Source organism: Rhinichthys klamathensis, unplaced genomic scaffold, assembly GCF_029890125.1.
Source record: "Rhinichthys klamathensis goyatoka isolate OS25496 unplaced genomic scaffold, OSU_Roscu_1.1 h1tg000119l_1, whole genome shotgun sequence".
Taxonomy (NCBI): Eukaryota; Metazoa; Chordata; class Actinopteri; order Cypriniformes; family Leuciscidae; genus Rhinichthys; species Rhinichthys klamathensis.
In genome coordinates, this window is record NW_026606656.1 from 146842 (window position 1) to 1294032 (window position 1147191).

The 1147191-nt window shown below is 40.5% G+C and overlaps 17 protein-coding genes, 5 long non-coding RNA genes, 1 other non-coding gene, 3 pseudogenes and 12 gene segments (V, D, J or C); 26 read left to right on the plus strand and 12 right to left on the minus strand.

Annotated features, from left to right (window-relative positions):
• Positions 1 to 14564: 14564 nt before the first annotated feature.
• On the plus strand, positions 14565 to 70011 carry tnrc6c1 (trinucleotide repeat containing adaptor 6C1). 7 transcript variants are annotated; one of them, XM_056255119.1, is made up of 23 exons: positions 14565 to 14785; positions 24200 to 24302; positions 24826 to 24847; positions 42900 to 43208; positions 50284 to 52668; positions 54067 to 54252; positions 54579 to 54742; positions 54819 to 54896; positions 55112 to 55169; positions 55253 to 55401; positions 55506 to 55637; positions 56123 to 56266; positions 57254 to 57373; positions 57509 to 57592; positions 57738 to 57984; positions 58480 to 58644; positions 58746 to 58931; positions 59525 to 59674; positions 59957 to 60058; positions 60559 to 60774; positions 62848 to 62921; positions 63019 to 63158; positions 63266 to 70011. In XM_056255119.1, the coding sequence occupies exons 2-23, from the start codon at positions 24240 to 24242 to the stop codon at positions 63639 to 63641; spliced, it is 5550 nt and encodes a 1849-aa protein (XP_056111094.1). In that variant the 5' UTR covers positions 14565 to 14785; positions 24200 to 24239; the 3' UTR covers positions 63642 to 70011. The 7 variants fall into 7 exon arrangements, with proteins under 7 accessions (XP_056111094.1, XP_056111095.1, XP_056111096.1 ...); XM_056255120.1 differs by having other exon boundaries at positions 62851 to 62921; XM_056255121.1 differs by lacking the exon at positions 59957 to 60058 and having other exon boundaries at positions 14566 to 14785.
• A 2701-nt stretch (positions 70012 to 72712) lies between these two features.
• Positions 72713 to 74543, minus strand: LOC130088385 (uncharacterized). Its single transcript, XR_008807460.1, has 3 exons — positions 73998 to 74543; positions 73141 to 73241; positions 72713 to 73040 (listed from the first exon to the last, which is right to left on the minus strand). It is a non-coding gene; the product is annotated as an uncharacterized LOC130088385 (long non-coding RNA).
• A 3217-nt stretch (positions 74544 to 77760) lies between these two features.
• znf207a (zinc finger protein 207, a) lies at positions 77761 to 85538 on the minus strand. Of its 2 annotated transcripts, XM_056255127.1 has the most exons (11): positions 85404 to 85538; positions 84088 to 84214; positions 83866 to 84004; positions 83598 to 83777; positions 83434 to 83509; positions 83272 to 83342; positions 83011 to 83156; positions 81946 to 82026; positions 80595 to 80816; positions 80100 to 80256; positions 77761 to 78473 (listed from the first exon to the last, which is right to left on the minus strand). In XM_056255127.1, exons 1-11 carry the CDS (start codon positions 85442 to 85444, stop codon positions 78313 to 78315), a joined length of 1401 nt encoding a protein of 466 aa, XP_056111102.1. In that variant the 5' UTR covers positions 85445 to 85538; the 3' UTR covers positions 77761 to 78312. The 2 variants fall into 2 exon arrangements, with proteins under 2 accessions (XP_056111102.1, XP_056111103.1); XM_056255128.1 differs by lacking the exon at positions 81946 to 82026 and having other exon boundaries at positions 85404 to 85518.
• A 9579-nt stretch (positions 85539 to 95117) lies between these two features.
• Positions 95118 to 106796, minus strand: slc25a23b (solute carrier family 25 member 23b). Its single transcript, XM_056255129.1, has 10 exons — positions 106231 to 106796; positions 103877 to 104000; positions 100784 to 100871; positions 100477 to 100588; positions 100210 to 100368; positions 99488 to 99634; positions 99275 to 99388; positions 97001 to 97168; positions 95943 to 96093; positions 95118 to 95802 (listed from the first exon to the last, which is right to left on the minus strand). Exons 1-10 carry the CDS (start codon positions 106429 to 106431, stop codon positions 95621 to 95623), a joined length of 1446 nt encoding a protein of 481 aa, XP_056111104.1. The 5' UTR covers positions 106432 to 106796; the 3' UTR covers positions 95118 to 95620.
• A 28099-nt stretch (positions 106797 to 134895) lies between these two features.
• On the minus strand, positions 134896 to 136755 carry timm29 (translocase of inner mitochondrial membrane 29). The gene is made up of 2 exons (XM_056255109.1): positions 136603 to 136755; positions 134896 to 135862 (listed from the first exon to the last, which is right to left on the minus strand). The coding sequence occupies exons 1-2, from the start codon at positions 136697 to 136699 to the stop codon at positions 135207 to 135209; spliced, it is 753 nt and encodes a 250-aa protein (XP_056111084.1). The 5' UTR covers positions 136700 to 136755; the 3' UTR covers positions 134896 to 135206.
• A 949-nt stretch (positions 136756 to 137704) lies between these two features.
• Positions 137705 to 141449, plus strand: yipf2 (Yip1 domain family, member 2). Its single transcript, XM_056255130.1, has 8 exons — positions 137705 to 137784; positions 137868 to 137998; positions 138107 to 138187; positions 138917 to 139004; positions 139125 to 139241; positions 139497 to 139663; positions 139744 to 139926; positions 140849 to 141449. The coding sequence occupies exons 1-8, from the start codon at positions 137754 to 137756 to the stop codon at positions 140951 to 140953; spliced, it is 903 nt and encodes a 300-aa protein (XP_056111105.1). The 5' UTR covers positions 137705 to 137753; the 3' UTR covers positions 140954 to 141449.
• A 1166-nt stretch (positions 141450 to 142615) lies between these two features.
• On the minus strand, positions 142616 to 160542 carry carm1 (coactivator-associated arginine methyltransferase 1). Of its 3 annotated transcripts, none has more exons than XM_056255132.1 (16): positions 160327 to 160542; positions 157787 to 157912; positions 157484 to 157590; positions 157168 to 157272; positions 155258 to 155368; positions 154643 to 154820; positions 153758 to 153848; positions 153449 to 153530; positions 152395 to 152480; positions 152179 to 152268; positions 150498 to 150635; positions 150323 to 150412; positions 150131 to 150243; positions 149930 to 150010; positions 148724 to 148792; positions 142616 to 144345 (listed from the first exon to the last, which is right to left on the minus strand). In XM_056255132.1, the coding sequence occupies exons 1-16, from the start codon at positions 160487 to 160489 to the stop codon at positions 144206 to 144208; spliced, it is 1770 nt and encodes a 589-aa protein (XP_056111107.1). In that variant the 5' UTR covers positions 160490 to 160542; the 3' UTR covers positions 142616 to 144205. The 3 variants fall into 3 exon arrangements, with proteins under 3 accessions (XP_056111107.1, XP_056111106.1, XP_056111108.1); XM_056255131.1 differs by having other exon boundaries at positions 149912 to 150010; XM_056255133.1 differs by lacking the exon at positions 148724 to 148792.
• LOC130088494 (small nucleolar RNA SNORA74) lies at positions 152587 to 152784 on the minus strand. Its single transcript, XR_008807474.1, has one exon. It is a non-coding gene; the product is annotated as a small nucleolar RNA SNORA74 (small nucleolar RNA).
• A 961-nt stretch (positions 160543 to 161503) lies between the features above and the next one.
• Positions 161504 to 164156, minus strand: si:dkey-204f11.64 (uncharacterized protein LOC100537752 homolog). Its single transcript, XM_056255136.1, has 3 exons — positions 164011 to 164156; positions 162740 to 162866; positions 161504 to 162634 (listed from the first exon to the last, which is right to left on the minus strand). The coding sequence occupies exons 1-2, from the start codon at positions 164095 to 164097 to the stop codon at positions 162741 to 162743; spliced, it is 213 nt and encodes a 70-aa protein (XP_056111111.1). The 5' UTR covers positions 164098 to 164156; the 3' UTR covers positions 161504 to 162634; position 162740.
• Positions 164157 to 165154: 998 nt separating this feature from the next.
• clpp (caseinolytic mitochondrial matrix peptidase proteolytic subunit) lies at positions 165155 to 167635 on the plus strand. Its single transcript, XM_056255134.1, has 7 exons — positions 165155 to 165244; positions 165625 to 165726; positions 165889 to 165960; positions 166064 to 166160; positions 166575 to 166762; positions 166847 to 166952; positions 167073 to 167635. Exons 1-7 carry the CDS (start codon positions 165233 to 165235, stop codon positions 167297 to 167299), a joined length of 804 nt encoding a protein of 267 aa, XP_056111109.1. The 5' UTR covers positions 165155 to 165232; the 3' UTR covers positions 167300 to 167635.
• A 1605-nt stretch (positions 167636 to 169240) lies between these two features.
• aldh3b1 (aldehyde dehydrogenase 3 family, member B1) lies at positions 169241 to 174600 on the minus strand. Its single transcript, XM_056255137.1, has 10 exons — positions 174429 to 174600; positions 173352 to 173529; positions 173161 to 173271; positions 172856 to 172976; positions 171756 to 171841; positions 171563 to 171644; positions 171078 to 171470; positions 169978 to 170144; positions 169785 to 169884; positions 169241 to 169686 (listed from the first exon to the last, which is right to left on the minus strand). The coding sequence occupies exons 2-10, from the start codon at positions 173511 to 173513 to the stop codon at positions 169487 to 169489; spliced, it is 1422 nt and encodes a 473-aa protein (XP_056111112.1). The 5' UTR covers positions 173514 to 173529; positions 174429 to 174600; the 3' UTR covers positions 169241 to 169486.
• Positions 174601 to 177106: 2506 nt separating this feature from the next.
• Positions 177107 to 177754, plus strand: LOC130088387 (Ig heavy chain V region 914). The gene is made up of 2 exons (XM_056255110.1): positions 177107 to 177158; positions 177413 to 177754. The coding sequence occupies exons 1-2, from the start codon at positions 177110 to 177112 to the stop codon at positions 177715 to 177717; spliced, it is 354 nt and encodes a 117-aa protein (XP_056111085.1). The 5' UTR covers positions 177107 to 177109; the 3' UTR covers positions 177718 to 177754.
• Positions 177755 to 187361: 9607 nt separating this feature from the next.
• LOC130088388 (Ig heavy chain V region 5A-like) lies at positions 187362 to 187898 on the plus strand. The segment is given in 2 exon segments: positions 187362 to 187476; positions 187566 to 187898. Coding segments are annotated over 2 exon segments (351 nt in total).
• Positions 187899 to 188602: 704 nt separating this feature from the next.
• Positions 188603 to 189076, plus strand: LOC130088390 (Ig heavy chain V region 5A-like; annotated as a pseudogene).
• A 436-nt stretch (positions 189077 to 189512) lies between these two features.
• On the plus strand, positions 189513 to 190232 carry LOC130088389 (Ig heavy chain V region 3-like). The segment is given in 2 exon segments: positions 189513 to 189705; positions 189794 to 190232. Coding segments are annotated over 2 exon segments (363 nt in total).
• A 16432-nt stretch (positions 190233 to 206664) lies between these two features.
• Positions 206665 to 746433, plus strand: LOC130088393 (uncharacterized; annotated as a pseudogene).
• LOC130088437 (Ig heavy chain V region 914-like) lies at positions 208896 to 209359 on the plus strand. The segment is given in 2 exon segments: positions 208896 to 208946; positions 209052 to 209359. Coding segments are annotated over 2 exon segments (357 nt in total).
• On the plus strand, positions 217756 to 221576 carry LOC130088435 (Ig heavy chain V region 6.96-like). The segment is given in 2 exon segments: positions 217756 to 217819; positions 221191 to 221576. Coding segments are annotated over 2 exon segments (360 nt in total).
• LOC130088436 (immunoglobulin heavy variable 3-11-like) lies at positions 261758 to 262225 on the plus strand. The segment is given in 2 exon segments: positions 261758 to 261808; positions 261897 to 262225. Coding segments are annotated over 2 exon segments (360 nt in total).
• LOC130088445 (uncharacterized) lies at positions 292819 to 293046 on the plus strand. Its single transcript, XR_008807468.1, has 2 exons — positions 292819 to 292884; positions 292922 to 293046. It is a non-coding gene; the product is annotated as an uncharacterized LOC130088445 (long non-coding RNA).
• On the plus strand, positions 302747 to 303263 carry LOC130088439 (Ig heavy chain V region 914-like; annotated as a pseudogene).
• LOC130088430 (immunoglobulin heavy variable 3-66-like) lies at positions 315007 to 315588 on the plus strand. The segment is given in 2 exon segments: positions 315007 to 315101; positions 315197 to 315588. Coding segments are annotated over 2 exon segments (420 nt in total).
• Positions 387313 to 404865, plus strand: LOC130088438 (Ig heavy chain V region 914-like). The segment is given in 2 exon segments: positions 387313 to 387430; positions 404426 to 404865. Coding segments are annotated over 2 exon segments (354 nt in total).
• Positions 406163 to 406852, plus strand: LOC130088434 (immunoglobulin heavy variable 3-48-like). The segment is given in 2 exon segments: positions 406163 to 406441; positions 406532 to 406852. Coding segments are annotated over 2 exon segments (369 nt in total).
• On the plus strand, positions 408161 to 408999 carry LOC130088444 (uncharacterized). Its single transcript, XR_008807467.1, has 2 exons — positions 408161 to 408319; positions 408754 to 408999. It is a non-coding gene; the product is annotated as an uncharacterized LOC130088444 (long non-coding RNA).
• On the plus strand, positions 437933 to 438512 carry LOC130088433 (Ig heavy chain V region 914-like). The segment is given in 2 exon segments: positions 437933 to 438057; positions 438142 to 438512. Coding segments are annotated over 2 exon segments (369 nt in total).
• Positions 448801 to 449850, plus strand: LOC130088443 (uncharacterized). Its single transcript, XR_008807466.1, has 3 exons — positions 448801 to 448964; positions 449558 to 449624; positions 449803 to 449850. It is a non-coding gene; the product is annotated as an uncharacterized LOC130088443 (long non-coding RNA).
• LOC130088431 (Ig heavy chain V region 5A-like) lies at positions 474341 to 474881 on the plus strand. The segment is given in 2 exon segments: positions 474341 to 474411; positions 474506 to 474881. Coding segments are annotated over 2 exon segments (417 nt in total).
• On the plus strand, positions 475420 to 476035 carry LOC130088432 (immunoglobulin heavy variable 3-9-like). The segment is given in 2 exon segments: positions 475420 to 475495; positions 475640 to 476035. Coding segments are annotated over 2 exon segments (402 nt in total).
• Positions 487639 to 488248, plus strand: LOC130088428 (Ig heavy chain V region 914-like). The segment is given in 2 exon segments: positions 487639 to 487725; positions 487816 to 488248. Coding segments are annotated over 2 exon segments (447 nt in total).
• On the minus strand, positions 574082 to 574470 carry LOC130088446 (uncharacterized). The gene is made up of 2 exons (XR_008807469.1): positions 574441 to 574470; positions 574082 to 574398 (listed from the first exon to the last, which is right to left on the minus strand). It is a non-coding gene; the product is annotated as an uncharacterized LOC130088446 (long non-coding RNA).
• Positions 746434 to 747176: 743 nt separating the features above from the next.
• ighd (immunoglobulin heavy constant delta) lies at positions 747177 to 761492 on the plus strand. Its single transcript, XM_056255112.1, has 18 exons — positions 747177 to 747192; positions 747292 to 747411; positions 748510 to 748806; positions 751639 to 751923; positions 752013 to 752321; positions 753069 to 753368; positions 753629 to 753913; positions 754003 to 754221; positions 755125 to 755424; positions 756162 to 756331; positions 757557 to 757889; positions 758129 to 758459; positions 758549 to 758857; positions 759563 to 759862; positions 760045 to 760368; positions 760440 to 760751; positions 760889 to 761176; positions 761284 to 761492. Exons 1-18 carry the CDS (start codon positions 747177 to 747179, stop codon positions 761445 to 761447), a joined length of 4662 nt encoding a protein of 1553 aa, XP_056111087.1. The 3' UTR covers positions 761448 to 761492.
• A 1685-nt stretch (positions 761493 to 763177) lies between these two features.
• On the plus strand, positions 763178 to 772838 carry gtf2f1 (general transcription factor IIF, polypeptide 1). 3 transcript variants are annotated; one of them, XM_056255176.1, is made up of 14 exons: positions 763178 to 763236; positions 763884 to 763925; positions 764120 to 764166; positions 764281 to 764353; positions 764475 to 764668; positions 767259 to 767429; positions 767555 to 767763; positions 767839 to 767992; positions 768109 to 768167; positions 768276 to 768407; positions 769515 to 769588; positions 769736 to 769877; positions 770676 to 770808; positions 772098 to 772838. In XM_056255176.1, the coding sequence occupies exons 2-14, from the start codon at positions 763914 to 763916 to the stop codon at positions 772300 to 772302; spliced, it is 1605 nt and encodes a 534-aa protein (XP_056111151.1). In that variant the 5' UTR covers positions 763178 to 763236; positions 763884 to 763913; the 3' UTR covers positions 772303 to 772838. The 3 variants fall into 3 exon arrangements, with proteins under 3 accessions (XP_056111151.1, XP_056111153.1, XP_056111152.1); XM_056255178.1 differs by having other exon boundaries at positions 763185 to 763236; positions 769515 to 769585; XM_056255177.1 differs by lacking the exon at positions 763178 to 763236 and adding an exon at positions 763279 to 763298.
• Positions 772839 to 772952: 114 nt separating this feature from the next.
• Positions 772953 to 775252, minus strand: alkbh7 (alkB homolog 7). Its single transcript, XM_056255190.1, has 4 exons — positions 774866 to 775252; positions 773742 to 773915; positions 773522 to 773646; positions 772953 to 773386 (listed from the first exon to the last, which is right to left on the minus strand). The coding sequence occupies exons 1-4, from the start codon at positions 775148 to 775150 to the stop codon at positions 773266 to 773268; spliced, it is 705 nt and encodes a 234-aa protein (XP_056111165.1). The 5' UTR covers positions 775151 to 775252; the 3' UTR covers positions 772953 to 773265.
• Positions 775253 to 784651: 9399 nt separating this feature from the next.
• cacna1aa (calcium channel, voltage-dependent, P/Q type, alpha 1A subunit, a) lies at positions 784652 to 903555 on the plus strand. Of its 22 annotated transcripts, none has more exons than XM_056255153.1 (49): positions 784764 to 786437; positions 809271 to 809377; positions 809568 to 809707; positions 819848 to 819939; positions 821422 to 821574; positions 821695 to 821882; positions 828702 to 828805; positions 830216 to 830331; positions 830562 to 830618; positions 831050 to 831124; positions 831525 to 831731; positions 832315 to 832427; positions 833621 to 833733; positions 833861 to 833992; positions 834139 to 834211; positions 834297 to 834414; positions 834512 to 834579; positions 835087 to 835193; positions 836354 to 836404; positions 837028 to 837160; positions 837841 to 838346; positions 839550 to 839893; positions 839986 to 840127; positions 841436 to 841565; positions 841787 to 841846; positions 843418 to 843524; positions 853457 to 853556; positions 856435 to 856595; positions 856671 to 856811; positions 857045 to 857246; positions 857404 to 857568; positions 857741 to 857851; positions 859471 to 859554; positions 862433 to 862549; positions 863257 to 863322; positions 863431 to 863528; positions 863622 to 863772; positions 864386 to 864513; positions 866078 to 866174; positions 870277 to 870391; positions 872259 to 872366; positions 875619 to 875722; positions 881182 to 881291; positions 881982 to 882117; positions 888915 to 889028; positions 893222 to 893263; positions 898337 to 898538; positions 898628 to 898875; positions 902252 to 902416. In XM_056255153.1, exons 1-49 carry the CDS (start codon positions 786173 to 786175, stop codon positions 902252 to 902254), a joined length of 6504 nt encoding a protein of 2167 aa, XP_056111128.1. In that variant the 5' UTR covers positions 784764 to 786172; the 3' UTR covers positions 902255 to 902416. The 22 variants fall into 22 exon arrangements, with proteins under 22 accessions (XP_056111129.1, XP_056111128.1, XP_056111120.1 ...); XM_056255145.1 differs by having other exon boundaries at positions 784772 to 786437; positions 881206 to 881291; positions 902247 to 903555; XM_056255140.1 differs by lacking the exon at positions 866078 to 866174 and adding an exon at positions 866900 to 866996 and having other exon boundaries at positions 784773 to 786437; positions 902247 to 903555.
• Positions 903556 to 912691: 9136 nt separating this feature from the next.
• ier2a (immediate early response 2a) lies at positions 912692 to 913989 on the minus strand. The gene has a single exon (XM_056255193.1). The coding sequence runs from the start codon at positions 913864 to 913866 to the stop codon at positions 913306 to 913308; it is 561 nt and encodes a 186-aa protein (XP_056111168.1). The 5' UTR covers positions 913867 to 913989; the 3' UTR covers positions 912692 to 913305.
• A 1657-nt stretch (positions 913990 to 915646) lies between these two features.
• On the minus strand, positions 915647 to 930855 carry LOC130088416 (nucleus accumbens-associated protein 1). 5 transcript variants are annotated; one of them, XM_056255175.1, is made up of 6 exons: positions 930816 to 930855; positions 926039 to 927055; positions 924376 to 924546; positions 921081 to 921186; positions 920901 to 920998; positions 915647 to 920385 (listed from the first exon to the last, which is right to left on the minus strand). In XM_056255175.1, exons 2-6 carry the CDS (start codon positions 927024 to 927026, stop codon positions 920078 to 920080), a joined length of 1671 nt encoding a protein of 556 aa, XP_056111150.1. In that variant the 5' UTR covers positions 927027 to 927055; positions 930816 to 930855; the 3' UTR covers positions 915647 to 920077. The 5 variants fall into 5 exon arrangements, with proteins under 5 accessions (XP_056111150.1, XP_056111146.1, XP_056111149.1 ...); XM_056255171.1 differs by lacking the exon at positions 930816 to 930855 and adding an exon at positions 930105 to 930575; XM_056255174.1 differs by lacking the exon at positions 930816 to 930855 and adding an exon at positions 929590 to 930098.
• A 6728-nt stretch (positions 930856 to 937583) lies between these two features.
• Positions 937584 to 1087807, plus strand: LOC130088411 (protein phosphatase 1 regulatory subunit 29). Of its 2 annotated transcripts, XM_056255162.1 has the most exons (3): positions 937584 to 937758; positions 989166 to 989368; positions 1083775 to 1087807. In XM_056255162.1, the coding sequence occupies exon 3, from the start codon at positions 1084040 to 1084042 to the stop codon at positions 1086743 to 1086745; it is 2706 nt and encodes a 901-aa protein (XP_056111137.1). In that variant the 5' UTR covers positions 937584 to 937758; positions 989166 to 989368; positions 1083775 to 1084039; the 3' UTR covers positions 1086746 to 1087807. The 2 variants fall into 2 exon arrangements, with proteins under 2 accessions (XP_056111137.1, XP_056111138.1); XM_056255163.1 differs by lacking the exons at positions 937584 to 937758; positions 989166 to 989368 and adding an exon at positions 1064975 to 1065063.
• The last annotated feature ends 59384 nt before the right edge of the window (positions 1087808 to 1147191 follow it).

The window sequence follows — 1147191 nt, forward strand, 5'->3', positions numbered from 1 at the left end:
CCTTAATTTAACAACATTAAATGTAACATAAAACCTTAATGTACATAACTGATTAGAAAAGAACCAAGAAAACTAAGAAGAAACATAGTTAACAAAAATCAATCAAATGTGAAGTGTCATGCAGGGAATTCTTTTCACTTTCAAAAACTGTAAATTTAACGGTATTTTACAGTAAAATTACATTAAATGTACCGTTAGATCTATCACAGGAATTTACCGTATATAGGAAGGAAACTTTATGTTAACCAATTAACAGTTTTGCACTGTAGCATTTTTACCGTTAAAATCACGATAATTTTTTACAGTGTATCTACAAGCACTGAGGGCCAGAGCAATGGCCAAAACTCCAGCTCAATGCATTTTTCTTCTCTCTCTCTCTCTCTCTCTCTCTCTCTCTCTCTCTCTCTCTCTCTCTCTCTCTCTCTCTCTCTCTCTCTCTCTCTCTCTCTCTCTCTCTCTCTCTCTCTCTCTCTTTGACATACACTTTTTTGCCACTCTCTTAGCCCTCCCTCAATGCACATACATGCACTTTACCCATACACTTAAACTTCTCGCTTTATGTACATTTTCTCTCACAAGGAATGGAAAACATACAGTTGTATGCTCATTTGTGATAAGCATGGTTATAGCTGATGTTTATATAGGGCAGTGGTTCTCAACTCCAGTCCTCGGGACCCACTGCTCTGCATATTGTGTATGTCTCCCTTATTTAACACACCTGATTCAGATCCTCAGCTCGTTAGGATAGACTCTATGAACTGAACTGAGTGTGTCGGTAACGCTTCCTTTTACACTACAGTACTTACGTGTACTTACAGTGTACTTACCTAGAAAGTACTGGCTAATATAAGGTAAGTACATGGGTTAGGGGTAGGTTTAGGGGTAGGTTCAGGGTTAGTACCTAGTTATTACCCAGTAATTATAGTTACTATAATAGATACATAGTAAGTACATGGGTAACAGGACTGTAAAAGGAAGCGTTGTGCAGAGCACAACGGACTGTCTGACACCCTAAATTTTATTTAAAATTTACTGTAAGAGAGGGAAAGAAACAAATTATGTGAGGGAGGACAGTAGACATTAAAATGAGTAACTATCAGGCTATAAGTATTAAAGTGAGAGAAAGAAAGAGAATATAGAAAGGAAGGGAAGTAAAGTCTGATAAAAAGACTAATCCTTCCACTCGCAATGAATTATTAGCTCAGATAAAGGCCAATCGAGAGCTCAAAGATTAAGATTCATCAGCTGCTGATCTCTGAACTGTCACTTCACTATTTCAGTTTTCTGCTTCCCACCTTCATCTCCATCACCTCGTTGCTAGACAACCAGACACTCGTCAGTTTCCTGACTCAACATCTGCTACTGAAACTGGCTTTCTTAACAAACACACAAACATACCATTCAGTATTCCCATTTTGGGTTAATGACAGCAGCACTCGAGCTGTATGAACTCAATAAGATGGTGTTAAACCTTATGATCATGTTCTCCAGCATGATTTGAATGGGGTATACATTAATTTCTGTGTATGAAATCAATCCACTTATTCCTCATTGCTGGCTGCAGGAAAAAAGCAACCTCAAGACTGTAAATGCCACAGTCCAAAAGCCGTCACACATTAAAATTCTGTCCTGTGCCTGCGATGCAATTTGAATTATGCAGTCATTGAATACTCATTAGAGGAAATGCACAGCCCTGCGCTTGACATTTTGTGCTGAACTGCATTTAACATAGAAAAATGAATCTGGAGAAGATGTAATCGTGTTTGCTAATTGTTAGACTTAAAGTGTCCCCTGGCTGAATAGCACATACACACAAGAGTCGTGACCTGGCATTTTGTCATATAATTTCTATCTTACCAAAGAACAAAGAACACAGTTTAGGTCTATTGGAGATGTTTGGACTCAGTGAAACGTAACAAATGTGTGGTTTATTACATCAAGACACTAATGACATGTAACAGTTCAGCTGCAGGGAATGAAGTGGAAAGCACCAGACTCACAAAGGGTATATTTTATTCCGCAAAGACAACAAAGGACAGGACAATGCGGCGGAATTTACCGAGAATTCCCATTATACATCAAACTGCTTAATCAGATACTTGTTACATTGCTAAATCCGGGCTTTAAGTTTAAAGTAATAGCCTAGTTTAGCTAAAAATGAAGAAAGAACAAAAATCATAATTTCTCAACCTTGTTGTTCCAATGTCTTTCTTATTTGGAAGATAATTCAAAGAACTGTTTTTGTCAATGAAAGTCAATTTGATACAATTTTGCTTTTGGACCCCCTTTACTTTCATTGTATGCACAAAAACAGTTATTTGAAATATTTTCCATTTTATATCCCACATTTTGTTTCTATATATTCTTTTGTGTTCCACAGAAGAAAGAGTCATTCAGGTTTGGAAACGACATGAGGGTAAGTGATGATAGAACTTTAATTTTTGGGTAAACCATCTGATATAGATTCACTGGAAGTCCAATGCTCTGATGCCAAAGACACACATTATCATGAAGTACACTGCATGTTAGGTCACCACAGCTGGAAGTCATTTGTTTTAGTTCTGCCAAGAACATCCTCTCAATTGCAGACTGTGCTATGATTTGAAACTGAAGTGACAGTCCTCAAACTCTGTGATTCAAGGACTCTATGAGAATCGTTAATTAGTAGGAAGGAAATGCGAGCTGGTGTGAGAATGAGATTTGTAGCAGTAATGGTTTAGTAGTTAACAGTTGCTGCAATGGTGTTTGTGTGTGCGTGTCTGGAGGTCGGCAGTCTGTTTTCAGAGGAAGACTGCAGCCGTGAGCTGTTCTGCCTTATGTTTGACTAACTCACTGTAACGGCTCATTGGGAGGAGGCTGAAAAACAGAGTGTTTGTCAGAGACATGCTGCGCTGATTTGGCAGATCTCTGCAGGTCAACGCAGCAAGCCGAACACACATACAGTACAAACACACATACAACAATAATGCTGGAAATTGATTCGTTCTGGGTCTTTCTCTCATTTTATTCAAATAAAATCTCTTTTCACGATTTGATAGTTAGATAGCTTAGCTTTTGTCAGTAGTGGTGTTTGCGAAGGTGCTAAACTGCACTTGACAAAGCTAAACGGTTTATTCCGCCTTTTTGTGCTATAGACATTATTGATACCTCAAATCATGCGGTCTGTTAAGGAGAGGTTTGCTATTACTTATGTAAACGATTAGGCTGATGATTAGATTTTTTCCCCTGGCATAAAAACAAGTTTTCAAAAATCCAATAGACTTGTATTAAAGGAGAGTATAGACAATAAAACTTTTTTTTTTATTATTGTAAGAAAGCACGTCTAGGGGGTGTGGACCCACTGGACCCCTTTGAATTATTCATTACTCTCTGTAAAATATAGGCTATATCTTGAAAAGGGGAGAAGAAAAGGACAGTGGGTGAGAGCGAGTGAAGAAGACCTTTACACTGGTTGTACTTGTGGGGAGAGTTCACAACAGTTTTGCTACTTTTGAGAGGTAGTTTAGGGCAAAAACCTGATTTACTAAGTACACGCATTCCTGTTGAACCATGCAGGTGCTGTCTGTGCTGGTATAGCACTGCACCAGGCATATTTAAGCACTGTCATTTTCACTCGTTATTGCAAACACATGTACTTTATGTGCTAATTAGGCTAATTATAGATGTGGCTCTCACAACACTCTCCTCAAAAAATTGGCTCTCCTTCATCTCTTAGGATACAGAAACGTTTTTCCCTTTATATTTTTTGCGTACAGACAACGTTGTCAAAACGATCGCCGTTCACACGGATCCGTGAAAACTACTAAAAACACTGTATTATGCATGCCAGACCAGTAGTTGGCGACGTCACTTTGTAAAGAACCACTACGCGGCTATAGACTGAACGCAATACTTATGCGCATGACATCACCATTTTCACACACTTGTACTTTGAAACCCATTTTCAAAGTTTGCGTTTTCATGTCCTGTAAATGACCGGGCAAAACCATAAAAAGTTTTCAGTTTTTAGGTGAAAACTGTCATGTAAATGACTCCTTATCACTTAATGGATGTCAAGTAAACCCCCTGTAAATCTCAATCATCTGCTGCTTATGACTGTATCTCCTTTTCCTGTGCACTCACCTTCTTGTTACTGTTTGAACGCAGACAGTTTAAAATAGCCTGAAGACCTGATGGCATGATTAACCCCAGCGAATGAGCGAATGATGTTGCTTCTGTGAGTCTGAATAATTTCCGAATGTTAATCTGAATTCATATACTTCTGCAGAATCAGTGTCTATTGAAAGGTTGACCTTTTGCCTCTGACTCTAGGCAACTGTCCAAAGATATGTGGTTATTGTTTTCATACAATTATGGGGTAACTGATTATATTGCAAGGAATTCACTAGGAATAAACTGTATTCTCTGACAGCATTGTGGAAGATATAGCAGACTACCACAATCTGGCAGACTTCACTGGGGCTGTACAGTATCACTCTACCACTGTGGTTCAGACACCTGATTTAGCTCTTTATTAGAGAAAGTGCGCATGACGGTATGCTCGATTATAATGGTCTTCTCCTTGATTAAATGAATTATTGTTCCTATGTTCAATATAAAATGTAAAATACTTAAAACTGTTTAGCACCTGATTTTGGTGTTTTTAATAGTAATTGCATCAGTCAAGTAGTGATGAGTTTTTGCAATAGCGAGCCCAATTTGCAAAGAAAGGAGTTGTGTTTACACCAAAAAGAGTTGTTTTATTTACACTATCTGTTATATTTTTTAAATAAGTCTTTAATGCTTATAGGTTGCATTTATTCGATTTTTTTTTAAATACAGTAAAAGACTAATATTCTGAAATATTGTTCTGATGAAAAATAACTTTCTATTTTAGTATATTTTAAAATGTAATTTATTCCTGTGATGACAAAGCTGAATTTTCAGCACAGTTACTCCAGTCGCAGTGTCATGATCCTTCAGAAATCATTCGAATTTGATGATTTGATACTCAATAAACATTATTTACTATTGATGTTGAAAATGTTGTGCTGCTTTTTTCTCTCAGGATTCTTTGAATGGAAATTTCAACAAAACAGCATTTAATTGAAATATAAATCTTTTGTAACATTATAAATGAGTTACTGTCACTTTTGATCAAATTAATGTGGCCTTGCTGAATAAAAGTATTTATTTCTTTAAAAAAAGAAAGACACCAAATTTTCAAACGATAGTGTAAATGCAGTGCAGGACTATTTCAGCACATTTAGTCCCTGCATGTTAAACTGAATTTCAGCTGGTTAATAAAGCAGGTTTTAAATGCTGAAATACTGTATTTGTACACTGTACTGTTTGGATCCGCTCAAGCCTCTCAAAGTCTGAAGTCTATGAACTCAATATGGTTCCTACAGCCCTGCCTTTGTTAGTTTGAATAGTTTCCATATCAGTCAACTAATTATGCAACCGATAACAAACAGAATGCAACATCCGTCAACAGCGGTTTGGAAAAGAATACAGCAGCACAAAGCAAACTGACTTTGATTAAGCTGCTACTGACAGGAATGTTGTTTGTGACAATCACGAACCGTCAGATTTATGACAAGCATATATAAAGAGTTAAATTCAATCCCCCAGAACGGAAGTATAAGGTTCATTTAAATGGTGATACCACTGAGGAGAATGATTGCGAATCCTTGCTGTTTGTTGGAGCACAAGACCAGGGTAGCATTAACCGTTGTTTCCTGCCTGGCCCATTTTCTTCCCATCACAGTCAGTCATGCTATTGTGCTCCTGTTTTCAGCTCATTAATATACACTTCTGTTCTCTTGCCAGCCTTCCCCTTTCTCCTCCCATCCATCCCACCCTCCTCCACTTCCATAAGTCAAGGTCAGACAATTTTACCTTTGGTTTTTCAAATGGGAAATCAGATTCCTATCACCCCTCCCCCGGTTCCATTTCCCTGGCCACTGGCTTTGAAGAGAGAGAGAGAGTGTTTGTGTCCTCTTGTGTGCCCAGTGGAGAAGTTTAATAAATGTAGTGTCACTCTGCTGTATGGCATGTGAGATTGCTTGGCCTGCAGTCTGTGACATGCGTGGAATGCTTTTGAATGGCAGACCTCTGTAATAAGGCTGCAGAAGGTCTGAGAACAATACAGCATGGCATATGGAAACTGCTAATGACGTGGGCTGACAAGCTTGTTTTCATTCAGATTGCTGTCAGATTGCATTAGATATTGTTTCCACTGCTCTCATTAATGATCAAATTGGTAGTCTTTTTTGCACGCTTGCATACCAATGTGCCTTTGAGTGTGTTCTTTTGCTTGCATGTTGCCTACATAGCACTGGCTGATTGATTTTAGTTTTTTTTTTTTAATGGCCATTGGTGATATGTTATTATGCAGTTGTTACCTTAATGAACTCATCTTAGCCTTAAATTTTGTTTTTAATGGTGTAATGTAAAATATTTAGGTTGATTCAGTATTAAATAATATTTGTGACTTAACATTGTGACTTATGTATTTACATCGGATAAATATAAAAGGACTGTCATTTTGTTAATTTTACATTATAACATTTATTGGTATTAAAATATCTAATTCCCTACAACTTTCTGTTCATTTCGAGGTTTATATGAAAACATCCCAGACATCTGTAATCTCAGACTTTTGGGTCTTCTGTATATGTTTACTATACTCCACTCCAGTTTGAGCAAATTACCACTGTGATTACATTTCAGATTAAATTGAGGTGGGAGGTGTGAGCCTGATATTTGTCTGTAAGAGTGAGTTATGCTGTTGTTACCTGAGTGGGTTGGGAGCATGTCGCACAGTGCAGAGGCTCTACTCCACTACTCTGTTCCTTTGACCTTGGGGGGCATTGACCGGAGGGATGCATTCATCACTGTGATGCTGTGGGATGGGGGAAGGGGAAAAGGGAGCTGTAGGCTTTCAACTGTGGCATGCTCATTACTAACCTACATCTAGTGCTCTGCTTCTCTCTGTGAATATCTATGTAAGTGTGTTTATATATCGGCAAGTTGTTTTATATTAGCCTTTGTTACTGATTTAGTGTCTTTATTGATTCATTTATTTATTTACCACAATAATTACACAAGCTTCCTATGGCCCACAACCACTAAAAATCTATTTGAAATATTTTTAGATATCACTTTAAATATCACTTTAGATCAGATAAAGTGGGGTTCAAAATTCCACATGGGATTCAAAGTCTGGAAATAAATACAATGTTTTTAAATGTTTTTAAAATTGTGAAAAATTGTAAACAAAGTAATTATGTAAAATGAAGAAAAGTACTTCTAAGTCACTAGAAACTTGTTATGAAAATGTATCATAAGCGTAATAAAGGTACCATGAAAAGAGCAAAGGTCCTAAAACTAAACCCTGTGGGACTTCACTAGAAATAGTATTTATTTATCAAATAACAGAAAATGGTCTGTTCATTTTCTAAAATGAAACGTAACATTAAATATTATGAACATATACTAACCTGAAATTATGTAAATAATGTAAACCTGGAAATAATTAAATAAATAATTTTAACCTGCAAATGAACAGATAAACACTATCATTTTACATTTACATTTAATCATTTTAGCAGACGCTTTTATCCAAAGCAACTTACAGTTGAGGAGAGCAATAGAAGCAATTAAACTAACAATAGGACAATAATATGTAAGTGCTATGACCCTTCCCAGTTTAGTCTAACACAGTTTATATATATAGATAGATAGATAGATAGATAGATAGATAGATAGATAGATAGATAGATAGATAGATAGATAGATAGATAGATAGATAGATAGATAGATAGATAGATAGATAGATAGATAGATATAGAGTAGAAGAGAAGAGAAGAGAAGAGAAGAGAAGAGAAGAGAAGAGAAGAAAAGAAAAAAGAAAAGAAATTGTTAGTATTAATGGATCAAGTGTTGCCGAAAAAGCACATAGTGAAGAAAGATGAGAACAAATTGTGTAGAAGAGGAAGGAAAAAACACGAAAATACTCAAGTGCCTTGTCGGTGTCCTTGCTCGGTAGAGTCGCGCAGGTAGAGTCGCTATAGTCTTCGGTCTTTAAACGATCAGGGTGAAGGGTTGGTCAAAATCCCTTGCCTTTTCAAATACATATATAATCATATATCATTTTGAATGGTTATATACTTCCTTTATAAAAATCAATAATCAAATATATTCATTATCACATAATAATTTTTATATTCTTGTGCTTGTGAAATTATATTTTCTTAAATGCATGGATGCAAGTAACCAGTTTCTTTTAGGTGCATTCCAATCTTACTTTGAGATTGCACGTAGTACACGCAGGACACGAAGGCCACGTAACCCACAAGGCCGTTTGTCTCTTTCTCTGGGATCAGTAGAAAGGTTAGAGGGTCCTAAAGGCAGCGTGGGCACATATGATTCTTCGCTGGACATATGGTCAAGCTATATTGAGCGTTACTATCAAACTTTAATTGTTGTATTAAAATGTATTCTTTCCAGTGTATTTCCTTCCTTGGGAGTAAAGGTCAGTGATCTGTTTTTCTCCCAAACGAGTGAATGTTTTAGCATTATGTTTTGGTATACTTAACTGATAATAAGGAGCTCAGACTCTCTTCAGCCTTGATGGGAGCTGTTATTTGCTAGTGTCTGTTATTTGTGTGTGTGTGCGTATGACATTCTATGTAGGTTCTGGACGTTCGGACCAGACACCCCGGCGCCCTTCTCTAACCTGCGAGGCCACCACAGACCTAAATCTAATGAGTGGACGACAACTATCTTGACTAATGGCGATAGGCACCACTATCTCCTCACATGTGTTAAATTGTTTAGGCTCTTAATGTTTCTTAGCCAATGAGAATTATTCAACCTGTAAGCAATGACGTAGCTTAGACCTTGGAAATGGTATAACTGCTGTGATCTTTGTAACTGTAAGCGGGGCGGCCTACGAACTCCTGTGTGAGTCTTGAAGCTGACTTCTGCTGATGAAAATGCAAACTATCTTCAGTAAAACTTTTCTTTAATTTTTTATAATTCTGACTCCGGGTCTTCATTCTTCATATCTGGTTCTGGGTCTTTGACTGTACACCCCTTACAAGGGCTTCACATGAGGCCTGCCGCGTCCGCTGCTGCGGTATACTACTTGATTATATACTCAACTGAAATGTCGTTATTGAATACAGCTGGACACGCCTCACTATTTTAAGTTACTCCAATATTACTAGGTCACAAATCAAAATTTGTGACATTGTTTATGTGACTCTTTGTAGAGACGATCAGATGTTTTTGCGTCCATTGAAGCTCAAGATGCTTTTTAATATGATTTTCAAATCTTGATCGAGAACATGATCATCAGCTTTTAACTTGAAATTCTGAAATTTTTAACTTGAAATTTAACTTGAAAGCAAAAGAGGAACAAACCAAATAAACGTTTCGCTCTCATTGTTATGCTAAATATTGTAATTTCAATATTGTAAAAAAAATTTTATGATATGTTGCATTTAATTAGAAAACTATTGCACTCTTTTGGACCCCACTGTTTATCCCATCAGCATACCTCGCTCTGCATCACATTACACATATACGCACTATCCTCCATCTATCTCCATCAATAAAGTGTAATGAATAAGAAATGCCCCCTCCCCTTTTACTATCAGACAGAGTATTGACCAGGAAGAGCTAAGGTCATGCTCTTTCTCTGTTTATCGTCTGCTTTTTGAGCTCAAAGATCTCATACTCTGTTGTACATAAAAACAACTGAATAAGAGATAATGGTGAAGATAGGATGAGGAATTATAAAATCAAAAGAACCAATTGTTCCCATTGCTGAGCAAAGGCTCCATCAACAAAATGCATTCAAAGATTTCTTTTCACTGTGGTTCACTTTATGTTTGAAGAGCTATTGTGGTTAATCTTTGCTCTCTTTGTGGACTGTTTCCTTCCTGAAAGCTTGTGCTGATTTCTGTCAACATGCTCTTATTGCAGACTCCCATGGCAACAGTATCTGATTGAGCTATGTATCTGAATGAAGTTTTCCTTGACACATGTATGTATCATAAACAAAGCATGACAGCTGTCACTACAGCTCATGTCAGTGCATGGCTGAGGTCTTTTCCCTACCATGTGCTATTGGCCAGAGCTCTTCATCGTTTTATTGACGAATGTGACCACAGGGTTTGTTTCTGTCATTTATGGTCTAGGACCAAATTTTAGTTAAGATGAACGGATTTGTTTTGAGTACTGATGCATTTTTTTCTTTTAGAGAAACTTAATGCAGCTTAGAGTTTAATTTTAGAACATGTATTGATCTGCAGAGCATGACATTGTGGTTTTATACTTGAAAGTAGCACAAGTACAGTGTATGACCTGTCTGATAAATACCATTGCCATATATGAAAATGCTGAATGCTATGGAGCAATCAGAATGAAGTATTCCAAATAGCCATGGGTGAGTCTTCGCAGGCTTCAGAGGAAGCTCTGATTGCCTCTGTGGCTTCTTCACAAAACTATTATGGCAGCACATTCTCAGGTTTCCAATGAAAGTGCAACACATGCGGCTTGTAGTTAATTGCTCATTTGAATCTATAAAAGAAGCCAATTATGGTTATGTGTGTTGTAAATCTGATTAACCTTTCTACGCTGCTCCCCTAATGCCATGGAGACCACAAAGGTCTAATGCTTGTTCAACAAGCGTGCGTGATTATAACACAAGTAAAGCTAACCAGTGCTGATGTATCTAAAATAAACATCAGCATATGAGCTGCTGAAGAACTGAGATGGATTTTTTGGTAGCTGGACAGTTATGGACAGGCCTTAATGGACTTAAATCTTTAAAATCTTTAATAATATAATTATCATTTTAATAATTATATTATCACTTTATAACTATATATTGTATTATTATTTATGTATAATATGTATTTTATCTATTAATTATACATAATAGATGTAAACAGCTAAACAGAGCTGCAAATTCTGAACTTTTATTGGACATATTTAAATTAAGAAGGAAAAAACAGGTGCAAAAGATGTGAACTTTTTGAATTCAAATTGCAATACAAATTAGTGTTGTTATTTAAAACGAAAAACTTAAACAAAGCTGAAATTAAATAAAATATAAATGTTAGATGGAAAACTTAAACTTATTTCATTTAGTTGACAACATTTCAAATTTTTTAGAATGAAGTGCTAAAATTGCTAAAATTACTAAAAACTAAAATTTTAATAAAAATAAATTAAATTAAATAATAAAAATGACAAAAGCACAACACAATTATTAAAAATAAAAATGAAAACTGAAAACATTAAAAATAAAGTCTATTCAAAATATTAATAAATACTATAATATGAATAATACTAACCCTGTTATTCCATATTAACCTGATTATGGTTAATAACTTAATAAAGGGCTTGTTACCACTGTTTTGTATAATTTATCTGGCTTCTTTGAACACAATTTAACAATATTCTTCTTTGAATGTGACAGCTAGAATGCTCTAATTTCAACATTTCACTTGGACATTGTAATTTTTGATGCAGCATGCGAAGCCTGATCCTGCTCCATCTCCTGCCAGCATTAAATGATCTCAAGGGAAATTCATAAAACTCAAAAATCTGCCCTGCCCATAACTGTGGCAACCTGAACATTGGTCTGTAAATCAACACACATTCCCGATGCATGTGCACGCTAAAAGTAATTATATTATTGTCTTAAGTTGCTCCCACAAGACATGACTTTTCAGTGCCTGGGTGAAGTCTGAGTTGCCTCCTTTGCAACTCTGATGTTGCTCCTGTGCTGAAGAGGTGACGCGGTGAATAATGAATCTGAATTATCACGACAAGCGAGATTAATTGCCATAAGCTGTGATTAGCCCTCCCTGCCAAGCTGATCTTTTATGCCATATATACATACTTCATCATTAAACACACTCAGTAATCATGTTTCTCCTCTGCCACCGCATTACATATCTCAGCCGTAATCCATATGCAGATGACATTAGGGCGGATTGTTATTTAATTGGCCCCTTGAAGGTCTGTCAGCACGTCTTTATCGGGGAGCCCTTGTCTTTTAACTATACCTCAAGCGACCCAGCCATCCTCTCAGATTAATCTGGCCAACAGAAGTGCTCCGGCTGTCATTGGGTGGATGAACGCTAATGAGAGCGAGAAAGATGAGTCCTTAGTGAGATCGGGTTTTGGCTCATTGCTCAGCGAAATGTTTGGCCAGCTCTCTGATCATATTTGTCTTTCCCAGTCTATGCGATAAAGCTGTAAGCTGGAATGTGGATCAGTGTTGCAATGTGAAAATGGCCCCCATGGGTGGAGACCATATACTTACATGCCTACACTTTTAAACCTATATTTCAGTTTGAAGGTTGAGTAGTTGCCTTATGAAAGCCATTTACTTGATAATACTAGGCATGTGTCCCAAATTGTGGAATCACAGCTTCTGTGAGGAAACTTTCTTTAATGCATGATTTCCATTACACGAGAGTAGATGTTAAAACTTCACGCTGATTTGTACTCGGCTTTCGCCAAGATAAGCAAGACTAAGACGTAGCTTTACAGTAAACTATGCTTCTCCATCCATTTACGCTTCTTTCCATATGGTGGTGTGACTCCCCTTCTGTCCGGCGTTAACGGCTGCAGTGTACTTGGCGCGTCAGCACACACGACGGCTGCAACTACAGTGTGGTCTCCCTAGTGGACCAGCACGACAACCGTCTGGATTGAGCCGAGTAGGGGACATCTCTAGGGTCTTCAAGTGGGCACCTTCCGTCCTCAGTGTTTCGTCGACTAGCCCACGACACCTCAAGAGGGCTCGACTGTGACTCTGGCGTCCCAGAGTCACCCCCCTCCGTCCCCCACTCAACTCAGCCCAGCTTACTGACCTCTACATCCCTCCTGCTGCTGAGACCTAACCACAATCTCACAACCCAACCATACGCACCAACCCGTTTGAGTAAGGCTGTCGAGCCCCACTGGTGCGTTAATATATATCTCAATAAGATTAAAATAAGTTCAGCAGACAAATAACATTTCAGAGATGTAAAAACAACTGTTGCAGACAAAATGTGTTAAAACAGTCCATGTTCTCTATTTAAATATAATTACTAAAGTGGTGTAAATACAGAAAATCTCATACAAAATTACATATAGGCCTATAATACACATACCATATTTTGTTTGTTTACCAACAACGATCAAACTCTGTAAATCACTATGGAGCACACCTCATTTTAAAACGGTAATTGTTTTGGTTTTGATGCCAGTCAAGATGTGTCAATCCAGAGGGTATTTTCCCCCCAAAACAGGAATGTCTGAAAGCCACCTTCTCTGTCAGTGAGGGATAATTTTGAATGATTGTCTGTTCATTTGTTTTTAGTTTTCAGTTAACAAGTGTGGTGGCAAACACAATTCTATCACTGAATAAGAGACAAACATTTCCAATGGTCTTGATGAGGTTTATTTTCTTGCAAGAAAAGGCTCAGTCATATGTCACACAGAGTGGCTGTAGAGTGTGACTGTGATGGGAGGGCATCCTTCCTCCTCTATAGTCTTGCCTCCCAGAATGTTATCTTTCTAGGCCAATGATGGTTTTTTTAACCATACGTGGAACATTCTTAGATTTGTATGTCATATTTTATCCTTGAGTGGAGGCCCTCCTGTCACGTATGTACAAACACTCTTTACCATTCCAATACAATTCCATATTAGAATAAGGTTTATGTGTGCTCTTTTACTGCCATGATGGTCACACACATCTTAAGGATAACATTTCTTCCACACAAGTTAGCTCATTATTAAGAGATGATTGCCAAGTGATGTAGTGGTTTGTTGAAATCGCGCCCCCTGCCGGTGGAACGATGTCTAAAAAAACATTTAATGTGGTACGTTAAACCTTGTAACTAAAATGGATGCAAGAGCTCTCTAGAACAACTATGGTTTTATATATGTTTAGGTATTGCTGAAAAAACCCGATTAATAATTAATCAAATGAGAGAAACATAAGGGATCGGATGGCTGGGTTAACATGAGTTTGTGTTGTTGGGGGAGGGAGGAGGTAGTTTCTCTACCCTCGTTGTCATAGCAACAATAAAGGCGGAGCGATATTTTAACATAGGGGTTGGATTGTTTGTTAGTTGAAGTCACGTGACGTGCCGCTGAGGAATGGGGGCACTTCCTGTTTTACTCTACTGAGACTTGAGCTTGAGCCGCTGTTGTCAGTTTCAACAAAATGGCTGCTGGAGCGCCACAAACGAAAATCCAGTGAACGCTTCACGTCAGTGCAGTATCATTTTAAATGGATGCATTGGAATTTCCCTACCTTCTGAGCATCGGGACATTTACTCGTGTGGACTCGTTTACATACGCATTAACGAACTGAAGGCATGCTGAAATATTTCCCTTTACGCACTTTATATACACCCCCAAAAATACAAAAGCTCAAACTGCCAGTGTGCGCGCGTCTGTGTGGGTGCGCGCGTGTGTAGCTGCTCCTAAAATCGTCGTAATGTTAAAGCTGTCTTGCTGACATGCAAAATGGTCTTTTCACTGTTTGCACTGGCATTTTTTCCCCGGATCTGGATAAATTCCCCTGCATTTTGAGAGGTGAATTCCTCAACTGGAAAGCCAGGCTTGCCATTGCAGCTCACTGCAGGAGCGACTGTCCTGACTGCTACTGAATAATATCTGATCTGTGTCAGTACGGGTATCGACAACAGCCTCCTTCGCCATGCAGCTCATGCATCACATCTGAACAGCAGACCGCAGTTGCTCCGTCTGCAAAATAAAGGTAAGACGAGACATTTTTAAAACGGTCATAATATTTAGGTGGGCGGGGTGTGATAGTTTTTGGTATACAGTGATATTGCGTCATTTTAGGAATTTCTTTTGAGCTGTTTTGTTTCTGACAGACAGACAGTGACATTGAGAGGGACGCAGAATTAGTGAAATCACTAAAACCAGGCATACTGTGTTCAAACTGTGTCTTTTCTGTTTTGATGGTTATAAATAGCTTTCGTGTGCAAATGTTTACTCCCCCGAACATCAACATTGGCCCATTTTCTAAACAGATGCGAGATAAGCCTTAAATTTCTTATCGGATTCCAGTCGTTTTTTTAGATACATACGCGCGCGTAATGTCTGGCAATATGATCAATTTTGTGATTTGCCCGTTATGTGTCCAGGATTTGCGGGTCCTGTCACGTCGTTTTGATGATAAAATGTTATCTACTAAGCTAAGGCTTTTTATCTATTTATTTTTTACATTATATTGTTATGGAGAATTACAGCTAGTTTACAGTTACTGGTACTGTTACTTTCTGCAATGACGTTAACCCTGGACGATGAACGACAGAGAAAGAACAGCTGTGGTGTTTATATTTTCATGGGGTTTGGATTAGAAATATCTCACGAAGAAACTATTACTATTATCTCTAGTCGTATTCGGATTCCCCAAGTTTCTTGAAGCTTCTAAAGTGTTTGGCGTTTCTGTTTTTTTTTTCTCGAAATCATGTTTACCAATTGAGAGTAAACTTGTGTACAAAAATTGGTGATAGGCTAGTTTCCGTCAAAATGTCAGTTATTGCGTTATTGTTACTACTTTGAAATAAGTAAATTCACAAGAAATATCGTAAGCTGCCAGAATCTTCCTGTCACTATTTATTTAACTTTTTTAAACGAGATTACTACCAAATTACCATCGTTTTGTTTTGGTAGCGATTACTGATTTAGACTGACACCAGTGTTTTACCATGGTAAAATTTCGCAAGCGCACTGAATACTGTTTTTGGCTGTGCAGGATAACGCTACTGAGGACAGCACTCATGTCAAACATACCCATGACTGTTCCTGGGGTGGTGCAGTTGCTAATTTGGCAAGGAAGTTTCAGCTCCCCTCACAGGGTCAGGGTCCCCCTGTCAGAGCCAGACCTTTGAAAAGGGCTGTGTGTTCTCCAGGAGCGAAAAAGGGTCAGACAAAAAGAGGCCACTTAATGCTCAGATTACCATAAAGCTTAGGTCACATTGCCCCTCTCAGCTTGTTCTTATAAAGCCTTACCAGCATTACTGTGGCTTGGGATTTGCACCATGTGGCTTCATGTTTGGTCATTTGTCGCTGTTGGTTATTGAAGTGGAATCATTGTTGCTGAGTCTGGTGCATGATTCCCCTATGAAACTTAGTTCCTCTACTGTGGCATTTTGAGGAAGAACTTAGTAACCACAGATAAAACCATGGATTGCTTGATATTTCTATAGTAAGGTCAATGTTAGGGTTAACTGGTTTTTGTGTAAAAACCATAAATAACGATTTGTTACAAAAAAAATAGAATGGAATTATAACTAATATTAATTGTAAATGATTCAAATAAAATGTTTGATTCAACGAGTTTTGTTGAAGTAAAATCATGGGCATTTTTTCCCTCCAAACAAATTACTGTGATGGCTACATTACATGCAGGTGTTTATCTCTTTGCCTATATCCTGCTAACAACTGTCATTTTCTGTTTTGTGTGTTTCTTTTATTTTCTGGTATACACATTTTACATCTGAATGCAAATGTTGCTATTTTCTACACTTGGTGATTTGGCACATGTATCTGTTTAGCATCTGTATTCTAATCTAAAATAGAGGCTCCCATCTGAGCTCCTCACAGGACTGGTATCAGACTAGTAATGCTAGGTAAGGTTTTATAGCTGAGTGATTATGTCCCATTATTGCCCACAGTCCTTTCACATTGAAACATTTTTTTTAGTATTTTGCTATGTGCTGTGCAGATCTTGGTGTCTTGTCAAACTATGACATTAATGCCTTGAATCAACCTGGGTCATCATCATTTTATTTGTTTGGTCAGAAGACTAACCAACAGCTGTCATTCCTAAAGTTAGATTTATGCTGAGCTCTGAAGATTGTGACCGGATCTGTGTCCCACTGACCCTCATAGGACTTGTTCATCATAATAGATGATATTGATGTAGATCTATTTCTTTCATATCTTAATTATGCTAGCCTCTAGAATTGAAATTAAGTCTCTTGAGACTTTATCTATGTTATGAATAGCTGTCATAATGTGTTTTGCATGCTTTTTTCTATGCTGTTTTCTCCATTCACACAGGTCTGATGTGAGGAGGTTGAGTTTTTTAAATCTTCAGGATGTGTTTTTGGCATGCCATGAGCTTTACATTCTTTTGTTGATTGGTTGAAAACCGCAGGCCAAAGGGCAGCTCAGATGAGTCTTTCAAGGGCAAGTTTGCCACTTTGAGACACACTGAATCCGTTATCTGAATTCATTAACCTTTTGAAATGCATTTTTTATCTGTAGAATGCCACATTTCACCTGCTTGGTTGACTGCAAAATGGCAGCCTTCAGTTACAGTAAAGGTGTTTAGTCCTTCCTGTTCATCTAGCCTATTAGGATGTCTTAATATCATACATTTTAATAACACATAGGGCTGAGAAATGTAGTCTATAACTCTGTACACTGCTCTAGAGTCTAGACCAATTGTGAGGTGCTGAAAGTAACAGTTAGGCTATTTGATAGTTTATCTGATATTCATGTTTCATGGTATTCAGAATATTTGTGGCTTTTTCTGCCCAGAGCCGCCCACTTAGACAGGAAGAGACCCTCTGACCGACATGTAAATCGAGCCACAGTTTGTGGTGTTTAGGGTTGAGTAAATCTGAAATGGATAGATACCACAATAATAGACTGGCACAGTCTTATCTATCTTATCTAGAGTAAGCCGTGATGACAGTCTCCTTGAACTGTTGAAATGTGTTTTGACTTCACGATCAGTGTTTTTGTTTCCCCAATAGTAATATTGATTATTTCACAGGCAGAAAACAAAGCTATATAGTTTGCTTGCTATAAAGTGCCTTAATGGTTTTTTTTGTTTTTGAAAGAAGTATATTATGCTCACCAAGGCTGCATTTATTTGATCAAAAAGTAATATGTTAATATATTTAAAAATGTAATTCATTCCTGTGATGTCAAAGAAAAGCTACATTTTCAGCATTATTACTCCAGTTTTCAGTCAAATGATCATTCAGAAATCATTAAAAAATGCTGATTTGGTGGTCAAGAAATATTTCTTATTATTATCAATGTTGAAAAAACTGCTTAATAGTTTTCTTTAAACCATGATACATTTTTTTCAGGATTTGCTCTATGAAAGCTCAAAAGAACAGCATTTATTTGAAATTATATAATTGTTTTTGTAATAATTTACAAATCTTTACCTTCACCTTTGATCAATAATAATGCATTCTTCTTGATGAATATTCATTTCTTTAAAAAAAAACTGAACTGCATAGCAGTATCCAGTCTTATTGGGAGCTTATGATTTTCACAAGTTTTGTGTGCAGTATGCAACAGATGGTCAGTAAATGTATTGTGGGAAGTTCATGGGCACGTTCTTTTTCGTTCTTCGTTTAGGGGTAAAACGAAGTTCGAAATACATGACCAGCGATATGTTGTTAGCGAACTTCTGACCACATTGCTGAGAGCGACGGTTAGATGAATTTGTAACGTTAAATATGTGCTGTGCGCATTCCTCTCGGTTACAAAATAAACACACAACAAAACTAAGAAAACAGCAAGCATTTTTTTTTATAAAGTATAAGAAAAGCATCTGATTCTGATATAGCATTGTGGATATGTTTGCACAAGCTCTGCAATTCTGCACTAAAGTCAGTAAAGTTTACATTGCTATATCAGATGCTTTTCTTATGCTTTAAGAAAACAGCAAGCATTTTTTTAAATAGTTTTGTTGTGTATTTATTTTGTTACAGAGAGGAATGCGCGCAGCACATATTTACATATTCATCTAACCGTCGCTCTCAGTAGTGTGGGTGGCGTCAGATGTTCGATAACAGTACATCGCTGGTCATGTATTTCGAACTTCGTTTTACCCCTAAATGAAGAACGAAAAAGAACTTCACCGTGAGTATGTTGGGGGCTTTAAGCCTTAAAGGGATAGTTCGCGCTTTGAGATATTTTGAAGAAAGTTCAAACAACATTTGATCCCATTGACTTTCATTGAATAGACAAAAAAAAAAAAAAACAGACATAAGGGTGAGTAAATAATGACAATTCAAATTTTTGGGTGACCTATCCCTTCAAGGTTTCATAGGTCCAGTGTAATAGCTGTTTACACGTCACCGTTTTCAACTAAAACCGGGAAACTTTTTATGCGTTTTGGCCATTCATTTACACGACAATGCGTTTTGGGGGACTGAAAACGCAAACTTTTGAAAACGGGTTTCAAAGTACAACGTTTTGAAAACTGTAACATAATTATCCCAGTGTAAACTACAAAAACACAAATTTTTGAAAACGGTGACGTCATGTGCTATGTATTACGTTTTCAGATAGGCGTGTAGTGTTTCTTTACAAAGTGACCTCGTCAACTACTGGCCTGGCGGCAGAATTAGGGCTGCCCCCAAATAGTCGACTAAATATTAGTCGATATGAGGAGGGCTTGGTCGAATACATTTTCATTAGTCGGTTAGTCGCAAAAAAAAAATCACGTGAAAAAATTACGCAATCAGGGGCTGCGCAGTCAGTGTATGACATGACATCAAAGACGGAAACTGACGGAAAATATCGCGACCAGCATTTATATAGGCCTACAAGCTGCTGTCTTAGACTCACGTTTTAAGAGCTTGTCATTCTTTGACCAACACGAACGAGAAGATGCGTACTCCACAGTGTCGGATCTGACAGAAAGCTGCGCCAGAAAGTGATCATGACAGCATTAGCCCTGCAGAGGAGGGTGAGCCCGAACCGAAAAAGGAAAAGCAGGCCGAGATATCCATGCTGATGGCCATTGATGAGGAGGAGCATGCAGAAGAGAAGGATGAACTAAAAATGTACTTGGCAGATAAAACAAAGGTTGATTCGGGACCATTGGCATGGTGGCAAAAAAATTTAACATCGATATCCAAAGCTCGCTAAAGCAGCTAAACGCCTCCACTGTATCCCTTCCACATCCACTCCATCAGAGCGCATCTTTTCAAAGGCCGGCTTCATTGTGAACAAGTCGAGAAGCTCCCTTCTTCCCAACAATGACAAGCTGGTGTTCCTCTCACATAATATGAAAAAAAAAAAAAATCGAATTGAAAGCTTAGGTAAGAATGCTTAATTTCCTTTTTGTAGTGTTTCTGTTTGCTATCCGTAAGGCTATATAAAAAACGGGTATTTTTATAACGGGTAGGCTAGCTATACAAATAAATAAATATAAAAATATTATTTTTATTTATTCGTTTTTATATAATGCAGAAGTTGTTTTTTATTCTGTAAGAAAAATTAGTCTGATGTTTGCAATTTGTTGTCTCATCCGTCGTCTTAATGGCAGTTTGCGGCTTTGCTCTGATATTTTTCATTTGTATTAGTGTTCTTTAAATTAGCCTATTTGGTCCACATTTTGTCTTAAATATAGCCTAGTTGTTCTAAACAATTTAATCAAATACTTAGGCTGTTGATTTGTTTGCCGCCTTCTTTTTTATTCTAAGTTTTTTTGCGATGTGCCGTGCATTTATTAAATTGTTCGTTTTTGTTAATTTTCCTTTTGAACAATATACAAATTATATTAATTTAATTTTCCACTGTATTTTTATACCAAACAGCGTTTTTGCTACAGTATTATTTTGGGGTTTTTTTTTGCCTTGTTTTGTACTAGGCCTAAGTTACTAATAAGTTTATTTAATTTATTTTAAAGAACGAATTTTAGTTTATTTTATTCAAAACTGTTTTTTTTTTTACATGTAACTGTTACAGTTTGTATTTTTGATAATATTATTAAAATGCACAGGCAGTCTGATTGCTGTTTTTATGTTATAATTAGCCTATAACGTGTCGCAAGCGCTGTATACTTTAAACGCTTTACTATTCTGTTTTAAGCGCTTAATTTTCATTTTGAACGCGCTAATATCACGCTTTAGCATTTTCTGTCATATGGAAGTGTTAAACTTCAACTTGGACTATACCTTTCCTTGTATATACGCAAGTTTTTATTAATATCATAAATGAACGATTATTCGACTAATCGCTAAAATGCAGGAGTGTTAGTCGACTAGGAATATCTTTAGTCGGGGGCAGCCCTAGGCAGAATACAGCGTTTTTAATAGTTTTCGCTGATCCGTGTGAACGGGGATTGCTTTGACAATGGTGTCGGCTGTATGCAAAAATCGCAAAGGAATAACGTTTCCATTTTTAGTACATTGTTGTCATGTAAACGTAAACGTACCCTGAAGCTCCCGGAAGACTGAAAGAATGAAGAATGAAAAGCCATGGCTGTGTACAGGGTTTGTACTAATCTCACTAAAATTCGTTTGGCAACTTTTTTTTCCCCCTTGATGCATCACTAATAACCTCAGAACTGATCACTCTCAATTTAGTCCCCCGTTACATGAGTTTCCTCTTATGCTAAGTCCATTAGTGTGCTGAACTGGTGGATGTTTTGCATTTTATTGAGACAAATGTGCAGTCACTGAAAGACCTACGTGATTTGAGTATAATGACAGGGGTCTTTATGGAAGGCATTTGTGTGATCTATTAGGGCAATAAATTGTCAGCAGAGCTTGTGAAAGTGCTTTCATTAGTGACTTTGGAGGAAGATGAAAGTCGTCGGACTGCTATGACTGTGAGTCGATCCACCAAAAAGCTATTTTTAGCGTCTGTTTGCCCGCCAGGAACTGAACGTATGAAAAATCACCTTTCGCTGTTTTTTATTGGCATTCAGGCTGGTAGGAAGTTTTCTTCTGCTGAATTAAAAAGGTGCCTACAGATGGTCTGGAATTCATAAAACGGGATTTTACGCTGCACTTTCACCACTGTATAGTTGCCTGTGGAAATAAAATCAGACTCTAAAGGTTCTTTCACCCCGTCTTTTGTCTGTTATTTGTTGAGTGCGGCTGACTAAAGGAGTTTTTCGTGTTATCCAGGGGTTTACTGGCATGTCAGGTCTGGTCTTCTCAAATGGCTCGGAAGTTATGGGTTTCTAATGCCTGATTGTGTCTGATGGAGAGGCTGCAGATCTCTTCCTCTGTAGGCTGCTGTTGCTAGCCAGCAGGTTCCCGAGGGCTCTCAGCTCTCTTGTTTGTCTTGCAGCGCTGACATTTTTTGGCTCTCCGCCCAGAGAGCGTCTAGCTATTCCACCGCCCGCCCCCACCATCTCATCTCCACCGTCTCTTCAACACGCTCATTTCCCCTCCTTCCTCCACCTACCGCTTTTTCCTACAGTACTTCATACTGACTTTGACTTGGACCGTATATCATAAATACAGAAGAGACCAGCAATGTATAGGCAGTTATGTTGTGGGATGTGTATTTATCTCATTAATTCTCCCCATGATCTCACACACGGGTAAAGCTATAAGGTCATTATGGACTGAGACATTTAAACTGATAATTGTTTTCATGTTTTGGCTATATATATATATAGACCAACCAATAACTAGATGGTATCAAATTCTATATAATTACATTTAAATATATAATTAAAAATAAATCTCTAAAACTGATGTTTTTAAATCCTAGTACTACAAGTGAATTTATGCATCACACAGATATAATGTGCAGTATGAAAAATTTATTTAGATAAGTGGTATTAAATGATTAGTCTTTTTATAAAGCAATTAAACAATCTATTAATACATTTTTGTTAGGCTATTTGAATTCGCACGGTGACAAGATAAGATATTTGTCAGTGACGCTTAGGTTCTGGTGCACTTATTTTGATCTTTAACATTAGATCTTTACAACTTTCCCTTTATTTATACAAAACAAATGCTTGAATCCTCTGCAATTGTCTTGTCAGTCATCTTTCCCTATTCTCATCACAAGTGAAAGCTGACTCCGATGGAAGACACTTTCAGTTTAACTGTAGTGTCCATTGTCCAACTGATCTAAATTATTTTTATTTCCATAAAAAAAGCAAAATGGTATCGATGTACGGCCAAACACGGTTTAACACCGCTAACACTAACTACCACAGCAAAATGACTCTGATCATGTGACACTGAAGACTGGAGTAATGATGCTGAAAATTCACCTCTGCCGTCACAGGAATAAATGCCATTTTAAAATATATTAAAATACAAGTCTGTTACCTATATTAAATTGCAATATGTCGCTCTTTTACTGTATTTTGATCAAATAAATGCTGCCTAGTTAAACATAAGAGAGTTCTTTTAAAAATATGTTAGAATATTATGACGTTTGAACAGTAGTGTATCAGTTGATATATGACGACCACCGCCGGTATGGTGCCAATATACCGTGCATCTCTCGTTTCAAATATTTATTTAGTAATTATTAGAGAAGAAGAGCCATTCATAGGCTTCCATCATTCTTGTTTTGGTGCATCTGGTTCATGTCACATTTGTTTATCTCTGATTCATCCACTCAGGCAGAGTTTACTGAAAACAGGTGGTATAACTAAGAAAGTTCTAAGTCAATGTTTTTATTCCTAAAAGAAATGTTCCTCTAAATCCCAAGCACATCCTTTTTCCTGTGAATTTCTTGTTAACATTCTTTTCTGACTATTGTTAACATAAGTGCAAACATTCAGACCAGCTCTAATACCTTTGAGCTTTGTTCACAGATGGATTTTTTTTCTATCATTTTTTTTACTTGATGCAGCTGCTTTTATTTATTTTTGCAAATCTAATTTAAATCAGTGATTTCTGCTTTATTTTGTCTTCAGGCAGGCTGGTCTGTATTATCTAATGAATGTACTGTTTGGCGTTGTACTGATCATGTCTTTTGTTTAAGTGTTTTATCTTTGGTGGCTCAGACTAATTATTGGTGGTAAACCAGACTTTGTTTTAGTCTGAAAAGCCACACTAAGTTTATTACATTTGTTGGTTCACTTTCTTCATTAACAGACATGGAATATTTTGTTTGTTCTTTTCTTTTTCTTTTTCTTTTTTAAATCAGCTACTGTATGAAGTTAAAAAAAAATGCATACAAGAGGTTCTTTTAGATTTTAGATCATATTCCAATTAGTACTGCCCTTGGTTTTGTGGGTAGTAATATTATAGTAATAAATTAGAAAAATATCATATTTGCTAAAATTTGTATCTTAAAACGATCTATTAGAAACTAATATATTAGTTGTTTCTAATATGTTTTGGAGTTACTTTGTCAATTGTCTCTATTTGTTTTAAAAATTAGGACTAAAATAACTCACAACTGATCCTTTTCACAGCCTTGGGACAAAACACGTCACACAAAAGGAGAACCATTTGATGGAAGAAAAGAAAAAGAAAAAGCAAGAGGAAAAGAAAAAGAAGGAAGCTGCTCAGAAAAAGGTGAGGGCTTCTTTCCTATGACCTACAAGCTTTCACCTAGAATCTTTTGCTTGCGTCCTCCTTATGAAAGCTGCTTAGCGGACACCTTAATGGGTCTGTCATAAGCTTCTGAGACATCTTTACCAACGTAAAGCACAGGTACCAAACTGAAGACCTAGAGCTCACAACAACCTGTTTAATGTCTGCCTGTGAAACTCTATTCAAACACAGATAGATATTATGGTGCTCACTTCTTAGACATCATGGAGTTACAAAGTATGTGTACATTTACTAATGTATCATTCACATCCTGCTGCTCTTTGGATTGATTTAGCACATCCAGCTTGATCTCTATTTAGCATAATACTGAAGCAGATATCCATTATAATCCATCTGACATGTTCCAAGATTTATGGTCCACTATTCATTTGTACCGTTTTTGTTTTTTTGTTACAGAAGCGACACGTTTTTTGTTATAACGCTTTTGTACACTAGACCTGTGAAAGTGTTCATCTCTCAGTCTACTTTTGTTCTTTCTTTACAGGCTGCTGAACAGAAAACCAAAGGTCAGTTATGATTCTCTTTGCAGTGCTGCACTAAAGCATTAAGTTAAAAGTGTTTCTTTTTTAAGGATCTTCTCCATTCAGATATGTCCATACCACATGCATCTTGTCAAACACTTCTAGAGTGGCAAAACCTACGTTGCATGTGCTGCAGAAATGTTTTAATGCTATTGTTAGAAGAATTAACACAAACATAATACCATTCGCTATAACGGTAGTTTCATGTGGGACTGCAGTACATTTGATCAGAATCTGCACAGTTATTTATGTGGGGGAATTGAATGACTGGCACAAGACGGCACAACAGTTGGTAGAGACAAATCAACCACGACTGGTGACTGATGAGAAAATCAGACGTTTGCACTTTAAACAACATGCACTTTAGTAAATCAGGATTGTTTTCCTTAATGTAATATCTAATGAATTATTCACAAAAAAGGGGCTGAGCATAAAATATTTTACATACATTGTTCACAGTTTTTTATTTATCATGGAAATCTGGCAAGATTGTAAACAGGCGGCATCATACGCATGTATGCATTCCTCAAATAATGTATTCTGTTTGATTGAATTCTGTGATGGAAATGACATTTAAAGTTTTTTAAATGAAAATCACAATTTAAAATGGCTGACTTTATCTTGCTAAGACTAATTTCATAGCTAACATTAGATTAGTTCTAAATACACATCATTGAATTATATTTTTATACTGTTTTATGTTTTAAAACTTCATATTATTAATTTTAGTATTTATGTACATGACAACTGAAGGACTGTTGTAGTTTGTGTAAAGATTTAAATAGTTTTTACATAGTAAATATTAAAATCTTTACTGTTTATTTTGTTTATTCCTTTTAGATCAAATCTTGTTTTATATCTGTGTCTGGGACCAGTATAAAGCAATAGAATATGTGCATAAAGGGTGGTTGCAAAGTAGCCAAATAAATGGAGATATGGAGAAAAGCCTAACAATTTTTAGGGGTGTAACGATACATCGATATGGATCGATGCATCGATCAAACGTCTTACGGTACGATGCATCGATGCCACACACAAAATATCGATTATGAGGTACCTTTATTTTAACAGTCTCTCCACGTCCTCACGTAACATCCGTCATTTCCGCATTTCCGCCAAAGCGCAATGAAATTAAAAATGTAATTTTCTTTTTCTCACCATAACGTTACTGGCTGTCACTTGTTGTCGGATTGGATTGCGAATGAGATGGAGCAACAAAGCAGCTGTAGCAGCGAAAAAACAGACGTAGAAAATGTTGTGACTGCTGTCGGACGCAAATTGTGGGTTTGGAAACATTTTGTACTATTTTCCAAAACAGATGGTCAGGTAAATAAAACCCATGTTATGTGTACACATTGCCAGTGCCAGCTAAAATACTCGGGAAATAATACAAACTTGTCAGCATCTAAAAAAGAAACATGGAATTGAGGAGAGTAATTTGGCTGACGAAAAACAGCCTCTGTCACCTCCGAAGAAGAACTTTTTCGCTAAGACAACTCGAAAAGAGCAACTAGCATTACGTTGAATTTTTTTGTTTTTTTTACAACTAGAGTACCTCAGTTATTTGCACTATTGCACATGTTTGCACAAAAGACTGGAAGACTGGAAAAGACTTTGACTGTTGCCATAAGCTTGATTGGTTTTATCAATCCCCCATCCATTATGTACTTTTCTTTCTTTCTTTCTTTCTTTTTTCAATTTTTGTTGTGTTGTTGTAAATTTCCCAAAATTGGTTAAGAGGGTGCAATTTTCAAAGTGTTTAATTAAACATTTATGTTATATATCTTTTGGTTGTATTTGTGACACAAAATATCTAAATATCGATTAATCGATCGATATAGCTATGAATCGAATCGTATCGAAGAATTTTTTGAAGTATCGGCAAAAATCGTATCGCTGGCTAAGAGAATCGATATCGTATCGTGATGAACTGTCCGATTTACACCCCTAACAATTTTACAAAAAGAAACAAGCTGAAAAGTGCTTGTAGTTGAAGAAACACTCATTCATTCAAAGGTATCTGTTCTATGTTAGTCTGGTTGTTAGTAGGTCCTTGTTAAATCCGTGTTAAGCAGCAGATCTTAGATTGACAGGAGAAGTGAGAGGGACAGCACTGCAAGAGAGACAGTGGGAGCAGGAGAGGAGGTTATGTGCTGACATGTTTGGTTCTGGTCTCCTCACCCCATAGGCCAGGTCACGCCGCCTTCATTGAGAGGGGTGAGGTATGAGGCAGTAAATTTTAGACAGCAGAAAGGGCTTTTTTCAGGGTTGTCTTGGGGCAGATGGGAGAGGTGCTAATGTCATGTAAGGGATAGACAGTCATAAATCTCATTAGAGCATCTGCTAATGCTGGAACTCTTAAACATCAGACTTAACGCAGGAGGGAATGCTGGTTTAGTGCACACAGGAAACTTCCGTTGCAAAATATTCTGGAGATTTGAGTTGCAAAGCTATTTATTCTCCACTTTCATCCCCTGAATTTCTGTACCACTGCGTGAGTCAGTGTTTAGAATCTCTTGTTTCTTTAATCGGAGTACACTAGGGGCATTCATGGAGCTTTACTAATTAGATCTAATCTGATTTTGCTTTGTTTCACATCTTTCTTTATCCCCTCTTGGGCCATGGTACCTAAGGACACACATTATCTGCAGCCGATAATGTCTGTTCCTTCCGCCTGTTAGATCTTCTTGAATTTGGCTGATCTGTTTCTGGGTGGCTCGACATGTGTGTTAGATTTCTCTGTGTAAACTAAAGTAAGATGGATCAAAGTGCTTGTTTGTGGAAAAAAGTTTGTCGAAGGTGAGTGTAGTTTAACCCTCCTGGATCGATGTGGAAGTTTTTTTGCCAATGCCATCTAAATGCTTTACCCAAGTTACTGTCTGCTTGACTTATCTTTTATAGTCTGACAAATCTGATACAAACAAAGTAGATCAAGTGATGTTTTTGAACCACCCCAACATATTTTCCTTGTAATTTGGCTTTTGTTGATAAACTTATGTTTATGGTAAGGATGTGCACAATTTAGTGAGTTGTTTGAACAACTAGTTGGTCTTAAAGGGATATTTCACCCAAAAATGAAATTTGTCATCATTTAGCCACTTATGCTGTTCGAAAAACTGTATGACAAACCTATTTCTGTGGAACTTAAAAGAAGTATTTAAAAAAAAATGTTTTGGTGTTTTTTCTGTCCATACAATGGAAGTCAATGGTCACCCAAACTGTTTGGTTCCCAACATTCTTCACAATATTTTCCCTTATGTTCCACAGAAGAAAGAAAGTCATACAGGTTTGTAACGACATGAGAGTGAGTGAATGATGATGACAGAATTGTATTTTTTGGGGAGTGCACTGTCACTTTAAGGAAGCCATTTATAACTAGGCTGTTTAAGGGCATGTCCATCAAATGCCAGATGTGTTTTTAGCGATGTGTAGATGCTAATCGCAGTTGTTCAGTGTGGTAACTGACAGGTATTCATCCAACAAAATGACTAAATTATGTAACCTTTAGTGCACAACATTGTCAGTCATTATAAAAACAAAGACCTACGCATAAATAACAGCAAGCGATTTGAAGACTGACAATTATTGTCTTGAGTTCTGAAGTTTGATGGCTCGACATAACTTCTGTTATTCTTTCAGCATGCTAAAATGCTCTCTGAGAAGTTTTCTCCGTGTCCCCTTTAAAGCCCTGCCACTATAAATATTAAAGCTAAATAAAAAGAAAAAAAAGAGTTGACCCCACTTATCGCCTACTATTTGACCACTCTGACCACAAAAATTCACTTAAAATGATTTGAGCTTGCCGTGCCATGCCCTAGTAACAAGTATTTTGAATATGTTCCTATGCCAACAATATGTCCTTTGAATTCTGAAAGGACATAATAAATTCAGCATAATGCCACCTAAAGATTATTTGCATCATTAGAGAAAGGTGAAGGTGAGCTCTGAGGCATGAATCTCTAAAGAGACTCGTGGAGGAAGCAGCGCTGTGCTCTGCTACTGAGTGAGCAGTGATGACTTCAAGACCATCTTTCTCTTTTCAAGAGAGGCCCGGGAGGGGCCTATACACACATGCACACAACCTGGAGAGATTCACAGGGAAGTGCTTTTCCCAAACCGACAGAGTATTTATGTGGAATGAGGAAAGAGAGAGAGAGAAAAAAAGTTGGAAAACGCTGTAGGTGTCTGTGTCAATGGAGGAAGGGAGCAGTGGAACTATGTGAAAGAAAGTGTGAGAACCCGCTTAAGTTTCCTGTCAGCTCAAGTCTTTTGGTTTTGGCCGCAGAGAAGCTCAAAGGCCTCTGAAGATTTTTAGACAACTGAAAAAACAACCATCCCCCTTTTTCCCCCTCCAAATCTCTTTCTTTCACTTTCTAACTCATTCTCTTAAACTTAACTTCCATATGCGCACACATACCTCAAGGATGAATCAGATTTGCTGCTGATTGTTAATGTGCTAAACCAGATTCCTGTTGTTTCTGCTCTTGTTTCAGTTCAGGCACCTTTTTTCCCCCTTCAGCCACAGGAACTTTCTGTTTTGCTCACTTATCATATACTTTTGGTCCAGTTGCCCTTAAGATAGTTTAAACCCAAGAAAGAACGTCTATGACCCATTTAACTTTGTATTGCATATTGCATGTAAAAATAATGACCAGTTATTGCAATCAATAGTTCCAGTTAGAACTGTGCCAAATTCAGCCAAAACAATCATATACTTTTCCCCATTGTATTGCATGGATTATTTTGATCCTGGTGTCAATATTTTTGTTTATTTATCTGTGCATAAACTCTGAGATTTCCATTTTGAATGTGGTCTGGCCCGCTTCATAGGTCAGTTTCAGTTTAAATTCAAAATTAAGATGCATTGCAATTAGAGTTGGGCGGTATGATGATAATCATTACCACGGTATAAAATGTCTCTCGTAAGAGGTTATGCTATATTGTGTATATCGTGGTATGTAAATATATAGCACTATTGACACTTCAGAGTGATGAAATGCATGAACGAGAACATAAAGGGTGGGACGTGCTTGATGTTAAAAAGAGTTATAAGTAGGGATGAATCTTCGGAAGCAGAGCCATGTGCAAAGTTACAAAACATGCTGCGTGAGAGTGAAACCTGGTCGTTGAACACTGAGGGGCAGGGCAGCATATTTTTGGCCTTTTTGTCTTTCGGCCAATATTTCGGTGCGTCCCTAGTTATAAGTACAATATATCCTGAAAAGGATCTCGGTGCGGTGTTCCTGCTGACTGGCACATTGTCAAAGTGCGTGCACAGAAAGCTGCCTCTTTCAGAAGGAGACTTGCGAATTTGGGACGTGCTCTGTGTTAAAAAGTGTTAAGCACATTAAGCAGTGAAAAAGAACTCCATGTGGCGCACGCACTGACTGACACGCAGCGTAAGCGCGAGAACAGAAAGCCGCTTCTCTCAGCATGTGATCGCAAATTCAGTTCTCTCTCACATCTTATTACACTTGAATGGTCGAGTACACACACAACTATGTCAAAATACTCAGGCAGTGGAGTATTTATGTAAGCACAGCTGGTTGTGTCTCAAGTAAAAGTAAACAGTTGGGTGTAAACCGGATGTGTATCAGTATAATGGTTCCGTGTGTTTGGTCCTAAAGTGACAGCAGCCTAATAAACCTACCTACCTACAATCTTTGGGAGGGGAATTATTTGACGTGTAATTGGATTTTTTTAGTTTGTCCCATTCAATGACATGGAGAGGGTGGGGTTTATGACTTCTATTGCAGCCAGCCACCGGGGGGATCGAAATTCTTTGGCTTCACTTTTCAGTAACTGTGTGGCACGCCAATGTGATTGAGTGGGTCCTGTTCAATTTCTAAGAGTTTCGATCAGTTATTTGAGAAGTAAAGTTTTGTAAGAACTAGATGCTGTATTTTGCGAAGGTTTGCACGGTTCAGGTCATCAAATCTTAAAATATACTAAACAACATATTCTCAATCACAGGTGTATATTATACTTTTTCTGTGGAGTAATATACGTTAAAAAATATTTATACTTTTGGTTGAACCATTATAAGCATATTTTCTTCAAATTGTACCTCATCTTGTAGAGAAACACATAGATCATGGGTCTAAAATAGGTATAAAATATATCCTGTAGTTGAGAATTGCCAAATAAATGTCATTTTGTCAAATATTTTTTATTATATTTCACTGAGACTGCTGCTGTATTTTATTGAAGTGTTATTGATTTTAGATTCTTGTTTTTTAAACATCAGGAAAGCTTGATCTGAAACAGTTGTTCAGACAGCCCTGCTTATCTTAAGGCCCTTTCGTACCAAGGACTGTTACGATTACTGTAACTATAAAGTTTTAAATATTGATAATGAAACAAAGGAACAATATTGTTAGAATTGCTGTCAGAATGATTTATTTTATTAATAATAATAATAATAATAATTCATTACATTTATATAGCGCTTTTCTAGGCACTCATAGCGCTTCACATGGAAGGGGGAATCTCCTCAACCACCACCAATGTGCAGCATCCACTTGGATGATGCGACGGCAGCCATAGTGCGCCAGAACGCCCACCACACACCAGCTTACTGGTGGAGAGGAGACAGAGTGATGAAGCCAATCAGTGTATATATATATATGGGGATGATTAGGAGGCCATGATGGACAGAGGCCGATGGACAGAGGCCACTGGGCAAATTTGGCCAGGATGCCGGGGTTACACCCCTACTCTTTCGAAAGACATCCTGGGATTTTTAATGACCACAGAGAGTCAGGACCTCGGTTTAACGTCTCATCCGAAGGACGGATTTTCCAGCTTATGAACGATAAAAACATTAACAGTCAATCAGAATCCACCTGACTTTAAAGAGCGAGGGCATTTAAAGCGGCAGATGATGTAACCACAGCACACACTTATAATGAACAGAACGTTATCGTCTGTTGGTGTGGATGCCAAGATATGTATTGTTATTGTTATCATTCTTGGTGTAAACAATCCTTAAGTCTGTTTGAAATGGTGGTCAGTTGTAGAGGGGTCTATGTCAGGCTGAATAGCTCACTCAGGTTGTTTGTCGTTTAACACCTGCTCTACTTAAAGAACCTGCTCATTACAGCTCCTTCCTATGCCATATTTGCAGAGTTAGGGCATCGTTAATTACTGGTAATGATGACACAGTCTGGCTGTTTGTCCTTGAGTTCCTCAGTTCGTAAGGAGTTTGATCCCCTGAGACCTTGGCATTCGCTGTATGAGCAGAGTACATGCTGCTGCTCCATGAGTCCTTACCCAGACAGCCTATCTGAGAGGGCAGCCGCTACCCACTGTGAGCATGCAGGGCAGCGAGCAGAAGGATGACTCATGGCTGAGTGGAGCATGCTTTTTTGGATGTTTCATTGTTTTAAGCTCTGAACTTGCTTTTTAGAAATTCACTTTTGTTGTTACTAAAACATCTCTTGCCAGTGACACAGACACCAAACTTGAGTCTGGAAAAGTATGGAATTTTGAAGTGTGTAGGAATCCTGTATATATAAATGAATCATGTATTTTCATGAGTAAATCTACTATTCTCCTTTAAATTCTGTCAAATTTTAGTGTATATTTGAACTTCACCTTCATGACATGTAGTTTTCTGTGGGTTGCGTTGACTCCTTCACGTTTGGCTTCCTATAGAGAGATTGTGAAGATGTTTGCTTTCTTGTGAATTCAGATCATGATAAATGATGAAGTCCTGTAAAATATGTGCTGTGTCAACTTTTGTCACCGTCAAAGTCTCTTTTTTGTAATGGCAGGCACAGTGGGGGCAGTGTAACAACACAGAAATGGAAAGGATGCGTTTGACAAAACGCTTGTCGCACACAGGTCAACACAGGATAGAACATTTTATCGCATGTTGCTGTTGTTTTATCGTGTTGTGCCTGTTGAGGACACTGTGTGAGAGACATGCTGCTGCTGTTGAATTCTCAAATGGTCGAAAAAGGCTTTGGTGGTTTTGCTGATTTTGAGCGAGTGTGTGTTTGAACTGCTGAAGATGGTGGTGTGCGTGTTTGTGGGGAGACAGAAACATTCTCTGACTGGGTCAGTATTTATAGCCTCCCTTAGGCAGTGCAGCCTACCGCCATCTTGTCTTTTTGCCAGCTGTGTGTCTGTGTGTATTCACACTCGCTAAATCTCCCTTTAAAAACAACTCTGTTTTATACAAGTGCTGTGCTTGAGTGAGTGTTTGTTTTGATTTGTGGTACATCACTTTCTGCGTAAAAGGCCCACCATAGTAGTTATAGTAGAATAAAGTGATAGTGGGAGACGCACATAATGGCTTATAATAGAGCTGTCGGGCTTTATAACATTTTTGTCTGAATGTCATACAATTTGGAAGAATGTGGAGCGAAAGAATGTAGGCAGATGCGTACCGGTAGCACAGGTCAGGTGAGCCAAGCTCTGGAATCTGCTCGTCTTCACGCATGTTCCTTTGATCATAAAGCTCTCGCTCATAAGACCCGGCCTGGACTAATTCCAGCCGAGGGTGTCAGACACGGCAGGTTACTGTGTGGTTCCTCAGTGTTTAGCAGTTAGCGGTGCTTCATCCCAGATTAGAGGCTTGTGCAAATTGCTTTGGTTTAAGAAGGGGCCTGAGTCCAAAGATAGCAGATTCCCCAGTGAAATTTGTGGCTTCATTATGACACAATGTTGGTAAAGTTACTTTGAGGCTAAGCAATCATAATTTAAAGTATTTAAACTAGTCTACCTCTTTATGAAGGAGCTAGCTACACTTCAATCTTCTAACTGCTTTTTGCTAACTACATTTAAGCTATTTAAGAGAGCAATCAATTTATCTGGTACGAAAGCAATGAGCAACTTAAAGGGGACATATCATGAAAATCTGACTTTTTCCATGTTTAACCCTTTCACACGTAAGTTTAAAATATTCTAACTGAACCCCCAGCGTGAGTTTTTCTAGGCGACCGTTATTTAGAACCTGTCACTTTAATGTTTCCATGGTGACGCGTCATTGCTTGTCACGTGACACAGCGCAACCACAACACAGCCCTGAATGAATGGTGATCTGCTTTTATGTCATTTTCCCTGTTTTATTCAAAATATTCACAAATGTATTAGCTATAACATGAAACACTGATATTCCGATTGTCAAATATGTGCAAGTGGATGTGTTCTGTTGTTTAAACACCTTTATAACGATCGCGTTAGTTAAACTGTATGTGCGATGGGCGGCGCCATGTTAGTTTACAACACGTCAATTCCTCAACTTCTGACGAAATACATGAAAGTTAGTGGCCGGTGAACTGGGAGAAGAATAGGGTCAAATGTAAAGCTACTTACATATTGTGTATCTGATATGAATAAAACGTGTCGTCTTATTATAATGGAAAGGATTATTATTGCCGCTTTCATAGACATCAGTGTGTATTTTACAAACTCAAGCTGCAATAAATGGGTATTTTGAGCTGAAATTTCACAGACACATTCTGTGGACACCATAGATTTATATTACATCTTGTGAAAATGGGCATAATATGTCACCTTTAAATACATCTAGTAAAATGAAAGAAATTAATGTTTTCTATTTTAATAAATATTTAAAGTGTAATGGTGATGCAAAACTGAGCAGCCATTATTCCAGTGCCACATGATCCTTCAAAAATCATCCTAATATGCTTATTTGATGAAATTTCAAACGAATGGCATTTATTTGAAATAGAAATTGTATGTAACATTATAAATGGTAACTGTCACTTTTGATCAGTTTAGTGCATGCTTGCTTGCTGAATAAAAATATGTATTTCTTTTAAAAAAGTTATTTCCCAAACCTTTGAGCGGTAGTGTATATTGATAAACAGCAGTATTGAACTAAATATTAATATTCTCCTTTCAGAAGTTCCTGTCCAGTGTGATCATTTAAATGAGCCAAGCTTTTTATGAACCAGTTTCTCAAAAAATAACCATCTGCATTAAAGGTGCTCTATGTAACTTTTAGCGGCCTCTAGTGGTGATGTTTCAGATTGCAACCAAAGTTTACAAGAGCGCTCGTGCTCGAACTCATAGACAATACCGTCTATTACGCAAATATCTCGGCGAATACTAGACGGATTCGGCGAGCACCGAGCTCGTTGGGACCATCTAGTCGAGCTGAAAAGAACCATATAAGTTCCATAGTTTTTGGTGGTGTTTTCGTGGAGATATTAGCAGAAAACCATCGGGCGCGCTGCAAAATTGCGGGCGCCGGTGACGTCACGATCTCAAAAGAAAATCGCTCGTATCTGTGGAACGCAAAGACCCAGAGAGCTCAAATTTGGGGGAGGAGGTCCCAGGGGAACCCTTGCCCGAACACTAGAGTGGTGGCCTCGGGGATGCCCCCTACCGGATCGCTGTTCGCTGGGACCCCCGATTTCGAACGGCTATAACTCGGGGAGCCGGGCGAGTTGGACCTCGGGGGTGGGCTCGTTCGAAAGGCCCCGTCCAGCACTACGAACGATTAGAGTCTTGGGAATATTGATCAAAGATTGACTGAGATATAAGCCGAAAAACGTGCGCCTTTAACCGGACGTAACTCCCTGACCGTCTACAATAGACTGTATATAAGGAGAGAGGCTCGACATGCACGTCACATCCGTTGGATTTCGTGGTAAATCCGACCCGGAGACTTCACATAGAAATAGGAATACTGGCCTTCAGAGGTAATAGCAAAACTCGACAAGTGGATCATTTTAATGTGTGATTACAACCCTTTCACACACAGGCAATAAAAAAAGGATTCATTTTAGTAGAAAAGTTACATAGAGCACCTTTAACCATTTCACTAAAATGATTTGGACTTCCCAACTTTTCTTTAGAGAGATGATGAAGGCCACTGTAGGAAAGTCCCTTTGAGTATTGATTCAGTTTGCTGGTGTGTAATACAAAGTGATATTTGACATTGTTACGCTATACTGCTACTTTTTACTGGAACAACTACAACATTTTGAAATCAGCTGATCTGCTGTCACGCTAGTAAAATACAGTTGCATAACATAAGGAATTGAACCTTATTGTTATTGAAACAAATAATTTTTGAAGCGAATAGTTTAATTGTACAATTACAATACAGTGTCCGTGTTATGACGATCCGATCATTTTATTACTCTTTGTTAGTGCATGTGCCAGAGAGGAGGAGAGGGTGTTCATTTGAAGTGCGGTTAATTGAGGGTGAGTATGGTAAGGATCTCTCTCTGCTCTGTGCTCGTCCCATGAGACACTTCCCCAGTCGCTCCAGTTTTCATGTAGAGCAGCTCCCAGTCTCCTCTTTTCATCTCTCTGCGAGAAACCGCAGGCCTTAAATACAGCTACATATTTAAACGCTGCTAATTAAGATCTCCAGACTCATTCGTGCTAGGTTAAACATGGAAAGCGATGAGATTAGCATGATAGGCGAGCGTTGTGATTATTTCCCTGCAATGTCTTCCACTGATTAATGATCTTATGTTTGAAGCTTTTGAAACGTGTCCATTGGCAGGGTCGAGTCACACGTCACTCTCGGCTGTGTAGATCGTATTAGAGCTAATCTCACTGCTGCAGGGTATTGAACTCTCTGGCCAAGAGCTGGCTATTTTGTTTGACATCTAGAGTTTGATACTGTAAAAACAAAAGATTATTTGCTTGAGCTAATGCAGTGCTAGTCAACGTTGACAAAGCACACAGATATCAAGCCATTTTTTATGATGCTTAATGCTGAGATTCTGTTACATTTATTCTGGTATATCTGACACCCAAACAGCAAAATCGTTTTGCTCTTATAGGCTATTTTACGATGGCTAGTCATACTTCTAGTTTATTATCGTTTTGAGTCTTTTGATTTGAACTATATTTTAACTACTATCTATCTATATTACCATTTCAGTCGTATCCGACTCTTGGTGATTTCTATGGGCAAGAGACAGTCCATGAATTTTCATGGCAATGTATTTTCCAGGGTAGGTTGCCAGGTCTTTCCCCAACCCTCCCTATTAATTCTCAGACACACACACACTCATTCACACCAATGGCCAATTTGGCTTGTCCAATCCACCTAACCTGCATGTCTTTGGACTGTATCACGGGGAGAACATGCAAACGTTCTTGCTGTGAAGCGACAGTGCTACCCACTGAGCCACCATGCCAGTCAATTTCCAAAAAAAAAAAAGGAAAATAATCAACAGAGATAAAGTATACTACTCACAATGCTGCATTTATTTGATCAAAAAGACAGTAAAATTGTAATATTGAGGAAATATTATTAGTTTAAAATAACTGTTTTTTTATGTTAATACATTTTTAAATTTATTTTATGTTATTGCTTCTGCTCTTGCTGACAAAGCACAAAAATGCAGTGTCCTCCCCATAGCCATTCAGATAGCATGGTTCCTTACATAGCAGTTATAATGAAAAGTATTACCCATCATTTCCTGAGCCAGCTGCTTAGTTAACTGCACATAAAGCTGCCTCGCCTAAAACAATATTATCTGTTAACATCTGCTCACTCATTTTGACCTGTCAGTTTATTGCATTTTGTGCGTCCTGCAGCAGCCTGTGTGAGGTTTGTTTGTGTTGTGAGGAAGTGACAGATGCTCTGCTGTGATGAGATCTGGGAGAGGCGGAGAGAAAAAACAACTGCAAGGTGTGTATCTCCATAGCAACAAGCTAAGTCTGGGACCCGGGGATGCACAAGGCATCACAAGGTGTCTGTGGAAGTGCCACCCTAAGGAGAAATGCTCCTGAGGACGTGCACAAACAGAGGATACCCTCTGCACTCTGAGGCTGAAAATGAGCTCTCATTTACTGAATTAAAAAATGTCCATGGACAATCCAAATTTTTTTTACAGATAAAACAAAATAAGATATCAGATGTTTCACTGCTTCAGAAATATTCTCTCAGTAAGGAATGTAATGTTAGAAATTATGAAAAAAAAATTACTCTAATGAAAGTTAACATGAAAGGATGCGATGAATTTGGTGAGAGAAAATGATTGACCAATGACAAGTTTCTGTTGTCTTTTACATTTTGAGAGCAAGTAAAAAAAAAAAAAAAAAAAGGTTAGAGCTCTTGCCACAGAATGGGGTTTCCACAGTCCTGCAAAACCTGTAGCTATCAGGCGATTTTACAAGTGTGTTTTTTTTTTTTTTTCAGGCCTGGAAAAGTCATATAAATTTCTATAGGTGTTAGAAATTAGTGGTTCTCAACCAAGGGGCCTCAATACTTAAAAGGATTAAAAATAAGGCAAAACGAGCATTAAAATAAGCTAAAAAAAAAGCTATTAAAATATCAAGGTGTTTCTTTTTTTTAATTCACCCTCTCAGCGTTTGTTTTTGTTGTTTTTAAGAACAGGAAAACCTGTTTGTATAAGGGAGCCTAACTGTAGACCTAAAAAAAAAAAAATTTAAATGAATCAAATCTTGTAATACATTTTATGAATATACATTTTTCTAGTTATGCTAAGCTCTAAAATACTTTATCAGGTAGAAATTGAGTGATAACAATTTTTAAAGTTCCTAATCCTTATTGCAATGCGGGTCCTCTGAGGCAAAACGTTTGAGAAGAAATGTCTATTCGTGAAGTGCTAAAATGTTTTTTTTTTAAACCCTGAAAGTCATGAAAAAAACATGGAAATTCCCTGGTCAGAAAGTGTGGGAGCTATGACAAGCTTGTGATATTACTGTTATATCACATTAACAATACCAAGCATTTTCTCCAACAATTTCACGGAAACTTGAGTTTTTGTATAGATGCAAATCATTTAGGTGTTTCCAAAAAATACAAATATATATATATATATATATATATATATCTTTATTATTATTGTTTTCTCCGAACTTTCTTGTCAGTTGTACATGATATTAGTTCCTTAACTATCATTGTAGCCTATGTTTTACAAACTCTATATAATTTTTGGGAAAACAAGGATGGTTTAAAATAGAGCATGGTAAAACATTTACAACACAGTCTGTCAAAGTGACAGATAATGATTTGGTAGCACAATATCTGCCTGTTCTCTCCTCCACAGACGGCCACTAACGTGCCATTGAGAGAGAGTGACGTTCAATTATATTGACCTCAAAAACCTGTTCACTCTGTGAGGTCTGATTCACATTTCCACATCCCAATGCCTTTGTCTTGTTTCATAACTCAATTACAGTCTGAAATCGGTGCTGGAAAGCGCTTTTGATCAAAATAAACCCACTCAGCACTTTTTGGCCTCCGTTTGAAGTGACTGCTCATATTGGAAAGCCTGTCATTACGCTTTAGCAGCATGTGCGGAGTGTGTGTCTGTAGTAGGAGGCGCAGTCAGTGTGCTGTATTTACATTTAAGATGTCTCCTCTGTATTTATACTGGGCTCAGGTCCTGTAATTTCATCATACCAAGACATGTTACACCATTCTCGTACCTTTAGTGCTTTCATCTGTCCTGTGAAGTCGAAGAATTGAACGTTTAATGCAGGATTTAATTTCTCGTCAGACAGTAAATGAAGCCGTCTACGTGAAAGCGAGAGAGATCTGTAGCATGCCGTAAGATGGAAAATACCCCCTTGGGCCAATATTAATATGCTTTTTTTTCCCCTCTTTGATATGAAATGCTGAATGCATTTGAGCTGTTTTGCAAACAGACATCTTTAATATCTAATGCAGCCTCACCAAAAGCTGATGTCTGCTTTTCCTCTGTCAGTCTTTTCTTTTCCCTTTAGAGCAATTTTCTTTTATGATTTATCTGAGCGCCTTTTTTGTTTGTTTGTTTGTTTGTTTGTTTGATAAAAAATAATATATGAAAAAGCTTTTGCATTTCTGCACAAGCAGTGTTTGTTCAGTGTTTCTGTTCCATACAGTAGATGGAACAATGGTAATTAAAAGAATTTTCTTAGATCAATAAGTTAATGTATATCAACAGCATTAGTGGCATAATATCCATTACCATAGACAATCATTTCTTTCTTTCTATCTTTCTATTTTAAGTAACAGTAAGGCACTTACAATGGAAAGACACGGGGTCGTGCACTTGCAAAACGTGGGTTTCAAAGCAGAAATGTGAAGCTCATATTTGTTAAAACACTTACATGAATTATTCAAGCATTAAATACTTTTTTTATATAGTTAAAAAGTTGTCTAAATCGTCATTCTCGTAGTGGATCTACTATTCAGGGCCGATGAACTAGTTATTCATCACTGTAATGCATATAAAATGTTGCCTTGAATCCACTGGCATATCATGTGAGAGTTTTTGTTTGTGTACAGTACATGCTTACTTCAAAACAACAACAACACAAACCATACATAATTGTTTTAGCAAAGTAAATGTTATATTATTATATTATATTATTTTATTATTGTTGTCATTATTATTATATTGTTATTTATTTTATTAGTTTATTAATATTATTACTGATATTATTAACCCATAATATAACATAAAACAGATCCTTGCCAGATCTGCATCAATGGTCTTGCGGGTTGCCTTCATGCTTTTACACGTGAGAGTGTGTATCAGAGCAACAAAGCTTTAAAATAAGTCTCAGTAAACTGGTTAGCAGTTAAAGCATTTCAGTTCACATGAATCTCCCAACGGTGCAATTGTTTGAGGATTTTTGTTGTGTGTCCATGTGTCCAGTGTTCAGAGAGCTGGATTTAGATGCATACAGAGACTCCTATTTTTTCCCCCTCGTCTCCCATTCGAGGACTCATTGCATCTCCCTCCCCCTTCCACTCTCAAACTACCCCTCGCCAGTGCTGCGTTGTGATTGGACTAGTGCTGACAGTTTCCACAGAAGCTTCTAGAATACCCTTCATCAAAGGGCCCTGACTGCAGCAATTTTTCAGTGCCCTGGGGTAAAAGTGTGAATGTGCAGGTACTCCCAGAATAATCAAGAGAAATTAGCCATGCGTTTGGCAGTCCGTATGCTTCCCGTAACACGTTCATAATCGGCTGTAACAGTGGGCCAACTCAGACATGTATGTGAGAGGAGTGGATCTGTAGCGATTGGTCGGCCAGCTCTTGGCAGGCAGGCTGAGCTGGACTTAATCTGGGATTGGCGTCACCGATTCCAGCTTAGCACTGCGACTGCGCCACTGGAGAGCGTCTGTGCTGCTAACATGCCATGAAAGAGAGCAATGGGCCACGACTGGGGGAGGGACTTGCATGTGAGGGAAAGAGAAAGGGAGAAATTGAAAGGACATATTCACACTAGCTCAGGATTCATGTTTTCATGTAGCATTCAGGCTGTCACACTTGGCCTCTCCAGTGCATAATCTATAGTGTATGTGATTGTGAGCCTCTTTCCAGCCTATTGGAAAGAAGCAGTGGATGCTGGAGAGTGTAGTTCACCTGATTAACACAAACCTTCTTTAATGAGTGACTTTTTACCTGACAGAAAACGCCGTATTTATACTTACTCAAATGTGAAAGAGGCTGTGAGGGAGAGATGAGTTCTTATGTCAAGTCCAGTTTCACTCTTTATTGCATACTTTAAAAAAAACCCCTCAATTTTGTTATCTCTTATCAAATTCTTAAAGAAACTGAACTGAAGTAAGTAAACCCAACTAAACTGCTAGTTGTAACTGCTGATGTGCTAAAATAACGATTGAATCAAGTTATTTTGAAGTAAACCATTAGCTAACAATTACACATATTATCAAGCTAAATATACCTTTACACATTTGATGTTAGATGTTGGCAGCCAAAATATGAAACTGGTTACATCCATTGCATTCCCAAGTGTAGTCCAAGTATTTGCTTTTTTATTAAAGCACCTTGAATTCTTGTTAGCAGGTCTTCTACACATCAACGCAATGGTAACACTCCAAAAACACCAACATACAGTAATAGAACACTAAACATGAATGAGGCCCCCCCTTTTCTCAGCTTGGTAAAAAATGCATAGAATAACACTTTGTAAACATTTACTCTCCCTATCCAGTCTCATGCAAAGCATGATGGGTTGTGGAAATCCTGTTAACAGTTTATGCAATGCTACTTAAACAATAAAATCATCCATGTAGTCCCAGCTCTAATGGATTATGTGGTTGAACATGATGAAATTAAAATGACAACATCTCAAAAGATTTTCAACCAGCAGCAAAATCCTTTTTTTGGGGGTGTATTTTCGATGTGTTGATCGACCATTGAACAGACTGTACTAGTTAATCATGTCATCGAGAATTCTCCCTACACTCTCAAACAGCTTCAGTAGTCATTTAACATTCAGTTATGTAATTAGCCGTCCTTGTTTATCAGATGACTAGCTAATTCCCTCATAAAGTATGCAGTCTTGTACCTTTGCCTTTTTCCTGATATTTATATACACACTCTTTAAAATGCATACTTAATACTTAGTTGCGGAGCTGTTTTTTGAAGTTTTGCGGTCTGTTCGACAAGGTCTTTGTGTGAATGATTGCAGTGCATCAGTGTAGACCTATCTTTGAATGCATTTTGATATTTTCCCCTCTGTCACTCTGCCTAAAAATTCTGAAGATCCTAAAATCAATAAAAGCCCAAAAACCCACGAAGTAGAGTTCTCAAATAGTTTTTGGTATTTTTTTTTCCCTCCAAGCTTCTGCTCCTCCACCAGACAGTGGTTTATCCCCCAGCAGTATATGCATCACCCCCCTCTGTGAGATAGGAGTGCGTGACGTAAGTCCGGCACTCATTCACACAGATGTTTGTGCTCCCACTGCTTCATCTTTGCCTCTGCCTCAGGCGGAGATCTGCCTGGATCAGTCTCTCTGATGGCTAATTGTGTAACTGTTTCTACCTCCTCCACAACACTGAGGTATTAAGATAAACGGCACTTTCGTTTCTTTTCGTCTCCCTCCCCAAGCGCTCTTCTGCGTCTGTGATCGGTAGAGACAGACGAACCGACATCCTCAATGGTCTCGCACCTGCTCATCCCTCCCGAATCCTCTCATAGTGTCATCCCTCTAAAGACACTTCCTGTTTGCTTTCGTTATGGCATGTGCTAAAATTAACTTTATGCTTCCCTCTCCCCCTTCTCTCTCTCTGTCTGTCTTTCTCTCGCTCTTTCATCTCTGTGTCCACAGTGCCAGACTCTGCCAAGCCCAGCCCCACCCCTCCTCCCCCCACCAACCCCAGCACCGCCATCAACCCGTCCGTGCCCTCAGCCAGCAGCAGCACTGGTGGCAATGGCAAGCGCGCACCCTCCAGCAACCAACAGCAGCAGCCGGCAGCCCCTCGCTACCCGCCCAGAGAGGTGCCCCCTCGTTTCCGTCAACACGAACACAAGCAGCTACTGAAGCGGGGCCAACCTCTGCCCGCCGGGAGCACGGCTCTTGCGCAGCCAGTGTCCGCCAGCCTTACACCTCAGCCCTTCTCCTGCCAGACCCACCCAGGTCAGCCTCTCCTCCATGATGCACACGGGACAGCATGCTGATTAAGGGACCAGGGTGCAGCCCAGAAAAATCTCACGGCCTTTGTGTCGGCCAAAGTTGGTGACCATGTGGTCTTTTTTTGGTCGTTTTATAAAATGTTGAAGGAATGTGGAAGAGCTGGTTGTGGCGGAGGTCGTTTGGATCCTGGTTTGTACAGGCTGTGGTGAACCCTTGGTCATATAGCACATAGTGTAAAACTATAATATAAAACTGTGTTCTTAATAAACGTTCTACCAGCGAGGTGATAAATGGAGACTTGACAACAAAACAATTTACAAATAGGCAGAGAAAAGATAAAGTAGACGATGAGAAGCAGCTGCCAAGTTTCGCACTGCATACTCTAAGCTGAAAAGAAAAGTCATCAAGAAACTAAAATTGACCATTCTTATTTTTTGGGGGAATAATTTTTTGGGAATTTTATGGTATAATGAATAGGGCTGGGTAAAAAAGGATTTAATGATTGATTGCACTCTTAATGTACCCAACAATATACCCAAGAATCAAATTGGAATTGAATTGAAATTGTGATTTGGAACTGAGACAAATTGGAAAATCTGTAACTATATTCAGGCATAGTATTAGATTTCAATTAAAAATATTGTAAGTTAAGTTATAACGGGCTAAAAAAAAAGGCCTCTTCTTCCATTCCACCGTGTTGTGTCAAGCTATTTTTTAAATCTAAGGTGCCATTCACATAACACATTTTTGCTTTAATGAATGTAAGACGCGTGCAGTAGAAATGAGATGTTTTTTTAAGTGTAACTTATTTTGAGTGCAGCATTTTTACAATGCCGTGTTGTGCAAGACACCGCAAGAGAAGCGAGATGCGGAGCACAACTGTCAGAAATGCTGGTGTAGCGCATGTTTACGTAGACAAACAATGTTTAAGTAGCACTGTGGAATGAAAAAGTACATTATGTGTGAGCAGCCCCTAATGAGGCACAAAAGATGTGGTTCAATAGGCAGTAAAATGGACTAATTTATTCATCACACAGACGGTCTTGTTAAAATCTCCTGTTGACATTTAATCATGGTCTTTTTGTTATATAGTGTTGTTTGAACTCATTCATGTGTGCATGTGCAGTAGGCAGTAGTGGATGCTGTTTTTTTCGCCATCTCTGTTTTGCAGGCAAAGAAAGTTAGGTGGAGAGAAACAGTCATGCTGAGCTGTTCTTTGCTACTTCCTGTGTTTGGAGGCGTGTGGGTGTGCCAAGAGTGTTGTAGTTTGTACGTGGACTTGGCAGTCTTCAGCTGTTTCTGTGGCTTCTCGATTGCTGTGGCGGAGTGAAAGAATGAGTTTGAGAGGAGAAAGGAGAGATGGCAGACGATCAGCTCTGTGGGCAGGGGTGATTCACAGCTTACAGGAAATGTGTGTGATTTTAAGGGAGTCTCCTTTGATTGGGAGGAAAGAAGAACTGTCCATGTGCCGCCCCATAAATGTCCCATGCCAGAGTATTGATTGGCTCTGGTCTGAAGCAGGGGTCTTCAACGCTTTTCAGGGCAAGGACCCCTTTGGCGATAGAGATATGGAGCAGGGACCCTGATACAAAATGTCAAACAGAGCTAGGCCTATATATTTAGCATATAGACTTAATAGAGACCAACCATATTATGATATACAAGTTATATTATGCTAAGACAGTAGATTAAAACTGTGTGTGTTGTTGTTGCACATGCATCATTGTCTAAATATTACTTTATTTGGTCACAATTATTGTAAATTATGTTAATGGATTTGCAGAGCATTTTAATCTTACTAGTCAGATGGACAATTAAACATTTACCTGAACTTTAGATTCAAGTTCACTAAAACTTGTGCATCTGAAATTAGTAAGGGTTCTCCAGTAAAGTGCGGATGTAATTTGTAAGCAACGGCGCCACCATAACAAGAACAACGATGTACAGTGAGACATTTAAGATTATTTACAATAAGTCATTATTTTTTACAAATAATTGAAATGGAATATTAAAAATATATTGATATGAATATTTTTCTATTAATATATTAGCCTGCATTTATATTGCACATATCTATTTTGACATGGTATGTTTTTTTTGTTTTTTTTTTCTGTGCTAGTTATCAATGTCAATTGCTTTTTCGAGAGTGAATCCCGCATTTGTATGTGTAGATGTCACATCCGAAATTTAGTAGCATGTACTTAGCCGTCGGTCCTCTTAGCAGCATGAAAAACACAACTTTTATTCAATTAATTATATATAGCCTCGAAAGCACATAAAGACCGCTCCATTTACAACCACTAAAAAGCTGTCATTCATCTCTGTTGGCGATGTTACAAAGTTCCATTAAAATCAATAGACATCTACACTACATGATTCATTCGTAAGCATGCAGAGCTCTGACGTTTTAAGCGGTGAGTGGATTCTGACTAAATTAAACACCTCTGATTGGCCATTGTGTTCAAGAGATCAACAAACATGACTGTGCATTGCCTGTATGGCTGTCCCAGAATAGATTGTGATGGTTTTTAAAAACCTACCTACACTTGCATTTCTTTTCTTGCTTGCTTCTGTCCCTATTTGTTGAGTTTGCTTTTGGGTATGTTTTGAGTCGACACGTGCACTGAGCTGTGGTTCCGCTGAATGTTACTTAACGGTCATTGGGAGCCTAGCAAGTAATAAGAGCTCCCAGCTTTCTCTCTGTGTGTGTGTGTGTGTTTTTACAGGAAGCCGCTGGAATGCAGCCGAATGGCCCACAGCTCTGCTTTAAGCCAGAAGCAGCAGCAGCACAGAGGCTGTATTCATTTAGCTTGTCTCTTTTGCTTTTCTACAGTCGTCACATGGATATCTAATGTAAAACAGCCCAAGGGTCAGAAACGCTTTGCCTTCTATCCTCAGAAATTGAAGAAGTTGATGCATTTTTACTTTTGTGTCCTCATGCCCCATTTTCATGTGTCTGTGTGTATTTACACAATCACGCCTGTAATAGTGTGATTAGGTATACAGCTTGTAATGGTGTGAATGGGTAACAGCTAATCAGAGCACAACTGAATAAAACCGTCTTGGGTCATTATTTAGCAGTAGGGTTTGTTGTTGTTAGAGGCACATACATTACACACTTCACCTTTAAGGCCTAGTGTATTTGTTTCTGGATGTAGATTTGAGGTTTATGTTGCACAGTGTGGCCGGCTGCTCTGTGGAGTGTATTACAACTTACAGGCCTGCTATTGCAGAGGAATTATCAGCTCATTATGGGCCTGTTTGCCTCAGTGAGTCCTGTGTTCTCTTCCCCCAACCACCAAACAGACCTGAGCGCTGGCACTGCTCCTGGCCATACAAACTGTCTCTCTTTCTCTTTTTTCCTGTCACACTCATACAACTTGCATGCATCCTACCAACACTGTTGTGACCTGGAAGTGAAGTTGACCGGGATGAGAAGGCCCAGCTTAGGAAATGATAAATAGAGCTTTCCCATGTAAAATGGAGTGAAGCCTCTCTTCTTCCCCAAAGTAATGTAATCAAGAGCTGAGAAAATATTCTGGTAGAGTAGTTTGCTTCAAGCCAGTACAGCAAGCTTTCCGTTTCTTTGGTTTACAGAGAACACATGCACATACAGGCATTGAGATCCAGAAAAAAGGATTTGTCAGCAATCTATGCCAATACTCGGCTCTGTACTATTTTATTGCCTGGTCTTGATTAGTTGGTTGAGTTCTTATTGTCATGCCTGTGTTATTCTGCTAACATCTGTTCTAGTCGCCCCCTGCTGCCCAATGGTGGTGGTCGCCTAGTTTCTGCCTATTCCTGATGTCACATCCTGCCGTGGATGAGCGGGAGTGTGGTATAGTAGAACAAGACGGATGGTTGTTGCATATGCATTGCTGGCCTCTCCCACTATGCATCTTTGCACCAACTGACAAATGGCAACATCAATAAAGCCCTCTGTTCTTCGCCCCACAGTATCGCTGCTATTGATTTGTACATGAATGCATATACAAACACAGGGCAAAAAATGTTAAGGATGCATATGGTGCTGTTCTGCATGACATAGTTTATGCTTCCATTCGCACTGGATACATTTGTTTTAGTTAAAACAGTGAGATGGATTGTATTGGAAAGGAATCGAATGCAGAGGTCCTGAGACTTGATATTTATCCCTGAAAAACCAGCGAGATGTGTTGCAACGTGTGTAGTTATTAAAAACCAGTGTATTTATCGTAACTAAAAACTAACAAACAAATACATTGAAAAAAAAAAGAAACAAATTAGAATTGATGCCTTGGCAACTTGCTGAAATAAGTTGAAGTATTAATACTTAACTAAAACTAAAATAAAAAAATGTAAACTATTTAGAAATATTTTAAAAAGTAAAAGAAAATGGCAAGCTCATTACATAGTTACTAAAGGTTAAACTAAAATTAAAATGAAACCTGTGTAAAGTATACAAATAAAAGCGAACTCAAAAATTAATAAACTACAATAAAGAAAAAAATCCTAAAACAGCACTGGTTTAAACACATTTAGTGCGTTTTTATATAGGCCATTTAATTATAGCGAAGATGCCATTTTAAGCATGGTATGAATATAGTAATGGCCAACACAGGATGCTAAACTCACTCCTTTCCCCTTCCTCGGCTGCATCGTGCTGCCTGGATAGTACTCTGGCACTCTTACTGTATTAGTTACCACAGAAAGACACAAACAAAACCAACCAATAACTATTTAGGTAGTAAAACCTAAATAAAATCTAGCATTTAGATCTACTTGTTTGAGGGTTTTCATAAAAGGGTCATTTGGAGAAAAGGGAATAATCAATAATGAGGCTTTGATTACATCATTGCATATTTGGCTAGAAAAAGCTGGCTCTGAGTTGGAGTATAATACGAGTCTGTTCTCTTCGGACTTTGGTGTTTTGTGTATATAGGAGGCGCTGGGATCATTTGTAAACAATGCCCTCCTTGATGCCAAGAGCTAGTGTGCTTTTGTAAGTGTTCATCTCATTTTCTGTGTTTCTATCTCTCCTGTACTGGAGGCATCCCTTCTTTTCTCCCAGCATGCATGCTTTCCGGTTGTCTTTTTGTCTCCTCTGCATCATTAAAGCGCGGGCACACTCTGCACAGACATTTAGCCCTTGGCCACCTGCCCGCCTACATGTGAGCCTCATTTGGTGTGTTTATCCTGTTTCCCATTCAGCCATTGAAGTGTTGTTTTCCTCTAAACTTAGGACTGCGCCTCTAGTATGCAGAGCTACAACTTCACACACCCACTGTACTTTTAATATTACAAGAAGACTATACTAAAAATTAGCCATTATGACAGGGAGCTGTGTGTGCTTCTGTGTTTGCAGTCCTTGCAGTGCAGCCTATGCTCTGAGGCTGGCTTGCTTTTGTGCATCTATTCAGCTCGCTCTATTGTGAGCAGCGGTGCTAATTGCAGTCTGAATGGTCTCGGCTAAATGTTTTGTGACAGTTTGAAAGCATGAAAGAAGAGAAGGGTGCACAAAAAAAGGAATCTCTCTTTTTTTGTTTTGTTTTTCCTCCCTCCTAATGGCACAACGGAATGCTTTTGGCTTTAACCTTCAACTCCCATGCAACCCCTTTCCCCTCCCTCACGAGAGTCTCCTCTCCGAATCAGGAATAGAGGTAGATATAAATAAAGCCTGGGTGAGGGAACAGAGATCGGATCCTGCCGAAGCTGTGAGGGACAAACGGGGCGGTCGCTCGTGTACTGAGCTGCAGCTCCTTGGCAGCATTTCAAATATGAGCCTCAGAAGCCTCTCGAGCAGCAGACATATTGTAACAGGGATGGCCAGTGCTCTGCACGCAGCCTAGCGCTTCTCTCAGGATGGTTGGGCGACATCTCTCTTCAGGTACTTTTCCACTTCTCTTGACCCCACCCCCTCCAACCTCATAGTACGATCCTCCACGCGCTGATAACAGGCATTTCCTTTGCTCGCTGCTGTACTGCTGCTGTTTGATTTGGAAGCGTATCATTCAAATAACTGCAAATAAAACGCGAATCCTTAAAGCTATTGCATTGCTTGTTAGAGATTAATGCAGGGCAGAGGTTTGCTGTGCTCATCTGATAAGCTTTCTGTAGCGAGACACTGTAAGATGTTGACGGCAGCTCTAAGCTTTTTTGGCTTCAGTTCAGATTTGATAAAATGGCGTCCTTTACTACGCAGTGACTCTTTAGAAGGACAGCGTTTGTGTTGGAAATGCACTATCCTCTCTTTTATACACTCCCTCTTCTTTATCTTTAGTTGAAAGGGTTTTTTGCGTGATTGGTGACACAAAGCTTTGTGCACGAACGCTGCTACTGCTGCTTTGCTCAGATCTGACACAAACTGAGCTGTCTGCGCATGCAAAGCCACACAAAAACAACAGAGTTGAGTGAGTGCCAGGAGGCTGGGCAGAATTTGCCAACAAATGAACACAACAGGATCCTATTATCCATATGTGGGCATTTGCACTGCTTTCAATGTTGAGCTCAATGTGTCAGATCAGATTTAGAATGAACATCTTTGAAACCAAAGTCTGTGGTTGTAACCTGTCAGTCCAGCAGAGGGAGATGGTTGTGGTTGGTAGGTTTTGTGGTGACAGCAGTGAAAAATAATGACTCCAGGCTAGCACATACATGTGAACCTGCATTTTTGAAGGTGCATTTTTATTATATTTTTTTATAGGTTATGACCAAGGCTACCATGCTGATGTAAAACCTAATTTGTCTTAAAGAAAAAAAAAATGTTTTGATCAGTCTAAGCAGATCTTGCATTAAATGGTAATTTTAGATGTTTTTATTTTTGTTATGCAAATAATAAAATGCATTATCTAAAAACTTTGTATTTGTATAGAAAGTGTTTTCATATTTTATTTTTTTATAAAAATATTTTCCAAAATCTAATTATAATCTAATGCAGTATTGACAATTACTTTTTATACATATAATGTATTTCGTAATAACATGTAGTCTATAAAGAAAATAATGTTGTTGTGATAATCTCATGAATTAATTAAATTAATATATATTACAGTCACAGTATCTTAATAGTTTGTTTCTTTCTCTCCAATTCTTTTTCTAGAGCTGCCCCCACAGAGTGGCCTGGCAGCCCAGTATGAGAATATATCCCTCAGTCGCAGTGCCACTACAGCCTCTACCAACAGCTGCAGCGGCTGGGATCCACTGATTATTGACGAGCGCGATACGGAGGCGTGGCCTTCCATTTCATGCAAAGAAAGCCACGCACCTGCAGGATGCCCCTTGGATACTGAAAGTATCAGTGACATCAGCAGCATGAGCATGGCCACAGGAGCTGGCCAGCAAGGCCATTTCTCCACCAATCACCCCAGCAAAGCCAATGCCGGCCACTCAGGAGGTCTGCTCTCTAGTCAGGGTGGGGCCAGCAGAGGCTGGGGCTCTGGCCCTTCTCCTGCCAGTGGAGGAGAAGGGAAGAATGAAGTCTCCAGCACATCAGTGGGAGCCAGGGGTTGGGGCTCCTCCAACTTTAACTTGAACTTAAACCCCAACGCCAACCCCTCTGCCTGGCCAGTTCTGGGACATGAAGGGACCGGCATGGGTGGCGGCAGCTCAGGAGGAAGCAACCCTCCTCCTCCTAATCTCTGTAGCCCACCGGGCACTTTGCCCAGCCAGGGCTCTAGCAGCAGTGGCAGTATGGGTGGTGCCAATGGAAATTCTGCAGGTAATGGTGGCAGTGGCAATGGCAGCACCACATGGGGTAGCACTGTGCTCAGTGACTCCTCAGAGCCACACTCCACCCCATCCACGAATGTGTCTTTCATCTCCGAACCTCCGAACCTTAACACTGATGGACCAAATCACACTAAGCAGGAGCCCAGAAGCCCAGGCCACAGCCTGTCTAACTGGGGCGTTGGCCCTGCAGGCATGGGCTCGTTTATTCAAACTCCAGGAGGAGCATCGCAAGTCAATGGAGACGGGGAATCTGTTTGGGGTAATGGAGATGCCAAATCTGGTGGTGGCTCAAAAGACTCTGGTTGGGACTCAGGGAGCAGCTGGGGACAAGGAGGGGCCTCAGGCACTTCTGGCTGGGGACAAGCTGCCTCAACTGGGGACTGGGGTAAGCATTCCAACAGTGAGGCCAAAGGATGGGATTCTTCATGCTCTCCCACCCAAGAGCAGCAGCTCAATTCTTGGGTCCGTGGGGCCAATGCTACAGCTAGTGAGGGAAGCAGTGACAGCATGGAATGCCATCCTCGCATGAGGGACCACTCATCAAGAGATGAGGCTCCCCCTATTCTGCCAGCCCAGGATATGGACCCTCGGGTTCTGTGCAACACCGGCTGGGGACAAACACCAGTGCGGCAGCACACAGCTTGGGAGATTGAAGAAGCTGCACGCTCCAACCGCAAGAATGACATTGGAACTGAAGCCTGGTGCTCATCATCAAATGCAGTCAAAGTAGGACCAACACCAATTTCTGGCAGTGCCAACCCAAACTCTGGCACTACATCCAGACCTGACTCTGGAGGCAAGAATGAGGGCCCCTGTCCTAGTACTGGAGCTGCATCTGGATGGGCCACAGCCATGCCATCCCCCCAGGCTAGCTCTGGTTGGGCTGATCCAACCAGCAACAAGAAACCTTCCAGTGGTCCTGGAAGTTGGAGCAGTACCCCAGCCGGAGGCCCAGGCGGCAACCTGCAAAAAAGTGGTCAGACTTGGGGTTCAGGGGATAAGTCTCCTACCTGGGAAGACAGTCACTCTAAAGCCAAACCACAGGGCTGGGCTGAGGGGCACAAACAATCTCACGGATGGCGCAATGGACCTGGTGGAGAAAGTGGGTCTGGAGGAGAATGGGGTGAACCTGGAGATGGAAAGAAAAATGGTCCCTCCAGCTCTACCTGGGAGGGAGAGGGTACCAGCTGGAACGAGGGCTCCAGGGGATGGGGAAAGCCTGCCCCGGGAGTAGGGGGAAACTGGGGAGATGCACAACGCCCCAGTGCGCCACCACAAGGATGGAATAACAAGCCTCAAGAGGGCACCAATGGCAATAGTGGCAGTGGAAGCATGGGTTCTTGGGGAGGTCCTAGCTCTGTAAAGCAGAGTGGCTCTGGATGGAGTGGAGGAAATGGTGGAGGTTCTAAACCTGACCATACTGGAGACCCCACTGGATGGGAAGAGCCCTCTCCACCCTCCATCCGCCGTAAGATGGAGATCGATGACGGTACCTCAGCTTGGGGGGACCCAAGCACTTACAACAAGACAGTCAATCTCTGGGACAGGAATAACCCTGGTATCCAAGGCAAACCAGGACCTGGCAATGCCAACAATGTACCCAACAACCATCATCATCATCCCCACCATAACCAACCTCCTGTGCAGGCTCACAGCCATGGAGGTCCAAACTCAAACAATAATAACATTTCCCCTGATAATGCTGGCCCACATCAAACTGGACCGCCTCACAGTAGAACAACCCACATGAATCCAGGTAAGAAACAAGACTCTTTACTTTGGCATTTATTGTCAATGACCTTTAATTAGTTAAAACGTATCACTATACTTTTGATTATAATGCCATACAAATCAAGAAACAAAAAAAGTAACAGTTCATGTTAACAGAATAGTGTTTACATTCAGTCTATGAGTGAAGTTCAACATAAGCCGCGTTTCCACCGCAGGAACTTTCCCCAGGAACTAGGAACTTTGGGGTGGTACTCCGTGTGTTTACACCGCAGGAACCAGGGTCTAAATGAAGTTCCGGGTAAAAATTTCCCCCCCAGAAAGTCCCTGCTGGCGAGGTAGTACTTTTTCAGAGTTCAGGAACTTTCGGGGTGGGACTTGTGCGCTGAACATGCTGATTGGTTCTTTTCCACTGTCTATGGTTCTTTTACCTTGTTCTCTCTGCCGGATGGCGCGCGTTCGTCCCATCCATCTCATGGTCATGTCCGCTATAGCTGATAACAAACGTTGTCTATCTAGCATTACGAGCTTTCTGAAATGAATACGCTTTGGTATTAGTGTTCGTCTCTTTTCTGCCGTTTTGTTAATTACCTCGTTAGTAAACCAATAGATCGCACACAAAAGCAGCACAGCTTGAATCTCCTCAATACTTAAAACTCAAAACAAGTACGCGCAGACTGGGAGGAGCAGTCGCACGCAGTTCAACGTCACCAGACTAAACTTCCCGGTACTTTAGTCCATGGTGTAAACGCAGTGAGCAACCGTTCTGGGGCAAAAAAAGTTCCTATGAAAAAAGTTCCTGGGACAAATAGTTCCTGGTAATTGCGGTGGAAACACGGCTATAGTGTTTGAGCCAGGAGGAAGTGTGTAATTAGAGTTGGGTCGCCATCTGTGGGGAGTATCATTATTCCTCAGCAGGATACTTGGAACAGACCCGACGCCCTCTGCTGTTTGTGTGTAGCTTTACACTCCCAGTGCCAAAGCTGTATTTAACATGGCATCCTCAGTTCTCCCATGTGCCAAGAACTAAACAGACATTTAATATTGTAGCTTATTATTCCATTTTAAGACAGTGGAGCTTACCAAGTTACATTTGTTTTTTAAATAAAGCAAAGCTTTAATTACAGTATATGTTTTAAAATGAATAAGTTCTTAAATTCGTGTTCATTTTTTTAAGTCAACTTTGCACTCCATGTGTTATGCTGGTAATATAATTTGTAGAGGGGGAAAATGCAAAATAGAATTGTTATGCTGGTAATATAATTTTTAGAGGGGGAAAATGCAAAATAGAAGATATCTAACTTTTGGACCCCACTGTCTGTACTACATGGTGCCAACCTTTAAAGCATTTAGTACATTACTTAATATGCAGTGAAAACTTAACTTAAGGTGCACTTGTTCTGAAGTTTGCAATATTTCTCTGCAGGATGGGGTGAGATGTCAAATGCCCATTCAAAACCTGAGCCCTCATGGGGGGAGCCAGCCGCCCCTGCAGCAAGTGTGGACAATGGCACTTCTGCATGGGGCAAACCCCAAGGTGGCTGGGGTGATAATGGCCCTGAGGTTTATGGTCGAGGCAACGGACCCCCTGGATCTGCCCCCTGCAAACCTGGTTAGTTTTATTCATTTACATTTATTTGAATATTAAAAAAAAAAAGTGCTTTAAATGATTTTGCGTGATTTAAAAAAAAATGCAATTATCCAGTTGCAAATTAACAGTGTTGGAAATCGATGTTGTTCAGATGCTAGTTATCAGAGCTTTGAAATGTGCAACAACAGGGCCCCCTGTTGTTGTAAATAATGCATTGTAGGATTGTACATGTTTTGCTATTTGAGCAAGGAAAAATTTGTTTGTTTCTTTTAATTGTAAACATAACCATTTACAAATATTGATCTGTACTATGGACGCTTCCAAAAGTCTATCTTTTCATCCTCCAGCCCCCAAATCTATGCAAGATGGCTGGGGAGGTGGTGAGGATATGGGCATGTCTGCAGGGCAATGGGAACAGGATGACGGCGACATGTGGAACAGCACTGCATCTCAGGAGAGCAACTCCTCCTGCAACTCCTGGGGCAACCCACCCAAAAAGAGTCTACCAAAGGTAAAAAAAAATAAAAAAGTGTTAGTCACATTACATGCTGCAGATTGAGCTCATTGATCTCTGTTTTTGTTTAAAGGGAAAAGTCCCAAACAAACAGGATGATACCTGGATAATGAGTCGTCTCATTAAGCAGCTGACTGATATGGGCTTCCCTGTAAGTGCTGCTTATCTCTGTAAATATCCCTAATATCCGTCTGTATATTTGACTGTTGTGCCTGGGGTTTATTTTGTGATACTGACTGGCTAGTTGTACGTTATCCCTTACATATTGCTATAAATGTTTAGTTACAAATGTATTGGCTTTTTAAAATGAATATTTATTAATGCAAATGGTTAATATATGGGTTTTTACTGTGTTTGCCTTTGCAGAGAGACCCTGCAGAAGAGGCTCTCAAGAGCAACAACATGAACTTGGATCAGGCCATGAGTAGGTGTCATACCTGCAAAATCTTCAATTCCTTCAGAGTTTCTTTGCTAGAATATTGTATTTAAATATTTGTTGTGTTGTAGGCGCCCTTTTGGAGAAGAAGACCGAACTAGATAAACGGGGGATGGCAATCTCTGACTATAACAACGGCCTAGTCAATAAACCAATGGGCTGCAGGCCTTTAGTCATCTCCAAAGAATCCTCTTCAGATCGCCCCCCCTTCTTGGACAAGGTTTGTGCTTCTCACAATTAAAAATCAGCACATTCTGGTTATTCCATCTAGAAGACTTTACATTGTGGTGGATATTGTTTGACTTTTGTTTTTTTGTTTCTTAGGATGCTGGGCTAGCAGATGATGCCCAAACCTCACCGTTTATGCCTTCTCCGAGCCTGAAGCTCCCATTGGGTAGTGCTTCACTCCCTGGCCAGAGCCTTGGAGTTGCAATGCAAAACTTGAACAACAGACAGGTGGGTCTATGAGGATCTATGTATATTTGTCTTAGATATTAAACCATATCTATTGTTTTTGTATATCTATTTAACTTTTTTAAAAGTCTGTCTGTCTTTTATGTTTTATGTCTGTATTTAGTTTTATATAATACAGTGACATTCTTACAAACAAATATTAATTTCGTAAGTGTGGCTTAAGTGCTCAGATACTTTTTGGGGTCACTGTTTTTCAGCATTATATTAGGCCACATTTACACATAGCCGGGTATTTAGAGCCGGGTTTTTCGTTTTCTGTGATAAAAACTGGGTTTTTGTGTGAATGAGAGGCCAAACCGCAGGGAAATATCTGCGTCTTCCCTTTGTGTAAACGGGGCATTAGTCATCGTCCACATTTCTGTGTAGATATTGGTATATTGCCCACATTAAACCTGCAGCATAACAGCTATGAGCATATCGTCATGAAGTCAGATTCCAAATGAGTAGTTTTGTGTGCGTTTTTGTAGATGCAGAGTGGAGTGTTTGGTAGTAGCGGAGCAGCACAAGCCCGGGCCCTGCAGCAGCAGCCTCCTCCCCAGCCGTCAGTGCCACCTCACAACTCGTCCCAGCCTAGTCTTCGCGCTCAAGTGCCTCAGTTTCTCAGCCCTCAGGTGTGCACAGACATGGACACAATTGGTTTTGCACTAGGGGTGGGAATCACAGGGTACCTCACGATACGATACACAATACATGGCTCACGATACCGATATCATCACGATACAGCAATTCTGCGATAATCAGTATATTGCTAGACAATCCTATAATGATACATCACGATATTTGTCTAATTATGAAAACAAAATGCCTGTGAAAAGGTTGTGCAGATTTCCAAACTGTTAGAAAACAGCACAAAAAGTTTTTCAGTCTGTAAATTAAATTTAACATTTTAAGTAAATGAAGCATAAATGAAGCATTTTATGCTTATACTTTTTAAAAGCTTAAACTTTTCTTTGTGTAAACTGACACATTTAACTGCTCATCAACTTGTTTTATATAAACCTGGTACATTTCAAAATTGACCTACTTCTAAAGTGTTTACCAGCTTCCTTAAAATAAACCTGGGAAGCAATAGTGTTGTCAAAGGAAACGACTTTTTACAAAGCATTGACACTAGCATTTCCCCCTTGCATTTTGAGCGCTGTTGAGCAGATTCTTAAACTCCTCTGATTGGCCATTGTGTTCACGCACTCAACACATGTCTGTGCATATATGCATCTATTATTTTACTCACACTGCTGTCCGCCATCCCGTTAAAAACCTCTTTTTCTTAGGCTAGTTAACTTATGTTCACGTTTTCTTCATTCATGTGTTGAGCGCCACCTCGAGGAGCCATGAAGTAGCGACGCTAGGAACAGGGAAATCAATTTAGAGCACCTTATTTTATTAATTAAAATATCAATATTTGGTGCCAGTGTATTGATTCTCGTATCACACGGATAAGGACAACAATATATTGCCCTATCAATATTTTGTCCCACCCCTATTTAGCACCTTACTGTTACACTGATTTAATTTGGTGACACACAGTTTTTCACCACTTGAGTATTGTGTAGGAGTGATGAAATCATGCTGAACTCTGATTGTTTTTTCACTGAAAGGTTCAAGCACAGCTTTTACAGTTTGCAGCAAAAAACATTGGTCTCAACCCTGCACTTTTAACCTCACCAATAAACCCTCAGCATATGACCCTGTTGAACCAACTTTATCAGCTGCAACTGGTAAGTGCCATTTTTTTGACAACTTGTTGATACTTTCATCTAATTTAAAGAATGTATTTTTTATTTTTCAGCATAATCTTAAATTTCACTCCTAATGTCTCATCGTAATGTAAATTTGTCTCAATGATTTTGCAGGCGTACCAGCGTTTACAAATTCAGCAGCAGATGTTGCAGGCACAGCGCAGTGTTTCTGGCCCCATCCGACAGCAAGAGCAGCAAGTGAGCAGTTCTCTTCCAACAAGTGCCATCATGATACCATTAAAATCTCATGATTCTCAATACTGATTTGCTTGTTTGTTTCTATTTTAAATCTCAGCCGCCTTTAAAGTTCAGCCTGCTCTGTGTTCACAATGTCCTCTTGTAGGTTGCACGTACAATCAATAACATGCAGCAACAGATCCAGCAGCACCAGCGGCAGCTGGCTCAGGCTCTGCTGATGAAACAACAGCAGCAGCAGCCACCCCCCTCACACCCGGGACTGCATCCCAGCGCAGGCAAATCAGCTCTGGACACATTTCCATCCCATCCCCAGATCTCCAGCCTCTCTGTTTCCGACCTTCAGACCAAAGAGCCACAGTCTTCTCCAAATTCCTTCTCACCCTACCCTATTTGTGAGTTGCCAACACTGTCTGCTATTGAATTCTTTGTGTTTAGACAAGTAGAGATCAAAATGTTCTTCTATCCAAGGTTCCCACAGTCCTAGAAAACCTGGAATTGCCATGGGATTTTTAAAGTCCTGGAAACGTCATGGGAATTTCTGTAGAGAATATATATTTCAAGTTTTTCTCTGCTTTAAAATGGTTCATTAGCTAGATAGTGCTATTTGGTACAGATCAATTTGTTTTTTTGCAAGCCCTATTGATGTTCAACCTGTGAGCAAATCTTTTTTTTATTATCCATTCTTTTCAATGAGTCAGTCACACCGGTTCACAATGATTGACCTGAATGATTAATTGGCCAATAGGTCCAAATCACAATGATTTTTAAAATCTCCTATTCAGTAACAAATGACTAGAAATTATATCAAAAAGTCATGGGAATTTTTGGGAACTTATTTTCTCTTTAAACGCACCCCCGCTGATCCTTGCAAATGTGCTTCTCTATAGCTGGATTAAATCCCAACATGAATGTAAACTGCATGGAGGTGGGTGGCCTGTCCATTAAGGACTCTCCTCAGCCTCAGTCACGCCTGTCACAGTGGACACACCCTAACTCCATGGAGAACCTATCTGGGAACTCCTCTCCAATGGAGCCCAACTACAGCAAGCATGGTACGCATCACTGTTACATTTATCAGTATTGTAAATATGTGGCATAGTGGTTAATTTCAGGCCTGATACTGATGATATTCCATACCACCTATTTTATACAGGGCACTCTGCTGGCCCCAGTCTGGGTCACCCTAGTAAGCCCCAGCTGGATGACTCCTACAGTCCCTACAATCTGATTCCCAGCTCTGAGTCTCCTGCCAGCCCTCTGGCACCTCATGATAGCTGGGGCCAGGGAAAGAACACCAATGACAAGATCTCCAATGGGACCAATATCAACTGGCCTCCAGGTGACTGACATCTCTAAAATCTCTTTGGACTAGTTCTAGTATTATGAAAGCACTGAAAGGACTCAAAAATGTTTGAGTACTTTTGGACATTTAGGTCACACTTAAAATAATTGAATGGCATTACACTGTATGAAAAAATATCAAACCTTAATATCAAATATCAAATCATGTAGCCTCTGCAAAAAAATAAATACATGAATAATTAGCCATTTTTCAACTGACTTTTGCCTAGGTGTCCAGCAGAATAACTAGGTGTAGGTCTTTACATTAACATAATCCACTAATGTCGTAAAATATTGAAATTCTTTGTTGAACAATATATCTATTATTTTATCATTTGAAGATTAACAAACTTTACTTTGTTTTTGTGTTTGTGCTATATTTCTTTTAATAAATGCTAAGTTTTCAAAACCCTGGGGGTTTGTGAGTTAATAATGAGCTAAAAATTAATTAAATCATAAAGGTTGATTCAGCTGATGAGAAATATTTATATAATGCAAAGAGAATCCCACATTTTTGAGTATGTTCAAATACTATATGTATCAGACAATGTGTCATATCTGTCATGATCTGATTTGTATGAATTCCCTCAGAGTTTTGTCCAGGAGTACCCTGGAAAGGACTGCAGAATATTGACCCTGAGACTGACCCAAATATGACCCCAGGGAGTGTTCCCAGTGGGCCCACCATCAACACCAACATTCAGGATGTTAACCGCTACCTGCTGAGAGACAGGAGTGGAGGTAAGAGGACCGATCACCTTTTCTCTTCAAAGAAATGATCTTTCAGTGAACTTATTTTCAGATGACACTGGAAGCACAAAGCCTGAACAAATCCCATTATCTTACCATTTCTAGTAAAAATCATATATATATTTTGAATAAAAGGGATTGCAGTATTATGTTTCGAATGACTTTTTTTTTTCACATAAAGCAACCACTAAGTTTTGTTTTTTTTCTTCACATGTATTATTTTTCTGATTTTCACTTTGAATTCTTGCCTGCTTTGTTCGGGACACATTGTAGGTTCCACCCCAACTTCCTCACAGGGTGAGGCTCTGCCTCCCTCCAGCGATTGGCCAGTCACTAGCTCTTTCAGTTTGTCCTCCCCCGAGGCAGACAGCACAGGTACAACTCCCAGAATCCCCTTCCTGCCCTCAATCCTCCCCATCACAGCCTTTTCTTACCGTTCAACCTAGCATGGGGCCTCAAAACGGTGGCCGCATTCCTGTATATCTAGTGCATCCGACTCAAGAATGGCCCTGTACCCCTTAGAGAGCTCTGTCCCGCCTACATTCATCCGTATATCCCCTCAGTGGTGTTAGTCTTTGTGCAGCATGGTCACCTGCTGTCTGTGATTTTTGTGAGGTGAAAGTGGTGAGAGGGCACTTTTTTTTTCTTTTTTTTTTGTGAGGCATCTACTCTTATGATGTCACACATGGGCCTGGACCCTCTCTTTCCTGTTTGCGGTGGTGCCTCAATGACTATGACTGCTGTGAGAACACATTTCACCACAGTATGTCTAATTCTGGGGTGCACAGAATTAGGAACAGTAAATAAGATGTCTGTCAGCATACTCTCCGTTTCCTCTTCTGACCTTTTTACACATTCACACCTCTGATCTACAGGCAAGCTGTCTGACATGAAGTCCACTTGGTCCCCAGGGCCCATCTCACACACCCAGCCTTCTCTCTCTCACGAGCTTTGGAAAGTCCCACAAGGACCCCGGAACACAACGGCTCCCACACGGCCACCTCCGGGGCTGACCAACACCAAGTCCTCGTCCATGTGGGGCGGAAACACCCTGGGCCTCGTGGCTGGCTGGAGCGGCTCCTACTCCTCAGGTGTGTGTGTGTGTGTGTGTGTGTGTGTGTGTGTGTGTGTGTGTGTGTGTGTGTGTGTGTGTGTGTGTGTGTGTGTGTGTGAGAAAGGCGCAGTTTAATCCCAGGCGGATATGTGTTTGCACAGCTATTCGTAGGCGGAGGTGTGGGCATATTGAAACAGCAGTTGAATTTTGTCAGTTAACTGTTTTATGTGGTTGTGAACGCTAGTCAAAACGTTGAGGGTTAAATGAGATGAGGTTTGGAACGGTTGGAGCGTTTGCAAGCACAGGCTCTGGTGGGCGGAGCTAACTTTTTTTTTTTGTGGTCTCGCATATGTCGTGTGTTAGTCAACATTCACACGCTGTTGCTTGATCACACTTCCTTGACTTATAACTGAAGCAGTTGTTTACAATACGTTTTATGCTGTAGAAAAATGTGATGTCGAAACATTAAAAAGGGGCAGTTCATCCAAAAATAAAATATTTATAAATTACTCACTCTCATGTCATTCTAAACCCATATGGCTTTCATGATGTTCAGCATAATGTTCACACTCTATTTTCGTACAATGAAAGTTAAGGGTTGACCACGGGTTGTGCATCATGACATAGGGATGAACCGATATTAATGTTTTGGTCAATACCGATAATCTGTTAATTGTTTTCAGGTTATGGCCAATGATAAACTCAATACTATTTTGTCTAAATAAAATTAAAACCATGAAACCAGTTTAAATTTTACAAGTGGATTAAGGCATTACATTAATATACAGCATTAACAATGTATATTAATTTTGAGATTTGCTAAGGATTACATTTAACAATGTTATTAAATATTAGTGTACGTTAGATGATGGCAATAAAATTTAGTAATAAAATAGAAATAATATGTCTATTATAATTAAGCAATAAGGTTCGAGAGGCTGTGCTGTATCGTGAATGAGTTATTCACGATACAGCACTAGCCTCGAGTACCTTATTGCTTTTATAAAACGTTTACCACACAATAAAAATATTAAAGTAAAAAAAATATGTATAGTGCAACTTTCATGAAGTAAAATCGCTAAAAGCCTTCCTTCCGCTAGAAAAAAAAGTCCCTGACCGTGAACAGCAACAACGTTCCAATGTGTAATATGCATGAAAGCTCAAATAAAAACAACATAGGAACCGTTCTCAAACTTTGTTTCTTTTTTTTTTTTTACAACACAGAATGTAATATTTCCTCACACAAATATAGCTTATCTCTCAGCATGAGACAGTTAACGTTAATTTTCCGTTTATTCCGTTAATTTCTCTCTGCTCATAAATAAACCTTACTAAATATTTACATAAATAAAAACACAAGGGCACATATTTTGATAGGTAGCCTATTTTATCTATTTTATTAATGTTATTAATTTAGTTGCTAGAATGCTGCCTAACAAGAGGTACATTTTTTTCATTGTTGTTTATTTAAATTTATTTGAACATCTCCGTTTATTGTGCATGCATTAAATATTTGTCTCATTTCAATCGGCTCCACTGTGCTGGTATTCGATGCGCTTGTCTTTAGTTGGGGCTCAGCAGTGTTTCCTTAGATACGGGTGGTTGCTAAGGGTGTTGCGCAGTGATAAATAGAACCGTTGGGTAAAGCGGTCATAGCCATGTTTTATCATGAATAAAGCACAGCTATTGACCAATCAGAATCAAGGATTGGAACTAACCATTTTATAATATATAAATAATATTTGATCAGAATAAATTTTTAATAAAAGCAAATGTTTACAGAGGTGACCTTATATATTATTTTTGTGGAAACTGTGATTTAAAAAAAAATATATATATTTTCAGGATTCTTTAATGAATAGAAAGTTCAAAATAACTGGATTTATTTGAAAGAAATATTTTGTAACATTATAAATGTCTTTACTGTCACTTTTTCATCAATTTAATGCATCCTTGCTTTAAATAAAAATATTTGTTTCTTCTTTTTTTCTTTTTTTATCTTGCTTGCCCCAAACTATAATTTGTTACTTTAATTCTTAGACTGTTGTAATGGTTATATTAATGGACTATTGTTAAATGTTCGGCGTTAAAGTATTAATTTCTCTCTTAGTAGGTACCACATGGAGTACAGACAGCTCCAGCAGGAGCACTAGCTGGTTGGTTTTGAGAAACCTCACACCACAGGTATTCTTGTGGCTACTGTTATGTTCATTGACTTATAATTTCTTGGTGAATTGTCTGCAGTGTTATAAATCGGCTCTTTCTGTTATGTGATATTTAGATTGATGGTTCAACACTGCGGACACTGTGCATGCAGCACGGCCCGCTTATCACATTCCATCTCAACCTGACGCAGGGCAATGCCGTGGTGCGCTACAGTTCTAAAGAGGAGGCTGCCAAGGCCCAGAAGTCCCTACACATGTACATAAATCTTTCACCTTTCTTTTTTTTCTCTCTCTCTTTTTTTGAGGAATCAACCTCAACTAAATGATCACATTCGTCTGTTCTCTTTCTCTAAATACTTTCAGGTGTGTTCTGGGAAACACCACTATACTGGCAGAGTTTGCTGGAGAAGAGGAGGTGAACCGCTTCTTTGCACAGGGTCAGTCCCTCACGCACACCACCAGCTGGCAGGCCAACCCCGGCACCAATCAAACTCGGCTGGGAGGCGGAGGGACGGCGGCCACACACCCCATCGGCCACTGGAACAGCAGCAGTCTGGGAGGCGGAGCAGGCGGGACGGGGTCCGGCGGTAAGGCAAGCAACGAGCTGCTGTGGGGGGGTGTACCGCAGTACTCCAGCCTGTGGGGGCCGCCCAGCGGCGAGGACGGTCGAGTGGTAGGGAGCCCCACCCCAATCAATACGCTGCTTCCTGGAGACCTGCTGAGTGGAGAGTCCATGTGAGAGTGCCAAGCGCTCGACCCCCTACCGCAGCGAAATATGAAACTTCAAGAGCAAAAACCAAGCAAATCATTTGGCGATAATCAGCGTCAGTGGAACTGTGAAAAACCAAGAGACAGGAGGCTGAGGCCACACTTGCATAGAGGCTGCTGACCTTCATCTACTTTTTGGTTTGGTTTTGCGTCTTTTCATCTGTGTTATTTTGATCATTAGGCTTGGGTTACAGTATTCTATAGACTTCTTACGAAGCACCGTGACTAAAAGAGAAGTGAACCTTTTACAGAAACTTTTCTCTATTAACTGATACCAGTGTGAAAGTGTATTTTACTACAAACCGATGAGACAAGCTGCCGTTTGTTTTCAATTCCTCTGGCTCGAGCACATCCTGTCAGCCCAAACACAGCATATTGCCCTCTCCCGAAGAAATATGCATCATTCCAAACCAACTCTCCCCACTCCCTGTGTTTTGGACTGGCTTTTTTTTTTTTTTTCAGTTGTCCTTTTGGATTGTTCGGATTAATTAACAGCACTAAACTTTAGCCTTAACTGCTGATCAGTCCCACTCCACTTGTACTCTGAAGAAACATCTTGAGAATTGCACATTTTCTCATTTCTGAGCCAGGACTGTCATGGGTTGTATGTCAGCCGCAGCATACGCGCATTCGTCGTCCTCGTTTCCCTCGGTTGCCATCCAGTCCTCATTACTCTCAAAAGGACGGACATGTATATGACCCCTCTGCACATTTGAGGCATTTATTCTTAAACTGAGAGGACATGTGGACAGCTGAGGAATATATTAACCACTTATCTAAAAAAAAACTGTACAGGAAACACTTTTCAGATGGACTACTTTCTTTTTTTTCTTTAATTGTCCTAAATGACCTCGGCCTCTCGAAAAACACTAGTCCTTATTGTCGTTCGTCTGACGTGCAATATATGCCACAGACTCTTCCGTCCTTTACGCAGTGCTTTTTTGCCGTGAAACGGTCGGAGCTCATCTGGAGACGGGAGGGATCAAAGACTCGTCTCCAGCTCCACCACCAAGCATGGGACTGGACAGAAGAGGACTCTGTCAGTGTGTAAGCCCATGGTGATGAAACATTCACTAGCACTTCCTCTACACACTCAAGGACAAGTGTGACTACAGGGGCAACAGGGGCTTCAAACCAAATAAGAGGTGTTTCTTGTAACCCAGTTGACAAAGTGCTTTTTTTTTTTTCGTTGTTGTTGTATTTGGTACAAAAGTATGGAACAAAGGCGGCGTGGTTTCTTCATAGCACTTAGCAAGAGCATCAAGCTCCGACTTAAATGCCAACAAATTACACGTGTACGTGTGAAACTGACAAAAAGCAACGATGAAAAGCAATCTACCGAACTTCTCCTCCATGCTCCTTTTTGAACTCTAAACGGATTTTGCCGTTTCATTTCTTCTTCGTCTTTCCACAGCCTTTCGACTTTGAAATCAGACATTTCGAAAATGGTAGCAAAACGAAGGGATGTCTGATGAGGGGGAAAAAACACCACAACAAGACTGAAGTGTTCTCGCGTTGTTGTTTTTTTTTTTTTTTTTTTTAGATGATATATATCAAAGTAAATATCACTGTTAAAGTACTCCAAAATCATTAGCCTTTTTGTCTGGAGATGCTAGACGTGTTGTAATGTTTCTAATGGATTCTGTGGGGCCCCCTGGCCTGGTGGCCCTGCCTACCTGTATGATAAGTGTGGCCGTTGAGTGCCTATCTGCTGTGGCGCCTCAGGTGCCCACGCTCTGACTTTTGACCCGCTGTGCCAGGCCGGCGCACCAGATGCCAGAACAGACCTGCCTGGGCCGGAGCAGTGGCTCCTTCAGACCTGGCCAATCAGTACGTACTACTACTGCGCCAGCACTCGACCTCGTCTCAACTTCACTCTCATAGACTCTCTTTCTCCCTCTCATGCAAAGATCACTTTAGCTGGAAGTGGACAGGTTCGTTTCATGTACTTTGTATGATCAATTGGGTATTTCCCTTCTGGAATTGCCAGTGTTGTTTTGTTTTTTTTGTCAACATTGCTGTTGTTATCGTCATTGCTGTTGTTGATGTTATATCGTTATTTTGCGCTTTTTTGTTTTTTGGTCTTTGTGTGTGTGTGTGTCAATGCAGTGGTCTCTATGGTAGCTGCTCTCACCAGCCCCTCTTGCTGCGCATATGCAGAAAACACTCTGATTAAGAGGCACACCTCAGCGTAAACGGCGGCCGCTAACGTCGCCATGGCTTTTGAAATACGGAATATGGATTCAGTCACGCACGTAGTTGGCGTAACGAAGAGTAGGTTGATGGTGCTCAGTTTGTCTTCTGCCTCTCCTCTGCACTTTCCTCCGCTTCGGCGTCAGAGCCCTGCCAGGCCACACACTGGTGCTTATGACAAAGGGCAGACGGAGTACACTACTTTACCTGGTCGCCTCATCTCACAGTAATAAAAGCAAATGATAACGGACACTCAGCTCTCCACTTCTATGCAAAGACCGGCCGAGAGGTGCAGTTCACGGCCTTCAGCTTCAATCTGTAGTTCTCTCCAAGCCCACTCTTCAGCTTACCAGTTCATTGTGAGAAGGCAGCTTCCTTACGGTGTAGCCTAAAGAAAGAAACCGGCCCGCTTCATTTGAACTAATGACCAGGCCCTCACTGTTTACTCTCTGAATGATCTCTTACATTATGTACATGCAGTCTCAGGGCAGCCTCAGAGAACCCCAAACTGTTTTATCGTTCCGAGGGGGGCGTAGTCGTGCGTTCTTGCATTATCCGATGTGGCTTTAAAGATGCTGAATGGACTCGGAGAAGGATTCGCAGGAAGTCCCTCTGTTTTTTAGATCCTAATGTACCTATTCTCGATCGTAGACTTAACCTAGTCATGAATCTATCAGAGTGGGACTCGTTACTTCTTGAAATGTGTTTTGATGTTTGGTTTTGTAAAGAGCACATGGAGGTGGAGAGGTAGAATGCAGGTTGGCACCAAGACAGACGAATAGCACCTTGTCCCGGGTATCAAATTACGCCTGGGAGGACTACTGAGAATTAAACAGGGAATCCAGAATGTTTAGGTGCACTGTAGATGGTTCACATTTGGGTACATCTTTTTTTAAAACCAAAAAAGGTTTTTGTCTCATTATTATTATTATTATTAATGTTATTGTTGAAAAAGGAAACTTAAAATCTGTAGTACACTCTTTGACTGAAGTGCTTCTCTCTGCAAGCCTTTGACGCCCTGATGTGGCGGACAGATGACTCTGGGGTTTGCTGTATTGATGGTATTATACTCTGTCCCGACCCAATACTAGGGGAACGGTACAGATTATTTTCTAATTTGTTTTTTTAATTTTTTTAAACAGGTCCAGGTCCACATGGACCTATTGTATCAGGAGGCCTGGGGCACATGCCAGTTGATACCAAGTCTTAAAAGGGGGAAATCCCTTTCTGGAAGAATTCTTTTTTTCTTCTTTTTTTCTTTTTTTTTACTTCACACTCGAGTGACACTAGCAACAATCACTATTGCCTGTTTTTGAAGATATATATATATATATATATATATATATATATATATATATATTTAACTGCCTTTCTCTAAGCTGTACTCGAGACCACAGATTGAAAGAAAAAAAAACTTAAAAAAAAAACGAACATCCAAAACTTAAAATCAAGAGGATTGCCTGGCAGACTGACTAGCTAGCTAAAAAGTGGGCACTCTGGGTCTTATCTATAGGACTAATGTACCCCAGCTCCACGAGAATGGCTCAGATGCAACTTTGTGTAGGTAAGAAGTCCGCTTCGATCGTACAAAATAACAGGGGCATCGCCTGGGTGGAGATAACCTCTAAGAAAATCAAATCCTTTGGCTAGAATATGCACATCCTGGTTGATATACATGTACATCTGAAATCCTGTGTATGTATAGAACTGGTTATATATATTTTTTTTTCATTTACTTTTACTTTTTTTTCTCAGGCCTGAGTAACCCCCTGTTTCCTTCTCTCCATGAATTTAACTAGATGATAAAGGCATAAACATATCAAAATTATACAAATGACAAAAACTCAAATACTTGAATCAAAAGAAGCGCCAATAATGTAATGTGAAATTTTTTGTAATAATTTTGTCATTCATACACTTCCAAGCTTTTTGATAACATCAGTTCAAACTGAACGAAAAAAAAAAAAAAAAAATGTAGTAAAAAAAAAAAAAAAGATAAAAAAAAATGCAAAATGACATCGGTTGTATGTGAGTGTTTGCACAAGATTGCGTGTACTGTATGACGGATGAATGCGTTCGTTTGCCTGTGTGAGTGAGTTCAAACCAATGGATGCTAGTGATTACAGTGGATTTGTTTGCGCCTTTGTTTCATCTTAGAGGTTTTTTTTTGTCTTTCTTTTGTTGGCTAGTCAAAAATATATTCGGATGTGTATTGTTATTGTATTTGTTATTAGCTTTGTTATTAGAGTTGCACTGAGTGTCTGCTTCCCCTCATTCAGCTAATCGTACAACATGATATTAAAGTACTAAGGGGACAAGGTGACAATTCATGTGTTAATGTTTACTCAAGGACTTATTGAGAAAAATAACAAGTGTGTTTTTTATCTGTAATACGATTATCTACCTTATAGTGGCTTTTATTGTGGAATAATCCATGATAAAGAAATGGATTATTTTGAGTATTGCACCATTTTTGTTTTCAGATTATAAACAGAAAAAAAATGCAAAATACAAAAAAAAAAAAAGTAAATGAAAATGAAATGTGTGGGGGGGAGGGATCTTTTTGAAGAACTGTGGCCATAGATCGATGTAGAGGGACTTGTAACTCCCCATGTTACACCATGATGAGCTGGATAGACATCTGGAGAAGAGTTTCTTACAAGACTCATTTCAGAGGTGCCTACCTTTCTGGTTTGCTTTTTTTATTGTCAATGTTCATTTCTGTTCTAGTTTTCTTTGTGCAAGGCCACCAACAGTTTACAAACATTTCATGTTTTTCTGAAGTTCAAGGAAAAGGAATGTTACGATGGGATTGTCATGAGAAGAGAAAAGAAAGAAAATCCTAAAGGACATATACTTCCATCAAATGAATAACAAAAAACACTTTACAGAATGAAGATTATTGTGCTACTTGCAGAACTCTGGGATTGATCAGTGTTGTCATGTTTTTGTTTTTATTTATGTTGGCAATGTTACTTTCATAGATTATCAAAGCCTGTATTTTTTTTTTTTTTTGGAAAGCAAAAAAAAAATCTTTTTTTTTTTAAAAAAAGAGAAAAGAAGACATAGTTGTTCACTATCTTGCACACACAAAAAAAGTGGATCATGTCTCAGGAAGGCAAGGGTTCCAGAGTACCAACTCCACGCCATTTAATGTTTGTTTTTAGAGAAAGAGGATAACAGAAAAAAAAACATAAGCACTGAAGGTTATGGATTTCAGAAGAAGAAAATACCTTTGTTTCTAAATCCGTAGCAGTTACATATTTACCAAATAATGAACTCTTAATGAACTTTAAAAAATGGAGTGCTTTATATATAAATCTCTATATTGAAATTGCTTTACATTTTAAACAAAATGATCAATGATTTTGATTGTTCAAAAGACGGTGAAAGAACATACAAATGCTGTATGTGTGATTCTTTATTGTATTTTCTTAACATGAGGTCCCTTCCTGTTGAAATCAGGACCATTGTGCATTACTATTTCTTTCCTCTTTGTCATACTGTCTCCTGTGGCGGGTATTACATGATGAGAACTAAAAACGAGGGGTTGGGGGCAGGGTTTCTGTATCTATTTGATCAATTTAAAGAGGAAAGAAAAGCTGGTTTATACGGATCATGATCTATGCACAAGGGGGATGGGGTTCTTAAAGCCTCTGTGACCCATCTCTCACTGGGATTAGAGGGAATCTTTTTTTTTGTGTCTTTTTTTGTGCTCATTTGCTCTGTTGTCTCCCTCCCCACCAACCCCATCTTACTTCCCATTTTTTATGTTTCTTACATGCAGTACATCGCCATGCTGTGTATTCCTAAACCAATGAACGTCTCATTCTGAAGCACTGTGGGGTTTTTTTGTAGCCCATGACTTTCAAGGTTGTCTGTGTTCTTTGTGTGACTGAGTGAGTGAGTGTGTTACTGGGATGAGTGTTGGTGGAGATACTGGGTTGCTTTTGCCTTTTGTTAAGGAATATGTCTGTACTGAGATTTTAAGAAGTCAATGGCTTTTGATGGGTTTTTTTCCCCTCTCTTTTCCTCTTTTTCTCTCTCCTCATAGAATGTGATTGTTGACATGCACCGAAAAAAAATGTTTTCAACTATGGAGCTTCTTTCAAACAATTAATAAATTGCATTTTTGTTCTTGGCTGTAATGAATTTGGTTTGGTCATTGCGTATTAGTGGACATCACGTGTCCTGCAGTGTTGTGAGGAATAGGCCTACAGGTTAATAACCTGTCATTGTACTCTTCCAATAGGATGAAAAATGCTTTGGTAATAGTGTGGGATGACATTTATTTGGTGATTTGGATTGAATACAAATAAAGATGCCCATGACAAATTATCAGAAAGTATCCAACCTGTATTCACCCTTAAAATAAGAATATTTTATATTTCTTCTTCAGAGTTGGGTAAGTTACTCCAAAAAAGTAATCCACTACAAATTACCAATTACTACTTTAAAATTGTAATTTGATTACATTACTGATTACTGCATGTAAAAAGTAATCTGATTACTAATTACTTTACTTTCAAGTTACTTTGAAAACATATTAAAACTACACAAAAATACACTACAAAGTGAAACTCAGTTCTTTCCGTAATTTAATTGGGCGAGCTCTGTGGACCCATAGACTATTATGTCTATGTGTGGACCTCCCCCCTTCTGCCCGCGAGTCGTCAGGGAAACGGGCCAGCCCGCTGTAGTGCCGCGCCGTTTAAGCGCCGTACTCAGCGGGTCCCCGAGCCTTCTCCAGCCCGTTAAAGCTCGCCGGTGCGCCTGCCAGCTTCACCAGCTTCACTCGAGTCGCTCACTGACGGACAACGGCCGCCGCTTCCGCCTTTAATGACGACGAGATAGCTGCATCTGTAGAGAAGGACCGCGGCTAGCTTTCTTTACGTTATAAGAAAGCTACCCCGCCCCCCGTAGACGTCTGCGTCCATTTTAGCAGCCGCGTTCTCCGGTAATTCATTAAAGCGCATGCTCTTTAACTGACGCAGCCGCGCCAAACGTGATTAGAAATGTATTTTACTTAATATTTTTTCTTAACAATACATTTGTAACGTAAGTAACTTAATTTTATTGACATTATAACTGTAATCAAATTACATACATTTTAAATGTAATGAGTTACATTACTGCGTTATCACGAAATGTAATTACACTACAGTAACGCGTTACTTTGTAACGCGTTATACCCAACTCTGTTCTTCTTTAGTCATTTAAACAACCAGGTTAATGTATGAGGCGCCGTCTAGGGCTTAAGTCAACTTCATTCACGCACAAATATATGAAACACGTGCATACACATACACTTAGGGTCAAACATGCATGTATACTGTTGAATGCTCAAACAAATACACTACCGTTCAAAAGTTTGGGGTCAGTGAGAATTTTATTTTAATTTTTTGGAGGAAAGAAATCAATTTATTTATCAAGGAATAATTAATTTGATCGAAAGTGACAGTAAGACATTTATAATGTTACAAAAGTCTTTTGAACTTCCTATTCATCAAAGAATCCTAAAAAAAAAACTGTACAACTGACAGACCAACAACTGTTTCAACATTGATAATAATAATAAATGTTTCTTGAGCATCAAATCCTCATATTATACTGATTTGTGAAGGATCATGACACTGAAGACACTGACACTGGTGATGCTGAAAATTCAGCTTTGATCACAGGAATAAATTACACTTTACTATATATTCACACAGAAAACAGCTGATTTACACTGGAATAATATTTAATACTATAACTGATTTTTGTTGTATTTTTAATCAAATAAGCGCAGCCATGGTTAGCAGAAGAGAATTCTTTTAAAAGTATTTAAAATCGTACCGACCCCAAACTTTTGAACGGTAGTGTACATATGAAATGCACAACGACACACCTAAAGTCGCTCACGCACATACATGCAAACTCTACACACACGAGATGCGCGGAACTCTCCGTCCACGCACATACTCATATGAGAAGCGCGCGCACACACAAACTCTCCACGCACACACTCATAAGACGCAAGCTCACACAGAACATGACGCATATAATTGGAAGTCATTTCAGTGGCTGCGTTCGGAATCGCATACTCAATGAGTAGGTAAACCGTGTTTACTCACATTTGGGAAAAAAAACCGCGTCGCTGATCTCCGTGATGTTTGATAATGACGTATGCTCTCGCGTGGCCTCCTGGGATAGAAGAGTATCCATCGGTTGAGCACTCAAAAATCTGGGCTGAAGCAGTAAGCCATCCGGGAACTTCTCCCCTACTCTTTTATGAATACTGATGTTTCGAACGTACTGCTTCCTTCACGTACTGTTTTCGCCTACTATATAGTAGGAAAGTAGGCATATTCGAACGCACTTAAGTCCGAATCTCGCGATAATTAGCACGTCACCCAGGTAATTCTCGCCTACTCTTTTATGAATCGTACATACTTTTCGCTCGCCTACTCTTTTTCCCATACTATATAGTAGGGAAGTATACGATTCCGAACGCAGCCAGTGAACCGGAAAGCAGTGTCTTTTGCTTTTAACCAAATCTCAACTCTGTAAAGGGGGTCCTGGATTACGTTTTCCTTAAAAATCAAGGGGAACTGATCAGTAGCAAACGGACAGTTAAAAGAAACAAAGAACCACAAAAAACAAAACAAAAAACTCAGACAGTACTTAAACACAAAACCATCGGATTCATATGGTTGGCTAGATCGCGGGTGGCAGATCAAGTGGCCGGTCAAGTGGCGGGTCAAGTGGCAGGTCAAGTGGCGGGACAAGTGGTGGGTTAAGTGGCGGGTCAAGTGGCAGGTCAAGTTACTTTTTTATTTATTTGTCATATCACAGGACAGTGAAATATATACATTTGAACTTACGTCTAAAAGCAATAGGCCACTACACTTAAACTGTGTAGCTGTAAATGGATCCAAATATCACATACAAGCTGCAATTTTTCTTCGTCTTTTTTTCTGATGCTGATGCATGTAAGAAAACATGATCTGTCCTTTTGGGGGATCTATAGTTTTCCCAGCATAATCTTTCTATTGGATTTGGTCCAGCCTGGAGCAGATCTTTCAGGCTCTGGTGGACAGATCCGATAATGGTTTGCACTGCTTCCTTGCACACTTGACATGTCTTCATAAATCGGAACTGCAGTTTGATGCTCTTGCTGAGCATTTGGCTTTTTCTGAGGACAAGAAAGAGGGGCATTTTAACTTTCAGAATGACACACTATTGCTTATTATATGCTAAATGAAGTGTTCAGCTGTGTGGCTGGGTGACCTTACATGTGTCAAAAAGAGAGCGATAACTGTGAGTAGGAGCAGACTCACTCCTACAGAGATGGTATAGATGAGCAGAGAATACCTCCTACAGGAGCACTGCTCACCTAAAGCAAACGATGAGAGTACGAGGTCAGATGTGAGCTTACTTTTCTATCACTACAGCTAAATATATTTGGGCTAGCGGTGTTTTTCCAAATTTCCACCCTCTTTCTGACTCTTGGTGACAGTTTTAATTCAATATTAATATGTGACCCTTGACCACAAAACCAGTCACAAGGGTCAATTTTTTGAAATTGAGATTTATACATCATCTGAATAAATAAGATTTCCATTGATGTATGGTTTGTTAGGATAGGACAATATTTGCCTGAGATACAGCTATTTGAAAATCTGGAATCTAAAGGTTGCAAAAAAATCTAAACATTGAGAAAATCGCCTTTAGAGTTGTCCATTTATGTTCACGATTTTGCTGCATCCACTCACAAAAATAAACCTTTTATATATTTACGGTAGGAAATGTACAAAATATCTTAATGGAACATAATCTTTATTTAATATCCTAATGATTTTTGGCATAAAAGAAAAATCGATCATTTTGACCCATACAATGTAGGCCTATTGTTGGCTATTGCCACAAATATACCCGTGTTACCTGTGACTGGTTTTGTGGTCCAGGGTCACATATATTATTTATATTTTTTGCAATTATATTTAATTGACAGGTTGGCCCACCCTTGCGCAATTAAACATCAACAGAGATGCAGTGCAGAACTGCACCAATATATATAATGTGTGTATGTAGTATATACGTGTATATATATATAATTTTTTTAATTAAATATAAGGAAACATTTTCCAACCTGCCGCATTCACAAGCAGAAAAAGGGCTGTGTTCACCAAATGCTGATCTGATGGATTTCCCGAGAAATCACAGACATAAAGCCCTGTGTCTGTTAGTCTTAAATCAGAAAGAGTCACAGTAATTTTGCCTGTCTGGAGAAAATTCGGCTGTCCGGAGATCTTGATACGTCCCTCAATTCCTGGATCTGCTCTCACGCCTTCATCTTCAGAGATGTTCAGCACACTTTCTGAATGGGCAAACCTTCGCCGCAGGTACAGAAGCGATGGGTGTGATTTACTTGCTTGTGTAACACAAAATATGTCCACTGATTCACCCTCAAGCCTTTGGATGTAATGAAAATCTTGAAATGCTGAAAAGTGTTAATGAAAGGATTAAACTCATGAAATTGCATATCTTTGTATTGTTGGCCATATGTATAATTTAGGCACGCTTTTTTTTATCAAGCTCTATACACATAAAATAGATTGGTTTACTGGTGTACCCCTATTACAGAGTAGGCCAATCAATAACTTAAAATGGTCATGTATAATAAATTCTACATAAAATGTATAATATAAGTATGTTTAAAAGCGTCACCTGTTGTTATGCTGTATGTTCAAAAAGTCTAATGAGACACCTGTACTATATTAGCATACATCTGAGGTTAAGAGCTCAGTGTTATTGCTACAAAAAAAATATTTCTTAAAAAAAATTAATGTTTGAGATTGAATGCTTAATTTCTGAAATGTTTTTCAAGTACCCTAGACTGAAATTTAACAGCTTAAAATAAACATTACTATGGTATCCCATTCAGAGTTACGTACCTAAAGTTTGCTCCAATAAAATCCAGAGAAATAAGCAGGCTCTCATAGTTTAACTTATTAAATGTTTTAAATATTCATGACAAGTTTCACAAGCATCTCTCCTCAAAGCGTTGATTCTGCTTGTAGGACTGTTCTCTTTTCATCTCGGCAGAGCTCCACCCAAGCACAGGAAGTTCAGCAGACACACATTATTTGTTTTAGTATAGTGTGTTACTACTGAAAGTACAGCGTTATAGAAATATGACTTGTAGAGTAAATGTTTCCACATTTGTACCAAAATATTTTCTTTTCTGGCAGTTTATTCCAGCACTGACATTGTTCATCGTTCCTTTAAAGCACATTTTATTTTAAGTAATTTAAAGCTCAGATTGGCAGGAAACTTCTCTTTTTCCTTATGAATTATTTTCTTTCTTATTTTCTCTCTCATCCTTTTGATGTTTTAACTAATACACTTAACATTGTTGTTCAGTTGTTACTTGCCCGGTTTCACAAACAAGGCTTAAGCTAGTCCCGGACTAAAATACATGTTTGAGCTGTTTTAACTTAAAGCAACTTCCACTGACATATAAAATATGTTGGTGCCATTGTTTTGTTTTTTAAGGCACATTTATAAAAGCTACTTAAATGTCCTAATTGAACAAAGCCCTGTCTGTGAAACCAGGCCTATATATCACATATATGACCAAATATACAAAGAATACACAGCTCATTTGTTTTTATTTTAGTTTTTATTATTTTCAAATGGGACAAATGGAAAAGGCAACTCACTTTGTGCTGCACTTTACTGGAAAGATAAACTCAAAACTCTGAAACAAATCTCAGTTTTCCCTGTAAAAAGGAAAATGAGTACAGATTTAGAAAATTGGGGACTAAACCTAACCAAACTTACCAGGCAAAAAATTTGTTGACAGTGAACCGGAAAGCAGTGTCTTTTGCTTTTAACCAAATCTCAACTCTGTAAAGGGGTCCTGGATTACGTTTTCCTTAAAAATCAAGGGGAACTGATCAGTAGCAAACGGACAGTTAAAAGAAACAACACAAAAAAACAAAACTCAGACAGTACTTAAACACAAAACCATCGGATTCATATGGTTGGCTAGATGCTAAATAATTCCTTGAAGAAGTAGTTCTGTGGATTGATACCATTAGTGTCATGCCAAACATCTCCAAAACCAGTGAAAGGATTTCAATTAATATTCTGGATTTTCAACAATGTTTGTGGACAGAATCTGTGGCATCCTGAAAAATTTCAACTCATCCTTCTGTTTGTAAAAATGGGAACTACATTACACACATGTAATGTTTATATGCAAGTTGCATTTTCTAAGGACTTATTAGCTAGCATAACTGCTAAACTTTCATTAATTGCATATCCTTCCCATTTGTTTAGTACAAACTGCGAGACGAGTCATTGTCTGTGCTAATCGACAGAATGCCATAGATGTAGTTGAAAATAACATATTCTATTAACACACTACCATTTAAAAGTTTGGGGTCAGCAAGACTTTTCAATGTTTTTGAATTTGAGAGAAATCTCTTGTTCACAAGACGACTGCATGTATTTAATCAGAAATACAGTAAGGCCTTTTCTATTTGAATATATTTTAAAATATATGTTCTGTGATGCAAAGCTGAATTTTCAGTTCATTTGTCACATGATCCTTCAAGTATCATTCTAATATGCTGATTTAATGTTCAAGAAACATTCTTCTCACTGTTTAAAACAGTTGTGCTTAATATTTTTTTTAGGATTCTTTGACAAATAGAACGTTTAAAAGAACATCAATCATTTGAAATAGAAATGTTTTATAACTTTTGTACAAATGTCTTTACTGCCACTTTTAATCAAATTAATGCATCCCTGCTAAATAAAAATACTACTTTCTTTCCCCACCCCCCAAAAAATCTTACTGACCCCAAACCTTTGAAGCATATTTGTGTACATTTAACATGTTAACTAAAACGGAGTTAGTTATGAAAATTCCCCTGATATTAATAAAACTGGGGGCCATCACCAAACTTGTTCTAAGTTTGGGGACGTTTGCATCCAACAGCCAAATGACTGTGAGGCCCCCTGAATACACAGAGTAAAGAGAGAAAATGTGAGACTTGCCTCAGCCTGTGCAGGGCAACACTGAGACTCTGCCTCAGCCAGTCCCATGGCATTGCTACAAGGAGAAGAGAAATCCTCAGTTTAGGACAACAACCACAGGGAACTACAGTCACAGCCTTGCCTGCATCTTCCTGAAAATCACAGTCAAATAATGAGCTTTAGCCGGTTCATTTGGCTTATTTCAGTCTTTCACAAGACGGTGATCTTCAGGAAGACTGCCATCTGAATGGTTGTTTATCTCTTTGAGAGCCATATGTTCTTGCATAAGGAGTTGAACATTTAAAGGGGTCTTAAACATTTAGGTCCACTGTTTTTCCCACATCAAATAGTCAAAATTGAGCTTTTCCATGCTCGTTTTCCACTTTGTCTCTGAACATTACAATTGAATTGACTTTCTGTTGTAGCATCTTTTAAGCACCCTCAACTGTTAAGATCAGGGACCTTGTTAGTTTTATATTGTTGGTTGTATGTTGTGCAGGAATAATGGAATATATCCTATCCTTACTGGTTTTTGAAAGCTTCCGAACACCAAATAGGCATCACTGGTGTGTAAATGTCAGACATTGTGAGATGTTTTGAGTGACATCAAGTTTACATGGTACAAAACTACTTTCTTTCAAAAGATCAGAGAAATGTAATTCCTTATGATTTGACCCCTTTAAACTCGAACTTCCATATGAAAGAACATCAAACGTGGATGCAAACGCTTCGGCTTTCCTCGCACTCAAATGCATTCCAGCATACGCTAAACACACTGCTTTCATACAAATAACAGCCATCATGTGGATCATTTGAAGTACAAACCTTACGGAGTTGTCCTTTACTCGCTCATGAAAAAACAGCCGTTAGATTTCAATAGTTTATTACAATTCATAGTGGAACAGTACAGATATCATTCACAGGAGTCCTTTTGTTATTGGCCCTACAGAGAGAACACTGTAAATGTAGACAAGCAGACACAGAAAAATAAACTCAACAGTGACAGCTATCTGAAGCCCTCACCAAGCAACGCTGGGGACAGGACGTCCAACAGCACCTTTTGGTGCTGCGAAGGCTTCACACTTTTAGTACAGTAGTATATTTACAGTGACTTGCCTTGATAAAGGTGCTGTACGAAACTCCAGCCGCTTCAAATTATTACGAACCATATTTACTACACTTCACTTCTAAAAACCTAAACAAAACATGAGAAAAAAAGCCAAACTGTATGATCTGCAACAAAGGGAAGGTCCAAATAAAAGACTTGGTAAAATCAAATGTCCCATGCGTTACACAGTTTGATTACTCCATCCCCTCATTGCAAGAAGGGTTACGGTTACTGATCTGGATTGTAAAGAACGCCACTAGATGGTAAAATGGTTGAATCACCAAACCTAATGAAGACCAGTGAAGACGCTTCAATATCGGCCTCCAGGAGACATTACTGGAGGTCTCATGCCAATGGCAGGCCGAGGGGGAGCGGCCTGGTAAGGAGGAACCATGGGTGGGGCTTGCCCATATGGTGGCATCCCACCCGGGACGTACCCAGGCACTGCTTGAGGTGGAGCACCATATGGCCCTACATGAGAAGAAACTGATTAGTTGCATTTATAACACAAATCTGCTTTTATCTTACACTGCGATTCCACACTCATACACAATAATACCGTTCTAAAGTTTGTGGTTGGCAAGACTTTTATTATGTTTTTTCAATGTCAATCTTTTCACTATGTTTATGCCCAAAATGCTATAATATTCGAAGTAGTTGACTGTCATTCTCCTCTATGCTGTGAACATTATTGATTAAATAGCCTAGCCTATTTAACATCGTTACAGGCACCTTGCGAGCATTGATTCATTCAACTATTTTAAAAGATTGGAATAAACACCAGCGCACAAAAGCAATCAATTTCATTTAAAAATGTAAACCCAACAGGTATGAAATGTCAGAAAGAGAAGAAAAAAAAAACTCTTAATGAGAAGATGAGCATATATGCATATATCATTTTCATAGGACTGCTGCAGATTAGTGGATAAATACATTCAGAATGCACAGTTGGAAAGAAAATATATTTATAGGAACATTTCAGCAGGCTCAAGATAATTAATAACAGAGATCATTATTCATTGTTTTAATCAATTGGCAGCCATAAAACAGTGATAATCTGCATTCTCATGTATGTAGGTGCGCTGAACGCTCTAACAGGAAACTCCCGATATGTACTAACTAGAACGCGGAAGTAGTTGTGCAAGTAGTCCATAACTACGTTTATATGGACACTTTTTGTTTCAATAGGAAAGATATCATTCCAATTGATGAATCCGAACGTAGTGTTTACATGAACACTAAAAAAAGTGATTAGGTTGATGTGCTTCAATATGTTGCAAGCTTCAAACCGGAATGGATTTTTATGACATGCGCACAGTCGCACGAATAGTTTCCGGCTGTTTGCGCATTCTACTCTCCTACATTGCTTCTTTTTCATTTTGGGTCCTAATAAGGAGACGACGAGCACATGAACCGTTGTGCCTCCCTGCTTACATTAAATCGAGCAGTAAAAACAGTCCTTTCTGCGCCCAAAACAAGGTGTCTTTGGACGAGAATCCGAAACAAGGATTGGGTGGCACGTTGTCACTTCACAGAAGCGGAGTAAAAGGAGAATTTTAGAATGACTGACGGGACACTCATTTATATGACACGAAGAACAGCTCGTTCCACACGTCATTACACATACCCAGTACTTTCCAGATTCTGTTTTCAATCTGATCAAGTGTTTACATGTCCTCTCGATCGGATTACAAAAGGTTTAAACCACCCCTTGGAATCCAAATGAAATTTTAAAATGATTTGGCCAATTCATACAAATTGACGTGGTTACATGTGACTTATTCCGACTGTGCTAGTAGTCCAATTAATATGCTGATTTGAAGCTCAGGAAACATTTATTATCATTAATGTTTGAAATATTTTAGTGGAAACATTGATGCATTTTTTCAGGATTCTTTAATAAAGAAAGTTCAAAATAACAGCATTTATTTGAAATAGAAATATTTTGTACCATTATAAATGACTTGACTGTCACTTTTGATTACTGCATTCTTCCTGAATAACAACTATTAAAGAATAGTGTAACAAGAGATTTTCACTCTTATTTTGATATTCATTGGGCATCCAAAAGTCTGAGAGCACTTATATGCACCCTACCTTGCATGGGATGCCTAACACCCGGCTGCTGCGCAGGAATGCCCTGCTGAGGGGGCAACACGCCTCCCATTGCTGCGACTGGTGGGGAAGATATGTGGGCCTGTCCCGCACTAGGGATTTTACACTGGTAGCGAGGCAGCTGTGCTCGCAACTCCTCCTGTCAAACACATAAAGCAAAACATGCAGGGCGGTAAGACATAAATATGGACTTTTTTTGTTTCCTTTCTTTCTTCTGTGGAACACAAAAGAAGATATTGTGAAAAATTAAAGTCACTGGGGTCCAGTGTTGTTTTGTAACTTTTTGACTTTCACTGTCTGAACAAAAAACGTTCTTCAAATGTATGTTCCGCAGAGGAAAGAAAGTCACAGGTGTGGAACGAGACCGTCTGGAATAATGAACCAGGTGTTTTATCAAATGCAAGCATGCACTATTGATAGCAGACCAGTTATTTCTGCAAAGCTTAAAAGGCAAAGCACAGAAACAGGTTCACTTACCAGTGATATGTCTTCATCAGGGTGGATCAACTTACTGGTTGCACTGGTAGTGGTGAGGGTGGCGGGCTTACTTGTGACTGGGGTGCCTGGTTTGGCCACAGTGCTGCTCGTGTTGGCAGCAGCAGTGGTGGAGGACTGGGTGTAGGCTGGGAATGTGGGTTTAGGCGCAGCAGAAGGAGGTGCAGAAGCGCTTACTGCAACACCAGAACCAGCCTGCTGGACCTGAAGTGAGACAAAAGTGCAGATTAGATACATTCAGGGATTCAACTCAGTGCTGCACTTAGGTACTACAGTTACAGAAGCAAAACGGATTCTTAAAAGCCTGAATACAGTGGCCCCACAAAGTATTTAAGTCACACTTAATATACAATGCAAGACATAACAGAATACCAAATCAAGTGTTATTTACATTTCAAGCAAAATACCGCCATCTAACGCTCACTTAAAGTCAATATTTAGAAATGCTAATTTAATAACAGGTAAATGTAATGTTTTTTTTTCATACTGTACATTATAATGGTGTTATGTCTAAACTGATTTTAGTTTAAGTGTATTATTTTTTATTTCGACAAAATAGTATAGAGTTAATATCATGCATGACATTATCCACCCATATTTCAGCAACAACCCGGTCGTGCAGGTTTGGGCTTTGAAACATTAAGAAAATCAGACCCTTCCTGTCAAAGTATGTGGTGCAACTTCTTGGCCAAGCTCTTGTCATTTCAAAACTGGACTAATGCAACGCTCTACTGACAGGCCTTCCAGCCAGTGCAACTAACCTCTGTAGATGATCCCGAACACGGTTGCCAAAACCCATGTCATACCCCTCCTGTGATACCCCTCCTGATCTCACTCCACTGGCTCCCAGTTGCAGACAGAATTAAATTTAAAGTTTTGATGCTGGCATTGTGGGCTGACTACCTCAATTGACTACCTGTAAGTGTACTGTCCCTCCTGCCAGCTAAGGTCACTGAATGAGAGACTGGTTTTAAATGATAAAAACACAAAATAAAGTATTTGGACACTTTCTGGTTGTAAAAAGTGGATCATGATCAAGTGCCCCAATGAGTCCAAATACTTTTTGGGGCCACTGAATATATATAGAGTTAAAATGTGACTATGAAGGTGTATTTTAAAGAAAGAGAAACACTGAGTTTAAAAGAGAAAATCAAGCTGTCTATCACTTATCAGCCTCGATTAAAAATCTCTTTTGATTCTTCTGAAGCACTACAGATGTCCTCAAGAGCAAAGGCAATTATTCTAAGAGGCAGTCTGAGGTCTGTCTGCCATCACATGCCATCAATAGTTTTAAGAAGCAGCTCTTTCACCGAGTCAGCAAGCTACTGCATACTTGGGACAGCGGTTTAGAGGATGCTGACAAAGTGTCCAGACTGGAGGAGGCTGAGCTTGTGCTTGGAGCTCGAGTGCCCATCTGCAGCATGGAGAGAGAGCACACAGTAAAGACCCCGTTTAATTCTGGACATGACTGCTGCTCACAAAAACTATCATGAACACACTTAACCTCTGGTCATTTAAAACTGCGCTCTAAAACGACCAGCACTGAGGTTTTTTTTTATTTTTTTTATTAGCACCTCTTAGGTTTATCCATATCACATTTTGGTCTCTTGAGAATTTCCACAACAGCAAAAAAAGGATAAAAAAAAAAAGAAAAGAAAAAGGAATCACTTTTACTTAAAAAAAAAAAAAAAAGCAATATATTTGATATATGCACCAGAATATTTTTATGATTTGTTTTTAATAAAACAACTAATAATTATCATACATTTTTTCATTTAATAACAATTCAACCAAAAATAGCCTAAAAACTTTGCATGTAACTATGAATTCACACTTATTCGAAAACACTTTCAATTTTATTGTCCACTTTCAACCACTTCTGTCCTGATTTCTATGAGGGGAGGGTCAATGGGCGGGTAAATGTATGGACTTTATCAGATCTTTTGTGGCTGTTTGCATGCATTCGACCACATGAGCGTCTACACTACAAAAACAATCCAGTCAAATGAGTTTTCGACTACCTCTGAAGGTGGTCGAAAGTGGACAAGCTCAAAACGTTTTAGACCCCATTTACACCTGTAACTAGCGTCCTACACTCGTGATCCGATCGAACAAAACGCATCTTAATAACAGGTGTAAACTTTGATTACGAGATACTTTGAGTTTGAGACCCCTGGTTCAGAAGCATTGGAAACCTGGAAACATCACTGTCAGTAGCATGAAGTGATGCAAAAGTGTTAATAATCCTGGTCTCTCTTTCTAACCAAAAACTGACCGTACAGTATCTTCCTTGGTATGAGTCTAATCAGTCCCTGAAAGTGACATAAATAAAATAAAGACATTTAATTTTACTTAAGATGCCTTTCGCTTTTGCAACTAGCAACGAAGGGCAACATACCTGTCCTGCACTGGGAAACAGTGGCTTGGATACACTTGGCTGTGGCGTGGACACTGTGGTGGCAGGCATAGCTGGCCGGGTGGTAGTAGGAGGAGCCTGAGCCATGTGGGGTATGCCAGGGTGATGGCCCATTGGAGGAGGAATTCCTGTAATACCACAATAATCAAATCATTTTACCACAATAATAAAATAATTCTGAACAACTGAAAAAAATATTTCTCTTATATACATACTGAGCCTTAAATTTGAAGGTTCCTGTACCTGGTGGCATGCCTGGCATCATTGGGGGCATTCCATGTGTAGGTGGCATCATGCCACTCATTGGCATCATGCTATTGATTACATGTAACAGGAAGGGAATGTTATTGAAAGAAATATGTTTACAACATGGATGAGCAATATTCAGACTATATTAACGCTTACCCTGGAGGCATCCCTGGCATGACAGGGGGCATCCCTGGCATCATTGGGGGAACACCAGGCATCATTGGGGGCATTCCTTTGAGATAAGTAATTTAGGAGACACATAATAAATATACTATGCATAAAAGCTTGAATTGGTTGTTTTGTATCATTACAAAGCACACCCGAGTAGCTTCCGTGTGGCATCCCTGGAGCAGGGACAGGGGCCATTCCTGGCTGAGTCATGGGGGCGTAGGCTGCCTGAGGCTGTACGGTTGATGCTGGCTGTTGGAAGGAGGGTCCAGCCTCTTCGTCCTCATCATCTTCATCAGAGTCATCTTGATTCTGTCTTTTCTTCTGATTTTCTGTTTACACAAAGCAGGGGAATATTGTTGTTATGGGTTTACGTGGGTTACAAAAAGAGCATAAGTAATATGAAGTTAAATATGCTACCCTGTGTTTTTTGTTCAAGTACACGTCGTCTCTCCTCCATGTCTTTCTCTGGAATACCCTCCATTCCATAGATCTCCAGTTCTATGTCAGTCCTTCCAGGTATTGCATTAGGTACACCATCAATAGTTTCTTTGTGAACCTTCAATAAACAAACAAAAAGTTTAAGACATACAGTAAACATATTACATATATACACAAAATCCCAATGACATACATATGTACCTGCATACAGTGGATGGCCAGACCAGGACCTGTGTATAACTTCTTGTGACATATGTGACACTTAAAGTGCTTGGCCTTCTGGTGTTGAATGAGAATCTTTTCATCATCAAAATCCCTGTTACAGTACCTGGGTGTGCAGTTAAAGTCATATAAAGAAGAAAAAAATCATAACAGAAAGCCAGAAAAGTCATTAAGGCAACATTAGCATAAGGATGCTTAAATCTTTTGGCACACTTCTTTCATAAACACCAGTGGTTCTCAACCTTTTCATCTACAAGTTCCCCCCATTTTCCACAATAATAAGCAAAGGCCCTGTGACATTCTCCAGTTCTTTGTGATTTACTGAATACGGATTGAGGATAAGGATTTTTCTACCTGATAAAACATTTTAGAGGAAAATGAATATCATTATAAGAATGCCCATAGAGTTTAATTACACTTCCACTAAATACATATGTTATTCATTCAGAGGACTTTTGAAGTTCTAGAAATCACACTTTTAAAAGTATGCTTCCACATATATTCTACACATGGTTGTTAAAAAAACAGCCAGACAATTAAAAATAAAGGAATTTCTTATTTAACAGCTTGTTTTATCTTATTTTAAATAATCTTGAGCTGGGCCCTGGTCCCTTGGTTGAGAATCACTGCCATAGTATGATGATAGCAAGATGGTGTGAAGTTTAGTCACTAAAATAGCTATGAAAGCAGATACATTTACTATATAACTCTCAACGTAACCTTGTGAATGATCAATTGAGGAATTTAGCAGTCACATATTGTGGTAGAATATAACCGCAAAACGGTTTATTTCCTTGTTGACTGTTATCCACGTTATTAACATAATGGTATTTTTTGTTAGCGGAAACGTTGCACTAATCTACAAGTAACGTTAACAAATAAACAGACATATAAACAAAAAATCATTTCAATCTATATCGTTAGATATGATGTATCAAGTCAGTGTGTTAATTGGTAGGTCTTCGTTTCACACCGAGGTCCTGGTCATCATGACCAGGTTTATTTTGTGATAATGACCGACTGACTGTACATAATAATAACGCGTTTAATCCATCATCCCCAGCTGAAGGATAAGGACAAAGACTGGAGTCTGGACTGTGACTTAGCGATCAGACGTGCGTTCAAATAGAACTCGAAAGCGGCTATGATGTCTTGGTTTTGAGACACAGCCTTGATATCAGAGAAACATGCGAACAATGCATTAGCCATCCGTAAACAGGAAGTGAGCCAATCCCTACTAATAAACCGAGGGAAAATTTTAGAACAACAGTACGCTAGCTTTTAAAAAAGGATACCAACACCAGGGCTTCATCTGCTTCTTCTTTTTTCTCCCCATGATTTATTTAGCAGCCTTTTCCGCAATCAGCACACTGACACCTACCAAATTATTAGCAGAAACAAAATGGAGTAAACAGGACATGACGACGGCATTTTCCATGCACTGACAACTCATCAGAAGTAATGCCGCCACGAACTGGCCAGGAGGTGCACACGGGTGCACAGCTTTGGAAACTGGTTGGTGCTCTTCTTCTTCTTCTCTAGGATTATGGCGGGTCGCAACCAGCTTTGTCCAGGTGCATACCACCACCCACTGTACCGGAGTGTGTAATTTCAAGGTTTTAGTTAGTATTTTTTTTTTTTTTTTTAAACCTATATGATATGATCTAATCGTGTATATTTAAGAAATTTAAATACAGCTCTGCAGCACTCCCTTGTTTCTTCACTCATCCCTAAAATCCCTTCTAAATTCCATCCCCGTCCTAATTCATATATCTTGTCACGTAACATGTTACATGGAAGAGCTCTCAGCATCATATTTGCTACACTTCTTGATGACATGCTCGACATTTTCCGGCACATTACAAACCTCACATTTATCATCAGACATACATTTTGCCATTAAAAACAGCGTTGATTTTAACCCAGGATGCCCAAACCTTAATCTTGAAAATATCACTTCATCTCTTCTACATTTACCTTTGAAACCCTTCACCTTCTGGTTGGTGCTTAAATGACAGCAAAAGTAAAATAGTTTTTAAAAATAATTAACTGAATTCAGTTATCATTTATGTATTTATGGCTGAACATTAAGTTTTTTTCATTTTCCATACAATACATACAAGTTTTTTTCAATTTCCTTCACAATCTATTGCTTAGTATAATTTTACAGGAATAGCAGGGGGAAACAATGTAATAAATAGTTCGCCCAATTAATTATTTACTGACCTGTCAGTAAGTGTTAAAAAGTTGACCTCACCGGTGTTTAATGGTAGGGAGACCACCAGGGACGGTAATAACACTTTTAGTTTGAGCATCAGTAACTCAGTGGTTGTTTGTATAGATCTCTCAAACAAAAATGGTAGCCACATTTGTCTACTACAAACACAGCTCAATTGGACATGCACAATCACAGATTATGTGAGTTAGTGTCAAATACAAAGAGTTTTGTTGTTACAACCTACCCCATGAGTTGTAACAGATGGGGATAGATGTAGGCTAACAATGAGAGGTAGTTTGCTGAAATAAGATCTACACTATCTAATTTATGCAAGAACTTTATTGAAGAACAAAGACTAATCACTTTTGAATAGTCAACCATTAAAATGAAAAAAAAAAAAAAAAATATATGCCTATTTATTTTTAGACTTTGTGTTAGACTGTGTATGTATTCCTGTCACATTCAGTCACTGGCTATGTTGCCATGCGCCTATTTGTATGTGAATTTTGCGATATCACATAAAAACTATATGGAAACGCCAAGATGCGCATACAAGGCCGGACTTACCATTGGGCTTGACTGGGCTGCAGCCCATGGGCCCCGCCCAGTAGGGGGCCCCCTCCCTTCCCCGTTTTCGTTCGTTTGTTTTATTCAGTTAAACTTGTATATGCCAGATATCCCGAAATTATTAGCCGTATTATTAGCCGTATTTCCACTGTCTGGCCATGTGCAAGCGAGGGCTATAATCAGCCCAAAGTAGTGACTTGAGCGCTTGAAAACAAAATCCAATACACTATAGTGCGCGCACACCCGCCGAACGCGTCTTTCCGCACTCACGGAGTAGAAAGGCTATAGTTTGAAAGACGGAGGGGAGCACGGAATAAAATACCCGGGGCCTTAATATCCCCCGACTGAGAGCTTCGAGGCTGTCACATATACGCTCACAACAGGTATATGTTCTATTATGATTTATTGAGAGCAACAGCTCACTCAACAACACCATGTGCAATTCTTCCAGTATTCATCTGACAACTCCCCCACCACTGCGTCGCACACATTACGTCATACACTCCCCAAAGCCTTATGGGTAATGTAGTATTAACATCCCGACACATCTCCCCTTTTAAACAACATAACACCCATTACAACAGAGAAGTAACACTTATTAAGACAATCAAATTAGAATAACATTCCAGTCAGTTTACCTTCAAAATATTTGAGACACATTAACGAGAACTACTGTCTGTTACTAATTACAAATGAGAAATACTGTTTCCTGAACAATAATATACTCCGTATTATACCATAAACAACTCTTTAAACAAATAGGGGATATGATCCACTACTAGTCTCTGTACCGAACTGGCAGTTTAATTACCCTGCCACTAGAGGTTTTTTTCGGACCAGGAATAGAGTCCGGTGGAGCTTGCTCCGCATTCATGACAGGTGTGGAATGCTCATGCGGTTTCTGCATTAGTGGGGATTGTGAAAAACTGTCCATGTCAGTCTTTGCAGAATCAGTTCTTGTGGGCCCCACTCTCTGTAAGTGACGCCTGTTCCGTCTGAGAACAGTTCCACTTTGTGTCTGCACCAAATAGGAACGTGGCTCCTTTGTGTGCTTCACCACCACACCTGATGTGGACCATGCTTTCTCCCCGTCCAACTTCAAGAGAACTTGATCTCCGGGGTTTAGGTGGGAAAGCATCCGGACTGAATGTCTTTTGTCAAAGAAGCGTTTGTACGCTGCTTTAGCTTGTTTGTCCTTCTCAGCCACTGTTTCAAGACTGATAAGACATGGTCGCAAATTTTTCTCAAGGACAGGCAATGTAGTGCGAATTTGACGTCCCAACATTAGCTGAGCAGGGCTTGCACCGGTAGCTGCAATTGGAGTAGCCCTGTAGCTCAAGAGGGCCAAGTGAGGGTCGGGTTGGCGCAGGATATGCTTTGCTGTTTTAACAGCCCGCTCAACAGCCCCATTGGACTGTGGGTAATGGGGACTGCTAGTAGTGTGCAGGATGCCCCAGCCCTTACAAAAGTCCGCAAAGTCTATGCTGCTGAACTGAGTACCGTTATCAGAGCGTAGTTCGTTTGGAATTCCCCATCTTGCGAACATCCCCTTTAGGGAGGTGATCACACTGCGGCTGCTAGTGGAATGTAAATGGGCAATTTCAATGTCTCTAGAATACAAATCCACCACCACCAAATAATTTTTACCTCCACTTTCACACAGATCTGCTCCAATCGTGTGCCAGGCGCTGGGAGGAAGTGGAGTGGTGACCAAGGGCTCCTTTCTCTGGGTAGGTCTGTGCTCGTGACAGAAGACACATTGAGATATCTTTGCATAAAGATCCGCCCCGATGCCAGGCCACCAAACTGACATTTTTGCTCGTTCTCTACATTTGTTTAGCCCTTGGTGACCTTCATGCAATCGGTCAAGGATATCTCGTCGTTGTGCGGTGGGAACTACGATCCTGTCGCCATGTAAGAGTAGTCCCTCAGCCCTGGACAATGATGCTCGTTCCGCATGGTAAGCTATGAGCTCCGACGGCACGTGGTGTGGCCAACCTTCTTTGATAAAGCGCATTACCTTCCTCATAATCGGGTCGTTGGAAGTGGACTCACGAATTGCATTCAACTTGGGCTCTGACACTGGCCGGGTCTGTATCACGGCCTCCACATAAGCTCGCACATCCTCTTCGGTGTCTGAAACCTCTGACTCTGTTATGGGGTTGCGTGACAGGGTATCCGCCACAACTAATGACTTGCCTGGGACATGGATGGCTTTCACGTTGAAACGCATCAGGCGCATTAGCAGACGTTGACAGCGCAAGGGTGTTTTGTCCAGATCATAAGTGTTAATCAGGGGAACCAGGGGCTTATGGTCCGTTTGCAGTGTAAACTCACCCAGGCCCAGTAGATAACAGGAAAGCCGCTCACATGCCCAAACCGCAGCCAGACATTCTTTCTCTATTTGAGAGTATTTCAATTCAGCACAGGATAAGGTTCTGGAGCAGAAAGCTATAGGAAGTGTCTTGTCGCCATGGATTTGCAACAGAGTGGCACCCAGTCCGAAACTGCTGGCATCCGCGGACACAATGGTAGGTTTTGTGACGTCATAGAAAGCTAATACTGGAGCAGAGGAAAGCATTGCCTTTATTTTGCTAAAGGCCTGCTGCTGTTGCGTGTCCCACAGCCATGCAGAATCTTTCTTGAGCAGTTCGTTGAGTGGGTGCAATACCGTGGACAAATCAGGTAGAAACTTTCCGAGGTAATTTACCATACCTAGCACTTGTCGGAGTTGGGTGATGTCTTTGGGGCATGGCAGGTCTGTAATCGCTTTGACTTTATCTGGATCGGGTTTTACGCCATCACTGCTAATGATGTGCCCAAAGAAACGGAGCTCTGTCTTACTGAAATGGCATTTGTCTTTATTGAGCTTCAGTCCTGACTCCAGGATTGTCTGCAAAACCGCCTCCAGATTCTTATCATGTGTCTCTTGGTCTCCGCCATACACCAGCACATCGTCCATAACCACTACACAGCCCTCATGTCCCTCCAGCAGCTTGGTCATCTCCCTCTGAAAGATCTCAGGAGCTGATGTGATCCCAAAGGGAAGTCTCTGAAAGCAAAATCTGCCTCTTGGAGTGATAAACGTCGTAAGCATTGAACTATTGCAGTCCAATGGGATCTGCCAAAATCCAGATGATGCGTCAAGCGTTGAGAACAATTTAGCCCCTGACAGCTTAACAGCAACATCCTCCAGGGTGGGTAGCATGAATTTTTCTCTTTTCACTGCTTTGTTGAGGCGCTTTAAGTCTACACATATCCTGACTTTGCCATTTTTCTTGGCTACTGGGACCATTGGAGCGCACCAGTCAGTGGGCTGTGTAACTTCGCGTATTATCTGCATGGACTGCATTCGCTGTAGCTCTTCATCAACCTTCTGGATCAATGGAAAAGGCACCCTGCGTGGTGTTGCTAAACTGTAGGGTTGTACATCTGACTTCAATTCAATTTTTATCGGCTTGCAGTTCAGACAGCCAATTTCCCCGAATACTTCTGCCCGAATGTGGTCTGCTCTGGCTACCAGTCTCATAGCACAGGCCGCACTTCTGCTGAGAAGGTTATTTGAATAACGTCCATCGACTACATAAATCCAAAATTGGTGACGAGCTGCATTTCTTTCAGTCTCAGCAAAAAATTTCCCTATTGCTTTCACATCGCCACCGGGACTGTTAAGCTGTATTGCAGTTTTGTTCAACGGAGGGCGCTGTGGTAGACTTTGGTAAGTGTCATTGGACATAATCGTGATGTCAGCCCCCGTGTCAATTTTAAAGGTTACTGGTTTACCACACACAGGAAGACTCACCAGCCAGTCAGACTCTGAATCACTTTTCTCAATACTGCCCAGAAAGTATGCTTCACAGTCATCATTATCGCTGTATCGCACTTGTACAGCTCTCACAGCCTTGCTTTGGCAGACAGCAGCAAAGTGCCCGAGTTTACTGCATTTACGGCATTGCTTATTATATGCGGGGCAGTCACGTGGCCCATGACATCTATTGCAACGTGAACACAGTTTATCTTCTGTTTGTTTATCCCCGTGCTGTCCCTTCTTGTTTATTCTCTTACCAGTATCGCGGTGTTTACCTCTATGCCGCTGCTGCAACTCCGCCACTTCAACAGACATCACCACTGCCGAATTTTGTGTTTTTACGAGCTCTGCCTGTCGTGCCATCTGCACTGCTCTCTCAAGTGTCAAATCGCTTTCCATCTGAAGTCTTTGTGACACACCACGGTCGGCTATTCCAATAACCAGTCTGTCGCGAATGTGTTCGTCTCTCTGTGTTCCAAATTCACAACGCTCCGCCAGCTCATACAGTCCTCTAACAAAAGCTTCGACTGATTCACCGGTCTTTTGCGACCGTTGGTGAAAGACTGCACGTTCATGTATTATATTTCTGCGCGGTATGAAGTGTTCATTAAACTTGTCCACTACCTGCTGATAATCGCTGGAATGGGCGGCCTCCGCGAACCGAAACGAGGCGAATATTGTCTCTGCCTCCATCCCCATAGCGTATAGCAGTGAGTTTACTTGAACCCCACCGTCCTCTTTATCCAACTTTGTAGCAATCCGAAATCGCGCGAAGCGTTGGATCCACAGAGGCCATGTGGAGGGCTGGCTAAAATCGAACGGTTCTGGAGCTTGAAACAACGACATCCCTTTCAGTTTGGTTAGCGGGTACGACGAACTTCTGACACCATGTCACATATACGCTCACAACAGGTATATGTTCTATTATGATTTATTGAGAGCAACAGCTCACTCAACAACACCATGTGCAATTCTTCCAGTATTCATCTGACAACTCCCCCACCACTGCGTCGCACACATTACGTCATACACTCCCCAAAGCCTTATGGGTAATGTAGTATTAACATCCCGACACAGAGGCTATAATCAAACGGCGCAACCTGATATTTATCACAAAGAATAACACGCGTGTTGATCTGCATCTGCTCCATTGCGATCGGCTACTTTAAACAGCATCAATTGGGCTTTTAGTCCAAAAGAGCGCACATTTAGAAAAATCTTGATAAATTATCATATGTTCACGTCTCGTTGCTTTAAAGAGAATGATAATTTCTATTTTTTTTTTTTTCACAAAATTATGTGCTCTGGAGAATTTTGAGCGCTCTCTCCACTGCCATCACAATAGGAATATCAGGTTATATAGGTTATCATCAATAAAAAAAAAAAAAAAATTAGGCCTAACGAGTTCCCGTTTAATATTTTTTAAAACACGAGCCTATGATATGTGAGTTATCACACCAGCAAGAGCGCTGATTTTCCGAACATCTGCACAATCGCAAATGTGACATCAGTTCAATCAAAGAAAACAGAACAAACAGCTGAACCGCTGCGCCTCCGAGTAACACGTGTTTTGTTCCTCAAAAAATCTTAATTTTTGATAGAATCAGACAAGTAAATGGTTCAATTAGGCTACCCATTCATACATACAGTCGTTTGCTAGATTAAACGAATTAGGATTTTTGAACGAATCGGTTGAATAAAGGATCCAACTCCCTCATTAAGATGGAGATTTGCCGCCACCTACTGGCGGTGTTTGTTTGATAGTTAAAATGGTTTCATAGTTAATTTTTCTCAATCATTTCATATTTTTACATTAAAATTTTCACATTTAAAACATTAATCTCTTAACATAATTTATGCAATTATAAATCCATACATGCCATGTCTAAACAGCCTGTGTCAATCCAAAAATGGATTTTATTGATACTTCCGACTTCCTTTTATTTGGTCATAATAAGCCATTCAGCGTGTCTTTGTATTCTGATTGAATTTGTTGACTAAATTTAAGAATCTGACAGATAGCTATGACAATGAATAAAAAAAAATACTGTTTTCTCTTGGCTTTATTATTAGAGTTTTGATCTTATCTCAACCTAGAGAGCACATCCTGCATTATATTGTATTATAATGACTATTTAAAATTAGCCTACCACTACACTTTGACTATATGTTGCATATTAATTGTTGTAGGAACCTCAAAGCATATTTAAATTTTTGTGTAATTTGTGCTTCTCCATAATGATGTTTGTATACCGTATAGGGCCCAAACATAAACTCAAGCCCAGGGGCCCCCAGCCCCCTAAGTCCTGCCCTGTGCGCATACATTCTAAAGATGTGCACAAAAAAACTATGTGCTCTAATGAGGCGGTTAATGTTTTTTTACCTGATAAGAAGACATGCATAAACCATAATCCATTGATGTGCAACAAAAAACTCAAGTGACTTCGCCTTAGGAAAGGATGCAATTGGTAACTGGACTCATTGGAATCAGTATAAGGGGTCGGTTAAATTTTTAATGAACTATTACAACTTTCCCCACCCCAAGCATAAATACTGTTTTAGCATGTGGGTTTGAAGTTAGAATGCAAAGCATCAAATTAAACTAGAGAAACAGCTATTTTAGGTAGCCTAATGCAAGTCAAATAATTGTAGGCTATCTTATAATACAATTTCTAGGCAAAAAATAATTTTGATTTTCCTTCCTGAAAATCAGTTGTTGTTTTTTATCATAAAATCTACAATGTTGCTCAGTCACATGCCACTTCTCCTGTGAGCTTAAAATTGGTGATTGTGTCTGATATTGATGACATCTCTATAGCTCTTTTCCGACAGTGTTACAATTGACCCTGCGTTACAACACTCCCTTGTCTCCACCCATAATTCAGTCAGTATTATCTGTTTTTAATGGCCTTTTGATTTGAATGACAACATTTGAAAGGAAATTTTGTTTCTGAGACAGGTATTTGCGTAAAACGTTTTATTTTGTACTGTATATATTTAATAACCTCTCAAATGTATTTATTCTCACTTATACATGGAAAAGCAGGGAATCGTTGCCAGACTGGCTACACAGCATGCACATATTTTAAAGTGAACACAGCATATCAAGGCACACTACTCTCAATGCAATGCATAAAAGCAAAAAAAAAGTTTCCAGAGGTAATTATTTTCTAAAATAAGTTATAAATGTATTTCTCAAAATACTACTTTCAAACAGTATTTATCCCTAAACCCTTATGTCATATTAAAAAAGTAAAAAGCCAGGCATGCATTGGAATATTGTGATTCAGCTTAGATGCAGCTAAACCAGTTAAAACAGTGTCTTAAGATCTAGTATGAACCACTTGCAGTTAATCAAGGGACAGTCAGTTGTACTCTTGAGTATCAAATGTACATTTTCATGTGACTGACTTAAAAAAGTTATAAACGGTCTTTAAGAAAAAAAAATTGATGACTAACTTGTAAGACTAGTCTTAGCAGTTTATGCAACTGGCCCAAGGACCTTCAGGAGTAGGATTGAATACCCACTATAGTCTATAAAATGACATGTGATACAAAAATTGTAATTAGTTCATTCTTTACAGAACCAAACAAATGACTTTGTTTTTTGTTGTTTAGTCCTGTATAATCTAGTAGCATCGAGTAGTTAATGTGTTTCTGATTTAGAGTCTGGTAACAGCAGTCATGTTTTATGTTAAATAAACATGCACTTCTTGTCAGTTTTAAATATAGGCCTAACAGTGCTTTGCATGTTTTGATATGGACAATCAGAGCTCTTAAAACACGTAAAACATGCAACTTGTGACACTGACATCATGCACTACCAAAAGCCCTTTGTGAACAGATTAATACTACTTTGAGCCACATTTTTTATCATTCACCATAGCACATTCCTTAATAAACACAAAGCATCCCAATCTAATGCACAACTTTACTGGTAAACTCCCCATCCAGGGCCGCAGCTTGGATCTTCGGGGCCCCAGTGCAGGTTGTTGTAGTCACCACCTTTCTCCCCTCTAGAAACAGCCCTGTCCCCATCTTATCTAATGCCCTTGTTGTTGCGCCATTTGCAAGTTGTTCAAGGCAACACTAAATTTTACTGTATTTTACTCTATACAACGAGGTCTGAAATATCAGAAAATTTTGTACAAAAAAAAGTTGTAAAAAGCAAAGCAGCAGAATGTCATAAAATACCATCATGGTCCAGTTTAAGATATAAATAATTCCACAATCATTTGAAGAGTGCAAATTCTTGATCATTCAATTGTAGCATATGACATGCTTAACTCTCGCTGACCTTTACAAAAATACAAAAAGTCATACAATAAAGTAAATCCCTGCAGAAACATCATGCTTTACAATTTATCACTCATTCGTAAATGTTATGAAAGATCAGTCAGGAAAGTGATCAATATCTTCAATATTTTGGTCAATTTTAGGAGGGAAACTTTGGTTGTCATTTATAAAAAATATAATACTGCAATAGGCCTACTATTTCACCATCATTCTCTGTCATTAGATGTCTTTCATTACCTATTAGTTTCTTACCCCACATTTATAATTACGCCAATGACATTACATTCCATGTAAAATGAAGAACTATGTATGGTGTTCACCTTTGAAGATAAGAAGCTGTTTATAGTGCACAATAAACCTGAGATCTACAAGCTGCCAGTCAAAGAGAAACATACTCTAAACACAACCATTGTTCTTAATGATTGCATCAGCCCAAAACTGTCTTTTCATCCTATTGAAGTATGAATTGCAATGGGAATGTAATTGTGTATGATGTAGAGTAGGTTTTTAGGTCATTCATTGACTATAGCTTCCTTATCCTGTTCTCTAGGGGTCCTCTGTGCCCCACTAATGCTCCTTTTTTAAATACAGGTTCTCTCTTTCTTCTTCACTCTGATTCTGCCTTAGGATCCCACTCCCAGTGCTTTCTTCATATGCTCATAAACCACATAAGAGATGCTAACAGCAGGAATGACTTTGAGGAAATTGGGGGCAATGCCACGGTAAAGTCCAGAAACGCCTTCGTGGGACACAATGTGCTTGAACTGGCCAACCATTGACAGCTGTGGAACACCATCTGCTGAGGCTATCCAGAAGAAAGGGTTGAGGTTGTATTTTCATTTAAAATATTTTCATTCTTGTGAACATTTTTTATGGGTTTCATATAAAATAAAAAAATTAAAATCACAACATAATCAGAATAACATTGCATTTCCTCTCGCTCACCCTGAGCCTGCATGCGTGTGCGGATTAAAGCCAGCGGGTAACTAGCCAGTTGCCCACATGTGCTGGACACAGTGCCGCATGCGAGCAGCACCAAAACCCCAGGATCAGCCGAGCCCATGCAGTACCGCTGTAGCCAAGCATTCTTTAGAGTCTGTCAAAATAACAGAGAAGAGGGATATAAATATGTTTCGGATATATTTTTTTTAATACATTTCTAAATATAATATTATACAAAAACGATATTGTTGATATATGTCATTATCTATACATATATGGATCTATTCGCTGCAACTGTAGATTTATTCAATTCAAACTCAAAACAAAATACTCAGAACACATCTAATCGAAACATGAACGAAACAACCAGAATAATGTGATGAGAACAGACAATGAACTGAAAGAAACACTCGGCTTAAATAATCAGACAAACAAATCAATGAAATGAACGACAGGTGTAACTAGTAATCAAACAATGAAAAACCATAGAAACTAACTGCAAACTATGACAAAGAACTAAAACACACGACAAACCCACCAAAAACAGAAACAAACCCAGATTATCCCTTACATCAATTTTTTTATTTATTTTTTTTAATAAATTTTAATCAGTTATTTTAAATGTGTCACGGTGTGGTGCAGGCAGAAGAAGATGCGGAGTCCAAAGTTCCAAAGCAAAGCGTTTTACTTTCAATAATATAACTTAAACTGGTACAGACAGTCAGAAGGTACACACACCCTAAATACAACGGAGAACGGACAAAGACTGACTGATCAGAAGGGAACTAAATACAAACAAAAACGTGTGACAAAAACGTTTGTCCTTGGCCAAATAAAACGTTTTTGTCACATGGCAAACAATGACATGGGATTAATAATACAATCACCTGAAAAAAGACCTGTGAGTTGTTAGAAATAGAAAATTGCACAGCAACGTAAAATACAAAACATTTTATTTTACCAACCATTGCAACTGAGAATGATAAATTCCCACAGCCTGTCAGTGGCAGCAGGCATTCGCAAACACTTAAATGTGTTAAAATACACACACACAGCCATACCTCATAGACAGCCAGATCAATGCCAGCATAAGGGATGATGCCAAGTGTGTTTGGCACATAGCCTTTGTAGAACGCTCGCACTCCTTCTTTACGCAGTATCTGTTTGGCACAGTCTGCCATGCCAGAATATTGTCCTGTCTTTCGGAGGGTTAGACGTGTCTTCAACACCTGGGAAGGAACAGAGTAAACATATAGAAAGTTTAAAAAAAAAAAAAAATTAAAGAGAATATTGAGAAATATAAGTTTGAGGTAACTTTAACTTTAAGCTGCAGAAACTCCTTCCAAGATCTCTAAATAAATAAATAAATAATTAGAGGATTTGGCTTCCAAAATGTGAACTGATCTGCCTCATTAAATAAATATCAGAACCTAAAAAAAGAAACTTGTTTTCTGCATTTAAGCACACCAGGAATAGAAAGACAATCTGTATTTGTTAACTAGGCCCAGCTCATTTTCGACTCTTTGAACATTTAGAACAACACGAGTAAACAGGCAACCAGCAATTTGGAACAGCTTTGTTAAACAGCTTCCCCTGTTAAATGATTCTCTAGTGTTTGTCCTTTACATTAGCAGCTGAAAAAACTACTTGCGCTGATGTTGTGCTATGCACAACATCAGGAAGATCAGGCCTTTCCTAACTGAGCATGCAACACAACTTCTCGTCCAGGCCCTGGTCATTTCTAGGCTTGATTACTGCAATGCTCTTCTGGCTGGACTTCCATCATGTGCAACTAAACCTCTACAAATGATCCAGAATGCTGCAGCTCGTCTGGTCTTCAACGAGCCCAAAAGGGCCCACGTCACTCCTCTGTTCATCTCTCTGCACTGGCTACCACTCGCTGCTCGCATCAAGTTCAAGGCTTTGACGCTTGCTTACAGATTGACCACAGGTTCAGCTCCCTCCTACTTCCACTCACTACTACAAGTCTACATCCCTACCAGAAGCCTACGATCGGTCTATGAGCGACGGCTCGTGGTACCATCACAGCGGGGCACAAAATCACTCTCCAGAACATTCTCATTCACGGTTCCATGCTGGTGGAATGATCTCCCCACCCTCATCCGGAATGCAGAATCCCTGACAACATTCAAAAGACAACTGAAAACTCATCTCTTCCGGGAGCACTTAACATAAAAAAAAAAAAAAAAAAAAAAAAATCCTTTCCTCTAAATCCTCGCTTGCCTGGCTTATGCTACTCCGAGCTATGTCTGAACTTTGTATTTTGAGCACTTCTTGCGTTGCTTTTGCCTCTTCACGATGACTCGCTTGGTTTAGTCCTCAGTTGTAAGTCGCTTTGGATAAAAGCGTCTGCTAAATGACTAAATGTAAATGTAAATGTAAATGTAAGACAATAGGATACCTTTACTGCCAGACATTATATGAGTAAGACCATTAAAGTAATGTTCCAGGTCAAATACAAGATTTAATTTGATAATCCAAATCATCCAGGTATCAATAATAGCATAGTACACATATACTTTGGTTATACTTTTAAAACAGTGTGCATTTCAATATTTACTGCCTCTCCCCTGTACTTCCATTGTAAGTGTAACTGTTTTGTTATGAAAATCCAAAATATGAGTTGAGTTTCCTTTTCTGTAGTAAAATAAACTGTTTTCTATTTGAATATATTTTAAAAAGTAATTTATTTCTGTGATGTCAAAGCTGAATTTTTAGCATCACTACTCCTTGTCACATGATAATCATCATCATCATTCTAATATGATGATTTAATACTCAATAAACATTTCTGGTTATCAATGTTGAAAACAGTTGTGCTGCTTAATATTTTTTGTAGAAACTGGGACACATTTTTTCAGGATTCTTTGATGAATAGAAATTCAATTTCAAAAGAACAGCACTTATTTGAAATAGAAATCTTTTTTAACATTATAAATGTATATTTTACTGTACTAGTGTCTATCTATCTATAATTATAATATCAGTTTGACAGCTTATACTGAAGTTTTTCAGTCCTATTTTGTCCATAGTCTAAAACTGGGACAGATCTTTTTTTGTTTATATCTATCTACTTTATACAATTTCTGTAGAAGTGCTTATGATAAAAAAAGACAACATTTAGAAGTAAAGCAAATTAATTCTTCAGGTCTTATAGCCATTTAGTCTTGATGTCAATTTGTAGGCCAACCCAGAAGGCTAATTTACCAAGGATTCAGGAATTCCTAATGGGTTTTGAAAAAAGGTCTGTGGTTACATTACTTATATAGTTGAAAATTGAAAGTCTCTTCATGTCTCTCACTCCCTCCTCTTACCTCCATGGGGTAGATGATGGTTTGAGCAGTAGCTCCAGCCAGTGAGCCAGCAATGAAACGTTCCTGAACCCTTAGAGAGCCACCTTCCCTACTGCCCCTGATCAGCCATTTGATCTACACAAGACATTTGAAATTGTTAACTAATATTAGACAATATGCTGCTTAAAACAGAGTGGTTTAAAATGTGTAGCTACTGTAGTCTGGTTTGTTTACCTGCTCATAAGCCATGAATTTGATAGCTGACTCCGGGGCAATTTTGAGGACGTTGATGCCATTGCCTCTCCAAAGGGACTTCAGTCCTCCCTCCTGCACCATTCCACGCAAGCCACCCAACAAACTCACACCACTTGAGCCATGGACCTGTTGAAAACCCACTCAGTTCACACTCCTTTCATTACGAGTAATGTACTTTTCACAACTGCCAGTGCCAACAAAGGATTTATTTGTAGAGTTTCTTTGATACAACAATAATTCATAGAGACAAAACTTCATTCTAACACTTTTAAAGAGGACCTATTATGAACCTATTATGATTTTTTACATTTTCAACTTTCTTTAGTGTGTAATGTTGCTGTTAACACGTCACAATATTGCTCATTTAAATAATTCCCGCCCAAGGCAATCGCAAAAAAAGGAGCAAGGCCTGGTTGAGTTGAGTTAATGGTGTGTTGAAATTCACGGTTATGGTAAGGGGCGTGACATTTTCAAAACACACTTAAAGCGTTTGTTGACCAGCTGACCAATCAGAGCGGAGGGGCTTCATAAAGACAGGAACTAAACAGAGCATTACTGAGAGACTGGGAGGAGAGGTGCTGCAACAAGGTAATAATGTTTTTTGAACATTCAAGCATGAAAACCTATTTTAGTAGACCCCACAAATAAAATCAAGACTTTGTAAAGGGGCATAATAAGGCCTCTTTAAGAACTGACTGAACCTGAAGGAAAACTTTAAGACGATCCAGAGGAGCAGTTCCTGTTCGCGAAACGGCTCCTGCCATTGCCCCGGCCACCAACTGTCTCCACACCACACCTGAACGTCGCTCCTTCTCCGAAAACTCATCGGGCACAGTCAGTTGTTCTCCAATGTCCAACATCTGACACACAAACATTACAAATTCAAAAGACAGATGAAGTTTACATTCTAAAATATATAATGAATATCAAGCCTACAGTCTAATTTCTGAAAAGAGCTGTAAGTAAACCAGAGAGTGTTTCCAGTAGTGGGCAATGTCCTCCATGTTGTGCAAGGGGTTAAACAGGAAGTGGTCTCGCCACTCATTCCAGTCAATGGTCATCGTGCCGTCTCTGTCTATGCTGAGACACAAAAAGGAATATAGAGTAGTTAAAACAAGCTTTTCTATGCCTATTGAAGCTGTGTGACTCAACACGTGGGCTTCGCAGAAACATCTCAAAGTCTTCTGAAAACACAGCCAGAGTGGGAAGTAGTTGTGTACACGACATTGATCAAGCACTAAAAAAATAAAAACTGAAAAGCTGAAGTGCTCTAACCTTTGCAGGATTCTGGAGGCCTGCTCTGTGGACACATTCACCCCAAGGCTGTGCAAGGAGAGTTGAATTTCTGCAACATCTATGTGACCTGAGGTATAAAATACTTTAATGGTTATTCTATATATATTCCGCAGAGGATATACTATTGTTCAAAATTTGGGGTCAGTAAGATTTTTCAAAACAGATCTCTTATGAAGTGACATGTGAAAGCCAAGTATGTTAACCCATACTCAGAATTTGTCCTCTGCATTAAGTTAGTGCACACACTCAGAGCAGTGGGCAGCCATTCACTGTGGAACCGAGGAGCGATTGGGGGTTGGGTGCCTTGCTCAAGGGTACCTCAGCTATTTCCTGCCAGTATTGAGAATCAAACCCGCAACCTTCAGGTTACAGGTCCAACTCTCTAACCATTGGGCCACAACTGCCCCCAAGGCTCACCAAGGCTAACCAAGGCTACCTATTTCATCAAAAAAAAAAAAATACAGTAAAACTGTGAAATATTATTACAATTCAAAATAACTTTTATTTTTATATATTTTAAAATGTAATTTATTCCAGTGATGTCAAAGCTGAATTTTCAGCATCATTACTCCAGTCTTCAGTGTCACATGATCCTTCAGAAATCATTCTAATATGATGATTTGGTGCTCAAGAAAAAAATTTCCTTATCATTATCAATGTTTAAAACAGTTGTGCTTCCTAATATTTTTTAGAAAAAAACGTGATTCATTTTTGAATTGTTTGACAAACAGTAAGTTCAAAAGAACAGCAGTTGTTTAAAATAGATATCTTGGTTACACTTTATTTTGATAGTTCACTTTAGATATAATAATATGTCAATTAACTCTAATTAATTTGAAACTACATGTCAACTACCTCTTAGAGTATTAATAGATATTTAGGTCAGAGGTGGGCACAAATACATCAAAAACTATTTTGTTACAAAATACAAATACTGGCTCATGAAATGTAACAAAATAAAATACAAAATACTGATGTGAAAAATGTATTTAAATAAAATACAAGTAATTAGTATTTTGAAAATACAAAAATACTCCCACAATAATCTTAAGTCTTTTTTTTTTATTACTGAAAGGTCAATAACACAAATAGTAGCAATAACACAAATATGATAAATGTGTAAATTCAAAATGGCGAAGTAGCAAAATAAAAAAGTATGGGCATTTCACTAAATCTCTACAGGGCCTGAAATAGCTCCCTCTGACGTAAATGGCATGTATAGCTAAGTTCACATCAATGGTGTGGTAGTTTTATACAAAATCAATATCAATATTTCTCATATGTAATACGTTTATATTGTGAACGCTTGCTTAGCATGGAGATTTCAGTGGAGTTACGACAGATGCGCTGTTTCATAATAGGTAGGGCCTATGATGTCCTTTTATGAATGACAACACAGTGCATTGATCTCATAAGGCACAATTATTTTCTCTATAATGCCATTCAGTGTGCAATATGTGTGTGTGTAGACTGTATATTTTTCACAAAACACTTTACCTTAAAGCAGTGGCGTAGGTTTCATTTTGAAATTGGTGGGGACGAGGACATCAATGTATAAATATATATTAAGTTTTGATCGAAATTATTGCTACGGATATATCAGTGTCACTGGATATTGGTAGGGACACGTCCCTAGCATCCCTACTAAATTCTACGCCCCTGCCTTAAAGGAGAACTCCGGCGCAAAATGAACCTTTGGTCTAATAAAACATTGGTACCTAGTCAACCGTTCTCTGAGATTTGTTTTCATGATAATCGAATGTAAAGAGTTTTATCTCTAAAAACTGTTTAGCGTATAACGCTAGTAATGGGGGAACAAATCTGAGAAACAAATCTCAGAGAACGGTTGACTAGGTACCAATGTTTTATTAGACCAAAGGTTCATTTTGCGCCGGAGTTCTCCTTTAAAGGTGCTATCAGCGATTTCAGGCCCAAAAAAGGCCGAAACATAAATTATCACATTCATTTAATTTTTCCTAGGGGGAAATCACCGACAGTGTTGTGAGGTTTTGCACTCGTGCACGGCTGCACGCGAAGTCGGAGCAAAACCTCACAACACCCACCCCCTGTCGCAACACAGTCGGTGATTGGTTGGAACACTGTTTATTTAGGTTTTGGTGGTTGGTGAAACCCATTGTTTTTGTGTGCAGATCTCAGAGCGTAGGCTGCCTACAGAGATGCGGTTTTTGGATGGCATGCTTATGGGGCGGGCAGCTAGCGGATCGCTAGGAAAAATTAGATGAATGTGATCATTTATGTTTCGGCCTTTTTTGGGCCTGAAATCGCTGATAGCACCTTTAATGCCGTTTTTAAGAGGAGCAGCGCCACTTCTTCTCCTGTGTTCAAAACTCATTCACTTCTTGGAGGGAGCCCGGTTCACAGGGTGTCACGTGATTTTCGTGCATCTAACCTGGACATTGCCATTGCCAACATCAGACCGAAAATATGGCCAAATCTTTTACTATGGTGATTTTTATTAAGTATTTAAGTATTTAAAATACTCTAAATACACTCCCTCAAAATATTTTGTTACAAACTACATTTTATTTTTTCCACACCTGCAAAATACAAATTACAAAATACACTAAAGTAATTAAATACGTATTTAAAATACATTTATTTGAAATACTGCCCATGTCTGATTTAGGTTAGGGTTTTGAGTTGAACAAGTTGACACATTCACTTGAAAATTAACTTATTGTCAGTAGAATGTCTGTTGAGAGATCATCAAAATAGGGTGTTAGCAGATGTTAAGCAGACAGTCTACTAATACTCTAATGAGAGTAGGTTGACATGTAGTTGCAAAGTTATTTATAGTTAGAATGTCTAAAGTGGACAATCAAAATGAATCGGACAACCTTAATTTATCTTTTTCTCAAAAAATAACATTTCTGACCCCAAACTTTGGAATGATACTATGACAACATATACTAGACAAAGAAACACAAAAGTTATATCAACACTTTAAAAGCAATAGTGCAAAAAGAAAATGTGCATTGAAGTATTATGAGGTAGCAGTTACAGTGATGTCGTGTGTGTTAACATTATAATGTGTGAAAGGATAATGCAGACCATCGTTGTTGCGGTCCAGGCTGTGGAACATTAGTCGGAGCTCTTTCTCGTGTGTGCGCAGATACCGTGTGAACTCCTCAATGTCCAGCTGGCCGTCATGATTGGTGTCACTCACACGTACAATCTGAGGGGTGGAGGGGGTGAGAAGTGCAGTTAAGGACACGATTGTGAGGGTTTGATGGAGGAGTTATATGTGAACTTGATTTAACACTGTCTGCATCTGTGGTCATACCTGTGTAGAATGAGGAACAAAGAGAAACTAACAGAAAGCAAAAGGAGAGAGAGAGAAAGAGGCATTGCTCTGAGCTTATAGATGCAAGGTTTCTGTTTGTGTGCAAAGCCCTGCCAGTAGTCTGGCGGCTCCAATCGCAAACACATTGTGAACAAGAGCTAATCTCTCTTCTTACATCACAGCACATGACTAACACAGTCACACAACCCAACAGCACAGACGTACCACTGGCATATAGTGTTGCTCCAAGTTACTTTCTTAATGGCACTTTCATGGTTTCATCTTAGGACTCGATCCTTAACTACCTGCTGAAGTAATCATCACAACACAACATATGCACTGTTTTTCAAGTCGCTTTGGCAAGAAGGAAGCTGTTTATAACAGGAGTGAAAATGTAAATGTTGGTGCTCAATATTTGTTGTTGTAAGTTTAAGAAAAATTTAAATTTCAGGTAGCCTAAATGGCATTAAGATCTCAATATGAGCACTGTTTAATTTGGGCATCAATTTAAATTTTGCACTTATCTCAACTCAAGTTGAAATGCCAACCAGTGATTATTGTGCTTGTATCAAGTCAACAAATATCCTGCAGTCTTGTAAAAGATGGTTTCAGTGGAACCAATAAGTATACAGACCATACAAAAGATTATCAGTGAATAAATTGTCAATATTTCAAACAATTTCCCTTGCCAGTGTGTTGATCAAGTACACTTACATTCCCTGAACTCAGGCATCCTAACCCAGTGGTGTAGATTTATGCTGTTTATGGTATATGATTGGATCACCTGACATCACTTTCTAAAATAGCAGCGCCACACATTTTGTTTCAACATCTGTAGATCTGATATTTTGCACTAATTGTGCCTATTTTTTTTATAAAACTATCTCATATTTGCCCTCTATGTGTTAAAATATATTTATTTTAAATGTACAACCTCTGCCTAAACTGTGTAAATTAATGTTAAAACAAAAGTGCAGAATTGGACCACAAAACCAACAGTGGGGATGCAAGACTAATATTTAAACATTAATTTAAATTGCATCAGTGCATCAATTTTAATAATCTCATTTACTATATGCTATTAAACTCTAAAAAAAATTATAACATTGTGCATGTTTTATTTTGTGCAATCTTTTATGCTGCCAAGTTGATCTAGAGGCGTTATTCAACATTCCCCATCTGGTGAGATGGTCCTCACTGCAGAACACGAAATCCAGGGGGAGGAGTTGGATCCAGATCCAACTCCTCCCACCTTACGTATAGCTAAACCTACCCATCTCCACCCCCTGATCCCTAACCCCACCCCTAATCCTACCCAACTCCACCCCTTAGATCTGGATCCAACTCCGCCCCCTGGATCTCGTGTACTGCAATGAGGTGCTACTGCATCTGGTCAGCAACACTTCTTATTTTTGAACATGTAGTTCTCAACATTTTTGACTCGAAGGCCCCCTGTTGTCCAACACAATATTCAATTATCTACGCTGAGATAATTATGATAAAGGTAGGCTACTTGAAAATTAATTAACCACAATCCATTTTGTGATTACAGAAGTTATGTTCTGTATTTCAGAACTTACATTCTTCATTTAAAACAAGTTACTGAGGAAAAATAAAAAGAAATATGATGCAGTTTACAAGCTTATTTATGTATATTAATTATTAATTTAAATACTTTAAAAAAAGTATTTTTGCCCTGGCCCCTATCTATCTATCTATCTATCTATCTATCTATCTATCTATCTATCTATCTATCTATCTATCTATTCCCAGGCCCCCTGATTGAGAACCACAAGGTTAAATTTATGACGTCAAATCTCGCCCTGTTTTTCAACACTTTCAGGTCTGCCCTACACAAGCAACACAATTAGTCTGGAGGTTTGTCAATATTGCAGCGTGGAAAGTCTAACTCTTAAATAAATTACACGGGATCATTTTGTCCTTGGTCCTTACAAGTAGCTATATGCTGGATTTCCTCCTGCTGAAATAAGCTTAAGTTCTCGTTTGGTCTTATCAAAAATAAAATAAATAAATGATGTGCTGAGGTTTCAGATGTTTGCCATTCATCATAACTTGGCTACAGCATGTTTAGGGTGAACAACTATTAACGTCCCGGACCCACCTCGTCCACCACCTCACCGCGAAGGATCCCCCGTGCGGTTAATCCGGTGCGCAGTTCATTCACGTCGATCCTCCCATCTTTATTCAGATCCAGCTGATCGAACAGTTCTGCCCATCGTTTCTCCCGCTCCGGATCGGACACCCCATCTTGACAGCGAGCCCATGTCCAACATGAAGGGAACCGAGTTCTCGCTTCGCCCATATGAAACAGCGGTGAAAACGGGCCAAATTTGTTCTCGAGAATCAGAGCTGTGTTAGGCACTGCATCATACCTCTCTAACACACGTGCTTCTTCAGAAAAGACCACTTTGAGGATGTGTGGATTAAGGTAAATCAAAAACTCTAATATAGCCTAGTTCAGCTGTCAAAAGTTCCGCAACAGTGTTATATTTAAATGAAGCGTTTAAACGGGTGCACAATATCAGCAGCGCGTTGCTCTACTAGCCCGTTCCGATTACGACAGAGTTATAATCCAGGAAGTATTAAACCTCTGCCCCTCTGGCTAGAATAATAATAATCCCCGTGACCGTGACTGTTTCATCCAAACCAGGTCCACCAACCTGTTCTGGCCTGAGCACAGCTGACATCAAGAGCAAGCGCGCCGCCCGCACCGGTTATAGCTTTACCGCATCTCAGTGCGACGGAGAGACCCGCATAATAAACGCTTAATTATTGATCACACATGCTCTTACAGTTAACGTCTTTTGCTCATTTTATCGCTCCTCTCTCTCTGTGGTGTGCAGAATGAGCGCCGTCGCCGCTGGGTGCACAAATCGTATGGGAAGGGCTGGTCGCCTGGTCCTGGGTGTCCCGACTCCCAACTCTATTAGCGCCTCGAGGAGCGATAGCATGTCATTGATTACGTGCAGTGTTCAAATTATTCACTATTCCTTCACGTCGGTCTGTTTCTGATCATGGGTTTGTTCGTCTCGTGCGTCGCGGAAGTCGTGTGGCACATATCGCTACCAGTCATTTTATTTAGATTGCAGGTTTAATACAAACCTTTAATAAAGTATAATAGGCTACTTTTTTTTGTACAGACCGTCAGGTTACTGATCTACTGACGGTGTGTCGGCAGCGTGTTGCTATAGTAACCTCTTCAGGTGAAACGTATTGAACATAATATTTCTTACTTTTGTGGTTTTAAAACCTTGTCTCGTAAACACTGTTAAAACGCTAAAGTAGTATAGGCCTACCTATGCAATATATTATCATAACATAGCCTATAATGTATAGTCTATTTAGGGGAGAGTGGGGTTGCTACACTTTTAGTTTTTACTTGAGTTTCTCAGAGACTCAACGCCAAAATGTTATACAATAATAGGCCTACCCACATCTGTCGGCTATACATGTGTGCATATCTTTAGCCTCAGCCCTCATAGCATAATTGCCTAAGTCATATTTCAATGTCTTTGAAAAACAAGAAAAAACACAAAATGACTTAGGCAATTATGCTAACGATATGATAATACAGTATGTACAATTATACTTGAATAGATAAAGTCAGATGTTGCAACTGACCTCATAGGGGACGGCTACAACATTCATTAACATAGGCCTATCCTAATAAAATAATTCTTTAACATCATTTTCAAATGTATTTATTTTACTTGTGTACAGACAGGGTCTATATAAAGACAAAGGGCCCTATCTTGCACCCGGCGCAAATGACTTTGTACACTGACGCATGTATCATTCCTATTTTGCACCCGCGCAAAGCGGGCTTTTCCCTTCACAGACGCACGTCGGTAAACTAGGAAATGAACTTCCGCTCCCTGGGCGGGTCGGCGCAAAAAGGAGGCGTGTTTCGACGCAAACATTCCCTAGAGCTATTTTGCAGTTCCAGAAAACAATTCCGCCTCTGACTAGAAAAAACCTAAAGTCAGTGGCGCGTTGCGCGTTGTTCATAATGCTATTTTAAGCGCGCATGCTTGGCCCTAATGTATCGGGTGCACAACGCGCATACACTTTGATTCTCTCATCAACACAGATGCAGCAGTTTTTATTTTTGCAAATCATACATTATAACTAGGAAAAATATTAACACATGAGGGAAATCATTGTGGTGTCCATGAAGATGTAAAAAAATGTAGCCTAGGCCTAATAGCTTACACATTTACCCACATTTTTCAGGCTAATTGTAGTAATGACTGATCAGACCTGTTTGCCCAATAGTGGCAAGACACATATGTAGGCTATATAAGGACATCTGACAAATTAGTTTGTCGGTCAAGAACCAGGAAAAAAAAAAATCTCCCATCCCTATACAACGTCACTTCTCTGTCTTTCACTGCCCTGACAAGAACGTCGGTCTCCTGGCGCGCGCCTGGTAAATCCGCCATGCAACATGCGCACTGCTCGTATGTTGGATGACGCTCTGATTGGTTTATTTCACGTTACGCCCAAACCACACCTATGAATAATGAAGCTATTTCAGACCAACCCCTTTTAAACTTGCGTCGGGCGCAAGAGTCATTTATCCCGCCGGTAATATAGCAACAGCGCCCAAGACCCGCCCACAAAGTTACTTGCGCTTCAGATCGTTAAAATAGGGCCCAAAGACTTGTTAAGAAAATAAAAAGAAATTCAAGTAACAACCAGGTTTTGGTAAATTATTACAATACATTTGAAGTGCATGTTGCAACTGTACACTGATCAAACTTGCTATGTTAGCTTGACACAATAGCTTTGACACATGCTATGCCTTTTAGAAGCTTAGAAAACACTTACTAAAATGATAAGTCTTTATAATGCTTCACGCAAACAGTTTAGACATGAAAAAATATCTGATCATAAAAAATGTATTTTTTAACACAAAATGTCTTTTTTGCAGAAGGAATGATCACATGTGGCTGCTTTCTTCCAGGGGTTCCAGGTCCTGATTGGAGAAATAAGCCATATTGCAACTGTCCCCACTGTCCAAGATGTTGATCCAGGAACATATATTTGATGAAATCACGTTCACCTAGAAATGCTATATGGTGTTTTTTGGGCTGTTGGGGTAAATGGGAACGCATAAATACCTATACCTATTTGATTTCACTATAGAAGTTTAACCAGCTATAATGACTTCCGCTTCTGAGAACCCCAGAAATATGAAAAGGTTCCATCCATCCTTTGATTGAAAACCCTGGAACTGTCCTAATTCTGTGTCTCGAGATGAGCCATCACCGCAGAGCAATCATCTAACAAAACAGAACAAAAGTACAATCTAATGGCATTGATCTGCATTTTTATACAATGAACAATTACAACTTTTTTTGTCCTGTATCAGGCAAGCTGTTTTTGAACAGTTTAAACGCACAACATGCTTTGCTGAATAGTGTGCTTAGGGTGCATGACGGCGTACATCCTCTTTAGTGATGCTATGAGATGAATGGAAACTGCTGAGTCAACACTTGAAGGATAGTTCAAGATTAGAAGGAAGTACCCTGTGGAGGATTTTGTCATGACGATGAGGATGTCAACCTCAATCAAAGAGTGACTGTTAGAAATATAATTGACCATTTTATTGATGTTATGTAATTTGTGTTTATAATACTAATATTTTTATTACTATTATATTTCATGTCAAATAGCAACAATAAGGTTAGACATGATGTACTGGATTCAATTATTATCATGTAAAACGTATAATGGACTAATGGTCCTTACAGGCCGCTTAAACTTCTGTCATAATTGATTGTGCAGTGTGAATGGCAAGGAGTCAATAGCTCTGCTTTTAAATTTGGTCATTTACAGTCTAGTTCACTATAGACAACAATCGACCATGCAGCCTACTCATGAACCTGTCACAAACAGCAATGCTTTGATACTAAACAATAGGGAGGGGGTGTTTTGTGCTGTGTATTTCTGAGCCATACTAAGCTCTCGTTTACAAACGATTAGTTTATTGTGCTGTTGAAAGGAGAAAGTACAAAGGTAGACTTCAAGTATAATCCCCTGCACTGTAAAAAAAAAAACAGTTTCTGCCTTAAATTTTTAAGTATTATCAACTTGGATATTTAAGTAATTTCAACTTAATCACATTAAACTGACTTAATGTTATCTTATTTTGATGACTTAAAGAATTGTAAAAACATATGTTGTCATAACTTATTGATCATAATTGTTTACAGTGCACTGGCTCAGACAGATATTCTTGGCACAGAGGTTTTCTGGCCATGAAAAATGATTTCTCTCAATCACACTCCAGACTCCCACAAAACCATTTGAGGGACTTCATACTACACTCCAGTTATTTTTTAATGTGTCATGGTTACATCATCACCACTGTCGTCCAGATAGAACACTCATTCACATCAAAAGACAAAGGGACATTAAATATAATGTGTCCCATAGTGCTTTGCAGGCAGAGATGATTTTGTCTGTTCCCTTTAGCGTGTATCCAGGGCAACCTCCACTGGCACTGGATATGTGAGCGGAGACACACGCAGACTGAACAAACATAGAGCATTTTAGTATTCATGAATCTGTGTTAATCATTCATAGAGAATTTATGAATCTTACATCATTAAAGTTATAAAATATATTTGCTTCCAGTTAAATCCCTTTTTAGCAAACAAAGGTTCGGTAGTTAATGTTTATACTTATATGGTCCAGAGATAATATTGTACAGATTTCCAGGTACAGGTAATTCATTTACATAAATAATATTTCTGACAAATAATAATGTTAATATGTAACAGTTCAATTAGGCTGAAGGTAATGGATTAATTATTGAATAGTGGGAAGTCTATCCCTCATATGGCCAGGGCCATAATATTTATATTTTTTAAAAATGTATGGGTGGGCTTCCTCTCTCCCCTGGGCTCAATGAGTTGGCTATACTGATATGCAGGACTTTAGTGAACTTCTTCATTTCAGGGATCTGGACAACATTCTCCTAGTATCCATAAAAAAGGAGAGACTAAGATATATATATTTACAATCATACTTTACAGTCTGAAATATACAGTAAAACACAAATTAAGAGACAGTGCTGTGGAGCTCAAAAATTGCCTGAGCCTTATGGCAGAGACAAACTGAAGCTGTTTAATGTGGTCAAAATGATGTCACTCACTTATGCACAAATCAGGTGATCCCTGACCACATTCAAAGATTAAAATAATAGCTACTTTGCATGTATCTCATCCTCCTCTCAGAGCGTAAAATTGGTCTGTTTGCTGTTTACTGCCTCTAAATTAGCCAAATTGTTCAAAAACAAACCAAAAGTGATAATTGTCCACAATCAGTACATATTTACAAAGAAATGAAGAACTGCACTGGGATGGTAATAGCTATTACATAATTGGCCACAAGGTGGATCTAACAGTTCAAAATTTCTGGATTTTCTGTAAAATCTTATCCTCAGTTTGTGACTAATTATTTTGAGACAATTTTGTGGGGGAGCTTTAGCTGAATTAATGGCATTAACAATTTCAAGCAATTTTATATCAACAAACCTCAAGTGTAATGTCACAGCTTAAAAAAAAAGTTGGGGGTCATTATTTTTTTACGGGGGAAGAAATTAATACTTTTAGTCAGCAGACTTTCACATTGTTACAAATTTCTGTTTCAAATAAATGCTGTTCTATCATGGTTTCCACAAAAAAAATATTTAGCTGCACAACTGTTTTCAACATTGATAATAATAAGAAATGTTTCTTGAGCAACGATTCAGCATATTATAATGATTTCTGAAGGGTCATGTGACACTGAAGACTGGAGTAATGATGCTGAAAATTCAGCGTTGACATCACAGGAATAAATTATAATTGAACATATATTGCAACAATTATATTACAATTACAATTTAAAATATATTAATCTTTAAAAAGTTTTTAAATAATATTATTTTAAATTGCAATAATATTTCACAATATTTCTGTTTTTATTGCAGTATTTTTCAATGCCAACTTGTGGCTGATCCTATACACCAAAACTCCAGTAAATAGTAATAAAAAAAAACTGATTTTCTTTTGAATTCTGTAAGACTGTGGAAAATAGACATAAAAATCAATGGTGTGTATTTGAATACATACAACACAGGGAAAATGCTACATAAAAAAATAGAGCTTAAATTGTAGCCAATGGACCCGAGAGCAATGGAAAAGATAATGAATTGAGAAGAAAAAAAATCCCCCTTGATTATCAACAGAGTTTTGCACAGTAGCCTCAGCAGGGTTTCGTAAGCAGACTGGATGGAGAAGTTCTGCCTTTCATCCAAAGTGTTCTCTGAGGGGAGAGAGGAGATGAAACATGCCTAAGGGAGCCTGTGAGGCTGGGCTAATCTGGAGCATCAGTGAGGAAATCGAGGCCTGCTGATTACCATGCTGCTGCCTCTCTCTCATTATCTCCCTCCTCATTTAACAGCCCTCGGCCCTCAAAGCTCCTCAGCATGAGTGGGTGAGAGACTGTTTCAACTGCAGGCTCTTCACACACTCTGTTCCCACAGCCCTCCCTTTTTACAATGCCAAGTGCTCTTTTAAGAAGCTCAAATAGAGATCCAGTGCTTCTGAATTACAAGATTGGCTGTCCAGCAGCATTTAAGGAAGCTACTTGATCTTGATTTTTTTTTTTCATCAGGAAAAAGTACACATCTAAGACATTTTGTATTATAATATCAGTGAAGTGTCTAAAAATGTATTTTTAGACTCTGACCAGGAGGTGGCGGCAATGAACTGGAATTTCCTCACTTGGATGCCTCCGCTTTGGATTTCATTTAGAAAAGGGAGGGCTAAGTTCCAGGCAAACCATTATGTTGACTTATCACCTTCATTATTGACTTTATTATTTTGCATGCTGCTTTTCCAATCCATCAGCAACACTTGGCATGACTTTGCTGTGTCTCCTGAAGTTACAATGGCTGTTTGGTACAAGACCACACAGGATTTACAGCTCTGACCCACATCTACCACAGTCCAGTGCCTCAGGCAGGCACAGATGCTCCAAGATGCCCATCCAGAACGAAAGCCAAAAGCTACAGGGGAGAGACAGAGAGGAAAAGAGAGAGAACGGGAGGATGAAATGGGTGGGAGTATTTGTGCTGGCCGTGACAAACAGGTAGTACCTTGGCTGTCAGGTAATGCCATGTCTCCCGTCTGTTTAGTTTGGACATCAGCCAGTTTAAATTCTCCTAGTGTGGCATTCAAATGCGAGGTTCACAAGTGTATTACGTACAAAAAAAACCCAGGAAGAACAAAACGCCTGTCATAGGCTGCATATTATGAAAGCTAGCAAAAGCACATGTTGGTCGGAATCTGAGCAAAGTCATCTACATCAGTCCCTTATTAACCTTAATAAGATACAACAATTTAATTTCTTTAACCAGCCAAAACTCCACACTTCGCAAATCACATTCTGCACTACGTGACCCAGACCAATAAAGGATCAATAGCTAATTCACTTCCAGTCTATGGAAATGTTTAATCTATAGCCAACTATAAATCACAGTTGACCTGGAGAGATCACATTTGTGTCTAAGAGCTTTTCATCATGAATGGCATTGTGTTAATGTAATAGATCATATTGAGCTATATGTGAATGAGTGGTGACTCTGAATGTTTTTGACATTTCTTAGAATTGGAAACTGAATCTTTGTGACAGCAGAACCAACACAAACAGACTGTGGTTGGCGGGGTGTTGTCAGGGTTGACTAAACTCACGATCAGATGGGCCTCTTCTGCCTGGTGGATTTGTTGTTTAACGCTATGGCTCATTCAGTGTCAGGAAGATGAATATCCTCTTCACCGTCTTATTATTTTCTCTTTTAAGAAATGGGTTACAAAGGGGGGTGGGGGTGGGGGGGGAACGCAATATACAGAACCACAACAATTATATTTCCTTTCCGATCGGATCTGTGATTCCTGTGCCAGATAAGAGATTTCCAAGGCATTCACTGAATCGTCAACGCCATGCTGTTAGACTTTTCTGTAATTTCTTTAATTATTTACTTTAAATCACCCAGTATTATACTGCTATTTCTCTTTATAACTGTGATTCTCATTGCATCATGGGAATTTTCTGTGACGTCAAAGAGACTTACTGTATTTTTTAAATTTGCAGTATACTACTGTATTTGACTTAATGGCCTCTCTGGCACCATTCCATCGTGCTTTTTATTTCCTAATTTGTGGCTTACACCGCTTGTCTACAACACTATAATAGTCAGAGGCTTTCTATATTGGACACATTGAAGTAAACGGACCATTAATGCAAAATGCAAACCTGTTTGTCCCTTGTCAAAAATAGCGCGAGCGCTTGGACTCGGAGTACCATACGTTAGAAATATAACGGGGCATCACTACTGTCTGGGATTTGTCGTGTCTCGCCGGAGCATCCAGTGTAATATCACGGGGTTCTGACTTTCTTTTGTTGGATTGCGCCGTTCGTGTCTGGCCCGGGGTAGAGACGGCATTCACTTCACTGAGAGAGAGAACAGAAAGCAAGGTAAAAAAAAAAAAACATTCTGTGTGTGTTGACAGGTTTGTGCACCCCAGTTTAGGCCTAACTTACTCGTCACCATGGCGATAACGAACTTTACCACGATAAACTGCGCTAACGTTTTATTTTACAGACTTTGTTAGATTATTGAATTGTCCAGTTAAAATACATCAAAGAGCAACGCTTAGTTTACATTAACGTCATAATGTATGAAAATATAATATTCTGTCAGCTAAACATTAAGTCAGCTACACTGTTTACTTCTGAAGTAAAAAAGTAGCGATTCTTTTCGAGAAATGTAGCGATTCTTTTCAAGGTTGTTATTATACATTTATTACAACGTAATTATAAGTTTATTACAATGTAATTATACATTAGTGTTATTAAACGTTTATTACACTGTAATTATACGTTAATTACAATGTAATTATAAATTACAGTGTTATTATATATTTATTACAATGTAATTATACATTACAGTGTTATTATACATTTGTTACATTATTATTATTATACATTTGTTACATTATTGTGTTACATTATTCTTTTTGAAAAAAGTAGCGAATCTTTTTTTAAAAGTAGTGTAAAAAATTTAATTATAAATTTTATACAGTGTTATTATACATTTATTACAATGTAATTATACGTTTATTACAATGTAATTATACATTAGTGTTGTTAAACGTTTATTACACTGTAATTATACGTTTATTACAATGTAGTTATACATTTATTACAGTGTTATTATACATTTGTTAGATTATTATTATTATAAATTTGTTACATTATTATTTTGTTACATAATTTTTTTTAAAAAGTAGCGATTCTTTTTGAAAGAAAAAAGTAGTGTAATTTTTTTTTATTATACATTTGTTACAGTCTTTATCCCTTTGACGCGTACGATCACACCGGTGTGATCAGTCTTGGCTGGTCCCTGGAGCGTACGATCACACCGGTGTGATTAGAACGGTCAGTGCATCACGTGATCAACTGCTAAATTCAAACGTGCTTTCGCGCGTTGGCTGGCGCTGAGCCAGAGACAGACGCACTCAGTGCTGTCATATATCACAACTATTGAATATTTTAAACCACATAATGTTTATTTTAGGTTTCAGACATTTAAATACACATAAGTACTAGCAAAACAGTGATTTTGAATTAGTAAAATAGACACTGATGTCTATGGAAACGGCAACAATAATCATTTCCATTATAATAAGACAAAACGTTGTATTCATATCAGATACACATTGTGTAAGTAGCTTTACATTTTACCCTATTCTTCTCCTAGTTCACCGGCCACTTACTTTCATGTATTTCGTGAGAAACAACAGGTCCGATTCTCTGAACTGTGAAACAAACTAACATGGCGCCGCCCATCGTGCATACAGCTCAACTAACGCGATCGTTATAAATATGTTTAAACAACAAAACACATCCACTTGCACATATTTGATCGGAATATCAGTGTTTCATGCTGTAGCTAATACATTTGTGAATATTTTGAATAGAAAAGGAAAAAAGACATAAAAGCAGATCATCACTCATTCAGCTCTGTGTTGTGATTGCGCTGTGTCACGTGACAAGAAATGACGCGTCACCATGGAAACATTAAAGTGACAGGTTCTAAATAACGGTCGCCTTGAAAAACTCACGCTGGGGGGTCAGTTAGAATATTTTAAACTTACGTGTGAAAGGGTTATATACATTTATTACGATGTAATTATAGGTTATTACAGTGTTATACATTTATTACAATGTAATTATACATTACGGTGTTATTTTACATTTATTTATACATTTATTACAGTGTTATTATACATTTGTTACATTATTATTATTATACATTATCTTTTTGAAAAAAGTAGCGATTTTTGAAAAAGTAGTGTAAAAAAGTAATTATACATTTGTTACAGTCTTATTATACATTTATTACAACGTAATTATACGTTTATTACAATGTAATTATACAGTCATTGCAGTGTTATCATACATTTATTACAATGTATTTATACATTAGTGTTATTAAACATTTATTACAATGTAATTATAGGTTTATTACAATGTAATTATACATTAGTGTTATTATACGTTTATTACAATATAATTATACATTTATTACAGTGTTATTATACATTTTTTTACATTATTATTATACATTTGTTACATTATTATTTTGTTACATTATTCTTTTTGAAAAAAGTAGCGATTATTTGTGAAAAAGTAGCGATTCTTTTTGGAAAAAGTAGTGACTCATTTTTGAAAAAGTAGCGATTCACCTTTGAAAAAGTATCGATTCACTTTCGAAAAAGTATCGATTCTTTTTTGAAAAAAAATAGCGATTCTTTTTGAAAAAAGTAGCGATTCTTTTTGAAAAAAGTAGTGTAAAAAATGTAATTATAGCCTACATTTGTTACAGTCTTATTATACATTTCTTACAATGTAATTATACATTTAATACAATGTAATTATACGTTTATTACAATGTAATTATACTTTTCTTACAATGTAATTATACATATATATTTTTTCAAATGACCTATCGTTTCGCTAGATAAGACCCTCTTCCTCAGCTGCGATCGTGCACAGCCCGTTGAAGCACTTCAAAGACCTTTGAAACTGCATTGATTTGGACTTTAAAACATTGGTTGCCATTGAAGTCCATTATTCGAAGAAAAATCCAGAAATGTTTTCCTCAAAAAACTTATTTTCTCTTCCACTGAGGAAAGAAAGACATGGATATCTTGGATGGCATTGGGGTGAGTAAATTATTAGGACATTTTCATTTTGAGGTGAACTAATCCTTTAATGTGTAAAAATGTAACACATATCCAGCATTGGCAGACTTTATTTTGTGATATATATGAAATGTTTTAAATAAATTTAAAAAATGGTAATTTTGTCTAATTGATTTGTATGTCAGTAGTACTTATGTAGGTTAAAAATAAAATTATATATCAAAATTATGAAATCTAATTTATATTTAGTACAAATAAAAATAATTACAGTAGTGTACTGATTAGCTTGGTTTTTACAGTAATGCACTGTGTTACACAATTACAGTACCATGTAGTTACTGTGAAATACAGTAATGGTACTGTAAATCTTAATTACAGTAAGTTACTGTAAAACCCCTTGAAAGGTCTAACAGTGTGTTCATCGAGTATAATCGATTACAATTGATTGCCTTGAGGGTTTAGATTGAGCTTTTAGCAACTTGTTTTGTCCTAAGTCACAAAAACGTATATAGCCTATCATATATTTAATATTGCCCTATTCACCATCATCCAGTGATGACGCTGGTATAAGTGCATTCAAGTAATGTCGGAAAAAGATTGCATTCACAAAGTTGTAATTACGAGATTTTGTTTGAGTTATAAAAATAGCCAAGTTGCATGCAGCCTACAAAACACGAAAGTATTGTCCAACATCGATGGAATGGCATAGGCCTAACGATTAGTTTAAAGCACCGATAAATTGTAGCTATACAAACATGAAAAAGTAAAACACACCCAATGCACATTCTTTATTTATAATTTTGTAGAAGATGTACAAATACACAGTGCTACAATTCACAAATGCACAGAAAGTGATTCACACTCAAAAAACAATGTAGGCCTTTTTAAGATTTACGCAATTGAAATAATAATCAAATTTAATTGAATAGGCCTAATCCTTACATATTTTAATTGAAGAATTGAATAAGGACTGTTCAATTAAAATACAGAGGGATTATGCATTTTTTACCAGGCCACATACACACACACACACACACACATGCATACATTATCGAAACTGCTCCTGATGAATAGAATAAACATCACCAGCATGCAAATCCTTTCCAGCTATCACACAAAGTACAAGTTACGTAATTTATTGACACTTTTTGGTAATTTCATGACTTACTAATTAACAACATGTTGCATGCTCATAATATCTTTTTTGCTTTATTTATAATGAAGTGATACCGTGCAGCTACCAGATTTTTGCTCCCTCCATTAAAACAGAAGGTAGCAGCACAATTTGACAGCGAAAAATGCTATCAGATTGTTCTACCATCATATCCATGTGGTTTGAGGCTTTATTGATATCATACCTACCCCTACCCTTAAAGGAGTCATAATGTGCAATTTTCACTTTTCCATGAGAATCAATGTATGTTATGATTGACTAACGATTATACATTGGCCGGGATGCCGATATTCAAAAGTGAAGCGTTTGTTTACCCCAGGATTCTTAAACTAGCCAACGTGCACGCGCACTGAAATACGAGATTTCAATTTCTCCCCCGACTTGACGTCAAGACGGGGCCGGATATACCATATATGGACACCGCAGAGGAGGCCCGCCCTGCCCCTCTCCCCATCATATTCAGTCAAGAAAGATGCAGAAACATAGTGCACACGTGAGTTGCTCTGTGGTTGACTGTCATAATCCACATTCTAATGTTTTTTCTTTACCCCAAACTGACCAAACTACAAGGGACAAGTGGATGAAATTTATTTTTAATGACGCTGTTCCATCATTCTATCATATCATTGTATTGATTTTTTTATATAATAGATAAGGATAGATAAATTTAAAAAACAGTCAAGAATTAATAAACATAAAGAAAAACATAACGTTACATGTCTGCAGATGAAAATTATTAAATATCTAAAAAACCACAACGTCAAAAAAGGCAAAAACAACACATTATAGCAAACGTTAATCTCTATAACCACTGTAAGCTGAAAATAAAGTAGACTACATCTCCGTTAATGTAATCTACATTAAATTAAAGCTAAACTTATGTGGGAGTAAATAGCAAAAAACGTTTTAGCTCGTTACTGATGTTAATGTATGTCTCAGTCAAAAAAATTGTCTTTACCATTCAGAGACATGTTGATGTAGACGTCCTTCAATTGACTGTTGTTCCTCTTCCGTTTCCAGCTCTGGTTCAGAGTCTGGCTCAAACATATAGCCTACGGTTGAATCCCTTAGGTCGCGGCCAGGTCGCGTTCATTAACAACTTGCGCCATGATCTCTTTTTGGAATGATATGCTGAAGTTACCTGCGGTGTCAAGCCCCCTCCTTCCTGCCACCAATCAACGCGCCCCTCATTTGCATTATTAAAATGACCGTCCACGACGGCCAAAACCTCTCATCAGATCTCGCGAGACAATAATGCATTCAGAAATAAGGGTCAAACGAGCTCTGTGTTTATTTTTTTCCAATTTTTCTTTTTTAGAAGGGCATGAAATGACTATAATAGAGCGTGGGTATCAAAGTTAATACTACATTATGACTCCTTTAAAACAATGCCAATATTTTGTAAAATAAATAAATATTGAAGTGCGCATGCGCAGTGAGGCCTGGTATGACAATCTGACGGGTATGAAATGTCAGGACACCGCATTTGCGCATGGAAGAGTGCGCGCCGCGAACACAATATACGGCTGAGAGGACAGGAAAGTTCGCTTTTTTTCAGAGGTGAGAAAAGTTTTATTTCGTAAGTTACGAAAATAACTTAAGAATAAAATAGGCCAATGACACTGACATAAAGCCTGACAACATCTCATCCGACCGCAAATTAGGATGAATCAACAACACTTTTTTCTCAGGCACTCTTTACTTAAACTTTGTCTGACAAAAGTGTCAACGGCTTTTACGCACGGCTTTCAAAATTAAAGTCTCGCATAAGAAAAACAGAATTACATTGTTGTTGTTTATTTCACTGCACACTCCGCGGTCTTGCGACTTACCAGTTGAAACACTGTGGACTACTTGCGGAAGTCCTGATCGCCACCCAGGTTGGGGTTTATTTTGCAATCGTGACCATATCCTTGCATAATATATTCATATATAATTGCAGAGATGTTTCTCAGGCCCATAATACAGCATTATCAAAGTAATAGCACAATCAATCAAGACTAATAAGAGAGCTTACCGTGAATCAGGCAAAACTGCCCCATTATATTTATATGTGTGTGGCTGATATAGCGGGTTTAGATCGGTTTAGTGTATGAAGTCTTGCCCTCTCTCTCTTTTTATTTAATCCTGCTTGAGGACATAGGCCTACTATACATAATTAGACTACAGTAGAAACATTTATTATAATGAGCTGGAATGGCATGGTTCAATATGCACTTTATGCAAAATCCATAACTTTAAGATTTAAGGTTTGTAACAACCATAAAATCAGTATTGTGTTCAAGCCCCAAGTCTTTTATTCTCTCTCTCTCTCTCTCTCTCTCTCTCTCTCTCTCTCTCTCTCTCTCTCTCTCTCTCTCTCTCTCTCTCTCTCTCTCTCTCTCTCTCTCTCTCTCTCTCTCTCTCTCTCTCTCTCTCTCTCTCTCCCTCCCTCCCTCTCCCTCTCTCTTTTTACCCCTTTGAGCCTCTTTATAGGAAAACCTAACACATTCTTATTATGATCACACTGCACCTTATCACAATAGAGACTTGAAATAAAAATGTATTGAGATCTAAACCCTAAATACTCAGGCTTTTTCCAACAATAGGGAAAGCGGCAAACATGTAATTTTCTCTCAAGGAGATAAGTACTTGCTTTTCAGCATGCAGGGTCCCTCTCCCCCACTATGCATGCCACAGGGGCTTTAATTTCCCCTGTAATGATAGGGAAAGGTGACACATAAACAGCGAAGCTCCTGACAGAAGCTTTGTGAAGACATTCAGTTTGAGACTAATTGTCTACAGGTAAACACCTGCAGGTGCGCTTCAAGGCTGGTTAATGATACTACACTCTACTGAAACTGAGATAAAGAAGGACGAAGGTAATGTAACCTATAATGAGCCTAATCATAGCATGTACAGTTATCAAAAGGCAAATCCCAGTTTCTTGGCTTATTCAATTTAAATACAGAAAATACTGCAATGTTTCATTAAAATTATAATTTTTTTAATGAAAATCTTGGTGGCTTGACAAATTTCGAACATTTTTCATTCAATTGACACCAAGGAAGGTACATCACAGCAAAAACTATTGAACGAATATTGAACTTCAACTTCCAGTTGTCTCCTTTAATTAATCACTAGCTAATGATTTGCAAATGTATCATTATGTTATTACTTAACATGGCTCTTAACTAATTGTTAATGTCATTTTGGTTTTGACATCCACACTAAACCATGGATTTCAATTATCTGTTTATTAGTTAAGCATGAATTAATGGATATTAGTGCACCCGTATTTTAAAGTGTTACCACTTTTTTCTATGTTTTCGTGCAAATCACGAAAATGTAGTTCTGTCATGACAACTCTCGGAGTGTTTGACATGGTAATGGATATGATATGTTTGGTCTTGGTGGAATAGATCTGCTACGCTGTTGCTGCAGAGCAAGTACAGGACTTGCTACTGCCAATACATACACGACACGCTGCTGTGAGCAAGTAAGACATGCTGCTTCTGTACAATATACCGTACATGAATTACCCGTAGCAGATCTATACAGGTGGAGCTGGGGAAGGTGGAGGGTTTCTGAAAGCGTTGCAACTGCTACAGCAAATGCTGACCGAGTATTTGAAGGTTGAGCAGCGAGCTCATTGGCTACTGATACATCAGCTGTACCCTTTAGAGAACAATGTGATTGCCAGCAGATTGAGTTAAGGACCTTTCAGCCTGCGCCATCTAGAGTTTCCTGACAGAACATTGTATTTATGTTTTCTCATGAGATCAGGTACGGTGTAGCGCTAACTGTTTCATCCTCTCAGAGCATTTTCTCCTTTTATGTTCAGGGTTTTCTTTAGTAATGTAGAAACTAGAACGTTTAGAAAGTAAAATTGAAACGTTTCATATATAACTAAACTAAAACACCAGTCAAAAATACTAGTGTTAAGTTATATTACAAACAGAATCGTTTGAATTTTTGGTCATTGCTTTTGTAACTTCTTTACTTTAGCTGAAGTGCCACCAGGGCTGGACTGGCCATCGGGCATACCGGTACCATATTGTCTGAACGGCCCATAAAACTCGTACATCGGCGGCCCATTGCGTTTAGTTTCGTTTAATTGGCGGCTCTGGGATCTTTGTGCCGGTGTAATGCATTGGACAAAAAAGTCCACGTAGTTTTTTCTTTTTCTCACAGACCGGCGCATGATGAAACGCGTAAATCAGCAGCCCATTGGTTATTTTCTTGATTGACACTGGGCTGGTCCAATCACATCTTTAAACTCCTCCCCCTTTGAGCTCTGAGTGAGCGAGCAATGTCAGTGTGTATCTGTCAAAATAGTCAGAGCGATGGAGAAGAAACGCAAGGAATGTGCAGAGAAATAGCGCGAAAAAAGAAACTTCAAAGGCCCTTCAAGTGTCAGATGAGGATAGTGAGGAGGATAAGGAGAGAGATGAGTGAGTGCATAGAACTGTGGTAAGCAGAACTAGGCTACTGTCACAACACTTATGGTGTGTTCACACCGAACGCGAATAGAGCGTCAAATACGCGTCTATCGCGTTTAGTTAGACGCTTGAACATTGATGCGTCTATTCGCGCCGTCTTTGCATTGACTTTGTATGAGTTAATCTACTCGCCCAAATAATTAAATTCGCGTTCGGTGTGAACACACCATTAGGCTATGTAGGAACCCACTACCCAGTTACGCATTATTTACACATCTGCATATTTGACGATTACGCATTTTATTCGAATTGTAATGAGACAATAATGAGTAATGAGTTTGTAAACCATATTTTTCTTCAAAATAAAAGCTCGATGCCGTTTCCGTCAAAATAAAAGATCATGTGCTTCTCTGTATAGAAATTAGTACGAAACTAATTATGAAAGTTGCTTTTATGAAAGTAGCTTTTATTTTTTAGTGCATTTGTTTTACAACATATGGCTATTACTGCCATGGGATTAATATTATAACTATTATTATGTAGTAGTGTAATGTAGACAGACACTATATCACAACTAAAAGAGTTTTGAGTTTTTCTTTGTTCAATTTGCACACTGAATATGGGTTGGAGCTCTTTATTTTTAACTCTCAAAGTGCACCAGATTGATGAATTTAACATTAAAAAGCACAAAATTTTCTTACGGGGGGAGCATGCCCCCGAACCCCCCTAGAGGGACAGAGGTGCACTCACCACAGATTTCAAAAAACCTGTGGGAAAAAACCAGTATTGCTATCCCAGCTTATAGCTTTCTTTAGGATTCATCACTGTGGAGTATTGTTCAACTTAGTAGTTATTTCATCGGTTAAACTCTTACTCACTACTATTCACTTATGGCATTAGTGGTTTTAATATACATATTCAAGGGCGTGCAAAGTTTGGTTGTGTTATATAGTGGGCCAGTCTGGGCCAAAAATGCCCGGGCCGATTTTTTGTCCCAGTCCAGCCCTGAGTGCCACTGTATAGAAATAATAAATCTGCTTTAGATTGATTCAGAGGATTGTAATGATTAATTAAGATCATGATTTTCATAAAAGCTATTTGTTTGTTTATGGGAAGGTCCCCGTCTTATCTCTGTGATTAAATACCTTCTATATTTCTACTTGCTCTGCCCATACATCTGCATTTTAAAGCAGTGAACAGTTCTCATCTTTCAACCGCAAGACAAATTGGGTGTTCCCTGAGAAGTGAAGAGAGAGTTTATTTCTATTGCACATCTTCCAGCCATCACAGAATGTTTCCTTTGTGTTCCTCTCATGTGCGGCACTTTATGTTGCATTGACCCCTGCAAGCTGCCAGCGGGATGAATTATGACTGCGTGCCTGCGATGGATGCCCGCACCGTGTTGTGATGCAGGTCTCTGGTGCATGTGCAGACTGGGGATGACCGAGTGACTGTTCATCATCAGCGCAGACAGAAGTAACAGCCCTGCAGGCCTGCCCAGATCGCGCTCTCAATTTCTTTCTCTCTTCGCCAGGACTCTTGTTGCCATGATAATGAATACAAATCTATCATCCGACTGTGTGCGATTGTGCCTCAGTGTATTGCTCAAAATTGCAGAAGCTTTGTGTCAGAGCAGCACAGTCTCTTGAAATGTTTCCAATCGCCTTTTCAAAAACTGTTTTTTTGTGTTCGCATAGTTTAAAGAGTGACCCGCTTTTTGTGCTTTCTCTCAGTCTCTCTTACGCTTTCATGTGCTGCTCAGTCACCATGAAACCATGTCATGAATGTTTATTGTTTTCTGGCTTTACTCTCACCGTGTGCTAAGTTGAAATGATGGCTCCAATTTTAGACAGTCTCTTGTTGTTGACATGTTTCTATATGGGGTGGCCGAGAGGATTTGCAGCTAGAATTCACAGGAGGCTCAAATTCCTCGAGCCCCGTACTGTCATTGCCCCTCTCAGTGGTTGAAACCAAGTCACAGCCATAGACTGTGTGCTCTCAATGTTTTTGGACTGTAGTCCAAAAACTACAGTTTAAAGATAATACATAGTATTACATAGTAATACATAGTAATACATAGTATTATCTTTGTTCAGAAAAGTTCACAGACTTTGCGACGTGTCCTCTAAATGTAAACTTTTTTAATCACAATAAGCTCTGATAGTCTTTGTGTACTCCCTACTGTGTTAGCTCTTACTAATAAGTGGAACACCAGAAAAGGAGTACAGTCCAAGTACTTTTTGACATTATCTGAGATATGGATGTGTGTGATGACAAGACAAAGTGTCTCTGACCTCTCTTCACCTCTCTTTCAAGTGTCTAATGCTCTCAGGTTGATAGCGGCATTGACCCAGGAAAGGGAGCAGTGTGTGGGTGAAAGCAGAGGTAACGCATGGCCTGGAGACTGGCAGAGAGGACAGAAATGATATAATAATAACTAGTGCAGATTGTACACAACACGGAGATATGAAAAAAGACAAAGAGTGCTATGTTTGTATGTGGCGGGGAGAGATATTAACATGTGAAAGTATTTTATATTTATGCGTGTGTCTCATTCTATTCCCTCTATAAGGAATGAGCATACATTTAACATGAATTTGGGCACTAGCAAGGAATCAAAAGATTGCTATATATCATCATTCATATTGGTTATAGCTGTTATAACAAAGTCTTTGTGAAATATGCTTCTGCTGATTTTTTTTTAATTAAGCAAAACATATAATACAGTATATTTATAATGACATTTAGACATAATAAAATAGCATAATATAAAAAATATAAAGATCATTTTTTATAAATAAATATAAATAATATATAATATAATATAAAAATAATATTAAAAAAAAAATTGTAATACCATTCAAGCACATTAGGGGTGAAATACAATTACAAACAAAATCTCTTTTGTAGGCTTTTTAGAGGCTGGTTTTAATCAGTTTTTTACCAGTGCATTTCTGCAAATTTCAAAGGAGCAAAAATGTCAGTGCTCTGTAACTTTGGAGTGACGTATTGAATGGTTTCTGCAGCTGCATTCTGAGCATGTGAGTTAAAGCTGTTTGGTAACCCAGACAAACACTCAGAGAGGGACCGGAACAACAATACATAGATCCAGATATTAAACCAAGTAGTCTAAGTTTGATATTTTTCTGACCGGTAGTGAACAGTCTTGTGAGGGTAGTGGAGAGTCTGGCCAGCAGAGAGTCTTGTGCTGCTGATTACAGTGAAGTCTTCAATCAGATCAGACAGCTGACTGCTCCATCCAGCCTCCCTTTCCCTGCCTAGTTTGGACCAATCCGGTCAAACCCAATTACTGGAGTCACACTCTAATTGGCTGCCGACCCCATTAAACCCCCAGCACAATGAACTGGGTCAAAGACACACAGCAAATAAGTTATATTCTGATGTGACACAGCATGCAGCATACATGTATTATTGTTTGATTATAGGACCATTGTGATAGTAATTGATTGAAGATTGCGATTCCCCCTTGCTCATAGCTGTAGTTCTCTAATGACTTGCTGCTGGGAGGTAAAGTGAAGCTCTTATTCACAGTGTGGGAACAGCTATGTCACAGAACCCCAAAACATATGGGTTCATTCATTAAAGCCTGTGCTCTCTGTGCGCACGGAACCCAATAATAGCACACAGTTCTTCAAGAGCTCCTTTATTTATTCTGAAAATTCAAAGCTTTCTCTTGTGCGGAGTTCAATAGACCATTATACCTTCTGTATAGTCATGAGAGTTTCCCTGGTGATCCACCTTTTAGATTCACCAGACCATTTTTAGCTACATGCACACTTTGCCCGAGGAAGAACACTGCGCTGTGAGTAATGTTGACTGTCTATGTCTGTGTGGGTCACATTGGTCAGTGAGCCAATTTGCTGGCTCTAGGGTTTTCCTTAGACACTGTGGCTTCCAAACCACTGGCAACAGGAATATACAATTCATTTTTGAAAAGAAAACATGTAGGGATAGTTCACCAAAAAATAATAATTCTGTCACGTTTTTCACCCTTGTGTCATTCCAAACCATATGACTTTCTTCTCTGGAATTTAGAGAAATTATTTTACATAATACGGAATAAAAGCTCAATAGAAGTTTGGAATGACATGAAGACAGAATTTTCATATTTGGTCGAACTTTCCCTTTAACTCACACAACATGCAGTAAAAAACAACAACAGATTTCCAATTCTTATTTCACACCCTGTTTATTGACCTTCTATGATGTACATGTGTTGAGTGACATGACGAATAGTGAAAAAGATCAACAGTACTTATTTTTTCAACTCACTGCTGCTTTTGTGTACATTAGTGCAGGAAGAGCCATAGTTCTCATTCATTGTCCGGCGAGTCGAATAGATAAAACCCACCGACAGCAATGAATGTGAATCAGGGCCCAGAGCTGTGACAGTAGATGCAGAATACAGTCTCTCGCTTCACTGATCAGCTGGGGCAGCTTTAGAGACACTACAGCAGCCATCTTGGCCAACTCAGCAACAAAATGGACTCGCACATGTAGTTGCTGGCACTCAGAAGGTCCGTGTGGTCGGAGTGTGTTCGAGAGGCAGGGTACACTCAACACTCGATGGTTTCTTTGACTTGCAAACTCACCGACAGCGTTGAATGTTCATTGAGACTCGCCTAGGACTGAAATATATACTTTGGAAATCCTGGAATTGTGTGATTTTTAGATATGCACACCAAATAATTTACATAAACACAGTTATGTACCTCACATGATACTGCTTACATTCCCACCCCAAGTAGTTTCATATACTGTATGTTAACCACTTTAATACACATTTACAAATCTACGACCCATCCCTACTGTAAAAAAATGGCAGACATATATATATATATTTACATTTAGATACGTACACACAAATCTTTCATTTACTCAGCGTACATTTTAAGATTGCATATGTTTTCTTGGCCCTTAAAATACATATGGCAATGAAATTGCAACCAACCCAGCCTATATTTAGCATATATTTTGGCCAGGACAAATCCATTTTTGGGCCATATGAGATTGTGCACTCACAGTCGCTGAGGGGAAGTTGTGTGTGAGCATCGGAGGCTTTGGCGATCTGGTCATATGCACAGGGAAGCGGGTGTAAAGCGCTGCATGAAGTATAGCATGAGCTCTGTGGGGTCTATTATCTGATCGTGGGGGGAAGGGACCAGGAGCTGAGAGTGAGCGGGAACAGAGGGGTTTGCCGATTGGAGAGAAAGAGAAAAATGTAAGGGGGAAGGAGGAATCGAGAGAGCGGGCAGAGTGGAGGTGGTGAGTGCATGTCTGGGCAAGGGGGTGTTGATCGATTCCAGGCTATGAATTTCCAGACAGACTGAATGGCAAAGGTCAAAGGGTCTCATTTCCTATGAAAGAGGGGCTGTCTGAAATGCGCCTCGTCCGTTTTTTTGGCTTGATGCATTTGGAACACGCTCACGTATGCACGTGTAAACAGACGGTGCGGTGTGTATGCAATCTCAAACATGAAAGCAAGTTTTAAAGGACTTTTGGAAGGTTACATAACAACTATTTGCCATCAAAAATGGCAAAGAAACTGTTCTCAAGACCCACATCTGCAAAAAACGGGACCAGCTGTTGGCCTATGAGGTGAAGGTCGATCTTTGACTATATGAGCAGGCAAAATTAACAGGCCTGATGTTCATGTTTGTCCAGCCGTTGAAATGACGGCCGAGTGAGATGCGGAAAAGAAAGGGGGAAGGGTCTGGAAGAAAAAATAAGGCTACCATGGCTGCCCCCCTCCCCACTTGGGACTTGAACTCATGACCCTTTGGTGAATGAGTTCATAGGCATCACAGCCAGTTTTGTGAACCGGACAAGTTCGCTGGGAAACTTTTAAAACTGGATTTTAGGGTGTTTGAAATGCATAATTAGGAAACTTTAGCACATCTGACAAACTTATTAAAAGAATCCAGGCTTTTACAACAATTTAAAAGTTGTCTTAAAATAAAAATGACATCACGTTGACATCAGGCATAAAACCAATACAAAAAAAAATCATAACACAAAGACAGACCGCACATTTTCTTTGATGAAAAAAGTTGAGTAGTAGCACATTGTAACATGCTTGTGAAGTTCACATGGTAGTCTGTATGTTTGTATCTGTGCAAAAGCTGATCATTCATAGCAACCAAACACTTCACATGTCATTATTTTGCCGGTCACTGCTGTTAGTTTAGTTTTGGGTGCAAGAGGATTATTGATGAAGATGTCTGCAGTAATGTGGATGGCCCTTCCCCCTCGTCTGGCCAACTGGGTGTATGTCTACCTGCTCCAGACTAAATCAATAGTTTAATCCAATTGCCATTCACTTCCATAGGGATTGATATCACCTCACATGCATACACAAACATACGCGCTCACACACACCCACCATTAGGAGACCATTACACTCTCCATACTAATGTTTACAACCAACTATTAGTCAAAGTTAGCAGGTGAAAATGAAATAAAAGACATTTATGTTTCTTAAAAAAAATCAAAAATACAAACCCCGAACATGTCCCAAAGCTTTAACTAGCATGCAAACACATGCAAACACAACACTCATGCATGTCTTGGTGGATAACATCACATTAAAATGTCCTGCAGTGATGTCTGACCGCATAAGCAACACTTGTCACATTTGTCAAATCAAATTTGTATCACATTCTAACAGCATGACAGTGCATCCTAATGAAAAAGTCCTCTCGCATGCGCTCAAACAGCCACAGTAGATCACAGGCTCTTCATTTAGGGAGGTGGCAGAGGTTCGAGAAGAAAAACACACTTACCACAGTGACTCTCTCAGATGAATACACCCAGTCTGGCTCCAGTCGATCTCTGCCCCCCTCCATACGTCGAGCTCGGCCGTTCCACCCCTGCATTCCTTCACCTCCCTTTTTCTCTCTTCTATTTTAAAACTCTTCGTCCTCTTTCTACTCACCTTCCACCCTGACATCTCTTTGTGAATTCCATACCACGTCTTTCTATTCTCACCCCTTCCACCAGCCTCCTCTGGTTTTCTCGTCCCGGTCTCTCACTCTTCTTGAAGCCATCCTTTAGCCGCTGTTAACTTAACTGCAGTCGGTCTGGTGTTTCTCTTGCTGTGTGTGTGTGTGTGTGTGTGTGTGTGTGTATGCGTGTAGAGAGAGAGGGAGTGCAAATCGGGACACATAGGCTAAGTCAGTTTGAATGAAAATTGTGAATGCGCTCTGCTTCCTTCTCCTCCCCCTCTCCCTCTGCCTCTCTCTCTCTCCCTCACTCTTCATTTCCTTCCCTCCCCCTTCATCCCCACCCTACTCTCTTGCGCACTCTTTTTTTCTCACTCTCTTTTGGGTGCCTGCTCCATCTGTATTTCCTCACATCTTCAAACATTTTCACACTCCAGACATTTATATTTTTATACTTCCCCCCTTCCCCCGTGTTTCTCTTTCATCACTCTTTCTCTCTCTCCTCATTTAAACAAATGCACACACATTCATGCTTTCCTCACTGTGCGCCAGACACTTAACCATTTGTGTTCTGTGAGCCACTACCCTGAAAATAGTGTATACCGCTTGTTGTCAGACAATCTTATTTATTAATTTATTTTTTAATGAATTTTCACATTTGTGTTTTGATTATTCTCACATATTATCCATATTTGTTTTTTTTGTTTGTAGCTTCAGTAACCAGTTTTGTAAGTGCTCATTTTAACTCTGTTTTTGATATAAAACTGTTTAATACACTGAAATTTAAGTATTTACATATACACTTATTTAGACATGCAATTATACATATATATATATATATATATATATATATATATATATATATATATATATATATATATATATATATATATATATATATATAAAGTATATTTTCCCGACAGACACACTGCTAAACTCACACTACTTTCAGATGCAGCATTAACGGATCCAGTGTCTGGTTGTGTCGCCATGCCTTTAACATTTTCCTCCCTCTCGTGCTCTCCATACTCTCTTCCTTTATAGTGACATATTGATCAGACATTATGGGAGGGGGTGGTGGAGTTGTGGTTACTGAGGTCAGCGCCATGGCTAGACTCCCTCACCCCTACACATGACCCCCGGCCCCCTCCCAACATGTCCTCACTGAACCCAAGCTCCCCCTTTCCACACTGACCACTGATCGGCCTCAGCCACCATATCCATCTGACATTGGCAGCCGAGTATGGATAGAGTGACAGTCAATAGTCAATACAGGACAGGTTGTGGAGGGTGGGGGAGGATCCAAGTCGATCGAAGGATGAGTGAGGAAGACTGTAACATAGTACAAGGGATGAAAATTCTGTAATTTACTTACCTTCATGTTGTGTTAAATCTGTTTGACTTTTCTTCTTCTGTGGAACATAAAATAAAATAATCAGAAAAATGCTTTGGTGCACTCAGAAAAAAATTCAATTCAATGAACTTAATTAAAGAAAGGAAAACGCCATGAAATTAGTTTAGGGCTGTTCAACAAGACTAAAACAAGTTCATTTAAACAAATAATGTTTTGCTGAACCAAATTAATCGATTTAAGTTCCCGTGTTGATAACTAGCAATAGCATGTTAGCATGAAAAAGACAATTGCATTTATTGTTATATGTAACATGAGATGAGCAAGTATGTAGCGCCTGATCTCATTACGGGTACTTCTTACTACTACTTGTTATTTATTGTTCATTGAGTGAAGCAACAGACTCCATGATCATGTAACCTCCTTCAGCACAATGGTAACCACAAAACCTTAAAACAATAGAAACTCTTCAAAATATCCATCGTAAGTGAGGATTAAACATTAACAAGCCTTTCTCTTTACTGAAAAATACATCAAATTATACTTAATACTCTCCTAATGCAGTCTCAACTGCCCAGTTAAATGTCAATAAAAACGATTAACGTAGTTATAAAAAAGATTTACATATTTAAGCAGACTGAACATAAAAAAATTAAGTTGTGATAAAAATGTTGCTTACAGAATGGTTGCTTTAGCTCATTTTACAAAGTAACTTGAACAAGCTGCAATTTTTGTGTCCACACAATATACGTCAATAGTTTGGGATATTCAGAATATCTCCTTTTGAGTTCCCTAGAAGAAAGAAAGTCACTTAGGTTTGGAACAACATGAGTGTGAGTAAATGATGACAGACTTTTAATTTTTGGCTGAACTATCCTTTAAATATTGTATTAGCTATTTTAGTCATGGGGTTATGCGAACATTGCTTTTGACAACTGAGACCCAATGATCCATGAAATATAAAGACAAAACAAAAGCAAAAATGAATGAGAAACAGTTTTCCATCTCCATCATCATTTAGCCTAGAAAAAAAAAGCAAACAAGACAGCAGTGACACTACCTGAAAAAATATGGTGGGCTTCCACTCCATTGCTTTCCACTGCCTAGTTATCTCAGTTCAGTGAGCTTGAAGGCAATAAGGCAGGCCAGGGACAGCACTTTAAAAGCACTGGGACGCAGCAGTGGTGTGTCTGAGCTGGGAGTGTCTTGCAGAAAGTGCAACACTGTTAGAAAAGCTCCTCCATTTTAGCAATCAGACAATGTCTGGGTCCCTGTGGACACCCTGATGGACAGACAGAGTGCTTCAGTACATTATGAGGATTGAGGCACATCAGATACCGCTGCCCGAGGCTAAAGCAACATCCTCCTACCCGCTGAAAATCTTTAGTGATTGGATAACAGCAGTGTGATAATGCTAAGTGACCATTTCAATATACAACAGTAAGAGTCATTTATAACAGTGGTGAAGTTAAAAGGGGATCGTTAGGATTTCGGATGGTTCAGCCTCTGCCTGAAGCAAGCCATAGGTCTTCTCTCATTAATACTCGTCTCTAGTGACATGCAATATTTCTGTTAGGCATTTTGTAAATGCACCCTAATGACATTATTATTTCAACATTGACTGTAGCGGGGTTAAGTTACACACAGATAAGCCCCTGCAGTCTGCCACTGTTACATTATTAGAAACCTCTTCAAATGGGCTCCTACACTTTCATTAGCGTTTCTTAAGTGCTTTTCATCATTAAGTGTGTACTATCCCTTACTTTCATTATTTGGCCTTTTACTGAAAATATGATCTTGTCTAGTTTGACATGAACGGGTCAGCTCTGCATTCACATGCTTTATTGCAGGAGAACTGCACGATCAGAATGAACAATCCTCTCCAGGAGCTGAGATACCAATCAGAAAAAAAGAGGCGAATGCTGCTCCGTGAGCCAGTGAATCAATACCAACCATCTTAGAAAGGACTGCATAGGGGAGCGAGCGAAAGACTAATGGAGGAGGACAAGCCTGAGAGAGGAAGAGTAAAGAGATTAATGTAAAAGAGGATTTCCCTTGAAAATGAATCAAAGTCAGCCATTGAAACAGAAGGTCAAAGGTAATGGGATTAATGGAGATAATTAACTCCTTTGAAAAGGCAGCAAAGATATTATTGGTTAGTTACGAAGAAACTATATGCTCAACAGTAAAACCAGTAATATTGTGAAATATTATTATAATTCAAAAGAACTGTTTTCTACTTTAATATATTTTAAAATGTAATCTATTCCAGTAATGGTAAAACTGAATTTTCAGCATCATTACTCCAGTCTTCAGTCACATGATCCTTCAGAAATCAGTCTAATATGATGATTTGGTGCTCAAGAAACATTTAATTCTACGTGGCATTGATTCAACAAGGTGCTGAAAGCATTCTTTAGAAATGTTGGCCCATATTGATTGGATAGCATCTTGCAGTTGATGGAGATTTGTGGGATGCACATCCAGCGCACGAAGCTCCCGTTCCACCACATCCCAAAGATGCTCTATTGGGTTGAGATTTGGTGACTGTGGGGGCCATTTTAGTACAGTGAACTCATTGTCATGTTCAAGAAGCCAATTTGAAATGATTCGAGGTTCGAGCTTTGTGACATGGTGCATTATCCTGCTGGAAGTAGCCATCAGAGGATGGGTACATGGTGGCCATAAAGGGATGGACATGGTCAGAAACAATGCTCAGGTAGGCCGCGGCATTTAAACGATGCCCAATTGGCACTAAGGGGCCTAAAGTGTGCCAAGAAAACATCCCCCACACCATTACACCACCACCACCAGCCTGCACAGTGGTAACAAGGCATGATGGATCCATGTTCTCATTCTGTTTACGCCAAATTCTGACTCTACCATCTGAATGCCTCAACAGAAATCGAGACTCATCAGACCAGGCAACATTTTTCCAGTCTTCAACTGTCCAATTTTGGTGAGCTCTTGCAAATTGTAGCCTCTTTTTCCTATTTGTAGTGGAGATGAGTGGTACCCGGTGGAGTCTTCTGCTGTTGTAGCCCATCCGCCTCAAGGTTGTGCGTGTTGCGGCTTCACTGCATACCTCGGTTGTAACGAGTGGTTATTTCAGTCAAAGTTGCTCTTCTATCAGCTTGAATCAGTCGGCCCATTCTCCTCTGACCTCTAGCATCAAGAAGGCATTTTCTCCCACAGGACTGCCGCATACTGGATGTTTTTCCCTTTTCACACCATTCTTTGTAAACCCTAGAAATGGTTGTGCGTGAAAATCCCAGTAACTGAGCAGATTGTGAAATACTCAGACCGGCCCGTCTGGCACCAACAACCATGCCACGCTCAAAATTGCTTAAATCACATTTCTTTCCCATTCTGACATTCAGTTTGGAGTTCAGGAGATTGTCTTGACCAGGACCACACCCCTAAATGCATTGAAGCAACTGCCATGTGATTGGTTGATTAGATAATTGCATTAATGAGAAATTGAACAGGTGTTCCTAATAATCCTTTAGGTGAGTGTATATACACACAACAGTATATGTGTTTGATGGATTATTGGAAAATATTGTTACTTTCTTAAAATAAATTTGACAAAGAGATATATTTTTGATCAGTTTATTTAGTGTTGTGCTATTCTGTCATATAAAACAAGGTCAGCATACATTGCAGATGTTTTAATGTATTTGCAGTCAACCAGTCACACTTATTTGCACAACTTTAGCAGTAAAGTAACAGACTACAATATAATGTTGCTTACTTCCATAAACAGTAAACAAATTATAATAATGATTCCCACTAACATCTTTTACTTTTCAATTCTTATCAACAGCTGATTCTTGCAAGCATGATCACTGGGGTCATTTGTGAGATACAGCATTAAATTTAACGTTCATCAAGAAGTCTGTGCTGTCTATGTTGTGTTGCTTTCCTTTCCTTTCACAGAAATGTCCAGGTCTTTTTGTATACCATCTAGTTCATTGCTCTCATCCTCCATCACCACAGCTTTCCACGATTCCTGATGAAGCTTTTCATTCCTTTCAGTTATCTGGGGAGACGGGGGGGCTGTTGCCACCAGAGCAGGAGGAAGATGTTTGAACTCCTCCTCATTTATATCAAAATCCTTCATTTTATGATCAAGCACCCACCAGCGTCCCACAAAGCCCACATCCAGCACACGTTTGGGCAGCTCTGTCCAGGGCACAGAGATTGCTGAACAATGCGCCTCATACAGGCTTGACTCAGAGTTGTAGTCTGTGTGATAAGTCAAAGAGGCAATGCCCAGACTGGCATAGCGCAGCTTGCCCTCGTTTTGCAGTTTCACGAGGGTCTGGACGTGTCCATCTGAGGTGCCACTGCGTATCCATGGTGACAAGAGAGCAAGACGGTTGGAGGTTTCTAGCAGGCTGGTTTCAAAGGAACCATCATCAGGGTTGGTGTAATAGCAGGCGTACATTCCTCCTAAAAGACCCAGGTATACTGAAGCTTTGAGGGGTCGATCCCGAGCCCCCACAACTGCCTCGCGACAAGCTTCCTTATAATCACTTAAAAGACTACGGCACCATACACCTGAAAACAGTGAAGAAAATAGCAGATCTTGATAAACTTTCAATTAATAACATGTTCCCATTGACACATTATACATAAAATAATGCACTAAAAAATGCTTTACATGCAATATGGAAACATCTTCTTAAATGCCATTATAACACAGACAGAGTTAGAAAAATAGTTAGCAAACTAAATACAGATTTTTTTCTCTGCTTTTTAATTCCATTCCATCTCCTATGGAATGGAATTAAAGTTTAGTTATTCAAGTTAAGCCAAGTTTTAGTTATTCGAAATAAAAGATATTTAAGTATTTTTTTCTTCTAAAACCTTAAGACTACATTTGGATTTACTTGGTTAAAAACCTTTTCGAAAGTATCAAGATTCCCCAGAAGTATTACAGCCCAGCAAAATATGTTAAATGGACAAGGACATTGGATTCTGACAGAATGACCACTGGTGAATTTTCTCTTGATAGTTAAGAGGATTTATGTGCGAGTCTTGAGTGTCCTATCCGTCATCGTGTGTAAATGACTTGATTCCAACAATTATTAAAATGGAATATATGTTTAATACAAATCCAGTTGTATTTCTGTAACGTTAGATACAATTAACACGCCTGCACTGCAACAATTTCAGATAACTAAAAGAAATGTAGCCTACAATTGACTCACGTGACTGACCACCTAAAGCCAATATGAGCATGAACTATCTTTCAACTTATGTACGAAGCAAAAAGAATAAGCGTGGCTTAGTCCTACCTGCGCGACTGTTTATCAGTCTTTGCCATCGTGTGCCCTTGGTTGTCACTGTGGCTGCTGTGGAGCACCATCTCTTCAGCAGCCACGAGGCGGCCATGTTAGCAAATGAACTCACGAACTGTGACAGTTCACGGTGGATATAGCACAGGAAGAGCTTTCAGAAGTCAGTTTCCAAGACTGTCTCGACGTAGCAACGGTGGCGAAGGTGAAACTGAAGAGCCAAAATGGCGAGACGCACGGTACGTGAAATGTTATTAGTCCGGTGGGGAAACACAATATGTAATTTTCCGTTCCACCATAAAAAACTAAAAACAATAAAACAAAAAGAGGGGAAGGGGTCAGTGTGTTTTGTTTAACTAATGTTTTTAAAGCGTTTTTGTCCTTATATTTTGTCCTTATTTAAACTGAGGTATTGCTCAGTTTCTTTCATAAAAACGAAATAAAGAGGTCTGCGATTTTGAATATTTGGCTTTATTCAAATTAATAATCTTTATTTATTAATAAATATGTTTGTCAAAAGTATTTAATTATTACATAACAGTCAGAAACTTTAATTTATTTGATCAAAATAGTCAACAGCGACAACAAAAAATATGACACAGAGGTTTTATTTATTCAAAACCCTTTTGGTCTAATACAACGTGCCTTTGACGATCCCTCATTTTGAGCCATCAATATACTGGAATAATTATGTACAGGTAAAAAAAAACTGTTTTAATTCCGGCTTTGTTCCGGTCACGTGGTCGTGTTTTGACGCACCGGAACCCTGCAGGTGACGTGGAATATGGGGACGATAACGTTAAATCCCTGCTTATTAAGACGGTATCAAATATATTCTGGCTTCAATCGAATCGGTCAATGATTTTTTTTAAATATCAGTTGATCAAAGTATACTGTTAAATAGCATCCGGCCTGACGAAACTATTGGTTTTTTTTTACCTGCTAGCTTGAAACAATCTAAATTGTTGAAGTTGGCATACTGCAGGATTAACGTTACGTTACCATATTGTAGCAGCCAGGTGAGTGAATTAGTCTAAATCTGATCTGATTTTAGTACTGACGACTGTCGAATGATTTTGTTATGTTTATTCTCTTGTTCCCTCGCAGATAGTATTCTTATGAAAACCCCCTGAGACTTATAATCTCCAGTCATGACTAGCCCAGATGATTTAAAGTTTCAGGGTAAGTTAATTCTGCCTCTGATATGTGCCACCTTGTTCTTGTCTCTGTCTCTCTGCTTTAATCTTCGTTCTGCACGTTTCCAGAGTTTGATGAAGCCGCAGATCTCCTGTCTTCAAATCCTGGAGCCTCAACCCTCAGCATCTCCAGTCCAGCTGCTGAAGAGGTGAAAGTTAACCTGTCAGACGATGAAGACAATCAGCAAGAGAGTTCAGAGGTGAGCTGCAGAACAAAACCGGCAAACAAGGGCATAAGTAGCTGCTTGTTTCACATGCCTCTTAGTTAGGGTCAATGGTATAAGCCAGTTTGTTCATTATTCCCACAGTTGCTTGGAGGTGAAAAACAAACTGGTGGTTTTTGGACGTTTGAATACTATCAGTCGTTCTTCAACGTAGATACATTGCAGGTACGTACGTTATTTTCCTACATCTGGCTTTCTTTATAACCCTTGTATTATATTAAAAATCTGGGTATGATCATTATATGTGGGTCAAATTGAAATGGACCATACCTGGATTCAGTATGATTTACCAAAAACCACACTATGGGTTCAAAACAGTAAACCTTTAACATTAACCACACATTACAAAAAAATAAACATTTGATTAAAAAAAAAAAAAAGAAGAAAAATTCCCACAACCTGTATATATATATATATTTAGTAACTATTTTTAAAACTATTTAACAAACATTTTAAAATGTGGAAAAGGACTTTCTGTGCTGCTAACAGTAGAAGAATGGCACTAGCAACGCCAAGATCATGGGTTCAATTCCCAGAAAAACTAATATGCATGAACTGATATAAAAGTATGCCATCAAGCAGTGCAAGTTCCTACAGATAAAAGCATTTACCAAATACGTGAATGTAAATATAAGGGGAGTTGAGAAACTGACATAACAAAATACAAAAAAATGGACCACAAACATTCCAAAATAACCTGCAACATAATACAGTATTACTAGTAACTATAAATTTTAGTCTTGATATCTCATATCTTGATAAATTACTAATATTTTAAACTAAGGGAGATCCTGGTTGCTTGGTCATTTACTTAATTGGAGCTACCACATTCAAGTGTGAACATCAACAACTCGAGTGCCCTAGTAATTGTATCTGTTATCCTTATTATTGTAGGTGCTGGATAGGATAAAGGGCTCAGTTATGCCTTTACCAGGACGGAATTTCGTCAAACACCACATTCGAAGTAACCCTGACCTATATGGTAACGTACCATATTATTTTAAACCACTTTACAACACTCCCAAACAATTTATATTTGATTGCATTTTTGCTTTGCTGGATTCTCAGACAGTTGATTTTTTTGTTTCCCTTGCTCTGTCAGGTCCTTTCTGGATCTGTGTGACTCTAGTGTTCTCGGTGGTCATCAGTGGAAATCTCTCCACATTTCTGAGTAAGATGGGAAACACAGATTATCACTACAGACCTGAATTCCACAGAGGTGAGAGAGAGGGCAGTAGGGATGGGAATTTGTAGAGAACGATTCTGCTTCTGATTTGACCTAACACTATACAAATATATTAAACAAAAAGAATAGAACTTAACATTTGTTTGTAACATTCATATACATCAACTACATACTAATTATATGAACCTCCAATCAGATTTTGGGTTCAGTGAACCCACAACCAATTTTTTGAGTCTTTTCATGTCATTCGCTTATGAATATACTAAAGAAGGTTTTGTTCTGTTTTAGTCTCGATTGCAGCAGTTACTGTGTTCCTCTATGCATGGCTGGTGCCTCTAGGAGTTTGGGGCTTCCTTACGTGGCGTCAAAGTGTTGAGAGACAGATCAGCGGTTACACGTTTTTAGAGACCGTGTGTGTCTACGGTTACTCTCTCTTCATTTATATCCCTACCTCGGTAAGTTTGAGATCTTGTTCAAAAACACACGATCAAACTTCATCATGTTAGACCCAATAAGTCATGATCTCTGTTTTTAGATATTATGGACCATTCCCTTCAACTGGCTCCAGTGGCTGTTGATTGTCATTGCCATGGTGATCTCTGGCTCCGTGTTGGTCATGACATTCTGGCCAGCTGTTCGCGATGATACAAAACTAACGGCTTTCGCTACCATGGCAGTTATAGTGTCACTTCATGCTCTTCTGGCTGTTGGCTGCAAGGTGAGAGAAACTCATCAAATTAATATTCCAGGTTAAATACACCTTAAAAGTGTTTAGCTACATCACAGAAAAACATTTTTACTCTTCTTTGAGCTGTAAAATTCCTCAAGTTTGCCTTTCAAGGTGGGACATTTTTTTTTAGGTGCAACTACTGGTTATTCATTACCATAATTCCTGTTATCTATTTGTTGAAAGATTGCATATTATTTGAAACAGTTTGATAGCACAGGGAATAAACATTTTAATATATGCTTTGTGCTTTCTTTCAAGTCTGTTACTTTTTACAAATCAAAGGATCGAGTCCATATTATTTTCTGTGATATTTGACAACAGATGGTGTTAATAGAAGGTCAAGTGATTTATAATCTGGCATACACTACTGTTCAAAAGTTTGGGGTCAGTATTATTATTATTTTTTTAAAAGAAATTAGTATAAATTCTTTTATTTAGCAAGAACACATTAAATGGACACATTCAATGTTACAAAAGATATAAAAACTTTTGAAAAAAAAAAAAAGATACATAAAAAATGATCATGGTTTCAAAATTACTATCAATAAGAAATATTTCTTGTGATTCAAATTAGAATGATTTCTGAGGGATCATGTGACACTTAAGACTGGAGTAATGATGCTGAAAATTCAGCTTTGCATCACAGGAATACATTTAAATATAAAATTGGTCAAATAAATGTAGCCTTGGTGAACATGAGTTCTTCTGTTAAAAACATTAAAATATCTAACCGACCCCAAGCTTTTGAACGGTTGTGTATCCTTTAAGAATGACTGAAATACATATAACATAAACTCCCCTTTCAATTGTACATTAAGTGGCATTTATGATTTCTTCTGGGACAATTACACCATCCATTATGACAAACGCTCAGCTTTAGTATTTAATACATTTTCTTCTCTCGTTTTAGCTCTACTTTTTCCAAGTGGCAATGTACACAGGACCATCACACTCCGGACAACAGATTACCCCAGCTTCAAATCACACATCACTTACCTCAGGAAAACCTCAATGACCAACTGAACTCAAGGGTCTTTCGATTCAAAGGACATGGAAAATGCAATGAAGTATGAGTTCTGATAAGTGCACACATGCATTCCCAGCAAACATTGAAAGTGTTTCTAGTCTGTAACTAACCCAGCAGATCAAATAACCTCCATCAGATCACAAGTAAAATCTCAGTAATGATTTACTGATGACTTTAGTTTGTACTATTTTTCTTGAATGCATAGTGACCTGCCTGATATTATTTTCCTCGAGTGTTATGGTCACTTATGTCCATTTTTGTGTTTCTTTTATTCAAAATGAAGTAATTTAAAAGTGTGATCTTGCATTACTGTGAACTGATTTGAGGTTAACCCCTGACTGCTTTCTTTCCTTTCAAGGCTACTTTGTCTAATTTTTCTGTAAATTGAGAGAGGAAATGCATGTATTAAGTATCTAATTTTGCTTTCCTGGGCAGTTTTTGGTTTGATAACACTGTGGATTAAAATAATTTTTGTCAGGGTGGACCTTTTCATTTTGAGCTTGTTTGGTATGAATGGATATGAAAAGGTATGCTTCGTGCTATATAAAGTCATGCTCTTAAAGGGTAGTTCAACCAAAAAAGAAAATGAATTATGTCATTAACTCACCTCATGACTTTCCAAACACATATGACTTTCTTCTGTGGAACATAGATAATATTTTGAAGAAAGCCCATTTACTTACACTGTATGAAAAAACCCCCAAGACATTTCTCAAGATATCTTTTATGCTCCACAGAAGAAACTCGTAGTTTTGAAATGACAAAAGGATGAGCCAAAGACAGAACTATCCTTTTCAGAAAGAAGTTAAAGGAATATTTCACCCAGAAATAGTTCAGATAATTTCCAAACCCTCATGTTGCTCCAAACCTGTATGACTTTCTTTTTTCCAACAAACTAATCCAATCTGCTCTTTTTCATACAAAAAATATGGACAGAGACCAATGGCTGACGAGAAGAAAGGGCATAAAAGCACCTTAAAATCAGTATTCTGAAAAAAATACAATAGCTTTACGTGACAGATAAATTAATGTACCGGCTGTTTTAATTATATAGAAAAGAGCAGCTTAAACAGGCAGCAAAATTTCTTTCTTTTTTTTTTGCGTTTCATGAAAAACAGCTAGAAAGTCATGGGTGTTGAACAACATGAGATATTAAATAACACTTTACAATAATGCTTTGTGTGTTAATACAATAGCTAGCATGAACTAACAATTAACTCTTTTGAAGCTTTTATCTTGGTTAATATTAATTTCTACATTTAGAATTTGAATTTTAGAATGTTAATTTCTACAACATTTCAAGTTGTAGGCTATAAATTAACAATATATTACCACAAACAAATGAATTGACAATGAACAATAGTATATTTATAAACTGACATTAACCTTGATTAATAAATACTGTAAAAATTGTTAGTTCATAATACCAAATGTATATTAACAAACTGAACATCAATGTAAAATGTACTGAATTTATTCATTTTTTAATCAGTTTAAGATCTGATTCACTGGAAAGCAGAAAATGTATATTTAGCCATCTACAACCTATCCAGATCACGTGATTCCTCAAACCATCAAGTCTGATTTTATACTTTTCTTTTTGCACTCATCCATAAAACATAAACGCTACTGTAAGCAGCCACACGTAGGGACTTCTCCATCAACATTTAATTTGCTCCTTTTTTTGTCTGTTGCTTTTTTGTGAAAGAAAACCAAAACAAAACGTTAATTCTACAAACTAACAGACATGGTTGTTTTCATCTCATGAAAGTTGCTATTTCAAACCAAAAGAAGAGATTTTTTTTTTTGACTGGAAGCGGTGCATACGACTTCAAAGTCTTTGATGGGGTTTTCGTCATATCCCCGGTGTGGGAGGGGAAGGAGGGAGAGAGAGGAGGAAATGAGGAGGAAAGTTATAGCTAGTCAGGCGTCACTTGATCTCCTCCTTTCCTCAACGAGTCTCACAACACACATAAGTTGACAAAATAAAGGTTCAAGAGATGTAAACTAGGATACTGCCATTCCAAACAGTTGTCCTGCTGCAGCGGTCAGTGTGTGTCCATGGACCTCACGGTTTATATCATTCATCCTTCTGTCTTCTTCCCCCTAGTTGCCGACTGTCCGTCCCAGCACTCCGCCGTCCTCCTTGGCTGGTAGTGGAGGGTTTGATGCTGGTCCTTTTATTCCTGAAACCTTTTATGTCCTTAAAATTGACTGAGAATGAATCTGTCAATTTATAAGTCAGATTTGCTTCACGTTGGAGTCCGGGGTCGACAGAAGCGGTCTCGATAAACCACGCTCAGAATTCACCTCAGGGAACACCAAGCAAAATACATAATCTGGGACTGCACTACGTTAAAACAGTCAGAAATGGAATGAAAAGTAAGACGATCTCTATCTACGCTATGTTTGTCTACAGGCAGGATCCAGCGGTACTGTGGTAGTAGTCGTAATGAACTCTGCGAGCCTACAGCACGTGTCCATCTCTTCATGTGAGCGATGAGAGGTTGTGAACATTTAAGGTGAGTCAATGTGGCTGTCAAAAGCCCATGCTGAGAGAATCGAGATGCGATGGCCAGTCGATGTCGCTGGAAACGTAAAAAAGCCAACAGTGAAGAGTAGGTTCAACGTAGCTGGGGTTGTCATGAACAGTAGCAAGATCCTGTAATAGATCTCCAATTCATATCAATAGTCAGTCGATGTATGTGCGGCTAAAAAAAAGTGGGAGTTCATGAAGTAAGGGGGAACATGTGCAGATTTGTAAAGCATTTATATATTTAAAAAAAAAAAACGTGTCCCATCGACAGCGTTTCTCAGACCGAGTCCTTTCTGTTGAGTCTTGAGTCTCTGGTTTGTGCTTTTTCAGCATGCTTACAGACAAGTGCTGCCTCCTAGTGGCTGGTGTGGAGCAGGCGCTGCTTGCGGCTGGGGAGGGGAAGAGTAACAATGACACACCTCAGACGTGTTGAACTGGCCGAATGCCTGTGCACACTAGCGTTATAGGGTCGTGGGACGGATATGTAAGAATAAAACACCAGTGAGATAAAGAAAGAGTTTAGAATATATATATACGTATACATGTATATCTATATATAGAGATAGCGAGAGAGAGAGACAGAGAGAATATAAAGTGATGGTCAGAAACTGGTGCACTGGTTTTGGTATTCTGAATTTGGCTGTGGTTGATCTTCAGGGGTAGAGGGTTGGGGGAATTGGACATGCAGAAGCCATCCCTTGGCCTTAGCTCCCGTAGTGCATGGTGTTGCTGGGGATGGCCATAGGAGATGCCATGGAGATAGCTGGGCCGCCCATGGTGAACTGGTTGGTAACGGGGTAATGAGGACTGCTGCTGCTGGGACCCTGCTGGGCAGTTGTGGCCCCTGAGAAGAAATAAAAGCAATAAGCAACATTGCATCCTTTGCATTTATGAAGACTTGGCATCCAAGAAAGTCCAAAGTAGGCCTGCTGCGATAGTCGGTGTTACCGGTGGGCGGCATTCGTTCTGATTTTTTATAGTAATAAAAATCATTCAGTTCAGTTAGAGAACAGACACTACAATTAAAAACTGAACGTGTCTGCTCAATGCAGCCTGAACCGAACGAGAGCCGCGGCAGGAGACGGATTTGATTTATCACGAGTAAGGAGCTGACTGACAAGACGATGGCAGAATATATTTGGTTTCAAAGAGAAATGTAAAATCGCCTATTTGGCAATATTTTGGATTTAAACCCAATGCTAATAGGGAACCTGCAAAGGCTTTTTTCGAATTATGTAAGATCCTTAAAGTCCCTGTAAAGTCAAAATGAAGTATGTGTTCTGAGTTTGTCATATCACAGAAAAATGTGTTATTAGACACCCAGCCAAATTTGAATGATAAAAAAATCCGGCAAGTACATAAAATAAGCTATCAAAATCTTGAACAAATGAGCAGTAGTCTCTGCTCTCAAACGCTGGGGGCGTGTCCGTTGGCTGCGCTGAAACCACGCCCACTCGTGGTAAAGCTGCCGTCACCACAATCAACTGTCACCCGCTACAGACGGAATGGATGCTCCTAGCAGCTTATTAGGTTAATTATAACATAAGCGCACAAGGCAACTTACACTCATTGGTGGGCACGCACTGCCGATGAGGTCACCAGTTGTCGGCGCGACGGGACGATGAAGGCTGAGGCGGGAGATAGTCGTTTCTGCCCCATTCACCAGTAACAGCGGATTATCAGTGAATCCCAGTTGTCTCCAACGAAAGTTTATACAACTATCCCATGTAAAATGATCACTTACAGAGGCGGGTTTTGGTGGTGATCCTCAGCTCTCCATCAAGGTGGCTCTTCACAAAATTAATCCACCTCTTCTTGATGTGATCGTATTTAGGAAATTTAAATAAGGACACCGACCTGTTTTGTACGTGATCGCATCCAGGTAGTACGCATTTCCGTGACGAAGACATAGCTAACTAGCAAACTGTAAGCTGTAGTAACTAACTAATAATACTGACAGTAACTCGCGATTGAGCGGAAAACTGATGCGAATGTGCTCTATTTATATTGTTAGGGGAGCGGCCAGCCTCAGGGGCTCCAGTGCGTCATCAGGTAGGGGCGAGGAGCTCAGGCACTCCAGTGCGTCATCGGGTACCCTTTTAGCCCCGTCCAAAAAATCCGTAAAATATCAATGGTGAAAAACTGTTTAACGGTCTAACTCCACAATTCAGTACTTCACAGTTCAGTCTTTGTAATGTGTTTTAGCAATACATTTCTAATATTTATAATGTGTTTAGAATTTTTTTTTTAAATTGCCTTTACAGGGACTTGAAAAAAACACACAAAAAAACCCAAAAGAAAACCTAATTGGAACAGCGGACTGGAATAGAATGAAGTAGATAGTTGCTTTTTAACTTAAAGTCTCTGTAAAGGCAATTCTAAAAAAAAAATTCTAAACACATTCTAAATGTTAGAAATGTATTGCTAAAATACTTTAACGTGAGGCCCTGTGCGGTCGCACAGCCCTTGCGTCGGTCCTGCCAGTAGCATATAGCATTAGCTCCTTAACCTGAGCTAACTTGATCACATTGAGCTGGGTGGCATGGTGGTTTCAGCAACCAGGCACCTCAGCTCCACCACGTTCCGCCTCTTTGCCCATTTTCTGTTATCCAGGAGTGACGCACAGCCAAGATGGTGACGGCCGGCTCCGCCCACTTTTGGCTTCAAAGACTGTGAAGTACTGAATTGTGGAGTTAGACCGTTAAACAGTTTTTCACCATTGCTGTGTTTAGGATTTTTTGCCTACTACTGTCCACCCCAACTGTCGATGACGCACTGGAGCCCCTGAGGCTGGCCCCTCCCATAACAATATAACTAGAGCACATTCGCATCAGTTCGCCGCTCAATCGCGAGTTACTGTCAGTACTATTAGTTAATACAGCCTACAGTTTGCTAGCTAGCTATGCCTTCATCACGGAAATGCGTATTAACTGGATGCCATCACTTAAAAAACAGATCAGTGTCCTTATTTAAATTTCCGAAAAAAACGATCATATCAAGAAGAGGTGGATTAATTTTGTGAAGAGCCACCTTGATGGAGAGCTGAGGATCACCACCAGCACCCGCCTCTGTAGTGATCATTTTACACAGGATAGTTTTGTAAACTTTCGTCGGAGACAACTGGGATTCACTGATAATCCGCCGTTACTGGTGAATGGGGCCGAACCGACTATCTCCCGCCTCAGCCTTCACCCTCCAGTGGTTTCAGCGCAGCGCAGCCATTCAAATTTGGCTGGGTGGCTAATAACAAATTTTTTCTGTGGTGTGACAAACTCAGAACACATACTTACTTTTGACTTTACAGGGACTTTAACATGGCATCTCGAAAAAACAACCCTCATGGTTTGAGAATGGATACAATACACTCACCTAAAGGATTATAAGGAACACCTGTTCAATTTCTCATTAATGCAATTATCTAATCAATCACATGGCAGTTGCTTCAATGCATTTAGGGGTGTGGTCCTGGTCAAGACAATCTCCTGAACTCCAAACTGAATGTCAGAATGGGAAAGAAAGGTGATTTAAGCAATTTTGAGCGTGGCATGGTTGTTGGTGCCAGACGGGCCGGTCTGAGTATTTCACAATCTGCTCAGTTACTGGGATTTTCACGCACAACCATTTCTAGGGTTTACAAAGAATGGTGTGAAAAGGGAAAAACATCCAGTATGCGGCAGTCCTGTGGGAGAAAATGCCTTGTTGATGCTAGAGGTCAGAGGAGAATGGGCCGACTGATTCAAGCTGATAGAAGAGCAACTTTGACTGAAATAACCATTCGTTACAACCGAGGTATGCAGCAAAGCATTTGTGAAGCCACAACACGCACAACCTTGAGGCGGATGGGCTACAACAGCAGAAGACCCCACCGGGTACCACTCATCTCCACTACAAATAGGAAAAAGAGGCTACAATTTGCAAGAGCTCACCAAAATTGGACAGTTGAAGACTGGAAAAATGTTGGCTGGTCTGATGAGTCTCGATTTCTGTTGAGACATTCAGATGGTAGAGTCAGAATTTAGCGTAAACAGAATGAGAACATGGATCCATCATGCCTTGTTACCACTGTGCAGGCTGGTGGTGGTGGTGTAATGGTGTGGGGGATGTTTTCTTGGCACACTTTAGGCCCCTTAGTGCCAATTGGGCATCGTTTAAATGCCACGGCCTACCTGAGCATTGTTTCTGATCATGTACATCCCTTTATGGCCACCATGTACCCATCCTCTGATGGCTACTTCCAGCAGGATAATGCACCATGTCACAAATTGGTTTCTTGAACATGACAATGAGTTCACTGTACTAAAATTGCCCCCACAGTCACCAGATCTCAACCCAATAAAGCATCTTTGGGATGTGGTGGAACGGGAGCTTCGTGCCCTGGATGCATCCCACAAATCTCCATCAACTGCAAGATGCTATCCTATCAATACCAACATTTCTAAAGAATGCTTTCATCACCTTGTTTAATCAATGTCACGTAGAATTAAGGCAGTTCTGAAGGCGAAAGGGGGTCAAACACAGTATTAGTATGGTGTTCCTAATAATCCTTTAGGTGAGTGTATATCCATCTGCAGGCACTCAGCACACAACACACTTTTTATACTGTAAAAGCCTAGTCTGATCACACCAAGAACAAATGTTCAGTGCAACATAATATTAAAATGAAACCATTTGAATTTTTTTGGTTCACTTCGTGAGGGGAAAAAAAATTCCAAAATAAAAATTCTGTCATCATTCACTCATCAGTCGTTCCAAACCCACACAACAAATGTTAATCTTTAGTCGAACACAAATGAAGATATTTTTAATATTCTTTCATCATCACAGGAGATCAAACCAATGAGGTTTCTTCTCATGCATGAAACATCAACATCTCGCACATCAAGCGATGATCAATGTTAATAACACAAATGAAATCGGTTCATTATATAAAGCGTGTCATGTCTCTTTAGAAGACTTTGATTGAACCACTCAATTCATATAGATTACTTTTACAATGTCTATGTAATTAACTGTGAAATTTTTGGTTGCATGGACTTTCAATGAATGGACAAAAATATCTTCATTTGTGTTCAGAAAATGAACAAAAGTCTTTTTTTGTTTTGTTTGATACAACACGGTGAGTAAATTAAAGAATTATCCTTTCTGGATGAACTATCACTTTAATCTGTAAAAGTGCAGGTCTTGTTTAACTCTGTGAGGACATTAAGAGAAGCGACACTCACCCTGGACAATTCCGGTGCTCATTATAGAGCCCATTCTGGAGTGAGTGTGGTTCACAATCCCCGTGTTCACTGATGGGAAAAAAAAGACAAGACACCTCTCTTCAATTTACACACACTGAAAATGTGATTAACAAGAAACACATGAACACTTGACATGAAGCTGAAGGAGTCTGACTGTAATGTAGTATAGAAAATCTTAATCAAACTTTAGTACTGTTGTGTAGAAAACCTTTCAATAACAATTAAATTTATTGTCATGTAAAGGGTTTTAGAAGAGATACATAATATAAACATGTAATGCATTAAAGGGGTCATATCATACATTTATTTTTTTCCCTGATGTCCAATCTGTTTTCTGCACCAAAGATGTTTTAATGGCCATATTAAACCCTCTCCCAACCATTATTATATAATAAGCTATACATTACATAATAATCTCTTGTCTCAAATGATCACGTAAAGATCAAAATGTGATCCTTCATAATGTGGCCCCTTTAATATCGCAATTTTTTTTTCAGCCTTTGGTTCATAAAGGGATCGTTCAACCAAAAATTAAAAATCTGTCATTTACTCAACCTCATATTGTTCCAAACCATTCCTTTCATCCTCATAATATAGCTGAATATTTTTTAATATTCACTCATCATTTTTGTCCATCCACTGAAGTATTTAAGTTTTTGGTAGTGTGCAAAAAGACACCTGGAACCAGCTAATCAAGCTCTTACCAGGCATACTAGAAACTTGTAGGTGTGTTGAGGTAAGCTAAACTCTGCAGGACAGTGGCCCTCCATGAGCAGGTTTGGAAACCCCTGCTTTATATAATGAACAGATTAAATTTAAGTTTTAATCATATATAAACATTGATTGATCAACACGCATAGAGAGCATCAAATATGGTAAACACAGAAGCTCAAACTTGCTAGATGCGTGAGAACCAATGCGGTCTGAGCTTCTGGATTACTTTTACCATGTCTTTCTGTAGCGTGGAAATTTTGGTTGCATGGATTTGATGATGAGAGAATATTACAAATATCTTTATTTGTGTTTCAAAGATGAACTAAAGTTAAGGATTTGGAGAGACAGAATTTTCATTTTTGGGTGAATGGTATCTTTAATTGAACCACACCAGAGAACATTTCACTCCACATATGTGTGTATGTGTGAGTGTGTGTCTGTAAATATCCATACGTGCATGCGTGTCTGTACCAAGGGGGATGAGATTGTTGTGGGACACTGTTGTCCCACTGCCACCGATGACAGTGCTGAGATCATAAGCTGTAGGCATCCCTGACAGAAACAGCACAATTTGAGTGACATTACTCCAGTTATGCAAAAGCAGTTGAATGGGAGGAATTGTGGCCAACTACTGTAAATGTGAAAAGAAGTCAATGATTGTGTAAGAGCTACCTGACACAGCCATGCCTTGGCTCATGCTATAGGTCCCCCCAGTGTTCCACATGTTCTCTGAGGGGGAGGAATAGTGTGAGCCTGGAGGTGGGGTGGGTGTTGTGCCCGTGTACCTGCAGAACACAGCAAAGCGTAAGCAACACACATTTCAGACATCCTCTTATCGGTTTCCAAAGTGATGCGTCCTCTCACCGGAAGAAGGGGTTCTTGAGATCAAGTAGATTACTGGACTTGGAGCCTGTCTGGTCCACTTGAGCAACAATACTAATGTCATAGCTTTGTCTGGGAGGAATTGGAAACAAATGAGAGAGTTAACCACCTAACGTTAACGACCTAAGGGGTAACACAAAGAATTATGTGTGCTCACCTCTTGTTGGCGATTAAAAGTGCAGTGCCTGACATTGTGTCCCCTGCCTTGGCAAAGAGAGGTGACTGCAGCAGACAGCGCACCTGGTACCAGTGAGTGAGGGGTTCGGTGGGGGCCGTAGAGAGCCACACAGTCATCCTGTACAGAGAGACAGCACAAGTTCATACCCGGTTACTCAATACTCGGATTACAAAACATAAAAATTAGTGCTGTCAAACGATTAAAATATTTAATCGCGATTAATCGCATTAATGTCATAGTTAACTCGCGATTAATCGCATTTAATCACACATTTTTATCTATTCTAAATGTCTCTTGATTTCTTTTTGTCCCATTATTTTTTTCTCATTTTAATGCTCTTATCAACATGGAAAAGTGGATCGGCTTGCTTTGTGCAAATGTTTTTTATTGAAAACAATATTGGCATATAATGTTCAATTCCACACTAAAACATTATCACTTGGAGCAAATAATCTCTCTCACACAATGTAACACTGTCCATCAATAAAAGGGTGAAAGAAATACTGACGAGGTCCTGATATTGACGAGGGGGCGGAGAATTCGCATCAGCTGTGTGCGTGTGTGTGTGTGTGTGTGTGTGTGCTGGCCATCATCAAGTGGTATTCAGACTGGACGTGCTGCGATGATGATCAGTTCACAACGACAAAACGCACAGATCACTTTGGTCTTGTCAATGGAACCATTTGGCAACTTTTTAAAAGTAAACTTTCCATTCAGAATCTTATTGGCATCCATTTCGGCGTCTCGCGCTCGTCATCCACTCAAAACTGGACGTTTTGAACGTTCCTATAACATTCAGAAATAACGTTTTTATAACTTAATGGGAACGTTATGAAAACGTTCTTATAACCCAAAATTGTTAGCTGGGGAAGAGGAGAGATTCGCGATTGCACTGAACACGTTTTAAGTGCAGGCATGTTCTCTGAGCGAGCCCAGAGAAAATTCTTACAAGAGCAGCGTGTATCTGAGAGCGCGCGACTCGAGCAGAGGGATTCGTGCTCGGCACATTATATTCCGCGCGCGAGCAGAGAGATTCGCGCTCGCGCATCCGGCTCGCAAGCCCAAACAAGTGTGTGCAGCGTGCCTGTTGTTTTGTTTCAGGTCTAGCTAGATCCGCTTGCGCTTTCAAAACGTCCTCGCGCGGCCCAAGCCATTGAAATGAATGGGTTTCATAGCGTAGCGCCGCGCGTGTCGTCCTGTTGCAAAAGCATGTGAAAAAAAACCTACAAAGTTTGCTATGCCAAAAAGACCGTTAATCGCGCGATAAAAAAATTAACGCCGTTAAAATGGGTTTGCGTTAACGCCGTTAATAACGCGTTTAACTGACAGCCCTAATAAAAATAAATAAAAAATCCCCCTCACATACAAATTTCACAAACATGATCAGTACTATAGGAGTACTATAGCTTTTTAAAGATAAGTGTTGCATAAATAAAATAAAAACAAAACAGCAGTTAATATTATACAAGATGTTTTACATTAACATGATAACAATTCTAAAAACTTTTCTGGTAAGATCTCACTAAACAAGTCTTTAAGCTTACTACATAAAACATGTTGTCTATGTGCATTAAAAGTGGGACAGTCCAATAAAATATTTAATGGAAAGAGGGGTGACTCAAGTGTGAAATCACTGTAAAGAGAATGTTTCGGAACATACGCTGATCCAATGAATGCGACATCAAACCAAAAAGCCAGCCCATGTACAAGCCCTGAATGCATCATGTGGAATTTGAAGGGGATTTCTATCCTGGGAAGAGCAAGAAATGAATATATTAAAACATTTGACAGGCCAACACGCTTCTTTTATACCATATTTTAAAATAAAAAGGCTGCATTTAAATGCAATATAATTATGCATTTGGTGGACCCATACTTGTAAAGATCGTCTTCTTTAGCTTCTAAAAAGTTGACCGTATATTTCACTGATTTGGCCATAAGGATCCTGATATCAAAAGTGTCCTGAAAGAAATGAGAGAATAAATGAGAGGTGGCAAGACATCCCAATATAACACTCATTTTTGCATGCGGAGGACGAAGACACGGGTCAAATCAAACGGGACGACATGCTGTGAGGCCTCTTGTCAAGGACTGAGCCACAGTAAATCAGTCTCAGTCCTAGCTCAGAGGGCTCTCCCGCCACAGCCTGAACTCTGGAGGATGCTAAAACAGCACCCCCTAGAGCCAGACCACAGCAGGTCACTGTCCCAGCAGTGTAACACCATTACAGACACAACAAATGCCTGAACAGCTGACTACTGCTGGATATAAACCATACACACAGACGACTGAAAACCGAGCACACAATCGACAAGTTAAATTGGCCTCACAAGGGCACGAAAGTGGAAAAAGTAGCTTTGATGGATTTCAAAACACTGAGGATCCTAGATGAAAATCAACAACTAGAATTACATGCTTTTTTGTTCACAAAGACATGCTTCATAAACCTTCCTTGATGGATATAAATGTATTGCATACCCCCTGACCACAGACAAACAGTGAGCTCAGAATCCTCGACCAGCCTTTCATCACGGGCACAAAGGCAAGCATGCATACTTCCCCGTGTCCATCATGAAACTACCATGGATACATTTTCCTAATCCATGAAGCATGCTGCCTTGCCTTTCTCCATTTCCTAGAAACATCCTCACTGTTCTCATTTGGGCTCAAGTACGTAACTCAATCCTGTCCGTATTTACCCTCAAGCCCTCTATAGCCAGCAATGAGACAAATCTCCAGTTACCTTCATACCTCACACACTATTTATCAGTATACTCTTTCCTCTGAAGGCACAAACACAAGCTAATGTGTTTTTATGGCTTTCTGCTTTATGAACTTTCCAAACCGTGGCTAACTCTAAAAAGCTAGCATGTACTTACGAATTAACTAGCATACACCCAATCTGCAAGTCATTCCCTCCCAGTTCTCACCACAATAGGCTGTCTGAAGTATTCATCAACCGCAGCTCCTCTCAGCGCAGACAAATCCACCCCATGGAAAGATGGCTGGTACCTGAAAGACAGGAAATTTCAGTTTTTCAAGTATAAACAAAAGAAATCTTCCAGTTATGTCTTAGTCATCTGCTACTATCTCTGTTTATTTACACTTTGAGTCTATCATTTGACATCTGCTACCCGTTACATGACTGCCTGCTTATTTACTAACACTCATTGTTCATTGTGCATCTTTTGTCCCTCCCTTATCCTCCTATGTCCTTATCCTCTTTTTAAAAAACTCACCAGAAATTGGCCTTCGTAAACTGCTCCATGTAAAGCTGCTCATCTGTGAAAGGAGCGAGGTGAACGTCTCCAAGGGTTGGAAACATTTTGCCTGTATTGAGAACAGAGGTGTGATATGTACAAATATTGATGAAATAGTAGGGGGGTCTAACGGTATATGCATTCATACCGAAAATTTCCCAGTAAGGGTCTTATGGTGCCGCATGTATGTGTACCAAACAAATACAGTGTTGTTTTAACCACTGCACATGCAGAAGTTCTCTGTGTGGGCGTTTAAAAATGTTGAGTTTACCCCCAAAACGGGAAAATATAGTTTATTTTCGATATACAGTGATGTTGCGAACACATCTGAAAAATAACGAAGGACACAGAGAGCTGCTGCCAGTTAAGTGCAAGCTGTCTTAAACATGAGACATACTTTATATTAAGCGCTTCAAACTAAATCATAAACCTGCATGGTTTGCCCTACTGTCAGATGCATGCGTTTAATACGATTTTGATGCGTAGTCCTCAGTCCACAAATTGAATCTTACGGTAGTATAGTTACTTGTACATGCTAGCGCACGTATGCGTGTCAAATAAAAGGACCCGATTAGAATCGGAGTGCAATAATTCTAACCTTATTCTAAAATATTTTGGATCCAAAAGTGTCAGCACTTCAAACCCACCGAATTACAACAGCACCATAAACTGCATTGTGTGTTGCTGCCATTTGTTCAGTAAACCACTGATTAATAATTAAAAAAACATGTTATTTTTCCACCTGTTGTACCGAAAGCATATCTAAACATCATTTTTGTGTACCGTTACACACCGTTATGACCTAAGCACATGTTAATCTTTTGTTGATTGGTTCTTTTTACTGAATAAACCTTTTCCTCTTACCGCTAGGCTTGAGGAATTTCTTGGCATGTAGATAGCTCTCCAGCATCCTTTCGTTGAACAACATGTAGCCCATGGGTTCAGAGATAATAATGTCAACCTGCTCGGGTAGGGACACTTCCTCCACTTTCCCAGGAATCACCACAACACGCTCTGACAACCTGTTGCTGTTCACAAGAACCTGTGGACGCACAATTATTAGCACTACTATTACTACTTAGAATGACTTTCGATTAGTCAAGGTCAAAGGCAATCTTACAACCTCCTAGGGTTGTAACTTGTATCGATATCGAAATTGTAGGAATTTTTGGAAAGAAATTAATAGCAACGATGCATTAAATAGATACAATAATTAAATAATAAAAGTGACAGTAAAGACATGTTACAAAATATTTTTTCTTTCAAATAAAAATAAATAATAAATAAATCATTTGCTATTTATCAAAACATCCTTAAATGTATCATGGTTTCCACAAAAATATTAATCGGGTATTAACTGGTTTCAGCATTGATAAGAATTCAGCTTTGTCAAGAGACTTATTTCCGTAAAAAACATCACCGACCTTAAACTTTTGAATGGTAGTGTTTGTTAGTGATAGAGAAATCTGTATGTCATACCTCTGCATGTTGAGCCATGGTGCTGGCCTCCACAGCATAAACTTTACGGGCACCAGCCTGAGCTGCGAAAAATGATAGAATTCCAGAGCCACAACCTACATCCAGCACCACCTGAGACAAGCAGGACACAAGACGGAGGAATGAGAACAAGAATCAATGCATTCAGATAATAATGCATTCAGAGAAGCATTCACAAAGGAATAACCTTTATTAAATGGACTCAAGTGTTTTACCTAATTGTAATAAGTCAACTGTTCCAGTTTTAGATATTTAGGTCTGGATAACATTACATCTAAAAGTCAAGGTCATGACAGCCAAAATGTTCAATAGCCAACACATTTTTTTTTTAAAGAGAACAAGAAATGCTACGGTAAGCTCAGAGAAAGCAGTTCTGAAACTACTGAACTCCATGCCAAGTCCTTTTAAAGCAGTAATGAATTGAGAAAATCACATTTTCCATGATCTTTTGACATGTAAGAGGTCATTATACTATAAAAATATCCTTTACGTTTCAGAACTCAAAATTTCCTTGTTAGCCCAAAAATAGCTTTTATTGAAACCAAGCTCTTGTTCCAGATTTTGTCACAGAGTGACATAAGAGTGCGACTAAAGACCGCCTCTGCAGAAGAAAATCAATGCCTACGTCTACATCACATCTTTGACCCAGCTCACAGGTGCGTTAGTGAGATTAGAAGGAGAGAAGAGAGATACAGGATCACCGGACTAAAAATAACATCACCTTCCAAAGGATCCTAATACTAGGAAAGTGGTTATTTATTATGTGATTGTGACTGTCTCAGTAGAGCATTATTTGTTTGTTCGGAACATTTCATTGTGGATTCTTTAGTAAATCAGTCGCAATTTCAGTGATGACTTTTACTGTAAGATATGAACCCAACAGAAATGCGACAAGTAACTAACTGTGTTAAATTCCAATGCCTGATCTGTGACCAGTGATTTCTAATTATGTAATGATTAATGTACAGTCAGACGTTCTTTGTCTTAAAATCGCTTATTGCCGTTTATGCGTCAGTAAATCAAGCCAGTGAATAAACGATCAACTTCACATTGTTTCTCTTAGTAGCATGAAAACAATCTGTTATTTAAATTATATACAGAAAGTGATCAAAGAACACTCAATCACAGCGCAAGTTTATCAGTGATGGATTCTGGTTCTGGACTCTCGCCAAAACTCCCGTTTTAATCAATGGCGCTGTCTACACTGCACAATGAATCTCTTACTGTATTCACATCGTGTTTACACTATCAGTTATGATGAAAGCATTCGTGAGAGTGCAGAAATAGAGTTGCTATGATGAGATCACTGCATTCACACAATCAACAGACTGTCTATCATCGGCTAATGCTCGTTTCTGCAACCTTTCATGCGACGGGAGTAGATCTAAATATAATGCTGTAATCAACACTTTTCACAATTAGTTAATCTTGACAGCTGTAATAGTAAAAACGTAGTAAAAAGATTTCGAGAGAGTTCCACATGTAATATTTATTTCATATGCAAAGATGTTAAACAATCATGAGTGGGCATTTACACTAAAGTCTCACAGCAGACACCCCCCTTTCCAACAGGATGGTCAAATCAGAAGTGCTAAAGTATAAAATGGGCTTTTATTTCTAAATTATGACAATATTTGGTCTAAAAAAATAATATTAGGAGGGTACCCATGCCCATATGATGACTCCAATGATATGCCTACCCTCCCTTGTACCACTCAAATCTCACTGCTGACATTAGGTACCGGTATGTCAACTTTCCACAGGGATTGAAACATCAAGTCCTATTAGCTCTATCTATATACTAACATTATAACTGCACCTCAGAACACATTATACATAAAAAAAGTTCATGACCCCTCCCTTTAACAGTACAAAGAGAGAAATAACAGTACTTTATCCTTGAAGTCTGTATGATTCTGGAGGATGGCTCGTTGATATGTTCCAGTTCGCACGTAATCCTGCATCATGTTTTGTTGCTGAGAGAGGTAGCCATAAAACTGAGAGAGAATAAAAATGAAAGACATTCAGAACATGTCTCTTCTGTTGATGCTGGACCATTAGAATAAAAAAGAACTTTAGAGATTAAATGGTAGTCTGGATTCCTGTTATAACTCATTTAAAATGATCTCTTAAGGTTTTAAGATGAGTAAGAACAGGTTCATCAAATGTCACCTTTGCATATGCATGTCGATTTGTGGCAAAACAAACCTGAAAATACTGTACAGCTGAGGACTCCTCCGTCCTCTCACTGAAGACCGAACGTTCGCCCCTGTGTCCACGGCAATTCTTCAGGAGGTTATAGAATGACGAGAAATCTGGCAAACACAACAACAGTGGACACATTAGGAGATGACATGCTTCATAGCACCATCTCTTTATTCAGGGTTGCCTATAATCATTTAAATGAGTTTGTACACTATGAGTGACTGCAGCTGTGCTTGTCTGAATGTCTCAGCGAACTGATAAATCACCGTAAAGGGTGATTCGCTTGTAAAAGGAGGTGAACTTTACCTGCTGGAGATGCAAACTGCAGGAGGACACTGTTACAGCCCAGAGTAATGATGAAGGACTGCTTCCCAACACGACTGCATTCTGTCTCCCTTGATACTGAACACTTAAAGACGCATGTCTCCTCGTCTGTGGAGAAAAGCAAAGCAATTACACGATATTAATATTCATGTATGATAATCAATTTATACTAATTCATATTAAAACAAACAGACAGTCCTGCCCAAAAAAGATCAATGTTTGATATTCATTGAAGAAAAACAGAATAAATGAGTTGACAAATGATAGATAGATAGATAGATAGATAGATAGATAGATAGATAGATAGATAGATAGATAGATAGACATTCTTCATAAACAAACAATTGTGTTCCACAGGAAAAAAAAGTCATACAGGTTTGGAACAACATGAAGGAGAGTAAATGACAGAATGTTCGCTTTTTGGGTGAACCATCGCTTTAAGATGGGTCAGTAGAAAGTTCAATTTAACAATAAAAACAACAAAATACATTTTAGCTTTATTTAAAAACTACATTAGGCTAGCTCCTTAAAGGTTACTACTACAACCTAAACAAAAATGAAGCCAAGCAAACCAAATTAGTCCTGTTCAAAGACACCCTGGCCTTCTAATCACTGCAACAGTAATCGGTAATGCCAGGGTGAGGGATTTTGTCATTTATTACCCCAGCTGTTGTAGGATTAGGTCAGGCTGTCCATAGACAGATTAGGCTAGTATTAATTTATATAATGGAGTTGAAAACAAGTAAAGTTACTCTCTCTCTCTCTCTCTACAGTAATTTAAGAAAATTACTCTGAAACAGGGGCAAGGCACTGAAGCCATGAAAATCCAAGCATTAGAACAGGAGTGGTTCTTGGCATCTACTGTTCATAACGAATGGCCTAAAAGACTGTTTACAACAAGCTAAAGAGACAACAGGTGAAACACAGTGAAAGTGAAAGAAACAAAGTGCTATACAAACATGAATTAACAAGAGTGTGGAAGAGAGGAATTAGTTCCTTAAAGTTGCACTCAACATGTTTTTATTTGCTAACATACAGTATATAGAATCAATTTATTTGGCCATTTTATTTTCCCAACCCATACTTATTCCGTCTGGAACGATGAATTTCACACAATTTGTTTTGTTTAAGCTTTGTAAAGCACCTTGAGCACTGGCTAAAAGTACAAAACAAATACATTATTAGTATCATCATTATTAACCCTGTCAATTGCACAACAAGATCGCCCATGTGACGTCAACTTTATTAATTCATCTCACACCAGTGTAAATCATTTTTATATTTCCACAAAATGTTAATTTCTTTGTGAAATGCAAAAAGAAAACCTTCAGCAGATTACCATCTCATTATACACAACAATGAATATTTAAGAGCGTAGGCTATATCTCACGTGTATGCATACAACGCGCAAAATATCCCTCTCTCATATTTAATTCTCTGAATAAACTTGGGCTTTCGACGAAAAAAATGCTGAGGGTTGAATTTGGGGATTAGAGGCATGCATTTGGGGCTCGAGGAATCAAAACTTTTAAATAGGAAATCTATGGGTTGTGGGTCACGCATCTGCTTCAGTAAGACATTCATCTCATCCACGGGACATCGGCAGCGCATGAGGCTCCAAACAAAAGCCCTGAGAACTGAATGAACAGGCGGGACACTGGAGAAAAGGAGGCGGGGGACCCGCTATTGTTCCCCGCAGAACAAAGATGAATGGCCAAACGGTGCTGCCGTAAGAAACCTCCGCGTAATTTTACATTACTTTCGCAATGTTTTCTGCACTTTGAGAAAGAGAAACACAACCGGACTGTGTTTCATGGTACAGTATAGTAAAAGTAGAGAGGTGGCGCAGAAATGCGCAATCAATCAAGTAAACTCACAGCATCCATTCAGCCCAGCATCCAACCAGGTTAAAACAATTTCAATAAACACATCAATGTTTACATAAATAAAACCAACGCAAATCATAACCAAAGAGGTTTCTGAAGAGTGATAGTATGACTCAAGGTTTAACTCAGACTGCGGCTAACTTTGTAGGCGCCAATCCACATTATCCAAATCTTTCCTTACTACCAGTTAATAAATGTCTGGAAGAAAGCCTGAATGCACAGGACATACATCTGGGGAAAAACCTCATGCACAGGACATGCATTTATATTGTATACTGTAGAAACGCACTCAGTGCTGGATTCCTGAATCTCGTGCGTATTAGCTGGGTAGCTGCTAACTATAAGCAACTTAACACAATACGAAGTGTTTACGGATGCTAACATGCTACGATCAACGTGGTTTGTGGCATACATGTTACAACCGAAGCCCTGGCTCCAGCTACTTTACATGTTTTAGAGAGCATACACGGGCACGAGAGCCGCATCTGAGGTCACAACTCAAAAGCAGCCTGTCCCTGTGATCAGGGGTTGCAACACACGCACATGCCGCACGCACATCACTCTCATTAAGCTAAGCTAGGATACACCGCTCAGCTGAGGCCGGATGCAAAGAGTTTAAAGCCAGCATCTACTCACTGTTCGAGAGGCTTATGAGAGCCGCGTCCTGGTTGGTTTTGATCTCTAGTCGCAGAGGCTGCTGCTCTGAATGTCGCTGTATGTCTCCATTGGCGTCTCCGATGGAGAGGAGGCGCACGCCTGGGAACACGGACACCGCCATCTTCGATCTGGGGAGAGTCATGCAGGCAGCTCGCAGCGGCTCAGATCTCCCCTGGAGGAGTCAATGGTCAAGATACTAGGCCTGACTTACTACTGCCTCCACATGGCCACATCTTCTTTTTTTTCTGTAGTTCAATTTAATACATGATATGTATTACTAAGAAAAAAAGCAGGAGTATTACTAATAAACATGATACAGGAAATGTGTGGCTTGGAAACCTGCTTTATTGTACAGTACGTGAAAACGATGTTATCTCTTTTAAAGTAGGACACCACAGGTGAATGAAAAAAAAAAGGATGAATCAGTCCATAGTCAGACAGCTGTTTTGTATTACATGATTTCTTTACGTTTCAAAATGCAAGACTATGTAATTTGCATACCTTTCCACAGAAATCTGAACAGTGAATAAAGCCAGGATAAAAAATTATTGTTTCATTTTGTTAACATATTAGTGATAAATGTTTCTACAGAGGGGATTTTGGAAATCTCCTTTTTTAATCACACCAGAAATCAAAAGATTTGTCAAAAGCCAGAAAAGAAATCATGTTTTTAGGAATAAAATGCTATAAATCAGGAGGATATGTACACACCCCTCTCTTCGTAATATAAAGTTTGTTTTATGTATGCTTCTGAATTGGAGATGTACTGTTATAGGTTGTATTCATATTTTAAATAATCTTTTGTTTTTATATTTTCTCTTTTCATTTTAAATGTTACTATAATTTACTAATTTAGTTTTTAGTAATTTTGTTATGTGCTTTTTACTTATTTAAATATTTCTATATAGGTTTCTTTTTTATTTACATTTTTATTCAATTCCAGTTTAGTGCTTCAAATTCAAGGCGGCATCTCTAATATTCGCTGCATTTAGTCTAATATTTATATTTTGTCAGCTTTATTTCAATTAACCAATATTTTAAGTTGTTTTATTATTAGTTAACAATAACCCTGTTGTTGTTTTTAAAACCATAGAAAATTCAAATGTGATCTTGTTCAAACAGTTCAGACTCATTTTTATTTTATTTTTTGAACAACATCTTGATTCAGTTTTTATAAAGAAACGTATAGTATATAGTTAAGTATGTCTTAGTGCACACAAATCGGATGTTGTTCATTTAGGCACGATCACACTTAAAAGGCAAGACATACATGAGGTAAACAGACTGAAAAAGTTAACAACACAGGGCAGCAGAAAAACCCATGTACAAATGACATTTGCATGAATGTCCAGTGGTTGACTGATAAAGACACAGCACAGATACATTTGCATGCAAGGGCAGAAAGTATATGCAAAAACAGGCCAGCTGATATGCTGCTCACAGTCAGTGGTGTTCAATTCATAGACTAAAGGTGCAACAGCCAGACAGCACTCTTTCATGAGCAAATATCAGTAAAAAATAGAGGGAAAAAAAAGATAATTCTCCACTTGAGTCTCTTGTGTAAACACTGTTTAACATTTATGAAACTTCAAAATGATGCAGAAACAATTACCCACCAGAAAATACATTTGACCAAAAAGTAGTACCTCATTCAGAAATTATTAAGAAAAGTGAATATATATCAGAAACAGCATCAATCTTGATCAAAACGAACCTGAGATTCAAGACATCTCTCTCCTTCAATGATTAATACAATACCTTAAATACACAAGTTTATTGGCAATAACTGCCCATGTATAAGCCTAATCGTATCAATAAACAAATAAAGAGATTCAGTATTTCATCATAGACCGAACACATTACAACAAGAAAGAATTTTTCTCTTTTTTTTTGTTTATGGCTGGTATTCAAATTGACTTGGCTACACCGTAAGAAATGTATTGCATATTTTTACATACGTGCCATCACTTCTCCAATGGACTGTTTGACCAACTGAGCACTTTAATTTCCTCCTGAAACCACCTACTAATGTAAGTTTTGCACTAGTATGTCCTTAATTAACAGTATACAAATCAACACTTTTAAAACACCTTTCAGGGGTTTTCTTCATAAATCACATTATTGAACGTGCAAGACTTCAAGTCACAATGCAGCTTACAAATTAAAAAATTTAGTGTAATAGTGCTGATCCAGCTCTGCTGTAGGGTAAAGGGGAACTGAGTGTAGTGTAGTGAAAAACGTTTGTGTGAAAGAGGAATGTTCAGTTTCTCCAGATTCTTCATGACTCCTTTAGAGGGAAGAGAGAGATAGAGGTTCATATTCCTGCTCAAATTCCGGTTAAACAGGAAATGTACAGAAAAGAAAAAAGTAACACTGAGCTGTTTGTTGGTACCTCAGAAGAGTGCACATGATTTGGGGGGTCGGAAGGGGTTGTCACTGGATGGTACCCCCATGAGGAGAGGGTCCTTCTGGGCATTTTGCAAGCAGAAAGTCTTCAGATCTGCCGCAGCTTGAGAAACCTAGGAGGAAAGAGAGATTAAATAAAATATAGACAGACAGACACACCTTCTCTGTCAGTGGATTTATTTTATTTTTATTATTTTCAACATTAATATTAATGACTTCCAAACTACCTTGTGAATCTGATGAGAGAATGCCATGAGTGTCCCAAGCTGTCATCAAAACTAAATGAAGCTACTTTCTACAATCTAAAATATAAAACACTCTGGGTTGTTAAACACTTTTTTTTTTGTTTACTGATTCCATATGTGTTCTTTCAAAGTTTGGATGTCTTCATGATTACCATGGTGTATGAAATGTGCTATATAAATAAACTTGCCTTGCCTTCAGTGTTAATGTACAATGTCAAAAATAATATAAAATCAAGAAAAAACACTGAAGGAGAAGGTGTTCAACATTTTGGCTGGTACTGGATGAATATATACAGATAAAAGTGGTTTGTGTGGAGCAATAAAGGCTTTATTGGCCATCACATTTTCCTAAATCACGCGGTCAGGAGTTAACAGAGTTTATTTGATTCATGATAAATTTAATAACACAAAGCCTTGTGTTGTTTTTAGAATAGTGTGCTTTGGGGCCAGTGGTAACTAATATAGATTTGGATTATTCCGGCCAACAAATGTGAGATTGTGTCACACACTCACAATCAACAAAGAGCTCCACTGTGCGCTGCGCGCGACACACAACACACAGCAGTGTCGTGCGCGCGCGCTACAGCCTGAAGTGAGTGGAGAGACAGTATTAAATCAAACACGACTGTGCACGAGAAATAGGTTGGAGCCTTTTAAGTTGAACTGTGATTATTATACACTTTACAAACGTTTAGACATACTGTTAGGTGACAACGTTTGATTACATCCGATTAAAAGCAAGTAAGAAAACGAAGGTAATTGCACAACCAGCCGGTAGAAGCTGGCAAACAGTTAAAACATTATATGTATTATCAAATACTTTTTGGTATTATGCTTCATTTGTATTAGATTTGTTGTAAAAGCTCTCACAAGGATCAAGAAATGTTTTAAAACAACGATAATTACACAAAGTAGCAGGATGTTCGGACAGGATCGACAGGTCTGTCAAGTCACACCCTGTTAGCAAAGATTCCCAATCTTTTGGGCTTATTATTTTTTTATTCTCACTCACCTTAATTCTGCGGATTCCGGCTTCGAATCGCAGCTGCTTGACGGTTTTCTGAAGGCTCATCACACCGCTTGCGCTGTTATTCGACATGTCTCCTGATAGATCGGGGAAAGTTTGCAACAAATGTCAAGACGAGACTGACTTTGGCAACAACTAGCTCAACTGCGCCTCTATCTTCGAAACCGACGCGGCGTTTTATTCAGCGACTGCGCATGAGGACAGCTATAACAAACTATCAAGAAATGGGTTAAATAATTAACCCGAATAAGACCCGTTGACTTGTGTTGTTTTATGAGCTCGTCCTATTTTCTACCCACAACCCACTTTTTCTACTTTTCATTTATTTGTATGTTTATATTACACAATTTTTTTCTCGTGGGGACGTCTGCTGTCCACACAATTAACTTGTAATTTTAGGTTTCACTGGCAAAGACAAACGAATGCAAACATGAGTTAAGTGGGTAAATGCATTATTAATACTAATAACTTTATATTGATGTTAATAAGACAATTCATTTTTCACTTTAAAGTTACTTTACTCAAACGGAAAGATTATGAATAAAGTCTCTCTACAGTGAATTGCGCCATCTTGCGTTCGCGTCTAGTTTCACCCACAGACTGTAAAAAAAGGTTTCACCATGTGGATCCGCTTCACCAGAGCCCTTTTCCAAGAGGAGCCTCCAAAGTCAGCTAAATATATTTCCTGTTCTGTTTGAATGAAGATGTCTCAGTTTATTTTATTTTATTTTCATATATCTACCAGTCCAATTGAGATTAAGACAAGAGATGTAACTTAGTCATGGTATCAGAGACAAACTAACAAGATTAAAACATAACATACACCATGATATAAAATCCACCAAATTAAAACCTAATTTCTCAGGAAAAAGTTTCATGCCTCCTTCGCACTTATTATGCCTTATATTCCCCAATATATGAATGTGCCTAATTTTAAATTATTCTATACTATATACCGTGATACTGTGTTTGTGTGGGAAAAGCTTGTCATATAGCCTAATAAATGGATTATTTTCGCTATCTGTTTTACTTAAAAATTTCCATATCCACCAAGATAGACAAGGCATCATCAGCAGACTTTATAGTTACACTTTCTCGACTTCACCATACCTCTCTTCAAAGAGAGAGTCTCTGGCTTCACTATCAAGCTGCTGAATATATCACATCCGGGTCAATAGGGGTCGTGTGAGGGTTGCTCAACAAAAACATGTTGTTACGTGTGAGTATTAAACCGCCTTCTGTAAATTAAGAATTCATTTAAAAAATGTGTCTCAGTATGTGAAACAACTCGTACCTTACTATAGTAGCAATGACATGTATGATAAACACGCTATTGTACAAATATTATTTTGCCAGCAGGATTGCTTTATGTAAAACTACTATATATGTCTGTAAGTTTATGACTTAAATGTTTCGCTCGGTTTCACAAAATTTGCGTTTTTTAATTGACACATAAAGTAATGTCATTAAGCTGATTTGTGCTCTGGTGAGCGTCACAATGATCTCAAGCTCGACACTAAAATGTCCAACGACCTTGGATACGTGATGTTGACCCTTTTCGGCCAGTGATCATCACAACAATAACCGTTGTCTTTCTAGAGGGTCTTACAATGTGGTGTTTCTGCACTCAAAGTCAACCGGTCCATTCATCTGAGTGCGCCATGGAGAAGTCCACTTATACCTATAGTTGTGGAGCAGACGGTAAGAGCAGATTAGAAGCACGTTAATTACTTGCCTTATGCTGATCATATAGTATCAAGACGTTACCTTTAGAGCCACTCTCTGTAATCGAACGGTTAACTTATTAAAGATGCAGCTTTCAGTGTTGCAGGAACTTGACAGCTAGTCTTTCGTCTGTTTCAGGGACGAGGAGAACGAGCCTATGACATCTACTCAAGGCTGCTTAGAGAGAGGATCATATGTGTTATGGGTCCAGTACGTTCAAATGCAAGGATAAACACACAATGATCTAAAATGAATTCCAAAAAGCCTTTTCCAGTTTTTTCCTACCTGTTTTTCTGTCCTTTTCTTTATCTAGATCGATGACACTGTAGCTTCTCTGGTTATCGCTCAACTGCTCTTTCTTCAGTCAGAGAGCAACAATAAGCCTATTCACATGTACATCAACAGTCCTGGTGAGAGACACATAAGTGCATTGACAGAAAAACCTTGCATTGGCAGCTTCGTACTCTGATTATCAGGTTTATTCATTGGCATGGTCTAAATCTGTCCAGTTTACAATTTTCTGATGAGATTGCTTGATTCCTGTTTGGGAATTCACAGTCACAACATAGTACTGTAAATGAGATGGCAAATTGTGGATCAAAAATTAGATTTTTATTTATGCACTGCTATGTGCTGTATATGTAGACAACACTTGTGAAAAATGTGTATCTCAATTTTCATTCATTCACTACAGTGTGACATCTTTATAGTGTCATAATGAGCAAACAAAAAACAATTCTGAAATAGACAGAATAAGTAATATAAAAAAAGTGAATACATTTTTTTTAGTGTTTGAAGCAGCATGTTTTGTCTCCATCTTGCAGGTGGTGTGGTTACGGCTGGACTTGCGATCTATGACACCATGCAGTACATCTTAAATCCCATCTCTACCTGGTGTGTGGGCCAGGCTGCCAGTATGGGCAGTCTCCTTCTGGCCGCAGGAACCGCAGGCATGAGACATTCCCTGCCCAATGCCCGAATCATGGTGCACCAACCCTCTGGAGGGGCAAGGGTAAGAATGAGGGATAAAAGAAGAAAAAAGAGGGCTGCTTTCATAACTTTGCCGAAACTTTAACGCCACTATTTATAATTTCAGGGGCAAGCAACTGATATTGCCATCCAGGCCGAGGAGATTCTCAAACTGAAAAGACAGATCAACTACATCTATTCCAAACACACAGGGCAGAAATTGGAGATTATAGGTAATGTTGCTGTTACAAACCTTTCATTAATATTATAATAATAACTTTATTTTATATTGGGTAATTAAGCATAAATTGTTTTACTTCCTGACATCGTCAAGTTTTGTTGTCCTCGCTTAGAGAGCGTGATGGAGAGAGACCGGTACATGAGCCCGATGGAAGCACAGGATTTCGGGATTATCGACAAGGTCCTGGTTCATCCACCACAGGCTGGGCAAGACGAGCCAGAACTTGTTCAAAAAGAACCCACTAGCCCTGCAACCGCCTCCACCTCCCCTCAGCCTCAAGCCTCTGAGCCGGGCCAGTCCGGCAGCAACCCTCTCTCCTCATACAAACCTAAACCCTGAAATAGACTCCCAGCAGGAGCGAGTCAACTAATGCATCGCTGGTTCAGCGTTTCGTCTGGCAGATGTTTGAGGGGACAGTCACCAGCTCACACATCATATCTGAACCCTGTGACCTGCCTTTTGTATCTTTCATTTTATTAAGTCTCACTAAGTCTAGTCCTGAGACACAGTACTGGAATCTGGACATTACAGATACAAGTGTAATGACGCTCGGTCTGCCCTCATATTTGTATGCTGCAAATATAGATATCTTTGCAAAAATGAGGTTTGTTGCAAACAAACTAGATGAGAAGAACACAAGATTACAATACATGGCTTGATGTCTGTATATTATTTGGCCATAGATATCTTTGCAAAAATGAGGTTTGTTGCAAACAAACTAGATGAGAAGAACACAAGATTACAATACATGGCTTGATGTCTGTATATTATTTGGCCAGAGTATTACCATGTCACACAATAAAATACTTTGGATTGTAAATGTGGTCCTCGGTTTAATATAATCCCTGTCAAAATGATTTGAAGCAAGAGTGTTTGTACATTTTATTCAAATAAAATGTTGGGTAAATTAGGATGGTTTTCCTGTCTTTTTAACTTTGTAATATTACTAAACTTGAAAAAGTACAAATGGCTAATTTAAGGCTCATGAAATCAGAATAGTTTACCAGAGTCAAGTCACCTTTATTTATATAGCACTTTATACAATAATACAGATATAGTTTCAAAGCTGCTTTACAGTGATTACAGGAAAATGATTCATGGATGCAAACAGTTCATTTCTGCTGTAAAGAAGCTCTAAAGAAAGTAGTGTCATTCTTCAGCTGAAGTCAGTTCAGTGTTGATTCAGTTCTGTTGTGAAGATCATGAATGATTAATTTAGTTTATTTAATCTACTGTATAAAGCAGTTCTTAAGAAAATAGTGTTGTCATCGTCCAACTCAATTAAGTTCTCATACAACAGCATCAGATCAATAATATTGCTGAATATTAAGAGGGACACTCATTCAAAACTTGGGGTTGTGTATATATATATATATATATATATTAAAGAAATTAATACAAGTATGCATTAAAATGTTTTAAGTGAGCAAAGAATTTTACATTGTTTCAAACTATTTCAAATGCTTTTCTTTTGAACTTACTATTCATCAAAGAATCCTAAAAAAGTGTCACGGTTTCTACAGAAAGTACACATATTAACATTGATAATAATGAGAAATGTTTCTTGAGCATCAAATCATCATATTAGAATGATTTCTGAAGGATCATGTGACACTGAAGACTGGAGTAATGATGCTGAAAATCATCACAGGAATAAATTGAAAATAGAAAACAGTCATTTTAAGTTGTTATAATATTTCACATTTTTACTGTATTTTTTATCAAATGAATTACAACCTTGGTAAGAATAAGAGACTTAAAATCAAAAACATAAAAACAATTCTTAGCAAACCTTTCAACGTACTCATTGTCAATGAAACATGATGTGTGTGATGTAATTTTCTAATGAATTCATGGTTGCAACATAATCCAAATTAAAAAAAGTAAAACAAAACCAAGAAACATGAACAAATGCAATCAAACTAGTATAAATCCCCATCATGTTTCCTGAGGGTAAACATGTTTGTCAGACTTTATTTTTGTACTCAACCTTACAGATGAAAATGACACATCAAGTATAGAACTCAAACTATAAATGCTCCTTCTATATATTCACCAATAGAAAACCCTAAACTTTATAGCAAAATATGTAGCAGTATATGATACTAAATTACCTCATTCATACATAATGCTATCCATGTCCCGTTTTTACTACAGTATTTAATTACTAATATGGATGATCCATTTCATTAAATTTCCATAGACTGGATTTTTTTTAATCAACAGTTGTGAATAAACACATAAAAGTAGTGTATTAGAACAATGGAAGTAACAAAAAAAACTAATTATTATCAAGTAAATGGCATCTTTCTCACCACAGAAGTATCCTGAAGAAGCAACTTGTCTCAATGCTGACCTCTGGTGTTGTTTTGAATGACATCACAATTAAAAAGCGAAAGACAAGGTTTGTGATGCAGGCCAAACGCACGGTGACCAGACTCACTGTAACCAAACATTGGTGAAAGCCAAAGCATATTTTTTTGGTTCCCTGGTTGCAATCTGTCAGCATCAGACACATAACAGCCCTCACATAACAGAGCATGAAGCCCACCCCTTCTTCTTGGCAGTGGTGGCCCAGCGTAGCCAGCTGAGATTGCTTTCAGTATAGGGGGGGTAGCGCAGCACATTGACGCGCTCCAGCACCCAGCCCCTCAGCATGCAGCCACGCTTGTGACTGAATGTCTCAAAGCTCCAGCGACCGTGGTAGTTGCCCATCCCACTGGCACCTGGGCCAAACACAAACAAAAAGTCAGATTTTGCCTTCACTCACCTGAAGAAATGCATTGCAGTTGTTGTTACATTAAAGAAATGGATTCCGACTTACCCACCCCGCCAAAGGGTAAACCAGGAAGGGTCATGTGAGCTATTCCATCATTGGAACAGAAGCCTCCACTGCTGGTCCTCTCCAGAACTGTAGTAACAACCTTAACAAAAATAGAGATATGCATAAATTCATAGCTTACTTCACACTTTACTGTGTTAATCTAGTTAATGACTTTTGTTCTTTCCTTCCTTACTTGAGAATCATCAGAGAAGGCGTAAAGTGCCAGGGGCTTTTCCCTCTCATTCATGAAATTGATTCCTTCATCGAGAGACTTGATGGTCAGAATGGGGAGAATGGGGCCAAAAATCTCCTCCTGCATTAAAGCATCCGACTCCTTCACATCTACGACCACAGTAGGGGCTGAGATAGTCCACGGAAAAGCAAAAGAGAGAGAATTCAAAATGTATGACTAGCTTAGCTGCTTTTTTATGTAAATGTATACTGCACATTTTAGGAAATTCAGTAGGTCATCAGAGAAAATGCACACTACACACTGCAGAGGTAGTAAGATTAGTATACAAGTATGATACAATACACTGTTGGACAACTTCAAAAGGATTACATTTTTTTTATAAAGAAGTCTTACCCAGGCTGCATTTATTTGATAAAAAATACAGTAAAAACAGTAATCTTGAGAATAATATTGAGATTTTACAATAATATATACACACACAGACACACACACACACACACACACACACACACACACACACACACACACACACACACACACATATATATATATATATATATATATATATTTAATATATATATATATATATATATATATATATATATATATATATGCGCACATATATTATATATACAAAAACTTTTATGTTAGATGCAATTAATCATGATTTATATATAGCTATATATATATATATATAGCCTATATATATATATATATATATAGCCTATATATTAAAATGTAATTTATTTATTCCTGTAATTGGAATAAGTGAGTTGGCACTTAAGATCATTTCTTATATTTCTTATATTCCTATCTTTTGTGGAAACGGTGGTATATATATTTTTCTATATTCTTTGAATGATTGAAAGTAAAAAACAACAACAGCTTTTTAATATATTTTTTTAATCAAAATCATATGTAATATAATAAATGCCTCTGTCCCTTTTGATCAATTGCATCCTTGCTGAATAAAAGTATTAGTTTCTTAAAAATAAATCTCACTGACCCCAAACTTTTTGTCTATATACTTTAAATGGTAAATGGACTGCATTTATATAGCGCTTTCACAGACCCAATGACCACCAAATTACTTTACTTACCAAAGTACTTGGTCTCTTTGACACTCTCTCCTCCAATCACTACCTTTCCCTCAGACTTTTTCAGCAGCTCAACCAGTCGGTTCCAGTGTCTATCTGTCACAATACGTCCCATGTCTGGGCTTTGCTGGGGCTCAGATCCGTAAAAGCTCTCCAGAGCCTCTTTTATAAAAGGTAACAGCATTTCTCTCGTCTCAGCGGTGCATAAAACATAGTCTGGAGCCACACAGCTCTGTCCAGCATTGAAAAACTTGGCCCACACCAGCCTCTTAGCAGCAGCTTTCATGTCTAGCCGGCCATATATTAAACAAGGGCACTTGCCACCCAGCTCCAGAGTAACTGGGGTGAGGTGAACCACTGCGGCCTGCAGGATGCAACGAGCCACTGACTGTGAGCCTGGAGGAAAAAAAGACATGAGATGTTGAAGCAAATATGGAAAGGTGACAGCATTTCTTGTATCTGTCATTGATAACAATGAAAACTCTAACCTGTATAGAAGATATGATCAAATCTATTCTCCAGCAATGTCTTGGTCTCTTCTGCTCCACCACAAATGACTGCATAACACTCCTACAAGACAAAACACACATGGCACACATTACAGACATTATCATGAACACAGTAGCACCATGAGGCCAAGAAGTGTGAAGTTAGATCATATGGTTCTTTCCCAAAGATTACCTGGGACAGGTACTTAGGAATGAGTTCAGCAATAAGTTTTTCGGTTGCTTGACTTATTTCTGATGGCTTCAGAATCGCACAGTTACCTAATAAAAAAAATATTACCATTAAACATATTGCAGATGTGATATAAGGCATTGTTTGTGATTTTTTTCAATGGAAGTCAGCATGAAATCAAAATGGGTATTTCTTATTTTTTTTATGAAATATTGCAGTGTTTATAACAAATAATTCATTTTTATTAATGAGCCCTTGTAATCTTTAATCAATATAACTTCCTCTCCCTTTTGCAGTGACATCTCTTCTCTGATGACATGTTTACTGGCGTGAGGGCAGGACAACGTGTCACTAACATGACATCACAGGAATAGCAAAACCACAACAACCATACAATCAACTCCATACTCATTTCAAGATATATGTCACAGTAGGGAAGAATGTTTCATGACCACTTTAATACAACTTTCAAAAAAAAAAAAAAAAAAAATTTTTTTTTTTTTGATAATTAAGCTTCACAGTTATAGGTTAACGTATAATAATAATGACCCAAAGTCTTTTTTTCACCATTTTGAAGCCAAGATATGTCATTTTGCTAACGTGATTCATGCAGAATCACAGGGTTTTTGCTTATGGGTGGTTAAGAAAATTGCACAAAATATTAATCCATCAACACAACACAACTGAAGATTTTTTAGCATTTAATGAGATTTGTGTTAAATATATCCATTTTAATATCAGCCTTTTGAGAAAACGAAACATGTTAGGGGATCTCAAAATCCGCTTCCAAACACAGAGATAAGATGCAGTTAGCCTTGCGTTGTGTCCAATGCTTTTAGAAGAAATAATAATCTTTCTTTTTATTAGGGGTTGGGTTTACCCATACATCTCAAACGGTGTTATCAAAAAGTTAATTCGGTCGTTTTCCATACATTAAATTGCAGGGCTATGACTGGGAGTCGAGATCAGTTGCAATTTTGCTTGGTTCATTATACAATTTATAGTATAATTGGATTTGAACCCGACATCAATACATACTATAAAATTACACCACTAGACTACCATGACCATGGCCATATAACAGAAAAAGATATAGATGGTACCTGCAGCGATTGCACCAATCAAAGGTGACAAAATTAGCTGAAGGGGATAGTTCCATGCTCCAATAATCAAAACGACACCTAATGGCTCCCTGCGCACAAAACAGTCATCCAGCTTTGTTGGCTGAAACACAAATGAAATAGGGAGAGGCAACAAATTAAAGTATTTTCAGGGAGATCAACCTCACATCTGCATTGACTAGACTTTTGGAAGGTTTCCATTAAACAATATTTGTTGGAGCATTTTATTATTTAGTCAGTGTTATACCTCAAATATCAGTGTATGTGGAATTGTATTATTATCTTACCAAGTTTGTGCCCACATAAGAGTCCTGCATCCAGGTTTGCAGGTTGCTGATGGTGCAGCAAAGGTCATTCACCACTATATCAATCTCTGACAGCACTGCCTCAAACTTGGGCTGCAGGACAGACAAGATTAAAGCATCATTTGTGTGTCGAATTTAAAAGTACTTGCGTGTGAACCAGTGCATTTTTATACCTTAGCAAGGTCTTTATGCATTGCCTCCAAAATCTGTGTTTCATTGTCTTCAAAAAGTGACATCATGGCCTCCAGTTGAGTCAAACGGAACTGGACGGGACGGGTCACACCTGAGCGGAAAGCACCCCGCAGCCTCTCCAGCACCTGTTTCTGGCTCTCCATAGTGAGAACACCTGTGCTGGAAATGGGGTTACAGGTCAAAATTTGTGTGTAGCCTACATAATATTTAGAATGTGAAACTTTCTAGATAAAGCGCAAAACACGTCTTGGATTTGTAGCCTACGTGTGCTCAGTGGGTCTCTCCATGGGATGATGTAAGGGGCTCTAAAAACCAAATCTTCCATTTAGCCATATTTGTATTTTTTTCTACTTAAAACTTAAATCATATAAATGTGTTATTTCCCTACTACCTGACACAAATATAAACCTGCAATAGCAGCTGTTTACAAATCATTACCCAGCAATCACAAACGATTGTGATTAGTCCATCCTGACCAGCACATGTAACAGGAACAAAGTAACACCGGTGACGTCAAGTGGTTGTCTGTCTGGACAATAATTAAATAACGACACTGAGATATCTCGAACTAAAATACGTAGTGGCCATTTAAAATAGGCGAATTATTATTTAGACACGCTCCTCGCAAATGTCAAACAACTTCCGGGCCGCGAAGCCTCGCCCATTTCGTTTAATTTAGATTATTCCACCCGCTTTTCTGTTTCTACAGTTATCTCCAGATTATTTCGCTGGTAGCTTCCTCACATATTTAATAGAAAGGACTTATTTGTAATCAAAATCCTACAACACAACACAATGGGAGAGATGCAGACAGAGGTCTCTATGTCGCTTAATAATAATTTGTCAGCTCTGCACAGTATGTTTACACATCGCTATTATTACTTTTTGCTCATTACCAAAGCCACAACAATGCAATAGGCTATAGCCTAGCCTAAAACAGAAAACAGAGAAGAGCCTTAAATAACAACATGCTACAAAACATGCAGATCGGAAACACTTTACAAGATCGTCCAAGTGTGACAAACTATAGCCTACGATAAATAATCATATAAACTTACCTTTCTCAGAAAATAACTCTTCTTACTGGTACAACCCAGTGTTTTCACTAACACGTGAAGACTATATCCGGGTGTTCGGGTTTCATTCAGAAAATTCAAGTTTGTCGAGTTTGGCATCTTAGTCAGATACTGCAGCCCGAAAAACCTGCTGTTTAGCCTTAACTTTGTATTCATACTACTTCAAACAGACACACGCGCACACACACACACACACACACACACAGTAGCAGCGATTAAATTGTTGTCGCGTACGTGAAAAAGATCAACAAAATGCAGCAGAACGAGAAGTGCTCAAGACACGTTGGGCAAACTTTTGGACGCCTTTGTAATATAAAAAGAGAGTGGAACTCATATAAAATTGAACTAAATTTAACATAACAGTTTATTAAAACAGAAAAAAAGGAAAAACTAAACTATGTTTTCCCCTAGGCCGATTGTTCAGTAGCCTATTTATGAAGACGGTAAATTTAATCTTGCACTGACTGTTGAGCTATTTTTGATCACACTAATATATGTGAATCTATGATCTATGTGAATTAATGAATATTACATTTTCACATAATGAACATATCAGGCTTCGAAGCCTATTAGACTTATTTGGTTAAAGCTGGCTTGTGCATGCTAAGTAAGATTAAATCAAATGTAACAATAAGGTAGCCAATTCATTGCTTGTGGGAATGTGATCAGAATTCTTGAAAGGAAGTGAATAATGTGACCACTATTAGCCTCTATAAATTATCCGACCATGGGTAATCTTTCAAATCATATAAATACCAAAAAGGATATTCAGAATGCCTATTAACTTAAGTGTATTTTTATTTTATTTTTTATTTGTTTTAAATATGTACAAGCTGAATGGCTGTTATAAGGATACAATTTAAGGGTAAAGAAGATAGATTTTAAAGTGTAAGCCCCTTTTTATGATTTTTAATGATCATTTTATAAAACCATTTGACCAGTGTATATTTGGATAATTCAGACCCTGCTATGGAAATTAATGGTGATTTTACTTTTGTTGCATCTTGTACTTCTGTTATTTAAAACCATTTTATTTAATGTTTTGTTTTTTAAATGCACACATTTTTATGATTTTATTGTTTTTTTTACAGATTAACTTTTAATGCACATTCTTTTAAAATTCATGACAATATGTAATAATAAACTGCCCCTAAAACAAGTATCCCCCCCCCCCCCCCCCCCCCCCCCACACACACACATATAAATAGCATGTTAAAAAAAGAGAGCAAATGCACAGGTGCATGGCACAGCTGTTGATGTTTTGACTAACAAAATGAGTCGGTTTAACGGTTCAGTAGGTTTAAGGGTGTTTCAGTGAGCTGTATTAAGCTTTGGCCATATATTCTCTTGGGTATGGTTTCGGGACTTACCCCAGATAATTTTCATTTTGACTCCTTCGAGTGGGCTGAAACGTGTTTCTTTCTTTTTGCATTATCACATGGTTGTGTTTGTGTCATTTTCATGAAATGATATGCCTTCTCTTTCAGGTTAAATTTCACATTAAAAACTTTTTAATATTATGATATAGGCCTATTAAGTAGCTATAAATTCTGATCTTTTTAGACTTTAATAGTTTTGAAAGTTAGTCAGTTGAAAATCTAAATTCCTATACACAACATCTACCACCTTTTGGGCATTTAAAGACCAGAAAGAATTAATGTTTTGAAATTATGTTTGTAATGTAAATCTACGTAATTTACCTTAAACAACCTGAAACTGTCATTTATTGTGTCAGTGAATGGTTTGACATAAAGGGAAAACTCCTTGTTACTTTTGAATGATGGTCATAGGGTGGATGAAGCTGTTTTCTCGCTAAAGGCCAAATATATTTTTCGGTTTCTTTCTTTCTTATTGTTTCTCCAATAAATTGTAATCACACAATGATAACTTGTCAGTCCCTAAATGGCTGTTGTTGTCTTAATCTGGTTTGAATAAATGGCTTCCACTTTTTGAGATTTAAGTAGGCAAACAAAAATAACAGCTTTTTAAATTGAAGTATTGAACATTTCTTCTGAATGTGACTATGCCAAAAGTTTTGAGGGACTAATAGACAATTACTAGACAATTCAAAAAGCATGGTGTATCTGAAACTGTCTGGACTGACAGAAGAGGACTCGGCTGTGTATTTCTGTGCAAGAGAAGCACAGTGTCATGAACATGTGCAAATAATACTAAAACTGTCAAAACACACATACGGTGTAAAACTGCAATTATCATTTGTGTCAGTTAATTGCAGTAGAATCCAAATAAAGTCAACAAGAAAAGGGACTCACACAATCACAGAATATTTTTTTTAAACACCTTTGCAGACATTCTATCAACATCTTGAAACATTTTTATGTTTTTTTTTTTTTCACTGGATAAAGTTCAGTTTACAAACATTCTAATTCATATTATATTAGGTTTGGTCTTTTAAGTACATTAAAACAAAATATATAGATATAAAAAATTCATACCAATCAAATAATACAATTTTGAAATTTAATCAATGTTAAGTTGCCCTTCATACATTGGATTCTGGTTATCATCTTTGTAACCGTGGCTAATGGTCATCTCAGTGATCTTCCATCATTTCCTCATTATGCAAATTCTAAATCCATTATGATACAAGTATTTATATGCTGCTGAGTGAGTTAAGTGATGCTGTGTCTCATCAAATAGAGATGAAGATGAAGAATATACTCCTAAAACTAATTTTGTTCAACCTAAACTGTGAGTTATTGAAGTATATATATATATATATATATGCACATTCTTTTAAAATTCATGACAATATGTAATAATAAACTGCCCCTAAAACAAGTATCCCCCCCCCCCCCCCCCCCCCCCCACACACATATAAATAGCATGTTAAAAAAAGAGAGCAAATGCACAGGTGCATGGCACAGCTGTTGATGTTACAATATATATTGTTTAATAAATATATTGTTTAATTAAAAAAAAATCAACCCTACTTTCCCTTACAGGCGTGCAATGTCAAAAAATGGACTCCATTGAAAGCACGGTTCAGAAAAAGCCTGGAGAAACTCTGACTCTGTCCTGTAGAGGATCTGGATTCAGCTTTGACTGCTGTAGCATGCACTGGATCAGACAACAAGCTGGAAAACCTCTTGTGTGGATGGGCCTGGGCTACAGTTCGGGAAGTGGACACAAGGCAGAATCCTTTAAGGAAAGACTTGAAATCAGCAGAGATGAATCGAAAAGCATGATGTATCTGAAACTGTCCGGACTGACAGAAGAGGACTCAGCTGTGTATTTCTGTGCAAAGTAATCACCGTGACACTAACATATGTGAAAATGATACAAAAACTGGTTTAGAAAGACATGACACACTTATAGTCTAAAACTGCAGTTCTCAATTTTGTCAGTAGGTTGCAGTGAAATACAAGAAGTAAAGTTGTCCACTGCACAGTGACTCTTATCCTCTTAACCTGCATGGCATTTGCCATTGCATGTTTAAAACAATAATATCTTAATAAAAACCTAAAGTAATATTACCAAACTATATATCATTTGAAAGCTTAAAATCTCTAGTTTTCATATTTGGTGGCTGTTATCTGAAATAAATTACAGAGGAGCATTAATTTATCAATTTGCAACAAGAATATTTCATATTCATTAGGAGTATTTAGGCCTTTATTTTGAAATAACAATAAACACGAAAAATCATGAAAGATTGGTAGAAACCTCAGTTTGTTTTCATGCCATGAGTTCAAAAGATAACACCAATTCCATTTTATGAGAAAAAAAAAGGTCTGAAAATGTTTTAAATATAAAGAAAAATGTATGGGTTCTCGATTTCTGATTGGCTGCGAGCTATAACGCTATAACGTAGTCTTTTTATGCATTTATTAGAGGTTGAATTCAAATCAAATACTGCCAAACCACCCATACTACTTCTGAATAGGATGTCTACTTCATAAATTGTATGAAAATTATGGAAATACATGGTTCAGATCACTCAAAACATATATGAAAATGGAGGCGCCCTTATATGGGCAGTAATGGAGTCTGGTGAAAAAGTTGGGTACTGCGCCCAAATAAAATCTTACTGAAAGCTAATTTTTTTAGATATCAACCTAAAATTTGGAATACAACTTGTTCTTTAATTTTCTTGCAGTTTTAGAGTAAAATATATTTTGTAATATATATATTTTATATAAAATATGAATAATTATATTTTTACATTACACAATTTCATAAACTCAAACTTATATAACTTTTTTTCTGTTTCATTTTTTATCATTTCTAGACTTCTACAATAATATGGAAAATGTCTTCTTCAAAACAAGACCAGCCATAGGTCTATATTCCAAAGCATTCCTGAATTACAACCATTTAAGTTTGGATAGTGATTTTTATGTCTATGCAAAAAAAAAAGGGGGGTGACAGTTAACTTATGCTTCTTCTTTTTTTTAACTTCTCAAAACTTTATCAGGCACTCTAGTAACAATCAAGATACATTGCTTATGGTTCCTCTTCACTGGATAAACACTTCACAAACACTTTTATTTTATTAGTTTTTCTCCTTTAAGTGCACAAGCTATATATATGATATATGAATTTAAGCACTTAGCTAGATATATGAATTCATATATACAGTCAAACTAAAAATATAATTTTTGATATTTTTTTTTACAAGTGGGTGCAGGACACTATGGTTCATTTATGTAAGTGAGGATAGCAAAATAAAGTAAACTGTGACATATTATATCCAACAATTCTTCATACAGTGGACTACCAGTAAAAGTTGTAAAAAATTGGGATCAAAATGTTTTTCTGACACTTTGAGCTGACTATTTTTTGCTTAGTGTTTTTTTCTTTAATTTTACACGACAGACTGAACTAAATTAAGCATTGCTTGGTAATTGGTTGACCTAAATTGGTATTATCTAATTGTGTACTTAAATTTAACAGCTGACAGCTATTCAACCTAATCAATTTGTGAGACAGTCTAATGTATATACATATATATGAATATATATGTATATTCCCAGAGCTGTAACTACATAATAATATGTGTGGAAAGATAAATGTCCGTATCATTTTGATTAACAAACATCCAATGAAAACGCAAACAAAGGTTTAGAGTTGCTTTACAATGTTTAATATTAATAAGCAGCAAACAGGAACAAGAAAATACATTTTACTGCAAAACAAATGTAGACAAATGCAGATTGTATCACATTCATAAAGCTGCTGCTACAAGCTTTGCTGTTGTTTCATTGTGATGGATGGATCTGAAATGTTTAATGATGTAACACTCACTTCGGTTATAGAACTATTATACAAATACATAACAGAAACAATTATGGTGATGATTGTTGTAGCCAGCCAGAGCAGTGGCTGAACTTCATGGCTCTGTTGACATATCTCCTATACTTCCTGTTCACTGCCTGTGAATTTAAAATTTTTTTTTTCATAATAACTAATTGCCATTTGATTATAAAAAACAAAACGAGGGAATGTGTAAGAAAAAACATTAAGCTGTTATGTCCACTCAAGACATAATGATGGAGGATGACAAATATATGGTTTTCTGAGTGGGAAATACATAGTTTTTCCCCCCTCAGTTTTACCATGTGTGGATATAAATAAAACAACCATTGCTTATAATGTGTTATTAACTGTTGCAAATTCCTTACCTTTAAAGAGCATATCAATGGAGCGGTACCAAGAAAGAGCCAGTTGCAGAACATGAGGGTCATCACAGAGCAGCACAAGTAGTCATTCACTTTTAATGGACTTTGGAGGTTTTGAAGGATTTGCTGGTTGTGCTGGATTTGGCGGTTTGGATGAGCTATATAGGCCTACTGAATGGCAATTTATCTGTTCAAGAAAATCACCTTATCAGCTGTTGAGTAATAAAATGCCATCAATTTGACAACATTTCAAATCCCGCAATGTTGATTCTCCTTTTATTATGAACTCTGTCGCTTTCTCAATTTTTATTATTTTTTTATGGGTTATTCTCTGGAGGTCTGAGATTTAGCTGCTACATGTCAACCTGTTTCATCTTTGTGACAACTAACCTGACACTCCTACACCATATAGGCTACGCACCAAAGTAGCCAGAGTAACTTTTCTCTATTTACGAAATATAAGCAGACACGCAATTGACGTATGTATGGAATTTCCTGCAAAAAACATCCTAAAATATAAAACACTTGTAATAGGCTTAATCAGGGTAAGACAAAAACACTTTTTGGAACGATGGTTATATTGATCTTGATTGACGTATTGATTCCTTTAAATGTTGTTAATTTTTAAACAAAAAGTTACATAATGTAGCCTATACTGAAATGCAAGATGTTGTGGGAAGAAGGAGGCGGGAACTGGCGAACATTCAACACACAATTTAATAATAAAATAAACATTTAAATAACAAACGAAAGTAAAATACAGCAGCCACTCACGGAAGACTGCTGCCACTGCCACATATAATAAAACAAACACAACACAAGTCCAGGCATCCTCTTTCCACTGTCTTTGGCCCTCCTTGTATGGTCCCGCTCCTCCGTGAGACCGGTGTGTCGCGCAGGTGTCGCTCATCAGCAATCACGCCACCGGGCTCGCGCCGCTCTCTCACGGCCCTCGACCTCTTCCTGCTCCACACATCTACCTGTTCACGAGTTCACACTTACATCAATTAAACAGAGTAAAGATTATGCGTATTTGGCGTTCTGTCCGGGGGGAGGGCTCCGAGCTCGGAATTTTGCCCGAACCCAGAGTACTCCCCCCGTTGTTGTAAGAGTATTAGGACTATAAGTGAGGAGATGGGGTGGTGGAGGGATGCTGTTAAACTGTCAATGAACGGAGGTAAGTTTGCTGTATATATACACAGCGCTTAACTCGTTGATTAAGCACCACTCGTGTATAATTAGGTTTGATTATCTGAATGTGCTCCACGTGTGTTTATAGGTTTAATTATCTGAACGTGCTCCTCCCGAACTTTGTTAATAAAACATCATTTCACGAGTTCACACTTACATCAATTAAACAGAGTAAAGATTATGCGTATTTGGCGTGCTGTCGGGGGGGAGGGCTCCGAGCTCAGAATTTTGCCCGAACCCAGAGTACTCCCCCAAAAGGCAAAAAGAGCAAAGGACAGCCGCCAGACTAAAGACCCCCCAAAACGCAGAGAATTTGGCGGGCTGGCGTTTTGAGAATAAGCCTGGTTGCTTGACCAGGAGGGCCTGCTGGCTCACGAACGAAACATAGGAAACATAGATGAATGCTACGTCCGCTGGGAGACCAAAGCTTGCTGGACGGAGAAGGAATAACAGATGCATGCTATGACTGCTAGGAGACCAATGCTCGCTGGACAGAGGAAGAGGAAACAGATGCATGCAACGTCCGCTGGGAGACCAATGCTCGCTGGACAGAGAAAGAGGAAACAGATGCATGCAACGTCCGCTGGGAGACCATTGCTCGCTGGACAGAGAAAGAGGAAACATAGATGCATGCGACGTCCGCTGGGAGACCAATGCTCGCTGGACAGAGAAAGAGGCATCACGTAGGGGTTTTAACAGGAATATTAATTCTGAATAGTGAGGTACTGGAGAGGAGACATCACTGCTGCGGCAGTGGAAAAATAGCCAGAGAAACAGAGCTCCTGCGGGAGCAGAGACATCACTGCAGCGGCAGTGGAGAAACTTACCTGGAGAAAAAAGGAGCTCCTGCGGGAGCAGAGGAGACATCACTACTGCGGCCGTGGAGAAAATAGCCAGAGAAACAGAGCTCCTGCGAGAGCCGAGGAGACATCACTGCTGCGGCAGTGGAGAAAATAGCCAGAGAAACAGAGCTCCTGCGGGAGCAGAGACATCACTGCAGCGGCAGTGGAGAAACTTACCTGGAGAAAAAAGGAGCTCCTGCGGGAGCAGAGGAGACATCACTACTGCGGCCGTGGAGAAAATAGCCAGAGAAACAGAGCTCCTGCGAGAGCCGAGGAGACATCACTGCTGCGGCAGTGGAGAAAATAGCCAGAGAAACAGAGCTCCTGCGGGAGCAGAGGAGACGTCACTGCTGCGGCAGTGGAGAAAATAGCCAGGGAAACGGAGCTCCTGCGGGAGCAGAGACATCACTGCTGCGGCAGTGGAGAAAATAGCCAGGGAAACGGAGCTCCTGCGGGAGCAGAGGAGACGACACTGCTGCGACAGTGGAGAAAATAGCCAGGGAAACGGAGCTCCTGCGGGAGCAGAGGAGACGACACTGCTGCGACAGTGGAGAAAATAGCCAGAGAAACGGATCAGATTATTTTATTTAATGCCATGTCGGCATTCAGAGCTATTTTCATGGCAAAAATTCAATTACAAAAATACAAATATCATATAAATACAATAAAAACAAAGCAAATATAAACAACAAGTCATATTATATCATTTTAAAATAACATTTCAGGCATAATCTCATTAAATATGTCCTTCAATGAAGAAACTTCATAAAAGAGCATTCTGCTTGCGTTAAGGCCAGAACAAACTAATAAAACATGTTTGACAGATAAGGGAATTTTACAAAACATACACAAAGTTGGGTCTTCAACTTTAAGCAAAAAGCATGGGTCAAACTTGTGTCCAAACAGAGCTCCTGCGGGAGCAGAAAACTTACCTGGAGAAATGAGCTCCTGCGGGAACAGAGAAGACATCACTGCTGCAGCAGTGGAGAAATTTACCTGGACAAATTGAGTTCCATGGTGTAAGGCTGAGCAAAGGGAGGAGTAGATTGGGGCCTGGTGGGCCGATGCTCGTCTTCTTGCGCATAAATCAAAAACGCGAAGAGGAGGTGAGAGATTAAATCCTTGCAGGATTATGCGCATCTGAAGTTTAAGTGGCCGAGCAAAGATAGCAGTTCGCGTTTTAGAACAGTGGGAAGGTGGACGAGATCAAAAATATCTTATCGATTTTTTCTTGTGCAGTGAGGCCTGGAAAACAACTGTATCCAAGTTAATGCCCAGAATTCAAATGGACGAGGCTGAACCCATGGTTTTAACCTGTGCAATTGGAATCCCGAGCTCAGCAGAAACTGTACGGGCTGAGAGATCGATTATTAAACGTACGAAAAATGTTCTTATTTTCTCAGTTTATTTTGATCATTTCTATGGGTCATATTCCCTGCCGATTTGTTCGTTCTGAATCAGAAAAACCAATAGTGAAACTGTGGGTTTAAACTAGCCTACCTACTTTTTTTTATTTACTAAAATAAATAAAAATACCTTTATGCTATAACTTTAAGTTTCTAAGCAATTTTTGTAAATAAATTGCAGGACAGTGTTAACGAAAGGTTCTTAATGATTCTGTGTGCAATCTGCACGTAATGTGCGACTTATTGTTTACGTGTGAGTTTACCACAAGGAAGCATTGCGTTAATGAACGGCAAATCATTTGTACGGAAACTATTTAACGCGTGTTCCCCCGATCAAAATTAGTATCCAGATAGTAAACTTGCTCGTGATTCAACAACTGAAGTGATGCGAAGTTCAATTAGGGACAGAAAACGAAAAGGTTTTGAGCTGAGCACTCAGTTGACCCGGCAGATGTTGAGTGTGGACTGACCGGGACTGAATCTGCAGCGCGGCTTACTTAGGGCGTCCTGAGGCTGGAGGAAGACCCGTTCCTTCGAATTAAGAGGGCGGCATTGCCTTATGACCATTTCTCTATGGCAGGAATTATTGAATGGTCCGGTTTAAAGAAATACGCGGAAGTAGATTGCGGATGTTTCGCCCGCGGTGGCGAGGACCCGTTTGTTTGGCCTGACGCCCACGAGATAATACCAGAGGATTGTGGCAAAGATTCCTAATCCTGAAGGACGAAAGATTCTTCATCAAACGGGAAGAGCTTGATTCGGACATGTTAGGAAAGTACTGCGGGACCAAATGCTGTTAAACTGTCATTGAACAGAGGTAAGTTTGCTGTATATATACACAGCGCTTAACTCGTTGATTAAGCACCACTCGTGTCTAATTAGGTTTGATTATCTGAATGTGCTCCACGTGTGTTTAATTAGGTTTAATTATCTGAACGTGCTCCTCCCGAACTTTGTTAATAAAACATCATTTATAATTGATGTCTTAATGCACTAATTTGATAATGAAGGGTTGGTCAAAATCCCTTGCCTCTTCAAATACATCTATAATCATATATCCTTTTGAATGCTTATATACTTCCTTTATAAATATATTCATTATCACATAATAATTTTTATATTCTTTGTGCTCGTGAAATTATATTTTCTTAAAGGGGTCATATAATGCCATTTTTGTACAAGCTAATATGATTCTTTAGGGTCTAAATTAAAACTTTGTAATATACTTTAATTAAAAATTCTCATTAGTATTGTAAGAAAACACTTATTTTACCTGGTCAAAAACATGCCGTAATGTGTAAACCTTAGCCGCATTCATTGTGAAGCGTGCAGCTAGCGATTTGCAAAGATATCAATATTAATATAAAGTTTAATAAGACGTTTCACTCACTTCAGTTCTTCTGGAGATTCAGCAGGAACACGAATATCTGGTACCGATCCTTTATTCATGGCAGCTTCTTCCTTTATTCGAGCAGCTTCTTAGCAAATCCAGCTTTATACTGATCCTCGTTTATAAAGCAGTCTGGTGTGAAATGATTCGCGCAAACATGAAAGCATTGACGTTGCTCGTGGGGAATATTCCCTTCGAAAACAAACTCAGCCACTGCGTCTTCAGCGGTTCGGATTTGGGAACATTAAAATGACTGCTGTGTTCGTTATTACACCCAAGAACAGAACACCACAATCGCTTAGACGCCATTCTGCTCATAGAAAGTGCTCCAGCATATCAACCATAGACAGTATAAGAAATGGACAGAGCCATCTCATTGGAACTCAGTTGAGACAGTTGAAGCCCATTTTTAGCGATTTCTGAGCACTTCCGTTCCTGACGCGCAGACTCAAACCGACTCAAACTAAGCTTGATGACGTGAGCAACCTGTCTGACAGACGTTAATCTTCTAGTAGCTGTGCGTGAAAATTGCCAACGTTAATCTTGCAGAGACGGGGAACTTGAGCAAAGAGTTCTTTGGCGTGAGTGAGCAGGAGTAAGTATTCCGTTGCTTTTATGGACTCATTATCTATGGGCTTCTCCCTTGACGGGACGTCCCCCCGATTGCCTGCGAGCTTCTCCTTCTGTCTGTACGGTAATTTCTGTACAGCGCGACAGAGAGTCGAGTGGTTATGACGCAATCGTTAGCCTATTTTTACTAAAACTGTTTCTACGGGGCCATAATGTAACATAGAAGGTAATGGAGCACTTTATACATTGTCGTGTTTCTTTAGAAATAAATAATGGACAAATGGAGTCTTTAAACGCCTCAGATGTAAAGTTATTCGCTGTCAAAGTGACGCCAAAATGAATGGGAGTCAATGGAAATGCTAACGCAAGTGAAGTTCTGCTACAACATGGCGGCACCCGGCCGGCTTCAACTTCCGGTCGATGGATTACCCCCTTGATATCAACAATGACCGTGCCGGTCCGCGCAGACTATGATTGACAGCTCTCACGAGCGAGGGCGGGTCTGTGTTGAAACTCCTGTGCTGACTCCTGTCAATCAACAATCGTGGGAGGGGCGTCCGTTTTATTGACGTCACAAAAACGAACGGCTCAATTTGAGGCAGGGGAAAACATATAAGGAGATTAAAACAAAAACACTGGATGGATTTTTATCATTATATGATGGTTGTGTACAGGCACTGCCAACACACATTTCAGTACAATCAACTTGTAAAAGTGCATGTACCATTATATGACCCCTTTAAATGTATGTGATGTAAGTAACCAGTTTCTTTTAGGTGCATTCCAATCTTACTTTGAGATTGCACGTAGTACACGCAGGACACGAAGGCCACGTAACCCACAAGGCTGTTTGTCTCTTTCTCTGGGATCAGTAGAAAGGTTTATAGAGGGTCCTAAAGGCAGCGTGGACACATATGATCCTTCGTTGGACATATGGTCAAGCTATATTGAGCGTTACTATCGAACTTTAATTGTTGTATTCGAATGTATTCTTTCCAGTATATTTCCTTCCTTGGGAGTAAATGCCAGTTATCTGTTTTTCTCCCAAACGAGTGAATGTTTTAGCATTATGTTTTGGTATACTTAACTGATAATAAGGAGCTCAGACTCTCTTCAGCCTTGATGGGAGCTGTTATTTGCTAGTGTCTGTTATTTGTGTGTGTGCGTATGACATTCTATGTAGGTTCTGGACGTTCGGACCAGACAACCCGGCGCCCTTCTCTAACCTGCGAGGCCACCACAGACCTAAATCTAATGAGTGGACGACAACTATCTTGACTAATGGCGATAGGCACCCCTATCTTCTCACATGTGTTAAATTGTTTAGGCTTTCATGTTTCTTAGCCAATGAGAATCATTCAACCTGTAAGCAATGACGTAGCTTAGACCTTGGAAATGGTATAACTGCTGTGATCTTTGTAACTGTAAGCGTGGCGGCCTACGAACTCCTGTGTGAGTCTTGAAGCTGACTTCTGCTGGTGAAACTATCTTCAGTAAAACTTTTCTTTCATTTTTTATAATTCTGACTCCGGGTCTTCATTCTTTATATCTGGTTTTGGGTCTTTGACTGTATACCCCTTACAATAAATCTCCTGGCAATTTTTTGGGGAATTTTCTCTAAAAAAAAAGCCATGCACCATTTAAATGATTATATCTTGACAATGATATAAAACATGATTATTAGCCTACTGTATGTCATTAGACAGCAAGCATAGACTTTACATTTTCATTCTGTGTAAAAAAAATCAATGTTTTCATGCCACAATGATTCTAGCTTATGATTTGTGACATAATTTAACTAAAGAAAAAAAAAGCAACAACTAATACATGTGTTTATGTAAATTTTTTTCTTCAGATATAACCAGTGGACATGAGTCAGTTCATCTGATCTCTAGAGGAAGGGAAGAACTGCTCCTTTTCATTCAATCTGTCCTGAAAACGTCACCATGTTCTCTGCAGTTTTAGTTTTGCTTCTGGCAAGTGTAAACTGTAAGTTTTTTTTGAACATACAATTCTCTTTGCGATTTAGATGAAGTTTGTAAATAATCATTTTGTATGATTATTATTTTCCCCAACAGGTATAGATTCATATGAACTCACTCAGCCTGAGTCTCTGACTGTCCGTCCTGATGCCACTCTAACTATCAGCTGTAAAGTCTCCTATTCAGTTACTAGCGGACATACAGCCTGGATTCGTCAGCCTGCAGGAAAAGCTCTGGAATGGATTGGATTTATCGACTCTGGTGGAAGCTTATACTACAAGGATTCCCTGAAAAGCCAGTTCAGCATCACCAGAGACACCTCCAGTAACACAATAACACTGCAGGGAAAGAATATGAAAGCTCAAGACACAGCTGTGTATTATTGTGCCAAATATACACAGTGACAGACACCAACAGCCTCCCCGTACAAAAATCATCATATTCACATTAGGGTATTTATCATTTTGTCCTCAAAGGTTTACAAGCTATATTCATAAAATGTTAATCTCTCACAGCTGCTATTCATTTGATGACATTCAAATATATGTACACCAAATCATTTGTAAAAACAATAATTACCTAATAAATAATTTGTAAACCGTCATTAACAGAAACTAATACAGCATTATTTGTATCAACAAAAAGTCAATATTTCAGGCCATGACCCCATCAGCTCTTGCATCACTTTGCTTTCATCGCCTGTTGGTCAGTGAAGTTCTGTTTTGAGCTTGTTCTGACCCAGTGTTACTGTTGCCCTAGAGGAAGGATTGGAGTTTTCAGCCACTGTTTGAGTCTCATCCACAGATCTGTGTCCGCCAATGAACTGAAGTGCTTATTCTGTTTCTGTGTGCATGGAGTAGAAGCATAATAATTATTATGTAAGAAAGATCAAATTAAAAATGGGTATTCAGGTCAAAACAACTCAAAATGATTTTACTGATATTCTACAAATGTTTGTTTTTGAAAATTATTACTTTGATGTCATTAAACTAAAGGAAAAGCTAATATGTAAAACAACAACAGCTAATACAAATGTATATGTAAATGTTTTGTTTCTTATTCACCAGTGGACATGACTCAGTTCATCTGATCTCTAGAGGAAGGGAAGAACTGCTCCTTTTCATTCAATCTGTCCTGAAAACGTCACCATGTTCTCTGCCGTTTTAGTTTTGATTCTGGCAAGTGTAAACTGTAAGTTTTTTGAACATACAATTATCTTGCCGATTTGGATGAAGCTTGTAAATAATAATTTTGTATGATTATTATTTTCCCCAACAGGTATAGATTCATATGAACTCACTCAGCCTGAGTCTCTGTCCGTCCTGATGCTTCTCTAACTGTCAGCTGTAAAGTCTCCTATTCAGTTACTAGCTATCATACAGCCTGGATTCGTCAGCCTTCAGGAAAAGCTCTGGAATGGATTGGAGTGATCTGGAGTGGTGGAGGCTTAGCCTACAAGGATTCCCTGAAAAGCCAGTTCAGCATCACCAGAGACACCTCCAGTAACACAATAACACTGCAGGGAAAGAATATGCAAGCTCAAGACACAGCTGTGTATTATTGTGCCAAATATACACAGTGACAGACGCCAATAGCCTCCCCATACAAAAATAACATCATAATACAAAGGCATTTAATATATTTAAAATTCAGTACAACAATTCTATCCTTATAAAAACATAATAATAATATAATAATGATAAGCATATAATAATAATGAAGCATGTGAATTCTAAAAAAAAAAATCATCAATAGGAAAATATGGATACAACATTGTTTAACACACATTGACATGCACCGGTTCCCACATCAGATTACTAATTATTGTTCAATTCTCTTTTCTGTTGATTCAGTTCAATTCAAGCAGCATGAATATATCATGTTATCTAGTTGACACTGCAAACAGCATGAGCACATGTGTGGATGTGACACAATCAACAAACAAAAAATTAAATGAAGAAAATACATTTCTAATTTGTGTCCCATTTACAGAGAATTCTGTATAAGACAATGGTGAACGGAAAGGATATGTTCACATTCATGTCATACTGTTCTTAAATAATTTGGCCCTTCAGTCATGATTGTACCTTGTGACCCTCCCAATGCAAATCTAAAGAATCCTGTATGTTTGCTTAGTATTTATGTGCTTCTGACTGGATCTGGAGCGTTAGCTACATCACCACTTTCAAGATGAAGAATGTACTCTGCTTACTGCTGCTCTCATTCAGCATATACCGTGAGTTTTCTCATGAGACACATTTCTATTATCAGCTCTAATACATATATATTTCAAATGAAATCAGTCTTTTCAATCTTCCTTTTAGGTATAAAATGTCAAAAAATGGAGTCCATTGAAAGCACGGTTCAGAAAAAGCCTGGAGAAACTCTGACTCTGTCCTGTAGAGGATCTGGGTTCAGCTTTGACTGCTGTAGCATGCACTGGATCAGACAACAAGCTGGAAAACCTCTTGTGTGGATTGGACGTGTTTATAGTGATGGCAGTGGAAATGACTACGCAGAATCCTTCAATAGACGAACTGAAATCACTAGAGATAATTCAAAGAATATGGTCCATCTGAAACTGTCGGGCCTGACAACAGAAGACTCAGCCACATATTACTGTGCAAAACAAACACAGTGACACAAAGTTATTGCACGGCTGAACAAAAAACACTTTGAGTGTTTCATCTCTTGTCTAGTTCAACAGGTGGCAGCAGAGAATAAAAAATCCTGAAAATACAGACTAATGAGAAGATATACCATCACTGATACTGTCACAGCATTATTATAGCCTATTATATTACGGTTAAATTTACAGTGAAGTACACTATGCTCAAACATTACAGCACAAAGATATATCTGACTCCTTTACCACAACACATATTTTTTTGATATAGATTTGTGGTAGTGGCTACACATTTTACAGTGACAAACTAAAAAGTATGTTTCCAACGCATTCTCATCCCAAGGCGTCATATTTTGTCATATTTTGACATTCTTCAAAATCCGACGCACATGGCACCCTTTAGCGTTAATATGAGACGGGTAGGTTTAGGTCTGGGGTAGCGTTAGGTTATGACGCCTTGGGATCTGCGTCTCATATTGACGCTAAAGGGTGGCCATGTGCGTCGGATTTAGACGAAATGTCAAAAGCGTCACCTATATGACGCCTTGGGTCTGCGTCTCATATTGACGCTAAAGGGTGCCCTGTGCGTCAGTTTTTGAAGAATGTCAAAAAAGCGTCACCTATATGACGCCTTGGGATGAGAATGGGCTGATGTTTCAGGTAACCAGAGACTCTTCCAGGAGTCTATAAGTGAAAGTGAGTCTAAAAGGGCAGAATATAATAATGAATATCAGCATCTTACTGTGCATGAGAGCGAATACAGTAATGAACTACAGGCAGATGCTTCATTGTTACAGGTAAAAGCGAGGTCTTTAGACTCTCTGATGAAGGGTCCAACTGCTATTGTTGCTTTCCAATATTCCAATAAGTTATATCAACCCCTGAACAAGAATAAAAGTAGATGGAAAATTATTTAAAATGTCCAGTAGAGAAAAAAAAAATCTTGATAAAACAAGCTTGATGTCATACAATTCTCTAACGAAAGCAAAAAAATGATATGAACGTAACATAAATATTTTTTAGCATGCAGAGTTGGTTAGTTACTCTGTATGTTTATGTAAATCATCAGTTGCATATATTTAAACACCAGGCATGAGTCAGTTTATACATTCATCTGATCACTAGAGGGAGGGAAGAACCGCTTCAGTCCATTCAAACTGTGCTGTGAAACACCATGATCTCTTCATCTTAAGTGTTTCTGGCTGTAGTATCCTGTAAGTTTAGTGTACTTTTCTGTGTGAAACATCATTTTGCTGCAAAAAAAAAAAAAAAAGCTTGTTATTAACAGTCTTTACACTTCATGCTATTTTACTAACAGGTATTATTTCATTTGATACAGGTATAGATTCATATGAACTCACTTAGCCTGAGTCTCTGACTGTCCGTCCTGATGCCACTCTAACTGTCAGCTGTAAAGTCTCCTATTCAGTTACTAGCTATAGTACAGCCTGGATTCGTCAGCCTGCAGGAAAAGCTCTAGAATGGATTGGATTGATCGATTATAATGGAGGCTTAGACTACAAGGATTCACTGAAAAGCCGGTTCAGCATCACCAGAGACACCTCCAGTAACACAATAACACTGCAGGGAAAGAATATGCAAGCTCAAGACACAGCTGTGTATTATTGTGCCAGAAGATCACAGTGACAGACGCCAACAGCCACTCTGTACAAAAACTTACTATCATTGTACCAATTAGGGTATTCATCATGTTTTTCTTTAAAAGTTTTATAACAACAGATAACAGATTTACAAATAAAGTATTATAGCCTATGTTTCAATAGGAAGTCAATAAAATCAATAATCTCTTTAGCTTAAAGCCAGTCACATTGCCAAAGCCAAAGTCACATTGGCTTTGGTTTCTTTGCCAGACTCAAAGGAAAGTTTAAATTATTTTTATGGCTCTGCCTGTTGGTCAATAAAGTTCTGTATTGATGGCTTGTTTTCACCGTGTTAGAGTTTTTAGCCGATGTTTCAACAGCACGGATCTGGGGTGTATTCCAGAAAGCAGGCTATCTTACTGTCAAACATACCCATACCTCTTTATTAAACCAAACCTTGCTTACCCGAGGTATGCTGGTTCCAAAAACGCATCCCGGAGTAAGTTCATCCAACTCAGAGTATGTTCACGGTTAACACACCAGACATTCTCAACAGAGAGACGAATCGAGCCATGACAACGGGCGCTAAGAAAAAGCGCTATACTACTTCTTTATTCTTCTTTTGTTAAATGCTGATTTACATACTTAGTGCATATCGCCACCTATTTGGTGGTTGTGCAATCGTTTTTCAATCTTTTCATTTAATAATCTTTAATCACTGTGAATAATGTTTGTTTGATGCTAATCATATAATAAAAGAAAGACTGATTAAAGCAAATAACAGTGTGTGCTGGCAAAGTTAACATGTCTGTATAAGTCTATTTTTTGTTTAGTAATTTTGCTTCCACATTGCTTGAAAGATAAGATATATCATATCATATGTCTTTTATATACATAGCATAGAAGCGTCCTGATGCAAAAATAAAAACAAACGTCTGAATGCAGATCAACGATTTGTGAGATGATAATTATATAGCTAGCCTATATATTATAATAAAATGAACATTACCTTGTTTTAATAGCACTTTTTATATCGATATATAACTATATAATATTGTGCGCAATCTGTCACGCCCACTGGAGCCTTATCAATAGAGCACACATGAGCTGAACACTGAAGTAAACTGAACACTGAAGTAACCCAGGAACAGATCCTGCTCCGGAGGAGGTTATGTTCAGAGAGTTGCTATGACTACTTACATACCTTGAAATTTGCCTCTGTCTTTGGAACCGAAAGTTGAGGTTATCCGCTTATTTACCCTTAAAGGGACACTAAGTAAGAATTACCCCCATCTAGTGGTGAAATAGTATTTTGCATTCAAACGAATTTTGCTCTCCAGCGCCTCGCTTTTTCAAGTGCGTATTGCATCTACGGTTGCCGTTATGTACCAAAAATGCTATGACAGGATGTCTTGTAGTAAAGACTTCATCGAGTTTTTCTCCGGGTGAACAGCAACATGACACAACGAACAAACGAATGTTACAGTATGAGTTGCTGAATAAAGCAACTCATAAGACCACACTGAAAAACATGAACTGTTGTAATTAGTAGTAATGCCGCCTTTATTCGTTATATTTTCTAAATTACGTGATTGTTAGATATCATCATCGGATGATTCAGCAGTAGGGAGAGGAAGAGGGAGAGGTAGAGGGAGAGGAAGAGGACAGAGAGGCAGTGGATCAGTGGGATCTAGGCGAGGAGATGGACGACGAGGAGCGCGAGAGTCAACACAACGACGACAAAGATGCCCGGCAGCTACAAGAGACGATCAAAATAGAATTGAAAGTTTCCAAAGGCAGCGAAGAGAAACGACCGAGGTTTGTACAATTTATGTGTCTAGCAGTAGTATAAATTAATTGTAATTCTCAGTACAATCTTATGCACATAGCAAATTCACAACTTGAGCTAATATTAAAAACTTGAAGTAGCCTTAGGTGTGCAAACCATGCAAAAACAATCACTATCTCTATATTCTTACTGAATTTATAGGTTATAAAGAGTAAACTTACAAACCTTGTTTTTAGCACCTTCTAAATAGCAGCTATTGAGTAAAGTAATCAATAGCTGCTATTCATCAAAGAGCCTGTTTAACTTTTTTGACTATAAATGTTATACTGTCTATATAATAAAGTACACAACCAAGCAATGACAAAAAAAAATAATTAAGACTGTAACATTGACTTAGCTGTCGAGGAGAAAGCAGGCAACTTCAGCGTCTCTTCTGAAATCTTTCTGCTGCATTAGCTCTTTCCACCTTGAAAACGCTATCCCGACATTTACTCTTTTTTTTTTGCAATCTCCGGTCACGTTTCCTTTTTCGTTCAAGTCTGGCCTTTTTTTGGGACGAGGATGTCTTCTCCTGTGGCTCGGCATATGTATGGTCCGCCATTACAAATAATAGAGCGATCAGCAATTATAGGAGTGCAATACAGCCGTTTAAACTTGCCGGGAATGCGCCTCTCACTGCTCTCCTCCTCCGTTTCTGCTGCTTTCAGTCACGTGACGCTGGCTCTGAGTCTGAACGAAAACGCGTTGTGGAAACGCGTTTGGTTGGTACTTTTTGACCCTCTCTGCTATTATAGTTTTTCAAGATTGCGGAACGACATGGAAGCCTCCGTGAACCTACCCGTCCCATGTACATAAAGATAATAAATTCTTCATTTACGAGGATAAGTCAGATAATTTGCAGAGGTATTTGTACACCATTGAGGACATATTTATGAATAAAAATATTGATTTCAGATAATAAAATACCTAAAAACCTACACAGTGTCCCTTTAAACATACCCTATGTCACATAACCTGCTTTGTGGAATATTAAAATTAGAAAGGTTATCTAAAATTTTAAATTAGAATTTTAGATTCATTTGACACTATTTACCCAAAGTTTTTTTTAATTTTTTAAATATTTTTTTTTATGAACAATAAAACTAAAAGCTGAAGATTTTTGTGGTGTATCATTCATCATTGCTTCTTTTTCCACTCCAACGTTCCAATAATTCCTAAATTGCCCACTAAAAGCTGCACGGATAAATTTGCTTACACCACAAATGGTCCTATCTCATAGGGACGGATTATGGCGATATGTGCCCAGGGCACGGATGTCTCAAAGGCCCCCTTCGCCACATTTTTCGAAATTTTTATTTATTTATTATTTACGTTTTGCTAAATCGTATATATTTTCGAGTTGCCCCATGGGCGTCAGTTTGGTTTGAAATGTGGGGGGGACAGAGACGCATTCGGAAGGGCATTTTCAAAAGTGCTGGGTACAATGACGCGTTCATTCTTTTTTCTCTTTCGCGCAGGTCATGGTTTGAAAGACGCCGATGTCCTGTAGCTTACTGATTTAAATAAATAAAAATGTATACAAAGATGTGATGATGTCCGACCAAAAATGTGATGGTACTTTGGGTTTAAATTTAATATTATATTAAGATCTAATATAATGTTGTTAGTATCGTGAATTTTTACGTGAATATATATATATAGATCCGCCTGCGATGCGTATGTACTGTAATGGTCCAGTGGCAGAATTTTTGCCAAGCGTGTCGGAGGTTGAGGGTTCTAATCCGCACTCGTATAGTTTTTTTCCCCACATCAAAACCGATAATTGTATATCAAGAATCTTGATATACTTTATCACTGATAAACATTATCGGTTTTGATGAGGGGGAAAAAAAACTATACGAGTGCGGATTAGAACCCTCAGAAGCAGGGACACGTTTGTGTGCATTTTGAATTGTGATTTCTCTGGAACGAATAGAATCTCTGCAACGGATTGAAGCGCGCGTCCGAGTGAAGACAACACATTTCAGCGCTAGATCGCCTCTTATTTAACAAATGAATTAAACGAATGCTGCTAGTTAACTAAAGATTTTTTATTTGTATTGGTACATCCGTGACGCGAGATGTTTCAAAAGTGGTGGGGACAATATCGACCCTGGCAAAAAGTGGTGGGGACATGTCCCACCCGTCCCCCCCGTAAATGACGCCTATGAGTTGCCCAATTCGTATGAATTCATTCTGGGCACAGTATGCAATACCTGCTCTTCCTCTCTCATCTCATTCTCTCTTTCTTCTCTCACCCTCTTTATCTTGACCTGCTGTATAGCCTATAGCCCTTCCCTTTTCAAAGCTGAGCTTTGATTGATAGCCTACAGTCTTTGCATAGCCTACTGATTATTTCTGTCGGTCGCTTAAAACTTCTATCTTAAAACAGCTGTTTTGTCTCTTATCTCGCACTGTATATGGCCGGTAACTGAAGAGTGAAGCGCGTTGCGCTGGAATTCGCGCTCGGCTCGCGCTTCTGTGAACATACAGTCAGCCCGCCTGCGATTTGATTGGTCATCTGGTCATTTGGTCAGGTGTTTGAGTGCTGAAGGTCGGTTATCGTTATTTTCGCGAGACTCGCGACTCGCGACTTTAAAAAAAGCTGGAGATTGATGATTTTCACTCGCCTCTAGATGTCCCTCTCAACAGCGCAGCAATAATAGGCCTACATTAAAATTATTTATTTGATTTATTTACCACTTAATATTTTGCAACTGCAACATTTTTTTACATACTGTTCTTGTAATTTCATCATTTATAATATTCATATCTGAATTTCATATTATAATTAAAAGCAATGACATTAAAATCAATTAAAGAATTTAAAAAAAAATTGAATAGTAATGACTTTGATCTCTAATGATATAAAAATAACAGTATGTTTATACAGATCTCAAACATTAAAATCTAAATCTGGCCCAAACATATGTCAGCCTTTCATACCACCAGTTCTTAGATTTGAATATATGCAAATCACCTTCACACTTTAAATGTGTCAGTGTCTTGTTCAATGATCTAACCAGACATCTGAACTCTTGGAACAAAGTCTGTCTTTCTGGTTTAAACTAACATACACCATGTTTAAAAAGTTTCTTGTATTTGTAATTCTGGCAGTTTTAGGATGTAAGTTGCTGCATAATCATTACGAGTGCAACAATTTAACATGATAACATCTTCATAAATATAATAGTGTTTCTTTTTCCACAGGTATTGAATGCCAGACATTCACTCAGTCTGAGACAGTTGTTTAAAAACCGGGAGAGTCTCATAAACTTACATGTACAATAACTGGATTTACATTCAGCAGTCTCTATCTAAACTGGATCAGACAGAGCCCTGGAAAAGGTCTGGAGTGGATTGCCTACATCAGCACATCCAGTTCTCCTATCTACTATTCCCAGTCAGTCCAGGGAAGGTTCACAGTGTCCAGAGATGACTCCAGCAGTCAACTGTACCTACAGATGAACAGCCTCAATACTGAAGACACTGCTGTGTATTACTGTGCTAGAGAGTCACTGTGAATGAGTTCAGGGTCAAAGCAATACAAAAACCACTTCCTCATTCAGGAATATTGACTTTATCAGCTGCATTGCATAGAAATATTAAATAAAAAGCAAATTTAGTAACTTGCCTTGCCAGTTACTTTGCCTATATTCACTCCATCAACGAAGATATTTCCAAACGAAGCCACAACAGAATTAACCATCACGTCTCTGAGCAAAACACACTTATTACTTCCTGAATGAATCAGTGTTTTTGAACGAATAGACTTAATGAATGACTTATGAATTATTCACTCATAAAGACAGTCACTTGTCCCCACCAAGACAAAATAGTCCGTCTGGTTTGAGGAAATACATGACAAAATGGAAATCAAATTCGACGAACAGCAGGCCTATATTTCGTATAATTTGAATAAGAAAACATATAGTTAATTATTATCTTTATTTCTCTTCCAAAAACATGAAATCATTTCCACAGAATAAGCAAGCTGCTTTGAACAGAGTGTACACGTGCTTCCTAATCATAAATGTTACAGCAAGACTTTTTCATCATTAAAGCAAACATTTATTTAAAATAAAGTTCATCACAGTATAATTGTCACGATCCCAAACTCAGTAACCTCTGTCTCTGGCCAGCAGAGAGCACCCTCGCCCGAATACTGATCTTCACTTGCACTACATTCCCCATAAGCCTCTCTAATGACTCCAATCACCATGCCCAGCTGCAGCCTATCTACCAGGCTATTTAACCGCACCACAAGCAGCTTTCAGTGCGAAGTTTTGTTTTGCCTTTGCGAACACTACTGAGCGTTTTATCCAGTGATTGTCTGACTGTTTCTCGACCCCTTCTGTCTCTGATTTCTCCTAGCCTGCTGCCTGCCTACACTACCTCTGCCTGGTTCATGGTCCTTGCCTGTTTGCTGCCTGTTCTGATCTTCTGCCTGGAATTAGACCCCGATTAAGCCTTGCCTCTGATGCTGAGTTTGCTGTCTTTGACCTCTGCCTGTTTGACTATTCTCTCAATAAACTTACGCTGCAAATGGATCATTCTGAGACTGGTGATTCGCAACAGAAAACTTCGCCGCAACCTGATCCAGCAGCTATGTCAAGTTTGTCTGCCGCCTATTCAGCCCAAGCTGATCAGATCGCTGCCCACCATCATCAGCTGAGTCACCTCACCTCGCTGATGGACGAACTGGTCAAAGTTGTTCGAGGTCTCCAAGCTGCGTCATCGGAGCCGCCATCTCCACCTGCCATCGCCGCTGTTGTCAGCCCTGCTCCAGTCCCGCCCACTGCGACTCCTCGTCTTGCACTTCCGGAGAAGTTCGATGGGAATCCAGACAGATGCAAGGGTTTTATCCTCCAGTGTTCTCTGTACATTGAGCAACAGTCGGCTCTGTATTCAACTGACGCGGGGAGGATTGCATTTGTGTGTTCTTTATTGACGGGGAGAGCTTTGGAATGGATAACGGCTGTATGGAGACCAGATGGTTCTGCTTTCCCATCCTTCTCGGTGTTTCTCCAACGCTTCAGGGAGGTCTTTGAGCATTCCAGAGAGGGAAAGAGCGCCGGCGATCGCTTGTTGGAGCTCACGCAGGGAAGATCTACCGCTGCCGAGTATGCTCTCACGCATCGCACCCTGGCTGCACAGACTTCCTGGAACAATGACACGCTCAAGACCATCTTCCGAAGAGGCCTGAACCACGATCTACAGTCAGAATTAGCCTGTCGTGACGAGGGCAGGGACCTCGACCAGTTCATCAACCTCACAATCCAAATAGACAACCTCATGAGATCTCGCCGAGCCAGTCACCGTGCCACCCCTGCTTTCCACGCTGTCCAGGCTACTCGGACCACGACTTCCGATCGCTCCGACGAACCTGAACCCATGCAAATCAACGCCTACCATCTGCCCACGGAGGAAAGAGACCGACGGCTTTGACTCCACCTGTGTTTGTACTGTGGCGAGGCTGGCCATCTTCGCATCTCCTGCCCATCCAGACCTCGCTCAACCGCCCCTCGTCCGGTGAGTCCAGACCTTGAAGCACCATACCTCACCACGTCTGTGTTTGTGCCCGTTGTCATAACGACGAACGGCAAGCGGATACTCACCAGAGCTCTGGTAGACTCTGGGGCCGCTGGGAATTTTGTTTCAACAGACTTTGCCCGTCTACACAACATTCCTCTAATCCGTTGTGTTTCCTCCCTCGCAGTCGAAGCCATCGACGGAAGGCCATTAGGCTCTGGTCAAATCTCTCACCTCACCCATGAACTCCAGCTGCAGACAGGGGCGCTCCACTCTGAGGTAATCCAATTCTATGTTTTCCATGGTCCACGCACTCCAGTAATCCTTGGCCTGCCATGGCTCCGCAAACACAATCCCCAAATCCACTGGAGAACTAACCAGATTACCCGCTGGGACGCATCCTGTCACTCCAAGTGCCTCGCTCCCGTTGCCCCGTCCTCCATCCAGGTCATCTCCGTGCCCGTGGAGAGGGCTGACCTGAACGGTCTTCCCTCTGAATACCATGATCTGGCAGAGGCCTTTAGCAAAGCAGGAGCCTCTCAGCTCCCACCTCATCGCGACAACGACTGTGCCATCGACCTGCTACCCGGTTCTGTACCTCCCAAGGGCCGTATCTTCCCTCTTTCTCAGCCAGAAACCGAAGCGATGAGGAAATACATTGAGGAAGAGCTTGCGAAGGGCTTCATTCGCCCTTCAACGTCCCCTGCATCCGCTGGGTTCTTCTTCGTCCAGAAGAAGGACGGAGGTCTCCGACCCTGCATCGATTACCGTGCCCTGAATGACATGACCATAAAGTTTCGCTATCCGCTCCCACTGGTACCTGCCGCCTTGGAGTTACTTCGTACTGCCAAGCACTTCACCAAGCTCGATCTACGCTGTGCTTACAATCTAATCCGCATTAGGGAGGGGGACGAGTGGAAGACGGCCTTCTCCACCAACACGGGGCACTATGAGTACCTGGTCATGCCGTTCGGCCTGGCGAACAGTCCTTCCGTCTTCCAGTCTTTTATCAATAACATCTTCAGAGACATGCTCCACCGTACCGTCATTGTGTACATCGATGACATCTTGATTTACTCCGACACCCTCTCGGACCATGTGCAGCACGTTCGGGCCGTCCTCCAGAGACTCATTCACCACCATCTATACGCCAAGCTGGAGAAGTGTGAATTCCACCAGACCTCCATTTCGTTCTTGGGGTATGTCATCAGCCCAGACGGAGTTGCTATGGACGAGGGTAAGGTCAGAGCAGTCCGTGATTGGCCATGACCCACAACCCTGAAGGAGCTGCAGCGCTTCCTTGGATTTGCTAACTTTTATCGACGGTTCATAAGGAACTTCAGTGCCGTGGCCAATCCTCTCACTTCTCTGGTAAAGAAAGGAACACATCGTCTTCCGTGGAATAACTCAGCCACCCAGGCTTTTAACTTGCTCAAACAATGTTTCACCACAGCGCCCATCTTGCACCATCCTGACCCCGGACTACCATTCATAGTTGAGGTGGACGCCTCGAACACTGCTCTGGGGGCCATCCTCCCACAACGTCAAGGTTCGCCCCCCAAGCTGTACCCTTGTGCATACTACTCCCGTAAGCTGAACGCTGCCGAGAGAAATTATGATGTGGGTGATCGGGAGCTGCTGGCCATGAAGGCCGCTTTCGAGGAGTGGCGGCATTGGCTCGAGGGCGCTCTCCATCCTTTCGTCATATTCACCGACCATAAGAACCTGGAGTATCTACGTGCCGCAAAGAGGCTAAACCCCAGGCAGGCTCGTTGGTCGCTATTTTTCACCCGGTTCCACTTCACTGTCACTTATCGACCAGGGTCTAAGAATACAAAGGCAGACGCCCTGTCACGCCAAGGTGACTCCGAGCTCTCACCACAAGACCCCAAAACAGTACTGGCTCCCAACCTCGTTGTCGCCCCCATTCAGTGGGACATCGACACAGAAATCGAACAGATCAATTCCCGCGCAGATGTCCCACCCGGCTGCCCACTTGACCGAGTCTTTGTCCCGAGACTCTCCGGAGCCAGGTCCTAGAACTCGTTCATGCCCATCCAAGCTCGGGGCATCCAGGTATCACCGCCACCATCCAGCTACTCCAGAACCATTATTGGTGGCCCTCTTTAGCCTCAGACACCACAACCCATGTGCAACACTGCCGGGTCTGCAACACTCAGAAGTCGTCACGTCAACTACCTGCCGGTCTGTTACACCCTCTTCCAGTTCCACAACGTCCTTGGTCGCACATTGCCATCGATTTCATTACCGATCTCCCAGTTTCTGAAGGATACACCACCATCCTCACTGTTATCGACCGCTTTTCCAAGGCCTGCCGTCTAATTCCCCTCGCAAAACTCCCTACAGCACTGCAGACCGCCGAACACCTCTGCAACCAGGTGTTCAGGTTTTATGGCTTGCCCGAAGACATTGTTTCCGATCGAGGCCCCCAGTTCACTTCTCAGGTCTGGTCAGCCTTTTTCAGGACAAAACAAAACAAAACAAAAAACAAAGAAAGAAAGGGGAATTACTGAAGTTCAGGAGCTTAAATTAATGAGTAAACAGAATTAAACCTACTTAAATTAAATCAGGTAAAGAAAAGTGATCATCTCAACCAGTTCCCTTTCGAGGGAACTCCAACTGCATCGAATGACACTTTGGGGGGAACGCCCCTCAGCGTAGCGCCTCTGAAGCATGAATGAAACTGAGCCGATCTCCGATTGGTGCAACGTCATGACGTAGTGTGTGACGACACATAGGCGGAACTATAAAGGCACGCCGGCAAAACAAAATGACAGCTTTCTGTTCTTCAGCAAGCGCTATCTGTGACTGTCTGTCCTATTTATTGTTGTCTGTTTGAAAACTGAGTGAAATGGCGAGTGTGAGCTTCTGGAAGTGTATGCATCCTTGCCCTCGCTACATCACGGGCGGGGACACACACCGACTGTGCACGCATTGTTTGGGAATGCAGCACGCGCAGGCAGCTCTTGAGGGGGCTGCGTGCGAGGATTGTGATAAGATGACAATCCGTGTGCTGCGTTCCCGGCTGGCTATCTTCGACGAAGATGGTCAGCCTCGCGAGCCCCGTGGTGCGGGACCCGCGTCCGCTGAGGCGGCGCGGCGACGCTCTTCATGGGGCTCGCAAATGGATCTGTCCGGGGATCCCGAGGCGGTCCTGCAGGCTAAAAAGGCTTCGTCAAAGAGATCCTAGTTGCTCTAGGATCTCTGCGGGCAGCCCCACCCGTGGTGGAACGACCGAGGTCGTTTCCTCCGCGGAGCCCGCAGGAAATCGATGTTGCTCTCCTGCCGTTAAACACGCTTCGGAACACATGTCCGCCCCACAGGCTTGCGGTCAGGCAGCTTTCGCGTCCGCCCATCGAGAATCGTTTTCGGTTCAGCCCTGCCGGGAATCCGCTTCAGGGGGCCGGGAACGAATCCCGATTAATACCCGAAGCCAGGCTCGAGAGGCTCGTCCAGTATCATACCATTCGGCCTGCTGCACATGAGGGCCCTTCAGTGGTGGTTAAAAACCAAGGGGTTCTCCCCGAGGGGAAACCCGTTCCGCATGATCAGGGTTACGCGCAGATGCCTTCGTTCCTTATCTATGTGGAAGAAAGCTTGGTTTCTGTCCCAAGGGCCAGTGTTGGGAGCGTCATGTCGCCGGAGAACCGTTTCGACAGAAGCCTCCCTCACGGGCTGGGGCGCGGTCATGGACGGCCGCTTTACGTCAGGCCTATGGCAGGACCATCATGCCTCCTAGCACATAAACTGCCTGGAGATGTTGGCGGTGTTCCGAGCCCTGAGGGGCTTCCTGCCGGACCTCAAAGGCCATCATGTCCTTGTGAGGTCAGACAACATGTCGGTAGTGGCCTATATAAACCATCAGGGGGGTCTGAGGTCTCGCCCTCTATGCAGACTGGCGCATCAGATCCTCCTATGGTCCCAGGGGAAACTGTTGTCTCTAAGAGCAACATACATCCCGGGGAGTCAAAATCAGGGAGCAGACATCCTGTCGAGACAGGGGCTGAGGCCCGGGGAATGGAGACTCCACCACGAGGTGGTGGAGTCAATATCTCAGAGGTTCGGCCCAGTGGAAGTGGACTTGTTTGCGTCTCGAGAGACGACCCACTGTCCACTGTGGTTTTCCCTCTCCCATCCAGCCCCGCTGGGGTTGGATGCCATGGTGCAGACGTGGCCGAGGCTACGTCTGTACGCATTTCCCCCGATCGCTCTGCTCCCGGGAGTTCTAGAGAGAGTCCGTCGCGACGGGATCAGTCTACTGTTGGTAGCCCCGTTGTGGCCGGCCCGAGTATGGTTCTCCGACATAATTTTGCTCCTGGACGGCCCTCCTTGGGAGATTTCCCTCAGGAAGGACCTGCTGACACAGGCAGAGGGCTCAATATTTCACCCTCGGCCCGAGTTATGGAAACTGTGGGTCTGGCCCCTGAGGGGGCACAGTACCTAGAGGCCGGCCTATCAGCTGGAGTAGTGGAGACCATACTCAGCTCTAGAGCTCCCTCCACGAGGAAATTATATGGCTTAAAGTGGAATGTCTTCACCATTTGGTGTAGAGAGCGTGAGGTGGACCCAGTTAACTGCCCAGTGGCTTCAGTGCTGGAGTTCCTCCAAGATCGCTTCTCCACTGGTCTTACCCCGTCCACACTCAAGGTGTACGTGGCTGCCATTGCGGCTTTCCACGCTCCTCTGAGTGATGGGCCTCTTGGTCGTACGTTTCCTCCGTGGGGCTTGGAGGATGAGACATGCGGCTCGTACCAGGGTTCCCACATGGGACCTGGCAGTGGTTCTTGAAGGGTTGGCTGAGGCCCCCTTCGAACAACTGGAGTCGGCTGAGGCCAAGAACCTGTCGCTGAAGGTGGCTTTTCTGTTGGCCATTACTTCTCTGAGTAGGGTAGGAGATCTCCAGGCGCTCTCCTTATCTAACGGGTGCCTGGAGTTTGCTCCAGGCAACATTAAGGCCATTCTTCACCCTAGGCCCGGCTATTTGCCTAAGGTGCCGTCCAGTGCGGCACGGCCTACGGTTCTGCAGGCTTTTCATCCTCCACCTCACGTGACGGCAGATGAAGAGAGACTTCACATGCTCTGCCCTGTCAGAGCTCTGAGTATTTACATTCAGAGGTCCTCTTCATGGCGGAAGTCGGACCAGTTGCTGGTGTGTTTCGGGTCGCCCAAGAAGGGGCTTCCCGCTTCAAAACAGACCATCAGCAACTGGATTGTCCATGCGATTTCCACGGCCTACCAGGTGCGCGGTATGCCTTCACCTTTGGCCGTGAGGGCTCATTCTACCAGAGGCATGGCGTCCTCTAGAGCCCTTCTCGCGGGGGCCCCCATCCAGGAGGTCTGCGATGCAGCGGGATGGGCTACCCCTCATACCTTTATTAGGTTTTACAGTCTGGACATTCCATCGACACCCGGCTCTCTTGTGCTCTCGTCCTAAGTGTGCCTGTGAGCAGCTTCACACTAGGGCAGGCAGGGCTCGTTGTGGCGTAGTGGGTACTCGTTTCCCCAAAGTGTCATTCGACGCAGATGGAGTTCCCTCGAAAGGGAACGTCCTCGGGTTACGACTGTAACCCTTGTTCCCTGAGAAGGGAATGAGAACTGCGTCCCTTGGCCACGCCTTCCCCTGCCTGGGAGCGCTTGCTTCAGCACAGAAGCTGTCATTTTGTTTTGCCGGCGTGCCTTTATAGTTCCGCCTATGTGTCGTCACACACTACGTCATGACGTTGCACCAATTGGAGATCGGCTCAGTTTCATTCATGCTTCAGAGGCGCTACGCTGAGGGGCGTTCCCCCCAAAGTGTCATTCGACGCAGTTCTCGTTCCCTTCTCAGGGAACAAGGGTTACAGTCGTAACCCGAGGACGGTTTTCAGTGACTCAGCAACAGTGTGTCAACTACAGAGATTCGAGCAGAAAATCACATCCAGAATGTAGGTTTCTGATGTAGGAAAACGTACAGTATTACGGCTGTTGTTGCTGTCAGATGTAACATCAATAAAATAATAATACAGATATAAATAATATGTCGAAAAAAATCGAACAAGACATATTTATAAACACGTCGTTCAAAACTTCGTTCTTCCAAAAATTTTGTTTTTGCGCAGTAACTCTACACACAGACACAAAATGATTAGCCACATACACAAACTACACAGGGATGTGAAAAATGTAAAACGCTATCTCGTGTCTTTTGCTTGTTCATTGTGCAGTGGAGTGTATATATATATATATATATATATATATATATATACTGTATATACACACACACACACACTGAATATACATACAAGCCAAGTCAGAAAGTCAACTTTATTTCTAAAGCGCTGTGTGTGTGAATGTGCGTGTATATATGTATGTATGTATATGTAAACATACGTAGGCCTACATACATTCAATACATACATACATATGTTTAAATATATTATATATTTACTCTATAAACAGAAATTCAAGGGGTAAAAATTATTTATAAAGTTTTATGTAACAAAGTTCGGGATGAGCACTTCAGGTAATCAACCAATCAGCACAAGAGGAAGCCGGTATAAATATAGCCTTCCCTCACCTCTGTCCCATGACAGTTTCACAGTATCCCTCTACCACCCCATCACCGCACTCTTGGCTGGTTTTCTATCCCAGTAAAAGGGGGAGTACTCTGGGTTCGGGCCAAATTCTGTGCTCGCAGCCCTCTCCCATACAGCACGCCAAATACGCATAAATGACTACATCTGATTCCATGTACTGTGAACTCGTGAACTTTCTTTCTCAAAACACTGAGTTTTGGTGTCTAAGTGAACAATTCATGTATAAGTGTTTTCACACATGATCATTGATCATTGGGTGTAGGTCATCAGTAAATTAATGTGACATTTAAATGGCAGTGTTTCCCAAATGAAACAAAAGAGCTGTTAGTTTTTAATGATGTGTCTAATGTAGAGAACTGTGAAATATTTTCAATTGCAAACTGAGTGTAAAGCGTATAATGTGCTTGTAGTTTTGCAGACTTGTTCTGAAGATCAGGTACATGAGTGAATGGTTTCACTGAGTGGGCCTCAAGTTCCACTTTTGTGTAAGCAATTTGATAAAACTAATTCTTAAAACTAATTTAATTGATAAAACTAATTTTTTGTCACTTTGGTGTTCAACTCCAAAAAAATACAACAACATTAAAGGAGGAAAATAAATAAATAAATAATATAAAATAATAATAATTAAAACATTAATGTTGGTAATGTCTATGCAAAAGGCCTGATATATCCTGATAATACAAGCATGAAAAAAAAAAAAAAAAGCTAAATTCTGTCAAATCAGTAATTATAATCTGTTTGTATTTTCTGCTAATGGACTTCAACCATATAAATAATGACTGGCATCATCAAATTAAAGACCAAAAGGCTTGGACAGTGTGATGCCTCTTCGTGTAATCCCAATATTCTTGTTTGAGAATGTGAAGTGGATTAGTTACTCTTTATGTTTATGTAAATCACCAGTTGCATAATATATTTAAACACCAGGCATGAGTCAGTTTACATTCATCTGATCACTAGAGGGAGGGAAGAACCGCTTCAGTCCATTCAAACTGTGCTGTGAAACACCATGATCTCTTCATCTTTAGTGTTTCTGGCTGTAGTATCCTGTAAGTTTAGTCTACTTTTCTGTGTGATACATCATTTTGCTGCAAAAAAAGCTTGTTATTAACAGTCTTTAAACTTCATGCAATTTTACTAACAGGTATTATTTCATTTGATACAGGTATAGATTCATATGAACTCACTCAGCCTGAGTCTCTGACTGTCCGTCCTGATGCCACTCTAACTATCAGCTGTAAAGTCTCCTATTCAGTTACTAGCTATCATACAGCCTGGATTCGTCAGCCTGCAGGAAAAGCTCTGGAATGGATTGGATTGATCGATTATAATGGAGGCTTAGCCTACAAGGATTCCCTGAAAAGCCGGTTCAGCATCACCAGAGACACCTCCAGTAACACAATAACACTGCAGGGAAAGAATATGCAAGCTCAAGACGCAGCTGTGTATTATTGCGCCAGAGAATCACAGTGACAGACGCCAACAGCCACTCTGTACAAAAACATCATCATCATATTACAAATTAAGAGTGTTATGACGGTTTTCCACAACAGTCTGATTTTCTTAGGAGCACATTAGGTTAACAAAAGTCATAATGACATTATAGACATTCATTTAGCTGTTAAAACAAAAATCCTATTGAAAAAAACAAGCCTAATGATACATTTGTGTAAATGCATTATTTATCAGCAAGTATTTGCACAAAAGAAATTAAAAGCTCAGCAATTATCATCTTTTGCAGCACTTCATTTTGATATTTGCTTAGTTCTTAAATATAAGTTCTTTACAATTACAAGTTCTTTACAATTACAAATGAAGTGGCAAATAACTTTAAAATAACCTTCGATTTAAGGTAGTATAGCCAGAAACAAAAATAAATAAATGAATAAATAATCAAATAAAATGCTTGAAAGTGTTATGATGAAACTGGGATGATACATGTATTCAAATTGGATTGCATATTACAGTATTTGAAAAGGTCAAAGTAATTCACAAAACAACAAAAACTAGTGAAAATTTTAACTTTTGAAAATTCTCAATCACGTTTGTTACAATTAAGCATTCTTGATAAATATCCTACAACTGTATAAGGGATTCTGTTGGTATAGTGACTCAACAGTGCATTAGATCTTAATTATTAGATTTTAAAACTCCACCCAAATGTAAATGAGATAACGTACAGTATTTCTACCAGAAGTATTCAGTGACAGTGTAGCAGTTGGTCTTCCAGCATCGTCTGAAATGGCAGACTTTTCATTCTTATTTTTTCTCCTGATGTGCTTTACTAGTATGTATCTCTATTTCTTGTTATTATTATTTACTCCTGGCTCCAGTATTTATTAAGGGTGTACTGTATATGATACTGTGGACTCATCATAACTTTAATTTTTTTAGGTGTTAATGGTCAGAACCTGGAGTCCATCCCATCAAGTTCTGTTACTAAAAAGCCTGGAGAAATTTTGAACCTATCCTGTAGAGGATCTGGATTTGATTTTGGACAATATGGCATGCACTGGATCAGACAGCCAGCAGGGAAAGCACTGAACTGGATGGGAGTTATCTGGTATGATGCCAGTAAAACAGTGTATGCAAAAAGTGTTGAGGGACGAATAGAGATCACCAGAGATAATTCAAACAGCATTGTGTACCTGAAACTCTCTGGTCTGACAACAGAGGATTCAGCTGTGTATTACTGTGCAAGAGATACACAATGATGCAAAAAAAGCACTGGGCTGTACAAAAACATGTCAGGGAGGAAAATGGAGGGGTAGGGGTGGGAGAACCCCACAGACACAAGAGCACAGTACAACTTTGATCCAAAGAAACAGACACACCTCCCGCTAAAGGATAAAATATATAAGCTTTATAAGAATATTAACTATTTAAATGCCCTTATCCCTGACCCTAATATATATGCCCTGAATGATCTTGACTGAATATATTTATCAATAATGATTTCATGATCATGAATTTAAAGTGCGTTCTATACTGTTCATATCACAGACAATACTAAAATATAACTTCATAATACCACAGTACACTCATCATTACTGTCAACATTGTCTTCTGAAAGAAATGTAAAAAAAAAAAGAAGCCCATAATACAAAATTATACATAAAAAACATATGTAATACTTTTTTTCTGAGTTGCATATGCAGAACCATATGCAAATATTCCTCTTCCTCTTTATTTGAATGTTTAAATGAAAAGGAGCAGCTTGTCCTCACACAACTTCTCAAACCATGGTCTCCTCATCTCTCGGGTTGTTTCTGCTGCTAGCAGCCGTCTCTTGTAAGTCTTCATGCTTTTTATAGAAATACTTAATAATAAAAATGTATTATTTATACAAAATGTTTCCATGTCTCTAAGATGTCAGGCCATATTTTGTTTTCCCAGGTGTCCACTGTGTTGAACTGACCCAGACTGATTCTATGGTTTTAAGGCCTGCTCAGGTTTTGACACTGTCCTGTAAGATCTCTGGGTATTCAGTGACTGACAGCAGCTACTGCACTGGCTTCATACGACAGCCTGCAAGAAAAGCTCTGGAATGGGTTGGAATGATATGTGGTGATGGTAACACATATTACAGTGATAAACTGAAAAGTAGATTTCAAGTTACCAGAGACTCTTCCAGCAGCTCAGTGACTCTACAAGGACAGAATATGCAGACTGAGGACACATCTGTGTATTTCTGTGCCAGATAGACACAGTGACACAGAGCAGTTACTGCCTTGTTCAAAAACAACACTCACCACATGAATAATTTCAGTTCCAGATTATATTCAATATCCAAAACATGACGGCCTATGTTCTAACCTTTGGCATTTGTTTGTAAAAGTTAAAATAGAGATTATATGAGCAAATATTTCATTCATTTTTCTGTCTTCACTACTTTCCACCCAAAAGCTTAGTACACTGACATAATCTGCCTCCTATTAAATTGTGTTACAAATGAATTCTTGGCACATTTCACAATAGGGCGCACTGTTCTCACATGTAGTCAAATCATGGAAAATACAATCTGATTCTCAGTAGAAAGATTCTCTAGATCTTTCTTTCCACTTCTAACACATTATTTCATGATAGTGAAGTCTCTTTTTATCGATATATAAAAAGTGCAATCTTCAGACAGAATAGATATAATTGCTGATACCAACGCATTGATTTATTGATCCATTCTCACGAAGCTTATGATTATGAAAGCTTGATTAACCATTAACCTCATTTTCTGCAGTAATATTAATAGTGCAGGCTTGATGTTTGTATCTGTAAAGTACTAAAAGTGTGTGTTGTATTTCTGTGTCTGAGAGCAGCTTTTCTACTTACTGAACACAACATGATTTAAGGAAATATGTATTGCCTGTACAGTGACCAAATTTAAGGCATTCTGTGTATATTCCAGGATACCTCTAGAAATATAATGAATCAGAAAGGCCTTAAAAAAAGAAGTACAAAAAAGAAAGAATGTGTGTTCATATTAACACACATTCTTATAAACATTCAGGTAAATTTTTAGCAAGACTTATAAAAACATGTATCACTTTAAATAATAATAATAATAATAATAATTACAATTATTGAAACAATAGATACATATTTGGAGACAAGATAGTGTATATAAAAAAAGTCACATTTACTGATGCGTTCCCCCTCAGGAAACACCTGTGTTTGGTTATTGCCTTTAAGAAAATAAGTGAATTTGCATGTATAGTTTCATAAGACTGGTTTTAACTCTATAACTAATAAAGCATATATTTAGTTAAAGTAGCTATCTAGTAACATACTCGCTCAAACATAAATGGAAGACAAACAATCAAGAAAGTTATTTTAAGTCTTCTCAGCAAATTATATCAGAATCAAATTATGTGACTGTAAAATAATTTTAGAGAATATCATACTTTTTTTAAATTTAAAAACTGTTAATCAAACTAAACTGATTGTGACATTTCAATAAAATGCATGATTAATTGAACCTCCCCTGTATGTTTGCCTTCAGCCTCTCTATCTCCCTCCACTGTATGAGGTTCTCTGAGCGGTTCTATTTATGTTGCCTTTAGGTTGATAAGAGCTGTATCCACTTTGACCCGTTCCACTGCTCTCTGACCTACGATCATAAGAATTTCGGGGTTTTGGATTTTGCCATTCAATGTTGTCAATAGATAGTTCAGAGGAAAAAGAAGTGCATGCCAAAATATTTAGAGACTGTTGAGGAAAGCCCATAAAAGATTATGGAAGGCTCCAACACCCATAAAGACTAAGAACATGGTTAGAGCAATGATTGTTACAATCACAGCCGCTGTGTTGGCCCTACACTGTAAAAACTAAAGGTGCCTAAAATATCCTGTCGGATACTCAAGGAACTTAAAAATGTAATTTAAGTGCCTCAAAGCTCTTTCTCCTATAGTAGGGTTACTGGAGGAGCTCTGACAATCTTTGCGGTTCTTGCTAGAACTGATGGGATCCTTTAAGCACTTTGTATTCAGTTCAGAGGTTCTGGAGCCACCTTTTCACTACCATGAGACCTCGAAGTGCTTTGGGGGGAAATAGAGGAACATGAATGCTATAAAAGGGTTATTATAAGATCTTTTAACATTTAAGTGGTTCCTGGAAGATCTCTTATGTTAAAGCCAGCATCTGGAGGAACCCAATGGTTCTGTGAGGCCAGAATACGATTATTATCCTATTATTGTTATAGGCTACTTAAGTTTAAAATAATAATACTAATAATACATATATTTCATAATTTATACTTCTGATTCAGTATACTTACATTTATTCAGTATAGGCCTATTTTATTGATTAATTTAAAACTTAACTTCCATAAATAGTAAGTAGCCTAGCAAGAGGAGAATAAGAATAAGAAGAAGCAGGAGGAGAAGAAGAATAAGAAGAAGCAGGAGGAGAAGAAGAATAAGAAGAAGCAGGAGGAGAAGAAGAATAAGAAGAAGCAGGAGGAGAAGAAGAAGAATAAGAAGAAGCAGGAGGAGAAGAAGAATAAGAAGAAGCAGGAGGAGAAGAAGAAGAAGAAGAAGAAGCAGGAGGAGAAGAAGAAAAAGAAGAAGCAGGTGGAGAAGAAGAAAAAGAAGAAGAAGCAAGAGGAGAAGCAGCAGGAGGAGAACAGTTTTATTCTGTCTCGAAACTGCCTCTGCTGTCATCAGTGAACTTCGCGCTGCTCGCGCGCAACACAGCTCAGCTGATCGTCATCGGGTTTGAAAGTAACGGCTCCTTTCACCAAAGCTTCAGCTGTTTGTTCGGCTCTCCGTTACAAGGTTTGTAAACTCGCCAAAGAAATATAAATACAGAGTCTACTCACTATATATTCAAACACATACAAACTAAATTATTTTTTTTAAAATAGTGTTTACCACTCGTTTATTGCACAGTATGTGGTATGAAGGTTTTTAGTCGTGATGCTAACTAATCTAATGAACTAACGTTAAAGAACAAATGGAAAGCATTGACTTATTGTCTTAGATTGTTTTAGTCATTCACTTCAATGTATTATGTGCAAATGTGTCTTCAAATTGCTGATATAACTAATTAATAGCTGATTCCTGCTGTCATGGCTTTTGTTATGAATAACACAAGTGGATAGGCCTTGTTTTGGTCTGTTTTTGTTTATTTACTACAGGTAATTTACCCTGATTCTTTCAAATACCATTTTAAAGCCCTTTACTGATCAATACATATTATGTTGTGAATGGATATATAATTAGCTTTGTTCTTTTGTTTCCCCAGAACAACCACTGCATTTCTAAAATCATCTGAACATTTCAGGGGCAACATTGAATTACAGTAAGTTACCTGCACCACATGCAACTACTTTATTACTATGAACTTTTCTATGTGAATTTGTTTTGTTTGACAGTGTACTTGTGTTTTTTAATCAGTTATTCTCTGAAAATCTTCCTTGATGCTCTTAAATCTCATTCATGTTCTCAAATCTCATTCATGTTACTCAGAAAAATTTCTGAGCTTAACAGAATATTTATGGATTTTTACATAAATTGTTGCATTGAATTGAACTAGACAAGTGTACATAAGAATGGTTTCATGAATGATTTACACAATTTTGTTCTGCTTGTCTCATGCAGTGAAATTGAATGATGACTGGGCATTATGCCCGAGATCTGCTTTTGGGTTCCACAGACAGAAAGTCAAACAGGTTAGTAATGTCACAAGGCTAAGGAAATTATTTTAAGTTCACAACTATCACTTTAATAACTTTGCTAATAGTAATTTTGGTTCTTTGCAGGGACCTCGGTAAGCTGAAATACAAGTTTGAACAAGAATAAAAAAATCCTCCTGTAGACCTGAAAATCATTGAAGTGCCTGGACCATCCACCAGAAAAGAGGAAAAACAAATGGAAAATTAAGCTGCTGCACCTTTTGACTTTTTTTTACTCCTGAAGTACCTCACATGTCCCTTGTGAAGATTTTATTATTGATTGCATTTTATGTTGCAGCGAGTAAAGGTGCGGTCACATTTGTGAAATTCGTGAAATTACACAGGCAAAAAAGTCCATTGACCATTGTCAGCAGTGTAGCGACGTAATGTATGAAGCACAGCTCACACAGGAGTCACTTTCCAGCAGCTTTCTGTTGGTCAAATCCAGCCAATTCCAGTGACCAACTTGGTCCCATAGTGACATTTTTGACCACACATAAAATTGCTTATTGTGTGGATTCTTATTGAAATGACTGGAATTCACCAGTGAAAATTCAATGAACAACAGATAATTATACTGCACCTTAACTATCTTGTTTCTAGTGAGAATACTCAACAACTATTTATGAGTCCTGTTGATTCAAGTCACACATTTAAGCTTTTCAAAAGCCATAGTGTTCATTACAGTCTCCAGTCTCACGGCATCACAGACTTCAATATTTTATTATTTAAATAAAATAATAAAAACCCAGTTGGGCATTTGGTATTTAGGATAGGGCATATCGTATTTAGGATTGGGCGTTTGGTCATTTAGCCATTTAGGATTGGGCATTTAGGGATTTAGGATTGGGCATTTAATCATTTAGCCATTTAGGATTGGGCATTTGAGGATTGAGGATTGAGGAGTGTATGCAAATAAGGAGGCGTGGCCCAAATACTGGAGGCTGGGTTTGAAATGGCTGGTAAAATAAACTACAGTTCAAACCCAGCATCCAGTATTTGGGCCACGCCTCCTTATTTGCATACACTCCTCAATCCTCAATCCTCAAATGCCCAATCCTAAATGGCTAAATGATTAAATGCCCAATCCTAAATCCCTAAATGCCCAATCCTAAATCCCTAAATGCCCAATCCTAAATCCTAAATGGCTAAATGACCAAATGCCCAAATGCCCAATCCTAAATACGAAATGCCCTATCCTAAATACCAAATGCCCAATCCTAAATACCAAATGCCCAATCCTAAATACCAAATGCCCAATCCTAAATACCAAATTCATTTTTGACTTAGACTTTTAGTTTTCGACTTAGACTTTTAGTTTCAAACTTAGACTTTTGGTTTTCGTTTAAGACTTTTAGTTTTAGACTTTTAGTTTTCAATCTGTCCCAATAATCCCTCCATAGTTTACAAACCTTGTAACGGAGAGCCGAACAAACAGCTGAAGCTTTGGTGAAAGGAGCCGTTACTTTCAAACCCGATGACGATCAGCTGAGCTGTGTTGCGCGCGAGCAGCGCGAAGTTCACTGATGACAGCAGAGGCAGTTTCCAGACAGAATAAAACTGTTCTCCTCCTGCTGCTTCTCCTCTTGCTTCTTCTTTTTCTTCTTCTTCTTCATATCATTATTATTATTAGGCTACTTACTATTTATGGTAGTTAAGTTTTAAATTAATCAATAAAATAGGCCTATACTAAATAAATGTAAGTATACTGAATCAGAAGTATAAATTATGAAATATTATTATTATTATTATTTTTAAACTTATGTAGCCTATACATCAATAATAGGATAATAATCTTATTCTGGCCTCACAGAACCATTGGGTTCCTCCAGATGCTGGCTTTAACATAAGAGATCTTCCAGGAACCACTTAAATGTTAAAAGATCTTACAATAACCCTTTTATAGCATTCATGTTCCTCTATTTCCCCCCAAAGCACTTTGAGATCTCATGGTAGTGAAAAGGTGGCTCCAGAACCTCTGAACTGAATACAAAGTGCTTAAAGGATCCCATCAGTTCTAGCAAGAACCGCAAAGATGGTCAGAGCTCCTCCAGTAACCCTACTATAGGAGAAAGAGCTTTGAGGCACTTACATTACATTTTTAGGTTCCTTGAGTATCCGACAGGATATTTGAGGCACCTTTAGTTTTTACAGTGTACATGCTCACCATTGCATGCATGTGCATGTTGTGTGTGTGTGCATGTGCTGTTGTTACAGTTCTCTTGTATTGTTCTAAATGTGTGATGTTCGTTTCCATTAACTCCCACATTTGTGGTTTGAAAATTTTGTGACCTATTTTCATTCTGGATGACACACTTTGTGATCTACCAACGCTATCTCACGACCAATTCGTACGAATTTGTCTAAACCCACGTGATGGGTAGGTTTAGGAGCGGGGTCAGGGGTAGGTCATTCGTACGAATTCATACGAATCTGGTAACTCGTAAAATATGTACGAATTAGCAAAAATCGTACGAATTTGTACGAGTGAGGTCGTATGTATTCGTACGAATTAGCCACCTCGTAAAATACGAATTGCCGTGAGATCGGATCTACAAAACCATATACAAGTAGGAGTTGTAACACTATGACACAATTTGATATGTGAAAAGCATGCATTGTAGCATAACAGGTTTATTCTTAATATATGTGGTGGAATTCAAATGTAACTTGCAGAATGTGTCTCTGAAAAACCCCCACTATGCACAGACAAGCGGAGTGATACAAACAATGAAAAGGCAGAACTAACTGTTGCATAAAACATATAAAGTATATAATGATTCATTCTTCATAGACTTTAAAATAAGAACATTCTGTACAGACTCTTTTTGAAAGGGCAAAACTGTCAGACTAAGAACATATTCAGTCTGAGAAAACATCAACAGCTTTCAAATATAGATTCAAATTAAAGTAAAATGAATTGCCTATTGAGACCAGTAACCAGTTGTAAGTGCAAGTACAACTATTAAACAACATATCATATCAGATTTCTGTGCAAGCATATGGAAATAAAATGTGTTCGAGGAAATGGAAATGTTTCATCCAAATCTAAAGACAAATATGATTAAATCAAATCAGTTTAATAGGAAAAGCATTGTTGTTTACATCTTGAACAAGTGGATGGCTGTTTGCAAATCTTCCTTCTGCTCTCTGTACAAAAGTGGAGTGTGTGTGTCTGTGGGTCATCATGGGAAGTCAAATTACATTTACTTAAACACCAAATCATGATCTTCTCATCAGCTCTGCTGGCAGCAGCTGCATCATGCGAGCTTCACTGATGGTTTATTTAACCCCTTAAGGTGATGATACACAGGGCAACTTTTTGAGCAATGTTGCTGGGCAATGTTGCCGTCAACGGGCAACCAGATGAGAAACAGGGCCCACGACCGATCTAAATGATCAAGAGAGAAATTTATTGCCCACTTTCAATGGGAAAGTGCCCAAGCAACAATCGCTCGGCAAGATTGCCCAGAAACATTGCTCAAAAAGTTGCCCTATGTATCATAATCTTTAAGTTGCACTGCCATAGCCATTACATATTTAAAACAGTAATATCCTATACTAAACCTAAACTAATAGTGACAAACTATATATCATTTGAAAGCTTAAGATCTGTAGTTTTCATATTTGGTGATTGATTTTCCAAAATCAATTACAGAAGAGTTGTAATCTATCAATTTGCAACAATAATATTTTCATACTCCTAGCGTGTTAAGACCTTTATTTTGAAATAGTGATGAACATGAAAATCATGAAAGAATGGTAGAAACCTCAGTTTGTTTTCATGCCAATAGTTCAAAAGATAACATCCATTAAATTTTTTTAGAAAAAAAGGTCTGGAATTCTTTTTAATTTTTTTTTAAATATAATGAAAAAAATTATAGATTCACCATTTGTGATGTAGCAGCGAGCTATAACGCACATGCGTGTTATTTCTATGTAATTATTGAGGTTGAATTCATATCAAAATATGCCAAACTTCCCTTACTACTTCTGAAAAGGATGTCTAATATCAATATGTTAAAAAATGTGGAAATAATGGTTCAGATCACTCAAAACACATGGAAATAGGGGCGCCCTTATGGGCAGTAATGGAGTCTGGTTGTGACCAAAGTTTGGGTACTGCGCCCAAACAAAATCTTACTAAAAGCTCATTTTTTGTGATATCAACCTAAATTTTAAAACACAACTTGTTCAGAGTTTTGGCTTTGATTTTCTTGCAGTTTTAGAGTCCACCAGGTTTTGAAAAAATATATTTTATATAAAATATGAATAATAAAATTTTACATTTGAAATTTTTTTCTATAACGATTTTTTTCTATTTCACTTTCTTAATTTATTTAACTTCTACAAAAATCTGCCAAATTTCTTCTTAAAAACAAGACCAATCTTACATCTATATTCCAAAGCATTCTTGAATTACAACCATTTAAGTTCAGATTGTGCATTTTCATGTTTATTAAAAAAAGGGGAGTGCCAGTTAAGAGGTTAAAGCACTAAATTAAAGTCTTGACATAAAACATGTTTTGAGGCACAACTAATAATAACACATTAATCCATTTTTTTCAGGTGGTGTTTACTGTGTCTAGCTCACTCAACCCCCAACTTTGATTGTGAAACCTTAAGAATAATTTTTCATCTGCAGGATTTCAGAATCAAGCTATTGCATTCATACGTCAACCCACTGGAAAAACACTGGGATGGCTGGGATATCTTTGCAGTGGTGGTAGCAGTAATAATAAAGACTGATAAAAAAACAAGATCAGTTTCATGCAGGACACGTATATATATATACATCAATATTACAAATTTCTGTTTTTCATAAACAAAGGTAACAAACAATGAAAGACTGTGGGAGGAGTTCATGCAAAACTGTGATGCATATTTCCCATAAGTTGCTTTGTACCCGTGGAGTTTGTCTGTCACTATATGTGGGGAGAATAATCAGCAATGACAACAACAATCAGTTCAATCCTGATATTTCTTTCTTTACATGGTCTGTAACTCAATAAGTTACTAAATAATAATTTATGAATGCATAAATAATTTTAGCAAGTTTACATTTTGCTGACTCTTCAGTTTTTTTCTCTCTCTTCCACAGAAATCCATGGTCAGACCTTCACTCAGCCTCAGGCTGAGGTAAAAAGACCTGGTGAATCTTTTCGGCTGGTGTGTACCGCCTCTGGATTTACATTCAGCAGCTACTATGTTGCTGTGGTGAGACAGGGTCACGGTAAAGGTCTGGAATGGATTGCAACTATCAGCACATCCAGTTCTTATATTTACTATTCCCAGTCAGTCCAGGGAAGGTTCACAGTGTCCAGAGATGACTCCAGCTGCAGTCAACTGTACCTACAGATGAACAGCCTCAAGACTGAAGACACTGCTGTGTATTACTGTGCTAGAGAGTCACTGTGAATGAGTTCAGGGTCAAAGCAATATAAAAACCACTTTCTTTCCCGTTGACTTCACTTAAGATCCAGATGTACTGTTGCATTTCCAAGCAGTGGCGCTCTTGTCAAGCAGTCGTATGACTCGTATCTGACTGTTTTGAGCATCACTAAATTAACTTTTGTTTTTGTTTATGTATGGATTTTTTTTGTGTGTGTGTAAAATCTACACCTATTGCATTGATCAACGATGATAATTTACAGATATTTTTCAAAAATAAATAAATAAATACAAATAAAAAAGTCAAAGAACAAACAAAAAAAACGTTTGTTTTTGTTTTTGTTTAATACAAGAACATATCTTAATGGTTAAACTACTTTAAGACTGCTGATTAAGACCCGGTTTTACAGACAAGGCTTAGATTAAGCCAGAATAAGGCCTTTATAAACATGCCTTATAAAAAACATTACTGATGTGCATCTTGAGATAAAACAATGGCAGTGACATATTTTAAGATAATGTCAGTGCAAGTTGCTTTCTGTTAAAAAAGCTCAAACATGCATTTTAGTCTGGGACTATAGGCTTAAGCTTTGTCTGTGAAACCGGGGGTATAATGTTTTAAGTAATGTACGAATATGTACTTCATCCATTATCCAAACAATGAAAGCTTTAGCTTAAGTTCTGTCAGGAAGACTCAATCAGCGCATCATGTATTACCTCATTTTTATCCAATCAGGTGTTAACAGTCACAGTATAAAAGATTGGTACTTACACCTGTCTGAGTTCACAGATGCTGACGCTGCCATTCACCTCCATCCTCCCCAACCACCACCAAGATGGTCCCTTCCTTACCTCCAGGGGGTCTGCTGCGCCCCCGCCTTCATCTCAGGCGGGACATGCAGATTCGGCTAACCTCGCTTTGCTCGCTAAGGACTTTGCTACGCCAAAGATCTCATAAATTTATGCTTGCTGAGCTGTCAATAAATGTATACAGCTTTTCAATTTATCTCCCGAGTCTTTCTGGTAGAACTGCTTTATGTAACTTGTCTGTCAGGCGTGTGACGAAAGTATTGGTAAAATAATTATCCTTGTAGGCAACAGGCTGTAGCTAAAAATAACATTGAATATTTTTTTAACTAGTAGGTTTATTTTACCAATGCTTTTATTACACTTGAGAGACAAGTTTATACCTTAACAAAACTTTAAAACAAACAAACAGTCATATAAGTTAAAAAATGTCTTAAAGTGCTATAATGCATCTTTGCAGTTTTCTTCATGTTTATGGTCACAGATGTTGTGATCTTTTGTGGAAAGCAATAATTATCTACCAAATAAATGACCAACCACAAAATCTTGGACACCGAAGAGCTGTATGCAAATGCAATACTTGCTCTCTATATAAAAGAGGAGTATCTGCTTTGTGCATCAGTAAGAGTAATAAAGCTGCATTCACTTCAAATCATGATCCTCTCATCAGCTCTTCTACTGCTGGCAGCAGCTGCATCCTGTGAGCTTCACTGATGGTTTATTTAAACTAAGGGAATGTAATAAGCTTTATAACTGTTAACAGAACTTTTGAGGCATAATTAATAACACAATCTTCCATTGTTTTTTTCAGGTGGTGTTTACTGTGTTGAGCTCACTCAACCTCCATCTTTGGTTGTGAAACCTCAAGAGTCATTCTCCATCTCCTGCAGGATTTCAGAAACAAGCTATTGCATTCACTGGATACGTCAACCCACTGGAAAAGCATTGGAATGGCTGGGATATCTTTGCAATGGTGGTAGCATTAATATTAAAGACTCCATAAAAAAACAATAATTTTCAGACTGAAGACTCAGCTGTGTATTACTGTGCAAGAGACACTGTGACTGAACAAGACACAACTTATGTACAAAAACCTGAACACTCAATCAGATATACCATCCCTCATCACACATCCATCCACTGTATAATCTAATTAGTTAGACTTACTTAAAAAAGCATGCAAACCGATTGCCTTAAAAAAAAACAAGTAAAGTGAAATAGGAATAGTATGTGGTACTGACAAATGCTTAGTTAGTATAGTTCACTTACACAAGAGTTCTAGTAACTAAAAAAGAACTGTAGTACTTGATCATGTACTTTAAATAAAATATAATTGTTACCATTGTTGTGTTTTGCATGCTGAGTGTTGAAGTCTGTGTGACTCAAGCATGATCAATTACAAGATTGTCACAAATATAGAGGGATTATATAAACTCAATTAAAAGTTTCACAAGGTGTTTAAGGACATAAGTGTTTGCAACAAAATTATAAAAGATCATTAATTGGCATGGAATATAGTTGTTATACTTCATACATACATACATACATACATACATCTCTTCCTTTGAAACCAAATAACTGATTTCTTGTTGCATCGCTGCTTCAATGGGAAGAGAATTACAATAATATAAATGAAGTTCTAAGTGTCCAACCAAAGGGATCACTAATCGTCATAATGGTGACTATCCACTCTTTTCACCCATCCAAAAAAAAAAGAAAAAGAAAAGTCAAGTATCCATAACCGTTTAACATTTATGAAACGTTCTGAAACATTTATGCAACAAATCTGTTTTTGCTTACTTTATGTAGTACCATTATGTTCTTTCATTATGCATGTCTTCATTATTTATTTATTTGTTTTTACAAATTCCCACAAACAAGCATTGACAGACTGGAGGAGGAGTTCATGCAAAACTGTGATGTATATTTATGCGTGTCTGTGTTCATTTACTGTATGTGGTTCCTGTAGACGAGAATCAAACAGCAATGACAACAATTATCAGTTCGATTATTGTCCTGATATTAATACTTTTACATGGTTTGTTAATTTCTAAATAATAACAGTAATATATGTATAGATAATTTTAGAAAGCACACTACAAAAGGTCAGTTTTTTGAATAGTTTTACAACTTTCTGACTTTTTAGTATTTTTTCTCTCTCTTCCACAGATATCCATTGTCAGACCTTCACTCAGCCTCAGGCTGAGGTAAAAAGACCTGGTGAATCTTTTCGGCTGGTGTGTACCGCCTCTGGATTTACATTCAGCAGCCACTGGGCTGCTGTGGTGAGACAGGGTCCCGGTAAAGGTCTGGAATGGATTGCAACTATCAGCACATCCAGTTCTTATATCTACTATTCCCAGTCAGTCCAGGGAAGGTTCACAGTGTCCAGAGATGACTCCAGCAGTCAACTGTACCTACAGATGAACAGCCTCAAGACTGAAGACACTGCTGTGTATTACTGTGCTAGAGAGTCACTGTGAATGAGTTCAGGGTCAAAGCAATACAAAAACCACTTTCTTTCCTGTTGACTTCACTTAAGATCCAGATGTACTGTTGCATTTCCAAGCAGTGGTGCTCTTGTCAAGCAGTCTTGGTTAACTGTTTTAAGCATCACTTACTAAACTTTTGTTTAAGCTTGATTAACCATTAACCTAATGTTCGCTTGATGTTTGTATCTGTAAAGTACTAAAAATGTGTGTTGTGTTTCTGTGTCTGAGAGCAGCTTTTCTACTTACTGAACACAACATGACCTAAGAATATATTTATTGCCGGTACAGTGACCAAATTTAAGGCATTCAGTGTATATTCCAGGATACCCTTAAAAGGAATGAATCAGAAAGGCCTTATAGATATCAGCATAGAATAAAGACCAGAACACATTTAGGCTACATTTAGTAAAAAAAATAAATGTGTTTTATCTATCTCTTAGTAAGGTACATTTTGAGTGAGACTAATACAACATGTATCAATTTAAATAATAATAATAATTACTATTATTGAAACAACATAGCTATATGGATGCATGGATTACAGCATGACTTCAATTATACAGCAGTGGCTATTGGCTAATAAACTTCTCCTTAATAAATCAAAGTCCTACTCTTTACTGTTCCATAGAAAAGCATATAGGTGAAAACTTACTCGGTTACCTAACGTAACCTCTGTTCTCTCTAGAAGAGGGAACGAGTATTGCGTAAGTATCTAACGCTACGGGTAAAGTTATCTTTCCTCGAGATCTGAAGCCTGCCCTTGTCCAGTAGCTCTTGTAGGAAGGAGAGCACCCGTGAGACACCACATGTGTGTGGGTCAGCGCCTTTAGTGGAGCACCACTGAGCGAACACTGACCATTTAGAAGCATAGAGCCTTCTCGTAGAGGGCGCTCTAGCCTGTGTGATCGTGTTCATGACCCCTTCTGGCAAAGCAACGAGTAATCGTTGATCACCCACGCATGCAGAGCCCATCGCTCTGGGTGGGGGTGCCAAACCGACCCGCCGGCCTGAGAGAGGAGATCCCTCCTCACCGGGATCGGCCATGGGGCTCCATGTGACAACCTCACCAGCTCTGGTTTTCCCATCGCGGAGCTATGAGGAGCACAGAGTGGCGCCCTTCCCTGATCCTCTTGATTACCTGTGGTAACATAGAGATCGGGGGGAAAGCGTACAGCGGGCGGCTGGGCCAGGTCTGGGCCAGCGCGTCCTCGCTTTTGGAGAAAAAGCTCGGGCAGTGCGCATTGTCTTTCGACACGAAAAGGTCTACTTCCGCTTTGCCGAATAGGTGCACAGCCGCTGGACTGTCTGGGGGTGCAGGGACCATTCTCCCAGGGGAATGTTGTCCCTGGACAGTCTGTCTGGGCCGACATTGATGAGGCCTGGCACATGCGCGGCTCTCAGCGAGCGCATTGAATGCTGGGCCCACACCAGAAGGCGTTCTGTCAGGATGCAGAGTTTCCTGGACCTGACTCCGCCCTGTCGGTTCACGTAGGACACCACCGCCGTATTGTCCGACCGGACTAGAACGTGGTGGTCCTGTATGAACGGGAGGAAGCGCTTCAGCGCGTTCTCGACCGCTAACATCTCCAAACAGTTTATGTGGAGGCATTTCTCCTGGTCTGACCAGAGGCCGAAGACCGGTCTGCCCTCGAGAACGGCGCCCCAGCCTAGGTTGGAGGCGTCCGTCGAGATGACCTTCCGGTGTGAGACAGCCCCCACAGTCACACCCTGTCGGTACCAGTCGGCTATCGCCCAGGGGCTCAGGGCTGAGACACAGCCGTGAGTCACAGTGATACGTATGCCGCCGGACGTCCAGGCTTGGTGAGGCACACGAGCGTTCAGCCAGCGTTGCAGCGGGCGCATGCGCAGCAGACCTAGCTGAAGGACTGCTGCCGCCGATGCCATGAAGCCCAGCATCCTCTGAAACTTTTTCAGGGGTGCGATGCTGCCTTCCTGGAAAGACGCGACCAAGCGCTGAATACGGCGCGCGCGCTCTGTAGACAGCCGCGCCGTCAGAGCCACAGAGTCCAGTTCTATACCCAGAAAAGAAGTAGACTGACTGGGCAGTAATGAGCTCTTGGTCCAGTTGACCGTGAGACCCAAGCTTTCCAGGTGGCTGAGAAGCACTGTCCTGTGAGAAATCAGCTCTTTCTCTGATTGTGCTAAAATCAACCAATCGTCCAAATAGTTCAATATCCGCATTCCCTGACTCCGCAGGGGGGCGAGCGCCGTGTCCAGGCACTTCGTGAATGTGCGAGGTGCTAGGGACAGGCCGAACTGCAGGACGGTGTACTGGTATACCTGACCGTCGAAGGCGAATCTCAGGAATGGCCTGTGACGGGGTATGATTTGAATCTGAAAGTAAGCATCTTTCAGATCGAGGGTGATAAACCAGTCTCCTGGGCGAACGTGCGCGAGGATTTTCCTGGTAGTGAGCATTTTGAACGGTCTCCTCATAAGGGCTTTGTTCAAATATCTCAGATCCAATATTGGTCTGAGGGCTCCGTCCTTCTTTGGAACGAGGAAGTAACGGCTGTAAAAGCCCGACTCGCTCAGAGAAGGGTGCACCCTTTCTATGGCCCCTTTGCACAGAAGTTTCGCTATTTCTGCACGAAGTAGATGTGCTACTTCCCCATTCACTCTCGTCTCGAGACGCGATATAAAGCGCGGAGGACGGCGAGCGAACTGCAGTGTATAACCCTTCTTTACTGTGCTCAGCACCCATTCTGACGCACCCTGAATAGCATCCCATGCTTTTGCATGTAAAGCTAGTGGCAGAATGGCCTCCGGGTTCCGATCGCCGCGCTCTGTGGGCTTGAGAACCTGAATCGGAGGTGCGTGCGCGGTGCGCGCGCTCTCTGTGCTTGTATACGGCAGCTCGCCCACAGCGATGGCTGGCCGTTTTATACACGATGTCCCGGTGGCTTTGTACGGGGAACATATTGTGTGGTATATGGGGGATGACCGTGAAACAGAGCGGGCAGTGGGTAGGCGTGTGCACAGAGTTGTGGGCACGTGATCTACTTCTAACACTCGAGCGGCATTTGCCAGCTTTATGAGAGTGGGCTCTGCGAGAGACACGGGATTTATAGTGCTTGTGTGTAGGGGTGAACACTGGGGTGTGGGCACTTTTTCTACACTCGAAACACATGCGGCGTGAGCCGTGTAACCAGGCTTTATGCTCTTTTTGAGATTTCTCTGGGTCGCCGTGACAACGGCGTTTGTGTACAGGCGAGCGGGCTGAGTTGCCGGCTCGTTGGCTCCAATAAACACATTTTGAGTCGCCATGATAACGGCGTTTGGATACAGGCGAGCGGGTTGTGTTACCGGCTCGTTGGCTGCATAATACTCGCCTGCAGTAACCATGGCAACGGGGACTGGCAAGGCGGGAAACTTCGACGGCGGTCCGGCCGCGGCGGGACTGGTCCGTCTTTTCCTTCCTAGACTTGCTAGGAGGACTTCGCGGGCTCGGGTTTCAGCGTTATCCTCGGCCGGGGTCCCTGCGGGGGAGGCGGTCCGTGGCGGCTGTTCGAGCGCGATCTAGGGCGGCCGCCCTGTCGTCGCTGTGGAAGCGGAGGTTGAGCTGGACGCTGGGTCGTTTTCTGTACCTCCGAGAAGCGGTCAACGATCCCGAAGAGGCCGGTGGGGGAGAGCGGGGCGTTGAGGAAGACCACGCGCTCTGACTCTCTCATGTCCGCGAGCGTCAATCACAGGTGCCTCTCTGTGACGGTCAGCGAGGACATGCATCTTCCCAGGGCCTGAGCAGCAGATTTAGTGGCGCGAAGAGAGAGATCCGTCGCGCTTCTTAAATCCGTAATCCGAAAACGGAGCGTTCCACGACTTGGAGAGTTCGTCGTGCAGCTCTGGCAGGAAGGGTGCAGTCCTGGATGCGGGCGCTTGACGGCGGCGAGAGAGAAAGCAGCCGTCGAGTCGGTTGGGCTCCTTGGGCGTCGACCATTCAAGGCCCAGCTGGTCAACAGCCTTGGTGAGGAGGCGCATAAGCTCCGCATCCACGCCGGCGCGAGTCCGGCCGGATTCCTGGATCGACGAGGCAGAAGAGAGGTGCGAGTTCCCGGACCACTCCTCGCAGTCGGATGCCAGGATGGAACAGCTGTCAGCGGCGTCCCCCACGAGAGAATCCGTTTCATCCCCTGAGGCGGCGCGGGCGGGAGCCGGCGGCTGCGCGTCAGGAAGGGGGGCGGGGACGGAGACCGAGAAACCCGAGGGAGAGGTTCCGGCGGGTTAATGGGCTCAACGTCCGTCTTCGGCGGTCTCTGTGAACGGCGCTTCTTCCTGCGCGGTCCCACAGAGGCGGCGGTCTCCGGCGCTGAGCGAGGCTTTGCACGAGCGGCAAGAAAAACGAGGCATTTTGAGAAAAACGCCTCGGCTCTTTTAGAATGGGTGTAATGCAACGGCAAAACAGCAGTGAGAAAAAGGATATCGACGCCGGATAGCGTAGCAGGCACGGATGGCTGAAGGTGGCGAAGACGGCCGGCTTCCTCAGACGCTTCCTAAGCTTGCTGGTCGCTTGATTCCAACGGCGGAGGCTCTCAAGATCCAGCGATGCGAAGAGCACGCTGAAGAGAAGGAAATCAGAGAACCAGCCTTTGAGCAGTGGCGGTTCTACATTGAATTACACCCTGGGCGAGACCCCCTTCGAGCACCCCCACCCCCCCAAGAAAAAAACAACAACAATAAAATCACATACCGTTCATTTGAAAAAAAAAACAGTAAGAAAATCCAGTTATTTTGCTATATTAATGTAACTTTCAGGGAGGAACCATTAGCTCATTGGTTACTGCCTCGAATTCTATGCATGGCACACTTTTAGTTATGACTTGTTAAACTATACTTTGTCACGAAATAGAGTTTTTAAAAGTGAAAGTGGCCGAGAGATAGTAGTAACACAATACTTATCTCTTAAATAATTTCTAATAACTCTAATATTAACAACTATCCAAACTGTTTGAGACCTAAAATAGCTTAGGCCTTAAATGTCAGAGAAAAGGACAGAATCAGAGATTATTTTTTAATAGAAAATTGTACTTTGCATATTATAGGCTACTGTAAAAACACATAATTATAGTTGATTTTAGTTGATCATTATGAAAATTATTTTCATTTCATGAATATAGTGACCAAAATGATCACGGTTAAACACAGAATCTTGTTCAAAAAGTAGGCCTAATACACAATGAAATCTATTCGCCAAGTTAATAACATTAAAGATGATGGCCAAATTTTAAAGGAGTGTGTTTTATGTTATCTAATAACATGTACACGTTCAAATAAACTTTTGACAAAAATAGATTTTATAAAAAGATAAACCTCACATATTTCAGCATTTATATCATCTTTATAAAAAGAATGGGTCAATAAAGATAAATTCCTGACATTTATAATGCACAGTAGCTTATTTTTTATTATTAATAGTAAAATTTGGTCCGATTTTCCCATGGCTGTCGTTGCTATACAACCATGCACTGCGCTCTCCACAACGACAAAGAAGTTTTAGTAGCTAATGGATTTCCACCACAGAAAAACGCTTGCTGTAGCTCTGCTAAAAGATTTATTTACGGAGAAGAGAAAAACACCCACGTGTTTGGGTGCACCCCCATACTGAAAAGATTAAAAATGTTCATCTCGCTGCTCCTGGAAAAAATGAGCGCGTCGCTTCAATTATGAGCGCGCTTCCCGTGCGCCTACATTTGAAATAACGACCTCGAGCGCGCAAAAGACGCGATATGTTAACGGCCCCTTGGTGAGCTCCTCCAATCAGGAGACCCCCTTGACATAGCTTCTGTGCACGGCACCTTCTCAGCAACCAGGGGCGCCATTGCCAATAATCGAATTGAAATGATAGAAAATAGAAAACCTTCGCGGCGCAGAGGATTTTTTTTAACTGCTCGTGCCGCCCCCCATGTGACATGAAAAAATGCCGCCACGGGCGACTGCCCGGTTCGCCCGTGCCTAAAACCGCTACTGCCTTTGAGCCTTTCCTTTATACACGTAGACCACACCCCTTTTGGCGGGCTGTGACGCGCGGAAGGCGCGAAGTGTCCTCATTGGGCGTGACGTCACGCCAGGCTCATGGATAGGCTGCTGCAGTCGCCGCAAGGCAGCCAATAAGCACGCTTCCTTAGCCTGCTTTGGTCTGCTGCCTGCTGCACTGCGTTGACAAAGTGTGAAAAATTAAGAATAATTTTTTGGCTTCAGATCTCGAGGAAAGATAACTTTACCCGTAGCGTAAGATACTTACGCAATACGAGAGAACCTCTCGTAAGAGAACAACTGTCACGGTATACGTTTTCTCTGTTTCCTTCTAGTCTCGTGTTTATGTTGTTGTATGAATGCACGTGTGTGAGGGGTGTGTCTGTATGACATCACTTGATCCGCTCCAGCTGCTCATCATCACATCACCAGCTGCAGTTGATCATCACCACACTATTTATACTCACCGTCATTCTCTCATCTTTGTCAGATCGTTGTTTCATGTGGTTCGTGTTGGTGTTCCGGTGTCCAGTTCCTGCGTCCAGTTCCTGCCTTGTGTTCCTGTTCTTCGTCTGGATTCGAGTTCTACGTTTGTCTCACCATCGTCTCTTCACCGCACCACTTCACGCATCCTGACCATCTAGTCCCTGCGCCACCAGCCCACCCGTATCTCTGAACTGTCGTCTGTCCTCAAAATAATAAAGAGTTACTTGCATCTTTGCTTCCGCCTTTTGACTGTGACAGAACGATCTGACCCGATATGGAAGCAGCAAGCGAAACCGCCTCATCCCTGGAGGATTTCATCAAGTCCAGTATCTCACGGATGGATTCCCAGGAGAGGAACATGAACGAGTCGGGTCGGGCTATTCAAGCTCTTGTGGCGCAGGTGTCCGAGCTCACCCAGCAATTCCAACTTATGCGAGCTCCCACTGCGCCACCCACACCGCCTGTTCCCCCGGTACCACCAGAGAACGTCTCCCAGTCAGAGCCCCGCCTACCAGTGCCTGAGAGCTACAACGGTGAGCCGAATTTTTGCAGGGCATTCCTAACACGTTGTTCGATGCACTTTTCTCTGCAGCCCAGGACCTTTGCGAACGAACGTAGCAAGGTCGCGTTCGTGCTCACGCTACTGACTGGGAGGGCAGCGTTATGGGGGACGGCGGTGTGGGAGAACCAGGATCCATGCTGTGCCTCGTTCCTGACACTCTCCGCCGAGATGAGAAGAGTGTTTGACCGCGCAGTCGCGGGAAGAGAAGCGGCACGGATTCTCGCAGACCTCAAGCAAGACGAAAGATCTGTATCTGATTACTCTATCGAGTTCCGGACCTTGGCGGCAGAGTGTCAGTGGAACGAGGAGGCGCAGTGGGACATGTTCCTGCATGGGCTGGCTGACCGCGTCCAGCGAGAGATTTACGCCATGGACTTACCTACTACTCTCAATGGACTGATCGAATTGGCTCTCCGTGTGGATTCTCGACTCTCCCGAGTCGAGCGTCGGAGATTACCCACTCGGGTGTCTGGAGCGGTGGAGACTTTGCGAGCCAGCGGCGGGGACGCGGTCAGCCCCGTCTACGATCACGAGCCCATGCAGGTCGGGCGAGCTCGGCTTTCCCGGGAGGAGAGGGAGAGGCGGAGATCCCAGGGCCTTTGCCTGTACTGTGGTGGAGCGGGACATTATGCTTACAACTGCCCGGTAAAAGGCCAAGCCCGATAGTAAACTTGAGGCTACTATCGGGTGGGATCTCCGCCAGGAAGACCTCATCGACTACATCTACCTCCACGCTCCTCCCGGTAAGACTAAGATGGTCAGTCCACCAGCACGATTGTCTTGCACTGTTGGACTCCGGGGCGGAAGGTAATTTTATGGACTATAATTTCGCACTTACCTCCCAGATTCCCCTCCGACCCCTCACTCACCAGATTTCAGTTCACGCATTAAATGGTCAAGAGCTTCCCATCATTTCTCACACCACTGAAGACATCACACTTATTACCTCTGGCAACCACACCGAGACTATTTCTTTTCTTATTTTGGACTCACCCCTGGCACCCGTTGTTCTCGGACATCCCTGGCTGATCAAACACAACCCTCGTGTGGACTGGATTAATAAAGCTGTGCTGGAGTGGAACAAGGAATGTCATAAGTCTTGTCTTGTGTCTGCTTGTTCGTCTGTACCTGTTTCTGTGTTTCAGGAGGAAGCAGGGGATTTGTCTAACGTGCCCGTGGAGTATCTGGACCTGAAGGAAGTGTTCAGTAAGTCTCGCGCTGCTTCTCTCCCTCCGCATCGTCCCTATGACTGTGCTATAGATTTACTGCCAGGTAAGTCTCCGCCTAAGGGCAAGTTATATTCACTTTCGATTCCTGAAAGAGAGGCTATGGAGAAATATATTTCTGATTCTCTGGCAACCAAGTTCATTCGCCCTTCCTCTTCTCCAGCGGGGGCGGGGTTCTTTTTTGTGGGGAAGAAGGATGGATCGTTGCGACCTTGCATTGATTACCGAGGGTTGAATAACATCACGGTGAAGAATACTTATCCTTTGCCGTTGATGTCTTCAGCTTTCGAGAGGTTGCAGGGAGCATCTATCTTCACAAAATTGGACTTACGTAACGCTTACCATTTGGTTCGCATTAGGGAGGGTGATGAGTGGAAAACTGCTTTTAACACCCCTAGGGGGCACTTTGAATATTTGGTTATGCCGTTCGGGCTGTCCAACTCCCCAGCAGTTTTCCAGGCACTGATCAATGACGTGTTGCGAGATATGATCGATCAGTTTATTTATGTTTACCTGGATGACATATTGATTTTTTCCTCGTCTCTCCAGGAACATGTGCAACACGTCCGACAAATGCTTCAGAGGTTGCTAGAGAATGGGCTTTTTGTCAAGGCGGAGAAATGCGATTTTCATGCACAGTCTGTTCCTTTTCTAGGGTACATCGTGTCGGATGTACCCTGAGAAGATCAAGGCTGTGGTTGATTGGCCAAGTCCAGATTCATGCAAGGCCCTGTTGAGGTTTCTGGGGTTCGCCAATTTTTACCGGCGTTTCATTCCCAATTTCAGCCAGCTAGTCGCGCCTCTGACTGCCTTGACCTCCCCCCGAACTGCGTTCAGGTGGTCTGACTCAGCCGAGGCTGTGTTCTCTAAACTGAAGGGCCGCTTTGTTTCAGCTCCGATTCTCATAGCCCCTGATTCATCACGTCAGTTCGTGGTGGAGGTCGACGCGTCAGAGGTGGGAGTAGGAGCAGTGTTATCCCAGCGTTCACCTGTGGACGACAGGGTGCACCCTTGCGCGTTTTTTTCACATCGATTATCCCCAGCCGAACGTAATTATGACATTGGTAACAGAGAGTTGTTGGCAGTCAAGTTGGCGTTGGAGGAGTGGCGTCACTGGTTAGAAGGGTCGGGGGTACCTTTTATTGTCTGGACTGATCATAAGAATCTCGAATACATCAGAACTGCTAAAAGATTGAACTCCAGGCAGGCTCGGTGGGCACTTTTTTTCGGTCGTTTTGATTTTAGAGAATTTTGTAGATTTTAGAGAATTTTGTAGATTACTGGGGGCGACTGTTAGTCTGTCCTCTGGGTTTCATCCCCAGAGCAATGGTCAAACTGAGAGAGCCAACCAGGATTTGGAAAGAACGTTGCGATGTTTGGTTTCCAAGAATCCTTCCTCATGGAGTCAGCAACTGTCTATGGTGGAGTACGCCCACAATTCGTTACCAGTGTCATCTACGGGCCTATCTCCGTTTGAGTGTAGTGTAGGTTACCAACCACCAATTTTTCCTAGTCTGGAGTCCGAAGTCACGGTCCCCTCCGCCCACGCCTTCATCCAGAGGTGTCATCGCACTTGGACTAGAGCCCGCGAGACTCTACTCCAAGTGGGAGCACGCACCAAGGTCAAAGCCGATCGCCACCGGCGGAGACCTCCCGTATACGTCGTCGGTTCTAAAGTGTGGCTTTCTACCAAGAACATTCCTCTCCGATCCGTCTCGAATAAACTTGCTCCCAAATTTATTGGCCCATTTGCTGTCACCAAGATCATTAGTCCGGTGGCAATCCGCCTCAAACTTCCTCCTGCGTACAGGAGAATTAATCCCGTGTTCCATGTTTCCAAAGTCAAGCCCGTGTTTTATGCTCGCATTAATCCGCCAGTCCCGGTTCCCCCACCGCCGCGACTCGTAGATGGGGAACCGTCCTATTCGGTCAATCGTATTCTGGATTCTAGACGGAGGGGATGCGGATTTCAGTACTTGGTGGATTGGGAAGGTTACGGTCCGGAGGAGAGAAGTTGGGTTCCTGCTAGAGACATTCTGGATCACTCTCTTATCGATGATTACAATCGACAGGTAAGGGAGTCTGAGAACGCCAGGAGGCGTTCTTAGGAGGAGGGGTACTGTCACGGTAGACGTTTTCTCTGTTTCCTTCTAGTCTCGTGTTTATGTTGTTGTATGAATGCACGTGTGTGAGGGGTGTGTCTGTATGACATCACTTGATCCGCTCCAGCTGCTCATCATCACATCACCAGCTGCAGTTGATCATCACCACACTATTTATACTCACCGTCATTCTCTCATCTTTGTCAGATCGTTGTTCTGGTGTCCAGTTCCTGCGTCCAGTTCCTGCCTTGTGTTCCTGTTCTTCGTCTGGATTCGAGTTCTACGTTTGTCTCACCATCGTCTCTTCACCGCACCACTTCACGCATCCTGACCATCTAGTCCCTGCGCCACCAGCCCACCCGTATCTCTGAACTGTCGTCTGTCCTCAAAATAATAAAGAGTTACTTGCATCTTTGCTTCCGCCTTTTGACTGTGACAACAACCTTAATCTTTGTTTTCTTGATTCCTCTCCTTTAGAGTCAACTGAGACCATTAAATATCTTGGTGTTTGGAAACTGATTTATCTTTTAAAACTCATGTACAAGCATTGACAAACAAACTTTACTCTCGTCTTAAAATACTTTATCAATCTGTTAAATGTTTTAATTTTCCGGTCAGGAAAAGAATAGTCTTACAGCTGCTTCTGCCTATTTTGGACTATGCCGATATTATTTATCAGAACACTACTGCTTCTTGTTTGCAAGATGTGGTCTACAATAGTCTTTGCCGTTTTGTTCTCCGCTGTCCCTTCAGGACACAGCGCTGTGTGTTGTACAGACAGTTGTCCTGGTTGGCCCCTTCTGCCAGGAGACAGTCTCACTGGTAACAGTTAATTTTTTTTAAGTTTTTACTTGAATTATCCAGTTTATCTCAAGCAACACTTGGTGCTTTATAATTCGCTATACAGCCTGCGATACAATGATCAGATCTTTTTTGTTGTTCCTTGAGTTAAAAGACAAGTAGGGAAATATGCATTTTGTTATAAGGCTCCATATGATTGGAATAATCTTCCTCTTTTTCTCTGTTCTTTAACTTCACTAACTTAACGCGTTTCGAAGGGCTCTCGGGGAATATCTTCGGAATATTTGTCTTTGTTTCTAGTTTTGTTTGTTTGACCATGGGCAGGGCCGGCGCTAGCCATTTGGGTGCCCTAAGCACAAATGCTTGGTGGTGCCCCCCCCCTACATGAATGATGTGTGTGTACTGTGTATAATTATTTTGTATATATATAAATACACATTTGCATGTATGTATTTAAGAAATATTTGTTATTTATATATAAAATATTTAAATTTATATATAATATAAATTATATATAAATATATACAGTATATACACATGCAAATATTTCTTAAATATATACGTGCACATGTGTGTGTATTTATATATACAAAATAAGTATACACAGTACACACAAATATATCATGTAGACACAAACTTTTATTTTGGATGCGATTAATATTTTCCCAGCCCTAATAATTTGACAACTCTGTGAATATGAAAATATACAAACACTGAGATTGGGGGGGGGGTTGTGGGTTCTAATTGCAGTTTCACCAACAGATGTCGCCCTTGGGCCTTGGCCTATGAACCTCTTGAAAATGACCGCATTATCCGCATAGAACAACAACGAAAAAACGTATCTAAGCGGTCTAATTTGGCAAAATCACATCACGGTCAGTTGCAGGGTTTTTCTAAAGTTCACCTTACCAAGAGGCTGATAGACATTGTATTGAAGCGAAGAAATTACAATAACGTTCTGCACTAATCGCCTATGCACACATCTGTAACGTAATAGCCTACCTAGGGGGGAAATTAGCTTTATTTGTCATTCAAATATGACGATGAGGGCCCCAACGATTGGCCTTCCTTTTCTTCTCAAACAAACTAACTGCATCTTTAACAGCCCAAGTTTCAAAATTTCCCGGGGGAGCTAAAGCCCCGGATCATTTGCACTACTATCGACGCCCCTGGACATGCATACATCATTTGCACTACTAGCAACGCCCCTGGACATGCATACATGACGCAAGGGCGCCCGCGCTACAAAACTAACATTTTTATTTAAAACATTGTCTTACCTGCAAGCGACGCGTCACGCGCGAGTATCATCCCGCTGTCTCTTCTTTTTCCTTTTTTCCGCCCCTGACTCTTGGTGCCTTTTCGAGGTCATGTCTGAGGTCGCAGTCTGCCAAATTTGACATTGATTGAGGCATAATCGAACAGACCACTGGGAGGTGGGGAAGGGGGGGGGGGGGGGGGGGGGGGGGGGCACCAGAGGGAGACTGGCACAGGAGATTCCCCTTTTTTTCGACTAATTTGGTCTAGGCCTATATTACTTTTGTATTGCTTTTGTATATTAACATGCTTTAGACATATTTTATTCGTTATTTATACTAGTAGCCTATTGTGATGATTTTTCAAGACCCAGATTTTTTGGTGCCCCCCCAAGCACTTGGTGCCCTACGCGCAGTGCGTGATGTGCGTGTGCGGAGCGCCGGCCCTGACCATGGGCTTCATTGGTCATGTGTTTACTACTTCTAATTTTTATGTCCTTGTTTTTATTCATTTATTTATTATTATTGTTATTATTATCCTCAATGTTTTTTTTGTGTGTGTTACTTTTAGTCCTTGACCTTATACTAGCAATGCTAGTCATGTGGTTGTTTTTCTATCATGTTATCTATGGGGTTCGTGTTGGGTGGGGTGGGGTTGAGCATTGTGAGCTGGTGTGTGTGTGTTGTTGTGTTTTGTTGTGCTGTCTTTGACTGTGATATTTGCTCTGCTGTTTTTTTTTGTTTTTGCTTTGATGTATTGGAGGACCCCCTCGAAAACAAGATGCTTCATCTCAAGGGGTTAATCCTCGTAATAAAGATATGTTTATAAATAAATAAATAAATAAATAAATATGGAGACAAGAGAGTGTCTAGTAAAAGTAAAACTATAAAAGTCACACTTACTTAAAAGCGTTCAGGAAACACCTGTGTTTGGTTATTGCCCCAAAATAAGTGAATTTGCATTTATAGGGCCTATCATACACCCAGCGCAATGCAGCGCCAGGTGCGTCAAGTGTTCTTTGTTAGTTTCAGCCTGACTCAGCTATTTTCATGTTCTGCGCCACGTTTTTTAAATAGCAAATGCATTTGTGCCCATTTGTCCACCCATGGGCTGCTGGTCTGAAAAAGAGGTGTGTTCAGGCGCATTGTTCGCGCGTTGCTATTTTGAGGCAACTGAAATAGACTGTGCCATTGACCAACTGAAACCTGATCTAAAGTCAATGGCCCAGTATTTATTTATTTTTTATTTAAAGAGCGCGTTAGTAATGTGCGCCTATAGGTGGGTCCACAACTCGCGTACACTCTGCTTATTACACACACAGGGATGCGCAGAAGCACGCAAACTAGTCAGATATTAAAAATAAAATAATTTAAATGTAAAAGATTAATATTGTGTACAGAAAGATATGGTGGAATCCGGCTTGTCCCGTAGATGGTCTGTTCGTGCTTTAACCTGCAAACTATACAGGGAACCCACTCATTTGGTACACTTTAATATAAGAGGTTAAAATTAACAACAGAGCTATTATACAGTATTCAACTGCTATTTATTTCTAGATATAATATTTAGACTCAAATAAAAGCTGAAATATTTGTATACAACTCATACAGCACATAAGGTGGTTTTCATAAACACTTCTTCACTGCAAATTTATTCAAACATACATATATAATTAACAGTAAATAAGCTCTTTAGTGTTTTTATAGCTAACTACTGAATAACTTTCCTGAGGTAAATGCAATAGTAAGTGATATTGTTCGCAAGCAGTTATGACGTCTTTCCGCGGTTGAAACACATTAAGTGATTACATGAGTCATGATACAGATTTCGGTAAGTTGTACTGTATCTTTCAACATACCATCTGATATTCATGCATGTTTTTCGAGATATAACTTGTATTGAAGTGGAAGAAAAGTCTTGCGCTCCGAGCTGCTGCTTGAACTGAGGCGCTACAGCGATCTGTCACGTCACATTTAAGAGAGTCAAAACGCCACTTATTGTTTGAATTTCATGATAAAATGTACAGAATTTGAAAGCTGAGACTTTGTTTCTTATCAGAAGTAACAGAGCAAAGCTCTTTGCGATTATTGGACGGGAGGCGCAACAAATAATGTTTTGGGAAAAACTTGAACTACGGGTCATAGGGTCAAATAAAGCCTGCATTAAAGTCGCTATTTTTTAACTGTTAAAGCGTTATTGTCGCATTAACTTCGACAGCCCTATGTTCAACACAAGAGAGATTTTCTTCACACACACAGTAGAAGTTGCAGTCTGACACATTTTTCAGGCCCCTTTTGATTGACAGGACATAATCAGCACTGACTATCGGTTGTTTTCAAACAATCGTCCGACAGTGAAAATAATAGCTTTAATCAGCCGATATCGATTATTGGCCGATATACATCGGTGCATCTCTATTGAAAATTCCAGCCTTCTCATTGGTCAAGCCAACCCTGAGAGGTGTGACTATTCCCAGGCTTTAGCATCCACACAAGTTCCTCCCTCTCTTGTTTCATACTGTTCTGTTTTATCAAACTATACAGAATGGACGATTAAAGCAGTATCCTTGCTTACTTTATTTATCACATGTGCATAACAGCATTACAAGTGCCATAGCCTAGCTCTCTGTCTGTACGTCACTCAAATCTGTCCGTGCGTTACTCAAAATCTGTCCCCTTGGGAACATGACAGGAAAACTAACAATCCACTTGTTACATCCTTTCTCTTTTTTCTTTTTCTTTTCCTCACATGTCATACATTTTCTTTGTAAACAAAATTAACATTTTCTTCTCAGTGCCTTCAGATATAAACATCAATGCTTCAGAAAAATGCATGTACTGAACTTGCCTAAACTCAAAAACAAACTTATAAGTGCATATTTTGTAAACTTATTCTTGACAAATTAACTGTGCAATCAATAACTCATTTCCCCTTTTCCCCTCTCTTTAAAGTGCAACCACACCTCACAACCATACCTAGAAAATGATCAAACAGGTCATTTCACGAGTTCACACTTACATCAATTAAACAGAGTAAAGATTATGCGTATTTGGCGTGCTGTCCGGGGGGAGGGCTCCGAGCTCGGAATTTTGCCCGAACCCAGAGTACTCCCCCCGTTGTTGTAAGAGTATTAGGACTATAAGTGAGGAGATGGGGTGGTAGAGGGATGCTGTTAAACTGTCAATGAACGGAGGTAAGTTTGCTGTATATATACACAGCGCTTAACTCGTTGATTAAGCACCACTCGTGTCTAATTAGGTTTGATTATCTGAATGTGCTCCACATGTGTTTAATTAGGTTTAATTATCTGAACGTGCTCCTCCCGAACTTTGTTAATAAAACATCATTTCACGAGTTCACACTTACATCAATTAAACAGAGTAAAGATTATGCGTATTTGGCGTGCTGTCCGGGGGGAGGGCTCCGAGCTCGGAATTTTGCCCGAACCCAGAGTACTCCCCCAAAAGGCAAAAAGAGCAAAGGACAGCCGCCAGACTAAAGACCCCCCAAAACGCAGAGAATTTGGCGGGCTGGCGTTTTGAGAATAAGCCTGGTTGCTTGACCAGGAGGGCCTGCTGGCTCACGAACGGGGAGCAGTCGTAAGTTGGAACAACAGTTGGGAGGGCTCGCACCGTTTCTCGACGGGAGCAGCTCACAGCGTCAGACAGGCGAGCTCTACCGGCCGATGAACAGCGTGATTTATGCCGCCTGACCAGGAGGGCCCGTGTTGCCTCTGGCGGGAGCAGCTCACTGCGCTGGGCGGACGGGCCCTACTGGTTGACAAGATTTGGGAATGCCCAACCAGGAGGGCCCATGTAGCTTCCGACGGGAGCAGCTCACAGCGTCGGGCTGATGGGCCCTACCGGCTGACGGTGGAGTGGCGCGTTTTTTGGAAGCCCGGACTGGAGATTTCTTGCTGTCCGCTGGGAAATCGATACCTGTTGGATGGGAAAGAGAAAACATAGATGCATGCAAAGTCCGCTGGGAGACCAATGCTCGCTGGACAGAAAAAGAGAAAACATAGATGCATGCAAAGTCCGCTGGGAGACCAATGCTCGCTGGACAGAAAAAGAGGAAACATAGATGCTTGCAATGTCCGCTGGGAGACCAATGCTCGCTGGACAGAATTATGCAATGTCCGCTGGGAGACCAATGCTCGCTGGACAGAATTATGCAATGTCCGCTGGGAGACCAATGCTCGCTGGACAGAAAAGAGGAAACATAGATGCTTGCAATGTCCGCTGGGAGACAAATGCTCGCTGGACAGAAAAAGGAGAAAACATAGATGCTTTGCAATGTCCGCTGGGAGACCAATGCTCGCTGGACAGAAAAAGGAGAAAACATAGATGCTTGCAATGTCAAATATATATTCATATATTTATATATTATATTTATATAATATATTATATATATTATATATTCAAATCAATATTAATTCTGAATAGTGAGGTACTGGAGAGGAGACATCACTGCTGCGGCAGTGGAAAAATAGCCAGAGAAACAGAGCTCCTGCGGGAGCAGAGGAGACATCACTGCTGCGGCAGTGGAGAAAATAGCCAGAGAAACAGAGCTCCTGCGGGAGCAGAGGAGACGTCACTACTGTGGCAGTGGAGAAACTTACCTGGAGAAAAAAAGAGCTCCTGCGGGAGCAGAGGAGACATCACTGCTGCGGCAGTGGAGAAAATAGCCAGGGAAACAGAGCTCCTGCGGGAGCAGAGACATCACTGCTGCGGCAGTGGAGAAAATAGCCAGGGAAACAGAGCTCCTGCGGGAGCAGAGACATCACTGCTGCGGCAGTGGAGAAAATAGCCAGGGAAACAGAGCTCCTGCGGGAGCAGAGGAGACATCACTGCTGCGGCAGTGGAGAAAATAGCCAGGGAAACAGAGCTCCTGCGGGAGCAGAGGAGACGTCACTACTGTGGCAGTGGAGAAAATAGCCAGGGAAACAGAGCTTCTGCGGGAGCAGAGGAGACGTCACTACTGTGGCAGTGGAGAAACTTACCTGGAGAAAAAAGAGCTCCTGCGGGAGCAGAGGAGACATCACTGCAGCGACAGTGGAGAAAATAGCCAGAGAAACAGATCAGATTATTTTATTTAATGCCATGTCGGCATCCAGAGCTATTTTCATGGCAAAAATTCAATCACAAAAATACAAGTATCATATAAATACAATAAAAACAAAGCAAATATAAACAACAAGTCATATTATATAATATATATATTTAAATTAACATGATAAAAAATCTAAAACCTTTTCAGGCATAATCTCATTAAATATGTCCTTCAATGAAGAAACTTCATAAAAGAGCATTCTGCTTGCATGAAGGGCAGAACAATCTAATAAAACATGTTTGACAGATAAGGGAATTTTACAAAACATACACAAAGTTGGGTCTTCAACTTTAAGCAAAAAGCATGGGTCAAACTTGTGTCCAGAGAAACAGAGCTCCTGCGGGAGCAGAAAACTTACCTGGAGAAATGAGCTCCTGCGGGAGCGGAGAAGACATCACTGCTGCGGCAGTGGAGAAATTTACCTGGACAAATTGAGTTCCTCTGGTGTGAGGCTGAGCAAAGGGAGGAGTAGGTTGGGGCCTGGTGGGCCGATGCTCGTCTTCTTGCGCATTAATCAAAAACGCGAAGAGGAGGTGAGAGATTAAATCCTTGCAGGATTATGCGCATCTGAAGTTTAAGTGGCCGAGCAAAGATAGCAGTTCGCGTTTTAGAACAGTGGGAAGGTGGGCGAGATCAAAATATCCTATCGATTTTTTCTTGTGCAGTGAGGCCTGGAAAACAACTGTATCCAAGTTAATGCCCAGAATTCAAATGGACGAGGCTGAACCCATGGTTTTAACCTGTGCAATTGGAATCCCGAGCTCAGCAGAAACTGTGCGGGGCTGAGAGATCGATTATTAAACGTACGAAAATGTTCTTATTTTCTCCGTTTATTTCGTTTATTTTGATCATTTCTATGGGTCATATTACCTGCCGATTTGTTCGTTCTGAATCAGAAAAACCAATAGTGAAACTGTGGCTTTAAACTAGCCTACCTACTTCAAAAAAATAAAAATAAAAATAAAAATGCATTTATGCTATAACTTTAAGTTTCTAAGCGATTTTTGTAAATAAATTGCAGGACAGTGTTAACGAAAGGTTCTTAATGATTCTGTGTGCAATCTGCACGTAATGTGCGACCTATTGTTTACGTGTGAGTTTACCAAAAGGAAGCATCGCGTTAATGAACGGCAAATCATTTGTACGGAAACTATTTAAAACGCGCGTTCCCCCGATCAAAATTAGTATCCAGATAGCATAACTTGCTCGTGATTCAACAACTGAAGTGATACGAAGTTCAATTAGGGACAGAAAACGAAAAGGTTTTGAGCCAAGCACTCACAGAGTTGACCCGGCAGATGTTGAGTGTGGACTGACCGGGACTGAATCTGCAGCGCGGCTTACTTAGGGCCTGCTGGGGCGGCCTGACGCTGGAGGAAGACCCGTTCCTTCGAATTAAGAGGGCGGCATTGCCTTATGACCATTTCTCTATGGCAGGAATTATTGAATGGGACAGTTTAAAGAAATACGCGGAAGTAGATTGCTGATGTTTCGCCCGAGGTGGCGAGGACCCATTTGTTTGGCCTGACGCCCACGAGATAATACCAGAGGATTGTGGCAAAGATTCCTAATCCTGAAGGACGAAAGATTCTCCATCAAACGGGAAGCGCTCGATTCGGGCATGTTAGGAAGGTACTGCGGGGCCAAATGCTGTTAAACTGTCAATGAACGGAGGTAAGTTTGCTGTATATATACACAGCGCTTAACTCGTTGATTAAGCACCACTCGTGTCTAATTAGGTTTGATTATCTGAATGTGCTCCACGTGTGTTTAATTAGGTTTAATTATCTGAACGTGCTCCTCCCGAACTTTGTTAATAAAACATCATATGTTACACTCACTTCAAGGCCGGCCCTGACCAATTTGCTGCCCTAGGCAATATTTTACCTGGTGCCCCATGCATTACAGCCCATTTCACCCCATCATTGTGTTGGTGATTATTTAGTCATATATATATATATATATATATATATATATATAGCAAGAGCATTACATCTAGCATTCATGTCAAGTCCCCTTTATTTTTATATAGCGCTTTTTAGCCTACAATACAGATTATTTCAAGGCGGCTTTACAGTGATAACAGGAAAATAATGCAACAAAGTTTGCTTCTCCTGTTCAGCAGATCTAGAAGAAAATAGTGTCATAATCAAGCTTAAGTATGTTCAGTGATGGTTTATTTTGTTGTAAAAAAATATTAATTTATCTAATTTATATATAGCTTGCTCTGGATAAAACAGTGATACATTTTACATTTTAAATAAATTTTAAAAAATACCATATATCCCCCTCAAAACTGCACAACTGTATAGTAAAACATTAATTAATAAAAGTGATAGTAAATGCGTCTAAAAAAGACTGACATGATTGTTACAAATCGCATTGTCTGGGGGCTCTGAAGAACTTAGAACTACTGTTAGAATAAAGTTATAAGGTAAAAATAACTGCCATTAAATTATAGTAGGCTATCTTACTACTATGCAATTAGATAAACTGTTCATTCATTACATCACTTTACCTCTGTCTTTATCCCCTTGTTATGTCCTCTTCTTTTTGGCACTGTATCTATCGCAGGCTATAATGCTAATTTAAATGTGTCATGAAAATTCGGCCATCCGTCACAATGAGGAAACTTTCACCGTGTCTCGAGCTGGTGCGAGCTGCCAGGCCCGTTTCTAGTGCTTGAGTGTGTAAAGCGCCCTCAAACGAAAGCAATGCTGTCTACATTGGATGCGGCGAGGGGCGCTACACAACAAATGACCAACAGTAAACTGATCGCGCGCGCTCTGTTTCTGACGCACTTCAAGCACTCGCTGGGCGGGGGAAGATTGATGCGCTGGACCCGAGTCGGGGGACTTAGTTAAGTTTTTGTGGAGTTGTTTTGCTTTATTTTGTAGTATTTCGAATTAATGGTTTTAAAATAGTATTAGTAAAAAAATAAAAAAATTCACTCGTTCACTCATTTTGGCGCCCCTGTTGAGTGGTGGCGCCCTTAGCATTTGCCTATACCGCCTATGCCACAGGCCGGCCCTGACTCACTCAGTATAATCCCTCAAATAGGTTGGCATTTTAACCTGACGACCAGACCTCGTAGTAACAGTGCTTTGATCACTACCCTGACCACGTTCAGCAGCTACAGTTCGTGTGTTTTTCAAAACCCCTGTTTGAGCAGATGTTGAGGGTGGGCAGTAGTTGTGCCTGAGGTGGCGACGGTTCCTCCTCAGAACACTACCAGACTCCAACTCAACCTCATATGATCTGGGACTCACTGGTCTAATCACTCTAGCTGTTTTCCAGGTTTTACAAGGCTCAAATGGTTGGACTCGAACACTGTCCCCTGATGTGAAACAGTCCAAGTCTTTTGCCGTACAGTTGTAGTATTTCTCCAGTCTTTGTCTGTTGTTAATCAGTCCCTGTTTGTTGTTTGACACTTTAGGCTCCAACAGTGTCTCTTTAGTAGGAAGAAGGGTCCGGGTCCTCCTGCTGAGAAGTCTCTGTGCTGGACTGGTGGCGAGACCTTGGCTCGGTGTGTTGCGATGGTCCAGTAGGGCTAAGTATTGATCCTGTCCAGCAGCTGCAGCTTTCTGCATAAGACGTTTTGCTGTTTTGACAGCTGACTCAGCCTTTCCATTGCTTTGCGGGTACCCGGGTGACGATGTTCTGTGCACAAACTCCCACTTTTGGCTGAACATTTTAAAGTCGTGTGATGAGTACTGTGGTCCGTTATCAGAGATGAGCATATCTGGAATCCCCTGCCGAGCAAAGTGTGCTTTCAGTTTGTGAATCACTGTGGTACTTTTGGTGTCCGGTAAATAATCCACCTCCCAAAAATTTGAATAATAGTCCACGGTTACTAGGTAGTCTTTATTGTTCCAAGAAAACAAATCAGTTCCTACCTTAGCCCAAGGTCTGTAGGCTATGTCATGGGGATGCAATGTCTCTTTTTGTTGCTTAGGGTCAACTGACCTGCAGATGTCACATTTGGAAATAAACGTCTTTATTTGCTCAGTCATCCCTTGCCAGTACACACACTCGCGTGCTCGTCTGAGGCATCCTTCCACGCCCAGATGTGTTGAGTGTATGCGGCTGGTCAGGTCAGCTCTTAGTGTGTCAGGAATAACTGCTCTTTCTCCCCTGAACACTATACCATTCTGAAAGCTCAGCTCGTCCTGAAAAGCAAAATAGTGTTGAATGTGTTGCTCAATGTCTTTTTTGTTCTGAGGCCATCCTGTAAGAATCAACTTAATCACTTCTTGCAACTTTGCGTCCTCCCTTGTTGCATCGCGAATGGCTGTTAGTCTTTCTGCAGAGATAGGCAAGTATGTGATCATGTTAACAGTCTCTAGATCTGCCTCTGTGTCTCCCTGATTGCTGTCAGGTGAATAAGCTCTGCTTAGTGTGTCAGCTAGTAGCATGTCTCGCCCAGGCACATAGACCACATTAATGTCGTATTTCTGCAGTCTGAGTAACATTCTCTGCAATCTCTTTGGTGCACTAAGTAGCGGTTTTCTCACAATATTCTCCAGTGGCTTATGGTCACTTTGAACAGTCACTTTTCTACCATAAGTATATTGATGGAACTTTTCCATTCCGAACACTATGGCCAAACATTCTTTTTCTATCTGTGCGTAACCCCTTTCTCTGGGTGTCAGCGCTCTGCTCGCAAATGCCACAGGTTTACCTTTCTGTGTCAGGGCTGCTCCTAGTCCTGTCTCTGAGGCATCACACTGCAGGGTTAACTCCTCATTTTGATCATAGTACTTTAGCAGTGGTGCGTTTGTTATTTTGTCTTTCAATCTTTTAAAAGCTGTCTCGTGCACCTCAGTCCATTCCCACATGTTGTCCTTGTGTGTAAGTTGTCTCACAACTTCACAGTCATCAGAAAGATGATCACAAAACTTTGAAAGGTAGTTCAGCATACCTACCAGTCTCTGTACCCCCTTAACATCTGTAGGCCTTGGCAACTCCCGCACTGCCCGCACTTTCTCCGGGTCAATGCGGAGGCCTTCTGCTGTCAGCAAGTGTCCAATGTAGGGTACAGACTCTCTCCTCAGTTTAAACTTCTCTGCATTGAGTTTAATGTCTCTTTGTCTGCACCTCATTAGAAAACATCTCAAGTTTTCCTCATGATCCTTGTCCGCTTCCTCTTGTGTATCACCCTCCCCCGTGATCAGTATATCATCCGCAATGATATACAAACCCGGTAAGCCCTCTAGTGCTTGCATGAGTTTCCTTTGAAAGACTTCCGGAGCTGGGCTTATACCCATTGGCATCCTGAGCCAACGATACCGTCCGAATGGGGTTGCAAACGTGGTGAGGTAACTGGACACTTCATCCAGCTTGACATGCCAAAATCCATGCTTTACATCACAAACAGTGAATACCTTGGATTTTGAGAGTCCTGGTAGGACATCATCAATAGTCGGAAGAGGAAAATGGCTCCGTTTTAGTGCTCTATTCAGTGGTTTGGGGTCTATACAGATCCTTGGCTTTCCATTTGGTTTTGTCACTGAAACCATACTGCTTATCCAGTCAGTGCTGCGCTCCACAGGTGCTATGATTTCTTGGTTTTCAAGATTCTTTAGTTCCTCTTTGAGGGGGGTCATCATTGCTACAGGCACTCTGCGTTTTGGCAGTTTTACTGGTGGTACACTTTTGTCTATTTCAATGTTGTACTCGCCTTCTAGGCAGCCAACGCCTGTGAAAACATCTCCGAACTCTGACTTTATTTTCTCCATATTTGTCAGCTGCACACTGTTGTCAGTCGTTTTGTCTGTACTTTGTGTTTTCACTATACTGTCAATTGCCAGTATGTTCTCATACTGCACTTTGATCAATTTCATGGCTTCACTAGCCTTTCTTCCCAGTAGCGGGATCCTGTCCTCCTGGTCCACCACTTGAAACTCAAGTCTGTATAGTTTCTCATTTCTCGGATTTCGGAGTTTGACATTACATTTTCCAAGTGGGCGTAATCTGCTTTTGTTGTACATGACAAGTACTTTCTCTGTGTGATCCAATTGTATATTTGGGTTCAACAGTTGTATTGGGATAACATTACACGTAGCACCACAGTCTATCTGAAAGTTAACGAGCTTTTTATCCAACAACATCCCTGCAAAGAGATGTTGACTTTTGCTGTGTGCTTCTTTCACTTGATTTATTGTCTCTTGGATTTCTCTGATGTCTGTTATTGTCATGATGTCCTCACACGATTCACTTGACTCTGAAATTGTGTGTACCGGTCTGCCTTTCTTGTTTTTCTCAAACTTGGACTTGCATTTTGCCGCAAAGTGGTTCTCTTTTCCACATTTCTTACACTTCTTTCCATAGGCTGGACATTTGTGTTTATTTTTCTCATGCGTGTTGCCACAAAAGTTACAGTTAATCTCCTCCTTTTTGTCTTTCCTTGGATTTGTCTTCATTGCATGTATTTCTTCCAACGTTTTACCTTGTATGGTTTTGCTGTTCTCTTTTGACAATTCAGTAGCTCTGCATATTTGCATGCACTTATCCAGCGTTAAGTTTTCTTCCCTTAACAGTCTTTCCCTCATAGCAGGGCTCTGTGTACCACACACAATGCGGTCTCTTATTAGTGAGTCCTTAATGTCACCAAAATTGCATGTGCTGGCCAATACTCTCAAATCTGTGACATATCTGTCAATATTTTCGTCTTGACCTTGATTCTTTAACCCTCTGGGGTCCAAGGTGTTTTTGGGGTCCTTGAGATGTTTTGACATACTCTGACATTTGTGCTTTTTTCAGTTGCTTATAAACATATTACTGGCAAAGGTGTAATTACACTCTATTTAGCACACACAGGACTACCATAATGTGTTATCAACATGTATGTACATTTTTGTATTTTTGAGAGAATATTGTTTATGCGTGGTTATTGAAAAAACTAAAACTTAAAGTTTCTGAAATAAGGCCACAAAACACATACTAAATATCTGTCCACAAGACTTTTGACTAATGGATGTTGTCGCCTAGAGTTTTTTCTTCAAAATGATCTGAAAATCATCCTGCCTTATCATTCACATAAAACAATAGATTGGTTTAAATTTAAAAATGACACTTTTTGTTTGGAAAGGCAATATGCGCAGGGGTATGACCTGCTGTGATTCACACCTGAGAATACAATGGGCCCGCATAATGAGCACATAATGGGGCTGCATACTAATTACCCTTTCATTCAGGTGTGTCACTGAGCCACAAGAATGCAATGACAATATATATATGCCTATATAATACAAAATTGGTTCACAGTTCCAATTATTTATTTATTTTTCAAATTGTGCTTGCAAATTGTATAATATCAAATGTAAAAATTTCTAGTAATTGTGCAGTTAATTATCATACTGTTTTTACAGAAAGTTTGGGAATGTATCCCAAATGTGTCACTAATAAAACACAATACAAATAATTTAAAGAGGAGGCTTATAATGAGCTTTTAAGATTTACCTAAGATTTATTTATATGTAGCCTACATATATTTTTGCTATTTTAATAAAAAGGTTACAATTACAACAACAATTAAAATTTTAACTATATTTCAAATGTAATCTTTCTTTGTATTATATACTAAAGTATACATTTTATCATACATATTTCACAGTTGCGGATTAATTAGTTTGAATATAGCTTACAATCGAACAAACACTATAATAACATCTTAGCAAACAAGCTTATTTGATGTGGCAGTATTTTACAGTAAAAACGACATCTTGTCTTTCATATGTAACATATCGTTTTTATGATTAGGACATATAAATGTTAATTTGCAGTTTAATACGTTGCTTATACAAAAATATTTTATTTCAACATATTTCAGTCGATTTTTACTCATCTCAGTATTGGAATATAGTTAGGTAAAAGCTGTTCATTCATTCACACACAAAAACGCGATTCAAACAGTCTTTTTGTTTACAGACACTATTCCATGTCGCGATTAGCACAAAGCACTTGAAAATAAAGAATGTACCTATTTCCTCGGCTGGATCCGTTGCTCCTCCAAATGAAACTACCTGTAGGCTACTTCTGAGGTAATTTTTTCCAGGATTATTATTAAGATAGTACTATTATTCCTCACAGCATCGTAATAGTCTCTTTCGGTGGTTATCCAGCTGATGTGTGGGCGTGGATCGCCTCAGAACATTTGTGTTTGAATAGAGCGCGCGCTCCGGGGGCGTGGTCAAATTAACTTTAATGAGCTGAGACGAGAACGACTATCATCTCTCTCTTTTCGTACAGATTACATAAAATGAGAATTTTTTTTTTTAATATAAATTACTTCATTTAAAAGAAGATAATTCAGGCTTCATGCCTGTGTGCCTGTATACCTGTTTGACTGAGTATTTGCAGAGTTACAGATGATTTTTCGGACGCGTTTCAGGATGGACTTCACTGACAGAGAGAACGCAGAACGCGCATCATGTTTATTTTTCTTTATTAGGCGAAAAGCACAACACTTTGTTTTTATTATGAGGTTCCACAAAAAAAATACAAACTTAACAGGATCGAATGATGTACAACACTTATATGTAAGATCAAAATTAACAGAGTAATTTGAGTCTCTTTTGCACTGATAAGGAAAAAAGTGAGCTGGTATCGCCGGCGAGACCGCCGACCCCAGAGAGTTAACAAAAAACTTATATCGCTCGACAGTCTCATTCAGTTGTGGATTGCAATGTTTATCAAACTGCGTCATCATTGTACTCACTGTCCTCCTCGCAGATGTATCACCGCTTGTCAGCGTTTCTAAAAGTTCCCTCCCTCTCTCTCCGAGGAGGTAATTAAACAACTTAACTTTAGTTGTCTCCTCTGCATCGGGCATCGTGAGGTCCGTATACAGCGTAAACTCCTCCTTCCAACTTTTCCAAGTTTTCGCTAAGTTGGCTGTATCCAAGCAAAGTATTGGAGGCGGCCTGAGACCATCCATCGCGACGTCTGGCGCTCTTTTCCGCTCCCGCTTCGGCTCCGTAAACACTGGGCTGTCCCTTGCTCGAGCTCGCGGGCTAGGCTAACTACAACAAGCTAGCGGCACTTTTCAGTCTTCACTGCTCGGTACTAACTTCGGCTGAATTCACGACCGCTGCCACCATGTTTCATACTGTTCTGTTTTATCAAACTATACAGAATGGACGATTAAAGCAGTATCCTTGCTTACTTTATTTATCACATGTGCATAACAGCATTACAAGTGCCATAGCCTAGCTCTCAGTCTGTACGTCACTCAAATCTGTCCGTGCGTTACTCAAAATCTGTCCCCTTGGGAACATGACAGGAAAACTAACAATCCACTTGTTACATCTCTTCCTGCTTCTGCTGGTCACTGTGCGTGTGTGGGACCAGAAACACATCACGCCATGTGCAACTTCCTCGACCATGGTGGAATCGAACTAACCTTGCAAGTTCATCATATCTTCTTCATTCAACGCAGAAGAAATCTATTGCAACTTCAGCGCCATCGAATCACGGAACCATCAAATCAGGAACTTTATTCCTGAAACTGCTTCAACGGCAATGCAAGTATCGTACAATTAACTGACTAAACAGGTTTAGTAATAAGCTGTGAACCCTTTTACAAGGCTTTGAAAATAAGCTGATGGCTCTTAGTTGAATGAATCTTTTCCATTGCTTCATTCCCTGTTTCCAGTTTCATTCTGTCACTTACCACTTTACCCTTGAATGAGTGATTGTGTGTATGTGTTGTGTAGATTAGTTGTGTTCGTGATTTAGTTAATAAAACTTATGCACAATACATATTTGTTTCTGATTCTCTTCTTGCCGCAAAGTCAATTTAACCACTTCTGGTCTTGTTACATGCTCGAACTGTCACACAACAGAATGGAACAGACATGTGAGTAAATGTAAAACGTGACATTTATTTAAAGCAGAGGGTGGAGATGACAGTGGGAACCAGGCGATGTGGAGTGGATAGTGACTGAAGAGTGTAGATGGTAACTTAGCTGACTGTTGACTTATGTTTGGTTTCTGTACAGATGGTGAAGAGTTGAGACAGCAGACGAACTGGATCTTAAAGACTTGATGTACGGAAGACTGAAGACAGGACATGTCTATACTCTTCAGATATTCCACAACATAATTCTGTGTATCCTCTACCCTTTCTCCTTTTGTTCGCAATACACCCTCAAGGTTCCATTTTCTTCCTGCCTGGCTTATCTTTTGTTTTAATTGAATCATCTCTTCTCTATATTTCTTACAATGTAACAGTTTATGCTCCGCATTTTTCTGTAATTTTCCGTACTCCAAACATTCATCTGATTGACTTTTACCTAACATAGCCATTGTTTTATTTAACCATGTGTGGTCAAACCTCAGTCTGGTTCAAACCATCTCCTCCCTTCTGTTACTTCTTATCACACCCCGTGTATTGATAGATTTCTGTATACTATAAAATTTCTAAATCAAATCAGTTTAATAAGAAAAGCATTGTTGTTTACATCTTGCACAACTAAATGGCTGTATGCAAATCTATCATCTGCTCTTTGTACAAAAGTGGAGTGTGTGTGTCTGTGGGTCATCAGGGGAAGTCAAATTACATTTACTTAAACACCAAATCATGACCTTCTTGTCACGAGGTGACGAAATTCCACCTTTTTCTCCTTGCAAAGCGGAACTAACGTTCGCCGAGATTGCCTCCCGCCGGACCCATAACAACGGAACACCGGGCTAGTTCCGGGCTAGCGCAAAAATCCTCGCCAATGGGGTGATTAATCAGAATCGCCGGCAGCTGCGCATAAGGGGATTGAAGCCCCGTGATTGGGACACGTTGCCATTAGGGGAGGATAAAAGGAGAGAGTACAGACCAGAGAGAGAGTTGTTTTTGGGGACTGTGATCTCAGAGAAAGCGTGAGCGTTGGAGAAGAGGAAGTGGGGCCGGCAAACGGGCGCGGCACTGTGAGTTTGGGAGAAAGAGTACGCCAACTTAACCGGAAGGAGGGAATCGCTGGACAGTAAGATCGTTTGTAAGAGACTGTGAGTAGTCCAATCAATCTCCATCCTCCTCTCTCGTGTTTACGGGACTCCTTGATGTGAATGCCAGGTCAGAAAATGGGCGACGGCCCTCTATATGTGTATTTCCCACCGAGTGCTGAGATGAAGTGACGTGATGCACTGTGTAACGACTCTGACAGGGTATCCAGCCAGATGTGTCTAAATTAGCGAATCCTGATTGTTTTCCTTTCACTACTGAACAAATATGAACACATATGTTTAATTCACAAAACCTTGAATCATGTGATATGGTGCCCCAATGTCTGCCAGCAGGTCATTGATTAACTTCGTTTATGACGCATTGCGCAATCAAGAAACAGGTCCCCGTTGTTCTCGAACCCTTACCCCGCTTGCAATTCGTGTTCAGTCACAAAGAATAAGACTGCCACCATTCAAGGTCTCGAGCTAAATTTTTCCCCCCTCATCAATTATTATGTCTCCTTAGGCTGATAAGTGGATTTACATACAAAACTACCCTTGGTCTTGAAGACAACCATTTGCGAACTAAACCCTCACGTGGTACACACCCAGAATTCCCCGGAGGAAGCTCTGACTGAACTCTGATACACACACACATTAACCCACACAACACGAACTTTGAACATTAAACTTAGAATATAAGCAGGGGTGCACATAAGTTTTTCAGTGAGTTACTCAGGTGAGTACCAGGAGATGGTGTTTGGTACTCACCCCATATGTAGCCTGGTCTTAATAAGTGCAGTCCTCCTCAGTGTAGAAGCTGTCAATCATGATGTCACATTCCCGGTTTTATAGCATCAAATAACTAACTAAAGACCAAACTTATTTTAAAAAACGAACACTTAAATTTACATCAGCGTGAATAAAACTACCTAAAATGACAGAAAACATCTTTGGAAATAATTATTTTGAAGTGTAATTTGATTGTTTAGTTTCCATCGCGTTCATTAGACTTCATGGTGAGGATTTTGAACAACTCACTGTCAGCGGTATTTTGTAAGTCAAAAATAGTCGATCTCCGAATGCAACTTAACAGGGAGGAGAGTAAAGATGGAAAGCTCCTAAAGCTTAGTTCCATTAAAAATTCACGGATAATTTGTTGTTTTGTCATAAGTGAAAAACAATATTGACCTTGTATTTGAAAAAGGATCCTCATAAGAAACAATACTAAAATTCAGAGTCAGTTCATTCGCATTCGGAGATCGACTATTTTTGACTGACAAAATGCCGGTGTTACTGTTCCGGCGGACACAGCTACAGTGAGTTGTTCAAAATCTTTCTTTTTAGTAAACTCTGTGTACACAAACAATGTTCTCAATGCTGGAGTTCATGTCCCCTGGTGATACTTTGAGCAAAGTTTCATGTTGTGTCGAGCCTTCTTAGTGTTTTAAAAATAGCGATTTTTGTTGCTATCATATACGTGCCCCTAGCTCTCCGAAAACGAAAATACGGTCAAACTTAAAAGTGGCGTTTCCATTCTAATTATGCTTTAAAACGAAAGTTTGCCTCGGGTAGATTAACAAAAAGACCCTAGGTTGCATTTTGGCGACAGTTACGCAAAGGCGCGTAGTAACAGAAGTGGCATTACGCATTCCTGATTTATGTCGCGCATGCGTACCTGCGTACCAGTTATGTGCACCCCTGAATATAAGCATGTCATGTTTCATATGCTCCTGTGTGTCTCCCAGTTTATATTCACTTTTTGTATGACGTTTGTTTGAAGGAACGAATTTGCTTTGAAGGAACAAAATGCTTATAAAATGCATATCTTATGTAACTTTTTATTCCTATAATCTTCATGTGACGTGTTTGATATCTCTGTAATTCTCTCAATCTAACGGAGCCGAATTCCGATAGCAGAATGCAGTAATGTGCATTCTTTTACACATTTCATATTCCTGGAGCCGAACGGCTCAATACAATCTCCTCATGACTCAGTCCAGTGGGCATCCCCCCCACATGACAAAGAAAACTTTGTCCGCTTCAGATTCTCGGACGGTCATGGGTGGTTCGCGCAAACAGAGGCGTGAACCCAGTCTTTCCATAAAAGTCTGACCCCAGAAAGTTCCTACAGAGAGTACTTTCCCTGTGAGAGGTTTCCGGTCCCATGGCTCCCTTTTTGGGAGCGTTCTCCGTTTTTCTTTTCTTTTCTTTACTAAATTTTATTTTCATATTCGCCTCTCCCTCCACGAGGGAGATGAACTCTGAATTATTTCCTTGGTAACTTCACGTTCGGTGAACCTTTAAACTTCCCGCAGGTCTGCTCGCCCCGGAAGACACGAGAGAACACGCCTATAGCGCCGAAGGACAAACACGCACACGACTCTGCGTTCCTCAGCAATACAAAGAGAACCATATTTTGAAAGTATTGGTTATTGATTTGATTTGATTGATGTGATTTCTTGTTGTCTCTCTAAGGGTTACGTTGTCTGTGATTTTTGCCATGCTGCGATCACCCCGGCGATCTCTCTCATCCTGACCTTTAGGTTCACTTTCTTCCGTTCATTTCTCTCTCTCTCTCTCTCTCTCTCTCTCTCTCTCTCTCTCTCTCTCTCTCTCTCTCTCTCTCTCTCTCTCTCTCTCTCTCTCTCTCTCTCTCTCTCTCTCTCTCTCTCTCTCTCTATTCATCTGTCTCATTAGTTTTACTGTTTACTGTACATACATGTATCCCGTGTTTAAATGTAGAATTCTGTATCCGTAGTTTCGGATTTTTATTATTTCTTAACAATTGTATTAAAACCATTATATTCTTGATTGTTTCTGTCTAAAATGCTCATTTTACAAAGTCAATGAAATGTTGACCCTAGCTACAAAAGCTTTTATTATTGACTACTTTGAGTAGTTTAATTTTATAAACACAGGAAAATTAATGTTCACGGCCAGAATATTGATATTTCTTGGAGTTTATAAGAAGGGATAACTTTGTTGATTAAGCCTGGTTCACACGGCAGGATAATTAGGCCGATTTTAGCCCCGATTCACCCCTTCCGACAATCTTAAGGATGCTCCGATTATCGTAAAATAATCTGATCAGATATTCCTGTCGTGTGTGGTGTGTTAAGACTGCTCTCGTCTGCTCGGAAGGACGTCGGGACCGCTCCGATCTCAAATCGGGGATATCCAACATGTTGGATTTTTTTGGGGCCGATTTCTCCTCGTGTGTGGTCTCCCCAGATGCCAGCAAGGTTTTCCAGCCCAAAACCTCGTCAAAAACCTCGTCAAAATTTTTTTGGGCTTGTCTTCTCGTTTAAACACATTGAAATCATGAACAAGCTTTAAAATTACCCATTGGTCCGTGTACTTTTGCGTCCAGTCGTTTTTCCTTTTTTAACCCGTGGCCTAATTGAAAAATGAACGGTTGTTGTATTTCTAAAACGTAAAGTTGAACACCAAAATTTTAATTTGAAATGCATAGGCTACTTGTAATGACGGAGAAGAGGCAGTCGAATCCATCTGCAGCACTTTATTCAAACAGGTAATAAAACAAGGAATCACTGACATGAAACAAATGCACACGTTTCAGCATGTAGCGTGGCAAAACAAGACTTCGCAATGAACATAGAACTGAGCAGTCCAGATAAAGGGTAGGTAACGATTAACAGGTGGGAGTGATGAGACTGAATGGAGAAACCAGGCAGGGATGGAACCTAATGATAGCAGAGGGGAATGATGGGAAGTGCAGTTCTAGAACTCAGGTGACAAGGAGCGTGTGAGATCGGGGAGAGGTGAAGGCGCGCGCTCAGTGACAGTCGCGCGCTCCGTGACAGAGCCCCCCTCCTGCGAGCGGCTCCGGAAGCGAGGACCTGGACGACGAGGTCTTCCACGGGGTTTTGGAGCTGGACAATCTGGGTGAGTGTGATGGTAAGTGTTAAGCAGAGCAGGGTCCAGGACGTCCTGAGACCTGACCCAGGAACGTTCCTCGGGGCCATACCCCTCCCAGTCAATCAAATATTGCAGTGCCCCGCCGCGGCGTCTGGAGTCCAGGATCTCTCGTACCCGGTACGCCTCCTCGCCTCCGACCTCAATGGGGGGAGCCTGCACGTGACCGACCTCCTCCTGGACCTCCTCTCTCCTGGGAGCAGCAGCGGGTCTGAAAAGAGACATATGAAAGGTGGGTGAGATTCTATAATGTGCTGGGAGTTCCAGCCGAAACGAGACCGGAGTGATCTGCCAAAGAATCTTGAAGGGCCCGATGAAGCGAGGGGATAGCTTCTTGCTTGGGAGCCTCAAACGCAGATCACGGGTGGAAAGCCACACCCACTGACCAGGCCGATACCGGGGACCCTCACGCCTCCTTCGATCCGCATGCAGCTGATAGTGACGGATGGCACGTCGCAGATGGACATGAGCGGCATTCCAAGTGGCCTCGCTGCGTTGCAGCCACGCATCCACCGCAGGGAGGTCTGACGGTTCTCCTGCCCACGGGAAGAGGGGAGGTTGAAAACCTAAAACACACTGGAAGGGTGTTAGACCAGTGGCAGGCTTTACCAGGGAATTTTGGGCGTACTCCGCCCAGACCAGGAAGCGGCTCCAGTCCTGTTGGTTCTCGTGACAGTACGTCCGCAGAAAGCGAATGAGGTCCTGGTTCAACCGTTCAACCTGACCGTTGGCCTGCGGATGGTATCCCGAGGTGAGGCTGACATTGATGTTGAGTTTGGAGCAGAGTTCTCTCCAAATGCGGGAAGTGAACTGGGGACCACGGTCGGAGATGATGTCCTCGGGGAGACCAAAAAGACTAAATACGTGGTTGAGAAGCACCTCCGCAGTCTGCATGGCAGTGGGCAGACTCTTCAGGGGGATAAAACGACAGGATTTGGAGAAGCGATCCACGACTGACAGAACTGTGGTAAATCCCTGAGACAGAGGCAAATCAGTTACGAAATCCACAGCGATATGAGACCATGGGCGTTGAGGCACTGGCAATGGCTGTAAGAGACCGGCAGGTTTAAGGTGGGAAGATTTGACAGTGTTACAAATGGAACATTGGTGAATGAATTTGATAACATCAGCCCGGAGGGTGGACCACCAGAAGCGGTTGGAGACTAGCTGTACTGTAGCAGAGATACCTGGATGTCCAGCGCTGAGTGTGCTGTGAACCCATTGAAGCACCCGATCACGGAGTTCGAGAGGCACGAAAAGGCGATTCTCTGGACATTCCGGCGGAATAGGAAGAGCTTGTTGTGCCTCGGTAACCTCCGAGATGATGTCCCACTGCACTGGAGCAACGATCAGAGTGGAGGAAAGGATGGGTTCTGGCTTGGAAATCTCATTGAACTCCTCTAACTGACGAGACAGAGCATCGGCCTTCCCGTTCTTGGACCCAGGTCTGTACGTGATCCTGAAATTAAATCGAGAGAAGAACAGTGACCAGCGAGCCTGACGAGCATTCAAACGCTTGGCGGACCTGATATATTCAAGATTTCTGTGGTCAGTGAGGACGGTGAAAGGCTGACGTGCACCCTCCAGCCAGTGCCTCCACTCCTCCAAGGCTGCTTTCATGGCCAGAAGCTCTCGGTCGCCCACATCATAATTGCGCTCCGCCGAATTAAGCTTGCGGGAGAAAAAAGCACAGGGAAACATTTTAGCGGGGTTACCGTGGCGTTGAGACAGGATTGCACCAACTCCAGTGCTTGAAGCGTCAACCTCCACGATAAACTCGCTCTCCGGGTTAGGATGATGGAGAATGGGTGCGGACGTGAACCTCTCTTTCAGCCGGGAAAACGCTGAACTGCATTCGGAAGACCACCGGAAGCGCTTCTCCCCCCCCCCCCCCCCCCCTCTCCCCCTCCCCCTCTCCCCCTCCCCCTCCCCCTCCCCCCCCTCCCCTGGAGAAGAGATGTTAGAGGAGCCACAATGAGACTGAAATTACGTATAAACCTCCGATAAAAATTGGCAAAGCCCAGGAATCGCTGTAATTCTTTCACAGAGGAAGGTTGAGGCCAGTCCACCACAGCTTTGACCTTGCTGTCATCCATGAGAACCCCCTCGGCGCTGATGATATATCCTAGGAAGGCGATCCGGGTCTGATGAAATTCGCACTTCTGAGTCTTGGCGTATAACTGGTTCTCAATTAGGCGTTTGAGGACTGCACGCACATCCTGGACGTGTGCTTCAAGGGTCTCTGAAAAAATCAAGATGTCGTCAATATAAACAATAACTTTCTGATTCAGCATGTCACGAAAGATCTCATTAACAAACGACTGGAACACAGAAGGACTATTGGACAGCCCGAATGGCATAACCCGATACTCATAGTGCCCTGTGGTCGTAGAAAAGGCCGTCTTCCACTCATCACCCCTCCGTATGCGAATGAGGTTGTAAGCGTTCCTCAAATCCAGCTTGGTGAAGTAACGGGCTGAGCGAAGCATCTCCAGGGCTGCAGGGACTAAAGGCAGAGGATAACGATACTTCACGGTTACCTCATTAAGACCTCGGAAATCAATGCAGGGCCGGAGACTCCCATCCTTCTTCTTAACGAAGAAAAATCCAGCGGACGCGGGGGATGTGGAAGTGGTGATGAAACCCTTAGCAAGTTGCTCCTCGATATACGAATTCATAGCCTCAGTCTCCGGTTGCGAAAGTGGATACACACGGCCGTGCGGGGGAACGGCTCCGGGTAGCAGTTCAATAGCGCTGTCACTGGCCCGGTGCGGGGGTAGAAGTGAAGCCTCTCTCTCGCTGAATGCCAGGGCAAGATCATGGTAGACCGCAGGAACTCCTTGCAAGTTCAACTTCTCAGAGGGACTGTGGCTTGATTCAGGACCATGGAGAGCAGGCAAGCAGTGGACCTGACAGAAAGGAGACCATTGAGTAATTCTCCTCTCAGTCCAGGAAATTAGAGGGTTGTGTCTCTCCAGCCAGGGCAATCCCAAAATTACTGGATGATGAGGTGAACTGATGGTATACAACTGAATTCTCTCCGTGTGACGAGACCCGAAGCTGAGAGTAAGTGGCTGCGTGATGTAATGTACCTCCCCTGTCCCCAGGGGGCGTCCATCCAGGGCTGCCACTGCCACACGAGACTCACAAGGGATGAGAGAGAGATGATTAGACAAGGCAAAATCCAGATCAACAAAATTCCCAGCGGCACCAGAGTCAATTAAAGCCCTTGTCTCACAAATACTTCCATTAAAACTAAAGGAAACTTCGAGACTGAGAGAGTTAGAGTTAGGAGGATTAATCGAAGAACTCACCGCAGAAGTATCTCTGGATCTGGATTTTACCGGACAAGAAGCTCTCAGATGACTGGCTTGAGCACAGTACAGGCACAATTTATTCCGCCGCCTCCTCTCACGTTCCTCCGTAGAGAGACGTGTGAAGCCGACCTGCATGGGCTCGAAATCTGAGCTGGCTGGTGGATTAGTGAAGAGACTGGGCGAGAGAGGTGCGCGTCGAAAGCGGATGAGATTGTCGAGGCGAATGGCGAGCTCCATAAGTTCTCAGAGGGTCCTTCCATCGTCGCGACAAGCCAATTTCCCTTGCAGCGCAGAATTCAAACCCTTTCGGTACAGCAACTTAAGTGGTTCCTCCGTCCAACCCGTCTGAGCTGCCAGGGTGCGGAATGAAAGCGTGTAGTCAGCCGCAGTAGAACTCCCTTGACTTAATGCGAGAAGTAGCTCTCCTGGCTCCTTACCGCCCGCGGGATGTTCAAACACCTCTCTGAATTGAGACAGAAACACGTTATAAGAGGGAAATGTGTGCTGACCTCCTGACCAGAGAGCAGTCGCCCACTCCAACGCCTTCCCGGTGAGTAGAGAGCAGATAAATGAGACGCGGGACGCATCAGTGGGATAAAGCTGGGGTTGTTGGTTGATAAATAGGTCGCACTGCAACAGAAATCCTCTACAGGCAGCAGGTGAGCCATTACACTTCTCAGGGAAAGATAATCTTGGGTTGCTTGAAGTCGTACTCACGCTTGATGTTAAGGGAGCCGCAGCTGCGGGAGCTTGAGCTTGATTAGCGACCGCGTTCTGTTGAGAGAGGGTTTGCACGGACTTCACAAGCTCTTCAGTGAGGTTAGTTAACTTGACCAGCTGTTGTTGGTGTGTGATTAACACAGATGCCTGGGATGAAACCTCGGAAGCCAGACGCTGGAAGTCTGCTGGATCCTGTGTTGGCGAAGTCTTCTGTAATGACGGAGAAGAGGCAGTCGAATCCATCTGCAGCACTTTATTCAAACAGGTAATAAAACAAGGAATCACTGACATGAAACAAATGCACACGTTTCAGCATGTAGCGTGGCAAAACAAGACTTCCAATGAACATAGAACTGAGCAGTCCAGATAAAGGGTAGGTAACGATTAACAGGTGGGAGTGATGAGACTGAATGGAGAAACCAGGCAGGGATGGAACCTAATGATAGCAGAGGGGAATGTTGGGAAGTGCAGTTCTAGAACTCAGGTGACAAGGAGCGTGTGAGATCGGGGAGAGGTGAAGGCGCGCGCTCAGTGACAGCCGCGCGCTCCGTGACACTACTCCAAATGCTGCGCAAGATAATAAATATTGACGTATTTTCAGATTTTTGTTTATGACCTTTTGCCCCTAAATTAAACATTTAAAATATTCACAAATTAATATGGAAAAAATTTAGATTTTACTGGTTTTCTAAGGCCAAACGCGGAAATTATATTTTTCCCGCAGTGCTGAAGACCCGTGTCTCTGGAACCATACGAGAGCTGATTTATGCTATAGATGATTTATAGGCTAATAATAATAAATGTTTCTGAAAAAGTAACAGGCATTTTAATTGTTTATTAATAAACTAGCCTAGTATTTTTTAAATCGGCTGGAAATATCTCCATCTCCGCTGTAAAGCGGATGCGCCTTTAGATGGGAAATTCAAATGGATTACATAATCAGACTGCATTTGCTTTCGATTCGAATTTGTTCGTTTAAAAATGGACATTTCAAGCTTTAGCCTACATATATAGGTAGGCTCTGTTTTGTTTCAGTTCATTTTTGAGACGCAACCCAGTTCACGGAGACCACGAAAGCGCGCCTGATTGTTTTCTTTTATTTTACAAAAGCACAACGTTTTCTTGTTATTGTGAGTTTACACGAATGATGTATTTTTTATTTTCTGTATGACCAGAAATGATAGAGTATTTTAAGTTGTTTCCACTGTTGATAGAACGCAAGTGTTCGCGCCCACGCGCCTCTGGCCATGCAGAGCGCGCTCCACACTCGCACAAACCCTGGATATGCGTCATTTGTAATAATCTTAGCCCTGTATTATTATTGTCTAACCAGTATTATGACTGACGAATTGCTTTGTTCCTTTTTTGGATAAAAGCGTCTTCTAGCCAAAATGTAGGCTAATAATAATGACAATTATTATTTGCATTTATAACTATACATGAGTTCACAGTAATATGTTTATCAAAAAATAATTTATTAATGTTTTATTTTTATATAACTTAACGTTTTACAGTTTTTTTTAAATGTTTTTGTTTTAGGCTACCCTATATTATTTTTTTATATGTGAAGTATTTTATTGCTAACATTATACTGAGATTTTTCCTCCCAAAATTTTGACTTTAAAAATACAAGTAGGCTAAATGTCGTTTTTTAGAAAATTCAAGAAATTATCCATTTTGAAAAATAAAGTTTAAACACAATGGTATCCCTTGCATCCCGCACTTTTCTTTTGATAACGTTTTTTTTTTCGGTTAAAAACAAACTACAAACTATCGCCACTGCCCTCTTCGTCCGCCATGATTGTTTAGGCTACTCTGAAGTCACGTTTGATTTTGAGGGATTTTGCGAGATTTTCCGTCTGACCTGGGAATGCTCGGGAGTCAAATCGGTTCGTGTGTGATGTGTTGATTTTGCGCACCACACACTGTACGACCAAAACTGTTAGACCCGTGATTTTTTATCGCCGTGTGTGGGGTCTCTCAGGTTTGTAAAATCGGCCGACAATTTTAAAATCGTCCCGTGTGAACCAGCCTTAAGTTGATAAGTTAATCTTACGGCCGTTTGCTGAACAAACAGTTCAATAGCTAAATTAATTCCATTAAAGGTTATCTCATATAATCGATTTGGAAAGAGACCATTGATATATGAATGAGGAATTTTAATTCGTTGTGATTGATCATTCATATGTACAATCGATCTATTTTCAACTTTGATAATTTAACTGTAATATGCGATATATTAATCATATTCATGATTAATTATTCAAATTCCATATATCATTTGAGCTACTGTTAATGTAATACCTAATGTTGTTACAACTGTTTTGATGTGTGAAGTGTCAACTTAAACCCGCTGGATGTCCATTACTTACCTGAGTTTTCTATCACGTTCTAAAGACATAAGAAGAGGCTAACAATGTTGTACTCCACAGACATTTGAGTGTATTATCTGACAGCCCATTGTGAAGAGGGACACGTAGGTGAATGCTCAACAGACTGCTTTGCAGTGAAATTCCTCCAGCCGTAAGTTCTCCGTCTGTCCTTGCTGAAGAAGAGGATTACGTGCCTGTATACTCACCTGACTGCTTTGCAGTGAAGCTCTCCAGCCGTGAGTTCTCTGTCTGTCATCTATAGAAGGAAGAGGATTACGTGCCTGTATATTCACCTGTTTGCTCGCAGCGAAACTCCCCCGCCGCAAGCTCTGTGTCTGCCGGCCCTTCGAGAGGATTATGTGCCTGCATGCCCACCTGACTGCTTTGCAGTGGAGCTCTCCAGCCGTAAGTTCTCTGTCTGTCACCTGTGAGGAAGAGGATTACGTGCCTGTATATTCACCTGTTTGCTTTGCAGTGAAGCTCTCTAGCCGTAAGTTCTCTGTCTAGCACCGGTGAAGAGAGGATTACGTGCCTGTTCACCTATCAGCTTTGCAGTGAAACTCTCCAGCCGAAAGTTCTCTGTCTGCCATCTGTGAAGAAGAGGATTACGTGCCTGTACATTCACCTGTCTGCTTGGCAGCGAAGTCCTCCAGCCGTAAGTTCTCTGTCTGTCACCTGTAAAGAAGAGGATTACGTGCCTGTATATTCACCTGTCTGCTTTGCAGTGAAGCCCTCTAGCCATTAGATCCCTGTCTGTTACCTGAGAAGAAGAGGATTACGTGCCTGTACACTTACCTGACTGCGCTGCAGCGAAACTCCCCAGCCGTGCTGGTATGTCCTCTGTCTGCTTCTCACCGCGAAGAAGAGGAGTACATACCCGAAACACGCACCTGGATTGTCCTGTAGCAAAAAATGGATCAGTTTCACAAAGGACACGTCCAAAAACCCAGTGTTTCCACAGGAAAATAATTTTCAGACTGACACAGCTGTATTACTGTCCAAGAGGCACACAATGACTGAACAAGACAGCTCTATATAAAACCTGAACACATTTATCAGATATACTACTGCCGTCCATCTATCCAATTATGCTTTAAAATATTAAAAAACTATAATTTAACATTTAGGCAACATCTTGTCATACATTTAATAAATACAAATATGATTTTGCTTACTTAATTCAGGCCCGTTATATTTTTCATCATTCCACAGTTACTTTTTTGTATCTTATATATATATATATTTATTATTATTATTATTATTATTATTTTTTTTTACAAATGTCTGTTTTTCATACATAGGTACAAACAAGCAATGATAGACTGGAGGAGGAGTTCATGCAAAACTGTGATGTATATTTCCCATGACTTGCACTGTATTGGAGTGTGTCAGTGTTCACTGACTGTATGTAGAGGTGAATCAATCAGCAATGACAACAATAATCAATTCACTCCTGTTATTCCTATTTGTACATGGTCTGTAACTAATTCCTAAATAATAATTTATGACTGCTTATATATTTTTTAACAAGTTTAAAATTTTGCTCTCTTCTCTCTTCCACAGATATCCATGGTCAGACCTTCACTCAGTCTCAGGCTGAGGTAAAAAGACCTGGTGAATCTTTTAGGCTGGTGTGTACCGCCTCTGGATTTACATTCAGCAGCTACTATGTTGCTGTGGTGAGACAGGGTCACGGTAAAGGTCTGGAGTGGATTGCATATATTGGTACATCCAGTTCTCCTATAAGCTATTCCCAGTCAGTCCAGGGAAGGTTCACAGTGTCCAGAGATGACTCCAGCAGTCAACTGTACCTACAGATGAACAGCCTCAAGACTGAAGACACTGCTGTGTATTACTGTGCTAGAGAGTCACTGTGAATGAGTTCAGGGTCAAAGCAATACAAAAACCACTTTATTTCCTGTTGACTTCACTTAAGATCCAGATGTACTGTTGCATTTCCAAGCAGTGGCGCTCTTGTCAAGCAGTCTTATCTGACTGTTTTGAGCATCACTAAATTAACCTTTGTTTTTTCTTTGCTTTATTTCTATGTATGTTTTTTTTGTGTGTAAAGTCTACACCGATTGCATTGATCAAAGATGATAATTTATAGATATGTTTCATAAATAAATAAATAAATAAAAAAAGTAAAAAAAAAAAAAAACCAACAAAAAAACCTTTTTCTTTTTGTTCTTGTTTTTGTTTTGTTCTTCCAAACACACAAACACAAGAACGTATTTTAATGGTTAAGCTACTTTAAGACTGCTGATTTACCTGGTTTCACAGACAGGGCTTAGATAAAGCCAGGATAAGGCCTTAGTTCAGTTAGGACATTTACAGTTTTTTTTTCAGTCGCTAACAAGCGTTTGTCCAACCAGTTGTCACATTTTCAAAACTCTAAACACAATTAGCACAGCATCGGTCTTTTGTGGCCATACCATTCACACATTTCATGTCATTTTCACACAATATGCAGTCAGTGAACACATTTCCACAATGCTTACATTTTCTTAACAGACAAGCTATACCTCCCAACAAAATTATGGATTGTTTTTGTTGTATTTACAAATGTTAACACACACCATCCCACAATAGCAAAAACGTCTCGGTTACATATGGTAACCCTCATTCCCTGAGGGAGGGAAATGAAACGTAGGTCATGACTGACCAATAGGAATCTCGCTAGAGCAGTGTTAATTTTGTCAGCAAATTTTGATTTAGTTTTAGTCTTAGTCTTTTGACTAAAATGCCATTTAGTTTTAGTCATATTTTAGTCATCTGAATTGTTTTAGTTTTAGTCTAGTTTTAGTCGACGAAATACAATAACATTTTAGTCGACTAAATCTACAGTAGATTTAGTCGACTAAAATATAATGGGTTTAGTTCAATTGTAATGCGTTCATTTAGAATTTCTCTAAAATTTCCAAATATACTCCCGGAGAAAACATCCATTAACCTATTACAGTTTTTGCCCATTGCTTGAACACTACAGACCCATGCTTAGACTAAAGTAACACAACTTGAAGCTTTTGTTACTATACCTCAAACACATGTACCCATACCTTAAACAAAAGCGCTGCTTTGCACTCTAGTTGCAATTCTGCAACACACTTACTCCTTTATGCAACACACTTGGTCCTGCATACTACACTCTATTTCATACATAAGACACTTCGTTCAAAAATGAAATCTCAGGGTGCCATTTGGAAAACACATGTATCCAAAATACAAAACACATCGGGTAATTGCAACCACTTAAATACACACTTGAAGGCACTTACTTGCAAAACTGAACACCAATCAGCCAGTTACAAAAAGCCCTCAGTTTAGCCATTTCAAGAACTTTGCAAGCATGGATGGAGGGAGAGCAAGAGGCAGAGGTAGAGGAGGAGGAGGAGGAGGAGGAAGAAGAAGAGGAGGAAGAGGAAGAGGAGGAAGAGGAAGAGGGGGAAGAGGAGGAAGAGGAAGAGGAGGACAAGGTCAAGGTCGAAGAGGCCATGCACGGACCCCTATTTCTGATGGTATAAGATCAACTTTGGTGGACCATGTGATCATCAATCATGGCCTGATAATGAGGGAAGCTGGGCAGAGAGTTCACCCACATCTAAGCCGCTTCACAGTGGCATCTGTAATAAGAACATTCTAGAAAACGACTAGAAAACAGGTGTGTCTTCACCTCTCTACCTTCTACTCTACTATTACAGTATTTACAGCACTGGACTGTATATCACATTACCACATCCCGTGTACAGGGTATTGCAGGGTGCTAATGCACCTTTTGCAGCCAAAGTGGTAGTTTTTGTGAAACATACCATGATTACTTACAGTACATTGAGATGTTTCAGTACAGTGGATGATACTGTATATACAGTAAAGTGATGTAAGAAAAGAAGCAAACCGATGACAATTTGTGGTTGTATTTCTCTAGAATGACTAGAAGACCTTCTGGGGGAGGACGCCAACGCCTGTTCACACAACAGCAGAAACTCGCCGTTGTGGACCTAGTGAGGGCAGACAATGCCATCCGTCTCCACCAGCTACGACAGAAAATACTTGCAGACAGGCGAGTGTTCAACAACATAAACCATGTGAGCATCACCACCATCAGACGCATCTTGGGAAAACAGAACATCACCATGAAGCAGCTCTACAGAGTCCCATTTGAGAGGAACAGTGTCAGGGTCAAAGGACTTCGAGCTGAATATGTACGGGTAAGTGTAACTGTTCTTTACATTTACAATACAGTATTGGTGAAATCCAATAGCAGCTGAATATGTACCATATCAGTACCACATGGATCCATTCGGAGAGCTACACAGGGACCTGTGTGATGGGGTGAGGGTTCAGTATGTGTAGCACTGTAGTAAAGTAATATGTTTTTTTTTTTTTGTTACAGAGAATCTTGGTAATGGATGGAGCTGCACAGCCTCATGAATTCATTTTCATTGATGACGCTGGATTCGACCTGAGCAAAACAAGACGACGGGGTCGTAATGTAATTGGCCAAAGGGCAATTGTGCACGTCCCGGGGCAGCGTGGGGGAAATATGAGCCCACGTATGCACAATTGCCATGCTTTTCTGTGTTTACAGTATAGTGTTTTTTCTATTATTATAAAAAAATGAATTCATGTTACTGCAATGTACAATATTGAGTAGGCCTATTTGCTTTTTTGGTTGTTTGCAAATGTGCCTCCTGAAAATATGCCTTCTGAATAAACAGTGAAAATCAAAGACTGCAGTGTTTTATATAAAGTAGACTAGTGTGTTCCCCCTGATCTGAAAGTGTATGCATATGATGCAAGTATGTGTCATTTTGTCATCAGAGTTAGGTTTTGACAAAGGAATGTTAGGTTTTGATAGTAGAGTTTTAATTTGACACAGATGTGAATGGTATATTTCCCAGTGTTGTGTCATGTTTACTTGTGTGTAGAGTTTTGGCACAATGAGCAAAGTTTTGCAAAATGTGTTCAAGCAACGGGCAAAAACTGTAATATGAATGATTTTTAAGTTTGAACATGCAATACAGATACAGATTTAACTGCTGTTATTAAAACATATCTTAAAACTAAATAAAACCACTTTTCCTAAAGTACAACACAGTCTTCTTCACAATAAATGATATAGCCTACGCATTCCTTATAACTACGTGCACATCATTCTTTATTCTTTCAAGCAGACATATTTATTTGTATGAATTAAATATAATTAATCCTTATTAAAGCTATTAACAAACAGTGAATGCTTTTCTCTTTTTCTTTTGTTGCTTGATCAAAATTAAGGACACGGACCGCATTGGGTTTATTGCCACTGTCACTTTAAGACGTCGGATCATGTCCAATGACATGCGGATACAATTGCACTGATGCACATCCGATACACTCACAGTTTAAGACATAACCAGGATAGTTTACATGAATACTCTCCAAAACGGACATTTAGACATACTGTTGTGTGTATTTGTCCATTCAGACACGAAAGAGAGCTCAATTCAGTAGCCTACTCGCGCACTGTAGGTGTATTGTGCATGACTGCACGCTTTGGGTTAGGTGTGTGCGCACAGAAAACCGCACCGGATAGAGCTCTTTTTGCATCGTCACTCTTATTCAGATCTATATGTCTGCTCTACTCATTCTCCCAGACGTTCAATTTTTTTTAACGTTTTATGACCGCGGGGTAGATCACGTTACAGTAGCCTACAAATGTGCGCATCTACCACACACGCAGGACATCAGTTCTGATGGATCGCTTCCCAAATCGTCACTATCTAACATTTTCGTGTAGTTTTTATTCGTTGACGAAAATGTCAATAGATTTTCGTCATAGTCTTTGTCATTCAAAACTAGGTTTTATTTAGTTATCGTCTCGTTTTCGTCTGTGAAAAAATGTCGCTGACGAATAATTTTCGTCGTCGTCAACGAAATTAACACTGCGCTAGAGAGGCCAATCTACTTTGAGTGAAACTAAAACAAGCCAATGCACATTGGCGTGCAATCATTTGCATCAGCTGTGCAGCCTCGCAGCGCGGGTATTTAACAAGCAGCTGTTTGATTGCACACTAGTTTTTTGCTGAGGAGCCAAACCTGAAAAAGCTGGCCGCCCCGGCGGGCGGCAGCAGATGTGGCGACGGGACCTACGTCTCCGTTCCCTCCCTCAGGGAACGAGGGTTACCATATGTAACCGAGACGTCCCCTATCGGTCAGTCACTACAACGTAGCTCATGACTGACCAATAGGAATCCCTACCAAAGCGCCACAGCTGCTGCACCCCATCCAGCGACCCGTGCAAGCCTCTACACCTTCTTGCCTGGAAGGACGATAGGAGGAGGCTTTACACAGAGTGTATCTGTCACTGTTGTTCCGTAATAACCCATACAGTGAGATTATTGGATAACACTGGGAAAGCGTGCCCTTCATTTAGGAAGGAGGACGCTGCGGAAGCCACTTACTTCAAGGAGTTATGTGGGGAATACATATGGACTAGCCCGAAGGCTGTACTACATATGAGATAGTGGGTGACTTAGCCCAAGGGAAAGACACGGGCTTCCGTTAGGAGCAGCCGTGGAAAATGTACACATATGGGATCCTCGTAGGGTCACACATATGGAACCCAGCCCAGATCCGGTTCTCAAGGATTCAGCGGATAAAGGCCTGGCACCTGGACGCTCCGCCATGTGCGGGCCGAGGGGTTTTTGGAGGACTCAGCAGGTTTTTCACTCTGGAGCAATAAGGGTGCACAGTAGGGTGCAGCAAGCCGACAGAGCCGGGCCTCTCGGTGCTTCTACCCGTTTAGAGTGAGAACACGGGAGGAGACTGGCTCAACACGTAGGCTATAATATCTAGCGAACGTGTTAGGTGTCGCCCAGCCCGCAGCTCTACAGATATCTGTTAGCGAGGAGCCACGTGCCAGCGCCCAGGAGGATGCAACGCCTCTCGTGGAGTGTGCATGCAACCTGAGCGGGCAGGGCACGCCTTGAGCTTGGTAAGCCAAGGCGATGGCATCCACTATCCAGTGGGCCATCCTCTGCTTGGAGACAGCCTTTTCCCTCTGCTGGCCTCCGTAACAGACAAAGAGCTGGTCTGAGGTCCTGATGCTTTGGGTTCTGTCCACGTACATACGGAGAGCGCGAACGGGACAGAGCAAAGCCAGGGCTGGGTCTGCCTCCTCCAACGGCAGCGCTTGCAGGTTCACTACCTGGTCTTTGAAGGGAGTGGTAGGAACCTTGGGCACATAGCCAGGCCGGGGTCTTAGAACCACATGGTTGTCACCCGGTCCGAACTCTAGGCACGATTCGTCGACCGAAAATGCGTGCAGGTCTCCTACCCTCTTGACAGAGGCCAGTGCAACCAGTAGCAAAGTCTTCATGGAAAGAAGCTTTAAGTCTACTGACTGCAGAGGCTCAAAGGAAACATCCTAAAGTGCTCGAAACACCAGGGAAAGATCCCAAGAGGGTATGGAGGGGGGTCGAGGAGGATTTAATCGTCTCGCCCCCCTAAGAAACCTGACGACCAGGTCGTGCTTCCCCATTGTCTTGCCATCTAGGTGGTCGTGATAAGCTGAAATAGTGGCAGCATGTACTTTGAGGGTGGAGGGAGACAGCATTCGCTCCAACCCTTGCTGCAAGAAGGAAAGCACAGACCCTATCGAACATCTTCGGGGGTCTTCTCGGCGAGAAGAACACCACTCGACAAACAGGTTCCACTTCAGGGCGTAAACACGTCTCGTGGACGGCGCCTGTGCTGAAGTGATGGTGTTAAGTACCTCAGGGGGTAAGTCACCTAGAACCTCCGCGTCCCGTCCAGGGACCAGACATGGAGTTTCCAGAGGTCTGGACGCGGGTGCCATAGGGTGCCCCGTCTCTGAGTCAGAAGATTCTTCCTCAGAGGAATGGGCCAGGGAGGGACTGTCCCAAGGAGCATGAGTTCTGGGAACCAAGTCCGGGTGGGCCAATAGGGAGCCACCAGAAGGACCTGCTCCTCGTCCTTCCTGACTTTGCACAGTGTCTGTGCAAGTAGGCTCAATGGGGGAAACGCATATTTGCGGAGGCCCCGGGGCCAGCTGTGTGCCAGTGCGTCCGTGCCGAGTGTTCCCTCGGTCAGGGAGTAAAACAGCTGGCAGTGGGAGGTCTCTGAAAAGGCAAACAGGTCTACCTGAGCCTCTCCGAACTCTCTCCAGATCAGCTGAACCACCTGGGGGTGGAGTCGCCATTCTCCTGGAAGCACAGCTCATGATAGCTCGTCGGCCACACGGTTGAGCACGCCAGGGACATACATGGCTCGAAGCGACCTCAGACGCTTCTGACTCCAGAGGAGGAGATGGCGGGCGAGTTGCGACATGCAACGGGAGCGTAGACCACCTTGTCGGTTGATGTACGCCACGGTCGCAGTGTTGTCCGTACGGACCAGCACGTCCCTGCCCTGTAGCGGCCTTTTCAGGCGGCTCAGAGCGAGATGTACTGCTAGCAACTCGAGGCAATTGATGTGCCAATGCAGTTGGGGAGCCGTCCACACCCCTGACACTGCATGCCCGTTGTACGTGGCACCCCAGCCGGTGGCAGAGGCATCTGTGAATACCACAGCATGCCTGGAGACCTGTTCCAAGGGGACTCCTGCCCGAAGGAACGAGAGGTCTGACCACGGGCTGAAGGTCTGGCGGCAGGCCGGTGTGATTGCCACCCGGTGAGTGCCGCGATACCACGCCCATCTCGGGACTCAGCCGTGAAGCCAGTGCTGAAGCGGTCTCATATGAAGCAAGCCGAGCGGAGTTAGCGCTGCTGCCGCTGCCATATGCCCCAGGAGCCCCTGAAAATTTTTTAGTGGGACCGCCGTCCTGCCTTTGAACGTGTTCAAGCAGTTCAGCACCGACTGAGCGCGCTGCTCTGTGAGGCGCGCTGTCTGTGCGACCAAATCCAACTCCATACCGAGAAAAGAGATCCTCTGCACAGGGGCGAGTTTGCTCTTTTCCCAGTTGACCTGAAGGCCCAACTGGCTGAGGTGCGTGAGCATGAGGTCCCTGTGTTCGCATAACTGATCTCGAGAGTGTGCTAGTATGAGCCAGTCGTCGCGATAGTTGAGGAGGCGAACGCCCTGTTCTCTCATGGGAACAAGGGCCCCCTCCGTGACTTTCGTGAAGACACGGGGAGACAGGGACAGCCCGAAGGGCAGTACCTTGTACTGATATGCTCGACCCTCGAACGCAAAGCGCAGAAACGGCCTGTGTCGAGAAAGAATCGAGACATGAAAGTACGCGTCCTTCAGGTCGATCGCTGCAAACCAATCTTGGGGACGGATGCATCCGAAAATGCGTCTCTGCGTGAGCATTTTGAACTGTAGCTTGTGGAGGCTCCGATTCAAAACTCGCAGATCCAAGATCGGTCGTAACCCACCACCTTTCTTGGGTACAATGAAGTAGGGACTGTAATGCCCTGACCTCATATCGGCTGGAGGGACCGGCTCTATCGCGTCCTTCGTCAGTAGGACTGCGATCTCCGCACGCAAGACATGGGCATCGGCTGCTCTCACTGTAGTGGAGTGGATGGCCCGGAACTTGGGGGGACGCCGGGCGAACTGAATTGCATAGCCGAGCCTGATGGTCCGAATGAGCCAGCGAGACGGACTGGGAGCGCTAACCAGGCTCTCAGAGACCGTGCAAGCGGGACCAAAGGGACCGTAGGCGTACCCGGAGTGGGGCAGCGAGGTGGAACACAGGGATGCGGCTCGGGAGGCTCTCTCTGGGAGGCGGCCCGTAGCAGGGTCTGTGTGTGCTGTGCAGCACTTACCTGGTTCCACGAGGCAGGAGGTGCAGGAGGCGGCTCGGTGGCGTTCTCGAACTGCACACTGCTGCTCACTGGCGACAGAGGAGGCGGATGAGAGTGGTGAGGATTCTGTCCCCCCACTGCTCTCCGGGTCCTCTTCGGACCCAGAGATGGTAGAAACTGCTCTTTTATTGGAAATTTGGGTACCGCTGGTTTTAAGGCCAGCGGCGGAACACAAACAAAACGAAACAAAGGATTTTCCACCCGGCCCTCTTCGGGGGGAGGGAGCGATGTGGTCATCGTCTCCTGGAGAGCAGTCCCTTCCATCTCTGGGTCGCCCGTCCTAGGGCCGCTTACCCCTGGCTTTGCCGCCCCTCTTGGCGGGGGCCTGGACGGGCGGGGCGCCCTGCCTGCGACTGGCTCCACGGCGCCGCTTAGGTGGAGGCTGCTGCTGCAGCGCGGGAGCAGGGGCAGACGCAGGAGGACGCCCTCGGCGACGAGCAGACTGAGGTGCCGCAGGCGTTGGGGTGGAGGCAGCAGCTGGGCGCCGCAGCAGGATGTGTCTGATGGCCTCCGTCTGCTTTTGTACAGCCGAGAACTGCTGGGTGAAGTTCTCGACCGCGTCGCCGAAGAGGCCGGTCTGGGACACAGGGGAGTTGAGAAACCGGAGTTTGTCAGACTCCCTCATGTCAGCCAGACACGGCCAGAGATGGCGTTCCTGGACCACCAGGGTGGACATCGCACAACCCACCGACCGCGTGGCCACCTTCGTCGCACGAAGCGCGAGGTCCGTCGCGATACGAAGTTCCTGAAGAACTTGGGGATCGTGACCACCCTCGTGCAGGTCCTTCAGTGCCTTGGCCTGATGGACCTGCAGCAACGCCATGGCGTGCACGGCAGAGGCAGCTTCCCCACAGGCCTTGTAAGCCTTTCCGGTTAAATCCGACGAGTACTTACAGGCCCGGGAAGGGAGACACGGTTCTCCACGCCAATTGGAGTTAGGGCACAGTTGCATAGCAACGGCCCGTTCCACTGGCGGGATGCGCGTGTATCCCTTAGCCGCCCCGCCATCAAGGGTGGAGGAGCCACCGGAACGGTTTCTGGCAGTAAAAGGTGCCGTCCACGTTCCCGTAAGCTCCTCATGCACTTCCGGGAAGAAAGGCACTGGGGTGGGTTGCTGAGAACCAGCGCGCGCCACCCCGAGATACCAATCGTCCAACCTCGAGGGTTCGGGACACGGTGGAGGATTCCACACGAGCCCGACCCCATTGGCGGCCCGGGAAAGCATGGCCATCATCTCCGGGTCTGTCTCAGGCACCGCTGGCACCCCCGAAGGAGGCAGCGGTGCCGAGTCGTGGTCCGCAGAGAGGTCTGACCCACCCTCCGATCAGTGTTGGGAACGTTACTTTAAAAAAGTAATTAGTTATAGTTACTCATTACTTGTTCCAAAAAGTAACTGAGTAAGTAACTGAATTACTCTATAATAAAAGTAACTTGTTACCAGGGAAAGTAACTATTTGCGTTACTGTAAATAAAAAAAGTTGCTATATGTCAAAGGTATTAGATTTTTTTTAGCAGTTTTCACAAGTCAGTTGAAATGATTAGAACAGACAGGTGTTTGTACATAACTTTCTATATTTATTGCACATCGACACGACAGACAGCAAGAGGTTTATCCTGCACTTCACTGCACTGCACTTATTAACCCACGCCCTCAGTGAGCCAGGGGTGCGTTCGGATTACAGTTTATTAAATCAATACATAGTAACGCACAAAAACGCACTCGCGATTTTGTCACGAGTCATTTTGTACCCACCACTTTTAGAAACAAATAAATAAAACATCTCCAGTTAACTAGCAGAGCATTCATTTAGTTCGCTATTAAATAAGAAATCTAGCGTTAAATTGTTTTGGTTTTGAACTCAAGCTGAGCGCTCGTTGCCGCGGCTGCATTTCTTTTCTTGTGGCACACGCGCAGTCTTCACTCGGACGTGCTCTTCAATCTATCGCCGTTGTGGAGACTCTATTCATCCCGGTGACATCACAAAATAAAATGCACTCAATCGTCCCGTGTCCCTGCTTGATATAGATTGTAACCACTGATGAACATATTCAGTTTTGATGAGAGAGAAAAAAAACCTATTCGAGCGCGGATTAGAACCTGTAACCTCTGACACGCTTGGCAAAAGTTCTACCACTAGACCATTCAAGAACTCACACAATATTTGTGGATCGATGGATTTATTTACGGGTTCAGCAGAGAGACTGCACACTTTGTAGGCTACCCAGCATTTCTGAAAATGCACTTCCGAATGCCTCTCTGTCCCCAGCACATTTCAAACCAAACTGACGCCCGTGGTAACGCATCACATTTAACGTCCAGTAACGTTAACGGCATTGTAACGACGGGAAAATAATTAGTTAGATTACCCCGTTACTGAAAAAATAACGTCGTTACCTAACGCCGTTCTTTTAAACAGCGTTATTCCAAACACTGCCTCCGATGCAGCGATCGACATCTGGTCTTCACTGGGAGCCCCAAAGGAGACAACCGGTACACACCTCGAGGATGGTCCAGCTCTCTCCAATGGAGGCTCAACTGGCTGCGGAGCATGAGAGGGGTGAGGGCTCCTAGGGGGTTGGTTCCCCGAAGGAGACGCGCTCACCGTGATCCTCAGGTCACCCGCGCCACCGCCTGAACCAACCCTATGAGGAGGATTGGATCGAGGCAGAGGCACGGGGACTCCGCCCCTTTGCAGGAACAAGAGTCTCGACCGTAGCTCCGCGATGGTCATCTTCCCAAGATGGGTACATGACTCATCCACACATGCTGACAAAAAGACAAAGACAGAAGTAACGCCCGCACCCGAGAGATCCAACGAAGAGGCTCGAAGAGTCACACCAGAGCCGGCCGAGCCACTAAGCGACCGTTGCAATGGCATAGGGCCCCGTGGCCAGCAGAGGGCCCCCTAGAGTCACTGCTAGCTAGTGGGGGGAAGTAACATAAAATAAATAAATAAAAAGAAATGGACCTACAGCGCTCTTTATCAGGCATCATGATAAGCACAGTTGTTATTTATTTAGTTCTGTATTATGGCAAACCAACCGGGAGCTCCCCGCGAATGCACGCGCGCGAGTCTTGATCCCGACTGCCCCTATGATGTCACTCGTTGTCACTCGGTCAGTCAGTTAGCGACTCAGACGAATCGACGATGTCTGACAAGAAACGAAAATATCTTTCTGGCCAAGAAAAACGACAAAAAAGAGCCTGGAAGAAGATAAGAAGCAAGAAGATAAAGGTAGCCTACGTAAGCCTGCAAGCTTAATTTTCCGATTTCTGTAATATGGATAATCTGCACTAAAAGTCTTAGCCTATATTAACATTAGCCTAAATCGTGCTTGTTTTAATTTTCGTTATGCTACAGTTGTTTAACTTACATGCTAATAACATGCTGCATAAAATTGGTTTAGTATTAGGCCTATACCATTTGCTGTGGTGTTACTGTTAAAGCATTTAACAGAACAATATAAACCCAGTTTGGATTCTACACTAAAGGGCTAACATTAGTTTACTCCTTATGTCCCCTTAGGAGCACTATTAAAGTATATGCTGCCAGTAAGCAAAGCTCCAGCTGTTGGTGAGTATAAAGGGGCTGTAAAATGATAACCTTCTGCATTTTAAAAATTAAGTCTAACTTTATGTATAATTATTTTCTTTATTTGGATTGGATTTTAATAGTTATATTGAAATGTTACCTTATTCTTAATATTGTTACTATTGATCTTCTTTGTGGTGTTTTAGATGTTATTGTTAATTTTGTTTATTTGAAAAATCTATTTATTATTTATATAATATTATATTTAAATGTTATTCTATTTGCTCTATTTAATTTAAATTATATATATATATATATATATATGCTGTAGTTTGTGACTCTTAAACTCTGGTGTCAATAAAAATGTATCTTTGTTCAGTGAAAATCACTTTATCTGTCTTTTTATTCAGCAAGTTAATCAGTGTGTGTGTGTGTGTGTGTGTGTCTTGCACTGCCATTCAGCTCAGTGGTATCATAATTTTCCTGTTAGACATCAAACATAGTATATACAGTATAATATATATATATATAGTATGGTATAGTTATAAGGTATTCATTGCTTTTCTTTAGGCCTTAAAACGGTCAAAGGGGCCTCCAACCAAATTTTGCTTAGGGCCCCCAAAGGTCTAGGGCCGGCTCTGAGTCACACTCTGTAGATTCAGCATGAAGCGTTTGGCTCCGAAGCAAAAAGCTAGTGTGCAATCAAACAGCTGCTTGTTAAATACCCGCGCTGCGAGGCTGCACAGCTGATGCAAATGATTGCACGCCAATGTGCATTGGCTTGTTTTAGTTTCACTCAAAGTAGATTGGCCTCTCTAGCGAGATTCCTATTGGTCAGTCATGACCTACGTTGTAGTGACTGACCGATAGGGAACAAAATTCGAAACCTTAGATTCAGTATAAAAACCTCTGCTTCTGCAATGATATCAGTTCAAAAACAATATATCTCAGCTGATAATACAGTTTTTTTCAATTGCTTAAGCACAATTTTGAAAACAGGGCCCGGTTTGTCAAAACACTACACACAATTAGCACAACCCTACACCAAAGTAGCACAACACTTCAGATCATTTGCAAAATGGAACACTTTTGTCAAAACTATACACGACTTCATCAAAACAATATTTTGTTACCATACGAAACACACATTTCATATGACTTCAATCTTTTTGAACCAGTTACACACTGCTGTTGCTAACCTAAAACACTTTCAGCAAGTCTAATTCTCAGTGATTAGAGTTCTGTAAATGAAGTACACAGAGAAAGTGCAACTATACAATAGTTCACCAAACACTACACAAGACCATGCTGCAGACTGAGGAAAATATCATTGATTTCTCTCCATATACCCAAATCAGTCAACATGTCAACATGGAGAATCACAACAAAACATGTCCCAGTTGTCATGCTACTACAGTAGTGTGCATAACACTGTTAGCTCAGCAAACAACAGACAAACGTAAAATATTGTATCCAGTACAGGTTACAATTACAGTAAATAGCAACAACAACGAACATAAAAAAATAATCTGACCTGCTGCATTTTTATAGTGCTTAAACCTGATTGGTGTGTCTACAGTTTAGCAGTCATGTGTGTGTGCACCTGATGGCTGTGTTTAACAGATTGGCTCATAGGTGTGGTAATTTCACAGTCAGTGCTTTGGAATTGCAAGGAAGTGACATCATGATATACTTTTGTGTCTGATGTATACAAGTGTGTTTAGTGTTTTGCAAATCACTGTGTGTAATGTTTTGCAAATAGTGTGAAGCTGACAATGTGCTTACAGTTGTGCAAATCTAGCGTTGTGTTTTGCTCCTTGAGTGTAAGGTTTTGCTAATTGTGGGAAAAGTTTAATTTTAGTGTGTAAGCAATCGTAAAAAGCTGTAAACAAACAATTGAATAATTGACCCACAGCTTATTTATGTTGGGTAAATTGGGCCAACCACAGCTGATTCCAGTCTGGCTTAGACTCAGTGGCATGGGTTATTTTTTTATATTACATTGACACTTATACAGTAAAAGGAGGACTTTGAGGAGTGATGTTTTTGGAAACAGAAACAGAAAAAGACAAACACTGTAATGTCTGGACGAGGAAAAGTAAGAGTAAGTGGCCCAGGGAGAAGAGCAGGCCCAGTGAGAGATGCAGTGAGAGGTGCAGGAGCAATGAGAGATGCAGTGAGAGGTGCAGGCCCAGTGAGAGATGCAGTGAGAGATGCAGGAGCAGTGAGAGATGCAGGAGCAGTGAGAGATGCAGTGAAAGGTGCAGGCCCAGTGAGAGATGCAGTGAGAGGTGCAGGAGCAGTGAGAGATGCAGTGAGAGATGCAGTGAGAGGTGCAGGAGCAGTGAGAGATGCAGTGAGCGATGCAGTGAGAGGTGCAGGAGCAATGAGAGTTGCAGTGAGAGGTGCAGGAGCAGTGACAGATGCAGTGAGAGGTGCAGGAGCAGCGAGAGATGCAGGAGTAGTGAGAGATGCAGTGAGAGATGCAGGAGCAGTGAGAGATGCAGTGAGAGGTGCAGGAGCAGTGAGAGATGCAGTGAGTGATGCAGTGAGAGGTGCAGGAGCAATGAGAGTTGCAGTGAGAGGTGCAGGAGCAGTGAGAGATGCAGTGAGAGATGCAGTGAGAGGTGCAGGAGCAGTGAGAGATGCAGTGAGAGATGCAGTGAGAGGTGCAGGAGCAGTGAGAGATGCAGTGAGAGGTGCAGGAGCAGTGAGAGATGCAGTGAGAGGTGCAGTAGCAGTGAGAGATGCAGTGAAAGGTGCAGGCCCAGTGATAGATGCAGTGAGAGGTGCAGGAGCAGTGAGAGATGCAGTAGCAGTGAGAGATGCAGTGAGAGGTGCAGGAGCAGTGAGAGATGCAGTAACAGTGAGAGACGCAGGAGCAGTGAGAGATGCAGTGTGAGGTGCAGGAGCAGTGCGAGATGCAGTAGCATTGAGAGATGCAGTGAGAGGTGCAGGCCCAGTGAGAGATGCGGTGAGAGGTGCAGGAGCAGTGAGAGATGCAGTGAGAGATGCAGTAGCAGTTAGAGATGCAGGAGCAGTGAGAGATGCAGTGAAAGGTGCATGCCCAGTGATAGATGCAGTGAGAGGTGCAGGAGCAGTGAGAGATGCAGTAGCAGCGAGAGATGCAGGAGCAGTGAGAGATGCAGGAGCAGTGAGAGATGCAGTGAGAGGTGCAGGAGCAGTGAGAGATGCAGTAGCAGTGAGAGATGCAGTGAGAGGTGCAGGAGCAGTGAGAGATGCAGTGAGAGGTGCAGGAGCAGTGAGAGATGCAGTGAGAGATGCAGTAGCAGTGAGAGATGCAGTGAGAGGTGCAGGAGCAGTGAGAGATGCAGTGAGAGGTGCAGGAGCAGTGAGAGATGCAGCGAGAGGTGCAGGAGCAGTGAGAGATGCAGGAGCAGTGAGAGATGCAGTAGCATTGAGAGATGCAGTGAGAGGTGCAGGCCCAGTGAGAGATGCAGTGAGAGGTGTAGGATCAGTGAGAGATGCAGTGAGAGGTGCAGGAGTAGTGAGAGATGCAGTAAGAGGTTCAGGAACAGTGATAGATGCAGTGAGAGGTGCAGATGCAGTGAGAGATGCAGTGAGAGGTGCAGGAGCAGTGAGAGATGTGAGAGATGCAGTGAGAGGTGCAGGAGCAGTGAGAGATGCAGTGAAAGATGCAGGGGCAGTGAGAGATGCAGTGAGAGGTGCAGGAGCAGTGAGAGATGCAGTGAAAGATGCAGGGGCAGTGAGAGATGCAGTGAGAGGTGCAGGAGCAGTGAGAGATGCAGTGAAAGATGCAGGGGCAGTGAGAGATGCAGTGAGAGATGCAGGAGCAGTGAGAGATGCAGTGAGAGGTGCAGGAGCAGTGAGAGATGCAGTGAGAGATGCAGGAGCAGTGAGAGATGCAGTGAGAGATGCAGGAGCAGTGAGAGATGCAGGTGAAGTGAGAGATGCAGGTGCAGTGAGAGATGCAGGAGCAGTGAGAGATGCAGGTGAAGTGAGAGATGCAGGTGGAGTGAGAGATGCAGGAGCAGTGAGAGATGCAGGAGCAGTGAGAGATGCAGGTGCAGTGAGCGATGCAGTGAGAGGTATAGGATCAGTGAGAGATGCAGTGAGAGGTGCAGGAGTAGTGAGAGATGCAGTAAGAGGTGCATGAGCAGTGATAGATGCAGTGAGAGGTGCAGATGCAGTGAGAGATGCAGTGAGAGGTGCAGGAGCAGTGAGAGATGTGAGAGATGCAGTGAGAGGTTCAGGAGCAGTGAGAGATGCAGTGAAAGATGCAGGGGCAGTGAGAGATGCAGTGAGAGGTGCAGGAGCAGTGAGAGATGCAGTGAGAGATGCAGGAGCAGTGAGAGATGCAGTGAAAGATGCAGGAGCAGTGAGAGATGCAGTGAGAGATGCAGGAGCAGTGAGAGAGGCAGTGAGAGATGCAGGAGCAGTGAGAGATGCAGGTGAAGTGAGAGATGCAGGTGCAGTGAGAGATGCAGGAGCAGTGAGAGATGCAGGTGAAGTGAGAGATGCAGGTGCAGTGAGAGATGCAGGAGCAGTGAGAGATGCAGGAGCAGTGAGAGATGCAGGTGCAGTGAGCGATGCAGTGAGAGATGCAGTGAGAGGTGCAGGTGATGTGAGAGATGCAGTGAGAGGTGCAGGAGCATTGAGAGATGCAGTGAGAGATGAAAAAAAACTGATTTGCATTTTACTGGAATGCTTTTGAATGTGAACATTACTGTACATGTGGACATACAGTTCCCAACCAATACATTTAGTGTAAAAAGGGTGGATTGCATGTTTTGCATGCAAATACCTGTAAAACTGAAACATCAAAGTCTATGCAGTTTTTGTAATGTCAACAATAGTATTTTGGAACCTGGTGTACTTTGATTGACTGCATGTACCTTGTGAAGTGAAAACAAGTGTTATTTCATTTTGAGTCAGATTTCCAGTGTTTTGGAAAAGTTAGTGTGTGCAGAGAAAGATGTGTTCAACAAAATGTGTTTTTGAGAAGAAAATTATCCATTTGGCCAATTGTGTTTTGTAGGTGTGAGTCTGTGTTAAGAGTTTAGAAAAAGTATCTGAAGTATGGGTAAGCGCTTGTTAGCGATTGAAAAAAACTGTAAGTAGCTTTTATAAACATGCCTTATAAACAGTAGCGGTTTTAGGCACGGGCGAACCGGGCAGTCGCCCGGGGGCACCCAAACACGTGGGTGTTTTTCTCTTCTCCGTAAATAAATCTTTTAGCAGAGCTACAGCAAGCGTTTTTCTGTGGTGGAAATCCATTAGCTACTAAAACTTCTTTGTCGTTGTGGAGAGCGCAGTGCATGGTTGTATAGCAACGACAGCCATGGGAAAATCGGACCAAATTTTACTATTAATAATAAAAAATAAGCTACTGTGCATTATAAATGTCAGGAATTTATCTTTATTGACCCATTCTTTTTATAAAGATGATTTAAATGCTGAAATATGTGAGGTTTATCTTTTTATAAAATCTATTTTTGTCAAAAGTTTATTTGAACGTGTACATGTTATTAGATAACATAAAACACACTCCTTTAAAATTTGGCCATCATCTTTAATGTTATTAACTTGGCGAATAGATTTCATTGTGTATTAGGCCTACTTTTTGAACAAGATTCTGTGTTTAACCGTGATCATTTTGGTCACTATATTCATGAAATGAAAATAATTTTCATAATGATCAACTAAAATCAACTATAATTATGTGTTTTTACAGTAGCCTATAATATGCAAAGTACAATTTTCTATTAAAAAATAATCTCTGATTCTGTCCTTTTCTCTGACATTTAAGGCCTAAGCTATTTTAGGTCTAAAACAGTTTGGATAGTTGTTAATATTAGAGTTATTAGAAATTATTTAAGAGATAAGTATTGTGTTACTACTATCTCTCGGCCACTTTCACTTTTAAAAACTCTATTTCGTGACAAAGTATAGTTTAACAAGTCATAACTAAAAGTGTGCCATGCATAGAATTCGAGGCAGTAACCAATGAGCTAATGGTTCCTCCCTGAAAGTTACATTAATATAGCAAAATAACTGGATTTTCTTACTGTTTTTTTTTTTTCAAATGAACGTTATGATTTTTTTTCCTTTTTTTTTTTCTTGTGTGTGTGGGAGGGGTGTAATTCAATGTAGAACCGCCACTGCTTATAAAAAACATTGATGTGCATCTTGAGATAAAACAATGGCAGTGACATATTTTAAGATATGTCAGTGCAAGTTGTTTTCGGTTAAAACAGCTCAAACATGCATTTTAGTCAGGGACTAAAGGCGTAACTGAATGCCACCATTAATAGCACATGAATTAGGCATTAATTCATACATTAATATCTCATGAATCATCAGGAACTAACACGAGTTCAACGTTGTTCATTCATGACTTTGTGGATGAACAACACCTTAATTAAAACATTAACTAAGATGAGTACATCATCATGAATTATGATTTATTACACATGATCATGATGTTTTCTTTGTTCACAAGAAAATTGGTCTTTACTATCCATTGTGGATAAAGCTACAGTTATGGTACATGAGTCATCATGAACATAGAACAAAGCATAAATTCATGCATGCAAGACTACTCTTCGAATTATTAAAGGAATATACAAAAATCCACATTAGCCTACTTCATGCATGCATACAGGCTAGAACAGTTTATCAATTAATGGGAGAACTGTTTTTCTGAATTATGATCTGAGTTTCCAAGCATGTTCATGTCTTCTTCATATCCTGCAGGTAAATGGACAGACCCCAAAATTGGCCAATCACAGCACTTCACGAGTTCACACTTACATCAATTAAACAGTAAAGATTATGCGTATTTGGCGTGCTGTCCGGGGGAGGGCTCCGAGACACAAATGGATGTTGATCTTAACTTTACTCCTTTAATCTTAAACAGTATAAACCATGCAGTTAAATCAACAGCAATACCTGGGAAAAGCTGAGAAGGAATTCAATACATACACCATGAACTTAATTTTAAGTCCCTGTATATCTGAAAACTCTTTACAAAACCATAAAGCGGTTTCACAAAAAAAAGTGAGTAATAACTTATTTGAGTAATAATTTATTTATTTTAGTAATATCTAATATATTATATAGACTCATTAAATTCGAAGTCAGATATTTCAAACCTTTATTTGTTATATTTTTGATGATTATGGCTTACAGCTTATGAAAACCCCAAATTCAAAATTAGACTTGAAAGGCTTGAAATATCTCATTTTGCATGTAATGAGTCTATATAATATATTAGTTTCACCTTTTAAGTTGAATTACTGAAATAAATTAACTTTTGCACGAATAAAGCAGTAAAGTTAAGATCAAAGTCCATTTGTGTGCTTTGCGAATGTGATCTCATGAGAATACGTGTGTATTTCTACGTAAAGTGTATCACACGTACATTTATTTACGTTTTATACACGCAGAAATGTATAATACTGACGTATTTACAGCAAATCTACCGATGTAAAAATTTGTACGTATTACTATTTATGCATATTAACCCTTTCACACGTAAGTTTAAAATATTCTAACTGACCCCCCAGCGTGAGTTTTTCAAGGTGACCGTTATTTAGAACCTGCCACTTTAATGTTTCCATGGTGACGCGTCATTGCTTGTCACGTGACACAGCGCAATCACAACACAGAGCTGAATAAATGATGATCTGCTTTTATGTCTTTCTTCCTTTTCTATTCAAAATATTCACAAATGTATTCGCTATAGCATGAAACACTGATATTCCGATTGTCAAATATGTGCAAGTGGATGTGTTTTGTTGTTTAAACACCTTTATAACGATCGCGTTAGTTGAGCTGTATGCGCGATGGGCGGCGCCATTTTAGTTTGTTTCACAGTTCAGAGAATCGGATCTGTTGCTTCTCACGAAATACATGAAAGTAAGTGGCCAGTGAACTGGGAGAAGAATAGGGTAAAATGTAAAGCTACTTACACACTGTGTATCTGATATGAATAAAACGTTTTGTCTTATTATAATGGAAAGGAGCTTCCATAGACATCAGTGTGTATTTTAAAAACTCAAAATCATTGTTTTGCTAGGTCTTATGTGTATTTAAATGTCTGAGACATAAAAATAAACATTATGTGGTTAAAATACTCATTAGTTGTGATATATGACAGCACTGAGTGTGTCCGTCTCTGGCTCAGCGCCAGCCAACGCGCGAAAGCACGTTTGAATTTAGCAGTTGATCACGTGATGCACTGACCGTTCTAATCACACCGGTGTGATCGTACGCTCCAGGGACCAGCCAAGACTGATCACACCGGTGTGATCGTACGCGTGAAAGGGTTAAAATCGTGGCATTAACGTTTGACTATTGCATTCAACTGTCTTATCAATTAAGTTTTCAGTCGCATGTATAAATAATAATACTCATAAATATTAACATTTCATTCTGTTCGTGCCTTCTGCTGCAAACTCGTTTCGGAGGATTAGCCTGCATGGTGTTAAACAAGAATACACTTTAAAACCTTAAAAATACCTTTGTTTAACTATTTAGTAATATTTATGTAGCGCCCATACACTTGACCTTTAATAGGGCGGAGCACGCAGGTTCTAAAAATGTCTCTAGACTTTATAATAATGTCCCTCCTATTACCCTAGTTTAATAGAATGAATAGTGTATTAATAAACCCTGGAATGAATTATCATAAGTCAGAAGTGTATATCACTTTTGATAAATACCTCTCAAAATACCTGTTGGCTATTTCACAAATTCTCAGCAAATTTTGTTGTTACGTTGCTGGGTAGCGTTGTGGCCATGAAAACAGCAAATGGCCTCTTCACTCGAATGAGCCAAAATAAATCAACTGATCACCTGAACAACTGATGAACTCCTCGATTTTCCTCCTTGGAAGCGGATGATCGTCCTGTAGTCTCCCCGGCAGTCAGTAGCAGGGTGGCGCGGTTCTCTCCACTGTGTCAGCAGGGATAAGAGTGCGGCCTGGTCCGGACCCCGGAGCTTTAACTCAATCACACTAATCAGTCTTCGAAATGAACTAAACTCAGACATTTGCAGACAAATGGCAGTTGGCCATCTGGTTTCTCACTCAGTCTCAATAATGAACGAAGCTTCGTGCTGCGCTGGGAAGCAGGCTCAGAGAACACTTAACTCTTACAATATTCTCTTGTGCAGAGTATAAAACACAAGCAAAGCAAATGTACAACCCAGAAGCGCTGCGCAGTTACACTACGTGAACTCACTCGAGACCCACAGACAAGGAAATGAATAGTTGAATAAAGTTGTTATTTTTGTTTGTTTTTTTTGCGCACAAAAAGTATTCTCGTTGCTTGATAAACTTAAGATTAAGCCACTGTAGTCACTTGGACTATTTTAACGATGTCTTTAACTTTTCTGGGCCGGCAAGTTTCAATCCCTTAGAAGCCTATGGAGGAGTGATCCAGCTCTCAGATTTCATCAAAAATATCTTAATTTGTGTTCCGAAGATGAACGAAAGTCTTACGGGGTTGGAACAACATGAGGGTGAGTAATTACTGACAGAATTTTCATTTTGGGGTGAACTAACCCTTTAAAGTGCTATAATGCATCTTTCCAGTTTCCTTGATGTTATGTGGTCACAGATGTTGTCATCTTTTGTGGACCAACCACAAAATCTTGGACAACCAAAGAGCTGTATGCAAATGCAATACTTGCTCTCTATATAAAAGAGGAGTATCTGCTTTGTGCATCAGTAAGAGTAATAAAGCTGCATTCACTTCAAATCATGATCCTCTCATCAGCTCTTCTACTGCTGGCAGCAGCTGCATCCTGTGAGCTTCACTGATGGTTTATTTAAACTAAGTGAATTAAATAAGCTTTATAACTGTTAAAGCTCCAGTCGGCAAGTCTGGCAGATTGAGTGGATTCAGGAAAATTTTGAATGTTTACAACTCTCATGCCCCTCCCCCACTATCAACGGATACCCTCCCATCCAGTTCATTCTCGTAAGTGCGTGTGCACCAGATTTTCAGTGAACGCCAAGGCTCTCAAGTGTCACGCATTGAGCGTGACAGTCACTCATTTCGGTCTTTTGTCACGCTCTCCCACCACACATTGTTTTTCTCACGCTGAAAAACTATTTGAAATATATTTAATATGCCACAGCGCCCAAAACTCTGGCCGCGCCACTCTCACTGTGGAACCGGCATGAATCAAGCGTGTTTCCTCTGGTGTTGTTCGTCGAGCTACACAATAGCCAATCAGAAAATAGCACTATTGTATCTGGGTAAGATTTAACGCAACAACCAATGACAAAAATGTATCCAACCCCCCGTCGGCTGGGTGTCACTCTTACCTGTCTTCAAAACTTGAGCCCTGGAACGCGCCCTTCTCATCAGCATCCATCAACACCATGGAGTATTTGGAGGTATGCTGTCCTGGCTAATCTACCGATAGATTGCAATTGCTAACGTCATTTATACTCTAAATGAGCCATCACTCTTCGTTACTGCGCGAACTTCCGCGAACTTCAGGCGTGTGCATGTGATTGTAACGTGCGCGAGGGGTGGCGTGTGCCCGATCTGTGATTGACAGTCAGATCTCACACCCCCCTGCGCTGATTGGACATGATGAACCGGGAGCTGTGGATTTTTGCAAAACAAATAACACGCTCCAGGTGGAGTTAGAAGCTCGGGTTTTTTTCTAAAACCACTTTATTTATGTTGTTCTGTCAGATTATAGTGTCGATTTCACTGAATATGAACAAAAAATTTTTGCCGACGGCAGCTTTAACAGAACTTTTGAGGCATAATTAATAACACAATCTTCCATTGTTTTTTTCAGGTGGTGTTTACTGTGTCGAGCTCACTCAACCTCCATCTTTGGTTGTGAAACCTCAAGAGTCATTCTCCATCTCCTGCAGGATTTCAGAATCAAGCTATTGCATTCACTGGATATGTAACCGTTTTCCAAAGCCAAGGGTTAATAACCACACTCCGGAGGAGCCGACACCAAGGGCACCAATCAGGCAAGACAGCAAGTAATGTAAAAACTCTTCTTTTTATTTATTAATTAATAACACTTAAAACAGCAACGGAATGACTTTGGGTTCCTTTTCTTCACTCCCAGATGTCCCAGCTCGTAGAATAACTGCAGATCGAGCGCAACAGTCAGTAGCTTCTCCTTCAGAAGGATGATTCACAGGATCTCTCAGTTCACAGAACGACAACAGATTGAACACAGCAGTCAGCAGACTCACTTCAGAAGGATGATTCACAGGATCTCTCCGTTCACAGAATGACAGCAGATTGAACACAGTAGTCAACAGACTCACTTCAGAAGGATGATTCACAGGGTCTCTCCGTTCACAGAACGACAGTAGATTGAACACAGCAGTCAGCAGACTCACTTCAGAAGGATGATTCACAGGATCTCTCCGTTCACAGAATGACAGCAGATTGAACACAGTAGTCAGCAGACTCACTTCAGAAGGATGATTCACAGGATCTCTCCGTTCACAGAACGACAGCAGATTGAACACAGCAGTCAGCAGACTCACTTCAGAAGGATGATTCACAGGATCTCTCAGTTCACAGAATGTCAGCAGATTGAACACAGCAGTCAGCAGACTCACTTCAGAAGGATGATTCACAGGATCTCTCCGTTCACAGAACGACAGCAGATTGAACACAGCAGTCAGCAGACTCACTTCAGAAGGATGATTCACAGGATCTCCCAGTTCACAGAATGTCAGCAGATTGAACACAGCAGTCAGCAGACTCACTTCAGAATGGTGATTCACAGGATCTCTCCGTTCACAGAACGACAGCAGATTGAACACAGCAGTCAGCAGACTCACTTCAGAAGGATGATTCACAGGATCTCTCCGTTTACAGAATGACAGCAGATTGAACACAGTAGTCAGCAGACTCACTTCAGAAGGATGATTCACCGGATCTCTCCGTTTACAGAACGACAGCAGATTGAACACAGTAGTCAGCAGACTCACTTCAGAAGGATGATTCACAGGATCTCTCAGTTCACAGAATGTCAGCAGATTGAACACAGCAGTCAGCAGACTCACTTCAGAAGGATGATTCACAGGATCTCTCAGTTCACAGAATGTCAGCAGATTGAACACAGCAGTCAGCAGACTCACTTCAGAAGGATGATTCACAGGATCTCTCCCTTCACAGAACGACAGCAGATAGGACACGGCAGTCAGCAGACTCACTTCAGAAGGATGATTCCCAGGGTCTCTCCGTTCACAGAACGACAGTAGATTGAACACAGCAGTCAGCAGACTCACTTCAGAGGGATGGTTGGGATCCTGGACACAACTTCACAATCGACAGATCAGGTTTAACTCTTGATGTCCCACTGGTTAGGCTTCCCCGAACAAAGATGATAGAGTGAGGGTAATGATTTGGTCTCCCACACTCGTGCATGCATCAATACTATAACTCTTTACACGTGCTCACTTCACACTTTCAGACACTGCAATGCCACATCACCTCTCGTGAACAACAGGCCTTCACTCCATCTTTGCAGGGTCAGACAATCCACAGATGGCTTTTCGCATGGGGGTAGCAGGTTTCAAGAACGATCTTATAAAGCCCAGTTCCTTCTTTGGATCTCTGAGACTCACAATGAGAGAAACACCACACACTGCCAGCGCAAGTCAGTATTCAAAAAAAATGTTCTTGGTAGGTATTCATAACATCACCCTTTCGTACGTTGATGAAAAGTGCACTTAACTTCTCTCCTTGATAACAGCATAGATCCTCAGCACGGCCCTTAATCACTCTGTCCTCTCCGTCCCATGCGTCAATCATTCACCCGTCTTCAATGCACAAACATCCCCACCATTTATATTCGCTGCGGTTGCTGCTTTCTGTTGTCTGCTGACAAGAACGCCAAGGGGAACCCAAAGTGAAAACCAAGAACCAACGCACCATGTCTTCAAACTTCTCCTTATATATCCCTCTTCCCGCATGTGCTCACTGATAACGGCCTGATTAGTGTCCGCAACTGGCGCTCGTCAATGCCGGCGGCCATGACAGGTCACCGGAACCGGCCCGGTGTTACACCGGAAGTCGCTCCCCCGTGCAACAAATCCCGGTTCTAAAGTTCCTATTTCTCACCCGGTGACAGATACGTCAACCCACTGGAAAAGCATTGGAATGGCTGGGATATCTTTGCAATGGTGGTAGCATTAATATTAAAGACTCCATAAAAGACAAGATCAGTTTCACGCAGGACACATCCAAAAACACAGTGTTTCTACAGGGAAATAATTTTCAGACTGAAGACACAGCTGTGTATTACTGTGCAAGAGACACTGTAGCTGTGTCCCAATGTGAAGGCTGCGTCCTCCGAAGGCCGCATTTGAAGGCCGATTACGTCACAGCGGCGTGACGAAGGCTGTCCCAATTCAAAGGCTGCATCTTCGAAGGCCGCATTTGAAGGCCGATTGCGTCACCGTGGCGCGATGAAGGCTGTCCCAATTCAATTTCGCATCCGTCAAAGGCTGTATTTGAAGGCCAGTTGCGTCATCGCGGCGCGACGAAAGCTAGCCTGATTCAAAAGCGACACCAAATGCACCCTTCGTTTCCCCGCGAAAGGAAGGATACATAAATGGACGCTTTGCGGTCTATCCTACCCGATCCTACCCCATAATTCATTGCGCGCCGGTGACGACAGCATTTTTGGTGCAGCATTTGGTGTGTAGCCTACAGTTCAAATTCAAATGTTGGTGTTCAACTATGCCTTTTAAATCCGTTCATTTTTCGTTTTTCAATTATGGGTTAAAAAATTAAAAACGAATGGATGCAAATTTACACAGACTATTAAACTAAAAATAGTTTAGTGATAGTTTTTTAGATTAAAGTCTTTGCTTTTACTAGTATTGTGATTGACTATCAAACCTTTCTACAAATACATTATTTGAAATATTTAATAATATAAGGTAGCCTACTTTTGCGTCCATTTGTTTTTCTTTTTTTTTTAACCCGTAATTGAAAAACTAAAAATGAAAGGTTGTTGTATTTTAAAAGCCAAAGTTGAACACCAAAATTTGAAATGTAGGCTACACAAATGCTGCAAAAAAAAAAAAAAAAAAAGACTTTTTGCCCCTTTATTAAACATTTAAAATATTCACAAATTACTATGGGACAAATGTCGATTTTACTGGTTTTCTAAGACCAGACTAGAACCTGGAAATTATATTTTTCCCACAATGCTGAATGAGAAGAGCCATGTCTCTGGAACCATGATTTACAGGCTAATGATAATAAATGTGTCTGAATAAATAACGAGGCATTTTAATTGTTCGTTTAAAAGTGAACATTTCAAGCTTTAGGCAAGGTATATTTTGTTTCAGTTCATTTATGAGACGCGCTCCAGTTCACGGAGATCATGAAAGCGCGACTGATTGTTTTATTTTATTTTACAAAAGCACAACGTTTTCTTGTTATGTGAGGCAAATAAAAGTAGTTGCGAATGATGTATTATTCTTTTCTGTATGACCAGACATTATAGAGTATTTTTTTAAGTTGTTTCCACTGTTGATGGGAAAATGCAAGTGTTCGCGGCCGCGCCTCCGTGCCATGCAGTGCGCGCTCACACTCCCACACACATTTGCGTCAAAATCTTGTGTTTATTTGTGATAATCTTGTCACGACACACACACGGGAAACAGGGGTTAGATCCAATCGCAGTATTTTAATGGGGTAATCCGTACTCACAACAGTCCAGGCAAGGGTCAAAATCCATATAAGCAATCCAAAACACAAGAAACAGGCAAGAACACAGAACTCGGAAGTGGTGTAACATAATACAAGGACTCCGTAACAAACACTAAACAAGCAGGGTATATATACACAGAACAAGACAATCATGATGATGGGGAATAGGCTGAGTGCAATGATCAGTGATAAGGAACAGCTGAGTGCAATGATGAGACAAAGGATCGTGGGGAATGTAGTTCATAATGTGAATGACACCGTGAGAACGAGGACCTCTAGTGGACACCAGGAACATAACCAGACACTGTGACATAACCTCCCCTCTACGGAGCGGCTACCAGACGCTCCAAGACCATACAAACAAACAAGAGTCCAGGTGGGAGGTGAAGCGGTGGAGGATCAGGGGGAGGGATGGGGGGCCAGGTCCATGAAGGGGAACCAGAACCGGAGGTGATGGCTCAACCGGCGGCCAAGGCAAGACAGACAGTCTATCAGGCGGCCAGGGCGGAGACGATCCCTCGGGCGGCCAGGGCGGAGACGATCCCTCGGGCGGCCAGGGCGGAGACGATCCCTCGGGCGGCCAGGGCGGAGACGATCCCTCGGGCGGCCAGGGCGGAGACGATCCCTCGGGCGGCCAGGTCGGTGAAGACCCTTCGGGCGGCCAGGGCGGTGAAGACCCCTCGGGCGGCCAGGGCGGAGACGATCCCTCGGGCGGCCAGGGCGGTGAAGACCCTTCGGGCGGCCAGGGCGGTGAAGACCCCTCGGGCGGCCAGGGCGGTGAAGACCCCTCGGGCGGCCAGGGCGGTGAAGACCCCTCGGGCGGCCAGGGCGGTGAAGACCCTTCGGGCGGCCAGGGCGGTGAAGACCCCTCGGGCGGCCAGGGCGGTGAAGACCCCTCGGGCGGCCAGGGCGGTGAAGACCCCTCGGGCGGCCAGGGCGGTGAAGACCCTTCGGGCGGCCAGGGCGGTGAAGACCCCTCGGGCGGCCAGGGCGGCGAAGACCCTTCGGGCGGCCAGGCCGGCGAAGACCCCTCGGGCGGCCAGGGCGGCGAAGACCCTTCGGGCGGCCGTGGCGGGGACACCGGCTCAGGAACTGCAGCAGGCACCGGCTCAAGAACTGCAGCAGGCACCGGCTCAAGAACTGCAGCAGGCACCGGCTCAAGAACTGCAGCAGGCACCGGCTCAAGAACTGCAGCAGGCACCGGCTCAAGAACTGCAGCAGGCACCGGCTCGGGAGCAGCAGCAGGCACCGGCTCGGGCTCGGGAGCAGACACCGGCTCGGGAACAGACACCGGCTCGGGAACAGACACCGGCTCGGGAACAGACACCGGCTCGGGAACAGACACTAGAACAAAAACAGTCACAAACACAGACACAAACACAGACACAAAAACTGGGTCCGGAACCGACATGAACTCCGGCTCCGGAACAGTCACTGGCTCTGCCTCCGGCTCAGGAACGGGCACCGGCTCTGCCTCCGGCTCAGGAACGGGCACCGGCTCAAGAACAGGCTCCGATCCTGGAACGGCAGACCCTGGCATGTCCAGGATCCGAGCCAGACGCTCTAGGTAATCCATCATAGCCTTGGCGGCCACACAAATGGGCATATCCTGATCAATCCCTGGCTGGGCAGACGTGACGTGAACAGTCTCTGGCTGGGCAGACGTGACGTGAACAGTCTCTGGCTGGGCAGACGTGACGTGAACAGTCTCTCGCTGGGCAGACGGGACGTGAACAGTCTCTCGCTGGGCAGACGGGACGTGAACAGTCTCTCGCTGGGCAGACGGGACGTGAACAGTCTCTCGCTGGGCAGACGGGACGTGAACAGTCTCTGGCTGGGCAGACGTGACGTGAACAGTCTCTCGCTGGGCAGACGGGACGTGAACAGTCTCTCGCTGGGCAGACGGGGCGTGAACAGTCTCTCGCTGGGCAGACGGGGCGTGAACAGTCTCTCGCTGGGCAGACGGGGCGTGAACAGTCTCTCGCTGGGCAGACGGGACGTGAACAGTCTCTCGCTGGGCAGACGGGACGTGAACGGTCTCTCGCTGGGCAGACGGGAGGTGAAACATCTCTCTATCTCCTCCTCTATGACGACCTCCACGGGTCCCGCGGAACTTTACCAACCGGGTCCCCTTAAACAACTCCCTTCTCTCCCGCTCGGTGGCTGGGGAAGAGATGTTGCAAAACATACTGCTGGATCTAGTTGTGACGGAGTCCTTCTGTCACGACACACACACGGGAAACAGGGGTTAGATCCAATCGCAGTATTTTAATGGGGTAATCCGTACTCACAACAGTCCAGGCAAGGGTCAAAATCCATATAAGCAATCCAAAACACAAGAAACAGGCAAGAACACAGAACTCGGAAGTGGTGTAACATAATACAAGGACTCCGTAACAAACACTAAACAAGCAGGGTATATATACACAGAACAAGACAATCATGATGATGGGGAATAGGCTGAGTGCAATGATCAGTGATAAGGAACAGCTGAGTGCAATGATGAGACAAAGGATCGTGGGGAATGTAGTTCATAATGTGAATGACACCGTGAGAACGAGGACCTCTAGTGGACACCAGGAACATAACCAGACACTGTGACAAATCTTAGCCCTGTATTATGACTGACATTTGACGAATTTCTTTGTTCCTTTTTTGGATAAAAGCGCCTTCTAAATATGTAGCCTAAATGTAGGCTAATAATAATAATATTATTATCATTTGCGTTGAGTTCACTGAAGACAGTAATATGTTAATCATAAAATAATTTATGAATGTTTTATTTTTATATAACCTAACCTTGTGTTTGTGGTATATTTCTTTTTTATATGTGAAGTCTTTTTTAGCTTATTCTATTATAGCTACTAAACTTTTTCCTCCTAAAAAATTGACTTTAAAGACAAGTGGCCTAAATGTCGTTTAGAAAATTCATGTATTTAACATCCTCAGTAAAATATAAAACATAAAAATGACAATAGCCAATTCTGGCTCCATAGTAGTTTACTCAATTATAACAAATTAATCATAGGGATGGCAGCTCCGTCTCGCACTGTTGCTTGGCGCCATGGAGCGGTAATCGGGAACACCTGGATGCGCAATTAGGAAATCCTATGAAGGCTACAAGGTGCGTCCTTTGAAGGACGAATAGGCTGCATCCTTCGAAGTCCATCTGGACCATCTATCCCCACTTTTCATCTATCCAAAAAATGCTTTAAAATATCAAATAGCCATAATCATTAAACATTTATGAAACGTTCTGAAACATTTATGCAACAAATCTGTTTTTTTTTTGCTTCCTAACGCTCTTTCGTTATGCATTATGGTCTTCATTGTTTATATATTTGTGTATACAAATTCCTGTTTTTCATACACATAGGTACAAACAAGCATTGACAGACTGCAGGAGGAGTTCATGCAAAACTGTGATGTATATTTATGCGTGTCTGTGTTCATTTACTGTATGTGGTTCCTGTAGACGAGAATCAAACAGCAATGACAACAATAATCAGTTCGATTATTGTTATGATATTACTACTTTTACATGGTTTGTTAATTTCTAAATAATAACAGTAATATATGTATAAATAATTTTAGAAAGCACACTATAACAGGTAATTTTTTTAATAGTTTTACAACTTTCTGACTTTTTAGTATTTTTTCTCTCTCTTCCACAGATATCCATTGCCAGACCTTCACTCAGCCTCAGGCTGAGGTAAAAAGACCTGGCGAATCTTTTCGGCTGGTGTGTACCGCCTCTGGATTTACATTCAGCAGCTACGGGGCTGCTGTGGTGAGACAGGGTCACGGTAAAGGTCTGGAGTGGATTGCATATATTGATACATCCAGTTCTCCTATCTATTATTCCCAGTCAGTCCAGGGAAGGTTAACAGTGTCCAGAGATGACTCCAGCAGTCAACTGTACCTACAGATGAACAGCCTCAAGACTGAAGACACTGCTGTGTATTACTGTGCTAGAAAGTCACTGTGAATGAGTTCAGGGTCAAAGCAATACAAAAACCACTTTCTTTCCTGCTGACTTCAGATCCAGAGGTAGGCCTACTGTTGTATTTCCAAGAGGTGGCGCTCTTGCCACGCAGTCTTGGTTGCCTTTTTTGAGGATCACTCAATTCAATTTTGTCTTCTTGACCAAGAAACAGACAGTACAATTTTGACAGTACAATTCTTCAGACAGTACAAGTCTGAAGAAACATAAATAATTCTTCATACAGCAGCAGCCTTAGTGTAGTTTCATCATGAAATCTGTTCTCGACTTTGTGTCACATGTATGCTCTATTTCTGTTTAGTTTCTGTATTCCAGTTTTCCTAAGGGGACATTTACATGACAACACGTTTTAAGGGCCTGAAACGCAAACATTTGAAAACGCGTTTGAAAGTGAAAGTTTTTGAAAACAATACAGTTATCATCTCGGGTCAGTTGTTCAAAGGTAAGCTGATCGGATTTTGGTTATCGGATTGGATCAAATCTTGAAAATGGGTTGTTCAAAAGGGAAAGAAGGAATCTGAAATCAGATTAGATCACTGACTGAATCCAATCCTAGTTTTAATCTGGATCAAACCTTCAGTTTGTGTTGTTCAAAACTTGTCAGTAGGATTTGGATAACTTTGATAAAAAAAAAACCCAGGATTATCCTGATCCCAACAGGGGGTAGGATTTCAAGGTGGATTCCAGGAAGAAAATGTACTGTAGTAAAACTTTAAAATTGGTCAAATAATATATTTGTATCATTTAGTGTATATACTTTTATTTATATTTTGCACTTGACTTGTGTAACCATTGTAACAGTGATAAAGTAGATAAAGTATACATAGGCTACCAATTAAGCTATTCATAGTAAAGTAAAAATAAAAATGATCTTGTCCCCATGAAATAATCTCAATAACTAATAAATTTCAATAACAAACAAAAATAATATATACAATTTTGTATATATTAATTTCAAAGAAACAATCATCAGAGATGAGCCTGTCAAAAATAATTTCTAACAATTGCATCCCTTACTATACTTCCAGTCAGTCCCTCATTCTGACAGAGTGCCAGAGGTTTATCTGGTTCTTCAACAGGCTCAGGTGCATCATAAACATCATCATAGAGAGGGACATTGCGCCTGGTAGCGATGTTGTGCAGGACGATAATGTTGCATGCTCCCTGTGGTTCCAGTGGCAAGTAGTTAAGGCATGCAAAGCGTCTCTTCAGAACTCCATTTAAACGCTCAATTGCACATCTTGTTTTGCAATGAGCAGTGTTTAAGGCGTGCCTGCGCAGGTGTGGTTGCTGCAAGAAAAGGAGTCATCAGCCATGGTAGGAGTGGATAGGCACTGTCTCCTAATATTATGCCATCCGGTCGGTTGGTTTGGAGCTCTCTGTATAAAACACTCTCTCTCAGGATACGTGCATCATGAACAGACCCAGGCCACTTCACGACACAGTTTGTGATGATGAGGTCATCATCGCCCACAAGTTTGGATGTTGATGCTGCAACTCCCCTTTCGGTTGATGTACTCCCAATCGCTCTCATGAGGTGCTTGGAAATGCACATAAGTGCAGTCAATAACCCCAATAGTATTGGGCATGTTCCCCAAAAGAAAAAAACTTGTGCTTGGTCTGGGCAATCTGGACATCCTTTGGAAGTGAAACAAACTGATTGACCAGGCTGGCCAATGCAATTGACACAGTTTCACTAAATCACTCACAGTTGATTTGTCCACTCCTATATTGTCACCAGCAACTTGGTAGAAAGTCCCAGATGCATAGAAGCACATACCAATGAGGACCTGTTCTTCCACAGACAGACTGTGACTCCTTCGGGTTCTCCGTTGAAGTTTTGGCCTGACAAGGTCTGCAATGTACTTTTATCGGGCGAGGAGCCATATTTGGTAACTTAATCGCGCATTCAAACTGACTCTCCCCTGCCTGTTTGCGTTATCGTATGAGTGCATATATTTCTCCTAGCCAATCAGCGAAGATCAGGCTACGTCACTGATAGTCACACCATGGCATCTGACCAATCAGAAGTTGCGCGGAGCATTTCAAACTTCAGTGTCGTTCCGGATATTGGAAAGTGAGGTTATGCGCTAATACCTACTCCCACATCAGCGCTAATAACTTCAAAACAAAAAATGGTAAGTTGATGAAACTCATTCTATGGTTGAATAGTTGTGCAACATGTTGAGATAGGTGTTGTTTGCATAGATTTCTTGAAAGTAGTGACATTTGTGGCATGAAAAATGGTGAGACCATATTTGATCATACGCCCTATTCACGTAAGATTAGCGCAAGTGATAGGAAGACCATATTTGGACATACGCCCTATGCGTATAGAAAAGCCGTACTAGGGTATTTTTTCTACAAATAATGCATAATAACCACAGTCTATGATTATAATGTAGGACAATAGTATTTACTAGTGCATTGGATGTTATCACAGGTTTGAATAACATTATAAAGTGATCCAGTGGGAAACGTAACACATTTCTAGACATTTTCAAGCCATATTAGATATTGAAATATGTGTGGTTTTGGTCAGTTTTATGACCTTTATAACAGTTTTTAATACTTATAATGATATTTTGCACTTCTTATTATATATTTACATATATTATGACAGACCAGTCCAATGTTACTCACTTATTTTTCTTATTATTTATATTTCAGTAGATCTGCACTTCACTGTTACTCAACAAATAACTCAAACTGGGCTTGATATTGACTCAAAAATGTACTCTCTGTTCTTTGCAGCTATCTACGCAAATCTTTTATGGCAAGAGGGAGACAGTTGTGCCAGCCAACCCCAGCATTAGTGATGATAAAGGCTCTGAGGAGGAAGATGATGATGTGGCAGACCCTGACTTCCTCCCACCCACCCACAACCTAGACACTCCAGGCCAGAGTGATATAGGCCCCTCTGCCAAGAGGTGTAATTTAATTAAAAATGTTCCTAATAATAATTTAAAATGTTACTAAATAAATATTTGTATGTTTTTAACAAGTTTATGTGTTTTTATTATATTTTTATATATACACTTTTTAAGGGAAAAAAAAATACCCTAGACTGGCGAGGAACCATATATGGTAACTTCATTGCCCTTGATTTCCAACCTAAAAAAATATATTTTTTAAAAAACTCACAAATGTTTAGAAGTCTTATAATATCCTCCAATAACACTCTATGGTTGAAATTTAGAATTTCCAAGTATTTCAATGAGTGCCCTATAAAGGGTTAATATCAGCATTCCCAAATCGAAAGCGAGCATACAGTTCTTCAGTGGTGTAATTGCTCCAGTGGTTGTGCACGCTCAACATACACCCTTTGACGGTATCCTCTTCCACCAAAACGATGGTAGTGATGGACAATACCTGCCATGTCAGTGCCTCTCTCTAAGTCCTCTGAGAAAGGTTGAATATGAGATGGCTGTCAAATACCCACACACACATTGGCTGACGTGCTGTGGCTTGTATTCAATTAAACCAATCATGCCTAAGGCCTAAATACTATGTTCACTACAACAGATGAGGTGGAAGAAGGTGGCGGAAATGCACCAATAAGTTGGATGCCAACCGCCGTAAAATAACAACAAGAAGAAGAAGACAGATGAGGTGGAACCATGAATCAAAAGGACCTAATTTCACTGTTGCAGAAACCCATGCAGTGCTGGAGGGTGTTAAGTGCCATTATGCCTCAATTGTAGGAAGCTCTGTTGCGGGTGGAATGGTGACTAACAAAAGGAAGAAAGACATTTGGGTTGAAATCACCCAGAATGTGAATGCAATGGGATCTGGCCAGAAGAGGACTTTGGAGCAAGTGAAATTTAGATTTAGAACAAAAAACATGCGTATGCGTATTACGTGTTCAGTCTTTAGACACGCATAGTGAAACTACTGGCCTGGCATAGCCCTACAGCGTATTTAGTCGTTTTCTTTAGTTCAGTATTGTAAACGTTTTTGATTCACATGGTTGTGCATTCTTGTTGATCCTGTGTTTTCCTACAGGATTCTGGTTTATTTTTTTTAATTACTGCTTGGATTCTCCAGCGTTCTGCGCTCATTACAGCCACCGATCTGTTACAGTGTGTTTATAAAAAGTACTGTATATGTAATAATTTATTTGTAAAATATCAGTTAATTAACAGCTTTGATAAATGCAATAGGTGCCACAGGATATGTTTGCCCATTTATTTAATAAGGAAAAAGGTTAAAAGTACACCAACATTTTATTTCTGTAGTGCTGCGTTGAGATCTGTAAATTGTTCATGTGCTGAATAATGACAGATGGAATTTCTATAATTAGATTTATCATCCTTGTTACTGTCACGGATTGTAGTGCGAGTGAAGGAGGACACAGAGGCGAAAGCTCAAATGCAAACAGTTTACTCCAAAGTCACTCACAGGTACAGACAGGCAGGATGACGGACTGGATCACACACATTAAACACATCCATGAAACTATAACTACCAACGAAGACAAACAGAACTGAACGAACTAAATACAGACACTGATGAACCAAACCAGGTGACACAGATGAAGGTGATTAACAAGACACAGGTGATGAAGATGAACTGATAATGGTAGACATGGTAACAGATGAGTGGCGGGAAAACAGAAAAGGACTAAACCAAAATACAAGAAAAAGGGGAAAACAAAGGAGTCAAACTGTTAGAGTTACCATTTTTAATAAAACCAGTGTCAAAAAGAAACAAACAGAATATATTTGATCATTTTAATTAATAATTTATAATAAGCAAAATAGACTGCAATGTTGATAAAATGTGTCAGTAGTAGTAAGATATTTACACCATAAATATGAATAAACACGTGTATCTTGCTTCTCTTTGAGACTTTATTTTATACATCAAGAATACGATGTCAGGCAAATAAATTTGCATCATTGTTTATAAATATTACACAAACTATCGACAGATACAATTTACGTCAATGCAAATCTCCGTCCTTCTCTCGTGTAAACAGGAGCACACAGACATAATAAAGGCTCTTAGTGTTTCACAGAGCCACAGTGAAATACAACCAGAATCATGTGCTTTTCAATACTGCTGGTTGTGGCAACTGCACACTGTGAGTATCTTCAGCTCAACACAAAAAATAAATATAGAAAATGGAGTCAATTTGAAAAATACTCAATTTGTATTACTAATATAATGCTTTAATGATTGTAGGTCTTTTCTGTATTGAGCTGAATCAGCCTCCTGTCATGGTAGTAAAACCAGGGGACACGTTCACCATCGCCTGTAAGATCACTGGATATACAGCCTCAGGCGGTGGCTACACAAACTGGATCAGACATTCAAGTGGAAAACCAATGGAGTGGATTGGCTGGTTCTATAGTTCCAGTAGCAATGGTGTCAAAGATTCACTGAAAAATAAGATCAGTTTCTCAGCTGAATCCTCCAGCAATGCAGTTATTTTAACTGGAAAAAACTTCAACACTGAAGACACAGCTGTGTATTATTGTGCTCGCAATACACTGTGCCACAACATAGGACCTTCACAAGACACGTTTGTCTTCAACAAACTCATTTCAATAAAACAAACATAAAACCTTTCAGACTTTTTGTAGTAGTATACAATAGCTTATGACAAAATACCAAAGTTTGTGTGTTAAAGTAAAATAAATAAATATTTTGCACACGTAGGTCAAGTAATGTATTGCGTGTGTAAATCAGTTATCTTTAAGTGTTTGGTAACACTTTAGAATACTGCTCCATCATTAATGAATAACTGCAGGAACAAATGAGTAATGCACTATTAACATTATAATAACTACTATTAACTAACAAGAAACAGATCTGATTAACAAATTAGTAAGTAATAATGCTCAGTTGAATGAGGTACTTCACTATTAGCTGATAAGTATACTTTTTTCATACCTTCTGGATAACTACTGTATACAGGTTCATAATTAATATGAATATATATAATACAAAATAAATAATACATAATTAATTCTGAAGTGAAGATCATGGTTATCCTTATCCACTAGTAATGACTCAATTGTTACCAAATCCATCGGAAAGAATTACTATCCAAAAACGTACAAAAACCTCAAAAGCTTACAATGACTTCAGTTATAATGCTTTTTACTTTAGAATACAAATCCAGGCTCTTTCCAAATTTGGTTGTTGATAAATGAACTATAGTTTTCATAAAGACTACATAAAATGATACATTTAATGCTTTTTATTTTGTCATTTTGGAGTTTGACAGACTTTTTTATTTTCTTTAAATGGAAACAACAGCCAGAGTAATCACATTTTCTGTTCCACAGAAGAGAGTAAGTCATACGGGTCGACATGAGAATGATATGAGAGTGAGTAAATTATGACAGAATGTTTTTTTTTTTTTTTTGGTGAACTATTCCTTTAATATTCACCCTGTACACACATGGTGGAAATGTACCCAATACTCAATGCAAATTCTCCAGTATTTATATACCCAGCCCATCCTTGGCTGTGAATATTTATTGTGCTCCCACGAAGCAGAGAAGAACCACTCATAAAATCATGTTCTATCTGTCTGTTCTCCTATTATCTGTCATGCCTTGTGAGTACAATTCTTCAATGTTTTTAGAGCAGCATTAAACTGTTGATTCAACCATAATAACCATGTCAATTTCTAAGTCAATTTCAAAATTAACATATTTGTGCTTAATTTGCAGATGTGTGCAGCACTGTAGAACACAACCAACCAAGCTCACTTTCGGTAAAACCTGGAGAATCTTTTACCATTTCCTGTAAAGTATCAGGTTACGCTCTCAGTGATGGCTCCAAGGCACCTTCCTGGATTAGACAAGCTCAGGGGAAGATCCTCGAGTTCATTGGCATGATCCATGCTGTTGGTAGCATAGACTACAAGGATTCACTGAAAAATAAGTTCACCATCTCCAGAGACACATCTACAAGCACAGTATATCTTAAAGGACAAAATCTGCAATTTGAGGACACGGCTGTGTATTATTGTGTTCGGTATACAGGCACTGTGATGAATACCAGTTTAATGCTTGTGCAAAAAACACGTGCACAAACACTTTACATGCATGACTAGTTTGGAAGTTGAATGCCATGGTAAGACCTTAATCATCAGACACTTTAAAGCAACACTATGTAACATTTTTTACCTTAAAATAATGTTTCCAAATATATATATATATATATATATATATATATATATTTGAAAATGACACAAAACCATGTTAATTATTAATTAATTTGCTTTTAATTTAAAATCATTTAGTCAAGTCAAGTCACCTTCATTTATAAAGCGCTCTTATGTATTGTTTCAAAGCTACAGTGATAATAGAAATTACCGTAACAGATTGTTTAGGCTTTACCACAGCACAAAGTTATTGTCCAGCTAAAGATAGTCTTGATTGATTCACTTCCGTTGCGAAGATCATTAGTTATTAACGTAAGGGCCGCTAACACGACACCGTTCTAACCGAATAATACTAGATACCAGAATACCAGATACCAGAATAATACTAGATACACATCAAAGAACTAAATAAATAAATAAATATTAGAGTTCGAAATACAAAGATTTGAGTTTATTACTTTTTATACCTTGTATGGATCCATAATACATATCTGATTCAGTAATATTATGCTCTTATTCAAATTTAGTACATCCCTAACTGAATATTTAATTAGATTATGCAAAATTAATCTTCATCTTGAACCTTCATAATAAGTTCTGTATCACTGTACATCTCGATAATTCAGTACAACAATATGGAGAATAACGTTTTGGGTTTTACATTACTGTTACTGGCTTCTCTGTGTCTGTCCAAGGACGGTTCACCATCTCCAGAGATAACAGTAAGAAGCAGGTGTATCTGCAGATGAACAGCCTGAAGAATGAAGACACTGCTGTGTACTATTGTGTGCCCGAGAGACACAGTGACTGAAATGACTGCAGAACTGTACACAAAAACTGCCAAGACAGTATAAAGAGATATTTTCACATTTAATAATGATTGATGATCTAGAAAACAGCATTTCTAGAGATTGTAATATTTGAATAAGAACATTTCAATAAAGCTTATGTTGCTTATGTCTGTAAAGCTTAATAAAGCTTATGTAAAGCTTATGTCTGTTGTTTGGTGATGTTTATAACATAAAAAAAAGCGAATAGGTCTACAGAGTCTGTCTTAACAACAGAACATTGCAGAGGCTCTGCCCATTACTAAAACAGTCCTGTACCCACTCTCACCAAAACACGTCACTGTATCTGTTTGAAGAAACTCATATTAAGTTACATGCACATGCAGAAAAAAAAAAATTATATATATATATATATATATCAAGAGGTGGTACTATTGCCCATGAAATGAACCTCAATGGTCTCAATCTCCACAGACTCCTCATTATTTGCTATCAGGATTTCAATGCAAATTATCTGATGTCTGTTTCATATTTAAACAACTGCACTGTTCACTGGAGAACTTATTCAGCCTTGATATAAATCATGTTCACTTTGTATCTGTTGCTGGCCGCAGTGTCTGGTAAGTATATTCCCTGGACAAAATAAACTATTTTCTTATTGTAAATAAATACATGATCCTAATTATTTGTAAAAAAAAAAAAATAATAATTATCCACAGGTATTGACTCTCAGGTTGTGCTCACACAGTCTGAACAGTCAGTAGTTGTGGCTCCAGGAGGTTCCCACAAACTGACCTGTGCATGTAGTGGATTCACTCTTAGTGGCACTTACATGTATTGGATCCGCCAGGCACCTGGAAAAGGACTGGAATGGATTATTTATTATTATTCAGATTCTGATAAGAGCTCAGCTCAGTCAGTCCAGGGCAGGTTCACTGCAACTAAGGACAGCTCTAATTTCTATCTGCACATGAATCAGCTGAAGACTGAGGACACTGCAGTGTATTACTGTGCAACAGACACTGTGGAAACACTAATACAGACAGCTGCTCAAAAACTCATGAGAAATGAAGTGGACATGGTTGAGTTACACTGAAAAAAGGGAAGAGCCTCTGAAGTGACATAAGGCCTGTCTGAAGTGTTTTGATAGATTAAACTCAAAAACCTGGTAATATTAAAATGATTTCCTTATTTCGAATCATACTTGCTCAACTCAGTAAATCAATACTGACTTCTGTTTCCCACAGCATGTCTCAGTATGAAATATCTGTCCAGTCTAGCCTACATTTTCTTATATTAATAATGGACTTGATTATGTTTTTTTTCTCATTACCTTTCTACCACTAAAACTTAATTACCTTTAATATGCTGTCAATATGGAGCTTATTTTAACAAAAAAGCTGAAGATACAGTATGATTTTCAAAATAATAAACCAAACATGCACCATATGCACCTTATAAATCCATGATTCTTTAAATGATTCTTGATAAGCTGCAAATCCAGCCTCCAAAGCAGATAAATGTGGAATCACAACCAGCTGCTTCAAATACTAGTTTGATGGACCATATGCATATAGTTCGGCATATTTCTCTAGCAGGCCCAGTGGCACACAACTTCTGAACTCTCCCTCACAGACATGAAAGCTCAGCACTTTTTATCGTTCTTTATGGGATTTATTGTTCTTCAGCCCTCTGGTGTAACTGGACGTTTTTCTGAGCAGTTTTTGAGGCTTCTGATCACCTCAGTTGTGATCGCTTCTCAGGAAATCCCACTGACTATCACATGAGAAAATAACAACTGTTTCACAATCACGCTCTAATCTCTAGTCAGATGCAGTCAAACCATTGATACATTGATGCACAATAACAAAAATAATCCACAAGAAAAAATAACATCTGGATTGATATTTATACCCCATTAAAAAGATTACAAACACTGTAAAAAAAGACTAAAAATAGGGGACAATGTACTGTATAAATATGAAGGGATTTTCCGTATTGTTTTATCTGATTCAGAGGTTGAGGGCGGCCATTTCGGGTTAACATCATTGTAGTCCTTACTAGTTCACAGCACTTAAGTCCCACTTCAGTCAGCACTTAAGAATCAGTCTTATACTTTACTGAAAGTTGCTTTTAGCTGCTTTATAAAAGTATACTCTTAGAGAAGACCTACTTTTTACTAAGTATTTTTTGACACTTAAGTCAAAGCTTAAGACTATTCTTAAGAGCATTTCTTAGAAGTTTTATACATACGGGCCCAAATATTTATCATTTATCAAATACAAGTTAATACTTTTTACCTAATTTACTGTAAAAACATTTAGATATTCAGATACTACAGTGTAAGTCTGCAAACCTCAAAAAGATGCAAATTATTTTGTGGGAAGGGTCAACGTCTCCCTGTCTCTTGAAAGATTGTGTTATAAGCATGTGACCAGAGACTAAAACAGCTGCAGTGTAACCTATTACTGTTTTACTGCCTTTTAGTTTGACAGTTTTTCTGTTGTAATGGAGATGCTACTGTATGGACTCATACTGATAATTATCGCATGTGAGAAACTCCCATTTGTAGTAGATTATTATTTCATTGTTCTAAATCATCTAACGTGATTTTTCCTCTGTTTTTCAGGTGTTAGTGGTCAGTCTTTGAGCTCCTCAGATTCTGTGGTGAAAAGACCAGGAGAATCAGTGACTCTGTCCTGCGGTGTCTCTGGATTCTCAGTGAGCAGCTACTGGATGACCTGGATCCGTCAGAAACCAGGGAGAGGACTGGAATAGATTGGCCGTATTGACGGTGGCACTGGCACTAGTTTTGCTCAGTCTCTACAGGGCCAGTTCTCCATCACAAAAGACACCAGCAAAAACATGCTGTATTTAGAGGTGAAAAGCCTGAAGACTGAAGACACAGCTGTTTATTACTGTGCAAGAGATTCACAGTAAGACAAAAGTCTGCAGGGCTGAACAAAAACTATGCATGTCTCTGAGGGCCAAAGAGCACTTGTTACTTTTTTAACAAGCCACTTTGTTGATTTTTACTTTATTAAAATATTGATTTAAATCCTTAACTACTTCTTCGTGGAGGTCTTTCTAAATAGACAACAAGCATTATAAGCATACCCGAATTCATGCAACAACAAAACAAAACATTCACAAATTAAAATGCAGCTGAGTTCTACCAGAAAGACTCGGGAAAATAATATTGGAACAATAAACCATTTATTAGCAGCCCAGCAAGCAATATATGCAATAGAGTTCTTTGGCGTAGGCCCCGTCCGTAACTCGCGATCCGAGGGTACGGATTCTGCATTTCCTGCCTGAAGATGAAGGCAGGGGCGCAGCCGACCCCCCGTGAGGTATAGGAAGGGACCATCCTGGTGGTGGTGGGGAGGATGGATGGAAGGAACCAACTTGGTGGTGGGGAGGGTGGAGGTGAATGTAAGCGTCAGCATCTGCGAACTCAGACATGTGTAAGTACCCATCTTTTATACCACAATGTTAGACGCAATTGGATAGATGAGAAGGTAATGAATGACGTAACAATTGAGTCTTCCCGGCAGAACTTGCGCTAAAGCTTTCATTTCTACCAGAAAGACTCGGGAAAATAATATTGGAACAATAAACCATTTATTAGCAGCCCAGCAAGCAATATATGCAATAGAGTTCTTTGGCGTAGGCCCCGTCCGTAACTCGCGATCCGAGGGTACGGATTCTGCATTTCCTGCCTGAAGATGAAGGCAGGGGCGCAGCCGACCCCCAAGAAGAGGTGGAAGATAATTCCACTGGACGGAGCCCACCCCCAAAGAACGGAAAAGAAAAGTATACCCACCAGCTGTATGTTGTGTAGTTCCTAAATAGGAGAGAAAAAAAAAAAAAAAAGAAAAAAAGTTAGCGACGGCTAGGTAGAAATGGACCTATCAATTCCATAGGTCAATAGTTTATTATAGAGAGTTCCATTGATATCATTGTGGGAACAGTAACTCTATAATGAGCAGAGTGGAGTATGCTTTACTTTTAATGCAAGATACTTCTGCTGCTGAAATAGCGCATTTGCTAACGCTTATAACATGGAATCATATATATTTCGTTTTGATTATTTATTTTTATAAACGCTGAGCCAAGCTAAGATGATCCGCGCTGAGTCGCAGAAAGACAAGGCCACGCTGAGCCACACAGAGACGAGGTCACGCTGAGCCACACAGAGACAAGGCCACGCTGAGCCACACAGAGACGAGGCCACGCTGAGCCACAGAGACAAGGCCACGCTGAGCCACAGAGATAAGGCCACGCTGAGCTACACAGAGACGAGGTCACGCTGAGCCACACAGAGACAAGGCCACGCTGAGCCACACAGAGACGAGGCCACGCTAAGCCACACAGAACAAGGCCACGCTGAGCCACACAGAACAAGGCCACGCTGAGCCACGCAGAGACGAGGCCACGCTGAGCCACAGAGACAAGGCCACGCTGAGCCACAGGGACAAGGCCACGCTGAGCCACACAGAGACAAGGCCACGCTGAGCCACATAAAAACGAGGCCACGCTGAGCCACACAGACGAGGCCACGCTGAGCCACATAGACAAGGCCACGATGAGCCACATAAAAACGAGGCCACGCTGAGCCACACAGACGAGGCCACGCTGAGCCACATAGACAAGGCCACGATGAGCCACATAAAAACGAGGCCACGCTGAGCCACAGAGACGAGGCCACGCTGAGCCACAGAGACAAGGCCACGCTGAGCCACATAAAACGAGGCCACGCTGAGCCACATAAAAACGAGGCCACGCTGAGCCACACAGACGAGGCCACGCTGAGCCACATAGACAAGGCCACGATGAGCCACATAAAAATGAGGCCACGCTGAGCCACAGAGACGAGGCCACGCTGAGCCACATAGGCAAGGCCACACTGAGCCACATAGACAAGGCCACGATGAGCCACATAAAAACGAGGCCACGATGAGCCACATAAAAACGAGGCCACACTGAGCCACATAGACAAGGCCACGATGAGCCACATAAAAACGAGGCCACGCTAAGCCACAGAGACGAGGCCACGCTGAGACACATAGACAAGGCCACGCTGAGCCACATAGACAAGGCCGCGCTGAGCCACATAGACAAGGCCGCGCTGAGCCACATAAAGACGAGGCCACGCTGAGCCACATAGACGAGGCCACGCTGAGCCCCACAGAGACGAGGCCGCGCTGAGCCCCACAGAGACGAGGCCACGCTGAGCCCCACAGAGACGAGGCCGCGCTTAGCCCCAAAGAGAGGAGGCCGCGCTGAGCCCCACAGAGACGAGGCCGCGCTGAGCCCCACAGAGACTAGGCCGCGCTGAGCCCCACAGAGACGAGGCCGCGCTGAGCCCCACAGAGACGAGGCCGCGCTGACCCCCACAGAGCGAGGCCGCGCTGACCCCCACAGAGGCGAGGCCGCGCTGAGCCCCACAGAGGCGAGGCCGCGCTGAGCCCCACAGAGACGAGGCCGCGCTGAGCCCCACAGAGACGAGGCCCCCCACAGAGACGAGGCCGCACTGAGCCACATAAAAAAGAGGCCACGCTGAGCCACATAGACAAGGATTGCTGAGCCACTAGGCTGCTAGAGCCGCGCATAAACTGAACGTGCATAGACAAGCCACTAGGCTGCGCAAAGCAGGCCCCCTAAGGACCGTATAGCCGGCGATGGCGCGAGGCGAATTATTCAAGCTGAGACAATCACCAGATAGATAAAGCATACACCACCACCAGTAATTGCATAGGAATTTACCTGAATCGTTACTGCAATGCTTGCTGAGCTTCGAGAATGATCTTTAGATCGGATCTTATTAAACTCTAATGCAGAGGAAGACAATCTGCCCAGGATCTTAATATCTGAAGTGGAAAGCCACGATCAGCTGCTGTAGTGGCTTCCCAGATCCTGAAGGGATGACCAGTATATTGGGAGGGAGTTAGACTGCAGCTATTGAGGCAGAACTGACGAATCCTGAACCAGGTTAAAGAGTAGTGCTCCGTTAGTTATGATAAATAGAAATTTGATCATAGATGAGAAGGGACAGATTTTAATCCCAATTTATAAATTGATAATGTGATGCAAAGCCTTTATAGTCATTCTTAGAAGGAATTAGATAAGGAACGTAATTAGAAAAGACCATGGGGAAATCGGAGTATTTAGCTCCTGGAGTGAATCCCCTGGATGCATGAGCCATGACGCTGTAACAGACAGCTACAATCTGAATACCAATAGAAAAGAGACCATTGCAGACAGGAAGTAATAAAAAGGGGGTTGGATGAATTTTGCTTTTCTAACTTACTTAGTGTGAAATGTTGCCGTATAAGCATAACCAACATCTTCAAGGTTACAACACTCAAAGTTCAAGCAATGGGAGAAATTCATTTAAGAATTGCTTTTTAAAGACTACAACAGCGCTGAGAGGAGCTAACGAAATTCCTCCTGGGTTAGTGCATCACAACCTAAATTACATGAATCCTGCCCACGGGACATGATTTAAAGAAATCGAGACAGAATAAGCTAATTAGTGACTAGAGACAGCTACGATGAGCTACGTAATTCATCAACGACCATCCGGAATGTTGTCTATATGTTGACACTTGAGTCTCTCCATCTTGAATGATCCCGGTTGAACAAAGCGAAAAGTTTAAAATTGTTGGTGAGAGGTAATCGGAGCTGCAAAACGAGCTGTTGAAACTCTGACCCCTGTGCCGGGAGTAGCAGCCCTGCCACATCCAAAGGGATAGACAAAACGATATGCTTAATCACTTCGAAATGACCATTCCAACATGCTATTCAAAATTATCTGTGGGCATTCCGAGCCAAACCCCATATACACACCGGAGACCCACCACATATTTTGCTGTTTTACTTTTCTTATTTGTGTGTTCTGTAAAGCACTTTGGTCTGTCTAAGCGGCTGTATAAATGTGCTATATAAATAAATGAACTTGAACACATATCCTGCGAAAAGGGCACAATTATACACATTTTTATCTTTGTGATACAAAGTGATTGGCAGGCGTTTATCGGAGGTTTACTACAGGTCTTGGCTATGCCTTAAGTAGCAAACAAAGAGAAGATATGGTGAACAGAGTTGGATAATTAGTATTAAAATACTTGCGTGAATTTGAATGCCTGCGAGCAAACTATGAATGGAAGAAATATTAAATTACGATTTCGTAATTGTAGACGAGGAAGGAACAATCGGCCGTGATGATGAGGATGTGAAAACAGGAATCTGAAAAGAAAAGCAAAACATTACTAATTTAACATAAACTCTGTTAGAAGAGGGCAGGGTGATGGATCCGGGTTGCTGAACGGCAAAAGCCGTCTGAAAGCCTGTAACAAGAATGAAAGCGCGTAGCTATGGCTTTGCATTGGCAGGAATAAGCACGACCTTAATTATGAGATTAAAGACGATTGATAGCCAAATTAACGTCTCAGGAATGGCATGATCGCCTAACAATAAGATCTGCCTTGATGACAACCATGCTTTGTTAGCACAACGATAATATATTTTGCGACCACGTCATATCTCTAAGGATGCTAACGACCGCTATAGAATGATTTTGTGAAGAGCGGACGAAACGAACCTTGAGTAAGCTTAGAAGATTCATCTAGCCTTTACTGATCTAGATATCTGAATCTGAGATTGGACGTGCACCCTTTGTCTAGTAGTGTGTGTTTTTTAATTTTATTTATTAAATTCTTAAACCGGCTAAATCTGACTTCTTAATACGGTACTTACCTGAAGTAAGGTGACGGCGTCCTGTCAAGAAGCTACTATCATTACCTAAATGATACTTGATCTGTTGTCTTGAGCGTAGAATCCTTTTCTCAGATGTGCAGCATATGCCTGACATGGCTCCCAAGTAGCTCTTTGCAGAAATAGCCCCACTCTTCGCTGGCCACAACAATAGTTGAGACTCTTGAATAGAAAGATACATGAACATGTAAATCATACAGTTGAGTTGAGCAAAGACAATGCCACTCGAGGCTCCTTCACTGATTAGTTCTGTTTGATTGGTTTGACTTGATAAAACTAATATGACTGTTAGTTCTACTGAGTTAACAGTTTTTGCTAAGGATATGTGGCCTTTGACAGGAGCATCCTTAGTTTGCATTTTTCTGTACATTAATGTGGAAATACCCATCACATAAAATATTTCTATCACACATATCAGTGGATTAAGTAGTCACCAGGAAGGTTGAATATTACAGCAATTGTACACATTTCCATATTGTAGATCTAATTTCCATTAGGGGACTAATAATATGATTTTAAAGTAGCCTATGTTGAAAATAGTTGTTTGTGAAATTACCACACTTATGTAAATATGTAATTAACTGCCATTGTAGAGATATCCACTACAGAATGCATAACAGCCAATGAACAACTTGCTCTCTTAGCTCAGGTTTATTTATTTATTTATTTTTAAACCAGTTACTCGGTTGTTAGTGGGTATTTGCAAACGGTATCGACAACGCTGATATTATTAGATCACTGTAGCCTACTGTGGAATATCGGTGACGCGAAACTGGTTTACACTTGCTATGAACATTTTCCCTTTAAGGCGAGCTATCGGGCCCCGTTGCAGTCTGCAGATCAGTAGTAATTATGAACACGTACGCCACCGTGGACTCCAATTTGAATTCTGCCGCTGGTGTAGGAAGCAACGGAGAAATACTTACCTGGATGAAGTTTAATCATGATAGAGGGGACATATTAACAGTGGCTGGTGGAAGCGCCTACCAAAACTGAAAAACCGACTTGAAAGCCTTGGAAGTGGAGCTTGAACTTGAACCAGCGAGAGAAGATCGCCTCTCGTGGCTTGCAGAGTTGATGATTCATGTCGGTGGATCGGTGATCTGCGGGATAATGCACCCGTGCAGACAGCGAGGTTCTTTTGCTGGACAAGTTGTTGAGGATGACATAGATCTCTTCCTGCCGGATTATCCTGGCTGAGCTGACGCTGTTGAGGCTTTTGATGACGGAAAATGGAAACTGGCTACCCAGGGTGTTTTAGGCCTAGAGAGCAGAACTTCTCATGAGAGACCTTGGCTGATCAAAAACTCTCCGAAGACCACTGTGCATACGGGGAGATGCGGCACTAAACCATACTAAACGCGGGAACCTCGACGTGTAGCAGGAGATATGGCGGGACATATCCATCGTCTGAACTCAATAATAGTAAACAATATGCGTGTCCTGAAACATGTTGGCTGGCGACTCAACGAGAGCATGAATGAACGCGACTGAACGAGAGCATGAATGTAAGCGTCAGCATCTGCGAACTCAGACATGTGTAAGTACCCATCTTTTATACCACAATGTTAGACGCAATTGGATAGATGAGAAGGTAATGAATGACGTAACAATTAAGTCTTCCCGGCAGAACTTGCGCTAAAGCTTTCATTTCTATGGCATTCCAATGTGTGATTTTTTTAACAACTGGAAAGTTAAATGTTACATTGTCATTATTGAATATCTTTAAATGCTGATCTTTTGAACAGGTTTTCAGACAGAAATCATGCAGCAAGTAGTAAAGAAGCTTTAGGAAAAGCTATATCAACATTTTTGTAAAAATTCATTATTAGCTACTATGTCTCTGAACTAGTAAATAAGAATAAAAATATGTTGAAAGGCAGGGTAACACTTTATATTACGACCCGCAAACAACTGCGTAAGTAAATCGAAATTACGGTGTACGTTTCTGTAGTGTACTTCCGTGTAGGTATAAGAGAACAATATGTTAAAGGGTTAGTTCACCCAAAAATGAAAATTATGTCATTAATGACTCACCCTCATGTCGTTCCAAGCCCGTAAGACCTCCGTTCATCTTCGGAACACAGTTTAAGATATTTGAGATTTTGTGCGAGAGCTCTCTGCCCCTCCATTGAAAATGTGTGTACGGTATACTGTCCTTGTCCAGAAACGAAATAAAAACATCATCAAAGTAGTCCATGTGACATCAGTGGGTTAGTTAGAATTTTTTGAAGCATCGAAAATACATTTTGGTCCAAAAATAACAAAAACTATGACTTTATTCATCATTGTATTCTCTTCCGGTTCTGTTGTCATTCTCTCTTCACGAGTCCGCGGTGACGCTGTTGACGTAAGACGCTGATCACGTGTTATCTGGTAACCAGTTATCTGGCAGCGTCGTACATATATATATATATATATATATATATATATATATATCCATCCATCCATCTTCTTCCGCTTATCCGGGGCCGGGTCGCGGGGGCAGCAGTCTAAGCAGAGATGCCCAGACTTCCCTCTCCCTGGACACTTCCTCCAGCTCTTCTGGGGGGACACCGAGGCGTTCCCAGGCCAGCCGGGAGACATAGTCTCTCCAGCGTGTCCTAGGTCTTCCCCGGGGTCTCCTCCCAGTGGGACGTGCCCGGAACACCTCCCCGGGAAGGCGTCCAGGAGGCATCCGAAACAGATGCCCGAGCCACCTCAGCTGACCCCTCTCGATGTGGAGGAGCAGCGGCTCTACTCTGAGCTCCTCCCGAGTGACCGAGCTTCTCACCCTATCTCTAAGGGATCGCCCAGCCACCCTGCGGAGAAAGCTCATTTCGGCCGCCTGTATCCGGGATCTTGTCCTTTCGGTCATGACCCAAAGCTCATGACCATAGGTGAGAGTAGGAACGTAGATTGACCGGTAAATCGAGAGCTTTGCCTTACGGCTCAGCTCTTTCTTCACCACAACAGACCGGTACATCGACCGCATTACTGCAGAAGCTGCACCGATCCGTCTGTCAATCTCCCGTTCCATCCTTCCCTCACTCGTGAACAAAACCCCAAGATACTTAAACTCCTCCACTTGAGGAAGGATCTCTCCACCAACCTGAAGTGAGCAAGCCGCCCTTTTCCGACTGAGGACCATGGCCTCGGATTTGGAGGCGCTGATTCTCATCCCAGCCGCTTCACACTCGGCTGCAAACCGTCCCAGTGCACACTGAAGGTCCTGGTGTGAGGGGGCCAACACGACAACATCATCCGCAAAGAGCAGAGACGAAATCGCGTGGTCCCCAAACCTGACACCCTCCGGCCCCTGGCTGCGCCTAGAAATTCTGTCCATAAAAATTATGAACAGAACCGGCGACATAGGGCAGCCCTGCCGGAGTCCAACATGCACCGGGAAGAAGTCTGACTTACTACCGGCAATGCGAACCAAGCTCCTGCTTCGGTCATACAGGGACCGGACAGCCCTTAGCAAAGGACCCGGGACCCCATACTCCCGGAGCACCCTCCACAGGCCGCCTCGGGGGACACAGTCGAATGCCTTCTCCAAATCCACAAAGCACATGTGGACTGGTTGGGCAAACTCCCATTAACCCTCCAGCACCCTGTAGAGGGTATAGAGCTGGTCCAGTGTTCCACGGCCTGGACGAAAACCGCACTGTTCCTCCTGAATCCGAGGTTCCACTATCGGCCGTATTCTCCTCTCCAGTACCCTGACATAGACTTTCCCAGGGAGGCTGAGAAGTGTGATCCCCCTGTAGTTGGAACACACCCTCCGGTCCCCCTTCTTAAAAAGAGGGACCACCACCCCGGTCTGCCATCCCAGAGGCACTGTCCCCGACCGCCACGCGATGCTGCAGAGGCGTGTCAGCCAAGACAGCCCCATAACATCCAGAGACTTGAGGTACTCAGGGCGGATCTCATCCACCCCCGGTGCCTTGCCACCGAGGAGTTTCTTGACTACCTCGGTGACCTCAGCTAGGGTGATGGACGAGTCCACCTCTGAGCCCCCTGCCTCTGTTTCCTCAATAGAAGATGTGACGGCGGGATTGAGGAGATCCTCGAAGTATTCCTTCCACCGTCCGACGACATCCCCAGTTGAGGTCAACAGCTGCCCACCTCCACTGTAAACAGCGTTGGTAGGGCACTGTTTCCCTCTCCTGAGGCGCCGGACAGTTTGCCAGAATCTCTTCGAGGCCAGCCGATAGTCCTTCTCCATGGCCTCACCGAACTCCTCCCAGGCCCGAGTTTTTGCCTCCACAACCACCCGGGCTGCAGTCCGCTTGGCCTGCCGGTACCTGTCAGCTGCCTCAGGAGTCCCACAAGCCAACCAGGCCCGATAGGACTCCTTCTTCAGCTTGACGGCATCCTTTACTTCCGGTGTCCACCACCGGGTTCGGGGATTGCCGCCTCGACAGGCACCGGAGACCTTACGGCCACAGCTCCGAGCCGCCGCTTCGACAATGGAGGCGGAGAACATGGTCCCCTCAGACTCAATATCTCCAGCCTCTCTCGGGATCCGGTCGTGGCTCTGCTGGAGGTGGGAGTTGAAGATCTCTCTGACAGGAGATTCGGCCAAACGTTCCCAGCAAACCCTTACAGTACGCTTGGGTCTGCCGTGTCTGTCCAGCTTCCTCCCCCGCCATCGGATCCAACTCACCACCAGGTGGTGATCAGTTGACAGCTCCGCCCCTCTCTTCACCCGAGTGTCCAAGACATACGGCCGCAGGTCAGATGAAACGACCACAAAGTCGATCATCGACCTTCGACCTAGGGTGTCCTGGTGCCACGTGCACTGATGGACACCCTTATGCTTGAACATGGTGTTCGTTATGGACAAACTGTAACTAGCACAGAAGTCCAATAACTGAACACCGCTCGGGTTCAGGTCGGGGGGGCCGTTCCTCCCAATCACGCCCCTCCAGGTGTCACTGTCGCTGCCCACGTGAGCGTTGAAGTCCCCCAGTAGAACGACGGAGTCCCCAGTCGGAGCACTTTCCAGCACTCCTCCCAGAGACCCCAAGAAGGCCGGGTTCTCTGCACTGCCGTTCGGCCCGTAGGCACACACGACAGTGAGAGACCTATCCCCGACCCGTAGGCGCAGGGAAACGACCCTCTCGTTCACCGGGGTAAACTCCAGCACATGGCGGCTGAGCTGGGGGGCTATAAGCAAACCCACACCAGCCCGTCGCCTCTCACCATGGGCAACTCCAGAGTGGTGAAGAGTCCATCCTCTCTCAAGGAGTGTGGTTCCAGAGCCCAAGCCATGCGTAGAGGTGATCCCGACTATCTCTAGTCGGAACCTCTCAACCTCACGCACGATCTCAGGCTCCTTCCCCGCCAGCGAGGTGATGTTCCACGTCCCTAAGGCTAGTTTCCGTGTCCAGGGATTGGGTCGTCGAGGCCCCCGCCTTCGACTGCCCCCCGATCCTCTCTGCACCGGCCCCTTACGGCTCTTCCTGCAGGTGGTGAGCCCACGGGAAGGCGGTCCCACGTCGCTCCTTCGGGCTGAGCCCGGCCGGACCCCGTGGGGAGAGGCCCGGCCACCAGGCGCTCGCATACGAGCCCCAACCCCGGGCCTGGCTCCAGGGTGGGGCCCCGGCTGCGCCATACCGGGCGACGTCACAGTCCTTGTTTTATTGTGCATCATAAGGGGTTTTTGAACCGCTCTTAGTCTCTATATATACTGTTTAATTCACAACCCACAGATGTCAAAATTACCCTGTAACTACATTGCACAAGAGCATATTTTGCCAGAAATGTGATAACTTTTATATACAACAGATGTACAATTTTTGCCTGGAATATATTAACAGAATAGGTACCTGTTGGTTTTAAAATAATTACATTATAAATAATTTGCTTGTATATCTGATTGTACCCCTTTATTACCCAAAACTTAACATATTGTTCCCTTATACCTACACGGAGGTACACTATAATTACAGAAACTACACCGTAATTTCGGTTTACCTACTAAGTTCTTTGGAGGTTGTATATCTGCTTGTTACCCCTTTATTACCCAAAACTCAACATATTGTTCCCTTATACCTACACGGAAGTACACTATAATTACAGAAACGTACACCGTAATTTCGGTTTACTTACGCAGTTGTTTGCAGGTCGTAATATAAAGTGTTACCAAAGGCAAACATGGTTACAGAGGTTATTAAGGACACAGAAAATAGAAACATACCTTTAGAGGGCAGCCTATGCAAACTTGTCCTTCTCCCTTTTAAGCACCCACTGTATTCATTAACAGACTATTCATCTACTCATTTGTGACTTTCCTGCATCAGGTTACTTATTCCATAAAATGGTAATGGATATTGTGTCTAAACTGTGTTTTATCTTTGTGTTTGCTCTCACAGAATGTAAGAAGGGCTGTGTACTGTTTTAAATGTTAATGTTGAACTGCATGTTTTTTCAATCTGTTGCTGTCAAGGTAGTACTTTTGGGTGTCTTGTTTTATTTATTTTCACATAAAAGCAACAGAATTTAAATAATATCCAATGTATTATTAACAACAAAGCACATGAGTGTGAATCACGCAATATCGCCTTTGATCTCATAGGTGTCTGATCCACTATTTTTTGCTATGCAAGACTTGAGAACAATGGCTCAATGGCAGAAAAGGGCTGATCTGATTGTATACATTCAACTACACTGAACTCTACAACTTCGCTAATGTCCTTAATTCACTTTCACATAAACATATGACAACATCACATCTGTTTTTAATAGAACTGAGATGAGGTTGGATGTTCATGCCTACTTTGAAAATAATCACATTTATTCATGCTGCAGAAGGACATTGTTATATCCATATCAAGATGTGGCACTATTGTTCATGAAATGAACCCCAATTGCCACAAGATCTTGTTTTTGCTAATTCTGGGTTTCTATGCAAATTATCTGATGTCTGTTTCATATTTAAACAACTGCACTGTTGACTGGAGAACTCATCACTAGTTCAGCCTTGATATAAATCATGTTCACTTTGTATCTGTTGCCGTTGCTGGCCGCAGTGTCTGGTAAGTATATTCCCTGGACAACAAAAATAAACTATTTTCTTATTGTAAATAAATACATTATCATAATTATTTGTACATTTTTTATTTATCCACAGGTATTGACTCTCAGGTTGTGCTCACACAGTCTGAACAGTCAGTAGTTGTGGCTCCAGGAGGTTCCCACAAACTGACCTGTGCATGTAGTGGATTCACTCTTAGTGGCACTAACATGTATTGGATCCGCCAGGCACCTGGAAAAGGACTGGAATGGATTATTTATTATTATTCAGATTCTGATAAGAGCTCAGCTCAGTCAGTCCAGGGCAGGTTCACTGCAACTAAGGACAGCTCTAATTTCTATCTGCACATGAATCAGCTGAAGACTGAAGACGCTGCAGTGTATTACTGTGCAAGAGACACTGTGGAAACACTAATACAGGCAGCTGCTCAAAAACTCATGAGAAATGAAGTGGACATGGTTGAGTTACACTGAAAAAAGGGAAGAGTCTCTGAAGTGACATAAGGCCTGTCTGAAGTGTTTTGAATGTATTAAATACAAAAACATGTTAATATTAAAATGATTCCTTATTTTTAATCATAATGACGTCTGTTTCCCACAGTGTGTCTTAGTATGTAAGTATAAGTATCTCTGTTCAGCATACATTCCCTTATATTAATAATGGACTGGATGGTTTTTTCTACCACATAACTTCATTAATTCAACTATTACATGGGCTTAAAAAAAGATTAAGATATAACTAAAAAAAAAAAAAAAATCAACTTGCAACATGCAAATTAATCCCGCCTCAAAATCACTCACACCAGCTCAGAGATCCACTCAGTCAACTTAAACGCTGTACAATGGCAAGTGGAAGTACTGGTTTAATTCAGTCATATACGTTTGAACCAGAAACTGATTCAGAAGAAGAAGTGAAAGAGTGAATCATGTCGTCTACAAGTCGGTGTATCAGAATGGTAATGCGTTTTATGTATCGCTCTCTACAAACCGTGTTTTTGAGAATGTCTTTGGTTCACTGCTAGCCTGACTTCGTCATACTCATATTCTAGTCAGAATGTGAGTCTGATACTGCTTCATAGGGCTTTGATTATGAGGCGTGTCTTAACCGAACCAGGAAAAAAAAAAAACTCTGCACTCAATTGGATAGACCTACAACCAATGAGAGCAACGCAGTAAGTCAACTACTTTGCATAGCACAGTTGTCAACTACAGAACTCAAATGCACGCACGCTGGAAGAAGTAAAATAACGAGTGTTGCTTCTTTTACTTGGCCCTCTATGAGTGCGACCAAAGGAGAAACCACAACGACCACAGGGTTTTCATTACGTCCCATCTTCTTAGTTACCATCGGAGCCAGCTGATAAATTAAACTTTTGCCGAATCCCATAGGAAGGACGGCAAACACATCTTTCCGATCGACAAATGCCTTGATTGCAGTTCTATGTTCGTCTTTTAAAATGAATGCGCTGTCGATTTCTTTTACAACGGACGCGATAGCGGAATCTCTACATCTCAGTTCTCCAGCGGCAGTCATCTCTGAGGGAAACCAGTTCAACCCAAGCGCTCTTTGATAACGTGAGGATTACGTCCCTGCAGATCATCTGTCCATCATCGTATAAAGCCCGCCCTGGCAATTTGATTGGCCCGACGATTTCTGAACCGATCATAATTACTCCTCAATGGAGCGAGTCCAGACCGAACTTCCCGATCAAAAAATGTTGTGGGCGGGGTTCGGGCTGGCATCCAGGCTAGTTCACTGCAGTTTTAAGGAGAAAATACTCAGCAATGGTGTTGACATGAATTTGCACATGGTTTGTCTTAAAGCACATAAAAAAAACACAGACAACAACATTTGAAAACTTGATTTTCACCAAAGGGGGTCTTTTAAATACATCCTCCAAATCCGGCTTACAAGGCAGATACATGTGGAATCACAACCAGTTCTTGAAACTGACTTATGCCCAAAACTGACACACTAATCCGGAAAGGAGAGGGAACAACAACAATATACTAAAAAAACAAATATTCATTCTAAACTATAAATTAGTTTAGAAATTAGACATCTAAAATAATGGCCCGTCACTGGGCAGTGCTGGTGAATTTCCAAATATGCATTTTTCCACCGTATGCTCTGGTGCTCTGGTTGCATCTCTGAAACATTGACTCAATAATAAATAACACCATAAATAAATTACGGAACAAAGGTGTACACTGATAAAGTAATATATCTTTTCTCACTTATCAAATGTTGGTCAAGATTTTTTTCCTTTGTCTATGTGATAATTTGCAGATTACTGCATTAAACTGCAGTGTAAGTCTGCAAACCTCCAAAGATGCAAATAATTTTGTGGGAAGGGTCAACGTCTCCCAGACGCCTGTAAGATTGTGTTATAAGCTGAACTTTCAGTCAGTGAATGTGTTCAGTGGCTAAAACAGCTTCAGTGAAACCTATAACTGTTTTACTGCCTTTTTCTGTTGTGGAGATGCTATATGGACTCCTACTGATGGTTATTGCATGTGAGAAACTCCCTGTTGTAGTAGATTATGATTTCATTGTTCTAAATCATCTAAAATGATTTTCTTCTGTTTTTCAGGTGTTAATGGTCAGTCTTTGAGCTCCTCAGATTCTGTGGTGAAAAGACCAGGAGAATCAGTGACTCTGTCCTGCAGTGTCTCTGGATTCTCAATGAGCAGCTACTACATGACCTGGATCCGTCAGAAACCAGGGAGAGGACTGGAGTGGATTGGATATATAGACACTGGCTCAAGTGCATATTATGCTCAGTCTCTACAGGGCCAGTTCTCCATCACAAAAGACACCAGCAAAAACGTCCTCGGGTTACGACTGTAACCCTTGTTCCCTGAGAAGGGAACGAGAACTGCGTCGAATGACACTTTGGGGGAACGCCCCTCAGCGTAGCGCCTCTGAAGTATGAATGAAACTGAGCCGATCTCTGATTGGTGCAACGTCATGACGTAATGTGTGACGGCAGATAGGCGGAAGCTATAAAAGCAGCCGGCACACATAAGATGTCAGCTTCTGTGATGAAGCAAGCGCTCCCAGGCAGGGGAAGGCGTGGCCAAGGGACGCAGTTCTCGTTCCCTTCTCAGAGAACAAGGGTTACAGTCGTAACTCGAGGACGTTCCCTTTCGAGGGAACTCCAACTGCGTCGAATGACACTTTGGGGGAACGAGTACCCACTACGCCACAACGCGCCCTGTCTGCCCTAGTGTGAAGCTGCTCACAGGCACACTTAGGACGCGAGCACAAGAGAGCCGGGTGTAGACGGAATGTCCAAACTATAAAACCTAATAAAGGTATGAGGGGTAGCCCATCCTGCTGCATCGCAGACCTCCTGGATGGGGGCCCCCGCGAGAAGGGCTCTAGAGGACGCAATGCCTCTGGTAGAATGAGCCCTCACGGCCAAAGGTGAAGGCATACCGCGCACCTGATAGGCCGTGGAAATCGCTTGGACAATCCAGTTGCTGATGGTCTGCTTTGAGGCGGGAAGCCCCTTTCTGGGCGACCCGAAACACACCAGCAACTGGTCCGACTTCCGCCATGAAGAGGACCTCTGAATGTAAATACTCAGTGCTCTGACAGGGCAGAGCATGTGAAGTCTCTCTTCATTCGCCGTCACGTGAGGTGGAGGATGAAAAGCCTGCAGAACCGTAGGCCGTGCCGCACTGGACGGCACCTTAGGCAAATAGCCGGGCCTAGGGTGAAGAATGGCCTTAATGTTGCCTGGAGCAAACTCCAGGCACTCGTTAGATATGGAGAGCGCCTGGAGATCTCCTACCCTCCTCAGAGAAGTAATGGCCAACAAAAAGACCACCTTTAACGAAAGGTTCTTGGCCTCAGCCGACTCCAGCGGCTCGAAGGGGGCCTCGGCCAGCCCTTCGAGAACCACTGCCAGGTCCCAAGTGGGAACCCTGGTACGAGCCGCAGGTCTCATCCTCCAAGCCCCACGGAGGAAACGTACGACCAATTGGTGTCTCCCCAGAGGCCCATCACTCAGAGGAGCGTGGAAAGCCGCAATGGCAGCCACGTACACCTTGAGTGTGGACAGGGTAAGACCAGTGGAAAAGCGATCTTGGAGGAACTCCAGCACTGAAGCCACTGGGCAGTTAACTGGGTCCACCTCACGCTCCCTACACCAAACGGTGAAGACGTTCCACTTTAGGCCGTACAATTTCCTCGTGGATGGAGCTCTAGAGCTGAGTATGGTCTCCACTACTCCAGCTGATAGGCCGGCCTCTAGGTACTGTGCCCCCTCAGGGGCCAGACCCACAGTTTCCATAACTCGGGCGAGGGTGAAATATTGAGCCCTCTGCCTGTGTCAGCAGGTCCCTCCTGATGGGAATCTCCCATGGAGGGCCGTCCAGGAGCAAAATTATGTCGGAGAACCATACTCGGGCCGGCCACAACGGGGCTACCAACAGTAGACTGATCCCGTCGCGACGGACTCTCTCTAGAACTCCCGGGAGCAGAGCGATCGGGGGAAATGCGTACAGACGTAGCCTCGGCCACGTCTGCACCATGGCATCCAACCCCAGCGGGGCTGGATGGGTGAGGGAAAACCACAATGGACAGTGGGTCGTCTCTCGAGACGCGAACAAGTCCACTTCCACTGGGCCGAACCTCTGAGATATTGACTCCACCACCTCGGGGTGGAGTCTCCACTCCCCGGGCCTCAGCCCCTGTCTCGACAGGATGTCTGCTCCCTGATTTTGACTCCCCGGGATGAATGTTGCTTTTAGAGACAACAACTTCCCCTGGGACCACAGGAGGATCTGATGCGCCAGTCTGCATAGAGGGCGAGACCTCAGACCCCCCTGATGGTTTATATAGGCCACTACCGACATATTGTCTGACCTCACAAGGACATGATGACCTTTGAGGTCCGGCAGGAAGCTCCTCAGAGCTCGGAACACCGCCAACATCTCCAGGCAGTTTATGTGCCAGGAGGCATGATGGTCCTGCCATAGGCCTGTCGTAAAGCGGCCGTCCATTACCGCGCCCCAGCCCGTGAGGGAGGCGTCTGTCGAAACGGTTCTCCGGCGACATGACGCTCCCAACACTGGCCCTTGGGACAGAAACCAAGCTTTCTTCCACATAGATAGGGAACGAAGGCATCTGCGCGTAACCCTGATCATGCGGAACGGGTTTCCCCTCTGGGAGAACCCCTTGGTTTTTAACCACCACTGAAGGGCCCTCATGTGCAGCAGGCCGAATGGAATGACACTGGACGCTGCTGCAATGAGCCCCAACACTCTCTGGAAGTGCTTCACAGTGATGGCTTGGCCTAGCCTTATCCTGGACACTGTGGTCAGGATGGACTCGATCCGCGCGGGAGACAATTGTGCCCGCATCGTGACCGAGTCCCACACCACTCCCAGGAACGTAGTTCTCTGGGCTGGTGTCAACACGCTCTTTTTCAAGGTCTTTTTCTAGGTCTATCGTGACAAACCAGTCCTCGGATCTGATTTGTGACACGATCTGTTTGAGAGTGAGCATCTTGAACTTGAGCTTCCCTACAGTGCGATTTAAGAGACGCAGATCTAGAATGGGACGCAGCCCTCCATCTTTTTTCGGAACGATGAAGTACCGGCTGTAGTATCCTAACTCCCTGCTGGGCGGAGGAACCCGTTCTATAGCCCCTTTTTGCAGCAGAGTTTTTACCTCCTGTTCTAATACCAGAGCCTGCTCGGGGCCCACCACCGTGGGGGAACCCCTCTGAACCGAGGTGGACGCAATCTGAACTGAATAGCGTACCCGTTCTTTATAATATTCATGACCCACTGAGAAACATTGGGAAGCATTTCCCATTCCGCCAGGAACTCTACTAAGGGAACCAGCCTCTCGAGGCTGGCCTCTGGATGAACATCCCGAGTGACAGACACAGCGCCCTGTAACATACTGGCAGGAAACAGCTGGTCTGAGCACTCCACAACCCTCCTCGGAGGGGGCGAGCGTCCCACGGGAAATCGCTCGCCGAGTCTCTCTACGCCCTGTATAGGCAGGGTTAGTAGAACAGACCCCTGAGGGCATCGAGAAAGACAGGGCGCCGTGTCTTTGAGCGGCGAACTCAAGTCTTTCCCGATGGGGACCATCGGACGATTTTCGACGCGGCCTTCCTGGCGACAATGACTGTCCACAGATCAGTCCTGCCCCGAGAAGGCCGCGCCGGAGAGCGCCCCGCCTCGTCCCTCCAGTTTGTCTGCGGGGGGGCACGAGACGCGACACTCCGCTTCTGCTGTGCTCTATTAGAAGACGAACTCGACGGCTGGGACTGCCCTCGCTCAGCAGCCCCAGTGACGCGCACTTTGAGAGGGATAAACTTATGAAAAGCAGCCGCCTGTTTTTTCTCTTCCTGGAACCTCTCAGTGACAGAGTGAAGAGCGTCACCGAAGAGGCCTGCAGGCGAAACGGGAGCATTTAAAAGGAGAGATTTATCTTTTTCTTTCATAGAGGTTTGACTCAACCATAAATGCCTTTCCGCGGCCACCATGGCTGCCATAGACCGGCCGATAGTTTTAGCTGTCTCCCTGGTGGCCCGGAGAGTGAGATCAGCAGTCTGCCTGAGCTCATTAATCATATCTGCCGAAATTTCTCCCCCCTCACACACATCTTTGAGCAGGTCGGCCTGATAAGCCTGCATAATGACCATTGTATGCAAACATGCAGCCGCCTGCCCAGCCGCCGAGTAAGCCTTCCCCACCAGCACAGAATTATTTTTCAGTGGTCTAGAAGGAAGAGCCGGTGCTTTAAGCAAAGATGCCGAGGCAGGAGAGAGATAGCTCGCGAGCGTCTCCTCCGCCTTCGGCATCGTCACATATCCAGCAGACTTTGCACCAAAAATATTACCATAAGCATTGGATTGATTAGTATATATTCTGCTCGAAACCGGTCTAACCCAGGTCTTTGAAACCTCAGCATGAAGATCTAGGAAGAACGGTAAGCACCGGCGAGAAGGCTGAGGACGTGCAGAGAGAAATCTATCATCTAGTTTGCTTTTATTTCTAGATTACTGTCTATCAGTTGGCCATTCAATACTGAGTTTTTCAACAGCCCGAGATAACACATCCATCAAACCTTCTTCAGCAGTATAATGAAGTGAGCTAGTTTCCTCTGATACCAAACTTTCGACATCCAGCTCCTCAGAACTGGATAATCTAAGTTCCACATCATCATGTGCCTCAACCCGGGCAGAAGTAACCGCCGCAGTGCGTGCTTCCAGAGCCGGGTGAGAGGCACTGGATCCCGCCGGAGAAAGCTGAGATAGGGCGGGGCCCGTCTCAGCGGTGCCAGTGAGATCCATCTGCGAACCCCAAGACAAGCGCCGCCGCTCTGCCTCAACAGAAGCGGGACCCGAGCCCTGGGGAGCTCGCAACAAACCGCTCTCCTCAAAGAGCGATCGCCGCGAGCGCAGAGTTCTCAAAGGAAAGCGCTCGCAATGCTCACAGTCGACTCCCTCAAGAGCCGACTGGGCATGCTGAACTCCCAAACAAGCTACACATAACTCGTGTGAATCCCCACCCGTGATGTAACGTGTACAGGGGGGAACACACTTTCTATACTGCTCGCTCATTTAGTTTTTTTATGTATATATATATATAGTGAAAAACTCCTGACAAAATCAGACAAACACAATCGAAAGATTTCAGACACACACAGAGCGCTGCTGAAGTAACAGAAGCTGGTGGCTTGTGTATTCAGGGGATATTTATAGCTTCCTGGTCGGTGACGTCACTCGCTGTGACGCTCCATTGACTGATTTCCTTCATGCTTCAGACGCGTTACGCTGGGGGGCGTTCCCACTGCGATTACACGCAGCGGTAGTCCCTGAAGGGGAACTTACCAATTCACAAAATTAACGGAATGCATGGCTGATATAAAAAAATTGGATGACTAGTAATTTCCTACTACTAAATTCTGAAAAAACAGAGATTCTAATTATTGGACAAAAAACTTCCTCACGTAATAACCTAGAATACTATCTAACACTTGATGGCTGCTCTGTCAAGTCTTCGTCGTCAGTTAGGAACCTGGGTGTGCTCTTTGATACCAATCTTTCATTTGAAAGTCACGTGTCTAGTATCTGTAAAACGATACTCGGTTACTAACGTAACCTCGGTTCTCTCTAGAGAGGTTCTCTTGTATTGCATAAGTTAGCTTACGCTACGGGAAAGATTCATCTTCTCGAGATATTGAAGCCAAAAAATGATCCTTAATTTTGTATTTATTGTCAACGCAGTGCAGCAGCTAGCAGATCTAGAGCAGGCTAACTTGCGTGCTCATTGGCTGCCCTGCGGGCAACTGCAGCAGCCTACCAGTGAGCCCGGCGTGACGTCATGCCCAATGAAGGGCGCCCGCGCCTTCATAGCGTCATAGCCCGCCAGAATGGGCGTGGCTTAGCGTATAAAAATAGGGGCTGTAGGCTGACTTCCCTGGTTTTTCGTTGACTGAAGCGAAAGTCGCTCGTGGCGCGAACACGGCCGGTTATGCAATACTCGTTCATTCTCTAGAGAGAACCGAGGTTACGTTAGTAACCGAGTATCGTTCTCTATGAGAGGTTCTCTCGTATTGCGTAAGTTAGCTTACGCTACGGGAACTCTTTGTCAACGCCGTGCGTGCCAAGCATCCACCCAAGAGTCCCCGAGCTTTTCGGGGAACCCAAATAAGCGGAAAAATAAGGTACACATACATAAGCACACATAGGGAATACAGAGCGGCGCGCTGCATATAGCACATACTCTACTGGTGCAGCTCAACCAGGAGAGCTAAGTCACGTGAGAGTAGTTTGAGCATGATAGATCTGGGCAGAACGCACATCTCACTTAAACTAACTTTTTGGTAGTCAAAGTTTTGTTTTCCGTAGTCGACTCAGTTCACTTCCACGAAGTGAAACGAACTTAGCCAAACTATTTCCCTTTGGAAATGTTACACCAAAGACTTTAAACCTCCGTTCAACACGCGCGCCAAGCAGCCCACTTGACGCTTCCTCACACACAAAGGACTCAGCTCACGCGGCCAGACAGGGCCGTACAGGAATGCCTTGACATACAGAGAGACCATAACATAACTTGTGCAAGTATAATCTCTTTATAGAGCTTCTAAGAAGTTTTAAGATGATGTTTCGTGTTGTAATCGGAGAGGTGAATGTCTTCCTGCCAATGAAATTCTGCCAATGTTCTTTGTTCTCTCTCTCCCCATCCCCTTTTCTCTCTCTCTTACTCGCTCACGCGTGTAAGTTATCCATTGTCCAAACTTTACGCATTTCTCGTTCATTGATGTCTTATTGTATTGTTCATTGATGTCTATGTGTTTGTAAATACATATATCCCGTGTAACCGTAGTAAATACATAAGTAGTCATGCCTCTATTAAATTAATTATATATTCATTTGATTGATGTGCTGTCTCTTTGCTCAATTTCAAGTCCCTTAAGTGCAAAAGATCTTATGCTACAAGCTTACTAAAATTAAAAATACCTTAAAGAGTATGTGTTGTGTTTATAGGGCGGGAAACCCAATTCTTCTGGCCAGAGAATTGCGTTTCCTGAAATCCTATAAAGTAAGATGATATTGTGGATCCCACAAATATTATCCTGACAATTGAGCTAATTCATTTTACCTGTTTTGTGAAACGTGGTCCGTGTAATTAATTGCAATCAACTTGTGGTTAATTTCAAGGATTCACATGCATGCAGGTAAAATGACAGATCCTCCCTTATCGGGAGATTTATTAACATGTAAGACTGATCTAATCCAAACATGTATGAATAATTATTAATTACCAATTATTAATTATGATATGCAAATTCCCCACGGATTAGATCCGCCCATGAGTCTTTAAAAAATTGGTGGAGAATGCGGGCACACTTTAAACTTGTTTTTGAGCAAAAAAAAAATCAGTTTTCAATCTATGTGTATATTGTTATTTAGTATTGTACGCGCGTTTCGAATCGTGAGCCAAAGCGCGCAGAGCGAACTCACTGACTAAACTGAGTAAAGGCACAAAGCCGAATTCAGGTAAGCACATTAACAGCTGCTAAATATGTCTTAACATTTTAATTCACTGTTAATTGCTAAATTAAACTGCAGTTATATTAATAATATTAAAATTGCCTCTGTAAAGACGCGCTACATTTTAATATTAAAAACTCCCCTGTCCGAACGAGATTCTTCTAACAGGGTGAAGACAAGATTTAGTGAAACGATGCTCTTTCACTATTCTTAAAAAGGCCTTATAATCGTTAGATTAACGATAAACTCCTGGTTAAACATTGACGTAGCTACTCAATTGTAAAAACCTAAAGCATATTTAATCATAGGTGCTATTTAATATATGTTATGGGAGTCGAAAAACAGATGAATAATTTCTGTTTTCTCTCGCACAACGCAGCGACGAATCCTGCTAGATGTGCTTGTAAAACATAGCACCAAAAAAAATCCAACACTGAAAACATTTTTCATCATAAATGCTATTTGATAAATGTTATTTGGATCCGAAAAACAGATGCCTGATTCCTGTTGTCCACAATTCACGTGTAGTGCAGCGAAGAAATCCTGCCACACACTTTTGTGAAATATAGCATCGAAAAATCCAAAACCTAAAAACATTTTAATCATAAAAGGCTATTTGATAAATGTATTTGGATCCGAACGACAGACGTGTAATTCCTGTTGTTCCTATGCGTGTGTGTAGAGAAAAAAAAATCCTGCCACGCCGTTGTGTGAAATATAGCATCGAAAAATCCAAAACCTAAAAACATTGTAATCATAAAATGCTATTTGATAAATGTATTTGGACCCGAACGACAGACGTGTAATTCCTGTTGTCCCTATGTGTGTGTGTAGGAAAAATCCTGCCACGCCGTTTTGTGAAATATAGAACCGGAAAGAAATCCGTCGAGATTTAAATTCCGCACTATTTCTGATTTATGCAGCAATTGAGGCGTGTAATTCTTTGCACGTCCTCTGAGACAGTCACATGTGAAAGCAAGCGGGTTGCAATGCTACTGCCAAACGCTAGGGCGCGCCCTTGAGTTTCCCAGTATCAGACTGCCTCCACGTCCTGACTTTACCCTCCATGAGCGAGATGTCGCCATCGTGTGGACAATGGTAACAAGGTCATCCTTTCCTAAATAATTTTCTCTCAGCACCATTTCAGATTGTTCCAGTGAATTCCTGAAATTGTGTTTCTAACTTTCAATGCATGTGCAAGTTCCAGTTTTAATAACATGGATTTCACTCCTGACTGTGTACACTTATTTTGAATTTGGTTCCAACCACATTTGAACTTAAAATTTAAAAGTAAGTATTAGCAGTTTCTAGCGCCCCCTTTGTGGCCTTCCCCTGCTAAGTCAGCTCATCACTTAGTTCCTAACATCATTCTGTTCCGAAGTGGCTTTCTCCCAGCTGGCTTTATTTTGGTTTTCGACTATCACCATAGTCGTGATCATCATCAAATATAATGCCAACCTTCAATTTCCTACACTTATTCAAATTTGGTTTGAAACAAACAAATTTCAAGATTAATTTGAATTAAGTCTCCGTTCCTGTTGGCTTTATTTTCTATATTTCCTTTTTCAAATTATTTTTAATAATTTTGATTCGATACGTTATGACAACTGTATCCTTACTGTCTAGAAGTTACTTAACATCTATGCATATGCTTGATTTGAATTGTAGTTAAACCAGTTTGAATGCAATTTAAATCAAGGTCTCTGTCAGCCAGATTGACCACCAGGAGGAAGTGGCCCAAACGCGCCACTGCAGCTTGCTTCCTCCTGTGCTCTTCCTGCTGCACTTAATCTCTTCTCTGAATGGAGGCTAGGTTGTTCTGATAATTAACATCGTCATAATTTCCTTTTTGTTTGTACCATAATTTTAGTAAAGCCGTTGCCTTCGATTTTTTTTCTACAAAAATAGACACTCAATTTGATTTAGATAGAGAGAGCTTTAATTCACGTTGAGGTTCACTTGACCTTCATCCTGTTTTGTGTTTGTAGGTAGAAATTTCTCTCGTGCTGTGGTGATTTGACAGTCATCTCTGCTTGGGGTCCAGCAAGCGGGTTCGTCTGACCTGCGTCACCAGCGCTGACTGAGCGTGAGTCTCGGACTTTCCCGTATCTCTCCGTTGGTGCGGCCCGCAACACATTACCAATTTGGCACTGCCGGTTGCGTGAGAGGGCGCACATCGTTACAGATATACGGAAGGGCCCGGGACACTGCTGTCAAGTGTTTGGGGATGACAGGAAGACCAACCACAATGCTGACTCCAACCCGAATGACCTCATTTCACCCCAGGCAAACTAGAAAAAGGTATTAAACCCATCCACCGTATTGGCCACAGAATCTATGAATTCCCCCGGTCATTGAAGCGTTTGGCTCCCTTCTCCTCTCTGAGCCACAAACCGCAGGCTTAGGCCTCCTCTTCCCTTGTAACACTTCCTGTGTACTATTGACGCCATTTCATTACAGACCTTTCCATCTTTGAGGGTTGCATGTTACTTCAAACTTTGCTATCTTGCCACTGCTCTTTTCTGTTGTGCTCTGTTCCTTTCAGTTCACCTAGAAGACAGAACCTATCTGAGACAACAAGGAACGCTGAATAATAGTTTGACAAACCAAGCCGTTAGCATCAACAGGTGACCCCTAAGCTACCGCCCTGTTAAATTTTATTAAGGCCCATGCTGACCTACCTAAATTGTCCCACCGAATGATTTAACTGTCTGCATCAGTTAACCAAAATTTTCATACACGGCATAGCCCGTATTATAGCTCGTTAAACGTAGAACAAAATTGCACTGGTCCCTCTGCGTGTGTTGTGTTCCTCTCGCCCACAGTGAAGCCAGTATGTTCCGGTCCTACAGTCCCACAACCCGCTGGAACAACCTCGACACATGGCTGACGGCCATGACGGCTAACTTCCTGCCCGAGGACGCTAGTGACTCAGAGCCTCGAGCCAAGAGCATCGCAGACGTGGACATGCTGACGGCGCACAAACCAAGCCAAAGCTCCCACGACAAAGACCGGTCAGACACGTCAACCTCACTTGCCAGCTCATCACACAAGGACGTCTCCACGAAAGGAGCCGCATCACCCTGGAGCACGAAGTTGCAACGCTACGGATGCAAGCCGAGGATGACAACGACCCCTAGCTACAAGAAGGAAGTGGAAAGACTTCAAACTGCCCTGTCTGATCTTCATCTGCACAATAGACCGAAGAGAGCAGTCAGAGAAAAGAACCAGAGAGGAACTCGACGAGAAACTCCGACAAAAGTGAAGCCCCTTGCAAAGAGCAGAGACTGAACTTAAAGAGACTCAAAAGCCTTTCCAGGAGAGGCCTGCCACTAACCACGGCATGGCTCCCAAAAGACTTAACAAGCTAAAAGAAGCTTACACCAAGCAAAAGACTATGCACGACTCTTTTAAAAACAAACATTTGCGACATGCTGGTTGAAATGACACTGCTAAACATTAGTTTCCATGACAATGAAGGGTTACGAGAAACACTAGCTCCAAATAGAGCATACGTCCCCTTTAACGCCAGAGTGTAGGAAAACTACCCCAGTTTTAAACTACTGTTAACCTACAGGCGTGCTTTTGGTCGTTGCGATCCAACCTGAACACAACGTGCAATACGCATTTTTGATCGCTGGCTTGTCTAAATGCAGATAAAACGATAGCTGGAATTGACATCTCTACTTTAAGTAAAATAGCCTTAGATTTCCAACTAAACTTAGCATGTTCGGCAGTAAAGCGTAAGTCTGTTTGACGAAGAAACCCCATCTCAGCAGCTTGTAACCTGTACCGATATCTATTCTGCTTTACTTAAAAGAAATCCAAATTGTAATATGACTAAACCTGTGTCTAACAAAGAAAGCTCAGGAAAAAGTTATATCTAGGTAGACCTGGGTGATGCTCCCCTTTCTACAAATGTAAAGGCCTTACAAATTATTGTTAGATTGATGTAATTCACCTAAATTTTACCTGCATCTACAAGCAGAGAACTACCTAGCGATTTAATACTGTTTCATCGCCCAAAAGTCAGCATTTATGCACGAGAGGGACATAACTATATATGCTTAGACAAGCTTTGACTTCCAGCAAATCTATTTCCTTACTCTGTAAACAAATAGATTAAGTTGCGTAAAATAAAGAGAACAGTTCCACGAGTAGAATTAGCAAATGCCAAAACACATCTGCATTTTACTTAATGTAACACCAAGTTCTGGAAGGTCTTAAAATATAAGTGCCTCCTGTTAACCCGTTTAAACATGCATAATTCATGTAAAATGTACAGACATTTTTTAGGGACTGTTGAATTGTCTGACATGCTCTGGTTCCCATGACAACAACCTGTCACAGGAAGTGCTAACTTGTGATGTCACTTTGTAAACAAACCAGCCTAGGAAGCTAAACTAACCTAACCTGGCGTCCATACAGCTTATGCTAAGCTAAATAATAACTTCTACAGTTAGCAGTTAGCATCATTTACTTGAACCCTTAATCACCGCTTGTGTTCACACAATGCAACGTATTCTAGAATACTTTCCTTAACATCGGTTAGGGTTTCTAATTATTCACTTTCCATGTTTGCAATTCCTCTTAGCTAAAGTTTACCTTCCCTAGTTCAGGCATAGTCCTTACTAACTGTCGGAGGATAACTTCGCAGATGACCTGTTAATTAAACTTAAGTTTAACTACATGTAAACTGTGTAGCTAGAGAAGAATTCATATAGCAATAGGGATTTTCATCGGCAGGTGACTAACCCTTTGATGGGACACACACGATGTGGTCTGGAACACGCAACCGCCGTAACCAACTATGAAGTGTTGACCCAGGTAAATCCAAAGTTTAGTCACTAAGGCCACTGATTATTCTCGCCTTAAGATCATTCCCGTAGTTTTGATCACTTTTATTTCTTTTCGCTTTTAATTTTAAATTTTTTTTTTCTCTTCGTTAATTCTTTAATTTCTTTGACTTTGATAATAATAGCACTCAGCTATTCCCTTGGCTATTCGATCATCTATATGATTTACTTTTATTTCCTCTCTTATTCAAATGTGGTTCCAGTCCCCATAGGGCCCAGAAAGGAAACAGAGACACCTTTACTTGTGATTGTGTTTATTTTCAACAAGCGCTCTCATTTTTGTGACCCTGAAACACAAGTATTTCAGCACTTTACTAGGGCACAACTATAGTCCAGAGAATTGATAATAAGCATTATTCAAATAGGACAGCTGTCCTTTTTTCCCCCTATCATTCACTTCGTCAAGCCGTAGTGAACCATGACTATGCCCCTTTTCAGGACATACTCGCGGAACCACATAAAGTCTTGGCCTCCTAACATCCACAGCTAAGATAAGGATACAAGACACACTTCACTAGCTAGCCACACGTGAAACACCTAGCTTTATGCTACATACCTAGTGAACCCGTTGAACCGTGGTTCTGAACTTTTAGGGTCATGGATTAGTCTCTCCCCACAAGTGTGACAAAAGTCACAGAGCCCCTGCTTCACCTGACCTTAACCTTTCAGCTTACCAAAGACTATGACAAAACAATGGACACTATGAGAAACCACCTCTCATACCCCTCCAACCGCCCACGGACGCCGTCTGCACAAACCGACAACCGGTGCCCCAGACAACCTACGTCAACAAGCACATGCTGCGTGCACTAAACAACATTCAGCGTTCTGCACCTGATGCCATCACCGCGCCACAGCTTGTGATGCCACAGTGCAAAAGGGGGGTAGTGCCAATGTATGCCGCTGCACGCCGCAGCACCAGAGACACTTGCAAGACACCGAAGCAAGTGGCATACCGGCGAAATTTTTCCTCCCTTTCTCTCTTTCTCTCTCCCTTTCACTTTTACCAGGATGCTGCTGTGCCTCCAGCCAACCAGAGGGCAACCGCAATCGGACATCTCACCAGGTCTGGCACCAGGACTCCTTTTCTGCCGGACCCGCACTCAGAAAGTGAATGTGCCACCTGATCCTCACAACGCCTACAGAACACACTACCCCAGCGTAACAACACAATACAGCTGGGTAGGTGCCGATGGACAAAGGACTCCCGCACTCACGCTGAGACCGTGGTTGAACACATGCTCAAGCAACTTGAGAAAATGACAGTCACGCTAGCGGAGCCAGGTGGCCACAACCACCGCCGCACTGCCGTCAGAACTCTGTTTAACACTTGTATGTCCAGCAAGAATGCAGCAAACCTCGCCAACGTGGGACGGCATGTAGCCGAAATTCAGACTGAGATTCCACAGATAAAAGAGCACTCACAACAGAGTGCATCCCTGCAGACCATCGACAAGACACTGAAGGGAACTGTGGTAACTTTCAACACTCACAGCGTTGAACCCCATGAACTCCAACACTCACTCCAGGAAACAGCTGTTTACTGTCTTCCAGAATGACTTTGCTCAAACTCAGCTGGTAACAGCCCTGATGACAAACCTGCTGCAGGGGGTGAACTCCTCCATCGACAGCCTCGCCGTGGGTAGAATTCCACCGCACCTGATACCCTTAAGCCTCGTGAAAACCGTGCTGGCGTCCGCCATCACCACGCCAACTGACTCTTTACAAATACACCTTTCCTACTCTCTGGGTAGTGCCATCCCTCTCTGCGTCGACTACAAGCAGAGAAGGGGGGGGGGGGTTTCTCTTGAACTTGCCCATCATAGAGTCAAGCCGAATCTACCGGCTCAAGAACATTGTCAAGGTCAGATTTTGAAAAGTAACATTCACATCAAGATCCACACGCCGGACGGGGTTGACTGCAACGACAGCAACACAAAGCCGTCCTAAGCTCCGAACCCGTACGTGTGCACATTGACCAAAGAAATTCACTATCTCTGCCCTAACAAGCCTTTCCTCAGAGACAACACTGACGGAATCTGCGGGCTGCAGATCAGCGACACCCGCTGCCCTGCCGAAGCCAAGCCACGCACTCAAGGCATCAAGACCCAAGCAGAGAGTGTAAGTGACAGGCGGCTCGCTAACACTCCTGTGCGCACAGCTGCACTCACTTATGACCAGAATGACACTGACACCTGTGTCACCTCGCTCCACTAGAGCCTGTGAATCCAAGCACCGAAAAGTGCCATCCTTCACCTTGACGACCTGGCATGGTACCATCTTCCATGCAAAGAGTACAAATTAAAACTGGAAATCCCATCCTTCTCCAGGAACCACACTTTCACCCTAACTCCAGAACGGGAGTTGGGGTTTGCGAAAGGGGGGTGATCCCAGCTAATTGACATTGCTCCTATCGACACAGCCCCTCCAAGCATTGTCTCGACTACCCATTCTGACTACCTCACCTGTTGTCCAAGCCTGGACCGCAGCCGACACTGCACGGTGTACCTCTATGGTAGTCAGACACACCCTGACACTGGGCTTGACCTTCATCCTATACAGGAGACTCAACGAGATACAAACATCTTCAGCCAAGCTCACGAAAGGTTTCGGACGAAACCCGCAAAAAGGGGGTGCCAAGTCAGAGACCAGGCCAGAGGCAGCTTCGAACCTCATAGAGCTGAATCCTCAGCCCTAATAACCACCTGCTGCATGAGTCATGATTCACCTGCCATCCGTCCATTGTGATGATTGTTGTCCGATTAAGTCCACACAGGGACTTCATCACACAAAAAGGGGGACTGTAAGGACTGGGCGAGGGTGAACCTGAAAGGACTAAATACATCCTGCTAAAGACCCAAAAAGCCTGGAATGTAAATTTACACACACACACACACCCACACACACACACACACATCGCCCACAAGTGAAGCCTGCTCAGGACAGAGTGTGGTTTCCAGCTACGAGACACTTTTATGACTGATTTGGAATTTGATGTTCAAGAGAAGGAAACTTCTCTTTTTAAAAAAAGACATTTAACCAGATATATTAGATGTGTTTTTATGTGTGTCCATTTGCCCATGTCACATTGAATGTTCACAGAACTGTGGCTCTCTCTGAATTCTAACCAAGGAGGAGAAATGAATCCTGTATTCATATATATATATATATATATATTATTATATATCCACTTGAGAATTGCATGAACAATGTATCTAAGTTCCCTATTTCATGAATTGCCTTTCTGTGGTTTGGTCTATGTTTCTCGACAACTCTAATGGGATAACGTTTCAAACTTTGCCAACTAAGGTTTAACCAAATCCATTTGTGGCAAGTTTGGTCTCGATAAACTCCAATCTTCGTTCCCCATTTGTTAATTGACATTACATTTTGCTAAACTTTGTGACACATTAGTATTATAAGAATTGTGAAGATTCTTCTCTTAAACAACCGACGAAATTAGGGTTTCAAATGTCTCTCTCTGGAGACAAAGAGCAATAAAACCCAAAGTCCCGCCTGTAAACTTCCAACCCTCTAATTGGCCAAGCCAACAGGAAGAGGCTGGATTTCTCCAAAAGTGATAAATGACGCTCCCCCCCTCCGCTCGCTCTCTTCCTCCCTTGTCCTCGTGTCATAATGTAACGTCTCGCCTCCGGGCGAGCTCTTCGCCTTTCTTTTATTTCTTTCTAGTTTAGTTTGTGTTTTTCAGTTGTAGATAAGTCTCTGTGTTTAATTCCAATCGACGATTGAAAAGAAAACCCCGTGACATATCTCTTCAGCAAATCCATCTACAAGGGACCTTTAAACGAGCGCGCGCTCGCTTTGAAGGAGAAACACGCGCACGTGACCGCGTGACGCGCCGGACCGAGCGAAGCACGCGCTTCCTCACCAGCCATGCAAAGATGTAACGTTAACTCCGCGTGATTTCCCCGTAGAGATCTTTATTTCCTTTTTGGTAGTCAAAGTTTTGTTTTCCGTAGTCGACTCAGTTCACTTCCACGAAGTGAAACGAACTTAGCCGAACTATTTCCCTTTGGAAATGTTACACCAAAGACTTTAAACCTCCGTTCAACACGCGCGCCAAGCAGCCCACGTGACGCTTCCTCACACACAAAGGACTCAGCTCACGCGGCCAGACAGGGCCGTACAGGAATGCCTCGACATACAGAGAGACCATAACATAACTTGTGCAAGTATAATCTCTTTATAGAGCTTCTAAGAAGTTTTAAGATGATGTTTCGTGTTGTAATCGGAGAGGTGAATGTCTTCCTGCCAATGAAATTCTGCCAATGTTCTTTGTTCTCTCTCTCCCCATCCCCTTTTCTCTCTCTCTTACTCGCTCACGCGTGTAAGTTATCCATTGTCCAAACTTTACGCATTTCTCGTTCATTGATGTCTTATTGTATTGTTCATTGATGTCTATGTGTTTGTAAATACATATATCCCGTGTAACCGTAGTAAATACATAAGTAGTCATGCCTCTATTAAATTAATTATATATTCATTTGATTGATGTGCTGTCTCTTTGCTCAATTTCAAGTCCCTTAAGTGCAAAAGATCTTATGCTACAAGCTTACTAAAATTAAAAATACCTTAAAGAGTATGTGTTGTGTTTATAGGGCGGGAAACCCAATTCTTCTGGCCAGAGAATTGCGTTTCCTGAAATCCTATAAAGTAAGATGATATTGTGGATCCCACAAATATTATCCTGACAATTGAGCTAATTCATTTTACCTGTTTTGTGAAACGTGGTCCGTGTAATTAATTGCAATCAACTTGTGGTTAATTTCAAGGATTCACATGCATGCAGGTAAAATGACAGATCCTCCCTTATCGGGAGATTTATTAACATGTAAGACTGATCTAATCCAAACATGTATGAATAATTATTAATTACCAATTATTAATTATGATATGCAAATTCCCCACGGATTAGATCCGCCCATGAGTCTTTACAAAATACTTATATACAGCTTTACAAAATGTTTCCATGTCTTGTCATATTTGTTTTCCCAGGTGTCCACTGTGTTGAACTGACCCAGACTGATTCTATGGTTTTAAGGCCTGCTCAGGTTTTGACACTGTCCTGTAAGATCTCTGGGTATTCAGTGACTGACAGCAGCTACTGCACTGGCTTCATACGACAGCCTGCAGGAAAAGCTCTGGAATGGTTTGGAATGATATGTGGTAGCGGTAACACATATTACAGTGATAAACTGAAAAGTAGATTTCAAGTTACTAGAGACTCTTCCAGCAGCCCAGTGACTCTACAAGGACAGAATATGCAGACTGAGGACACATCTGTGTATTTCTGTGCCAGATAGACACAGTGACACAGAGCAGTTACTGCCTTGTTCAAAAACAACACTCACCACATGAATAATTTCAGTTCCAGATTATATTCAATGTCCAAAACATGACGGTCTATGTTATAACCTTTGACATTTGTAAGTAAAAGTTAAAATAGAGATTATGAGCAAATATTTCATTCATATTTCTGTCTTTCCACTACTTCACTATCACTACTTTCCACCCAAAAGCTAAGTACACTGACATAATCTGCCTCCTATAAAATTGTGTTACAAATGAATTCTTGGCACATTTCACAATAGGGCGCACTGTTCTCACATGTAGTCAAATCATGGGAAATACAATCTGATTCTCAGTAGAAAGATTCTCTAGATCTTTCCTTCCACTTCTAACACATTATTTCATGATAGTGAAGTCTCTTTTTATCGATATATAAAAAGTGCAATCTTCAGACAGAATAGATATAATTGCTGATACTGTGATCACTGAATTGTTGATTTATTGATCCATTCTCACGAAGCTCATGATTATGAAAGCTTGATTAACCATTAACCTCATTTTCTGCAGTAATATTAATAGTGCACGCTTGATGTTTGTATCTGTAAAGTACTAAAAGTGTGTGTTGTATTTCTGTGTCTGAGAGCAGCTTTTCTACTTACTGAACACAACATGATTTAAGGAAATATGTATTGCCACAGTGACCAATTTAAGGCATTCAGTGTATATTTCAGGATACCCCTAGAAATATAATGAATCGGAAAGGCCTTAGATATCAGCATAGAATAAAGACCAGAATACAAAAAGGCTACATTTAGTAAAAAGTTTAAAAAAAGAAAAGAAAGAATGTGTGTTCATGTCTCGGTAAATTTTTTGCAAGACATATAAAAACATGTTTCACTTTAAATAATAATAATTACCATTATTGAAACAATAGATAAATATTTGGAGACAAGATAGTGTATATAAAAAAAGTCACATTTACTGATGCGTTCCCCCTCAGGAAACACCTGTGTTTGGATATTGCCTCTAAGAAAATAAGTGAATTTGCATGTATAGTTTCATAAGACTTGTTTTAACTCTATGGGCCCTATCTTGCACTCGGCGCAAATGACTTTGTACACTGACGCATGTATCATTCCTATTTTGCACCCGCGCAAAGCGGACTTTTCCCTCTACAGACGCACGTCGGTTAACTAAGAAATACACTTGCGCTCCCCGGGGCGGTTCAGCGCAAAGAGGAGGCGTGTTCCGGCGCAAACTTTCCCTCATGCTATTTTGCTGTTCTATGTAACAATTGCGCCACTGACCAGAAAAAAACTAGTCTAAAGTCAGTGGCGTGTTGCGCGTTGTTCATTATGCTATTTTAAGGGCGCATGCTTGGCCATAATCACTAAGCAGCAGTTTTCATTTTTGCAAATCATACATTATTACGATAGATAGATAGATAGATAGATAGATAGATAGATAGATAGATAGATAGATAGATAGATAGAAGCATGTAGCTTACACATTTACCCAAATTATCAAACGCCTGTTTAACAGAAGTTAATTTGGGTGGGTTTCTCCATCCCCAATGTCACTTCTCTGTGTTTTACGGCCCTGACGAGAACATCGGTCTCCTCGGCTGTGAACCGCTCCTGGCGCGCGCCTGGCAAATCCGCCGTTATAATAGGAATCCGCTTTAGAACAAGCGCGCCTGCTCTTAAAGGGAATGTGAGATGACGCTCTGATTGGTTTATTTCACGTTACGCCCAAACCACACCTATGAATAATGAAGCTACTTCAGACCAACCCCTTTTAGATTTGCGCCAGGCGCAAAAGGCATTTATCCCGCCGGGAAAATAGCAACAGCGCCGGGATCCGCCCACAAAGTTACTTGTGCTTTACGCTTTGACACTTGCGTTTCAGATCGTTAAAATAGGGCCCTATAACTATAATAAAGCATATATTTAGTTAAAGTAGCTATCTACTCGCTCAAACATAAATGGAAGACATACAATCAAGAAATAGTTATTTTAAAACTTCTCACCAAATTATATCAGAATTATGTGACCCTGATGACCCTGATGACTGTGACCCTGATGACTGTAAAATAATTTTAGAGAAGATCAATTTTCTAAAAAAATAAAATAAAATTAAAAACTTCTAATCAAACTAAACTGATTGTGACATTTCAATAAAACTGCATGATTAATTGAACCTCCCCTGTATGTTTGCCTTCAGCCTCTCTATCTCCCTCCACTGTATGAGGTTCTCTGAGCGGTTCTATTTATGTTGCCTTTAGGTTGATAAGAGCTGTATCCACTTTGACCCGTTCCACTGCTCTCTGACCTACGATCATAAGAATTTCGGGGTTTTGGATTTTGCCATTCAATGTTGTCAATAGATAGTTCAGAGGAAAAAGAAGTGCATGCCAAAATATTTAGAGACTGTTGAGGAAAGCCCATAAAAGATTATGGAAGGCTCCAACACCCATAAAGACTAAGAACATGGTTAGAGCAATGATTGTTACAATCACAGCCGCTGTGTTGGCCCTACATGCTCGCCGTTGCATGCATGTGAGGCGCATGCGCGTGCGGTGTTTGTTTGTGTTTAGAGCTCCGTCGAATTGATTCATTAATCCTTGATTTTCTTCTTTACCACTCATTTATTAACAAGCACTTTCTATTTTTATATCGTGTGAACCTATCCTCGATACTATTCCCTATAAAAAAACAATCGGATTGCTTTGATATCGCTACTTAGATCCAACTTTGCGAATCTCGGCTACTAGCCTTTAGCCCGCTAGCATTTCACGCGTGGGCTCGCGCCTATCGAGCATCTGATTTTACACCCGTTTCACTGAAAGGATACAGGTTATATCCAGCATTCCAGTCCTAAATTAGTAGTGATATTGGTAGTATCACTGCTAATTTACTGTTCATCTGTTATAATGGCGAACATATCGGATGTGTGTCTAACGTTACCTCTGAGTGCAGGTGAGGATACATTCGAGCTGATCTCGGTACGATCGGAACTGGAATCGGTGGAGAAACAGATCCGTGGTCTGCTGGAGAGGCAAGCCGAGCTGCGGGATCGGCGATCAGCGCTTGAAACGTCACGCGCCGATGCTCACAAGTCAGTGGTTAGTAACTTTTTGACTCCGACTTCCTCTTCTCCGTGCGTTTCTCTGCCCAGGAGGACGCGATCATCTCTGGCTTCATTCACTCCGGCACCTACACAACACCATGGACCCTGGGTGATCCCACAGCGGAAGACACGAGCCAGGACCAGAGCAAGAACCTCTCCGCCCCTCCCGGTCTTCGAGATCTCCACCCGGAACCGCTTCTCCCCTCTTCACGAGTCGGAACGCGACGACGCCGTGATCATCGGCACTTCCATGGTCCGTCATGTCCGCGCTACCTCAGGTAAGGGTAAGGTGCGCACTCACTGCTTTCCTGGTGCTCGTGTTCTTGATGTCGCCGCACAGGTTCCCGAGATTCTGAACGGTGACGAGCGCGTCGGAGCCGTTGTCCTCCATGCGGGAACGAACGACATCAGGCTGCGGCAGACGGAGGTTCTGAAGAAGGACTACAGGAGCCTGATCGAGACGGTACGCGCCACAGCGCCTGAGGCAACGATCATCGTGTCTGGACCGCTTCCCACGTACCGACTAGGACAAGAAAGGTTCAGTAGACTATTTGCTCTAAATGAATGGTTAATGTCATGGTGTAATGAACAGAAACTGCTCTTTGTAAATAATTGGAATCTGTTCTGGGAGCGACCTAGGCTCTACCGTGCTGATGGCCTGCACCCCAGCAGAATCGGAGCGGCTGTTCTGTCGGACAACATCTCCAAGACGTTGCACACCATCTGACTAGTAAGTCAAAGTCCAATTCACAGTCTTTGCTGTCCCAACTTAATTGATATAAGTAGTGTAGAACATTATATAGAAACTGTGTCTATTCCTCGTCTAGTGAGGCCAAACAATAAATCTAGTGTAGGATCTAGGAAAAATCTTATTGTAATTAAACCAGAAAATCTAAATATCAGTGAACAAAAACAATTTCTAAAACTAGGTCTTCTAAACATTAGATCACTCACACCTAAGGCGGTTATTGTAAATGAAATGGTCACAGATAATAGCTTCGATGTACTTTGCCTTACTGAAACCTGGCTTAAACCAAATGAGTATTTCGGTCTAAATGAGTCTACTCCGCCAGGATATTGTTATAAGCATGAGCCCCGTCTGATCGGTCGTGGCGGCGGTGTTGCAACAATCTATAGAGATATTCTTAATGTTACTCAGAAAACAGGTCACAGGTTTAATTCGTTTGAAGTACTTGTGCTAAATGTTACGCTCTTAGATGTAAGAAAGAAATCCCTATTATCTCTAGCCTTGGCTACTGTATATAGACCTCCAGGGCCCTACACTGATTTCCTAAAAGAGTTTGCAGACTTTCTCTCAGATCTATTGGTCAATGTCGATAAAGCAATAATTGTTGGAGATTTTAACATACACGTAGATAACACAAATGATGCGTTAGGGACTGCGTTTACAGATTTATTAAACTCATTTGGGGTCAAGCAAAACGTCAGTGGTCCCACTCATCGTCTAAATCATACACTAGACTTAATTATATCATATGGAACCGATCCAACCGATATAGATATTATACCGCAAAGTGACGATCTCACTGATCATCACATGGTAACTTGTATAATACGTACTGCTGAAATTTGTCATGTTGCGCCGCGTTATCGACCAGGCAGAACAATCCTTCCAATCACTATAGATAGATTCTCAAATAGCTTACCTGATCTATCTCAGCTGCTCAGTGAACCCAAACAAACAGATGAACTAGAGGAAATGACCAGCAGTTTGAGCACCATTTTCTCTAGTACATTAGATATTGTTGCACCAATTAGATTGAAAAAGGTTAGAGAGAAAACTAAAGCACCATGGTACAATAGTACTACACATGCTATCAAGAGAGAAACTCGTAACTTAGAGCGTAAATGGAAACAAACTAATTTAGAGGTCTTTAGAATCGCGTGGAAAGACAGTGTGTCACGTTATAAAAAGGCTCTAAAAGCAGCCAGGGCAGAGCATCTCCGCAAACTAATAGAAAATAACCAAAATAATCCAAGGTTTTTATTTAACACCGTGGCTAGACTAACAAATAAACAGACATCACCAGAGCAAAATATTCCGTTACAGTATAGTTGTAATGATTTTATGAATTACTTCAATGAGAAAATAGAAAGCATCCGAAATACAATTGTAAATGTACAATCCTCTATGGTGTCTTATGATTCAGCCTCAATTATCGTCCCTCAAGAACAACTACACCGCTTTACAACTGTAGGACAGGAAGAGCTAAATAAACTTATCATTGCATCTAAACCAACAACATGTTTATTAGATCCAATACCCACTAAACTACTGAAAGAAGTGTTACCTGTAGTGGAAGAGCCTCTTCTCAATATTATTAACTCGTCTTTATCTTTAGGTCATGTTCCAAAAATATTCAAGCTGGCAGTAATAAAACCTCTTATTAAGAAACCGCAATTAGATCAAAATAACTTAGCAAATTACAGACCCATTTCAAATCTTCCATTTATGTCTAAAATACTAGAAAAAATTGTGTCCGCTCAATTGTGTTCTTTCTTGCAAGAAAATGAGATATATGAAAAATTTCAGTCAGGATTCAGACCGCATCATAGCACAGAAACTGCGCTAGTTAAAATTACAAATGATTTACTTTTAGCTTCTGACCAAGGCTGTATCTCAATACTAGTTCTACTCGATCTTAGCGCTGCGTTCGACACTATAGATCATAAAATACTCTTGGATCGACTACAAAACTACACTGGTGTTCAGGGACAGGCATTAAGCTGGTTCAGATCGTACTTATCGGACCGTTACCATTTTGTCTGTTTAAATGGGGAAAAATCGAAGATAACGTCAGTAGACTATGGAGTGCCGCAAGGATCGGTGTTAGGCCCTCTGCTATTCTCAATATATATGCTGCCACTTGGTAATATTATAAGAAAACATGGAATTAATTTCCACTGCTATGCTGATGACACTCAATTATATATTTCATCACGACCAGATGAATACACTAACTTATCTAAATTGACAGAATGTCTTAAAGATATAAAATGCTGGATGACGTGTAATTTCCTGCTATTAAATCCAGATAAAACTGAGGTATTACTTATTGGTCCAAAAAACTACCCACAAAATCTCTTACAATACAACTTTAATTTAGAAGGATGTCCTGTTACCTTATCGACTACAGTAAAAGACCTGGGTGTTATACTAGACCGCAACTTGTCTTTCGAAAATCATATTTCATATGTTACAAGAACTGCCTTTTTCCACCTTAGAAACATTGCTAAATTACGTAACATGCTATCTGTTTCTGATGCAGAAAAGTTAGTTCATGCATTCATGACCTCGAGACTAGATTACTGTAATGCTTTATTAGCTGGTTGTCCTGCATCTTCAATAAACAAGCTACAGTTAGTCCAAAATGCAGCCGCTAGAGTTCTTACTAGGTCAAGAAAATATGATCATATAACACCGATTCTATCATCTCTGCACTGGTTACCTATTAAGTTCCGTATCAATTACAAAGTACTACTACTGACCTATAAAGCCCTAAATGGTTTAGCTCCTGTGTATTTAATGGACCTTCTATCGCCCTACAATCCATCGCGTTCTTTAAGATCACTAAATTCGAGGCTTCTGGTCATTCCTAGGATATCTAAGTCCACTAAAGGAGGGAGGGCGTTCTCACATTTAGCTCCTAAACTCTGGAATAGCCTTCCTGATACTGTTCGTGGCTCAGTCTCGCTCTCCCAGTTCAAAACTAGATTAAAGACGCATCTGTTCAGCCAAGCATTCACATAATGCTTACCTTTTATACCACTGTTGAATCAGATCGAATGCATTAATATTATGAACAGCAGCTACGCTAATTATTTCCCATCTGCTTTTTTGCTGTTATCTCGGGACGCTAGTCCCGAGGTAAATAGCGTTCGTCAGCTCCAGTTTGTATCCAGCCTCTCACGGAGACTTCAGATGCACCAACACCTGCGATGAGACGACTCGACGCCTGTGAAGAGACGACTCGACGCCTGTGAAGAGACGACTCAACGCCGGCGATATGTTATGCCCTAAATTAATACATGATGATTAACTAACTATATTCTTCTATGTACATTTCTGAAATGCACTTTCTGTAAAGCTGCTTTGAAACAATATGTATTGTGAAAAGCGCTATACAAATAAATTTGAATTGAATTGAATTGAATGTGCATGTTGTGTGTGTGTGCATGTGCTATTGTTACAGTTCTCTTGTATTGTTCTAAATGTGTGATGTTCGTTTCCATTAACTCCCACATTTGTGGTTTGAAAGCGTTGTGACCTATTTTCCTTCTGGATGATACAACTTTGTGATCTACAAAACCATACACAAGTAGTAGTTGTAACACTATGACACATTTTGATATGTGCAAAAGCAAGCATTATAGCATAACAGGTTTATTCTTACCTATTTCTGTGGTGGAATTCAAATGTAACTTCCAGAATGTGTCTCTGAAAAAACCTCACTATAATGCACAGACAAGCGGAGTGATAGAAACAATGAAAAGTCTCAATCCTGTTGGGCTTCATTCCTGGAAAGGATTTGAGGGCAGAACTAACTGTTGCATAAAACATATAAAGTATATAATGATTCATTCTTCATAGACTTTAAAATAAGAACATTCTGTACAGACTCTTTTTGAAAGGGCAAAATTGTCAGACTAAGAATATTTTCAGTCTGAGAAAACATCAACAGCTTTCAAATATAGATTAAAACCAAAGTAAAATGAATTGCCTATTGAGACCAGTAACCAGTTGTAAGTGCAGGTACAACTATTAAACAACATATCTAATCAGATTTCTGTGCAAGCATACAGAAATAAAATGTGTTCGAGGAAATGGAAATGTTTCATCCAAATCTAAAGACAAATATGATTAAATCAAATCAGTTTAATAGGAAAAGCATACTCCAAACTCCATAAAAACATGGTCAGTTTAACGCAGGACACATGTATATATATATATATATATATATACATACACTACAAATTTCTGTTATTCATAAACAAAGATAACAAGCAATGAATGACTGTGGGAGGAGTTTATGCAAAACTGTGATGTATATTTCTCATAAGTTGCTTTGTACCCGTGGAGTGTGTCTGTCACTGACTATGTGGTAGAGGAGAAGAATCAACAATGACAACAACAATCAGTTCAATCCTGATATTTCTTTTTTTACATGGTCTGTAAATAATAATTTATGAATTCATATATAATTTTAGCAAGTTTACATTCGAGTATTTTTTCTCTCTCTTCCACAGATATCCATGGTCAGACCTTCATTCAGTCTCAGGCTGAGGTAAAAAGACCTGGTGAATCTTTTCGGATGGTGTGTACCGCCTCTGGATTTACATTTAGCAGCTACAGGGCTGCTGTGGTGAGACAGGGTCCCGGTAAAGGTCTGGAATGGATTGCATATATTAGTACATCCAGTTCTCCTATCTACTATTCCCAGTCAGTCCAGGGAAGGTTCACAGTGTCCAGAGATGACTCCAGCAGTCAACTGTACCTACAGATGAACAGCCTCAAGACTGAAGACACTGCTGTGTATTACTGTGCTAGAGAGTCACTGTGAATGAGTTCAGGGTCAAAGCAATACAAAAACCACTTTCTTTCCTGTTGACTTCACTTAAGATCCAGATGTACTGTTGCATTTCCAAGCAGTGGCGCTCTTGTCAAGCAGTCTTGGTTAACTGTTATAAGCATCACTTACTAAACTTTTGTTTAAGCTTGATTAACCATTAACCTAATGTTTGTTGATGTTTGTATCTGTAAAGTACTAAAAATGTGTGTTGTGTTTCTGTGTCTGAGAGCAGCTTTTCTACTTACTGAACACAACATGACCTAAGAATATATTTATTGCCTGTACAGTGACCAAATTTAAGGCATTCAGTGTATATTCCAGGATACCCTTAAAAGTATAATGAATCAGAAAGGCCTTAGATATCAGCATAGAATAAAGACCAGAACACAAGAAAGGCTACATTTAGTTTTAAAAAAAGTGTTTTATCTATCTCTTAGCAAGGTAATTTTTTTTGCAAGACTAAAATAATAATTACTATTATTGAAACAACAGAGCTATATGTAGACAAGAGAGTGTCTATAAAAAAAGTAACATTTACTGATGCATTCAGGAAACACCTGTGTTTGGTAAGAAAATAAGTGAATTTGCATTTATAGGGCCTATCATACACCCAGCGCAATGCAGCGCCAGGTGCGACAAGTGTTTTTTGCTAGTTTCAGCCTGACGCAGTTATTTTCACATCATGCGCCACGTTATTTAAATAGCAAATGCATCTGCACCCATTTGTGCGGCCATTTGTCCACCCATGGCCTGCTGGTCTGAAAAAGAGGTGTGTTCAGGCGCATTGTTCGCGCGTTGCTATCTTGAGGCAACTGAAATAAACTGCGCCATTGACCAACTGAAACCTGGTCTAAAGTCAATGGCCCAGTATTTTTTTTTCGTTATTTAAAGAGTGTGTAAGTAATGTAGGCGGGTCCACAACGTGTGTACACTCTGCTTATTACACACAGACGGATGAGCAGCAGCACGCAAATGTAAGGCCTGCTAATTCGATCCAAGGGCGGCATTCAAATTAGCGGTGAAGGTCTCAACGCGCGTTCCGTCTCTTCCAATGGCAGAGGGATTTATAATTAAATGTAATACTTTTTGTCTTATGTATTAACTCGTTTCATCTGACTCCATAGAATGAAAGTGTTTTAATGATATCTGTGCATCATTAAGTATACGTTAATGTTTGACTATTCGTTTTAACTCCAATGAAAATAGTCAAAGTCTGTTAGAATAATGAAATATAACAATTTATTATGTCAGGTAAAAGTATTATGCCAATTTCATAATCAGTTCAAATATCATCAATACAAAACATCAAATACCCTGGAATACAGAGAATAGATGCAAACCCAACATATTAAGAAATAGACTACATGAGCTAATGGTCTCGGTGACCCTCATCTCACGGGCTATCTGCAATACAGAAAAAGCCACGATCCCTTGCTGCCTTCCATTAAATAGCCAGACCTCATTTCATATGTAAACCTGTATTCACAGTGGAAATGTACTGTGTTCATCCCCCCAGACTTACTGGGGGCAGAAGTAAATTTACATGGTAACATTTGCTAACAGTGGAAATTAGCATTGAGTTCACACCTTGGGAGTAGGAGACCACATTCATTTGTGTGCCGGATATCCCTAAACTCTTAAAAAACCTTATTACCTTTTGTTTTATACTTTGGGAATGAGACATTTGTACCACTCATTCCTGAGACATTTCAAATGATACCAAACATAATGCTCAATGATAATCATTCACATCAAACCATATATATATTCTCATGTGAGTTTCAGCTGTTACTGGGTGAAATGTAAATCAGGTGAGACTGCGTGAGGGGGAGGTCGAATGCTATTTCAGCAAGTTCCTTTGTTTCAATAGACCATGTGGTCAAGACAGTGTCTCCAACCAGTTCTTACAAGGCCAAATGTTCATTTCCAGCTTCAACCAGTTTCCCAGTCTTACAGTTCCCTCCTTGACCCCGTGGGTCAAATTCGAATGAAAACTTACGGGGTCACGCGGTAAGACGTTTGTTGTAATCCTTGAGATGTAACTCAAAATTGTCTTTGCAATGTCAGCATCTGTAGAAGCTCAGAGGGCTGTGTTCACCTGCAGAACACCTCTCACCAGGTGTATGTAGCATGAGTCCAGCAGGTGGATGAGGCGTTCAGGCTTTCTGCCAGTGATCCTGTGATGTGAGCAAAGTTCATAGAGTCAATCTGGACCTTTTGACTTGTTCAGTTGATGTGTCATTCCTTCATGGAGAAACTTCCGCTTCCCTGGCACCTTCCCCATAACGATAATCTGTCCCTTCTTGACCAATCCTGTCACCTCCCAACGGTGCGGCTGTCTGGACAGACCTCAGTGGATGAAGGTGTTCTCCTTGGCTTCACACTGCCTTGTGTGAGACACCTGAAAAGCATCTTAAATGTCCGCTTCACGATTGAACACATATGAACCTGAACTCGCGAAGAAATCCTTAGAAACGCATAATGCAACAAAACAAAATCATGTCATGTTCAATGTCAAATACCATGTTCTTGTCAGCAGGTGTGAGTGGTACATTTGTCTCATATTAAATATCCAATTCTTAAATATATATATATTTTTTGGTCTGAATTATACAAAGGAAATGCAGCAAGAGGTCAGTGTAATCAAAGCAATCAAATAAATGGTATGCATCAATACGTCTTGTAATAACAATAATAATATTCAAAAATAAAAAAAATATGAAGAATCAGTGTTTGTTCAGGAATCTTCCAATGTAAGCCACTTATGCAATCTAAGAAGTGACTTGGAACATGAATGGAGATTGTTCATTTCTTGTAACAGGTGTGAGATTGTGTGTTTGTGTGAGGGTGTGTGTGTGTGTGTGTGCATCTGTGTGTGAGTGTGATAGTTTGTGTGAGAGAAAGAGAGAGAGAGAGTGTGTGTGTGTGTGTGTGTGTGTGTGTGTTGTTGGCTAAGTCACAGTCAATGACAGGGTTGAGATTGTGTGTTTGTGTGAGGGTGTGTGTGTGTGTGTGTGCATCTGTGTGTGAGTGTGATAGTTTGTGTGAGAGAAAGAGAGAGAGAGAGTGTGTGTGTGTGTGTGTGTGTGTGTGTTGTTGGCTAAGTCACAGTCAATGACAGGGTTGAATTGTAAATTCTGTAATTGTTTGAAGCGCTCACACTTCAGATCTATTTGTTATGATGTTTCTGTTATTAGTGGTTGTTGAGAAATCAGGGGCCCTCTGACCTTCCAACCACCCTAATAACAATCAGAAAGTTTAAACATTCTTAAATTTAATAGCAGGTCTGCCTCTGCTTTAATTTTGTTTTTTGCATCATTGATTTATGACTGCAGCCATTCATATGTCTTTCCCATCCTATGTGTGTGAAGCTATCTGGATCTGTTAGTGTGAAGATGGACAATAGATCTTTAGTGAAGTTACACTTTTGGACTCTATGTCATCTTTATCTTCTCATGATGTGTAGTGTTCAGTCTGAATAGACTTGGATCTATTACAGGTCATGATGCTGTGAGGGTGTAGTGATGGAGGAGTGTGTTCAGTGTTCATGTCTAGGAGATGGGTGGAATCGACTGGATAGCAATTGTGTTGCAAATTTTAGTTCCAGTTCTAAACTGGGAGGCCATGCTAATGTAGTGATGTGCTATTGTGAGATGTAAATGGCCTTTGAAGTGTCTTTTCACCCATCTCCCGAATCTCAGGTTATGTTCTAACAATCGTGAGGTCCGGCCGTCCTGGCATCCGTCCCCTGAGGAATTGCAGAAGTAACCTGACAGAAACAAGTGCAGAGAGAACCACAGTTAATTCTGATGTTTTCAACAGTTTCAAATTCAGACATGTGGGATTATTTAGCTTGCTCCATTATCATGGCCATTGCAATTTTAATTCCGGTTGTCACATGAAACCGAGTTTCATTGACCAGGTCTGAATTATTGCTGTTGTTTCAGTGCAGTGTGTGACACCTTAAAGCTGCGAGCCTTCACAGTCTGCTGTGTCATGAGCATTAGAGATCCCAGTTCTGCTGGGGACATTCTCTGGCTTTACCTCAAGTTGCTTTCATTACAGTCAGATCTGTGGGCATAAATTATTTCACCTGTTTCGCTGTTGCCTGCTGCTTAGCATTTGCTGTTTTCTGGTGTTGTTCACACATTTGGTTAGTGCAGATCTCTTGTGACCTGCAAAGGCTGTGGTACTTCTGTCTGATGTTTAGTTCACACCCTCCTTGTAAATGTGCTTCCTTTATCAGTTTGCTATTACCTGTGCCACACTTCTGGGAGTGTTTTTTAAAGGCAAAAAATAAAAGCACACCTCCGCCCTTTTGGCACTGGATAGCAGGTCAATGAAATCGAATTGTAAGGATTAATGTCACACTTCTCCAATTAATGCCTGCTTGGCGATTACAATATAATGTATATTAGAATTTAAGAATATAAATGAAATTATGTAAGGATTAATGTCACACTTCTCCAATTAATGCCTGCTTGGCGATTACAATATAATGTATATTAGAATTTAAGAATATAAATGAAATTATATTGTTTCTGGTCTCTGACGAGTCTCTGCTTGTTCTCGTCTCAATACATTTGAGGGAAAAATGTGACAGATTCAATGAATTTTGATGTTAAACTATTGAGCCATTTGCTATTGGGCTGCTACCCGACTAGCAAATGACGCTAATAGCTGAAGGCCTTGAGTGACCAAAGTTGTTAGCTCAGTGAGGGTTTTAGGTGCATTTGAGCTTTGGTCACTTGCAGAGCGCTGGTTTGTGTCATCAGAGTGTGGCTGTCTGCGTTTTTTGAAATAGGGTGGAGGTCTGCCTCTGCCCAATGACCAGCACTTTTCCTCTGTATGGCCTGTTTTGTGACAGGAATTACAGAGTCTGCTCAGTTTTTCACCGTGCGGCTTTCTGAATTCTCCTGCAAATGGAGGATTTTCATGACATTCTAACACAGCTACCTCACCATGCATCTGTTTTCGTGACTCAATTCTTGTTGCCCAGCTAACAATACCTTCGAATGTATTTTTTGCTGGAGAAGCACCATACATGAGCGATTGTTGTACACGCGGTCCTGCATTTGTAAGTAGTAAGTCAAGGAGAGTTACATTGTTGTGGTTAACACCTTCAATTCCAGAATACTCCTCAAACAGTTCAAACATTTTTTCTGCATATGTCTCGAACGATTCTTCAGTACTCTGTTTCCGATTGAAAATCAATTCCCATCCAACAGGACTACAACCGCGCAGATCGCGAAGACATCGTTTTAGTCTATTAAAGATTTCACCCTCAGGCTCATCTTGATACACTGACTGCACAATGTTGCCTGTCATCAAAGCCTGTGGTATCTTATAGTTCAGAACCTCTGGAATTGAGCTGATAACAATTTGCCAAATATCTTTTGGTTCAAGCTGAAATGCATGTTTTAGACTAACAATGCGTCTCCACCATGGTTCGAATGGCTCTTTCAAGGGCAATGGTCCGATCTCTGCTTTAAACAAGCTACATTCAGTTACCGTTAGAGGACGCCGAATGGTTGACTCTGTGCCATTTGGGTGCCGTATCACCTTAAAGGCTGAAACAGGCACTCTGTTCAAAACTCTATCACATGCTTCACCTGTCTGAAAAGATACAGGATTGTTAGGGCAGGCGGGCTCATTTAAGAAGTGCACATTTTTAGTCCCATCGCTGTTGAGGTTTTTGGGAGACATGGACTTTTTAGCATTTAGTTTAGTCTTAAGATCTGCGATGGTGTATTTGTGATTTTTACACTTTTCAGTCAGGGCTAACTGCTCAGCTAGTAATTTATCTAGCTGTGTTTGAAGATCTTGAATCTTTGCCTCAGACATTTTTGCCTCTGCATTTTTAGAATGCACTTCTTCACATTTAACATCCATAAGCGAAGATAGAAATGTTGTTGACTTATCTAGCCGTTTATAACTTATGAAGTTTAAAGCCTCAATTATTTCACCATGTTTTGATTTCTTCTGTTTACTACCCACGGTTTTCCACCAAGTGACAATTTCATTGTCAATAGCGTCCACGTTAAGACCTTTTTTACTGAGTTTGTACAGTGTAGGCTCGACCTTTTCGGCCCACAACGTAAACAGGGCAGGATCATTATACATGTTCCAATTTATATTTGGGGAAATTTCGTTCCCTGCAGCTTTGAATATGAAAAGGTTTTTTGTTTCAGGATTAATGAGATGCGCGTTCGTGGTTTCTGACTCTCAAATTCATTGTGAATCGCATTATAACCACATTCAGCATAGAGACACACGCGTTTAATTCAGTTCACACAGGATACGCGGCCTAGAATACAACATCAACAGCCTTTACCTAAGTGTTCCAAATACACAAACAGTAAAGCAATCCTGTGTTTAAAGAATAAACTTACAATTAGCCTATGTGCACATATGGTGGCACAAACAGCTATGAAGTGTGTTCTAGGAGTGCATTACAATGTTTAAAGCACAACTCCAAATTTGAAATTACAAATTATTGCATTATTGCCTTTTAATCCCATCTGTGTTAAAGTGGAAGCTTTCAAATGCAATATAGAGTTTGTCAAGATTAGTTTAGGTTTAGTATAGAATATTATTCAATGTGGCTTTTGTGCCCACCGGTGGGCCGGTCACGCAAAGAGTTAAGCGTTTTTTTAATGCAGCATGGCTTTAGCATTTAGCATTAGCTTAGTTTTTAAGTAGCATGGGCAATACTAGCATTTAGCCTAGCCTCGTTTTGGAGGCAGCATGGCTTTAGCATTTAGCAATAGCTTCGTTTTTTAAGTAGCATGGGCAATACTAGCATTTAGCTTAGCTTCGTTTTGGAAGCAGCATGGACAATAACATTTAGCTTAGCCTTGAGATCCGATTTTAGCCTGTAAATAATATCATCCTGTTTTTCCAAATTTAGGTTTTTATAAACAATGCATCGATCTGCCTTTTTATTTATAAAATCACGTGTTCTCCGATTTTCTCCATTTACAAACTTAGATTTTTCTTTCTGTTGTTTTCCGATTCTCTTATTGTTGCTAGTTCGTTTCAACAAAGCCAATACCACAATGGCGACAAACATGCGGCTGTTTTGAAAACTTTTAGGCTGTTTTACAGCTCCTCATCAAGTAACGTTACACGAAAAACATTTAGAAGATGTTATTCCGATTTTAGGTTTCGTTTTTTGTTGCTTAGTCAAACAAGGATATCTTTAATCTATTAACAAGGGTTATCATTCTTCATCTGCGCTGTCGCTTATCACGTCCTCACGTATTTCAGTTCTGGACTAAACAAAGGGATTTCCTATAGCTACCCATAACAATGCAACTCAACACTTCACAAGAGGAAGAAGAAAATGACTTACCACAGCGGCAGAAGAAAGATAAGATGTTCAAACCTCATTTTGATTTTAAAATCCCCATACTTTGCTGGAAAGGACGTTGCTCGCGAAATCCTGTTGCGATCACGTCTCGGGGTCACCAATTTGTAAGGCCTGCTAATTCGATCCAAGGGCGGCATTCAAATTAGCGGTGAAGGTCTCAACGCGCGTTCCGTCTCTTCCAATGGCAGAGGGATTTATAATTAAATGTAATACTTTTTGTCTTATGTATTAACTCGTTTCATCTGACTCCATAGAATGAAAGTGTTTTAATGATATCTGTGCATCATTAAGTATACGTTAATGTTTGACTATTCGTTTTAACTCCAATGAAAATAGTCAAAGTCTGTTAGAATAATGAAATATAACAATTTATTATGTCAGGTAAAAGTATTATGCCAATTTCATAATCAGTTCAAATATCATCAATACAAAACATCAAATACCCTGGAATACAGAGAATAGATGCAAACCCAACATATTAAGAAATAGACTACATGAGCTAATGGTCTCGGTGACCCTCATCTCACGGGCTATCTGCAATACAGAAAAAGCCACGATCCCTTGCTGCCTTCCATTAAATAGCCAGACCTCATTTCATATGTAAACCTGTATTCACAGTGGAAATGTACTGTGTTCATCCCCCCAGACTTACTGGGGGCAGAAGTAAATTTACATGGTAACATTTGCTAACAGTGGAAATTAGCATTGAGTTCACACCTTGGGAGTAGGAGACCACATTCATTTGTGTGCCGGATATCCCTAAACTCTTAAAAAACCTTATTACCTTTTGTTTTATACTTTGGGAATGAGACATTTGTACCACTCATTCCTGAGACATTTCAAATGATACCAAACATAATGCTCAATGATAATCATTCACATCAAACCATATATATATTCTCATGTGAGTTTCAGCTGTTACTGGGTGAAATGTAAATCAGGTGAGACTGCGTGAGGGGGAGGTCGAATGCTATTTCAGCAAGTTCCTTTGTTTCAATAGACCATGTGGTCAAGACAGTGTCTCCAACCAGTTCTTACAAGGCCAAATGTTCATTTCCAGCTTCAACCAGTTTCCCAGTCTTACACAAACTAGTCAAATATTAAAAATAAAATAATTTAAATGTAAAAGATTAATATTGTGTACATAAAGATATGGTGGAATCTGGCTTGTCCCGTAGATGGTCTGTTCGCGCTTTAACCTCGTGCATGAGCAGATCCTTTTCCTCTCTGGAGAAGCATAGAGTCTTTCCGCTTGCAAATTCCGCCATGTAAATAGCGAATCCGCCATGGCGCCAGTGCAACTGGCTTTTGAAGCGAATGGGAAATTACACTCTTTTTTTTTTTGCACGTTACGCCCCAAAACACATTAGTCATTAAAAAAATAGGGACAACCCTTTTAGACCATGCGCTGGGCACGCAGACCATTTTTACCTTCGTTAAATAGCAAAAGTGGATTCGGACACGCCCTAAGTGCACTTGGTCCGTGCGCTTTAGACCATGCGCTAGGGTTGCCAACTTCAGAAAAGGAAAAAAAAAACAGGACAATTGTGGTTCTTTATAGGAAAATAAGGGAAACTCAAAATATTATATGTGTATCACATGCATCTCAGTGTCTGTAAGTATGTGTATAAAAGGTTCTCGTACATAAACACATTTTGTTTTGTATAAACTATTTATGTATAATTTAATTCTAAAAAGAATCATACAAAATAATGTCACATTAACCATCGTTCAAAATAATAGCATTTATCTGAAATAGAAAGCTTATTTAACATTAGACACTACATTTCAAAAGTTTGAGGACAGTAAGAATTGATTTGCTGAAATCAAAACGCAGACAGAGAAAGTGACGGTAGAGGATTCTGTTCACAAATCAAACTGATTTGTCCCAAAAGAATGATTAATTCTCAATTTGTTATTGGTATGGTCTGATGCACGTGATTGGACGATGACAGATTTCGTGATCATTCTCAAGTGTCGTGTTGCATCAGTCAGTGGTTAGACAGTAGCAGTCAGTAATCGGGACAAGGGAGGTCACGCATGGGACAGATCAATTAGGCCCAATATACGGGACGTGCCGGCTAATCCGGAACAGTGTTGGCAACCCTACCATGCGCTTAGATTGTTAAAATAGGGCCCATAGTTTTATAAGACTTGTTTAAACTCTAGAGCTATAATAATGCATATGGGTAACTATAAAAACACATTTTGTTATCTAGTAACATACTCACTCATACAATAAATAGATGACAGCACAATCAAGAAGTGGTTATTTTAAGTCTTCTCAGCAAATTATACCAGAATCATATTATGTGACCCTGATGACTATAAAATAATTTTAGAAAAGGTCATACTTTTTTTTAAAACTAAACTGATTGTGACGTTTCAATAAAACTGGTCCCCCAAAGGACCAGGCCTCTGGTTGTCATGGTTTTATGGCCTGAAAGAATGCAGAGCCTTGTTCTAATAGGAAAGGAAAGACACAACACAGACTCTTCTACATTCATTTATAGACGAACTGCTCTAAGAATTAACATGCATCCCAGGACATTGTGTATATGATTATTATTGTCTTGTATAGTGTCTCTTGCATTTGTGTTTATTTCATGCATGCTTTATGAGATAACTACTTGTTAATGTATCCCACCTTTATCGTGTCTTCTCTCCTATCTAATTAATGCTCATTTAACGACACACTTTATTGGACATCACCTCCTCATAGAATGCATTGTGTGTTAGTTAAATTGACCAGAGTATTAATGGACACAAACTGCCAGACCCGTTCTAACCATGCTCCATAAGGATCATAAAACCTCCCAACAGAGGAATTTCCCGCTTGTAAATTAGAGATGCACCAATACTAAATTTCTCCGCTGATACCGGTAGCTGATTATTCAGAATGATATCGGCCGATGCCGATAGTTTGATTTTTCTTACGGAAAAGAAATCTCTCCCAAATAATGCTGCAAACTACAGGGAACCCTCTTATTTGGTACACTAAGAGGTTAAAATTATATAACATAGCTATTATATTCAACTGCTATTTATTTCCAGATATAATATTTAGACTCAAATAAAAGCTGAAATGATTGTATACAACTTGCACATAAGGTAGTTTTCATAAACACTTCTTCACTGCAAATTTATATAAACATATATAAGTAACAGTAAAAAAGCTCTTTAGTATGGAAGGCATTTTCTGCCAAAATTAAATAAATCAATTAAATGATAAAAATGAAAACTAAAACCAGATTAACCATTTCATTACAGAAAACTGTACGCAAAATATGTGACAAAATTGAGAATGAAACTAAATGACGGTTGTTAACATCGAAAAGTCAGCAAAGTTTTTTTTTTTCATGTAAAAATATTATGTACTTTATTTGTAATTTAATCTAGGCCTACATTTGTAACACCATGTGTTATATTAACTCTGCATTAAATTACAAAAAAACATACCCAATAAAATAAAATAAAATAAATAGTAAAATTAGTAGGCGTGCTGGTTTGGGTCTCCTCACTGGCTGCAGCTTTTGCTGCCTTTGCGTGCTATCGGAATTAACGTAAATACTAGTTTCCTAGTTTAAAAAATTGGACATGAATATCCTCTCATGTCAAAAAATTGTATGTGATGAGCTCATAATCACGACTTTAGAAGTGGCAAGTAGAACATTTCCGATAGCACGTGAAGGCAGCATATGTCCTCATCTCATGAAACACCTGTGATTCAGAAACTACCTGCTAATGCACTCAAATTTACATAAAGTAGCCTTATTGACAAGTTTGGGTGATAATGAATACATTTACTCAAACACTTTATACCACTGCCCATTTTTAAATGCAGTATTCAACCTATATGATCTTTTTTTTTTAAGTTGCATTCTCAATGAAATATTTTTTTTGGCAGATTATAGTGACTGCAAACATGATATGTACACCATGAAAGTACTCCATATGATTTGTACACTATATTTATAAGTCTTCTGAAACCATACAATGTATTATATTATATTGTTGTTACGGTGTTATTCATTTTGTCATGTTTCTGGTTTGTGGTTTCTCTGTCTTTGGTCTTTTATTCAGTTTTTGCCTTGTTAATTGTAGTCTGTTATCCTAGTCATGTCATTATTAGGTCCCTTGTTTCAGGTGTGTTGTCTTGTTAGGTTGTATGGTCCCGCTCGTTGTTCTGATTTGCCCCAGCTGTGTCTTGTTCCCTGATCCCCTCTGTGTATTTAAATCCTGTCTGCTCTTTTGTTCATGGTCAGTTATTGAATGTATGTTTGAATGTGCGTAGTCCGTACCACGAGTATCTTGTCTGTTCTGAGTCTGTAACTAAAGTCTACTGCTGCATCTAGATTCGACTTCCGCCTTTGTTTCCACGCAAATCGTAATAGAATAACTGACCCACTAGGATCTAGCAGCCATGCCTACCTGGAGTCCTGATGTCCAGATCCTCCGTCTTCGCCAGGAGAATCGCGCCATCGAGGATTATGTCGCAGAATTCCTCGAGCTGGCATATCTCGCGCAAATGAACACCCACGGCCTGAAGATCTTCTTCCGCGGAGGATTATCGGAACCACTCCGGTCTCTGATGCCCGAACCTGGTCCTCACGGATCTTTAGAATGGTACGTTGACCTGGCCCTGTTGTGGAGCGGTTCCCCGTTTACTGTGGGCGTGGAGGAGAAGCTGCGAGAGCCTGCGCTTAACGTCAGCCCGGTCGCGCCCGCGCTTCACTTCAGCTGCTCAGCCGAGACCACGCTCCACAAGCCTGCGCTTCACGTGAACCGAGTCGAGCCCGCTTTCCACGACATGCCTGAGCTTCTTCCTGCCGAGACCGACATGCCTCAGCTTCTTCCTGCCGAGATCGACATGCCTGAGGCTGAGCTTCTGTCTTCCGAACCCGCACGTCGCTTCAGCCTCGACGAACCCGAGTCAAGCGAGTCAATTGCCGCCGAGTCAAGCGAGTCAATTGCCGCCGAGTCAAGCGAGTCAAGTGCCGCCGAGTCAAGTGAATCAAGTTCCGAGTCAAGTGAATCAAGTTCCGAGTCAAGTGAATCAAGTTCCGAGTCAAGTGAGTTTACCGAGTCAAGTGAGTCTACCGAGTCTACCGAGTCAAGTGAGTCTACCGAGTCAAGTGAGTCTACCGAGTCAAGTGAGTCTACCGAGTCAAGTGAGTCTACCGAGTCAAGTGAGTCTACACCGAGTCAAGTGAGTCTACACCGAGTCAAGTGAGTCTACACCGAGTCAAGTGAGTCTACCGAGTCAAGTGAGTCTACCGAGTCAAGTGAGTCTACCGAGTCAAGTGAGTCTACCGAGTCAAGTGAGTCTACCGAGTCAAGTGAGTCTACACCGAGTCAAGTGAGTCTACACCGAGTCAAGTGAGTCTACCGAGTCAAGTGAGTCTACCGAGTCAAGTGAGTCTACCGAGTCAAGTGAGTCTACCGAGTCAAGTGAGTCTACCGAATCAAGTGAGTCTACCGAGTCAAGTGAGTCTACCGAGTCAAGTGAGTCTACCGAGTCAAGTGAGTCTACCGAGTCAAGTGAGTCTACCGAGTCAAGTGAGTCTACCGAGTCAAGTGAGTCTACCGAGTCAAGTGAGTCTACCGAGTCAAGTGAGTCTACCGAGTCAAGTGAGTCTACCGAGTCAAGTGAGTCTACCGAGTCTACCAAGTCAAGTGAGTCAGGCCCAGTGACGCGTCGTCGCAGGAGGAGAAGGAGGTCTCGTTTGCCTCGCCAGGCTCCGAAGGGCGTTCCCAGACTCCTCGCCCTGCCGGCCCCGCCTCTGCGCCTCGCCCTGCCGGCCCCGCCTCTGCGCCTCGCCCTGCCGGCCCCGCCTCTGCGCCTCGCCCTGCCGGTCCCGCCTCTGCGCCTCCCTCTGCGCCTCGCCCTGCCGGCCCCGCCTCTGCGCCTCGCCCTGCCGGCCCCGCCTCTGCGCCTCGTCCTGCCTGCGCCCTTCAAGCTCCGGGAGGCCTGCCCGGAACCCATTTACCACCTGGAGGTTCCTCCCGAGGATTTCCCCAAGTATTTTTTGGGGGGGGGCAGAAGGTACTCCGTGAGGGCCATGGAGACGACATCGACATGGTCCTCACCCTCGTCTGAGTCTGCTCCGACCTGGCCACCATCTCATCGTGCTCCGCCCTGGCCTTTGCCACGCCATGCTCCACCCTGGCCTTTGCCACGCCATGCTCCACCCTGGCCTTCACCACGCCATGCTCCACCCTGGCCTTCGCCTCGTCCTGCTCCGCCCTGGCCTTCGCCTCGTCCTGCTCCGCCCTGGCCTTTTGCCCTGGAGGCTTCCTGTTCCGGGTAAGCCACGCCCTCGTCAGCCTCCAGGGCGCCCACCCTCCCGCCCCTATTTGATGTTCATTCGGCGCGGGGTCACGCCTTATGGAAGGGGGGGATAATGTTACGGTGTTATTCATTTTGTCATGTTTCTGGTTTGTGGTTTCTCTGTCTTTGGTCTTTTATTCAGTTTTTGCCTTGTTAATTGTAGTCTGTTATCCTAGTCATGTCATTATTAGGTCCCTTGTTTCAGGTGTGTTGTCTTGTTAGGTTGTATGGTCCCGCTCGTTGTTCTGATTTGCCCCAGCTGTGTCTTGTTCCCTGATCCCCTCTGTGTATTTAAATCCTGTCTGCTCTTTTGTTCATGGTCAGTTATTGAATGTATGTTTGAATGTGCGTAGTCCGTACCACGAGTATCTTGTCTGTTCTGAGTCTGTAACTAAAGTCTACTGCTGCATCTAGATTCGACTTCCGCCTTTGTTTCCACGCAAATCGTAATAATTGTATTATTGAACAGACTTTTAGTAATAATTCACGCTCTGAAATTCTATTTTTACACAGGCACACCAGAAGAGCTGGTTCAACTCATTCAATTCTGCGTGGGTTGGGGAATTATTTCTCAGAATCTATGTAGAGGTGTCCTCTGATATTGCAATGCCAACTGCATCCACTCATAGAGAAACCATCAAACTCCCAGCGAAATATAGCACTCATGAGAATTTCCATAAGGACCTGAAAGCTGCTGAATCATCTATAGCGAGTGGGTTTGGTTTGGTGTAATTACTGTTCTGTGTACTAACATGTAACTCTTCAGCAAAAAAAGAAAAAAAAGAAAAAAAAAAGAAAATTCTAGAGTTAAAGTTACACTACCTAAAGGTCACAGTTGAAACTGCAGGTTTGGTTATTTTTGGCTGTAACAATGACGCAGTCACAAAATTGGTGTATGTTTCTCCTGTTAAAAAAAAATACAGTTTTGCACCCTAGTTTGAGAAAGTCATTTTTTTATTAAATATAAATTATATTTTCTGTCCTACTACAATGGTAAATTAACTTCATTAACGGTTTTGTTCAACAGTCTGAAATGTCTTAAATCAGTCTGATTTAATCAAATCCAGTGTTTTGTCTGGTTTCTTGAATCAACTTACAATACACTGTGGCTGGAGAGTTTATACCAACATTTGAAATGCTGTTAAATACAGTGCTATTTACAAAATGTCCAGTAATTAGAGAATTTTAGTGATTGTGTTCAGGGTTCTAAATTAACACCCGCCAACCCGCCAAATGCGGGTTAAAATTCCATTTTGGCGGGTGTTAATAAAAACTTACTAGCCAGTTTGGCCGGTGATGCATAAGGTTCTGTTCTCGGTCATTTATCCCCCTGGCAGTACTTCCTACATTTCCCATAAACACTGTGCCGTAATGCTACGTGATGACGTTACATACGCCCATTGGCTGCGCGCAGTTTGCAGTGAAACCAGCGCGAGAAATGATCATGGAAACAAACGGAGTGTACGCGTCCGTCCACCAGAAAACACAAGGAAGATGAAGAACGAGCCAGAGCAGGGAGCAGACTGAAAGAGGAGGGAGCTAGTAAAGTAGCTAAAGTAAAAAGTTAAGATTAAACTAAATGCGGCGGTGGTTGGGACAGACTTCTGGGTTTAAATTTAAATGTCGTTTAGAGAGATAGCCAGCCTACGTTATTTTTTTTAAGTTTAAGGTTTTTGTCATTATTTCTTACAAGCTTATACATTAGGCAATAGCCTATACACAACAAGCTTACTATATATCTTAAGGTTTTCTTTTAGTTGAAAACATTAAACAATATGTGTAAACAAAATATATAAACAACAAAAGCATTTAAGCTCAGGCAGCGCAAACGGGGAAAAAACGCAAAAAAAAAACGCTAAAAAAAAGGGTAACACTTTAGAATACGGTTCCTTCGTTAATGAATAACTACACAGGAACAAATGAGTAACACAATATTAACAATCTAGTAACTACTATTAACTAACAAGAAATTCTGATTAACAAATTAGTAAGTAATAGCGCACAGATGAAAGTGGTAGTTAACTATTAACTAATCAATAACTACTTTTTTTTTAATGCTTCCCAGAGAACTACTGTAAGAATCATGGTAGTAATGACTCAAGTGTTACTACATACTTCTAAAGGAATGACTAATTATTTGGATCCGTATTCTAAAGTGAAGATCACGGTAACTAACTAGTAATTACTCAAGTGTTACTATACTTCTAAAGGAATTACTAATTCTTTTAAGCTTTTGAGGTTTTTGGTGAAGTTTTAGATAGTAATTCCCATAGAAGTATGTAGTAACACTTGAGTAATTACTAGTTAGTTACCATAATCTTCACTTTAGAATACGGATCCAAATAATTAGTCATTCCTTTAGAAGTATGTAACACTTGAGTCATTACTAGTTAGTTATCATGATTATTACATGAAAAGCCAATCCTAAAGTGTAGAATCTTCTAATCCTTCACAAGATATTTGCACACACGTATGAGGTAGGAGACATTAATAAAAAATAAAAAATGTTTGCGAGGTATAGGTTACATAATAAAATCACTGTATATGGATGGCCGATAACTCAATATGTTCCAGCCGTCACCGTGACTCTGGCCAATTTTCTGGCATTCCTCTGGACTGGCATTGAATCACTACAGGACAAGTAAGGTCCCGATAACTGCATTTAAAAAGCCATTTCTTTAAAATTATTCAGTTGATAAATAGTTCTCTAGGAGAGAGCATAGGTTAATTATTTCCAAAATCATAAGTCTGCTATTACATATTGATAAACCTTGTGTATTTGTTTACAGCAGTTATTAATGTTAATGTAGTGCTAGTCATTTGTCCTGCATTAGTTATTGATTAGTTTTGCATGAACTATTAATCTTCTTCAGTAGTTCTCTGGGAAGCATAAAAAAATAGTAGTTATCAATTAGTTAATAGTGAACTACCACTTTCATCTGTGCGCTGTTACTTACTAATGCGTTAATCAGAATTTCTTGTTAGTTAATAGTAGTTACTAGATTGTTAATATTGTGTTACTCATTTGTTCCTGTGTAGTTATTCATTAACGAAGGAACCGTATTCTAAAGTGTTACCAAAAAAAGCAGACTGCGCAGTTATCGTACAGAATGTAGCCTACTCGAGTCAGCATATGATTATCGTGTTTATATTGTTTCACATTCATGTTGAGAAAAACAATAATATCCACATGCTCGAGTGAGAAAACGCGCTGCGTTGACACACAGGCGTTGCAGAGACGCGCGCGCGCGTGTGTGTGTGTGCAAAGTGAAGTAACAGCACTTTGCGTTTTCTGTTCTTAAACCTGTCTCCCTCAACGAAACTTAAAGGAAGCATATTATGTCAAAATCATTTTGCTACCAGAAGATATCGGGATAGGCCTACAGCTGCTGACCTGCAGTCGTTAATGCAGTGATGGACAGCTGCTTCCTCAGTCGACTGGGGATTTCATGTGATTTCTCATTGTGGTGGTGATATTATGATAATAATAATAATTAATAATTGATTAAACGTAATTCCATTTTGTAATAGGCTATCAGTTTCATCTAAGTAATTCCAAACTTCGCGAGGCAGACAACGACATTATGTGATCAAAAACACAATCCACTTGTTAAATGCTCCACCCAGTGCATTTAATTATAGGCACCTAACTGCGAAAAAAAATTGAAGAAAAAAAGTATTAGTATTAGTATTTTATTTTTTTAAATAATAATTACAGAGCGAAAATTCGAATATTCGTGCACATCCCTAATAGAGATATCCCAAACTTGAAATGAAATGTTTGCACTTTCTGTCTTGTATTGCACTTTATATGTGTTTTTCATGCCAACAATGTTAATAAAATTATCAAATGCATTCAGTGGCACTCATAATTTCTCTTATTTTCACCGGAAAAAATTTGGCTAGTGGAAATTCTAAATGGCTGGTAACTTTAGAAAGTTACCAGAAAGTTCGGCAGACTACCCAATTCCTCTTTGGTCAGTTGTCGAGGTAGAGCCACTTCTGGAATTGGCACTCCATCATCGTGACGTGGGGGTCCATACCAGTCGATCCCATAATTTTCATCCACCTGTGTTCATTAATGTAAATCAGTCATATTGTGGGTGGAAGGAGAGAAAAAAAATTATAATAGTCTAAAAGTATAATAGAAAAAGACCACAAATTAAGACATTTATGATTTATGAGCAACATAGCAAAGCAAAATATTGGTTAGATTTTTTTTTAATTCCCGATCAAGTTACATGTCCATTTTAAGACGTCGAAGCATAAAAACAAAGTCACGTTGAGCCCTGCCGTCCACTTCTGTCGAAAGTGCTGGCTTGAAATATTTTACTTTTTGTTTTGTGTTGATAGACCACGTAAAAACGGAGATATGATAATTTAAACTTTATATAAAAAAACTGACGTGTATATTGACGCGTTCGTAAAAGAACGCAAGATGGGATGTGACAGACGTTGCATTTATTCTAATAACTTTGTCGATTTTTGTCATAAAACAAAACGGAGAAAAACGTGTGAATCTGCTGACTCTGCTCTTCAGGCTGCACATTTTACGGAATGGAGGAGGAGCCAACTGAGCAAAGACGCGAAATTGAAAGGCAGGAGATTTACGGAGTAACGTTAGATAAAGAGAGACACATACGTTATATATATAGAGAGAGATATTATTGCTAGTTTGAGTAGATTTTGAGAGTAGTTTGGGAATAGTGTAGATCGTTTAGGAGTAGATTTAGATAAACTGTTTTGAGGAGTGTCACAGATAAAAAAAAATAAAAAATAAAAAAAAACCTGATATTGTTGTATGTATAGTTTGATTTTGTGTTCATTTTACCTTTAGTATGGTATATTTGCACTATTGAGGAACCCCTCTTACTCAAGGAATGAAAGCCCTGTAATGTAGCTGTCTGTGTAATTGTACATGAAGTGTTTTGTAGAGTTTCTAAGCAAAAAAGAAAAGAAAAAATGCCTATTGCCACACCTGCTTTTTGCTGTAGGCCTATATAGTTTGATTTTATCTCAATTTTACCCTTTTTTATGTTGTATTAGCACTATTTGGGAGCCCTCATACTCTGGGAATGCAAGACCTTAAATATAGCTCTCTGTATAATTGTGTGCACTTTTTTTTTTAAAGTGGCAAAGCTAAAAAAAAAAAAAAAAAAAAAAAAGCCTATGGCTACACCCACTTTTTTTGTAAATCATTTTTTTTTTTTTTATATATATATATATAGCTTGATTATATCTGAATTGTTCCTGTATTTGTTGACATTTACAACTTGTGTCTACATTTTAAATCTTTTAAAATGCTTCATTGAGCATGTTTGTGTTTTTTTGTAGTAGAAAATCTATAATTTTTCTATTCGGATTTTGTGTTTTTTTGTGTGATTTTGGGTCCAGTATGTTGATACAGTACATCAAAGTGAAAAACTAATTGTCTGGTCATATAGGGGATGTTGTGCTAAAAAAAATTATACCAAAAATTAGTATGGTAAACATTTGTTTGTCGCAAAATTAAAAAATTAAAAAGTACTCAAAAAGGGCCAAAATAGCCCAAGACTCTGAAGGGTTAATAGGTCTGTATTAAATTACTTTTTTTATTTAGAATCATCTTTGTAAAGATATTATCAGCAGGCATGTAATGTAAGTTAAATTCAACATCTGCCTTTATATTATATAGAAAAGCATTAAAGTTAATGTACATGTAATTATAGAAATATTATCTCAACAGCAATCATACCTCAACAGCAAATACTAAATGACAAAATGTTGCACTAGTTTTTGTATAGCCAGCTGAAAATAACATTTATTTCTCAACACCATATACCCATACAATTATCTTAACTGTGAATGATAAAAATATTAACCTTAGTGTGCTGGATTTACTTTGAACATGGAGAACATTACTTTGATTTCTTGCTTGAAGATGACCATGAATTATTCTGTACCCCGAGTTTGGATACATTCTCTGTATTTCCTCAAGGGTGCTGTCAAGTTCTGCATCACTTATAGTTGAATACAGATAAAAAAAAGTATTGAAGATATGACCCCAGATCATTGCAACTATGGCTTCTGTGAACCTGTGTAACCACAGCAGGGAAAAATATTGAAAGGGGATGTTCAGAATGAAGGATGACTTTGATTTTGCCTGATTATTAAAAACAAATTCAGACATTTTCAGTTATATTGAACAAAAGTAGGGACAAAGCCATTACATTCTTATAAAAAGAGGTATTAAAATCACCTACGTTGCAATGCTTGCCCATGTTGGCTGTTGGTCTAGCTGATCAACCACTTAAACCAGTCAAACCAGTCTGGCCCAGCAATAAACCAGCTTAGGCTATGACCATAAATTAATAACTCTTGAAGCAAATCATGCTTAGCTATCATGATTAGCTAGTTTTAGCTGTATTTTTTCACTGACCTCGCTATATGAATTCTAATATTTACCTTCATATATCATTCTTCAAATGTGCATGCAACAATGACATTCCCATAGACCCTTTTCACATTTCAGGGGCATAAGCGGAAGTCAACATAGTTGGGTAAACTTCTGAAGCAAATATGATTTTTGAGTTCCCATTTGCTCCAATATCAAAAGATTTTATTTTTATTGCAGCCGTCACTTAATCAGCAGTTGTATTAGAAACAGACACGCAGCAGTTTTTTGTAATTTAATGCAGTTTATATAACACGAGGTGTTACAAATGTAGGCCTACATTAAATTACAAATAAAGTACATGATATACACTCACCTAAAGGATTATTAGGAACACCATACTAATACTGTGTTTGACCCCCTTTCGCCATCAGAACTGCCTTAATTCTACGTGGCATTGATTCAACAAGGTGCTGAAAGCATTCTTTAGAAATGTTGGCCCATATTGATAGGATAGCATCTTGCAGTTGATGGAGATTTGTGGGATGCACATCCAGGGCACGAAGCTCCCGTTCCACCACATCCCAAAGATGCTCTATTGGGTTGAGATCTGGTGACTGTGGGGGCCATTTTAGTACAGTGAACTCATTGTCATGTTCAAGAAACCAATTTGAAATGATTCGAGCTTTGTGACATAGTGCATTATCCTGCTGGAAGTAGCCATCAGAGGATGGGTACATGGTGGCCATAAAGGGATGGACATGGTCAGAAACAATGCTCAGGTAGGCCGTGGCATTTAAACGATGCCCAATTGGCACTAAGGGGCCTAAAGTGTGCCAAGAAAACATCCCCCACACCATTACACCACCACCACCAGCCTGCACAGTGGTAACAAGGCATGATGGATCCATGTTCTCATTCGGTTTACGCCAAATTCTGACTCTACCATCTGAATGTCTCAACAGAAATCGAGACTCATCAGACCAGGCAACATTTTTCCAGTCTTCAACTGTCCAATTTTGGTGAGCTCTTGCAAATTGTAGCCTTTTTTCCTATTTGTAGTGGAGATGAGTGTTACCTGGTGGGGTCTTCTGCTGTTGTAGCCCATCCGCCTCAAGGCAAAACTTTCAGTCAAAGTTGCTCTTCTATCAGCTTGAATCAGTCGGCCCATTCTCCTCTGACCTCTAGCATCAACAAGGCATTTTTGCCCACAGGACTGCCGCATACTGGATGTTTTTCCCTTTTCACACCATTCTTTGTAAACCCTAGAAATGGTTGTGCGTGAAAATCCCAGTAACTGAGCAGATTGTGAAATACTCAGACCGGCCCGTCTGGCACCAACAACCATGCCACGCTCAAAATTGCTTAAATCACCTTTCTTTCCCATTCTGACATTTAGTTTGGAGTTCAGGAGATTGTCTTGACCAGGACCACACCCCTAAATGCATTGAAGCAACTGCCATGTGATTGGTTGATTAGATAATTGCATTAATGAGAAATTGAACAGGTGTTCCTAATAATCCTTTAGGTGAGTGTATATTTTTACATGAAAAAAAACTTTGCTGACTTTTCGATGTTAATAACCATAACTTAACCAGTCTGTGAAAAGGGTCCATTGTAAATTTGCGTGCAACATGGTGAAAGCTGCCCGAAATCACCACTACCTTTCTCTTACCTCATATGATGCGGTTTCATCCTCCGTCTGATGGTTCTCTCGCTCGCTCCGAATAAGTTCGCCATCTCTTGAGCAGTAAAACCATTTAGAAGATACATCCTTAGCGTTTCTAATGGGATGTCGTACCTTGAACGGCAAGGGTGCCGACTAGACTCCCCGGACAATTGACCTATGGCTAAGCCACGCCCCCAAACGCGATGAGCCAATCACAGTGCACAGCTAACCCAATACACTCGGACATTCTCTGCTTACACGTCCATTGAAATGCATTGCAGTTAGTCAGTTTTCATTCGTTTTTTGTTGTCATTTTAAGTTTAAAATGGTCAAACGGTGTGCATGGAGTAGATGCAACTCTGACACTAGGTATCCCGAGAGGCAGGGTGACGGTGTGTATTTTTTACCCTTTCCCAAGCCACATCTCAACCGAGATAAGTGTCTGCTCTGGATAAAGTTATGCGATTAAGTTATGCCGTAGACCACAACACCAACTAAACGTGGATAAATTAAACAAGGATGTCTACATCTGTTCTAAATTAAGTCAACAACGTATTTGAACGTTATCTTTAACATCTCTAACGTAACGTTAGCCTAACATTAGAAAACATTAACGTTAGCTTCTAGCTGCGTTGTACATCATGTCACTTAGCGTCATTAACGTATCTGTAAATAACCGAGATAACAAACGTTAGAAATGTTGTGCTGAATGATTCATGTAAAAACTGTAGCACCAAGCGGTGATGGCAACGATATGCGGTTTATCGCGTTTATTTTTGCCTGGAGCTGAAGCTTTTCATCGACCTTCTCAACAATAAAATGATTAAAATAACCCTCCAATGCATAGTTAAGGCCCTTTAGGTGACTTCGAGATGATATATAATCTTTCTGTCTCCAAAAATCATCAATTGTCTCCTGTGAAATGTCTCTTACTGTGACAGCTGCCATAGCGCCTGTCCCCGAATGTTGACTGTTTGTTCGAGTGAGTGAAGGGGGCGTGGCTTAGCCATAGGTCAATTTGCTGCCTGAAGGCACTGCACAACATCGGAGTTTGTGACGGCTGCAAAGTGTCCAAGTAAGATAGATTCAACTCGAAGCAAAATTAAGTCATCATCATCCGAAATGTTTGCTAGCTGGTTTAATTCCGCCATTTTCGCTCCTCCACATTAACAGCGTAACAGCATAGCAGCATAGAATTTGCATACAGGTTGTCTTTGAAAATGAAAACAAAAACTTAAACTGTGAAATAAAATGACAACTAAACTTTACATTTGAATTGGAATTGTGTCACTATTATTGCGTGAGCTTTAATAAAAAGCTTTGTAAAAACTGGGACAGGGATGATGCACTGTCACCGTGAAAATTAAAATGAATTTCATTCACAATTGTCACATTTTGCGTACAGTTTTCTGTAATGTAATGGTTAATCTGGTTTTAGTTTTCATTTTTATCATTTAATTGATTTATTTAATTTTGCCAGAAAATGTTTTCCATACTTTAGTGTTTTTATAGCTAACCAATGAACTGACCACTGAATGACTTTCCTGAGGTAAATGCAACATTAAGTGATATTGTTCTCAAGCAGTTATTGTTACATGTATGTCCTGTGTTTCCCCCGTTCTTTGTGTATTTGGTTCAGTCCTGTTTCCAGTTTCCCGCTCCTCGTTAGTGTTTAGTTTATTCACCTGTGTCTAGTTCATTTGCCCCAGCTGTGTCTTGTTCCCCTATCTGTTCTCTGTGTATGTAAACCCTGTGTTCTCCTTCACTCCTTGTCGGTTCTCGTTTGTGAAAGGTGTGTGTATGTTACCTGTGCATCCTTTGCCTGCCTGTATCAGTTTGAGTTTGATTTATTAGTAAAATATATTGTTTTTGGAAATCCTGATCTCCTCGTGCTTCCTGCCTACACACGCCGTAACAGAAGAACCGACCTAAACAACATGAACCCCGCAACACTTCTGGGGAATCTCCAGCCGAGTAGGCGGCCTCGTCTCATCCTCGTTCACAGGAAGCCTGCCCAGCCAGAGACGATTCACGTCCAGCCTGCCCAGCCAGAGATGATTCACGTCCAGCCTGCCCAGCCAGAGACGATTCACGTCCAGCCTGCCCAGCCAGAGACGATTCACGTCATGCCTGCCCAGCCTGAGACAGATCCGTCCTGCATCAAGCCTTCGCCGCTGGTCCCATCCAGCCCTGAGCTCCCTTCACCGCTGGTTCCGTCCAGCCCAGAGAACCCTTCGCCGCTTGTTCCGTCCAGCACCAAGCCCTCTTCGCCGCTGGTTCCGCCCAGCACCAAGCCCTCTTCGCCGCTGGTTCCGCCCAGCTCAAAGCCCTCTTCACCGCTGGTTCTGTCCAGCTCAAAGCCCTCTTCGCCGCTGGTCCTGTCCAGCTCAAAGTCCTCTTCGCCACTGGTTCTGTCCAGCCCAGAGCAGTCTTCGCCGCTGGTCTTGTCCAGCTATAAGCCCTCTTCGCCGCTGGTCCTGTCCAGCTCAGAGCCCTTTTCGTCGCTGGTCCTACCCAGCTCAGAGCTCTCTTCACCGCTGGTTCCGCCCAGCTCAAAGCCCTCTTCAACGCTGGTCCTACCCAGCTCAAAGCCCTCTTCAACGCTGGTCCTGCCCAGCTCAAAATCTTCGCCACTGGTCCTGTCCAGTCCAGAGCCGTCTTCGCCGCTGGTCCTGTCCAGCTCAGAGCCCTCTTCGCCGCTGGTCCTGTCCAGCTCAGAGCCCTCTTCGCCGCTGGTCCTGTCCAGCTCAAAGCCCTCTTCGTCGCTGGTCCTGTCCAGCTCAAAGCCCTCTTCGCTGCTGGTCCTGTCCAGCTCAGAGCCCTCTTCGCCGCTGGTCCTGTCCAGCTCAAAGCCCTCTTCGCCGCTGGTCCTGTCCAGCTCAAAGCCCTCTTCGCCGCTGGTCCTGTCCAGCCCAGAGCCCTCTTCGCCGCTGGTCCTGTCCAGCTCAAAGCCCTCTTTGCCGCTGGTCCTGTCCAGCCCAGAGCCGTCTTCGCCGCTGGTCCTGTCCAGCTCAGAACCCTATTCGCAGCTGGACCTGCCCAGCTCAAAGCTTTCTTCGCCATTGGTCCAGTCCAGTACAGAACCACCTTCATCACTGGTTCTGTCCAGTCCAGAGCCCACTCTTCACGTCACGCCTGCCGAGCCAGACCTTCACGTCACGCCTGCCGAGCCAGAGTTTCACGTCACGCCGGCCCAGCCAGAGACTGTTCACGCCCCGTCTGCCCGGCCAGAGACTGTTCATGTCCCGTCTGTCCCAGAGCCTGTCACTCTCCCCAAGAATTTTTTTGGGGGGGGCTATAGGCCTCCGCCATGGCCACCCGAAGGGTCCTCTCCGCCATGGCCGCCCGAAGGGTCCTCTCCGCCATGGCCGCCCGAAGGGTCCTCACCACCATGGCCGCCCGAAGGGTCCTCACCACCATGGCCGCCCGAAGGGTCCTCACCACCATGGCCACCCGAAGGGTCCTCACCACCATGGCCGCCCGAAGGGTCCTCACCACCATGGCCACCCGAAGGGTCACCACCACCCTGGACGCCCGAGGGTCCGACAGCTCCGCCCTGGCCGCCTACACTTCCTGCTCCGCCCTGGAGGCGTTGGACTCCTACAGGCCACGCCCTCGTCAGCCTCCAGGGCGCCCACCCCCCCACCCTTATTGATGTTACACGGCGCGAGGACACGCCTTGCAGGAGAGGGGGCTAATGTTACATGTATGTCCTCTGTTTCCCCCGTTCTTTGTGTATTTGGTTCAGTCCTGTTTCCAGTTTCCCGCTCCTCGTTAGTGTTTAGTTTATTCACCTGTGTCTAGTTCATTTGCCCCAGCTGTGTCTTGTTCCCCTATCGGTTCTCTGTGTATGTAAACCCTGTGTTCTCCTTCACTCCTTGTCGGTTCTCGTTTGTGAAAGGTGTGTGTATGTTACCTGTGCATCCTTTGCCTGCCTGTATCAGTTTGAGTTTGATTTATTAGTAAAATATATTGTTTTTGGAAATCCTGATCTCCTCGTGCTTCCTGCCTACACACGCCGTAACAGTTATGACGTCTTTCCGCGGTTGAAACACATTGAGTGATTACATGAGTCATGATACAGATTTCGGTAAGTTGTACTGTATCTTTCAACATACCTTCTGATATTCATGCATGTTTTTCGAGATATAACTTGTATTGAAAACACTTGCTGTTTGAACTGAGGCGCTACAGCGATCGGTCACGTCACATTTAAGAGCGTCAAAACGCTGTTTATTGTTTGAAATTCGTGACAAAATGCACAGAATTTGAAAGCCGAGACTTTGTTTCTTATCAGAAGTAACAGAGCACAAAGCTCTTTGCAATTATTGGACGGGATGCGCAACAAATGTTTTATGTAGAGAAAAAGAGAATGTAGAGAATGCAGATCTGGCAACCCTGGCTTGAACTACAGGTGATGCAATGGGTCAAATAAATCCTGCATTAAAATCACTATTTTTTAACTGTTAAACCGTTATTGTCATGTTAACTTCGACAGCCCTAAATTCAACACAAGAGAGATTTTCTTCACACACAATAGGAGTTGCAGTCAGACACGTTTTTCAGCCCCCTTTTGATTGACAGGACATAATCAGATGCTTTAGCATCCACACAAGTTCCTCCCTCTCTTCCTGCTTCTGCTGGTCACTGTGCGTGTGTGGGACCAGAAACACATCACACCCTGTGCAATTTCCTCGACCATGATGGAGTCTAAATAACCGTGCAAGTTCATCACATCTTCATTCAACGCAGAAGAAATCGATTGCAACTTCAGCGCCATCAACTCACGGAACCGTCAAATCAGGAACTTTGCTTCAATGGAAATGCAAGGCCTATTTAACTGACTGAACAGAGGTTTAGTAATAAGCTGTGAACCCTTTTACAAGGCTTTGAAAATAATAAGCTGATGGCTCTTTTCATAGTTGAATAAATCTTTTCCATTGCTTCATTCCCTGTTTCCGTTTCCAGTTTAATTCTGTCACTTACCACTTTACCCTTGTATGAGTGACTGTGTGTATGTGTAGATTTTGTGTTCGTGATTTAGTTAATAAAACTTGTGCACAATACATATTTGGTTCTGATTCTCTGCTCTCCGCAAAGTCAATTTAACGACTTCTGGTCTTGTTACATACTGGAACTGTCACACAACAGAATGGAACAGACAGGTGAGTAAATGTAAAACGTGACATTTATTTAAAGCAGAGGGTGGAGATGACAGCGGGAACCAGGCGATGGGGAGTGGATAGTGACTGAAGAGTGTAGATGGTGACTTAGCTGACTGTTGACTTATGTTTGGTTTCTGTACAGATGGTGAAGAGTTGAGACAGCAGACGAACTGGATCTCGAAGACTTGATGAACGGCAGACTGGACATCGAAGTGGCGAACTCAGGTGAATATATTACGGATAGGAATTCAGGTAAGAAGCCTGGATGTCTGTGCAGGATTGATGAGACTAGACCCTGATGTGAGGGTGAGGCAGGTATATACAGGGTGTGCTGATGAAGGAGTGCAGAAGCAGGGAATCAGTATACCCATACTCAGTATGCCCATGTCTCACCCATCCTCCAATCCCTCCACTGGCTCCCTGTGCACTTTCATATTGATTTTAAAATTCTTTTGTTTGTTTTTAAATGTCTCCATGGCCTGGCCCCCTAGTACCTGTCTGATCTGCTCGTGCCTTACACCCCCCTTCGTTCGCTCCGGTCGGCTGATCAGGCACTGCTGTTCGTCCCCAAGACCAAACGAAAATTTAGAGGCGACCGTGCGTTTGCTGTGGCAGCTCCGAGACTCTGGAATGAGCTGCCTTTGCACATCAGATTGACTGAGTCTTTTTCTGTTTTTAAATCTCGTCTAAAAACTCATTTATTGTCTTTGCCTTTTAACTCAGTTTGAGGGTTGACTTTCAGTTTTGTATTATTTGTTGTATTATTTTCATTGTTATTTTTAATTTTATTTCTTTTGTTGTGCTTCTTTTGTATGTTGTTTTTTTCCAGTCGAGTGAAGGGATTTGTGGAAACTGAAATGGAAGCACACATCTTACCTAATTCAGACTAAAGCACATCTATTTATCCTCACATACTGACTTTATTTGTAGTTCATACTGTTTTAATACCCTGTATTTTCTTTCTCATTTTTAGGAAAAGCACTTAATTACCATTGTTTATTTCTATACCAAATGTCATACACTTGCAATGAAGCTAAAAATATAAACAACTACATCATTATGTTGATATCCTATATTTTTACAATAAAACGTACGACAAACATGTCTTCTAAAATCCTCAGTTGTTGCGTATACCGAGCTGCATCGAACACATTTGTAAATTACTTTCCTTGAACCCATTGTGCGAGTTCACTTTAATACAGCGTGCGTTATATACATGTTGCTGCTGATTGGACTGCAGTTCTGACAAACCCACCAAACAAGAGAAAACGCATCTCAAACCCCGTTGCACACCGGTGCACGCCATTTCCAGGAAACATGACGTTCAACCCGGAAACCGTAGCAAAACGTTGCGCACCGTTTTGAACGTCCTCGGGTTACGACTGTAACCCTTGTTCCCTGAGAAGGGAACGAGAACTGCGTCGAATGACACTTTGGGGGAACGCCCCTCAGCATAGCGTCTCTGAAGTATGAATGAAACTAAGCCAATCTCCGATTGGTGTTGCGTTATGACGTAATGTGTGACGGCACATAGGCGGAAGCTATAAAAGGAGCCGGCACGCATGAGATGTCAGCTTCTGTGATGAAGCAAGCGCTCCCAGGCAGGGGAAAGCGTGGCCAAGGGACGCAGTTCTCGTTCCCTTCTCTGGGAACAAGGGTTACAGTCGTAACCCGAGGACGTTCCCTTTCGAGGGAACGTTCTCGTTCCCTTCTCAGGGAACAAGGGTTACAGTCGTAACCCGAGGACGTTCCCTTTCGAGGGAACTCCAACTGCGTCGAATGACACTTTGGGGGAAAGAGTATCCACTACGCCACAACGTGCCCTGCCTGTCCTAGTGTGAAGCTGCTCACAGGCACACTAGGACGAGAGCACAAGAGTGCCAGGTGTTGATGGGATGTCCATTCTATAAAACCTATTAAAAGTAATGGGGGGTGGCCCATCCAGCTGCAACGCAGACCTCCTGGATAGGGGCCCCCGAGAGGAGGGCTCTAGAGGACGCCATGCCTCTGGTAGAGTGAGCCCTCACGGCCAAAGGTGAAGGCAGATTGCGCACCTGGTAGGCCAAAGAAATAGCATGGACAATCCAGTTGCTGATGGTCTGCTTGGAGGCGGGAAGACCCTTCTTGGGCGACCCAAAACACACCAGCAACTGGTCTGACTTCCGCCATGAAGAGGACCTCTGAATGTAAATACTCAGTGCTCTGACAGGGCAGAGCATGTGAAGTCTCTCTTCATCCGCCGTCACGTGAGGTGGAGGATGAAAAGCCTGCAGAACCGTAGGCCGTGCCGCACTGGATGGCACCTTAGGCAAATAGCCGGGCCTAGGGTGAAGAATGGCCTTAATGTTGCCTGGAGCAAACTCCAGGCACTCGTTAGATATGGAGAGCGCCTGGAGATATCCTACCCTCCTCAGAGAAGTAATGGCCAACAGAAAAGCGACCTTCAGCGACAGGTTCTTGGCCTCAGCCGACTCCAGCGGTTCAAAGGGGGCCTCAGCCAACCCTTCAAGAACCACCGCCAGGTCCCATGTGGGAACCCTGGTACGAGCCGCAGGTCTCATCCTCCATGCCCCACGGAGGAAACGTACGACCAACTGGTGTCTCCCCCGAGGACGACATCTCGATGCCGAACCGCCAGCTCTTGCGACTGTGCTAAAATCAGCCAGTCGTCAATATAATTGAGCACCCTGATGCCCTGAAGCCTCAGCGGTGCCAGAGCTGCATCCATACATTTGGTAAATGTGCGAGGGGAGAGAGCTAGGCCGAACGGAAGAACCCGATATTGGTACGCTTCGCCCCCGAAAGCGAACCTCAGGAACTTCCTGTGAGATGGAAGGATGGATATGTGGAAGTATGCGTCCTTTAGATCTATCGTGACAAACCAATCCTCGGACTGAATTTGACTCACGATAATGGGAATAGTGAGCATCTTGAACCTGAATCTCCTCAGAGAACGGTTCAGGTGCCTGAGATCTATTATTGGACGCAACCCCCCCATCCTTCTTGGGAACTATGAAGTAGCGGCTGTAAAACCCGGACTCCCTGTCCGGTGGAGGAATACGATCTATAGCCTCCTTTGCCAGCAGGGAGTTTACTTCCTGTTCCAATACCCGACCCTGCACTGGGTCGACTACAGTCCAGACCACCCCATTGAATCTGGGTGGGCGGAAAACTGAACTGCAGCTTGTACCCATTTTGAATGGTGCGCAGGGCCCAAGGAGAAATATTCGCCAGATTTTTCCATGCATCGAAATATTTTACCAAGGGAACCAGGCTCTCGAGCCTGGCTTCGGGTATTAATCGGGATTCGTTCTCGGCCCCCTGAAGCGGATTCCCGGCAGGGCTGAACCGAAAATGATTCTCGATGGGCGAACGCAAATGCTGCCTGACCGCAAGCCTGTGGGGCGGACAGTGCAGCCTGCATTCGCTGGAAACCGATGCGTCCCGAAACGTGTTTAACGGCGGGAGAGCAACATCGATTTCCTGCGGGCTCCGCGAAAGAGACGACCTCTGTCGCTCCACCACAGGTGGGGCCGCCCGCAGAGAACCTAGGCTGGCTAGGACCTCTTTGAGGAAGCCTTCTTAACCCTGCAGGAAGACCCTCAGGTCGCCCTGTTTAGGCTGAGGCTTGGCCTGAGAGTGCCGTCTATGCCCCCAAGCTCCTTGAGGAGGGGCTATAGAAGCGGTACTCTTTCACCAAAAAATACTGTTTTAATATTATTACAGTCTCGTAATCTACACGCTGCCTCGGCAAACGTGAAAATCGAGCCGTAACAATATATTTGGCTTTCATCCCTCGAGAAGAAAGTCAACAGGTGTGAGGCTGAAACATCCGACAGCGCATGGCTTATTTTATAGGCCTACGCGTCGAGATATTTCTCAATGAACACTGCCAGCACCCTCAGGAGCTGACTGTGAATGCCTCGCACAAAACAGTATTATTTCCCATGATTGTGTGTCCCTATTATTGTAGACTCGTAATCTACGCGGTGCCTCGGCAACGGCGAGATTCGAGTCATTCACAATATATTTGGCTTTCATCTCTCGAGAAGAAAGTCAATGGGCACGAGGCTGAAACACCCGAACACACGGCTGTGTGTGCGTCGAGATATTTCTCAATGAACACAGCTCAGGAGCTGACTGTGCATGCCTCGCACCCACACAGAATCTTTATTGCAGAGTAGACCGAATCTACGCGCTGCCTCGACAAACGCGAGATCCGAGTCACTATAGATTCTTTATTGCAATGCAGACCTTAAATCTACGCGCTGCCTCGGCAAACGCGAGATCCCAGTCACAGAATCTTTATTGCAGAGTAAACCGAATCTACACGCTGCCTCGGCAAACGCGAGATCCGAGTCACTATAGATTCTGTATTGCAATGCAGACCTTAAATCTACGCGCTGCCTCGGCAAACGCGCGATCCCAGTCACAGAATCTTTATTGCAAAAGTAGACCCGTCTTTACGCTGCCTCGGCAAACGCAAGATCCGAGCCACTAGATTCTGAATTGCAATGCGGACCTTTAATCTACGCGCTGCCTCGGCAAACGCGAGATCCCAGTCACAGAATCTTTACTGCTGAGTAGACCCGTAATCTACACGCTGCCTCGGCAAACGCGAGATCCGAGCCACTTGATTCCATATTGCAATAATTTAGGACAATTCTTATGGGACAAACAACACCAAATAGGACTGACAGTTTGACACAGAGCGCTTGCTGAAGAACAAAAAGCTGACATCTCATGCGTGCCGGCTCCTTTTATAGCTTCCGCCTATGTGCCGTCACACATTACGTCATAACGCAACACCAATCGGAGATTGGCTTAGTTTCATTCATACTTCAGAGACTGAGTATGAAGTATGAATGGGGCGTTCCCCCAAAGTGTCATTCGACGCAGTTGGAGTTCCCTCGAAAGGGAACTTGAACGTGCCCCAGGTGGGGACCAGGAGGGATGCTGGGAAATGTAGTGCTGACGGTATACTGAGCTGGTGACTCGTGACTGTGACACTAAGCAATGTACATGTTAAGAAATAATTATTTTTCTGTGGCCATAAAAAAAAAAAACTTTTCTTAAAAATTAATGAATAATCAAAATTGTTCGCTGTACAAACTGATTAATTGATTGTAGTATTAATTTAGCTACATCAAGTTAATCAGATTAACTGATCCACACATGCATAAATAATCATAACAAGCATTTCCTCTTTGAGCTAATTTGTTACAGAGCTGTATCCACTTTGACCTGTTCCATTTATTTCTGTCCTACGATCACGAGAATGTCGGTGTATAAGTATACATTGTCAGAGTAAGTAAATTTTTTTGTCTGAGTAAACATAGAAAGCTTTCAAATATAGATTAAAACCAAAGTACAATGTATTGCCTATAGAGGCTAGCAACCAGTTGTAAGTGCAGGTACAAAATCAAACAACGTAATTAGATTTTAGGTGCAAGCTGATGCAAAAAAAATGTGTTCAGGGAATAGAAATGTACATCCAAATCTAATGACAAATATGATGAAAGTTTGATAAGAAAAGCATTGTTGTTTACGCACAACTAAATGGCTGTATGCAAATCTACTCGGTTACTCAGGTAACCTCAGTTCCCTGAGTTAGGGAACGAGTATTGCGTAGCTATACGCAGTGGGGAAACTCCTTTTCCTCGATTTACTGAAGCCTTTATGTAAAGCGCATTTGCAGCTGCACAGCTAGCCCTCTGGAGTTCTTCGTTTTCCAGTCACACTCAAGACCTTCGCGGTCAAAAGTGACCGGACCCCTGAAATCAATTTTTATTTTTTTTCAGTAAAATCAATTAAATTTATTTTTGTTCAATAATATTTTTTTCTTTTTCTTTTTTGTGTTTTGAGAGAATTTTATGAAAATAATTAATATTTATGCAATAATTATGATCAATTTTTTCCCATTGAATATAATAGAAAATTTATATATATATATATATATATTTTTTTTTTTTAATTAATGCTGTATTTCAGGTTAAAGTGGATCCTTGGCCTATAGAAAACATTTTTTTAAATCACATTGGAGCCATCTGGTGGATGTAGTGAGCATAATTATCATGCAATATCATATTTTAACCACTAGATGGATTTACAGCCTCTGTAGAAAGGCTTGTGAATTCTAGTTGTTTTTGCACATATTTGCCTATTTTTTTCAGGTTGTGGATTTTAATTTATAATAAGTGATTCTCAAAGACTATTTTTGTCAAGTTTTTTGTTTGTTTGGTTGTTTTATTTTATTTTTTAAAAATAAAATAAAAATTATATTCTTTTCGCATAGACATGAAAATCACTATCCAAACTTAAATGGTTGTAATTCAAGAATGCTTTGGAATATAGACCTATGGTTGGTCTTGTTTTAAAGAAGACATTTGCCAGATTATTGTAGACGTGAAAGAAATTATGAAAGTGAAACAGAAAAAAAGTTATGAAAGTTTGAGTTAATAAAAATGAACAATGTAAACATTTTATTATTTATATTTTATATAAAATATATATATTATAAAATATATTTTACTCTAAAACTGCAAGAAAATGAAAGCCAAAAATCTTAAGAAGTTGTGTTCCAAATTTTAGGTTGATATCTCAAAAAATAAGCTTTCAGTCAAGATTTTATTTTGGCGCATACCAAACTTTTTCACTAGATGCATGGAACGCCAAGCTTCCTTACTGACCATATAAGGGCGTCTCCATTTTCATATATGTTTTGAGTGATCTGAACCATGTATTTCCATAATTTTCATACAATTTATGAAGTAGACATCCTATTCAGAAGTAGTATGGGTGGTTTGACAGTATTTGATTTGAATTCAACCTCTAATAAACACATCAAAAGAGCACATATGTGCAGCATTAGGCCTGGAGGTTACTAGGGAAGAATTCCATCGTTTGATCTTACACTGTGTGTGTGTGTGTGCGTGTGTTCAAGAGAGAGAGACATAGTGTGTGACCTTTGCATTTTGGACCCAATGTCTCCCCTTTATTTGATTCATTGATTTGATTTCACATATTCTCACATTTCTCTGTTACAGTTTCACCAGTCTCATATTTCCCTATGTGTGTGTGTGTCTGTGTGTGTGTGTGTGTGTGTGTGAGCATGTCTATTTTGCAACCTTGATGGCTTACAGTCTCATGCTTTCATATCTGTGTGCTTTTTATTCCTTACATTGATGAATAATTGCTTTTATTTCACACATTTCCCAAAATTAGCTTTTGCAATGACACACGTTCATTTGTGTGTGCGTGTGTTTTTGTGTGTATAAGTGTGTGTGTGTGTGTGAGTGTATTTGTCTGTTTTGCACTCTTGATGTTTTAGAGATTCACCCCTTCACTGTGTTATGCTTTTTTTCTGCATCGTGGCTGATTTGTAGATTGTACGCACAAAAAAACCTCTGTATTTTCATATTTTTGCCATTTTCCCATTCATATCCTATGGCCGGTCATTTTTGACCGAAGGCCATGAGTGTAACTATTTTTTTTACGACCACTTAGACTTTTTCAAATCATGTCCCCAATTTTTTTGTGTGTTCATATACCAAGTACCATAAAAGTCACCAAGTTTCGTACCATTCCAATGAAGCTACGATTTCTAACATTTTTTTATTTAAAAAATTCCGGTCGGAAACGACCGAAGAACACCAGAGGGCTAGAACATGAGCGTCTGGCTCGCTCATAGGCTGCGCTGCGGCAACTGCACATCCAAGGGGGCGTGACCTCAGTCTATAATAGTCCCCGAATTCGCCATTATAGCAGGTTTAACGACTGAAGCGACAACTTGCCATGTTACTATAGTGCGGCTGGCTACGCAATACTCGTTTCCTAACTCAGGGAACTGAGGTTACGTGAGTAACCGAGTAGTTCCCTTTCGAACGGTCACTTCGTATTGCGTAGCTATACGCAGTGGGGACGCCATGCAAAACGCCGCACTGAGTAACTGGCTGCCACTGCAACTCAGGCCCCTGAGCATACAGAACAAGCCATAACCGCATAATTATGTATAAATAGACAAGACACCGTCAGGTCTAAAATAGTACATTTCAGTTAGAAATAACCCAACATACTGCACCAATGAACCCAGACACTGTCGGGGTTATTAGTATATGAACATATAACCAGTCAAGTGGGTTTATATATGAAATTATAACCGGCCAAAGCGGGTTTATATATGTGACCTGATCCAGCAAAATGAGTCACAGTGACCCAAATTTAAAAATTGAGATTTTGGTATTAATGGAAAGAGGAGACCATAAGCTTTCAATTGATATCCTAGTCAAAGTCATACCTTGAATGGTTGTAAAGATATACACATTTGAATTATGGTCGTCTGCCCTCTTTTTCCAATTGAAAACCTGAGAAAATCGCTTTTAAAGTTTTTTTGCCCGTTTTTTGTTGATATCTTTCAAAATCCATTACATTTAAAGGGATAAACTATTTATTTTACAGCTTAATTTGACCAAAGACATTAATATATAAATGCTATTAAACCAGGCTGAAGCTCAAATTATTTTAAAAGTTTTTATTTGAATAAATAATTTAACAGTAGGCCTACCTTTTACAAAAATGTACTAAAATCAGAAAGATTGAACAGAGGTGCTACATTTTTGCTTGAGAGAGAGAGAGAGAGTGTGTGTGTGTGTGTGTGTGTGTGTGAGAGAAAGAGAGAGGCAGAGAGACAAGGAAACAGAGATCAAATAATGCTAGTCTATGCAATCATATCTTAGTGTAGGCTAGTTGACAATAACAGCGTAACAAATTCATAACGGAGATACCAACAGTTAAATATTTGGGTTAATCAAACACATTGTAATGGATTCTGCTTGCAGATAAATAGCTACACTCATTCACATTTGTCAATCACGTTATGTCAATCACGCGTGCACACTACGAAACTTTCATCCGTTATATAAAAACAATCGTAAGTTTTTCGCATCCATAGCAAGCAGTTTGAATGGTGTTTTGACAATTCGGAGCCACCGAATCAATACGAAAAAACGCATACGAAAAAAAACGCGGACTCAGTGTGCAATGGCCAAGGGGCTTGATGACGCTTTGGCAACTTTGCTCACTTTTGACAGCGACATTTCTCAAATTAATAATATTTAATGTTTCTGAGTAGATCTGCTAGCTTGTTTATTACACAGAGCGCTCGCTGCGAGTCTGACAGGAGGGTGGCTGGACCAATCGCGTGCCGGTCAGTCGAAACGGCTTCCCATCGACAAATGATCAGCATTTGTGTACATTTCTAAGCTTTTTGATTGGTTCTCTACAATGTGTAACACCATTTAAAGAGCAGAGATAGTGACGTTTCAGGGGATACCCGGGAAATGCTCAGAGGTGACGAGAGGAGTTGAGAAAAGCAATGTTCATTTCCAGCGAATTTAGTAAAACTTTGTACACTTTAATAGTAATTTAAATACCTTTACTCAATTATCTGGACTACGAAACTTTGGGAGATTATTTTTGAATGTCTGTTCTTTGAAATTAGCACACAAAAAAAAATCTATTATTTCATTGTTTTTCCACATAATCGGCCCATATCTTAAAATAGAACGTTGCGACTTCCGACTCATTTCGCCAGATCGGGTCACATATGTATGGAATATAACCGGCAAAGCGGGTTTTATATATGTCATATAACCGGCCAAAAGCGGGTTTTATATATATGTAAATATAACCGGCAACAGCGGGTTTATGCATGAAAAACAACCGGCCAGCAGCGGGTTTTGTATATATACACTCACCTAAAGATTTATTAGGAACACCATACTAATACTGTGTTTGACCCCCTTTCGCCTTCAGAACTGCCTTAATTCTACGTGGCATTGATTCAACAAGGTTGATTGATAGGATAGCATCTTGCAGTTGATGGAGATTTGTGGCATGCACATCCAGGGCACGAAGCTTCCATTCCACCACATCCCAAAGATGCTCTATTGGGTTGAGATCTGGGGCCTCATTTATAAAACTTTGCGTAGGATTTGCGTCAGAAGTGGCGTACGGATGAAACATAGGACGTGCGTACGCACAGAAATATTCGGATTTATAAAACCGTGCGCACGCACATCCTACGCATTTTTCCCTTAATAAATCACAATCAATTCTAAATGTAGCGCAGCTTTTGTGGCTTCATGTCACGCCCATAGTTGCCCATAAATAGTCCGTGAAACGCCCATAAGTTAATATTCATCGATTGCAAAATCATGGCAAACATAGAGAGGAAATCAAAAAAACGTAACTTCACTCAATGTGAAGTAGAAGTTATCGTTGGCGAGGTGGAAAAGAGGAGAAAAATGTTGTTTGGAGGGCAGTGTGGGCATATAGGCTACGAATGCCAAAAAGGCACTTGAGTGGCAAAAGGTTGCAGACGCCGTAAACGCTGTAGCCTCACAACCTCGGACTGTGGCCGAAATAAAAAAGAAATGACAAGCTACAGATGTCGGTTATAATCTACTTGGAAATGGGAAATAGTTCAGCGCAAATGTAATTTCTTGGAGCTTTCTGAATGGTTGAGACATAGGTCTACGTCATACGTTATTTTATCAAAAATAAAACAAACTAAAGGCATATGCATGAATACCATGATTCCGTAGCTGATGAAGTCATTTTTACTATGAAAACAACTTTCCCCAGTGGACAAATAATACATCTATCTATCTATCTATCTATCTATCTATCTATCTATCTATCTATCTATCTATCTATCTATCTATCTATCTATCTATCTATCTATCTATCTATCTATCTATCTATCCCTAATTATCTATCTGACTGACTATCTAGCTATATTTAGCTATATCTAGCTATATCTATATCTGCTCCGCCAGACGGACACATTGGCGAGAATATCAGTTTTGTACATTATTTCATTCTGTTTACCATCTTATTTATGAGGATGAATTGTATAACATGCCAATATTATTGCAGAACATATTTCACTTTTCTTTTTGCAAATATGTGTTAATTTGCATTTCTGTTGCAGATCGATCAAACGGGTGTTTGTGTTGGCTGTTAAATGTAATACTTGCTTTGTGACGTCTTCGTGTTATTTATGAGAGGCAGTATTGCCATTACACAACGGTCTACAGTTTGACACACTTTCACGTGTTTCTTCCATCTGCCGACGGTGTCGCCATTTCTCATTTCACCCGTTTTTGTGCGTACGCCTGGGTCAGAGCTTGCGTGAAGGACCGCACATTTTCCCGTCAAGTTTGCTTTTTATAAATACCAATTATTGCGTAGAGAGCGGCGTACGCCTTCTTTTGTGCGTACGCAACGTTTATAAATGAGGCCCCTGGTGACTGTGGGGGCCATTTTAGTACAGTGAACTCATTGTCATGTTCAAGAAACCAATTTGAAATGATTCGAGCTTTGTGACATGGTACATTATCCTGCTGGAAGTAGCCGTCAGAGGATGGGTACATGGTGGCCATAAAGGGATGGACATGGTCAGAAACAATGCTCAGGTAGGCCGTGGCATTTAAACGATGCCCAATTGGCACTAAGGGGCCTAAAGTGTGCCAAGAAAACATCCCCCACACCATTACACCACCACCACCAGCCTGCACAGTGGTAACAAGGCATGATGGATCCATGTTCTCATTCTGTTTACGCCAAATTCTGACTCTACCATCTGAATGTCTGAACAGAAATTGAGACTCATCAGACCAGGCAACATTTTTCCAGTCTTCAACTGTCCAATTTTGGTGAGCTCTTGCAAATTGTAGCCTCTTTTTCCTATTTGTAGTGGAGATGAGTGGTACCCGGTGGGGTCTTCTGCTGTTGTAGCCCATCCGCCTCAAGGTTGTGCGTGTTGTGGCTTCACAAATGCTTTGCTGCATACCTCGGTTGTAACGAGTGGTTATTTCAGTCAAAGTTGCTCTTCTATCAGCTTGAATTAATCGGCCCATTCTCCTCTGACCTCTAGCATCAACAAGGCATTTTCGCCCACAGGACTGCCGCGTACTGGATGTTTTTCCCTTTTCACACCAATCTTTGTAAACCCTAGAAATGGTTGTGCGTGAAAATCCCAGTAACTGAGCAGATTGTGAAATACTCAGACCGGCCCGTCTGGCACCAACAACCATGCTACGCTCAAAATTGCTTAAATCGCCTTTCTTTCCCATTCTGACATTCAGTTTGGAGTTCAGGAGATTGTCTTGACCAGGACCACACCCCTAAATGCATTGAAGCAACTGCCATGTGATTAGTTGATTAGATAATTGCATTAATGAGAAATTGAACAGGTGTTCCTAATAATCCTTTAGGTGAGTGTATATGTGAATGTGATAGTGCACAGTAATATATGACAAGACCGGCCACCGACGGGTCTTAATCATACCGAAGGCACCTTCGCCTGCAGGGAAGGCCCTTTCCTATTATAGAAACACATATATCACTAATGGGAATGCCAGATGACCAAGCCCATGACGAGGCCATACCTCTGGTCGTATGGGCCTTGATACCTATTAATAAATGTTGTATAAGTGCAGTTAATTATTAGTTAATGCTAACTAATGTAGTTAACTAATGAACCTTATTGTAAAGTGTTACCATTAAAAATAATTCAGACACCAGAAGGGTGCACCCTTTCTCATTAAATGAATAACTGGTGATTGTGAAGAACCAGTTTTGTTTGAACACACCTACTCTCTACTCTGTCAGTGAGTAAATATATCAATGCAAACTCAACTGTCATATTTCCTATTTAAACAACTAGTAAATGAGTGTTCAATCTGAAGAGGAAAAAAATGTTCTCCCTAAAGCTCTTTCTGCTGATGGCAACTGCACACAGTGAGTGTTTTTTATATTTAAAAAAATTCTGAAGGAGTTAAGTGGGGTTTTGTTTAAGAAGTTTTAGGGAGTTGAAATGTTAAACCCAATTCAATTTGATCAGTATTGTGATTCTGTGTAAAGCATTTTCTTTTGTGTTGGTCTCTGTAGGTATTGACTCTCAGGTTGTGCTCAAACAGTCTGAACAGTCAGTAGTTGTGGCTCCAGGAGGTTCCCACAAACTGACCTGTGCATGTAGTGGATTCACTCTTAGTGGCACTTACATGTATTGGATCCGCCAGGCACCTGGGAAAGGACTGGAATGGATTATTTATTATTATTCAGATTCTTCTAAGAGCTCAGCTCAGTCAGTCCAGGGCAGGTTCACAGCAACGAAGGACAGCTCTAATTTCTATCTGCACATGAATCAGCTGAAGACTGAAGACACTGCAGTGTATTACTGTGCAAGAGACACTGTGGAAACACTAATACAGGCAGCTGTTCAAAAACTCATGAGAAATGAGGTGGACATGGTTGAGTTACACTGAAAAAAGGGAAGAGCCTCTGAAGTGACATAAGGCCTGTCTGATGTGTTTTGAAAGTATTAAATGCAAAAACATGTTAATATTAAAATGATTCCTTATTTCGAATCATTTTTGCTTAACTCAGTAAATCAATACTGACTTGTCTGTTTCCAACAGTATGTCTCAGTATGAAATATCTGTTCAGTCTAGCCTACATTTTCTTATATTAATAATGGACTGGATTTTTTTTCTAATTACCTTTCTGCCACTAAAACTTAATTACCTTTAATATGCTGTCAATATGGAGCTTATTTTAACAAAAAAGCTGAAGATACAGTATGATTTTCAAAATAATAAACCAAACATGCACCATATGCACCTATAAATCCATGATTCTTTAAATGAATCTTGATACGCTGCAAATCCAGCCTCCAAGGCAGATAAATGTGGAATCACAACCAGCTGCTTCAAATACTAGTTTGATGGACCATATGCATATAGTTCGGCATATTTCTCTAGCAGGCCCAGTGGCACACAACCTCTGAACTCTCCATCACAGACATCCTAGCTCAGCACTTTTTATCGTTCTTTATGGGATTTATTGTTCTTCAGCCCTCTGGCGTAACTGGACGTTTTTCTGAGCAGTTTTCTGAGGCTTCTGATCACCTCATTTGTGATCGCTTCTCAGGAAATCCCACTGACTATCACATGAGAAAATAACAACTGTTTCACAATCACACTCTAGTCAGATGCAGTCAAACCATTGATACATTGATGCACAATAACAAATATAATCCACAAGAAAAAAAATAACATCTGAATTGATATTAATACCCCATTAAAAAGTTTACAAACACTGTAAAAAAAGACTAAAAATAGGGGACAATGTACTGTATAAATATGAAGGGATTTCCTGTATTGTTTTACCTGTATTTTGAATTACACATTGCTTAAGGGTTAATGGACATTTCAGTAAAATTACTGGATAATGTCCTGGCAGAAAATTACCAGTACATGTTCAATGTATGCTTAAGTTGATTCTTAATTCTGTGTCATTTCCTGGATGTCCTGCATCACATTCTTTGGTTATTAAAAATAAAAGTTACAAGTTTGAACTGGGCGATTTTTGTGTAAATCCCATTATTATTGTTTTATTATTATTATTTTGTATTTTGTACACCATGTAAACATCTTTTATGCAAATAAGCTTTACCAGGGCAGAACTAAATAATAATTATAATTTTTTAATTATTCTTTTTTCGCAGATTGTGCAAGGTATAGGCCTTTGTAAACGATGAAAAGGTTTTTGTTCAAAATATTTGCAATAAACAGTTATAAGTTTGTCTTCTTTTTCTTACTCAAGACACATTAGAGAAATTATTTTAAAAATATGCTAAATGTATTTATCATTCCAAATGCATAATATTAATATATCTATATCTATATATATCTATATATATCTATACATATATATATATATATATATATATATATATATATATATATATATATATATATATATATACACTCACCGGCCACTTTATTAGGTACCCCATGCTAGTAACGGGTTGGACCCCCTTTTGCCTTCAGAACTGCCTCAATTCTTCGTGGCATAGATTCAACAAGGTGCTGGAAGCATTCCTCAGGGACTTTGGTCCATATTGACATGATGGCATCACACAGTTGCCGCAGATTTGTCGGCTGCACATCCAAGATGCGAATCTCCCGTTCCACCACATCCCAAAGATGCTCTATTGGGTTGAGATCTGGTGACTGTGGAGGCCATTTTAGTACAGTGAACTCATTGTCATGTTCAAGAAACCAATTTGAAATGATTAGAGCTTTGTGACATGGTGGAAGTAGCCATCAGAGGATGGGTACATGGTGGCCATAAAGGGATGGACATGGTCAGAAACAATGCTCAGGTAGGCCGTGGCATTTAAACGATGCCCAATTGGCACTAAGGGGCCTAAAGTGTGCCAGGAAAACATCCCCCACACCATTACACCACCACCACCAGCCTGCACAGTGGTAACAAGGCATGATGGTTCCATGTTCTCATTCTGTTTACGCCAAATTCTGACTCTAACATCTGAATGTCTCAACAGAAATCGAGACTCATCAGACCAGGAAACATTTTTCCAGTCTTCAACTGTTCAATTTTGGTGAGCTCTTGCAAATTGTAGCCTCTTTTTCCTATTTGTAGTGGAGATGAGTGGTACCCGGTGGAGTCTTCTGCTGTTGTAGCCCATCCGCCTCAAGGTTGTGCGTGTCGTGGCTTCACAAATGCTTTGCTGCATACCTCGGTTGTAACGAGTGGTTATTTCAGTCACTGTTGCCCTTCTATCAGCTCGAACCAGTCTGGCCATTCTCCTCTGACCTCTGGCATCAACAAGGCATTTCCGCCCACAGAACTGCCGCTCACTGGATGTTTTTTCTTTTTCGGACCATTCTCTGTAAACCCTAGAGATGGTTGTGCGTGAAAATCCCAGTAGATTAGCAGTTTCTGAAATACTCAGACCAGCCCTTCTGGCACCAACAATCATGCCACGTTCAAAGTCACTCAAATCAACTTTCTTCCCCATACTGATGCTCGGTTTGAACTGCAGGAGATTGTCTTGACCATGTCTACATGCCTAAATGCACTGAGTTACCGCCATGTGATTGGCTGCTTAGAAATTAAGTGTTAACGAGCAGTTGGACAGGTGTACCTAATAAAGTGGCCGGTGAGTGTATATATATATATATATTATGAATCATACTCTCAGAGCCTTACTGACACAATGAATGAGTGAGACACACTATCCTTTCCAATGAATGCCTCTGGTATCAAAGCAATAAATAAAAATTCTTCCTGAGCGAAAAACTGGACTGTTGAAAATAACAGGACATATTGGGTCAATATCAAATTTTTATCATTTATCAAATACAAGTTAAGATTTTTTCCCTCATTTACTTTAAAAACATTTAGATATTCAGATACTATACAGTGTAAGTCTGCAAACCTCAAAAAGATGCAAATTATTTTGTGGGAAGGGTCAACGTCTCCCTGTCTCTTGAAAGATTGTGTTATAAGCATGTGACCAGAGACTAAAACAGCTGCAGTGTAACCTATTACTGTTTTACTGCCTTTTAGTTTGACAGTGTTTCTGTTGTAATGGAGATGCTACTATATGGACTCCTACTGATGATTATCGCATGTGAGAAACTCCCATTTGTAGTAGATGCTTATTATTTCATTGTTCTAAATCATCTAATGTGATTTTTCCTCTGTTAGTGGTCAGTCTTTGAGCTCCTCAGATTCTGTGGTGAAAAGACCAGGAGAACGTCTCAGTTTACGACTGTAACCCTGGTTCCCTGAGAGGGAACGAGACGCTGCGTCGAGACGCTGTGGGAACGCCCCTGCGTGATTGCGTCGTGAAGCACGTGTATAATCAGTCCAATGGAGAGACGAGACGTCATAGGCGGGTGACGTCATCAACCAGGAAACTATAAAGCACATCTGACAACAGACCGCGTTAGCTTCTGATAGGCCGAAGCAAGTCGATCACAGGCATGCAGGGAGTATGGCAGGGCGACGCAGCGTCTCGTTCCCTCTCAGGGAACCAGGGTTACAGTCGTAACCTGAGACGTTCCCTTACAAGGGAACTCGAGCTGCGTCGAGACGCTGTGGGAACACTATACCCACTACGCCATAATAGCAAATGCCTGTTCTGTGTGAAGTCATTGCAAGCAAGAAGCAAGAAGCATAAGAAGCAAGCACCCTAGACCCTGGAGTGGAGCCTAGATCCAAGTCATAGCCTTTGAGGCAGCCATACTCCTAGTATCTTGGTCAGACGCCTCACAGTGCCACGAAGGAAACGTACTTCAGGGTGTCTTCCCAAGGATACACCACTTAAAGGGACATGGTAAGCAGTTAAGGCCGCCTTGGGGGGGGGGGGGGGGGGAGATCAACCCGCTCGACTGAGAGAAAAAGTCCCCCCCGAGCGGCTAATAACAGAAGATGGGCCCCGTCCCGGCGAACTCTCTCCAGAACTCCCTGGAGCAGAGAGATCGGGGAAAAAGCGTACAGACGTGACCTCGGCCACGTCTGCACCAAAGTTATTCATAGGAGCTCCACCACCTCGGGGTGGAGTCTCCATTCCCCTGGCCTCGGCCCCTGCCTCGACAGGATGTCTGCTCCTGGATTATGTAAGAGACCACCGATGTGTGTTGTCCGTGCAGACAAGCACATGGTGACCTCACAGGTCTGGCAGGAAGTGCTTGAGAGATCGAAACACTGCCATAATTTCTAGCCGATTTATATGCCAAGAAAGTAGATGGTCCTGCCAAAGACCTTTCGCCGAGCGACCACTCATGATCGCCCCCCAACCTGTGAGGAAAGCATCCGTCGATAGCGTAAGCGTCGACAAGAAGCCCCCAGCACTGGGCCTTGGGCGAGGAACCAAGGTTTGTTCCACATGACTTAGGCACGTAGGCATCGCCGCGTGACCTTGATCATGCGAAACGGATTTCCCCTCGGAGAAAACCCCTTGGTCCTGAGCCACCACTGCAGGGTTCTCATGTACAGGAGGCCAAAAGTCATTACGTTGGACGCAGCTGCCATGAGACCCACCAGTCTCTGAAACTGTTTCGCAGTGAGTGACTAGCCTAGCTTTACCTAGGCTGAAGAGAAGAACCCGATATTGGTAAACTTCGCCCCCGAAAGCGAACCTCAGGGACTTCCTGTGTGGAGGACGGATGGCTACATGGAATGACTCGTCCTTCAATCTATCGTGACAAACCAGTCCTCGGACTGAATCTGTGACACAATCTGTTTGAATGTAAGCATCCATCCTTCTTTGGAACAATGAAGTAACGGCTGTAAAACCCTGAGTCTCTGCTGGGAGGAGAAACCCTTTCTATAGCTCCTTTTTGAAGAAGTGTCAGTACTTCTTGTTCCATAACCAGAGCCTGCTCGGGGTCCACCACGTAGGGAGGACCCCTAGAAATCTAGGCGGAAGAACCGAACTGAATTCTGAAACCATTTCTTTAGTGAGCAGGACCCAACAAGATATATTTGGCAGTAGTTTACACGCTGCCCGAAAATCTACTAAGGGGACCAGTCTCTCGAGACTGGCCTCTGGTATTGGTCGAACAGCCACTTCGGTGCCCTGTAACGGCGAACCGGCAGGGAACAACCGAACTGACTGTTCTACGACCCTCCTCGGAGGATCGTTCGGGAACGCTGACACCTCGGTGCCCTGAAGCGGCGAACCGGCAGGGAACAACCGAACTGGCAGCGCTGCGACCCTCCTCAGAGAGTCGCTTCCCAGGAATGATAACATAACCAGAGCCTGTTCGGGGTCCACCACCGTAGGGAGGACCCCTAGAAATATGGGTGAATGAGAACCGAACTGAATTCTGTAACCCTTTTCTGTAGTGAGCAGGACCCAGCGAGATATATTTGACAGTAGCTTCCACGCTGCCAGAAAATCTACTAAGGGGACCAGTCTCTCAAGACTGGCCTCTGGTATTGGTCGAACAGCCACTTCGGTGCCCTGTAACGGCGAACCGGCAGGGAAAACCGAACTGACTGTTCTATGAACCTCCTTGGAGGATCGCTTGGGGACGCTGACACCTCGGTGCCCTGAAACGGCGAACCGGCAGGGAACAACCGAACTGACAGCGCTGCGACCGCTTCTGAGGGGCCACCCTCAGAAGCCTGATTGCCTCAGCGTCAGGACTTCTTCTTAGTCGAAGCCTTTAACTAGATAACGACTATCCTCAGATATGTCTTATCCCAAAATGACTACGGCTGAGACTACTAAAAGGAACCAGCCTCTCGAGACTGGTCTCTAGTATAGTTTGAGAAGCCATCCTGCGTCCTGAAACGGATGACCGGCAGGAAATAACCGAACTGACCCCTCTTACCGAAGGGAGATGGGCACCATATAATGAGGTGTTATCCATTTCCTACTGGGAACAACCATTTATTTCCTCAGAAATAAATGACTCCTCAAAGATCAGATGAGTACATATTTAAATTTTCTCCAATTAAATGCAGCCAAATATCAACCAGACCAGTAGAAACGGTCTGGATGAAAAAGCTGAAAGGTAGCCTATATTAATACAGACATCTAACTTGAAGGATAAGATGAGTACATATTTAATTTTCTCAAATTAAATGCAGCAAAATATTAACCAGACAAGTAGAAACGGTCTGGATGAAAAAGCTGAATAGTATATAAATACAGACATTTAACTCAAAGATTAGATGAGTACATATTTAATTTCCTCAAAAATTAAATGCAGCCAAATATCAACCAGACAAGTAGAAATGGTCTGGATTAAAAAGCTGAAAGGTAGCCTATATTAATACAGACATCAAACTCCAAGGATAAGATGAGTAGATATTTAATTTCCTCAATAATTAAATGCAGCCAAATATCCACCAGACAAGTAGAAACGGTCTGGATGAAAAAGCTGAATAGTATATAAATACAGACATTTAACCCAAAGATTAGATGAGTACATATTTAAAGGTTCTCTAAGCGATCCTGGGTGACGTCACTTCTTGTTGACGTTCGATCTATTGTCAAACAAAACGGAGGCTAGCTAGACCCTCCCTCCTCCTCATCCGCACACTAACCCCCCAAACCCCGCCCCCAAACCCTTCTTGTTGGTCATTGGCTGGAACAGTTTGTTATGTTTTGGGGAGCGGGTCGCTGCAGTTTGCTTTTGTTGCTGTTTGTGGAGCCTGGGCTGTCTACAGAGATCGCGTTTCTTTACAGTGTGTTCAGGGGACAGGCAGCCAGCGGATAGTGAGGAGATGTTTGCTGTATGTGACAAAAAATGTTTTGGCCTAAAAAACGCGTGACATCGCTTAGAGCACCTTTAATTTCCTCAAAAATTAAATGCAGCCAAATATCCACCAGACAAGTAGAAACGGTCTGGATGAAAAAGCTGAATAGTATATAAATACAGACATTTAACTCAAAGATTAGATGAGTACATATTTAATTTTCTCAAAAATTAAATGCAGCCAAATATCAACCAGACAAGTAGAAACGGTCTAGTTTAAAGGCTGAATATTGTGTATTAATATAGACCTCATATTACAATCTCAAACAATAAAGAATAAAATATGAGTTTTCAAACAATCATCAGAGAACGAGAGAAAGGGAAATTTCCCGTCTGCTCAGTTCCCTGCGCATATTAGCCTATACATTGCGGACCATTATCTACACGTTGCCTCGGCAAACGTGAGAAGAGCCACTTTATTATGCAGATATGCAGACCCATAATCTACGTGCTGCCTCTGCAAGCACGCGATCTGAGCTTAGATTCTTATTGTAGAGATGCAGACCCATAATCAACGCGCTGCCTCGGCAAACGCGAGATCTGAGCCACGACTCTTATGCAGCCCGTAATCTACGCGCTGCCTCGGCACACGCGAGATCCGAGATCGAGTCACAGAATCTTTATTGCAGACCCGTAATCTACGCGCTGCCTCGGCAAACGCGAGATCCGAGCCAAATATTTATTGACTTTCTTCCCTCGAGAAGAAAGCCAACAAGAGCAGAGCTAAAACTCTCGATAGTGCATATGTTACACGCCGGGAATTTATGAATGAACACTGTCAGCCCCAATTTACTAGAGCTGACCGTGCATGTTCTACTCCCAAACAGTCACATGAATCGCGTGTGTCCCCACTCGTAATGAAGCGAGGGCAGGGACGAACACACGATCCAAGGCTATTTGCTCTCCATACTCCTGTCTAATATATAAATATATATATATGTTTGTGGACAAACAACAATAAATAGACAGAGACAAGATCACACAGAGCGCTTGCTGAAGGCACAGAAGCTAACGCGGTCTGTTGTCAGGTGTGCTTTATAGTTTCCTGGTTGATGATGTCACCCGCCTATGACGTCTCGTCTCTCCATTGGACTGATTATACACGTGCTTCACGACGCAATCACGCAGGGGCGTTCCCACAGCGTCTCGACGCAGCTCGAGTTCCCTTGAAAAGGGAATCAGTGACTCTGTCCTGCGGTGTCTCTGGAATCTCAATGAGCAGCTACTACATGACCTGGATCCGTCAGAAACCAGGGAGAGGACTGGAGTGGATTGGATATATAGACACTGGCTCAAGTGTATTATGCTCAGTCTCTACAGGGCCAGTTCTCCATCACAAAAGACACCAGCAAAAACATGCTGTATTTAGAGGTGAAAAGTCTGAAGACTGAAGACACAGCTGTTTATTACTGTGCAAGACAGTCACAGTTAGACAAAAGACTGCAGGGCTGAACAAAAACTATGCATGTCTCTGAGGGCCAAAGAGCACTTGTTACTTTTGTAACAAGCCACTTTGTTGATTTTTACTTTATTAAAATATTGATTTAAATCCTTAACTACTTCTTCGTGGAGGTCTTTCTGAATAAACAACAAGCATTATAAGCATACCCGAATTCATGCAACAACAAAAACAACAACAACAAAACAAAACATTCACAAATTAAAATGCAGCTGATTTCTATGGCATTCCAATGTGTGATTTTTTTTAACAACTGGAAAGTTAAATGTTACATTCTCATTATTGAATATCTTTAAATGCTGATCTTTTGAACAGGTTTTCAGACAAAAATCATGCAACAAGTAGTAAATAAGCTTTAGGAAAAGCTATATCAACATTTTTGGGCCGACGTGCTTTTTCGGCCGATACATCTCATACTTTTTTTTTTCTTAACGGCCCATAAAACTCGTACATCGGCGGCCCATTAATTTTTTATTTTTTTGCTTAATTGGTGGCGCTGGGTCAGTGCCGGTGTAATGCATTGGTAAAAAAAAGTCAGCGTTATTTTTTTTGCTGACACACCGGCCCATGAAACATGTCATCATGTGCTTATATCTTTCAAGTATACAAATTAGTAGCCTACAAAACTAATTTGTAGCAAAAATTGTTGCTGCATACCCCTCTGACACTGGGTAGTTACGCCCCTGCCTCGCCTGAAATGTAGTCGAGAGTAGGCGGCTGCAGTGAGCGGAGGAGTGAAGATAACGCAGGCAAGCCGGACAGATCTTGCTTCTCGCAGTGGATCAGACACCTGTGAGATCAAAGACTGATATCGCGGGATTTACGGGATTCATGCCCATGCACGGTGTTGCTAATAAACTGGATGTAATTTAAGTTCTGTTGCTTATGAAAATAAATATAATGAACAAGACACCCAAAGTACTTATTTAATTCCATTTTAAATAGGCCTACGTGTTTATCAATCATTTTTTCTTTAATACAGACGTGTTTTTATAATAAAAAAAAAATCACATAACCCATAAAGATCGTAGCCTACTGTCAGAGAGTTTGGGAATATCCACACACAATTTATACACATAAAACATGATATCAGAGTTTTAAAATCAAACATTTTAAAAAAGAACAATACATCACGGTTGTTTAAACCAATGAGCATTAAGCTGTCGTCAGCAAGTCGTTTTCCATCATGCTTTTGATCAGCGCAGTCGGTGGAGAGCAACTGCGCGCGACTGCAGAATCCGACACGTGCACCTGCGCTCGCGAGAGTTCTCTTACGAGAGGTTCTCTCGTATTGCGTAAGTAACTTACGCTACGGGTAAAGTTATCTTTTCTCGAGATCTGAAGCCAAAAAATTATCCTTAATTTTTCACACTTTGTCAACGCAGTGCAGCAGGCAGCAGACCAAAGCAGGCTAAGGGAGCGTGCAATTCCATTGCCTATCCATGAGCCTGGCGTGACGTCATGCCCAGTGAGGACACTCCGCGCGTCACAGCCCGCCAAAAGGGGTGTGGTCTACGTGTATAATGGGAAGGCTCAGAGGCTGATTCTCTGATTTTCTTCTCTTCAGCGTGCTCTATGCATCGCTAGATCTTGAGAGCCGCCGCCGTTGGAATCAAGCGACCAGCAAGCTTAGGAAGCGTCTGAGGAAGCCGGCCGTCTTCGCCACCTTCAGCCATCCGTGCCTGCTACGCTATCCGGCGTCGATATCCTTTTCACTAGTGTGTTTTGCCTTACACCTATTTCCAAAAGAGCCGAGGCGTTTTTGTCAAAATGCCTCGTTTTTCTTGCCGCTCGTGCAAAGCCTCGCTCAGCGCCGAAGACCGCCACCTCATCTGCGCTCTCTGCCTGGGCCGCGAGCACGCAGCCTCTACGCTCGCTTTGGGCGGCTGCCCCGAGTGCGAAGAGCTATCAATGTCGACCCTGCGGGCTCGACTTGAAGCTTTCAACGAGGAAGCTGTCACTCCATCCGCCTCTGTGGGACCGCGCAGAAAGAAGCGCTGTTCCTAGAGACCGCCGGAACCGGACGTTGAGCCCAGAAGCCCGCCGGAACCTCTCCCTCGGGCTTCTCTGTCTCCGTCCCCGCCGAAAAAATGACTCTTTCCGCTCTCTCTCCCTCTGTTTGAGCCGTGCAAACTGCGCTGTTCACAAAGGATGTCAGAGCGGACGGTCGCGGCGCTAGTTTTCTTTACGTTACAAGAAAGCTACCCCGCCCTCGTGCACATTTCTCAGTCCCCTCGTAAGGTCAGGCGACTGGAAATGTCAATATTGCAGTAAACGAGCCTGTTATTATACACGCACGCCTGTAAACAAACGGCGTCACTAGACATGATGACGCTCGCTGGCTGTTCGCCTATTACGAGCCCTCTTCCCGCTCTCTCTCCCTCTGTTTGAGCCGCGCAAACTGCGCCGTTCACAAAGGATGTCAGAGCGGACGGTCGCGGCGCTAGTTTTCTTTACGTTACAAGAAAGCTACCCCGCCCTCGTGCACATTTCTCAGTCCCCTCGTAAGGTCAGGCGACTGGAAATGTCAATATTGCAGTAAACGAGCCTGTTATAATACACGCACGCCTGCAAACAAACGCCGTCACAAAGCGTGATGACGCTCTCTTATATGCTTGCGCTGACTGAAAGCTTATGTGTTTCCCCCTGTGGCTCAGTGGTGAAATCCTAGGCTTTCGCGCCAGAGACCCGTGTTTGAATCCCGGCTCTGGCGGCAGTTACAAACTATGCTGTTCGTGTCTCCAAGCATATGAGCCTTTGAAGCATTTCACTCTGTCAGTCCCCTTATACAAGGCTACTGCAGTGACGTTTTTTGCAGCCAACGAGCTGGTAATACAACCCGCTCGCCTGCACCCAAACACCGTTTCTACGGCAACCCAGGGAAATCTCAAAAGAGTATAATGTCCTCCGGCTCACGCCGTCTGTGTTTCAAGTGTAGTAAATGTGCCCACATCCCAGTGTTCACCCCTACAAAAAAGCACTATAGCCCCTGGGTCTCCCACACTCACAGAGCACACTCTCTTTAAGCTGGAAAATGCCGCCCGAGTGCTGAATTTAATAAACGTGCCCACAAATCCGTGCTCACGTTTCATTTCTGCGCGCTCTGTCACACGGCTAAAATAGCCTCATCTGGGTCATGTTATGAATGTATGTCACATGCCCGCTCACGAGCGCTCACTTATACTAACAAATACAGCTCCCGCGGCGCCGCTCGCAGATCACACAAAAACGCTCCCCATTCAAAGTAATCGGGTCGTCATATAAGACAGCTAACCACCGCTGTCAGTGAGCCGCCGTATTCGAGCACTCATACTGTTCAGATCTCAAATGTAAGTCACGTGCCCGCTCACGAGCGCTCACGCTTACTGAAAGCACATGCAAAACAGCCCCCAGTCACAACACTCGGGACGTTGAGCCTCTCACAGAGCCCACTCTCATAAAGCTGGCAAATGCCGCTCGAGTGTTAGATGTAGGACATGTGCCCACGGTTCCGTGCCCACGCCTACTCACTGCCCGCTCTGTTTCACGGTCATCCCCCATATACCACACAATATGTTCCCCGTACAAAGCCACCGGGACATCTTGTATAAAACGGCCGCCCATCGTTGTGTGCGAGCCGCTGTATACAAGCACCGAGAGCGCGCGTGCTGTGCGCGCACCTCAGAATCAGGTTCTCAAGCCCACAGAGTGCGGCTGTCAGAACCCTGAGGCCATTCTGCCCCTAGCTTTACATGCAAAAGCATGGGATGCTATTCAGGGCGCGTCAGAATGGGTGCTGAGCACAGTAAAGAAGGGCTATACACTGCAGTTCGCTCGCCGTCCCCCGCGCTTTATATCGCGTCTCGAGACGAGAGTGAATGGGGAAGTAGCACATCTACTTCGTGCAGAAATAGCGAAACTTCTGTGCAAAGGGGCCATAGAAAGGGTGCACCCTTCTCTGAGCGAGTCGGGCTTTTACAGCCGTTACTTCCTCGTTCCAAAGAAGGACGGAGCCCTCAGACCAATATTGGATCTGAGATATTTGAACAAAGCCCTGATGAGGAGACCGTTCAAAATGCTCACTACCAGGAAAATCCTCGCGCATGTTCACCCAGGAGACTGGTTTATCACCCTCGATCTGAAAGATGCTTACTTTCAGATTCAAATCATACCCCGTCACAGGCCATTCCTGAGATTCGCCTTCGACGGTCAGGTATACCAGTACACCGTCCTGCCGTTCGGCCTGTCCCTAGCACCCCGTACATTCACGAAGTGCATGGACACGGCGCTCGCCCCCCTGCGGAGTCAGGGAATGCGAATATTGAACTATTTGGATGATTGGTTGATTTTAGAACAATCAGAGAAAGAGCTGATTTCTCACAGGACAGTGCTTCTCAGCCACCTGGAAAGCTTGGGTCAACTGGACCAAGAGCTCATTACTGCCCAGTCAGTCTACTTCTTTTCTGGATATAGAACTGGACTCTGTGGCTCTGACGGCGCGGCTGTCAACAGAGCGCGCACGCCGTATTCAGCGTTTGGTCGCGTCTTTCCAGGAAGGCAGCATCGCACCCCTGAAAAAGTTTCAGAGGATGCTGGGCTTCATGGCATCGGCTGCAGCAGTCCTTCAGCTAGGTCTGCTGCGCATGCGCCCACTGCAGCGCTGGTTGAACGCTCGTGTGCTTCACCGAGCCTGGACGTCCGGCGGCATACGTATCAGAGTGACTCACAGCTGTGTCTCAGCCCTGAGCCCCTGGTCGGTAGCCGACTGGTACCAGCAGGGTGTGACAGTGGGCGCTGTCTCACACCGAAAAGTAATCTCGACGGACGCCTCCAACCTAGGCTGGGGCGCCGTTCTCGAGGGCAGACCGGTCTTCGGCCTCTGGTCAGACCAGGAGAAATGCCTCCACATAAACTGTTTGGAGATGTTAGCGGTCGAGAACGCGCTGAAGCGCTTCCTCCCGTTCATACAGGACCACCACGTTCTAGTCCGGTCGGACAATACGGCGGTGGTGTCCTACGTGAACCGACAGGGCGGAGTCAGGTCCAGGAAACTCTGTATTCTGACAGAACGCCTTCTGGTGTGGGCCCAGCATTCACTGCGCTCGCTGAGAGCCGCGCATGTGCCAGGCCTCATCAATGTCGGCCCAGACAGACTGTCCAGGGACAACATTCCTCTGGGAGAATGGTCCCTGCACCCCCAGACAGTCCAGCGGCTGTGGCACCTATTCGGCAAAGCGGAAGTAGACCTTTTCGCGTCGAAAGACAATGCGCACTGCCCGAGCTTTTTCTCCAAAAGCGAGGACACGCTGGCCCAGACCTGGCCCAGCCGCCCGCTGTACGCTTTCCCTCCGATCTCTATGTTACCACAGGTAATCAAGAGGATCAGGGAAGCGCGCCACTCTGTGCTCCTCATAGCTCCACGATGGGAAAACCAGATCTGGTTCCCAGAGCTGGTGAGGTTGTCACATGAAGCCCCATGGCCGATCCCGGTGAGGAGAGATCTCCTCTCTCAGGCCAGCGGATCGGTTTGGCACCCCCACCCAGAGCGATGGGCTCTGCATGTGTGGGTGATCAACGATTACTCGTTGCTTTGCCAGAAGGGGTCGTGAACACGATCACACAGGCTAGAGCGCCCTCCACGAGAAGGCTCTATGCTTCTAAATGGTCAGTGTTCGCTCAGTGGTGCTCCACTAAAGGCGCTGACCCACACACATGTGGTGTCGCACGGGTGCTTTCCTTCCTACAAGAGCTACTGGACAAGGGCAGGTCCCCCTCCACGCTCAAAGTGTACGTTGCGGCCATTGCGGCGTTCGCAGAGTCGACGCGCGGCCGCGCGCTAGGAAAGAATGAGCTCATAATCCGCTTCCTCAGGGGAGCTAAGAGATTGAATCCCCCGCGTCCCCCCTCGGTTCCTATGTGGGATCTTTCTTTGGTCCTAGAGGCCCTGAAAGCTTTCCCCTTTGAACCACTGGGTTCTGTGGACCTAAAATACCTCTCGCTCAAAACCGTTTTTCTGATAGCGCTGTCATCAGTAAAACGCGTGGGGGATCTACACGCGCTGTCTGTCAGCCCTGCGTGTCTCGAGTTCGGACCAAACGACTCGAAAGTCATCCTCATGCCAAGGCATGGTTATGTCCCCAAGGCAATGGGCACGCCCTTTAGAGCGCAGATCATCTCCCTTTCGGCTCTGCCAGCATCCGACAGCGATGACAGTGATAATCTCCTTTGCCCCGTCAGGGCGCTGAGATCCTATATCACATGCTCCGCCGCCTTCAGGCGCTCTGAGCAGCTCTTTGTTTCGTTCGGTGGGCGCACTAAAGGTCTCGCTACCTCGAAACATAGTCTGTCCAGATGGATAGTGGACGCTATTGCCGCAGCATACGCGTCTAAACACCTGCAGTGCCCAGTGGGCATCAGGGCTCACTCCACTAGAGGCATGGCCTCATCGTGGGCATGGTCCAGTGGGATTTCTATTCACGATATCTGTACGGCGGCAGGCTGGGCCTCCCCCTCCACATTCGTGAGGTTTTATAACCTAGAAGTTCCCGCGTTGCAGGCTAAACTGTTATCAGTATAAGTGATGTGTATGATCTGCCCATTATGCATGCGCAGGCTACCGTCATATGTTTATTAGCTCTCCTGGTTGAGCTGCACATAAAGGATTGGATGCCTACACACAGACCGTCATTCGCTCTGTGTGTTTTGCCTAATGCTTGTGCTTATGTACTGTCCTGGCCCGCGTTGCTGGCCACCTTAATTACAAACAAATATAGACCGGCAGCGCCGCTCTGTATTCTGTTATATGTTCTAGAGTGATTATTACATGTGTTGGCCCGCGTTGCTGGCCACCTGTTCTCGCTTGTATGCTCCCCGGGCTCCTGGGATGTATGCAGCGTATGCTTGGCGCGGACGGCGTTGACAAAGAGTTCCCGTAGCATAAGTTACTTACGCAATACGAGAGAACCTCTCGTAAGAGAACTTACTCGGTTACCTAACGTAACCTCTGTTCTCTCTAGAAGAGGGAACGAGTATTGCGTAACCTGCCGTGCTCACGCCACGAGCTCACTCGCTTCATAGAAGAAAACCAGAGAATCAGCCTCTGAGCCTTCCCATTATACACGTAGACCACACCCCTTTTGGCGGGCTGTGACGTGCGGAGGGCGCGAAGTGTCCTCATTGGGCGTGACGTCACGCCAGGCTCATGGATAGGCTGCTGCAGTTGCTGCGAGGCAGCCAATAGCACGGTCCCTTGGTCTATAATAGCAGCCAATGGTCTGCTGCCTGCTGCACTACGTTGACAAAGTGTGAAAAATTAAGGATAATTCTTGGGCTTCAGATCTCGAGAAAAGATAACTTTACCCGTAGCGTAAGTTACTTACGCAATACTCGTTCCCTCTTCTAGAGAGAACAGAGGTTACGTTAGGTAACCGAGTAAGTTTTTTGACATACGTCGGCATGACATCAGAGCAAGGCGGACCGCACTCGGACACATTTCTAACCGGCATGCAACTCGCGCTGATCACCGGTGATCGGTTCTGCGCAGATTTTGCTCATCTCAAACAAGCCTAATATTTTTGTATGAGGTACAGAGTAGAATTTAAGTTAATAATCCATGAAAATGTTTCGGTTCGCTCAGTGAAGGCGCGCGCGCTTCTCCATTTCAAATGTACACCGACTGAAACACGGCATGTCGCAATCTATGACGAAGCAGGGAAGAGCCAATGAGCGTTTGATATCACTGCCGTAAAACATGACGTAACGCTTCTTGAAGGCGCCATTTTTGAATTTGAATTCATCACCAGCGCGGGATTTGACGTGTACGGTCGCTGCTGAGAAATGGAGATGAAGATCACTGGATAAAAAGCTGAATTTGGATATGTTTCTTGCAAACAACGTATGGATTCTAAAGATTTGGATAACATCAAACTAATAAAATTTATGTCTTTTGTGAATTTATGTTGTGTTTTAGAGGAGAAAACGCTTTTTGTGTCTCACGGTATTACAAAATGGTTAAACGAGTAAAGGTATTTTTATTAAGGTTTTAAATTGTATTCTTGTTTAACACAATGCAGGCGAAACAAGCAAAATGTTAATATTTATGAGTATTATAAATGCGACTGAAAACTTATTTGATAAGACAGTTGAATGCAATAGACTCAAAACATTAATGCCACGATTTTAATATGCATAAATAGTAATAGGCTACGTACAAATTTGTACGTCGGTAGATTTGTTCATACGTAAATAAATTAAGTTTTAGTGCTGTAAATAAGTCAGTATTATACGTTTCTGCGTGTATACAACGTAAATAAATGTACGTATGATAGAACTACACTTTACTTAAAAATACACACGTATTCTCGTAAGATCACGTTGGATGACAAGACACAGGTGCTATAACTGAAGACTAACGAGGAGCGGGAAAACTGGGAAACAGGACTGAACCAAAAACACTAAGCAGGGGGAAACACAGGACACACATGTAACACTATGTCCCTGAACTAGTAAATAAGAATAAAATATGTTGAAAGGAAGACATGGTTACAGAGGTTATTAAGGACACAGAAAATAGAAACATGCCTTTAGAGGGCAGACTATGCAAACTTGTCCTTCTCCCTTTTAAGCACCCACTGTATTCATTAACAGACTATTCATCTACTCATTTGTGACTTTCCTGCATCAGGTTACTTATTTCATAAAATGGTAATGGATATTGTGTCTAAACTGTGTTTTATCTGTGTGTTTGCTCTCACAGAATGTAAGAAGGGCTGTGTACTGTTTTAAATGTTAATGATGAACTGTTTTTCAATCTGTTGCTGTCAAGGCAGTACTTTTGGGTGTCTAGTTTTATTTATTTTCATATAAAAGCAACATAATTTAAATAATATCCAATGTATTATTAACAACAAAGCACATGAGTGTGAATCACGCAATATCGCCTTTGATCTCATTGGTGTCTGATCCACTATTTTGTGCTATGCAAGACTTGAGAACAATGGCTCAATGGCAGAAAAGGGCTGATCTGTTTGTATTCAACTGCACTGAACTCTACAACTTCGCTACAGTCCTTTAGTCACTTTCACATAAACATAACACAACATCACATCTGTTTTTAATAGACCTCAGATGAGGTTGGATGCTCATGCCTACTTTGAAAATAATCACATTTATTCATGCTGCAGAAGGACATTGTTATATCGATATCAAGATGTGGCACTATTGTTCATGAAATTAACCCCAATGGCCACAAGATCTTGTTTTTGCTAATTCTGGGTTTCTATGCAAATTATCTGATGTCTGTTACATATTTAAACAACTGCACTGTTGACTGGAGAACTCATCACTACTTCAGCCTTGATATAAATCATGTTCACTTTGTATCTGTTGCTGGCCGCAGTGTCTGGTAAATATTTTCCCTGGACAACGAAAATAAACTCTTTTCTTATTGTAAATAAATACATGATCCTAATTATTTGTACATGTTTTGTTTATCCACAGGTATTGACTCTCAGGTTGTGCTCACCTCACACAGTCTGAACAGTCAGTAGTTGTGGCTCCAGGAGGTTCCCACAAACTGACCTGTGCATGTAGTGGATTCACTCTTAGTGGCACTTACATGTATTGGATCCGCCAGGCACCTGGAAAAGGACTGGAATGGATTATTTATTATTATTCAGATTCTGATAAGAGCTCAGCTCAGTCAGTCCAGGGCAGGTTCACTGCAACTAAGGACAGCTCTAATTTCTATCTGCACATGAATCAGCTGAAGACTGAAGACACTGCAGTGTATTACTGTGCAACAGACACTGTGGAAACACTAATACAGGCAGCTGTTCAAAAACTCATGAGAAATGAGGTGGACATGGTTGAGTTACCCTGAAAAAAGGGAAGAGCCTCTGAAGTGACATAAGGCCTGTCTGAAGTGTTTTGAATGTATTAAATACAAAAACATGTTAATATTAAAACGATTCCTTATTTTTAATCATAATGACGTATGTAAGTATAAGCATCTCTGTTCAGCATACATTCCCTTATATTAATAATGGACTGGATGTTTTTTTCTACCACATAACTTCATTAATTCAACTATTACATGGGTATTGTCAGGATGGAGCTTATTTAAAAAAAAAAAAAAAAGATTAAGATATAACTTTAAAAAAAAAAAATTCAACTTGCAACATGCAAATTAACTCAAAATCATTCACACCAGCTCAGAGATCCACTCAGTCAACTTAAACGCTGTACAATGGCAAGTGGAAGTACTGGTTTAATTCAGTCATATACGTTTGAACCAGAAACTGATAATGCATTTTAGGTATCGCTCTCCACAACGTCGAACACATAACGGCAATTAATATGATTAGTCTTTTGCTTGACTACGTTATCAAACAGCTAATAATGTGTTGCTAATATTACACAAACCATGTTCCCGTTCACCATCTCAGAGTCAGACAGCTGCCTTCTAAAAATCAGCATCCTTACAAACGCTTGAACAACTTAGAACGTCATTGGAGAAAATCATATAGTTCATCATAACATCGTAATATACATCATATACACAACTCACCTGCTATATTTATATATATGTACACGATTTTTTATATCAACAGAAAAATATACCGGAATAACCAACGCATTCTCATCCTTTGGCGTCATATAGGTGACGCCATATGACATTTCGTCGAAATCTTACGCACATGGCATCCTTTAGCGTCAATATAACACACACTGTTATGGGTAGGTTTAGGTCTGGGGTAGGGTTATGGTTATGACGCCTTGGGATCTGCGTCTCATATTCACGCTAAACGATGCCATGTGCGTTGGATTTAAACGCGCGTCAACTGTATAACGCCTTGGGTTCTGCGTCTCATATTGATGCTAAAGGATGCCATGTACGTAAGATTTCAACGAAATGTACAAGCGTCACATGTATGACGCCAAAGGATGAGAACGGGCTGGAATAACCTGGCTTCTTATGAGACTCCCCTGCTTCACAAGTAATGATATGCTAAAGCCCGCCCGCACGTTGACATGAATGGTTACAAGGTAGTTTGTGATGTAAGAAACCGGTGATTTCAAACCGTGTTTTTGAGAATGTCTTTGGTTCACTGCAGCTATAAGGAGAAAATACTCAGCAATGGTGTTGACATGAATCTGCACATGGTTTGTCTTAAAGCATATTTGTTTAAAAACACAGACAACAACATTGAAAACTTGATTTTCACCAAAGGGGGTCTTTAAATACACCCTAATAAACTCCAAATCCGGCTTACAAGGCAGATACATGTGGAATCACAACCAGTTCTTGAAACTGACTTATGCCCAAATATGACACACTATTCCGGAAAGGAGAGGGAACAACAACAATATACTACAAAACAAATATTCATTCTAAACTATAAATTAATTTAGAAATTAGACATCTAAAAAAATGGCCCGTCACTGGGCAGTGCTGGTGAATTTCCAAATATGCATTTTTCCACCATAGATGCTCTGGTGCTCTGGTTGCATCTCTGAAACATTGACTTCTGAAACACTGAAACATCTCACTTATCAAATGTTGGTCAAGATTTTTTTCCTTTGTCTATGTGATAATTTGCAGATAATCTGCATTAAACTGCAGTGTAAGTCTGCAAACCTCCAAAGATGCAAATGATTTTGTGGGAAGGGTCAACGTCTCCCAGACGCCTGTAAGATTGTGTTATAAGCTGAACTTTCAGTCAGTGCATGCGTTCAGTGACTAAAACAGCTTCAGTGTAACTTATAACTGTTTTACTGCCTTTTTCTGTTGTAATGGAGATGCTACTATATGGACTCCTACTGATGATTATTGCATGTGAGAAACTCCCATTTGTAGTAGATTATTATTTCATTGTTCTAAATCATCTAACGTGATTTTTCCTCTGTTTTTCAGGTGTTAATGGTCAGTCTTTGAGCTCCTCAGATTCTGTGGTGAAAAGACCAGGAGAATCAGTGACTCTGTCCTGCGGTGTCTCTGGATTCTCAATGGGCAGCTACTACATGACCTGGATCCGTCAGAAACCAGGGAGAGGACTGGAGTGGATTGGATATATAGACACTGGCTCAAGTGCATATTATGCTCAGTCTCTACAGGGCCAGTTCTCCATCACAAAAGACACCAGCAAAAACATGCTGTATTTAGAGGTGAAAAGCCTGAAGACTGAAGACACAGCTGTTTATTACTGTGCAAGAGATTCACAGTAAGACAAAAGTCTGCAGGGCTGAACAAAAACTATTCATGTGATCTCTGAGGACTCAAGGATGGTGGATACAATTATGAAATATATGTTGTTCTCCAAAACATGTTGGCCACAATTATTGCCATAGAAATTCTTATGAGTATAATATCTCTGAAGTATATTCCCATTAATATTGAAAAAATGTTTTTATCACAGCAGACTAGAAACATGAAATTGTCCTGCCACGACTTCTTGTTCCACAGGAGTATAAATATGTGGAAATACAAAGGCCAAATTCCCATAATCATCCATCACAATGAGTAAAACCAAAGAATATAGTTCTGATAGATTCAGCACCTCACCACATATTGTTTGGGAGGGTTTCAATAAAAATCCTCTGCTCTCATCTAAAAACAAACTCCAGCATTTTTGGTTGTTAGACGCTACTGGAAGAAACAGCGCTGGCTTCAAATGAAATAAAAAAAACATATTTTTGGCAGATGGGTTTGGTGCAAACAGGGATAAAAAACAGGGATCTTTAATAATGTGGGCCTATTTTTCTGCCAGAGGTCCTGAACATCTTGTTCAGATCCATAGCAAATACCAAACAGATACAAATTTCAAGCCTCTGCTTGAATTCTTATAATGGGCCTGGAGTTTCACGGAAGGAGATTTGGATGAATAAAAGGGAGGAGCAATTCAGGGCAAGACAAGAGAGGACCAGGCCTGGGACATTTACATTATGTTTTGTTTATGTGTGTGCGGCAGTCGACCGTATGGGGGCTGCCGCTTTACTTTCGGTTTGCGTTGGTTTATTTATTTATTAAAGTGTTGAAATGTTTGCTGGTTCCTGCCTCCTCCTTTCCTGAACAACAAACCTTGTTCCAGCGCAAAAAAATACAAGGCAGATACAAGGCAGATTGAAACATAGCTACTGATTACAAAATGAAGCTTCTGCCATGGCCATCCCAGTCCCCCGACCTAAACCCTACAGAAGATGAGTGGGATGAACTGAGAGAAGAATGTACCAATATGGACCTAGGGAAGTTCCTCCCACTCGCCCCAGAGGGCTCCCTCTCCTGAATATTGACTTCATCCCTTAAACTCCATTTCCCATGACCCTGTGCCTGCCACTGATTACCTGAACACCTGCCGCTTATCATCTGGACTATATATTCAGTCTCTCTCCACTCTATATCAGGTCTTGGTTTTGCCCAGACCGACATTTCTGAGCGTTTTCCCTGTTACTACTATTTTCTAATTTCTAAGAATTTTTATTTCTAGCTAGAATAACATCATTCTGAACTTAAAATGTAGTTGAGCTCTATAGCATTCCACTGTGTAATTTTTGAATGATTATCTTTTGAAAAGGTTTTCATACTAAACAGTGCAGAATCAATAGTAAATAAGCTTTAGCTATACATTTTTTTCTCCAAAAAATTAATAATCAGCTACTATCTCTGAACGTGTAAATAAGAATAAACAAACAATATGTTGAAAGTCAGACTTGGTTACAAAGGTTATTAAGGATACAGAAAATGTAAATGTACCTTTAGAGGGCAGCCTATGCAAACCTACTTCCACTTCTCCCTTTTAAAAGCCCCCACTCTATTCATCTACAGACACAAAACTTGTTTATGACTTTCTTGCATCAAGTTCCTCTTTTCATAACATGGCAATGGATATTGTGTCTAAACTGTGTTTTATCTTCATGTTTGCTCTCACAGATTGTAAGAAAGACTCTTGAAACCATGTTGACAATTAGACATATATTCATGTTTGCTGTTGTAAATGTTAATGTTGAACTGTTCATGTTTCAGTCTGTTGGTGTCAGACACTGACTGAGTCTGAGTCAGCGGTCATTAAACCTGGAGGATCTCACAGACTTATCTGTACAGCCTCTGGATTTAGTGGTGACCAGCACTTGGCTTGGATCAGACAGGCTGCAGGAGGAGGTCTGGAGTGGCTGGCATACATCTCATCTGGCAGTGGTTCTATATACTACTCTCAGTCTGTTCAGGGACGGTTCACCATCTCCAGAGACAACAGCAAGAAACAGATGTATCTGCAGATGAATAATATGAAGAATGAAGACACTGCTGTATATTATTGTGCAAGAGAGTCACAGTAACAAATACAACTACAGTACTGTACAAAAATCTGAAAACAACTATATAAACGTTACCATTCTATGCTCCTGTCACGGTGTGGTTGCAGAAAGGAGAGTTTAGGCAGTAGATTCAGCAGGCAACTTTAATTAACAAATAATCAAAATAACAAACATTCAGGATAACAGGAGAATATAAAACGCAGGAGAGAAACCACTAACCAAAGACATACTAATAGACAAGATTTCTAGTGGTGTCCGAAACCATAGCGGACGTTATCGAGTGCACTCATTCAATCCCACAATACACCGCAATAATGAGTGCACAACAGATGTACGCTCCACGGCCTGAGAATACCCATAATGCACTGTGAGCGTCACATCAAATTAATTCCAGTGTCTGAACAGAAGATGCCGTAGCTGAATCATCCATCCATCTTCCAAACTGCTGGTCCAAAGTGGCTACAGTGTAATGTCATACAGGTATAAATTCCTTTTTAATTGATTATTAAATTGTTAAATTGAGGTTTATACATGCTAGGTGAATCTTTTCATTACTACTGGAGCTGCCAGTTTACCAAGTTTCAAATGATTATCAAGCAAGTGCAAACTATGCAAAAGTGGCACCCCTTTCTGGCGCACTCAGTGTCCAATTACACTCGCTCACTTTCATTCACTCGTCAAGTGGACTGTATTAGTGGAGTAATGTAGGGAAAAGTGAATGAGGGTATAGGGTTGCGATTTCAAACAAAGCCGAGGTCAACTAAGGAAGACAGTAAATAAATACAGGAACTGGGAGCACAAAACTAAGCCAAAACAGAACATAAACCTGACAGATGATCCTTAATGTTTTTAAAGATACTAAATATTATAGATCCTTATAGATACTACATTGTAGAGGCTACATAATACTAAATATTATAGATACGCCTACACTTTGTGTGTCACCTAACTGATTATGGCGGCGGCTGATGTGAGTGGTTCGGGAGGCTCCACTCACGAGCGCAAATCAGGACATATTACCGCTTATACAGTCCGCAAACAACGTACAATTGGTACTTTAAAGTTTTGGTACAATGCTTTATATGATAACAAATGCTTTCTCAAACAAAAGAGAAACTGCAAACATGAGCACGATAACTACCATAGTGCAGTTTTAGTTACCTGTTGCATCTTGGTGCTTATGTCTGTACTGTTCATATGCGATGCACCATTTAAAGCGGGTGAAAATACTAACCGTGCTGCCGCTGCTGATCAAGATCCATTTGGCATTTGGGGTGAGAAAGCCAAACTATATTTTTTTGGTTTTGGCTATGCTGCATCTTCTCCCATACCTACTTAGGTAAAGTTGGTTTTATATTCGCACATTCGCACATTCGCGTTAAAGAACTTTTTCAATTAAATAGTCAATGAAGCAATTTTTTTTCAGATTCGAAGCAGCTACTTAATATTGACAACAAAGACTGTGAACTACAACATTTTCTACAATCGATCAAAATGGGTAAGTATATTTTTAATGCATACACACTTTGTTGAATATTCAATGTCGTGTGGTAACCAAGATAGGGACCATCTAAAAAGTTTATATTGTTTTTCATCGTGTGCAAACAGACAACTACATTTTAGCCAACTACAGATGTACCAGCAAATATCTCTCACATTATGTGTTCTAATGCAATAGAATGTCCTTATAATGATGGTGTTTAAAAAGGTGTTTAGGAAATAATAAAGAATGAACATGTAGGCAACATGAACTGTAATCTGGTAACAATCCAGCCTGTAGAAAGTGGAAAATCATGTGTAATCTCCTGAACATAGTTAATCGCTTCATTTTACATCTGTTTATATTTATGTTTATTTATTTATTTGAAATTAAAATGAACAAGAACAGTGTTGGTGTTGGTTTTAATTATGACATATGATTTATTTCAATAGGTTTTGAAAGGATGGGCCGACTGTTCCAAAGCAAGTTGGATGGTCTTGTCTGGACCCTACAGAACACACTACAGCCCACGTCTTGCTGTTTTATCCACCTCGGTTTTTCTGTTTTTAAGTGTAATAAAGACTTTACAGTGTAACAGTGTTCTCCAGGTGCTGAATAAAAAGAATGGCCTAACAGTATTTTATGGTTTCCTGTTGTATAGCATCTTCAATTAACATTAAACTCTCACAATAACACAATTCGTGTGCATTGATTGATGTTTAAAGTCCTGCAGAAATATCACTGTCCATGGTACTGAATCCATCAGATTATTGACAAGTACCCAGAAAGCATGACAGCAAACATGATGTTTATTTTGGGGGTGAAGGGTGTGGATTTAGTAATAAACTGCTGCTTCAATGTATATGTAATGAGTGATTATAATCAAGGTTTTCTTTCTAAATATTACATGAGTGGAATGACTTATCTAGGCATGTGAGATTTTACTTAGTTATAGGCTAGAAGTTACCAGTATGATTACTGAAATGTTTGTTTCATGTATTTTCTAATGTCTGTATTTGATATCTGAAAGCAGTAACAGTGCTTGCTCATTTAGTGATTCTGTGATCTTTGTAACGGCCTACGAACTCCTGTGAGAGTCTTGAAGCTGACTTCTGCTGATGAAACTGAAAACTATCTTCAGTAAATCTTTTCTTTATTATAATTCTGACTCCTGCTCTTCATTTCTTCATATCTGGTTCTGGGTCTTTGACTGTGCGCCCCTAACAGGTGAACATTTAAAAAACTAGCAAAAGTCCTATGGGGTTCTTCAATGGCACACCTTCCATCAAAAAATATTACATTATCTAAATCTATTTATTACTGTAATGGCTGAAAACAGTAACTTCTTTACTTCATGGATGTATAGAAGAATGATTTGCTTTAAAAGAACATTAAAACTATTAAACAAAGTACAGTTTTGAAAATATCTCCCTTACTGTACGTACAATTATCAAATGTGTATTAAAAAAATGACTGTATTTCCCCTAAAGTATTCTTTTCGTGTTTCAAAGGCTGTAGTGCTTTCCTAGTGACCACACTGACTTACTACAGCTGAAATTTCCACAATAACTCCCATACTGTACGTACAATTATCAAATGTTTATTAAAAAAATGTCTAATTCCCCTGGCCTAAAGTATTCTTTTCGTGTTTCAAAGGGTGTAGTGCTTTCCTAGTGACCTGACTGACTTAAGTTACTACAGGTCAAATTTTGACAATAACTCGCATACTGTACGTGCTATTGTCAAATATGTTTATGAAAAATTAACTGTATTTCCCCTAAAGTATTTTTTCCTGTTCCAAAGGCTGTAGTGCTTTCCTAGTGACCACGCTGACTTACTACAGGTGAAATTTTGACAATAACTGCTTTACTGTACGTACAATAAACTAATAAGTTCAAGAAAAAATTACTGTAATTCTCCTAAAGTATTATTTCCCGTTTCAAGGGCTGTAGTGCTTTCCCCGTGACCACACTGACTTACTACAAGTGAAATTTTGACAATAACTCCCTTACTGTACGTACAATAAACTAATATGTTTATGAAACAATTACTGTAATTCCCCTAAAGTATTTTTCCCCGTTCCAAAGGCTGTAGTGCTTTCCCAGTGACCACACTGACTTACTACAGGTGAAATTTGGACAATAACTCCCTTACTGTACGTACAATAAACTAAAATGTTTATGAAACAATTACTGTAATTCCCCTAAAGTATTTTTTCCTGTTCCAAGGGCTGTAGTGCTTTCCTACTGATCAGACTGACTTACTACAGGTGAAATTTTGACAATAACTCCCTTACTGTACGTACAATAAACTAATATGTTTATGAAACAATTACTGTAATTCCCCTAAAGTATTTTTCCCCGTTCCAAAGGCTGTAGTGCTTTCCTACTGATCAGACTGACTTACTACAGGTGAAATTTTGACAATAACTCCCTTACTGTACGTACAATAAACTAATATGTTTATGAAACAATTACTGTAATTCCCCTAAAGTATTTTTCCCCGTTCCAAAGGCTGTAGTGCTTTCCTAATGACCAGTGTTACTCACTTCAGGTGAAATTTTGACAATAACTCCCTAACTGTATATACTATTATCAAATAGGTTTATGAAAAAATTACTGTAATTCACTGTAAGTATTTTTTAGTGTTCCAAAGGGTGTAGTGCTTTTCTAATGACCAGTGTGACTTACTCCAGGTAAAAATTTGACAATATCTCCCTTACTGTACGTACTATTGTCAATTATGTTTATGAAAAATTAACTGTAAATGACCGTAACTATTTTTCTGCGTTCCAAAGGCTGTAGTACTTTCCTAGTGACCAGTGTGACTTACTACAGGTGAAACTTTGACAATAACTCACATACTGTACGTGCTATTGTAAAATATGTTTATGAAAAATTAACTGTAAATGACCGTAACTATTTTTCCACGTTCCAAAGGCTGTAGTACTTTCCTAATGACCAGTGTGACTTACTACAGGTGAAATTTTGACAATATCTTCCTTACTGTATGTACAATAATCAAATATGTTTGTGAAACAATTACTGTAATTCCCCTAAAGCATTATTTTCATGTTTCAAAGGTTGGAGAATGTTCCTAGTGATCAGACTAACTTACTAAAGGTTAAATATTGCCAATACCTGCCTTACTGTAAGTACAGTACATACATATTTTTTATGAAAAAATTACTGTAATTCACCTTAAGTGTTTCTTCATGTTCCAAAGGTTATAGTATGTTCCTAGTGATCACTCTACTCAATTAATTTTGATAAATGTATTAGATAAAAGTAGGTATTAGAACTGCTGTTCCTGGTACAACACATTTCGTTCATTGATTAAAAACTGTAAAGATTTTAGCTTAATCATATTTTTAACGTTATAAATAAGCAACAATCTTATTGTAATGATTTAAATCTGGAATCCATTGCTGCTTCAATGTATATCTAATGAGCTAATTTAATCAAGGTATTAATCAATATTTTCCTTCTAAATATCAAAGGAGTTGAATGACTTCTCTAGGCTTATGAGATTGTACTTTGTTTTAAAATGACCAGTGTGATTATCTAAAATGTTATTTCATGTATTCTCTGTATTGAAAATCTGAGAGGTGCACTGTAAAACCCAACAGGTTATGCAAACTCATTTCAGTTGAGACCGATTACCTCAATTCAATTAAGTTTAAAAAACAATAGTTATGAGTACTCTGAACTTATTTTAACCAAATCCACTAAAACAAGGATATTTCTCAATACACAATTAAACTTCTGCATTCAAATATCTTGATATTTGATATTATATATTGAGTAAAAACAGTGAAATTACAAACTTTAAATGAACTTTTAAGTGCTTGTAGTTACTACTAGCTCACACTATCACACACAAAGTCAAATCCTTTAAGTTAAGCTAACTCATTACATTTGAGGACACCGATTACCTTAATTTAATTTTTATTTTAAGCAATTATTTAAGTGACTAATTGAGTAATGATTGAGCATTAGTGATGAACACCTGCTGTTAACAGGCAAAATCACTGAAGGAAAGAAAAACTTGAAATGCAAATGAGCTGCTGCTCCCAGCACAGGGGGCGGAGCCTCAAGAGGTTCCGTCCTTTTACCTCAAACAAACATGCACTGAAAATTTCAAAAACATTTAGCCTTTTATTGTCAAACCAGAGTCAGACATAGATGGAGTGACACAAGAAGAAGTGACAGAGGTTTAGAAGGTGATGATTTATTGAGTTTCGTTCAAGGTCACCATATTGGAGATTAGCAGTTGTTTTAGTTGGACTTTTGACCCTTGCAAATTAGTTTGTCTTTGGCTGCTGTAACTCATGTGTATATAAAACACATTTGTTATGGCACAAAAGTCAAAAGAAAATATGATCAGTTGTCAATGGTTGTGCTTTGATGATGAAAATCCTCATTAAGTGACATGATGACTGAACTTTTACAGAGTCTAATCTCTGATTAAACAAGTGATGTATTATTAGGTTTGCCTATTTATTTAAATTCAGAATTGGATAAAAGAAAGGATTTTACGAACAATTTTCGCACAAAAAGCTTTCATCTATTGCATTATTAAGACTAACACAGACATCAATAATCAGCATATGAATCTCAACAATGGTGACCATTAAAAAGTGATTCATGCCGCAATGCATGCTGGGAGCCATGGATACATTTTGTATTATGCTAGTACCCAGCATGCATTGCAGCATGAATCGTTATTTAATGGTCACCATTATTGAGATTAATATGCTGATTCTTGATGTCTATGTTAGTTTTAGTAAAGCCATAGATGAAAACTTTTTGTGAACACTGCTTGTAAAATCCTTAATTGTATCTGATGTCATAACACTGCTGGCCCTTTGCTGTAAAATTACAGTTTTGAATAAAACTATAATTTGTCATCCTTTTTAATCAGATATTAGACACTGAAAGAAATCATTGAATCAGGTCACTACATGATGACTGACATCAACACTTAACCATCAACATCTGATCACATTTTCTCTTGACTTTCGTGCCATAACAAATGTGCTTTATAAACACACAAGTTTCAGCAGACAGAGAAAATCTTGTCTTCAAAAGTCAAGGGTCAGGAACCCAACTAAAGCAAACGCTGATCTCCATCATGGTGACCTTAAACGAAACAATAAATCATCAAATTCTGAACCTCTGTTAATTCTCTTAAGAACTTCTGTAGACGTGCTAATAAGTGCTAATAAGAATAAGACTAGCCATTGCACACTGAGTCCGAAATTGTCGTATGCGTTTTTTCGGATTCGTAATTCGGTGGCTCTGAATTGTCAAAGCACCATTCAAACACCATTCACCTGCTACAGATGCGAAAAACGCAGAAAATCAAACCCGATCCGATTTTTTTTATGACGGACGAAAGTTTCGGAGGCAGTGTGCAAGCGTGATTGACATAACGTGAGGTCGTATTTATTTTTTAACGTGCGGAAATTTCAGATGTGAATTTCGGACTCAGTGTGCAATGGCCTTAAAGTGCTGTTTGATGAGTTGTTTAACGACGTGCTGAGATCTTGAGACTTCATATCTTGTCATATCAGTTGATTTAGCTTAGACCTTGGTGAAGGGTATAATTGCTGATCTTTGTAACTGTAACAGAGCGGCCTACGAACTCCTTGTGAGTCTTGAAGCTAACTTTTGCATGATGAAACTACAAACTATCTTCAGTAAATCTTTCATTAATTTATTATAATTCTGACTCTTGTCTTAAATTGACTGACTAACTCCCTGGTTTTAATTAATCGTATCTGGTCCTTGGGTCTTTAACTGTATACAGTGGTAATCTATATTGCAACAAGGTGAGCACAACCATTGGGCATCTTTCCAGGTAGCTTGTCTGGTGATAATCCAAGGCATGGTACCAATATTTTGCACTGTTGCTGAAAACTGTGCTGAAAACAATATTTTCATTCAAACACACACATTTATTTTTATTCAATTTTTATTTTATCGTCACTTCACTAAAATAAAATATAGTAAAGTAAAAATGACGTGACAAAACAATCAGTTAAAGGGTTTATGATAATATAAGAACAACTTAAACCAAGAGAGTATCAACAACAGCAGAATTATGAAGAGGTGATATTGAAATATTACTCTAACCATGAGGAATTAATTACAACTTTTATGTATAATCACAGTTGTATTCCATGGACAATTAGAAAGATAATACAAATAAAACAGTGTTTACATCAACAGTGACTTTCTACGTTACTTTGGTTGAATTTGAAGTTGAATTTGGAGGGGGGAGAAAGATCATAAAAGTAAATGTCATGTAAGGACAAAGTTTGTTGGCTGGTGGCTATATCAGCACATGTGACTTAATATGTGAAAATATTGACCATGAAGGACAACTACACTACATACAGATTGACAGGAGAGTCAGTGTCAGAAAAGATGATGCCAACAGCATCCTCTGAACAAACCATTATTTTGGATAACCTTGCATACAAAAAATATACCGGACTCGGACTTGTGCAATCAGACCCTTTTATTCCTGCTGTACAAGAAGCAAAAATTACATGTTGGTCATAAAATTCTGCACTGTACAGTATCTTTAATGCCTTCTTGATCTTGCTGTACATTATCTGTCAGATTTGCTGCAACAACGTGAACAGGTTCATTCACTACAACCTTAAACAAACAAAACCCCTTTTAGTGAATTACAGTATTATATTAATATGTAATACAGTATTATTAAGTATTGTCAAAATTTCACGTGTATTAAGTCAGTCAGGTCACTAGGAAAGCACTACACCCTTTGGAACACTAAAAAATACTTAGTCAATTACAGTAATTTTTCATAAACCTATTTGATAATAGTATATACAGTAAGGGAGTTATTGTCAAAATTTCACCTGAACTAAGTCAGTCTGGTCACTAGGAGAGTACTACACCTTTTGAAACATCAAAAAATACTTACGGTGATTTACAGTAATTTTTTCATAAACATAATTGACAATAGTACACATACAGTAAGGGAGATATTGTCAAAATGTCACCTGTAGTAAGTCACACTGGTCATTAGGAAAGTACTACAACATTTGGAACGTGGAAAAATAGTTACAGTCATTTACAGTTAATTTTTCATAAACATATTTGACAATAGCACGTACAGTATGGGAGTTATTGTCAAAATTTCACCTGTAGTAAGTCAGTCAGGTCACTAGGAAAGCACTACAGCCTTTGAAACACGAAAATAATACTTTAGGGGAATTACAGTAATCTTTTCTTGAACTTATTAGTTTATTGTACGTACAGTAAGGGAGTTATTGTCAAAATGTCACCTGTAGTAAGTCAGTCTGATCACTAGGAAAGCACTACAGCCTTTGGAATATAAATATAAATATTAAAAAACACTATAGGTGAATTAAAGTTTATTACATAAACATATGTAATAAACACACGTAATAATGTTTATTACATAAATATATTTGATAATTGTACAGTAAGGGAGTTATTGTCAAAATTTCACCTGTAGTAAGTCAGTCTGATCACTAGGAAAGCACTACAGCCTTTGAAACAAGAAAAAATACTTTAGGGGAATTACAGTAATTTTTTCTTGAACTTATTAGTTTATTGTACGTACAGTAAGGGAGTTATTGTCAACATTTCACCTGTAGTAAGTCAGTCTGATCACTAGGAAAGGACTACAGCCTTTGAAACAGGAAAACATGCTTTAGGGGAATTACAGTAATTTTTTCTTGAACTTATTAGTTTATTGTACGTACAGTAAGGGAGTTATTGTCAAAATTTCACCTGAAGTAAGTCAGTCTGATCACTAGGAAAGCACTACAGCCTTTGGAACAGGAAAAAATACTTTAGGGGTATTACTGTAATTTTTTCTTGAACTTATTAGTTTATTGTACGTACAGTAAGGGAGTTATTGTCAAAATTGCACCTGTAGTAAGTCAGTGTGATAACTAGGAAAGCACTACAGCCTTTGAAACAAGAAAAAATACTTTAGGGGAATTACAGTAATTTTTTCTTCAACTTATTAGTTTATTGTACGTACAGTAAGGGAGTTATTGTCAAAATTTCACCTGTAGTAAGTCAGTCTGATAACTAGGAAAGCACTACAGCCTTTGAAACAAGAAAAGATACTTTAGGGGAATTACAGTAATTTTTTCTTCAACTTATTAGTTTATTGTACGTACAGTAAGGGAGTTATTGTCAAAATTTCACCTGTAGTAAGTCAGTCTGATCACTAGGAAAGGACTACAGCCTTTGAAACAGGAAAAAATGTTTTAGGGGAATTACAGTAATTTTTTCTTGAACTTATTAGTTTATTGTACGTACAGTAAGGGAGTTATTGTCAAAATTTCACCTGTAGTAAGTCAGTCTGATCACTAGGAAAGGACTACAGCCTTTGAAACAGGAAAACATGCTTTAGGGGAATTACAGTAATTTTTTCTTGAACTTATTAGTTTATTGTACGTACAGTAAGGGAGTTATTGTCAAAATTTCACCTGAAGTAAGTCAGTCTGATCACTAGGAAAGCACTACAGCCTTTGGAACAGGAAAAAATACTTTAGGGGTATTACTGTAATTTTTTCTTGAACTTATTAGTTTATTGTACGTACAGTAAGGGAGTTATTGTCAAAATTGCACCTGTAGTAAGTCAGTGTGATAACTAGGAAAGCACTACAGCCTTTGAAACAAGAAAAAATACTTTAGGGGAATTACAGTAATTTTTTCTTCAACTTATTAGTTTATTGTACGTACAGTAAGGGAGTTATTGTCAAAATTTCACCTGTAGTAAGTCAGTCTGATAACTAGGAAAGCACTACAGCCTTTGAAACAAGAAAAAATACTTTAGGGGAATTACAGTAATTTTTTCTTCAACTTATTAGTTTATTGTACGTACAGTAAGGGAGTTATTGTCAAAATTTCACCTGTAGTAAGTCAGTCTGATCACTAGGAAAGGACTACAGCCTTTGAAACAGGAAAAAATGTTTTAGGGGAATTACAGTAATTTTTTCTTGAACTTATTAGTTTATTGTACGTACAGTAAGGGAGTTATTGTCAAAATTTCACCTGTAGTAAGTCAGTCTGATCACTAGGAAAGGACTACAGCCTTTGAAACAGGAAAACATGCTTTAGGGGAATTACAGTAATTTTTTCTTGAACTTATTAGTTTATTGTACGTACAGTAAGGGAGTTATTGTCAAAATTTCACCTGAAGTAAGTCAGTCTGATCACTAGGAAAGCAATACAGCCTTTGGAATATAAATATAAAAAAACACTATAGGTGAATTAAAGTTTATTACATAAACATATGTAATAAACACATGTAATAATGTTTATTACATAAATATATTTGATAATTGTACAGTAAGGGAGTTATTGTCAAAATGTCACCTCTAGTAAGTCAGTCTGATCACTAGGAAAGCACTACAGCCTTTGGAACAGGAAAAAATACTTTAGGGGAATTACTGTAATTTTTTTTTATTATATTTGTATACTGAACGGGAGGTACTGTCAAAATTCCACCTGTAGTAAGTCAGTCTGGTCAGTAGGAACATACTACAACCTTTGGAACATGACAAATAACATTGTTTTAATATTTTAATCTCCTCAAAACGAGCTTTCCTTCGGGTTTGCACTTTGCAGATGGTCCCTTCTTAGCAGCCTGCGCATAGAGATCAATGTATTTTGTCCAGTGCGAAGGAAAGATCGTTTTGAGGAAATTTATGTTGTAGCTTCTGGTGTTTTATCTGTAGTTATATGTGATAGGTGTTGTGTGTAGCAACAACGTTTAGTTCACGAGTTATTGAACGCGGAAGTCCGCGAATGTGTGAATATGCGAATATAAAACCAACTTTACCTAAGTCCATACCTGCTGCCAATAAAGCACAGGCATCCAAAAGACTGAACCAACGCAACCGTATGAGTAAGCAGAAGCATGCTCCTTCAAGAGTAATTAAAACTCTAATGTTGTTGCTACTTCTATTGGGAGAACGTTACACCTAAATCCCGGGCCTCTACGCAAAGCTGATATAACGTACCCCAAAACATCTTTGAACAGCAGTACCAAGCTAACGATTCATTTCCGGGAGTAAATGTGACATCAAATGTACTATACCTGACTGAAAATGAGTCAGATGGGTCATCACGTCTCACAAGTGGCTACTGTAGGTGACGTGTTCCTTCATGCTGCCGAGTCCGTTTGGGCATCTGGACATCTGAGTACATCTGTCGGCGAGAAGGATGGAGCACTTGGTGGCGCTGCCGTGATGGAGCCGCAGCAGATGCGGGGCCTTGATCGCGGTGGGGAACGCAGTGTTGGGGTGTGCCATCCAGTTCCAGCAACAGAGTCTCAGAGCACCGGTGTCTGTGGCCCGGATTCGGACAGTGCGGTGAGTCTCGATCTACACGGCGCATGCAGTTCAATAGATGCCGAATGTAAACAACGACGGCAACACATAAGGTCCAAAACTCCAAATCGGGCAGCGCTCAAGCAGAAAGAGCTGAAGATGTTTCAAACTGTAAATCATGCACAGATTATCTGGAATCCCCAAACAAAACAAAAGGGGATTTTGGGAGGACACATTTATATAAGGAGTATTCTACCAAAAATAGATCAAATTAATAGTTTGTTAACTGACTCTAACCTGGATTACTTGTGTGTGACTGAAAGTTGGCTGAATCCATCCACTCCTACAGACCTAATCAACATACCTGGCTTTAAGTGTTACAGGAGAGACAGGGACAAAGGAAGGGGTGGGGGTGTGTTAGTATACATTAAAGAAACATTTAAGTGTGAGCTAGCTAAATGTGATGTGAAATTGGAATGCCTGGGGCTAAATGTAATTTTGTCTCCAACAATGAAATTTAAATTAATTGTCATTTATAATCCACCTTCACATGGAGCAAATTTGGATGATGATTTTAAGAGTCTTTTAATGAATAGGCCTATTGACAATTGTACTGAATGTATAATTATGGGTGATTTCAATATAAACTGGCAGGAGAAAAACAACAGTAGAACAAAGCTGAAAGCTTTGATGGATAAGTTCAAATATAAACAAATGATAAACAAACCTACTAGAATTACCAGACACAGCGCAACATTGATTGATTTGATTTTCGTAAATAGACCAGAAAGAATAACTAAAACTTATAATTTAATTACAGGGCTTACCGATCATAACATGACATTAGTTGTCAGAAAGTTAACTAAAAAGCGTTTCATTAACCATAGTAAAGCAGAGAACAAAATGAAAACAACAGGTATCCCTAAAGCAAAAATAAATTACTTTGAAAATGAGTTAAACCAAATTAACTGGAATAGTATTATTGCGGAGACTGATTTAAATTTGAGTGCTTCTAAATTTGTCACTAAACTTAATGATGTAATAAATAAGTTTACAAAAACCTGGACAAGAAAACCAAGAAAGTATTCTCTTCCGTGGTTTAACAACGACATTCGGTTAATGGCTAAAAACCGTGACCTTGCACTTAAAAAGTCTTTAAAATCTAGGAATAATATTGACCATCTAATTTTCACTGGTCTCAGAAATAAAGTCATAAGTGAGCTGCGCAAAGCAAAAACAAAATATTTTATAAAATTGATAGAAGAAGCAAATGGAAATAGCTCCAAATTATGGCACCAAATAAACAAATTGACAAATCCTAATAAGAAAAACCATCAAATGATAGATTGCCTTAAAATTGATGATGATTACGATAATGACAACCAGTCAATTGCTAACGAGTTGAACAAAGTCTTTGTTGAATCAGTTTACGATCTAGAGAAACCTTTTAAGGGCAGATTATCTTTTGAGAACAAAGTTCAGTTTAGCAGTACAGATTCTTTTAAAATCAGAGGAGTTTCACATGACGAAGTAAAGAACACTATTGTCAAATTTAAAGATTCTACATCAAGAGACATGCATAATCTTAATGTAGCCTTAATTAAAAAACACCTAAGCAGTTTACTCGACCCCATCACTCACCTTGTAAACTTGTCAATACAAACAAACACTTTCCCACAGAGCTGGAAGATTGCTGTAATTACTCCAATTTATAAGTCAGGCGACAAAGATCAAGCCTGCAACTACAGGCCTATTTCCATTCTCCCTGTCGTTTCCAAAGTGCTGGAAAAAATTGTGGCGGAGCAACTAATAGAACATCTTGAAAATAACCAATTGTTGAATCCTCAGCAGTTTGGGTTTAGACAAAAACACAGCACAGAAACCGCCAACTGCTTTTTGTTGGAACAGATCAAAGGTTCACTGGATAAAGGGAATGTTGTAGGCGCTGTGTTTCTAGATCTGAAGAAGGCCTTCGACACAGTAGACCATTGTATCTTATTGCAGAAATTACAGCAATTCCAATTTTCTAATGCAGCTCTGTTATGGTTTAAGTCCTACCTGGAGGGTAGAGAACAATGTGTGAAAGTAGGAACTGTGAAATCCAACCTGAGTAAAAATGACGTAGGAGTGCCCCAAGGGTCAGTTCTAGGACCGTTGTTGTTTTCTATGTACATAAATGATCTCCCAGATTGCTGTCAGGGTGTAAACTGCCAGCTTTATGCTGACGACACAGTTATCCATGTGTCAGCAAAAACAACTGCGATGGTTGGGCAACAGTTAACACAGGCGTTACATGATATCTCGAAATGGCTTCAGCTGTCCCATTTAACTTTAAATGTTCAGAAAACCTTTTCCATGTGTTTTTCTATCAACCGGAGATCCCCTGACAGCATCTTTGAAGTTCATTTAGACCGTGTACCCATTTATGAGGTTCATGAAACTAAATACTTGGGCATAATCTTGGATAGACATCTGAAGTTTCAAAGTCAAGTAAACCATGTTTGTAGGAAAGTCAAATCAAATCTAAGCTGTTTTCGATTTATTAGAGGAGAGTTACCACATCACGCGGCTTTATTGTTTATGCATGCAATGGTTTTTTCACATTTTTCGTACTGCATTACAGCATGGTCACAAACATCAGCGTCCACTCTGAAACCAGTCACCTCTCTATACAAACAGGCAATTAAGATATTTGACAAGAAACCTATGAGATGGCATCATTGTGATATCATACAAAAGCACAAGCTTTTTACCTTTGAAAATTTTGTAAATTTTTAGTATTTTTAAATGTTTGAACAACTGTGTGTCACCACTGTTCTCTGGCCTCATAGAGAGGCGTCAGGGCTCTTTAAGATCTTCCACCAGAGCCTCAGTTAGTTGGGATTGTGTGTTACCAAAGTTTAGGAAAACTTTTGGTCAGTCTAGCTTCTCCTTCAGAGGGGCTAAACTATGGAATTCTCTCCCAACTGGACTCAAACTGCAGAACAATATTAACATCTTTTCCAGAGACCTCAAACAGTGGTTGAAATCGGGCCAAAGTTGTTCTCATGTGTAAAGGTTCCTTGTCTTGTTTAATAATGTGTTTTTATCTGTAGTAAAAGCCGCTATGGACAGGTGTTGAAAATTAGCACATGTGCTATTACACTTTAAACAATGCATTGGGTTCGTCCAATGTTATTGTTATGTCCATATTAAATAAATAAATTTAAAAATATATATATATATTAAATAAGATTTGAGAGCAATGATGGACACAAAGCCATTTTCCTCACTCTTCAGGAGACTTTGCAATCACGAGTCATATGGACAAACATCTACTCACGTCCTGTGGAACAAAATGTCTACCATGCTCCATACAAAAGAAATACAAGATAATATTACCAAGCTTAGAGGCAATTTTGCTATACGACAATACAGCATGTAGGGTTGAGGTTTGAACCTGAGTCCCCTTTCTGAATTTCTGAACAATTAGACTTGGAGTACAGGAGAATTCATTCAGTGATTGCTTTCATTATTTTCTTTATTATTTCATATTTTTATTATTGCTCACGGGCGCACGCCCATTTAAAAACAAAGCACTATTCAGCACAAACAGGGCTACCATAATATGTGAGCAACATGTACATGTTTGTATTTTTGAGAGAATTTTATGCATGGTTATTTTACAGTTTATTTTTTAATATTAGTTAAGTCTGTATGACCATAAATGATGGAGTATTTAAGTGTATTTTGCTGCTATTTGAAAATCTGCTATCCTTGTTTCTGGAATTGGAGGCGTGATTCTAACCAAAACAACATTGTATGCACTGACTTTTTTTGTATGGTAACAGCTACCAAAAGCTCAATCCACCAATAATAAAAACACCCAACATTTACTACACCCACAACAATAACAGCCTGATTTTTTCACTTTGATTTTCACACTTGGCCAGAATTAGTAATTAATTAAAGCTGCCGTCGGCAACATTTTTTTGATCATATTCAGTGAAATCGACACTATAATCTGACAGAACAACATAAATAAAGTGGTTTTAGAAAAAACCCCGAGCTTCTAACTCCACCTGGAGCTTGTTATTTGTTTTGCAAAAATCCACAGCTCCCGGTTCATCGGGTCCAATCAGCGCAGGGGGGTGTGAGATCTGACTGTCAATCACAGATCGGGCACACGCCACCCCTCGCGCACGTTACAATCACATGCTCACGCCTGAAGTTCGCGGAGTAACGAAGAGTGATGGCGGAAAATCAAGTAAGCTCATTTAGAGTATAAATGACGTTAGCAATTGCAATCTATCGGTAGATTAGCCAGGACAGCATACCTCCAAATACTCCATGGTGTTGATGGATGCTGATGAGACGGGCGCGTTCCAGGGCTCTCAAGTTTTGAAGACAGATAAGAGTGACACCCAGCCGACGGGGGGTTGGATACATTTTTGTCATTGGTTGTTGCGTTAAATCTTACCCAGATACAATAGTGCTATTTTCTGATGGGCTATTGTGTAGCTCGACGAACAACACCAGAGGAAACGCACTTGATTCATGCCGGTTCCACAGTGAGAGCGGCGCGGCCAGAGTTTTGGGCGCTGCGGCATATTACATATAGTGCTGCCGCGATTAGTCGACTTAGTCGACGTAATCGACCATGCAAATTAGTCGACGGCAATTTTTTTAGTCGACGTGTCGTTTTACTATTGACCGCTATTTATTTTTGGTCTCCCGTCACAAACGGCTCACTGTAATTCACCTCCACACACCAGTCTGTGCGCCGTGCGCGCCCTGCTGGTTTATCTGCTATCATTTTCCTTCACGTTCCCGCCCGCCTTCACTGCTTTGATATGAAAAATTGCGGAGGCAGGTGACGGAGCTTTCACAGTGGGCTCGTTTGCTGCAGTCCGAGCGCGAGCGCGATTGTTCCCGGCGCCCTCCGCAGCGTTGGTCTGGTTTCACACTCAATTCTATCGAACCCTGTTGAGTTTGCGTGCATCTTATGCCATCGCAAACGTGCACGGCGCATGATAGAAAACAGAACGCGGGTCAATATATTGTGTTTTTCAAACGGACTCTATTGAGGAGACAGTGGATTTCCAAATGTGTTGCCCTGATTGCAGACTCAACTCTCGCGTTTCCGAGGTAAATCATCAACACTACCCAGATAGCACAAGTCTATTTGATGTGATATTTACATCTGGAAGACGTATTTTTAAGAGTGTTTGCTCATTTGCAAGACGTCTATAGGACGTTTCCTGTCAGATGTCAAATAGACGTTTAGAAGATGTCTTTAAGATGTAATGATTTAGAATGCATGTTAAACTGACATCTTCTAAACGTCTATTTGACATCTGACAGGAAACGTCCTATAGACGTATTGCAGATGAGCAAACACTCTTAAAAATACGTCTTCCAGATGTAAATATCACATCAAATAGACTTGTGCTATCTGGGTATCATCCCTTACATGTGTTTTATTTAACTGAATGCATCATAATCAGCTAAAACGCATGGGCAGGTTACTTAACTTCCTGAACAAGCGCTCCCGAGTCCGTGTTGCTTTCACATTCACGCGAACCGCGGCACGGGCCAGCCATGCACGCAAGTGTAAACGCGAGCTACATAACTGCGTGCCTGCCTGCTTTCAGCACGACTCATAGTGTATAGCGCTTTTCACAGAAAATGCATTGCATCTACTTTACTATTCAGAGTATGCTTTTCAGAAATGTACATAAACTAATCATTATTAGCTTACTGTACATTTTTTAGGGCAGAACAAAGAGCTAATTTAACTTAAGTAATACATACATGTTTGTTATTAGAGGATTAGATTAGGACTCTGACTAATATGGTATAGCCTAATGGAAATGCAGATACTTAATGCTTAGATTTTTAATACATAATGTTTTTGAACAGGTGACATTTTATGTTTTGGCCCTTCAGTTGAGTTCAAAATAAAATGGACACAATGAAATAAACACTTGATTTTTTTTAAATTAGTCGTTTAGATTAGTCGACTAATCGAAAAATTAGTCGAAAGATTAGTCGTTAGAAAATTAGTCGTTAGTGGCAGCACTAATTACATAATATTACAAATAGTTTTTCAGTGTGAGAAATACAATGTGTGGCGGGAGAGCGTGACAAAAGACCGAAATGAGTGACTGTCACGCTCAATGCGTGACACTTGAGAGCCCTGGCGTTCACTGAAAATCTGGTGCACACCACTGACGAGCATGAGCTGGGTGGGAGGGTATCCGTTGATAGTGGGGGAGGGGCATGAGAGTTGTAAACATTCAAAATTTTCCTAAATCCACTCAATCTGCCAGACTTGCCGACTGGAGCTTTAAATATAAAACATTGCTGAGAAATAACAAAATATTGTTCTTTCTATCCGGCGTTTATGTTGATTTGATGATTTATTGCAATTTGAAATGTATTACAGACATACAAAAAAAATGTATGTCAGCAAGTCTTTACTATTTACTAAAAATTCCAGTAGCACCTCAATGCAGTACATGAGATCCACGGGGAGGAGTCGGATCAAGATCCAAGGGGTGGAGATGGGTAGGATTGGGTTTAGGGGTGTGTTTAGGGATCAGGGGGCAGAGATGGCTAGGTTTAGGTGTATGTAAGGTGGGAGGAGTTTGATCTGGATCCGACTCCTCCCCGTGGATTTCATGTTCCGCAGTGAGAACCATCTCAAAAATTCAGATTCAAGGAAAACAGAATGTGAATATTGTATCAAATCAATCAGAATCCAGTCAAGAATATTTGAATCCATTTTTTCAGTTTCACTTTTGCCATAGTTACCTTGTTTTGCCTTTGTATGCAAATTAAATGATTTAGGGAGGGTCAGTGTAACACAACTCTAAAAGTACTGTTATAAAACCAAATTCTCAGTGTCCTGCAGCTGCAGTGCAACTAAATATTTTGCTCATAATTTTTACAGTTTTGGGGTGATAATGGAAACGCTTCTGCATGGAGTTCTGCTGTTGATTATTTCATGTGAGAAACTCTCAAATCTTCTCAATGAAAGGTGCTGTTTTAAATAAATTAACATTAATTTTCCATGTTTTTCAGGTGTTAGTGGTCAGTCTTTGAGCTCCTCAGATTCTGTGGTGAAAAGACCAGGAGAATCAGTGACTCTGTCCTGCGGTGTCTCTGGATTCTCAATGGGCAGCTACTACATGCACTGGATCCGTCAGAAACCAGGGAGAGGACTCGAGTGGATTGGATATATAGACGGTGGCACTGGCACTAGTTTTGCTCAGTCTCTACAGGGCCAGTTCTCCATCACAAAAGACACCAGCAAAAACATGCTGTATTTAGAGGTGAAAAGCCTGAAGACTGAAGACACAGCTGTTTATTACTGTGCAAGACAGTCACAGTTAGACAAAAGTCTGCAGGGCTGAACAAAAACTATTCATGCATGAAATCACTAAGCAATAGGGCCTATCCAGCAAACATCTCAAAAATTCAAAATATTACTTGTCGTGAGATTTTACATTTCCTGTAACATTTCCTCAAAAACACCTTCCCAAATCAATGCGTATAAAGGTGCCCAGGAACAGGATAATTATCTGTTAAATAAATGTACAAATCATTTTATTTAATTCAACTGAAAAGGCTATGTTCAGAGTTTACCCATTCAGTTTGTAGCTTGTAGAAAGAAAGAGAATTAGCATTTTCAAGATTTCCCTCAGGATCTTCCTTTGTTTTTTTTAGAATATCTTTCTAATCTGTTTAATTAACTTGATTAATTTGAAGAGTCAAACATGAATTTTGAAGCCACTGTGTTTTTTTTTTAACTTGTGACATATGTTTACATGCTCGACAAATCAGACAACCATAGTAATTATATACTGTATCGACTTGTTAGCAACTTACATTTTTATAAAAGTACAACAGCAGCTTTTTAAAAAATCAGATTTGAAAATACATTGACTGTGATTGGCTTTTAGTTTTTATTTAATTTAAATGGCTTTGATTCAGACTCAATATATGCTTTTTTTTTTTTTACTTTATATGACATTTTTTAAATAATATTACAACTCCCATTAAATAAACGTTTTAGAGTAAATCATTGTACTGTGGTGACACATATTACGTATATGAGCAAGATAAAGCCATGTTTGGAGTTGGATTTTTTATTTTATTTTTTGTCTGACCTTCCTTTTATTGATGCAAAGTCTGCTGGTGGGCTTTGCAAATTAAAGTGTACTTTCTGCCTTATAAACATATTTAACTATTTTTCAGTGTTTAACCAGAGATTTTTTTAAATAAACTACAGCAAAAGGGTACTCAGAATTACCAGTTTTTTTAATAAGCATAATATGTACTGTATTTACAGTAATATTTAGAAATACATTATATTTAAAAAATATATATATATTTTATAACTGACTGCTGTAGACAATGGTTTAATTTAAACAGTGCAAAAGGTCAGACACGGACTGAGTCTGAGTCAGTCATCATCAAATCTGGGAACGAATATAAACTGACCTGTACTTTCTCTGGGATTGAAGTTGGAAATGGATTTATGTCATGGATAAGACAGGCTGAAGGGAAAGGGCTCGAGTGGATCTCTTCTGCTTCAAGTGGCAGTGTAAATATTAGGCCTACTCTAAAAACGTTGAAGGACGATTCACCATCTCCAGAGATAACCGTAAAATGCAGTACTATATCTGCACATGACAGCAGGATTTGGATTTGAATAAAAATTTGGATTGACTAAAAATATATAAACTCAACTGGTAACTAGCCCCTCTGACTTAGAAAATAAAAAATAGGAATACAAAAACAATAGCCTGAAAGGAAGACGTGGTTACAGAAGTTAATAAGGGCACAGGAAATGTTAATGATGGCAGCATATGCAGAACTACTTAGTTCCCTTTACTAAAGCCCTATAGTCTGTTTATCTCCATACATTGCTTTTAAATGTTGCATCAGGTTCCTCTTTTCATAACATGAAAATTAGTATTTGGCATTTCATCTGTATGGTGATTGTATCTAAACAAGTTAACTTTGAAAAATAATTACCTTTTATTTCTTGTAAGAATCCCCCCTCAAACAGGTTTTTGTAGCATTAGCATTCCCCTAATTGGACTGAACCATTTGTAGTTTTGTCTGGGTGAGGGGGAATAGCAGCTAAACAATCCTTTTCTTTTCATTTCCTTTTTTGTTGTGTGTGTGTGTGTGTGTGTGTGTGTGTGTGTGTGTGTGTGTGTGTGTGTGTGTGTGTGTGTGTGTGTGTGTGTGTGTGTGTGTGTGTGTGTGTGTGTGTGTGTGTGTGTGTGTGTGTGGTTAAGTACCCATGGGTTTACACAGTGTTATTTGTGTATATGTTGAGTCTTTCATTATTTTTATTTTTTTGTGTATAATGCATTGTAGGCTATGTTTGGTCCCTGCTTGTTCATTTGGTACAGGCCGAGGGTGGAATCTAGCCCTTATAAATAGGGAGCTATAGAGTTGGGCTGCGTTCCAGTCCACTTTTAGACACGCACTTGCGAACTTCCCTAAGCACTTCCCCTTGGGGAAATCCCTCCCGCCATTTTGAAGTGTGTTCCACTTCGTGAAGTGGACGAGCGAAGTTTATATGGACAGACACTCGTTCCCTCGATTTAGACCGAGGGAGCGAGTCTACTTCATATGTACACTTCAGGCACCATATGTCCCACAATGCAGTACGATTGTGACATCACCACAGATCTCGCCTAATCACAACCACAACAAACAACTCTATGATATATTAATTCTATTTTTTTATTTAAAACAACCCAAACACACCTATATACATTTGGATGCTGCATTAAACAAATTCTTAAAGTGAACATTTTTTTAAATAATAAATCAACTCCATAGCTGATTCCAAGTGATCAAGGGCTTAGGACGTTCCAATTCAGCCCAGCAGTTTCCGCCAGTAGTGGCACTCGTGCAACGTAAGCAATGACGTACATCCGTGTGAACGAGACGGAGGGAAGTTAGCAAGTGAAGGGCATAACGATTTTGGACTGGAACGCAGCCTAGGGATGGGTAAATGAAGCACTGAGGCTTTCCCCTGATTGTTCCGGGAAAAGATTTGAAGCATCAAGAAAGTCGAAAACAGCGCCATCTTGTGGCAGGTCAAATTTATAGCAGCCATAAACCCGAGTGCACAGCGCCATTGTTTTATCTAAGCACAAATAAAAGCCTGACAACGCTAAATGTTCAGTTTTCTGATAATATAATTCACATATTAAATTGTGGCAAAATACTAATTATCAGTGGTGGACGAAGTACACATACCATGTACTTGAGTAAAAGTAAAGATACTCAAGGTAAAATATTACTCAAGTAAAAGTAGAAGTGCTGCCTTTAAACATTCACTTGAGTAAAAGTACAAAAGTATTTGCCTTCAAATGTACTTAAGTATCCAAGTACTTTGATTTTTTATGGCTATAATGTCCTATTATAATTTGTCACAAGACTCTTGCTTAACTCAGTCTAAGTGAAGACTAATGTCACTCTTGGCACACCAATCTACTAATGAAATGACATTAATTAGTCTGATATAGCCTATATATATATATTTGAATTGAATTATTTTTTTGTGTGTTTAATTTTGGAGGGAAGGGGACTGTTCCCATAAGGTATAAAACATTTACAGTATTTACTGTAGGCCTATGTATTATTCTCCAACGCCTATGGTTATAATTATTAACATCTTAATGTTATGATACATTCACATAAACCTGCACAACTCCATTAAATATATATATATATATATATATATATATTAACACACACGCGCGTGCACACACACACACACACACACACACACACACACACACACACACACACACACACACACACACATACATACATACATACATACATACATACATACATACATACATACATACATACATATATATATATATATATATATATATATATATATATATATATATATATTCTATGTTATGGGAGCAGCCAAATTCCCTCCAAAATTAAACACAAAAACGTATTAATGCAGTGTTTCTGCTAGGCTACTCCCCAGAGAAAAAAAAGCTATTATATGCAAGTCATTTTAGTGGCAACGTAAGCAATGTAGATTATGCGTCAATACTTACCGATAATTGCTGCAATAACAGCTGCTGCTCTCTGTCCCGCTTAAAATCATTGTCAACGCGATTTGTTTGGAACTTTTGAGAGCTAGACGAATAACGTGACCGTGCGGCGGCGAGATCACTGTCACAACCATCTATGTTCGCAACTCTCATATTTAACGGCTCTGGTTCGCGCTTAGTAGATACCGCCGAGGCAAGTTCAAAACAAAGCGCGCGCGCTGTACTGTGATTGGTGGCTCGTCTGACCAGTTACGTTTTTATCCACTCATAAATAAAAAGGAACGACTGATTTTGAAAATGTAGTAGAGTAAAAAGTAAGATATTTGACTTTGAAATGTAGTGGAGTTAAAGTAAAAGTCTCCCAAAATTTAAATACTTGAGTAAAGTACAGATACGCAAAAAAGCTACTTAAGTACAGTAACGAATTACATTTACTTCGTTACTGTCCACCACTGCTAATTATCTATATAGGCCTAAATGTGCTCTTGCTTTAACCAATGAAAAAACACATTTCTAAACTGGTAAATAAAATCAATAAAATCAAATACTCACATGCAAAGGCACTTGCTCTGTCAGTGCTCAGAAACAACAAGGACTACTACAACCCCATCACTGTCAGTCACACAACCTGAAATACCAGCACGTCTCACTTCTGTTCTTCTCGATGACCTCGAATCGCCACCAGTCCTCCAGACACCAGCTGTCACAGCCAGACTTCTAACTCTCATCCTTGAGAAATTGTTGCTGTTCATTCACCTAGAATTTTAGTTTTTTTTGTTTTTACAACAGTCCAGTTTCCTCACTACCTCAGGAACTCTCATAGAAACAGACACAATCAAATTAAAACAATAAATATAAAAACCTAGAGTAGAGACCATGAAGCAAGGCCAAGGAAAACCATTACCTCTTCTCACTTATCTATGCATATCCAACGCATTCTCATCCTGTGCAATTGATGTTATCTAATATCATTATTGGCTTCTTATTGTTTAATTATGCAATTAGCAAGATACATTATTACCAGCTGGAAAATAAAATTTTATATTAGGTTTATTGTGTTCTTCTGAAATTATTTCAGTTGATTAAGTTGAGTCTGGTGTTACCGCAAATGAATGTGCAGCATGAGAAAAACGTTTTTTGAATTTCGTTTTTTTCCATGTCATCACATTGTTTAGACTAGAGCATAAGAAACAAATGGTAAAAAATATATATATATATATATATTTTTTTTTTTTTAATTCATATCTTGTGCTATGTCCTCTGTAGTGGACACCAGTACTCAGTTGTTTAAAAAATAAAATGACATGAAATTATATTTATAGGCAAAACCTATGGGATTTTGTTTTTTTCAATCACCAATAAAAATGTAGTTTTTTTTACCAACATTAAGTAATAATTAGCAACATTTTAATAATAATATATATTATTGCATAGGAATATTGATATATAATTTATTTCCATATTCACTCAGTCTCCCAAAATGCCTGATAAACAGATTTAAATCCTGAAGTCCTCTGTAACAGTGGACATGTATGAAATCAATGCCCTGTTCTACAACATAAAGTCATTTTTTGATTTGAAACCCCATAATGTTTTCCTGAGATGTTGGTTTATGAAATACAATTTGAAAAGTAGTCTGATTTAAATTGTAATTACAATATATTATCATATTTCCATAAGAGTGCTGCATTGATCACTAAATGAATGTCAGACATTTTTAAAGTTGTTTTGTTTTGTTTTCATGGTGAAACCTCCAAACATTTGGTATCTCTGAAAAGCCCTGAATGTGCTCTTTACAGGACACCAATGTTGTGACGGTTGTGACATGTGACATGTATGGTGTCAGAGAAATTCACTAAAATATAATGTCCACTACAGTGGACAAAAGTCTATTCCTGGGTCCCAGGAGGATAAGTCAAAATTAATAATTCATAAATTAATGGAGCGGCAGACACTTCATCTGAGACCTTTTGTTCCCTTTCAAGGGAATTTCGAGCTGCGTCAAACGCTGTGGGAACGCCCCTGCATTGTGCGTCATGAAGCACGTATGGAATCAGCCCAATGGAGAGATGGAACGTCATAGGCAGGTGACGTCATCGACCAGGAAACTATAAAGCACCCCAAAAACACAAGCGCAACAGCTTCTGTGCCTTTAGTCGCGCTATATGTGAATCTGTCCCTGTGTGAATATTGTCTGTCTTTACATACTCAACAATTTATTAATTAATTCACAATTAATTCACACAAACAATTAATATATATTTGAGAGATATGGCGAACGAACAGCAATTTAAGAAGTGTGTTCCTCCCTGCTCGCGTTATTTAACGGGTGGGGATACACACGTTCTTTGTGTTGTTTGTTTGGGAGTGCAGCATGCCCAGTCATCTCTTGAGGGAGATGAGTGCGAGCATTGCGAGCGTCTGCCTCTAAGGACGCTCCGCTCCCGCCGGGCGCTCTTTGAGGAGGGCGATTCGGTGCGCGCTCTCCGCGGTTCGGGTCCCGCTTCTGCCGAGGCAGATTGGCGGCGCTTATCGTGGGGATCGCAGATGGATCTCACAGCGGGGTTAGAGACGGGCGCTGCCTTATCTCTCCCTTCACCTGTGAGATCCAGTGCCTCAGTCCCGGGTTCGGAAGCACGCGCTGCGGTTTCTTCCGCTCGGGCTGAGGCACCAGTACTACAGCTATCCAGTTCTGAGGAGCTGGATGTTGTCAGTATGGAGGGAGAGACTGAGGATTCGCCACCTCACTCTCCCGAAAGTGATGAGCTTATGGAGGTTTTAACACAAGCTGTTGAAAAACTCAGTATTGAATGGCCAATGATTAGACAGGAGTCTGTGTCGAAATCAAAACTTGATGAAAGATTTTTGCCTTCACGTGTTCAGCCTCCATGCCGGTGTCTGCCGTTCTTTCACGATCTCCACACTGAGGTGTCGAGATCGTGGAAGAAACCGGTTTCATATAGAATATTTAGTCCCCAGACATCTACATGTTCAAATATAATGGGGGCTAGATCATATGGTTATGGCGCTTTGCCTCGCGTGGAAGAGACGCTCGCGAGCCATCTCTCCCCAGAGGCGGCGTCATCTTTTAAGACACCGGTATTACCCACCAAGCCCCTCAGAAATACATCTGCTTTGGTGGGTAAAGCGTATTCGGCTGCAGGTCAGGCTGCGTCATGTCTGCATACAATGTTAATTTTGCAGGCATACCAGGCTGACCTGCTGAGGGACGTGAGTGAGAGTGAAGAAGTCAGTACTGACGTAGTTCGAGAACTGCGTCAGGCTGCTGATTTATCCCTGCGCGCCACCAGAGAATCGGCCAAGCTAGTGGGTCGATCTATGGCAGCTCTGGTGGCCGCAGAAAGACATCTCTGGTTAAATCAGTCAAATATGAAAGAGAAAGAAAAAGCTTTTCTTTTAGATGCTCCTCTCTCTCCTTCGGGGTTATTTGGCGAAGCTGTTAATTCTGTTATAGACAAATTCCAGGAAGAGAAAAAACAAGCTGCAGCTTTCAAAAAATGTCTCTCGTTAAAAATTCACGTCCCTGGGGCTGCTGGGCGGGAGCAGCCCCGGCCGTCTACAAGCTCATCCCATAGGGCGCAGCAGAAGCAGAGTGTCGCGTCTCGTGCTCCCCCTGCTGGACAGTGGGCTCAGGCGCGGCACTCTCAGCCGAAGTCTTCTAGCCATAGACCTGATCTGAGGACAGTGATATTGTCTAAGAAGGCTTCGGCTAAGAAGAAGTCCTGACGCCGAGGCGTTCAGGATGCTAAGGGTGGTCCCCACCGAGGCGGAAAGGAGTTCACCTCTCTTTACGGTGCCCATTCTTCCTCGGTGCCCTCAGGGGGCCGTTCTGCCAACCCCGCCTTCATGCCGGGGCGTAGATGGTCCCAGCGAGCGCTTTCCCGAGGGACGCTCGCTCCCTCTGAAGAGGGTCTCAGAGCAGTTAAACCAGTCGTTCCCTGCCGGTGCGCCGTTACAGGGCGCTGTGTTTGCTGCTCGAGTTACACCAGAGGCCAGTCTCGAGAGACTGGTACCCTTAGTAGATTTTCTGGCAGAGTGGAAAAGCCTTCCAAAAATATCTCATTGGGTCCTGCAGACAGTAGAAAAGGGTTATGCTATCCAATTCAGGTGTCTTCCACCAAAATTCAAAGGGGTTCTACACACAGTGGTGGGCCCCGAGCAGGCTCTGGTAATGGAACAAGAGGTGAAAAAGCTCCTTCAAAAGGAGGCTATAGAACGGGTCCCTCCTCCCAGTTTGGAGTCAGGTTATTACAGCCGATATTTCATCGTTCCAAAGAAGGATGGGGGGTTGCGTCCAATTTTAGACCTGCGCCTGTTGAATCGCTCGGTAGGGAAACTAAAATTCAAGATGCTCACTATCGAGCAGATCGTGTCTCAAATCAGATCCGAGGACTGGTTTGTCACGATAGACCTAAAGGACGCATACTTCCACATTTCCATCCTTCCACAACACAGGAAGTTTCTGAGGTTCGCCTTTGGGGGCGAGGCGTACCAATACAGGGTTCTTCCGTTTGGCCTAGCCTTATCTCCCCGCACTTTCATGAAATGCATGGATGCAGCACTAGTGCCTCTGAGGCTTCAGGGCATTCGTATTCTCAATTATATCGACGATTGGTTGATTTTAGCTCAGACGGAGCAGATGGCGGTTCGGCATCGAGATGTCGTCCTCGCTCATATCAGAAAGTTGGGGTTGAGGCTGAACGCAAAGAAAAGTGTACTATCTCCTTCCCAGAGGACCACTTTTCTGGGTGTCGTGTGGGATTCGGTCTCGATGCGGGCGCGACTTTCTCCGACCCGCATCGCTTCGATTCTCTAGGCTGTAAAACAAGTAAAGCTAGGCCAGCTACTTACTGTGAAGCAGTTTCAGAGACTGCTGGGTCTGATGGCAGCAGCGTCCAACGTTATACCTTGCAGCCTGTTGTACATGAGACCGTTACAGTGGTGGCTCAGGACCAGGGGGTTCTCCCCGAGGGGAAATCCACTCCGCACGATCAAAGTCACGCGGCGCTGCCTTTGTGCTCTGGTCATGTGGAAAGAAACTTGGTTCCTGTCCAAAGGTCCTGTGCTGGGGGCTCTTTGTCGTCGCGTAACACTAACGACGGATGCTTCCCTCACAGGGTGGGGGGCGGACATGAGTGGTCGCCCAGTCCAAGGTCTGTGGCAGGACCATCATCTCTCGTGGCATATAAATTGTCTGGAGATGTTGGCGGTGTTTCAGGCTCTGAAGCACTTCCTAGCAGACCTGAGAGGTCATCATGTGTTAGTTCGGTCAGACAACACGTCGGTGGTTTCTTATATCAATCATCAGGGGGGCCTGCGGTCTCGCCGGCTTTACAAGTTGGCCCGTCAGATCCTCCTGTGGTCCCAGGGGAAGCTACTATCACTTAGAGCAATATATCTTACCGGGTATTTAAATGTGGTAGCGGACTCCCTGTCGAGGCAGGGGCCGAGGCCGGGGGAATGGAGACTCCACCCCGAGGTGGTGGAGCTCCTTTGGTTGAGTTTCGGTCGTGCCGAGGTGGACCTATTCGCTTCCAAGGAGACCACGCATTGTCATCTGTGGTTCTCCATCAGTCTTCCAGCCCCTCTGGGGTTGGACGCTATGGTGCAGCCGTGGCCGAGGTCACGCCTGTACGCCTTTCCCCCGATTGCTCTGCTACCAGGAGTTCTGGAGAGGGTTCGCCGTGACGGCGTCAGCCTACTTCTAGTAGCCCCGTACTGGCCGGCCCGAGTTTGGTTTGCGGACCTAATATCTCTTCTGGACGGCTCTCCTTTGGAGCTCCCGGTCAGGAGAGATCTACTCACTCAGGCGGGCGGCACAATATTTCACCCCCGCCCAGAATTGTGGAAACTGTGGGCTTGGCCTCTGAGGGGGCCCAGCTCATAGATTCCGGTCTCTCAACCGAGGTTGTTGAGACCATTCTTCACTCCAGAGCTCCATCCACGAGGAAGCTTTATGCCTTGAAGTGGAAACTCTTCACTTCTTGGTGTGGAGAACACCTGCAGGACCCAGTTAACTGCCCAGTGGGTGCAGTGCTGGAATTCCTGCAGGAGCGCTTCTCCACAGGGTTATCCCCCTCCACACTAAAGGTGTATGTGGCGGCACTAGCTGCTTACCATGTCCCTTTCAGTGGAGTTTCTCTTGGGAGACACCCACTTATAACCCGTTTCCTTCGTGGCACTTTGAGGCTGAGGCCAGCAGTTCGCTCGAGGGTGCCGACTTGGGATCTGGCCATTGTATTGGAAGGTCTTTCCCTAGCCCCCTTTGAACCTATCGAAGAAGTTCCTGAGAAGTTTCTCACTTTTAAGACTATCTTTTTACTTGCTATCTCCTCACTAAAGAGAATCGGAGATTTGCAGGCTCTGTCGGTTTCACCCTCATGCCTGGAATTTGCGCCTGGCATGGTTAAGGCTTTTCTGCATCCTAGACCAGGGTACGTTCCCAAGGTGCCTACTAATGTTGTTAGACCTACCGTTCTGCAGGCTTTCTGTCCTCCTCCATTTATGTCATCGGACCAGGAGAAACTTAATTTACTCTGCCCTGTTAGGGCGTTAGACGCTTATGTCCACAGAGCTGCCCTGTGGAGGAAATCAGATCAACTATTTGTATGTTTCGGGCCACCCAGGAAAGGGTGTCCTGCGTCTAAACAGAGAATGAGCAAGTGGGTGGTCGAGGCTATCTCACTTGCTTATGAGTTGGCTGGGCAGCCTTCACCTTTGGCTGTTCGAGCCCACTCTACTAGGAGTATGGCTGCTTCCAAAGCTTTATTGTCGGGAGTTTCCCTGAGTGATGTTTGTGATGCGGCTGGATGGTCTTCACCGCATACTTTTATTAAGTTCTATGACCTAGACTTAAGCTCTACACCTGGGGCACAGGTGCTCTCGTCCTCTGTGCGCTAGTCTCACATGACGTTCACTTGGTCCTATGGCGACGTGGGTATTCGCGTTCCCACAGCGTTTGACGCAGCTCGAAGTTCCCTTGAAAGGGAACGTCTCGGTTACGTATGTAACCCTAGTTCCCTGATAGGGAACGGGACGCTGCGTCGTTCTGCCATACTCCCGGCATTCCCGTTAGCGCTTCCTTCAGGCCTATCAGAAGCTGTTGCGCTTGTGTTTTTGGGGTGCTTTATAGTTTCCTGGTCGATGACGTCACCCGCCTATGACGTTCCATCTCTCCATTGGGCTGATTCCATACGTGCTTCATGACGCACAACGCAGGGGCGTTCCCACAGCGTTTGACGCAGCGTCTCGTTCCCTATCAGGGAACTAGGGTTACATACGTAACCGAGACGATTTCTGTCTATCAATGACTTAGCAGGTTTTATGAACATGACTGAGGAAACTACACTTTTTGTTGTGAGCAAGCAGTTGGCAGCCAAAGATATTAGTTAACCCTACATCCTCTGACTATTGTCATGCTGGGTTGCAACAAAGGAAAAATAACTAGATCTATTTTAAACAAACTCAGGAACACAATTCTAAGCTATAAGGAAACAACTTGAGAAACAGAATAATACAGTTATCGTCTCCGTGTAAACTACAAAAACGTGTATTCATGAAAACGGTGAAGTCATGCGCATACGTATTACGTGCTTAGTAGGTCTTAGTCTTAGTCTATGCATAATTTTTCTTTACATAGTGACATCTCCAACTACTGGCCTGGCATTCATAATACAACGTTTTTAGTCGGTTTCGCATATCCGTGCGAATGGGGATCGTTTTAACAACGCTTCCGTTTGCACACGAAAAAACGCAATGGAAAAATTGTTTCATTTTAAGTTGTTGTCATGTAAATGTACCCTTAAACTCACAACAGACCTGACAACTTTGATCAGATTGATGATTTCATGTCCGTGAGATCCTTGAACAGGCTGTTTTGCGAATCTGTGTGAAATTGGGTCCCAAAATTAATAACTGAAGAGTAAGGAAATACTACAATAATCAAAAATCCAAATAAAACTGAACTAAATTAAAAATAATGTCTAAGTTTAAGCAGATTAAGCATAGAGTTAAAATCAGTATCTTTGCCAGTATACCTCTGCCCATGCCATTGGATTTCGTGGTTGGGCCAGTGGGTGGTCCTTACACCTGCAAACCTCTATATTTGCAAATGATTTAGGCAGGATCAGTGCCACTCAGACTCTTAAAGGACTGTGTTATAAACTGAATCCTCAGTCAGTGTTTATGTTCTGCTGCAGTGCAGCTAAATATCTTATTATTCCCTTCATTTGACAGATTTAGGGTGATAATGGAAATGTTACTTTACGGAGTTCTGCTGATGATTATTTCAAGTGAGAATGATTTCACTTTTCCAGATTAATGTTGACATTTCATTGTTCTAAATTATCTAACATGATTTTTCCTCTGTTTGTCAGGTGTTAATGGTCAGTCTTTGAGCTCCTCGGATTCTGTGGTGAAAAGACCAGGAGAATCAGTGACTCTGTCATTCGGTGTCTCTGGAATCTCAATGGGCAGCTGGATGACCTGGATCCGTCAGAAACCAGGGAGAGGACTGGAGTGGATTGGACGTATATCTGGCTCAAGTGTTTATTATGCTCAGTCTCTACAGGGCCAGTTCTCCATTACCACAGACACCAGCAAAAACATGCTGTATTTAGAGGTGAAAAGCCTGAAGACTGAAGACACAGCTGTTTATTACTGTGCAAGAGATTCACAGTTAGACAAAAGTCTGCAGGGCTGAACAAAAACTGTCATGATCACTGAAGCAACTACTGCAAATTTCCCCACAATTCAATACATTACTTGTTTAGAAATGTAGTTTAAAATATCTTAATATTTCTGTATAAACAGCTTCCCAAATAAATGAGAGGATGAGTTTAGGCTGGTAAAGGAAGGTCATAAAGATAATAGATTCCAAGCTTGGAGGGTTGATCATTGATTACCCTTTTCCACCAACATGAACCGGGTGCTAGTTTAGAGCTAGAGCTATTGCCGCTTAGTGAGATGCATAACCTGCATTGAGTGTACTACAGTCACCATAAGCATACTAAATTCATCTGAAAATAATTCATATATTGTTTGACTGAGATTCAAAAATATTCAGTCATGAAAACTCTATTTTAAATGTACTATACATTTCCACAGTGAGATAAGCACTAATCATTATATCTCCATAAAGATAAAACTTGCAAGTGAATTAGTGCATTGTAGTGGTAAATATCCTTTACAAAGTGCAAGATGAATCCAGGTAGGGTTGAATTTTTTTCTTTTGGTCTGACCTTCCTTTGATATAAAATCTGCTGGAGGATGGGCTATGCAAATTAAAATGTACATTCTGCCTTATAAACTCTTCATATTTATCTCCTTTTCAGTGTTTTGTCAATGAGATTTGTAACAAAAACTGCTGCAAAAATGGTACTCAGAATTACTTGTTGTTTCATAAGCCTTCTAGTCTCTATTGAAAGTAAGTAAGATTTATTTTTAAGCACTTCAGTGCATATTTATTTTATTAATTTGCATCTATTTGCTGTCAAGTCATCTCTGTTTTTCACTTTATTGCTAAAACTCAAGCATCTCAATTATTTTATTTTAACAGTGTGCAAAGGTCAGACACTGACTGAGTCTGAGTCAGTCGTCATCAAACCTGGGAACGAACATAAACTGACCTGTACTTTCTCTGGGATTGAAGTTGGCAATGCAGATATTTCATGGATAAGACAGGCTGAAGGGAAAGGGCTCGAGTGGATCTCACATATTTCTGCTCCAAGCGGCAGTAGCAAATACTACTCTAAAACTGTTGAAGGACGATTCACCACCTCCAGAGACAACAGTAAAATGCAGGTGTATCTGCACATGACAAATCTGCAGGATGAGGACACTGGTGTTTATTACTGTGCCCGAAAAACACAGTAACACAAGAGGCTTCTGTGCAGTACAAAAACGTATGTGCTTTGGAGACATTCATTCTTCATGACATATTTTATCAAAAGTGCTTCAGATGGGTAATCTGTAAAAATTCAACTGACCCATCAACATCAGCATTAAAGCAATATAAAAAATACTCATCCATCTCATCATCTCTATAATTATTGTTCACACCTAAAATATGTTACTCCAATTATTAGTAAAGTAACCTCTGCCTGTGTGAGATTGGGGAAAATGTAAAGATTTTGCATGATTTTGATTTGGAATAATTATAAATTAATAATGTCAATTTTTATTTGGAATAATTACAAATTTATCATTTATAACCAATTATTATAAGCTATAAAAAGAAGTAACAATAAAATGAAAGGCATACGAGATATTGCTACAAAGGTTAATAAGGACACATAAAATGTAAATGTACCTTTAGAGGGCAGCCTATGCAAACCTACTTCCACTTCTCCCTTTTAAAAGCCCCCACTCTATTCATCTACAGACACAAAACTTGTTTATGACTTTCCTGCATCAAGTTCATAACATGGCAATGGATATTGTGTCTAAACTGTGTTTAATCTTCATGTTTGCTCTCACAGATTGTAAGAAAGACTCTTGAAACCATGTTGACAATTAGACATATATTCATGTGTGCTGTTGTAAATGTTAATGTTGAACTGTTCATTTTTTTCAGTCTGTTGGTGTCAGACACTGACTGAGTCTGAGTCAGTGGTTATTAAACCTGGAGGATCTCACAGACTTATCTGTACAGCCTCTGGGTTTAGTGGTGACCAGCACTTGGCTTGGATCAGACAGGCTGCAGGAGGAGGTCTGGAGTGGCTGGCATACATCTCAGCTGGTGGTTCTATATACTACTCTCAGTCTGTTCAGGGACGGTTCACCATCTCCAGAGACAACAGCAAGAAACAGATGTATCTGCAGATGAATAATATGAAGAATGAAGACACTGCTGTATATTATTGTGCAAGAGAGTCACAGTGACAAATACAACTACAGTACTGTACAAAAATCTGAATGCAACAAACAAACGTTCATCTGTATTTATTTAAATATAATCAACTGAAGCTTTGTAATGTAAAAATGTTTTTTTACATTAATTATTTTTCTCACAAATCACAAAATATCATCTGAGCAATTACAGAAAAATTGTGTTAGTTCAAAACACAATACTAGGCTAAAAATATTTTCATAGGTAGGCCTATAGCTTATGTCTTATAATGATAAACTGCCAATAAAAAGAACATTTATACCCATTTATGAGATGTAGGGTAAAACAAATCCTCTGTATAGTGAGGATTGTTGTGTTGTATTGTGCATGTTACATACGAATGAAAGGCACAACATCATATCAATGAAATGCACCAAATATAGCTTCATTGTCTGAGGCGTAATGCCTCAAAATGTGGAGTTTTTGATATTATTAACATATGATACAGTTAAGCAACCTCACACAATGAGTGATGTTTTCCTGAATAGGCAACCATCACAATTTAAAATGTGACATTGATTTCAAACAACAGTTCAATAAACAGGTTAACTTAAGTCACTTACATTGTAGACGCAATGTTCACTGTTTTTTTTTTTTTTCTTCAGCAACGAAAATAGTTCCAAACAAAGATCACAGCACAACCATCTGGCACCTCACAGCAACACTCATTTATGAATGATTCAGCATTTTGAACGAATCAGTTGAGTCTAAGATTCAGTGATCAATACATAAACATCTGTAGCCTGGCTAACGTCAGAGTCTGGGAACCACATGTTAATTTTCTCGTATTTGAGGCGTGGTTTACGAATGCCCAGAGTAGGCCTATCATAAACAACATCTGCAAAGTCATGGCGCTCAAAGTTCAAAGCAAAGGGAGATATTTGCTTTTAAAGAAATTGCTTTTTAAGGACTACAACAAACGGCTGGTAGGGACTACATGACATTCCTCACAGGTTAGTGACATCACTAACCCTAAAATTTACATAAACCCCGCCCCCGGAACCCGATTTATAGATTATCATGACAGAATATGCTAATCAATGTCTAGAAGATAACTACACATAAGCTACATAAATTCATCAACTAATCATTCAGAAATGTCCTGTTGCATTATACATGTTGTCACGAACTGGCGCTAATTTTAAAAGTGAAACTAAAACTTATTCATAACGGTGTGCGTCCATGGCGAGGAGCAAGCAAAACAGAGTGAAAGTTTTTTAGTTCATTCCTTCTTCCACAGGAATTAATTGAAAATGCTCGCTCTGCTCCGCACCATTATCAATGTCCGTGTAGACGTCCGTATTTTACTTTCTCTTGGTAAAAATGTAGAGACTGATTTTGCAAAGAATCCACATTCAAACCAAAATATCTGACTTCCTGTTGGTCGGAGCTAAAGACTGTAAATTAGAAAGTTGTCCGGCACGATGAGAACAATATACGTACCAAGCTTTGTTATTTTAAGTAAAACTAACCCTCCGACTTTTGTCAAAAGGTGGAGCTACTGAGCCCCTCCACCACGCCCGATTCTGAGACTTCGCCCATGTGTACTTGGATGTGTGTGTTGAGTTTCATGCAATTTAAAGCATGAAGTGTCTCAAGAGCATCCAAAAAGAATATTAAAGTTTGATTAAAGAGTATTAAAGTCATGGCGTGGCGTGGCGTGGCGGCCCAAGGTGTTGAGTCGCTCGGTTCATTAACGCCAAATAACATCACTTCCTAAACTTGAGGTTAATCCACTGGAGTCACATGGATTACTTCAATGATGTCTTTATTACCTTTCTGGGGTTTGAAAGTGATAGTTGCATAGGCTGTCAATGGATGGACAAAAAGCTCTCAGATTGCATTAAAATATCTTAATTTGTGTTCCAAAGACGAATGAATATCTTACAGGTTTGGAACGACATGAGCGCGAGTAATGACAATTTTCATTTTTGGGTGAACTAACCCTGCGAAACAGTTTTCTTAACTATTCCACATTTTTAAAGACTTGCACCAATTCATAACATTTAATAATGAATATTAAGCTTACAACAGTTCAGTTACAAGGATATTCCATTTGAACTCAAAATCTCCAAAAAAAGTGGTTGAATGCAAACACTGTTTTTATATGTAATTCAATGAGTGAGTGTATGTGAAGTGAAATGTGAATGGATGAGAGAGTGCAATGAAAGAAGAAAAAATAAACACTTACATAAATGAAAAGGAGAAAATCATTGTGTTCAATGATATCCAACTTCAGAGCTAGCAAAGTTATATTTGTGAGATTTTGTTTTCAAAACAGACGAATAAAAACATGTCAGAATGTCAGTGAGTGTGAGTAGGGGAGAGTAAAATCCTCTTCCACTAAACACTGAACAGTTTGTTCCTTACTCCATGAACTCTGGCCGAACATACCTCGCCACCACTTTTTGGAGTACTTCAAATGTATATTTGACCTCCTTGGGGTAAGTGATGTTCAGAGCATAAAGAAGCCCCATTAGTATAGCAAAGGCATTTGACACGTCCGTTAAGCCATCAAGCACAATCACCTACTCTAACACCACAGCCACATCGATTATTTCCTTTGGGAGGAGGTTTGCAGTGTTCGCCTCTGTGACCACCAAGAGTCCAACATTCATCCCCTTCACCACCTCTTCCTCATCAGTTGGCTAATAAGAGAACAAGGAAATTACTATGAATCACAAAATTACAAATTTACAAAGCCTTTGTAGGTTAACAATGAATGAGTTTTAAACAGAGGCGTGTTTCCATTAGAATAAGGGTATGTGAATAATCTATAGTACAATTAATGGTAAATGTTCTTTAATGTTTTAAATAAATCAAACCAATAATGCTTTAATAAATGTAGGTCTTGGCCACGTCAGTTTAAATAGCTTAAAACTATTTCAGTTACTCCAAAGAACTTTACAGTCTACCTGGGGTAGACCCCCTCCCCTGAAAAAAAGAAAAGGCATTGGCCTTATTAAAGGCATTATTAAAACAAACATGATATTTACATACCTCACAAATTTTGATGAACTTGGAGGGTTCCTCTTTGAGGAAGTAAGAAAGCCCACGAAGGACAACTGCTCTTCTACGTTGGTTTGAGCTCTGCAATGAATAACATTGTTTTAAAGGGTTAGTTCACCCAAAAATGAAAATTATGTCATTAATGACTCTCCCTCATGTCGCTCCAAGCCCGTAAGACCTCCGTTCATCTTCGGAACACAGTTTAAGATATTTTAGATTTAGTCCGAGAGCTTTCTGTCCCTCCATTGAAAATGTATGTACGGTATACTGTCCTTGTCCAGAAAGGAAATAAAGACATCATCAAAGTAGTCCATGTGACATCAGTGGGTTAGTTAGAGTGTGTTGAAGCATCGGAAATACATTTTGGTCCAAAAATAACAAAAACTAGGACTTTATTCAGCATTGTATTGTCTTCCGGTTCTGTTGTGGATCCGCGTTCAGTGCCGCTACTGCATACCTGCCAACCTAGAAGAAATGTTATGAGTACAACCCCCCCGTCATATATTTTTGTCCTTATTTTGAGAATGCAAGACACACACAGACACATGCCTATCTTCATAATTCTAAAGGTTTTTTAATTTGAGACAAATACAAAATTTAACTTGCACTGCAATGCAACAGTGAAAGTCCAAAGTTTCAATCCTACTCAACACTATTTCTTTATTCATGATTGATATTGTATTCCATATAATCTGTGCTGGTCAATTAGTCTAAAATTAAGAAACCCCTAGATAACAGTAATAAAAAAAAAAAGTAATAAAAAAAATAAAAAAAACTGTGTGTAGCCTACATGTTATTTATTTTAAATTGGCTACTTAATTTAATATTCCAATATACAAATATGATATTAAATCCCACAGGGAAAAGGGCTTATATTTGTGACGTGCTGTTTTTGCATTTGAACATTAGGCTACAAACAGGACACACATTAGCTGAATAAACTTTAGCCAATCCAAACATATTTATAGAAAACAGTTAACATTGAATAGACAGGAGTCCTGTCACATGACCAATAATATAAGTGTTTGAATAAGACGAATCCGACATGAGGGCTGTTAACAGTAAAGCGTCCGTCATTTAACGAATTTTAAAAACACGAATGGAAAAAGCTTTGACATTTTGACATAAAAGAACTTTGCCTGTCAATTTTTATTGTATAAATATCTTCTCTCTCTGTGTGCGCGAGTCTTTGTTTGTGAGAGAGCTCGCGCAGCACTGATACATGATAGGCTATCATACAACGGTCATTTTTAATCCATAAATTCGCCAACTAACTCGCTAGTTTTCATTCAAAATAAATATGTAACATAATTCGGTACTTTAGTAAACATAATACATAACGACACGTAACACATGCGATACGTTTCTCAACACTGATAATGAAAAAATAAATGCCTGTTTCTCCGGATTCAGTCATCCACACATCACAGCACTTTCATAATCACTAAGACATAGCGATTTCAATTTTATTTAGATTTATTGTTCAACATTACTTGAGCATTTTAATAATTTGCATGGCTGAATGTCTTTCTATCTGAGTTACCATGAATGAATTACGGAGTATTTTTTTTAAATAATCCATGCGATCACTCCCGTCCCGTGTGATGACCAATCCATTTTAAAATGAACTCAAATACAATATTTCAACTTTCCACATCCACCCCAGTCCGTTTACCTTCAGGAGTCAGAAGTACCGTGACTGTAGGCCGACTGTCCTCGCTTAAATCAGTCAGATGGCGGGCGCGTGCGAGTGGAGCGTGGATTCTTTATTGGTGTCGATTTTCAGTGTCTTTTTAATTATAGGACTTACGCATCTGTCAATCATCTCCGCTTGCAATGTGGGGAATGAACCCAGCGCTATGATTGGTCGAACTCTTCTTCTTTTGCTATTGCTTGATTTGAGGACTGCGCGTGCAAAGAGGCGTCACCAGGTTTTTGCGTAGTTTAGAGTGACAAATCGTACCAGCGAACTTTGAGGTCAAAATGCGTGCCCGCTACACAAAATGCGTACATGTTGGCAGGTATGCTGCTGACGTAAGACGCTGCTGACGTGTGTCTGGTGTGTGTGTGTGTGTGTGTATTCTGGTTCTGTTGTGGATCCGCGTTCAGTGCCGCCGCTGACGTAAGACGCTGCTGACGTGTGTCTGGTGTGTGTGTGTGTGTGTGTATTCTGGTTCTGTTGTGGATCCGCGTTCAGTGCCGTCGCTGACGTAAGACGCTGCTGACGTGTCTGGTGTGTGTGTGTGTGTATTCTGGTTCTGTTGTGGATCCACGTTCAGTGCCGCTGCTGACGTAAGACGCTGCTGACGTGTGTCTGGTGTGTGTGTGTGTGTATTCCGGTTCTGTTGTGGATCCACGTTCAGTGCCGCTGCTGACGTAAGACGCTGCTGACGTGTGTCTGGTGCGCCCGAGCTTCGTTTACAGTCTGAGGGAGACGTACGCTGGAAACAAAACAATCTTCGCAAACATGTCTAAGGATTTCCACACAGAGGAAGACTTGCATTTTTTTCCCAGCCATATTTATTTGAACCCGAATACACGGACGCACCAGACACACGTCAGCAGCGTCTTACGTGAGCTGCGGCACTGAACACGGATCCACAACAGAACCGGAAGACAATACAATGCTGAATAAAGTCGTAGTTTTTGTTATTTTTGGACCAAAATGTATGTTTGATGCTTCAAAAAATTCTAACTAACCCACTGGTGTCACATGGACTACTTTGATGATGTCTTTATTTCCTTTCTGGACAAGGACAGTATACCGTACACATTTACAATGGAGGGACAGAAAGCTCTCGGACTAAATCTAAAATATCTTAAACTGTGTTCCGAAGATGAACGGAGGTCTTACGGACTTGGGACGACATGAGGGTGAGTCATTAATGACATTATTTTCATTTTTGGGTGAAATAACCCTTTAAATAAAAACTAGTAGTCATAAGCCACTTTTCCACTGTGAGGCCAGGGCAACCCAGGGCAAACAGCGTGCCGGGAGGGGGCCAATAGCCTCGGACCTTGAGCACCGAGGCCAAAATCAAGTTGCGTTGCATAGAAATTTTAATTAATCAGGCATGTGACACTGGAACCATTTTTCTAATTCTAAATTAAATTCACATATACTCACATCATCTTCAAGAGACTGAATCAGGCTCTTGAGTTCTCCAATGTCTTTGGCTTGGTACAACCGCAAAAATCCTTTCAGGTACTCATCAAGCCCATGGAAAAAGGTCGTCTTAAGGTCTGTGGACACTATGCGTCGAAATTCTGCAGCAATCTAGTAAAATAGCAGACCCACAATTAGAATATTACAGTTTTGTTTTTTTTAACAATTGCTAGGACACATTTCTCAATACTTGGGTCACTTTTTCAGTTTATAATTCAAGGCAATACTGTATTACAAAAGTAACCCATGTTTTTGTAAAGATAAACCTGTCTCTCGGTAAATAATAGAGATGCACCGATTACAATTTTCTAGCCCGATCCCGATTTTTCCTTGAGTTTGACCTGCCGATACCGATTTGAGCCGATTCGGATTTCATTTTTTCAAACCACTTTACAGCACACACAAATATTTATTTTCTATCTTCTCTTTAATAGAACATTTTGCATAGAACATTTATTGTTAATATCTTTACACTATAAAGATATTTATCACACTCACACACACAGGCCTATTGCAATCACTTGTAACTTACATCAACGGCAAGTTATAGCCTATTTCTCAAACAGTTCTTCTCTTTTCTGTGAAAAGAAATGGTTCTTCCATAACACTGCACTTTAGATGTGTGTGAATTTCCCACACCAGTAGTAATTTATATAGTTCTATTTTATAGTGATTATCTGTTAAAAAAAATGTGTTCTAAGCAAAATGTTCTATAAAAGAGAAGATTAAAAATAAATATTTGTGTGTGCTGTAAGGTGGTTAGAAAAAATTAAATCGGCAAAATTATAATAAATTTAAACTATTTTCGGACCTTTCCCCGCCTATACATTAAATTAATATGACAAAACCAGTTGTGATAGAGACATATTATTGAATTTTAAAATTACTTACCATAAACAGCCTAAGTTTGCAGAGAAGCAAATGGCTCCTTCCCCAGGTCTGGTCCAAGATACGTCGTGTAACGTTAATTGGCAAACATGTTCAAAGCTCAACAAGTCTGAAATATTACATAAAAAGATTCATTTGAACACTTATTGCTTCAGAAACATAAGTATAACAGTTCAATCTCTATTACTTAACGTTATTGCCGTTTCCTTCTCTTAAAGGAAACGTCAACTTAACCTGAATGCGTTAACGTTAGCAGCACGGCCATTCGTTTAATCACGACGAAAATGAAAAATAATTAAACTATTATTATTGATCGGGATTCTTTTAAAGTTGAATCGCTTCACTAACAGCCTAACTAAACCGTAACGTAAAAGATGACATAACCCAGCTGGCATATGACCGACCTTCAACGTTGAAATATGGTTGAAATAATGTCAGTTGTTGTTTCAACGTTGAAACAACGTTGATATAACGTTTAATGCTAAATGGTTGAAAAATGTTAACAAAACACTTCTAATTCAACGTTGAAATTTTTACAAGATCTGTACGTTAAAACAACGTAATGTTTTCAACAACATACAACAGAAATATCTGCCTTATAAAGTTTTATTATGATCATTATTAGCATTTAATGATATTCTGATAATACAGCCTTTCAATGAATATGTTAAAATATAATTATTATCATCATTATAGACAACTCTCCAATAATTTCAATCTCAAGAGTGCAGCAGAAACTTTTTGCTTTATGTAATTTTGTGTGGATTTACAATACGGTGTGCTTACCTAACAGTTTACCATGCATTATTATTTTTTTTTATTCATACACTGTCATGAAAACACCATTTGACCAATTAATTAAATAAATACAGACTGCAAATAAAACTAAATACACTATACACATTTCACTACGTTACCACGCTGAAACTACTGTTATTGGTTGTTTCACTGGTTTACTTTGATCATGATTGGTTAATCTTTCTGTCTTCCAGGAAACTAGCCAATGACAATATTCGCGCCTATTTTAAGTTTGAAAATACGTCCGTTACTGTTTGAGTCGGTGTGTGAGGTGAGCAGCTGCTGATTATTACCCGGTCGGACACATTATTTTATAAATTCTTGTTAAATTCTTATTTTGAGCGAATGTGAGTTGTGATATGTCAATGAAGGACAAAAGCTGGAATGTGAACAGAGGAAGGGGTCGTAACGTTACGTGGTCTGTAAAAATACTGGTGATATCACTTCAGGTGAGAACACATTTATCATTCTTTAACAGTCTAACGTTAACGTTAAACGTTATGTTCCTGTCCTTAATGTATGTACGTTACCACAGTTTCATTTTAGATAAATAAATATGTTAACAAATATCAATACATGTTTAAAAGGTATTAACGTTACATTGAAATCTGTTGAAAAGAGTGTACATTTAGTTTGTGGGTAACGTTAGATTAAATAATGCTATAAGCGGATAATCACCCGTTAATGAAGATCAATATCTTCTTTTTTTACTGTCTGTAACTTACACAAGAGTTTTACAAACTGGTAACGGACATGGGCCTAATGCAGCCTTATAAGTTACCTCTGTGAGTGTTTTTGTACTGCTTTAGTGAAGCGCGCTAGAGATATTATTAGCACTTATTCATGTATCTTAACGTTACCATCTGACACTGCTGTGTGTTGTTGTTGGTGGTTTGTATTAGCTCAAACGCATGAGAGGTAATTAGTCTCGGAATGAATAAAGTGATAAAATCGTAATTTATTCGTTAGAACTAGAAGTACATACCGTAACCTCTTCGACCACTGATAACTGCCAATGATTATATTTGTTTACATTTTTTAGGTCAAGCATTGGAATAAGATTTTTTCGGGGGGAGAACACCCAAATAGAGACAAATCCACTAACTACAGTAAGTTTTTTTTTTTTTTTTTTTTTTTTTTGTCAATTTTATCCACTCTTTCGAAAACCTACACTGGGATTAATATAAAGTATTAAGTATGATTCTCATCATCAAAGTAAGACATTTACTGATAGAAAGTCTGAGTAACTTTTTGTACTTTTGTCTGTCTTCCTCTGAAGTGGCACAGTGAAAGGTCATGTCACCTTCATCAGTCCTTTATTTAATTAACTGGAAAACATTAAAGACTCTCAGACATGTCATAACAGGATAAAGGCTGCAGGTAACATATTATGGCTTGATTTTGGTGTACCAATTGGCTTTTTTGTGTGCTTCCCTTTCTATGATACACATTTTTCTGATGGGATTGCCATGCTTTAAGTGTACGTTTACATTTTAATCATGTAATAACTAACAGTCTCAAAGATGACAGTATACTCTGTTCATGTTGTGTGAATGTGTTATAATGGCAAACGTTTGTAGTATTAAAGCTGCCGTCGGCAACATTTTTTTGATCATATTCAGTGAAATCGACACTATAATCTGACAGAACAACATAAATAAAGTGGTTTTAGAAAAAAACCCGAGCTTCTAACTCCACCTGGAGCGTGTTATTATCAACTCGACTGTAATTGAACAGTAAAGTGAAAATCTTGTACATTATTTTGTATTCAGTTTTAACTGTTTTTGCTTTTATTTATAGGCTACAGGATCGTACAGAGAGTGGACCAGAAGTGAAGAGGGAACGAGAGGAAGCGTTGGCATCGGACCGGACCTTGAGCTGGGACTCTGCTAGAGCAATGCACAAGGCTGTCGCATTTTATTGAGATGCTAAGCTTTTTCTACTGTTACTGTACATTTTAAATATTAAATGTATTTCATCTAAGTTTTACTGTAATTGAACAAAAACTGTCTTTTAAATATTCCATTCAGATTTGTACTTTACTTTAACATTACGTTGAAAACACTGCAAGTTAAAGTTTGAGATGTAGAAAGTATTTTTTAGACTTTTTTGTTTTGTTTTCCAAAATAAAACTTGTTTTACAATCTTGAGCATGTGCTAACTCTTTATTAAATGTGTTTGTAATTAAGCCATTGCTGTCAGTCATTTGACATTAAACAATTTTTTAGTGTAGGCTACAGTATGTACAGTTAATCACTAAATCAGTTAGCACTGGCATGATCGTGTTCCAAATTACATTGTAATTGAATGTACAATTGTATTCTCCCATGTTGAAAGGTAAGACAGTGAAACAACGTCACGATAGCAACGTTGATTCAATTTGCAAAATCGAAGCATAATTCAACGTTAGTTCAACTTCGACATACAACCTTTATTCACCCATATTGAAAGAGGAGACCGTGAAACAACGTCGCGACATCAACGGTGAAACAACATAATGCTGTCAACGGTGAAACGACGTCGCAAAATCAACGTTGATTCGATTTGCAAAATCGAAACATAATTCAATGTTGATTCAACTTTGGTCCCTGACGTTGATTCACCTGTGAATCAACGTTAAAATGCCAGCTGGGAAGAAACACAATAACTTTCAAATAACCTCAATGGAAACTTCTGGAATTTCTGAGGCAAAATTATTAACTTAGCATAACGTTAGATTTAAACCATCTTCTGATTTTTCGCTGCCTAGGAAATAAATTTCATTACCCTTAGACAAAACCAGTCTATAAATACATTGCATTTTAAAATTACTTACCATAAACAGTCTTGTTTCCTTGCTTCTGAAGCAGCTGAAGAGAAAATCGCGCCTTCTCTTTCAAGTGTCGCTACATTTATAGAGAATGGAAGGATCTGGATTATGGCTCACTTGATTTTGCGGAAGGATACAGCATTCGACTTCGCGGGTTTTACAAGGCAGTGGCTCGGCTGCGGACCGGTAGCTACTGCGGGTGAGGGAGACATTGGCAAAGGCGTTCTTAACTCAAGGTAAGTGGCTCTGAATAAATGATCGATTTTAAACCTAATAACGACAAAAATGTACAACATATGTGATGGTTTTTTGTTGTTACGTCACGGATTTAGAAATGTTTTTATTAGTTATGTCCGAGAGAAAGTTAACTTAAGTGTAACGTTAGGCCTAACTTATGTCAAGTTCACTCGGCACGGAATATGTTAAATTATAGAATATGTTCAAGTTTATCGACAAAAACATATTATGTACACCATATACGTACAACGTAAACATATTAGTTGTTTTTGTGTAGATATTTATAAGCGTAAGTTACATTTCATAACGTTAAGCCGAACGTTATGTCCGAGGGGAAGGCTGCCATATAACGTAACTTACGTTTAGCTACCTCGTTTAAATCCTAAAACATGTCAAATGTAAGTTAATACTATAATGTGTAATAGCTTTAATTTCGGGATGTTTTATGATATTTTTTGTGTTTCCGTAACGTGAAGAGTTGATATGAAGAGAACGCGGTCTTTCATCATTTTAGCCTAATGTCACGTTAGGCCCACTTTTATGGATGCGACGAGTTATTGAAATCTATGAAACGTGTAATGTTAAACACATTAATACGCTATTTTATGGTAACTGAAGCGTGATGAATAAGGTTAAGATTGTGAAAACTTTTGCAATTGTCTCGTGGAGAGACCGACATAAACCTGAATATCTAACGGTCCAGCTACGATAAAATGGCGCTCATTTTGAAACAGCGTTTTGACTCCTTGAGGACGGCATTTCATAAGGCCGTTATCAGTGGGTGTCTCGATAAGCTGCCTAGGTCGTGAATCAGCTAATACTATTATTTTGTGTACTCAAATTCGTGCACTGGTAATTGATTTATATTAGTGATCACATAACCTTGGATTAGAGTTCTTACATTTTTTAAACGCTTTATTGTATAGCCAAGTATATTTCAATTATAAATTTAACATTTAGCTGTTGAAAATTCGTTGAAAAATAAGTTCAAGTAGGCTAGTTTTGATGAACAGTTGTTTTTATTATCTCTTATAACAATTCATCTTTTTCCCTCCCATTTATTCATCTATCCTATGTGGTTCAAACCAGAGAGGCGATGATGTGGAGAGGCAGACCAGAGGGATGCAAATTGGTCTCCTTGAGACAGTCATTGATGCTGGAGGCCTGGATTCAGTGGTGGAGGAAGAAGTTCTACTAAACGTTTCAGATGTACCAACTGCCTTTGGAGTGCTTTTTGGACTGCTTTACACTCTATATATTGATTACCCCAAACAGTGGAAGTACCTTTTTGAAGCAGTGCAAAAGGTATTTCTGGGTCTCGACAGAGTTAGTGTTCCGCTCTTGTTTAGAGGTCAAGAGGTGGTGCAGGGATGACATCAAAACCCCAAAGACTAATTCGCCACTGGTTCCCTCAAAATATTCCTATGCTTAAAAAAAATAAATAAAAAAAATAGATTTTTTCAATTTGTTAGTGAAATAAGGTTTGTGGTAAACAAGTTGATGACACTTAGATATTTTATTCTACAATGTTAAGACAATGATAAAAACGTTTGGGGTGTATGTGTGTGTAGTTTACATTGTAGAACAGAAAATCCATTCAAGTATTGTCAAATTGTGTTTACCACAGAGCTTATTTCACCAATAAACGAGGAACCAATGTCGAATTAGACTTTCGGGTTTTGACATCATCCCTGCACCTCTCTTGAGTGTTACGATGCCAAATATTCGGTTGTTGTTTTTCAATACTTTTTATACTTATGAAATATCTCGGACACCATTTTGTTACCAGTTGTTGTTGTTGTATTCTTTTTAGTGGTCAAATCACTTAATCACGATTAATCCCATCTAACATAAAAGTTTGTGTATAATGTGTGTATGTATATATATATATAATCTTTTTTATATATATGATATATACATGTATATGTGTGTCTGTGTGTGTGTATATATATACACACACAATATTGCCAAAAGTTTTGGGACGTCTGCCTTTACAAGCACATGAACTTTAATGACCCCATTATTAATCCGTAGGGTTTAATTTGGAGTTGGCCACCCTTTGCCACTATAACAGCTTCAACTTTTCTGGGAAGGCTTTCCACAAGGTGTAGGAGTGTGTTTATAGGAATTTTGACCATTCTTTTAGAAGCGCATTTGTGAGGTCAGGCATTGATGCTAGACCTGGATAACAGTTTCTTATTCATCCCAAAGGTGTTCTATCGGGTTGAGGTCAGGACTCTGTGCAGGCCAGTCAAGTTCCTCCACACCAAACTCTTCATCCATGCCTTTATGGACCTGCTTTTTGCACTGGTGCGCAGTCTTGTTGGAACAGGAAGAGGCCATCCCCAAACTGTTGAGTGTAAAGTTTGGTGGAGGGGGGATTATAGTGTGGGGTTGTTTTTTCAGGGGTTGGGCTCGCCCCCTTAAGTTCCAGTGAAAGGAACTCTTAAAGCTTCAGCATACCAAGACATTTTGAAAAATTTCATGCTCCCAACTTTGTGGTAACACTTTGGGGATGGCCTCTTCCTGTTCCAACAAGACTGCGCACCAGTGCACAAAGCAGGTCCATAAAGACATGGATGAAGAGTTTGGTGTGGAGGAACTTGACTGGCCTGCACAGAGTCCTGACCTCAACCCGATAGAACACCTATAGGATGAATTAGAGCAGAAACTGTTATCCAGGTCTAACATCAATGCCTGACCTCACAAATGCGCTTCTAAAAGAATGGTCAAAATTCCTATAAACACACTCCTACACCTTGTGGAAAGCCTTCCCAGAAAAGTTGAAGCTGTTACAGTGGCAAACGGTGGACAACTCCATGTTAAACCCTACAGATTAAATAATGGGATGTCATTAAAGTTAATGTACTTGTAAAGGCAGACGTCCTTACATATACCCACATGTGCACACATATAATATATATAAAAATATAATTATAAATATATATAAACACAAACTTTTATTTTAGATGTGATGAATCAACTTGACAGCACTAATTATTTTATGTATTAATTACTTGTAGAGTTTGTAGTTCCCTTTCGAGGGAACTCGCGATGCGTCACTTGACGCTTTGGGAACGCCCCCAGCGTGAATGCGTCTGAGCATCAATGTCAACTAGTCCAATGGAAAGAATGAGCGTCACGGGCGGGTGACGTCATGACCAGAAAGGCATAAGAGCACATCCGGTGAAACGCGGCATTAGCTTCTGTGTCTCAGCAAGCGATCTGTGTCATTTTGTCTCTGTCTATTTAGTGTTGTCTGTTGCGGAAAAGGATGGAAACTAAACAAGTGTACAAACAGTGTGTTTCTCCCTGCCCGCGTTATTTAACGGGTGGGGACACACACGAGCTTTGTGTCATTTGTTTGGGAGTGGAGCATGCGGTCTCAGCCTTCGAGGGGGCTGAGTGCCAGCATTGTGAGATGTTACCGCTTCGCATGCTCCGCTCTCGCCTGTCACTCTTTGATAAAGAGAGTGGGCAGGCTCGCGATCCGCAGGGATCAGGACCCGCGTCTGCTGAGGCAGCGCGGAGAATGCATTCCTGGGGATCGCAAAAGGATCTTTCGGAGGGGTTGGAGACGGGTCCGAGGGCTCTTTCTCCTTCCTTACCCGAGAGATCCAGCGCTCTCCCCCCGGTGTCGGAAGCACGCTCTGCGGTTTCCTCCGCCCGGGGAGAGAGCCCTCCATTACTTCATTGCTCTTCCTCCGAGGAGGTCGATGCGATGAGTTTGGAGAGTGAAAGCACACACATGGGGGAAAGAGATTCACAATTTATTTCCCCAGCATATGATGAGCTGGTGGATGTTATGTCGCGGGCTGTAGATAAATTAAAGATTGAATGGCCATCTGATAAGAGGGGCGCTCGTCCTAAGAGTAAATTAGATGAGCGCTTTTTATCTTCTACTGCTTCATCTCCACCACGAGGGCTTCCATTTTTTCCTGATCTTCATAATGAGATTTCTAAATCATGGAATAAGCCATACTCTTCACGTCTTTTCAGCCCTCAAGTTAATATTTATTCAAAACTTAGAGGGCTGAAAGAGTATGGTTATGAGGCGATGCCCCAGGCGGAACCGAATTTAGCTAGCTATCTTTCCCCTGGGCCCGCATCGTCTCTGAAAGCCTCGGCTTTGCCCACTAGACCGCTCAAAGCCACGTCGGTGTTAGTGGGCAAAGCTTATACGGCAGCAGGTCAAGCTGGAGCATGTCTGCATACCATGGCAGTGCTTCAGGCTTATCAAGCTGACCTGCTGGGGGATCTGGATAATAGCGAGGGAGTTAGTCACGATGATATTCGAGAACTTCGTCAGGCTACCGATCTTTCTCTCAGGGCTACTAAAGAGACCGCCAGAGCAATTGGGCGGTCTATGGCAGCTTTGGTAGCTACTGAGAGACATTTATGGTTGAATCTTTCGGAGATTAAAGAAAAAGATCGTGCTTTTCTGTTAGATGCTCCGCTTGAACCTTCTGGTCTCTTTGGTGACGCAGTCCATGCGGTCGTCGAGAGATTTCAGGAATCAAAAAAGCAAGCGGACGTTTTCAAAAAGTTTATCCCTCGCCGTGTCCAGCCCCCTGGGGCTGCAGGGCGTGAGCAGCCCCAGCCGTCTAGCTCATCATATCGTGTGCATCAGAAAGAGAGTGTTGCGTCTCGTGCACCTCCACGTGGAAACTGGAGACAGACGCAGCCCTCTCAGCCGAAGTCTTCTAAGTCGAAGCCGGATCTGAGGACCGTTCTTCAGGCGAAGAAGACTTCGGCTCAGAAAAAAAAAAAAGGTCCTGATGTTCATGCATCAGGCCTGTGAGGACAGCCCCGACCGAAATAGAGCGGTGTACACCTCATCATACGGTGCCCGTTCCATTTCGGGGTCCTCACGAGCCCGTTCTGCCAACCCTGCCACCCTCGGTGCTTCAGGGCACAGCGGTCTCCAGCGAGTCGCTGATGCTATGCTGCGACACAGCATCGGTTTCGCGCCCTCTGAGGGGGGTTTTAGAGCGGCCAGTTCAGGTAGTTCCTGCCATTATGTTTCAGGCTCCGGAATTGGCTGTCTCGATAACACCAGAGACCAGCCTCGAGAGGCTGGTTCCCTTAGTAAATTTTCTGGCAGCGTGGAAGCTTCTGCCGAATATTTCTCATTGGGTCCTGCAGATTGTAGAGAAAGGATACAGAATCCAGTTTGGTTCTCGTCCTCCTCGTTACAACGGGGTGCTGCCCACAGTGGTGCATCCCGAGCAGGCTCTGGTAATGGAGCAAGAGGTAAAGGCCCTGTTAGCAAAGGAAGCTATAGAACAGGTGTACTCACCCGACAGAGAGTCGGGTTTTTACAGCCGTGATTTCATTGTTCCAAAAAAGGATGGGGGGTTGCGTCCCATTTTAGATCTTCGTCTGTTGAATCGTTCAGTACAGAAACTCAAGTTCAAGATGCTGACACTCAAACAGATCGTGACTCAAATCAGATCCGAGGACTGGTTTGTCACGATAGATCTGAAGGACGCCTACTTCCATATCTCCATCCTCCCTCAGCACAGGAAGTTCCTAAGGTTTTCTTTCGGGGGCAAAGAATACCAATATCGGGTTCTTCCTTTCGGTCTAGCTTTATCACCCCGCACGTTCACGAAATGCGTGGATGCAGCTCTAGCCCCTCTCAGGCTTCAGGGCATACGTATTCTTTACTACATCGACGACTGGCTGATTCTGGCGGAATCAGAGCAGTTGGCGGTTCGGCACCGAGGTGTCGTTCTCGCTCATATGCAGATGTTGGGGTTGAGGCTCAATGCCAAGAAGAGTGTTCTTTCTCCAGTACAGAGAACCACTTTCCTTGGTGTGGTATGGGATTCAGTGACGATGCGGGCCACTCTATCGCCCGTTCGTGTAGCTGCTATCCTGACAGCCACCAAAGAGCTAAAGCTAGACCAGTCACGCACTGTGAAACAGTTCGAGAGACTGTTGGGTCTCTTGGCGGCAGCGTCCAACGTGATACCTTTTGGCCTGCTGTACATGAGACCTTTACAGTGGTGGCTAAGGACCAGAGGGTTCTCCCCGAGGGGAAACCCACTTCGTATGATCAAGGTCACGCGGCGGTGCCTTCGTGCCTTAATTATATGGAGGAAACATTGGTTCTTAACCCAGGGTCCGGTATTGGGAGCTCTTTGCCATCGTGTTACGATCTCGACAGATGCTTCCCTCACCGGCTGGGGAGCGGTAATGGAAGGCCGCTCGGTTCAGGGTCTGTGGAAAAGTCATCATCTTTCGTGGCACATCAATTGCCTGGAGATGATGGCTGTCTTCAATGCGTTGAGACAGTTTCTCCCAGACCTGAGGGGCCATCATGTGCTTGTACGAACAGACAACACATCAGTGGTCTCTTATCTGAACCGTCAGGGGGGTCTGCGGTCGCGTCCGCTCTGCAAACTGGCGCACCAGATCCTCCTGTGGTCTCTGGGGAAGGTACTCTCCCTGAGGGCAGTGTATATTCCTGGGGACCAGAATGTGGGGGCAGACATCCTGTCGAGGCAGGAGCTGAGGCCAGGGGACTGGAGACTCCACCCCGAGGCGGTGGAGAAAATTTGGGAGTTTTACGGCCAAGCAGAGGTGGATCTGTTTGCGTCTCAGCATACGACGCACTGTCCACTTTGGTTCTCCCTTACTCACCCAGCCCCCCTGGGGCTGGATGCTATGGTGCAGACGTGGCCGAGGCTACGTCTGTACGCATTTCCCCCTGTTGCTCTGCTCCCAGGAGTTCTGGAACGAGTCCGCCAGTACGGAATAAGCCTACTGCTTGTAGCACCACGCTGGCCGAGTCGGATCTGGTTTGCGGACCTGATCCATCTCTTAGACGGTCCTCCCTTGGAGATCCCGAAAAAGGAGAGACCTTCTGTCTCAGGCCGGGGGCACAATATTTCACCCTCGACCAGAGATTTGGAACCTGTGGGTTTGGCCTCTGAGGGGGCCCAACTCATAGAGAGTGGTCTCTCAGCTGAGGCTGCTGAGATCATCCTAAGCTCCAGAGCTCCAGCTACTAGGAAACTATATGCGCTGAAATGGAAAGTTTTTTTCTGTATGGTGTCACCGACATCAGTGGGATCCGGTTAACTGTTCTGTGAACACAGTACTCAAGTTCTTGCAGGAGCGCTTTACGTCAGGTTTATGTCCTTCCACACTTAAGGTTTACGTGGCGGCCATTGCGGCTTACCACGCCCTGGTTGGGGGTACATCGTTGGGTCGAGACCCCCTGATTACACGTTTCCTTCGTGGCACATTGAGGCTGAGGCCTGCAACTCGCACTAGGGTGCCAGCTTGGGATTTGGCAATAGTACTAGAAGGCCTGTCTAGGGCTCCATTCGAGCCCTTAGATTCGGTTTCAGATAAATTTCTTACCCTTAAGACTATCTTTCTGCTAGCTATTTCGTCCCTTAAGAGAGTTGGAGACCTTCGGGCCCTTTCGGTTTCCCCCACTTGCCTTGAGTTTGCACCGGGGATGGTCAAGGCATTCTTATATCCAAAACAGGGATACGTCCCTAAGGTGCCGACCTTGATTCCGAGGCCTATCGTGCTGCAGGCTTTCTGTCGTCCTCCTTTTACATCTGCGGACCAGGAAAGGCTGAACCTCTTGTGTCCAGTGCGAGCACTGGATACTTATGTTCATCGGACATCTTCTATGAGGAAGTCCGACCAGTTATTTATTTGCTTTGGATCACCTAAGAAGGGTCTTCCTGCTTCTAAACAGACGGTTAGCAAGTGGATAGTCGAGGCTATTTCACTTGCATACGAGTACTCTGACCATCCGTGTCCCTTGGTGGTCAGAGCTCACTCAACGAGGGGTATGGCGGCCTCTAAAGCCTTGTTATTTGGGGTTTCTCTCCAAGACGTTTGTGATGCGGCAGGCTGGTCCTCACCGCTCACATTCGTCAGGTTTTACAGTTTGGACCTGGATGCTGCCCCAGGTTCTCAGGTGCTTAGTGCTTAGTTCCAACAGACTGACACTCAGGCACTTGGAATTCTGGCGTTTTGGGTATTCTCGTTCCCAAAGCGTCAAGTGACGCATCGCGAGTTCCCTCGAAAGGGAACGTCTCAGGTTACTACTGTAACCATAGTTCCCTGAGAAAGGGAACGAAACGATGCGTCACCCTGCCATACTTCCTGCATCCCTGTGATCGGCTTGCTTCGACTTTTTGAAGCTAATGCCGCGTTTCACCGGATGTGCTCTTATGCCTTCCTGGTCATGACGTCACCCGCCCGTGACGCTCATTCTTTCCATTGGACTAGTTGACATTGATGCTCAGACGCATTCACGCTGGGGGCGTTCCCAAAGCGTCAAGTGACGCATCGTCTCGTTCCCTTTCTCAGGGAACTATGGTTACAGTAGTAACCTGAGACGTTTTTACTACAATTTAAAATGTGCTTTATTCTCAGTTTAGGGAAAGATTAGTAAATGTTTTTTAGTTCCATAAATGTTTGAAATGGAATTGGCAGTATTGAATTTAATGTTTGTGCAGATTGTTGTGAAATAAAGGCTAATATGTGTTTTCATTTGTGTTTTTATGTGATTAATACACACCACGATGTTGTTAACCTCAGTATAAAATTTAGTACAGCAAATAATAAAAATCCTGATTAAAACATTTTAGTTGAATGAACTATAAAACTAGTTGAGCAAACATATTTTTTAAAGTTGGAGTCAATTTTGGACCAACTAAAACATTTTAGTTGAATGAACTATAAAACTAGTTGAGCAAACATACTTTTTTAATTTGGAGTCAAGTTTAGGCCAACTAAAAAATAATAATTGAAGCAACACTTTGAAGAGAGAAATTGAGTGAACGTAAAAATTCTGTGGAACTAGTTACTAAATAATAATTAGTTGAGACAACCTTAACAGAAAGGGCACTTTTGACTAACATTTGGATTTACGATATAAAAGAATTAACAGCAATTATACCATGGTATAATTGCTGTTAATTCTTTTATATCGTAAATCCAAATGTTAGTCAAAAGTGCCCTTTCTGTTCTCAAAGAGAAACTGTTTTTCATGTGTTTATGTACTGCTCAAGCCTTTATTTGACTTGTTGAAGGATATTTTCATTTGTTTTGATGAAAAATGTACTGTAACAGTTTTTATTTTTGGTTTTAAATATACCTGAAGACAATATGAATGCCAATTGATAAATGTTATTATAGGCAAGGCAAAAATGGCAATATATGTTAGCAGAAAGAAAAAAAAATTGAACAAAAAGGTGATTATAATGTTGCAATGATGTTTGCAGCTATGATTAAATCTAGACTTGAAAATATATTGTGTCATAGAGGGGCATTGTGTTTTGTTATGAAAAATATTTTCTATAAATTTCTCTCTCTCTCTCTCTCTCTCTCTCTCTCTGTGCGGGTGAGTGGGCGGAGTGAGTGTGAGCGAGCGTTTGGCTGCTGTGTGAGGTACGAGTGGTCTATACTTCTCTATCTTATTTATTTATTTATTTTTTGGTTAGTTGTTTATTGGTTTTGTTTTTTGTAGATTTAAGTTGTGAAGTAGGGAAGTGAGTGTTGTGTCAGACGGGTTGTCGGCTCCCACGTGTTGGGAGCATGGCTACCCCAGGCAGCGGTGGAAGTTTCAATTCTTTGACAAGGCGTCATGGTGTAAAAATAGACTCAGGTGCTGGTGTGGAGGGATGCAGTTTAGCGGTGGGAGAAGCGGTCGGACATGAGAATATTATATCAGCGTCCCGTATATGAACAGCGCTGTTGTTGTATTTGTGAAAACAGTAGATTTAGCAAATCAGTTAGTACAAAGCGGCATAGTGATTAACGGTATTTTTACACCAGTGCTTCCCTTGTCTACACCTTCTAAAAAGGTCACTTTATCGAATGTGCCACCATTTATCCCAAATGAAGTGTTGATCGGATTGCTTGCCCGTTATGGAAAAACAGTCTCGCCTATAAAGATGATTCCGATTGGCACCAAAGTGTCACGTTTCATGGATCCACTGTCTCATTTTGATATGTTGTGTGTGTGTATGTGTGTCTGTGTGGGCGTGGTTACTAATTCCCGGTTGATTGTGTGCACCAGCTGCAAGCCCTTACCAGTTTCTTTATATGCTCAGTAATTCCCATCTCACATTGTCAGATCGTTGTGGCTTCCCGGTGTCGTGTCCTGTTCCTGTGTGGGTCTCTGCTTCTCCTCGTGTGTTCCAGTCTTCGTGGATCTTCGTCGTCGTTTCCCGGTCTGGATTGTTTATTGTTCCTGTTTGAGCACTCCGTCATCATCTCCACGAGACTCCGGCTTGCCCATCGACATCCCTGTGTCACAGTTCATCTGAGTGTTTGTCCCCGACCTGTGTTTCTGTGACTATTCTGACCAACTGGAATAAACAACTTTTACTTGCAATTGTATCCGATCCGTTCGTCATAGAACGATCTGACCAGACATGGATGCAGCAAGTTCGGCCAGTTTGAGCGAGTTCATCGCACACAGCGTGACGAGAATGGATCAACAAGGAGAGGAGATCGCGAACACAGGTCGCGCGGTTCAAGCACTCGTGACACAGGTGTCCGAGCTCACCCAACAGCTTCAACATCTACCTGCTCCCACTGCGCCGCCCACGCCGCCCGTTCCCCCCCCACCGCCCCAGCCAGAGAATCAACCTGAGCCTCGCCTGCCTACGCCGGAGGGATATTCAGGTGAGCCTGAATACTGTAGGGCTTTTCTCACGAGATGTTCCATGCATTTCGCATTGCAGCCACGGACTTTTCACAGTGAACAATCCAAGGTGGCGTTCGTACTTACTTTACTATCAGGTAAAGCAGCGCTCTGGGGAACGGCGGTGTGGGAGAACCAAGACTACTGTTGCTCCTCGTTCCAGGCACTCTCCACAGAGATCAGAAGAGTTTTCGATCGAGCGGTAGCGGGTAAGGAGGCGGCCAGATTACTCGCGGATCTACGCCAAGGAGATGGCTCGGTGTCGGATTACTCGATCCGTTTCCGCACCCTGGCCGCAGAGTGCCATTGGAACGAGGAGGCGCAGTGGGACATGTTCCTGCATGGGCTGGCTGACCGCGTTCAGAAGGAGATATGCATCTTGGACCTTCCTAAATCTCTCAATGAACTGGTGGAGCTGGCGATGAGGGTCGATTCACGCCTTAACCGTGTGAGTCAGCGGGTGCGCTCCAGTCGATTCCAGCCATATCCGGAGGATGCACGGACCAGTGACGGGAACGCGGTCAGCCCAGTTTCCGACCATGAGCCCATGCAGGTGGGGAGAGCTCGGCTTTCCCGGGAGGAGAGGGAAAGGCGGAGATCCCAAGGGCTCTGCCTTTACTGTGGTAAGGCTGGCCACTTTCTCTACTCTTGCCCGGTAAAAGAGCAAGCCCGATAGTAAGCATGAGGCTACTATCGGGTTGGATCTCCGCCGAGAAGTCCTCATCAACATCATCGACCCTCCTCCTGGTAAGACTGAGATGGGCAACCTCCACACACACCACTCAAGCATTACTGGACTCGGGAGCAGAGGGTAATTTTATGGATTTCAGTTTCGCTGTCAAACTCAAGATTCCCATCATTTCTCTCACGCACAAGATATCTGTCAACGCACTCAATGGACAGGACCTTCCCAGAATTTCTCACTCCACTGAACCTCTCACACTCATCACATCGGGCAATCACACTGAACATATTTCTTTTCTTCTTATGGACTCACCACTAGCACCGGTGGTTTTGGGGCACCCATGGCTCACCAAACATAACCCCCGTATCGACTGGCAGAACAATTTCATTTCCTCTTGGAGTAATCACTGTCATGAGTCATGTTTGGTGTCTGCTTGTCCGTCTGTGTCTAGTTCTGTGTTTCAGAAGGAGGCAGTGGATTTGTCTAACGTGCCCGCAGAGTACCTCGACCTGAAGGAGGTGTTCAGTAAGTCTCGTGCTGCTTCTCTCCCTCCGCATCGTCCCTATGACTGTGCTATAGATTTACTGCCAGGTAAGTCTCCGTCTAAAGGCAAACTTTACTCTCTTTCTGTTCCTGAGAGGGAGGCCATGGAGAAATATATTTCTGATTCTTTAGACTCTGGGTTCATCCAGCCTTCCTCTTCTCCTGCGGGGGCGGGGTTCTTTTTTGTTGGGAAGAAGGATGGTTCTCTGCGACCTTGTATTGATTACCGAGAGTTGAACAACATCACGGTGAAGAATACTTATCCTTTGCCGTTGATGTCTTCAGCTTTCGAGAGGTTGCAGGGAGCATCCATTTTCACAAAATTGGACTTACGTAATGCTTATCATTTGGTCCGTATCAGGAAGGGGGATGAATGGAAAACCGCGTTTAATACCCCCAGGGGGCACTTTGAATACTTGGTTATGCCTTTCGGCCTTTCCAACTCCCCAGCGGTTTTCCAAGCACTCGTCAATGACGTGTTGAGAGATATGGTCGATCAGTTCATATATGTTTACCTGGATGACATATTGATTTTTTCTTCGTCTCTCCAGGAACACGTTCAACATGTCAGACGAGTGCTTCAGAGGTTGCTAGAGAATGGGCTTTTTGTCAAGGCGGAGAAATGCGATTTTCATGCACAGTCTGTTTCCTTCCTAGGGTACATCATCTCTTCTGAGGGAATGCGCATGGATCCTGACAAAGTTAAGGCGGTGATGGATTGGCCAAGTCCAGATTCCCGTAAGGCCCTACAGCGGTTTCTGGGGTTCGCCAATTTCTATAGGCGATTCATTCGCAATTTTAGCCAACTAGCCGCGCCTCTGACGGCCTTGACCTCCCCCAGAACTGCGTTCAGGTGGTCCGATATGGCGGAAGCTGTATTCGTCAACCTCAAGAGTCGGTTTATTTCGGCCCCCATTCTTGTCACCCCTGATTCCACACGTCAGTTCGTGGTGGAGGTCGACGCGTCAGTGGTGGGGGTAGGAGCAGTTCTTTCCCAGCGCGCGTCCTCAGACGACAAGATGCATCCCTGCGCGTTTTTTTCCCATCGCTTGTCACCTGCCGAACGTAATTATGACATTGGTAACAGAGAGTTGTTGGCGGTCAAATTAGCGTTGGAGGAGTGGCGACATTGGCTAGAGGGTTCAGGGGTACCCTTTATCGTTTGGACCGATCATAAGAACCTTGAATATATTAGAACTGCTAAAAGACTCAACTCCAGGCAGGCTCGATGGGCACTTTTTTTCGGACGTTTTGATTTTGTTCTCTCGTACCGCCCGGGTTCCAAGAACATCAAACCCGATGCTTTATCTCGTATTTTTGATCCATCCGCACGCCCGGTTACTCCCGAGTGCATTTTACCTGAGAAAGTAGTTATCTCCACACTCACATGGGAGGTCGAATCGAAGGTCAAAACAGCCTTAGAAGGGGTAACGCCTCCGCCCGGATGCCCATCGGGTCGTTTGTTTGTTCCGGAGGGGTTACGGTCCGACGTTATTCGATGGGGTCATTGCTCCAACGTGGCTTGTCATCCAGGAGTAAGTCGTACTAACGGTTTGATAAAGCAACGATTCTGGTGGCCGTTAATGGCTCGTGATGTTCACGATTTTGTTTTGGCTTGCTCGGTTTGCGCCACTAACAAGACGTCTAACCGTTCTCCTGATGGGTTGCTCCGACCGCTGTCTGTCCCTTCGAGACCCTGGTCCCACATCGCACTAGATTTTATTACCGCCCTCCCACCCTCTAAGGGCATGACGGTTGTTTTGACCGTAGTGGACCGGTTCTCGAAGGCGGCACATTTCATTCCCTTGCCCAAATTACCTTCAGCCAAGGAGACAGCGGTCACGGTCATTGATCACGTCTTTCGGTTACATGGCCTCCCGAAGGACGTGGTTTCTGACAGGGGTTCCCAATTTGTGTCTAAATTTTGGCGAGAGTTTTGTAGGTTATTGGGAGCTACGGTCAGTCTGTCTTCGGGTTATCATCCCCAGAGTAATGGTCAATCCGAGCGAGCCAACCAGGATTTGGAGAGAATGTTACGATGTATGGTAGCCAAGAATCCTTCATCCTGGAGCCAACAACTTTCTATGGTTGAGTACGCTCATAATTCGTTACCAGTGTCATCAACGGGCCTCTCTCCGTTTAAGTGTAGTTTAGGTTACCAGCCACCAATTTTTCCGAGCCTGGAATCCGAGGTCGCGGTCCCCTCCGCTCACGCATTCGTCCAGAGGTGCCGCCACACTTGGACCAGAGCCCGTGAGACTCTGCTCCTAGCGGGGAGGCGCATGAAGGCCAAGGCCGATCGCCACCGGTCAAAGCCTCCCGTATACGTCGTGGGTCAAAAAGTGTGGCTTTCTACCAAGAACATTCCGCTCCGTTCCGTTTCCAATAAGTTAGCCCCCAAATTCATTGGCCCGTTCCCTGTCACCAAGATCATTAGTCCGGTGGCAGTCCGACTCAAACTTCCTCCGGCGTACAGGAGAATTTGTCCCGCCTTTCATGTGTCTAAAATCAAGCCCGTGTTTTATTCTCCCATTAATCCGCCAGTCCCGGTTCCCCCCCCGTAGATGGGGAACCCACTTATTCGGTACACCGTATTCTGGACTCTAGACGGAGGGGACGCGGATTTCAGTACTTGGTGGACTGGGAAGGTTACGGTCCGGAGGAGAGAAGTTGGGTACCTGCTAGAGACATTCTGGATCACTCCCTTATCGATGATTACAATCGGCAGGTAGGTTCGACTGGGAACGCCAGGAGGCGTTCCTAGGGGAGGGGGTACTGTCACGTTTCATGGATCCACTGTCTCATTTTGATATGTTGTGTGTGTGTATGTGTGTCTGTGTGGGCGTGGTTACTAATTCCCGGTTGATTGTGTGCACCAGCTGCAAGCCCTTACCAGTTTCTTTATATGCTCAGTAATTCCCATCTCACATTGTCAGATCGTTGTGGCTTCCCGGTGTCGTGTCCTGTTCCTGTGTGGGTCTCTGCTTCTCCTCGTGTGTTCCAGTCTTCGTGGATCTTCGTCGTCGTTTCCCGGTCTGGATTGTTTATTGTTCCTGTTTGAGCACTCCGTCATCATCTCCACGAGACTCCGGCTTGCCCATCGACGTCCCTGTGTCACAGTTCATCTGAGTGTTTGTCCCCGACCTGTGTTTCTGTGACTATTCTGACCAACTGGAATAAACAACTTTTACTTGCAATTGTATCCGATCCGTTCGTCATACAAAGTCTCCTCTCTTGAAACATGTAGTGTCTTTTAGGCGTTATGTTTAAATGATCCTACAAGATAACATTGATGAACTGGATTTGTCCTTAAATTTTCGACACGAGGAATTTAATTACGTAATTTTTGCCACTACAAACAACATGAAGGGCCCTATTTTAACAATCTGAAACGCAAGTGTCAAAGCGCAAGTAACTTTGTGGGCGGATCCCGGCGCTGTTGCTATTTTCCCGGCGGGATAAATGCCTCTTGCGCCTGGCGCAAATCTAAAAGAGGTTGGTCTGAAGTAGCTTCATTATTCATAGGTGTGGTTTGGGCGTAACGTGGAATAAACCAATCAGAGCGTCATCTCACATTCCCTTTAAGAGCAGGTGCGCTTGTTCTAAAGCGGATTCCTATTATAACGGCGGATTTACCAGGCGCGCGTCAGGAGCGGTTCACAGCCGAGGAGAGCAACGTTCTTGTCAGGACCGTGAAAGACAGAGAAGTGACGTTGTATTGCGTGTTTTGCGTGCACCTGTAAACTATGGCATAAACCCTCATGCAGTAACACCCTCAGACGGCACTGTTTATTGACTGTCTGAAGTAGAATGCATGCAGAAATAACAAGAAATTCAACGTTCAAATCAGACTTATCTATCTATTTATCTCTCTATCTATCTATCTCTCTATCTATCTCTATCTATCTATCTATCTATCTATCGTGGGTGGGTTTCTCCCATCCCCATACAAATCAGCGTCGGTTAAACAGGCGTGGGAGGAAAAAAACTAAATTTTCATGGACACCACAATGATTTCCCTCATGTGTTAATATTTTTCCTTGTTATAATGTATGATTTGCAAAAATAAAAACTACTGCATCTGTGTTGATGAGAGAATCAAAGTGTATGCGCGTTGTGCACCCGCTACATTATGGCCAAGCATGCGCGCTTAAAATAGCATAATGAACAACGCGCAACGCGCCACTGACTTTAGACTAGTTTTTTTCTGGTCAGTGGCGCAATTGTTTTATAGAACAGCAAAATAGCATGAGGGAAAGTTTGCGCCGGAACACGCCTCCTCTTTGCGCTGAACCGCCCGGGGAGCGCAAGTGTATTTCTTAGTTAACCGACGTGCGTCTGTGGAGGGAAAAGTCCGCTTTGCGCGGGTGCAAAATAGGAATGATACATGCGTCAATGTACAAAGTCATTTGCGCCGAGTGCAAGATAGAGCCCGAAGTGTTTTAATTGTGGTGAATTGGGGCATATGATCCGTGCGTGTCCAGGTAGACAGGATAAGAGTAATGAGAGACCTTTACAGGTTTTAGAAGATGAAAACATTGTAAATGTAGATCGAAATGTCGCTGCGATAGTCGCAGATGATGAGGTGCCTGGACCGAGTTCAGTGCAGATAGCGGCGCCGGCGGCTGTCACAGTGACAGTGGATGTACAGCGGGCAGATCGGTCTGAGGAGGATGAAGGAATGGTGGTCACTGTGGGTGAAGATAAGGAGGTGGAGAATAGAGACTGTGTTGTGGACACGGTAGACAAATCTTCTGTTAATCTTGAAAGTGTGATGGAGCCCGAGTTGGACGATTGTGCTTTTAAAACGCCACTGAAGCGAAGGTCAGAAAGCAAAAAAAGGATCGGTTCGCGATTTAAGCCAAACAGACACAGAAAGTGAAAGTGATTTTTCGGAGTGCAGTGTGGAGTGCAGTTTGCCGCTAAGTGGTTTTTCGAATAGATTTAATGTCGTCCGAACTATAACTCCTTTTTTGAAGGCAATTAAGAATGTGAGAAAAGTTCGTATCGAAGAGTTTTTTCCTGATGTACTGCAGTTCATTGATAAAGCAAGAATATATAGGAGTGAAGGGTGTTTTAGTAATCAAGAAGTATATCGTCTAAAGAAAATACTTGCTAAGCTTAATGCCCAACCAGAGTCCAATAGTTGTAATGAAAAATGAAAAACACATGTATGTGGGGTTGTGTTTGTTGAGTCTAATTTGCTTTTTTCTTTCCTCATTTATGGAAGAAATATGCATTGCTTCTCTGAATATGAATGGGGCAAGAGAAGGTAAAAAGCGGTTTCGTCTTTTTGAAACAATTAGACAGAAAAAAGTGCATGTCTTATTTGCTCAAGAGACTCATAGTGATGAGATAAATGCGAGTGATTGGGCAAGAGAGTTTGATGGATTGTCTATTTTAAGTCATTTGAGTTCCACCAGTGGAGGTGTTGCTATATTATTTTCTAAGAGTTTTGTTCCTTGTTCATATCAAGTGGAAGCGATTTTAAAGGGTAGACTGCTAAAAGTCAGAGCCCAGTTCGAGAATAGTTTTTTTGTATTTATTTCTGTGCATGTTCCTACCAGAGCAATTGAAAGAATGTGTTTTTTAGATACGCTGAGTCATGTATTAGCAAATTGTAACACAGAGGATGTTTTAATTTTAGGGGGGGATTTTTATTGTACGGAGAACTTAACAGACAGGAATCATGTCGAGCCTCATATGCCATCACGAAAGAGACTCATTGAGTTGATGAAGTCTAATGAGATTGCTGATGTGTGGAAAATTTTTAATTTCAACCAAAGGCAGTATACTTGGACTCATGTTCAAGATAATCTGATATCTCTAGCGAGGTTGGATAGATTCTATGGATATAAACATCAACTTAATTTTTTTAGGGGGTGTTCTATTATCCCAGTTGGTTTTTCTGACCATAGTCTAGTAAAATGTGATGTGACAGTGGTTTCTATTAAGCCAAAAAGTGCTTATTGGCACTTGAATAATAATCTGTTATGTGATCTTTTTTTTAGAGGTATTTTTAAAGATTTTTGGATTGAATTTAGATCAAAAAAGTCTTCCTTTCAATCTGTACAGCCGTAGTGGGATTTTGCGAAAACACAAGTGAGACAGTTATGTCAATATTATACCTTTAATGCCACAAGAGAAAGAAAAGATGCAATTGAAATGTTAGAAAAAGAATTAAAGGAATTGCAAGAACTTGCTGAAGTCACTGGAGAGTTAACTGTTATCAAGAGTTTTAAAGAGAAAAAGAATTTTTTAAATGACCTGTTAGATGTAACTGCACAAGGAGCTCTCGTCAGGTCAAGATTTCAGAATATAGAGTTGATGGATGCACCTTCTAAATTCTTCTTTAATTTAGAGAAAAAAAATGGGCAAAAAAGGTTTATACACACTTTACGTTCTGAGACTGGAGATGTGTTGTCAGATGCTTTTGAAATCAGAAACAGGGCAGTTAGTTTTTATGAAAAATTATATGAGAGTGAATTAACGCTTGATGAAATGCAGGATGAGAGTTTTTTTGAAAATCTGCCTCAAATATCTGAAGAAGTAAATGCTGAACTTAGTAAAGCTGTCACTTTAGAGGAATTAGAAAAGGCACTTCAAAGTATGGAAGGTGGTAAAGTACCTGGAATAGATGGGTTACCAGTTGAATTTTATAGGACGTTTTGGACAGAAGTGAGCCCAGATTTATTGCAAGTAATAAATGAAAGTTTGATTAATGGACAACTACCTTTAAGTTGTAGAAGAAGTTTTCTTACATTATTGCCAAAGAAAGGTGATCTAAATGAGAAAAAAAATTGGAGACCTGTGAGCTTGCTGTGTACAGATTACAAATTACTTTCCAAAGTTTTGGCGAGTAGATTAAGTGAAGTTTTAAGTCAAATTGTTCATCCCGATCAGACATATTGTGTTCCAGGGAGACACATTTTTCATAACATTTCCTTTATTAGAGATATTTTAGAGATAGGTAAAAACTTAAAACTGGACTTTGGCCTTGTGTCAATTGACCAAGAAAAAGCTTTTGACAGAGTGGAGCACTTGTATTTATGGAATGTTTTAACAGCTTTTGGTTTTAGCAATGGTTTTATTTCCTTGATTAAAGTGTTGTACAATGATGTCGAAAGTATTTTAAAAATTAATGGAAATTTGTGTGCCCCTTTCAAAGTATTTAGAGGTATCAGACAAGGCTGTGCATTGTCTGGAATGCTGTATACTTTGGCTATAGAGCCTCTCTTAAATAAATTAAGAGCACAAGTGTCTGGAGTACGTGTCCCATGCTGTACAAATGTTTTTAAGTTATCGGCATATGCTGACGACATTGTCATTCTAATTAATGGACAGAGAGATGTAAATGTGTTGTTGGAGATCTTGAAAAAATTTCTGCCACAAAAGTAAATTGGTCCAAGAGCGAAGCAATTTTGGTTGGAAGTTGGGACAATATGGAACCAACACTTCCAGAAGGGTTATCCTGGACCAAGGAAGGCTTAAAATATTTGGGAGTGTTTTTAGGGGATGAAATGTTTATGAAAAAGAATTTTGAAGGGATTGTGGATAAGTTTAAAGGTCGCCTTAACAAATGGAAATTTTTGCTCCCTAAAATGTCATATAAAGGTCGAGTATTGATTATAAACAATTTAATTGCATCTTCCCTATGGCATCGATTTTATTGTGTAGATCCTCCACGAGATTTATTGCCAAGATTACAATCTATTTTAGTTGATTTTTTTTGGGACAAGATGCATTGGGTGCTGAAAGCCGTTCTGTATTTACCCACAGAAGAAGGCGGACATGGTTTAATGCATATACAGAGCAGAATAGCAGCCTTTAGGCTTCAGTTTGCCCAAAGGCTGTTGACTGGGCCAGTAGACTCAAACTGGAAACATGCTGCTTGTGTTATTTTGCGAAATTTCAGAGGTCTGGACTTTGAGAGATCTTTGTTTTGGTTGAATCCGCAAAGGATGGACTTGTCTAAGTTGCCCATTTTTTATCGGAATCTATTTAAAGTTTGGTCGTTGTTCAAGGTGCAGAGACCCAGCTCTATGACCTCACTGCATTGGTTGCTAAAAGAACCGCTGGTTCATGGATCGCGCTTGGACTTGTCAAATGGAAAGACACTCCCTGCAATTTGTGATATTCTTCTTGATGCTGGAGTTTTGACGCTTGGACAATTATTTAAACTGGCTGGACTGGACTTTGAGAATGTTGATGCGGTCGTCAGACAGTTGGGGTTGAAATCGAAACGCATAACGGCCAAATTACTTGGAGAATGGAAGTCAGCACTTACGTCAGAAGAAGTTAAACTGCTGGAAGATTATACTGAAGGGTTAATTACTCCAGACTGCAATGACCCTTTTCCTGATTTGTGTCTGTTGACTGATTTTGAAGAATGTGAAGGTGTTTTTTTACAACCTAACTTGTTGATGTTAATGGGTCCTAATCCAGTGTCTGGAAAATTTTTGTACAAAAACTGTGTCAAAACTCTGAATAAGAAGTGTTTGCATAAAAGAGTTGATACGCCTTGGCGTTCTGTCCTCCATCTAGGAGAGGATGTCAAGCCGGAATGGCGAGCGTTATACAAGTCACCTTTGCCAAAAAAAAGTGGGTGACTTACAGTGGAGGATTCTTCATGGAGCGATTGCCGTGAATGCACTTGTTTCAGTCATAAACCATGATACTAGCGATGAATGCCCTTTCTGTTTTCAGAAGGAGAACATATTTCATGCTTTTGTGTATTGTAACAGGCTTTTACCATTGTTTCAGGTTTTAAAGAGTTTATTTGGTTGTTTTGATGAGACTTTTTCTTTGGAAACGTTTATTTGTGGGTTTAAATACATCCGGAGATGTCGATTTTTTTGTCAATTATTGAATTTTTTGCTGGGTCAAGCAAAGAAGGCGATATATGACACTAGAAAAATAAGAATTGAACGCAATTCAAGTGTTAATTTGCAGATTGTGTTTCTTAACCTAGTAAAATCCAGAATTTTAATTGACTTTCGGTTTTATAAGGCTATGGGGGATCTTATGTCTTTTGAATTGATTTGGTGTTATAAGGGGGCTCTGTGTGAAATAATTAATGAGAGTTTACAGTTTGCACATATTTTGGAATGAGTTTTATATTTGATATATTGAATGTGTATGTTTTTTTGTACTCTTGTAGGTAGGAACTGAATGTATTAGTATTAGGTTATTTGTAATAAAAGGTGTTTAAAATTCAAATTCTCTCTCTCTCTCTCTCTCTCTCTCTCTCTCTCTCTCTCTCTCTCTCTCTCTCTCTCTCTCTCTCTCTCTCTCTCTCTCTCTCTCGCCCCTGTTTCAACACAGCAAAGTAATTTCCACATTTTATAGCCAAGCGCAATTGATACACTTATAGGGAGAGTTAACTCTGGCCTCTGTTAGTTGCAGATTATTTGTCAGTTACTGATTCACTGATTACTGTTCCTGGATTAGCAGATGTGATTCTAACCAAAACAATTGTACATATTACTATATACAAAAATATATTTTTGGGTCAACTATCCCTTTCAGGGATAGCCTAGTTGGGTTATTTGTGTTTCTTTTTAATAACAACAATGGGTGGGAGACATATTTAAATTAGCGATTTATATAAATGTAATTTTTGATTTGATGGTTGATGGGATGCTCAAAAAAAAAAAAGTAAACCTCCCTGTCCACCATGTTTCAATTCTGTCTCCTCGATGACCTTTAGCCAAGGCTTAAATGCTAATAGATTCCAAAAGCTCAAAACACCCATTATAACAACATCCAACATGTACTAAACACACACAAAGTTTTTTCAATTCATTCTATAAGATTTTTCAATTCATTCTATAAAACCCGATTCCCTTTCATGGCAGACCAATCTCTGCAGCGATCAGTGAGTTCCGCCACCCTGTACATACAAACCTTACCTCCTGTCTGAGTTTGCAGATGCTGACGCTTTCATTCACCTCCATCCTTCCAACCACCACTTGGATAGTCCCTTCCCATTCCTCCCAGGGGGTCGGCTGCGCCCCTGCCTTCGTCTTTAGGCAGGAAATACAGAGTCCGGACCCTCGGATTGCGAGCTACGGACGGGGCCTACACTAAAGAACTTTATATCATAATATTGCTTGCTGGGCTGTTAATAAATGTATAATTGTTACAGTATTTATTCTCCCGAGTCTTTCTAGTAGAACTAATGTGTCAAGGCGAGTTTTCTGCTCTAAGTTTTTGGGGTGCCTACCCAGCCCCAAAAGAAAGAAAAGGAGAGCTCTCTATTTGCAGCACAGCTCAGTAGTTGTCATGTTGTGATGGACTTACATGCAAAGAGGGTGCAGGCTCCATCATGGCCACTGTGAAAGAGCCCTGGAGGAAAGGGTCATCCTCCACATCCTGGCGCTTTTGAAATGTGGATTTCTGCAAATGATTAACATGGTCTCTTCACAGGTCATCTCCTGTTTAGGCGCCATCTGTATATCTGTTATTATAAATTCCAAATTGGATTAAATCTTCAAAGCAACTTAAACACTAGATAGAACAATACTGAAGAAATCAGACTGTAAATGGTATTGTAAATCTGGTATTTATGTTACAGGCAATGTCCTTATTTGGTATCTAGGAAGAGGTGACAGAGGGTGTAACCCTCAAATTCAGTTATTTATTTTAAACATTTTTTATTCAATAAACATTATATATATTTTTTCATATTTGTTTATTTCTTGCCAAACAGTGCTGAAAAGTATTCAGGGTGTCAATCGATTTTAGCTCAGTATTGTGTTTGACAAGTGTTTTATACTTGATAATTTTAATATATGCAAAACTGCTCAGATTTTCCACCCCTCCGTGTGTTTAAAGAGAGACGTTTGTATTGCTAATCTCAGTGGAGGAGAGAGCTGAAATCAGCATAAATCATGTTCCCTACATCTCTACTGTTGCTTTTGGCAGGAATGACCAGTGAGTGTCTTTATCAGCAAGTAATATAGAACAGATATTTGGGCACCAACTGTATAATTTCATCAATGTGTGTATTGTTATTCTCTTTTGACAGGTGTGGAATGTAACATTATCCTCACTCAGCCAAACTCTGTAGTTCTGCAGCCGGGACACTCATTTACTCTCAAGTGTGAGGTGTCTGGATATTCTGTTACTGATAATAGTTATGCAACAGCCTGGATACGACATCCTGCAGGAAAAGCTCTGGAGTGGATTGTGCACATATGGGGAGGTGGAAGCATAACCAAAAAAGACTCACTGGCAAACAAGTTCAGCATCTCCAAAAGTGACTCCAGCAACACGGTGACTCTTAATGGACAAAATCTACAGTCTGAGGACACAGCTGTGTATTACTGTGCCAGACGACCACAACATGAGAAAACAGTACAAGCACTGTACAAGAACTACTATAACATCCAGTATTTCTAAATCTCATTCATGGTTATATAACCACCATTATATTATCACATATTAAGTTTGACACTTAAAAGGATAGTTTACCCAAAAAAAATTATTATGTCATCATTTACTCACCCTCATGTCATTCCAAACCTGTATGACTTTCTTCTGAGGAACACAGGAATAACATTTTGAACTTGTTTTCTTTGTATGAAACAAAAACTTGTGCCGCTGCCATTGACAGAGTGTATTTTATCCAGCTCTAAGCAACAAATGACATTTAAGCCATACATGCAAGCCATGAAACTATGGATGTAAACTAATCAAGATTAATGTAATGTTATTCCTTGCCTGCATAATGTAGTTCCTAGCTCTCTGATCTCTTTGTGATAACGAGCCATGCAAACCAAAGATGCAAACACTTTATGAAAGCATTTTCGGTCACAGAAGCTGAAGCTACAAAATCATATCCTGATTTAACTCCGTTAATAATATGCAAATGTTCACCATCCACATGAAAGAATAAGAGCATGTTCCTAGAGTAGATGATCAGTCACTACTAGGACTAAAGCTGTGTGGATGTCCTGTCTGATTCGGAAATCAATCATGATTCAAATTCTACTCATTTTATGTGCCTTTGTGCCATGTGAGTGAATTCATTCAGTCACATCAGAAAAGTGAATCTTTCTGTTGCTGACTGTAATTATTCAAATATTTATATAGTTAGAAACAGATGAAATGAGACTATGGACTGACTCTCACAGTATGTCGTTAATGTTGTCTTTTACAGATGTTTGTGGCATCTCACTGACCTCGTCTCCTGCACAGATTAAAGCTCCTGGTCAATCAGTCAGGTTGTCCTGTCAGATCACTGGATATGCCCTTAAAGACTATGGCACAGCTTGGATCAGGCAGCCTCCTGGAAAGGCCATGGAGTGGATTGGGATCATATGGGGCAGTGGATCAATTAACTCTGGAGATTCCTTCAAGAGTCGCTTCACTATTTCCAGAGACACAGACCAGAATGAGCTGTACTTAGACATCAGCAGCCTGCAGACTGGGGACACAGCTGTGTATTACTGTGCAAAGACAGACACAGTGGCTCAGCTTAATGTGAGAAACTGACAAAAACAGATCTGTAGATCATCAACACAATGATCAACACACTTAATACCTGCTTCATGATCATATTCAGACACGCTACCACACACACACACACACACACACACACACACACACACACACACACTAAGTGGACTTAATGTTATGACATCTAACATTGTTGTTTTGAGTCTGTAAAACGAAATACTATTTGAAGTTATGTTTTGGTTAAACAATAAATGTATCTTGTATTAATATATTAATATAATTTATATTAATAATAAAATCTGTATAAAAGTTTATTGTAGAAATGTATCACAATGCTAATATAATATAGTGCACTGTAGCAGCAGAGCTCCACAAGAGGGAGTCATTTTCTTAAAAACGAAACGACCTCTTTCTGAAGACTTAACACAATTATCAAACAATTATTTTATTACATTTTCATATCAATTCTGAAAAATAATCAAAAACCAGCATACTGACATCGTTTAAATTACACACATGGCTAAATTTGAGTCCACAATAAACACAATAAACAATTCTGGACTAAGTAACTCCTCTCATAAATAATAATCATATTATGAAGGCCTGTAAAAGCAGACTATGCAAATGTGCTAATTTACCTCTATATAACACACACATACAGCTCACTGTTCACTGTCCAGTGAAATAATAAGAGCAGCATTTACATATAGAAAACATTTTGACAATGGTGCCAAGGAGCATTTGCCATTTCATCTTTATGGTGATTGTATCTCAACAAGGTAATTTTGACATTTGGGTTATTCTAGCAAACAGAAAAAAAAATATTCAGATTCACTGTTAATATGATTTATGTATTTTATTCCACAGGTATCAGTGGTGATGAAATCCAATTAGATCAGTCCTCTGCTGTGATAAAGAGACCAAGAGAAACAGTGAAGATCTCCTGTAAAATATCTGGTTTTACAATGACAGACTTCTACATGCACTGGATCAGGCAGAAGCCAGGGAAAGCTCTGGAGTGGATTGGGAGTGTAAACTCTGGCAGTAGTTCTGACTCAGATTATCTTATTTACGCAGACTCTGTGAAAAATCACTTCACTATGAGTGAGGACGTGTCTCAAAGTACACAGTATCTTGAAGCCAAGAGTATGAGAGAAGAAGACACTGCTGTTTATTACTGTGCTCGACAGACACAGTCACTCCATCTATTGAAGCAGCTCTACAATAACCACAGAAAGAAAATACCAGTTAGGCTATGATTCATATTTTTACTATTATTATAATTCTCTCTGGTTTTTGAATTCAGATGCTTTCTTGTTTGTATCTGAAATCCACTCATCATTTGCATGGCATTGAACAACACAGGACAGAGTTTACTGATGATGGGGATTGCAGTTTTTGATCTTTATACTCCCATTTATATTTACTTGTTTAATTTCTAGAATTTGAAACAATATTGTCTCTGTAACTCCAGGCCAAAAAGTGATTAGTTTGTTCAAATGTACAGAACTCTTTCTTTAATTCCTGAAGTGATGCTAAAAAATAAGCAAAGCCACAGAACAGTGCCAGCAAGTGCTCAGAGTAACAACCACCACTGTCAGTCCTGAAATGCCAAAACATCTCACTCCGTCCTCCCATAGACGCGTCCTCCTCAATGACCTCATTTAGCCAGGCCGATGTCACACAAGCACCAGTCATCCAGCAACATCAGACCTACAGTACTAGTTGCGCAACCATCTAAATTTTCTCTAGGCCTATAACATTACAATATTTCATGGCTGCAATCCAAGACAATCAGTCTATAGCCTACATGACAACACACACACGCACACACTTAACAATTTTTGATAATCCGATATGCTAGTTTTATAAAGCAACACTGACATAGGAGATTGCATTGGCTAAAGTTGATTGGATGTATGTTGTTTTATAACAATGAGAGGCAAAGTTGTGCATTACAATACAGACATGACAATAATTGGCACATAAAGAGCCTGCAGTATGACTGACCGTGGTGTGACATTATTTAACCCTCCATCGACAGCAAATACGATCAGACAGATATATCATCGAACACATACTCAAAGCACTTTCGCCTAACCGTGCAAACAGGCGATCTCTCAAATTGAAAAAAAAAACACCATAGCGGATGCTGACAGACAGCCTACAACAAGGCAAACATCACCACAGCGGGTGCTCTCTCTCTCTCACACACACACACACACACACACACACACACACACGCAATCTCTCCAACTTCTCCAATTCCAAGGCTATAGGCTGCTATAGACCACAACCCCGAAGCCGGAAAGGACACACACGCAGTCGCATACGCGCACACTCATCTATATGTACAAAAATCTGTCTATCGTCACAATTCAGTCACTGTAAAGATTGAAAAAAAGCCTCTTACCTTAACCGTTGTGCGGTCTTCGTATAGGGGTATACACTTATGATATTGGGGTCTCCAGATACCCGGGCCAGGCAACAAAATGTAATTGTGTAGCCTATACACTTTACATTATTTTGTTATAACAAAATACGTTTTTATTTAAACAAATGTAATGTTACTCTGTTTATTAATGTTTTACTCTACATTTGTGCAGTTTTTGGAGGATTTATGATATATTTTAAATTTATATAAATAAATTAAAAATGTTTTTATACAAAAACAGCTTTTTTATGTAAAAATTTAGGCTAATTTAACCCAGATTTCTAAATTTAATTTATGGGGATAACATGGATCATTTGACAAGGTTTAGTGTAACATTTTTGCCCATCTTTTGGAAAATGCAGTTTTAATAGATAGAGCTCCAATATGCTATTTGCTAACCGAAATATAGCCTATATATCTTTTCACAAGTTTTAGTTGGATAAATATCTAAATATTATGAAATCACAAAAACAATAAAAATGACTTTTTGACTAAGTTTAGCATTTTTTGTCAATCAAACCTGCAAAGATGTTTACAAAGAGAAAAATTGAGTTTTTAGAGTTATAATTTATTTCAGTCTTCTTTGTTTCATATAATTGTACAAATGTAATCTATACACTTCAGTTACTAACTGTAACAGAACAGATATTATATTGAGAACGCTCAAGGGTTAAGTTAATAGACAAGATGCATTGGCTCGACTTCTTGTGGTTACCGTCCTGGTTTCCAGGAAGAAGAGAGGCGATGTCCTGCTTTAATCCAGCTTCTGACGAATGGAACTGGGTCGAATTTGTCCAGCGGAGGTCCGTTGAGGTGAACAAACTGTCTGGTTGCTCGTGTTAACTTATTAGCAAACATTTTGACGTTTAATGACCGTTGAAAAGACTTCCCTCCGTCCGACAAGTCCCGTCATGTTTGAAAAATAGTTCCAAAATGAAAGTTGAACCAACGTCTTCGACGTCACAAATAATGTTGATGTACACGTGATTAAACGGTTTTATAGACGCCCAGGTCTGACCGGACCGATTTTGGACCCTTTTAGAACCTTTGTCAAGTTCAGATGTGTAAAAATAGCCTAATGTATTGTCTTTCACGATGTTACCAATATGGGTGTGATCATTTTATATGCAGGAGTATGTAGGCTATATATTGCTGCCAAATGTATATATACATAGGCTACTCCTGCATATAAAATGATCACACCCATATTCAGTGCCTGAAAAGAGCTCTTGCCATTTTCTGGTTATAACATCACGTTAAAATACCAAGTGTTACGTTATTCTCATGTTATTCTTACAGTTTTTTTCGATTTCCTAAACGACAGTGAGCACAACTGCAGCTAAATGTGCAAAACTCTAACTCCAGTCTGCACAGCAACAGTTCATGTGGACCAAACTCTAGTTCGTTTTTCATTGCATGTACACAGTTTTCAAAACTCTACACACTTATCCCACGACTTTAACCACAACCTGCACAACACTGTGGATTTACAGCACTTTGTTCAAATGCTAACACACTGCTGTCAAAACTGTGAACCACACATTCAAAACAGAATAAATGTCATCCTTGTGCCTTCCAAACACTGCTGAGTGCCATTTCAGCTAGATGCTAGACCCAGCAAGCAATAGCCGTCATTTCAACGTCTCGGTTAAATATAGACCCGATATAGTCCGGCTATGTGTAACCCACTTTTAGCCCAAATAGCATTTAATCTGGATAAATTTTTTTTTTTTCCAAAATAACTTGTGAGATGTATGACATTCCATCATGTAAGCAAAGTCAACTGTGATTACAAGGTGTTTGGTTTGCTTTATTTTACATGTTATATATGTAGGCTGTGCGTAGCCACGATTTAGCTCGTATTCAGACCCGGCTATTGTAGCCCACTTTTAGTCAAAACTGAGTAATTGTAGTTTTTTGCCAGGCAGTGCATGAAATGGTTGATATTCCATCATGTTCGCATTGGTAATGATATCTGCAAGGTTCAATGTGTCATTTCACGACATGGTCGATCTGTAGTCACGATTTAGCTCCGAATTGGACGGGCTATATGCGGTCTACTTTAGCCCACCTGGCGAAATCAAAGCACTCTGGTCTACGTACGGCTTGGCTATAGCCATGATTCATACCAGCGAAATAGTATAAGAATATTAGTCTTAAAAAAGGTTTTTGCTCACACAGCTTAATGTTTGCTGCCTGTTACACATAAACATAACATTCATACACAATCTATCTACAATATGACTGTCTATCATTTCAAATTAAATCAAATGCAACTGCATTTCTCAACCGCTAGATGGCACAATCGAAACACTACTGAGACATGACTACTGATCACTTTAACCAGATCTCGCGATATAAATGTATATGTGTATATATATATATATATATATATATATATATGTATGTATATATATATATATATATATATATATATATATTTTTTTTTTTATTATTATTTTTTTTTTTAATTATTAATCAGATCCATTACTCATGTGCGCAAGGTATACAGTAGGTGGCGGTAATACTCCAAAGGAGTGAACGGCCATAAAACGGAAAGAAGAAGAAGAAGAAGATGAAGATCTCGCGATAAACATTTCTGCCATTTTCAATTTTATTTCACACGAGGCAGCTGTCGGAGAGCAACGGGTGAGCGACACTCTGAAAACCTTCAAATGTATACTTCGATCTTGTAAGTATGCGTGTTATTTTTGTTATGTTCATTGTTTTAATAAGTTAGTTGTTATAATGTGTAGAAACCGTGACATTTTAACATTACCATTGCGGAGTAGGCTACTATTTTTCTGCAACAAGTTAAAGGTTCTCTAAGCGATCCTGGGTGACGTCACTTCTTGTTGACGTTCGAACTATTGTCAAACAAAACGGAGGCTAGCTAGACCCTCCCTCCTCCTCATCCGCACACTAACCCCCCAAACCACACCCCCAAACCCTTCTTGTCGGTCATTGGCTGGAACAGTTTGTTATGTTTTGGGGAGCGGGTCGCTGCAGTTTGTTTTTGGTGCTGTTTGTGAAGCATGGGCTGTCTACAGAGATCGCGTTTCTTTACAGTGTGTTCAGGGGACAGGCAGCCAGCGGATAGTGAGGAGATGTTTGCTGTATGTGACAAAAAATGTTTTGGCCTAAAAAACACATGACATCGCTTAGAGCACCTTTAACGTTACCTGCAAGTGTTATTGCAACTGTGTGCCCTTAATCTAAAATGAATCTAAATTCAAGGTGGTAACCATGAAACTATGAAACTTATCATTACTATTTTATTTGTATTATTATTAAAGATACCAATATATTTTTGTTTTTAGATTAGAGTAAGAAATAATAGGTTTTGATTTAATGCAAATTTTCAAAGTATACTTTACATAAAACTTAACAGTCAGCAACATGAAAAGAAATTTATAAAAAAAAATATTTTTTCCTTTCCAATTAATAAAAGGTAGTGGCAAACAGTAAAGTCTTTAAACTTGATTTAAAATAATTAAAATATGCAGCATACATTCAGTTTTCAGTGAATTTGTTTCAGATATATGGTGCATAAAAACTGAATGCTGCTTCTCCATGTTTTGTTTTGACTTTGGGGATCTAAAAGTATCTGGCTACTGTCCCAGGTGACCTGAGAGGTCAGCTCTGGATGGTTCATAATGCATCAATCAGAAGATTAGAAATTTACTTTGGCCTTAATTTAATTATTGATATTAATTTATTAATAATATTGATATAAATTGTCTATATTGATATAAATTATATAGTCTCAATCTATATTCCATTAACTCTATATTGGCCAGCTCTAGTGTGCATCCTAGCAAAAGTGAATGACTATAATTAGTTAAAAGTGATTGTCAACAATGCTTTTCTTGAGCAATAATTTTTTTTTTTTCTCATTTTGACCAACTTTCCTTCGGCGACTGAATGGGAAATAAAAAATGCAATTTCTGGTCATTTTAAACAAGCACCAGGGAGAGCAGGGGGTGGTGGTTATGGATATAAAGCTAACAATTCTTAAAAATTTTAGTATCTTAAGTTGTTTTACATATTTTCCTATTTTTTTATTTGTTCATTTTTATGTTTGAATGTTGTCTAAGTTGTTAATATAATTGTTCTAAATAAATCCTTCATATTCAATTAGTTTGAATGGATTTTCATTTATGAGAACCTGTTGTATTTGAGTGAAGAGAATCCTTATGCCTCATTTTGTTGTCTATTACATGTATATGTAGTGTAATTGATGACTAGTCTATTCTTAGGCTACGTTTAGACGTCTATTAGATTTTCACTGACAGCCCAAAATTAGCCTTGTTTTAGCCTAGACCCATATTGACTGTCTATTAGACGTATATATGTAGTCGTTTAATAGCTGTCTAATTGATGACTAGTCTATTCTTGGGCTATGGTTAGACGTCTATTAGACGTATATATGTAGTCATTCAATAGCTGTCTATTCTTGGGCTATGTTTAGACGTCTATTAGATTTTCACTGACAGCCCCAAATTAGCCTCGTTTTAGCCTAGACGTCTGGGCTGTGTTTTGACGGCTATTAGACGTCTATTAGACGCAAAATTGCTTGCTGGGAGGCAGGATTACCCCCTCAATTATTTGTTCGAATTACAGTATATACTTTTAGTTTCTACCTTTTTTTTCTCATTACTGTAATTCCGTAAATTGCTACAGACTATTGAAGCAAACTGCTAATTTTCATTTACCTTAAATAATTGTTATGTTCTAAAAAAGTAAATAAAACATGAAAGAAAACTGATAGCTCATTGAGTCAAACTGACGAATGAGCTTTAGGGCAACCTTATGATTTGAAATTATGCGTTTCAGTCTGAATGGAAGTTCCCCAAACCGGAAGTGCCACCCATAATTAAAAACGCAGTAAGCTCGTCAGGAAGGTGGATAGGCCTACTATATGAGCCATTGGGAACATTTACAGTAAACCTTCTTTTTTTTTACAGTCTATGATTTAAACTAATAAACTCATCTATCTACTTCAAACAATATTGAACCTCAAACAAAATTAAACTTCAAATTACTAAATTTACTTTACTTAATCTTATAAACTCTAAACTCATATATAAAATCTGAGTGTGTAAGCAAGGTTGTGTGTGTGTGTGTGTGTGTGTGTGTGTGTGTGTGTGTGTGTGTGTGTGCGTGTGAGTGAGTGTGTGAGTGAGTGTGTGCATGTGTGAGTGTATGTGCATGAGTGTGTGTGTGTGTGTGTGTGTGTGTGTGTGTGTGTGTGTGTGTGTGTGTGTGTGTGTGTGTGTGTGTGTGTGTGTGTGTGTGTGTGTGTGTGTGTGTGTGTGTGTGTGTGTGAGTGTGAGTGTGTGCGTGTGTGATTGAGTGTGTGAATGTGTGAGTGTATGTGCATGTGTGTGTGTGTGTGTGTGTGTGTGTGTGTGTGTGTGTGTGTGTGTGTGTGTGTGTGTGTGTGTGTGTGTGTGAGTTAGTTAGTGAGCGTGTGTGTGTGTGTGTGTGTGTGAGAGAGTCAGTGAGTGTGTCTGTGCGTGTTGTGTGTGTGTGTGTGTGTGTGAGCGAGTTAGTGTGAATACATTAGAACACCCTAGCAACACCATAGCAAACACCCAGAATACCCTAGCAACCGCCTAGCAACCATCTAGCAACACCATAGCAACCACCCAAAACACCCTAGCAACTGCCTAACAACCACCCAGAACACCCTAGCATCCACCCAAAATACATTAGATCACCCTAGCAACACCTTAACAACCACCCAGAACACCCTAGCAACTGCCTAACAACCACTCATAACACCATAGCAACCACCTAGAAACCGCCCAAAACACCCCAGCAACCACACAAAATACATTAGAACACCCTAGCAACACCCTAGCAACCACACAGAACACCCTAGCAACCACCTAGCAACCGTCCAGAACACCCTAGCAACCACCCAAAATACATTAGCAACCACCTAGTAACCACCCAGAACATCATAGCAACCACCTAGTAACACCCTAGCAACCGCCTAGCAACACTCTAGCAACCACCCACAACACCCTAGCAACCTCCCAAAATACCTTTGCAACCACCCAGAACACCCTAGCAACCACATAGCAACCACCCAGAACACCTTAGCAACCCACTAGAAACACCCTAGCAACTTTAAATTACTTCAAACTATACTACAAACTTTAAACTACTTTAAACTTTAAACTAATTTAACTTTGAACTAGGTACTTTAAACTTTAAACTATACTTTAAACTTCAAACTAATTTTAACTTTCAAGTATACTTTAAACTTCAAACTACTTTAAACTTCGTCAAACTTTCTGGTCCAAACTTTCTCAAGCCAACTTAAAGTTTGTCTCTACTAACTTTTTTATCTAGTTTTATGTTTTCATTAACAGAATTTCCTAATGTTGTCTTGCCTCTTGACAGCTGCATTCGGGAGAGAGCATAGAAGTGAGGGTATGTGTATGTTAATGGTCTTTTCCAGACATGGGGTTGCAAATCTTTACATTTTGAAATAGGTGATATCAGACCCTCAATGAGCACCCCATGTCAACTGAAAGTAAGACAATATTATATGTGGTGGTGTGTTTAAAACACTGGCTTATTTGGAGTTTGCTGTCAACCTTTGTTAGAAGTACAAGTATTTAACCAAGTATCGAATGATTATTGATACCATTGTTTTCACTCGCTGACAATTCAGTCTCACCTGAATTGACCTTTACATGAAAATCTTTAAAGTTAAAAGCACTAACTTGATGAGAAATATTAATTTTAATAAACAGAATAATAAACGTTATATTGTTTTCTTACTGTAAAATTGTAAGTAAATTTACACTTAATGTTGATAAAAAATATGTCAACATTAATTGTAAATTCAACATTAATTTACATAAAAACAGTAAGAGATTTTGCCTCATTGCCTCAAAACTGTGATGCTGATGTAAACAAACCTTTCAAATAATTTTGTAGTAAACCTATTTATAACTGTGCTATAAATCTGTGCTATAAATTTAATCAGTACTTACAGTAAGTTGCAGTGCAGCTAAACTTACTGTAAGTACTACAGAATACTTAGTACTCTGTAGTACTAAGAAGTTTTAAAAGAATAAAAAGAAATATTATTCTTTTTATTTGACAGTTTTGGGGTGATAATGGATAATCTTGATGTTACTCTATAGAGAAACTATTTTTCTGTAAATCGTGGTCATCACAATGTTCTATTTTATTTATTATTAATTTTCATTATTATCACATTAATTTTCCATGTTTTTCTTTGACCTCTTGAAGAATCATTCATTCTGTCCTGCATCTATCTGGTTTCTCAGTTAGCAGCTATCAGTGCTCAATTTAATCTTACATCACACCAATATTAATTAAGCATGCACATTTTTAAAAGGTATGAAAAATAAAACTTTTAAAACCTTTCCAAAAACACTGGCATAAAGCCCAAACTGATGAATGATGAATTCTCATCATATGAAAATGTCATATGAAAATAAACTATACGGACCAAATAAATAAATAAATAACACAGAAAATCTACAAAAAGATTATTGGGAGAAAATGTGCTAAAGGGTTGACTCACACTCTGTTCATAGGTCAATTTAAACTAGTCACTAAATCATTTTGAGTCTTATGGGGTTTTTTTTTTTGCATTTCTTTTTTTCATGCTACTCAGCATTATTTTTACACTTCTTTTTTTCAGGCACTCATCATTCATATTAAACTTTCTTATGAGTGACATAATAGACTTATTCATCTCTGTGTTTCATGTGGTGTTTAATATTTCAGCTAAACCTCTAAGAAATCATGTTATTATCATATTTCTATATGATATTTGTTGTACTGGCAGCTTTATCTTGGAGGTTTCTTTGTTATTATAACTATACTATTAAGGACACTGATTGCAAAAATATGATAATAAAAAAATAAGAGTAGCACAAACACATCAACCTCAGTACAAAACATATGGAGAGCATTAGCCATGTTTGTGCTGCATGTGGTAAAACAATGTATTTTAAGCATTAATGAAATAATTATATATAATAAACTTTATTTTATTTAGCGCCTTTAAAAATGGCATCTCAAATAGCTTCACAAAGACATACAGAAAAGATACATCGAGATAAAAGGAGAAAAAAAAACATTTTTAAAAAAATGAATCATACAATCAAAATCAATTTAAAAGACATAAAAAATAATAATAATACTAATTCACATATATGCTAGCCTGAAAAAAATTTTTTAAGAGAAGATTTAAAAACACTAAAAGATTCAGCATGTCTAATCTCAGTGGGGAGAGAATTCCTTAGTTTTGGAGCCAAAGAAGAAAAAGTCTGGTCACCGATAGAGCTGCAGGAATAGTTCACAAGCCAGAATCAGAAGAGCGGAGATTACGCCTTGGGTGTAGACAGTTTAAAATGCTGGCGATAAATCATGCAGGGCCTTGTAGGTAAGCATGAGAATTCTAAAATCTATGCGAAACCTGACAGGAAGCCGGTGCAAGGACTCAAAGATTGGAGTGATGTGCTCACTTGTCTTGGACCTTGTCAGGATTCTGGCAGCTGAGTTTTGAGCATAGGCTACTGCAATTTGATTTATCGGGTTAGGATTGTTTCATTATTCCAAATAAATATATTGAGATTCACAAATAAATGTAAAGAGTTTCACAAAAAATTATAAAACTGACAAATAAATAAAAAATATTTACAAATTTGTTTTATGTCACAAACACAACTCTGCCTGGCATTTATTTGTGAACCGCTTTCTGTGCATTTGTAAATCGCTGCACACATTTGTAAATCTCTTCTTGTGAATTGCATTAAAACACTTCTAGCGAATCTCTTTACATTTGTTTGTGAATCTCAATCTATTTATTTGGAATAATGCAACAATCCTAAGCACATAGGATTTGAGTGAATGTATAAATAATAATAATAATAATAATAATAATGCATAAGCAATGAAAGACTGTATAAATAACTAAATGTGGATTGCACACACTCATGACAAACTATAAAGTAGTCAGGTTGATACAACCATTTAATATTATTTAAGACTTGAATAAAAAGTTATTTATGTTTTAGTTTTACTATATATAATGTAATTATATTTATATTGTCTTTATCTGAAAAACAGGGGAATCACTGATTAACATTGAGGGCAGCACAGCAGATTTTGTTTAGTTTTTAAGACCCTCCCTTATTCAAATGAAGTTTGAAATGTACAGTCCATTCTATGTGCAATAAATGCTTGGATTTTTAAAAGCTTCTTCACACACCAGAAACATACTTGTTTTCTGGAACTGCATTGATCTTAGAGGAAGATGAACCTGAGTTATTTTACTCTCTTTGTACTGGTTTCATGTAAGTTTAAATCCAATTTCATTAAGAAACTTTCTGAATATGAAAATTGAAATCCAATGCTGTTTTAATTATGTGAACATTCTGTCTTAGTTCCAGAGGCACATGGTCAATCACTGACCTCTTCTAGCTCTGAGGTAAAGAAACCTGGAGAATCCGTCACACTATCTTGTGTGGTTTCTGGACTCTCCCTTAGCTATCTGCACTGGATCCGTCAGAAACCGCGGAGAGGACTGGAGTGGATCGGCCGTATTGACAGTGGCACTGGCACTATTTTTGCTCAGTCTCTACAGGGCCAGTTCTCCATCACAAAAGACACCAGCAAAAACATGGTGTATTTGGAGATAAAAAGCCTGAAGACTGAAGACACAGCTGTTTATTACTGTGCAAAAGAGTCACAGTTAGACAAAAGGCTGCAGCGCAAAACAAAAGCAGAAGTACAGTCACACATGACTATAACATTTTACATCCTGGGAATTAAAGAGTTGCTCTCTTTGTAGATTCTCTTCAGCTACATTTGCCACTTTCCTACATTTAGTAAGTTTTGTTACAAAAAAAATATGCAAATTAAATCACATGAGGAACATACAAATACAACGCATTTTCTGATTAGTTAACGAAAGAGCATGTTGAACGCTAATAGGCAACTTTAGGAAAAATTAAACTTCATATTTCCAAGTAATTTACTGCAAGCATAAAAATTAAGCCTTTTTTTTTGTTTGACTGAAAGTTTTCATTTGACTGAACATGACTTTATAGTCCCAACATATTATTAGAACATTCCAGTGATCTGTGTGCAGTAGAGTAGTTTGTCTTTCTCTTTATATTTGAGCTATGGATGGCACTTTAATTTTTTCCCATCACAATCCATTCATTAGCACAAAAATACCACAATTTCTCCCATCTGGACCTCAAGAAAGAGATAATAGCAAGAATTAGCGGTATCTTCAGATGTGCAGCCTGAAAACTGAAGACAAAAACAACACTTTTGTTTGTGTGTGTTGTGTTTTTAATCACCCTTAACGCTGTTATGCTATTTGTGAGACCTTTATCCACACAGCTATAAGCCTTCGATAACTCTAAACACTCTTAAAAAAATCTATTTCTAAGAAAACTATGTTACTGGGCGGATATTATTATTATTATTATTTTATTTTCAAAAAAAGTCAAAACAAGATAACAGCGGAGCCTGCAAACCCGTATATAAACGCTAGAGGGCGAGAAAACAACATCTCAAGACATCGATACATGACATTTAAAACGACTGTTGATAGAGACTGGCTTTAGGCACCAAATTAGCCTATATGGTCGGCTAATTACAGACCGTTTTGTCTGTTTGGTTTTATGGGGACTTGATAGATTATTTGTGCATTTTACCCGCGAGTTTGTAAGGTCTTTGTTAGATTTTGACTGTTGTAGGAGTTTGACCAATTGACTATCAGTTAGTAGCCCTGAAATGTTTTTTGATTATGGAAAAACGTGAAATATACATCACACCTTCTTTAAATGCGAATGCTACATTTGTTGCAGAATTTGTAAAGAATCACACATGACATGCTGGCGCATGGTTTTTGCACTTGTGTATGTCACTGTGACATGGGTGGGGGGCACGGTGATAAAGCCCCATACAAAAAATTTTCGGATAAAACCCATGACTTTTTTTTTAACAATTATGGAGAGACAGAACCGTGTACGATGATTAAATTAATGAACCAATGAGATTCAAATATATGCTCGCGAAATGTAGTCCTGTATTAACTATTTATTTTTAGGCTGTGCATTATTAGTTTTCTGCATATTCGGCAGGTCCTTCTGTCATTATAGGAACATTATTTGTCAGGGTTCGGAATTCGGTCTGGTTTATTCAGTTTGGTGACAGCCCTCCTGACACTCTGTCTTGTAAATATTACAAATAATGTAATGCCCAATGAATTGCTAAAACACATTCCTCGAAATCACACAACTCAAAAACTTATTTAAAAAATCTTCAAACTACATTTAGAGAACATATCGGACTCTTCTGGCAAAATAAAACAATTAGGCTACTGTAACACAAAACCATTTTATCTGTGCTCAAAATCAAATAATGCTTTCAGATCTTACACACATCCAGTCATATAAAAAAACAAACAATTAATTAGACACTATATTTAAAAAAGGAGAACACAGCATCCAAAGCATGCAGTTACAGAAAAAAAATATTGTAACAATTACTAATGTTGCAATTAATATATAAAAAAATATAGTGATCGCAACTTAGGTTGTAAAGTTAATAAATTGTATAGGCTGTGCACTGCACGTAGCCTATATTATTGTACTGAATATTGTATACTGAATGCCTGCATATTCAGCACTTGCATACTGTAAAAATACAGTAATCCAACTGCAAAAGTTCTAAACGAAAAGCATGTTACAGAGCACTCAAGAGTTGTGCAACTGCAGAATCGTTCAGTGAGGGATTCATTCTGCCTCAGCATCACGTCTTTGTGCTGGGTCAGGCCTCACAGGCAACGATGTCTCTTGGCAGGCAAAGGGAAAGTCCTGCTGGATTTAGCCTTGACAACACTGTCCACACCTTGCTCTCTTTCACGTCCTCATCCTCATCCTCCTCATCTTCCACCTCTTACACACACTCTTCGTCCTCTCGCTCTTTGTTTCCATCTTGGTTTCAACCGCAATGGTCCACAGCTTAATAATGGCTAAATTTATAGTTAAAATAATTGCACACCTCAAATATGCATTTAAACATTTTAAATGCTTTAATAGAACCTGCAACAGAAATGAAAATTGTGCTGCATCCAAGAGGTTGTTGTAAAGCTTGTTGCATGAGGAGAATTTGAGGTGGCATGTATCACTGTGCATGGAGTGGCACAGTGAAACATTTCATTTCATAAACTCCTTACAAATAACAACGACTTCTTAAAATAGTCCTCCACAAACTTTCATTGTATTTATGGCGGAATTTTAGATTATTATTAAAACAAAAAACTCAAGTTATACCCACATTTTATAAACACTTAAACTCTTTCTGGCATATTACTGTAATAAATAGGGGCATTGACATGTGAAAATTATTGATAAACTTAAAGTCACATAAATGTTTGACTGAATAGCTCTCCCCTGGTAGAGGTCTGTTTTTGTTATTGACTGTCTTTCTGTGGAGGCTGGGGCACAGTATTTCAATCAACAACAAAAAGGTCAGAAGCATCTGTAAATTAATTATCACTATAGTGAATCCATAATGTGTTTTTCTATTCCGTCATATTTTTTCACCAAAAGGCTTCATACAGAGAATCTACAAGAAAATTAAAATGTGTCCAATTTACAATGACAAAGTCATCTCAACTTTTCAAAGCATGTAAAAAAATAAATAAAAAACAGGCAAAAGAGAAACAAAATATGATTATTTTTTTTGCATGCATGCATGCAGAACCATCGTGCAGACATATAAGTTGGATTAATAAGATTGTTCTGTTGATAATCTGAGTGCTGTTGGTATTTAAAATCCAGTAATCTTGCTCATATAAGATTTAAAACTCAGAACTACAACATTCACAACAACACATGAAAAATAATTAAAATATAAAACACTTCCCGTTTCGGAAACAAGATTTTGTTCTACAGAATATATGGGGCAGGACAACCAAATTACCCCTGAGGACTGGACTACTAAACGACACCCTGAGGTCTAAAGCCGTGCGGAAGAGGAACATGAGTTTGCTTTATCTTTTTTAAAATTTCATAGTCAAAAATAAACTATTAATTTCATGTTTGTTTTTATATGGTATTTACAGTTTTTTACGATTGCTATGACAGATTTTTCAATACTTTTAACAATTTTCCAAAACTCTTAATGCAGTTATCACTACATCCGTCTGTGTAAGCTATACTATTAACGCATTTCTTGTTGCTTTAACACAAAATGCATACAATTAACACAAATTTAAAATGCAACTTTTACACACAAGCTCAAACAAGACCAAAACAATGGATTTTTACTACCAAATTTACCAGTGCTTTAACACTGTATGTCAGAACAGATAACACCATGTTCTAAACCTAACCTTACAGGCTAAAGTCAAGGTAAACAGCTGTTTATATTGTGAATTGAAACACAAATATATCCCCTGTATTTTACAGTTTTTTTCAGTCGCTAACAAGCGTTTGTCCAACCAGTAGTCACATTTTCAAAACAATTAGCACAGCATCGATCTATTGTGGCCATACCATTCACACATTTCATGTCGTTTTCACACAATATGCAGTCAGTGAACACATTTCCACAATGCTTACATTTTCTTAACAGACAAGTTATACCTCCCAACAAAATTATGGATTGTTTTTGTAGTATTTGTGAATGTTAACACACACCATCCCACAATAGCAAAAACAATATTCCAAACCTTAGATACAGTATAAAAACCTCTGCTTTTGCAATGATATCAGTTCCAAAAACAATATATCTCAGCAAAATAATAAACAAACAATTGAATAATTGACACACAGCTGATTTATGTTGGGTAAATTGGGCCAACCCAAAATTACCCAATTTTGTTCTATTACATTGACACTTATACAGTAAAATTAGGACTTTGAGGAGTGATGTTTTTGGAAACAGAAACAGAAAAAAACAAACACTGTAATGTCTGGACGAGGAAGAGAAAGAGCAAGGGGCCCAGGGAGAATAGCAGGAGCAGTGAGAGATGCAGTGAGAGGTGCAGTGAGATGTGCAGTGAGAGATGCAGTGAGAGGTGCAGTGAGAGATGCAGTGAGAGATGCAGTGAGATGTGCAGTGAGAGATGCAGTGAGATGTGCAGTGAGAGGTGCAGTGAGATGTGCAGTGAGAGGTGCAGTGAGAGATGCAGTGAGAGATGCAGTGAGAGATGCAGTGAGAGGTGCAGTGAGAGGTGCAGTGAGAGGTGCAGTGAGAGATGCAGTGAGAGGTGCAGTGAGATGTGAAGTGAGAGATGCAGTGAGAGATGCAGTGAGAGATGCAGTGAGAGGTGCAGTGAGAGGTGCAGTAAGAGGTGCAGTAAGATATGCAGTGAGATGTGCAGTGAGAGGTGCAGTGAGAGATGCAGTGAGAGATGCAGTGAGAGATGCAGTGAGAGGTGCAGTGAGATGTGCAGTGAGATGCAGTGAGATGTGCAGTGAGATGTGCAGTGAGAGATGCAGTGAGAGATGCAGTGAGAGATGCAGTGAGAGGTGCAGTGAGATGTGCAGTGAGAGGTGCAGTGAGATGTGCAGCGAGAGATGCAGTGAGATATGCAGTGAGAGGTGCAGTGAGAGGTGCAGTGAGAGATGCAGTGAGAGGTGCAGTGAGATGTGCAGTGAGATGTGCAGTGAGATGTGCAGTGAGAGGTGCAGAAGTGCAATATTTGATGAAAACATGTGGCCTAACCCTGAAGATCGCAGAGTTTAGATACAGTAATTTTGTGCTTTTTTTGTAAGCAATACTGTAAAACTTTTTCTGTTCTTTCATACCGTGTTTCTACTGTACCTCCTGTTGTAAACAGTAAAGGGAAAAAACTGATTTGCATTTTACTAGAATGCTTTTGAATGTGAACATTACTGTACATGTGGACATACAGTTCCCAACCAAGAAATTTAGTGTAAAAAGGTTGGATTGCATGTTTTGCATGCAAATACCTGTAAAACTGAAACATCAAAGTCTATGTAGTTTTTGTAATGTCAACAATAGCCAGTATTTTGAAACCTGGTGTACTTTGATTGACTGCATGTACCATGTGAAGTGAAAACAAGTGTTATTCTTTGACAGAATAATTTCATTTTGAGACAGATTTTCAGTGTTTTGGTAAAGTTAGTGTGTGCAGAGAAAGATGTGTTCTATTTTGAAATGAAGAGTTAGTATATATTTAACAAAATGTGTTTTTGAGAAGAAAATTAACCATTTGGCCAATTGTGTTTTGTAGGTGTGAGTCTGTGTTAAGAGTTTAGAAAAAGTATCTGAAGTATGGGTAAGCGCTTGTTAGCGATTTAAAAAAACTGTATTCTATTGTTACAGCTGATTGAATTATGCAAATATATAAATCACAGCTGATTTCTAGGAAACACACTCAGGGGTTGAGGTTCTTTCAATTGCATGACCATATGGTATACAGTAAAAGAGGACCTTTTTGGCGGATCTTTTGTGGAAAGAGAACAATATAGAGCAAAAAAAAAAACCCTAACAAAAAAACAAAAATGTCTGCACTAGGTAGAGGAAGATGTGTACCAGGACAAGGGAGAGGAGTTAGAATGAGTGGTGGCGCTCAAAGAAGAGACAGAGCTAGGGTAATGAAATAAGACCTGCACTTGTGCCAGAGGTAGAAAGGAGAGGTAGACAGGTGAGAGACCACTTGCCAATATACGTGATCACATGGGACAATGTGGCATTCCACCATTCCCGTGCAGTCACAGCATTGACGCCCATCCTAGGATGATGTCCCTTTTCCTTGCCCCTTACTCCCCTTTCCTCAACCCCATTGAGGAGTTTTTCTCATCCTGGAGATGGAAGGTTTTTGACCATCATCCACAGGACCAAATGTCCCTCCTGGATGCAATGGTTGCTGCATGCCAAGACATCACAGCTGAACACTGCCAGGGGTGGATAAGGCATGCCAAAAGATTATTTCCACAATGCCTTGCCAGAGAAGATATCAGGTGTGATGTGGATGAGAACATGTGGCCAAATGCAGAAGACCGGGCAGATTAGAAGATGACTCTTTTTTTTCTTTTCTTTTTTTCTTTTTGTGCTTTTTCTGTTCGTATATTTAGTATTTTCACATATAAATGGCAGCTATATTGCATATTTTGTTATATTTCAGTAATGTTCTTTTGCAAATAAAGTCTTTACTGTATTGCAGCAATTCTATCTCTGTCTTTTTTTTCATAAACTGCGCATTCTATAAAGCTACTCTGAGATGGTCATTAATTTTTTGTATTGAATTTCTGCAGCAAAAGAAACAAAATGCATGCATTTACTAAACCCAACAAAACAAAAATGTAGAGAGGCTTCAAAAGAAACTACAGTGCAAAACACAATCTATGATCAATACAAAATACTGTCTATTGTATAAGGGCATACCTGACACATAAAATAATGCAGTTTCTGTAATTTCAGCTGATGATAGTGTTTTGTTATGATTGACTAAATGTTCCTGTTGGAAGAGAACATGTGTTAGTGTTTTGAATAATTATTTGATTTTGAGACATGTTTGCAGTGTTTTGTTAGACATAGTGTATTGTGTTAGTGTATTATTGTATTTTGAAAATTAGTTTTGGAGTTTAGTTAACAATGTGTGATTTTGAACATGAAATTAACCGTTTTGCCAATTGTGTGTTTTAGGTGTGTTGGTGCGTTAAGAGTTTAGGAAACTTGTTAAATGTATTGAAAAAACTGTCATAGCAATTGGAAAAAACGTCTCAGGTTACGACTGTAACCTATGTTCCCTGAGAACAGGGAACGAGACAATACGTCATCGACGTTATGGGGAACGCCTCAGGCGTGACAGGTGTCTGAAATCAAGTATCAACTCACAGCAATCATGTTGACCGGCGACAGCCCGTGCATCATCAGCTCGAATGATGAGCGCGCAACCTGGATGTATAAAAAGGGTGCCTTGAAACCGTGACAACATCCTATCGTCTGAAGGGACTGTTGCAGGCAGGCCCCGAGGTATGGCAGGGAGACGTATTGTCTCGTTCCCTGTTCTCAGGGAACATAGGTTACAGTCGTAACCTGAGACGTTCCCTTTCGAAGGGAACTCAACAATACGTCATCGACGTTATGGGGAACGAAATACCCACGCCGCCATACTGAGGGGAGTGCATGCCCAATGGCAGTGACAACTGTCAGAACCAGTAATACAAAGGACACTAAAACCACTCACCCTAGGTCACGATGGGCTGTCAGTGACAGCACTCCCTACCGGTCATAGCCCAAGCTAATGAACCGAGAAACTGCCAGAACATAGTACATGGGAGGTATATCTGGGCCAGCTCAAAGGCTTAGGACCACAACTTCCTAATAGAAGGGGTCCCTTCTAGGGAGTGTGGCTAGGGGACTCAAGGGATTCCCAGCCAGTCACTATTCAGGAGAGCACGCCTCCTGACATGCCACCAGGCTGGCCTGGTGATCTATACTAAGACGCACAGTCTGGCCATAGCCTGTCTGTCCGAGACAGAGCCTCTGGAAACTGCCTTGGAAAGGCATCCAAAACTGAAGGCCTGCAAAGCTGGCAGAAATCATTCAGTTCCGGATCACAGAGACGGGATTACCCGGAGAGTGTAACTCAACCTCAAGAAAAGACGGAAGTCGTCCACTCAATCCATGGGTCTACCCGGTGCTCCTCCTGAACACTGAGGAAGTAAGAGAGGGATCAAAAACCAGGAAGGTCTGCTGAGGCCAAAGACCTGATTACCCTCTATGTGGGGAGCTCCAGTACCTGAGAGCTCACATCAGGAAAGGCCGGTGAGGCCTGTAACCTGGTGACCACAGTATGTGGGAGCTCATAACCAGGAAGGCCGGGTGAGGCCTGTAACCTGGCGACCACAGTGTGTGGGAGCTCATATCAGGAAGGCCGGTGAGGCCTATAACCTGATACCCAGAATATGGGAGCTCATAACCAGGAAGGCCTGATAAGGCCTGCAACCTGACAACCACACCACGTGGGGGCTACATTAGAAAGTACATGAAACAAAAGTGCATGTACTTAGTTATTCTGAGTCCAGAAAAGGCCTGGATCAGAATGCAGAAGTTAGCCAGAAAGGCGCCTGTCGTAGCATATTTTGACGACAGGACGCATCTAGAGTGGGACCCGAGGTTAAAGACTTGGGTCTGGGCCACATAGAAAGGGAGTGAAGCCTACAGCACATGACCCTTACCATAAAATGGATTTTAGAAAGTACACAAGATGTTCCATCATGTGACTTACCATAAGTATGGTTTTGACATGACCAGGAAGGCCAGATGAGGCCTATAACCTGATAGTCAAAATGTGTGGGAGATCACATTCAGGAAGGCCTGATGAGGCCTGCAACCTGACATGTGAAAGCTCACAACCACACCCTAGCGACCACAGTGAGTGGGAGTTCACATTCAGGAAGGCCTGGTGAGGCCTGAAACCTGACATGTGACAACTCATAACCAGGAAGGCCGAGGAGGCCTGAAGCCTGGTGGACACTGAATGTGGGAGCTCAAAACCAGGAAGGCCGGTGAGGCCTGTAACCTGACAACCACAGTAGGAGGGAGCTCATATCAGGAAGGCCTGACAAGGCCTGTAACCTGACAACCACACCATGTGGGGGCTACTTTCAGAAAGGCCATAAATATGGATTTTAGAAAGTACATGAAACAAAAGTGCATGTACTTAGTAATTCCGAATCCAGGAAGGCCTGGATCAGAAAAAGGCGTCTGTCGTAGCAAACTTTGACGACAGGACGCATCTAGAGTGGGACCCGTGGTGAAAGACCTGGGTCTGGGCCACATAGGAAGGGACCGAAGCATCCAGCGCATGACCCTTACCATGAAAATGGATTTTAGAAAGTACACAAGACGTTCCGTCGTGTGACTTACCATAAGTATGGTTTTAACATAATCACGAAGACCAGATGAGGCCTGTAACCTGATAGTCAAAAGCTCCCAACCACACCCTAACGACCACAGTGAGTGGGAGTTCACATTCAGGAAGGCCTGGTGAGGCCTGAAACCTGACATGTAACAACTCATAACCAGGAAGGCCGAGGAGGCCTGAAGCCTGGTGACCACTGAATGTGGGAGCTCATAACCAGGAAGGCCGGTGAGGCCTGTAACCTGACGACCACAGTATAAGGGAGCTCTTATCAGGAAGGCTGGTAAGGCCTGTAACCTGATACCCAGTATTTGGGAGCTCATAACCAGGAAGGCCGGTGAGGCCTGTAACCTGGCTACCACAGTATGTGGGAGCTCTTATCAGGAAGGCCGGTGAGGCCTGTAACCTGGCGAGCACAGTAAGTGGGAGCTCATATCAGGAAGGCCGGTGAGGCCTGAAACCTGACAACCACAGCATGTGGAAGCTCATACTCAGGAAGGCCGGGTGAGGCCTGTAACCTGGCGACCACAGTATGTGGGAGCTCATATCAGGAAGGCCGATGAGGCCTGTAACCTGGCGACCACAGCATGTGGGAGCTCATAACCAGGAAGGCCGGGTGAGGCCTGAAACCTGGCGAGCACAGAAGTTGAGAGCTCAAATCAGGAAGGCCTGTGAGGCCTGTAACCTGGTGAGCACAGTAGGTGGGAGCTCATATCAGGAAGGCCGGGTGAGGCCTGTAACCTGGCGACCACAGTATGTGGGAGCTCTCATCAGGAAGACTGGTAAGGCCTATAACCTGATACCCAGTACTTGGGAGCTCATAACGAGGAAGGCCGGTGAGGCCTCTAACCTGGCTACCACAGTATGTGGGAGCTCTTATCAGGAAGGCCGGGTGAGGCCTGTAACCTGGCGACCGCAGTATGTGGGAGCTCATAACCAGGAAGGCCTGGCGAGGCCTGTAACCTGGCGACCACCGTGTGTGGGAGCTCATATTCAGGAAGGCCTAGTAAGGCCTGTAACCTGAAACCCAGTATGTGGGAGCTCATAACCAGGAAGGCCGGTGAGGCCTGTAACCTGGCGACCACAGTATGTGGGAGCTCATATCAGGAAGGCCGGGTGGGGCCTGTAACCTGACAACCACAGTGTGTGGGAGCTCATATTCAGGAAGGCCTAGTAAGGCCTGTAACCTGAAACCCAGTATGTGGGAGCTCATAACCAGGAAGGCCGGTGAGGCCTGTAACCTGGCGACCACAGTATGTGGGAGCTCATATCAGGAAGGCCGGGTGGGGCCTGTAACCTGATAACCACAGTATGTGGGAGCTCATATTCAGGAAGGCTGGATAAGGCCTGTGACCTGACATATGGAAGCTCATAGCCTGGAAGGCCTGGTGAGGCCTGTAACCTGGCGACCACAATATGTGGGAGCTCAGCTCACCTTACAATACATTACCTTTGCTTACCAACATGTCCCCGGCTCTGTACAGGAGACCAGTTCTGAAAAAGAAGAGAAAAATGTTATTTGCGCAGAAAAAACATTTTCACTCAACAAAAAACCTGCAACGCGCGAAATGAAGCACACCAGGACACAGGAACTCAGAAACCTGAATTCTACTGTTTCACAAGCCAAGGGAAGGCGCTCCTAACAACCAAGCTGAAGCGGGCCATCAGAGAATTCTTGAACTCATCATGGGCCCGACCGATGGAAACCGCAGACTGCTTGGTGGCCCGGAGAGTCAAATCCGTGGTGCGGCGCAGCTCCGCGACCGCGTCAGGGGACAGGCCGGCCCCCTGATCGAGGTCCCGCAGCAGGTCGGCCTGGTAGGCCTGAAGGACCGCGAGGGTGTGCAGAACCGCACCCGCCTGACCTGCTGCCGTGTACGCTCTGCCATTCAAGCGCGAAGTTGTCCTGAGCGGCTTGGATGGCAGGGTCGGAGCTTCTAGTGAAGACAACCGACCAGAGGCGAGATAGTTAGCCAACGTCTCGTCAACTGGCGGCATCGACACATACCCGTGCTCCGCGGCTCCCTCCACAGCAGCGAAACTAGCTCGCTGATGTAGATAGAGACGCGCGGAGAACGGGTTCTTCCATGCCTTCTCGATCTCAGAGTGAAGATCGGGAAGGAATGGAAGGCTCGTCCGAGCCGGTGGCTTACGGGTGGGGAGGAACCGATCGTCCAAAATACCACGAACAGGTTCCTCCCGGACGCGCCTCCACTCCAGCTGCAATCTGTCGGTGGCGCGCCCCATAACATCCACCAGCTCAGCGTACACTGGGCAGGAGGGCTGAGATGGTTCGGTCTCAACCAAACTAACATCATCAACACCCACCTCCTGCCCGGCCCGAAGAGAACCAGTTACAGACCCATCAGAAAGAGAAAGAACCTCTTCTACATCGACCTGTAACTCATCCTCGTCAGCTGGCAGATCATCCGCGAGGTTAACGCCCCTCTCCAGCTGATCTGCCAGCTCCATCTGAGAGCCCCACGAGCTCAAGCGCCGCCGAGCCTCAGCCCGAGCGGGACCAAAACCGCGGGGTTCAGATGCCGCGCCCACTTCCCTCGAGAAGTGGGACAGACGAGAACGGAGCGTTTTCAGAGAAAACCGCTCACAGTTTGCGCAGGAAGCTCCCTCGAGAACTCCCCGCGCGTGCTCTTCTCCCAGGCAGAAAACGCACAGATCGTGTGAATCCTCCGGTGTCAAATATCTAGGACACGGGTCGGCACACTTGCGGAAAGTATTTTTCCCCTTCTCTGCACGCTTCATTTTCTTTTTGTTGACTACTCAAGAAAACAGACAAACAGTCCCTGAAGACGAAAAGATGTTGTCACGGTTTCAAGGCACCCTTTTTATACATCCAGGTTGCGCGCTCATTATTCGAGCTGATGATGCACGGGCTGTCGCCGGTCAACATGATTGCTGTGAGTTGATACTTGATTTCAGACACCTGTCACGCCTGAGGCGTTCCCCATAACGTCGATGACGTATTGTTGAGTTCCCTTCGAAAGGGAACTGTAATTTTCTGATCTTGGGTTTCATTTGTGTTATGGTAACAGATGTCTTTTATTTTTACAATGTCCACAGAGTGGATATATTGCGTGTGCTCCAATCATTTAAGTACAGAATGAGACATTGTCGAGGTGTCAAAGGTTCATGTTTGCAAGGATTTTAAAAGGATTTAGCTCCTGGTTTGAATGGAGAAGGTACAATTATAGACTTCTTGTTATCTATGTTGTTGTTTCAATTTGTTTTCTTTGGATTAAGATAACTTGTTTTTTGTTATTTTGTATGATGTTTAGGTATGTTTAAATCATTAAGTTTACTTATTTGCATTTGGCTTGATGTATGTTTATTTAAAAGTTTATTCATTTTGTTGTTTTGTTTTGAGTCATGGTGGAGTAGGCCTCTACGTCTTATGGTGTCCAGCGGTGATCTTGTCTGTGACGACGGACATGCAAATAAAATGTGGGAATCATCAACGAGGCTATCCAATTTACAACGACAACATAAAAAGTGATCTCAACTTTTCAAAGCATGTAAAAAATAAAAAAATAAAAAAACAAAAAAGAAGCATGCAAAAGAGAAACGAAATATGATATTTTTTTGCATGCAGAACCATCGTGCAGACACATCATTTAGTTGGAGTAAATAAGATTGTTCTGTTGATAATCTGAGTGCTGTTGGCATTTAAAATACAATCTTGTATCAACTTTGTATATTATTTACTGTAGTAAACCTCTTGATTTCTTTTAAAGAGGTTTAACCAGATTTATGAAGGACAGAGGATACATCACAACGCCAAAAATGACGGGGAAAAAAGTCCAGTGTACATGGAGTAATCATGTTCATTTAAGTTTTAAAACAACACATGAAAAATAATTAAAATATAAAACACTTCCCCGTTTCCAGGAAACAAGATTTTGTTCTACAGAATCCATGACCAAATTAGCCCTGGGAACCGGACTGCTAAACGACACCCTGAGGTCTAAAGCCTTGCAGAAGAGGAACATGAGTTTGCTTTATCATTTTCAAAATTTCATAGTCAAAAATAAACTATTAATTTTATGTTTATTTTTATATTTAATTTGTTAATTGGTTTCATTTGTGTTATGGTAACAGATGTCTTTTATTTTGACATGGTCCACAGTGTGGATATATTGAGTGTGCTCCAATCATTTAAGTACAGAATGAGACCCAGGCACATGGTCGGGGTGTCAAAGGTTCATGGTTTGCAAGGAGTTTAAATGATTTAGCTCCTTTTTTGAATGGAGAAGGTACAGACTTCTTGTTATCTATGTTGTTGTATCAATTTGTTTTCTTTGGATTAAGATAACGTGTTTGTTGTAATTTTGTATGATGTTTAGGCATGGGCGTCGGAAGATAAAAAAAAGTGGGTCCTCCCCCAGAAAAATGTTACTGGAGTAAATGCCATTTCATGTGTGCCTTTTAATTAAACAAGTAAACTAAACTCCGCTTCACGTCGTGCATTAAATGCACAGATATCCGTGGATTATCGCTGCTGATACCATGGTCATTTGCCAGCATTGACAACTAAAAGCTGTTATTGATGTTTGCAAGGGCGCAGATGGCACTGGGGACGGGGGGGGACATGACCCCCCCAGATTTATAGTGACCCGATCCGTCCCCCCCTCACTATCCCTACAAAAGGTGACAAAAATCGGTAAAACAGAGGATTAACCAATGTTTTCGCTATATGTACATTATAGCCAAAGTAGAGTGTCCCGGCCCGCCGCTGCTTCAGAATCGGGTCGGGGCAGACGCAGGCTGATCTACACCGGTCACCATTACTTTGTACCCACGTTCTCACTACACGCTGTTCTGTTGTCAATAAACGCCTTCATGCCACCGACGTTTACACTCTCGTGTGCTACGACTCCTCCTGAGTGACGTCGCCAGGGTCCTATGAGGAGCTAGTAGCTGCCTTAATCGTGCCTGTAGGAGCGGACCGGTAACCATAGTGATCATATACCATCTATGACTGAGCTGAGTCGGTGATTTTCTGAACTGAACAAAATCGACTGTATAAATGCCACAAAGGCAATGAAGAGACAAAAAACAAAAACAATCACTTCGTTTTTTCAAAAAACAAACAATGTAAGTAATAGTATCCTATGCCTGTTGACTTTCCCAGATGTGGCAGATTAGATTTGTTAAGGGGAATAGCTAGTCTGACAATAAGGCTTTTGCACTTAGTATTTAGTAAACAGCAAAATGTGGAGACCATAACTATGCATTTAGGTGAGTGGACAGAGACAAATAATGAATGAACACAAAAAGAATGGTTGGATAAATCAAACAATTTATCGTCGTCAGGAAATAATGTTTTATCTTATCATTTAACCCATTGTACTGTATAAATTGATGAGGTATGTTCACTGTCGTGTAAACCACTATAAGTAACTTTGTGTGGTGCAAGGTTTATGCAAACAACAAATAAAGGCCTTCATAAACTTTTGACATCCTCTTATAGCAGGAAATCATGTTTTTTTTATTGTACGGAGCAACGGAAGATATAGATTCTTAAATTATGGGCTATGAAAAACATTTCTTAATATGTCATACATCATTTGAAAGATATTTCTAATCTATAAATTGCAACAAAATTGTAATTAACACTTAAATTTAATTTTTTTAGATATTCTTAGACATTTTTGAAATAGTAGTTTTAGCCATTAATTCTCAGGAATATGTTGTATTTCACATTGATATTCACATTCTATAGAGGTATAGAGGGTTAACTGAAATTATAAGATTTAAACTGTTGTCCTCCTGGCCTGCAGGCGATTTCTGATGACAGTAAGGCAGGCCCTAGTCAGTCAAGTGAGGATCTGCAGGAGGGCAGCCACAGTAGAAAATATGTTGTTGTTATTTTATTTTTATTTTTTGCACATAGGTTCTTTGCTTTTTTGTTCATAATGATAGACTTTGTATGCTGAGATAAGCAAATGTTTAAATAAAACATACTTTGCTGAAGACATGAAGATTTGGTGGGTGATTGGCATACTATCAGGCCTTTGTTTAGCCTACCTTTGTTCATTGTTGTTTATCCATGATTTCAAACAAGAATCCCCCAATGGCTTTTTAGTGCAAATCATTAGCCCAAATTACATAAAGAAACTACTTGAGCACTAGTTAAAGCCCAAATTACGCAAAATAACGAATTGAGTTTAAATAATTTGCTGACAGCTTGGTCCCCCCCAGTTAAAAAATCCTATCTGCGCCACTGGATGTTTGCAACGCAATATTTTGACTGAAAGGGTACATCGGGCGGTTATTTTGGTCAGTTGCGGCTCGTTGAGAAATAATATAATGCAGCGATTCAGTTTATCAGGGCATTCCTCAAGTGGAATGGATTTGAATGACGGCGCTCCGGAATGCAAACAGACATGCGCTGAATTAGAGACGGTTCAAGCGAGTGGGTCCATATCATTGGTCTTAAAAACTGGGTGGGTCTTGTCCCACCCATATACAATGGTTCCGACGCCCATGTGTTTAGGTATGTTTAAGTCATTTAGTTTACTTATTTGCATTTGGCTTGATGTAGGCCTATGTTTATTTCAAAGTTTATTCATTTTGTTGTTTTGTTTTGAGTCATGGTGGTGTAGGCTAGCCTACTACGTCTTATGGAGTCCAGCGAAGATCTTATCTGTGATGACGGACATGCAAATAAAATGTGGGAATCATCAGTCAAAGAGTCTATCCTTTCTTAAGCCAGCCTTTTACCAGATTAAACATTCAAGCAATTTTAAACTATCCAGTGGTCGCGCACTCTCAGAGATGTTTTTCGCTGCGTGCACATAACGTTACAGTAAACAAGCCTAAATCCGCCTCACAAGATTAAACATTCAAGCAATTTTAAACTATCCAGTGCTCGCGCACTCTCAGAGATGTTTTTCACTGCGTGCACATAACGTTACAGTAAACAAGCCAAAATCCGCCTCACAAACAGCTCGCCACTAACAAAAGTTATTTTTCGTGGATTATATCGCTTCAACAGTTAAAAACACGCAAAATTTTGTCAAAACACCCAGATAGCATACATATCCGGGCCTCGTCTGGGCCAATTATGGCACATGTGGCTCAGTTCTGGCAGCGGCAAAGGTTATATGGGCCGTATCTGGCCCACACACATCAAGCCGGTTTTAGTGTGAGACGTGGCATGCTGTGTGTGGGCCAGATCTGGCCCGTGTGCAACAAACCGGCTAAAGTGTTAGTTGTGGCATGCTGTGTGTGGGCCAGATCTGGCCCGTGTGCAACAAACCGGCTAAAGTGTTAGTTGTGGCATGCTGTGTGTGGGCCAGATCTGGCCCGTGTGCAACAAACCGGCTAAAGTCTTAGTAGTGGCATGCTGTGTGTGGGCCAGATCTGGCCCGTGTGCAACAAACCGGCTAAAGTGTTAGTTGTGGCATGCTGTGTGTGGGCCAGATCTGGCCCGTGTGCAACAAACCGGCTAAAGTCTTAGTAGTGGCATGCTGTGTATGGGCCAGATCTGGCCCGTGTGCAACAAACCGGCTAAAGTGTTAGTTGTGGCATGCTGTGTGTGGGCCAGATCTGGCCCGTGTGCAACAAACCGGCTAAAGTCTTAGTAGTGGCATGCTGTGTGTGGGCCAGATCTGGCCCGTGTGCAACAAACCGGCTAAAGTGTTAGTTGTGGCATGCTGTGTGTGGGCCAGATCTGGCCCGTGTGCGACAAACCAGTTTTAAGATTGTTGTGTGTGAGCGAGATATGATATTTAATTTAGTATGATATTAATGCATGGTTATTAAATTTTAAAAAGTAAAGGAAAAAGGCTTACTTTTTTTCTTTTCCATTTGTTTTTCTTAGATCTGACAAAGACTCCTTGGATTGAGTCATCCTATCTTTTTCTTAAAATCTGACAGATTTATCTTTATAAAATTTAGATACTATTCTCTGCTTGAACTTTGACACTGAACTTGAGGAATTCTAGGTAATAGGAGTCATTCTGGTTACCTTGATATGAATAGCTTATTCTAGATTGCTAAGGGCATGTTGTTTATTTGTTAATTTATATATTGGATAATGATGGAAATAAACTAAGATACTGACATGTGCAATGTATACAGCCTTATGAAAAGCAGCAATCAATTAGATCAAAAGTAATCAGAAAATAATTTTTCAATCACCTGCAACATCTGAAATTCAATCAATACTTTTTTGGACTAATGTGGTTTGCACATGCACGCATATTATCTGTTATCTTTGTGGGTACTCTCAATAGACATCTTTAAAGGTGCAGTCTGTAAGAATGTCTGTGAGCTAGTGGTGGAAATAGGTACTGCAGTCCACATTCAAAATATGGGAGATTGTTGTTTACCCCGTCCCCTCTTCCTCAGACTTGACCCTCATGCAGGTTGCCAGTTTAGGTCACGCAACAGGAACGAGCGCAATTGACAATGAAAGCCGAGGAGACTTACTCATAAGTTGATGAGTTGATTTATTATTTATACCCAGCTAACAATGACCTGGGGGTCCACCAGCGTTTTTTGGGGAGCACAAAGTCAGCGGCTTGATATGGTTGGACCTAAACCAGGAACTTCCGCCAATAGCTATGAATTATGAAAAGGTTCCTCCAGTGCGAAAGCCCCTATAATGGTGTTTGTATACCAGTTAAAGGCAGCAATGCACTAATCTGTGCATAATGTCAAAAAAAGAACAGAAGAAGAAATAACAACCTTTAAAAGTCAGAGCATCGACCCAGACTTTGCTTAAGTGGATCAGAGAAGCACAGAGACCGCTTGCATTTTTACCCTTGGACAGTTCCATTACAATAAAGGTAAGCTATCAGGCAAGCAATATGGTTGCATGTTAAAAATTTACAACATGGAAATTCCAAGTTAGAATTAGTAATCTTTTGCAGTGTTTCCTCTGTCTATAATATAACTTAAAAATGACATAATATAACTTCAAGTTCAAGTTATTTTTCAATTTGCAATGTAAGTGCCAAATATATATTTTAATTGTAGTCATTACATGATTACACCTTTTGAGGTTTAAACTAAATGAGCACTTTTGTCCTGCAATGCAGTAATTCTTTGCTGTGTTGGCAAATACTGAGGCCCCAAATAGATATTTTTAGTTTTACTGTAATGCTTGTAATGCATGCACATATCAAGGAATAAATGTGTCTATCATCTACAAGCCACAACACTGGAACTTCCTTTTAACTTTAGATTTTTGTGTGTGTTATTTTTAGAATAAGTGCTTGTGGAAACTGCCTGCGAGGTCATCACTGAACAATGGCTTCAATACAGGCCTCCGTACACTGGAGGTGAGGATGTTTCATTTTAAGTTATGGTAGTATTTTTGGGTGACCTAAATGAACAATGTAATTAAAGATATCTTGAATTGATAAACAAAAGTCATGTGGGTCAAATCACCTTTATTTATAGAGCATTATACAGATTGTTTCAAAACAGCTAAATCATGCATTTCATGATGCAGTCAGTTCACTGTTTAATGTGTAATTGATGACAGAAATTTTATTTTTGGGTGAACTAACTCTTAAATGGGAATGGCTAAAAGGCAGTGAAGGCAGGACGAATAACACAGCTGATGTTGGGGTCTGAGCACTAGTATCTGTCAGGGTGCTGCCTGTCATAAAGATACATCTATCTCCAAATCATCACCGTGACCCAGTTTCTACTGCCATTGTTGAGGAAAGTATTGTAATCGACAATCTTTAGAACCCACCTCAAGCAATTTGCCTCCTGTTTGAGCTGCCATATGCTATACTTGGATTACTGCAATGAGATCAGAAAAGAAAACTAAAACTTTTTAAAATTGAATTACATAAACCAGTGCCAACTTGTGCTGACTAAACTGTGCCATAGTTAGGCTTATGCTACTGTTACACTGTTAAGGCTACAATTAGAACACCCTAAATCAGTTGTTTTTGCTTTGTTTCAAAATGGTTCTAAAAAATGCATCTGCTTGTTGAAGTCACATATATAAAATGTAGTCCTTCCTCCCAAAATGGTAAAAGATGAACATGCGAGAGAGCCACGGTTTACAGATATGACAGCACAGATATGGCTGAGCATCTCTTCAGCAAACTGCGGCAAATGAAACTGAAAGTTCAGTTCACATCCTGAAGCTCAACACACAGTTGTCTTCATTAAAATTAGGAACAAGCTCTTACCAGTGCTGATGCCACTTTAAAAATTAGCTATAATGATAACTAAAATGCAACTTCGTGAATGTGAATTTACATATAGCGTGGGAATTAAATATTCCATTTATATTATATTTGCGGAGATGCAGTTTTGTTGCCAAGTATAAGTGGAACACTTAAAAAAAGTAAAGAAGTCAGTAAAAATACATGAATGATCAGGTGTAAAATCTGTTCTTCAAAGTCTAATTTAAGCCTGAAAACAAAGATGACAAACTTGAAACAAATTTCATGAGAAATTAAAGAATTTCTGTGTACTATTTCTGTGTTAGCATTCTGAATTAAATGTTTGTGTATTTATGCATATGGGGGAACAACATTTTCTGAATAGGAAACTTTAAAATGGCACTTTATGACAAAAAGATAGCAGACCCCTGTTGTTGAACAATTTAAAAATAGTTAACTTAAATTTGCACTGTCACTACCTTAAATTTGTGTGTATTTGTAAATGTGATGAATGGAACCTTTTTTTTTATCAATTTATAATGGTTGTGTGAAGTGCTTAAGTGGAGTAAAACATCTTTTAAGGCAATCAGTTTGCATTTTTTTAACAAGATGTTTAATTAAATACAACTGAAATTCCAAGTTGCAGAGAATATTACATTATTTAGCTCAACTTACACATCACTAACTAAGCATTTGTTACAGCATTATATTCTTTCATTTTAAGTTTAAGGCAATCACTTTGCATGTTTTTTTTTTTGAGGGAAGTTAACGAATTGCAATTTATTGTGTAAAAGAGTCTGAAAGCACAGAATAAAATAAAAAATAGTGAGATGGGCTTATGACAAACAAAAGCAAAGTAGTTTTAGGTTGAATGTAAAAACAATACAAAATCATGGTGGATGTGAAATTTTGCATATGACTCAAATGAGTTTTAAACTAAAGAAATAAACGAGATTTAAATGTTTTGCCTCAGTGTTTATTGTCCTGATTCTTTACATTTATAAACTATGTAAGTGAGGCCTGTCTGTATGGGTGACTATCCTTTCCCAGGATTTTCAATAGGCCTACAAGTAAACAATAAATTAAAAATAGAGTTGGACTATGTCAGAAACATGCAAATTTACGGCCTCTCCTTCAGTCTATTAACCACAACAGTTTTATTATATTATTAATAATTGAATGCCAGGTTGATTTAACAAGATATGATGGGTGATGACACACGTTTTACATATGTATAAATATTAAAATATATCAACTTTGCTATCAAAGTCGCGTGCAAAGCCCGCGAAATAACTTGTTAGCGAGTATAAAAGCTGAAGTCTGTGGCCAGCGCGTGCAAACAGCCGGACTGCCGACTCCCTGCTGAGAGGACTGATAACTTTGAGTTTTCTGGAGGTAAGTACTTTAATTATTCGATATACTTTACTGATAATAACAATAAAGTATAAATATATAACAAAACTATTAATATCCTCACAGAAGCGAAAGGGAACTAAATTCGTTAAAGGCACACTGTGGAACTTTTCAACCTTTATAATATATTACCAAAACCCATTGAGATGGTACATCGACTTACAATAGGTTGAATGACACGTCTGCCGTAGCCTGAAGGTGTCTGTATCGCTTTTCCTAGCACTATGTAACTTCGGGGTTCGGGTAGGAACCCGAGCACAAAAAGAACTACAAAATTCGACCGCTTTACGGCATACGTCACTTCCCCCACCACCCACAACTTCCTCAGATTCTGACGTGAGTGCTCAACTCGCGTTTGATTGCCGTCTGTATGTTTTCGTCATGGCCGAACCAACAGCTACAAGGAAGAAGGCAAAGGTTTTGTCAGAGGACACTAAAAAAAAGAAAAAGGCATAGTGACAAATGAAAAGCCAGGACGAGGATCACCATTGGTCCAGCGTTCGCTCGCTGGCGTGAGCTACAGGAGGAGGATGAGTGCCCGACCGATGCTAACGCTTGCCTGCACACAAATGCCGTTTCCAAGGTGACACAGATAAATCATATAAGCAGTGTAGTATATTCTGGTATTCCGGCCACAGCCGATGGTGTTATGAGTGTAATAAAATGCCCACAGCCCATTGTTCATTTCTACACACAAACACAGCCCGCCACAGTGCAGGGCTCGAACAAATAAAATCGACTCATGTCAAATGTACATTAAATGTAGTGAACGTTCCCACGACTCAGTGCCCACAAACACTACACACAACGTGTCCCACGGTTTCTGTAAAACGAAACCAACACACATAAGTTACAGTCAGCTCAGGCCGACGGTGTTTTTAGTGCAGTAAATGTGCCCGGCCCGCCGTCCCGCGCCCACATTCACTCACAGACATGTTAGCACTAAGCCCCACAGGGCTCGCCCCGCTCGCTCTCTCTCAGCAGACTGCTATAAGGGAATCGAGCGCGGCCAGGCTGCCCGCCTCAAACACTGCAAGCACACACAATCTAAAGACACGGGAAGCTGACCCACTGTCTATGGGCGGACCGGTTGACTGTTTGTTGACTTTTGCGACAGTGCTGCGGAGCTTGTGGCCTCTAGGGACGCTAGACGTGAAAGTTACAGGTCGAGCGCCACTAGTGGCCAAAAGTTCCGCAGTGTGCCTTTAAACATAAGTTGACGTTGAAGCGCGCCCACTTCTCAGACAGCGCGTAAACACTGCTCAAGCACCCATTGAAATGGCCGAAAACTCACGGGAAAATACGATATTCTCCATTAATTTTAACCTCACAGCGGGCCCATGTTATCATTATATCTGCCTGAGAAGTTTTCCTTTGTAGCAAGATGATATTTTTTGAGAGCATTAAGTCCTGTAAACATTCAGGGCTTTTCGAGATAAATGTTTGAAGTTTTCACCATGACAACGCCCTTTCCTGACTGACATTGACTGGATGACAATTCGGCACTCTTATAGTAATATGATTTGATCAATTTGATTTTGTTGTAATAAATTCACATTTTAAGACAAATTTGGGTTTTTAAATAAGAATTCGACGTTCTGTTATGACTTATGAGACATGCATCCGTTTTATTCATGTCCACTGAAAACACCGGGACTTGCTTGTCAGGCATTTTAGGAGACACAAGTGAATAGGAAAGAAATGCTACATTAATATTTCTATGAAATATGAGATATTATGAAAATGTTGTCAATAAAGTAATAAAGTAATAATTTATCAAATCATTCTCTAATAGCATACCATCTTTGTACAAATTGTTGTGCATAGTTTGGTTCAGGTGGAGCTGTTGAAGTCCTGAAAACCCTTACATGAAACACCTGTTAAATGTGGGCACTAGTATGCACACAAAATGCATTTTACAATATAAACAGTGCTTTAAGTGGGCCGGTACGCACCGGTACTCAGTACCGCCACTTCCAAATATAGCTCTTGAGCGTACCGCCACCTCTCCGTGCGCCCAGAACGTGCTTTTAGCGTACCGGTACGCTCACTTGCACATCTGTTTTAATCATTTGGCTGCGCTGCCGCTTTTCAGAGCTCCCTTCACAATGCACGCCTCCTAATTCGTCCCACCGAGAGCAGAGACTACATTACCCATAGGCCTACACCCTTGAGTTTTACAAGTGAAAAGCGCATTGGTCGCTTTTGCCGCTGTCAGTATAGAGGGTATGCGCATGACGTCACCGTCGGCCGGAGTGAATGCGGTCACGCCCACAAGTGGCAAAAAGACTGAGCGGCAGCATTTGTTTTCAATGTGAATGCCGTGAAAATCACACAAAACACATCTAAAACGGGAAAGAGCTTTGCGATTGACTGTACAACTAGATTTGACCAGAAATCTGAGGTACTGTATATTTTTACAGACTGCAAAAAGCTACAGAACAGACTATATTCTGCATAATTGGATGTTTTTAAATAAACACTGACAAAAAACTATACAAGTTTTAGGGCTGGACGATATGATGATATACAGTATAACATTAATGTAAGTGATCACTCGGATTTAGACCTATCTATATTGTATTTATATAAAACGTTTACAGGCAAATGTTCTTCATTTAACGTTATTTCCCCGGCGTCGAAATCAGGCACATATAAATGTCAGGAAACACGATTCCTGGCTGCATGTCAATATCCATGGATCACTGGATCTTTGATAAGTTGTAAGGAACACTATATCGAGTCCAACTTTTAGTTTAAACCAGGGGTCTCAAACTCGCGGCCCGCGGGCCATTTGCGGCCCGCGGGGTGATATTTTGTGGCCCCCTACTTGACATTAAAGTTTAATGTTAGTGCAGCCCGTCGTTGCGTGTGCCGCGTAAAAAAAAAAAAAAAAAAAAATGTATCCCTTATGAGCTACCATAGATAGTCTCGTGACAGCTTACGGAGGGTTTGTTGTCAATAGTTGTCATAGACAACCGCGAAGTACAAACATACTGCGCCTGGAAAAAACGAGCGCGTCGCTTCAATTATGAGCGCGCTTGCCGCGGGCCTACATTTGAAATTACGAACTTGAGCGCGCAAAATATGTGAGCGCGATATGTGAACGGCCCCTTGGCGAGCTACCACCAATCAGGCCACGAGCTACTGGCAGCTCGCGAGCGACGTGTTGGAGAGAGACACTGCTCTAAAACAATGTGAGAATAATCACTTTGAGCTTGTAATATGTGTCCAACAGGTTGATAAGAAGGTTTGCTTTGATTTGTGCAGTCAGTAATTTGAGACACTATACAAAGAATTCAATAAGACGGGCAGACATGACTGCAAATATTTGTATTTCAAAAGCAATAATTGTTTTTCTAAGTATAATAAAAGGAAATGTGCCTTCCAAAAAAACATTCAATATCATTAATGTGTTGTATAAAGAAAATAAAAAGGACATAAGCAAATGTAAATATCACAAATATGTGTTATAGACAAAGAAAGTTTGTAAAATGAACTTCAACTGTCAGAAGGACAGCTCATGAAGAACCAATCATGTACAGAAAGGAATGTTCAAATTCAGAGGAACAGTTCAGAAGAAACGTTAATAATAAATATTGAGAAGATTGGATCAGTTGTGCTCCTTTTTTGGAATACTTGAATACTATTTTTTTGTGGAATACTTGATGCGGCCCAGCCTGACCCCGACTCTACCTCCAGCGGCCCCCAGTTAATTTGAGTTTGAGACCCCTGGTTTAAACTGATAATAGTTTGTTTTACTCGCCTTAACGCAGTTTCCCCTATTAACTCCAGTCACGCAGCAGCTCTTCTGCCACTCAGTCCCGCTGAGGGGGGCGTGTTCCGGCGGGGAAGTGACGTTAATGCATTCCCTCTATTAGCTGCTCGGTTAAAATACAAACAGAGCATCACAGTGCGTGCCGTGTCTGTCTGGTTAAACCCCGCGAAGGTCCGTGAAGACTGAAGAACGTGTAATGACGTAGGGCTAGCTCATTGGTCGCACGTCAGAGGCGCCCGCGCCATTGGATGTGCAGTTGCAGCAGTACAGCCTATGAGCGAGCCAGATGCTCAATGTGTCTTACATATAAGCTTCATTAAATCAGAAAAGGAGTTTCCCTGCACATTCACTATATAAAATTCACTGGAGGAAAAAGTTCGCGTGGCCGTCGTCAGATTTGGAAGTCGCTCAAAAGGCTCTTTCGCGGTTGTGGCTTCAGTCGACTTTATCAGTGAGGCGCGGTGGTTTATGGGATGAGTAGTTCTTTCGCTCGGAAATGAAAATATGTACACAGTCTTGTACCTTTTATTTTATTTGAATTTTCTCTTCGTTTTTTCACTCGAAATGATATGTTGTATGCTTATGAGTTCAGCCGTAGCTGATTATCCTCAGACATGCTCTAAAACTCTTTAGATACGGTTTTTCCAAAACGTCAATGGGAGAAATGAATGGGAAATTTACTTCCGGCACCGAAGCTCTCTCGGGCTGTGGGCGGGACTGTGATGCTCTATACCCCAGACAATAACATTTAATTTTGTAACAAAATAAACGTTTTTTTTTTTTTTTTTTTTTTACAAATGTAATTTTACTCTGTTTATTAATGTTTTTACTCAACATTTGTGCAGTTTTTGGAGGATTTATGATATCTTTTAAATTTCTATAAATAAATCAATATTTATTTAAATCGGCTTTTTACACAAAAAAAACAGCATTTTATGTCAAATTCACTTTATAAAAGACCCAGATTTCTAACTTTCATTCATGGAGATAACATGGATAATTTTACATGGTTTAATGTAAGATTTTTGGCCATTTTTTGGAAAATGCAGTTTTAAAATAAAATAAAAATCACTTTAACCACTAGATGGCTATAGAGCTTCACTATATGCTATTTGCTATTTGACTAATCAAAATATATCTTTTCACAAGTTTTTCCAGTTGGATTCATATCCACATTTTGTACATTTTATTTATGTTCAGTAGCTCTTTCTACTGTAGCTCTTTCTAAGGGTATTTTTTCAATTCCATTTTGCACATTTTATTTATGTTCAGTAGCTCTTTCTAGCTAAAGCAAATCCACAAACTAATAAAAGGATTTTTTATTTTTTATAAGGTCGTCTGTTGACTGCTGTTTATATAAAACCCCTTCAATATAGTTGTTGTTACCTCAGGGGAGGAGGGGAGTCAGCAAAAAATAAATAAATAAATAATAATAGAGTACCGCCACCTCTTTTGGGCCACTTAAAGCACTGAATATAAACATATTCTAAATATCTTTTTCACTGTGTTAGCATAAGTTATAGAAATAAAAAATTGCCTGGTATTCTGTTCTGTAATTTAAATCCTTGGAGTTTATAGGACATAAAATGTGTCACCATTTGCTTCTTATACTCTAAATAATGTAAAGATGTATATATAAAAACTTTTTTTCCCTTATGGGTCTCAGGAGGATATTGGTTAGGTCTTAAAATTACAGCAACCTTAGACACCTGGTGGTGTGTGTCCTTAATGTTAATTAAACAAGCAAAGTAAACACTGGTATTCGGTATGAACTGGTATACAGCCCAGCATAACAAGAATTTCTCCTTCAACTAAGCAAAAAAGCCCCAACAGCATTCATGACTCAGGCAGTTTGTTCTTAGGTTAAATGTGGCCAACACACCACTAAAAGGACAACATTATCAATGACTTAACATAATTCACAATCAAAAGCTAAGAAAACACAATTCCAACAGCTTTCCAAAAAGTGGGCAACACATGCTCGACTATGTCTCTCCCTTTCGCCCTCGCGCGTCCAGTTAGGGTGGAACAACCTGTGAGAAATGGGACAGGAGGGGAGACAGCGGAAACAATGGAGGAAGAGAAACACACACACTTCTTTCTTTTTTTTTCTTTCTTTTTTTGCATTCCAAGTAATACCAATCAAACTGCAGTCAGGTTGTTTTGATTAAATAATAATAACTTATTATTATAAATTATAAAGTTCATTGAAAGTATGTTTATATATATATATATATATATATGTTTTAGCAAAAGCAGATGACTCAAACAATCTTTTTTGTTGTTGTTGTTGTTGTAGTAGCAAAAGCAGGTAACTCCACGTTTCATGTTTCAGATTTAAATCAGTCCTTCCAGAAAAACGCGGAGTTTTTTTGTGATTGTTGCAGGCAAAAATCCTTGATTACGCGGCCCGTTTTCTTTAAAAACACGATGGAATATGCGGGATATTTATGCAATTTTTTCCGATGAAATTGCGGGAACTTGCAAAAATTGCAGGAACTTGCAAAAACTGCGGTTTGATGAAAAAGAGAAAAAAAAGTGATTCCCCCAACACCCTGTTCTCACTAGGCTACTACTTTAATGTAAAGAGTCCTTTCTAATTACTTCCTATGATAAGCAAGCATACTACATCACAGAAAGTGCTGGAAATATTTAATTTCTCATCTTGTTTTATTTCAGACTGTAACGAGTGGAAATAAGGTGTGGCCCCTTTAAGAGCTGCGCGCTCCGTGTTGAACTGTCTGCAGTGTTCCCTTTCGAGAGGTTCCTCCTATTGCGTAAGCTTACGCTATGGGAAAACTCCTTTTCTCGAGAAATATTGAAGTCTTTATGTAAAACGCATTGCAGCTGCACAGCATACAGCAATGAGCGAGGCAGCTCGGTCATTGGCTGTGCTGCGGCAACTTGCACGAACCAATGACGGGGCGACTCTGAACCCGCTTCCAATGAGCGTGCTTCGCGCCCACGCGCGTCAGAGCCCGCCAAGATGGGCGTGGCCAAGGGCTATATATTGGGCGCCCCGTCGTCTGAGTTCTTTAGATTTAATCTCCTTCAGCAAAGAACCTTCTCTTCGCTGGATCCTCCGGATTTGTTGGAGTCTTTTCACCGCCGCCGTCGACAAGCCTACAGCAGGACTGCTTCGAGGACGCCGGCGCCTTCAGCCGCCTTCGATCGCCCTTCTGCTAAGCCATCCGGCGCGCACCATCTATATCCTTTTTCAAAGCTATCAGTGTTCGCCCCCGCGACACTTTTCTAAAAGAGCAAATTTCACAAGGCGTTGTTTCAAATGCCTTCCTGCGCCTCGTGTCGAGGCCCTCTTCAGGACGGGGATCGTCACATCATCTGCGCCCGCTGCTTGGGACCGGACCACGCAGAGGCTGCCCTTACTCGAGGCGGATGTCCCGAGTGTGACGCCCTGGGCCTCACCGAGCTGCGCGCTCGCTTCGCCGTTTTCACCGCGAAAGAGCCCACCTCTTCCGTGCTGCCATCTCCTCTAGTCGAGCCGCGAAAGAAAAAACGCCGCTCACAGAGGCCGCCGGAGCACGCGGTTTGCAGTGATGTCACGCCGGGCCAATCCCCGCGTGCTTCACCACCACCCGAAGACTCCCCGCCGCCAGTCCAGTTCACACAGGCGGACCAGCACCCCTCCAGCGGAGCGATGGGGCTCGTCTCGTTTGGCGCGTCAGGGGATGACGATGACAAGGATGACAGTTTTTCCTGTGATGCTGCTTCCGACGATTGGCCGGGCTCGTCCTTCGACCCCGCGCCATCGACATTAGCGGGCACGAGCGCGGGCTCCAGCATGGACTCTGAGATCGTCCGCATTCTCTCTAAGGCCGTGGAAGACCTCGGGCTCGATTGGTCTTCCCCGGAAGAACCCGCCCGCAGCCGACTGGACGAGTGGTTCCTGCAGGGGCGCCGACAGTCCCCTCGACAAAGACCCTCCCCCTTCTTCCCGGAAGTTCACGACGAACTCACGAAGTCGTGGAAAGCCCCGCACTCCGCTCGCCTGAAGCCTTCTTTTTCTTTGTCGCTCTCCTCTGTGGACGGCGCGAAAGAAAGAGGCTATGAGGGGACTCCGCCCCTCGAGGAGGCTGTGGCCAATCATCTGTGTCCACCCTCCAACGCTGGATGGAAAGCTAAAGCTTCTCATCCCTCGAAGCCTTGCCGATCTACTTCAGCTCTCGCCGGTCGCGCATACGCCGCCGCCGGCCAAGCTGCATCAGCGCTTCACTCTATGGCTGTCCTCCAGGTATTTCAAGCCAAACTTCTCCGCAGTATGGACGAGTCTGGACCCAATCCTGAGGCATTTAAGGACCTACGCAGCGCCACTGACATAGCGCTGCGAGCTACAAAAGCCACCGCCCAATCCATCGGCCGTGCTATGGCTAACCTGACTGTCCTTGAGCGCCATCTGTGGCTGACGCTAACAGAGATGAAGGATGCAGATAAGGCGTCATTTCTCAACGCGCCTATCTCCCAAAGCGGCCTGTTTGGACCAGCGGTGAAGGAGTTCGCCGAGCGCTTCACCGAAGCCCGTAAGGACTCACAGGCTATGCGTCACTTCCTGCCCAAGCGATCTAGCTCATCGCAGAGCCGCCAACGGCCGCCTCAGCAGCAGCGAGCTATGACGGCGCCCCCCGTTTCTCAGCCCAAACCTGAAACGGATTTTCGACGCCGCTCGCGCTCCGCCAACTGGAAACAACCGCCCGAGCGACGGGGACCTCGGCCCAGGATTGTGCTGAACCCAGAGCCTCGTAAGTCCTCCTAGCTACAGGGAGGAAAAGGGAGAGCGCGTGTCTCGCAAGAGCCGGACCGTTCTCTCCAAAACGTTTAAAGCATTACCCAGTCCCCTCACAGGCGACTGGAAATGTCTATACAGCAGCCAATGTGCCAGCCACACAGCTCGCCCACCTGCAAACAAACACCGTTTTTACGGCGACACACAGAAATCACATAAAGAGCTATTTTCTGCCTGTGTCATTAAAGGGTCACGTGTCCACACCAAAGTGCGCATTCCCACATATCAAAACTGTAAACTCAGTGCCAAATGTTTTCCCAGCTCAGGCTGGACGCCCTATAAATGTAGATTGTGTGCCAACTGTCACGTATGCACCACTACACACAAGCACTGTTCCCACAGTTATAAACACTTCCCCAGTAAAAGCGGGAAGTTGTATAAGAGTAGCGCGTGTGCCCGCTGTTATGCACGCACCCCATCTCACAAACACTGTTTATATGGCCAAAAACCTCCCGCCATGAGCGGGAAGTTTTATGAAAGTGGCGCGCGTGCCTACCACAGTCTATGCACCCCCACCCATAAGCACTATAAACACAGTGTTAAACATTTCCCCATCTCACTCTGTGAGCATTACAGCGAGCGTGCCTGTAATCTCACACGCACCCCTGCACTCGGCATTCAACAGAGCTGCTCAGCGCGCGCCCACGCCGCTGACAGCTGTGAGCTCGGTATTAACACAGAACGATTCGCTGGCGGGAGCCATACGTCACTGCGACACGCCCCCGGCCAGCATTCAGCCCATATCTGTGCGAGCGAAAGCTTGGGAAAATATCCCCGACATGCCGAAATGGGTTTTGAACATAATAAAACACGGTTACTCGCTCCAATTCGCTCGCAGACTGCCCCGCTTCACAGCAGTGGTAGAGACGAAAGTGAGAAAAGATGTTTCACATGTTCTACGCACCGAGATGCTCAAACTGATAGAGAAAGGCGCTATAGAAACAGTGCCCCCCTCTATGAGCGAGGCAGGTTTTTACAGCCGCTATTTTCTCGTCCCGAAAAAGGATGGCGGTCTCCGCCCCATTCTAGATCTCAGACATCTGAACAAAGCTTTAATGATTCGCTCGTTCAGAATGTTAACAACCAAGCATATCCTCGCGCAAGTTCGCCCGGGGGATTGGTTTCTGTCAGTGGATCTGAAAGATGCTTACTTTCACATTCCAATAGAGCCTCATCACAGGCCATTTCTGAGATTCGCTTTCGAGGGACAGTCATACCAGTACACAGCACTACCATTCGGCCTGTCACTGGCACCCCGTACATTTACGAAATGTATGGATGCAGCACTTTCCCCCCTGAGACAGCGGGGAGTGCGAATACTAAATTATCTCGACGATTGGCTAATACTAGCACAATCAGAGAGCCAGTTAGTGACACACAGGTCTTGGATTATCAGTCATCTAGAGTGCCTGGGTCTAAAAATCAATTTTGCAAAGAGCATGCTATCCCCCAGCCAGAATATTTCTTTTCTGGGAATAGTGCTAGACTCAGTGCAGATGACAGCGCGCCTCTCTTCAGAGCGCGCGCTCACTATTTGGCGCCTTGCAACATCGTTCAGAGCGGGTGCGCGCGCCCCCGTCAAGCGATTTCAGAGGATGCTCGGTCTCATGGCCTCAGCATCAGCTGTACTCCAGCTAGGATTGTTGCACATGCGTCCTCTCCAACGCTGGCTCAAAAGCCGTGTCCCCACTCACGCGTGGCGCTCGGGCCACTTTTTAATCAGAGCAAATCACGGCTGCATAAAAGCCCTGACGCCCTGGAAAGCTGTCGACTGGTATCAGTCCGGCGTGAGTTTGGGCGTGAACACAAGGAGAAAAATGATCACGACAGATGCCTCCAAAATAGGTTGGGGGGCCCTTTACGAGGGCAGGTCTGTCTCCGGCTTGTGGTCAAACCCGGAGAAGCGCCTACATATAAACTGTCTGGAATTGAAAGCGGTCGCTTTGGCTCTCAGAGCCCTGCTCCCGTACCTGAAGGACGAGCACGTCCTAGTCCGAACGGACAACATGACGGTAGTCTCGCATATAAATCGTCAGGGTGGACTCAGATCGAGCTCCCTGCACTCGATGGCCAGGGAGCTCCTCCTATGGTCCCAGCGCAACCTGCGCTCGCTGAGAGCAGCGCATGTGCCAGGTGTTCTGAACCAGGGAGCGGACATGCTGTCCAGAGACAAAGTTCTCCCAGGAGAATGGTCTCTCCACCCCCTGACGATTCAGTGGTTATGGCAAACCTTTGGCAGAGCAGAGGTCGACCTCTTTGCCTCCAAGGAAAATGCGCACTGCCCTCTCTTCTTTTCAAAGAGCACAGACGCGCTCGCCCAAGTCTGGCCGAGCCGACCGCTGTATGCCTTCCCTCCGGTCGCGATGCTACCTCAGGTCATCAGTCGGATCAGGGAGGAAAAATGTGCAGTGCTCCTGGTAGCCCCACTCTGGAAGAACCAGACGTGGTTTCCAGAACTGATGCAGATGACGCAATCTGCCCCATGGCCGATTCCACTGAGGCTAGATCTCCTCAGGCAGGCCAACGGGATGATCCTCCATCCCCGCCCCGATCTGTGGGCCCTCCATGCGTGGCCCCTCAACGGATTCCCGGGAACCTCCCCAGTGGAGTGTTGAGAACCATCACTGAGGCGCGAGCGCCCTCGACGAGGCGCTTATATGCCCAGAAATGGAAGGTGTTCAGTGACTGGTGTAAACCCAGGAACCTGAACCCTGAGACATGCGAAGTGCCGAGTGTGCTCGTTTTCTTACAAGAGCTGTTGGAGGCAGGCCGCACCCCTTCCACGCTCAAAGTATATGTGGCTGCCATAGCAGCATCACATGAGCCGGTCGAAGGACGCGCACTAGGGAAAAACTACCTAGTTGTTCGTTTGCTGAGGGGCGCCAGGAGGATGAATCCCCCACGCCCCCCCTCGGTGCCGATTTGGGACCTGGCCACGGTCCTGGACGCACTTAAGCATGCCCCGTTCGAACCACTCCGAACTGTGCACCTTAAACAGCTTTCGCTCAAAACTGCTCTCTTGCTGGCTCTCGCCTCGGTCAAGAGAGTGGGCGACCTGCACGCGCTGTCATCAAGCGCTACCTGCCTGGAGTTTGGACCTAACGACAGCAGGGTTGTCCTCAGGCCAAAACACGGGTATATTCCTAAGGTGCTCTCTACTCCTTTCAGAGCACAGGTGATATCTTTGGCCGCGCTATCGTCCCCAGCAGACGAAAGTGACGCTAATTTACTCTGCCCGGTCAGGGCACTCAGAGTATATTTGGAACGTTCTGCCCTGTTCAGACAGACAGAGCAGTTGTTCGTATGCTTTGGCGGCCGCACTAAAGGTCTGGCTGTGTCAAAGCAAAGAATATCGCGCTGGATAGTTGATGCTATAGCGCTGGCTTATGAAGCCAAGGGCCTTCAGTGCCCCTTGGGCATCAGAGCTCACTCTACGAGAGGCATGGCTTCCTCGTGGGCGTGGTCGAGTGGGATACCCATTCAAGATATTTGTGCGGCTGCAGGCTGGGCCTCACCGTCCACATTTATCAGGTTTTATAACCTACAGGTCCCCTCATTGCACTCTAACATACTGTCGGTCTAACTATGCATAGGCTGAGGTGTGTACATGCTGAGCATTGTCTCCTCCCTCATAGAATCCGTCTTTGACTGATGTAGAGGAATTTTCATACATAACAGTACATGAAAATGTGCTTGTGTGTGTGTCTCTGGACGCCCATCGGGCCATTCCAAGTTGTCCTTTTATAAAGCCCGCCTTCGGCTGGCTCGTTGGATAATTACTTTGCTCGAAGGCTCAGACATCTGCCTCCGGCTTAATAGAGCGAAGTCAGCACGCACGGCGTTTTACATGGCGTTCCCATAGCGTAAGCTTACGCAATAGGAGGAACCTCTCGAAAGGGAACGACTCGGTTACTAACGTAACCTCGGTTCCCTGAGAGGAGGGAACGAGTATTGCGTAATCTGCCGTGCTTGTGCTTGGTCAGTTTGCTTCAGTCGATTAAACCTAAAGAACTCAGACGACGGGGCGCACAATATATAGCCCTTGGCCACGCCCATCTTGGCGGGCTCTGACGCGCGTGGGCGCGAAGCACGCTCATTGGAAGCGGGTTCAGAGTCGCCCCGTCATTGGTTCGTGCAAGTTGCCGCAGCACAGCCAATGACCGAGCTGCCTCGCTCATTGCTGTATGCTGTGCAGCTGCAATGCGTTTTACATAAAGACTTCAATATTTCTCGAGAAAAGGAGTTTTCCCATAGCGTAAGCTTACGCAATACTCGTTCCCTCCTCTCAGGGAACCGAGGTTACGTTAGTAACCGAGTCGTTATATTGTATGTGCCATGCGCCTCGAACACCCCATGTGTGCGGGTAATTTCTGTTTGATGCTACTTCATCTTATTTTGTTTATTAAGTAACGATGTGGACGGTAGAACGTGTGACAGACAGTTATATGAGTTCGATTTGGGAATAAAGTGCGCGTTGTGAGATGCCAATCGCCTCCGTGAGTCTGTCTGGCCTCTGCAATAACTTCAGCTGTGAGCTATCCCTATTTTTCTTCCCGACACAACGCGTTACAAGACCAATAAACACATCAAACTTACAAAACATTGATGAATCAAACGAGTTCTGTAGCTTTACTAGAGGAATATGCTACAACTTATGTAAAAATGAATAAATGAAATACCGGTATTTAAAAATAAAGTGTGCTCCTATTTTACAGCTTTTCGATAATGTTCACGTTGCGTAATTGCGTCACTTCATAACGTTCCCATGGCAACCGGGGGAAACGGCTGCTCTCGTGTGAAGCAAACGCAACATTTTCCAACTTTCTGCTAAGATATATGTGACTTTTTTGTGACGAAAATGCGGGGATTATGAAATCATGCAAGCCCCGCATATTTTTTTTATGCGGCGAAATTGCGGAGTATTTGAAAAAATGCGACCCCGCATAAATATGCGGACTTTGGCTGATTATGCATTGAATTCAGCGATCGCATAATCGCGTTTTTCTGGAGGGACTGTTAAATAAAACAAATAAATTGCTACATAATAAAACACTTGGTTAATCAACAAGGGTGCTGCCTGTCAGATTGAAATTGTAAATGAATGTAAATCTTAATGTATCTTGCAGCACAGGGTGAAGTCAGTATACATTAACAACGATTTGAGACAAATATAAATGTAAATTTAATATAAAACCATGTAAATGACGATGTGGCCCGGCAGGATTTTTGAACAGGATCCTGAACTTCTGGACGCTGTAACGAATGTTATTATTGATGAAAAATGTCTTCTATTCAGTATCTGTTCAGTCATGTTTCTTCTTTTTCTCCATTTTGCTTTTGTGTCAACAGCAGCTAAATAACCCCAAAAAGCTCTTTTAAGAGCTCTTTCAACCTCGTTCAACCATTAAGCGTCTTTTTTCATGTAAGTATATTTTTGAGACACTTTAGTATTTGGGATTCAATTATTTAAAGCTACATCATCAGCCATGTCAGTTTGAGATGTTTCCCTTATTATCTTAGCTGTCCATGTTAATGTTTATTTATCTGCCTTTACCAGTTCAAAATTGTGACTGATTGAAAATTATCTGCAAAGATGAGAAACATGGGCATAATTAATGCAGTTTCTTGTGTCACTATAATATTTTGCTAGTCAATAAATAAATAAATAAAAATCCATATGATCTTGTACCACAATTTGATTCATCAATAATTATTTTTCTTTGACTTCTGCACGTCTATAAATACAGACATAATATTTGATATTACAGTAGACAGTCATTTCTTATTTTACCAATTTTTCTTGTCTGAAAACAGATAATTGTCATTGTGGTGAGCAGGACGAGGCTGAGGGTATTGCCTTGTCCCAAATGGAACCCTAAGCACTCGCGGTCTTCCTCTGAGTCCGCACTTTCGCGATGTAACGCCGCTTTGAATGTCGGGAAGAAGTCTGCTGTGGAGTCCGCATCAGCGCGGGCTCGGCAAAAGTGCGCATCAAGGGCGCAAATCGACCACACGGGGCGCTCGCGAGCACCCTTCTGAGATCTAAAAATGACAAATGGGACACACTGCGGTCTCACGGACTTAACGGACACACGCACGCGGCAGCCATTGTAAGTCCACAAGACCGAAAGTGCACATGAAGTGTGCAATTTGGGACAGGGCCTGTGAGAGAATGGCGTGAGGCTGGTGGGTGATTGTTAGGCCCTGTCCCAAATGGCACACTTCATGTGCACTTTCGGTCTTGTGGACTTACAATGGCTGCCGCGTGCGCGTGTCCGTTAAGTCCGTGAGACCGCAGTGTGTCCCATTTGTCATTTTTAGATCTCAGAAGGGTGCTCGCGAGCGCCCCCTCTGCGGTCGATTTGCGCCCTTGATGCACACTTTTGCCGAGCCCGCGCTGATGCGGACTCCACAGCAGACTTCTTCCCGACATTCAAAGCGGCGTTACGTCGCGAAAGTGCGGACTCAGAGGAAGACCGCGAGTGCTTAGGGTTCCATTTGGGACAGGGCCATAATGAGCAACATGCAGGTGTCACTCATCAGTAATCACACCACCGGCCTCCAGCTGTTCTCTCAAAGCCCTCAGCCTCGTCCTGCTCACCACAGTCATCATTTGCTGTAAGATGTTTATAAGCACATTCTTAGTTTCACTTTAGATTTTTTTAGATTATATTAGATTGATTTGCAGCATACATGCCTCATTCAACATTTTGGACTACTGTTGTGGTTAACTGTAATATAATCTTTTTATTGTTTCCTTTTTTAGATTTTGCATCATCCTCCACTGTGACTTTTTTTTTTTTCTTCTAACCATCCCTTATTTCAACTAAGGTAAGTTATCTTTTTTTAAGCATCACTTAAAAGTGTTAACAGTTGTCTGTAGTTATTTTCTCCTTAGTGCTTATGTACTTGTCATGGAAGCATAAATGAATTTATTATATTAAACAGAACTTTTAACAAGGCGATTTAGACTGATGACATGGTATACCTGTGTTGTTACACAAATAAAAGGTCTTTGGATTTTCCCCTTACTTTTAAAACGAATGCTTAATTCGTGGCTCATTATTATTATTATTATTATTATTATTATTAATGAAAACACATCAACAATAAAGATTGTAGAATGCTAAATTCGCTTATATCTAACATTAATAAAGCAAACTTTAAATGTAATATTAGCCCTAGAGCAGAAAAAGTTAATACATTTAAAGGCCGTGTTGCAGGTTAACCACCACTGTCGATTAATGGGTTCATAAATCACTCAAGATATGTATATCATTTTTAAAATGTCTCAAAAACGGTCTTAAAGACCAGTTTTTTACATTTTTAGTTTTAACAGGGTTTTTTTTTTACGCAATTGCTTGTGTGGGCGGTGCCGTCCCATGGAAACTGCATTGGAAAGCTTGTGCTGTAGGGAAGTGAATGCGTTTTGGTCGCTGGTCGAGGAGCTCACCCCGCGACCAGATATGACGTGCCTCACTATTGTCAATCTAGTCTACCTACTATATATTTCTATTTATCTATCTAGCTGCTAGCTATCTATGCTAATGTTATGCTATCTGGCTGTCTGCCTTTCTCTCTCTATACTAGCCTGTCTGTCTGTCTGTCTGTCTGTCTGTCACTCTCAATGTTCTCAAGGCGGTTTTTGGTAAATTCTCTCCCCAAGGTGACATAATGCAATGCATTGTGGGGGAAAAGGAGAATCGTTGCAAACCGCTGTAAAATAGTACCTTTTTATAACTACACTACACGGAAAGCCCACTAAAAAAAATCTAGTCCAGTTGTTTCACCCATACTGTCTATGGTTTCAGTCATAGACTGTAAAAAAAGATGGACAACGCCCCTTTCGCTCTGTTCCATTGGTCAGAAGTGAAGCCGCCAGTGTCCCGATATGGCGCTGGCATCTTGGGACTTGAGTCTGCGCAGTCGTGAGCCGGAAGTAAAGCCGCTAAATCAAGGCCCCGCCCCCACTCTCGCTGAATCAATCGCAAGCACACGCTCCTGCACTTTTTAAATTAATTATAGAAATTTATATTTTGAATTTAAAGCTCCAATCTCCTCAGTCCTCCGATGATCCCGAAAAAAAAGTCTGTTGGTGCTTCAGTGACTACTTCGCTCAGAGAACCTGTCAATCATGACCTCACACCACCACATCAAATAACTAACTAAAAACAAACTTATTTTAACCTCTTAACCTTTGCCATTGCATGTTTAAAACAATAATATCTTAGTAAAAACCTAAAGTAATATTGCCAAACTATATATCATTTGAAAGCTAAAAATCTCTAGTTTTCATATTTAGTGGCTGTTATCTAAAATATATTACAGAGGAGCAGAAATTTATCAATTTGCAACAAGAATATTTCATATTCATTAGGAGTATTTAGGCCTTTATTTTGAAATAACAATAAACATGAAAAATCATGAAAGATTGGTAGAAACCTCAGTTTGTTTTCATGCCATTCAAAAGATAACACCAATTCCATTTTATGAGAAAAAAAGGTCTGAAAATGTTTTAAATATAAAGAAAAATGTATGGATTCTCGATTTGTAATGCGGCTGCGAGCTATAACGCTATAACGTAGTCTTTATGCATTTATTAGAGGTTTAATTCAAATCAAATACTGCCAAACCACCCATACTACTTCTGAATAGGATGTCTACTTCATAAATTGTATGAAAATTATGGAAATACATGGTTCAGATCACTCAAAACATATGAAAATGGAGGCGCCCTTATATGGGCAGTAATGGAGTCTGGTGTTCACCTAGTGAAAAAGTTGGGTACTGCGCCCGAATAAAATCTTACTGAAAGCTCATTTTTTGAGATATCAACCTAAAATTTGGAATACAACTTGTTCAGATATTTGACTTTAATTTTCTTGCAGTTTTAGAGTAAAATATATTTTGTAATATATATATTTTATATAAAATATTAATCATTATATTTTTACATTACACAATTTCATAAACTCAAACTTATATAACTTTTTTTCTGTTTCATTTTTTACCATTTCTAGACTTCTACAATAATCTGGAAAATGTCTTCTTTAAAACAAGACCAGCCATAGGTCTATATTCCAAAGCATTCCTGAATTACAACCATTTAAGTTTGGATAGTGATTTTTATGTCTATGCAAAAAAAAAGGGGGGTGCCAGTTAACAGGTTAAAAACAAACTCTTGAACTTATTTCAGCATGATAAAAACTACAGTAAATGACAGAAACCACATTTGGAAAAATGATATTTGAAGTGTAATTTAATTTAGTTGGTCTAACGTTATGACCTATACTAGGACCGGCCACCGGGGGGCTTCACTTTTCAGGGCTTGTGGTGCACGCTTGGTTTCAGCATGTATTTTTTTCTTTCTTTCAGATATTGTTTTTGCAATTTTCATTTTAAATGTCAGGATGTATACTGCTGCTGTTCTACCAGACTCTGGCTCCTTTGACCCGTCTGTAAATACCTGTAATACAGAATAATACTCTTTCCTTATATATTGTTTAATCACTATGTCATTTGATTTGTTTATTTATTGATAGTAAATTATGACAGAATTTTTAGGTCAACTATTCCTTTAATTTATTAATTTGCTGTCCTAATCTGCTGTTTCTCTCTCATTATAGGGTAGTGAACATCCTGAGCTTGAACTCATTAGGAATATTCCTTGAATATTTTATTTGTGACTCAGTATATGGTTCACTAGTGATGAATTACAATGAACGCAGCAATCTTAGGAAAAGGGCCCTCAAAAGAGTTGACACTTTTCTTAAATCAGTGGATCATGAGGTGTATGACCATACTGATAATCTTAACAACTCTCCTGTTAGCATTCCTCTTGGTGGCATTCCCTTTGACTGCAGACCTTCAGATTTGAATCCTACTTGCATCTCTGTTAGTGAGAATACAAACAGCAGCTATGATTGTAGCAGTACTGGTGAAACAAACGATAAAAGTGATCTCAGAAGCAGCATTACTGACTGGGCACTTCGTTTTGGTGTATCTCTCATTTCACTTTCTGCTTTATTGGCAACTCTTAGAGTGCATTTACCATTCCTGCCAAAAGATGGAAGGTCACTGTTAAAGACGAAAACGGAGTACAATGTGGAGATGATTGCCGGTGGATCTTTCCACTATTTTGGTATTATCAATGCTTTCAGAAACACGTTGAGAAGTGTATGTTCTCGTTTTACAGATGGGCACACATTTAACATGCAGCTAAATTTTGACGGCCTCCCACTTTTCAAAAGTTCTTCAGTTCAACTTTGGCCTATTCTTGGCATGTTCAAAGGTCTATCTAAGAAACCTGTTGTTGTAGGTTTGTTTTGTGGGACCACTAAGCCAAAAAATCTGTCTGACTATCTCAGTCACTTAGTTTGTGAGTTGCAGAGTTTAAGAAGAGGTTTTGTTTTTGGTGGCAAGACTTTCTTTGTCAAGGTAACATCTATCATGTGTGACGCTCCAGCACAAGCCTTTATCAAAGGTATAAAATCTCACACAGGCTACTACGGCTGTGACAAATGTCAGCAGAAAGGTTCGTATGTGAAACACCGCATGACATTTCCTGAGAACAATGCCTCCTGTAGAACAGATGAAGCTTTTCGACTGGGATTAGATGAGGAACACCATCTAACACTCTGTCCTCTTCTAGAAACCGACATTGACATGGTAACTGGTTTTCCTCATGATTACATGCACCTTGTGTGTTTGGGTGTAGTGAGACGTCTAACGGATCTGTGGTGTGGTGCAGTGGGCCCCCTGCGTACAAGGCTTTCGAGCATTCAAGTCTTGGGTATCTCTGAGAGACTGGTAGCATTGAAGGAGTTCATTCCAGCAGAATTTGCCAGAAAGCCTAGGGCTCTCAGTGAGAGACTTCGTTGGAAGGCAACTGAATTCCGTCAACTGTTGTTGTACACAGGCCCGGTTGTTTTAAAGAGTGTGTTGCCTCGCCAGGTTTATGAGAACTTTATGCTGTTGTCTGTTGCCATCTACATTTTGGCAAATTCAAACTATTGTATCGAAATGAATGATTTGGCTCACTCCTTTTTGGTATCATTTGTTGAGCATTATGGCTTGTTGTATGGCAAAGAGATGGTGGTATACAACATTCATGGCTTGGTACATCTTGCTAGTGATGAAAAAGTGCATGGTCCTTGAGATGGCATATCTGGCTTCCCCTATGAAAACTTTCTTGGTGAGCTTAAGAGATTGGTAAGGAAGCCTCACAATCCACTTGCACAGATAATCCGCAGGTTGTCAGAACACGAGGAAAGGAATTGTTATTCCACTGATGAAATATCACTAATGTGCCCCCATAAAAATAGACCTGTACCACAAACACTGACAGAAGCAGTACATCAGTTCAGACAGCTTACTGTTGATGGTGTCATGCTGCGAATATCGAGCAAAGATGATTGCATTGCTATTCATGGCAAAGTGATTTCAGTAAAAAACATAATTGCTTATGGGGGTAAAGAGTATGTTATGTTTCAAGAATATAGAGAGAAAGAGGCCTTATACACCTACCCTCTTGACTCCAGAAACATGGGCGTATTCATTGTGTCCAATTTGTCAACAGTGATGCACTTTACTGAGCTCACAAAGCCCTGGCAGAAGTGTGTGAGGTTGCCTCTGGGAGACAAATTTGCAGTCTTCCCTCTGACTCACACATCTTAATATCACCAATTAATGTACATAGTTCTTGAGAAGCAGTAACACCATTTCTGGATTAAATTGTGGGACATGCTTTGTAAGTGGCATTTATATGAATTAGATTTTTTATTTTTTTTATTAATCTAAATTAAGTGTAAAACTCTTTTTTTTTTTCAGACAATGTATCATATCGTAATCTTTGAAACAACAAATGAAGTCGAGGTTGTCCCCCAAAATTGGGTAAGGGACAATATTTGTATGTGGCCTCCATACAAATATGAAGATATAGTTAAAGCCATAAAATCAATGGTAAAGCCAGGACCATCTTGGACTCCCTTCAAAATCCGGATTATTTTTACTAGAGGTACATATATCCATAGCTTCCATGGGTCAGATTTACTAACAGGTTGCACCAGCATTACCCTCTTTTGGTGTCAGGATTTATTAAAGACACTAAAAAGGCGTGAACAGTTATTTTTGCAGCTGACATTGTTGCATAAGCGTTTGTAAGAGTTCCCTTTCAGACTCATGCAGAATCATTCAGATTAATTTAAATGAATCATGCAAGGCGATTTACTAAGGTTCATGCTAGTCAATTTATTGGTATTTGCACCATTATTTACCTCCCCCAAAAAGGAGATTGAGCCTATTTAGTAAATTTGGCCCTAAGATTTTTTTCTCATTTATTCATTTATTCTCTATTTAATGTATTTTTTTTAGTTTGCTTCACAGAAACTTTGTTGTTTATCTATACAGAAACATATGAAGAAGCTCGCCAAAAACTACCAGAGGCAGAAATAAACACAGACCTTACAGATGTGGACTCGCCCCCCGTGAGAAGAAAAAGACACATGTAAATACAGGACATACAGAGCAGAGTATGGCTGCTGAATGAGGAGAATAAATTGAATAATCTGTTTTTTTTTGTGTGTGTGTTTTTTTTTTCATCAGTAAAAGGGCACGTTTTTTCGATGATAGTGAAACTGAGGATGAGGCAAACTTTCCACTTCCAGCAGCGCCAGAAGTGCAAATCAACCCCATCAGGAAATGTAAGATTGGCCAATTTGTGCAACAGTTATAGTTCTATTAATTTGTTTAATTAACACTAGGGCTGTCAGTTAAACGCGTTATTAACGGTGTTAACGCAAACCCATTTTAACGGCGTTAATTTTTTTTATCCCGAGTTTAGCGGTCTTTTTGGCCTAGCAAACCTTGTAGTTTTTTTCACATGCTTTTGCAACAGGACGCGGCATGCGTTTTGTTGCTTCGTCGACTAAAGCGCAAGCGGATCTAGCTAGACCGGAAACAAAACAACAGGCACGCCACACACACTTGTTTAGGCTTGCGAGCCGGCCAAATAGTAGATTAACGTTAAGTTTTGAGTGGATGACGAGCGCGAGACGCCGAAATGGATGCCAATAAGATTCTGAATGTAAAGTTTACTTTTAAAAAGTTGCCAAATGGTCCCATTGATGAGACCAAAGTGATCTGTGTGTTTTGTCGTTGTGAACTGAGCTATCATCATCGCAGCACGTCCAGTCTGAAACACCACTTGATGATGGCCAAGCACACACACACACACACACACACACACACACACAAAGCTGATGCGAATTCTCCGCACCCTCATTAATATCAGGACCTCGTCAGTATTTCTTTCACCCTTTTATTGATGGACAGTGTTACTTTGAGAGATTATTTGCTCCAAGTGAGAATATTAGTGTGAAATTTAACACAGTATATGCCAATGTTGTTTTCAATAAAAACTATTTGCACAAATCAAGCCGATCCACTTTTCCAGGTTAATAAGAGCATTAAAATGAGAAAAAAATAATGGGACAAAAAGAAATCAAGAGACATTTAGAATAGATAAAAATGTGCGATTAATCGCGAGTTAACTATGACATTAATCGCGATTAAATATTTTAAGCGTTTGACAGAACTAACACATTTGTTTTTTTGTGGATTAATTTAAGGAATACTATCATCAGTTCTGGAAATACACTTTACACAGTGTTTTCAAATACACAGTATTTGAAAACACAGGGCATACGAGTTACAGAGTAGATATGCTTGCCACTGCAGACACATAAAACATCAATTTGATATCAGTTAGACCTAAACTTGCCTCAAAGCTCCTCAACACTGACCTCTCCAATTTCTCCCACTTTTGTCCTGTTCAGCTACCAGCAGAGCAGGGAATTACTCCCAACCACTAGCCAGAGAGGAGGCAGACACTATGAATTGTGAGTATTTGAAAACACAGGGCATACGAGTTACAGAGTAGATATGCTTGCCACCGCACATAGATATATACACTAGATGTCGCCTTGGCTAAGGCAGTTCATTGGAGCGAATGCGTCAAAAGAGCCGTCATCATGGAACAGGGGAGCCCCTCTTTAATGCATAAACGTCAATGTAGGCAAAGGTCTAACGGAAATAAAATCACCATAAATTGCCATGAATGCGATTGTCTAGTTTTTTGGTTCGTTCCAATGGTCAGACATGTATTTATCATGGAGTCCAGAGAAAATTATTATTATTATTATTATTATTTTTTTTTTTACATTCTTCCTAGTTCAGATTTCGTTCGTGTGAACATCCATACGCAGCACAAAAGTCCGAAAATCCATGAATTCGAAGTACAGCCGGAGATAGCAGCGTTACCTAGCTACTTCCTATGACAAGACCCCTGTTCCAAGATGGCGGCGGTTTTGACGCATGCTTAGAACCCCAAGGCGACATCTAATGTATATATCTATGGCCACCGCAAACAAATATAACATCAATTTGATATCAGTTAGACCTAAACTTGCCTCAAAGCTCCTCAACACTGACCTCTCCAATTTTTTCCTGTACAGGTACAAGCAGAGCAGGGAATTACTCCCAACCACTAGCCAGAGCGGAGGCAGACACTATGAATTGTGAGTATTTGAAAACACAGGGCATACGAGTTACAGAGTAGATATGCTTGCCACCGCAGACACATAAAATATCAATTTGATATCAGTTAGACCTAAACTTGCCTCAAAGCTCCTCAACACTGACCTCTCCAATTTTTCCCAATTTTTTTTCTGTTCAGCTACCAGCAGAGCAGGGAATTACTCCCAACCACTAGCCAGAGAGGAGGCAGACACTGAATTGTGAGTATTTGAAAACACAGGACATGTAATAGTCCAGTCACTTTATGAAAAAAGTAGGACAAATTGCAACAGAAGCAAACCCAACTGATTTTGTATCCTCAATATGTCCTAGGTAAGGAGAAAAAAAAAAGGGGTGGTGGTGCTCGCTTTCGGGTTAAGCTTTCCGCGACTGCGCAACTGGGTTATAGGTTGCTGGGTTGAAATTGTATATGGTGTGTGTATTGTGTAAATATAATGCATTTAATACAAGATCTGGCAACTGGTCAACATTAGACAAACATATTGATCCTATTATTCATTAGGGAGTTTGGACCATGCAAATTACGGGAGTTTCCCGGGAGAAATAACAAATCGTGAGGGGTCCTGGAGATAGGGCAAAAAAACAGGAGAAAAACGGGAGTGTTGACAGGTGTGACATATTGAGGATATGAAATCAGTTGAGTTTGCTTCAGTTGCAATTTGTCCTAGGTTGACCTCCATTTTGGCTTAAAATGACTGGACTATAATGTTTTTTAGCTTAAAATATGTTTATATCTTTGTGTTTTGTGTTAATATCCAATGTTAGCCAAATTCAGGGGTGACACTATATTTTTGGCCTGTTTTGATGCCATCAGGGCGCCAAAAACAAATCCGCAGTAACCAAAGGAGGACATCAACACCTGTGAAACGGACATCAGTAACCCGTAAATTTACAATATAACTTTTTCTTCCCATTTAACCCATACCCATATTTTACCCATATAACATGTGCTAAAAGCTACTGCTAAACTTTGGCCTTTCCCACTAATTATCCTTTACAGCAAGGAATCGCACCCCACAATTTAGGCAAGGAGAGGCAGAAGTCTTTAGTTGTAAGTATATACTGTGTCAGTTCACTAGCACGGCATTCAAATCTTACAGGTTTACCCATGTATCCAAAATACTGTTACACAATAAACTATTTAAGTTCTAAAACTGACTGTGTTTAACTCCTTAACCATTAGTTACCTTTTAAACCAAATTATGTACAAACAAATCTGCAGAGCCATAGAGTAAAAATAAGATTTTTACTTCCTTCTACTGTCATTTAACATGTTCAAACTAAGATCTTGTTGTGTTCCCCTTTTTAGCACCATCCCACACTGGTTTCAGTGAAGGTAGGTACAGACCTTTTTTTTTTTACACAGTGATATGCATTTTTTACTTTAATAGCTTTTTCTTTTTTCTAGCTTGGATACGCAAAATTCTTGCAAACCAAGAAATGATTAAAGAACAGATGGGCACATTGGTTAAATTGGTCTACGACCTCAAAAAATTATCAACTACAGAAGACAGCCCAACATTAAACACAGACTGTTTTCCACTGTCAAGTTTCCAACAACTTCAAGTCATTGAGGGGCAGCTGCAGCAGGAAGACTACAAGACAGCTGTGGTAAGATTTCAATAGAAAAAAATTAACTCGCATCAATTTACTGTCAGTGTTTTCATATTTTGCTCATTGTGAATGGTACAGTAGGTAGTCAACCACATGTTTAAACCATATCCGTACTGGCTGGGCTGGTTCGACATGGAATGGTTAAGCAACAAGAAAGGTTTGGCCTGGTGAAGAAACTGCAATTGTATGCTTTCTCTCACACTAACTGATTTGCTGAAATTAAAATGTGGATGGTGATCGTTAGCACTAACCAATGAGATTGCTGGTTGCGAACAAGTTCCTCTTACTGCTGAAGGAACTGAAATGAATGAAAATTAGCCCATGATTTACTCACCCTCAAGTCACCCTAGGTGTATATGACATTCTTCTTTAATACAATCTGAGTTATATTAAAAAATGTCCTGGCTCTTCCAAGCTTTATAATGGCAGTGAATGGCTGTATATTTTCCAAGTCCATTTTTTGAAGGCCCGTCTGCCGGAAGCCATTTATTTTAGTTTAAATAAAGTTAAAGTTTTAAATATGGATATTTTTCTTACACAAACGCATCGCTTTGCTTCAAAAGGCCTTTATAAACCCCCAGAGCTGTATGGAGCACTTCAAAACAGAAACGGCTATTCACTCGTGTATTAAAACTTGGAAGAGCCAGGACTTTTTTGGAGGGTATACTATCCCTTTAAAGGCTAAATAATTCCAAATGAACTTTTTTTTGACCGGTAAAAGCCCACACCGTTTTTGTACATTCTATTCAAAGGATGGTTTTTGGATGCTTGTTCCTTTATTTGTGCATACATTTATTTTTACAGATAAACACGTTAGCCTTGAGGGGAGGCACAACAGTCAAAGAAAGCGTATGGCGGATTCTCAGCTTCCTTCTTTCAAATGACATGGCCCGTCAGATTAACTGGAGGGGAATCAATGGAAAAGCTGCATTTAAAGACACCTCTCTAAAACCTGTAATCAATGGTATGGCTTTCTGAAATTAACTGATTTTATTTGTGTTGTTTGGTGTCCCTATAAATGTTAGATTTATAATAAATAACAATAATTATTTGCTTATTTACTGTTGGTCATATATGTGTCATTGTAGCTGCTGTCAGAAGAAACCGGTTAACTGCCACTGCAACAGACCAAGAGATTGAAAATTGGATCAAAAGATGGCTGCAGCTTTCCGCAGACAGGGATGGAGGCCGTCGGGCAAGACAAAAAAATTAAGATTGTTTCCTGGTTCTGACACTTGCTCACCCATTACCTTGTTCGCACTGCCTGTTCAATGGACTCCCCTTTTGCCCTGCTCTCTTTTTGAACTGTTGATCTGATTCACCACTTTGTTTTATTAAATAATTCAGTTAAGAACTTGCTTTCTCCTGTTTCTGACACTCGCTTGACCTTGTTCCTAATATGTAGACCTTGGTCTAATGTTTTCGTTGGACTGCCTTCTGGTTTCTGGCAGTCCTCCCCTTCTGGAACCCTGCCTGTTTTACTTTATTTATTTATATAATATAATATGTATTTATTATATTAATTGTTTCCTATTTATATTTATAAATATGTATGTTTTCTTTGGACTGCCTTCTGGTTTCTGGCAATCCTCACCTTCTGGACCCCTGCCTGTTTTTTATATATTTATTACATTTATATTATATAATATGTATTGTTTCCTGTTTTTGATTTATATTTATAAATATGTATGTTTTCTTTGGACTGCCTTTTGGTTTCTAGCAATCCTCACCTTCTGGACCCCTGCCTGTTTTATTTTATATATTTATATTCTATTTAATTATATAATATGTATTTATAATATGTATTGTTTCCTGTTTTGATTTATATTTATACATATTTAAATGCATTCATCAAATTTCTATATTTATTAAATCACTTTTGACTATGATTACCGGTATTCTCGTTTTTTTTTTTATTATAAGATAATTAGATCTGGGCAAAATATCCATGCCATTTCTGAGATGTGGCCCATGCATGGCCCAGATGCGGCCCATGCCATTTCTGAGATGTGGCCCATGCATGGCCCAGATGCGGCCCATGCCATTTCTGAGATGTGGCCCATGCGTGGCCCATGCCATTTCTGAGATGCGGCCCATGCCATTTCTGAGATGTGGCCCATGCATGGCCCAGATGTGGCCCATGCCATTTCTGAGATGTGGCCCACATCTGGTCTGGTTGTGGCTGACTTCTAGTTGCCACACTCAGGTTGAGTCATCGCCGTCATTCCATGCGGTATGTGGGCCAGAAGAATGTGGAAGATGTGGGCCACAACTGGGCCAGATGTCATTTGCTATCTGGTCTTGGTGAGTAACCTCGTAAAGACAGTCGGTAAATAAGCATAACACGCATGTGACAGATAGTATAATGAAACAGTAATGGATCCGTGCACTAGTTCTTAAAGTGAACGCAGCTGTTTTGATGATTGGAAAGGACTGTATAATTTGACTGGTATTTAAAGGGTTGTGGCCACCAGGGGGCATCGATTAGAATGCAGACAAGATGTTCCGTTTAGGTGTTTTATTAAAATAAAAGTTTAATGTGTGTGGTTCTGAAAAACAGAGATACAGGCATAAATCAGTAAATGTAGACTCTCTATATAAATGTCAAAAAGTTATTACATGCATAGCAGGTATATAATAAACAAAAAACGATCAAGATATTAAATTATAGTTTTGTTATGTAAGACTTAAATGCAGTGTTATAATAAATGCTTATCACTAAGCAAATACAAACTTAGAAATGCCATAATACACTATATCCCTGGTCAAAGATTAATTTGCTGCACATTAACTGCAACAATATACAACAGGCTAAATTCAGCTGAATATAATAATTATGAACTGCAGAGTTATTCCTTCAAATAAACAATGTTACACATTGAGCAAGAACAACAGACGTTATTTTCAATAGAGACACGTAAGGCTTGTAGAGCAACAGCGTTCTCAACAATTAAACACACAGACGGAGAAGCCCCGCCATTATACAAAAACAAGCACTAACGTACCACGACATTATTATGAGGTAAAACTAACAACAAACATCAGTATACTTACTGGTAGTTGCACGCACACAATTCTAGGAACTTATAATAAGTACAGCAACACTATTATATTTTCTATATCAATCAATATAGACTACACAGTCTTTCAACATCAGCGCTCTTTCAAACTTTCCCGAAACTGAATGAAACTGAAAGCTGTCTTCTTCCGCGGACCGCAGAGCGCAGTGCCGCTCCTGATTGGCTGATTTCCAAGCAGCCAGTTTTATCTACCTGAAGAAGTCATTCTTCGTCACAGCCGCCCCCAAATTTGTTATATTAAATTTGCCTCTTTAAGAAGGACCGACCGTATCAGTATCTGGTATGGCAGGCAGAGCTACAAGGCGAGCGACAGGCCTCGTGTAGAATTTGTCCTTGACCTTGACTACTGCAGTCCTGACTCTTCCATCAGTTCCTGGAATAACCTCAGTGACATGACCTAAAGGCCACTGCGCTCTTGGCAGCTGCGGGTCCACCACCATCACTATGGTTCCAGTTTGCAACTGTGCAGGGTCCTTATGCCACTTGGAGCGAGTCTGAAGAGTTGGGAGGTAGTGTCGGACAAAGTAGGACCAAAACTGGTCAGCCAGCACCTGAGTATGTCTCCAGCGGCGACGACTCAGGAGCTCAGACTCAGCATAGACCGCCTGTGGTAAAGAGGGGTCGAGCCGCCCCATGAGGAGCAAGTTGGGGGTCACTGGGTCAGCATCAGCCACGTCTGTTGACACGTAACCCAGTGGTTTGGAGTTTAAAATCCCCTCCACTTCAATAAGTACTGTCCGTAGGACCTCTTCAGGGACAGTCTGTGACTGGATGGTGGCATACAGTGCAGCTTTAACAGACCTCACTTCCCTTTCCCAGACTCCTCCAAAGTGTGGGGCGCTTGGGGGGTTAAACTGAAACTTAATCTGGTGTTTAGCCAGATGCGCCTGGAGTATGGGGTGTAGTGACCTGAAAGCCTCCTGGAGTTCTCTTTCACCTCCCTTAAAATTAGTGCCCTGGTCGGACCGGAGCTCTGCTGGCTTACCCCTTCGTGCAATGAAACGTCGGAGGGCCATCAGAAAGGAATCCGAGTCCATACTGGACAGAACATCCACGTGCACAGCGCGCGTCGTCAGGCATTTAAATAGTATTCCCCATCTCTTCTCGTGGCGACGGCCAACCTTCACTGTGAAAGGCCCGAAGCAGTCCATGCCCGTAGAGAAGAATGGGGGCTTCATCAGCCGTAGTCTGGACTGTGGGAGGTCTGCCATCTTGGGCACAACTGGAGAGGCTCTCCATCTCTGGCAATCCGGACAGGAGTGCTGGTGGCGCTTAACAGCTTCACGGCCATGCAAAATCCAGTATTTTCGCCGCAGCTCTGCAAAAAGGCGTTCTGATCCTGGATGGCGAAGGCTCTTGTCCATGTCCTGGATGATGAGCTGGGTCACTTTGTGCCGATGGTCCAGGACCACTGGATGAATAGAATCTGGCTCTAGCTGGTCGCTGCGGCGGAGCCTTCCTCCAACTCGGATAAGTCTCACAGTCTTATCATACTCTGGTGCTAGGGAGATCAGCCTACTGGTGGCAGCTACTGGCTTACCGGTGCTCAAGAGGCTGAGCTCCTCAGCGAAGCTTTCCTGCTGGGCTCGTCTCAATACTTCTCTCTCTGCTTCTTGGTAGTCATCAGCAGAAAGGCTGACGGGGTTCACTGATGAAACAGAGCTGGATTGTGCAACCGCCTCTATCAGCGCTCTGAACGAAGAAAACTGATCAGTATTTGGTAGCAGAGAAGTCTGTATGCTTGTAGTGAAACAGCAGGCAGGGAGTTTTCGCAGCTCATCAGAATTCTCTGTCACCTCTGTGGCTGGCTGTGTAGGCCAGACTTCAGGCGACTGTTGTAGGAAGGCAGGGCCCTGGCTCCATCTGTTCTTACCAGCCAGTTCCAGCAGTGTTTTTCCCCGCGTTATGTCATCAGCTGGGTTGTTGGCAGAATCCACATATCTCCAGGCCCGGATATCAGTCAGCTCCTGGATTTCAGCTACCCGTGTTCCCACGAATACCTTGTACCGACAGGAGTCGGACTGAAGCCATGTGAGTACTGTTGTGGAGTCTGTCCATAAGATAACATTGCGGATATTCACAGTCAGTTCTCTTTGGAGTAGTGCAGCTAGCTGTGCAGCTGTCAGGGCAGCACACAGTTCTAGTCTTGGTATTGATTGCTGCTTCTTCGGGGCTACTCTGGATCTAGCAGTCAGGAAAGACACTTCCACACGGCCGTGTGAGTTCTCCGTCCGCAAATAGGCCACTGAGCCATATGCCTTCTCTGACGCATCAGCAAAGATGTGTAGGTCTCTCTGGAGGTTTGAAGGGTTCATCTCAGGGCTCACATAGCAGCGAGGCAGTATAATCTGGGAGAGATGCTGCAATTCTTCCTCCCACGTCAGCCATGGCTGCAGCACATCCTCAGGCAGTGACGGGTCATCCCAGTCTCTCTGCTTGTCCCACAAGTGCTGCACCAGGACCTTGGCACGCGTAGTGAAGGGGACTATAAATCCCAGAGGGTCGAACAGGCGTGCCAGGACTCTGTAAATGTTTCGCATGGTGGGTGTGGGTTGGTCCAGCATACGGTATTTATACCTTAAGGTGTCTGAATTACAGAGCCAGCGGAGTCCCAGTGCGAGCTCCTGTGGGTCAGTGCCTGACTCGTTGAGCCACAACTCACTACTCTCAGATCTTGCTTCTCTGGGCAGATGGCTGATGACCTCAGGGGTGTTACTGGCCCACTGGCGTAACTCAAATCCACCTGTAGCCAACAGTGAGGTCAGTTTGTCTACCAGGTGATGGGCTTCTTCCACAGATGGGAGGCTTTGCAGACAGTTGTCCACATAAAAGGATCGTTCTATCGACACTCGAACATCTTCACCTGGCTGACTGTGATCAAACACATGTTTCTGCAGTGCATAAGTTGCACAGCAGGGGCTACATGTGGTGCCAAATGGAAGGACTTGCCATGTGTAGATGCTGGGTGGTTCCTCTGTATTCAGGTCTCGCCACAGGAAGCGCAGCAAGGGCTTGTCCTCTGGGAGCAGCCTCACCTGGTGAAACATGCCTTTAATATCGCTGCTGACAGCAATTGCATGCTCTCTGAAGCGCAGCAGTACACCCAGTAGACTGGAACTTAAGGTGGGCCCAGGCAACAGCAGCTCATTGAGGTTGTTTCCCTTATACATGTAGGAACAGTTGAACACAATCCTGTTCTTTCCGTTATGGCTCACCATGTGATGTGGGATGAACCAGGACTCGGCTGCTTTGCTCAGCTCCTCTTCTGACGCTTTAACTGCATAGCCCGCCTTTTCCAGCTTTCTAATCTCTGCACAGTATGCAGCTGCTCTTTGCGGGTCTCGCAGCAGGCGCCTCTCTGTACTGCGGAGATTAGCTAACACAGCCTCCTTAGGTGCCTGAAGCTGTGGCATGTTCTTCATCCTGAGGAGGGGAGTAGCGTAGCGCTGAATTCCATCAACCTCTACTCTTGTGGTCTTCGCCTCCAGCAGGCGGACTGCCTCCTGATCCTGCCTGGAGCGTGTGACAAGTTTTTCACTCCTGTAGGGCAGAACATCCAGCTGCCACAATCTCTCGACACTCTGTAGAAGCTCGTTAGTGGGTGAGAGGGTGGAAACGTGCAGGCACTGTTGTGATGTTGCCTGCTGCTTGCTGTACCTGGTCGGCCCCTGAAGTGTCCAGCCCAACTTTGTCTTCACGGCGGCCGGTCCCCCGTGGGGTCCTAAACGCACAGGCTCCACTGGAGTGATCAAGTGGGTATAATCTGACCCAATTAACAGCAGGGGTTGCACTCTGTTAATCGTCTGGAGAGGGAGGCCTCTTAAATGTTTGTACTTCCTCTGAAGTGCCTTCATTGAATAAGTGTGCTCAGCCAGACCCAGTTGATCAGCAGTAAATGCTCTGTATATCTTGAAGGATTTCTTTGGATGGTCTACTGGGGAGATGGAGAACGACACTGCAGTTCCGTGCAGAACCCTGATGTCCTGTCGAACAGTTCTGAGGATCAGATTTTCCGGCTCACCAGTAAGCTTAAGGCTCTGCGCTGCTGCAGGGAGGAGAATGGTTCGCTCCGACCCATCGTCAAGGATGGCATATGTCTCCAAGGTGTGTTCACCGTTACGCAGCAGCACTTTGCTCACTTTCAATAGGACCTGGCTGCATCCAGCCCGCCTGTCCATGTACAGGACTTCATTAGTTGTACTGATGAGGCAGGATGTATCTTCAGCTGCAGGTTTTATATTCACGTCATGCAAAGCTTGCAGGTGTCTCCCCTTACACTTGTGACATGTAATTTTCAGGCGGCACTGTGCAGCCTGGTGTGTGCGACCACATCGCCAGCATCTTTTGTTGGTCTTGATCCACGCTGTTATCTGTTCCACTGTAAGCTGTGCAAAGTTTGCACACTTATCTAGGAAGTGTTGCGTGTTAGAGCAGTAAGGGCAGTATGCTGTCCTCTCTGGCTGCTTGGTGCTAGATAAGGCCTTCTCTACTGTCGGTGTGCTCTCATGTCGGTCTGTGGTGTGCATGATGTTGGTGCTCTTACCACTCTTTGCATCGCGGCGGCGCTCTGTCCTGGGTCCTGCTCTGTTCTTGTTTTCACCGATTAGAGGCTCATACACCGTCTCTTGCATCTTCAGCTCGTAGTCAAGCCAGTCAGAAAAGTGCAATAGGCTTGGGATTGTAACACGCATTGGGTACAGAAACCTCTTAAATTCAGCCCGTATATCATGAGGCAGTTTGGACAGCAGCCGTGTCACATGTGAACCACAGTGAAGCTCAGTCTTTCCATTGTCCCCAAGCTGGTCTAACATTGCGACGAGTGCTCTCACTTTCAGGGCGAATCGCTTAAACCCACTGAAGTCATCACGTGCAATATTAGGCGCCTCCATTAGATCAGCTATTTTTCTGAGAGCTAGCTGGTGAGGCTGTCCATAATGATCAATTAGGCTTGTCATAGTGTCAGTGTAGGGCTGCAGTGAGTTAGTGTATGAGTCCGCTATTAGAAGTGCCTCCTCATACTTTAAGTGGTCCACCAGGATCTGGTATTTAAAGCGCTCCGTAGCGTCCACAGGCAGTAGGTTTTCCAGAGCGACCTTAAGCCTGGCGAACTCTCTCGGATCTCCTTTGGTGAATGCAGGGATTGTAGGTTTAGGCCCGCGGTACACTGTCTCATGGTGGTGGAAGGGTACACAGTACTCTGGTGTCTGTACCCCGGGCACTGGAGGAGTGGGCTCAGGGTGACTGGGATACTCCTGCTGACGTGTCATCTTAATGTCTCTCAGTGCTGTTATGAGCTCTGCCATAAGATCCTGTGATGGTGGCTGATAAACGTTGTCTACTGCTGGGGGTGGTGGCGGTGGCCAGTCGTCATCATCCGGAGGCAGAGTGTGACCACCAGCTTGAACAGGTGGTGGAATTGGCGTGGTTTGGTACGCACCGCCATCCTGCTCTATGTTATGCTGCTGTTGGGGGGGGGCTGGTGTAGGGAAGGGAGAAAAGGCTGTCTGTCGCAGTGCTGGTAGGTCTGGAAGGGAAGTGCGGGCGTCAAGTCGCCTGTGCATGTCCGTTACCTGTTGCTGCAGCCTTTGATTATCTTCCCTCAGCTTATAAAGAGCTTCAAGGACCTCAGGTGCTGTTTCTGGGGCAGGCCTCGATCGATCAAAGGCAGGTGTACTCTGAAAGAGGGGTTCTGTATACTCAAACTGGCGTGGATAGGCAGCTTCCGCTCCCCGCATGACACTTCCGTCCTCATGCAGCAATGGTGGTGTGAGAGGCGTCATCCTGGCGTGTCTCTCTGGAAATCTCACCATGCTGTCGTAGGGCCACTGTGGCTCTGAAACGTTAGCCGCTTGATGAAGCGAACGAGAGGACGGCTGCAATGCTTGAAGGGGGATGTCATAATCTTCCATCCATGCCGGCCGCCGGCTCTCTCGGCGGGGTCGGGCATCTACTGGGCGTGTATACTGATCCGAGAACATCTCTAAACAATCCCACGGTGACCACACGAATCCGGCTCGAAGGACCAAATGTTTTGATGATTGGAAAGGACTGTATAATTTGACTGGTATTTAAAGGGTTGTGGCCACCAGGGGGCATCGATTAGAATGCAGACAAGATGTTCCGTTTAGGTGTTTTATTAAAATAAAAGTTTAATGTGTGTGGTTCTGAAAAACAGAGATACAGGCATAAATCAGTAAATGTAGACTCTCTATATAAATGTCAAAAAGTTATTACATGCATAGCAGGTATATAATAAACAAAAAACGATCAAGATATTAAATTATAGTTTTGTTATGTAAGACTTAAATGCAGTGTTATAATAAATGCTTATCACTAAGCAAATACAAACTTAGAAATGCCATAATACACTATATCCCTGGTCAAAGATTAATTTGCTGCACATTAACTGCAACAATATACAACAGGCTAAATTCAGCTGAATATAATAATTATGAACTGCAGAGTTATTCCTTCAAATAAACAATGTTACACATTGAGCAAGAACAACAGACGTTATTTTCAATAGAGACACGTAAGGCTTGTAGAGCAACAGCGTTCTCAACAATTAAACACACAGACGGAGAAGCCCCGCCATTATACAAAAACAAGCACTAACGTACCACGACATTATTATGAGGTAAAACTAACAACAAACATCAGTATACTTACTGGTAGTTGCACGCACACAATTCTAGGAACTTATAATAAGTACAGCAACACTATTATATTTTCTATATCAATCAATATAGACTACACAGTCTTTCAACATCAGCGCTCTTTCAAACTTTCCCGAAACTGAATGAAACTGAAAGCTGTCTTCTTCCGCGGACCGCAGAGCGCAGTGCCGCTCCTGATTGGCTGATTCCCAAGCAGCCAGTTTTATCTACCTGAAGAAGTCATTCTTCGTCACAGCAGCCATTCAGAGTGCTGTTCAGGCTTAACTGGATGAAAAAAAAGTAGAAAACACCCCCTATCATGTATTAACTTTAATTCCCATAGTAGCATGTAACTACATGCACTTTATGTTCTTTGTTAGCCTTAATCGGTCACAGGTCAAGTGGTACAAGACTGGTCTCTTAAGGTACAAATCACAAGGGTACAAATATGTACCCTATGCCAAGGGTACAATATTGTACCCTTGAGGGTACAGCCCCAGTGACAAGGCATTGTACCCCTAAAGGTACAATTATGTACTTTATTTTCTGAGAGTGTATTATACAATTCCATGCTGTCTTAAAATGAATTTATTACTTAATAATCTTAATTAATTTATGCAGTAATTAATCTACTGCACAAATAATAATACCACATCTAAATGAAAATACACCATTACAAATGTAATTCTGTATTCAAAATCTTCAAAGTTTGTAAGCATTAACTGTAACGTTACCAACATTTTTAAAAGTAAAAGCACAACATATTTCTTAATATTAGCTCCTGCATACAGGCATTTTACAGCTAAAATGTTGAAGTTTAGCTGTTTTAACTACTGTAATCATTAAAAATGTAGCAAGCTGAATATCACTTCCTAACATCATCCCTAGCAAGTAACTTGCAAAGTAATTTCTGATTAATTCGGTTCGGGAGTAGTAGAGATAAAAGCCCTCCCGCACTGACAATTGATTGGTTGGGTCCTTACATGCGCTTCGTGAGGCACACGCGCACACTCGCACGCCACGCACACGCAAGGTCGCTAGCTCGCTCCCTCTCTCTGCCATGCACGCGCTACGCATGCGCGCTCTTGCTCGCTCTAGATTCCGGGAGATTTTAACTAATTTGCGGGCATCAGGGAGCATCTATCAATATGCGGGAGACTCGCGGAACTTCCGGGAGACTTGGGATGTCTGTGACTGCGTGTGTGGCGGGTGGTGGGCCGGCCCGCCGGCCGTCCTGGAGTGCCGGCCGTTCTGTGATTCTCCAGATCACACAGATGGCCAGTCCGCCCCTGGAGGTATAATTAATTTAATGCGCTGACAGCTCATTGCACCTGCCAAACAGATTACAGCGGGTGACCGGTCTAAGATGGGGCACTGGCAGTAACTTAGCGGTTGATAGCAGTGGCGATTTCTTTAAGACTGCAAGGGAAGCTCAGCTTCCCCTATAATGTCAAAAGATTAATGGTCAAATGTGTACTATTGTGTTAACATTTTATTGACTAATAATGCGTTAGAACACGTTCATCTCGAAGACGAGTTCGTTCAGAATCAGCTCGATATAGCAGGTCGGCGGACTCGATTTCCTTCTCATACATTCACGTAGCGTCACAGTGCATTTCCCTATGGCATTTCCCCGTTGAAGCCGAGCGTCCATTGACTTCAATGGGGCTGCTTTGAACAGTTTTTTTCAGTGCTTCGAAACTAGACGGTCATTGGATAAATGCTGCGATTATGTCCCGCCCCCGGACGCTCAGCGTCTCTGGGGTGAATAGAGAAGTGGGCTGGCCTGGAGTCCGGGCGTCTGCGTGATGATTGGAGGATTGCATCTCCTTTTGATTGACAGCGATTTCGTCCAATAAAATGTCGCTGACGCGGAAGCTATTCGAGATTTCGAGCTCAGTCCCATCGCGGATTTTACAAGTGTACTCGAAAGACAAACTGCGGTAACATATTTCTTGGTATTTGCAATACATTTTACATTTCACATTTCACAGTTTAACCTAATTCCCACATTTCCTCCGTCGATGTCAGGTGCCTTGTTACATGTGCGGGCGTGGTGTTTGAATCACGGCACATCTGTCTAGTTTGGTTTCGGTTTTGTGTCGGGATTCGGACATTCATGCTCCTCGTGTTTGTTTGTTTTCTGTTGTGAGCGCACAGGATGAGCTTACGCTCATTCTCGTGCATAACGTTCTGTCATGTCGTGTGAGTGTGCGGGTTTGTGTTCGCTCTGTGCAAGTGTGTTGTGTTTACATCGGTCACGTGCTTTCATGTCATGTTTGTGCTGTGTAGCACAGCTTGTGTTTTACACTAGCTGTGTGCTTTCATGTTGTCATGTTCTGTGTGAACACGTGGCTTATGAGTGTTCTCTTCTCATTGTTCGTCATGTCTCATTTTGTGTGAGCACATTGCTTGTAATTTGTTTTACTGGCCATGTGCTTGTGTTTTTTGTCATGTTTGGTGTGAGCACATGGCTTGTCATGTGTTTTCCTTGTGCATGTGGTCTCCTGTCGATTGTGTCAACTCCCATCTTGTTTCCTGATTATTAGTTAATTTGCCCCACCTGTCCTCCCTCGTTACCTGCCTTGTTTGCTCCCTATTTATTCTCCTTGTGTTTGCAGTCCTGTGGTGGTTTGTAGTTTTTATTTGTATTATTTTTTTATTTATTATTATTATTAAAATAAAGCCCATCAACTCTGCACTTGAGTCCTCACTCTTTTCACCATCCCCACACCTGACAGTCGAGTTAAAAGAAAAAGAGCTTCCCCTCTTTGAAAGACCAGCAGCCGCCACTGGTTGATAGGGCGTCTATCAATAATGATGTCTATGCACTCACGTACCTCTTATAACAAAATTTGCAGCCATTCGTGAGACCTTCTTCTTCAACGCTGCATCCACCAACCCGTCAACCAAATATTGTCTAACGGCAGCGTAAAGGGCAAACTTCTCATTTCGCTCATTTCTTCCGCTGAACTCCATTTTCTTTTGCTTTGAGTGAATGAAAGTTTCGCGGTACAAATATGCGCATGCGTGGAACAGATCGTGCAGTGTCGTAAATCAAAATCTTTTTTTTTTTTTTTTATTATCAACAAAAAGTTTGTACAAACATTTGTGTATACATTGACATACAACATATATATATAACAAAGATTTTCATACTAGGGGGCTATTGTTGATTTACATGAAGATATTAAAGCAATTACAAATTTTCAATGTTTTAATTGCTTTTTGCTTCATAGAAAATCGGAGTGAATCAATATAAAGCTCAATTTCTTTTCTGAATGAAATAAAATAAGGTCTTTTACAGGAGAATTTACATTTATGAACATAAAATTTTGCCATTAAAAGAATAAAATTAATTATATAACTTTGATTATGCTTGATTCTACTGTTCTCCCAAATACCAAATAGAATATGTTTCCAAAACAACATAAATTGGTCATCAATGTTTCTTGTTATAAAATCACAGACATTTTGCCAAAATGGTCTTACATATGGGCAATGCCAAAACAAATGAACCACAGTTTCAGGGCAACTGTCACAAAAGGTGCAATTAACATCAATATCACTTTTAAATTTTATAAAGTAATGTTTTACAGGGTATATTCTATGTATCAATTTGAATGATACCTCCTTAACTTTGTTTGTAATTAAATATTGATTAGGTATAAGCCAAACCTTTTTCCACACAATATCTTCTGTAAAACGATTCCAATATGAGTGAATATAAGGCAAAGACACATAATTTCTTTGAAATAACTCTCTTATAGATCTGTTCTTTGCGTTGAGGGAAAACAGATATTACCTACATAAGTACTTACTATAGTTGGGGACAATTGTTGAGTATTAATTCTTTTTTGATGTCTAAACAGCATGCAGATTTCAGGAGAAATTGCTCCAAAAACTTTTGCATATTCCCCTGGTGTTACAGGAATCTTATATTGCGCCAAAAATTCATTATAAGTGAAAAGAAACCCCCTTGAATTAAATAACTGATCCACCAATATGATGCCATTATCAAACCAATGTTTCAAGAACAATGATTTGCGCTTATATAATATATCCCTATTGTTCCATATATAATATTTATGTGGTGAAAAATTATGCTTGAAAATCAATGACCATGATAAAAAGGCCTGGCGATGAAATTCTGAGAGTTTCACTGGTACTTTATCAATATTATAATTACAACTAAGTAGAAAATGTATATTACCAAGGTTAGAAAGAATATGGGAGGGTATAAAGTTCCAGATTGAGTAAGGATTTCTGACAATCTGACGAAGCCAATTAACTTTAAATGTATTATTTAACATTTCAAAATCCAAAACATTTAGGCCACCATTTTCATATGAATTAGTTATAACTGTTTTCTTTATGTAATGTATTTTGTTTTTCCAGATAAAGTCAAACAGTATTTTATCTATTTCTTTGCATATTTTCTTATTAAGATGTAAAGCCATTGCTGCATAAGTCAGTCTAGAGATTCCCTTTGCCTTTGTAAGTAAAACTCTGCCCCTTAAAGAAAGATCTCTCATAAGCCAATGATTAAATTTCCTTTTAGTTTTTTCAACAATTGGATTAAAATTTAATAAACACCTTCTGTGCTGATCTTTAGTAATGCTTATTCCCAAATACTGAACCTCAGATTTTAAGGGAATACCATTATAAGATGCTTCAGAGCATTCCTTGATGGCCATAAGCTCACATTTAGCCAAATTTAAGTAAACACCAGATGCCCTTGAAAATTCACAGATTAATTCAGTAGCCACTGAGATCTGGTCTTCGTTTTGAATGAAGAGCGTAGTGTCATCTGCTAATTGGGTTATTTTTAACTCTCTATCAAAGATAGTGATGCCTTTCATTGGACTTGATTTAATATGAGAAGAGAGAAGTTGACTCACTAATAGAAAGAGGTATGGAGAGACAGGGCACCCTTGCCTAATTCCTCTAGTAATATCGAATCTAGGGGAAGTACCATTTAATAATTTGATAGAACAGTTGCCTTTTTTATAAAGGGTTTTAATTGCTGCAGAAAAAAACCCCCCAAAATCAAATTTTTTAAGCGTGTCAAAGATGAACTGATGCTCTACCGAGTCGAATGCTTTATAAAAATCTAAGAATAATATAAACCCATTATCCTCAATCAATTCTGAATAGTCCAGGATATCCAATACTAATCTTATATTATTCGTTATATGTCGATTTTTCATGAATCCGGATTGTGATTCATCAATTACGGAATCCATAACTTTTTTCAATCTTCTAGCTAAAATTAGGGCCAACAATTTATAATCATTGTTTAATAAACAGATGGGGCGCCAATTATCAATATATAGCTTGTCTTTTTTTGGTTTAGGGAGCAATGTTATTAAACCTTGTGTTAGAGTTGGTGGAAGATACTGTCTCTCAATGCTTTCAGCAAATACTTCTACAAGAAAAGGAGCCAATTCTTTGAAAAATAATTTATATAATTCAGATGTCAAACCATCAGTACCTGGTGATTTTGAATTTTTCAGATGACTAATTGCTTCCGACAATTCAGATATTGTAATAGGTTTATCACAAGAGTTCTTTTCATGTTTATCAATGGGTTTAATTTGCAACGAATTCAAGAAGGCATCAGCAGTCACCTGAGAGTAACTTGAGGTATACAAATTCTTATAAAATTCACTACAGTACTGAGAAATTACTATATGATCATCTGTTGTAACCCCATTAATGTTTAACTTATTAATGGTGTTACAAACAAAATTCCGCCTTTCTAAATTGAAAAAATAATGTGAGTTTTGTTCCCCTTCCTCAAGCCACTTTCTTTTAGAACGAATAAAGGCACCCTCTACTTTTTTCTTATACATGTCATCCAATTTACTTGTTAAGTCGACCATTTCTAATTTTTCGTCCTCTAGAAGAGAATCTGGATGTTTCTGAGACAAATTTGATATTCTCGTTATTATTTTAGTTTCTTCAGATCTTTTACTTTTGGCCATTAATGAACCATATTTTCTCATATATTTGCCAATTTCAAATTTTAGAAGTTCCCAATTTGTACTAAAGGCATTTTCCATCTTGGCTTTAATCCAATGACTAGAAATTAAATCTTTAACTTTCTTTTGGACCTCCTTATGCAGCAGAAGGGAATTATTAAGTTTCCAATATGAAGAATTTACATTATGTGTTTTATAAGACAGCTTCACTTTTATATAAATAGCTTTGTGATCTGTTAATGGAGTAGGTAAAATATCTACTTCGATCCCATCTTTGTCAAGACTTTCAGAAACTAACCAATAGTCTATTCTGGACCGATTGGAACCTGATTTGTTACTCCATGTAAAGACTATATTATTAGGGCATTTAGATCTCCAAACATCTATTAGATTAAATGTATCCATGAAGTTTTTGAGATTAGTATTTGTAGATTTTTGACGTCCTGATGGCCATTTATCAACAGTATAATCCTGCACAATGTTAAAATCCCCTCCAATTATAATATAAGCATTTGGATATTTGTCTAACCAACTTTTAAATGTATTCTCTATGATCCCTAAAAGATTGTCATTTTCTGACTTCCTATTGTACCCATAGATATTAGCTGTAATAATATACACATCATTACAATTAAGTAGCAAACAAACAAAGTGACCTTCTGAATCACATAATGACTGCACAACTTCACCATTATATCTATTCTTAAGTGTTATTACCCCTGCTGAATGTTCAGAACCATGGGAAAACCATATTGAAGACCCCCATTGACTATTCCAAAATTTAACATCATCATTAACCGAATGAGCTTCTTGTATATAACAGAAATCAGCTCTGTATTGTCTAGCAAATAAAAATAATGCTTTTCTTTTAATATTATTACGCAACCCCCTAGCGTTAAAAGATATAAGAGATAAATCCAACAGGTTTAACAGAACAAGTTGAACATACAAAATGTAATAAATGAAATCTTTAGAAGAATATAAGGAAATGAAAATCAAGATCAGCACCCATTAAAACAATTAAACTAGGATACTTGACCATTTAGCCTTCCATTAGGAAATTTCTTCACTTTCGAATTGAAAGCATAACAGATCACCTTATCAACAACATAGGAATGATTTTTTGATTGTCGCTTTTCCTGAAACTCAGAACAACAAACCTTGCGTCTCAGATGGATTGTAATATAACGTTTGTCTATTGCTTATGTTATTTCCACGCCATCAACAAAACCTCGACCTCCAACGAAGTATGCCGATTTGCCCTCCTCTCTTGCCTTTTTAATCATTGGCCACAGTTTCTGCCTTGATTCCCTATCCTCCTTCGTTAAGTCTTCAGTGAAGTGCAAACCATGACTCTGAAGGAATGGGTTGTTTTTTGCAGCTTTCCACACTGCTTCCCTGTATCTCCTCACAACGAAGCGAATGATGACAGCTCTTGGCCTCGGTTCGTTCGGACGCTTGGAACCCACGCGGTGCGCGATATCTATCGCCGCTGGCATCTGATCCCTGTCTTGTGGTAACACTTCTTGACAGATGCGAATCACTTCCTCGCGAATATTTTCCTTCACTGCTTCTGGGATGCCGTGTAATTTTATGTTCCATCTTCTGCCGTAACGCTCCAGATCGGTCACACGATTCATGCAAGTGAGGGTAGATTGTTCACTCTTCTCCACACGTCTTTCAATACAACACATCTTTTCTTTCAAATCCTTGATTTCTATGCGTGTAGCTTTGACCATCTCTTCTAGAGCATCGCTTCTGGTGTTAATGAGATTAGCCAGTTTAGCTACGATCTCGTCAGACTTCAAGTTGTCGGAACAGACTTGGGAGAACGTAGGTTTTTTGGCTAATGGAGGTTTACTGGGTGTTATGGGAAGTGGAGGAAATTCTTCGTTGTTGTTCAGGTCGTGAATTATTCCATCTTCGTAATCGTGATCGGTGATAACCTCCATGCCATCAATGTTTGCTGCTTTGCTAACAGCATTTGGACGTTTCTGTGCAGATTTGGGCATTTTACATTAACAATATAACGCAAAAAAGAGAAAAAAAAACTGTCAAAAAGATGTAGAAGTTTTGCTCAACTCGAAAGATCTTTCCAAATTCGAGTCTATCCTTCCTAACTAAAGTTGGTGCTGAGAGCTCGAAAATTCAGTCCATTCACACCGCCATCTTGGTCGGCCCCCCCACTAGATAGGTAAATCAAAATCAGCATCGCAAAACAGAATTATCATTTGCGCATGTGCGTTTTCATTTCTGCGCATGTGCAGGTGGAACGGATCGTGTACCGACACCGATGACGTATCCACACAAACCGAGGCCTCGTTTGTCATCAGTCACGTGATTTTCACGTTAACAACACAAGCCTCGAATCGCGGCTTCATCTGGCACGCCCATTTTTTTCTCGACACAAGCTCCGATGCCTCGGTTCAAATGTCACATCACTAGTAATGATATCTGCAAGGTTCAATGTGTCATTTCACGACATGGTCGATCTGTAGTTACGATTTAGCTCCGAATTGAAAGGGCTATGCGGTCTACTTTAGCCCACCTGGCGAAATCAAAGCAATCTGGTCTGCGTACGGCTTGGCTATAGCCATGATTCATACCAGCGAAATAGTATAAGAATAGTATAAGAATATTAGTCTTAAAAATGTTTTTGCTCACACATCTTAATGTTTGCTGCCTGTCACACATAAACATAACATTCATACACAATCTACGATATGACTGTCTATCATTTCAAATTAAATCAAATGCAATTGCATTTCTCAACCGCTAGATGGCACAATCGAAACACTACTGAGACATGACTACTGGGACTACTGGCGGCATTGCGCGACTAGATCACTTTAACCAGATCTCGCGATAAACATGTCTGCCATTTTCAATTTTATTTTACACGAGGCAGCTGTCGGAGAGCAACGGGTGAGCGACACTCTGAAAACCTTCAAATGTATACTTCGATCTTGTAAGTAGGCGTGTTATTTTTGTTATGTTCATTGTTTAAATAAGTTAGTTGTTATAATGTGTAGAAACCGTGACATTTTAACATTACCATTGCAGAGTAGGCTACAATTTTTCTGCAACAAGTTAACGTTACCTGCACGTGTTATTGCAACTGTGTGCCCTTAATCTAAAATGAATCTAAATTCAAGGTGGTAACCATGAAACTTATCATTACTATTTTATTTGTATTATTATTAAAGATACCAATATATTTTTGTTTTTAGATTAGAGTAAGAAATAGGTGAAAATCTAATAGACGTCTAACCATAGCCCAAGAATAGACTAGTCATCAATCACACTACATATACATGTAATAGACAACAAAATGAGGCATAAGGATTCTTTTCACTCAAATACAACAGGTTCTCATAAATGAAAATCCATCCAAACCAATTAAATATAAAGGATTTATTTAGAACAATTATATTAACAACTTCGACAACATTCAAACATAAAAATGAACAAATAAGAAAATATGTAAAACAACTTAAGATACTAAAAACACTTTGTAATCACAGTTGACTTTGCTAACATTATGGAATATCATACATCTCACAAGTTATTTTGGAAAAAAATAAATTTATCCAGATTAAATGTTATTTTGGGCTAAAAGTGGGTTACACATAGCCGGACTATATCGGGTCTATATTTAACCGAGACGTTGAAATGACGGCTATTGCTTGCTGGGATCTGTCACAGTGACATCTGGTAAGATGTTCCATTTCAGTTAATCCTCTTTAAACGTTGGCAAGTTTTAAATATTAGGCTAAAGGTAAATTTCCCTTTCTAGTCCGTTTTGGCTAAGGCTAAATAAAAGTCTAAATAGTCCAACATGTGGGTTATAAAATAATAAATGAAAGCTACTTGTTAAGAGGTTACATATGATATAGCTGCTATTTTTGTACAATATCCCCGGGTAAAGTGTCAGTGTGACTATGCTTTTGACTACTGGGGAAAAGGAACCTTGATCACTGTCTCGTCAGGTAAGAAAAATACCCACCTAACAAATCAAAATCTGATTTAAGTACGATAAATGTTTGCGCAGTTATTTTGTCGAAAAATAAAAAGTTTTTTTTTTACATTAAAGCAACATTTCAATGTCGAGCTTTCCTTGTTATGCGATTAGAACAATTAAAGTAAGGACATTAGTCTAAAGTAATTAGCTAGAAACGCAAAGATTCAGATTATTAATTAAATTATAAATAATTGTATTTGCCCATTTAAATAAAACAAGGGATTGGCTACATGTCTTTCAACAAACTCTGAGCGTTGTATTTTTATACTGCACTGTACCATTAAAAGGATATTGTGTAACTGGGCTTTCGACTACTGGGGAAGCGGCACCAAAGTCACCGTAACAAACAGTAAGATTTTATGATTAATTGCAAGGACATTTGTATCGTAAAAAAAGACAAAATTTCATGTGTGTTTTATTATTTATTTATTTTTATTATAGCCTATCTTTAACAGAGTTAGAGTTTTCTATTGCAAACTGTCTTAATTTAGCTGTTGTCCATTTCACTATAAAGATACCTTTATAAAAAAAACATCATCTGTTAAAAACGAACAGAAATACAACAGTATTCTTAAACGACGTCCGTTGTACATTATTCTCACATGTGTTGCCTTAAACTGCTAAAATATTAGACGCTGAAAACAGCCAGAGCATAAATATAAGACTAAAAAGTCTAACTAAACTGTAACGTCTCTGGTTCGTTTTAACTTTATGCACTGATATCCACTAATATAATGTGTTATATTTTAAATTGTTGATTGCATCCTGATATTATTAAATAAGAATAAATTCAAAAATAATTTCACATTTCTTCTACATAAATGACCCATTTTAAATACACATCCATCTTCCCAGAGGTGAAGTGCCCCTTTAATGAAAACAGGATTTTTTTTTTGGTTGAACAAATGCTTTTATTATAACAAACTTGAAACCATTTGTTTGTTTTGTTTATTAAAATTTCAATAAAACATGTCTAATCAATTAAATTTGATAATTGATAATGAATTAGATTAACAACTTATTTTTAACAGTAATAATTTATTAAAATGTTTAAGAAAAATATTGTCCTGAAATGTATTTTATTCAGAAAATTAATGTTTCTTTTTATGATTTAATCCAAATAAATTATCAAAAACGGTTGTAATCAAATGTAAATTTAAAATTGTGTCCTTTTATTTCTTGGGGAAGCGCTGCAAAAACAGATTTACTAAATTAAACCATGGACAAAAAATATATTCCTTTAAATAATGTTTAAATAAAATGTATTATTATTGTTGTTGTTATTATTATTATTTAGAGAAGTAGGCTACGTTCTATTGTATGCCTATAATAGTAATATATTTCTGTCCTAATTTCTCCTAGTAAAACCAAACTTTTATTTTGACGGGTTGTAGTGAAGACCAAAAGTGTAAAAAAGTGTTTCAAAGTGTATTTGACAATGGTTTATCTCAAATAAAATTATGAAAATGCTCATTAGGCGTTCTCTCAGAGCAGCTCTGGAAATGTTCATGTATTCATATCCTCAAATTGTTTGTGAGACTCTGAATGTCACGCGTACTTGAGTATGTAGTTAGTAGACAAAGCGGCGCAGCTCAGCAGAACAAATAGGGTTATATTTACATGCATTATTTTTGTGCTAAGCTTAAATATTCACAGACCATGTCGCGATTGGATTTATTGCACAGTTCTACTTTGCATGTATTCATCCATCCATTATTTTGCGTGTTTTACGTGACATGTGCGTTATGTAAATTTCATTTTCATGACTGGATTCCGGGGTTCCCTCTGCATCATGTAAGTCATTCGGCCTTAAGTTATACTAATCGGGACATAGCCTAAGTTACCTTTATCTGCAGGAGGGATGGTGTCCTATATCCTCCTTTTGCAGCCACTTTGCGTCCACATTTTTTGCAAATTGGATATCTATCCTCGAGGACAAGCACGCTTTTTTTCTACAAAGTATTTTCATACTGGCCATAATTCGCTTGGCGCTTCGGTTTCAGCTTCAGCTGTGTCTGCGTCACCTTTTTTGCGCGTTTGTTCTCCCGCCCTTCAATCAATGCAGTAGTTTCCGGAGTGTGTTATCTTTTCTTTTATTATTTTTTACTCAGTAACGGATATGATTTCAAATGTAGCGAAGTACAATACTTCAAAGAAAACATAAGTAAAAGTAAAAGTACAGATTTTAAAAACTACTTAAAGTAGAAGTACACAAAAAAAACTACTCAATTACGTAACGCGAGTAAAAGTAATTCGTTACTTTCCACCTCTGTATATTAGTCTATTATTCGTTTAGATAATCCTTTATTCATTAGCCTATATGTCTGATAATAAATATGACTATAAATATGCTATGACAGCATCTACATTGTTCAAAATAAAGATTCTTAAATGGCATTGATGAATAACCTGTAACATCCATGGAACCTTTCCATTGCATAAAAGATTTTTTAGATTATTAAAATGTTCTTCACACTAAGAATTTTTCTTTTCTTTTAAGAACTGTTCACTATTAAGGTTCTTTGAGGAATCCAAAATAGTTATTCAAGGGTAATTGCTGTAAAAACTCCCTTTTGGAACCTTTATTTCTTATGAGCCCAAGAAAAACAATTTCTCCGCTAATTCGCGAGATTATGTTTTACGTGACCATTGACCAACTATAAGACTAAGACCAACTAGTAGTTAACCAAGGGGTAATTAGTCTTACTTTTTTTATTAAAATTAGACCAGTTTAGTACTTGTTAAAGCAACTAACTTCAAAAAGATATGACCAGTTTTAAAGAAGAAGAAGAAAAGATTACTTACTTGCAAGATAGCATAGTCTAAGCAGTTTATCAACATGGCAGGACTCTGAAAGCGGTGTAATCTCAAGCAAAAAAAATAATTTTTATTTTTCATTCATTGGTTCGTTCATTTGGCATGGCCTAGTGTTGCACATGTATTACGTTATATGTTGTAGTTTATATATTGTCTGAGAAAGATGTAATGTCTTTACAGCTCAACCATCGGCGCCGAAGTCCATCTTCGCCCTGTCTCAGTGTTCTGCTGATTCTACTGGGCACATCACTGTCGGCTGCTTGGCCAGAGGTTTCTCCCCTGCGGACTCACTCACTTTCAAGTGGAAGGCTCCTGGTGATAAAGATCTGGATACTTTCGTGCAGTATGCAGCGTTCGGGAGTGACGGAGACTATACCAAAATCAGCCATCTGCGTGTGAAAAAAAGCGACTGGAATCCTCAAAACCCTTACATATGTGAAGCTTCAAATTCAAAAGGCAATTTAACAACTAAAGTAGTTCCACCAGGTAAGTCACATCTCTAAAATGTCTAACATTTGACATTTGACATTGTAGCTACTTCATGTGTCCCTTTATTGTATTCGAAAGGCACTGTAAAACCAACTGTGCAACCCAAAGCTTCACCAGGTAAGTCACATCTCTAAAATGTCTAACATTTTACATTTGACAATGTACTTAATGTGTCTCTCTAAGATTATGAGGATTTTTCTTTGAGGAGGCTCATGTTTGAAAATACATTTTAGCACACTCTTATAGGTTTGACAAATCATTGGTTGAATTATTTAATGCCAATGGACCAGCTGTTCTGAATAAACTTCTATTTCAAATTCACACAAAGATGCATTATTTTAAACTGATCCCAATTCACAGATATACACATAAATCCCAAGGAATACATGAAGTCATTATTTTCTTTCTTATTTTGTGCAAATTAAATACAACAAATCTTCTGGCAAAAACTGCAAGCCCATTTGAAATGCTTTCGCTTTCAAAAAGCTTAGACTGTCTTGAATTGATACACTATTGTTATTCATTATTGTTTTATTTCTCCTGTTTGTTAAATGACCCTTTATCACTTCCTTTAATTCAGATGGACAGAAACCCACTGTTACCATTTACAGACCTGATAAGATTGTCAGCGACAATGTCTCTCTGGTGTGTGAGGTCACAAGCCCTAAACTTGGCGATGTCTATATCATGTGGAAAGTGGGCGAAGAGCCTTACAAAGAGGCCATAACCAGTGCTCATTTTCATCAAAAGAACTCCACGTCTGTTCTCAGCATCCTAACAATGTCAAAACAAAAGTATGAAGATCTCCAAACCGTCATCACCTGTGCCGTCAACATGGGCGATAAAGAATCTCCATTACAAGTGACAACCAGCAAAAGTAAATGTCCAGAATGTCCAGTTTGTACTAGCAATGATTATCATTGATAACTTGTATCTGTTCGTTTGTACATTTTCCAGTGCTTATGCTCCCTGTTGCTCACTTGTCAGATTATGTCTTTGATGTTTTTGTTCATTGGTCAATGTTCTGCTTTTTTTTACTTAACTGCATGGGTCAAACTTCAAAGCCACATTTCACTCAAGACTATGCTTAATTTGTTATTGCATGAAAATACAAACAGAAACATAGTTATCATAATATCATAGTGTGACAAAAACAATAGTTTTCAAAAGCAAAAATTTATTCTGACCTGTGCAAGTGTAATGTTTTTGTTAAAATTGCGCATTTATGTGTTGCCCTGTGCTTACTGTACCGCTGTAGCCTTTTCATGTCCTCTGATATAACAGTTTTAATGTTTTATGTTGTATGTTTAAAAAATATTTCATTTTGGTTTGACATTTATGTTGTCTTGCAATTTTAAGCAATAAATCTTTGTGTTTGCAACTTTGCATGATTTAGTCCAGCTCTCATATGCTTCTTATAATCAAAAACGTTGCATGCTTTACATTCTGGTCCTGTTTTATCAGTATTTAGAAAAATTAGAATATTGTTGTGACTCTACACATAGTAAAGCCACTTATGGTGACCACCAAAGTCACCAGTAAATATTGACATTTAAAATCAATAAGGCATACAGATGTTTTGTTGTAAGGATGTAGCAAAATGTTAATTTTATAAAATGTATGGTATAATGCAGAAAAAAAAAAAAACGATTAAGAGACAGGACAGTGTTGTATTTTTGTCTCTTCTGTGTACATTTAGCAGTGTGGGCAAATGAATGTGTGTGAGTACACATGTGCAGTACATGTGGCCGCCATGTGCTTAATTATACATCAACTAGAAGCCTAGTAAGACTCATTGGACTTTAAATTCAGGATGTGTGATTTATGTTTGCATTTATGTACTGGACAATGTGCTTATCCTGTTCATATGTCCCATGTACGTGTTTTCTTTTCCAGGGGAGCCACCTGAGCCGGAGAAGGGCTTTGCTCTGAATTGTAATAAAGATGTTCTGGAGGAGGATGAGTTCAGAAGTCTCTGGTCCACTGCCACGTCCTTCATCTTCCTATTCCTCTTTTCTCTGACATACAGCGCTGTACTTAGTTTCTTCAAGGTAACCCAAACATTATTCAATTGACTACAAAGCATTTTAAATAAGATGATAAATGAGATACTGCTACAGTTATATACATATCGGCTTCACTTTGGATTGCATCATGTAACTAAAATGGGTTTTTATTATTGATCTTATTGACTTTTTCCAGATGAAGCACTGATGACTTTTAAAAAGAACTTCAAAAGACTCCAAGGTTTCTTATTCTGATTTTGAATCTACATAATTTGCCTCTATGCACACATTTTTGAAGATATTGACAAAATATGTATACTTAGTCTTTACACTCATCAATAAAGTCTTATTATGTCTATTCTTGTAGGTTATCTAGATTATTTTCCTTATATTATTTTCCAAATATTTTATTTGGCAAGAGACATTATCTTGCCGTTTCAGTAGATGTTACAGAGATAGGTCCTCCAGAACATAAAATGTGTGAGTATTACTTATATAGATACATACACTGATTTTTTTTTTATTTAATTATGTAATTACAATAAAAGGACAAGTCACACACAGAAATTTTGAAGTAGAAAGATTAAAATAGTATTTTCTTGAAAATCATACTCCAGTAAAAAATAATGTAATCTTAATCAAGTTAATTAAGTTTAAATCATAAATCCATTTAATCATTTAATTTAATTATTTAATTTGTCAAAAAATATTTTATATGACTTTAGAGGGCAAACATATATGTGGGTCATTGACAAATATGGCTTCAAAAAACTTTTTAACAACTGATGCAATGCATATGTTTGAGACATGAACAATGTGTTTAAAAAAGTTTTAGTTTTTTAAATAACATTTCAAAGTGTTCAGTTTTGGTTTTTTTACTCTCTTTCTTTGTGTCAGGCGGTACAACCAAATATAGTTGTACCACCTGACATGGAAAGTGTACCAACCTACCCATACTTGAAATCAGTATTTTTACCAGTATTTGAGAGAGATTCTACAAATCTTTTCACTCTGCCACAAGGATCAGTTGAGGATGATGCATTATCATGTTTACTGTTATTACCTCATCAATTCACAATCAAAGAGCCATGTTTGCAGTTGTGCCACCCTGACATTTGAGAATAAACTAATTGCTGGACAAATGTTTTTTCAATTATCAAAATGTTTTACAATAATACTACTGATATTTATAAAATGTGTTTATATGAAAGGTTTCAAACCTAAAATGATTCCATGGTATTTCGTTTTCAATATTTTATTATTAAGACACCATTTTAAATAGTATTCTTCTTTTCATGTTACAGGTTTGTGTTCTGTGTTGTCATTGGTTAGTTGTCTATCATGTTCACAGGTGTGTCTTTAGTCATTAGTCCATGTGGGCATTTAAGCCCTCATGTTTGCCATGTGTCTTTGAAAAGTATTGTTTCGTGTAACTGCTGGTGGTAAGCGCCATGTCTATGTTCATGTTTTTGTTTTGAGTTTCATGCCATGCCTTGCCGTTGTTTTATGTTGATCTTGTTTTTGGATATTAATAAAACTGCACTTGTTCTGTAACTTGCCTTCAGTGGACTCCCTATTACAGTTCATTTGTTCAGAGAGTTGCACCAATTGACATATTGGGGGTTTAAAACAAAATAATAAGTATTATTTAAATGTACTAAAAATTAATTCAAACTAAATCAGTTTTATAGAATAAAGTGATATATGCCCTGTATTTATCAAATTATTTCAAACTTGCAAAAAATAAATGCACGCCATGTCATTTACCCCTCTACATTTCAGAAGAACTGATTAAATAGGAGTAAATCTAACTAAACCAAACTGATTAAGGTAAAGCTTTCTAACATCATTGGAACATCCAAAAGATGTGTTTTAAAAATGTATTTCTGTTCTTTCAGTTGTTCTGAAATTAAGACTGATTCAAACTGCACACAATGACATATTCCTAGAAAAGCTTTAGTTTAGGGTACTACTGCAATGGAGATGTGTTTCTCTTAGTTTCGGTTGTTGTATGTATTTGAATATTTTGTCTCTGGGGATTGAGAATCACCAAAGCAGACGTAGCAGCTGCAAACTTCTGAGCGCTCAAGGAAACGCTCAAGGAAACGTTTTAATAATAGCCAAACTATAATAAACTTATCTACACGCAATATCTAACAATTAAGCTTGATGAGCTAAACAATTCAAAACAATTTGCAATACTGTAAAATGTATAAATGTATTTAATTGTAACAACATCCTCTTTATGTGTAGTCTACATTACAACTAATAGTTAAGATTTACTTGAAATTCATTTTGTGGTCCATCCAAAAGTATGCCGCTTGAAACATTTGCTGATAATTTGGAATGTTGCAATAAAAACTTTACAATTATTTTATTGTCTAAGTAATTTTACTTTGCTTTTATGCAAACGTGGTGGGCAAGTGTTTACTTTGACTAAGTTCTCTCAAAGGAATTTCAGAATGTCAGAATTAGATCTATTCGAGAGCTTCTATATATTCAGGGTCTGTCTTTCTTCCTCTTTCCCCCTCACACCTGCTGAAGTGAAACGTTCATGTTTAACAATTCTTGGAAATGTTAAAATGTTTACATTTCAAACCAAAGCCTGGAACAATTAAACATTAAATATAATATTTTATCCATTTTTTTCTTTCTTTTTTTTTTACAATTCAAACACGTGTTTGAGCCCGTCCTCATCCCAAGGCGTCATATACGACGCTTTTGCCAAAGCGTATCCTACGCACATGGCACCCTTTAGCGTAAATATGAGACGCAGATATATATGGGGCAGAAGGCGCCTCCTAGTGGTCTAAAAGAAAAAAGTTCAGAAAAAAATCTGGTCCAAATACTAATGATAAAAGTAATTATTACCAAGTCCTTTCTCTTCTCTGGCTTTGTCTTAATGTCGCGGTCCAGCGCCAAAAGAGCCTCAGCATCCCTCAACGGCAGAAAACTTCCGTCCATGTGGTGTCCATGTGGTGTAGGTGTAGAATGGAGATCCTGAACAGTCCGCAGCAGATTTCTTTGCATATCACACATCACCTCCTTGGCAATGATCTCTCGTAGTAATGCTGAAACCAGAACATTTTAAAAACGGTTCAGTCCTTGCTAGCTATAACATAGAAAAGTATTGTAAATTGGAATAGAGCATAAGGTCTCACCAGACTGCAGGTCCATCCCAGAAGCAGCATGAGGGGCAAGATGGAATGCTCAGGAGGCCCATGGTGGCGAGACGGCTGAGAAGGAAGATGGTAGGATATGGCTCAGGAGGTCCATGGTGGCGAGACGATTGAGGGGAAAGATGGTAGGATGGCTCAGGCGTCCCATACCACACTCACAACCCTAACCCTACCCCAGACCTAAACCTACCCATACTCTGTGCGTGTTATATTGACGCTAAAGGGTGCCATGTGCGTAGGATATGTACGCTTTGGCAAAAGCGTCGTATATGACGCCTTGGGATGAGAACGAGTTGCGTGTTTAGTACCTTTTCTAAATCCTTAACACAGCAACAGACCTGCATCACACAAATAGTTAAATAGTTAATTTTCTGTCCAAAACCACATTTTGTTAATTAAATACCAACTCTGCATTTTAAAATGAAAAACCTTTTTCTACATACACTAACTCTATCAAAACAAGGCAAACCATTCTGTTAAAACACCATTTGGAGTTAATAATAGCACTAAATAACAAATTACTAACAGTTGATAGCATTACAAAAACTGCATTACTTGTCATGTTTCTGTTCTCTCTGCATACAGGCAATATAAAATCCATTGTTTTTTTATAATTCACTTTCCTTATTTCAACCATTGGGTGAGTGTTGAATGTGTGCATTTTGTTGGCAATATACTTTCTAAAAGTGAATGAGTCATTACTTTATAGAATGTACAGTAGGAAAAAAATCCCAAGTAACATAATTGCTCAGGGCCGCCACTGGTCAAATTGGTCCCCTACACAGAACTTCAGTTGCCACCTTGGTTGAAATTGCTTTGCGGGGGTGGGGGTGTCGATGGTGCCCCCTTGGTAGTTGGCCCTTTCACAGACCGTAACAGAAGATCCAACATACGTGGCTTCCGCATGTGTAAGAAAAAAACATAAATATGCAGAATATCACAATTACTCTCCCCTACCTCTTCTCCTCCCTTGTCCTGAACTACCAACGCTAAACTATTCCTCTCCCTTGTCCAAATATTACCGTGTTTTACAATCGCTATAGGACACATTTTTCAATACACCTTTTCAAAATCCTTAACACAGTTCTCATAACCAACTTGGCACAGCAGTTAATATCACGTTCAAAATGCACTAAAGCTGACAAAACAATTAATTCAGGTGTCAAATCAACTCATTCTTCACGGTTGACAACGAACAAACACACTTTGTCCCTCATAAAGCAATGACCTAAGAAAATACTAACAATGGGTAGCATTACACTATGTTTTCTTTTGTAAAGTCTCTTTACGAAGCAAGAATGACACTCTCAATCTCTGATGTTTATAATTCACTTACAAATTGGCCTGTAGAGCAAGGGCGTAGGTTTAGGGGGGGACGCTAGGTACTAGTCCCAATCTATATTTTGAGGTGACAAATTTGTCCCCACCAATATTTAGCAAGCTCCTTTGAACTGCTACTTTGATATTTGCGCTGCATTTGGATCTTTGCGCTGCTATTTGGATCGATTCCAACGGCCAGGACGACTACAGTACAAGATACGCCGTAATTTGATTGGCGGCGGGGTATCTGACAGCAGAGCCGGCCGAGCCACTAAGCGACCGTTGCAATTGCAAAGGGCCCCGTGGCCAGCAGAGGGCCCCCTAGAGTCACTGCTAGCTAGTGGGGGGGAAAAATCGCACAACGAAAGTAACATAAAATAAATAAATAAAAAGAAATGGACCTACAGCGCTCTTTATCAGGCATCATGATAAGCACAGAGTTGTTATTTATTTAGTTCTGTATTATGGCAAATCAACCGGGAGCTCCCCGCGAAGGCGCGCGCGTCTAGATCCCGACTGCCCCTAGGATGTCACTCGTTCTCACTTGGTCAGTCAGTTAGCGACCCCGACGAATCGACGATGTCTGACAAGAAACGAAAATATCTTTCTGGCCAAGAAAAACGACAAAAAAGAGCCTGGAAGAAGAGAAGAAGCAAGAAGATTAAGGTACGTAAGCCTGTAGGCTTAATTTTCCGATTTCTGTAATATCCCAGCAAACATTGGTCCGACGGCAACGTCGTGTCCCTGGCCAAAAATAGTTGCGGCCAGACGTCATAAATCGGTAAAAATATGTAGCACAGAACATTTCCTAAAAATGCATTCAGATACATTTGTACATGTCTACAGTGGCATGTATAATTGTTATTTTAACTTATAGCTACGTGTAGTTATGTTTAGTGTATCGGGTGAGAGGACGTCACCTGGCGACGTCTTTTCCACGTGCATTTATAGTCCATCATGACCCTCTATGAAATCCTTGTTAAATATGCAAAAGCTACGCTAATCCTCGCATGGTTAATACTGCAATAATTAATGTAATTGCCCATGAAGTTTTTAACAGGTTGTGAAGACGTCCACTGGCGTCCTTTACACGTCTAGTCAGGCTGTGAATATACTCCACTGACGTCTTTTGCACGTCTAGTCTAGCAAGACAGAAACAAATTATCAGGAATTATAATTCTTTATAAAATACACGATTTATATACAAATGAATATTTACTTTATCTTGTTTTTATAAATTATAATCACAAAATGCCCAGGCTATAGTCAAGTGATTGCAAAGCCACTGCATTTTAGTCATTATTTTAACCTGTTATATCTTTATGAAATACACAATTTATATACCAAAGAACATATATCTACTTTATCTTGTTTTTATAAATTATAATCACAAAATGCCCAGTATAGTCAAGTGATTGCAAAGCCACTGCATCCCGCGATAGGATAGATTATCTCGCGAGATGTTAACGCGTTCTCATAGATTCTAGAACTTTGAACAACCACGAGGAGAGGATGGAGTTGTGTCGATAGTATTATTAAAAATCTACTGTTTGGTAAGTACATTTTGTATTAGATTAACGTGCTTGAGGTTTACTTGTGTGACATGAATGAACAGAAAGAAATGATGCCCACATTGTCAACTGAAATTTACTGAGTTTGGCTAAAATTAGCCAGTAGGCTAAAAGTAACTTTGAACGTATACAACAACAGTAACGTTATACCAAGTATATTGTTTAATGATACAGTCAAAGTTATTACTGTAACTTATTAATGTAGCCTTTTGAGAGTTTCTTTCAGAAAGTAAATTATCTGAAATGGAATGAAATGTTTAGCTGGATTTTAACATGTATGTTTTCAGTAACTGCTTTAAAAATAAAAGCATAACATATTTTATACAATAAAATAAAATGTAATGCATGTTGATTACCTTTTTCTAATGTTTTATTCATGATTCATTCATCTTGTTCCATGTTTTGTTCTTTTTATTTTAGCTGTAGACCAAAAATATTTTGAAAATAAGTGCATATCATTTACCTCAAATTTATAATTTTATTTATATATATTTATATATATATATATATATATTCTCTTCCCTTAGATGCTGTGAAGAGGTGGAGCCCAAATGCTACAGACTCTGAAACTGATGCAGCAATGGCAGAACACCTGAAACAGGCTCCAGGAACAGCTGGTGGATACAAAAACTGAGCCAAACAATGTGTTTAAAGGGATAGTTCACCCAAAAATGAAAATTGTCATAATTTACTCCACCTCATGTTTCAAACCTGTATACCGTTCTATGTTATGCTAAACACAAAGATGTTTGTAACCAAGATGTCGCTTCCCATTAATCTTTCTCAAATAATGGTAGTCAATGGTTGCTCTATTTGCTTGGTTACAAACATTCTTCAAAATATCTTCTTTTGTGTTCAGAAGAAGAAAGAAACTCATACAGGTTTGCAACATGAGGGTGAGTAAATGAAAGAATTTTCATTTTTGGGTGAACTATCCCTTTATATAATAATTCAGTATTTTGTAATTGGTATTTTAGTTTGGTTAACAAATGTTAAACATTGAAAAAATATTAAGAGACATTTTGGCTGTTCAAGATCAATAAAATTTGCTAAATCAGAACATGCTTCTTTTTTTCTTATGTCCACAAATCATGTGTTCTTGTTTGTGATGTACACGTGTTTTATTGACGGTCAGGTCTGACTGGACCAATTTTGGACCTTTTTAGAACCTTTGTCAAGATGTGTAAACCTTAAGACTTGATTGCCTTTCACGATGTTACACAATATGTGTGTGATTATTTTAAATGCAGGCTTATATACACTTAAATTATGCAGCAACACATTTAAACACACAAATGATGACGCATTTAGACGTCCAGGGACGCGCTGAAGAGACGTGGAATTCACGGCCAGAAAAGACGTCGGTTCAACTTTCATTTTGGAACTATTTTTCAACCATGACGGGACGTCTCGGACGGACGTCTTTTCAACGGTCATTACACGTCCTAATGTTTGCTGGGATGGATAATCTGCACTAAAGGTCTTAACATTAGCCTAAATCGTGCTTCTATTAATTTTCTACAGTTGTTTAACTTACATACTAATAACATGCTGCATAAAATTGGTTTAGTATTAGGCCTATACCATTTGCTGTGGTGTTACTGTTAAAGCATTTAACAGAACAATATAAACCCAGTTTGGATTCTACACTAAAGGGCTAACATTAGTTTACTCCTTATGTCCCCTTAGGAGCACTATTAAAGTAACGTTATATGCTGCCAGTAAGCAAAGCTCCAGCTGTTGGTGAGTATAAAGGGGCTGTAAAGTGATAACCTTCTGCATTTTAAAAATTAAGTCTAACTTTATGTATAATTATTTTCTTTATTTGGATTGGATTTTAAAAGTTATATTGAAATGTTACCTTATTCTTAATAATGTTACTATTGATCTTCTTTGTGGTGTTTTAGATGTTATTGTTAATTTTGTTTATTTGAAAAATCTATTTATTATTTTATATAATATTATATTTTTAAATGTTATTCTATTTGCTCTATTTAATTTAAATTATATATATACACTCACCGGCCACTTTATTAGGTACACCTGTCCAACTGCTCGTTAACACTTAATTTCTAAGCAGCCAATCACATGGCGGCAACTCAGTGCATTTAGGCATGTAGACATGGTCAAGACAATCTCCTGCAGTTCAAACCGAGCATCAGTATGGGGAAGAAAGTTGATTTGAGTGACTTTGAACGTGGCATGATTGTTGGTGCCAGAAGGGCTGGTCTGAGTATTTCAGAAACTGCTAATCTACTGGGATTTTCACGCACAACCATCTCTAGGGTTTACAGAGAATGGTCCGAAAAAGAAAAAACATCCAGTGAGCGGCAGTTCTGTGGGCGGAAATGCCTTGTTGATGCCAGAGGTCAGAGGAGAATGGCCAGACTGGTTCGAGCTGATAGAAGGGCAACAGTGACTGAAATAACCACTCGTTACAACCGAGGTATGCAGCAAAGCATTTGTGAAGCCACAACACGCACAACCTTGAGGCGGATGGGCTACAACAGCAGAAGACTCCACCGGGTACCACTCATCTCCACTACAAATAGGAAAAAGAGGCTACAATTTGCAAGAGCTCACCAAAATTGAACAGTTGAAGACTGGAAAAATGTTGCCTGGTCTGATGAGTCTCGATTTCTGTTGAGACATTCAGATGTTAGAGTCAGAAATTGCCGTAAACAGAATGAGAACATGGAACCATCATGCCTTGTTACCACTGTGCAGGCTGGTGGTGGTGGTGGTGTAATGGTGTGGGGGATGTTTTCCTGGCACACCTTAGGCCCCTTAGTGCCAATTGGGCATCGTTTAAATGCCACGGCCTACCTGAGCATTGTTTCTGACCATGTCCATCCCTTTATGGCCACCATGTACCCATCCTCTGATGGCTACTTCCACCATGTCACAAAGCTCTAATCATTTCAAATTGGTTTCTTGAACATGACAATGAGTTCACTGTACTAAAATGGCCTCCACAGTCACCAGATCTCAACCCAATAGAGCATCTTTGGGATGTGGTGGAACGGGAGATTCGCATCATGGATGTGCAGCCGACAAATCTGCGGCAACTGTGTGATGCCATCATGTCAATATGGACCAAACTCCCTGAGGAATGCTTCCAGCACCTTGTTGAATCTATGCCACGAAGAATTGAGGCAGTTCTGAAGGCAAAAGGGGGTCCAACCCGTTACTAGCATGGGGTACCTAATAAAGTGGCCGGTGAGTGTATATATATATATATATATATGTGTGTGTGTGTGTGCTGTAGTTTGTGACTCTTAGGTGTCAATAAAAATGTATCTTTGTTCAGTGATAATCACTTTATCTGTCTTTGTATTCAGCAAGTTAATCAGTGTGTGTGTGTGTGTGTGTGTCTTGCACTGCCATTCAGCTCAGTGGTATCATAATTTTCCTGTTAGACATCAAACATAGTATATACAGTATAATATAGTTATATAGTATGGTATAGTTATAAGGTAGTCATTGCTTTTCTTTAGGCCTTAAAACGGTCAAAGGGGCCTCCAACCAAATTTTGCTTAGGGCCCCCAAAGGTCTAGGGCCGGCTCTGCTGACAGGCAGGCTACACGCGCGGGCCGGGACTACTTTTTGTGCTTGCACTCACTGGCAGCGAGCGGGTGGTGTGTGCGTGTGTGTGTATGTGTGTGTGTGTGTGCGCGTGACGACGCCGACGGTAAGTTACCAGGGCTGTCTCTCTGCCTGCCATATACAAAGGCCAGAGTAAAACATTTTAATATTCCGTTTTTTTTGCCCCTTTTTGTACTTTGTAGATCAGCTATGTCACCCAAGAAGAAGAAAGGGGACATACGAAGCTTTTTCATAAAGCAGAGTGTAGGCAAAAATAACTAGCCACACAAATAATTAGCAGTAGTAGTGACTGACCAGGCTTTCAAATGCAGATTCTACTGTGGAAAATAGTATTAACTGGTGATCCTGGTTACCCAGGATATTGTTACAGTTAAAACTAGCTTCTGCTGACCAAACCTACGCCCATGCTGTAGAGTTTTGGTGATGTTTGTGTCTAAGTGAGAAAAGAACCGATGTAATTTGAAAAATAGTCATTGAATACCTTTTGTGCAAAGCATTGATAAATGATCCCCAGTTTAACTCAGACTGATGTTGTGCATGTGAAAGGTTTTTGGAAAAATTACCTATAGAGAAATGTTTGTAAAAATCTCAATATTTCAGTGATCTGTTACTTTAAAATGCAACTTATCAGCTGTTTCAACATTTTAAAAGATATATTTTTTGCATACTTTTGAGCTGCTGTTTTTGCAGAAGTAGAGGCTTTATACTATATTTAAGGTTTGGAACATTATCTCTTCATTTCTGGCATGCTGTGTTTGACAAGAAAGGTCCATGATTTTGGTATTGGGTAAGCTTGTGTCAGAAGAAAATGTAAGCATTTTAAAAACACATTAACTGCCTATTGTGTGGAAATATAAAAAGTAGACTACTTCATAATTAGGGCCCAAAGTTAATTTATGCCTTAAAAAAAAACAAAATATATGAGAAATTAAAAAAGAACATCCAGATCAGGAACAAAGAGGCCAATGAAATATGATTTTGCACTTGATTTATTGAAATGTGTTTTCAATGTTACTTTAAAAATGACATTTAAAATAAAAAAAAAGAAACACACAAAACATACTTGTTATATTACTAAAATATTTAAAAGAGCATGTTTCAAACTTGTGCATTTTCGAAATGATGCACAAGTTTCCTGCATTTGGATGAGTAGCACAAACCTGCTTGTTTTTGTAAAGGCCTTTGCGCCATCAAGTGGTACAGTGAGAAAAACATATTTGAAATGTTACATTATCAATCGATTTGACACATTTCTTCAAATGAATGTAGTTGCTCTCAAAACAAATAACATAGTTTTGCAGTTTATTCTAGTAATGCATTTATGAAACGTAAATATCTTCAAAACTACAGGTGTGTTCTCTATTGATTTTTTATAACAGATGCAGCTATTGACACACAAATACACTAATGAAGATACATGTTTATCATATAGTTCTTCAATAAGGGGGTAGAAGTTCTACTGTCTCAAAATACAGGCCAATTCCAATGTGGTTGGTGGCATTGTTTAAAAGTGGCATGCTCTTATTCCATTGAAAACAAACTTGCTCATCCACCTCAGTGTTGACTTTAATTCTGAACAATGTTTGGACATTTACAGAACTTTCCATACTAATGCTGTCTTTACTACACAACTACAAATGTACACTATCAGCAATCATAATACTAAAAAAAAGACGTGTAATATTTTGAATCTTAACTAATCTCATCTTTAACTTTGAATCTGTTTAGCTTCTACCAAGAAGAGGCCATGAGCGTGACTCCCATTTATTTTAAAAGTCTGTACCTTTTACATCACTTCACTTCTCTTCCATCCTGCTGTCCCTTTCTGTCTGTTCATGTCTTCTTACAATTTCTCCTCTTATTGGTTCCACTACACCAAGGCCCTTTTCCTTTTCCCCATTATTCTCTTTATGCCCTCTCCTTTTCTTAAACTCTCTCCTCCTCTCCACTCATCTTTACCTGTTCCGCTCTTCCTCTCGTTACACCCCTTCCTCAACTCTCTCCACCACCTTCCACTCTGATGCCTCTTTCTTTTCCCCTTCTCATGCTTTCTTATTATTTGTATAACAATGTTTGTTACTTTTGAAAATAAAATTATACAATTGTGATAGCGGTATAAATTTCCTGTTATGTGTGTATTATCAACCCTGCAGATAACAGTTTGGGGCCTAATGAAATCATTCCATGTGCAATTGAGTTTAGAGAAGAAAATCTATTGTAGATGTAACATCCATCTAGAACATCTATTTAAAAAAAAAAAAAAAAAAAAAAACTTCACTGTAATGGCCATACATGCATTTCTGTCAGGACCACTATCGTCAAATATTGGCAATTGGATTGGCGGTATGGTTCAGTTCTGGGCGAGAATGCCTGCGCAGCCTAGCATGGAAAAGTGCAGGGAGAGCAGCAATAACCCCCCTTAGGGTAAACAGAACAGAACCAACATGAATGTATTGCAGATATCATTAATTCAAGATTTTAAAGTACTACATAATTGATTCAAGGGGAATCGGAATGCCAAATCCTGACTGGACGAGAGGAGGAGCTGGGGATGGAGGAGGGTAATTCGCTCCTGAGAAACGCGATAGCTGCTGATAATACTGAAGGAGCTTAAATATGTATACAGTGATGTTGTATTCCTATAGGTAGAAGTGGATCAGCTGAGAGTCAGCTGATGCGAGCTTGACGTGTCCTGCCAGAACTGATGCTATGATTGATTTATGCAAACTTTGATGATATGATCATATGATGATATGATCAAAGTCTGCACAAATGTGCGTGTATGGCTATGGCCATTACGGTGAAGTGTTTTTCTTTTCTTCTTTCTTTTAAAAAAAAAGAAGATGTTTTAGAATGGATGTTAGATCTAGAATAAATTTTCTTCTCCAAACTCAGATCACTGCTTTCAAAACAATTAATATAGTTTTGAGAAAAATCTTATTACTGACTTGACTATTGAATTGATTTTGTATATTTTTTTTTCTTATGATGCATCCCATTCTTGTATAATTGTTTTATTTTTTTATGTGTTGTTACTGAATAAAAAGGAAAAAGTACTTATCCACTCGACTGGGTCTTCTAAAACATGAATACATATATGGAATACTAGGGACTGTCCTGCGACCAGTAGGCCTGTAACATCAGCTATAGTGAGCGAACTAGAATGCCCACCATTTTGGAGAGAGACGGAGAGATGTAAACATTTCATATTGCGGATTATTATTACACCGGGGCTATACCCTTGTCTATACCCAGCATGGAGTTCTATTATTGACTATAGTGTGCATAATCAGTTCAGCATAATGTGACATCCATTGTGTTTAGCAGTTTGTGCCTTTTACTCCCCAGTGATATGCTGACAGAAGTCCCAGAAAAAAATTACTAAGTATAAAGTCACTTTATTTCATTGGAACATATCTTTTAATTCTCATGAATTAAAAATAAGTTCTTGATTACATTTAACATTTGATCAAGTTAATTTTTAGTAGTATATAGGCTACTATAACATGACCAAAAATGTCAAACATTGAATAGAGCTCAATATCAGATGTGTCAGATATCAGATATTGGCCCGAGATGCTGGAGGCTCCCAAAAGATTATATGGATAGATAGTCATCCAAAGCTAAACAGCATTAAATAGCATGGCTGGATTCAAATATAAGCAAACTATGAAATCATAAAATTAATGAATTTCAATTTGATGTATAGACAAAAGGACAACTGCCATTATCTGGAGGCAACAAACATTTCAATGCTAAAAAGTCCAGTACTGTGACGCGCCAGTAGGCGGAGCTAAAAGTCAGAGGAATCACCAGGGTTAAACTAAACCTGTTCCCCGTGTTCCCCAACAGCCTAATTAAGTTGGCTTGTGAGAGCCAACTTACTGCAATCCTATTTAAACTTATTATTATTAAGTTGGCTTGTGAGAGCCAACTTACTGAAATCCTATTTAAACTTATTATTATTAAGTTGGCTTGTGAGAGCCAACTTACTGAAATCCTATTTAAACTTATTAAGTTGGCTTGTGAGTCCATACTTATTATTAGTGTGAATCACTCTTGAAATCCAAAGCTTTATTATTATTATTCCGTATTCTTCCGTGGTCGTTTTCAACTCCCTCTCTACTTTGTGCTACAAAAACCATTCAACTATCAAAATGTTCAGCTTTTCAAGGACTTTTATGCTATTATTTATCTTTTTGATTTGACTTTCAGATTTCTTAAAAAAACATATTAAAAATCATAAAAATCCCATTGACTTCCATTGCAAAAGTTCAAATTCAGCCAAGACTACGGTGGCCCAGTAGCCTGGGAAAACCCAGCCAACTTCCGGCAAATTTAGATTTGCTCTGAAAGTTAGTTTGGCAAAGAGCTCATTCAAGCCCATTTCCAATCCGTCGAAATCGAGGCACCAATCAGAAACACGATGACGACACGATGGCTTTACACGATGACGACAGCGCTGGGATTTTGAAGCAGATTTTGTAGCCTACATTACAAAGATGGATGCCGCCGTCGAACATCACTCATTCGAATCAGCTATCGCGTCTGTTTTAAGCGATTTGAACGTTTCCTTTTTGTTAAAAACCGAGCAAAGAACAACACTCGGAGATGTTTCTGCCGCTCTGCATACGCCATCTCCTTCATCGCTCTGATTGGTTTTAGGTCTATCCACGACGTCCGTTGGTGACCCCCCTCTGGAAATGATTTGTCTATGACGCTTTGCCAGACCATAACTCAGTTACAACTGAGAATGGTCTGGTTTTAACCAGGCTAGTGGCAGGCTAGGCCCAGTAGTGTACAACACAAAAACTCACATCTAAACACCCTGAAGCCCTAGACTCAATTAAACTACCATTATGTACTAATGAACTTATCTATCTATCTATCTATCTATCTATCTATCTATCTATCTATCTATCTATCTATCTATCTATCTATCTATCTATCTATCTATCTATCTATCTATCTATCTATCTATCTATTTATCTACCTAATCTATCTTTCTTCCTCTCTCTCTTTCTCTCTACCTAATCTTTCTTTCTTTCTTTCTTTCTTTCTTTCTTTCTTTCTTTCTTACTAATCTATCTATCTTTCTTTCTTTCTAACGAATCTTTTTTTCTTTCTAACTAATCTATCTATCTTTCTTTCTATCTAACTAATCTATCTAACTATCTATCTATCTATCTATCTATCTATCTATCTATCTATCTATCTATCTATCTATCTATCTATCTATCTATCTATCTATCTATCTATCTATCTATCTTTCTAACTAATCTATCTTTCTTTCTTTCTTTCTTTCTAACTAATCCATCTTTCTTTCTTTCTTTCTTTCTAACTAATCCATCTTTCTTTCTTTCTTTCTTTCTTTCTTTCTTTCTTTCTTTCTTTCTTTCTTTCTTTCTTTCTTTCTTTCTTTCTTTCTACCTAATCTTTCTTTCCTTCTAAGCAATCCATCTTTCTTTCTTTCTAACTAATCCATCTTTCTTTCTTTCTTTCTAACTAATCCTTCTTTCTTTTTCTTTCTTTCTTTCTTTCTTTCTTTCTTTCTTTCTTTCTTTCTTTCTTTCTTTCTTTCTTTCTTTCTTTCTTTCTTTCTAACTTTTCTTTCTTTCTTTCTAACTAATCTATCTATCTTTCTTTCTTTCTAACTAATCTATCTATCTTTCTTTCTAACGAATTTTTTTTCTTTCTAACTAATCTATCTATCTTTCTTTCTATCTAACTAATCTATCTATCTTTCTATCTATCTATCTATCTATCTATCTATCTATCTATCTATCTATCTATCTATCTATCTATCTATCTATCTATCTATCTATCTATCTATCTTTCTTTCTAACTAATCCATCTTTCTTTCTTTCTTTCTAACTAATCCTTCTTTCTTTCTCTTTCTTTCTTTCTTTCTTTCTTTCTTTCTTTCTTTCTTTCTTTCTTTCTTTCTTTCTTTCTTTCTCTTTCTTTCTTTCTTTCTTTCTTTCTTTCTTTCTTTCTTTCTTTCTTTCTTTCTACCTAATCTTTCTTTCCTTCTAAGCAATCCATCTTTCTTTATTTCTAACTAATCCATCTTTCTTTCTTTCTAACTAATCCTTCTTTTTTTTTTTTTTACCTAATCTTTCTTTCTTTTTTTCTACCTAATCTTCCTTTCTTTCTTTCTTTCTTTCTTTCTTTCTTTCTTTCTTTCTAACTTTTCTTTCTTTCTTTCTAACTAATCTATCTATCTTTCTTTCTTTCTAACTAATCTATCTATCTTTCTTTCTAACGAATTTTTTTTCTTTCTAACTAATCTATCTATCTTTCTTTCTATCTAACTAATCTATCTATCTTTCTATCTATCTATCTATCTATCTATCTATCTATCTATCTATCTATCTATCTATCTATCTTTCTTTCTAACTAATCCATCTTTCTTTCTTTCTTTCTAACTAATCCTTCTTTCTTTCTCTTTCTTTCTTTCTTTCTTTCTTTCTTTCTTTCTTTCTTTCTTTCTTTCTTTCTTTCTTTCTTTCTTTCTTTCTTTCTTTCTTTCTTTCTTTCTTTCTTTCTTTCTACCTAATCTTTCTTTCCTTCTAAGCAATCCATCTTTCTTTATTTCTAACTAATCCATCTTTCTTTCTTTCTACCTAATCTTCTTCTTTCTTTCTTTCTTTCTTTCTTTCTTTCTTTCTTTCTTTCTTTCTTTCTTTCTTTCTTTCTTTCTTTCTACCTAATCTTTATTTTTTTTCTACCTAATCTTTCTTTCTTTCTTTCTTTCTTTCTTTCTTTCTTTCTTTCTTTCTTTCTTTCTTTCTTTCTTTCTTTCTTTCTTTCTTTCTTTCTTTCTTTCTTTCTTTCTTTCTTTCTTTCTTTCTTTCTTTCTTTCTTTCTTTCTTTCTTTCTTTCTTTCTTTCTTTCTTTCTTTCTTTCTTTCTTTCTTTCTTTCTTTCTACCTAATCTATCTTTCTTTCTTTTTTCTCTCTCTTTCTCTCTACCTAATCTTTCTTTCTCTTTCTTTCTTTCTTTCTTTCTTTCTTTCTTTCTTTCTTTCTTTCTTTCTTTCTTTCTTTCTTTCTTTCTTTCTTTCTTTCTTTCTTTCTTTCTTTCTTTCTTTCTTTCTTTCTTTCTTTTTCTTTATTTCTCTTTCTACCTAATCTATCTATCTTTCTTTCTTTCTTTCTTTCTTTCTCTCTCTCTCTCTCTGCGTGTGGGTTGCATGCTGGGAGCAGAAGTGTGGTGTGGGGTGTGAGAGCGGCACGTTTTGGATTTGGTTTCAAGTTAAAATTTCTTTTACTGTGGTTTAGTTAAGTTGTTTTTTCTTTTATCACTTTTTTATATATAATATGGAAAAACAAAAAACAAAACTGGGGTGTTTTATTTATTTTGATTAAGGCCATGGCGTCTCTCTCAGGCGAGGGAATGCCGGGGTTATCTATTAAGAATGGGTGTAAAGTGTTCTCAGATGATGTACTTTTAGCAATGGGTGAGATTGTAGGGCACGAGAATATAGCATCGGCATCTAGAATGAACAAGGCGGTGGTGGTGTTTTTAAAAGACGAAAAATTGGTAAACAGCCTTGTTGAGAAAGGAATTGTTGTTGCCGATTCCCTGGTGCAAGTAACGCCTTTGCGCGCACCTGCTACCAGAGTCACCATTTCAAATGCACCTCCGTTTATTTCAAATGAACAAATTATAAAAGAGCTTAGTCGCTTTGGAAAGTTTGCTGGATCCATTAAAATGTTGCCGCTCGGGTAAAAACGTAGCTTTAAAACATGTTTTGTCCTTTCGAAGACAAGTAATCATGTTTTTGAGTGCACAATCTAAGGAATTGGATATCTCGTTTCGCATTCAACAAGGGGACAGTTCCTATATGATTTTTGCAACGACAGATAGCTTGAGATGTTTCGAATGCGGCGATTTAGGACATAAGAGGTTCACGTGTCCGCATAAGAAACAATCAGAAAATGAAAATAACAAAATAAATAAGGATGAGCAAACAGTTCAAGGTGAAAAAAGCGAAAGGCAAGACAAAGAAAAACGGCCCATAGTTGCAAAGGATGGAATGAGTTCAGGGAAAAAACAAAAGATAGACGCGGTTAACGAGAAGGATTCGGAGGCAACGGTTTCGGCAGGGGAACCCGGCCTTATTCCTCAGACTGGATCCCCACCCGAGAAGAGTGCTTTAGATCCAAGTTCAAAGTCAGAGGTGAGTGAGTTTATTTCATCTATGCGAGCTGGTGATAATGCTGTAGGCCCGATTGTTTTGGAGGATGAAGTTGATGCTGTTAAGGAGAAGGAAGGTGTTCATGGTAAAGAGGTTGCGAGTGTTACTGGGCTACAGAATAATGTGATTATGGAGAGTGAAGATAGTGATGAAGAAGTGGAGGATTGTGATAATTGTTCGGAGGTTTCAGAGATTGATTGTAGTCAGGCTTTGGAGGAGGTGTATTCGGTCGAGGAATTAAATGATTTTCTGGATTTAACTAAAGGGAAAAAGGTTGATGTTGCAAAATATTTCCCAGATGTTAATAAGTTTATAAAATCCTTGGCGAAAGCACAGAAGACGACGGGCTATGAGGTTATTTCAAAACAGAAACGATTTTGGCTGAAAAAGTTTCTAACAAACGTACGTAAAGCTCAGAAAGAAAACGTAAAATTGTCAAAATTAAAAAAAATAAAGCACATGGGTGTGGGATCTATTCTATTTTCTGTGTTGCTTCTATGTTTTTTGTTTTTTTCCCTCTCCCCTGCCATGCAGATTCTTAGACTAGGATCCTTGAATGTTAATGGGTTGAGGGATGGAGGGAAAAGGGTTTTACTCTCGGAGTTTCTTAGGCTTAAAGATTCAGAAGTATTTTTTTTACAAGAAACCCACAGTGATATAAAAAATGAATCCGAGTTGAATTTGTGGTGGGAAGGAAAGTTTTGTTCAAGCCATGGCACCAATGTAAGTGCAGGTGAAGCTATGTTATTTGCGACTCATCTTAATGTTAATGTTTTATCAGAAACGGAAATAGAAAGAGGACGCGTTTTGATGGTGAAAGCTAAAGTTGAAAATCAGGTATTCGTTTTTATAAATATTTATGCTCCAAATAAAGGGTCGGATAGAGTAATCATGTTTAGAAAATTAGGAGAGTTTTTAAAAAGTTATACTTTAGATGGTATGGTAATCGTGGGTGGGGATTGGAATTGTTCTCTTAACTTTCTTGTAGATAGGAATAATGAAGAACCACATCCTGTATCAGCTGCTGTTTTAAAAAGTATTATAGGTCAGAATGATTTAGTAGATGTATGGAGAGAAAGGAACAAAGAGGTGAAACTTTATACATGGACTAAGGTCTCGCAGGGAATGATACGTGTAGCTAGACTGGACAGGTTTTATGTTAAGTGTGCTGAGAAAAATAGGATAATGGGGTGTAATATTTTTCCATGTTCTCTATCAGATCACAATTTTATCACAGTTAATATTGTTTTGAATCAAACTAAATTTAAAAGTCCGTATTGGAAATTCAATGCTGCATTATTGAAAGAAAAAGAGTTCATTGAGAATTTTGAAATGTTTTGGAAGGAATGGGTTTCTAAGAAAAGGGATTTTGATAATTTGATACAATAGTGGGAAATAGGAAAGACACAAATAAAAATATTTTGTCAGCAGTTTACATGTTTTTATTTATTTATATTTTTGAAACAGGAAAAGATTAAGGACAATCGGGCCTGGCTCAGTATAAACTGATTTTCAGCAGGTTCCTGCCCTGCAGAACATAAAACCACATACACAACAAAGCTTCACACACTAGACAGCCAGAGACAACAACAGACACACAAAACCAAGATATTGGGCAACAGGAGGGGCTATAAAGCCGTCTCAATGGTCACAGATATACCTGTCCACTAAATGGCGAGCAAATGTTATTTTAAACAGTCTTCTTGATGTGATAGTTCTGATGTGCTTTGGGATCTCATTCCAGGTTTTTGTGAGCACATAAAAAAAGATCTCTGTCCATAACAATTTCTAAAAGCCGGTAAAGGCAAAAGTCCATTTATAAATGATCACGTAGTGCGCTCAGACCTTGAGCTAAGTTTCGGAACCAATTCGGTTAGTGCAGTTACAGTATGTTCATTTGAGATTTGATGAAACAGGTTTATCCCATGGCTTATTTTATAGTTCTGAAATGTCAAGGCATTACACAAAGATAGTACAGTACAGTGGTGAGTCCAGCCTGGGAGCCTGATATTGATCTTATGAGCTCCATTAAAGAGTCTTATTACTGGTTCAATAATCTCATTTGTTGTTAGTGACTAAACAGGTAAACAATACGACAAAGTGGACAGAATGATGGCATGAAGATTTTTGAAACAGAAAACAACAAATATGGTCTAATTTTGCTATAAACATTTAACTTTTGATTTAACTTTCTGGTTAAGGTTTGAACATGTTCTTGATAAGTAAGATGTGAGTCAAGGTAGACTCCCAAATACTTATATGCTGATACAATTGAAAGCGTTTGATTAGAAAAAGTGATAGGATTAGATATGGATAGTTGTCTTCTAGATGAATAAAAATACATGCATTGTGTTTTCTTGACATTAAGTGTTAAATGATTATCTTGCAACCAGTTCTGTAAATGTTGCAGATCCGTGTTAAGTTTGTGATTGATTATGTCAATATTAGAACCAGAAACAAAAATAACTGTGTCATCAGCATACAGCAAAGAACTAGAAAAATTCAAAACACAGGGAAGATCATTAATATACATAAGGAAAAGTAAAGGACCTAAAATACTGCCCTGTGGAACTCCCATAGAGCACACTCGTGGCTGTGATGTTACTGAGCCGATTCTTACAGTCTGAGATCCACTCTTTTGTTTTGTTTTTCAACAAGAAAAACAAAACAAAAAATGTCTGAAATTGAACAAGAGATATTTCACATTACATCTGGTATGATTCAGGAATCTAATGCTTGTTCAGCTGGCGTGTTGGGTGAAAAGAAACGTGATCTAGAAGATTTGTTGCAAGTGCGGGCAAAAGGTGCCCTGATAAGATCACGATTTATGTCTGTACATGATATAGATGCTCCCACAGCATACTTTTTTAACTTAGAAAAGGTGTCAAAACAACAAAATGAAATGTAATGGTTTACCGAGTGTGTGCGTATTTTGAATTGACAATGTTCGTCTTGTTATCTTAGTGGAAACCCCCCAAAGGGCTCTCCGCGTGATTCTAATTCCAAGATGGGCCTTTTGGTTACATGTCTGTCACATGTGGTAAGCAATGCATTTCTTTGTTTTAGTCATTCTGAGCAAATGCCGCGTGTGTGAGTCAGAGTCAGTAATTCAATCACGATACACGGGTTTCTTGTATACAAACAATGCCGGATGCGCGCGCATCCAGGGGGCAAAAAAACGCTATCTGTTATGCCGAGTTCTGCAAAAGAACATTGTAATTAACGTAGATTTCGCATTGTTTGTATTTTCTTGTTGACTCAATAATAAACTGCAATTTCTGAGTTGGATCTGTTTGTTTGTGTTTCATATTAATATAACAATGTAAAAGATTTGACTGTTTACAAATCAAAATCCGGACATACTGTGATGCATGTATGAATTATCATGTTAGTAATGTAATAGCCTCTTCAGAGCCCGAATTTGCTTTTATATCAGTTAACCTTGTTTACGTTACTTTACGACCTGCAACATATCATGACGGCACACATATAACGTTACTTTACTGTTAATAAAAGATTTGACGATGGATTATGTGGGAAGCCGTACCTCAGTCGGTGTTTGTGTTTGAAAGCTCCGTCGAATCAATTCATTAATCCTTGATTTTCTTTTTTACCACTCATTTATAAACAAGCACTTTCTATTTTTATATCATGGGAACTTATCCTCGATACTATTCCTTATACAAAACAATCGGATTGCTTTGATATCGCTACTTAGACCCAACTTTGCGAATCTCGGCTACTAGCCTTTAGTCCGCTAGCATTTCACGCGTGGCCTCGCGCCTATTGACCGTCTGATTTTACACCCGTTTCACTGAAAGGATACAGGTTATATCCGGCATTTCAGTCCTAAATTACTAGTGATATTGGTAGTATCACTACTAATCTACTGTTCATCTGTTATGGCGAACATATCAGATGTGTGTCTAACGTTACCTCTGAGTGCAGGTGAGGACACATTCGAACTGATTTCGGTACGATTGGAACTTGAATCGGTGGAGAAACAGATCCGTGGTCTGCTGGAGAGGCAAGCCGAGCTGCGGGATCGGCGATCAGCGCTTGAAACGTCACGCGCCGATGCACACAAGTCAGTGGTTAGTAACTTTTTGACTCCGACTTCGTCCACTCCGTGCGTTTCTCTGCCCAGGAGGACGCGATCATCTCTGGCATCATTCACTCCGGCACCTACACAACACCATGGACCCTGGGTGATCCCACAGCGGAAGACACGAGCCAGGACCAGAGCAAGAACCTCTCCGCCCCTCCCGGTCTTCGAGATCTCCACCCGGAACCGCTTCTCCCCTCTTCGCGAGTCGGAACGCGACGACGCCGTGATCATCGGCACTTCCATGGTCCGTCATGTCCGTGCTACCTCAGGTAAGGGTAAGGTGCGCACTCACTGCCTTCCTGGTGCTCGTGTTCTTGATGTCGCCGCACAGGTTCCCGAGATCCTGAACGGTGAAGAGGGCGTCGGAGCTGTGGTGCTTCACGCTGGAACAAACGATATCAGGCTGCGGCAGACGGAGGTTCTGAAGAAGGACTACAGGAGCCTGATCGAGACGGTACGCAGCACAGCGCCTGAGGCAACGATCATCGTGTCTGGACCGCTTCCCACGTACCGACAAGGACAGGAAAGGTTCAGTAGATTATTTGCACTAAATGAATGGTTAATGTCATGGTGTAATGAACAAAAACTGCTCTTTGTAAATAATTGGAATCTGTTCTGGGAGCGACCTAGGCTCTACCGTGCTGATGGCCTGCACCCCAGCAGAATCGGAGCGGCTGTTCTGTCGGACAACATCTCCAAGACGTTACACACCGTATGACTAGAAAATCAAATTCCAAATCACAGTCTTTGCTGTGCCAATTTAATTGATATAAGCAGTGTAGAACATTATATAGAAACTGTGTCTATTCCTCGTTTAGTGAGGCCAAATAATAAATCCACTGTAGGATCTAGGAAAAATCTTATTGTAATTAAACCTGAAAATCTAAATATCAGTGAACAAAAACAATTTCTAAAACTAGGTCTTCTAAACATTAGATCGCTCACACCTAAGGCGGTTATTGTAAATGAAATGGTCACAGATAATAGCTTCGATGTACTTTGCCTTACTGAAACCTGGCTTAAACCAAACGAGTATTTCGGTCTAAATGAGTCTACCCCGCCAGGATACTGTTATAAACATGAGCCCCGTCTGATCGGTCGTGGCGGCGGTGTTGCAACAATCTATAGAGATATTATTAATGTTACTCAGAAAACAGGTCACAGGTTTAATTCGTTTGAAGTACTGGTGCTAAACGTTACGCTCTTAGATGTAAGAAATAAATCCCTATTATCTCTAGCCTTGGCTACTGTATATAGACCTCCAGGACCATATTCTGATTTCCTAAAAGAGTTTGCAGACTTTCTCTCAGATCTATTGGTCAATGCCGATAAAGCAGTAATTGTTGGAGATTTTAACATACACGTAGATAACACAAACGATGCGTTAGGGACTGCGTTTACAGATTTATTAAACTCCTTTGGGGTCAAGCAGAATGTCAGTGGTCCCACTCATCGTCTAAATCATACACTAGATTTAATTATATCATATGGAACCAATCTAACCGATATAGATATTATACCGCAAAGTGACGATCTCACCGATCATCACATGGTAACTTGTATAATACGCACTGCTGAAATTTGTCATGTTGCGCCACGTTATAGACCAGGCAGAACAATCCTTCCGACCACTATAGATAGATTCTCAAATAGCTTACCTGATCTATCTCAGCTGCTCAGAGAACCCAAACAAACAGATGAACTAGAGGAAATGACTAGCAGTTTGAGCACCATTTTCTCTAGTACATTAGATATTGTTGCACCAATTAGATCAAAAAAGGTTAGAGAGAAAACTAAAGCACCATGGTACAACAGTGCTACGCATGCTATCAAGAGAGAAACTCGTAACCTAGAGCGTAAATGGAAACAAACTAATTTAGAGGTCTTTAGAATCGCGTGGAAAGACAGTATGTCACGTTATAAAAAAGCTCTAAAAGCAGCCAGGGCTGAGCATCTCCGCAAACTAATAGAAAATAACCAAAATAATCCAAGGTTTTTATTTAACACCGTGGCTAGACTAACAAATAAACAGACATCACCCGAGCAAATTATTCCGTTACAGTATAGCTGTAATGATTTTATGAACTACTTCAATGAGAAAATAGAAAGCATCCGAAACACAATTGTAAATGTACAATCCTCTATGGTGTCTTATGATTCAGCCTCAATTATCGCCCCTCAAGAACAACTACACCGCTTTACAACTATAGGACAGGAAGAGCTAAATAAACTTATCATTGCATCTAAACCAACAACATGTTTATTAGATCCAATACCAACTAAATTTCTGAAAGAAGTGTTACCTGTAGTGGAAGAGCCTCTTCTTAATATTATTAACTCGTCTTTATCTTTAGGTCATGTTCCAAAAATATTCAAGCTGGCAGTAATAAAACCTCTTATTAAGAAACCGCAATTAGATCCAAATAACTTAGCAAATTACAGACCGATTTCAAACCTTCCATTTATGTCTAAAATACTAGAAAAGACTGTGTCCGCTCAATTGTGCTCTTTCATGCAAGAAAATGAGATATATGAAAAATTTCAGTCAGGATTCAGACCGCATCATAGCACAGAAACTGCGCTAGTTAAAATTACAAATGATTTACTTTTAGCTTCTGACCAAGGCTGTATCTCAATATTAGTTCTACTCGATCTTAGTGCTGCGTTTGACACTATCGATCATAAAATACTCTTGGATCGACTACAAATCTACACTGGTGTTCAGGGACAGGCATTAAGCTGGTTCAGATCGTATTTATCAGACCGTTACCATTTTGTTTGTTTAAATGGGGAAAAATCGAAGATAACGTCAGTAGACTATGGAGTGCCGCAAGGATCGGTGTTAGGCCCTCTGCTATTCTCAATATATATGCTGCCACTTGGTAATATTATAAGAAAACATGGAATTAATTTCCACTGTTATGCCGATGACACTCAATTATATATTTCATCACGGCCAGATGAAAACACTAACTCATCAAAATTGACAGAGTGTCTTTAAGATATAAAATGCTGGATGACGCATAATTTCCTGCTACTAAATCCAGATAAAACGGAGGTATTACTTGTTGGTCCAAAAAACTATATATTTCCGATGCAGAAAAGTTAGTTCATGCATTCATGACCTCGAGACTAGATTACTGTAATGCTTTATTAGCCGGTTGTCCTGCATCCTCAATAAACAAGCTACAGTTAGTGCAAAATGCAGCCGCTAGAGTTCTTACTAGGTCAAGAAAATATGATCATATAACACCAATTTTATCATCTCTACACTGGTTACCTATCAAGTTCCGTATCAATTACAAAGTACTATTACTGACCTATAAAGCCCTAAATGGTTTAGCTCCTGTGTATTTAATGGACCTTCTATCGCCCTACAATCCATCGCGTTCTTTAAGATCACTAAATTCGAGGCTTCTAGTCAATTCTAGGATATCTAAGTCCACTAAAGGAGGGAGGGCGTTCTCACATTTAGCTCCTAAACTCTGGAATAGCCTTCCTGATATTGTTCGAGGCTCTGACTCGCTGTCCCAGTTTAAAACTAGATTAAAGACGCATCTTTTTAGCCAAGCATTTACATAATGCTTACCTTTTATAATACTGCTGAATCAGATCAAATGCATTTAATACTATAAAACTTGAAGAGACTGTAGGTTATCTGTATAGGTTGCATAGTATTTGCAGTCATTACGTTCCTGTGTATATTGCGTGAATGATGGGTGGTTGGGCAGATATTGTGTTGCGGTAGGTAGTATGCCATACGGAACCGTTGTCCACTGAAACTGCCTATTCACGCATCAGTGGGACTCGACAGCCTTAGTCAACGGGTTGGCGCGTATGGTTGGGTTGCGGAGAGATTGTGAGATTGTGGTTAGGTCTCAGCAGCAGGAGGGACGTAGAGGTCAGTAAGCTGGGCTGAGTTGAGTGGGGGACGGGGGGGGTGATTTTGGGACGCAAGAGTCACTGTCTTCATGTTTTGTCATTTACGCCTGTGTTATGGAAATCATCATTATGAACAGCAGCTACGCTAATTATTTTACCTTTGCTTTTCTGCTGTTATCTCGGGACGCGAGTCCCGAGAAAATGGCGTTCGTCAGCTCCAGTTTGTATCCAGCCTCTCACGGAGACTTCAGATGCTCCAATCACAAAGCCTATGAAGTGACGACTCTACACGGGCGATATGGACTCTCTATGGTGGACGGCACTGATCCTCATCAACTCGTCTTAAGACCGGCGTGCATACTTGGACTTCCAAAAATACTCTAAATGTTCCGATCCAATCTGACTTGTAATGCTGCCCGAATCATGCACTGTTCCTTCGTTGGCCAGAGGAGAACTGGCCCCCCGACTGAGTCTGGTTTCTCCCAAGGTTTTTTTCTCCATTTTGTCACCTGATGGAGTTTTGGTTCCTTGCCACTGTTGCCTTGGCTTTTGGCTTGCTTAGTTGGGGACATTTAACATTTAATATTCAATAATATTATTGATCTGCCTTACTTAAGGTGGACGTTGACGCAATTTCTTTTAGAAACAAACTTTGTTATATTGTTTTCATGTTATCACTGTGAAGCGCTTTGATACAATCTGTATTGTAAAAAGCGCTATATAAATAAAGGTGACTTGACTTGACTCCGACCGTGGCGATTATATTAAAAAACGTACTCTCAGCAATGGTGTGATCTTGCCGGATCCCTACGCAATACCTGATGATCTTTGGATTGTGGATGACAAGAAGTGGCTAGCAATTGTATGGCCTGATATATATATATATATATAATTATCTAATTCAGACACCAAGTGCGTATATAAGAGAAATGATTAGAGCGTACAAATCCCTTGATGCATACAACTACGTGCTATGTGGTCATGTGCAGCTCGTCAAATACTTTGATGCTGCACCGGATTTTTGCGTATTGAGGTCAGATGTGCTCCCTAGTCAAAGGCAAGGCATTAAAGCCAAGCCTTATGATGCCTGGGTGTATGTCCATAAGGGCCTTGGTTACATCCTTACAGCTAACTGCAAATGCATGGCAGGGTACGTCTATCAAAATGCATCTGCCATCACACAAAAATAATGTATGCCAATTCTGCTTTTACTCACATTACTCTGTCCATCACTCCAGCCTAGGCTCTTGTTGTAGTCATGCTGCTGCCATCATGTGTCAAGTTGAACTGTCGGGACGGAAATATGCTACTGAGGAGGAGGTTGCCTGCACCTCCAAACCCTATCAGTGGAAGGATATGTCCCGGTCAAAAGTTGAGCCACAGAAACTAAAAATGATTAACTTCAGCCGTCCAAAAAGGCATCTAACCGAGTTACCCCAATCTCGTTGTGTACCAACACTCCAAAACGTTCCAGGTAGCCTACACACTGAGCCATCTGCATCATAGAGGCGCAACCATTATGAATAGAAAGAATATAACATACAACTTCCTCCTTCTGTCCCACTCTTCCATTTGCCTAGATTTAGAATTACTTGCAACATGTATAATTTAAATGAGCAGATAAAACACAACAGATAGGCCTGCATATAAATAAATTATGAATACAATGATGGTGTTGCATTTTCATAATAAAAAAACATTAAAAAAAACATACAAACTGTAGTAAAATGTTCATTGAAAAAGTTGTATTAAATATACTGCCTTTCTATTGAAAATATACAAATCTGTTCCTACACTCAGCAATTACATCCGATGATCTTCAGGCTCTGAAAACAATATGCCCAGATGCTGCTTTGTTTACAGTTATCAACACAGACATGGACTCTGACACAGATACAGCCTCTGAAACTGAATATGAACTCCCTGAACCTCTGACAGCCATGTATGATCCATCTGCAAGGGACCTGTCACCAGCTGACCTAAAGGTTAAGGTTAAGTTAGCTTTGACAAAATGAGAATAAGATGCACAATTTTTAAACTGGAACATCTACAGGATGTGACCAAAGTCGAGCAGGCAAAGTGCACAACATGGAACATACACAGAGTAGGACGTATAACTGGAAGTACTTTTAACAGGGTTGTTAGATGTAAGCAGACTTCAGTTGAAAGTGTGGTCAAACATGTAATGCAGTATGACACCAAAGAGCTCACTGTACCAGCTGTAATGTGGGGCAGGCAAATGGAAGATACTGCACGTCAGTGTTATGAAACAGAAATGAGGAAGACATACAAATTTCAACCTAAAAGCAGTGGGGCTAACCGTAAAAGCAGACAAGCCATATCTGGCTGCTTCTCCTGATGGGGTATTCTCCTGTGACTGTTGTGGAACAGGTTTACTAGAGATCAAATGTCTGTACAAATACAGAGAGGGACTACAGGGGTCTGAAGCTGATGCTACCTTCTGCCTAGATGAATATTATGAGCTGCGCCAAAACCACTCATACTACTCACAGGTTCAACTGCAAATGTATGTTTGCCAATTGAACGTGTGATTTCATGGTGTGGACAAAGAACAATAGCATCACCAACCGGATATGGAGAGATGGCCACTTCCTTGAAGAAACCCTTTCAAAGGGTGAAGTGTTCTTCATGGACCACCTCCTTCCAGAGCTGGTCTGCCGCCGCCTAGAGCCCCAGTTGGCTGAAGAGGTCAACTGTCCTCATTGCAAAAGACCCAGTTTTGGCAAAATGATCACATGCATAGACTGTTGCAAGCAGTTCCACTATAAATGTGTGAACATTGTCAGACAGACCAAAAGATGGAAATGTGGATGTGAAGACATAGCCAGGTGGATACTGTACTGCACATGATGCCCCCCCAAAAAAGTCACCTCAAGTCATACATCTTTGTTAAATATATATTCATTAATTTCATTTAGTTTGTTACATTACATATTATTACAAATATAATTAATTATTCATACATCACACATAGTTATATATTTTTAACACTTGTTTTTACAATCATTATATTGTAAGCTATATTCAAGTTGCTGGTCCGTTTGATCACAACATAAAGCAGTGGTTCTTAAACTAGGGGTCGGGACAATTATTATTTATATATATATATATATATATATATATATATATATATATATATATATATATATTTTTACATATATACATACACATGCTGCTGTCTATTTCCGGGGGACCACAGACCTCTTCAGATTTGTGAGACCTGCACAAATGGTGACAATGTGATCTAGCATGTCAACCTGGCTTATTGGTATGACGCTGTTCAATATTTGGAAATTCTTCAGCTGACCAATTACACGTTCTACATGTATACGAACCCTCGATAACTGTCGGGACGTGTCAATGCACAAACCAGACAACTGTGACTTACCCTTAGTGAAACTAGGGATTTTTAAAGTTGCTCCCACACTCGCCAACTCTTCTCTTACTAGGAACCCTCTGTCTGCAAGTATGACATCACCATGGTCAAGTTTGTTTAAAAAGTATGAATCTAATGTAATTAGTTTGTCTGAGGCCCGACCACCCCACCCATCGGACAGAAAGGAAATGGAGCCTGCAGGTATTATGCCAAATAAATATTTGATTGTGTTCTGGTGTTTGTAATTGGACCAAGTTTCAGCTCTGGCTTTCAAATAGGCTTTATGCCCAGCTGCACTACTTCCTGAACTTTAGCCAGCTCCTTGTTTCCTGTCTGACATTATTGGACAAACTGATTAACCCAGGTGTGTCTGGTATTTGTTACTGGTCAGGCACACCTGGATTAATCAGTTTGTCCAATAATGTCAGACAGGAAACAAGGAGCTGGCTGAAGTTCAAGAAGTAGTGCAGCTGGGCATAAAGCCCATTGTATGTCCTTTGTATAAAAATTTCAGTACAGTCAATTATGCATCTACAGTTTTTGAATTTGGGTTTAAATGATTTAGGCAAGTTTGCTCTCACTGCTTCCTTACTGGGCCAAATTACTAGTGGTTTTAGGACGGAGGACAGCAGGGGTACCCACTCCCTTAAAATTTTGGAAACAGTGGAGAAGGAATGGCCGAATCGATATGCTATGTCATTGTTGGAGAGGGCAAGCCTTAATTTCATGAGCACTAACAGGAGGTGGTTCTCCCACGTTAATCCACCCTTCAGTGTGATCGCTGAGCTTCTTTTGAGAATGCTCAAAAGCCATAAAAAAGCCTGTACATTTTGGAGACCAGTGAAGAAGCAAAGCGCAGAGTCTGAAATAGAATTGAACCCGAATTTGGATTTCTTCAGTTTCTCTTTCAGCTGCTGGTTTTCTTCTTGTACAGCCTCCAGCTCTCTTTTCAGTGAAGACTAGTCCTCACGCAGCTCTCTATATTTAGTTTTGAGTGCACTCTCAGGGGAAAGCTCATCTACGAAAGAGTGAGAGCGAGAGAAAGAGACACACACACACACACACACACACACACACATTTTACTAAGGAAAGGCAAACACATTGTGTAACAAACTAAAAGTGTCAGTTTATTAATTAATCAAAATTAGGAGTTTGGCATACCTGCAGCTGATTCCAGATCAGGCATGACACCAGGTCTCTCATCAGGAGCCCTAGACTCCCGTCTTCTCTTTCGTTCATACCTACGACAACAGCAGGGGAAGAGATATCAACATAAACATATCAGCAAACAATCTAGGCTGTTTTCGAGAGCAAACAAAACAATACAGACAGGACACCGAAACTGTTAGAAAAACTGTCAAATAAATGAGGTCAAAATAATATTTTAAATGACTCAAAAGGTTAAAAAATACGGACAGACCTTGCCACTTTTCCACTACTGTCTATGGTGATGCTGCTATGAGGGAATATGGAGGGAACAAAGTCTGGACTATCACAGTCAAAGGATGACTCCCCTGGTAGAAAAAAAAACATGACAGATTTCTTAATGTTTTATATTAACATTGAATCAATGACAGAGAAATCTATCGCGCTGCTAGCTAGCTAGCTGCTACTACCAGATTCACTGAACCAAAGCAACGTCTTTTGTTTAATGATAGTTGATTTATGAACGTTAACATGGACGAGTATGCAGTGCTAACTCAAACTCATAGATAGAGAATTAATATAGCTATAAAACAAAACACTTACCAGTTATGAAGTGTGCGCTGCAGACACTCACCTCCTTTCGCACCATCCGGACCCCAATCTGCCCTTCTTATGGCTTGAAGCTAACTAGTGATGTTAGGTCTGACACCGACGCTCCGAAGCTTGCTTCAAACTCGATCGGTCCTTGCAATGAACCACTGCTTCGGAGCTTGTATCATTACGTCACTAGTCACGTGAAAATTACGTCTGAAGCAAACACAATGGTTCACTCCTGTAGTGAACCACCTGACTGCTTTGACAGCCCAATCCAGTGTTGACAGATTTGAAACCTGGCGGCTGTATTTCTTATAAAAGTGAAGCCAAACCATGGCAACACCGTGGGTTGTAGTAGTCTGTGTTTGGATTGGCGTTACTGTTGAGGAGAGTGGATTGTTGAGGAGAGTGTTGATTAAGTTAGAATCCAGTTAATTTAATCAAATGGCTGCGCTGACCATCTGATTATTGCTACATATTTGTAATAATATTAGACTTGTATTAGATCTCATAGATTATAACAAAATTATTCATGAAAATAGTTTTATTTTGTTTGTCGATTTTTACAAGGCCTTTGATACAATTGAACATGACTTTATTTTTAAAACTTATTTTTAAAACATTTTTCGGTTTTGGGAACAAATTTCAAAAAGTAATTAGAACCCTATATAATAAGATTAACAGTTCTGTAAAATTGGCATATGGAACTTCTCATAGATTCGAAATTAAAAGGGGAATTCGACAGGGCTGTCCAATTAGTCCATTGGTTTTTTTGTTGGTTACACAAATTATGGCCATTCATATTAAGAAGGAAAATTTTCGTGGTATCAAAATAGAAGATACAGAAATTAAATGCACACAATTAGTGGATGACACTACTCTTTTCTTAAGAGATTATACTGAAGTTGAAAAAGCAATAAAGTGTTTGCAGTTATTTTCATCTGTATCTGGTCTTTCCCTGAATATTAATAAATGTGAACTTATGGCTCTAGGTGCATGTGACTTTACCACAATATGCAATATTCCCGTAAAAGAAGTTGTCAAATATTTAGGTATTAAGATATCAAAAAATCAGGAAGTTAGGAATGAGCTCAATTTTACTCCTATAATTCAATCATTTGAAAAGAAACTGAATTCTTGGCTGATGAGAGATATCTCTATAACTGGTCGTGTGTTATTGGTTAAAGCTGAAGGTTTATCCAGGTTGGTTTATAATGCTTAAGTGTTAGAGGTACCCCCCTCACTAATTAAAAGTATAGACACTAAACTCTTTAAATTTATTTGGAAGAACAAATCACATTATATTAAAAAAGAAAATATTTGTAGAACAAAAGTTAATGGAGGATTGAATGTTTTGGATTTTAAGACCTCTAATATGATATTTAAAATAAAATGGCTTCAGAATTAAAAAAAATAAAAATAAACAAAGTATATGGTATACGGTACCTATTATATCTTTCAAAAAGTAGGTGGTATAGAATGTATACTAAAATGTGATTATGATGTTAAGAAAATACCTGTTAAACTTGCAAGTTTCCATAAACAAGCTTTACTTTCATGGACTCTAATGTATAGTCATAATTTTTCCCCTCATAAATGTACCATTTGGAACAGATGTATAAGGATTAGAAACAAATAAATTTTTTTTTAAAATTGGTTTGTAAAGGGAATTATTTGGGTTAATAAAAAATGATTATTTGGGTTGATAAAAAATGATGGTGTCTTATACAATTATAATGAGTTTGTTCATATATATAACTTTTCAGTTGATCCTGTCCAATATTTTTTGGTTTTACATGCAATACCCAAGGACATTTTTAGATTATTGGAAGGTCATAATAATTGTTCTCTACAAACAACAGTAGAATAATTTACTTCTTGTATTAAATTGCAGGGTAAGGATTTCACAAGTTCTGGATGTAATAATATTTTTTTGCGGTCCCTTCTTCAATCTAAATGTATACTTGCTGTTACTATTCACTGGAATTCTTTATTTAAGAAACATATTGAATGGAGTAAACTTTGGATGACACCTCACAAGTATTGCATTACAAACAAAGTAAAAGAGGTTTCATATAAAATTTTCCATCGAATTTACCCAGTTAAATCACTTGTGGTACAACGTTTTAAAGTGAACATTGAAGATATTTGTGCTTTTTGTAAAACCACCCCTGAGACCAAGGGCGTAGGTTTAGGGGGGGACGCTAGGTACTAGTCCCAATCTATATTTTGAGGTGACAAATTTGTCCCCAGACTCCCCACCAATATTTAGCAAGCTCCTTTGAACTGCTACTTTGATATTTGCGCTGCATTTGGATCTTTGCGCTGCTATTTGGATCGATTCCAACGGCCAGGACGACTACAGTACAAGATACGGCGTAATTTGATTGGCGGCGGGATATCTGACAGCAGAGCCGGCCGAGCCACTAAGCGACCGTTGCAATTGCAAAGGGGCCCCGTGGCCAGCAGAGGGCCCCCTAGAGTCACTGCTAGCTAGTGGGGGGAAAAAATCGCACAACGAAAGTAACATAAAATAAATAAATAAAAAGAAATGGACCTACAGCGCTCTATATCAGGCATCATGATAAGCACAGAGTTGTTATTTATTTAGTTCTGTATTATGGCAAATCAACCGGGAGCTCCCCGCGAAGGCGCGCGCGTCTTGATCCCGACTGCCCCTATGATGTCACTCGTTCTCACTTGGTCAGTCAGTTAGCGACTCCGACGAATCGACGATGTCTGACAAGAAACGAAAATATCTTTCTGGCCAAGAAAAACGACAAAAAAGAGCCTGGAAGAAGAGAAGAAGCAAGAAGATAAGGTACGTAAGCCCGTAGGCTTAATTTTCCGATTTCTGTATGGATAATCTGCACTAAAGGTCTTAACATTAGCCTAAATCGTGCTTCTATTAATTTTCTACAGTTGTTTAACTTACATACTAATAACATGCTGCATAAAATTGGTTTAGTATTAGGCCTATACCATTTGCTGTGGTGTAACTGTTAAAGCATTAAACAGAACAATATAAACCCAGTTTGGATTCTACACTAAAGGGCTAACATTAGTTTACTCCTTATGTCCCCTTAGGAGCACTATTAAAGTAACGTTATATGCTGCCAGTAAGCAAAGCTCCAGCTGTTGGTGAGTATAAAGGGGCTGTAAAATGATAACCTTCTGCATTTTAAAAATTAAGTCTAACTTTATGTATAATTATTTTCTTTATTTGGATTGGATTTTAAAAGTTATATTGAAATGTTACCTTATTCTTAATAATGTTACTATTGATCTTCTTTGTGGTGTTTTAGATGTTATTGTTAATTTTGTTTATTTGAAAGATCTATTTATTATTTTATATAATATTATATTTTTAAATGTTATTCTATTTGCTCTATTTAATTTAAATTATATATATATGGAGCTGAGACCAAACCTACGCCCATGCCTGAGACTATGAAGCATTTATTTTTGGGAATGTCCCAAGACCCAAATGTTTTGGAAAGAACTTTGTAATACTTGCAAAGTAAAGTTATGACTCCTGTTAACTTTGAAGAAATTGATGTAATGTTCAAATGTTTCTCATTTGAGGGTGAAAAAAACATTTTATTTATTTTTTATTTAATTGTTATAATTTCCCGTTACTATATTCATAAGGTCAAATGGAATGGAAAAATACCAAATTTTGAACATTTTAAAATTGATGTTAAGATATATTTAGAAACTATTTCCAAAAGTAAAAACCTGAAAGCTATGAAAACTAAACAGCTGTTTGACAAGTACAAGCTTTTTTTGTAAAAAGTCTTTCAGTAGCCTATTTATTATTATTTTTTATCTATTTACTTTCTTTATTTTTTTCTTTTCATTTCTTCTCTACCCCTGACATGTATGGTTATATGTACTCTTCTATGTAAACTGTTTTGTTATTATTACAATATAATAATAAAAATAAAAAAAGAGCTTCATGCTAACAGAGAAAATGTGTAGTTATGCTAGCAGCCGAAGACCTCGTGGCTCCATCGTGTCGAGTCTCGCCATATAGTGTACTTTGTCATTGGTGTTTAAGTTAGCTACTGGTACGTCCACATATTTTTGCTGTGAGATTTATTGTGTATTTGTCACTATAAGGCCGAGTTCATGTCATGCTGAGACAATGAATACTGTTAAGAGTATAATTTGTTTTAGTATTATGTGAGAACTAATGTAAAAAGGAGTATTAATGTCATTTGCTGGCTTTGTTTAAAACAATTCACATCGCATATGGTAATTTAGTTAAAAGGATACTTTAGAATGCATTAAGAAGATACTTGTGACTGTGGTCCTGAATCTGATGAGTGCACGAATATTAAAATTTATGTTTTCTTGTATACATTGTTCAAAAACTCATTCAATACAGACGAGTGAAGGCGAGAGCTGCGTGTGCGTGTTTCTTCAACCTTCTCCCGTTATTTTTCCCACAACACACACGCATATGAACGCATGATAACACGACGCGTCTTTTCCGAGCCGTTGCACTTTAAAAAACACAATAGAAATGCACATAAACTTAACTTTACCTTGCCGACATCAAACTTGGAGAGGAGAGAACACAAGTTTACCTGATTGTTGTCCTCACCCCACCCCCTTTTTGTGACCAGAAGGATATAGTTTCGCGTCATTTTGTCATTGATGTTGTAAACAATAGGCTTGTTTGAGATGAGCAAAATCTGCGCAGAACCGATCACCGGTGATCAGAGCGAGATGCATGCCGGTTAGAAATGTGTCCGAGTGCGGTCCGCCTTGCTCTGGTGTCATGCCGACGTATGTCAAAAAACTCTCGCGACTGCAAGGCGCACGTGTCGGATTCTGCAGTCGCGCGCAGTTGCTCTCCACCGACTGCGCTGATCAAAAGCATGATGGGAAACGACTTGCTGACGGCACAGCTTAATGCTCATTGGTTTAAACAACCGTGATGTATTGTTCTCTTTTAAAATGTTTGATTTTAAAACTCTGATATCATGTTTTATGTGTATAGATTATGTGTGGATATCCCCAAACTCTCAGACAGTGCGATCTATTTGATGTAATTTTTTTTTTTAATTAAAAATAAAAACACATCTGTAAAGAAAAAAAATGATTCATAAACATATAGGCCTATTTAAAATGGAATTAAATAAGTACTTTGAGTGTCTTGTTCATTATATTTATTTTCATATTCAAGCAACAAAACTTAAAATACATCCAGTTTATTAGCAACACCGTGCACGAGTGTGAATCCCGTGAATCCCGCGATATCCGCCTTTGATCTCACAGGTGTCAGATCCACTGCGAGAAGAGCGATCTGTCCGGCTAGCCTGCGCTTTTTTCACTCCTCCTCTCACTGCAGCCGCCTACTCTCGACTACATTTCAGGCGAGGCAAGGCGCATCTCAAACAAGCCTTTTGATTTTAAAACTCTGACATGTTTTATGTGTATAAATTATGTGTGGATATTCCCAAACTCTCTGACAGTGCGATTTATGTGATGTAATTTTATTTTTTTAATAAAAACACATGTCTGTATTAAAGAAAAAAATATTGATAAACACGTAGGCCTATTTAAAATGGAATTAAATAAGTACTTTGGGTGTCTTGTTCATTATATTTTCATATAAAAGCAACAAAACTTAAATTACATCCAGTTTATTAGCAACACCATGCACGAGCGTGAATCCCGCGATATCCACCTTTGATCTGACAGGTGTCTGATCCACTGCGAGAAGCGAGATCTGTCCGGCTTGCCTGCGCTTTTTTCACTCCTCCCCTCACTGCAGCCGCCTACTCTCGCATACATTTCAGGCGAGGCGAGGCGCATCTCAAACAAGCCTATTAATTGACGGGCTATGACACGAGGGGGAGGCGGGGCCTTGAGTAATTTGCGGGGCCCTACGCAGCTTGCAACTATGCCAACTCCGAGGGTGCTTCTCATTTCTTATTTGTGCATCCTCGTTCCCCCTGTAGGACGCGAGGGAAGGCTGCAAGGAAAAAATGAGGACGGAGGAATTGAATGAAAGCTTTTTTATACATTGGAATACTTGATCACTCGCGCGTCACTTCACTGCGTCATCAGCAGTGCTCAAAGGATCTGCCCATGTTGTTAAAGTTTGTTTATTTAAGAAATTCATAATAAATAATAATAAAGCAAGATACCTAGTTGAAATATGTGAGTTGTGTGGTTTATGTAAAATACAAAAGTAAAGTATAAATTCAAATGATTGTGACAGATGTGAAGGGGGAGGAGAATTGATACGTGCGTCACGTTTAGTCGATAAAACTCTTCCGCAAAGGGTACACCTGTGTATCCTCGCTCATAGCTCCTCTGTAAGCCTCCTCACTCCTCGATCCTCGCCTCCTCGCGGTGCAATTAGAGAATTGAGATGTCCATCAAGATGGCTGAGCTCGATTGGTTTTCGGGTCATAGGATGGAGGACGGAGGAGCGAGGAGACGAGGAGGGATATTGAGAAGCACCCCGAATGAAATCGAACATTAGCTCCGCCCATTGTGCACAGAGGCTATTCACCTTATTCCGCCCCGCCCACTTTTAACATTTCGCGCTTCCGCATTTTGTCATCCGACTTCCGCTAAACTGACACGGCACATCCGGTAGCTAGTTCAGTGGTTAGAATATTGTTTATAGCAAAAACTTTAGCGAAATGACGAATAACATTTATACCGTTTTAAATTGGGAGCACGGAGAAAACTTCGTACGAAGATCAGATGGTCTCATATTGTCCCACCCATCGTCATTGTTAACGTGGGTAGACGATATGAAGTGGCCAGAGGTATCCTATGGGGACATATTTAACTACTTTGTCCTGTCAGAAGGAGTTGATGGAGCAGCAATGAAAAATTATAAAAGTACTGAGGCATATCAATATTTACATAGTGGGAAAGTGGGTCGTGTACTCTTACACAGTGAGGGTGATTTCGTCTTTTTTTTTAAAGCAAATTTGCACCCCAGTCAGTCGAGCAGTCCAAACCACTCTGCGTGGGTGCTAGTGTAACAGTGTTGTCTCTGCGTTGTGTTGTGCGTTCACTCAAGACGGACACCGAATCAAGCTTTAAGATGGATTTTTATTCTGTTGAATAACAAAGAACAGCGGTGATCAGTTTCAGCAATCACCCTCGTGCATTCGCAGCCATTCACTCTCTTGGCTGGCGCGAATCTAATAACTCATTTACATAAACAGTTATAAATCAACAAATTTTAAACTCATGGTCTGTACCTGTTGAATAACAAAGAACAGCGGTGATCAGTTTCAGCAATTACCCTCGTGCATTCTATAATGGAGGTGAACATTAAACTTAATATTACAATACATATAACAGTGAGACGAACACAAATCAAATAACATACATCTAAACACACGTATGACTCGGTATTAACCCATAAAATGGTTATACATTTATCACAATATGATTTACTCATGGAGCACTCACTCACCGCAGCCATTCACTCTCTTGGCTGGCGCGAATCTAATTGACCCTACCGGAACCAGTTCATCCTACTACCAGCTCTGGGCGGAGAGTGTGATTTAAAGGGGCCATACATGAAAATAAATGTAGCAAGTGGAAACACATATTTGACCCGTTACATTCCCCCCTGCTGAATTCCACTTGCTTCTGCACAGAATAGCTCCAAAATAATGACCAAAAACAAATATTACAGACTACAAAATTACATCAGGTACATAACCTCAAGAACCATATACATTAGTAAGAGAGAGAAGAAAAAAAAAAAAAAAACAGTGTTCAAAATTTCATGAAATTGTCAGTTCAATTCAGTGTAGACACTATTCCCCACAGGAATTAAGGTGGAAAGAGGGGTGGCCAATCCCCTAGGCACTCTTAGACAAACATGCCCGTTACATGTTAGCTAAACAATCACAATTCCTATATTTGAACACACACAAGTTGCTCAGCAGCGAGACTTCACTCCAGTCTCAAATTAATGTATCACAATCTCTTAAAACATCAATATAAACGTTACAGTAACATTTTCATCAACCAATATAGCAAAATGTATACCAAAAAGAAGAGAAGAAAAGAAAAAGATGAGATATTCACTCAAACAACATATTCACGTTTACCCCAGAACTTTTTGCTGGTTCATTATCTCAATGAATCTCGTCACTGGTTTAAACAATCTGCCAGCTCTGGATCTCACACGACTTAGTGAACTTCCAGCAGGAAAGTTACGAACAATGATATTCGACACTGAATTGTTTTCCTCAAAACGACCACCAATAGGCGTTGAAAGACTCAAAGAAACAGGAGCAGATGTATTAGGGGTGGAACGGTACACAGAAGTCACGGTTCGGTCCATACCTCGGTTCAGACATCACGGTTCGGTACGATTTCGGTACAATGGAGTGAAAAGCAAAGCAAAAATGCAGAAGGCATTTTTATAAATGTCTTAAGCCTTGTATTTTTTAAAATAAGTTTTATTAATAAAGGCATAGAACCAGTTTATTTGTAGTGCACTGACAGTAGTTTTATATAATTAGTTTATTAATTAAATTATTAAAAAGACGAAAAGACCTTGAGATATGTTTGGTAAATGTACCTGAATGAATTTAAAATTAATTTGCTATTTCAGATCAAGATATTTGTTTTCCTTCATTTTAATTAACTAACTTTATTCTCATCTGAATTATAAATAATTGATTTCCGTATAAAATAATACTACCATAAAAACTTTTGTTAACAGTTGTAGGTTACAGTTTGACAAGAGTTTAGAGTGTGACAAAAGCACAATGTTGTGTTTTATTGCGAGTGTACACAAATATAAGTAAACAATTTGCAGTTTTAATGATGTCCTGTATGAAAAAAATGACGGAGTATGTTTTTACGTTTCCACTGTTCGATCGCCCGTGCCTCACACACACACACACACACACACTGTTCATCGCGCGATTCGCGCCCGCGCCTCTCTCTCTCTCTCGCACGCACGCGCGCGCACACACACACACACTGTTCATCGCGCGATTCGCGCCCGCGCCTCTCTCTCTCTCTCGCGCGCGCGCACACACACACACACACTGTTCATCGCGCCCGCGCTTCTCTCTCTCTCGCACGCGCACACACACACACACACACACACACACACACACACACACACACAGTTCGATCGCGCCTCTCTCTCTCGCACACACACACACTGTTCATCGCGCCTCTCTCTCTCTCTCTCTCTCTCTTTCTCTCTTTCTCTCTCTCTCTCTCTCTCTCTCTCTCTCTCTCTCTCTCTCTCTCTCTCTCTCTCTCTCTCTCTCTCTCTCTCTCTCTCTCTCTCTCTCTCTCTCTCGCGCACACAGACACACACACACACACACACACACTCCTGCATTGCAATCTTGATCGCAGCCTGTTCATTGCTGCGTTCACAGTCACACCAAAAGCGAATAGAGCGAAATTTATCGCTATTTAAGAGGGTTTTTTTATTTGTACCGTGTATTCTGCGTGCAAATTCGTGCACCGAACCGTGACGCCCGTACCGTTTCGGTTCAATACGAATACATGTACCGTTCCACCCCTAAGATGTATCAATTTGCTCTGCAGCGGATTCAGGTACACTCCTGTCCATACTCTCAACATCCTCATAACCCTCTGGTCCCAGATGGGTAGTGTTAGAGCTGTCAATCACATGATGGTCTAATTCATTAGCCTGAGTCGCATCCACAGCCTGTGTTGGTTCAAAACCATCTGCAGTTTCCTCCACATAGTCCAAGTCTGCATCATCAGAAGGGAGCTGTGATACCCACTCTCGTGTCCTGTAATTGGTAGTATCCACAGACACATCAGCAGCCTCAGAATCAACACTCTCTGAGCCACTTAGGTGGTCTTCGGACGGCTCACCTTCCAAGTCATCATCAGGAAGTGGAAGAAAGTTAACTGGCATTATAAGGTTGCGATGTACAGAATTCACAACACCAGTACCACTGTGCTGAATTCTGTAGGTATGACTGTCTGCGCTAAGTCCAACAACAGTGTACACCGTGTCCTCCTAAAGATCAGCAAGCTTCCGTTTTCCACGGGCTCCCTTGTTGACAAGCAAAACTATCACCAACATCAATTGGTCCTCCTTTGACTCTCCTATTGTACAAGTCAGCATGTCTCTTAAGCCGTTTCTTGGCAGATGCCTGTGCAACGCACATTGCCTCCTTCATATCTCTCCGAAGAGCCTGGACGTAATCGTCATAGTTCACAACATCAGGATCGTCTAGAACAGTTCCAAACACCAGGTCAATGGGCAGGCGTGGAATCCTTCCAAACATCAACAGGAAAGGAGCATACCCCGTGGTTTCGTGGATGGTACAATTAAACGCAAAAATCAAAGATTTGAGTACTTGCGGCCATTTGTGCTTGGTCTTTGCCGGCAGAGCACGTATCATATTGCCCAGCGTCCTGTTCATCCTCTCACAAGCTCCATTCCCCATTGGATGATATGGAGTTGTCCTCGATTTTTGGACTCCAGCGATCTTCAACAGCTCCGCAATCAGGGCACTCTCAAAGTTGGCTCCTCGATCAGAGTGAATTCGGCCTGGGAAGCCATATACACAGAAATAGTTATGCCACAGTTGATGCGCCACTGCTTTGGCAGACTGATTTGGACACAAGAAGGCATTAGCCATTTTTGTGAAGTGATCTGTAACAACAAGAACATCCAGGGACCGGTTGGCAGAGTCCTCCGCTGACCAAAAGTCTATGCAGACGAGTTCAAGAGGCTCTGTGGTAAAGATGTTCTGCAACGGTGCACGACCTTCCGGTTCAGGTGTCTTGCTGATCACACATCGACGACAGCACTTTACGTACTCCTTCACATCCTTCTCCAGGCCAAGCCAAAAGAATCTTTGCCGAGCAAGATACAGAGTCCGCTGCTGACCTTGATGTCCTGCTTGATCGTGAATGCCTTTCAGAACCATGGTTTTCACTGCGTCAGGAACAACATACAGGTAGGTTTTTCTCTTGGTGACACCATTCTTTGACACCCTGTACAACACACCATTCCTCATCATCAGCTTTCCCCATTGTTTCATAAGTTTCAAGACAGCTGTCGGCTCCTTCATTCGTTCCCTCCTATTTGGTCTCCGTCCTCTCTCGACAAAACAAATCATCCTGCTCAAAACATTATCTTCCTGTTGTCTTTTCATTAGATATTCATGGGACAGCACATCAACGTCTGGTGATTCAGATGGCATTATTGCTTGCGGAAGGTGAGGCAGTAACAAAGCATGAGACTTGGAGTTATTACTATGCCTACATGAGTGCAGCACAGCTTCCACTTCCTGCTTTGACATTGTACCAGGTAAGGAAACTTTAACTGTATTACAGGGAACGGCCATTCCTCCTGTATCGGAAGAACTGTCAAGGGGGTGAGTAGACCAACGAAAGACATCTTGGACACAACCTGTGTGCACAGCTGCAGTTTCAGCCAGCAATTTATCATAAGGAACTCTTGTCAGACGATGGAGTACACTAGGGTGCACAAAAGGCTCTCGGCTCAAGGCGTCAGCAACTACGTTTTTTGGACCAGGAATGTACTTAATATCAAACTGGTATGGTGCTAGTTTTGCAACCCATCTGTGTTAACAAGCATCCAATTTTGCTTTGGACAGGATATATGTTAATGGGTTGTTGTCAGTCCAAACAGTAAATTTCTGACCACTGAGCCAGTGATGGAATTTGTCACAAATTGCCCATTTCATGGCATAAAATTCTAACCTATGTGCAGGATATCTCGACTGAGCATAGGTAAGCGACTTGCTCGCAAAAGCAATAGGCCGGGCCGTCGTCCCATTGCTAGGAACCTGTGACAATACAGCTCCAAGCCCATTACTAGAAGCATCCACTGAGAGGAGGAAGGACTCATTGAAATTGGGATGAGCCAACAAGACTTGATCAAGCAAAGCCTGCCTTAATTTGTGAAACGCTCGACTGCATTCCTCAGTCCAATCCGAAGCAGACAACTCTCTCCGACACATTCGACGCTTCCGTTTTCCACGAGGAGCCTTTCTTCCAGTTGTGAGACTGAACAATGGTCTGGCAATGGCCGAACAGTCTTCAATAAACTGCTGGTAAAACACTACCATACCCAGAAAAGACCTTATTTTCTGCTGGCAGGGGACATTGGTACCCTCAACCATGAGATCATCCTCAGTGACAGAAGCAATGGCTGTAACTTTTTCTGGATCCGTAGCAATACCGTCCGCACTGATGATGTGACCTAAAAATTTAACAGAACTCCGCAAGAGGTGACATTTCTTCGGAGCAAGCTTAAGATTGTGAGTCTTCAAACGTTTAAACACCATTTCCAGGCGCTCCAACGCCAGCTCTTCGTTGGGTGCAAACACCAGGACGTCATCCAGATAACATAATAGGCTGTTGAAATTCTGATCCCCGAATATAGTCAACATCATCCGCATGAAAGTGGCCGGACTGTTACACAGGCCCTGCGGTAAACGATTATATTCGTATAACCCAAAAGGTGATGTAAATGCTGTGTATTTCCGGTCATCTTCATGAACTTCCACATTATAGTAGCCAGATGTGAGGTCCATGGTTGAAAAATAGGCATTTCCACCCAACGCAGCAAGAGCATCTGCTTGATGGGGGAGGGGATGCGCGTCTTTGATCGTGCGAGCATTAATCCAACGAAAGTCTGTGCATATTCTCAAATCTCCTGACTTTTCCAGACTAGAACAAGAGGTGATGCAAACTCGCTACTAGATTTTCGTATGATCTCACGTTCTTCCATCTCATTCAAAGCCTGCTGAAGTTTGTCATATTGATTCGGAGCAAGGCGTCGATACGGCGACCGAAAGGGCTTGTCGTCACTCAGGGGGATACGATGAACAAAGCCGGTTGCCTTTCCACAGTCCAACTTGTGTCTGGAAAAGATAGAATGATACTGAGAGATAAGCTGCACCAGTTTTACTTTGCAGTCTGCAGACACATCCAAGTCAGCTAAGCCCAAGTCGTGTAAGACTGCCGTGTCATCAGCAGAACAGAAGACGTTAGGCCCAGATTTGACTGGTAAACTTAGAACATCTCTTACACTCATCTTATCTTGCCTGTCAGTTAAGACATCAGCTGTTCTCTGAACTTTTTGCTCTAAATCAAATGAGGAACCATCAGCAAACTCAGAGCAGTCAAAATCCTGCAAGGCCATGCAAGGAAAAGCATCAGCAAGCGTAGAATTCCTTTTCAAAGTCACTGCTTTGTCTGAAGGGTTTATCACTTTAAGGGGAACCCATCCATCTTCACGAATCAAAGCTACTGTTTTTCCAACCAGCACTGTCCTTGGCCTTGATTTTACTCTACTGGGCTCTAAAATGACAGCACTGCCAGCTGAGATGTCATGAGTGCTTTGCAGTTTACCCCAAACTAAGTTTTCAGTCATGGGTTCGAGTGACACTGCCTTTTTGATCTTTACTGATCCCACTAAGTCGGGGACAGTGCCATTCATCCACCTCTCCACATTGGCTAGAAGATCAAGAAACTTGTTTTGCTCATTGATATCACACTCACGTTCAGACACACTTATTAGTACCTCCGAAGAACTTCTCAGCTGAAGAATCAAATGTTTCAAGAGGTTACTGCCAAGAATTAGATCATCACCCTGGCCTTTGACTACTAAAGTTGGAACAGTGACATGACAGCCGTTCACATTCATATCTAGCTCGCACACTCCTAGTGGGTTTGTTCTGGTGCCTCCACATCCCACCAAAACAACATCTGTTGGAGCAAGTGAAAGGTCTGACAACACACCAGTACTCAGCAATTGAGGTAAGATCTTGGAGCTCATGGTGCAAGCCATTGACCCAGTGTCAAGCATTGCTTTTGCCTCTACTTTTCCACCAATAATCACTGAAGTGTAGAAGAGATCATCATATGGCTGAAGTTTCTGAGTATTTTGCAAGACAACTGTACATTGAGAACTATACTCTTCACATACACTTGTATATACAGATTCCAGGTCGTAATCCAACAACGATGGGGGGTCATCATTTGGCCTTGCACTCACCCCCTCCCCATGCAGGCCTAGTCGTTTCCCGAACGTTGAACAGCATCTGGCTCAGGCATCACATTAGCAGTGCAGGCTTTGACTTTAGGACACTCAGCACGTGCATGTCCTGCTTTGTAACAAAGAAAACACAGATGATTTGCTCTGCAGTGAAAATTGGTGGTGTGGCAAACATCTCCACACACCTCACACGGTAGGGTAGGCCTCCCTCTGTTTCTCTGTGACCTATACGCATGCCGCTCTGTGCCAGCCTGACGATTTGACTGCCCATGCTCCAAGACACGTTCCAACATTGCCAAGATTCGCTCCATGGCTTCAACAGGTTCTTTAGGCTGAGCTTGACATACAACGGAGTCAGGTTTAACAGTTTTGTGAACCTTTGATTCATGAGGCTGGACAGCAACCTCCTGTTTCAAAAGAGTAATGGCAGGGGGCGCTCTAGAAACAGAGCCACATCGTCTCTCTCTGCCATACTCCTCCAATCGTGCGTGTACATCAGCCGCAGTCCATTGCTCCACAGGTCTGCATTTAAATATAAGGGAAAGCTCAGTGTCAGGACAATGTCTGATAAACATTACAGTGAGCTCTTGGGATAGATTGTCAATCTTCTTGTCCTGTCTCTTTAAACAGTCCTCAGCCATATCCATGGCCCTATTGACGGTATTAACCCATAAAATGGTTATACATTTATCCCAATATGATTTACTCATGGAGCACTCACTCACCGCAGCCATTCACTCTCTTGGCTGGCGCGAATCTAATTGACCCTACCGGAACCAGTTCATCCTACTACCAGCTCTGGGCGGAGAGTGTGATTTAAAGGGGCCATACATGAAAATAAATGTAGCAAGTGGAAACACATATTTGACCCGTTACACTAGTTAGTAACCAGGGGTCAGTGGAGACTACTGGATGTTCGTGCATCGCTGGTTTGGTAAGGTCTTGTAGCCACGCAGTGCCGGCGGCCCCCCCAAATTGAATTATGATATAATTTACAAAATAATATCAGTTTAATTTAACTCACATTTCAGTGAAGTAATAAAAATATATGTCTACAAACTGCCCATTAGCTGAAAATATAATAAAGCCAACATAAAACCACAGTGTGGCGCTGTGAGGGAACCCCCCCCCCCCCAATCACGCACGTTAAGGTTAATACATGAATGAAATGACTTTCAGTTGGCGCGAGATTCCTGGCTGCATTCAAAACAAAGCAAACAGATGAAAACTCTCCAAAAATGGACATTAGAAAATAGTTCAAAACCACGTACAGTTTCTCCTTCCATGTCGATTAACGATAAAGGTAACTACATGATGCTTTTTTAATAGTAGGCTACTGTAAACGCTTAGAGCAAACCAGAATAAAGATGTGTAGTAGCTTTTTTTCTCTCCTGCGCCAGTGAGATAGCAGTTAAACTATATACTGTCAGTGAGAGACGGTGTGCATGTTCGTTAGCTTTGTTTATAATAAAGCTGTGGTCAGAGTCGGTCTTGCAATTTTTTGTATAGGCCTATTTAACCCTTATTTAATCAAATTTGCACGTCTTGCAACCAAGCGGCAACCTCCCCGTCTATCTCTTGAAACCAACACGGAAGTGAAATAAACTGCAGTTCATCGAGTGGCCGCTTGAGGCTGACTGCAAAAGCCTGTCAAATCTGTATCTCCCCCATGTTAAAATGCCTCACTTTACAGCAGAAAAAAACATGTTTACAGCCTGGTGGCAAATAGTTGTTTTGGTCTATATCGCTCATTTTGCCCTTTATGACGACTGTGAGGGGGGTGAATTTTTTTTACAACTCATCCATTGAAATTATATTAAGCCTTAAAGTTCTGCATAATTAAGGGCGTGGCCTCTTGAGTGACAGGTGGATTGCCGCTGCTTTCACTGCTAGTCGTTTGTCTGCTGTGTGTTAGCGTCACCCTCAGCTGTGTTTGTGCTTTTTTCGGGATTATTTCATACAATTTAATACACGTATTATACCTTCGCCCATGCACGCCGTTGGATTCCGTCGTTGTCGAGGATGGAGAGAACAACCAGCGCTGTATTTCCAGTTGTTTTCCTTGCATGCACTAATCTGGATGTCTGACAATTTCATTGCTTTTTTGAGTTTAGATTTAAAAACGTCTGTAGATATAGAGACCACACTCATTATGCGGTACTGTTGCTCTCACGGAACAGATATGCTTATTTAACTTTGTAGTGTAAAATAAAAAGTACCGTCAGATGAAATCCTGCTGGTGTCAGAGCTTTCTCTTCGTCCATGCACACTTAAATGAGCGCGGATTTCTAGTGCATTTACTTGAACTTCTGAGGTAAAATCTTTAATTGCTGGTTTAAAAGCTGGTTTAACCCATCTGAGATATTGAGAGGCGGCCCAAATCAGATGATATCAGACTGAATAAAGCTCTTTTACGAACTTGAACTTGACGTGCGATGCCATGCTGACTGACATGCATGTGTATGAATCACTGTCACACGCACAAGCTCAGAGCAATACTGTAAGTAACTGTCTGCATGATAATACATTTTTAACTAGCAGAATAATAATGCATCACGACGATACACATAGTTGACTGCTTGTATGTTGTGAGAAATGTGTGTGATCTGTGTTATGTACTGTTGAATAGCCTACATGCTCTTAACTAATTTCCCCTTTTGGGATTAATAAAGTTGAAAAAACAGTAAAGTAAATAGTCTCACTTTTAGTTACGTCATTTAACTATTATAATATTTCGAAAGGCAAAAAAATGAACTTTAACTATTGGCTTTAATTCTTCAATCAGCTGTCACTTTAGCGCGAGGCCAGTAGCATATAGCATTAGCACCTCTGCTCCACCCACGACCCGCCTCTTTGCCCATTTTCTGTTATCCGGTAGTGACGAGAGGTGACGCGCTGCCAAGATGGCGACGGCCGGCCCCGCCCACTTTAGGCTTCAAAAACGCTCTTCAGAAACCTACGGGTGACGTCACGGACACTACGTCCATATTTTTTTACAGTCTATGCTTGCAACGTGTAATGGTTTATATGTTTATTGTATGGGTTGCATCACTTCATTGTAATAGCTTTACAGAAAAGGCAGTAGCAATAATAAATATAGGATATCGGATACCCGAAAAAAAGTCCCCATACCTATGTGCCCACCCATTGAAAATAAATGCCCCCCTGCTGAGCGCAGTCTGGGGCCGGCTCTGTAGCCACGCAGCCTCTATATTATGGAAGGTAAGACTATCACATACATTATTAGTATTTATTATTATGATAATATCTTGCAACGTTTGTGTTGTTAACATAAGAATGTTATGAATGTATATATTTAAGTTTATTAACATGTGTTTGTGACATCTGACAGCTGATGACCATCGGCAGGCTAAGTATCTTGTCAAATCTCTTAATTGTACATTGGAGTAAGGTAAGTGAATGGAGTCCAGGTAAGTACAGTGCATGCATAATTATTATGCAATTTGATTTTTCTGATGGCACATTTGACCAATTCCAAACCACATCAATCTTAAATACTATTAATTGTGTATTTTAGATGTGCATAATTATTAATCAGGTTTTCTTAATGCACGTTTGAATGAAAGGCGTTTTTTACTTCCAGTCTTTATGAACAATTTTATGTCACTTAAAAATAATTAAATAAAAAATGAATGCTAATTATTAAGATTGATCTGGTTTGGAATTGGTAAAATATGCTAGGAAAAAAAATATGCATGCACTGAATATGCAAATGTAAAGGTAAATTTGGTAGGCTAACCATGTACATTTTCAACTACATGTCAACTAACTCTCATCAGAGTATTAGTAGACTGTAGTAGACTGTCAGGTTATAATGTGGGTTCGGGTTTGGAGAACAAGTTGACTTGTAGTTGCCAAGTTACTTATAGTCAGTAGAATATCTGTTGGGGAACCAAAAAATAAGATATTATAATACATAATTAGCAGACATTAAGCCAACTAATACTCTAATGAGAGTTAATTGACATGCAGCTGCAAAGTTACTTATAGTTAGTCGAATGTATAAAGTGGACTATCAAAATAAAGTGGTACCATATGTTATTATGACTCCTTTATCTATTAGCATACAGTATCAGCTTTGATTTTGGTATATAATCAGTGTAAACAGGCTATTGCAACATGACAAAAACACCAAGAATGCTTTACTTTTAGTTAATTTCTTTATTTTGCCTTGTAGCTTGAACATACCAAGACATAAGACCAAATATAGAAAATGATATAACTCACAACACTAAAATTGACACACTCCTATTTAGTGCAAAACATCAGTGTAGCTAAATGCAAATAAACTATTGCATCCAAATGAAATTTTTAACACTACAGTGCACTTCCAAAACATTCAAATGCTCAAAATCTTTAGTGTAAATGTGAAGCAACTGACCAACTTATGGCATGTAACTTGTTAAGAACAAAATGTTTAGAAATAAAAAAATCCAAAGGGTGAGATCAGACTGGTTAACCTTCTCTTAACACACTAGGTATGGGCCACAAAACATGTCTGGCTTCTTCTGGCTGCACTGCCTATGCAACTAATCATAGCTTATATACTGTAAGTCAACACATCCCAGACTCTCAAACCAGTGTAACGTTATAACTAAATGAAACTGTAACGTTACATAAACAACAATAATCCTGTAACCTGTTTGTAGACAACGGGCAGCCAGCGGCACGTAAATGATTAACGTTACGTTAATCGACCACCACAAGTTTGGCAATAAAACAAACGCTCATTCATATTTCATAAGGAAGACAATCGGAGTTAACCTCCCGTAACGTTAGGTAGCTAAAGCAATAAGCAAGCTAACGGTAGATGGTCAATGCTGAGCTAAACATGTTTACTCACCTATCAGGGTGCGTTTTCAGACGCCTGATAAAATTAGATGTAGTTGAGCCAGAATCTTTTATCGTGATACTGCATATTTTGCATTGAGCACTTCTTTTGAGCGCGTCTTGTTTGAAGTTTTTGAACCTAAAGCTAACGATGAATGGCACAGCAGCGGCCGTTGCAGTCGAACTTTTTGTTTGTTATCCTCTCATGTGTGGTCGCGCGCGCGCTGCCAGCAATAGGCCACGTACTACGTGGTTACGTAGGCAGGTTATAGGTAACGGAGGGAGGGGGATAACAGCGAGCTCATCAGACGTTTCCTAAAAATAAACATTGTTCACGAGTCCCGCAGCTCGAGTCCGAGTCGAGTCTGAAGTCTTTCGAGGACGAGTCTCAAGTCGAGTCTGAAGTCACTGTGTGTGGGACTTAAGTCGCACTCGAGTCCGAGTCTCAAACTCGAGTCCCCATCTCTGCGATGCGCCTAGTGTTGGTGGTGTCTTCTTCAGAGAGTTGCATGCCTCTCTTTGTGAATGCTGGAAGGACAAGTTTCACCTTCCTTTCATAGAGGAGATCGGTTATAGTGAAGCCTCTGTCTGCCATTACTTCATCGCCTGGACGAAGGTATTCCAGGAACCCTGAATTTGCAGTTATGAATTTATCACTGCATCTTCCTCCATACGCTGGTGAGATGAACATGATCAGTCCACATGGTGCAATGGAGACCAGATATTTGATGGTGTTCTGGCCGTAGTAATGGCTGTAGAACTCACCTCTCGAGTCAATGTTGCGTGGCTTTTGAAGGGGTGTCTCTGAACAGTCGATCACACATGTTGTTTTTGGAAATTGCTCTCTAAAACACTGAGGCATTGTCTCCCTGGGAAGCCATGGTATGTAACACCTCATCTTCTCCTCCATGATGTCAAGCCAACACGAAATCACCTTGCTTAGAATGGACTGAGAAACACAAAACCTTTCAGCAAGATCACCCTGCAATAAATTAAGACGCAGCTTCATCAGAGTCATCAAGAGCTGATCCCAAGTATGTAGCTGAAAGCTGTTGGTGTATGAACTGGTAAGGTGCTCGGTAACTGAATGGAATGCATCCAATGTCAACCCTGTTTAGAGCTGACAAAGGTGGTCGTTTCTCAGCAGAGTTATGTACAATGGCGCAGGCTCAACACATTGTGTTCCAATTTCAGATGTAGGTGGCTTCAGGTTGAGTTGAGATATTGTAGTGTAGTTGTGGTCAGAGACAGATGGATCCTCCCATTGTGTTTCTGCATCACAGGTCTGGGGCATGTGGCTGAGATCCTCCTCACAGTTGTCCACTGCATCACTGACGCTCATCGATGCATCTATGGAAATAATATATAACCATAAACATTTTTACATTAGTACTTAAAATAGATCATGATAATTTATTTATGATGGCACTCATACTTAGAATAGTGTGAAAAAGAGAGATGCATTAAAAACGAGACAGTATACACACAATCTCCTAACTCACCGTAGGTCAATATCAATATCTAAATGAGAATGAGCTAACGTTAGCTGGCCTCCTTAAAGGAATAATGTGAGCTATTGCAAGACTGTACCATACTATATTGTAATATCATGAATATTCATTCATTCATTCATTCATTCATTCATTCATTCTTTATTTCAGACCCTTATGTCCATACCACAAAGTAAACGAAATATGATATATAGGTGGGCTATGGTAATCATGCAAGATTCATTGTATTTTGTTAACGACTCGTTACTGATCTTAAATGTATTGATAGAACGGACTTCACGAATCAACGTTAGGTAACACATAGCTAACAAGTTAACAGTTAACGTTAGGTAAGTTAAGTTAGCTTACCTGAATCTGACAACTTGTTCAGCACTCGGCAGGACTTCTTTACCGGAACATCGTAGCCGAGCCATTTCTCGGGGTAAGGGTGTTCGTCAGTCGGCTTCCCGTCCACAAAATGGTAAGAACACACATAAGCGCGCTTGGGTGGGCACTTCAAGTTTAGCGCCTTCCGCCATTGCCTCAGGTGCTCCTCATCTTTAGGTGGTGGGTGTAAATCGTAGAGTGCACCACAACACTCCGATCGCTTTACATTATGGTCGTAACAGCGTTGGTTCAATTGTTCTCTCCTTTTGATCCAATTATTATGACAGCCCCTAACTGAGCATATAAGACTCGACATATTTCACAGTTACAGCTATAGAATTACTGTTGGCGCAGCCATTTTCGTGAATTATAACCGGTTATCTTAGTAAATTATATGGAGGAAAAACACACAGACATCACTCAGCATTCTGTTGGACCGGAACATCTTTTTTATTAGCATATACCCATTTATGGATAGCAGATCACATACACGTGACACACGTGAGCAGTATGAGGGCACACATTAGAAACTTTAACACCCCCACTTGTTCTCATACCGTGTAGATTACCATTATAACAACATAACACATAAACAGTCTTGTATTTCTCTTGTGCTGCATTTATACGCCAAACATAAAACTTTTGAACTTTTCAAGTTTAAACTTTGTCACTGATTTAGTCATAACATCAGCCACCATTTCTTCAGTGGGGCAATACTCAATTGTCACTTTACCATCACTGAGTGCTGATCGATAGGGCTGGGTATCGTAACAAAATGTTCGATACCGATACCGATACCTTGACTTCGATACCGGTTCCTGAACGATAATTTTTTCGATACCAATTTTAACAATATAATATTACCTATTTTTTTTTTTTTTAGTTTGTTGACTTTTTTTACACTCATATTTTGAGTATGTAAAAAAGCACCCATGCTAAAGTTTTCTATGTTTCCTAATCATTTAACAACATGTATTATTTACTTCAATGAGCTCATTGTTACTGCCTTAACTTGAAACTGAATGAAAATTAATTGAAATGCATTACACTGTCACCTCTGATAACAGATCACTCTAAATTGTAATTTAGACGCATGCATTTTCTGTAAAGCTGCTTTGAAACGATATGTATTGTGAAAAATGCTATATAAATAAATGTGAATTAAATTAAATATAGGCTACTGGGGGGCGGAAAATAGCCTATGCCTCGCGCTTAGCACGTGAAGCTTGCCGCAAAGCACTGGCGAAAGTAGCCTTATGGATGTGGAAACAATAGCAAGGAGATATTTTAATTGTTTATTAATGAACAAGTGTTTGCGAATTGAATTATTTGTGCGAGTAGATTACATACATAGTCAATGCAAAGACGCGAATAGACGCATCATTCGCGCCAGGCGTCTCGAATGACGCGAATTGGGCGACGTGTTTGCCGCGAACGTCTTCCGCGCAAGTTGAAAAATTTGAACTCGAGCGGAAGATTCAAGCGTCTAACTAGACGCGATAGACGCGTATTTGATGCTCTATTCGCATTCGGTGTGAACACACCATAAGTGTCTTATCAGATTTACCGTGTTACTGGTCTTGGCGGCAATTATCTTGTCGAAAATATTGCATCGCGTGCTTTCTGGCATCGAGTCTGGCACATAGGTACACTTTGGATCATTTCCACATATTTTCTATCTATCTGGGTTGGGACGCTTACACACACTACAGACTCACGTGTGACGAGCCGCGTCTCTGGGCAGCCGCGCTAGTGTTTTTCCGCCACAGCCAATCATGCTGCATGCTTATTGTTTCACTGACGTTGACAAGATTAACCACTTAGGTACCGAAATTTGGTACCGAAAAACAAGACATGTTTCGATACTCGGTAGTATCGAGGCAATTCGGTCGGTACCTAAAAAGTACCGAACTCGGTACCCAGCCCTACTTATGTGATCGCCTTTTGACTTTTTTTACATCTAAGGTTGAAAATGTACATCAGCAATTACTTACTGGTACTCTCCATAATGACTCCTGTCAGCCTATCACTCACGTACCTCTCCACTCTGCTTTCTCTACCTTTACACTACCAACTACTTCAGAGATTGTGGGTCTGATAGGTAAATCTAAATCTTCGACTTGTCAGTTAGACCCTCTACCAACTCCTTTAGTGAAAGCTTGTTTACCAGCCCTTTTGCCATTGATTACTAAAATTGTTCACGCTTCACTTGGTTCTGGTTTTGTATCTCCATCTCTTAAATCTTCTATTATTACACCCATACTTAAGAAACCAGGGTGTGATCCTTTTAATTTTGACAATTTTCGTCCCATTTCAAATTTACCATTTATCTCTAAGGTAGTGGAAAAGTGTATTGCAATTCAAATTCATGAACATCTCTCCAATAATAACTTGTATTAACAATTCCAATCTGGATTTCGTCCACACCACAGCACTGAGACTGCTCTTTTCAGAATAACTAATGATCTACTGTTGGCAGCTGACTCTGGGCTTTTAACCATTCTTGTCCTTCTAGACTTGAGCGCTGCCTTTGATACTGTCTCACACCAGATACTTCTTGACAGGTTAGCTTCCATTGGTATTACTGGCACTGCTCTGTCTTGGTTTAGGTCACATCTCTCTGGACGCAGTCAGCATATTCATTTAAAAGGTTTTAGTTCTAGAATATCGACAGTCACCACTGGTGTTCCCTACAAAAACGGGTATAACTACTTCCGGTCGTCAGCTACTGAGGTAAACACATCACAGTAATGGCGACATTTATAGCCGGTGTTTACAGGAGCTACCCATTCTATCCATTTCAGATGTATACCGTATTGCCAAACAAACGTCCAGAGCCCTGAGTACTCTGTTAGATAAAGGATTTAAGTTTTACGCCTCCTCATTTACTCATGATTATGAAGGTATGTAAGACAGTGGTGTGCCTCCTTACCCCATAGTTAATTTCCCCCGACACAGAACAGATCGGCACACAACAAAAACTGCTATTCGGATGTTCTCGTTTCTGATACTTCAGCATTCGTGACATTTTAATTAAAACAGAAATAAGAATTGTATTATAAAAAAGCGAATATTAAAGAATTAGTTCACCTCAAAATGAAAATTTCCTGATAATTTACTCACCCCAATGCCATCCAAGATGTTCATGTCTTTCTTTCTTCAGTGGAAAATAAATTAAGTTTTTTGAGGAAAACATTTCAGGATTTTTCTCCACACGAATGGACTTCATGCGCAACCAACATGTTGAAGTCCAAATCAGTGCAGTTTCAAAAGGCTTTGAAGTGCTTAAAAGGCTCTGCACGATCCCAGTTGAGGAATGGGGTATTATCTAGCGAAACGATCGTTCATTTTCAAAAAAAAAAAAAAGACTTTTTACGTCTTGTGCCGTCTGCGACGCGCCAGGCATTACGACATCGCGGTGGAAACGTCACGCATCACGTCATCTATCATCTATTTTTTAGGTTTATTTTTATTTTTCGCTAGGTAATACCCTATTCCTCAGCTGGGAATGTGCACAGCCCTTTGAAGCACTTCAAAACCCTTTTAAACTGCATTGATTTGGACTTAAACATGTTGTTTGAAGTCCATTGTGTGGAGAAAAATCCTGAAATGTTTTGATGCGTCAACGACGCTTTGGGAACGCCCCCAGCGTGAATGCGTCTGAGCATCAATGTCAACTAGTCCAATGGAAAGAATGAGCGTCACGGGCGGGTGACGCCATGACCAGGAAGGGATAAAAGCACATCCAGTGCAAACCGGCATTAGCTTCGAAAATTGCCGAAGCAAGCCGATCACAGGGATGCAGGAAGTATGGCAGGGTGACGCATCGTCTCGTTCCCTTTCTCAGGGAACTATGGTTACAGTCGTAACCTGAGACGTTCCCTTTCGAGGGAACTCGCGATGCGTCAACGACGCTTTGGGAACGAGAATACCCAAAACGCCAGAATTCCAAGTACCTGAGTGTCGGTCTGTTGTAACTAAGCACTAAGCACCTGAGAACCTGGGGCAGCATCCAGTTCCAAGCTGTAAAAACCTCACGAAAGTGAGCGGTGAGGACCAGCCCGCCGCATCACAAACGTCTTGGAGAGAACTCCAGATAATAAAGCTTAGAAGCCATACTCCTAGTGGAATGAGTCCTGACCACCAAATGGTTGGCCAGATGACTCACAAGCAAGAAGAATAGTCTCGACTATCTATTTGCTCAATAGGTTGGAATTCTCGACAGAGAAGTCTGATGAACATAAGTGTCCAGTGCTCGCACTGGGCACAAGAGGTTCAGCTCTTCCTGGTCCGATAAACAGGGGAGGACAGAAACCTGCAGCACAATAGGCCTCAGAATAATGGTAGGCACCTTAGGACCATAACCATGTTTGGGGTAAGACCGAAAAGGCCTGAAGGTCTCGACTCTTAGAGGGATGAAATAGCTAGCAGAAAATAGTCTTAAAAGAAAGGAACTTCTCTGAGACCAAATCTAAGGGCTCAAAGGGAGCCCCAGATAGGCCTTCTAGAACTATTGCAAGGTCCTAAGCCGGCACCCTAGTGCAAGTTGCAGGCCTCAGCCTCAAAGTGCCACGAAGGAAACGAGTGATCAGGGGGTCTCGACCCAAAAATTTACTACCCACCAGGGCGTGGAAAGCCGCAATGGCCGCCACGTATACCTTAAGTGGGGAAGGACATAGACCTGATACAAAGCGTTCTTGCAGAAACTCGAATACTGTGTTTACTGAACAGTTAACCGGATCCCACTGACGCTGGTAACACCAAGAAGTGAAAAACTCTCGAAATAGTGAATATAGTTTCCTCGTAGCGGGAGCTCTGGAGCTTAGAATGGTCTCAACAACCTCGGTTGAGAGACCACTCTCTATGAGTTGGGCCCCCTCAGAGGCCAAACCCACAGTTTCCAAATCCCCTGCCGGGGGTGCAATATTGCATCCCCTGCCTGAGACAGAAGGTCTCTCCTGATCGGGACCTCCAAGGGAGGTCCGTCAAGGAGAAAAATTAGGTCCGCAAACCAAATTCAGCTCGGCCAGGGTGGTGCTACTAAATAGGCTTATTCCATCCTGGCGGATTCACTCCAGAACTCCTGGAAGCAGAGCAACAGGGGGAAATGCGTACAGACGTAGCCTCGGCCACGTCTGCACCATAGAATCCAGCCCCGAGGGGACTGGTTGAGTGAGGGATAACCAGAGTGGACAGTGCGTCGTATGCTGAGACGAGAACAAATCCACTTCTGCCTGGCCGCAAAACTCCCATATTTGCTCCACCGCCTCAGGGTGGAGTCCCCTGGCCTCAGCCCCTGCCTCGACAGGGTGTCTGCTCCAATATTCTGGCCCCCCCCTGGAATATACACTGCCCTCAGACAGCGTAATTTCCTGAGGGACCAAAATAAGAGGCCACCAACGTGTTGTCTGTGGGTCAAGAACCAGACTTTCCTCCATATAACCAAGGCGCGGGGATACTGCCGCGTGATCTTAATCGTACGGAGTGGGTTTCCCCTCAGGGAGAACCCTCTGGTCCTGAGCCACCACTGTAAAGGTCTCACGTACAGCAGGTCAAAGGGTATCACATTGGACGCTGCTGCCCTGAGGCCTAACAGTCACTGTTCCAGAACAACACATGATGGCCCCTCAGGTCTGGGAGGAGATGTCTCAACGCATTGAAGACGACCATCATCTCTAGGCAATTCATGTGCCAAGAGAGATGATGACTCCTCCACAAGCCCTGAGCTGAGCGGCCTTCCAATACCGCTCCCCAGCCGGTGAGGGAAGCATCTGTCGAGATCACAACTCGATGGCAAAGAGCTCGCAACACCGGACCCTGGGTAAAGAACCAGTGTTTCCTCCATATAACCAAGGTGCGGAGACACCGCCGCGTGATCTTGATCATACGAAGTGGGTTTCCCCTCGGGGAGAACCCTCTGGTCCTGAGCCACCACTGTAAAGGTCTCATGTACAGCAGGCCAAAAGGTATCCCGTTGGACGCTGCTGCTACAAGACCCAACAGTCTCTCGAACTGTTTTACAGTGCGTGACTGGCCTAGCCTCAGCTCTTTTGTGGCTGTTAGGATAGCAGCTACACGAACGGGCGACAGAGTGGCCCGCATCGTCACTGAATCCCATACCACACCAAGGAAAGTGGTTCTCTGTACTGGAGAAAGCACACTCTTCTTGGCATTGAGCCTCAACCCCAACATCTGCATATGAGCGAGAACGACACCTCGGTGCCGAACCGCTAACTGTTCTGATTCCGCTAGAATCAGCCAGCCATCTATGCAATTCAGAATGCGTATGCACTGCAGCCTGGCGGGGCCAGAGCTGCGTCTACACGCTTCGTGAATGTGCGGGGTGATAGATCTAGACCGAAAGGAAGTGCCTGATACTGGTGTTCTTTGCCCCAAAGAAAACCTCAGGAACCTCCTGTGCTGAGGGAGGATGGAGATATGGAAGTATGCGTCTTTTAGATCTATCGTGACAAACCAGTCCTCGGATCTGATTTGAGTCACGATCTGTTTGACTGTCAGCATCTTTTGAGTTCCATCACCAAAACACTCCAACAGACGAAGATCTAGTATGTGACGCAGCTCTCCATCCTTTTTTGGAACAATGAGATAACGACTGTAAAGACCCGACGCAATGTCGGGTTAGTACACCTGCTCTATAGCTTTCTTTGCTAACAGGGCCTTTACCTCTTGCTCCATTACCAGAGCCTGCTCGGAATGCACTAGCGTGAGCAACACCCCGTTGTAGCCTGGAGGACGAGAACCAAATCTGCCTCTTACTACTAACTGCAGGACCCATAGAGATATATTTGGCAGTAGCTTCCGCGCTGCCAGAAAATCTACCAAGGGAACCAGCCCCTCGAGGCTGGCCTCTGGTGTAATAAAGACAGCCAGTTCGGGGACCTGAAGCATACTGGCAGGAACCACCCGAACTGACTGTTTTCGAACCCCCCTCAGAGGGCGCGAGTCCGACGCAATGTCGAGTTGACGCTGCGCCAGAAGCTCGCTGGAGACCACTGCGCCCCGAAGGGTGCCACCAAGGGTGGCGGAGTTGGCAGAACGGTCCCCTGAGGGCACCGAGATGGAAAGGGCACCGTATAATGAGGTGTACACCATTCCACCCCGGTTGGGGCTGCCCTCACCGGTCTGACGCCAGTGGCGCCAAGACCTTTTCTTTTGAGCCGAAGCTTTCTCAGCGTGAAGAACGGTCCTCGGATCCGGCTTCAGCTTTGAAGGCTTTGGCTGTTGTGTTGCGTATGAGAAACTAGACGGCTGGAGCTGCTCACGCCCAGCAGCCCCAGGGGGTTGGACAAAGCGAGGGAGAGATTCTCTTGCATATTTCTCCATGATTTCCATCAAAATGAGCCAGAGGTGTCTCACAGTGACCACAAGGGCTGTCCATTGACCGCCCAATTGCTCAGGCGGTCTCCTTAGTATCCCTGAGAGATAAATCTGTGGCCCGACGAAGTTTTTCAAACCCCATCGGGCCAAACTCCCTCACTTCTGTCCAAATACCCCAGCAGGTCAGCCTGATATGCTTGTAGCACTGCTATTGTGTGCAAGCAGGCTCCTGCTAGACCCACTGCCGTAAATGATTTTCCCACTAGATTAAAAATAGTTTCTTTAGTGAGAGAAACCGACACCTTCAGGGACGATACTGAACCGGGAGACAGATAGCTGCAAGCGTCTGTTCTACCCGGGGTATTGCCCCATAGCCATACTCTCTTAACCCCCTAATATCTGAATATACATGAACTTGGGGACTAAAAGTCAAAATGGGTAAGGCTTTTTCCATGATCTAGACAGCTCGCTGTGCAGATCGGGAAAAAATGGAAGGCCCCGTGATGGAGGTGAAAAACTGAGGGAAGGAAGCTCATTTAATTTATTTTTAAGACGAGCGCCCCCTTATTTCTGCTGGCCATTAAACATTTAATTTATTTACAGCCTTAGTAAACACCTCCACCAGCTTTTCATTTTATTTATTTATGTTTTTATATTTTATATACAGGTCCTTCTAAAAAAATTAGCATATTGTGATTAAGTTCATTATTTTCCATAATGTAATGATAAAAATTAAACTTTCATATATTTTAGATTCATTGCACACCAACTGAAATATTTCAGGTCTTTTATTGTTTTAATACTGATGATTTTGGCATACAGCTCATGAAAACCCCAAATTCCTGTCTCAAAACATTAGCATATCATGAAAAGGGTCTCTAAACGAGCTATTACCTAATCATCTGAATCAACTAATTAACTCTAAACACTTGCAAAAGATTCCTGAGGCTTTTAAAATTCCCAGCCTGTTTCATTACTCAAAACCGCAATCATGGGTAAGACTGCCGAACTGACTGCTGTCCAGAAGGTCATCATTGACACCCTCAAGCAAGAGGGTAAGACAGAAAGAAATTTCTGAACAAATAGGCTCTTCCCAGAGTGCTGTATCAAGGCACCTCAGTGGGAAGTCTGTGGGAAGGAAAAAGTGTGGCAAAAAACGCTGCACAATGAGAAGAGGTGACCGGACCCTGAGGAAGATTGTGGAGAAGGACCGATTCCAGACCTTGGGGGACCTGCGGAAGCAGTGGACTGAGTCTGGAGTAGAAACATCCAGAGCCACCGTGCACAGGCGTGTGCAGGAAATGGGCTACAGGTGCCGCATTCCCCAGGTCAAGCCACTTTGAACCAGAAACAGCGGCAGAAGCGCCTGACCTGGGCTACAGAGAAGCAGCACTGGACTGTTGCTCAGTTTTGCATGTCATTCGGAAATCAAGGTGCCAGAGTCTGGAGGAAGACTGGGGAGAAGGAAATGCCAAAATGCCTGAAGTCCAGTGTCAAGTACCCACAGTCAGTGATGGTCTGGGGTGCCATGTCAGCTGCTGGTGTTGGTGCACTGTGTTTTATCAAGGGCAGGGTCAATGCAGCTAGCTATCAGGAGATTTTGGAGCACTTCAGGCTTCCATCTGCTGAAAAGCTTTATGGAGATGAAGATTTCATTTTTCAGCACGACCTGGCACCTGCTCACAGTGCCAAAACCACTGGTAAATGGTTTACTGACCATGGTATTACTGTGCTCAATTGGCCTGCCAACTCTCCTGACCTGAACCCCCATAGAGAATCTGAGGGATATTGTGAAGAGAAAGTTGAGAGACGCAAGACCCAACACTCTGGATGAGCTTAAGGCCGCTATCGAAGCATCCTGGGCCTCCATAACACCTCAGCAGTGCCACAGGTTGATTGCCTCCATGCCACGCCGCATTGAAGCAGTCATTTCTGCAAAAGGATTCCCGACCAAGTATTGACTATTGAGTGGATAACTGAACATAATTATTTGAAGGTTGACTTTTTTTTTTGTATTAAAAACACTTCTTTTATTGGTCGGATGAAATATGCTAATTTTTTGAGACAGGAATTTTGGGTTTTCATGAGCTATATGCCAAAATCATCAGTATTAAAACAATAAAAGACCTGAAATAGTTCAGTTGGTGTGCAATGAATCTAAAATATATGAAAGTTTAATTTGTAAAATTACATTATGGAAAATAATGAACTTTATCACAATATGCTAATTTTTTTAGAAGGACCTGTATAATATATAAACTATTATATATATATATATATATATATATATATATATATATATATATATATATATATATATTTCTCATACGCTAGGGAAAGAGATGGCAAATCCACTTCCCCCATGATTGTGTCACTTTCAATGCCCAGCACATCTACCTCCTCGGAGGTAGAGCACTGAAGCATTGGTCTCTCTTTCCAGAGAGAGACGCGGGCTTCCAAGACCGGAGAGAGAGCACTGGATCGCTCGGGAAAGGGAGGAGATAAGATCCGCGGACCCGTCTCCAACCCCTCCGAAAGATCCTTTTGCGATCCCCAGGAATGCATTCTCCGTGCTGCCTCGGCAACAGCGGGTCCTGCACCCTGAGGATCGCGAGCCTGACCACTCTCGTCAAAGAGTGACAGGCGAGAGCAGAGCATGCGAAGCAGAAGCATCTCACAATGACCGCATGCTCCACTCCCAAACAAACGACACAAAGCTTGTGTGTGTCCCCACCCGTTAAATAACGCGGGCAGGGAGAATCACACTGTTTGTACATTTGTTTCGCCATAACTCTTTCCAAATATATGCAACAGACAACAATAAATAGACAGAGTACAGATCGCTTGCTGAGGCACAGAAGCTAATGCCGGTTTGCACCGGATCGGATGTGCTTTTATCCCTTCCTGGTCATGACGTCACCCGCCCGTGACGCTCATTCTTTCCTTTGGACTAGTTGACATTGATGCTCAGACGCATTCACGCTGGGGGCGTTCCCAAAGCGTCGTTGACGCATCGCGAGTTCCCTCGAAAGGGAACCCCTATTCTCATCCTCATCTGAACCGTGCTGAGAAGTGTTGTTTAAGCTGAATATGCTTTATTTTTAGTAAATCCATTAACTATCCTGCAAATAGCCAGTTGCCTAATTATATTTTCTGTATTGTAAGTTAGGTGGTAAGTTCCGTGTAAACTGGCATTATATGATATGCCATAGGAATTAGTGAACTACGGTGTACATTTTAGGACATCCTCAGACATCAGACATATGAAAACAAGGCATCATGCCTCAGACTAAAAGGCTTCAGTCATTGGTCAAAACGGTATCTCGCCTCAGACTGAAAAGCTTCAGGTCTCAGGAAAAACAATGTCAGGTGTCAGGTCTCGTACAATTAGGCATCAGACTAAACAGCCTCAGACAAAAAGGCATCGGACATAAAGGCATCGGACGAAACGACATCAGACAAAACAGCCTCAGACAAAAAGGCATCGGACGAAACGGCATCAGACAACAGCCTCAGACAAAAAGGCATCGGACATAAAGGCATCGGACGAAACGACATCAGACAAAACAGCCTCAGACAAAAAGGCATCGGACGAAACGGCCTCAGACAAAGAGGCATCAGACTAAAAGGCATCAGACAAAACAGCCTCAGACAAAGAGGCATCAGACTAAAAGGCATCGGGCGAAACGGACTCAGGTGGAGTTTAGAGGTTCGCATTGCCCCGCCCCATGTGACGTCACGTCGTTATTTTTCGACATAATATCTGTTATTTCGATATAATATCTTGCTATTTATAATGGTTTTCTATGGGAGGAAAATGCTAAACGTTTAATTAAATGCATTGCGTTCATATTCTGGGCTCATCTGATTTTTTTGTAGTAGCCTTTATTATGATTTTAGTATCATAATGATTAATACATGCACGCACAATTATCTGTGAACTGGATAAATGTTGCAGATATGTTTTACTATGCATACTATATTATGCATAACTAGCTATAGCTTGTATGTTGGCAAACTATCGATAGTTTTCACGATCGTGAAGTTGAAGCATTCTTTCGAGCTTTTAGACTGAAATCTCATTCTAATTTTTAATCTAACTGTATTACTAATCGTTGTTAAATTAAATGATTTTGCCTGGTTCTGTCTTAAACTATATTCGTGTGTTTCAGTCAATCAAGAATGGATACAGAGATAAGTATCCTGCATTTAACTTGGCTTGTGTGTCTATCTAAATATATTATGCTTTAATTGCTAAATGGTATACTACCGTATTTCTTTTGGGTTCGGATTCTATTAGAACAATATGGTGCCTTCACAGAGTTAAATTTGATTTAGTTCATGGTAAAAGGAGGTTTACGAAAGAAATTTGTAATGTTCAATTATGGTAGCATGGAGCGTAAGATTAATGTTATTAGTTGTTTATCTTCTGTTAGCCCAGTGATACTGTCTTAACCTCAGGTTAACAGTTAAAAGCTATCTAGAAGTCTTAAGATTATAAGGGGAGGGTTTCAGGCTAAGTGTCCTCAAATGGGTGTTGGTCTGAGTATAGTGTTCATCAGTAGTATTATTTATTTTAGTTTTTTGTTTGTTTTATTTTTTATTTTTTACAAGCATCTTAAAGGTTTGGGGAGTACAACTATACAAACTATGCAAAATGTCTAGTGAGATAAAAATTAAAATTACATCATGGAACTGCAGGGGGTTACGAAAACTTAAGAAAACTAAACAAGTCATGAACAGGATAAAGTTAATGCAGTCTAATATTGTGTTTCTTCAAGAAACACACCTGATGTATACAACGAGGATTTGAGAATCAGGAGGAAATGGAGAGGCAAGGTTTTTTCTGCATCGTTTAACTCTCAGGCTAGGGGTGTCACTATTTTGGTGCATGAGTCAATACCACTCCAGGTGAATAAGGTTATCAACGACAAATTTGGACGATACCTTATTATTCAAGGAATTATACTAAAAGAGCAAATTATCTTGGCGAACATCTATGCACCAAATATAGATGATCCCAACTTTTTTCAAAACTTTTTTTCTTTTCCAATCTTCCTGGTAAATGTGTGGTGGCGGGCGATTTTAATTGCGCATTAGATCCGGCAAAGGATAGGAGCTCTGGAGTGGTAGATTCTCACAGTCGTAGCAGGGTAACTATATATCACTTTATGAAAGAATTGAATCTAATAGATATCTGGAGGGAAGAAAATCCTGACGATTTAAAGTTTTCGTGTTACTCCACACAAGTCCTATTCAAGAATTGATTTCTTCTTGATATCTGCAGAGTTAAGGCACAAAATCAAGGAATGTACTTATGATGCTATCCTAATTTCAGATCATGCTCCCAATTCATTGGTATATCAAGACTCAAAGCTAGTTAACGATGCTAGGATTTGGCGTTGCAAACAAAAGTGGCTGACTGACCCCGGCTTTGTCTCTTTTCTGGATGAACAAATCGGGTTCTATTTTGAAACTAATACAACAGAAACTTCAGCAAGTACAAGATGTGAGGCTTTTAAGGCTTATATTAGAGGTCAAATAATTAGCATCACAAGCTCTAAAGCTAGATCGACTTTTGAAAAGGCAAAAAATTTAGAGACAAATATTACGGAAATGGAAAATGAATATTATCAAACAAGGTCAACAGAATCTCATCAAACGCTATTGCTGCTTAGAGCACAATATAATGAATTATCTGCATCAAGAGCTGTGGCCAGTCTGTTGCGACTTAAGCAATCTTTCTACGATCAGGGTGAAAAACCTGGGAAAGTTCTTGCTTGGCGTCTTAAGCAGCTACAGAGCGAAAAAGTTATAATCTCACTGCTGAGCGATCAAGGGGAACCCATTGTAGATCCAACAGAGATAAATGAAACCTTCAAGACATTTTATGAGGGTCTTTATAGTTCCGAAATGATTAATGTCAATTCTGAACTTAAAGCATTTTTAAATAGTTTACAAATACCCAAGATACATTGAAGTTGCCTTTGCCCATTTACCTGTACTCAGCTAAGTTTAAGAAACTTAAAAATATCACCAAGAATCCTATGGCTAAAAATATGATTAGCGTGTGGCAACAGGTCAAGAAATATCTCCAAGTAGCTGACTCGCTCTCAATATTTAGTCCGATATGGGGAATGATCTCTTCCCCCCAGGAGGGGGGGTTTAAAATTTGGGCTGATCAGGGGTTACAAAAAATAGGAGATCTTTATAGACCTGACGATACACATCTGATGTCTTTTGACGAAATTGTTGTCAAGCATGACATAGCTCCCAGCCAGTTTTTCAGATATTTACAACTGAGAGATTTTATTAGAACTCAACAAAATCAGTCCTTGTCCATTCCTAGCTTATCAAAGTTTGAAGAAATGATGGTGAGGGACTGCCAGGGAGGGGGCGTGATTTCCAAAATATATAATGAACTGGTTGGTGAATCCTCAGAATCATCAGTACATAAACTTGAGTCCTGGAGAGAGGACCTAGAGGAGAATATCTCCATTGAGGAGTGGGAAAGGGCGTGTATCAAGGCACAAAGACAAACTGTGAACTCACGTTTAAAACTTTTGCAGTACAACTGGTTAATGCGTTCTTATATGACCCCAGTTAAACTTAACAAATTTAATAACGACATACCGGATGTTTGCATAAAATGTGACAAGGAGAAGGGCACGATCTTCCATTGTTTGTGGCAATGTTCTCAAATAAAAGAATTTTGGGGAGAAGTGAAACAGTGTATTGAGGAAATTTTAGAGATAAAATTACATTTAGAACCCCAAATGTTTCTATTGGGTAGTTTTCCAGCTAACTGTAACATAAGAAAGAAGCATAAAATATTTTTAGATACAGGTTTGTTGCTGGCCAAAAGAGTTATTGCTATTTCCATGAAAGAGGTGGCTAGACCAAGGATAGGCAGATGGCTTTCAGAATTAATAGCAACGCTGCCCTTAGAAAAGATCACGTATGCAATCAGAGGAAAGTTACCAATTTTTGATAGCATCTGGGGCCCCTTTAGTAACTTTCTGGCTAATAAAGACTTATCTCGTTTGGTGGAGATGTCTGGGGACGATCCATAAGTAACCTGCTGTTCACTTGGAAAATGTTTACTAATTCATGTGTAGTGCACACTGATGAGAACGTCTCTGGTTACTTACGTAACCTATGTTCTCTGAATAGGGAACGAGACGCTGCGAAAAGCGCAGTGGGATATCCGCTGGATGTGCCGATTGCCTGAAGCCCTATAGAATCACGCCAATTCATTGGCTGATTGCGCTCGCGCAAAGCTGGCTCCGCCCCGACGCTCTTACGTCGTAGCATGATGAACGCGCGCGCGCCATCTTCTCCTCAGATTTCTCTGCCGAAAAGATAAACTGTCGGCAGCGCGAGGAGCTTGGCAGCGAACGCAGCGTCTCGTTCCCTATTCAGAGAACATAGGTTACGTAAGTAACCAGAGACGTTCTCTTTCATAGGTTCACTCAACGCTGCGGAAAGCGCAGTGGGAACGAAATACCAAACTCGCCAAGCTAAGCGCTGCCATAACTGGTACCAGACCAAATAATAATAACAACCATGATAGGTTCAAGCAGATAGAACCTGGGAACCTGGAGTCATGTCAAGATCTAAATTATAGAACCTCACAAAGGTGTGCGGAGAGGACCAACCTGCCGCCACACAAATGTCTTCCAAGAGGGCCCCTCTAAAGAGAGCTTGAGAGGAAGCCACACTTCTGGTGGAATGTGCTCTGATGCTAAGAGGTGAAGGCAAACCACGCACCTCGTAAGCCAGCGAAATAGCGTCCGTTACCCAGTGGGAAATCCTCTGCTTTGATGCTGCAAGCCCGCGGCGGCCAGCACCAAAACATACCAAGAGCTGGTTTGATTTCCTCCAACCGCCTGAGCGATCTACATACAACTTCAAAGAACGGACCGGGCAGAGCAAGTTAAGTTTCCTTTCTTCCTCAGAGGCAAAAGGAGGAGGGTGGAAAGCGTTAAGGTTAACAACCTGAGAGCGGAACGCCGTGGAAAGAACCTTGGGTACATACCCCGACCTCGGCCTCAAGGTAACCCTAACCAGGCCAGGAGCGAAGTCCAAGCATCACTCACTAATAGAGAGAGCCTGCTAATCCCCCATCCGCTTTAGTGAAGATAAAGCTAACAAAAGAGCAACCTTAAGAGTCAGAATCCGCTCAGGGGCTGACTCCAAGGGCTCGAAGGGAGCCTCTGACAAACCCTCCAGGACAACTGACAGGTCCCACGAGGGAACACTAGGGGGGCGAGACGGTTTTAGGCGCCTAACCCCACGCATGAAGGCCGAAACTAACTTCAGTTTCCCCAAGGGAATCTCATCTGATTCTCTATGAGCGGCAATAGCTGTGACATATACTCTGAGAGTGGTAGCGGCCGCTCCGGAAGCAAACTTTTCCTGCAGGAATTCCAGCACTGTGCCTACTGGGCAGCTAACTGGGTTCCTATCATGTGCTAAGCACCATGCCTCGAACACCCTCCACTTGGAGGAATATAGCCTCCTCGTCGAAGGGGCTCTAGCATTCGCAATGGTCTCCTGAACGTCGGTTGGGAGATCAAAGCTTAAAGGTAACGGCCTCTGATAGGCCAAACGTACAGCTTCCAAATGTCGGGGCGAGGATGCCATATCCTGCCCTGAAGCTGGGAAAGCAGGTCCTCCCTGACCGGTATCTCCCAGGGGGAGGATTCCAACAGAGGGATCAGCTCCGAAAACCATGGCTGGGACGGCCAGAATGGGGCTACCAGAAGGAGGCGGACTCCGCTCTCCCTCACTCTGGACAGAACCGCCTGGATCAGCTTGATGGGTGGGAAGGCATAGAGTTTCTGCATCGGCCAAGGGTGGGCGAACGCATCTATCCCCAACGGAGCTGGAGGGCTCAGAGAGAACCAAAGCGGGCATTGGGACGACTCCTGAGATGCAAAGAGGTCCACTTCCGCTTTCCCGAACACCTCCCAGATCAGGGCCACCGTCTGGCGGTTCAACATCCATTCCCCAGACCTGAGCTTCTGCCTTGACAGAAAATCTGCTGCGAGGTTCAGAATCCCTGGGACATGAACTGCTCTCAGAGAGAGGAACTTGTCCTGGGACCACAGGAGAAGGTGACGCGCATGCCTGTCTAGGGTGCGCGATCGTGAACCCCCCTGTCTGTTTACATGGGACACTACTGCCATATTGTCCGTTCTGACAATGACATGGTGTCCTTCGAGGAAAGGGAGAAAGTGGCAAAGAGCCAGGAAGACAGCCCTCAGCTCTAAGCTGTTTATGTGCCACGAGAGGGTCTCGCCAGTCCAAACCCCACACGCTGGCCTGCCCTCGAAAACCGCTCCCCATCCGGTCAGAGAGGCATCCGTCGTAACCATCTGGCGACGGAATACCGCACCCATACCGACTCCTTTCTGAAGGAAGAGGGGGTCCCGCCAGATTGACAGGGCGCGAAAGCAACTGCGCGACACCTTCAATAGGCGAAGGGCTGGCCCCGTGGGCCGAGCCCCTGAGAGCTTCATCCACCACAGAAAAGGTCTCATGTGGAGTAGCCCCAGAGGTAGCACAGGGGAGGCCGCGGCCATAAGGCCCAGAAGTCTGCGGCAGGTGCTCACGGAAACATGCTGGCCTAGTGCAAAACGGGACAGACATGTCACCAGACTGGAAATCCGTGCAGGAGCCAAACGGGCCTGCATAAGAACGGAGTCCATGCGTACCCCCAAGAAAACCGTGTTCTGAGCTGGAGTAAGAACGCTCTTCTCCGTATTCAACCTCAAACCGAGAGACTGAATATGACGGAGGACAATGTCCCTGTGGTGAGTCACCAACTCTCTGGAGTGGGCTAAAAGGAGCCAATCGTCCAGGTAGTTGAGTATATGGATGCCCTGGAGCCGCAGCGGGGCCAGAGCAGTATCCATACACTTTGTGAACGTCCTTGGCGCTAGAGCGAGGCCAAAGGGGAGGACCCTGTACTGGTACGCTTTTTCTCCAAAGGCGAACCTGAGGAACTTCCTGTGTCGCCGTACGACCTGGATGTGGAAATAAGCATCCTTGAGGTCTACCGTCAAGAACCAGTCCCCCAGCCGGATATGAGATATGATGGCCTTCAGCGTCAACATTTTGAATTTTCCCTTGTAAAGAGAGAAATTCAACCGGCGAAGATCTAGTATCGGCCGCAGGCCGCCCCCCTTCTTCTTGACCAGGAAGTAACGGCTGTAGAAGCCCTGTTCGACTTCCCCCGAAGGAATCTCTTCTATCGCCCCCTTCAGCAGAAGGGATGAAATCTCCTGCTGTAGTACAGAAGCCTGAGCGGCGCTGTCGACTACAGTAGGAAAGACCCCGTTGAAGCAGGGGGGGTTGCGACAAAACTGAAGCGTGTAGCCGAGCCGAACTGTGCGAAGGATCCAAGGCGATACCCCTGGTAAACGCTCCCATTCTTGAACGAAATGTGATAGAGGGAGAGGAGTGTTGCAGTGCAAGGGACATACCTGAGGTAGGGTGTCGCGCTGGTTCCCATGGGGAGGCGCGGATGACCGTGGAGGAGAGCGCTTGGCGTCCTGACACGTACTGGGGGGTACCACCACCTGGATAGAAGTAACTGGGTCCGCCTGCTCCAGAGGAAAACGAACTGTGCCTCCGAGGAAGCGATTGGCGGGTGTAACTTGCACCGGGAGCGGGGGAGAAAGCAAGACGCGTCTCCTTCCTCCTGCGCCGGACTGGGTGAAGAGAGTGAAACAGGACCTGCACTTCGAAACACGCTGGGTGGCGAAGGTGACAAGGTTGGATGAGGAGAGCCGGGTGGAGGAGGGCAGAAACGCTTGCGCGGTCTGTCCCAACCTCGTAGATCTGGTGAGGCTCTCCTCCTTCTGACCTGCGGGTCAGGAACGGCTCGAGGAGGCTGGAGCGGCCGATTTGTTGGACCGCTTCAGCTGAAGGCGCTTGTGAGGGCGCTGGCGGGGAAATGGACGACCTCGGGCTCCCCAGACCATAGTTGGAGGGTGGTGAGCCGGGTCACTCCTGCTAGTAGGGAATTCAGCCCTATGAGCAGAGCGTTATCGGGTTTGAGAAGGGGAAGGGTTATCGGGTTTGAGAAGGGGAAGGGTTGGAGTCTCTTGGCCCTCTGACCCTCCTGGGCATAAACTGCCTGAACGCGGCCGACTGAGACTTAGCGGCGCGGAACTTCTCAACCACCGTGTTGACCGCCTCCCCGAAAAGACCTGAGAGGGAGATAGGGGCATCCAGGAGGAAACTCTTATCCTTGTCTCGGATCTCCGTGAGATTCAACCAGAGGTGGCGCTCTGCAGCAACCGAGCCCGCCATAGAGCGACCAACAGCCCGAGCAGTGTGTTTGGTGGCTCTTAGGGCCAGATCTGTGGCTTTGCGAAGCTCTTTGACAGCTTCGGGCGTCAGTCCCTCTCCTTCATCCATGTCCTTCAAGACGTCCGCTTGGTAGGCTTGAAGGATGGCCATGGTATGCAGGGCCATGCCTGCTTGACCAGCCGCCATGTAAGACTTCCCAATAAGGGAGGAAGTAGTCCTACAAGCCTTGGAAGGAAGAAGGGGACGCGCCTTCCAGGACGGTGCAGACGACGGGGCGAGGTGGTTAGCCAGCGTGTCCTCGACCGCTGGAATAGCGGAATAACCCTGCTCCACAAAACCCACAAGGTTGGTGAAGTCAGCGGCTGCCGCATTAGTTAGGCGTGCGGAGAAAGGCTGCTTCCAGGATCTGGAGATCTCGTGATGCAGATCGCTGAAAAAGGGCAGCTTTCTTCGCTCTGGCCTAGAATTAGGGCCACGTAGGAACCTCTCGTCGAGTTTGGACGATTGAGACTCGCGGGGCTCATCAGGCCAGTCAATAGAGAGCTTCTCTGTAGCGCGCGACAGCACGTCAATAAGCTCAGTGTAGGCCGGAGTAGGCCGCGCGTCCTGGCCGCTAGGCGGGATAACGTCATCAGCCAAAGCAGGCCCGAAATCCTCGGAGTCGGAGGCTGCAGTGTAAATCACGTCATCCAGACCGAAAGAAACCGATTCGCGGGCTCCCGGGCTGGGGCATAAATAATCATGCGCGAATTCAACCGCGCCGCGTGCGTGCTCGGGAGAGGGAGGGAGAGAAAGGGCGAGGCCCGTCTGCTCATACTCAATATCCTCGAGCTCAACATCCGAGCCCCAGGCCGCGGATCCACGAGAGGCCTCAGCAGTCTCGGGAGCGCGACGGGGGGGAACGAATGACTCCTTCTCAAAAACCGCGAGTCTAGAGCGGAGGGTTTTGAGAAGGAGATTGTCACAAAATTTACATTTCGACAATCCTAATACAGCCTCACGCGCATGCGAAAAACCCATACATTTAACACACTTACTGTGAGGGTCGTCGTTCGAGATAAAACGAACGCATGGCGGAGAGCAGCGTCGATAATCCATGACACTTCACTGTAAGGAGAACAGAGTTCCACTTATACCAGTCGCTGAAGTGTCGAGACGAAAGCTGAAGTTGAATTTGAAGAATTCGGGCTCAGAAAAACCGAACGAAGGGCGAGATGTGACCGCTTCGTGAAGGCAGAGAAATCTGAGGAGAAGATGGCGCGCGCGCGTTCATCATGCTACGACGTAAGAGCGTCGGGGCGGAGCCAGCTTTGCGCGAGCACCATCAGCCAATGAATTGGCGTGATTCTATAGGGCTTCAGGCAATCGGCACATCCAGAGGATATCCCACTGCGCTTTCCGCAGCGTTGAGTGAACCTATGAAAGAGAACTGTGCATTGTAGGTTTTGTACTTATTCTCTCCATTAAATAATTATTTTTATTTATATATCTTTTTTTTTAATTAGTCTATTTATTTATTTATTTATAATTTTTATGTAGCATTTGTTTTACTATTTTATTGTATATTTATGTTTCCTTTGTTTTTAGTTATTCATTTGTATTAGTTATTTGTGTTATGAGGTCATGTTTTGGATAGTCTGATGGACAAAGTTCTGTGGGTTGTGGGGCAAGAGTTTGTTTTTTGTTTTTTTGAGTTTATGTAATGTTATTATGTTTGAAAATAAAGATATTGTTGGAAAAAAAATCAAGCAGTTCTTATCAAGCAGTCTAATAGCTCGAAAGGACGCTTTAACTTCACGATCGTGAAAACTATTACTTTTACTGAATTACTGAACAATTTTAACTTTAACTATTACTGAATGGTCTATTACTTTTCGTTTAGATTTTTTTCGTTTAAAGACATTTCAAGCTTTCTATAGATATATTTCTGTGAGGCATACACTGAGTTTAACTTTATGATGAGGTGCGCTCCAGTTCGCGTGCAGTGCGAGTGACTGCGCCGGCGCCTATAGCAGACAATTATATTGTCTGCTATATTTGCTTCTTATTTATTAAATCCAGGCAATTGGTTGATGAAAAATGTATTAAAATTAAGATACAATTTATACAAAACGAAATTCACTTTAAAGAAAGGCAAAACAAAACTTAATAAAGTGGTCAAAATCATGTCTGACCCATATGTTGCGCATCCTATCTTACTCGTGCTGTGTTCACTTTTCATAATCAACATGTAAAAAAAAACATTATAATATTTTAACAAATATGAAACTAAATGCGCTTATTTAATTGCTATAGTAGACCTCTATTGATGCACATTCATTTAATTCTGAATTTTGCACACATAAGTTTAAAGGCATTTGTTTGTGCATAGTAAAACATATCTGCAACATTTATCAAGTTCACAGATAATTGTGCGTGCATGTATTAATCATTTTGATACTAAAATCATAATAAAGGCTAGGCCTATACTACAAAAAAATCAGATGAGCCCAAAATATGAACGCAATGCATTTAATTAAACGTTTAGCATTTTCCTCCCATCGAAAACCATTATAAATTAGCAAGATATTATATCGAAATAACAGATATTATGTCGAAAAATAACGATGTGACGTCACATGGGGCGGGGCAATGCGAACCTCTAAACTCCACCTGAGTCCGTTTCGCCCGATGCCTTTTAGTCTGATGCCTCTTTGTCTGAGGCTGTTTTGTCTGATGCCTTTTAGTCTGATGCCTCTTTGTCTGAGGCTGTTTTGTCTGATGCCTTTTATACTGATGCCTCTTTGTCTGAGGCCGTTTCGTCCGATGCCTTTTTGTCTGAGGCTGTTTTGTCTGATGTCGTTTCGTCCGATGCCTTTATGTCCGATGCCTTTTTGTCTGAGGATGTTTTGTCTGATGCCGTTTCGTCCGATGTCTTTTAGTCTGATGCCTTTTTGTCTGAGGCTGTTTCGTCTGATGCCTAATTGTTCGAGACCTGACACCTGACATTGTTTTTCCTGAGACCTGAAGCTTTTCAGTCTGAGGCGCGATGCCGTTTTGTCCAATGACTGAAGCCTTTTAGTCTGAGGCATGATGCCTTGTTTTCATATGTCTGAGGTCTGAGGATGTCCTAAAATGTACACCGTAGTGAGCGCGCACATTCGAGACAACTCGGTATTCCCGAGTCATATCAGAGCTGGTCATATCAAAGATTTGTTCACAATGAACGAATCGTTCATGACCGATCCATCACTACAAGGTGTGATTTTATTGGTTGTACAATCAAAGCTCGCTGCTGATTGGCTGCGAGATCGACTTCACGCGAGCAGAGCAGAACTGATGAACTTCCATAGTGAACTTCCCGCATTATTCTCTTGAGATGAGTGGAGACGGTTGTTTTATAAGAGCTGTGTTCGACATCGGCTGCGGCTGGATGTACCAGATCGGCGAGAGTTGCTGCGTGCAGGCGGGGAGGAGCTGCAAACGGAGACGTGAAGTCGGACACTTTCTGGTTCCCGTAGTGACCGCTCACGTGGTGTTTGCATACTTTACCACTGCTGAAGTGAAATAAATGCAATATTTGCCAAATACACAGATATTTCAGATACATTTTCATGCAATACTTTACTGCTTCATACAGCATCTGTTTGAACAAGAATAAAGTTCAAAATAAGCCTATATCAATGAAGTGGAGTCAACGTTTTTTAATCAGTTTTATTTTGATAAACATAACACAATATAACATCGCGACTACATGAAAAGACTGTTTACTGTTATAAAAAACTGATTTGTGAGCTTTAGTGGAACTAAAGGTGTGAGAATAAACACGAAACCCACGTGATTGTTGTCATGCGGTTGGAATTGCCGGAATCCAAAAACATGATATTTTGTGTGTGTCTGATGGATATTATGTATTTTTGCTGTTTGTGTAGTTTACAATAGTTTACACACTGCGTGTTAATCCTCACTAGTAGCTTATGTGGTGATGCAAGTTACAAGTTAATATTATAACGTTACTTATGGTATTCGCTGTTTGTTATAATTTATACTCATGCATAACGTTAGATATTTTAATTAAATTGTCAATTTATGTAGGTTGCTTCATATCAAAGGCAGCGTCGAATTTTCCGCATCTAATCAAAGATTAAAGGTGGGGTACGTGATTTGCAAAACGGCCGGCAGATTTTGAAAATACACAACTCAAAAGGTCCTACCTTCTTTCCTCCAACGCTGGCCCTGACTTGCTCGAGGGGGATGGGGGGGAGGGGGGTATGGTACGACTGTTTGATTGACGCACTGACTGTCCAATGATTCTAGGTGGTCTTGGAAATGATTGGCTGGAGTTTTTCGAGTCCTGCCCGTTCCACAGATGATTAAATTGCTTAATTTTCATTTCAGTGCTTCTAACTCAGTGGCTGTAAGTGGGTTAGGAATAGGATTTCAAGAGATTTTGAAAAAATGGTCAAAAAAGAAAATCACATACCCCACCTTTAAGTTACTGCTAGTCATGGTAAAGAAATCCGGTGAGAACCGGTGCATGCTCACTGACAGAATTCTCTAATCATAAACAACAAAGTGCAAATATAATCTATGTAGAAAATTAATTTTGCTCTGTAGTTGGCTTTATAACGGGAGTTCCATGAGTGTATTAACTGGTAGTGTTACTCAAGAGTGAGATAGCCTTGCTTTCGCGCTTTGCAGTCATGTGGTTGATGTAACACAAATCTGCGCTGACAAATCTGTGTTCCAAGTTACAGGCTGATTTATACTTCTGCGTCGGACCTACGCCGGAGCCTCTACGCTATAGACTACACGTTGGTTTTCATTTACCGTATACTTTTGCGTCGTTGTATGCGTTGACGCGCAATTACACATGCAGAGGGAGCGTGTGAAACCCGGGGAGCGGTTCTAGCAGACCAATCACAGCGCTTGCGGTATGCGTAGAATTGACGCGCTGTTACATTTTTGGAGAGGTGCACGTCAGGGTACGCCGAAGGGTACGAGCGCTACACACAGCCTCCGACGTAGCTACGGTGTGAGTTCGACGCAGAAGTATAAATTGGGCTGGTAACGTTAGGATAGAAACGGCAGCTTCACTATATTTGCAGTGAGTCATGGTAACTTAAAAAAACGCATGTATGTGACGCATAACGCAACGATTACTACGTTGACTACATTCGCAGTATTTTGAGGAGTGATGGAGACAGAACATTAAATAGCCTATGTTTTAACGTTAACGTAGACTAACCATGTTCCGTACACTTTTCGCCTTATCACCGCACGTCAACGGCCACTGCTCTGTTGCTGAGAGCCAGACAAGCCTGTGTGAGTGCTCATTCTCTGGGGAAATTCCCATTGGAGGATCTATTCTTTGATTTATGTAGATGACATGCGCATGTGACAGCGCGCGTACTGAAAGAACGAGCAGCGCTCGCGCTCTCGCCGTCTTCCAAGCGCTGCCTTGCTCTCCCTTGCGCTATTAATCAAAATCAAACGACGCGTTGGTAAAAGTTCGGATATCTATATAAGGTTACTTATATGACAATGAGTAGATTTTTGTAGAAAATTACAGAAAATGTAGAAAATTACAAAAAATGAAAATGTTCTGCTTTTTTCCCAGTTATCATTATTTGCAATGTAAGTTCAAGTCACATGGGTTGATAAGAATAAAACAACAAAAAAAGTGTTGTTGAAGCGAGGATAATGTCAAACTTAATATAAATTCTCAACATAACAATAATCATGTTTCCATCCAGCTGTTTTTATGCATAAATTTAAAATGTGCCCTCTCATAAAGATCTGCCATTCTGTTGGTATAATATGTGTTGAAGATTTTATTATTTAGAAAACAAGTAATTTAGCCTTATAAGAATACACAATTATTTATTGTATGAGTCCTCTAAACGGACTCTGTCTAGGTGACTTTGAAAGCTGCAAGACCTTCTGTAAAAAGACCCTGAATGTCAATTCTATTCTGAGAAGTCACATGGTACAAGACCTTCACCCAAAACTATCTATAAGTGTATGACCATCTTTGGAAAAGGATGTATGGATATATGTGAGAAGCTGGGCACTGATCAGGAGTGATCGCCTGCAGGAGGAAGGGATCTCCTGCTGGAGGGAGTGATCCCCTGCAGGAGATGCTCGGCTTTGTTTGTTAATAAAGTCTAATATTTCTGGCATCAAAGATCTCTGCGAAGTTATTTTACAGAACAATTGAAACCACTTCAAATGGCGTAGTCGGCAGGATTGGCTTAGGAGCTGAAGGAGCCACGAAAGGCGACACTGGTGACTCACAGACAACAGTGGCCACTGGTGAGCAATTTTTTGCTTTTGAAAAAGTATGTGTTGTCACCGGTGAGCCAGAGTGGTAAGACCCTTTAAAATGCTTCTCCAAATTTAAAGAACTAAAAAATTGAAAAATTGAACAAAAAGGATCTTTGATTCTAGAAATAAGTGCATGCATTTTGTTGACGATATCGAGTAAATGTGTTATAGCGCGGCGGAGCTCCGGTAGTCTTTGCTAGTGCTCGTATAATCCTGTGTGGATTGTATGATCACTGGTGGTGCTAATTTTGCGCTAAAGGTTTTGTCGTACGTGCGCAAAGATTTGTGTTTGCTCATTAAGAGGGCCTTGATGGATAATGGGCAAAAGCATGCGCACAGGGTTTTGACGTACGTACGCAAGGATCTGTGTTTCCTATTAAGAGGGCCTTGAAGGATAATGGGATAGCATGTACACAGATGAAGTTTACTATTAGTTTTCTGTGTTTCTTATTAAGAGGGCCTCGATGGATAATAAGATAGCATGCACACAGAGGATTATAAGTACTGATAAGATATCAGTGTTGATCTGTGTTTACTTGTAAGTGGGCCTGGACGGATACAAGTATAGCATGCGTACAGATCAAGGTTAACTTCCGGTTACCGTTTTGTTAAAGATTTAACAGAAAGGGAGTTAGAAGTGTACTGGTTAAGGGTAATCAGTTGTATGTTTGCTTGTTAAGGGTAACAAGTGTACTGATTAAGGATAATCAGTTTTTGTGTTTACTTGTCAAGAGGGCTTTGATAGATGACAAGTGTACTGATAGGGTATCAGTTATTGATCTGTGTTTGCTTATCAAGAGGGCTTTGATAGATGGTAGGCAATGGCATGCGCACAGATAAAGTTTAGTTATATAGTTATTTTTCACTGTGTTGGGGAAGTGTATCAGTGATGAATTGTTTGTAAAAACAGTGAGTAACACTGTAAGTAGAATATAGCTTTTGTGTGTGTGTATGTGGGATCCTGTGTGTCTGCTTGACTGTGCCTGTGGTTAAAAATAGTGACCTCTGACCCTGGTCACTTGTAAGGGACAAGGAATGTGTGAATGAGCGTGAGGGACAAGTATAAATGATGTGGAGTAAAATAAAAGAAATAGTAAAGGAAAACAATTGTTTCAAGATATTAACCTAGAAGATTATTGTAGTATGCAATAAGTTAAAGTTATAAAATATATATTTAATTAATAAATATAATGAAAGATATTAATAGAGAAATATAAATAAGATTGCACGTGCTTAATATATTATATTTTATATCCGAAGACGTCTAAAATTTGTATCTCATTATCCCTGGAGACAAAGTGAGAAAAATTATTCCATTGTAGATAATTAAGTTTGTGCTAAGGAAAAGTGCAGTGTGCTAAAAGTGAACAGGATTGGGTGACCAAGTTTCAACAGTCATAAATGATTTACAGCAATCTTAGAATTGTAGTAGATGAGAATTGTTGGGAATGGCTGAGGAAAAGTTTATTCACCATGTTAGATTATTTTGAACACAGCATGCAAATATAGGAGAAAGATTGAATTTTGATTTTATGATAGGGAAAACTATTTGATTGGATTATATTCAGATAGTCAAAGTTAGATTATTACTGCATATTGTAATGAAGAAATAGCTTGCTCTTTTCTGCAATGAAGAACTTGCTTTACTAAAAACAGAATGGGAGAACTGCTGTTGTCAACCAGTGATTTTTATATAGTATAAAAGAACTAGGAGAAAGATGGTTAAAATGGAATTTAGATAAAGAGCTAATTGCTCAGGAACAAATATTTATAAAGTTAATTTGATTCATGCAGTTCTCTAAGTGTTCAAATTTCAGATGGCTTCAATGACAGTGTCGAATGGAAGAGGTGAAAGGTCAGAGACACGAAAGAGAGAAGACATGACTGCAGAGAGAAGGAGTGGGTGAGGGGCGTTCAGCTCCCTCCTGAAGATGACCACTTTCTGGAAACTCAGCATGGAGAAAGACTGATTTAATGCTGGAAAAGGTGAAACTTTCACTTGAGACTTTTCCTGAGGACAAAGAGACAATCCTGAGATGCAAAACTGTGGCAGGATCTTTCAAAAGCCCAAACTGAGAATAGGCAGAGAAACAACAGCCTATTCCAGTCTACGACACCAGGCCTTTGAGTGACAGGCTGACGACACATGCAGAGTGACAGCCGAAAAGCTTCAAAAGACGGATGATCTGAGAACAGAAGAACTGACTGACATCCTTCCATTACGGGCAACACAGGTGTGACAACTCCAATGATCACTCTAGAGAGACTGCTGCAAATTTAGTTAATTATTATATTAACTTTATTCTTCTTGATTATTCACTGGTCTAATAGCAATTCTTTATATTCTCAGCTAAACTAACCCTTTCTGCTTTATCAGTAGGTACAAGTCCAGCTCTATAAGAAAAAGAAAGTCCACTGAAAGAGAGAAGTGGGTGCTCAACTCACTAAATAGATCAAACTGAGGCTGGATTTGGTATAGTGAGGGCTATTATATGAAACAACTATAGGGCTAAAAGCATGATAGAATTATTCTATGGCAAAGAAAAAAGATTGACACAAAATGTCAAAGAATAATTATTACTGTTGACAAAACAATGATACTGGTCACTCCATTTTGTTTTGGTAATTTTCTAGAGATAGATTGGAGGAAAAAATTACTCCAAAAGTCAAAAATTATGAAAACGCAAATGCTGTCAAAACTGGGATAATGAGATGGAAATGTTGTTGGCCATGGATCCAAGATTATGCAGAGATCTCCAAGTTTATTCTTAAAGCAGCTCATGAGCAAAAACAAAAAGAATATAAAAATTAGACAAACAAATGACAAATTGCATTTGAAATATTAAATGGCAGGCCTATTATTCTGAAATATTTAATCTATTAGAATTTGTGAAAAGAAAAAAGGGTTTACAACAGCGGACTTAGACTAAACCTTATGATCACTGACACTTCTCAATAGTGTTTAACATAGTTGTGTTGACCTGATCAGACCTTGTGGCTAAAATTATAAGATGCCACATTTAGAGCACAACTTGCAAGAATGTATGCTTGCTGGCCAGTGTGTGTGAGAGTGACTGAGTGTGAATGGAGTGAGAGATGGTGTTTGAAGAGACACTGAGGCAAATCAATTATTTTGCCAATACAGCTGTATTTAAACTTTAAAATGTGGGCCCACAGGGCAAATTCTGCCCAATAAAATAATGACCATGGATGAATTTGGTTAAAATTCCTGGTTGAAATTATAATGAAAATAAAAATAAAAAATAGAAAAACAGTGCCACAATTGCTTAGCGCATAACACATCTGACTTTCTTTGCAGCACATCAAGAGGAGCTGATCTTTGTCAAAAGTATGAAATGTTGTCTGGTAACTTTTGTCTTGTAAAAAAGTGGGTTGAGTGTTATCCAAGATGCCTCATATATAGTGTGCAGATAGTGGAACTCAAGACAAAGAGATAACTGAGTTGAAATGACTAATTTTAAGAGTACATTGGAGATTTATTATGAGAAAAATGTAAAGAAATTGCAATTATGAGGATAAAAAGCTAACTATATGAAAAACAAGGGGAATATATGGATTAAAGTCCTGCTGTTAATGAAAGCAGAAAGGACAGCACTCGGCCCACATTATCTTTTCTACAGGAAACACCAGGAAGGACAATAGGCCAGATCAGCAGATGACTGAAAATACATGATGTTGTCACTAACAGAAATAATGAAGCTTTAATTCACAGATGAAAGCAGCTCAATTCCAGGAAGGGTTCTGGGACGAGTCTAACAAAAAGAGCCATTGACTGTGCCTTGTAATTTCAGAAGAAATGATCAACAGAGTGACATTTGAGTCCTCTCAACTTAAAATACACCAACAGATTTCAGCAACCCCCCACAACAGAAGTGAGGGATCAAGGACGCTGACAATGACAGAAAAAAGTCCATTGCAACGAACGATTCAAGAGTCACACTGGTAAAAGATGTAAAGATGACAAGAGAATAACAAAATGATCAAAACAGGAATGGAAAGAGAAGACAAACTTGACCAGAAACGCAGGAATGAGAGGAGCTGTTCCAGAGATGAGTACAAGCTCAAACAATAGTCAACATCAACCAAACTTCCCTACAATTGAATGTTCAGCCCTTAAATAGATGCAGTAGCAACTTAATAATAACCCCACCAGGAAAAATGATTGAAGAGAAAAATATATTAAAGCAATGTAAAAACAATGATAATGACAAATTAAGAAAATAAACTAAAATAATGAATGGTAACAACTTATTCAAGAAAATTGACATAGCACTGTCTGAAATAAGCATGAAGGAAAATTAAAATTTGAAACTTAAAATAACTTTTAAAATAGATTCCATTGCAAATTGTCAATACAGTGGAATACCTAATTAATTTAAGGCTACAGTTGAAATTAAAGCAAGTATTAACATTGGATATTAACAAATATTAGATTTTAATTCATAACATTATGAACTGATTCAATATGCTATTGACTAATTATAAATTATATAAAGTAGTGTTTAAGTTTATAGACTTACAGGAAGTTATTGAAACAATAACAAACAGGCCCTTCTGAACAATCTATATGGCACCAGAGGGGGGTCAAAAATAGATATTTGGCATTCACATGAAGGACAGATTGTTGAACCAACAATACTTTTGAATATTCTCAATCCAAATGCGCAATGGTATTAAACCAGTGCGCAAAGGGGGGAGTAAGGTAAGGAAATTAAAATTAAGGCAAAATTAATTAAGAATAAGGAAATTAAATTAAAATAAAGTTAAAATTAAAGGCATTAAAAGGCATTTTTGCAAAGTTTTGTGAAATTTGTGGCAAATATAGGCCATATGTCAGTATCAGAATGACTATTAAAACATTTGGTAAGGACAACAAGTCCTCCAACCCATACGACCATTTAGGTCGTTTGTGACTACCTTCAAATACGACACATAAGAGCGTTTCCTAAATTTGCGCCCCTACCGGCAGCTGGAGATATGGAGAAATGCATTATAAACCTCGATGCATTATGGGTTATTTTTATCTACCTGCTAACGTTACCAGTTTACGTCAAACTCTCCCAGCTATTCAAAGTAGTTTATTGCTATAAAATATATCTTTTTGATGACTTCATCACACGTACAGGTAGGGTTTCCATCCGTATATAGTCCCGTGTTTATGAATTAAATGATGTCGTGTTTCAAATCGGTATTTATATTTCAAGCTGTGTGACGTTCATTCAAACGCACGCCAGCATTATAAAGTTAGTTTTCATTGTGACATTCAAACATTGAAATTTGCCTGTGTTGGGAAAGGTATCATGCAAAAAGTCCACACATTTACTATGTTTTACCAGTAACTGTCGATCCTATGTCATGTGTAGTAAAAGCACAGTAACGTTATACCATGCTTCTTCCACCGTAACTGTAACCACGGTAACCACACTTACAATGCTTTTACCACAGTAACTGTGTTTGTATTGTGTACTATTGTAGTTAAAGCACAGTAACACAAGACTTAACATGTTTTTTTTTACCAGTTACTGTAGTTGTAATGTGGTATTTGTAATTAAACACAGTAATTTACCATGATTTTACCACAGTCTGTGTTTTTACTGTCTACTATTTGTAGGTAAAGCACAGTAACCACAGCACTTGCCATGGTTTTACCACAGTAACCACAGTTTTACTGTGGTATTTGTAGTTGAAACAGTAACACAACACTTACCATGGTTTTACCACAGTAACCATAGTTTTACTGTGGTGTTTATAGTTGAAACAGTAACACAACACTTGCCATGGTTTTACCACAATAATCACAACACTGGCCATGCATTTAATACCTTTTTGTAATGTAATTGTAATTCAATATTCTTTTTCTGTCTTGCAGTTACTTCAGATCACATACTTCTCCATCTCCATCTCCCACAACAACCTTTAATCCAACAGCTCTTTTAAGAGGCCATCTCTCGCAAAAACTCACTTTCTGTCTGTCTCTCTCTCTCTCTCTCTCTCTCTCTCTCTCTCTCTCTCTCTCTCTCTCTCTCTCTCTCTCTCTCTCTCTCTCTCTCTCTCTCTCTCTCTCTCTCTCTCTCTCAGTTTTTTTTAACTGTAATTAATGTACACATTTTTTTTTGCTCTCTTTCTTTCTCTTCTTCATCATGGAATATTTTTAAAAATCAAAATTTGATCAATTCTGTCAGAAAGCTGCTATTAACAGGGAACTTGAACTCAAAGCTCCCAGTGCTGATCTTGAAGAAGCTGCCAGGGAGGCTGAACAGGTCCTTCAAATTAGGTAATGTTGAACACATTTAGTTATAGCTGATTTGCTTTAATGAATGTATCCTTATTTTATGTTTTATTAACTTTCCTTAAAGTCCTTCCTCTCAAATAATTTGGTCACGGATCATTTTTAACACACTGTCTCAACATGTATATATTTCTCTTTGTTTCAGCTGAAAAGGAAGTGCTGTCAAGGGCTTGGTAAACCTGTTTTCGTGGAGAGGGATGAATTCGGCCATCTTGTGTGTTTATGGAGATGGAAAAAAGCGGCAAAGGCAAATGTTTCCAATGGTATGTCTGTGTTGGTCTTAACCCTTGATTGAATATTACTGCAGTTACATTTTGCACAGCATTTGATGTTTCTTAAACTTTGTTTTACATACTACACTACCCCATCAGTAAGAACCCACAATGAAGCGTCATGTTGATGTAGTAATAGTTCATACAATTGACCAAGTCAGCAAATTCATATGATATTATGCAAGTGCACTCGTACAAAATTCTATGACTTTTACTCCAGCTGCTGTCATTGGCCATTGCCTCAACTCTCTTGCAGATTGTAAGAAGTTGGACCGTTTATATCAGAAAGTTCATATCAAGTCCATTGTATTCTTTATTAACCTTTACATATTGGCGCCGTCTCTTCTCGTACCAACAGTACATGATATCTTTCCACATGTTGATTTTTATTGACCACATCTGTTTAAGAAGCAAGAGTCTGGAAATGCTAGTTTAACAAGTTACGTGACACATCAGATCTTCAAAGAACTTGTCCTAATCAGATCACTTAAACAATTAGTTCACCCAAAAATGAAAATTCTGTCAGTAATTGCTCACCCTCATGTTGTTCCAACCCTAAGACTTTCATTCATCTTCAGAACACAAATTAAGATATTTTTGATTAAATCTGAGAGCTGTCTCACTCCTCCATAGAAGCTAAGGGATCGAAACTTGCCAGCCTAGAAAGTTAGAAAAGACAATGTTTAAAATAGTCCAAGTGACTACAGTGGCTCAACCTTGAGTTTATCCAGCGACGAGAATACTTTTTGTGCGCAAAAATAACGACTCATTTAATTCTTCATTTTCTTCTCTGTGGGCCTCTGAGTGAGTTTACGTAGTGTAACAGCGCAGCGCTTCTGTGTTGTACGTCAGAATGTAGGCTCGCTATTGGCCGACGCAGGTCATGTGTGTGATGCGTGTGACGTACAACACAGAAGCGCTGCGCTGTTACACTACGTGGCTCACTCAGAGGCCCACACAGAAGAAAATGAAGAGTTGAATAAAGTCATTATTTTTGCTTGTTTTTGCACACAAAAAGTATTCTTGTGGCTTGATAAACTTATGGTTGATTGACGAAAGTCTTACGGGGTTGGAACTTGGAACAACATGAGAGTGAGTAATTACTGACAGAATTGTCATTTTTGGGTGAACTAACCCTTTAAGTTCGTTCATAACACCAATAACAATAACTATAATGATAAATATTCTAACATCCACAACAAACGGACGATAAAGTTCTGTTTATTATCAAAAGTGCGTGCTGTGGTAATGTTGTCTGACATTTTAAGTGCTTAAGCTTTTTAAAGTCGAGTAGATTCTGATTGGCTGTCAAAATTTTTATAGTTCATCAGCTGGAAAAAAACAACATTTCTGAAAGTGATTCCAACGAAATTGTTCCTCTGTGTCGTTATATGTTAAATAGCTGCAGTGTGGGCTCATCCTTTGCGTGAAGAGGCCTTTAAACTGCTAACAACAATACTGGCAGCAAGTAATCATGTTTAAAGGAATTCATTTATTAATATAGCTTGCTATTGAAGATACAGCTTTTTCTAGTACCACCTTTCTCTCATTATTAAAACTTACACCCATCTCAGTTCCTGTCTTAATGTACATGTTTAAACAACAATAGTATTTAAACATGGGTTCAATAGACATTTCTTGTTTTACAGCTGAAAAAGAGCAAGCCATGCAAACCAGTATTCACCAGGACAACCAGTTCTGTTGGGGATGAGAAATGAACATGGCCTTCTCATGTATTCATAGATACTCATACATACATGTTTATAGCTGGAAACTACTTTATATGGTGAGTACTGACAGTTTTTCTGGAGTTATTATTAAATTGTTGTTTTGTCTGATTGTTTGAAGGAGGATGAAGCCAGTTGATGAAGAAATAGGCATGTTGCACTAGTTTTAAATACATTATTAATTTGTTATGACTGCTTGTATTATGTTCTCATTTTCTACTTGTACAGAAAGACTACATCAAGAGGTAGAGGAGCCGATAGCTGGCACTGAACACACTCAGTGCTCAGGTCCGTCTTCACGCAGTTGGTCAGTTCACATGGTCCAGACTAAGGAGAAATGGGTCTGAGGCCAGAGATGGAGTTTTTGTTGACAGGAGACGATTCTGTGGCCACCAAGTGCAGCACTGCATCAGTTATCCACTGTGAAGAATACATTCCAGCTCTACATTGACAGGTCAGAGTTACGGCCCATGGAATCAATGGTATGTCTAGTGCAGGGGAAGGCAAGTTCGGTCCTAGAGAGCCGCTGTCCTGCAGAGTTTGGCTCCAACACTCAGAAAAACCTCACCTGCCTATAGCCTTAGTAATCCTGAAGACATTGATTAGCTTGTTCAGGTGTGTTTGATTAGGGTTGGAACTAAATTCTGCAGGACAGTGGCTCTCTAGGACCGAACTTGCCTACCCCTGGTCTAGTGCAACAATTTTAAATAATACTATTATATATGGTTTGCTGATTTACCACCTCCTAAATACATATTTTCTTTGGTTAGACCTTCACCCATCCACCCTGATGCTGTGCTGAAGAAGGCTCATCAGTGTCTTTTCTTCCTCAGACAGCTGAGGAAGTTCAGTGTGAGCACCAAAACCCTCAAATCAACCCTCAATTTTACACTGTGGAGAGGATCCTGACTGGCTGCATCACTGCAAAGCTCTACGAACTGCACAGAACACTGTTGAAGGTGAGCTTCCCTCCCTCCAGGACAAGGGAGTGTGTGAGGAAACTTCCCTTCCTACAGGTGTGTGTGAGGAAAGCACGGAGAATCCAGACACCCGAGCCATGGACTGCTCTCACCGTTACCATCAGGCAGAGGTTATCGTAGAACCCGCACCAGCAGACTGGACTCATACCAGTAAAACACACAGCAACCCCCACCCCCCAACCTCATATGCTCTACATTTTTTCAATTACACTGACTGGACTCTTACTCAGTATTATTCTGGACCCTGACATTCTATTTTCACTCATTCATACCGTACTGCACTGTATATGTATACTGTGATTATTTTGTTTGTTATTTTTTTTCATTTTTCAATCTGTGTATAGTATAATATTGTACCATATATTGTTCTCTACTTGTATTGAGTCCCTAACATATACTGTGCATATTAATACTGTATGTGTTGTGTAAATATTCTATACTTGTCATCCATACTGTCATTCTGCAGAGTTTGCAAAAAAGAATTTCATCACCTGTACACACTTGGGTTCATGGTTTTGTGACAATAAAATTATTTGATTTGATCACATCTTTTGTCCATCATTTGTACTGTACTGTGCTCGATAACAATTGCAAATTGCTTATATACATGGAAGAATATTTTGATGGGGAGATAAATATCATGATTATAACAACCCTTTTTTATTTCTCTCAAATATCATAAGTCTTTATATGCTACTTTAGCTGTATTTATGCTGTATTATCCAGTAAAGTTTTGTACATGGTGTTGGATAAAAACATATGGTGAATATTATTTATATACATGGAAGAAGATTTTGATAGGGAGATAAATATCATGATTATAACAACCCTTTTTTATTTCTCTCAAATATCATAAGTCTTTATATGCTACTTTAGCTGTATTTATGCTGTATTATCCAGTATAGTTTTGTACATGGTGTTGGATAACAACATATGGTGAATATTATTTATTAAGGATTGTGTTTGGTAAATATACAATTAGATTTTGTAATAAGACATAATAACCATGATTGTTTTAATTGAGACATGAAGATTTGTCATATTAATGACATTTGGGACAATCATTTGCTAGAATGTTACCATTGTATATGTTTTAGGACTTAGATGTTGTGTCAAATACAGTAAATATGCCAAATTTCAGTTACATGAAGTGAAAGGCTGAAAGATGCATCACAAGAGACTGCATGGGCTATATTGTAATGGGCACTTCAGGCACACTGAGGATGATGTACCAGGGAAAGATCAACATGGATCCTGTACTATAAGCAGGATGAGCATTCAAATTTCTGATGTCCAGAACTTTTACATTATGATGCTTTGCAGTGCATTTATTTTTTGTTAAGACTTTTGAGCCATAAGTTACACACTGTGTGTACTTGGACAGTATGCCATTCAGTAAAACAATGTTGTACAATGAAGTGTCACAAGTGTATTGGTTGTTTAAATTGATGTCTTTGTTTATTGTCAACACTTCTTATGCTATGTTTACATAATGATGTTGACTTCACTTTAAAAAAAATCATATATATATATATGAAAAGGTGGTATAAAGGCGTTTTAAAAAGTGCTTATAGTAAAATACCAAATTTTAGCCTGCCTCTCAAATATTTCTTAGAGGTTTTCACAATGACCATGATTAGATATCCCTATGTTCAGTAAAGATAGTATTTTTTAAAAATTTCTTTATTAAACGTTTTAAACTACATTACCCATGAGCCTCTATCATTATAAGCTATTTGGCAATAGTCTTTGTTTGTAGTTCAGTTAACTTATACTTAGGGTTAGGGTTAGGATCTCGGTAAAGGGGTAATTTCTCACAACAACTCAACACCACATTGTTAACTTTATGTATTACTGACGTAATTATAACAGCAAAACGTACTTTGCAACATTAAACGTTTAGTAATATGGGTTTAAAGATTGTCCAACCACAGCCAGTCCTCTAGATGCCAAGGAAATGTCAAAGCCAATGACAACCCAGTTGAGCAGATGCGTCACACTTACTTGTCCATATATGGTCATTTATGACAGGATCTTCCAGGTTCTTGTGGTGAATGGACAAATTAAACATTTATTTGTCCCCATTAAATATAAAACTAAAATGACAGATTGCATTGCATAACCCGATGCACCAATAGATTACACGCAATAGAAAAATGTTGCAGTTGGATACTGTATGACAAATAAGTATTAAAATAATTCAAAAAGTTTCATTTGCTTACATCCTCTGATAATTATTCAAGCATTCAGTATTTCTTAAACAAAGATAAGTTCAGCTACTATTCAAATGAAGTAATTCTATAACATTTACAATGTATTAAAGGTACATAATTATTTAATCACTTCTGTGTTTCCAGGAAATGGACCCCATTACCATTATTAGCTAGTATAAATATAGGAATAAAAAAAAAAAAGCTCAAAAAAAGCATAATGAATGGACACAATTTGTAGTAATTTCCCATTGTTTATTTATATGTCAAACTGTTTAAATACAAAGATAAGCGCCCAGCACAGCATCCTCTGTCACACAGGTACTCCTCCAGTTTGCGCCACTATGTAGAAAAGAAAACAAAAAAATAGGTTGGTTATATAAAAAAATATCTGCATTGAGGTAATCAATTATAGTGAAAAATAGAAAACTCTTAAAAAAAACACTGATTGATAAAGTAACTGATATGTAACCGAAACCCCTTTAAAACAACAATGAATAGTATTTAACATGTAATTTTGATTGGCATTTCAGATGGATGGAGAAAACTGAACTGGAATGATATATGTAAGGGATAATGTGTAAGGGACATTATCCCGCTTATTACATGGCTACATACCAAATATATCAATAATTTGACTCAAAATATTGATTTAAAAAGGTTTATTGATTTAAAAATGATTGTATTGCTTCCGCTAAAGAAAATAGCGTTTAGCGCTACGTCTCTACGGTTAGAATCCATTGCAACGCTCTGTTTTTCATGGCAACGGTGTGTTATACTTAGCAGCGGTCTGTTTTCAAGAAACAACAGACCGCATTCTACATTAGAATTCAACCAAGCCATGTAATAAATTTATATATATATATATATATATATATTTATATAATTACATATTATGCAATTCAATAACATTAAGTTGAAACAATTAAGGAAATAATATTAAAAAGAAAGAAAATAGGTTATTTTTACATTACCATTCCCGCCCTCTTTCTCTGTGTTGGCAAGTAGAATACAGTGGGAGGGATGGTGACAGGAGTGCTCACAGTAGAATCTGAGTGTTCACTGTAGAAAAGAAATTATTACAAGTAGACATGGTCAGAGTGGAAATTAGCAATAAGAGTGAAGAAGGGCTGAGAGCAGATGTGCCACACAAGACAGAGAGCGATGTGGAAGCTTTTGGATGGGTTGGGTCTTAAAAGAGCCATTGGGCTTGATATTGTAGAGAGCTGATGGAGTTTGATATTGTAGAGAGCTGATGGAGCAGGACTAAGTAATTTGTGACAAATCCTGCAAGAAAGGACAAAAGAGAATTTTATTAAATCACATGATGAACTATAAAAACACTGACAACCAATCAGGATCTATCCAACTTTAACCGTTTGTTGTGGATGTTAAAATAGTTATCATTATAGTTATTGTTATTGGTGTGATGAACGAACTTAAAGGGTTAGTTCACCCAAAAATGACAATTCTGTCAGTAATTACTCACTCTCATGTTGTTCCAAGTTCCAACCCCGTAAGACTTTCGTCAATCAACCATAAGTTTATCAAGCCACAAGAATACTTTTTGTGTGCAAAAACAAGCAAAAATAATGACTTTATTTAATTCTTCATTTTCTTCTGTGTGGGCCTCTGAGTGAGCCACGTAGTGTAACAGCGCAGCGCTTCTGTGTTGTACGTCACACGCATCACACACATGACCTGCGTCGGCCAATAGCGAGCCTACATTCTGACGTACAACACAGAAGCGCTGCGCTGTTACACTACGTAAACTCACTCAGAGGCCCACAGAGAAGAAAATGAAGAGTTAAATGAGTCGTTATTTTTGCGCACAAAAAGTATTCTCGTCGCTGGATAAACTCAAGGTTGAGCCACTGTAGTCACTTGGACTATTTTAAACATTGTCTTTTCTAACTTTCTAGGCTGGCAAGTTTCGATCCCTTAGCTTCTATGGAGGAGTGAGACAGCTCTCAGATTTAATCAAAAATATCTTAATTTGTGTTCTGAAGATGAATGAAAGTCTTACGGGTTGGAACAACATGAGGGTGAGCAATTACTGACAGAATTTTCATTTTTGGGTGAACTAATTGTTTAAGTGATCTGATTAGGACAAGTTCTTTGAAGATCTGATGTGTCACGTAACTTGTTAAACTAGCATTTCCAGACTCTTGCTTCTTAAACAGATGTGGTCAATAAAAATCAACATGTGGAAAAATATCATGTACTGTTGGTACGAGAAGAGACGGCGCCAATATGTAAAGGTTAATAAAGAATACAATGGACTTGATATGAACTTTCTGATATAAACGGTCCAACTACTTACAATCTGCAAGAGAGTTGAGGCAATGGCCAATGACAGCAGCTGGAGTAAAAGTCATAGAATTTTGTACGAGTGCACTTGCATAATATCATATGAATTTGCTGACTTGGTCAATTGTATGAACTATTACTACATCAACATGACGCTTTATTGTGGGTTCTTACTGATGGGGTAGTGTAGTATGTAAAACAAAGTTTAAGAAACATCAAATGCTGTGCAAAATGTAACTGCAGTAATATTCAATCAAGGGTTAAGACCAACACAGACATACCATTGGAAACATTTGCCTTTGCCGCTTTTTTCCATCTCCATAAACACACAAGATGGCCGAATTCATCCCTCTCCACGAAGACAGGTTTAACAAGCCCTTGACAGCACTTCCTTTTCAGCTGAAACAAAGAGAAATATATACATGTTGAGACAGTGTGTTAAAAACTATCCGTGACCAAATTATTTGAGAGGAAGGACTTTAAGGAAAGTTAATAAAACATAAAATAAGGATACATTCATTAAAGCAAATCAGCTATAACTAAATGTGTTCAACATTACCTAATTTGAAGGACCTGTTCAGCCTCCCTGGCAGCTTCTTCAAGATCAGCACTGGGAGCTTTGAGTTCAAGTTCCCTGTTAATAGCAGCTTTCTGACAGAATTGATCAAATTTTGATTTTTAAAAATATTCCATGATGAAGAAGAGAAAGAAAGAGAGCAAAAAAAATGTGTAAATTAATTACAGTTAAAAAAAACTGAGAGAGAGAGAGAGAGAGAGAGAGAGAGAGAGAGAGAGAGAGAGAGAGAGAGAGAGAGAGAGAGAGAGAGAGAGAGAGACAGACAGAAAGTGAGTTTTTGCGAGAGATGGCCTCTTAAAAGAGCTGTTGGATTACAGGTTGTTGTGGGAGATGGAGATGGAGGAGTATGTGATCTGAAGTAACTGCAAGACAGAAAAAGAATATTGATTTACAATTACATTACAAAAAGGTATTAAAGGCATGGCCAGTGTTGTGATTATTGTGGTAAAACCATGGCAAGTGTTGTGTAACTGTTTCAACTATAAACACCACAGTAAAACTATGGTTACTGTGGTAAAACCATGGCAAGTGTTGTGTTACTGTTTCAACTACAAACACCACAGTAAAACTATGGTTACTGTAGTAAAACCATGGCAAGTGATTTGTTACTGTTTCAACTACAAATACCACAGTAAAACGACAGTTACTCTGGTAAAACCATGGTAAGTGCTGTGGTTACTCATGTGCTCTAACTACAAATAGTAGACAGTAAAAACAGTTATTGTGGTAAAAGCATGCAAGTTACTGTGCTTTAACTACAAATACCACAGTAAATTTAACGTTACAGTTACTGTGTTAAATCCAAGGTATGTGTTGTGGTACTTTGCTTTAACTACAAATACCACAGTAAAACCACAGTCTTAAAAGCATGGCGTTGTCTTATTTAACTAAAAATACCACAGTAAAACTAATTACTATGGTAAAAATGTATGGGCACTGTGCTTTAACTAGCAGGATCGAGCTAATATACTGTGGTAAAATCACATTCATTTAGTGGCAATCGCAACCCATTTGTAAAGAAAAAACATCAAACTACACTTATACTTACACATGAATTGCCGACAGTCACAACGATACATTAAATAGATCTTTAAATAAAATAAAACAGATATTGATTACGGCGGTCAGGGACATTCTTTTTCTTGCCGCATTTTGTTTTTATTGGTAACGACAGTCAAAGGTCATTTGATGACGACACACCCGATAAACGAGACTGTCATATATAAGACTGCTAGAGGGCGCTTCATTTTAAAACGCCACTATAGGTCGTAATACGCTGCATGTACAAACGACATATGGGGTCGTTTTTCGGAGGAGGACAGTCTCGGTAAGGAGTATGTGGACATGATATAGATGGGTAAAAGCAATGAAATCAACAGAGGAGGGGCAGGAACAGAAATTAAATCTCTTACAGAGAAGTAATCCTTAGATTAGAAGTCTATCAGAAATAAGGTCAGATAATGGGTCAACCAAACAGAAGTATTGAAGATTAAAATTAAGTTACATACAAACACAAGGAAGTTTAATAATAAGGACGTTTTAATAATAAGGAAGTTATGATGCTAATGGTTTAAATGGTTGATATAAAAACTTTTAGATTGTTCAATATACAGAAAAAGAAATGGACATATAAGGAATATGTAAGAGTGCAAAAAGTTGTTCTCTAGAGTTATTTTTCTAATTGTCTAATGAGTTTATTGAATGACTTTTATGATGTAAATGTAATATTGCTCTGAAGCTTTCTTAGTTAGAGTGATAACATAAGACATAATTAGTTTATTCATGATGGTTTATTTAGAAATTAGTAAAGAAGAAAAGGTATTCAGTTAAGGTAGTCTTGAACTGAAGAGCTACAATGAGAATGAGAAGCTACAATACGTGAGATTAAAAAAGTCAAAGGGTATTTATTGTTTAAATTTGGAAATAAAATTGACAGAATGTGAAATGTAAAACTTTATAACAACTATTAAAGCATATTGCGGTTAAGTAAATAGAAGATTCACTAAAGTGTTCTGTTCGTTCATCAACTAAAAATGACTGACTAAAAAGATTGATTCTTCGAATTTAAGAATTGATATTCCTTCATAAAAATAAGAAGCGATTAAAAATAGGAAAGAGGTATTTTTACCCAGACATATTGTGATCCGATATTAATATGGATCATGCGAAACAAAAATGCAGAATGAATCAATTATACTACTATAATCAGCAGAGATTGATTGTAAAACTTTGTCTACATTAGGAGAAAAACAATTATGAGAAAAAAAAGTAGAATGACTTATGTTAGGAGATTAGTGTGCACTTTTACTTAATAATACTGCGCAGGGAAAATTTAACCATACGATTAAGTGTGAGAAAAAAATAAAACTTAAGAGCAGAAGTTAAGGAAACCGTGATTTAAACTTTGGAGAATTATGAGCATGTTTTGCTAAATCAGGAATGTTTTTGGATTTGCAATATTGAGAGTGGGTTATTATTCTGTTGTGTACTTTGCATATTAATATCACAAGTTGGAAAACCACGGTTAAACGAATGGAAATGCAGGAAAAAAGATAATTTGTGAGGGCAACCAAATTGATATTTACAACCCCTGGAGGTCGATTTAAGTTCCTCAAATGAGGACGACGAAGATGATTGATGAGCCAGAGGAGACCTTCTACAATGCACAAAGTGTCTGGGTCGAAGAAAAAATCTACACCGCAAGAAAACTTTTAATTGTATAATGGATTTTTATGTTTGACATATTTTACGTAACTGTGACAATGACAGGCAATGCTGAACCAACTTTATACAAACACTTATAACGTCTTATTCTTGGTTTAATTTTGAGTAGGGAGAATTCCGAGTCTTTTACTCTTTTCATTGAAAGAAAAAACAACTGAAAGAAAATGGAGAGAGATGTTTGGCTTGAATGCTCCTCCGGAGTGTGAGGGCATAATTCAGTCATTGTAAAGGATGGGTGACGTGATTTAGTCACTAGGTAGCATAACTGAGGGGGCTGGATTTTGAAACTACACTCTGGAAAAGGATAGTGAATGTGGGGCTTAGATAAGCCCCAGAGGAGGGAATGTTGAAGATTTTATTATTTAGAAAACAAGTAATTTAGCCTTATAAGAATACACAATTATTTATTGTATGAGTCCTCTAAACGGACTCTGTCTAGGTGACTTTGAAAGCTGCAAGACCTTCTGTAAAAAGACCCTGAATGTCAATTCTATTCTGAGAAGTCACATGGTACAAGACCTTCACCCAAAACTATCTATAAGTGTATGACCATCTTTGGAAAAGGATGTATGGATATATGTGAGAAGCTGGGCACTGATCAGGAGTGATCGCCTGCAGGAGGAAGGGATCTCCTGCTGGAGGGAGTGATCCCCTGCAGGAGATGCTCGGCTTTGTTTGTTAATAAAGTCTAATATTTCTGGCATCAAAGATCTCTGCGAAGTTATTTTACAGAACAATTGAAACCACTTCATATGACATAAACATGTTTTAATTAATGCTGCAACACACAGAAAGACCACATTAGCAGAGGGACAAAATAAACACTTGTTTTCACTGTAGTGGGACAAAAGTAACAAGTGTTACTTTCGTCCCGACAAGAACTCCTGACATTTAAACCCGATTTACTTTTATACTGAAAAACTGACAATGCTAACTTAAGGATGTGTCACAGCACTAAATAACCTGTAGATTGATCATTACTGTGTGACACATGAAACGAAAAACACAACTTGTAATTAGAAAAAAGTACCAAGGGTTGCGTACTGAACGTGCTGTCCTAGCTTGAAATGCTAATTTAGTCAGGGCTCTGAGAAAATCGCTCTGTTACTTTCATCCCGCGTTACTTTCGCCCCGGTTCTCCCCTAGTACAGAGGGTACAGACAAACAACCTCTTCTGGGCGGGTTTTAAATGTATAAGTCCAGTTGGCAAAGTTTAGTTGGAGGCTATTAGGCAAAAGCATCACCTAAACAATTGAAACAAACAACATTGACATAAATAAAAGGAAAGCAACTTATATCATGCATGGAGCACGCTTAACTAACCTAAAGGGATACTCCACCCAAAAATGCAAATTCTGTCATCATTTACTCACCCTCAAGTTGTTGCAAACCTGTATGAGTTTCTTTCTTCTGCTGAACACAAAGGAAGATATTTTGAAGAACGATTGGAACCAAACAGTTGTTTGGCACCGTTGACTTCCATAGTATTTTTTTTTTTTCTACTATGGAAGTCAACGGTGCCAAACAACTGTTTGGTTCCAATCGTTCTTCAAAATATCTTCCTTTGTGTTCAGCAGAAGAAATAAACTCATACAGGTTTGCAACAACTTGAGGGTGAGTAAATGATGACAGAATTTGCATTTTTGGGTGGAGTATCCCTCTAAAGGCAGAGATAGTTTACAGAATGTATTTGTTAATGTTAAATGTTACTTTGGTTACACAACATGCATTTGCCTTCTCTTTAAATGTTTTTGGTGCTTCGACAGAAACTCCTACCTGAGGACTATGAACACCATATTTGTTTATTTGAGCCTCTTGAGGGCAAGAACTGCAACATTTCTATAAAAGTAAAGCTTCAAACTGAGGAGGAGGTTCGCAGATGGCTTCAAGCCTTTCAAAAGTCATCACAAACGACATGGCGGGTGAACAAAAGCTACCCTGTGGAACAACAAAGGCAGAACATGTACAGAGTAAGTGATTCCATAGCAGGCGCATTCATTTATTGTTGCAAGGGTTGAGCCACAACCTTAATTGAATGTGTTTAAAGGTGCACCTAAGATGCCAACACAACACACGACATTCTTCCTCTAAAAAAAATACATCATGTCCTGCTCTGATGTATGTTGTTCTCAAGAGGCAAAGCTTTTCGCAGAACAGAAAGTCCAGGTTAGATCTAAAAATAGATTTGCTACCCCAAAAAACAGGCTTGCTGTTTTGTAAATAAAATCACTCTCTGTCTCAGTTTTCTAATTAATTTAATAAAATATGTAATAATAATTTGATTGTCCTTAGATCTGCTGATGTACACATAGAAGAAGGATTATGTCTCTACATCAACCTGAAACATCAACATAATCACCTGCTTATGTGTGCTGAGGCTATGAGTTACCGAGATGTAGCACCAGAGACAATCAACAAACTACAGACTCTTTTTCAAAGTGGCCACTCTCCCTCCTCTGCTTTAAACACACTGAAATACGACCTTCAGGAGGAGATGGGCGACTCTTACGTCTTTGCAGCTGCTGATCGCTCAATTTGTCCAGATCTAAGTTTCTGTTTTAGGTAAGTAAAAGTAAAACATACAATTGGAACATTTTAAGAATGTGATCACTATTATCAAGTGAAAAATTATGTGATAATGTTGATAATGTACTTGATATAATGTACTAAATCCTGTGTATAATTTTCATTTCAGGCTGTATTACAACATTTTCAAGAGGTCGTACGGGGAGTTATCCGGGGACGCCATGCTCACCAGCCTACAGGCATCACTTGATGCATACAACAAAAAGGAGGGGGCAGAGTGCGGGAAGATGTTTGCAGATTCCAAGAACATCATCATTGCCTTATGCAGTCCCCTCATGAGACGAGTCCATTCAATGATCCCTGAGAGTGCAGAGATGGTCTTTGTGGACTCTTCTGGAAATTGCGACAGAACAAATAGCAGAGTGTTCCTACTTTTGACCCACTCAGCTGTTGGAGGACTGCCTTTGGGTGTAATGATAACATCATCTGAGTCTCAGAGTGTCATCACTGCAGGACTGCAGCTCCTGAAAAGCATTCTCCCGGAGGACGCATTTTTCCGCAGAAGAGAGCTTGGCCCACAAGTGGTGATGACTGATGACTGCCAGGCATTACGACAGTCCCTCAGCGAGACTTATCCACATACACACCCCATCCTCTGTGTTTTTCACATTTTGCAGGCGATGTGGAGGTGGTTGTGGGATGCCCACAATGCAGTACCAAAGTCTGACCGTCAAACCCTGCTGCAGCTCTTCAAGGCTATGGTGTATGCAAGAAATCCAGGAGAACTTGAGGCCTCATACCATCAGGCATTAGAGGACTCCACGGCAAAGCTTCACCCACGATATTGCAAATATCTGACATCTATTTTCAGCAGACGTGAGGCCTGAAAACGTCTTTGCGACTCTTACGTCTTTGCAGCTGCTGATCGCTCAATTTGTCCAGATCTAAGTTTCTGTTTTAGGTAAGTAAAAGTAAAACATACAATTGGAACATTTTAAGAATGTGATCACTATTATCAAGTGAAAAATTATGTGATAATGTTGATAATGTACTTGATATAATGTACTAAATCCTGTGTATAATTTTCATTTCAGGCTGTATTACAACATTTTCAAGAGGTCGTACGGGGAGTTATCCGGGGACGCCATGCTCACCAGCCTACAGGCATCACTTGATGCATACAACAAAAAGGAGGGGGCAGAGTGCGGGAAGATGTTTGCAGATTCCAAGAACATCATCATTGCCTTATGCAGTCCCCTCATGAGACGAGTCCATTCAATGATCCCTGAGAGTGCAGAGATGGTCTTTGTGGACTCTTCTGGAAATTGCGACAGAACAAATAGCAGAGTGTTCCTACTTTTGACCCACTCAGCTGTTGGAGGACTGCCTTTGGGTGTAATGATAACATCATCTGAGTCTCAGAGTGTCATCACTGCAGGACTGCAGCTCCTGAAAAGCATTCTCCCGGAGGACGCATTTTTCCGCAGAAGAGAGCTTGGCCCACAAGTGGTGATGACTGATGACTGCCAGGCATTACGACAGTCCCTCAGCGAGACTTATCCACATACACACCCCATCCTCTGTGTTTTTCACATTTTGCAGGCGATGTGGAGGTGGTTGTGGGATGCCCACAATGCAGTACCAAAGTCTGACCGTCAAACCCTGCTGCAGCTCTTCAAGGCTATGGTGTATGCAAGAAATCCAGGAGAACTTGAGGCCTCATACCATCAGGCATTAGAGGACTCCACGGCAAAGCTTCACCCACGATATTGCAAATATCTGACATCTATTTTCAGCAGACGTGAGGCCTGGGCAATTTGTCTCCGCTCCCACCTCCCCACACGAGGGAACGACACCAACAATTATGTGGAGAGTGCAATGAGGGTGCTGAAGGACCAGGTCCTCTATAGGCTGAAGGCCTACAACATAACCCAGCTGATGGATTTCATTAGCACCAGGCTAGAGGCCTACTATTGCCGGAGGCTCATCGACGCAGCAAATAATAGAATAAAGTTGAAGTCGAAAGGGGACACAAGAAGAACCATCAATGTATGAAATTGTTACATGGTCTATTTGCCGTTTTAATTCTCATATGCTGTATGCTATGATAATAATTTATGTCTCCTTTGATGTGACACTGTAGGGGGATGAGGTGAACTTCATGGTTGACACCCAACAGCTGCAGGACAAAGACCGGAAACTCACACCAGCTGCCTGGATAAAATTTTATGAAATTGCCACAGGTATAGTATCCTGGTCCATAACTTTGCTGTCACTTTTTCTATGGACAGCACATGGTGATCTCGAAGACAGGGCTATGGGTCAGTTTACATCAGGTTTGCCTTTCATCGAATGATTTATGTGTTTAGATACAGTATAGCAAGTAATTACCTCTTTCTCTGCTCTACAAAGGAAAGAACAATATACCAGGCCACTGGTACATGAGAATGACTGAAGATCTAAATGCAGACCAGTCTGTCACAGGTAAATAACTTGGAATGAATATAATGTTCATTAGACAATCAGCCATAGTTTCATTAAACAAATATCATTTCTCTTTACATTTTTATTTAGATCCCCTTTGTGCAGCTGCAGCGGAGAGCCCAGAAAGCCCAGAAAGCCCAGCCAGAGGAGTGGACGAGGCTGGTGATAGTGATGACTGCTCAGCTGGTGAGGGCTCATCCGAGCAATCCAACAGGCAGAGGTGGGCAGAAAAACAGGACAGCAGAGAAATAATAAAAAACTATTGCGAAATGACGGCGTTTCCATTAACCGATGTTATGCGACTAAAACGTGATTTTTTTTTCACAATAAGTCATTCTAAAAATCATGGCAACGGACGTTGGTAGGTTTATAGCCTATATCACAGCCACCGCACTAGACATTATTATTATTATTAATGGAAGGAGACGTGGTGTTATCCAAGCATTAATGGCAGGAAAAGACCCTAGAATCCAGTAGCCTATTCCTGTAATTATTGTTTTTTAATGAATTTAATAAAGAACTAGGCCTATGTCTCGTATTCTGTTCAAACGGTCAGTGTACTTTTGTGTCCATTCGTTTTTCCATTTTTAACCCGTAATTTAGCAAAACGAATAAAAAATTAACGGTTGTTGTATTTTTTAAACGCAAAGTTGAACACCAAAATTTTCTCCCTGCCATGCAAATCATTTTTTTGCGATAAATGGTATTTTTTGCGTAACTGACATGTTTCCATTGTGCATATTTTCAATTTCAATTTGGGCAATTTGAAGGGTAATGGAAACGCGGCTAGTGACCTTCAGGTCATATGTATTGTTGGGTGTGCTGTAACTCATCTCCCTCACTACATTATCACATAGATTTATGCTGTTCAGGTCAGGTGAGTTTACAGGATACGGATAGTGCTGGTGAGAGAGAAAGAGACGGGGGATGTGGCACATTCTGTTACATGTAGACAAAATGAAAGACCATGAGGTGATGTTTGCATTCCCTGTTTGGGGGCAAAAAAGGTGTGTGTGTGTGTGTGTGTGTGTGTGTGTGTGTGTGTGTGTGTGTGTGTGTTGCGCTGACAGAAATGATGTGTGTTTGAGGGGCGGTGGTGACTGACACAAACACAAAGACACACACCTAAAGTTACTACCTTAAGAAGTTACCACACACACATACACCACCACAAAAATGTTGTTACTATTAACCATTAACCAATACTTGTTGATGTATGTTGTTGTGCCCATTGTCAGCAGGCTGGAAATTCGGGTCAGGGGGATGATGGAGGGCCTCATTGGAAAATTACAGGCTGAGCCTGACTTGTACAGTGCCCCCATGGAGAAGATGCTGACCTCGTATGACAGACTGACAACAGACAGCCAGCTAATCTCTGCACTGGCCACATTTGGCCGGCAAAGTGCCTCTGCCGGATCAGGTGCTAGGAGGATGGTGAGAAGGGGCATGCAAACGAGCACGAAAATTGGAGTGCAGCCGACAGCAGTGGCTCGTCGGAAAACGCCACTTGGAGGCAGGCGTGCCCTCATTACTGGGCGAACAACAAAAAGCTCAAGAAGAGAGCACAGCTATGGAAGGGCAAGAGTGGCAATTCACTTCCCAAAAGGCAGGCACCACAGTCTATCCCAGTGTTTCACTGACTGTGTTGCACTTGGCAAAAAACACAGTAAATAGACAATGTCGGAAGTTCTTTTTTTATTGTTCTTGTTTAAATTCTAAATCTATAGAAAATGTCATTTGTTTACAAATGACATATTGGTGCATAGTGTACTGATTGAAGTAGGCCTAATTGAATGGGATGCAGTTCTAATGTTGTGCTAATTGCATGGGATGCAGCTATATTTGTGAATAAATGTTTTAAAGTTTGTTGTCTCCCATTTCATCCGCCCCAATGACAGTCTTCCAGCCTGAGTATTCTGTATTCCGTATTCTGCTTATTTACCGAATGATGACTCAATCAAATGAAAAACATTTGAACTCAACTATTTCTCCAACTTAACAATGAAATAGCTTCAGATAGACTAAATAAATATATCAGGCTACATGGACCACAAAATAATCACGCTGATCATTTTGAACTTTCTATTTGCATTGGCTAATGAAGGCCAAAAGCCAAAGTCCTAGTAGCAGTATTAACATTGAGTGACATGGCATCTTTCAGTATGCGTATTGGCATAAGGCACTGACATTATCGTGACACACTGACACGACACCTGACTGACATCAAGTTGTGGAATATGTCATCCGTCTGTTGTGACACCTCCAGTAGTGACTGACAGATTAATCTAGCACATATACTGACATAATTGTGACACAAAGTCATAAATAAATACCCTAATTTTGTGATATTTTAAATATCTATTAAACGCTTAAAGTCAGTAATATTTTTTCACACGTGTTATTTGTGTCACGTCTGTAGCTGGTATGTGCCACTGAATGTTTTGTAATATACCCGTGGCAGTTTTGTAATACCAGTAGGCTATTGTTTATACAGCCTCAGATGAGAATTTTGCGGCCAGTGTTACACTCACTTATACTGACACCTACTGGCGAGAGACCGAGAGTCCGTGCAGCATCACGCAAAAATAAAGGTTTACTATGACAGTTCCCTTTGCTACTGTTAATACGTTATTCGTAGTGACCCATGATAGATTAATTTCGTGTCTTTCCTAGAATGGGCAGTTTGTGACTTTGCGAGATAAACAACATAAAGTAGCACTGGTATAACAAAACATTCAGTATCCACATACCAATCAAATACAGACGTGATACAAATAACACGTTTGAAAACATATTACCCACTATTAATCAAATGAATCAGGTTTGGTCAATAACAACACGATTCATTTATTTAATCGGATTAAATTAATAACATTAATCGTGTAGGTCAATCACAATCCCTATCGGAAAGAGATTCTGTGGTGAGCTGGTGACACGCAGCGCTCTGATATCTCATTGGAGTATTCTTCAAAACGGCGAGCCAATCAGGGATGAGTTCCCTAATGAATATTAATGAGTCTTCCCCTACCACCCTGCAAAAAAAAAAAATTCGCTGACGGGACGTGTCGGACGGACGTCTTTTCAACGGTCATTACACGTCCAAATGTTTGCTGGGTAATGGCAGGGAAAGACCCTAATATACTGCGAACGGCACATATAGCCTAAGGAGTTTCTGAGTGTTTCTCCCTCATGATTGTGGCATTTCTGTGAGGTTTAGAATCCAGTAGCCTATTCCTGTAATTGACCGTTCGCAGGCCCCTCCCCCAAAACGGCTATTGTCCAATCACACATCATAGCAACCGCTACTATGTGAGCAGGTCCGTCAAACATTGACTCCAAGCAAGATGGTGAAGCGGTGCGCCCACGGCGTTTGTAAATCGGACACTAGATATCCCGAGAGATTGTCTGGAGGAGTTGTGTTCTTTTCGTTTCAAAAGCCGAAAACACAACGTGCTTCCCTACAATGGATAAAACAGTGTGGACGGCCCCACTCCCAGTTAAATGTGTCGAACATGGTTAACTCGCGTGCAGCGTGCTTGAGACTGAGACAATGAGATTAGTCAAAGACACATGGAGAAAGCAGATCAAGAGGATCCACAAAGGAAGTACGTTTTCTAAAGTGTTGTTGTTAACATGATATTTTCGGGGGGAAATGAGCAGCAGCACCTGTAGACTACAGTTTAGACTAACGTTAGATGAGTGCACGTTCGCAACGGGGAACGCATGAAGCTTAACTTACTTGACAACATCAGTTCATATCAATATCGTAACGAATAGAAATAATGTATGGTTATCTGCATCTTTCCGTCTATTATGTATAGTTACTTTTTAAACACGAAAATCGCATTTAGCATGACACGCAAGCGGTTGCCGTGGTAATGAACAACCTGCTTGTTAAAGCGAATGAATAATCCTGTATCTGAGGCAAAATTACTAAATATGCAGCGCGAGTTATATATTTCTAACTCCAAACAATTAGCCACTGAAACAGCTTATAGAATCTTCTTCAAGGCTGTGCTGGTTGCATTTGAGGTAGCTGCTAACGTTACAGGTCATGGGGTTTCTCAGATTTCGCTTGAGACCGGTTTGAGAGCATTATTAGCCTCGATAGTAGTCGTGTCCCCTTCATTGCGTATTTTTATATTTTGAATATATCCCTCCACTGCATACTGTAACCCCTTTTGCCTCGATCTGGAGGATATCGCGGAGGTATTGCTCCAAAAAAGGTCACTGACGCACCTCTTCCCGTCATGGCAATCTGTGGCGCTGGTCGTGTTTGACCATTTGTTTGATGAGCGTAGCAACAATAACTAGGGGGCGTGGCTTTTGCGAACGGTCAATTATTGTTTCTTTTTTATGAATTTAATAAATATATGTCTCGTATTCTGTCCAAATGGTCAGTGTCAGGGTCACATTTTGTGTCCATTCGTTTTTCCTTTTTTAACCCGTAATTTTGCAAAACGAAAAATGAACCGTTGTTGTATTTTTAAAACGCAAAGTTGAAAACCAAAATGTAAATTTGAACTGTAGCCTACGCACCTATATGCTGCGCAAAAAAATAAATAGCCCTATTGACGGATTTTCAGATTTTTGTTTATGACTTTTTGCCCCTTTATTAAACATTTAAAATATTCACAAATTAATATGGAAAAAAAGTACATTTCAAGCTTTAGCCTATAGGCTATATTTTGTTTCAGTTATCGCGCTCCAGTTCATCATGAAACCGTGCCTGATTGTTTTATTTTATTTTACAAAGCACAACGTTTTCTTGTTATTTTGAGTTTACGTAAATAAAAGTAGTTGAGAATAATGTAAGTAGTTGAGAATAACGCCCATTATTTTCTGTGTGGCCAGAAATGATAGAGTATTTTAAGTTGTTTCCACCGTTGATAGGAAATGCAAGTGTTCGCGCCCGCGCCTCCCTGCCATCAGTGCGCGCTCCTCACTCCGCACAAACACTTTGATATGCGTCAAAATCTTGTTTATTTGTGATAATCTTAGCCCTGTATTATTATTGTCTAACCTGTATTATGAATGACATTTGACGAATTGCTTTCTAAATATGTAGCCTAATAAAATGTTAATTATTATTAGGCCTATTATTATTTGCATACACGGACCCCAAACACCGCGTCTTGTGCGGGCACAGGAGCTCTGTAGGGGGGCCCGGCCCTCTAAGGCCCGCCCATAGTGCCGGGTCTGGCTTGCCAGGCTATTTCTCTTGCGCACGCGATAGTCTTTATTTATTTTTTTTATTTTTTTTATTTTTTTGCAGAGTCCCCTCAGGGGCTCCGTAGGTACTGTGATATTTACTAAGCCACTGAATTATTTTTTTAGAGTGACACAATACGTAATGTATGGAACTATGAGGGAACAATATGATTTTTCGTTCAAAATTTTTATTCTATTTAATTAGGCCTATTAGTAATACTAGCACACATCTGAACTGAGGGCAGAAGCAGGAAGAGTTTGATTTATGTTATTAGCCTACTGAAAACTGCTTTCTAATTTCAGGGTCATCATGTTTTGGATATAGGTTAATGCAACATATTAAGTGCTGCAAATATTTCTGACCTACAGCTCAGCGTAGTACGGACAATATAGAGGCGAGATAAGTTTTCACTGCATCCATTTATTCTGTTCAAAAGGTAGAATAACAAATGTTAGGTTTAAGTTCTTTTGATCACATGCTTCGTGTGGGTTTTTTGGTCGGGAACTCAAATGCACCAGTCACTGTGTCGATTACTTCGACTACTGGGGGAAAGGAACCAAAGTCACCGTTTCCTCAGGTAAGATATTGCCGATATTTTCTGTTATTTTATTTCTACTTATTTTGGAAGATCAGGTAGTCTTTCTTTCGCAAAACTAACATGCAGACGTATTTACACATTTTACCTTGGTTAACAGTGGAAAGATGCGTCGGAGATAAATAATGCGCGTAAAACTCTCCGATTAAAGAAAGTGCGTTATCAAACTAAATCGTTTTGACGTCGGCCTAGACAAATTATTGCATATTAAAATGTATTATTGTGGTTATGGTAAGGCTGTTATCGTGAACCTTCCCGCTGTGACGGTGCCTTTGACTACTGGGGAAAGGGAACAGCGGTGACTGTGACATCAGGTAAGAAGTTTTGATTTAAATAGCCTACGAACCAAATTAAATATAATCAAACCAAAAAATATGAATCGTTATGTAGGCTATATAAAACATTTTTCTAGAGGCGATAAAATTAACTTATTAACAACACTTTTTAGTCAGAGAAAAAAATATCATGGATAATTAAAATCAAGTTTTAAGGTTGGCTAATATGGAAAAGATCGTTTGTGTTTTTGTGCACTGAACAAATTAAAATGATCACTGTGATGCTGCCTTTGACTACTGGGGGAAAGGCACATCTGTCACAGTGACATCTGGTAAGATGTTACATTTCAGTTAATCCTCTCAATAACGTTGACAAGTTTTAAATAGCCTATTAGGCTAAAAGTACATTTCCCTTTCTAGTCCGTTTTGGCTAAGGTTAAATATAAGTCTAAATAGCCCAATATGTGGGTTATATAATAATAAATGAAAGTTACTTGTTAAGAGGTTAAATACATATGATATAGCTGCTATTTTTGTACAATATCCCCGGGTAAAGTGTCAGTGTGACTATGCTTTTGACTACTGGGGAAAAGGAACCTTGATCACTGTCTCGTCAGGTAAGAAAAATACCCACCTAACAAATCAAAATCTGATCTAAGTACGATAAATGTGTGCGCAGTTTTGTCGAAAAAAAATGTTTCTTTATATTAAAGCAACATTTCAATGTCGAGCTTTTCTTGTTATGCGATTAGAACAATTAAAGTCAGGACATTAGTCTAAAGTAATTTGCTACAAACGCAAAGATTCAGATTATGAATAATTAAATTCTAAATCATTTTTTTGCGCATTTAAATAAAACAAGGGATTGGTCGTTCAACAAACTCTGAGCGTTGTATTTTTATACTGCACTGTAACATTAAAACGATATTGTGTAACTGGGCTTTCGACTACTGGGGAAGCGGCACCAAAGTCACCGTAACAAACAGTAAGATTTTATGATTAATTGCAAGGACATTTGTATCGTAAAAAAAAAAAAAAAATCACGTGTGTTTTATTATTTTTTAAATTTTTTTATTATAGCCTATCTTTAAAAGAGTTAGAGTTTCTATTGGAAACTGTCTTAATTTAGCTGTTGTCCATTTCACTAAAAGACTACATACTTTTATAAAAAATGTTCATCTGTTTAAAACGAACAAAAATACAACAGTATTCTTAAACGACTCATTTCGTTGTACATTATTCTCACATGTGTTGCCTTAAACTGCTCAAATATTAGACGCTGAAAACAGCCAGAGCATAAATATAAGACTAAAAAGTCTAACTAAACTGTAACGTCTCTGGGTTGTTTTAAATGTATGCACTGATATCCACTAATATAATGTGTTATATTCTAAATTGTTGATTGCATCCCGATATTATTAAATAATAATAATAATAATAATAAACTGGCGTAGCTTACTGATTTACAAAGGTATCTGTCAATGCATGAAGATGACAATTGGAGATTTAAAAGAATGTTTTTTGTGGAGCAACCGCTATTCAAGAAATTATTTCAAGCACAATGAAGAGAAAAGAAAAAAAAAGTTCTAGGGGTGTTTGTTTTTTGGGGCTATTTATTTTTTAATGATACATTTTTCCTTTTTTTTCCATATGATTTCATAGTTCAAAGTTACAAACTGCTGTATTTTGCTTTTATTTAAAATTCTCAAAAGGTTGGAATTTTCATTCAATTAATTTTTTAATTTACACTCCATAAGTTACAATAACTGTTTCGTTTGAATCAAAATGAAAAGTCATTTTGCACTCATTATTCTGTAGCCTAATAAATTATTATTCGTTTAGATAATCCTTTAGTATTTATTAGCCTATATGTCTGATAACAAATATGACTATAAATATTCTATATGACATATAGCATCTACATTGTTCAAAATAAAGGTTCTTAAATGACATTGATGAATAAACTTTAACATCCATGGAACCTTTCCATTGCACAAAAGATTTTTTAGATTATTAAAATGTTCTTCACACTAAGAAAATAAATGTTTCTTTTAAGAACTGTTCACTAAGGTTCTTTGATGAACCCAAAATAGTTATTCAAGGGTATTGCCAGGGCCGGCGCTCCGCACACGCACATCACGCACTGCGCGTAGGGCACCAAGTGCTTGGGGGGGCACCAAAAAATCTGGGTCGTGAAAAATCATCACAATAGGCTACTAGTATAAATAACAAATAAAATATGTCTAAAGCATGTTAATATACAAAAGCAATACAAAAGTAATATAGGCCTAGACCAAATTAGTCGAGAAAAAGGTGAATCTCCTGTGCCAGTCTCCCTCTGGTGCCCCCCCTTCCCCACCTCCCAGTGGTCTGTTCGATTATGCCTCAATCAATGTAAAATTTGGCAGACACCGACCTCAGACATGGCCTCGAAAAGGCACCAAGAGTCGGGAGCGGAAAAAAGGAAAAAGAAGAGACAGCGGGATGATACTCGCGCGTCGCTTGCAGGTAGACAATATTTTAAATAAAAATGTTAGTTTTGTAGCGCGGGCGCCCTTGCGTCGTGAATGCATGTCCAGGGGGGCGTCGCTAGTAGTGCAAATGATCCGGGGCTTTTTTAGCCCTGCATGTTGAATCTTTTATTTTAACGGGGTCCGGGGGTTTCTCGAATTTTGAAACTTGGGCTGTTTAAGATGCAGTTAGTTTGTTTGAGAAGAAGAGGAAGACCGCTTAGATACGTTTTTTCGTTGTTGTACTATGCGGATAACTTTCAAGAGGTTCATAGGCCAAGGCCCAAGGGCGACATCTGTTGGTGAAACTGCAATTAGAAAAAAAAAAACCCCACAATCTCAGTGTTTGTATATTTTCATATTCACAGAGTTGTCAAATTATTAAATTATTAGGGCTGGGAAAAGATGAATTGCATCCAAAATAAAAGTTTGTGTCTACATGATATATGTGTGTGTACTGTGTATAATTATTTTGTATATATAAATACACACACATATGCATGTATATATTTAAGAAATATTTGCATGTATATATATAATTATATATAATTTATATTATATATAAATTTAAATATTTTATATATAAATAACAAATATTTCTTAAATACATAGATGCAAATGTGTATTTATATATATACAAAATAATTATACACAGTACACACATATATCATTCATGTTCCAAATCTGTGTTTTTAGTAATTGTGGTGGTTTTTGGTATTTATAATTTTAACTTTTATATTATTTATTTCTTTTCATATTTGGTGCCATTGTTAATGTAAAACGATTTATTTGCAGCAGTTATTTTGGAAGTAAAGAGAACCTAACTAAGAAATTCTGAATGCTTGTTATTCCTTGGGTGGGTGGGTGGTTGGGAGTGGGGGGGCACCACCAAGCATTTGTGCTTAGGGCACCCAAATGGCTAGCGCCGGCCCTGGGTATTGCTGTAAAAACTCCCTTTTGGAACCTTAAAATGTTTCCGCTAATTCATGAGATTTTATGTTTTACCTGACCGATTCAAATTAGACCAGTTTGCTTGTTAAAGTAACTTACTTTAAAAAGTTGTCTTAAAGAAGAAGAAGAAGAAAAGATGACTTGCTTGCAAGATAGCCTATAGTCTAAGCAGTTTATCAACATGGCAGAACTCTGATGCAAACCGAAGATAGCGGTGTAATCTCAATTTTTTTATTTTTTTTATTCATTCATTCATTCATTCATTGGTTCGTTTGTTCATTTGGCATGGCCTAATAGTGTTGCACATGTACAGTATGTTACGTTATATGATGTAGTTTATATATTTTCTGAGAAAGATGTAATGTCTCTACAGCTCAAACATCTGCGCCGAAGTCCATCTTCGCCCTGTCTCAGTGTTCTGCTGATTCTACTGGGCACATCACTGTCGGCTGCTTGGCCAGAGGTTTCTCCCCTGCGGACTCACTCACTTTCAAATGGAAGGCTCCTGGTGATAAAGATCTGGATACTTTCGTGCAGTATCCAGCGTTCGGGAGTGACGGAGACTATACCAAAATCAGCCATCTCCGTGTGAAAAAAAGCGACTGGAATCCTCAAAACCCTTACATATGTGAAGCTTCAAATTCAAAAGGCACTTTAACAACTAAAGTAGTTCCACCAGGTAAGTCACATCTCTAAAATGTCTAACATTTTACATTTATCTACTTCACGCGTTTCTCTATTGGGTCTTGTATATTGCTGTTGGGATGATGTTTCTTTTTGGAGGGTCATGTTTGAATAGACATTTTATTACACTCTTTTAGTTTTGTCAGATCATTGATTAAATTATTTAATGCCAATGAACCTGCTGTTATATTTTTGTGCATGTTAAGCAGTTGTCCTTTTTCAAAGTCTGACAGTGAATGTTTACACTAGCTGAGAACAACAAGGCTATAGGTCTAAAAAAATGTAAGAACAGAAAAGCACATAATATGCATAGGCTTTTAGAAATACTTTTTCTCTGACCTCATGCAAGGGAATACAATGGCATATGATATTTCTTATTTTATATATATAAATTACACATGTACATATGTAAATTACACACACACACACACATATATATATACAGTATATATATATATATATATATATATATATATATGTATAAATATAGGCTACAACATTTGACATTGACGTTCAAACTCAACTAAAAGCATCTATGTGCTTTGCTTAATAAAGCATGTTGCACTATTTGAAAATCTGTCAGTTTCAAATGGATGGACAAGGGAAATGCCTTGACTGATTTCATCCAGTACCCTACAGTAACAACTGGAGACAAGATGTTAAAAGTCAGCCACATAACTATTTATAAAGCGAAATTGAATCAAAATAAAATTGTGTACTGCAGTACACCCATCGAAAACTGTCACTGAAACATTCATAACAGGTAACAGACATTAACAAGATGAATATTTAACTAAACTGTTGTGGTAAAATTAAAGAAATTTTAAGATTGCAAAATGTCAGATGTCCTCAGTTTCATTGTAAACCTTGTTTTATTTGTAGTGAATCCACAAACACCAACCCTGAGCTTGGTTGCTGTTACAACTCCAAAAAGTACATCTGTCATGTGTCTTATTGAGGATTTCTACCCCAAGAACCTCACTGGACAATGGAAAGTAAATAATAACATCAGGAACCTAAAACTGGAAACCAAACGAAATGGAGGTACAGGTCTTTACACAGCATACAGTTTTTATGAAGTCAGCAGTGAGACTTGGAATGCAAATACTTCCTATTCCTGTGAGGTCACACATCAGGGAAAAACGATTATTGAGAAGAAGAACTTTAAAGGTAAATCATTTAATGTTGGTTTGCTAGTTCACACTCTCACTTCTATTTCAAATTTACACAAGGATACACTCCTTCAAACTAATTCCAATTCACAGATATACACATAAATCCAAATTTACACATGAATTCATATACTTTCTTTCTCCCTCGTAGCTAAATTCACACTGACGCTGAAGCCACCCATTGAGAGAGAACTATTTGTCAATGATAAAGTTGTCTTGGAAGCTGTTGTTTCTGGAGATGTACAAAATACAGTGCAAGAAGCTTCAGTGTCATGCACAGTGAAGAATACACCTGTAACTAGTGATAATATCAGACCAGGAAATGTCTTTACTGACACTTCAAACTTGCAGACAAGAATCCACAATGTCGCCATTGATAAAAATACATGGTTTGATGGAGAAATGGTCACCTGCACCATCCGTGACACAAATAATAACAGAGACATCAAGCAGGACATCCATTTTGATAAAGGAGGTAAGTCAATGTTACTTCCAAATAATTGACTTTGAGGGTGTATGTGCATTTATAGATGCAATTATACTTTTATTAAATACTTTTTTATGAAAATTAAATACAACAATTTTTCTGGCAAAAACTGCAAGCCCATTTGAAATGGTTTCGCTGTCAAAAAGCTTAGACTGTCTTGAAACACTATTGTTATTCATTATTGTTTTATTCTTCTGTTTGTTTAATGAACCTTTATCACTTCCTTTAATTCAGATGGACAGAAACCCAATGTTACCATTTACAGACCTGATACTATCAACAGTGTCAGCGACAGTGTCTCTCTGGTGTGTGAGGTCACAAGCCATAAACTGGGTGATGTCTATATCATGTGGAAAGTGGGCGAAGAGCATTACAGAGAGCCCAGAACCAGTGTTCCTATTCATCAAAAGAGCTCCACGTCTGTTCTCAGCATCCTAACAGTGTCAAAACAAAAGTATGATGATCCTCTAACCACCATCACCTGTGCGGTCAAACACGCCAACATGGACGATAAAGGATCTCAATTACAAGTGTCAACCAGAAAAAGTAAACAGCCAGAATGTCCAGTTTGTGATTATTAATGATAACTTGTATCTGTTTGTTTGTACATTTTCCAGTGCTTATGCTCCCTGTTGCTCACTTGTCAGATTATCTGTCTTTGATGTTTTTGTTCATCGGTCATTGTTCTGCTTGTATCACTTTACTGCATGGGTCAAACTTCCAAGCCAAATTTCACTCAAAACTATGCTTCATTTGTTATTGCATGAAAATAAATATGAACAGAAACTATAGGCATCATAATATCATAGTGTGAAAAAAACAATAGTTTTCAAGAGCAAAAATTTACTCTGATCTGTGTGAGTGTAATGTTTTTGTTAAAATTGCGCATTTATGTTTTGTCCTGTGCTTACTGTACCGCTGTAGCCTTTCCATGTCCTCTGATGTAACAGTTTCATGTTCTATGTTTCAAATCAAAAATATTTCATTTTGGTATGACATTAATTTGTTGTTTTACAATTGTAAGCAATAAATCTTTGTGTTTGCAACTTTGCATGATTTAGTCCAGCTCTCATTTGGTTCTTATAATCAGAAACTTTGTATGCATTACATTCTGGTCCTGTTTCATCAGTATTTTAAAGAAATTCGAATATGTTTGTGACTCTGCACATAGTAAAGCCCCTTATGGTGACCACCAAAGTCACCAGTAACTATTGACATTTATAATCAATAAGGCATGTTTTGTTTTAAGGATGTAGCAATATGTTATGTGTACTTGTATTAGTATGTCAGTATTAGTTAATGTCTGAGATGATTGAGCATATTTTTATAAATTGCATGGTAAAATGCAGAAACAATGGGTAAGAGACAGGACAATGTTATACGTTTGTCACTTCTGTGTACATTTAGCAGTGTGTGCAAATGAATATGTGAGTACATGCTGGCAGTACATGTGGCCGCCATGTGCTTAATTATACAGTAACTAGAAGCCTAGTAAGATTCATTGGACTTTAAATTCGGGATGAGTGATTTATGTCTGCATATATGTACTGGACAATGTGCTTATCCTGTTCATATGCCCCATTAGCATGTGTTTTCTTTTCCAGGGGAGCCACCTGAGCCGGAGAAGGGCTTTGCTCTGAATTGTAATAAAGATGTTCTGGAGGAGGATGAGTTCAGAAGTCTCTGGTCCACTGCCACTTCCTTCATCTTCCTATTCCTCTTTTCTCTGACATACAGCGCTGTACTTAGTCTTTTCAAGGTAACCTAACATAACTAAATTGACTGCAGAGCATTTTTAAGAAGATGATACATAAGATACTGTTACAGTTTTACACATAATGGCTTCACTTTGGATTGCATTGTGTAACTAAAATGGGTTTTTATTTTTGATCTTATTGACTTTTTCCAGATGAAGCACTGATGATTTTTAAAAAGAACTTCTGAAGACTCCAAGGTTTCTTATTCTGATGTTGAATCTACATAATTTGCCTCTATTCACATTTTTTAAAGACTGATTTGACAAATATGTAATCAGTCTTCACACTCATCAATAAAGTCTTATTGTGTCTATGCTTTCAGGTTATCTAGATTATTTTCCTTCAAATATTTTATGTGGCAAGAGACATTATCTTGCCGTTTCAGATGTTACAGGGATAGGTCCTTCAGAACATAAAATGTGTGAGTATTAATTATACATACACTGAAAAAAAAATGGTGAAATTGCTAAATTTATTTAATTATGTTATTGCAATAAAGGGCAAGTCACACACTGATATGTTAAAGTAGAAAGACTGAAATAGTATTTTCTTGAAAATCGTACTCCAGTAAAAAATCATTTAAGTTAATCAAGTTTAAATCATAAATCAATTTAATCATTTAATTTAATTGATTAATTTGTCAAAAAATATTTTTTATGACTTTAGAGGGCAAATATATAGGCTATATGTGGGTCATTGACAAATATGGCTTCAAAAAAACTTTTCAAAAACTGATGCAATGCAAATGTTTGAGTCATGAACAATGTGTTTAAACAAGTTTCAGTTTTTAACTAACATTTCAAAGTGTTTAAATAAATACATTTTTATGTCAGGTGGTATAACCAAATATAGTTGCACCACCTGACATGGAAAGTGTACCAACCTACCCATACTTGAAATCAGCAGTTTTTACCAGTATTTAAGAGAGATCTACAAATCTTTTCACTCTGCCACAAGGATCAGTTTAGGATCTCTGGATGATGCATTATCATGTTTACTGTTATTACCTCATCAGTTCACAATCAAAGAGCCATGTTTGCAGTTGTGCCACCCTGACATTTGAGAATAAACTAATTGCTGGACAAAAGTTTTTCAATTATCTCAACAGTTTTACAATAAAATTACTGATATTTATAAAATGTGTTTATATGAAAGGTTTCAAACCTGAAATGATTCCATACATTTAGTTTTTAATTTTTTATTATTAAGACACCATTTTTCTTCTGTTCATGTCACAGGTAGTTTTGGGTTTTGGTTCATGATGTTTCCTGTCTTGTCCTGTGATTCCCTGGCCCTCATGTGAACCTGCCATGTGTTCTGCGTTGTCATGTTTTCATTGGTTAGTTGTCTATCATGTTCACAGGTGTGTCTTTAGTCATTAGTCCATGTGTGCATTTAAGCCCTCATGTTTGCCAAGTGTCTTTGAAAAGTATTGTTTCGTGTAACCACTGGTGGTAAGCGCCATGTATATGTTCATGTTTTTGTTTTGAGTTTCATGCCATGCCTTGCCTTGCCTTTGTTTTATGTTTGATCTTGTTTTTGGATATTAATAAAACTGCACTTGGGTTCTGGAACTTGCCTTCAGTGGACTCCTTATTACAGTTCATTTGTTCAATGTATTCAAACTAAATTGGTTTTATAGAATAAAGTGATATATGCCATGCATTTATCAAATTATTTCAAACTTGGATACAAAAATATGCACGTCATGTCATTTACCCCTCTACATTTCAGAAGAACTGATTATCAGAGTAAATATAACTAAACCAAACCAAACTGATTAATAAAGTAAAGCTTTCTAACATCATTGGAACATCCAAAAGATGTGTTTTAAAAATGTATTTCTGTTCTTTCAGTTGTTCTGAAATTAAGACTGATTCAAACTGCACACAATGACATATTCCTAGAAAAGCTTTAGTTCAGGGTACTATTGCAATGGAGATGTTTCTCTCAGTTTCGGTTGTTGTATGTATTTGAATATTTTGTCTCTGGGGATTGAGAATCACCAAAGCAGACGTAGCAGCTGCAAACTTCTGAGCGCTCAAGGAAACGTTTTATAGCCAAACTATAAATAAACTTATCTACACGCAATATCGAACAATTAAGCTTGATGAGCTAAACAATTCAAAACAATTGGCAATACTGTAAAATGTAAATGTTTTTAATTGTAACAACATCCTCTTTATGTGTAGTCTACATTACAACTAATACTTAAGATTTACTTGAATTATATTTTGTGGTCCATCCAATAGTATGCCGCTTGAAACATTTGCTGAGAATTTGGAATGTTGCAATAAAAAATTAGAATAATTAATCTTTCTTTGCTTTTATGCAAACTTTGGGTGTTTACTTTGACTAAGTTCTCTCAAAGGAATTTCAGAATGTCAGAATTAGGTCTATTCGAGAGCGTCAATGTATTCAGGGTCTGTCTTTCTTCCTCTTTTCCCCCTCACACCTGCTGAAGTGAAACGTTCATGTTTATGACTAACAGTTCTTGGAAATGTTATTTCAAACCAAAGCCTGCAACAATCAAATATTAAATATATATTTTATCAATCTTATACCATGGTTTATTTTACTTATATTGCTTCTTTTTTTTTCTTTTTTTTTTACAATTGCAAATAAGTGTTTAGTACTTTTTCTAAATTCTTAACACAGCAACAGACCTGTATCACACAAATAGTCAAATAGTAAATTGTCTGTCCAAAACCACATTTTGTTCATTAAATACCAACTCTGTCAAAACACGGCAAACCTGATTCAGTATCTAATAAGTCTGTTAAAACACCCTTTTCTATCCACCTGGGACATACTGTATAGTTAATGATAGCACTAAATATCAAATTACTAACAGTTGATAGCATTACAAAAACTGCATTACTTGTCATGTTTCAGTTCTCTCTGCATACAGGCAATATAAAATCCATTGTTTTTTATAATTCACTTTCCTTATACTTTCAACCATTCTTGGTTGTGTTGAATGTGTGCATTTTGTTGGCAATATAAGTGAATGAGTCATTACTTTATAGAATGTAGGAAAAAATAGCAAGTAACATAATTGCTCAGGGCCGCCACTGGTCAAATGGGTCCCCTGCGCAGAACTTCAGTTGCCACCTTGGTTGAAATTGCTTTGCGGGCGTGTCGATGGTGCCCCCTTGGTAGTTGGTGCCCTTTCACAGACAGTAACAGAAGATCCGACATACGTGGCTTCCGCATGTGTAAGAAAAAAAACATAAATACGCAGAATATCACAAATTCTTACTCCTCTCCCTTGTCCTGAACTACTCCTCTCCTCCCTCAACTATTCCTCTCCCTTGTCCAAATATTACTGTTTTTTACAATCGCTATAGGACACCTTTTTCGATACACATTTTCAAAACCCTTAACACAGCTCTCATAACCAGCTTGACACAGCAGTTAATATCACATTCAAAATGCACTAAAGCTGACAAAACAATTCATTCGGGTCTCAAATCATTCTTCCAGAACATTAACAAAGGTTGACAACGAACAAACACACTTTGACCCTCATAAAACAATGACATAAGAAAATACTAACAATGGGTAGCATTACACTATGTTTTCTTTTGTAAAGTCTCTTTACGAAGCAAGAATGACACTCTCTCTGATGTTTATAATTTACTTACAAATTGGCCTAGAGTTTTGGTGATGTGAACTTATGTAGTCATTGAATACCTTTTGTGCCAAAGCATTGATAAATGATCCCCAGAGTTTAACTCACATAGACTGATGTTGTGCTCATGTGAAAGGTTTTGAAAAAGTGACCCAAGTATAGAGAAATGTTTTCTAAGGATTGTAAAAATAACTAAATAAATGCTAATTGTATTAGACCCCTCCCCTTTTGGGCATCAAAATTTCATAATTTATTATCAAAAATTTTCTAATCTTGACAAAACACATATTGTCAGAAAGGTCTGAGTCTCAAGGTTCCATATTTAGTGACAGAAGTGAAATTTTGATAGAAATTTATTAATTTGTTATGGCAGAATGCAAACAATTAAATTCAATGGAATGCAATGGCACCCGGTGGGTATTTTTGGTATTACGCCTAAACAAAATCAAATGGGAACTTCAATGTTTGTTATATCAACTTCAAATTTGGAACACAACTTGGTTAGATATATGGCTTTGACTTTCTGTCATTTTTAGGCTGAAACCTATTAATTTATATATATTTTTAATAAAAGAAAAATATATATTTTATTATATTTTCATAACAATAAACTTAAACTTCAATAACTTTTAAATAATTTAATTCTATTAATTTATTCCACGTCAGCAATAATCTGCCAAGAGTCTTCTTTTAAAAGAGACCAACCGTAAGTCTTTAGTACACAGGCTTAATGAATTACAACCGTTTAAGTTTGGGTAGTGCATGACAGCTAAAGGGTTAAAATGCGTATCAGCTGTTTCAACATTTTTAAAAACATTTTTTGAATACTTTTGAGCTGCTGTTGTTGTAGAGGTAAAGGCTTTATACTATATTTAAGGTTTGGAACATTATGTCTTCATTTCTGGCATGCTGTATTCCATGGTCCATGATTTTGGTATTGGGTAAGCTTGTGTCAGAAGAAAATGTAAGCATTTTAGAAACACGTTATCTCCCTTTTGTGTGAACATATAAAAAGTAGACTACTTAAAAAAAAAAATACTAGATAAGTTCATAATTAGGGCCCAAAGTTAATTTAAGCCTTACAAAAAACATAATAAAAACATGAGAAATTAAAAAAGGACATCCAGATCAAGAACAAAGAGATCAGGGAAATATGATTTTGCACTTGATTTATTGAAATGTGTTTTCAATGTTACTTTAAAAATTACATTGAAGATAAAAAAAAAATAAACACACAAAACATACTTACAATATATTATGTGCATTTTCGAAATGATGCACAAGTTTCATGCATTTGGATGAGGAGCACAAACCTGCTTGTTTTTGTAAAGGCCTTTGCGCCATCAAATGGTACAGTGAGAAAAATATATTTGATATTTTACAATTGTTCTCAATCGATTTGACACATTTCTTTAAATGAATGCAGTTGCTCTCAAAACAATTAACACAGTTTAAGACGCAATTAAACACTGCATAATGAAGCACTGCAGTTTATTCTAGTAATGCATTTATTCAAGTAAATACAATCATCAAAACTACAGGTGTGTTCTCTATTGAATTTTTAGAACATGCAGCTACATGCAACTAATGCACACAAATACACTGATACACGTTTATCATATAGTTCTTCAATGAGGGGTTTTGTCATAGAAGTTCTACTGTCTCAACATACTGTACAGGCCACTTCCATTGTGGTTGGTGGCATTGTTTAAAAGTCACATGCTCTTTTTACATTGAAAACAAACTTGGTCATCCACCTCAGTGTTCTTGACTTTAATTCTGAAAAATGTTTGGACATTTACAGAACTTGCCATGCGGCTGTCTTTACTATAAAACTACAAATGTACACTCAGCAATCATAATACTCATAAAAATAGACGTGTAATAACTTTGGATCTGTTTAACTTCTTCCAAGAAGAGGCCATGAGCGTGACTCCCATTTCTTTTTAAAAGTCTGTACCTTTTACATCTCTTCACTTCACTTCTCTTCCATCCTGCTGTCCCCTTTCTTTCTGTTCATGTCTTCTTACAATTTCTCCTCTTATTCGTTCCACTACACCAATGCCCTTTTCCTTTTACCTTTTCCCCATTCTGCTCTTTATGCCCTATCCTTTGACCTTTTCTTAAACTCTCTCCTCCTCTCCACTCATCTTTACCTGTTCCACTCTTCCTCTCGTTACACCCCTTCCTCAACTCTCTCCACCACCTTCCACTCTGACGCCTCTTTCTTTTCCCCTTCTCATGCTTTCTTGTTATTTCTATTACAATGTTTGTTACTTTTGAAAAAAAAATTATACAATTGTGACAGCTGTGAATTTCCCATGATGTGTGTATTATCAACCCTGCAGATAACAGTTTGGGGCCTAATGAAATCATTCCATGTGCAATTGAGTGTTAATTGTTTTGAAATCAGTGATCTCAGTTTAGGGAAGAAAATAGAACATCTATTTTTTTTTTAAAGAAAAAAAAGAAAAACAACTTCACTGTAATGGCCATACATGCATTTCTGTCAGGACCACATTCGTCAAATACGACTGGCAATTAGCATACAGTTTGGGTTGGCGGTGTGGTTCAGTTCTGGGCGAGACTCCCTGCGCAGCCTAGCATGGAAGAGCAGGAAGAATAACCCCCCCATAAGGTAAACAGAACAGAACAAAGAGGAATGTATTGCAGATATCATTAATTCAAGATTTTAAAATACTACATAATTCGAGAATTTATGCCTATATGTGACATCAGCTATAGTGAGCGAACTAGAATGCCCACCATTTTGGAGAGAGACAAAATGATGTAAACATTTCACATTGCGGATTATTATTACACTGGGGGTACACCCCTTGTCTATACCCAGCGTGGAGTTCTATTAATGACTATAGTGTGCATCATCAGTCCAGTATAATGTGACATCCATTGTGTTTAGCAGTTTGTGCCTTTTACTCCCCAGTGATATGCTGACAGAAGTCCCAGAAAAAAATTGCTAAGTATAAAGTCACTTTATTTTATTGGAACATCTCTTTTAATTCTCATGAATTAAAAATAAGTTCTTACATTTAACATTTGATCAAGTTCATTTTTAGTATATAGGCTACTATAACATGACCAAAGATGTCAAACATTGAATAGAGCTCAATATCAGATGTGTCAAATCAGATATTGGCCTGAGATGCTGGAGGCTACCAAAAGAATATATGGATAGATAGTCATCCAAAGCTATGAAACTAACTATGAAATCACAAAATTAATTGTTTTCACTTTGATGTATAGACAAAAGGACAACTGCAAATATCTGGAGGCAACAAGCATTTCAATGCTAAATAGTCCAGTACTGTGACGCGCCAGTAGTCGGAGCTAAAAGTCAGAGGAATCACCAGGGTTAAACTAAAAGCGCCGTCCGTGTTCCCCAACAGCCTAATTAACTTTTGATGCGATTTTAATAATTCACTGTTAATTATGGCACTTTCTGAAATGCTTTTCTTAGCAGTGGCTGTTCTTATTGTTGCGAATTGTGCAGTTAAGAAATCGTTTATCTTCAAAAATGCACTTTTTTTTTTTTGTGAACAGGGTTCCCAAGCACGATCATGACATCAATATCAGATAGCCTAATTTTATAATGTAGGCAAATTTTCAGGAATATTAATCAAAATGAATAAAATATTAAAGATTAATGAAAAAGCTGGCTAGGAAGATTGTAAGTTTAGCGTTTGATAATTTTATTGAGATAGCCTACCTTTATTCAAGTCACTTAAGAACAAGTTCTTATTTTCAACAACATCCTGGCAGTATAGCTAGTTAAAATCTCCTGAAAGACAAAAACATATATTGCTATACGCATATAGCTACATTAAATTAAAGCATTTACATGCAGGCTGTGATAAAAAAAAAAAACTATTGCTCCATAATTATAGCTCCTTTTTTATGCTGGATTATTTGTTGTTTGAATGACTTTTATGGTAATTTCCTGAAAAGTCTCAGAATTCTCTCTAGGCTGCGTTATAAACACTAGAACTGGAACATAGTTATAGTCTGGCTTTACGCCACTGTGATAACAACTACCACGATGATTTGCACGTGTACATAAACTCTAGGAGACTATGCCCTGTCCAAAAACCCACACATGTGGTCTTTGCACTTGACCACTTGTCTACTTAGCCTACATGCCGTATTTTCTTGTATTTGGCCCAAATGGGCGTGAAGAGTGCAAGTGTGTATAACTTTGATTACCCGATAGGACACATAGTGTTGGATTTTTTTAAAAGTGTTTACAGATAATACTCAAATGCTTTAAAAAAAAAAAAGTTACAGAAGTCGCTATTGTGGTGCTTAAAGGAACACTCCGACTTTTTGGGACTATAGCCTATTCACCTTATCCCCCAGAGTTAGATAAGTCCACATACCTTTTTCATCTCCGTGCGTGCTATAGGCCCCTTCACACTGGCAGTTGAAATCAGCTCCGATACGGCCGGAAGTCATTCATTTCCTATGGAGATTCGCAGACCGCATGCGAATGGTCCCGAAACGGGTCCGACCGAGTGCGGTGCGAAGAAAATCGTATCCGTTGGTCATCCGGATGCGTTCAAAAAATTGAACTCTTGCGAAAAGCTACGGACGGTTCCTATCCGACAATTCCAGCGGAAGTTAGCGTTGCTATGATACTGATAAACAAACCTGAATTCTTATCGTTATAAAATCATTATTTATTTTATTAAAAGTTAAGTAGCAGTGCTTCGCCTTCAGAGAATATAGTTCCCAGTATTTATACGGTTAAAATATGTCTGTGTCTCATGTGACTTTGTTTTTTGTACACTCTGTGACTATACAAATCACAACATGTAAATAGGAAAATGTTTGCGTTATTTTGTCACTTCTTTGGATTAGTATGCTAGCTGCAACCATTTACATCCAGTCTTTGTGCTAAGCTATAGGCTAGCGGCGGGTGTGTCAAACAGACTTATAGCACGCACGGAGATGAAAAAGGTATGTATGGACTTATCTAACTCTGGGGGATAAGGTGAATTAAAGTCCCAAAAAGTCGGAGTGTTCCTTTAATATGATAAAAAGTAGTTGCAAATGTTGTACAAAATACACAGCCTAATCTTTGCACCAATAAAATATGCAACACTTCATGTTTTACTGCCAAATTGTAATATCTAATTAATTTAACTTACAGTGGACTCAGTATGTTTTCCTCGACATCTCGCGATTTCTGGGCACGCGAGTCGCGAGTTGCCGAACATAATGCATGATGTAGGCCTATACGCGGTTATGGAGAATGTTGGGATCTAGTTGAACCTAAGTGTTGCAACTGTGGAGGTCCTCATATAGTGCAGCATATTTAGGATGTATAGCACAAAAACAAGCCGTGGAAGCAATTAAGTACAAAGCAGAGCATAACGTTTCATATGCACAAGCAGTAAAGGTTCAAAATGAGCAAGGAAATAGGATGATTCATGGAAGGTCTAATGCAATTGAAACGCCAAACAGGGAAACAGACAGGTATAAACCAAATGTAGATGCAAGTATGCTTATGATTAGCAAAGTAAGCTTCATTGAATTTATTGTAATTTATATCTTATTATTTATATAATATTGTAATTATTGTAATATTGCTGAAGTAATCAACTGTACTGCACAAACAAACAAAAGAACAGAGAAATTGACAATCATTATATATATCTGCAGCAGCTCGTCGGCTGGGTATAAATGAAGTATCAGTTGAGAAAATTCAGACCCTTCTAGGGCAATCTGAGAATAATGCAAGTTCTCAGGAAACCCCAGACTAAGGTTAAACAAATAATATGACATGTAGGATAGTACAATGGAATGCTAGGAGTCTGACTGCGAATGGTCAAGAATTTCAGAAGGTTGTGCATGAAATGATAGACCTTCCTGATTTAATATGCATTCAGGAGACATGGCTTAAAGGGACACTCCACCATTTTTTCATATTAAACTATGTTATTCCCTTCACTAAGACGAGTTGATACATACCTCTCTCGTCTCAATCGCTCTGTCTTGCGGCGAAACTTTGATAGCACTTAGCTTAACCCAGTTGATTCATTATAGGATCCAAGCAGAGAAGCGACCAAACACCTCCACGTTTTCCCTATTTAAATACAGTTACACGAGTAGTATAACTCGACCAAGAATGGTGACACAAAATAAAACGTTGCGCTTTTCCAAGCGTGTAAAGTGGATAACTACAATGTATGGCGGAATACCATAGCAAGTTGGGAGCACTTCGACTCAGCGCAGTAATGTCATCACTCCTAAAAAATCCTCTCACCCCTCTCCCTCTCCGGAGTGATGATATTACTGCGCCGAGTCCATAGATATTATACTGTGTGTGCTGAGTCGAAGTGCTCCCAAGCACTTGCTATGGTATTCCGCCATGCATTATAGTTATCCACTTTACACGCTTAGAAAAGCGCAACGTTTTATTTTGTGTCACCATTCTTGGTCGAGTTACACTACTCGTGTAACTGTAATTAAATAGGGAAAACGTGGAGGTGTTTGGTCGCTTCTCTGCTTGGATCCTAATGAATGAACTGGGTTAAGCTAAGAGCTATCAAAGTTTCGCCGCAAAACAGAGCGATGTAGTGCACGCACTGAGACGAGAGAGGTATCAACTCGTCTTAGTTAAGGGAATAACATAGTTTAATATGAAAAAACGGTGAAAAGATAGATCGAGAGCAACAGGTGGAGGGTGTGTGCAACATTTATAAAGAATTGGGTGACTTATAGGGAAGTAAAGGTAGAAACACAATATGAATGCATAAAGGTGGAAGTGTGGACAAAATTAGGAAAAGTAACAATAATAAATTATTACAATCCATGTGAACAAATATCATTAATGGAATTAAATAATATTTGGAGTAAAGAAGAAGGTATAGTGATATGGTGCGGGGACTTTAATGCGCATAGTGTGGTATGGGCAGAGATGGGCATAAATACATGGAAATGTATTTAAAATACAAATACAAAATACTGTGTGGAAAAATGTATTTAAATACAAATACAAAATACTGTGTGAAAAAATGTATTTAAATACAAATTACAGTATTTTGTATTTTGAAAATACACAAAATACATGTGAAATTGGCCATCCAGTAGGTCACAGTGAATGAAGAAACTACATAGGCCTAATTGCTGGCCATTACAAATAAACTTGTGCAAAATAGCAGCCATTTATATACTTATTTCTGACCAGGTTACAATGTAGTCGATTACTTGCGGTGAACACTGTTAAAAAATTCATACTGCATGTAAAACTGTGGGAACCTTTTCTGCTTTCTAGCAAAGAATATGACCCAAAATCTGACTTCACAGTAACAATATATATCATGGTTTCACAATTCTCAATATCAGTTTTAATACAACAGCAAAAACTGAATTCCAAACTCTGTTGAAGCTTTTTTTTTTTTTTTTTTCGGGTAGTCCAATGCTTTTTAAGTAGGGGTGTAACGATGCCCTCATCTCACGATTCGATACATATCACGATACTGAACTCACGATACGATATTATTGAGATACTCCAAGACATATGATAAAAGGTTAACAAAAAATTTACTGTTGATTAAAATGCTAAATTTGATATTACATTGTGTGTGTAAATGAATAGGTTTGGACTCTGTGCTGGAAACCCAAAGCACAGGACAATAGAGACGCCAGAATAACAATATTCATGATTCTGAAGCTGAAAACAGAATTATTTAAGACGAATATGCTTGCACTCTTTCAATGACTAGATATGTATGTGGCCAAATAATGTAGGCCACATACTTTACTTTACAGTTAAAGGGATAGTTCACCCCAAACTGTAAACTCTGTCAGTAATTACTCTCCCTCATGTTGTTCAACCCCGTAAGACTTTCGTTCATCTTCGGGACACAAATTAAGATATTTTTGATTAAATCTGAGAGCTGTCTCACTCCTCCATAGGCTTCTAAGGGATCGAAACTGGCCGGCCCTGAAAAGTTATGAAAGACATCGTTAAAATAGTCCGAGTGACGACAGTGGCTCAACCTTAAGTTTATCAAGCGACGGGAATACTTTTTGTGTGCAAAAAAACAAACAAAAATAACGACTTTATTCAACTCTTCATCTCCTTCTCTGTGGGCCTCGAGTGAGTTCACGTAGTGTAACAGCGCAGCGCTTCTGTGTTGTACGTCACACACATCACACACATGACCAGCATCGGCCAATAGTGAGCCTGTGTGTGACGTACAACACAGAAGCGCTGCGCTGTTACACTACGTGAACTCACTCGAGGCCCACAGAGAGGGAAATGAAGCCTATGGAGGAGTGATCCAGCTCTCAGATTCAATCAAAAATATCTTAATTTGTGTCCCGAAGATGAACGAAAGTCTTGCGGGGTTGGAACAACATGAGGGTGAGCTGAGTTTTGGGGTGAACTATCCCTTTAACATCAGACATTTGGCATTATCAGGACCCACAAATATTCCCTAATAATTGCATTATTATTATATTCAACACTATATAGTAGTTAAATGTAGTACTGACACTAAAACTCTGTAAACTAGAATTCTTTCTCACACGATATTGTTACACCCCTATTTTTTAAGTATAGTAATTTTATATTTATTTTATGTAAAGTTTATTTGTTTCTATAAGTTCATTAAAATTATAAATCAGTCTGAACTAGTTGATGCACAAAACCAGCACCTGGATAAAGAGGTTGACTGGCAAAAAGTATTTTATGTATTTTGAAAATACAAAAATACTCATCTTAAATGTATTTAAATACAAATTACATCTGATTTTCCCCAAAGGCTTCAAAATACAAAATACAAAATAGTATTTTGTATTTCAAATACGTATTTTAAATACATGTATCTGAAATACTGCCCATCCCTGGGTATGGGGAAGTCCACACTCAGATAAAAATGGCACAGTTGTGGAAGAATATATGGAGGACAATTTATTGGTATGCTTAAATGAGGTAGTGGGACAAGGTTCGATAACAGGAAACAAATAAAATCGTGCGTAGATCTAACAATAGCTTCAGCATCAATAGCAGTGAAATGTCAATGGGAGGTGCTAGAGCAGTCATCAGTTGGGAGTGACCATTTTCCAATATTTTGCTCGGTAGAATTAGAAATGCAAAGGTGTATGATGATAAAACGACATAGATGGAAATTTGAGAAAGCTGATTGGGAGAAGTATAATAAAATATGTGAGTTAGAATTAATGAGTTATAATACAGAGGATGATATTGATAAATGTACAGAGAAACTAAGTTTGAGTTTGGTCAAAGCGGCAGAAGAAAGTATATCAAAAGTTGAAGGAAATATGAGGAAGAAAGCTGTTCCGTGGTGGAACGATGAATGAGTATTTGCTTACAGTGTCTTCATAAATTAATTTAAAACACACCTGATGCATATTTCTTTGATCTTCATTTTCTAGAAGTGAACCTTGCTGTATTTTTGTGTAAAGTACACTGCCATCTTACTCCAACGAAAGTGACTTTAACACGCCTGCCGAACTTCCAAGTAGGACTTGAACGGATGACAAGGGACAGTCTTGCTCCTTCCTGTCGCCTGAACGCACTCTCGAGTGGCCAAGATCGCAAGCGTGGGAATTTGGACAGGGCATTTATGAGCCTTTCTTGTCCACGAAACAGAAACATCAAACAAAATGCTATTGAAATATTCACTGAGCAAGACAAATTAAAGTGTTTTTACTTTTTAGTTTTACCAAATTTAAAAGTATTTTTTCAATTTAAACGTTTTATGACTCATGCTAATAGCTTTATTAGCAGTCTGACTTTTAGGGAGCATTAATTTGCCTCTTATAGAATTTAGGCCTATGGGGTCAGGTCAGGTCATTGGTGAAACGTTAAATAGAATTCAGTAGCCCTAATTATGTTTGGTACGTCTGGTACAGTCTACTAGGCTATATATTTGACTGTGCGTATATTGACATTTCAAGTAGGCTATTTGAAGGGATGTTAAAAATCTTAAGCGGCCCATGAATAAACATAAGTATTTGATATGGTTCGGATCATTGTGCAATACAGCGGCCACAGTGATAAAAGTTATGACAAAAACCTCAGTCCAAGACCAAGACAAAAAATTGGTTAACCATAAATAGGTTAACCTTTTCATCTGTCATGGTCCACAGCTTTATAGTCTATTGGCTACATTTATATTTTAAATAAATTCATGGCATAATAATGGTATTGCACATCTCAAATATGCCTTTAAACATTTTAAATGCTATAGCTTTATTTAAAATGCACTGCGTCCATCAAGAGGTTGTTGTAAAGCTTGTTGCATGAGGAGAATTTGAGGTGGCATGTATCACTGTGCATGGAGTGGCAACCACAGTGAAACATTTCATTTCATAAACCCCTTACAATTAACAATGACCTCTTAAAACAGTCCTCAACAAACTTCCATATTAATAAATAGTGGCATTGGCATATGAAAATTTAATGATCGCTAATCTTAAAGATAAATGTTTGTTTTCTGATACCAGGATCTGACTGAATAGCTCTCTTGTGAGAGGTCTATTTTTGTTATTGACTGTCTCTCTGTGTATGACGGGGGCACAGTATTTCAGTCAAATACAAAAAGGTCAGAAGCATCTGTAAATGAATTATCACTATAGTGAATCCAATTGTTAAAATAACATGCTTTTCTTCTCTAGAGGCTCACTGGCATTTGGTGTCCAACAATAGCCTTGTTATAGCATCAAACAAAAAATATTAACTTTGTTTAAACCGCACTCTGCAAGAAGACTTGAAATGTAGACTTGAACTTAAACACCAGGATCTGACACATGAAAAGCTTTCTTGTGAGAGGTCTGTTTTTGTTATGGACTGTCACTCTGTGTATACGGGGGGTGGGGCACAGTATTTCAGCTCACTACAAAAATGTCAGAAACATCTGTAAATTAATGATCATGTGTTTCTCTTTTCCATCATCATTTTTCACATTAAGGCTTCATACAGAGAATCTACAAGAAAATTAAAAAGTGTTTTTTTTGTTGTTGTTTTTTTTTTCATTTTTGAAAAATCTGTATTACTTGACCATGTACACCAACTGGCATCACAGTTCAATTAATTATAGATCCTAAATGATATATAAATTATTATATAAAACAGAAATAAATAAAGAGATCTGTAATCATTTTGCTGTTCTTACAAATATATATTTTTTAAATTTAATAAAAATAAATAAAGAAGGACTTTATAATAGAGTGTGGGTCCAAATGTTCTACATCTTGTACAACAATGTTAAGGGGCAAACCTCAATATGATATGATCTATGGAGATGCACCTTTTTATACAACACTCTGCAGCAGCACATCTCATGACTCATGAATATTATTGTATTGACTGTTGGCCAGTGTATTTTGATGCCTCTTTCCCTAATATGCCATCATTATTTTCCTGATATACAACCTTTTCAGTTACACTAAAACCTTCACATCTCCATTCACAATTACACTATTAGACTGTAATAATTTTGTTTGGTGTATTTAGTAACTTAATTACTGTTTATCCAATTGATTTGTCAATGTATTTGTAAGTAAAACTCAAAAAAGCCCATGTAAAAAATAAACAAAATATGAGACAGACACACAAAATTTATTTGGAGTAAATGAGATTGTTCTGTTGATAATCTGACAGCTGTTGGTATTTAAAATCCAATCTTTCTTATGTTGTATTTGCTGAACTAAATATCAGAACTAAAATTTAAACTGAAATGGCTAACTGTGACTGTTTATGTAATATATTTTTAACAGATCGGATAGATTCTTCCCACAATATGCAGGTGTTTCCTGGTGATACTGTCAAAATGAAACCTCTGAGCTCCTGACTGAACTGTTAGAATAACGTTATGCTATAGATGCTCACTGACATTTGATGTTTAACAATAGCCTTTTTGATTTTGTATATTTTTGCATCAAGCATGTAATACTTTGTTTAAACCATTTGCTCTGCAAGCGAATGTGGACTTGAACTTTATTGTGCACTGTCATGAGTCGCTGTGTAAGTAAGTGCACAAATAGCTCAATCAAACGTCTTTAATCCAATAATACAGAATACAGAAGAATCACGGGGAAAACTCATCCACCATCATAACCAAGACGAGACTCGACAAAGAACTGAACAAAACAGGGAGTATACACAGGCTAAATGAATTAATTGAACAACTGGTAAATGGAATAATAAGCAAGGGAACAAACTGACACACTCTATAGGTCAAATGACAGGGCACACAGAACCAAAACAGAGCATGTTACAGTATGCCCCCTCCGGAAAGGTGCGTCCTAGTGCCTTTACAGTCCAACTGTGGAAGACTAGGAGAGCATGGAGAGGGCACAGGAGCAGGGCCGGATTAACCATTAGGGCAACTGGTCACTTGCCCAGGGGCACATGACATCTAAGGGGCCCTGCGCGCACCGTCAAATATTATGTTAGATCACGTTATAAACGCAGTCCTCACTTTCCTAATTATATGCATATTTTTGCAACCCATTCGATCAAAATATAATGTTAAATCGCGTCAAAAACAGCGTCTGTATTCCTGCGCAGTGAGCAAGAGCGGGCTATCATGTCGACTCGCGTCGCGTGACTTGACGCTCTGAAATTTGAAGTGATGGAGAAGCAGTTGCCCACGGTTGCCTAACATAAAGGTCTCGACTGTTTAGCGTTATATTTTGCCAACGAAGTCAAATTGAAACTGTGATATTGCTTCGTGCCGTTATAAAACAGCAAAAGACTTTAAGTAGCCTAGGCATTCTGTTTGTGCTGCGTGATTTAAATAGAAGTGCGCACTTTGCTCACGCGATCAGCATGGTGATCTGGTGTTTTCTCCAAAATGAAAGCTCAAGGGTTTATTTCTGGCAATTAAAGAAATTAGGACAAAAGTATTGCACTTTTCCTATACTGTGTAATGTAATACAAAATACTTTTAGGCTACATTTATAGGAGGTATATGATTTTACGTCATAGGAATAATTATATAAATCATTATTATAATAATTGTTTGGCATCCTAAAACACCAGTGATAATGTAATGCAGACTGAGACTCTATATCATAACTAAAAAGATGTTTGAGCCCTCTTTAATGTCCAGGTACAAGTCAATGCTTTTTCTTTGTTCAATGTGCACAGTTCATGGGTTAAAGCCGGTTGAAGCTCTTAATTGTGAGCTCTCAAAGTGCACCAGATTGATGCATTTAACCTTAAAATGTACAAAATTTTCTTGCGGGGGAGCATGCCCCCGAACCCCCCTAGAGGGATAGAGTTCCACCCGACATAGTTTTATAAAATCCTATGGGAAACACAGATCATTTATGAAGTATATGTACAACAAAGTTCCTTTTAAATCAGTAATACAGTTAATGCCAAATTAAAATGTCCTTGGACAAACTACATTTGGCCTGCCTAAGGGGGGGGCCTACAAGTAATGTGCCCAGGGCCCTCTGAATTCTTAATCCGGCCCTGCACAGGAGAGAGACAAACACATGCCTTGTCCAAATACCCACACTTGCGATCTTTGCACTTGACCACTTGTCTACTTTCATGACGCCCAGCGGCCCAAGTGTTCAAATAAAGACTGCAAATGTGTGTAGAACTTTTGATAACTCGATGGGACACACTTATTTCTTGCAACAACAAAAAAAAAGCTCTCTTGCAAGAGCTTTTATTTATTATATTTTCAATACTTTGCATTTTAAAATAAACTTCTACATGTCTGTTCAGTAGTCTATGTAGGCTATCTAACAGAAGACACAAATTGAAAATTGTGGTTCTTCTAATTAAGTGATAAGCAGTTGCAAATGTTGTACAAAATAGGCCTACACATACCATACTCATCTTTGCACCAATAAAATGTGCAATACGTTATGTTTTTACTACCAAATTATATTAATCTAATTAATTTAAATTACAGTGGAATGTTTGCCTCGACATCTCGCAATGTTGGGGCACATGAGTTCCCGAACATAATGCATGATGGGATAAGCTTAGCCTCAAATACCGCTCTGAAGCGGTATTCAAAATAGTGTGGGTTTAGTGTGCATTAAGGGCACTGTACTTTGGCATTTTTAAGACATGGGACAGTCTTGCGCACTTACTTCCTGTCACGTGCAAACGCTCTCAAGTGGCCAAGACCGCAAGTGTGGGTATTTGTATTTGTATTTCTTCTGCAATATCTTGGACGTCTAAAATGACAGGATCTAGGTCCTCACTCCTAGCACGATTAATACCTGTACTTATGAAATTAAGTATATTTTAATCTGTCTTGATAATGTATGCTTTCTTTTAAGCAACGACTGTTGAGGAGGAGGCTGCAGGACTTAAATTGTACACGGTAGGCTACCTTTCCCAGAGTGTAATAAAATTAGTTAACTTTTTTCCTACTCTCAGCCTACAAGACAGGAGGAATGCCCCTACTCCAAGATGACAGAAATTTTACAGTTATTTTTCTAAATCTTCAATAAAATAAAATAAACAAAGAAAAAATAGTAAGTACCACAAATTAACCCTTGTTTCACATTAGTTAAAAATACAATCACAGAAATAAAGCTTCACTTAGCTTCAAGCTTTTGTTCAGTCTTTTTCCTTTCTGCACCAATACTCAAGTAAAACAGAAACAAATAAACAACAGTTCCAATTGAATGTTCAAATGAGACCCAGTTCACTCAACAGTACATAATAAATGTTACATTTCACATCAGATACTTTTCCTCATGTCAATCAACATACCTGAGTGAGATTCACAACCCAAGATTAAAATTTTACCTTGCAGCACAACTGGGCTGGCGTTGGACTGTCCAGGAATGGTGTAGTGGATTTTATGTATAGTGTCTCTTTTCAAATGCATCATAATTTTGTTTAAATGCTTATTTGTGCTTTGTTAAAAAAAGAGAAGAGTGTTATGTTCATTTATTAAATTAATTATTTTCGCTCGGCATACCAGAGTGATGACATCATCACACGCCTATAAGTAGCCCGCGCGCCCGTGAATGATGTGCTTCATTCAGCCCGTCCACACTACTGCGTTTTCGTTTAAAAACGGAGACCTTTTGCTACGTTTGCACCTCCCGTCCACACTAAAACGGCAAAAACGGAGACCCAAAACGGAGAAGTTTAGAAACGCTGCCGATCCGTTTTTCGTTTTGAATCTCCGGAGGGCGTTTTAGTGTAGACGGGTCAAGACGGAGGACTTTAGAAACGATGACGTAGTAGAGGCTCACGCTCGGCTCTATGATTGGGTGTCATCAGTCATGGCGTATTGCTAGCAGCTGTTGTACAAGTAAATTCTGCATTTTACAACGCTATAACTGCCTACATGCGCCGGAGTCAAGCTATTATTCGAGCGATCTGTGACAATTCCCGTGTGCAGCGGCGGCGTTGACCGTACATGGAGCGTCGGTTTGGGGTTAACCCAGAGCATGGTGGGATAATTTTATCAATGAAGTTGTGTTTACACCGGCACGCGCATGCCCAGTGTTGGTGAATGGTCACGTGATCCGCGTTTTCAGTCGTTTTAATGTGGACGGAGATCAATTCTAATACGCAGCTAAAACGCTGGTGTGGACGGAGATCGTATTCGTTTTAATTCTCCGTTTCTAAACTAAAACGCAGTAGTGTGGATGGGGCCAGAGTAAATACGACGAAGCCATCACTGCAGCGCACTTCTTCTTCTTCATGGGTTAATCAAATACTGATGAGTTGTGTGGCACTTTGTTTTTACTAAATGAATAGTGTATCATGAGTTTGGTATGCCTGAGCACATGGTTAGCATGGGTGTTTCGCGAATAGCGCGTCAGCCTACACGACGAGAGAGGTCCATTTATGTCAATAATATTTGAGTATTTAAAAGTTCATGATGTTATTTCAGTTTTTGAGTTATTTTAAACTTTCAAATTTGGGAAATTAACTCCATGTCTGTGAATTGAGTTATGCATTGCATTAGTCTTTATCAGTCTTGTATATGACTTCATGGTAGACAATATATCAGAGACAATGAGTGAACATGTGATTAATATCTCCGCTGCATTGTTGTCATCAATTTCATACTGTCATTTAGTGGTTGAGTAGATATTCAGTCTGAAAATGTGTAGTAAGAGTATGAAATTTGAGTGTCAATTGTAAATGCCACACATATCTTGTGTGATGGGACATGCTTAAAGTCACTTACATTTACAACCAGTCATTAATGTGAAAGAAAAGTGATACATGCACTGATAATATAATGTACTGAGTATTTGTTATACATGTATGCTTTTATTAATTCATTCAGAGTAAATACGACAAAGCCATCACTGCAGCGCTTGTGTTCATTCTTTATCTTTTTATACTTCTTCTTCAGGGGTATTACAATGGCAGGGTAATCAGATCATCTATCGGGAACCTGTTTTAACATAGCAAGTATCTTCCTTTTTCAAACACAGGAAAATGAATATTTCGAAAAAATAATAAGAAAGAAAAAAAATATTATTTCTACTAATGTTCCAGGTAGACAAGACCGTCCCTAGAAAAAAAACCCTTAAATGTGGATTCACTCAATTTTGCAAACTCAATTGTCAGTTCGCAAGTCCATGCAAGTGTCCATCCAAGAAGAATTTCAAAGTCTTTAAACAAAAATACTGCAAAGGGTCCAAAAAATTAATTATAGAGAAAATATAGAAAGAAGGAAAAATAATTTCCAGGGCAATGGCTGAATACTCAAAATAAAATCAAAAGAATTTCAAAGAGTTTGCAATGCCGTAATGTGTCAAAAATGGCGAGCAAGGATTTTCCTCGAAACAACAGTAGCAAAAACCACTCGTTCTGAATCAGCTTTATTCTAAAGCAATAACAAAAATAATGTCCGTGTTTTTCTTCCGGATGTTAACTGTGGTTAATCAACAATGAAGAAAACTCACAGCACCTCCGCTCTCCAAATCGGAGACAAACACTCGGGTCAACACAGCAGTCAGCACGTTAGCAATTCCCTCTTCGTATCACACAGACATCGGCGATCACACTTGAAACTCATGACAGCTCAAGCTCGGTCCAGCTTCTCGTCAGCTCACCTCAACACTTGTTAACTGCTGTCCACGTAAAAGCAAATAAATTACTAGAAAACTGCATTTTTTTCTGTCTTTCACTCGCGCTCTCGATAGTCTCCACTTCCCTTTGCGTTCGGCGTTTAAAAAAATAATAATAATAAAAAAAAAACTTCAAAATAAAAGTCCTTGAATACCTCCACATTTGGACAAGGCAAATGTCAGGAGCAGGCAAAACAGTGTATGTGTGGAGTGGAGTGGAAGAAGGGAGGAGCCAGGAGCAGAGGGAGCCAGATGATGACCCAGAGTCCAGACAGGATGGAATACCACGGCAGCGTCGAGGGAGGTAGGAGCCATGGTGGAGAAGCCCTCAATGACACCATTATGACGACTGATTGAAATGGAGATGACAGTGGAGGAGTCACAGCTGGAATGGAGAAGACGGCAGGCCGGAGCAGAACCGGAGGGAGCGAGGACCAATGCAACGCTGGAGGAAAGAAGGAGCCTGACGGAGCCAAAGGGATGGAGGGACAAGGCACAGCCAGAGGAGTGAAAGACAGTGGTGTAGTAGGGTCAACGCCTGACCAAGGCGGGGCCGGAGTTGATGAGGGAGCATATGGTGGAGTCCAAGGACTGACGAACCCTGGTGGAGCGAATGAGGGCTCGGAGGATTGAGATGATTGATTCTCTTGCCAGGACGGAGCTGATGACTGGAAGCTAGATTGTGCATCCAGCAGCACAGCGGGGTGGATGGATGAGTAGGGGAGCTGAAGGAGGCGGGGTCGACGCACTGGCTGGCTTTGGTAGAGGAGGTAGGAGAGGTAGGCTGGGCGGGAATTCTGGAGACACAGAAAACTCTGAGCTGGGCGGGACCAGTGGGGATGGGAGAAAAAGGGAAACATCCTTTTTAAACTCATCCATACCATAACTGTCCACAGAGACCGGATCCAGCATCACCTCGATTGTGGACATGGTTTCCACTCCATGCCCTCAAACTCCACGAGCAGCCCCACAGGAACGGTCGATGTAGCCGGCACACACACCTGGTCAGACTCTTCCTCTGGTTTGTCTCTCGCTACAGGCTCGGGTTCTATGTCTGCGGTGGGCTCATAAGCTTCATCCTGATCATAGCTGGTGGCTGGCTGGTCTGTGGGTGCGGAGTGGGGCTGGCGATGTCCTCCTCGGCTGGGCAGATGGTAAACGGAGATCCTTTACATACCAGCACCCACTCCACAAACACGGCAAAATCTTCCCATGGACTATCAACTGGTGTGCCTTGGAACGCTTGCTAAGGCTGGTGTAATAAAAGACACGGAGCGAGTGGTCTGGGTAGCGAGTTTGGCACGACAGGTTGACTAGGTCCCGGGTATGGTCCTTCCGGCAAACATGGCAGGCAGGTCCATGGGGAAAAAAGAAATCAAAAAGGACAAAAAATCAAAAAGAAATCAAAAATGACAAAAATATGGACGTAGTGTCCTTGATGTCATCCGTAGGTTTCTTAAGATAATTTTTGAAGGCCAAAGTGGGCGGAGCCTGCTGTTGCCATCTTGGCAGCGCGTAACTCCCGGATAACCAGAAATGGGCAAAGAGGCGGGATTAGCTAAGGTGACCAGACAGCAGACAAACGGTGTCAGGTTTTAACTTGAAGCAGAGTCGGGTTCAAAAGCGAGTGAACAGGTTTATTGAAATAATATTCAATGAGTGAGAAACAGAGTTCAAGTCCGAAGAATGGTTGGTCTGTGGTACAGAGTGGCGCAGGGGCAATGGGCAAACCTCCCGCGTGCTACTCCTCAGGAACGAGCAGGATCCAGGAACAGAAACTCCAACAGGAAACACGAAGACGAAAACCCAGGGACACGAACAGGACCAGACTAGATCACAAAAAACCAACAATCTGACAACAAGGGATGGAAATCACAGGCATTAAATAGCTGAGCTAGATACCGGTAAGCCGCAGCTGGCGCTGAAGTGATAAGAGAATCAGCAGACACACCCACAAGCAATCACACACACAGGACAGAGAATGATTCACTGAATACATGAACCGTGACAAACGGATAGCAAGCAAGCAAATTTTTTTTATATAGCACTTTTACAAACAAATCAATCCAGTTCAAAGTGCTTTACAGGCATAAAATAACAAAAAATTAAGAAAAACATATGAAATATATAAAAAGCATTATAAGATATTACAGGAAGGCCAGACTAAAGAAATATATTTTTAATTTAGACTGAAAATATTAATCTTTTCAGCACGTCTTCCTGAAAGTTATTCCAGAGGCAAGGAGCATAACGGCTAAAAGCAGCATCACCGTGTCATGTAACCAGGGCCGTCGCTAGTGGGGTGAAAGGTGGTGACAATTATAGGGGCCCCCGCTGCCCAGGGGGCCCCACAAAATCCAGCAGTTATACTATTTAGGCCCCTGTTGTATGAATAATTCTAATATTTATATTAGTTGTATGCCTGAGATTTAAATGAAAACCACAAAAACGTGCAATTTGGGTAAATATTTTTCCAAATATCTGCTTCTCTTACCTCCATAAAAAAGGTTTAGTCCGACCTAAAGTATTTATTAATTATTCAGTCAGAGTCAGTGACAAACATCAGATGGACCCAATAAAATTGTAAGTCCCACCCCAGCTCGTGAACAGAACCAATCAGAGTTGAGGCGGCAGCCTGAAGTTAACGATGAACTTGGTGGAAGAGCAGGAGACTGACTGACTGAAAAATGTCGGGGAAAAGAAAACAAATCAGGGAACCAGAAACGCCACGAAAAGATGGAGAGGGAGGCAAGGAGAGTGGTTGTATCCCAGTCGATCAAGACGTTCTTAAAGACCGGTTATGTATTGTTATTTCGCTGGGAATTAGAAAACTTCCGTCTACAGTCTGCCGTGTACAGTCATTTTTTATTATTGGTGCGCGCCGCAATCGACCGAATGATTACGTGGTCTAAATTCCTGTCTTTTTACACTATTGTAAATAGAGTTTTAAAAAAATTACACGAGTCACGACGCATTGCATTATGCATCTGACCTGCCGGCTGATGATATTTAAAACATGGAGAAAACACGAATACAACACACTGCACTTGGATGAATAAATGTATTCGCTTTATTTAATAATAAGACAATGAATGGTTTTATTTTTTTAATTAGACTGCATTCTTGTCAATTTCTAAATGTTTACTTTTTGATTTATGAATTATAACAGACTGATTGGGAAAAAATTTATTACTTTTTAAAAATTGGTTTTTATTATTATTTAACAATTTCTTGCTTTTTGTTAGTTTTTATTAGTTGTAATTTTTAAATAAACATTTAACTTTTAAAATAAAGGTTTTACAACAACATCACCATCTTCTGTTATATGTGGGCCTCCATGTTCATCTATTGTACAGTATATGATATTGGTGGAGGGTGGTGGGGGCCCACATCAATATTTTTTCAGGGGGCCCCGAATCCTCTAGCTACGGCCCTGCATGTAACAGAAGGATACACACAGGTAAAGTGGATAACAGATTTTATTTGCAGAGGTACCGTATAATATCTCAGCGATGGAAGCAGGTAAGTAACTGAAGACTGTAGAGTACTGGATGAATCTGAAAGTTAATGAGACTTATTTGATGTAGGTTCTGATATGGAGATCGAGGCTGAAGACTGAAGACTCGAATGCTTCTGTCTGCCTGCTGCTGCTGCTGTTGAGTTGGTTTGCGTCTGTAAGCTTCATATATCTTTCTGTTTTGAATAATTATTTACTATCATTCCCTGTCATTTATACTTCTAAATATAACTTACTCAACATAACATATTAACATCGCTAGCTTCAATCTAAATCATTGCTAGCACAACACGCTAGTAATTCGCTTGCCTGTTAGCGTGCCATCCGTGCGCTCTTTATTTATTTATTTATTTCGCTCGCGCCTTTTACAAGTCCATCATCAACTGTGGTGAGTAGGATCAGTCAACAAACACGGTGAGTCATGTCATCTTCTCCTCTTATTGTCACTTGCACTTCATGTAACATGTATAGCATAGCCTTCTCTGTCAGCACAGGATTTACATGTGATAAATGCAGGGAGATAGTCAGGTTGACGGAGAAGATTTCAGAACTAGAGACACGTATCCAAACTTTAATTGAGGTTAATTGTAAGAGTGCAAGGGCTTTAGATACTACTTTGGGTGCGACTAGCTTAGTGAACACTGTACATTGTTCGGTCCTGGCTGTAGAGCCCGTGCAGGAGGAGAACTGGGTGACCGTGAGACGCTGTAGTCGCGGAACAAAACACCGCTCTTCCGTTCCGATTACCATAACAAGTAGATTCTCCCCACTCAGTGAAACACCCACTGAGAATCCTGTTCAATGTGCCCTAGTTATTGGCGATTCTATAACACGGAACGTGAAAATAGAGACACCATAGCCACCATGTTTGCCGGGAGCCAGAGCGCCTGACATCAAAGCAAATTTAAAAGTGCTGGCTAATGGTAATCGTAAATTCTCTACGATTATTATTCACGTCGGCACTAATGATGTTCGACTTCGCCAGTCGGAGATCACAAAAATTAACATTAAAGAGGTGTGTGAACTCGCAAGTATGATGTCAGGCACTGTAATTTGCTCTGGCCCCCTTCCTGTTCGCAGGAGTGATGAGATACTTAGTAGACTGTCCTCACTCAATGGCTGGCTGTCTGCGTGTCCACAAAGTGGTGTCGACCTACTCAATGTCGTAATCATACTCTAGATCTAATATTATCACACGGAATCAATGTTGAAGTTTGGGAGGCTCACCCTGCCACTGAGATAGCACAGCTCCTACCTCATTGGTGGTGGCGTCCACCTCGACGATGAAGGGGAGATCTGGATTGGGATGAACGAGGGTAGGAGCTGTACTGAAGGCTTTCTTCAGTAGGCTGAAGGCGGTGTTAGCTTCGGAGTTCCAGGACAGAGACTTGGCCCTATTTAGACAGAGCAACCTTGTGTGTTTGACGGAATCATGGCTTAAAGACTATCATGATACTCCAACCCTGCCCGGGTACACCACCATAAGAGCAGACAGAAATGAGCGTAGCTCACGCAAGTCAATCGGAGGAGGGCTGTGTTTATTTGTTGACAATCGCTGGGCTACACAGTATTGCGTTCGGGAGCAAGTGTGCACACCGGACTATGAACTATTGACTGTAACTTTCCGACCATTCTAACTGCCGCGAGAGTTCGGGCAAATTACTATTATTCTTGTGTATGTACCCGGACCGAACGACGTAGCAGCGGGGGAAAAAATAACAGAGAGCTATAATGATGCACTCGCCCGCTCTGCAGATCAGCCTGTCTTTGTCCTTGGGGATTTTAACTCATGTAATTTGTCTACACATCTGCCCACTGCTCATCAATATGTTGACTGTCCTACACGGTTAAATCGGACCCTTGACCGTTGTTATGGAAATATCCCTGAGGCATATAAAGCAATGTGTAGACCACCTCTAGGCAAATCCGATCACAATATAATTCATCTTTTACCTAAATACAAAGCTATGCTCAAAAGGACGAAACCAGTCATCAAGCAGATACAGACGTGGTCTGGAACAAATAAAGATCAACTCAGGGACTGTTTTGACAACACAAACTGGGACATCTTCTTCGAATCGTGCCAGGATGGGAATGAACTTACGGACATTTTAACATCATATATTAAATTTTGTGAGCACTGTGTGTCTGAAACAAAGTCTATTAGAATATTCCCAAATGACAAACCCTGGGTTTCCAAACAATTAAAAACCTGCCTTAATGAAAGAAAAATTGCCTTTTGTTCAGGCAATATGGAATTAGTGCAGGAAAAAAGGAAACAATTAAGGGGGGATATCCTAAAGGCAAAAATTGAATATAAAAACACAATAGAGAGTAAATTTCTTAGCGGGAATATAAAACAGGCTTGGCAGGGCTTAAATATTTTAATGGGAAAAAATTGCAATAAAAGCAACAGTCCTTTAGTCTGCAGTCAAAGTCTTGTAGATGAAATGAACACATTCTTCTGCAGGTTTGATGTTGTTGATGATAAGAGTGAGTGTGATGACATCTGTAAAAATCTTCCCATAGGTTCGCCAATGCTTATCACAGAAGATGCTGTTGCAAAAAGCCTCACTAAATTAAAGCCGAATACGGCCACCGGCCCAGATGGCCTAAAAGCCCGCTTACTTAAAGACTGTGCCCCACAATTAAAAGGTGTTTTTTTTAAGGCTTTTTAACTTTCTTCTAGTTACAGGTGTACCTACATCTTGGAAATTTTCTTTAATAAGGCCGATACCTAAAAAGCCTGGTGCAAGTAAGCCTGAAGATTTTCGACCTATAGCCATGCATCACCTCCATATTATGTAAAACAATGGAGAGAGTTCTGGTAGATCTCTTGACCTCCCAAGTAACCAGCGTGATAGATCCGCTGCAGTTCGCTTATAGAAGTAATAGAGGGACAGATGATGCTGTGCTGGTCCTTTTAGACTCTATTTCAAAACAGCTTGCACTCCCAAAAGGGCATGCTAGAGTTTTATTTATAGATTTTAGTGCAGCATTTAATTCTATGAAGTTACATATTCTCCTGCAAAGACTAGTTAATATTAATATAGATAACAGCCTGATTCTCTGGATCAGAGACTTTCTTTCTTGTCGCCCTCAGAGGGTAAGTGTAAATTGCTTTTTGTCTGGAGTGCGTACCATTAGTACAGGCTGCCCACAAGGCAGCGTTCTTTCACCTATGCTTTTTTCCTTATTTACAAATGATTTTAATATAAACAATAGCACGTTTAAATTGATCAAATATGCAGATGATATGGCCTTAGTAGAACTCTTACAAAAAACAAATTCCTTGGATGAAGCCTCTTATCTTGCACATGTAAAGGCTCTTGAAGCATGGTGCAAAGAAAGTGAGCTAGAAATTAATGTAGCAAAGACAAATGAGCTAATTTTTGGCAAAAAACAAGACATAATAACAGAGCCAATTTTACTAAATGGTCAAGTAGTTGAAATTGTGGAAACTTTTAAATATCTAGGTACGGTTCTTGATAACCACCTGAGTTTTACCGATAATACAGAATTGATCTTTAAGAAATGCTCACAACGACTCAGTCTTCTTAGGAGACTGAACTGCCTGGGTGTCAGTGCTCAGATTACTGAGCTAGTGTATATTACACATATTGAAAGTGTTTTAACTTTTCACCTCTCTGCTTGGTTTGACCATTTAAACTGCAAGCTAAAGAAAAAGCTCAACAGGATAGTGTCAATGGCTAGTAAAATTGTAGGAAAACCACAAAAACCACTGTCCCAAATATACATTGACAGAACGAGGAATAAGGCTAGGAAAATCACTGCAGATAGTACTCACCCCCTTTCTAGCGAGTTTGAACTAATGAAGTCTGGGAGGCGCTTCAGAGTGCCTCTGGCTAAAAGTTCTTTTAGAAAATCTTTCATTCCAAATGCCATTAGTATCCTTAACCAAACAAAGTAACAATAACAAATGAGCTGCTATTTTAATGTATAAGTATTTATTCTTAATAAGATGTGTTTTTATTTTATTTTATTAATCTAGAAATGTTTCTTCATTATGTCTGAGACATTTGTATGTTTTATCTGTTTTTGTATTGTATGTTGCGGTGAGCCAAAGAAAAATTTCCACCCCGGTGGACAATAAAGATTTATTCTATTCTATTCTATTCTATTCTATTCTACTGCGCAACAAGGAAGTGAGTGATGAGCTGAGTTTACTGAAGCCATTGATGAATCGACGGTAGAAGTTGGCGAACCCCAGGAAGCGTTGGAGTTCCTTAATAGAAGTGGGATGTGGCCAGTTCTCCACCGTCTCTACCTTCCTCTGGTCCATCCAGATGCAGTGTTGATCAATGACATGCCTGAGGAAGTGGACTGTGTCACGGTGGAACTCACATTTTTCGAGTTTCAGGATGAGATGGAACTTACGAAGCTTCTGTAGGACCTGCGTGACGTGGTGGTGATGGTCAGCCAGTTCCGGGAATAGATGAGAATATCGTCTATATACACGATGACAAAGCGGTGAAGGAATTCCCGGAACACCTGGTTCATGAAACCTTGAAAGACGGAAGGAGCGTTGGAAAGCCCGTACGGCATAACCCGGTACTCGTAGTGCCCTGATGGAGTGACGAACGCCGTCTTCCACTCGTCAACTTTGTGGATTCGAACAAGGTTATATGCGCTCCACAGGTCTAACTTCGTAAAAATACGAGCACCACGTAACTGCTCTAAGGCGGCTGGAACCAGAGGAAGAGGGTAGCGAAATTTGACGGTTTGAGAGTTGAGAGCACGATAATCAATGCAGGGGGCGCAAGCCTCCGTCCTTTTTACCCACACAAAAAGAAACTCGAAGCGGCAGGGGAGGTAGATGGTCGGATGAACTCCTGCTGAAGAGCCTCCTCCATGTACTCCTCCATGGCCTTCTGTTCCGGGATGGACAGTGGATAGATCTTACCACGTGGTAGGGTGGCCCCAGGCAGCAGGTCGATCGCACAGTCCCATGGCCGATGAGGTGGTAGTGTGGTCGCCAACTGCTTGCTGAAAACATCCTGGAATGCCTGGTATGCAAGGGGGATTTCGTGTTGCGTTGTGGTTGTTTGACTCTCGATGGAAGTGGAACAAAGACTCACATTGGGTGAAGATGAAGGTTGATGACATGTCAAGAGTGCTGGTAGATGACTTTCTTAACTGATTGCAGACAGTGGTTAAAACAGTTTTCCCCCCACTGTTGGATCTCACCAGTGTTCCAGCAGACGAGAGGTGAATGTTGCTGTTACCATGGGCGTCCCAGGATGATGTCAGCCATTGAGCCCTCCAGCACCAAGAACGATAACTTCTCCTGATGGAGACATCCGATGCACAGTCAATGATGCTGTACAGTGCCGAATATGTCCACGGCCCAGCGGTTTTCCCAGGATCGAATGCACCTGAAGAACTTGAGAAAAGGATTTCTCATGGAGATGAAGTCTTCGAAGGAAGTTGAGTGAAATGAAGTTACCAGCAGCACCTGAGTCTATAAGGGCCTTCACTGAAAGAGATTGTTGACGGGAGATTACCAAAACATCAGTGCTTTTTAGTGAAGATATGGGAGGTGGTAATTGAAGGACACTCACCGCTGGATGTGGAGGTCGCACCAGACAGGTGGGCAAAAGATGTCCTTCCGCTCCGCAGTATAAGCAAAGACGATTTACTATGCGATGTTGACGCTCAGCATTAGTGAGTGGAGTCTAGCTACATAGGTTCTGGTGCTGGAGGGGTGACAGATGTTGAAGTGGGCAGAGGATGCATTACGGGTTGGTCCAAGGCACAGGCTGTGAGTCGTTGGGATATCCTGATGGCACGTTGAATGAAGCTCTCTATGCCAATGACGTCATCATAGATAGCCATTTGTTGACGAATGTTCACGTTGAGCCCCTGGCGAAATGTCGTAACCAATGCGGTTTCATTCCAGCCGCTGACGGCAGCCAAAGTGCGAAATTGAAGAGCTTAATCGCCCACCGATGACCTCCCTTGACAAAGACGGAACAGTTGGTCATGACAGGTCCATTAGCGTCCCACATGGCACGCGCCCACTGAAATGCGTGTCCTGTCAGCAACGAGATGTAGGCGATCTTAGCACTATCATTGACAAACTGCTGCGGCTGCATTTCAAAGAAGAGTGAGCATTGTAACATGAACCCGCTGCATTCCTCCGCCTCACCTGAGTATGTCACTGGTCGGGCCATGGGACTGACAGAGGCAGATGGTGAAGGACTTGTGACTGGTGGGTGAAAGGCTTGTCGAAGGGCTTGAATGAGATCAGAATAGGGATCCGGGGGAGAAGCGCTTGCATCGTTGGGATCGGTAGTACTTTGCATGTTGGTCTGGTCTTCTATGGGATGATTTTAGTATCAAAATGATTAACACGTGCAAGCACACTTATCAATGAACTTGATACATGTTGCAGAAATGTTTTATCCATGCCTTTCAACTTGTGTGTGCAAAATTCAAAATTGAATGAATGTGAAGCAATTTGTACAAATAGAGACATTTTTGTGAATACAAATGTTTTCCTTTGTATTAGTGTATCATAATTTGCACATGCAACACAGAAGACGTGCATGTGTGGATCAGGTGACGCGCGTGCATTCATTGACTCGATTCATTGAGTCGATCCTATTTGATTCATTTGGATTTTGAGACTTTCATTTCGCGGGTTTCGCCTTGCACGATCCACACACAGCTGTCTGAGAAAAGCTGCTACCACTAGATGGCAGTATTCTGCTAAAACAGACAACGGCAGCATAATCAAGCGTTCTTCCGCATTTAAGACGCTTAATGAGAGTGATATTGAAGCACCAAATTTAGTACACAATAATATAGGCCTACCCTATTAATAAAGCATACTTTATAGAGGCAAACATTACGTCAGATTATGAACAACACCCATAGAAAACCATTATAAAACGCTTAACGTGCAATCGCGCGTTGCATGTTCAGTAAGGTGTATTGACTGAGTTTAAATATCACCGTCTTACTGCATTGACGTTAAGCTTTTTCTTTATAATATGCTCTATGGGAGGAAAACTATATAGCCTACAGACAAGAGACTACATGAACGCAATGTACGGCGTTTCAAGTTAATACAATTTTCCTTCCTGTTAAAAAAAAGGTGAAATTTCGCAGTTGCGTTCATATTATATGCTTATTTTTATCTGACTACACATTGTGTACATAGTATACAAGCAGGAATTTGAAAATGTCTGTTTTTAAATATTAAAGACGATTTTCACAGTACATTTGTTTTCCCTTGACCCTTAAGCCATAGGCTATAGTCTTACTATAGCACGATGAGTTTTAACAATATGCAACCATTGTATATCGACATGAAATATTAATTGAAAATCAACTGGCGTAGCGGGCCTGTAGCTGCATATTTCTACATGAGAATGCTTTGACGCGCTAACCACAGCTCATGATGCACAAGGGAACGTCTGCCAATTCCACTAACTGCGTTAAAACCACTGATCTATAATGTCATTCTATATAGATCAGCAGGCACGTGCACAGGTAGGGCTCAACCTGTGCAGAGCACATGCCCTTTTTGCCGAAGTGCCCTTTTTTTTTGGTGGTGTTTTTTTTTTTTTTTTTTTTTATAAATGAATGCTATTGGTCACCCTTTAAGTCTATCTGTCTGTTTTAAAAATATTTAGCCAATAAAAGATCTTAAAAAGAGCTTGTGTAAATCTTGTTCGATCTTAACCCTTTGATGCACAACATGGGTCTAAATAGACCCGACTGAGTTTTCATTTTCTATATCTTTGCAAGAAATTAATTTCATCATTCAGTATTCCAGGTATTCCTCAATTAACTCGTTTTAGATCATTACAAATCCTTATTTAAATTTTTCCTTTCTTACTTTTCGAATAAAAATCGTTTTTGTTTCACTACCCTTCTAATGCGCAACATGGGTCTAAAAAGACCCGTATTCATGTTTCTTTGCTGAATATTTGAAAGAAATGTATTTTATCATTTATTAATCCAGGTATTCATTAAATATCTTGTTTTTGATTTCCACAAATCATTATTTTTATTTTTCCTTTCTTACTTTATAAACAAACACAGTTTTTGTATTTCTACATCAATTTTACACACATGGGTCAAAAATGACCCATATAGGAACCTTTGATATTTATAAATAGTATAAATATATTTACTGCAGAAAACTATTCACCTGCCACACATTTCACAATTCAACACGGCTGCTTTTGTATATTTAATGCATGTAAGTTTTATTTAATACATTTTTTGTCACAGAAAATATTTGATATTTTGTGAAAGACATCTAGATATAGCCTAAAATTTGAACGTTTAGGCTAAGGTTACCTTGACCTTGAAATCCATTACTAGTGCAAAAGAGAAACATGTCCAATACTATTAGCTAGCTTGCGGTCGACATATTTTATTTTATCTAATGTTAGCTAGGTCAACAAAATAAAAGTTGCAATAGAAAGTTATATATACAAGTATATATTGGTGCTGTAGGGCAGAAACCTTACCTGGGCAGTACCTCCATATTAATTTTTATAAATGGTCATAAATCAATGCTATCGGTCACATAAGCCGTCGTGTGGTGCACTATGGCTGCTGTCGCATCATCCGGGTGGATGCTGCACATTGGTGGTGGGGAGATCCTTGGTGGCGGGGAGATCCCCCTACAGTTGCACTACACTACAGTTCAATTTCAGTGTTATCGGTTATATGTGTGTTATGCGTGACAAAGTGGCCAATAAACATATTTCAAGTGTTACAGTAAATGTGTTGATCTAAACAACTGTGACAATGGTTATTTTAACAAAAAGTTTTCTTTATTCTTTTGTTTTATAACGCTTGCATAGATGAGTCATTTTAGACCCATGTGTGTAAACTTGATGTATTTACACAAAACCTAGGAAATATTAAAATATGAATTTGTGATAATTGAAAACAAGATATTTTGAATATTCATAAATCATGAAATTTATAGATCATGAAATATAAAATGCTCAAATAAAGTGATTTCAAAAGGTGAAACAAGAAAATGCAGAGCCATGCATGAAATAACATAGGAAATGAATACGGGTCTTTTTAGACCCATGTTGTGCATTAGAGGGGGTATCCATAGCTTGCGCATCAAAGGGTTAAACTGTCAGTAAAGCTGATAACTCCGCCCCCTCTATCGTGACTGAATGAACTGAAGCTCCGCAGCGGCCGCACAGCAGACAGCAGCTGAACGGAGATACGAAGTTTTGCATGCATGCATGGGTAAACAAAGATCTTGTTGTTTGAATAAGTACTAAACACGTTGTCTATAAAAGCGCATATTTTATTTATTTGATGTCTGACTAAGACATGTGGGACCTGAGAGAGAGGGCTATGCTAGCATTTCCCATAGTCATAGCCAATACATAGCCTACACTTAAATAGCCTGTGCATACAGTAGCATTTCATTTTTTTATAAAATGCGATTTTGACCAAATGTATTTTACAACAGGAAAAACTGAGCGCCTATATAGCTATAACAATCTAGTTGGTAAGCTGTTGATGAAAATGTAATGATGCCGCCGGCGCCGTTTCCATCGGAGAATCATAAGCACAGGTGCGCCCCCGCGCTGTTCGTACTGGAACTATACAAAGCGACGAGTGATCCTCGTCACCTAGGTAACATATATTTCAAAGAAATGTGTTCTTTGATTTATGATTGCTGATACACTTAATTTATTAACATTTAATAATTTAACATTTAATGTTATGGTAATAATATTAAATTATGGTTAATTCAAGTCTGTTAATATGCACGTATTCGCTATCTAATTTTTGAATCTACAGTATTCTATACCTATACTCTCCGGTCGTCCTCACATGTATAAATGTAGTTAAACATGGTTTTACTACAGTAATGTTGTAGTAGTAACAAAAAAAAAAACAAAAAAACATTACAGAAGATCACTGTGAAATCTTTATATTTTATCATGCAGAATGTAATTCATGATTTAATTCATTCCAAGGCTTAATTTATTTGATCCAAAATAAGCAAAACCAGTAATATTGTGAAATATTTTTACAATTTAAAATAACTGTTTTCTATTTGAATATATTTTAAAATGTAATTTATTTCTGTGGTCAAAGCTGAATTTTCAGCATGTTTAGTTCAGTACTCTGCAGTGTCACATGATCCTTCAGAAATGCTTTTCACTGCAACTGTACTTTTCACACTATTTTATAATTTGTTTTCATTGCTGGCTTATTTTATGGGAAGTGTAGTGAATAAGAGACCTTCAAGAGACCAGCATTGGTCCTCCACAGTATCAGGTTTTTGCCATCAACTGCAACTGTGGAGAGATCCTTTTCAAAAATGAGGTTAATTAAGAACAAACTCCTAAGCCTTTGCTCAGAGGAGAGACTCTCAGACCTTCTCCTCATAGCCATAGAGAGGGACGTCCCAGTGGATCACAGTGAAGTCATAAACATCTTCAAGCATGGCTCACAGAAGGTTGCTGTTGTAATTAGGTTTAAAGAAGCCCTGAAACCCTGTATATCTATATTATCTATATTATTATTATTATTACAGTTATTAATAGTGAATAAATCTAAAGCTTTTGAGACTCTTTTTTTTTAATTTGTCATGAAGATAAGACCATTTCCTCCTTTAATGTAGGCTTACTAAATAATCTTGATATAAAAAAAAAGGGAGGGGGGTGCCCTTTTTCAGTTTCAGCACATGCCCCTCAAAAGGTCTGTGCACGGCCCTGTAGATCAGTGGTTAAAACGTATAATTTGTTTTAATTCAAATTACTTTTTAAATTTAATAACAGACATTTTCAAATTCCAAAGCTCGTAGAAGGTTTCTGTAAGACTGACTTACAAGTAAAATTTGGACAATACTTCCCTTCATGTAGCCTGTATTCTGCAGAAAAATACTGTAATTCACCAAAAGGGTTTTTTCATGTTCAAAATGGTTGTAGTATGTTCAGTGACTAGACTGGCTTACTACAGGTGAAATTGCCCCAATAACTCCCTTCATGTAGCCTATTTAGTAAACAATTATTATTTTATAAAAAAATTACTGTAATTAACCAAACGGGTTTTTGGTGACTTACTACAAGTGAATAATGTAAAATTTCACCTGACTTGTCACTAGGAACGTACTACAACCTTTGGAACATGAATAGAAAAACAATTTACAGTAAATTAAAAAATTGTAGGCTACTGTTCAATCGAGATATTGGCTGGACATAGTACAGTAACAGTAGGCTAAGTCAGTCTGCCCACTAGACTTCCAAGGTTATAATATAACCTTGGAAATATGTTCATTTGAATGAATGACTGGACGTTTATATTTTTTTGACTGTGAGTGGAGTTTGCAGATGGTCCCTTTATAAAATGAGGCGAATATCAAACCTAAAACTTACTTCACTGCACTCTCGGACCGGTTGCTCTCCCATTCACATGCAAAGTTAAACGCAACTGCAGAATTTTTATTTCATGTTAAGCTTTTTCTTTTTAACAGGCTCGGGAAGGAAATGTTATTAACTTGAAACGCCGTACATTGCGTTCATAGTCTCTTGTCTGTAGGCTATATAGTTTTCCTCCCATAGAGCATATTATAAAGAAAAAGCTTAACGTCAATGCAGTAAGACGGTGATATTTAAACTCAGTAGCCAATACACCTTACTGAACATGCAACGCGCGATTGCACGTTAAGCGTTTTATAATGGTTTTCTATGGGTGTTGTTCATAATCTGACGTAATGTTTGCCTCTATAAAGTATGCTTTATTAATAGGGTAGGCCTATATTATTGTGTACTAAATTTGGTGCTTCAATATCACTCTCATTAAGCGTCTTAAATGCGGAAGAACGCTTGATTATGCTGCCGTTGTCTGTTTTAGCAGAATACTGCCATCTAGTGGTAGCAGCTTTTCTCAGACAGCTGTGTGTGGATCGTGGAAGGCGAAACCCGCGAAATGAAAGTCTCAAAATCCAAATGAATCAAATAGGATCGACTCAGAACGAGTCAATGAATGCACGCGTGTCACCTGATCCACACATGCACGTCTTCTGTGTTGCATGTGCAAATCATGATACACTAATACAAAGGAAAACATTTGTATTCACAAAAATGTCTCTATTTGTACAAATTGCTTCACATTCATTCAATTTTGAATTTTGCACACGCAAGTTGAAAGGCATGGATAAAACATTTCTGCAACATGTATCAAGTTCATTGATAAGTGTGCTTGCACGTGTTAATCATTTTGATACTATAATCATCCCATAGTCTTCTGTCATGTAACAGAAGGATACACACAGGTAAAGTGGAGAACTGGTTTTATTTGCAGAAGTATAATATCTCAGCGATGGAAACAGGTAAGTAACTGAAGACTGTAGAGTACTGGATGAATCTGGAAGTTAGTGAGTCTTATCTGATGTAGGTTCTGATATGGAGATCGAGGCTCAAGACTGAAGACTGAAGACTGATGAACGAAACAGATGACTGAAGATGGATGAAGGAAGCCGATGACTGAAGGTAAAAGGTATCTCAAAGGAAAGGAGTCAGGTAGAGTTCTCAAAGGGAATGAGGTGACAGGTGACGGTGATTAGTACTCTGGTGACAGGGAACGAGTGGGTGGAGTGTAGAGGTCTGGCTGTACTTCTACTTTGTGGTAAAGAATTACATTAGTCAATTTATTACAATAGTCAAGCCTGCTATATGGAAGTAAAATAATGACAAATGTTTTTGAAACAAAAAAGCTTGTTGAATTGCACCACTTGAATGTTCATTGCCTTAACCCTGCTTACATTTTAATGCATTGTATTTTTAGGGCTTGCATTTTTATGGGCTGGAATTCAACATGGTTGTACATTTAAGCGGTAAATATTTCAATTCAAAACATTTCACACAAATTTTCATTATTAAAAATGCAATAATCCATATTCACCTTTCAGATTTCACTTCCAAAAGATTAATTCTGTTGTAAAAATACAACCTGTAATATTCGACAGGCAATTTCCGGTTATTTCACTTTACAAATTCGCTTCCACAAATTCAGTGGTTCAAATTCGATAGAAAATTCAACATTTGACATCTGGGACCAGCAGGAATATCAGTAGATTGCCGATTGATAATCTCCAAAGCTCTTAGTCGACCTCACCAGCAGGTGGTGCAAGCAGCTAACAGCAGTTAACTGCAGTAACATGTTACTATTAAAATCATATAACAAACATATTAGAAGTAAAAATTGTAAAAGTAATTCAAGTGTAATCAACCAGGGCCCGGTTCCCCAAAACGTTCTTCTCGCTAAGTAGTTCTTAACCTATTCCTTAACCCAGGGGTGCCCAACCCTGCTCCTGCCGATCGACTGTCCTGCACAGTTTATCTCCAACCCTAATTAAACACACCTGCCTTTAATTTTCAAGTGAGCCTGAAGACCTGAATTGGTTGCTTCAGATCCTGAAGACCTAAATTGGTTGCTTCAGGTGTGTTTGATTAGGGTTGGAGATGAACTGTGCAGGACAGTCGATCGGCAGGAGCAGGGTTGGGCACACCTGCCTTAAAGGACAACTCCGGCGCAAAATGAACCTCGGGTGTAATAACACATTGGTACAGACTAAATCGTTCCCTGAGATTTGTTTTCATGATAATCGAATATAAAGAGTTTTATCTCTAAAAACAGTTTAGCTTATAACGCTAGTATATTGGGCATCGAGTAAGCAAAAAGAGATCGCTAGTTAATACCATTAACAAGGCTCAAATTAGCCCCACACTAACACGGCAGCATAATGAGTGTCCTTACATGCAAACCGAAGCATTGAGAACTTTGTAAGTGTATAGACAGTTTAATAAGAAGATACTTTACACAGACAGTACAGTTAGCGCATACAGACAGCAGCCATCTTGGAAAACAGTCTCGACCAATCGAACCACGAAGGTGAGCGAACAGTACGTGTAGATATTGAAGATAAGATAAATTATATTAATTTTTTTATTTTCTCTGTTGCGTTCAGTGCTTCTCTTATGCGCTCAGTGCTTTCTTCCGGAAACAACGGACCATGTGAGATTCCAAGTCACAGTTCAGCTCACGTATCACCGTGTTCGTGGTTTGACTAATCGAGACTGTTTTCCAAGATGGCTGCTGTCTGTATGCGCTAACTGTACTGTCTGTGTAAAGTATCTTCTTATTAAACTGTCTATACACTTACAAAGTTCTCAATGCTTCGGTTTGCATGTAAGGACACTCATTATGCTGCCGTGTTAGTGTGGGGCTAATTTGAGCCTTGTTAATGGTATTAACTAGCGATCTCTTTTTGCTTACTCGATGCCCAATATACTAGCGTTATAAGCTAAACTGTTTTTAGAGATAAAACTCTTTACATTCGATTATCATGAAAACAAATCTCAGGGAACGATTTAGTCTGTACCAATGTGTTATTACACCCGAGGTTCATTTTGCACCGGAGTTGTCCTTTAACCTCTCTCTTAACTTTATGGCACGATTCCCGACACGTTCGTAAGTATATCTTCTGTAAGTCACACTTTCGTAAGGTTGGTCTGGACCATTCGTAAGCTCTCTCTTAGCGTTGTTTGAGCTCAAGACGCTAGTCGCCGCCACTGTGCAGCAGTCTTTAGAAATCAGCGCAGCGCAGTACAAATCAAACTATGGTATGTTGACAATGTTGTGGATCAACAATCATTTTGTGTTATGGACACTTTAAGACTAATAATAAAATATGTTTGCAATGGATACAGGCCTATTTATGAAGTTGACTTTATTTGGTATCAGAACTAATATGGTGGTAATTAGCCAGGCTATTTCGTAATGTCATTAAAGCGTTTAAATTGGCAATCACTTTTGATAATTAAAATCTGGCAAACAATTTGGCTCTAAATGGCTAAGATCTATAAATGGGTAAGCATGGTGGTGTCCAGTAAGCAACCAACTATGGCAGCGATCCAACGTGTCCTTGTATTGAATCAAAGAAGGCGCCGGCCGCGGAGCCATTTAGTCCATGTAAAAAAAAATTATTCGGCAAAACTTAAGCCCTTTTGACATTTTGCCAGACGTGGCTATATTAAAAAAATTTCGCCTCCCAAGACAACTCATTATGGAGCTGCTGGACCTTCTCAGACCTGCGCTTGCCAGGCTAACGCGGCGGAATTTTTCTTTAAGCCCTTAAGCCTTTAACCAATGGCAATCAATACCGCATTAAACAGAAGTAACTGCAGCTGCTTGCCAATCAATTCTTTCCATTAATATAAAAGTGTGTTACAGAAGTCGTTAAGCCCATGTCCAGAAGCGGCACAAGTGGCACAACGGGATAAGGAGGGTGGATGATACCCGGTTCGTCTACCCGTCACAACATATCGTGTGAACATATTACTGACAATTTGATAATTCAATGAATAGTCTATATTTTACTGATAACTTAAAGGGGTCATGACATGAGAAACCAAATTTGCCTTGATCTTTTGGTATTTAAAGTCCCCGTGAACCGGAAGTTGCAAACGACTTTTCTCCAGTGTTGTGAAGTCTTTCCGAGCGAAATGAGGCAAAATAGTGGGCGTGGCTTTTTTTCCAACTAGCACCTGATTGGATCTAGAAAAGTAGGTGTTTTCATTCAGCCTGTCTGTCAGTTGGAGGGGTGTGGTTACGGATGTTAAGCAGACACCCAAACCGTCAAACCTACGTCATCAGGGAAGGTCCTCCAATGCAGAGGGGAGGGGAAATTTCAGATTTTGATTAAAGATTATGAAGCCAAAAAAAATGTTTGTGTGGATTGACTTGCATGGATGAATTGTTCACCACAAAACGATCAATTTAGGCAAACAAAGTAAGTATGGTCAATTTTGAATTCATGGGGACTTTAAGAGGTCTTTGTACCATTAAAACCTCCTGCAAGTTTCATAGCTTAAGACGTCCTCCCCATTATAAACTAACCATTTATTTAATCAAGCTCTAAATACAGCTCGTTCTAGATCCTTTTAACTTAGTGACGTCACGGTACGAAGTTACGTACCAGTCGTTTGCATATGACCGCCTCCAGCGCAAGACAACTACACCTCATTTGACATCATCGCATGCATTGACGTGCAGGCTGCGAGGGGGTCTGTTTACAAGATGACTGCGGTGCCACGCAGATGTGCTGTTCCTGGCTGTGGACAAACAACATGTTTGAATGCTGCCGAACGATCCAGACGTCAGGGAAAGCAGTTGGATGGATGCAGTTTATTTGCAGCATATGCAGCCCCCCAAAGCCTTATTTGTTCGGTGAGTGATGTAGATGAGTGTGACAGATATGGCGTTATTATCCTGTCAAATGTCGAAAGCGCATTATTGTAGCGCGAAAGTACATTAATATTATGCGCGAGCGTGAATCTCTCTGCTCGCGCGCGGAATATGATGTGCCGAGCGTGAATCTCTCTGCTCGCGCGCGGAATATGATATGCCGAGCGCGAATCTCTCTGCTCGCGCGCGGGAACTAGGCGCGCGCTCTCAGATACACTTCTCTTGTAAGAATTCTCTCTCTGGGCTGAGTGGGCTCGCTGCCTCGCTCAGAGAATATGCCTGCACTTAAAACGTGTTCAGTGCAATCGCGAATTGCTCCTCTTCCCCAGCTAACAACTTTAGGTTATAAGAACGTTTTCATAACGTTCCCATTAAGTTATAAAAACGTTATTTCTGAATGTTCTAGGGAATTTCAAAAAGTCCAGTTTTTTAGACGTTGTATTAACGTTATTTCTTGGTTATAAGAACGTTCAATTCTCCCGTTATGTAAACGTTGTACTAATGTTATTTCCTGGTTATAATAACGTTAGAACGTTCAATTCTCCCTTTATATAAACGTTGTATTAACGTTCTTGTTTGGTTATAAGAACGTTATTCAAACGTTCAATTCTCCCATTATATAAACCTTCTCTTAATGTTTTTCTAAGATAATGAAAAACGTTTCATTCAATAAAAAAACATTAAGAAATGTTTTAATGATTATTAAAACCTTTCTTAATGTTTTTTATATAACAAGGTACCCTATATAATAGGCCTAGCCTATATGAAGAACCTAAAATTTTTAAAAAAGACCCATGAATCATGTCTATAATATGTGTAATGTAGTCCACTGCGTCGAGTTGAATTGAATCCAAGTAGGCCTATAGTTTATTCCAATAAACCGATTTGGGTTGAAGTGACCATATGAAATTAACATGAACATAAACTTGGACTAAACATAGAATCACCAACAATTGTACAGGGAACAAAGCTAGACAAGAGACAATGGGAACACAAGGACAAGGATTATGACCAAAAACAACCAATGACATTCACAAGTTAAAGTTCATTTAATTTATATAGCTCATTTTTACAACAATTTCCAAGTTTATGTTCATGTTAATTTCATATGGTCACTTCAACCCAAATCGGTTTATTGGAATAAACTATAGGCCTACTTGGGTTCAATTCAACTCGACTTCAGTGGACTACATTACACATATTATAGACATGATTCATGGGTCTTTTTTATTTATTTTTGTCTTAATTTTAAAATCTGAAAGTTCTTGTTTTAGGTTCTTCATATAGGCCTATATAGGCTACCTTGTTATGAATAAAACGTTTTTCATTATCTTAGAAAAACATTAAGAGAACGTTTATATAATGGGAGAATTGAACGTTTGAATAACGTTCTTATAACCAAGCAAGAACGTTAATACAAAGTTTATATAAAGGGAGAATTGAACGTTCTAACGTTATTATAACCAGGAAATAACATTAGTACAACGTTTACATAACGGGAGAATTGAACGTTCTTATAACCAAGAAATAACGTTAATACAACGTCTAAAAAACTGGACTTTTTGAAATTCCCTAGAACATTCAGAAATAACGTTTTTATAACTTAATGGGAACGTTATGAAAACGTTCTTATAACCTAAAATTGTTAGCTGGGGAAGAGGAGCAATTCGCGATTGCACGTTTTAAGTGCAGGCATATTCTCTGAGCGAGGCAGCGAGCCCACTCAGCCCAGAGAGAGAATTCTTTTACAAGAGAAGTGTATCTGAGAGCGCGCGCCCAGTTCCCGCGCGCGAGCAGAGGGATTCACGCTCGGCACATCATATTCCGCGCGCGAGCAGAGGGATTCACGCTCGCGCATAATATTAATGTACTTTCGCTCTACAATAATGCGCTCTCGACATTTGACAGGATAATAACGCCATAGTCAGAGCGCATGTTACTGAAAGAACGAGCAGAGAGAGAGAGAGAGAGCCCCGGCCGCGCGCGCGCCTTCAAACTGTCTTGCTCTCCCTCTCTCTCTCCCTCGCGCATATGAATCAAAATCAATTGAGAATTGACACGATGGTAAAAGATCGGAAGACCTAAGTTTCACGTGGCGGAGCATTGTGTAGCCTACATGTGATACAAAATGATTAACGTTAATAATTTATGCATAAGCAGCACTGATGTTAGCCAATCATAACAATGGGCGTTAACACTGAACTCTTAAAGGGGAAACACCTCCAAAACATACTGTTTGAATCAGAGGGGGAGAAACAGGGTGGGAAAAGGTCATAAATCACTACATTTTTAAAGTTTTTTGTACAAAAAACGTACTAGGTTACTACCTTACCTCGGTTCTCTCTAGAGAGGGAACGAGTACTGCGTAATATCTTACGCTAGGGGAAAACCTCTTTTCCTCGAGATATTGAAGCCAAAAAATTATCCTTAATTTTGTATTAATGCAAAACGCATTGCAACAGCAAGCAGACATAGGTAAGGTGGCTTAGCCTATCGAGCGAGGCCATTCAGTGACAGTCCAATGAGGGCGCTTCGCGCCCATTGCGTCACGCTCCCGCCGTAACGGGCGTGGCCTAGCCTTATAAATATGGCTCGATGGGCTGATATACTCTGGTTTTCATCGCTGAAGCGAACCAGCGTACTGCATGCACGGCAAGATATGCAGTACTCGTTCCCTCTCTAGAGAGAACCGAGGTTACGTTAGTAACCGAGTACATTCTCTTACGAGAGGTTCTCTCGTACTGCGTAATATCGTATGCTAGGGGAACACAATGCAAAACGCCGTGCGTGCTGGGATCCGACACCAAAGTCCCAAGGGCGTGTGCCCGGGGCTCATATAGTGCACAATCACCAGGGACTCACACAGAGTCCGAGAAAAGAGGCTGGAAGCATCATTCTCAATGACATTTAGCATCCTAAGGGAGCTAGTCACTTAAGTGTTCCACACAGCCAGGGTGAACCATTCAACCTGAATTGTGCAAAAAATCACAGGTTTAGTTGCCCGTGTTAGCTTTAGTCGGCCGCGAGCCGTGCTCAAGCGGATGCAGCATTCTGAGCCGAAGTTCGGGGCAGATAATACTTATTTAACCGACAACAGCTTGGCCTGTAAGGCGGGAACTTCCAGGTTATAGGACCTGATAAATGTAGACGGGGAGGCCCAGCCTGCCGCCATACAGATATCTTGAAGTGTAACTCCGCTAGACCAAGCCCACGATTAGGCCATACCCCTCGTGCAATGCGCTTTAACGCCTATAGGGCACTCGAGGCCCAATGACGCGTATGCCAGCGCTATGGCATCGACTATCCATCTGGATAAGCTTTGTTTCGAAGCGGCTAGTCCCTTAGAACGCCCGCTGAACGAAACGAAAAGCTGCTCAGTCTGTCTGAAAGCTGACGAGCGAGACACATAAGCTCTTAATGCCCTGACTGGGCAAAGGAAGCTCACGTCCCTTTCCTCGCTACAGACCGGCAGAGCGGACAGGGAGATAACCTGGGCTCTGAACGGTGTATTGAGAGACTTGGGAACATATCCATGTCTCGGTTTGAGTATGACTTTTGAGTCATTTGGCCCAAATTCCAGACATGTCGCGCTCACCGAGAGCGCTTGCAGATCCCCTACGCGCTTCACTGAAGCGAGAGCCATGAGAAACGCTGTTTTGAATGACAGGTGTTTCATATCCGACGAGCGGATTGGCTCGAATGGGGCACCTTTCATGGCTTCCAGAACCGTGGAAAGGTCCCATATGGGGACTGAGGGGGGTCTGGGAGGATTCAGCCTCTTAGCTCCCCTGAGGAAGCGGATGACCAGATAATTTCTTCCCAGTGACCGGCCGGTCGCAGGTTCTGTGAACGCCGCTATAGCCGCCACATATACTTTGAGCGTGGATGGGGTTCTGCCCTTATCCAGTAGCTCTTGAAGGAAGGAGAGAACTTCCTTAATCCCGCAGTCAGGAGGTGAAAAGCCGTGTGCTTTGCACCATCCAGAGAACACCGACCATTTTGTGGCATAGAGCCGCCTGGTAGACGGTGCTCTAGCCTGTGTGATCGTGTTTAGCACTCCCTCAGGGAGGTTTGCGGGTACCCGTTGATGGCCCATGCGTGCAGGGACCATTGCTCCGGGTAGGGATGCCAGATTGAACCCCTGGCTTGAGAGAGGAGGTCCTTCCTCATCGGTATTCGCCATGGGGTAGTGCTCGTCAGCTGCATCAGGACCGGAAACCATGCTTGGTTCGTCCAGAGTGGCGCCACGAGGAGCACTGAGCCTCCATTTTCCCTTATCCGATCCAGCACTTGAGGCAGGAGCGAGATGGGGGGAAAAGCATAGAGGGGGCAACGGGGCCAGACGTGGGCCAGCGCATCCCTGCTCTTGGAGAAAAACATCGGGCAATGAGCGTTCTCTTGAGACGCAAACAGGTCTACCTGCGCTCTGCCGAATGTCTCCCATAGCAGAATGACCGTCTGCGGGTGCAGAGACCATTCTCCTGCTGGAACATTGTTCCTGGACTATGGCTGCGTCCGAAACCGCATACTCAATGAGTAGGTACTTAATTTCAATGAGTACTTACTTAACGAGCGCTAAAAGAGTAGGTACTTTATAGCCAAATCTCGTTGAGTATGAATGCGATCCGGACATCATCCGCCATGTTGACGTTATCATGTGACCTACGACGCGTTATCACAAGCGCAACAACTTAAAAGATGAACGACACGTTTAATTCATCTATCTGTAAATATCTTGATATTGATGAAACTTGCTCATTTTGTGGTATTGTTGAAGAAACAGCTGCCAATTTATTTTGTGAATACATTTAGGGTTGATTTAAGTTGTTATATTTTAAACCCGACTAATGTGACCCACAGTTTTATCCTTATAACGATATATTTTTTCTTAAGAAACCCCAAAATCGTAATCTCTCGTTGTTAATTTCTTTATTTTATACCCAAAAAGTTTCTCCTTTAAGTTTTCCTCTTTTCTTGATGAATTTACCTCTCGTTTCATCCCTCAGACTTATAACAACAAAAAAATTTTAATGTATTATGAAGAACTATTTAAAGATATTTAGCCTTGTTATTGTTCTTTTTTCCTGTGTATAAATATCATATTATGATGTACACAAACCAATGATCTTTGTGTTTTCTGTTTTGTCATTATGATTGTTCATTGTTAGATACAATGGTATCTTTCCATGATCTTTTTCTTTATGTAATAAGTTTATAAGTTTAAATTATATGAGTGACAGGTGCACTAACACTTCGTAACATCAGTAACTCGACAGCACAACCTAGAACAGTTTTCCTCTGCGTTTGTAATGTCTGCACAAAGGAGACGGGCAGCTGCTCGAAGATCTCTCCTGTGGAGAAAACTTTTTGACTTTATACTCGAAAAATGTAAGTATCGCTCCTTAAAAATTAATATTAGCCTACCTCAGAATGAATTGCATTGTTAGCCCACCCCAAAACTTAAACAAAATAATATTAAATGCTGACCAATACTTAATTATATTACTTTTTTATATATACTAAAAATTATATAATTTAATAAAACAAGCAAAATGTAACTTGTTTTGTCATATGAGTTATACATGAATACACATGAACATCTCAATTGTAAGTCAAGCAATGAATTAATTAAATTAAATAATTATATTTTATATACTGACAACAATAAGAAACATGAATAAATGAGTAAAAGAACAAATAAAAGTAACCATCACACAATAAACAAATGCATATACAATTCAACAACACATGAAACAAATCTTTATTCAAACTACAAGCATGTATTTACAGGCGCTGAACCCCACATACTGCCATCTCAACACAGCGGTTCCCATTCTGCGGCTTTACTCTGATGAATTCACCAGAGGTGACCGTGCCTTCGTGCCGGAGCTTGTTGCTGCGCTGCGCTTCACAATCTGAGGCAAAAAGGGCCGGTGGAGAGATGGAGCGTCTCATCCATGGCACCGTTTCCAGGATTCAGCTCTGGGCTCCTCATCCTCAGTGCTCACACCAGTCTGAATAAAAACATGTTTAGTTACTTTATAGATGTGTTTATTTACCTTATTTACAGCACATTTGTCTAATGTCAACAGTGTTGACAACAGTGAATTAACGTTATCCTATAATGCAGAGGTGGGAGTAAGTCACTAAATGCAAGTCTCAAGTCAACTCCAAGTCTTAACATTGCAAGTCAAAGTCAAGTCAAGTCATTCTGTTGTAAGGGAGGGTCAAGTCAAGTCAAGTCAAGTCATACTCTTTGTCAAGTCAAGTCGCAACTTAGTCATCAAGTCATACCAAGTCGCACACAGGCTAGTTTTACACATTTTTTAACTCTGGGACTTTTATTACTTATTTAGACACAGAGGGCTGATGGGTTACAAAAATAAATAAATTAACTTGTGTGTAATAAATAAATTAGCATTAAGAAGCACTTTAAATGCTCTAAAATAAAAATAAATTAAATGAACACAAGTAAACAAGAATTAATACAACTTTTCCCATCTTGTAAAAAAAAAACTAAAAAGGTATTGCATTCCAAATTAGTACTGCCAAAGTTTGTATGTTCTTACTCTAAACATCCAGTGATTTGATCCCATTACACAAAATATTATATGGAAATTTTAAGAAAACAAATCTAATAATTTAAACCCGACTATTTTTTAATACGTGGGTCGTTATAACTGACGTTCTCAACTACTTTCTTTATTACTTTCTCCCGCCCGCAACATTTATGTTTTGTCCCGCTCCCGCCCGCAAAAAGACTTTTTTTCTGTAGCCTACCTCCAAATACTTTTAAGTTAGCCTACGTGCCTAAGCTTATTATCAATGAAGCTTTCATAATATATACACTTTGTTTGTTATAATTCGAGGATTTGCCAGCATACAGAATTCAGCACTGAACAAAAAGTCCGTTTTGAGCGGTGAGGGAAGTCTATCGTAAATGCTTCTGATTGGCCATTGCGTTCCTAGAAATCAACACATATGTCTGTGATTGGCTACATCGCTCAACGCTGCGAACATGTTAGAAATAGAAACATCTGGCCTGTAAATCGTTTCTATTTTGTTTTAGTTGTTCTTATTGCTTTTCTGCAACAGATGAATAAAAATGTATTATTTTTTATGTTTTATTCATAGATATTTCTAGTTTGCGGGAGTCCCGCGAATATTCATAGATTTCATGTGACGTCACACAGTGGAGCGGCCGCCATTTGTAGGACCGAATTGCAACATGCCGTCTATCTGCTGTGCTGTAAACTGTGATAACAGCAAATCACAAAGATATGTTGAGAAATTAACGTTGACCTGGAAATTTAAATAAAAGTAAAATGAGCAAATTACAGGTTAGCTAGCTAAATTAAAACATGTAGTTTACAATTGGAACACGTATTCTCTATACAACCTTATTCTAGACCGCTATCTATATTTACATTATAACCTTAGTTATACGTTTGGCTGAATTATGTTGTTGTTACCTGCTTCAGTATGCTAAACTACAGCTCACTGTTTCTGCCTTAATGCATTGTTTAAATTAATAGATTATTAGCTAACTGCATGATTTATATACATTGCTGAAATGCATAACTCGGACACTCTAAATTGTAATGTAGACACATGCATTTTCTAAAAAAGCTGCTTTGATTGTGAAAAGCGCTATACAAATAAATGAGAATTGAAAATAAAGGTGTCCAAACGTCACTGATAATACAAGAGATATGTGCTTTACCAACATTATTAGCAATTCAGTTCAGCGATGCTTTTATGTTCAGCGATTACTGGTGTAACGTTAATATTGCTTGATTAACAGAGTGCCACTTACCCTTCCTGTTATCAAGAAAATTTTCTTCATGGGGGCATTTAATACAACACTAAATCATAAATCAGATATACCTGTACAATAACATTACGATGTCCAGCAATCAATGTAAATAGTCCATTGAATTTAATTTGTTGTTTAATGACATTCAACATCCGACTATATTACATATGTACTTTGATGGTCCAGTGGCGGAACTTTTGCCAAGGGTGTCAGAGGTTCTGGGTTCTAATCCGCCCTCGTACCCTTTTTTATTAAAAAAACCCTTATTAAAATCGATTGTGTTTATCAGTGGTTGTATATCAGTCAGGAACAGATTTGTGTGCATTTTATTTTGTGATTTCATTAAAGCGCGCGTCCGTGTGAAGACTGTGCGGTGTGCGCGAGTCACGAGAGAACACTGTTTCTGCACCACTGATCCAGAGTCAACAAGCACTTTGATCACTTGATTTAAAAAACAACACATTTCAGCGTGCTAGATCGCCTCTTATTTTACTTTTATTTATGTGTATTGGTACATCCGTGCCGCGAGATGTTTCAAAAGTGGTGGGGACATGGAGAGGGATTGTGGACGAGGTAACGTTAGATGTAAATGTCAGCAAACGTAAAATTTGGCAAGTTTTTACTAGACTTTAGTGGAGTCAGCAGTTCGTTTAACAGTAAATACGGATCTATACCTAAAGTATCTATTTTATTTAAATACCGTTGCTTTTCATCTGTGCTATTTAAGTGTGCAACATCTTTCCGATCACCAGGGAGAGATTATGCGATTTAACATGGATTTAACGCAATGGTCCTAAAGATGGCGGCCACAACAAAAAAGTCACGTGACTGAAACCCATGAATAGAGGGGTTTCACCAACGTCACGTTCTGGGCGGTAACCCGGATGCGCGGCCATTATGGAGGCACTCGGATGTAAACAACAGCATGGATTGCACTGTTCATGTACTACTGAACACATTGTTACACTAATAAACCACGGAAAAAACACGTGGTAGGTGCGAAATCATATAGAGAAGGACTTGGGAAGCAGGAGAGAGCGCAACATTTTGACAAACTAAAGTTAATATGTTTTATGTGGTCACATTATGTGGTAGCTGCTAAAGATCCGAACGAGTTAGCTTCTCTAGCACGTAACATTACTGCAATTCTTCCATCTATTTATTATCCCGAAATAAGATACGTTCAGATTGTCAGTCCAAAAAAGCACATGAAATTCGTTTCAAGTTACATCCATATGTGGTTTGAAATCCTATTCAAATCACATATCAGGACATCAGCCTCAGTCTGAACGATCGGATTTCGCGTGGTATGTCGTAAAATGCAAACGTCATTTATAGGAAACATTCTGAAAGTCACTGCCGAAACAATGCTGTGTTGTTGCAAAGTGCCGGACGAGCAGAAAAGTATTATTTCTGAAACCGGCGCAGACGAGCGTGGGAAAAAAGCAGTAACGTTACATACCAGCCTCCTACAGTTCTGCCGTAGTAGTCCAGCGCGGCGGCTATACACATTTCCATGTTGTAACATTTAAAAAAGACAACATCTAACATTATATTGCAAATGCAACCCCTCCATCAACGCAAAGTCATTGCCATATTACCAAATAACATGCATGGACACACACGTCGGATCTGAACAGTTGCGATACACAGTGTGGACATCATTTTAGATCAGATTCCAATTTGATACAAAGATAATCGGATTTGGACTGACAGTGTGAATGTAGCCATAGTTAACTACGTCGACATTTTAGCCATAGTCAACGCTTCATTTACACCTGTCTGATGATGTACTACCTCTCTCAACCACAAACGCCTTCTTTCGTCAGTTTTTTGCACTCTTCTCTTTAACTTTTGACAGTCTATAGCACTCGACATGTTTTTTCCCGATGTGACCGATTGGTACAGACAAAAACTCGACCATTTTTCAGCAGCAATAATCAGCCAAATTTGCAAGTCCATTCAGTTCAGTGGCATTATTTACGTTCTGTGCCTCCAAAATGGCCGACTTCCGGATTGATGACGCGTCGTGAAACCCCTCTATTCTCCCTCAACCGGCACACACAGAGTGAGTGCATTACCGCCCACGCTCCCTCTTATGACGAATAAAAAATACACAATAATTGGAAAAAAAATTTTTTCCACAAGTCATTTCAAGTAAATAGGCACAAGTCCGAGTCAAGTCTAAAGTCACAAGGAGCAAGTCTAAAGTCAAGTCGAGTCTTTTCAGAGATCTAGTCAAGTAAGTCTCAAGTCCAGAAAATTGCGACTCGAGTCTGACTCGAGTCAAGTCATATGACTCGAGTCTCCCACCTCTGCTATAATGCCACACATACATCACTCAGATGTCTTTTTCATGTTGTGATGTGCTCATCTGCAATATGTCAATACTTACAATATTTTCCTTTCAGATGTAAATAGACATTTTAAATAAGCGTGTTTAAGATGTATATGGTTAAATCCACTTTAGAGACGTTACGTGTGCTTAGAGCTCCCCTGTTAGCTAGCTATACAAAACATGTTTTTACAGCAAAATCACAACTATACTATACTGTCTAACTACTTTACACCTTTAACAGTTAAAACGTTTACTCTATAGTAGTTTAACACATAAGGAACCGTGTTTACTCACATTTGAAAACCCCCGCGTCGCTGATCTCCGTGATGTTTGATAATGACGTATGCTCTCGCGTGGCCTCCTGGGAAAGATGAGTATCCACAGTATCCATCGGTTGAGCACTCAAAAATCTGGGCTGAAGCAGTAAGCCATCCGGGAACTTCTCCCCTACTCTTTTATGAATACTGATGTTTCGAACGTACTGCTTCCTTCACGTACTGTTTTCGCCTACTATATAGTAGGAAAGTAGTGAAGGGTTGGTCAAAATCCCTTGCCTCTTCAAATACATCTATAATCATATCCTTTTGAATGGTTATATACTTCCTTTATAAAAATCAATAATCAAATATATTCATTATCACATAATAATTTTTATATTCTTTGTGCTTGTGAAATTGTATTTTCTTAAATGCATGGATGTAAGTAACCAGTTTCTTTTAGGTGCATTCCAATCTTACTTTGAGATTGCACGTAGTACACGCAGGACACGAAGGCCACGTAACCCACAAGGCCGTTTGTCTCTTTCTCTTTAGAGGGTCCTAAAGGCAGCGTGGACACATATGATCCTTCATTGGACATATGGTCAAGCTATATTGAGCGTTACAATCGAACTTTAATTGTTGTATTAAAATGTATTCTTTCCAGTATATTTCCTTCCTTGGGAGTAAATGCCAGTGATCTGTTTTTCTCCCAAACGAGTGAATGTTTTAGCATTATGTTTTGGTATACTTAACTGATAATAAGGAGCTCAGACTCTCTTCAGCCTTGATGGGAGCTGTTATTTGCTAGTGTCTGTTATTTGTGTGTGTGTGCGTATGACATTCTATAGGTTCTGGACGGTCGGACCAGACAACCCGGCGCCCTTCTCTAACCTGCGAGGCCACCACAGACCTAAATCTAATGAGTGGACGACAACTATCTTGACTACTGGCGATAGGCACCCCTATCTCCTCACATGTGTTAAATTGTTTAGGCTCTTAATGTTTCTTAGCCAATGAGAATCATTCAACCTGTAAGCAATGACGTAGCTTAGACCTTGGAAATGGTATAACTGCTGTGATCTTTGTAACTGTAAGCGGGGCGGCCTACGAACTCCTGTGTGAGTCTTGAAGCTGACCTCTGCTGATGAAAATGCAAACTATCTTCAGTAAAACTTTTCTTTAATTTTTTATAATTCTGACTCCGGGTCTTCATTCTTCATATCTGGTTCTGGGTCTTTGACTGTATACCCCTTACAGTTATGGTGGAGGATGCGCAGGCAATTATTCTCGGTGACACCCCTGGCAAATCAACAAACAAGGTAGTAAGCTTTTGTTAATTGTTAGGGCTGTCTGACTGGAAGAGATTTTGAAGGAGAGCGGGAGAGCTTCACTCCGATGAGGCGAGTGAAGGAGTAAGTTAATGTAGTGGCAATTTTAATGATATTCATTGATCTTTAGTAAAATATAGATGATTCAAAGAATGTCACATGTGTGAAGATTCTGTTTATGTACCTGGGGAGGCAGAAGGGGGAGACACTCCAGAGAACAGACGAACAAGGACCTCTGACCTAGATGTCAGAAGGCCATTTTGGTACAGGGGAGCTTAGTGGCCCAACTAGTCTATGGAAAACTACTGGGAGGAAGGCTCTGGGGGGAAGAAGGCCTTGAAACTAAGATAAAAGCTAGTTCAGTCTGTCTGGGGGTGTGTCACTCTTCTGCACAGGGTAACAACTGTGTATTAGACTGCTCCTATTCTTGCAAGAATAAATACTTCTATTTTATATAATTTGACTCTGACTGTCTCTTACGCAGTGATGTTTGCTTGAGATGAATTTTTGCCACAACAGTTTTGGTGTCAGAAGTGACATTCCTTGGACGTGCCTCCTGGACCTGAGATCGGACGGTGTTTGGCCACCTGGACTAAGTAAGTTCCAGCTCTACCTCGTAAACTTGAGAGAGAGGGGCCGACCGATATCAGGGCCGGGAGAATCGACCACTGGAATCTAAAAGAACCCGCAGGTGGCAACAGAAGCATCTCTGGTAAGAGACAGTTCAATTTATTTTCTTTTGGGTAAGTTAATTAAATTCAGTTTAATTGGGGAGAAGAGTGAAATTGAACCATATTGGCTGAAGGCTGTTTCTGTGGTACGTAATCTGAGATTAATTGAGATCTATATAGATCAAGAAATTTCAAACAGATACGAGGGAAAAATCTGAGATTAATTGAGGTCTGTAACAGAACAAGAAATTTCAAGCAGATAAATAATCTGGGATTAAGTGAGAACTGTAACAGATCAAGAGATTTCAAACAGATAGGTACCCTGAAAATTAGTTGTTCCACGACGGAGCAAATTGTTTTTAGGTACTGAGGCTAATTAGGGGGAACCAGAATGTTTTGGTAAACCATAATTAGGAGGGCACTAATAGTGCAACCCGACCGATTTGGGTTAAAAGAAAAGAATCGGATTTGTTTAGGGACGCCTAACAGATTAAAGAAAACGCGCGTTGAAGAGAAATCCACAGAGAACAGAAAACAGCCAGTATGGGGATGTCTCAAAAGCAAGCTTGCGAAATTTGATACACCGGTTTTCTGTAGAACTAGGAAAGTATGGGGAAAATGTATGTTTTAGATATTGAAAAAACTGGGAAAATACCATGATCATGAGCTACCATGAGCACAAATAGACTAAGAGTGTGCGAGAATCAGTGGAACAGGGCAGCGGGACAAAAGGTTGTTGTGGCTGCGTTCAACATGTGTGTAAAAAATGTCAACAGATAATGGATTGTTCAGTTGAAGATAAAATGTCGAACTGCCAGGAGAAATAATGTTTTTTTACTTCTTCATCCAGTAAATGGATGCATGACATTAGATGTCTATAGAACTCAAATTTATATGACAAGGATTGAAGTAGCAAGAAGCAATAAGGCTGTCTGTGTGGAATAGAGGGAACTGTAAGTGAGATATGTGTGTGTGGGGATTGTTCAAACAATCATGTACTGGTTAGATAATGAAGGAACTGGCATGTTTGAGAAAATAAAGGAGAGGATAATGAAGGAACTGGCATGTAGGGAAAAGGAAGGAGGAATATAGTAGAAAACTATATGTGATGAAAATAGACATGGTCTGACAGAATTTATGGAAGTCAAATTAACTGTTCAAATGATACGAAAAGTTTTAGAATAAAATAAGGCATTGTATGATTGACAGGGATTAACATGATATGAAGAATGTTTTAAGCAGAATGGGGAACAATTCTAGATTTTGATAAAATAATGATTGAAATGATGATATATCTGCTTTATTTTATTAATGTTAAGAAAATAAGGGTATTGAAGCAAGTAGCTATAATGGTTGTCTGTGTAATTTACGGACTGAGTAATATAATCTGTTTTGGAGAAACAGTAGAGATAAGACTGAGACAATAATGTGATGGAAGGAAAAAAGGCTTCAAACCAGTTGTAATGAAAATAATGATGTACAAATTGTTACACTTTATGAAGAGTAACGGAACAGTCCGGGAAAATAAATAAATAAATAAATAGTGAGACAGAAGAGAGCAAATGCTGTAAACAGCTCTGCTCTGAAGATCTCACTTTGAAGAGATTTGCAGATGATGTTTTGTAAAAGATAAGCTGGGATAACAGCAACAGTGCTTGCTTATTCGCCCGGTTTCCGGATGTTAGACATGTACTTGTAATTAGTGTTGTTGATGATAATACCAAATTAGTAAGGTAAAGACAGAAAACAAATTCGAATATTTTGAGCATTTTCTGTGCTGCTCATGAAATTATGTTCTGCCAATAATAATGATGAAGAGTATGATTTGGCTATTGTGATTGAATCCGCCATTGGTGGATGGTCAAAGGAATACAGAGAACTGCTTATCAGTGGGTCTGTTTACATTCCTGAATGGGACACACACTGCTTCAAGTGCAGTTAGTTGGAGCCCTTTGGAAGCTCACAGTGATCAAACTGCAAGGTGTCTGATGCTGTAGTTGAGGCTGACACACGAACCAACCAGATGACAAGAGATTGTCTTGACTGTGGTCAACAGGACCATTTAACACGTGACACATTTCTGATAATAGTGTGGGTTTGAAAGTAGATCAGTGTTTAAATGACGACAGTGACAATTTTTGGTCTGAGAAATAAGAGATAAAAAACAAGGTCAAAAGATTGAAGTCTTAAAGTGAATCCTTTTGTGACTCCAACAAATGTGAGTTGCAAAATATGTAAAGGTAATATAGAGAGACAGATCTCAAAGATGATTTATAATAACTGCAAAAGATGCAGAGTAGCCTTGTCAAAGTTAGTGTGAATCCTGATTGGAGACTGATAAACTCCTAGAAGAGAAAACTTTGAAGTCAGAGATTAAGCTATGGTAATTGAGATTGAGAAATGTGAAACGTTATTGAGAACTAGAATAATTACCATTATGTAAGAACAAATAAGCAGAAGCAGTAGGCTACTGAATTAACAGTTGCTAAATGTAAAATGTGTTGAAAGGCATCTGATTAAACAAACAGCTTGAAAAGTTGACCATGAAAGAACTAGAAGCTGATGTTTTGCTTTCAAAAGATAAGTTTGTTATGGGCTGTATTGAAACAGTTCGCTTATCTAAAATCTGATGTGTGCTGTGCCTGAAACTGCCAGTGCGACAGAGACTCAATCTGAGTGGAAATTTGTAATGTCTAAATTCCCTGAGATGGGCAAAAGACAAATATAAATAATATGTTTATTTGAAACCGTATGTAATTTCTGGCAAAGATGCCTTAAGCTGGGATAGAGTTAAAAGATGATAGATAAAAGTTTGATGTTAGAAGTATATGAGAGAGCAGTGTACCATCCAATAGAGTCTCAGAGTCTCTCTCATTCAATGAGTCAGCTAAAAGCTGGTATCTGTGATAATGTGTAAAGCACAGTGTTTCAGTTGAAAGATCATAGACACAGAGATGTTTTAAAAATAAAACTGAATGACTTTAAAGAAGTATTTAAAATAATAATACAGATAGAGATGACATTTTGATTAGCTTATTTAGGACCAGTAACTTCTTTGTCTCATTTAGTCTCCACCATTCAGGACCGATGGCTCCGGCTACAGATGAAGTACGCTGAATGTACAGTGGTGATCTAAAGTCACTGAGTATAATCTAAGCAGCTAGGTTTCTGCTTTTAAGATGGTTAATGGATTTAAGTGATTAAATACTGTTGTTATTGACCTGTCTCCCTATGTGAACACTATTAGGCAATCCGAATGGCTCTGGTGACTCTTGAACGTGCCTTTCCTAAGCTCTAGAAAACAGCTGAGTTCTGTTGAAGCAAACAGCCTGTGATGGGAAAGAGCGGTCACCAGTGGGCACGAGTGGCCATCTCTATGACGGGTAAGACCTTCTATTGGCCAGACAGGGGGCAACCTAAGCCAGAGTGGATCACGTAAAGTCACTGGCATCTCAAGATGGAGGTGTTTATGTGAGAAAGGTATGAGAGTGGAGCGGATGACTGTGAGGCCAGCAGCATCCTTTATCATTAGGGTGGATGAGCTGTGAGGAGTTACAGACAGTCTGACCCAGAAACGTGAGTGTTCCTCTATACCAATCACCAGAAACCGCATTCATTATGGCTTGTTTTTTTTATTGTGACAAGCGTCTGCAAATATGCCAGGGGAAAACACCCTGATGGAGATTATAGATAAAGGGCTAACAGGAGTGGGCGAGCAGGAGCCAGCTGAGGCCATTGAGTGATTCCCATTAGTTGTTGTGGAGACAGTAGCAAAACTTTTTACGTACTGGTTTGCCTTATGGGCAAGGAAAATCATAGTGTTGATTTTGAACTAATAGGTCTATGACATAATTTTAACTCTTGAAGGTCGTTAGACATGGTGGTGACTAAAGATGAAGACAGCTTTGTAGATTTGAGAAAAGTCTGGATAACAAAGGTGAATGGTAAAAGGTTATTGTAATGAATTTAATATTACATTTTGTATAAGTTACAGTCTTAGAAATGTATTTATAGCGAGAGAGACTGCTTGAGTTGGAGGAAGGGATGGTAACTGTGTCTGTCTTTCTGTTATCGGCCTGCCTGAGCAAGCTGAAGCAAAATAATGATAATGAAACAAAACAACCCAGCTGACTTGTCTAAAAAAAATCAAATGAATAATGAACAGACGTGCTTTGGAAGTGGTTAAAATACCATGTAAAATTAGATAGAATCTACAGGAAAATGGAAAGGTTAAAATCTTATTTAAAATTTAAATCTTTTAGCAATAATATAAAGAAAAGTGAACATTGAGAATGAGCAGTTAACATATGTGTGTCTAGAATGAGTGCGTGTGATAGTGACAGCACTTTATGTCTTGTATGTATTAGTTTGGGGCACTAATATTCCGCCTGAATGGTGTGTATATTGCGTCATTAACCTCTGGAATGAGTTTATCATTACAGATGGGTTAAGGCAAATGAAAAATTTTAAAGAAGCTGATAATTCTGATGAAAAGACAATACAGAACATGGGACAAGCTTTAAGTTGATTGGCCATCAAGCTCTGTCTGGTAGTAATAATTTTGTCATACATAATGTAGATTTGAAGATCAGTTTAAGTAAATTGGAATTGTGTAGTTGTAGATCACCATCTGGCATGGGCTGAGATAAATGAAAATGTTGTAGATTTGAGGGAAACAACAAAGTGACATATTGGCTAAGTCAACATGAAATTATCAAGAGAGCCTCTCACATTTATGATTATTGTGAACAAAGGGGGAGAAATGATTGACTGACATTGACCAAGTCTGTACAGCACGACTTGACCTGATAGGGAAAATTGATGACTTTGGAAATTTTTGTAGATGACTGACTTGAGAGACCAAACAACAGGCCTGAAAAGCAAGATTCGATGTGAGACTGAGGGCCGTTGCCTTTCAAATACTTCGAGAAGAAGATGAGATTGTGGCTTTAAGTGAAGAATGTAATATTTTTGTTTCAGAGGCAGATAAAATTTGGCTGAAGGACGCCGTTTGGGTTAGTGTTGATGGCAAACTTTATAAAAAACACTATGTTAAATGTTATGTTAAATTGATGCTCGAGTTGTGTCGTGCATCAAGAGGGAGATGGTATAACAATTGCCAAATATGGTTTATTAAGGGGTTCACATTTGCTGAATAAATGTTGGGAGAACACTAGGGGCCATTTTTCTGCCTAACAAAATTGATGTCTGTGAGTGTGCACACACCAATAACAAAGATTGTTTCAACAGGAAACGCCAGGGCATCGAAGGACACGGGAGAACAGTAGACAAAAGAAACTACGTACTTTACTATCTGACAATAACCTCGAAATTTGTTTCTCTTTACAGAGAGCATGCAGGATTGGGAGACAGGGCAAAATGTGCCAATAAAATAATAGTTATGGATGAATTTGGCTAACTGTCCTGGCCTGGGTTATTATTGTGGCAGAAAGGTGCTACACCTGCGCAGCGCATAACTTAAAATTTTCCTTTTACAGAATGTCAGGATGGATTGGATCAAACAGAACTAATTCTGTTCCAAATGTATAAATATTGTGTGGACATGGGCAAGGTGGGTTGAGTGTTTTTCAGGGTAAAAGGACCCCGAGTGCTATTAAGTGAGCAAGAAATTATCCGGAGATAATGTTTCAGGTTGTTGATTCCACAGGTCACACCAAAGGGGACGAGCTGCTAGACAAGCGGTCACTAACAAAATACTTAAGGTCTCCATTCACAGGTGACAGTTCACTCCAGTGGGGGTGCGGTCGTGATATAAGGGAAAACCTTATAAGGATCAGAAAATGGTTGGAGAGTGTGACACCTGGGTCCAAGCCTCTCACCTACAACAACAGGCCACAACCATCCCATAGTCCATGGGGCGAACGAGATGATCAACACGCCTGGAGGAGGATGTGAACCAACTAATGGTTTAAGAATGTGGTTTTGTGATTATTTTGAGGATTTTATTTGATTAAATCAAAATAGGGCTTAGTATTGAGATACAGTAGATCAAAAGATTTGATTGGTTACTTATTCATTAGGAAATATTTAAGGAAAATGTTTTTGGGAAGAGATCTATTAATTAATGTAAATTATAGGGATAATTGTTGAAGCTTATTAAGTAGAACCACAGCATGTTTGAATTAAAAGTTAAAGGTAAAAGAACACGGAACGTCCGTGGGGCGAACGAGATGATCAACACAACTGATGGTTTAAGTTTAACAGAAGAATCTGTTTTTGTGATGATTTTGGTTTGATTGAATCAAACTAGGTATTGATTTGATTGTAAATGTAGAAAATATATTGATTGTGTCCGTAATGGAAATATTAGAGTTAATATTGAACAACTGCATTGGTTAGAAGAATGGATAAAATTATAAGACTTCTCTGGTTAGATTTTGTTAAATATGGCATTAAATAGAGCTTACTAAATTGAATTAGAAGTGAACAAAATATGGTTAGGAAAACCGAGGTGAAATATGGAGATGGGCGTAGATTAATGGGAAAGGCTTAATGATAGGAGTTAGGATTGTTATTCTAATAATTTTGTTATTCATAGGTGAATATGATTACAGTGACAGGTGAAACATGCTGTCTGTTCAATTGGTGAAAATGACAGTCTATCCCAAGGATGAACAAAATTATGTGACGATACAGGTAGCGGGAGCTACAGTGAGATATGTGTTAAATGTATGTTCTGTTTGTTTTTCTTCTATTTGTTTATTTTCTGAGAAAGATTAAGGGCAAAAGATTTAAAGAAGGTTACAAGCAGCGGTCATCCGTGTTACGAGATGGCGTACAAAGATAGGGTTTGAAACTGAGTGATTTTTATTATACTTTTATCTGTTTGTTTCCTTACTATGTTATAACTACCTTTTTCCTTACTGGCGTGACTGAGGGTCTGTTTACAGGAGCGCAGGAACAGTGATTTCTCGCTTAGCCCGGCGCGGTAAAAATGTTTACTTGCTAGCTAAAATATTACGGGGCCTTTCCCCCACAAAAACAGCCTTATGCTTCTTCATTCTAAACTTTTCTTCACAGGTTCAAGGAGAGTGATCATTTATGCAAAAATCAGAGATGAAGAGTATAAGTGTGATGATATGACTTAAAATTTGTCTTATTGTTTATTATTGTGATTATGGGTAATCAGAATGATAAAAAGTGAGGAGTTGTAGTGGCAATTTTAATGATATTCATTGATCTTTAGTAAAATATAGATGATTCAAAGAATGTCACATGTGTGAAGATTCTGTTTATGTACCTGGGGAGGCAGAAGGGGGAGACACTCCAGAGAACAGACGAACAAGGACCTCTGACCTAGATGTCAGAAGGCCATTTTGGTACAGGGGAGCTTAGTGGCCCAACTAGTCTATGGAAAACTACTGGGAGGAAGGCTCTGGGGGAAAGAAGGCCTTGAAACTAAGATAAAAGCTAGTTCAGTCTGTCTGGGGGTGTGTCACTCTTCTGCACAGGGTAACAACTGTGTATTAGACTGCTCCTATTCTTGCAAGAATAAATACTTCTATTTTATATAATTTGACTCTGACTGTCTCTTACGCAGTGATGTTTGCTTGAGATGAATTTTTGCCACAACATTAATTATACTGCTGACAGTATAAGAAGTCGCTGAGAGCGTCGTTAAGGGTAACGGCAGCAGACAGCGCAAGCGAAGCGTGCTCTGTGGGGGCCCCGCTGGGCATTACTGGTGTAGCACCACCCCAGCAGGGCACGTCCCTGGGCTAGAGGTCCAGTGGCACCGTAAACCTGCTTAATCTCTTCCATCTCAGATAGGGGATCCCCGAACTTAGTGAAGTGAATCAGGCAGTTAGGGATACTAACAATAATAGGGTTGTTTGCCAGGGATGCATCAGGAACGATTCCGAGAGAAAATTTTAAAGAAGTTGTGACCCAAATTGGCATGGACCAGTATATGTAACTGTGATTTTGGAGTATACTTTGCAGTTTCATCACGCAGAAGCCAAGCTGTGTTGTTCAAAGATCGCCGCCTCCATTTCTGCAATAACTTCAGGTGAGTACGAACCATGATTAAGATATGGCAGAAAAATGTAATAACTTAATCAGTAACCTGAAGAGTCCTGAAACAAATAGTGAGACAGGAAAGCAAACGCTGTAAGCAGCTGTGCTCTGAAGCCCTCACTTCAAAGAAATTTGCAGAAATTATTAAGTAAATAGTAGTCAGAATTTTGATTCTGATTGGAAATTTAAACAACTTGACTGGCTACAAACAAACAAAGAAACTGAAAAATTAAAATGTTTAGCCTCGTATTGCTTACGATGATTACAAGAAGCAAGTGAAAGAAATTCTGGGTCTGGGATAATTTCCCTGGACAAGCGACTAAAGTTAAACAGGCACTTTGTGAAAACAACTTAGAATATTTTGCAGCTTATGAAAATTAATGTTCTGCCAATAATAATGATGAAGATTATGATTGGGCTATTATGATTAAATCAGCCACTGGTGGACTGTAGAAAGAATACAGAGAACTGCTTAATCAGTAGCTCTGTTTGCATTCCTGAATGGGACACACACTGCTTCAAGGGTGTGATGCTGTAGTTGAGGCTGAAACAAATTCACCAGATGACAGAGAGTGTTTTAATGGTGGTCATCAGGACCATTTAATACGTAACTGTAAATTCCCACCGAGAAGGTGTTTAAAAATGTGATAAAATGACAACACATTTCTGGTAATAATATTGGTTTGAAAGTAGATCAGTGTTTAAATGACGACAGTGACATTTTTCGTCTGAGAAATAAGAGATAAAAACAAGGTCAAAAGATTGAAGTCTTAAAGTGAATCCTTTTGAAGAAAAGATCTATAATAGTAATTTTTATAAGTTGATGTAAAATTAATGACTTCTGCTGATGAAAATGCAAACTATCTTCAGTAAAACTTTTCTTTAATTTTTTATAATTCTGACTCCGGGTCTTCATTCTTCATATCTGGTTCTGGGTCTTTGACTGTATACCCCTTACAGTAGGCATATTCGAACGCACTTAAGTCCGAATCTCGCGATAATTAGTACGTCACCCAGGTAATTCTCGCCTACTCTTTTATGATTCGTACATACTTTTCGCTCGCCTACTCTTTTTCCCATACTATATAGTAGGGAAGTATGCGGTTTCGGACGCAGCCAATCTGTCCGGACCCAGGTTCAGGTGGCCGGGCACATGTGCTGCTCTCAGTGAGCGCAAATTGTGTTGGGCCCACACCAGGAGGCGTTCCATTAGCCTGTAAAGGTTTCGGGATCTGACGACGCCCTGGCGATTTATGTAGGCCACCACTGACACTGCCATCATTTCCAGGCAGTTTATGTGTAGGAGCTTCTCCCGTTCTGACCACTGGCCGAAGAACGGTCTGCCCTCGAGCAGCGCTCCCCATCCTGAGGTGGAGGCGTCCGTGGACACTACCTGCACACTCAAGGATGTCCCCAGGTTTACACCTGACTGGTACCAGTCGTTCGCTTGCCAAGGTTTCAGGGCTGCGACGCATTCCTGATTAACCCTGAGGCGAAAATGACCGGAGGCCCAAGCTCGAGGCTGTACTCGCGCTTTCAGCTACCACTGCAGTGGGCGCATGCGGAGCAGACCCAGCTGGAGTGTTGATGACGCTGAGGCCATGAGGCCCAGCATCTTCTGAAATCTCCTGAGCGGGACTATGGTGCCGCAGCGGAAGGATTTCGCGAAGCGCTGAATGTTCAGCCTGCGCTCTGGCGATAGTCGCGCTGTCATAGACAGCGAGTTCAGTTCTGTGCCCAGAAAGGAAATTTCCTGGCTGGGAGACAGAGAACTCTTCGCCCAGTTGACTGTGAGACCAAGATTCTCGAGGTGTTCGAGTAGCATGGTCCTGTGTTCTATGAGCTCTGGTCGGGACCGAGCTACAATCAGCCAATCGTCCAAATAGTTCAAGACTCGCATGCCCTGAAGTCTCAGAGGCGCGAGCGCCGCGTCCATGCACCTCGTAAATGTACGGGATGCAAGGGACAGGCCGAACGGTAGGACTGTGTACTGATATGCCTGGCCCGCGAAGGCGAATCTCAAAAATCGCCTGTGACGTGACGCTATTTGAATCTGGAAATAAGCGTTCTTCAGATCTATTGACACAAACCAGTCCCCCTGGCAAATCTGCGCGAGGATTTTGCTGGTGGGTCTGAGAATGGGTCTGAGACCCCAGTCTTTCTTTGGGACCAGGAAATATCTGCTGTACAAACCCCCTTCGCTTTGAGCTTGAGTCGCTATTTCGGCTTGAAGTAGGTGTGCTTCTTCTGTTTTGACCGTGGATTCGACGCGCGCCGTGAAACGGCGGGGGCGTCGAGCGAACTGTAGCGAATAGCCTCTTTTTATAGTGTTCAGCACCCATTCTGATACCCCGGGAAGCTGCGCCCATGCTTTCGCATGAAGAGCTAGGGGTAGAATGCGATTCGGGCTCTGGCCGTAATCTAACGACGGCACGGGGGCTCCGGTGTGCTTTGACACAGATACTGTGTTTAGAGTGTGTGAGGCAGGGGTCGCGCCGATGGGGGCGTGCAGCCTGGTCGCGCTCAAATCCCCTATAGCGGTGTGCTGAGGGAGAGTGAGCGGGGCGAGCCCCGTCGGGCTCAACATGTCCGTGAGAGAATGTGGGCGCGTAACAGCAGGCACATTCACTGCACTGAAAACACCGTCGGCCTGAGCTGACTGAATGTGTGTTGGTTTCGTTTTTACAGAAACCGTGGGACATGTGGTGTGTAGTGTTTGTGGGCACTGGGACGTGGGCACATTCACTACATCTGATGCACAATCGACACGAGGCGATTTTATTTGTGCGAGCCCTGCACTGTGGCGGGCTGTGTTTGTGTGTAGAAATGGGCACAGGTTTGTGGGCATTTTTATTACACTCATAACCCCATCGGCCGAGGCCGGAACACCAGAATTTGCAAACTTTATTTGATTTATCTGGGTTGCCGTAAAAACGGCGTTTGGGTGCAGGCAAGCAGGCTGTGGTGCTGACTTGTTTACTGCATAATACACTGGGACAGTCACAATTCTTGGAACTGAACGAGCGAGAAACTTTGGTGAAAATCCGGCCTCAGCGGGACTTGAACACCGTCGTTTTCCTAGGCGTGCTAGGACAACTTCGAGGCCTCGGGCTTGATCTCAATCTTTGGCCGGGGCCCGCGCGGAGGGGGGCGGCGGCCTGCAGAGCGAGAGCGTGGTCTATGGTCCCGGGCCTGGCGGCGCTGTGGAGCGGCGGCTGGCGGTGGCTGAGGCTGAGAGCTGCGAGCAGACGTCTGTTTAGTGTGATGTCTTTTGAACTTCAACGAACCTTTCCGCGAAATCTTTGACGGAAGATCCGAATAGTCCAGTCGGTGAGATGGGCGCGTCGAGGAACACAGAGCGTTCCGAGTCCGGCATGTCAGACATCGTAAGCCACAAATGTCTCTCGGCGACGGTGAGAGACGCCATGATCCGTCCCACGGCCTGTGCTGCGGATTTCGCGGCGCGAAGAGCCAGGTCTGTAGCGTTGCGTAGATCCGGCACGCTGATAGCCTCCTGGCCTTCCTCGTCCATTTTCCGGAGAAGGTCGGCCTGAAGTATCTGCAGCACGGCCATAGAGTGGAGAGCCGACGCAGCCTGCCCAGCGGCGGTGTAAGCGCGGGAGTGCAGGGCTGACGTGGTGCGGCAAGCCTTTGATGGTGGGGCCGTCTTAGCTCGCCGTCCACCGTGGAGAATGCAGCAGAAACAGAGGGACGCACTCGGGCCGAAAAGGGGGCGGTCCAGGACTTCGCCACTTCTTCGTGAAGCTCAGGAAGAAATGGTGCTGGCCTGGACGGCGCTGGGGTGCGGTCGCCTTTCAGGAAGCACCCATCTAGTCGGTTGCGCGCGGGCTGCGCGGGTGCCTCCCACTCGAGGCCGAGGCTCGCCAGTTCCGACTCGATGCTGGCTCTCTTAGATGACGGTGCACAGGAAGAGGGGGAGGTCCACGGAGCTCGCCCAATCCTCGCTGTCCGATGCTAGTAGAGAGCAGCTGGCCTCCCCTGCAGAGATCGCTAGCTCGTCGTCATCGATGACGGAAGCGGCGGCAGACCGCGGCCGCTGACCGTCAGTGATCGAGCAGAGCGACGCTGGCCAAGCTGGCGGGCGCACCGGCGAGCATTCGCGGGAACGAGGAGGCTCGGGGACCCGCTGAGCACGGCGCTTTTTACGGCGCGGCACTGTAGCGGGCTGAAGTGCAGTCTCTGTGAAGAATGCCAGGCGAGTCCGCAGAGTCACCATTGGCAGTAGCTCGCAGTGAGGGCATCCGCCGTCGGCGAGTGCGAGAGCTTCGTGATCCTCTCCCAGGCAGGAAACGCAGATAACATGGCGGTCCCCGTCACTGAGTGGGGCTCGGCACGAGCCACAAGAGGAAGGCATCTTGAAAAAGACGCGGCTCTTTTAGGTAAAGTGTGCGTCACGGGGCGAACACACACACACACACACACACACAACACAGAGCAGTGAAAGGATATAGAAACGCCGGATAGCGTAGCAGGAACGGCGGCTGAAGGCAGCGAGATGAAGGCCAGCGACTTCAGCAGCAAGGGCTCGTCCCGCAGAAAGCTTTATCGACGGCGCGGCTTCTCACTCAGGATCCAGTTGGTGCGAACGCTCCGCTGAAGAGATGAAAATCAGAGTATATCAGCCCATCGAGCCGTATTTATAAGGCTAGGCCACGCCCGTTACGGCGGGAGCGTGACGCAATGGGTGCAAAGCGCCCTCATTGGACTGTCACTGAATGGCCTCTCTCGATAGGCTGCTGCAATTGCCACAGGCCAGCCAATAGGCGCCTTGCCTATGTCTGTTTGCTGTTGCAATGCGTTTTGCATTAATACAAAATTAAGGATAATTTTTTGGCTTCAATATCTCGAGGAAAAGAGGTTTTCCCCTCGCGTAAGATATTACGCAGTACGAGAGAACCTCTCGTAAGAGAACTATAGTAATACTAGAATTGCATATAAGAGAACATATAAAACAGAACAAAAAACCATGTCATGACCCCTTTAAACTATGTTAAAATAAATGTTACTGGAATAATTTGAGGAATGTTTCGTTTGCATAGAATGTGTTGTCTTTCTTAACGCCGTAATGCACCTTCGCGTGAAGTGGAAAATCGATTCCTGAGCAATCGATGCCAACTAATTCAGCACCTTCACTTGGGACAGCGCCTTTGTAACGTCGAACGTAAGAGGCAGTGTGTTAAGAAGCTTCCTAAGGGACACTTCGGGGAACACACGGAACATAAACAACTTTGGTAAGATATATCTTTCGAGTCTTCTTAGCACGTTGTCGGGGAACCGGGCGCAGTCCGTTATCCTTAGCTATAATTATTAAAATGTATTTTAAACATTTACAGGGGTAAGTCTGTGATTTTATTGCCATAATGTCCATATGTCCATAATGTCACACCCAACCCACGTAAAAATCCCTGGACAAATTATTGACTGCCTCTCTGACTTAAAATTATGGATGCAAAGCAACTTTCTTAAACTCAATACAGATAAAACCGAAATTCTGCTGATTGGCCCTAAAAGCATCCTCTCCAAATCTCACAGTCTCACTCTCAACATTGATGGTTTTTGCAACATTGATGGTTTTACTTACTCAGCTTTGATCCTCATATCAAATCTCTCACTAAGACTGCCTTTTTTTCACCTCCGTAACATTGCTCGCCTCCAACCCTTCCTCTCTGTTAGTGATGCCCAGACTTTTGTTAACTCCTTCATTATGTCCCGTCTTGACTACTGCAACTCACTTTTCATTGGTCTCCCTGTTAAATCACTTCAAAGGCTACAATATATTCAAAATTCGGCAGCCAGGCTCCTCACCCATACCAGACGATCAGCACACATCATCCCCATTCTCCACTAACTCCACTGGCTACCAGTTCCGCCCCGGATCAAATACAAAGTACTACTTCTCACCTTCAAAGCCCTCCACAACCTTGCTCCCCCCTACATCAGCGACCTCCTGACCCCGTACACTCCTTCCCGCTTACTGAGATCCTCTGATCAAAATCTCTTGGCTATTCCCCGCTCCAGACTTTCCACCCTGCTGGCAGGTCCTTCAGTGCCTTGGCCCCCATGCTCTGGAACCGCCTCCCACAACCTCTTCTACCCCTTTTCCACCAAGGCAGAGCTGGTGCTGGTTCGGAGCCAGAGCCTAGTTTCAATTCGGTTCTTTGTTTTTCCACACGCAAAGCACCAGCTCCGAACCCGGAAAAGTGGTTCTTAAGTAGCACCAAATCATTGCTGGTCTAGAACAGAGCCAAGTAAGAACCGCTTGCGTCAGGGGCTGGGGGCGGGGTTACCGTGACCAACAAGACGAACAGAAACTTGTGACCGCCATTTTTAAATAGCAGCTAGTCGAGCTAATAGCAGCTTGATTATAATATCCGTCTATGTAAGTTACGGTGAGCTGCACAAACGCGTTGGATTCCGATGTATTTTTGCAAACCCATGAGTAACGCAACGTCCATTATTGTTGATGGCTTGTTCGAGATGCATCGGAGCGGCGCGGACCGATCGGAGCTGCGGGAGTGTTTGGAGATCATACGTAAGATCTGGCTCTGTTGTGGCTCTCTAGCCGGTGGAAAGGCAAACCGGTTCTTAGTAAGCTTGTCAGTCGAACCAACTCCGAACCAGCTCTGGCTCTGAACCAGCACCCGGTTCTTGTTGGTGGAAAAGGGGTGACTGTGCTTCTCTTCCCTTCTTTAAAGCACATCTCAGGACTTTTTTGTTTAATGGTCATTTCTCCTCAACAAACTCATAGCTTCATACAGATAACTTGTCTTTGTTGTATTGTTTTGGTTGTTTGCTTTTGTGTTTCATTGCCTTTCCACAAGCGACCTTGGGTTTGAAAGGCGCTATATGAACGTATTATTATTATTATTATCTACTGTTTTTTGACAAACAGGTCATGTGGTTATATTTAAAAAAAAAAAAAACAATGAAAACAAAGCTTGAGCATTTGAACAGATGATTTTATTGAAAATAATTTTTAATACTCAACCAACAATTTTTTTCATAGACCATACACAACAATTATATGATAGACTGAAAAAAACAAAAATGATTAATTTAAATAAAATAAGGTTTTTCCTCTGAAATATCAAAAGATTACGGAGCCTATTCTGGCCTTGGTTATATTATAGTTTACTTTGTTAATACTGACACCTTGTGGTCACTTTAAGTAGTACATCGCCTTTAATAATATATCAGCCATTTTGGATTCTAGAGCTCATGGTGCAGAGTGTAGAGATGCATCCACGTCCATCCTTCTTGTTTCGCTCTTGAAAAAGGCACAATCTTTTCACTCTTCTGCCCTCAGCTTGTGTTTGCTTTTGCAGCGAGTTAAACAAAGGCTTAGTAAAAGTCGTAGACAGTTGTCAGGGTCAAACTTTCTTTACTGAAGCCCAATTTGTGAAACTGTAACACAAATGAACAATGATATCAAAAAAGTATATCTTACAATATTACATTCAGTTCACATAGATCAAAACAACATTTAAGATGCACATAAATCACCTTTACATAACTTAGAAGATAGCTGTACTAAGAAGGAGAAACAATCAAGCATCACAATTATGTGCCATGGGTTACATTTAACAGATTACATGTATTCTGATAGGTTATAGACATGTTTGAGACCGATTTACATGTGATCTGTTAAATGTAACCCATGGCACATAATTGTGATGCTTGATTGTTTCTCCTTCTTAGTACAGCTATCTTCTAAGTTATGTAAAGGTGATTTATGTGCATCTTAAATGTTGTTTTGATCTATGTGAACTGAATGTAATATTGTAAGATATACTTTTTTGATATCATTGTTCATTTGTGTTACAGTTTCACAAATTGGGCTTCAGTAAAGAAAGTTTGACCCTGACAACTGTCTACGACTTTTACTAAGCCTTTGTTTAACTCGCTGCAAAAGCAAACACAAGCTGAGGGCAGAAGAGAGCCCCTAAAGGGACCTTTGCAAAAATAAAAAATAAAGACTATTGCTTGCGCACGCGAAACGGATCGCGTGCGCACTTTTTTCTTTTTTAATCTAGAGGAGAAGTTTAAACTTTGAAATCCATGCTCTTGTTTTCCTCATAGTGATGACAGTGACGCAAATTGTATGCAAACCGGAAATTGTAATGCGTGCGCACGAGAAACATATCGCGTGCGAGAAACTATGGCGTGCGCACTGCAATGTGTTTCGCGTGCGCACGCGATAGTCTTTATTTTTTTAATTTTTTTTTGCAAAGATCCCTTTAGGGGCTCCGTGATATTTACTAAGCCACTGAATTATTTTTTAGAGTGACACAATAAGTAATGTATGGAACAATGAGGGGGAAAAAAATATATATATAATGATTTTTCGTTCAAAACATGTTTTATTCTATTTAATTAGGCCTATTAGTAAATACTAGCACACATCTGAACTGAGGGCAGAAGCAGGAAGAGTTTGATTCATGTTATTAGCCTACTGAAAATTGCTTTTTAATTTCAGGGTCATCATGTTTTGGATATAGGTTAATGCAACATAAGTGCTGCAAATATTTCTGACCTACAGGTCAGCGTACGGACATATAAATAGAGGCGAGATAAGTTTTCACTGCATTCATTTATTCTGACCAAAAGGTAGAACAACAAATGTTAGGTTTAAGTTATTTTGATCACATGCTTCGTGTGGGTTTTTGGGTCGGGAACTCAAATGCACCAGTCACTGTGTCGATTACTTCGACTACTGGGGGAAAGGAACCAAAGTCACCGTTTCCTCAGGTAAGATATTGCCGATATTTTCTGTTATTTTATTTCTACTTATTTTGGAACATCAGGTAGACTTTCTTTCACAAAACTAACATGCCGACGCATTTACAAATGTTACCTTGGTTAACAGTGGAAAGATGCGTCGGTAACGGTAGATAAACAATGCGCGTAAAACTCTCCGATTAAAGAAAGTGCGAACTAACATATCGAACTAACATATCAAACTAAATCGTTTTGACGTCGGCCTAGACAAAATATTGCATATTAAAATGTATTATTGTGGTTATGGTATGGCTCTTATCGTGAACCTTTCCGCTGTGACGGTGCCTTTGACTACTGGGGAAAGGGAACAGCGGTGACTGTGACATCAGGTAAGAAGCCTACTAACCCAATTAAATATAATCAAACCAAAAATATGAATAGTTATATAAAACATATTTCTAGAGGCGATTAAATTAACTTATTAACAACACTTTTTAGTCAGAGAAAAAAATATAATGGATAATTAAAATCAGGTTTTAAGGTTGGCTAATATGGAAAAGATCGTTTGTGTTTTTGTGCACTGAAGAAATTAAAATTATCACTGTGATGCTGCCTTTGACTACTGGGGGAAAGGCACATCTGTCACAGTGACATCTGGTAAGATGTTGCATTTCAGTTAATCCTCTCAATAACGTTGGCAAGTTTTTAAATATTAGGCTAAAGGTAAATTTCCCTTTCTAGTCCGTTTTGGCTAAGGTTAAATATAAGTCTAAATAGTCCAATATGTGGGTTATATAATAATAAATGGAGGTTACATATGATATAGCTGCTATTTTTGTACAATATCCCCGGGTAAAGTGTCAGTGTGACTATGCTTTTGAGTACTGGGGAAAAGGAACCTTGATCACTGTCTCGTCAGGTAAGAAAAATACCCACCTAACAAATCAAAATCTGATCTAAGTACGATAAATGTGTGCGCAGTTATTTTGTCGAAAAAAATAAATGTTTTTTTAGATTAAAGCAACTTTCAATGTCGAGCATTTCTTGTTATGCGATTAGAACAATTAAAGTAAGGACATTAGTCTAAAGTAATTTGCTAGAAACGCAAAGATTTAGATTATGAATAATTAAATTCTAAATAATTTTATTTGCGCATTTAAATAAAACAAGGGATTGGCTACAGGTCGTTCAATAAACTCTGAGCGTTGTATTTTTATACTGCACTGTAACATTAAAAGGATATTGTGTAACTGGGCTTTCGACTACTGGGGAAGCGGCACCAAAGTCACCGTAACAAACAGTAAGATTTTATGATTAATTGCAAGGACATTTGTATCGTAAAAAAAGAGACAAAATTTCACGTGTGTTTTATTATTATTATTTATTATTATTATTATAGCCTATCTGTAAAAGAGTTAGAGTTTTCTATTGCAAACTGTCTTAATTTAGCTGTTGTCCATTTCACTAAAAGACTACACACTTTTATAAAAAATGTTCATCTGTTAAAAACGAACAAAAATACAACAGTATTCTTAAACGACTCATTTCGTTGTACATTATTCTCACATGTGTTGCCTTAAACTGCTCAAATGTTAGACGCTGAAAACAGCCAGAGCATAAATATAAGACTAAAAAGTCTAACTAAACTGTAACGTCTCTGGGTCGTTTTAAATGTATGCACTGCTATCCACTAATATAATGTGTTATATTCTAAATTGTTGATTGCATCCCGATATTATTAAAGAATAATAATAAACTGGCATAGCTTACTGATTTACAAAGGTATCTGTCAATGCATGAAGATGACAATTGGAGATTTAAAAGAATGTTTTTTGTGTAACAACCGCTATTCAAGAAATTATTTCAAGCACAATGAAAAGAAAATATATATTTGTTAATGATAGCTACTTTTTTCGTTTTTTTCCACATATGTTCATAGTTCAAAGTTATGCAAACTGCTCTATTATGCTTTTATTTAAAATTCTCAAAAGTTTGGAATTTTCATTCAATTTATTTTTTAATTTACGCTCCATGAGTTACAATAACTGTTTCATTTGAATCAAAATGAAAAGTCATTATGCAGTCATTATTCTGTAGCCTAATAAATTATTATTCGTTTAGATAATCCTTTAGTATTTATTAGCCTATATGTCTGATAATAAATATGACTGTAAATATGCTATATGACATATAGCATCTACATTGCTATTTATAAAAAAATTAAAATAATAATTGATTGAGATTACACCGCTATCTTCGGTTTGCATCAGAGTCCTGCCATGTTGATAAACTGCTTAGGCTATCTTGCATGTAAGTCATCTTTTCTTCTTTTTCTTTTAAGACTGGTCATAACTTATTAAAGTAAGTTGCTTTAACAAGTAAACCGGTCTAATTTGAATAAAAAAGTAAGACTAATTGGCCCTTGGTTAACTGCTTTGGTCTCAGTCTTATAGTCGGTCACGTAAAACATAAAATCTCGCGAATTAGCGGAAACATTTTTTTTTGTTGCACTTGAGTTTTTACAGCAATACCCTTGAATAACTATTTTGGGTTCCTCAAAGAACCTTAGTGAACAGTTCTTAAAAGAAACATTTCTTTTCTTGGTGTGAAGAACATTTTAATAATCTAAAAAATCTTTTGTGCAATGGAAAGGTTCCATGGATGTTAAAGGTTATTCATCAATGTCATTTAAGAACCTTTATTTTGAACAATGTAGGCTACATTGATGAATAACCTTTAACATCCATGGAACCTTTCCATTGCACAAAAGATTTTTTAGATTATTAAAATGTTCTTCACACTAAGAAAAGAAGACTATAAGACTGAGACCAAAGCAGTCAACCAAGGGGTAGCCTAATTAGTCTTACTTTTTTTATTCAAATTAGACCAGTTTACTTGTTAAAGTAACTTTCTTTAAAAAGTTATGACCAGTCTTAAAAGAAGAAGAAGAAAAGATGACTTACTTGCAAGATAGCCTAGACTAAGCAGTTTATCAACATGGCAGAACTCTGATGCAAACCGAAGATAGCGGTGTAATCTCAATCAATTTATTTTTTTATTTTTTTATTCATTCATTCATTGGTTTGTTCGTTCATTTGGCATGGCCTAATAGTGTTGCACATGTACAGTATGTTACGTTATATGTTGTAGTTTATATATTGTCTGAGAAAGATGTAATGTCTCTACAGCTCAACCATCGGCTCCGAAGTCCATCTTCGCCCTGTCTCAGTGTTCTGCTGGTTCTAGTGGGTTCCTCACCATCGGCTGCTTGACCAGAGGTTTCTCCCCTGCGGACTCACTCACTTTCAAATGGAAGGCTCCTGGTGATAAAGATCTGGATACTTTCGTGCAGTATCCAGCGTTCGGGAGTGACGGAGACTATACCAAAATCAGCCATCTGCGTGTGAAAAAAAGCGACTGGAATCCTCAAAACCCTTACATATGTGAAGCTTCAAATTCACAAGGCACTTTAACAACTAAAGTAGTTCCACCAGGTAAGTCACATCTCTAAAATGTCTAACATTTTACATTTGACATTTTAGCTACTTCACGTGTTTCTTTATAATTGCTGTTGGGTCTTGTATATTGCTGTTGGGATGATGTTTCTTTTTGGAGGGTCATGTTTGAATAGACATTTTATTACACTCTTTTAGTTGTGTTAGATCACTGATTAAATTATTTAATGCCAATGAACCTGCTGTTATATTTTTGTGCATGTCAAGCAGTTGTCCTTTATCAAAGTCTGACAGTGAATGTTTACACTAGCTGAGAACAACAAGGCTATAGGTCTAAAAAAAATGTTAGAACAGAAAAGCACATAATATGCATAGGCTTTCTGACCTCATGCCAGGGAATACAATGGCATATGATATTTCTTATTATTATATATATATAAATTACACATGTACATGTAAAGTACACACACACACACACACACACACACACACACACACACACACACATATATATGTATAAATATAGGCTACAACATTTGACATTGACGTTCAAACTCAACTAAGAGCATCTATGTGCTTTGCTTAATAAAGCATGTTGCACTATTTTCTTGCTTTTCATGTCCTCTTTGCTTTTCTGTTGTCAGCCCCTGCGCCAGATCGGTCTGCAACTCTCTTCTTAACAGTACCTACAAAAGAGGCGTTAGAGAATGGGACAGGAACCTTCTTGTGTTTAGCCCGGCAGTTTTCGCCTAAAACATACTCGTTTAAGTGGTTTCAGGATGGCAAGGTGGTGACAAATGCGATAAGCACATATGACACAAGTGAGAAGAATGCCTCAGTAACCTTGTATAGTGCCACAAGCATTTTTCAAATCAGTGCCGACACATGGACGAACGAAGACACCACAGTTAAGTGCGAGTTCGAGCACAAGACGGGAAATCAAAGCAAAGAGTACCTATATAAAGGTATGTTTTCTCTTGAGGACTGTGAATGTTTCTTTATTCATAATGTTTACCTCTCTCTAAATCTGTTGCATGTCTGATTTTTGTACATAGCTTCTATGCAAGAGTGCAGCAATATTGCTGTTGTTATAGACCCTCCCTCCCTTGAAGACATGCTGAAAAATAGAGAAGGAGAGCTGAAGTGCACAGCTTCTGGAAATTCAGGATTCACAAAAATAGAGATTAAAGCAAATCATTTCGTCATCCGTGAGGCATCAGGGGAAGATGTCAAGAAAAAAAAAAAAGTGGAACTCAAAGCCCCTATAGGCTATGAAGAATGGACCAACGGCACAGAATTTAAGTGTACAGTTGAACACTCACAACTATCATATCCCATGGAGACTACGTTCACCAGAGAAAATGGTATGTCTTTTTTATTTTTGTAAAACGTTACACAGTTCTTGCTTCCACAAGGTCTCCTGATATACAGTCTTCATTACAACTGACATGAAGTTTATAAAAAAATAAGAAGAAAAGGAGAATGACTCAGCATTCTGGTCTTAATTGTGATTTTGTCTTACTAGGTAATGAAGGCAAAAGACCCTCTGTTTACATGTTTGCACCCCCAGAGTACAAAGAGGGTGAAACGATGACCCTGACATGTTATGTGAAGGATTTCTACCCCAAGGAGGTGTTTGTGTCTTGGCTTGTTGATGATGAACCTGCGAATGGGTACAAGCACAAAACTAGCCTGCCAATGCAGAATGATAAATACTTCTCGGTCTACAGTCAGATCACAGTGGATTCTTCCGAATGGAAGAGTGGTACAGTGTACAGTTGTGTAGTGTACCATGAAACCATTGACACAAAAATGCGCGTACTGACAAGATCTATTGCTGATAACATTGATAAGCCAGGTGTAATTAATCTAAGTATGAAAACCCCCGCGTGCTGCAAGGAATAGATCGTTATGCATGTGATTGTTATGCTTGTTGAGTGTTTATCTTGTTCATCTTGTGTTTGTTTTTGTTTTTGAGTTACATGTCTATAATTGTAAGTGTGTTTGTCTTTAATGTTTGTGGCTTCTTGCTTTTTGAGATATTTTCATGCGCATCAATTTAGAAAAAGACTAATAAAAAAAGAAACTAAGCATATTTCCTGTGCACTTAATTTATGTTATCATGCCAGTTTTACATGTGTCTGTCCCAGTGTATATGTGAGCATATAAGGTCACAAAGACATCATAACATCGATCAAAATAAATTGAAATTTAAAAAATGAAGACATGAAACAGTTCAAATAATAATACATCGAAGTGATGCATGTTAAGAGAACTTTAAAATAAATACATAAAATGAAACATTTTAAAATAATTTTATTCAGAAGACAAAGTACCATTAGAAGGCACATAAAATTATAAATAATGAGAGTAGATGCTTATCAGTGTGTGTGTGTGTGTGTGTGTGTGCATATTGTATGTCATTTAATCTCTTTGATATTATGATCACTCAGATACATAATGCTCTCCATTGTATATAGTTTAGGGCATAGAGAATGATCATTCTTAGTCACATCGGTTCATCTACAGCATGCCAAGACACATTCACAACTTTTTTGCTGTTTTAATTGATACATTAATGGTCACCTTTAAGTATATGGTTTAATTATGTAGTAAGCAGTTAAGATAAATAAAATAAAAATCATCAAATTTCAGAAACAATATGGTTTATTAAAGGTTATATGTCCCTCACAATAGGCCTATTCTAATTGGTTTCCTTTTACTGAACATTCCTGCCTTTAGTTCACCTGTCTAATTTTGAATAAAGATGGAGAGGTGAATTGATTAAAATCGTCATAATCCTGCCTTTAGTTCACCTGTCTATTATTTTTAATAAGGATGGACAGGCAAATTGGTTAAAATCATCATAGACACAAGGAATATGCCATACTCTTATTCTCAGCTTGTGTTGGACAGTGTCTTAATGCAAATGTGTTCTTGTCGGTTTCCGCAGAGTGGATCGTGTGGATAGAGCATCCCCTGTTTGAACCCATTGATACAGATGATAGCGGCATTTCAAACACTGCTGTAACCTTTGTTTTCCTGTTCCTCATCACCTTGTTCTACAGCATAGGTGCTACTTTTGTTAAGGTATACACTTTTAGACTTTTTAGCTAATTTTCAATTTAGTATAAACTTGAGACTAGATTTTATAGGAGTATTTGAGTTAAGTTATCATTTGGAGAAAGAGATGATGCCAAAAAATTGGCTTTGTATTTTTATTGACATTTATTTTAGGTTTTTTCCTTGCTGTAATTGGTGTCAAATTATGCTTTCAGGTGAAATGAAAGATCCCTTGAAGGACATGATGCAAGGCCTTTCAGAAGAGCTTTAAGACTATGACAGTTATTACTTTTTTTGTAAATATGTGATTGTGCAGTTTGTTTGTTTTTAGATTTTACTTTAATAAAAGAAAGAAACGATTTGACTTCTCTTGTATTTTTTTATAATCTCAAATTCACAAATCTGTTTTGACATCTCAAGGAAAAACACTAATTTGCATGATAAACTAATGTTGCTCTAAAAAAATGTATATACACTGCATAAGGAGTGACACTTATTAATACAGTGATATTTAAAAGCCACTAGGTTTTGAATTATTTTCCTAATTTCTGAATATAATAAACTGCACATATATTTCTTAAATCCAATCCTTATTTTTTTCCAAATCTGCAAGACTTTGTTCATTGGGTAACTGAATCATGGCATCTTTGTGTGAACATTTGTAAGTGTGAATATTTCATGCTGCAAAGTATAATAAAACATAAATTGCATAACAGGAGAGTAATTTTATGTAAATGAAAAGGTGTCTTTCCTGTGCAGATGTGCTTAACGCTGTTTCAAAGATGCAGATGGGTTTCAGTTCTGCTTTCGGTTGCTATTTCAGCTTGACTGTTACTTAACGCTTCCATCTGCTATTTGCTATGTTTTCTGAAGCATGTTTTTTGATTTCCTTTTCTGTCCATCTTTTTTTTCTATTCCAGTATCTGCAACTAAAAAAACGATCATGATGGTTGGGCGGTTTGGGGGGTTATAATAATATTTGAATATATGAATTTGTTGAAAAAGACTAGTATTCGTATGATTGATTAAGATTTTCATAAACTCTGTACCTCTTATATGTTGTTTAAACCCCATTGCAAGTTAATTGATTCTTTATTTGTTTTAATAGTAAAACGTGTCACTGCACCCACTATTGCTCTGCTGAGTAAAGAGGAAGGTGATAGCATCGTGTTGCAGTGCCAGTTGAAGGATTATTACCCAGACAAACTTACTGTACAATGGCTTAGTGGGGATCAGCTTGTCAGTGCTGCTAAAAATAAAATGTTGCAGACCACTGATAAAGTGGAGAAAACCTTTACTTACATAAGTCAAATATCTATCGATGCTAAATATGAAGACAAAAATTACACTTGTAAAGCCAGCCATAACTCTAAAGAGTTCAAGCGAGAATACAGTATGTGCTTGGGTAAGTTGGAAAAAATGAAGATGAATCATATATATATACAGTATAATTAGTATATAAGCATCATCATTCTATGAATCTAACTTTATTCATTTCACATTTACAGCAAAGTCTATGTTCAAACCTTCAGTCCAAGTAAAGAGAGCCCATCTCAGAGACATTTTGAAGGAGAACGAAGTCAAAATTTCTTGTATTGTTGAAGCGCCACACAACACTGAAGTGTTATGGTTGGCAGACAACAGAAAAAAAGCCACCAGGGCTTCCAAAGACCTTCTCAATAAAATTGTGAGCAACTTGACTTTGTCCAGAGCCGAGTGGTTGAAACTGAAGACCCTTGTTTGTACTGCTAATCATCCATGTTTCCCAGAAGAGAGCGCTAAAATTCAAGTTGGTAAGTTGTTTATTTTGCACTGATCAAGTGTGACAATTTAGGTTCGGAAAACCACATATTGTGAATTATAATGTATGTTTGATCTTCAGCTGATATGGAAAAGAATCCTGTAGTGGTGATCAGGAGGACTTTCAAGAAATCAGCTCAGTCGGGCACTGCTTTACTGGAGTGTGTTGTAAAAGATCTCCCCTCTGGTGAGGTCTGCATCAACTTCCAGGCCAACCAAGCTGATATCTCAGATTTCACTTGTGTGGACTGGGTCCCTTCTGAAAACCTTTGGTCCCTGACCACACATTTTACAATCCCTAGTGAGCACCAGAAGAAAGGAAACAGATTTACCTGCACAGTTCACAGACTCTTCAAAAGCTTTGCATCAGAACCTGCTGGAAACTTTTTTGGTAGGTAATGAACATTTTTAGTACACATCAGTAACTCTTTACAAAAAATGTCTAGTTTGTTAACATTTGTTAATGCAATAACGTAAATGTACTAACAATTAACAAATACATCAGTTTAACACGGGTATGGATATGTGTGTGTGTGTGTGTGTGTGTGTGTGTGTGTGTGTGTGTGTGTGTGTGTGTGTGTGTGTGCTCTTGTTTTTGTGATATATGAGGACACAAATGTGTATAATGACATGCATATTACACTGGTATTACAACTTACACGTGATATATGAGGACATTACATGAGTCCTCATATTTCAAATAGCTTAAAAAACATAAAAAAACAATGTTTTTTTTAATGTAAAAATGCAGCATGTCTCCTGTGATGGGTAGGTTTAGGGATAGGGGCAGTGTGTGTGTGTGTGGGTGTGTGTGTGTGTTCATGTTTATATTACATTGTGGGGACCAAATGTCCCCACAAGTATAGTAAAACCTGAGATCACCATTGTGGGGACCAGTCAGCGGTCCCCATGAGGAAAACAGCTTTTAAATCATAATAAGTAATGTTTTTTGAAACTGTAAAAATGCAGAATGTTTTCATGTGATGGGTAGGTTTAGGGGTAGGGTTAGTGTAAGGGGATAGAATATACAGTTTGTACAGTATAAAATCATTACGTCTATGGAGAGTCCCCACAAAGGTGTGTGTGTGTGTGTGTGTGTGTGTGTGTGTGTGTGTGTGTGTGTGTGTGTGTGTGTGTGTGTGTGTGTGTGTGTGTGTGTGTGTGTGTGTGTGTGTGTGTGTGTGTGTGTGTGTGTGTGTGTGTGTGTGTGTGTGTGTGTGTGTGTGTGTGTGTGTGTTCACAACTCACTGCTCCAATGTGTGTGCACTAATTTGGATGGGTTAAATCCAGAGGACAAATTCCGAGTATGAGTCACCTAGAGTTGGCCTTCACCTCACTTCACTTCACTTCACTATATTTTTACAAAACTTATTCACCTTTGTTTATTTAATAACATGTTCATGATAGTTCACAGTGCATAATGTTAACAGATTTTCATCTTAAAAAATGTATAAGTAAATGTTGAGATTAGCATAAACTAATATTAGCAAATGACGTATACTTATTCTTTATTGTTAGTTCATGTTAACTAATGTAAACAAATGAAACCTTATCATTAATTATATTGGAGACATTAATTCATGGATTTAAATTGATTTTACTAATATATGGATGTATTATGTTTTCTTCACTGGACATTTGATAACTTTTTTTCCCCTTAGATGATCCTACCATAGAGCTTGTTGTTGTTCCCAGTGTGGGTCCATTCAGATTGAGTTCAGATCCACAAAGGCTGCTGTGTTCTGGAAAAGGATTCGACCTGAAGATCAAGTGGTTTTCAGAATCTGTGGAGAAAAATGGCACCGCTTTAGATGTCTCAATGATGGAAAATGGCTATGTGAAAGTGTACAGTGAGATATTGGTGCCGCAGCAAGAGTGGGATAAAGGGGTCACTTACACCTGTCAAATTGTTGATGAAAACAGTGGGAAAACTACTGAAAGAAACACCAGTATTTGTGCAGGTAAACACACCATATGTGACACACACACACACACACACACACACACACACACACACACACACACACACACACACACACACACACACACACACACACACACACACACACACACACACACACACACACACACACACACACACACACACACACACACACACACACACACTCACTCACTCACTCACACACACACACACACACACACACACACACACACTCACTCACTCACTCCTCACTCACTCACTCACTCACTCACTCACTCCTCACTCACTCACTCACTCACTCTCTCTCTCTCTCTCTGTCTCTCTCTCTCTCTCATAGTTAAAAAAACATTGCAATGAGGTGCATATATCTGACAATCTTATAATTCATGAAAGTATTGTAAAAAAAATGAAGATGAATCATATATATATACAGTATAATTAGTATATAAGCATCATCATTCTATGAATCTAACTTTATTCATTTCACAATTACAGCAAAGTCTGTGTTCAAACCTTCAGTCCAAGTAAAGAGAGCCCATCTCAGAGACATTTTGAAGGAGAACGAAGTCAAAATTTCTTGTATTGTTGAAGCGCCACACAACACTGAAGTGTTATGGTTGGTAGACAACAGAAAAAAAGCCACCAGGGCTTCCAAAGACCTTCTCAATAATATTGTGAGCAACTTGACTTTGTCCAGAGCCGAGTGGTTGAAACTGAAGACCCTTGTTTGTACTGCTAATCATCCATGTTTCCCAGAAGAGAGCGCTAAAATTCAAGTTGGTGAGATGTTTATTTTGCACTGATCAAGTGTGACAATTTAGGTTCGGAAAACCACATATTGTGAATTATAATGTATGTTTGATCTTCAGCTGATATGGAGAAGAATCCTGTAGTGGTGATCAGGAGGACTTTCAAGAAATCAGCTCAGTCGGGCACTGCTTTACTGGAGTGTGTTGTAAAAGATCTCCCCTCTGGTGAGGTCTGCATCAACTTCCAGGCCAACCAAGCTGATATCTCAGATTTCACTTGTGTGGACTGGGTCCCTTCTGAAAACCTTTGGTCCCTGACCACACATTTTACAATCCCTAGTGAGCACCAGAAGAAAGGAAACAGATTTACCTGCACAGTTCACAGACTCTTCAAAAGCTTTGCATCAGAACCTGCTGGAAACTTTTTTGGTAGGGAATGAACATTTTTAGTACACATCAGTAACTCTTTACAAAAAATGTCTAGTTTGTTAACATTTGTTAATGCAATAACGTAAATGTAGTAACAATTAACAAAATACATCAATTTAACACTGGTGTGTGTGTGTGTGTGTGTGTGTGTGTGTGTGTGTGTGTGTGTGTGTGTGTGTGTGTGTGTGTGTGTGTGTGTGTGTGTGTGTGTGTGTGTGTGTGTGTGTGTGTGTGTGTGTGTGTGTGTGTGTGTGTGTGTGTGTGTGTGTGTGTGTGTGTGTGTGTGTGTGTGTGTGTGTGTGTGTGTGTGTGTGTTCACAACTCACTGCTCCAATGTGTGTGCACTAATTTGGATGGGTTAAATCCAGAGGACAAATTCCGAGTATGAGTCACCTAGAGTTGGCCTTCACCTCACTTCACTTCACTTCACTTCACTATATTTTTACAAAACTTATTCACCTTTGTTTATTTAATAACATGTTCATGATAGTTCACAGTGCATAATGTTAACAGATTTTCATCTTTAAAAATGTATAAGTAAATGTTGAGATTAGCATAAACTAATATTAGCAAATGATGTATACTTATTCTTTATTGTTAGTTCATGTTAACTAATGTAAACAAATGAAACCTTCTTATCATTAATTATATTGGAGACATTAATTCATGGATTGAAATTCATTTTACTAATATATGGATGTATTATGTTTTCTTCACTGGACATTTGATAACTTTTTTTCCCCTTAGATGATCCTACCATAGAGCTTGTTGTTGTTCCCAGTGTGGGTCCATTCAGATTGAGTTCAGATCCACAAAGGCTGCTGTGTTCTGGAAAAGGATTCGACCTGAAGATCAAGTGGTTTTCAGAATCCATGGAGAAAAATGGCACCGCTTTAGATGTCTCAATGATGGAAAATGGCTATGTGAAAGTGTACAGTGAGATATTGGTGCCGCAGCAAGAGTGGGATAAAGGGGTCACTTACACCTGTCAAATTGTTGATGAAAACAGTGGGAACACTACTGAAATAAACACCAGTATTTGTGCAGGTAAACACGCCATATGTGACACACACACACACACACACACACACTCTCTCTCTCTCTCTCTCTCTCTCTCTCTCTCTCTCTCTTTCTTTCTCTCTCTCTCTCAAAGTTCAAATAACATTGCAATGAGGTGCAGATATCTGACAATCTTATAATTCATGAAAGAATATTGTAAAAAATGAAGATGAATCATATATGCAGTATAATTAGTATATAAGCATCATCATTCTATGAATCTAAATGTATTCATTTCACATTTACAGCAAAGTCTATGTTCAAACCTTCAGTCCAAGTAAAGAGAGCCCATCTCAGAGACATTTTGAAGGAGAACGAAGTCAAAATTTCTTGTATTGTTGAAGCGCCACACAACACTGAAGTGTTATGGTTGGTAGACAACAGAGAAAAAGCCACCAGGGCTTCCAAAGACCTTCTCAATAAAATTGTGAGCAACTTGACTTTGTCCAGAGCCGAGTGGTTGAAACTGAAGACCCTTGTTTGTACTGCTAATCATCCATGTTTCCCAGAAGAGAGCGCTAAAATTCAAGTTGGTAAGATGTTTATTTTGCACTGATCAAGTGTGACAATTTAGGTTCGGAAAACCACATATTGTGAATTATAATGTATGTTTGATCTTCAGCTGATATGGAGAAGAATCCTGTAGTGGTGATCAGGAGGACTTTCAAGAAATCAGCTCAGTCGGGCACTGCTTTACTGGAGTGTGTTGTAAAAGATCTCCCCTCTGGTGAGGTCTGCATCAACTTCCAGGCCAACCAAGCTGATATCTCAGATTTCACTTGTGTGGACTGGGTCCCTTCTGAAAACCTTTGGTCCCTGACCACACATTTTACAATCCCTAGTGAGCACCAGAAGAAAGGAAACAGATTTACCTGCACAGTTCACAGACTCTTCAAAAGCTTTGCATCAGAACCTGCTGGAAACTTTTTTGGTAGGGAATGAACATTTTTAGTACACATCAGTAACTCTTTACAAAAAATGTCTAGTTTGTTAACATTTGTTAATGCAATAACGTAAATGTAGTAACAATTAACAAAATACATCAATTTAACACTGGTATGTGTGTGTGTGTGTGTGTGTGTGTGTGTGTGTGTGTGTGTGTGTGTGTGTGTGTGTGTGTGTGTGTGTGTGTGTGTGTGTGTGTGTGTGTGTGTGTGTGTGTGTGTGTGTGTGTGTGTGTGTGTGTGTGTGTGTGTGTGTGTGTGTGTGTGTGTGTGTGTGTGTGTGTGTGTGTGTGTGTGTGTGTGTGTGTGTGTGTGTGTGTGTGTGTGTGTGTGTGTGTGTGTGTGTGTGTGTGTGTGTGTGTGTGTGTGTGTGTGTTCACAACTCACTGCTCCAATGTGTGTGCACTAATTTGGATGGGTTAAATCCAGAGGACAAATTCCGAGTATGAGTCACCTAGAGTTGGCCTTCACCTCACTTCACTTCACTTCACTATATTTTTACAAAACTTATTCACCTTTGTTTATTTAATAACATGTTCATGATAGTTCACAGTGCATAATGTTAACAGATTTTCATCTTAAAAAATGTATAAGTAAATGTTGAGATTAGCATAAACTAATATTAGCAAATGACGTATACTTATTCTTTATTGTTAGTTCATGTTAACTAATGTAAACAAATGAAACCTTATCATTAATTATATTGGAGACATTAATTCATGGATTTAAATTGATTTTACTAATATATGGATGTATTATGTTTTCTTCACTGGACATTTGATAACTTTTTTTCCCCTTAGATGATCCTACCATAGAGCTTGTTGTTGTTCCCAGTGTGGGTCCATTCAGATTGAGTTCAGATCCACAAAGGCTGCTGTGTTCTGGAAAAGGATTCGACCTGAAGATCAAGTGGTTTTCAGAATCTGTGGAGAAAAATGGCACAGCTTTAGATGTCTCAATGATGGAAAATGGCTATGTGAAAGTGTACAGTGAGATATTGGTGCCGCAGCAAGAGTGGGATAAAGGGGTCACTTACACCTGTCAAATTGTTGATGAAAACAGTGGGAAAACTACTGAAAGAAACACCAGTATTTGTGCAGGTAAACACACCATATGTGACACACACACACACACACACACACACACACACACAACACACACACACACACACACACACACACACACACACACACACACACACACACACACACACACTCACTCTCTCTCTCTCTCTCTCTCTCTCTCTCTCTCTCTCTCTCTCTCTCTCTCTCTCTCTCTCTCTCTCTCTCTCTCTCTCTCTCTCTCATAGTTCAAATAACATTGCAATGAGGTGCATATATCTGACAATCCTAAAATTCATGAAAGAATATTGTAAAAAATGAAGATGAATCATATATACAGTATAATTAGTATATAAGCATCATCATTCTATGAATCTAACTTTATTCATTTCACAATTACAGCAAAGTCTGTGTTCAAACCTTCAGTCCAAGTAAAGAGAGCCCATCTCAGAGACATTTTGAAGGAGAACGAAGTCAAAATTTCTTGTATTGTTGAAGCGCCACACAACACTGAAGTGTTATGGTTGGTAGACAACAGAGAAAAAGCCACCAGGGCTTCCAAAGACCTTCTCAATAAAATTGTGAGCAACTTGACTTTGTCCAGAGCCGAGTGGTTGAAACTGAAGACCCTTGTTTGTACTGCTAATCATCCATGTTTCCCAGAAGAGAGCGCTAAAATTCAAGTTGGTAAGATGTTTATTTTGCACTGATCAAGTGTGACAATTTAGGTTCGGAAAACCACATATTGTGAATTATAATGTATGTTTGATCTTCAGCTGATATGGAGAAGAATCCTGTAGTGGTGATCAGGAGGACTTTCAAGAAATCAGCTCAGTCGGGCACTGCTTTACTGGAGTGTGTTGTAAAAGATCTCCCCTCTGGTGAGGTCTGCATCAACTTCCAGGCCAACCAAGCTGATATCTCAGATTTCACTTGTGTGGACTGGGTCCCTTCTGAAAACCTTTGGTCCCTGACCACACATTTTACAATCCCTAGTGAGCACCAGAAGAAAGGAAACAGATTTACCTGCACAGTTCACAGACTCTTCAAAAGCTTTGCATCAGAACCTGCTGGAAACTTTTTTGGTAGGGAATGAACATTTTTAGTACACATCAGTAACTCTTTACAAAAAATGTCTAGTTTGTTAACATTTGTTAATGCAATAACGTAAATGTAGTAACAATTAACAAAATACATCAATTTAACACTGGTATGTGTGTGTGTGTGTGTGTGTGTGTGTGTGTGTGTGTGTGTGTGTGTGTGTGTGTGTGTGTGTGTGTGTGTGTGTGTGTGTGTGTGTGTGTGTGTGTGTGTGTGTGTGTGTGTGTGTGTGTGTGTGTGTGTGTGTGTGTGTGTGTGTGTACTTGTACAACTATCTTTGTGAGGACCAGTTTGAGTTTTAGACCATTGGAGTGAGGACAAAGAGAGTAAAGTGAGGACATTTTGGCCGGTCCTCACTTTCTGAGACGCCTTTAAAGGCCTGTTTGAGGGTCAAGACTTGGTTTTAGGGATAAGGTTATAATTAGGTTAAGGGTAGGTTTAGGGTAAGGGTTCGGGTTAAGCACTTAGTTGTGATGAGTAAGGTTAGAGTAAGCGGCTAGAGATTGCATTGTGTCAATGAATGTCCTCATAAAGATAGATGTACAAGTGTGTGTGTGTGTGTGTGTGTGTGTGTGTGTGTGTGTGTGTGTGTGTGTGTGTGTGTGTGTGTGTGTGTGTGTGTGTGTGTGTGTGTGTGTGTGTGTGTGTGTGTGTGTTCACAACTCACTGCTCCAATGTGTGTGCACTAATTTGGATGGGTTAAATCCAGAGGACAAATTCCGAGTATGAGTCACCTAGAGTTGGCCTTCACCTCACTTCACTTCACTTCACTATATTTTTACAAAACTTATTCACCTTTGTTTATTTAATAACATGTTCATGATAGTTCACAGTGCATAATGTTAACAGATTTTCATCTTAAAAAATGTATAAGTAAATGTTGAGATTAGCATAAACTAATATTAGCAAATGACGTATACTTATTCTTTATTGTTAGTTCATGTTAACTAATGTAAACAAATGAAACCTTATCATTAATTATATTGGAGACATTAATTCATGGATTGAAATTCATTTTACTAATATATGGATGTATTATGTTTTCTTCACTGGACATTTGATAACTTTTTTTCCCCTTAGATGATCCTACCATAGAGCTTGTTGTTGTTCCCAGTGTGGGTCCATTCAGATTGAGTTCAGATCCACAAAGGCTGCTGTGTTCTGGAAAAGGATTCGACCTGAAGATCAAGTGGTTTTCAGAATCCATGGAGAAAAATGGCACAGCTTTAGATGTCTCAATGATGGAAAATGGCTATGTGAAAGTGTACAGTGAGATATTGGTGCCGCAGCAAGAGTGGGATAAAGGGGTCACTTACACCTGTCAAATTGTTGATGAAAACAGTGGGAAAACTACTGAAAGAAACACCAGTATTTGTGCAGGTAAACACACCATATGTGACACACACACATACACACACACACACACACACACACACACACTCACTCTCTCTCTCTCTCTCTCTCTCTCTCTCTCTCTCTCTCTCTCTCTCTCTCTCTCTCTCTCTCTCTCTCTCTCTCTCTCTCTCTCTCATAGTTCAAATAACATTGCAATGAGGTGCATATATCTGACAATCCTAAAATTCATGAAAGAATATTGTAAAAAATGAAGATGAATCATATATACAGTATAATTAGTATATAAGCATCATCATTCTATGAATCTAACTTTATTCATTTCACAATTACAGCAAAGTCTGTGTTCAAACCTTCAGTCCAAGTAAAGAGAGCCCATCTCAGAGACATTTTGAAGGAGAACGAAGTCAAAATTTCTTGTATTGTTGAAGCGCCACACAACACTGAAGTGTTATGGTTGGTAGACAACAGAGAAAAAGCCACCAGGGCTTCCAAAGACCTTCTCAATAAAATTGTGAGCAACTTGACTTTGTCCAGAGCCGAGTGGTTGAAACTGAAGACCCTTGTTTGTACTGCTAATCATCCATGTTTCCCAGAAGAGAGCGCTAAAATTCAAGTTGGTAAGATGTTTATTTTGCACTGATCAAGTGTGACAATTTAGGTTCGGAAAACCACATATTGTGAATTATAATGTATGTTTGATCTTCAGCTGATATGGAGAAGAATCCTGTAGTGGTGATCAGGAGGACTTTCAAGAAATCAGCTCAGTCGGGCACTGCTTTACTGGAGTGTGTTGTAAAAGATCTCCCCTCTGGTGAGGTCTGCATCAACTTCCAGGCCAACCAAGCTGATATCTCAGATTTCACTTGTGTGGACTGGGTCCCTTCTGAAAACCTTTGGTCCCTGACCACACATTTTACAATCCCTAGTGAGCACCAGAAGAAAGGAAACAGATTTACCTGCACAGTTCACAGACTCTTCAAAAGCTTTGCATCAGAACCTGCTGGAAACTTTTTTGGTAGGGAATGAACATTTTTAGTACACATCAGTAACTCTTTACAAAAAAATGTCTAGTTTGTTAACATTTGTTAATGCAATAACGTAAATGTAGTAACAATTAACAAATACACCAATTTATCACTGGTATGTGTGTGTGTGTGTGTGTGTGTGTGTGTGTGTGTGTGTGTGTGTGTGTGTGTGTGCGTGCGTGCGTGCGTGCGTGCGTGCGTGCGTGTGTGTGTTCACAACTCTTTGCTCCTAATGTGTGTGCACTAATTTGGATGGGTTAAATCCAGAGGACAAATTCCGAGTATGAGTCACCTAGAGTTGGCCTTCACCTCACTTCACTTCACTTCACTTCACTTCACTTCACTTCACTTCACTTCACTTCACTTCACTTCACTTCACTTCACTGTATTTTTATAAAACTTAAACACCTTTGTTTATTTAATAACATGTTCATGATAGTTCACAGTGCATAAAGTTAACAGATTTTCATCTTAAAAAATGTATAAGTAAATGTTGAGATTAGCATAAACTAATATTAGCAAATGATGTATACTTATTCTTTATTGTTAGTTCAAGTTAACTAATGTAAACAAATGAAACCTTCTTATCATTAATTATATTGGAGACATTAATTCATGGATTGAAATTCATTTTACTAATATATGGATGTATTATGTTTTCTTCACTGGACATTTGATAACTTTTTTCCCCTTAGATGATCCTACCATAGAGCTTGTTGTTGTTCCCAGTGTGGGTCCATTCAGATTGAGTTCAGATCCACAAAGGCTGCTGTGTTCTGGAAAAGGATTCGACCTGAAGATCAAGTGGTTTTCAGAATCTGTGGAGAAAAATGGCACAGCTTTAGATGTCTCAATGATGGAAAATGGCTATGTGAAAGTGTACAGTGAGATATTGGTGCCGCAGCAAGAGTGGGATAAAGGGGTCACTTACACCTGTCAAATTGTTGATGAAAACAGTGGGAAAACTACTGAAAGAAACACCAGTATTTGTGCAGGTAAACACACCATATGTGACACACACACTCTCTCTTTCTCTCTCTCTCTCTCATAGTTCAAATAACATTGCAATGAGGTGCAGATATCTGACAATCTTAAAATTCATGAAAGAATATAGTTTCTTCCTTACCTGTAGTTCAGTGAATGTAATATCTTAACAAATAAGTTTACCATCCAACAGTGATTGCACCTTCCAGTCTGCAGACAGCGGTCTACCTGCATGGTCCTTTAAATCATGTGAGATATGGCACAGCTCTGAATTTGACCTGTTTGGTTGTTGGCCAGAATGTCAAGTATTTCTCCCTCCAATGGAAACGAAATGGAATCTCTCTTAATCCAAATAGCTTTGACCAAACACCTATAGATCACGCCAATGGCACTCAAAGCAAGAAAAGTGTTTTGGAGGTTACATTTGAAACATGGAAGACATATGCTGTCTTTACCTGTGAGGTAAAGCATTTGTGCTCTAACGTCACACAGCAGGAGAACATCTCAAAAAACAGAGGTGAGCACTCACAGTTCTCAACCTTCTGTTAAAGAGTTTTATCTTTACTAATTGTTGCCTAATGTTCACAGACCCCAAACAACCCACTGTGAGGATCCTCAGACCCTCAGACAGCGATCTCTCTGGACAAAATACAAGCCTTCTTTGCTTCATCACCGGTTTCTTCCCATCTGATATCTCCGTGCAGTGGCAACTAAATGGGACGCAATTCAATGAGTCTCACTTCACTAACAGTCCTGTGGTTGCTCACACTTCAGGAGGTTTTTCAATGCATAGTGCCCTAATATTGCCTGCATCACAGTGGAGAGAAGGCGTGTACTCTTGCATTGTTTATCATGAGTCATCCCAAAGTCCATTTATCGCAAATTTGGAGAACTTGTACGGTGGGTGTCATCAGATTGATATATCTTTCTATAGAAGACAGTAACTATAGCAAAATACAACAACATATATTTGCAATACATACACCTCTGTATGCTCTATTATCTGATCTGTTTCTCTCTGTTTTTTATTTATTTAGCCTCTTTGATCCACTCTGCTCCATCTGCAAAGCTGCTGCAGGGTGCTAGTGAGCTGGTGTGTCTGGCGTATGGTTTCAGTCCTCCTGTAATCAACATCACCTGGCTGCTTGGAATGAATGAGGTGTCTGCCCACAATGACACCAACCCCGCAAAAGGCCCTGATGGCAAATTTAGCATCCGAAGTCACCTGCAACTCCTGCCTTCAGATTGGGCACCTGGTGAAGTGTACACATGCAGGGTCACTCATGAAACTGGTACCCAGTTGCTTAACATTTCCAAAAAATCAGGTATGCAATATTTCAAGTTTATTAAGGAAATAATTGAGTCAATAAACTTTAGAAATATCATAATTTTCAAATGTGATCTTAATGTTTCCTCTGTTTGCATTTTACAGCATTATTTGAAGAGGCTATATTTATGAATGAGAACAAACCCGAATCTATTGTGCAGGATACCGTTGAAGAGATCTGGAATATGGCCTGTGCCTTTCTCGCCCTCTTCCTCCTCTCTCTTCTCTATGGGTGCACAGTGACATTGGTCAAAATGAAGCCTAAATGAGCAACATTTGGTGTGTGTGTGTCTGTGTTTTCCTGGCTTCTGGCTTCTTTTGCTTTTAGTTTTTTTTTAGTTTATGCATTTTCTTTAACTTTACTTAGCTGTGCAAAAGTGATATACAACTTTTGGCCCTGTGGACATTTAAATATAATTAAATAAATATTTTAACACTTTTTACTAATTAATTTAATCTGTCTACTAACAATATCTAGCAGTGTAAACATATCACAGGAGATTTCTGTCCAACTGTATCTCAAATCGTGCATTGTGAGAACATTCTGTAACAAAATAACATTTTGAAATAAAAAGTGTCCAACTCAATTGTTTTGCTAAGGCTAATTTCACAGCCAGAATTTTAGGTTTCACCCTATTAAAAAAATAATTACACACTATTTGAGTAATTTGACAAATTACAGCTTGAGTGAAGATTATGCACAATAAATAAAAATGGTTTCTTTTAATTTCACTCTTTGGGATTAAATAATGTAATAATTCTGATTTTTTTATGGTGGATTTTCAGAGTTTAAAATTGAAAGTTTGGGACAACGGATAAAGTAGCTATCTAAGTCAGTGTTAAAGCTTCACAGAAAAAATTAATAAAATAAAAAATCTGCTTTGTGTTCAATGCACACAGACTCACACTCACTGCAGTAATTTGGTGATGGGAGGGAGAAACAAAGCTTTTCAATGCTTCGAATCACTTGAACCAATTGCTTCGCGAAATGATTCGAAACGCAACCCCTTGCCAGAACGGTGTAAATGCAATATGCAACACAAACTCATGTAAAACATGCACAAAACACCTTCCACAAACCCATTGCAAATGTTTTATTGAACGTTAAATCAACGCAAATATCATCTAATAAGATTAAATATTAAGTGCCGGTGTAATCAATTTTCAGGGCATGTTTTGTTTGTTCCATGGCTCAGTTAAACAGGTCAATAAGAGACTATTAATATTAAAAGGCTAATTTCACAGCCAGAATTTTAGGTTTCACCCTATTAAAAAAATAATTACACACTATTTGAGTAATTTGACAAATTACAGCTTGAGTGAAGATTATGCACAATAAATAATTTAAAAAAGAGTATATATATATATATATATATATATATATATATATATATATATATATATATATATATATATATATATATATATATATATATAGTATTGTACTAATGTACCATTAAAACATCTACAAATGTATAAACTGATCAGAGATCAGGCAAAACCGTAAAACCCTTAGACACTTGTTCAATGGTTCGCCGCTGGAGGGCGATCTGAGTGAGTCCGCATACTACTGCATAGGCTAACAGAGATCATCGCCCCCCAGCGGTGAACCATTGACATTTCGAAACGTTTCGAAACAGTTATGATGTTCCGAAGCCTCGTTCAGAGCTCGTTTACTGAAATCACGTGACTTTGGCAGTTTGATACTTTTTTTTACAGTATGGCTCCGAACCAGTGATTCGAAGAAAAAAAAAGATGTGTAAAGATTTCGCAGCTTAAGCGCCCACCACTATCAGTAATTATTCGGTACAGCAGGTGGCAGTAAGTCTCAATGAAACTAATGACTAGCTCAGAGAAGAAGAATATTCGTTGTGGGCAGTATGAGCTGCTTCCATCTTATCCCTAATTTTGTCAGTGTACCTTTTTAAAGAGAGTTTACTAAATCTATTTATCGAATACAAAAATTAGAAACGAAACGATATCAGCAGCCAGACGAGGTGCTACAAGTATTGTTAAGTGAAGTGGATCATCGGACCTTCTCTATTTGTCCGGTTAAGCGTTAAGTTACATCCGTTCATAACGTTAAGTTACATCAACATAGCACAACTAAAGATTTTACGGTGAGTGCGCGTTGTCTAATGTCTACCTTAAATGCATACTATGGATGTTAAATGAATAAAGTCAATGTCGGTGAATTCATTTCATCCAGTGTAATAATAAGGACATTGAGAACATGTGCTGTCCACTTCCATTGTCTTTTAAATCAAGACTTATTTTAAAGTGTGTAACTTATCTAACAATAACAACTTAAGTGAGCCAGCCTGTCATTAATGGGTTCATTGCCCCATGACCTGCTGACTGCTCATATCCCTCTTTATTAACGTTACATGGCTAACGTTACTTAAAAAAATCATACCAACGTAGAACCATTGAATCTGAAATCCAAGTTACATTTTGTATGGACTAGGTAAGTAACATTCTGCAACATATGCTGTGTACCTTGAAAAAAATTATAATAATAAATACTAATAATAAAGAACACTCATGATACGACGAATCCAGTAACATCAGCAGCCAAATAAAAGCTATGTTTCTTTTAATTCAAGTTTTATTATACATTGAGCGAGTCGCCTCATGTGGGCCAACATGTTGATCATATGACCAGAATTCGGAGGCCCGTTTCAACGAATCATATGTTCTTGCAGGTTATTAAGGCTACTTCTCGCTCTGCAGTGATGACGTCACTGGTAAGTGCCTCAGCATCTACTTATAATCATTCAGATTGTCCAACACCAGTCATATTTGGCAGAATACAAATTGGGCATTTTAGAAGTGATGTATCAATTTTTATCTATAATATCATCAAACTGTACAGTTCAGCAGTACAAACTCTTAGAAGTATAACTGTCTCTCAGCCCTAAGAGATTGTTCTTGTTTGCAGGGGAGCAGCAGTTCCTCCACAACGGAGTATGTAGTACGAGTTCCTAAGTAAGATTTTATTTATTTATATTATATATTATTTCATTTCAACTAGAGTGATCTTTGAAAAAAAAGAAAAAGTGATTGATATCTAAACTCAGGTCATCTTTCTTTGCCCAACAGAAACACCAGTAAGAAATACAACTTAATGGCTTTCAATGCTGGTGATAAAGTCAGTTGTTCTGCATGGACTCAGGTAAACTGGCTTTATATAAGACCACTACTTTATTCCATGCCATATTTTCTTTCCTGTCTTTTTCCATTTGTTTTCTCTTTTTTAATTTATTTCTATCCATCCATCCATCCATCATGTTTAGGCTCGTATGGAGCGGGACATGAGCAATAGGCGTATATATGGTGAGGAGGAGAATCAGGAGGGGGCGGCAGGCAGTGAGTTTGGAAAGAAACAGAGAGAGGAATCACGGAGAAAGAAGTATGGTATCGTTACGAAGGAGTTCAAGGTGGAGGACCAGCCCTGGATCCTTAAAGTTAATGGAAAGGCAGGAAGAAGGTACATGTCTCTGCTTTTATTCTTTTCGTCTAGTTGCCACTTTCTTGAGTGTTTAGCTGCACATTCTTAGAATGATTATGCTTAATAAGCAAATCATTTCCGTTCTGTCACCTTATTTGATGTTAGGGTCCTATAAACATGGACGGAATCATGGAATCCAGTATTAAAAATTGAATTTAAATTGAATTTCGTGGAAGTTGGCAAAATTTGGATGAATAAATCAAAAGTAGGCCTGTACACTTAATAAAATTACAATTATGGACTAGTGTCTATGAATATTAAACTGCAAAAAGACTGCAGTGCGGCTCGCCACAATATCAACATTGATTGCCACAGATAGATGTCAATGCTTTCCATTCATTAACTGGACTGTGGCCCCTGCAAATATAATTAAACTTCTCATAATAACATTAAAAAAAAACTTGTAATTTATGAGTACTGTGAATTTGGACATACTTTGTTTGTTACATACTGTTTTTCGCCTACTATAGCAGGGAAGTATGCGATTTCGGATGCAGCATGTCTGTTTGCGCTGTGCAAAGAGAAGTTCGCACTTGGCTGACGCAATCAGCATGTGATCAGCTCTACGTTTCAGTTCACTGTTTGTGAATGAATGCAGTGAACTCTATCTGTGCATGTGTTGAGTTAAGCATGTATTTGGGAACGTAGAGGGCACCAGTTATGCATTATTATTTTCACATTTGCATAGGTGACGATTACATAATTGCACTAGATTTGGAAAGAGATGCGTTTGTAAACTTGTTTTCCGCCAAAATAAAAGCTTGACTGCAGTTTTTAAAATTAAAAAATAAAATAAAAGCTCACGGGTTTATCTCTTGCATGTATAGAAATTAGAACAAACCTAGTTATGAAAGTTTAATTTAGTCAGCAGTGAATTTGTTTTATGATTACTGTCCATTACTGTCATAGGAATAATGTTTTATTAGTATTTATTAGTTTTATGTATTGTAATCTAGACTGAGACACTATATCACAACTAAAAAGAGGTTTGAGTCCCCTTAAAAGTTTAGGTGCAAGTGAATGCACTGACTTTGTTTCAATTTGAGTTCTTAATTTTGAACTTTCAAAGTTCACCAGATTTATGAATTTAACTTTAAAATGTACAAAATTTTCTTACGGGGGGCATGCCAAGAGGGACCAAGGTCCACCCACCACAGTTTCACAAAATCCTGTGGGAAACACTGGACTGTTATTTAAATATGCACGTTCTGCATGTCTGTGTGAATGAGCCCCATGGTGTCGTCTACTACACATACTCAAACATGCGTGACAACCGGGGTGTTTTCAGCGTCTGCCGTCTCTCTGGCTGCATCCGAAAGCTTAAAAATGCTGCCTTTGGAGGACTCATTCCAAGGTAGGAAGGCAATCAAGGCACGTCCGAATCCAATGTTAGCTTAATTTCCTGTCTCCTTAGATACATTCATCTGATACATTTTTGAAGGCAGCATAGAAGTATACTTCACTGCCTTTGATATCCCACAATCATATGCGTTCCATTCTGTGACGGTTGAGAGGTATTGCCTGATTAGGCAGAGGCAACAAATCAGCTGCCTAAGGTTTCGGACGCAGCCACTATATGAGAAGATGAACACATAAACGTCATTTCCACTGCTGCTCAGAGAGTCACTCACTTGACCAGTATTTCACCATTTTATTTGATAAAACTGTAGACACGGACGGTACTTCCTCAAAAATAAGTTTCAGCACAACGCTATAACATCATCCATAATGAAATGACCCTTCACAATAGATAATGCTTTACAATGAACTCTAGAGAGTAACATGGCAATTTGTGTCTGTGTCGCTTTTACAACATTTAAAATCCCTCAGTTCTCGCCATCTCTGAAAAGCCAAGCCAGTAGTGATTCTCATTTTATTACGAGCTCTGTCGCGTTCTCTTTTTGCCAGCAGACTACTCTGCTCAGTGATTTTTTTAAAAACGGGTGATTCCCATATGTACGCCATTTCCCATGAAAACCATCCTGTCGCATGACTCGCATCTAAAATATAAACGCTCAAAACTCGTTTTGAAAGGAGTGATGATGTATTGATGTATTGTACATAGTGTACCTTTAAGGAATAGCACACCATTATTCATCCATACTTTAATTTAAACAATAAACCTCTGTTGTGTAGCATTTTGTTTGGAAGGAATTGTTCAAGTTTCACTTGATTACATTTTAAAAGATTAATTAAATTGTTAAAGTGTTATGCATTTATTTGATTACCACAATTTTTGATAATATATTATTTTTATGAATTAGTAAAACATAGAATCCAGACCAATTAAAACACAGAATTTCAGAAAAACTCATACGCATTTTATATGCACTTTTATTGTTAAAATTTAAACAAATTTTTAAAGTTTTATGAATTTAGTTGATTAGATATCACTTTTGATTTTTATAGTTTCATTAAAATGGAATGCAGAAAGATTTAAGCAGAAAACATGAAATTTGGGAGGAAATAAAACAAGAGTCCATACGGCCAAGTGTTTATTCATAGCGTGAAATGTGTTTAGGTGTTGCATGCTTTTGGACAACACCTCATGTTCCCCTCTACCACTCAGATTCAAGGGTCTGAAAAAAGGCGGAGTCACGGAGAATGCGTCCTACTACATCTTCACCCAGTGTGCCGATGGTGCCTTTGAGGCGTTTCCTGTGCACGCCTGGTATAACTTCACACCGCAGGCCAAACACCGCACGCTCACAGCCGAGGAGGCAGAGGAAGAGTGGGGCAGGTGAGGGCAGGTTGAGTGGTTGCATTCATGGAAATAACCCTGATAGCACTCCTAGACAGCAAGTTTGTGATAATTGTAAATGTGTCTAAAGCTCAAACATCACATCTGCTTATTTTTGCATATAGGAGGAACAAAGTGGTGAACCACTTCAGTATCATGCTCCAGCGACGTTTCCGAGAACAGGAGCGAGGAGACGAGGATGAGGAGGAAGGAGAAAAAGGAGGGAAGAAAAAGAAGAAGAAGAAGGGAGGCAGGGGTGGAGACCTGCGCATACATGACCTCGAGGATGACTTGGAAATGAGCAGCGATGAGAGCGACGGCAGCAATGGAGAAGGTGAGCAAAGGTTCTGAGAGGAAGAGGAGTGTCTCATGTAGGACTCTCTGAACTAAAGGTCTTCTTTCAATGCAGATGATGAAGCCAAGTCGAAAGGTAAAAAGGACAAAGGCCCCAAAGGCAAGGGAAAGAAGAAGAAGAAAAAGGGCAGCGACTTTGAAGGATTCGAGGATAGTGATGATGGCGACTTTGAGGGGCTGGAGGTGGACTACATGTCTGATGAGAGCAGGTGACTCCAATGACGCACACATCTTTATGCACAGAGTTACTGTCGCCACATGCAAACAGCCCTCTTTTCATGGTTACTGCAGTCTAATCATTATCATCTTCCTTTCTTTGCTCCAGTTCTGAAGAAGAGGAGCAAGAGAAGACCAAGCCCAATAAGGGAGAGGACGTCCCTAAAGGTTGGTGACTAAAGGGGTTTTCCCCCTTTGTTTGCAGGAATGTACTTTCATCTAATGGAGATATTTGATTTGAGGCAACTCTGTGAAGCTCTAACGGCTATCTTTCAGGAATTGATGAAATGTCTGAAAGTGAGGAAGAGAGTGAGGAAGAGAACAAGAATGAGGAAGATGCCAAGGAGGAAGAAGAGGAGGAAGATGGAAAGAAGACGCCAGTGCAGGTGGAAAAGAAGAAAAAGAAAGGTAAAATCACTGAATTTGACAATTTATTCATTGTATTTTAGTGATGATGATTACGTTTATTGAAGTCTAGTTTTGCAAAAATTAAAATATGAAAATAAAATGGACTCCTTTATCAACCATTAAAAATTAAATAAAGTATTTTTTTTTAAATGACAGACGCATTTAAAATGTTTAATTTAATGTTTAAAAATGTGTAACAGTAAAATAATAAACCAACTTAAAGCTGACAAAAAAATAAACATTCATAACTGTTTAAGTAATGTTTCAAATTTGAGATAAATGCAATAGTAATCCATAAAATAATTTCAAATGAAACTTATAAAATGCATTTAAAAAAGTATTACCAAATAGCTTTTCTGTGTGATTTATTTCTGATTTTGAATGAATATTTTGATAAATATTTTTGTGTTACTCTTAAAGGGATAGTTCACCCAAAAATGAAAATTCTGTCATCGTTTACTCACCCTCAAGCTGTTCCAAACCTGTATAAGTTTCTTTGTTCTGCTGAACACAGAAGAAGATATTTTGAAGAATATTTGTAATCAAACAGCTCTCGGGCCTCATTGACTTCCATAGTAGGAAAAAAACCCGAGATCTGTTTGGTTACAAACATTCTTCCAAATATCTTCCTTTGTGTTCAGCAGAACAAAGAAACACATACAGGTTTGGAACAACACGAGGGTGAAATTTCATTTTTGGGTGAACTATCCCTTTAAGGTCCTTTCACTTGAAGGACAATAACTAACGATAACGAAGACATAGTTTCATATTTTTTCTAAATGTAAAAGACTAGCAGAGTACACACCACAACTATAATAATAATGACAGAGGAATGATATTGTTCCAGAATGATTTTCTTTCTATCTGATGAATGATAAAAACATTGACAACAAATCAGAATCCATCCTGCTTTATAAAGCGACATTTAAACAGCAGACGATAAAATGCAGTGTGCACTTAGAATAAACAATGTTACTGTTTGCTTGTGTGGACGTTAAAATATTAATAATATATTGTTATTGGTACCTTTATAGGTATTGTTCTTGGTATTAGTATTGTTGTTGTTTTATTTTCATTTAGTAAAGATCATTGTGTATGTTGTTTCAGACAGCAGTGGCGAGTCAGACAGCTCCGAGGACAGTGATATTGAAGGAGAGGCAGCTTCAGCACTGTTCATGGTGGTAATGGCTTACATTTGCGTGCATGTGCGTGTGTTTGGGAAACAGAATCGAATGAGAGGGAGAGAGTGAGAGAAGCTGTTGTTGTTTTTCTGATGGGTTTTCATGTGTATATGGTACAGTGCTCTCTTGTTGTCTCCCCTCTCACAGAAGAAGCGCACACCTCCTAAGCGAGGGGGTGGGCGAGGATCAGCAGGTAGTTCAAGAACAGGAAGTCGACCTGGCACACCTTCTATCGACAACGCTGCCACTTCAAACACTCTGCGTGCCGCTGCCAGCAAACTGGAACAAGGTACACTCAAAGAAACTCAATTGATTAAAACATTTCAATTAATAAATTGCATGATATGATGCCAAGGATCTATGGTTAATTGATTTATTCACATATATATATATAATTGTGGAGAAAAGTAAAAAATAATTCAGTTACTTTAATATTATTGTGGCAAATCATTGCAAAGAGATTACAAAAGAGTTTTAGAAGCCTATTTATATGTTGTTTTTCTTCATAATTGTTCATTTTTAATTGTATTTTTGTATTTATTTATTTGGTTTAATGCTGTTGTTATTACTTGTTATTATACTTGTTATTACTTGCAGTTAAAGGGATACTCCACCCAAAAATGAAAATTCTTCCTTGTCCACACTAATATGTTTTCGCTTGAACACGTGTATTTTTATCTCAGTTTTAGCCTCTGTACCAGATTTAAATTACTTTCGTTCTTCAGATAAACATGAAAGTTCACGCTTTACATAAATGTCAGCACGTTGTGAAACATGACATAAGTGTGTTGTGAATCTCACAAGAGAAGTGCCCCGGAAGCACATGAGTGTCGTTCTTGAACAGGTTTCACATTGTGCTTATTTTTCTAAAAACCTTTGTTACTGTCTATCTGAAGAGAGAAAGTCATACACATCTGGGGACTGCATGAGGGTGAGTAAATGATGAGAGCATTTATTTTTGGGTGGAGTATACTATTCCCTTAAGCCATTAATAAGCCATAACGTTATATTTTCTGCCTAGTATCTTATTTCATCTTGTCTGTTTCTCTGCTCTGCTAAGGTTTATGTTTACGCTCTTCTGTCTCAGGTAAGCGGCAGACGACAGTACCGAGCTCAGAGACTCCGGCGGCAAAGAGATTAAAGATGGAGCCCAGCCCTCAGAGCTCTTCAGGGAAGAGCACACCCCAACCAGTATCAGGGAAATCCACCCCCAGCACCAGGTACTTTTTTTTTTCTCATAGTCGGCATGAAACAAAAGTTGCTATATAGTCTTTTCTTCCCTATTGTTACTTATATCAAGTTAAACGGCTTCTCAAACAAGAAAAAATGTAGGGTGGGGCATCACTTTGTCCATTGGAAATAGCTTGGATCGCTGGATGGTTGTGGTTTGCTACTGCTGTGGTGTCATGTGAGTGACGGGTCGTTTCACCATTGCACCAGTAAACGGGTCATCAGAGATGTCGCTGGAAGAGGGAGGGGAACTTATTTTGATGAGACATTCTGAGAGCACATAAATTTGATTTCATGGTGAATTTAAACATTGCCTAGAGCTTTGGATCCCATCTTTTCTGTAGTAACATTATGCCACTGTGTGTGATTACACCCATAATTCAGAGTTTATGCTAAATTTCAACACTTCACACATCTCCAACATATTAGGGGCTTTCGCACCGGATAGTTTTAGGAACTAGCCACCAGGGTGGTTCCCCGAGAACTAATGGTTGCCCTTAGGAACATTTAACTGTTGCATTCGCACCGCCTGTAGGAACTTTGAAGTGACGTAAGCCGCGCTCATTGTTGTGACTTTTATTTTGACTGCGCTGAGAACGCCAGAGCCTGAGCAAACAAACAGTGCTCGCATTCTCCGTCTTCATTAGTTTACGATCTGTCTAACAGTCCTGTCTAATACGTTATTAGATAGAACTGTTATACATAGAAAGTAGACAGTATATGAAAAGTTATTAGCGTATGCCGTGCGGTTGATGTCCAGTGTCACTAGCTGAGCAGAAATACATGATCATGTTTAGCTTGGTCCCCTTAATGTTGCGTTGGATTTTCTCCTCAGCGTAAAGGTTAAGAGCTATCACTGTTTTCCATATTAGTAGAGTTAGTTTCTGGAGTAAACATATAGGCTATAATCTGTGTTTACATAGCTTTTTTTAAAATGGCGGGTGCCGGTGTTTCGCGTGCGTTCGGCCAATTCGCGTACACTAACGTCACTGATAGTTCCTATAGTGCTGGTTTAGACCCTACTCTGAAGTAGGAGCTAAATTAGTTCCTCCAAAAGAGTTCCTAGAACTAAAATCGTTCCTAGTTCCTGCGGTCGACATCCGGGTACTTTCGCCAATAGTTCTCTAGGCACTATGAAAAGGTCCCTCCGGTGCGAAAGCCTCTTATGTCTATTTTTCCCTCCAAATTGCAGACAGGTTCTGCCATAGTCACAAACCATATTATGTCTTGCTTATTTTAACATGCATAAATAAAATCCATTCTTCCATCCCCCTTTTAGTGATGTGCAGCTGACTGAGGATGCCGTGCGCAGGTATCTCATCAGGAAGCCCATGACCACTAAAGACCTGCTGAAGAAGTTCCAGACTAAGCGCACAGGCCTCAGCAGCGAGCAGACAGTCAATGTGCTTGCCCAGATCTTGAAGAGGCTTAACCCAGAGAGGAAGAACATCAATGAGAAGATGCACTTCTACCTCACTGAGTGAACCCAACCGAGGAGAGAGTGAAACACTGAGCGCCCACCACCAGCAGCCTCTCCTTTTTGAATACAGCTCATTTAGTTCAAGACCTATTTGGTCCGAAACTTCCTTATTTTCTTGCTGTTATTTTGCTTTTAATTATCCAGCATTTATTAACAGTAGTTCTTAAATACTGTTAATCGAGTTACAGATGAGAGCGCTGGAGGTCTAAAGAGTAAAACGACAAAGAAAATGGTGGGAAGAAAGATAGGAGTATGTTTTTGTATATTATAACGGATATTGGAAAGATGTGTTTGTAAACTTCACATGCCTCTTCATAACAAGTTTAGTATCAGAGAGACACTGTCTAACATCCTTCTTTCAAGATTCTTTTCAAGAAAACTGATTAATTTTGAGAGGGACTTTATCCAGAGAATACAGCTGCATTTGTGGCTTTTATTGCACATTCGTCTGCTTTTTTTTTTTTTACTGCACTGTTTAAAAGCTGTAAACGTTACAACTTTTGCAGGAGTTTTTCTCCTTGGTAGTACATTAAATTTGTTGAATGAATACCAGTGTTTGTGCTCATCTGTTTTAAATGCAGTATTCTATGTAAGTCATTTTTTTATTTGAAGAAAGCCACAATAGTGGGTAGCAGAACATATTTATTCATAGACATTATACATAGAAGCAGTTCCCAATGATTTTCCTTTTCTCATTTTACATTTATACATTTCATAAATCATATCCCTCCCTTTCATAATCCTCCAGAGGTATTTAAACCACATTTCAGTGAGCTGAATGTTATCAAGTAATGCTACCAGTTGTTTCCACGTTTTCTTTGTGGTTATTCCTGGAAAAATGCATCTGATTGATGCATTTTTCTAGCCATATGAGAGTATCTGAAAGGTGAACAATGTGTCGACTTCTAGACCAGGAAGCCACAGTGTTTCCAAGAAGGGTGCTATGGTCCGTCCAGTCTTAATTTCTTTACACAGGCAGGTTTCGACAGATCACAGAGATGCGGCGATGACGTGGAATCTTGTGTCCTGAGAAAAATGAATCTTCATCTTTCAGGATTTCATGGGTGAATTTAAAACGAGCATCATCCCTGTTGATAAACAAAAAGTGTTTTACAATTTTTGAAATGTTCACATTTTGCGGTAAGCAAAATTCAATTTAGTTGTTCTATGGCTGCAATTTATTTTAATAACGAGAAAGAAAATTAAATATGTTGGGTAACTACCTTAATATATAAAGTGAGCGCCGGCTCAGAAGCAAGTCCACCCAATCTGTGGAATTATTTTCTGGGACCAGACGCATAATACTATCGGACAACAGGCTCAGCCCTGCAATAGTGCTTCCGCAGAACTGACAAGAGAAAGCAATGTTCATGGAGAACAGAAATAATGTACAAATAACTTAACTGTGGAGAACGATACTGTGCAAATAACTCATAGGCAGACCTTCACACTGTCAATGTGGGGTTTGATATAGCCCTCTTTGTCCAGGTCCAGAACATGAATCGGCCCAAGCAGTGGACTGCCTTCAGGAAATGCAGCTACTCTCACCCGCCTCAAGATGCTTTCACACATAACTCCCCACTGCAGCCGTTCTGTTTCTCTGTAGCCGTGGATGGCCTGAGTGGAAAAGAGATTAAGTTGACGCAAATAAGAGCCTGATGCGTGTTCAAATCCTGGAGGGCCACGTTCCTGACTTTCTTTCAAACATGCTTGATTCATAATGTCTCTGATGAGTGAGTCTGAGAGCATAGTAAGAGCATTTGAAATGTACCAAAGAATTGGAAGATGGGGTGAAAGTAGCCAACAGCAGAAATGTTACAAATACAACATACAAGCAATATGTTTACAACATTATTTGATATTAGCAACACAGAGTTGCATTTAATAAATAGGTCTATTTTTATTAAAGTGTAAAAACATTTTAATTCCAGACATGTCAATTAATTTATGTTTTTAATGTATATGCAAATTGTTTAAGATTTTAATTGAGATTATTTTTATTACTTATTTTTTTCAACAAATTGATCTAGTCGACATGAAATACCTTTAATACACGAAACAAGAAATAAATTCCCTTTTTTTCCCTGTTTTTCTATGGCAGTATTTATTTATTTATTTTGGAGAGGGGTGGATGGATGAAGCGAGTTGCACTACCAATGACAGAAACGATTGTTTCCAAGCAGGTTTCCCAAACACTTCCCTCTGTTCCGTTCTTTAGAAGTAGCCCCGCCCCAAACTCACGGCATTGGAGGAGAGCCGACTGATTGGTCTTTCTTATTGGGCAACGCGCGGTTCGCGCTCAAATTCTATATTGGCAGCTTTCCGGGCTTTTACTACACATATTTCAACGTTTTCAAGAAGCAATGGGTTCACTTGAAAAGTACAGGTAGGTCGTAACTAAACTCAAGAAGTATTACCCATGGCCTACTACCAGTAGGAGGTAGTACAAACGTTGAGTAGCAACCATAAACAACTGTTACAATACGAGTACGTTTTGTTATGAAATGACCTTGGATGTATCATATGTACACACAGTATAGCTAGAAACACGTATACGTGTTACTTACATCGTCCCAGTGGTCAAATTCATATCGCTTTTTTCTAAGTCCTGGTTCTACTTCTTTAAAAATTGCACTCTCCTCTTCCTCGCTGATGAAGTTCTGCTTAACTTTAACTTGTCCACGCACTGCGGACAGAATTTCCTGAGACGATCCACACAACCATTTACTCTCCTCTTTGCAGTCGGGCCCTTTTCGTAGTGCTGAGTTATCCGTTGAAAACCAATTCAATACGGGGCACTGGAGAGATTTCCGCTGTACTTGTTTCACTACTCTAATTAGCGGTGGTGTCATACTGTCGAGGACGCCTTAAAACAGACAATATCCACAATATTCAGCGTACCGGTGTCTCAACTGTCAATGACAAGGCGCCATTTTGAATTCGCTAAGAATTCTGGGACTTGAAGTATTTCACTCAATCCTCTTCATTCTAGCAGTAGTCTAGCATTATTGTGCTCAACGAAAAAAAATATATATATATATACGATTTTATGGGAAATTGTAAATGGAAGCAGTAATTGTAATTCAGTAAAAATGCTAATTTTAACGACAAGTTAAATTATACAACTAATTAAAATTAATTTAAGTTTTACAAATATTATTTCGTTAGTTTTAGAACCGTGTTATTTAATTTGCAAATGGAGCTGCTTGCAGCAACATACCTAAACGAGTTTCATTTGCGCAATGCAGTTTTCATTGAGTCAAGACAACATGATACTAGATCAGTGTTGCCAGATTGGGACGGTGATTTCCAGCCCAAAAGCTCACCAAAACCCGCCCACTACAAGAAAAAACCGCCAAAATTTTACTGCCAAAATAATGTGATATAATTTCATTACCATGTCATTTAAGGTTGATAAGCACAATTTGTATCTACTTAAAACAAAATAACGATGATAAAATAAAAAATAAATAAATTTTCCAGCAAAACAGATCAAAACAGGGCAATAATTAAGGAGAATTAGCCAATATGACTAAAATGTCCAGGTGGACACTGTCAAAACGCCAATCAAGAAATGAACCGATGACTTTAACCCTCGGAAGTACACATATTGCAGAACATAACGCAGAATTTAGCAGTCAAAACGGATTCGTCGTTGATTCAAACCTTTTTCAGCAGCTGTCAGGGACAAGTAGAGTGCAGTCTGGATGGTGTAAAGTTGCAGATGTTTGGTTAGGCTAGTGTGCACATATGACATGGACAGGAATCGTCCCATTTTTGATTTCAATTCAAGTCATTCAACTGTGCTCTCCTCTCAGAGTTATATTCACCATAGAGTGATCTCCTTCCACGTGTGCGTTTTTTAGAGTTGCTCACTACTGTACACTCTTTTGTATAGTAGGCTATGTCACTTTGCCTTAGCGATCACTTTAATATACAGCTACAACTTCTCGCGCTCAATCGCGTCTGCCTGCGGATCGCTGATTGGCTAAAAGTGCGTGCTCGTCGGTGATGTCAACACTAACGCCAGCTGACTCTGCATGAGCGTGTGTGTACAGTAATGTCATGATGACTGATTTTATGGACTACATGCACTTTAGTTTCGTTTTTTTTAACAATTAGACTTTAAAATGTAGATGTTTGAAAACCGCCGAAATGATCCCAAACCAGCCAAAATTTTGACCACCCGCCCAAACCCTTTTTTACCCGCACAATCAAATTCAAAACCGCCCAATTGGGCGGGAACCCGCCCAATCTGGCAACACTGTACTAGATCTAATTTCTAATTGCAATACCGCTTTTGAACACTAGGGGGCACCATATGATTGTTGCTAGCTGTGATAACTACAGAGGAAAAAACTGCAATTTTTAAATTGATGCCAAGGTATCAAACAAATAAGTAAGGAGCAAAATATAAAAAGTACATAATAAAATAGCAATGAAAGCAAAGCATCAATTATAAATAAATACACAAACATTAGCAAAATAAATGAAAAAGGTTGAACAAATTTACTGTCTTAAAAGAGCTGTTTTAGAAAATGAAGGAGTTTGGATGTAGGCCTACTGTTGGACCTCTTTTCTAAAAGGGGTCCAACTTTGACGAGTGAATTTGCTGTGGTGAATGTGAAATTTTGCAAGGAGCTATAAGAGATTAATAATAAAGTACTCATTATTTTTTAGATTTTTCAATGTTAAAGAAGCCAAACAGCACATCCTTAAAGAACAGTGAGAAGCCCAAAAGCACATTGCAGTTAATAATCTTCCATCCAAAATAGTTGTGTGTGAGGACAGTCCCAGAAGATGTGAAGAACAGTTTTTTCTAGGGGCAAAAAGAGCATCTTGTGACTTAAACATTTTCAATTATATGCTTTAGCCGGGTAAAATGTAATAATTTGAATGAGATTTCTTAACCTTGTTAGTTATTATGTATTTCAATTCCCAAGGCACAGTCCATACCTTTTTTCCAATTAATATGGTCAACAAAGGTCTCCCAATATGACACCACATATGGAGTTGTTACAAGCTCCTTTTGGAAAAGAGACCTAATTCTAAATTTAGGTGATTCAGAGAAAAACCTGTATTGTATATTTTCTCCTGTCTCTTCCTATTTCCCCCCTCTGCTAATAACCACTTAAAATCTTAAAGTTTATCAGATCCAGTTTCTTGTACTGGCCTCCCCCTGCTGGCTATTCAGTATTTCTGTGGAATATATTTGTGACGACCTACATATTTGTTGTCCAAAAGTGTCACAATACAATCCAAATAAATTTCTAACATGTTTTTTCCCCTTCAGATTATGTCACTGTTCTTTTAGACGTTTAGCTTTTTTGAGTCTCTCTCTCTCCCTGCCACACACACACACACACACCACATTGACTGGTTTCTCTCATCAATTAGCCCGCAAGACTGTAATGATGGTAATTATTTGTAATTGTAATGGTCAGACAGTGCTGTTTGTGGCAGTGAGAGGGCATTAAACAGTCTGTAGGTAAGTGAGATTTACAGGCAGTAAGATGTTGAGTGCTGATACATGGCTCTGTGGAAATGTGCAGTAAATTCAAGCTGTATCCACTACAGCAGGGGTGGGGAACCTTTTTTCTATCAAGGGCCATTTACAATTTTTTAACATTCTTTAAGGGCCATAATGAGGTTCAGTGTTTGGAAGGAAGAAGAGAGGGTCGGCGTGACTGGGACTCATACGTTTTATTCAGAGGTGTAGTGGTAAAAAAAGAGGTGGATAAACTATAAATTCTGGTGGACCACGACATGGTCACCCGGTAAGGTGGGCCACTGCCTACCGGTGTATGTGTTTCCTGATGACATTGCTATAGGCAGGGCTCGACATTAAGCTTTTCATACGCTTGTCAAAAAAGTTTCTCGTCCGAATTTTTTTTTTTTTTAATTTATTCTGAAACAATATTCTCATCAGTGTTCAATTAGCTTTGATATTTAAATCGGCATATTGTAATATTTGCACCTTTAAAGGGCATCCCCTCCCCCAATATTATTAAATGTAGCCTATGCTTCATCTTTCATTTTAAATTCTTAAATTTGATCAATAAATTAAATTATTTCGAATAATAAGACACTATAGGGCTGATCAAATTAAATCATTTACACTGAAAAATTACAATTGCATAAAATAATGTCATGAAATACTGTAGATTTAAATTTACAAATAAGAAACATTGGAAAGAATGATCTACTTTTAAACATAACACGAAACCGCCAGTAGGTGGCGGCAGGCGACCGTCTTAATGAGTGAGTCATTGATTCATTCATGATTCAAACGATTTGTTCAAACAGCTGATTCATTCAAGAATGAGACAGATGTTTATGAATGTGTCATTGAATCTTTGACTCAATCGATTCGTTCAAAATGCTGAATCATTCAGTAATGAAAACAGGTTGAGTGTTCCTGTGAGATGCGCTGTGGTTCTGCTGTGATTTTTGTTTGGAACTATTTTCGCTGCTGAAACAGAACAAAAACAGCCAATATTGCATCTAAAATGTAAGTGACTTAATTTTAACTGTTTATTGAACTGTTGTAGGAAATCAATGTCACATTTTCAATCGTGATGGTGTTCATGAAAAATAATTGAGGTTGCTTAACATATGTTAAAAATATAAAAACTCCACATTTAGATTTTTTATAGGCAGTATGTTGTTAACTGAGTGTGTGTGTGCGATTTAGTGTAGATTTCTCCTCGAGAGGCTGCGCGAGCGTCAACAGCGCAACCTCACCGTCAGTAATAGTCAACAACACTGACAGTAATGCAGCGCAATATGAAGAGTTCGTCTTAGGTTTAACAACCTATGAACTAATAATTAACAATATGAAACTAAAACGACATAAGCTTAATTTATAGCTATTTAGAGGTGGATAAAAGCACAAAAACCGGGAACCGGCAAACGTTTAAACCACTTTAATACATTAATACGCACATGACAAAACGAAAGTAAAAGCAGTAGCTCCTCGTGGACGACGACCACACACACATAAAGTAAAGTCCATGCCTGGTCCTCCGCTGTCTTCGTTCCGATCATTTTACGCGCCCCGAAGCTGATCAGTGACAAACTTGAAACCGGTGCGGGGCGCGGTGAGAAACTTGAAACCGGTGCGGCGCGCGCGCACCCGAAGCTCATCCGTGAGAAACTGAAACCGGTGCGCAGGTGACTCGCGCTACTGGCCTTGCCCTGCTTGCCGCTTTCCCTATTTTGTGTTTTCTGTCACAGGAAAAGTAATGGCTGAGATTTTTGGTTCTGAAGTTCTTTTTTTTTTTTTTTTTGGGAGGATTTGACTCGCGGGCCGCGGGGCCGGACGTTCCCCACCCCTGCACTACAGCAAAGATTAGAAGATTGCAAAGCCAGGAATAACTCAGAACATATAACCTCATAGAATAGTGTGTTTTTCTGTAGCATGCACTGGTTTACATTACAAATTAGCTAAGTTGTGACATTTTCTACATTTTACAAGCAGTTTTACATTTCAACACACTGAAAACATAATTGACCCATTTCTAAGCTCCACCCCCTTTAGTGATTGTTGCTCTAGCTTTACAGAACATCCTATAGAAATAGAAACTGGAAATTTGTATTAAAATAAATCGTGAAATTTGCTGTCTCTGCTGTTTTAAATCAGCTTGCTGCTAAATCATAAGTGACAACCGCTTCTCAGTCAACTGAAAAGAGGAAAAGCCTATTTTTTTTTAAGTTATACAGTATATTAGGGAACATAACTGTTCATAATGTTTCTATGGTGGAAACAATGTTTTACCATATTTTTGGTATATCCTCCAAAACAGATCGTCCATAGATTTACATTAGAAAAAAGCAGAAGCTTGTCTGAGAAAATGGTGGACGGCAACAGTTCTACGGTAGAATTGGTCAGTAACATTTTTAAGGTGGGGCTTAGATAAGGGTCAATTCTGAAGGAGAGATCAACTCAGAACGTTCACACACACACACACACACACACACACACACACACACACAAATGCAGACAAACACTGCAACATATCTCACTTCTCAGACCTGAGAGGTCTGTCTGGCTGCCCTCCAAGCCTGTCCTCCTGCAAGAGCCTTCTCTCAATGGGCTTCTTTACTGACAGCAGCTGATCTAAAGAACACAGGAAACAATTTAAGCCTCCAAGATTCAGAGAGCTTGTCAAGTGACTGTATATATATTGCTCAAATTTTTGTAATGTAAATTTAGTTTGATTTCCTGCTGGAGAGGTACAAGTCATAGAGAGAGGCCTTGCTCACACAAATGCATACTAACAGAAAATAAGATTTTTTTTGAAGAATGTTGATAACCAAATAGTCCATTGTGTGGACAAAAAACACTAAGACGTTTCTCAAAATATATTTTATGTTCCACAGAAGAAGATTTTTTTTTTTTTACATGACATGAGGGTGAGAAAATGATATTATTGATATTCATTTCTAGGTGAACTATCCCTTTAAGTGGATGAGAATCATGATGTATCAGACATCATTGGCTTTGAGTGGAAAAGAGACACTGAGCTTGGGAACTGAGTGAGAGGAAGTAGATCATAAAGAAAGGTATGACAGTTGAGTGAAAACATATATTGTGATGACTTCAGTTATGTTCTTTAGTGAAGATACTTTGGAGCAGTTTACAGGCACTTTGATACAATGTTTAATTGCTCTAAGCAGATCAACAAAGACTTCCCAAATTTCTTGCCATTACTGACCTTTTTTGGTGGTTTTAACTGCCAAACGTCATGTTAATCCAGAAACGTGTCTATTTGCTTCTGTTGGTGCTGTTAACGAGACTGTCTATATGTTAGCAGAAGGGGGTAAAGGCAAAGAAAAGAGAGATGGATGGAATTTTTGTCAGGGGCTTTGGGGCTTTTAATAATTCTATGCTGTTTAAAAATGTATTATACCTGCACCAGGCGTTTCCCCAAATAAAACACGCTGCTCAAAGGACGGTGGCCCACTTTACGCTCGCACAGTCTCAGTATCACAGCTACATGGCAACATATTCATCTTTGTCTCTTACCTGTAGCAAAAAGTATCAATTATGTGTGTTTTCATTTTGGTATAGTATAAAATTGTGTTTATGAGCTTCTCTAGTGGTCTGGTCTGTTTATAAACGTACTAAGCAATCATGTCTGCAACATTCTTATTTTCTCTTGTAGGCCTACATGTTTATTGCATCTGACACAGTAACATACAGAAGGCTGACATATTATGGTGTGGCTTGTTCCACTGACCAGCAGGATATATATCTGGAAGATAAAGGTTAAATAAGGAGCAGAGAACCTGGTATACATGCGGTCTATGAATTATTCAACTTTATGAGTCACTGAGTTTAGCTTCTGCTGCAAACACAGCAGCATTACTTCAGAATTCTTGATCGGCCCTGTGTTTGTATGTGCTCATTTTTAACATCTCTTTGTCAACAATATATGCAGTCACACATTTAGTCACACTTTGTTGTGAGATTTACATGCGACAGTTTTATGGGTGCACTGAACACTTGAATTGTGATTGATTTAATGACCATTTTTACACCACATTTTCTCTGAATCTGAGCGTAGTTGACCAAACTAATCTGCGAATCAAGAGACCCAAATTCATTCATAACTCAATTTTGGCAAAATATATACTTATTTTATCTTTGTCGAGCAGTGTAGTGAGAGATTGACTTCTCTCTCTTTCTGTCTCTCTTTGGTTGACTGTGTGCTGCTGTGTTAGATTAGTGTTGCATGCTTTAATAATGCACTAAGGGAGGGGTGTTTCTGCTTGGCAGCAGGAGAGAGGCTCTGACATTCAAAAACAGTCGCCTTGTGAACCCCAACTGTGTGACAAGGCTGACACAACAGGACTACAGCACACATCACAGCATACAGCATCGCCATACAATCAACCCTTATTCATAATCAATACATTATCCCCTGGTTTCACAGACAAGGCTTAAGCTATTCCCAGACTAAAATGCATGTTTGAGCTAATTTAACTGAAAACAACTTGCACTGACTTAATTTAAAATATGTCAGTGCCATTGTTTTGTCTCAAGATGCACACCAGTAATGTTGTTTAAACATACTGTTGTTTTAAACGTTTTGGCGATGTGCAAAATCCCTGTAGAGGCAGCTGTCCGTTCTAAGACAGATGATGAGCAGGATTTGTCTTATAGAGTTAGAAGCTGCTAGACTGTGTACAGTCACTAAATTGGAAGCTTTGATTTAGAAAGATAATGAGTCCTGGTTTGTTGTTTTGTGATTGATTCCTTTATAGAGATGTAGCTAGTCTTTATATAGCATTTAATTTGCATGTTTTTTTTTCTCTGTCCAGTTTGATTAATGAATTTAGGTCACAATTTGGAGCTCTGACTCACCAATTCTCAAGGTTGTTCATTTGGAATAGTTTAAGGGTAATTTTACAAATCATTAAATTAGCATGTTGCACAAAATAAAGGTATAAATTATAATCTGGCATTAATCCAGATTAAATCACATTAATCTGTATCAATTGTTGCCAAGCTAAAACTTGGCTGGTATTAGTGTTAATTACTTATTGAAATTTGAGTAGGGATTTGTTGAAAATCCACCACTCTTTTGTTTTATTAATTTTTAATACAAGTTTGTTATTGCAGGACCAATATGAATGTTTTTGTTTATATTTTGTATTATAATAATACGATGATATGTAATCATAACTTATTTTATTTATATTCAATTTAGGGATTCATATTTTGAAGTGATCAGTTTGACCTCATGGCGGTGTGCAATGTTTCAGCACCAAGGACAGCTACATTGGCGGGCGACTGCGAGCCGCTTCTGTCATTAGATCGGTGCTCTGTGAGTTTAGTGAAAGATAAACACTTTGTTTGGTATTTCATTTGAATAAAAACAGCAGATAAAAGAGACACCTTATTGAAACGTAAATAAGGTGTCTCTTTTATCTGCTGTTTTTATTCAAATCAATTGTGAAATTTGCAGTTGTGTTTTCAAATAGTTTTTCAAAAACAACAAAAGTTAGATTAGTATTACAGTATAAGCCCTGTACACTCACTTTACTGCCGCTTAGTCTGACTGTTCAGAGATACATGAGAAAATAGTCTGTCAGCCGCTGTTGATCTGTTGACTGGAGGCTGGTGCCTGCTGGAGCTCTTGACCCCCCCGGGCTCTTCTGAATCTGGACTGACGCTAAACGCATCACATACGGGTGATCACACGCGTGCTGGTTCAGACAGCGAACAGCCTGCTGCACAAGATCAAGGGATGAGCAGAGATCCAGAGCAGAGTCTCTCCCGTGAAGTTCACTTTTTTTTCGCAGCAGTAGCAGGCTGTGTGATATTGTGGTATTTCTTGCTTTATTTCTGGAGCGTTTTTAACGCTTTAAGGTTGACAAGTGTGCCCAACATTGGGATGAGATGGGGCATTTAGGAGGACCAAATACAAGCTTCTGCTTACCTCTTCCTGTGATATCTAATAGGTGCATGGGCACTGTTAAGGTCGCGCGGGTCTATTGATTTTTGGCACTCGCAAACAACCGCGCCCTAAACCGTATTGCTCTTGACTCACTCTCAAACCCGCTTTTTTTTTTTTTTTTAAATGCGTGGATAATGTATCATCGTAATTTGACGAGACATTATTTGTTTACAAAGTCTACTGTTAACAATTTAACGTAACACGAATGAAATGTTTAAGTAAAAACAAAACTGTTAGTTTCCTTGCCATATGCCCTAGGCCTAAATGTTTTTAAAATATTTATTTTATTGAGACTATATAGCCTATATATATGTGTGTGTATGTGCACAAATTTACTGTACTAAACATTTAGCCTACCTTTTTTTGCAAGTAAATAGTAGGTATATACATGTACTAGTACTTTCATTATACTGCATATTTTTTGTATTTACAGTAAAAAATGTGTATGTATCAAATAAGATGGTATAACAACATACAATTAGTGACACATGCTACATTTTGAAGCTGTCAAATATAGTCTCTAAAATGCCATCCCGTATGTTGTAACATCTTTATTGTATTTTGTTACGGTAATTTTGTGTAAAGTAGCCTACTGATGTAAAATTCACAGCTGCCATTTTTATGGAAATATTATATCTATTATTATTTTTTTAAATCTACATTACTGTTATTAGAAATGGTGGGTGGGTGAGTTGAAGAGGGAGAGTTATCAGCTATAGGTGATGGGAAATCTCCTTCTATTAATTCCGAAATGTCTGCGTCCAAGATTAGCCTGTCGGTCCTCGCCCTGCGTGTCCTCGCAAAGCGCATCCGTTCCCGAGAGACGCACGTTTGAATGCGCAGCTGTCTCCCGGCGCTCACATCCTGACCACTTGCACAAACAGCCCATAACCTGACAACGCGCTGTCAGTTTTGTTCCGTTCCGTTATCAAAGCTGCACAACCACTCTTTTAATGTGGTAAAGGCAGGTGAGCTGAGGCTGAGAACACATTCAGTAGTGGCTGAAGATACAGACTGGTACAGGTACAGACTGGAGTTGGGAGGATAAATTAGTCAGTGGGGTGCGTGCGCGTGCGTGCGTCACGCGCTGCAAGAAGAACTGGCCAGAGCGCTAAATTGATCAGTGGCACATTATAGCTTTAGCTTGCCAGCTGATCGGAGCTAACTGTTTCGTTCGGCTTGTGTTTCACAACCTGATATCCTGCGAGCCCCCACCCCACATTCGTTCTCAGCTGCCTCCTCCCCCTCTTTTTTGTCCTCAGGGGCGCTTGCCGGAGAGTAACGAGGCTAACAGACAGCTCAACATTGGCAGAAATAAGGAATAGAGGGATCCGAGTCTTCTCACAAACGGATTGCCTTCGGGGAAGATGAGCAGATCCTACGCGGCCCAGAGCCCAGTGCAGAGAAGCAAGAGCGGCTATGGAGACCCGAAGATGTCGCCGTTGTCCCCTCGCGATTGATGCTTCTACTTTCTGTCAATGTGTCCCTTTACTGGATTTTACGACGGTTGGATTGGTTCTTTTGCACTTAAAATGCCAGTAATGTCTCTGGCGAAAAGGATGACACCTTAGTGAGCACAGGGTAAAAAAAAAAAAAATCAATCGATACTTGTGATGATCTATTTTTGCATCCGAACAATGTGTCGTAAAGAAGAGGAAAAGAGAATTAATATCGGATCTCGTGCATCTATCTATAGCAGAGATGCAAATCCATGCCAGTAAACGTGAGCGCGAGGTGACCGAAGGCAGATTATAGCTAACGTTACTGTGGCAAATATTGCGGATGTTGCGAAATAAACAAATAATAATTTGTATCCTATTTCCCTCTGTTTTAAATAGATGTTCATACTGTGATAATCCTAATGAACAGTTAAAACTGAACTAAAACGATTGTTTTAAATGTTTTCATTTCTGTTCACTTGGTTATCACATCTAGATCGTATAGCCTAAATAATTGTAGCTATGATAATTACAACCTGAATTTTCAAGGAAAAGCACGGGAGAGAGTCCGCTCTGAAAAATAAGGATGGAGCCACAGAAAACGAGAGATGTACTCAAGAATGACATGGCCGTGGAAATATGTTGATTTAGGACATACAATGAGGTGATGATGGACCATTTTGTGTGCTGAAGTGTGAAACGAACCTAAACTGCAAAATATAAGGCACGCTTATTTGCTCCATTTTGTTTGTTTGTTTTTTGTTCGTTTTATTTTTCGTTTTTGCCTAAAATTTAACCATCAGCTCTTGGAGTCTACCGCGTCACATATACACGCCAGGAAGACAAATGTGTACTCCAGTTATACACGTATTAAGTTTTGAAGCAGATGGGATGTAATGTGGTGTGGTCGCGTTGAATATTCGCCCCCTTTTTTCCTGCTTCGTGAAGACTGGCATTTGGAGTCTATAGAATGGCTCGGTTCGGAGATGAGGTGCCGTCCAGGTATGGCGGAGGACCGGGACACGCTCAAGGGGGACCCGGCCGCGGCGGCAGCAGGCAGGGTGGCCCGCCGGGTCAGAGAATGTACAAGCAGTCAATGGCCCAGCGAGCCAGAACTATGGCCCTGTACAACCCTATACCGGTGCGGCAAAACTGCTTCACTGTCAACCGCTCTCTGTTCATCTTCAGCGAGGACAACTTTGTGAGAAAATACGCCAAAAAGATCACCGAATGGCCATATCCTTTTAAACCCAGTAAGCGAGTACCTTGGGGCCTCCAGTTGCAGGTATAGTGCACTTGAGTAGCCTATGGCATATGTACGGTCACTTGAACATGCCAAAACACGATAACGATGAATCACATTACTGCAGGTTTAATGATGGCTGTGTAGAGGGGGGGAGGGGGGATGCGCGGGAGGTCATGGTTTTATTGGGACTTTTCATTTGAGTGTTTTCAGCTATTTATTTGTCAAGCTATTTCGGTGACCGAGATGGATTGAGTCTATATCGTGTGTTTGTTCGCTGAGTTACGCACGGGTGTGAGTTGAGCTTTGCTGTGTGACGATAGCGGGCGGCGCTGTGGCTCGCGGAGGCTTGCTGATGTCAGCATGTGCAGTCTCTCAGCTCGGTCTCGTTCGAGAGAAAGGGAGAGGTGAGGGGAGGGGGAAAGCCACCATTTCCAATATTCTAAGAGCTCCAGGAGGATACGGGATATGTATGTACTTGCATTTTTCATAGCCTCATTTTTAAAGACAAAAAGCATAGGTTTAGTCTGCAGAGAAAGGGAAGTCGTTTAAGCGATGTCACACAAGCAGTCATACAAGGCCGCAGGTAATCAAAGCAGTGCTGATGTTCAATACAGCATGACTGTGAGCGTGACATTGTTTTTATACAACAGCTAAGAAACATGAAGCATACTTTATAACGAGGAACTAGTGTTTCAGACAAAAATAGGCTAGTTATCTCATTATTAGTTTGTCAACACAAATAGTTCCAAAAAAATCAAGCTTTGTGTCATCCAAGCAGCACACAGACTGAAAGCCGGTCTGGAATTAGAGTATGTGAGTGAAGCAGAGTGACACATGACTACTTCCAAAATCCCGTTGGAGTATGTACTGCATTTAATGAAGAACTTTTTCTTTTGATAAAGTATGATTTATAGGTATAGCCTATGCACGTGTCATGACATCAACCACAATTACAATTATGGTAACTTTTCTCCCATGGCCCTAAGAGACAAGTAAAGTGTCTATCAAATGATATATTTTTCACCCAGTGTTTTATTAACACTGCAAATTAGGACATACTTGTTTTCGAATACTAAGACACTGTTACATAAAACCTGCACCTTAGGAATGCTTTATGTACGTAGGTGTGAGTTATGTGTGAGTTTTCTTGAAACATGCACATGGTTTCTTTTGTGACAGCCCCATTCATATTATAAAAAATATATTAGGTTTATTAGTAGACCAGTTTTATAGTTTTATATGTGTATTTATTGTTGAAAATGAAAAACTATGCCCTGTACCTAAGTCTATTGTCATCATGTCCTCATGACACCCTTTTGGAAGGGATTTGGCATGCTTGTTCAAAAGCAGGGCATGTAAGATGCAATGAGCAGATGCATTGAATCATGTATGCATTTTTGACTTGGTATGTCCTGAGTACAATGGCAGAACAACCCAATAAACACTAGTGTTTTATTTTTATAAATCTTTAGTTACTGGAAAAAGGCAGAAGTTGTTCACTCCCTGCCTTTTCTAATAGGCCTCTTAGGATTTAAAATCATTATATGTGCACAGAACTGCACCCACACACACACTCTTTTGTCACTGTATTTTAAACTACCAGAGCTTTCAGTGACCTTTAAAGGGTTAGTTCGCCCAAAAATGAAAATTCTGTCAGTAATTACTCACCCTCATGTTGTTCCAACCCCGTAAGACCTTCGTTCATCTTCGGAACACGAATTAAGATATTTTTGATGAAATCTGAGAGCTGGATCACTCCTCCATACTAGTCCATAGGCTTCTTCAGGGATTGAACTTGCTGAAGGATTTTTGGGTGAACTAACCCTTTAACATTGCACTCGACCTGAAAGCCACTCTTTCTAGCCTCATTCTTCTGATTTATCTTACGGAAACATGTAATGAGGCCTTGTGATCCAAAGTCCTTAACTTCTCTGCTTTTTTTTAGAAGTGTTTTTCAGATGCCCACAGTATAGCAACCTTTTTAATAGTTACAATTGGCCGTGATTTGTATCCTACAGAAGTCGCTGATAAAAATGGTGTGCATTTTAGAATTACAAATTTGAAGAGTGTGCCGCATGTGAATGTAGATTAGATGAGATCATCAATTTATGGTTACCAAGCATTGCATCCTTTCTTTCACCCCTCTCTGTAGAGATAATGTAACTCTAAAAAGACATTGTCTCAGCCTCTTTTCGTTTATGGGCCTCCTCTCTGCACTGTAAATGGAATGTAACCTTATAGCTGACGCTGTATTTTCTAATTTTAGTTTCATTGACAAATATGAGCCTATCTGGAGTGCAGATAATATGCTTATCTATCCGAAGAGACCTTTAATATGTGCTCAGTTGGTTGTCTTAAACATGTTAACACGTGCATCTAGTCATGAAACATTTTTGTACCCGTGGTCTCATTTTAGTAATAAAGTGCATGAATGTTTTCAATCACAAATAAGTTGTCTGAATGTTCTGAACTCATAATTAAACCGTCAGATCTAGTTTACCACCAAGAAATGGCAGATAGAAACTAATGAGAAATTAATTATATAAATAAACTATAAATAGATGATTTGGAGAAGGCAGAAAGAGTGGTTGAGTGGACACCAGAGGGAGACAGACTGATAGAAAGAAGTTGTCGTGAGTCGTGAGCCCTTGCAGTTTTCTTCCATGTGTAGAAGCAGTGATCTACATTCAGTCTGAATAATTTCAATTATTTATTCCCCCTTTCTTTCCCTTTCTCTATCAATTCCTCTTTCTCCCTCATTTTTTCTAGTGAACTACTGTTTGCTTGACAGGCATTGTTTCAATGATGAAAAATTGCAACATTAAAATCAAGCTACTTGTGTGTTAGAAGGTGCTGACAAATCCAGATCTACCACGTGTGTTTCATAGAATCATGGTACAATCTGGCCGTTTTCTTCTCCTTTTTGTAATTTCTTTTTTATAAAGATTCTTTTTGATCAAGCACCTGCTGAAGTTATGTGCACACACTACTTTGAATTGACAATCTGGTAAACACACACACACGCGCGCATGTGTTTCCATAGATTCTTATACTGTACAAGCTGTAGATTATTTCCACTAAAGGTTTATCACAGAAAAGGTTTTTGCATTTTTACATTTTCAAAAAACATCACTTCAGGATGATTTATAAGCTGTTTTCATTATGGGGATAAAAAAATGACCCCAAAAGGACAAGGATTTCAGATATTTTAATTTTTGTAGGGACATTTTGTCCCCATAACTTGGGTTTACCAGGACCACACACACACACACACACACACATTTTCTAACATATCAAACCTCTATTTTCTTTATCACAAGCATGTCTCTTGCTCTATCCTGTTATGAGGTTCTTGTCAGGCTAAAAATAGCGGTGGACTGTAAGAGAAGTTGTCAATGGCATGTTCTCCTTCCCTCCTGCTTTTCTGCCTCCTTGGAGTCAGTCCTCTGTTGCATACACAAACAGGCATCGCCGTCTTACCGCAACTCCAATGCCAGTTTGGAGGGGAAATGGGGACTTTAGTTTTGTAAGAGGGCTTCATAGTGTATTTAAAGTAAAACTGTGGTAGAAAAGAGGACGGGCCGCTTAGACCACTGAATATACAGTTTTTAGTGCAAGCATGTCATATTTGCTCACATTTTTCTTCTTATGTCTTTTCAGCAGAATCTGGAGTGTTATAAGCAACGTATTTAAAGTAGTTAGGTATTATGTGCTATTGTTGGATTATAGTATTGATATGTCCTGGCAGTTTATGTTTATTAATTCTAACTCTTTCTAATAACTTGTGTCTGTGTTTTTATTATATTTGTGTATTTGCACAAATGTGTACAATACAATACAACTGTTTAGTTACCAACATTCTACAGTTGTGAGAAAAAAACAATGTGGTTCCAGTAATTGTTATTTGCGGTTTTATGTTGTCTTATCTGGACATACATGTGTGATCTAATATGAAAGAGATATTCAGAGAACTGAAGAAAAAAGGAGAAGGGCTTTAAAAAGGGTAGAGACACCGACTTAAAAAAAGGATGAAAGGAGTCGTTTGGAATACATTTTGGAATAACAGAGTGACAGGGAGAGAGACTGCCTGCCTGACTAAATTATTTAGGATGCAGGCATAGTTGCACACACCTAAATGCAAACATACCACAAGGCTACAGTAAAGCTTATGGGTTTCACTTAAAATTGTGACAAACCCTTTAATTTAATTTTATAAATAATACACATCACATAATTAGATCATTAACACAGGCTTCATTGGACACTTCAGCTCTTCTTCTCCCCTGGTTCATAGCATCACAACATGTCCCTGTGTGTCTTAACACTGTGTATGATGGGATATGACTGGATGATAAGATTTTCCCTTCATTTTAGATCCTCTCTTCCATTTGGGCAACAGGGAGGTAAATGTGTCATCCTACATTCATTCACACAATCGTCTCTGTCTCTGCCAGTCACTCCCTCTCTCTCTGTGTTTATTGGCATGATTGTAAAATATAGAAATATTGGATTGGGTAAGGATTCAGTCATTTATAACGTGTTTGAAGGGAATTAATCTCATACATCCATGGGACCAGGTTAAAAGTAATGGTAATAATACATAGATTCTGGCACTTTGTTGCATAGTGAACTGCTTTCAGCAATGTTCAATATGATTTTTTTTTTTTTTTAAGTTTATTTTTTAGTTCACCCAAAAATGAAAACTCTGTCATCATTTACTCACCTTAATATCGTTTCAAACCCATAAGAATTTTGTTAATTTTTTATTCATATGGATTACGTTTACAGTGTACAGTTTTTATGAACTTGAATTTTTTTAGTTAGGCCTACATGGACTTTCAGTGGAGGGACAGGTTTCTCTCAGGTTTCATTAAAATATCTTCATTTGTGTTTCGAAGATTAACAAAAGTATTATGGGTTTGGAACAACATGCATGAAGGTGAATAATTGGTGACAGAATTTTCATTTTTTGGTGAACTATTTAATTTTTAGGAATTGATTAAATCTATTCTACAGATTGCTAGACTATGGTGTTATAAACTTTGTGATGCCAGAATAAAATGTATGTGTTAAAAGTATATATACAATTTTTCACAGGTAAATACAATTTATTATCTGTCAAAATGACTGAAATCACTGTGAAATAGTATGCTGAAGTAAATAAGAAAACATTTTGTATTAAGGCAACGTATGTGATATTTAACCGTCCGATTTTGCTGTGGGAAAGATTCACGCTTTTGGGGTTATTCATGGTCTGTTTAAAGTAGGCTACCTTGTTGATGCTTTTACACTTTTAAATGTACCTTTAATGTTCAATGGTTAAAGGGTGAGTAGAATAATGTAATGTCATTGGACAGTTTAAAAATATATATTATTGCGTCCATAGAGCTAGTCTTTCACTGATTGTTTACAGCTTAACGGAAGTTGTTACACCCATAATTCGCGCAAAGCCTCATGGGGCGTAGGAATAATGTGGATACACATACACAGAGTAGTATGCGCGATCACGAATTTGAAAGTGAAAGTGAAATGCGAGCTCCCCGATTACGTGCAAATTAGGCTGCATACATACAATAGCCTGTCTAAATATCATATCTGGACTATGTTGTGGCTCTGGTCTCTGTTTGGTCTCTGTTTGCACTTCGAATATTGAGAGAGTAGCGACTGTAACGTCTGAAGAACGACAGACAAGACAAGAGGGGCTCCGTTTCTGAACCGGAACGCAATAAAAACTGTACAGAACTCACTCGCTCGTTTCTCTCAACCCGGCCTTTTCCGAACTCACCACATTAACCCTATAACTGCCGGTGCAAAATAAAACAGCAATTTCACAACAATTATAAAGAGTCTGTGGGCGACAGTACATTGATTATGGTTGCACTTGCACTTATTGTTTGCACTTAATAAGACCAAGAGAAAACTGTTATTTATACTGTTTTTATTTCTGTTTTTTCAATGCATTTGATAATTCATACTCATAAAGTAGACCTGTAATGATATGCATTAGAAGATTATTAGTTAAAACATTTCAAAATGCACCTTCATACTATTTTTCCAGTCATGAATTTTGTCATTGAGGATTTCTGAAAAATTGTGCAAAAATCACGTCTCTTCTCGTTCTCGTGAACCCAATCTCGTGTCTCGTCTTGTCTCGTCACACCCCTACTATTCAGAAATGTCTTTTGAACAGCACATCATCACATTAGCATGATTTCTGAAGGATCATGCGACACTGAAGACTGATGATGAAAATTCAGCTTGACAAAATATATGAAAATCTAAAACGGTTACTTTAAAGGTGCTCTTTGTAACTTTTCTACTAAAATGAATCCTTTTTTTATTGCCTGTGTGTGAAGGGGTTGTAATCACACATTAAAATGATCCACTTGTCGAGTTTTGCTATTACCACTGAAGGCCAGTATTCCTATTTCTATGTGAAGTCTCCGGGTCGGATTTACCGCGAAATCCAACGGATGTGACGTGCATGTCGAGCCTCTCTCCTTATATACAGTCTATTGTAGACGGTCAGGGAGTTACGTCCGGTTAAAGGCGCACGTTTTTCGGCTTATATCTCAGTCAATCTTTGATCAATATTCCCAAGACTCTAATCGTTCGTAGTGCTGGACGGGGCCTTTCGAACGAGCCCACCCCCGAGGTCCAACTCGCCCGGCTCCCCGAGTTATAGCCGTTTGAAATCGGGGGTCCCAGCGAACGGCGATCCGGTAGGGGGCATCCCCGAGGCCGCCACTCTAGTGTTCGGGCAAGGGTTCCCCTGGGACCTCCTCCCCCGAATTTGAGCTCTCTGGGTCTTTGCGTTCCAGAGATACGAGCGATTTTCTTCTGAGATCGTGACGTCACCAGCGTCCGCAATTTTGTAGCGCGCCCGATGGTTTTCTGCTAATATCTCCGCGAAAACACCACCAAAAACTATGGAACTTATATGGTTATTTTCAGCTCGACTAGATGGTCCCAACGAGCTCGGTGCTCGCCGAATCCGTCTAGTATTCGCCAAAGATATTTGCGTAATAGACGGTATTTTCTATGAGTTCGAGCACGAGCGCTCTTGTAAAATTTGGTTGCAATCTGAAACATCACCACTAGAGGCCGCTAAAAGTTACATAGAGCACCTTTAAATTGTGATATTTCACAATGTTGCTGCTTGGACTGTCTTTTTTAACAAATGCAGCCTTGTTGAGCAGAAGAGACTTGTTTAAAAAAAACTGTTACCACTGTTGTTTTAAACTGCTTACATTTTGATTTCTACTGTGCTTCACACGAAGGTGGAAACGTCTAGTGAGAAGGTGTGCAACAACATTTCTGAAAATGAATGTCTACACGTGAAATTTGAAATGGCATTCAAGTCATATTTTGGCATGAGACCTTTTGTTTTCAAATTATAAGAGCACCAGTCTTGTTGTTTCAGCTAAGCAATGTGTGTATATGTGTATGTTTGTGTTTGCCTTCCAGGTCTAATCTGGTGGTTTCATACCTCCTAATGTCTGGGTCTAAATGAGTGTAGTCACCCGTAGTGTTGCAGCCTCACACTGCTCAGCTGCTGCCGCAGACCGGCAGACGAGGCTACAAAACCCAGTAGTTAAAACGCTTTCACTCCTCCACGTGCATAAGGCTGTAATCCGGAACTCTTTACCTGTCTGCCTTTACTTACTCACCCTCATGCTATGTAAGGACTGGGGCGTTTCAGTGAAAAGGATGGAAAAGCATGGAATATATCATGAAAGTGGTCCATACGATTTCTGAAGCCTTCTGAAATCATATGATGGCTTTGTGTAAGGAACAAACATTTTAAACCATTTTTATAATACTTTTATTGTGCTTTTGTGTCCTTTTTGAGGCTTGAAAGTTCCAGTCAATTCACTGTAATTGCATGGAAAAAGAGCAACCAAAATCCTCTTCTTTTTTTCCACAGAAAAAAGTCAGTCATACAGATCTGGAACGACATTGACTTTCCCTTTAATGAATTTTTCAAAATGACATTTGCCTTTGTGTTGATATGTACAGTATGACATTGTAGAATGTAGCAGGGGTGTATAGTCAGTTGTTTTATTTGCATTGCTTGCGTCTTAGGCTAGCATTGCACTTCACTACCCGCTCATGTTTTTGCTCTTTCTCTCAGGTTCTGTATCTTGTGTTCTAGTAGTGAATTATTCAGTTCTGTGGCTGGGTGGTATGTGTGCGTATGTGTGTGTGTGATGCTGACTTGGGAGAAATCTATTTTGGGTGCAGAGTGAGGGAAAAAATGTGGTGGCTTGAATTTTCATGTTGGTGCTCGTCACATGTTGCTACTGCTAATGCTGTTCTCACACACACACACACACACACACACACACACACCTTTACCTACTACCTTCCCTCTACCCGATACACACACAAAAACATAATACTGAAACCACCACTCCACAATGCTGCTATAAAATAGCAGAGTAAGGGCCGCAGTAGTATCTATCTATTATATTATTCTTTGTTGTTCAGAATGTGGGGTTAGGGATTTTTTTTAAGTCTATTGCTCACCTGGGCTGCATTTATTTGATCAATAATACAGTAAAAACAGAAATATTGCAAAATATTGTTACAATGTAAAATAACTGTTTTATATTTTCATATATTTAAAAATGTCCCTGTGATGTCAAACCTGAACCTTCAGCATCATTACTCCAGTCTTCAGTCATGATCCTTCAGAAATCATTATAATATGCAGATTTGCTGCTCAAGAGACATTTCTTATTAATATCAATGACAAGTTAAAGACTGTTATGCTGCTTATTTTGGGGGGAACTGATTTTTTTTTTTTTTAGAATATTTTGAAACTTAAAGAAAACATTGATTTGAAATACAAAAGTCTTTACTAGTTTATAAATGTCACTTCTTGAATTTAAGTATCCTTTAAATAACATTTTAAATGTACATTTACAATATATGTCGTTTTATTTATTTAGTCTCCCCAGTCGGACAATAACAAGCTGTTTTTCATGTATTTGCTGTACTAGCCGTTGAGGCCAAAGGGGAAATATTTACTTTGAATAACCTCCCAATACATAAATTAACGTGTTTGAGTGATTATTATAAGAAGGCTGATACAGCCATTAAGGGAAAAGTGTTGCATAGTAATTCCTATAAAGATAACAGCTTCCTGGACTTTTCAGTCATACGTTTATACTGCTTAAACACACACGCACATAAATGGTATTATTGCTAATCCTTTCCTAACAGACTGATTTCTGAGCACTAGGGGTATATAAGGGGTAAATGAGCGATTAAAGTGAGGGGACGAGTGTTAGCGCTTGTAACTACATGACTATCTTTCATAGCTGCATAAAGAGAAGGAAAAACACTGCTGTTTCTAGTTAATAAATTATTCAGGCTGCAGCTCCAGATTGCAAGAGATAGAATTAGAAAAGCAAACAGCCTGGGACCTTACAGCCAGATGAGGAAATCAATACATATTTACATTTCACTGGCTGGGCTTCTCTGGTCGCTCTGAAGAGTGCTACGCCATCTATTACTGCTAATTACCACACTAGTGATTCTCACACACATACACTCACTGACTGACTGACATGCCCACTGATTCGCTCATGTACTCTATTAGTGGATTAGCGTGCAGTATAACTGTCTGTCTGATTGCTTCAACTCATTCGGCTTCTGTGTGTGATAAGTTCTTATGTGTCTAGTCAGCCATTTTGATCCCGCTGTTTGTATAGGATTTTGTAGTTTGCAACTCTTCAATAAAAGCAAGTAGTGGTGGGGAATGCTTGACGAGCCAAATTTGACTTAATGTAAATTTGAATTACATCTAAAATTCTGCAAGTTTCAGTTGCTGAAACTATTACGAAATTTTTGTTTGGTTAGTTAGTGAAGCTTTAGTTATGGCGTGTTAAGCGCTGAAGAATTCTTTATTTTCTGTTTTTGTTTTCAGTTAGTTTAGAGAGTGGGGCTTAGTTAGTGTGCTTTGGTTTTGTTATTTTGTTTGTTTAGCAGAGCTCATCTTCTTTGTCTCTGTGGCTTATTTCAATTATCATTTTTCAATTCTTTATATAGCTGTAATTAAGTTTATTTGTTTGTTTTCATTTATGTAAATTATAACGTTCGTGTTGTAAATAAAGCGAACCACCTGCTTGCAGTAATTTGTTCATTCACCCACAGTGCTCCCCGGAGACTAAAACTATAGGAGTGTTTTTTTTTATTTTTTATTATGTACGTCTTCCTCATACCTCTGAGTCTATGCCATCAGGAGACGTAACAGGCACAAAAGGAAATTTCACCCTATTTATTATTTGAAATGCATGTTATTGATCTTATTGTAAACGATGTTTCTTCTTTTTTTTTTTAAAGTGATCTTGTAATTTTTAATCAATATGTCATAACACGGTCATCTGGTGACTTTTCTCTGTAGACTTATGCTGAACTTCTCCAATCATTTAGTCTGCTTAAACCCCACCCCTGCAAGCTCACGTTTACCTGCCTTTCTTTTTTTCAAGTGTAATGCCCAGATCTCGAAATCCAAACAACAGCTGATGCATAGAACCAACATTTTGACCTTTGGCCTACATTTTAGCTTTTTTGATAATCCGTTAGTATCTGTATGTCAGCATACAGAAGAAATTATTTGCCACCACAGCTTTTAATTAGACTTTAAATTAGCCTAAATATTGAGAAATTTTTGTGCCTTTGTATTGTTACACATAAAAGTACTGAAAGAAATTGCATCAATTTATTCACAGCCTTTATACAGGTCTGTAATCGAAGTGTTTAGACAAACGTTACTTCATTGAATAACTTTTGCTGTTTAAAATAATGTAATCCTGGTTTGCTTGTCCTTGTGGTTTGTTTTGAAACATATCTTGGGAAAAGGCAATTTATTGTCTTTTAATACTTTTTTTTTTTACTGCTAAATCGACAAGGTAAAATTCAGATTTAAAAAAATAGTGGCAGTGATGTATGGCTTTGTGGTGTGTTCCAATCAATAATATATGAGACATCAATTATTATTCTTAATTAGTATTTTTCTGTCAGGGAACACTCGCAGAGAGATGGCGAGTACACAATCAAATAGTTTATTAACAAGTTTAGTGCACAAGGTGAGTATTTCAGCAAAAATCAACAGAGAAGGCGATGAACAGTCCAAGGCCAGGTGAGTTGCACAACACACACACACACATGCCAGTGTGTTGCTGTATTCAAAGGATTAAGGGTGTGGATCTTTCTCTTACGGGTCTAGTAGGTAAACACGAGTGAAACTGGAGATGAATATGTGGAGAGAGTCATAGAGGTAAGGATCATAGGTAAGGTAATCATCCAGTACATCGGGTAGTCCTAGGACCAGACCATCATGAAGAGTGTGGTGCAGGTTTTTATGGTGTGGAGCTAATGAGGGTAACTGATGGCAGGCGTGTGTGCTGGTGGGAAGCAGAAAGTATTCTGGGAAATGAAGTGCAAAGGTGACAGCTGATCGTGACAGTACTCAGGCTTGACCTCACGCTAAACAGGCCAGTCTTGGCAGGATGGGCAGCCTCCAGGGCCGCTCTGGCGATACAGGGAGCCAGGGAGGTGCCGGCAGTGCAGAAAGCTAGGAAGGAGCGGTCTCAGTGGCCATGACGAGGGATCTATGGATGCTGAAGCTTAAATCACTAGGGCTAGGAATGGTCTCCACGGCCGTGACAGGGGGCCCCTTCCCAAAATTTCTTTGGGAGGAACTGTAGGGTTATGCGTTGCCTCCTGGCCTCCAGGCTCGTGACTGAGCTCTGTGGGCCCGACACACACATCAGCAGCAGCGTATAGGGAAAGGACCACCATCTCCGATCACGCCTGAACAGACAGGAAGAACAGGCTCTCACTTTCACTAACATGAACAGACTTGGGAAGTTCACACACACGCCAGTATGTTGCTGTATTCAAAAGATTAAGGATGTGTATCTGTCTCTTATGGGTGTAGAAGGCAAGCACGAATGAGACTGAAGAGGGAATCCAAGAAGGAGATGGAGATGTGGAGAGAGTCATAGAGGTGTAAGTATCACAGTCCTAGTCATAGACCAGACCATCATGAAGAGTGTGGTGCAGGCTTTTATGGTGTGTGGCTGATGAGGGTAATCGATGGCAGGCGTGGGTGATGGTGGAGTGTGTGCAGGTGGGAAGCAGAAAGGATTCTGGGAAATGAAGTGCAGAGGTGATAGGTGATCGTGACAATTTTATCTCGATTAGCTTTGTGAGAGAATGTGTGGATAATGTACATCCTTACTTGCTCCTATGTATACAACCTGTCGTGTTTGATAAACTTTAAATGATGTTGCCATATGACTGTTAATCTAACTTGTTTACATCAGCTAGTATGCAGATTAAAACATCTTTCCACAGTTTGTTAGTTTACTTTAGCATAGATGTTCCGTATAGCACTTTTAAAATCTTGGTTCTATCCATCAGCTTGACTGGATGGAGGCAGTTCTGAATGTGAGCTTAAGGTCGAACTTGAGAAATTGGTGAGGTTTACGAGGACTAAATAATTGGAGAATTCTGGTATATGTCACCAGAGAGAAGTCTCTTTTGAAACTTCACTCTAGCAACACTTTTAAAACAGTTCATATCTTAAAATCTGTCTCTCTTCTTTAATGCCTCCCTGTGTCTGTCCTCCACCTTCATCTGCATCTTTCTGTCTTTTGGTCCCATTGCAGATTATATTCTCTTCCTTCACTCAGTCTTCTTGTCTCAACTTGTCTCTCCATCTCTCTCCATCCATCTCTCTGTGGAGCTGTGTGTCAGGCCGCCGTGCTGACGGTGCAGACTGCACTCGGCCGAATGAAGATTGGCTGATGGAGGGAGATGATGAATTCACAGGTTCAGTGGTAGAGGTAGAGCGAGGGAGCAGCCGACTGAGGGGACAAGGGATGGTGTATGAGAGATTGACGAGAAGCATAAGGTGCTGGGAGAGTGTGAGAAGAACAGATTTAGAGGGAAAAGATGAGTGCAAGACTTTTGAAGGGCACTTGACACACTCACACATACATTTTCAGCATCATTACTCTAGCCCTCAGTGTCACCTGATCCTTCAGAAATTATTCTAATATGCTGATTTGCTGCTCAAGAAACATTTCTTATTGTCAATATTGAAAACAGTTGCGCTGCTTGATATTTTTGTGGAAACTGCTATACGATTTTTTTTCAGGATTCGTTGATAAATAGAAAAAGTTTAAAAGCTCAACATTTATTTGACATTTGATATTTTACTTTTGTAACATTATGTATTTACTGTTACTTTTGTTACATACAGTAATACATTTTAATGCTTCCTTGCTAAATAAAATTAATTTTCTTCATCAACAACTAAATCTGAACCTAAACTTAAGCGGTTTTGGGAGTATTTTTTTTTTTCCACTGAGCTCTACGTAGTTTATTTTGGAATTGCATTTTCCACAACATATACATGCACTGATGTCTTAGAATTTGGTGAAAATTAGGAATCTTAAGAGGCAGCAGAATGACCTACCATGTTAAGACTCCTGCATTATGTGATTTTTAGTCATGACCTCCTATACCAGCTGTGTAACCTCATTCCTAACAGGAATGACCTCTCAGAGCGTCCAGATAGCATTCACAAGGCCAGCGCCGCTGAGGCCATCACACAGGCAGAGAAAGGACAGTTTCTCTCTTCCTTTGTCTACCACTTTCTTTTATCTCAATGGCATTGCTATATATAGTTTTGTGCAGAGGGAGGAAGGTGGGTTCATAATTCATAACAGTTTTCTGGCGGGGCACATCATAGCATTGTCTCATATTCATCCTATCTTTAAATGGGCACCTTTTTCACAATGCAGGAGAGTGAGTGCGAAGGGTCTTCAAAGCATCAAAACGTACGCTGCGGCCACATCACACTCTGCGGCCATATCACAAACACTGGCCTCTAGAGCAGGAACAGGATGTCCATTCATCCACCCTACTAGAGAGGAAGAGTGCGCCACTTTCTCTTTCATCATACCACCCCGATGGGTGTGTGAACGCACACACTCCCACACACAAACAGTAGTATTTAAATTAGACACTAGAATGATCACACACAACAACACTTATATCATTATGCATGCATGTGGAAGAACATGCACACACACTCGGAGCAGAGGCCAGGCAGGCTAATTAAAAGGCACAGAGTTTGTTAATGTGTTGTAATGCTGGACGGACTGCCGGGTATTACAGGAGCTGGAGTCATTACTGTACAGATTATGTGAAAGCATGCCAGATCTCTTCTTCTCTCTCTGTTTCGACAGATATGTTCGACAGAAAACTGTTTTTGCTAATCTAGTTGGAAATTTTGGCTATCAACAAAGAGGTTTTTTTCCATCTTGGTGTTCTCTCCATATTTACGCTTCTTTAGCCACTGCCTACAATGTGCTGAATCCTTCACTGGCAACACAAAAGTAACTTTCTAAATGCTCTTTGAATTCTTGCACCTGGATACAAGTCTACACCACTATAACTAAGTTATATATAAGTATAAAAGTTAAGCAAGGCAGTTTTTGACTCTGGTAAGCGTGTCCATAGCAGACTGGTTGGAGTGGCCTTGGACGGCAACACACTCAGCACATTATGGGTGTTGAAGTTTTCCTACCTATTTGAAGACAACAGTCTTTTTTCTTTGTTTTCTCTTGTCAGGTATCAATGATTTCGACTGCATTGGCAGCCACGTTTTATTGAAAGTCCATTTGGCCAGTGGTGAACAGTGTTGGGAAGGTTACTTTGGAAATGTATTAGGTAATAGATTACAATTTACCCTATTTAAAATGTATTAAGTAGTGTAACTATTTCAATTACTTTATTGAAGTAATGTAACTCATAACATTTGATTACTTTTCTAAATTTCTAATGACTGTTTTCAACTATTAATCATTTTCAAACATTTAAACCAGGCAGGTTAACCTTACAGTAGTACTCAACACTGATTACGGTTGGACTTTCAAAATCCTTCATCACTTGAATCAGCCACCACAAAATCAGACTTTAGCACCTCTTTTTACTTTGAGATTGTTCCAAGGTTAAATGCAGATTTCTGGATGAAACGATCTTTAAATTTCCAGCACTGGAACGCATTTTTATCACTCGCCGCCATGGTGGCAACTCTCAGACAGGTTGTAGCCTAAAGCTTTCAGCGACAATGTGGTTTGATATAAACGGCAGACGTTGTGCGCTAAAAATTCAAACAAAAGAGCCAATCTAAAGCATCAGAATAGCATTGCTTTACTAAACAGACTTTAAATGCCAGGAGGCATCATGCACATCACAAACAGGCAAAGCAACAAATTTTTATTTAACATATCCTAGCTTTTACAGAAAATATTCAGATGTAACCACTTTTGTAATCGTTAACATTTTCATAAGCAACTCATTTAATTACACATTTGTTTTCTTAGGAACTGTAACGGATTACATGTTACATTTATTTTGTTACATGTAACATCTCGGTTACGGATGTACCCCTCGTTCCCTGAGTAGGGAACGGAGACGTTACGTCGGATGACGGAGAATGGGGGTTTCGCCAGAAAGCCTATCATCTTCGAGTATTAAAAAACGAGCCAATGGCAAGAAATGCCATGGGGCTGCGGAATTTGCATAATGTATCTCCGCCTCACCTTGGAGTATTTAAGGAGAGACACCTGCAACAGCAGATCATGTCTTCGCTGAGGAGCCGAGACTGAACTCAGGGGTGGCATCTACTTTCAACTCCAGGAGTGGCAAGGTGGCTTGCCGAGGGAAAGACACATGCTCAAAGAGGCTTACAGTGGAAATACACATGTGGGGGTTACTCAGAGGAGGAACCATGCACACGGAGGCACCTAGCCGACGCACAGGCAATAGACACTGGCGCCAGCGTCAACAGTGCTGGAGGAACTCAGGGCTTCAGAGGGGAAGGCTCACCTGAGGAAATATCGCACGTATCCAGTCCGTGGAGTGGAATGGCGAGCAAGCGAGACACCTAACAGCTCCCATGTTAGCTTGAAAAAGACAGTACATGGGCGGAGACTGGCTCCACTCGGAGATTGTAGAATCTGGCGAATGTGTTAGGTGTCGCCCAGCCTGCAGCTCTGCAGATGTCTGTTAGCGAGGCGCCACGCGCTAAAGCCCAAGAGGACGCCACACTCCGGGTGGAGTGGGCGGTCACACCAAGGGGGCATGGTCGACCTAGCTGCTGGTATGCCAAAGCAATGGCGTCCACTAACCAGTGAGACGACCTTTGCTTGGAGAGAGCCTTTCCCTTCAGCTTCCCACCATAACAGACAAAGAGCTGGTCTGAGGTCCTGAAACACTGCGTCCTGTCTACGTAAGCACGGAGGGCGCGTACTGGACAGAGCAGTGCCAAGGCTGGGTCTGCCTCCTCCCGGGGCAGCGCTTGCAGGTTCACCACCTGGTCCCGGAAGGGAGTGGTAGGAACCTTGGGCACATATCCAGGCCGGGGTCTCAGAATCACGTGAGAGTATGCCGGCCCGAATTCCAGGCACGCTTCGTCAACGGAGAATGCGTGCAGGTCCCCTACCCTCTTGATGGAGGCCAGTGCAACCAGGAGCGCTGTCTTCATTGACAGGAACTTAAGCTCAGCTGATTGCAGAGGCTCAAAGGGAGCCCTCTGCAGGGCATTTAAGACCACTGAGAGGTCCCAAGAGGGAACGAGAGGAGGGCGAGGAGGATTCAGTCTCCTCGCTCCTCTCAGGAACCTGATGATCAGGTCGTGCTTTCCAAGAGACTTACCTTCAACTGCTTCGTGATAAGCGGCGATAACGGCCACATACACCTTCAGGGTGGAGGAAGACAGCCTTCACTCCAACCCATCTTGCAGGAAGGAAAGCACGACACTGATCGAGCATCTCCTGGGGTCTTCTCGGCGAGAAGAGCACCAGTTGACGAAGAGGTTCCACTTCAACGCATAGACATGTCTCGTGGACGATGCTCTAGCGGAAGTGATGGTAGCCGCCACCGCTGGTGGCAGGGTACTCAAACGTGCCTCGTCCCGTCTAGGAGCCACACGTGGAGTCTCCAAAGATCGGGACGAGGGTGCCATAGGGTGCCCCGTCTCTGAGAAAGGAGGTCCTTCCTCAGAGGAATTGGCCAAGGAGGTGCTGTCGCGAGGAGTATCAGTTCGGAGAACCAGGTCTTGGTGGGCCAGGATGGGGCGACCAAAATTACCTGCTCCTCGTCCTCCTTGATCTTGCACAGAGTCCGTGCGAGAAGGCTCACTGGGGGAACGCATACTTGCGTAGGCCCTGCGGCCAGTTGTGCGCCAGTGCATACGTGCCGCGCAATGGGATGAGTCGTGGGAGGCAAACAGATCTATCTGTGCATCCCCGAACTGGTCCCATATCAGCTGGACCGACTGGGGATGGAGTCACCATTCGCCAGAGGTTGGCCGGAGCCGTGACAGCTCGTCGTCTGCAAGGTTCCGCTCTCCTGGAATGTAATTAGCACGAAGGGACCTCAGGTGCTTCTGACTCCATAAGAGGAGGTGGCGTGCGAGTTGCAACATACGGCGAGAGCGTAGACCAGCCTGACGGTTGATGTACGCTACTGTCGCAGTATTGTCCGAATCGACAAGTACGTGTTAACCCAGGAGCAGCGCGTGGAAGCGGTGCAGGGCATGGCGTACTGCCAGCAACTCGAGGCAATTGACATGCATGAGGCGCTGGGGTCCTGTCCAGGAGCCCGCTGCTGCATGTCCATTGCACATGGCGCCCCAGCCCGTGACAGAGGCATCTGTGGAGACGACAACATGCCTGGAAACTCGTTCTAGGGGAACTCCGGCCCGTAGAAAGCTGAGGTTCCGCCACGGGGTGAAGGTCTGACGGCAGGTCGGAGTTATTGGAACTCTGAGCGTACCGCGATGCCATGCCCACCTCGGGACCCGATCGCGAAGCCACAGCTGAAGCGGTCTCATATGAAGCAATCCGAGTGGCGTTGCCGCGGCTGCGGATGCCATATGCCCCAGGAGCCTCTGAAAAAGTTTCAGTGGGACCACACTCTTGCCCTCGAACTGTCGAAGACAAGTCAGCAGTGAGTGTGCGCGCTCGCTCGTAAGCTGCGCGGACATGGCGACCGAGTCTATCTCCATACCGAGAAAAGAGATCCTCTGCACGGGGCAAAGTTTGCTCTTCTCCCAGTTGACCCGAAGGCCCAGACGGGCTAGGTGCCGGAGCACAAGGTCTCTGTGTTCGCAAACCTGATCTCGAGAGTGAGCTAATATTAGCCAGTCGTCGAGATAATTCAGGATGCGAACCCCGTGTTCGCGTAGGGGAACAAGGGCTGCCTCGACGACCTTCGTAAAGACGCGAGGAGACAGAGCCAACCCGAATGGGAGAACCGCGTACTGGTATGCCTGCCCCTCGAAAGCAAACCGAAGAAACGGTCTGTGTCGAGGTAAAATGGAGACATGAAAGTAGGCGTCCTTCAGGTCTATCGCTGCAAACCAATCCTGTGGCCGCACACATTCTAAAATGCGTTTGGCCGTGAGCACCTTGAACGGCAGCCTGTGAAGGGAGCGGCTCAGACGCGCAGATCCAGGATTGGCCGTAACCCACCGGTCTTCTTGGGGACAATGAAGTACGGGCTGTAAAACCCTGACCTCATTTCGGCTGGAGGGACAGTCTCGATTGCACCCTTCGCCAGCAGGGTGGCAACCTCCGCTCTCATGATAGGGGCATTGCCACCGACCATAGTAAACGGACTCCCCTGAAGCGGGGAGGAGACCGTGCGAATTGGATCGCATAGCCGAGCCTGATAGTTCGGGCGACCCAGTGGGACAGGTTGGGAAGCTCTAACCAAGCTCCCAAGAACTGAACCAGCGGAATCATCCGAACCACAGACGTCCCCCCGGAGGGGCAGCGAAGCGGAGTGACCGGCCCAGGCGTGGGTGGCATAGCGGCCCGGTGCGGGGGCACGGTCATACTCCGCGTCCTGACAGAGGAGACCAGGGAAGGACCAGCGTTCCACGGGGGTCTGCTCTGCCAGGGGTCTGGCGACAGAGGGGGACGAGAGTGGTGTGGTCCGGAGACGGCACACACTGTCATCCGCGCCCTCAGAGACAGAGGGGGACGAGAGCGGCGAGGCCCGGGAGCGTCGCGCACTGTCGTCCGGCCCTCTGAGGGCTCAGAGATAGGATGCAGCTCTTTGGTTTAGATTGGAAAAGATTCTCCCCCAGCCCTCCACCGGGGGAAGGAGTGGCCCTGCAACCACTCCCTGAAGAACTGCAACCCACATCTGAGCTGCCCGTAACGGGAGCGCCGCAAGCCTGGCGTTAGCGGGGCTGCGGGGCTGGTACGGGCAGGGGCGCCTTCCTGCGACCAACTCCACGGCGCGGCCCGGTGCTGCTGGGGGCCGGGCGGGAGGGGGCGGAAGTCGCAGGAGGGCGCATTCGGCAGCAAGCGGACTGAGGCGTCTGAGCCGGCGGCTGGAGGCAGCAGAGCCACGGGGTCAGACAAATAGCCACAGTCCACTTCTGGGCGGCCGAGAACTGTTGGGCAGAGTCCTCGACCGCGCCGCCGAAGAGGCCAGCCTGGGATATGGGGGAGTTGAGGAAACGTATTCACTCAGCCTCGCGCACATCAACCAGGTTAGCCAGAGATGTCTGACCACCTATGTGGACATCACCTGACTCAGGGAGCGTGCGGTCACCTACGTCGCTCGTAGAGCAAGGTCGGTGACGGCAGGCAGCTCAAGGATGAGCCCTGAATCAGCCCTACCCTCGTGCATGTCATTGAACACCCAGAAGGATGGCAATAACACGCAGTGAGGTGGCAGCCTGCCCCGCAGCTCTATAGGTCCCCGCCACCGGAGTAGACAAGAACCTACAGGCATTGGAGGGGTGCTTAGGGTCGCCACGCCAGGTGGAGGCGCTGTGGGGACACATAAGTGTTGCCACAGAACACTCCACAGGGGGAACCCCAGTGTACCCTAGGCCGCGGCCTCTACAAGGGCAGAGAAGGCGGAAGAGGCCACTGAGCAGTCGCGAAAAGTCAAAAGAGACTTCCAAGATCTCATGATCTCTTCATGCACGTCCGGGTAGAAAGGATTTGGGTTCGCCACCCCCAAAAACCAATCATCAGCCTTAAGTGCTCAGGACATGGCAGAAGGTTCCACACAAGCCCGATACTCGCGGCAGCCCGGGAAGCATAGCTGTGCACTCTGGATCAAACTCGTTATGCTAGCACATCCGAGGACGGCAGCACAGACGAGCCATCATCTCTAGAGGACTCCAGCTCACCTTGTGATGCGGTGATATACATGATTTCATCAGCCGGGGGACCGAATGAGACCGCGGGCCCGCGGGCGGGCCGGTGAACTCACCCGGGACCACGCGGGTTGCAATGTGAAAGACGGGGTGTGGACCGAGGGATTTTCGTCGGCTTAGTTCCAAACTTCGGAACTCTTTAGAGTGAGAGTCCCCTCATCCACACCCCGATCTATTTTTCTCCACGTGAGATAATACTTCGGCTGGTGGCCAGGGTGACCTAAGACGGCAGTCTTAGGTCACCCTGGCCACCAGCCGAAGTATTATCTCACGTGGAGAAAAATAGATTGGGGTGTGGATGAGGGGACTCTCACTCTAAAGAGCTCATCGAGTCTCGACCGTTACATTGCGATGGTCACGTTCCCAGTGAGAGAACGTGACACACCCACGAGCGCTGTCTGAGCGCGCCCAAACACTCAAACAGCGCTCGCGCCCATCAGCTGAATCTATCAGAATACCACACTCAGAAATACACGGGCAGATCGTCTTAGAAAGACGCGTCTTTAAAAAGACGTGCCGCGTGCAGCTCTTTAGTGAGAGAAAAAAACTCCGCGGATGTTGAAGCGACCAGGGAGAACACACAGACTGGCAGACCACTGCTCAGATCGCAGGCAATGTGAAACTCGCTGGATACCGCCGTCACACCAACACCGGAGAGCTCGCTCGTCTCGAAGAGATGAAGTCACTGAAGAAACTCAGGATTTGGCTTGTGGAGTGAAGAGATGCTCTTGGCTCCGAAGCGAAAACATGATCTGCTGTTGCAGGTGTCTCTCCTTAAATACTCACGCGGTGAGGCGGAGATACATTATGCAAATTCCGCAGCCCCATGGCATTTCTTGCCATTGGCTCGTTTTTTAATACTCGAAGATGATAGGCTTTCTGGCGAAACCCCCATTCTCCGTCATCCGACGTAACTCGGAGTGACTACGAAAGGGAACTAGTTACTCCCCAACACTGGTGGTGAAATATCCCTTTAATGTGCCATTAGCTTGTTGCTTTGCTAACAGTCAGCCTACAGTATAAGATAAAAAGAAAAAAAGGCATAAAAATACACTACTCATAAATAAAAATTCAGTTTTTAATTAGGTAGTTGTTGGTATTGAATTATCATTTTTATTGATATTTCTCTCTGGAATTATTTTTGCACTGAGCTCATAGCAAAGCCTTCTGGGATTATGTTATGTAGTCATGAAGGATGCATGCTATTCTGCCTTAGAATTAGCCCAAAACGAGTGGAGGAGCCTTTGCATTGGGAGTGAGTCTACGATTAATTAAAATTCACTCTATTTATTCTCTAAATGCATGGTATTGATCTTATTGTAAATTAATCATCTGTGCATATGTTTAGCACAAACAATGGCAAGCACACAATTAGATCAGCCTCCATCCAATCAACAACCAGTGGATAGAAAGCCTGTATTTTTTTCTTTTTCGATAATCCGTTTCACACAGATGTATGTCACAATATAGAATAAATAATTTGTCGACTTTAAATTGCCGCCTGCATTGGCAGCTCACTAGGTTTTGAAACAGAGCTTGTGTGTGTGTGACCGTCCTGATAGTCGTATCCTACCCACCCTTAAGTTCTTGTGTTTAGTGAGCCAAAGAGGCATGTCACTTTGAATCACAAAGGCGGCTCTAACCTTCTAAGCTCAAACTGACTCTCAACACACATGCACACATACACAAATTGGCCTGCAGTAAATACCAGTGGCGAGTGATGAGGTCATTTAAAGCATACAGAATCTGCCTGACTCATACTCATCCACTGCGTGTGTTACTTCAGCATGAATAGCAGCTTATTTGCCACAGGCTCAGCCAGCCGCAGAAGGAGATGATGTGAGATGTTGTTTGGCCCATGCATGGTGAGCATGATGTTACATTTACTATTTGAAGCAGTTTCAAAGTGAGGTGGGACTTGATTCTCAGTTGAACTCAGCAAAATCACTGGTGTATTTGACTTGACCTGTATTTAGCACAAGGCGCTTAATATGATTTTGCTTAGTAATCAATTTAGGGCGACTGTTTGAATGTCTGCCCTCTCAGAATCAGATGTATTGATTCTTCACTGATGTTCAGAGAGTCTTTGGCTCATAAGTTTACATACCCGTTGAAGTGTATGTAAGATGTTTAGCATTTTCGAAAAATAAAGGGATTAAATCTTAAAAATAAGATCATAAAACTTTTTTAATTTAGTGCTGCTCTCAAGAAGCCTCAAAACATATTTACATAGCTTATTCCACAATACAAAATTATAACTAAATTTACAATTATCCTTTTCCAATTTGTATATATTATAGTTATATTGTGTGTTGCTTCCTTTTATATTATTATTATATCTTATTATATTCATTTTAAATGTTATTTAATGTAATGTTAAAGTTTTAAATATGAAATTATAAATATGCGTTTATTATTTATATTTTGTCTTATGTCTATATCATACATAAACTAAAAGCAATTTCTACAAACCCACATATTTTGAAAGGGGTATTTAACTGTTGTAGCATTCATGTTGTTTTAAGAGTTTTCCTTGACCTGTGATTCTCACTCCATTTGAGTACATGATCCTGGCTACCATCATCGCTAACTGCATTGTCCTAGCCCTGGAACAACACCTTCCAGATGGGGACAAGACACCTATGTCAGAGCGCTTGGTGAGTTGCAGTTGTGTTTATCAGTGTTTCTTTGTTTCAGTACACTGTAATACCAGAATCTACATAACTACAGAAAACACGATAACTAATTGTGTCTCTGAAATAATTTTTTTTAAAGAAATCCAGTGGTTGATTCCTGTTTACACACTCTTGTTTCTCTTTGTCCATTCCTTTGTCTTCTCTCTCACAGGAGGATACAGAACCTTACTTCATCGGCATTTTCTGTTTCGAGTCAGGCATTAAGATCTTGGCCCTGGGCTTTGCCTTCCACAAGGGCTCTTACCTACGTAATGGCTGGAATGTCATGGACTTTGTAGTGGTGCTTACTGGGTAAGTCAGAACAAACACATCTGCATTCACTAAAAATAAATTGCACCCACTGATACAGTTGTTTGTCACACTGCACAGTTTTAGCACCCGACTCAATTATGCAAATCCAATACTAAGGGAAATTTCTAAATTCTCCTCACCAATTTCAATGTCACAACAAAAACCTGTAGCACTCTAATTTTTTTAAGAAATAAGTTCTGTATCGATATTCAGAGATCATCTTTCAAATATGACAGTATTTGAAAGCATTGTATTGGTACCTATACTGCAGAAAAGTTGGTATGGACCCTTTCCACATTTCCTGGGATCATGTTTTGTACTTTAATGCCAAGGTACTATAACACAAAGTATAGCGTTATAATAATAATAATAATAATAAATAACTTTACTACATTTGCGATGTTGATAACTGTGGAAATGCATCATCACAGTCTGTGAAAAGGGTTCATTGTTGTTACTGTTTTACTGTGAAGTACTTTTGCTGTCGCTGCCACATGCTTTTTATGAGCAGTAATAGCAATAATTGCACCAGGCAGATATCACTGACTTAGGCACTCTAAAATGATCATATTTAGCATAGAAAAAGGTGTGTTTGTGCTGAAAAGAATGACAAAGACTTAATTTTAATACACCTGATGCAGATTTCACATTTACATTTGGCAGACGCTTTTATTCAAAGCGACTTATTGCATTTCAAGGTACATATTTATATTCTTATCAGTGCTTGCTTTCCCTGGGAATTGAACCCATGACCTTAGCGTTGCAAGTGTAGATGCTCTACTGTTTGAGCTACAGGAAAGCTTGTTTGAGCTACATGAAAGCTTAGATAATGCCTGGTTAAACTGGATTAAGGGTGGCTAGTGAATAAAACACAGGTGTAAAAGTGGTGCAACTGTTTAGTGAATTTACCCAGCAAGCTCTTTTAAATGTCTGTGTTGGTATTTTAAATATATAAACAAGCCATTTGAAATATTGCCTTCTGTTATGTTCTGTTTTTAAAGGGGTTTATGGGTGAATGCTTTTGTCAGTTTGGTTTATTTTACGTGAAATCTGCATGTGTTTGTGTAGACGTGAGTGTATGTGAGGTGTAACCGCATGGCGAGTGATGTTTTTCTCCTGACCTAATGAGCTCATGGTGAGCTAAGATCAGAGCAGCACTGTGGATACAAGCGGTGAGGACACACTACAAATGTCACTAGAGAGAGTTTGACAGAAAAAAAGAGAACCATACAGAAGGAAGAATGATTGGACAGCACAGGGCTGTAGACAATCATGATTTTTGCAAAGGAGGAAGGAAGAGTATAACAAGAAAATCTGATGGTTAGAGACAGCTAGATTTGCTTTTGCCTTATAATGGCATGTCGAGCTTGCAGTATACTTATTTAAAAACATGAACAATATAATTAACAGAACAATGTAATGCACAAAACACATCTTTGTTTTATTTTAATAAGTTGTATTCTCATCCAAGCCTGGATTGAAACCACATAGGGCCCTGGGGCTGTCGCAAACCTAAGGGCCCCCTTCATGGTAGCCTATCTTGGTGCCACAACGTTTTCTACTACAGGACTAATTTGTATATATATATATATATATATATATATATATATATATATATATATATATATATATATATATATATGTGCATATATATATATAGTGATTGTGCAATGACAAAACAACATCAAATAGACTGAGACCGTATCGCAGAGAGCGCTTGCTGAAGACACAGAAGCTAGCACGGTCTGTTTATGGGTAAGCTTTATAGTTTCCTGGTCTGTGACGTCACCCGCCTATGACGTCTCGTCACACCATGGGACTAATTCTAAATGTGCTTCATGACACAATCACGCAGGGGCGTTCCCACAGCGTCTTGATGCAGCTCGAGTTCCCTTGAAAGGGAATTCCTTTATTTTTTGAATGGCCAGATATTTTTTATGATTATTTTAATAGGGCATTCATTCAGGTATCCAAACCATTTCAAGAGAATAACGAAAATTCAGTAATGGACTGGTCTGTGTGAAAACTATGCGAAGAGTTTTGTTTGAAAATGTATTTACTTATTGTTTAGTAGCCCTGAATTTGGCGTGAACAGTCTTTTACGTTTAAGTTGATGTTGCACTTTTAAGATAATCAGAACGGTGGATGCCAATACTGAGGCTCAGATTCTAGAATAGTTATGAAATAGTTTTTTTTCTTTGTTCTATAAATATAAACACATATGTGCTAACGTTTTGAGAACTTTTTTAAAGAGCAGATAACATTCTATTAACGTTACTTTGGAGAATGTTTGTTGATAACTTTGCCAAAACGTTAGTCAAAATTCTGAGTTTCCTGATCTGCATCTGATGATAATGATAATCGTTCAAAAGTTTAGGGCAGTTAAGGTTCTTTATTAATATTTTAAAGATGTCAATTATGCTCACAAAGGTTGCATTTTTTTTTAATGAAACATACAGTAAAAAGAGTGATGTTGTAAAATATTATTTCCATTTGAAATAACTTTTCTATTGTAATATATTTTAAAATGTAATTTCAACCTGTGATGGCAAAGCTGAATTTTCATTACTCCAGTCTTCAGTGTCACATGATCGATTATAATATGCTGATTTGGTGCTCAAGAAACATTTATAAATACTGAAATTAAAGAAATAGAAAGTACAAAAGAACAGGATTTTTCTGTCAATTTAATGTCTTACCTGAAACTCTTGAATGGTATTGTATGTTTCTGAAAAAATACTGTGAAATTGAATCTATAGTGTTATAATGTCTGTCTGCACTGCCTATCATCTTGCAGTACATTACTTCTCCAGCATGCATGTTATAGCCTTTCCATCCATCTCTGCGTACATCAAATTCGCTCACATATCCAATTTAGTTTGTAATTTAGAGAACTAGGACTGAAAGGAGAGGTGCTAAAAGGTTGGCTCAGGCAGATATTGCCACTTGACCTAAAATCCACAAGCTTGATTGAGCAACCATTGTAGCTCAGTTAGCATGATTACTAACACAGAACTGCTGGATCTCATGCGTTGTTATTGGTAGTTTAACGCATGGTGGGTGTTGTGAAAATTGATTCTCAGCTCTGTCATATTCTGAGTTGTACTGAAGAGGGGTAGAAGTGCATGTAGGTGTGTTTAGTGAGTTTTTTGTGCAGTTATTCTAAGAACCAAGTGCCTTTTTCAGTAAACTTTTGTAAGATTTTAAACGTTTAGTTAGACAAATAAATGTGATTAATAGCTACTTGAGGTAAATTTTAATAGGTTAATATAACATTAACAAGGGCTTATAATTATGAGAAAACAGGGTTGATTCTAACAGGATTGACATTATAAGCCTTGTGCTCAAGGTGAAATTACAAGGTGTATCGTAGAGAATTGAAAGCTGATATTTTTGCAAATTTCTACTTTTGAATGACCAAATTTTACTGTACAATGTCATTATTGTAGTTTTGGCATATTAAGCTCGTCCAATTATGTAAAACCTAACAAAATAAAATATGAAGTGAAAATATGTATAGTAAGTGTATAATTATTTTAAAAGGGACAATATGATGGTAACAGGATAGATGTGCAACCTAAAGACACAAGTCTTATTAGTACATTGTCAACTAAAATATATACATATAAAATGCTAGTTTATTATAAAATGCTATTATTATAATTTTTTTATTATGTTAATTGTCAATTTTTATAAATTATTATTTGCATATTTGATGATATAGCAAAGAGAAGTTGGCAGACCGAATATAAATATTCAAAATAAAAAATTGTCGAAATTGTCTGTATTACACCATACCATTGTGTATTTTTTAAAGGGTACACGCATAGGTGTTTGTTGTTTTCTCTCTGTATGTATATGTGTTTGCGTTTATATGTATATGTACATGAGATTCTCCTGTTTGATCTTTCAGAGACTGTGTGTGCGTGTAAATGGGTCAGAGGGTGTGTTGGCTGCAGTAGGGAGGAGAGCTATAGCCCTGTTTGCTGCAGCCATTTTCTCTCTACTCACTCTATTCTGAGTCTTCATCATGTGCAACGTTTGAAGTAGGCTGAGCAATTGTCCTGTTTATGTATGTGCATATTTTCAGAATTCAAAATCTAATAAGATGGCAAATAAATACATAAGCAAGGGTGAAGGAGAAAAGGGAACCGGGTAAGATCTTGGGTTTGTCTTTCCATGTTTCCTAGGGTTTAGCGAAGAGAAAGAGAGAGGAGAAAGAGAAGAGAAAGGGAAAGATGCAACTGGAGAAGCAGTAGGTTGGAAACAAGCAGTGGCTTGTATGTGTATGAGAGAGAGACTGAGAGAGAGGAGAAGCAGAGCAAGCCAATGAGAGCAGTCTATGCAGGAGCTGCTGCAGTAACCTGTTTTTCACTACTGCAGATGATCAATCATCCAGCAAAACCTTGAGACACAAGAACTTTCTCTTTCCTCACACACTCACATGCTGATATTCTCTCTCTGCTCACAGCTGTTCTCTCTTTGCTGTGGAAGGTAAATGGCGGATATGTCTTTCAGTTGAGGAGCACTTTGAAGATGAAATGATATGTCCCCTCTCAACACCTCAACTCTGGTCCTTTGATATAACACACATTAATAGCCCTTTCTCTTTTTCTCTTTATTTTCCCGCTAGAAATACACTGAGCAACACATTGAAATCTGATGTAAAACAGCTGCAACATGAAGCAGAGAGTGCACAAAAACACCATTTATGCACACAGTGGTCATGGTTAAATGATGAAAATAGCCAAAACATTGCAATAAGACCTTCCTGTACACCAATGGATTAGCTGTTCCAAAAACATGAATAATTTTCTTATGAAATATTTGATTGAGGTTGTATCCAATAGTAATGTGGAATTAATGATTGATATATATATATATATATATATATATATATATATATATATATATATATGTATATATATAAATTATCTCAAATTAAACCTCACATTTTGGTGTAACATATGCTTTTGTTTTAACATTAAATTAACTTTTCAAAACAAATTATGCTATTTATTATGCAATTTATCACATATATTAATTATATGCCTCCAGTTAGGGTCATTGATTGTACTTGTATTACCCAAGGAATTTATTAGTGTCAAGTTCACCCTACTCAGTCAACTGTGTAAGTTGCTTCGGATAAAAGCGTCTGCTAAATGTATAAATGTAAATATGTGTTACCTTGTGTATATAGTTAGTTGGTTAGTTTGTTAGTTTGAACTTTATTGTCCACCAATGGGGAAATTCTCCTTTGGCTTCTCATAAAAACGCAAGTTATACACATACACAATATACAATGTAAAAGTTATTCTGAAAAAGAGTTAATTTCCCCAGTCCCTTCATTTAATATTCTAACTGCCACTAAATACACTTTATTGTCCCCAAAGGGGAAATTTGTGTTGGACTCAAGGTGTTTACATTGACATTGAAACATTGAAATGCATACATTAAAATCACCAGTATTATAATAAATAACATTATTAAATTATTTTCATCCTACTAAAAGAAACGACGTGAAGTTGATATTTTAGTCATTGGCTTGACTTATGCATAAACAGTATTGAACGATTTTGAGAGAAAGATTACCTGTCTGAACTTGAACATCAGAAATTGTTGCTTGGTAGCTCGATCGATTTATTTTCAGACGTTCATCGAGGCCAGCTCTGTCTTGGCCCAAGTTGAGGAAACAGTCGTCGGTGAAATGTTTGGACCATACAAAACTTTGGGAAGTTGTGTCGCCGCTTTTCCAGAGAAAATAAAATTAACCCATTGTTTCTTCAGAGGCTCGGATGAAGCCATGATATCTCTCGAGGAAAAACTCAAATCGCGCTCGCGCGTTCTAACTTCCTAGCTCTTTTTCTCATGGGCGAGCCAAATTCTCTGGGCGGGCAAAGCAGAGAAAGGGGAGGTTACCTTTCCTCTGTATGACGTCATACGGAGGAGATTCAAGATCAGCCCGTCTGAGCTTTCATTTTCTCAAAGGCATTGAAAGATAGCCAAAGCTCGGTTTACTAGCCACTGGGAGACCATATACAGGCTAGGGGAACTCATATTAATGTTAAAAAACCTCAAAGTGAAAATTTCATGTCATGGGACCTTTAACCACTGATTCTTCACATGCTCGTCCTTGGGTAGTGAAAAAAAAAACTGTCTTTACCCTTCACATTGTAGAGCACAGCGTCTTCTTGACATGATGCTGTCCAGTATCCACAGGAATCAGCTGACGGTTTGAGGTTCAAGTTTTCCCTGGTGTCTGCGCGTGCAATACGTGGGCGGGCAATATACTAATGTTTCGTCTTGACGCCACAACAACAGAAACGGCTTATGACTCGTTTGAAAAACGATTCATTTCATTGACTCAGAGTCGACTCTTACATTTGAAAGACAATAACTTTATATACGGTGCACTTTCAGATTTAAAACTTTGCAGGGTGTTTTCATTCACTTAGAGCTATGTTACACACTACATGAAAGGTCATTTTCAAAAATCCATAATAGGGGCACTTTAATATTTCACAGTGACTAAACATGTTTGTTTTCCCGCATATGTATGTAGAGATTATGCTATGGCTATTTAATTTTGTAAAAACAATATGTTACTCTGTTTTGGACAGATTGCAGAGTATGTAGATGCTGTATGTTTTTAGATCCACCAAACCCCTCCTTTTGCCTTGTTAGCACAGTGATGCTAAAATTCTATCAATGAGAAATGGCTCTTGTTCCCATGGAAACAGTTATGAATGAGAAGGGCCCAGTAACCGTAGAAACTGTCTGAATGAGGAATTGCCAGTTGCTATGGGGATATGGTGTATTGTGAGGAAGTCTGTGGTGGGAGTTGTCATCCTCATCGACTCTCTAAACAAACAAAAAGAACGTGAATGTGTTTTTGACTTCACTGCTGCTACATTCATACAGTATTGGTAACTAAACAGTAGTGTTTTGACTAGTAGCAGCACTGACCTACATTTACGTCCACTGCTACAAAAAACACTGCCGCTTTCTCTCACTCCTAGCCGTACACACATTCTCCCACACTCACAGTGTGTGTCTGGGATTGTGGTGAGATGGATTGGCAGATGCCTCCCTGTGGGCTGCCCCGTGTCAGTGCAGTGTAAACACCTGTGAATTCTCCTCTGTATCCCATAAGCTCAATCTGTCAGATTCTTTGGGGGCTCCTCTGGAGCCCACACACACTTTCCTGAACCTCCTGCAAAACAGCGAAGCCTCTCTCTTAGCACACCAGTTTAGTGGAAGAAACACTTTATGTATACCTTTACAACAGGGGTATCATTCTTAAATTACCTGGGGGCCTTGAGCTAGGTGGGGTTCTCCAGTAAGGGCAACTTATTTTATTTAAATATTTAATTTAATTTTGTTTTGTTTACATGCGTAGGCCACGGCACCAACATGTTCACAGCGTTAGAACAGATTGTGTTTTGTTTTGTCTTATCTTGTCTTGTTTTGTTTTGTCCCGTTTAGTTTTGTTTTGTTTACATGCAGGTAGGCCACGGCACCAACATGTTTACAGTGCGTTGCAACAGAGTTTTGTTTTGTTTCAAAACGTGCACTAAAATTTTAAACAACAAGACAAATAATCTGTGTTTTTTGAGTGGTTTGACTTTTTTGTTTCTGTTTTTTAGGGTAATTTTAAATGTTCACTCAAGCATTAGGTAATTTTATTTGTGTATGTATGTTTGTTAATGTGTATATGATGTTAATGTGTATGAGCTGTGAGTCAGGATTTACCCACATTGGGTCTCATTCATGAAACACGAGCAGAACGAATTTTTGTGTAAATCGTGTGTAAAGTGGTTCTGACGTAAATTTTCGGATTCATTAAAATGTTCGTATTTTCCAAATGTTAGTTGGTACACAAGAAATCTACACCTGCTCCCAGCCACGCGTAAATAGTGCGCTTAACGCCCGAACTTTTTGCTCATTAATAAGGCTGCATTTTAATTCACCTTAATCGGGTACATAGTTGCACAGCATTTTGAAAAAATATTATATATAGTAATTACATAAGTTTTTTCTTATTATGAGAGCCAGTAATAGCATCTGCGATGGTGGTCCTTCTCCAGTTTGAATATTATTTTTCCGAAGTGAACTAATTCGTTTTTTGCTTTCAAGCTTAATGTCGAACCATTTTCTTCTCACTTCTGGGAATGTTCGATTAACAGATGAAACTCCATTAACTGCATCTGTAATATGCTGCCAAGCTTCCTTTCTTTTAGGACTCGATACGCCACTATGTACGCTTGAAAATAAAATGTGGCGTTTTGAATGAATTTCTGATAATAAAACTTCAATTTCTGCATCTGAGAATTATATATTTTTTTCATTCGCATTCATGTCATAATATGATGCCCATATATAGTTGTCAGTCGGATTTAATGGGCGGGATTTATGGTAATTGAGAATGAACGTGCACGCGCATCCCATTTACGACTGATTGGAATTCATTAACACACACACACACACACATTTCACTATCACATCTGACGTTTACGAAGTATTTGTGAATCAGGAGAAGAGTTTTCGGGAAGGTCTCTTTACGCGCAAATTAATCGCATATTTACTCGTATATTTACGAATGTTTCATGAATGAGACCCATTGTGTGGACCAAATGTCCCTCGATAGTAAAAACCTGAAATTACCTGCCAACAGTCTCCATAAGGAAATTTTATTTTATTCTTAAGGAAAATATAAGGCTTTCCATGAGGGTTAGGTTTAGGGTTACAAATCAAACATATCATTAGCTCATTATAAAACAGTAGAAGTCAATGAAAAGTCCTCACCCTCCTAGAAAAATGAGTGCTTTGGTGTGTTAGAGAACGGGAGAGAAAGTGTTGTATAATAAGTCAGGTACAGCTGACAGTGGTGGCTCTCAGACTGCAGCTCTATAAATAGACGAGGAGAGATGGGAATAAATCAGCCAGTCAGCATCTTCCTCTCACTCTCATCCAGCTCCTCCCCTCTCTCTGTTCCCTCTTCCTCCTCCAACCCCCTTTGGCTCTCTTTCTCTCTCTCTCTCTCTTCTTCGCCTCCCCATTTTGCTCTGTTCATTCTCTCTCTCTCTCTCTCTCTCTCTCTCTCTCTCTCTCTCTCTCTCTCTCTCTCTCTCTCTCTCTCTCTCTCTCTCTCTCTCTCTCTCTCTCTCTCTCTCTCTCTCTCTCTCTCTCTCTCTCTCTCTCCCTTTCTTTCTCATTTGGCTTTCTGTCCATCCCCAGTAATTTACATTAATATTAACTGAATAACTAGTCTTCCTTCAACCTCCATGATTCCTGCCTCTCTGCATCTATGTCCTTTGCTTTTTTTTCTATGCCCTTAGTTGCTTTTAGTTTGTTCTACTAAAGACAAAGATGATAGCAGCAGCTTTCTTTAACAGTTGACACTCATATCGACGGGTTAAAATATATCTCAATGGACATTTTTCTATATGTCATGCAAAATGAAGCAAGTTTAGGTTGTCAGTTGTCTTCAAAAACAGGCTTCATGTGGCGATAAAACTGATCATTTGTTGCTACATCTGTGGGTTTGAATGTTGATTAAAATTCCTGTCATATATGTTTCACTATCCGTGCTGTATTGATTCAGTTGGATTCACGTCTTTGTTCTTCTCTGCATGTTATCATTAAAGAGAATCAGTTTCCAGTGACTTTCCTGCACAAATAAAGGTCATATGAATACAAAGCAGCGGTACCCACATTTATCTCTATTCTCTGCGCATGGACCTCTGACATTCACTCTGCGGGGGGACGGGCAGTGTGTGCCATCCTCTCTCAAACCATTAATGCCCACTGCTTATCGTATTTGAGTCCATGATTCACACACTGTAGCGTAGATGTCTGACCAGGTGAAGCCTTAATACAGTCATTTATGATTTTAATTTTGTCAGTGTTCAGAATGGGCATTAGCTTAATCACGATGTAAATAGATTTACATGAGCTCTGTTCATGTACCTTTGTCACCCTTTATACATGTTTTTCTCAATTTTAAAAAAATCTAAACTGTCACTGATTAACAAAAGCTAATCCTCTATTAGTACAAGGACTGCTGTTTACCACACTATCCCAGTTTAAACTGATTTAAACTGGTCCTCTGATTCATTCTGTAATGTTATTTCTCTCCAGAATACTGTCAACAGTGGGCTCAGACTTTGACCTGAGGACCCTGCGTGCTGTTCGAGTGTTGAGACCTCTCAAACTTGTGTCTGGGATTCCAAGTGAGTAACATATTTGTTCCAATTCATTCAATTTGATGTATTATATATGTAGGGGTGCACCGAAATTTCGGCCGCCGAAAATGATCCGAAATAAATCTGTTAAATCTGATTCTGTTGCATAGAACTTAATGAAGAATGATATATTGATATTAATATATTGATATTTTATATTATTTTAATATAGGCCTACTGTCTATCCAATTGTTGTGTGTTACTTTAAATAAAAGCTTGTATTTTTTAAATTCAGATTAGTTTTTGAAAAGTTATTGAATTTAATAATTTATTTTTCAGGTCCAGAATTTTAATTTCAGTACATCCCCAATTATATGCTTTCCGTACAATGAAAGTGGATGTGATTTGTACTGCTAAGCTCCAAAAAAAAAAAAAAAATGCATCGCACTAGGTTTGAAGTCACTGAAGCAGGCTTTCTGCGGGTCTTAAAAAAGTCTTAAAAAGTCTTAATTCACCCTGACACTAATTATGGCCTTAAAAAGGTCTTAAATCAGAGGAGAACGTTTTATATTTATAGTCATGGCATTAAATGTTGCATGCATTGAAAGAAAAATAAAAATATCTAAAAATCTTTAAATCTAGATACATTTACTTGAAATGCAAATTAAGTCTTGAAAAATGATACAAAATTAAGTGAGTTTATGCTTAGGACAAGAACATATATCAATGAGTTATCAAACTTCCCCTTGAATTAAGTTGAGCACATTGGCAGATATTTGTTCTTTTTTTTTTATCAAACTTTTTCATAATCAGTTTTACAGAAAACAAGACTTCATATTTTGTCATTTTTTTATCTCAGTAAATGCATCTTGATTTAAGATTCTTTAGAAATTTGCACTGGAAAACAAGACAAAACACAGAGTAATAATGTCATAAATTCCATGTTCTAGTGGGTGGAAGCAGAACAAGTCAAACTTTTTTGGTAAAATGAATTAAAAAGTAATCAATATCTGGTGAAAGTAGTATTTTTAAACTGTGAAGTGTTGTTAATCCAACTCATTGTGTTTCTCCCTAGACATTTACATTTAGAGAACATATTGTGTTCCCTTCAATCAATTCCTTAAATTTTCTTTACTTGGTCTTAAAAAGGCCTTTAAAAGTCTTAAATGTATCTTCATAAAACCTGCAGAAACCCTGCTGAAGACAAATGGCATTAATTCTTGCATGTCACGTGACCAATTGGTTTAAAAATGCAACCGCAACTGTGATTTGAGGGCTGATTTGTAGGGGAAGATTAAATATCATTATATTCATTGTTCAAAACATGATCTGAGAAGACTTGAATATACAGTTCATAAGAATTGCTTTCATATGCTGATTTAGTATATTTGAAGTATGATGATATACTAAATCATGATACATTTTGTGCCATATTACAAGCTGTCAAATTGGATTACAACCAATTTTATGCTGCAAAAACAAACACTAAAACCTCTGACAATATCAATATGCTTGTTCTCTTTCCTCTAGGCTTGCAGGTTGTTCTCAAATCCATTATGAAAGCCATGATCCCACTGCTGCAGATCGGTCTGCTGCTCTTCTTTGCCATTCTAATGTTCGCCATCATTGGTCTAGAGTTCTATATGGGCAAATTTCATACCACATGCTTTGACAATATCACTGGTAGGTCACTTGATGCCAGTTTTGGAGATCATGGAATGTCACAATCACAAGTAGCACAATTGAATTATTTATGAAAGAATTCACCTTTTTCTCTTTCTTACACCCTATTCTTTCTGTTAGATGAAATCCGAGAGGAGTTTCCTTGCGGGAATGAAACTGGCGCTCGGAAGTGTCCAAATGGAACAGTATGTAAAAAGTACTGGCTTGGACCTAACTATGGTATTACCCAGTTTGACAACATCCTGTTTGCCGTGCTCACAGTCTTCCAGTGCATCACCATGGAGGGCTGGACTGACCTGCTATACTATGTAAGTCGCATTGCAGCACTTGACTAATGCCACAGAGCTTCCTCATTTCATTTTTGGATTTTTGACCTATGCTTAAATAGACCCTTAAAAGAACTGACCAGGAGTAGAAATAAGCAATTATTTATTTTTATTTGCACTGTTAATATCTGTTCAAATTGGAGGTGATCAAAATCTTATTTTAGGAATATGTCATTTTTAATAAGGATAAAGGTATGGTTTTCAATGACTGAGATGACATGAATACTGAAAAATATGATTGAAAAAATATGATTTTTTTTATACACTTCATGGACACTGTTTTCTATTTTAATATATATTTTTAAAATGTGATTGATTCCTGTGATGTCAAAGCTGAATGTTCAGCATCATTACTCAGTGGCTATGTGTACATGCACAACTTTTGTTTCAATCGAACTGAATTCATTCCAATTGATGAATCTGAATGTAGTGTTTACATGAACGCTACGACATTAATTAGTGATCGGGTTGATGTGCGTGTTTACTGTATATGTCACAAGCTTCAAATCGGAATATATTTTTTGACATGTGCACACTGAACGAATATACAGTTTACCACTGTTTGTGCAAAATAACCATTCTCCTACATTGGTTCTTTATTTATTTTTTAACAGCAGACTTAAATATTTATCCATTTCTGGTCATACTTTGGAGACAATGACATATGAACCATTGTGCCATGCTGCTTATATTTATCACGCTGTAAATGCCCCTCCCCGTGCCCAAAACCAGTCTTCTGTGGATGAGGATCCTGAAAGAACAAGGACTGGTGGGACGTTGTCCTGCTCCACTTCACAGACGCAGAGTGAAAGGAGAATTTTAGAATGACTGACGGGACACTCATTTATATGACAGGAAGAACAGCTCGTTCCGCACGTCATACATCATTATGCTATTTCTATGCCATTGCACATGCGCAGTCCATTCAGTTTTGGTTTTCAATCCGATCAAGTGTTTACATGTCCTCTCGATCAGATTAGAAAAGGAAAAAATCACCCCTTTCAATCCGATCGAAATTTCATTCGGATCGATTAAGGTGTTTACCGTATTTTCCGCACTATAAGGCGCACTTAAAAGCCTTTAATTTTCTCAAAAAACGTCAGTGCGCCTTATAATGCGGAGCGGCTTATATATGGATGGTGAACACACGTTCACCAAGACGCGGAGACAGCGCCGGCCGACTTACGCCACTATCTGGCAATGGATCGTGGATGCCTGGGCTGATATATCAGTCTCCTGTGATCCGAGCTTTCACGAAGGCTGCAGGCAGGAATAATCTCTTTATTCAGCCAGCTCATATACCCGTATTTACTTCCTGTTTTCGGCCGAAGTCCACAGTAGTTGATTGTCGAGTTCGCGCGCAGCGCGCGCGCGATCAAACCTCCTCCACGTGTTCAACATCTGATTCGGATGAACTATCCGAATCCGAACTATCCATTTGAGCTGATATTCTCACATAGAGAACACCACACAGCACCGTCATCGGCTGACAGTCTGAGTCTCCACTGTTGCTTAGTTACCAATGATCGCGCGCGCGCACTCGACAATCGCCTACTGTGGACTTCGACCGAAAACAGGAAGAAAATACGGGTATGTGAGCTGGCTGAATAAACATCATTTTTATTCATATCTTTCACATTTACTGGAGTCAGATTCACTGTGTTCACTCACATGGCTGTGCACTTGTAATGACACATTAAGGTTGTTAAGAGGCTAAAAGCAGGTTTAAAACTTTTCCCGTTTAAGTCAACAGGGTGCAAATTTTAAAAAGAGGATAACACAGTGTAGGCAACACCGGTTTTTGTCGTTGTTATCTGTACTGACAGCACTCCAAATTTACCAAAAATGAGCTCAATGTTAAAATTGACCGGAGTTTTCCTTCAACGTTTGAACAACGTTAACGTTACCATGGGAGTGAACGGAGTTGTCAGAACGCTTAATAAAGTTTGACTTTATCTGACTGTTTTGTTGACATTTGTTGACATCTAGTGGATGCATAACGCAAACGCAGTCAAACGTTTGACTGCAGTATCTTATGCGCTTTATAATCCGGTGCGCCCTATATATGAAAAATGTTCTAAAATAGGTCATTCATTGAAGGTGCGCCTTATAATCCGGTGCGCCGTATAGTGCGGAAAATACGGTACATGAGGGCTTTTCAGTCCGATTGAGCCGTCAATCCGATTACTAACAGATTATTTGGTTGCATGTTTTAAGGCCTGCCCAATCGGTCCAACAGCAGTTTCCAAAAGCGGGTGAAGGTTTACTGTGTGTTACTGTCTTTTCAGTGTGGCAAAGTAATTTAATTCCAATTAAACTTTTATCTGACTCCATTTTATCATGACCTCGAATTTAGGTAGGAATGCCAATTGGTTATTGGTCATATAGTTTAGCAGCACATTTGATTATTTTATTTAACTCTTTACTTTACATTTTACCTGTTCATTAGGAATCTATGTCGCTTTGAGGTCCTCGCGCCGGCCGTTTAACCCGGGTCTCACGATCACAAACTCGTCTGTTTTGGTCACTAAACAGAGGTAATTGGCTAATATCTTAGACGGTCGCATTCACGCTTACTCAATCTTAGATATTTTTGTATAGCCTCCCGTGGTCAGTGTACACTTGAATTAAAGTAACGTTTACTTTAGACAGAGGTCATGGCCACTACTACAGATATAAGCCGACCAATATTACTTCTCTGATAGTAGCTTTGGTTTGGTCATGCCATGGTTTCCCACGTACACTTAACTAGAGTAACATTACATTGAACAGAGGTAAGACTCACCCTATTTAGGTTGGAAGAGCAACATTTTACTGTCCTAAACGGAAATTCCCTTTTTGCCTTTACAAAACCAGGTACACTTGAATTAGTGCCAAATATTTGCCGGAACTCTAAAATCACAGTTGGTGCGCCCTATGCTCCACTCAAAACTGGACTCTTGGCCGTCACTAATCTGACACAGATTTGCGGGAACGTACGCATTCGCTTAATGTACTTGGGAAAATAATTTCAGAGTAAGTCATAATAAATCCAAATGTAACAATGTATTATTAGTCAGGTAAATGTATCATGCAAATTACATAATCAATTCAAAGATAATCAATACAATAACATCAAATGCTCAGAGATAAAGAGAAAAGATGTATAAGCTACCTAACATAGGAAAAATACATGAGGCTGAGTGTCTTGAGGACATTCAACATCACGGGCTGATTTGAACTTCAAATCGCGCCCTGAACCCTTTTCAGCATCTCCCTAAATACTCAGACCAAGGCAAAACCTCTTTTCAAATGTAAACATGAGTTCACAATGGGAATTTGCATTAATCACCGTCCCAGACTTACTGGGGGCAGAGGTTGATTTACATGTGGGCATACCCACAGCAGTTAACAAGATATCTCTAAACTCTCCACACCTTGTTACATTTTTAGTTTACTTCTGTGGGAATGAGACCTTTGTACCAGTCACACTGAGACATTTCAAATGATACCAAACATGTATGTGGGTAGCAGGACGAGGCCAAGGGCCATGAGAGAACGGCGCGAGGCCGGTGGCGTGATTGCTGATGAGCGCCACCTGTGCGACGCACCGGTCTCGTATCTCTCAGAGAGGAGCAGACGCATAAAAGGAGGAGCGACTATGATGAAGGACGAGAGAGGACCAGGCCTGGACTGTTTTATTTGATGTTTTGATTTATTATGTGTGGCGGCAGTCGTCCTTGAGGGGCTGCCGTCTTTACTTTCATTTTGTGTTTATTTATTTATTAAAGTCTTTAAATGTTCGCCGGTTCCCACCTCCTTCTTCCCATAACAACAAACTACGTTACAATGTATAATACTGTATGATAATTTTTCACATTAAACCATATAGATTTTGGGTGAATTCAGGTAGAGATGGGTGAATGGAATGATATGTAAATTGGGAGGTGATCAACTCAAGTGTGATCATGTCTCGAATGGGGATGTTAATATAGCAAGAGAGTTCAGATGTTAATTTCCTTTTTCTCAGAGAGTGTCCCTCTCTTCCAGTTTTTCCAGTCTTACAATGTAAACGTAGCCAGTGTCACATGATCCTTCAGAAATCATTCTAATATGATGATTTGATGTTCAAGAAACATTTCTTATTATCTGAACATTTCTTATTACATTTCTTATTAACTGAAAACAGTTGTGCTGCTCAGTATTTTTGTGGAAACTATGTATATGTGTATGTGTGTATATATACAGTATATATATATATATGCCTAGTTCTGTCATGAAACTCTAGATGGCGCAGGCTTGATGGGTCCTTAACGGAGCTGATGATATTTACTGCGTTAACTACTTGGCACAAGCTGATTGGTTCATGTCGCATCTGAAGCCAATGACCTTGCTGCTCACAATATTTGAATGGCTGGTTAGCATTCATTATAGCAGTTTGCAGCATGCTTTCAGAAACCCTCCACCTCAGCTCCACCTGTATAGAACCTGTATGATATATGCTATTTGTGCATCAATATTATGATATATGCTGTATGATAAATGCTATTTGTGCATCCATCTTCCCCAGCTCCACCTGTATAGAACCTGTGTGATATATGCTATTTGTGCATCATTCAACAGTATAACTTACATAATCACAGCAGAATATCAGCGTATGTATTGGCAGTAGCTAGCAAGTTCCGGTACTTGCTCTGCAGCAGCAGCGTAGCAGATCTATTCCGCCAAGACCAAATACATTAACATTGTCATATCCATTACCATGCTAAAATATTCAGAGAGTTGTCATGATTATAGAACATATATACTTTATTCTTGGTGCATGGACACTGTACTTTTGTCTCAGATGGGCTTGAAATTGGAGGGCCTCATCTTTTCACCTGCACATCCTGTATTATTTTGGTTTTGATTAATCCTTAGTGTAGAGGATTACTGATTTTGATTATCAAAAAAATAGCCAATCTTTGGGACTGAATAGCCCCACCTAATCCACATCCCCGTTAACTTTCACTCGCAGACATACAGTAAGCAAAATCTTGGCTATAGAGTCAGAGGCGGTGCAGTGCATTTATAGTCTTATCGCTTGTGGCCAGCCTGTCCACTCTGAACAGACAGAGCTGTTTCCGGTGAGGTGAGTTCAGCCGCCCTCTACGACAGAAAATAGGGCAGTGATGTCAATGCTATGTTCAAGATTTTCACATACTAATGTTGTTACCTCAGGGACCAGTTTAATCTCAATGCCACATCAATACTTCCCACAAATTAACAGCAGATTTACCTGAAGAACTAAAGGTTTATTTAAAAAAAGGATCTTGGCAATGAGAAATAAGTCTGAGGGTGGTGATTCCACATGACTAAGGCTTGCAGTTTTCCACAGCCCAATAAGATGTCAACATCTCTTATTTGGTCTTACTGTATTTTTATACTTGTTTTCTTTTTTCATTACTCTGCGTCTCGCCGCCTCTAAACCCCTATTTCTACTTGCCCCAGCTTTTTTCTTCCTCCTGTTTCCCTCCTCTCTCTGGTGAACAAGGCTCTATATATAACACACCCGGCTCAACTGAAGTTATTCTTACAGCTGCTGAGAAAGAAACCTATGAAAATTTAATTGCAAAAAAGCTGCAGTACATACTGGGGCTTTCAGAGCTCTCAGACATGGAGTGGATGAAAAAGAAGTGGGGCAGATTAAGGAAGACAGAAAAAGGGGAAGGGAGGAAGACTGTGCTTCATAGCTATGACAAAATGGCATTGTATATTACAAGTATAGATTTTTTGTTTTAACAAAGTCGCTTTGGATAAAAATGTCTGCTAAATGCAACAATGTAATGTAAATGAAAATAAAATACAAAGATATCAGCAGCTTCAGCTGGTTAATGAATGAGCCATTTTAAAATATCTGTAAAGGAATAGCTACTGTAGTTTACTTTATTTACTCATCCCGTTCCAAACTCCTGACTTATTTCTCTCTTTTTTTGGAGTGCAAAGGAAGATATTTAGCAGAATGCCCAAGCTGCTTTTTTTCCATTTAATGAAAGCAAATGGTGACCTTAAAAGTAATATTTTCATAATGTCTTATATTTTTAGTCTGTCCCTCATAAACAGCTATTATAGGCTTTAGAAGACTTTAAATAAAAAATCATATGGCCTACTTCTATGACTTCTAACCTTCTGCCGTTAGTCTAAAGGTCTGGCGAGACTATGTGAATGATGACACCATTTTCATTTTGGGGTGAACGATCCCTTTAAAACAAAAAGTGTGCTCTTGAAATGCTCCAAAACCAAATTGTGCAGACATTGTGACATCATCTGCGTTTTTCCTAAAGCAGCACTTGTGGGCTGTTTCAATCTGGGCTTTTGTAGCCCTGGTTCCTTCCCTAGAGGCAGTCAGTGGAGCAATGCCATACAAGATGGCTGCCCATTTGTTCCTCTCTGCAGTGGCAGGGTGCAGTGGTGCCGAGCACCCAGCTGTGTGTACCACAGATGAAGCAGCCCCAGCCAGATGGTTGCCACTGTCAGGTTGCACATCGCATGGTACATGGTGTCCTAGGATCTGACACGGTACTGTCATAGTTGTTCTCATCCTCTGTAAGCAGGGTCAGATTTCAACTTGCCCTCTCCCTATAAAAATACCCCCCCAAAAAAAGAAACGATTAACAATCATATGTCTTCCTAATTGACGCCATTGGAAGAGAGCTGTTGAGAGTCTTGGGAAGGCAAATGCAAAGAAAACCAGATGAACAAACTGTCCTCTCAGCTGGAGAGAGAAAAAATGTTTGAATGTGTGCCTCATTGTACTGACTGGGCTGTTTTATGCTGTTACAGAGCAATGATGCTTCAGGGAGCGCATGGAACTGGATGTACTTCATCCCCCTCATCATCATCGGCTCCTTCTTCATGCTCAATCTTGTACTGGGTGTGTTGTCAGGGTAAGAAACCTCAGGGAGTGTGAGCTCTTCTCAAAATCAGCTGTATCTTTTTTTTTCATGTCTACTCTTTTGGTGCATTGTCTAATTTGCTAATACATTTCAGTGTTTATGGTATTTGTGTGGATTGTATATGAAAATATGCAGTGTGTTGGGATATTTTGTTAAATTCATTATTCAAAAATTCAAGTTTATTCTATGTTTTAAATTACATTTTGAATCCCAGATTTTAGTGTTACAGTAAGCATTGTTCAAGTGAGGGATAATCCACAGCTAGCTGTGCATTAAACAATTTTAATGCACGACATGGAGGCAAAGAAGCTAATGCACAGCTAGCCATGGATTATCCTGCTTATACCATGGTCATTTGCCATCATTGACAACTTAAAGCTGTTATTGATGTTTACAGCACAATATTTGACCGGAAGGATCAAATTTACGGTTACTTTCATCAGTTACGGCTCGTTAAATCTAGCGTTATACCCGCTTTGAATCAGACACAGTGATAAAGTAGTGCTTAAGATTACATTTATTTGAATGAATGAATTATAGCATTTATTTAAATTAATTATCGAGAGAGTGAGCGAGAGAGAGAGATGTGTACCTGTGTCTGTTCAGCGTCCTCTCTATTAACAATGAAGCTATGATGAGTTTAATTACTTAAAAATAGCAATGTTACTGCTGCTGAGAAATATAATGTAGCGATTTATGAGCAAAGCTGTTTTATTACTAAACGTTGCGGGGCGGCATTGATAAGTTTCTGGTTCTGAATGTTTCTGTGTGTCTCTCCGCTCTGTGTGAGGGTTGTGTGTGTGTGTGTGTGTGTGTTTGTGCGCTTCAATGAAAACAGCGCATTAATATAGAACAGTGATTAAACTGACTTGGAACTTCCTGTGCATTAAACGGGTTTTGTTGATCACCTTCCAGCCAATCAGAATCGAGTATTCAGACAGACCATGGTATAATACAGTTTAATTCATCAGATGTACCTATAGATAATGTTCACTCAAAAATATTTAAAAACACCAGAAGGACATCACAAGCTTAAAATGCTTAAAATGATGTCTAAAGATATTAATTACGGAGAATTTGTTCCCATGATTTATTCATTTGTTCCCTCGTTCTTAATTTAGTTAAATCGTGGCCACAAATTAGTACAACATGGCCACATTTTAACTTAAATGAGGGCATCAATTAAGTCATGGGCTCAAGTTCTTAATTCCTGATCATTCTTTTTGTCATGTGCAGGTCTCCATAGTTAAGCAACCAAGGCAAGAAGGCAGTTATCCAGTGATTCTGATGATCTCAAAATGTCCAAAAAATGTCCAGTGTATCTGGACTAGTGTATATGTGCATTTTGTGTACATCTGTTGATGAGAATTTTTTTTGCATGCATGTGTGTATGTGATACAGAGAGTTTGCGAAAGAAAGGGAGCGTGTGGAGAACAGGAGCGAGTTTCTTAAGCTGAAGCGTCAGCAGCAGATAGAGAGAGAGCTGAACGGATATCTGGAGTGGATCTGCAAAGCAGGTAAATGCCATAGAAATAGCCATTAAATACTAGAGAAGCTAAAGCCAAGAATACAGATAGAAGCTTGTCTCTTTTGATACGGATGTCTTTACACGTGTACATTTCAGTCTTGGAACGTGCTGATAACGTACAAAATGTTTCATCAGGCATCATTTACGCACTAGAAATTGCCCCCACTTTCATGACTTTTGCAGTGGTCTGATTTGAATCTCTTTTTTTATTGTGTACAGAAGAGGTGATTCTGGCTGACGATGACAATGACCCAGATGACCGGATGCCCTTTGACGGTATTTACATGAACTCCTCTATCCTTCCTTCCTTTTCATCCCCCTCTCCTCCTCTCTTTGCTCCCTCACTGGGACTAGGTGTTGATTTCCCATTGTAAAGGAAGAGAGATATCAATAGCATGTTGACTTTGCTGAGGGGGTGATATTGTATACTTCATGTCCATAAGCACAGTTAATGCAGTGTACATGAGAACATTTACATGGACCGTCCATCTGTAGCTCACAGCATGTAGCTGTGATTTCTCAACTTCATATTTGTTTATGATCTATATAACAGACACACTACACTTCCTAGTTGTCTCTTCTTTTCTTCTTTGTTAAATTCTGTAATTCTATAATTCTGTGCCATTGAGTATTTTAGGCTGTCTGAATCTGTGTGTATGCTGTGAGTATGATCAATTAGAAATGAGTGATTATGGTCTGTTACACAGGCTCAAAGAGGAGGCCCACAATTAAGAAGAATAAAACTGAGCTGCTCGATGCAGAGGATGGAGATGGAGATATAGGTGTGCTTGAGAGTTAAACATACACTTAAACATTTAAATGCTGTAGGCTCAAGAGGTGATCAATGGGAATATTACCATAAAAATGCATGCTAGTGTTTGGTATTCTTTGAAAGACAAACCATGGTATATTAATATAAAGTTTTGAAATATATTTCATAGTACCATAGTAGTATTACATATTATTTTTAATTACAAAATATATTATTAGCATAACAATTTGAGTGAAAAGCTGATTTGATAAATTAACCTGAATTTCAGAATTAGTATAGTATCTGTTTTTTTTGTGTTGTTTTTTCCTTTTAGAAATCGTATGTGTTTTTTCCCCTTTAGATTTTCATTGAATTGTATCGTGTCCTGTTTCCCTGCCGCTCAGCTTCTCTGTTTCTTTATGGTCCGTCAGGTTCTCCATTTGCACGGGGCAGTCTGAAGAGCTCGAAGCTGGAGGGCTCTTCCTTCCATAAAAAGGAGCGTCGACTGAGATTCTTCATTAGGCACATAGTGAAGACGCAAACATTCTACTGGTCTGTGCTTTGTCTGGTGGGACTCAACACACTGTGTGTGGCTGCCGTGCACTATGACCAGCCTGACCTGCTCTCCGATTTCCTCTGTAAGTCTGTTCACTTGTCATTCACTAATCTGTAACACAGAATCTGCAAACTTTTCTGTATTTTCTCTGCATATTGTGTGGGGAAAATCTGTGGTTGTATAATCTGTGCAGATGTGCTTGTCAGCAGTTTAGAATCTGTGAAGTTTCTTTCATTGTCTGTAGATAAAGGAAGATAACATTCATTTTCTTTATTTTCCTTTATGTTCTATTTTCTAAAGATGTTACTCTGTTTCTCTTCTTTTATCTTAGTTTATTCAATAGTTGTTAGAAAGTATTATGGACCCCAAAAGTATTACATTTTGGGCACTTAATGTCTGAATGCCAATTTCATCACATTAATAATAGACATGTTCTTCTAGTTTGACAACTATAAAGTGTCCTAATCGTACACTTTCTACAACAACAACTTCTCTTTTTTGCTGACAAAAAGTGTGTGCTCTATGTAAAAAAAAAAAAAAAAAACTTTAATGCATGATACATTTTTGAATGTGGCTGCATTTCCTGTGTGGTATTCTTTCTTTTCTTCATATCTTTGTCCTTTGCAAACACTCTCTGTCTGTTTTCGCCTCTCTCCTCAATCCAGACTTTGCTGAGTTCACCTTCCTGGGGATCTTTATGGCAGAGATGTGTATTAAGATGTATGGGCTCGGGACAAGACCTTATTTTCACTCCTCCTTCAACTGTTTTGACTGCATCGTGAGTTTCTCTTGTCTTTTGTTCTATTGTCTTCTTTTAGTAAATCAGAAAGATTTTGGAGGAAACCAAAAGCATTATACCAGCTTTCCAATCATTCCTCTCTCAGGTCTTGATGTTGATATAGTTACTGAAATTAATTTGTATTATTCTTAATAATTCAGAATTCACTGTCACTGCACTGTAAAATAAATTGGCTTCTTAATCAGTATTTTAGTGTTGAAGATTGATGATTTTCAAGCAAAACTGTAAAATAATACAAGAATATGTTGAATTATGTACAATTTGTTTGTTTGTTTGTTTAAATTTGAAATGGACATACAAATAATTTCCATCAATATGCATTTTTGTTTTTCAAGATATTAAGATGTTAAAACTTAATTCAAGATTATTTTATCATGTTAATAAAATAATAATAATAATTATTATTATTATTATTAAAATATTATTTTGTTATTTTACAACAACAAAAAAATACTGAATAAGAAAATTATATATATATATATATTATTTTTTTATTATTAGTATTATTTTTTTGCAGTGTAAGAAGCAAATATGTGATAGTGTTTTGCATGGTTCAGTGGGTTTTGTTTTGTGGCTTAAAGCTGCAGTCCGCAGTTTTTCCTCTTGTGTCGCCATCTCTGTTCGAAATCTGCAATTGCAGTCATTCGAGGAATTATCAACTTTACGTGAGTTGTACCTCCGCACAGCGCGGATGAATCCAATGTTTTTAGGAGAATGTGCAGCTGTCAATCACCGCACGGTGTGTATACTGTCATTCAGAATCACAGATTCTACTTTTTTGAAGTATGACCAACATAATAATTTTCAAAGGCTATAAATCTCCATCTCCAACATCCTCACACGCAATATAGCCTATACTAGCCGAGACTCCTTATTTATGTGTACAGATGTGACGTAATGACGCAAAGACATGCTCGAATCTCCCGCGGAAAAAACATTATTACAAGCTTACAGTTTTGAATCGAGCTAAGGCAAGCAGATAGTTTTGAACACTTGCTGGTTATGTACTTGCTCAAAAATGTATTTTGGATAATTTTGAACCCAAAAAAGTTACGGACTGCAGCTTTAATGTTATTGAATGAGCTGTAAATGTGTGTATTTTGATGTATGTGCATGTATTTCTCTGTGCGTGTGTGTGTGTGTGTGTGTGTGTGTGTGTGTGTGTGGGACAGGTCATTTGTGGCAGCATTTTCGAGGTGCTCTGGGCTATGATCCAGCCAGGAACCTCGTTTGGGATCAGTGTGTTACGAGCTCTCAGGTTACTGAGGATCTTCAAAGTGACCAAGTGAGTCTCTCACGTCTCGAGTCCCATGTCTGTCTCTCCGTCCCTCTCTTTGTCGAGTTTCCCATTTACCCTTCAAGCTTTCTCAAGGACTAAGTTTCTTAAAAGTCTTCTCTTTTCCCTTTCTCAGATATTGGGCATCTCTGAGGAACCTGGTGGTGTCTTTGTTGAACTCCATGAAGTCCATCATCAGTTTACTCTTCCTCCTTTTCCTCTTCATTGTGGTTTTTGCATTGCTGGGCATGCAGCTGTTTGGAGGACAGTCAGTATAACACTAAAATAATGGCATTCACTTTTTTATTTCTTTATTTTTTTCTTTAAAATAAATAAATAATTTAGGCTGACTTAAATAAGACTGTAGAAAATACTCTGTGTAACAATAATATAGCAAAAATGTTGTCTTTTCAGATTTAATTTTGAATCCGGCACACCACCAACAAACTTTGATACTTTTCCTGCAGCAATAATGACAGTGTTTCAGGTGAGTAAATGTGCCCATCAAACTGTGCAATAATTCGGTTTGCTTTCCAAGGCTTTTTGATGATGGACCTTTCTGTGTACCTCAGATCCTGACAGGTGAAGACTGGAACATGGTCATGTATGATGGGATTGAGTCTCAGGGTGGAGTCAGAACGGGCATGGTCTTCTCAGTCTTCTTCATTGTTCTTACACTCTTCGGCAACTGTATCCAAACGCATAACATAGCATGCTGACATAATGTTTGCACAGTTTTCTCATACACTAATGAAGTATTAATGTTGCTTAACACCTCTGTGAACAGATACTTTGCTCAATGTGTTCTTGGCTATCGCTGTGGACAATCTGGCCAATGCACAAGAGCTGACCAAGGTAAAACCACACATAGGGCCAGATTTACTAAACAGGGCAAATTAGCGTGAGAGCGCAATCCCATAAAAGTGCTGATAGAAGTGGAAAGTTCTTCTCGTGATCTACTGACAATGTGCACAACCGCAGCCAGATCATTTGCATAATGACCAACGCAATCTACCAAGTGTAGCGCAAATTAGCGTCTGGTTTAAGACGTGCTTTTTTTGGGCCTTAAATAATGGCGCAAATACCTGTAAATTGACGTGCGCAAACCTTAGTAAATCGCGTTGTGTGATTCATTTAAATACTCTCCTTCCATAAATTTTGCGTCTGAAAGGTAAAATCCTGCAAATGCAATAATATCAGCCGCAAAAATAACTGCCCACACCTTTTCAGCGCTATAGCACTCAGTATGAGCACTTTTGATGACCACGGTTCTCTCACTCTTGTCTTTCTCTCAGACTGTTTATCCTTCACACTCCGCATCACATTTTAATCAATATGCTTCATGTTTCTCTCTATGTTTAGGATGAACAGGAGGAAGAGCAGGCAGCCAATAAGAAAATGGCTCTTCAGACGGCGAAGGAAGTAGCTGAGGTCAGCCCACTGTCTGCAGCCAGCCTCTCCATTGCTGCGTGAGTATCTCTCTCTCAGCACTCTCATTCTCTCTCTCTCTCTCTCTCTCTTTCTCTCTGTCCTGCAGCCACATTTTGTCTCCCACAAATTCTTTGTCCTCCTTATGTCTGTTTTCATGTGTTCAGACTATTTTTAGCTCTTGTATCAGCCACATTAACACACAGGTCAATCATAGACCCCCCAAAAAAAAACCACTTCAATCTAAGAATTTTTACTTGTTTTGGTTTCCATTCTTTTCATTGATGTTGTTCTACTCCGAACCTTAAATCATATAGAATACAAACATATCAACATTACCGTTCAAAATATTGGGGTAAAAAAAATATATAGTAAAAACATTAATATTGTGAAGTATCATTACAATTGAACTGTTTTCTATTTTAATACATTTTAAAATGTTATTTTATTCCTGTGATGGCAACGCTGAATTTTCAGCATCATTACTCCAGTCTTCAGTTTCACATGATCCTTCAGAAATCATTCTGATATGATGCTTTGCTGCTCAAGAAACATTTATTTATATTATCAATGTTGGAAACAGTTGTTCAATATTTTTGTGGAAACCATGATAGATTTTTACAGGATTCTTTGATTAAATAGAAAGTTCAAAAACAGCATTTATTTCAAATAGAAATCATTTTTAACATTAATTTCTTTTGCAGACCCAAATGTAAACCATAAGTCACAAAGACACACGTTTTTTTCCCCCCAGGCCAAATTATGTGTAAAAAAAAGTGACATTCTACCTTGCTGGAAATTCAGTTCAACTTTGGTACTGCATTTTGGAACATAGTAGCTGGTCTCTAGCTATTTTTATTATTACGGTAGTTGGTATATGTTCTAAATCACATATAGAACTTTAAGGCAACATACTTTTGTTTCCCCTGTTATATTTGGTGTCATACATATAATGTAATCCTTTGTCCTACAAGATCATCTGTGATCCTCTGACAGTTATATACACACAACTTACATGCAAAGGCACAGACCTATTGAATATGTTTCAGGTTTGTCCGAGTGTGAATTTATCCAAGTATTTGTAAGGAAAAGAAGAGAGAATCAGAAGAAAATATGTGTGTATTAGTGAGGACAAGTGTGTGAATGAGGAAGAAGAGCAAAGAGATGTTCTGTGTTTCACACATGCTGTTTTCCTCCTCAGCGTGACAGTAAACTCTGAGCGTCTTGATGCAACAGAACACTTTCTGGACTGGTATTTATTCATTTATACTCTTTCTGTTTTTTTTTTAAACGCCTCTCTATTCGCCCCACACCTCCCACTCTTCTCCCATCAGCCTTTTCGACATGTGCATTTCCTCCTCGGTTCTCTGTGCTGCTCCCCGCTCTGTTCTACAGACCGCTGGGTGGGATGGGACGGGTTTGTCACTCCTCGTCTCTTCTTCTCTCTTCATCCTGCTACTCATCATCTGCTGTTCTCCTCTTATCTCTTTTTCTTTTTCTCTTTCACATGCTTTGTGTTTGTGTGTTTGTGTGTGTGTGTGTGTGTGTGTGTGTGTGTGTGTGTGTGTGTGTGTGTGTGTGTGTGTGTGTGTGTGTGTGTGTGTGTGTGTGTGTGTGTGTGTGTGTGCGCGCATGTGTGTGTGTGTGCGCGTGTGTGTGTGTGTGTGCGCGTGTGTGTGTGTGTGTGTGTATGTTCTGTGAGTGAGTTTGACCCAGGCGGTGCAATCATCCTCTTTTAACAAATGGTAGCTGGTAGCTTGTAGGTGGGCATTTTCAGCCTGTGGTAACTGCAGCAACCTCACTTTTCCCTCTTGATGATTACTAATCTCAGATCTACTATAAATGTCTCTCTCTGTCTCTCTCTCTTTTCTGCAGCAATCAGCAACAGAAGAACAACAAAGGTTGTAAGTCAGTATGGGAGCAGCGCACTAGTGAGTTGAGGCGACAGACCCTGGTAAACAGCAGAGAGGCTCTTTACAATGAGTTGGAACCTGAAGAACGCTGGAAGGTGAGAAGACATTATAAAGAAAGAGATGGATATAAATATCAGTTAACAGCTGATTTATCAACATATTTATCGTATCGGTCGATATTGAATATTTAACTGTACTTTGCTCATTTCCTATAACAAATAAATTCCAATAACACTGTTACATGTAATCTCTTAATGAATATCCATTTTTCATATTGTATATTATAATGTTGTGGTGCCTAAATTCACTTTAGCATTTAAAATGATTGATTTTACTTTTTTTTATTTATTTTTTTTTATTAGAAAATAATTATATAAAATTCTAATATCGGCCATTTATCGGTTATTGAGCATAACATGAAAATAATTATCAGATTATCATATTGGCAGGATTATTGATGTTGGTGCTTTTTAATATGATCCCTAATCATAGTATATACAATTTACCTGTTCACCACAAAAATAATTTTCTTATTCAGTATTTTTGTCTTGTTTTCCAGTAAAAAATATCTAAAAAAAAAAACCTTTTAAGCAATCTATAAGCAAAATATGAAGTGTTATGATATTTAATTTTATTATTTTAATATGTTTAAAATATGTTAAATAAATACATAAATAATCATATTTGCTTTCGGGGAAAAATGTCTTGAATTAAGGTTATTTTTTTTATTCTTCTGGCAAATGTGGTTTTGTTTTGTTTTTAATCATGCATTCAGGTCTCGTACTCCCGTCACATTCGTCCCGATATGAAGACTCACCTGGACCGGCCATTGGTCGTGGACCCTCAGGAGAACCGCAATAACAATACCAACAAAAGCCGTCCGGGTGATGGCCAGCCCCAGCGTACTCATCAGCTCCTGCACAAACAGCCCAACTTCAATGAGGGGGAGAGTGGAGGAGGAGGTGGAGGATCTGGGCCCTGGCCACCGTTGGAAAGAGGGGACTCTACAGGATCTCGTCGGAGTCTTTTGGGCTCTGAGAACCATGGGGAGGGTAGAGAGTCTCACCGCAGACATCAGCATGGCGAGCGCTGCAGCCAAGCCCGTCAACATCGTAAAGCCCCAGAAGAGGACGGAGAGGGTGGAGGGAGGAGACACAGGAATAAGGGCAGGGAAAGAGGACCTGAGTGTGAGCATACAGATGGAGGAGAGCGTAAACACAGACGTCATCGTCATGAGGGCGAGGGAAGGAAAGAGAGAGGGGTGCGACACCGAACCAGGAAGTGAGTTCCATAGAAATGAATCTCTGGTAAAAAAAAATTGTACTATGCACTAGTTGGACGTGTTTGACAATTGACCCTTCGCAGGGAGTTTGATTGACAGGTGATCTGACCAATCATAATCCGCCGAATCCACCATTTTTGTCTGACAAAGCAGTCAGGAGAGTTAGTAGATTAACGTTGGAGGATTTGAACTTGAAAAACGGTGTGTACTAACGTCTTTCTGCAGTTGAAACAACATTCCTTCTTATGTTCATTCATGTTTATTTGATGCTAGAAGGAAGAGATGATCAGTTCACCAGCAGCTTTAACTGAGGCTCTACAGCGATCTGTCAGACACATTAAAGAGCCACAAAATGGTATTTATTGTTAAAATTTCTTTTAAAAATGACCAAATTTGAAAGGTGAGACTTTGTTAAAAGTAACCTGGTCTGTCCTGTCTGTCAGCGCGTTGTCAGTGTCCTCGCTGCTCCGCAATGTATTTTTTTACTGCGTGTGAACATGGTGTGGTGTGAGAGCGGCGTGGCTTGTCGGACATAGCAACAGTAACTGAAGGGGGCGGGTCTTTACAAACAGTCAATTGCACTCTCCTCTCGCATCTTTTCAAGTGCATTGAAAAATACAGTTCTTAAATTACAGGAAGTTACATTTTTTTTAAACTCAGAGGTGTAAAGTCCAGGGGTCAGAAAGTAAAAGTCCTGCCATATGTTCATTCCACCCATGAACTCAGCCAGCTGATTTTACTGGTTCTATCTCCTGGCTGAAAAACTGTGCTAATTAGCAAATCTAGGTGATTGGAACAAAATGCCGAGGAGGACTTTTACTTTCTGGAATTTACACCTCTGAAAAAACTCCAGTAACCACTAGCAAATCATTTTATCATTATGGATTACGACTTATTCGCAAAACTCTATTTTTGCGCTATTTTCCTGCAGCAGTTAACCAATATTCAGATCCGCGGTTTAGATGAGGTCATTTTCGGCATTTTAAAGGGCTGATACAGGTGTTTGGATCACAGTCATGGAATTTTATGTTACATTTAACTACATTCTTAAAAAATAATTACAAATGTCCTTTGACAGTAGAGTACATTTATTATTATTTTATGTATTATTTGATAATTGTTCATTCTTAGCGAATTCCTCCCTGAGGTTCCTAAAGAGCATGTCTTACACTTGTACTAATCTTTCTGTCTTCTTTCATCAGGGATGGTCATGGAAGTGGCCTTACTCTCTCCACGACTCGTCCCATTCAGAAGACTCTGTCCAGGCAGGACAGTCAGTACAGTGAGGACCTGGACAATGCCATGAACAACAAGCTTGCCACCCAGCCACCTAGTAACTCCACCCCACATGATAGTCTGCTCAATCTGGCCAACAGTGCCCACAGTGCCGGCCTGGCACATACTGGCACAGAGAGCAGCCTCATTCTCACCAACCCTTCCTCATCTACTGCTAATGTTGCTAGCACTGGACACCTGGGCATGAAACCTGACTACACTGCCGTGGACATCCCCCCGATGTTCCCCTCCAGTAACGCCATCCTACAGGGTTAGAGAAAGAGCTGAAGAGGATTATTTACCTTTTTCATTTGTTGAATCATCTGTCTTACAGTGTTACTTCCTTTTGTCACATCTCCACAGTCAATAAAAATGCCAACACTGAGCCCCTGCCCAAGAAGGAAGACACAAAGGGTGATGATGATGATGATGATAAGAAAGATGATGGGGATAAGAAACCCATGCCACCCTTCTCCTCAATGTTCATTCTGTCTACCACCAACCCGTGAGTGCAGTCAACTTGGTGAAACTTACCAGTTAACTTCTAGTTGGCACTGTGACTCTGCAGTTAAAGTCAATGGGTCTCATTCATGAAACACGAGCAGAACGAATTTTTGTGTAAATCGTGTGTAAAGTGGTTCTGGCGTAAATTTTCGGATTCATTAAAATGTTCGTATTTTCCAAATGTTAGTTGGTACACAAGAAATCTACACCTGCTCCCAGCCACGCGTAAATAGTGCGCTTAAGACCCCAACGTTTTGCTCATTAATAAGGCTGCATTTTAATTCACCTTAATCGGGTACATATTTGCACAGCATTTTGAAAAAATATTATATATAGTAATTACATACGGTTTTTCTTATTATGAGAGCCAGTAATAGCATCTGCGATGGTGGTCCTTCTCCAGTTTGAATATTATTTTTCCGAAGTAAACTAATTCGTTTTTTGCTCTCAAGCTTAATGTCGAACCATTTTCTTCTCACTTCTGGGAATGTTCGATTAACAGATGAAACTCCATTAACTGCATCTGTAATATGCTGCCAAGCTTCCTTTTTTTTTAGGACCCGATATGCCACTATGTACGCTTGAAAATAAAATGTGGCGTTTTGAATGAACTTCTGATAATAAAACTTCAATTTCTGCATCTGAGAAATTTTTTTTTTCATTCGCATTCATGTCATAATATGATGCCCATATATAGTTGTCAGTCGGATTTAATTGGCGGGATTTATGGTAATTGAGAATGAACGTGCACGCGCATCCCATTTACGACTGATTGGAATTCATTAACACACACACACATTTCACTATCACATCTGACGTTTACGAAGTATTTGTGAATCAGGAGAAGAGTTTTCGGGAAGGTCTCTTTACGCGCAAATCACTCGCATATTTACTCGTATATTTACGAATGTTTCATGAATGAGACACAATATGAATTCAAATTAACACAATACATTAACAATTGTGCACATTAACCCTCCCCTCCAACTACCTGTCTCTAATCTGCTATTTAATGACCACTTTTCAAAGTTCAATCAATTCCAATGGATAAAAACAAATCCTGTCCCCTTTTTCCGTAGTTGAATGTACTGTTTCTTTTTTAAATTCATCCAAATATGGAAGTAAAATGAGTTGCAAACACTGTTTGATATCTTTAAACAAAACTGATAGTCACCTGGTTTCACCTTGTACTGTATTTTTATTTTATTTATTTTATGAAATTAAATAAGCTTTCGATTGAAAACATTCTCAATGTTGATGTAGTTGTTGTTTTTTACTACATGGTCTATTTTATGAACATGTGTTTTAGATTTCGGAGGTTGTGCCACTATATCGTCACGCTCCGATATTTTGAGATGTGTATTCTGTTGGTCATTGCGATGAGCAGTATTGCCCTGGCCGCTGAAGACCCCGTCTGGCCCGAATCTCCCCGCAATAATGTGAGACAGTCCCACATCTCAACATCCTCTATTTATGTCTATGTAGTTCAGTCCACTTTTGTCTACTGGACTAGTAGCCATCTCATCTATCTATCCGTCCATGATTCTAATCATTACCCAATCTATCCATTCATTTCTCCATCCTTTCATCTGTTTATTTATCATTCTTTACATCCATCTTGGCATAATTGTCATAAATTATTTCTCTTTTGTGCTTGCAGGTCCTGCGGTACTTTGACTATGTGTTCACGGGTGTGTTCACCTTTGAGATGCTCATTAAGGTACACATCTGTCCTCCTGTCTGGGCTATGATGTTCTATGTCACTCTTATATACATTATACTTATCTATATTATACTTAAAGGTGCAGTAAACACTGTTAAAATCATCCCAAACAATTGCCTGATCATAACCCTTCCTTTTCCAGTGATATTCCTCTGAGCTTTTCTCTTTTGAGAAAACCAATCTCTCAACCAATCACAGTTCGTTTTGTTCCACTTCATGTTTCGGGGCGTGAAAATATAATGTCATTGTCCCTACAATAACAGACTGATGTGCATCTAATAAATAAAAATAAAAATCCAGCGTTTAGTTGATCCTGGTAAGCGCTCATTGTCACAATTGTAAACACAACGACTTGCTTCTTCCACGAGGGGATTTTGACGTCACGACATTTGTTTCCTGGCGGACCGTCAAAGAATGTAACACGCATGTCTCCCAGACAAAGAATGCAACACACAAGTCTCCCGGACATCCTGTAGAATTCAACCAATCAGATCACTACTTCAAAACTCCTGAAGTGTTTCCAGAAAAGTGTGCCATATGCATTAGACGTTTAGCCAACGGTCCATGGGCGTGATGTTTGAGGCTCAGACTATGTGTTGTGCTGCTCGGTCCGATCCACTTTCAACAGTTTCTCAAAAATGGCACTTACTGCACATCTAATGGTGCGTTTATTGGTCTCCACGTTATCATTACTTGAAGTATTATAGGCTTCAAAATTATTTAAAGTACATAGCTGCATAGGGTACCCATGATTAAACCTGGAAATGTCAAGAAATTTTAAAATAATGATTATATTATGGAAATGTAATAAAAATTTAATTGTTTTAAATTAAATACACATTGAATACATTTTGCTCTCAATTACATCACTCTATAGAATAATCGTTAAATCCTAAATCACGAATATCTGGAAAATCTTGGAGATTCATTAGCCAAATGGTCTGTGAACCCTGAATGTAATGGAATTTGAAATAAACACAAAGTGCCTAAATATACTATACCATTCCAAAGTTTGCAGTCAGTAAGATTTTTTTTAAAATAAATCAATACTTTTATTCAGCCAAGATCCATTGAATTTATCAAAAGTGAAAGTAAACACATTTATAATGTTACAAAAGATCTCTTTTTCAAATGAATGTTGTTCTTAAGTTTCTATTCATCAAATAATTTATCATGGTTTTCTCTAAAATATTAAGCTGTTTTCAAGTCAAAGTTTTCAACATTGATGATGATAATAATAATAATAATAATAATAATAAATCTTTCTTGAGCATCAAATCATAGAATGATTCCTGAAGGATCATATGACAGTGAAAACTGGAGAAATGATGCTGAAAATTCAGCTTTGCCATCTCAGGAATAAAATTACATTTTAAAATACATTAAAATAGAAAACAGTGATTTTAAATGCAATATCCACAACATCACTGTTTGTATTGTATTTTCGATCAAATACATGCAGCCTCGGTGAGCAGAAGAGACTCCTTTCGAAGACATTGAAAAATCGAACCGACGCCAAACATTTGAATGGTCATGCATTTAGTAAACATTTGCTGTCTGTGTTTCAGATGGTGGATTTAGGTCTTGTCCTGCATCAAGGCTCATATTTCCGTGACCTGTGGAACATCCTGGACTTTATAGTGGTTAGTGGTGCCCTGGTGGCGTTCGCCTTCACGTAAGTGTCATCAAAGCTCCAGCGCTCATGCCTCACTCTGCTCTCCTTCCCTGCTTGCTGCCTCTCCTCGTCCTTCCCCGTCTTGCTCCCTACAGGTCTAACGCCTGTGCAGTTGACACGGCTCTCTGCCACCCTGGAGCGCCAGCCTGCTCCCCATACAGCCCAGCTCTTTCCATCTCTCTCCTTCTTTTCTTTCTCACCATTTCTCTGCCTTTCTCTCCTTCCCCAACTCAGTTCTGTGCATTTGGCATATCTTGACCCTCTCTTTCCCTCCCCTTATCCCTCCCCACATTTAGCCCCAGTTCTCCTTTTGGAGATTTCTCACTGCATCTCCCCACACTGCCCCACCATGCACCACATTTGCGCAGTGCCTACCCAGTGGGTGCACTTGGGCCCATTTCCATGAGGGTGATGACCCTGCCTGGGCACCTGTAACCCTTTAGTGCCCAGGACTCTCTGGAGCATCCAGCCACACTCACCTCAGGTATTTCTACTCCCCACCTTTTGTGCCACATACCTTGCTGGAACCAAGCATGAGGAAAACAGACAAGAAGGAAGTGACGAGAGCAAGAGGAAAACATTCAAGGGACCATATGCTAAACTTTTGTATCATTTATAAGTCGATTTACAATTAATTATAATTAGTTAAAACTTTTCAATATTATTTTACATGACCATTTCTTACTCTAAATGGCCTTTCACACCAATGAACGATTACTAACTATAACTATATAGTTTTAATAAGCATTCTAATTCTATGAGAATATTGAAGTTCACACGACAGCTATAACAATAGCACAGTGTAACGATATTGGAACCCCTTTAAGAAAGACATTTTTCCAGGTGATGAATGATAAAAACATTAACGGCCAATAAGAATTCATCTGACTTTATAGACTGCGAGTATTTAAAGCAGCAGGCGACAAAACTTCAGAGCACGCTTATAATAAACAGAAAATGATTGTCCATAGGTTTGGATGCTAATATAATTATAGTTGTAGTTGTTTTTATTGTTATCGTTCTTAGTGTGAACAGACCATAAAGCAGAATTAAACATGCTTGTGTACCTCTTTAAATAAGACATATATGTAAATGACCCCTCTTATGATTGGCTGATCTGTTTACATGTGAAATTAGTTATAATGCTTTTCTTTGGGTTGAGGGTTGTAATTTTTTTGTAGCAGTCCATGCTAAAATGAGCTGCTCAAACTGTTAAGATCAGACTGAAATTATCAGGGATCTTGTTAAACAAACTAGTATAAATAAAGCCAGGAACAAAGAGGGAGGGATTTATGTTTAGCGGTCAGGAATTGTGACAAGAGACAATAGGAATGCTTGTGAATGACTGTTGTATCTGATCTCATTGGAAACATTCAGCCCGGCTACAGGTCTGAGAGAGTTCTTAAAATGAGGGAAAGGTCAGAAAGGTGCATCTGTTACTATGAAACTGGAGAAAAAAAATGCATGTGAATGGCTCTTTTCCAGGCTTAGTAAAGAGCATGTGAGTGGATTCTGGGAATCGACATAATCTGAGATAATCTGAAATGCAAGCATGAATGGAAGAAATATGATGAACCTTGATCAATTGTTGTTTCTTCCTAAAATACCAGAATCTGAACGCTTTGAAATGGTAATATTATATGGTCCTGTGTATGTGTTTGTGTACATCCTCCTCTGTCCCTGAACAACTGATGTTCTTTTCCACAACAAAAGTCCATATGCAGTGCAGTTCTAGACTGACACAGGCCTTTAGGTGGATATACACATGACATGACATGTACCATACCAATAACTTGTGAATGGCTGTGAGGTAGAAGAATTCATATTTATAAAGACCTGTTCACACAAGTCTGACGTGACAAAGTGTAAAAGTGTAAAATATTCGGAAATCATTTTGCACAACAGATGTGTTGTCTGATGCCGAATTTCCAATGCTCATTGAATGTATTTCAATTCAATTCAATTTCAGACTTGTGAAGTAGTTTATTGAGATGCATTGGTTTTTTAAATGTTTTTATGCCACATATTAATACTTGGTTTGGCCAAAATGTTATACACAATTTGAGTTGTAACATTTAAGGATAAAATAAAAATAACATTGTTTGTGAGGACAAATTGAGCTTGCAATCTGCATCTTTCCCAGCATGACTTTCTTAAAGAAATCCCCTTAAGCATCATGGTTCCCTTTCCCTTTGACTACCAATTCCACCCGACCCCACTTCCATTTGCACTCACATCTTTAGCTCCAGCATGACATGAGTGTCTTATTAAGTTATTCATAAAGAGGCATTTGGATGTGCCTGCATTTCCCTTCGAAAAATACTGTACTCCTTCCTATCATCGCTAGATTCTCCCGTTTCTCTTTCTCCCCCTCCCTCTCTCTCTCTCCACACAGCGTAGAGCGCTCGGAACGGCAGGCGCTCTGGGGTGACTGGCGCTCCCTGGCTGAGAGCGTGGGAACAGTTCCCATATCTCTGCTATCTCTCACAGAGTCTGTTTTTAACCTTTTACTCAGTTTCAGGGAGTGACTCGTATGTGTGTGTATACTGTATATCTGTGCATGTTTATTTAGTATTTTGTGTACAGGGTCCAAGATTAACACTTGTAGAGAACGCCAAATGCACACAAAAAGAGGCTTTTGCGAGTATATGAAATGACATGCAACTTTCCTTGACACTGGAAATCAATGCATGGTTGAAATTGCCAAGGATTGAAAAGAACAATGAAGAATTGATCCTGTTTTTTGCTCCTCAACTGGAGCGAATTCAAATATTAATAAACGGAGCAATTCCAATAGGGTCCTCACACCATCGGCGCTCGGGCCCTAATGAAGGGATTATTATATTTTATTTTATTAAATTTGTCTATACATAAACTTCTGAAGTTATAACAATGAAAAATACAAATAAAAAGATATTTTTCAGGTTAAATAAGGGGTGGTCTGTATTTATGAGCTTTAAGTTTTTCTCAATTTACCCACCCAGGCTGGTATAAGTTAATTTTGGACCCTGTTTATATATATTTTTGTATTTGTATTTCAATTGTTTTAAGTGTTTACACTAGATTAGGTGTCCACATATAACCAAACTAAGAGGTCTGCCACTATTTTGTGATTCTCTGTATTCTCTGTCTCATATGGATGTTTTTCCTGCTTCAAAAACCCCATTCTTTCCCTGTGCCTCTGTTTCTGTGTGTGTTATGTGTCTTTGTATGTGTCTTTGGCTCTGTCTGTCTCTGTCTTCCTGTCTCTGATCATCTTTCAACACCTACAGTGGAGGAGGCGGTGGGGAAGGAGAGGGGTAATGTCTCTTTCTTTCTCCCTTTCCCCTCTGTTTGCTCTAATTGCCTGTCCTTCTCATTACACGCCTGTCCTCTTCTTCTATAGACTGATCTGTCTGTCTGATTGTCCGTCCAAATGTCCTCTCACCACGTCCCTCACACATAGAACACATGCCAAGTGCAAGTCTTTAGCCAGCTGCAGTAACTTAATCTTACTGCTAATAAACTCTTGGTACAATCTACAGTATGTGGACACCTAAATGTGTTAACATACGTGTTTGTGTCTATGTGTACGTGTGTGTCTCTTTGTTTCTGGGTCGGACGTTCGAAGACGTTGTCTGAAATGTCTAACAAGTGTGGTGTGACTGATTTACAGCAAGTAAAATAGTCATGGAAACTTGACTCGTTCAATGAAATAAGTGCCTTTTTGATTGTGGAAATGCGACTTTTAAATTTATGTATTTTTATAGATTTATAGAATGTTTTTAAGTGCGAATAAATGTCATTGTGATTATTGTATTATTACTTTTATATTACATTCTATTACTTTTACATGTAGTAATTTAATTCATTTTTATTTAATTTTAATATATTTAACTTTTTATGTTATTTATACTTTTTATATTTAAAGATTTTGTAGTTAGTAGACTCCATCAGATGACTGGACACAGGTGGTCCTTTCATGGAATGACTCACTTACAGACTAATACAACTAGATCTGGACATGATAAAAATCAGCAGATTAGACCGATGCACTTTACTGATGCACAGTACAATTGTCAGGCCCGTGTAAAGCAGTGAAACAAGACAACACAGAATGCATTAGGACCTCTTATGGCTGAACAGGGTCTATGCCCAGAAAGATAATACCATAATGGGATTACAGACAATCAAACTGCTCACCTCCTAGAAGGGCACTGTCCATTTGAGATGTGCATCAACATTTTGATGAATGCTAGGTCCAATTAGGCAGTCTATTTATTGTGGCAAAAGAGAGAGAGAGAGACTGCATAACTATATGCAGAACTGAAAAAATTAGTAAAACAGTGAATCAATTGATCATTTGCTTTTATTAGCAACAGAAATAAAATACACCAATTTTGAAATACCGTAGTTAAATTATATATATGTGTTTGCATTTTTTTTACTCAAATTATTTTTGTAAATATTTTTTATTATTAAAAAGAATTATCAGAATAATTATGCCAAGTTAATATGTTTACATTACGCTGTTCGTGTTTGCCAAGCAACATGGCAATAATATATAATGTATGATCACTGGTTTGTTTTTGCATATTACAATGGCTTTGAATGCAGCTCATTCAATCAGAAGTGAGAGTCGTAACTATTTTATTATATTGGTTTTGACGTTTTTCTCGGTGGACCACTTAGTATACAATATAAAGGTCTCAGCATACATTTCTCATTCCTACTTACTACACACCTTTCAACAGGTGTACGCTAGTTTTACTTTTGGGGTTGATTGGCAAAAGGACACATTGGAATAGGACAGATGCACTGCATGGTCAAATATAGCATGTTTGAGTAAGTTAGTGGCACAGACCGTTCTAACTAAGGGCTCTTTAGTGATGAGATTGATCCAGATCATCTCTTGAGAATGAAAAGAGATGAGTGAGACAACGTCTCTCATGCCATATAGAGAGATGTTTGTTGAGAAGGTCAGTGTTTGTTTATGCCACACAGTTGCACACGTGTACAGTTTTAAGCCTGTTTTGACTAAACTTTATTAGCCTTGTGAACTGCTTAAGCTGACAGACTTGAGCTTGCTGGGAGTCTGATTTTTGTTTTGTTGTTTATTACACAGCAGAATGCTGTGTAATCTTTAAGAAAGAAAATTTCTCCTTTGTTATTTCTAAACAGTTGTTGCCACAGTTGCACATAAAGTAGCAGTTTGTGATAGTTTGTGCATGTAGAGTAAATCTCTTTGAATCACATGCAGACTCCAGTAGAGCTTTGGGTCTCCATTGCCCTGCAGGTGAAGCGCTTATGGTCATATGACTGTGCCATGTGTATGTGACAGTATGAGCTTTAAAGTACCGGTACTTGATCATGAGATCACGATGAACAAGGAGGCATGGCAACTAACTGCGATGAAGTTACATGCAGAATGGCACTGCATGTTTACAACTCTTCTGTTCAAATAGATTTAGATTTGTGTGTGTATGTTAGCTATAGTCTCAGCCTCAGACGGCATGTCGGCAGACCACCCACAGTTTGTTCAACGACTGTCTGATGCGTAATATACACAAAAAATGGCAACTTCAGGCTGAAATCAACAGTTCAAATCTGGTTGGCTTGATTTATGGTACTTTCAGGAGGCATTCCGCACAGGATTATTATCAGTTCACTGGGAAAGAAACGGTTTAAATGGTACCAAGTTAAGCACTTTTAAGGAAGAACTAATGAGTAGATTTGCAAAAGTTTAGCAGGTTAGTGCTATTAAATCTTCTGTTTGAGATTTGTTTGACTTTGAACCAGAAGCACATTTTCTGCTTTGTTTTCTCGATTTTGTCTATGAATACCTAGTACTACAAGCATTTTCCTTGGATTTTTTGCTCCATGAGAAAATGTGAATTCATTTTTTTTTTTAGTGAAAGACTATTACGGTATAAAGTGCAACAGTATCTTTCCCATTCATTTTTTTTCATAGGAATAAAAAAAAAAAAGTCATGAGCCAAACCAACCAGCTACAAGGTGAATCACAAGAAGAACTTTGATTTGAAGCAAAAAAAAAAAAATTGAAATTATAAAAAAAAAAGAAAGATACGAGACCGTGTACTTAAAGGCTACTATTCCATAAAGTGTTTACGAATGATATAATCAAATTGGAAACGACAGATAAATATAAAGCTAGTGATTTAAAGATGTTTATTGTGTATATAGAAACAATGCGTATAGTTAATATTTAAGTAGTTTGAGAGAGTATGAAAGTGCTTCATGGGAGTAGGTGGCCACTAAAAGTTTATAAGTTATTGTTTAAAATCAATTCCCCTTGGAAAAAAATCAATTGAGTTTTTACATCTGGAACCTGACTGCTGCACAGCATTGTGGTAAAAATTATTTAAAATAACCCCACCCCTGAACATAACGTAAAACCAAAACAGACTGTGGTTGGTCGGCTTACATGTCAGTCATGCAGTCACTTCCTGCCTAAGTGGGCGGTTCTTGGCCAGAATAAGCTGCCAAGAGGACCAGACGTTTTGCCGCAAGTCAAAAGTCTGGCTATATAAGACTAAATGTCCTGCTGGTGTTGCATATAGTTAAGAGTTTTGTAAGTAACATAAATGGTAAGTGAACACACATGTATGGGTGTGTGGATTTGCACTAGTATAATAATTCACAAGCTTGCATCCTTATTTCTTTCTTTTTACTGTATGTGTCTCATATTAATGTATTTCTTCCTTCAAACTCCCTTTCTCCCCTGTGTCTTTGTGCGTATGTGTGTGTGAATGTGTGTCTGATTCCTTTCTCATCTCTTCAACTGCTCACACCTACAGCGGAGGCAGCGGGTAATGTCTCTCTCTCTCTCTCTCTCTCTCTCTCTCTCTCTCTCTCTCTCTCTCTCTCTCTCTCTCTCTCTCTCTCTTCCTCCTTTTGCTCTTAATGCTTGTCCTGGAAATTACATAGCTTTCCTCTCTTTCTTTTTTGGATTTGTCTCTATGTCTGTCTGAAAGTCACCCATCTCCTTCTATCGCTCTGTCACCGTTCCTGTGTTAACCACCCGTGGGTGATCATTCAGTCCACACAGTCCTGATAAGGGGGTTTGAGAGGTCCCTCACCTCTACACCCGTCACTCTAACAGCAGTTCTCTGATGGACGCTTGTTTATGCTTGACAGTGTGTAACCACATCTGCTGAGAGAGCAGGATTCGGCACGGCACTGGAAATCAAGAGCACTGCCCTCTATACTTGACACTGAGACAGAAGAAGAAGAGAGGAAAGGGAAGACAATAAAGATGCAAAATATGAAGAGTTTGGTTCCAAAACGCAATAAATCCATTTAGATTAATTTGAGTAAAAATGTGTTTTCTTTACCAAGAAAGTGGAAAGATGAAAACCACTATTTTCTGTTTCAAACGTTCACATAGCATTTGTAGGTCATAATAAAAAAAATAAAAAAAATCCAGGTTTTGATTTTCAAAGATTTATAATAAAAACGGATTATTTTTTTCCCCAAAATGCAATAAATCCATAAAAAAAAAAAAAAAAAAAATGCAATTAATCCATTGAATCAATATAAAAGTTTTTTTTTTCATATTGAAACTGTTGAAAATACACAACAACGTAAGTTTATTAGTATAATATTTTTATTAAGAACTGTAAAGAAGATTGAAAACATTTTTCCTCCTCCAGAGTGCCTCATCTTCTTAATCTCCTCACGTAAATGATTCGATTTCGATGCCTTACGTTTCTCACCCACCGCAGAAACAACCACAGGTTCATCAATGCCTCAAAATTATTCATTTTTTTGTTTGTTTGTTGATCGAAAAGTACAAAATCGATAAGAAAACTAGGAAGCCGGGTGTATTTAAGGCGCTGCCGTTACTGTTTACATTGCGTGGAATGGTGCGTTGTGATTGGTTGAGAGCGGATATATCGCATTCTGCAGAGAAGGGAGACTGGCGTTTGTCGCGGTTTGGAAAGAAAGGGAGAAAACATGACAGAATAACACGGCGGATATCGCATTTTACTTAAAATTAAACATTGACTTTTCAATACCAACCAGATACAATACTGATTTTTGCAGTAACTAATTTTTTTTCAAAATGGCGTTTATCGCGTTTTGGAACCAAACTCTTCATATATAGAGAAAACATACACATTTTATACAGTGAGGTCCAAAAGTGTTAGAGCAAATTTAAAATCTGGGATTTGTTCATTTAAACTTGGAAATAAACAAAGTTAGAGGATTTAGACACAAAAACAATTGGTTTCACCAACCACTCAAAACCAAAATAAATAGTGTTCCAACCAATCACCGACAGGGGTTCGTTGATAGATGCTGGCTTCTTCTTCAGCTCCGACTTCGCGTGCAGCCGTGCACGAGCACAAAACCTCACAACACCCACTCCCTGTCGGTGATTGGTTGGAACACTATTTATTTTGGTTTTGAGTGGTTGGTGAAACCAATTGTTTTTGTGTGCAGATCTCAGAGCCTAGGCTGCCTTCAGAGACGCGTTTTTTGACTGTCTGCTTATGGGGCGGACCGCTTGCAGAGCGTTAGGAAAGATTAGATGAATGTGATCATTTATGTTTTGGCCTGAAATCGCTAATACAACCTTTAATGCATTAGATGATTTGATATCATAAACAAGGTTGTTTACACCGTGCTGTCTATTTGGTATACTATTTGGTGCGTTCATCTTTTTAATTATTTTTTAACACAAACGTATCATAAACTAACAATTAACTATTATTTTACAGAATTTACTAAACTATGTTCATGTGCTTATATATAGTACTACTGTTCAATAGTTTTTTGATTAAAAAAAAATACTATTATTCAGAAAGGATCCTTTAAATTTATCAAAAGTGACAGTAAAGACCTTTACATTGTAAAAAAAATACATTATATGTATTCATAATCGTTTTTTTTTTTTTTTTTTTTTTTTACTTTCTATTCATCAAAAAATCCTGAAAAAAAAACGTTCCACGGGTTCCACAAAAATTTTAAGCAGCACATATTAGAATGATTTCTGAAAGATCATTTGACACTGAAGTTGTATTATATTAATTTTGAAAAAAAGTTTCACTTTTGGACCCCATTGTATGTGATGAAAGTTATCAAAAGCATTTCTGTGATATAAATTAGTTTACAACCACACATTTCCATAGTTTAGTCTTCAGTGTACAACTTTTGTATTTAGCTTGCTGGTCACTAGCCGCACATCTGCGATCCAACAGCTGTACACACATGTGCTCGGGTACCACAATAGCGACGTGCAAACTGTGATAATATAAACCAGAAAGTCTTCAGATCAACTATCTTCAGGGTGACACGATTCTTCACACTACAGAGCCAGGGCTGATATAACGGCACTGTAGAAGCTGGAGGGACTGGATGTGTGTTTCCAGGTCCTTTTATATGTTTATTTTTTGTGTTTGCCAATGGACAACCCCAAAAACAAGAAAGAAAGAGGTTTGGCTGGGCATTCCACAGTGGTGATGCCTGAGTCTGCTCCGTATGTTTCATGCTGTCATCATGGCAATGTAATGAAACCAGCCATTGTTCCTTGGGAAAAAGAGGTACAGTGGTGGTTCCATCATGGGCTAAGACGGGATATTACATCCACTGAGCGAGTATCCAGTACAGCATGAGCAACATCAGCGAGCGTGTCTGAGAGTGCGTGTTGACAGATTGACTGAGTGCATGTGTTTTAGTATTTGTCTTTCCTAAGTACTGTGAAATGGGCTTGATTGTCTGGCTACAACAGGCTACATTCTCAGTGAGGAGACACAGACGAGATTCCTGATTGGCTGAAAGTAAATGTGTGGATGTAGCAGGCATGTTTCATTGTTTTAACAGCCTGAGCTACTAACTCACCCCTAAATTGTGTGTGCAAGACCAATTACCCATGTAGCCTAACTGCCATTTCACTTTCTAACTGTGTGTGTGTTTGTGTTAATTTGCAGAGGAAGCAGCAAAGGGAAAGACATCAGTACTATCAAGTCCCTGCGTGTGCTCCGAGTTCTGCGGCCTCTGAAAACCATCAAGCGTCTGCCCAAGCTGAAGGTACCTCTGTGTTTGGCTGTTTTTCCCTGTGTTGTGTGTGTGTATGTGTGTGTATGTATGTATATATATGTATTGTGTATATATATATATATATATGTGTGTGTGTGAGGGATAATGTATAGCTCCGCTTCGCGTCGGGCTCCTAGTCAGCCTGTCGGGGTGGTATTCGCTATAACAACCGCCTCGCTATACATTATCCCGCTTATTACATGGCTACCTACCAAATAAATCAATAATTTGGCTCAATAGACTCATTAGATTTTTTATCTATTGGTATTTGCTCCAGCAAAAAAATAGGCCCACAACATATAAGATACTTTTTATTCCTGTTTGCACCAAACACATCTGGTGGGTTTGCTGCCAAAAAGCCCTCTTTTTGTTTCATCTGACCACAGAATCCGATCCCTTTTGAAGTTCCTGTCATGTCTGACAACTAAATATGCTGGAGTTTATTTTTTGGAGGAGTGAGGATGATATATCTTGAAACCCTCCCAAACAACATGTGGTGATGTAGAGGTTGTTTGATATATTTTTTTGATATATTTTTTCTGACCCCCAAGACTCAACTAATCTCTGCAATTCTCCATCTATGATCCTTGAAGAGTCTTTGGCCACTCAAACTTTCCATTAAGACAATATAGACACACGTCCTCTTCCTGGCAGATTCGTAACATCTCTAGTTGATTGGAACTTCTTAATTATTGCCCTGATGGTCAAATTGGGGATTTTCAATTCTTTAGCTATTTTCTTACAGCCACTTTCTATTTTGTGGTGCTCAACAATCTTTTGATGCACATCAGAACTATATTCTTTGGTTTTACTCATTGTGATGGATGATTAAGGGAATATGGCCTTTGTGTTTCCTCAAAGTTAAACTCATGTGAAACAAGAATTCATAGCTAGACAATTTCATGTTCCTAGTCACCCTGGTGTGCTAAAAAAAATGTAAATATTAATGGGAATATACTTCAGAGATAGCCTGGATGCCAGCCGAACTTAGCCCCGCCCACAACATTTGACATAATAAAACATTCTAAGGGTGCCAATAATTGTAAAAAAAAAAAAAAAAATTACTTCAATGACAGGTTAGATTTTTGGATTTTTTTTTAATGAAAGATCAAAAGGATAATTTATTTTTTAAAGGATTTAAAAAAAGGATTTATTTTTTACCGCCATTTTTTATCATATTTACCAGAGGTGCCATTAATTCTGACCACAACTGTATATTGTGTATGTATGCATTTATGTATTTATGTGTATATATACACACTGGAAAAAAAAAACTATAAGTAAAATCTACTTAACTTAAAAATAAGTGATTTTAACTTGGCCAGAGTAATTTCTACTTAGTTGAAGTTTACTTTGCAATACTCCGTTTCAAGTACATTTTACTCAAACAATAATATAACACTGAATTAAGCCATGATTTTAAAGTGTATACTTTACTTAGAACATATGAGTAAATAATACAGTAGATATTGTGCAGACTATAATAGAAGTAATGTAATACCCACCAAACACAGAGACCTCAATACTTGGTACACAATAACGGTAACATTAATTTAATCATTGTTGAGTATGCATGTGTACTTTTGAGTACAAATTAACTCCAGGTGTCACAAAACAGAAAGTTTCCTAACCTAACAACAAAAGCAGTGATAAAACAGTGTAAATACAACTGTGAAACATTGAAAAATACAACCTTATTAATTATTCATGCACCAGTGCATGAGGGAAACACCAGTTCTGGAAAGTTGAGTAGGTTTTACTTAGTTATATAATGTTGACATATACGCTTTAATTTCTACAAGCTTAAAGGTGGGGTAAGGGATATTTGAAAAATGCTGTTTGGAAGTTAGACCGACACACGAACAAACAACAACAAACATGTGTAGCCAATCAGCATTATGGTGCATATGAGGAGAGAGAACGACCAAGAGGGAGATTTGAAGAAAGACTGCAGTAAAGCTCAGAAGAAATCACTGTAAAATAAAGGGTTATTACTGGGCAAGAGCTTTAGAGACTTTAGAAAGCTATTAGAAATTTGAAATATTAGAAAGGCTCCTCACGTCAGTAACACTGGGTTTGAGTGTCACTGGGTTTGAGTGTCATTGTTTGTCTAAAGCTGTTGGCAACTAACAACGAACTCTTGTTTGTAATTACTATTGTGTACTGTACGTACATTTTTTGTGCTTCCTTGTCATTTGTTCATCATCTGCGCTTTATTTTTCGTGAAGCATTATTTTGTTGCGCTTATGCTATGATACACAGACATCCACTCTTGGATTGCGTGCGTAACGGAGGCCAGCTAGTGAGAGTCGCGCTGACGACAGCTAGATACTGCGGTGTTTAGCGTCATTGTTAGTGCACTCGCCTCGCATGGTGGCGATCAGGGTTCGAAACTGACTCGGAGCAGGGCGGTTAGGATTGGAGGGTGAGTTTTGGAGGCGGAGCAATGAAGAGAGGGATGTGTTTGTTTGGGTTGATTTCAAATATCAACAATGTCCAACAGCGTTTTGTAAAAATCGCTTACCCCATCTTTGAATTGAGTACTAATGTTGCTGTATTTTAGAAATGTTCAGGTTACTGTAATTCTGCTTCTGGTTTTATGGTCATGTATTACCTTTATTGTATTGTATTTGTACATTTTGATTCTGTTTTGTCATATCTTATAAGAGTTATGCTATTAGGTTATATTTTTATATGCTTAATTATTATTATTATTATTATTTCAGTTGACTGTAATTCTGTTTTTGATTTTATGGATATTTATTAGCTTTGCTAATGCTGTGTTGGTTTGTGTTTTGTTTCACGGAAGGCTGAGTTTGTGTTCTGCTTACAATTTGCTTTGTCTCTTCTCTGTTTTGTCTATTTTCAGGCTGTCTTTGACTGTGTGGTGAACTCTCTGAAGAATGTGTTGAACATCCTCATTGTCTACATGCTGTTCATGTTCATCTTTGCTGTGGTGGCTGTGCAGCTCTTTAAGGGCCGTTTCTTCTACTGTACTGATGAATCCAAGGAGTTTGAGCGAGATTGCAGGTGAGAGAAAACACACACAAACACACTGACGAACAGACACATTGTTGTGTTATTCTAAAAGCATTTTGTTGTTAGGGGCGAGTATCTTGTCTATGAAAGAGATAACGAAGTGCGGGCGCAGAAGCGGGAATGGAAGAAATACGATTTCCACTACGACAACGTGCTCTGGGCCCTTCTCACCCTCTTCACGGTATCTACGGGAGAGGGGTGGCCGCAGTATGTACACATCTCAGTTCCTAACCTAATTTCCAGTGTATGCACCCAAAGTCTGAATCCATTAGTGAAATTGCCTCTGTTTTGTAATGCAAATATTTGCATCACAAATACAATCAGAGTGAATCTGTAAGTTTTACATGGCATATCTAAGGACTCGTTACGATTACCTACAAGATTTCACAGTATCACATTGCAGCAAATTACCCAATGCCTCCTATTTTGCCACTCTCCAGGGTGCTGAAACATTCAGTGGATGCGACCTACGAGAATCAGGGCCCGAGCCCAGGTTACCGGATGGAAATGTCCATCTTTTACGTGGTGTACTTTGTGGTCTTCCCCTTCTTCTTCGTCAACATCTTCGTGGCTCTCATCATCATCACTTTCCAGGAGCAAGGAGACAAAATGATGGAGGACTACAGCCTGGAAAAGAATGAGGTGAAGGACGTATCAGATGGAAGGTTTTAAAAGCTAAAAAATCAGTCTAGCTCATTCTTTATGCATAGCGCTGCTGGCATTGATCTCATTTATACGGAGCATCATATTAGGCAGATTTTCAGCTTGATTAACCTTACCGTATCTGTTCTATTTTCAGAGAGCTTGTATAGACTTCGCCATCAATGCAAGACCGCTCACACGTCACATGCCTCAGAACAAGCAAACGTTCCAGTACCGCATGTGGGAGTTTGTGGTGTCTCCTCCATTTGAATATACCATCATGGCCTTGATTGCCCTCAATACCATTGTCCTTATGATGAAGGTGTGGCAGTTTTTCTCTTTAGTACATATTGCTTTATAATATATTTAGAGCACTGAACCAGACTTCCAATGTATAGTAACACTACATTTTGTAAAACAAATGGCCTGGGATATACCCAGTTACCAAATATGGCAACAGTTTAATACAGATTAAATATGTTGTGTGTGTTTAGTATGATGGAGCATCACTTGCCTATGAAGCTGTGTTAGGCAACCTGAACATAGTGTTCACCTCACTTTTCTCCATGGAGTGTATACTGAAGATCATTGCCTTTGGAGTGCTGGTGAGTATAGTTTTCTAAAAGTGTGTGGGGGGTCCTGGTAAACCCTATGTTATGGGGACCAAATTTCCCCAAAAGGATGGCAATTCCAGAAATTGTTGACCTTGTGCGACATTTTTTTGTTCCCCATGAGGAAAACAGCTTATAAATCATATTAAAGGATTTTTTTTTTTTGAAAATGTAAATATGCAGAAAGTTTTCTGAGAGAGTTGTGTTTAGGGATAGGTTTAAGGTTAGGGGATACAGTTTGTACAGTATTAAAATCATTATGTCTATGAACCCCCATAAAACAAGTCTATGCAATGTCCCCATTTAGAGTAAACGTGTGTGTGTGTGTGTGCGTGTGTGCGTGTGTGCGTGTGTGCGTGTGTGTGTGTGTGTGTGTGTGTGTGTGTGTGTGTGTGTGTGTGTGTGTGTGTGTGTGTGTGTGTGTGTGTGTGTGTGTGTGTGTGTGTGTGTAAAATCGACACTCACTAAGCACCAAATGCATGTAAAAGTATATGTTTACTTTTTTAGAAACAGAAACATAATACACGATTTCAATTTTACATGACTCAAATTGTAAGACACAAGCCTACTAAAAAAATATTTTGCAACTTGCGCATCTTCTAAAAAACTTTTAAAACTTACAATCATAAGTTTATATATATACCGTATATATATATATTCTACCTCTACAGAACTCAATGTATTGGCACACACTGAATATTTCCCACATTAGGCCAACAAAATGAAAATATGATGAACAAAATCACAATGTGCTTCATTTGTGTGAGAAGTGCAATTTGACTTGAGTGGCACAAGGTCCTGTGCTGTTTGTCACAAAAAAGATAGTTTTATTGCCCGTTTTCTCACCTTGCCATTGCCAGGTGTGGCAAAAAATCAATTTTGGCCTATAAAGTTATTTGTGTTTATATACCTGTTTTGTGTGGAAATAGTGCTGAAGAAATGGGGGAGGGGTCTTTAAAAATCATATAGGTCAGAATCAGTAATGTATGAGCAGATTTATGAACAGCATGAGAGAGAGAGAGCAATGACAATGAAGTAGCATTCTGAAGTAGATGAGAAAAGGTTTGGGACATGGAATTACAGGACACAAAGGAAATGGTTGTAGTCAGCAAAAAGTCATGCAAGTAAGAGACGCACATGAAGATAGAGAGCTGGAGGGCACATTGAAGTGATTAGGAGTGGAAAATGGAAAAAGAAAGAGTTTTAGAGCGAAATTAAGATGATGGGTATGACGCGTGTTGGATGGAAAGAGTTGCACACGATCTTTGCACTTGTGCCTCTGTTACCATGCAGCTGGTGTACTGAATGGCTCTAATGCAGTGTTTTCCTGCAGGCACTCACTTGGCAGCTCACAAAAAGGCTGTTATGTTCAGCATCTGGGCCACTAGTCTTCTAGGCATCCACCCTTTTTTGTACACTGTGTGAGGGAGAGGAAAACACAGTGAAGGAATAAGGGCTGAAATGGGGAAGGGAGCTGTTTTATTAGCACCAGAGAGTTCAAATAAATAATTTGCTCCTTTTTCTGTCAGCGGGTCACTGAGTGTATGTGTGTGTGCCAAATGTAATCCTCCTTTAGCCCAACTGACAAACGCATCTGTGTCTTTTTACCACAGAACTACTTCAAAGATGCCTGGAACATCTTCGACTGTGTGACTGTACTTGGCAGCATCACTGATATTTTAGTCACAGAGCTAGGGGTAAGTGTGTAGCAGAAGGGCTGCCATCTGTGCGTGCGTATGTGTGTTTGTTTGTGTATCCTGTCTGTACGTTGGTGTGTATTTCCGTATGTGATTGAGAGACTCTCAGCAGGATCTTCTCTTGCTCACTGAGGTGTAAGGAACTCCTAAAAGTCTTATATAATCGTCCCAGTTGGTGTGTGAGGCAGATCAGTGAGCCAGCGGTGCTCATCGGTGACTTTTCCAGATTCGTCATTTATCCCAGAGTCAGATCAAACTGACCTACCAGTAAAAAAAAACCTTATAGTTAACAATAAACTCAACTATTAACATGTATTTATGATCCAGCAAATGATGATGGCCATCTCTAAAAATGAGTGAAACATAAGATTGTGTTTTTTTCTTGGTTTCGACCATCAATACCTACCAGTTAACTGTTGTACAGACACTTTAAAGACCTCACGAAATCTAAGTTTTGAGACTTTAAAAATCTGTTAACTGTGAGGTTATTTAGTTTGCACCTAAATTTGGCCAAATTAATCTTCACATATACATACAAATCTACACATTCAAAATGTACTGTCTTTCTTTTCTAGGAAAACAGACCAAAGATATTGATGACTCGTCCTGCATTACACAATTTTTTGTCCTATCAAATGCTATCTAGACTGAGAATGTCCCACCCCCAAATGCGACTAGCAAATCATAGTTCATGGCTGTAATGTAACTAAAGTCTGTTGCCTATCATATGGCCCTGTCCCAAATGGCACCCTAAACCCTTTGCGGTCTTCCTACGAGTCCGGATTTTCATAACGTAATGCCTCTTTGACTGTTGGGAAGAAGTCTGCTGCAGAGCTCGCATCAGTGTGGGCTCTGCAAAAGTGTGCATCGGTGCGCATATCAGCTGCAAAGGGGGCGCTCGCAAGCACCCTTCTGACACCTAAAATGACAAATGGGACACCCTACGGTCTCATGGACTTAACGGACACGCACACATGGCAGCCATTTTAAGTCCACAAGACCGAAAGTGCATATGAAGTATGCCATTTGGGACAGGGCCTATTTAATAAAAAAGAGTTGTTAATTTAGTTAGTAATTGTATCATTTATAGTTAAATTTTTTTAATAGCCAATAGGCTTTAGTTTATTTCACAGTCTGACAAAACCATGATTTACTACTTGCTATTGCACAACAATGGCAGGTTGCATTAGGGGGACATTTGGCATTCTAGAGAGCATTTTATTGGACATACATTTCAGTCATCAAGACTTTTATTCCCATCAAAGAAATGTGAATATTTAATTTTACATGGGCTTTTGTTTTAAATTCATGGGGTCTTTTAACAGAAATGTGATGTGAAATAACATGACATGATATTAATAACACAGTGATTCCTTAGTCTAAGGCCCAGTCCTTTATCTGGAGATTTACCTGGAGATTGAACATCACTGGTCAAGCACACCTGCCAGTAACCTTCAGTGAACCATCTGGACCTGGTGTGCTTCGTTAAAGTTGCAATTAAAGTCTGAAGGAAGTCAGATCTCCAGTTATCCGACTGACAAATAATATATGTACTGATAAAAGCTTAACAGCAATTCAAGCTGCATTGAAAGCATATGAAATGTGCATCATCATTTTAGTTATAATCAACCTTTAGTTGGATCAAAAAGTTTGTTGTAAGATATGCATAAATATAATTCATTTCTTGTTTTATCTTTTCTTACATGCTTTCTTTAAACTCTTCTTTATGGCGGCTTTGCCCTCTGATGACTCCATCCAATCAAAATGCACTATGAAACTCATGTGTATATCCATGACCTGACCTGACCAATCACAATGGTTGTTTAATCAACCTCCAAAAATACTGCTATAAACCATGCTTCTGCAACATCTACATGTAGATGGTTTGTAATTTTTTTTTTTTTTTTTTTGAGTAACTAATGCATCTGTTTCCCTGTGGCTGATGGTGATGATGATAAATGATGCATGTGCTCGAGTCATAATGACCTTTCAACCCTGCTTGTCTGATGATATGACAAAACCCCTCTCAGCTGAGGTGTAATTGATCCATAGTACAGTTTGGTAAACATTTGGTGTTTCTCTGCAGGTTTCCTGAATGCATGTTGCGCTCAACTTTTTTGTTGATAGGAAACGCTAGTAATTATTATGTTTCTGACACTGCATCTTCATACAGTCATATAGACATCCAAATACATCAACACACACAGATGTAAAGATACTGAAGGCATCTAAATATGTCAGTTATGAAGGTAGAGATGGAGTTAAATCCACCTTGAGCTCATACTCTATATTTGTTTCCCTGTATTTCTGTGCTGCTTAAAAGACATTGAACAGTCATTTCTTCTCAATTCCTGATGATTTCATGTGCCAAAAATGACAAAGTACAACATTTTACCACATCTGACTGAAATGTGTCCTTTAACCCAGCACGCGTGTCCCTTTTCTTTGCTAGTGCCCGCTGTTGGTCATTGTAAGCTATTAATGTGGTTGGCATGATTCCACGTGAATCTACAGATCAGTGCATTTGGTTGACTGAAGCAAGAAGTTAGGGTCTGTGCACTCCCTTCCCTAATGAGGACTCTTACAATAATTTATTTTATTATTATTATTATATATTTTTGTTTGAGTTGCTGCCTCCTCCCTCTTCTGTCTTTCCCCTTTTCCACCATTGGATATGATGAGCCTGTTCAGTCTTGCCAGTTTGATATTTGTTTTCTGGTTTCTCCTTGTTTGATTTTGCTCCTTCCTTCCTTTTTTAAATTTGTTTACAATTTGTAATCAAATGTTTCAGACTGACGTCATTTCTTTCCTCTCTGTCTGCCTATCTCTATCTCCTCTTTCTCTACATCTGTCTGCTGCTTCCTTTCTCTCTCTGTAGAACAACTTCATAAATCTGAGTTTTCTAAGGCTCTTCAGAGCTGCTCGTCTCATTAAGTTGCTCAGGCAGGGTGAGACCATACGCATCCTGCTCTGGACCTTTGTCCAGTCTTTCAAGGTAAAATTATACACATACAAAGAAGTATGCAAGCACTGTTTTCTGAGACTTTGTAGGGCAGCATACACACAGTGTTATTCTCATCAATGAAATTAATGGAGAAAATGTTGGTTAACATAGGTTGGTTTTGTTTAATTCATCAGAGATAAAGAAGATGTGAAGAAAAATTTTCATTGTTAAGATAAATACACATTTTTAATTACAGAATGCTGTTCAGGAAAATAAAAGTGAGAAAGAAGAGCAAAAGTATAGAAAGAATATTATTCTTTCAAATAATCCAATTATAGTCATTAATTGCCCTGCTTGCGCTGTTGGAACATGGACAACGTGTAAATGAATTCACCTAATCAGATAATTGTACATAAGATTAATCACACAACATAAACTGGATGATTCATTTCAATCTGAACAAAATGGCATGAATGCACTTAAGTAAACTTGAGATTTGTTACGCTTTAATCAGGATGTTAATGCCAAGTGAGCATATTCACAATGGGACTTGCGCAATAAATCACAGAGAATGAATAGCTAAAGAATATTTTTGTCAACTAAAATTTTTGTTTTGAAAAATTAACATTGCATGCATCTCCTGTAGACAAAATGTTAACATTCTGACAATGCAGTGCACATTTCTCCTCAAACTTCCAGTAACAGGTTTTCACACACATTCAAATGTTGATTAATCTTGATTTATATGCTGTGTTTAGGCTCTACCGTATGTGTGCCTACTCATCGCCATGCTGTTCTTCATCTACGCCATCATTGGCATGCAGGTGAGTATGTGAGAGAGTGTGTGGGAGGCTGCACAGTACATACTGAGAATAGGTAAATGGCTATATTTGAAGGTAGTGGGCAATGAGATTTGTGTTTGTGTTTAACAGCTGTTTGGGAACATCAGTATTGAGGAGGAAAGTGAGAGTGCCATTAACCAGCACAACAACTTCAGGACTTTTTTCCAGGCCTTAATGCTGCTCTTCAGGTTTGTGTATGCATCACAGACTGGCTCTGTTAAATGTTGTGTGTGTGTGTTACATACACTTTCTAACCGTAGTTCAACTCTGTGCATTTGTAGGAGTGCTACAGGTGAGGCATGGCATGAAATCATGCTGTCTTGTCTGGGAAAGAAGAAATGTGATCGTTTATCTGGTAACACGGAAGCAGAATGTGGGAGCGAGTTTGCCTACCTCTACTTTGTCTCCTTCATCTTCCTCTGTTCCTTTCTGGTGAGAATGACAGCACTGTTGTTGTTACGACCACCATTGTACTCATAGGCATAATATACTGTGGAACATGTCACCACAGCTGGTTGCAATGTTGGATTTTGTCCCTGCTAATAGCTTGTAGAAGATGAAAGGATCTCCAATTGTTGAGCAGCAGTTTTCATTTCTTTAGTTAGTATTTTATTATAATGAGAAGCAATCTGAAACTGGAATTTATTATTTTGATGTTTTGCTGAGTGGTCACTATGTTTGTCATCAGTGGTGAACAGTGACTCAGACATGTGACATACTTCTCTAGTGCTTTTCCATCTGTTCCAATAAAATAAACAAAACAAAATATTAATATTGGTTATTTTAAACAAATATTTGTTCGTAATTTGTATTATACTGCTAATCCATTGACCTATCAAACTGAGAGGCAGCATGATTTCTGTAGCGAGGGCTAGTTTTATATTTATAAAAAAAAAAAAACTATTCATTCCACTTTTTTTACAACGTGACTCCCATGACTGTATTCTATTATTATTATTGCTTAAAAACAGAAAAATAGTCCTATGTCCATTTGGTGTGTAATATACAGCTCAGCTCATCAGACCTTTGATTTACATGTGTGTAGATGCTCAATCTTTTCGTGGCTGTGATCATGGATAATTTTGAGTACCTGACACGTGACTCCTCTATCCTGGGACCCCATCATCTGGACGAGTATGTGAGGATCTGGGCAGAGTATGATCCAGCTGCTTGGTGAGCCCATGTGCACTTGCATGCAGAAACACAACATTATATACTACTCTTGTATATTTTGTAAATAACATACTAATACTAAGAAAGTACTAATTACTTGTTAACTTGAAGTGAAGTTATAAATTATGGAAGTTATTTTATAAATGTATCTCACTAAACTCAGCAATGCACTCTTGGTCGTTTTGCATACTGTAGATATACAACTAACATTAGTTTGTCAATAACAGGTTTCTTGGTAATTTAATAGATAATCATACAGTCTTTTAAAATACACGCTGTTTAAAATGCAGACTTGACATGCTCTGACTACAACTTTTTTGAATTTCTTTGGCCCCTGAATTTCTGGACAGACCATTTTTAAGAGGCTATTTTAAGAAACATTTTTTGATCTTGTGTGAAAGGCCAGTCTGATTTAAATCTGTCTAACTACATTTTCATGCATGTGAATAAAGCCTCTGTCCTATATAATGCAGAACACATTGGCCCTCTCTTATGTGTTCGACTGGAACGCTTCGTTTTTGACATTGGTATAGAGCCGTGGCTTCTGGCACAGTCTTTAACGTACAGAGTCTGGCTTCATTGTATCCTACCTTGGACCAAACAGAGGGGAGAATACCACAGCACCAGCTGAAAGAAAAGGATCATGGATTTGAGCTTCTCAGCTCTGTTAAAATCCATCAATCCCCCCCAAACCCTCCTACGTGCCCTTCTGTGAGTCCCAGTCCTCCCACTCTGGAATACTGCATACTGCAAGCCAAACTTACTGTGCCAGCCCCCATCCCTTCTTCTGAACACGCTAAGTTTCCCGGTATCTGCATTCCAGTGCCTGTCACCCTAATGTTGTGTGTTAGACAATAATGTAGGCGGGCAACTGAACGTTAATCAGATATTCAGAGAAGAAAAAAGGAAGGAATGGAAGGAAGGAAGGAAGGAAGGAAGGAAAAGAAAAAAAAGGAAAAGTGGAAGGAAGGAAGAGAAACAAGGAAGGAAGGAAAAGAAAAAAAAGGAAAAGTGGAAGGAAGGAAGAGAAACAAATAAATGATGGAGAAGAGAATAGAAGGAAGTAGAAAGAATGGAAGGAGGAGGAAAGAGTGAAATGGATGAAAGAAGGAAAGTAAGAAGAAAGGAAGGAAGGAAAAATTAAGAAGAAAAAGGAGGAGGGGAGGAAAAGAAAAAGGAAGGGAAATAGGAAGGAAGGAGAAGAGAAAGGAAGGAATAAAAACAAAAGGTGAAAGGAAAGGGGGATGAAAATTAGAGGGGAATGAAAAGGGGAGGAGGAAAGGAAAAAAGAGGAAGATGGTAAGAAAAGAAAAACATAGAACAAACTGAAAACTGAAAGGAATGAAACAGGGGGGAAAAAACAAGAAATGAAGTAGAGACGGGTGAGGAACCGTGTGCGAAATGACCAGACGCAGCCTAAAGATTTGACGACACAAACGGGTGACGAGCAAATAAGAAAATGTTTGTGTGATTCTGTGCTTCTTTTTCTGTTCTTGTGCTCTTCTTCCTGCCAATGTCTCTGTTCTGAGTTGTGTTCTCTAACTTCCCTGTATTCTTCTTACAGCGGGCGCATTCATTATAAGGATATGTACAGTTTATTGCGAGTTATCGACCCCCCTCTGGGCTTAGGCAAGAAATGTCCTCATAGGGTGGCCTGCAAGGTTTGACTTCCACTTAAAAACTAATATTACCTGCTAGCATCCAGAATGCAATGAATGTCGCTTACCTCCTCTTCTTTTTCTTTTCAACAATGTTTTTGTACTCTCACCATTTCTACTTGCATTCTACTTGATATGACAATGAGAATGTGCAGGACAATGCCGACACTTACAGGAGCATGAAGTGCACTAGTGTGTATGAAACAAGCACACGAGAAAAACACTAAAGTGAAAGACAAACAAACAAAAAAGAAACTAATCAGCCATCTTTGATTTTTGTTTTGCTTGCTGTTGAGGCACGGCTAGGCCTAGCTGGTACGGTAGCGTGCATTGTTCTGGGTGGAGGGGGACAGAAACTGCATTGACATAAAACTTCACTACAACGCCCTGACAGCAGCGGGACTTTATGCCTGTTCTGAAGCCCCCCTGCTCTTCTATGCAACTTGCTCCATTGCATAGAACGCCGTTTTAACACTCAAATGTTGAGCACCTCCCCCTTCCCCTACCCACAAATAAACCGATCATCAGTTTTACGGCAGCCTAGTTTACCAAACCGCTCCTTTCGTCCAGGCCAATAACCTTCTTTTTGTTCTGTTCTGTTCTCCTCCCTTCCCACTTTCCCGTCTCCTTCCTGATCCCTTCTTTTTTGATTTACTCCTTTTCTTCTTCTCTTTCTCTCTCTCCCATGCACATTTCCTTTGGTTTTTTGTTTTGTTTCGGTTGCCCAGTGGCAGAATCAGTTACAGGGATATGTATGAGATGCTCAGGCACATGTCTCCTCCATTAGGCCTGGGGAAGAAGTGCCCTGCACGGGTTGCCTACAAGGTAGAGGGCCTCCGAGTGGCCAGCGCTGTGTCTGTACTGTTGGTGTTTTCTCTTTTTATTTTCTCTCCTTCTTTTCCTCCTTCGTTGTCTGACGGAGGCCGCTATTGTGATTCTGGTGGCAGGGCCGGGTTCGAGGGTGTTAGGCTCAGACGGGCCGATCCACAGGGAAGCGGGAACGGACAAACCTTCTCAGCACTTTTGCACTGTATAAAGACATAAACTAGCGCACTCTCATGCAGGTTTTAAAGCTTTAAAGAATGAAATGTAAAGGTGTTTTACAGTCTACATCATTATCGATACATTAAAGCTAAATGCATATGCTTTAATGTACAGCAGTGATCAATAAGTGAATTTAAGAACTGAGTATGACAATAAACACAAAAGCTGTGTCCCAAATGACGCAGAATACACTTATGCACATACACTATGTACTCTACCGTCTAGTGTATGAATTTTATAAGGTTATTTTGTCATCCAGCATCATAGTCTGATATCCCCTCCGCTACTTAAGGAAAGCTGTGACAGTTGAGTGCATGTAGTGTCTAACATTCCACACTTCTTTCATTTAAATAAGTGCATCATCTGGGTATTTGAAGTGCACTTTTTCTATTTTCAGTGTGAACACACCACTCACACTATTTAATGTACAAAATGGCATAGAATAGTGCATAAGTACACGAATTGGGACGCAGCTAAACACATACACATGCATACTGTATATTCACATCATCATGCGCACACACACACACACACACACATGCTCAAATACACACCCAAATGTACGTGTGCAGCAGTGGTTGGAAGGCCTGAAGGGCTTTAGTCCTCCGAGTCCCTCAGCTCTGTGGATGCCGCTCTCTTAGGGACCCTTTCCTCTTGGGACCAGCTCTCTGTCTCTCTTTTCGATTACACACAGATAAGCAAACACTCACATACACACAACAACGCACATGTAATCATTGGGTAGCGTTAAGGCACTATGATGGTCTTAGTCATTTTCATACAATGTAATTATTTTGCACACACACAAAAAAATCCTTTTCCCACTGCTCTTTCTTCTGTCAATGCAGTTCTAATCTGTTTCCAGCCCCTCCTCTTTACATTCTGCCAATCATCTGCATGCCCCGCCTCCCAGGCCACTGGCCCCTCCCATAAGATACTCTGTTAGCTTTTTCTCTCTTTCTTCTTCTCTTTCTCTGTCTGTCCGCAAGTGTACACTGACATTTCACCCTTGGTCAGTGAACGATAGCTAAAAAGTGCAGGAAAGGAGATCTGCCCCCTTAGTGAGCCCTCAACCAGACTGGGATCTCCTTTCACTTACTTTTGCTCTGCCCACCCTTCCTTTTTCTCTGCCCCTTTTGAACTCCCATTTCGTTGTCGGGTAAAATATTATGTTCCACAGAGTGTTCAATGATCTCCACCAACATAGACTTGTGGTGGCAGACCAACAATCTCTGTGTATTCAATCAGACTTCACTTTTTGTCTAATGTGGTCTCTGTCGCCACCTAATCTGAGTGGAATGAGGAACAGTGACCAAAACCATTGCATTCACCCTCTTTCTCCGTGTCAAACATTAGGGCCCATAATAGAGAATCGCCTGTAGAGAATGTGACCAGCCTGTGGTAGAGCTTTCTTTTCTTATGTTTCCTGTAGCTTTATCTAGCACTTCATTCTCTTTCGCCCTTGGATTTTCATGTAGTTTTCGAGCTCTCTTTAAATTTGGTGTCACTGTCTCTGTCCTGTCTCTTTCATCACTACCATATCCACCATCCAAACTCCTCCTGTAAAAGCTGTCAGTCCTAAACCAACTTCCTGCTCCGGTACTCCTCTCTGGCAGCCCTCTGCTTTTCTCTTTATCATCTGTAGCATTAAAGTATTACCTTCGCGCAGCAGGTAGCTGAATCCTCACTCTTAGCTCATCCTCTTCACAACAACAACTCACAAAGCCATTCCCTCTTTTGTTCTTGTTTTGTTTTGTTTTTTTACTGGAGAATGCTGCTCTAACCTAAACCAATAGCCTGCACCCATCGTTTTTGCATTGAGAGACCAGAGAATCTGGATCAAGCTCTTGTTTTATCCAGTAGCCCATCTATGATTGAGTCTCAATGACAGCAACCACTACTAAACCTAAATGAATGAGCTGAAATGAACCAACTAGATGATGCTTTCAGTGTTGGCTGCTCTGTTGCTTGTCCTGTGATGCATGAGACTGCATGATGCATGCTGGGAAAGAGGGTGGTGGGGGGTGGAGGGTCAGTGTTTCTTCTGGGATGGAGTGGGACGGGGACACATCGGGTAACATGGGTGATTGCATAGCATAGGGTGTCATGGTATCGGAAGGTTTGAGGTAACATTTAACCCTGTGCAATGCAATTATGACTTTCTGTGTTTGAGTATAATCTTTCCCCAGACCAGTACAGGATGAATTATACATTAAACCACTGACATTTACGTAATGCTGTTTTAATTTATTACTTCATCCTCTGGTCTGAGTTTAATATGTGAACCTCCTCCCGGAAAAGCTCTTTGACTGACAACTAAAAGTGTTCAAAGATGCTGATATGAAAACAAGATATACCATTGCACAGATACAAATTCGATTTGTAGCATATGCAGCCCCAGTTTCATTGACATCTAGATCAGTGGTTTTTGACTGGTCTTGCTTCAGGACCCAAATTTTACATCAAAGGGCAACCCAGATACAAAACAAACAAAACATGTCCTTAAAATCAAACATCAGCTTTGACACATTGATTTAGTATGATTTGTTTTAATCTTACCTTATGTTCATGATTTTTGACAGTGAGGTCGTCACACAATCTGTCAATGTTGGCAATATAGAAATAGAATTCCACCAAATTACAAATGAATTTGCAGAAAAATAAAATACAGTTGGATTCAACAAACTTTGAGGTCAACAATAAAAGAGAGGATAATAATTTCCTCCTCACTTTTAAAAGTTGATAAGTTTTATTTGTATATGTTGTAAGTGTCTGTGACCCAATTTAGGGTCCTGATCAACCAGTTGAGAACCACTGATCTAGACCACAGAATAATACTTTATAATAAAATTGTCCTCTTTTGTCATGATTACCACACTAAGACAGCTCTAAATTAATTATAAACTGAGTGTCAAAGGTCACAGAGCTAACCCTGAAAATCCCCCCTCCTTTCTCCTCCCATTCCCTCTCGCACACCAAAAGCACACCCTACCCGGAGGTTCAAAACACACACATTTCAGTGGTCCTGCTCTTTTAACTGCCCCTGATTGGCTCTCCACAGAGATTGTTGCGGATGGATCTGCCGGTTGCCGATGACAACACAGTTCACTTTAATTCTACCCTTATGGCCTTAATCCGAACTGCTCTGGACATCAAGATCGCCAAGGGTGGGGAAGGTTTGCCACCCCTTTTTTCTTCCTTTCCTAATTCATTCCTCTTTATATCTTTCCTATGTTAAGTAGTTGTAGACTTTTCCTCTGTTTGTGCCTAAATCTGTCTGGTTAATGTATGGTTTATATATTTGCCTATAGTGGTTTAATTACAGTGGGGTTCAAAAGTCTGAGATTCAAATTTAATTTAAACCTGTAGCAAATTAGCTCTATGAAATATTAATAACCAATCATAACTTGATATACAGTAATTGATTATGAAAATTTGGATCAGTTAATCGGATTAACTTGATGTAGCTACATTAACATTACAACCAATGACTCAGTTCATCCCGTGAACCCTCAATATTGGTTATTATTTGATTAATAAAAATTTACATTTCCGGGGGATGGGAAATGTCTTTCTTATTAAGTACTACTAAGAGCAAGTAGTCAAAATCTATATGATTAGTGACTCCAGATATGAGCTTGAGAAACGGACAACTTTACGTGTGATATGAACAAGACTTTATTAACTAGACTAAACATTTAAACTACTCTAACATACACATACATACATGCATACAGTTTATTAAGTGAAAGAGAGCTGAAGCAGAATACAGGAAAGCAAGAAGTTATAGCATTGTTTGATGTTCAGCAGATCAACAGCCTGAGCAAACCATCAGTTTAGTTCTAACACACCCTTCTTAAAAAGGGGTAAGGATACTTAATGTATCAAATAATGAGACTAAGTTTGATACTTGCATGTCTCGCCCATTTGAATTAAACTCTCCTGATGCAATTTGTTGAGGCTCCGGTGATGTTGTCTTGATGAGAGAGGACCAGTGGTAGTCAGAGGATCTTTGGTGAATGGAAAGACAAGGCCGCAGCCTGGCACAAATTTGGGGGTCCTTGGGGGACTTCTAGTTCAGCATCATCTTCACATTAGGACTTCTCAGGAAGGACCAAGAGAGTAAGAGAGAGCTGATCTTGATGATCAGTGATTTTAAAGCGTGAAGATGTCACACCCTCTGGAGGTGTGTGAGCCAATACGAAGTTGTCCCTTTGGAGGGAGTTTTTACGACCCATTGTGTTCTAGCAGGGCATTTGAATGTGTAATTTCATTGGGTGTTTAAGAAAAGAATCTTCAAGATTCTTATAATACTAATGCGTCATAAAGTTAGCAAAATGTAATGCAAATTAACAAATGGGGGACGAAGATTGGAGTTTATAGAGACCAAACATGCCACACATATGATTTTGGTTAACCATAGTATGCAAAGTCTGAAACATTAACCTATTATAGTTTACAAGAAAACATAGGCCAAACAACATAAAGGAAAATCCTGAGATGGGAAAATTAGATGCATGTTAATGCATTTCTCAAGTGGATATATATAGAATATATAGGATTAACAGGGTTAATTTCTACTTTTCAGCAAGAATTAAGTGAGAGTCACAACTCTCTTCCTTTGGGGTCGTAAAACTCATCAGTCTCAATGTGTCCTGTAACAGGACACCGGGTTCTGCCAGTGTGTTAGCTTCATTTGGGATGTTAGTTTTTGGGGGAAGTTTCATAGACCTTTGTTGGGAGAGTCAGTTTGCTGGATTATTCATTAAATATAATGAATAATTTGTGTGTGTCTGATTGGTCCAGATGCTACAAATCTTAAAAATATCTGGTGAAAAAAATCCAAAAAAGAGGCCTCGTAAGAGAATTTAGGAACCCCACTGACTCGTAAAATATAATTTGTAAGATTTTGTGCACAGTACTTTTACATAAGATTGGATACAACTTTGTTCAAACCATAACAAAAATTGTGTGTGTTTGTGGAAATTTGTTTGCATATGTGTGTGTACGTGTTGTGTTGTGTACCTGTTGCTGTGTAAATAGGAGGTGTAGATAAACACCAGATGGATGCTGAACTAAGGAAGGAGATGATGGCGATATGGCCTAATCTCTCTCAGAAGACTCTGGACCTTCTGGTGACGCCACACAAGTGTAAGTTACCCAGGAGGTTGGTGTGTCCACAGCGTTTCTCTTTTACCACCTGAGGACAGCTTCTCTCAGTCAGCCCACTCACTGCTCTGCACCCCCTGATGGTCCAGGCCTGCACCCTTAGTTTAGAGTCATTTTAGGACCTTATAGACAGGGGTGCACACAACTGGTACGCAGGTACGCATGCGCGACATAAATCAGGAATGCGTAATGCCACTTCTGTTACTACGCGCCTTTGCGTAACTGTCGCCAAAATGCAACCTAGGGTCTTTTTGTTAATCTACCCGAGGCAAACTTTCGTTTTAAAGCATAATTAGAATGGAAACGCCACTTTTAAGTTTGACCGTATTTTCGTTTTCGGAGAGCTAGGGGCACGTATATGATAGCAACAAAAATCGCTATTTTTAAAACACTAAGAAGGCTCGACACAACATGAAACTTTGCTCAAAGTATCACCAGGGGACATAACCTCCAGAATTGAGAACATTGTTTGTGTACACAGAGTTTACTAAAAAGAAAGATTTTGAACAACTCACTGTAGCTGTGTCCGCCGGAACAGTAACACCGGCATTTTGTCAGTCAAAAATAGTCGATCTCCGAATGCGAATGAACTGACTCTGAATTTTAGTATTGTTTCTTATGAGGATCCTTTTTCAAATACAAGGTCAATATTGTTTTTCACTTATGACAAAACAACAAATTATCCGTGAATTTTTAATGGAACTAAGCTTTAGGAGCTTTCCATCTTTACTCTCCTCCCTGTTAAGTTGCATTCGGAGATCGACTATTTTTGACTTACAAAATACCGCTGACAGTGAGTTGTTCAAAATCCTCACCATGAAGTCTAATGAACGCGATGGAAACTAAACAATCAAATTACACTTCAAAATAATTATTTCCAAAGATGTTTTCTGTCATTTTAGGTAGTTTTATTCACGCTGATGTAAATTTAAGTGTTCGTTTTTTAAAATAAGTTTGGTCTTTAGTTAGTTATTTGATGCTATAAAACCGGGAATGTGACATCATGATTGACAGCTTCTACACTGAGGAGGACTGCACTTATTAAGACCAGGCTACATATGGGGTGAGTACCAAACACCATCTCCTGGTACTCACCTGAGTAACTCACTGAAAAACTTATGTGCACCCCTGCTTATAGATATAGACCACATACTTTTAGATGGCAGACTGATCACAGAATGAATCGCAGAAAGTATGTAGTACGCAAATCGGATAACGGCGCAAACATATAAATAGATGCAATGAACCAAGGCAATATTTGCATAAATATACCCTTTTTTTTTCTTTTTTTTCTTTTTTTTTGCGAACAGCCAAACTCGTAGCCTTTCAAAGTGTACTCCATGTGATAACGTGCGCAAACACTGACTAGAAAGTTTTGTCCTTATCCAGTGTCTGTACAATTTCTCTACAGAAGTTAACTTATGAGCGATACAAATTATTTTGCACTCATTTAGTTTTGGTTATCTCGATCCATTGAGGAGTAATTATGATCGGTTCAGAAATCGTCGGGCCAGTCAAATTGCCAGGGCGGGCTTTATACGATGATGGACAGATGATCTGCAGTTACGTAATCATCACATTATCAAAGAGCGCTTGGGTTGAACTGGTTTCCCTCAAAGATGACTGCAGATGGAGAATTGAGATGTATAGATTCCGCTATCGCGTCTGTTGTTAAAGAAATCGACAGCGCATTCATTTTAAAAGACGAACAGAGAACTGCAATCAAGGCATTTGTCGATCGGAAAGATGTGTTTGCCGTCTTTCCTACGGGAATCGGCAAAAGTTTAATTTATCAGCCCTCTCCGATGGGCACTAAGAAGACGGGACGCAATGAAAACCCTGTGGTCGTTGTGGTTTCTCCTTTGGTCGCACTCATGGAGGACCAAGTAAAAGAAGCAACACTCATTATTTTACTACTACTTCCAGCGTGCGTGCAGTTGAGTTCTGTTGACAACTATGCGTAGCTCAACATACGTCACTTACTGCGTTGCTCTGATTGTTTGTAGGTCTATCCAATTGAGTGCAGAGTTTTTTGTTTTTTTTCCTGGTTCGGTTAAGACACGCCTCATAATCAAAGCCCTATGGAGCAGTATCAGACTCACATTCTGACTAGAATATGAGTATGACGAAGTCAGGCTACCTTTTACACGTACAACCCGAAATATACTTTAGAGCAGTACCAAAAAAAAACATTGAAAGATGTTTCAAGGACACCTGTTGTATTTCCGTTATCTTTAGCATGTTAAGCTCCTCCACTTCCGCTATGTAGAGAAACTGCAACTTAACACAAAAACATATTGAGTGTATATCCAAGTGCTACAAAAAACAGTAATAACAGCCTTACTTGTACGTTCTAGCTCACTGTGCCTGAGATCAGGGGGTGCCTTACTATAGATGAACCCTCTATAGATGTCTTTTCACTACAGGGGTTATGAGATTCCTGACAAGATGTACATAAAACAGTATTAAAAAAATGTTATTGCACCACTAATATGCAACCAATAAGATGTATGTGCAAGCTTGCCGGTAAGACATGCTAAATGCTTACTATCTTATGAGACTTGCTTAAAACTAGGTAGCCTAATGCTTGCTAGATGCTCCAAAAAAGCATGAAATAATGTGGCGTTGCTGTCACACAATAAAGCTGTTGGCCAAATCATAATACTAGTAATATAAAAGTACGTTTCAGATGAGTTTGCAGCCAGCATGCAATAATTTAGAACGATTTTGTTTGATGCTAATTTTATCTTCATTGTTCTATGCAGATCCTATACAGAGGTGGTGACCATGGCTTTAAACACCACTAAGCATGGCATGTAAACCTAGTCTGAAGTTACTCTTAGTAACTTCTCCATGTGGACTCGGTTCCATAAAGTGGCAAAGACCATTTATTGGGAGACCGTTTTACCTTGTTTACTGTATCTATGAGTTATGCTGTAGTTTGATGTCAGTTCTTGCAATACTTTGACACTTAAAACAGTAGAAACAGTAAGAGTATTTAAAATACTGATCATAAAAATGAAGTGCATAAAAACCCCAGTTTAGCCATTTTAAACAGTCTGCTTGTGAAAAGACCATTGGCTCTGTGTGTGTCGATTTGACACTCTTTGTTTGTGCATGTGAGTTTGTGCATCTGCGTTTGTCGTGTGCATGTCCCGTCCTCACTCCCATCCACCTTGCTCAGGGTCCATCTCACCTTGTCTAATCGTACAGGGTAACTTGTCCATTTCTCAGCAGCTACAGACCTGACAGTGGGAAAAATCTACGCTGCCATGATGATTATGGAGTACTATCGGCAAAGTAAAGCCAAACGGACACAAGCTCTCCACGATGAGCAGGTATGCCATCTTTCTCTCACCCTGCAGTCAAAACCTCAATCCACGATGAGCTGTGACAAGCAGTCCTTAACTATGCTAATTAGTCATTTTCACCAAACTTTTTGGATGTGCCTATATTTAAAAAAAAACATTCTTAGTTCGTACCAATTGAGATCTGCAGCCAAAACTCTCACCTTCAGATGGAGAACCAGTAGCCTGGTTAAAACCAGACCATTCTCAGTTGTAACTGAGTTATGGTCTGGCAAAGCTTCATAGACAATTCATTTCTAAAGGGGCGTCACCAACGGACGTAGCTCAAATGCCTCTGGGCGCAATTGGATAGACCTAAAACCAATCAGAGCGCTGAAGGAGATGACGTATGCAGAGCGACGTTCGTCTGTTATAGAACAACTTAGTTTGAATAAACGAGCAGACACTGATTAGCTACTTGCTCTTCGTTTATTTAAAATTAACAGCAAGACAACTAGAAGTGAATGTGCTTTCCATTAAATATCACACACAGTAAACAAAACCTTAACAAAAAAAACTTTGCAATGAACTTTGCAATTTAGACGTGCAAACTGGGTGCCGGTGCGGTGATGAGACGTACATGCTCGGGCAGATTCGGCTTGAATTCGGTCATCCTCAGACGCGGCGCCGCGCGCGCTGTTACAAAAATATAGCCATGCACACAGCCAAGCGAAATGGGGTCTTGCCGGTCTTACGCACCGAACGCGTCATTTTTGCCGCGCGCACCATCGCTCTCGTGCGGACGCGTCGAGTATAAACAAGGCTTTACTCCCGTGTCAGCGCGCGCTCTGAGCGGTAAAGGGGCAGAGATTTCAGACCTCCGTTTATTAAGGAGATCTCCAAGATTTCTCTTTTTGGGAGGGGAGTGCACAGACCTCTCCCGAATCATCTCCAGCAGTAGCAGCCTCCGAAGCACCACTAACTCCGCCTCCGTTTCCCTCGTAAGCTGATATTAGTATTTAAACATTCTCTATGATAAAAAATCTTTGTGAAAAAAATCTTTTAATAACATGGTTTTGGCGGTTATAGAGTTCTAATTACGGTGTTCAACTATAACCGTCACACCCCTAGTTCCACGGCGGCATCCATATTTGTAAATGTACAAAATCTGCTTCACCGTCGCTGTGCTGTCGTCGTCGTGTAAAGCCTGCCCCAACGTTTCTGATTGGTGCCGCGATTTCGACGGATTAGAAATGGGTTTGATTGAGCTCTTTGCCAGACTAACTTGCAGAGCAAATCTAAATTTGTCGGAAGTTGTCTGGGTTTCCCCAGGCTAGAGAACCAGGGAAAATGTGCTGGATTCTTGCCGCTTGCCACAGTTCATGTGGAATCTGAGAATAAACTGTTCTTCTCTATCAAATTTGACAAAGTACTCACCCTCTCTTTCTAATTTCGTGAATGTGAGTGATAACTTTCTTGATACTTACTTAGTTGTTCAATAGATTTACCTGGTTTCTTTGCTTGGACCTTCATCATGACTATTTTGGTAACACTTCCTTTTACAGTCCTGTTACCCATGTCCATACTATGTACTTATTATAGTAATTACAATTACTGGGTAATAACTAGGTACTAACCCTAAACCTACCCCTAACCCATGTACTTACCTTATATTAGCCAGTACTTTCTAGGTAAGTACACTGTAAGTACACATAAGTACTGTACTGTAAAAGGAAGCGTTACCACTATTTTTATCCAAACTGTTGATCGTGATGTCAGCTCAACATTTTACTGTTACTAAGAACAACCATTTGACATTAAAGCACTACATTAACAAGTGCATCTCTGCTACAAAATAAGATATATATGGAACGAAAGGTGTTTAATTTCTGCACCACTAGTGTCACCAAATGGAACAATGGACAAAAACCTGTAGACCTGCCCCAAACACAATTTAGTAGTCTTTAATCAAAATCATCCCTCCCCTCAAGAAACCTGTCACTCGCATGAGATCACAGCAATTAGCAAATTTCAACAATCCAATCAATTCCACATTGACAAAATCCAGCCCTGCCCCACTTTTTCCCCCTCTCATTTGAGATGCACTTAGATATGTCATATTAGGGGAGAAAAGTCGATCGCAATTTCTGTTTTATGTCGACTTCAAGCTGGGACAAGAAAAGTATTTTTACATTTATAAAATTACACACAATTTAAGCTCTGTGTGGGTTGAAAAATCAGGCCTTCTATACTCGGTTGAATGCACAATGTATTTGTTGTGCATTCAAAGTAAACAGAAGAAACAGAGTAAGATGTGTTATGTCGTCTTTGTCCAGCAGTGCTTCTTAACTGAATTGTGAATTTAGAAACATTTTAGCTGATCTCTTTAATTAGTGAAAACAACTATAAGGACTGAGGGAATTTCATGAAGAAATTGAATCTCACAAATCATCTCCCTTGGAAAACTAGACTTGCAATCGTAATCTACAGTTTTAAATCACATTTGTGACGTGATTTAAATCACATCTGTGCAATTTGTGGCATCTATCCAAGAAGTGAAAAGAAATAGAATAAACCTGGGAATTCTTGTAATAATGACCCTTAAAATGTGTTATAATTTGGAAAGTATTGCATTGCATGATTGCTCTCTTCCACATAAACTTCTAGATTGATAATTCATTGCCAAACTTACTGACTGACATAGATAATTCCTCATTTTAAGAAGTCACTTGCAGTGGGTGGTTTATTATTTCAATATATCTAATGGGTTATTTTGTTTTAGAATAAAATTATATCTTAATTATGTCCATTCATTCTTCCAACTGAATTACAGAATAATGTGTGTCCTTCTATAATTGAATCCCAGCAGTTTAATGACTGTTGATTATTAGCAGTTACCATGATTTTGTTTGCTGAAGGAGTGTACAAAATCATTGTTTATGGTTTTTTTTTATTTTTTAAATTTAGCAGTCAAACACAACACTTTGATTTCCTCATTGGTTTATGTGAAGATGGTTATACATGTGTTTTCATTGATTATGAATATTAGACTGAATATTAAAGTTTAATGCAACATAGGCCTGATCTACAGTTTATACTGTTTTGTTCTTGTGTGATATACAACTCTACATCCACATGAAAATTGACCACAGTTTCATAAACACGGGAATGGCCTGTATACAATCTCGGTGGTAGCCCATGATGTTTCTTGTGGATGTAGCAGTTTTTGCAGATACCATTGAGCTTGCTAAGCTTTTCCTCATACAGCTTATATCCTAACTCATCCATTAGATAGAGTTAAGTAAAATGTGCATGTTGTTCACAGATGATTTAAATTTCTTTTATCAGCTCTCATTCAACTGTTACTTCCTCTCATGAGATTTTAATATGAAACCTGCCTTTTCATTCTACATGCATTTTGTGTTTCTCGCTGGATTGGTTGATTTTTTTTGTTGATTTTTTTCATTTTCCAAATCTCAAGGTGTCATTTTTGGCCGGTGGTACCAATGATTTGCTTTATGGGTCAGATACACATGAGTGTTAAAAGTGCCTTTAAAGATTATGCAACAGTTTTACCACCTCTGGGCATATGTTTTTTTTTGTTTTTTGTTTTTTTAATCAGTAGTCATACAGTATGTTTACTGTTAGTTTTCTTGGCAAATAGCCTATAGGGTTTTGGAGGTGGTATTCAGGGACATTATCTTTCTAGAAAACATTTTATTGGACATAAATCAGTTTTTCACAGGAATAGTTATCAATATTATCTGTACACTTCCATTACAAAAGTTTGAGGTCTGTGGGATTTTTTTTTAAAAGAGCTGCATTGACAAAATATAGTAAAACAGTTTATTATGAAATATTATTACATTTTAGAATAATTTTTTTTTTTTTTTCATATATTTTCAATGAAATTTATTCCAGTGATGGCATTTACTCAGTATCATTACTTCAGTCTTCGGTGTCACATGATCCTCCAGGAATCAGTCTAATATGATGATTTGCTGCTCAACAAACGTTATCTTTAATATATTACATATATGTATAACCTCCAGAGAACGTCATCATCAGAGGTTATTTCAGACAAATTCTAGGTGTGTTTGCTGCACGTGTTCACAACCGGTCAAACAAAGATGTTTTCTGGGAAAGTTCCCTGCAGGTTATTTTGGGGGTTTACTTTATAACCTAAAGAGAACGTTCCCAGAACGTTATGTTATTTGTATAACCTAAACAGAACGTTCCCTGCAGGTTTTTTTTTTATTTTTTTATTTTTATAACCAAAACGTTGTAGATGATACCAATAGGCTACAGAGAATATTCTAATGCTGAAATGTATAATTTATTTATAAACAAACTATATAATGACCGGACACCCTTGGTCTCTCGCGCGCAATGTCGCTCACTCTCAGACACACTCGCTCTTCATATTACATATATATTTTTTCAGGATTATTTTATGAATAGAGAGAATTTATTTGAATTACAAATCTTTTGTAACATTATAAATGTATTTACTGTCCATTTTGACCAATTTAATGTGTCCTTGCTTAATAAAATTTATTATATACACTGAACAAAATTATAAACGCAACACTTTTGTTTTTGCCCCCATTTTTCATTAGCTGAACTCAAAGATCTAAGACTTTTTCTATGTACACAAAAGGCCTATTTCTCTCAAATATTGTTCACAAATCTGTCTAAATCTGTGTTAGTGAGCACTTCTCCTTTGCCGTGATAATCCATCCACCTCACAGGTGTGGCATATCAAGATGCTGATTAGACAGCATGATTATTGCACAGGTGTGCCTTAGGCTGGCAACAATAAAAGGACACTCTAAAATGTGCATTTTTACTGTATTGGGGGGGTCCGAAAAAAAAAGAAAAGAATGTTGGTCAACTCCTCTTCAATGGCTGTGCGAAGTTGCTGGATATTGCCAGGACCTGGAACACACTGTCACATTGGCTATATATGGGGGCAAAAACAAAAGTGTTGCGTTTATAATTTTGTTCAGTGTACATATATATATATATTTTTTTTTTTTTAACTGAGCCTAAACTTTTGAATGGTAGTGTATATCTGCTAAAAGTGAATTCCTGTCTACGTTATATGTACATATATATATATATATATATATATATATATATATACACTTGTATATAAGTTACTTCATAGCTAACAAACAACCCAATCTTGATATTATGGGGTCTTCTGAATGACACCAAGATTTATCACCACTGTTTAGCAGCCAGTTGGTTGCAGACACTTTTCATTTACTGGGACAATGAAAGTAAATTATTTTCTCAGCATGGTACCATCGACATCTTTCAGGCAGTACAACTCACAGGATAAATCCATTTACCCATTATGCTCCTGGAATGCCTCCTGACTTGACCGCTGCTGGATCCCCTCCCCATTCGCACATGGGATGCTTTGCATCCCATGTTTTTCCCCAACCCCATTTTCCCATCAGCTTGCCTGATACCAGCTGTAGGCCATGTTGTATCTTACACAGAATCGAACGCCATTAATGTTTCAGCGTGTGGAGCCGCCGTCTCCAAGCCAGGATGTGGGGCAGGGACTCACTGGCCTTCCTGAAACTCAACCGCACCCAGCAAATCATCTGTGAGTAGCACCCTCTCCATTTCCTTCCCAGTCTCTCTCCCCTAGTATTACAGTTTATAGTGTCAATTTCAGTGTTAACAAATTACTGACATAAATATTAACAAAGGGTTTTTCTTTTATTATTTTGTCAATGATGACGAAGCAGAGACAAAAAAGAATTACATAAATGTGTACATCATGACAATAATTAAATTACTTTAATTATTAAAGGAGGGAGGGAGGGAGGGAGGGAGGGGGGGGGGGGGGGATTATAGCAAAGTTATCAACCATTTTTGAAGGGGAAAAATCCAGAAAGAATATAAGTGAAAGAGTTTCAATGAACCTAATCCCAGTCAGTAATGACAAATATTCATTCTAGTTTGAGTAAAATGTATTTAAATTAATAAATATGTCATGATGACATATTGAATTCAAACGTTCTTTTCACCAAAAGATAAAAACTATGATTAAAACAAACTGTTAAAAAAAAACTTATGCTGGCCACTTTTCATTCTCTTCTTTTTTATAATCCATGACCAATAAAACAAAAACAACAAATGTTAATGAAGATCATCTTCCCTCTCCTTGACTCTAATGAACATCTAATGAGAAAAAAATCATCTAAACCACAATAAGTATCAAACCAGAGCCTTGAGGCCTTCCAGAAGTGTAGAGAGCTTGTAAACTGACTAAATTTGGGTGTGTTGTCAGGCCTGTTGATGAAAGGATACCGGAGAGCCAATCATGGGTGACGGCGAGAGCTCAAGAGATGTCTCAGAAAGCAGGCAGCTGGAGTCCTGAAGGCCAACACCCAGAAGACACAGCAGATAACCACAGACAATCTCAGGTACACAGAGCCTGCCCCATCTCATTTACAATTTACTATTAGGGTATTCATATAAATGCTTGAAATTATGATAAAAAAAATTGTTTAGGTTAGTGCATCACTGCATTCTTAACCTCAAGCATTACCAGATTAATATGGTGGTACAATAAATACAAGTAAAATTATCCCCACACACTAATGAAATAGTGGCTCTCAAATTTAGAAAACTTTTGTTTTATCTCATACAGTAGTTATGGATTCTACAGCAGCATGCTAACTCACTCACAGCATGATAATTATTTGTTAGAGCTCAGGACGTTCATGTAGTGTCACTCCATTGGACATCTCAGTGGATCGATAATATATTCTCTGTCTTTATAAGATAGCATATCAGATATTTAGTCTTTTGTGGAGGGTATTTATTTGAGTGTTTTTTTTTTCATAACCATGAATGGCTGGTCTGTCTATCCCTCATTCATGTGCATCTCATTGGCAGAGAGCAACTGTAAAAAAGGACTTGCTATTTATGTTCGGGGTAACAGGGATCAGCCAATCAGCGCCTTTTGTTTTGGCATCACAGAGAGGACACCTGTTTGCGCTGACTGATAAGTTTAGTTTTTGAGTTAGTAGTGAGAGTGGCCCGGAAGCATATCGTAGATATTTCTGAAGTGCATAGTTGTCGTCGCTATCTGTGCATGTGTGCGTTCAGAGACATAAACACATATACTGTACACTCACGAAGACAGAAGACAATCATCTGCTGGCTGCTAATAAATCCAGTGAAGAGCATTAGAGCATTCGATTGCATTCTTACCGATGCACCACAATGGTCACTTATTCGCAACTAGCTACAGTTACAGTCCTAGCTATCAATTCTACATTACAAATTGGTCCTTCGAGCCGGATAGTGTGACTGCTGTGCGTGAGGATGTTCCCATATGGTAGAGGTGAGGCAACGCCACTTCCTGATACTCGCCCGAGACGTCAGACACGTCCGCCAACCTGGCTTGCTGACTATGATGTCTCCCTGCCTGTTGTGGAGAGGCAGGGAGACATCACTCCCCCCCCGTCCCCCACCCCACCAGGCTGCAGCCCTCTCCCCACAGCCCCTCCTATCAGATGCAGGAGCCCTATTACAGTTGTGAGAGGATCGACCAGATGTTAACGAGCACCTCCCAGCTCTTTGATCAGTGGAACCAGACTGGTGCTCGCTCTAAGTATCCCAGAGAGTCAGTGTTCTCGGGACCCCATTATCAGAGCACCCCAGACCCACTGTCTCACAGAGTAAACCCAGGGGCTTCACCTGAAATATTAGATGAGCTGCAAAAGATCAGGGAGGATAACCAGAGGCTTCATCTCAACGTAATGGAGATGCAAACACAGCTTAATTCAAGCAGAGGCCCAGATCCATCACACCACACTGCCCTCTCCCCCGCAGAGTACAGCCCGCACGCTCAGCCAGCAGTGCTCGCTGCGGCCACTAGCCCATCAAGACCCACACCACAGGTTGCTAGGCTAAAGACCTCCCTGGAAAATCTCCTCCCCAAGGATGTTACGGAGAGGTTTAAATATCAGATTTTAGTTGACCATCTCAAATTTGAAGAAGCACTCCTCATTGCAGACTCATACACCAACTCTACCCAACCGTACACCGACACCACGGCCTCCTTAACAGAGCACTATGGGAAACCTCACCAGCTAGCATTAAGGTGCATTGCAGACCTGATGGAGGCGCCTAACATCCGTAGCCAGGACATCGCTGCCTTCTTTAAAGGATTTGCCCTCAGAGTGAGAGCCCTGGTTGCATGCTCGACCAGCTTGGAGAGAAAGGCCATATTGAGCTTCAGTGTGGGTCTCGTGTCACTAGGCTTGTCCAAGCTCCCACAAGACATGCGGTCTGGGTTTATGAGACACATACATCCCCTCTGCATTCGTGTCCCTACGCTGTTAGACTTCGCCAGCTGGCTGGAGTTTGAGCTGCAGATTCAGGAGTATGGATATGAGTCTCGACCCAGAGAGAATCCAGACGGTAAAAGGGAGAGACGGAAGGACTCAAAGTATGGCCAGCCAACCACAGTCCTCCATGGAGCTGAACAGTCTTCAAGTGGCCCGACTGTCCCAGTATTCCCATCCACCAGTGCCAATCCACAAGGCAAAGTCGCCCTGCCCTGCCCATACTGTACCGATCCCCTGCATTAACTGAACCAGTGCACTAAATTCAGCCAGCTAACAACTGAGCAGCGGAGAGATTGGGTCAAGAGAAACAGGCGGTGCTGGCGTTTTGGTCGCTGTCACCAGGCCGTACAGTGCAAACTAAAGGCCAGGTGCAAGAATTGTGATGGCAGACATCTGGAAGCTCTCTACGACCTTAACATTAGACCAGCCATGGTGACACCAGCCACAGAGAACACATCCTGCTTAGTGAGTACTGCCAATAAAGTTCTCTACCTGGATAGGCTGTCCGGCTGCAGTCAGGTGCTCCTGAAGGTGACAAAGATTGTGCTCATAATGGAGAACAGGCCATGGAGACCTACGCGATACTGGATGACAGGTCAGAGCGGACTATGTTACTTCCAGTTGCTTTTAAGGAGCTTAAACTTAAAGGGGAGCCAGAGAACCTTGCTTTAAGGACTGTGCGCCAGGATCTTAGAGTTCAACATGGTATGTCTGTCTCCTTCTCCATTTCCCCTGCCAGGCACCCCCAAAAGACTTACAAGATCCGGAGAGCCTTTACTGCCGATCAGCTGGGGCTGGCAGAGCACTCACAACCGGTGAAGACACTCCAGCGTAAATATATCCACCTGAGAGGACTCCCCTTGCAAACACTGGAATGTGTTCATCCCATGGTCCTCATTGGGTCAGACTACACGCACCTGATCACCACAGTGGAGCCGGTTCGTATGGGTCCGCCTAGAGGACCAGCTGCTGTAAAGACCAAGTTGGGCTGGACTATTCAGGGCCCAACCAAAATCAAACTCACCCTCTGCAGAGCTCCTTTATCATGTGGAGAAGCTATGGCAAATGGACGTATTGCCTTACAGGAGTGAGAAGATGGTGATCCGCTCAAAGCTAGATCAAGAGGCAGTTCGCATGCTGGAAACCAGGACAGGTGGAAGTCGACGGAGTCCATCGCTACGCCACCCCCTTGCTTCGTGTAAAGAACATGCCCTGTCTCCACGCCACCAAAGATGCTGTACTGGCGTGTCTGCGGAGCACCGAAAGACGTCTGATGAAAGACCCAACACGAGCATCAGCCTATGCAGCAGAGAACCTGAAATTGGAACAGGCGGGGTACGTGAAGAAGGTAGCAGAGGAAGAGCTGGGTACGTCAACAGAGTCCTGGTTTATACCTCACCACATGGTGAGTCATAATGGAAAAAACAGACTCGTATTCAACTGCTCCTTCGCATACAAGGGCTACAACCTAAATGAGCTTCTACTACCAGGCCTCACATTAACCTCCAGCCTGCTAGGTGTCCAGCTGAGATTCAGGGAGCATTCTGTTGCTATAAGCAGCGATATCAAAGGCATGTTCCACCAGATCAGGTTGCTGCCAGAAGACAGATCCCTGCTTCGTTTCGTGTGGAGGGACCTAAACAAAGAGGCACCACCCGGCACATATGAGTGGCAGGTCCTCCCCTTCGGGAAAATATGCAGCCCTTGCTGTGCAACGTTTGCACTACAGAGGCATGTGACAGACCACAGCCAGCTAGAGGAGAACGTCCGGGTGGCCGTCGAGCGTTATTTTTATGTGGATAACCACTTACAGAGCCTCTCCTCCCCTACAGCAGCCAGACAGCTGGTTGACAAATTGAAGACGTTGTTTGCCTCAGGGGGGTTTGAGCTGTGTCAGTGAACTAGTAACATCCCCGAAGTTATCAATCACCTTCCTAAAGGGGCAAGATCCCAGAGCAGCGAGTTATGGCTCACAGAGTCAATGGAGGATCCACAGGAGCTCTATATTCTGTGATGTGTCCGAATCCTCTGTACGAAGGCACGCAACTGAACCGTAAGCTTTCTCAGACACATCACAGAATATAGAGCTCCTGTGGATCCTCCATTGACTCTGTGGAGAAGCCGCAAAATGTGGCCTTGTGAAGCTCTGTGGCATCCAACTGCTCAGCCGCAAAAATGCTGGGCCATGGTTCCACCGGCTCTCCCCTGCCAGCTCCATTAGGGTCTTCCCACGCGTAATGTCATCTGAGGGATTATTTGCAGAATCCACGTACCTCCATGCTTGGGCCTCAGTCAGCTCCTGGATCTCAGCGACTCTGGTGCCCACAAACACCTTAAACCTGCAAGAGTCTGACTGAAGCCACGTGAGAACTGTGGTGGAGTCTGTCCAGAGCACCACTTCATGAAGTACCAGGGTGAGTTCACGCTGCAACAGCACTGATAGCTGAGCTCCAGTCACCGCTGCACATAGCTCTAATCGCAGTATTGACTGCACGGTCGAGAGTGGCCCCCAAGCGCCAGCAGTCAATACTGCGATTAGAGCTATGTGCAGCAGTGACTGGAGCTCAGCTATCAGTGCTGTTGCAGCGTGAACTCACCCTGGTACTTCATGAAGTGGCAGAAAGAAGTGGCCTCACTACAATCTGGTGCTGTCGCCATGATCGTTGACCCACAGCTCCCGAGGGCGCTTTAGCCTATTGGCCACATCACAAAGGTTATCCCAGGTGCAGATGGGAGGATAAGGACAGCGGAGATCCGGGTGAACGACAGGAACTACACCTGGCCAGTTGCCCGTCTTGTCCCACTTCCTGCCATACATGAGACAGCACCTGAGACCACCAGTCCTTCTATGGGACAGCAAATTTGAATGTGCAAATTTGGGGGCAGCTGTAAAGAAGGACTTGCTATTTATGTTCGGGGTAACAGGGATCAGCCAATCAGGGCCTTTTGTTTTGGGGTCACAGAGAGGACACCTGTTTGCGCCGACTGATAAGTTTAGTTTTTGAGTTAGTAGTGAGAGTGGCCCGGAAGCATATCGTAGATATTTCTGAAGTACATAGTTGTCGTCTGTGTCGCTATCTGTGCATGTGTGTGTTCAGAGACATAAACACATATACTGTACACTCACGAAGACAGAAGACAGTCATCTGCTGGCTGCCAATAAATCCATTGAAGAGCATTAGAGCATTCGATTGCATTCTTACCGATGCACCACAGTGGTCACTTATTCCCAACTAGCTACAGTTACAGTCCTAGCTATCAAGTCTTCATTACAGCAACAAAGCACCTTATCTGTTGCTGAGTAAAAACTGAATTCAGCAGACTATCTTACACACTTTCTTATTCTCTTTTATATTTCCCCTCAGTCTGTGTGTCCATCTGTTATCGTTTATTTTCTTTTATTACTCTCACATGTCTGCTTTGTACAGTGAAGCTCATGTCATGGAATATATGCATTAATATTCGGCTGTCTGGGAAGGATGTTTAAGCCCTTCCGCAGTTCTGAGTGCCATTGTACTGTCAGGAGTTGAGACACTCCTGCCCAGCTAAACTATTTATTAAATTCGTGACTGGAACAGCAGGTGTTTTTATCCTAATCTTATCAATGGGGAAGGCAACATACGTGATTCATAAGAAGGAAGTAACAGAAGCTACAGAAAAAAGTCCCCAAATTGCTTGGAAAAACACAAGATCTTCTGAACAGATGAAAGTGAGAAACAGTGAGAGAATATAGTTCAGTGAGAATATATATATATATATATATATATATATATATATATAGCAAAACGTTAAATATATAGTTCACCTAAACATGAAAACCGAACAATTAAAAATACCCTAATTTAATCACCCTCATATTGATCGAAACCCATATGACTCTGTTTTCTATGGAACATAAAGTGTGAGTTTTTGAAGAATATCTTGAGCGTGATGACTGAATGAGGACATTCAATCCCCAATCCTCAAAATGACAAAAAAGAGGATTCACACATGGTCCATAAAACTAGTGCACTGTAATCTTCTGAAGCCATATGGTAGTTTAGTGACAGATTTTTTTCAGTAAATAGAGACTTAAATTTCAATGTTCATGAGAGAAGCAGCAATGTCTGATTTGTATTTTAATCGTTTGAGTCAGTTCTTGTAAATGAATGTAAATAAGTTCTGTTCCCTCAGTGAAGAAAGAGAAAAATCGGTAAATAACAATATATTTTAAAAGATATTTTTCAGATAATTTTGAATTATAGTGCACACATCATATGGATCATTCCTATGATAGTTTTATGGCTTTTTTTTCCCCTTTTGAAACTTGAAAACTTCAGTCCCCATTTATTGTAATTGCATTGAAAGGAGCCACTGCAAATTCTCCAAAATCATTCTTTTGTGTTCCACAGAAGAATTAAATTTATATAGTTTGGAGCAACAATTTGAGCAAAATTATGACTAACCCTTTAACAAAAGTGCATATGTATATGTGAGTCAACAAAAGGGATGTGTGTCCATATATTTGAAGTTGACCCCCTATATCCTGTTTTAAAATTGTTTGTGAGAGAGATAGAGCGTTGTTTGTAATACCAACATCTCCTGATCTTCTCCGGATAATCTTGTCATTGAATCCCTGCATATACTTAACCGGATAACAGCATCAGATCACTTTATGGAAACCCAACAGCAGTGGCGTGTAGAACAGAGGCTGGGGCAGGACTGTCCTGCTACTCTTGCATCTCCCCACAGGGTGAAGGGAGAGATGAAGGTGGAGATGTCCTTCCATCCATTGTGCTTAGGCCTGTCTCTCAGGCTCCTGGCATTCCGCTCTTGCCTGCTGTCACTGGGCAGTCATGCATGGTCTCCCTCTGTTTCTGCAGACAGTAGAGATGAGAGAGATGGGGCGGGACGGTTACTCGGACACTGAGCACTATCTGCCGATGGAAGGCCATGGCAGGGCTGCTTCCATGCCTCGACTCCCAGCAGACAACCAAGTGAGCGCCTCATCCTGTCATTTCTTTGTGTCCCCCCCCCCCCCCCCCCCCCTCCCTTCCTTTTCTTCTACCCCATTTTCACATCTGTCTTTCCTTTCCTGGCCCTCCAAACAACCCACTTTCCATTGCTGCCTTTGCATTAAACAAATGTGTCCATTGACCAGATAAAGCAAAGAGAACCCATTATAGCATCTGCAATGGATTGATAGCAAGTATGAGGGTGAATTAGACAAACAAGTGAATTATGTTAAGTCACTAATTCCTAAATGTCTAAAAGATGCATCAAATTAAGTATACAGCCATGCAGTCTCTTGAGTGGAAGACTGGAAGTTGGTATAGCAGCCAGTGGTGAGCAGTGACATTTTTTAAACCGGGTATGCTGGGTAGCGCGTTTTGTCAAAAATGCACCTGGTGCAGAAACTTTGGATGGGCTTATAATAAGCGAGACGCTCGCGTTCACTCTAGACAGTGTTAGCTGCTCAGTTGCTTTCTCTCATGACACATTGCAACACAGCTAAAATATTCCATATATGTTTGACCTGTTATTGAAAGTAACCTACATTTACCTGTTAATGCCTTCATATGCACCTGTAAAAGCTGTTGAGTTGTGTTTGAGTTGAGTCAGGTGCGACTTGCGAAAAGGCCGTTTGCAAAATATGCTTTTGTAATTCCGCTTGGTGGCACTAATGTCGAGCGGTAAACCAATGAGAATGCGGGTCAATGATGACGATACATAACAACAGAGCGTAGGCGCCAAAGATGTTCTAGATCCGCTTACCCGAAACTCTTCGTAACTGGCAGGTTTGAAGTTTGAATTTCCGTTGTTCGTCAAATAAATAAATGACAGAGAGTTACATACGTATTGCCAACATTTCATCATGTAAGCTTTATGGTACACCTCAAAAAAGGAAATTTATAGTAATTTATAATGTTAATGTTAAGTAGCAAGTCCACAAATGGCTTGGGTATGCAAAGCATTCGCAGCTTTTATGGACCATACATCCCTGATAGCAGCATATATTACATTTCCATTAGAGACATATGTTTAGCTGTCCAAATACTTTGTGTCATGTTGTGTATCAATCTTCATAACAGATAAAATTCTAAAGAAAAAAATTGCCTTTTAATGCTGTGAATTAATAGGAAATCATGTTGGGCTCAGAACAGATCCATGATCTTCATCCGCATACCTGTCATAAATATGCATTTTAAGTATTTGTAATTATCAGAATATGCGGTTGATGTGATGTAATCAAGGATACATCTTTTTTTTTTTTGCATTCAAACACTCTCTTATTATAATTGTCTAGATATATGATATCTAGCATATTACAACATGCACCCTCATTTCTTATGATGCATATTTGATGCAGGTCTAGAACAGGTAGAATTTGTTTGTATGTGTTTTTCTTTTCTTTACTTTTTTACTTATCATATTTCTCACCATTGGCATTTGAGTAGCCGCCCCCTCGTTCATACAGACCCAAATATACATATATGTCCTTGCCACAAAAAAAAGCAGTTTTATACAAAAAGCAGTGTCACACAAATAGGACATCTGAATGCTCTGTGTTCATAAAACACAATACCCAGATGACATACGGCATTCTCTGGGATTTTGTAGCAAGTGCACACTTTGCTATCCCATGTTGCTGTGGGAACTGATAAGCTGAGAGATTAGAAAAGTAGTTTTTTTCCTGAATTAATCAACTTCTTATGCTATCTCATTGAGTTTTCTGTGAATATGTCTTTTCTCTCTTTCTCGTTTTCTTTACTCTTTAAATTCTTATTTTCCTTTTTGGGTTTAGCTAACTCTGACTTCCTCCCTCAGTAAAGAAGTTACTGCAATATTACTTTATATAAGTGCTAAAGTGTTTATATACACTCACCAGCCACTTTATTAGGTACACCTGTCCAACTGCTCGTTAACACTTAATTTCTAAGCAGCCAATCACATGGCGGCAACTCAGTGCATTTAGGCATGTAGACATGGTCAAGACAATCTCCTGTAGTTCAAACCGAGCATCAGTATGGGGAAGAAAGTTGATTTGAGTGACTTTGAACGTGGCATGATTGTTGGTGCCAGAAGGGCTGGTCTGAGTATTTCAGAAACTGCTAATCTACTGGGATTTTCACGCACAACCATCTCTAGGAAATGCCTTGTTGATGCCAGAGGTCAGAGGAGAATAGCCAGACTGGTTCGAGCTGATAGAAGGGCAACAGTGACTGAAATAACCACTCGTTACAACCGAGGTATGCAGCAAAGCATTTGTGAAGCCACAACACGCACAACCTTGAGGCGGATGGGCTACAACAGCAGAAGACTCCACCGGGTACCACTCATCTCCACTACAAATAGGAAAAAGAGGCTACAATTTGCAAGAGCTCACCAAAATTGAACAGTTGAAGACTGGAAAAATGTTGCCTGGTCTGATGAGTCTCGATTTCTGTTGAGACATTCAGATGTTAGAGTCAGAATTTGGCGTAAACAGAATGAGAACATGGAACCATCATGCCTTGTTACCACTGTGCAGGCTGGTGGTGGTGGTGTAATGGTGTGGGGGATGTTTTCCTGGCACACTTTAGGCCCCTTAGTGCCAATTGGGCATCGTTTAAATGCCACGGCCTACCTGAGCATTGTTTCTGACCATGTCCATCCCTTTATGGCCACCATGTACCCATCCTCTGATGGCTACTTCCACCATGTCACAAAGCTCTAATCATTTCAAATTGGTTTCTTGAACATGACAATGAGTTCACTGTACTAAAATGGCCTCCACAGTCACCAGATCTCAACCCAATAGAGCATCTTTGGGATGTGGTGGAACGGGAGATTCGCATCATGGATGTGCAGCCGACAAATCTGCGGCAACTGTGTGATGCCATCATGTCAATATGGACCAAACTCCCTGAGGAATGCTTCCAGCACCTTGTTGAATCTATGCCACGAAGAATTGAGGCAGTTCTGAAGGCAAAAGGGGGTCCAACCCGTTACTAGCATGGGGTACCTAATAAAGTGGCCGGTGAGTGTATATATATATATATATATATATATATATATATATATATTTTGTTTTACCCAAGTTTGAACTGCATTTCATTCAGGGTCATAAAGCTCAGTGGAATTTGATGCTGAAGCAAACAGTGACTTGGGAGTTGGTACTGAGATGTGGATTTGTGTGAGCATGTGTATGTGTGTGTGTTTATATCTCCCAAGTTTATGTATGTACACTGCCGTTCAAAAGGTAGGGGTCACTATAGATTTTTAAAGAAATTAATTATTGGATTCAGCAAGGATGGATTATATTGATCAAAAGTGACAGTAAAGATATTTATAATGTTAAACCACAAAAAATATTTAGCAGCACAACTGTCAATCATCATAGACTGATTTCTGAAGGATCATGTGACACTGAAGACTGGAGTAATGATGTTGAAAATTCAGATTCACAGGAATTAATGACATTTTACAATATATTCAAAAAGAAAACCGTTCTTTTAAATTGTAATAATATTTCACAATATTACTGTTTTGCTGTAATTTCATTTCAAATAAATGCAGGCTTGGAGCATAAGAGACTTCATAAAAAAAAACAATAAAAAAAAATCTTATCGACCCCAAACTTTTGAACTGTACATTATGAGTAATTTACATACATTTCAGAAACCAAGTACAATGTGGTCTCATGCTATGCGTACTGTATATGTGTGCAGTGTTGTAGTAGAATACCTCTCTATGGCCACTGTGTCTTGTGATGATCACTGTAACGTTCCTCACCGTATCATTCTGTGTGGTGTACTGTGACGTGTCTTTAACACTGCCTCTGGCCCTCAGTTTGTGTGCTGCTGTGGTAAGTGTCTTTTTCCGTCTCCACTGCTTCTGTGTCTAACCAGGTTCTCTGTGTCTTTCTTTTTTCTCTTTATTTATATATCTCTCTCTCTCTCCTTATTCCCTCCCCTCTTTCGCTCTGTTTTTGGCCTCTCCATCCTAATTTACTGCATGAACCCCATCTCCACCTTTTTCTTCTTTTGAGTGCGATCTCTGTTTCTCTCTCCTTCTCTTTCATGCCTGGGGTCACCCACTGTTAATGTGCTTTGTCTTGTGTAAATGTGGCCCTGTGTGCTTCATATGTGTGTATTTGTATGAACATATTTTTGGCGTGTCTTGTGCTTGTATGGAAATGGCTGTATAGCAGCCAAGGAGGAAAGGAAGGCACCGGGGAGATAATCTCACTGTATGTGCAACCTCTCTAGTTCATTATTACTTTTTTCTCCATCATCACTCTGTTTGACCCTGTCTGACTCTAACATCTGTCTTTCTGTCTCTCTGGCCAATTCTCTGGAAATCACATCTGTGCCTGAATATTTCATGAGAAAATACTAGAAAAAACTTCCAATACTGTAACGTTGTTGTTGTTGTTTGACATTTGTGTACTTTTTATTTATTTATTAAAAGACCCATTATTTCAGCCATTGTAGCAAACTTAATTCAAATTGTTTGATGAAATAATAGTCAAAATTAACTGAAAAAAGTAAGGAAATTAAGGAATAATCATACGTATGTAATATTTAACATATGTATTTAAAAGAAAATTATATATATACACAGTTGTAATCAAAATTATTCAACCCACATTGCAAATCAGGTTTATAGGCAAAATGTACAGACTTTCAGCTGTTTGCAATGAACAAATCAAATAAAAGTAATTGAAATAGCTCAACACAACAAAAGTTTCAAGTGGTTTCCACAAATTCAACTGAAAATACAACTTTTGATAACTTCTGCAATCTCAAAATTATTCAACCACTTCATGGCAAGCATCTTTAGTACACCTGTAGAACACCCTTTTGCTGTTATGACCTTCTGCAAACGAGATGTATAACCAGACACCAGCTTCTGGCAAGCGTTTCTGAGGTATCTTAGCCCATTCCTCATCATGAGCAATGGCCTCCAGTTCAGTAATATTCAGTAACCGCCGCCTTCAAATCCCACCAGATATTTTCTATAGGGCACTGCGCTTACCCCTGGGTTACCGTCGTTCTAAACACCGCATTTAACCCCGGGTAAAGGAGCGTTTCACACTTGCAATTTAAATGCGGGGTTAGCACCGCTTTTTACCCGGGGTTATGAAACCCTGCTCTGGAGCAGTGCAAGCACCTCTTTTGCGGTGTTATCTCCGCATTGCAGTGTCGAACGTGTACAGTGCGAAACGATTAGGTGTTAGAATGTTACAACTAGATGCTTAGCAACCAACAACCAATCGCGTGCCTTATATTCATGTGCTTTGGGCAGTCACTAAAAAAACGTGCGATGTATATAAACAGTCGTTTCTGCGCCGGATAGGAAAAATATCAAACGGCAATGGAAAAAGCGACAATTGGAGTGAAGAACCTTTAAAGCTCAAAAAAACCTTGATATTACAGTAAGCAATGTGTAACATCATGCGCAATGCTAGAGCCTTTATGTAAGCAGGTCACGTGCTGTCTTTGTCCAGTCAGTAACATTGACAGCGCAAATATGAAAATAAGGACTTTAACCCAGGGTTTAGGAATGTGCAGTGTGAAACTGCAGCTCATGAATACCCAGGATTAACTGTTAACCCCGGGTATAGTATGAGCAGTGATAAACGTGAATAAAGATAACCCAGGATTCCGTTTACCCAGGGTTTAGAATGATTCAGGGTTAACTATTTCAAGCGTGAAAACCCCTTATGGGGTTCAAGTCAGGCGACTGATGGCCACTGTAGAATCTTCCAGGACTTCTTCTGCGACCAAGCCTTGGTGAAATTTGAAGTGTGCTTGGGATCATTGTCCTGTTGGAAGGTCCAATGACGCCTAAGCTTCAGCTTCCTCACTGACGGCATGACGTTTTCTCCTAGGATTTCCTGATACTTCAATAAATCCATCTTCCCTTCCACACGCTGCAGGTTTCCAGTGCCAGAGAATGCAAAGCAGCCCCAGAGCATCACCGAGCGCCACCATGCTTAACTGTAGAAAAAGTGTTCTTTTCGGCATATGCTTCATTCTTCTTCCTCCAGACGTATCACTGATCCAGGGGGCTGAAAAGGTCCAGTTTTGTTTCATCGCTCCACAGAACAGAATCCCTTCTATAATAATACATTTTATTTGGTGCCTTTCTCGGCACTCAAGGACACCGTACAGGGATACAAAATGCATTTATAAGCAGCAAAAAATAAGGAATAGAACAACGTTAAAAACAACAGAAAGAGGCAGAGCAATTGAGATCAAGTGAAATAGGCAGTTTTAAACAGATGTGTTTTGAGTTGCAATTTGAAATGGGAGAATGTATCCATGTTTCTGAGTTGGGGTGGTAATGAGTTCCAGAGATGGGGAGCAGAGCAGCTACTCCCCATAGGGGTGAGACGGGCGGGGTGAGACGGGCGGGGGGCAGACAGGTGTATGGAGGAAGAGGGTGTGGCTTCTGTGGCTTATTTAAATGATTTTTAGCACTTGTGCTTTTGTGTCAGTAGTGGTGTACGTCTTGGAGTTCTGGCATGGAAACCACATGCGTTTAGTACTCGCCTTACTGTGCAAGCTGAAACCTGAGTACCTGTTGCCACCAAGTCTGGCTGCAGGTCGTTTGCAGTCACTCGAGGGTTTTTCTGAACCTGTCTTCTCAGAAATATGGTTGCAGCTGTTGATAGCTTCCTTTTTCTGCCCTGTCCAGGTAGTGTAACCACTGTTCCTTTAACTTTCTGCAAACTATGCTTCCAACGGTGTCTTTAGGAACATTTAGTAACTTCGCTATCTTTTTGTATCCTGTTCCTTGTTTGTGAAGGGTGATGATATCTTCTGTTAACTTTTTGGAGCATTATTTTGCCATATTTCTAACATGCCAGTTCAGATATTTCATGTTCTATAGCTCAAGCACACCTGGTGCAACTAATGAAACTCTTGATTAGTTGTGTCAAGTGCTTGAGACAAAACCTGTTTTGCAGATTTGTGCTATTGTGAGGGATTCTATTGAGGGGGTTGAATAATTTTGAGATTTATTTTTGCCAATAAACCTGATTTTCAATGGGGGTTGAATAATGAATGTGTATATGTGTATATATATAGCATATATATACCATTATTATTTGTACAGCACAGACATATTTTTAGATTTGTGTGCAGATAAAATCACACAAAACTCCTTGTCTGCCTCCTCCTAATTTATATCTGCTATCATTGTGCTTTGCAACACTCATTATGTGCTGTGCTCATGTGCATGTTACATGCATATGTATCCGCAGTCTTTGTGCGTGAGTCTGCAATTATCTGTGCTATGACTGTGAGCGTGTGACTGTGTTGCTGTGCAGAGACGTGCGTTTTGATTTTCAATGCGTCACTGGGAGAAAAGAGGGACTTTCTAAGGCGTTTTTTATTTTATTTGTTATTTTATTATTTTCAGAAAAGTTGGGATGTGTTATTGAGTAACACATACATCTATACTGGAATATAGTTGTTGAATGCAACACACGATGAAGGAACAACCACTTGTCCTCAGCAAATAAATAATATAAATGAAAACATCAAATATAACCTACAAATATAATGCTACTGTGATGGAAGTGGGTGAGACAAAAATAATACATATTGTTGCTTTCTATAAAATGCAAAACTGTAAGGTAACATTACTCTGCACTGTTTTCAAAAATAGAGATATGAAAATTGACTTGCTGCACTCTCCTAGTCTGTATTTGCTCCAGGTTACACATCAAAATGGGTGTATGATTTCTATCAAATTTCGATTTGTATCAGATTTCTACAAATGAATCAGTAACTGAAAACTCTTGATGGTATGTAATGTTCCATCCACGACTCTAGGTGTCAGTGTTGATGGTGTTTGATAGTGAAGCTGCACCAAAACAGTCAAATTCATGCTTTTTTGAGATGGAAAGGCTCTAATCAGACTAGAGCAAAGGGTCCAGGGCTTGAGCCACAGCAAACCACCCCCCTCTGCACGTCCCTCTTCATGGACCATATATTTGGTGTTGCCCCACACATTCTCTCTAAAGCCTGGACAGCCCCCTCTCTTCGCTCTTTGCTATGTGCATGACTGTGAGTGATGGATAGAGGGGTCTGCTGGAAGAAATGTGCTTCTCTCAAATGTTGTAGTAGAATGTTTTTATAACCAATAAGTATTTTGACTTCATAGATTCAGTCCTGGATGCATGCAAGGCACGACCTTTTGCAGCTATCTTTCGGTTTCTCTCTCTTTTTTTCATATTTTTTCTATCTTTCTCTTCTTCTCGGTCTCTGCATGATGAATGGTGATTTTGTTTATTTGTTCGCTGGTATCGGCTGAGTGTGTTCGTCAGGTCATACACAATAATATCACACCAACTCCCAGACCTGCAGAATTAAACACAAGTTTGAAGTCATCATATTGCCCATTTACACCTGGTATTAAGATATGTTTGGGTAGATCCGATCACAAATGATCTGCACTATCTACAGACGAAAGCAGGGTGCTTCTCTTGTCTTCCAGTAAAAATATCTTAAAATATCCTTAAAACAAGATCAATTTACTTGAGAAGTAAAAGTATGTAAAATAATGACTTGTTGTTTTTGGAGATATATCCATTACCCCAGTCTTCAGTGTCACATGATCCTTCAGAAATCATTCTAATATCCTGAATTGTTGCTCAAGGAAAAAAAAAATTTGTATTATCAATGTTGAAAACAATTGTGCTCCTAAATACTTTGTGGAAACTGAGAGATGTTTTTTTCAGGATTCTTTGATGTATAGAAAGTTCAAAAGAACAGCATTTATTTTAAGTAAAAATCTTTTGATTTATTGTATCCTTGCTAAATAAAAGTGTGTATATATATATATATATATATATATATATATATATATATATATATATTTATTATTATTATTATAATATATATATATATATATATATATATATTTTTTTTTTTTTTTTTTTCTCTTTTTTTTTTCTTACTGACCCCAATCTTTTGAATGATTCTTCAAGTGATGTATATTTTCACAAAATTGGATACGGTTTCCCTTGTTATCAATATATTATATTATCAAAAGTGGCCACAGGAGACTCCTATGTCTCAGCTGACCGCTTGTGTCGGGATCACCCGAGACGGATGTTAATACCAGGTGTAAACAAGGCCGTACATTCGCACGACCATCTGCCTGCCGTTACTAAATACTACAGAAATGAAGCTCCCCTCTCAAATCTTCCAGACCCATCTATTTCCAATAAACAGAAAACTTTCTCTTCCTTCGCTCCCTTTTCTTTTCTCTCCCTACCTCTTTCTCTGTCCTGTGCCGACTCTTTCAGCAGACAATCACCGATAACAGTCCTATGAAGCGCTCCGCTTCATCTCTGGGACACGGGCGTCCAGGCCGCTCAATGCGGGGTGAGGACTACGCCATGGAGAGGGTCATCCCAGAAGAGGGTCACAGACATGGGCATCGCCATCGAGACCGCAGTCACCGCACGTCAGAGCGGTCCCTGAGCCGCTACACTGATGCTGACACAGGTCAGAAACGAAAGCATATATATTTCTGTGTATAAGATAATAGGAGAGCTAATACTAGTAGCTTTTTTCTCTCTCTGGCTGTGGCCTAGCAGGTCTTGGTACTGATCTCAGCACCACCACACAGTCAGGAGACCTGCCATCCAAGGAGAGGGACCGGGGCCGGGCCAAAGACCGCAAGCACCACCATCATCACCATCACCACCACAGTTCTGTAGATAAGGAGCACTACGGACATGAGAGAGAACGAGGGGACTACAGCCACAGACAGTCTAGAGAGGGAGAACGCCGCTGGTCCCGCTCACCGAGTGAGGGCAGAGAGTGCCTGACTCACAGACAGGTGGGCGATTCATTCATAATGAACATGTGCTCTTAATGCATCTTATCACAGTTGAGCATTTCTGCAGCACTGAAGAAAAAATAAAAAAATAAATCTCTTAATCAGTAATTTTGCCTTCACTGTTTTCTGGTAAAATGATCTAAGCATCCTTTTTTTTTTTACATTTACAAAGAAAGAACAAAACTATATATATATATATATATATATATACATACATAAATACATACATACATACATACATACAGCGCATCCGGAAAGTATTCACAGTGCTTCACTTTTTCCACATTTTGTTATGTTACAGCCTTATTCCAAAATGGATTAAATTCATTATTTTCCTCAAAATTCTACAAACAATACCCCGTAATGACAATGTGAAAGAAGTTTGTTTGAAATCTTTGCAAGTTTTTCAAAAATGAAAAACGAAAAATGTACATAAATGTTCATTGCCTTTGCTCAATACTTTGCTGAGACACCTTTGCCACCAATTACAGCCTTAAATCTTTTTGAGTATGATGCTACAATCTTGGCACTCCTATTTTTGGTCAGTTTCTCCCATTCTTATTGGCAGAACCTCTCAAGCTCCATCAGGTTGAATGGTGCACAGCCATTTTCAGATCTCTCCAGAAATGTTCAATCGGGTTCAAGTCTGGGCTCTGGCTGGGCCACTCAAGGACATTCACAGAGTTGTCCCGTAGCCACTCCTTTGTTATCTTGGCTGTGTGCTTAGGGTCGTTGTCCTGTTGGAAGATGATCCGTCGCCCCAGTCTGAGGTCCAGAGCGCTCTGGAGCAGGTTTTCATCAAGGATGTCTCTGTAAATTGCTGCATTCATCTTTCCCTCGATCCTAGTCTCCCAGTCAGTTCATGATGCTGAAAAACATCCCCACAGCATGATGCTGCCACTACCATGCTTCACTGTAGGGATGGTATTGGCCAGGTGATGAGCGGTGCCTGGTTTCCTCTAGACATGACGCTCGCCATTCAGGCCAAAAAGTTCAATCTTTGTTTTTATCAGACCAGAGAATTTTGTTTCTCAGGGTGAGAGTCCTCCGGGTGGGCTGTCATGTGCCTTTTACGGGGAGAGCCGGGGCTTCCGTCTGGCCACTCTACCATACAGGCCTGATTGGTGGAGTGCGGCAGAGATGGTTGTTCTTCTGGAAGGTTCTCCTCTCTCCACAGAGAAATGCTAGAGCTCTCTCAGAGTGACCATCGGGTTCTTGGTCACCTCCCTGACTAAGGCCCTTCTCCCCCGATCGCTCAGTTTGGCCGGGCGGCCAGCTCTAGGAAGAGTCTTGGTGGTTCCAAACTTCTTCCATTTACGGATGATGGAGGCCAGTGTGATCATTGGGACCTTCAATCCTGCAGAAATTGTTCTGTACCCTTTCCCCGATCTATGCCTCAATACAATCCTGTCTCGGATGTCTACAGACAATTCCTTGGACTTCGTGGCTTGGTTTGTGCTCTAATATGCACTGTTAAGACAGGTGTATGCCTTTCCAAATCATGTCCGATCAACTGAATTTACCACAGGTGGACTTCAATCAAGTTGTAGAAACACCTCAAAGGCTGCATTTACACTGCAAGTCTTAATGCACAGAAAAGATCTTTTGATCAGATCCGATTTTTTGGCCCGACTGTTTACACTCACTTTAGACAGGACTGGTATCCGATATCTGTGTACATTAATTCCCGCCCAATATGATTTTCGGTGATCGTTTTACTATCCAAATGGTATAGACCCTGATTTTGAATGGCCGTTATATTAAAATTATTTATATAATTCATGTCGGGTGGTCATGATTATTTTCCAGCATGGACAAGATACTGTCATTTGTTGTGCCAGAGTAAACGAGTTTTGAGTGTCATGGCAAAGGCTGTGAATACTTATTTACATGTGATTTTTTTTTTTTTTTTTTTTTTTTACTTGCAAAGATTTCAAACAAACTTTTTTCACGTTGTCATTACGGGGTATTGTTTGTAGAATTTTGCACAAAATAATGAATTTAATCCATTTGGGAATAAGGCTATAACATAACAAAATGTGGAAAAAGTGAAGCGCTGTGAATACTTTCCGGATGCACTGTATATATATATATATATATATTCTGTTTTACCCAAGTTTGAACTGCATTTCATTCAGGGTCATAAAGCTCAGTGGAATTTGATGCTGAAGCAAACAGTGACTTGGGAGTTGGTACTGAGATGTGGATTTGTGTGAGCTTGTGTATGTGTGTGTGTTTATATCTCCCAAGTTTATGTATGTACACTGCCGTTCAAAAGGTAGGGGTCACTATAGATCTTTAAAGAAATTAATTATTGGATTCAGCAAGGATAGATTATATTGATCAGAAGTGACAGTAAAGATATTTATAATGTTAAACCACAAAAAATATTTAGCAAATATATTTTATAGATGTTTCTTAAACAGTAAATCAGTGTATTATAATGATTTCTGAAGGATCATGTGACACTGAAGACAGGAGTTGTAATGATGCTGAAAATTCACCTTTGCCATCACAGGAATAAAATAGATTTGGGAAGAACAAAAAAAAATATTATTTTATTAATATTAATATTATTTATTTTTCCCCATATCTATTTTAAGAAATCTGTAATTTTAAAATGTAATATTTCACATTTGTTTTTTTGATCAATGAGAAATGAGCATAAGAACTTCTTTCAAAAACATTCAAACAAACTGTTTTGATTTTGTTTTTGTTTTTTACTGGAAAACAAGACAAAAATACTGATTGGGAAAATGATGTAATGATTTTTGCAGAGAAGCCATGTTTCTTGTATTAAAACAGGATGTTTAACTTAAAAGATCCATTTTTTTAGGTCTATTGTTGAGTCATTTTATTTTATGCTGTTTGTTATCTAAATAATATTGTGACAATATCTGATAGTCACGCCCAAAAATGATGTGATCAGTCTAAATTTCAGTTTCTTTTGAATTGACATTAACTAGCCTAGTTTGTCAAGAACAAACCTGAAGTTATTTTCACAGCTGCAACAGAATTCAATTCTTTTTGTTTTTTGTTTGTTTTTTCTTCCTTGTGTCCTCTCTTTTCCCTGTGATATGTTGCTTAATTTTGGTCGTTTATTTTATGGCTGTTTGCATCGGTCGCTTTGCTCTACTGCTTTGCAATGTCTCTCATTCTTGCATTTCTCTCTCTCTCTCTCTCTCTCTCTCTCTCTCTCTCTCTCTCTCTCTCTCTCTCTCTCTCTCTCTCTCTTTTATGACTGCGCTCTTTCCTCTCTTACTGCGGTGTTTGTTTGTTTGTGTGTGTATGTCACCTCCTACTGTCTTTCTTCTTGTTGTGTGGTTAATTTTGTGGTTCTGTTTTATTTGCCTTGTTCCATTTTCATGTAGGGCAGTAGTTCAGTAAGCGGCAGTCCAGTCCCCTCCACCTCCGGGACCAGCACTCCCCGCCGCGGCCGGCGTCAGCTTCCCCAAACCCCTGCCACGCCCCGGCCCCACGTCACCTATTCTCCTGTGGTCCGTAAGCCCATCGGTGGCACCCCCCCTCCCGGCCAGCAGAACCGACTCCCTACTCCGACCTCCCGTCGGTTCAGTCCGCCTGGCCCCGAGCCCCCGCTTCCCCCTCACCACCACCCGTCGCCTCCCCACCACGGCTCTCCCCGCTCCTCCCGTCATGCGCACTGGGGCCCTGGTCTTACGGAGAGTGTGGAGGGCGACGGTTTCTACGACGACCAAGACTACGAGTTCAATCACAACGAGCCCCCATCTTACGAGCAAAGCCCTGTGCAGGGCAACCCTCACCCACATTCCCCCAGGACTTCCCGCCACAGCACCCCCCCTCAGGGCCACCCGCGTCGCATGCCGAACGGCTACCGTTCGTCCTCGCCCTCTCCGCACCACCACGCCCCCACCCACCCAGGAACGCATAAGCCTCCTCATCCCAGAGGGCCCAGGAAGGGCCTCCATGAACCCTACAGTGAGACTGATGAGGATGACTGGTGCTAGCCTCTGGGACGGGGAGGGGCTAGTCCTTCCGCACTTTTCTGGAACGGACTGCCACCACACAGAGCGTAGGCTCACAGTAAAACAATACTCTCACTGGATTGGCAGATCTGTCCGGGGAAACACTTGGCAGTGCGCTGAATGTCCACAGGGGAAATCAAGGCATGATTCGTTTCTTTCTATTTCTTGTTTATTTTCCATTTCCTCTGCTGCCAAGTGTTTCTCTGAAAGCGACGGACCGCTGACAGTGAATATGATGACTAAAGAATATGAAATCCTGTTCCTAGCCTTTTTCTGAAGAATACAAAAAATGTTTTGATAAGGAGGAGGAATGTCTGAACTTTTTTCCCCCAGGACATTTCATGCAGTCCCTCCGGAAATGAGACGCTACAAACTCTCCTTTAGCACTCGTTTAAAAAAAGGTGGATCACTTTTTATTTCACAGAACTTGACTGGAGATTAATTTATTGCAAAAATCAGTCCAGATGCTGGGAAATATCGATGAGTTTTATCATCTATGTTTACTGTTAATAATTATCCCAGTTGAGGGGGAGGCGTTTGCCCGTGCGGGTAAGTTGTGGGTGGGAGATGGAGGTGAACTCACCTGAACTAAAATAGGAAAGCCCACCCTGCACTTCAGCCCCCCGAACGCAAGAAAGAAGAATCACAAACAAACAGACAAAACAGGAGAGAAAAACGAAAAGCTCCTCACTATTTCTTCTTCTTCGGCTTCGTCTTCTGCTTCTCATTGGAAACACTGGAGTTTGAATCTTCTGTTGCACTGCCCAGCTTTGTTTGAACTCCTAAAAAATAAATCCTTTGGAAATCCTGCATGATTGAAAAAAGAAAACAAGTTAAAAAATACACAGAAACTTTGGATAAAAGGGGGGATACATTTTTTTGGCTCCTTTGTCATGTCCGTGACGTTCTTTCTCTCTCCCGTCGACGCCCTCTGTCTCTCTCTCGCTACTCTCTGAGATCCCTCTCTCCTGAAGGATAGGGGAGATGAAGCCATTGCTAATGTTCAAACTACTAGTAAATGGGTGACCTGAGAGATGTTCGCAATTTTGTTGTACCAGATTTGGTGCCAAATACCACATACAATAAAGATTGTGAATCAAAAATAAACAGATAGCACAATTACTTTTTAAGCTTGAGACATTTGATAACATTTTATTTACATTCCTCTATCACTGTATAGATCATTTTCTCACTTGCACAAAAATGCAGATATAGTAGCACATTAAATACACTAACAGGCAAAGGATGAGTAAACATGCTCTTCCAGTCTTCCAGGGTACATGCAGAGAGAGAGAGAGATGGGGGGAGAAGAGAGAGAGAGAGAACCTCTCCATCTTTACATATGATTTCATGTTGATAATGACAATGTGTGTATAAAGATGATCACATAAATAAGTAATGATAAGTGATGATGGTGATGAAGATAATGATGATGCTTTTACTTTCATTTTCTACCTGTTTTTGTATTTGACTGCCGCTCTTTGTATTGCCATACTTGTTTCCATGTGAGTTTTGTGTAGATGGTGTGTGGAGCTCTGTGATAGTGATCCATTATGGGCTATGACAGAAACTCATCTGACCTTCAGCCGACGTCCTCGGTAGCTCGACGACTTGGACTGTTTCTATGGAAACACTTTCTCAGCCATATCAGTGAGCGTTAATGACAGTTTGAAGCATGCATCTGATCTCAAGTCTCTGTAACTGTAAACACTGTTTATCAAGAAGGAAAAAGAAAGTAGAGGAAGAGTTGACTAGTTATCAACCATATTGATATAAACGTGATATAAACGTCTTAGAAGACGTTTTGATATTAAAAAGAGCGTTTAGATGTTAGTTAACAAGAATTAATTAGGTTGGCGTAAAAATCTTATATTTTATAAAAATCTTTACTGTGAAAATCTTCCTTTTAAATGCTGATTTTTATTTATTTTTTATAATTATTTATTTTATACCTTTAAACCAGTGGTTTTGAACCAGGGGGCCTTAGTTTTAATATATTAAAATAATCTAATCGCATAATAAATCGTAGTTAATTAAAACTCCCCCCAAGAAGATACAAAACAAGCAGCTTTGTCATAATGATAGAAGACATACCAGAAATGGGGGGCCTTCCAATCAAAAAGCTTGAGAACCATTGCTTTAAACTGACCTAAAAAAAATCCCTAAGACATTTCAATGTGTAGGTTAATGTGAGAAGGTAACTGAGCTCCACTACCTCTACTCAATCAGCAGATGGCGCTGTGATCCACATTGTTCGGCAGCCAGTGGTTCTGGCTCTGTCACTCTCACCTTTTTCTGTTCCATGTTTGTCAATGACCTGTACATTGAGAGTCGTAATGTGTGTCTGTCACCGATGGTGCACCGTTCTGTGTTCAGGAAATGTAACACAGCCAGTCAAACTGCACAGGAACATGTAACACAGCCAATCAAATTGCATGGGTGAAACAATGACCGGGCCTTTTCTGCCAAAACTTGTCTCTTGTGTCCCACTGATCTTTGTGTCTCTTCGGCCCACATTACCATTGCCATTTCAGTATTCTTTACGAGGCAGAATCCTCTGTGGAATGACTCCGCATACACAGACACGCTGCCGATCGAGTCCAACTTTGCAGCATGTGCAAATTAGACGATGTATGTAGCATTTACTACCATATTTTCACGCACAGTCCCACTTGAGTGAGTCCTGTATGTAGCACTACTGATGAAATTGTGGCTCTCCTTTAAGACTCTATGTATAAGTGTGTCCACAACTGGTGAGTATTGTCTTTGAGGATGTAAACACAAGATACAGAATCCAAGTTTCATGTCTCCCCTTGCTAGTTGAGCATTACTAGATTCTGTGGTCATTGTTTCTTTGAGAACTGCATTCTTATTACTGAGATTCATCAGTGCCTTATTCAGCATTATTTAGACTGCACGTCTCTTTACACATTTATACAGCTGCAGTGTGTTGGTTTGCAGTGAAAAACAGTCTTTCTCTTGATTTATTTTATCCACAACAGGCATTTAGCTTTTGTGACTTGAGTTTTTTTTTTTTGAGATGGAGAGCATCTATATGCAATACAAACCCGTTTTGAGTTGCAACAAGCGTATAAGGAAATGACGTGTCTGTATGTTTGTGAGCAATGTGTGTTTGTATAGAGGGTGTGTTTGACAAAAATCAACACGTGAATGATTTTCGGTCATCCTAATTTGCATGCATGATGTTCTCTCAGCGTCTTGCTGTGTGTGTGTGGCTGTGAGGTAAAAGACAAGCGATTGTCTGGATAGGACATCGACATTTCTCATTGTCTGTCATAATTCATCGTTACTAACAACCTCATGTTTGGCAAAACAAGTGACACTTAAAAATACAATGCCGATGTGGGAGTCACACTGTAAAAAGAAGAAACTAAAAACGCAAGTTTTTGTCAGAAAAAAAAAATGTAGAAAAGCATTTACCTCGAGAACTGCATGTGCAATGTGCATGCCACAGCGTTTGATAAAAAGTCATCTGCAGGAATTAAAAAAATGAAATGTTTTGTAGAAAAAAAAACACACGAGTACAGATCAATCTTTTTTAAAGTAATATTATGCTCTATTTTTTAAAACAAACAAAAAAATTGCATATTCTGGGGAGGAAAATCACTTTGATGCAACTTCAAGTTGTTTATTTCTTTCTGTTTCTAGCTGTTTGTTTTTTTCCCCTGCCAACTAGAAGGAGAGACACTTCAACACTATGTTCAGGGCACGTCAATATGACTACTGTCACAAAAAAAAAAAGAACGAAATAAAAGAGTCAAGAAGAAAATCCTTGCTGTTGTGCGCAAAACTCTTTTTAGTTCTGAAGTCCCCCATGTTCATCTTCCTCTGCTTTCACTACTGTTTTGAGCTTCTGACACTTACACAATTCCAAAGGAATGTGCATTTGGGAAACCAGGTCATGATTGTGAGTACATGAGTGAGGTTACACAGAGCTGAAGGCATCCTCTTATTTATAGAATTTACAGTGGTATAGAAAATTCTTGTTCTCTGGTTTAGCCTTATCTGACACAGAGGGATCAGACCACAGGAGTAGTCATAAGACACCTCCAGGGCTTCAGGGGTTAAGTGCCTTGCTTAAATTGAGTATGGTCATGGAGAAAGTGCTCCGAGCAGGATTTAACACTTTCCATTCTTGGTGCTGCTATCAGTACCCCACTCACGCTGCTGACAAATGTTTAAAAAGTATCTAACACACTTTTTTCTTTCTTTTCTCATTTTTCTCTCCGTTTCCCAATTTGTATTACAAATGATGGTCTTTATTTTGTCCCACTTGTGCTTTAATGACAGCGCCGTTTGAGCTACAAGCATGATGTTCATGTTATCCAGCATGTTTTTAAAAGCATCTTGCGAGCTTCAGTGGTATGATGAAAATCAAATACAAAGAGTTAAAGGGAGGGGAGGGGAGGGGAGGAGGAAACTCACCCTCATGTCATTTCAAACCTGTATGACTTTCTTCTGTGGAATATAAAAGAAGATAATTTGAGAAATGTTTCAGTCAGGTTTTTTTTCACTATATGTCAATGGTAACCAAAACTGTTTGATTTCTAACAGTTTAAAAATATTTTTGATTGGAACGGCATGAGGGAGAACTATCCCTTTTAAATGGTCAATGTCACATGTTAAATAGCTGAGTTAAATATTTTTTTCTTCTAAATGTAGCTAAAAATACAATTTTAGGCCTGGTTTCACAGATAGAGTTTAGATTAACCCAGAGTAGCTTTTATGTGTGCCTTATAAAAAAAACAATGCAACTGATATATTTTAAGATATGTCAGTGCAAGTTGCTTTCCGTTAAAACAGCTCAAACATGCATTTTAATCTGTGAAACTGGGGGTTAGTGTATTTCCAAGGCTAAATAATAATTTTAGAATTCAGATTTTTAATGTGATCGGCGACTGTATATCCCACATATAAATTATGAGGCCGCACATAGACGGAGCATGTTGGCCACAGGTCATAAAATTAACTGGGGCTTTGGCCAAAAATACACCTGCACATTTAAACTAAATCTATAATAATAAAGTTAAAATGAAAATGTAATTAAAAGTGTCGTCATGTTGTTCTTTGTGCAAAGAAGCTAGCTAAAGTCAGCGAATAAGACACTGACACAATGATGAACAAGTGACAATAATATTCGCAACATATCGTTTTACTAAATTAGTAAACCTAATTTCTTAATTTATCTTTGTAAAGAATAAGAAACCTCATTGCTCTGCTGTCTCAGACGATGACATCTTTTCCTGTCGGCCACCGTAACTTCTGTTGGTTCCAATTCGCATGCTCACCACTAGATGGCGCTACAAATTACACAGTGCACCTTTGAATTTAGATCTGCTCATGTTGCATCATACTTTGTAGGCGTTTTACAGCGTTACGCACGATCAAAGCCCGTCTACGGAAAGCCTGGCCACTCCCTATTCGGTTGTTAAGTCTGACGTCACGCGTGACGTTTAGCCTCTTCCGGGCCCAAGCGCTCCGCTCGTCCACTCCAGATCCTAGACTAAATAAACCCTTTTCTTAAGGGCTTTTTTCGCTTCAGTGCCAGTGGGTGTTACTAGGGATTAAGGGATAGCACCCACTGGCGCCAAAGTTTCTTCATTCGTTTAAGATTTGTAACTTACCTTATCAACTGCAGCCATTTTCTCTTATCTTTCTCGTCACAGGGAAAGCGGTAGAATGACAGTTGAATGTCACTTGTTTTTTAACTCCGATCTATTTAAACAACACGGGAACACGTTAAAACTCGGGCGAAAGCGGTAGGTAGGTAGAGAGGACCCGGCCTTTGGACCCGGAAACAGTATTATCGGAGAGTGGTTACGTCACGACTTAACAACCGGATTAAGTCCTATTGTACCGACTTTTTGGTTGTAGTTCCACCAGAGTTCCACTGGGGGCAATAGTCCGAGTGCAAAATGAATAGGAGTCTATGGGGCTAAACGGCTAAATTTGTCTTTTTCACCCGATTGTCATTGAGAAATCTTAGATTTGAATGTAGGTTTTGCAAGTCCAACATGGGTTATAGGTCGAAAGTTGAATGAACGAGTACTTATGTCCTTTCGATTTTTTACAGGTTGAGTTGTTGTTGCCCATAACACGCTAGCATTCTGCTAATGGACGCTGATTGGTCAGTGAAGGACTGATTACGACCAGAGATACCGCTTGATGGCATCGTGGCATCCGAAGCGGGACCACACATGTATTTACCTGTGTCAGTTGTGTAGTAGATGCCTCGAGAGAAAAGAAAGTGCAGAACGCAAAAGCATAGACATAATAAATACATAGACGCCCTATTGGCCGCTTTGGAGCGTTGCTGCGATAGTTTTCTTATTGTGGAAAAGGCATTTTCTGTGATTGACCCGATTTTAGCAATAACAAAGATAACTGATGGATCCTTTATCTATGGTAGCCTAATACGATAGGGTACAACTACAGTGCAGTGCAAATAGTAACTATAAGATAAAGTGAGAAGTAATAGTAAATAGTTTAGTCAATAAAATAAACAAACAAATAGTACAGCAAATAAAATAGTAATGAAAAGGCTATATAAAATATAGGCTATATAAAAAAAATGACACAACCCTGTCTATTTTTCAGTTTTATTGATCAGTAAGAGACATTATAACAGTATAAGTAGCCTAAAAGGTATAAGAAGAGTTATACAAGACAATAAATAAAGTAAACGATTCAGACACAGCAGGATACAACGTTAAAATAGCCACAATATAAAGTTATGAAACTTCACTTTGCCGTCAGCCAAAACGATTTGCCAGGGAACAAGATTAATGAGACCAAAGATCGCCCGTTAGATATACACAAGACGAATTATATGTCATGTTTAACCACAAACGTCAGAAGCACTAACCGAGTAAAGGCTGTTCCAGGCGGGGTGCAGAGCGCTGAGACCCCGGTAAAGGCTTGGATATCACAACTCCGAAAACGTCAGATCAAATTTTTAAATAAGCGCTATATATATAAATAAACCACATATTTGAGCTTTCAACAACTACATTGTCGACTGAAAAACTATTAAAACTACATTTCGTGATACAATAACAGTAATATTTTTAAATTTCGCGGCTTCTCTAGTCTGTCTATGCGCGTAAGCACCAAAGTGACTGAAGGATTGCCGTAAAGCAGGTCTCTGGTCGTACGATGTGTATGACGTCATTGACATTTTAAAAGACTTTTTAAAGCAAATAAGTGACTCTAAAAAATCTAACACCCAGCAATGTGTAATTTCTTTGCATCTTCTTTCGAATACAACATTCAAATTACTAGACAAAAAATTATATCCTGAGAAAAGTGGATTTTTAGGGGTATTGCTCCATAGACCTCCATTCATTCTGCACTCCGCCTGTGAGCGCCCTCATATGGACCCAGAGTGGAACTGCAACAGTTCAGAACCCGGAAGTTTAATGTGAGTGGGAGTTCTCCCCATATTAGACTTTCTCTGGCACGATAAAGAGGTTTTTCTATTTACAACATATTTTGCAGCGTTGAGCAATGTAGGCAATCACAAACATATCTGATGATTTCTTGAATGCAATGGCCAATCAGACGTGTTAAAGTTGGAATCCCCTCAGCACTGAACAAAAACTCCGGCGTTTTGAGTGGTGAGATCTGCAAACTCAAATCCACTCGTTATAATTTAACTCGTAACAAAAAAAAGTGTAGTCATTATGTAGGCTAAATAAGATATTTATTGTACTGTCAGCTTAATCGATTACCAAAACTTTGTGAAATCGCGATGAAATAAGATGAATGACATGGTGATTATAGGCTAAAGGGAGCGTTTTTATGCATGCTTTCTGAGCGATGATCCATTCAGAATTTGAAGAAAACATATGTATTGCCACAATAGGCTATTTTCGAACTGGCTGCCATGCCAAACCACGTCAGATAGCACACGTAGGCTATGTCTGCACAATGTCAGTTAAAGATCACTTAATCTTGAAAGGATCTGCTGTTTGCTAACATCCCATAGACGTATTTAACATGTCAGTTTTACATACATTCTAAATCATAAACATCTTAAAGACATTTTCTAAACGTCTATTTGACATCTGATAGGGAACATCCTAGACGTATTGCAAACACTCTTAAAAAATACGTCTTCCAGATGTAAACGCACATCAAATATAGACGTCTCTGTGATGTACGTGTGCTATCAGGTTTGTCTGTTCAAATTATAGTGGTTTGTGAACATAACCACTTTAATAACAAGATTGTTTATGCTGTGATGTGAAGGTTGTTGATAGGCAACACGTAACTATTTCATGAGATTATATTTCAATGTGTTCACATCTAGCCTTACCCTACAGCTGGTTCACCCTCCGCCTATGAGGCTGCAGTATCTCATTTGAGTGTCATGTGGCTACATTATTAGCTTGTTCCTTTTGTTTTTACCCTTGCTCTATCCTTTTCTGATCCTGCATGTCTTTGTGTAGGCTATATGTAGTTCTGCTGATCCGAGTGTTGTAAAGTCGTTTGGTCAGGAGATTGTGGGAGCTAACAGTGCATTCCTGTGAGATTTCAGATACTGGAGGATCAGGTTTCAGACTGGAGAGGGAAGGGAGGGGAGGCTCGTTCCATTAGCAGGACAATTGATAGGCCACACAGGCATTCAGCAGCTCCCCTCCCCCGGCTGTCTGCTGAATGTCGGCCAGATGTGCGGATGTGTGAAGGGTGCTGTCCTTCCTCTAGTCTATACCTCCTTCCGCTCACTAGCACATTCCTCTCGCGCCTGCCCCACTTCCTGCTCCCTTACCCCGTGATCATAATCCAACATGGGGTATGATTTTGCTGGGTCAACAAATATACACATGCCTCACATGCAGATTTATCTATCTTTTACACCTATCTACACACATATTTAGCCTACACATAGAAGCCTATTTAATTCAGTGTTAACATGGCCACAAAGTTAATCAGGTTTTGAAATACAAGAGTGTAGACTATCTGTTATAAACTACTACCTTATTATATTGATTCAAATTAGTGTAGAAGTATAAGTTTCAACAAGTCGGCGAGTGCTAAAATCGTGTGTTGCGAAGGTAACCACAGCAACAATGCAGTTCGAGCGCTGTAGCAAAAATTGTCATAGGCTAAGTTACTCTGTTAGATATAAATAATATGGAAATAATAGGCGATTTATGAGTTGGATAACTGTAGTAAAGGCACCAAAAGACAAATTTGGGTGCGCGCAAAGACCTTCAACAGATTGCCGACAAAAAGTATTCCTTGGAAAAGTCTCAATTGCAGTTTGGATAGTAGCATTGTGATGCAATAAGGTGTGTGTGTGTGTGTGTGTGTGTGTGTGTGTGTGTGTGTGTGTGTGTGTATTTGTGTCCAACCAACTAGTATAGCTTTAACGTAGACTTTAAATATAGAATTCAGAATAAGGGCAACAATGACTAATAAAAAGAAGTGTTAAGTTTGGGTTTAACAACACTTGTTAATGGGCCATTAGATTAGGCCTAATTGTAAACGTTTTACAGCTTCTCGTCATTTATTCCCCATATCCTGAGCCGGTTATGGGGGTTGAAAAGAAGTTGGGAGTGTGAAAAGAGACGACAGCAGCGATTATCCGGCCTGATGTGCTCACGGCCTCACCGCTTCCTGCCTTCCGCGAACATACAACAGCTCCCTGCCCGCGAGCCATCCGCACCTCCGGTCACGTGACCGCGGAATACTTTCAGCAGAGCGCATGCAACTACACAAGCCTAGCTGACTCCGTCAGATCATTTCCTGGATTAACCGGTCTCAAGATAATGCGTCACACACAAAAATGATATGCCAGAGAATATTTTATTGTACAAAACTGAGGTAGATATAACATCACAATGTCTGTTTGTAGTAGCTTATGTCATGTTGACCTGCTGGAAAATCCCTGGCTACAATGTTTCAACTGGTTACAGCAACCAGCTACAATGTTCCAAAACACAGCTTAATACAGCTTTTCCAGCAAGGAAACCACAAAAACCCCAGTCAGTGTCATAACTGGACAAGCCTGACAGCACCATAGATACAGCTATAAAAAAAAAACATGATATAACCTAGATGGCCAATAAATAAATAAATAGATAAAGTTCATGTGAATGTCCGAGGAAGTTCTCTCAGTAACACTTCTCGTTGAAGTCATGATACCGCCGCACCATGTCCTGATTTCTGAATCAGAGAAACGTGACAGTTTGAAGAAGAACCATCACACCTTTTTCCCAAAACAACCCGCTCTCCGATGAGCTGTCACATTGTTCCACTGTGAGTAATCACCCACTGACTTCTCCACGTTAGTCAAGTGCCCTCAACATCACAGCAGTTATGCGTCTCATAATACGCTGCCCTCTGTAGTGCGCAAAGTTCACGTCACTGTCATTGTGTTGTGCCATTGCTGTTTGTCTTTTCAAAATGTCACAATTGTTCTTGGCATAGGTACAATTGACAGTGAGTCTAGCGCTCTACCGCAGTTGGTGGAATTATTCTGAAGAATTCCTCTGGCCTCCACAAACTCCAGTTTGGCTTTTTTGCACGGTATGAAGTCAGGATCTGTGGCTGTTTTGCTCCGTCGCTTTCTGGAGTGACGGTCCGATCTGGTTGGGTTGCAGTTTTCTTTGTCCACCGTGAGTCCTGCGGGTTTGTGTAGATGTACATGACCCTCGAGTCCGGACCTTTGCTCATCCTCGGTGGACTGTGTCGCTATCGCGCGCAGAGGTGTTGTCGTGGAGCTCGTTGTGTCCATGGGCTCTTCTGTTTGCGATGTGTTCTCTGTGACACTGAGTGTGTCGGATTGCCCCATTTTCTCGTTTGTCAGTCGAGCAGAGTGGTATATGTCCCTTGCAGATTTCATGACGAGCGTCAGCAACAGGCTCCGGTGGAGTCGGAGTCCACCACGCTGAGTGCGCGAGCTGTAGATTTTGCTCAACGCATGGACCATAATCTGCTTGGCCTCTGCTGTGACATCCATCGTTCTTAGTTATTTAAGTAACTTCTATCCTCTTTTTAAATATACAAACAATATTTAGGCAATTTCCTCTGAGCTCAGTTTACTTTTACTGTCGTTTCATTCACCGAAGTAAACCTCAGCGTGAAGACAGCGAGCTTTATATAGTTTCGGTGACGTGTTCGCTTGTGATTGACACTCGGACTCCTCCCATGAATTGCGGCTCTGAGGAAATAAGTCAGAACGTGTATCATTCTGCTTCTGATGTAATCAGTCAGAAGATTTTTTTGACAACTAAGTAGCCTACTAAAATTAATCACCAATACCTCTAGACTATCAATGACCTTTAAAAAATGTGTTTAAAAAACGGCAGTAAATGTCGATGAATCCTTCTGATTGTTTTATTGTAGCCTGCCTTTTTTTTTAAATGAATTGCATTTTTAACTAAAATGATATATTACATTATATAATTACTCGACAATACAACACAATGACAAACGCTTAGGAAGGCTTTGCCATTTTTCTAGCCTGGGTTAATGGATAGGCTTCTTTTATTCCCATGGATATTGTTAGCTTCCTCATTCTCTTATGCCCATAAAAGGAACATCCGCTTGTCGGTCCGCTCAATGGAAAACCCATGATGCGTGGGCTCGTTCAGGCTACTTCCTGTTGCCTTATTTGCTTTAAGAGATTTCGTCATAGCCAATAACTCACACGACACGAGCGCGTCAAGCTTCCTCTGCCCATTTACGGGTGGATCCAGCTGTTTTGGCGTAAAACGTATAACATCACCATTTTATCAAACGTTAGATCCCCAGATGTTGTTTAACCAAATATACATTTTCTAAATTCAGTCCACATTCAATTTAGTTTTAGGACTTAGTAACTGTAAAATTACAGAGGTGACACGTGAGACGAGATATGCTATTAGACTTCCTTTATTCATACATAGCCAAAAAAATATTTAGTTAAGTTTTACTATCAAAAAGGCAGTTGATCTATTCAATGGGAAATAATAATAATAATAATGAAATGTTAAAGTGCACTCTCAAACTCAATCTCTGGATTGCAGACATGATCAGGTTGTGTTAAGAAAGGTTGCACAAACCAAGTATTTCTCTGTGATCAGGTAAAGCTACAGTTTAGGGATTAATTAACTCAATAACCTCCCAAGGTCTACATAACAATATTGTATAGCATGATAGAAGAAAATAGTACATTGAGTTATTTCAAAGTAAGCGTTCATTGAAATATATACATCCACTCAAGTATTCCACTTAATATAAGTGTGGTTGGCTAAAGTAAACCTATAAAAGTTGTGTGCCTTAAAGACAATCAAAAGGGGTTTTTTTCCCCAGCAACTTAATACATTATTAGCTTGAATTCACATGTAACATTGGCTGCTTTCAGTGAAGACCTCCATGTTTAGTCAAGGTGTATTCACTCCTGAAGGACTGCAATTAGATTGCATATTAAACATACTATGTACATATCAACTCAGTGGTTTTCAACCAGGTGGCCTCACCGGACTTCCAGAGGGGCTGCAAGATTACTTTTTGTAAATAATTAAAACACTTAAAAAAATCATCAGTACATTTATCTTTTTCCAATATAAATATCTATAATTCTTAAATCAAATTACATTTATTTGTGAAGCAAATATATTAAGATAAGATATTAGGTCTTATTTTCTTTTTAAAAAGGTGGTCTTGTTTAAACCTGGAAAAGAGATCTGTAAATGGGTAAAAAAAAAAACTATATATATATTTTGAATAATAAATCAAATAAGGCGCCAAAGAGACAATCTTTGTTACAAACTTTTATTAAGATATTCAGCTGTATCCTTTGACTTTTCTCTTACTCATTTTTTACAGTAGTTAATGTGCAATTACTTTTGATAATATTGGGTCACAGTTAGGGATTCACAAAGTTATTGGCACTTTGAACACAGACAGAATGGAGTGGATGAGCACTGGCGTTACAGGGTCAGTGCATGAGCACAGCTGGGTATGGGTTACAACTCATGCTGAGAGTGCACGACTAACAATCAAACTTCATTAGTGCTTCTATGTAATATACAGTATATAGATTTGTATAGGGATGTAGTCATAGAAAGTGAGACACTGCATCGTAAAAAAAAGTTCACAACCTGTTTGTTGTTTTGAGTGTTCAAGCGTGCTGATGTCATCACCCATCCTGTCTGTATTTCTCTGTAATTCGTGATACCATGTCCGGACATCAATTTGTCGAGCTGTCACACGTTACTTTACCAAAACATTTGCAAAGTTGGGTTATAATCCATCTCATTTCAGGGAAAAGACTGAAAGCAGAGTGTTGGGGTGTGCTGGAAGAGAACGCAACACGCATAGAAAGAGGTGAGTATCTTTTTGTGGTATGTCTGTTATTTCGAGTGGAATAGCAATGCTGCATTCTGGGTAAATAGGCTTAGACTGACAAAATAAAACTGCAAGCTAAAGGAAAACCTGCAAAATGCAGCGAGTCCGTTGCTTCAAAACAGACGGGTCCGGTTTCTGCCTTTGCAGAGAGGAGAGACAGTCACTATTTATAAAAGAGTTCAATTTTTAATACACCACTCCATACTCTCTCTTGCAAGCTGTCAGCGATCCACCAGGTTACAAATTCACAATGATCTACAATGCACAGTACTCCAACAAACTGTGTTACAAGGAAGAATGACAAGACTGATGGGCAGTTAAACTCTCACGCTCTTTCTCCACCTTCACAGGCGTCTGCCATCTAACTGCTCTGTGCTCCGTGACACAGTCAGACTGAATTGCAAGGTGCCGAGGAGCACGTCTATGAACGCGAACCCCAGAAAAAGGTGCTTTATTCGGGCACAGAGAGCAGATAGACAGGCAACGTGATATGGACATCCTGGCCTTTTTTTGATTAACACTGGTCCCTTCATTCCCTCTATATACTTGCCTTAAGAAACCTCTCACACCAGGCGAGACATACGTTTTTCCTAAATAAAAATAATCCTTTAAAAGGTGAAATGTGTAACTTGAAACTAATTCACAAAAACAATGATTTCAGCCTCTTTCGGGCTGGTTGTGATGCTCAAACAAACAGAGCAACTTTTTGATAGGGCCACAGTGTTACACCTTTCGGGAAAAATCAACCATCGAATGGCTTACTTTGAGCATTTTAACATTGAAAAAAATTACACAGGTCACCTTCAACTTCCCAGAAGGAGAAAAGCCATCTTTTGTGGCCACTAAAAGTCATCTTTCTCAGTTATGACACCCCCTGGTGTTGACCAAGTAGTAAATTCAAGCCGCAGTAACAACACACAGACAGCAGGTGGCGCATGGACACAGCGGTTCCTCTCCAGCGACGCATGCAGCATATGTGATCTGTGCCATCAAAATGGAGGACGCATAAACACTGGCACAGTCATAGCCGGCGAGAGGAGAGAGAGGAGCGCCGCCACTCCATGCCCTACCCAGATACACACGCAGTCCGTCTCCCGCAGTCCTCCTGAAAAGGCACCAGTGACCCAGCAGGCCTTTAACATCTAAAGAATAGCACACATAGCACCAGTTCATCCCTCACCGTGCCCCCACCCTCCCAGCACTTTAGTCGATAAAAAGAAATGAAAAAAAAAATACTCAGTACTCTATCATCAGTCAAACAACTCTATATTGTATCCTTAAAAAACTTGGCAAGTCAACTCTTCACCTTGAATTAGTAGTAGTTGAAAAGTAAATACAGTACACGTGGTCTGCTAAAAGAATGGAGAAATGAAACCGAATGAAATGAATGCATGCACATTCCCAGATGTTGATTTCGCAGGATGTTATACATTTCTACACTAGAGGCATTATTGTCTTCTGGTCCAAAAGAAAGAAAAAAAAAGAAATAGGTCACCGGTCAGACCAGAACCAGACTGCACTTAAGACGTAAACTTGCCAGGAGTTCACTTTATTTGCTACGACTCTAAAGCCTGAAACCAAAACAAGAAAACTACAATTTCCAGATATACAAACAGCAGGTAAGCCAGACTTGGTTATGCAAATAAAAGTTAAAAGAAAATTAGCTAAAACATGAGGGGTGAAAGACCTAATGTAAGCCTTCCATTAAAAAGACCAACGACCTGTTAAAAACCTGGTCAAAATCTGTTCAACAGTCTCTTCGATATTTACATCAGTATTCAACATGGTTAGCCGCAGACACAGGGGTGCATCCTGTTATGGGCCAGATACCGACACATACACATCCACGAAGTTTAGTCCAAAAACCATCGATTTACGCTCTACAAAAAAAGGTGCACAATCCACCACTCTCCTCTACAAAAAGGTGCAAAAGGCTCTAGTTCAGTCTACGAAAAGGTGCAAAGAGTTCCATTTCTTCAGAAAGGGGGCGGTGTCTACTGTATGTGTCCCAGGAGATCAGATGCACAAAAAAAACATCACTTACACAAACACGCGCGGCCTACCAATTCGGGCATGAAATATTAAAATCGCCTTAAGTATCGTATTTCTGTTTTTGTGCAGCATGTGCATATAAAACCCATGCCTGAGTGCACATTAAGACATCACATGCAATCCCATTCAAATCCTGATGGAAATCTGGATTATGCAAAAGTTCACGGGTTACGGCAAACCTTCAGACAGCCGAAGAAGCATCCGTACGTGAAGCCTCCGATGCATAAACACAGAAACAAACACCCTAAATCCCAGAATCAACACATCACCCACATGCAAATACACAGTGCCAACTATGTGCAAGGAATGTATACAGATGGTGACTTGTGTGGACACACACATGCTTGCCTAAGCGAGCACAGACACACACGCACGCACACATGCACACACAGCTGCCCAAACAGGGACATGGGCAACATGGAGAGACTTAATCATTCTGCTCCTCCTCTCCTGGGACACAGGCAATGTAAACCCTCCTCCACTCCCAAACACACACAAAGTCAGGCCCAAACCTTAAGACAGTAAAGTGACTAACAATAAGAAGCACAACCTCCTTTCCCCCTGGGCTGTAAAAGCATGTTTGTGTGCGACAATGGGGGAAGAAAGCTAAAAGGTTTACAAGCTAAAAACACTTCGTTTTGATGTCCTACACAATTTTTCTTTTCTCTTCAGGGGATAGTTTATCCAATTCTGTCATCATTTACTCACCCTCATGTTGTTCTTAAACTGTATGTAACACAAAAGAAGATATTTTAAAGAATGCTTCAACTGTTGTTGTGCAAACACTGAAAGTCAGTGGGGTTGAGATTACCGTATTAATTGGTCAAAACGGCCAAACGAATTCTGCTACAGGAACGATGGTAATCCAGATACAAGCCAAGCACCATTCTTTGAAATGTAAGATAATCCTTATGCAAAAATATTCCTCATTATTCTCACTATTTCCATTTAAAGCCCAATAACAAGGTGTCTCTTGAGGGGAAAATAAAAAACAAAAATAGAGATTTTAAAACAATCCCTCTCTCTCAAGCTCAAAAGGTGTGAGCAGATAAATATATTTTTTATCCTTTACAGTCCTTAATCATCTTTGATCAACTCTGAATTCATATAAATCACACACAGTGGAACAAGTAGAAGGAGAAAGGAGAAAACGGCGACATAAAAAACAAAGAACGTGGCAGACTAAGATCCCACATATATTTTGGGAGGAATGGAAGGAGAGGAGGATATCAGATTCTTTCCATTTTAGACAGAGCGAGAGACAGAATATGCCACCTACTTCTCCTCTCCTCCCTCACTACTTTCTCCATCTGCTGTTCCTTTAGATCTTATGACGAGCATTTTTCCTGTCTCTCTCCTGGGCCAAATACAATCGGCTAGTCTGGCATAGCCAGGTAGCTACAAACTAATACATTCAAATTCAGTAGAGTGAGATCAGGGAACATCGGGCCTCCAGTCGCAATAACTTTTCCTGGTCCTAATTATGTATTCCTATAGCATCGGTGACTAGATTTACTTGCCGAGCATGGAGGCAAAGGGGATCTTCTGTGCAAAAGAGGGTTATTCAGCAAAAACAAAAATGATTGAAAAGAAAATAGCGCCCCTGGTATAACCCCCCCGTGTTCCTCCCGACACTAGACCGTGCTATCTCCTCCAATCTCCTACCCGACTCTCCCTTTCCCATCCCAGGCAAAAGCAGCAGAGCCCAGAGTCACGCAGCGGGGTGGGAGGCAGTAAGGAGGTGGGGCGGCAGAGGGGATGGGGCAGGGCTTTCCTCGCCAGGTCGCTCACTGAAACAAAGTGCCGTTGTCTCCGCCCACACCCTGCAGAGACTCGCCCGAGGATCCTCCGGTCTCCACCGAAGCGCCGCCCTCCAGGCTTGCGGTCTCAAAGGTAGGCTCGCCGCTGAGGCCGTCCGCTTCCATCTTGATGCTGTCAGGAAGGAAATTAGCATAGGCGTCGCCCTCCGCCATCAGTAGCTTCAGCTTGGGGATCCAGCTCTTCCTCACCACGCGCCGAGCGTTAGTGCACATGTCCGCCGCAATGGCGTTCATCTCGCTCTCTTTAAAGCTGGTGGCGAAGTTCTGGCAGTAAACTGTTGACATACGGGAGGGAGTCATTTCTAAAGGCACGCTCACACCAAGAATAACTAAAACGACAATTATATCAGCATCCACACCCATGGATGATAACGTTCTAGTGGTATCATGACTCGGTTCAATACACAATAGTGATCTCACAATATTTTAAACAAAGCCAAAATAAAGTTTAAATGTTTTATTAGGTTTTTTTTTAGTTTACTTCTAAGACATGATGAACAGTTAACAAAAAGTACGGTGGCTGGTTCCATAAACTGCTAAAACTAGTCTTACAACTTAGTCATCTCATTTTTTTTTCTTCAAGATAGGTCAAAAAAACTTCTTCTTTTTTAAAGTCAGTTACATAAAAAGGTAGATTGGTCTAATTTGAATCCAAAAAGTAAGACTAATTAGCCCTAAGTAACTGCTAGTTGGTCAGACTAGTTCAGGGGGGTGTATTAAAACTTTATCGTTATAGTTATCGTACTTCGTGTAACAGGCCTTCATAGGTACGCAAATTTGAAAAACTCACACTTGACAGCGTGCAACACTCGGCTGTCCAGCGGCTTACGGCTGGGGTCATTGGTGGAGGAACGGATGCCTGTTCCACAACTGTTGGCCAGAGTGCTCCTGTGTCAAAGAGAAACAAGAAAGTTAGAGGCCTTACACTTTCACTATTATGGAAGACATCTTTAATGTTTCTCAGACTTACCTATCGAAGAAAGCAGCCAGCAGCCTCCTCAGAAGGACTTTGTGCCTGGTCCCTGCACTGACGTGACAGTTCATCAGCTGAGCTCGTGAAATGTACACACTGGTGCCTGTGGAGCAAATACATGACAAGTGACTACAGTGGCTCAATCTTAAGTTTATGAAGCGACGAGAAAACAAAAATAACGACTTCATTCAAGTTACACTACGTGAACTCACTCGAGGCCCACAGAGAAGAAAATGAATAGTTGAATGAAGTCGTTATTTTTGTTTTTAACACAAATAACTCAAGAACTAAATAATCGATCGGCTCCAAATAAAGAGTAAATTGGCAATATCAAACATGTGCATCAAACAATTTCTCTCGTTATAATATACTCATATGCTGCTGTTTTGGAGATTTTTGGTTTTTGAAACTAAATGCTCACCAAGGCTGCATTAATTAATTATTAAAATAACTTTTTAAATAAAAATTAAATATATTTTTAACTGTAATTTATTATTTAATGTCTTTGTAATTTATTATAAATGTCTTTCGTCGCTTTTGATCAATTCAAAGTGTCCTTGCTGAAAATAAGAATTAATTTCTTACATAAGAAAAAAAACCTCTTTTGTGGGGTCTAAAGTTCCAATAAATACCATTCAATTTAAAACCTGGAAATAAATTCATTAGCGTAAGTGCATTTACATTATACTGGATCATGTTTCTAGACGTTACACTGCATATACACACACTTATAAGATTGACTGGCTGTTTGTGTCTGATCTTCAAGTTTTCCAGGACTATAGATGAAAAGTCAACAGTCGTCAGTCATTATAATCAGAGACTATTTACATAGAGACATGCCACTTCATCAATCCTAAATACAACTATATAGGGAAAACCCGTAACGCCAAAGATGGCAGTTGTATGCACATGTCCCGCCCCTCCCGCTGGAAAGCCAATCGTCTGCTTTTAACAGTCAAGCCGGAAAACATTTAAGCCTATCGTCTGGTTCCACTGGTTTATATCCACGTCTGGTTTATATTGCTTCATGTCTGGTCTTGTTCGAACGATTTCTTTTATCGTATTTGTAAAGCACTTTGAGCTGCATGTTTATATATGCGACTGCTGTTTAAAAAAAGTTTCAGTAACGTATTATGCGCACAGTTGAGGTTTGCGACAGCGCAAAATACGTTACTGTTTGAAAAGGCGGCAGATTTGATATGCAGTGTGTGTGCGAGTTGTGTAATATCAGACATCAGAAGTCTCCCGCAGATTGATAGCGGCTCCCTGATGCCCGCAAATTAGTTCAAATCTCCCGGAATCTAGAGCGAGCGAGCAAGAGCTCACACATACTGTGCTTCAAACTGTGTAGCGCGCGCACGACCGAGGGAGAGAACCCTTGCGCATGCATAGTAAAAGTATAACCTGTGAGGAAAAAGGCCTTTTAAACCTTATTTTGGGGCAAAGTCATCAAACTTTTTCAGCGATTTTTATCATATTTTACTGCCGTTTCTATACATGCAGTTTTTATGTATTGGTGACCAGTGAAACTGCAGTTCTGACTCTCTGTCCATTCATTTAGATAGGAGCCTGGTCTTGTTAGTCCGAAATAGCTGCCCGGAGGTAGGCTGTCGCGGTGAAGGAATTTCCCTTGCGGTAATTTTGAGTGGCTCAATAGCGCGATATGCGGTATTACCGCCATTTATTTATTTATATTTATTTGTTGCTATAAATACGTGTTATGATGTGGTCAGCATACACAAAAACAATGTAACCAATGTAACCGAAACTAAACAGCGTCTCTGCGCATTGAAAGACTGTCACTTAGCGCGCAGTTACATTGTTATGCCAACGGACTGTCATTGAGTCATAGACTGAGTGAGTCATTAAACCGCACGTTCAAAAAAGCTGATTCCTTAAATGATAGATGTAATGAAACAAGGCGTTAATTAATTTTTTTAATTTTGAGCTCCACTTTCCAAGGCTCAGCTGGCCAGCAATGCTTCACTTAATAGAGACCAATGCGTGACTCGCTGCTTTCCCCCCACGGCTTCCTCGCACTGTGTAATGCTGACGCCATTCATGGTAAATAGCCTACCCTTACACGTTAAAAGGATGATACGACAAATATTTCGCTTTCCTTGGAAACGCCAACCTTTTCACGAATATACATGATTTGACTTCAAAGACAGAGGCAGGTAATCGCACACGCTCAGGCGATCTCATTCACTGTCTGTTTAGGCTTAAGTCCAAATCCACGAAGCCTCTGTACAAATCACCATGATAAACAGTCTTGTTATCATTATTAACTTATTTAACATTCAATACACATGGTACGAACTACGAAGGGTGGCCTTATGAAAAAAGAAAACGCGGTTTGGCGGTTGCTGCGGTTACTTGCATTCCTCTGCGGTTGGCCTGTCAGTAGCGCGGTACTGCAATATTGCGGTTATCGCGACAGCCCTACCCGGAGGCGTTGCCAAGATGGCGGCCGAGTGGCATGACTTGCCTAAAAGGACTTTGTTATAATTCAAAAAACAAAACCTGCCTCCATTGGATGGGGGAAGGGGGATGGAGGGGCTTTACAAAAACAACATTTGAAAATCATTCAAAAGCTTATTTTCCATCATGCTCTTAATTAAACATTTTTGTCTCATTTCCATTTTTCCTTTTCACTCCTCCAGCGCTTCATATTTGTTCATCATTTAATGACTTTCTGATGACATTTTTTCCCAAAGACCTTTTTATCGTTTGTCCTCTCGTCTTGTTTCAATTCCTCATTTCATTTTCCACTTTATATTGCTTCATGTCTGGTCTTGTTCGAACGATTTATTTTATCGTATTTGTAAAGCACTTTGAGCTGCATGTTTATATATGCGACTGCTGTTTAAATAAAGTTTCAGTGATTACTGGAATTCCTCTGTTATGTGTACTGAACAGTTCCAGTCGGACAGCTCAGAGTCACTTAAGGCCACGCTTTAAAGCTCATAAAAGCCTCCATTACCTTACAGTCACTCAACAAAACCTGTTCTACACCACAATACCAAAACAAGGCTTCTCCAAACACGGTTGACCTATCAATCACCACGAGCGATCATTTGCTTTTCATGGGCTATTGAACATGATGCCGGTTTTACTCCCTATTTGTCTCTTCTATAGATTAATATTATTTTCTCGGCAGATGTTTTCTTACAGGGTGATATGACGACTGCTTGAGCAACAAAAGAATGATTTATCCCACTATAATACACCTCTCCCTCAAGATGTTTTGGTTCATCGGTTACGTTTTCTTAAGGAATGATCAGACTCAGACCTGAAACTAGCTCCAGTTTCTCTGCAGGGTCACCTTCCTCGTAAAGTTTGGGATGACAGCGGTTGCCGATCTGAGCGATGAGCTCGGCAGGGAGAGAGGCGAGATCCTGTCGGCCGCGCATCCTAGGCCGCGTCTCTGAGTGGTCCGGGAGGGCCTCCACACGCTCCCCAGCTGAAGACGAGAGAAAAAGAAGAAGGGAAAGGAAGTTTATGGAGAGTAGAGAAAGTGTGAAGACAAAAACGTGATCTCGGCACACGCTGTCTAGACAGTTGTGAAGATTAAACCAGCACTCAGGTCTTTTGACTCTGAAAAACAGACAGATAATACAGACCTCTTGGGACCGAGACTAATAAAAGACCTGTGAAATCCAACGGCATCAGAACACATTCAGTTTTCATGCCGTCTGAGAGAAGATAAGACCTTCTGATAAAATATTCATGAGCTCCAAACAGTTGAAGCGTTTTAACAAAAAGTGTGAATTTAGCCATGATGATATTCCTACTTAAGAAACACAACAGAGAGTAGACAATAGTTAACTTGTTAAAATGGAGGCCAAAAAAAAGCAGGAGCCAGTATAGATTACAACACATACAGGATCAAAGGAAGTGCTGGAGTGGGAAGTGCTATTTTAAAACTTAAATGAAAATTCTGTCATCATCAAACCTCCATGACTACTTTTTTTCTTCAGTGGAACACAGAAAACAACATTTTAACCATGTTCTGGTCGTTTTCTTTCTATGCAATCAAGAACAGGGACTGGAGCTGGCTTTTTGTGTCATTATTCAGTGAAAAACATGAGTTGATGAGAGAAGTAGTGATGTTAGATTTGTAAATTATTTTTTTGAGTCAATCTTTTCAAAGAATCTTTTGATACAGTTCACAAAACTGGCTTGAATTAAAGTGAACAAAAGTGAAAGTGGCATGTGAAGGCCAAGTATGGTAACCCATTCTAGGAATTTGTCCTCTGTATTTAACCCATCCAAGTTACTTAGTATTCATTCATGAATCGGACTGACCCAATAAGCTCAACTGTAAACAGCTCACGTGAGGGAAAGTCTGAATAAATAAGAGTTGCGGAAAAAACAACAACTTTTAAACCTTATTGTGATGTACATCGGAGTGTAACAGATTAGCGAAAAAGGGAAATGTATGGCAATAACTTGGTTCTATCCATCGGTTGTTGATTGAATTGAACTCAGATGTGGGATTTGCAATCAACTACGTCACCAAAGACAAGCCTGTCGTTTCACCGGAAGAATGAGTTGACATTTTGATTAAAAATTACAAGGTGCAAAAATGTTTTAAATATTAAATAAAATATGCATGGATAAATTGTAAAAAGAATATATATATATATTTTTTTTAACATAAGATTTCTCACACAAAGCTATTGTATGGCTTCAGAAGACTTGAAATACAGTGCAAGAGTCATATTGACAACTTTTATAGTGCATTTGAAGTCTGAAAGCTCCATTTCACATTCATTGTAATTGCATGGAAAAGACATTATTAAAATTTCACCTGTTCTTTTCCATGGAAGACAAAGTCATCATACAGGTTTGGAACACCATGAGGTAGAGTAAATGATTATAAATAATGACTGAGTCGATTATATAAATAATTTTAAGTGTTTCCATTTCATGCAGCAGGGCTGTGGACTCACCTGTAGCTCCCACGTTTAACATGCTGTACATGGTGTACATGTTGCAGATCTGCCTGTACTGCTCTTCAGTGCCATCATCCACCGCCTCTTCCTCTTCCTCATCGTCATGGTAAGAGATGGGGGAATCGCTGGCATAGGCACTCAATGTACCGGGGCTGGTGCCTTCAGGAGTGGCACTGCTCGTGCCGTTGCCATTGGTGCTGCCGCCGCCACTGTGACCCCCCTGACCCATTCCTAGACCCATACCAAGTCCCATGCTACTTTGCTGCTGGATGGCGCTTCCACGTGCCATCTCTTGGGAAAAGCGGGCCGCCTTCCTCATCCCTCCTCCTCCGGCTGTGCCCGAGCCTCCGCCGCCTTCCCGATTGCTTCCTTCCCAGAGCCGCTTGGCCACCGGCGCGCACACCACAGAATAGGGCGAAGCCTCCGGTTGCTCTGTCTTCACCCGAGACACCAGGGGCAACGGGGTCAAGCAGGAAGTGGGCCGACTGGCTGCGCCGCCTCCATTTGCCGAGGCCCCAGCCGCTGTCTGGGTGACGGGACTCTGAGGCTCCGATGGAGGAGTTTCTTCGGTATGGAGGCCCTGTGAGTCGCAGCTGGGCGAGCTGACCTTCAAGAAGAACTCTGTGCCCTTCTCCATGATCTGCTGGATCTGGAGAAAGCCAGCCGTGTACATGAGTAGAAACTGGTCTCCGACGTTCATGCTGAGGCGGCCGGTGTAGCAGAAAGCCAGGATCTGCTGAAAGCTCTGCGGCTGTACGGCCGGGGGCAACTCCACCACCGTAGGGGTTTTGCTGCCCGCGCTGCTGTTGAAAAGGTCACGGAAGTAGGAGCTGCTGGCTGCCAGCACGGCGCGGTGAGCTTTAAAGGTGTGTCCTTTCACCACCACAGACACGTCGCAGTACAGGCCCTGTAGCCGCTGCTCGTTCAAACACTCCAGGACATTGTTGCCGAAGTTTGGGATCGCCATCTGAAGGGTCTGAGCCATGGCGCTATGGCCAGCACCACCACAGAAATCTGAGCGGCACCAGAGGAACAGAAGGAGGGAAAGACAGATGGAAGAGAAAGAAAGAGATCTTTGTCAGCAGCATTCTCTCAGCAGCACAGTAGTTCATCCCTTAAGACTCATTGCAACCGTCATATGCCTTTAAAGCAGTCAAATCCACTAAATCTACCATAATTTATTGCAGAGACACAAACAGTTATTGGCAACAGACTGATACATTAAAAGGTGGTGAAATGTAGAATACCCCAGGGATGAGCCTGTAGGCACCTTTAGCAGACTGGCCTAAAACATGCGAACTCTGAAAAATAATAGGGGGGTTGGCGAGCCGCCTCTAAAATCCTGTGAGCAGGATGTGACTGCTAATCTGAATGAGATGGTGATTCAGCTGAGACAGAGATAAAATGGCACTCTTTACAGTACTACATCAGGGGAGGGAGAGAGGGGGAGAGTGCGAGAGAGATACTAAACCAGTGATTGAGGTCATAGTTGAGGAAGAGGGTGGAAAACAATGGGCTTTGACTGACACTGCAGTCAGTCTTATTACTGCTAAATGTGACACCATGAGCATAGATATCATTACAGCTCACAGCTGTGCTGCTGGGGAAATTCATTATAACCTGAACTTTCTACTTTAAAATAGGCTGTTCAAACATTTTACAAGTATGAAGAGTTATAACTGTGGTCTGTTACATTTTAAGCAACAGATACACTTATATGGGTCTTTTATATGGGGGGGGGGGGGGGGGGGGGTATTTTTTGCGAGTCAGCAGAACTTTCTGAGAGGGTACAGATTGACATTTTTCCATCAAAAGAAAAATGGTGGCTTATTGTTCAGCAATCATTTGGTGAAGTAAAAACAGCCCTCAAATCATGACAGCTAAACCAACACGGCAGAATAACACTGTGATGTGATATACTTCACACATTAAGATTAGACAGTGGTAGGCAACACATCTGGGCACATGTTTCCCACACAAGCCATCACATTAAAAATCACTGACTCTGATCTGATCACACAGAACTAACAGGACGTTCGTGGTAAAAGAAGTACCCTCTTTGTCTGACTTCAGGCTCGCTCCCCCCTCCCTTGCATGCACACACACAAGCCATAGACATCAGACAAAACGGCTTGTTTACAGTTGGCCAGAGAGCTGTGGCACACATACACACTGAGAGGCCCAGGGTTTATTTAAGAAGCTTTCCCTTGGGGTGGGGGAGGAGAGGGACACCTTAGGTATAGTTATCATGGTGTGTGAGATAGGGGGCCACAACATTTTAAAGACTGTCCTCACAACTCAAACTGCCTGTATGAAACTTTCAACATGCAACCAATTGAGTATTGGAGTCTAAAAACACCTAGGCCTAAATAAAATAAAGTAATCTTAGAACTTCAATCTTAATTTAGTAAATTTCATGCACTTATTCTCAATGACAAATTCTATACCTTAACTAGTATGTACATTTGGGTCAACTGGGACCCTTTTAGGCAGTCAGCTTAAAAAAGTGATTTACTTATTTCAAAAGTGATTTCGAACTAAATATCAGTGGTTCTCAACCCTTTTAACTTCAATATATCTTAAAATCAGGATGTATGCTGCACACACACGAAACATGACTGAGTGACAGCTCAGCAAAATGTCCCTGATTTTCCATTACAGTAATTTGACGCATGTTACACTGTTTATTTTACATTTACATGTATATTACATTACATGTTATTAGCAGATTTAGCATTTTTATTGTTAAAATAATACTCAAATATAATATGACTGGGGGCCCCCCTTAGCAAGTTTACCAAGTGCCCTAGTGGGACCCGAGTCGAGAACCACTGATACATTACGAAAAAAAACAGCACAGCTTTAGAATCCTGTAGAATCCTAATACTGTGATGTCAAGCCTGTGTGATGGAAGTGCAGACGCAGCCACTGAGCATACGACGGTGCATAAACTAACACTAATTCAACAATGCTGAACAGTTAAGTAGAATATAAGTAAATAGTGAGCAAACCTTTGGCCGCCAGCCCTGCCAGTACAGCAGTGTTATGAGGCTGTGTCGGCGGCAGGCTAACCGTGTGTCAGTCAATCTGCCCGTCCGTCCGGAGTTCTCCACTGGCACGGGCCGTGAAGGGGGGTGAAGAACGATGGCAAAAGCGCCCACTATGAGCCACTCTGTGAGAAATGCAGCACCTACATGCGAGGGAGCGAGCAATAACGCAGTGGGGGGGACGCCGCGACGCACAGAGGGCCGCGCGAAACGAGCAAGTTTGCCGCTCTTGTCCCGTCTTTGCCAATGCACCGCACCGAGAGCGAGCGTGCCTACATCCTCGGGCCTAGACGGATCCGTCTCGTGCGCGGCACCGCTGAAATGAGGGTTCGCCCGGTTCTCCACCCCACTCAATTACAACGGCAACACTCAACAATCTCTAACGACTGATTGAGCAGGCGGTTGTTAGCATCCTTAAATACCCAAGTGCATACTTTTCAGTCAACGGAATTTCAAAGTTAATGTTCCATGGCGATTTGCGCGCTAGTTCGGATACCCCACCTTATCTCATTTCACAGACATCAACAGGTCATCCCGGGACAAATGCACGAACTGGGGGCGAGCCAGACTGAACCAGTGCTGACAGCAGGGGGGGTCAGCTAGACTCCGCCAATAAGAAAATGATTGAACTAACGTTACTCGCCGTCGCCACAACAACATCAATCACGCTCAAAGTGGTATCTTCAAACTAAATGCACAAATAGGAGCCTTTCGGTTAACAGATTAAAGAGATCCCGGAAATCAGGTTTTTAAATTAGCCAGATCTGACTCCGGAACATCTGCCAGCATGAGCGTTCAGCCATGTCAGTGAGGTCGGTGAAGTGGTTAAACTTTTTGTTGGTACCATTAGTCTGTGCCCATCCCCCACCGCACACCTTCCCCAAAACAATGCCCCCCAAACATCTCAGCGCCATCGGATTTCAGCCAAAATGCCAGGACAGCCGCTCGCGCGCCATCCTCGCGTGTCACGCAGCCTCACATGACCTGCTGCGGGGATTCGAAGGCAGGATACTCACCCCTAGCTGGAGGCCGTTTCAAAGTGTTTCAATGGAGTCCGACGCGCTCGCTCTCCTTCACTCTCTCGCCTCGTCTGTCTCGCGCTGGAAACAGCCATTCATTGTGGGCATAGGCGCGAAGTCGATCGCAGAGCCATCGAGCGCGAACTCTTTTTCCAGCGGGATCCGGAGCGCAGAGCCACTGATCATGCATAGACTAGACATGACTCCCCATCGTCACTCAATCGCATGATCATCACAGGCGCAGCCTCAATGCCAGGAGACCTATCCAGCGTCGAGATGTATTTGCGCATAGGCTGGCACAGCAACAGCTAAAAGAGCCACCGCCTCGTTTCCATACGTGCGCAAAAAGTAGGCCATGCCTCTACGTCTCGCCACACAGATCTCCAATGTAGAGCACGCAGAGAACGCCATGAACTCAGAACAGCACACCGCGAGGGAACGTTAACATCAAATAAAGTTTGCTTATATTGAAGCAACGTTTAGTGTTGGGGACGTTTACTGCGTCCTGAAATGCGTAGCATCGGGGCATTTGCTTTTAATATTTATCGCATATTTAATTAGAGTAAGATCCAAAATTCCTGTATATCCCATTTTAATAGCCCGATATAAAATAATCCCTAAAAATATTCAAATGAGGCTTGTGGGCGATTCTTCATTGGAAATGCTCATCAAGAAATTGTATGGAAAGCATGAAATAACGTTACTCACTGTTGGCTCGAATAGTCCATGTAAAATTTCCCGCACCGTCTGCAGGTCATATAGCCTACATCTATGTGTTTTAAACAACAGGGAAAACTATACGAACGCGTGACGTCACATGCTTACCCTATAGATGTCCTTACATTACCCCGGTGAGCTACATTTCCAATTGCATTTTTGTGTCTGGAAACGTGCGCACGGGCTTCCGTAGTCACGAATTATTGAAAGTGAAAACACTGGGTTGCCAGATTGGTGTATGTTTATTATTATAACACTGCAAATATTTTTGTTTATACCCTTTCTGTCCATCTCAACAGGAGCACTAAACCAGGCCCAGAATGGTGTGTGTGTGTGTGTGTGTGTGTGTATATATATATATATATATATATAGGCCTATATATAGAACTTGAACTAATGTAATTTGACTCCTATGTCTTTTTATTAGGCCTACGTTCATTTTTGTGTGGATCATTTATGATATATTACGCATTATCCATAGTCTAAATTTCACATTACTGGTAGCCTACATTAAAAAAAAAACATTACTGGCGGGCACATAAACAGAATAAACGTGTTGAATTGATAATAAATTCATTTTAATAAGAACTATTTTAAAATATGAACTGATTTGTATTGCCAATTAAATAAATAATAATATTTAGATTTTATGAGGTGTTGAATGTATCAGTAACTTAAACCAACATTTGGTTGCAAACTTGCTAGCGCATAATCTCAATTTAGATTAAAATAACAATTTGTAAAAATGTAATTATAAATAGGCCTATGTACTGTTCTATTTAATCAAACTGGCCTGGCCTTTTTTGGACATAAAGTCATGTCCAAAGTGTATCTGACAATTTGTTTAAAAATAAATAAATAAATAAGAGTTTTAGGCCCCATGTTGTACCTTTTGTGGAAAGTCCCGGTGTGATATGTATACATTGGAATATTCAAACAAAAAGGAGCACTGCCCTCTATTGGCATTATTATAGTATCTCAGGGTGCAGAACGTTTTATTTTCTCCTTTGAGAACCTCATCTAACCACTTTTATATTAGTCCCTGAATCTTCTGCATTCCAATATTTGACCATTTAAGAGTCAAATTTTTACTTTTCATTTACTAGATGTAGTAGGCTATTGCCTGTTGTTGTTACAGAGTTAGTCACATTGAGCATCATTGGCCATAAGTGTCTAACTCAAGTTGTTAGTTGTTATTTATTTCAGGCTGCATCCTATTGCACATCAGATACATTTAGCCATAATTATGTGCTATAACCATACTTGCTGAGAAACATGGACGTTTTTGTTGCATAAAATGTGTTAATGTATGACAGTACACTTGATTTAGGCTACGCACTATATTAGTTTTGTGTATTTATGTTACTATTAATATTTCACCCATTAATTACTTTAGTAGTTTGGTCATATGCTATGCGGCTGGTACATTTGCATGTGAGAAGCAATCTACAACATTTCGATGTGTTCAGCATCTGCAGAAAACACTTACAGTAAATTTGTCACCACTGACGGCAGCTGCCGTGTGGCTGTGTTTGCCTGCTGAAAATGACATCCATAGTTAATTCACAGCTTGAGGACAGATTGTCTGGAGAAAAGAGTCGTCCACTGACAGATGGCAGGGGCAAAGATGGAAATCGCTTCAGTTTAGGGAAACCATATCACAATGTAAGACTGATTGATTGATTACTTCTGCTCACCACTTGATGGCAGCACGTGTCCATTGAAACTTGGTGACGCTAAAGCTTGAAGAAACATCCAGTGGAATGAGGAACAAATTAACCTTATGGGTCACACACGTTACGTAAAGACCCTGATAACGTCTAGAAATCTGCTAACTATATATCCATTTGTAGAATGAAATGCTGTTTTGACATGGTAGCCTACTTCAACAACCTACACTGTGATATACATGTTCTCTAGAACAGGGGTTTCAATCCATGAGATGCCACGGATGCCCAAATATGATCACCCTGATGCGAGGGCCGTCCTCCTTAAATTCAAAAGTGTTTTTTTTTACACAGTTTTTCTCTTTTCCACAGACCCTGTACACTCCCATGTGGCCCTCTAGAAACAAACACATTCAGCTTCTGCTTACTTTTTAATATAATCCAACACATCTGAACCAATTCTTCTGATTCTCCCGTTCTCAGGTGATAATATTCACACATCAGACGTCTTAGCTTGTTCCCTTCTTTTTTTGAGATGCCCTAGCTTGTCTTGTGTGTCTTTGCTCATTGCTAATTGTCTTCCCATTCTGCTGACAACTAACAGCATTCATTAAAGCTGCAGTCCGTAGCTTTTTTGGGGTTAAAAATTATCCGAAATACATATTTGAGAAAATACATTACCAGCCAATGTTCAAAACTATAACATTGCCGTAGCTCGATTTAAAGCGGTAAGCTTGTAATAATGTTTTTAACTCCAGTGGTACTGGTGGATTTCCACGGGAGATTCGAGCATGTCTTTGTGTCATTACGTCACATCTGTACACATAAAGAAGGAGTCTCGGCTAGTAGGCTATGAGTGTGTCAGGATGCTGAAGGTGGAGATGTATATAGCCTTTTCTCACAGCACTTGATATAATTAAACTTATCAATTTGATGGCGGATCCAGAAAGGTTGAAACGACAATCACCATTGACAACAGATTCACCCGCTGTAAAATGCAAAAGACTTCGTTTGGACTTTGGAGTGGCTACAGAAAAAAAGAGCAACCGGCCCATGCGAAAACAAGGATACATATCGTAAGGACATTACATGTAGTCACGCAATGCTGACGTTGTCAACATTAACAATTTGAGAACAAAGTATATGATATATTTGCGTGATATGATAAGCTATTTTTAGATTTAATCAGTGTGATTTACTGCAATGTCAGAACCAGAACAAAAGTGGATGTTACTTGCTCAGATGACATATTCCAGTGAAAATTATTATGTTGGTCATACTTCCAAAAATAATAATCTGTGATTCTGAATGACAGTATCCACACCGGCGCGGTGACTGACAGACACACACTCTCCTCAAACATTGTGTTCATCCGCGCTGTGCCGTGTCGAAGTACAACTCACGTACTGCAATTGCACATTTCGAACAGAGATGGCGACAAATAGGATAAACTGTGGACTGCAGCTTTAAAGACCAAACTTAGCATAGCTATTAAGTTTTATGATGAAACAGTTGTGTGAATTTAACAGTGCCAGATGGAATGTGCTACTGAGCATCCTGCAATAAACAAGTAGACCTATAGCTAAATCATTTTCATCCCCTCCTAGGACTCTCAGGTCATGGATGTGAGTTTCTTGTCTACTTATGGAGTTGTCAGGTTTTATGTACACGGGAACCGGTCCTCAGTACCATGTTTCTTAAAGAGTTTTTTTAAGAGAAAAACAAACACTCAGTGCCATTCAGACAGATGGGGAGCGAGTGGTGTGAAATGGACTTGATGGTTAAAATTCGCAAATGTACTGAATCTGAGAAGGACATGCTTGTTGAATGGATGATAACAGAACGAACAAGTGATCGAGTGAGTTTTCCACCACAGCAGAAGTCTATCAACAGCCTCTGCTACTCATCTCAGCATGTGTTCATTTATTCACGCCATCATTTATTCATCTTTTCTCCTCTACCCATGGTCTCTATTTTCAAAGTGAATTTCAAAGTTCCTCTGTGAGAGACAGAAACATGATGTTCTTTCTCCAAGAGAGTCCTCTTGTCACTTCTCGCTCAACACAAATAAAACATCCATACATAACGTCAGTATCATGCGTTTTTTTAGTAGGTTAGCTACTTTGTGGGCCCGTTTTACACATAGTTTGACCGTTATGAAAAAAAAACGTGTCTGAGCCTCTGTTGCTCCGAGATGGATGTGAGAGACTAGAGAGTGACAGGAGTGATGGAAAGGGAGTGTGAGATAAGAAGAAAGATCTGCCTTTTTTAAGCAGTGTCACACACTGTATCTTTTTGCTCTACCTTGGCTCATTGCTTCTCACTTCTGCGGCACGTTGCCATGGGAACACAGCTGCAGCACTTGAGTCGTGAGTTGGCGAGGCTGGGGGTTGCTATTTAGTAAACACGTTCGCATTTCTTCATTTGATTTAGCGAGTTGGATGGGGAAAAAATGTGGCTTATACAGAACTTACAGTCATAGCTCTGCCAATGGTGTGAGCAAATGTGTTATTTTGTACTTAGAAGCTTGAAATGTTCTCATCTTGGATGGTTTTACAAGTCAGCTCTCTCAAGGATCACTTTATAGTGCATCCAACTCTCTCTATCTTTTTCTATTCATCTTATGTTGTACATTTGGGCACCAACATGTTAAAGGCAGGGTGGGCGATTTGTTCCAGAATTTTTTTTCTGTTATGCTGGTTAAAAGTCTCTTCACATCCTGATAGCAATCACTAAGTTAAGTGGTCTAATGCATTTATATATATATATCGTCAGTGGAAGGTGTAGGACCATAAAATAAGTCCAAATTTATGCATTTCAATGGCAACACTATCAATGCCGAAATGAATCTGCAGCAGTCAGGTGGTACAGGTCAGTTCTCTTTAAGTCGTTTATGTTAATTATTATTGTAATATATGTGCTTTGAGGCATGAGGTAGTTTAATGCCATCTCTCATGGCGCTTTAGCCTGGGAAAACCCAGACAACTTCTGGCAAATTTAGATTTGCTCTGCAAGTTAGTCTGGCAAAGAGCTCATTCAAGCCCATTTCTAATCCGTCGAAATCGCGGCACCAATCAGAAACGTTGGGGCGGGCTTTACACGATGACGACAGCACAGCGATGGAACTAGGGGTGTGACGGTTATAGTTGAACACGTCATTAGAACACTATAACCGGCAAAACCATGTTATTAAAACATTTGTTTTAAAACATTAAAACATATCACAAACATTTTTTATCATAGAGAATGTTTAAATACTAATATCAGCTTACGAGGGAAACGGAGGCGGAGTTAGTGGTGTGGAGGCTGCTACTGCTGGAGATGATTCGGGAGAGGTCTGTGCCCCTTTACCGATAAGAGCGCGCGCTGACACGGAGTAAAGCCTTGTTTATACTCGACGCGTCCGCACGAGCGCGATGGTGCGCACGTAAAAATTACGCGTTCGGTGCGCAAGACCGGCAAGACCCCATTTCGCTTGGCTGTGTGCATGGCTTTTTTTGTAACAGCGCGCAGCGCCGCGTCCGAGGATGAACGACTTCAAGCCGAATCTGCCCGAGCATGTAGGCTACTACGTCTCACCGCACCGGCACCCAGTTTTAAATTGCAAAGTTCATTGCAAAGTTTTTTTTTGTTAAGGTTTTGTTTACTGTGTGTGATTTATTTAATGGAAAGCACATTCACTTCTAGTTGTCTTGCTGTTAATTTTAAATAAACGAAGAGCAAGTAGCTAATCAGTGTCTGCTCGTTTATTCAAACTAAGTTGTTCTATAACAGACGTCGCTCTGCATACGTCATCTCCTTCAGCGCTCTGATTGGTTTTAGGTCTATCCAATTGCGCCCAGAGGCATTTGAGCTACGTCCGTTGGTGACGCCCCTTTGGAAATGATTTGTCTATGAAGCTTTGCCAGACCATAACTCAGTTACAACTGAGAATGGTCTGGTTTTAACCAGGCTAGTGGCGCTTATGATTGTTCCCAGCTGCTTTGAAGACACTCTGAAGAGAGGGTGGGATCTCATGCTTTCAAAGTTAGTTCGCTATTGCTAGCCACTCTGAAAATTGCTTACCCTACCTTTAGCATTTCTTACACAGACTCAAGACACAAGTTTTAAAGGCATAGTTCACTCAAAAATCATTTCATCACCCTCATGTCGGTCAAAACCTGTACGATTTTTTTTTTTTGTGATGAGGTTTTTTTTTTTTTTTTGGTTTGTTTGTCTATTTAATAATAATAATAATAACAATTCATTACATTTATATAGCGCTTTTCTCGGCACTCAAAGCACTTTACATAGAAGGGGGAATCTCCTCAACCACCACCAATGTGCAGCATGTTCGCTTAACATGAGAATCAAAGAATCAACAAGGTTAATTTTCTTATTAAGCAGCACGTTTGAGCTTCAGCAAGAACCAATGACGTTAATTCTCGTGTGTTACGCAGCAAGTTTGAGCTTCTGCAAATACCAATGAGATTTGTTCTCGTGCGTCAAGCACATACGGTTCAGCTGTTTATATTTAAATAAAAGACTACATTTAAACTGTTCATCATCGTATAAAGCTATCGAGTTTCTTCAAAAAATGTGGACTAAACAGCTCAATTCATATGGTTCTCTTTGTGAACTTCTTGAAGCGACAAAGTGGTATACGGACTGTCAATTGAGGGACAGAAATCTGTCAGATTTCATCAAAGCGATCTTTATTTGAGTTTTGAAGATAAACGAAAGACTTATGGTTTGGAACGATGTGATGTTTTTTTAAATTTTTTTGGATGAACTAACCCTTTAACTAACTAACGAGTTCCTGCGAGAACTGACCATTTTGAAGGGCTACCTGGAGTTTCTTTAGAGGTTTTCACCAGTCATGGAATTTGAGGAGCCTCAAATGGTAGGCTACCTCAAGCAATTAAAAAAAATATATATATATATTAGCACATATCAACAGACAAGAATTTAAAACAGAAAACAATTTAGAGCAGCTACAAGATGATATACTGTATAACACACATTAGGTGAGAGGGTGGACAGTTGGGGGGTGGGGGCTTTAAATAAAAAGTAATGGCATCTTCGTCTAACATAACGGGTGGCTGCATATTGCGGTTGGGATCACGCAGGAGTGGCATCATCCCAGTGTAGAGAGGTCTACCCCGATCTTCACTCTCTCACTCCCCCTCCCATCCTCATTCTGTATCTCTCCCTGATCCCACAGTGTAGTAAAGCGAATAGGCAGCTAAACAAACAGCGGGATCTTTTCAGAGAAGACACTGACAGAGGTAAGAAACTTTTCTGTATTTATATCACCCAAATTTGCAATAGTCGGTGGCAGGCATGCCTAGGCGGAAAATATGGACCACCTCTTCACACTGTATCGGAGAGCAGGCATCGTAGTTGCCCAGACTGCGCATTGCTCTGAAGAGAAGCCACCTGCACGCGCCGCGACTCACACGCTCTAATCAGATCTAGCCTAGAAACCGTCAACGCATTCACGCGTTTCTGGCAGAATGTATGCGCCTCAAAGCGTGTATTTCAAGGCAGTCGTTGAAGCGCAAATATGCAGGTTTGAGGAGATTTTTCTCGTGAGTGTTACTTGTGTGGTGCCATATGAATGATCCTGCGTCTCACATAGGATGTAGTTCACTGGGAGCTGGTCTTAATCTATAGCCATGTAAAAAACATGGAGAGCGACTGCAGGAGGTGCACTTAGGACGCAGCGTTAGATCGCCTCTAACAGATGTGCGGAGGGGATTTGGTATTAATATATGCTACCATGGCGGATAGGCTACCATGGCGGGGTTTTGTTTGCGAACTGCGTGACACGGTTTCGGTTCACAGCAGCATTAAGACGATGGAAGGAGCATGTTCCTTTAGTATTTCATAACTTTGACATGATTCTTTTCATCTCATGTATTATTCATTAGTATGTATGAAAGAATGTCAGAAAGCATTGCGTCTCCATGAACTGTGTGGTGGAATTACATTCACAGCTCAGATGATGTGCGTGTTTGTAAGGGCGAGAGATAGAAATATAGCTATTGAACAATTATTTTAATATGCATCGACAACAAGTAACGGTGTGGCACTGCTTTTGATTTGTCTCTATGAAGTTTCAGTAGCCTAAAGTCCCTGAAAAAAACCTGTTGGGCATGTTTTTTTTACGTTTATATTTCCCCCTATTGTTTCCTTTTCTAAAAGTATTCTATTATAAATACAGGCTATATAACATTCAACATAATGCACTTACATTTTATATAGTCGTGCAGTGCGTTTATATAATGCGTGTGTGTGTGTGTGTGTGTGTGTGTGTGTGTGTGGCCTGGTAAAGACACAAAGATGGCAATATCCGAAATCCTTGTCCTTTTGGGGATTTTTGTTTTGGTCCCCAATCATAATAAGTGATGTTTTTTTAAATGTAAAAATGCAGAAGGTTTTCTGTGAGGGGTAGGTTTAGGGTAACCTGGTAAGGAGATATAATATACAGTCTGTACAGTATAAAATCATTATGTCTATGGAAAGTCCCCATAAAACATGAAAATACAACGTGTGTGTGTGTGTGTGTGTTCATTAGATACAAACCATATTTATGCAATAAAGATACGGGTCACTAAGCAATGCACAAATTGTAATCTGGTCTGGAGCAGCAGGTGTAATAATTTTTTACAGTGTATCAGTCAATTCATATCACAGTGACTTCCTTCTCAATAGTGAAAACAAGTTTTAAAATTGCTAATCAATGGCAATAAATGACTTGTGGAAGTGCTTATAGCAGAGTTTAGCAGGATTACAATCCCATTGGTTTGCACAGGTGGGTGCCACAGTTTTTTGATTTTACTCTATCAGTCATTGATACTCAGAGCAATTAGCTCAGTTCCTCAGCCACAGGAGCGATGTGTTTTCACAGACTGTCCAACAGCTGGACACAGAGGTCAAGCCACCAGCGTAGTGAAGTGGAGGACATTTTCACCATCACCCCACAAGCTTCATGGTTTGAGGGTGCACTCTGGTCTTTAAATGTTTAAATGTGGTTGATGCAGCTTGGTGTGAGGTGAAACCGGCGTAAGGAAGGGAAGAGGCACTATAGATGATGTTGTTCTTCTGCACTTAATGCATCTTTCTCCTCACTGCACGGAGAGGCAGTAATTATGATGCCAAGCTCAACTGTCCCTTTGTTCCAAATACGTCCCTAAAGATCGAATCCCTGCAGGCTTTCAATGTGCCTTTTAATTAGAGCCTTATAGTGATATAAGAGAGACAGAGACTGAGGGAGAAAGTATGTGTGTTAAGGGGGAGGGGTGTCTTATATTCTGCTTCGCATTAATGAATAATCACTTTGATTTAGTAATGAAGACTGTGGCTATTGGACCACAATAATGTTGTGTGTGAAGTCAGAACTGTTCCTGTTTTGTAGGGCAATAGATCATTTTAATCACATCAATCACACATTTTTAATCATGTTGTTAGTGTGAAAGTAGAGAAGTGCTGACCTATGCTATTAAGTAATCATATGTCATGCTGCCCAAGCAAGCCACATAATCAATAAAACATAAAAGTTGAGATGTGATCACTTATTATTACGGTAACGGAATCGATGAGAGATATTATCAGTGCAACTCTGCGTCTAAACATTTGTGAATTTTTTTTGTTATTTTGTAACTCCTTGGAAAGAAAGTAGTGTGTTTTCCCTTTGGCAAATGAGGAACCTGTTTCATCTAGTCAGTCTGTCTTTCATTTAAGCAAATGTTGTAGTAATGAGGCTTTGGGTAATTAATAAGTAATTTGGTTTATGTTAGACTCTTTTTTTCCAAAGATTAAACTGAATGAGTGACCATGCTTATGCCTATAAACATCGTGTCAACATTTTAGCTCAGCCGATACTTCACATATGCTTACATCTTTAAATATTATTTTAGACTCTTTAATTGACTGTAACATATATATATATATATATATATATATATATATATATGTCTGCTATAATAGTCGATTTTACAAATACACTCTAAGAAAAGTCCTTAAAAACACTCCCCTATGTACTGATAATATAAAAAAATAATTTTCTATATAGATTTTTCACAGGGGTTTTACCAGTATTTTGAATTACACATCACATTGTTATGTGTTTTCGGGTTGAAGTAAATGTCTGTTAAATTATTGGAAAATGACATTATCTATATATTGGGAAATATTAAGATTAAAAATAACTCTATTTCATTATTTTAAAATGTAATTTATTCCTGTGATGCCAAAGCTGAATTTTCAGCATCATTACTCCAGTCTTCAGAGTCACATGATCCTTCAGAAATCATTATGCTGATTTAATGCTCAAGAAACATTTATTATTATCAATGACTATGTTTACATGCAGCCAAATTTCGGGTTATGGTCGGGTTAAGGTCACTATTCGGGTTTCTGAAACATTAGGGATAACCCGTTTACATGCGTGAGCAGAGAGAGTTACTCCTGTATCCATGGAATTGCAATATCCCGATGTAAACGCGACGCGCGGTTAGCGTCTGGACGTACGGACAACCTTAATGGTGCGTTCACGTGCTATGGTAATTATGGTAAATACCAAAAGCCGACATGGAAAATGCACATGAACACCCCCTCATGTGGTATTTTCCACTGGGCAACTCGTAGAATATTTTGATGCACGAGTTGCCGAGATGAGATAACCTTTGACCTTTTCAAAATGGCGGAGAGCAACCAAGGGGGTAATCCACCAGCCTGAAACTGAAGTCTCCCCGGGCGCCGCCATTGGCTAGCAAGCCTTCACCTGCTGTTAGCATTCCATTGACTCCCATTCATTTTTGCGTCACTTTGACAGCGAATAACTTTACATCTGAGGCGTTTAAAGACTCCATTTGTCCATTGTTTATTTCTAAAGAAACACGACAATGTATAAAATGCTCCATTACCTTGTATCTTACGTTGTGGCCCCGTAAAAGCAGTTTTTGTAAAAATAGGCTAACGATTGCGTCATAACACGCGACTCTCTGTCGCATAGAAGATAAATGACCGTAAAGACAGATGTAGAAGCTCACACGCAATCGGGGGACGTGGAGGCATAAAGTCAAGGGAGAAGCCCAGAGTCATAAAGTTGCTCCTTCTGCGAGCTCATGAACAGCTAATACTCACGATCTCCGGCTCTGCAAGATTCGGAAGGGAATGATTCAGATTCCTCTTGGCACCGCTACTAGAAGACGTACAACTGTCAGTCAGGTTGCTCACGTCACAACTACGTCTTCAAGCTCAGTGTGAGCCTGCGCAGTGCGCTTGGCAATCAGGAAGTGAGTGCTTCTGTTTGACTTCACTTTTCTCCGTTGAAGTCTATGGGGTCGCTGTGTCCATTTCTTTTACTGTCTATGAGAGCAACGTGAGAGTCGTGAATGGTAAAAATATGTACTATTCATGATCTAGAAAATATACAGCATATTATTTACCATTTGAGTTTTGATAAATCATTTTCTTGCTGTAGCAGATGACTTAAGCAATCTAAAACAGCTTTAGCTAAATAACAGGTCGGGATCTCCATCTTTTTACCACATTACGACAACAAAAGCACTTGAACGCAACACACTGGTAAATGCCAGTTCACAAGTGGAAAATATCATATTTTCCATAGCACATGAACGCACCATAAGACGCACTATGCGTCATTTCCGATTCTTCTTCCTGTATCCAAAGACAACAACAGCAGCACGCGGATAATGAATAGTTCGGGGCAGATAGCGATCGCCTTTGTTTGCGCTTTGGTGCTGGTAATGTTACTGACCTCGCTCCAAAAGTATGCTGTGCTGCGTCTCGCCATGTTTACTTCCGGTATACTGCACGCGGGTTTTTGTATGCGCTGAGAAGTTTCTCTACTCAAAAGACCAAGATTCCTTGCGAATAGAACATGCGCAGAACACACATCACTATGGGGATATGCCGATGCGCGTTTACATGACCAAAAATTCGGGTTAGAAAAGGGGTACCCCAGGTATAATATCCCGGTTTTTAAAATCCGGGATATGAGCATATTCGGGTTTTTGCCGGTGTTTACATGGCCGTTCGCGACCGGGTTATTGCTAATATCCCGGTTTTGAACGGGTTATTGGCTGCATGTAAACGTAGTCAGTGTTGACACCAGTTGTGCTGCTTAATATTTTTGTTAAACTTTTTTTTCTAGGATTATTTGAAGTAAAATTGAAATAGAATTATTTGAAATATATTGTTTTGTAACAACGTAATAGTCTTTACTGTCACTTTTGATCAATTTAATGCATTTTGCTGAATAAGATGATATCTTAAAAGAAAACTTACTGACCCCGACCTTTTGAATAATAGTGTGTACCATATACAAATTATGATAAATAAATAAAACCCTTAAAACATAATGGACAGCGTGAGCGTGGTTTGGGGCTTAATTTTGTCATGATATTGCTTCTGCTTTTAACATAAAATGCTTATATGGATGTTATTTGTACTTTTTACAATAAAAATGTTCATTTGAATGATACCAGTTTTGTCATTTAACATGATCCCAAATCAAAGTATAAATCAGACATGAAAATGTAAATCCTTGATATATTAAATGTAATACAACTTCTACTGTCACCTCAGGAGGATGTGCCTCATGCATCACTTCATTCCTGTAGTTCATTTGTAATGGGCTTAACTGCTGTGTTACAACTCAAATCATGTGACAACACTCCTCATTCAGTAAATGTAGTTAGATGTTAAGAGACACAGAAATGCTTAAATGCTTTTTTGGCACACTACACTGATACACTGAAACACATGCAGCTGTCTCACAGGTATTGTCTATGTGTCAATCTAGATATTAGACCCACACATATTCACACATAGTATGCATTCATTTGTATGAATTTGCACTTGAGTGTGTGAAAGCAGATATTTTTCTGGTGAATGTGTTGCCTGCCTAAACATGCTCATCATCTTCACACGTTTGCCCAGCAAACAGCAAACTCGTCTCTCCAGATGATATACAACTTCCTGCCAGTGTGTGTTATGATGATGTGCTGATTGTAATTGTGGTGTGTGTCTCCTCATTACGAGTCTCATGATGATGGGTTAATGAGGCTTGCCTGTTTACCTTACTGTCACTTCCTATTGGCTGGCTCAGGGGGCTAATTACACTCCCAGTACTATGGGAGGGGGGCCCTAAATTACCTTAAGCACTGCTATTACAACGTGGATCTGTTAGACATTGTATGCTCACAGTCTGCGTACATGTTTGTTCTGTCTGTGTAAGTTCATATATTAAAATTAATACATTAAACAGTAGGCCTACTACATATAAAATGTTGCCTAAAGTTGTAATGTGAAAGTGATAGCATTCATTTTTTATATTTTCCAAGAGTGGCACAAACCTGTGTAAAACTCTCCTGTATGATTGGTGGTTGCCAGGTTTTTGCTATCCATTTGTTTGTTTGTTTGTTGCTATGTGGTTACTAGGGTGTTGTGAGTGGTTGTTAGATTGTTGTTTACAAGACCAAGTCAAAAAAAGAGCCCACCCTGTTCAAACCACAGTTAGAGTGTGGAGAAAAAAAAAAGATTAACATTCTCTCTGCATTTAAAGGGGCATACTTATTCGCTGGTTTTCACTTTTCTTGTCGCATGTTTTCTCAACGAGCTCCCCCTACAGCTGTGGTGTGAATATTTCACAACACTGTCGTAAATTCACTTGCGCCGTCCTCCTCCCCTTTCTACCGTAGACGCGCTCATGTGCTTTTGTTATTGTCGGATCCGGTTTGTTGAACAAATGAGTCCCAGACACTCCAACTTTATCGTGTGGAGCTATGTCTACCGAGATGGAGGTGTGTGTGTTTCTAATTGCCGTAAAGCAGTTTGTGTTACTCGCTCTTTCTCGCTCGTTCTCGCTTCTCACGAGACTTCCTATTTCCAACTTACCGGGACGGTAGTCCCTATGTTGCAAGGCTGGTTTTCCGCCTGGGAACGCTGGGGGGAGTGGGGAAAGTCACCATTCTCACCAGAACAGGTTATTTAAACATCCAAATGATTTCTAAATGGATTTATTAAGTTGAAAAAGTTGCCAAGTGCTGCTTTAAGTAAACTCATATCCTGAGAACAGCTAGACCTCTCATTCTCTTTCTCTGTCTTATTCCTTCACCCATACATCTGACATTTAAAAGAGTGATGTTTACAATGTCCATCTTTGTACTTTACCAACTCAGAGAAAATGACATTTCTTTCACTCAGACACTTAAAGCGGACAATTTAGCAAAGATTTGACTTATTACACAGCGCTCTAGAATACTTGATTCTGATTGGTCAATTGTGATTGGTCGTCCATGGCATCCGAGGATTCTGATAGGCTGTCAAGGGTTTTATCATTCATCAGCTGAAAATAAAAAATAGTTCTGAAAGTGATTCCAATGATAGTATCATTCCTCTGTGCCGTTATCTGTATAGGTGTGGTGGCAACTCTGCTATTCTTTTACAATTAGAACAATTTTTTTTATCGTTATCGAAATTGTTCTAATTGTCAAAGAATAGCAGAGTCGCCACCACAACTATTAGGATAATGGCACAGAGAAACGATATCATTGGAATCACTTTCAGAAGGATTTTATCCAGCTGACGAACGATAAAAACATTGACAGCCAATCAGAATCCATCTGCTGTAACGACCTGAGCATTTAAAGGAGAACTCCGGTCAATTTTAACATTAAGCTCTTTTTTTTTTACATTTGGAGTGCTGTCAGTACAGACAAAAACGACAAAAATCGGTGTTTCCTACACCGGGTTATCCTCTTTTTAAAATTCGCACCCTGTTGACTTCAATGGGGCAAGTTCTAAACCTGCTTTTAGCCTCTTAACATCCTTGATTTGTCATTACAAGTGCACAGCCATGTGAGTGGTGTTATTAAGAGTAACCACGGTCAATATGACTGCAGTAGATGTGAAAGATATTAATAAAAATGATGTTAATTCAGCCAGCTCACATACCTGTATTTACTTCCTGTTTTCGTTCGAAGTCCACAGTAGTCGATTGTCGCGTTCGCGCGCGCGATCGTTAGTTATATTAGTTACCAATGATCGCGCGCGCGAACTCGACAATCGGAACTTGCCCCATTGAAGTCAACAGGGTGCGAATTTTAAAAAGAGGATAACATGGTGTAGGCAACACCGATTTTTGTCGTTTTTGTCTGTACTGACAGCACTCCAAATGTACAAAAAAATGAGCTCAATGTTAAAATTGACCGGAGTTCTCCTTTAAAGCGGCAGACAAGCACTTGTTTATAGAACGATATCTTCCGCTCTGGACGCAATTAGTAATCTTTACAGTGACCTTGTATCACCCAAACGGGTTTATTTTGTGATAATGACAGTTTGACTGTACATTATCCCTTACATAGAACAGTACACATGTTTGTCTAAGATCAGGATTTTATTTTATAGAGTATTCCACCTCAAGAAAGAAAAAAGAGAGAGAAAAGAAAAAAATTGGTCCATCACTCTCTCAGCCTCAAATTGACGATCATTGTGGAGATAATGTCCGAAGAACAGTTGTTCTACACAGGCAGCAACATTACCACACAACCCTGATAAGAAAACCAGGGACAGAGGGAGAGAAAGAGATTATGGGAATTACCATAGATATTCCAATGTGTCAAATATGCAAATGTGTCAAATGCACATTCAATTTAAGGTCACTGCAGTTTGCCCCTATTCAAGCATTTGGTCGAAATATTTTGTGATGGTGCTGGCTATTTTTAAAACTCTCTTGCCGTAAAACTTGCATTTTATGCTTTGTTTATTGTTTTTGAAGAGATATTAGTGATTTGACCTGAAACTAGCTGAATTGTTTTGTTGTGTAAGAGCAGTATATCATTTCTGCTTTTGTATACTTCTGAAAGAGGATAATTATTTACCTTTTTAGCTTTAGTGATGCCGTGCATTTGCAATAAAGGAGAGATTTCTGTGGAAACCAATATCCCAATTAACATCTGCCAAAGCATTTTAATCATGCTTACTGATCTTTAATCACAAGCTAAGTTTGATTTTTGCATTGCATTTAGTTCATCATAAATGTTCTATTTCTGTATATCTTACTCTGGTTTTGCAATATGACAGATCTGTTTATCGGTGCCTGGATAGGTACAGCTGTTCAGCTGATTGACTCAGTGTGTGCAGAGACCTTGATCACGTCCATATTTGTGAGAGACAGGCACACAGAAGGGGTTAGCGTTCACATATGTTCATATATGACTCATGAGCAAGAGAAGGCATACGTGGTTAGAGTCTTTTGTGTGTGTGGTGGGGGGGTGGGGGTGTGTGTGGGGGGGGGGGGGGGGGGGGGTGGTACCATCTGCCATCTGCAGCAGTCCAGATCCGTAACCCCCTATCATCCACTAGTGAGTGTGAAGCATACAAACCTGGGAGACAGAGAAAGAGACAGAGAAGCTGAGAAATAGGAGGATTTGTAGCAATAAGTAACCAAGAATGTCTTGGTGATCCTTTTTTTCTCTCTTTCCTGCTTTAGATAGAAGAACCACTGTTCAGAGAGGAGCTCCGTATCACAGATACTAGTGTTTTTTCTGCCTGTCCCAATTCAGTGTTTTGGCAATAACATTCTTCTGACTTTCTGCCCACATCTCAACTCCCACCCTCTCTCTCTCTCTCTCTCTCTCTCTCTCTCTCTCTCTCTCTCTCTCTCTCTCTCTCTCTCTCTCTCTCTCTCTCTCTCTCTCTCTCTCTCTCTCTCTCTCTCTCTCTCTCTCTCTCAGTGTTGTGAATGCCAAGCTCTCTGTGTTTTTCTGGTTAATCTGATATATAGTTGTACTCTTATTTTCATTTAATGGTGTCCGAGGGAAGAGCAGAATCTGAACGAACAGGTTTCAGCAGAAAACTCAGACTTCCAGGGGCCGATTTCACCAGCTTTGCATAAGTTGTAACTTTGCCTGTTTGGAAATTAAATGAGCGCTAAGCTACAGTTGTGCACTATTAAACTCGATTAAATCGCAACACTATATATAATTTAAATACAGAAGCCTACCAGGAGTGATGGCTGAAACAAAATGGCAAGGTGATTGGATTACATGAATGAGATCATGTTCTGTGTGACAGACTTAAATCCTTTAGACATATACAACGACATTTACACTCGTTTACCTTTTGAAGGGATTAAACATTAAATTAATAAATTACTTCTAAGTGGCTCACCACTAAACTACACACTTTCCTATGCGTGTCACCTGATTGCAGGGTTTGCACAAAATTGCAGTCAATTTGGTGTATTAGTATTTTTTATTAAGCTATTTATCTTTATCTTAGATTTAGTTTCTGAAAAATTAACATTGATAGTTTAATAAAACAATAAATTATTTATATGAATTATATAACTATAACAGATTTCATGATTATTTATGGAAATTTAATTTATTACTGTTGACAGTCAGGCTATGTGAGACAAAAGACAAACTAATGTGTACAGCTGGTATTGTCTGGGTGTGTGTTACTTTAAGACCCATGTTTGAGGTTTCCCTGAGCCTTGCATTCTGATGGAGGTGAATATGTGCTGCCCATTCTGTTGTGGTTTGAGCATTTCTATACATTTACATTTATTCATTTAGCTGACGCTTTTATCCAAAGCGACTTACAAATGAGAACAACTGTAGCAGTTAAACTAACATAGGACAAAAATATGCAAGTGCTATGACCCCTCTCAGTTTAATCTAATGCACTCCATGCAGATTATTATTATTATTTTTTCAATAAAAAAAAAATAGAATAGAAGAGAAAGTGTTAGTATTACTGGATCAAGTGCTGCCGAAAAAGATGCATCTTCAGCAGTTTCTTGAAAGTGGCTACTGACTCAGCAGCTCTGGTTGAGTTAGGCAGATCATTCCACCAGCATGGAACAGTCATGGTAAAAGGTCAGAGAAAGATATTTTGTGTCTCTTTGAGATGGCACCACAAGACGGCGTTCACTTGCAGAGCGCAAGTTTCTGGATGGCACATAAGTCTGAAGTAATGAGTTTAGGTAAAAGGGACCAGAGCAAGTGGTTGTTCTGTAGGCAAACGTCAGTGACGCGGCAACTGGCAACCAATGCAATTTTGTGAGGAGAGGAGTGACGTGTGCTCTCTTCAGCTCATTAAAGACCACTCTGGCTGCAGCATTTTGGATCAGTTGCAGAGGTTTGGTAGTGCATGCTGGAAGACCTGCCAGGAGAGCATTACAATAGTCCAGTCTGGATAGAACAAGTGCTTGGACAAGGAGTTGTGTAGCATGCTCTGATAGGAAGGGCCTGATCCTCCTAATGTTGTACAAGGCAAATCTACATGACCGGGCAGTTCTAGCAGTGTGGTCTGTGAAGTTCAATTGATCATCAATTACAACCCCAAGGTTCCTGGCTGACCTTGATGGAGTTATGGATGACCAGCCTAGCTGAATGGAGAAGTTGTGATGTAGTGTTGAGTTGGCCACGACCACAAGCAGCTCTGTCTACGCAAGGTTTAGTTGAAGGTGGTGGTCCTTCATCCAGCCAGAGATGTCTGTCAGACAGGCTAAGAGACGACCAGCTACCGTTGGATCATCAGGCTGGAATGAGAGGTAGAGTTGTGTGTCATCAGCGTAGCAGTGATAGGAAAAGCCATGTTTCTGAATCACAGATCCTAGTGATGTCACGTAAATGGAGAAGAGAAGTGGTCCAAGCACTGAGCCCTGAGGCACCCCAGTAGCTAGATGTTGGGTCTTAGACACCTCATCCCTCCACGACACCCTAAAGGACCTACCTGAGAGGTAAGACTTGAACCATTGGAGTGCAGTTCTCGAGATGCCCTTCATCTTTAGGATTGACAGAAGGATCTGGTGGTTAACTGTGTCAAAAGCAACAGACAGATCCAGCAAGATGAGTACTGAGGATATGGAAGCTGCTCTTGCCAGTCTCAGAGTTTCAATTACAGTTTAGTAGTCTCAGTTGAGTGTCCGCTTTTGAAACCAGACTGGTTATTGTCCAGGAGGTTGTTCTGTGTAAGAAAGTAAGAGATCTGGTTGAAAACAACTCGTTCAAGTGTTTTCGCGACGAATGGAAGAAGGGATACCGGTCTGTAATGTTCCAGATGTGCTGGATTTAGAGTGGGTTTCTGAAGCAGTGGGGTTACCCGAGCCTGCTTAAAATGTCTTTAAACAAAATGCAATAGTTAACAATAACCTGTGTCATGTGAATCATTTACAATGCACTATAGGTTACAATATGTCATATTCTGCTACTACATATTACTTTATGGAGAGCTTATGACCAGCGCCGCCGCTCCCACCACGCGCATCACGCGCTGTGCGTAGGGCACCAAGTGCTGAGGGGGCACCAAAAATAGCCTAATGAAAAACCAATCATCAAACTTCTTGTTATAATCAGATTCAGCGCGTTCTTCCTCTTCATTCCGCAGCGGCGCCGAGCAGAGACAGAGAGCACGTCAGAAACACAGGACAGGGTGTGTGTGTGTGTGTGTGTGTTCATGTGTGTGTTCATCTGAGCCTCATTGGTCTGTCACTGCTCGTCAATGTCAGAATATTTGAGATGACCAATCAAACCAAAGTAGGCGGGCTTTATGTTCACAGACGCTGAGCGCGAATTTTAACAGTGCAACTCGACGCTTCAGTGTACGGTCAAGTGCGAGATAAGATGTAAGTAGCTAAACTTAACTTTATTTGACAGTTTTTTTTAGGTCATAAATGTTAAACGAATGACAAAAAATAATTAGGCAAACTAATATAGTTTTGTCTAATTTCGCCATTTTGAACTGAAAATAGGCCTATGTAACATGTAGCCTAGTGTAATAGTTTAGGCTACTGTCATTGTGAGGGGACAAGAAACATGAACAAAGCCGTTTTCATCATGTTAGGCACAGGATTTATAATGAATGTGTACATATTGAGAATAAAATACAAATTGTAACCTTTAGTAAATTAAAAAAGCCAGCTTTAGGAGGGGAAGAGACAGGGCAAGATAAAAACAAAGAGAAAAAGAGTGTGATGCTGATGAGGAGAGAAAAATAATCAGCTGCCCACTGACATGGTTTTAAAGCTGTTGTTATCGAATTTTTTTTTTTTTTTTTTGCCTTCACAACATCTTAAAATGCACATCTGTAGTTCAGAAAAATCCAAAATTTCCCCCGAACACCCCTAACTAACCTGCCTCAAATTCGGGATCCCAGTGATTATAAAACCATGCCATTGCATGGTAATGACACTAGTTAATAGTAAGCATTAGACCCTAATCTAAAGTGTTACTTTTTAGCTTTTTAATTTTTTTATAAATCATACCCTCATTGGGGGCTTAGCCTAGCCTGGCTCCGCCCTCCTACGCACTTCCGCTCAATTTTATTTTCCTTCAGTACTACGTCTGGGATTGTGCTGTAGACTTTGGTTTCCAGAAATAATTTTTTTACCGGTCCAATCAGCGAACAGAGGGAGTGGCTGAGAACGATGACGTTGATGTAGCGCGTCAGTTTGAGTTGGAGTTCAGTAATGGCAGCGGAGAAAGACGTGAGAAAATCTATTCGGTCCGTTGTTGCAAAACTGCCGAATATCCAGAAGTTAAAGCCGGAGCAAGATCAATGTTTGCTAAGTGTTGTTGGTGGCCATGATGTTGTGGCCCTCCTCCCCACGGGGTTCGGGAAAAGTTTAATTTTCCAGCTCACTCCGCTAGTGGTGAATGAGTTAGCTAAGGCGAACGATAGGATGCAAAGCCGACAGTTGTTGTCGTCTCCTCTTGTTGCACTAATGGAGGACCAAGTGAGGGAGGCAGAAAGGTTAGGAGTTGGTGCTGGGCAGCTCGGTGTGCACGATGATCACTGTACAGCATTTGCGGCAGATCCGAAACGACCGCAGCGGCGTATTGTTAATGATTACACCCAGCTTCGACAGTTGACTGAATACATCACTGTCCTTAGTGTCAAATATACATTTAGAATTTAGAATTGTTCCTTGAACTCTTAAATTCGATGAACAAAACATGCAGCTCTCGTTGACAGACATCTTATTCTAAACATAATCCTCTGATCATTCGGACTTGTTTTTTTTTATTGCTTAAAACAATACACAAGTAATAACAGAAAACATAATACAAAAACAAACAAAAAATAATAATAAAAACAAAACAAAAATAAAACAGTAGGGGGATAATATAAAATAAACATGAACAAGTTAAGAGAATTACATGACACTGAAAAAAGGAAAATAATTACAAACAGATAATGTTTTTAAGGCTTTTTTTGTTCTCAGACAACTTAATTGAAAAGAGGTATTTTTAAAATTCTTTCACAAATATAAGAAAGAGAGGTTTAGCATTTAGATTTATGAATATGGAATTCGGACTTGTTGTTTCCAGCCGGTTTCGGCGCATGACATACGTCACGACCACACGTTAGCGATTGGCTATGGCAGATCCTGAGTGACGCTGGGCAGATCCAATAGTTTTGAACTTTAACAGAGAACCCGCCTACAAGGAAGTAAACGTTTCTCAATGGAGCGAGGCCAGACTCTCTGTACAAATGAAATGTACGAGAGTCTGGTAGAACCAGGCTAGGCTTAGCCCCCCTAAATGAAAATCCTAAATGAAAATGTTTTTTTTTAGGGGGGGGGGGGGGGGGGCATCATAAAGGAATTATGCTTAGGGCACCAAAATGGCTAGCAGCGGCACTGCTTATGACCTACTAGCTAAGTTCTGCCTTAAAGGGATAGTTCATCCAAAAATGAAAATTCTGTCATCATTTACTCATCCTCATGTCAATACTAACTTTTTGATTAAATTTTTTTGGGTAACTAACTATCTCTATAAGAACAAATTAGTGAAAAACCCTTGTGAAAAAAACAAAAACTATAACAAAATGTATTTCAAATTAGGGATGTAACGATACACTCATCTGACGATGCGATACGATTCACGATACTGGTTTCACGATACGATTGTCTCACGATTTTTTTAACAAATGAGATTTAAGACAAAAGTGTCCCTTTTATTATTTCTCAGACAAAATGCTGCACATTTCTTTTTAATTTAAAAAAATATTTGTCAAATAATAAAACTACATTAAATTCCCTTTAAGGTTGTTTCAACTCAGTCTTTCTGTCTGTTTGGTCAAGAGGCTGGACACTGGTACCTTCGCACTCTATGTAAAAAACTGTGTAAAATTAGTACCAGATTGACAGGGGTTTTACATTGTAATAAAGGCAGATTTCTAATTTTGTTATAATTTGTATCATTACACTAGTAAGAGTTAAAAAAAAACACATTTAGAGAAAGAGATAGTAAAATAAATACAACACCTGGTTGCCACGAAAACACTGATGCACCTTGTGAGCTCCGTGGCTCTCGCAATTGTCGTAGGCTATTAATGACTTTTACATGAAAACGGAGGTGACTGGTGCTTCTCACGGTGGTGATTATTATTAGTCTACGGAAAGTCAAAATGCCGCCACACCTCCGATTTGAGTGAGTCAACGTCAACATCTACGCTTGCCGTCGCCATGTCTACTGTTTGACGGCACGTGCACACCCCGGTCTATGGCACACACTGGTGCGGCGCGAGCGGAGCAAACCGAGCGTTTTCAGTTCATTCCTATGGAAATTGAGCTTGGCTCACACAAGATCAAGTTCCATGAATGAAGTGAAAACACTCGCTAGCTTCACGCCAGTGTGTGCTCGCTGCTATTGTGCCTGTAAAGCGAGGTTCACAAGTTCACAGTCGGCTATTCAGTAAACGCGCCCTGCTGTTTAAAACGTGTATCGCGATTCGTTTAACATTTCAACCGACTTGAATCGTCACACATTTTTATCGATTTTCAACCGGTTGCGAGTGAATCGTTACATCCCTGTTTCAAATACATTTATTTCATACTTAGTACTAAGCCATTAACATATTTATTGACATCGCTTGAGACTTTCTGATATAAATATTATAATTAAACTATTTGGAGTACTTCTTTATTGCACAATACAAACTTCTTTATAGGAAAAGAATGTACTGTATTTCCGCTTTATTCATATATACGATTTCAGGACATAGCGACAACACAGTCAAATCTCACTGAATTATATGCATAGGGCCAAAGTCAGCGGTACATAGAACTGTACTGTCGAACTTGAAATGTAGATACTTGCCACTTGTTGAACTACTCGGTTCAGAAGGAAAGTTATGTTGTTTGCCAGCCATTCTTGCTCTGTCTGCACATAGTATGTGAACCCGCTCATGACGTATGATGTCTGGGTGAACAGTGGTATGCAAACACACACTGGGAACACATGCCATTTCATTCGGACCGAACGAACATTTTATGGTCCTGTGCCATCCACAGATTATATATATTTATAAGAATACATTTACACCGCTTAACATAGTGATTGCTATCAGGATAGGAGAAGACTTTCAACCAGCATAACAAAAAATGTTTCTGTAGAATCACCCATTGCTTTTAAGTACAAAATTAGTTTTAATTTAGCAGACTTTAAGTCAATTTAGTATACCAAAAGTACAGTTGCAGGGTATTTTTATAAAGTAGACAAATATGTAAATGTATTTGTAGTATACTTAGCATGATATAAATGTATTTCAAATAGATTTTGGTGTATTTATTTTTCCCTAGGGAATCCAATTAAATTAATTGAGTTAGTGATAGACTCGTTTTTAGATTGTAGCCCCCATAGTGTGAATTCTGTCTCGCTAAGACCTTACATACGGCTCATGCAACCCTTCCCTGGTCATTTAAATCCATTCTCTGACAAGGGGCACTTTCATTGAACTAACTGTACATTTTCTGTCTTTAAAATGTAATAATGCTTTAATAAGGTAGCAAGAAACAGACAAAAAATGAGGATATACAGCTTCCTGCTCAGCACAGTATTGTTTTCATTACCATAATGAATTTCCCAGCCCAGCCCTGGATTTGTGCACAGGATGGCCCTAAATTGGTAATGGACCCTTTAATAAACCGAGTATCGTGAAGTGAGAATTAATTCGCCACCCAATTGACTGCCATTTTTTGGTTGAGGAATCGTTGAGCTTGTTTTGTGCTTTCTGGTTTGATGTGATTCTTCCCCATACATACTGTTTATGCACGTCAAGGCGTGCTGAAGTAGCGTCTTTAGTGTGTTAAATGAGAATTCAAATGGTTTTAATGCTTGTTTTGATTGAATTTGATTGTTGTTGAAAATGGTAATGAGATTCATGTCCTTTATTTTTAATAGTGTGAACAATAACAGAAAACACACCTAGGAAAGGTCTCATTTTTAGAATAGTCCTCCAGAGAGCAACTTCAAACTTGATAACCTTCTAAAGCACATAATCCGTGAAACTGTGAGGATTCCACAACTCCCACTGGATTTGTTGCTTCTTTTTAGTCTTTCGTTAGCGCACCGACTCTACATGAATGGTTTTCGACTATGTGTGTACTTTTTCCACAGAATTCCTCTGTCAGGGTTTGAAAAGTTGAGACAAACCAGATCCAGACTCTCTAGTCCTGTTCAGAGCTGAAGCCTGTAAAAGACAATTGACACGTGTGCTGCAAAAAAAGATCAGAATCTGTGTTACGAGTCTGGCTTAGACTATTAAACTGGCTTTTCATAATAATCTTCTCTAAATTAATACACTTCAGTGGTGACAGAGGTGAAAATGGTGCAAGCAACGCCATGGTCAAGCGTTTGATTCCCTGGAATGCATGAACTGAAAATTTTTATGTTTTGAATGCAATCCAAGTTGCTAAGGATAAAAGGGTGTGCTTTTATTCAAACACATAATTTCATGTACATGTAATCATGTTTCGGACATGTGACCACAAGTTGAGCTACAGCACACTGAGAAGTATTTACAGGCACTCATTCATGTGGCTTCACTGAAGAGTAAATAAGTGTTAGATTTGTTATGCCCACTGTTGCTCAGCAAATATAGTTTTTTTAATTAAGAAGTTGACTGTGTTCAGTAATTTTAATAAACTGAATACAATATTAGTTAAATTACGTAGTGATTTATAAAACCCCCATTCCTATTTTGGGACACTTATGAATGTTAAATTGCGCCAATATTTTCCTCAACAATTACAGTGTGTAAATGTCCATTTACCTGATGTGATGCTCAATAAATATATATATATATATATATATATATATATATATATATATATATATATTTTTTTTTATTATTATTATTTATACATTTTCTCATATTTTGACTAGTTGATTGATTTTTTTTTTTTTTTTTACAAGTACCCTTATATATCTGTAAAAGTGTTCATTTTGAAGTGTGACTTCATGAGTGATGGTGTTTAGTGGGCAGACGCAGCAGCACACAACACTGAGTGTGTGAATGTGTGTATACAGAAGAGGTCACTTTACGGGTCTGTACTCAGGCCTTCATCAGACTGACATGTCCAGTCAAGCACAACATGTTTGCAAGGTCAGCAGTCACCAATGGGACTTCCATTTCTAACTCTTCTCCCTGTGGACCCACAGTAGTATTATACAGCTACTGAGGCACATAAACCGAGACACAGCCACTAGACCAGGGCTAAATGTGTCCGCTGAGACTTAACAGGACTCTTCTCTTCTGGCTTAAATTCTTATATTCAAACAAAACTACAAATATTATATACTTGTTATCAGGGGTTAAATTGGGATTTATTATGTGGGGGTGCTCTCCCTAGGGGGGTCCGGGGGCATGCCCCCTCGGGATTTTTTTTTTTTTGAAAAACAAACCATTAAATAGCACTTTCTGGAGAGTTTTGTGCAAAGAAATGGAGAAATTGAGTATTACATGATATGTGAAAAACTGCAAGGTTAAGAGCATTTACTTTGCAACAGGTATTAGGACATTTAGCATTTACATTACTGTTAATCAGTCATCACATGATTACACGTTGTATTACCTTGTTATGATATAGTGACCCATACAATGTGCCAAACATAATGTGCCACATGGAGAGACAGTGCAGCATATGACAGTAGCAACAGCTGAGAAGATTTGGGTCTGTGGTGACCAGGTCCACCTCATACAAACTTCCTTCTCCCATTCTCTCTCTTTACTACGACAACACACACACACACACACACATAAAAAGGCAAAGTTTTGATTTCTGGCTCCAGTGGTTGCCTCATTACACAACCCATGTAAAGTTGATAATTCCGCAAATAACTGCAATTGCAGATTTCGAACAGAGCTGGCGAAAACTGCGGACTGCAGCTTTAAGATATAAAAATGATGATAACACTGGTTAGTTTTACAATCAAAATTTGAATTTATTTGTGTTTTACCTTTGTAATTTAATTTTGATTTTACATTTAATTTCATACACATTCTTAAAAACAGTACAGAGAACACACATCTATAACTCATCACTCATCTATAACTTCATTACTAAGTAAGTCAGTTTCCTCTTCTTGGGTGGATATGCTCCACTCATTTCAATTTATCTCTGAAAGTTGGAGAATAAATGGTTGATTTAATTTTCATTAACCACAGAGCTTGGTAGCTAAAAGTAACTTAGGTCTAGCAAGTCTTATATTTCTGTAATTCACACAGATCAAATACAAATATGCTGACTGAATAGATTGCTAGTTTATTTTAAGTAGCCAGCTAACGTTAAATTAGCAGTTCTCTTGGCAGTTTGCTGATAATCCGGTATCTGAAGTAAAATGCTCAAAACATCTCATGAGAAAAATCACATGGTCAACCTCCTGGTTATTTAATTTTGATTTAGTCTTATTTTCCTTACCTTGTCACTCAAGAACCACTGAATTTTATTCAGAAAGGATGCATTAAATTTGTAAAAAGAAGAATGACAGTAAAGACATTTTCAATGTTCACAGTTTCCACAAAAAAATATTATTTTATTTTATTTTAAATTGTATTAATATTTCATCCTTAGTTGTTTATAAATTGGTGCAATGCTCACACACATCGAGCTAGAAATTGTAAATGGCTGTAAATAGTATAATGATACAAATCTACTTTAGTAAGTGCAAAGAAAGTTGCCATTGAATCATCAAAAAGTCTTTATTCCTTATTTTATGACTTGGATATTGTGGAGCACACGGTCTGCATGACAACTACCAAGGGGGGGCAACATATGTTTTTCTTGTTGTTGTTGTTGATGTTTTACATGGTGGGCGAGGGCACAATGAGGAAAACTGCAAATGATATACTCATCTATTAATTCCTATTAATTCTCTGTCACTATTTTTCTGTCTGTGAGTCATGACTGACTTCTATTTTCAGAACCATGGACAGCTCAGTTGCTTCTGTGCCCAATCATGAAAACATCACATGCTGCAGACATTCTCCCATCACGCAGATATTTGCTGCATTCCCATTCACAGGGTTCCTAGTGCAGCTTTCACTGCTCACAATGAGCAGGGCATACATGTAGACATTCACTTCACACCTGAACTGTGCAGATTAGGTGATTTGAGTATGATGACATACTATGTGTGAATAAATAAAATTGAATTACCATACTTACATTTGATACAGTATATCATTAAATATCATTCAAGTATACATATACTGCCATAATGGGGGAGGAGTGCAAGAGAAGGGGTTAACAATATAGGCCTATTTGTGTTAGATTACTGTTACATTGTTTACTGTTGTGGGATTGTACAGATTTCACTAACCATGGAATCTGGTTTCCACATCTTTGATATGATACATAATTCATATCAAAATGTATAACAGGACAGAGCTGATACGGTAGGATGAATATACTCTCTATTGCAATTCATATTGCTGATTCAAATGTTGAAAAACAAATTGACTAAAATTCATTGATGCTTTGTGCCGTGCAAGCTTGTGTTCTTATTTTAAATCAAATTTAGGTGACTAGAAAATCAAAGACATGCATTTTTAAATATAGAGGTGAACACGTATTCTAGTGCCAGAAGCGTTCACTTTACTTACTATTTTACTGCAGAATATAACATTTAGGCTTCCCATTGAGTAAAATGTCTTACAAGACATGGCCTATAATGAATTATCAGACTTGTATTTCCTTTCGAACCCTAATGTTCCCTTTAAATTTTTATGAAACAATCTTGGTAATGGAAAGGGCCGGAGTTATTAGAATCCTATTGAAGATTTTTTATTCACAGTAAGGGGTGAACAATGTGATTCGTTATGATTCACTTTCCATTTGGCTTTACTGTGCACTCCATGCAAAACTGTTAACCAACAGTTTCAGCACAAACTGATTAGCACAAACCTTAAGTGTTTTACTGATTTTGCAGTTTCTCTGTCAGTAGCCAGCCCCTCAATAAGCTGCTCTTTGTGCGATCTCTAAATCTGATCTATTCCATGATTCAGCATTAGTGGATTAGTAATGATGCATTGCCCAATGGGATTCCCTCTCGCATGTGATTGGGTCAGAGGATAAGGAATCAGGTCAACTCGAGTCTGTTTTCTTTACTTAAGTATTTCCCACAAATCTCAACAGCATTTGTATTTCAGGGTAAATGTTGATTTCCATGCCAAAGCAGGGGGACTTTATTCCCCCTCTCACACACACAAATTGTATATCTCTGCCTGACAACCAATCATAATGCTTTATGCTACTTGTGCAACATGCATGCCTAATGTGTTCTGAGTGAGTCATGTCACCCCAGACATGTCTGTTGTCTTGAATTACTGCTTTTCTGTGTTTCCATGCACACATCAGTGTTCAACCTTCATCCTTTTGATACTGAAGGTCCAACACAAATGCTCATGACTAAAACTCCAGTCCCACTGACTATCATAAAGCAGTATCAGTAGTTTTTTCTTTTGAATACAGTGTTTTACCATACTTACACTACCGTTCAAAAGTTTGGGGTCAGTGAGAATTTTATTTTTATTTTTTGGAGGAAAGAAATCAATACTTTTATTTATCAAGGACAGTAAAGACATTTATAATGTTACAAAAGATTCTATTTCAAACAAATGCTGTTCTTTTGAACTTCCTATTCATCAAAGAATCCTAAAAAAAAAAAAAAAAAAACTGTACCACTGACAGACCAACAACTGTTTCAACATTCATAATAATAATAAATGTTTCTTGAGCATCAAATCCTCATATTATACTGATTTGTGAAGGATCATTTGACACTGAAGACACTGACACTGGTGATGCTGAAAATTCAGCTTTGATCACAGGAATAAATTACACTTTACTATATATTCACACAGAAAACAGCTGATTTACACTGGAATAATATTTAACACTATAACTGATTTTTGTTGTATTTTTAATCAAATAAGCGCAGCCATGGTTAGCAGAAGAGAATTCTTTTAAAAGTATTTAAAATCGTACCGACCCCAAACTTTTGAACGGTAGTGTATGTTTCTGAAGGAATTGCTTGTATGATTCAATGACTCGCTCTTAAAGAAAGCCACTTGTTGAGTTCCACAAATGAATCAGTGCATTTGAACGAATTAGCTGAATTAATCATTTATTGATTCACTCGTGAAGACACTCACTTTTTGCCTCCTACTGGCGTAACAATGCAACTGCAGAAAGAGTCACTGGAAAATGCCTACTAGTTACAAACAGACTGACCAGCAAAGCAAGCAGTGCAAATACGAGTGTTGTGTGTCTGTGTGGGACGATACTTAATTCATATTAAATAACTTTGCCCAAACTAAATTTTGCCAGTTTGTTTATATATATTTTTTCATTACCAAAAACCTTTGCCAAAACACCAAACTTTGTGCAGACTATTGCCAAGCTGTAAATTAAAATTTCATGGAAAAGACTGATTTCCTTTTTAATAGCTACATAGAGCCACACACCTCACTCTCTTCTCACCCCGTTCACAGTCTGGTCATCCTTCCACACTCCCACATGACCTCCCTGCACCGCTTGATTAGGGCAGGCGAGTCTGCTCTTGGCCCGCAGCCGTATTCAGGCTGGTAGAGGGAGATTGAGTGTTGAACGGTGTTTATAAGCGCATACTGTCATGCTCTGCTGCTCACGGGGGTTAGAATGGCAACAGTTGTGATGACTGTGCAAAATGAAATTATTGCAGTGTTGAGATTGTAACACACTGTGGTCCTAAACAATACAAATGCAGAAGGAGGGAGTAGGAGGAGGCAGTGCACGGATTGATATGCTCGGCGCTGCTGTTCAATGTGCACCCTATGATACATTGATCTGGCTTACCTTTTTTGAGGTTTATGAAGGATGAGGAAACATGCAAATACAGCATTTGTTTTTAGTAATGTTTCTAGATTGAATGTATTTTCTCAAAGGCTAGCATACAAAGCTGTTAAGTCAAGAAGCTTTAGATTGAAATGATGGTTTGTAAATGTTACAACTGGTGTAGAGTAGTCTAATTAGCAAGTATGGCCTGGTTATGTAAAGCTCATTAATTCCTAATGGATGGTTAGCGTGAGGCTTTAAAAACAGATGGCAGAAATGGACAAGAAAGGGAGAGAAAGAGATTAACTGAGATGGAGGGAGATGCGCACAGTTTCAGAGTTGAGTGAAATCATCAGGAAAGAGGGATGGAGGGCGGGAGAGAGAGAGAGGCAGCCTGTTCAAAGCAGTTCACGCCCTACTGACTCACTAACACCCCAGAGTGCCACATGACCACATGCATGGAGGCGTCAGAGCGCCTGGGGACAATGAAAGTGAGGGAAAGACAGAGTAGAGATAGGACAAGAAAACAATGAAGTTTAGTTTCCTTTGAATTATTAAAATGAACAAATCAGCATAAAAACCAACAGGGAATCTAACCAATCACTTAAAAAAATTAACCAAGGTATATGTTTCTTGGAGAAATCTCCATTAGCATTCCCATTCATCTCTAAAGCAACTGGCACCTTGACCCGTTGATTTCAACCCACTAAAACTTGCACGGTCACTCCACTGCTGTTAACATGAGTTTGAAAACAGCTGGATGACAGTTTCTCAACACTGCCCATGAGACATGTGGTGCAGCATCACCAGCACAGGGAGTGACTCGCCTCACCTTTATTTGAAGATATGTGCAGACATTTTGAAAGTGAATGTGAAAGTGACATGTGAAGGCCAAGTATGTTAACCAACCCATTCTCGGAATTAATGCATCCAAGTTAGTGCACACACATTAGGAGTAGTGAGTAGTGAACACACACACACACCTGTGGAGCAGTGGGCAGACATTTTTGCTGGGGGTTCGGTGTCTCAGTCATTTCCTCCCGGTATTGAGAACCCACAACCTTCGGGTTACAAGTCTGACTCCCTAACCATTAGGCCACGACTAGAACTATATATATATACATATCATTTTGGTTTTGGTTTTTGTTTAGAATTATACATTATCAGAACTACACTTATTTTTCAGTAGACTCGCTGTTATAATGGTGCACTTGCAAAAATTATAGGCCTATTACCATTCAAAAGTTAGCGTGATTTTTTAAAGAAATTAATACTTTTGTTCAGCAAGGACATTAAATTTATCGAAAGTGACAAAAAAGCATTTATAAGTTTAAAAAAACTATATATTTAAAATAAATGCTCTATTTTTTAGAACTTTATATTTATCAAATAATCCTAAAAATCTATCACACTTTCCACAAAAATATTATGCACTGTTTTCAATATTGATAATAATAAGAAATATTTCTTGAGCAGCAAATCATCATATTAGAATGATTTCTGAAGGATCATGTGAGACTGAAGACTATTGAGTAATGATGCTAAAAAATTAAGCTTCGACATCACAGAATAATTTTAAATAAAAAGAAACTATTTCAATTTTTTTAAATTTTAAATAATTATTTTACAATCTTACTTTTTTTTCCTGTATTTTTGATAAAAAAAAAAAAAAAAAAATCTTGTTCCAAAAACATCTTACTGACCCTAAACTTTATATCAGATATCTGCTAGGCTACTTTGCTGTTTAGGGTGTACATTTTATGTCCGTGATATTTAAAATATTTATGTAAATGGAACAATTTGTCATCAAGTTGTAAGACTTCTGAAAACTTTAAAATGTCCCTTAATGATAGAGCATTAAGTTTCACAGCCCCAAAGGCACTGAATTGCAGGAAAGACCCAGATAATAAAACTTCAGGTGACTTTCCTCCTAAACCTTTGCATAATTGGTCTATGCAGTGACACTTTTTAGAGTTTAAAAGATGAGAGTTTGGTAACACTTTATTTTGATGGGCTCTTTTGAGCATTCTGTTGACTATGAGTAACTGTGCAAACATGACAACTAACTCTCATTAGAGTATTAGTAGACTCTCTGCTTAATATCTGCTAACTCTTTATTGTGATGCTCCTCCAACAGACATTCTACTGACTATAAGTAACTTTGCAACTACATGTCAACTTATTCTAACCCTAACCCTACCAGTCTACTAATACTCTACTAACACACTGATGAGACCATCAAAACAAAGTGAAACCGAGAGTTCTTGGTTGATTAAAACCACAGGACACTCCTTGTCATTTAAAATTTAAGAACAATCAGCATTCAATCACAAGTTTGACTCATCCATTGGGTACATGGGAAGTTTGTCAGTGTGTCCAGCCATTTGATGCTCTGTCTGCACTTTGTATGGGGGAATGAGGACAATTACTAATAAACAGTTATGTACATTCGTTTTATGGTCTGTCTTGGAGTGTTGAAGAGTCTTGACACTAGTTGGTCACACATCTTCATAGTGTCATGAGTCCTCAGCAGAGTTGGGAATCTGGCTCCACTTTAAAAAACAAGTTGGAATTGCTGCTACACATTTCTCCGGCCGATGGGGATGGTGGACCCATCTCCAAGCTTTGAAGAAAGCCAGAAATGTAGACTTTGAAACAAATACTGTAAAAAAATGCATTATAAATACTCTGCAGTCAGGGTGAAACTCACATGCTGGACTTCCAGCATATGCTGCATGATGGAACTAATCTGTTTCCTCGTGGTTTAAATGATGGAATGGCGGGGAGATGATTATTGTTCCCAAACCTCCTTGGCAGGGAATCCTGAAAGCTGCCTGTGCCCATAGATTCATTTGAATGGGGTCAAACTGATGGATTCCTGGGCAATTTTTTAATGCCAAAGAAGATGTATGGGATCATGAGGTCTCCGTCTAAGTATTGAGAATATCTGAGTGCCAATTTTCCTCGCTTCACTAGCGTGCCATGTGCTTCTATTTATTCACTGGCCAGGATGTTGAGTCATCTTCCCAGTGTAATCCAGTTCAATGATTTGCACACACGCAGGATACTCAAATTCATCATACATGCCTTTGCACCATTTTCTGCATATATTTGAATTTAGTGGCCTATGTTAATTCAAGGTAAATGTTAATGTGTTCTTCCAATATAGAGATGCTTATCACTTTTTAATAATAAATGTTTTAATTTAAACGTACAGTATGCAATTTTTGTCCACCAGGGGTCGCTAATCTCTTACAATAACAAAGGCGTCTATCGATGACGCAAAGCATCAAGCGGAATTATGGATCTTGTCGTCAAGCTGATGGATCTTTTATGGATGATTGAATACAGTGATGTTTTTAACATGACTGTGGTGTGAAGCAGGGCGCGATTGCCAATGTGAGACGTATAACGTTACCAACGCCACACGCAACGCGAGTCCCGCGGATATAAAGGAATAAGGACATTTAATTCTACCGAACTACACGCAAGTGCTGAATTAACGTTAATAAGTTACTCACAGGTCAGTTTATCGGTCTTTGTCAGACACGTGGGTTTGTTGTGTGTGACGTCACCGCGGCGCCATTTTTGAGGTATCGCTACTGACTGTGAGCATTGAAGAGATTACAAGAGTAGAGATAACAAGTAAATAACTCGCAAAACTGGAAAAGCACAAGAAAACTGAGAAAATGCCTTACCGCAATGAACTCGATAAATATGGCAGGTACGTTATTTGGAGAAATTGTCATCCATTCAGAACATAGATCCATATATGAGCTGACTGCAGTAAGTTGGAGTGCTGATCCCGCATTGCTTTCTCATCCTCATACTTGGGCATTGTCAACTATCTTGTTTATGGTATAAGCGCATATAACAGTGAACAATTTAAACACTATAAATCTCTTAAAGCCAGCGGACATTTCTCCAACGGCTGTTTAAGTTACTGTATCCTTAGGTAGGAATGTAAATAAATCATGTAAAGTTAGTAACAGCAAATATAGGTTTGCTGTATTGATGATGATGATAATGTCATGTTAAGGATGGTTTAGTTTGAAAAAAGAATGGAAAAAAAACAATTCTCCAACAACAGAATACCCCAGCATCGATACCATTACAAATGGCAGCTACGCCCATAATGCACTTCGTGTATCACGAGAGTGACGTCATCTGACAAAGACCGATTAGAGGAATTAAACTTGAGGTAACGCAGCGCTGTTTCACTTGCTCTAACAGTTACACTATCACACTAAACAGCATTTGAGTGTGTTGAATGTTGTTAGTTAGGTTGTTTGTTGGCTGTATGAGACTAGCATAACATTAGAATAACATACAGTTCATATTCTAACATTTCATCATGTTGAACTAAATAACATTGATTAGTTTATGTACATTTGCTCAACTGTCTAATAGAGTACATGGAACACTCACGTCTCTGTCAAGTTGAAGTTAGTCGCGGACGTGGAGCTCTCGGCATCTCTAGTTCTAGTCCTCTTTTTGTCTCAAAGTCTGCTTGGCATGGTCCAAAATGTTTGAACAAAACAACAACAGCGTGAGCGTCCTGCCTAGGCGTAACCCAGTTGTCCACGTCTGTCGCCATGGTTACTATGGCAGTACGAGCGTAAACCGAGGGTAACCCGGATATGACGCCATTGACTGGCGACTCCTCACCCCTGCTCACACGTCCCGTTTCCTTGGTTAAAATCGCAATTTTCTCACGATTTACAAATAGTTGGAAACATTGGGGATATTGTAAGTAATCAACTAAACAAAATATATAACATTGGCCTAGTGGTTTTTGGATATTTTACGGCAAAAATCCTACGTATTGTACCTTTAAAGGTACAGGTATTTTCATCAAAAAATTTCTTCATTTGTGTTCCAAAGATGAACTGAAGTGTTATGGGTCTGAATCACCTTTTTTTTTTTTTTAACAGAGGAGAGTTTGTTAGCAAAAAGAAAATGTGACCGGGCTCGTAATTAAACAAGAATCAACATTGGCTTGGCTTTTCAGAGATGGCAACGCAGAGGTGTCGTTTTTATCACTCAACAGGTGGAAAGGTATTTTATTGAACACATAAATTGCCATATAGCTCTCTAACAGAGTTCATTGTAAAGCATTATCTATTGTGATTTGAGCAATTTATTTTCAATGAAGTACCATGTCTATTACTAATGGGTAAAGCTATAGTAACGTCTTCAGCTAGTCAGCTGGAGATCCTTTCCATCTAAACTGTTTATATCTCTCAAGCCTAGTTGGGAATGTTTCATGAGCAGTAGGATAATCTCTTTTTTTAGCTATGATAAAGAACCTATTTATCTGCACAGTCACGCAGAGCCGAAGCACAACCAAAACAATGTTCTTTCGCAAAATGCATGCAGTCTTGTTTTTTTACCGCTAGAGGGCCTTAAATATAAGTAAACAATGTAAAACTCGGAAAATAAGTTCAGAACATTGAGGCAACCATGCACTCATTGAGTATCTTTTGATTCTCTTAATATTGATTACCATTTTAAGTACATATTCTTGACATTTCAGATTTTGAAACAGTAAAACACTGTAGGGGATGTAATTGTCCAAGGAGCTGAGTAGTTTGCATTATATTACTCTGAAGTATTTAAAAATACTTTTCGTTTAACTGCATTTTTACTACTGTTTATACAATCAGATGTTTTGAATGGCCAACTATATTAATCTATTCTGTTAATTCATTTACAACCTAGTTTTCTGCAGCTGATCCAGTGATTTTACATCTGCTTTTGGTTTAAATAGAGGCATTGTGAATGTTGATTGTGATGTCTCAGCACAGACTTACGGATGTTATTCTCTGTGAGGTTTAATCATGTATTCATCTGAAAAGAAGTACAGACCGTGAGGGGACATGCTCAGTTCATTTAGTTTTGTCGTGGCCACGACATATAAACTCTTGGGAACATGATAATAAGTTGTGTAAATTTTTTCGAGGTAACAACATCCGGTAACGCTTTAGATTACAGCCCGGAAAGTACTGCGTAATTAAGACAAATTTACAGCGTAACTTTCGGTAATTATATAGGAATTACTGAAAGTTAAGCTTTATCCATTATTTTACACTGTAAAAAGTACTTTCCTTACAGTACATCCTTATGTTGTGGCCACGCGATGTAAAGTCGTGGCCTCGAGATCCTGCTGAGAGAACGACATATTTTTCTTGTGGCCACGACTTCATATGAGGGAATGAAATATATTTCTCGTGGCCAGTTAAAGGCGTGTTCACATACTATGCCGTTTTTACTTAGAAAACCAAAGTTAAGATTAATCGATTGGTTTGAATACCATTTTGAGTACCAGTCAAGGAAAAATAAAAATGAAAAAATAAATAAAAATTTGAGGCGGGGCAATTCTTAATAGACTTTTCACTCTTTTCCTCCACTTCTGCAGTTATTTTTCTCTGTTTGCATCTACTGATTTCCCAAAGTCATCTTAAATGTTCAATTGTCAATACAACTGAAAGATTTTAGAGAACATCACAACGAAAAAAACAACTCTAAACAACTTGTTATTGAAAGCGCAATGTTTTGACCATCAGGTCTTCATCAGGCACCCGATTGTGCCTGGTGAAGACCTGATGGTCAGAACGTTGCCCATAGGGTGCGTGTGGGATGCACACACTTCTTTGTGTTAGATTGTCCAGTGTGATGCACCTCCTTGTGGTCAAAAAGGGAGTACATTCCTATGGAGTCACGTTGTCTTTCACTTTTTCTCCCCCTTGTAATGTGCAGGGCAAATGCAGGGTTAATTCTGCAGGTAGTTAATGAGTCACCCTCAAAGCAGAAGGCTTGAGTCCGGGGAGCAAAACTGGATGACTAAACAATGACTATAAACATTTGGCACATCGGCCTGTATATTGGAACACTTTCAAATGTGATATGTATTTAGTGAGGGTACGTAGCCTATGTGTGTGTTTTTAAGACACCTGATGACTCGGGTGCTCCATGGGCTCACCTAGCAGTTGGAAAAATACTGCTTTTCTCTGCAGGCCTCAGTTTGACTGCTGCTAAAAACCACCCTGCTGCTTTCCCTAAGCATTTCAGCACTTTCACTTTCTCTCTCTTTCTTTTAACTGCAGTCTATCCTCACCTACTGCGAAACAGCCATACAAGCCCATAATGTCTATATAATAATCAAACAGGCATAAAAATGTTTTATTTTCGAATTAAACTGTTGTTTTATTACACTTGATTCACATTGGTCAGCACTGAGCAGTCAAATACAATGATACTAAACTGAATAATTGGCCATTGTCCATGGAAACATATAGGTGCAATTTCCATGTATCTTGTATCTGTCACGATCCCTGAGCTCGTTTTGAGGAGAATTGGGTTGTAGCTCGTTGTCTAGGTTACTGTGATTGTAAATAGGTGTCGTTTGTGTTGTAACAATTTTTACCTCAAGAATATTGATCCCGGAAGTTCGAATAGCCTATGTGAATATATTGCCAACTTCACTGAACTCCTTGAGTTAAGCACTGACCGCATTTCTTTATATTTGAGTCCAAGTTCAAACACTATGAAATGCTCCATTAATGTACGGAGCTCTGAAACACTGCCAGCGGGACATTTTGGGACATTAAACAAGAAGTTTCTGTCCGAAATCCCAACAAGTTTTGCGTGGGAAGGCAAATATCTTTTTGCGAGGGAACGCAAAAGTTTTGCGTGCATGGGAACCCAAATAACTTTGCGAGGGAACGGCAAAATTTTGCGTGGGAACGCAAATATCTTTGGGAGGGAACGGCAAAATTTTGCGTGGGAATGCAAATATCTTTGCGAGGGAACGCCAAAATTTTGCGTGGGAACGCAAATATCTTTGCGAGGGAACGCCAAAATTTTGCGTGGGAACGCAAATATCTTTGCGAGGGAACGCAAAGTTTTGCGAGGGAAAAAAATTCTCCCATCCTAAAATTTTTCCCACCACCATGTCCCTTTAGGGCTCCATAGTTTCTGATGCTTGTTTGGGCCAAATAACAGGACATTTGTCATTTATAGCTCATAGTATTTTACAATCGCTGCTTACTTCAACATTGTGTCTGGTTGCTGAATCGTTTGCCACAGCCTGCTGGTTTTTGTGTTTGTGAGCAGGGTGAACAAGTTATAATAACAGCTGTGTTGTTACTCGTCTAAATATACAGAGGGCACATCAATCACTTTAACTGCAGCTACGAGCGATGCTAACAGGAGGCAGTAGTCATTAGCTGAAGTATGAGCATAGTGACTTATTGCAATTTCGTTTTGTTCTGCTGAGAATTTGGACAATAATAGCCAATTAACGTTGGGTCTTCTGAGTCAGAAACTCTGTTCCTCATTTTACCAAGAAAGAGAAATTGACTGGAAACCACAGAGAAGCTATTCTGTGTGATCAACCACCATTAGGCTTGTTTCACCGTACATAAGTGGTGAGTATTATATTTTTTGCACTAAAATTAACAAGTAGCTATCATAATTAATAAGTATTGGATATTGAAAGAGATAGTCCATCCAAAAATGTTCCAAACCTGTATGACTCTTTTTACACAAATACGATTCATTTTGTTTTAAATTTATTTAGTCAACATAGAATACAATTGTAATATTGGTATAGTTGGCCATAACATGACAATAATTATCAGCTCATAGGGGCATCCCTAGGTTCTGTTCTGTGTAAATTAATAACTTTTGGGATGTAAATGTGATCCTCCTCATGTAAAATAAATAAATAAATAAAATAATGACTATCAAGTTTGTAATAATTCTCATTCGCCCACCCCCGGTAATCACTTCATAATTTATCCTAAAAAATAAAGGAAAGTTATCCCATTTATTAACATAGGAATTAAATTGTTTTACTAATTTTGGTTGAATAGCAGAAACATCAACAGAAGGTTCATTTAAAATTGAGTCGAAGTCACATGAATAACATTAAGACTTAACAGCCTTGTTTGAGACAGCAGAAGGTGGTGTAATGATACTGACGCCTTGGGCAGACTGAGACCTGATCGATAGTCATTGATCTGCGATGGAAAAATGAGGCTGATTAGATTAATGACATAATTAATACGAATAATGAGTTGCTTTCGAGGGAATTTGGACCTTCTGAGTCTTTCAACATGCAGGTCATGTTTCTTCTGAGACCCTGACAAAAGGTCCACACCAACATGACATCATGACTTTGCGTAAACATACACGCCACTTTCAAGTCAAGTGGCGTGTTATCTATACGCATTTTGAGCTATCCGCGTGTATGTCCACGCCGAAACGAACCATCATCTTTTGCGTGTATGTCTACGCCGTTAAATTTCCAAGTGATTCCGCGTGTATGTGTACGCCGTTAAATGTCCGAGCGAAACGAAGCAAAATGTAGATCTACATCTGGGGAGCGATATTTTTTCCCTAGGATGGTAGGGGAAGACTCATAAATGGTATTAACCCCAGTGACGGGTAGGTTTAGGGACGGGGTTGGGGTAGGTCATATATTTATATATACAGTAATATAACGTTAAGTCAACGGTGTTGATAAACACGCTGAAAAGCGATTATGCGTGTTGATAGCACGCCAAAAATGGAAATACGAATTGGTGTGTCATACATACGCCATTTCATGAGATCAGTCTGTCCACACACACTTAGGTCTATATATCTCTCATCTGGACCATGTGTAAAATCACAACTTCAGGCTCACAAAGAGCACAATGTACATTCTCAACCTGACCATTTGTATAAAGAGCTCTTTGATCTGTTCATCGTCCAGGCCAACAGCAATATCTAACACAGCATATAAACTCTCTGTGGTCATTTTAACACCAAGATCCTTTAAAGCACAGTGAGCTGTGGTTGAAATATATGCACTGTTGCTGAAAATTCAACATTTTCCTCTCAAAGAGGACAGAGAGAACAAAATAAAGAACGCAACAGAGACTGAAGGGGGCCACAGGGTACCAGTCAGAAGCCAAAACAAAGTTCACAACGTTGGAAATAAACATACCTATGCAGCGGTCCGCGATTTGATTTGTCTGGAAATCACAGTGCGACTGAAGTTCTTTTGCTTGTGGCTAGCAGAGGGCCATAATACAGATCAGGACTCAGACAAGAAGTCAAAATCCCTGTAATAACAGACACCTTTAGCACTGCGATGGATTCCTAGAGCTCTTGCCTGGCTGTTATTGTCAACATTTTACCAAGTATATTATTGTTTCTCACTGAGACCTTGGCCGAGAGGCATCTTGCACAAGTTATTTATTGTGATACAGTGTCAGCGGCAGTATAGTGGGTGTGCAGGTCGAATATGCGTGTGTATGAGACAGAGAGAGAGAGAGAGAGCATGGTATGCTGTGCCAGTGCACATGTCTGCGCAGATAAATTCAGGGATTAGTGTGTTAGAGATGCACAGACTGACTGACAATCTCTCCTCCCTTCAGTACCACTGTGAGACAACTGAGAACTCATTAACTCACTGCACTCACGGACCGAGAGTGAGAGAGAGAATGGAGACAAAAATGAACATGATGGCGTAGAAATAGAAAAAGCAAATATGGCGTATTAGCAGCAAGGCCGTGAGCGATAGAGGCAGAAAGAGTGAGGGAGGTTGAGGCCAAAAACAGAAAAGGCTAACGGTGAACAGCAGAGGCTGGAGGAAGAGGAGGTGTGGAAGAGAAGGATGAAGAAAGGAGCGAAAGAGAGAAAGTGGCTGTTGCCAGGGACAACAGCATAATAGAGAGAGATCCTCCTACACAACCTCTGCCTTATTTTACTCCTCCTCCACTGTGGATTGATTCTCTCTCCTTCCGTTTACCTGCCTCAAGTCATGTCTGCCGTGGACCTTGTCAGAGTCAACAATGCTTTATTGGCGTCATTGTTAAAGGGACAGCTCACCCAAAATATAACTCTGTCAATTACTCATCATCATCTTGTTGTAGACATGATGTTCTCTCTCTTGTTAAACACAAAACATGTTAGGCAGGATGATTGTGCTTCTCTTTTCTATTCAATGAAAAGTAATGGTGACCAGTGACAGTCAAGTTCTATAAAAAAAAGCAATTTTATTTAATTTTATTTCTGCTGAATGTACTGACAAGCATTGTAGACTTGGAATTAAGCCTTTTCCCCGTTATTATTTAATTCACGGGACCAGACACCAGTTATCTTGCCAAGAAAGATTTTTATTCTTATATGTCAGGAGAGAAACTCTGAGAAGATGTTATATTCATGCCAGGTCTATGCGTTTCGTGTTTCTCCTTCCTCTCACCCAGTCATGCCTCCATGTTTCTCTGCTGTAGTACAGTAAGATTGAGTTTTTATACATCACAGAGAGTCTTACAGCTTCCTTGTAAGGTAACAAAACATATTGCTTATGCTTAAAATGAAATGTATATGCACATGGTACAATCCACTTTCCACATTAAGAAACTATTTCTCAGTGTATACATTAGTGGTATACAAATGGTACATTTGCATCAGTTGAAACATTCATTTTCTTGCAAAGAGCATACCAACTGTACACATTTGAAGTATATTCATCATTGGAACTCTCTGCTAAGTGAACATTACATACCTCTAAGCAGAATACATAATCCTCCCAGCTACCCTCCTTGTGTCTAAAATATGTTCCTTAAACACATGTGTCCATGCAATCTATAGTCTACTCATGCATTTTAAACTTCATAAGATAATACAACTTATTATGAATACTAAATAAAGAATAATAATACAGATACATAATATTAATTAATGAAATTATATTCAAAGATGAAATTTTAGTCTTCATCTCCCTCCACTGGAACTACGGCCGTCAGTTCCACACCATCATCCCCAGGTGGCCAACCTATTGAAGTGATAGTGAGGAGAAGAAATAGCAGACCAAGAAATAGACAAAGGATAGAAGAATAGAAACAGAAAGGAAAACGAAAAACCCAACCCATGTTATGTCCCCGCATGCTATGTGTAATTTAACGTCTATGTGTAAGCATTTAAAATGAACCCCAATCATCTAAGAAAAGAAAAACTAATAAATCTTCTGCCCGTGCCTGAACTCGTTAAGTAATTAACTCCTTCAGTTCCGTGCTAAAATAATAAACAAAAATAAATGTTGATGTTAAAGGATCCTATCCCTTAGGGTTGTAAATCAGTTAGCGGGTGTTCATTGTTTGTGAGGTTGTGTTTCGTAGTGTAGAATGTGTAAAATCTCCTATTTCACTCCGTATATCCCATTCTCGGTTCTATCCTTTTGGTTAATAATATTCAACTTAACAGGTTTGGTACTCTTCCTTCTAGTAACACATATGATGAGTTGTATTGTTAATAGAAACAGCAAAACACCTACCATAGTCAAAACTATCCATTCCGACCATGATAGATTTCCCGGAATTTGTGTTAATTTTCTCTCAGACATCAATTTAGCTATTCCGTTTGCTACGATAACATGACCCATTGCTTGAATTCCCTCCTCTTGAGCTGCTTTAACACTCTTTTTAACTCTTCTAACCATTTCAAAGAGTTCATAATTCCTTTCTTCTACTAAATCATTATTCCACCATTGTGGCTCTAACTGCAACAATTGCACATGTGGAACATGAATTCCACCCAAGTGAAGAGGATAGAGAATCTCAAGACAAAATGGATCAGGAGGAATTGGACACAACTTCCCTCCGTATATCATATTTTCACTTTTCCCATCATGTAATATGCACCACTGTGCTTCTGACACCTGCCATGCACCTGTGGCTTGATCTAAAGGAACTACTTCCCAAACTGCAGAACCATTAAGAGATAGACTAAACATTGTAGAGCATGAGCAAATTACCCACTCATGTTCCTCAACACAACAGTCTGTGGTAGAAATCATCGGCATTTCACCTTCAGCCCAATATCCATTCCTTCCTAATCTAATTACTGAATTTCCTTGTCTAACACCCATTGATTGGAATCGCCTAACTGTCATAATATTGCGCTTCCCATATTGAGGCCATATCATAGTCAAAGGTAATGTTCCAGAACCTGACAACGAATTCTCATTAATGCCAATTTTAACTAACGGGACATGTTTAGCAGAAGTCAAATTAAGTTGATTACCGAAAACCATTAACAAAGATTCCGCTATCCGTTCAGGAACTTGACCCATTCGAATAACCTGAATATCCTCTACCATTTGATCCTTTAAATTCTGGGCTAAAAATAAACACGCCGCACGATGCGTCTCAAAATCAGACGATTTTGTTAATGCATCTGCCAATTCCTTTGCAGCATTATTAAGATGCTGACCCGCTGCTATAATATGTAGAGTACCTTGAAGGGCCTTAGTGAGTCCTTTCCCACTCATTGTTCCCACCCACTGAGTGTACTCACTTAGTTGATTAATTTGAGCGGTATTGCTAATTGAATTAACAGAACCAAACACCCCCGCTATGTCTCCCCATATACTTCGAGGTTTACGATTTTTACTACTCAGAGGATCTCCAGAGGTATAATATTTAACTTCTTTTTCCAACCAACCCCTTATTTGTGTGAAATTTCCACAATAAGACTGATCAAAAACAGTAAGAAGGGATTTCAAGTTATAATTTATGCGTTGCCGCACCATGTGGGCTTCATTTATCAAGGTTTTGGTTTCTTTTGCTAACAAAATACCATGAGCTGGTGCAATAGTTGTATTTGGGCATGTTTTAGCTTTGTTTGTCTTTTCCGCAGAAAGATAAAAACACCTTCCAATTTCCCCAGTTTCTAGTTCAGTCTCACAATATTCATTCTCATCTTCTGAATGCCATACTCGTACATAATTTCCCTTGAATCTTGTTGTCCCCGAGGAAGTATCCCTTAGAAACCCTTCACATGGCAACACTATGGGATAAATACACCCTTGGGCCAACGAATCCCATATTGTAAGCATGTGAGTACGATTCAAAATGAAATTAATTTCCACATTAGTAGACGTTATGAGGTCTAACCCCACAACTTCACATTGTCCTTTTGAACAAATTTCTCGTCTTTGAGCACTACCAGAATACCCCCCGTCTTTCACAGGCCAAATTACTCTGCTTTTGTAACATTGATGATAAAAGTTACATCCTCCAAAGATGTCCTCACGATATTTAGCAAGATCTTTATCATTACGTGGCACCCAATCCCATAATCCCCATTTGGAAATAAAGGGTAGATTAAAATGTTGGCCAGATTTCAGAGTAGCATTCCGATTGATTTCTTGAACTCGAGGAGTCCATAAAGCTTGGCTTCCTTGGTAAATGCCAAGTAAAATTAAAAATAAGCATACCATTGTCGTTGGGTATCGAGAATAACTTGCAACCATCTCTAATCAATGTCAATGGAATTGATTCCTGAAATGGAAGCAGAGAAATAATTAAACATCACTTCTTTGTTCCCAATCTTTAAAGCTAATGGATGAACAGTGCTCAATATCAGGCCATAAGCCGTCATTATCATTTTGTTCATTCACTAAGCAAGGTTTAACTTGTGACCAATGATACCATCTGTCTGTTCCTACACCCTTCCCTTTGAGACAAACACTTGTGTCAGTAGTTAGGAGTATCTCGTATGGTCCTTCCCATCTAGGCTCTAAACCTTTCCTAGCAATTCGTTTGATCATAACAAAACTGCCTAACTCGGGAATGTGTGGAATGTCAGTAGTGGTGTGTTTTTCATCCCATTGCTGTTGAGCTTCTCGCACTTTCTTATTATTGTCTTTAGTAGCTTTGTCCAGCATTGCGAGATAGCGTCGTAACTTTTCTTGGAACAAAGTAGAGTCTCCTCCTGTTCCCGCAGGTGGCGGAGCATCAGGAGGTAGAACCATTGCTCTTCCAGTCATTAGTTCAAAAGGGGTTAGTCCTGTAACTCGGTTTGGAGTTGCTCTCAAGTTCCACAAAATAGCAGGTAATAACTTATGCCAACCTTGACCAGTTTGCAGAATGGCTTTGGTAAGTGCGGTTTTCAATGATCGATTCATTCTCTCTACCATGCCCGAGCTTTCTGGCCTATAGGGAATGTGGAATTTCTGTTTAATTCCCATCAATTTCATTGCTTCCTTCATCAATTTTCCAGTGAAATGAGTTCCATTGTCAGAATCAAGTTCATATGGAAGACCCCAGCGAGGAAAAACTTCTTCCACCATTACTCGTGCTGCCGCTTCAGCAGTGCAAGTTTTTGTAGGGAATGCTTCCACCCATCTAGTAAATCTGTCCATGATTACAAGTATGTATTGATACCCTCCACTGGGTGATAAAGGTCCTGTGAAATCGATTTGGAGATGTGTCCATGGACCTGTTGGTCTGGGTGCATGTGACATTCGCACCTTTACAGATTTTCCCACATTTGCTTTCATGCAGATCAAGCATCTCCTACAGTAATCATCAATGTCTCTCATCATTCGTGGCCACCACCAAGTCTCGCTGATTTGAGCTTTCATTGCTTTTGCTCCAGCATGCACTTTTCCATGATACAGCTGCATCAGTTCTCTTCTTGTTCCGATAGGCATCACCACTTGTCCTGTTGGAATTCTCCAGATACCTTGATCATCTTCTTTCGCTCCTGCTTTTGTCCATTGCTCTTTCTCTTCATCTGTCTCCATTTGATATGACAGAAGATGGAGCTCAGGATTATCTTTGCTGTTTTCCTTTACCAAGGTAACAGGAGTAAGAGGAAGTAGAGCTGCTTCTCTAGCCGCTGCATCTGCTGCCGTGTTTCCTTGACTTTCTTTGGACTTGTCAGATTGATGTGATTTTACTTTGATCACGGCTGCTTCTCTCTCTCTCTCTTCTCTAAGCCCTATAAGAACTCAGGGAAAAGAAAATTTTAAAGAAAGATTAAAAACAAGTTATCCCTTATATTTTAGTTATCTATTCTTTTTTCTTTTTAATTTACTTAGTTCAACTCAGATACATTTTTTCTTCTTTCTTTTTTTCCTAGTTTATCTCAGATTAATTTCTTTGTTTTTCTTTTTCCTTTAAGTTTAACTCAGATAAGTTTATTCTTTCTTTTTCCTCTAGTTTATCTTAGATTAATTTCTTTGTTTTTTCTTTTTTCTTTAAGTTCAACTCAGATCAGTATCCTCAAACATTTGAACAGTTTTATGGTCAAAATCAGAATGCCCGCGATTCTAGCTCTTTTTTTTTTCATTGATACCCTTCTTCTAAGGGTTCAATCCTCTGCGTATTTAAACGTTTTAGGGTTTTCTTCGTATCTTCTATATACTGCACTGCACTAACTCAGAGCACAGACCCGCCACTTTAAACCGCTATAAATCACTGCTTGTTACACTTTCCTCGTCTCCTTCTGAGAACGAATCTTCTGTGTGTTGGATGCTTTAGGGTTCATTCTGCCATCTTTTTAGACAGTCCCGCCACAATCCAACCACGTCGCAGTTGTAAACAAGCAAATTTGCCTAGCTTAACCGTCTTATAGCTAATTCTATATGGTCTTCTTTCTAAAAAAGATCCACTTTTACCCAAGCATCATTCAAATATTTTAGAGGTTTTACTGATCAGAGCAACTTAAATAAGCCAAATTTAATTGTCTGACATATATTCATTGGCAACACAACTGGTACTTTAAATATCAGTTCTTTTAAGCAGTTTTCAGTCAATGTCTAATCATCAGGCAGACTTAGAATTATTTTAGAAAAAGAAAAAGTCTTACCTTGAATGATTGAGACAAATGCCTGAAGATGCGATCCTGTTCGTGACGCCAAATTGTAGACTTGGAATTAAGCCTTTTCCCCGTTATTATTTAATTCACGGGACCAGACACCAGTTATCTTGCCAAGAAAGATTTTTATTCTTATATGTCAGGAGAGAAACTCTGAGAAGATGTTATATTCATGCCAGGTCTATGCGTTTCGTGTTTCTCCTTCCTCTCACCCAGTCATGCCTCCATGTTTCTCTGCTGTAGTACAGTAAGATTGAGTTTTTATACATCACAGAGAGTCTTACAGCTTCCTTGTAAGGTAACAAAACATATTGCTTATGCTTAAAATGAAATGTATATGCACATGGTACAATCCACTTTCCACATTAAGAAACTATTTCTCAGTGTATACATTAGTGGTATACAAATGGTACATTTGCATCAGTTGAAACATTCATTTTCTTGCAAAGAGCATACCAACTGTACACATTTGAAGTATATTCATCATTGGAACTCTCTGCTAAGTGAACATTACATACCTCTAAGCAGAATACATAATCCTCCCAGCTACCCTCCTTGTGTCTAAAATATGTTCCTTAAACACATGTGTCCATGCAATCTATAGTCTACTCATGCATTTTAAACTTCATAAGATAATACAACTTATTATGAATACTAAATAAAGAATAATAATACAGATACATAATATTAATTAATGAAATTATATTCAAAGATGAAATTTTAGTCTTCAAGCATTTATGGAAAAAAAATATACTTTAAAGTCATTTCTATTGAAACTTGTCATATATTTAAATATATCTGTAAATACACATTTCTGTAATGATGATGTTGCAATTTAGTACTTTAAAAATATATTAACTTTATCACATAATGCACTACAGTTAAATTATACTAAATACTTTACATGTGCTCAGGACATCAAAATAAGTGTACTTCTTTAATGCATGGAAAAATATTACAATATGATTTAAAAGTATTTTTTTAAATTTGACTATTACAAAGTGCACTTTTTAAAAGTTTACTTAAGAGTGTTAAGAAATATAGTCATGAAAGTGTACTCTAAGTACTTAGTGCTTATATTGGAAATTAGACATTTGTACCAGTCGCATTGAGACATTTCGAATGATACTAAACATGAATAATACTCGATGATAATCATTCACATTAAACCATTTAGATTCTTGTGTGAGTTTTTGGTGATCTTCGCATGGGGGGTGAGGGGGAGAAATGTTGATTAGGATGAGGGAGGTGAGACCTTCGTCTCAATGGTGAACGAGGGGGAGTTCAAAAGTTCATTTTCAGCCTCAAACATTTCTTCCAGTTTTTCCAGTCTTACAGGTATAGACAACATTAAGGTTGGCAATCGATTCCAATTCTGGTCAGGAATCGGAAACTTGTTATAAAATTAAAATTTCAATTCCTCTTATCAATTACTTTGTGTGCATTTTAATATGACTTGAAACCATTCAAGCGCAAGAAGACCCGAGCGCTGAAACATCCAAAGCGTGTGCACAGAAAAGTGATTTTAAATCATTCAAGAGCAAGAAGACTCACAGGCTGTTTTCTGTGCTGCACACACATCCAAAATGTGCTCACAGACAGCCGCCTCTCATAATAGTGCGTGATACTGGCCCTGTCCCGAATGGCACACTTCATATGCATTTACAGTCTTGTGGACTTACAATGGCTGCCGTATGCACGTGTCCCTTAAGTCCATGAGACAGTATAGTTACTTTTGTATGAATTTACTATTTTATATATAGTTACTATTTTATTCATAAAGTGCAGTGTTATTTTACATTTGACTATTTGTTATTTTACACCTGAAAATCTTAAAGGCACACTATGCAAGAATTGTACCTTAATATAACAGCTTCAAAGTCATTTCGGTGGTAAACAAACTCATAGTAGGGCGAATCATCCTGGTAGTAAAGCTTGGGGGGGACGCCGCTGGAAAAACCAGCAATGCAAGTTTGAGAGGAGCGTCCCCGACAAATCTCGCGAGAATCACGACATGCTTTACGGCAACAACGTCACACACATCAACCACAACATGAAGCACGAAGACACTTGCGCGCATTTCAGACGTGATACTCGACGATGGAAAAAGCAAAGAAAACGCGGTCGGAAGAGACTAGGGAAAGGAAAAGAGAATGAGCCTCTCAACCCGTAAATAAATGCATCAATGCGCAAGTTTTGTTTGAGTTCTTTAATGGTCTAGTGGTAAATATTTTGCCAAGCGTGTCAGAGGTTACAGGTTCTAAGTTTTTTCTCTCTCATCATCACTGAATATGTTCATCAGTGGTTACAGTTTATATCAAGCAGGGACACGTTTTTGTGCATTTTATTTTGTGATTTCACCGGAATGAATAGAGAGTCTCCGCAACTGCGATAGATTGAAGAGCGCGTCCGAGTGAAGACTGCGCGCGCGCCGCCACAAGAGACACTATGGCCGTGTGTCCACCAAAGTGTTTTTAGCCAGCTGAAAACGCTAGACGCTCTGCTGAAAACGCCTAGCTGTGGGCGCATGAGAGCGTTTTGGTTGCACAGCTTTTTTTCCGTTGAGACGTTTCGTTGCTATGATACAGAATATCCGCAGCACAGTTTACTTGTAACTGATTTCGCAGATAATTTGTTTCATACTAAAAAATTATTTTCCATCTATTTTGTTCGGTTTGCTCTGCTGGTTGATGTCGTTGTACAGAAAGAATGTTGTGACAGTTGGTCGGTGTGGTATTAGCCCCGCCCCTCCTCCACTGTGATTGGACGGCTGGGTAAAAAGTGACAGTGATGAGCGCAGCGTTTTATCCAAAGTTGAACATTTTTCAACTCTCGGCGACCAGTAAAAAACTGTGGTGGACACACGGCCTTTGTATCCATGACACCGATAGCAGCGGACACGAGCGCTCAGCTTGAGTTCGAAAACACATTTTAGCACTAGATCTCTTATTTAATGCAAAAAATGCACACTATGCAAGATTTGTACCTTAATATTACAGCTTCAAAGGGGTATAAGGCCATGAGTGCAGAGACCAGTCTATGGCAGAGACGCTCTGCGTGAGTGGTATTTACGACAGTAACATTCAATACAAGTACTCCACAGCGACTCTAGGGGTCGCTGTTTGACAAAAACGGAATTCCTGCATAGTGTGCCTTTAAAACGAATCGGTTACCTAACGTAACCTCGGTTCTCTCTAGAAGAGGGAACGAGTATTGCGTAAGCTAGCTTACGCTGCGGGAAAGATTCATCTTTGCTGAGAGTTTGAAGCCAAAAAATTATTTCATAATTTGTATCCATTGACAACGCAGTTCCTCTGCGGCAGACCTAGAGCAGGCTAGCTAGCAGCTCATTGGTTCGCTCAGAGAGAACTGCTTAAGCCTATGGGAGAGCGGGGCTGAACCCGCTTCCAATGAGAGGCGCCCGCGCGCTCATTGCATCATAGCCCGCCAGAATGGGCGTGGCTATGGTGTATATAACAGTCTCTCCCAGGCTTATATGTTGATTTATTTCAGCGTGAAGCGAAACGCTAGTAGCGCAAGCACGGCCGGGAACGAAATACTCGTTCCCTCTTCTAGAGAGAACCGAGGTTACGTTAGGTAACCGATGAGAGGTTCTCTCGTATTGCGTAAGCTAGCTTACGCTGCGGGAACACCTGGTCAACGCCGTGCGCGCTATGAATCCACTCATGAATCCCAGGGTGATACCGGGGGATTTTTAACGTGGAGTGAATGTAGTATGAGGCCGGCAAAGCGGGCACATGAAGTATATACATAAGCATTTAAGGAGAGCACAAGGGGCGAACCGGTTGTGTGAGGGACTCCCAGTAATGCAGCTTCTTAGGGAGCTGGTCGTTAGACAGCTAGTAATTTTGCCTGCAAGGCGGGAACTTCCAAGTTGTAAAATCTGACAAAAGTGGACGGGGAGGCCCATCCCGCGGCCACACAAATGTCATGAATGGAAATGAGGCCATGCCTCTAGTGGAGTGCGCCCTGATGCCCAGAGGGCAGGGCAGGCATTTAGATGCGTAAGCAGAGGCGATAGCGTCTACTATCCATCTAGACAGTGTCTGTTTAGAGGCGGCCAGACCTTTGGTGCGCCCCCCAAATGACACGAAAAGCTGCTCAGCGCGTCTGAACGCGGCAGCGCGTGTAGTGTACAATCTCAGAGCCCCCCCCCGGGCAGAGGAGATTGGCGCCGCGCTCACTATCGGATGAAGGCAGAGCCGATAGGGAAATAATCTGAGCCCTGAACGGGGTACCAATCGCCTTCGGGACATAGCCATGTCTAGGTTTGAGAATGACAACAGAATCATTCGGTCCAAACTCAAGACACGCGGCGCTGGATGAGAGCGCGTGAAGATCCCCCACGCGTTTTACTGAGGACAGAGCCGTCAGAAAAACGGTTTTGAGCGAGAGGTATTTTAGGTCCACAGACTCGAGCGGTTCGAACGGGGGTGCTTTCATAACTTCGAGAACTATAGAAAGATCCCAGATAGGAACCGAAGGGGGGCGCGGAGGGTTCATCCTCTTAGCTCCCCTGAGGAAGCGGATGACTAACTCGTCTTTGCCCAGGGACTGAGCGCGTCGGGGTTCAGAGAACGCCGCGACGGCTGCCACGTAAACCTTGAGAGTGGAGGGGGACCTGCCCTTGTCCAGCATCTCTTGAAGGAAAACAAGCAAAGACGGCACCTCGCATGACCGTGGGTCCAGATGTTTGTCGGTGCACCATTTCGAGAACACAGACCATTTAGACGCATAGAGCCTTCTCGTGGAAGGTGCTCTAGCCTGTATGATAGTGTTTCTTACTCCCTCTGGCAAATCGACGAATAGTCGTTGATCACCCATGCATGTAGCGCCCAGCGCCGTGGATGGGGGTGCCAGATCGTGCCGCGAGCTTGAGAGAGGAGATCTGCTCTGACTGGGATGGGCCACGGGGCTGTCTGTGACAGCTGAGTGAGCTCCGGAACCCAATTCTGACTCTCCCAACGCGGGGCTATGAGGAGCACCGAGTGGCGTGTGTCCCTGATCCTCTGAATTACCTGTGGTAGCAGAGCGATCGGAGGGAACGCATAGAGCGGGCGGCGAGGCCATTCCTGGGCTAGCGCGTCCTCGCTCCTTGAGAAAAATATTGGGCAGTGAGCGTTCTCTTCTGACGCGAAGAGGTCCACTTCTGCTCTGCCGAATAGCCGCCACAGTATTTGGACCGTTTGTGTGTTCAGGGACCATTCTCCTGAGGAGATGAGGTTCCTGGACAGTATGTCTGGACCGTCGTTCAGATGGCCCGGCACATGCGTCGCTCTGAGCGAGAGCAGGCGGCTCTGAGACCAAACTAAAATGCGGTGTGTCAGTAGGAAGAGATTCCTGGATCTGACACCGCCCTGACGGTTGAGATAGGAGACCACAGCCATGTTGTCCGAACGGATCAGGACGTGGTGTCCCCGAATGAGCGGGAGGAAGCGCGAGAGCGCGTTCTCGACCGCAAGCATTTCCAGACAGTTTATGTGTAAGGGGCTTTCCTGTGTCGACCAATGGCCGAAGGCCGGTGAGCCCTCGCAGACTGCACCCCAACCCGTGTTGGATGCATCTGTCGAGATGACTTTTCGGCGGGAAAAGGTCCCCATCGTGACGCCCTGCCGAAACCATTCTGCTACTGTCCATGGCTGCAGCGCCGTGAGACATGTCTGCGTAACTCTGATCAGCTGGCGGCCCGTGTTCCACGCGCGGTGGGGTACACGGCTGTTTAACCAAAGCTGAAGCGGGCGCATGTGCAGAAGGCCCAGCTGAAGCACAGCGGAGGCTGAGGCCATGTAACCCAGCATCCTCTGAAAAGTTTTCAGAGGTGTGCGGGTGCCCATCTGAAACGAGGCGGCCAGTCGCTGCACACTGCGCGCGCGCTGTGTAGACAGGCGAGCCGTCATCGTGACCGAGTTCAAATCTATTCCTAGAAAGGAAATCGATTGACTGGGTTGAAGGGAGCTCTTTGTCCAGTTGACAGAGAGGCCCAGCGTTTTCAGATGGTCGAGGAGAACTGCGCGGTGCGACAGAAGCTCCGTCTGTGATTGGGCCAAAATCAGCCAGTCGTCCAGATAATTCAATATGCGCAGCCCCTGGCTCCGCAGGGGGGCGAGCGCCGTATCCATGCACTTCGTGAATGTACGGGGCGCCAGGGATAAGCCGAACGGGAGAACGGCGTATTGATAAACATGACCCTCGAAGGCGAAACGTAAGAATGGCCTGTGACGGGGATTTATCTGGATCTGAAAATAGGCGTCTTTCAGGTCTAGAGAGATGAACCAGTCCCCCTGGCGCACCTGCGCGAGGAGTTTCCTGGTGGTGAGCATCTTGAACGGTCTCTTCATGAGCACTTTGTTCAAAGACCTGAGATCTAAAATCGGTCTGAGGCCGCCGTCTTTCTTGGGAACCAGAAAATAACGGCCGTAAAACCCCGACTCGGTCATAGATGGTGGGACTCTCTCTATGGCGCCCTTTTGCAACAGCGTCGCAATTTCTGAGCGGAGCGTGCCGGCGGCCAGCGGGCTGACAGTAGATTCGAGCCGCGCGCGCGCACGAGGCGGGCGGCGGCGAAACTGTAGCAGATAGCCGTTCTTTATAATGCTTAGCACCCACGGGGAAATGCCTGGAATGGCTTCCCACGCTTTGGAGCATGCGGCTAGTGGCCGAATGGCTATATCGCCCTGATTGCTGCACATAGCGGGCTGGACACAGTGTGTGGGCGCGCTTTGAATGTGTGTGGCAACGGGATTTGCACTCAGAGAGGAGTCTATGGGCCGTGAAACAGAGCGAGCAGAGAGGGGACACGCGCACGAGCTCGTGGGCGTGTTTATGTTCTCTGATATTAGAGCGGGCTGTGCCCGTTTCATGTGATGGGGCTCTGAGAGAGACACGGGATATGTTATGCTTGTGTGTAAGGGTGAGCACATGATTGTGGGCACATTTTCTACACAACTGGCAAATTTTCTCTTTTTGAGATTTCTCTGGGTAGCCGTAAAAACGGCTTTTTGTCGCTCGCAAGCGGGCTGGGACACTGGCTTGTTTGTGGCGGTCAACACTACAGCAGTCGGCGAAACAACGGGGACTGGCAGAGGGCGAAGCTTTGACGGCGGTCCGGCCGCAGCGGGAGAGCACCGTCGTTTTCTTAACTTTGCTAGGCAGACTTCTGATGATCAGGCTTCAGCGTGATCTTGGGTCGCGGGCCCCGTGGGGGCGGCGGTCTGCGGCGGCTGTCAGAGCGAGAGCGAGGGCGGCCGCACTGTCTGCGCTGGGCTGTTTGAGTCTGCGGAGGGGGGCGCTGTGGTGGAGCTCTGGCAGGAGGCTCGCGAGAGCGGCCTGCGGAAGAGCTAGCGCGGCGGGGCAGAAACAAATTCATAGCCTGAGTGGCTTTCTGGACCTCGGAAAAGCGATCGACGATTCCCGTGACAGCAGATCCAAAAAGGCCCGTCGGGGAGAGGGCCGCGTTAAGAAACGCGGCGCGCTCAGAATCTCCCATGTCGGCGAGCGTGAGCCATAAGTGTCTCTCGGCTACACAAAGGCTGGCCATGCATCTCCCCAGAGCTTGTGCGGCGGCTTTAGTGGCGCGAAGGGCGAGGTCCGTAGCACTTCTCAGATCCGTGACAGCGGGGGAGGGGTTTCTACCGCTTTCGGCCCACTCACGGAGAATATCGCTCTGTAGCACTTGGAGGACAGACATAGAATGCAGCGCTGCGGCGGCCTGACCGGCGGCGGCGTAGGCGCGAGCATGAAAGCTCGAGGTCGCTCTGCAAGCTTTCGAAGGAAGCGTGGGGGAAGAGCGCCATCTAGCAGAGGGCGGGCAGAGGTGTGCGGCGACCAAGTCCTCAACGGGCGGCATGGCTGAGTAACCTTTTTCGGCGGCTCCGTCCACCGAGCGCAGCGAGGCGGATATATCGGAGCGGTTTCTAGCCGAGAGCGGGGCATTCCAGGACTTCGTCAGCTCTGTGTGAAGTTCAGGCAGGAATGGGGCGGCCCGGTTACACGCGGGGGTCGAGCGCCGATGCTTTTTAAGCTGCCGTCCATCCGGTTCGGGGCCTGCTCGGGTGGAGGAGACCACTCGAGACCGAGGCGTTCGACGGCCTGTGAGAGGAGGCGCATTAGTTCCTCCTCTATCCCGGCGCGGATCCCCGCCGACTCTTTTGTGGATCCGAGAGATGACCATTCCTCACTGTCTGACGCGAGCAGTGAACAGGAATCCTTCTCCTCCGCGGCGTCATCGGAAGCGACAGAGCGGCCACTCGGCGGCAACTGTATGTCCGGCAGGGGCGGGGAGGGAGAGCGGGAAGCGGGAAGCGGCGGCGGCGGCCCGCATGGTTCCGCAGGGGGCTCCGGCGGCCTCTGGGAGCGGCGTTTCTTCTTACGCGGCGAAGAGGGAGGCGGCGCGGGAGCGGATTTTGCTGCCAGAAGACGTGCCCGCAGGGACGACAACGGCAGGCTCTCACAGAAGTCGCATCCTCCATCCGCGAGGGCGAGTTCTGCGTGCTCGAGTCCCAGGCAGAGAGCGCAGATGACATGGCGGTCTCCGTCCTCGAGAGGAGACCGCAGGAGCAAGAGCCGCAGGAAAAACGAGACATCTTTAAAAAGACGCTCGGCTCTTTTAGATATAGAGAAAAGAAGAAGGAAACAGTCGTCGGATGGCGCTAGCTTGCAGGGCGGCTGAAGGTGACGAAGACGGCCGGCTTCTTCAGGGTCCGGGAGCTCGCTAGAGTGATGCCTTCTCGACGGCGACGGCTTTTCTCAGGACAGCAGAAGCGTGCAGCTTGCTGAAGATGAAAAGAATCAACATATAAGCCTGGGAGAGACTGTTATATACACCATAGCCACGCCCATTCTGGCGGGCTATGATGCAATGAGCGCGCGGGCGCCTCTCATTGGAAGCGGGTTCAGCCCCGCTCTCCCATAGGCTTAAGCAGTTCTCTCTGAGCGAACCAATGAGCTGCTAGCTAGCCTGCTCTAGGTCTGCCGCAGAGGAACTGCGTTGTCAATGGATACAAATTATGAAATAATTTTTTGGCTTCAAACTCTCAGCAAAGATGAATCTTTCCCGCAGCGTAAGCTAGCTTACGCAATACGAGAGAACCTCTCGTAAGAGAACACTGTTTATTTCAATCGTGTCTTTGTTCCGTTGTATTTACTTGTCTTTAATAATGCTTGAAATTTATATTAGTAAGGCTAGTTGGTTTTGCTATATGGTATTTTTAAACCAAAGACAAAAGTTTCTTGTGTAAGTGTTCTTTAGCCTGTTGATTTTTGTTCATGGTTTTCAGCTAAAATAAAATGTTTTGCAATAAGACTTAGAATAAATGTGGACATCTAAGGTTTTTTATTACCCTGATAAAATAAAAGGACAATGTAAAAAAATCTACAGATAAATAAATGAGAAATTAATTAAAAAACAAAATATAGCATGTAGAACTAAAATAAATGGCTTATCAGAGCATTGAATCTCATTCAATACTCTGACGTATTTATGTCTAATGTATTTATTTTAATAATTATCTGTCAGTGTGGGTAAATCTGGAAACCATTTTTTGGAAAAGTGATGTGTTTTGAATTTGTTCACAAAATCTTTGCCCTTTCACATAGGACTAAAATAAAACCAAATAAAATTAAACTTAAACAGGATGTGAATAACCATTACTTGAATGAAGTCAATGACCATAAAGAAGTACTCATATATATACAGATAAGTCTCTGTCTTTCTTTCTTTTCTCATTCCACATCCATCTCCGGTCTGAATCTTTACATCTCCTCTGACTCTGCTCACGGTTGCCTGACTCATTGATTTGGGTGTGTGATTGATGGAAAGATATGCCCCATCATTCCTCTCTCTCCCACCTTCCCTCTCCAATACCAATACCAGAACTTTTGCTTGTTAAATTACAGCATCTACCAGTCAGCCAATGCACTGATCTCCTCAGGCTCATTCCACCACACTTATCCCTCATTCTGTCTCTACAAAATATTCCAATGATCTTCTGTCTCTTATCGCTCTCGCCTTTCTGGAATGAGTCTGGAGATCTGATTTGTAACTGATGATGTTGATTGTGTTACTTGGCTCTGTTTTGTCAACACATTCTAACTCTCAACTTTGTCATATGTTGACGCTTTTTAAAGCACAGGGTATCACTTTATTGTAATTTTTTGACGTGCAGGGTACATCACACATCATACATACAAGGCAATTTTATTGTCAAAATGAATTTGCGGTGTAATTTTGCCATTTTGCTACCAATTTGCCATGTTTGAGCATATAACCCAACCTCTACCCCTAAACCCATTTGTGTATAATATAAAATAAACACCAAATAAGCAGATATCACTACAGTCACAATTTATAAAAAAAATACAAATATTACGTGTTCAGAGGCCAAACGATTGATTTGTGTGAGGAAAAGTGATCACGTCTCCATCAGTCATAACATTCAAAATTGCTGCCCGAAGAAGCGTTGAGAGAATTAGCATTGGCTCTCGTGTGTCTCGTGACCTATTGCGTCATTCTAATGTTCGGGTGTATCTTTTTGTCACGTACTGCTCTGAGACACAAAGGTTGAGGATCCAAATGCAGGATTTATTTGAAAGGGTAATCCAAATCCAGGCAAGGGCCATACACAAACAAGCAATCCAAACAATAACAGAAAAGGGCTGAGGCAAGGAGAGAAATCCAAGGGAACAGACAGAGAATCAAAGTAACCAGGACACAGGAGAAACAGGATACAAACACGCTCAGAAATGCAGTATAAACACTAAACAAGACTTTGCAGGGAATGGATGTGAAAACCAGGCTTATATGGGGTGAGCTAAACAAGGACACACAGGTGAATGTGATCATGGCTGATTAGTCTTAGTGGTGAATTAGTGGTGATTGTCCGGGTTGGAGTGCCCTCTGATGGTTATCCCGGGCACTCTCATGGTGATCGTTACACTTTTGAATGAGATATATGACTATATTCAGTGATGATTAAAACCTTAAGTTTCACTTTGTTCTTCATAAAATTATCGTATGGCTTCAGAAGACTTCTAATGCAACACGGGTTGTTTGTAATACAGTTTTTTGGTCAGTTTTTGAAATAAATTTGTTTGAATACCTTTTTTTGCCTGTTATGTGTTATATAATTGTTGAGAAGTGGGTTTAAATATATCTAAAAAATAAATTTTACTTTTAAAAATGCAAAGAATTAAAAGCACCTTGATCTGCGCATAAGGCGAAAAAACTGAACACAATGGAGTACCCTGCATGTCGAATATTTACACTAAAGTTTTACCCTGTGTGTTAAAAAGTGACGCAGAGGGGGTCCTGATCAAGCATCAATATGTGACAAGTTGGGAGTGAGAACGTGTTGGTTTTGTACCACATTTTATTGTTTTTTAAGTATTTTTCGAGTACTCAGAGCAAGAACCCCATGATATAGTACACAATGTAGTTTTGCATTGTGTGCCTAAAATAGCATGCATATAGTATAATTTATATGTATTTACATACTTTGTTGTGATGCGTACATTGCAAAGCCATTGAAATAGTCGTCGTAACGTACAGAGAATTTATTATTTTTAACAGAAATTTGTTAGCGATCAAACAATTGTTGGACCCCCTGTTGAAGACCCTTAGCCTAGTTCAAAGTACAAAATAAAAGAGTGATAAAGTCTGTGTTCAGTTTCTCCCTTTAACTTCATACTCCCCATACTCTTTCATCGTTCCGGCTTTGCCTGTCAGCAGCTCCTTAATGCCAAGTCTGCCACCTTATTTAGATTCAGGCTAATTAAGAAAACCAAGTGGGTTTTGCAGCACTGCAAACAACATTATTCAGAAGTTGTGCCAGCTCTTTAACTGTCTCTCTTTCTCCCATCATCTTTTATCTACAGCTCAGAGCTCATCGTTTCCCAGCCCCTGTTCCCTGGGACAAGTGGATTTCAACCAAGGCTTAAATACTGCAGCATCAGGACCGCTTAAACTTGACGTCTGCAGCCAGACCTGGTACGGCGATCACACCTGATCTGCTGCATAAGAGGAAGACACTGCCACAATCTCATTTAACAGAAGATAAACTGTGTAGCAGAGAAAGCAGGTGAGTGCTAACTGGCATAGTCACACTATATTGGTACTGTTTTAGGCCCTTTTTTGTGTATTGATTGTTTAACAGGCTCCAGATAACCTTGTGAAATGGTGCATATGAAAAACTATCTATGTACAAATTACCTGTAAAAGCATTTGTTCCATCCATTTGCGTTTTTTTTCAACAAGCATCAGACCTGCCCCAGGCTGACAGACACTGTGGTTTGTGTTTTTGTAAATGATGATGGACCTGTCATGTCATTTCCACTCTCTTACACACCATACACACTCAGTATTTAGAGAGATATCTACCCTCTTTTGTTTTAAAATACAGGCACACAAGAAAGAAAAGTATTTTCATTTGACTTGGTCATCAGTATACAGTGGCTTTAAGAGTCCCACATTTGATTTCTGCTCTCTTTAAAGGGGTCATGAATTTTCAATATAATATTTTGATGAATTATTTGACATATAAGAAGCTATGGTACTATAAAAAATATCCTGTAAGTTTCAGAACTTAAAACTTCCTTGTTAGTCCCAAAACAGCTTTTATTGAAACCAAGCTCAGAAAACGACTCATTTTGGATTTTGTTACATTATTACATCATAGTGTGACGAAAGATCGCCTCTGCAGAAGAAGATCAACGCCTACTTCTACATCATTACCTCTTTAGCTCCCGCCCACCAATTCGTTCATGTCATGTAGTAGTAAATACGAGAGGGACGCAAACACAGGATTTCTCCAGCACCAAAACGATAGAGATGCCTCTGAGGATTACAAGAAGTTTTGAAGTGCCAAGTTGTGGAAAAACACAGTCTTTAAATTGCCATCCTAATGATCCTAACATGGATTAACTTTATTTTTAACGAAGTTCCAGTCGGATCGCATAAGTTAAACTGTTCATTTGTTCACTTTTTTTTTATACGGCGGATACGTTTTTAAACTAGACGCAGTTCGACACAGGCTTTTCAGAGAGACTGAAAATAAAAGATGATGCATTGCCTATATTGGATCTGACAGTAATGTGGCAACACAAAACTGTGAATGTAGTTGTGATTTGCTGTTTTTTCCTTTGCTTTGGTATTTATGGGGTTAATGCATTGGCTTATCGGAAGAAAGCACGTAGAGAACGCCACTTTTATTGTTGTTTTGATCTAATCCATTCGCTATAATCCTGAATAAAAGCTTCAGTAGAGCATCATCTTCTGTTTTGTTATCAGTAAGACAACACGTTAAAATGCAACACTGCAAATTACAATGCAGGCCTATGTTTTTCACTTTATCGAAAAGGATGATAAACCAAAAAGGATAAGTCAACCATTATCATCCTTTACCACAACCAAGACTTATAAAGCATATGTATACTCATACATGTTTTATATTGTTGGCAAATGATAGCAGAAATAGCAGTAAATAGCCTATTAAAACTAAATCAGGATGTTTTTTTTACGTAAAAATCGTAACATTATAAGTGGACCTCAGAGAACATTGTAAAAGAAAAGAAAGATTCAGTTCATGACCCCTTTAACGGTAAAATGAAATGAAATGGCCTTGCTTGCTCCCTCGAATGGTCCTGCTCACTCATGCTTACGGCAGTCAGCTCAATAGCATTGAGAGGCTTTAATGAGTCTGGACCACTGGAGCTCACCTTTGACTAGGGTTGGGTATCGTTTGGGTTTTATCCGATTCCAGTACCTACTCGGTATTTTTTAAACGGTTCCGGTGCTTAAACGGTTCTTAAATCGGTCCTTAAGAAAATGAAACCGCACACACTTTATCAAAAAATAATACCCTTTAATTTACAGGGCCAAACTGGACACAATATTAACTTAAATCTTTAAACAATATAAATACAAGTAACATATGGTAATAATAAAACCAATATAAAATAAAAATTCATATTTACATAATATCAAATGAAACAATATTGTATCAAACAATGTAATAATACTGGAGATTAATAGAGATTACTAGCAGGCAGAGCTGCCAACTCTCACGCATTGACCGTGAGACTCACGCAAATGACCCTTTTCACACAGAAAAATCGCGGACAAAGAGGACACGGACAGACAAGACAGAGAAGGTTACTTTTGATATGGAACAAATCCACAGCTGTCAGATTCTGTCAATATTTTTACGAGATTCACACAATAAATAACGTTTTGGCTCTTTGAAATGTGACAGATCGCTGTAGCGCGTCAGTTCAAACGGCACGTGACAGCAGCCTACAAATCCACTGCTTCTTAGCTACGCAGCGTTGAGTGAACCTATGAAAGAGAACATCTCTGGTTACTGGTGTAACATATCTCTCAATAGGGAACGAGACGCTGCCAAGCTCCTCGCGCTGCCGACCAGCTTCCTTTTTCGGCAAAGAAATCTGAGGAGCAGATGGATGAAGTTAGGCACCGAAATCAGGCACCGGAATTTTCGTTCTTATTCGGTCTGGTTACTACCGTTTACGTCGGAACCGGTTCCCTATTGGCACCGAGTTTCGGTACCCAACCCTACCTTTGACCCTCTTTACCCCCTCAGTCCTAATGAAGACCATCATTATGTGCTCAAGTCCCCAAATCACGCACTGTGCTTTCTCATGTCCTTCTTAACAACTACTTGTATAAATATAATGTATATCTTTTACTTTTTTCCTCATTTAGGTTTTATTTCATAATAAATTGAGGAAAAGTTTTCTGAAAGCTATAGTGCACCAACATTTTGGCTACCGAAAATACCGAAATGGTTTTGGAGGGCCAAAATCAGTGACCGAAACATGTTTAATTAGCGTTTCATCGATGGCATGTTTTGATTGTGTTCTGTGTCTATTTCGTGCACACAATGTGGATAGGCTACAACAGTTAAACATTTCAGCTGTGTGGACACTAGCTCTGGATTGACATCAATATTAATATATCGATTTTACTCAGTAATGATATGGTTTCTTAAAGGGACACTCCACCCAAAAATGAAAATTCTGTCATCATTTACTCACCCTCAAGTTGTTTCAAACCTCTTCAAACCTGTTTCAAGTTCTTCAAAATATCTTCCTTTGTGTTCATCAGAAGAAAGAAACTCATACAGGTTTGCAACAACTTTTTGGGTGGAGTATCCCTTTAAATCTAACTTCTTTTAGTCTGTGCTGTTTTCTGTTGATTTGCAGCGTGAACAAAACTTCACTAAACATTTGTAGTGCACCTGCCATCAAATAATCACAAAAAAGCTTTGTTACTTTTAAAGTCCCCCTGTAGTCAATAATTGAATGTAACTCTACACCTTGCTTCACGCTGTTTTATGAATATGCAAATTAGTCCTCATACAGGGTCGTCTACAAGTTGATGTATCAGAATAGAAATGTGTTTCATGTATTGCTCTCTACGATGCTGGACACATAATGGTAATTGATATGATTATCCTTTTGCTTGACTGTCTACGTTATCAAACAGTTGATGATAATAATAATAATAATGTGTTGCTAGTTACACAAACCATGTTCCCGTTCACCATCTCAGAGTCAGACAGCTGCCTTCAAAAAATCAGCATCCTTACAAACGCTAACGCTTTGAACAACTCAGAACGTCAGTGAATATAGTTCATCAAAACCTTATAATATATATAATATAGATAATTCACCCACTATAATTCTTTGCTAAATGTACATGATTTTTCATATCAACAAAAAATATACTGGGATAACCCGGCTTCTCTTGACACTCCACTGCTTCAGAGAATAGTTAATGATATGCTAAAGCCCGCCCACACGGACCGGATGTGATCGGTTACAAGGTGGTTTGTGACGTAAGAAAAACCTGTGATTTCAAACCGCATTTTTTAAACTGTCTTTTTTTCACTGCAGTCTTAAGGAAAAAACACTGAGCAATGATGTTGACGTCAATTTGCTCATGATTTGCCTTAAAGCATTTTAAAAACACCACATAGACATAAACAACATTAAAAATTTGATTTTCATCACAGGGGGTCTCAACAATGTTGTCGATGTTTTGGTGTTTTGGTGCACTTTATTATGGCATGACAGATCAGATTGACAGTTCAAGCGATCAAGCACATGTCAACCGATCTTCTCATCTCCTCTTTACTACAGCACTCTTTACTACAAACGTGGCTGAACACCAGAAGAAATGTTGAAAGATTAGGAGTAGAAACAATTCTGCTATTAAAAAGTTTATATACAAACTGCCTTGTGTGCACTTGTTTGTTCAACTCAGTTTTAGTTATTTGAATGTTGACTATTAAATAAGTTTGGTTAATTCATTGATTATTAACTTACTATTTAGTTTTGGTTTTCTGCCAAGTGCATCCTGAATTTCGGCCCAGAATTTTCATTTCAGTGCATCCCTACAGAGAGCACAAGGCAATCACTGAAAGAGAGATAGAGAGTGTGTAGATGGTGTGTGTTTAGAGACACAGGTGACCTTCCATGTTTTTTAAGGGGCTGTGAGGGCTCATCTGCTGATCTTCCCTCTGGCTGGATCACTGCAGGGGGAAAACTCATATTGCGTGAGGTGTCTCTCTTTGCATGGCACATGAGAGGTGAATGTGTGTGTGTATGTATGTGTGAAATGGCTATTCTGTAATGACTGCTGTGGCACTCTGTTGACAGTAAAGGTCGGTCATGTAGAGCACATTAAGCCAGGACCTTTAGGGAAGGCACACAAACACACAGTGAGTGAGAATGAGTGTGTGTGCGTGTGTGTGTGGTTCTGCGTGTCATGTGAGTAGCGACTATACTGTTGAGAAGAACATAATGGCTGCCTCTCCACCCACAGCGATTAACACAGGAACTATGTTATTACTGCCTGACAACAATGCTTAAGTGTGCTGTTTCCACCCCTGCCCTGACCGACTCTTCTCACAAGGACAAGAGCTACCATTACATCCCTCTATCCATCCCTCCCTACTGGAACACAGCTGGAGACAGGTTCCCGTCAGGGGGAATTCAGACAGCAAGCTTTATTTGCATATACCATTTAAAGTCTCTTATGCTCAAAAGTACTTAATTTGATCAAAAATACAGTAAAACAGTTGTGAAATAATATTACAATTTAGAATAACTGTGGCAACACTGAAATTTCAGCATCATTACTCCAGCCTTCAGTGTCAAATGATCACTCTAATATGCTGTTTTTCTGTTTTTCAAAAAGTGTTGATTATTATTATTATCAATGTTGAAGAAATTTTTGTGAAAACTATAACACTTTTTTTCAAGATTCTTTGGTGAATAGAAAGTTCAGAAGAACAGCATTTATTTGAAATAGATATATATATATTGTGACATTATACATGTATTTTGTCACTTTGCATTAATGTAATGTTTGCTTTCGTAGTGTAAACGCTCATGTGGTCGAATGCGTTTAAACAGCCACAAAATATCACATACTCTCTGCTTACATTATGGGGAGCGCGCTAGCCAGACAGGATTTAAACTTTGTCGGCTGGAGACCCAAGTTTGGTTTGAAGAAAAAAAAACGTACCAAGCACAATGTTTTCTCATTTCTTTCGGTGTCGTCTTGAGGCAGAAATGTGTTTTTCCGTTGTCTCCGGTTGCTTTCATATGTAAATTGAATGAGCTTATTTTGTCCATTAGATCAGATGATCTGAAAAAGCCCATACATTTACTCACCCATAGACCGTCTCCTCGAAAAAATCAGGACAGAAGTGGTTGAAAGTGGACAAAAGAGACGGATTAAAACACCAGGTGTAAACCACGTTGTGTCTCCCTCGTCTACTTGTGATCTGAGTGACCAAAACTCATCTTAAAACCAGATGTAAACAGGGCCAATATTGTCAGTCTGTTTTGCTCTGCCAAAGAAAATAAGCAGAAAGGAAGTGGTGTTTCATTCCTGAATGAATCAGTGTTTTTGAATGAATTGTTTGAAAAAATGATTCACTAGATCACTTGATTTGTTTCTGAATGAATCAGTGTTTTTGAATGAATTGATTTAATGATTCACTGACTCAGTCATTAAGTGACAAGAGTCACTTGCATAATGATGTAACCTGCAGAAAAGTCCCAGTGCTTTTTGGATCATAACTGGCAGTTGTATAAAATACATTATAATAATAATTTGTATAGAGATAAGGAGGCCTGTTTGTGTTGAAAAGAATAATTATTTAATTTAAATACTCAGAGGGCAGCACTATTTCAGCACAAGCAGCACCCTATTAAACTGGTTAATGGTTGGTTAGTGGGAAAAAAAACAGGTTATTTGCACTGAACTGAATCAGTGAGGCAGAAGTTGAATGTAGTAAATCTGACCCTCTGTGTTTCTCTTTGTCTTGTCTCTTTATGGACTTCAAATCGGTTGCCTGAGCGCAATGAGTCTTTAAAAGGGTTTTGATGTCGGACAGCATGACTTTTTATTTATCCAAGAGGCTATATGCATGCGTGTAGATGAGTCATTTAGATGTGGATATGAGCAACATCTAAGATATTGTCTCTCAGTGGGGGTTAATGAGTGAAAATGCATATGGTGAAATGGTGTCTGCTAAATCATGTTATGTCTCTATCTGCGACCTGATCTGGGGTGCTCTATTATAGCAGAACAGAACATTATGGTGCACTTTGACCACCTCCAATATTTGTTTGATCCTTCTGCTCTACAGGATGTTCTCTGTAAATTCTGATATGTGTGTGTGTGTGTGTGTGTGTGTGTGTGTGTGTGTGTGTGTGTGTGTGTGTGTGTGTGTGTGTGTGTGTGTCTGTGTCTGTGTGTGTGTGTGTGTGTAAATCAGCTGCTGTAAAATGAGCTATACAGCACTAATGAAGAACGTTAGACTGTAGGGTTTAGTAAACATGCCTATTTTTAAAACATGGGCTCTGGATCAGCAACTATGGCAGACAACTTCTTATAACGCTGCATAAAATACACATCGTTCATTATGTGCTCCATTACAAGAAAGTGCAGTAGCTGTTTTAGGCTATGCTCATATAGCAGCACAATATGGTTGTCAGTCCAATTCGAAATATAATCATACACAGTTGAGTTATCTAAAAATTGACAAACGCATTCTATAACAGAAGTTACTTACCTTGTGATCAATCAAAACTGCACTTTAACCCTTTGATGCACAACATGGGTCTAAATAGACCCGACTGAGTTTTCATTTTCTATATCTTTGCAAGAAATTAATTTCATCATTCAGTATTCCAGGTATTCCTCAATTAACTTGTTAACTTATTTAAATTTTTCCTTTCTTACTTTTCGAATAAAAATCGTTTTTGTTTCACTACCCTTCTAATGCGCAACATGGGTCTAAAAAGACCCGTATTCATGTTTCTTTGCTGAATATTTGAAAGAAATGTATTTTATCATTTATTAATCCAGATATTCATTAAATATCTTGTTTTTGATTTGCACAAATCATTATTTTTATTTTTCCTTTCTTACTTTATAAACAAACACGGTTTTTGTATTTCTACATCAATTTTACACACATGGGTCAAAAATGACCCATATAGGAACCTTTGATATTTATAAATAGTATAAATATATTTACTGCACAAAACTATTCGCCTGCCACTCATTTCACAATTCAACACGGCTGCTTTTGTATATTTCATGCATGTAAGTTTTATTTAATACATTTTTGTCACAGAAAATATTTGATATTTTGTGAAAAACATCTAGATATAGCCTAAAATTTGAACGTTTAGGCTAAGGTTACCTTGACCTTGAAATCCATTACTAGTGCAAAAGAGAAACATGTCCAATACTATTAGCTAGCTTGCGGTCGACATATTTTATTTTATCTAATGTTAGCTAGGTCAACAAAATAAAAGTTGCAATAGAAAGTTGTATATACAAGTATATATTGGCGCTGTTGGGCAGAAACCTTACCTGGGCAGTACCTCCATATAATAATTTTTATTTGTGGTCATAAATCAATGCTATCGGTCACATAAGCCGTTGTGTGGTGGCGTTCTGGTGCACTATGGCTGCTGTCACATCATCCGGGTGGATGCTGCACATTGGTGGTGGGGAGATCCCCCTACAGTTGCACTACACTACAGTTCAATTTCAGTGTTATCGGTTATATGTGTGTTATGCGTGACAAAGTGGCCAATAAACATATTTCAAGTGTTACAGTAAATGTGTTGATCTAAACAACTGTGACAATGGTTATTTTAACAAAAAGTTTTCTTTATTCTTTTGTTTTATCACGCTTGCATAGATGGGTCATTTTAGACCCATGTGTGTAAACTTGATGTATTTACACAAAACCTAGGAAATATTAAAATATGAATTTGTAATAATTGAAAACAAGATATTTTTAATATTCATAAATCATGAAATTTATAGATCATGAAATATAAAATGCTCAAATAAAGTGATTTCAAAAGGTGAAACAAAAAAATGCCAAGCCATGCATGAAATAACATAGGAAATGAATACGGGTCTTTTTAGACCCATGTTGTGCATTAGAGGGGGTATCCATAGCTTGCGCATCAAAGGGTTAAGAGTGAATTTAGTTAAATGCGTGCCGTATGAATATCTACAGGTGACAACTATGTACAAATGACATAAGCCCAAAAAACAATTTTCATACATTCACACTATCATTATATACCATTTACAACATGGCAGAAAAAATGGGTGTTTTTTGACCACAAACTGTTCATGAGTTTAGAAGAAAAAAAAAACCTTAAAGATGCAATTCAGAGTCTTGATATTTAGCTACTATCATTATCTGTGACTATGGTTACAACCATTACTGGAGGCTATTGAGAGATGAGGATTGACTTTGGTTACACATTCACACAGACTGCGTTCGATCTGCGTCAGTCTGCTATTGTATGTGTGCAGGGCAATTTCAGAGACACACCTGTTAGTAAATACGACCGTCAATCTCAAACACTGACACATCCTTTCGAAACTCTTCTCTCACAATCATTTACTCCAGAACCTTATACAGGCCTTTGGGTCCTTTCGACCTTCTCTTCTCCAGCAATCTGTCATTTCGATTCAATTACAAAACCCTCTTTGGCAGCCTGTCACCTACCATGAGGAACAGCTGAGAGTGTGAACAGCTCAGTTTAGATGCGCCTCAAAAGATATGTGTGTTTGCACATTTTATTTGTCATACAGTCTCTAAGGACTTGTTGATTTACAAAATAAGTGTCTATAAGCACATGTTCAGTGGCTTTTGGCCCTACAATCTACAACATGTGTATCAGTGTGTCTAACATCTTTCACAACAGTGTCAATCACAGCGAAAACTGCTGTTTACCGTGTCTGTCACACAGATTCGCGATCTATTCACTACTCTCGGGAGAGCTTTTACACTAGTATTTCCATCACTGGGCCATGTGTATGATAACATCCTCCCCCCACCATCAAAATCTTTCTTAAATACAAGTCCATCTGCTTGTGGATTCAATATAGGAACAAGGGTACACGTGTGAAGGATAAAGAATTAATGTTATTCTTATAGTTCTTTGTAGCTCAAACCAAAGCCTCAGATTAATCTTATGAGATTCTTACGTCACATGCTGCAACACTTCACATCAGTAGATGGAGATGAACACACATCAAAGCAACACACATTTAACAAAATTATTTTTAGTACTTTTTATAAATATATACACTACTAATCAAAAGATAAAATACAGTAAAAACAGTAATATTGTGAAATATTATTCCAATTTAAATAACTGTTTTCTTTTTTGATATATTTCGAAATGTAATTTATTCCTGTGATCAAAGCTGAATTTTCAGCATCATTACTCCAGTCTTCTGTCACATGATCCTTCAGAAATCATTCTGATATGATGATTTGATGATCAAGAAACATTTCTCATTCAAACATTGAAAACAGTTGTGCTGCTTGATATTCTTGTTGAAACTGATACATTTCTTTGATAAATATAAATTTCAAAAGAGGAGCATTTATTTGAAATATAAATCTTTTGTAATGCTATAAATGTAATTTTTGATCAATTGAATGTATCCTTGGTGAATAAAAGTATTAATTTCCTTCAAAACAAAGCTGACCCTGAACTGTAATGTATTAAAAAACGTAAACTTTTTTAGCCAAATCATGAGATGATTTAAAAAATAAAATGTATAACAAATAACAATTAGACTATTGCAAAATGTGTTTGCATAGTCTTGTTATAGGCAACACAATGCAATGAATAATTGTCCTTAACTACAGCAAATAACACCACACAGACTCACGGTTCAACAACATCTACTTTAATGTTATCACCCCAACAGCAATACCAGCTAAAACCACCCCTCACTCACACTTATATATGAATGGGACACAGACACATATACATTGGGAGTCACCCCAGGCTATACCAGACTAAACAGCTGCAAGAGGTTAAGCCAACCAAAAAATGTGATAAGATATTTTATTCATTAACATTTCTAAAATACTATTGTCAAAATGCATAATGTGTATTTTTAATTACACTAATGTCATATGAACAGCCAGTGAGTTGAACAACTACACTGATTGGCTTCATCACTGTCTCCTCTCCACCAGTAAGCTGGTGTGTTCTGGGCGTTCTGGCGCACTATGGCTGCCGTCGCATCTTCCAGGTGGATGATGCACATTGGTGGTGGTTGAGGAGATTCCCCCTTCTATGTAAAGTGCTTTGAGTGCAGAGAAAAAAGCTATGTAAATGTAACAAATTATTATTATTATTATTAGTTGTGTCTAATAAGAACTAGCTTATTAGATTCATTCAGGAACTGAACTACACTTGTCGCGCTTTATGTTTCGTGCTGTAAATTCAGTTGCATTATTCTAAGGGGCTGTTGAATGCTTGAATTTGATTGGTTGACAAACGTTCTAAGATGTGTAATTATTTTCAGGGAAAAGCACGGCTAAAGTAGTACCAGGCAGGTCTTTACCGCATTAAAGTTCCATATCACTTCACCAAATGATTTCAGTTATTTCAAAGTCTCCTCTGAGGAGACACTTAACAGAGCGATTCAAGTCTTGCTTTCAGTACTCACAGCTCATTTCTGTGTGAGCGGTTGGCCATTATGGCACCAGGATAAGATTCTCTGGGTACGATCTAGCTCAGTCACACATGTCGAATAGCCACAGACGGCCACACATCGACAGTCTGACTGTGACTGATTCTGTGACAGTGTAAGAAAGCTATTCTCACACATCCAACTGGCTCTAGCTAGCTAGCAAACTGGTCTCTGTCTTCTTTATTACATAAACTGCTTTCATTCGACTGGTGACCCAAATTCTATTTTTTTATTATGCGACATAAACCTGAATATATTTGAGCAGTATGAAAACAAAAATCCTATCTTTTCAAATCCAATTTCCAGTCCACTTTCATATATGGCCCTACAACTAGATGTCTGACCCATGGTTGTCACAGTCTTCGTCTGCACCTGTCTGTCTTAGTCATCTTCACTACACTTCCCAGAATCCTTCTTGTCTCCACACCTGAACTCACTTCCTCACTTACCAGCCTGTCCCTCGTTATCATCATCAGTGTCACCTGTTTTCACCCTGTTATGTTTGATTCATGCTTGTATTTAGTTTGCTTCTGTTCAGTCTGTCCTGGTCGGTTGTTAAAGTTATATGGTTGTGTTTAGTGTGTGTTTCTGCCCGTCATTCTGCCTGCCTGTCTGTACCTGTGAGTTTGATCAGTAAAACTGTTTGATTTGGAGCTTTTGACTCAGCCATCTTCTTCTACCCGCACAACACCGTGACAGAACAACCGACCACCCTAAAATGGACGATAGGGTAAGAATTGTCGTCCTGGCCGAGGAGAGCCAAAATCTCCCAGCCTATGCCCTTGGACGTTCGTTTGAGGGAACCCGTCTGGCCAGATTTCGCGGGATCCGTGGAGGCCGCAGTAGTGGCGGTGGTCGAGAGGAGTCCCGACGCCACTCTCCACTCTGGCCCCTCTTCAATCCGGGGTTGGTTCCGTCCAGCCCAGCCAAGCCCTCACCGCTGGTTCCGTCCAGTCCAGTCAAGCTCTCACCACTGGCTCCGTCTAGCCCAGCCAAGCCCTCACCGCTGGTTCCGTCCAGCCCAGCCAAGCCGGCACCACTGGTTCCATCCAGCCAATTCGTGCCAGAGCCCATTGATCCTTTGATGACCTTCCAGAGCTTCTTCCCCCAGAGACCGTCCAGCGAGAGACCGTCCAGCGAGAGACCGTCCAGCCAGAGACCGTCCAGCCAGAGACCGTCCAGCCAGAGACCGTCCAGCCAGAGACCGTCCAGCCAGAGACCGTCCAGCCAGAGACCGTCCAGCCAGAGACCGTCCAGCCAGAGACCGTCCAGCCAGAGACCGTCCACGTCCCGTCCAGTCCGCTGGTTCCGTCCAGCCCAGATACCCCTTCACCGCTGGTTCCGTCCAGTCCAGATACCCCTTCACCGCTGGTTCCGTCCAGCCCAGAGACCCCTTCACCGCTGGTTCCGTCCAGCCCACGGACCCCTTCACCGCTGGTTCCGTCCAGCCCAGAGACCCCTTCACCGCTGGTTCCGTCCAGCCCACGGACCCCTTCACCGCTGGTTCCGTCCAGCCCAGAGACCCCTTCACCGCTGGTTCCGTCCAGCCCAGAGACCCCTTCACCGCTGGTTCCGTCCAGCCCAGAGACTAGTAGTGACTCTGTCACTCTCCCCATTAATTTTTTGGGGGGGGGCCATAGGGCTCCGCCATGGCCGCCCGAAGGGTCCTCACCGCCATGGCCGCCCGAAGGGTCCTCACCGCCATGGCCGCCCGAAGGGTCCTCACCGCCATGGCCGCCCGAAGGGTCCTCACCGCCATGGCCGCCCGAAGGGTCCCCACGGCCCTGGCCACGCCCATGTCCTGCTCCGCCCTGGCCACGCCCATGTCCTGCTCCGCCCTGGCCACGCCCATGCCCTGCTCCGCCCTGGCCACGCCCACGTCCTGCTCCGCCCTGGCTGCCTGCACGTCCTGCCCCGCCCTGGCCGCCTGCACTTCCTGATCCGCCCTGGAGGCTTCCTGTCCCAGTTTGGCCACGCCCTGGCCAGCTTTCAGGGCGCCCGCCCCCCCACCCCATTGATGTTCTACGGCGCGAGGTCGCGCCTTGTTGAAGGGGGGCGTTCTGTCACAGTCTTCGTCTGCACCTGTCTGTCTTAGTCATCTTCACTACACTTCCCAGAATCCTTCTTGTCTCCACACCTGAACTCACTTCCTCACTTACCAGCCTGTCCCTCGTTATCATCATCAGTGTCACCTGTTTTCACCCTGTTATGTTTGATTCATGCTTGTATTTAGTTTGCTTCTGTTCAGTCTGTCCTGGTCGGTTGTTAAAGTTATATGGTTGTGTTTAGTGTGTGTTTCTGCCCGTCATTCTGCCTGCCTGTCTGTACCTGTGAGTTTGATCAGTAAAACTGTTTGATTTGGAGCTTTTGACTCAGCCATCTTCTTCTACCCGCACAACACCGTGACAATGGTCATATGACCCGACTGTAAACCGCCAGACTGACACATGTTAATATGTTTTTGACAGTACACTTTCCGCACAAGCACAAAGTAGAAACTATTACATATTTTTTCCAGCATTTGGAGCTTTTTTTATCTACAGATATTCAAAAAATGAGTAACACTTTAGTTTAACGTCCAATTCTCACGATTAAAGTTGCTTGTTATTAGGATGCATGTTACTAGGATATTGTCTGTTTATTAGTACTTATAAAGCACTATTAATGCCTTATTCTGCATGACCATATTCGACATCCCTTAATCCTAGCCAATTCCTAAACTTAACAACTGCCTTATTAACTATTAATAAGCAGAAATTAGGAGTTTATTGAGGCAAAAGTCGTAGTTAATGGTTAGTTAATAGTGAGAATTGGACCTTAATCTAAAGTGTGTCCCAAAAATGTGAATCACTTTGAATCTACATTAAAATACACAATTTTAAATTTCACAATTTCCAATGCTGTCCCAACTAACCTAACTGTCCGTTGTTGTTTTTTAACGTTTGCCTTGTTTTATTTCTCACCAATAATATTTTTACAGTTAATTAACAGCAGGCAAGGGAAATGAACAATAGATTGACAGAAAGATTGAAAATAGATTAATATGAACTAGCCTGAAATGAACTGACAGCAGACAGATGCATAGACTGATGCAACTTGAAAGTTGCCAGATATAGAACGAGTACCGATATCAGCCGAGAACAATCATGGGTCAGTTTTCAACATGACTACAGAATGTGGAGCCATTAAGACCAAGAGCTGCAACTATCAACCAAACAAACTCCATCTACCTCAATGGCTTGAGATGGGCCTCTAATCAATACTTTCATTAGAACTCTCTATTTCTGTCTTTTGTCTTTTAAGAGAGAGCACAGAATGACTCAAATTGGTTCATCCTTCCTCTAGAAATCTTTAAATACATCTTGTAAAAACAGAAAGCAATTTGACTAAAAACTAATACAATATAAGTTGCACTTGCATTTCATTTATTTTATTGTCAGGCATCTTCCAACCAAAGCAACTTACCAGAATGAGGTTAAATGTTGTTTCTAAAGCATTGTGTAATTAAAGAATTAACTGTCAATCATGAACGAGAAAGATTAATTGAAAATGTGTCTTTGAGAGTCGTGCAACACAATAGATTGTTCTGTTCTGTTATGCAAGAGCTGATTGACTTCTCAATTATTTTAGAGCAGGTTGGACACACACCCACACGCACACACACACACACACACACACACACACACACACACACACACACACACACACACACACACACACACAGCTTTGTTTTTGTGATATATGAGGACATTCCATAGGCGTAATGATTTTTATACTGGACAAACTGTATATTCTATCCCCCTACACTGCCCCTATCCCTAAACCTACCCATCACAGGAGACATGCTGCATTTTTACATTTAAAAAAAAAACATTGTTTTTTATGTTTTTTAAGCTATTTGAAATATGAGGACTCATGCAATGTCCTCATATATCACGTGTAAGTTGTAATACCAGTGTAATATGCATGTCATTATACACATTTGTGTCCTCATATATCACAAAAACAAACACACACACACACACACACACACACACACACACACACACACACACACACACACACACACACACACACACAGCTTTGTTTTTGTGATATATGAGGACATTCCATAGGCGTAATGACTTTTATACTGGACAAACTGTATATTCTATCCCCCTACACTGCCCCTATCCCTAAACCTACCCATCACAGGAGACATGCTGCATTTTTACATAAAAAAAAACCCATTGTTTTTTATGTTTTTTAAGCTATTTGAAATATGAGGACACATGCAATGTCCTCATATATCACGTGTAAGTTGTAATACCAGTGTAATATGCATGTCATTATACACATTTGTGTCCTCATATATCACAAAAACAAACACACACACACACACACACACACACACACACACACACACACACACAGTGCGTGTTTGCTTATTCTCTCCAAACAAATTGAATGAGTACAGCACCCCATGCTATAGGCAGAGTGGGAGCAGGCCATTTTAACTTGGTTCAACATTTAAGGCCTAAAGTTGGGGCAATAACATGTTTTAAAGGTACATTCAGTAGTTTTTTTCTTTCTTTCTCTGTAACCCTCTTGTCACCAGACCCTTTCACTTTCTAAATAAAAAATAAAAAAACATTTATTGAACTAAAATGTGAGAGGAACATAATCAATAATCATGTTCTGTTTTCCAGGGAGAAAATGAATATATTAAATCCTGCTAAAAACATAGAATACCATTCAAAAGTTACGGGTCGGTAAGATTTAAAAATATATATTTTAGAAATAAATCACCTATTCTCACCAAGACTGCATTTATTCAATCAAGAATACAGTAAAATTGGGAAATATTATTACAATTTAAAGTAACCGTTTCCTATTTTAATATATTTTAAAATGTAATGTATTCCTGTCATGTCAAAGCTGAATATACAGCATCATTACTCCAGTCTTCAGTGTCACGGGATCCTTCAGAAATCATTCTAATATGATGATTTGCTGCTCGAGACATTTCTGATTATTTTCAATGTTGAACAGTTGTGCTGCTCAATATTTTTGTGGAAACCAAGTTTGTTTTATTATTATTTGATGTTCAAAAGAACAGCATTTATTTGAAATAGTAAACGTTTTTACATTACAAAAAATATCTGTCACTTTAATTTAATTTAATATATCCTTACTGAATAAATAAATCCTTACGTTCACTAGCCAACATTTCTGTGCTCTTAATGGGACCAAATGTCAACTTGATCTGTAAATAATATGGTGTCTATCACCATAGATTACAATATAATCTACAGCATGTCCTACATGTCAAAAGAAACTACTTTAAAAGTGAAATGAGAATATAATCTCTCATGATGAAGCCAGAGTGAGTCAGGTGAGCTGAGATCGTAGTGAGCACTCGGGGTTGGCAGAGCTGTAGCTGCACACTGAGACTGATATTGAGGTGAGAGCACTTGTGAGATGGAGAAACACAGACTGCCTTCCCATAACTGAGGTGGTAATTAATATCAGGGTCTGGGAAGTGTGTTTTGGTGTTTCATTAAGAGCTGCAGACTCTGTCATGATTTCTGGCTGCCCTCTCTGACTTAAGGTCCCTTTATGAAGTGAAAGAGAAGAGAGCTTTTCTGCTTATTAATGGAGAGGATCTGGGGCTTGAAGGAGGTTGGTGGCTGTGTTGAGCTGTTGTTACTGTGAGGACTGCACTACACATGAGAGCATTTCTGTGCTCCCTATAGCTCTCGTGAAACAGGTTCTTTTGCATGACCTCAACGCTCGACAAATGACTGTGCTGACTAATGGCTTCGGTGGACCTGTGAACCCTTGAGTCAAAACACAAGTGCACTGATGAGTCAATAAATGTGGAATTGACTTTATCAAGCATGCTGTGAATAAGAGAATTGGTAAATGAGAGAGAATTTTAGGATATTAAAAATATCAATTGTCATTAATTCACGGATCATTCAATAACTCTAATTCACATGAAGTGTTTCTGTTGTTGATCATAATGTACACCAATGGCTATCACTTAAAAATATTTGTGGCTAAGACTCATAATTTGACCTCTGTCCTATTCACACTCACTTTTACAATGATGTATGACATCAAACAGCATGAGTCATACAGTACGAAACCCTGCCTGCTGTGACAACCTCACGCTGTGATTCAGAGCACGTTACGTTATGGAGGTTTGTGGATACTGTATGTGTAGTATATTATTATTTGGATAGTATTATCATTATGCCAGTCGTTTTTGTTAAATGCAAGGCAAGGGATGCATAGCTGAATCCTGTGAGATGGTCTATAACAAATAAGTAGATCACAACATTCAATGTAAAGTCACTTAGCACCCATTGAACACCAGAAATGTTGTGCCGTGACTATAACACTATAATAAATCAACGCCACGAATTTAAATGTACACTGACTTGCAGAGTGAAAACATAATTTGCCTTTTTTTTTTGCAAAGTCTGTTGCAATAAAAAAATCATTTATACGCATAGTTTTGAAAATCAGGGATGTGCTGCATTCAAAAATGAATCGTTAATGTTTTTAAATTCTAATTGTGATTGTGATTATGATTCATTTTTACACCAAAGGAGTCCATTTTCACAATCTCACCTATAGCGGCCCACAGGCTGACCTTGAGCGAGAGAAAGATAACCTAAAAGAACCCTGATGAATCCTACAAAATCTAAACAGGTTTGCCAAGTCATACATACATTTCCAACTAAGAAGATTTAAATAGGGATCTCATTACTCTGCATCCTCTGATTCATACACAGACACACGCACACACACACACACACACACACACACACACACACACCCAAGCTTTTCAGGTCATGGTACACCTCCACATCCTCTGTCTTTCCTGTGTATCTGCAAATACTCTCAGCTGTCAGCTCATTTTCAGAGCTTTATGCAGCACAATTTAATACAGTCAACAAATGTCATTTGTTTGTCACAGAACCTCACAGTTTTCTAGTACTGCTTAAATATGTTTGTGTGTTGTGGTTGATATGTTTCTGTAAATTGCGATACAACCAAAGATATTTAAATGTACATTTGTCCCTCATGCCCTCATTAAAGAAGAATAAGGCTGATTTCATGAGAAAGAGAGATAGATAGAGAGAGAGAGAGAGAGAGAGAGAGAGAGAGAGAGAGAGAGAGAGAGAGAGAGAGAGAGAGAGAGAGAGAGAGATGGAAAGAAAAGTGAGCCACAAGCACCCATAAACAGCTTGACAAAGCATGAAATATTCATCTCAGATGAACATAGACATCCTAAGGCATGAACTTTAGTACCCTCTCATCTTCAGCACATTTCCACGAGCGGGTTTGGTGATTTTCCTGCTTTTTTCCTCCTTGTTTTTGGCTGAGTGAATTCGGCATTGTTTTTCAGTTGTTTCTGGATTATTTTGTACGCGCTCTGATCTGATTATAGCAAAGATAGGTCAGCTTACATAATCGCACAGTTCGCTACATAAAAAAACCTCTCCTCCACGTATCACACACACAACATACAGCTTCTTACACCATACACGTCCATAATAAAGACGGTTAGTATTTCCAGTCTGATGTGACAGATAGCAAATATAGCATTTCATGTGAATAGTCCACTAATGTATGATCTTCATAAATCTCCTTTGAAAACCAGACGCATATGGTCACTCCAGATTCAGAACCACTTAATGCATTAGAAGTCGTAAAGCTGACAGTCTTTCTGCGATCTGTCACTCCCCCACTCTCTCAGATCTGTCTTTTCTCTGGCATATCTGTGCCATGTCCTTGCAGTCAGATGCATGCGAGAGACCCCCTGCTGATCTCTCGCTCACACCCACCAGATCCCTCAATTCCTGTCATTCCACAACTATTCACTCGATCTGTCTTCGTAGCTTCAGAAGAAATAGCTCCGTTTCTCTATCCTGCCATGTCAATAATGGAAATAAGGCTGATATTGGCTCACTTTTGGTTTTGTATTCTTTCCGTCTTCATCTCTTTTTTATTTTTTCTTACAATGTTTTCCAAGCGTTTTTTTTTTCATCTAAAGCAGTATTTCCTCTCTTTTTTTTAATGATGTACTCCTGTAAGCCCCATCAGTGAGGTCCATGCTTTAAACAAATAATATTATAGATATCATTTAGCATTTTCATTAATAGTGCTTTCAAACAATCTATATTTTAGGTGAATATAGCTTTGTCTCTGTTTAATGAGACACCAGATCTTATTTGTCTGAGCGTTCAAGTTTTGACATTTCTTGGGGGCAACCATGCAGAAAACATTTCTCTGAGAAAGACCTGAAGGCGAATTTATTTATACATCTAATCCAGATGGGACATTTAACAAAAGTCATTTGCAGTCTTTGTAAATACCATAGAAATATTAAATGTCACCCAATTACGCTGTCATTTGAACCACATTTTAACATAAACATAAAACTATATGCATGCAGCTTTTGGAACATAAAAGCATCTACTATATACCCTTGTGGAAAAGAAGTCTGTGCTTGTAGTCAATGTTCCCCTCCAGGGCCGTTACATAGTCAACGCGAGCAACGCGAGCAAGCAACGCGAGCGACGCGAGCGACGCGAGCTACGCGCTCCTTCTCAAGGCCAATTTATACTTCTGCGTCGGGTGCGCGCAGTAGGTACGGCGTAGCATACGCACAGACGCGTACCATACGCCGTACCCTTCGCCGTAACCTGACGCGCACCTCCTCAAAAATGTAACTACACGTCGCGACGACGCGGACCGCAAGATCTGTGATTGGTCGGCTTGGTAGCATCGCGTTTCCTCCTATGCATTTCCGGCGTGTTCTTCTGCACCGCCCGCCATTTTTAAATTCTAAGTACAGCGAAACTGTTAAAAAAAACTAAAAATTTACCTTTTCGACCTCGATAAGCTCCAACTCCAACATGATCTGCTCTCTTTCAGTCGCCATTGCTTGTAGTAACCTAAACTCAAAACAGCCGCGAGGAATCTTCTTCTTCTTGCCGCGAGGAATCTAAACACAGTGGAACATTAAAACCCTCCGCCGCCAACTAGCGTTTCGGCGCTGTACTGCAGAGCAACGCAGACCTAAACGCAGAAGTATAAATGCTCATGACGGCGTCGCCTACGTGCGTAGCCCACGCCGTACACTACGGCGTACACTCGACGCAGAAGTATAAATTGGCCTTCATAGTACACAAGCGTCACCGGCGATGCGTGAAATGCAATACACCGATCGCGCAGCAGGGGGTAGTAGAGTCTAGAGTCGGGTCACGTAATATTCAGATCAAAATGGCAACTGAAGAGGAGTGCATATTGCTGATTTTACGTCGGCGGCAACAAAGGATGTATACGAACAAGCTCGTGTGGAGGTATTCAAGGACTTTTATTTTGAAAGTTTTTCTCGGAAGATACGGCAACCGTGAGGGAGAGCGCGAAGAAAAAATTCGGAGAGCACGAGTGAGACGATCGGGAGCGCGAGTAAAGCTGAGTGAAAGACGAAATAAACTGTTTACTAGTGATTTATTTTCTTTTACGTGAACCGCAGTTGACAAGTGTCGAGGTGAGCGGACGAGAAGCTGTACCGAGCTTGTGCTGTCAGTGTCACGAGTTACAAGTGTGATCGCAGCTGAACTACATGGCGGTGTGATACGAAGGGAGACATTGCTCATCGTGCTGACAGCTGTGTGTCCAGAGTGTTTGTCTCCGAGTTAAGGGAGCTGAGGTACTGTGAGGTTTCTTCACTGTTGTTTCAATACAGTTGACATCCAGAAGAAAATCACGGACATCATTTTTTTTTGTGGTTGTTGATGTAGAATAAAGCCGATTCAGTACGAGTGGTTTTTCCTGTTTTTCGAGAAAAATCCTCGCTAGCCTTTTTGACACATTAGCGCCGCTCTGTGGACGCAAGCGGCATTACAGACTCTTTGAAATTCTTTTGATTTAATTTTTTTTCCTCCCTATTTTTGAGTATATAGCCTCTTTCCTGAGAATTGCTTTTCATCTTTCTATATTTTCTCTATAATACATTTTTGGACGCTTTGCAGTATTTTTGTTTAACAACTTTGTAATTCTACAACAATTTAACACTTGCATGGACTTGTGTACGGACAATTTAGTTTGCACAAGTGAGTGAATCTGCATTTGGAGACTGCCTCTTCGTGGAAAATAATATTTTTCCTTTTATTTTTTTTTTGAAAAACCATTCATTTCCTGTGTTTGAAGAAGGAAAAGACTTGCTATCTTTGAACAAGTTCCGTATAGCTGTTCTGATTTCCCTGCCATACCTGGACAGTCCAACGCCAGCCCAGTTCTGTGGTGAGGTAAAATTTAAACATTGAGTTGTGAATATTACTCAGGTATGTGGATTGACAGAGACAAATATCTGATGTGAAATGTAATATTCATTATGTACTGCTGACTGAACTGGTTCTCACCTGAATATTCTGTTGGAGCTGTTGTTTATTTTATTTTGTTTGACTTGAGTATTCCTGCATAAAGGAAAGAGACTGAACTTAAGCTTGAAGCTAAGTGAAGCTTTAATTCTGATATTGTTTATTTTTCATTCATACGTGATGTGAAACAAAAGTTTATTTTTTGCACTTACAATCATTTCCTTTATTTTATTTGATTTAGAATAAATACATCTACAATCTCTGTCATCTTGGAGTAGGGGCATTTCTCCTGTCTTGTAGGCTGGTAGTAGAAAAAAGGGGTTAATTAATTTTATTACACTCTGGGAAAGCTACCGTGTACACTTTAAGTCCTGGAGTCGCCTTCTCACCAGTCATTGCTAAAAAAGCACAGTTGATCAAGACAGATTAAAACATACTTATTTATAATAAGTAAAGGAGTTAATTGTCCTAGGGGTGGGGATTTAGATCCTGCCATTTCCTTAGGCGTCCAAGATATTCAGAATAGATACATACCCCTACATTGTAGTGAAATTTCCCGCTACATTAATTTGGCGTCACGAACAGGATCATACTTAGCCTAGTTTTTGTTGTTGCAGTATTCTGTCCCAGGTCTGTGAGCAAGAAGAAAAATGGCAGAACTGGAAGAACTGAAGAAGGAGTTCGCTGAAATGCAGAGGAGGTTAGCGGAGCAAGCTGGGGCATTGGATCATGCCAGAACAGAACAGCGAGAAGCCCTGTCACTGGCCAGAGCAGTAATGGAGCAGCAAGCATCCACTCGTGCACCCCCAGCGACGATCTATATCCCAAGAGATCATAAACTTACCGATTTCACTGGCACCACAAAACCTGGAGAAGGAAGTGTGGAAGAGTGGATTGTCTCTATGAAATCAGCCTTTCGAGTCATGAAGGTGCCAGAAGAAGATCAGGTGGAGCTGATAAAGCAGCACTTAAAGGGGGAGGCTAAAGATACGGTGAAGTTTATGATGGAAGAAGTGGATAACAGTGTGGAGTCCATCTTTCAGCTGCTCCAGGAAACCTATGGAGACAAGGTACCTATTGGCACAAGGTTGAAAGACTTTTATGATCGAAAACAAGCACCTGGTGAGACCATACGCGCATATGCTTACGATTTACGAGAAAAGCTCCACAAGGTGAAGCGCAGAGAGCCCAGACGAGTTTCAGATGAAGAGAGTGTTCTGAAAGAGCAGTTAGTTCTTGGGCTGAGGGATGATTTCCTAAGAAGAGAGATGAAACGAAGGGTCAAGGAAGAGGGAAGTTTGACTTTTGCACAGCTGATGCAGGATGCCATCACATGGTCTGAGGAAGAGGAAGCACAACCTGAGGGTAACCTGAAGACCCCTGTGCGTGCGAGAGTGGCTGTTCACACTACAGTTGCGGCTGGTGACAATTTATCCTCACTGACGTTAGAAAAGTTGCACGAGGCAATAGAGAAGATAGCTGCACGGCAGGAAGAATTGTACAGAATAGTCCATAGTCAGGGGAGAGTCGATCCCCAGCCTGGTGTAACGAGAAGACAGCCACTGAAAAACAGTGAAGGCCAATATATCTGTTACACATGTGGTGAACCAGGTCACACCAGTCGACGTTGTAGGCAGCTTAAGGAGTTGGGTAACCGGGGCACTGCGTCATCACAAATGGCGGAAGTATCTGAGGTGTTAAGAGGAGCTTCGTCGAGTGACTTTGCAAGCACCAATGGGCCTTCAGTAATCCGGAGCCATACAGCTGACTGGAATGCAGATATAGCACCAGAAACACTAAGGGATAGTGCTTTTGGAGACTGTTTGACAGTGGATGTAAAAATAGCAGGGGTGCCCACCAAATGTTTGTTGGACACCGGTTCAGAAGTCACCACCATCTCAGAGTCTCACTTCAAACATCATTTCGGAGAGCAAGAGATACAGCTGTCGTCTGCTAACTGGGTGCGCCTCACTGCTGCAAATGGACTAGACATTCCTGTCCTTGGATGTCTACAGGCAGATATAGAGTGCATGGGAAGTCTGCTTCCAGGGAAGTGTGTTTTCGTGCTCACAGACTCGAACCCCGATGTGAAGGAGATGAAGGGATTGGCTGGAATCGTGGGGATGAATGTGCTTAGTGAATTGAAAAACCTTGTACTGTCTAGAAAGGATTTGGATAAGGAGAGCAAAGTGAGCCAACGTGCAGATGCTAATGTGAGGCGGGTGATAGCAAAAGTGAAAAAAGAGGAAGGACTCTTAGGCCCAGAGGGAAGGATAGGATTTGTCAAGGTGTCTGGGAAGCAAGTCGTGATAATCCCACCCTTAAGTGAGAAGATTGTGGAAGGTCACTGCAGTATACCCCATCAAGTGAAGCATCAAGTGTTGGTGGAGTGCACAGGTTCTGTTACCCTTCCAAAAGGATTGTTAGTAGCCAATGTTCTTGCAAGCCCAGAAAAGGGTAAAGTTCCGGTGCGAGTGTTAAATCTCTGTCAAGAAACCGTCAGGTTGATGCCGAGATCCAGGATTGCAGTTGTGTCTAAGCCTCAAAAAGTAGTCCCAAAGCAAATGGTGGAATTTGAAGAGGATGATGATGAGTTACGTGTTAAGCGACACGTACAGTGCAGCATTAAGATTGAGAGCCAGCCCGAACAACTGTCAATTCCAGTTCAGATGAATCAGGATGGACTGTCTGAGGTGCAACGGGACGAGTTAAATGCTCTGCTGACACGTTATAGTGATGTTTTCTCCAAGAGTGACACAGACTATGGATACACAACAACAGTGACACATAGCATACCTACCGGAGATGCACAGCCAATAAAACAACGCCATCGACGAGTCCCACCTCACGTCTTTCAAGAGTTTAAGAGACATGTGCAAGATCTTGTCAGTCAGGGTGTACTGAACGAGAGTCGCAGTCCGTGGGCCTCGCCTGCAGTCATTGTGATAAAAAAAGACGGAGGTGTTCGTTTCTGCTGCGACTACAGGAGACTCAACCAAGTCACATTCAAGGATGCCTACCCCCTTCCGCGTGTGGAGGAATCCTTGGATGCTTTGGGGAATGCACAGTTGTTTTCCACACTGGACCTCACGGCAGGTTATTTCCAAGTGGCGGTAAAGGAATCAGATCGGGAGAAGACTGCTGTCACAACACCGTTCGGGTTGTTTGAGTGGACACGGATGCCCTTTGGTTTATGCAACGCTCCGGCCACCTTTCAGCGATTGATGAGTGCAGCATTAGGTGATCTGGCCTTTGATATTCTCTTGATCTATCTTGACGATATTATTGTGTTCTCTGTGGATTTCAAGAGTCATTGTGAGAAGTTGGAGCTTGTTTTCTCAAGGTTGCGTCAGCACGGACTGAAGCTGAAACCGAGTAAATGTTTTCTTCTGAGGCCAGAGGTCCGGTTCTTGGGACACATAATTTCGCCGAAGGGAGTTCAGGTGGACATGGACAAGGTTCAGTGCTTGGATGCGTGGCCTTCACCGACGAACGTTAGGGAGGTTAGACAGCTGCTGGGATTTATGAGTTATTATCGTCGGTTTGTTCCAAGATTCGCACAGCTGGCAAAGCCCCTACATGCCCTGGTTGGAAAAGGTAACAAAGGCAAGTCGGCAGAAGCGTTCGTCTGGAGTGATGAGTGTCAGTCCGCATTCAACAAGCTTAAGAGTTGTCTCATGTCACCTCCGATTCTGGCTTACCCTGATTTTCAGTGTCCGTTCATACTCACGACGGATGGGAGCCTCAACGGACTTGGAGCCATACTCAGTCAAAAGCAGGGGGGTGTTGAACGTGTCATTGCCTACGCGAGCAGAGGTCTAAAGGGATCTGAAAGAAATGACAAGTATTACAGTGCCTTCAAGTTGGAGTTACTTGCCCTTAAATGGGCAGTAACTGAGAAATTTAAGGAGTACCTGATGTTTGCAAAATTTCAGGTTATTACTGACCACAACCCTCTTCGCTACCTGGAGACAGCCAATCTCGGAGCAGTGGAACAGCGTTGGTCTGCACAGTTAGCAGAGTTCAACTTTGAGGTTTGTTACAAGCCTGGCAGACAGAACATTAACGCTGACGTTCTTTCTAGGATTCCCTGGGGTATGGAACCCGAGGAGGATGATAATGGAAAAGACTTCATTCGGTTGACATCAGACGAGGTACGGGCATGCCTGTGGCCAGGTAAAGAAGAAGGGGTTGACAAGTCTTCTGTCCGAGTGGCCAAACAAGCAGCCATAAGGAAGGGTGTTGATGGTTATAGCTGGTCGTCCATCAAAGAGCAACAGAGGAAGGACCCTTGTATAGCACCTGTGTACTACGCTGTACTCGAGAGCAGGAGGTTTGCGACGCGTAGTTTCCGGGATATGGAAATCCAGCAAAAGAAGCTAGCTAGACAGTTGGAGCGTTTGAAATTAAGACATGAAGTGCTGTTCCGAGTGATTACAGACCCAAGAGACGGAGAGGAGATATGGCAGTTGGTAGTGCCTGAGTCTTTACGAGAGAAAGTGTATAAGGGAGTCCATGAACATGGAGGACATTTTGGTAGCAGGAGTACATTAGAGCAGATGCGACAGAGTTACTATTGGCCCACAATGGCTAATGATGTACAAACATGGGTAACCCAGTGTCGAAGATGTACCCTAGCTAAGGATGTATTCCCCAAGATTCGTGCTCCTATGACCTGCACCAACGTAACTGCACCTCTAGAAGTTCTTGCCATGGACTACACCATGCTTGAGAGATCAGCAGGGGGTTATGAAAATGTTCTAGTGCTTACTGACATGTTTACAAGGTTTACTGTGGCGGTTCCAACAAAAAATCAAACAGCACTTACCACCGCCAAAGCCCTCGTACGACACTGGTTTGTCTGTTATGGATGTCCCGCCCGATTGCACTCGGATCAAGGCAGATGTTTTGAGGCAAGTGTAATCAAGGAGCTCTGTAAATTGTATGGAATCAGCAAGAGTCGCACCAGTCCTTATCACCCGCAAGGGAACGCGCAGTGCGAAAGGTTCAATCGCACAATGCACGATATGCTGCGAACATTGCCTGCGGAAAAGAAGAAGGATTGGAAAACGTACTTACCTGAACTTGTGATGGCCTACAATAGTCACGTTCATTCATCGACCGGTTATTCTCCATTTTATTTAATGTTTGGACGGGACGCAAGGCTGCCCATGGATGTCCTAGGAGGAAAAGACCTAACTGATGATGAGGCGGATGATCTAGATGAGTGGGTGAAAAATCACCATGAACGCTTAAGAACTGCAGTGGAGACAGCGAAGGTAACTGCTCAAGAAGCTTCCAGGAGAAGGAAGAGGGTCTATGACCGCAAGGCTTCAGGAGCGCTTATTAGACCTGGTGACAGAGTATTGTTGCGTAACCACAAGTTTAGAGGACGGAACAAAATCCAAGATAAGTGGGAGTCTGTACCGTATTTGGTAGTGCAGCAAAATCACGCGGGTTTACCAGTCTTTACTGTACGTTCTGAGCAGGGAGGTTCCACAAAGGTGGTTCACAGGGATCAATTGAGACACTGTACTTTTCCCTCACCCACAAGGCAGGTTACTCATGCAGGAAGGGAAAAAGAATTGTCAGACTCAGATTCGCAAGACATTGTCTACATTCCATATACTGCACACTTACCAAACACAGGCTTACTTGGGGAAGTCGGGGGTGGAGTGGTATGTGAGGAGGGTAATGTACCTGGGGGAGAGAGAGTAGACACAGGTCAGGATGGGGAATCTGAAGACTCTGATATTTCAGAAGTAGACACTAGTGAGGTACCTAATCTCAGACGTTCGAAGAGAGAAACCCAGGGTAGAGTTCCTGTAAGATATCAGGATGATTACATTATGTAATTTGGGTTTAAAGTGCCAATATATGTGTAAAGAAAATATCAAAGAATGTGTTATGTTTAAAGAGAATGTTTAAGCAAACGTTGAAAATGTTGTGTCAATGAATCCAATTTAACTGTTCTTGTGTTTTGTTTGTTTTGCCAGGAACTGGTCTGTTTGGAGAGTCCTGTGTATGGCAGGGTTTAGCAGGGGGGAATGTGGAGGTATTCAAGGACTTTTATTTTGAAAGTTTTTCTCGGAAGATACGGCAACCGTGAGGGAGAGCGCGAAGAAAAAATTCGGAGAGCACGAGTGAGACGATCGGGAGCGCGAGTAAAGCTGAGTGAAAGACGAAATAAACTGTTTACTAGTGATTTATTTTCTTTTACGTGAACCGCAGTTGACAAGTGTCGAGGTGAGCGGACGAGAAGCTGTACCGAGCTTGTGCTGTCAGTGTCACGAGTTACAAGTGTGATCGCAGCTGAACTACATGGCGGTGTGATACGAAGGGAGACATTGCTCATCGTGCTGACAGCTGTGTGTCCAGAGTGTTTGTCTCCGAGTTAAGGGAGCTGAGGTACTGTGAGGTTTCTTCACTGTTGTTTCAATACAGTTGACATCCAGAAGAAAATCACGGACATCATTTTTTTTTGTGGTTGTTGATGTAGAATAAAGCCGATTCAGTACGAGTGGTTTTTCCTGTTTTTCGAGAAAAATCCTCGCTAGCCTTTTTGACACATTAGCGCCGCTCTGTGGACGCAAGCGGCATTACAGACTCTTTGAAATTCTTTTGATTTAATTTTTTTTCCTCCCTATTTTTGAGTATATAGCCTCTTTCCTGAGAATTGCTTTTCATCTTTCTATATTTTCTCTATAATACATTTTTGGACGCTTTGCAGTATTTTTGTTTAACAACTTTGTAATTCTACAACAATTTAACACTTGCATGGACTTGTGTACGGACAATTTAGTTTGCACAAGTGAGTGAATCTGCATTTGGAGACTGCCTCTTCGTGGAAAATAATATTTTTCCTTTTATTTTTTTTTTGAAAAACCATTCATTTCCTGTGTTTGAAGAAGGAAAAGACTTGCTATCTTTGAACAAGTTCCGTATAGCTGTTCTGATTTCCCTGCCATACCTGGACAGTCCAACGCCAGCCCAGTTCTGTGGTGAGGTAAAATTTAAACATTGAGTTGTGAATATTACTCAGGTATGTGGATTGACAGAGACAAATATCTGATGTGAAATGTAATATTCATTATGTACTGCTGACTGAACTGGTTCTCACCTGAATATTCTGTTGGAGCTGTTGTTTATTTTATTTTGTTTGACTTGAGTATTCCTGCATAAAGGAAAGAGACTGAACTTAAGCTTGAAGCTAAGTGAAGCTTTAATTCTGATATTGTTTATTTTTCATTCATACGTGATGTGAAACAAAAGTTTATTTTTTGCACTTACAATCATTTCCTTTATTTTATTTGATTTAGAATAAATACATCTACAATCTCTGTCATCTTGGAGTAGGGGCATTTCTCCTGTCTTGTAGGCTGGTAGTAGAAAAAAGGGGTTAATTAATTTTATTACACTCTGGGAAAGCTACCGTGTACACTTTAAGTCCTGGAGTCGCCTTCTCACCAGTCATTGCTAAAAAAGCACAGTTGATCAAGACAGATTAAAACATACTTATTTATAATAAGTAAAGGAGTTAATTGTCCTAGGGGTGGGGATTTAGATCCTGCCATTTCCTTAGGCGTCCAAGATATTCAGAATAGATACATACCCCTACATTGTAGTGAAATTTCCCGCTACACTCGCATAACTTTTCCCCTTTGCCCGCCATTGTATTCAAATCTTCTTCTTCTGTAAACATAATAATATACCTTTTTATGTACATTACTTGCAATGACGCCCCCACCGACAACGCATAGTATTGCGTGCATCGGCGCGTCGCGTATCAAAAACTAGGATGACACATTTGGCTACGCATCGACGCATAATGGCGGCCGAAGCGTAGCGATGTGTAGCCTTGCGCACGCGTATGCGTACCGATGCGTTGACTATGTAAGGGCCCTAAGCTGCGCGCGTGCGCACTTCTGAAGCCGCGGCCGCGCAGAAAATAATAAAATGCCACGCAGAGGACTGACGCGAAATGTGTGGGGAAATCCATTTGATTGTAGTTAAGTGAGAAATAATTTCAGTGCTCTGGTCAACCGCTATAGAGTGAAAACTGGTGAATGCAGTTTACAAGTTTCATAGAAAGAGAACGATGTGAGCGCGTGTGATTGGCGGTGAGTCGTGTGTGCGGACCAAATAGCTCAATACGAGAGGCAACGAGAAACGCAAAGACATGTGAAATAAAATCACATCATAATGTTTTAAAGAAGAGTGGTTTGATTAAAGTGGTGGAAATAACGGTTGATGGACACAGAACGGTAACAATTACACACCCACCCGCATGCAAATTCAAAATACATCATTAGTTTTACACATGTTTTTGTGTGTGGGGGAGTTTCAGGCATGGTTAGATTATAAAAGAGTTCACATATTTACTTTTCTTGAAAATATTTAGCTATTAGATCTATTTAAATGCTTCAGTTTGTTTTCATATTATAATAATATAATATGTAAACAAATTGAAGCATTTAAACTGATATATTAGCCTATATCACTTCAAATACGTTCGTTTTTTTATATTATATTATATTAGGCCTATATTTATTATAAGCCTAAATAAAGAATCTCACAAGGGTATTGTTTAGGGCTCATTGCCATTAAAAAGTTTGAAACCCCCTGCTAAAGAAAATATTGGAAATTCATAGGCAATAAACAATCATTTAACTTTGACGGTTTAATGCTTCCTACACAATTAATTGACTGTACAAAAACACTTTATGGTTTTCCCAAACCGTCTCAGTGTAACAGCTTACTTTTCTTTCATACTATATTCTATTATTGTAAAGAATTGACCTGTCCTACAGAAGATTTTGTAAATTATATTTCATAGTATTTCTTGGTAAAGACTGTACAGTTAACAGCACTGTAAAAAAAATATCAGTAACCTAAAATGTGCTTCATTTAGTGACTTCTTAATTAACTGCTTGTTTTTCGAAAATATGATTTAATACCAATAAGTTACATCAAGGGTCAAATAAAATAGAAATGGCACATTCAAGTTAAAAGTTACAACTGAATGTTGAACCCATTGTGTTTCTACGTATGCTGTACAGGTCAGGTATAAAGAATATTTTTGCTCAGTTGGCGAAAAATGTCCGCCCAATAGAAAAAAGTTTTGCTCAGCAAGAAAAAAAAATTAGAGGGAACATCTCTTGTAGTGTACTTCAAATCTTAAAATATTTTCTTTTGTACTTGAAAATAATATAACATTAATGAAATAAAAGGCCACTTAAGTGTACTTTAAGAGAGTCAATTTTCATGACTGAAAGTTTCATTTAAGTTCACGTTTAAAAGGTCAAGTTAAAAGTCTTACATTAAAGTTAAATTGAATGTTTTAATAAACTTGTGTTGTGCTCTAAAGAAGTACACTTATCTTTATACACTTATAATTACAAGTATATTTCAATACATGACATACAAGTTTTAATAGAAATTACATTAAAGTATAAGTTTACCATAAATTCAGTACATTCAACAGTACACTTTAACCATATTTCAAAGATAATAGTAATTTTGGAATGACATATATAGGATGTATTTAAGTCCTAAGGGTTATTTCACCCAAAAATGAAAATTATGTCATTAATGACTCACCCTCATGTCGTCCCAAGCCCGTAAGACCTCCGTTCATCTTCGGAACACAGTTTAAGATATTTTAGATTTAGTCCGAGAGCTTTCTGTCCCTCCATTGAAAATGTATGTACGATATGTAAACAAATTGAAGCATTTAAACTGATATATTATATCACTTCACTTTCTGTCCTTGTCCAGAAAGGAAATAAAGACATCATCAAAGTAGTCCATGTGACATCAGTGGGTTAGTTAGAATTTTTTGAAGCATCGAAAATACATTTTGGTCCAAAAATAACAAAAACTAAGACTTTATTCAGCATTGTATTCTCTTCCGGTTCTGTTGTCACTCCGCGTTCACGAGTCCGCAGTGACGCTGATGACGTGTTATCTGGTGTATAATATTATAGTATTATAATATTATATTATAGTATATAATATTCTGTGTATTCGGGTTCAAATAAATATGTCTGGGCAAAAAAATGCAAGTCTTCCTCTGTGTCGAAATCCTTAGACATGTTTGCGAAGATTGTTTTGTTTACAGCGTGCGTCTCCCTCAGTCTGTAAACGAAGGGTTAGGGGTCAGCAGCACGTCAGCAGCATCACTGAACGTCAGCAGCATCACTGAACGCGGATTGACAACAGAACCGGAGGACAACACAATCCTGAATAAAGTCGTAGTTTTTGTTATTTTTGGAGCAAAATGTATTTTCGATGCTTCAAAACATTCTAACTAACCCACTGATGTCCAGTGTAACTACTTTTTCGGGTAAAAAGTAGTGTAACGCGCTACTACTGAAAATTTGGTAACGAAACGTAGTTCCTTTTTCAATTCGGCGCAACATTACTTTCCCCAGGGACAGATTATCTGTCCCTGGGATTTGACAGCGATCTCCGTCATTTGATAGATTTGACCGCTATCGCCATCTCCGTAGTGAACGCCCCAGAGATAAATGCACATAATGGATTACATAATCAGAGAGTAGACTATTTCTTTTCGTTTTGAATTGTTTCGTTTAAAGACATTTCAAGCTTAAATTCTATACGTTGAGTTTCGGTTAATTTATGATGAGATGCTCCAGTTCACGTGCAATGCAAGTGACCACGCCGGCGCTTCCATGATTATATTGTCTCCTATATTTGCTTCTTACTTGCAGGCATTTGGTTGATAAAAAAATGATTAAAATTAAGATACAATTTATACAAAACGAAATTCGCTTTAAAGAAAGGCTTTCTTCAAAACAAAACTTAATGAAGTGGTCAAAATCATGTCTGACCCACTCAATGTCTCCCGATATATTGCACATCCATCTTACTCGCGCTGTTCACTTTTCATAATCAGCATAGATGGAAAAAAATAACATTATAATATTTTAACAAATATGAAAATGCGCTTATTTAATGGCTACAACACGTAGGCTATAGTAGGCCTACAGACTCTCTATTTGTATATTGCTGCACATTCATTTAATTCTGAATTTTGCACACATAAGTTGAAAGGCATTTGTTTACGTGCATAGTAAAACATATCTGCAACATTTATCAAGTTCACTGATAATTGTGCGTGCATTTATTAATCATTATGATACTAAAATCATAATAAAGTCTATACTATGTACAAAAAATCAGATGAGCCCAGAATATGAACGCAACGTGTTTACTTACACGTTAAGCATTTTCCTCCCATAGAAAACCATTATAAGAAGAACGCTTAATTTGGCTTAATGCAGATTAGAATGTCCCCTTATTATGTCTAAATAACAAGATAAGTTTTCTTTTTTTTTCTTCGACATGCGGTTTAGGACTTCCATAGAATACAGCCTGAATAGAATTACTTCCAGAAATGATTTTTGGGGGTGCTAACGGGGTGCTTTGGTCTTTCTTGGGGGCTTTCTTTCTAGCCCCTCCCTAGCGCCGCCCATGCATATGCCTATCCATTAACCGGCATTTCTTCATAAATATTAAAATTTTTGATAAATGCATTATGCATTTATGGCATTATATATTGCATTATGCATAGTAGAACTTTATGTAGGCCTACACATTTAGGAACAGATATTGGGTTCTGCCCAAAGTCAAGCAACATAAAAGTAACGTAAAAGTAACGAGTAACGTAAAAAGTTACTTTCTATATGGGGTAACTAAGTAAAGTAACGGATTACTTTTTTAAAGAAGTAACGAGTAACGAGTTACACTACTTTTTAAAAGTAACTTCCCCAACACTGCTGATGTCACATGGACTACTTTGATGATGTCTTTATTTCCTTTCTGGTCAAGGGCAGTATACCATGTATACACCCTTTAAGTGTTTCAAAAAGCACTCTCAAGTCAGATAAATTTAATGAAATTGCTGTTAAAATGCAATTAAATGTCCAAAGCCATACAGTTTTCACTTAAGTATATGCTTTTAAACTACACTATTCCGCAATAAGTTTTTAAAAGTATGCTAAAGTGTACATCTTTTTCAAAATGGTATGGGCTAAAATTTAGCTTGGTCCTCATGTTTTAGTAAAACAGGGAGACAGCATCATCCCGGTCCTCCTCAGTCCAGCTTTTTACAGAGGTGGAGGCCAAATGCAGCCATAATTGGACAAACATGACCTCATGACCGCCAGCTCAGTCATACAGTCAGATTAGCTTCTCTGGGAACAACAGCACAGCTGCAGGGAGCTCGTGCCGTCACTACGACAACAAGAGAGATGTACTTTACGCAAGGGCCTGACACACAACACAGAGACCTGAAAGCAGGAAATTCATGATGTCACTCTGACCCGTTTGAGCTCGCGCACACACTCATTCTCTCTCTCTCTCTCTCTCTCTCTCTCTCTCTCTCTCTCTCTCTCTCTCTCTCTCTCTCTCTCTCTCTCTCTCTCTCTCTCTCTCTCACACTCACACACACACACACACACACACGCACACGCACACGCACACGCACACACAAAAACAACATGCAGCAGTCTGGGGACTCCATAGTTCAAGTTATACATACCTAATTAAAACAAGAGGCAGCCAATTAGGCAAGAGACCTGATGACAGAATTAACATATCAAAGAGCAGAGGAATGAGGGAATGAGGAGAGGGAGAGAAAGAGAGATGCAGCAATTAAAAGGTCAATAGAGGGAAGCAAAGAAATATTTTGTGAGAGGTATATAGAGAAGCCACAAATGTCTAATATGACTTCCTCTTTGCTCTGATCTTGTGCCTCATGCGGTGCAGAACCCAGCAGGGTCTCAGCACCATTATTTAAAGAAGAGTGCTCAACACGCTCCACTTCTGAAGTGAGGAGGACGGCCGCATCTTCAGCCGCATACTAAAACATCAGTTCACAGAGACGCACTTGAGAGGCTGCGGCTGGGACTGTTTGAAATGTAGCGAGAGCTTCCAGAGATTTCTGAGGCAGAAAATTAAACAGATGGCAAAATCACAAACAGAGGGCCTGCTTTCCCAGCTGTTTTCTCATTCTTTTCTCAAGTCTTAAGTGGAACTATGTTTTCTCTCTCAAATCATATTATCTTTTTTTTTTAGTGTCTATAATATTTGCTTCCTATTTATAAGTGTCTCTATTTTCTTTCAGCTTCAGAATAGTGTCAGTCCTTTTTGGACGGAGGGCTAATTTCAGGGACGGATTTTGGCGAGGTTGTGTCACGGATCTGTCTAAAGGCCCCCTCAGTTGAAATCCCGTTCCCCCTCCCCCTCCGCAGCTCTTCTGGCCCCCAAAAAGCCCACATCTGGAAACTCAGAGAGGGAGATATGAACTGTGTGTATGAAGGTTTTAGATCCTGATGCTGTCGATCCCCACCAGATTTGTTATCTGAGCATTCATAGTCACTGTCAGTTAATTAAGATTTGACGCATGAACTCTTTACTCGATTGGGCTCGTTTATTAAAAAATTGCTGTGTGCGGAATAGTGATAAGACTTTCTGGTGTTACGGAGGTTGCCATATTTAATATTTACTTTAGTGACCATCACTATGGTTACAGATGTTATTCCTGGCTATCTCAAGAATTGGAAAGGGGGTTACTTGTTCATACAGACAGTTTTCGGTTTTGCAGTTACAAGTACAGAATAATTTGAGTTTGTAGTAACTGTTAACAAATTATGCTAGTAGTCATCATTTAATCATCCTCTCTTGTCTTTACAAACTTTTATGATTTTTTCTTTTGTTACTAACATAATTTTTTCATTGACTAAAATGTTTCTATCAAAATAAAAGAACTACAATGAATTAATATGGTGTTATGAAATCTGCACCCCTTACACATGGAGTAGCCTACACATAAAACTGTGCAGAAGAAAGAAATGGGGGAGGAAGAACAGAGGAGAAGACAAGGGAACGGAGGGAGAAAGCCAGAAAGAAAGTGTCTCTTGTCCTGTGATCAGAGGCAGCTTGTCAAAGACTCCCTTGCCGACACTTTAATGATTCCTCACACGTCAGAAGCAAACTCCGAAGATGATGATCATCTTTTCATCTGCTGTCTCTGGCCTCATTACTGCCACAGCGCTCTTGGTCAGGAGTGAGGATCGGGAGTAAGAGAAAGAAAGAGACAGAGCCACAGAGAAGAGTAAAAAGCAAAACATTTTGATCTATAATTTATTTCCAAAGCAATGCCTTTACTAAGCTCCTAAAACATCTTAGGAACATGACTGGTTTATGATCATTATTTCAGCAAGTCGCAAATCTTTCAGTCTCCTCCCTCTTGCTCTTATTCTCCTTACATTATGTTTATATTTTGCGGACCTTGTTCTGTGGAAATCTTATTAGTGATGTTTGCTAAGGCAGCATTTCTCATTATTAGGGTTAGGGATTTGAATAGATATTAATATTGTATGTTGTTATGTCTGCCGGACCATCAGACATTGAAGGAGGGACCTGAGCTATATCTATAGACTAAGCTCTTTTCCGCATATAACCAATGTTTCCATCCAAAGTTTCAAAGTTCCATCCCATGTGTTCAAGAGAACAAAATCGTCACTTCCTGAGAAATTGGCGGAAAATATCTGTAATAAAAATGGAAGTTGCTGCAATCGGGGATGCCCCTGTGGCACTTTTTTCCTATGTAACCCTTAATTTCAGGATTAATAATAAGAATTGTATAGTTTAAATCAATTATAACTTATAGTTATATGATTATGAACTAAAATATAATGTAGGAGGAAAAAATAAATAAATGTGGAAGAGGAATAATTCGAATAAGATGTACAGTAATAGAATTGACCAATGAGAGAAGACTGAGAAACTCCGCCCTACTGAGTCATCAGAAGCAGCGTGATGATCTAACGAAGCAACCGAGAGGAGAGCAATAAGCCAGAGCAAGTATTTTCTAAAAAGAAGGAAATATAAGTGTAAACTGTTGATTTTGTCTAAAACGTTTGGGATTTCATGAAGAGACAGTTTTGTTGAAAGAATCCAGTTAATTTTATGTTCGTGTGGATGTCAATCTTGAAGTAGCCTTGCTATTATCGTGTGGAAATACTGGATGTGGTGAGTTATTGTTCGATTGCTGTTTATTTTGAAATAAGCACAAGACAATTGTGAATACAAATGTTTATTGAAACTGTAAGATGTATGTGTTATTTGTATGTGATTTTACAATGTATAAGTTTAATCGTTGAGTTAATTAGTCTCACACGGAGCTAGTTCACGTGGCTTTGAAAAAGAGAGAAGATAATGTAAAATTATTGTAAACATTTTATTATGTGAATGTTGATTGTAATATAAGGAAATTACTTACCTGAGGGATATTGAACACATAAATATATATTGTGTCGCGATCTCTGGCTTTTTAATAGGTCAGTTTTTTTTTATTTCATCGGAAAGTTCCTTTGATGGCATATGGAAGTTTTTTCCTAACATAATTAAAGGTGCATTGCGCAAGTCTCTGAGTTTTTGCAGAACTATGCCCCCTCTGGCGACAAGCAAAACTGCAACCAGAGGTGTGTAGGCTCATGGACCACACGCATACGCACGCTTGCACGAGCACGAGCTGTTCATAACCAAAGGAGCATCAGCCGCACAAATCTTTTGTTTACAGTCATAATGTCTTCAGAGGTAATAAAGTTATAAATCTGCAAGTCATTTTAAATATATGAAAGGAAAGGCATTTGAGTAAATTACACGCTTATGTGTGAGGGGAAAACGGGGGTAGTAGAAAACGTCTCGGGTTACGACTGTAACCCTCGTTCCCTGAGAAGGGAACGAAACGCTGCGTCGAAAATCGACACTATGGGGAACGCCTTCAGCGTGACGCGTCTGAAGCCTGTATGGAACTAGTCCAATCTTGATTGGTGCTGCGTGATGACGTCACTCGTGACGCCGCATGTGACGGTGAACCGGAAACTATAAAAGGACACCGGCAACATAATGGCGCCAGCTTTCAATTGGTCGAAGCAAGTCGTTCTCAGGAGCGCGAAGGAGTGGCCGAGGGACGCAGCGTTTCGTTCCCTTCTCAGGGAACGAGGGTTACAGTCGTAACCCGAGACGTTCCCTTTCGAGGGAACTTCCGCTGCGTCGAAAATCGACACTATGGGGAACGAATGCCCACTGCGCCACTCTGAGAGAAACGCCCTGGTATGAAATCTGGCATACTCAAGACGAGAGAACTTGAGATCCCGGTGTAGAGGGCAGATCCAGACTGTAATGCTTTATGAAGGTGTGAGGGGAGGCCCAGCCTGCGGCATCACAGACCTCTTGAAGAGAAACTCCTGACAGTAGAGCCTTAGAGGAAGCCACTCCTCTAGTCGAGTGGGCTTTCACCAGAAGAGGCGAAGGCAAACTGCGCGCCTCGTAAGCTGAAGATATAGCCTCTACTATCCATCTACTGATAGTTTGTTTAGAAACAGGAGAACCCTTTTTAATTGACCCAAAGCACACAAGAAGTTGGTCTGACTTTCTCCAGCCCAGGGTCCTCTGAGTATAGACCTCCAGGGCTCGGACCGGGCACAATAAATGTTGCTTAGCTTGCTCATCCGACACATGCGGTGGAGGATGAAACGCCTGAAGAATTATAGACCGTGCCACATTTGACGGCACTTTAGGCACATAGCCAGGTCTAGGGTGGAGAATGGCCTTTACCCGGCCAGGAGCGAACTCGAGACACGAGGGAGCAACCGATAAAGCCTGCAGGTCCCCAACTCTCTTGAGGGACGTAATTGCCAGCAAGAAGGCCACCTTAAAGGACATAAATTTCTCAGACACCTCATCCAAGGGCTCGAAAGGGGCCAAGGATAACCCTTCGAGGACCACTGTCAAGTCCCAAGAGGGAACTCTGGACTGGACGACAGGCCTCATCCTCCTAGCTCCACGAAGGAAACGAACAATAAGTGGGTGTCTCCCCAAGGTGCCCACCCCTAGAGGCGTGTGGAAGGCAGCTATGGCCGCCACATAGACCTTAAGCGTGGACGGGGAGAGCCCGTCAGAGAAGCGACTCTGGAGGAACTCCAGCACTGAAGCCACCGGGCAGTTAACTGGGTCCAACTGAAGTTCTCTGCACCATATGTTAAAAACATTCCATTTTAATGAATAAAGTTTCCTCGTGGAGGGGGCTCTAGAGTTTAAAATGGTCTCCACAACCTCAGTTGAGAGACCAGTATTTACGAGCTGGTCCCCCTCAGGGGCCAGACCCACAGCTTCCACAACTCCGGCTGAGGGTGAAATATCGTGCCCTCGGCCTGAGAAAGAAGGTCCCTCCTGATCGGGATTTGCCAAGGAGGGCCTGCTAGAAGAACCATGATGTCCGAAAACCATACTCGGGCCGGCCAGTACGGGGCTACCAGGAGTAAGCTGATCCCGTACCGCCGGACTCTCTCTAGAACCCCTGGGAGCAGAGCGATAGGGGGAAACGCATACAGACGTAGCCTCGGCCACGTCTGTACCATGGCATCCAGCCCCAGGGGAGCTGGATGCGATAGGGAGAACCAGAGTGGGCAGTGAGAATTCTCGTGAGTGGCAAATAGATCCACTTCGGCCTGTCCAAACTCCTTCCATATTAGCTCCACCGACTCTGGGTGGAGTCTCCAATCCCCGGGCCTCAGCCCCTGCCTCGACAGAATATCTGCTCCCACATTGCTGCTTCCAGGGATAAACATAGCCTTGACTGAAAGAAGTTTGCCCTGGGCCCACAGGAGGACCTGGTGCGCCAGTCTGCATAGAGGGCGCGATCTCAGGCCCCCCTGCCGATTTAAATAGGAGACCACTGACGTATTGTCTGTTCGTACCAGAACATGATGGCCTCTGAGGTCCGGCAGAAAGTGCTTGAGAGCCAGAACTACCGCCAACATCTCCAGGCAGTTGATGTGCCAAGACAGATGGTGGTCTTTCCAAAGCCCCCTGGTGAAGCGGCCTTCCATAACCGCACCCCAGCCTGTTAGGGAAGCATCCGTGGTCACAATTTTTCGCTGACACGGTGCCCCCAACACAGGACCTAGGGAGAGAAACCAAGGTTTCTTCCACATTATCAAGGAATGAAGGCATCTGCGCGTTACCTTGATAATGCGAAAAGGGTTCCCCCTCGGGGAAAACCCCTTGGTCTTGAGCCACCACTGTAAGGCTCTCATGTGCAGCAGGCCAAAAGGAATCACGTTGGACGCTGCCGCCAGGAGACCCAGCACTCTCTGAAAGTGCTTGACAGTGATGGTTTGGCCCAGCCTGAAACTCCTTATTGTGGTCAAGATGGAATTCACACGAGCAGGAGACAACTGTGCCCGCATTGTAAGTGAGTCCCAAACTACTCCCAGGAACATAATCCTTTGCAGAGGAGTCAACGAACTCTTCTTGACATTGAGTCTCAGTCCCAAGCACCTTAGATGGTGCAGAACAACATCTCGATGTTGAACTGCCAATACCTTCGACTCTGCTAGAATTAGCCAGTCGTCGATGTAATTGAGGATGCGAATGCCTTGAAGTCTGAGAGGAGCAAGAGCAGCATCCATACATTTGGTGAAGGTGCGCGGTGACAGTGCTAGACCGAACGGAAGAACCTTGTATTGGTAAGCCTTTCCCCCGAAAGCAAACCTTAGAAACTTCCTGTGTTGCGGAAGGATGGAAACATGGAAATACGCATCTTTCAGATCTATCGTTACAAACCAGTCCTCGGACCTGATTTGACTTACGATAATAGGTATGGTCAACATTTTGAACCTGTATCTCCTCAGAGACCGGTTCAATACCCTGAGATCTAATATAGGACGTAAACCCCCATCCTTCTTGGGAACTATGAAGTACCGGCTGTAGAACCCGGTTTCCTGCTCTTGAGGAGGAACATACTCTATGGCCTCCTTTGATAAGAGGGACTGAACTTCCTGTTCCATGACCTGACCCTGCTCGGAGCTGACCAGTGTGTGCACGACCCCGCTGAATCTTGGCGGGCGATATTCGAACTGGATTCTGTAGCCCTTCTCTATTATATGCAGGACCCACTGAGATATATTTGGAAGACCCTTCCAGGTGTCTAAATATTCTACTAGGGGGATCAGTCTCTCGAGACTGACCTCTGGTGTTACATTTAAAACCTCGGTGACCTGAAGCAGATGACTGGCAGGTCTTAACCGAAATAATTCTTCTGCAGGCCTCTTGAGAGGAAGCGAACTCGACCGGGCCACCAACATTACGGGTGGACACTGCGATCTGCGTTCGCTGGAAACCGATGCGTCCCGAAGCGCCTTTGGCGGCGGGAAGCATACATCGATTTCCTGAGGGCTCCGCGAAGGAGCGAGTTGTTGACACTCGATCGCGGGGGGGAACGCCCTCAGAGGCCTGCGCAACACGTCAGGACCTCTTCGACGAAGCCTTCCTCGCCTGAATAACGGTCCTCAGATCCGTTTTCGGCAGGGAAGACTTCGGTTGAGAGTGTTGCCTCTGGCTCCAAGCCTTCTTCGGGGGAGCACGAGAAGCAACACTCTCTCTTTGTTGTTGCATGTGGGAGGAGCTGGCGGCCGCCTCGTGGGACTGCCCCCTGGCAGCAGACCCACGCGACTTGGGACGACGGCGGGGGATTAGCTGTTTTAATGCGGCTGATTGTCGTTTTGTCTCCTGAAACCTCTCGACGACAGTATCGACTGCGTCGCCGAAGAGGCCAGAAGACGAAATCGGGGCGTCGAGGAGGAAGGCCCTGTCCCTATCCCCGACGCCCGACAAATTCAGCCACAAATGCCTCTCCGTTGCTACCAAGGCTGCCATAGAACGGCCGATTGCACGGGCCGTCTCCTTAGTAGCACGGAGAGACAAGTCAACCGCTCGACGCATCTCTTGAATATCGTCGAGGGCGACCTCCCCGCTATCGTCCACCTCTTTCAACAGGTCGGCCTGGTACGCCTGCAGGAGCCCCATTGTGTGCAGGCATGCACCAGCCCGACCTGCCGCCATATATGCCTTCCCAACCAAAGCCGATGTTGTACGGCAAGGCTTGGAGGGAAGCGCCGGAGCCCTCAGGGACGATGCAGCTTCGGGCGAGAGATGAGATGCAAAAGTCTCTTCAACCCGAGGCATCGTCCCATAGCCCATCTCTCTCGACCCCATTATGGTGGAATATATATTTACATTGGGGCTGGAAAGTCGAGAGGAGAAGGGCTTATCCCACGACCTCGACACCTCGGTGTGGAGATCGTGGAAAAATGGAAGACTCCGGCGTGAAGGTTGTGACTGGGTTTGCAGGAAGCGCTCATCGAGTTTACTTTTTACCGTCGCTTCCTGCACTTCTAGTGGCCAACTGATGTTTAGTTTGGCCACAGCCCTAGTCACAACCTCCAGCAGCTCCTCAGATGCAGGAGAATGGGGTGGCAGATCCCCACATTCCCCTGCACCGATGCTCAAATCGTCCACCTCCTCAGAGGCAGACAATTCGAGCATCTGGTCCTCATCACGGGCGGGAGAAGCCGCAGGGCGGGCTCCCGGTCCGCGAGCGGGACCATGGGAACTGGCTGATGAATGTTGAGAAAGGGCCTCGGCCGTCTCAACATCCACAACCAGATCCCTTTGCGATCCCCAGGAATGCAGGCGCCGCGCTGCCTCGGCAGACGCGGGACCCGATCCCTGGGGAACGCGTGCCTGTCCTGATTCACTGAACAGACACAGCCGGGAACGGAGCGTTCTCATGGGCATGAGATCACAGTTTGCACAGACAGCACCCTCGAGTGCTGCCTGTGCATGCTCCATTCCCAAACAAACAACACAGAGCGAGTGTGTGTCACCCTCGCTCAAAAAGCGTGGACAAGGGGACGCACACTGTCTGAACTGCTTTTTAGCTGCCATCTCTCACAAAATACAATCACAAACAACACCAAATAAGACACACAGTCACATAGAACGCTTGCTGAAGAACAGAAAGCTGGCGCCATTATGTTGCCGGTGTCCTTTTATAGTTTCCGGTTCACCGTCACATGCGGCGTCACGAGTGACGTCATCACGCAGCACCAATCAAGATTGGACTAGTTCCATACAGGCTTCAGACGCGTCACGCTGAAGGCGTTCCCCATAGTGTCGATTTTCGACGCAGCGGAAGTTCCCTCGAAAGGGAACTTCGGTTTTTGTTTCCATCTATCTCCATGTTGAACTGTTTTATTTACTGTATCCACTTATGATTGTATTATTATGGAAACACGTTCATGAACAATATAAGTTATTACTTTGTAAAAGCCAACTGAGGATCCCGTTTGAGCCCTAGAGCAGACCGGAGATCTCTCCATTTGTTGAAAGCCTTCCCGATGTTGACTCTCGTCTTATTCCGACGCCTGTCTGACTCCAATTTGGCCCTTTTGGTGGCACCAGAAAAAAGTTTTCTTTTCTTTGTCTTACGTGAAGTTTGCGTTGGGGTTTGAAATTAACTACAAGCCGGTCTCTTAGAATCCGTCCTTCTACTTTTGTCGAAAGTTGACTAAAGTTTTGTCGCTCGAGTTGTCTTCGCTAATACGGAGAATGGCCGCGAATACACAAACCTGCCAGACAGCCAGGTGAGCGTGAACGTGCATGACGTCACGCCCAGTCTCAAATTCCGTCCCGAATCCCTCTTATTTATTTCACTGTACAGGATTATAGAGGCAATCGCAGTGATCAGAGAAGGGCTCATTCAGCCCATCAGGCAATTGTTTAAGCATGTATGGGTTAGAAAAACGGGTATTTTTAACATGAAATGTTACGCAATGCACCTTTAAAATGAAAATTTAAAAATGCTTAAAAAATCAAATAATAAATCAAAGTCTCACAACAACTGCTCAAATGATAAATCAAATGGTCAAATTATTAAATAATAAATCAAACTCTCAAAATGGCTGCACAAATGATAAATCAAATGCTCAAATGCAATTTCATTTCCTCATTCGTGGAAGCATGAACTATCAAAAATCAAGTTAAAACTCATTTGTATTTGATTTTTAATTTTCATTATCAAACCTGTCATAATTAAATCTATAAGTCAATGCTCAAATCATAAATCAAGTGGACAAAATATAAATCAAATGCTCAAACCAACATCGAAAATGGCAGATCAAATGCACAAACGGAAGCCGAAAACGGCAAATGATAAATCAAATGCAAATGAGGAATGTCAATCAAGTTGCGTGGGCGGAGCTTTGAGACGGAAGAGATCAAAGATCGGTGACAAGGGTTTTTCAAGGTGTAATTTTACATTTGCGTGCCCTCACCGAAGATGTGTCCTTGTGAAGCTTTGATGAAAAGGTTTTGGAGTCAACGGTGGAATATCTTCTTGAGAGAATAGGGGAAATATCGGCCCTTACAGACACCGAGGTCAACAACGTTGCGATTGCACACCTGCGCGAGGTACTGAGGCAACTGCAGGTGCAAAAGTCAGAAGAACGCCATTGCCAGGGAGACCAAGTCAAAACATCCCAGCAGAGACCATCGAGACGTAGGCTATCTAATGCGAGGTATAAAGGCTGCGGAAATTGCAAGATTGTTTGGTGTTTCGGAGATGAATAGGCCTATATTCCATATTCAAGCATTCGACGACGTATTATACATATCATGATATGATATGCATATCATGACTATAATAGTTATCTCCGAAACGCCAAACAATCTTGCGATTTCCGCAGCCTTTATACCTCGCATTAGATACGTCTCAATGGTCTCTGCTGGGATGTTTTGACTTTATACTGGGTTGATAATGAAAATTAAAAATCAAATACAAATGAGTTTTAACTTGATTTTTGATACAGTTCATGCTTCCACGAATGAGGAAATGAAATTGCATTTGATTTATCATTTGTGCAGCCATTTTGAGTAATTATGTTAGGAAAAAAACTTCCATAATTGCGAGCTACACAATCGAACGCTAGGAGAAGAGGAGAATGAAGTTATCAAGAGGACAACAGAGACTGAAATCAAGTTGTTTTTCGTTCTTTTCTTCGGGAAGGATGTTTTTTCTTTTTCTGAATGGAACTGTGAATTGACAGATGCATCGTTGGATTTGAGATAAGAGACTGAACGAAATCTGATATCAGTGACTGATTGAACTGAACTGTGATTTGCTTGTAAAGTGTTTTCTTTGAGAGAAGAGGGTTATTTTTTAAACAGTGAATCTGGTGTTACTAGGGTTAATTCACTGTGACGGTAACAGGTGAATGTAAACCAGTGATAACTGATTTGAAGAGGTTTTTAATTTATTTTACATTGGAAAAATGTGATTTATTTGTTGTTTTTATTTTCCTATTGTTGATTTAATTGTTTTTCTTTTAAAAAGGCCTACTTTTTATTTGGGGAAATTATTCAAAGTAAAGTACTTACCGTATTATTGGCTCCTGTGTTTATATATATATATATATTAGGGCTGTCAAATGATTAATCACGATTAATCACATCCAAAATAAAAGTTTTTTTTTTTACATAATATATGTGGGTGCACTGTGTATAATTATTTTGTATATATATAAATACACACACATGCATGTATATTTAAGAAAAAAATATAATTTATATATAAAATATTTATATATAATATAAATTATATATAAATCTATATACAGTATATACATGAAAATATTTCTTAAATATATACAAGCATGTGTGTGTATTTATATATATAAAATAATTATACACAATGCACCCACATATATTATGTAAAAAAAACTTTTATTTTGGATGTGATTAATCACGATTAATCATTTGACAGCCCTAAAATATATATATATATATATATATATATATATATATATAGCCCAAAGTGTAAATAATTTAAATTCTGTTTTGTTATTAGAGTCTGCTAACTAATACAGACACTTCTTTTTTTTAATCATATAATTTGTCACCCACTACACCTACATCATAAATGACTTGAGTCTCAGGACGTGCAGACAAATGCAATAAATGCTGTCATGATATCTCGTGTTCGGGTGCCTGTTTGGAAATGCAATCGTGTGGTAGAGAAACTTTAGTAAAACAGTGAAATGCAAATTAATAAGAATCTGAAAGCTACTGAGACTGAACGACAGGGTTATATAGAAATTTGGTATAAAGAAGGAGTGGAAGGCAGACTTCTAGTAGATGTTAGAAGGAGTGGGGCTCTCCAGCCATGTTCAGATGTTTATGGTCATGATCTGAATATGATGCTGCATGATTTATTCAATAGATTTAGTAGCTATCCATCTTATTTTTATCGTAAGAGCAGACACGGCTATTGTAACTAGAATGTGTCGAGACCTTCGGTCTCATCTGCTTCCTGTTATTTTAATTGTACAAAAATAGCTTACTTTCACGTTGAAAATAAGATGGATATTGACAGGTGTAGTGTTGGTGAGCTGAGAGATTGTAACACGATATATCATTATAAACCGTCCATAAGACACTAAGGCCCCTATTTTAATGATCTAAGTGCATGGTCTAAAGTGCACGGCGCAAGTCCACTTAGGGCGTGTCCGAATCCACTTTTCCCAGTTTAACGACGGTAAAATTGGTCGGCGTGCCCAGCGCATGGTCTAAAGGGGTTGTCCCTATTCTCTTAATGAGTAATGGGTGTGTTTTGGGGCATAACGTAAACCAATCAGAGTCTCATCTCCCATTCCCTTTAAAAGCCAGTTGCGCTCGCGCATTGGTGGATTCACTATGAAACTTATGAAACACTAAAAACACTTGCGTCGCGCCTGGGGCTGCATTGCACCGGATGTAAAATAGGGCCCTAACAGTTAATTGGCAGTAAGAAATTAAGGAGCCAGTTCCAATAACTACCCTAAAGAGATCTTTCTACAGACTCTGAAAAACACCAGGAGAAAGATGCTCATGGTCCCTGATCACCGCTGTGAACATGCCAAGGTCCTGCTGCAAGGAGGCTTGAGGACTACAGGTGTGAACAGAGCAATAAACTGTAATGTCCGTAATGTAATGCAATCTAAGACAATGCTACAGGGACACAGGAAAGACAGTTAATCGTCCTTGCAGTGCCAAACCACTTGTAAACATGTTTCCCCCCCAGACGTGTGTGAGAACTTGCAAGTGCCTTGGTGGAAGAGTGAGGCAACATCTCACAGCAAGAATGGGCAAATCTGGCTCAGTCCATGAAGATGAGATGCACTGTAGGACCTAAAACAGCTGTTGCCACACCAGATACTGACTCAAACTCAGAATGGTGGCAATTCAATGTATTTTCATTTCTCATATAGTAATAATAATTACTGTAGTATAATTAATATTGAGTATCTTGCATGTTTGACAATATTGCCAATTAAAAGGTTACAATCACAACCAACACAGAATGAACCATCGCGCATTGCAAAACAGCTCACAGTAGTGCTGTTTCATCATTCGTTCCTGAATGAATCAGTGTTTTGATCGAATGGGTGAATGATTTATTGACTCGCTCAACGTGTTTAGTACCTGAATGAATTAGCGTTGACATATAAATTCAATTGTCATCACCTCAATAGCTCAATATAGCATATAGCTTCCTTCCTACAATATATTCAACTGTATGTTAGATTTGTGACGGAGATGTGCTGCTCTAGTGGACATTAGCTCTTTTTTCCTGTCAGCTGAGGTGTTATGAAGGATGTACTTGCTATGGGACAATCAGTCCCAGGTGAGCCTGATGACCCTGTCCCCTGAGGCGCCCCACTCACCCATAATGGTTGCAGCTGGGTAGTAGACAGAGAATAATATCCATTTAAAGCACCCAGGTCACCACACCATCTGGCCCTTTTGGGGAAGCAGAGAAGCCACTGTCCCAATGATACGAATAATTATTCTTACACAACTCTGCATTTATTCTCTGTTTGAGGTCTATTCTTTGGTCTCCAGTTTGTCATTCACTATCCTTAACCATACATGTATTGGAGATGAACAGCAATATTCTCTTATCCTTGTTAGCATTGTCAACCGCTTGTTAGGTGAAATTAGTTTAATTCAGTCCACACCAGACAATTCAGTTTAATTCTACTACGGGTACAATGGTCACAAAGACAACAACTAAAAAAAAATAATAATAATGTCTTAATGGAAATGATGAAAAGGTGGTGGGAAGTTTAGATGTAAGGGATAGTTCGCCCCAAAAAATGTTAATGTCATCATTAACTCATCCTCATCAGTGTTATTTTAGTATTATTCACTATGTATTTATATACTATTTATTAATTCATTAGCTTTTAATAAAATTATGAATTAGCTTTTATTTTATATATTTAGTTTTAATTTTAATTTAATAATAATTGTGTGTAATTTTTTTAAATATATTTCTATTTAGCTCTATCAATTTTTTGTTCCTGATTTTACTTAAACTTATTTATTTCCGTTAGTTGCCAAAGCAACACTATATAAGTTTTCATGTAATAATATGAAAGTTTGTTTCATTTTAGCTTTATTTTAATTCTTAATTAAGTTTTAGGGAACAATAGCAGCACTAATCCTCATGTTCCAAAACGGTGGGAAACAAAAGATGTGTTGAGAAATGACAGAATTTTTGGGTGAACTGTCTCTTTAAGAAATATCATTAGCTTATTATAAAACAATAGAACTCATTGGGGGAAACCCAGGGATTTTGTGTGTGTGCATGCGTGAGAGAGAAATCGGTGCAAAAAAAAAAAAAGTGCAGTCAGAGTAGTCAACAAGTAGAGGGAATACGAGCTGACTGAAAGGGAGAGAGAGAAAGAGCACTAGAGTGAGATATGGGGAGTTATTCTCAGTGATAAATCAAATAGATGCTCTTGTGAATGTGACCAGAGGATTGAGTGCTCTTTAATATCCAACCCTGCTTATGGAAGCCCTCCAGATTTGTGCTCTGTGCCCTCTCACACCGAGCAGTGCCTCATGAACACACCCCGCGCTTTCTGACTCAGCCAACGTATGAGCAAGGGTATAGGTTTGGTTAACGTCAGTCAACCTGTGCAGATGCATAGGTACAAATCCTGCAATCTTTATTTATTAAAGGTTTTTCCTCGCCATTTGGTACATACTGTACAGTATGTGGGTTGTCACGGTCTCTTTCAGCTAAATTTAAATTTCTCAGGAATCAGACACAATGTCATTCCAATAAGAGGTATTGGTTACCCTCTTAATGTCATGAGGCAAATATAATCATAAATGATTTATTTCATAAATCAGTTTGATTAGATCAAATGAATTTAAATGTAAAAGTCATCCTTTTGAAGCTCTAAGATGTCATCTGTAAAAAGCAACTTAGAACCAGTCACATTAAATTAGGTCCGAAATACTGGGAGAAAGCTATCCGTTAACATTTCCATTCATCTTAATGGCAGTTGCTCAGTTGGTACAAGACTTCCTGGAATATGCAATGTAAAATGTAGATTGAGGTATAATAATTGTTGAGCCAATCACCTTTCACATTAATGGAGAGTTCTCTGACAAATAAAAATTCTGTCATTTTCTCACTCTTCATTTCAAACCTGTATGAATGTCTTTTTCTGTGGATCATAAAAGACATTTTGAGAAATGTCTCAGTGTTGTCTTTTTCTTTTTGTCTTTTTTTTGCAACCAAATGTTTCCCCTTTTTTTCAATCAACCAACATTTGGCATTTTTTAAATTATCACTCATTCATAATTGAAAGGCAAACTTTTTTAATACACAGTCGTCGTTCAGAAGCATTCATATAAATTAAACAGTGTGATATAGCATATATTAGTTTTCGGACCACCATGCTCTTTAGGATATTGGCGTTGGAAACTGTATTGTATATTGAATTCTGTAGCTACAATAAATTACATTTAGTTATAACTGTAATTGCTACTGTTTCTATACCATCTTTACCAAATTCTACATTAATGCATATGAAAGATTACATACAAGCATGCACACACCTAGTTCACTTACACAAAATCATCTCTTAAGCTTGCAGCTTTCTTTAACTCGGGCCTTTCTATTTGTGGGGGATGCAATTCGTGTCAGAAACTTTTCAGAAACTTGCATGCTCAAATCCACAGTGTGTTCTGCTGTTGGACTGTATCCAGTGGAAATAACCAGATAGAATAAAACCACACACAGAGCTCTCTGCAGGACAATCTGAATGTGGAATAAAATGTTTAATTCATGACCACTATAAACACATATCCTTGTACAACAATTGGCTCCACAGGGGATCGCTAACAAACGATCCTCGGTAGGCCGTTCGTAATTGCATTCTGATTGTGTGTGTGTGTGTGTGTGTGTGTGTTTGTTTGCATTGCACCCCGTACGCCTCACATCTGCGGGTCTGAGCATCTCTCGCCGCTTCTGTGGTTCTTAAACCTGCCAGCTAGTTTGGTGAGCTACTGTATTATTTTTTATCCCTGTCTTACTTCGCTCTTGCTGGCACGTTCCCCAGAGTGGAGACACTAGACTCACATTAACTCCATGGTGAATTAAGCAACTATGTCTCTGTGCGGGACCAACAAATCTCTTTTCCTCACTCACTTGTTCACCAAGTCCCCCCTTTCCCCATACAGGGGGCCTTAGTTTTTTTTCTTCAATATAAGAGCCCAGATATCCTAGTAATCCTCCCTTCTCCCCTCCCCAACCTCCCTGGCTGCAACCTCCTGTAATTGAAAAATGGCAGGCGAGGAGATTAAGCAAGGCTTATCCCTCTGAGGTGTGTGTTTTATCGCGCAGCAGCAAACAGCAATCTCTCCTCCACCCTCGTCCACAGGAAACTTTTGCCTTCCTTTCTGTTCTCCCTCTTTCCTGCCTCCTTGCTCTCTCTCACTCTGTTTGGTTCTGTAGTCATGCTATTCTTGTAGTCAAGAGCCTCTGTTAGCACTGTTGTCTCTGAATTCAAAATGCCTTATTTGTCTTTCGTACCCCCACTGCCCCATCAGTAAGGCTTAAGTTCCTGTTCGTGGACGTCAAATCTGAAATGTGTTCTTTTAAAGTCGGCATGAAAGGGAAGTTGCAATAGTCTTTTGTTCCCTATTGTGACATATACGAGTGAAACATGTAAATGTAGGGCGGGACTTGATTTTGTCCATTGGAAATTGTTTGGATCATTGGATGGTTGTGGTTTGCGATTGCTGTGAGGTCATGCAAGTGACAGGATATCATTTAGCATTATATACCAGTTAGTTCTCGTCCTCCAATTTGATTGGCTGTGCGGTGTTCCTGGCAGACCGTAAGTGTGTATTAGTGGTAGGTCAAAATGGCAATATTGTGTCTAAAATTGTTGCTCATTATTAAAGAAGCAATGGTAGGAGGATGGCTAGTGTGCACATTTTGAAACAGCAGGAAACTCTGTAGGCTGTATGTAAAAACGTTGCATGTGAAAAGATCAAATCCAATTTGAATCTTGTGAAATATAAACACACACATCAACCTGATCATGTTTGTATACATCAATCAAAATGATTTCATTCATATTGAAACAATATCTGTCTATGTAAGCTAATGAGTAGGATGATAGGGTAGCCATGATGATGGACAGAGGCCGATGGGCAAATTTGGCCAGGATGCTGGGGTTACACCCCTGCTCTTTTCGAAGGACATCTCATCCGAAGGATGGTGCTTTTTGACAGTATAGTGTCCCCATCATTATACTGGGGCATTAGGACCCACATTGTGAACCCCCCCCTGCTGGACTCACTAACACCTCTTCCAACAGCAACCTTGTTTTCCCAGGGGTTTTCCCATCCAGGTTCTGACCAGGTTCAACCCTGTTTAGCTTCAGTGGTGATCAGGCGAGAGAATTATTTCCTACGCAACAGTTTTTGGCTGACAGATAATAAAAATCCAGGAAAAAAAGACAGAGACCAGCTGGCAAACCAGCTAAACAAGCAAAATTGGGCTTGGCAGGGAGACCTGTGAAAACCAGAAAAGACCAGTAAACCACCTCAGGCTATTTTTTTTTTCATGTTATGATTTAGAAGATTCTGACTGCCTCATATTGTGTGTATTTCTTGAAGTATTTGGATCACCACAGTCTGCACTGGATGGGTTTGATGGGCAGTTGTGTAGGAGGTGTTTGCAGGATGGATTTTCATTGTCTGGCATCGTGCTCAAGACTGTGTATTAAGCTGGTTGATAAGAACATGCTGTTCTGGCTGTGGATTTCACATCACATTGACTGTGCTCATGGTACATTGGAAGCATTTTTATTGTTTGTTTGTTAATGTAGAGGAGAATATGGGGTTAAACAGCAGAAGTAGGAGGGGCTTTGTTAGTGAGCAATTTGTCTCTGCTGTTATTGGAGAGAGATTATCTAATGATTGAAGATGTAGCATGTGGGTGGTATATTCCCTTGCCACATATACATGCACACACATACACATTTGATATTCTTTTATAACATGATGGGGACTTTTCATGGACTTGAAATGTTTTTACTGATTTAATTATATTTTGTATCAACTACCCAATGAAACATTTTTGCATTTTCATCTGACCCACACACAGACAGTTCCCTTTCGAAAGGGAACTCAAACTGCGTCGAAATGCATTGGGGAATGCCTCTGGCGTGACAGGTGTCTGAAACTGCTATCGAATCACGGCAATCCTATTGACCTGCGATAGCCCATGATGTTATCATCCTGCGACCCGGAAGTATAAAAGGGGCGCCTTGCAAACATGACATTCATCTTTTAGTCTTCAGGGACTCTTTTGTTTGTAAACGCTGAAGGATTACGGTAAGAGAAATTTAAAAATGAAATGCACGGGGAAGGCTGATTGTTTTCAGAAGTGTCCTGACCCGTGCCCAAGATATTTGACGCTGGGTGACACACATGAACTCTGCGTTTTCTGTCTGGATGAAGAGGGAGCCGCCTATGCAAACTGTGAGCGTTTTTCTTTGGGAACGCTCCGCTCTCGACTGGCCCTCTTCTCGAGTGAGGAGGGCTCAGTATCTGGACCTCGTGGTTCAGGTCCTGCTCGTGGAGGCAGTGGTTGGATTCAGGGAGGCAAAGGCGTGCTCAGCTGCTTTCAGGACTTGTATACCGCTGAGATCCGGATCCACGCCCAGACAGGCGGGTGGGCCTGACCCTTCACGGTCCGAGGATCGTAGACGGGGCCAGAGAGCCAGTGTCGCCTCTCGTGCGCCCCCTCCATGGAGGAGCAGGTAGCAGAAGAGTCGTGACTCCCGCAAGAAGAGGGATCTGAGGGAGGTGATCTAGCACAAATGCACGCAGCGTCGGTGATGGATCATCTCCCTGGAGGGTGTGTTACATCTCAGCCCTCTCCTCTCTTCCTGACTCCCCAGGCGTTTCTTACATCAGGCCTGGAGCTGGGCCCATGATGAGAACGATGTTCTGATGGCCCGCCTCGGCTTGGTTAGAGTGTCTCAGTGGTAGACCCTCAGTGGTATGTTCATAGAGAACCGTCTGGTGAGTCTTCACTCTGCACGCCACAGGTGAGCTGAGTGGTCTTCTCTAAGAAACATGTTTTGTGTGCAACTAACACTAACATGATCCCATAACTCTACACAGGGAGCAAAAGGTCTGTAGAGAAATACATTTTATTGTACATTAAGGTAAGGTAAACTTGGATATTAGGACCTTGAAGTTCCCCTGTTAGGTGGTTAGAACGATATAAAGAAGCACCAATTATATAGGTCTCTTTTGTGAGTATGTGATGACTTCCTTTTTGTGTATTCACGGGGTCCTTTTTGTGTATTCACGGAGTGTGCCACCGCTCATTCTAGTTGTAAGGAACTGTTAATAGCTTAGGCTTCCTCTCATGATGAGAGCTTTTTTGAGGCCGCCGCTCATTCACATAAATGGAATGTTAGTAGAGCGCTAAGAAGAATGGAAGTGTTTTATGCTACCATGTTTTATTTCTGAGACACATCTGTGTTAGTCATTGGGCTATTAGCCACCTCGGGGTAGAGTAGTTTGTCTCCTCCCCAAAAAAAGTGTTTTGGTTTTGGAGTGTAGACTGACTGACACTGGAACTTCAGATAGATCTTATGTCCAGCCCACGGGGCCGTCTGACATTATTTGGTCCTGAGTACATCGCTCCCTTGAGTTCTGTTTGGATTTTCATACAGGCTGAGTGTTTTTTGCAGCCCTCATATGAGACATCTCTGTCTTGAGGCTGTGGCTCATCCCAACCCTCAGGCAGATCTATGCTTACAGGCTGGCCCTCACCAGGTCCGCCGTAGTTGCTGGCCTATGGATACTGGAGGCGTTCTGCTAAACCATTTCTGCCTCTGGCCCTTCACTATGTGAATGTAGGCTTTTTAAGCATCCCTATATGACAGCCTCCTCATAGTGGGAGTCGTTCGGCCAAGGCCCGCCCCCTTCTCTGCATTCGGGGGGAAAGAAAAGTAATGCAGGTTGGTGCAGAGGCATGAGTAGTAAAGACCTAGGGTTAGGCCTTCAATAAGGTCTCCCCGGTACAATAGGTATTTTTGGAGCAGGGTTTAGGCCGTCTTTCGCTTCACAAAGAGACTGGTTTGTTTGCCCGACCCCGCCGTGCAGAACTAGTATATGGACCCAGGCCGCCAGAATAGGCTCCACTCTGCTCGCTGAGCTACCTGGTCGAGCAATGGGTTGTAGGTGGGTGGCTATTGCTCGGGTCGAGCGGGAAGTTCTAACCTTCACTTCCTTTTTGGGTTTCAAAGTACGCTCCCATAAAGCCAGAGCATTGCCATGAGCTGACGCCCATGCGTACAGATGGTAGGCCCCTGACTTTGGGGCCTCCATTGAGGCAGAGTGGTATTGCTTTGTTGCTGAGTACACTGTTTTTGGCAATGTGATTAGGTACCAGGATGCTGTAGGCGCTTTATAAACGACTTATCTGCCAACGAAGGCTGCGCAGTTAGGTGGTAGGCCTCAGCAGTCCTCCTTGACCAGGCAGCCCCCAAGAGGGCTCTTGAGGCCAGCTTACCTCTCGTGGTTGGCCTTAGTAGTTCAGGCAGTAGTCTCACCTATGGGTAGTAGGTAGGGGTGTAACGGTTCACAAAATTCACGGTTCGGTTCGAGACAATACACTTGTGTCACGGTTCGGTACGTTTTCGATACAGCAAAAAGAAAAAAATGCCAGAGAAATTTCCTTGATTTAATTTTTTTTATTATATTTTGATTAAAACTAACATCATAAAGTATGATTTTTTTTTTCTTTGAGCAATGATGGAGCTATACTTTACTTTTCTTAGGAGCATATAAAACAAAACAGCTCCTTGGACAAAATGAAATGTAATATTGTAGTAGTTATAAACAGGTTTATTTTAGTTCAGATTAACATTTGAGGGCAGCAATTGTATTCATAATGTCAAAATAAAACTGACGGAATGTTATTTGAAAGCATTATAGCCTACTATTCCTGCCAAACTTCCATGGTTACAGTTAGTAGTGTTACTACAGTAAATCCATGGTGAATGTTGCTGATCTATGGACACTGAATAGTTCATTCATGGAACAATGTTTCTTCCTGGTTTCCATCCATCCAGTGCTGTTTGATCCGTTAATAACGGAGAAATGTGAATGTTTCTCACTAGATCTCGCAGCGATGTTATTAGCCTACTTCAGCGGCGAATTCAAATTTTTTCTTTACTGGATTTCGCTGTGTAGTAACAGTGCTGCTTGATTAAGATCGGCTCGCACTGCATTGGTCCAAACTGATAAACGGTCCGTCAACCACACAATAACGAGTAGCTCAGTTTCGTTCCGCTTACATTACATTTGACATTTGATGTTGGGGCAATGTTGTGGTCACACCAGCGTCTCTTATATTATGAGTGCGCTTGCTACGCGCGACGCGCCTACATTTGAAATAACGAAATTTTGGTCGGCAGGAAAAATAGTCCAACAAACCGTTCAGTTTAAAAATGCGGGTAACACTTTATTTTACAGTGTCCTTGTTACATTATGTTACATGTTACCATAGAAATAACAGTAAATTATGCATAATTACATGCAACTAACCCGCAACCAAATCCTAATCCTACCCTAACCCTACATGTAAGTACAGTAATTACATGTAGTTGCTTAACCCTCTGGGGACCAAGGGGTTTTTGGGGCCCTTGGGATGTTTTGACATGCACTGACATTTGTGCTTTTTTCAGTTATTTATAAACATGTTAATGGCAAAGGTGTAAATTCACTCTATATAGCACAAACAGGGCTACCATAATATGTTAGCAACATGTATGTACATGTTTGTATTTTTGAGAGAATATTATTTATGCATGGTTATTGAAAAACTTAAAAATAAAAGTTTCTGAAATAAGTCCACAAAACACATATTGATTATTTCTTCACAAGACTTTTGAAAATTGTATCACATAGTCTAGAATATTTGCTCCAAAACTATGTGAGAATCATCCTGACTACTCATTCAGATAAGTCAATAAAGTATTTTACATTTTTAATGACGTGTTTTGTTTGAGAAAGCTTTATGCGAGGAGGCGTGATCTCTCATTAATATGTATGGCATTTCACACCTGAGAAAGACAAAGACCCTCCCATAATGGCCCTATTAGGTGCTATCAGGCCATATCAGTATGAGGAGCCTTGCACAAAGAATGAGGAGATTTAAAAAAGAATGGCTTTTAGATTGTTTGGATTTATTTTACAACACACCATAATCCAAAGATACACAACAAATGACAAAAAAGCACATTAGTAAACACACTGATCTAAAGACAGAGGCTTGCACAGTCACACAGCATGGTCCCATTCCTGAAACATAGTACATACCTGTCATTTCCAAGGTGTTTGATTTTTCATTACAGTCTCCTGTGAATGTTGAAGTCAGCAGGACTCATGGCATTTTGTCCCTGTAAAAAAATAAATAAACACCTGCATGCTGATATCGAGAGAAACTATATGGCTGCACGACTTTGGGCATGCATTGTAGATTTTTCTGGTTAAAATAGCTTTTTAATTATATATACACACACACACACACACACACACACACACACACACACACACACACACACACACACACACACACACACACACACACATACACACTGCTTAGAATTAGAAGTGAACACACCCATGCTAAAGTTGACTAAAAAGAGGAATAAAAAATCTTAATGCCTTAATTAAAAAAATGAGGAAAACTCCAAGCTTTAGGGACGTGAATAATGTCCCGGAATTCTTTGTGAATGAATAATGTATCGCAAATAATTAAATGTTCTTCTTTAAAATACAGGGTGCATATACGTCTGGACACTTCTATCCCCAGAAACTCCTAACAAAAGCTGATGTCTTTATTTTGAAGTTTATTTGAAGCTTATTTGATGCTTATTTGATTTGAAAAACTTTATCCAAAACTAGTCAACGAACTTTTGTCTTTTATTTCGTCTGTAACAGTGCGTATCTGTGCGTTCATTCATTCATTCATACACACACACACAGAGAGAAACATGATTCACATTTAAACAGTATGCTATTTGTCCGTTTACAGACACTAACGTTATTCTATATCGCGATTAGAACAAAGCACAAGCATAAAACACTTACACTTCTCAGCTGAATCTGTTGGTCCTCCTCGAAGTGAAACCAGCACTTGTTCTGTGTTAAATGTCCCAGGATTATTCCTCATAGCCGCGCAAAACGAATCTTAATCTGACTAAAAAATATAGTGGGTTTACAGCATTTGCCTGGGGGCATTTATCTATTTTGCAAATGGCCTCAACACATTATCTTATGAATAGCGCGCTCTGCGAGTGGGTGTGAACAAATTAACGATAATGAGCTGAGACAGGAGAAACTGTACTTCTCTTTAGTTTCAGACAGATTACATTGCAGGAGAATATTTGTTTTAAATGTGAATTGTTTTATTTAAAAGTTGAAATTTAAAGCATTCTTTAGACGTATGTTTCATGTTTGTGATAAGTATTAGCAGAGTTTCCGTTCATTTTCCAGACATGTTTCAGAAAGATTTTTGCGGAGACATTTTATTTATAAAAAAAAAAAAACACAAGGTTTTGATGTTAATGTGAGTGTACACAAAAAAAGAAGGCCCTCTATACAGTTTATAATCATGTATTGATTTTATTTATATGACCATAAATGACGGAGTATTTTACGTCTATGTTGCTGCTATGTGAAAAAAAACAGCAAAACACGCCGGCGCGTTCTTGGTCCCCAGAGGGTTAATATTAATCAGTACTTAAATATATAATTACACTGCAACAATGACACCTTAAAATTAAGTGTAACCAAAATGCGTACCGAAAACCGAACCGAAAGCCTTGTACCGACTGTTCAATACGAATACGTGTATCATTACACCCCTAGTAGTAGGCCTAACAGGCCTCCTCGGAGATGAGTCCCAACATTGTCGGACATACATTATAGCCGCGACCAGGTAGCTAGCCGTATTAGGCCTCCTGTGGGTGGGCCCAATAATTATGTTGGTGTAGTATGGTTCCCAACAGTGTCAGTGTAGCAGAATAGACTTGCTATCAGCTAGTAGGCCCGACCAGGCCTCCCTGATAGGCGAATCCCCAGTGTGAAAATGGCTGACAGCACTGACTTGCTTCAGGCCTAGTAGGCCTCTTTAATCCTCTAAGTGAGTCTCGAGTGAGGGGTATACAAACAGCAGTGTTGATGGTCAGGCTCTGACCTTTGCAGGGCTTCCTGACCCTGAGCCCCATCATGAGATGGTCGATTGTTATTTCACTGGCCAATCAGACAATTGGCCTCAGTGGGCCTCTCTGGAGGCGAGCCCCAATTATGATCAGCCAAATAGGTCTGACCACTGTCAGGTGGTTGGCCTTATCAGGCCACCATGTAGCTCAGTCCACAACCTCTCTGGTTCGTGGCAGTTAGTTTCTTACATAAGAAGACTCTAAGGAGGCCAGCTTTAACAGGCCGCTCCGAGACTAAGCCCCAGGACTGGCTCGCCTTAGCACGCCCCCCTTGGACTGACACCCGGATTCAGGGTTCATAGCAACCAGTTGTTTAGCTTGCTATCAGGTAGTAGGCCTCTTCAGGCCCCCCTGAAGGCAAGTTTCCACATAGGGTGGTTATCAGGTAGTAGGCCTCACCAGGCCTCCCTGAAGGTGAATTCTCACATATGGTGGTTATCAGGTAGTAGCTAAGTCCCAAGGACAGGCAACTGGACAGCTAACCTGACTAGCTATCAGGTAGTAGGCCTCACCAGGCCTCCCTGAAGACGAAGTTTCCACACGTGGTGGTTGTCAGGTAGTAGGCCTCACCAGGCCTCCCTGTAAGTGGTTTCATAGCGATGCTGGGTTCGGGCAGCTAGTGGCCGCTTGCTATCAGTTCAGCTGGCCTTAGCAGGCAGCTGCTGAAGGCAAGCTTGTGCCCTGGATTGACTAAAGTATTCATTCTCTGCTACTGGTTCCCTTACGAAACCTCTTTTTATCCTGCCTACAGCCTGGTTTGCCTACCAGGCGGACAATGTGCTCCCCTCACTGAGGGTCACTATGAGTGCGCGGACTCCTGAGTCTGGTCAGATGGTCGTAGGCCTCTCGTGAGGCCTCCCAGTTAGATCAGCCCTTAGGCCTCTTCAGTGTTTTAAAACACAAACGCTGGGTAGATCAGTGGATCGAGCAGAGGAACTCCCCTCGCTGGCAAGGGTTGTAAGCGCTATGCTGAGTCATGCCGAGTGGTTAACTGTCAGCTTTGTAGTCCCTCGGGTTGGATGCCTTATCTAAAGGCAAGTGACCAGAGGCTCTGTCTTCAGACAGACAGGAAGTTGGCCAGGCTGAAGTATTCAATGTAAGTGAAAACACCAGGTCAGGCCTTCCTGGTGGCATTTCGGGTATGTTCCCCTGAATAGTGATTGGCTGGGGCTCCTTCGGTTCCCTAGCCACATTCCCTAGAAGGGACCCCTTCTAATTTGAAGCTGTGGTTCCAGGCCCTTGAGCAGGCCCAGGTAGGCCTTTCGGCAAACAATGTTTAGGCCTTTCGGCAAACAATGTTTACGGGGGTTTTCCTGTGAGGCTTATAGCTTGGGCTATGACCGTAGGGAATGATGTCACTGACAGCCCAGTGTGACCTGAGGGTGAGTGGTTCTAGCATTTCATTTGAATTTGTTGGTTCTGATAGATGTCACTGCCACTTGGCATCCACTCCCCTTAGCATGGTGGTATTGGTATATCGTTCCCCAATGCGTTTCGACGCAGTGCGAGTTCCCTTTCGAAAGGGAACGTCTAGGTTACGTCTGTAACCTCTGTTTCCTGAGAACAGGGAACGAGACACTGCGTCTCCTTGCCATGCTTCGGGGCCTGCCTACCAAACAGTCCCTTCAGACGATAAGGTGAATGTCTGCAAGGCGCCCCTTTTATACTTCCGGGTCGCACGATGATGTTATGGGTTGTCGCAGGTCAATAGGTTTGCGGTGATTCGATAGCAGTTTCAGACACCTGTCAAGCCTGAGGCGTTCCCCAAAGCGTTTTGACGCAGTGTCTCGTTCCCTGTTGTCAGGTAACAGAGGTTACAGTTGTAACCTAGACGTTTTACAGGTATTAGTGAGGACCTCTCATATGCAATGATTTCATACTTTTTGTAGAATTTGATCAAATATCAGCTTGCTGGAAATAAAACATTTTGTTCGAGTGGTATTTACATTGATTTTTTTTTCTTTATTTTCATAACGGATCACTTTTCATATTTCATCTCAAGCATGCTTATCATTTACACCATGGGTCACCAAACTAAGGCCCGCGGGCCGAATCAGGCCCGCCACCCCCCTTTGACTGGCCCCCCAACCCCTCTGCCCCCCACTACTTGAACCGGCAATCCCCAAAAGTCGTCATGGCCTATTTTTTTTTTATTGCTTTTTGGAAAATAATAACATGTCTGCATCTGGTATTTTGTTGATTTTTTTCAGTTAAAAATTTATATTTAGTTATAAAATGAACTATATTTGCAGAATTTTCTTCACCCGACATGCTCGAGATCGCGCAGAGACAACAACGCACGCACAGAGTACTGTCAGTGTTCAGGACAGCGAAATGGCTAGTGTTAAACGAAAAGTTGATAGAGAGTGCAGAGTTTTCAAAGAACAGTGGACCAACGATTATTTTTTGTTCAGTGTAAAGAAGTGCAGTTTGTATTATATGTAAAGAAAGTGTGGCAGTTTTCAAAGAATATAATTTGCGTCGTCACCACGAAACCTGCCACAAGGAGTATGCTAGCTTGCGAGGGCAAGCAAGAGAAGACAGGATTCGGAGGATGAAAGTCGGACTGGCTGCACAACAGAATGTATTCCTTCGCCAAACTCAGGTCAACCAGGCTGCTGTCCGAGCTAGCTATAAGGTAGCTCACCTACTAGCTACCCATGGAAAGACTCGATTACTACTTTTGCAAACAACTAGATAAACAAATATGGCTGTGCCAGGCTAGTAATCTCTACTACACAATGAGGCCTGCTGGTGGTCAGTTTGGTCTGGGTTACACAATTCTATGTTATATAGCTGACCCGGCCCCGGCCCCCCCATCACAGTCAGGAACCATAATGTGGTCCCCAGAGAAAAAAGTTTGGTGACCCCTGATTTACACCTTTGTTTCTTTGGTAACCAAAGCAACAATGGAACAAGAGCAATACAATCTATACATTTGAAAAGCAGCACAAGTAAACCAAGTCATGATCTTCATTTAACAACACCATCTAACTTTCACAGAAACATATTGACATTAGAAATCAGATTTGAAGCATTAGATTTATGAGCATTCCAAATGGTATACGTCAAATGTCTGTTTTTGACATTTCACTCTATTTGTGTGGATTTGCCTTCACAAGTATATCCAGAGAGGTCAGAAGTGATTAACTGTGCTATAGGTTTCAGTGCTTACATCAGATCAAAAAGTCTGTGTTATTGGAAGAATAAGAGACTCTGTGTTACTAGTGGAATAAGATGTTTGTGACCGAGTGAGTGTCAGTATGACATGCATGTGCATGTTTGTTTGCTTAATTTGTTGGTTTATGAGTAACCGCAGCCGCAGTGTCAGACCCTGTAGCAAAGCAATCTCAGTACAATACATTACCTCTAAGGCTTTATATGTTTTGCGACCTGATCCAAGCATGCAGCCGTTCGCACTCTCTGAAAAGGTCTCGCTTCATCCCTCACCTCAATCACGACAAACTCAATGCACATTACCAGCCAGGGTCTTCTCACAAAGTCGTTTAAACTCTCATGTTGGGCATTACACCGATTCCTGGGGACTGTAAACTTTAATGTTAGGGTGTGTGTAGCAGTAGCTCTGCAGGTTTTATTGCAGATATGGTTGATTATGGAGGTGTGCGGCTCATACGGCAGCTCACGATCAGGGCAGACAGAGTAGATGAGTGGGGTTTGGCTGTCTTAGGAAAGGTACATTCGCTAAGATGACCCTGATGTCTAACATGACCCTGCTATTGCAGCTGCCTGTCTCAGCAGATGACAAAGCCGCCTTGACCTTTTCACTCAACGTGTAAAATGCCCATGAATGACAAAAGTAAAAATCTCAGCCAATGAACAGGAAGTTAAGTAGGGTAGTCGCTCACTCATGCAGTCTTATTTGGAGAAATATCACTGTACCATCACATGGTTCTTATGTCATTTAGGAGGATTTCATCACATTCTTCAATCTTTGGATATTATTATGCATGTTGGATATTGTTATGCTTATATTTATATTATAAATATATTTGTAAACCTACATTTGTTGTATAGACATTTTAAGTAACTGATATCAAACTTGTCATAATAATGCTTCTTGACGCAGGATGGGGATCTTTTTCTCCAACCCGATCTCATGAAATGTGTCTTTATAACATGCATTGTAATTATCGTGCAATTTATACACGGAAATTAGTTTTTACGTGCATATGATACGCACTATCAACCCTTGGTTATAGGATTAGTGTTGTGGGGTACGTTAGTATATGTTTGGGTAGGATTAGTGGTGTGGGGTACGTGCGTATTGCACGCCATAAAGTGTGTATCATATGCACGTAAAAACTAATGTTGTAGTATAAATTGCACGATAAATACAATGCGTGCTATAGATATGCATTTCATGAGATCAGGCTGTTTTTTCACAGAGAATTCTTAGACAAGACTTCTAAAAACTTACTAACTTAATATAGAACACAAATATAATTTTATCATTTTTTTTTAGTGGTTTTCTCTTTTAGCTGCAGCTTAAATATTAAGAAAATCTTTTGTGTCCCACGGCAAACAAAAAAATTAAATGATTTATGATTAAATGATGACTGAAGATTCATTCATTTGAAAATGTTTAAGTTTAGCCTTGGGTGAAGTTATGGAATCCCTTGAAACAACTTCAGGCACCTTCAACTTGATTAAGGCATTCTAGAGTGACGTCTAGAATTTGTTACAAAAGTGACGAGATTATCGTTCTTATTCGGCTTAATTTACAGTGTTGCAGTTCTCAAAGTTATTTTTCTCAATTTTTATTCTCATTCGGTGCTTGACAAGTGTTCATTCTGAACTTTGGTCTTGTTGGGATGGAAACTCACTTTTGATGTTTCCTTTAGAGGGAACGAGTTATATTGTAAGATGAGTATGATTCAGTATCTGCTGGTCTTTCACTCCACATCTGTCATCTTTGTCTCGTGATAAATGACAGCTCTGCACACTTTTAGTGTATATGCACGTTAACATGAAGCACATGTTGCCTGTCCAGACGTGTGCATGTGTCCGTGTGCATGGTAATCTAATACTAATAGCTCTCATCAGGACAACGGAAAAATTGCGGTTTGCTTTACAGTAGTCATCAGAAATTACCTCAGAGAATGATTTTTTTCCAGGCCAGTCTAGGCATGATTTTCTGTAATTCTTCTCATGACTGTTTGCGCACAATGCCAACATCCTGATCAGAGCGGCCTGTCATTGCTTGTGCTGAATGGCATCAGTCGTGTTGCTCATCTGCTCTCTTTTCTTCTTATAGCTCCTACTCTTAGTCTCACTTCTTTTCCTTTTTATGTTCCCTTTTTACACTGTCCTCCTTTCCTGTCCTCTTCCTGACACATTCTTCACTGGCCTACTTTGAAGAGAGACCGAAATTCAAACTTTTTGTGCACTGTACCTGACCTGGGGCCATTTGCATAACCATAGCCATTTTGTTAAGACTCTGTCTTGAGAACTAGTAATATGACCTACTAGCAGTTAGTTAGGGATAATCTGTCTTACTTTTTGGTATTAAATTAGACCAATCTACGTTTTTATGTAGGCTATATGACTTTAAAAAGTTATGAACAATCTTAAAGAAAAAAATGGATAACTAACTTGTAAGGCTAGTCTTAGCCGTTTATGTAACCGGCCCCTGAAGTTTGGACAGTGTCAGGCATTTTGGTTCACAGTCCTGCACACTATCAGAAAAATAAATAAATAAATATATATATATATATATATATATATACACTCACCTAAAGGATTATTAGGAGCACCATACTAATACTATGTTTGACCCCCTTTCGCCTTCAGAACTGCCTTAATTCTACGTGGCATTGATTCAACAAGGTGCTGAAAGCATTCTTTAGAAATGTTGGCCCATATTGATAGGATAGCATCTTGCAGTTGATGGAGATTTGTGGGATGCACATCCAGGGCACGAAGCTCCCGTTCCACCACATCCCAAAGATGCTCTATTGGGTTGAGATCTGGTGACTGTGGGGGCCATTTTAGTACAGTTAACTCATTGTCATGTTCAAGAAACCAATTTGAAATGATTCGAGCTTTGTGACATGGTGCATTATCCTGCTGGAAGTACCCATCGGAGGATGGGTACATGGTGGCCATAAAGGGATGGACATGGTCAGAAACAATGCTCAGGTAGGCCGTGGCATTTAAACGATGCCCAATTGGCACTAAGGGGCCTAAAGTGTGCCAAGAAAACATCCCCCACACCATTACACCACCACCACCAGCCTGCACAGTAGTAACAAGGCATGATGGATCCATGTTCTCATTCTGTTTACGCCAAATTCTGACTCTACCATCTGAATGTCTAAACAGAAATCGAGACTCATCAGACCAGGCAACATTTTTCCAGTCTTCAACTGTCCAATTTTGGTGAGCTCTTGCCAATTGTAGCCTCTTTTTCCTATTTGTAGTGGAGATGAGTGGTACCTGGTGGGGTCTTCTGCTGTTGTAGCCCATCCGCCTCAAGCGTATGCGTGTTGAGGCTTCACAAATGCTTTTCTGCATACCTCAGTTGTAACGAGTGGTTATTTCAGTCAAAGTTGCTCTTCTATCAGCTTGAATCAGTCGGCCCATTCTCCTCTGACCTCTAGCATCAACAAGGCATTTTCGCCCACAGGACTTCCGCATACTGGATGTGTTTCCCTTTTCACACCATTCTTTGTAAACCCTAGAAATGGTTGTGCGTGAAAATCCCAGTAACTGAGCAGATTGTGAAATACTCAGACCGGCCCGTCTGGCACCAACAACCATGCCACGCTCAAAATTGCTTAAATCACCTTTCTTTCCCATTCTGACATTCAGTTTGGAGTTCAGGAGATTGTCTTGACCAGGACCACACCCCTAAATGCATTGAAGCAACTGCCATGTGATTGGTTGATTAGATAATTGCATTAATGAGAAATTGAACAGGTGTTCCTAATACTCCTTTAGGTGAGTGTATATGTGCAAAAATTTTACCTTTAGGGGTGTAACACCTGAAAAGATTGTAGCTCTCAAAGGTACACCTGTGTGTCTTATCTATCGCTTTTCTACCTTAATGTACCCTTTAAAGGACTAATAAAGAACTAATAAGAGCACAGCTTCGTGTGTGTGTGTAAGATGTTCAGTTAAATATAGTGTGTGTGATTTGAAACATAAATATCTTGTTAGTTAGTGCTCACTTCATGTTTTGATCTTACCTGCCTCTTTCGATCTAGCCACAGACTACAGACATTCTGACAACTTGTCATCATTAGCACAGGGGCTTGTTTGGGTTTGCCGGTGGTACCATTTCGGGTTCGCATGTCAATAAGAATTGCACACAAACATGACACCAATTTTGATGTAAAACGCCCAAAGTCTGTCAATCATGAGGTCATAAGATTTACATCTTACCCCTTGTGCAATATTAAATGCACTTATTTGAACTAAAAAATCATTTTTGACCCATTTAAGTAGGACTTCATTGCATCATTATATGTTATTTCATAATTCTATTGTCTTTAAAATATGGTTAAAGTGAACTGCAGAATGTACTGACATGCATTTATGATAAACTAAAATATATTTTAATGTCAGTTCTATTGAAACTTGTACATCATGTATTTAAATATATTTGTAATAACACATTTGTTATGAAGTTGAAATTTAATACATTTAAAATATATTAACACAATGTAACATTGAGTAACACACTACAGTTAAAATTATAATCAATTTCTTTACATGTGCTTAGCATGTCAACACACCAAAACAATAAGTGAACTTAATAATTTGGGGAAACAATTTTCACTTAGAAATTGGTATTAAATTTCACAAACAATTACAAAGATACATGAAGGAATGAAACTTTGAAGTAGAGTTTTTTGTAAAGCATGCTGATTTGAAGTACACTACTTTTAGGATTTGAAGTACACTACAAGTGCACATTCAAAACAATTAAGCACACTTTCACAAGGGACAGTCTGACATCAAAGACAGTTGAACTGTCTGCCTTGGCTTTTACACATATTGTACAATCTTATAAGCAACAATTAAAATGGAAACACAGCTTTGTTTTCTGTCAAAGCCAGTAAGAACAATGGATGATAGTTATTTAACCAAAGTTATTTTAAATGTGCTGTTTTGGACATGTTTAATAATAAGGAAAGCAACTGATGGATTTGGGAATGACTGTAGATGATTGTGACTAATAAAAAAATCTGTGTTAAAGTATAATCTCTGACATTTAGTCAGTAGAAATGCAAGGAACAGTTTGAGTCCTTATGTTTGATGTCTCACTAAAGCATCCCTTTAATAAAATGTACATTATATTCTCTTGTTTCAGTTTCTCTGTTCTGTCTCCCTTTCTTTCTTCCCCGCTCTGTCTGTGCTCTCTTTTCTTCGTGCCTGAAGACAATCAGTGCCCTAGTTTATTAGCAGGTTTTCTGCCATCGCCCCTGAATAAAAGAGACAAAACAATTCAATGATATGAGAGTGCAAAGCAGAAACACGCGGCAAGCTGTTTTCATGCACTCTGAATCAAGCTCAAGTTCAGCTCACTGGGCTTTCGGCTCAGATATGCTGCAGACGCATTTACACGCGCAGTATTTCTGTGTGCTATGTTTAGAAGGCCTGTCCAATCAAATGTGAAGCTTTCTCCACTAAAAAGAAGGTTATGCATAATAAACGCAGTTTACTCAAAGTCTTTAAAACAGTGGGTCCGCAACTCCCTATGGGTCCTTAGCTATACTGCAGGGGGTCTTCCAACTGTGGTTAATATTTTTGTTCTGCTAAATATTTTTGTGGAAATCTTGATACATATTTATTATGATTATTTCATGAATAGAAAGTTCAAAAGAACAGCCTTTCTTTGAAATAGAAATGTTTTTTATATTATATACATAATAAAATATTGTTACTCTTTTCAATTGAATGCAACCTTACTAATTAAAATGATTCATTACCCCATATTTTTGAACAGTAGTGTTAATGCAGGACTGGTTGGAGACATTTGGAGGCCATATAGGCAAAATTTATGTTGGAGTATTATTTGTCAATATTATGTCAAGTGTCCTTGGGTTATTGAAAGGCGCTATTTAAATAAAATGTTATATATATTTTTGAAATTATTATTATTACATAACAAAATGCCTTTCAAGGACAGTGAAGTAAAGCAGAATTTAGAATATATACAGACAGTGTGTTTTCTTAACTTTTACTTAAGCATTTTGCTAGTCATCTCCTGACGCGATGTCCTCCTTATACGTGCAAATTCAAAGTGTCGACTGTGCTCGTGCTCTTTTAAACTTAAATTATCTATCCCAAAATAACGCAGATCGATATAACAACTTCCCAGCTCTTTTTTTTTATTAAATGCATTCACAAACCCTATACATTTGTTGCTGTCTTCTGCTGAAGTTGTTCTCTTTCCTATATCAGTGTTCAGGTTTCTCACTGTGCTTTGATCCGATATAGCTGGCAATAAGTTTGACCTCGGCTGTGTCACTCTGGTTGGTAAGTGTGGCCTCAGGGTAGTGAGGAGCATTTCCCTTTCTGTTATCTCCAGACAGAAAATACAGTTTACAGACTTCTCATCTCCCACCCACACACGTTCACAAATCTCAACCTCTCTCTCTTTCAATCATTCTTTTCCTCATTCTCACTCACTCTGTCTGTTTTAATCAACCTCCCTCATTCTCTCTCATTCTCTTCAGAGGCCAATCTGCCCCAAAAAGATTTATTTCTTCTTTAACTCTTATCTTCGTTCTGTCTTTTACTTTAATCAATCATATAATTTTGTTGTCAGTTTTTGGGGCAGTCGTGGCCTAATGGTTAGAGAGTCAGACTGGTAACTCGGAGGTTGTAGGTTCGATTCTCAATACCGGCAAGAAATTACTGAGTTGCCCTTGAGCAATTCTGCCCTACAAAGGCTAAGTGCAGTAACTACGCCACCATTGAAACTGAGAAAAATGCCTCTAAAGTTTTCATACTGGCCAGTCCAACATGTAGCAGGTCCAATAGTGTTGATACTTTCAATTAATACCTTTTTAGGAAGGAAAATTATATATATATAAAAAAAGACCAATGATATGACCTTTGACCCCAAAAATGTAGATACTGCACTCTGCCTTTGAATTACCTTGATCAACTAGAGCACTATTACAAAAGCAAAGTGCAGTATCTACAGTTTAGATGTGTTCAGACTTCCACATTTTTGTATTCCTTATGTCTTTTAATCTGTTTTGTGGTTTGTTTATAGATGTTTATAATAGGTTAAGAGTATTGAAATTGCTTGTAACCTTCAATAATAATTTTTTGTCCTAATGTCCCTGTCACATCGCAGTCCTAAACATTTTTTTGTCATCAACATTGTCATTTTTCCAAACATCCTTAACATTTTACACACAATCAATGGTATTTTGGTTTGTGGATTTTCATTTTAATAGAAAATTCATTCATTAAATACCAAAACAGAACAATAAACAGAACAGCCTAGATCTAACCGTTAATTTATTAACGTCAAAATAAGTGACTGCCAATGTAATCATTGAGAGTAGAAGATATGAACGGAAAAAGTCGACTGATCTCGATGGTTATTTCGCAACCCATGACTTTCAGCTTGAACTTCCTTGGCTATCAATTAAACAACGCGATATTTTACCTAAACCATGTGATGTAGCGTGTGTAATGAGAAGTAAACAACCAAGATAAAGTGACATTTAATTCAAGACCGTCCTTGCGGCTGCAGGTGCTACACGGCTCTCCTCAGGAGATCGGCTAGCACTAGAATGCTAAACTAACAGTGACTTTGCTCCAGTCGACTAACTAAATGTAATCTTGTTAACTTCACAACAATTGGACTAGCTGCCTGAAACGAAAATAGCTTAAGAAGAAATGAAGGCAAGAAACAGAACAGTGACGGGATCGTATTTGGATTATGACAGCATTTCCAGACTGGATAGATGTTACAGTCTTCAAGGGAGCAGGTAGGCTAAAATGGTTTAATATGCAAGCGGCTCGCTATTAAACCGGCTTATGATAATTAATAGATTTAGATGTTATTTGACTGGTTAGTTGTTCATATGTTATCCATCTTCCTACCGTTGTTTGGATACTTGCGTTTCAAAGCAAGTTCCACCATGTTTTTTCCTCGGGATTGTGCCATGATATTTGTGTCAGTTTTACCATATATTTCTAGCAGCTATCGTGTTTGTGGTGTGTGTGATGGAATGTTTTGGATGGGGCTACTAGGCAGACCGCAGTATCTGCGTCAAAGCCAGGTAAACACATGCAGAACGTAGTTTCTACACTTACTGCGGTTAGCCTCGGTTTTAGGTTGGATTTCGTAGTTACTGCAAATTTGACATAGTGATTTCTCTAAAACGGTACCCAGTTGGACCAAGAGCTTTTGTCACAAGACAAAGGAGGTGTTATGAAGCCCATTTTCAGTCTAAACTCAATTTTGACCAAATATGTAGTTACTGCACTTTGCCTTTGTAGGGCAGATATAGCCTGGTTAAAACCAGACCATTCTCAGTTGTAACTGAGTTATGGTCTGGCAAAGCGTCATAGACAAATCATTTCCAGAGGGGCGTCACCAACGGACGTCGCGGATAGACCTAAAACCAATCAGAGCAATGAAGGAGATGACGTATGCAGAGCGGCGGAGAAACATCTCTGAGTGTTGTTCTTTGCTCGATTTTTAACAAAAAGGAAACGTTTAAATCGCTTAAAACAGACGCGATAGCTGATTAGTGATGTTCGACGGATGCGGCATCCATCTTTGTAATGTAGGCTAAAATCTGCTTCAAAATCCCAGCGCTGTCGTCATCGTGTAAAGCTCGCCCCAACATTTCTGAATGGTGCCTCGATTTCGACGGATTGGAAATGGGCTTTTGAATGAGCTCTTTGCCAAACTTTTAAGAGCAAATCTAAATTTGCCGGAAGTTGTCTGGGTTTTCCCAGGTTACTTGAGCAAGGCACCAAACCCTCAATCGCTCCCTGGGCGCCACAGAAAAAAATGGCTGCCCAGTGCCCAGTGTGTGTGTGTCCTAATGTGTGTGCTTGGATGGGTTAAATGCTTTCTGACAAATTCCAAGTATGGGTTACCATGTCACTTACACTTTTTCAAATACATTACTGTTCAAAAGTTTGGTGTCAATAAGAAGTTGTTTTTACTGTTTTTCAAAGAGGTCTCTTATGCTGACCAAGGATGAAATTATTTGATCATAAATTCAATTCAATATAAATTTTAATATAGTAAAATATTTTACAATTTAAAATAACTTTTAATATATTTAACATTAATTTATTCCTGTGATGGATTTTTTTTCAGGATTCTTTGATGAATAGAAAGTTCAAAAGAATAGCTTAAGAAATAAATAAATAAATAAATAAAATTAAGAATAATTTTATTTATTTTTTTATTCCAAGTTAAAATATTTATTTTTTATTTTTATTGCAAGTGTCTTTGCAGTCATGTTTGATCTATTTAATGGGTCTTTACTGAATAAAAAAAAAAAAATAATACTGACCCCAAACATTTTAATGGTATGTATAGGGGAAAATGTGCAGACACTGAAATAGACCCTGTCCAAACAGATTGATCAAACAGAATCAAGTATTCCGAAAAGCCTAATAAACAATTGGTCTAAATTGTTTTGTTTTATTTTATTTTGTGTAATACTTGATTCACATTTGTGGCATTCAGATATTTTCAAAAATTTGTTGCCGTTCATAGCAATGATATACTGGCACTACTTTCATGTCTTTCAGCAGACCCCCTTGTTTCATAAAAATGCAATTGCCATCCTGTTTTGTCTCAGTTATTGGCTGTAGTAAAATTGACCTCAGAGGACTGTAATGCAGTGTTCTTCTTGTTGCTAAGCTGACTGTTTTGTATACATTGTGGTGTATTTTATAAACAAATAAAGGTAACATTATAAAATAATTTCAACTTAAATCAATATTTCCTGTCTGAGTAATCATATATTTGGTGAGTACTCTGCATCAGTAGTGACCAACTGACTGTACATTATCTCTTGCACAATGACTGTATAGCTGACAGTCATCCCAAGTAATTGATTTCCCGTGTTTCTTGTCTCTCATGTCACTCTGTGTTTCTTCTCATGATAAAATGTAATGCATCATAAAATAATAATTTCAACTCATGTCCATTTGGAAGTTAATATGCTTCACGTCAGGGTCCTGATCATTTTTTTTTTTTGCAGTAATGTTGTCTGTGTATAATCCCTTAAATATTGAATTTGAAGGACCAAAATAACCAAATAAATCAGTCAAAACATCATTGCTCACTTGGCATAGCAAAGTGAGTGTTTGGTTCCAGTTATGGCGTGCTCTTTTTCCATCAGTAAATGTCATACATTTTCAATAGGCCGTTAGTCGTTGTGCTTTTCTATCAGTCTGTGCTCACCCTCAGTGTATATTCACTCAGTGCACACTCAGTTGGATAGGGATGCGTGGCAGACAGATTAGTGAGGTATTCCCCCACTGTGCTTGTGTGCTTTTGGCTTGGTCCTCCGTGGCAGGTAGCAGCGTGTGTGTGTGTGTGTGTGTGTGTGTGTGTGTGTGTGTGTGTGTGTGTGTGTGTGTGTGTGTGTGTGTGTGTGTGTGTGTGTGTGTGTGTGTGTGTGTGTGTGTGTGTGTGTGTGTGTGTGTGTGTGTGTGTGTGTGTGTGTGTGTGTGTGTGTGTGTCATGGAGGCGGATAGCATGCTGGGACCCACCCACTAATAGCCGACAATCTATCAAAGTCAGAGCACATCTCTCAGCTCTCCCTCTGGAACAATGTCTTTCTGATGCACTACGGAACAGAGAATTAAGAAGGGGCATCATTATAAGAGAATGCCGTGTGCCTCAAGGCCAGGAGAGAAAGAATGGAAGAGGGGAAATGGATGAAGACATGGGAAGAATAGAAAGGGGGTTCTTAAGATGCCGACGCAGAGAGAAAGAAATGTAGGGGTGTGTTAAAAAATGGATTTTACACCTAGATTATGTTCCAGAGACAAATAATTTGATTATGCTTCATTTCTACGGCAGAGCAGCCATTAATGATAATCAATAAATTCAAGTTCAAAATAACATTATAAAATTCATACACTACGGTTGACCATATAGCATAGTATTAGTGCATAATTGTTTTGGGACACAAATACAAACAAGTGAGGTATACGTTGGACTTGAGGTGTGTGCCTGAATACTTCTGACAATGAGGACGTTTACATTGTTACAAAATATTTATCATATAAATGCAGTTTCTTTAAATTTTATATTCATCAAAGAATGCTGAGAAAAATATTAAACAGCACAATTGTTTTCAACCTTGATAATAATGAATGTTACTTGAGCAGCGAATCATCATATTAGAATGATTTCTGAAGGATCATGTGGCAGAAGACTGGAGTAATGATACTGAAAATTCTGCTTTGCCATCACATAAATTAATTTTTTTAATATATTAAAACTGAAAATGGTAATATTGTGAAATATTACAATTTAAAATAACCCCCCAAACTTTTGAATGGTAAAATATTACTGCAATCGCAAATCACATATACTGTATTTGCGTTTGGCCGCACTGCAGTACAAGCGACCAAACAGACTCGAATCATGACAAATGAATGTACTTCCTCATTGTTTTCCCAATGTTTCAGCAGTGTAGGGGAACCTGTCAGCAATCTCAGTGTGTGACTGTATTAGTGAGTGTGGGTGCTGTCTCATATTTGTGTGCTTCAGTAGACGAGTGCGGTGACTCACCACTTCATTCCTCATTAGCATTCTTGGTCAGTAATCACTTAGTGAAGCAAAGGGTGATGGGAGGGGATTCTATCTTCTTTCTTCTATCATTCAAAGTCTCTCTCTCTCTCTCTCTCTCTCTCTCTCTCTCTCTCTCTCTCTCTCTCTCTCTCTCTCTCTCCCACAATTTGTATTTTGAAGCTGAAACAGATTAGCTGCAGACAATAGATTGAAGAACAGTAAATAATGAAAAAAGCAAGAATGAACCATAATAATCGTAAAGAATGATAATGGAATCTCTCTCTCTCTCTCTCTCTCTCTCTCTCTCTCTCTCTCTCTCTCTCTCTCTCTCTCTCTCTCTCTCTCTCTCTCTCTCTCTCTCTCTCTCTCTCTGTTGCAACTTCTCAGCTTCTTTCCATTAATTCTCTCGAACATTATGACTTTTAAAAGATATTGCTTTTTTAACCTGTCTGTCTAAATGGCCCTTTCTGCAGGGACTAAGTCCACTTTGAGCATGTGTAACAGTGCACCAGGAGAGAGAGCTGTTATTAAAATAATAGATTTTCACAGCACTTTTCTGTGAATTTAATCAGCTATGAGCCTTTGGGCTCTTTTATGAATCAATATGACCAAATGGATGAAGCCACAGAAATCCTTATCATCAGTGCCTTTTTAGTACTTCTCAATCCGTAAACGAATCTCCTCTGTTCAAATAGTATCACCAACTGAGCTCTGATGACACTTTTAAAATGATTTAAATGCAAACAGTGATTTTATTAACTAAAACTGTCTGTCTCTCTCTCTCTCTCTCTCTCTCTCTCTCTCTCTCTCTCTCTCTCTCTCTCTCTCTCTCTCTCTCTCTCTCTCTCTCTCTCTCTATCTCTCTCTCTCTCTCTCTCTCTCTCTCTCTCTCTCTCTCTCTCTCTCTCGCTCTTAACACTTAATTTCTAAGCAGCCAATCACATGGCGGCAACTCAGTGCATTTAGGCATGTAGACATGGTCAAGACAATCTCCTGCAGTTCAAACCAAGCATCAGTATGGGGAAGAAAGTTGATTTGAGTGACTTTTAACGTGGCATGATAGTTGGTGCCAGAAGGGCTGGTCTGAGTATTTCAGAAACTGCTAATCTACTGGGATTTTCACGCACAACCATCTCTAGGGTTTACAGAGAATGGTCCGAAAAAGAAAAAACATCCAGTGAGCGGCAGTTCTGTGGGCGGAAATGCCTTGTTGATGCCAGAGGTCAGAGGAGAATGGCCAGACTGGTTCGAGCTGATAGAAGGGCAACAGTGACTGAAATAACCACTCGTTACAACCGAGGTATGCAGCAAAGCATTTGTGAAGCCACAACACGCACAACCTTGAGGCGGATGGGCTACAACAGCAGAAGACTCCACCGGGTACCACTCATCTCCACTACAAATAGGAAAAAGAGGCTACAATTTGCAAGAGCTCACCAAAATTGAACAGTTGAAGACTGGAAAAATGTTGCCTGGTCTGATGAGTCTCGATTTCTGTTGAGACATTCAGATGTTAGAGTCAGAATTTGGCGTAAACAGAATGAGAACATGGAACCATCATGCCTTGTTACCACTGTGCAGGCTGGTGGTGGTGGTGTAATGGTGTGGGGGATGTTTTCCTGGCACACTTTAGGCCCCTTAGTGCCAATTGGGCATCGTTTAAATGCCACGGCCTACCTGAGCATTGTTTCTGACCATGTCCATCCCTTTATGGCCACCATGTACCCATCCTCTGATGGCTACTTCCACCATGTCACAAAGCTCTAATCATTTCAAATTGGTTTCTTGAACATGACAATGAGTTCACTGTTCTAAAATGGCCTCCACAGTCACCAGATCTCAACCCAATAGAGCATCTTTGGGATGTGGTGGAACGGGAGATTCGCATCATGGATGTGCAGCCGACAAATCTGCGGCAACTGTGTGATGCCATCATGTCAATATGGACCAAACTCCCTGAGGAATGCTTCCAGCACCTTGTTGAATCTATGCCACGAAGAATTGAGGCAGTTCTGAAGGCAAAAGGGGGTCCAACCCGTTACTAGCATGGGGTACCTAATTAAGTGGCCGGTGAGTGTATATATATATATATATACATATATATACATTATTAAAAAAAAACATTTTGATAATGTTGAAATAAAATAAATAATATTACATAGAAAAACTTGAAAATTAGAAATGTTGCCTTGGCAGCTAACTGAAATAAGTTTGTTTAAATTTAAATGAAACTGAAATAAAAATAAATTAAAACTAAATAGAAATAGAAACACATCACAAAAATATAAATGACAACAAAATGACCAAAATGAAAACTGAAAATACAAAAATAAAAGCAAATTCAAAATATTAATATTAATAAATACTATAATAGTACATAAATGATATTAAAATAACACTATGCAAATTAATTATGCACTGAGTTGCAAGTAGGTTTTTGACATTGTTACAGTATTGAATTTGACTAATTGTAGTAATATACAATACATTTAATAGGATGAATAGATGGTGCTACATCTGAGACTTATGAGAAAATTATAAAAATAAGCCTTGGACAAAGAACAAGACCTCTGTGTTTTGCTTTATAATTCATGGTTCTAATCTCAATGCAAGTGCGCATTTATGTGAAACATTTTACATAGGTTCTTCTAATTACAGGATATTCACTTACAAGACAAGCCTCCCTTTAAAGGCAATGTGATATGTAATTATCCATGTAGTGACATGTGTGTGGAACTATTTAAAAGCATCAGGATTGTGCACTGGTGCATTATGCTGCGAAATATTAACATGCATGCTACGATTTTTTAGTCTGATAAGGAGCCTCTAACGTGAGGTTTGTAATGGTATCGATAGGTTGTTTGGCTGGTAGCGCCGCACGAAGAGCAACCAAGCTGTCCTGTTCTCTGACAGTGACATATAGTCTCCTTTCCTGTTGCAGAGCCTCAGACAGCCAGGCAGTTGCGTGTTCAAACCCTGTCATACCTCTCCATGGCTAACAAGACAAGCCAATACAACCACGCAGGTACACACAGTTATAGATATCAGTACACACACACATAGAAAATCGTGATAGTAGGCACCCTCAGAAAAACACAAGCATATCTATGAGAAAACGCCACGTACACTCTTAGGGAATGTATATGCGCACGCACAGGCAACTGCTCTCAGTGGTTATACCTTGTTCTTCTCACTGTGTCGTCGACTTTACACATGGGTTTTCTGCTAACTACAGAAGTTAAAGGGATAGTTCACCTAAATGCCATAATTTACTTGTTCCAAACACATATGATTTAATTTCTTCTGTGGAAAGACTGGCCAAGCTGCTCTTGTCCATCAAATGAAAGTGAATTGGAACCACTCTTGTCCCTGATCTTTCTCCATTTTCATTGTATGGAAAAGAGCAGCTTGAACATCTTACTAAATTTCTTCTGTTGTGTTCCATGGAAGAAAGAACGTCATTTTTGGAACCACATGAGGGTAAGTTAAAAAAAAAAAATTTGTTTGCATGAACTATCCCTTTAACCGATTAAACAGCACTCTATAATGCATCTAAACGTATTGGTAGTTGTAATAAAATTCCATATTCTATATGATTTTTTTAAAACTATTTTTCATTGCTGAAAGATTTTACTATCTGTTTCTCCTAATTACTATTTAAACAATTTATGAAGCAGAGGGCTGCTTATTAAGAATACCTTATCATCGTCACTGCCGAGGGAATAATCTCTGCCTTTCTCTCTTTCATTTGTTCAGCTTCTCATTTATGAACATTCAGTCAGAGTTTTGAGATATCACTGCAGTGTTGCCATAACACTGACAAAAGCTGGAACATAAAATTAGAGAGAGTGAGAAGATGAGTTTGCCAGCATGAGCAGCCCCTCCATGTGCTTCTTGTTTTTTTTTATATACAGAAAAGGCTGTGTTATGCAGCCAAAATAATCTGTTATTTTTGTTATTACAAATAACAAAACACAGTTTGACGCAGTAGAGCGATCAGTATTGAAAATGAAAGCCTGGAGTCAGTTTACTGAAGACTGTGATTTCCATGCTAGACATCAGCAATAGTATAGTGTTGATGAAGAGTAAATTAACTGTTGTGCAAACATGAACTCTTCTTTATTTATGAACATAAGTCTCATTACTGATAATCAGGCCGTAAAGTAATGCAGTTGCGATACAATAGCTAGATTTATTGCAAGTTATAGCAATGGCTTCCTCACTGTATATATCATAGCATGAAAATCGCCTTACAGTAAATAGCTAAAATATATAATAACTCACAAGAATAATAAAATAGAAGTACTCGAGTAAAAGTATTGAAGTAACCGATATAATATTTTTTGTATGTCAAGAGCCAATCTGAAGGATTTTTTTAAATGATCGGTATCGGCTATCCTAAGCCCGATCCTTTATTTTACGTCAGCTAGCATGCAGGTGTCATGCAGGAGGTGGTGGTCCCAAATGGAACCCTAAGCCCTCGCAATCCTCGAGTCCACACTTTCGTGACGTAACGCCACTTTGACTGTCAGATAGGAGTTTGCTGCGGAGCACGTGGGCTTGCAGGCTCTGCAAAAGTGTGCATCGTGGGCGCAAATCAGCTGCAAAGTGTGCGCTCACGAGCACTTTTCTCAAACCTAAAATGACAAATGGGACACCCTACCGTCTTGAGGATTTAATGGACACGTGCACATGGCAGCCATTGTAAATCCACAAGACCTAAAATGCACATGAAGTGTGCCATTTGGGACAGGGCCAAACAGGCATGTTCTAGCGCATCACACATATGTTCGAGCTTCTGTGTTTTACATATTTGATTTGCACTTTTGTAACAAATCACTCGAAAGTAATTTATTTACTGTTGCCATAACCATGTCTTGAGCATTAGGGAGGACTTCTTCTTTTTTTTCTTCTTTTTTTTCTTTTTTTTTTGAGGGTGGAGTAAAAAAAAGGACAGGTAGTAAAATAAGTAGAATTTATTGTAATGCATTTAAACTATTTTTTATATTTAAAATATGCACCCTTTCACTCCTTACCATGACTGAAATCTATTGTTGTTCATTTAACATTTTTGTCGTTAAACAGTTGTCAAAAATTAAGTTTACCTTCTTACCTTGCGCTCTTTCACCATTAAAACTGAAGCATTGTACTGGAGTTCATCCACTGCTTCTCTGCCTTCTTTGATTTGATTGACCATCTCCATTACTTTGGCGTTGGTGAGCGATATTAGACTGCTGAGGCAGACCACAGACACAGGCTCTAAACCACACTTGCTTTTTGAATGTTATTTTTGGTCTTCTTCCACTTTTATGGATAGATATAACAGAGAAATTATGGGGTCATCTGTATCTGCAAATGATGTGTGTTGAACCTGCAGCACATTAGCACCGGACTCCTAGGCCCCGACTTTCAAGACAGGGATTTTTAGTGGAATCTCCATTAAATGTGTGCTGTTATTCAGTAGTAGCACACAGTGGAAAAGGGTTTGTGAATTTTGAAATGTAAAAAGAATTGCCGTCAGTCTCACCCTGTGGGATGAATTATGTAAGACAAACTACTTCAGTATGAGTACAGTGTTTCTGGATTATATCGGTTCATGAAAAGAGTTAAATACTGCCCTGCAGACATAAAATGCAAAGTTTAAGAGCTGACAGTCATGAGTTAGTGTGTGAAGTGCAGCTTGCTGTGTATTATACAGAAGTGAAGAAGTAGGCAGAAGTGAACAGCATATGTGTCATCAAGTGTATGTGAAGGGCAGGAATGTATGTTAAATACTCTGTGGTGTGGTTAAATGCGGATTTGGGACATTCCTCGTCTCTCTCTCTGTGGACACCTGAGACGCTGGGAACTGGGTCACACAGCTCCATCCTTTAGCGAGGCATGATGGGACGTGTAGACCTAATTTCTTTCCCTTATCTGCTCAGTTCCTTCTCTCCCGTGGGGCAGTGAGTGATGGCCCGGTCTGATCCCTGGCGTCTGGATTCCCCCGCTAGGCCAAACCTCTCTACAGAAGGGGCTGTCTCAACAGAATGGGCGTCCGTCTCTCTGCAGAAGATAGGCATAGTTTGTTGCTCAGCTGCGTCAGTGCTGCCTGTGCGCACTGTTTTTGTGTGTGTGTTAGGTATCAGTCTGCTTGCTTAGCCATGGTTGTCGACTGCAGTCACAGATGATCAAATGCAGAATGTGTTACCTCATTTCAGCTAGGGGTGTTTTTTTATAAAAAAAAATTTGAAGCAGCAGCAGTGGCAAAGAGGCCTCACGTGGCGCCCTAGGCAAGATGAGACATGGCCAAAGAAATGGTGTCGTTTATTGCTTATTTATAGTGGTACAGTTTTTGATTATTAGTCTTTGAAAATTATATAGTATTTCTATACTAATATACAAGTATTTCTATACCTTCCATTCTAATTATATAGTATAATTATTGAGTATTATATAGTAATTTTTTGAAAATTATATAGTATTTAAACAAACAAAAATCCAGTTTACTGGCCAGTTTTAAAACTATCAGTAGTTTTATTTTGTACCATCGTATTTTTATTTGATCATGTCATTCACAAACCTTCATGGGCTTGTTATTCATTCCCTCATAAAAGACGTATTGTAAGTGATTTTTAGACCTGTTGGAGTATAGCTTGAAACTTTATATTGAAGATATTTTTTAAATCCCTATGGAGAAGAAAAATGAAAGGGGAAAATACTCTTAGAACCAAGACTGCTGGAAAAAGTGGGCGGTTACTGTTGCACTTTAATTATAGAAGATACAAATATTATTATATTTTTTTAGAAGTTGCATTCAAAAGCCTCTCATTTGAGTACAGATTAGCCTGGAGAGATAAAGCAGGTTTTTTTTTATGACACTATAGTTTGGCACCAAATTTGCATGTTTGTGGCAGACAAATTTATCCAAAGAAATGTCTCTGTTACGTATGTAACCCTCGTTCCCTGAAGGAGGGAACGGAGACGTTACGTCAGTGACACTGACGAAATGGGGGTTTCGCTAGAGAGCCCTATCAACTTCGAGTTATTAGAAAACAAGCCAATGGTATGAAAATACCATGGGTCTGCGGAATTTGCATCGCGAACTCCGCCCCACCGCGTGGGTATAAAAAGGAGCCGTGAGTGCAATCTCGCATTATGTTACCTACTGAGGAGCCGAGACTGTTTCAGCGGTACAGCGGAAGTGGCATGCGGACATAACATCTCCGTTCCCTACTTCAGGGAACGAGGGTTACATACGTAACCGAGACGTTCCCTTTCAGTCAGTTTCTACGAGTTATGTCAGTGACTGACAAAATGTGGGTCCCAATCTAATCTCGCCACTGCGGCTGTCTTCCAGTGTCCTGTGCAAGCCCCAGCTCCTTGTCGTGAGGCTCCCACGAGTGAAGGGCCAGGCTAACACAAGAATACCAAGGTACACTGGGTATCATATCCAAGATGTGATACTTAGGGAGGACTTAAAATACACATATGAACCTAGTACAGGATGCATATGGAGAACTCAGAGGTATCAAGCCCGCAGGGTGGAATGTTTCAATCTCGAGATGGCAAGAGGGGTCTTGCCAAGGGAAAGACATGTGTTCGGAGGAGACTTACCGTGGAAATACACATGTTGGGTTTGCCCAACCGGGGAACCATGCACATGGAGGCATCTAACCGATCACGATGGCTGACCTACCGGGCATGTACTCTGGTGATGGCATCAACAGAGCAGGAGGAACTCAGGGTCTATGGAGAACTCACCCGAATAAAATAGCGCACATATCCAGTCCGTGGAGTGGAATGGTGCTGCAAGCGATGACACCAAGCAGGTCCTACTTACTGGCTAGTGGAAGCGAGTACACGAGAGGACACTGGCTCTACACGGAGATTGTAGAATCTCACGAAACTGTTAGGTGTCATACAGCCTGCAGCTCTACAGATGTCTGTTAGCGAGGCGCCATGTGTTAGAGCCCAGGAGGAAGCCACACTCCTGGTGGGATGTGCCTTCACCCTTGGGGGCATGGCAGGCCCTGCGCCTGGAAAGCCAAGACAATGGCATCCAGTGAGACAACCTCTGCTTGGAGCCTTTCCCTTTAGCTTCCCACCGTAACAGACAAAGAGCTGGTCTGAGGTCCTGAAACACCGCATTCTGTCATCGTAAGCACGAAGGGCGCGTACTGGACAGAGAAGTGCCAAGGCTGGGTCTGCCTCCTCCAAGGGCAGCACTTGCAGATTCACCACCTGATCCCTGAAGGGAGTGGTGGGAACCTTGGGCACATATCCAGGCCAGGGTCTCAAGATGATGTGAGAGTTAGCCGGCCCGAATTCCAGGCACGCTTCGTCAACCGAAAATGCCTGCAGATCCCCTACCCTCTTGATGGAGGCCAAAGCAACAAGGAGCGCTGGTTGCTTTGGATAGGTACTTTAGCTCGACTGAGTGCAATTGCACGAAGGGAGCTCTCTGCAGCGCAGATAGAACACCTTTGAAGTCCCAAGAGGGCATATGTGGGGGGCGAGGAGGATTTAACCTCCTCGCCCCTATAAGGAACCTGATGACCAGGTCATGCTGTCCTACCGTCTTAGACTCCACAAGGTTGTGGTGCGCAGAGATCGCAGCTACATAAACCTTCAGGGTGGAAGGAGACAGCCTTCGTTCCAACCCTTCTTGGAGGAAGGAGAGCACAGACCTGATCGGGCATTTTCTGGGATCTTCTCGGCGAGAAGAACACCAGGTGACAAAGAGGTTCCACTTCTGAGCGTAGGCGTGTCTTGTGGACAGGGCTCTAGCTGAAGTAATGGTAGCCACCACCTGAGGTTCCAAAGATTGGGACGCGGGTGCCAGAGGGGGCCCCGTCTCTGAGAAAATATGTCCTTCCTCAGAGGGATAGGCCAGGGAGGGGCTGTCGCGAGGGCCTGCGCTACTGTCGCCATGTTGTCTGAATGGACCAGTACGTGCTTGCCCTCCAGCAACGTCCAAAAAAGGTGCAGAGCTAAAGGTACGGCCAGCAACTTGAGGCAAGGAGCCTGCGGTAGCATGTCCATTGCACATGGCACCCCAGCCCGTGGTGGAGGCATCTGTTGACACAACAACATGCCTCGAAAACCCGGTCTAAGGGCACTACGGCCCATAGAAAAGAGGTTCGACCACGGGGTGAAGGTTTGACGGCAGGCCCGAGTGACTAGCACTTGGAACGTGCCCTGTTGCCATGCCCATCTCAGGACTCGATCGCGAAGCCAGTGCTGAAGCGGTCTCATATGAAGCAGTCCAAGCGGCGTGACCGCCGCTACGGATGCCATATACCCCAGGAGCCTCTGAAACAGTTTCAGTAGAACCGCATTCTTGTCCTCGAATTAACTCGAATTGGCAATTCAGCAGTGAGTGTGCGCGCTCGCTCATAAGCTGCGCTTCGCTCTTCTTGGGTACAATGAAGCAGGGGCTGTAGAAGCCTGACCTCATCTCGGCTGGAGGGATGGTCTCGATCGCACCCTTTGCCAGTGCCACGCATGACAGGGGCATTGCCACCCACCAAGGTATAGCGGACTCCCCGGAAACGGGGAGGAGACCGTGCAAACTGAACCAAGCCCGCCTTGTGATGCTGTGAGCGACATGGCGTCATCCACCAGAGCCACGAATGAAACACTGGGTCCCTGAGAGGAACCAGGTTCACCCGGAAGCTCCACGGCTTGCCAGGGGGGGCGTGGCCCGAGGAAGACTCGTCGGGTTATTCCACACCATAACCCTCAGATCACTCTGGCCACCAGCCAAAGTATCCCCTCTCAAGGAAGAGATAGATTGGGGTGTGGCAGAGGGGACTCTACCCCCACAGAGGTCATTGAGTCTCGATCTTAACATCACGATGGCCATGTTCCCGCAATGAGAACATGACTCATCCACGAGCGCTGTCTGAGCGTGATTAAAGCCCAAACACGTTAGACCGCACTCATGACCATCAGGTGGATGGATGATCCGCCCACATCCAGAAACACACGGGCGAGACATCTTGAAAAATACGTGCCCGTGCAGCTTTTTTAGAAAAGAAAGCTCTCTTAGCAGTGATGAAGCACCCAGGGAAGAACACGAGCCGCGTGCAAAGCACCTTCACACCAACACCAACTGAGAGAGACTCTTGTTGCTCTTGAGAAGGCGAAGAGAAGCACATAAACTCTTTGGCTCCGATGCAGAAACAATGCGAGATTGCACTCACGACTCCTTTTATACCCACGCGGTGGGGCGGAGTTCGCAATGCAAATTCCGCAGACCCATGTTATTTTCATTAGCCTGGCGTGCCAGACCTACATCAAGATGTTAGGTCTGGGAACTCATCATTGACAGGGCTCAATCTGATGGGCGGGATAAACGGTTGTCTTTCAAATTCTCTCAGCACGCAATTGGATAGCGCTACAACCAATCAGAGCAACGAAGAAGGGGACGTAGTCAGCGGAGCAAGTTGATATATTAAACTTTTACCGTATCCAGTCCATAGCTGTCAACATTGAACATCGAAAATAAGGGAGATTTCCAGGAATCCATCCCCAAAATAAGGGATTTTTTTTGTTTTTTACACGACCCACAAACTTTAAAAAATAAAACACTAATCATTAAAAGTCTAAAGAGTTTATAACTAGCCTATGTGTGAGAGAGAAAGAGACAGTATGTGTGTGTGTGTGTGTGTGTGTGTGTGTGTGTGTGTGTGAGTGAGAGAAAGAGTCATTAAAAAATTTTTTTGTCATTAAAATAATAATATCATAGAGAATGTTTAAATACTAATATCAGCTTACGAGGGAAACGGAGGCGGAGTAGTGGTGCTTCGGAGTGCTGGAGATGATTCGGAGGTCCTTTACCGATCAGAGCGCGCGCTGACACGGAGTAAATAAAGCCTTTATACTCGACGCGTCCGCACGAGTGCGGCAAAAATGACAAGTTGATCGTTTCGCCACAGCTTTTTTGTAACAGCGCGCGCGGCGCTGCATCCGAGGATAAATGACTTCAAACCGAATATGTCCGAGCTTGCTCTGACCGTCGCAACTCTGCCGTCATTGTGTTAAGCCCGCCCACCAACTCTATACACGATGTGATTGGCCTGACCAGTTTTTGGTTTTTCCAGCTAAAACGTCTATGGAGAGTTGCTAGACCACACTGGCAGCGAAATGATTTTTGCTGCCGCTAGGGTGCGTCTAGATTTCTAGGCTATATTTTCATACCATTGGCTCGTTTTCTAATAACTCGAAGGCTCTCTGGCGAAACCCCCATTTCGTCAGTCACTGACGTAACTCGTAGTTACGTCAGTTCAGTACATCAGTTCTGATGCTCAGAACACTTGCTCAGAGCAGACAAACTACAAACTACTGTGTGTGGGCCAGGATTTTAAAAAGAAACTACTCGTGCTTTCATAAACACACATGTATATGCACACACGCACCAAAACCTAGGGGCCAAACATTAAACATTGCGCAGTGGACCGAACAAAATCACAATGCATAGTGATCAATCTGCTCTAATTAGAGAAGGGAGAACAGACCTTCCTGCTGGGGAGAACAGCACTGCGCCTCACTTCTTACTGCAGGGTGGCCTTGTGTATACTGTGTGTGTTTGTGTTTGTAAGAGAGAGAGAGAGCATTCTCCAGTTGTAGATGTGCCATTGACAAAGCTGAAGAAAATGGTTGTGTCTTGTTAACCAGAGTGTTGCCTGTTAGCACTTTAAGTCTTGAACGGAAAACACTCCCCATGGGAAGGATGAAGTGCATTCACACAGTCTGAACCACACTTACAGATCAGAGGCTGGCCAGCTTTTCTCACTCGGTCTCACTTTCTTCAGCTGTTTCTCAATCTGTCCTTCATTTTGTCTCTGGTAAAAGTATGAGCATTAATTGAAAGACTTGTAGTCACTGGGTGGCAGTCAGCCTCATGGTCTTCTAATCTTGTCTTTCTCAGATTAGGGGAGCGTGGGTAAACTTTTACTCAAGTTGTGCTCTAGGCAAGAAGAAATTAGATGTAAAATGAATACACCTAATTATGTTTCAAGATGTTGCCTTTCATTTCAGTTGAAAGCGGTCTATAACAAAGAGTCATAGGAAAATTTGTAAGTGGTCCAGTGACACAACTTGCCACATATCAAGGGGTGACTACGTGAACCGTTTACACAAAAAACACACACATAATCCCATTACAGAGCTGCTGATTTTTTCTTTTTTTTTATAGTATTTGTAATAAAAAAAAAATTCCTGTATTAAAAGGCAAAGCTCATTATTACCATTATTTGAGCCACTGGCACAGCCTTCCCCAAAGCATCTATCACACTACTCCACAGCTAATATATTGGGGAAAATGTTTTTATTTATTTTAATATTTTATTTAATACTGCACAGCGAGTCTTTTGACAAATCATTTAAAATCTTGTCATTCACAATGCCTCATGAATCATTGGCTTTGTAGTTCTTTCCCCTATTTTAAAATATTTTTTTGAAAAATAATTTACATTGTTTTATTCATTGGGAACTGATCAAAATGTATCTCATATTGTATATTTTTACATCTGGCAAATACATTTTAAAATGTACCCACTAGATGGATTTTCCTCTCCACCGGAATTCTGTCCAGCTCCTGCAAAAATAAATGTTACCTTCTCCCTGCTCCCACCCACAACATTAATGTTTTGTCCCGCTCCGGCCCGCAAAAGACCGCAGGTAAAAGTACATAGATTGTATTCAGTAGTGTACGTCCATTAAATTTCCATGAAATAGTTTCAAGTTAGGCCGCTTGGCCACAACCTAAACATCCCAGCATAAACGCTCCCGATAAATTATTTGTTATTAAAGAATCTACATTCACAATCCCAATATGCTATTATTACGGAGAAAACTGACCCTAGACCAGCAATTATGGGCATCTTTTCCCCCTAAAAGCAATCAGCAGCAGAAGGCAGGCTTACACACGCTGTGTTGCCCCTGTAAATCTTTTTTTTTTTTTTTTTTTTTTTTTTTTTGTGAAAAGATGGATAACAATTTATTTGTTTTTAGATATTTTATTTTTTAGATATTTCTATTTTAAGTGGGTCCTGCGAATCATTTTATATGCAACCTGCACACACATGAGTCTTACCCCCCGCACCGGCAATGTCCGGCATCGCCCATCAAATCTTGTCCCGCGCCATAGTCTGTTACGTCGGGTCCCGTAGTAATCTCGCAGGAGTGCAGGTCTCTACGCACTGACACATCTTACCCCACTCACACATGTACACTTGCACAGACTAATCATAATCAGCTCACTATAATCTTTTCTACACGTGCAAACACGCATAGCTTTTTCATGAACTTAATCCTCATGACTAGTCACTTTTTCAAACATATTGTTACTCTCTCATACAGGTGCCAATAACATAATGACTTCTAATCATCCCCACTTACTAAACAGTCTGTGCATGTGTATAGACACATCTCTAAAGCCCTGCAATAAGTACAGTTATGTTGTGAGGCTGCGGCGGCAGGTGTGTGGTACACAAACATGATCCTGTGGGTTTGTTAGAGGCTTGGCATTGCTCCTGCTGCAGATGTTAAGCCACTGTATATTGCTCAGCCTCATCACAGGCAAGCCAACCTGATGAATCAAGCCACCTCACACAGTCTCAGATCACCTTACATGCTTCACATTGATTGATTCAGACTGTCTCACATCATGTTACTCTGCCTCACGTTGCTTCAGACCTCTTCGCATCACCTTACACTGCCTTGTATTGCTTCATACTGCCTCATACTACTGCTCAAACTGCTTCACATCACCTCACATTGGATCAAACTGGCTTGTATCAAGCCACACTGCTTCACATTGCTTCAAACATCCTTTTATTGGTTTCACAACTTATGTTTGTGTGCAAAAATACATTCCTAATATAGATTTTTTTAGATTATATTTAAAAGTACTATAAAAGTATATTTTCATGAACATACAATTCCGTTCAAATTGGTTACACTTTATTTTAAAGGGCTTTTATTACACTGTTATTATACATTTAAGTACTTAGTAATAGTAAGTAACTAAATATAGGATAAGGGTTTGGTTTAGGGTTAGTTTAATGTAATTATGCATAATTTATTGTTATTACTATAGTAACCTGTAACATATGGAACAATGACACTGTAAAATAAAGTGTTATCAAAAAATTTTATATTTTTGTAAAGACTCTCTTATACTCATCACAGCTGTATTAAGTTGATCAAAAATACAGTGAAAACAGTACTATTGTAATCTTAAAATGTAGTAATTTATTCAGCATCATTACTACAGTTTTCAGTGTCTCATGATCCTTCAGAAATCAAGCTAATTTGCTGATTTGCAGCTCAAGAAACATTTCTGATTATTGCTAATGTTGAAAATAGTTGTGGTGCTTATTATTTTTAAAGAGACCGTGACACATTTTCAGGGTTCTTTAATGATTCAAAAGAACGGCATTTATTTGAAATGTAAATCACTGTACTTGCTGTATATTAAACGTATTAATTTCTTTAAAAAAACTAACCTCAAAACTTTAAAAGGTAGTGTATTTTCAATAAGTTTTAGTTATTTTGCCATGTTTTTTTCCCAAAAAAAATATTTTAAAAGATACATTTTGTAATATTTTATATGTATATAGATAAAGGTTTAAATAAAATATATTTTTCATTTAAAAAAAAAGTTGTGCAATAAGTTGCAACATATTTAAAAATTTAGTTTGGACAGTTTTTTTTTTTTTTTTTTTTTTTTTTGTGCATCACCTGTCTATAATAAGTGCACCACAGCAAGGCCACATGTAGTTTAAATGATTCTGAGCTACGAATAATACCTAGATATGTTTGTCTGCAAAAGTCTGACTTAAACGTTTACATGACATTTTATTACAGGATGAATTATTGTTTTAGTCTGACTGAAAACTAACTCTTGAAAGTGCATGTAAATATCCTTATTCAGTTACTTCACCTCACATTGCTTAAAACTACCCGTATCACCTCACATTGCTTCAGACCGCCTCACACCATGTCACTCATCTCACGCTGCTCCAAATCGACTCATATCACTTCTCAAAACCTCACATTGCCTCAAACTGGCTCACATCACCTCACACTGCCTGACATTTCCTCCTAAATAGAGGGAAGGGAAAGCATTGCCAGCCTGCTCTTTTCCATCAGTGTCAACACTGTCCCAGTTACCTGTCAATAGAGACAATGAGACCATGGTGATGTCCTGGTCTGTATAACAGCTGGTCTCAGTGCTGTTCTAGTCAGCAGCAACGAGGACGTGGCTCAAGCAGAGTTACAGTGTCAAACCCCTTCTCTAACATTCAGAAGTCATAGAAATATTCTCACACCAACACTACAAACCATTGCCAAATCTTTAAATATGCTCTTGTTTTCTTTACTTCTCTCCTCCTCCTCCTCCTCCTCCTCCTCCTCCTCATATTTCTTATCCTACATTTCTCATATACCAAAAAGAAGATATGTGCACCTGATCCTTGGGAAAAATTAAACACAACTGAAACATATAGTGTGACTGCTAGTTTGTCTCCATACAAGTCTGTATTGTATGCTTGCTTTATGTATGCTCTGGGGATTTCAGATTTAGCCCTCACCACCACACAAAGCGAAACCATGGCAAAGTGTGTGTTGTTTTGCGCCTACACAGTAGATATATTATCAAAGGCTCTTGTGTGTTAGTATATCTCGCAGTATCACATGAAACCATGGCACATCACACACCAATCTGAAATGAGACTTTTTACACTTCCATGTTGCAAACCTCCCACTCGGGCCCTGTTTGGATTTACTTAAAGAATAGGCTGGCAGATGGAAAGACTAAGAGGAAAAAATAAAGTTACTTAAACACTGTCAATATAAAATTGACTTACTTGTGCTTAAATTTATTATTGATTTGCATTACACGAGAGTAGATGTTAAAACTTCATGCTGATTTGTACTCGGCTTTCGCCAAGATAAGCACAAACTAAGACGTAGCTTTACAGTAATATGCTTCTCCATCCATTTACGCTTCTTCCATATGGTGATGTGAATCTCCTTCTGTCCGGCGTTAACGGCTGCAGTGTACTTGGCGCGTCAGCACTCACAACGGGTGCAACTACAGTGTGGTCTCCCCAGTGGACCAGCACGACAACCGTCTGGATTGAGCCGAGTAGGGGACATCTCTAGGGTCTTCAAGTGGGCACTTTCCGTCCTCAGTGTTTCGTTGACTAGCCCATGACACCTCAAGAGGGCTCGACAGTGACTCTGGCGTCCCAGAGTCACCCCCCTCCGCCCCCCACTCAACTCAGCCCAGCTTACTGACCTCTACATCCCTCCTGCTGCTGAGGTTGCTCCTTCCTCGTAGTTCACATGTGACCTAACCACAATCTCACAATAAAAATAAAAAGGAAAAAGGAATATTGTCTTCTGTGTGTAATGTTTTGCTAGAACAGGTGGCAACTTATTGGTCATGTTACGCTTGCCTTCCAATGCTAAAGCCAAACATCGCAGTACTTGGTCATGGCGCCAAGTAAACCGACCTTGGCTAAGAGCCACCTTACATCCTGTCAAAATGTGCCTTAATGTGGCAGGTGATGAACACAAAGGACAAGAGGGATCCTCTCCTACCCAGAGGTTTAGGTTCTGTGGTGATGGGAGAACATCATATGTTGACCTGATAAGGAAACTGATCCTACTCTCTTCCATTGACCAAAGGTCTTGCCAGCCCATCTTGCGTTGTTCCACACTCTCCCATCTCATCCACTCTCCCTGCTTGGCCTGGGAAATGGCCTTTATACACCTCATCCTCCCCTCCTGCCTTCGCACCTCGTTGACTACCAGCTTCCTCCTTTGAGCTGGGCCTGCCTTGTGCCATTTATGAGGAGCTAAACTGAGCCCAAAACCCCCTCTTCCCTGCTGTACCTGTCCCACGATATCACCAATTTGAAGGGCAGCCTTTGCCTCTACTACAGATTTCTTTGCTGACCACTTTCTACCAGTTTTTAACACAGGTGCTGCCTCCCTTACACATTTGTCGCGTGACTCTACTAAGGTCATTTCCAGTCTGACCTTGGTGCACTTAAACTCCTCGGTTAAAGCAGAGACTGGCAGCTGCAATATTTCTTTACTATAAAGTCCCACTCTGCTGAGGCAGCGTGGAACTCCCAACCATTTCCTGATGTATGAACTTATTAACGCTTCCAGCTTATCCACTGTTGTCAAAGAAACCTTGTACACAGTCAGTGGCCACAGCAAACTCGGCAGTAGACCAAACTGAAAGCACCAGAGTTTTAGTTTGCCTGGTAGAGCACAGCTGTTTATGCTCTTCAACCCTTCCACTGCTTGTCGTCTAACTTCTCCCACTCGAACTGTGTCCTTTAGATCCCCATCGTACCATCTCCCAAGACTCTTCACTGGCTTCTCAGAAACTGTTGGTATTGCCTCACCATTAATGAAGAATGTTTTATCTACTACCTTTCCTTTAACTATCGAGATTCTCCTTGATTTAGAGGGCTTAAATTGCATTCGTGCCCATTCAATATTATCGGTTAACCCTCTAGGCGCCACGGTCGAGTTTACTCAACAAGATGCGGCACTGAATAAAACGGCCGATTTTGTCAAATTGGATGTCAAATTTCGTTCGACCTCCCCTCCACTGGATGGCAGACATGTCATACTTCATCCCCGAATCAAAAAACACGTCATGCTTCTATACAAAATGTTCGAGTTAGAGCGCATTGAATCTGTGCTATCAAAAGCGGGGCTAGTGTGCGAGTGAGCCATTTTATCAGAACCTCTCCGCAATCGCGGCGACGGTATTGTGGTGGAGACTTTGTCTAATACCACTGGGTATGTTAGACGAGGTCGAAGTATTCATAAGACAGTTAGGAGGCAACGTGGAGGGCGGGTGGGGAGTCACAATGACAATGATGACAGTAGTCCGAGCTGTGCACACTCGGCGCGCGCGCGCGACGCAGATCTGGCCGCGCTGTTCATATCATCTCACTCATGATCTGTGCCTTGCCGTGGCGAGTGAGCGTTTGAACTAAACAGGTCTTGTCTACTTGTGTTTGTATGTCATATGAATAATATATATGTGCCCCATACATGGAATCAGAGTGCCTACTGTATTTAGTAAATGGAAAATCTCTACAGCAAAAGGCCAACCACTACATGCATTCGGTTTGTTTCTACCATTTATTAGTAATGATTTACACAGTTTGTTTACTACTTACTATATACCTGAGCATTCAGTATTGTGTAATATAGCATACAGAAGGTGATGGACATTTTGGGGGGAAAGAAGTGCTGCATTTAAACATGTGGCTTTTCATGAAAATTCTATAATCCAAGATTGCCGCCACCATATGACGTCATAATATGCTAATTAGATGGGAAAATGTAATCCCTACATAAACTTTGGGTCATCCTTAATATTTCTCTAATTTACAGAAAGTGTCTATCTTTGATCACTTTTAAGATATAGCCTTTTGAAATTAAGATGTCAAAATCGAACGTTTTAGGAAAAGACCTCTGGTGCCTAAAGGGTTAACTTACCCAATAACTGATTAGTGCAGGCTACTGTTGTAGTCATGGTCATGTAGTCATCCATGTATGCTCTGATTGGTGGTAGTCGCATCCCAGAAGCCAATCGCTCTCCTCCTACTACCCATCTTGATGCCCTAATGATTACTTTCATTGCCATGGTAAAAGCCAGTGGAGAAATGGTGCATCCTGCCTCTTTATTCCAACCTCTAAGCATTGCCATATAGTGCTGAATTCTGGAGTTGAGAAACTAAATTGCAAATCTCCAAAATAGGCTTTCACTAAATTTGTTATTGACATTGGTACTCTGAAAAAATCAAATGCTGCCCAAAGAAGCTCATGTGGCACTGAACCATATGCATTAGCCAAATCCAGGAATGTCACATGGAGCTCCTTCCTCTCCTTTTTTAGCTGATTGAATTCGTTGCCAGATAACATTGATGTGTTCTAAGCATCCTGAGGACCCTGGAATGCCCGCTTTTTGAACTGAAGTGTCAATGAAGCCATTCTTTAATAGGTAGGAGGACAATCTCTGAGCAATAATGCTGAAGAAAATCTTACCTTCAACGTTTAATAGTGAAATAGGACGAAACTGACTGATGCTTGTAGCATCTTTTTCTTTAGGTATAAAGACTCCACCTGCTCTGCGCCATGCTCTAGGTACAACCTGTTTTTCCCATGCCACTTTTATCAATTTCCACAGAATTCGCAGAACTCCTGAAGCACTCTTGTACACTCTGTACGGAACTCCATTAGGCCCTGGAGATGATGAAGCCCTTGCCTTTCTCACAGCCTGCTCTACCTCTTTCCACTTAGGTGCACAGACCTCCATTTGGTATTCTGGTGGATTGATAGGTGGGATGTCTGATGGAATTGACATAGGCTCATGCCTTTTTGCATCTGGATGCGTTTCCTCCAAATATCTCTCTAGCTCAACCCTAGATGCTTTTAAAATGCCATTCTTCTCACTGGTAAATAACTTCTTTACGAATTTGAATGGGTCTTTATATAAATTAGCCCTCACACGTTCCTTTTATGGCCCTTTGTAAGAGATTGAGTCCCTCCTTATGATTTTTTTCTGCTCTTTTCAATTGCTTCCTCAGCTGTCTCCTTTCTCTAACTAACCTTTAAATTTTCTGCTGCCATCTAGACATTCCAGGAGTAGTTTGAACTTTTTCCTTCCTTTTTTCCACACCAAACCTCTCACTTCCATATGCGTAAATGATGTCCCCAAATTTATCCAGCTTTAGACCCTCTCTGTGTACACAGATGTCATTTAGATATCATCATAACTAAGGTAATTGTTTTGGAGAGACATTAATCCGTAATTGGCACTTCTAACGAGAGCACTTTCCAAGTTTAGATCAGGTGCCAATCTGTATGTTGCTCTGAAGACTGTACAAAATGAATGAAAGCAGGAGAGCAAACACTTTATGTGCAATCAATCAATATCTCATGGTGTAAAGGTATTGAGTCGCAAAATAAACAAGCGATTTCTATCCAACTAACACATTGTGTTATTATTCTTCATTATTTTAGCCTCTCTTTCACACATACAGACTGCGCTCTCATTGTGATGCACCTCCTTGCCTCAGCCCCAGCCCTAATTAAAGCTTCCTTTGGGCCTCACTATGTGGAGCACCAAACCAGATCACATCTCTGGTGGGCTGAGGAAGGAATAGAGGGTGAGAAAGAGAGGAACAAGTGAGAAAAGGTGGAGGGGCATCGAGATATAGAGGCATGATCAGACTGCAAATGCTGCCTGGGAGCCTTTGATAGGTTTTGACTGTTTTTTGATTGCAGGTTTCATTAAAATTGTCATTGTTCTTGTTTCATAAATATTTTGCAGTGTGGGAAACGGTAGCAGATGATCTCTAATTACTCTCAGGGCATGTTTCATTCTAGATTGGCAAATATTTTCATTCAAAATAAGCTTTTGTTTGATTAATTGAGAGACTGAAAAGAAATACAATAGAATGATGGGAAACAGTGGGTGCAAAGACAAAGAGGAAATACAGAGAGAGCAAGAAGTCGGAGAAAAAAGAGGGAATTTTATCTGTCAAAGACTGGTTTAACAACCTTGGTCTTCATAGTGGTGATAGCATGGTTACAGGACTTGCTGCAAACTTTTTTTACAACCTAGATTTCACTGTAGATTGTTGTTTTGTCAGATTGTTGTTTTGTTATAGTTCCCAGGATTAGGCTAAATCACATGGACTATTCTTGTAATTGTCTCTTGGGTGTTTACGGATGGTGCTCAAGGCTAGAACATAAGAACAAATGCTAAGACTCATCTGGATTGAGCAGCAGATCTGAGTCTGTGCAGCTTTAAAATGTGTTCCATTTCCCATTGCGTTCAGAGGAGGATGGTGCCTGGCACAATGCAAAAGCCTTTTAATCCCCCATTTCTATAGATATTTTCCTCTCTGGCATACATTGGCCCTGGAATGTTGTTCAGAAACAGGAAACCTTGTATGGCTTGTTGATTAATGATGTGTGTCATATAACAATCACCCCGGCCCTTGCTGTCTATATGGAGGCCTGAAAGACAGGTGGCAGGGTGAGATAAATGATCCCTATTCTGGAAAGCCAGTATATGGCTCATTTGCTACCATTTTAATGATTAAGACAATGAAATCCAAGGGTATGGCACTATTTGTTCTTACAGCTAATGAATGATTTGTTTGGAAATAGTCCAAATTGCAGTGGGTTTTCCTGGTTTAATTTATTTACAGGAGTTTACAGCAACCACTATGCACCTATACACAAATGCATGCATTTATGCCAGCTTGTACCAGCTTGTGTGCCCATCTCATCATTGGCAGCCATGAAAATATGGACCAATTAAATGTTTGATTTAAAGCATACATAGATTTGGCTTCCATTATTATGCAGAATCCATTAGGGAATGTTATTGTCCTGTTTTATTACTCATATGTTTGTAGTGGCTACATAATTAGTTTATAGTGACGAATAACCAAATGTGTTCTTTTAAAATTTGAGTTATATTTTATAAATTGCTTGTAAAATTTGGTTTTCAAAAAATGTGTTTGTATAATCTGTGAAATTTAATATTTTTGTTTTATATTTTACATAAAATTAAATAAAATATGTGTGCATATCTTTGTTTGTAATCAATTGTTTTTATTTTTACATTTTGAGAAACCTTGATATTTTCCTGTTAAATTAAGCTCACATGTATTGTCTTTGTTTCATTCGACAGATTCATCAGAGAAGACTCCAGCAGCTGTCCTTCAATTCAAGATCAGTTTGAAAATGTATCAAGCACTAACTCAGCTATACCGGATATGAGCAAATATGGGGACTCTGTTAGAAACCATGACAAGCCAACAGCTTTGACAGCCCAAAAGGAGATCCCTTTTTTGCATATGTGAAAGATATTTTCTGTACTCTCAATAACAAACTTATAGAAGAATTCAACCTTTTTTACCTTTATTTTAAAACACCCCTTCCTCTCCACTCCAATCATGAAGAGTTTGTTGACTGCCCTCTCTCCTTCCTGTACCACTCTCCTCTTCCTTCCCTTTTTCCTTCTCTTATGCCCACCAGAATTGGTCAGAGGTGACTGCTGGCTGATCGAGGGGGATAAAGGTTATGTGTGGTTGGCCATCTGCAGCCAGAACCAGCCACCATACGAGACAATCCCACAGCACATCAACAATACAGTACATGACTTGCGACTTAATGAGAACAAGATCAAAGCTATTTTTTTCACTTCCTTGAGTCGCTTTACCAACCTGACCGACCTCAACCTCACCAAGAATGAGATCTCGTACATCGAAGATGGTGCTTTTGCAAGCCAAGCAAATTTACAGGTCTTGCAACTTGGATATAACAAGTTAACCAACCTGACAGAAGGCATGTTGCGAGGTTTGGGACGTATGCAATGTCTTTTCTTGCAGCATAATCTCATAGAAGTCATTGCCACTAATGCATTCTGGGAGTGCCCCAGCCTCAGCAACCTGGATCTGTCATCGAACAAGCTTGCCCGGCTGGACCCATCCACTTTCACTGTGTTGGGCAGGCTCATGGGATGTGAGCTTGCAGGAAACCCTTTCCACTGCGGATGTGAGCTTTACAGTTTCCTCAGCTGGTTAGAGGCCTTCAACAATGTCACACACACCTATGATCGACTTCAGTGCGAGACACCACGGGAGTTGTTTGGCTATCCGTTGCTGAGTCCTGTTGCCGGGCATGGACGGAGTGCTCGCAACATCCTTTCCTCTGTGTGCCGGGATGGGGTGCTGATTCCTGGGATGACATCTCTGCCACCTGATCCTGATTCTTCAGGAGTGGGACCTGAAATGTTTGAGCACATTGGACCATACCATCAGCCCACAACTTCCTCCTCATCTGACAATGCATTTAGTCCCAGCATCAAACTGCAACATGTGTCTCTTTCCTCTGCATCCCTTCTGATCCAGATTCCAAAGCCATACAGCAAAATGTACATCCTGGTGCAGTACAATCAGAGCTTTGTGTCAGATGTGATGAACTTGAAGAAAAAAAAGGAAATGATCACCCTTAACAAGCTCAAAGCAAACACCAACTATACCTTCTGTGTGGCATCTATACGCAACTCTCAGCGCTACAACCACACTTGTTTATACTTTTCTACCCGAGCACCAAATCCAGATGACTTGATGCCTCCACCCTCCACGACCACCCACTACATCATGACCATTGTTGGCTGTCTCTTTGGAATGCTCATTGTCCTTGGGTTTGTCTATTACTGCTTACGAAGACGTCGCAGAAATGAAGAGAAAGAAAAATCCATCTGTGTGAAGAAAACCATTCTGGAAATGCGATATGGACCAGAGGTGGCAGCAGCAGTTGCAAATGACCCCACAGCTGTCCAGAAACTGCACGAGCAGAGCCACCATCAGCATCACCATGGCAAACTGCCCATGTCCTCCTCGTCCAGCTCTGCCATGCTTGGCCATGGGTCTGCCAACACTAGTTCCTCACGTCTGTCCTCCATCCCTCAAGTAGAGAAGATGGCAACTGCTTTCTCTGAGGCCATGGCCAGTAAGGGCAACTATATGGATATTAGGACTTCTGTTGGAGGAGATGAAAGGGGTAGAGATGGAGCTGTGATGCATGGTGTTCGGGAGGAAGACCTCAGGGGGGATGATGGAAGTGACTTGGGTGATGATTCAGATGATGATGGCCGGGGATCAGCATCCGAGATTTCAACCATTGCGATGGAAGTTGACAAGGTCAACCAGATAATTAACAACTGTATTGATGCCCTCAAGCTGGACTCTATTGCAGCTTCTTCTGTTTCCAACACAGCAAGTGGTCCCACCTCACCCCCACCTACCTCTACCTCCTCCCTGACCAGAGGACTGATTCCCATCTCTTCTAGTATCAATGATACATGCCACGTCCTGCCTTCCCCAAAAATCCCTCCCCCACCTCCTCTTCCCTTCTCTGCTCCTCTGTCTGAGAGGCCTGGGATCACAGGTGGTGGCTTTGTGTCTCCACCATATCGTCCACCACCCCCAGCTACTGCAGTGAGGCCTATTCAAAGACAGATGAGCGCAGATGCTGCTGTCATCGTCTCCTCTTCCAAGAGGCACTGCCGCCCTTCCAGTGGGAAAGGGGGTCGTGTTTACAGCCTAGATGTTCCGGAACCCCACAGCCCAGATCCCTGCCATTATTCAGACAAGGGCAGCCCGTTGGGGTGTGGTGAGCCCCTGGAGAGGCTCCCTTTAGTAGGTAGTGGAGGAGGAGGTGGCTGTAGCATTGACGGTGGTACTGTAGATGGGATGGGCCTTCAGCAACACCTGGAGGTGCACCCAGACTACCACTGTGCAGAGCATCGTCATTCAGTCCCTGCCTTATACTACGAGGGCTCTCATGACTCCCCGGCCCAAAGGGTCTCTTTTCTCAAGCCTCTGTCACGCACCAAGAGAGACGCTGCTTCCTACTCTCAGCTCTCTCCACGTCACCACAATTACTCTGGCTACTCCTCTAGTCCAGAGTACTCCACCGAGAACACCTTGCGCATCTGGGAGCGCTTCCGTCCCCACAGAAAGGGTCCACGTGAGGAGTCATGTTACGTAACAGCTGGAAACGCCTTGCGCAAAAAGGTCCAGTTTGCCAAGGGGGAGGACTTGCATGACATCCTTGACTACTGGAAGGGTGTGTCAGCACAGCAAAAGCTGTAATCTATCGGACTGTGTGGATACACAGCACAGGTCTCTTTTACTGCCTGATAAACCAGAAGAGCAACTCTAGTGAGCAAGTTGGGTTATGGCTGAAGTTTGCAAAACAGAGCCAAGTTTGTCAGGGTTTGAGGACAAGTTGTTTAATTGTTTTTGTACAGTGAGCCAGAAAGAGTAAAAAGAGCCTGAGAATACACTACATACATAAGATAACATTCAGAGATATCATTTGGAGCATTGTTATTCTCAATGAAAAAGGTCCAGTGGGCTTATCATTTGTCAATAATTGAAATAATCTGTGTATTCATTGTTCATATCAATAGTGCAAACTTAACTAGAGTCCTGATTAAGCCTGAGAGACAATCTCTGTTTGTACTCTCAACTCATCAAATCATTGGTCATCGCATTAATTTGTTAGGTGTGAATGTGTGTTTTAGAAGGATAAAATGGATGTGCTGATTTTCTTCTAACCTCTCAAAAGCAGTTTCCCTCTTCCATATTACAGAGACTGTGCACAGGGCAACCACATTTACATTTCAATAGCACTCCTCATGTGAAAAATAAAGGAATAGAGGAAAGAAAAAGATAAAAATGAAACAGAAGAATCTCCCGGGGGAACCTTGGAATAGTCAGCCGTGTTTGACAGCTGCTGAGCTGTACTGCTGTGCTGAGCAGGATGGCATAAATAGTGCAAGGGTTTCTAGAGAAAATAGATTTACCTGGGTTTGTGGGAAATGCATAGATCTGTGTTAGAGATTAAAGAGACATAGTTCTGTACATCTCTCATCTCTGATGCATTATTAATAGCATTTTCTTATCAGAGGTTACCTTGTCACTTGTATCAAAGCAAGAGCATAAAGTGTCTGTTGGCAGCAGATGTTTATGTATTCTGTTCTTCTACCCTGAGGTCAATTTGTTTAGTCCATTAATTGGCTTTTGGAAGCCTGTTGCTGACAGCTGACTCATTCAACAGGCAAAGTGACCTATACCCTGGTATGGCACTTTTAGACTGACACTTTATATGGCATGTTTCTCCGGGCTCTTTTTTGTTTATTTGTTCATTTGTTTATTGGTGGAAATTATTATCCATTATACTGACTTTGAAAGGAAGACCGAAAAAAGGAGCAATATTTAATTAAATAAAAAATAAATCTTTTAAATTAATAGATCATTTATAGATCCTGGGTTTCAACGATGATAATACAACTCCTCTCCCAAAAGCACTTAATCTCAAATATAGATCTCATAAAATAATACATTATTAAAGGGTTAGTTCACCCAAAAATGAAAATTATGTCATTAATGACTCACCCTCATGTCGTTCCAAGCCTGTAAGACCTCCGTTCATCTTCGGAACACAGTTTAAGATATTTTAGATTTAGTCTGAGAGCTTTCTGTCCCTCCATTGAAAATGTATGTACGGTATACTGTCCTTGTCCAGAAAGGAAATAAAGACATCATCAAAGTAGTCCATGTGACATCAGTGGGTTAGTTAGAACGTTTTGAAGCATCGAAAATACATTTTGGTCCAAAAATAAACAAAAACTACGACTTTATTCAGCATTGTATTGTCTTCCGGTTCTGTTGTCACTCCGCGTTCACGAGTCCGCAGTGACGCTGCTGACGTAAGACGCTGCTGACGTGTGTCTGGTGCGTCCGTGTATTCGGGTTCAAATAAATATGGCTGGGCAAAAAAATGCAAGTCTTCCTCCTGTCGAAATCCTTAGACATGTTTGCAAAGATTGTTTTGTTTACAGCGTGCGTCTCCCTCAGACTGCAAACGAAGCTCGGGCGCACCAGATTGCACGTCAGCAGCGTCTTACGTCATCAGCATCACTGAACGCGGAGTGACAACAGAACCGGAAGAGAATACAATGCTTAATAAAGTCGTAGTTTTTGTTATTTTTGGACCAAAATGTATTTTCAATGCTTCAAAACATTCTAACTAACCCACTGATGTCACATGGACTACTTTGATATGTCTTTATTTCCTTTCTGGACAAGGACAGTATTTCATACATACATGTTCAATGGAGGGACAGAAAACTCTCGGACTAAATCTAAAATATCTTAAACTGTGTTCCGAAGATGAACGGAGGTCTTATGGGCTTGGAACGACATGAGGGTGAGTCATTAATGGCATAATTTTCATTTTTGGATGAACTAACCCTTTAATGGTATTTATTGAAAAAAATGACAAATAATATTAACTCAACACCTCTGTCGTTGATTATTTTATTAATTCCCATTTGGATTACACTAACTAATTAGCAATTAACCAAGGCTATATCCTTAAGTGTGCGAGGGTAAGCAGCCAAGACCTCCAATTTGATTAAAAGATCTCTCTCTCTCTCTCTCTCTCTCTCTCTCTCTCTCTCTCTCTCTCTCTCTCTCTCTCTCTCTCTCTCTCTCTCTCTCTCTCTCTCTCTCTCTCTCTCTCTCTCTCACACACACACACACACACAGCAACCACAGTCAGCCTACAGTTTCAGGGACCAATAACCCAAAAAAAATTGATTAGTGGCACTGTGGGAAGATGAGGTGGCAGGTGAGACATCTAACAGGCAACTGAAATCAAATTAATGGTGTTTAATCAATGAAGTATAACTATAACCGCCCCAATGCATGGCTTAAAGGGTTCACCCAAATTTACTCACCCTTGTGTCATTCCAAAACTATATGACTTTCTGTCTTCTGCGGAGCACAGGATGTGACAAAAGCTGCAATTCTCATTCATTATAATCGGGGGGGAAAAAGCGCAAAAGAAACTTAACAACTCAGAAAGAATGAATGTCACATGGGTTTGTAACAACATGAACATGAGAGAATTTTTCAAAAGGTAAACTATTCCTCTAACTCTGACCTGAGATCTGAGCACTTTGTAACGGGCACTTAATTTGACATCACTATTGATGAAACTCATTTGTGGAGATATCTATATTGGAAATAATGAGATAAATTAGATGCAAACAGCATCTGCATTGGAATGCAAACAGCTCAAATGAGGGTGAGTGTTAGCATTAGCAAACCTCTTCATTCAACCCTCTTTATTCTGCATCAGGTGTTTTTGTGCCTTCAGTAAAACGGTCCATTATTTGTTAGTATCACAAACGAGTAATTTTTGTTTGATTGGTTCATATTCTTTACATCATATCATATCCCTTATTTAAAGGGATTTCATTGTAAATACATGTTCATAATATACCACTTTTCTTTCCATATCTCTTGATTAAGGTTTTTCATTGTAAATATGTGATAGATACCTGCCAACATTGGACATACACTCAGGCACAATGTCTCTTTGGTTCTCTCTTTTTCGAGGGCTTTAAAAAAAATCCAGTCCAAGGTATATGACAAAAGTCGTTTATAGGATGCTTTATGGTTTACAGAAAGAGGAACAGCAGCAGCTATAACATATGTGGATTATTAGGGCTTTGTGTGTACTTAAGGAAGACATTGCACACAGCTCATTTAGAGAGAATGGACCCTAACTGGATAAATCATTCTTGGGCAACTGAAATGGACTCTCAAAGGACTGGTACCGGAGGCTTACTGTGACATTTTCCTTACTTTATGAACATGATTTTAAAACCTCTTGGACTGGTCTTAAGGAACTAACCATCAACACTCAATCAAAAATGACTTTTCATTTTTTTTTATAACATAACTCTGATGCCCAGCTTTATGTTTTAGACATGGTTTTTATTGTGCCTCCCCTCATTGACAAAGAAAAATAGAAAGAAAAAAAGACTTGCTTTCAGCCATTTTTGCTATGAATTCAAGGTTGAATAACAAAAGAGGGAGTAATAATACAATTGGCATGGCATCTGTAAGATTTGTTATTTATTAATTGTTTAAGAAAATGTGTAAATACTGTGTTTTTTTTCTCTTGCTTGGGGAGTAAGACTGATTCTTCATGCTGTTATCTTGCTCAAGGTCATTCTCCTTCAACATTCCCTGTTGAATGTTTTCCCATTCATTCTGGACAAACAAGCAAATCAAGTTACGGTATTTTTATATCAGACCTTTATTCACACACTATGTTTATAATACATTCTTTCTTTCTTTGATTTACTTGGCCTTTAAATCTTTGCTTGACATATCACATATAAATTACCCAGTTCAGCCAAATTTGTGTTTGTTTACTATCCTACTACAGAGCTAATAGGCTAAGATTCCTCCTACAGCCACTTTCTTCATACACCGAATTAATCAGTAGATGGTTGGAGTCAGAGTTTCGTCTCTCAGGATACTGATGTTTTTTGAAGGATTGAATAATGCATGTATCTGTCTCTTCTTCTGGATCCTTTGCTAAAGTGTCATTATATTCCTGCTCTTTGCTAGTATTGATAGTGTTATCAATTGGTCATTCAGAAGTTCCTGAAGAACATGTGTCATGTTGCCTGTTGACACCAGCTCTTTTTGTTGTTGTCTTGAATGAAATGGTGATATACTAGTGGGCTGTACGCAGTTGTTTGTATTCCACTCACTGTAACCATTCAGTATCACAAGACTTAGGATATATGACGCTGTTGCATAATTTATGATGTTTGGTGTCATAGTATCAAACTTAAATGGCCTTTTTTACACCAATAGGCCCTTTCTGAAGGCCCTTTCACTATAGTTGTGTTAAGGAAGTTGATTGTACTAAGGGCAGAAAATACTTAAACATTAATCACTGTCAGCTTTCAGCAATATTAGACAGAGTGCAAAGTGGATTACTCTTCCACAGCAGTTTTTACTTTTTCTAAGCTCTTTAGCCTCCTTTTAGCGTTAGACACTATGAAAGGAGATTGGCTTGAAGTGAGGAAAAAAGATATGGATTAATGCTTTGAAACAAGATTTTCATTCCAGCCTCCCTCCTTTTTTACGGCCTTGGAATGGCAAGAAACGTTTGTAGGAAATTAACTAGCTCTGTCATACCATAAATCCCCATTATTCTTTTTTCTGAGACAATAAGGTAACTTTGAATGACTTATTTGTATTGCAGTTCTTAATTTGTAACGAACATATTTAAAACTTATTTTTACAAGAACAGAATCCATATTTAATTGACTTAATAATTACTAAGGACCAAATATTGTTCGACAAGCTTATTATTGCCCCTCATGCCACTAAATCTAGTCCAAACGACTACATGCAGTTAATGTATTCTGTGTCTTTGAAGGTCCTCCTCGTTGACTTTGCCTGTCTTTGTTCATGCTCAAAAGAAGCCCAGAGAAAATCACTCTGAGGTTCTCTGGGGTCAGGATAATTGCACCTCTTTTATGAAGCTTTTAAGTCATTTTCTCCCTCTTTACGCAGAAGAGAACCACACTGCCACGTTTTCCCTCTGATATTTTCCGCTTGTTCTTGTCTCTCATATGTTCTATGAATTCCGATGGTTTGACTGCAAGGAGCAAAACATGGCAGGATTGTGAGAAACAGGCTGCAGGATGGATACATTTGATTGTTTAGAACTAAAAGAGACACTAAATGGGCCAGTTGCTGTGCTTCTCCAAAACGCAACCCATGGGCTTTAATAACCCAATTAAAGACATATTTTATATTAGACTGTGATGGAGAAACATAAGAATGCATTGATTTGAAGAAGATTCTAAGAAACAAGTGCAGGATAGAGGGGTTAACTCTGAATCAGCTCATCAAAGTGAGTCGGAGAATGCCGTTATGATTATGGAAAACACATTTAACACTCAGGATCAGGAGGAGACAGTAAATCAGGGAAGGAGATGATGCAGCAAGTGTGTAGGAGTACTTTGAGAGGAGAAAGAGGAACAGAGAGTAAACGCAAGCTGCATCAACCTGATAATGGCTGGAGCTTTGAATGAATAAACGGCACACACAATCTGTAATGTTGTGAAAGAAGACAGGCTATGCATGAGCAATGAAACAACCCTAGACGATTAGATAGTCTGAATTGCTTATGAGATCATGACTGAATCGGATCCAAATGTTTGTTTTTGGTTCATTAGTTCAGTACAAAGGGATAGTTCAATCCCAAAATTAAAATACTCACCCTGGTTTTGTTTTGTTTTGTGTGTTTCGTTTCTTTTCTTTTCTTGTTGCTTAATAGCCATGGTCATTATGGAAAAAGATGATGGAAGATTCTTTAAAAAAATCCAAAAAAAATCGTTCCACAGAAAAAAGTAAGGTGCATTTAATAATTATGTGTTTTGAGCACATTCTTTTCAATTCTAGACAGAATTGTAAGTTTAGAAGTTTTTGATTTTTAGACTATCCATTAACAGCACTGTCGCTCAGAAATCGTGGGAAACATTTAATAGATAAGTGGGAATGTCAAAGGAGCTATAGGATTTTCCCAGCTATTGGCATTGGGGGATCACACCAGTTAATCCTGAGTACTGTTTCATCCCCCTCCATCACTCACTTCTCAATTAACTTCAGACTCCATCAGCCTGATGTCCCTGTAATCTTCCACTCATTCCCTCTATAGTCTCTGTTTAACCGTCTACCGGCCAACATATCAAGAACATGCAATGGGGAGGAAAAGAGGAAGTTTAATGAAACCACATTTTTAAAGGTGTACTAAGACTTTGTTTGTTTGGCAAGCTGACGCAACAGTAGTGTTGGACTTTATATCATTATTATCTTGCAACTGCAAGTGTTCAACAATTGGGGCTTACAGAGAAAAAAAAAGAATTTTATTTGACTAGACATGTGAGGGGGGAATTCCATTACTCGTGGGAGTTAATGTTTTATTATTCAAAAATTACATATATATTTTTTAAATACAGGGGTGAAGTCCAAAATGTTTCAACATAGAGGGGTGTGTGCACTAATGAACATAATTTCCTTATTTTGTGGAAACATATGCAGATCTTAATTTGTTATTGTGTATAAATCATTGCTGAGGTTTCACTGAATGTGACTTTTACAGCCTGGTTTGGCACATTGTAAAGCGGGTTGAATTCCCACAGAAGGAGTTTGTGGGGGTGGTGTTCGGGTCTACTGTCATTCATTTGATTATTTTTCAATTTAAACTCTTCAATAATGTGTTTTTCTGAATCTGAGGGTAAAATGTACAAAAGGGTGACAAGGGCCTTTTGTGTTTAATTTTGTTTTGTTTTAATCCTCCAGTATAATAATCCTCTCACATGATGTTGGCATGCAGTTGGCGGGTCTGTCTGCTCTTGAGCGGAAGAGCATCTTTGAGCCTTCACCTGTCCCAAAATGCGGCTCAGGAACCTTTATGACAATTATTAGCTTGCATCTTCGTTTCTTCTAAATTGCTTTATTAGCCCTTCTTTCACAAATATTATTTCCTGTTCCAAAAAAAAGCAGGAGGGTAAATGGTAGAAAAATAGCTATATTTGTGAATTTCAAACTTTGTAAAAATATCAAAGATGTTTTTGTTTTGTTTTTTCACTGAATTTCTAGTTGTAATTGTTATAATTATGTTTCGTGATGGGAGGTTTCGGGTGATTTTGGGGTAACATGTTGTATAGCTTTGGACTGGGTTAATGCGTTGATCCCTGTTATCCAGATCTGATTCAATCTGAGACCATAGAAAGTGGCAGGAAAAGAAACAAAGTGTTATGTTTGCATGATTTTCTGTATTTTTCAAAGAAATGAATTATATTGTTGTGTATATTGAGTGGATATATTTTGCAAACAAAGCAAAAATTAGGCATTGAAATACTGTCAGAACTTTTTGAGGGATGATACTGAAGTTTATTAACACCTCAAGGATGCTGAACTACTTCCATTGCTGTCACTGGAATTCTTATTACAGTTTTGAATCAAGAAAAAAACTGCCTGAAACAATGCCATGGGAAAGCTTCGTATTCTGCTTTACAATTGCCAACAAAAAAATGGCTATATTGGTCAGTCTTGTTTAGTGCCAAAATAAGACCTTTATCCCTTATGGTTATTTCTCTGCAATGAAAAAGAAAAGTGAGATCCTAGCTGTGTCAATTCATCCTCTGCAGAACTCAATGCTGCCCAGCAGACTCCAGATCAATAAATGAGAGAATACGGCACATCCACTACATTAACCTTGCAGGTGTCCCGCAGTAGCCCCTTGCCTCTGCTGGAGAAAAACATTCTCCCGTGCACGGCTGCTCATTGAATCAATCATAAAGCAAACATCAGCGAATGAATGTTTCAATGTTTCTGAGAAGCCAGTGAAATAGTCTATGGGCAGTGAAACATAGGTACTTCAAGAGATGGTCCGTTTGGGAGGCTGTTGTCTCTGGAGGCTATGGAGGATGTCGCTCTCTATTTTAACCGACTGAATGAAGAGGCCTGCATTGATTATTTTAGGCTGAGAGGCTCATCATGTCTGTAATCTGGCCAATAGCTCTTCTGGTCATTCTATACATACACAATATACAGTCACATAGCATTTTATTGAGTGTAAAATTCTGATCTGAACCAAAAGGAATTATTTTATTTTTTTTGCAAGTGGAAACCAAAGCTTTTCCATGGCGACACACAAAAAAGCTCCAACTGTGAGCTTTATAATAGTTTGATATTGGACGTCATAAGTAGCTTAGTTTTTCAATCCCAGCTTTTGACAGAATTGTAAATGAATTTCAGCGATTTTAAAGAGCCTCATTAACAACGTTTCCTTCAGATCGGTTGTATATTTCTTTGCCTCTCTTTCTATCTACGGACTGGATCTCAAAAAGACCTTTCTTTGATGTGATGGAAAAAAGGCCTCTGAAATGGTTTACTTACATTTATTTAGCTGGTAATTATATCCTACATCTTCTACACCACAAATTCTGTACAAAAGATCTATTTCTATATTTGCAATAAATTTGTAATAAAAAAAAGCTGCATATGCGTCATGTTTTATTCACATGAAAGACTGTGGAAGCTTGCCAAACTTCATTGAAATGCACTAGTCTTGTCTCTTGTCATTTTTGTTTGGCCAGAACTATGAGTGTTGTCAAAGAAAGCTGCTAAGTGACTCTTTGGATCAGTTTCAAATCTGTACTTGATTCAAAGATATATAAAAATATATATAATATATATATATATATATATATATAAAAATATATATATACACTCACCTAAAGGATTATTAGGAACACCATACTAATACTGTGTTTGACCCCCTTTCGCCTTCAGAACTGCCTTAATTCTACGCGGCATTGATTCAACAACGTGCTGAAAGCATTCTTTAGAAATGTTGGCCCATATTGATAGGATAGCATCTTGCAGTTGATGGAGATTTGTGGGATGCACATCCAGGACACGAAGCTCCCGTTCCACCACATCCCAAAGATGCTCTATTGGGTTGAGATCTGGTGACTGTGGGGGCCATTTTAGTACAGTGAACTCATTGTCATGTTCAAGAAACCAATTTGAAATGATTCAAGCTCTGTGACATGGTGCATTATCCTGCTGGAAGTAGCCATCAGAGGATGGGTACATGGTGGCCATAAAGGGATGGACATGGTCAGAAACAATGCTCAGGTAGGCGGTGGCATTTAAACGATGCCCAATTGGCACTAAGGGGCCTAAAGTGTGCCAAGAAAACATCCCTCACACCATTACACCACCACCACCAGCCTGCACAGTGGTAACAAGGCATGATGGATCCATGTTCTCATTCTGTTTACGCCAAATTCTGACTCTACCATCTGAATGTCTCAACAGAAATCGAGACTCATCAGACCAGGCAACATTTTTCCAGTCTTCAACTGTCCAATTTTGGTGAGCTATTGCAAATTGTAGCCTCTTTTTCCAATTTGATGAGTGGTACCCGGTGGGGTCTTCTGCTGTTGTAGCCCATCCGCCTCAAGGTTGTGCGTGTTGTGGCTTCACAAATGCTTTGCTGCATACCTCGGTTGTAACGAGTGGTTATTTCAGTCAAAGTTGCTCTTCTATCAGCTTGAATCAGTCGGCCCATTCTCCTCTGACCTATAGCATCAACAAGGCATTTTCGCCCACAGGACTGCCGCATACTGGATGTTTTCCCCTTTTCACACCATTCTTTGTAAACCCTAGAAATGGTTGTGCGTGAAAATCCCAGTAACTGAGCAGATTGTGAAATACTCAGACCGGTCCGTCTGGCACCAACAACCATGCCACGCTCAAAATTGCTTAAATCACCTTTCTTTCCCATTCTGACATTCAGTTTGGAGTTCAGGAGATTGTCTTGATCAGGACCACACCCCTAAATGCATTGAAGCAACTGCCATGTGATTGGTTGATTAGATAACTGCATTAATGAGAAATTGAACAGGTGTTCCTAATAATCCTTTAGGTGAGTGTATATATAAAAGTGAGAACTGCCTAATACAGACAGAGCATCTCACACCATTGCCAAAGCTTCCCACTTGAACAGGAGAGACTATCTGACCAACATGTACAACATTTCGGTCAGTTTTTTATGCGATGTTCTAAGGGCAGCCTAATCGAAATTCAGTGAAACTGCAATAAAATTGGTAGCACTTTCAAATAACGGAGGACCGATCTTCATCATGTAGATGGCACTAAAGAAATGATTGGAAAATATGTGAACTTTGTGGTCACTGTTTGGATACATGCCAGGTTACAATGCTTTTCTCCATCATGTTATCATTATTTGATGAATATCTCCTTTCGTGATCAACACACAAACGCTTCACTCATACTGTAGCTTGTAGCCTACCTTGTAAACGTGGCTGTTTCCCAGAGGACTGTTGAAATTCAATTCAATTCAATTCAAATGTATTTGTATAGCGCTTTTCACAATACATATTGTTTCAAAGCAGCTTTACAGAAAGTGCATTTCAGAAATGTACATAGAAAAATACAGTTAGTTAATCATGTATTAATTTAGGGCATTACATATCGCCGGCGTTGAGTCGTCTCTTCACGGGCGTTTAGTCATCTCATTGCAGGTGTTGGGGCATCTGAAGTCTCCGTGAGAGGCTGGATACAAACTGGAGCTGACGAATGCTATACTTGCGTCCCGAGATAACAGCAGAAAAGCAGATGGGAAATAATTAGCATAGCTAATTCATAATATTAAAAGTTCATAATATTAATGCATTCGAACTGATTCAACAGTAGTATAAAAAGTAAGCATTATGTGAATGCTTGGCTAAAGAGATGCGTCTTTAATCTAGTTTTAAACTGGGACAGCGAGTCTGAGCCTCGAACAATATCAGGAAGGCTATTCCAGAGTTTAGGAGCTGAAATGTGAGAACGTCCTCCCTCCTTTAGTGGACTTAGATATCCTAGGAATGACCAGAAGCCTTGAATTTAGTGATCTTAAAGAACGCAATGGATGGTAGGGCGATAGAAGGTCCATTAAATACACAGGAGCTAGACCATTTAGAGGATGCAGGACAACCAGCTAATAAAGCATTACAGTAATCTAGTCTTGAGGTCATGAATGCATGAACTAACTTTTATGGATCAGAAACAGATAGCATGTTACGTAGCTTAGCAATGTTTCTTAGGTGGAAAAAGGGTGTTCTTGTAACATATGAAATATGATTTTCGAAAGACAAGTTGCGGTCTAGTATAACACCCAGGTCTTTTACGTCTTTTACTGTAGTGGATAAAGTAACAGGACATCCTTCTAAATTAAAGTTGTATTGTAAGAGGTTTTGTGGGTAGTTATTTGGACCAATAAGTAATACCTCCGTTTTATCTGAATTTAATAGCAGGAAATTACACGTCATCCAGCATTTTATATCTTTAAGACACTCTGTCAATTTAGATGAGTTAGTGTTTTCATCTGGTTGTGATGAAATATATAATTGAGTGTCATCAGCATAACAGTGGAAATTAATTCCATGTTTTCTTATAATATTACCAAGTGGCAGCATATATATTGAGAATAGCAGAGGGCCTAACACCGATCCTTGCGGCACTCCATAGTCTACTGACGTTATCTTCGATTTTTCCCCATTTAAACAGACAAAATGGTAACGGTCTGATAAGTACAATCTAAACCAGCTTAATGCCTGTCCCTGAACACCAGTGTAGTTTTGTAGTCGATCCAAGAGTATTTTATGATCTATAGTGTCGAACGCAGCGCTAAGATCGAGTAGAACTAGTATTGAGATACAGCCTTGGCCAGAAACTAAAAGTAAATAATTTGTTATTTTAACTAGCGCAGGTTCTGTGCTATGATGCGGTCTGAATCCTGACTGAAATTTTTCATAGATATCATTTTCTTGCAAGAAAGAGCACAATTGAGCAGACACAACTTTTCTAGTATTTTAGACATAAATGGAAGATTTGAAATGGGTCTGTAATTTGCTAGGTTATTTGGATCTAATTGCGGTTTCTTAATGAGAGGTTTTATTAGTGCCAGCTTGAATATTCTTGGAACATGACCTAAAAATAAAGACGAGTTAATAATATTGAGAAGAGGCTCTTCCACTACAGGTAACACTTCTTTCAGTAGTTTAGTGGGCATTGGATCTAATAAACATGTTGTTGGTTTAGATGTAATGATACGTTTATTTAGCTCTTCCTGTCCTATAGTTGTAAAGTGGTGTAGTTGTTCTTGAGGGGCGATAATTGAGGCTGAATCATAAGACACCATAAAAGATTGTACATTTACAACTGTGTTTCAGATGCTTTCTATTTTCTCAGTGAAGAAATTCATAAAATCATTACTACTATACTGTAACGGAATATTTTGCTCTGGTGTTAAATAAAAAATATAATTATGAAAGTCAAGAAAGTCGCAGTTTGTCATAAAACAGAAGAGTAACATTTAGTTTTATGAGAAAATCGCTCAATGAACTACATCTCCCGGAAAGCGAAACAACGAGCAAGATCCGTTGCTCGTATGTGTGCAGTCTGGTACAAAACACTCAGGCATGACGGCGTAATGTTACGATTATAACTTAAGACTACAGAAAAAATGACAGACGTTAGCTTCAGTAAAGTTAGCTTCATTAATTGAGAGAAAATGTGTGCCTTTTGGGTTTGTAGTCTTTAATTATGTATTTTCACAGTCTTAAGGCTGATTTATACTTCTGCGTCGGACCTACGCCGGAGCCTCTACGCTGTAGACTACACGTTGGTTTACATTTATACTTCTGCGTCGTTGTCCGCGTTGACGCGCAGGACCCATGGCCCAAACAAGAATGATAAAGTATAATTAACAAAAGAGGAAAGGGAAAAAACAAAAAGATTAATTAAAGAAATAAAATCAAAAGAAGTGTTTTTTTAGTCAGAGAGACCCAAGGCCCAAAATAACAAACAAAAGCCCCAGTCTAACGAAATAAAACAGCAACATAATTAACCTAACACAAAGGAAAGCAAATAAACTACAATAACGCTTACCTAACTACGCTCTTCAAAAAAAACATAGGAAAAGAATAAGTTCCCAAACAAAAGAGCAGGCCTCTCCTACATTACCACTTTCTAAATAAAACACACAACTGAAAGAAACATGACAAGAATTTTTTGATCTGGCGGCTGGCAGGAAGTCTGAGCCATTGCGACCGACCTGAAGCCGCAACCCTCTGCTCTGTCAAACTGAGGAGGAGTTTTTAACAGGATCGCCAGCCGATCGTCCAATTACCGCTGGCAGGCTGTTAGCAAATCAACGATGATCTGAAACCCCCCCAAAAAAACATTACAAAGGTATACACAAACATTATAAAGACATGAGAACAAACACATAACGTAACACCCCCACCGTTAAGAATCAACGCATAGTTGATTAAACATCTTACTCCGCACGTGACAAAGTATCTGCCAAAGCATTTTCTTTTCCCCTCTTGTAGCGAATTTCTACATTAAACTCCTGTATGATTAGTTACACATCCGAGACAGAAAAACCAACGGGTTATGATCTGTAAAAACTACAAGAGTTAGTGAACTTGACCCCACATATACCTCAAAATACTGTAACGCAAGCAGTAAAGCTAGAGCTTCCTTCTAGATTGTACTATAATTCAACTGATGTTTTAAGAATTTTCTCGAAAAATAGCATACAGGATGATCAACCCCTTGCACATCCTCCTGCAGGAGAACGGCACCAGCGCCGGTAGCGCTAGCATCCACGTCCAGCTTAAACGGCGTCGAGAAGTTAGGAGCAGAAAGTACCGGTGTACTGCACAGCAATAATTTGACAGACTCAAAGGCTCTCTGACATTCATCAGACAACATATAGTTTCTGTTTTGACGGAGCAAATTGGTCAAAGGTAACACCACATCAGAAAAGTTTTTACAGAATCCTCGATAGTATCTCGCCATTCCAAGAAAACGTCTCAGCTGTCGTTTAGTATTCGGGACAGGAAACTGTACAATAGCCTGCACTTTAGCAGCAAGAGGACGAACTACCCCCTGACCGACCTGTTTGCCCAAATACGTCACTGTAGCCCTTCCAAACTCGCATTTCGCAAGGTTTAAAGTCAAAGAAAAAGCATGCAGACGGTCAAACACCATACGAAGTGTTTTAAGATGTTCCTTCCAGTCACTAGAGTACACCACCATGTCGTCTAAATACGCATCACAATCAGGAATGCCCGCTAGAACCTTATTCATCAGACGTTGAAACGTGGCAGGAGCGTTTCGCAATCCGAATGCCATAACAGTGTACTGTAGCAGGTTATCAGGCGTAACAAAAGCAGAAATCTAAGCAGCGCGAGGAGTCAAGGGCACTTGCCAATAGCCCTTAAGTAGATCCAATTTAGAAACGAAAGTAGCAGACCCCACCCTGTCCACACAATCCTCCATACGGGGCAAGGGGAATGAATCTGACTTTGTGGTTGCATTGACTTTTCTATAATCCGTACAAAAATGGACCGTGCCGTCACTCTTCGGAACGATGTGGCAGGGGGAACTCCAAGCACTGAAACTTTGCACAGCCAACCCGTTTTCAAGTAAATACTTCACCTCATCCTGCATAACCTGACGCTTAATTGGGTTCACTCTATAAGCATGCTGCTTAATTGGTGGATGATCTCCCACATCAATGTCATGGCACACTGCAGTCGTTCTAGATGGTACATCAGAGAACAAAGTTAGATATGACTGGATTATCTGACAAATATCTGCTCGAGAAGCTTCAGACATATGACAGATAAGATGGCAAATCTTTAAGGATCTCCGAATTTTGCAAATGGGCACCAGTAACAGAAACACTTCGCATGGTCAACCCATCTGAATCAGAACCATCAGAAGTAGGCATAACAGATACAGAGGCAACTGAAACAACAGAACATTTCTCCTGTCTGTCTCGCGGAACATATAACTTTAACATATTAATATGACAGATGCGAGTTTTCCTCTTGCGGTCAGGTGTACCAATTATATAGTCAGTTTCACTAAGTTTGGCGTCAATCACATACGGGCCAGAAAACTTCGCCTGTAGGGCTGATCCAGGGATAGGGAGCAAAACCAGGACCCTGTCACCCTGGTTGAAAGAACGTGAAACAGTTTTTTTGTCAAATCGAGTCTTCATCTTGGCTTGAACAGACGCCATAGAGGCACGAGCAAGTTCACACACACGGTGCAAACGTTCACGAAATGAGCTAACATAGTCCAAGATATTAACAAATTCACTTGATTTACAGCCCATAATTTTCTCTTTCAATAATTTCAGCGGCCCTCTCACGGTATGGCCGAAAACTAATTCAGCAGGACTAAAGCCAAGCGATTCCTGCTTGGTCTCACGCACCGCAAACAATAATAAGGTCTAACCCTCATCCCATTCTTTCTCTGATTGAGCACAAAATGTACGCAACATTGACTTTAGGGTTTGGTGAAACCGTTCTAACGCGCCCTGCGACTCTGGATGGTACGCGCTAGAAACTTTGTGTTTTATATTGAGCTGTGACAACACTTGTTTGAATAACCGAGACATAAAATTTGTGCCCTGGTCAGTCTGCACCACCTTCGGTAAGCCGAAGGTTGAAAATAATTTAATTAAAGCTTGCAAAACCCCCTTGGTTTTTATAGTGCGTAAAGGCACAGCTTCTGGAAAACGGGTGTTAGAGCACATCATAGTTAGTATGAATTTATGTCCGGACTTAGTCCATGGCAAAGGACCAACACAATCTAAAATCACCCGCTCAAATGGCTCACCAATAACAGGAATGGGGCAAAGAGGCGCTGGGGAAATCAATTGGTTTTGCTTACCCACAATCTGACAGGTATGGCATGACCGACAGTATTTCACCACATCTGATCTTAAACCGGGCCAGAAGAAATTACCTAAAATACGGTGGTATGTTTTTGTAACGCCCAAATGACCTGAAAAACTGTAATCGTGAGCTAACATCAACACATGCGAGCGAAATTGAGCGGGCACAACTATCTGATAAACTGCATCAGCTTCATATTCAGAAAGCACTGGCGTTCTTTTTCGCATCAGCAACCCGTCATCCCAGAAATAAGCAACAGGTCTTTTAAAAATATCTTTGTGCTTCACAACGGCAGTTCTACAATGAGCCAGAGAATTATCATTCTTTTGTGGGTTCGCCAGTGTGATTCTATCAATAGTAGAAGTCAGATCAATTTCAGCACTAGGTACTGTGGACAGCGACTCCAAGGGCGTACTCTTCTTCCCCAGGGAATTCCTGACAAACGTTAGTGCTGTCAGGAAAGCCACAAAGCTATCTGAAAGGTCAACCACGTCACTATATTTACGTGACTGCGCTCGCGTAACCACGCATGCCGGAAATACAGAAGTTAAGTTCGAAACAGAGTCTACCACATTTCGTAGATCAGAAAGCGGATCCTCAATTACTTCAGGAAACGGCAATACCTTTCCACCTGCGAGATCATTACCAAGAATCAAAATAATCCCTTTAATGGGTAATTGCGGACGAACCGCAATCTTAACAAGATCAGAAACAAGTTCAGATTGAATGTTTACATGATGTAAAGGAACTCTGACAATCCCTGACTCAATTCCTTGAACGTCGGAACCACAATACGAATGTTTAGAAAACGGTAAAATATTGCCAAGCACAAATGATTGGGCTGACCCGGTATCTCGGAGAATACGAACGGGGACTTTAACAAGCTCTTGCCCATTAAGAAAAGCCATCCCAATTTCCCTTTTCACGGGCAAACTCAACAAAGGTCTGATTAGCGATTTTTAAATGACCACGGAATTTTTGACGGTATGCTTCAGGAACAAGCTCATATGCCCTAAGAACCGAGGCCTTCAAAACGTCATAATCTAAACTCTCTTCAATAGACAAGCAGCACAGACTTCTTGAGCTTTACCAGTCAGTTTGCACTGTAGCAAGATTGACCAAACCCCTCTTGGCCACTGCAAAACGACAGCGATTCGCTCAAACGCACTGAAGTAAGAATCGACCTCCGTTTCTCGAAACGAAGGAACTAAACGAATTTGTCTACTAATATCAAATTCCCCCGTACCTGGAAAATGTGGAGCAGGAGAAGTAACAGAAGGAACACTGGGGACAGACGCATTCGGAGGTTGTGACGCACTCACCGGCACAGTATTGAGGGATTGTGATGTGTGCGAGATGGCGCCAGTGTGTTTGTCGGCTTGCCGTCAGCTCCGTCAACTTTTACTATGTTTGTTTGTGTTGTCACTTACGCTATGTCGGTACTGTTCTGTTGCTGCTACTGTTGCTGCTCCAAGGTCCTACGATCAGAAAACTTTGTTGGATCTCAGAAACGCACTTGAGACCCCTGTTCTCTACGACGGATGTCACCCTCTGTTTATTTACCCCATCGCTGAGTGCGTCATTCGGCTACCTTGCTGTATCTCCAACCGAAGGAAGCGTCGGAGGCGCCGAGGCAAACGTGGAGGCGTCCGGGTGAAGATCAGGAGAGGAGCGAGTGCCTCTCCCGCACAAATCGGTCCCTGCCAGCTCTCTGCAGACATTCTAGGTCGGAAAGATCTCTACCTGGCTCGACGTTCGTGGGATCTGAGGTACTCTTGTCATGTTTACATCACCCTGCATCGACTCCAAATGCCTGTTAGCCCTGCTCAACCGAGATTGCGTATCCGTAGCGGCGGGGTAAACTCGCTGAACATCCGCTCGTTGGAATACTCTCGTTGCCCCCAGGCTGCGGTTTATTCAAATGCAAAAGTGGCCCTGGTAAACAGCAGGTCAGCGTCTAACAAGACTTTCGTTCTGAATGACTTTTTTTCTCGTCATAATCTGGATTTCCTGTTTTTAACCGAGACATGGATTAGCGCTGGAGTTGGCCAGTCTTCTGTTTTCAGTGAACTTTGTCCAACAAATTGTTCATTTATTAGTACGCCGAGGTGCGTTGGAAGAGGTGGTGGTGTGGCTCTTGTTTTTAGGAACGCTTTTAAACTACGGTCACTGTCTGCAGGGAGTTTTTCCACTTTCGAACTGCAATGTATAATTGTAGAATCTGTTATGCCACCACTGGTTTGTGTACTGATCTATAGGCCCCCTAAGCCAGACAAAGACTTTATAACCGAATTCTCAGACTTACTTTCCCATTTTGTGTCACTGTATGATCGTCTCCTTATACTTGGTGACTTCAATATCCATGTTTGTTGTCCAGATAGACCTATGGTTCGCGAATTCTGTGGTGTAATAGATGCCTTTGGCCTTACACAACATATAGATAAAGCTACTCATAAACTGGGACATACACTTGATCTAATTTTATCTTATGGTTTTAATGTTGATAATATTGTGATTGAAGAGGCTACTTTCTCTGATCATAAACCCATTATATTTGACATCACCCTTATCAGTCCCTTGCAAACTGTTAGAGTTCAGGATCATTACTCTCGCCAGATACATTCTTTTACTGCAGCTCAGTTTTCTGATAGTTTTTTGAGTGAAAATGTTGCATCTACTATTGCAATAGCGGCATCGTTCTCCTCTAGTGCGGATGAATTAGTTACCCTTTTTCACTCATCTTGTTTTTCCATACTTGACTCTGTAGCACCTTTCACATACTCTCGCCCCAAATTAAAGTCCCATTACTGGTTAGACGAGGATACACGCTCTCTTAGGCAGGCCTGTCGTAAAGCTGAAAGGAAATGGAAAAAGGATCATCTCAATGTTTCCTTTCAAATTTTTAAATCTGCACTAGCTTCCTTTCAGACAGCTGCAAAAATAGCCAGAGCAAAGCACTTATCTGACTTGATCAGTAAACACTCAAACAGACCAAAGATTTTATTTAGCACTATAAACTCTGTTATCAATCCCTCAAATTCCCCAGTTGTTGATGTATCCACTGATACCTGCGAGAAATTTCTTAAGTTTTTTACTAATAAAATTGAGAACTTTAGATCAGTGTTTAACCCCACCTCACCTGTTACTCCGCCTGGTTGCTCAGGTGTACTAGCCACTTTTAACCAATTTCAGCCCATCTCTCTTACTGAATTGAGGAATTTAGTTTCACATATGAAACTTACTACTTCATCTTATGATTCTATCCCCTCTTCTATTTTAAAGGATGTCTTTGATGTAGTTGGCCCCTCCATACAGGTCATCTTAAATTCATGTCTTGATTCCGGTACTGTCCCTATGTGTTTTAAGCATGCGGTCGTCCAACCACTGCTCAAAAAACATAATCTCGATGTTAATTGCCTAAATAATTACCGTCCCATTTCTAAGCTTCCTTTTATTTCTAAAGTTCTGGAAAAAGCTGTTTTGTTACAGCTGCTACCCTTCTTAACCACCCACAATATACTAGAACCTTTTCAATCAGGTTTTAGATCACTTCATAGTACTGAAACAGCTCTGCTCAAAGTAACCAATGATCTTCTTCTTACACTAGATTCAGGTGATAATGCCATCCTGATATTATTGGATCTTAGTGCCGCCTTCGACACCATTGATCACAACATCCTCCTTTCTCGTCTTGATCAGCAGGTGGGCATTAGGGAGACCGCGTTACTTTGGTTCCGTTCCTATCTCAATGATAGGACTTTTTCAGTATCTATCGGCAATGTCTCCTCATCTTCTGCTTCCGTTTCATATGGGGTCCCTCAAGGGTCCATCTTGGGTCCTATGCTTTTTAGTCTGTATATGCTCCCACTGGGTAACATCATAAGGAAGCATAACATCTCTTTTCACCTCTATGCGGATGACTCTCAGCTCTACTTGCCTCTAAAATCTAGGGACTCCATACAATCTCTTTTCATCTGTCTCGAAGACATCAAAACTTGGATGGCTAACAACTTTCTCCAGTTAAATAGTGATAAGACAGAAGTCATTATTTTTGGTTCTCCCAAGGCAAGATGCACTATGGTGCAAAATTTAGGTCACCTCGCCCCATTTATCAAACCTCATGCCAGAAACTTGGGTGTCATTCTTGACTCAGAACTCTGCCTTGACAAACAGATTAGTTCTGTTGTCAAGAATAGTTTTTATCAGCTCAGAATGATTTCCCGTCTGAAGTCATTCCTATCTCGTGACGATCTTGAGAAAGTTATCCATGCCTTTATTACATCACGGCTGGATTATTGTAATTCCCTTTACCTTGGCCTCCCACAATCATCACTCAGACGTTTGCAGTTGGTACAAAACGCAGCAGCGCGTCTTTTAACTGGCACTAGGAGGGGTGAGCACATCACCCCCATTCTGGCCTCCTTGCATTGGCTCCCAGTACATTTCAGGATTCAGTTTAAAGTTTTATTGTTGGTTTTTAAGGCACTTAATGGGCTCGCCCCAACTTATATCACTGACCTTGTACAGCTATACTCAGTTCAAAGGTCACTGAGATCCGCAAACAAAGGGCTCCTGCTTGTGCCGCGCTCACGGCTTAAACAGAAGGGTGACAGAGCTTTTGCAGTTGCTGCTCCACGATTGTGGAACCAGCTCCCTCAGGATATAAGATCTGCCCCCTCCATTGCTGTATTCAAGTCAAGGTTAAAAACTCATTTTTATTCTATGGCTTTCCTTGTTCCCTAACCTGGCACTCTGGTTTGCTCTTTGTATTTCTGTGTTGTGTGCCCTGATATTGAATGTCTTCTTTTTACTCATGTTTTATATGTTTTTGACCTTTGATTCCATGTGTTTTTAATTTCTGTCTTTTTAGTTATTCATTGTACAGCACTTTGTTCAGCTCTGCGCTGTATGTAAATGTGCTTTATAAATTAAAATTACTTACTTACTTACAGTCGAAACGTGGCGCGTCTCAAGTTCACACTGCCTAACGCGCAGAAGCTGCGTATCATGTTCTTGTCGCTTAACTTGCAAATCAAGCTCTTTAAGTCGTATCGCCAATTTAAGGTCCGTTGTATTTAGACCCATTAATGGATTTGGCTCTAACAATGGAATTTGAACTGCCTCCGTTCCTAACTCCGTCGCATAAGTAGCATCGACATCCCGTACCACTGGTTCAACTTTCAAAACCCCATCCAACACCAAATTCTCCTGTACCACATCTCGTATTACCTGTTTAGTGGCTGATTTAGATATAGATATATCATAATAATCTGCGACAAGAATTGTAATGTAGACTTGATAGCTAGGACTGTAACTGTAGCTAGTTGGGAATAAGTGAACACTGTGGTGCATCGGTAAGAATGCAATCGAATGCTCTCATGCTCTTCAATGGATTTATTGGCAGCCAGCAGATTGTCTGTCTTCTTAAATGTACAGTATGTGTGTGTGTGGTTCTATAATAAATAAAGAAAAAGAAAATATCAGCATACAAGTAAACAATAGTGCTGACAGGATGCTATTAGTAAAGCTAATAAATGGTATTAGTATAACTTCCCTTCAAGTAACTTTATCTGCTTATATCAAATAACCAAATAATATACCAGGTAATACACATTAGCTCCTTATTAAATTAAAGAACAACCTTACTGCTGGTAACCTTACATATAAACACAATAGTAGTGTAACACTAATAGTATTAGGCATTAGCATGCTGCTAGCGAGATTTATGCTAACATACTGCATTTCAACTCAGTATCCCAGAATATACAACACTCATAAATAAGGTACCAAAATACACATATGTAAACATTTACCAGGGTACTCACATGTCTCTGAACGCACACATGCACAGATAGCGACACAGACGACTACTATGAACTTCAGAAATATCTACGATATGCTTCCCGGCTGCTCTCACTACTAACTCAAAAACGAAACTTATCAGTCCGCGCAAACAGGTGCTGTGACCCCAAACAACGAAGCTGATTGGCTGATCCCCGTTACCCCGAACATAAATAGTAAGTCCTTCTTTACAGCCGCCCCCAAATTTGCACAGTCCAATTTGCTGTCCCATAGAAGGACTGGTGGTCTCAGGTGCTGTCTCATGTATGGCAGGAAGTGGGACAAGACGGGCAACTGGCCGGGTGTAGTTCCTATCGTTCACCCGGATCTCCGCTGTCCTTATCCTCCCATCTGCACCTGGTATAGCCTTTGTTATGCGGCCAATAGGCCAGAGCGCCCTCGGGAGCTGTGGGTCAACGATCATGGCGACAGCACCAGGTTGTAGTGAGGCCACTTCTTTCTGCCACTTGGTGCGCGTCTGTAGGGCAGGAAGATAGTGCCTGATGAATGTCCTCCAAAATTGGTCGGCAAGGACCTCCAGTGGCGGCGGCTTAACAACTCGGACTCCGGATACAACACCTGGGGCAGTGATGGGTCGGGCCGCCCCATAACCAGCAGATTGGGGGTTACTGGGTCAGGGTCTGCGACGTCACTGGATACATACCCCAAAGGCTTAGAGTTTAGGATGCCCTCTATCTCAATCAGGACAGTGCGCAAGACTTCTTCTGTCACAGTCTGCATCTGGATCGTAGCATACAGGGCCGCTTTGATAGATTTAATTTCCCTTTCCCATGCACCACCAAAGTGAGGCGCACTTGGAGGGTTGAATCTGAACTTGATCTGATGTTTGGCCAGTTCTGCCTGTAGAGTGGGGTGCAGTGCCTTGAAAGACTCGTGGATTTCCCTCTCACCTTCTCTGAAATTTGTGCCCTGATCCGACAGAAACTCCGCTGATTTTCCCCTGCGTGAGATAAATCTGTGGAGGGCCATTAGGAAGGAATCCTGGTCTAGACTAGTCAGGACGTCTATGTAAACAGCTCGGGTAGTAAGGCACTTAAATAGTATACCCCAACGCTCCTCGTTACGCCGTCCGATTTTGACCATGAAGGGCCCGAAACAATCCGTTCCTGTAGAGAAAAAGGGTGGTTTCATCAACCGCAGGCGGGCGAGAGGTAAGTCTGCCATCTGTGGCACTGCAGGCTTCGCTCTCCATCTCTGACAATCAGGGCAGGAGTGCTGGTGCCGCTTCACAGCTTCTCTTCCACGAAGGATCCAGTACCGTTGGCGAAGTTCTGCAAAGAGTCGCTCTGAGCCTGGATGACGGAGGTCTCGGTCAGCATCTCGGATGATGAGTTTAGTCACCTGGTGAGCTGGGTCCAGAACTACGGGATGAATGGCTTCTGTATCCAGCAAGTCACTGCGACGCAATCTGCCTCCAACCCGGATCAGCTTCAGTTGGTCATCATATTCAGGGGCTAATGTGATCAAACGACTGGTGGAAGGGACAGGTTTCCTCTCTGAGAGGTGTTGAAAGTCCTCTTCGAAGCAGTCTACCTGGACTTGTCTCAGTAGGTCTCTCTCAGCATCCTGGTAGTCTTGTGCAGCTGGCATTGACTGGCTACCCGCCGCCCCATGGCGGAACCTCACAACCGCCTCTATCATGTCCCTGAAACCATTGAATTGGCTGGCATCAAGTAGGGGCGGAAGAGGAGCAGTGGTGATGGAGCCACAAAATGTGACCTTGCGAAGCTCTGTGGCATCCAACTGCTCAGCCTCTGGCTTAGTAGGCCAATGCTTAGATGACAGGCGCAAAAATGCTGGGCCGTGATTCCACCGGCTCTCCCCTGCCAGCTCCATTAGGGTCTTCCCACGCGTAATGTCATCTGCGGGATTATTTGCAGAATCCACGTGCCTCCATGCGTGGGCCTCAGTCAGCTCCTGGATCTCAGCGACTCTGGTGCCCACAAACACCAAACCTGCAGGAGTCTGACTGAAGCCACGTGAGAACTGTAGTGGAGTCTGTCCAGAGCACCACTTCATACCACTTCAAGTACCAGGGTGAGTTCACGCTGTAACAGCATTGCTAACTGAGCTCCAGTCACCACGGCACATAACTCTAATCGCTGTATCGACTGCTGGCGCTTGGGAGCCACTCTCGACCGTGCTGTCAGAAAGGTCACCTCCACCTCACCACCTAAACCTAAGCTTTCTCAGATGCGTCACAGAATATGTGGAGGCTGTCGCTCTTATAATTTTTTTTATTGCAGAACTTATAGTTACATACAAGATCAGGGAAAGATACGATGGTTGTATCTTTAACAATGAACAATCATAATGACAGAAAACATAAATATGGGTTTGCATCCATCATGATATGAGATTATACACAGGAAAAAAAGAACAATGACAAGTTTAAATATCTTTGAATAATACATAAAAACTGATTTTTTGTTGTTGTTATATATAAGCCCGAGGGATGAAACATTCAACAAGAAAAAGAGGAAAACATAAAGGACAGCCCTTGGGGGACCAAAAGGGCTTTTTGCTTGTGGGTGAACATTTTGGATATAAAATAAAGAAATTAACAACATATTCAAGAGATGACGATTTGGGGTTTTTGTAATAAAAAATGATATCTTTAAGGATAAAACTGTGGGTCACATTAGAAGGGTTAAAAATATAAGACCTTAAATCGACCCTAAATGTATTGGTTATACTACAATCACAAAATAAATGGGTTGTTTCTTCAACAAGACTACAAAATAGGGACGTTTCTTCTATATCAAGATATTTACAGAGATGAATTAAACCTGACGCTCATATATTTTAAGTTGTCGCACTTGTGATAACGCATTGTAGGTCACATGATAACGTCAACATGGCAGATGTCCGGTTCGCATTCATACTCAACGAGATCAGGCTATAAACTAGGCTACCTATACTCTTTCAGCGCTCGTTAAGTAAGTACTCGTTGAAATTAAGTACCTACTCAGTGAGTATGCGGTTTCGAACTCAGCCATGGTGTTTAAGCTTGTTTCAGCTTCTTCTTCTCCAGTGTTTTGATCCGGAGATTCTGTACATAGCGCCCCCTAACGTATAACAGTGAAAACATGGATAGCTGGAAAATTCAATCCTGCACAAAAGACTTTAGGTTTATAGAAGAAATTGCATAAAGTTATTTATGTTCAAGTAAAAAAAATTGCACTTCATTTAACAACCAGAAAGAAGCAACCAGCAGAAAAGAGCTCCAGTAAGAGTCAATGCATCCCCTTCTGTTCTCTGTGCTGAGTCTGCACTCTTTTCCCTTCAAACATACATTAAGTCATCAACACACAAAGCCCACTAAATTATGAAGCAATTAAAAATGTTGTGTGGGAGTGCATGATTGATGAGGGGGTGATACAGCTGGGTGGATATGACTGTCCTGACCAGGATAAATCATTCAGGCCTGTAGGAGAGACAGAGTTTCACTCATGCTGCTAATGAAGACTTGAGATGTGAACAATCCCTCCTCAAAGCTGCTAAAAGAAAGACAAAGAAAGTGGAAAAGTCTTCAAAAAGAAGTGAATTTTGAAACTATGAAGGGTACAAAGGGCCAAAGGCCCCTCTTGATTAAAAGGCCCTTTTGAATTGAGGTCAGTCGATAATGTAATGACATTGTAGATGTATGTACCCAATCCGAATTTCACCACTTATACACTTATATTGATATATCTGAAACTTATACACTTATATTTGACAATATATATATAAAAAAAAACTGAAAAGACCTACTGTAGTCAAAAAGCCACTCACAGCACTGCTACGCTGTTGAAAGATGATGCAGAATGCTTCAGTGCAATAAGCTGTTTTATATAATTGGGCAGAAATGGATTATTTGTAATGGATGTGCAGAATGGGTTCAAATTAACTGCTACAATCACAGTGGAGATTCATTTGTGAAAAGTAGAAATAGATTATGAAATGCTACAAAATTGTAAAATAAACAGAAAATTGGTGAATCGTTTAGTGAAGTGGTTATTTTGAGTGCATAAAAAGATCTTGTTATTTCAGTATTTTCCTACAGTGACATTAATCTACTTATACACTGTTATTCAGCAAGGATGCATTAAACTGATCAAAAGTGACAGTAAAGACTTTCACCGTGTTACAAATTTCTATTACCAATCAAGTTCTTTTTCATAAAACAATCCATGCCAAAATGTATCAAGGTTTCCATAAAAAATTAAGCAACTGCACTCAAAAAAATGATATGTTGGCTTTACTTAATTTTATTTCGTCAACAGGTTCCACATAACTAGGTTATGTTAAACAAACATAATTTGTTATGTAACTTCAACATAATTTGTTCATTTAACTTTAACATAATTTGTTCATGTAACTTCAACATCATGGAATTAAGTCATTTTAAGCAACCCTATTAAAGTAGTCTCAAAGTGATTTTTTAAAGGCTTCCTGACATGATTCGGGTATTTTTTATATTCATTCATTCATTAATATTTCATTTATTTTAGTAACACATAACTAAATTGTTAGACTATAGCTAGCTATTTGCTAGCAGGAGCACATATTAGCATCTTAAATGGTAAGATTAACATGCTCAACCAAGCAGTTGAAATAAATAAATCAGTCCACAGCCAAACAAAATGCTCCACTCTTCTCCACAATGGTAACCCACTGTAATTTAAATGGTGCTAATAATTCAAATGTAATTGAACATTAAACACAATTACACACTATCAAGTCTTCCCCTTTTGTCATGTTCTCAAAAAAACATAAAATAACACTTAATTTTAACATTTATTCTCTCTTAATTCAACCATATGCAAAGCATGCTGGGCACTAACAAGCACCGCCCAGTTTTAGTTAATGCAACACAAATCAATCATGTAATCCAACACAAGTGGATTAAGTAAACTTAAATGTTACATATATTTAAGCAGATTGAACACAATCAAATTAAGTTCGGGCAAAATGGCAGTTGGCTCGCACTATACTGCCACCCTCTGGATGTAAGAATTTTTCACTTAACATAAATGGTTTGTGTTTAGGCAACGCAATAGGATTTTGTACTGTTAAGTTGAGACATAATTACGTGGACCTTACTAGAAAAAAACATTTCAAGTCAAAAAACACAATTATTATAAGTAAACTAAATATAAATATATTATGTAAAGTGCACAACCTTCCTAGTTCATTTTTTTGTTTAAACATTGATAGTAAATGTTTCTTGAGCACCAAATCAGCATAAGATTCATCATAAGAATGATTTGTGAAGGATCATGTGACACTGAAGATTGGAGTAATGACATTAAAAAAAGAAAGAAAATGACCGATAACAGTTTTAAAATGGTAGTGTAGCCTATATATGATTAATTCATATAGCTCAACCAGTGCAGGAAATCATGTCAAGGTCATGGGTTCAGTTCCCAAAGAATGCACTGAAAAAAAATGCAGCGTAAATTGCTTGGATAAAATAATCTGCCACGTGTGTAAGAGTAAAATCCATCAGTGTAAAATTAGATAGTCAGTTAATAAGTGACTGAACAGTAATCAGTCTTGCAAGATGCTTTGAATCACAGGTGTTGTACAGTGCCAGAACATGAACATCGTCAGAGCAGAGTTCATTCATGGTTGACTTGTTCAAGCATTAACTTTTGAAACAGATGGAGGAAATCCCTGGAGGACGGTGAGGTAAAGTGAGGTGGAGAATGTTCTCCTCAGCTGAGAATGACCCTGCAATACTTTATCAATATTTCATACAGCAAGTGAAAAAAAATATGGGATTTCGGGAAAGACGTGTTCAGTATTTATGAACATTTTTCATTATTTTCCTCCATTTTTGTCGCATTTACGAGGACAAAAAAATATATACAGTATATTTCCTGCATTGTCTTTCTCTGAACCGTGAATATTCAGCTAGTGTCATTTGTTATAAAGAATAGTAGTCATGAAAAAAGTATTTAGATACACTTGCTATTGCATAACAAAATGTCAAACCCAGTGACATTTATTTTAAGGAAATAACTTTGTAAGCAAAACGCTATACAAAAGACATTTGTTAGGTTTAAAAAACAATAAATGCTGAAAATGAAAACAAAAGGTAATGTGATACTTTCTGGTTGTCAAATGTTAGTGAAGGACATTAATGTGATGAACCAGTGGTGATTGTGTTCTGACACCTGAGGACATCTGACACATACACTAAAATCACTTTGAAATCAGCTAGCTAAAAGTCATAGCAGAATAAAAAAAGCACACTTCTATTTTTAAGTGTCCAAATATTATGGGGCAACTGTGCATCCAGCCACAGAGAGCGGTCAGAGCGCTGGGTCTCATAGGCTAAGTGCTGTACTCAGCTCCACAATAACTGCTTGTGGACAGGATGAGGTCAACAGATTTGCCCATGGCAAAATACAGAGAACCGACTGAATGAATAATGCAACGCACATCTTTAACCTTAATGTGACTACTGCCCACAGAAAGTTTTAGCAACAATTACATATTCAGCTTTTCAAATATTATTCATTCATTTATTTAAAGTTCCCTTATGATTAGTGTTTTTCACTAATAGTCCAGAGGTACAGCAGCAGTGAGGAATGATCTGCATTTGTACAACTTGCAGTGGAGCCGCTATCTCTTTTCATTCCTGACTGTTAGAAAACGCCTCCGTGACACCATGCAATTACTCTGAATATAGTGTGTCATTGTGCAAACGGGTTAAGAGGCAAGTTCGGATTCAGGTTCATACTTATGAAAAGATTATCGCTCATTTAGGTTTGTCTTTGGGGTTGTTCTTTCAGTCCATCTCCCTTTTTCCCTCCTATGTTCTTATACACTGTTGATGTTTTTTTATCCACTTTCACCACATCTGACAGTATTAGTCCATAATTTGCCTAATTTATATTCACTTAAAAATAATAATATATTTAATACATGCTAAATGTATGATTAACTATATCTAGTTTTCCATATATATATTAAATATTATTTAATAAAATATTAAATGATATTTATATTCTTGTCAGTTTGGCTTATTTTAAAAATACATTTTATTGCCTTTTCATATTTGGAAAATGTTGCAAGCCAGATTCAAACTTACATTACTAGCATTATCTTCAAGGACAAGTTCGGTATTTTACACTTGAAGCCCTGTTTCAAGATCGTTTCTGATTAAATAGAACGGTTAAGATTAAAATTTGGACACATGCTGCTGGCCCGTGAAATTTCGGTTTCTGTGGTTGCACCCCCCCACCTCCACAATGGTTGCATAGGTGCACAGAAATAATAAAACCTACGATAAAACCTGTTGGAAAGCATCTTTTTCAGCGATTTTTGTGTGAGCATATCAGTGAACACCCCAGACCACTCGGTGAGTTTAACGTCTTTGTAAACTAAAGTTTAATGCGTTTTAGGAAGGATTGTTTCTCGGGACAGCAGCATGTGTCCAAATTTTAATCTTAACCGTTCTATTTCATCAGAAACGATCTTGAAACAGGGCTTTAAGTGTAAAATACCGAACTTGTCCTTTAATGTACATGGACTAAACCACTAGGCCACATATCCACTGGGTTCCCTATCTTGTATTTGTTTGTTTGGCTAAATGTAACTGGGTTGTTTGAAAAATAAAATATTCACATAGCACATGGCCAATGAAATCAGCTGAATAAAGCGGAATCATATCAAAAATGTATAGTTGCTTGGCCTGTTTCTTTCGGTCATATTGTGTTTCTTGATTTGGTTCAGTGCACAGAAAATTACACTATAATAAAATATAATAAAAATTATAGTGTAATTCGCACACTGCACATACTCACGAATACAAGAGCTCAGGTAAATTCCTTAATGCTGCTAAACTCATTCCACTCCTGCTCTTCATTTGATTTATATTATTCATTATATTAGACTCATTATGGTCTGATTAATGCCACCTGAGTGTGATTAACTCTTTAGGCGCCAGAGGTTTTTTCCCAAAACTTTCGATTTTGACATCTTAATTTCAAAAGGCTATATCTTAAAACAAATGATAAAAGATAGAGACTTTCTATAAATTAGAGAAATATTAAGGATGACCCAAAATGTATGTAGGCATTACATTTCCCCATCTAAATGCAGCACTTCTTTCCCCCCAAAATGTCCCTCACCTTCTTTATGCTATATTGCACAATACTGAATGCTCAGGTAAATAGTAAGTAGTAAACAAACTGTGTAAATCATTACTAATAATACTCAAATACTCAAACCCGGCATTCCCATCAGCTTGCGATAGACTATGCATAATAGCCCCTCTGCCCCGTGTCACACCGCCTCTGCTCCTGCTACGAGCAGCGCAGCCAGATCTGCCTCACGCGTGTGCCGAGTGTGCACAGCTCGGACCTCTGTCATTGCGACTCCCCACCCTGCCTCCACGTTGCCCCCTAACTGTCCTATGAATACTTTGACCTCGTCTAACATACCCAGTGGCATTAGACAAAGTCTCCAATACTGTCGCCGTGATTGCGGAGAGGCACATGGTCAGAAGACATGGCTAGCGCGGTGTTGCATGCTCAGTTAGTATGATAATCTGATGTTTAGTTAAAGTAATATATTTGTTACATTTATAAGATAGAACGAATGCTTGTTTCTTTAAGGGTTGGGGAACGGAAGTGACGTAAAGGTTTGAATGTTTTTGACACGGTTCGGTGATGTGAACAAGAACAATAAAGAAGTCAAGTAAGCTTAAGTTCGAGTCGTATTTACAGACATAACACGCGGTATAAATCTGCCGCCTCGTTCCCCACAACACTAACACACTGCTAACTTCGCGATGAACACTCCGACCCCGGGAAACATTGTTCTCACCACTGACATTGGGCAAAGGACCATCTACATTGGGCAAAGGATTCACCGTTTGTGCTTGGTGTAGGGCTATACTTTCACTTTCAGAATCACCGTCATCTTCTGAAGGCAGCATCCCTTTAGAATCAGGGTCCGCGAATAGAAGCAGGTAAGCTTTATTGATGCCATTAGATAATAATAATAATAATAATAATCTAATGCAAATACTCGCTGACGTTGACAATATTGCTCTGATAAAATGGCTCACTCGCACACTAGCTCCGCTTTTGTTCGCACGGATTCAATGCGCTCTAGCTCGAAGATTTTGTATGGAAGCATGACGTTTTTTTGAGTCGGGGATGAAGTATGACATGTCTGCCATCTAGTAGAGGGGATGTCGAACGAAATTTGACACCCTATTTGATAAAATCTTCCGTTTTATTCAGTTCCGCATCTAGCCGAGTAAACTCAACCGTGGCTCCTAGAGGGTTAACTCGTTTGTGTTTTCACTCACTCATTGTGAAGTCTTGTTTGTGTTACTCTGCAATTCTGAGTGTTTTATCCTGGTTCTAATGTTATGGTCTTGATATTCTGCCTGTTTGCATGTGTATTGGACTCTGTTGCTATTTAGATTTTTTCTCCAGGGGTTTTGACCTTCTGCCTATTATTTGGATTGGATTATGGATTTCCCTTATTTAAGCTGCGTTTGGATCTTTAACCTGTGTTTCAGAGTAGTACGTAACAATTTGGAAGACTGCAATTATACAATTATGGAGGGAGTCCTTCTCAAAATCTTATAATGTGTGTTAAAACAGAACAAAGCCAGCCGTGAGCTCCCTTCATCCTGCTAATGAGAAGTTGATTTCAGTGTAGTTTGTGCTTATCCAGCCCAGTCTCATCCCAAGACGTCATATGACTGACGCTTTTGACCATACGTCAACATCTGACGTTTTAGGGTACCCTTTAACGTCAGTTAGATGACGCTATCTAATCCTAACCCTACCCCAGACCTAAACCTACCCGCATCATCTAACTTTAACCCTTTAACGTCAGTTAGATGACGATCCTAGGGCGTCATCTAACTGACGCTTTACCTTTAGCGTCAGTTAGATGACGCTATCTAATCCTAACCCTACCCCAGACCTAAACCTACCCGCGTCATCTAACTGACGCTAAAGGTAAAGCGTCAGTTAGATGACGCCCTAGGATCGTCATCTAACTGACGTTAAAGGGTACCCTAAAACGTCGGATGTTGACGTATATGGTCAAAAGCGTCAGTCATGACGTCTTGGGATGAGACTGTGTTACAGCATCATGAGAGGAGGTTTATCAGCTAGATGGCATTCAATTATATATTGCTATAATCACAATCCAACCAAAGACACATAAGAATTTGTCCAGTAGAAGTTCATCATATTAACAATGGTAGACTTCAGCTTCACACTTTTACATTTTGGTGACTCATTCCTATAACTAGTTTAGTAACTGGAAGAAAGGTCAAAAACAGCCAGCCAACTTTACTTGTTCTAAAATCTTGTGTATGTATTATCAGTCTGTAGATCTCTTTATTCATTTAGTCAGGCACACAAGTTCTTTTCCACTGTCACATAGTAGATTAATGCTGTTTGAGGTTAGGTTGGTGGAGAGTAACCTGCAAAGGGCAGCAATAGAGATGAGTTAAATAGTTTAAATATGACCCTATGCCCTGTTTCCCCTCCATCTTTCTCTCCTCTATATTCTCCCGGGCCCCACATTAAGGAGACATTAATGTTTCAGAGTTAACTAACCTGTTGGAATAGCAGTGTAAATATTTCATTTTTCCAGTTCACTGCAGACTGTCGAGGAAGGAAGATAGAAAAGAAGAGTGCACTCAGCTCTGACTGTAACATATGTAAAGATAATCCAACTCTCTCTCACATTCGAACACACATGCACTCACACACGGGTTGTAAAATTGTATGACTTTACACCGTGACTGGACAAAGAGATGGCCTTGAACACTGTTACCTGTTTTATAGTAAAACAGGACCAAGCAGACAACACTGTATATTTTCCTGTATATTCTCCGATCACATATTCAGCCCGGTGCTAATGAGAGATTGAATCAGACCTGGGTCATGTATCCATCCATTTCAAATAAACCTTTTTTTTATTTTATTATTCAAACATGTATACAGTTTCCACAAAAATATTAAGCAGTACAACTGTTTTAAACATTGAGAATAATAAGAGATGTTTAGCACAGCAAATCAGCATAGAATGACAGGATCATTTGGAACTGAAGACTGGACTAATGATGCTGAAAATTCAGCTCTGCTATCACATTGTAAGACTGGAAAAACTGGTTAAAGATATAGACCTGACCACTGGTCTATGAGACAAAGGACCTTGCTGGAAATTAACATTTGACTTCCCCCCTCTTCCCCTGAGACAAAAGTCTCACCTTATCTACATTTCATTCTCTCTCTCAGGGATACCTAAAACTCACAGTTGATTTAATGTGAATGATTATCATTGAGTATTATGTTTAGAATCATTTGAAATGTCTCAGTGCGACTGGTACAAATGTCTCATGTCCAAATAAGTAAAACAAAAGATAATAAGGTTTTTAAGAGTTTAGAGATAAACTAATCTGGGGGGGGGGGGTTATTAACTAATCTGGGGGGGGGGGGGGGGGGGGGGGGGTTATTGCTTTAGTTATTAAACTAAAGCAATTCTAAATTGTAGTAATATTTCACTATTTTACTGTTTGTTTTGTTTTGATCAAACAAATGCAGCCTTGAGTATAGCATAAGAGACTTTTTCAAAAACATTTGAAAATCTTACCGACCCCAAACTTTTGAATGGTTTAATGTGAAAAGACTTGAAAATTCGGATAAAATTCCATTTTCATGGACAAATACACAAAATAAATAAAAAAAACAATGAATTACACTTTATATCAACAGCTTGTCTATACAAATCAGATTGCTCCTGTCTGCCTCGCTGCCTGCTGTGTGTTTCTTTGCTTCGAGGTTTGCTTCGAGGTTGTAAGCTCCGCCTGAGCCTCGTATTTCTTCCTGTTTTGAGCCATCCTTTACTATCATTTCTAGTTGTTTATACTACTAAATACAGCTTACCCAACATCTCAGATTAACCTTACATCTCTAGCTTCCGTTATTGTTAACACAGCACGCTAGTAACTTGCTAACGTCAGCCTGTTAACGCGCCACTCGTGCGCTCATTTATTTATTTATTTTCTCTCGCGCGCCCGTGCCTTTGAGTTCATAAAAGCCCAGGTAAGTAAGAATCAGTCAACAAACACGGTGAGTAATGTCTTCTTGTCCTGTTATTGTCACCTGTGTCACGTGTCATATGCTTAGTATAGCCTTCTCCGATGGCAATATAGGATTTATATGTGATAAATGCAAGGAGACAGTCAGGCTGACAGAGAAGATTTCAGAACTAGAGACACGCATCCAAACTTTAATTGAGGATAGTAAGGATAGTACTAGAGCTTCAGATACTATTTTGGATGCGCCTAGCATAGTGAACTCTTTACATGATTCGGTTCCGGCTGAATTATTGCCTGTGCAGCAGGGCAGATGGGCAGGGCCGCATTAAGAGCTCACTGGGCCCCGGGGCTATGAGTTACTGCAGGGCCCCCCCACCACCACTTTAGGTCACCAACTACATGAGCTAAATGTTCTATCATTATACAAGTCATTTTATTCATCTATGATATACTTCACAGTTAAGTTATATTACTTTTAATACGATTTTTTATCATATCAAAATTTTATGCCACTAAAATTTCATAATTCTTGTGACCAATTTCAATATCACAAAAAATAATAGTAGCTTAAGAAAAGAATCTAAAGCTTACTGATGACAAGAGTCACAAAAAACAATAGAACAAAGGCACATAAGAAATCGACCTACTTGAAAAACTTAAAGCACTGAATAATATTATATTGTATAAAGTAATCAAATAAACAATACATAGTTTTCACTATAAATTCAACATTCATTCTTATTAATTTTACAAAAGTGATTCAGTCAAGGGCAGTAAATTACTTTCTTTCTGATGTTTGATTAACATTATTGACACAAATGGCGACAGCAGCTTTATTAGCAGCTACTGTCACTTTAAGACCTCAGGGTCGGAACTCAAGTGCGATGTGCAAAACCCTTCTTATACTGTCTATGTGCAAAACCGTCTCAAGTTCACCATGGTCTCAAAACCAAAATGAATTCTCTCCCGCTGCTTACTGTGCCTGAGTAGTTTAAAATAATTTGTATCCAAACCACAATGCTTAAAAACCCGTTTAAATTATAAACTTACATAATGATGGCGCAGGAAAATGTACATATTTTAGGCCATTAAGGCGAAAATAGAGTTTGATCAAACACAAAAAGCAATATCATACATCCATCAAGTTAATAATCAAACTTACCGAAAATTTGTGGGGTCGATGATGACGCATGTGTTTTAAGAGTAGTCTAGAATGAAGTGAAGAGTGGAGGCGATTGATTGGTTGATGCGTATATTCTAATAAGGCGCAGGCATCCATCTGATAGGCCTACGTGCAGCAGCAGGTAGATCGTTCACAAGTTAAATAAGAATAAATGTATATCAAATTAAAACGTGACGTTTTAATTCACCATGCCCTGCTGCCCACGGGGGTTTGATTGACAGGCGAACTGGCCAATCATAACGCCGAATACGCAATTTTGTCCGACAACAAAGCTGTCAGTAGATTAACGTCAGTGGACTTGAACTTGAAAACGGTATTGTTTATTAGTTAAATGACAATATTTGAAAGTTGAGACTTTGTTTCATATCAACAGTAAGCTGCTCTGAACTCTCTCTCGTAGTCACTCGGTGTAACGTTAGTCTTTGCCCCGCGATGTATTTTTCACTGCGTGAGTGAGAACATGATGTGCGTGACTCGTGAGAGACGCCTGGCTTGTCACACAGTAACTAAAAAAGGCGGGTCTTTGCGAACGGTCATAATATTAATGATAATGATTCCATGATAATGCATGGAACATACGGCAAAGCGCCACTAAATAACAGGGCTAATTTGTGGGGGGCGTTGCGTGGTAAGGCTTTGGCAATCAGATGGCTAGTATCTACTCCACAGCCAATCACGGGCCCCCTCCTTGCTCGGGCCCCGGGGCTTTAGCCCCGCCTAGCCCTATTGTTAATGCGGCCATGCAGATGGGTGACAGTTAGGGATCGACGCTCTAGTCGCGGTTTAAAGAACCACTCTTCCGTTCCGATTCCCATAACAAATCGATTTGCCCCACTCAGTGAAACCCCCACTGAGAATTCTGTTGATTGTGCCATGGTAATTGGTGATTCGATCACACGGAACGTGAAAATAGAGACACCAGCCACCATAGTCACATGTTTGCCGGGAGCCAGAGCGCCTGACATCAAAGCAAATTTAAAAGTGCTGGCTAATGCTCATCGTAAATTCTCTAAGATCATTATTCATCTCGGCACTAATGATGTTTGACTCCGCCAGTCGGAGATCACCAAAATTAATATTAAAGAGGTGTGTGAACTCGCAAGTACGATGTCAGGCACAGTAATTTGCTCTGGCCCCCTTCCTGTTCGAAGGAGTGATGAGATAGTTAGTAGATTGTGTTTGTTCAATGGCTGGTTTTCTGAGTGGTGTCCACGTAATAATGTAGAATTCATAGACAATTGGAAAAGTTTTTGGGGCAAGCCTGACCTGTTGAAAAGAGATGGTATTCATCCCTCCTAGGCTGGTGCTGCTCTTCTCTCTAGTAATTTGGCTCATAGTCTTAGAGCTAAAACATGACAATCTGGGGCTCAGGTCAGGAAGCAGACAGACTGGCTATACCGACCGTCTGCTAGCGGCCTAGCATCAATAAGGTCAGATAAATCCCATCACATAGAGCCTCTTTCACCTAGATATCATCAAATAGAGACTGTGTCTGTTCCCCAAATTTGGAAATCCAAAAAACGTCAGGTTAAAAATTTAATTGATGTTCAACAAATAAAAAACAGATATAATACAGATGAGCAAATGATAAAGCTTGGGTTGCTGAATATTCGATCCCTTACTCCAAAATCACATTAATGATATGATTTCAGATTATAATCTAGATGTGCTGTGTTTGACAGAAACCTGGCTAAAACCAAATGATTATATTACTTTAAATGAGTCCACAAGATTGCAGTTACAGATTACAGACATGAACCTCGTCTGAAAGGCAAAGGGGGAGGTGTTGCTGTAATTTATAGTAATATTTTCAAAACCACTAAGAAATCTAGTTTTAAATATACTTCTTTTGAAGTGTTGGTGCTTAATGTAAAAATATATAGTGTAAACGATAAATCACATTTGAGAATTATGCTGGCTACTGTATACAGGCCACCAGGGCACCATAAAGATTTTATCAAAGAATTTGCGGACTTTCTATCAGAATTAGTATTGGCTGCAGATAAAGTACTAATTGTTGGTGATTTTAATATGTAGATAATGAAAAAGATGCATTGGGATTGGCATTTAAAGACATTGTAAACTCAATTGGAGTTAAACAACATGTGTCAGGACCTACTCATTGTCGTAATCATACTCTAGATCTGATACTATCACATGGAATAGATGTGGATGCCGTTGAAATTCTGCAGCAGAGCGATGACATCTCAGATCATTATCTAGTCTCATGTAAATTACATTTAGCCAAGGCTGCAAAGCCGACTCTGTGTTATAAATATGTTCGACCTATCACTTCTGCCACTAAAGATTGCTTTATTAATAATCTTCCTAATCAGTTTCATCATCTCAGCATCCCAGATAGCTTAGAAGAACTTGATATTGCAACAGAAACTTTTAACTCTCTCTTTTCCAGCACTTTAGACGCAGTTGCTCTGTTGCGCTTAAAGAAGATTAAAGAAAATAGTCCAACGCCGTGGTACAACGAGCCCACCCGGGCCCTTAAGAGAGCAACCAGAAAAATGGAGCGCAACTGGAAGAAAACTAAACTAGAGGTATTTCGGATTTCATGGAAAGAGAGCTCGATTGCTTACAGAGAGGCCTTAAAAGCTGCTAGATCTGCTTATTTTTCAACCCTATTAGAAGAAAATAAACATAATCCTAGGTATTTATTTGAAACAGTGCTAAACTAACGAAAAAGAAAGCTTCAAGCCCAGGAGTTTCCAAGCAACACAGCAGTAATGACTTTATGAACTTCTTCACTTATAAAATAATATCAGGGACAAAATTATAACTATGCAACCGTCTACCAAAGTATCGCATCAGGCAGTGCATTGTAGTCTCCCTGAGGAAAAAATTTGATTCATTTGTTGCCATAGGAGAGGAAGAATTTTCTAAACTCGTTAATTCATCTAAATCGACAACTTGTATGTTAGACCCTATACCGACTAAGCTACTGAAAGAGATGCTTCCAGATGTTATAGATCCTCTTCTTACTATCATTAATTCGTCTCTGTCTCTAGGATATGTACCAAAAACCTTTAAGCTGGCTATGATATCATGATTTGCTCTTATCATCCGATCGCGGTTGTATCTCTCTATTAGTGTTGCTTGATCTTAGTGCTGCATTTGATACTATTGACCACAACATCCTTTTAAATAGACTCGAAAATTATGTTGGCATTAGTGGAATTGCATTAGCATGGTTTAAATCATACTTATCTGATCGTTATCAGTTTGTAGCAATAAATGAAGAGATGTCTTATCGATCACAAGTTCAGTATGGCGTACCACAAGGCTCAGTACTAGGACCGTTGCTGTTCACTCTGTACATGCTACCATTAGGAGATATCATTAGGAAACATGGAATTAGTTTTCACTGTTATGCCGATGATACTCAGCTGTATATTTCTTCAAAACCTAACGAATCTTACCAATTCACAAAATTAACGGAAAGCATATCTGATATAAAAAATTGGATGACTAGTAATTTCCTACTACTAAATTCTGAAAAAACAGAGATTCTAATTATTGGACAAAAAAATTCCACACGTAATAACCTAGAATACTGTCTAACACTTGATGGCTGCTCTGTCAAGTCTTCGTCGTCGGTTAGGAACCTGGGTGTGCTCTTTGATACCAATCTTTCATTTGAAAGTCACGTGTCTAGTATCTGTAAAACTGCATTTTTCCATCTTAAATATATATCTAAATTACGCCATATGCTCTCATTAACAAATGCAGAACAATTAGTTCATGGGTTCATGACATCAAGACTAGATTATTGTAATGCTCTACTGGAAAAGAGTTAAGAGAAATAAGATAAAGGAATAGACAAGAACTTTGACGCCAGAAATACTGAGAAATTTTACATTTTGATATGTTGACTTGAGTAGGATTTGTATGTGGACAATTCATGATGCCACATCCATCTCTTAACTTTACAGAAAGAAACAGGCACAGAACAATATTCAGTCAGGACACAGAATTCACAGATACTACCTCTTCAACTCTCTCCTGACCCAAGGGTCCTGCAGGACTCAAGTAACTGCATCTTTCTATCTCCCTGTCCTCATCAATGTTCTCTCATAACGAATTTCAGCAGGAGGCCCATTTCTTCCACACACATGTCCAGATCTCCAGGAGAAAACAGAGGATGGGGATAGTGAGTTAATAATAAAACAGAATGATTTGATTCAAAGAGATCAAACAGATGACTAACAAAGCTGTTTGATTCATTTGGGATCAATGATCAAATGAAATCTCTGTGTTCTTTGCATTAATGGTTGTGCTCTTGCTGGTGGTTCTGAATCTGTTTGAAGTGGAAACATGCCGAATGAATCCTTGGCAGTTGAACGAGGTTAATCTAATAAACAATTAAAAAAACAACCTCTCAGTTGTTAAATGAAACATGAAAACAGAGCCACTGCATGTGTCTATGTCAATGCACCTCAAGATATAGACTCCAAGTACTATGGTATTTCAGATCAGGATTTAGTCATTTAACTGAGAAAACTTGTTTTTCTCAAATGACTTCAAAAAGAACCAGCATTGATAATTTTAATGGTTTACATGTTGCCACGGTTCTACTCTCAGAATAACCCTAGTTTGCCATTTAAAGTAATTACATCCAACATAATTATAACTTATAATTATAACCAAAGGGTATCATTAATTTGATGACACATCATGCCATTTTGAGCCCAACCAATTACAAACTGAGCTATGAATCATTTTGAAAATCATTCACTTTCAAAATGAGGAGTTCAGTGGAAAGCTGAAAGAAAATACAAACACTACTTTAAAATAGACCCAGGGCTGAGGATGTTTGTATTCATCTCATGCTGGAGTTCATTGTGTGAGTGGTGAGGAAAAGTAGGTTCTTTCCACCTCACCTGAACACTGAAGGCAGAGGTAATCTCTAAAGCTGTTAGTTCCCTTTCGAAAGTTAACGAGATACTGTGTCGATTGACGATTTGGGGGAACGCCCCAGGCGTGACAGGTGTCTGAAATCACAATCAAATCACGGCAATCACATTGACCGCCGACAGCTTCTGATATCATTAACGTGAAACCTGGAAGTATATAAGGGCGCCTTGCACAAATGACAATCATCTTTTCGTCTTCAGGGACTGTTCTGTCTGTAAAGCGTTTGAGAATCACGGTAAGAGAAAATTAAATGCACTGAGAAGAAGCAAAGCTTCCAGAAGTATGCGGACCCGTGCCCAAGATATCTGGCACCGAGGGACAAACACGAGCTGTGCGTTTATTGTTTGGGAGAAGAGCACACACAGGCAGTTCTCGAGGGAGCTGCCTGTGCAAACTGTGAGCGTTTTCCCTTGAGAACGCTCCGCTCTCGTCTGGCCCTCTTCGCTCGAGGTCTGGACCCGCCGATCATCACTAGCCGATCGCCTTCAGAAGGGGATAACTCATTCAGACGGTTCGGCGGGTGCCAGCGAGTGCTCTTCAGGATGAGCAAGAGATGGCTGATGAGGGTGGGGATATTCCTGAACCCTCTCAGCCACTCTGCCCCGTGTATTCAGAGCTGGTGGATGTTATGGATCGCGCTGCGGGCAGGCTGCGGTTGCCTTGGCAGCGTGATAGAGGAGAGGTCGCTCGCGGAAGGCTTCGTGATCGGTTTCTCCCCGGCCATAAGCCACCAGCTCAGGTGAGCCTTCCATTCCTTCCTGATCTCCATACGGAGATCGTGAGAGCATGGAAGAACTCATATTCGGCCCGTATCCATCAACATCAGCGGGCTAGTTTCGCTGATGTTGAGGGGATAGGGGATCATGGGGATGTGTCGATGCCGCCCATCGATGAGACCTTCGCGAACTATCTCGCGTCTGGGCGGGCATCGACACTGAGAGCTCCAACCCTGCCATCCAAACCACTTAAAGCAACATCTCGCTTGAATGGCAGAGCATACATGGCAGCGGGTCAGGCTGGTGCTGCCCTGCACACCATGCTGGTGCTGCAGGCGTTCCAGGCTGATCTGCTGGGGGATCTCGACCAGGGGGCAGGGATGTCCTCTGACGTGGTTGCTGAGCTGATCAGCACCACTGATCTTGCTCTCCGGGCCACTAAGCAAACTACTGCCGCGATCGGCCGGTCGATGGCGGCGATGGTGGCCTCGGAGAGACATCTGTGGTTAAACCTGGCTGACGTCGGGGAGAAAGAGAAGGGGTAAAATACTCTCCCTTGAAGCCAGAGCATTGCCATGAGCTGACGCCCATGCGTATTGATGGTAGGCCCCTGAATCTGGGGCTTCCATTGAGGCAGAGTGTCATATGTTGTACACCCCTTGCTTAAAGGGTTGCGCTTTTGCTAAGTACACTGCCATGGGCAATGTGATTAGGTACCAGGTTGCTGTAGGCGCTGTGTAAACAGCTTATCTGCCAACGAAGGCTGCGCTGTTAGGTAGTAGGCCTCAGCAGGCCTCCTTGACAGGGCAGCCCCAAAGAGGGCGCTGTAGGACAGCTTACCTCAGGTGGTTGGCCTTAGTAGTTCGGGCAGTAGACTCACTGATGGGTAGTAGGCCTTAAACAGGCCTCCTCGGAAGGGAGTCCTAACGTTGTTGGACATACATTATAGCTGCGACCAGGTAGCTAGCCTTGTTAGGCCTCCTGTGGGTGGCCTCAATATTTGTGTTGGTGTAGTATGGTTCCCAACGGTATATGTTTGTAGGAGAATAGACTGGCTATCAGCTCGTAGGCCCTATTAAGCCTCCCTGAAGGCGAGTCCCCAGCAGTATGGGTAAATTGGCTGACAGCACTAGCTCTCAGGCCTAGTAGGCCTCTCATCCTCGAAGTGGGTTTCGAGTGTCGGGGTACACAGCCAGCAGTGTAATTGGTCAGGCCTGGCCTTAGCAGGCCTCCCTGACCCTGAGTAACCCACATGGGGTGCTCAGCTGTTAATTCTCACTGGCCAATCAGACAGTTGTCTTCAGTGGGCCTCTCTGAGGCTAGCCCCGATTATGATCAGCCAAATAAGATTTGCCACTGTACGGTTGGCAGTTTTAGGCCTCCCCAGATGGCAAACCCTCAACAGCGTGGGTAATTTTTGCCAGCTAGCAAGACCACTGTCAGGTGGTTGGCCTTGAAATTAGGCCACCATGAAAGCTCAGTCTTTAAGCAACTGGACAGCTAGCCTTACCAGCTATCAGGAAGTAGGCCTCACCCAGCCTCCCTGAGGGCGAGTTCCCAAAGATGTGCCACTGTACAGCTAACCTGACTGGCTATCAGGTAGTAGGCCTCACCAGGCCTCACTGAGGGCTAGGTAACCAACTTTCTGGTTATCGGGTAATAGGCCTCTCTAGGGCGAGCTCCCAAGTATGGACTCTAGATAGCCAACCTTCTGTTATCAAATAGCAGTCCTCTCTAGGGCGAGCTCCCAAGTATGGACTCTAGATAGCCAACCTTCTGTTATCAAGTAGCAGGCCTCTCCAGGCCTTCCTGAGGGCGAGCTCCCAAGAATGGGCTCTAGGTAGCCATTCCTATGGTTATTAGATAGTAGGCCTCATCAGGCCTCCCTGTGAGTGGTTTCCCAGTGATACTGTGTTCTGGCAACTGTGGCCGCTCTGCTATCAGTTCAGCTGGCCTTAGCAGGCAGCTTCTGAAGGCGAGCTTGTGCCCTAGCATGACTAGTGTTCACTTTCCCGACTAAAGTGTTTCCCTCCTGGAACCTCTCTATCTAGCCTACAGCCTGGTTTGCCTACCAGGCAGCCATGTGCTCCCCTCACTGAGGGTCACTATGAGTACTCAGCCTCCTAAGTCTGGTCAGACAGTCGTAGGCATCTCATGAAGCCTCCCAGTTAGATCAGTCCTAAGGCCTTCTCAGGCCTCCATAGTGATTTGAAACATAAGCGCTGGGTAGATCCATGGATCGAACAGAGAAACTCCCCTTGCTAGCAAGGATTGTAAGCACTATGCTGAGTCATGCTCTCCGGGATACCCCGTCTCTGAGATCCGGGCCAAGTGGTTCACTGCCAGCTTCGCAGTCCCTTGGGTTGGATGCCTTACCTAAAGGCAAGTGTCCAGAGGCTCTGTCTCCGGACAGACAGGAAGTTGGCCAGACTGAAGTGTCCAATGTAAGTGACTCCAGGTCAGGCCTTCCTGGTGGCATTTCGGGCGGTATGTTCCCCCAAATAGTGACTGGCTGGGGTTCCCTCGGGTTCCCTAGCCTCATTCCCTAGAAGAGTCCCCTTCTAATTGAAGCTGTGTTCCTAGGCCCTGCCTGCCTGCCAAACAGTCCCTTCAGACGAAAAGGTGATTGTCATTTGTGCAAGGCGCCCTTATACTTCCAGGTTGCACGTTAATGAGGTCAGCAGCAGTCGCCGGTCAATGTGATTGTTGTGATTTGATTGTGATTTCAGACACCTGTCACGCCTGAGGCGTTCCCCCAAAGCGTCAATCGACGCAGTGTCTCATTCCCTGTTCTCAGGGAACAGAGGTTACAGTCGTAACCTAGACGTTCCTTCAAGTAAACAGAGCAGCTGGAGAGGAGATGAGCAAAAGTAAGAGTAGACTCAATAAAAAGTAAGGAAGACTCGCTGGAAATGCTTCAAATGAGTCACAATTTTGGTGAAAAGACCTTTCCTTGAAATAAGCCTTGTTGTGCAGGAAGACATTAGTGTAACTACAAAAGGTTGGTGGCAAAAAGAAAGAGAGGGAAGAAAAAGAGACTATGGGCAACTAAGAGCTAGTAGAATTTATATGTAGTACACTACCGTTCAAAAGTTTGGGATTGGTAAAAATGTTTTTGAAAGAACATGTATTGTATGAAAAAAATTAGACAAAATAATAAAATCTGGATATGCATAAATAGTTTAAATATTTATTTTTAATATTTTTTTAGCATGCGCCACTTCAGAATTATCATTATTATTTTTTATTTTTTTTAATAATCAGCCCTGCCCCTTTTGTCTCAAAATGTATTGTGCCCTTTTCTGATCATTGTAAATAATAATTATTATTATTATAAATATTATAATAAATAACAATACACTTACACACCCTTGCCACTAACAATAATAATACAAACAAATATTATATAAAAAAAAATTGGCGGAGAAGTGGTAGGCGGAGTTTCCTTTGCAGCGCCTCGTACGCATTTAACGGTTCTGGTAGCTACGCACTACGCAGCAGTTCGCGCGAGTCTTCAAACGAGCAGCAGGTAACGTTAAAGCTAATACGGAAAATTACATTTATCCTACGATCATGCTACTCTAAAAGTTGCGGCAGCAAGCGAGTTATTCTTAACTATAATAAAAGTATAACTCGATTTCAGACGCATTTTGAGTGACAATGTTTTTCGTTTTTATCCAAGGAATAAAAGTGCAAGGGGAAATACATCTAGTTAAACGAAATCTTAAGTCAATGTCCAACTCTAAATTGTAAGGAACTTATATCTTTGATTTCATAGTAACGCTTTACAATAAGGTTCATTTGTTCATTACTCATGTATGAACTAGCATGAACTAACCATGAGCAACACATTTGTTACTGTATCTTAGTTAATAATACAACTGTTAATTGTTTATTCATGTTATGTCACAGTCAGTGCATTAACTAATGATAACAAATACAACTTTTGATTTTAATGTTTTAGTAAATGCTGAAATTAATATTAACTAAGATTAATAAATGCTGTAGAAGTGCAGTTCATTATTAGCTAATGCTAACTAATTTAACTAATGAAACCTTACTGTAAAGTGGTACTGATTCATGATTGCTAACACTGTCTTTCATACATATAATACATACATTAAGTTTACAACATCAACAAAACTAAAAATTAGTTTTCCATAAAATTATTAATTTTACCTTCTTGATTCTCACTGTTTTGTTTGGTAAAGTAAATAATATTTAGTAATATTATCATAATTTCCCTATTTTCATTTGATGTGTTATGCATTCTAATAATTGTAAAAACATATTTTCTTAGAATGCCAAGGAAAGAAAGAATAAAAAATAAAAAAATCAAGGAACTCATATGATGCAGCCAAAGGAAGCATCCCTCTCACAAGTTGGCTGAATAGAGATAATAAAAATGCAGGTACTGTTAAATTAAATATTTAAAAAAATTAGTGCCCTTTTTGGTCCCTCCGCCCCTTCCCCTGAGGAGGTCTGTGCACGCCACTGGACTACATTTGGGGATGCATGGTGTCTTGACAACACTCATTGACACTTCAAGATCGCACACAGTCCCAAGAACCTCAGAAGTATTTTTACAGGATGTAAATAAATAAATAAATAAAAAGACAGGCTAAAAATGCATACACCAACCCTCAGGAACAAGCACTGAAACAAACCAAATAACATTAGATTCAATAAATCTGCCGAACAGCCATCTACCCAAACAGACTGTTGATGATGGAATACCATATCTAGCTTTTAAAATAAAGAGATAATAAGAGTTCCTTAGGGCAGAGAGTGAAAAACAAAAGCCGTGGTCAAAAAAAACTGATGAAAGATGTGACAATGGATCATGACAGCAGAGACTCTGGAGGAGAAAGATAGATGAAAGTAGTTCAGCAATGAGCTCTCCTCACTGTGTCCCCCTGTCTCAGAACCAATAACAACACTATGAACAGAATTCATTATTCAGAATTACTCATAATTACATTTTCCAGAGAGACTTCCAATGTTACTTTCCCATTCCCTCTGTTGCTTTGTGCACTTCATTTTTTGCACTCACTACAAGGACAAGCAGAACCGATCTGACAGCATCAAGACCTCTTGGGTGCCACTGAAACCAGATGATGACATCTTTAATATCACTGGCTGAAAACCACATGCAAGTGAAACATAGAGATGTAAAGATTACTTTTTAAAGAGTCTGTTCAACCCTCTGGTGCTCTTATGTGGCGGACAAAAATAAAGTTGTATTAATTTATTTTTCAATTAAATGAATGTACTATATGAATGTTTAGTTTTATAATGTTTTTTATTTTATATTTTTAGGGGGTTTTATGGTACTAAATTGTATTTATACTGTAGTTATAATCCATTTATTCACTTTTTGAGCATAGAAAATTTAATTTCCAACTTAAACTGTCGTAAATCTTGAATGCTTTAGATCACAGACTTAAGTATGATCTATTTTCAAAGAAGACAGTTGGCAAATTATTGCTGAAATGAAAAAGTTTTTACAGAATTTTACGTTTATTGCTATGAAAAATTATTCTATTTTAAATTTTTATATGAAATATATATTTTCAAAAACATGTTTTACTCTAAAACGGCAAGAAAATCAAAGTCATAAATCTAAACAAGTTTAAAATTTGAGTTTGATATCTCAAAAAATTAGCTTTCAGTAAGATTTTGTTTGGCCGCAGTACCAAAAAGTTTCCACTAAATGAAATTCATTCATTTCCAATGCGGTCATTTTTTACCGCGAGTCGTAAAGTGTGACAATTTTTTATCTTTAAAATGTTATCTTTTCCAATCATGTCCACATTTTTTTTTTTTTTTCACATAGCAAGTGACAAAACATTTACCTAGTTCTGTACCATTCTGATGAAGTAAAAAAAAAAAGTAAAAGTTTAAAAAAAAAGACTAGTTCAATATTCATGTCTTTATGAGTGAGTCAATGAATCATTCACTCAACTGATTCAATCAAACACACTGATACATTCAAGGAATGGTTGTTGGAGTCATGAAATTATTCACTCAACCAATTTGTTCACTAACAGATTTATTCAGGAAGGAAACAGAACGTCTCAGGTTACGTCTGAAACTTCTGTTCTCTGACAACAGGGAACGAGACACTGCGTCGAATGACGCTTTGGAGAACGCCTCAGGCGTGACAGGTGTCTGAAACTGCTATCGAATCACGGCAATCCTATTGACCTGCGACAGCCCACGATGTCATCATTGTGCGACCCGGAAGTATAAAAGGGGCGCCTTGCAAACATGACATTCACCTTATCGTCTGAAGGGACTGAGGCAGGTCCCGAGGCATAGCAAGGAGACGCAGTGTAACCTGAGACGTTCCCTTTCGAAAGCTCGCACTGTGTCGGATGACGCTTTGGGGAACGATATACCCACTAGGGGTGTGCAAAAAAATCGATTCACATTTGAATCGCGATTCAATCTTTACCGATTCAGAATCGATTCATAGAATTCCAAAAATTGATTCATATTTTTTTTTTTTATGGCGTGCAGGGGCGGAGTGGTGAGTCGGGACTTTTCCCGGTGGTCCGGTAGTGTTTCGAGGCTGCGAGGGCCGGTCTGATAAATAGTTATACATTGCAAGTTCTTGCCGCCCGCTGGTCAAACTGTGCAGCCTCTCTGCTCAACCCGTAAATAAATGCATCGATCCGCAGATCTTATGTATGAGTTCTGTAGATCTTTTGAAGCGTGTCAGAGGTTACGGGTTCTAACCGCACTCGTGTAGTTTTTTCTCTCTCTCATCAAAACCGAATATGTTCATCACGTTTGTGTGCATTTTATTGTGCATTGTGATTTCACCGGAGTCTCCACAACGGCGATAGATTGAAGCGCGCGTCCGAGTGAAGACTGCGCGAGCCACAGAGAACACTGTATCCATGACACTGATAGCAGCGGCAACGAGCGCGCAGCTTGATTTAAAAAACAACAGATCTCTTATTTAATAGCGAACTAAATGAATGCTCTGCTAGTTAACTGGAGATACCCGCAAATTACGCCAATGAATGACTTCACTGGATCTAAACAAATCAATCTAACCATAGATGTTACCAGTAGGGTTCTATGACATTAGTATATATTTTTTGGAAGTTCAATGTGCCCAGTCGAGTTCACATTTCAACAGTCAACCTGGTAGCTGAAGTACTCCTTAAACCACATTTAGCATAATTGTTTGTTTGATCTGACTACAGCACTTTAAAGCTAAATGTAAAAGCTTTTTATTTAAGTTTTATTTTAAACTTGAATTAAATGTATTTGAAAGCTGGCCAAAGCTTGGCACTTTGCACTTTTTAGTTGCAATTTTTTTTATTTTTGTATGAAGACATATAAAGTAATATCAAACTACATTTAATTTGTTGTGTTTCTTTTCTTTTAAATTATGTCTACTGCAATCAATCACATAGTAAAAAGTAAACTGCATTTATATACTGCAATATCGAAAATCGATTTTGAATCGAATCTTGAGACAAAAAATCGGTATCGAATCGAATCGTGACATTTTCTGAATCGTGCACCCCTAATACCCACGCCGCCATGCTAAGGGGCTTGTATGCCCATTGGCAGTGACAACTGACAGAACCAGCTAATTCAAATGAAATGGCAGAACCACTCACCCTCAAGTCACACTGGGCTGTCAGTGACAGCATTCCCTACGGTCATAGCCCAAACTATATGCTTCACAGGAAAACCTTCATAAACCTTGTTTAATAAAAAGGCCTACCTGGGCCCGCTCAAGGGCCAAGGACCACAGCTTCAATTAGAAGGGGTCCCTTCTAGGGAATGTGGCTAGGGAACCCGAAGGAGCCCCAGCCAATCACTATTCAGGGGAACATACTCACTCGAAATGCCACCAGGAAGACCTGGCGTCACTTACATTGGACATTTCAGTCAGGACAAATTCCTGTCTATCAGAGCCTCTGGACACTTGCCTTTAGATAAAGCATCTAACCCGAGGGACTGCGAAGCTGACAGTGAACCACTTGGCCCAGATCTCAGAGACGGGGTATCCAGGAGAGCATGACTCAGCATAGCGCTTACAACCCTTTCCAGCGAGGGGAGTTTCTCTGCTCGATCCACAGATCTACCCAGCGCTTGTGTTTCAAAACACTGAGGAGGCCTAAGGGCTGATCTAACTGGGAGGCCTCACGAGAGGCCTACGACCGTCTGACCAGACTCAGGAGTCCGCATACTCATAGTGTCCCTCAGTAAGGGGAGCACATGGTCCGCCTGGTAGGCAAACCAGGCTATAGGCAGGATAAAAAGAGGTTCCCGGGAGTAGCAGAGAATGAATACTTTAGTCGAGCCAGAGTGCAAGCTTGCCTTCAGAAGCTGCCTGCTAAGGCCAGCTGAACTGATAGCAAGCACCCACTAGCAAACCACTTACAGGGAGGCCTGGTGAGGCCTACTACCTGATAACCACCATATGTGGGAACTCACCTTCAGGGAGGCATGGTGAGGCCTACTACCTGATAACCACCATATGTGGGAACTCACCTTCAGGGAGGCATGGTGAGGCCTACTACCTGATAACCACTCTATGTGGAAACTCGCCTTTAGGGGGGCCTGAAGAGGCCTATTACCTGATAGCAAGATAAAAGACTGGTTGCTATGAACCCTGAATCCGGGTGTCAGTCCCAGGGTGGCCTGCTGAGGCCAGCCAGTCCTGGGGCTCAGTCTCGGAGCGGCCTGTTAAATCTGGCCTCCTGAAAGTCTTTTTATGTAAGAAACTAACTGCCACGAACCAGAGAGGTTGGGGACTGAGCTACATGGTGGCCTGATAAGGCCAACCGCCTGACAGTGGCCAAACTTATTTGGCTGATTGTAAACGGGGCTCGCCAGAGAGAGAGGCCCACTGAGGCCAATTGTCCGATTGGCCAGTGAAATAACAGTCGAGCACCCCATGATGGGGCTAAGGGTCAGGAAGGCCTGCTAAGGTCAGAGCCAGACCATCAAGACTGCTGTTTGTATACCCGTCACTCAAGACTCACTTAGAGGATTAAAGAGACCGACTAGGCCTGAAGCAAGTCAGTGCTGTCAGCCATCTTCACACTGCTGGGGACTCGCCTATCAGAGTCGGGCCTACTAGCTGACAGCAAGTCTATTCTGCTACAAACATACACTGTTGGGAACCATACTACACCAACATAACTATTGGGCCCACCCACAGAAGGCCTAATACTGCTAGCTACCAGGTTGTGGCTTTAATGAATGTCCCACAATGTTGGGACTCACCTCTGAGGAGGACTGTTGATGCTGCGTTCACACTAAACGCGAATAGAGCGTCAAATTCGCATCTATCGCGTCTAGTTGGACGCTTGAACATTTTGAATCCATTCACACGTCCAGAGCGAATACGACGCGCGTAAAAAGCAAAAGATTGAAGCGAAATTGACGCGCGTCTGAGGCGAAATCCGCTTCTTGTGGGAGGGGCAAGTGCTAGATGGTTGTCTGTTTGCAAGATGGCTGATGTTGTTCGAGCATTCAGAGAGAGTCACCGCTCTGTATTTGCTCTGGAGAGCAGAACAGCGGCATAGGGGTCATCGTTCGCCGTACTTGGGTCCACCAGACCCTCGGGAGGCGTTACCAGTTTGGTGAGTTTCACTATTTGTTTCAGGAGCTGCGCCTGGATGACGGCCGCTTTCAGCGGTACTTCCGGCTGTCCCGTACCCAGTTTGATGACCTGTTGTCCCGCATCGGAGCGAGGATCACCCTCGCCCTCACCCACCTAATCTGTCATTTATACTTGTTTTGATGATAAATGGAGCCAGCCTCCAAAAGAAACCAAAAAAGGAAGTGAAGGTTAGAACTTCTCGCTCGACCCGAGCCATAGTGGTGTGAGGTAGAATAATACAGAACTGAGAGTGGGGTACTCACTACCTACCCTGTATCAGCAGGGGAGTACCACCACCTAACCCTGAGATTCAACACGGTTCGGGCCTACCAGTGGTTCTAGGGGTAACAGAACCTTATCTGTGCCCAGCCTAGGGAAGTGGGCCTTGATTGCAAGCCACCCACCTACAACCCATCGCTCAAGCAGCATTGCTCGACCAGGTAGCTCAGCGAGCTGAGTTGAGCCTATTCTGGCGGCCTGGGTCCATATACTAGTTCTGCACGGCGGGGTCGGGCAAACAACAAGCCAGTCTCTTTGTGAGGTGAAAGACGGCCTAAACCCTGCTCAAAAAATTCCTATTGTACTGGGGAGGCCTTATTGAAGGCCTAACCCTAGGTCTTTACTACTCATGCCTCTGCACCAACCTGCATTACTTTTCTCACCCCCAAATGCAGAGAAGGGTTGGGCCTTGGCCGAACGACTCCCACCATGGGAGGAGGCTGTTATATAGGGGTGCTTAAAAAGCCTTCATTCACATAGTGAAGGGCCAGAGGCAGAAATGCTTTAGCAGAACGCCTCCAGTATCCCTAGTATGGCCTAGGCCAGCTACTACGGAGGCCCTGGTGAGGGCCAGCCTGTAAGCATAGATCTGCCTGAGGGCTCGGAGGAGCCACAGCCTCAAAACAGAGATGTCTCATATGAGGGCTGCAAAAAAAAACGCTCAGCCTCTATGAAAATCTAAACAGAGCTTAAGGGAGCGATGTACTCATGAACAAACAATGTCAGACGGCCCCGTGGGCTGGACATAAGATCTATCTGAAGCTCCAGCGTCAGTCTACACTCCAAAACCCCAACTTTTTTTTTTGGGGAGGAGACGAATTACTCTACCCGGAGGTGGCTAATGGTCCAAGGGCTAACACAGATGTGTCTCAAAAATAAAACAAGCGGTAGCATAAAACACTTCCATTCTTTCTAGAATGACGTTCTGCCACTTAGCGCTCCGCTAACATTCCATTTGTGTGAATGAGCGGTGGCCTCAAAAAGCCCTCATCATGAGAGGAAGCCTAAGCTATTAACATGGTTCCTTACAACTAGAATGAGCGGTGGCACACCCTGCGAATACACAAAAAGGAAGCCATCACAGACTCACAAAAGACGTCCATATAATTGGTTGTTATAATTTATAATAATAAGTTGTAATAATTCTTTATATCATTCTAGCCACCTAACAGGGGAACTTCAGGGCCCTAATATCCAAGTTTACTTTACTTTACCTTATCTTAATGTACAATAACATGACCCCATAACTCTACACAGGGAACAAAATGTCTGTAGAGAAATACATTTTATTGTTAGTTGCACAAAAAAAAAATGTTTCTTAAAGAAGACCACTCAGCTCACCTGCGGTGTGCGGAAACATTTTTCTAGTGGATCCGGGCAGAGTATGGGTTCTTCCATGTCCTCTTGATCTCCGTGTGAAGATCAGGAAGGAATGAAAGGCTCGCCTGAGCTGGTGGTTTATGGTCGGGAAGAAACCGATCATCAAGTCTGCCGTGAGCGGTCTCTTCCCTAACGCACAGCCACGGCAGCTGCAGCTAGGGGTGTGACGGTTATTATATACATTAACCTATAACCGCCAAAACCGTGCTATTGAAATATTTTTTACAAACATTTTTTATCATAGAGAATGTTTAAATACTAATATCAGCTTACGAGGGAAACGGAGGCGGAGTTAGTGGTGCTTCGGAGGCTAAGTGCTGGAGATAATTCGGGAGAGGTCTGTGCCCCTTACCGATCAAAGCGCGCGCTGACACGGAGCCTTGTTTATACTCGACGCGTCCGCGCGGCAAAACTGACGTGTTGGGTGCGCAAGACCGCCAAGACCCCATTACGCTTGGCTGTGTGCACGGCTTTTTTTGTAACAGCGCGCGACGCCGCATCCGAGGATGACCGACTTAAAGCCGAATCTGCCCGAGCGTACGTCTCACCGCACCGGCACGCAGTTTGCGCGTCTAAATTGCAAAGTTCATTGCAAAGTTTTTTTGTTAAGGTTTTGTTTACTGTGTGTGATTTATTTAAGACAAGCATGTTCCTTGCAACGTTTTGTTTTTGTTTTTTTGTTAAGGATTTGTTTACTGTGTGTGATTCATTTAATGGAAAGCACATTCACTTCTAGTTGTCTTGCTGTTCATTTTAAATAAACGTAGAGCGAGTTGTCCTATAACAGACGAACAGTTATTCAACCGAACGTCCTAACGTACAGGCAAATATCAAATATCTTGGGCACGGGTCAGCACACTTCTGAAAACAATCAGCCTTCCCCGTGTGTTTCATTGTAAATTTCTCTTACTGTAATCTTTCAGCGTTTACAAACAGAACAGTCCCAGAAGACGAAAAAGGAGAATGTCTTGTTTGCAAGGCGCCCCTTTTATACTTCCGGGTCGCATGATGATGACATAATGGGCTGTCGCAGGTCAATAGGATTGCCGTGATTTGATAGCAGTTTCAGACACCTGTCACGCCTGAGGCATTCCCCAAAGGGTCATTCGACGCAGAGCGAGTTCCCTTTCGAAAGGGAACTACTATGCGTGTTGCTAAAGAGAAGTTACATTATTACCTACTTGTTTATTTAACTTTTGCATTAAAAAGCACTGATTGAATATCAATCATTATTTTACCTGAAATATATTGATATGACAATAGCAATAGTGATTTGATTGTTTGACTTGATTTGAAGTATGGCTCCCTGTGCAGTACTTATAATTTTAGGGTGAATGGAACTATTTTCAGTATGTAAAGAAATTGAATACTACTTTTAGAAGTAAATGGTTTACAACAATGATCCTGAAGCATTCAAAGCATCAAAGAATCAGGGGACATCGTAATGGAAAGACACTATCTTATTCCACGTCTGACATTGAAAAGGAAACGTGCAGTAAGTTTTTAATAAACACGTGGGCTCTAACATGACTCATTATCTTACTCTTTGTGCGGACAGAGACAGACTTCAAATAGTTGTTAGACGGAAACATTTACATAAACCCTTCATTATCCTTCTGCATGGCTATGTTTGAACATGGGACTAATCTGATGCCCCAAGTAGGGAGTGACTCAGGTTGTGTTTTACATGTGGTCATTAACAATTGGACAAGTTAATGTCAGACGTAACAAACTTGTTATGCGCTCAGAATTTCAGGTGGTTGGGTTGTTTAATAACTTCTCCTTTGTTATTGTATACTAGCTTGTTAGCCCAGCAAAAAGGATCCTCAAATCATAATGCTTCTGAGATAGTAGTACTATTTATTACTTTTACCTTTTCATCCTTTTGTTAGAGATTTTATAAATTGATCTTTTTGTGTTGCCTTAGGGCCAACGGGATTGTGCTCGAACTGCTAAGTGTTCAGCTGTCAAAGCTGACAGAGAAAGGATAGCACGAATATTCCTGCCCCACATTATTGCAGTCGACAGGATGTGTTTGTGTGTTTAGCATACTTAAATCAAGCAACATGCTGCTCCCTGTAATGAGAACAATAATACTGTCCCAACAGTAATCATAATATTGTTTTGAATTATTTAATGATCTAATTACTGTTTCCCTGGGACAACTGAATATGAATGTGGATTGTTGGTAAACAGAATTAGAATGAAATAGTACTATGAATTTCCATGTCACTATTTAATTTGCAGTGCATGGTGAGACACGCTTACAGTTGCTCATAGAGTTTGTCCAAACCTCTAACCCCATACATTGTGTCACGATTAGCCACGCACTTCCTGGGTTAACTTGGACCACATTTCCCATCATACACCTCCCTGGACTGATTACACCAAACACCATACACCTGCACTGCACTGATTACACACACCTGCACTTCATTTACACACACATAAAAGCCACTTCCACACACCACTTCTCTGCGAAGTCTTGATCTGCCCCGGCCATCATTTCTAAGCGTTATCTTCCTGAGTTTGATTCCCGTGTTTGACCTGTGGATTGTTTATCGTTGCTGACCCTTCTCTGCCTACCCTGACCCTGGACTGTTTACTGGACTCTGATTCTCTCTGCCTGCCTTGACCCTTTGCTTGTAATCTGGTTTGTCTCTGCCTTGTCTCAGTTGCCCTGTTTGCTGTTGTTGATCCCTGCCTGTTTGACTACTCTAATAAATGCTGCGAATGGATCCCCTTGTGTCTGGTGCATCGTTACACATTGATTGTAAAGTGACCATGACTTTTTGGACTGTTATTATAATAAAACATAATAGTTGTCATCGTTATGCTCTGTTTAGTTTCATTTTCATGGACTTTCAGTTTGTTTCACTTTAGTTACCTGTTTTCTTTTGTTCAAGTTTCTCACCACTAATCTGTTGTCATGGAGATTAATTTAACGAGCACAGCTGTCTGCACTTAGTTCATTATCATTGTGTATTTAAGTTCCTCAGTTTGTTTCACTCATTGTCCGGTGTTGTTGTGTAATACACACTGTTTCCTAGTGCTTGATCTGAGTTTACTATGTGTAATAAATACGTTACTATTTGATCTTCGGAATCTTCTTGATCATCATTGGACTTCAAAATGCGACAGAATACCAGACCTGTAAAGAAATATGGAGATTGTAGCAATAAATGCTGCCCCTCTGAGAGGCTGCTATGGACGAGAACGGGTCGTTATCTCGAGAAATATGTGGAGGAGTTTGTTAACATCTGCCACAGAGCGAGGTGTGATGACATCACCCTCATGGTGGGCCTCAGGTGCGGGCTGGACAATGAAATACGCTTCCTACTACCTACTAGGAGTACATCAACTTTGCATTGTGGGTGGATGGTTCTTCTGTTACCGTGGGTGAAGCGGAAGAAGATAACATCGCCATCGTCCAGCCCCACCATACGCAGCCAAGCCCAGCCAGCCATTACCCCAACAGCCCGCATATGGTGATCTCACACCTGCCACGATGTATGAGCCAGAGCCTGGGAGGAGGACAGCACCAACCATCACCCCAGAGCCTGAGCCCCAATGTGAGTAAGACCAGGCGTGTGAGCCGACAACATCCATGCCAGAGGGAATATTAGTGGAGATGGATACTGAGGAGTAGTTGAGGTAGTGCTTCCCAACCTGCCCCGCCCTGTATCTTCTGTGCCTTCATCATTGCCGCTGGACTTACCTCGGTCCGTCGACCTGTCGGCTCCACCTTGGCTCCTTCCTCCCTCAGCTCCACAAGATACCATCGTCCTTACGGCTCCCCTGGGGTCCACATGGCTCCCTCTTCCCTCCGGCTGCACCTTGGTCAATCGTCATTTACAAGCCGTCCGTTGTGCTCCGTCTATCCACCCCTTTGGCTTTACCCGGCTCCACCTTTCTTCCGGCTCCATCTTGGTCCTTAGTCGCACTGGCCCCGCCTCAGTCCTCTGGTACTCTGGCTCCACCTCAGACGCTCGTCGCTGCTGCTCCGCCTTGGTCTCCAAAACCATTGGTGTTGCTCAATCCCATCTGCTTTCTGTACATAACATCAATTGCTCAAAGATGAATCTAAGAGTGAGAGATGCATACCTGACATCAGAGAGACACACAGCAGTGTATGAGTGTTTTGGATGCAGAGCTCCAGAGACTTTTCTGGTTACAGAATCCCAATGTTCTGTTTTTGTCACTTTCCCTTAAATACCAAGACCAGAACAAAAGAACTATAAATATTTGCTATCCAAACATGGGTAGTCATGGCCTAATGGTTAGAGAGTCAGACTCGTAACCCGAAGTTTGCGGGTCTGATTCTCAATACCGGCAGGAAAATGTAGGTGAATGAACAGCACTCTTTTAAACCCTCAATACCCATGACTGAGTTGCCTAATCGCTCCCTGGGCTGGGAGCCACAGCAAAAATGGCTGCCCACTGTTCCGGGTGTGTGTGTGTATGTGCTCCTAATATGTGTGTGTGTAACCGGTCTGAGCAAGATTTGAACTGTGGTCTCCGGCATGGGAGGCGGGCGCTCTGACAAGGAGGCTAAAGACCACAGCCTCTAGCGTCCGTCGCTAGAGCGCCTTTTGAAATCAGGGGAGTGAGGTTTACACGCACATCTCTTACTGGCCTACGTCAGTTACGTGTGCACTAACTTGGATGGGTTAAATGAAGAGAACAAATTCCGAGTATGGGTTACCATACTTAGCTTTCATGTCACATTTGTTGAATTTGGTTGGGTCTATGTGCCCCAAAGGGTTACACTTGGTTTTGGGGGTGAGGACCAATGGTTATCTAAATGGCACCACGATAGTGTTGAACCTTTGTTATTATGTATGTTACGTCTGTGAAATTAAGACCATAGTAACCGCACTGAGATATTTAAAATGATACCAAACATAAAAGGGAATTAAGCAAATGGCTTTATGTGTCCCTGCTTCATAATCTCTTCTCGAGATTTGCATGGTATCTGTTTTTGTGAAAGCTCTTGTGTTCAGTCTAATCAGGAATTTTGGTCTTACATTAGCAACACCCCAGCATTGTGGTGGTGGGTTTTGCACACAGATTTTCCTCAGAAATGTTACAAATCTACTTTGTTTTCCTATTTGACCTTGAATCGGTCCAGCTGACACTGCTTTTAATACTTCATATATCAATCTTTCAAACAGACAGGATACTGTCCAACTGTCCAGGATACCCCAAGCAATTGCTTGGGGCCCCGAGCTGGACTGGGGCCCCATGGACAACGACTGTTTAAGAATAAAATGCAACGACAAACTGTGAGCGCCCCTTTGATAGTCAATGCAGTAAAGTGCAATGACACAGTTATCGGAATCCCCCTCAAGGGGGCCCCCTCATTAGTCGCTGACAGCAGCCAACCACGCGATCTCTGCTACCGGCAAAATACAAACCTCCTCGGGAGTTATCATGAAGCGGAATTATGCTTCAGGAAGCCAGAAAAGAAAGAAGAGAAAGGAAGAGAAGGTTAAGAAAAATACCAGATAGTGGTAAAGTAATAAATTACACTGCATAAAAATAGCTCTACTTGTCTTGTACAAATGGTGTAATTTTGCAGCAGGTAACATTAGGCTAGCAAAAATATGTTTATGTTAGCTACCTGCCTGACGGCAAATGCTGCTTGTAACGAACAGTTAGTGCAAATCTTTGTTCGAACGGACGGAATATGGTTAACGTTACATACGGTAATATGTTTTTTAACGGTTTAAGGAGTTCCAGAATCACTGTTTATCGTATTTAATGACATGACATTGCTATAGCTAATAGGTTTTGATGAAAGTGGCATAGCATAACTATTCCACCGTGATAATCTATTTACCAATGGGGGTTAGGAAAACCACACAATAAATTCCGTGCATCAAACATTAGCTTGGGATGTTTTTAAGCATTGGTAGTGAAAGCAGCATCCCTTCCCTTCTAATATCAAAATATGGAAATACTAACATATCTTTAAGTTTTCTGTAACACTTTATAATAACAATCATTAATAGATGGTAAATTGTTAGTTATTTAATATTTAGTTAATTGTCATTTAACTGTTAGCAAACAGTCTTTTTACTTAATAAATAATTTGTAACCTTACCCATCTATAAACATTATTTAACCTGAAAAAGGCAGAGGAACATGATTTTTTCATAGCTTATGTCACTGTAATTTTTAAAAAAATTTATGCACAGTATGCAACAGCAGTATTTGCACTGTAAACCTTTTTTATTCATATAAAGTGTGTGTGTGTGTGTGGGGGGGGGGGGCTCCATGTCCATTTTGCTTGGGGCCCCCAAATTCCTTCAAACGGCCCTGAACTGAAGTGCTTACAGCATAACATTAACCACATGCAGCTTAAATAAGGAGGTACCCTCAGATGTCTGCAGCTCGTAGAGGTCTTGAATTTGTTCTTTGTATTCTGTGTGTTGTTTAGTGCTCTCTCGGAGATAGAGAGACAGCAGGTGAACGTGTTGCTCTAACAGACAGATTGAGATGAATATAGATCACTAGAAATGCATTTACAGTTTTACAGACACAGTTTTACAGCCATTCAGACAAACATGAATTTATGAAGGAACTGATGCAGCATATGGTTGTTAAATGCTGCCTGGGAAGAAAAGCCCCTTAATCACTTGTGGATCAGAAAGAGTGCTCATTATGGGTATAATTCATTGCAATGTCTTGAGGAAAGAGAGGTCACCATCCTTTATGACTGAGCCAGGCCTCGGGATGATCATTTCAAAGATTTGAACAAGACATCAAAAGGAGTGCCAGAGTCATTGCTGTCATTCATTAACACTTCTTGCAGGCAGTAGATAGACATGACATGATACATAGAAGACATTAATACAAAAGTGAAATATCATGATATATCTGGTGTTTTTTTTTTTTTACATTTCTTATAGAATTGAGTATTTTGTAGCCCCTATATACCAACTTGTTAGAAAATCTTAAAATAACACAGCTGCTTCAAACGGCGAGTAAGCCATTTCTGAGAAATGTTGTTGTCCATTGGTAATTGATTGGATCATTGAATGGTTGCCCCGCCCTCACGCCAGTAAACATGTCATTAGAGAAGAGATGTGGCTGCAAGAGGGAGGGGAAGTTATTTCGATGAAAGATTATGAGGGCACACGAATTACAAAACATGATGTGCACAGATAAATCATTTATAATGAATACTGCAATATTCCATTAAAAAAAAAAGAATTGTCCATTTTGATTTCTTGGTGACTTGACCATTTTAATGAAGATATAAAAACATATAATTAAATGGATAGTTCACCCAAAAATGAACAATGCTATCATTTACTCACCCTCAAGTTATCCCAAACCTGTATGAGTTTCTTTCTTCTGTTGAACACAAAGGAAGATTGGAAGAATATTGGTAACCAGACAGTTGATGTATTTAGCCATTGACTTCCATAGTAGGGAAAAAATACCATGGAGGTCAATGGCTAACATCAACTGTCTAGTTACTACTGGTAACATTCTTCAAAATATCTTATTTTGTATTCAACACAACTTGAGGGTGAGTAAATGATGACAGAATTTAAATTTTTGAGTGAACTATCCCTTTAAAGCCATTTTGATTGAGGGATGATGACTGGGACGATTTCAACTATTTCAACAGCAACAATGAATATTAAGTTATACTATTCAGAAATGGCATTATGCTGCTGAAAAGGTAATGGGACCGGTGTGCTTGATGTCTGTTCTTCCAAATCTGATGTGTTTTATGGATATTTGTTTACAAATATGGAAAGACTGGGTAGATGTAGACACTTTAATGTGTATATTCTTCAAAAGAATATATGTTGCACATTACTAGAATGTATTAAAAATGCATGTGATGATGGTAAAAGCTTCAGATGCTGCACATAAAGTGTGAAGAACGAGGCAGCCAGCCATTCATCATGAACAGCCTCCTGAGTATATTTTATTGTATCAGCTAGCAATGGTGTACAGTTGGGTATGCTTAAAAAAGGAAATGGCCAAATTCAGAAAATAACTGGGATTTCAAAAGTACTAAATAATAAACGATATTTTGGAAAAACATGGTACATGAGTAAATGATGACCGATTTTATTTTTGAGTAAACTATCCTTTTAAGGACTGATTAAAAAAAAACAGGGAGAAACTGGTCAAAACATGGCTGAAGAGAGAGAACAGTTGACAAGCCAAGCATTAAGCTTTTTCCTTAGCATTAAATGGATCATTTAAAATGTATATCTCTGCAAAATAATGCATGGGTCAACCAGGTTCAAGAAGCGAGTGAGGGCAGTGATATTACAAGATTTGTTAAGAGATT

Bases quoted from the DNA above. Each gene is read 5' to 3' on its own strand.
- cacna1aa (XM_056255140.1), top strand. From the start codon at position 786,173: ATGGCTCGGTTCGGAGATGAGGTGCCGTCCAGGTATGGCGGAGGACCG. The intron at 833,734-833,860 runs GTGAGTCTCTCA...TCCCTTTCTCAG, and splicing joins AGGATCTTCAAAGTGACCAA to ATATTGGGCATCTCTGAGGA. The intron at 853,557-856,434 runs GTACCTCTGTGT...GTCTATTTTCAG, and splicing joins AGCGTCTGCCCAAGCTGAAG to GCTGTCTTTGACTGTGTGGT.
- ier2a (XM_056255193.1), bottom strand. From the start codon at position 913,866: ATGGATGTCACAGCAGAGGCCAAGCAGATTATGGTCCATGCGTTGAGC.
- aldh3b1 (XM_056255137.1), bottom strand. From the start codon at position 173,513: ATGGAGAGCCAGAAACAGGTGCTGGAGAGGCTGCGGGGTGCTTTCCGC. The intron at 171,842-172,855 runs GTACCATCTATA...TTTTTTTATTAG, and splicing joins GATTGGTGCAATCGCTGCAG to GTAACTGTGCGATTCTGAAG. The intron at 169,687-169,784 runs GTAAGTCGGAAT...TGTTTGGCCCAG, and splicing joins TTTACCCTTTGGCGGGGTGG to GTGCCAGTGGGATGGGCAAC.
- znf207a (XM_056255127.1), bottom strand. From the start codon at position 85,444: ATGGGGAGAAAAAAGAAGAAGCAGATGAAGCCCTGGTGTTG. The intron at 83,510-83,597 runs GTGTGCTTTGTA...CTTATCTCAAAG, and splicing joins GCCACACGGAAGCTACTCGG to GAATGCCCCCAATGATGCCT. The intron at 80,257-80,594 runs GTAAGTGAACCT...TGTGTTTGACAG, and splicing joins CTGATGAAGACATATCACTG to GAGGAGTTGCGAGCACAGCT.
- yipf2 (XM_056255130.1), top strand. From the start codon at position 137,754: ATGACTAGCCCAGATGATTTAAAGTTTCAGG. The intron at 137,785-137,867 runs GTAAGTTAATTC...GCACGTTTCCAG, and splicing joins AGATGATTTAAAGTTTCAGG to AGTTTGATGAAGCCGCAGAT. The intron at 139,242-139,496 runs GTGAGAGAGAGG...GTTCTGTTTTAG, and splicing joins CAGACCTGAATTCCACAGAG to TCTCGATTGCAGCAGTTACT.
- clpp (XM_056255134.1), top strand. The intron at 166,161-166,574 runs GTGAGAGACACA...TCCATCTTGCAG, and splicing joins CATGTACATCAACAGTCCTG to GTGGTGTGGTTACGGCTGGA. The intron at 166,953-167,072 runs GTAATGTTGCTG...GTCCTCGCTTAG, and splicing joins GCAGAAATTGGAGATTATAG to AGAGCGTGATGGAGAGAGAC.
- tnrc6c1 (XM_056255119.1), top strand. From the start codon at position 24,240: ATGGAAGAAAAGAAAAAGAAAAAGCAAGAGGAAAAGAAAAAGAAGGAA. The intron at 24,848-42,899 runs GTCAGTTATGAT...CTGTGTCCACAG, and splicing joins TGCTGAACAGAAAACCAAAG to TGCCAGACTCTGCCAAGCCC. The intron at 60,775-62,847 runs GTGTGTGTGTGT...TTTCTCTCTTAG, and splicing joins GAGCGGCTCCTACTCCTCAG to TAGGTACCACATGGAGTACA.
- LOC130088387 (XM_056255110.1), top strand. From the start codon at position 177,110: ATGAAGATGAAGAATATACTCCTAAAACTAATTTTGTTCAACCTAAAC. The intron at 177,159-177,412 runs GTGAGTTATTGA...TTTCCCTTACAG, and splicing joins AATTTTGTTCAACCTAAACT to GCGTGCAATGTCAAAAAATG.
- LOC130088416 (XM_056255175.1), bottom strand. From the start codon at position 927,026: ATGGCTCAGACCCTTCAGATGGCGATCCCAAACTTCGGCAACAATGTC. The intron at 921,187-924,375 runs GTCTGAGTCTGA...TTTGCTCCACAG, and splicing joins GAAACTGGAGCTAGTTTCAG to GCACCAGTGTGTACATTTCA. The intron at 920,999-921,080 runs GTAAGTCTGAGA...TCTTTGACACAG, and splicing joins CTGGCTGCTTTCTTCGATAG to GAGCACTCTGGCCAACAGTT.
- si:dkey-204f11.64 (XM_056255136.1), bottom strand. From the start codon at position 164,097: ATGTCGAATAACAGCGCAAGCGGTGTGATGAGCCTTCAGAAAACCGTC. The intron at 162,867-164,010 runs GTGAGTGAGAAT...CTTTCCTCCTAG, and splicing joins CCGGAATCCGCAGAATTAAG to GTTTCTCAAGCTGCGGCAGA.
- alkbh7 (XM_056255190.1), bottom strand. From the start codon at position 775,150: ATGACACCACCGCTAATTAGAGTAGTGAAACAAGTACAGCGGAAATCT. The intron at 773,916-774,865 runs GTAAGTAACACG...TTTTCCACTCAG, and splicing joins AATTTGACCACTGGGACGAT to GCCATCCACGGCTACAGAGA. The intron at 773,647-773,741 runs GTCTGCCTATGA...TTCTCTTGTCAG, and splicing joins CCCACATTGACAGTGTGAAG to TTCTGCGGAAGCACTATTGC.
- gtf2f1 (XM_056255176.1), top strand. The intron at 767,430-767,554 runs GTGAGGGCAGGT...TTTTGCATATAG, and splicing joins GCAGAGGAAGAGTGGGGCAG to GAGGAACAAAGTGGTGAACC. The intron at 767,764-767,838 runs GTGAGCAAAGGT...CTTTCAATGCAG, and splicing joins CGACGGCAGCAATGGAGAAG to ATGATGAAGCCAAGTCGAAA.
- slc25a23b (XM_056255129.1), bottom strand. From the start codon at position 106,431: ATGGGCGAAGCGAGAACTCGGTTCCCTTCATGTTGGACATGGGCTCGC. The intron at 100,589-100,783 runs GTTAGAGCACTT...TTTGTGTCTCAG, and splicing joins GCCTCCAGAATCCTGCAAAG to CATAGACAGAGACGGCACGA. The intron at 99,635-100,209 runs GTTCAGTCAGTT...GGTTTTCAACAG, and splicing joins GTCTTAAAGTTTTCCTTCAG to GTCCATGGCTCAAGTGGTGT.
- LOC130088411 (XM_056255162.1), top strand. From the start codon at position 1,084,040: ATGAAGAGTTTGTTGACTGCCCTCTCTCCTTCCTGTACCACTCTCCTC.
- ighd (XM_056255112.1), top strand. The intron at 758,460-758,548 runs GTAAGATGTTTA...TTTGATCTTCAG, and splicing joins GAGCGCTAAAATTCAAGTTG to CTGATATGGAGAAGAATCCT. The intron at 760,752-760,888 runs GTGGGTGTCATC...TTATTTATTTAG, and splicing joins AAATTTGGAGAACTTGTACG to CCTCTTTGATCCACTCTGCT.
- carm1 (XM_056255131.1), bottom strand. From the start codon at position 160,489: ATGACTCTCCCCAGATCGAAGATGGCGGTGTCCGTGTTCCCAGGCGTG. The intron at 150,244-150,322 runs GTGAGAGGACGC...TGTGTTCTGCAG, and splicing joins CTCAAGAACCCCTTCTTCCG to GTACACGGGCACAACACCCA. The intron at 144,346-148,723 runs GTGAGTGTCGCT...ATTTCTTCTCAG, and splicing joins GAGCACCGGAATTGTCCAGG to GGGCCACAACTGCCCAGCAG.
- timm29 (XM_056255109.1), bottom strand. From the start codon at position 136,699: ATGGCCGCCTCGTGGCTGCTGAAGAGATGGTGCTCCACAGCAGCCACA. The intron at 135,863-136,602 runs GTAGGACTAAGC...CACTGTTTTCAG, and splicing joins ACTGATAAACAGTCGCGCAG to GTGTATGGTGCCGTAGTCTT.